General features: G+C 39.2%; 16 protein-coding genes and 7 long non-coding RNA genes across 75 annotated transcripts; 9 read left to right on the forward strand and 14 right to left on the reverse strand.

Moving 5' to 3' along the window:
• Nucleotides 1-5,560: 5,560 nt before the first annotated feature.
• On the reverse strand, nt 5,561-57,838 carry NIPAL2 (NIPA like domain containing 2). The gene is made up of 11 exons (XM_064392684.1): nt 57,471-57,838; nt 40,175-40,243; nt 35,747-35,918; nt 26,418-26,477; nt 24,336-24,457; nt 18,318-18,414; nt 13,977-14,112; nt 11,543-11,631; nt 9,682-9,745; nt 8,273-8,367; nt 5,561-7,961 (listed from the first exon to the last, which is right to left on the reverse strand). Exons 1-11 carry the CDS (start codon nt 57,582-57,584, stop codon nt 7,873-7,875), a joined length of 1,107 nt encoding a protein of 368 aa, XP_064248754.1. The 5' UTR covers nt 57,585-57,838; the 3' UTR covers nt 5,561-7,872.
• A 29,378-nt stretch (nt 57,839-87,216) lies between these two features.
• On the reverse strand, nt 87,217-113,365 carry LOC135282713 (uncharacterized). Its single transcript, XR_010348765.1, has 6 exons — nt 113,353-113,365; nt 111,738-111,816; nt 110,660-110,790; nt 107,767-107,961; nt 107,587-107,678; nt 87,217-87,682 (listed from the first exon to the last, which is right to left on the reverse strand). It is a non-coding gene; the product is annotated as an uncharacterized LOC135282713 (long non-coding RNA).
• A 233-nt stretch (nt 113,366-113,598) lies between these two features.
• LOC135308603 (collagen alpha-1(I) chain-like) lies at nt 113,599-114,800 on the forward strand. Its single transcript, XM_064434146.1, has 3 exons — nt 113,599-113,604; nt 113,658-113,957; nt 114,075-114,800. The coding sequence occupies exons 1-3, from the start codon at nt 113,599-113,601 to the stop codon at nt 114,798-114,800; spliced, it is 1,032 nt and encodes a 343-aa protein (XP_064290216.1).
• KCNS2 (potassium voltage-gated channel modifier subfamily S member 2) lies at nt 114,261-119,579 on the forward strand. 2 transcript variants are annotated; one of them, XM_064392718.1, is made up of 2 exons: nt 114,261-114,808; nt 115,308-119,579. In XM_064392718.1, exon 2 carries the CDS (start codon nt 115,345-115,347, stop codon nt 116,776-116,778), a length of 1,434 nt encoding a protein of 477 aa, XP_064248788.1. In that variant the 5' UTR covers nt 114,261-114,808; nt 115,308-115,344; the 3' UTR covers nt 116,779-119,579. The 2 variants fall into 2 exon arrangements, with proteins under 2 accessions (XP_064248788.1, XP_064248796.1); XM_064392726.1 differs by lacking the exon at nt 114,261-114,808 and adding an exon at nt 115,011-115,032.
• A 12,837-nt stretch (nt 119,580-132,416) lies between these two features.
• Nucleotides 132,417-264,305, reverse strand: STK3 (serine/threonine kinase 3). Of its 3 annotated transcripts, none has more exons than XM_064392705.1 (11): nt 264,283-264,305; nt 251,275-251,355; nt 250,708-250,836; nt 248,661-248,775; nt 231,640-231,804; nt 231,053-231,220; nt 201,172-201,309; nt 199,179-199,304; nt 188,138-188,330; nt 177,725-177,900; nt 132,417-132,934 (listed from the first exon to the last, which is right to left on the reverse strand). In XM_064392705.1, exons 1-11 carry the CDS (start codon nt 264,288-264,290, stop codon nt 132,776-132,778), a joined length of 1,458 nt encoding a protein of 485 aa, XP_064248775.1. In that variant the 5' UTR covers nt 264,291-264,305; the 3' UTR covers nt 132,417-132,775. The 3 variants fall into 3 exon arrangements, with proteins under 3 accessions (XP_064248775.1, XP_064248766.1, XP_064248756.1); XM_064392696.1 differs by lacking the exon at nt 264,283-264,305 and adding an exon at nt 258,099-258,283; XM_064392686.1 differs by lacking the exon at nt 264,283-264,305 and adding an exon at nt 253,834-253,889.
• On the forward strand, nt 262,494-274,833 carry LOC135282718 (uncharacterized). Of its 2 annotated transcripts, XR_010348767.1 has the most exons (4): nt 262,494-263,488; nt 263,683-263,811; nt 266,920-267,056; nt 274,592-274,833. It is a non-coding gene; the product is annotated as an uncharacterized LOC135282718 (long non-coding RNA). The 2 variants fall into 2 exon arrangements; XR_010348766.1 differs by having other exon boundaries at nt 262,494-263,811.
• A 302-nt stretch (nt 274,834-275,135) lies between these two features.
• Nucleotides 275,136-276,428, reverse strand: LOC135309057 (basic proline-rich protein-like). Its single transcript, XM_064435275.1, has 2 exons — nt 276,130-276,428; nt 275,136-275,661 (listed from the first exon to the last, which is right to left on the reverse strand). Exons 1-2 carry the CDS (start codon nt 276,426-276,428, stop codon nt 275,136-275,138), a joined length of 825 nt encoding a protein of 274 aa, XP_064291345.1.
• A 2,847-nt stretch (nt 276,429-279,275) lies between these two features.
• On the forward strand, nt 279,276-285,118 carry OSR2 (odd-skipped related transciption factor 2). Of its 3 annotated transcripts, none has more exons than XM_064392766.1 (4): nt 279,276-279,523; nt 282,374-283,097; nt 283,748-283,847; nt 284,557-285,118. In XM_064392766.1, the coding sequence occupies exons 2-4, from the start codon at nt 282,445-282,447 to the stop codon at nt 284,737-284,739; spliced, it is 936 nt and encodes a 311-aa protein (XP_064248836.1). In that variant the 5' UTR covers nt 279,276-279,523; nt 282,374-282,444; the 3' UTR covers nt 284,740-285,118. The 3 variants fall into 3 exon arrangements, with proteins under 3 accessions (XP_064248836.1, XP_064248828.1, XP_064248842.1); XM_064392758.1 differs by having other exon boundaries at nt 279,276-279,519; XM_064392772.1 differs by having other exon boundaries at nt 279,276-279,519; nt 284,639-285,118.
• Nucleotides 285,119-290,865: 5,747 nt separating this feature from the next.
• LOC135282741 (uncharacterized) lies at nt 290,866-299,541 on the forward strand. 2 transcript variants are annotated; one of them, XR_010348792.1, is made up of 5 exons: nt 290,866-291,158; nt 295,835-296,337; nt 298,288-298,504; nt 298,931-298,995; nt 299,415-299,541. It is a non-coding gene; the product is annotated as an uncharacterized LOC135282741 (long non-coding RNA). The 2 variants fall into 2 exon arrangements; XR_010348789.1 differs by having other exon boundaries at nt 295,835-298,504.
• Nucleotides 299,542-339,484: 39,943 nt separating this feature from the next.
• LOC135282749 (uncharacterized) lies at nt 339,485-345,107 on the reverse strand. Its single transcript, XR_010348795.1, has 3 exons — nt 344,759-345,107; nt 344,086-344,181; nt 339,485-340,832 (listed from the first exon to the last, which is right to left on the reverse strand). It is a non-coding gene; the product is annotated as an uncharacterized LOC135282749 (long non-coding RNA).
• A 689-nt stretch (nt 345,108-345,796) lies between these two features.
• VPS13B (vacuolar protein sorting 13 homolog B) lies at nt 345,797-772,378 on the forward strand. Of its 7 annotated transcripts, none has more exons than XM_064392805.1 (62): nt 345,797-345,929; nt 346,709-346,886; nt 354,146-354,289; nt 388,569-388,692; nt 392,730-392,897; nt 394,031-394,212; nt 397,188-397,362; nt 402,143-402,408; nt 405,004-405,099; nt 405,444-405,566; nt 407,664-407,801; nt 409,183-409,270; nt 414,160-414,351; nt 414,921-415,090; nt 417,917-418,111; nt 419,699-419,823; nt 438,683-438,867; nt 481,137-481,271; nt 482,077-482,250; nt 537,727-537,836; nt 546,307-546,454; nt 558,363-558,490; nt 566,910-567,144; nt 575,929-576,149; nt 580,173-580,385; nt 588,106-588,277; nt 589,351-589,465; nt 592,065-592,206; nt 593,840-594,248; nt 599,682-599,793; nt 619,875-620,078; nt 628,664-628,790; nt 630,452-630,595; nt 655,540-656,236; nt 665,355-665,492; nt 677,684-678,091; nt 689,915-690,114; nt 692,636-692,843; nt 693,194-693,378; nt 709,011-709,207; nt 716,963-717,144; nt 718,916-719,265; nt 725,310-725,471; nt 735,124-735,279; nt 736,602-736,865; nt 737,017-737,100; nt 737,268-737,443; nt 737,908-738,078; nt 738,764-738,965; nt 739,942-740,130; nt 740,569-740,715; nt 741,910-742,184; nt 743,702-743,829; nt 744,420-744,619; nt 747,137-747,255; nt 748,378-749,192; nt 753,425-753,601; nt 754,580-754,750; nt 761,305-761,481; nt 763,917-764,019; nt 764,682-764,931; nt 770,377-772,378. In XM_064392805.1, exons 2-62 carry the CDS (start codon nt 346,740-346,742, stop codon nt 770,620-770,622), a joined length of 12,084 nt encoding a protein of 4,027 aa, XP_064248875.1. In that variant the 5' UTR covers nt 345,797-345,929; nt 346,709-346,739; the 3' UTR covers nt 770,623-772,378. The 7 variants fall into 7 exon arrangements, with proteins under 7 accessions (XP_064248875.1, XP_064248880.1, XP_064248864.1 ...); XM_064392810.1 differs by having other exon boundaries at nt 345,819-346,021; XM_064392794.1 differs by having other exon boundaries at nt 345,819-345,990.
• Nucleotides 725,465-731,928, reverse strand: LOC135282781 (uncharacterized). The gene is made up of 3 exons (XR_010348830.1): nt 731,867-731,928; nt 727,360-727,450; nt 725,465-725,604 (listed from the first exon to the last, which is right to left on the reverse strand). It is a non-coding gene; the product is annotated as an uncharacterized LOC135282781 (long non-coding RNA).
• Nucleotides 772,379-775,253: 2,875 nt separating the features above from the next.
• Nucleotides 775,254-780,384, reverse strand: LOC135282776 (cytochrome c oxidase subunit 6C-2). Its single transcript, XM_064392853.1, has 4 exons — nt 780,259-780,384; nt 779,512-779,639; nt 777,971-778,092; nt 775,254-775,380 (listed from the first exon to the last, which is right to left on the reverse strand). Exons 2-3 carry the CDS (start codon nt 779,623-779,625, stop codon nt 777,973-777,975), a joined length of 234 nt encoding a protein of 77 aa, XP_064248923.1. The 5' UTR covers nt 779,626-779,639; nt 780,259-780,384; the 3' UTR covers nt 775,254-775,380; nt 777,971-777,972.
• Nucleotides 780,385-793,606: 13,222 nt separating this feature from the next.
• On the reverse strand, nt 793,607-853,674 carry RGS22 (regulator of G protein signaling 22). Of its 9 annotated transcripts, none has more exons than XM_064392924.1 (27): nt 853,542-853,674; nt 852,895-852,919; nt 850,242-850,304; nt 841,411-841,632; nt 837,584-837,669; nt 835,524-835,704; nt 834,912-835,083; nt 833,601-833,864; nt 833,250-833,487; nt 832,554-832,715; nt 831,501-831,672; nt 830,003-830,073; nt 829,387-829,492; nt 827,421-827,546; nt 825,746-825,847; nt 819,890-820,084; nt 815,243-815,335; nt 814,612-814,760; nt 811,385-811,547; nt 810,626-810,784; nt 806,587-806,748; nt 803,503-803,682; nt 801,857-801,997; nt 798,213-798,446; nt 796,376-796,478; nt 795,724-795,817; nt 793,607-793,794 (listed from the first exon to the last, which is right to left on the reverse strand). In XM_064392924.1, the coding sequence occupies exons 2-26, from the start codon at nt 852,910-852,912 to the stop codon at nt 795,744-795,746; spliced, it is 3,636 nt and encodes a 1,211-aa protein (XP_064248994.1). In that variant the 5' UTR covers nt 852,913-852,919; nt 853,542-853,674; the 3' UTR covers nt 793,607-793,794; nt 795,724-795,743. The 9 variants fall into 9 exon arrangements, with proteins under 9 accessions (XP_064248994.1, XP_064248958.1, XP_064248975.1 ...); XM_064392888.1 differs by having other exon boundaries at nt 852,784-852,919; XM_064392905.1 differs by having other exon boundaries at nt 852,891-852,919; nt 853,542-853,663.
• Nucleotides 853,675-854,391: 717 nt separating this feature from the next.
• LOC135282869 (uncharacterized) lies at nt 854,392-860,802 on the forward strand. 3 transcript variants are annotated; one of them, XR_010348870.1, is made up of 3 exons: nt 854,392-857,008; nt 859,432-859,876; nt 860,464-860,802. It is a non-coding gene; the product is annotated as an uncharacterized LOC135282869 (long non-coding RNA). The 3 variants fall into 3 exon arrangements; XR_010348868.1 differs by lacking the exon at nt 860,464-860,802 and having other exon boundaries at nt 859,432-860,263; XR_010348871.1 differs by lacking the exon at nt 860,464-860,802 and having other exon boundaries at nt 859,593-860,263.
• A 6,313-nt stretch (nt 860,803-867,115) lies between these two features.
• Nucleotides 867,116-877,820, reverse strand: FBXO43 (F-box protein 43). Of its 5 annotated transcripts, none has more exons than XM_064393010.1 (7): nt 877,471-877,526; nt 876,772-876,848; nt 874,877-875,044; nt 870,270-871,801; nt 869,308-869,410; nt 868,297-868,482; nt 867,116-868,206 (listed from the first exon to the last, which is right to left on the reverse strand). In XM_064393010.1, exons 4-7 carry the CDS (start codon nt 871,751-871,753, stop codon nt 867,958-867,960), a joined length of 2,022 nt encoding a protein of 673 aa, XP_064249080.1. In that variant the 5' UTR covers nt 871,754-871,801; nt 874,877-875,044; nt 876,772-876,848; nt 877,471-877,526; the 3' UTR covers nt 867,116-867,957. The 5 variants fall into 5 exon arrangements, with proteins under 5 accessions (XP_064249080.1, XP_064249073.1, XP_064249089.1 ...); XM_064393003.1 differs by lacking the exon at nt 877,471-877,526 and adding an exon at nt 876,958-877,047; XM_064393019.1 differs by lacking the exons at nt 876,772-876,848; nt 877,471-877,526 and adding an exon at nt 877,798-877,820.
• POLR2K (RNA polymerase II, I and III subunit K) lies at nt 877,649-884,783 on the forward strand. 3 transcript variants are annotated; one of them, XM_064393047.1, is made up of 5 exons: nt 880,806-880,818; nt 880,852-880,952; nt 883,092-883,155; nt 883,870-883,962; nt 884,378-884,534. In XM_064393047.1, exons 3-5 carry the CDS (start codon nt 883,095-883,097, stop codon nt 884,398-884,400), a joined length of 177 nt encoding a protein of 58 aa, XP_064249117.1. In that variant the 5' UTR covers nt 880,806-880,818; nt 880,852-880,952; nt 883,092-883,094; the 3' UTR covers nt 884,401-884,534. The 3 variants fall into 3 exon arrangements, with proteins under 3 accessions (XP_064249124.1, XP_064249110.1, XP_064249117.1); XM_064393054.1 differs by lacking the exons at nt 880,806-880,818; nt 880,852-880,952 and adding an exon at nt 877,649-877,944 and having other exon boundaries at nt 884,378-884,783; XM_064393040.1 differs by having other exon boundaries at nt 880,770-880,952.
• Nucleotides 884,784-885,647: 864 nt separating this feature from the next.
• Nucleotides 885,648-922,782, forward strand: SPAG1 (sperm associated antigen 1). 4 transcript variants are annotated; one of them, XM_064392954.1, is made up of 20 exons: nt 886,055-886,124; nt 886,675-886,763; nt 887,074-887,215; nt 887,756-887,915; nt 888,232-888,357; nt 892,389-892,456; nt 894,359-894,477; nt 894,957-895,062; nt 897,269-897,399; nt 898,011-898,117; nt 900,587-900,749; nt 904,673-905,092; nt 905,467-905,566; nt 907,669-907,821; nt 912,018-912,190; nt 914,732-914,873; nt 915,753-915,879; nt 919,000-919,164; nt 921,063-921,440; nt 921,609-922,782. In XM_064392954.1, exons 3-20 carry the CDS (start codon nt 887,076-887,078, stop codon nt 921,738-921,740), a joined length of 2,910 nt encoding a protein of 969 aa, XP_064249024.1. In that variant the 5' UTR covers nt 886,055-886,124; nt 886,675-886,763; nt 887,074-887,075; the 3' UTR covers nt 921,741-922,782. The 4 variants fall into 4 exon arrangements, with proteins under 4 accessions (XP_064249035.1, XP_064249045.1, XP_064249051.1 ...); XM_064392965.1 differs by lacking the exons at nt 886,055-886,124; nt 886,675-886,763 and adding an exon at nt 885,648-885,774; XM_064392975.1 differs by lacking the exon at nt 886,675-886,763 and having other exon boundaries at nt 886,010-886,124.
• Nucleotides 922,783-927,142: 4,360 nt separating this feature from the next.
• Nucleotides 927,143-984,736, reverse strand: RNF19A (ring finger protein 19A, RBR E3 ubiquitin protein ligase). Of its 6 annotated transcripts, none has more exons than XM_064393084.1 (11): nt 984,508-984,736; nt 981,444-981,569; nt 948,039-948,789; nt 942,149-942,357; nt 940,100-940,244; nt 939,389-939,551; nt 934,853-934,967; nt 932,677-932,838; nt 931,815-932,028; nt 929,722-929,865; nt 927,143-929,356 (listed from the first exon to the last, which is right to left on the reverse strand). In XM_064393084.1, the coding sequence occupies exons 3-11, from the start codon at nt 948,653-948,655 to the stop codon at nt 928,672-928,674; spliced, it is 2,454 nt and encodes an 817-aa protein (XP_064249154.1). In that variant the 5' UTR covers nt 948,656-948,789; nt 981,444-981,569; nt 984,508-984,736; the 3' UTR covers nt 927,143-928,671. The 6 variants fall into 6 exon arrangements, with proteins under 6 accessions (XP_064249154.1, XP_064249147.1, XP_064249148.1 ...); XM_064393077.1 differs by having other exon boundaries at nt 981,444-981,598; XM_064393078.1 differs by lacking the exon at nt 984,508-984,736 and adding an exon at nt 983,646-983,791 and having other exon boundaries at nt 981,444-981,598.
• A 57,257-nt stretch (nt 984,737-1,041,993) lies between these two features.
• LOC135282972 (uncharacterized) lies at nt 1,041,994-1,044,589 on the reverse strand. The gene is made up of 3 exons (XR_010348943.1): nt 1,044,223-1,044,589; nt 1,043,756-1,043,846; nt 1,041,994-1,042,223 (listed from the first exon to the last, which is right to left on the reverse strand). It is a non-coding gene; the product is annotated as an uncharacterized LOC135282972 (long non-coding RNA).
• Nucleotides 1,044,590-1,050,398: 5,809 nt separating this feature from the next.
• Nucleotides 1,050,399-1,070,951, reverse strand: ANKRD46 (ankyrin repeat domain 46). Of its 5 annotated transcripts, none has more exons than XM_064393145.1 (5): nt 1,070,859-1,070,900; nt 1,069,102-1,069,169; nt 1,057,971-1,058,313; nt 1,056,511-1,056,669; nt 1,050,399-1,052,433 (listed from the first exon to the last, which is right to left on the reverse strand). In XM_064393145.1, exons 3-5 carry the CDS (start codon nt 1,058,279-1,058,281, stop codon nt 1,052,217-1,052,219), a joined length of 687 nt encoding a protein of 228 aa, XP_064249215.1. In that variant the 5' UTR covers nt 1,058,282-1,058,313; nt 1,069,102-1,069,169; nt 1,070,859-1,070,900; the 3' UTR covers nt 1,050,399-1,052,216. The 5 variants fall into 5 exon arrangements, with proteins under 5 accessions (XP_064249215.1, XP_064249205.1, XP_064249221.1 ...); XM_064393135.1 differs by lacking the exon at nt 1,070,859-1,070,900 and adding an exon at nt 1,070,597-1,070,835; XM_064393151.1 differs by lacking the exon at nt 1,070,859-1,070,900 and adding an exon at nt 1,070,420-1,070,475.
• Nucleotides 1,070,952-1,075,462: 4,511 nt separating this feature from the next.
• LOC135282937 (uncharacterized) lies at nt 1,075,463-1,101,157 on the reverse strand. Of its 12 annotated transcripts, none has more exons than XM_064393170.1 (13): nt 1,101,091-1,101,157; nt 1,100,294-1,100,394; nt 1,096,910-1,096,949; nt 1,096,471-1,096,639; nt 1,095,522-1,095,647; nt 1,095,076-1,095,196; nt 1,085,777-1,085,887; nt 1,080,240-1,080,327; nt 1,079,239-1,079,320; nt 1,078,339-1,078,484; nt 1,077,672-1,077,762; nt 1,076,838-1,077,041; nt 1,075,463-1,076,339 (listed from the first exon to the last, which is right to left on the reverse strand). In XM_064393170.1, the coding sequence occupies exons 2-8, from the start codon at nt 1,100,329-1,100,331 to the stop codon at nt 1,080,303-1,080,305; spliced, it is 630 nt and encodes a 209-aa protein (XP_064249240.1). In that variant the 5' UTR covers nt 1,100,332-1,100,394; nt 1,101,091-1,101,157; the 3' UTR covers nt 1,075,463-1,076,339; nt 1,076,838-1,077,041; nt 1,077,672-1,077,762; nt 1,078,339-1,078,484; nt 1,079,239-1,079,320; nt 1,080,240-1,080,302. The 12 variants fall into 12 exon arrangements, with proteins under 12 accessions (XP_064249240.1, XP_064249267.1, XP_064249249.1 ...); XM_064393197.1 differs by lacking the exon at nt 1,101,091-1,101,157 and adding an exon at nt 1,093,323-1,093,441 and having other exon boundaries at nt 1,100,294-1,100,559; XM_064393179.1 differs by lacking the exon at nt 1,101,091-1,101,157 and having other exon boundaries at nt 1,095,076-1,095,193; nt 1,100,294-1,100,559.
• A 5,741-nt stretch (nt 1,101,158-1,106,898) lies between these two features.
• On the reverse strand, nt 1,106,899-1,122,773 carry PABPC1 (poly(A) binding protein cytoplasmic 1). The gene is made up of 15 exons (XM_064393124.1): nt 1,122,055-1,122,773; nt 1,117,300-1,117,493; nt 1,117,092-1,117,207; nt 1,115,135-1,115,274; nt 1,113,803-1,113,897; nt 1,112,196-1,112,333; nt 1,112,003-1,112,098; nt 1,111,309-1,111,581; nt 1,111,028-1,111,121; nt 1,110,763-1,110,873; nt 1,109,663-1,109,817; nt 1,109,158-1,109,242; nt 1,108,861-1,108,991; nt 1,108,471-1,108,566; nt 1,106,899-1,107,340 (listed from the first exon to the last, which is right to left on the reverse strand). The coding sequence occupies exons 1-14, from the start codon at nt 1,122,245-1,122,247 to the stop codon at nt 1,108,474-1,108,476; spliced, it is 1,914 nt and encodes a 637-aa protein (XP_064249194.1). The 5' UTR covers nt 1,122,248-1,122,773; the 3' UTR covers nt 1,106,899-1,107,340; nt 1,108,471-1,108,473.
• Between the last annotated feature and the right edge of the window lie 30,660 nt (nt 1,122,774-1,153,433).

Below are 1,153,433 nucleotides of genomic sequence, written 5' to 3' on the forward strand. Positions count from 1 at the left end.
CACGGAGCACTTGAGTGAACAACAAATGGCACAAGAACAAATGCAGTGAAAGGGAATGCCAAGGTTGTCATCCCCCATCAGCACTTTGGATGGGTTTCCTGCTCGGAGGAGCACGGGGGAGGCTGCGGGACCTCGTGCAGGAAGCAGGTGGTTTGCTTTACCCGGAGCCATGCGTAATGGCCAGTGAGCTGCGCCGCACGCCGGCCAAGCTACAGCAGATGGGCTGCAGTTTGCTCCACTCAAGGATATTTTTCATGTTATGTGTGGAAAAGAGCAGTAACCCTTGTTTGTTATATGAGGCCTTGTAGGATTTTATTTGGAAGAAAGCCATTTTTGAGATTAAAAAAAAAAGCCATTAAAAATGTGAGTCACTGTAATCACTTTTAAAGTGCTCTGACAGGGCCTTTTACTTGCAAAGACTTCACTGTTAAAAGAAATTTTTTTTTTTAAATGAAAAACTCTGCCACAAATTATCTCAGGCTAATTGAGGTGACATTAGGATCTGTTCATTTGAAATTACAAAGAAAAACCACCTCAAATACCTCAGAGCACTGGATCCAAGCTACTCACTATGTAAAGCTGCCAGCAAAATAGCTGCATCTGTTCTGTGGCTTAACATAGCACCTTGGGCTGTAAAAGCACAATATTCCCTCCACTGCAAAGGTATTTCAAATACCAATATTCCCTGCACTGCAAAGGTATTGCAAATCCTATATCCCCAAAAGGGCTGGGGGACACTCATTCCTTGTTCAGAGAGAGGCAGGACCTGAAGAACAGGATCCACCCAGGAGCTGGACCCTGTGGGGTGCCTTGGGAATCTCAGCATGGGGAGATCCACAGCCTGAGCAAATAAATTACTCCAAAGATGCCAGGGCTGGTATGCACATCCCACTACTCTTTGGGGTTTGGATGTCCCAGCCAGCATTGCCAGATGCTTGTGTCCTCTTGGAGGGAAGATGCCCAAAGTGCTGCTTTCAGAACACAGGTTCACTGTGAGGCTCTGAGCAGTGAGGAACAGAGAGCAGAAACCTTTTTGTCATATATTATCATCTGTCAAATATCAGCATCTTTTCTCTCTGATGCACCATCCTTGAGAAGAGACCACCTGACCTGGGCAGGGTCTCCCCACACCCAGGCACTCCTCCCAGTGTGGTATTTACTTACCACAACTCAAACAGTCACTGAATTAGTCACCCTCCTCCCAAATCAGGGCTGAGCTCTCAAATCTCTCAGGTGCTGAAGAAAGGGCAGCTCTGTGATGTTGCTGGTTACCATTGCCAGGTACCACCATACCTGTGTCAGACCCTGGGCCAGAGGCTGTCACAGCCTCCTGCTGTGCTGGACTTCCTGGGGACCTCGGGGCAGGGGCACCTACTCTTTGGACCACCACCAAACTCAGCAATGAGTCAGAAATCAAATCACTGAAAGGCACTGAGGCTGCTCCATCTCTGGGAGTGCAAAACAGCCAACAATAAATTACAGTGTCAAAACAGAGCATAGACACCTCCCTGGAGAGGTGGCAGGGCTGCAGCTGTGGGAAGAGGGGAAGCCAGGCATCCAACCACGGCACGCTGGGTCTCATCCTGTTCTGTGCAACTTCTTCGGTGCGGCTACAATCTGATTTTCACTTTGTGTTTGGCTAAATGCAGACACTGGAAAAATGGAGAGCAAGAAGAAAATAACCACAGAAAACAATTTGAAGGCTGACAGAAATATCTGATGGTGAGAGACTTCGAAGGTTTGTCTCTAGCTTAGTGAAAAATCCATCATACTGTATTTTGCTAGAGGGACTTACCAAGTGCTTTAAACCACTAGCAAAAGGCAAATAGTTGCAAGCTAAACAAGTTAAAAGAGACATAAGGCAGAGTTTAAAGCAAACAATGACTCATTGCTAGTAAAAATTACTAATGGCATTGGTGATTCCTCTACTTTGACTAGTAGGAGAGGATGGGCTGTTTTCTTCTGTAGATGGGTCAAAGGGTTCACACAAGTGCTTGGAGGAGGTTGCCTGACTTGAACTGTAAAGGAGGCCAGGTCAGATGACATAAAGCTGCCTGCTTATATCAACAACCCTCATTTTTCACAGTGCTGAACCAAGTTCTGCAACGCATCCACGCATCCAGAATCCAGTCAGTATTGTTGGGACATGTTGTTATTCACTGTTAAATATTGTCAGCAAAAATAAACACATGGAGAACTGCGTTGCTTAGTCATAGTAAATTATATTCCTCAGCTCTTTTGCATTGTAAAGCACAGAGCAGCAGTTCTTCAGAAATCAGCAGAAGGTCCAGCAGTGTGTTGTTGTATTCTATTGCTGTACAATGTGTTACCAGCCACGACCTTCAGTGACAGGTAAGAGCTGCTTAATTGGCAGCCTCTGTGCCATGCAAGCATTCTCTCCTAACTCTGGGCTGAGGGTACTGGAGAGCATTAGACAGCATAAAGCTCTGCACCTGGTACACATGCAATTGAAACTCAAGAAAAACTTTAATTTTTTTTTTTTCAAATGGAGAGAAAACTCCTGATCTTGTGCTCATGTTGCTCTGGATTTATGCCCACAAGCTATCAAATGGAAGACAAATGACAGAGCTGTTATTTCAAGCAGTTTAATGATTCTGGCAAAAGACCTGGCAGCAGACACCAAATGCAATGCCTATTCCAAGAGTGGAAATCTTCAACCGGAGAGCTGGCAAGTGCATGTTTGTGCTGGAGGCTTAAATCAATCATTTCTATTTTTCCCAAAGTGATTTAGCAAAGTACAGAAATTGGCTCCTTCATCAATGGCCACTGGCCACTTTTCTTGTTTAAGGTATTAGTGCCATGGACTAGAGTGATATATTGACTTCATGTAAAGAAGTCAGTGTTAGCACCACCTGTTTAATCATTCCTTTACAGTAGCTGTAGTTTGAAAACTGTCAACAAGTGCCTTGTTGACACTGTCAAAAAGGAGCCCAGGAGACCACTGTACATTTCTGGTCCCTTGGAGTAATTTCTCTGTGTTCATGCAAAACTTTCCTGCCACCATAATACATTTCTGAGTCTGCTGCCCAACAGTGTCCCTCTCGTTGCTACCTTGAGAACTGACAGATTCCCCTGGGACTGATGCCTGAGTTCGTTAGCAAGCAAAATACTGATGGAGATTTGTACTATGAAATGCACTTTGAAAGTCTTGGACAAGCTTTAGAGGCCTAACTGCAAAACTGGGATTTAGATTAAATAAAAAACCTACTCAGCAGCCACCTAATCCTTTACGTAGGCCTGGAGATTCTTGAGATTCTGTGGATACCAAAACTGTCCATGCTTACTCTCATGGTAATAAGAAATTAACAGGAATGTAATCCAGGACTGCAGGTTTAAGGTTTACACAACTTCCTTGTTGAGCACTCTCTATAAACACTTCCCAGGTCATGGGAATATTCTGTCAGTACAGTATCTTCATATCAGAGCCATCCTGTGTTGTACAGATATCACACAGTCTAATTTCCCTAAAGGGAACACCCAACGAGAGCTCTGCATGAGAGACAGTACATGCCCAAGAGGCACTGATATGATGCTCAAGGCATCCCATTTAGCATGTCTCAAAAATATGTTTATGTGCAGCCTCAGGGGCCAGATTGGCTACATGTGCTCTGAATAGATTTAGCACATGGCAAGAGGACAAGGATCCTTCCTACATGGTCAGGAGTGGTTAATATGTAGTGATGTATTTGCCAGTGCTGCCTCCTTTTATGCTATAACTAAATGGCTACATCGGCCAGGTGCTTGGGAGGTGCCTCTACAAATTTTGAAACATCTCCCATCTGCCAAGGGAATGGTGTATTTCCTTCCTGCTTCTCTAGGCAGAGAATAGTCATCCTTCACTCCCAAACTGGTGGGAAATAAATAAAAAATCAAAACCCAAACTAAAACCATAACAAAATTAGATGAAATCACTATTTATTCACTGATGTCCCTGACTGTATCCCAGAACCCAAAAACATTGCAAACTCAGGATTTCTCAAACTCCTGAGAATGGAGACCACTAAACATTTCTCTGTATTTTGCTCCTGAAATGGCCTTGGTTTGTAAATCTTCCAGCCTGGCTCTCCAATAATAATTATGGTACTTAGCCTCTATTCTCCTTTCAGCTAGTTGCTAAAACAGTCCAGTTGATTTCTGCAGAAGGAATGAACAAACAAACTCGAACAAGAAAAATGTCAAGCCTCAGAGGACAGTAAAAAAAGGGCACACTGACAGACAGCTCAGTCTAATCATCTGCACCTCAGTGTTATAAAAGTGAGTATTTTTCTCTGCAAGCAACCATCAATCCTGCATAAAGAGGGCTGGAAAGAGATATTGCATGGGTGAGAACAGTTTGAGTGTAGAAGACTTTTCAGTCCATTCTTCTAGCACTACTTATACACCTCATTGCAAACAGTCACTGAAAATAAAAAAAATTAACCCTCAGAATCATTTATAGTCAGACGTGTCCGGGCTTTTAGCTGACCTTGGGACACTGCTGGTTGCCACAAGCTGGCTATCCTAGCCCCACCTGGGGCCATTCATCACTCTGTATACACAAGCCAGTGAGTCTGGCACTTAAAAGAGTTTCAGGAAGCCCTCAGCTGCTTTTGAGGCATGGTGATGCAAGAAGAGTGATCTTAGCAGAATGCTTGCTGTATAGAGAATCTCGGAAGGAGAGAAATAATATGACGGTTTGCCCGAAGCAAGAGAGGTCTCACTCCCTCTTCCCCTTTTCACATCTGTCCCATCACATGTTCCAGTCAGTCTGGTTGGGTCAGTTCAGAGAGCCACTCCAGCAAGGAGAAGGATGCAGATGCTTTCTACAGGGTGAGTGAGCTGAACTGGCCCCAGGAAGCCACAGGACCTCACAGCTGGGAAAAAGGGGATGAGCCTTTTGGCAGTGCTGACCCATTCAAGCAGCTTGCCAGGTGCACGAACCACAGGTTCCAAGCACAGAAACTCAAACCCTTATAAAATTCAGCCTCTTTCCTTTGGTTTTAGATGGCCAGTGCCCTTCCATGCAAAATGTGAGTCTGCCAAAAGCTGGGCTGGAGTGAGTAGCAGGCAATCAGCCTGCCAGGTGAACACCAGCTCCGTCCCAGGGGCAAACAGACTAATCCAGTCCAAACTCAGTTTATTGTTTGCCAGCTGAAACTGTTGGTAAATGAATCCTGATATTTTACAGCAAAAATTAAACAGTCTTGCTCTGCTCCAGAGCTCCCATTTCCAGGCCCCTGGCCAGTTAATACTTCATCTCTTGCTGCAGCGTGACCAGCAGTGGAACAAGCACTAAATGAGTCCTGCTGGTCCTGGTCTGTCAAAAATCCCAAGCTGGAGCCTGAGGGACCATGTGAGACACTGCCTGCCTACGACACCTTCTCCTGGTTTGATTTCTGCACATCCCATGGAGGATCTGTTCAGGAAAATTCAGTCTGCACACACAAGTTTTGCAGCTTATCTGGCCCATATTTTTGATGTCAGGAAAAGCACTGCAAGAAAATAACTCTTTATTAAGGAGAAGGGCTCCAGAGATATTTTTTTATTCCAGTGCAGAGGCTTTTCTTTTAGCAGGCGTTTGTCTGTGGTGTTTGCAACCTAAGTATGACAAGCAGAATCTGAAAATAACATTGGTTAGAAACTGATTCTTGAAACAAGTCATGTCTGTTTCTTGGCAGAGCGGTAATGAATTCTCTCAACTGAGTTTTTCCAATCCTGTAACGCATTAATTAGTTGGACTATATTAACATCTCAAAGATCATGTCAAATCACAACTTTTAATTGCACATAATTTCTACTAGTGTTTTGGTTCACAAATTTTTTTGAAATACACTAGAGATAAAATAAAACACTTTAGCCCTTATAATTTTTTAATAAAACATAGGAAGAAAAAAAATTGTTCAAGAAGAAATCCACCAATTTGAGATAAATAATTTTTGCCACAGATTTTTACATTTGATTAATTGCGTTAAAGAGAAAATCCTACACCTGGTAACCTTTATTACCTCTTGCAGTCCTCCTGAGCCATGAAAAGAGATTTCAGAAGGATGCCCAAGGCCAATCCTTTAAAAAAGCAACAATACCAAATCCTTTCACCCATTCATTTCCGAGGTCACAGAATGAAAACCTGTAGGCCTCTTATTTCCATCTTTAGCACATACTCTCACTTGAGACTTAGCAAGCAGCTTCAATTTGACTTGCAAAATAATGCAAAAGAAAGACATGCATGTTCTTACTCCCTGGAGAAAGCCTGTAAAAGTTACGTGTTTTTTTTAAAAAGATTTTTTTTAATCTTTAGAAACTTGAACTCAAGGTGCTAGGTGGGAAAGGAAAGCCAAGCCAAGAAGGTGGTACAAATAAGGTGCAGACAGAATCTTGTCCTGTGTCAGCTGGAAAAGCCCCATATATTGCAAACCAGCTTCACAAGTCCCCAAATGCCATTGTTCCTGGGACATTGCTGCACACAAAATACTGCAGCTCTATGTGTGCTTTGCAGCATTTGGGATGAAACTGTCTTATGGATCTTCAGCTGTACCTATCTAAAAAATAAATAAACTAAATTATTTGAGAAAAAAAAGTAGACCTGAAACAAAGTATGCACAGTCCCTACTCATAACTGCAGATTAATTTAATCCTAAAACAAGACATGAACATTTTTCAAGAGCACTTTCATTTGTCTGTGCAGAGGATGTGACCAGCACCCCTGTGCTGCCTGAAGTGGATCAATGGTACCATGCAGGGATGAGTGCATCCATGCTGAATGCCTAGAAGAAGCTTTTCTGATGGGACACTGGGATGGAGAGACACCAAGACATCTGAACACAAAGCCTGTACTGTCATTGTTCCCATCACTGCTGGCTCTTCAAATCAGTGTGGAGACACAACCATTAAATTAAGAGCGAACTGTACAATTACTGGGACTCTTTGTGGTCCTGTTTTTTTACAGCCTTTCCTCATGCAGAATTACCAGTAGTAACAGGAGTTGCCCTACTTTTTTAAAGGTATTTTTCCAAGACATACCAAGAGTGGGACCCTGGCTATCCCACTTCCTCTGAAGAACCGTGCATTTTCTTCACTAAAACCTTCTTTTGCTGAAAACAAAAGCTAAAATTCAGACCAGACTATGCTAACAGATCATAGAGCCCAGCCCAGTGCAGCCCAGTGCCCAGGATTCCTCTGTCAAGTACAGTACCCTAATCCTGCCTTGGCTGGGCACCTCAAATGTTGTGTGCCCATGTGCCTGTGTTTATGGCAAACACTATCTTCCCACTGCTCACACAAGTACTGATTTCCTTGAAAGATAAGATAATTAATCTGATGGTAGGAGATAATCAGAATTGCTATACCCAATACAAAATTATTTTTGTATTTTAGTAGACACAATTCTATTTGTGGCTACTTCATATATACTTACAGTTTTGACTCCTGAAGAGGAAGGAAAGGGTTTAAAAGGGATTATATATATAGCAGAATACTTTGAAATCACTTACAAAAATTAAAATTTCTCACATTTGTCTTTAAACATTTACACAGATCTGAGGTGTTCCAAAGGGGAATTTTATAATCCTGTTCTGTGCTCATTGCATTTAAAAGCAATTAAAACTCTAAAAATGTCCTCAAGAGGCATTAATACTAGGAGAATATTCCATTTCATTAATGGTTATTTGGTTTTTATTAAGGCTTCCTTTATCTTTAGGATACATTTGGTACAATCATGGGATAAATTAATTTGCATTAAATAATCCTATGACTCATCAACATACAGGAGTTCAATGTATACTTAAATATGTTCAATAAAAAGGTGCTACTGATCCTTGTTCCAGTGGTGTTCCTCCTGTTAACTGGCATGTAAAGTGCTTTCTTCTTTCAGCTTTACCTTTTCACCAAGTCATCTTCCTTGTTCAGTGTGCCATAGCATGAACAGCGAGAATCTGGTTGTACTTTGCCTGTCAGTTTTTGTCCTAAGGAAATGTGATGAGAGAGGGAAAAAACAACAACTTTGTGAAGAATTTTAATAAAACAAATTCCCCACCAATCCATCATTTAAACATTCTTTGTTCCAGTAATCTTTGTTTTCACTTGACTGGTTGTAACAATAGCTTGGAAAAACCCTGAAAAATTCTTTGAAAAATCTGTTGGGAACAGGAATAGAAATTAAGCGAACAGTATATTTATTAAATATGACTAGAGCATACTTGTGACTCAATTCTCCTAGGTCATCCCATTATCTGATATCTCATTTAAATAGAGAGAGAAAAAAAGCCCTACTTACCAGGAATATGTCCACAGTCAATAAAAGGAATTTGTAAATGCTCCTCTTTTTTATTTCTTGCAATTATAATCACACCAAGGAAAGATAGGAGACACCTGCAAAATAACAGTGGCACATTATCATTAGAAACAGTTCACTGTATCTGAGATGAGAATTTCTTTCCATGTTTCTTTTTCAAGGACTTCCAAACCCAAGTTGCTGAGTTTATAAAGAAACACTTCTTCCTGGCAGCTCTGTAATTTATTTTGGGCTTCTTTCAGTCTAGTTTTTGCCTCCTGGAGCTTTATTATCAGTTCCAAAGGCTCCACAGCCAAAATTACACTTCCAGCAATATATACCTAATCAGATGCCTGTGGGTGTGAGACCTCAGCATTTGAATCCCTGAGCAAATCTTCACAGAGCATCCAAGCTAGCATTCAAGCATGTGAAATTTCATTAACAACTCAGTCTAGCTGCGGACAATCGACATCTCTGTTGTTTTTCTCCTCTGATTGTGTGTCTCAGGGGCAGGCTGTAAGCCAGGAGCAGTGAAAAACTGCTATGGCTGGACACATCCATCCGCTGTGTCTTGGACACACAACCCCTAACTCCTAGCAGCCAAGTACATGGTTGCTCATCTCCATTTTTTGTGCCTTTTCCAGCAGTCAGACAAGAGAGTGGCTGCGTGCACCTACTCCAGCCCAGCTGCAGAAGATGAAGATGTCTGTAGCTATCAGCCCCATTTATTTGACAGCACTGTGTGCAAGACACCTCCAGCAGTTCTAGGAGATCTTTTAAACATTTTGTGCCCATTAGTATAACTGGCACCTCTCCCAAAAGTTGTTGTGGTGCTGATAGCCAGCAGAAGGTTTCTGCTCTCACAACACCTAGGTCATTCTTCAAAACGTTATTTAGCATGCTCTGAATTTTTCTGCAGGCACACTGTGTCCTTCTTGACACAGGTAGATGAGGGAAAGTTACTGCAGCACTGCCTTCTAGGCAAGCAGCTCATATAATTGCCCATGCCTAGGGGCAGAAATAAAACAGCCAGACACACCAGTGGAAGGTAATATGGGAGGAGATGTCTCACAGCTGAAAAAGCACCCCCTATAATTTGATATTTGGTGGAGAGCAGCGGCTTCTCCTTCCTGCTGTAGGAGCACATGATGCTGGTTTTTCATTCCATCATGAGATTAGTAGTTCACAAGTGTCTCACATTTTTACATATTTGGATTCAAAACCAGGCCTCCAAACTCCCAAAGCACAGACATCAATCTTTCCTTTAATGTTTTTTTTATCCTACTATAATGGCTATTCCATAATACTTTAATAACAAGGCTGGTTTCTTCTTACTGAGAAAAGAAGAGATTCCACAAGGCAATGCTGTTTCAGTACAAACCTTAGTGCAGATTTTAGGCTGATACACTTACCCGAACAGAAACATGAACACGCTCAGTAAAGCTGCACTTTGGAATTCCTGATAAAATATGACCCCTGGAATGTGACAGAAACAAGAATTGCAGATCTTGACTGGCTTCCAAGTGATATGAATTACAGCTGGGAGGGTCAGGAGAAGTGTCATGCTTAAACAGAGCAAAAAAATCCCAAATAAGGTATTAATAGACATTGTGATGTGTTCACTTTATGTCCTATATCCCATAATCTAGGCTTTCTCAAGACGCTGCATAGGACTGGAGAAGATTTAGTCAATCAGGCTGGAACACGTGCTGGGTTAGTAATTGCACAGATGCACGTATCTTTTGCGTTGTCAGCAACAATTTCTGTGCAGGTCAAACTCGAGGTCTTGCTCACGAGCAGCGACATACCAATACAGCTAAGAGGTTCTTCATGGACTTCGTTAAGCTACTCCAGCAGACCATGTGGACATTTTAACTCCAATTGGGAACAGATTTTCAATAACTAACTGTGTCCCTGATGTTTACACCAAGTGCAGGGCTCCAGCAGCCAAGTTTGCCAAATCTTTCTGGCTGAAGGAATCACTAGCTCTTTCTGGTCGCCCCTCTTCCAGGAATTAGCACCTCTGTAGTGGAGGTGACAGAACCAGATGTGTATCTGGATCTCAGCTGCCCCTATTAACAGCCAAGTATATTAGCTTTAAACCACTGATGAGCACAGCTCTGCTTAGAAATGCCAGTGGGACCCAGTGCAGCTGAAGTGTGAGAGTGTCTTCAAAGGCTGTAACTAGGGATGGGGGAATCGTGACACCAGGTACCTTCTACGAGCATCCCAGCAAGATTCAGCAGAGGTTGCTTTTCAAAGCCCTACACTGGTTTAACTAACCTGGTGCAAATGCATGTGTATCCACTCTCAAAGCTATTAAGCCATTCCTGAATAGGTACTTGATCTTATAAGGAGGCACCAGGCCAAATTCCCCATATGGTCACAGGAACACAACCCCCTTTTGGCACAAGTTTCTTCTCGGTCACAAAGTGTAGGTCTCTTCTAACACAGGTGTTGAGGCAATCTGTGAGTGAAGCTAACTCCCCTTCTCATTAATGGCAGCTCTGCATGAGAAACTCCTGCACAGCAATGACAGGAAAGCCCCCAGCGTGTGTTAAAATGAGTCATAAATGTTCTAACAACATGATCATTTTGGCTCATTGCTGATACAGCATCTTAGTTGTCCTCCCAGCTCATGTTCTTACACTGCACACCATTTCCAAGATTTGCAGTCCCTCTTTAACAATGCTGAGTTCAAAGTTCTCACCCAGAATAAAATGTTAAACGCTTAAAAAGTTTTTGTAGTCATTTTATTTCCTTCACTTAACCCAGAATTCCACCTTCTGAAATGGAATATACGCTAACTACTATGAAGCACAGCTGGTTGTCATTTGAGTAGTTTGCCAGGCTGTTAAAATTATTCTACCAGTTCATACAGGGAGGGACTGGTGTGCACATGGTAAATGCATTTACTGGATGTCAGTAGGAGGCTAGGATAAATGCAGGTACTTCTAGTAAGCCAGCAAGGTACAGTGAATCATGCATCATCTATTTTGGAAAGGTTAGAATTTGATTATTTTTATAGAATTATAGAATGATTTGGGTTGGGATGAACCTTAAAGATGATCCAGCTCTAGCACCCTACCATTTATTTTTTTCAGAAGTTGTGAATTTACTTATTTTTTAGAATTTAAACACCTATTACTTAGGAAAAAAATATTTCTGTGAGGACAAATGTGACTGGCTTGGGTTTCTATTCACAGAGTTCCTGTTCTTAAAAACCTGATGTTTAAAAAATCTTTCTGTAGAGGAAGAAGGTGAGAAACAAACCTGAAATGATGGCACTGGTGGTGAAGAACACAAAATTAATGGGGACAACTGCTGTTGCTTCATACAGATGCATTGCTTGATTCAAGAACCTGAAAGATAAACATTTTTGTATCTCATTCCCACAGGACGTTCCTTGCACTTTAAGTCAGGTTAGGCCACTTCTTGTCAGTTTAACAATAAGTGTGACCATTTCTTACCACAAGAGCAAGTAGCCCTGGACAGCATACACATACTGAATTTCTGGTTTTGACTCTGCAGAGTACAAATGAATAGGTGAAAGCAAGAAGGTTGGCATGGATTCTTCTGGCCATAGGCTTTCAATGGACATATTTTTGAAGCATTGCTGGAAAAATTTTGTCTGCGACAGATAAGGGAGGAATGCTAGGGTATTATTGCTTATGATCTGCATTGGTTGTTGGAAGCAGGGCTGCCTGCAAGCAGCCAGGGACAAGTTGCTCTAATTCAAACAGGTTGTGTAAGGGTACATTGGCATCATGGACATGAACATGTGAGTTCTTGTAGGAACTGTTTCACTTTGCTGAAGTCCACATTGCTGCTACTGTTCAATCCAGCTTGGCTGAAACACCTATTTGTATGTTTATGCAATCACACCCAGAAACACTCTGTCCTGCAGGGAAAGTCCAGCAAGGTGGCTTCAAGCTCCTTGGGTTGGAAACTCTGCCCTGCTCTTCAGAAAGGCAACGTGACCTCTCACCAGAACCATGAGCAAGAGGGTGCAGGACCACAGGAGCATGCACTGCACACAGACCTGCAGGACTGAGACACTGGCCATGGAACATGGAGCAGCTTGCACAATCTGCAAAAAGGCAGAGCAATTACCCCACTTGTACAGAGACCACAGCTATCACCAGTCACCCATAGAGTGATGAATCATGAGCTGATTTTGTGGATGCACCTGCAGATATTCTGTTATGTGAATGGTCATTTCAGAGAGAAAAATCAGGAGTCTGCAGACTATATTCAAGCCTGTAAAAAGAACCACACTTGAGCATTTCACTGGTGCAATCTATGTGCACAGTAAAAATCCAAGCTTGGATCTGTTTTAGCCATTAAAATAATTGCGTGGTTATTTTAGCAACTGTTGAACAGTCTCCATGGTGCTTTAAAAATAAAGAAATCCTACATATCCACAGGATAGTCAGGATTTTGAAGTCATTGAAAACACCTCATTATTTTCTCCCATTTGCAACAAACTTGGTCACAGGGACTAAAACAATGATAGCAAAGCTTGGTGTTGGATCCAGGCAATTGTTGCAGCACAGGCTGTTCTCGGCTAATGAATGACAGTCGTATAAAATAAGAGAGAAAACAAATAAAATGAAAAATTTAGTCTGACAGCACTGTCCCTGTTAGTAAATGCATCCAAGAGAGTAGAGAGAAAGGGACACAGCCCAGGGAATTAAATGGGTACATTTCACTTCTGCTTTAATTTTGGCCAGCAAAAGAAAGAAAGAAAAAAATGACAAGATGGAGAGGTTAATTCAGCAGCTTCTTATTTACCAAGCTCTGATTTCCTATTTTAAATGCCCGGAGCTGTTCTCCCAGCGAAGACAAGCTGGATGTAAATCACTTTATAATCTGTTACAGGGGAGTTCCTGAGTCAGCCATGGAGAGTCAGTGCATAATAATGCATGGACTTTCTGATTCCACATGGGAATGGTATGTTCTGCCATGAAAAAGCTGGGTTGGCTTTTCCACCGGAAAATAATCATGTGAGTAACTACTCAGGCTCACACTGGAGCAGTCTAGATGAGATTACTGAAGGCTGCTATCAGCACCAGCAGCAGAGGGACAGGCAGAAAGGGAACAGCCTCTGTTCAGCTGCAAGACATATTTTACCGTGCTGCCACCCCCAGCAATCTGCAAAGGCAGCATGAACCAATAACTCCACAGACCAGAGGCCTGCAGGGGAAACTTGAAAGGTACAGTCATGCAGGACAGCAAAGTGCAACAAGCAGATTTAACAGCGGCAGGGAGAAAGTTGGGGTAAACTCCCTTCTCCTGCCTGACTAGGGCCATAGAGCTGGGGAACAGACATGAAAAATGAGGATAATCATAGTAATTTGATTATTCAGCAATAAAGATTTCTAAAAGTAACCCCCAAATGACTACATAAGCATAAATTTCACTTAGTGTGTTAAGACCTGTGCCAAAACTAGACAAGTAAATTTGGGCAGACCTTGTTGAAGGTGATAATGAGAAGAGGTGGTGTCCATAACAATCAATTATAAACTAAGAAATAAAGTTTAAACAAACAATACAACCAGCTGGAGGCAATTTATGCATCTGTCAAGGCTCTGCCAGAATTTGTTGCCTTAATTTGCAACTTGTATCTGGAATCATTATCAGTACCAAATAAAACTGTCAGATAAAACATGTATGAAGGTTAGTAGGTAAGTAGAATCTCACTTACTTGATTTGGAAAGCACAAGAAGTTGCCATTAAAACACTCATGATATAGAAAACGGAGTAAGTGAGCTGCATTTTCCCCTTCACAGAAAGTGCTATCATGCTGGACACAGCCTTTACAGCAATGACAGTCAGTGATGCTGAAAGGGAAGGGAAGAGATTAGCAGGGCAGGACTCAGATCAGCAGGGAATTCAGTGCATCAGTGAGGGAGGACAAGGATCCAGGTCAGAGCCACAGGACTGATCACTTAAAATAAGATTGAGGAAGGACTTGGGCACCTAAACCATGTGTATGATTTGATAAATGCTTGCTGAGCTACTGTGTAAGCTCAGTGGCCTTAGGTACAAGTACGCTTTGTGTTTGGCCTTTAAGTCTTTTTAGCACACTGGACTCCAAGTTGAAGGTGGTAAAACAGCCTCCACATCTTCCACACATACTTTATTTAGATCCACATACTTTATTTAGCAAATTTGGAGCCATGTTACAGTATTCAGGAGACATGTGAGAGGTCTGGCTATCTGCTCAAAGCAGTTAGGATGCCTCTTTATAGCAGCCTGCAGTGTCACTGGCAGCCTCAAATAACTCATCATCTTCAGGATTTCTCTTGTGAAACAGGAGCTGGACAAAGCTGACTTCTGGGACCACATCCCAAAGCACCTAACTCTCCCCAGGCATTATATATATGAAAAGCAGACAAACAACACAGGGGTCTGCAGTTCATTTCAAGAGCCGGGCTCTTGAGACCATTTACTGGATTTATCCCACAGAAAAAGTATTTCAGTAGTGTATTGTCAATCCATACAATCACTATCCTTGTATCACCACAAATTTCAGACATCAGGCAATGGTTTTTATACATGTCACCAGTTTAGAGAGGTTTTGCAAGAGAATTCTTTCAGAAAAGAGAGGGGCAGAGAGTTTAGCTAAGAGTTACTTTTGATTTCCTTTTGGAGCTCTTGGTTTGTGGAAGCTAACCCAAGAAGTTTGTGATTACTGCAAATGAAATGTAACAAATTCAAAAAACTCTAAAAAATTCAAGAGTCAGGCTGCAGAGATGACCTTTGAAGAAAGGTAATTAACTGTCAGGAGCGCCATCCCCCAGCTGAGATCCAGTTCCACCCTCGTGCGGAGCTGAGGAGTGTTGGATTTCAGTGGTCTGATTCATCCTCCTGTAACATTCAGATTGGCAAGGAGACCTGTGCTGTGCAGAAGGTTCAGGCCAAAGGTTGGGAGAAAAGGAGGGGGAAGAAGAATGAATGCAGGTTTGTAGGTTTGATTGCAAGCATTTTTCTTATAGAAAGTCCAAAAGTTCAGGGGGAGTTTAAGAGTTGCATACATCCTGTGATGATCCTGTTCATCACCACAAAATTCACTGTTTTCATGACAACCTTTCCCCCCAGCACTTCACTTCTTTCTCTGAAATGGAAACAGGTGAAGTGCTTTAACAAACACAGCTGTAAAACTGAGCAGAGGTCAAACACTGGCCTGCAGTGGTGCAAATGCTATGATAGAAAGTCAAAAATACACTCAAGCCCCAACAAGACATCAACATAAAACTGAGATTTGCACTCTAACGCAGGGAAGTTATTATTTTAAAAAAACACTTGCAGGTAAAAATTAGTATTTTGAATTGTCTTGCTAAGGGTAAGGATTTTTTTTGGGGGTGGTTTTTTTTGTGTTTGTTTGTTTGTTTCTGATGAAAGGGCAGTTTCCAGGCCTTAAAATTTTAACAAGACAGAAATGAAAGCACCAGGGTGTTTGGTTGGTTTGTTGGTTTATATTCTTTGAGAAGTGAAATTACCTTTTCATTAAAGTAACTCCAAAACAAGTTTCAAACCCAGGAGTTGTTTTCTCTGTCAGAATGACCTCCCATCAAAGTAGTGTGACAAATTATGTCACGTTCCAGCTGTCAGGACAGAAACCTCTGAAATCCCACTATAATCTGAAATGTTTCCTCCAAACTTATGGTAACTGAGTATATACATGAGGTAAGATAATTCTCACCAAATGAATCTGCAAAGTTGTACTAAGCAAAACTTCATCAGATTTTGTGATCACCTCTGTATTTTCTTGATGGTGAAAGTAGCTTGCATATGCAGTGAAACACAAGGCAGCCCTCTCTGAAAAGAAACCTTTCCACCTTTAATTTACATCTGTATGAACACTCCACCAGGACTCTACCACCTTCCATGAGCACTCTTCTGTGAGCACCCTTCAGCAGGCAGGGCCTTGCAAGGGCAGTGCCTGTGTCACACAGCTGGGAGCAAAGTCACGGACAATTTTTCAGCCTCTCCATCACTTCACTCAGCAGAAAGGTCAGAGACCAACCAGAGTGCTCCACGTGTGGATTTGTGGGGACTGCCAGGCTCCAGGACAGCTGCAGGAACCAGAGTCAGATGCAGTTCTGAGTTTCATGCTCTAGGGAAGTGTCAGTATTTCAGAAGGTCCCGTGAACCAGGATTTGCTTTTTTGTGTCTTTTCTAACAGAGCAGAAACAATGACACATTTTTCCTCAGGTTGCATAAGCTCACACCAACCTCAGCAGCCCCCAGCTGAAGATGTATTTTTGGCTGATTGCAGCCAGAGCAGCAGACTGCAGTCACTGCCTGCCCCGCTGCAGGTTTGCAGCGCCGCTGCCGTCCCGCACTCCATGGGTCCCTGTGCCACCAGGGCTGGCAGGACACGGGGCAGAGGCAGCTGGGCCAGCCACACCACCTGCCCAGCATCCCAGGGCTGCCCACACCACCTGCCCAGCACCCCAGAGCTGGTCACACCACCTGCCCAGCCATCCCAGGGCTGCCCATACCACCTTCCCAGCACCCCAGAGCTGGTCACACCACCTGCCCAGCCATCCCAGGGCTGCCCATACCACCTTCCCAGCACCCCAGAGCTGGTCACACCACCTGCCCAGCCATCCCAGGGCTCCCTCGGGGCAGTGTCACGGTGGGCCTGCCCACAACTGCAGCAGTGATGTGGAGGAACACATCTGGAAATCTTCAGACTTCCAGTTATGCAGGAGGAGGACCTGGACCCGGTCCAGGACTGGCTGGACCTTCACTCAGGAGTGCACAGCGCTCCACACTTCTCATGGCTGTGCTGGAAGCTGCAGAGCAGCTCAGGAGAGCTTTGCCAAAGCTCCAAGGCTCTGTGCTAGGAGCTGGGGGATAGCCACACTCACAATTCCCTCCTCCAAACCAAGAGCAGTTAGACCTAAAGCTCTGGGGGCTCTTCCATCTCTGCCTCATGCAGGGAGCATGGAAATCCTGCAATGCTTCTGCAGAGCTACAGATCCTAATACTCCTAGGGCTGGGAAACCTACATAGGAAGACTGTCCCCAAAAAGTTGCTCTGTTTCCCAGCTGAATAATAAACCACTCAGGATTTTTACCCTGAAGGAAGGGGGTTAATAAAAATCTGTGAGGGTATTTACATTCAGTTAAATCCAATTTCGTACCTGGCAAACTTTAGTAAAATTCTATTTTATCAAAAACCCTCATGGTCATCTCCATTAGAAATGTAGACTGATACATGCAGCCACTGAAACTGCAGAAAAAAAAAAAACCTTTGACTTCAATGGCACCTTTCACTTCAACCAGAGACTTGTGTCCCATGAGGGTTTCAGAGAGAAATGACAAGACAAGGACAGGAGAATTTGTCACATGGGGTGTGAAAATTCTTGATATAACCCTACAAGAATAGGAGCTTTAGAGATGAACTCCTGACATTTCTCAAAATCGATTCAAGTTTAACTTTATTGAAAGATGCTGATAAAATTATCTCCCCTACTTTCCCTGGTTATTGATTGTGGTGACAATGACAGCAAACAAACTGCAGTGGCCCACTGAGTTCTTGTTCTTCTTCAGGAAAGGTGGTAAAATATGAAATGTTGCATATGCAAATAGTCATAGATAATTTAAAGTTGTTGTACAGTCTCAGCACATCACTGCATTTGTTTAGAGTTATTGCAAGGTCTTCAGCTTCTCTGTTTTAGAGAACAGATTTTCACAGCCTGCTCTCCAAAACAAAGTTTTGAATAGTCCACTTTCCCAGGATCAAAACCTAAAGTGTTATTTAAACAAGTTTCAGAATACCATTGCACATAGCATATTAATTTGAGGGTATCTGTAAAAAGAAATGGTCACAACAATAAGCATAGAAACTATGTTTAATAATCAGCTTTACTTTTCAAAAAGAGACCCCAGTAAAAATCATGTGAAATGTTTCAATGATTCTTCTGTAGCACACTGCTTTGAAATGTCTCTAATCTAAACTGTCTGGAGAGATGGAGTGACAAGGAATTATCAAGTAACAGACAGGAACATTAAAGTGAATAATGTGTTCTTACCCAGTAGAGCTACCATCATTAACAAAACCATGATGTGTTTCACAGCCTTTCTTTTGTAAAAATAGAGGAGAATGCAGAATATTAGAATTTCTAAAATCTGAAAATAAAAGAAAAGAAAGTTAGAGCTGTGAAACTATGTAATAAATGCTTCATGCAAAGTCTCACATTCATTTTTGCTGCTCTATATGTTCAAAGCAAAGAATTGCTTTATAAAATGGCTTCTGCTAAAAAATAACCATTGACAGTTGACTGAGCTATCAAACAACTGTTGTAATTTATCTTTCCTGTTATAGTAAAAGTTAACTTTGAGTATTTTTTATATCTTCAGTTTTTGTTTTTTACTTCTATCTATATTTTGTCACTTTGACAAAATACTGTAATATTGAGAATACTTTTTTTTAATGTGAGAGCAAAGTTACCAATATTTATCAGTAAATAATAATATTTACAGAAACTCTGTCTATAATTCCTATGGAGTAAAGTACTTAGCTAAAGAAATAGCAATCTCTCCTTCTAGCTATAGTATTCCACTCACTCTTTGTGATGTGCAAGCTTATTTTTGTTACCCTCTTTGGCTTTCTTACTAAAAACTCCCCTCAAGATTTTGTCGAAATTTTCTGCCATACATCATAAGGAGGAAAGCATTTATTTCATGTGGTAGTTCCCAAATCACAGGTACCTGCCAGGACTTTTCCTTGAAAAGTTGAATGACGCACTAGCAGATCACTCTATTGGACATGTTGGGATGCTGAAGCAGCTCCACCTACACCATGCATGGTCCAGTTTTGCTCCTTCAGTAACATGTGACAGCTAAATGACAGTTCAATTTGCTGACTTCCTGTTCTTATGGCTCTGCAGATTCCCTCAGTGCCTCCTGCATGGGTAGCATGGGTATTTTGCCACCAACACAAAGGGGTTGCCCAAATATCCCTCTGTGCCTAGAGAGAAAAGCCAGTGCAAGGGCCATGAAGCTTCTGTGAAGCCCAGAAGACTTATGAGAGCAGGAGAGATGCACCTCTGCACTAAGGGTAGCCTTAGAGACAGCATGAAGGTGGACAAGTTCATTTGTGCATGTCAGAAAGTAATCAAATGGGGGAAATAAGACAGAAAATTAGATTGTCATCACTACTGAATCTCATTATTGTTATTTTTTGCCAACAAAGCAAATCATAGAAACACTTGTTAATCTCCTTGATTTTGTCACCAGCATACTATTTTATGTTCTATAATGCCACTTCACTCTTAAACCAACAGCCAGCATAAGGCAGCAGTAGACTCAAAAGTACCTGGGTGTTGTGCTGCTGAAATTTCCAAAGAGGCAAGTGAATAGTTACCAGTGATGGTTATATAACGTGAGTAGCCCATTTCTCATTTTGGAGTGTGATTGCAGCAGGAAAGCTGTCAGCTCTGCCCAGTTACTAAAATTCCCTTCCACACTTATACTCTCCCCAATTCAGCACTGTTTAAAAATATTAACAGAGGATGATTATACTTTAATTCAATTTTTAGTTATTTTCATGTGGATCCCTTGCTCTCAAAGACATCCAAGAGACATTTGCATTTCAAAACATGAAGAACACAAATCTGGATTTTATATCACCTTTCTTTAAAAAATGTCAAATATTTATCACAAGATTAGAAATATCAAAACAACAAAGTTGAGGGGGAGAGGGTGTTTGCTTGGTGTTTGTTTGTTTGTTTTTCAAATGTGTTGAATAGAATAAAGCATTTGGCTGTGACTTAATTAAAAACAAAACCAAAACCAAAAACCATTCCTGGATTACCAGGCTAATCCTAATTGAATAATCTTTGCAATCTCTTGTGAAGTGCTGGTCTCATCTTCCTCCAGATTGATGTCCCTCCCCACCAGGCTTGCATCCAGAGATGAAAACTTGGCGACCAGCTGGAAGAAAAGAGGCTTTTGCCTCAGTCTCACAGTAAGTAACTTGGCCAGTCTCTCCAGCTTTATTCAACTGTGCAACACTGGGTAAGTCTAAATCAGGAACCAAGGCACAAGAAATGTCAAGATCTGCAGACAGGTGAGTTCATCTTGGCCTCCCTGTTGAAAACTATGACAGGATTTTGAAGGGACTTGAGAAGAGAAATAAAGGTGGCAGCTTTGCTTTTTGTGCTGCTGCCAAACACGTCTTAGGGCCAGAGGGGAATATCACATTATCAGGCTGCAGCTACAACAGCCACCAGGCTGTTCTGACAGGGAACAATTGGTAACAGAACAGAAGAAACCTGTGCTAAGTAAATATTCCTCACTCAGAAAGGTACCCATGTTAAAAAAGGAGTGCCAGAGATGTCCTAGGTATCCTCTTCCATGACACAACAGTCCATGGGATGGTGTGACTGGGACTGGGCCATGGCACGAGGTAACAGCACTGTGACCTCTGCTTCCCTCACCAGTGCCAACCTGAGCACCAGCCACTCTTCCAGGCCTTTGGTGTGGTTACCAGAGGTTATAGAGAAACCCATGAGACAGCCCTACTGCAGGCAGCTACACCTACACTGATTCATTTTATATCCTCCAGGCAATCACAGCAGGGGAAGCACCATCACCTGCCTGTCACTGAGATTTCAAACTATGCAATAACAATCACGCAAAAACAAGTCAAAGGACAGTCATTGGCTCAGGCTGTTCTATCACAGCAGCTCTGTCATTCCACTCCCTCTTCTACCTCAGTCCAACCTGAGTGGCAGGTAGTGCCAAGCAGCACCAGCTTTGACTGAACCAGGTCATCACAGCTGGCTCTGTCCATCAGCCTTCTGTTGGTCCTCATCATTTCATCATCTCTTCTCTTGCTGAAACTACAGTAAAGCTCCACTGTTATCTCCCCCTGCTTAAAAGCACACCAACCCACCAAGAAGACACATATGAAAGGAAACAGCCAAGCAAAATGATAGAAAGGACACTGGAGATCCTGATGGCAGCTCTGGAAGGGGTGCACAGGTCTGTGTGTGTCACCACCCCACCTCCTGGGGAAACCCCAGAGCAGCCATGGTGCAGGACCAGAGATGGCAGTCCTGTGGCCAAACCTAGGGAGATAAATGATGTTTGCTTTCCAGGGCTGCTGTTAAAGTTTACTCAGCTCTGTCAAGTCTCACATACTAAGATGGAAATCCAAACAATTGGTTCTCAGTGCTGCCCAGCAGCCCGTGGTTCTCTGCTCCCTGGTGACCCACCTACAGGTCATGTCTAATCAGAGGACAAGGGACAGTCTGTGACAATTAAGTGACACTGCAAGCAGAGTCCATGGCTCCTAACAGGGCCTCACACAGCTGGGGTGCCCCAGCTGCTGCCTAAAATTGTCTTCTAAGAACTACCCAGAACAGTCCTTGGTCTTAGTCATCACTGATAGCTGTGGTAGTGTTAAACATGAAGTCCAGGAATGGGAAGGGCATAGATTATATCAGCTTCACATACTCTGTTTAGAGGAAATGAAGGAACTTTACCTGCTTACAACCATCTTTGCTATTACAACAAATCTCTGCTGAGGTCTCCTCAAGCCCACATATCATCAACATTTTTTAATAATCATATTTTCCATGTTTCTAAGCTCTACCAGAAGGCACCAAAACAAAATACCACATTTGCTGCCTCAAATGCTTTTCTGGCATATACAGGATGGTCTTCTAGACACTTCAAAAGAAAAGCAGAAGTGTTTTGAACCTGATTTTGCAGAGATTAAATATTAACAACCCAATTCTTACTATGCTTCTGTTTAGGGAAACCTAAGAGCTTCATCTATGATTTATGTCTTCTGTAGAGATTCCAAGTGCACATAAGGAAAAGAGAAAAAAACAAGCTAGGGTAGTCATTCTTGCTCAGACATAATTCTGCTACTGCAGAGTCTCAGAAGGTGACTCAAAGTTGTCTTGTGGGAATTAGAGGCTCCTTCTCCCGAATATACCAGTGGAGTGCCACATGGGGATGGTTTACCACCCGCAGAGAACATTTTGTACCAATGGAGCTTTGTATTTCTCAGCAGACCACACTTTGGGCTACTTTTAGAAAGATCATTGGACTGTGTTATACTTCTGTACTATCTCCTCATTGTATATTTATTCTGGAAATTCTGCAGCTTCTGCTGTGCTTTTTTATATCTCAACAGCCAACCTGTGCTAGGCATTTTATAACCAATTTTGAAGAGCTTGTTGCCTGCCCAAAGAGAATGTTTACAGCAGGGTTTGTTTGGTCTTCCAGGAGCATACCAGGGTAATCTGGCTGATATCTCAGTCTCTTGTGGAGCCTTTCTCTCGTCCCCTATCTTTGGTCAGAGGAAGCTCAACACAGATGAGCCCACGGAACAGGAGTAACACATAAAGTTTGATATATTTTTGAGTCAAGATTTGCTGTGTATTTGCTCCATCCTTCCCTACCTATGCTATACATGCAGAATGAGATGCTGGCTGAGATAGGGAAAAGAAATAGGAGAAACAAAGTTCAGAGGTTACCTTCTACCTCCTCACAATGACTCCTAAGAAGAATACAGCACACTCTTCCTACACATTCAATTGTATTCTTGAAAACTTTTTCTGAAATTAAGTCAAAAAAGTCCTCAGGTGGAGAAAAGCCTTTTTCCAGGAACCTGTGTTTTCAAGAAAATGTGAATGGTATATCACACAGAAATTTCTCGTGTCACTGAGTGCAGATAGGAAGTTTTCTCTCTCCACCATTTCTACAGAAATGGGTGAATCAACAATTTAAAATCAGTGTCTAAAATGTCAGGCTACTTTATCATCTGTAAGTGGAACTGCATGGTAGAGGGTGATATTCAGTAGAAAAGAAAGAGCATTGATATCCCTATTTTGAACTCCCTCCTCTTACTCTGCTGATTGCATGGACTTCTTGAAGCTCTTGTAGATGCTGAAGCTATCCTTACTGGGTACCCCAAAACTCTTGGGTATTGCCTTCAAAAGCCTCTCTACTGCCTAATTAAAAGTACATGTTGTTGAGTTATACAGCAAATACAATTTTTTCCCCTGAGCTGAATCAGCATATTTCAGGATCTTTTAAGGGGCACAAAAAATTGAAAGAGAGTTTCAAATGCACAGCAAATTGAAAGAGAGGATCACCATTTTTTATGGTAGTATGTAAGTTGTGTTTAATCAGGAGTTAGTGGATAGTTAGATGCATGTAAAATCTGGAAGTTGGCTAAAAGATTAAGGTCCTTAAACTGCCTACTCAGTGGCTTTCTAACTGAGATTCCTACTAAGAAAAGCTTGGGCACTAAGAATCTAACTTGAGGGAGTCCCTATTTTGGGAAATAGTAACTGCTTCTGAAGCTCCTATATTGCATCTTTTACATTCAGTTGGAAGAAAAAATTTTCAGCTTTCTAGAGGAAAAGAGGGACAGAAAATCATCCTACTCACTCTGGTCTTGTTCCTGGTGTTAATTAAATACATTAAAGAAGATGTATGGTGTTTGAAGTTTGTATAAAGATACTTTAATCAAAATGGTATTTTTGTATTTGAATTCTATCTCAGGTTCAGATTAATCTAAGTGGCAGTGAAGTAGGCCACCCCTTCCCATCTCAGCTCCATACAAAGCTCCTTTCAGCCAGGCTTAACAATATGGGAATAAAACAGAGTGATATGAAAGACAAAAAGCACTAGGAACATAGCCTGATTTTTAAAAGCACAATTCCATCACATTCCAGAAAAGCCCTGAAATTTTGATGTACAGGCAGACAAAGTGGCATGAACACAAATATAGGAACTTTAAACAGTACCAATATTTAAGTTTTCCCTCAAGTTCCCCAAATACCAAAATCTTTCCACTCTTAATCTTGCACAATTATGACTTTCCCCCGACATGTAGTTAAAAATAATCTTTTGTTGCCTCATATTTTCAGTTTGGATTCAGTAGGATGATGAGGGACTTTCTCTCCTTTGAAAACCACACAATTTATCTTCAGGAGCAATTTTTCTACCACTAATTCATAATGCTATAAAAAGCCCAGTAAGCCCAGTTTTTCTGATTAAGGGAATAGTATTAACCAGATACTCACTGAATATACCAAAAAAGGCCAGCTCACTAAGTAATTCTGCACCTGTCTTGCTGTGAGTTCTTGAGGTACATTTGGAGTGAATGTAACCAACAAGGATATTCCTGTTATTGTCAGTGCTCCTCCTTTAAAGAAAAGGACAGGTTACTTTGGCAATTCAGTATTTGGTAATCATGGTTATACTTGACTTCCATCTATTTCTAGAAGAAAATTTAAGTCCATTTAAACAGATCTATACTTAGGCAATTGGATTGTCTTGCATTTGTGGTCTTATCTAGTCTGATTTTTATTAAAGACTCAAAGAATTTTGGAAATGTGAAAAAAAGTTGTCAGTAAAGCCACGTGAATTAGGGTTCCAGCTCAACAATGCATTTTCAAATACTGTCAACTCTAAACCCAAGTGTATGACAAAGGAGGATTAATCCTTTGTATTTCTCCCAGGCACAAAGATCATCACACAAACTTAGCCTAAACTGAAAGGACAAGTTTCCTACTAGTGCAGTCAGTTAGATCATTAACCAGTGCAAATAAACATGACTGTCCCAAAGGCAGTGTGGCCACAGAGATCTGCCCCAGCCATCAGCCTGCCCTGGAAGCATCAGATGCAGCACACATGTGCCAGTCAGTGCTCAAGTGAAGCTGTCATAGGGCCAACATTCTGGCTGCTCCCTGTTGTATTTGCAGATCTATGAACTGTTTCATAAAAGGATGATTTGCAATAGACTGTTCAGCCACTAGGCTGCCAGGGCCCCTTTTCAGGTTGAACTTGCATTATTATGCTTTTAATAAAAATCTGCAAGTTCTGCATTGTGGACATCTGCCTGTGACAAACACAGATGTTCATTGAAGTATCAAGATAGAAGTGAGATGATCCTAAGATCATAAACTGTATTGGATTAAGGAAGATATTAGCTAACCAATTTTTCTTCAAGTAATCTTTAAAATTCTTGGTAAACCTATAAATCGGTGTGGAATGCAAGGCTCAGGAATACAAAACAAAGCACATCCGGAGGGCTTTGTTGGCACTGCTATCTCAAACAGCTCCCTTGGAAAAGCAGAACTGTGTTATATTTATGTTCTTGCAAAACCATCACCATATTTCCCATCATACAGCTCATTCTTATGGAATGTAGCAACATTGTTAAATCCATCTTGCAAAGTCAAACTCACAGAAATAAAATAAATCAGCTGAAGGCTAGTTAAAGCAACACACAGTGTTTAAGGCCATAAGGGAAACATGATCAGTGAAGGGAGGGGGGGTTTTGAATTTAGCAGCTGAGCTGGCAAACTTGGATTCCAAACCTAAATAAATCGTATATAGTATTCCTGGAACGATACTGAACAGATCTCTCCAACACATTCATGAGAACAGCTGTCCTCACTACAGTTTGGACAATCAAGCCTAGATGTTAGGAGCCCACAGAAATATCAGGTGCCCTGCATCAGGTGCACTGTCCCAGTTGAGATAGCTTGGTGTAAAGCCCAAACCCTGAAATCTGCTTTTCTCTATTACTGTGCTCAAGGTGGGCAGTTTTGATATGCAAAAAAATCTTGGACACAGATAAAAAGTTGACAGGCTTTTACAGTGAAGACCACATTTCCCAACTGAACACTTGACAATATGATTATTTGTTTTTTGAAGTGATAAAACTACAACCAAAGGGAAGTTATCACTTTAAATTGAGCTTGACTTTTTGTGCAGTAGCTATGCAGTAAGAAAAAAAATCCTTATATCCGTATAAGTAACTCAGTAACTTCCCTGATTTTATTAATTCTGTGTTGTACTCATAAAGATAATACTAAAGACAACCTCAGAGGCAAAAATAGAAAATGAAAATAAATATGAGCAATAAGGGCACATAAGGAATGAGTTATGGTGTAAGACCAGAGGATTTGGGAATACAGTCTTTTCCTCATGCATTGAAGATTTTGTCTCTTTTTATCACTTTTTCCCAATTTTGAAAGTATCTGCCTTGAAACACTTGCTTGGGAAAGTGGGAGTGTGAAGGTGGAGGGCTGCGTGAGAGTTACAGCTTGCTAAGCATATGGCAGCACACATGTCTAAATTAGCAAATGCTTACTTACCCAATATATCAGCAGTCCTCATGGTCTTCTTTAGGAAAAAGACAGAAATAAATGCACTACCTAGAATAGATATATAAAGACCTTTATATATACACATATATTTGTTAGAATATCAAGTGCTACAGCAAAAACGTGCCCTGGGACAAGTTTAAATATACCTTATGGGTGGTGTTGTTGCACCATACCAAAGATATAAACAGCCAGCAGTCCATTTGTGCAAGCCACCAAAACTCAGTTTCTGTAAGATTTCAGATGTATCCAGCAGTGATACGTGGTTGAAAAGATGCAATGCCCCTCTTCTCTCCCATGCAGGGACACTGCTTAAACTGCTCTGATTCAGTCATGTGTGAAAATGTCAGGAAAACTGGGCACTGGTCAACCTTGCTGTTTCACTGCCCATTTGGCTACCAAGTCACTGTATGGACTTGCCCAAGGCAAATTACATCATAGAACAATAAAGTTCTGCTTCTTTAGTCTTCAATTTATTAGAGGCTTATAAGCAAAGTAAAAGCAGTACAGCTGAGAAGAAAAAAGTCACTGCAAGAACATAGTATTTAGTATGATCTAAGTGGTCATGAAGTCTGCAGAAAAATAGGAAGAAAACCCACACATGTACGGGAGCACTGTCTGTGGTCTTTCATAGTGACTTACTCTGAGGGAGGAGAAAGCTGGAAGTGAGTCCTAGAAATGATTTCCTGTTTTCTGGGAAGCACTTTTCTCTTGTTCAGCTCTTGCATCTGACCTGTGCCAGCTCCTAGCCCTGCCTCCTCAGGATGGGCAGCAGTGGGGAGATGAGCAGCAGCAGTGGTTAGGGCAGGTTTTGTGGTTAGCAGCTCAGTGTGGACATGTGCTAGAGAGGAAAGAGAGCTTTGAACCTAGGATGGATGAGACTGGGAGACATGGCTCTATTCCAGCACACAACATCTACCTCTAAAAAGAAGAAAAAGAGGCTGGATAAAAGAGGTGAGTAAAGTCCTCTGTGAGAGGAGCATCAGCAATGTTAGATTCATTCAGAAACCTCAAAGAAAGACTGCTCAGGTGGAGCAGTGAAGGAACACATAGAAGTAGTCATGGGATGCCGCTACCAAGAGCTCTCTACTTCTTTACAACATGGTTTATTCTTGAAATAATGTTTCAACATTTTTACAACTATCTTTGCCTCTTTATCTCTATTGTTCTCATGGAAAACTTAATTCTTGGTTAGCTTGTAGTGTACTCTAGAAAAATCTAGAGAAGTTCATACCAAGAGGTAAACAGAGAACTGGAATTCAGCATCTGGCCTCTGCTTTCCAGGCAGTAGAAAATCAGATTGAGCAGAAGTCATAAAATTAAACTGTAGCAAGAGTGATGGGGATCTGTGCAAACATGTAAGCGCAATAAAATGATCTTCAACTGAAAATGCCACATTGAAATTAGGTTGCCTGATTTGGTTTTCTTTATTCGATTTTTCAGTGATGGCATTGCTGGAGTGAAGACACTGATGGTATCCAGGCAACACTGGTAATAGCAGAGCTATGTAGGTTTAGAAAAAAAGGGACAAAAACCGGCAAAGAAGCAGCAGCATCCAAGATAGTGCAGGAATTAATTACTGCTTTGTCTCCCTGCTCTCACAGCTTTTACAAATCCCACCTCAAACCACTCACCTAGATAGTCTCTGTCACAGCAAAGAGCTGCTGCTTAAAGGACTGATACCGCAGTGATTTTTTTTGCTTTTCTTTTTGCTTGTTTGTTTGTTTCTTTGTTTGTTTGTTTTGAGTACTCCATGTCTGGAATCTCTGCCTTCAGCAGAGGTCTAGTAAATGCAGTTCCACTGTTGGCATCCAATTTCGGGTAAGATGAGTTATGCCCAAATGTCAGCTTAGGGGGATCACAACCTCTGAGGCTGGCAGTGGGCACAAGGAGGTGCTGGAATGCAGCCAGACAATGAGACTTGTCCCTCTGCTTTAATAATGCATTCAAATGCAGCAAGCCCTGTCTCCAGAGATAGCTGCTATTGCACCAGAGATCATGAGCTTAACAGAATCTATGTATAATTAATACTCTATGATGTAGAGAATATGTAGAGGAATCTAAAAATAGGAGAGATTTTAAGAACACATATTAGACCATCTGGGAGTAGAGAAAAAGCTGCAGTAGGAAGGGAGGTACAACACCAAGATGAATGAGACTCAGGAGATACCCTGAACACAAAACACAACTGTCTCTGGGGTAAGCTGCCAGTGCTGCAGTTCCATTCAAGTGAAGAAGAAAAGGAAATGGGGTAAATAAAAGAGAATAAGCACAGAACAGTTGCACAGACCTGATGAGATGCTAGAAGACATACATGACTGATCAGAAGCCTCGCAAACTCTGGCTGTTACCTCCAGAATTAAACTTTAAGCAAGTTTTGGTAGCATGGCCAAGAGAACATGATATTTTAATTTTACTTTTGTTAGTTTTCTGCGGTCTAAGCTCCCAGGTTTGACCTTGAGGTAGTCTTCCATATTCTTCAATTTTCAAGGTGGCTTGAATCAGATTAAAGCAAAGAATCCAAGAGCTTATTGCCTTGTTGCAGATGAGTCAGGGAGGAGGAGTATGAAGGGAGCCCTGGGAATGCAGGGAATGCAGGAGCCCTGGGAATGCAGGAGTCCTGGGAGTGGTGTTTGCCAGTTTTGCCTTCTGCTGGCTCTGCAGCCTTTTCTGGCCGGTGAGACAAATGTCAGATATCAAAGTGTCCCCCAGGAGCCCAGTGAGACATCCACAGCACTCCCAGCGCTCTGCTCCTCCTCCTTAGCTCCTGTGTGCTCCCACTTACACCCCTGGGTGCCCTCAGTGGCTCAGGACATGAACTCCTCCCCAAGAGGCAGTTTAAGGCACTTTGCCAAAGGGCCAGCACGCGCTCTCTGCTCTCCCCTCTGCTGGGTGACCTCCAGGCTGATGCTGCTTTGAGCAGGAGGTTGGGTTAGGCACCTCCTGAGGTTCCTTCTAACCTGAGCTCTCCTAGGACTCGTGGACTCTTTGCAGGAGAGTGAGTGGGCATCCAGAGGATGATAACTAGGCCCACCAGATATATGAATATAAACACTTAGTGTATCCCAAATTCAGTTCTTAAATGCAGACCTGCTGAAACTCCCCAGACTCTCCTCTACTTTCCTACCCTCCCTCTGATCACAGGTGAGGTGTCTTGCATCTTCCCACCTCTCCTCCTCTCTACCAGTGATGTTATACCCCCATACTTTCCTCCTAGCCCACTTCCCCTTGATTTCACCCCATCACCACAGTGTAAATTTAATTCCCTACCACTCAGCCCAAATTTTTCATTTCCCATGCCAGAGTTCTTTGCTCTTCCTCCACAGAAAGTGTGCTTCCTCCTCCTCCACCATTATACTGATGTGAGAAGTAAACTATTGAACATTCTGTGAGTGAATAGACTGCGGAACTTGGGTAATTGCTGTGCTAAATAGTATGAATACATCTTTGCAATGTTTTTTTTGTTTGTTTTCTTTTTTTAAAAAGACAGTTATAAAGATTGAGATCTGTGTCAAGATGAGGAATAGTTTTCTTCTTGTTGGTTTGGGGTTTTGGTGGGTTTTTTTGTTTTGTTTTGGGGTTTTGGGTTTTTTTGGGGTTTTTTGGGGGGGTTTTTTGGGTTTTTTGTGGTTTTTTTTGTTTTTGTTTTTGTTTGGTTTTGTTTTGTTTTTTTCTTTTGATTTTGATTGGCTAGCAATAGAATAAAACAATACAGAAACACAGACAAAAAATCATGTCAAAGCTGGCAGTAGCTCAGGAGCAAAACAAGCAATTTATCATTGTTCTGAAGCCTTGCTGGTTTTGAACCACTGTCTCTGGGAATGCAACACATGGACAACACTAGGCCTGGATTATCAGCCTTCAAGTCATCAAGGCAAAGCCTGGTCATCTGAGAAGACTTGTGTACTTTTTGGGTGAATCAGAATAATTTTTTAGCTTTTTCACTAATTATTAAGGTAAAACTTCCAAAAGTAGGCAGAGATGTCACTTCCATTCCCAGTGACAATGGTAGACTGCTAGATGAAGAGAAGGGCTGAAAATCTGTGAGATGATCTGTTAAGCATTGAACATCACAGAACCAGCACATCCTAGGGTAATTCTTGGGTTTGTTTCATGCCTTGATTGCATGCTTATATTAATACCCATAGTTTGAGAAATAAATAGGTACTGTAAAATATTTGTATCTATACTACAGAGCCTTTGTTAATGCTCCTGAAACTAAAATCGAAAATATGATTTGACACTACATCAAAATCATGATAAATAAAAACTGTTGGGTGGAAAAAGGGAAAAAGGGTTTGTTCAGGAGCAGATAATTGTTATCTAAGAATCTTCATCTTTTCATACATCAGAATAAACCAGGCTGGTTTACATTCATTATTGAATGAATATATTAATTATATATTGAATGAATGTATATTCATTGCAGCATGTGAACTTCAATGTAAATTGAAAAAAATGACAAAAAAACTTGAGGTTTTTTTGTGGTATGCAATTAAGCGACTTGAGGAAGGGCTGTAATGGTGCTACACATAGCTCAGGCAGCTGCTCGTTCTCTTAGGAGAGTGATCATTTACAATTATCTCCATATGTAGGCTTTCTCCAGCACAAATAGAAATAAAGAGTTGTGTGATGTGTGGGTTCTGCCACTAGCAGACAATGAATTGTGAGAATCCAGCTCACAAAATAACTCCTCTGCTTCCTAGACATGAAAGCTGCAGTTAGGATAGGGTTTTGTTTGTTTCTTTAAGAAAGGGATAATACACAACAGGAGGAAAAGATAGAAAATACATACTGATTCATTGCTTGTGTTCTGTGTATTTTGTCCAATCCAGCTATAAAAAACTCAAGTGAGTGTGCATGATTTATTTTTCCTGTCCAAAACTATTTCACTACAATTCACTATTAAGTTGTTTTCCTAATACTCAAGTAATTTATGAATATGATCTTTTTACTTCTTGTTTTTACCGTATAATCTTACACTAAATAGTTTTTATAACAACTGCTCATAACTTCAAATATTATTATATTATTTCTTTTCCTCTTTTCAATTTCTGGATGAGCTTTATGCACTATTTAAATTATTAGTTCTCTCCTTATAAATGCCAAGACTGCTTGCATTACTATCTTCTCCAACAGTTTAAAAAAAATCCACAAAATTTCATATTTGCTTGAAATGTTAATTCTCTTAAGCTTAACAGATTCAGTCAGGTAAAGGCAATTAAACTCACCCATGCAGAAGAACACTTCACCAGAGGTCTGGATGAAATACCAAGGGAAGAGAACTAGGTATGATTCAAAGACTATTGCACCTCCGCAGTTTGTGCAACAATATTTCACTGTGAGACCAGGAACTTACTCCGTTTTATACAACTTAAGGCTGTGCTTCCATCTAATCAAGCAGATGAAGTTCACCCAGCTGATTTTGCCCTACATCAGTTGAGCAGCGCTCATGTTATGAGGATGCAGTTGGTGGCAGTCACATTCCAAGATGTGGCCTCAGAGTATGCTTTGTATGAACAGCCCCTCAGCCCATCTTCCAAGCTGAAGTGATTCAGGACCCTCCCAGTACTGAAAACGCGAAGATGCTTCAATCCACCCCCAAACACAAGCTATTGTAATCTGCCACAGAGTCAGGAAAGTCTGGAGAGATGATGAGTTACACAGTGCATTTAATTGCTGCAGCTCAAATGACACCTGGGAACAAATTCATTACATCTAATTGACTTCTAAAACCTATTCTTGGTTTATATGATGGAGATTAATGTTCCACTGAATACAAAGAAAGACATTATAGATACCTCTTGACAGCTGTCTTGCACACTGAACCTGTAATATTTCTAACATGATCAAAGATTAGTACTGGAAAAGTGGTGAACAAAACATGAAATATTTTCCCCATCTGAGAAACTGCTCAAAGGAGAGATCATTAAGGTGAGCTTAATTCTGGAACGTGGATTATAGGACATACGCACTGCAGACAGAAGGAAAAACCCTGAATATCCTTTTTTTACTTTTCCTAGACAAGTACAAATCAAGTATTTTAAAAAATAGTTTAGTGAATGTTTCTTAGATATCATTAGTAACAGAGTCCTCAGAATTCCAAGTTCTTGGGCCACAAAGATGTTACATTACAGTGAGTGGGAGAAATCCATTTCTACAAGAGTATCTGAGAATCTTCCTAAAGTACCTCAGGAAAATAACTTTCCTAAGACTGAAGCCCCCACTGCTGCTTACAAGGAGCATATAAAAATGCAAAGGGATCTTAACAATGTCAGGCTAGGTGAGGCAAGTGTAAAACAATTCCCCATAGAATGATGAACACTGCAGAAGAAATGGTCTCCAATGCCACTGACCTTTCCTCACCTTTTCCATCCCCAAGTCATTCCTGCAGGCAAAAGCAAGATGATGAGCTAAAAACCACTGCAACCTAAAATGACCCAAAACATGAGTTTTACTTTTTAAGTATAGAAAGTTTCTTAATGATCACATCAAACATGTATCACTCCTCCACTTTTAAATTAAAAATTTACTAATTTCTCCTCTTGAAGAAAAAAACTGTTGTCTTCTCAAACTATTTAAAACTCTGAACAGATGTGGAGCTTGCATCATTGCAAACACACACAGAAATACTTCCACTGTATAAGAAGAAAAATATATTGTTTTTCTAGCTTAATTCTAAAAAAAAATTTAAAAAAAAAATCTCTTGGTGCCATGCCAATTTATGATCTTTGGTGCTATATTCTTTTTAAAACAAGACACTGGAACAATCCAGCTCAATAGAAAGAGGCACAAAGTTTTCACTATTTAATTGATACCGGGTTAAGTGCAAAATCCAGTTGGATGTAGTTAGATGTGGTAGCAGAGATAATAGATGCTGGCTCCATCTATTTTAAGAAGCTTCCTGTCTCAGAAGTCTGGAGATATATGATGGGTACAGCCCAACTCCATTCTGGGCAGAGACTCCAGTCTGGCTTATCCTCCTCCAAACCCTGGTTTCCAAGCAAAGGAAACTCTTCTTGTAAACTCAGAGTCATGGAGACCTGCAGAGACTCCCCCTGATGCCTGGGCACAGTGCAGAGCACATTTCTCCTCAGCACACCACATGTACTTCATTTCCAATGTCAGAGAGAGTCAGCCCCTGCCATATGGGACATGGTGACACGGAATTTGGGAACAAAGTGCTTCTCAGAGGTTGGACTTAGGGTTCAGGTATGCATTTGGAGTTTGTTATCAAGTACTTAATTTGTTCATTAAAAAGAATTTATGAAAGACATTCAACAATACCTCAAAAAACCCTGTAAGCTATACTCTGCAAAGGCCACCCTCCACCACTCTAAAAGTGGTCACCACTTAATGAGAAAACTGTTTCTTGATCTTTTATATTGGAAAACCTGCTGCCTAAACTACCTTTGGTGCAGCTGTTAGCAGATGATGCACACGTGACTTGGGCAGTTTGTCATTGCCCTAAATGATGAACTCTTTTGAAATTGAAAGGATGCTCTCTCTCTGGCTTTAATTTCAGAAGACATGAAAGTATCTTGTAATAGGAAGTGTTACTGGGAAGTTATTGCTGTAATTGGCTGTCTGCACAATTTTTACTTGCTCTTCCTTAAGGGAATGTTTGCTAGACTAAATAAAATTTCAGATATTTCTATTGTTTGGGCTATGAAATGGATACTGTCAGCTGATTTATGGGAATGGAATATAAGATATTAAAGTGCTTTCTGGGATGTTCCAGAATAAGCATTCTGGGACAGTTTAAAAAAAAGTGGATGAGAATTTTGGTAAGACATAACAGTTAGAAAAATGGTTTCTTGGCATTTGTTGTAAGTAAGGGAAGTGGAGAATGAAGGAATCACCAGATGCAACATTTTTTCACATTTTGCAAAAACAAAGAAGGAATCTGATTGGAAAAAAATCAACCTTAAATGTGTTCTCATATTTTTCAGTTTAATAAATATTGGGATTTTTCTTCCTACTCACTGCTTTTTGCTTTTTATTTCTAATTTTCTATATTTGCATTGTATTCAGTTAGGACAACAAATTATATTAGCCAATGTTCTTGGATGTTCAGCGATGTCTGACAATGCCTGCAATTGGTACAGATACTGCCACCAAAATCATACTGGGATATGTCATATTAATTTACATTTTCATCTCAGGAAATATGTCATTCATTTCTTTGAGAACTCTTTCCTACTATGATGAACTAACATGGCTTTAAATCTGAAATTCTGCAATAGTTTAAAGGTTACAGTAAATTGTCTGCAGTTTCCTTCTCCCTCTCCCTCTCCTAAATTGCACCTATATATTGTTAGCTGCTTCCTTCCACTACAGCTAGGCAATGCACTGGGAAAGTATTTCATCTTTTCTACCTTCCCATGGAGAATCACTCACTGCAATGTCACTTCCAAGCATGCAAGTGGTAGCTGGAGACAATGAAATGTTACCCCTTGCCAATAGCAAGTAAATGAGGCCCAGAATATTGAGAACTGCTGGGATCTCTCAGTCCTGGATGTTTCAGCTGTGGATGTGAAGTAACCAGGTTAAGGGATGTAGCTGCACCCTCTGTTCCTGTTTTTACAGCTTCTGTGCAATATTGCCCTGTCTACCCTGCTTTACATAGCACAACATAAAGACATACTTTCAAATGTGTGTTGCTTTGTAAAAAAAACCAGACATCTCATACCTGAGCACCTTAATAACAAAAACCCCCACATGAAGTAAAGAGTAAAATCATGTCACTTAAGCTAAAGTCCAATTACTCTGAACATAAAGGAACAAATGAACATGTTTAATAATGCCCATAAATATACTAAACATTTTGGAAATTTCTAGGCCCTTTTTGTCACACACTACGGGGTGTCAAGCAAGTTTGCCCACATCAACATGAATCATGGTGATGGGAAGGGAACAGGCAGAAGAAACCACTTGGCATGATGGTAACACAGAAAATATGTTGTAGGTACTTGGGACCAGAGCACAACTCTTGCATTCAGCAGGATGCCAGTCCCCCTCTTTAGGGGCTTGCAGAGTTGGCAACACTTACAGCATTGAGCAGGAGCTAGCAGAGCACAGAGTAACACAAAAGACAAAATCAAGGAAAAAGAAATATATTAGAAGAGTCTTTGATTTAAGTAGACAGTTTTTGTCAAACTGTCAGCTCATGTAATTATATGAATAATTTCTTTTCAAACCACGACATTAACATTTTCCTCTTGTGTTCCTGCTGCAGTTTCTGTGGTATTATTCCTCTAGCCAGAAGCAAGCATCTGATTAAAGCACATACCTGAGCAAGAAATGGCAAATTGTCTCACCTATAACAGAAACACATCCCAGTGGAGCGACCAGAGCAATGGGGGCGAGTCCATAGGCTGTGAAGTTGCCCAGCTCTGCAAGGCCCAGCAGGGCAATCCCACTCCACCACAGCTTGCTCCTGTAGCAGGGCTTCGGCTCTGCTTGGCAAACCCGTCGCAGATGAGCGCATTTCTAGAAAATTAATTATTAGGAACAGGCATGAATAGAAAGACTTCCATTGTGTTATGTCTGACAAAAGTGGCATAATTACGGGGGCTGTCAACTTCAAATTCCAGGTGTATTGAGGTTTTCTTTTTAAGCATGACTTTGAGCTTGTTGTTGCAGAGCTTTGTGTTAACTCGGTGCTGCTTCAGATGTGCTTTCTTAGCTGTGGTGGAAAGGGCTGAAAAATGAGGCCTCTGAATAAAGCTGAAAAATGCTAAGTGAACACTAGCTAGTGCTTCCCAGCTATCACTGCACACAGCTGCTCCTGTCTCAAAGCAAAGCTCAGCAGTTGTGCTCTGAATCTGGAAACACTCAAAGGCAGGAGACGGGGCAGAATCAGAACTGTGGCAACAAACTGGGACAGAGGGAACAGACAACAGGGTGTTCCTGTCTGTGAAACCTATCCTCACCACAAATATACCTTCAAAATGAAAAAGACAGCACTTACTCACATCTTCTGTAGGGAGGACTCTAAATTATTAAATAAAATTTATGATTTGGCTACAGTCTCCTGTTTGACCTCAGAAGGAGATCATAAGTAAAGCATTGTTTTCTAAAGAAATAACAGTTGGCACAGGTGTCATATACACTCAAGTAATACTTCATCAACACTTCCTGTTGCATGAAGAAGGTATCATTGGCACAAGTTGTAATTGTTTTTTCTCTGGCTGTACAGCAAGAACATGTATGTAGCAAGACAATGTCTTTGATCACACTGATCTTCTGAAACAGAGTCCATACAGCCTCCATCAAGAAAGGGTCATAACTGGGAATGATGCAATGTTTACCAAATTAATTCTGCAGATTATATTTTCCTTTCTCAAATAACTCTCCAGCCTCTCTGCACATGGGTCAAAAAAGGTGGAACTCAAATGATACAGTTATTACAGTATAAATGGTAGTAAAAGAAATCTTTTTCTCCATCACTTGATATTTGATTTTAGAAGTCTCCCTGCAGAGCCTGGGGAGGTTGTAAAGGATTTTCCTCATTCTCCCCTCCCTCTCTGTAGGCTACTTCACAGAACATGGGACAAACAGCATATGCCTGTAACAGCCCATAATCTTAGTCAATGCTCTTGTTGAGAAGATGTAGCACATTATTGCAGCTTCGTGCTGTGGAACATGTTCAGGAGGATGAAAGTCTAGGAGGAAGTTTAGCCCTCCAAGAAGAAAAAAGAGTAAAAGAAAATCAAACTTGAGCCACCCATCCAAAATGGATTTTCCATTTTTATAAACAAAGAAACAAAAAAAAAAGGCCCAATGAAGATACAAATTAAATTAATAGTAAATAATATTCAAATTATTATTCAAGAATCCAAGTTTCTCCCAAAAATTAAATAGGACAAATTTTTAACTGAATCCTGAGATGTATTTTCACCCCAGATTCTTGTAGGATTAACTTTTGAAGGCACAGTGAGTTTGAAAAGATGTGCAGCAAACACAGGAAGGTGAGCTCAGCAACTCCCCTACAGCCTTCTTTCTCCAGATGTCTGTCTTCTTTGCACAGTGATGTGTGCAAATGGTATTTAGGTGGAGGTTGTTTATAACTCAGCTGAAATACATTGCAAATGATAAGCTGTTCTTTAGTAGACAACCTGCTAGAGGGAAGAGAAGCAGGATAATGGACCACATGGTCAGAAGGGGACAGAACAAAGAAAAATTTTGGCCTGTCCAGTTAATAGGATGTGAAAATAAATGTTGAGATCTAGGGAAAGTCATTATTCATATTTAGAAGATATTGTTACTAAATGGAGAAAGACCTAATTTAAAGGATAAAAAAATCAGTTTAAATTTTCTCTCAAATGGCAGTGAGAGCCATTGGGTTTCCCTAATCAGCATTTAAAAAGCTGATAGTCCAAATCCAGCTATGGTTACAAGTCAATGGAAGTCTGCTTGTATGCCTTGGTACATCCCCTTGCAAAGTATCTACTTTGGCACCCAGTACCCTCAGCAGACAAAGATATGAAATCTGAACAATCTCATTATTACGGCCAGACTGAAATTTCCACTTCACCTCTTCTTCACTTCATCTTTACCTCTCTATTTCAACTTCAGAGGTTTTCCCAGAGCCTGTCCTAGCACTGTCACCACCCATTGGAACTCATGTTGGAAAGGCAGCAGTCATCTCAACTTGGCTACCTCCTCTGGCTAAATAGGTTTCTCTCTATGGGATTCTCCAGCTAATGATGTTTAAATAGAAGGGAATCACTGAAGAAACTTCTAACTTTAATAAATTGGGTTGCTATGAACAGAAACTTTCATATTCCACGACTTTCTATTTCATCCTTTACAGAAAAAGCAGGAAGTAGCTTTATATGTGACCTGTACAACTTCTAAAATACTAGCTAGCAAAAATACTTCTTCTGGACAATTTACACAACAATGTCTTCTGTGCTTTAAAAACTTTTGTTAGAAGACCTCAAAATACAATGAAGCCTACAAGATACAGATTATAATGAAAACATTAACTTTCTACTATGTATTCTAATTACTAAAATGGAAAGGATTTTATAATTGACATCCTACAATGCTTTACCACAGTTCTGAGGACAACACCTTCCTTTATTTTTATTATTTAAATAGTGTTTACTCAGGTTATTTTATCTTAATTGCAGAAGAAGAACTAAATTGGCCAAAGTTGATTTGAGGTCCAATATTGTAAAAACCTTTATGTCTGTATGCATTTGTGGAGCAGGTCCTCAGGGAGCTGACTCAGAAAGACGTCCTCCTTGATCTGCTGCTTGTCAGCTCTCGTGAGTGACGCGGTGACTGGCGCCGTCTTGGCCACAGAGACCACAAAATGCTCAAGCTTAAAATCTTTGTTGACAGGAGGAAAAGTGCAGCAAAACCTCAACTCTGGACATGAGGAGAGTAGACTTCAGGCTGCTCAGGGACCTATTTAGAAAAGTCCTCTGGGAAATGTTTCAGTAGTACTGGGGTCTGTCAGTGCTGGTCACTTTTTAAACATCACCTCCTAAGGGCACAGGAGCAGCAATTCAGAAGCCAAGCAGAAGGCTGGCTTGGTGAACAGGGATCTTCTTTTGGGTCTAAGGCAAAAAAGGAAGGTGTGTGCCCAGTGGAAGCAAGGTCAAGTGACCTGGAAGAATACAGAGATGCAGCTTGCCACTACAGGGAGAAAATTCATGTGGCCAAAGCTCAACTTGAAGAGTGACACAAATGTGGAGGACAATAAAAATATACCTTTCAGATATATAATATCAAAAGGCAGCATAGAGATAACATCAGGCTGTTACAGGATGAGGATGGGCACCTCACAAACAGGGACATGGACAAGGCAGGGGTGTTTAATGCATTCTTTGCCTCTGTCTTCAACACAGATGATGGACCAAGGGGGGCTCAGTGCTCGGAGCTGGAGGACCACAGCTGTGAGAATGATCAAATCCCAGCTGACCCTGAACTTGTGCAGGATCTACTCCTCCAGCTGGATCCCTACAAATCCATAGGGCGTGATGGGATTCATCCAAGAATCCTCAAAGAACTAGATGATGTCATCGCAAAACCTCTCTTGATGATTTTTGAACTGGGAATCTAGAGAGGTCTCAGCTGACTGGAAGCTGGTGAACATTGGCCCAACTTACAAGAAGGGCAAGCAGGAGAACCCTGAAAAATTCCTGTCAGTCAGACAAGAATCAGAATTAAGACCTGTCAGTCTCAATCCAGTGCCAGGACAATCATGGAAAAGATTCTGGGAGGTATTGAAAAATACCTCGACGTCAACGCAGTCATTGGTCACAGCCAGCACAGCTTCATCAGGAGAAAGTTCTGCTTATCAAACCTGGTTTCCTTCTGTAACAGGGTAACCCACATAGCTGATCTAGGAAAGCCAGTTAATGTAATCTTTTTAGACTTCAGCAAAGCTTTTGACACTGTCTCTTCTAGTGTCCTCCCTTACTCCCAGGTTCAGTGGGACCATGAGTGACTCATAGCTGGTATTTCTTTCTGGCAGATTAAAAGGAGTAGGAGGAGTTATGAATATTTCTTCTATTTCTGTATGACAATCACAGCACAGAACAGGCTGAGAGCTCCCAACAACTCCCAAATCCCAGCAACTATACCAAGGCACTGCTAGATTACAGTTAATGAAAGAGTGAAGGTTTATTAAATGCAACAAAAGTTGCATTTTGAACTTCATCAGAACCAAACAGCAATGTAAGTACTTGCTCAATATAAACAACACTGAATAAAGAGAAACAATATCATACCTGTATATTCAAAGAGATACTGATGAGAAAATTTGAAGCAGCAGCAAGTAAAACTCCATACAGCTGAGTCTGCAAATCACAAAGCAAAGAAATACAAAAATACTTATTAGTTTAAGAAGAGCAACATAATGCTGGTTTTCTGATAGCATGTTATGACTCAATCGAAACCAAATTATTGTACTTCTCAGGCACTGATTTCATGCTGCAGTGAGTAAAGTGATAAGAAATACTTCTGCATAGTTGACTAGGGCTTAAGTAATAAACAAGTGGGAATGGAAAGGCATGATAGTTTTGCTGTCCTTCAGTAGAACACCTTAAATCTCATGAAAGACAAAACCAGGCAGTTGAAAACCAAAGACAGGGGGTTCCCCCCCCACCGAAGAGGACCTAGTTTTACATTATCCAGAAGGAAAACCATCAGCAATCAACCATTCCTATTGGAACACAATTATCTTATGTGTTAACATATCCACTATTTGACAGGGCAGCCGGGAACATAGGTCTCCTGAAAGTTTCTATAATGTATTGTGTTATTTCATTAAATAACTTTCTAATCAGACTGTCTAAATTTCAGTAAGATTTGCAAGCTTTCTATGAAGCCAAGAAATTAAAAACACTCAAGCAGGATTCATTATTTTGGAAAGAAATCATTTAAAGATGCCATTTCAGCGAGGTCAAACAACATGTACTTGATAGAGCTCCCTGTCCACTGTCAAAATGTTCTAACACATTGCAAGCCATCCTAAGTGTATTAAAAACCCATTCAAGGTCACTTCTGTAGTGCTGTGAGGAGCCCCATTAGCTTGTAGAGAAGACAAACATACCATCAGTTTTTATAAACAAGGTCATGGTAATATAACCCAGCATAACAACTCTTTCCAGGCTGTAAAGCAGCATCCAACTCTATGCTTACAGCCTCATGTTTCATCATACTTACCCAAGAAGGTCCCTGGGCAGCTCTGAACAGGCAGTGCCTACCAGCCACAGAGACTGCTACCCCTCAACATTTATAAAGAGCAACATGTTGTCTCAAAAGCACTTGGAGGGAGGATTGATGTTGTGGCTAGATAGTTCCCAGACTAAGCAAAGGCATCCCCAAAAGTGTGAAGAAACAACAGCCTTATTACAAACCAAATGTAATATTTAAGCCAAGAAGCAGAATCCAACTGTTTCCAGCCCCTCTGTTTCTGTAGCGGCAGGAGAAGCAGACAACAGAACTGCTGTGAGAGAAATGCTTGGCTGCCTGCCAGGTGTCACCAAGACATGACTGATGGGCCCAAAGGGATTCAGAGACAAGAGAGCAGGAAGTGAGAGGGCTCCCTCTGCTAACTATTGCAGCATCAGTGCCACAGCTTGTGTAAGAGAAGCTTCCAGTGAGAAGCATTACTCAAGGTTTTAGCCCATAGCCTCTGGTGCTTGGCCACTGGAGGTCCTTCCTCTCTTGCATCCTCTCCCTGGGATCCTGCAGTGGGATCCAGCAGCATGTTCTGGGCTCTCACACACACACACACAGTGTTTTGCATGCTCTGGGAGCACACCCCACTGGAGCCAGTGCGTGATGTGACACCCCAGCACAGACGTTCCTGCAGAGATCAGCACTCACTGTTACAGGGACACAGCAGCCTCCTCCCACTCTGGGGAAGTGCTGTCACAGGGACACCACCCAGGCCTTGCAGAAGCAGAGGGAATGTGTTTTCTTTCCTTATGCCTTGATGCTGTAGCATCAAATCCTGAGCACTGATCTTGCCCAGAGTTTGACCACTTCATCCTGCCCACACAGCAGCTTCAAAAAACACCAACTAAATCAAAACTGTTTTCTTGCTTCTGAAGACTTGTACTTCTGAAATGACAACATGCTCCCTTGTGAGGAGGTGGAGAAGTGGCCTTGTCAGCCTTGTCGTGAAGTGTTTAAGAAAAAGGAGACAGAAGGGAATAGAAAACAGAAACTGCCCCCTCATTTACCCCATCATTTTATTGCACTTACATTAGTAATTGTAACAAATCCCCACCACTCCCAGCAGAGAACTCAGTTTCTCTGTGGCTCTTGTTGTTCCAGAGGCTGATCCTGTCATTATGGTTGCATCTCTGGATGCAATTCCTTGCAGGTCCTTCCTCACAGTTTTCAGCTGGGGATCACAAACCTTGCACAGGACTCAGTAGGCAACCAGCACACCAGGGAGGAAACACCACTGATCTTAAGCCAGACCACAGGAGGGTCTCCATCCAGCTCTTGAATTCAGCTGGTGAGCAGAGGATGAGGTCATGTGTTCCACTGGTCATCTAAAATAATGTGCTAAATCAGATCCATGTGTGGGTACTGCTGATGACCTGAGTGTGTGCCTCAGAGGCTGTGAATCAAATCTCCAGCAGTGGGTTTTCCAGTGCCCTGCATCATGGGTGTCCTCCCCAGAACAGCAACTGCTTTTGCACCACAGTGGTTGCTTCTCCAGGTACCTGTGAGCTTGGCTCAGATATCACTGTGGGACACATAAGATTTCTATCACAAGGACCAGCCTGAGTCTGAACAGAAACAATCTTACAAAGGTCAATTCTCTTCTTGGAGAAGCACAGAATGGTTTGGGTTGGAAGGGAGCTTAAATTCCAACCTCTCTGCCATGGGCAAGGACACCTTGTACCATGCTGGTCAAAGCCCCATCCAACCTTGAACATTTCCAGGAATGGGGCATCCACAATTTCTCTTTGCAAACTGTTCCAGTGCCTCACCATCCTCATCGTGAAAAGCTTCTTCCTCATATCTAGTCTAAATCTACCATCTTTCAGCTTAAAATCCTCATGCTGTGACACCCTTCTGTGCCTAACTTAAGCAGCCTCCTGGTCTGCACCCAAGAAAAAGTAGTGCATGTGTGTGATCAAGGCAGAAGCTGGGCTCAAGCCTCACGCTCACGGCTCAGCTCACCTTATGGATATGGCCACGTTTCACCTGAGTGCTGCTGTTGGCACATATACTGCACTGCCTGCTCCAGGCTGACAGCTTTAATGAGCCTGCTTGGCATGGAGACAGCAGCATCCAGGCCTGGACAGACCCCTTAAGACTGAGAGCAGAGAATGATGCCCTCCATTAAGGAGGTCAAATATCACATGGATCCATTCAGGGAGATGAGATGAAAGTACAGCAACACCATGCAGCTACAGCACGGCAAAACTGTCTCATGTGGGTTCATACACACACATGCTTATATTAAATTAAAAAATGGGGGGAAATGCAGTAAAGAGGAAAACTACATTGCAAACGTCTCAAATCAGAGTGAATCAAATCAGCAGGCAATTTCTAACGAACCAGGGTTACCACATACAGCAGCGCTCAGAAGAGAAAAAGAATATCTCAGGCTAGAAAAACCATTCATGAAAGACAACCTGCAACTGAAGACAGATTACAAAATTGCTGTACTGCCCTGAAAGCCACCAGAGCCCTTCTGTTCCCATCTTATCATGTGAAAGGTTTCATTATTTGTGCAGTGTTTGCCATTTAATATCCTTCAGAGGCTAAAGGACTGATGGAACAGCCAGTTTAATAAGTAACAAACATGATATTCTCTGAGTTTCCAGTTGTGATATCCAGTTGTGATATCATCCACAGCACTGCAGAGCTTCCCACACATAAGTCTCAAGACAAACCTCAGTTGGGGAATTCAGTTGCAGACACAACTTCAGAGCCATGGTACTACTTCAGTCAACTAAGGACTTCTACAGGAAAGAGCTTTAAATATTCAAAACTGCTGGCATAAAATGCAAGTTTCTTCATCACCGAAACATCTGTCTGAGCATACAGGCCACTTTGTCAGACCCCAGATTTCAAACTGTTGACACATTCTTCCAGTGCTTCCAAATGCATGAGGCTTGTCACAGAAACATCTTGCCCTTAAGTTTTTCAGAAAAAAAATACAGAAATTTAATTTACTTCACTTTAATGTGTTTTGGAACAAGCCATGAAAGTCACCTACCCACTTTGAAGTCCTTCCTAGATAACCCCTGAGCACACAGACCATGGACTGAGATTGTGGATCTGCCAGCATTTCACTTGGTTGCAAAACAGGCTTGAGGATTGCTTTCCTCTGGCCTGCTGCTCCCTCACTGCCTCACTTAATTGCCTGAAATAATCCATCCAAAACATACCCCATTACCATTATGCTCTTTATCAGCCACCTGCCAGTGTTTAACACTAAAGAAGGGTCAAATTCACAATTCACAGCAAGGGATTTAAACTGGTGACCCTGTGCAGTTTGTCAGGGGTGACACTGACCTGTACAGGGTGTGCTGGGGTAAACGAGCTCAAGAAATGGCAAATTTGCCTCAAGCAAGGCACTCTCAGCACTTGCCTGGTATCCCCATCCCAGCCACATGAGGGTCCTGCACAAGCTGAGGCGTGGGGGAGGGAGGTTTGAATCATCTGTCAGAGAAATCCATTTGTCACTGGAGTGGCAGCACTTGCTGTTCAAAATAAGTGAGCAGCAGTGTGGCCTTGGTGGGTATGGTCCTGTTCCCAGCACTCAGGCAGGACCTGATGATTGTGTACCAGAGAACATTTTCACATCATTTTGTCAGTATTTTTAAATGACATTTTACATGCAAAGTCTCTATTTATTGTCAAAGTAAAATAAGGGTTTTATGGCAAATGAAAGCCAGGCTGAAATCTGTATCTTTGGCAATAATTCCACTAAGTTTATCACTTGCAGACTAAAATCTGCATTGGAGACTCAGTTATATGGTGAAATGCAATTTATCCATATTACATGTGTGTTTTCCTAAAGCACATTAAACTGCAGTTGCCAGGTCTGTGAAATGAAAACTTAGAAAAAGGAACATATTTTGCATTGACTAAAAGGTATACACCATTATTTATGGAAACTTGCTATGCATATAAATTGAACTGATGAGCAGAAAAAAACCCAAACACTTTAAATATCTGTTGTCAGCTCACTCATCAAAGCTAGTTAAACTGTTGCTCCTATTTTTTCTTGATTTCTCTATGTATTTGTGATCTAAAGGTGTTCCCAACAGATTTAATGGCGTGTACTGTTTCAAAAGCTGTGCACCATTTTCAATAACTGGGATTTTGTCAGACCTCAATGAATCTTATTAAAAAAAAGAGAGAAAGGGGTGGAACATGTTCTAAACTTCCAATTATGAGTTAACTCTGAAGCAAGAATTCAGAGTCCTTAACAAAAACCATATTTTTCAAAGAGCTACCATGTGGAATTGGGAGAGGCTTATCATTTAGCTATTATTATTCACAGAGCTCTGGCTGTACTCAGTACTTCACAGATGTATAAATAAAATAAAGTCCTTGTTCCAATGGTTTTCATAGTGCAATTAATATACTCAGATATCAATTAAGGTCCATATGAAGTACTGAAGCACAGCTGAAATAAGAGTAAAAGGGCAATTACCAGTGTGGGAACATAAAATGAAAATACATTTGATTTTTTCATTGTGACATAAAAGAAAAGAGGCATTGTTCAATATATGAGAAGGAGAGAGTTAAAACATTTGGCATCATCATTGTTAGGAATAGAGAGAGGAGACTTGGTAACTACATTACCTCACAAATTTAAAATTTATTTTTTTCAGAAAAGTAACAAATTGCAAAGGCTAGAATGAGAGTCTGGTAAGTTATGAAAAGGGGGAACTTCAGAGGATACAGCAACTGCAGAAATAGGACTCTTTTATTTATCTCTGTGTTTTAATCACCTTCCTGAGATCCTAATGATACTAATCACTCTGATTATTTTAATTCATATACATAGCAAGTAACAAACCAAGCTGGAGAATATGAATTATGAAATAAAGCAACCAAAGCAAGTTTTTATGTGCTTACTAAGGTTATATACAAACATATCCACCCACTGTATTGTTAACAAGCCTAGAATCATAGAGTTATTTAAGTTGAAAAAGACCTGTAAGATAATTCAGTCCAACCATTAACCCAGTACTGCCAAGTCCACCACTTCAACCCCAAGCACCACATCTACATCAGGAATGGTGACTCAACCTCCTTCCTGGGCAGACTGTTCCAAGGCTTGAGAACCTTTCTTGGGAAGAAATTTTTCCTACTGTACTATTCAAACCTTCCCTGACACAGCCTGAGGCCATTTCTTCTGGTTCTGTCACTTGTTACTAGGGAGACAAGAATCACCCATCTCACTACAACCTAGTAGCATTTTTTTTCCTTTTTGAAGAGTTAAAGCCAGAACTTCCAACTTCTAAATTTCAATTTCTTATTCTCAGGAATGAAGTCTTAAAACTAGAAATAAATGGGAGAATGGAGAAGGGGCAGAATAGATTTTTACACTGTTTCCATGAGCAGCCTGTGATACTTTGAAGCATTTTAGTTCCTAGGATATTTTGCTGCACAATCAAAGACCATTTCATATTTTTAATAATGTCTGCTAGATTGCAAATAAAAACCTCTCCCATGACTGTATAAAAACATCAATCATAGCTGAAAACATCTTAATAAAAGATTTTCTCAAGTACCATCACATACCATCTCCATGGCAACTACAGAAATTAAATAGCAGGAAAAGCAAGAACAGGATTATAAACTTTTGCCAGTTTCCAGGCTCCGCAAGAGAAACAGGGAGGCAAGCTAGCACTGCCTGACCAGCTTCTCCCCCAAAATGGCCAGTTGGCTTGGGGAAATGCCTCTATTGCTGCCCAGGAGCAGACTGTCTGGATATTCCTGTCTGACCCAGGCTAATTCCTGGTGTACAAGGTAAGGTCCAAGCCACACCACTCCAAGCCTAGGAATATTAATCCCCAGAAGCTACAGTCTGGCTCACATGGAGGGGCTGTGCTGTTCCTATCACAGGCTTAATGTGGCTCCCTGGACCCTTAAACTGAGAGCCAAGGAGGTGACACAAGGCTTATGGCAAGCTGGAGGCAAGCTCAAAAGGGAGCTATGTGAACAACTGGGTAAACAGAGCTGTTCAGGGTCACAACAGGCAGGGCAAGGCACAGGGAGTACTCTCAGAGAGATGTCTCACTCTGCATGCACACACAGCCTCTGCATGGACACACAAATGGGCCTCCAAGCCAAGCACAGAGCTCGTTCCCTCTTGCTGTTGTAGTACAACTCTTGCTAAAGTACAAATGAGCTATTTCTGACTCCACCTCAATCAGAAACTGAAAACCCTGAGAGAAATGTAACCAGCTTAATACATTATTTAGCAAATCCTCAAAAGAATTTTTATGTAAGAATCTCCCTTCACCAGTTGAGAGGAATGGCATGCCTCTTCCAGCATGCACCTCTCCAGCATCACTCTCATACAAAGGCAGACTTGTCTCCCATCCTAACTCAAATAATCTTCTGTTGGCTGCAACTAACCCTTCCTTTGATCTTCACAGAAAATGCTTCTCCATGTCACAACTGAGTGAACATGCTCAGCTGTTGAAACACAAAGTCACCCATGTCAGACAGGGGTAAACACAGGCAGGAAATCACAATGCTTCCAGGCCAGTGGCACTTCAGAAATATTCTAACAGGAGTAAAAACAATGCAGGGAAAAAAGGAAAGACCTGACTGCAATTAGAATGAAGTTGGATCCATCTGTTAAAATAATTACTTGATTTCATGTCAGGGGAAGGAGCTGCCCAAAGGCCCTTCCAGTCTGCTGTTCCTGCAGAGGAGGGGTGCTCTGCAACAGTTCTCTTGATTTCCTCCCTGCACCTCTCGCACTTGGCTCTCCTAGTTTGATTTCCAGAGTGTTAATCATTTACAGATAGTTCCTAATGCAAAAAAAAAGAGTGGACTCCAGAAGGCAGAACCTTCTGCTTAGCAGCATTATTCATTTAAATATAAACAACTGCTAGATTATCAGTGTTGACCTAAAACAAGAGGTTCTGCACTCCCTGAAATATTCACACGAATGTAGATGAGTGCATACACATAAACACACAGCTGGATGCTTTTAATTTGCAGATACTTGTGTTAAAAACTGTAAGATGCAAATCTTGGAATAAAAAAAAAAAAGAGTTCTAAAGAAATGGCCTCACATTCAAATTTCTTGCAAGAGCCTGAGATATAGGTGGGCTCATGTTTGCTCCACTGTCTCCCTGTGACACATTGTAGTTATACATTTTGACATTTTACTACAAACTCTAGTTTACTGGTTTAAAATATAAAAAGTATTATTAGCATTTTGGAATTCATGGTGAATACTGACATAAAGAGTAGGTGTGTAGTTTACAAAAATCCAAAGCATCTACATCATAGTTGCCTTCTGCAAGAGAAAACTAAGATCAGTGTAGCTGAATGATCCCTTCTATGTACCTTTAACACCTTTGTATATGCTCTGTTGTACTTACAGAGATAACAAGGTGGTGATACTTTTTCCCCTAGTTTTGAGTTTTTTTGGTCTTATGTGGATTCTCCAATATAGAACTTGCTGCCTCTTTTTTCTGCTATTTTAGCATTAGTATAAGATATAATGGTTATAAAGCTTCTTCTTGACAGGGATTACTATGGAAATGGGGTGAGGAAGATAAATTTCTTTTCAGGAATTGAAGAGATGAAGGAGAACGGAGTATTGTTTTCATGAGCCAGATGCTATTATCTCTCACATGCATGCTTTTAAACCATGCACTGCTTTTCAGTTTGTCCTGGCAGCCTCTGATGTGTGGTTATCACACAGCCAGCAGCTCAGCCTCACGCAGCTGGAGCCGCTCTTCCAGCAAGATGGGGGAGAAAATTGGAAGGGTAAAAGTGCAAAAACTTGTGGGTTGAGATAGAGACAGTTTAATAGATAAAGCAAATGCTGCATGAGAAGCAAAGCAATATCAGGAATTCATTCACTGCTTCCCATCAGTGTATAAGTGTTCAGCCATTTCTACAAAAGCAGGGTTCCATCATGGGTAATGGTGACCTAGGAGGACCAATGCCAAATGTCCCCCTTTTCTCTTCTTCCCTCTGCTTTATATGCTGAGCACAACCCATATGGTATGGAATAATCCTTTGGTCTGCTTGGGTCAGCTGTCCTGGCTGTGTCCCCTTCCTGCTTCTTGTGCATCCTCAGCCCACACACTGATGGGGCAGTATGAGAAACAAAGCACACCTCAGTGCAGTGCAAGCACTGCTCAGCAGTAACTAAACATCCTGATTGCTAGCAATACTTTTTAATCATAAATCCAAAACATAAACCACACAAATTACTATGAAGAATATTAACTCTGGTGAAAAAAAGTACAGTAGTCAAGAGATGGAGCTAGAGACTTGATCAGGTGAAAGCTGCTATTATTTGTTTGACAGAAGCTTCTGCAGACATGACAAGCTTTGCTCTTGGTCATCTTGACATGATGACTGAGTCATTGCTGCACGATAACACAGACTGAATGAAAATGTTCATGCTGCTTTAGTTACTGCTGAGAGCAAAAGACTGTTACTGAAAGAGAGAGAAACAAAGGAAAGAAAACAATATGATAAGAAGTCAATAAATAAAAGAACCTTGTGACAATTACAAAGCAGAAAAAAAATCCCCAAATCCACAACAATACCCCCAATAAAAATGGAAAAGAAACATTAAGAAATAGTAGGTTAAAGTCATAAAGCAAAGTAAATGGAGTCACTATTATTTATTCCCAAGCTGGATCCCAAAAAATTAAACTAGGTTTTAATTGAGACTTAACTGTGTGGGTACAAGTCTGTTATGCACACAAACATAATATTTTGGTTGTTTTTCACAGGAACATATTTACAGTGGAGATATCCTTGGCTGTTGAAGAAAAGGGCTTCAAGTACAATCCGTATCAGCTGGCAAAATTAATTTGTTTCCATCAGGATGACAACCAAGTGATCGAACATGTTAGCTGGGACTCTGGTGGAGATCTCAGCTCCCATGAGGCTGATTTGGTTCTAGGGAACTAAATGTCAGCAAGAGGTAGACTTGCCCACAAAGGGATGTGCATTTCTATGTTACTACCTCACCTCACCACCATGAAGTCCTGCCCAAGAGCCAATATTTGCTTTGCTCTGAGTCATTGTTTTCATGCGTGGAGGGACTTCCTCCAAACCTTGCACTTCACCATAGAGCTCTACATTACAGGGTTGTTTCTGCAAACCACAGCAGGATACAAAGGGAAATATAGCCAGAGAGTGGCTGTGTGTCTCATCCAAGAGTTTAACAATTCTGTGACTTCTTGCTATCATAGTTCCATAACCTCTCTTAATTTCCCCGTTGTGGGCAAAACAGTTCATATCACCAAACGAGGCCAAAGCTTCTAGGCTAGATGATGTAAATCAGCCATGAACATCATTGAGGCGGGTGGAGTTACACCAGTACAACCTCAGTCTAAGCAGCCCAGAACAGAAACATCTGTTCAGTTTGATGCTGACTATTTACTTTTGAGCACACTGCAAATATCCCTTCCTCAAGAGCTCTGCTCCAGGGCTGGTGTTGATTCACACACCAAGTGGCTGTTCTTTGAAGCTGCTGGCTGCGTGTTTCAAAGGTCATATTAGTCAAAGCATGGAAAGCATATCTCCCCACTGCTCACATTAGTGAATGCCATTCTTCTGGGACAATCCATGGTGACATTATAAACATGAACATAACAGTTTATACATGTCACCAAAACTCCAAATGAAGTAATCACAATCTTCAGTTACCAGGTTAGTCAAAGGTCCCCACCTCCCTTATGACTGAAGTGCACAGTCTGTTGTTTGTTTGTCTTTTTAAAGCTTTTTTTTTTTTAAGTGTGGTCAGATTCCTTCTTGAATAATTTGGGGTTTTGTGGTTCCTTCAAAGAGGACTTAATCAGATATGGCAGACTATTGGAGACAAGCAAGGATAAGATTCAGATACACCTTTATCAATGCCCAAAGCAGACTTCAAGACCATAGTAAAAGAAGGATTTTACTTAAGCTCTGAAGAGCAATGCAGTCTTTGGATCACAAAATCTTAAAGTATTACAGCTGAGATTTTACATGAAAGTCAACTTTTATTTTAAGAATTACATCAATGAGTATTTTCCTGTCAATTTACCCAGACAAATTGCTTCATCAAGGAGTCAAATGAGTGCTAGGGCAAATGAAGCAGCAGAAGCAGAGATTCAAGGTGGGAGCAGCACTACTCCTTTGTGAGACAGCAATGTCCTAGATCCAAACAGCAACCTCATGAAATCTCAGGAACAGACAGGTGTTGTATGAGCAGCCAGACTCTCACCCTCCATCACTTTGCAACTCACAGACATGCTGTGAGACTCAAAAATCAACACAGTGGCCACAGCCAGCTTAATTTAAAGGCATTACTTATAGACTAGTCTGGAAGCTGGGACAGGAAGGGCAAAGCACTACACTGGGCCAGGCACGTCCATCCAAAGCAGTGCAGGGATTCAGATTCATGCCATGCCTGGTCTTTCCCACTCAATGCTGCCTAAGGGAAGAGGAGGACTTGCCCTGCTCTGCTGGCTTCATTGTTTTAAGCCCTCTAGTCAGTGGCTAAGCTGGATAGCAGACACAGCCTGCACTATGCACCCCATTTTTCTTCAACATACCATTTTGAAGCAGTCTGAAGCAAAATTAAATTCTGTTCTAGGTAGGATATGTGTAATTAGTGACTCAAGTTTCTTTGCATCTGTCTTCTGCACCCCACTTCCTGACAAATGACAAGTATTGTAATGTTCCTTACTGCCTAGAAATTTCCTAATTAACATTATCACGCCTCTTAAAACAGATTAGTATAATTACAAAGCTCCTGTTTAACTTGCAGTCACCTCAATCATCAGTAAAAAAAAGAAAAAAACTAATGCAAATGTCCTTTGATGTCCTCAGAAAAAAATTAAAACTCATTTTACCATAACATCTGCTGGGAAGGGAAGCATGGAAAACAGTCTGAGATTTGTGATCAATAGCCCAGTGAGAAGCAGGCAACAGACACTTGGACAAGCTATAGCTGGTTCTTAACACGGCCCCAGCTCTGCAAGAGCATTCATTTTCAATGTCCTGCATGTGGTGTCCAGGAAGAGCTACCAAGACTTTTTCAAAATGAATTGTGAGCTATCATCCTAAATAAAAGGGTTTTTCTGACCAGCTTCTGTTGTCGCTCAGACAAGAAAACACTCCTGCAAGAAGCTCTGCCAGCAATGCTGAAGAGAAGAAAATGCCCAGGATAGATGGACTGTGAGCTCTCCCATCATCAGCATTTGCTTGGAGCCTGTGTGCCCCAAGCTCAGGATGTGGAGCTGGGCTGGTTTGCTGTTCTCTGCTGCCAGCACCACACTGGGCTTAGCAGGAAACTGCCACGGGCACATGGCTCCTTCCAGGCTGTGTAGGGGGAACCCAAGCAGGATAATAGAGCCTGCCAATAACACACACTAGGAAATTCTGCTTTGGGACCCCAAAAAGTGCCTGGTGGAAACCAGATAAGCAGGTCACTCCTCAAGCAGGCCCATAAAACTGTATTCTGTCTCCAGTCTTTGGGTAGCATTGTTCCAGACCTGCTGCCCCATGTCCAGCCTCCTCTGTGTTCATAGGTATGAACAGCTTCGTGGTTTGCTCCCACTCTGCTTGCAGTGGTTGATGGAAAAAATCCCTATATTTCCCTATGGAATTTGAGAGCTGGGATGATACAGATATGCTTACAGTATTGTGCAAAAGGACAGGCAAGAGGTAATGCTTTCCTGTACTTATTTCCCTTACCTTTGAGTCATGAGTAAGTTCCCAAGCAGCAGCTGATCTCTCTTTAAGCTGGAGGCTGCAGTCTATAAGCTGTGTGCTCATTTCACATCAGAGATGTGATCTTTACATCTGCAGGGACAGTTGATGTTCAGCACAGCAGAACGGATGTGTGAGGTTAAAAAAAAGATATGGGCAATATTGTCTAAGCAGTGTTCAATTTTGTCTTCTTGTGTCAGCTTTTCGGTCACACTAAAGCTAATCTGAACAAACCCTGAAGAAATCAGACCTACAGCTCTGGCAGAGCCTGAGAGCTTGTCTGCAAGCTAGCCCAGTTGAGAGTCCTGCATTTATGAGCCAAAGCCACAAATTGTTTTCTAGCAGAAAATAGTTAAATGGGCACTAAACCATGGAAAGTCGCTGGATTCTTGACAGCAGAACAACACTGGAAAATCCTGCAATCCTTCTTGCTTCTAGCTGAAGTGGGCAGAAACTGAAATATAGGAGATTTCTTCTGAACATAGGAAGAACTGTTTTACTGTGAGGCTGACAGAGCACTGAAACAGGCTGCCCAGAGAGGCTGTAGAGTCTCCTCCTTTGGAATGATTCAAAAATCTTTTGGACACAATTCTGAGTGATGTGCTCTAGGGGGCCCTGCTTGAGCAGGGAGGTTGAAATAGATGATCTCCAACCTTACCTGTGATTCCTTCCAACCTTACCCCTTCTGTGATCATGTGCTTCATTATAATATTTAAGTTTTGAATTCCCCTATAAGAGATTCAAAAAGGTTGTGTTTGAAAGTCTGAACAAAGGCTTCTTCCTAAGTTTTGATTTATTAGGGCTGAAAATCATACACATTTCCTTAATACCTAAGAAATGGTATTAATTTTCTCCCAAACATATTTCCCAATAAGATAAAGGAAATTGAACTCTGAAATCTGACAGGTAAGGGACAACAGGATAAAAGAGAGTCAGTGTTTTGATACCCTTGTTTGTTTTCAGTGAAGAGTTTTTGAATAAAGAGCTGAAGAGATGGTGTTGAACAGGAAAAACTTCACTGCAGCCTTCACAGATGAGTACACTAGCAAAAATCTGGATGAGGACATTTGTCTCTACTTTCCCCATGCTCAGGGACTGGTTTACTGAAAAAGCCAATATCTGCAGTGCATCAGGGAGCAGACTGGTGACTGAGATATCCTACAGAGACAGAAAATAACATTAAAAACCCCAGGAGAGTTTGCCCTCAACAGCCTTTCTCTTCCTTCCTGCAGAGCAAAGATGTCCTGATTGAAACCCACCTGTGCTGTGGCCATGCTGTCCTGTGACTCCACCACACTTCCACTGGACACCTTGACTTGCTCTAGAGCTTTTCCTAATTGAAAGTCATGGTTGGAAATGCCATTGCTTAAGTGTTTAAAATGTCCTGGTGAATGTTTGTAGGGATGAGCCATGACAACATTTTTCTCGGGTAATGGTGCCAGCTGAAGGAACCCTCACAGTTTCTGGGGTGCTTCCTCAGCCAAGGCAAATGGAGAGAAAATCTTTCTCTCCATGGAGACAGCTCCCTGCCTTTCTGCCTTGGGTCCCTCACAGCACAGGTGAAGCAGCCCTCATGGCATCAGAAGTACCAGCAGGCACTGGAAAAAATGGGACCAAATGATGCTCCCATCTTGCTGAGGCTCGGTGGCACTAGACATCAAGCCCCAAGTAAAGAGAGGAGAGCTGAAGCACTGAAGATGCTTCTCTTGAACTGGATGAGCTAGAAACCTCAATTGTGGCATTCCACACAAAATCTAGATTTCATAGAAGGCAGGGTAGAAAAACTTCTACAAGAATCTGCTTAATCTGTGGGATTTCTCATCACACGTGGTGGCAGCCAGCACTGCTCGCTGATGAGACCCCTCGAGGCATCAGGCACACACTCACCAGCTGACAGGCTCTGATACACTGTGAGGGGACAAGAGGCCACGGAGCCATCTGAAGGAACAGTCAGCATTGTCAACCCCTAAATACACAGCAGAAATTATTTATTCTTGCAACCCACAATATAAGACAATCTTTCAAGGTGTCTGTCTGGGCAGCCAGTAATAACTGAGAGTCTGTAAAGTGACAGGCAAAGAGGGAAAAAGAAGCAGAAGTGAAATAAAGTTCTTTCTCTGGCTCAGCTTCTACGCTTGTATAACTACACACTGTGTCTGCACACCACAGACATGTGAAATGCTGAGTTACAGAAGAGTTGTTATGGGGCTCTGAGTAACATGGTCTACTGGAAGCTGCTCCTGCCCATGGCAGGGGGTTGGAACCAGCCAGCCTGTAAGGTTCCTTCTGACCCAAACTATTCTATGATTCTATTACATCTGAGCTCTCAGTGACTGTTCTCATCCAGATGTTTTCTCCTACTCTGATAATACAAAGTCAAACCAAGATCAGTACTGTAGATAATAATCTCAACTAATCTTGCAAATTGTTTTTGTCCATAAACAACAATATTGTAAATAAGTAGAAAACCTACGAGAAGTCTTGAGGGAAATAAAAATTTATTACACTGAGGCAATTACATACACTTTCTATTAAGCAGACAAAGCCCACATGTTGTGGCTTCCTACACTCATTACTCCAGCAGCCACAAAAATATTACAATATTAGTTTGCAGGAAATACTTCAGGTATTTCTAAGTACATATTTCATCAGATTTTACTGCACCATTAAACACATGTCCCATAACACACCTTGCCTATACAGGGAGGGCTGAGGGAGCACGGCCTGGGTGTTGCAGCTCCTCAGGCAGTATCAACCAAGCTACATCAGCTGTGATGGTGCCAAGGAGAAATCCTACCTCCACTGTTCTTCCCCATGGCCATGTGTGCCCCCTCCCACCCTTATGCCAACAGCTAGCATACAATCAGCCTGATCAGGAACCTCTCAGGAGAATAATCCCAATTAAATCAAAACACAAAGAAATGTATTCCAACAGAAAGAAGCATTATACTACACAGCCACATGGACAAAGCCACTTTAAGTTTTTCCAGGGAGCTGAGTGTTTGCAGACATCACTGAAGGCCTAGTCCAGTGCCATGGATTTCCCTAAAAAATGTATCAGATCTGCTGCTCCTGGGTGGATGTGTCTGATGCCCATGTGGCACTAGGCAACTGCAACTGGCAGCTGTGCCAAGCCCCTCATGTCCAGGAGCTCTTGAAAGGGGATCTCACTCTTTCACCTCCTCATGGGGTTGAAGGGGTTGAAAAATACTCCCCAAAAGTAATTCACCTCAGCTGTCTTGGGTTGCTCCCAGGCAGCTCAGAGCCAGTGCAGTTATGGTCCCTTGTAGAGGGAGAAAACAAGACCTCCTTTTCAAACAAGAGGAGGAAATTACCTCAAGAAAAGGGGAAGGGAAAGAGCCCCTGTGTGAAGATCTGAAAATGGGATGATCCATTGAATCATAACCAGGATAGCCATGAATGGGAGGAGGGAATTGTTTCTGAGGCTTCCAAAAATGTAAAATGTGAAAAAGGGGGTGGACAGAAGAATTTAACTGTTGGAAAAATTAAAGTTGGCATCAACACATAACCTATAGTTACCCATTACATCTCCAAAGCTGCAACTAAAGTAAATAAAAGAACAGAATTTCAGTCTCATCCACAGACACCCAAGCAACTCTAAAATATTATTGAGGTCTACCCAGAAAACTACCACATTTAAAAAACAGCAATACACATGCAACAACCCCAAGGAGTACAGGAGCAGGACTGGGAGGTTTTCCAAGCAAACAAAAATCCCCCACTTTGACATGAAGGTGGGTATCCCCATGCCAAGGGAATTCCCTGTTGCTGCCATCTTCTTGGCAGCTGAGCAAGCCTTGGGACCCCAGTTCACAAACCCACAGTATTCTTATCTCCCAGTAAGAGACCCCAGCTCTGGTCCTAGGAAGCACTGCCATCAGCCAGGAGTCCTGCTGCTCCTGCCCATGGGACAGGGCACAGGAATTCTCAGTTTTCCTTTGCTCTGAGAACACGGGGCTGAAAAATGCACTCTGCCAAATGGATATCCACCCAGCAGCAAATGCAGAATCCCAAGGGGAAAGTTTTTGGGACCTTCTTCAGGCTATCACCTGCTACTGGGCTGCTCCTAGAAAAGGAGAGCAGGTAGTTGCAAGCCATTTTATGCGCAATTTATATCAATACTTTACATCATGACAAAGTGGTTTGCCTCTTATGCAGAGAAAAATCAAGAATGTTGGGTATCCTTCCATGCCTGCTAGCTTGGGGAAAAAATAGCAGAGAAAAGGTAAAGGGTTTAATCAACCTCCAATTAATTTTTATTGTTAGCAGATGCTTCAAATTGCTAGCTCTTAGGGGCTGCTTCATTCTTTCTTTTGCAGTTGCCTAAATCCATTGTCAACACTGACAGTGACAGAAACACAGATGACAAAAACCAGTGCTGCTCTAGCACAGAACAGAAGAGCTCTGCCCAGTTCCTGCACAGAAAGGACTGCTCGGAGAGGGAGCCAGGGCGGTGCAGGCTGAGCAAGGGGGTGAAGAGGGAGCAGAGCCAGCAGCAAACAGGTGCTGGAATGGGGGGGGCTCTTCAGAGGACACAGGGCAGAGGCTGAATTCAGCCCCCCTCTCCCCAAGCCCTCTCGTCGCTGGTGCTGCACGCTGGGCACTTACCTTGTGTGCGCTGTACCAGGGGCCAGACAGGGGCTCACTCCCAGCTCCTGGTCCCCCAAAGGATGCATTCCATGATGTCCATGTCCCTGCCCTCAGGTCCCCGCCACTGGCCATGCCATGCAATGTCACACCAGTGTGGAGGGGTGGCTGTGAGGAGAGGACGTGGCACTCTCTCCTGATGTGAGGAAGGCTCTTCTCATGGGTCACCCTGCATGCAGGTGTGTGCAGCCAGGGCTGCAGCTGCTGGTGTGCACCAGGACACCCTTAGCTGGAGAGTAGTTGGAGCATAGGAGAGGAAGGGGAGCTTGCCAGAAGGTTTTGCTGCTCCTTCCCAGGCCATTCAGGTGCCTTTTTTTCAGTCTCTGACTTCCCCAGTGCCCCACCCTGCTCTGAAGAGGCAGCCTGGGAATTTAACTCCTTCAAATCACTGCCTAAACCTAATGGTTAAGTATTAATTCCTCATTGCTAGATTGCAAAACTTAGAAGTTGTTGTTCCCAAAGGCAGATAGTCACTTACATAAATGCTTACTTATGTCCTGTATTTTTCTCTTCTAACTATTTCCTGAATAGTTTATTTGCAGAGACTTCAGGCAACGTGTTCATTCCCAGGCTGTGGCATTATTCATTCATTGTTTTAGTTGTGATTTGATCATTTGTTTCTTCTGGGGAAAACAATAACTAAACAAACTCATTAAAGGGAGTGTAAAGCTAACAAGGTAGGAGCTTGGCAGAATTACATAGGAATCAGAAGTAGGCCTCTCCAGAGAAGCATAGAAAGAAATATCAACACACCACATCTTCAGGATGTTGACAATAAATACAACTGTGTGCAATCCAGAGAGCTCATACTGTACCTTGGAGGAACCAACATTTGTTAGCTCATTCCTTTGCTTAGCTGGGTTTGAAAGCACCCAGAGTCCTGACAATTATTACAGCAGACAAGGGTCAGTGGGCAGGCATTCTGCTCCCTGCTACAATGGCTTTCTCCTACTCTAAAGAAGAACTGGCATTGATTGCTTACTCCCAGTAGGGCCTGTGGTCCTACCATCAGCAAGATGCATTGAGAGAGAATAAGTCAGCATGCAGGAGAGCAGGCTGGGGACCGAGCTTTCAGCAGGCAAGGAGATATGATCCCTAATAGAAATGAGCAGCAGCAAAGCTGACTGCCAGTATGAATAATTTGGTCAAAAATAGAAGAAACACACAATTACAGGAAAGAAACTGTAGCTAAATTAATGCTTTCCTACTTGAATGCATAATGTCTTAGCCACAAGGATGTTATTTGAACCCAGACAGGTGATCTAGAAAAGCCAGAAGTGGCAAGGTAATGCTTCAGTTAGATGATGGTATAACACCCTAAAATACAAAATCTTGTCTTATAACAATAAATGTTTTGTTCATGTGTGTGGCCTAACTTGAAATACCAGTTTCTGTGATCACAGCTCCAGTGAGTCCTTTGTAAATATTGGAATTAGCTGCAGCCATGTATATATAGGTATGCTGGAAAAAAAACAGCTCCAGTATTTCACGGCTGTGTAAATTGCTGCAGATTATTTTTACAGTGTTGTGTAATTATTCTCTGCAGTCTAAGCTTACATTATAGAAAAAAATTCTAGGCAATCTTGGTTATGGTTGCAAAATAACCAATGAAACTGGAGTGTAAACTGCTGCAATGATATTTGCCCTGTCTAGAGAGAGTTGAAACAATAGCCCAGAGGGAAGTGTGAAAGGACCCATTCTTCTAACTGGAGCGCTAAACTAGAGGTCTGCTGACAATTTAAGTGTCAACATCAGCTACTTCAAGGCGGATCATTTGAGCAGAAACACCAGGCTAATGCTCTTATTTGTCATTCTCAATTTGCACTTGTTGTATAGCAGATCCTGGGATGAAGAGGAAAAGCAGCAATGATTGTCAAAGGTTGCTGAGCTGAGGAAAGTTCTCCCATTCCTCACCCTTCTTCACACAGTCACCTCTGCCCCAGCTCAAAATAGGGAGCAAAGAAGTTGATGATCCCTCAGGCTGGAGAAATTGTCTTTGGTAGCCGAAAGCCACAGTGGTCCCTATCAGCCTGCCAATGACTTTTTCAGTATGGTTCTCTGCTGCCAAAAATGCCCAGATTGGTAGGAGATTGAAAAGGAGTGTAAGGGGAGTGGGAGGAGAGGAGCAGCCCAAAATATCTCTTGGGGACATTTGCTGTTGTTTTGCTTCATTCTTGTTGGTTCACTGCCTAAAATACAAATATTACTGTGGTTTTCTCTTGCATAAGAAAGCTATTGGAACAGGTTTTCTGTAATGCTGTCTGCATGGAGCCCTTGTTGAATTGCTTTTGAAGTTGATCTAACACTGACAGATCGTTGTTCCACAGTTGGGTCCAGACATACCAGCTCAGTCTAAACATGCCAGGGGCTCTTATGGCATCCTTTATTTATTAAAGATCTCTGATTGTCTTGCATATAAAACTGTTATTCAGTTATTCAGATTAATTTTACTTTCTTTACATTGTAAGCCATCCCTATTAGAAAATTAAAGTATGTGTTATATACTATTTCTGCTCAGTTACTACCCTCCATAAGGAAAAACAACTATATACCAAAGTCCCTACACTTGTGCATTTCTATATTCAGGCTAAAAGTGATGCTGAGGTGTTTGGCATCAAGGTATTAAGTCTTTAGGACTGGATCCTGAAATATCCTGAGGAAACGTCCTGTGAATGGTCAGCGGTGTCTTCAGATCAGGGGTGTCTTCTGCCAGCTGGGCCAGCAGGATAGACTACAGCCACTTCAAAAACATGGAAATATAAGGCATTTTCAGTGGCTACTACAACACATTAGCAAGGTCACTTCACTGGGGATATGTGCAGAATGCACCATGTACAAATCTCTATGTATTTTGGTTGCTGAATTTGTTGTGCTGTGGGAAAACTGGGGTAGCTCAAAAAATACCTCAAGAAAAGTATCTTCAGAAAGGTGACCTGACTTGCTGTTGCTGGATCTGTCTGTTTTTATACATGGGCAAAGGCAGCAGATGTGCAGATTTGTGTCTCTGTGGTGGCTGACCATGTCAGTGACAGGACTCTTTCTCCCTGTGAGTACTCCCTGGAGTAGCACACAGCACAAGGCAGCACCTGTGAAGATGGAGTAGACACTGCTTGAGTTGGTTTGCTGAGAAATCTCAAGACTGGTTAAAGAGAGTAAGCTGCAGGTGTCAGTGACTCTCATTCTATTGCCTGCTATTTTTAGGTAGAAGAGAAGGGACTTCACAGCCTGGGAGATTGCATCTCATCCATTTTTTAACATCTTGGGATATTTCTGAGCAATGGAGATGCAAAAGACTGTTTTGGGTGTTAATTGCATGGATTGCCTCACTTGGATGCTGCATTTCTATCTGTTATTCTTGGGCCAAACATCAGCCCTCTGTTCCTCTTTTGGTCACAAGGATTTGGAGACTGCAATGGATGCTTTGTCAGCTTCAGGTTCAGAGGATGTGGGACAGTGCCTGATCTGTGTGTCACCCTGAACCCTGGCTTGTATGACATTGGGACCTCATAAAGCAACAGAGTAGGCAGTTTCCCAGCCCTGGTTGCTTTAACCTCTGGAAGTCATCCATGAAGAGCTTGACCTGGCACGCTCACATTTGGGATACTCAATGCACTTGGGTATCTTAAGAGGAAAGAAGAGGTCTTTTCATGTTTGCTTGCCCATGCCCCATGACTTCTCTGAGCTTATACTTTGCTATTGCACATGAGTCACACTCTCAGCTGAGAAGAGTCCCCATCCTTGATTACTCGGCTCTGGTCACAGTTACTGAGACTTCCCAGGACAGAAAATTAAAGAGTCAATAGTTTCTGTCTCTGCCAAATGGTTTCCTTCTCTACCAGAAGTACCCTTTGTCCAGGGCACTTAGGTGTTCCACTGTGAGGATTGAGCCCAGATGATGGGAAGTTCAGTGTTGGGACAGTGGTACAGGTGAGAGTTGAAGACCTTGCTTTTACCCAGCTGCTAGTGCCAGATGAGTGCCAAAAGTGCTGAGCTTGAGCAGGATGATCAGACGTTTTTCTGAGTTAAATGTCTACAAGCAGAGTTTTGCTGATCCCTCACTATGGGTAAGGCTGTACCTGTGGGCTGGGGATCTGCCTGGAGTGGGCTGCAGGCAGGGAATACTCTGTATTGGATAGTGCAGGGCAATTTGTGAAAGATGTGTACCAAGAATCAGTTGATTTTTATAAGTAGCTTTCATCTCCCTTGCCCCAGCAACTTGCAAGTGTGTACTACTTCATATGCTAGAAACTACAGTCCTTTGGAAAGTTGCTTTCCATCTTAAAGTCTACAAATGTACAAAAAATAGAAGTTCTGGAATCAAGATGTACGTTACAGACCTTGGAGAAGGTTTTCGTCCTTCCTTTCTGCATGGTGGATCAGTGAGAGATTTGTAGACTTTGGACATTTTCATTTTTGCCTTTTAGACCCTACCAATTTAGGCTTAATCCTGATCCTTTTAAAATCAATGTCAAAGTTCCCACTGACTTCAAAAGACACAGCCTCAGCTTTCAAATACTTTAAAGAATAACTTTAAGCAAACAAACCCAAAATGAATAAGAACTGCATTTTCTCTCTCTATTAGGCATGCAACTTATTTTCTCCAAATGTAAATGTTACCTGGAGAACTAAGCAGTGATGTGGTTTTTATTATTTCTTTAGGAGGCTACAGTACCCAAAGTATATTCCATACATACTTCTTCATTTAGGAGCCAAACACAGCTATGTAAAGTGAGTGGCTTGTTTACAGTAGGCCCTTATGTCTTGCTATCAAATTAGTGGCAAATCAGGACTGTAGTAAACAGAGGTCAAAGATCAAACACACAATTTCACATAAAATTCCAGACCATGTACACAAAATTTAAAATGCAAAATCTTCAAATCATAAGACCATCAACTGCTCTTAAAACTAATCAAAAGCAGGATAAGGACTGAAGGAAATGAAATTTAAACATGATTTTAATCCAACTTTTAATGGAACAGCTACATCATGGGTATCTTTTAGCTATGACAGCTGATTCCATGCTACTTATTAGATACCATGAAACAAGGTTTTGGTACATCTCTCTGGCTATTCATGCATGCTGTTTTGTTTCTTTTTCTCCAATTTGAAATAAAGATAAAATACATTTCAGAAATGTTACCACCTAAGATTTTACAGTGGTTCTGTTCCTGCTAAAACCCATGGTAGTTTTGCATCACTTTTTTTTTAGTGCATTGTTTCTCTGTGCTCAGAAGAGGGAATGACAAGATGCCGTGTGCTCCATTTTGTGACTGAGTTTGAACACAGTCAGATGCCTTGGCTGATGGTCCCTTCCTTATCTGGAGGTCAGTGCTCACATACACGTCCCACAAGAGTTCCAGGACATGCCAGTCCCATACTAATGTTACAGTAAACCCCAGTTTGGTCTGACGGGAATTCTTTTCTGCACCCAGCTAAGGGAAAGTAAGGATGCTGACTCCTTAAAACTGAAACATATTTGTTTAATGAAGATTTTGTTGCTGAATGCCACCAGATGTCAGCATACACTATATGATTAAAAGCAAGTGTCTAAGACCTCTGAGAAGTGAGCAGCTACAAAAATGCCTTTTGCCTCATGGAAATGATGAACCAGATCAGCTTTGCTGGGGGAAGAATTATGGCAGGGATTATCTGGAAGAAATTGCTTGTGAGGTTTTGCTCAAATATCTGCTTACTTCTTCCGTCCTTGGAACGTGCCCATCTGCTCTGCCTTCAATCCTTCTCCCCATCCAGAGGTCTGTGAGAGGCCTGGTTTGGCCCTGTTCTCAACCTATGGCTCCATGGGGTTTCTTAGCATGGACCCAAAGACCTGCATCTTCCTCAAATCCAGGACAAGAGAGGAGAGGGGAACTTGCTGAGGATCCAGAGCCCTGCTTTTCATATTTGTAGTTAGGGAAGGTTACACCTCTACTTCAAACACTGCAGCAGTATCTGCTCTGGCTATGAATGAACATGAGAAGTCACCAAGGCGGTGGGCCCAGAGAGTGTTTTTTGATGACTTAGGGAAAAATATGAACAGCGGGAAAATTGTGATGCAATTTTTTTATTCTCTGACATACTCCTTCCCACTGTGGAAAATGCCAGAAGGCCAAAGCCATTCTTTGGATGACCCAGTTTAATATCTGCTCAAATTACATTTTCTACTTTAATATAGGTATATGAGGATTGCATTTACTCCTACTGAAATCAATGACACAGCTTTTCAGAGTGAGGTAACCTGCTGCAAGGCTCTTTCCTGCTTCCTATTACCTGTCCTAAGGCAGGACTTGTACTATAACCAAACATGCCAAATCCACACCCTGATGGCTTGATGATTTAAGTTCTGTACATGCATACACACACTCTTGTGTATATGTTTTCCTCTTCCTCCAGCCATATGGACTATTGCAAACAGCTAAAGCAACAAGGCCCCTTCAAAACTGCTTTCCCTAAAGAAGATATACAGATCTGAAACCATTATTCTGTAAGTTCTGACCTAGGTCTGCCATTGTCCACATGCCAAGAAGTCAGCAAACACTGATCTATCAGAAAGCCCAAATAAGAAAGTCAGAACCCAAGGGACAACTGAGCAAAGTGACATTCCTTTGGGGCTGTGAGTCAAAAAGCCATACATCTGAGTTTCCCAAAACATGTCCTCCTTTTCTGTCTTGGAGCTTCACTTTAGTTTTGAGGATTTTGCTATGTTTGGCTGACTTTCTGGGTGTGCAGCAGCTTCAGCTGAAGGTCCAGAACAACAGCTCCAAGTGCACTGGCACCCCTCCAGATTTCACAGCCGTGACTACTGTGCTGCAGCAGATAAATCGTGCTGGAGGCACGTGCTGTTGTCACCACACACCAACACAGCAGATCTGATGCTTTGAGGCAACTTCAGAGGTTGCACATTCATAGAGAAGACACAAAAAGCACAGTGCTTCTGGACACTATCAACACCATTGCCTGCTTGCTATTCAGCTGCTTTGCTCCAGCCTAGCAAGTCTGGTGTTCCCCAGAAGCACCAGATGTCCACACCAGAGGCACGTGGATGCAGATGGTCTGTGCAGCAAGCTCACTGCACGTGTGTACGCAGCAACACCACTGAAACTCATGCAATCCAAAGGCAAAAATCCATCAGTTCTTTCAGTTTCACCCATGGCATGAGCTGGAGCAATCTGAGGATGGTCCTGCTTGAACAAATTGAGTCTCAAAAGAAGGGCATGTGCTGCCTATGTCTTATGTAAGTGGCCTGGCAGTAAGGGTAGGGGACAAGTAGTTGAGAGACTGCCTGGGGAGGGCCTGAGTGCCTGTTTAACCTGGCTCTATCTATGGTTTAGGAAATCCCCCCTCTTTGGAGGGAATAAGGCAGGCACCTTGTTTCAAATCACTGGAATATCCTTAAACAGGATTTGGGTGCCTATGTGCCTTTGAAGAGCTGACCTGTGCCTCAGAAACCTTATTCCACTGAATAGCCCAGTGACTTCAGAGGAAGGAAACTGCATATTATAAAATCTGTATTCCAAAACCACACTGAAACCAGCCCTGGAGCCAGATACTTTATGGATTACAGCCTTGACAACACTTACATATGGTGGCAGTGAACTGAAACAGAGTATGATAAGGGCTGATCTGGATTGAATCTGTTTTAAAAAAATAGTGATTTAAAAATAAAAATTATGGTATTTTGGTAAATCCATAAAATCCCTGCAATATTAAACATAAAAAGTAAAATAACCTGAGGCAACCTCTGGGATAACTGGACTGAGAACACACTGGTTTCTTCCCTCCAAGAAATAAATTGTTAACATGAATATCACATGTGTCTGTGAGTGTGCTGGGAGCAGGGGAAGAGCTGAACTATGTTTAATAATCAGTCAATTGATATCACAAACCTTGTATATACACAATATTCCTTGTTAAAATATTTGAAGAATTGGAAACAAGCTTTCTTCACATTACGAAGGACAAAACGCTTTTATGCCTTTGCATTTTAAATTAAGATCCAATAGGTTTATTTCCATAAAATTCTGTTTTCATAAATGAACTATTTTGTGTTCTAAGAACTCATAGGATATCCTGATTATAAACTAGCTTTTATAAATACCAAAGATCAAAGTCCCCCTTTTTTTTTTTTTTTTTTTTTTTTTTTTTTTTTTTGTGCTGTAACTACAGCAATACTCACTGTAGTGTTTTGGAAATGCTGCTTTCCTCCTTGTAAAACCATTCAAGCAAGCACAGAACATACAGATCTTCAGAGATGGAGATAAAATGTGGAATTATTTGGAGAGAACAACAGTAAATAATAATAAATCAAGAACATGGTGATAGACTTCTTTTGCAGGGAACATCTTCAATGAGGTATATTGACACAGATGTTTCCTGAAAGAGCAAGTAGAGATCCCTGAAGCATTTGCTGCAGAAGTGCAGATGTTTGCTTTGGTGAGGAATATTATCGCCATGAAAGTAAACAGGATTTTGCAAGGGTATGTCCTGGGGGTGTATTACATTTACTTCAGGCAAATGATGGATTTTAAGTGCCTCATTGAAGAGAAACCTTACTTTGTTAGTGGAGAAAAATATTTTTCACTGTGATGTGGGTTATTTTTTAGACACAGACCATTTTGTTAGAATATGTATTCAAAAAATATAATAGAAATTATATATATATATATATATATATATGCATAAAATACCTCCATGGATGTTTCATGAGTTTTAACTTTCTTTGGAGTATTAATTTTCTTGCCAGAAATTTTGTTCCTTGTTTAGAGTCTGCAGAACATTCCTTTCTGTATTTATTATATTTTTAGCATATTAAAATAATTTTAATATTAATAGATTTTTTTAACCTCTGACTGAATGATACTGTCCCTTTTTCAACTTAGACATGAGGAACTGATCTATTGTTTGAAAATACCTTTTTATCATTAGAAAGCCATTTGTGATGCAGAGTTTACAGACTGTTTATGATAGTTTTGAACATGATGGAAAGGAAAAAAAGAGCAGTTGAAACTGAAATCAAGCTATACCAGACAAGGAAATATATTATATAAGGAAAAGATTTATAGAATTTCAATCAAGAGGGGCTTATGTGTGTAGCACATGGACAGGTTTTGGTGCTGCAGATCCTCCAATTCCTCATCCAGTCTTTGCACATGTGGAATAAATGGATTCCCCCAAATCTTGAGCCTGCAGGGTTTTCCTTTGCCCTGTAATATAATCTGCTAAGCAGAATAGGTTCTGTGAGTTTCTCTCAAAGGTTGGTGATCAAATCCCAGATGAATGTGTGGGTGGGGAGAGACCATTTTCAGTCCATAGTAGAACAGGCTTTTTCAACTATCAGTAGAGTTTCATGCAGAAAGCTACTCATCTCTTTATAAATCAAATGCAGCAATTCCTGTTGTTTTCATAAGCACAACATGGGGTGTGCACAGATATCTTCACTTATTGCCATGGTTGTACAGATCAGGTTTGTATCCTCTGCTTTGCTAGCTCAGGACATGCAGAACAGCAATGCATGACAGAAACCGTGGAGATTGCCTTCATAAATAGCTCAAATCCACACAGAAACTGTGAGCCAGGGGGAGTTCGTGTCTTTGACATTTTGAGGAGGTTTTATTTTTTCCTTTTTTCCTAGAGGGTGATTTTAATTCTCTGAGAAATAGTATTTTGGAGTTTGCAGTGTATAACAGGTTTTCCATAACTTTTTACATTGGATGCAAGCTGTGTTTGTCATTTCTGTAAAGTCTTGTCTCAGCCCCTTGTCTTTTCTATTTTTATGCTATGTCAGGATGAATATTTTGTATGTATACATCCTCCTTTTCCCCTCTGTCCTGGGATATGGGAATGGCAAAGCAGAGATTATGCCCTTAAGCCTGAACATGGCTTCTGAGCCATCCTTTTTGTATTACAGCATTACATGTAATGCCATCCTTCTGGGATAGCATATTTTTAGCCTATATAACTCTTGAGGCTGCTAATTTTGAAACTCCAAGTGTAGACAGAGACTACTGAAGAGAAGAAGAAAAAAACAATTTTAATTGCTAGTGAAAAGTATTGCGTGGTTAGACAAGAAAACCCAGTGGCCAGGCAGGCACCAAGTCAGTGTCATGTCATATTTTCCTAGTCAAAATATGGATGTACATCCCTGGTGGCAAGAGGGAAGGGGATTTGGGACACAGTGTCTTTCAGCTGGCATTGCTGCATGGCAGGTTCTGCTGCAGCCTGCTGGGGAAGCTGCCTGTGTGCTGCAGAGCTGCAGGGTGCAAGGATGGGGGTCAGGGCACAGCCTGCTGCCTGGGATCTGATCAGGTTTGTAGCACTGCACAAACCTTCGGGTCGGCGTGGTCTAAAATAACCTTGAGCTATTTTTGTCTTGCATGTCCCCAGATGTGGATTTCCTACCATTAGCACTCATAGCAGTGGTAAAGCTGCTTGTAAAATGGATTTTTTTTTTCAATCACGCTTTTTTGTTTGTTTTTAAAATTAAACCTAATAAAAAGCAGAACTCAGTCTCAGGTTTCCAAATGAGCATTTAAAAACTGGCCAGGAAAGCACATCTTCCCACAAAAATGAGAAAGAATAATGAAGAAAAGTAAATATCTGATTTGAAAAATGCCAAAGGAAAATATCTTTGCCAGGCATTTTAGCTTTTGTTGGTCACCCATCAGCCTCAGGTATGGGTTACAAGTGTTCCCTGTGTCAGAAGTTTTAAACAGCATGTTGCAAGTATTAATCTTTTGCAATAATTAGTTCAATGCCAGTTGATCAATTATATGTTGTCTGAAGTTGTAATCCCCATATTTTCAAGAAAGAAAGGGGCACTTGCTGTTTGTTATTGTTAAAAATTTGCAATCTGACAACACTGATTAAGACTTCACTGTACAAACATGGTAAATGATAATTATTTTCTCTAATAATGATTTTCACATGAAGCCCAAGAGCAACTTCTCTTTGCTCTGAGCAGTTTAATTCAGTGCTCCAAGGCATTGAAAGCAGCTACTTCAGAATCATGTGAGCGCTCTGTGTGCAGTCTCGTTATCAGCAGTTTTTTGTTTAGGATTCCCCATGTGTAGCACACTGTCTTGTGATGCATGCTTCTTTTCCAGGACATGCTGATGCTGCTGAACTGTCAGAGAGAAATTCCTTCTTTTGTAAATGTAGTGTTGCCTTTGAAGTGGTTCAGTCTGAGCTGCTTCTCAGTAAAATTGTGTGTGATAATCACAAAATAATTGAAAGGGAGGTGTTTTAAAACTAAGTGGAGAAAGCTCCCAAAGGATGGTTCAGGTATTGTAGCCCTACAAGACCTAAACTCTTACTCACAGTTTATGCTTCCTCTTTATTTAGTGGAAGATAATCATAGACAAAAACTTTGAATTTAATAGAGGTTTCATAGGTAAAGTTTTTAGAATAGGGGTGATTTTGCTTGTTTTGAGACTGTTAAAAAAGAAAGCATGATCTACTTCTTTATAGGCTGTTAAAATCGAAAGCAAAACCACCAACCAAACAAAAAGCTTGTTGGCACTTAGAGGCAGCAAGCAGAGCATGCCTGCACCGTGTCATTGGAATGATGCTGAGGCTGGGGCTCAGCCCTGTCCTGGCTGCAGCTCAGTCACCCTCTGCCCAAGGAGCTGCCAACAAGAGCAAGATCAGCCCAGCCCCAGGACGTTTGGCCTCCCCACAGCTGTCTCCCAGGCCTTGTTTATGGCAGGAAGCTGCACTGTGGTAGCAGTCACCAGGAATCTCCAGCAACATGTTCTAACATGATGTAATTTCCCAGTGAAAACTATCCCACTAATGTCTCTTTCCAGTTTCAAGACCAACAAACAACACTCATGTTGGGCTCAGTTCTAAGAACTGCAAGAGTGTCCAAAGATGCCAGTGCAAGGAAGGTGCAAGCTCTTTTCTCATGTGCTTCAAATTCTATTTAATGCAACCATAAAACACCAGGTGAGACTTCACATCTGTTCTGCATCTGCATTAATTATGGCAACTTTAAATGGATTCCATTAAGCCAGTGCCCTTGTCAGATTCAAGGGTGCAGCCTGCCTTTCTGGGGGCAGCTGTGGTTGCTGTCCTCCCCTCTGTAAGCACCCAAGGGGACATAAGCATCCCTGTCCTTCCAAGCAGGCAAGCCCAAATCCCACTGTATGACTTAAGACAGTTAAAATTGCTGGCCTGAGCCAATCCCCAGGTTGGGCTCCAAAGCACATTCACCTGCATCCCCAGGAGCAAGGCACAGGGATGGAGGACATGAGCAGGTGCTGCTTCTTTTCCATCAACACAGCTGATCCTAAACAGGATGTCTGTCCCTGCAGAGGATGGGAAACTCACACTAAATACCTTCAAGGGTGAGCAAAGCAAGGGGATTAGGGATCTCAGCAACCTTCACCTAAGTAGTGTAGGCACGTACGCAGTCTTGCAGCTCTGAGTTACTTTATGATTTATGATGTGTACACCAACAAATACTGACATTCCCCCACCTCTTTAGCTGACCAGTGTGCTTAATCATTTCCCACAGGCAAAAGCAGATACGTCAAAATCACAAGATCTCAGCTTTGTAAAAAATTGAACATTTACATGTGACAAAGAATCATCTAAGGAGAGTGTGGTGAGGGACAGAGAAGACAAAGCAGGGGAGTATGGAAGGAACATTGAAAATCATCTAGATGCACTCAGCATCTTGCCATGTGGGTGCATTCTGCAGGACAAAAAGATATTATGGCAACAACAATAATAATACTTTGCAACCAGTATGGTGCAAAGTAAAAGCAAGATCTGACCTCACCCTGTCCACAGGGAGACTAAGAGATTATCTGATCTGCTTGGTTTCATTTGTGATTTTTTTTTCCCTTACATAAAATTTAATTGACTACAACTGATTTAGACCTGAACAAATAAAAGCTGATGTTGTTGAAATTACTTACTCCTCAAAAGAAAAACAAGAATTTAGAGTTAAGATCCTGATTTAGGATTTTTTTCTCTCTCCTAGGTAATTGATAGGAAGCCCACATTTTGTGTGAGAACAATAGCACAGTAATATAGCAATAAATATTTGTAGAACTGAGCCTTTTCATAAACCCCTTCCAAGCTAGGTGGCTCGCTGAACACATTCTTAGCACATAAGAGATTAATTTATCCTTCCTTTTTCTTTTAGAGTTGGCAAGCAAAGGCACCACAGCCTGAAGTCCATACCTCTAGAGACAGCATGGTCTTGGAACACAACCATGATTTTAGCTGAAGAATTTAGGAAACATAAATTCCATAGCATTTGATACCACAACTCCTACATTTGGACTTCTTACATTTTGCAGCTAGGAGGGGCAATATATTTGTGTTTGTGGAAACACAGAAAACCTGGACCTAGAAAGGGGTGCTGTAAGAAAGGCTGGTGGTTGTATTTCAGTGCTGTCCTACCCACAACTGCAAGTGAAATGTATTCCCTTTATACCTTACATGAATTTTGTGTCTCTTTGCCAGGCTGCAAGCATTGCTGCAGCCTTGTGGGCCTTGCTTGGTGCCCTGAGCTGGCTCCCTGCCCTGCTCACTGGCACAGAGGAAAGCCCAGGTGTCCCCATCGCCTGCCAGGCTGCTCTGCAGGGCTGTGGGCTCAGCCCCAGGTGATGTTTCCCCCTCCAATCCACTTTGGTATTTCAGAGCTGACAGCAATGACTCTCTTCAGCTGGTTTCAGCAGGAGAGAAGGTAAACACACACAGAGTGGAAATCACCTGTCTGCAAAATCTTAAGTGCTCGAATTAGATTTAAACACCTCTGCACAGGAAAGAGTTTCCTCTGCAAATAGTGTCTCTCTTCAGGCAGCAAATACTGGTTTGACACCATCACATCTGACCACACCGCCCCAGCTCACTTATATCAGCCAGTCATACTGTCATGAACCTTGCTCTCTCTAGGGGCAGTTGACAGTCTTTATGGGACTAATAATGTAATCAAACCCAGAGAAATTAATAGAAGGTAAAATATTGTCTCTATTTTGTCATTTAAGCATAATGACAAGGAGAAAATGTGCCACTGCTTGCAATATAGTTGGATTTAATACTGAAATTCTTTTGGGGCTTGATGGAAGCTTTTATTTTAATCAAGTGGCATCCTTGGAAAAGTGGGTGTTATTTGCTAAGTGGCTCTAAGTGGAATATTGACATTGAGATCTTTGGCTTGTTTTCAGAATTGCCACCAGTTTCTTATGGGTTGCAAAGGAGACAGTAGCAACCCATGTGTCCCACTGATCTTCACAAAATTCCTCTGTGTGCCTGTGGAGACATCATTAAAATGCATGGTGCTGGAGGCTGCAGTGCTCAGGAAGAAGCATGCACACCAAAGCCAGCAAAAGCTGCCTCTGAGTTAAACCAGAGAATTTGCATTTATTTTCTTTCATTGCTTACTCATTTAGTAAGAGAGAGAACATTTGTCACTTGCTCAGTTTTTCCAGCGCTGCTCCGTCTCTCCCTTTCTCTCTGCCGCTCTGTGTAGGACATACACGCTATCTCCTACACCCACTTAACTCCCAAGGTCTCTGAAATGCCTACGCCCTGCATATCCACGAGAATGTTTTGGGGTTTATTTTAAACCATAGCAGATGCAGAGCCCCACCACACAAAGTGGGGGAGGCAGAGGACACCCAGTCCCCGGGGAGCGGAGGAAGCTGTAGGCAGTGCATCCTGCTCTGCAGAGAAAGCCTCCCGTGTCTCCCTCCTGCTGCTCTAAAAGCTGACTTTGCCTTGATCTCTGTAAGGATATTTAAAATGCTGACACTATAAACAAGTCTGAGAGAGTCAAGATCAATAACACCACTAAAAGGAAGTTTCATTTCTTCATTCTTGCAGAGCAGCAAAGGTGAGAGCAGCAGCTCCTTCCTCCTCGGGCACAGGCAGAGGACAGGTGCCTGTCCCCTCCCTGGGGATGGCCTGTGCTGCAGCAGCTCCTTCCAGGTCCCCAAATTTCCTTCCACACCAGGGTAACCCTGGCCTGCTGCTCTCCTTTGATCTTATGTTGGGATGAATGCAAAGCTGGCATTCAACAAAGATTTCTTGTGGTGGCCATCGTGCCTCCCCACAGGACAAAAAATCTATGTTCAGTGACAAACCCTGTGCACACTCAGAGCCATGGACAGGGCTGGGTCTCATGGATCAGTTCCCATTGCTTTCTCAGCGAGTCTCGGTGTTCTCCACGATGGGACCTCATATATTTGTACGTACTTGTGGCCCTACATTGTTTCATTTCCTGCTAGCTTCTCACTAACAGCCTGCTTTGATTTAACTCCATGCAGGCAGGATATTATCAGCCAGGAAAACAGAGAGGATCATGACACTGAGATACTGATGTTTATGAAGCAAACAAAAGGCATATATTTTTCCTCATTCTTTCCTCCTAGGTTTTCCAAATGCACCTTAACTTACAGCAGCAGTGCAGTAAGGAAGAGTCTCAAGATCAGGGAAGAACAAAGCCAGCCTACTGCCTCTTTCCAGTCTTCTAGGAAATGGCAATGTGAGAACTTCTGTGATCTTTCCTGGGGGTGAAAAATTAAGGCTTAAGTCTTATAGAAGTGCCCATTTATTACCTGATACTCTCAATGCCCACAGGATTCACAAAAATTGGACTGTAATTTTGATTCCTTTCTGCTTCAAAAATTGCCTCATTTTTGGAAAGAAACATTCCTGCATTTATTTTGTCTCTATATGATAGATTTTTCCCATCCTGCGTCTAGGACTTTGTGCTTGTCCTTATTGAATTTCACCTAATTGCTTTCAGACCACTTCTTAAATTTATCAAGTTCATTTTAAATTCCTCTCCTGCCCCACCCTCCATCCCCAAAAACCAGCCAATGTGGTGGTCATGTGTGAATTTCACAAGTGTGTTTGGTCTTCCATCATTCAAGTCATTATGAAAATGCAGGATGGTATCAAGCTTAGGACAGATTTCTATGAAACCTTATGTATACAACTATTCCTGTTTGTCAGGAAATTATTAAGAACTAATTTCTGAGTACTTTTAAATTACATTTTCCAAGTATTTGTGTACCCTTCCCACAGTAGTTTCAGCTAGGCCAGACTGCTAAGTTTCTGCATGAGAACATCAGAAAAATCTAAAAAATATTACTAAAGTTGAGACACATCACATATACCTCCCCTTTTCCATGATGTAGATTTCTTTTCAAAGAGGAAAAGTACATTACTTTAACAAGATCTGTTCTTGACAATTTCATGCCCCTGTTTCTTATAATATTTTTTTCTCTAGGTGCTCCTAAATATGTGCATTTATTTGAATAACTTTAAATCATTGCAAAGCTCTCCAAGTTGTAAATTTCCAGACCCTCTCTCTACCTCTCACCCTTTTTAAGAGCAGGTATTTTTATCTCTCTTAGCTCTGTCATATTGTCACAATTTGGAGTAAATTGCTTCTGGTTATCATTTGCTTTTGATAATTATTTTTGTCTTCCAAGTTTTATTAAACTGTCCTGCATGACATATCTAACTTATCACAACAAACCTCATATACATCCCCCCTGCTTTTCTAACACACTGTCCCCTTGTTCCTATTAAAGCACTGTGCATCCTTTTAAAATTTTACATTTTCCAGTCTTTTTGATAGTATTTCTTCACCTTCTCCATCAGCTTCATTCACTGAAACCTTTTTGGTTTGGTTGGATATTTTTGCAACACTTGCTGTTGGCAACAGCTTTGGACCCTTCAGGTTTTTTCATAGTTACCTTATTCTTATGGGTGCAGTTTCTACTCAGCTTAATAACATGTTCTTGTTTCTCCTTTTGTGATTTCCAGATGAAGAAGAGTCTTAACACTCCTCCTGAGGGTGAGGTACAGTAACCTCAACAAAAAAATTCAGCTGAATGGGGGGAGGATGCTGCTCTGAAGAATGATCTGACACTACCCAGGAGTGAATCTATATTTGTTTGAACAGGGATGACAAAGGGGTTGGGACTAAACCAGTTTGTGGGCCCATTAATGTGTTTTAAAAGTAAAGTGGCATTTCAGGGTTCCTCCAGTGACCAGCAGATGTGCAAGATGCTCCACAGCAATTTCTTTCTCATTGCCCTCATCAGGACAATGTAATGCTTTGGCTGCATCAGGGAACTGATCCAGTAGGATACAAAAACATGTTTTAGCAGAGGCTTTTCTTTGTATTTCTTGCTGATCTGGTCCAGAAGAAAACAACACAAAACACAGAGTCAGTGTCACAGAGGCAGTGGCAGCGTAGCTGGAGGCAGAGAACAGCAGGAACCTCTTAAATCCCCTGCCTGGTGGGGCAGGCACTCCCCAGGCTGGCTCTCAAGGGGAGAACAACTTGCAGATCTGGAGTAAGCACCAGTGAAATGCCATGCAGAGCACAACTGGTCAGGAATTTTTACTTATTTTCCCCCACAAAAAAATTTACATTGCAAACTTTTGGTCAGAAACTTTCTTTTTTTAAATGTTTTGTAACTAATTGAAATAGGATCGTTCAAGGGGTTTTGGTTCAAAGCCACCTTTCTTCAATTGTAAGTTAATTTATAAATTTAAAAATATGATAGCAACATCAGAGCTATTTCTAGATTATTATCCTGGCTGTGTAGATTAACAGGACTCTGTGGATTAATGGCTGCACCCTGAAAAATTGAAGTGTGGTGCCTTTAAGATGGAATTTCTGTCTTCTTCCTTTCTCAAACACTAAATATTTATGCTTTTTTGAGGAGGAAATGTAGGATAGGCAGGAGTTGATTGCTGTGAGCCACAAAATATGCCAGGGTAAGCTGGATCAGAATTCAGGAGCTAAACTTGACTTTTCTGGGCAGCGCCCCGATGAAATGGAAAACCTTCTGCTCTTCAGTGACTTTAAGATGAGCAGTAATAAAAGCTTCAGCTTCAGGCAAAGCTGCCTAAACTTGCCACAGCAAAGAGGGGGACACAAACAGAACTGATTAGCTGAGGGGAGTGCAAAAAGAGGAATATAGACACACAAGGTAACTATTCTGCTGAGCAGCATGCTAGCTAGAGATAGGGAAGTTTTTCATGTGTCCTCAGTAGCATCCGATGGCTCAGTTAACTCCTGAGATATGTGACAGAGAAGTAATGGCAGGCTTTGGCCCTGCTGGAATGGGATGGCTTTTAAGAAATATAAAAGTCAAACAAGTTGCTGGTAGTTAAGATATACTCCCAGAATGTAATCATGGAAAATTCCTTTCAAGAGCTGGTGTTTAGGCCTCAGAAAATGCACAGCAAATTGCATTGTGATTTATTTGTCGGTGTCTTTATAGGTTGGGCGTTACTTTACCCCACAGCTGGAGTCAATTTTTAATATTTAAAAGTGGAAAGAAAGCAAAACCTAAACACATACAGATCTGTCTGTTTTAGATTGTGCTTTTCCCAAACATTACTGTTTAGAATTGAACCCTGAATAGATTTCTGCAGAGGCCAGCTGGCAACAGAGAATTAAAATAACTGGGACTGGGTAGACCATATAGAAAGACCTCCTAAACTGCAGTTAGCTGATCTGGTATTCATAGTCACAGCAGAAATAAACCTAATCTTTCCCTTTTCCTGATAAAGACATAAGGTTCTATTTTTCTTTACCTTTATCTCTTTCTCACTCTTTTTGTCTTTCTCTTTTCCTGTCTCTTTCTGTCCCTCTTTCTTTCACTATTCCATTGCAAAGTGCTGTACCGAGTAGGTGTGGTACAGTGCATTCTTTAAATACAGTAGTTGTTGGTTACCATGAGAGCCTGTTGAAGAAACAGATAAATAGACTGAGAGAGATGATGATTTACATCACTCTTGAACCACACACATACAAAGGAATTAATGGAGAAATAGATGACAAGACATTTTCTGGTGCCCATCAGCTTTTACTCAGCCTGGAAAGGCTAATGAAGAAACAGCTGGAGTCAGAAACAGATCCTATTTCAAAGCCCATACTGTACCTACACTAGAAAATTCACTCTCCTGTGGCTCATGCTCAAGCTTTGTTAGAAAGTTGTACCTGGCTTGCTGCAGCATTAAATGAACTGACAGGCCAGAGCTTAAAACACAGCTCCAAGGACCAGGATTTGGGAATTTTATTGCATGGTCTGCCAGCAAAGTGCCAGGTGATTTCAAAGCTCAGCACAAAAGTGAGTTACCATCATATGCAGAAAATCATGGAATGACTAAGCCCCAGTAATTGCCTGTACATGTGTTTGTAACCTCAAAGTCTGCCACCAGGCAACAACTCTACTGGGTCCATAGAGAAAGAGAGTTAAGCTGGATCTGCCATGGACTGAGAGCAGAAGCACAGACACAGCCCAGGCGATGCACAGTGAGTTATCATCTCCTGTACCTAAGTGCTGGGAAAAATCACTTTGCTTCTTCCTTTGTCAACTACAAACTGCAATGGCATTGCCTGACTCACAAATGTACTGCTGCCACAGGCCTGGGTAAGGGCAGAGGCATTTGGAAATTTTTTTAGTTGCTGTATTATTACTGTGGATCTACTATACAAAAACCCAAAAATCACTAAGGCTATTCCCAACCTCCCTCATTTCTCTTAGGGAGAGTTACCTGTGGAAGAGGCCACAGCTTCCAGATTCTCAGAGCCTCTCTGTGCTCTAGCAGAGTACACATGGAAACAAGACCATCTCTGCATGGCATATCAGACGTCATGCACAATTTCAGTCTCCAACTTGCTGGTGAGTGGCCCTGGCACCCCTGCAGAGAGCCATGGATATGTTTACCAACAAAAGGGCTCTGTAATATGCAACATATGGAGATAGAAAAAACAACTCTAATTGGGAAAGGCACAATCTCATTTGGTAACATTGTTGTACCTCTTAATAGGATTTTATTTATTCTCTCTTCCCTACTGAGTCATGGTGGATGCCAAAAGCCAGGACCACCAAGCAAATCTGGCTCCTTCCCCAAAATATGCCTTGCCTGAGCAGATTCACTCTGTGAAGGATTGCAGGGAGATGTTCTCCTTCAAAGATTTTTATATGATTGGAAGGGATGTTGTGAGATAGGCAAAGAATGCTTCCAGCTGAGAAAGGTTTTAGTTTCCTGCCTGTCTAGTCCAGAGCAAGAAACTTTTTGGCTGTCTTTGTGAAGTTGATGTCTGCAGACCACAAGGCATTTAGTTCAAACCTCAGCTGTGAAAATGTGCACAAAAGGAGTGTTTTATTCAGCAGATGGTGGACATTGCTGTTTGAGGAAGGCAGCTAATTCAGGGTCTGGCCAGCAGCTGGCAGTCCTGGCAAATGATATATTTTTTAAAATATCAACTCTTGTGACTTGACATCCCCATCATGAATTTTCACATCCCTTCTTTGAAGATTAGCACAATTATGAATGGTTTGCATTACAAACCTTTGAGGGTCAGAAAGAATCCTCAGACCAACTTAGGGGCATCTGCTCTGGACTGGTCAGGCTCCACCATGATGGGATTAGTTTATCTCTCAAAAATCTGTGGGAGGTGAGAAAAGTAGTACAGATTGCTGTAGTGACTATTAGGAAACACCAGTGAGGAGGGCTCATTCCTCCATATCCTGGATTCTATGTGCATTCTTTGACAAAAAACACCTTTCTCACTGTAGAGGCTATCCTAGTCATAGAAAATATGGCAAGGAGTATTCCTGACAGAACTATACTTCATGGGAAAATCTTTCGTTTCTACTCCTGCAAAGTTTCTGTTTGAAAAGTCTCTTATTCATTCAAGCTTTCACCAAATTAAACAAGCAAACCCCTGCCTGGATTCTGGGCAGTCTACACAAAAGCAGGGCCCCTCTCTCTAGGTCTGTGGTGCTGGGCCAGCCCAGACAGCTGGGTCTGCCACAGGCTCTTGGCAGCTGGGAATTCTGCTTGGAGGCAGGTCCAGCTGGGAATTCTGCTTGGAGACAGGTCCAGCTGGGAATTCTGCTTGGAGGCAGGTCCAGCTGGGAATTCTGCTTGGGGGCAGGTCCATCTGGGACTTCAGCTTGGCGGCAGGGTCGCTGTGCAGAGAGCAGCACTGGCAGCCAGCCCCAGCCTGCAGGACAGAGAGGGGGGTGCCGGGCAGCACACCCTGAGCCTGGACACCCAGGGACTCCAAAAAGTGAGGAGCAAGTTCTGGCTCAGAGAGGCTCTTGGCTTCCTGTGTCCAGTCAAGGATGCTGACATCCCACAGAGCCTCAGGTGGAGCTGCCCAATTCCCAGCTGCTCAGCTAAGATCTGGGAGGACTGAGACAAGCCCCAGTGATTCTGTCTGCACAGGAAGACAGGAAGGTGGGACTATTGCAGCTCCTGAACATAAGTAGGAAAGGCAGGAAAAAAGTTTTCGGGCCAATTTGTTCCAAGACAGTATTTTACAATTTTTTCCCTCAGGTCAGATTTTCTTGGTTTGGATCACGTCTAGTGACACAACAAAACTCACATGTTAAAATGACTCGCAGTACTAAAATGAGGATTCTATTCCAAACTAAAGAGGCCACCTAAGAGAGACCATCCCCTTCCCTGGCATACATACAGACTTCTTATGAACTGCATCTGAGTATTATTCACATGAATTACGTGCTTGACTACAGAAATGCAAATTAATAGACTTGGGCTGGAGCTACCTTTTTTTGTGAGAATGACACAAATACTGCCAAATTATTCCAAAATTTTCATGTCCATGCAATAGTTCTCAAAATTGAAGAAGTGAAAGAAAAACAGTTTGTGGTGAGCAATGAGAGAACAGGAGATGGAAAAGTATATAACAAACAAGGAAAAATATATTAAAAATAATTCAGACATAAATATAAAGTATTCTGTCTCTCTCAGGCCCCAACCCATTTGATTCACAGTGTGTGTGCCAACTATTTTCTGTGCAACCCTTATTTTCTCTCTGGGGCAAGGGTGACACAGATGTAGAGCCTAAGAATAGAAGGATACTTTTAAACCATACAGCTGGATCTTGTGTGACACACAAAATCTCAGGAGCTGATCTCTGCATCATGTCTCAAACTTTTTGTTGAACATGTGCCTATAGAGACTTGAACAACATAAACACCTCCCTAAATAAATTGCTCCAAAGTTAAATGCTCCTCAGAATCACAAATGTGTCTGCATGTGTTTTCTTGTTAGATCTGTTTTTAAAATGGTGTGCCAAAGGAAAATATTTAAGGTAAGATATCAAGTTTTGCTCAAGACTCAGATATAGCAATGTTCTCACTTCTCTGATGTCTGAGAAGCTTTGACTTGAAAATATCAGAAAAATAAATATGGAACGGTTTTGTGCTCTTGATTAAGAGCACAAGCAAAGGTTCTAGAAATGGATTTTGTAAGAACCTAAGTGGAGTCTCAGGGTCACTTTCCCCTCAGCTGTAAAAAGTTGTCATGTGGTATAGGTGAGCCTTCCCAAAAAGCAAAAGACACCACTATACAGGAGGCAGGGTCCCTGAAAATATGTCCTCATCAACAGAATGATTCAACAATGTGCAGGGACAGGCCACTGCCAACAGCAGCAAAGAAATCAGCCTTCCCATTCCTGGCAAAATGGGACTGAAGTACTTGATGGAGCAACTCCTGCAAGCAGCTTGGTGCTATTGCTGAGTATGAAGCAAAGAGTGTGACCCTTTAGAAACATCCTTTTGCTTTTCTGTGTCTGGTTTTATGGCACAAGTAAGATGCCTAAAGGGTCTTATCAACACCTTTATGTTCCCTTTCAACAGTTTATTTTTAAATATGGCCAAACAAGTGGTTGTCCATGTTTCATTTATCAGGAATGGAAGCTATAAAGCACTGCAGCACTTAAATTCCTGGATGAAATCTTGGCTGCACTTATTCATTGAGGCTTTTTCTATTTACTTCAGCAGGGTGAGAACTGCACAGCTCTTACTTGCCTGAAACCACAGAGAGAGACTATCTGCACAGTTGGCTGCAGGAGGCTTTCACTGAGCTATTTCATGGGATTTGGGGATTGCTGCCTCATGAAAGGGATTCTTCATGGTTTCTCACTTGGTAGATCTGTGCTGTGTTTAAATTCCGCCATCAGATATGTAGGAATAAACTCCAAAGGGTGAGGTGTGAACATCTACCTCAGATTAAAAAAAATCCATGTGTTGTGTGGGAACCCCTGGACTTGTTGGACACCCCCAAGCTGTGTCCTTCTGTATCTGGGCAAAGAGCTGCCTACAGATGATTACTGCACCCTCCCCAGCAATACATCCACAAAGGAGGTGTAGGCAGAACCCACCGTGTCCAGGTATCTGGTGTGAATAATCAGGGGCTGTTTCTGAGTCACATCACACAGCCTGGCCACTACTGCCTGCAGAGATGACTAGTGCTGCTCCACTGCAGGGCTTTATGTTGTTCTTTATTTAATGCTAACACAATCTATGGGACACATATATTCTAGGGACACTGCCTGTGAATGCAAGTGGGATCTGCAAAGCCTTCCAAAGTGAAAGCTCCACTTTTATGCATAGTGCTATGTTTTTAAAATTTATTGCTGAATTACCAATCATTGATGGTGATTAAAAGCACCCAACTTATATATCAGATACTCCAGCAATATATCTCAAAATATTTCACAAAGCAACATGAATCTCTTTTATTTCTATAGCCCCTGGACTTTCCACATTTCTAATTCAGCTCACTGCTTTATATGATCCGATACAATTCAGGAGGAAAAGACAAAGAGAGGTCTTTGCCTGCTGCTGTAATTGAACAGGACATCTGTGCCATAACACACAGATGGAGAACCTGCAAGGAAGAGTGTGAGCAGCCAGGTCAGTGAAGAGAGAGCCAGCAGCTGTGTGGGCCCAGCCCCACACTCATGCACAGCTGCACTGAAACCGGCCTTGTCTTTGAGTAGGTGTAGAAAAAACTAAATTTCACCTACCTCCTTATGGCGGTGGGGGAGCCACAGAGGGTGATTCATAGGACCTAAATAAGGCAGTAAGCAGGCAGCTGCCTGGAGCTAGTCAATAGGAACATCAAGCACAGAAACACAAATGGAATTTAGCCCCAGTTGTCTAATATAAAAGATCTGCCAGGGACCAACTCACTGCTTGGGTGGTTCTTCTGATGGTAGTTTGTGGTTTCAGTTATTACTTTCAACAAAGGAATGAGGATAATAAAGATTTCTGAGTCTAATTTAATCTTGAGAGGCTTGTAAAAGTTATATTCTGTACCAGCTTTGTGTTAGGCACAATCCAGTGGCTTTTATTTGCCTTTATAGTCTTGACTTCTGAAATATGCACAGTACGTAGAGATAGCAGATTCTACAAAAAACACAAGGATGAAATTCACATTTATTCTGTGCTAAAACATGATATCAAAGGCCTGTCAGGAGAAAGTTTCTTAAAAACAAATCACCTCAGAGCAGGATCAAAATTTTACTTTGCATTTAGAGTCAGACACTGAATTTTAAAAAAAAGGAAGAAAAAAAAAATCTGTACTCACATGACTAGCAAATAGGCCAGAACATTTTTTAGATAAATTATGCTCTTCTGTCAGCTATTGTGAAACTATGAAAACCTACGCATGCTTGTAAATAGATCACACTTAGATGGAAGGAGATCTCTAAATGCACTGTGACTCATACAGCATGAAGATGCAAGGATGGATTGTACACTGCACAGGGCTGGAGTTTCTTTCAGCATTAGCTATTCACAGACATGTAGTTACACAGCAGTACAGGAGAGCAATGATAAGAGCCCTGAGGAAGGACACTGGCTGTTTACTTAGTGGATTTTGAGGAACAGAGACCCAATCATCATTTTACTTTCCTTCTCAGTAACTACTAATCAATCTAATAATTATTAACATAATATTTTTAAAGCTCTGGATGGTCTAAATTTACAAAATAAGGAAGGAATATATATGGCCATCCTCAGAGTACCATACTGCATATTAATCTTCACCAACATAATATAGGACAGCTTTTCTTCTTTTGATTCCTTATAGTTATGAATGCTCAAAAATGTATTGCTTACAGGCTTAAGTGCATGCTAAGTGCTTTGCCCAGCTGCTGCTTTTCTTAAGTGCTTTGCTCCATCCTCAGTAGACTTTGGGCTCAATTACTCATCTGTCTTCCCCATGATTTTGGCATTTAGTCTCACAGTCAGTGTCTCCATGGCTCTGAAGGGTGATGGACTCAGCAGCCCTGGCATTCTGGGTCACCTGGGTCATTCTGGTCACTACAGTGACCACTGGCCAGTCACTTCTGCTGGCTGGTGACCGTGTGGCCTTGTTTGGACTTGTATTCCAACATCTCCCAGAGCATTTGTGTGGGTTGTACCTCTGATCATGTCAAAAAGAGTAGGAGTAAAGGTGGCTGGCACAGCCCTTCTGGATGGGAGTCCTGATACTGCTGTTACAAGACAGTGGAAACGTAGTCCAAGACACACAGATCTTTGTTTGAAGCTAGTTTGAGCTGGGAGACAGGAATTATTCATGACCTTCTGAGCATTTAGAGTATCAAATGAGTTCCACTTGTCAAAAATAAATATAGCACTGATATGTTTTATACATTTTTTTACATTATTCCACAGTAATGAGGACTATAAACATGCTTTTTTAAGAACTGAAATATGAGATTTTTGGAACGTGAATTTCTGGCAAATTTGGTAAGGAAATTGCCTGGAGCACTGAATTTGGCCAGTGAGTATATTTGCAGGCTTTTGAACCATAATGGGACAGCATCAGAAAATGCTACAGGGAAAAACAAAGAACTTTGCACACTTCCATCCTGGGAATCTGCTTTCAGCCCCATCCATTGATCAGCTCATGCTTGAATGCTTCCTGTAGCTGGGCTCCAAAGCAACACAAACCGTTCTCTCCAAGGGAGGAAAGAAACTCCTGAGACCTCTGCAGCCTGAATTTTGAGCATCAAATGCTAACACCATTAATTGCTTCCAACCAAGTTAGCAAAGCCAGAGCCGTGCAAACCTTTGTGCATGAGCAGCTCACATTGAACTCATTTCAGAATGCTGGGGCAAGTCTACTTGGAAGGCCAGTAGTACTCACTAGGCAAGTCAGTCACTGCCAATTATTCCCCATGCTGTGAATCAGAACACAGTCCTTATGTTACAGATTTCATGATCACAGCCCATGCTTGAAAAGGCTCAGAAATGCAAGGCACTGCTTACAGGCTCTGGCTCTGTGCAGGGTTTCAGTATGTGAAGGACACCTATTTTCATTGGAAGAGACTTGCCAGCAGCAACTGACAAATATTGGCCCCATTAATTTTGTTTGTGTAAAGAAAATTGTAAATCTATTCTTTGACTTAGAAAATAACTGAGCATGAGTTTTTAATTCATCTTGCCCTTCAAGGAGAAAAATTAACCCTGGCAATACATTAGTCCAATTGCCTCTTTTCTCTTATTGAAAAAAAAAGAAAATACATAGAAAGAGGTTAAAAAATGTTGTCTGCCCATTCAGCTGGTGCTTGCATTTTTTGAATTACGAGGTGCATACATTGTGAGCCTGGAGGGATGCAGAATTTTGAGTGCATTTCAGTGCCTTCCACTCACTTTGCCATTGAGATATTTGCTGACAACCTAGAAGGGTGGAGGCACCTCTGCAGTTCTCTCTGGGAGCTTTTATGGTTTATTTTGTGTTTGTGTTGTATTCCAGGCTCACAGCTGTAATTTTTCTACTGTTCTTTTGATATTATTACTGGCAGTGAGTTCATTTCCTTACCCAAACTGGTTGTGGCCTGTTTTTAGCCATCCCCTATGCTTACCGCATTTCAATGCCTGAAGAGGCATCCCACAGTCTGTGTCTCTGTGCCTCCTGAGTGGAAAAGGAGGAACACTCACCCAGCAGCCCTACTTGCCCCTGTCACAGGCAAGTGTTCTCTCTGGCCCCTGCAGGACTGTGCAGCCCAGGGACCATAGAGGTGTGCAGCAGAGATCCCACCATGTCCCTGCAGGGCGGGCAGGACCACCACCAGCTGCCACAGGGAGATCTGGCACAGCCACAAGCTGGGGACAAGTGACTTGTTTGTGTTTCCCCCAGGCCAGACACAGCACTCATAGCCCACTGCTGGTGGAAAGGGCTGCTGCCCTCTGCCCAAGCCCATCCAGCAGGAGCAGCTCAGAGTCAGGGAAGCTGGCAGGGAGTCTTTGCCCTTTTACACACAAGGCCATGTCCCCCAGCCTGTGTTCTCAGACCTTTTCTGCTGTTTTCCAGCCCCGAGGTCTGCGCGAGCGCCCCGCACATCCCTGGCGCATGGGGCCAGCTCCAGGAGGAGCCAGGTTTGGCAGGGTTTGCCTCCAGCCAGGGCCACAGCTAAGCAGCCCCAGCCTGGCCTGCAGCCAGCTGGCATGGAGCTGCTCCCCCAGTGTCCACAAGCACAGGTGTGGCTGACAGCAGCATGCAGACACAGCCAGCCTGCTCCCTCACCTGCGCTGCTAGGAATGCCCGCGACAAGGTAGCTCACTAACCCTGGTGCTTGCTTTTGGATTCTTGCCCCAGCATTCGAATCACCCAAAGCTGTCAAACACTCAGGAGATATACTGGAAAAATAGATATAATTAAATTAGTTTAAGTAGGAGATTTTAAACAGATCAATCAAGGCCTTCATTGTTGCTTTATTTCTCTGTTTTCTGAGGCATTGGGATGTGTGGGCTTCATATTCTGAGTCCTTTCTCTACTGTCCTTCCTTTTAAATAAAGCCTAAGATTCTCATTCTCATACTTTCTTCTGCGGCTTTTAAAAAACCCCAAATCTGTAAACAAATTTAATGAGATTTGTGTTAAAATCAGTGTTGGCAGCACTGTCTCATTTGTTGAATTTTTCCATGACATGGAGTCACTTTGCTAACCCAAAATATGGAGAAAGATGTAGCTTATTCACAGAATCACAGCCTGGTCACCAACTACCCTTTATTCCAGGCTTTTATTATATTGTTAGATAAATTTCCTTGGCTGTCATATGGATGAGAAGAATGAACCTTTGCTTCAGGGGTGCATAACTTTTTTGAGCAGGTTAGCCACTACGACCCATTGACATCATCCTGTCATGACCCCTCAAAACCCCTCCCACAGCCCTCACATCACATTATAGTTGAGGAAAAGCTCTCAGAACCAAAGTTCCTCTGCACAAAGCTGAGCTCTCAGAAGAGGTACCACACTGATATATATATATATATATATATATATATATATATATATATATCCTGTATTTTCAACACGAGGGTATCACATCCTAGAGAAGACAGCATTCAATGCTGAATATTCAGTCAGCAGCAGTGCTTTTAAACTTTCTGTGAGGGGGAAATTTTTTTTAATTCCTCAGACTTTTCCTAGAGAAAGATAAATGAACTTGGTGTAAAATTTCCATGTTTTAATAGCATCCATTTTATGTTCAGGCTCTTAGGACTTAGAATAATCAAGTTCGTTTCATTTTTGTTTATTGCTCATTTCTGCTCCATTTCCTCTCACTGCCTTTCCCACAGTAACCTAGCATGGCAGGGCTCACTCTGGCTGCAGATTCTACAGGAAAATGGTTAAATTGAGTTAAAATTTGTTTCACTAAAAATACACTCACAGTTCATACAAACATATTTATTGATCCTCTTTTCAAAAAACTTTACCTGTGACCTAACTGAACTAGACTACAACCCTGTAAGCTTTAGATGATTTAGATTTTCCCAGATATTGCTTACTGTCTGTTTCTAATTCATATGTGTGTTTCTGATCTATGACAACTGGCTGTTTTATTTTTAATATCATGGCTGCACATGAGCAATAAAGGGTGGCACTTTTTCAGAAACCCACAAACTAGCAATGAACTTCTTCAGTTACAAAAGAAAAGAGCCTACCAGCAAGGAGAAATCATCAAATCTGGGGGACAAAATTCAAAGTGAAGAACAGAGTCTTCACATGGTTTGCAACCCATATGCAAATTTTTTTGGCCACTCAAAAGTGTTTTGCACTTAGCAGCCAAGTGCTACACAGCAAATTCCAGTTCCAGTGGTGCTAACAGAACAAGTCCAGCACTCCAAAGGATAACCTAAAGCTGGCTTATGTAGCTGATTGCCTTCTGTGGTGGCATGACTGGCTGGGCAGATGAGGGGAGAGCAGTGGGTGTTGTCTTCCTCACCTTCATCAGGGCCTTTGGCAGCGCCTGCCACAGCATCCTCCTGGGCAAGCTCAGGGAGCGTGAGCTGGGTGAGCAGAGAGGGAGGTGCTGGCCCTGCCTGGAGAGCAGAGCTCCCAGGGCTGTGCTCACACAGGGCCTGGCTGGGCTGCAGCTCAGGGTGTTCCTGGGGTCAGTGCTGGGCCCAGCCTCTTCACCTCATTCACCGTGACCTGGGCAGAGCACAGAGTGTCCCCTCAGCGAGTTTGCTGGTGGTTCCATGGTGGGAGGAGTGGCTGACATCCCAGAGCCTTGTGCTGCTGTTCATGGCACCCGGACAGGCTGGAGAGAAGGTCAGGAAAGGCCAGTGCAGAGTCCTGCACCTGGGCAGGGATGAACAGGAAGGAATAACTCCATGCACCAGCACAGACTGGGGCTGAGCTGCTGCAAACAGCTCTGGGGAGAAGGACCAGAGGCTCCTGGTGGACAAGGAAGTGTCCATGAGCCAGAAGTGTGTGTGCCTTGTGGCCACCCTGGGGTGGCAGGAGGAGTGTGGCCAGCAGGTCAAGGGAGGTGATCCTGCCCCTCTACTGCCCCTGGTGAGGCCCCATCTGGAGTGCTGGGTCCAGTTCTGAGCTCTCCAGTTCAAGAAATACAAGGAGCTACTGGCCCATGCCCAGTGGAGGGCTGTGAAGATGATAAAAGAGCTCTCTTATGAGGAAAGGCTGAGGGAGCTGGGCCTCTTCAGCCTGGAGAAGAGATGGCTGGGAGGGGATCTTACCATTGCGTCCAGGTATCTTAAGGGAAGGTATTAAGAGGATGGGGACAGACTCTTTTCAGTGGTGCCCAGTGACAGAACAAGGCACAGGCAACAGACACAATACGAAATGCCAGTTGTTCCATCTAAATATGAGGCAAAATATCATTACTGTGATAATACACTGTTCTGTGAAGGGAGACAGAGAACACAGAGAACAGGCTGCCCAGAGAGGTTGTGGAGTCACCTTCTCTGGAGATATTCAAAACTTACCTGAAGTCAATCCAGTGCAGCCTGCTTTGGATAAACATGTTTTAGAAGGGAGGTTGGACTAGATGATCTCCAGAGATCATTCCAACAGCAGCCACAGGTTCCTTCAACCCAAACCATTCTGTGATTCTGTGATTGTAGAGGAACAGAGAAGGTCACAAGGGGAGCTACCACAATCTGCCTAGGTCTTTCTGGCTCTTAGGGAAGTAGGAGGGAATTTCATAGGGGAGACTTTCACAAAAGGCAACCACAGATGAGAAGGTATCGTCCTGGGGCTAAACAGGCACCCAGAGAACAACACAAGACTGAAGAGAGTAAAAGGGTCCTGCACAGTGGCACCGTGTCTGCCAAAGTGGAGCGAGACAAGCAGCTGGAGCACGACGGTGGCTGTGGTGTGTTGGGCTGGGCTGAGGAGGGAGAAGCTGAGCCTCAGCAGGTTCTGGGAGCTGCTGGTGGCCATAAGCTCATGGCTAGGACCCCACCACCAAGACACACACTGAGCAGTTATTCTCTCTACAGAATGAGAGGACATTGCATTTTAAATTTCTAGATCTGATCAAGGTTTATTTAGCAAGTTCACAACTATATGAGAGTAAAGAGCAGTTCTTTTCCAACAATCCCACTTTATTTTTCATCACATCTTGTCTGTAAAGGCAATCGTTATAAATAATGCACTTCAACTTTGGCAAGTTATTAGATCTAGTGTTACACAATGCTCTGATGGTAGTGTTTGAAAATATCAATAAAGTGAATACGAAGCTGCTGAGCAACCAACATATCATAGTGACATTGATTATCAAATCAGGCTGGCTTTATTAAGGCTCTGTCAGGCCAAGTGCTGAGTCTGGCACTGTTTGATATCTCCACTGGTGATCTGGAAGCATAAAATCATTGCTAATAAGATATTTGGTAACAGAAAAGTAAATAATTGTGTGGGATGAAAGTTATGCAAGACTGAGACTGTGCTCATTCTGTCTAAACACCCTTTAATACATTGTACACTGCTAAACAAGGAATGGAGACCAAATCTTTGCAGAGAGGAGGTATCCTAGTCTGGGGTGGGTGACTCAGAATTGGTCCCAGTAAGGAAATACCTTACCAGAAATTCCCTGTGCAATATTGAAGAGGAATTGATGGTGAGCAAAACTGACTGAAGCCTGACACAGAGTGTGGGCACCAAAACCACAATACTGTGTATCATCAACATTCTTTTTCTCAAGTTTTTTTTTTGAAGACTTCAGGAAAACTGAAGAGGATGCAAAGCAACATGAAAATATTGAAGGGCCAGGAAAAATGCCTAAAGTTGGGAGACTTAAAGAGATCAGCCTAATTAAAAAAAAAAAGAAAGAAAGAACTAATTTACAGGCATGTTAATGAAAGAAAATACACAGTGTTAAGGGACACTTCTCATAGAAAAAAGCATAACAAGAACCATGAAAGGGAGATGAAGCCAAATGAATTCACACTGGAAATAAAGCACAGAGTCTTAGCAGTGAGAACAATTAACCAGTGGAAGTAAAAAAAAAAATGGAAAGGAAGGATTTTCCATAATTTCCTCCTAATGTCCCCTGTTCAAGTCTGAATTTGCTTTTCTGCATGCTAAATTTTAGTTTATTAAAAAAAAGCAGTTGGACTCCAACTCAGTGGGAAGTAATTGAAAATCTGGAGACAGACAAGAGGTCAGGCTCAACTGGCAGCCCCTTCCAGGCTTAGAAAACCCCTGCATCTATGAACTGAGCTGCTAAAAACTTTGTCTCAGCTCCTAACAAGTGTAATAAGCAGAGAAGTGCTCTTGGAATGGATAACTTTAAGGGTTTTTTGTTATCAGTGATACATATCACTTAATGAAATCTAAAATGAGGTGACAGATACCAACAAAAACATCACTCATTGAAATTGTTCAGATGTTTATTATGAGCCTCTGCTGTTATATTTCTTTGTTTGTACATTTGCCAAAGGATTTCTTGGCATGCAAGAAGAGATTTTGTGCCTTTTTGTAAGAATGGGAAGAAAGCAGTGTTTTTATGTAGATGATGCAGACCATATTGATTGCAGTAGTCAATTTACTAGAGCAGCAAGTCCAAAATGCATGCCATGTAGTTGCTTAGGGATTATAGTCAGTTGTAATTTTTCTGCTAATTAAAGTTACTGTAGAAATAACAATATTTCCATGCTGATTTTATTTCAAGACCAATAAGATTGCATGTCTAGTGCACAGCTTTATTTGACAGAGAAGCTTGCATCTGTATTATATCACTGACAGCTAGAGCATTTGCATGCAGAATACTAGGGAAAGGTCATGATTACCAAGAGAAACATAAATGTGTGTGCACTTACTGGCTTATTTGACTTGGAAACTTATGCCTAGATATGGATGAGGAGTGTGTTGCTATAGGTAGGATTTTTTCTCAGAGAGGAGTGTAATCAATTTGTAATTTTTAAAGAAAAGTATGAATGTATAGGCAATCTACAGTTCTTGCCTTCAACTGACTTGCTGGTCTGTGCTGCATTATTTTAAGCAGCAGCTGCCTGTGAAGGTGCTGCTGATTCTGAAAGAGCAGGTTTCATGTCAACAGATTGAATAATAATACTGTGTTCAAGACTCTGCTTCCCACTCTGATCAGTCTGAATTCTTCAGGAGAAGAACATGTTTTTGTGTCTAGGTATCATCTGTGTGTCTCTTCCTTCAGTGGGTAATACAAAACATTTTCCCAAAGCTGGCTTCATCAGAAAATATAGCAGCAATTGCACAGAAAGTCTCAAGCTCCAGAGAGGGGAAAAGTTCACCTCCCCTGGTAAAGCTCAGCACGCCTCTGAAATCATCCAGGCTCTCAGCTCTAACTGCCTTTCTCTCCCCCACATCACAAAAATAGCCTTCGAGTTCAAAATGATCACATACTCATCTTACATAAAATGCACAGGTTCCCAGAGAAGCTTGTGTCCTATTTGCTAAGGCATGTACAGAATTATTTCAATGCCTGCACATGATGGAAAAAATTCAGCACTTGTGTTAGAACTAATGCAGAGGCTCATAATGATGAGAAACACAATGCTAGAAACAATGATGGGAATTGCACTTTTACTGATGGACCATTGAAAACACAACTGAGCAAATGAAACCTGGTTGCAAAAGGAAGCTGGAATTCCAGGTATTATGTCTATTAATTAATTATTAATTCTGCCTATATTGCCTAGCAAGCCTGGACTTTCTTTGCTAGCCTGCCTGAGTTTCTGGTGTTGGAAGTCCTGCAGGTCCACCTGCTCCCACTTTGCCTTCTGGAGTTAACCGAGTAGTTGTGCATTACCAACATCAAGGTGCAACTGCTCAGCTGGGGAAGTGGCCACATGAGCACAGGATTTGTCACTGAATTAGCCTTCCAGCCCAGTGCCTTGCTTTAGGCATGACGGGTTTTTTCTGGCAAAAATGTTCCTGGAGAGGACTCATGCCTGTGGCACTGCTGATCATTAGGCTGGGGAAGGGTGCAGGAATCCCTTCACTGGAGCAGTTTTCTTCTCTGCCTGGTTTGGGTGGACTGCCAGGCTTAACTCTCAGGAAGATGCTCTGAAGAACCTTCAGAGCCTTCTTTCAGACCTTGTTTTTATTCACACATATCCATTTAAAACCAACTCTAAATCAGAAGCCATGGCAGCTTTCTGTCTCAAAAGACCTGGGATGTCCTAGGAGGTGACAGTGGTAGTGCACTCACTGCACAGCAGGCATCCCAGTGAGAGCCAGGCTGCTTGGGAATCACATTTTGTCCTCTGACACAGCCAGGACCTGTGTACTCAAGTCTTTTAGGAAGCCCAGCTCCAGAATGAAGTCTCCTTGTTGGCTTTTCTGGAGACCAGGTGATTTTCCAGCTTCAATCCAAACCCAATACCTTTAAGAGGCAGTTGTTTAGTCACAGAGAGGGAATAAACACAGCTCTAATATGTTGAAAAATCATCTTTTCCTGTGTATTTCCAAAAGAAAGAGGTTCCCAAGAAGCTAATAGGAAATGTGATTTGCATTAAATGCAACCTATTAGTCCCCTTTAATTTAACTAGGAAAGACAGTATCCTGCTTTCAATGTTTTACTGTGGTTCAGATATTTATCCCAGTAAATCATAGCAGGGGGTTATTTAATCAGCAGAAACCAAGCTCAGAGTTTGCAAACAGACCTTAAAATAAAAAACATAGAAGTGGGTTAGAACTGAGCAAGCAGCTAGGCAGCTTGGCATTCCTTAACACAGAGGCAATTTGTTTTCATAACTTCTGTAGCTACAGCCTCTCACCCCTCAGCAAATAAGCACCAATCAACCTGCAGGGAATCATTAGCTTAAAGCAATTGCCAGCAGATTTCTTTCAGGTCTCGGGAGTGCTGAGGATTGCAAGCTTATCATTTGGCATCCACTGCATCTTTAACCTTTCCAAAGGCATCAGAAAGCAATAGAGAGCCTTTCAAAAATCTTTTAATAGCTGCTTCCTCTGTATGTGTTTATAGTGACCATAGCTGTTGCAAAAAGCGTTCTAAAGTACTCCAGCCCTCCCTGGAGCAAAGGCTGGCTGGTGCTGGGCATTGTAATAGCAGCACGTTGTTTCACAGGTGCAAAGTCACTCTAAAACCTTTCCTTTTCCTCTCTCTGGAGATCAGAGCTGGCTATAACTCTCCACATCTAGCAGTCCAAGTCTGGTGTCATTCCTGCAGGTGTGGTTTCAGCACAGTGCAGGGGGATGGGAATGTGAGGCTGGGAATTGCACTGGCAGCTTACTAATGCTGTGTCTCTGCACTGGGGACTCTCATTAGAATCACCATGTTGGCTGAAGAGTAGCATTTTAATGACATTTGCAGATGTCACTCAAACCATGGGTGGCTTTACTTATTTAAACAGGGCATTTTGGCTACATGGCTTAGTGCACTTGATGCTCTGTGCCTTCCAAAGTGTGGTCCCTGAGAACATTTTTCGCTGGTGAACAGAAAAGTCCAGATCCTCTCTAGCAGCTGAGACTACTTAGTAAGACTGAGGAGTAGGGACAGCAGGGACTAGTTAGTGGATTCTAATCTTCTGCTGTACTCTGGCTTCAAACTGAGTTGGAGAAGCTTAATATCATTTAATGCTTTAACTCCTAAAGAATTTACTAGGAGACAGAGCCCTCCACCCACCCCCTTACCTTAATATGCTTATTCATATCATGTGCTTATGTAGAGAATAAAGCTGAAAATCTGCTGCCTAAAAGTAATGGAAATGTGATTTTTACGCACTGTTATTCCCATGTAATTCAAGAACCAGGATCTCTGTGCAACATTTATGCTACCTGTGCCAAAGAGCATAAGTTCCTGATCTCATAATTCCTCAGCTGATGGATCTGCAGACACAGATTTTTGGCACATGCTTTTTTTACACAGTTCTGACAAAATCACCAGTAACCTTCATTCACAAAAGCAGTATCTTCAGACTGTAGCCCTCATAATTTGAAGCATCCTTACAGAAAGCCTGTAGTTCTACAACAAGACTTCTGTTAAGGCCAAGAGATCCAGTTCTCATTTGTGATAATCAGTACCTCCACCATTGCAGCTGATGCCTTGAGAAGCCACCTAGAACAGAGGCTAGACAGTGTTAAAGGAATAAAGTAGGTATTTATTAAAAGGCCTTCAAAGGATAAACCTTGGACAGTACAAGAGCCTGGCCTAGGCTACACCAAAATGGACACTGGGTCATGAATTTTCACACTTTTATAAGTTTTGGTCCATTTACGTGTTGGGGTTAGTTGTCCAATTACAGCTTCAGGTTATGAAGACCTACCCTCCCAGTTTGCTCTCCTCAATTTGCTGTTGTTTATACTTTTTGGGCCTGAAGCTGCAATGGTGTCCTTGGTTCTCAGGGTGAAAAAGGATTGTTTTGTCTAACTAAACTGTGAGGAGAACTTGCTAACACTTTATGTGAAGTTCAGAGTTACATGCTAATGCAGCACAGAATCTGGAAAATATGAAAGCTGAAACTTAAGGCATCACAGTGACACCTGTGAAAAAGCAACAGGAGGTTTGTGATCTCTCTGCTCCACAACTCAGACAACAGAAAACAACCCATCCATGCAATGCAAGGTATGAAAATGCTCTTTTCCTTCATTTCCATGCATGTGCATCCCAGCAGCTTCCTTGCCCAACATTCCCAAACAGTGTTTCACAAGGTGACCAGTCCACTGCCTGTCCTCATGCAGTTGCAGGGAAAGAGACCCAGAGCCTGATACACTAGACCTGTCCACTGCTAACCTGACTTCCAAGCCATAGAGCAGTGGCAGAGGGTGAAAGGGTTAAAGTCTGCTTCTGTCTGAGCAACTGCTAAAATTATATCCTGGTCCCAACCATCCAGACATAAGGAAACTGTACAGTTGTTTGTGGGTTAAGTGGAACACATTGTGCTGGAATTTAGACAGACCCTTCTAGTTTCAGTCAGAAGCACCCAGAGAGTTGCTGGCTTTGTGAAAATACTGCAGAGCTGACTTCTACATCCCAGCCTGCTCTGTTGACATGACTAGTGGACATCAAGTTTTTGGGGAGAGCCCAAGAGACCACCCTTCTGTCTTGGTCAGTATAGATCAATAAGTAACCAGATTTTGGCTTTTTTTTGTAAGTTTTTCATCCATACACTCCTTCACATTTTCCTGCTATTTTTTTTTATTTTATTTCTGAAATATTACCTTACTGTGGAATTCTGCTTTAGGTTTTTGTTAAGGTTTCTTTACAGAGAAACAGAACCCCTAACCCAAATCTTCTGGGGAGCTGTCACTAGGGCACAAGTAGCATCCCAGGAAGGTCAGAGAATCATCCAGCTGAAGCTGGGACTTATTATGGGGTGATTAGAAGGACCACAGGTGGGAAAAAGGATGGACCATGGTTGTTTTGGAGAAATAAGCATGACTACAGAAAGGGATAAGGAAATAAAAGGAGCTGGTTGCATGCAAACCTGTGGCTGGTCAGCATATCATTGGGTTATGCCCTGCACCTGAGCAGCACAGTCTTTCTTGTCTTCCTATTAACCTCCATCTCTGTTTACCTGAGAGGCAGGGACTCTTCCCTGCATACATGAGTCTGCATTGACATCTAAGTGCAGTTACAAAGACCCCTGTGCCTGGGGTGCCAACAACCCCAGCAAGTGAGGGTCCATACAACAATGTGTCATTCTAGCTCTGGTCAAGCTGGACAAGCCAGCAGAAGGAAGTGGTCTGGGAGCCAAGTACCAAAGTGGCCATAAGCCTGGGCTGGATACATGCATATCAGTGTGAGCTGGAGGAACTGGCTACTGGAGACACCAGGAGATCCAGGTCAACTCTTGAAGAGACTGTGGGCTCTCAGAGTCATGTGTGTGCGAGTACACGTGTGTGTGTGCATGTACACCTGTGTGTGTGTGCAAGTACACATGTGTGTGCGAGTACACGTGTGTGTGCAAGTCCCTGGGCATAGGCAGCTGGAGACAAGAGGGTGCGAGGGTGCAAGGTTGAGTTGCTGGCAGGCTTGGTGTCTGACCTTGCTGGGGATCCATGATACCATGCACAGGGGACTGGGGGGGACATGCGTGTCTGTGAGGGATGGGCATGCTCCTGGCCATGGCCTAGGCTCTGTCTGCATATAAAGCATCACCTGAGTAAGTAAATTGAGAAGCACCAGAGGCTGTTCCTGGGAACTGAACTCAATCACAGTAACTGTAATGTAAGAACAACCCTCGTTGTGCCCTGAGTCTGTGCCAACAAACTCTCCTAAACAGTTTGAAGGCATGCTTTGGGATGTAGCTCAAGTTTAAGTTTGCGTGCAGTCATCCTTTTTTGGAAGATAAGCAAACCTAAGGCCCCTCCTCTGCCAGCTAATTTCAATAGCCTGCACACATTTAATTTAATGACAGAGCTGTAGCACAGAACCACTGAGCACGGTGCCCCTGCACCAAATACTTCTGGGTATCATCCTGCCTGAACTGTGATCACTGGCCTTTCTCCCTACCCAGCTCAATGAAGGATCAAACATTTGGTTACACACCCCACTCCAAATAGGCATTGGCTCACACTTCTGCTCCCACTGAATCCCTCCATTCATTCCCCTGGTCTGGAAGGCTACACTTTTTCTTATATTACCTATCAGTTTTTCTTACTCTAGATCCATAAACATCCATGTACCCTGCTCACCTTGGATTTCTTCTCTGCAAATCCTGTATTTTCAAGTCATCTACCCAGCAAACACTTGCAGCAAGTAGCCCAGTAATGGGCTGAGCTAACACTGATCAGGTGACCATTACTGCTTTATTATTTCTTGGAGCTGAAAGGCTTGAACTCTGCACCAAGATAAGGAGCAAGAAGAGACTAGCAGGAGAGTAAGTTGTATTTCTTGTGGAAAGACAAGATATTTTTAACTTGCTTTTTCTCAGGTCTGATGTACTACAGAAAAATGAACAGAAATGCCAACTGGTGGAGTGGAAACGCTACACAGTGTTTCTCTTCATAATGCCACACCAGGCTTCAGTGATGCTCAGCCCCATCGTGTGCCTGTTTCTCCTGAAAGATCTCAGTGATTCCCCTCAGTGTCTTCTCTGCACCAACGTGTACTGCTGAGCCACAGCTGTGGGGTGCCAACCATAAGTGGTGGGGTGCCAACCATAAGTGATGGGGTGCAAGTGCTCCTCTTGTCCAATCCTGCCTTCAGAGAACAGGTTGCTGCAGCCACACTACAGGTCCTGCTGGAGGCTCTGTTGGAGAAGACATCTTCACCACGTGAATCTCCCTCCTGCCTCCACCCTTCCAGATCTGTCACAATTCATTTCTCAGAACTTTTCAATGGCAGTCTCTTTACTCCTGCTATAAATTTGAGATGTTCCCAAGCAGATGGATTAAGTTTTTGCTAGTAGGAGGTAGCTAAGAGTCAGCATTAAACAATGACCAGCTGGCCATCATGACCCATATTTTACATTGTTAAGGGACTGGAGTAATAAAAACAACAGGATTAATAAAATCAGCAAGTAAAGAGCACAGGGAAATTTCACTGCTTGTGCAAAAGGGAGCATGTCTCCCATCCCAAGTGATTGTGCTTTTTCTTAGGACTAGTATGAAAGTCATCCCAGAGAGTCAGCAAAGGCCAAATCTTGCCAAACAAACATGGTCACTCCTCTTTTACTGATTTACAAAACCAGCTGATAAAGAGAATGAAGAAGCAGCCTACAGCCAGTCCAGAGAAAGCCTCAGTTACAAAATTACTTGAAAAATGAATGTAAGTTGGCTGGGAAATGAGCAGTGTCACAGAGATTGAACACAGGCTGTAAGTCCATAAACAAAGAGGAACAAAAGATAAACATGAACATAAAGAGCTGATGGGAGAATATCTGGGGCATGGATTAGGGGTGGGGAGGGGAGGAAAGGAGGACTAGAAATCTGCCCTAAGTCTGTTTTTATTTAATGTCTATTATGATCTGGAAGGAAGCAATAAACACCACATTCATTCAATTTATATTTGATGTAACAACTCCTATGAGTTAGAGAGGTGTTGTGTAAACTAATGGGGACAGACACAAAACATAAAGAAAGTAAGACAGGCTGGAAATAACAAAACAACAGCCAAGTGGATGGGCACAAAGCAGTAGTCTGGAGGAGGAGGGTCAACCTCAAATGCAGACATGAACTAGAGAAATGTGCTTAAAGAAGGGAGGCAGAAGGTCCTAATAACAGCAGAGACCAACAAACTGTGATCTCGTGGAGCAGACTCATCCCAAAGGAAGCAACGGGGTAAGTATCTGGACCTATTGATTTATGAGGAATTAAGTCAATGAGACGAGTTTGGCTGTACACAGCTGAGCACAGAGAGCAGAGTGTGCTCAGGCGCTCATGTTGAGACAATCTGCTGGAGGTGAGGAAATACCCTGGGGATGTCTATATATTTTGACAGTGTAAACATCACAAAGGAGGAGAAGGACTGATTTATGGACTGAGGAGGAACAAGGGTCAAAAACAAGCTAAAAGAAATACAGGCTGACTCACTGACAGGGTGAGCCGTACTGCCCTGTGAAACAGCTACCTGAGGAGCGGTCTGACATTTCTTTCTCTGAATCCCTTAAAAGTAGATTGCACACAAACATTTGAGAAAATAGTTTCTAGGAAATGGGGTTTTGTCTTTGAGAGGAGAGACTGAATGGATGTAGAGGGCAATGGCAGCCTGGGTTTGTCTGCTAATGGGTCTTGTCTGTTGTGAAATCCTTGTGAGCGCCTCTCTCTCTCCTAAACTGCCCTCACAGTACAGCTGCCTGTGAAGAAAAAAACCAAAACCAAACATAAATCCAGAGGATAGCTGAAGCAAAAACAAGAGAAGAGAGAGGCCAGAGAACTAAAGTGAATGACCTGTCAGCAGGGAAAAAGTCAGATTCAGATCAGGGACTTGAATACTTCCTATCTTAGTGGCTGGATTATTCCACAGGTAAAAGAGAAACCTGAGCTCTCTGCTCCTTTCATCAGATGGAGTTGAGCCCACACCTTCCAGGTGCCCAAAGACTGCCCTAACCACACAGCCTGGGAGAGCCTACTGACGTTACCAATCCTCCCATCCCAGTCTCTTCCCCAGGAGAAGGGAGGATGCTCAGGGAATCAAAAAAAACATTTAGCAGAAGAAAAGGGCAGGGTGGCAGTGTGGACTGTGAACTTTAAAGCTCACTGCTCAGCACAATATGGATTTGGATGGCCCTGGAGGCAGGGCTAGAAGCTGATGATTAAGAGGAACTTGGCTGGTAGACATGCAGATGGCTCAGGAATTCAGGTAATATGAGGCTGAAGAGGAAAGAGCAAGGAATTTTGAGGTGTAGTATTGGTTCCAGTGTAAGTTAATCTAGCATTAATTTCTTACAAGTTCATTGTTTTAAGATGTTAAGCCTCTCTCCTGTGCCAGATGAATGTCCAGAATATACTGGAAAATCAACCTTAATTTAGATAATTCTGTTCCCCAGAGAAGTAGCTATAATGCATTATCAAATGATATCTCATGCTTTGGGCTGAAGGGGAGGAGAAAAGAAATCTATTGAAAAACATGTTTTCAAGCATTAGACACCAGGAATTGGCTTCCCAGCTGTCTGAAGAAGATAAGGACAAAAGTGAAAGTGAGGAGCATTTTAATAAATCATTGGTGAGGGAAACATTAGGCTTGTCAGTAAGCTGTATTTCTTTACCTAGGTATTAGTCAATGTTTTTGAAAAATCTCAAAAGGGAATAAGTATTTTTTAAACAAACAAACAAAACCAATTACTCCTTACTATAGAAAGCTGTGAAGACACGCAAACTTCAGATCCTTCTAAGAAGGGAGAACTCTCAGAGTCATAAAAGGTATTCAAATATGGAATTTCCATGAGGTATTTCCACTTTTATTCCAAGAGATATTTCCAGTTTCATCCACCTTATTATACAGGCAGTCCATGAGTGAAACAGCCATTTCCAATTTTAATGCACAGAATGGTTGGACTATTGTCCAGTGGTTGGTCTATTGTCTTCAGTAGGCAGGAGGTGTCAGGGTCATGCTTTCTATGGGTGACTCCTGGAGGCATCAAATCACACAATAGCTGAGGCTGACAAGCACCCCTGGAGATCATCTAGTCAGCCCCCTGCCCAAATCAGGGTCATGTGGTGATGTTCCTCTAGCAGAGACTGAGCCTTCCCAACCTCTCTGGGCAGCTTGTAAAGGAAAGTCCAGCCCCATCTTCCTTACACCCCCTCCATGAGTATATAAAATACCTGAGTATAAATACCCCAGGTATTTATACTCATGGATAAGGCTCCAACTCCAGGCTGAGCCACAGCTCTCACAGCCTGGTCTCGTGTGTCACTGCTCCAGTCCCTTAGACATCTGAATGGCCTTCACTGGACCAGCTCCATAATGACCAAATCTCTCCTGTACTGGGGACCCAGCAGCTCACACAAGTCTCACCAGTGTTTAGCAGAAGGGAAGGATCACCTTCCACATCCTCAGCCTGCTGGCCTCTGCTGCAAGGGCACAGCTGGCCCACAGCAGCCCCAGCACAGTGACTGCCCTGCCAGCTGCTCTCCAGGCAGCCAGCCCCCAGCCCAGCAGGCTGGCACCATGTTTTAATCTCTTTGGGAACAAAGGGATCATCTCAGTTCTGCACCCTTTACATGTGCACTATGAGACAGTCCCACAGATGAACATTTCTCTCTCTGAGGCCCTGAGGACTGGGCAAGCAAAGAGGAGATTTCAGCTAGCTACTGGGAAAGACTTTTTAATGGTAAGGAAAGTGATGGAAAATCATGCAATCATGAGAACTCTGTCACTGGAGCTTAGACAAGTATCTAACAGGAAAATATTAGGCCTAGTTGATCCTGCTTTCAGGCAGAGGAGTGGATTTAATGAACTGCCAAGGCCTTTGCCATGGTTTTCTGCTGAATCACTGCACAAAAATAATGGCATCGATATTTGAAAAATCTTACCCTGTTATTCTAGGAATGGCACCTATCATCTCACACACTGTGAAACACAGATACTTATTCCAAAAAAGGCATTTTATGATTTTCTGATCTGCAAGATCCTGGTGCTCTACAAACACTGACAAATTATCTTCCCAGTACTCCTGAAGTTGAGAAGAAAGTATTCTTCTATGTTTACTCATGGTCATTGAGTCAAAATTCCCAAAAGAAACCACAGACTTTGGCTTCTCATTTGAGATGCTCAAGAACAGATTTTTTTCAGCATCTTAAGCATATCTTCAAATCAAATTTCCCATAATCGTGAGTTTTCTGCATATCCCATATCAGATTCCAGTTGTCAGGGTTTCCAGAAAATCAGTTACCATCTGTGAAAAGTTGTGAGTGACTAGCCCAGCATTACGTTTGGAATGAGGTGAAGTAGAATAACAACAAAATCCATAATAGCAACAAAATCCAATACCAAGACAGCACTCAGTTTCCCAAACCACAGTACAATCCTTTCCTATTTTGAAGTCCTCGGCCATCACCCTCCAAATTCCACAGCTTCTGCAATAAGGTAACCATGATTCATCCCACAGCAGGTCCATCCTCTGCAGTGAGAGGAAAAAAAAAGGCCAAGAAAGCACTAGTTTGTGGTCATGAGATTAGAAATTGGAAGATAATGTACACAATGGACCTGAATTATTGCAGTTTTAGTTCTGGCATTCCTTGCCTTCCTTGGCAATTATTACGGTCTTTTCTGGGTTGGCTTTTTTTTTTTTTTTTTTTTTTTTTTACCATTTCAAGTAGTTTCTTAAGCTTTTACAAAAGCAAACTGGAAAGACAAATTTTTCACATGGAATCAGCTGCTCCACAGCTGGGTAAACAGCAGAGCTGGAACTTTTGTATCCTCATCACAGTTCAGCGGGTGAGAGGAGAGACAGGGGCAGAGCTGCTAATACTGATACTCTGTTATCCTCAGATGGCATTAGCAGTTGCATATCTTCCAACATGACTCGTGCATTCCACAGGAAAAACGTGGCACCTCTTTTCTTGAGAAAGGTAGTCTGCAGACAAATATCCTGCTCTTGTTCCAGCTTTCATCCCTCAGGTTTGGTTCATTTTACAGGTAAACCAACATATTGGCTATCCTCCAGATATTAAAAAAAAAAAGTCATATTTTTAGAAGAGAGTTCATTGGCTACAGTCATCTCCATAGATGTTAGGACCAAATGACCCATGGTGGATTTGTAACTGGATAGGAAAGCTAAGTACCTTCTTCCTGAAACTGTGTATAGTCCCTGTGCTGCTCATCTGAATCTAAAATAAGACTGAAAGCATAGATCTCCATTCTGACCTTCTACAGGTTTTATATGCTTCTAATTACCCTAAAGAGTTAATTTTGAATAAGTAACAGCACTGTTATACAATTTTTTAAATTTAAAAATGGCTGTTTTCCCATGTTAAAAATTCACAAATGTTGTAATACACGTCTGTACATAAAGGCCAAATTGATTTCTTCTTTTTGGCAGTATAAATCTCTTACCACAATCAAAGTCAACACAGAAGTACCAATAAAGCAATTAGAGCTGAAGTACCCCTGGTTGTTTAATAACTTTAGGCCTGTACATTAATGGGTCTCAGTCTTCTGGCTCTAAATATGTAGAATAACTGAAGTCTTATGCATTTCCCTGCAGAAGAAAAGAAGTTAAGATTGGAAGTATTGCATTTGGGATGTAGAAGCAAGAATCACAGGCTCAATCATGCAAAATAAATTATATTATTATTAGCATCATATAGAAGCTGTGTGAAAGATGACAAGCTGAAAGGATGTGTTTAAACATGCCAAACATGTTTGAGATATCTCAGAAGGATTTCGTCATCCTCACATACAAACTGATTGGCTTTGTTATTTAGGGCTAGCTGGCCTACAAAACAATTCAGTACACTCTAAGGCCATAAGAAAGTATCAGATGAAAAAAAAAACAAAGAAGTTTTTTTCTATTGCTACTTTCAGCTGACGTGTCATAAATCCATGCAACATCAGATTTTGACAATTTCTTTGTTTCTAGTGAGGCTTCATTACAATGGTCTTATCCCTAAGTGAGACTATTCTAAGGAAGGCTTTCAGCAAAGAGCAGGGCTGATGTAGCCCATGAAGCAGCAACAACAAGAAAATGGATCAAAATCTAATGCCACTGACCCAGTTTAGTGCTATGGCAGAAACACCAGCCCTTGAATGGGAGCTAATGAAGCACATCTAATTGGTATTTGAATCACATCTCTACCTCCTTTTACACCCTCAGCTGAGAAACTGAAATGCTCTGCCTGCCACTATAAATTCTCAGGAAAATCTGCAATAATACTTAGGATTTTTAAATTTTATCTGATGAATGGCTGGGGCTGGCAGGTACCTCTGGGGAGCCTCCAGTCAATCCCCTGCCCAAACCAGGGTCATGTTGCCTGTGATTGTGTTCAATCAGGTTTTGAATATCTCCACAACCTCTCTAGACAGCCTGTGGCAACACTTGTATTGAATATTTTCTTTTCTTATGTTTTAGTAACTTTCCTGTGTTTCAGTTTGTTCCTACTTTCTCTAGTCCTGTCACTGAGCAGCACTGGGAAGAGTCTGGCTCCATCTTTTATTCATCTCTTTACCCAGTCAGCTTTTTTATGGACAGTACTGAGATCCCCTGGAGCCTTCTCTTTTTCAGGCTGAGCAGCCCAAGTTCTCACAACTTCTAATATGCCAGATGCTGCAGTCCCCATAACATCTCAATGGCCCTTCACTGGGCTTGCCTGAGGTACATCCATATCTCTTGCACTGGCAAGCTCAGACCTAGCAGACTGCATTTCTTTGCAAGTTAGAGGATTCTTATTCTGCATCTGTATGTACAAAAAATCAGAACTTTCCACTCTGGGAAATTATTTGCCACTTCCACGTGCTTATTCTTTAACTCTTTCACAGGTAAAGAGTTGGAAATTTTTCCAAAAAACACCTGCTGAGATATGTTCCCTTGGAAAGAAGAAGGCCAAAGCCACATAGCTGCCAGCTGCTCATAGCTATTCTGAAGTTAGCTTTAGCAAGCAGCCACAGCAGTGTGGTCATAGTGGCACATGGCTCAGTAGAGAACATCAATTCAAGCCCAGTTTTGGGAATGTCCATACGTTGCCAACTTACAATGAAGTCCAGCCTGGCCTGTCTCATGCTGTAATTATCCATGAGAATCAGGGAACAGCGAGTGTGAGTCTGCCTCTCTGCACAGTACTTGCATGTTAATTGGGCTATGTGAGCAACTCCCCTATATCTTCTTTCTCCTTGGGATGACCTATGTTCTTAGGCCAGCCTCACAGAGAAACCTCACCACTGTCATCCCTCCATCTTTGCCAGGTTGTGTGTCTGATACAAATCCATCCACCTTAACAAATTATTTATTTAGTGGTATTGGATGTGTAGAAAAGAGTTTTCCTGGCTTAGTTGTTTGCCTAGTATTGCAACAAGACAACCTACCTAGAGAGTGTTTCTGTTACTAAAGGCATCACTGAGGAATGTTTAATTCTTAGCAGAACTCCAGTTCTTGTTCTACACAATCCAGATGATATAAATAAATAAACCATGAAGCATTCAGGGAAAGCAAATCACCAGTCCATCAAAATACCTGATAAATTAGTTCAACAGACTGGACTACAGACATGTTCAGTGATTCATCATCACCAAGAGTAAATAAATTCCGATTAAGCAAAACTTGATTGAATCATGCTGAAGTTTGGCACTTAACAAAATAGATCAGTCTGAAGTCTTACTTTAGGAACACATAATCTCTTAAGATTTATGAGTGTTATTGCTGACCACATATGTTTCTATGTTCCTGTTTGCTATGTTGAGAAATGGATACTCTGAGTGTACAAAGGTTTGCCTGCTATTACACATTTTAATCTCCAAGAAACTCTTCTCCTTATTCCCCTTTTTAGGGTACAGAACAAACTTTTGCAATAGTAAACTTCCTGATTTCCTCTTCTGCCACAGTAAAATTTCCAATTTCTTCCAGGTTGTTTTCCGTTCCATCTGACCATTCAATTCGTTTTGCTAAAACAAATGTTGTGATAGAGCCAAAATGCAAAAGCTGAACTAGGGCACTTAGTGTCACTGCATTAAAAGAGCTGAGAATTCATTCCAATAGCTGAAACAGTTTTCACACACTGATCCTTGTATTAATCTGTTGGTAGCTGTAGATTAGGAACAACAAATGCCTATGGATATCTTTTCAGCAACAAACTTACAGAAGAAATAACCTACTCAATTTTTAGCAATAATTATGTTTGTCTAATGTTTATAGTATGGCAATATCCAGAGGTCAGTGTCAGGGTGGAGATCCAGATGTGCTGACTGCTGTGAGAATGGGAAGGTAAAAAGTCCTTTACAAAGCAAATGGAAAAATTATAACCACTTGAATGTCTGATGTCAAGTTCTCCTCTGGTGTAATATTAAAGCCCTCAAATATCTCTCCATTTGAGAATTTCTTTGTGCTATAAATACTGGCTAGGGATAGAGTTTTTATTATTAACCTTATTATACTAAGAGGTATAACACGCAGAGCAAGTTCCAGACCAACAGTGGTGAGTACTCTGTGTTTGGCCTTGGATAGCAATCATACTTTCCAGAATACTTAAAACAACAAATGGTGATTTTCCAGCCAACATCATAGATTGTGGGTCAACACTGTCAAAAGTTGATATTTATAATCTGATTGTTATCACACAAGCAACAGTCTCATGTCCTTATCCAAGCAACTGTGTGTATTTTCATCTGGAAATACTGATCTTCATCCATGCCCTCCATCCAGGTTTTACTAAAGGAAGCAACACTGTGTTTGGAGGGCCCAAACATCAACATCCAAGATGTCACACTTAGAACTAGAATATGACTGAATTTTAAGTATGTTCAGTGCAAGTCAAAGTATGCTCTACATAAATAGCCTCTATTGCTATAGGAAAAATAAAAAAAAAACCAAAAGCCGCCTCCCCCCCAAAAACAAACCACAAAAAAAAACCCAAAACCACAAAAACAAACAAACTAACAAACCACAGGAAGATTCATTTTGTATAAAAGTCTTGTCCTAAATTCTAAGTATTAGTGGTTATCATGTAAGCAGTGCTTACACACATACATGTGAATGCCAAGACACAAATATTATTTTTCCTCTTATGACTGCACCCTGAAACAAGCCTGTTTATTGTTTCTTGTGAATTAAAAAAGTAATGTTCACTGAAGCAAACCTGTCCTTGGTGATGCCTATGCTCCAGCCCATCAGAGAGGAATGCTTCACAAGACAGCTTCACAAGACAGCTTCTCCTGTCTGCTGGGGCTTGCTCAGACAGATGTTCTCTGACTACTGGTGTGGTCTCTGTGGTGCTAAGTTTAAATTCTAAACCCATTTAAATCAACCCTAATAACACTGCAAAGGGAGAACCCAGTTGCATTTCCCCCACTACACCTGGGAAAAGACTGGCTGAAGTACATTTTATCATTGTTTTGTCTTAGGAACTGCAGAAAAACAATCTGCAGAGCACGCATCCATGTCAAGCACTCTCCAGAAAATATTTGCTCAAGATGACTTACAAAAGCAGTGTCACTTGACAGGGGTACCAGGAAATAAGAATGGGACAGCAAGGGACAGTGAAGCAGACCAGCAGGAAAGAAAAATCTGTGTGCCAGTGGCAAAGGCACTGCTGTCTCTCAAGCAGCTCTTATACCCAGGCACAGCAGCAATACATCTGCTCTACTTGTGGCAGATTGTGTGAGTCACAAATAGGATTTCACAGCCAGCAGCAAACTTGTGAGCCATAAAACCCACTCCCTTCAATTACAGTGATCACCTCCCAGGGATATTGTAAGACTTGATCAACTGATATTTACAGAGTGCTTTGAGATCCTGAGATAAAAGTCACTATAAAAGGCTACAGATTTTTCATAACGTTCATAGACCACCTGCTCAGACCAGAAGCATTCACTTTTAACATTGCTTGAGCCAGCTACCAATCTGATATCTCCACAGGAATTTCCTAAAACAGATGTGGCTGTCACATTTAATCTCTCTTTTACTAGGAACTCTAAAAAAAGAAACTCCTGGAAAAGGAAATAAAACAAACTGCATTAAAACTGATGGTGAGAAGAAGGCCCATAATTCTGTTCCCACAGCTCATGGATTCTCCATCTGTACCTTTCAGAAAGCTGCCATAGTGACTAACTCTGTGAGCTTCACAAATTAGACCTGACCTAGATTCAGTGAAGTCTTTGATCTGCAGCTGGTTAGTGTAATATTCTGACTGCAGTGAATTTCAGAATTGTTCCACAAAGCAGCAGCTTCAAAAGAAAAACAAATAAAACAAAATTCAGGTTTTCCTCACAACATGCTGGCCCTCACTTGACTGTATACCAAATGAATCAGTCAGCAAACCAAATGGTGAAGTTTAAACTACTGCTGTTTTCTCATAATTCTATAGTATATGCTCTTGAAAAAAAATTACTTCATTATTTCCTCTCACTCTTTATTATAGGAATAACAAACTCCAGGAGACTGAAGAAAAGCATGAGTCTGAGAACCAGAGGGGGTTATAATTAAGCATATTGTTAAGTGCTTTCTTGAATAGAGGTTAAAAATTTGAAGTTTAAAATTGTGTTAGCTAAGGATAAAACAGTTCAGAGGCTTTTTTTATAAACTGATCTGAACCATATGAAACTCTTCAGAGCATGGATCTGGACTGGCATCCCTTCAGAATAAGGTTTCCCATGATGTTTTGGACTTTCTGCATTGTGTATAGAAACTGAGCACAGATGTCCCAACATGTTTCAGAAATTTTAAAACCTTTTGTTCCACGATAGCAATGGGAACAGTGGGAAACATTAATTACAGTCTTATTTAGTGAACCTTTTTTTTTTAATTGGCTTGTTCTTGCTTTAAATATGATCCAAAAATATCATAGTGAATCAAATCCAAAGGAAATAGTTTCTTTATCCTCCATCCAATAGTGAGAGGCCTCTTTATAACCAGAATCTTTTTGGAAGCATATAAGAATGTACACAGTCTCAATCAGATACTTAGGTAGGCAAGTCTGACCTTTAGGATAAATTACAGACCAAACTGCTTTTGAGATACATTTCAAGCAAGGTGCTGCCATGGCAAAGTTACAATGAATGACTCAGAGATAGACTGTTACTGCAAAAAATTTGTTAGTATTTCTAAAGGGATGGAGGGCGTCCATTATAAAAAAAAGATGGACAGAAGCATTATGCAGATTATGAAAAATTTTTAAAATTCCTTTTGCTGTGTATGCAGTTATTAAAGAATATATGGTTAAGGCTGATTGTTTTTCACTAAACATAATTTTAAAAGCCCAAACCACTATCTCAATCCCAGTAAGGCTTGGTGCAGCACAAATCCTTCTCTTTGAGCTGTTACAAAAAAAAAAAAAAAAAAAAAGGGTGGGGTGGTGGGAAGAAAAAAAAAAAGCTGCTGGAGGCAATAATAGTACAGAAATATATTTTGTTGGCAGCATGTGATGGCCATATATCTTCCAGATAGTGCACTACAAACATCTCAAGGAGAGATTGATTTACCTTTATTTCAGCTGGCAAACTCTGCACATGGTGGTTTATGAGGCAGTGGCAAATGGTTCACACAAACTGAGAGAAATTATTCACAGTACCTGCTTTGGGAAGATTCAGGAAGCCAGTTAAGTGTGACGTGCTTTCACTTGCTCCTTTTTGGTGATGCTAGGCTGCATTTGAAGGATATACCTGTACTGCTACTTTGGGACCACTCCTCTGCAGACCCATGCTGCTATTTCTTCAGGCACCCAGGGTCCTTAAGTTTCTTTGCACTCAGGCTGACTTCAGAGGCAAACTTTGATCTTCTCTTGATGAGGCAACCAGCGTGAATAAAGTGGATACTGAAGAACTGTGAACACCAGAGCCCTCAGGGCAAACTAAATCCTTTACAAGTAACACAAAGATAAAACAAAGGATCTGATGTTGGGTGGCTTCATAAAAACAGACAATGTTAATATTTCATATTTGAGAAGCTGAGACCTTTTTTTAGGAGCCAGGAAACAGCAGCTTCTGAATCTGTGCTCAGCTGCAGAAATATTGGATGCAGGAGGCTGGAGCCCCTGATGGTCCTCTGTGGTCAGAACTGGGTCTTAATTATTAAAGTCAGCTCTCCAAAATCTTTCCAGTTAAATCTCTATGGCCTTATCTAAGATCGAGCAAATCTTTCTCTCAAGCTAGAATATGGCAAGAGAGCCCAGATTTTGTATCACCAAGCTATTGTGTCATTGTTTGGGCAGTCAGGGAGGCATGGCAGTGGCATGGCAGTGGCATAGCAGTGGCAACTCACACATGGAAAGTGAAAAGCACATTTTCTGCCCTCTCCCTGTAGAAACAACCTTTGTGAGGTGCAGGGAATGCTGTCTTCCATTTCCTTTTCTCTATCTCACTCATTGATCTAGCTGGGCATTAAGGTTTCCAGTTGCAAAATAAATACATTTGGACAGATGAAGAGTAAGATTCCCTTATGCTCCTCTAATTTGTTTTAAGGTTAGTAAAGGTGCTTATGATTCCAAGCTCTACCTGGCCCCCTTCAGACTGGCCTCACACTCTGGACTGATCATTTTGTGGCCACCACATCCACATCCTTGCCAGTATCCCTAGTGATGAGGCTGAGCAACAAAAGATGAGGGCAGTGAGCCTGGTGTCATGCCTGGGTGTATGCTGTATGGGGTGAATATATGGATGAGAAGATTTGGACACCCAGCAGAAACTCATCCAAGGAGTCAGGACAGAGAGTCAATGGATTAAGAATTTGTATTTAGCAGCAGATGCAGTCTCTTCTGGCTGTTACCAACACAATTTCAATGTTGTTCTAGTTATTTGAAAAACATGGGATTAGCTAAGGATCTCCTAGCACCAAACTCCCCCAAAAATGTCAGGAGGAAGAAAAGAGATAATACTGATCCACATGTAAGGCAATGGTAACAACATTGGAGCTGGCCCAGCATCACAAGGCTGAAGAACCTGGCCTGGAGGTTACTGACCTGTGTAAAGTGTGGCACGGCCTTTTGCTGCTCAGTGCTGACAGTCAGAGCAGTCTGTGAGGCTGGGTCACCCAGCTCAAGAGGCTACTCCTGCTCTTCTGCATGCTGTTTCATAATCAATATCAGTTTTCCTCCCACACTGAAATAGCTGTAAGCTAGGAGGGGCTTTCTCATATTCATGCTTTCTTTGAATACTGTTTCCAAGTAGGAACTTGGACAAGTTCCAAATAAGTTCAAAATGCAAGCAAAGTAACCTTCCAATGCTCCATGTCAGCTGACTGACATAACAGAATTAGCCTTTTTAATCACATTTTAGAACTAATAGCCATAACCTGCGTCCAAGCAAGGTCATCTTTCTCCCCACCTCCATTCAAATATCAAAGAGACCATGCCCATTGCTGTCTGCAACATGTGCCACTGTGAAAGTGACCATTGCATTTGGTAACCTTTACATCCAAAAATGCAGCTCTAAAACCCCTTCTTTCCCACTGCTCATTGTTACTGGCAACGCTTGCTGCTGCAGCTCAGCTGGAGTCTAGGGGCCTGTAGGTATGGCTCATTTCACCCGTCTCAGACATCAGTTTCCAGTAGGGAACAGAAGGTTTTGAAATTCCACAATCTATCTAAAAGAAAGTCACAATTATCTAATAATCCTTTTTTTTAAACCTTGTGTTCCATGATTCTGGGATGTAGTGATTTAATTGAGGAAGGCAATGCTCCCCACTGGGCTTCCCAAAGCAAATATTGCCACATGTCCCTCAGAGTAAAGAATCAGGTGGAGCAAGAACAGCAGTGACTAAGGAGATCAACTCACTACAAAAGGCAGAATACCACAGTCATCACAGTAAAACTCCAATGCTCATGCAATCACTGCAGCGCAAAAGATCAGTATTTGCCACTCTGTTGAGGTGCTGTCAGACAAAAAGAAATGTTCCATTCATGTTCACTACATGGTTCAGTTTCTTCAGCTGCCAGATGATCTCTCTGTGGTCCACTGAGTTCCACTGTGTCACAGTGGAGGTCTGCTTTCAGACATGGCTATCACTGCCTTGTAAACTTAGAGTTTAGGAAAGTGACTCTCCTCCCCCCCCCGTTTTATACTGCAAATGCCACAGAGCTTGTGCAAAGCCTTTGCCTCCTAGGAAAAGCAGGCATGGCAGTCAGGGCACTTACAGGGCAAGCAGAAAAACAAATGGCACTTCTTTTCTGCCTCTTGTTATGGGGGTTTGAGAACAATGAAAAAAGCAGGACAATCTCAGCTTTTGTTAGATTTCCAGTTAGAAAAGGCTGGCCACAGACTAACAGGAACCAAGCATCATGAAATGGCTACCTTGCTGACATGGGGGAGGTAAGAACAAAATGTGTTTAGAAGGATGCCTCTTCTGTAATGTTCTTTCTCAAATTTCTGTGAAATTGAGGCTGTAGTCAGATTATTTGGATAAATATCCAGAAATGGATGTAGTCTTTATGAATTTGTTTATATACATTTTCAACTTCATTCTTACAAACTTGGCCATGTTCTGCAACAGTCCTTTTCTAGTATTTAAGTGAGCATGATGTGCAAAGGTATTTTACTTCTTTTAAACATATTTACTCACTGGCCACAGTTAACAGTTGTGACAGTAGAAATGCCAACACAGAAAGGTCTCGGCCACCTTTGGAAAGAAAAATAGGTCTTACCTATTGATCTTAAAGTAACACATTGAGACTCCAGGATTTTCCCACCTGTCTGGAACAAAAGGAAATAGTCAACAAGAATGTACATTTGAATCTGGCCCTAGGGACAGAGGGAAGCCTTTCAGTAAATATGAAATGCAGACTAAATTCCACCTTCAGTGTAATAGATGGTTGTGTCCTCAAGTTCAAAGTGAATCCACCATATCCACCATGCCAATAAAACCACTGACTTTGATCCCATAACTTCCTTTAGACCCTATTCAGTATTTCATTAACACTTGTAGATTTAGTAGTTTTGGAGAAGTTCCATTTCTTCCAAAGGTGACAATGCATCTCAGATGCAGTGTTGTGCCTGCAGGACAGAGTGCCACATGCTCCCAGCAGTGTTAGCTCACTGCAGTGGTGGTGGGGCAGCCAACAGGGACTGGGCAGGGGATGTTGTCTGAGGACATGGCTTCTCAGGCAGCAGCTTCCTACACTGGCTCAGTCAGCAGGATGGCAATAATTTCCACATTCCCTCACAGTTCAGGTCACCACAAACCCCAAGCAGGGTGTATTGGCAAACACTGCAGTTGCTATGTCTCCCCAGCCCTGAAGGGCACCTGTACCCATGCTGTGTTTTTACACAGCACTGGCACCTTCTCATGTTCCTTAAATAACATGGTACCATGTGTGCCAATAAAACAAGTCCTGTCTCTCACACAGTCTCAGTCAGAAACTATAACTACCAAACCCAAAGTTAGTTTAGCTTTTGTAATATTGCCCTAGGGTAATATGAATCACTCATTCATCTCCCCACTCCAACAGGCAATTCTTCCTTATGCTCCCAGCCCAGCCCCACCTCAGCACTGATCTTGCATTCTCTACAGTCCAAGAAATGTCCACAAAGCAGTGTAAACAGTGTTGTTTCGTATTTAGCTGGTGCATCCCAAAATATGCATCCCGAAATGTGCTCTTATCTGACACATCACAAGCTCATTTTGTGCAAAAACCACATACCTGATTTCTTTTGACAAATCTTTTGCCTCAGATTACACCAGTGATAGTTTGTTCACAGCAATTTTTTCTGCATTTACTGCTGGGAAAGGCAAAAATATTAGGTCAGTAATACTAACTCTTATATGTCCATGGAGCAGAGTGTGCCCCTTGCAAAACAAAATCAGATGGATTTTGGATTACTAATTTGGGTGCTGGAATCATTTTAGCCTTATTAGCAAAATGCTTGGGCTGAGTCTATTAGCCCTAATACAGGAAGAGTTATATGAGACCAGTGAGAGCTGTATCCTTATGTGTTTTTTAATGAGAAAATGCAACTTGGAAAAGTGACCAGCAATTTTTCCAAGGTACAGATAAGATCAGAGATTGATAAATGAGTAATGAGACTGCCTATAACCCTTCTTTGTTAGCCAAGTGACTTAGAAGGTGAGAACAATCTATAAAATCTTGGAAATCCTCCAAATATATCTCCACTTAGTTTGTTCTAAAGCAGCAATAGGGAAAAATATTTAATTTAAGAACAAGAAACAAAAGTAATTTATATTTTTTAAAATTTACTGAAGTTGTTTCAATATGTTTAAAGCCTCCTCTAGCCACCCAGGATAGAGCAGAGCTGGGGGAAAAACACAGACATTACTTGAATGCACTTCCAGCTGCAGAAGCTCACTATTCCTTGTAATTCTACTGAGGAATGAGTTATTTTTGTTTTCCTAAGAGTGAGTGGGAAATTACAATAGAGAAGTTTCGTGATTTATCCAAGCCCTGGGGAAAGTGGTGGGGCATCCAACACAAAAATTTTAACTTGGTGGTTTCCCAGTCCTGTGTCCTGCTACCCCTTGCCCCAGGCATTAAAAGCCAGTATAATTAGAGCTCCCCAGTGAGTGGCTCACCAGCAGAGCCCTGAGAGGAGGCGGCTCTCAGGAACTAACACAACAGCCACAGTGCCACTGGGAAGCAGGAGAGCTGCCTCTCTGGACATGAAACACAGTACAGGGACACGGGCGGGTCGCCACTACATTTGCAAAGCCTCCTCCCTGCTGTGTGCAGTCTCTGCCTCCTCCGTGCCACTTCCCAGCTGGAGGGACCGGGCTGAGAGGAGCAGCACTTTCCCTGACCAGGAGAGCAGCCTGGTGTCCGTAATTCCATGTGGATTCAGCGTCCCCTGGGATGTCACCGGACACGCAGTGACGCATGCTGCCACACAGAGCCCTGACCCAGGGCATCTGTAGGAAAGGGAGGCAGGAGCCTCTCACCAGCTGCAGAGCAAAGCAAGAGCACACAGCACCCAAGAAAGGCGAGCAGGGGGACCATCTGTAGCATCACTGCAGCACGGATCGTCGGAAGCATCTCCGGGGGGCTGGGGGTGCTGTGGGTCCCCCACAGCGCTGGGGGAGCGTCCCCAGAGGTGTGGAGTCTTTGGCCACACAATGCAGCAGCCTTGGTGGGATATGGTGGGGTGCTCACGACACCCCAGGCAGGAAAGATGAGCAGGCTCTTGGAAACCTGGCCAGTGGCATACACCAGGATTTATTTACCCCACTTCATGTCTGCACTCAGTTTCCTGGGCTCTTAAAGGGCTGAGCTTTAATACTGGGGGTTCCTTGTAAGTGAGGGTCACCTGTGGTTGGACTTGGGAGTTATAACCTCTCTTCCTCACCAAGGCTTTGAGCAATAGGCAGAAGGTGATGCAGAGGGCTGGATTGCTCAAGCTCTGACAGGGCTGGGGGGAAGCAAAAGAGGAGTCTTCAACCCCCTGCACACCCTAACCCTACAAAGCACTGACAGCAGTGCATCTCCAGGAGCCGGACTTCACGTGCGTGGGACCACGAGTGAGAGGCGGTCAGGAGGCAGCTGGCAGGAGGCGATGTGGGTTATCCCGGCATAAAGCACCTGTCTCGGAGCATCCATCTGCGCTCTGCACAGCCGGCCGGGCTCCGGGCGGGGCCAGGTGCGCAGGGATTGCCTCGGTCACTCTTCCCCCGGAGAAACCCGGCCTCACCCCGGGCTCAGCGACAGAGGGGAGACCGCTTCCCAGTGGCCTGCAGCGTGGGCAGGGACACTGCCATCGCTGACCATAGCTGGACACTGTTCCGTGCGCTAGCACGAAAAGTGTACCCGCCAAGAGCAGCAGCGCAAGGGGGTCAGCCCTCGCACCCGCCCTGCTCGAGCTCCGCCGCTCACGATTTCCCCCGAAATGGCTGGCACGGAGGGCTGTGTGCGGAGGTCGGGGGTTCCCAGCCGGCGACTGAGGGGGCGGCCAGCAGCTTCCACACGCGGCTCCGCTCCCCTCGCACCAAATTGCTCTGACAAGTGTCCCCGTCTTTCCTACTGTCTCCGCAGGGACGGTGCCCAGGCGCCACAGCGAGGACCCGCCGGTGCCGTGGGCGGGCGGGGCAGCGGCACCGGCACCCCCGGTCCCTTCCCGGCAGCGTGAGGGGAGAGGGGCGGGGGGCGGGCGACGCCCCTCGGCAGAAGGTCCGCGGGTGCTCGGAGCCACTGCGGCCGTGGGTGGGCGTCCCCCGTCCCCCCTCGGGAGGTTGTGCCGCTCGGAGCCGGCGTGAAGCAGGATCGCGGTGGGGAGGAAACCCGAGTTTGCGGCGCCGCTGCCGCCGGTGCGCGGGGGCAAGAGCGAGAGCGAGCGAGCGGAGGCACCTCCGGCACACCGGCTCCGCCGGGCCGCCCCTCCGCAGCCCTGGTGCCCACCCACCCGGCCCGATCGCTGCCGGCGGGGTCGGGCCGGGCGAGGTGGGAGCGGCGGGGGCGGGCGGCAGCCGCGGGGGTCGTCGCCATGACGAGCGGGCGTGCCGCCGCCTCCCGCCGCTGAGCGGGGCGGCCGCTGTCCCTTCAGCACCGCGCGGCCGGCGGGGCCGCCCTGCCCTGCCCTGCCCTGCCCTGCCCTGCCCTGCCCTGCCCGGCACCGGCACCGGCACCCCTCCGGCACGGGCACCCTCCGGCACGGGCACCCTCCGGGCAGCGAGGCGAGCCCGGCGGCCCCCGCGGGCGGCGGCGATGGCGGGCGGGGGCCGGGGGCAGCGGGGCGCGCCGGCGGGGGGCCGCGGCCGCTGAGGCAGCAGGTAGGGCGGGCGCGGGGAGCCGCGGAGCCGGGCGGGGCGGGAGCCGCGGGGCCAGCGGGGCTCCGGGCCCTGAGGCGGGCGTGGGACGGGACCCCGGGCGGCGGCCGGGGCTCCCGGTGTGGCGGGGCCGGGAGCGGCGGGAGGGAGTGAAAGGTCCGCGCCGCCCCGGTGGCACAAAGGCCGTGAGCAGCGGGGGCTCGGTGGGAGCGACAGCCGCAGCCCAGGTGAAGGGCGAGGGGAGGGACAGGAGCCTGCCGCGGGAACAAAGGAGCCTCCCTCAAGGTCTTCAGTGGGAGGTGGGAGAAAAGAAAAGAGGGAAAAGGGGAGAAACGGGGGCAGAGGGAGAAAAAGGGAGGGAAAGTGAGTGAACGGGGAAAAGAGAGAAAAGGGGGGAGAGGGAAAGGAGAGAAAGAGAGAGAAAGAAAGCAAGCAAATATCAATAGGTGAACATGCTGTAGATTTGTTCGTTTTGCCAACTTTCTGTGTAATTGTATCCTAGGTTTTCATTCCCTACCCACCTTTGGAAGGAGCTCACTATGACAGGGCAGAGTCTGAGCGCTTTATCTGAAGCGAATTTTGAAGACAATGAGATCAGCATCAACGTTGGAGGCTTTAAGAAAAAGATGAGATCCAACACATTATTAAGGTTCCCCGAGACCAGGCTGGGCAAATTGCTGAGCTGCCACTCAAAGGAGTCGATACTGGAGCTTTGTGATGACTATGATGACACCAAGAATGAATTTTATTTTGACAGGAACCCCGAGCTCTTTCCTTACGTGCTACATTTTTATAACACTGGCAAGCTCCATGTGATGGGTGAACTCTGTGTCTTCTCTTTCAGCCAGGAGATTGAATACTGGGGAATCAATGAATTCTTTATAGACTCCTGCTGCAGTTATAGCTACCATGGGAGGAAAATGGAGCCAGACCAAGAGAAATGGGAGGAACAAAGTGACCAGGAAAGTACGACATCTTCTTTTGACGAGATTTTGGCATTCTACAATGATGCCTCTAAATTTGACAAACAGCCCTTTGGAAACATCAGGAGGCAGCTGTGGCTTGCTTTGGATAATCCTGGGTACTCGGTTTTAAGCCGCATCTTCAGTGTCCTTTCAATAGTGGTGGTGTTGGGCTCCATTGTGACCATGTGCCTGAACAGCCTCCCAGACTTCCAGATTGTTGACAGCAACGGGAACACCGAGGAAGACCCTCGCTTTGAAATCGTGGAACATTTTGGTATTGCATGGTTCACTTTTGAACTGGTGGCAAGATTTGCAGTAGCTCCTGACTTTTTAAAATTTTTCAAGCATGCCCTGAATTTGATTGACCTAATGTCCATCCTTCCATTTTATATTACATTAATTGTCAACTTGGTGGTGGAAAGTAGTCCGACTCTAGCAAATTTAGGCAGAGTTGCACAGGTCCTGAGACTCATGAGGATTTTCCGCATATTAAAGCTTGCCAGACACTCCACAGGGCTCAGGTCTCTTGGAGCCACTCTGAAGTACAGCTACAGAGAGGTGGGGCTTCTTTTGCTCTACCTCTCTGTGGGCATCTCCATTTTCTCAGTAGTGGCTTACACCATTGAGAAGGAAGACAATGAGGGGTTAGCCACCATCCCTGCTTGTTGGTGGTGGGCTACTGTTAGCATGACCACCGTTGGCTACGGGGATGTGGTGCCAGGGAGCACTGCCGGCAAGCTGACGGCATCTGCATGCATCCTAGCTGGTATCCTAGTGGTAGTGCTTCCCATTACACTGATCTTTAATAAATTCTCCCACTTCTATAGGCGTCAGAAGCAGTTAGAGAGTGCCATGAGAAGCTGTGATTTCGGTGATGGCATGAAAGAAGTTCCATCTGTCAACTTAAGGGACTACTATGCTTATAAAGTTAAATCCCTTATGGCCAGTCTGACCAATATGAGCAGGAGCACCCCCAGTGAGTTGAGCCTGAATGATTCACTGCATTAGTGTACAAGTCTGACAGCAGTTTGCATGAGAGCTACCAAGAGCTATGTTTATAAATGTTTTCCTATTTGTCTTTTTTTTTTTTTCTAGAAGATAGTGTTGCTGACACTGCACTTTGCACTTGAGAAACTAAAGACATTTCTATTACAAGTTAACAGTTTGCACATTTTCATCCTGTTGCATAAGGGTACTAAGTGCTGACTTTTCCATGCAAATGTTACCACTTCCATGCCATTAATGCTAGTGGTATAGTGATGATCTGTTACTTTGTGATTTTCTCATATGAGCAGAGAAATGAATGTACCCAAGTGGAATAAAAATTCTCAGCTGTGACATGAGTAATGAAAAAAATCACCTATCACCTATACTGGTGTCTGTACTGGTATAACACTTCCCTTACAACGGTTTGAAACAGCCACCTGTGAGTCACTGATACAGGAACATTTCTACCTATATTGCTGACCAGTAATTCTGATCATCACTTGCCCGAAAACACCTCTGACTTTGCTTATTCTTGAGTATGTGTGTTAAAATCTGGGTGTTCTTGTTCTGAAATGTTATGTATAATGATATTTTTCAGAATCTTCTGGGCATAAACCTTCCTCTGTTTCCAAGATTAGGTCAATACTGAGCCCTCTAGAGAAGGCCAGCCCTCATTTTCAGGTAGCTACATATTCAAAGACTACATTCCCACAAGTGACTCTAGGTATGGAGGCCCATCTAGAGCTCCCAGGATCCCATTTCCAGAAGGGATCTGCTCACAGCTTGGTCCCCATGCAGCTGTAAATGTGCTGTATCTGTCCATCAAAAAGGTTTTGAGATTAGACATATGAAGATGTGGGCTTTAAACAATTAGAAACACCAATGAAAAACTTGGATTTGATTAATGAAGTGAAATATTCCCACATGAACAGTACAGGCAGCATTTTAGGAATTGACATTCATATACTGCAAAAAGACTAATTATAAAGATGCCATATGTGATGCTGAGATATAAAATCTAATTTTATCAGTAAAGCTTGAAAGCAGGTGTTGATGACAGACAATTCCATTAAAATTTCTGCCAAGGAATCTCTAAGCAAAAAACCATTTTCACTCAGAAAGAAACTCAATTTACAGCTAAGGGAGAGTATAAGGGCCTAAGAAGGGAACAGATAAAGAGCTCAATACTGCACTATCTGTGGGTAGATCCTCCTACCTACTTCTGTGATGTAGACAATTTTAATCCTTTCAAGGGCTGGCATGTACTTGTTTAAAAAAAACAAAAACCAACATGAGAGAACAGATCATATGCGATTTCAAGAGTAATAATGAATCTGCATAGAGTTGTTTTTTGAGTGCTCAGTCTCCTCCCTTACACAACTGTACAGAGATCAAACACTTGTAGTCAAGGGGCAGAAGCCACTGCTTCCCCCTTTCTACATCTGTGCTAGAAAACAGACTACTGGCACTAGGTGGGCAGAACAGTATTTCTCTTCAGATCCTACTGCTTTTCCATCCCATTCATTACATATAATGTTCCAATTAATTTTTTTGTTCGTTTTACTTGGGAAGACTAGAGAGGTGCAGAAATTAAATTCAAGCTAGTTAGAAGAGAAATTAGGTGCAATTAGAAGGTGAAATTGTCTTATTTTGAAGACTGTGTTTTTAAACCATGACAAAGGGTGGCTCAACCAACAAAATAAAGCAAATATGGTATGAATAGGTAATTGCCTCATTTAGGCTATTAGAGGTTGCAGCTTGGTCTGGATCTTTTGGCGCTGTATCAGCTCCACCTAAAAAACCAGAAAGCTGAGCACCCGGGATCAGATTTCTGTTTGCCAGTGATCTATGACAGAATACACAGTGTGAAATAACTTACTCCCCACCCCCACCATTTCTGTTGAACACCCTCCCCTCACATCAGTAGCTGATTTAGGCCATGAAGCATGAGGGGAAAAGGTTGTTTCCAACCTTAGCAATTTTCAACACAGCCTGCACAAGTTATAAGTCAATTGGCAAACCATTGCTTGCTGTCCCGGAAATTGAAAGTGCCAAAGGTCCTGAAGATAGACCTAGATAAACTGAGTTTGGTGTCCCAACTTGAAACATTTTGCTAAGGTTTACACTTCTAGATAGGGCCACTTCAATTCAATTTATGCTGATTCCCAGGCACGAATTCAGTCCTCCTATCCTGATTCATAGTGCACGAGTGTCAGCTATGACACACCCACAAACAGCCACCTAACACAGGGAGCTGAATGAAACACCAGGGCAGAAACAAGGGCAGGAAGAGGTGGCATGGGCAGCACACCCCCCAGTCAGGTGACATGCTGCAAGGGTGGCACATTCTCTCACTGATGCAAAGGACACTCCAAAGTCTGTCTGTTGCTTGGGGCTTTTGGAGAACTCGGCTCCAAGCAGTGGTTTTATCTCAGTTTCATAAACAGTAGATTTACAGAGCTGAAAACCAGAGACTTTCAGAGCAGTTATTTGGTGAGACCTGTAGACTTGCCAAAGAGCCACAAATTCCCTCAGCTGTTCCTAGTTTAACACTGCAAAGGTTGGATTTAACTTTGCAACACATCATTTCAATAACCTATAGCTTATCTTATATTCTAGATTTATTATTATTTGTAGGGCTGATGTTCTGTCATTTCTGCAAATATTGACTGGAATGTGTCCAAATTGCATTTTACTAAAGAAAATGAAATACCCAAGGAATTCCAACTTTATTGTACTGGTTGAAAGGAATTTTCATTATTGCATTTTTATCTAAGTGCTTTTGATCAAAGACACTAAATAAATAAAGTACTGAAATTTAAGATGTTCTTATTATCATGACAATTACTTTATACAGTGCACAGGAATTCCTTTCATAAACTTAACTAACTCCATGTTAAAAGTAGTCACATTTTTGCTCCCCCCTCCTCCTGAAGACCATTCCAGAGCTGTGCTGCTCTCCAAGGCTTGCACAACTTTTAGCACAATTTTATTAATGGCCGCTTTATACCAGAATTATTTTTACTTTTGCCAACACTGTTCTTTAGCTTAAACATTTCATTTTCCTCTTAGTGTATTTATAGACAGCAACCATATGGCCTTACATACTTATTTTCACAGGTTTATACCTCTCAAGCTTCCTTTTCATTTTCTTTTTGCAAGTCCTGTTCTCCTGGCCACGCTAGGGCATGTAGCTCTTTTTTTGCATTACTTCTGCTTAGATGTATTACGTTTGAGCATTGGACAGTATTGTACAGCAGTTTTAATATTTGCTTATGACTAACAGAATTTTTCACTGAGCAGAATAACAATTTAATGATTTAAGAAATGTTGCTGTCTTAGCTGCCCCAATACCTAGGTAAGGAAGAACAGGGCACATCTTTTCCACCATTTTATGAAGTAATGGCTATTCCAGGGCTCAGTACAGTAAATGCTGAAAAAACTTATCTCTCATTAAATAAAAACTACAGGAAAATGTTTACATTACCCTTTGAAGAAAAAATGCAATCTCTCCAAAGCCTCACAGGGAGAAGAGGTGGGGCATTTTTTGCACAGTCAGTACTTTTGCCAGACTTCCTCACTCACTGCTGTGTGAGAGCAGGGCATCTGCACCTCCACACACCACTGGGTCAGCACTGAAGGGTGAGAGGACTAACTGGTCATTTTCTCCGAGCTGGAAAATTTCCCTGGTCAGGAATCTGCTCAGTATGGATGTGCAGTTTACTGAAGAACATTGCAATGGCCTGTGCTCCTCCTGCCTGTGACAGTCACCTTCGTGGCATCAGTGAAAATGCTGTGCCTACTCCCTTTCATCTGAGAGCTTTGTACGGTTTAAATGAAAATTGTGGTAATATTTCAAATGCTTTATTGCAAGGAATAAACTGATAGAGAATCTGGATTTCTAGTACAAATCTAGGGTATTATGAGAGTCAGAGATGCCCTTGAGAAGCAATATGTTACATTATGTTCCTGAGATGTAAAATCTATATATAGATTGTGATTAAGCTTTTTATGTATGTTCAGATTTTGTATTATTGCCCGGTTTATTACTCATTTACTTTCATCAGTTGCTAATTTTCTCTTTCCCTGCAGACTTTCCATTTTGAAAACAGACTGTTTTTTCCTCCCATGTTATATAGAGCACAGACTACTTCACATTGCAAACTTAAAACCAAAAAACTTTGCATTTAGTTTTCCAAATTTAATACCTCCAGTATTTGTACCTTTTTGTATAGAACTTTACAGGACTGCAGGGAACTTACTGTATCTGGTGCTCTTTGTACTGTGTGTCTTGTCCCAGTAGTGTGCAATGCACTAAAGAACTCAGTTTTGTGCCACAAAATGGAAATTAAATGCATTAAAAGTTATCTTTCACCAGGAATCTAGAATTTATTTAAGTTTCAGGACATTATGAGTATATATTACAATCAGAGTTGCCTCAGCCTCATTGTGAAGATAAGTTTTTTTAAACGTGTACATCAAGCTAATTTCTATTCTTAGAAATGCTCTTAATTGGTGATTGTGGTGGGGAACCCACATTTTTCAGTTGAACAAACAATACAAGCTTCCTGTTCTCTACCTGACAGATTAGGGACTAAACAACATACCACCAGCATTTGTAGGCACTAAATCAACTTGACACGACCTTTCATCTCTTCCAAAATAACCCCCATCCCTAGAGGCCCCAGCTGTGCACATATAAGCAGCAGAAAGCCCCTGGAGTAACTGCTCCTGCTCTGCTGGTTATCCATTTCCTCCCACAACACTCCTGACTTTAATCTACCTTTGATGGTGCTTTCAAACAACATTCAACCCAAGGCACCACTCATATCCCTTGGTGAGGTGTTGTGCCAGAACTATTCTTTTCTCATTATGTTATTCTTATTTTCTTTTCCAATTTATGCACCTGGCTTCCTATTAACTTACACCAGAAATTAATTTGATCTCCTGTAACTAACTTTCAAGTTGCACACTATTCAGACAGGATAAAAGAATGTTCCCATCTGATTTCTGAAGCATTTTTTACTGATTTTGCCTTTTTCCTTAAAAAAAAAAAAAAGGATTATGCTTCTCATCTGAGAATAATTTATGGGGTTAAAAATAGAGCAATGGGTAATACATTATTCAAAGCAACAGTTCTACAGAGCAATCATTGAAGCTGCTAAGAAACATAACTCCCAATAAAGATTGTGGATCTCTTCACCCCTCCGATATAAAATTATGGGTTGTCAAGCGGAGGAAGCAACCTCCAAACAGTCTAGAAAGTGTCTCCCGAGATCACACGACACTGCTGGCAAAGGCCTGGCTCTGGAATTTATCTGCCCTGCTAGAAATGAGGATGGAGAATCATCTCGCAGGTGCTGGGACTCACACTGACCTCCCACTGCAGAAATTTGTTTGCCTGACATCGCCTCACCCTTTACACACAACCCTAAATCATCTAAGCCCTCACTTGGATAAACACATGAATTTGCCATAAGAGGCAGTGGCACAAATCCAGCATTTCAGCTTCACAGAAGTGCAAAGAAACATCAGCACCTCCCACTCTTGCTTTTTTTCTTTAAGGGTACTAATGGGCTCTGGCTTCTCACAAATCCCTGATCAGATATAAACAGGGCTAAGATTTTCAGGAATTGGACAAAGACTGCTATAAATCTGACAATTCCTTCTATAGATCTAAAACAGCCTAAGAGCTGCCCACTTTCAGATGCACGGTCCAACATCTGCTTGTTGTCACCCAATGTGCAGGTGTGGTGCAAAAGTCTGTGTAGCTTTGAGCAGACAGTTCCACTGATGACGCTGCTGGCTTTCAAAGAAAACTCTTAATCTTACTTGGAAGATGAGTGGTACTCACACAGCAGCTCAGTTTGCTTGCCAGCAGCTGCTGTGTTGCCTGTCCCAAGTCCTGTACCTCCTGAAAGTGGCTGTTCCTGCAGCCTCCATGACATGAGGAGAAGTGATGTGGCGGGGTTGTAACACAGCAAAATGGGGGTTTGGAGCTCCTGACTTAGGAACATCAATTCCACCAACCCCCAGTGGAAATTATCCTTTCAAACTACTATGCTGTTTCTGATATTCATGTTCCGTCCTGTTCTAGGAATTGTTCTGAATACTGACACCCTACCACAGACCCCTTAAGGAACATCCATTTGGCTACTATTAGGTAAATTCTAATTTATTTCTATGGTATCAGTGCCTAGGCACGTCAGACCATGGGCTAGCACCTCCCTGTGTTATGTTTTCCAAGTATGGCAGAAGATAACATGTCAAAATTGTGCTTTACTTTTGGGAAAAAATCTACTCTCTATGTTGTTTCTTTCTCCTTTCCATACCAAGGCACACCTTCCTACTGACACAGTTAGCATGATCATTTTTTAACATTTTGATCCCTTCCTATTGAAGGAAGAAGCCCTGGATGTATTTTGATTTGGTGAGCTGCCTCTCAGCATTCCCTGTGGCAGCATGCTCTGAAGAAGACAGGTGAGACCAGGGAAGAGGCTGATGCCACTTGCAAGCACCTTCCAGAAGAGTGGCTTATCCCCATGCTACTCCCCTTCTGTGACTCCCCCTCTCCTGCAGGGTCAGCAGAGAGGCAAGGCAGGCCCCACAACAGGGACATCTCAATCAGCCAAAGTCAGGATGCAGCTCCTTCTCCAATCCTTCCTTACTCAACCTGGCAAGTGAACTACATCAGGTCTGGCAGTTGATTTTTGCAAGGGACATCTCAGCTGCAGTACTGGAAATGCTTTATAAATATAGGGAAATTTTGCTTATGCTTTTGATGGCAAAAATGCTTGGGCCTTATGGAAGGTTGGTGAGGGCAGCCCCACTCCTGGCTCTCACATTCCCCAAACTGGAACTGTACTGGTGCTCTGCCCAGTGCTACCAGTGCACTGCTGGAGAGCACAAAGGACTCTGCCTCACATGAGTAATAACACAGCATTGGCCCATCCACCAGCACACAAAAATACAAATGTGCTTCCTCACACTCAGCAGGAGCCCCAGAGCACCAAAACAATTGAACATGCTGGGAAAGGAGCAGAGGTGGCAGGTGTTTCTAGGTGCATTTGATTTCTTTAGGAATCCCTTTAGATTCAGAGAAAGGTCAGTCTAGGCATACCAAGAATACAGAAGAAAAAGGCTTTGCTAGACAGTTAATGATACCTGAAACAAGACACCTGACAATTTTCCATCCTGAGAAAGCAGTATTATAAAAGCAAAGTGCATCTTTTCATCTTGCCAGAGAAGATGAGAAGAAAGCCGTGGGGAATGAAAAGCTGGTCTGTTTCAGTTCTGGGCTTTTAAAATAAAGCATTGATACAATGCAGCCCAGAAAAGAACAATAAACCTGAACGGAAAACAAAGCTGCAACTGAACAGTGTTTCAATTCTTTCCTTGCAAAGTGCACAGGACAGTCATGTCTTGCATGGTCTCATTTAGAGATCTGGACCAAAAATCAGAGACCACCTTCCAAAAGTTTCAATTTCAAATTTCTAAGCACAGCCAGGGGTGTTGGACATGTCCTCCCCTCACAGCAGCCTAGCGGTCCAAACATGAGGTTGGCAACCTCACAATATTTTGGGGAGGTAAGGCCATGCAGGTTGTGTCACTTGCTGTGATGAGGGAACATTGGCTCTGCAGCACAGCACCCATTGAGCCCCGAGCAGCCCCGATCCACCGATCAGGACAGAAGCTGGAAGACAGCCCAGAAATGAGCACTAGCTCTTCTAAAAAAGCCTGAATGGCTGCTCCTTGTTCCAGAGCAAAGAGCTGAACTGAACAGTTCACATTAGTCAAACACTATGCAAATAAGACTTTCTCCTACTCTAGCTGAAAGATAGGACCAAACTGTTGAGCTTTTTGTGGAGACAGTAACTGGAGACAAGTGCTATGAGATGTATAAACTTATGTCGGTTGATGGACTGAATAAATCAACACTAACTACACTTAAAAGGCTTCAAAATTATACTTACTCTTGGAATAAATTTGCATTGATTTTTGGGATGCAGGACTACTGTACTGCTGGTCCTATAATCCTAGAGATCCTCAATTCCTTACTTATTCTAATTATTACATATTTGGGGGCTGTTTAAACATCTGCTTGGTAACAAAATTTGTAATGACACTAATTAGGAGAAATAGGCTTCTTGGGTTTGTTGAATCTAATACAACACTATTGCTATTGATTTTACCCACATTACATTGTGGAATGTAAACAGCCTCAAAAACGAATCTATTTTTATAAAAGCTGAGCAATCAGTGGTGGATGTGTTTCCTTAGCAGGAGAGATACCCACATACCTATAGTGGGTTACCAAATTGCTTTTGGTTTTTTTAGAGTTTCTAATGGAATGAGAGACTCTTGGAATGAGTCAGAGCAATATTTCAGCTGTATTTAATGAAATACTGAACCAGTACCCATCATATCAGAGAATCCTGTTCACTTTCTAAGGTAAATCAGATCTGGACTAAGCAATTGTATGTGTATATAAATTGGTGCAGCACTGAACATGAATACAGTCACCCCATTATTTTCTGAACAGTCTCAAGGCCATTTTCTGTAAAGATCAACTAATAGGAAAAGCAACCCAAAATTGCTTCTGGATTTCAGGAAAAGTTATTTTATTAATTGTACTTATAAGTGAAGCATTTGATTTGGTTCTGCATTTTTAATACAAAACACTTTGAAAAATTCTAGTCTTCTTTCAGCAGGAAAAATTGGTATATGACAAATAAATACGACTTATCTAAACTGAAATAACAGCTGCACTTTTAAAAGAATCTCATGCTTCTGGATATGGTTGCTATGAAAAATGGTACTACTACTTAATCCTTCCTCAAATAATCTCTGACCTCCATAATCTCTGGACTATGACACCTGTTTTCATGTGCGATGAGAGATCAAAAGGACACCTCTTGCTGTTAAGCCTATATACCTCATTGTACTGCAATAAAAATGAAATATCAATTGATGCATCACACAAAAGGCTTAGTGTCATATAAATCAACTCAAAAGCTTTTGGTATCCCTCTTTGATGTATTTGCTGTGAGGCTTTTTTTAACAGCAACCATGCAGGCCTTGGGAGCCCAGGAGGAGTGCAAAGCAGCAGAAAGGTCTGAACAGGGAAAAAGAGCAGTGTTAGAAACATCTGAGGGCCACAGCCATCCTCTCATGCATCAATCCTTCCAGTGACACCGAGGGAATGAAAGGAGGAATGCGGGGGTAGGGTGCTTGCTTCTGGGCACACCTGTGTGCAGCAAAGGAACAGCTGGAAGAATTATACTGGGCAGCTCCAAATACTGCCCAGAGGAGGGAAACAGGACTAGGAGGGCTGAGCTTTTCTCTGGGAGAAGCTAGGGAGAGATACTGCAATATCTGTCCTCAGAAGAAATATCCACAAGGACAGGAAACCAGTTTTTAGTAAGCAATATATGGCTTAATTAATTTGAGAGAGGAAAATATATGCAGGTACATTAGCATGTGGCCATGTATATTTATAGGTTTAATTTCTGAAGCTGTGATACATAATGAAAAAAAAAAATAAGGTTGCTGGGGTTTGCAGTGCCATGGTAAATGGTGAATACCATTAATGTTTTCCCCCATTGTGACAGACAGAAAACCTGTATTTGAGCCCAGAATCAGATGACAGTTTAATTCCTTCCAGTGTCTTCTTGCCACCTGGGTCTGGGCAGCTCCCTGCTTAGTGCCCAGTTTATCCCCTCTGAATTTTCTGTGGCCTTTAAAAAGGCCTGTTTGCACAGAGCAAGTACCAGCACCAGGCAAGAACTGTGGCTGCTTGCCTACAGCACATGAAAAATTCCTGCTCCCACCATCACTTCTGGCAAAGCTAAGCCAGCACCCACAGCAGGAACTTGGGAGCCTGAGGAAGAGTGCTAATGTGCCAAGAAAGGTCCTGGCACAGGGCATGGAGAGGTTGTTAGCTGATGCCACTGCACAAACTCTTCCACTGCACTGAGATAATTTCCAAAATATTTTTTGTACATCAATAAAAACATAAACACAAGGAACTTCATCTTTCCCAAGGGTCATGGGCCATGCTGCAGACCAGCCAACCAAGTAAAGTGGCATCAAAAGCTGTTTGCCACCACAGCATGGCTTTGTCCCTGAGGCAACAGCTGGCTCCTGCAAGGCTTCCCAGACCACAGGCATTGACTTGAGCTCAGTGCTGCCCTGCTGGGGACCAACAGCTTCCAGAGTGACACTGACTGAGCAAAGCAGGGCTCCCTGCTGTGTGGTGTTCCCTGTGCTCTGCAGCAGCCCCAGCGCCTGCGCCAGGGCTGGCAGGGAGAGGAGCAGGAGGACAGCAGTGGCTTCCAGCAGGGCACAACACTTACAGGACACCCTGAGCTCATCCAGCCCTCTCAATAAAACCACCTCCATCCATGTCTGCCCAGAGCTGGAGCATGCAAAGTCTCTCCATGCACAGACAAACGTTTGCCATCAGAAGCTTCTGTAGCCCCAAAGAAAGGAGAAAACACTCCCACCTTGGTGACTTTGATTAGGTTCTTTTTCCATTTTTATTTACTTGGCACTGTTATGGTATGTTTCCATTTATATAAAACTTAAAAAATTAAAACTTCTATCTTTAAAGTAGAAACAGGATACATGAACATTGAAGACAATAAACATTAATGGAAGAAAATCAGAGGTGAAACATCAACACAGAGCAGTAAGTTGTACAGATGACTACCTGATTTGCTTTTTTCAGGCAACACGTTTTTTCCACAGTCCACAGTTAGCCTCATAAGTCGCCTGGCCAGGTGCAGATGCCATATTCTTTTTCTTTTCTCCCCAAAGAAGACTTTTAAAAATTGTTTCTTTCTTCCTGTTTCTGTGACAAATACTACTCCTCTCCAACCCAGATGACTCTCTGAAGGCCTAGTGAAATGAAGTGTGAATCTGTCCTGAGGACTGTGTAGCAAATAATGGAAAAAAGCATAAAGCATCTGTTGGTCTGGGACTAACAATTATTCTGAAAGATTTGCTTAGAATCTGAACATCCCCTCATTTCAAAGGAAGGGAAAACAGGACAGCTCAGACTTCAGTGATCTCTGAATAGAAAAGAATAAAAGCTGTTGCTGACATTTGCATGTATCCACAATGTCCAAAGGACACTTGGCTCAGGGGTTGCTCTTAAAAATAATGACCACATTCATTTACCTGACCAGGAGGAAGAGATGGAGGAAAATACGGGGAATTTTCACACATGCTTTAAAAATGCTAACACATTAAACCAAACCAAAATGGATGAGAGCATACCATGTAAAAGATAGGCCCTTTCCAAAATGAATGCACTGAACAAAGAGGAGAAACACATTTTGTGAAAAAGTATTTCACAAATGCAACTTAATAACTTCACACTAAGCCATCAACGTAATTTGTCTTTCTCCAAAAAGCTTAAGCTATTACTCCATTTGGCAAAACACAATCATGAGAAACAACATGGGCTATGCAGGATGTGCCTTCTCCAAGGCTTTCACTGCAAACAGTGGGCATAACACTGCTGCATCACAGCCTGGCACAGAAATATCCCACAGCAAATTTCCCAGCCAGCTGCATGACACAGCCTCAAGCTGCACCAGGGCAGGTTTTAATTTGGTATTGGGAAAAAATTCTTCACTGAAAAGATTGTCAAGCACTGGAACAGGCTGCCCAGGGAAGTGGTGGTGTCACTATCCCTGGAGGTACTGAAGACACATGTGGATGTGGCACTTAGGTTCAGTGTGGAGTTTGCTGTGCTAGGTTAACACTGGACTCAATTATCTTAGATCTATTTCAAGCTAAACTATTTAACATCCATCACTGCCTTTGGAAAGACAGAAAGAAATGTCACTGTAAGCTAGAGTCCTATTTAAGAATTTTCACATATTTAAGAATGTGAAGAAATAAAGACTTTCTTACTTCATGAGGTCTTTCTGATTAGCTTTATAACCAGGTATACACTTAAGAAAAAGTAACCCTCATCACACCACTCTGACAGAGCCACATGCACACCAAGTGCTTCACAGAAGTTGCACAGTACACATTCTGCTTGGAAGCACCAGTGCCTTTCCATGGTGACTCAGGCTATCCCATGTGTTGGGCAGAGATTCACTCACCATGAGCCATATTTATACCTGAAAGTTGAACACACTGAATGGAGAAGCAGCCCAAAGCATGCTCATCAGAATACACTGTGCAATGCAGACAAGCTATTATTTGCTGTAAATAACTAGTAAATAATTACAATATCCAATAAATGTCAGATTAATTAAGATAGCAACAAACTTTTGTGACTTCAAATGCACCATGGTTCACTAAGGAGCATTGGTTATGAGTTCCTTTTACTAAAACATATTTGTGGGCAAGTTATTAAGAAAATAATTTTAAAAAATCAGAAAAGAAACAGGCAATGAAATTATATTCGAGACATTAAATGCAGCCACTTTTCTATTTAAGTCTATCCATTGCCTACTGTTTTTTTAGTGTCATGAGAACAACAAAGGAACAACTCACACCCCTTATGTCCACTAGCACCTCCAAGTTTAAGAAGACAGCCAAGATACTTTGGTGATGCTCAGCTGTCTCAGGATTAGGCTTTCAGCAACATCACATTGCAGAGAGAAGGACTTCCACAGAGTGCTGAGGACTTCTGGCCTGATCCATTTTCATGGGATCCTCAGACTTCTAGTTCTTGCAGCACTGTTGTGATCTGGAAAAATCCTTTCCAGAGCTGGCTTTGAGAGACATGGGCTTCTGTGCTCACAGTGTTACAGAAAGGAAACAAAACATGAGGAATGACTACGGAAATGAACATTAATGGTTACTATGAAGATAATTTTGCTTCAGTTAGAATGAACAAGTCAACAATTATACAGGAAAAATTAGCTTTTATTAAAAATGTTTAGTAATAAGCAATGATTTTCCAAAATTGTTTTAACTTACTAAATCTAAACATACAAAGTCAGAAGCAAATAAGAAATTGCTTGGTTAAAATCTTACTGAAGGTTAACTTGTCAGTAGTTCTACTAGATTTCCTGCAAGGCTTGCTTTTAAAATATCCTTTTATTGTTCTATTGGCTTTCCTTTACAGAGATGCTCATCCTCCAGTAGAGATGTGTAGTCAACAACATGGATGATTTGATTCATTTATATAAACAGAGGAAAGAAAACATAAGTTGCATCCATCTCTGAGTCCAATGTTAAGGCTTGCAGAGGATTCAGAGGTCCATATGCTGGCTGCAAAAGCCCAAGGCAGCTTTTATACTGACTGCAGCTTGCACCATACCAGAATGGCAACACACTAATTTCATATTAACTTATGAAAGTACTCTTTGGTCACAAACATCCTGTAACAGTGCATCAGACGCTACCTTTCAGCCTTTTAAGTAGCTTTGTTTTATTCATGACATTCAGATTTTCTTCATGCATGTATATTCCATTTCTGTGTGCGTGCATGTGCACGAAGTCTGAGTTGTTTCTATGCAGACACATCAGGACAGAAAAAAGGATGTCATTTACCTTCTGATAGCTTTCAAATGTCAGACTGCAAAGGCTCTAGTCTAAAATAGCCTTTTATTGGAGTTCCTCAGGATATACAGTTCATCTTTAAGGTACCACATTACTGAAGTTTTTAGAATACACAAAATAAGAAATTTGTGATCCTTTTATATTATTGTCTATTACACTGTGAAGCCACATTACTCAAACTCAAAGTCTTATTTTTGGTGTGAAAAGTTTAACATTGAGTAAGGGAAAATCTAGCTGCTGAGGATGCAGGTACAAGTGTCTAGACAATGACACTTTGCTTAAAAGGCACACCAAGAAAAGGCAAGCTAGGTTCCTCTCCTGATGGTTTAAATCTGTTCTATATTTTCTCTTTTATATATATAGATATGAATATATATGTGTGTATATCTACACAAACCAATTATGCACACACACCTTTGAGCTTGTGAGAACAGAAAGTTCAAGAAGTAGAAATTACTTTAAATAAATAAGAACCATAGTAATAGGGGGAAGTTGGTGCTGTTATTTTTTTTCCCGCATTATGATTATAATCTAATGACACAGTGATATGTTTATACCATTTTTTACTTTACATCATTTAGTTCTATAAATGTGAGGCATAGGACTACCAGGTGCATTTTATCTTGCCTAAAGTAATTTTTATGGATCTTCTGTGCTCTTGCATTTTCACTAGGAATGGTCACTGCTCTAAGAAGTATTAAGAGAGTTGAGGATAAGGACATTCTAATAATCACAATTAAGATTTATTTGCCACTAGGGTTTACATGTCAGAGCGTGGTGTGCATGCAAACACACAGAGAATGACAAGGACAGCGATGGCTGTATACAGCTCAAACCCAAACACTGACACCAGCATGGCTGTAGAATGCTGATCCTGTAAGAACTTTTTGTTTCCATTGGCAGAAGCTTTGTGACATAATGCATCATTTCCAAAATCAGCACTATTCCATCTAAGTGGTCCACATATGTTGACAATTATTGTTAAGAGGTATGAGATGATTACTAACTTCCAGAAAACGTTTAAGAGAAGATGCCCAAACAGTAGTCACCATTAAAAGTTTAACAGCTGAAGGCTGAATGTAAAGATCTTTTCAGCTGTATTGTTTAAAGCATGACTATCACAGTGAAGTTATTTACATACAAGGCAACGATAGTAAAGATTTCAATAGAGAACACAGTAGATTGTTCAGAGAGTGGATCACATTTTCTGCGAAGTCCCAAATATTCTTTACAACATTGTAAATTCTACCAATAGATATTCCACAACATAAACCAGACAAGAACTTATAAAAAGCTATTAAGAGCCTGGTCCTGCATTTCTGAGTCCCCAAAATCTACCAACAGAAGACTATAGGAATTTTGAATGTTTAGCAATTGCAGGACAAACCCCCCAGAACACTATTAAATGTTGCTTCTTTTCTATACTTATTAAATATAAGTATTCAATTTATTTTCTTTGGTTTTTAAATTACTATCCCATTGTAACTACAACATGAAAACAAACCCCAAAGCACTAATAATTCCCCTCTCCCCTCAAAACAGTGATTAAAAAAACCCCAAATGAAACAAAAAACATATCCAGAAAGTGTAGCTGTTACTTCATTATAAAACTACGGTGCAAAATAGAGGTTTATACTGGTCAGAATTGCAATAGCAATTGGAAGTTTACACTTAAGGAGTGACTGTAAGTATTGCTTCTCCTGAATAACAAAAACTAAAACTGATTAGGCACTTGTTTTCTTCTTTAATGAAGCTGACTCAGTGTGCGTACAAATGACAGAACTCCTCTCTCAAAGAATGCTCTGTAGTGTGACAACTGGACTGTACAACCATTCCTGATTCAGGAGAGCAGAAAAACATGCGCCTATACTTACTTTATTCCTAAATTTTACTGCTATGAATGGGCTGGATACATGTTCAAGTGCTGTCCTGAATCAGGATACGTGTTGAATTTGGAGTTTTAAAAGATAATACAGTGATGAGCAGCTTTCATTATACTATAATAGTAAGTTTATCTAATTTGACTCTGCTCTCCACAATATTATCCTAATACTTCCCAACAGAAAACAGGCATAAAATAAATAGGATAACCAAAGATTACACAATAAATATGCTACTATGTAGGAGAAAAATATTGTAATATAAGGCTCGGTAGTGTTGCACGATCAAAAAAACATTCCAGGTGCTCCAAAACACAATTCCCAATGTACAACACCAAGTTACCACTACACACCTGAAAAAGACTGGGAAGTAACAGATTAAACTTCTATTACATTAAACATCTGAAAATGCAAACAAGTGGTAAAGTGTTTTGCTGCCTTTGCAGAACACCATATGGATATTCTTGACTGCTGCAATTGTCACTGCTTGTGAAAGAAAATTTAACAGATTGGATTTTTGAAAACTCTCATAATCTAATTCCTTCTGACTTACAAAGTTATCAGTGTCCACACTGACTCCTGGTATTATGTTTGAAAGGAAAACAAACTCAGAAGTTTTGCTGCCTCCGTTTCTTTGCATCCATTGCATCTAGGATGGGTTGCCTCTTTGCAGTGTACCTCTGACGAAGCTCCTCAATTTCTCGTTCCATCATGGGGTCCAAAGCCTTTAATCTCATCTGTAATTCTTCTAAACTCAGATTTTTTAACTGCAAAACAACCAAACAAAAAACAATTCCACAAAAAATATTAGAAACTGTTTTCAACAAAAAAGAAAATCATTGCCTTTCATAAGCCTTTAATTTATAGCTGCAGGGTTTTTACACACTTAGAGTGTATGTATACACATAATATATATGTATGTAACTGATGATAAAGCCAAAAGCCTTAGTGTGCTCCACAGTAAATAACAGCCTAGGAAAGCAAACACACATAGCACATTTAATTGAAAAAAAAAACAAAAAAAACAAAAAAAACAACCTTTGCAAACCTTGCAAATAAATCACAAATAAATCCAGGACTGGAGTTTAACTCATTAAGCTGAAAATAGCATGCCACAGAATACAAACATATATATATATATATATATATATATATATATATATACACACACACACACATTAATGTATACAACTTACATTGCATAATCAAATACTTCTTATTGAACTTCATATAGAAGACTGAGAAATACACAGCTTCTGTAAGTAATACTCTTGAGAGATATTTAGGGGTACTTTTTGATAAGAAGGTCAAGGCACCTTCCTCAACAGACTGCTGTCAGAACTCAAAAAAATTGCTAACAGTGTTTTAAGTAATACATTAAATAATTTCCTGAATTCTTGGGGGGTTATCTTTGACCAAGTTCTTTTCTCTCAAAAAATATTTTCTCAGAATGTTTAACAGTTCATTACTGTTCTTTCACTCATTACAAGTGAGTGATCATACAACATGTAAGTGACTTCGCTGCCTTGCCAGCTGCTGCCAACAAAGGTTGAGTGTTGTCAGATACTGGGGCATGTTGGGCTCTACTGCCCCTCCTGCTATTGCAGGGAATGATCTGCATTTGAAATATGTTCTTTGTCTGGCCCGTGTGTTTCTTTCCTGATGTAATTTAGTGCCATTCTGCATTTCTTTTTGGTTAAAATTGCCCATGTGCCATTCAGTCACATTATTCACCAGTGTGAAAAACAGTCAGCAAATTTCAAATAGCACATATAATTTCCTCATATGAAAGGGATCATCTTTATTTTGTTTGCAAATAGTCTGACATTGCAAACAAGCACACTACCTAACTCATGGGTAAAAAACCTCAACTTTTCTGAATCAACTACCAATGAGTCAATACTTCATTCATGAAACTAGAGCAGGCTTCTATCAACACAATCTGATCTGTTTTCCCTGAGGAATTAAGTGCTACTTTGGATCTTTATTTTTATCAGCAATTGAGACATATAAATTAGCAACACATACTGCTACATACAGTCCAAACCCCAGCGTTATGACTTCTACTAACAGACCACACTGCACATAGTAAACAAATAATTTAAAGTCATGATAAAGAGAGTGGGCATATCAGAAATGCATAACAGAGCATATGAAAAATATGCACATTTTCGTGCAACATCATTTTAACCATAAAAGGTTAGGTTCCTAATGAAGAAGAGAATAAAGCCCCACATGTCAAAATATCTTCGAGGATCAAAGATCCCAAGATCTGTATAAGACTTCAGATGTGCTCAGCAAATGTTGGTCTTACAGAATGACAGAATATGCCAGGTTGGAAGGGACCCACAAGGATCACCAATATCCAACTCCAGGCCCTGCACAGTATACAGCCCCAAGAGTCACATCAGGGGCCTGGGAACACTATGGTCCTTTAACTCTTTCAGGGTTGGTGTTGTGATCACTTCCCTGGGAAGCTGTTCCAGTGCCCAGCCACCATTTTGAAATGTCCAACCTAAACCTCTCCTGACACAACTTCAGGCCATTCCCTCGTGTCCTGTCACTGGTCACCACAAAGAAGAGATCAGTGCCTGTTCCTTCTCCTTCCCTCAGGAGGAAGTTGTAGATGGCAATGAGATCTCCTCTCAGTGTCCTCCAGGCTGAACAGACCAAGTGACTTCAGATGTTCTTCATACAGTTTCCCCTCCAGACCCTTCACCACCATCTTTGTTGCCCTCCTTGTGACTCTTTGTTTGCCCTCCCTTGCTTTCTCCCAAAGACTCTTCTTCTCCTTATGAAGGAAACAGTTGCCTTCCAAGGCATCAAACATCATCCTTTTTACTGCACTCCTCCCATTTAACATATAGAAAAAAGATGGGGAAAAGGAATTCCTTAGTCACCAAGACTTTTGCAGAAAAAGACCTTTTCATTTTCAGAGGAACAAAATATTAAAAGTCTGTACTATTCTATTTATTTTTTAGCCCACTGATACATGTAACTCTCATATGATGCACTTTTCCATTAAGATACTCTTTTAAAGGAGTTGAATGTGAGAGATTTTAAGTATAATGGGAAGAGATATCAGTGCCAACTCCACTGCTTAACTGATCCCAACACAGCACAGATGAGAGGAGCAATAAACCCACGTGTGACAAGAATAATGTATTTAGCACGTGTGACAGGAATAATGCATTTGGGGCTCCACAGCCCAGCAAATGCCTAAGGCAGACACTGAATAATCTCGTGCACGTGCTTTGTGAGAACTGCCAGTGATGAGGTCCCTAGCCACTCTTGGCCAGTCTGGACAGCCACTTACTCTCTCTCAGACACCACTGCAGACATCAGGCGTAAACAGCACAGAATAGGCTCCAACTGATGTAATTACATAATTATTCTGCTCTGAAAAAACATTTTTTCATGAATTAGCAGCGAAGAATGTGGTGGGTGAGTTTTTATTTAAATTTCAATCAAGAAACTGAGCCAGCAAACAGAATTAACTACTCTTTAAAGATCACAGACATCTGGGATGAATATTAAAATATTTTTTACAAAAATTTTTTAAGCTAGAGACCAAGAATCTTTCAGAATTATCTCAGACAGGTCTCCCAGGAGATCCAGATAGCCACAGTACTAATCTATATGAACAGCTGATACTCAGGACATTTAAAGGAAGGAAGTGGCAGAAAACAGAAGTTAGGAAGGTCTCATCTATCTGACATCAGGTGAGAAAACCACCAGCCACAGCTGAATCTGGGAAATTATTTGTGTGTGTCTGTGCAAATGTAAAAATATATTTCTTTGACTTCTGTCTGTGCTATGTAGGTATTACCTCACAAACCCTAAAAGCCTGCAATAATCCAAACACTGAATGCAACAGCAAATATATCAAATAAGATGTGTAGAAATATCTCAAACAAGATATTTCATTACTCCTATGTAATTTATTGCCCTGCATAAATAAATATTTTGGTTCAAATTCTTAAAGCAATAGAGCTCAGCATTCATTTACTTCCACTTGTAAACCGTTTGCAATTTAAACTGCCATAAATAATTCACCAAGTAGCTTGTAGCAGTAACTACTGGGGCTACTGGCATTAATGGGAAGGAAGAGGGAAGCATTCAGTTGTACAAGCTACAGGAATTTAGAAAGGCTTTAAATTTTATTTCAGTAGCTTCTAAAAAGCTGTTAACTGTAACAAATTGTTCCAATTACAATTGTAATCAGGATAGCATTTGTGTCACAGTAATAGATCATTCCATTTCTGCCACTCCACATAATGGACCAAACTATGTCCTTTCAGAGATCAAACACCCACAACCACACAAGAGACAGTAATTAGTGTCAGGATGGGCCACTTCCAAGAGAGAGATCTTAATGGAATTTCTGGTAGCAGCGTTTGCCTTCACTGGGACCCTTTATTTCACCAGGTAATCACATGGATTTGAGAAAGCAATAGTCCAAACTCCAATTTACAATGCCACACACAGACACAGCCTTTTAGAGTGAGTACACTTACCCAGTTTTCCAGAAGAAAGATTAGGTGTACAACGATAAAACTTTTCTCCTTAAAAATGTATTTGTTAACCTAATCATTAAACAGAGCTACAATGCATAAGGGAAGCAAATTAAACAAGGAGGTCAAACCACTGCCAGAGCCAGATGACATCAAATAATTTCTCCTCAAAGCTAATGTATTCTCAAGATATAGTCACATGCAAAGAAGCCTCACTGAAATGCTGTGCTTTGCTAGAGCAAGGGAAATCAACTTTGCCTAGAAGAGACCAGACAACAGTCATCCTAGTGGGACAAAAGCAACCAGTGCTGCAAGCTGAGTGCCAGCAGCTCCTGCCTCCACCTTCTCCTCTCCCTGATCCAGGGGGAAATCCTGCCAGAAGGCAACCTTTCAGAAAGGAGATCCATTGACCCAAGTTCCCAAGTGGATCAAGTATCTTTCAGCAGCACCAACCTAAGATGGGACAAATAGAATAAAAGCATAACTAAGCTTCTAACTGAACTAAAATTTTCAGTTATAATATTTGGAGAAGGCAACTCAGCCACACACTTGGGAGACCAGTAAGTCTGGAAACGTAGTGCACTTTATCTCAAACTTCCAGCAAATGGGACACCAATATAACTCCTCCTTGCTCATTTTTCAACTTATTTGTAATAGCTTGGAGGCTTTTCCAGGAAGGGCCACATGTAGATGTTAAAAAGGAGCACAACAGATAAGGAATCATTAGCAAGCTTTTTTTAATGTGAGTGTCCTCATTACGCTGGATACAGTAAAACTCTGAAAGCTGAGGCAGCTCCAGGCATGAAGTGTTCCAGTTGCCATCAGGGCACAGGTCAGAGCTACAAGGGCTCCACTGAAAGGAGCACTGCCCTTGTGTGAAGGTGGTAGGAGCCACTGCTGATCACTCCAGGGGCTTAAAATAATCCAGCATGATCATGCCAGGTTTGTTGAATACAGTGCAAATTAGCAAGCCATCAGAAGAACACTTCCTATTGTAGTGGGCTGACCCTGTCTGGGTGCCAGGCACCCACCAAAGCTGCTCTGTCTGTCCCACAACTGGACAGGAGAGAGAAAATGTAACAAAGATTCACAAGCTGAGATAAGGTCTGGGAGAGACCACTCACCAAATTCTATCATGGGCCAAACACAACTGAATCAGGGATATTAATTAAATTTACTTATAACAAAATCAGAGCAGGATAACAAGAAGTCAATTGGACTTCTGTTAAAACACCTTCCCTCAGTTAATCAGACTGTTAAAAACACCTTCCCTCCACCCCTCCCTCCTTCCCAGCTATACCTCCTTGCCCCACCAGTGGAGGGAGACAGGGAATGGAGGTTTTGATCAGTTTATCACGTTGTTTCTGCTGCTGCTCAGGCAGAGTTGTCCTTCGCTGCTCCAGTGTGGGGTCCCTCCCATGGCAGACAGTCCTTCTTAAACTTCCCCCATGTGAGTCCATCCCATGAGGAATAGTCTGCAAACTGCTGCATCAGTCTGCACGCTTCCACGAGATGTAGGCCTTGGAGGACAGGCTTCTCCACCATGGGTCACACACAGGTCCTAGCAGGAAACCTACTCCAGCATGGTCTCCTCTCCACAGATCTGGAGACCCCTACCAGGAGCCAGCTCCAGCACAGGCCTCCCAAAGATACACAGATCTCTTTCCAACATCCACGTGCTCTCCACACGCTGCAGGTGGATCTCCGCATCACCATCTACCACCGAGAACTGTAGGGGCACAGTCACCTCACCAGAGGCTGCAGGGGAACCTCAGCTCCAGTGCCTGGAGCTGGAATCTCCTCCCTCACATCTTCTCCCCTGACTTTGGTGTCTGCAGAGTTGTTGCTCCCACATAGTCTCACTCTGCTTTTCTCTGGCCACAATTACCACAGGCAATACCTTTTTTTTCCTTCTTAAATATGTTATCGCAGAGGCATTACCACCATTCCTGACTGGCTCAGCCTTGGCCAGCAGCAGTTCCAAAGCTGGCTGGCACTGGCTCTGCTGGACATGGGGGAAGCTTCTGGCAGCTTCTGACAGAAGCCACCCAGCTACCAAAACCTGGCCACACAAGCCCAATACATCTATGCTAAAAACTTTCTTACTCTGGTCATTACTGGTTTCAGGTGATTGATTTTTTTACATGTCCTCAGTGACACACAAGGAACTTTCCCCTCACATACTGATGCACTCACCTCCCAGAACCAAACTTCTGCAAGGGAAGTGCAACAAGTTTTACTTTTTTTGTCTTTTGGTCTAACTTCCTTCATCCCATATGGACCAGGTTCATTTGGATCACTATTTTCAGCTAACCAAATCAATCAATACTACTGCCTGCAGGAGGACCCACACTGTCTCTAACATATTTTGTTTACAATCCTCGTCAAAAGGGGCACTTGGAAAATAGGTGTGCATTCCTGTCTACAGACCTGAGTTCTGAGCAATAAGCTCGGAAGGAAGGAGATAAAGTACAATCAAAAATGGACTCTCAGAAGTTGTGAAGTCAAGGAGTACTATGTAAAACCTGGATTCCCCATGTGTCCAGCACAGGAGCCAGAAGGATGGACCAGGTATCTGAGATACCTGGTGGTGCTTGCAGTCCATGGATTTAGGTGAGGAGGTCTGGAACTCAACAGCCACACTTGGCCAGCTCATATCTGTAGCCATCCAAACTTTTCAGGGGGCGGAAGCCAAAGTTGTGGTGGATGTAGAACACTATGATCTTAATCCATTCTGGACAGCAAGAGAGGTAAATACAACCTCTATGCCAATCATGTTTTCAATATGATAAAAGTAGATTTAATTATTAATTCCATAATGCGTGAGTTACCATTGCAAACCTCCAGTCTATCAAAGTAAATTATGAAATACTGCTATTAAGCTGGCGAAACAAAAACAAACAAATTCATTTTCAGGGTTTAAATTGTTAAGAAAACAGATATTCAATCAAAAAGTAATCTCTATCAAGTTTGTTGTGTTTACTTGAAAAAACAAATTCTTCCTAGCAACTGCTTAAATGAATCTTACATGCAACTTGCCTATTAGGGGCCTTTGATTAAAAAAATATGGATTGTTAATACTATATCCTGAGTCATCTATTTTCCAATCTGCTAGCAATTCCTACAGTATGAATTATCAATAGAATGGCTAACTACAATTACTGCCTCAATGGCAATTCCAAAAGGGGGTTGCCCATAGCACCTTCTAACCAGTGCATATCTTGGATTGTCTTGTGTGTTAGTGGATAAAGGTAACAGAGACTTTTCTGTCCAGCTGTTCACCTTCCTCTGTTGAGTAGTTTTCTCTAGTGGAATGAGCTCCACTTCAGACTCCTTTTTTTAAGGGTATAAAAAGTTAAACTTGAGTCAGAATCCAAAAGGTGCAAGGTGAGCCTTTCTGCCCAGTTTATCTCTACTATGAGTTCACATTCAAAATCTGTGAATCTTGCTAGTGAAAATATTGTCACACACTTGTGTGCAAGGCAATACTCCCCAGCTACTGCTGTCTGCTCAGCTGCTTCCATGCAGCAACTGCTTTAAGTCTGCTTACACAGCAAATCCTGCTGACCCTGCCTAAGCAGTGTCAGGTGAGATCAAGCTGTCTCGGGCACCCCTGGCCACACAGCAGAGCTGTGACTTGCTGCCATCCTCACCCCTGCTGTCACTGCAGTGAGCAAATCAGTCACAAGAAGAACTGGGATGGGGAATGGAATGAGAGCATTTACTTCAGAGTGTCTGAAGGGCAAGAATGCTTGTTGCAATGCACAGTTATACCAACATAAAAAGGACCTGCAACAATTTATAGGAGAGAAGGACTGACAACTGTTGAAAGCCAAAGTTCATTCTACAGGACTGCGGTTACCTTAAAGCATCTTGGGGGGTAAAACAAGCATATAAGAGAAAATTAAAGATGGACAAGTTCATGGATTTTTAAAATGTTTTTTAGGGATACCATTATTAATTGCTATTTTCACAAGTAGAATTCTCTCTGCTCTAACATTAAAGCTGTGCATAATTTTAGCAACAAAAAGCTAAATCTTAGTCAGTACCATGAATATTTTTCAGCTCTAGGAGACTTATCAGCTTCATACAAAGTGACATTACAATAGAAATCACCACTAGGAACAAAATAAACTTTTCTGCAGCATTAGTTCATACTATCATTTGAATGCTTTTTTGAATAGTGCCCAGGGCTCTCCTTTGAGCACATTAAATACTGTCAGTACTAAAATTCAAAAATCATGAGCCAACTAATTTACTTTCATTAAACTATCCTTAAAATTAGATTTCTAAAATAATATTTTTTTAAGAGACGGGAAGTTTCTTTTTATTTCCCCTGTCATTTCTAAGTCATCAGGATGCAGATAAAAATCTAAATATTTCTGCAATTAAAAAGGCTAAAAAGCTCAGCAGGAAAAAAAATCTAGTAGTCAAAAACTTCAATGAACAATCATGATTATTAGAACTGAAATCTAAAGAAAAGCACAGCTTATAATGAACAGCAGTGTAAAATCAGCAATAACGTCTGTTGAAATATTACCTCATTCCTGACAAAACAGTAAGGCAGAAATAAGTAAGGCAGTGTGCACTGATGCTTTATCACATCCTAAGCATTAAAAATATAGTTTACATCAGTTTTACCTGCTATAGCATGTGGATCTTAGAGCTATTAGGCATATCGTTTTCACTAAAACAAAGCACCATGAAAGAGTCTAAACATGGGGAAAAAAACTGAAGCAATGTATCTCAAAAACTCTGTAGCCAGTGAACTTCCATTGTAAGTACCTCTGAGATCAAATCCTTAGTATCTCATAGAAAATGTGAAAAATAAATGTAAGTGTACAGAAGGAAAAAAATCCTGCCAATCTCTCTTTCCCATGTCATTTGCACAGAGTGTATTTTTACACTACACACTAGGGTCTACTGAAGCATGACACTTTAATTTGCTATCACCTTCTCTTTAGAATTTCATGATCCATCACAGACATTTTAGAAATTGTTTTTAGAGTATCACAGGCAAAAATTCACAGTTTGGAATCCCTTAGAGAAAATCTTAGTGGCTTTTTATATCCTGTGATTTTCTATACCAGGAATCTCAAGCTTAATTGTACAGTTTGTCCTGAAGAATACTACAAATGTTTACGGAAGCTCCCAACAGAGTAAATAAGCTAAAGATGAGGAAAAACACTCCATCTGGATACTCACCATGCTGTTTAAACTTCATTGCAAATATATCCACACAGTGCTGATGGCAAAGTAGCTACTACACCTGATCTAAAAATATGCAGAATTTCCCCCAGCCCCTTCTGCTTTTGGAGAAAAAAAAAAAAAAGCAAGGGAAGAAAAAAACCCCAAAATAACACCCAAAATATCCTTTCAAATATTACCAAGCAAAGATATAAAGGTTTAAAAGGAAAAGAGACTCTTTACTTAAAGTTCTCAGCATAGCAAGTAAGCAGCATCAAAAAGTCAGCATTTGATCTTTATTAATCTATAGCTCTCCAGAGCAAGTGCTTCTAAATAATGCTTCATCCTGAGCTCAGCTATCAGCAGGTATCTTACAGTGTCCTTGAATTCACCATTCACATCTCAGCTACTGCAGCTGTCATTCAGCTTCATAAACCCAAATGTTGCCCTCACATGCAAAAGTTTTTGCGAGTTAAGCCACTGCCTTCCTGATTCTGATTCCTCCATGAAAAGAACATTTAAAAAATATTTAAATAACAGAAAATAACAGTATTTTATTTTTTTAAAATTCTACTCATCTACACATAAATGTACGCTGTATTAAGAACAAAGATACAAGCTATTAGGGATGAGAAACATTTTAAAAACCTTCTTTGTGTAAGACATCAAAACAGTGTAAAGATAAATTAAAAAATGAAAGATGCTCCTAGTTTTGTTAAAGTATTTTGTAAATACAAAAACATAGTGAAAACGAAAGACATAAGTAACTTGAAGTAGAAGCCCCGAGGTTAAAAAAAAGCGGTATTAAAAATCTAAAAATTCATTGAATGCATAATGATACATTTTAAAGCTATTTTTCCTCAACAGTCCATTTAAGATTATTTTTTAAATAGAAAGAAAAATGAAAACTCATTTAATAGTGAGTTTTGACATACAGTGCATGCACAGCAATAACCCTCAGACTGAGAAAAGCATTTAACCTGAAGAGCAATGCAAGAGGCTAAAAGAATTTTAAACATCAAACCTTAGTGTCCTACTGAGGGATAATACAAGTGAATCTCAATCTTCTGAGAAGTATAAAAGGTTGATACTCAAAACTAAGCCAGCAAAACTATATCTTCCTAACAGGAAAAGTCTGTTGGAAGGTTGGAAGAGACACTCAACCACCAAACCCAAAATGCACATGCAAATTGGTATCTTATTTGCCGGGAAACCTTGACTTAGCTATACCCTTTATGAGAAAGAAAATTCAGTTTAGTTTAGCACAGCTAATTCAGAAAGGACCTTGGAATAACAAATTATCTTTAATAAATGTAAAAATTACAGACATACTGTTTGCTGGGGTTTACTTCATGCAGAAAGCTTTCTGGAAGTCATCCTATAGTCCAAAAACTCAGGGCAATTTATGAGCAAGAAATGCCAGGTTTATTAATCACTGGAAGAAGGAAGAAAATATAGCAAAGGCAGCAAAAAACTCCCAAGAAAACTGAGATATCAGTTGAAAGTGGCCTGCAAAACCTCAGAAACTGTGGAATCTGAACTTGCAGCAACTCTACTTATAAAGACTGGGCTAAGCAGAAAGATTTAAGTGAGCTGTTAATTGTAGCAGAGAGCAGAACACTGCCTCAGGAAGGCCTGCAGGTTACACCTTGGGAGAGGGACTGGAGGAGGATGACAGCCAAGCACACCAACACACAGCCCATGGACAGGGACTGACTGCAGTGAACTGCAAGGGTAGAATCAATCCCCCAGGCTGTAGCATCTTTGCCAGAAAGCACCAAACTTTCTTTTCTGTACAACTTAAAAGATCAAAGAGAAGCACTGCTGGCTTTTAAAGAATGTGTCTCAGTCCACAGTTCCTCAAAAATTCCTTATTCCTTCCTCAAACGTTTTCTGGAAATCCTTTTTTGCCCACCAGAACTACTTGACTACTATTCAGTTTGATGAGGTTCACAGTATTTAGCCTGATGTGGTTCACAGTCTTCCTAAAAGACTTGGATGCCCAACAGCAGCATCCTGGCCCATGGATATCCAAAGGGGAACGGTACTGTTCCACTCCTGCATGGCATTCAGCAGCTATCTGAATCACAGGGGATGGAGATCTCATTTGCTGATGGACATTTTGGTGTTATGAAAATTGATTTAAACTGTTCAGGCTTTAGAACTGAGAAGATTTAAAAATATCTCTGTACACCAAAACAACAGTTTATTAACTGTTCCCAATGCTGCCTTCCACTGAAGTCCTATCTACAAATCACATCAATCAGGCACTACAGAGTTTCAGCTGGTTCATTAAAGGTGGATTTGGTTTTTCTTTTGTCAAAATGCACCAGCCCCGTACTTGGAAAACACATAATAAATAAACACTATTAATGAACCTGATGAAATCCACTGTATGATGGGCTAAATCTAGCAGACATCCCCTGGTTTGCTTTTAATCCAGACTAAATTAAATCTAAAATAAGTGAACAAATACAGAAATGGATAATCTATGAATAACACCACTTAGGTAGCAGGTTTTAAATAATATACAGTATCTCTTATTTTACAAACACATAGACCATTCTATTGCAAATAATATACTAAAAAAATCCTGAAAATACAGAATAAGATAATCACTGATAATCTGTCATGTCAACACACATTAATCAAGAGTTCCATGTACCGACATACAACTAAAAGCAACACTAAATTAAAAAGAACAGACCACTCATCTTAATGAACAAGAAATCCAGGGAACCTAGACACTGAACAGTACACTTAACCATAATCTAAATCTAGTCTCTAAAACACAATCCACCTTTGTGACAAGTGTGATGCTCACTCTCTATGAATTTAGAAACTACAGTTATTCATTAAGATTCAACGATTCAGTGGCATATTCACTTACCGAGTCCAGAACTGCCAAAATCATGTGCCAAAGAAATATTTTATTATCAAACATTTTGTCTGTGACTCAAACATAAGAGTGATCAAGCCAACAATTAGCACAGCTCTTTATTACCTTCACAGAACTCTCTCCTAGGAAGGTCTACAGAGCATTTATCTATTTGCCTTCTCACAGACAACAGAGCAACATTAGTTTAATTAGGTTTTTCAGCTTATAATCTGCAGATATAGTTTTGATTCACTACTCAAGGCTAACAGGTACTGTACAAGCTTTAGTGCCAGCGCTGTTCATGAATCCCCATTCAAATTTGGAGTGCTCACTACTCCCCTTCTGCACCTCTGGAGTGAATGATGACGATGACATAACCCAAATTCAGGAATGGTAGGAGCTCTGCAAACCCTCATCATGTGAAACACATCTCAGTAGAATCTTTCTGGCCTCTCTGCTGGTATTCCAATCCATCTCTGGAATGATTATCTAGGATTCAATTAAGGGCTCCATTTTCTAGACTTAAAAATCCATAAAGAAAAAAATAATAAAATCTTATCCATTGTATAGTATATCAACAGTGAAAACACTGGTAATATTCAAGTGCACAACATTGGTAAACTTCTCGTGTCTGTAGCTTCTAGTCTAGATCCCTCTCAAGAAAACCTGTTGGGAATTCAATCCAGGTTTTAGCACTGATTTTGTGTTTACAACACGGAAACTGAAGAAGAACCAAAGGCATCACCTACATTATTTCCAAACTTAACTATCAGGGCAGGAAATAATGTGAACTCCCACACAGCATATTCCTAGACCACATAAAAAGCATAAGAAAAATGTGAGCTAGACAAATGGATTTCTCCAATGCAAGGTGTCAGTACTCAAACAAAATCCATGCTCAATGCAGGCAGCCGCTATACAGTTCACAGGCTCAGCTTTAAATAAAATTATGATTAAAAGCCAAAAAAATGTATTTCCAATAAGCCAAAAAAATGTATTTCCAATTGCAGTTCCTTGTAAAAGCAGTTAAGTAGCTTTGACCATCTTCAGATTCCAAAATAAAGATGAAAATACAAACTTTGAGGTTATTAAATACCCTCACAATTTATTTAGAGTACATCACTGGGGTTTCTGCTTACAGAACATCTATTCCTCAGTTTGAATGGTACCCTGCATTCAAAGACAACACTGAAGATAGACAAAGAACAAATTTATAGGACTGGTCATGAATTAAGTGACATTGTTCAGACTGTAAGAATAAAAAGAGGGTGAGTAACTGACAGATCTGATGGATATGCATAAGCTTAAACAGATGCAGGAAATGTAAGTTTTGTGTCAAAAGACTGCCTATCTGTCCTGGACTTTAAATATTAATTTTACAATGTACATGGGTTATTTTTTGGTCCAGTTATTGCACGTCTGGACATGAACACTAGGATTTACTGTCAAAAAAACCTTACTCTCGGAAAGATGTAAATATACAGCATACATTATGGAATTGATACAAAAGAAATTCATCTTATGTGGCAGTGAGATGCAGGAATGGGAAAGGGAGGAATCATGAGTATCTTTATAATTTCTACATCCCATCACAAACAGAAAACAACAGTACCTCAGGTATTTTAAAACCTGGCATTAACATATAGCAGCAAATGCTAAGAATCTCAAAAAAACTTAAAGAATCCCCAGTACTAGTATTATCTCCCCTTGTCGCCCAAAAAGAGAGATGTGCTTTCATTTGAAACTCAAATGATTTTGCTGGGTATGTTCTATCAGTGACACAGAAGTTGCTTTTGGCATTAAGCCACCATCTTCTGAAAAGCTGCCACAGTTCTGAATACAAATTGCCTTGTTGAACTACACCACATACTGAGTAGTGGACCCACTAACCAATTATTTTTGCCTTGAAGAAACAAAATTCCAGCTCAGCTCTGATGGAGGAAAAACTATACTTTTTCTGCTTAATGTCTAAAAGACTTGCATTCTTACAGTCTGAAATCAGAGTGCAATCCAAGCCTGGATGTCCCAACATGCTATCACCACAGAAATTACGTTAGCAATTTAAGAATGCTATAGACATGAAGAAAGCAATGTCTTGTTGGGTTTTTTGACATCACTGAAAAGGTAAGGTTTTCATTATAATACTCCTAACTTCATCTCACACACACACACCTATGTGCACGAAGTTGAAAGTACAAATACTGTATAAACTATGGGAATTCACAATGCTGTAAAATCAAATACATTAAAGAAAATTTTTAAAAATTATTTTGTTGCAATGAATGTCAAATTCACCAAAGGCTCCATTAAAAGACACAAAAGGAAAATAATGACTTCACAATATTTTAAAATCCAAGACATAGGAAGAGGTATTTTAAAATAGCAACATTGTCAAGTTACATAAAAAAAATTGTGGAACTGATCCATCAGTTAATTTTGTAAAAGAAGTAACTGTGCTTCCATTTTCATAACTGATTCTGACTTTATACTCCACTTGCAGAAGTTTTAGATTCTTGCCCATTTCATTCTCAAACCATATTCCTCTTTCCTCCATCAGTATCTCTAATTGATTTAAATACAGTCTAAGAGAAATATCTTATTCTGTTGATTTTTAACATTAATACCTCCAAATATCTTCCATTCTGGGAGTGTATTTATGTCATTTGATGGTCTGTATTGCAGAAGGAATCCTAATAATTATGAACTAAATGCCTACTAATCTGGTTGGTGATGATGTTGTTAGAATGCCAGTCACGATCACCAGATCCTGGTCATTAGAATAATAATAGTAAAGGAGTATTTTCAGCAATTTAACAGTTTCTCCTACTTCAACAAATGTATTCTATTTATACTTCCCTAAGTAGAATCACAGTGCATAATAAGTTGCCTAGAAGCAGCCACATTGCAGAACTACAAGGTAAATTAATTAATCACATTAATTTGCTTTATTATGCTGAAAATATTTCACCTTTTTCTCACCAATATATCATACATTTTGAAAGCAATATAATTTGAAAATTAACAGATTTGTTATTTAATGTTGCCATAACAACCATAGAAATTTGTGTAAGAAACTACCAAGCACTAAAGGATGAAATGCCATAGAAACAGATAAGAATAGAACAAGTTGTGTCAGTTCTAGCCTTAAGGAAAATTTTAGGCACAGAAAAGCTCATGGACAGAATTATGAAAAGGTGGAGAAACAGAAAAGGGCAGTTAATGTTGGAAAATGAAAAAAAGTAGTTGTATGGCATAGTGCCAGTGTTCTCCAATACAGATTACATGCAGATTAATTGAAACCTCTAAGAAAACTAAAGCACATTAGATAGAAATTCAGCACAGATTATGACAGAAACTTGCTTTACCTTTTGGGGCTTTTTTAATCTTCTGCTTGTAACAATACTGCTGCAGTGTTGCACAATATAAATAGCCAAAAGCCCTCAAAACCTGAATACAGTAATAGCTAAATTGCTGCCAGTTTTACATGGTTTTCTAAAATTCCCTCCAGCAGAAAGAACTAACAATTGACTTAGGAAGTAATGAAGGAATTCAAATGTAGGACCTATTTTCCTGTAGGTCAACCCACTACTGCACTGCATAATGAATGTAAACATGAGATGATATCATTTCATCTCTGCTCCTCACCTTTCCAACGACCTTTCAGAGAAAATATCCTGGAGCCTAAATTTTGTTTAACATGGAAGTCATATAGGCTGGATAATATGACGTTCCTACCTATGAGCAAAACATCTTTAACACATTTATTTCTCCTAAAATAAAAATGTTATACAGATATCTCTGTATCACAGCTAAAGTCAACACACAGAGCAGTTAAATGCAAAGTTTTGTGTACAGTTAAAGAAATAATGTATTTACAGCTCTTGGAATTAACAAAGCCAAAATCAAACCTCTCTCTCTAGTGAAACTCCATTCTGGATGTTATCCACTGCCTTGTACTGCGAACATAATCAAGGAAAACCACTTTCTTATTACATCTCTCTTGTTTCAAAGAAGGACAAAAAAGCAGATGGCATCAAAATGAAGCCCAAAGATGGTATATTTAAATTTGATACTGCAAACATATGGAAACCATTATATAAGGAAGGGAATTGTTGCATAAAATGTTCAGGTGAGATGCAACTTAATGAAAGACAAGAATCTTGGGAGCAGCATAAAAAAGGATAGAAACTAAAGAAGAAGCTTCATTCTACACAAAATCTGATCTAATCACAGGAGGTAGCCAAAGGGCCAGTCCTGCTGTGTGAAACCCTCAGGCTACCTTACATGACAATCTACCAATTCTGCATCTGTAGGGTGAGCTGGCAGAGGGAGGAGGACAAGGGGATTATTGGACATTTTTTGAGCATGACAAATTGACTCAGCTTGACTGATACATGGAAATAACAGAAATGAGCCTTTCTGTCTTTTCCTAGCTCCCATCTCCTGGGTATGCCACCCATCTGTCCCTGGCTCCAAGTTACTGAGGCCATGATCAACCTTTCAGCATGGCAAAGACAACAGCTGACTGTGGGCTTCAGGCTAAATCCATCCTCCAGCACAGGTACTGATCTGGATCCCTCTTCTCAACAGGCAAATTAGTCGTAGCAGTATTGAAACTTGGAGCAAATAAACTTCCTTTGAAACCTCCACTTTTGGTGGAGGTCAAATTTGGTCAATATGAATCAAAAGTAATCAGGATAAACAGCACAATAATATAAGTCTAATCTCCTCAAGAAACGGCTGAAAAATATACAGCTAGATAGTACAAAAATAATCTTTGTACAGGGTGATTAAAAATTTGAAACAACAGTATGGATTAAATGTTAGCAGAAAGCACATAGTAAGACTAAGTTTCCCATTTTGCATAAGTATAGGCTGGGGGAAGGATCACAAAAATCTATGGAAGATGACTATGCTTTTATGACAAAGTGAATAAAATTGATTTTATACAGTACAACTTCTAAATAATAAAAAGTATTTTCCCTAAAGCTCTGGAACAGGATTAGTAGTTTTCTCTAATTCAGTCTGTGTGCAAAACTGTAAACAAGTAATTTAAATGCAAGAGTGGGGGATTCTGCAGGGCTGGGGTCAACCAACCCAGCAGCTTTTCTCTTTCTGGTATTCATAGCACCTTAGAAGAAACACAGAGATGGTGTATCCTCAGCACATTTTAGGATTCACAGTATATCTGACAGCAAAACAACAATACCAATACCTACACCAAAAAATGGCACCACACTTGAAAATCCAACAAGTGAAAGTGCAGTACCAGCAAGCAAAGCTTTTGTACCAATTATTTCTTGTAGACTCAGCAAATGAAATTGTAAACTTTTTTCTTACTTCACAATATTCTAAATGCCAAATGCCTACAGTAAATGCCAAATGCCTACAATCATCAGTCATTATCAGCAGACTACACAATAAATGCTTTTGAAAACCTTTTTATAATGTCATCTTGCAGTGTAATCTATTGCAATAGTTTCTTGTGTTCTTATATTTCTTCCCCGTTCCAACAGAACAAGAGCTGAGCATCATATTCATTTATTCTCTATATAAATTTGATCTTCTCACATTTATAAGAAGAATATGAACCACGCCAAATTGTGGTGACCTACTCAAGTGCTGAAGTTATACAAGAATGAATTTTAAAGCACAATCTAACTTATCAATTGTATTTCTAAAAAGCTCTCACACCCTTGGAGAGAAAGAAATAGCATCTTTGAAAAAAAGGTTTCAGGTGTCACCTATTTGAATCCTCATGCTGCTTCAGTGTTACTACTGAAGTTCTGACTTGTTCAACTAACTGCTCAGTCTGCCCTGGCTTAATTTGGAAGCATTCAAAATCTTCTCTCTCAGAAAAGCCTCCAGCAACTTGGCATCACATCTTCTCACCACTGTGCAAAAGCATTGCTTTATCAAAACCACAATAAATTTAAAAGCTGTATACAAATAGCAGAGTCCACAACTGTTGCGATAGTGCTGATGAAAATGTGACAACCCTAATGCTTCAAAAATGTTTTAATTAAAATGTTTCAGTGAAGCAATTGCTATTTTTACTTTTTACAATAAATTTTGATTATCATTAAAAACAATACAACAAATTAAAATAAAAGGTTAAGCAACATTCACAGTTCTATGAGGAGATATTTCACCACAAAGTGAATGCTTATTAGTAAATTTTCTGTCCAGTGAACTGAAAGGCATCTGTGGACCTATGGAATACCAAAAACATGGGAAAAGAAATCTGCAGGTATTGCAAAGTAATTTACCACACAGCCTACTAGAACTCCCCAAATACAGAGATTCTGCAGCACCACAAGGAAAACCTACCTTACCCCTGAAGTAATTGACACTTTTGAGTGATGAGGACTACACCATTTTACTTCATGTTATCCAACATGCAACACTGAGCTCAAAAGGTGTTACTAAAACAACTGGCTACAATTGATTATTCCCAAACTGAACTGGAAACCAAAGGCAGTGGGGAAAGGGAGGCTCTCACCCACTGGCACCCAGCACAGTACATGGCCCAGGACCACATAATGAATTATAAAGTGCTTATCCTGTAAGGCAGATGGCTTTTCCAAAAGCAAAGTTTGAAATGCAGCCCAATTGTATTCAGATTCCTTCTATCACATCCTCATGACATTTGTGCTAATTTAAAGGATTCAATTAATTTCAAGTGGCTGCTTTGAAAATTTAGAAATTAGAACAAGTCTCACATGGCTACTGTTAGTGACAAAGCTCTGACTAAACATGGCTCAGTTTAACCTTTAAATATGTATACTCTAAAAGTAAGATCTCACTTAACATAAGCCTCCCACAGACTAAAAGTAGAAGCCCTCCTATACTTTAATGTGAAGTTGCCTGGTATAACTACTCTAGAAGGAAGAAATAGAAAGGAAATTTTGGTACAGAACAGTCAGGAAATACTCCATTAATGATTCCTGTAAATAAAAACTTGTAAAGCACCAGTGTCAGCATGAGCCTAACATTTACCAAAACCATTCTTAAGACATTTAACAAACCCTTGGCATGTCTCCTGTAGATTTCCCTAAACTGATACAAAGTTTTGCTGTCTTTACAGCAAAATTCTATCTCTTGCCTGCTTTACAGGTAGATATGTTTGCTATTAAGAAAGGTAGTAAAAATAATAATTTTTAGTCTGTACTTTTGGCCTCAAAAATCAACATATGCTTTTTTTATGTACAAATGTAGCAAACCACCACAGCAAGGAGAAAAACTCAAAGAATACATCAAGCATACAAGACATTACTCAAACATAAAAAAAGATATTCCATGTTAATGAATTCATCAAACATGACAATTATACTTAAATTTCCCAAAAGGTTAGCTGTGATCATGGACCTGGCAACAGGTACCATGTGCTTAGGTGAGTATAAGGCAAAACAAAGCACAGTTTGATGGCATAATCAGAAAACAAAATATAACTACTCCTAAAAAAACCCATATGGACAAGACAAGCAGCTTTCACTTAAATATCTGACACCTACTCAATTGTCAACCACCTGCATACAAAGTTCTTGGAAGCTTTAAAATACCTTTTTACTTTCTTTCCTTTTTTTCTTATTAATAAAATACTCTTAAAGCTATTTCCCGTTGTATCAAGCACAAACATGTTTTCACTTAACTTCAAAAATGGAATGTGTCTTATTTTAATCTTTCACCTTTGCTCATTTGAAGAAACTTGTACTGTTGATAATAGGAGACAAACCAGATCTTACTTAAATTATGATTTATGCTATATGTTTGTATCTTCTCAGGAACGCTACATTCCAGATTGATAGCTACTTGGGGTTTTCTTGGGGGTGGTGGTGTTTTATTTTTTTGTTGTTGTTGTTGTTGATTTGCTGGCTTTGGGGTGTATTTTAATGTTTTCAAAGCAGTCAATCCTGCATAAGCAGTTGGCAGGATCACCAGACTCCTGACGCAGAGTAGGTTTATTCATCAGGAACTCATTTTGATTTTTAGCTGAAAAACTCCAGTCTTCATTCCACAAATCATGGTTTGGGAATAGAGGATTCCCACGGCTCTGACACCAACAGCCACATTTCCAAAAGGGACTGCATATTCCCAGTTCCAGACTGGGCGCCAGCACAGCAGTGTCTGCAGGGGATGGACACGTGCAGGGTGGCTGTGAGTGTCACCTCCCCTTGCTCGGGCTGCAGGAGCCTGGGCAGCAGCTGCAGGCACCACCCACCACAGCAGCACCCCCCGTGCTACGGGTCACACCCGAGCCCACAGCATTCCCCCACCTTTGTTTGCTTTTTGGGAGAGACTTCACCATTTACAGCTTAGATCACTTGCTTTATTTTCCGAATTAACAGAAGGATTATCATGTAATAAAAACACAGCGCAATTGCTTGGCAGCAGGTTCCAAGAAATGAATACTTTTGTGGATCCAAGGTTGTCAGGACAAACTGCAAAAATAATGAACTCAATTACAGAAGAAAATGAGATTAAGGAAAAAAACACAGACAATAGGAATCACGACTGATTGTGTAGCTGCAAGCATGGATAATGCAAATCCATGAAAAGAAATAAAGGTATCTTTAGAAAAATAAGCAGCCATCTGACATGAAAGTAATGCCAAACATTATCACATTCCCATAGCTACAACTAAACCAGCCCAGCAACACCGTGGTACTCCTTCTTCAGCTGAGAATTTAACAAGCCTAAGTTCTAGAAGAGATAATGGAATATAAAGAGAAGATTAAGAATTATCTCCTCATGCTAAGTCATTTGTCGCAGTTTCCAGGCTTGCTGAAATTCTGGTCCTACCTCGAAAGAAAAAGAAATGGCAAAAGGAATTGTCCAGCTATTCTGTGTAAGCATTTTGAATCTCCTCCCTCAGGAAACAAGGCAAAAGCATGAAGCTCAGCAACTTGCTTCTGGTGAGCGCTTCTTGCATTTATACACGGCTGGCTTCTCTAAGACACTTCTCTTCAGTTCCTAGACACTTTTAAACACAGTGAAGATGCTGATACTCCCACTGAAAAGCATTTTCAGTGCTTTTCTGAAGCATTTTCAGTGTCTTTTCCTCAGACACTGTAGTCTGAAGAAAACATGGAACAAACAATGTAGTTATTTAAACTGCATAGTAATATTCTAAATAGCAAAGTACAGATATTCCCTGTTTCACCTGAATTCAGTGAAGTAAATTTACAATATTCCAAATTATGGTATTTATATCGTAAGTATAATTTTCTTTTTTAAAAAAGAACCACCAAAACAAAACACAACCAAACAACAACAGGGAAAAAAACAACCCACTCCCCAAATAACTAAACCAAAACAACAACAACAACAAAACAATCCCCAAAAGGAAACAAATGAAAAAACTGAACTCCCCATAAACACCCACAAAATCCCCAAGAGCCAGACACCTATCACTTCTGTAAGAACTAGCCTAAATAGCTTTGGACTATTTTAATTTTTGTGTGACAAATCTAAGGGATTTAATTTGCATACAGGAAACTGAAGCAACACATTTTATTTCTTTTCAACTCTTCCCAAAAAATATACATGGTACGGAAAAAAAAAAGAAAGAACTTTAACCTTGGGAGATGGAAGACCACAGAAGTCTCCCTGGTTAAAGCAAATTCCAGGGCCTCTGCCCTGGACTGCTCAGACCATAGTCAAATCCACTCCAGCCCCATCCTGGGGAGCCCCCATACAGGGTCCTTGAGGAGGTCAGAGGTCCAGAAGCAATGAATATCATCATGAACTTTGCTTCCATTTACTGTGTACAGTGGAGAAAATTTGCCACTGTTGCACTACACTAAGTATTTACAGAAGAAATTCTACTCACTAATACAAAAGTAGTCATCCCCTTTCAGATATTATTTGTGCTGCTTTGAACAAGCTGCTCAGTACCGTGCCTGTCAGTGGAAGTTCACCCTAATAACAGACTGCCTCATAAGCTCTCCTACTATCCCTTTTTTCTTTTTTAAATCTATGCCATAAAAATTATACATCATATATATTTTATTTCCATTCAAATTCAACACTAGGCATGGGAATACATTTCTATGCTACAGGTACTTTAGTAAAAATCTGTGAGCAGTTTAATTTAAAAGCCATGGACAGCAACCTAAAGGAATTTTTGACCATGCAAAATGTTTTCTAAACAGTTCCATGTGCACTGTTCTTCTGGAGTCTCACTAGAGACGAATAATGACCTTGTATTTTGTTCTCATTTACTCTGAATTAGCCAAACCTTCTGGTTTTAATTACATACTTAATACACCTGGCATGGTCTAATTACAGAAAACAAAACATCATTTAAACAAAGGGTGACCTTGAACTTAGTCTATCAAAATAATGGTTAACTTTTAAGTTTTCAGTTTTTAACGAACTGCCAAGACATGCAATAGTGATTTTCCAAATGTGATCATATACCTTTAGAGCAACAGACTTATTGCATTAGGAAACATCTCTACACACCCTTTATGGCTTTCCTCATTATTAATGCAAATCCCTCTTAGATTTCAACAGTGCTGTAAACAGTTCTATAGGTAAACACCAAGTCTGCACTACTGATATGTTTAATGTGTTAGACTACACCAGATCTAGATTTCTCAAGGAGCATCTTGTTGAAGCTGAAGCTGAACTATTTTTAGTGGTTTTGCATCTGTATTGCAACTCTGAACAAAGAGATTTTGACAATGCGATAGCCATGACAACATGCTGCAAATGAGGCAACAAAGGGCTCTAATACCAGAAACTTGGTTAAATACATTGGGGATTCTACTGCTGCAATGTGGTTACTAATCTGCCTGAAACTGAATATTTACTTTAATTCCCTTTTCACTTGCGTTGAAGAGTTTCAGTGACAGACTGGTTTTAGAATGTTTCAATATAATAATGAATTCACGTATCTGATAATGTTATTTAATCCTACTTGTGGTCAAGTAATGCTAAGAAGCATATTTATTAAAGCATCTGGGATTTAAAGTCAACAGAATGTAATGCCTACTCAAAATTCAGTAAAGCCTAAAATTTCTGCAATACAACCACATTATGTATCATTTTATATTGATTATTGTTACAGCTCTAGAGCTTCCCACCTAAGCACGTCACAACAGCAAATGTGAAGTGCATTTGAGGTAAATTATGTGAATAACAATATTAAGGAAGGACAGGAATTAGAATTTGAGCATGCTCACTGAAGATCTCCCAAAATATTGGCTATTTCACAAAGAGCTGGCATTCAAACATGTACTCACAGAACATTGGTCTATGTTCTACAGTGCTGACCACAGCACACTTCCAAAACAGAATACTCCAGCACATAAAGGCAAAGATGCTGGTTATTAGAGATTTTGGCAATGTTTCAGCATGGGAACAGATTACTGTCACTGCTGACACTGCCAATGTTTTGAACATAAATGACAAAGTTAGTGTTTTGTATGTATGTTAGGTCTGAATAGGTAATTTTTTTTTAAAACAATAATTCTTCACCAATTAATAGTTTCAACTAATTCATATAAAAGCACCCAATATAGATAAGCAAATATATTCAGGGTTGCAATGAATGTTGACAAAGATCCATCACTTAATTTACTTGGCTGGCAAACTAGTAATAACAATGATTGTCTAAAGGAGAAAAGAATCCTAAAGTTTTCATACCTCACTGACAGAATTCAATAAATATATCAAGATAAATGAAATAGTAAGAAAATATTTTACAACATAAACCATATATGTAATAGACTGTGATTAAATAACTATATATATCACTAATTATTTAACTGAACTGCAATAGCATCCAAACCAAGACTCTACTGCCTGACACAGACACATTGCAAACTGCCCAGGAGGGGATATGATATAAATGAGATATGTCACAAAGTAATACATCTTAGAAAATGAAGACAAGATACGTGGAAGTGAGCAGAATTTATATTTCACATGAGACCTGATGGCAGGACTCCTGTGTCTTATTCCAGCTCTGCTATGAACTCATTGTGAAATCACTCACTTTCTGTTTCTCTGTCATCATTCTCCTGACAACAGCACTTATTTTTTTTCCATTACTAGACTATAATTAAGGAAGTCCTTGAATAAATACTCAGATCTGAATCCTTCTCACTGTGTTCTCTCAACCAAAAGGTCTCTGTCAGTGCAATTATGTTGTTTTAGCTCTACCAGAAAATCCTGTTTTCACAACACAGGCTATATGCCAAACACACAAACATGGCACCCACTAACATACTACAAAAATAACGTGTCATAAATTCAAACAGTATTTCATTCTCTTCAGATCTAGCATGGCTATGCTACTTTGAAATGGAAATAATCCTGTCCATCAAACAATGTTAGTGACATAAACAACCTGGAGCAAACAGGCATATTACATTAGCACAGAGGAATAAAATCAACACCAGCAGTTAAAAAGGCAATCTGGAAAAAAGCCTTGAGACTGTGCAGGGCAAAATGCTCTCACAAACGCTGAAATTTATGGTCACAAATAGTTAAAATACAGTTTAACTACAAACTGAAAGTCATGACATTTTCTCCTGAAGGTTATTTCCCTAAATAGCAAAATAAATATAAAAATCACCATTTCACAACCGTAATATGAGTAAATTAAAATAATCTTTTTGTTCAATTACATCTGATCCAAAAACCTGAAATTAATTAGTCTCTGAATTGTTCAAAGTAGATAGTTAATTATATTATAGTTCAAATGACAGCACAGTATAATTGTCAAAAATATTGCAAGAAAGGCAAACCTATAGTGAGAATAAGAACACAATCCTAAAAATGAGTGTAAATTCATCCCTATTACCTTTTCTTCCTTTGTACTATTCAAGAGATGAACTTAAAAGTTTCAAACTCTGTTTCCTTAATTTGGCATTCATACTTATAGTAGTGAATTTCATTAACCCATCTCAAGATATGTATAGTAGTAGATACGCTCTTCTCTAAAGACCTTAATAACAGGAATAGTATCTCACAATATAGTCCAAGGCAAAAAAATCACCCACTATAAAAAAATCATTCCTATAAACCACCAAATTACATGAATGACACACAGAGACTGAAGATAATAGGTCCATCTCTGCTTTCTAGAATACATAAGTATTTTAATAATCCTGGCAGTATCCCTGAGGATAAATTCCTTGCTGTCTGCCAGTGGCTAACCTCTTCCTTCTGTGAGACCAATAATTTATTTACATGGTATCTAAGAACAGCTTACACATGAAACAACAGAGGGCTTTCGTTTGGTTGGTTTTCCATTTGGCAGTATTTTGTCTTTGTGTCCAAAAAAAAAGACTCCGCTCCAAAACCTTTTTTCTGAGTCTGTCTAGAGTCCGTTCAACTGCAGGGAGAAAAACTAGCTCCTTCAAGAAGATGACACACAGCCCAGCTAATCTGCCTGCTGTCAAGGCATTTATAAGGGTTTTTACAAGGTTTTTACAAGGGTTTCCTGTGCTATGGTTCCAGAGTCAGGGATGACTTGTCACAGTTTAAAATTAGAGTTCTGCTGAGAGATGTCCTGTTCGCAGGGAACCAGCTATTCCCACCTGAGAATGCTCCCGATGCACAGGGGAACCAATCATACTCTTTACTGCTACTGATCACTTGGTTGTGTTTCAGGAATCTTCAAAGTAGACATGAATGTCAAATCTTTTTAATAATTCCTGGGGTGGGTATTTAAGCACTCATATATATATTGTTGTAGTTGTGCACTGTTCTCCCTAAGGCAGACATGTAAGGGAAGATTGAGTAACCTATATAACTTGAGTAACTTATTCCTCCTTGGAGGAGTAGGAATTGTTGAAGATTGTTCAAGGAGCTTTAACTATGCATAAGATCATACAATTTTAAATTCAAGATAAAAAACATATTGTTTAGCTGTCAGATCTATAAAACTGTGACACAGCCCCCCTCAAGGAAAGTAATGGAAGTACCTTCAATTCAGACATGTTAAGCTAAGTACTTGGTAGCACATCTACTTTAGTAGGGATGCAGAAAAGATCATTTAGTAAGGAATTTAATCTCTCATTTTTCAGATTAATAATAGTTTGGACAAAAACTATCATACTAAATAAAAATAACAGAGTAAAATGTAAGAAAAGAAACTACTGGAATAAATATTTAGTTGCTAATTTACTTTAGGACAACCTCCCACATGTATTCAAATTCAAATTACCCTGTGAACACATCCCAAGTACAAGGAGCTCAAAAACTGAAAGAATAAAGCAATTTTCTCATTTTGGATATTGTTTGGTTTTGTGCTTAATGTTTTCTTTATGTTATGTCTTATTTAAACATAAAGGTAAAGTGAAACTCAAGTTAATCTGAAATAAAAATTTTGAAAGACCACAAAAAATTATGGTAGTCTACATAGGTCACCTTTTATATCCTTTGCAAGAAAATTGTCTAATTATGATATTTTTGGATCTTTCTGCTTTTAATCTGAAGGAGGAAAATAACATGGTCAATTCTTCCCCAACAACCTAAAGAGTCGACTTTTCTAGATTATTCTGGAAAACTCCAAAGAGATAAGGTCAGAAATCAATGATTCTCAAGCAGTAGCATGTTCAGATCCATGTCCTTGGAAAGACTTTGCCTGCCCACAAATTAGCACCGGAAGCAAATTTTCCTCAAATGCAAGGTGTTTTTCCAGTAACCCTGTCTACTCACAGTTTCGTGGCAGGTGCAAACTACTCTCAAGACTCTGCAGATTTTTCCACATAACTGAAGATAGACTCTTGACTAAAGTGTTATTATAGACATAATTTGTACATTACAACATAACTAACATAGGCAAGCCAACTTAATGCTTTGCTGAATTAGAGGTAGAAACCTGGTACTCACAAAGAAAGGGATGAGAGAGTCAAGGAGTGTCATGAGGTATTCTTAGAGATGCAAAGCCAGAGATAAACCTTACAGATATAAGAAAACTTAAATAGTTGATAGGTACGAATTATTGGCTAGAAAATCTTCAGAGTCCATACTGAAAAACATGATAAATCACAGCAGACAGGGATTCATTTCATACAAATTATCTGATCTAACCATTCGTTCATTAACTGGTACCACAGAGTGGTGTGCTTACCATTTCTAGCAAATGAAAAGGTGGAATGAAGAGACAAAGTGAATCTGTTTGTAGACCAGCAAGAGGAAACAAAAGGCAAGAAAAAACATTTAAAACAAGGGTTGCAAATGCTCTCATTAGTCTTACACAGGAAAGTGCAGAACAGGTATTAACTCTGTATTTTATTTACAGAGTTATCAGGTGACTGGGATTTGACATCAGTTCCAACAGAAACAAAGCCACCTCTCAAAAAAAACTCCAACCACCTTCTACTCAATTTCAAGAGCCATCTTCTTTCTAGTCTTTCTTTTTTTCCATACAGCACGGCAATCCAAAGAATTTTAGTTTTAACAAAAATACCAATAGCTGCTGAAATAAGAGAACATAAATGTCTTCTATAGTCATATTAACACGTAAATGTATAACTCAATATATTACACCAACTATTTACCTCCACAACTTTGCTTCTCTAATATGGTTACAATTAGTTTGTATTGCCATGGAGAATAACTGCAGTCCGAGCTTTCCTCTAATTTTGATTGCTGCTGAAGTTTCTCCTTTCATCTTTGTCCCAGAATGCCTTACTACTGAACAGAAATCCTAGTTCTTCTAAACGCCCAAACAGAAAATCAAAACCATAAACCTGGCAGTAAGAGAACAAGCATTACAGTTTCCAATGTTACTAGAAGACTTGCAGCCTCATGGTGGTTTTGTTATTTTCATTTTCTTGCAATAGTGTGTGAAATTAACAACCCCAAAACTTAACTGAGTGGTTGTTATGCAAAGAACCACACATTTAGATGTAGGATTCCTCAAATGGAAGTTTCTTCTGAATTTACATTTTCTTCTCCCTTAATTCCTCTTATTTCATTCCACTAGTGGATGAATGCAAAAGTATCCTTCCTGTTTAATTCCCAAAGGGCCTTTATTCTTTTTTATAAATAATAATATAGAGCACCACCTAAAATAAGCTACTGGGCAATAACCGGAATGTCCAGAAATGTGACACTCTATGCACAACCCTCAAAAGACTGGGGTTTTTTAGTCTTTGAAATACTCACAGGCACACTGTCATGCTGTGGAGGTTGCATATGTGAGGTACCAACTGGTAAATGTGCGTCCTTGGTTCCTCGCATCTAGAAACCCTGGTAACTTTTAATGAGACCTCATGTGGAGTTAGGAACACACATATGAATGCAATTTCTTGAGAAGTTCCATTCCAATCCAAACTGAACCCACTGGTTTTGACTGATGAGGATATGTAAAACCTTAAGGAAAGCAGTACTTAAGAACCACTTGAGCTGCATTATGCATGGAAGCCCTCAGTGATGGTACCATGCTTACAAAAAAGCCAAAGCACATATGGAATTTATAGGAACAAATCTGCAAGTGTCAGGGACAGACATATTTCTCATCTCAAAGCACGCTTGTGCTCATGTAGATACACACGCCTTTGGCTCTCTTGCAGTAGATCCTGACCCAGCACCCTACCACACTATCTCCCTGCAGAGAAATCACCACGCACACAGGCATTTTTGCCACCTCTTTGAAAAGCTGAACAATCTTTCTAAACTTTCTTGTCCACATTAAAAAAAACAACAACTGGTATCTCAGACGTGTGTGACTCTAGTAAGAACACAGGCAGGGTGATTTCCTGGCTTCAGTCACACATTGCAGGAATCACATAAAATTCAAACTTACACAGTTTTTTCCAACGTAAAGAAAGCCAGCATGACTCAAGATATATTTTCCTAAATATGTGGTAATCACTAGAAAATGTTATTTGAATTCAAAGAATTAAAAAATTGCAGGAGTGATCACACAGCCAGGAGCTTAGAGGGATGATCCATAAGGGGATGTAAAGGTAACATTAAAGTCTCAATAAAATGCTGGTTCATTAGATCAGCCAGAAAACTCTTATTATAAATTTTCCTATTGGGAAATTTTGCTGAAGAATACAATGAACTCATTCCAGAAACAAGGTGTACTTCTAAAGAGTGCCCAAAGAAAAACTGCTTTTTTTTTTTTGTTTTCAAAAGATTATTCTGACCAAGAGCAAGGAGACCTCCGCCTCAAAACATAGAGGATGAGTACAAAGCTGGCCACCACCCACAGAAACTGGTTCACTTGGCTGTGGGTGTACATATAGTGAACTTCTGAGCACTTTTTGATATGGCTGTTCTCAGAGGATGAGTGTAGGATCAGGAGACTTCCCACAATCTGGAGTAACACTTAAGGCATCAAGCAATGCAAGTCCCATGATAGTAAGCCTGAAAACCCAAAACTAGCTGTTATCATGGAGAAGAGATTATAGAATAAAAACTGCCTTCACGAAGCTTGGGATAAGTTGGGTCTTTTGAATATTGCAGCTTTCTAAGGATCACCAATAATCAACCCCAAAATCAGCTCAGTTGGTTAGAGCATGGTGCTAATAATGCCAAGGTTTCCAGTTTGATCCCCATATTCACTTAAGAGTTGGACTCGATGATCCTTATGGGTTCTTTCCAACTTGGAATATTTTGTAAATCTGTAAATAAAGTTGCAGGAAAGAGATAAGTAAAATGTGACTAGCAGACTGAAAAGGTATCCAAATAGGACCCTGAGGATAAACCAGACCACGATGAAAAATATTTATTCACCTAATAAAAAATATTTCCTCTTCATTATCAGGGAAAGAATGGGCCCATTCAAGCATCTCAAGTCCCACAAAATGGCTTGGGTATCTTTCTGAAGCCTGTTGACTCAAAATTCTCCAGTTCCCACTACCCAATATTATGAGGGTTAGTCAATACGAGTCTTATACAGATATATCAATTCCACATACAGTCACCTTTTCTGCAGAGCATAAAGCTCTCATGCCTCCTTTTTTGTTCACAGAAATTATTGCCCTGGTATGTTCTTGGCACTCTTGACATACAGAGGTTTAGACTCTTCCTAAGACTCAATTAGCACATTGGAGAACATGGTGAGATGGACCAGGTGGCACCAATTGCTTCAACCACAACTGCCCTTTGGGTACATCTGAACAAAGCATGCGCCTGCCTCATGAACATCACCAGCTCTAAGACTGACACATTCATGAGAGTACCTACCTGCCAAGCATCAAGCTGTTGCAAAATACCAAGAAGACTCCAAGCCAGCTCTGACAGTCACAATTCTGAGGACTGTAAGTCACTCCAATGAACAGCCAAGAAACGCATTCAGGCCACCCTGTAGCCCTTGTACTGCATACAAGGCCTTCTTCTAAGAAGTTCCAGAAAAAGCTGACAACTTTAATGAGTAGGAATTTGGAAGAAGTACTTCTGCACATGTGTCATGGGGCAATTTGAGGACAGTTCCAAAAAAAGAAATAAAAAAGCAGCTAGACTGATTCTCTGTATCTGGCATGTGTGAGCAGTTATGTAGAAACTCACTGAAGTGATCTTAACTGTAGGACAGATGGTATTTGTGCTTTAGATCACTGAGAGGGAACCAGACCTGGCACTCTTTCCAATAAAGCAAGCATCTGCAATGACACTTAGTTACTGAGCTGTGACTGCACAACAGAAGTGCTGTATCAGGAAAAGAGAGAGAAGACCTGATAAAGATCATGAAAACTTATTCTTATATCAGAGAAGTTCTAGCTACATAAGATTGCTCTAATGAGTCTTAGCTGGTGAGGTGGGATAAGTTGCTAACAGCCAAATGCCCACCCAACTGCTCGCTCATCCCTTTTCTTATGAGGCATGGGGGAGAAAATAGGATGAGAAAGCTCGTGTCTCAAGACAAAGACAGGGAGATTGTTTACCATTTATCATCACAGGCAAAACATACTTGACATGGGGCAAATTTAATTTATTGCCAATATAAATAGATTTGTGTAGCGAGAACCAACCAACAACAGAAAACCTGGTCTCTTTCTCTTCCCAGGCTTGACTTCACTCCTTCATTACAGACTGCTACTCACAGCCACTACTCCCCCAATAACACAAAGGGATAGAGGGTGAGCAGTTATGGTCAGTCAATAACAATTCCTTATTGCCACTCCTTCCCTCCTCATAGTTCTCACAGAATCACGGAATGATTTGTGTTAGAAGAGACCTTTAAAGACCATCTGTAATACAACCCTCTTGCCATAGGAAAGGGCATCTTCCACTAGATCAGGCTGCTCAAAGTCCCATCCAATATTTGAACACTTCCATGGATGGAGCATCCACAAATTCTCTGTGCAATCTGTTCCAGTATCTCAGCAACCACAGAAAAAAATCTTTCCATTCAAAAATGCACTTACAGCTCACTGAACCAGTTTAAAGTCATTGCACCCTGTCTTCTACTACAGGCCCTGGCAAAAAGTCTCTCTCCATCTTTTTTTAGAACTCCACCATAGATATTGAAAGGCCACAGTATGGACTCCTCATAGCTTTCTCTTCTCCAGATTGAACAACCCCAACTCCTTCAGCTTTTCCTCCTTCTGATCATTTTTGCGTCCATCCTCTGGACCCAGTCCAGCAAATCCACATCTTTCTTGCACTGAGGATTCCAAGGCTAGAGGCAGCACTTCAGGTGAGCACTCATGAGAGCTGAGTAGAGGGGAAGAATCACCTCCTGGACCTGCTGCCTGTGCTTTTTTACGCAGCTGCAAACGGCTCTCTGAGCCGCAAATGCATATTCATAGAACCATTCAATGGTTTGGGTTCAAAGGGACATTTAAAGACCACATAGCCCAGCTCCCTTTTAAAAAAGCACTTTAAGGCTACTTACACTTTCATGGAAGCAGAAATAATTGATACATCATTTCTAACATCTTACCTTATCAGTCCCTAGTCTCATCTCAGTATGCATTATAACACATCTACTGGGCAACTCCGTCACACGTGCGCTATTACACCAAGGCCTGGACTGACTCTGTGCCACTACGACTGGCAGTCAAAGCCATTTGTGTCCTGTCCAGAGTAAAGCATCTGCTCATATTAATCTTACCTCACGACCACCAGAAAGACTAAGGTGATCTTCCTTGTTTTGATGTATTCCCTGTTCCCTCCATCCAGGCTCCCAGTAGTCTATTCCTCCTTTTGATTTCCTCTCTCTGCCGGTCAGCAGAGGTGATCTGGGCATCAGCAGTTAACAATTCAGTGCCTAGACACTGATGTTGTGTAATGAAAGGCTTTTGTGTGTGCATGGAATAAGCACTGCTTTTCTCCCTCCTTTTCCTTTATAAATTGGTATGAAATCACATTCTGTGATTCTATATATAAAATTGTGAAAGAACGTTAAGTCAAATACTTGAAAGACATTAGGGAATCTTATGATTCCTTAGGCAACCTTAATTTTGCTTTTTTTCCTAATTATAGCACTGTAACACATTCTTTAATTACATGACTGTGGATTAAAACGCAGTCACATAATGGGCCCATAAGGGGTCAAGTGATCATAAACGCATCACTCCGTAACTTTTGACCATTTGATTTCAGCATCTGAACACAGTTTTTAAACTCATTTTTGCATTTAATGAGATTAGTTGAGAACCCTTTACAAATACTACTTTTTCCCACATAACCAATAAACTAAAGATCACAGATGAACATTCTCCTTCATATTTGGTCTTATAATCTGCTGTTAGAGGTGAAGGAAGACTTTCAATCCATGGCTCAACAAGTCCAAAACAATGCCAACAGATTTGGGGAATTAAAAAAAAGCAGCTAGATTATTCTATTCTGTCACAGCTCCCACTCAGTAAAGCAAAGGCTCTGGTGTTACTCTTAACTAAGGTGCTTTGCTAGGGTCCCAACTACTCCTGTGAATTTGAGGACAGTAAAAACAAGGTCTTCCTCTTAAAATTTGTGTATGGCAAGAACATACTTTTTTTTTAGACATGGGTCACATTACAACCACTTTTCTAACTTCTTAACATAAAAAATTCCCTAAATTGAAAAATATATTACACCTCTACTAACCAAACCTTTCTGTTTTAATATTATATTGCTGTCCATCTTGTAAATGACAGTTCTCACAAGCAGCACAGTACACCCTGGATGCCAAGCAAAGTTCACTGCACTAATTTTCAATTCAAAACTGTAAAATAGTGTCTTGAACTGGCCACGTGCAAAATCCTCTCACCACCACATATTATAACAGCAACAGCCAGCAGTAGAGGAATTTCAGATAGCAATTCACTGATGAGAACTGTCAGGTAATTTTTCAATTAATGTGTCTCAGCTCTGGAATTTATTTCTCTTTAACCTATGGTCTAACAGCATATGTTTGCTGACTTCCATAACATGGGATATGGAGCTGCAGAAGAAAATTACCATTGTATTTGATGACAGGACAGTATGAGGACCACAGGGTACTACTGCTCTTTGGAAGTGTTCTATATTGGGAAGCAGCAATGAGATGAGATGTACAAAGGAAGAAATTAATTGAAATCAAGCTAAATTAATAAACTGCTCAGCAGGGTTTGGCAAATATGTTTTCTAACGAATCTGTGCTAATTCTAGGGTAGCACAGGAATCTGTAAAAAAGGTGGGTGCAGGGAGCACACTTTGATGCTGGAAGCAATCCAGCTGCTCCACGCACACACGACTGCCGAACCTCTGAAACTTCACAGCGCTCATCCTCGGTGAGCCGCTGTTCCCATAGCAACAGCTCTTTAAAACATGGAAAACAGGTCAGGTAGTTTCAAACTAACCACTCTTTCCAATGTCACTATTTTCCCCTGTAGTTTTGAACTAGCCCACCTCTGAGATAATCACTGGGCTGTTGCTATAGAGTCATCAGCCCACAGAGAGAAGAAAACAAGGCTCTTGAGTTTCACAGGGATGCATAAGTAACATGGAGTTTGGCCTCCCTCCACCTACTGCTCTCCCTAAATCCCTCAGAAATCCCCTTCAGAGGTATCAGCTCTTTTCCATCTCTTTTCTCTGCAAATATTCTTTACTCTGAAAACTGTTTGGGACTCAAGATTTTTAGTTTTCTTTTTTAAATAAAAATGCACTGCAAAATTTTACATTTAAATCCTGTTAACCACTGAGAGTAAGCAAAAGGTGCATTATTTGGTCATAACATCATTCCTTCCAAAGGACCATTTATGTAAGGAAGAACAATCATTGCAAACTAGGCCTTTAAATCCTATGACAAGGAAGTTAACAGATCAAGAGACAAGAAATGAAACAGTTGAGCATGCACACACCACACTGCAGTACAACCAGCACACTCCTGCCAATTCATTCTCTGTTTTCCTAAAGTAGCACTGAAGGTGGACTGCACACAGTTGGTCATATCTTGCCAAATTTTAAGCCACAGAAAAAATATTAAAGGACAAGCCTTAGTTCCATTTTTTAATTTAATGTCTTAGCTAGGTGAACCTGCCTGAATGTAGGTGTACTTACACAGGTCTCTTCATCTTGCCTCATAGTCGTGTTCTAACAGTTAATGGAAACTCTTTAGACAAAAATAGTGATGAAATGTACATCTTTGCAAAAGCAAAACAAAAAGTCCATTTCATTCTACACACACATATCACAAGCACCATGGAAATACCATACTTCTATGTCTATGAACATTATCTGCATAACAGTTTGCATCTTTAAGTGGTTCACCATCTCTGTAGAATACACATTCCTGTTGTGTGTGGCATTTAGAACATGGGACTATAATTAATGGCAATCTTAAAGTAATCCAGATGTTTGCACTTTAGAAAGCAAGCCTCCACTTCCATTCACACTTCAAGTAATTCCCCATGCCAAAAAGCACAATCTCCAAAGAGGACGCAACAAAATAAAAGAAGCTGTCATTTCATGACAAGTAATTTTTACTAACAGAATTTCTGCACCTAGATAAATTTTTAGGGTAATTTGAAAGTTTGGTCTGTGTCTTTGAAGAACACTTTTTCCTCCATTCTTACTTAGAAGTATAATATTGAAATATAAAAACCAACCATGTATACTGGACTGTACTGACACTACAAGGGAAGAAAAAATTCAAAGATGTTTTTAGAAGGTTCCACCTAATTCACATCTACAAGCACTACAGCATGGTCATACAGCATCATGTGGTCAAGGCTGCACAGGTTACAAAGCTCCTGCTTCTCAGCTGCAGACCTGACTTTGCCCATCACCCCAGTCTGCCGCAATGCAAAGTTAAATTTTTCAAAATGGTTTAAGGTAGCTTGTTTTAGCTCTCTCTATGGCACACTAAAAACTGTCATTGAAATGAAGTCAAAGTGCCCAGCAGAGCATCAAGCAGCTTCTTGAAATAGCTGTAACCATGCTACTGTACCTTTAGGGCTGTCCTACTGAACAATTTTGTCCTGGAACATTTACATCAACAAACTAGATTATCTGATTACTATTCTTATATCTGTACAACTCCTAATGTCAAACACAAATGTAAGTAATACCATGATCATTAAACAGATGCCAGAAAAGTGTTAATTCTTCAAGTGTTTCTTTCTTAGGAACGAGGTGAACTCGCCCAAAACTAAGGAATGCTGAGAGAAACAGTCTACGTTGTGAAATTTCTAACCCAAAATCTAACTGCAGTTTCACATTTAGGCACACAACTGAAAGCAGCTTCTTTAACAGTCTGAGCAGTGAAACTTAAGATTGACATCAGTAGGAGTTTTGCCACTGACTTCAGCAAGTATGAGATTAAGTCTTTATGAAGAGTTTGCCAATAACCACAGCTTTGTATACTAGGCTTGCATAGCTTTATTTTTAAATTTTTACTCATATAAAAATGATAAAGTCAGTAAAAAAGCTTGTCAAATTAATTATTTTGCTTTGTTGGATTTGTCGTGTGTGTGGGTGTACCCCTCCACACACCAGAGGATATCACACAGGGGTTTTTTTACCTTTTTAAGTACTGTCATGTACTTTTAGGTGCTGTCCATGTCAAGCACTTTTACGTGCTGCCCATTAGGCACATGTCTGCCCAGGCACAAATAACAACATCAGTGAATGAAAAAAAGGTTAAGTCTCCAAACAGTTTCATTACAAATTTACAATGCACACATCTTACCTTTATCACGAAAAATAAAATTACTAGTTCACAGCAGTGCTACAATTCCCAGTAAACAAAAGTAAATGTGGATTATAATGCATATTTAGTCACAGATCTAATGTAAAAGAATGACATCTGAGTAATTTTAAGACATACTTTTCAGACATTAAAAAATACAAGTAAATGAGAATAATAAGTTATTCAGAAACTATAGAAATACAAATTTTTCTCCCAAGTTTCACAGAAGTTCCCTTTTATTTCTGAGTTGTGCAAGTTATAAGAAAAGAAACAAAATTTACACGTAAGGCAAAGTATTTTGGACAATCCCTGGACTTGATATACATGCACTAAGTCAAATCTAGTAATATATTTGAACATGTTAATTCAAAATAACAAATAACTCCAAGTATTTAAGCCCACTGCTTCAAGTCAGTGTGTTGGTGTAGAAGTGTCTTTCTTCACATTCTACAAGATATTTGCAAACTAAAACCACACAGATTTTTTTCTGTTCCTCATAAAACACAATAGTATTAAATGTCAACCATTTAATTTCCAGCATTTTGTTTACGAAATATTGTTAACATCTATGCTTAATATAGAGTCTACACATGGTACTTATTGGCTGCTGATCAAAACACGAGGCACAGAAATCTAATACAAGTGTTGTGATTATTCAGAGTCAGCCACACAGTCACTAAGCTCATCCAATTTTTTTTTTCTGTTAAATTGCTAGAATCTTATCTGACAAGATCCCATTTGAGTCTAAAAAAAGGGAAGGGGGGCCAGAGCAAAAAACCCTAAACTGATAAAAACATCCCATTCTTTACCAAACCTCACAATAAGGAAATCCTCCTTGAAACTAAGAAGCTATAAAAAAATTAACTTAAAACAATCTTCCAGTCACCCACTCTCCCGAGGCAGGTTTTATTTTTAGTCCTTTTCATTAGCATTAATTATCATAGCAAAGAGCAGAAGAGCAGATTTTGTTTCCTGGTGGTAAATTTGCATGATACTGACACAGAGATGATTTCAAAGAATTCTGCAGAAACCCTGAGCTGGAACAAGCACTCCTTGGTGTGAACATTCGGTGTGGAGATCAGACATTACACACAAAGGTGTGGCACACTCTCTTGACACTAACACTGATTCATGGAACATGCAAAACCCCTTGGATTAAATACCCTCCCTGTTTGTTTGGGGTTTTTTAGCTGTAAGGGAAAACAGAATAGAGACCTGAATTTGAATTGGTTTGATGGACAAAAAAGGAACATTTAAAATTTGTCCAGCCACCACTGCCTTTTTACAAGTTTTGAGGAATTCCTTCTCAACTATGCACATTACTGAGCTATGACACAATGATCCTAAAGAGGTATATTAGTACAGACAACTGGTTACTAAGGTAACAAGATGTTACTTTAAAGCAGCAGCACTGTCCCAGCTCGTCAGCTTCACTCATATCTTTCCTTTGTTCTTTTTAAACTATGCACAAATTAGAGACATGCTGTATAACCAAATGTACATACTAGAGCTGTGCTTCAGTTTCTCAACTCGTTTTCCTCATTCAAGCTAATGAGGTAAAAAAGAAGGCATTAAGATGATGGAAGCATTTGAACTCTTTGGTGTGTAGTAGATTCATTCTTTACTCAATACGAAGAATTTGAAAGATGGCTGAAAAGTAAGTTTTGAAATGTTTTCTCACTAGATACTATTTTGTAAGTAAAAACCAACTGCACATTGAAATTTTTTGATGTGATAAAATAAGATGGCAGGGATCCCATAAAGTTTTGGGAGGGAAAACTGGTTAAATCTTACTGACTGAATCTTTGCTGAAATCTTCTAGAGGAAGACTCATGTTTGGAAATAACACTTGACTGCTAATGGCAAAATAGATTAAGATTACTCAGGCTTTAGCTCCTCCAGAACACTGATGCTCCTAACAAACAAATTAAGTATGTCACTATTGTTGAGAGCTCAAGCTTGTAAAATGTAAGTGTTCTCAACATCTTTTATGATTACAAACATCAGGCATTAGCAGTAGTTTAAAAAGCCAGAGGAAATAAGGCCATCGGAAACATTTACAGGAGCAGGTCACCTATAACAATCCTCTGCTCCAAGTGGGATTAATTCCACCAAAACAGTTCCTGATGTGTTTATATAACCAGATCTTCAACACTTACAACAATGGCAACTTCTGCAACCCTCCCATGCAATCTGCTGTTGTATGTAGTTATCCATTCTTCCTTCTATCTAACTTCAAATCAATTACTGCAATTCAAGCCTGACCTCTTGCCTTTTCTTCAGACTGTGTGTCAATGATAAAGGAAAGCCTTTTGTTCTGTTTAACATGTAAGAATGCAAAAAGCTTTTTGTTCTAGAATGAATCCTCTGCTCTTTTAAGTTACAAAAATTTATATAATCTTTGTCAGACAGCACGATTCACTTTCCAAAGCTGCCGAAGCATAGCACTGTCACTTTGTTACACTTGACTCAGTAGTCAGAGTAACAGCCTTATAATAGTCCTACAATTTAAGAGAAAGTATTGATCCTATTTACAGCCTAAAAAATTATTGGATTGATTTTCAATTATTTACTTACATACTAATAGAAGAAGGGACATTCAAAGAGAAAGGATGCTGTATTCAATACCAGTTAGAGAAACACTCTGCTCAGGCATTATATTTCCACCTCTCCGCATGAAAAATAATTCTCCTTCCATGATAAGAATATACAAACAGAATTAAGTTAAATCAGTAAGTATTTGACTTAGAGAGGTTTTTTTTTGGAAGTGTAATAAGTTGTTCTGTTATCTTTGCCTATAAAATCACAGCAACCAGTACTATATTTCTGGTTTACATGCCAGGCTGGCAAAAACTCCTCTCCTAAACAGCTGCATGATAAACCTAACAAACCACGACGTGCAAACCATCCTCTGTGAATTCCTAATACAAATACCTCTCCCATTGACTTCCCCACACACATACCTCTCATTTTTTGTAAATAATCACCCAAGACACAAGAAGTTTCTCTAACATCCACCTACTTTAAAAGGTACAGATAATCTCCACTGCTGAGGTTCACACTGTCCTCATAAAACAACCTAGAAAAAGTGTGTCATTTTCATTAAACTAATTTCTCTCCCCTTTTAGCCATGCCTGAACTGAGCGGAATGAAATTCTGTGTGAAAACTATCAGCACCAATAATACTTTTACCTCATGGGTTTATGGCCCATGCAAACACAGAAACCTAAGTTTCATACTTGCTTAGTTCAGAAACATCCTTCCTGTCAGCATCTGGAAATGCTTCATGATATTCAACAACTAATTAAAAACAAAGCAAAAAGAATCTACATTAATACTTCACTTAAAATTTTCAGATCTTTGAAGAGAGAATCAGAAATGACTGAAAATAGATTAAATATGTTAATTCCCATTAATTAGAAAGAGAACTGTTCCAAATAAACTCATCCACTGCTTAAATAAAGTCAGCATAAACCCAGCCGAGATTTTGGACAAAGCCATTATTTCCAATGAAGTTATCTCAGCTTAGCTTTATTAGTGAAGTTTTAATGTAATTCTAGATAGTCTTCAGTCATTTTATGATATTTAAATTTTTACAGAATCAATTGCTACATTATACATTTGTAAATGTTAACTGAAGTTTCAGTATCTGCAGTACTACTATTCCAAAATTATTATATTCTAACGTATTTATTCGTTTTGAAACCCAGGGAAATATTCTGCCTACAGTAACAGATGGCTTTTTATTTTTTTGTTGCTATTCCAGAATCTTTAAGTCACCCAAAATGCATCTACTTAAACATGATACTGCAGTTATTATGCAAAGCATGATCTACATGTTCACTGTTTAATATTTAACAATCTGGATACCATTCGTGTTTGGAAATAATTCTACTAGAGACAGAAATCATTACCCTAGCATTGCTATAATAAACAGATTTGCCTTTTTATATTTTATTGTCTCATAACAAAAAGTAAATTACTAATTTAAAATGAAATAACATATTCGATTTGTGCAAATGAAGTTTAGCAACTCATTCTGACTAATGTAAATTCAGAGGTTATCATCAATTAGGTTCATGTAAATCCTTTGTTAATATCATGTCCCACTCTAACACCCATTACTAAGGGGGAGAAGGATTTACAAGGTAATTTTACATCTTAATGAAACCTAAAATGTCATGATACGGTAAAAATGTAAGCAGCAGGTTATTTCACAACATGTACACACTGTACATCAATCTCACAAGGTAAGATTTATCTGGGTATCCCCACATAACAAAAATGTTGACCTCTTCTTGCTCAGAATTAAAAGTTCACCTTTTCTTGGTGAAAACTAATTTCTATTATAAATTTTACACAACATAAAATCTTCAACTGTGAAGGATAATAAAAAAATTTAAGCAAACTGCTTTAACAACACGCTGCAGTTATACTACTCATTTAATACATAGCTCTCTCTAGCAAGTACCTATTTCATGGGAATTTTCCATTCCCCACGGAAAGAACAAAGCTATCATAACAGCAACATGGTCATAGGAATACAAAATATCTACAAAAAAACCCTGTTCTTAAAAGGACTGGCCCGTCAGATGGGTGAAACAAACACATCATTTGCTCTCATTCCGATCCTAACTGCTGACTTCTGAGCTAGAACTAAAAGTCAACACTTAAGCCTCCTTATGGAAAAGCTGCTTACACTGTGCACCATTAATATGCCTAGGAATCTCACACACCCATACATTACAGAGCTTTACTGCATTTTTACTTATTCATTGTGCCACTATTCCTGATAATGAGTACGATCTTGTTGATTACCGGCATCAACGTTTGCCGTGCATAAAGCATCACTTAACCCCAAGAAAAACTGACAGAATTAAGATTAAAAGTACTGCTTTAATTATGCCATCTCCCACAGGCCTCTTAAAAAGAATTAAAATTTGTAAGAGAATTGCCTATAGACTGTAGAATTCATTGAAAGCAAAATTCCACAATGATCCCTGAGTGTGAGATACACATTAACAATTTAATAAAAAAGCTGAAGTTCGAATAAACATTAGTTTGAGTTTTTTTAAAGAGCTGTATGTCAAATCAGAGCTTCGACAGCTCCACTTCAAAGGCTAAAGTGGAAAAAGCAAAACAAAACATTACAAGTGCTTCCCCAGAAATACATTTCCCTAATATTCATTGATATCAAAGGCCCACTTTTAGGTTTGAGAATTTATCATGAAACATCAAAACCAGACAGCAGAGTAACGGAAAACAAAGATTAAAACCAGCAACTCCATACAAATTCCTACTCACAGAACAGAAAATATTCAGAAGTGTTTGAGTTTGAATGTTTTTGTTAGGTCATTGTTTCTTTTTAAAAAGCAAGAAGAAACGTAGTACAAAAATCCAAACAGCCTTTTTGCACGAAAAACAGCACTTTAAACCCAGAAGCAAGTATAACAGTCTAAATCTGCAATAATGTAACATTCAAGGTGAGTATACAGTAACAGAATCCAGTTTAGTTAAAGTTATTTGCAATATACCTGATTCAATGCCATGCAAAACTTGAAGGTCTTCAGTGACAAGTTTTTCTTATAAATTTCTGGAACAGGACATCAATAACCAGCACAGACAGATCACAGAAATGAAAGCCCGCAGGATTAAAAGTCAGAGATAGACCTTAAATTTCCACATGGCATCAGTGAAAAAGAATTAAGATGAGCTTTTAAATTTCAAAACAGATGTACTTCAGCAGAGAAAAAAACCAAACCATAAATATATACTTACAGAACAAATAATGCTGCTAACATTTACTTCTTTTAAATCTCAGATTGATTACCAAAGCATGTTATTTTCTTGGAAAAGTCTTCTAGTTATATTTGTGTTGGCAAGTAGTTTTTAAAACATTTACATCAGGGCAGAAAACTATGCTCACACCAAGACTTTCAAACCAGCCCTAACACCATGTTCATTTGCCTTATTTTATCTATTTGTTTATCCACATTATGAGAACAGTTTCCTCTATCATTATTTACATTATCTAAAAACATCAGCAAGTATGTAGACTAACTGCTCTATGCACATTACATGTATTTGTACATTTCAACAAATAAAATAACTATGTTTTATCAGACAGTATGGTAGACTAAGAATAGGATTAAATATCACTGTGACCTAAAGCAAATATACTATTTGGCCACAGGAATTAGTTCCCAGTTCTGCATGTTTCACCTTAAAATATACAGAGATAAGCAAACTTATTAGTTGCAGGGATTTGTCAAGTTTGTTTTCACTTTCTTTTTCCTTCTCTTTCCCATCTCAATGGCATTTCTTTTTCCTATTTCATGTTTTAACAGACATATACATTAATAAATTTGTAGTGTTTTCCATCCAATACATTTAAGCATTTCTTCTTAGCATGACCCTGTCATTCACCCTGGCTCCCAAGTGAAGTGCTCACTGGCTGCCACAACTGCCATGGTGTGTTTGGCTTGTAAGGGTAAGAAATAATGTTATCACTCAGCAAATGAGTTTGGTGACTTCTGGCTTACAGAGCATCTTTCCTCTTCTACACAGGAAGCTGGAGTACTATCAGAAAATACTAGTATTAAGTTGTATTTTGATCATTTATATTTCAGTTCTAGTGTAGCGATCCCTACTTTAAACAAAATTATGATTGTCAGAATTTACAATTTGGATACCTTTTTAGTTCCCATTAAGGCTAATTCCAAACAAAACAGCATGAAATTATTTAGTTAAAAAAATTTCCATCATTTATCCCTTTCATGAATCATTTAAAGACTTCATGTCAGCAACTGCAAACATTCATGTTGATCTCACAAAGAACAGACAATATATTATGCATGCTGCCCACTGATTTATCCTTTGAGAAAGTCTCTTGCAGGCCACTTGCCAATACTGCCACTCACTGTCTAAAACATAAATAGAAGTGCTTCTAGAATATATAAGTAAATAATAATTGCCAGTGGTTCAAATCAGCAGGCAGTTAAAACCTGTTAAAATCAGTTAAGCTGGTATCAGATGCTTCAGAGAAATGCATTTTTGAGTGGACTACTCTGAAGCAGTATATCCACTATTGAAGCATCTTCTTAAAATTTTTCTTGGGATGGTTTATCTCTTCTTCATGTTTAAAACAAAATACCATCACACACACAGAGTTCATACAAATAGTTAGTCACTTTTGAAAAAATCTTATTTGGTTTTCAATCAGAATAATTTTGTAGCGACGAGCCTCAAAACACTGCCTTTTCAGGAGGCCAAGGACAAACTGCACATCACATAAATTCCAACAGACTCAGCAACAAATTGCCCAGGCAAGTTGTGGATGCTGCGTTATTGGAAGTTTTCAAGGTTACAGCTTTAAATAGCTAGTGAAAGATGACTGTGTCCACAGCAGGAAAGCTGGACTGCATGACCTCTAAAGGTCCCTTCCTTTAGAGGGAACCATTCTAGGATTCTGAAGTCTGCACTTGCCAGTCTAACACCACTTGGAAGGTATGCGTAGAAAACTGAGCAGTTCAGTTTCTGAAGATCAGAACTGCTTGGGTTTTGTTCTAGGACAAATTCCTATTACAAGAAGGCAACTTCATTGTACAAGCAATGTCAACAAATTCCAAATGATTATCCACGTGTGAATTATTAATGAGGAAGTACTTACAGATTTATCATCTTAGTATTTACAAAAAGAACAATTTCTGCCTGCATTTCTTCACAAGTAATGGAAAAGATGTTCTAAAGGCAGTTTTATTGCCACTATAATAACCCCACTGAAACAATGGCCAGTTATCTTCCAATGAATAGTGCAACTATTTTGTTAGTCAATAATCAGGATGATGATAGCTGTATTTGATAGGAAAAAAAAAAAAACAAACCTAAAAAAACTCCATTCAAACCAAAATCCAACTAAATCAAAACTCTCCAGGAGCAACAGCTTGTACTATGCTATTTAACTGGCTTTACCTCAGTAGTTTAAATTTAAGAGTCAGCTTTAAGTAGAAATGCAGTAAGTGAAAACTGGAAAGAAAATTCCCCACCTACAGCTGTTACCTAAAATTAAACACAACATTTCTCTTGAAATCTCAAGTGTGCTTCATAAAGGCACCATATGATCATATTTAGTTACTGCACTGTAGTTATGAACATTTCATCCACAACAGATAAACAAAGACTACATTGAAACATGTTAAAAAATAAGCCAAGGTGAAAACCAGGTATAATTACTTACAAGTCTCTAATCACTAACTACATATTTCATTTTAAGTGCAACCTATAACTTAGGAACATTTTCTTTTTGATCCTGTTATAATTTGCAACATAGGCAAAATGAAATAAACTACAAATATTTTGGAGGGTAAAAACTCCAACCTAAAATAGATGAACTTGTGTTAGGTAGAATAATTCTATGTAAAGAGATGTGTGCTAGTGGAATGGTACCAAGAAGATGACTTGTGTAGAACAGTAGGTGGTCTTAAACATCTCCAAGGGGATTGATTAAATGGCTCCAATCCACTTTAAAATGTTTATCATTTTACTGAGATAGCCAGAAAACATGACAACAATATTCCATGTCTATAGCAATTCTATTTTTTCTTAACAGTATTGGGTCAAATTTTAAAGTTGTTATAACACATGAATTTTAAGGAACGAAAAACAATTTTTAAAAAAGTAATTACAAGGTAGTATAATGCCACAGACACCTCCTCATTAAAAAAGGCCTGTGTTAATCAGGTGTACTTACTTCAACAAGCAGGATGAGGCACAAAAATTAGATATCTGGACAGTATTCTTGAAAGTTTACTTATTTTATTTGCATTAATATAGTTATAGAAAGAGAGTAACTATTTTTGGCACATATAAAATAAACTGCATGCAAGAGATTAAACAATAAAGAAGTACTTACGAAATCAAAGTCTCCATCTTGAGGGACTTTCCAGTTATCAGGGAAAACATTTTTGGATATGTGGTAAGGTTCATGCATGTTCTGATTACAGTTTTCAGGGCTTTTATTCTTGGAATCTTGTTTATCAAAATAGTCCATGAAAGAAGGTCTTTGAACTTGTGGTGAAGTAGCATTTCCTGAGTTGAAAGAAAACAGACAAAAAAGGTAAAAAACTCTTCAAAGATTAAAGAATTAATGCACTATAAACTAAACTTCACTAATTAATTTTCCTGGGGTTTGCAGAAACTAATACAGTCATCTGTATGTGATGCAAGCCTCTGTTTGTCCCCTGAGGATCTCTGGCATAAAAGCTCATAGTCAAAGTATGATATTTTTCTAGCAAGATACAGTGTGGAGAAATGTTCAAGACATTTCAATGTTGCACACACAAATAATATGAGAAGTTACTTCATGCAGTATTCATCTGTTGTTATAGAGACTGAATAACATGAGGTGCTAGGCATCCCTTTGGGTGCTGAATACCCCTAACTTCAAGGCCTGGTCCACAAGCACTTGTAGGAAAGGAAGAGAATTTCAGCAAAGGTGGGATTTAATAATTATGAAAAAAAAAAAAACTTGCAAAATACAGCTACACAAATTGTGTCTAGATGCTGCTTAATTTTAATCATTACAAATTTATATGCCCAGAAAATTACAGGATCACCCTCTACAGATGGTTGCAAAGCACCCTGTCTCCATATCCTGGGGGATTTTTTGTCAAAAGAGCTGCAAAAGCTTTATGAAGCAGACAGGGATCAGCATGAACTCCTGCTCTTTTACCCTTTTTGCAAAACTAAAGGTAAAAAAATAAAATTTTCAGTCCTAAATGATTGAAATTTGTTTTCATTTGTGGGATTTCAAAGCAAATTCATTACTAAATTGCATAATAAATAAACATGACTGTCACTTCAGATACCATACTCTGCATAGCACTGACAATGAAATGTCACTTCCTGGAAGTGTAGCATATTTGACATGATATATAAAATATATTTCCACAAATAAAATATGAGAGATAAATAACTAAGATGGGGGGGGGGGGAATCGTAACACCAAAAATCAGACAAAACTATATACTTAAATTACAAGCATAACAAAGTAATAGGAATTTTTATTTGATATATTTGTTTAAACAAGTGAAAAGGTAAACTGAAAATAGATTTTGAGCTTTTGTTTCACATGATCACTGAGGCTTGCTAATCTCTTTATCTGGCTTTACACTTGTTTTTATTCATTCACTAAGTGGGTTTTTCCCCACTCTTCCACTTCTTATTTCATCATCTCTTTCCATCTTCTTTGTCTTAAGATTTTCTAATTCATTCTAATTTTGCTGCATGGCTAATAGCAGCCTGTTTTTTCCTTAATGTTTATTTTTGTACTGCCATCTTTTCACAGAATCATCAAGGCCAGAAGAGACATTCAAGATCATCTAGTCCAACCACTGACCTAGAAACACCATAATCACCACAACCACATCCCAAGTGCCACATCCAGACACTTCCTGACACTTCCTAACATTCCAGAGATGTTGCCCCCACCACCTCCCTGGGCAGGACTTTTCAATGCTTACTCGCTTTTTCCGTGAAAAAAATTTCAAATATCTAATCTGAATCTCCCCTAGCAAAACCTAAGGGCATTTTCTCTCATCCTTTCACTTGAGACATGGCACAAGAGACCAACTCCCAGCTGGCTACAACCTCCTTTCAGGTCGTTGTGGAGAGCAGTAAGGTCACCCCTGAGCCTCCTTTTCTCCAGGCTAAACACCCCCAGCTCCTCACAGGACTTGTGCTCCAGACCCTTCAGCAGCTCCATTGCCCTTCTCTGGACAGACTCCAGCCCCACAAAGTCCTTCTTCAAATGAGAGGCACAAAACTGACCACAGGATTCAAGGTGTGGCCTCCCCCAGGCTCAGTAGATGGGGACAATCCCTGCCCTGGACCTGCTGGCCACACTATTCTTGATAGAAGCAAAGACTGCATGTTGATTTATTGTTCCTTTTCTTTCTGCTGTTCCTAAATTCTTCTGTTCCAGTAAGATTTCTTCTGGCATTTTTAAGGTGTGTTTCTACTGTCGTGCTCTAAGCTTTAGTGAATTTGACTTCAGCTGCTTTCCTTCAACTCCACAATGATTCCTTCAATCAATCTGTTATTTCCATACACACCTTCTTTTCCTCATATTTTTTAGCTGATTTTTCTCTCAGTTTTTGCCACATTTTTTCACTTTTTTTTTCATCTCAGATCTCTACTCACCTTATTTTAATTAGTAGCAACTAACAACACAGTGAACTAAATTCCAAGTTAAATTTAACTGACCAGACAGCAGACAAGTGTTCTCCAGAATCTCCCAAGTTTGCCCCCACTAAACACAAGATCACCTGAAGGACGTTTCTTGATCTCTTGAATCTGGGACTGAGGAAGGGATGAGAAGTAAACAGCAGGGATGCCAAATAACTACAGGAAAGAGCAGTAAAGAGCAAAAACCACAGTCATAGAATGGGTTGAGTTGGAAAGGACCTTTAAAAACCATCTAATTCCAACTCCCTTTCCAGGGGCAGGGATGCCTTCCACTACATCAAGGTTCTCAAAGTCCCATCCAACCCAGCCTTGAACACTTCCAGGGATGGGGCAACTTGTTCCAATATTTTAACACCCTGATAGTAGATAATTTCTTCCCAATACCTACTCCAAACCTGCCCTCTTACAGTTTAAAGCCCTTATGCCTTGTCCTATCACTACAGGCCATTGTCAGAAGTCCCCCTCCAGTTCTCCTGTAGGCTCCCTGTTAAGTACTGCAAGGTCCTACAAAGTCTCCCCAGGGACTTATGTAGAGAATGAGTCTTCTCTTCTCCAGGCTGAACAACCCCAACTGTCTCAGTCAGTTTTCATATCAGAGGTGCTCCAACCCTTTAATCATTTTCATGGTCCTCCCCTGGATTTACCCCAATAGCTCCATGTCCTTCTTGTTTTGGGGGTGCTAGGGCTGAATACAGTATTACAGGTGGAGTCTCATGAGAGCTGAGCAGAGCAGAAGAAAAATGGAAGCATCTACATTTTTAAAAAACACATATTTAGAAAACAGATCTAAGAGAAGATAGTAGTATGAAGGAGGTAGAATTAAGAACAGAAATACAATACACATTTCTTAGTACAAACTGTTCATTACTTGGTGATCACTGCCCAAAACCCCTGAAACTGTTTGTACCAAAAAGATAGGACACCACATTGCTGGCCTTTCACAACCAATTTTTTCTTCTGTTGAGATGGCTGTACTTAAGTTTCATCCCTGAGACATAGTTATAAACAAAAAGATTGCCAGTGTCTCTGTGCAAAACTCCAAGTACCAAAATGTTGGCCCATTACAGGTAAGGAAGTCTCCATTATGTCACATATAAGGCAATACTAAAGATTTTCCAAGCACTGCTGGTAATTTTAAAAGCTATTTATAAGTATCTTCCTTATACATGCAATAGAAGACTATCTACACACAAAAAACAAACCAACCCCTCTGAATTCCTTGCTACCAAATGCATACTATGGAAATTGGGTCAACAGGACTGAAATTACTCCAAGGTAAGCAAAGAACATTTATTTTTTTACTTTGCGAATGGCTTTTATTTGTTTTGCTAAGTAAGAATTCAGAACTCACTTCTGATTTTAACTGAGCATACAGTCAGTTAGCCCAATTAAAACAGCAAGAGCTGCTTACCTTCACTGCAAATACAAAAACTCACACACAAAACCAGAAACATGACTGCAAAATGATGGGACCAGAGGTATTTCAACTTTTTTTTTTTTGTTTATTCCTCCAATGTAAAAAATCCCAAATAATTTATTTACAAATTTATTTTTAAGGTTTTATTTTTATAAATAAATAAATGAAAAAATATACACTATTTCAATCTCTAGCTAACCTAACAGGTTCAGTTAGTGTTTCATAGGAATGCATTGACATCTACAAATTTAAAGGCCATGTGAAAGCTGCTATCTCTTTTGTATTTACTTTAGAAAACACTCAGGATCTTTATACCAGAGCAAAGCAATAAAGGCTGCATACCCCCCCCCCCCCCGCCCAAGTAAGACCAGTTTGGTCTAAAAGTACTTTTCTTAACTTTCATGAACAACAGAGTGATGCTATCTTCTCAACCATCTTTCAAGAACCAAGAAAATTGGAAGTATAATACATAGAGATTCCCTTAAGGACAATTAATTCCCTGATCTCTTCAGTAAGTTAGATTTGCCACAAAAAAATCTACAGCACAGTATCACCCCAAACTTGCACTGAAAGCCTATTGTGCAATAGCCTGTTCCATTCTAGAAGGAACGGGATTTTTCAGTTCTTCTAATTATTTGCTTTTCAATAAGCAGTGATCACATTTAAAAATGTTTTCCACAGATTCAATATTTAAGAATATTCATCTTCTATTATCCCTACAACTTGCCTACTGCATAGACAGCTTGGGGAAAAAGGCCATAACAAGTCAGAAATTGTTGGCAAGCCATAAAACACAGAGAGCACCACTGATGCTGATAACAGACTCTACCTCAGCTATAGCATAGTCCTGATAGGAACACAGCCAGGAGGGATGTCCCCAAATTGTTATGTAAGCAAGTTTCTTCCAAAAAGTATCCTGAATAAAACGAATGAGGCAACAACATAACACCAACTCTAGGACACTGTTTCAAAAACATATCACAAATAAAAATAAATAATTCTCAACACACATTTCAAAATAAAGAGGAATGCACACTCCATTCTAATACATGTTTTGGTAAAATTCCATCGATGTGTCATCTACCATGAAAAATTATTTTGCAGTGAAGCGTTTCCAACAGAAAAGTACTGCATTAATATGAAATTGATTTTAAACCAGTTTAAAAGTTCTGCTGTTAGTTAACAAGTAAGGTCAGCAGATGAGGGTGACCATCTCCTACGGAAGGGAGACTCCCACTACAATTTCCTGGGAGGGCATGGGTGCTGGCATTTTGTTTGTTTGGCATTTTGAAGTGGAGGGTTTGCAATGTCCAATGTAAAGTCCTTACGTTTTCCTCTCACTCTGTGACTACCAGGACACTGGACCTCTTCTGCAGCTGCACATCTGTGGAGGAAAGCTTTCTTCCTTTTGCCAAAAGCCACGAGCTTGCACAGCCTTCCACATTCTGTGGATCTCCATCCACCTCACAACTGAGGAACATTTTCCGCTGCTTGGTGAAGTGAGGGATCTGGCTCTCCTGTCTGAAGTGCTTCTCTGAACATCCTGTCAGAATCTTTTTATTCCCTCAGAATACACTGCTTTGTCACTATTAAGAATCAGAAGCTGTAAAGCAATCAGCTTTCAGCCTTCTTTACACCTGTATCTACCTATGTGCTCTCACCCCTGCTGCAAAGGATACTAGAGCTCATACAAAATCATACCCTACTTAAGTTTTGTATTCCACACATTCCTACCACTACTCTCTCCCCTCACAAGGTGCCCTACAACACAGTGGCAGTAATTCTGGGAAATGGGAGGCAGAAGCCTAGAATGTCAATTTGACCTCAGTCTCCAGGTAAATGCATCTAACAGTGAACTACCACGTAAAAAGCTGCCACAGCCACCTCCTTCAGCCATATTTTAAGCAGGAATTGTGACTGTATTTTATGAGTGGGAAAGTTCTGCTGCTAGCACACACCTATTCTCCACCCCAGAGAATTAGAGGTCAGGCTACTGGGAACCACAAGGAAGCAGCAGCAGAATCTGTATCAGTTACTTAGGCCACAGCACCTGGGATTCTACCATAGGACAGATCTAAGAAATATTTGACTACTGAGAGCTGTGTAGCAAAGGGGTTACTGAGTTCACACATTTTGTATGACAGTGACTTATATACTCAAGCCTTCATTCAGCATCAAGCCTCATTCAGTCTTCTGTTTGTTGTATGACACACCTATTTACCAGAAATAATTGCAACTGGCATCTAAATGGAAAATCCACATAATTTTCAACTTGAAAGTTGAAGATGTCAGAGACTTTTTGAAAGACTATGAACCCAAGTTACAATTTTTAATGAGGAAAGTTTCTAGCACAAAACATTCCTTTGTTTCTTGAGAATAAGACTTGTAAAACTGGTTCAATAATTTTGGGGGTTTTTTTCCCCCACTCCCTGAAAAAAAGAAAAAAATGTTCAATGATACTACTATTATAATTGTGGAATATTCTGAGCTGGACAGGATTCATCAGCATCATCAAGTACAACTTCTGGCCCTGTAAAAGACACCCCAAGAATCCCACCATGTGCCTGAGGGCATTGTTCAAACACTTCCCACTAGTCCATTCCAGCAGAATTACACTTTATTTCTGTCTTTAGCAAAACAAGGAAAATCCACATTAAACTAGCATTCTGCAACAGCTCTCAAAAGTAGAATTGAAACATTATTTAAAAAGAAAAATCCCCATTTTTAAAACATACTACTGTTAGTGACATAAATGAGCAACTTTATTACCAGTCACAGAAAATGGCTTGAGAACCAATACAGACCTGTAAACATCTATCACCTCTATACATATACACCTATATATGGCACCAAGCAAACCATCTTACTGGGGACACAGTAAACATGCCTGAATGAAAATACATCCATGAAGTGCAAATATCTAGGCTACTGAAACCAGACCACAACTGAGTTTCCTTACAAAACTCCTACCAAAATTAGGACATAAGTTGTTATCAAACATGTTTCACCAGCTTTTGTTTGTCGGCTGAAACACCAGCTGAAGGATTTAGGCCTCTTTAAGAGTTTTGAAGCACCACTGCAGAGCTATCCAAGCATACACCTCGTATCACAGAGGAGACTGACTTACACTATCAAACAATCCCTTACCCTGGATGCTGAAATCACTGAAAAAAAATGAGCAAACCAACTCATGAGTTCTTCTATCAACATGTAGGTTCTACAGCATGGTGCATGTCCCGCTGTAATAAAAAATACAATTTTGTATAATAAGACAGGAAAGTAAGTGCTGGAACCAAACCTGTTGCCTGACAGCTGAATGATTAAACCATCACTTGCCTCAGGCTATCTCCAGTTTGCCAACTTTGCTGGAGTTATGCTATTCAAAACAGTCATCTGTTGGGGGAGAGAAGGGGGAAAACAGGGAAGGAAACCTGCTGTCCCAAAGTTATATTCTTATATTCTTATGTTTGATTAGAAGGATAAATGTGTTTAAGAATAATACTGACTAAACCTAAAATGTTCATGTCTTACAGGGCAAAATAAAACAAAACCTGATTACTTTTCTAGGTTCTAGCTGTCAAATGCTACCTCATGACTTCTTTGTCCTTGTCTTTTAATACATCCATTACCAACCACAAACTATCTAGAAGCTTTCCCAAAGACTGAAGCAGCAGTCAGAAATCCAGAATAAACCCAAACTGCACTAAAGACAACTTCTTTTCCAGCCCAATGCAGATAGCCAATATGAATTCAACAGGGCAAGAAGGAGAAGCAGGGAGCATGTTAGTGAAAAGGAGAAAAGAGAATGACCACGAGTACTGCTGGTGCACTGGAAAGCCCCCACACTAAGCCGTGCTGAAAAACCACAAGGGGAATGTGAGGAAGCTGAACACTAGTCTCTCCACTGACATATGAAAAGGCTTCTACACAAAAATAAGTAAAACCCAGACAACCAAACAAAAGAAGTAATATTTCTATCATTCTCACTCTCTCCTCTACTCCACATTAAACCTCCTAAAGTTAAGTTCCTCCCAACTCTCCTATGTTCTTCATTTTCTTTCCTCCTTCCAGGTACATACCACAGAGTCTCTGTTCAGAGCATGCACAGACATACCAAGCAAGACAGGATAAATGTTGTTTATTACCAGACTGTATAATGTATGTTGGGGCAGGAGGACTGGCCTCTTTTTGTTCCAAATCCCAATTTTATCTGGGCACAATTCCCTATTTGTGAAAAAAATATGGTTTTAGTTATTTTCTGTCATGGCTCCCAGAGGCCTCTAAGCATGGGTACTTATAAATAAAAACATATTATTGTTTCTTATTTTGTCCTTGAGCAGGGAAACAAAAGGCAGAAGGAAACAAAACATGAAACTAAACACAACAGCAATTAAATAAGAAGTTTGTCATAAATATTTTGTGTCTCTAGGAAGGAAATGAAATCTCTCTTCCCTAGTTTACGAAATTTATTTCTCCAACCTTCTTGCTTGCAATGTTCTGTTATTCAGCAGCATTAGTGAAAGAGCATTTTTAAGATACTAATTTTGATTTATTATAACCAAATCACACAAACATCGAGAAAGTGCCTACTTTGCCTCTAAAGGTATACTGGAAAAGGCAACCAATCTCCAAAATCTCACGTCCTTGTCTAGCACAAAGAAGCACAAAATCTGTGGCTGCCTTTCAGAGACAAGGATTTTTATGTCCCTTCCTGGTGACATTTATTTAGGAAATTTGCTATTGCTCCTATTTCAGCCAATAGCACAACAATTACAGAAACAGAGGACCAGTTACAGTGGTCATGATTTATATTCATTTTTAGCTGAGAGATGCAGAGGTCCCATTCTTGAATGATTTCTAGTTTTTAATGTAAAAAATACAAATAATGGGTGCCTAATGCTAAATACAAGGAATTTTAGCAAGTAAGTGCTGAAACCAAACCTGTGGCATGACAACTGAATGATTAAACAATCACTTGTCATGAGGCAAACTACCTCCAGTTTGCTGGCTTTGCTTTGCTGCAGTTACAGGGCTCAAGAGTCATCCATGGGATAGGAGGGAGGGGAAGGGGAATAATCCCAAGATTATTCTTGCTTGAGAAGAAAGAAGAATGGGATTAAGACATATACTGACCAAATGTGAAAGATGTAGAAAGGCAACTCCCTAACTACAGATTGTTACTGGAATCAATTAAAAATTGAAAATAACAGTACATTTTAAAAGCAGTGTCCCCAGCAGATGAATAATACACAGATTAAGAGATTGCAATGCAAACCCAATGCCACTCTTCTGATCTGTTTGCCCTAGCAACAGGCACTTCCTCTCAGCACATATAAAAACTGTATGGATAGTGTGGTGCAATTTGGTAAACTACTTACACAGAACTTACTTATGAAGACTGATTTGTCAAGCTGCATAGAAACTGCACTAAAATCTAATTCATAATACTTCCACCCTAAAAATTAATTCCAAATTTTTTCATGCTATCTTTCCCACCCTTTTTTTTTAATCACACAGCTGAAAACTCTAAAGGAAAAACAAAATAAAACTCAAAATAAACCACAAAAAAGCCAAACAAGCAACATCTACAAAACCACTTTTTCCTTCCAACTTCCTGTACACACACAAAAAGTTTCTGCTTTGCACTTCCAAATCATCTTAAGCAAATTACATCAGGTATCTACATGCAAAAAGAAATGCAGCTTTGTATTTGCTATGAAAGACTACAAAGTTATTTCTTTGGCACTGAATTCCACTCTTGAGATATTAACTCTCTATATTACACACACACACAACTCCCCACAGCCCCCTCTCCCTGCAACTGCCTGGAGTTAAACATTACATGAAATCACGCAGCTACAGCCTGAGTTAGAGTCATTTATTGATGCTGCCTAATCATGCAAATAATTCTATTAAAATTCATGGACCTCAATCTGCAGTAGTCTTCAGTCAAACAATGAGCATATCAGCTAGTAAGTATGTAAATGAACTATTTTTAAAATGTGTATTTATTGATATTTCAGTATAACTTATATTTTTATACATAAAAACATTCACAATTCTTTTTTACTCCTTGTTACGTACTCCTTCACGTGCTGCCAAAATCAATTAGGACTTTATAGTCAGGTTTCAACAATCTTTTGATCATTGCCTTAAATCAACCATTGTTGAATTACATTCCAAAAAATATCCAAATAATTATTTGCTTGAAGAAATACAGATCTGCTAAGTGATCTTGAGTTACAAAACAATTTTACAGCAAAATATATTACTGATTGCTGACCCTAAAGAGATTCATGATACATTCCCAGGACCACTGACATTGAAACAGCAGCCTCTCACATAATCACACCAGTGTAGCTCCAAGAAACTGGTCCAAGTGTATGTGGGACAGCAGGGAAAGAGACAAGCAGTACAATTCACAGAAGGACAATTTGAGGGTCCTCTAGAGAAACTCAGCAAAGCACCAAAACCAGGCTTCTGCTCTGAATCTCCCACTATAGTCAACTCTTTCTCTGCAAGTAATAGAGTGCTTAGAGACACAGAAACTTCTCTCTCCCTGTTTAAATCACAGAACTTGACACTTAAAAGCCTTTCATGATAAAATACTGTCATGCAGCATGAGAAAACACACTATTAGAAGAAAGCAAATCAACAACATACGTTTCATGGTCCCGTCTTCCTCTTCATCATCATCACTGTTGATTACCATGGTCCCCAAGTCTGATTCTAACATGGTGCTGTTGTGCTCAATCATTGTCTGAGCGCCTTCACTCATCGTGCTGGTGGCTCTCATGGTTCCGGCGCTCTCTGAGTTGGTCTTCACCATGGTGTGAGAGTCCAACTCATCTTCATCCTGTGGGGAAACATTTGCCAGAACACAGCAGATCATTAAAACAAAACAAAGGTAAGATGCAATCACTTATTGATTCTTATTTTATCTTTATGTGACCTAGCTGTACTGCTGGACTCCCAGGTTTAAAACTTTAAAAGAAATCACGAAATAAAAGATCTTCCATATAAAGACAAACAAAAACTCTTCTCTCTCTCACAGATGCATAGCAGGGTAAGTATAACATGGCCCACACACTCACTTTGCATTAGCATTCAGGTCTGAGTTATCTTTGTGGTTTTCATGACCCACTTTATCTCTCTGGGTTCCAAAAATCACTTAACACAATTTACAGAAAGAGATTCTGCTGTTTTGCAAGGGACTGTCACACAGGGTGCTGACCACCCTTAACTTAGGATCGTGCCCACTATCTGACCTTACATACAGGACCCAGATGATAGGTTCATGTTCAATTTAGCTATTGAACAATCTCCAAGAGAATTGTTGAAGTCCCCCTCAGAAACAAAAATCAATTTGACTTACTTCAAGTGTTTACTTCCATTTTAAAACCTTTGTTAAAATTTGAGTAAATAACATGCTAATACTACACATAAAAATAGCCCTTGAGTACATACTTACTCACTAAGTGTGGGGGAGATAGTATCAAGGAGATAGCCAGTAACATTTTGAATTGGTAACAGTAATGGGCCAGGAATTTGAAGCAGAGCACCAATGGCAATCCAGTTAATGAAACACAAAATTCTTATCAAATATCAATATTTGAAAACACTAATGGGAAATCCCACTGGTTTCCAAAACCTGATTTAGATTATACACACAACAGCACAGTGTTTCAGGAGTAACATGATGGACTGTGACTGCACATATTTTCTATTTTAATAAAATCTATTAATCAAGGTAAAAAAAAATTATTCTCATTTGTTGATTAAATCTAAGCAATAATAGCCATCACTGTGAAGGTACTCTATGTCAGATTGTTGTATTTTAAATACAAATGCTACTTTCACAAGTTTTATAACCATATATGCATACATTTCCTCTATTGTTTCAAAATTTCATTAGAATTCCTTGATAAATGAATTTTATCCCTGACTAGCAAAATATTTTAGCTCCATAGTTTGGAAGACTATCACATAACCCGTAGTTTTTTTTTATTTACCCCTACAAATAACACGTTGTCACAACAGAGAATCACAGAATTCTTTACTTTGGAAAAGACCCCTAAAATCATCAATCTGTTAATCTGGCACTGCCAATTCCACCACTAAATCATGCCCCTAAATGCCACGTCTACAAGACTTTTAAATACATTCAGGGTAATATGTCACATTAAAACAAATCTTCCCCCACTAACAAATTTCTCCTTTTTCCAAAATCTTTGCATAGCTTTATAGATTTGAAATGTTAAACTACAAAACAACTTGTAAGTGCAGGGGCTGGGGAGAACAGAGGCAGAATGCCAGAAAAAGCAAAGCCCAGACTCAAAGCCCTGCAAGGTCTGGCACTTTGTGTTTCCCACTGAACTCGTTCCCTGGCATGGCAGACAATTTGCCTCTTGCACAGACACACGTGCACGAGCTGCATGGCCTGAGTGCCTGTTTCACTAAGGGCTGGTCTAGGTAGATACAGAAAATTGAGTGCAGTAATACCAGTTCCTGAAAATTATTCTATTGCATCTAACTAAGAGATACAAAACCAGATTTAATTTTGATAGTCTGGCTAACAGCATACCATAATGAAGCCAGGATACAGACCTAAACAGATTTAAATTAAAATTCCAAATGTTAAAAGAAAAATTATTTTCCAGATTATAATTTGCAAAAATACTTGAGTCCTTCATTTGCATTCTTTCAGGGTTGTTTTGGTTTTTTTTAGTTTCATTCTATTTAGTACCTTACCCTTAAAAGAATTGTGATATTCCCAAAGACACAGACAGCTTACAGCTACAGCACTAGGCAACCGTGACAGTGAAAAAATGAGAATATTTTGGTACTGCTCCTCCTGGTGGCAACTTCAATTTTCTTTACTTTCTACCACCCAATGTTACTGTTAACCCCAGTATTTCCTATGAATTGCATTCTTCTTCCCTTTCTAAATAGGGTACTCAGAAAAAAAAGTAGTTTTGCATCGTATTTTAAAAGTGCCAGAACAGTTAACCTACATGTCCTTCTTTCCATACTGCAATACAACATAAAACTGACTCACAACATGCTGGTGTTTCACTTATTAATCACTACAAATATGGCATCTCTAACATACAAGCAGGCAAATCTCTGAGTTTAAGGCACAGTTACATTTGATTTACAGACTAGGCTGACTAATATTAATATCCATATTAATATGCACTTCCAGTGCATATGGCCCAAAACTTACCTAAACTGAAACAAGAAATTAAACAAACACTTTCCTGGAGCTCTAAACTTTTATTGTAGAATTCATGGAAAAAACTGATGGCTAAAAATATGAAAGCATGAAATGGAGCCCTAAATTACCATTTTCATAACTTCTGCTTAATTGAAAAAATATCTTTTATTTGTTCAGTCAAATCAACTACCTGGACTTGGCCCAAAGAATAGCATTTCATTTTCCAGTCTAAGAGTGCCAAAAGCCTTTGTCTTAGAATGTTTCTCAGCAAAGAGAACAGTTATCTTTTAGCCCCTAGGAGACTAAGGATCACAAAAGCCCACCTTAGTACTAGAAGAACAGTTGTTGCAAAAAGGGAAGTGCACAACAATTTTGACGAATGGTATTTTCCTTATATCAGGAATGATGCACTGAGACAGAACAATATCAAACTTCTCATGGCCTGTACATGCCCCAGAATATTTAATTTTGGAGCTAACACAGATTGCTTCCAGAACTGTCATTCCAGTATTGCTCACAAATATGAGATTTAGCTAATGTGGCAGTAAACCACTGGTTCTGAAAAGGTAACTTAATAAAAATATGTAGTGGATCCAAGTTATGGACATGCACATTTACTTGAAAGATGAAAGTGATTCCTTCATACAAATTCTGATTCATGCTTTACAGTACATAAATATTGGTGTAGAACTTGTGATCTGTTGTTAAAAAAGGTAAACACACTGATTAAATAAAAACAAACACAATCTCAATTTTAACCAGGAAAAAAAAAGGAAGTATTAAAGCTGAAGTGTCATGTTCTCATACTGTTTATGAAAACAGATACAAGAATGAAACAATAAAAAACAACTAACTCTGGAGTTCAACTGTCTGCTGCTCTCCTGGGTACAAGTATAAAGCGACCAAACGTATATTGGGAAGGGGTTTCAGTTACACCACTGCACAGCAACAGAAGGTGAGGCACAACTGAGAACTCTAAAATCTCTTGAAATGCTACAGAAATAACAACAGACTACAGAAACAATGAATAACATCATAATGTAAAGTACAAGTGAAGTACCAGCAATAACCTGCAATCCTATAAGACTAACTATCTGGATCTCCTTATTTACCAAAATAATGTTATTAACAAAATCAACCCTTAGAGCATAAACATGCAATCATAGAGGTTTGGTTATCAGGATAAAAAATTCAAAAAGACTTAAGTAGAAACCACACACAAGGCTTCATGATATACCTGTAAAATAAAAGATCTCATCACACAAGGAGTTTATTCAGAGTAGTCGGCCATGCAGATCATACCTGAGTCTACAACAGTACAGAAGTGAATGAGCCGAGGTGATAAAGATTAAAGGATTTTTCTGTTGCCTTTTAAACATCAGTAGGGATGAAGACTGATAAAAAACTAAACGAGAGAAACAAATAAGGCAGCAGCTACCTTTAAAATCTCCCTGCCTGTGGTTTGGCATGGTAAAAGAACACTAGAGGGCAGCAAAGACAGCCAACTCGGCTCTAAGGTATTAAAGGAAGATTTATTTACATGCTGGCAAAATTTAGTATCCTATAAAATAATTTCATCTACTATTAACACCTCATCATCACCTTTGAAAAATGTAGCTGTAGTCACAGCTATCTTTTTTAAAGCATTGCAGTAGCTACATAAACACACAATATAGCTTGGTCAAGCACAAGGAGTTTTAAAAAGCTCCTAACATACAAAGCCAAACTTCAACCTGAGTATATGATTAATACTGAGCACACAAAGCTTAGACCCATCAGTAGAACAGGTAAAAACTTAACTTTCAGCACACAATCAAATCCCATCACACTGAACAGGCATCAGTCACAAAACAGCACTTAAGCCTGTTTTCTACCTCCAGGTATTGACGCCTCGCTGCGTGCTCGTACCTCCCCATGTCTATTCTTCCCATAACCAGTTTCTGGCTCCACACTGCTGTGGGTTTTAACAATAGGCTATATTTCTAACTTCAGGACACTTAAAGGACTGCAGTCGAATTTAATTAACACATATGTCAAATGTTCTTTGGCATGAAGAAAAAATGGCAGGGAAAGAGAAAGTTTTAACACTTTCATGCAAAATTACATGTATATATATAAACAGATATAGCTACAACATATACATGCAAACACGTGAAAGAAGCATGAAAGCAAATACAAAAACCTTCAGAAAAGTACAGCACAGTGTATCAGATTTAAAATACAGAATAACTTGTCTGATTCACTAGTTCTTTTACAACAACACTATAAATATTGTAAAAATACAAAGGAATAATTACAGCAATTATTTCTTAGACGCTCAAAATACAAATGTTAATTTTTCATAATTAATACAGGATTAACCAAATAACCTTCTGAATGAATTAATAAATAATCCTACATATAGGAACAACTGATTATCGACACTTGGCTTTGGTGCTGATAGTTGTCAACCATCAAGTGCCCAAGAATAAAAAAAAAGGAACACTGAAATAGTAATTCCTTGATTTAATACTTGAAAAGACTTCAACATTTCTCACATGATAGTGACATTAAAATGTAAAATAAAACCTACAGAGAGCTGCTTGTTAGCTCACTCCTTTAAAGGTCCACAGAAACAAATATTTAGACATGTTTTCTGTAAGCTGCCAGGCAACGAGTTACTTTACATTCCCATAATATAGCTGCCCAGCCTCAGCATCCACTTCACATCACACTTCCAAAATGCACGAGAAGAGATTGGTCGTGTCTCATAACGCCTAAACTAACATTTAAACTTTGATATTGGGATTAACCTTCTGTAGAACACAACACTTGCGATTCTTGCTTAATTAAAAAAAGCTGTACAACTACCTCAGCACCTATCAAAACATGTCAGTTTATCACAAGGCATTCTCATCACATGAGCAGCTCTCATAACAGGCATAAAATCAATTCTGAGCACATTATTTATAATGATATATCTCTCAGGAAGGATACAGATATGAAGACTGTATTCAACCTGGACATTCATTTACAGGTCTATAATACTTTTTGAACAGTAAAAAATATTTACATTACAATTTACAAATTCTCATGCTATAAAATGTTCACAGACAGTGGTGAAAAAGAAAAACATAAATCAACTTTAAGGGGGATGTGACTCTTCCTCACTTAAAGGACAACTACTTGAATTGACCCTGAAAATTAAGTACATAAAGGTGAAAAGTTTGCATATGGTTATTTCTCTAAATCCACACAATCCATTCTACTTCCAGTTATGTAAGCCACTTTTAACTTACTATTACTACACAATAAGTGACTTTAAGAAGGTATTAAAGCACAAAAACTTATTCAAATGTAACTGTTAGGATTAAACAGGTTTCCTAACATAAGAAACTTCACAGTTAGAACACTTTACACCTTCCTTCTTGATGGGTCTCAAATCATGTACTAGTGAGTAACGAGCAGAACTCCTCAAAATGTACATAGGAAATTCTTGGGGGGTTAGATCAATAAATCCAAGCCCCTGACAGGTTAACTGAAACCATTCTTTTTTAATAGTATATGGACTCAATTCACTACCCATGAGAGAACTTTAACCTCAATAGACTCTACTTAACACTAACACCAATATTTGCTTTTGCTTTTAGATGCTGTTAAATATACATTTCTCAAAGTTCGAGTCTGTTTATGCATTTCTACAGCAAGGCCTTTACAGCAGTATGATTGGGAAAAAAATCCATTTTTAATGTGTTCTTTTTCAAAATTGAAGGGCTATTACTTTGCAACTGAACAGTGACTCCAATTCTAGACACAATCTACAACCATTTATACAGATTAAAATATGAAGAAATACATGCATTACTTACTATCACTACCACAACACAGGGACTGTCGTTAGCTCTTTCTAGGACTGTTGCCATCACTGAAAACTTATCAAGACCTGTATTATCATTTGAACAACAGGTCCATGTAGTCATATAAGCTACATACAAGCAGCCCTGTATTTCTTATGGGGTTCTGTGAAACTGATATATAAGGAAGAGGAATGTGCAAGGGTTATTTATGTTTATCCCTGAATGCTGGACTGCTGACTTCATCCACTACCAAGCTGTATACCAATTATACCAAACTGGCACTTCTATTATCTGCTTTCCCTTTCCAAAAGGAAAATAATAAACACTCAGAAGTGCAGAAAGAATTGGTTTACTCTTCTTCTGGCAGTTCCACAAACAATTTTCAAATTAAATGAAGGACACATTATTGTCAAATTATTATTCACCTCAAATTATTTTGAAGTGAAGTGTGGGGTTGGGGGATTGATTGCTTCTTTTTCTAAAATGACAAACACAAATACTGTAGTGCTTTCATTTTTTTCTGCCAGATTTTTATCCTGGTTTCCTTTAATAACTTGTGGGTCCATTGATTAACCTCTACCTAGTATGCTTACAAAACTAAAAGCAGAATACCACTTAGTGCAGGCTTCACACTTATCATGTTGTTCAGGAGTTTTCCACTATGCAGTACATGAGCAACATGCATTCAAGAAACACCTCACAGATAATGAAATTAACTGAAAAGAAAATGGTAATAGTGTCAAAGAACCACAGAATGTTTTGGATTGGAAGGGACATTAAAGACCATCTGGTACCAAATCCCCTACCACAGGCAGGGACATCTTCATCTAGATCAGATGCTTTAAGTCCCATCCAACCTGACCTACAACACTTGAGGAATAGGGCATCCACAGCTTCTGTGAACAACCTGTTCTAGTGTTACACACCCTCTCCACAAAGAATTCCTCCTAATATCTAATCTCAATCTACCTTCCTTCAGATAAAAGCCATCACCCCTATAGTACATGCCATTGGAAAAAGTCCTCCAGCTTTCTTGTAGCCCCCCTAGGCACTGGTACAAGTTCACGCTGCTGTTTCCTAGTTTGGATGAGTTTGCACTTCTGGCTCATCACAACCTTTGGTGACAGCAACTGGACAAGATTCTGGTGTTATCTCTCAAATGAATCTGGAATTTCTTACAATGATGTACTGCACTGAAACTGCTGCAAGATACAGAAAGTCTGTATTATAACTAAACAATTATTAAAACCAGCCCAGAACAAAATTTATTCTGAATTGTGACACACAAAAGATATTCATAGATCACTCCAAAAACTTTTTGTCAACAAGGAAATTCCTCCTCACCTCACCATCAATACCCTTCATTTCAAACACTTGTACCCTTGCTTTTTCTATTAAAGCTAAGTACTTCAAAACTTTTTTCACTCAAGGCTTACCAAGCAACACAAAATTATTGGACATATATTTACTGATAGCAGAAGTCACACTTACTACCAAATACCACCAGATTTAATAACTGTTAAATATTTCACCCTAACTACAAATCTTATCACAGATTATTTTCTTGAACCATAAAACTGTGTGAAAACTTAGGGAACTAAAAAAAAATCTCAACAGCATAAAATATACACAAAATTATTTTTTATAGGAGGTACAAAAATCTTCTTTTTTGGATCTTTTTATAATGAGAAGCTTTTGAAAATGTTTAATTCTTCAATATAAACTTTACAGCAAAAACACCTGGACATCCTCTTGTCCATTACAAGATATTCTTGCATGCTTCTTAACAGGCCTTGTAAAAATCATTTGGTGCTAATTATTAATATTAGTTAAACAATTACAGCCTGGAAATCAGCATCCGCAGTGAAAAATAAAAAAGGGTACACAACATCATATAACAAAAGATGACAAAAGCATTCTGAAAGAAGATATTGCGAAAGTTTTTACCCAGACTTGGTCATCTTAAAGTCTCACCCAGTGATCCTTCCACTGAAGGGAATACTACAAAGCTTCAATTTCCAATTTCTCCCTGTCTTTCACTGTGCTGAAGTCATGCTCTTCTTTCTATTTTACTACTGCCTTTCTTTTCTGAACTAACTAGTCTCATTCACAAGCCCACATTTTCAGGGCTTTCTCCAATTCTGTCACCATTTAGTACTGAGAAGTCAGCTCTGCCTCAAATTTGCCTCTTCCCTTACTCACCTGTGAAGTTTTCAAACCTTTACTCTTTTCTCACATCCTGTGCAACTACAGGCAGGGCTGCCTTTAGCCCTCTGCAAGGCTGGCCTTTAGAACTCCACTACATCATGATCACAGAAAAAAATTGAGCAAGGTATGCAAATGCTGAGCTGCCAACTGCTCTAACCTTCTGCCTTATATTGAAGGAGCAATTTCTTCAAGCAGAGGTTGACTGACTTCTGGTTCTGGGTTTGCTGCTGCTCATGCACTGATATGTGATTTATAGCCCCTAAAATTCCACTAGTATAAGTAAAAAAATTACAGATTAGCATTTCCATATACTACCGAGTATATGAGCACTCATTTTTAAGAGCAAACCAAGCTTTTAACAAAAGTGGCTAATTAGACAAATTGGGCACTGCATAAGACAAAGTTGCCAGGAGGTGCAAGGTGGCGAGCGATCCGTTCCCTCTGCTCCACACTGCTGGCACCAAACCTGGAGTGCTGGATCCACTTCTGGGCTCCTCAGTTTCAGAGACATGGACACACCACAGAGAGTTAACAAAGGGCCACAAAGATGATCAAGGGACTGGAACATCTCTCCCAGGAGGAAAGGCTGAGAGCTGGACCTGCTCAACCTCGAGTCTAGGGGACCTCATCAGTATGTGTTAATATCTGAAGGGAAGGTGCAAAGAGGATGAAGTCAGGCTCTTTTCAGTGGTGCCCAGTGACTGGAGCAGAGGCAATGGGCATATAATGAAGGGAAGGTTTCCTGTGAATATCAGGAAACATTTTTTGTACCATGAGAATGATGGAGCATTGGCACAAGCTATAGAGGGAGGTTGTGGAGTTTCCTTCCTTGCAGATATTCAAAAGCTGTCTGGACATGGTCCCGGGCAGCCAAACCTCAGTGGCCCTGCTTAAGTAGGGGGATTGGACAAGATGACCTCTTCAGGTATCAGCCAATCTCAACCACTCTGTGATTCTGTTTTCTCAACCCTGTTAACCAAAGATACTCTTGCTACTTTCAGATTTGAGGCACTTATCTTCTGTACTTAGTGACAAGCAGACTCTTGCTGTCTTTTTTACTCATAAGTTGCTCCCTCCATCAGGAGTTGCTAAATGCTGCCTCAGTTGAGGTGAACCAAACTTGTGTTACACCCTTCCACGCAGTAGTGGGAGAGGGAGGTGTACACCACATCCTTAGCTGGCATAGACTGTGCCTGGCACTGTGACCTGAACCTCAGACTAAAAAATCAGATGTCATGCCTAATTTTGGGTTAATGCAAAAGACATCAACATTGCCCAAGCATTTAACATGTCCAGTTCAGAAGGCAATAGTACAGATGAAAGCAAGCTAGTAAAGATATCAGATTTTTGTCAGTAATAAATCAGTATCTTCAAAAATCAACTATTCAATAAGTCAAGTCACACACATCAACTCTGCATGTCAAGTCACACAGAGGAAAATTTCCTAACGCTAAAAAAAATAATCTCAGTCTTCCCTGCCTGTTTATTACTGAGTGAGCAAATGCAATTCAGAGTAAACCACCTTTATAAAAAAAAGCTATCAATATTCTTAGAACAGAAAAAAATGCAGCCATCCACACTGATGGTTTGAGATACAAAAGACTGCACAGAATCTGCTTGAAAAGTATTCCTATATACAGATCATCACATAGCACTCTGTAACAAGGATTCTACAATTTGCTATAGGACAAACTGCATTTACTGCACTGCTCTTTTCTGTTTGCTCAAAGCTGTAACATTCCAGTCTCCATCTTCTCTTTGTGCTCTTTCTGAATGACCACACATTGTATGTATGACAAGACACTTCTCTGAAGCACATTCTGCTGCACTGCACAAGACTAACCTGAAATAATTTATGTAGGGAAGAGTAAAAATGCCAGGAACACAGACTTATTCTTAACACTGCCAAACAATTCTAATTGCAACCTACTTATCACACAGCCTGCTTCTGTCCTCAAACATAAGCTGACAATGTCATCTGAAGAATGAAGTGCCACCACCATTTACATGTTACTTGTTTAAACCACACTGCGGTCACCGCTTACTGAGTGCCATCATTTACTATTCTGTGTATTAAACTTAAACAAAAAACCCAAACACCAAGCAAAGTGCCCTGAACTAAAAACTAAACCACTTGGCTAGAAGTCCACCTGTGAAATTAGAATCTTAAACAATTTTGGGGGTTTTAATGTTAGTCTGAATAGCTGAAGTTGACATGGTTTCTCTTCCTAGAAAAGCTTTTTACTAAGACGTTTCATGGAATAGTACTGAAAACTGGCTTATACAGCATTACCCATAATTAGAGTGGAATACTCAAAATTCATAGGCTTAAAACAACAAAGAAAACTGGTAAAAAAAGCATTTAACACAACCACAGGAAGTAGGGGAAAACCAGCAACTTATCCATAAAGTATAGGTGGTTATAGGAAAAATGGGTACCCACCGAATTTTCTTCCTCCTCTTCTAGTTCTCTCTGCTGTTCCTCATGTCGCTTTGCCTTTATCTCCATTGCTTCAGTGATCAGGTCCCTTAAAATTGAAACTGGCTTAGCATTCTTAATAAATGTATGCTAGGGGAAAAGAAATCATTAAAATTTGTAATATCATTAAAGCAGTTGTGCTTCAGACTTAATTACAAGTCCTATTGAACATCACAGATTTCAGTGATAAACAGTATAGTGCATTACACAACAACCAAAATCTACACCAACATAACATACAGTATCTTTCAGTTACTTCTAAACTAACTAAAATTTTACTTTAACTATTTTTAATAACTGCAAGCCTTGGAAAATGTCGTCACTTAATAACTGTTTCATGATTGAGGATACAATTTTCCAAAGAAATAGTGCAGAAAGTGAAATAGAGTGGTGATGATCTGACATAGAAAACCAAACTTTTTCAGATATTCAGTTTCATAATTTAATTAATCTTAACAAATTGAGAGCATAAATTAATGGCTCTAACCAGAGTATCTGTGGCTGCTTACTTCAACAAACCTATACTTGAAATGTCATAAAGTATTTCTTGATCTATGATGCTGAAAAGTAGAACCAGTAAAAAAAAACTCACTTTTAGCAGGAAGTTTAATTTTTAATTCAATGTCAATTAAAACATTACTTCTTCATTTAACACAATGCACATTATACCATTTGCACATTTTACTGCCTAATAAACATCTGCTGTTAGAAAAAAATCTGATTTTTTGCATAATTACATGCAAGTACAATTTAGGCAAAACATAACTAAGCATCTCAGAAAAATATTAAATATTTAAAAACTGTTCCATGAAGAACATAACTAATGAAACCTATGCACTACATTATCTATCTCCTCACATTATATATTAATTCAATTACTCTCTTTCATTCCATAACCTCTCTTCACAAGCAGTACTTTCATTTCTATTCAAACATTTTGACAGCACCTCAAGCTCTATCACATATGCTTCAAACTCCAGCTGGGGAAAAAGACAACACAGACTCCTGATGAAAAAACATAGTATCTGATTTTCTGGTCAGTAAGCACGGGAAAGAAACTTTAGATTTTTTTCTTGTTGGTTTCTCTTTACTCGTCCACATCTGTATTCAGCTAACCATAGAAACTTCAAATCCTGGAGGTCTCAACTACTGGCTCACATATCACACAGACACTTATAACTTTCAATTTTTACTTACCTTGTGGTCTACATTTTCATATTTTGCAACATATAAAATGAAATATTCATATCAAGATGTACCAAATTGACATATTTATTACCAAAAACTACTTTGCAAAATTTTTGTTCTCTTTAGAGTGGAGTTCACTGGAGCTTAAAATTTAACAGCTGCTATTGCTAGCTCAACACAGAATAAATCTGCAGGAGAGTAATACAGGAAGCAAGAGCCTGGCATACCCTGCCCTGCTCCAAAGGTCTACACTGCCAACCGTGGCTCACAGGGGAAGGTGCCCACTTGGATGAACTTAGCCCAGGAACAAACTCATGGTACTGCCCATCTGCACCAGACCTTCCCAGGACACAGAGCCACCTGCCTGCTCAACCTGACACGACCAGAAGGAAAGACTGAATATGCCCCATGCATGGTCCCCAAAGGGGTAACATGGGCTCAGTTCTGTTACTACAGTTGTCTAAATCCTGAGATCTACTGAGGGCCTCTCATCACAAAGCAAGGATCCAATATTAATAGCAAGAACCAGCCCTAAACTGTTTTGGTTTTTTTTTCATCAGCAACGAATTTTTAGAAGCAGCAAGAAGAGAAATAAAATGGGGGTAGAGATACAGAAGCTGACAGAGAAAAGACTACAAAACAAAAAAAGAAATAAGGCATAATAACAGTTAAAATAAGATTTTTACAAATTTTCACAACATTTTGGTTTGAGGGGGGAAAAAAACCCCAAACATAAAATGTGTTTTTCCTCAGTAACTTAAATACTGACCTGTAGCAGCTGGGTTGCTGTAGCTCTTTGTTCAGGATTTTTCACTAAGCATTTCTTCACAAAATCTGTGAATTCATCAGACCAGAGCTCTGGCTTCCGGAAGGTTGGAGGGGGATTTGTAGGAATCATAAAAATAGCCTAGATAAAAATCAAACAATAGCAAGTCTAAACAAAACACATCACCACAGCAGCTGAAGCCAAGTTAAAAAAAAGAAATTGCTTTATCCACCTTTCTTATCAGGCTAAGAATCTGGAAGACAAATTTTAAGTATGCAAGGATTTCTACTCAGATCAAGATTCAGAAAGTAAATCCATCTGCTACTAATATAACTACTTCCCATCAGATTTTCTCTATTTAAACTGTATCCCATTGAGCACAAGATTCCTTATTTAATCTACTGCTGTTCATCAATATGAAGAGATGATTATATTATTCCAGAAATTCTTAGCAGAAATGACAGCACTGCTTGTTTAAACACACATATAAAGTTGCTGTGAACAGTCAAGCTCACTTTCTCCTCTCCTAAGTGAACTTAGTTTTAGTTGAGAATTGCTAAGGAAATTTGGGAGGATTGCTATTTCCTTTTGCACTCATCATTCATCAGATAGAGCTTCAAAACTTGCTTGGCCAAGTAAGACTTAGATACACATGCTAAAAGACTTAAGGTAACACTAAAAGATGACAAATAAAATAATCAAGTAACAAGTCTTACAGTACTGAAAATTTACATGAAACTGAAAATGCACCATTTTATCCATATAAAAAAAATTTCTTCTGTTGAGAACCATATGCAACAGATTTTTCAACTGGGAAAAATATTCATCCTATACAAAAAAAAAGTTTGTATATATTGTGGCATTTTTATATGATTATTTCCAGGTTTTCCTCTAACTAAACATACACACTTGTAGCAGGGGGAAAAACAGCCATACAACTCTGACAGACTACTGCAAAATAATGAAAATTTTTGAACTTCTGTATGTAATAAATGCATCCAATATCATCACTTCAGACTTACACATGGTAGAAACACACTATTCAGAACTCGGTCCATTGACAAGAACAACAAGAACAGGAACTATTATTGTCTTCTAAACCCAGGTTCAATTCAACCACATTTTCCAAACTCACAGGGAGTAAAAGTTCTTCATTTGTTTTTCTATGAGCATAGGCAGAAATACAAACCCAGAAAAGGGGAAAAAACTGATTCTGCACACTTTTAACACACTGGAAGCACTAGAAGCTTCAGCCTGTGTCTGAAACATAGACAAAAGGCAGAGAGAACTTAATGAGATTTTATCCATAGCTTCTGAAGAACTCTAACTGGCCTTGAAAGTTGCTTGAACTCATTCAAACCCTCACTAGAAAATTCTTCTCATATTCTGAAAATGCAAAATTATGTAAAAACTGTTTACTAACATTTTAATGAAAAATTAATTCAGTACTGAATAGTTGCTAAAAGTTTACAAAACTTGCCATTTTGTTTAATAAAATTGCATGCTACAACAGCAGATTTATATTTTCAGTGGGCAGCCATGCCAAATAAGTATATACTGAGATAGGAAACGTGGCACCCAGTAACTGGCCTTATCTAATTCACTTGTGATGAAAGATTAATTGTCAGTACAAGTGAAATGCTTCTGGCAAAAAGCAGTGGCTAACAAATTCAGCTGCTTCTGTCCTTGAAATTGATGATCTCTTCTGAACTTTGAACTGATGACTTTTGATCTTATCTTCAGCTACTCTTAACAGCCAACTCTGCAGTAGCTATTGAAAGCACACAGCTATTACAGAAGACTACCAACTCCTGTTTATGTGGTGTCAAAATGGGTACCTCCTCTTTGATCATAAACATTGACCTCTCTCCCCACAGGTAAGCAAAGATAAGTTACAGACTCCTACTCAGCTCCACAGTTCTAGGAAAAAATGTTTCCCTTGGCCAATTATTTTCATCAAATACACAGCAGTTAAGAACCACAGCAAAGACCTGACTTGTCATTCACAAAGGACAATGAGAAGAAAGAGGAAATTAGTGAATCATTTTTTTATGCCAGGCAACAAAAGCCACAAAAGGAGATATTCAAGTCTAAATCCACACTTATGCTTTGTACACTCATTGAAAACACCTACTTCAGAAATATGTATATCTATGCAATGACTTAACTGTAGGCTTTCTTAAATCCTACTATGTCACATGAGCTGTATTAGCTGAAGAGAAACATTAAGACACATTTTTGTAATACAAGAAAACATACAGAAACTACTTATTGTTTAGTCCAGCTTGGTAATTATGTCATGCACTTGCTAGCATGTACCTCTCCCTCCAGCTCTCATCACTCCATTCTATTAACCAACCTAAAATTCTGGGTTTCAATTCCATCTTCCCTCTCTACTACCTAATTTTGGCTTGCATATCTCTTAGCAGAAAAGTTAAGCTCCTTTCCTCTTTCAAAACAGTCTATGATTTAGCTTTCAGCTACCTTGTTTCCTTTCAAGAGGCTTGCAAAGCAATTACTGGAGCATTACAAACCTAGTCCCAAATCTCCAGGAATAAAAGCAAAACACTTATCTGACAGGAACTTATTCCTCATTTTTGCTTCCACTTCTTGTCCAAAAGGTAATTTCTATCCTAAAATAACCATATATTATTTTAAAACAAAACTAAGCTATTTCCATCACTCTGTGTGCCAATGGAAGCAGGAAATACTTGGGTTTTTTTTCATGTTTCTTTCATCTTACCTTAGATTTCTCCAGTCCCTGTGTTTTCCCAGACTATTACTTGTAGTATTTTTTTTTACTCCACTCCACTTGTAATGTTCTCAGAAGTTTCCCACAGCTATTCATTTTAGTGTAGCTCTCACAGTGAGGCTGAGGACAGTACTCATACTTGTTAGGCAAATGTTGCTAAAAAGAAACATCAAATCTAAGCTACTATCCAGCCAGCTACATGGGCTGAGATGGCAGTTCCAACTGCAGGAAATGTTAGGAGGAAATTGTTCAACAGATGGGCCAGGTTCTGACATACTTGTGAAAGAGCTGGGGCTGATTCTTTTCCCTCTCCCACCCTCACCATCACCTTCCATATTGCCTTACATTTCTGAGACGGAAGGACAAATCTTACACACGGCAAATATACAACCAAAGAACTAGATTGTATGACTCAGTCTTCAGTCTTAACCATACAATCATCTTTTAAAAGAGAGAGAAATCTCTAAAGATGCAAGAAAGATAGGCTTAATCTGTGTTTGTCTTGACCTGCCTATAATATAGTTCATTTCTTACTTGGTCTGAACTGGTCCTTCCCTCTCTGAACCTTGAGCCCAATTCTACTTTGAACCATCTTTCACACATCGGTCAGAGGCAAATCCTTCCCCTTGCAGTGAAACCAGAATTCAAGGCAGATTATAATATATGCATGACAAAAGATGGGGGGAAGATAAAATCATTCAGGGCAGCCTTTGGGGCCACTTCTGAATTGGGCACCAGACAATCCAACACAGTTTCTACCATACCTGTTCCCGGGTAGCACTTCTGTGCTCAATCACCAGCAGTTACAAGTAAGCTGAATACCAGACTGAGAACCAGGTCTTAAATGAGAGCAGAAATGCACAAGTCAGCCCAGGATGTTCTTTTTATTATTCTTAAAGGGCCTAGTATTTTAAATTAAGTCCAGGCTGAAAACAGGGGATTTTTTAGAATGAAGGTTCTTTTACGGACAATTTTATTGGCGTGAAAATGTAATTATGGTGATGATGATGAATTAGGAAACGCCAAAAGAAAAATGAGATGCTCATACACCACACATGGAAATTCCTAATCAGAAAATCCTTGCAGCTCATTCTTCCAGTCAGTCAGGGTAATATATCTGTATTTCACAGAGCCCACAAACACATTAAGTGATCAACAGCAATTTCATAGAGGTACCATGTCTTCTGGCCTTTAGTTCCTTGAATAACTTATCTCTATTACGTAGCTGAAATAATTTACTTGTAATAAAAAGCAGAAAACCTACCCCGACTCATAAATGCTACTGAAGAGGACAACAAAGACTTCTATATTGTGGTGATTTTATAATTTTCATGCTGTGAAGCTTCATTGCTAGAGTCTACAGAGAAAAACTTGTTTATAAACAGGGTAAGGATACATGACATCAGTTTGTGACTTCACAGTTTTTGGAATCACAATTATACTACTTAGTTCAGCAATCTACTGTAGGAAACAAACACCAAAACACATTTAAACTCAGTAACACATTTCAGAGTACAAAAAGCTATTTAAGTCTGGCAGAGTTAAATACTGATTACTGCAAAATTTTAGTAACTTTGGAAACAAAGAATCACCTGAAAGACACATTTTTCTCTTCTTTGTGATACACATCATAGAACCTCCCTCCTTTGCTGAAGCTTTTTGAGCTTCCAAAAAGACTACTAAAACACCATTGACTGAGTTACACAACTCATCAGCTGTCTAAGAATGAAACATCAGCATGGAGAAGGGTAAAATACTAGCATATTCTACAGTAGATTTTCTTTGCTAAACATGTTTTCTTGGTGAGGCTTTTTGAGTTTTTGTTTGTTTTTGTTTGTTTTTTGATTTTTTTTTGTTTTGTTTTTATTAATTCAGAACTACAATAGAACTACTACACAGTGAAAAATAAAGTTACTGAACAACATTTCACGTGTTTAAAGTCAAGAAAGTCAATTCATAATCTGCTTCATAGCAGATAACAGTTTTATTTGTTAGAAGCATCCTAAAAATCACAGCTTCCTCCTCCCACCTGCAAACACAGATCTTGATGAAGATCACCTAGTGTTTGCACACCTTTTGTGGAGAACTACAAACCAGTCTGGTTCCATCAGACATCTATCACATACCTGATCCAAGTTGATTCTTACGAGAATTATCAATACAGGATTAAATGCAGAAAGGAATAAGTGAAGCTTTAGTTTAGGGAAATTTGGACAAACAATAAATGACCAAATTTTTCATCCTAATGAGGGGAAATGTGTGTGACATTTACCATGCAATCTACTGTGTTTACTTTTATAGTTTGTAGTAATGGCCACTGATTAAACCATGTACACAATGAGACATAAGTTAAAATTACATTTATTTTATTATAAAATTACATATATTAACACTAGGAGCACTTGAAAAATAAAATAAAACACCACAGGGAAAAAAACCCAAACTGAATAAAACAAACCACAACTCTCACTGGTGGCTTAACAGCCATTCATTGTCATAAGCTTCCCTCTGGAATAATGACCTTTGATGATCAAATCAAAGTATGATTCACATAAGACGTAAAGTAATAAAGTAATAAACACAGAGAAAAGATACATAATGGGAAGACTATTCTCATGATTAACACCAAAGATGGGTTACTGAAAGATAAGCTATTTATATTGACCTGCATATTTATTATTGCTAGTAAGCTCATAACATACTGACAGCATTACAACAGGTCAAGAATGTAAAGATACCAATCTCAAACGTTTTGCAATAGTAAGTGCAACTGCAAATCTATTGAAAATAATCAACCCTTGCCTTGTTAGCACCGTCACGCAACAGAACGGTGCCTTCAGATTCACCTCTGATTTACTCTTCCTACTGAGGTGGGAATTGGACTAATGAACCCTATGGTTCCCTTCCAAATTGACATAATCTTTCATGCTAAAAAACTGCTTTCAATTTCAAAAGAATATTACAGATCATTTGTTACATGACAACAGCTTGAACAAGTTAGCATTCTAAGGCCACAAGTTCAGTCAGTTTGGAGTCTTTCATAACTGGTTTTAAACATGCTTATTTAGAACACTGATTTTTAAGTCCCATCACATTTCCTAACTTCTATCATATCCTCCACTAGTGTATTTAAAGGACAGAATTTATTGTACTGGCTGCTATGCAATTATCAAGACAAAGAGTAAGTTCTCCCTGCTAACTCAGCTAAAAGGATCATGGTATCTGCACATATGCCTGTTCGTTATCAAACTGTTTTATCAGATGAGTAACAAAAATATTTATTACCACCAATCTGCTCCCAGAACTATCACCTCAGCATGCTGACTTAGTGCCAGTTGATTAATTTACGAGTTTATCAATTTCTTTTTTTCCATTTTTCAAAGCTTCTTGAACTCTTACAACCCATCACTTGTGTTATCCAAAGATACCTGAAAGCTACTCAACAAATTACTTCATGGAATTGTCTGCAAAGACAGAACTTTGCTGATCTGCACTGACTTCCTTATGTTTGCTTCTTCTTTCTCCCTCTCCCTTCAAGCCCAGCAGACCTATCAATATTTCTCCAGACCTTATTCTAACATATTTAAATAATATTTGGGGAACTCTCCATTACTTTTGCCTGTAGTTTTTTACTATTATCTTGTCCCAACTTTCCATTTTCTATTTTGAAATTGAACTGTTTCAGTTTCTCTGTCCAATTCAGTAGTGTAATTTTGATTTCCTGCACTCAGCTCTTCAACACAAAATGTTCCTGAATTCTGCCATTCAACTGAACAATGTCCTTTTAGTTTAGGGGTGGAACCTTCAAGTTCCCACTTCATCTGCAAGGTGCAAGTCATTGATGTCAGTGATATTTCAACAGAAAGAAGACAGTCAGTAACCTGCTCCTCAAAATTCTTCCCTCCTTCAACTTAGATCCTTGAAAGCAGGGCAACAAATGCCTTTTCAAAGTCTGTAGAAATAAAAAACAAAGCATGGAAACCTTGTGAAGGTTTTTGAACCCTTCTTTGGCTTCACTGTTTGTTTTTTCCTTTGGGCTTTTTTGGAGTGAGGGGGGCAAGTGTTTTAGATAAGCGAAATTTTTTGAGTAAAAACAAAAATAATTTCAGGGTACTTGAGATTTTGAGTTTAAACTACACAGTCAGCTATCAGTTTTGAATTTTAATTGACATTTACAGGAATTTTCAGAGGAAAGTGACTAACTGCAAATATTCCCTTATAGGTACTAAAAAGTGTAAGTATTAAACATTTTATTGAAAGATTATACTGAAAGTTCACATCCACAATAATTACAAGCCTACACAATTAAAAAAAACTTAAAACACATAAAAATTGACATAAAAAATTTTAAACCCTGATGACTTTAAAAAGTCCAAGCACTAGTGGAAAACAAGACAGTGAAAGTCAGCAAGTCTTACAAAAAAACAGAAGTTTCAAACAGTTGAAAGGAACTACAGCATTCAGACACCATCTAGGACAGTATTTCTAATAATTTCATTTACCAAAAGGAAAACCTAAATGAGCTGAAATTTATTTCATTATTCTTATTCTGAAAAGTAACTTCAATTTCAGTACCAGATGATCGAGATTCATTTTATCAGAGAGAGAAAGAAGGGTGCACTGCATGTATGTATCTGTGGCATTTTTAAGGTTTTATTTGAGGGGAGGAAGTGTTTGTAACTAAGGGGGTTGAGACAGGAAAAAAAAAGATATTAAACTACCTTTAGTTTAGAAATAAGTATCTGTTGTAGTGGTTTAAACTCCTAAGTGATTTTTTACTTAACACAGAGTTGGGAAAACAAGTATTTTTAAACACTGTTGTAGAGGAGAAAATTTCCTTTTGATAGTGATGAGCAACACCTGCTCTTTGTGAGGAAATCACAATCACCGTAACAGAGAGATGGGGCCACTTCAGGCCAGGGCCCAATTCAATTCAATTCAAACCCTCAAAATTCAACACTTAAAGAGTCTCTCAGACTAAATTATACATTATGACAGATCCTTGCTCAAGAGCTAGGCAACTCACTGCCTAAAGGATATCTCCCAGCCACACAGGCGGCCAGGAATCAAAAGAGAATATGCCTTTGGGAATGTCAGCACCTCTCAGCCAGAAGCATCCTGCAATCACATCATCACTGCTATCACTCCCATCACAGGATACATGAGATCAAGAACATGAGCTTGAAGCTCAACAACTTTTTCTTTTGTCAGCACTGAACTACTTTCTTATCAGTTACAGAACAAGGAAATGGTTCAGAAAGTGCACGCAGTATGACAGAATCCAGGGAATACTCTTGTGATTAATTTAGGCTTCTTTCACCATAGTTTGTTTTACTCTTGATTCAGTACTATCTTGAAAATTCACATGCATTAATGCCTAGAAGGTTCCAAGTTTTTACCAGAATATGAAATTTACTTTCCCTCCAAGAAGACTCCAACAATAGAGCTTACCGTAATTAAAAAATATTTTCTCTTCTTCCCACAGTATTTTCTGCAGTTTCTGAGAAAACCAGGCAATGATTACATCCAGAGACATACTAACATTTAATGAGACAGGAAGTGGAAAAACTGCATTTGCAATTATATTTACCAGTAGAAGAATCAAGGAGTGAGTAACTTATATTTGTGAGAAAAAGCTGCAGTAAACTCACTGGACTTTAAATGTGAAATCTCTGACATAACCACAGACAGTAGTAATGAAAGAAGGCATTCAAGAAAATATGTGGCAGTTCTCCTTTATTTGGGGTATGTTAGACCTCCAGCAGCAGTTTTGTGCTCAGTTTCAGGCATGGTACTTTCAGAGACGTGAACTGACCTAAGATGGTTTGAAACAGAATAACTACAATGCTTAGATATTTAAAAACATACTCTGCAAGAAAAGATTGAATGAGTTAGGATTGCTCAGTCTAAAGAGGAGGATACAGTGAGAGATATGGTAACAATCCCCAACATGTTAAATGCCACTTCAAAAAGGGACAAAGTCTATAAAGAACTGAAGAGGAGCTAATGAGTTTAAATTTTAACAAGGAATATTCAGGTTGCATGGTAGGAAAATTGCCAATAAACTACCCAAGAAGTTCCAGAACTTGTTGTTTTATTCCACCAAAAAAAAAATAAAAAAAAAATAAAAAAAAAAAAAAAATATATATATATATATATATAAACAAACACAGTTTCAGAACTTCATTATCAAAATCTGGGCATGTGTTTTGAAGATATTTTCCAGCACCACCGCCTTCCCACTTGACCTGTGATCATGTAAAATTAAGTTTAAAAACAAAGTATAAAAAAAAAGGGGGGGGGTTTGTCATGTTTGGTCAGCCTAGGTACAAAAACAGAATAACCACGTTTCACAAAAGAAAGATGAAACAAAAAGGAACAATGCCTTTCAACAGTGTTTGCTGCTTCCTACTTCACCTTTTACAATAACAGATGAACAGGTGACAGCAAAAGCTGACCACCAGCACAAAGCAAAACAATTCATTCACCTGCAGTGTGCAAACTAAGAACTACAATTAAACTGACAGATTACAAAATTCCAGAGGTTAAATGCCAACACCCTACTGACACAATGAAAACAACTAATTAATTACAGATTTTGTAGTCTGTGAAAGAGTAATTGAGTTCTTACATCTTACAGTCTACTTTCATGAGAAGAATGAAAACCTCTCCTGTTTCTGCTACACTGAGAGAATACAAGACTCAATGGAGTTTCTTTCCCAGCTACCAGCTACATGCAAAAAACAGTGCTACTGTCCTTGCATGGCTAGTGCTTCCAATATTCTCCCTAGTAGTTTCAAATAAATGTCAGTCATATTGTAGAACCTTAAAGTCCAATGCTAGATTAGTGCAATAGCCACATTTTTTCCTGTAAGGAAATGTAGTTGTTACAGTAAAACTATTTTTCTAGTCCATAGGCCATGATGCATTGTGGGAGGTATTACAAAGTAAAATCTGACATGTGAATGTCCAAATAAAAAGAGAAGTACAACCAAGGCACAGTATTACTTTCATAATTACACTAATATTACATTCTAAAAAACTAACACTCCTTTTAAACCAAACTGAATAGTACAAGGTCATAGTCAGAGTTAAAATTCAAATATACTGCCAGAGCTGATACTTCAGTTCTTCAAGGCACTGCATTAGCTTGGTATATGTAAGCACTACTCTCTGGAACAGGGTGTGGAAAATTATAAATTACATCACGGAATTCAAAAGCCATGGAATTCCTACCAAATGACAGAGATAAAGCAATATACTAAATTCTGTACATGCTATGTTAATCAATTTTTTAAAAAATCTCTGAAATGGCATTGTGTCTGAGGAGACCTGAATTGGTAACAATTGCTCATGATTTAGTAAGTGATATGACATACATCCTCAGGAAGATTCCTCCAAAACCAGAAAATGTTCTAAAGAGAAATTGTACACACAAGAGTCAGACGCCATATATTTTTTTAAGAGACAGTAAAAAGTAAAATGAACTGTGAGCCAAAGTTAACTCTGTATCTTCAGTTTTATTTATCAAACTAAAAAATCTCTCCAACTTTCTCTTTTCCTGTATGAGACCAAAACTATGAGATGTTCTGTTTGTATTACAATTACACTAATTCAATGCAGGTCACTTGCATTTTACTGAATCCAGATGACATTTAGTAAGCTAAACACGGGCCAATTGGCTTTTTTTTTTTTCTAAAGGCGGGGGCTGATTGCCGCTGGGTAGGTCATACAGTGGCTACAGAACACAATTGCTTGAATTACATTTTGACTTACATCAAACACAAAACTGAAGCTAAAAACTAACTTTTTTTTTCTGCCTGCCTTCTAGATTTCCCATATTGAAATGTACTAATTTAAAAGTCACCTCTTTCCACCCTGAGGTGATAGATACAAACAGATTCAAAGTTTTTGTTGTTTCTGTTTCTCTACTTAGTTTAAAAATATACATTTTTAATAGTCTAAGTAGTACAAACAATTTAGTTTCCACTTTAATTTTAATATCCCCAGTGGCTAACTAACCTTTTCAAGCCTGCTCATTTGAACATACCACAGTAAAAAAGAAAAACATAGCACCTTAGATTTGCTGAGTACTAAAAATAAGCCTCTTCTATTCCTGCAACATCTGTATTCTCGAATCAACCTGCACTGCCATGTAATTAGCCATACAATAACCTTTACTGATAATGAAGAGAAACCAGTTCCAGAGGAGTAGGAAAACCCTCAAGCTTATCTCCAAGAAAGAAATAAACAGTATGTCTTTCTTAATGTCTTAGTCATGATCAAGGGCTGATTCTCTTTTGACAAAAACATGAGCTATAAAACAGTAGTTATGATCTATGCTATTAAAAAAAACCACAACAGTTTAGACTTAGTGCACCTGACTGCAAATCAGTCAGTGATATTCTTTCTAATCATGTCTGCCTGACCTTGGCATCTTTTTTCCCCAGAAGTCATCTACCTCCCAAGCCCTATTATCAATTGCTAAAATAAAATGTAATACATATTATAAAGTAGTAGCCTCATTATTTGTTTATTCTGTAACACCCTGAATTATACAAGTTAGTAATCATTTGTATCATCTCAAGGTTTTGTATCCACCTCTTATTCCTACCAATATGATCTGCTACACTTTTAACAAATTTCACCCAACAGAGGAAACAAAGCACAACACAACAGATTCATTAAAATGCATTACGCAAATGGCATCCAATGTTAATTAGATGTCCACTAGATTTGGTCATCTCCAAAACACTGCACATCCGACAGGAATTGCACACCCTGCAGGGAGTCATGCAGATAAACTGCTTAGTTGTATTTACATGGTATCACTCTACAGGATATCAAGGACATAGAAGAGAAAAATTCCTCATAATTAAGAAAAAAAATTCATAGCAAAAGATATTTTTGAGGCCAGAAAGATATACAGACACTGAGAGAAAAGATCTTCAACAATGTGAACTGGCCTTGCATCTATTTTCCTTTGCTTAAACCAAATTATAAACAAACCTGAAATTAAAAAAAAAAAATAGCAAGCATCTAGAGTCAAGACACCCACATTATTTAGTCTGGAATATTTTTTAAAAATTCCTAAGTGTTGGGGTTGGGTCTGTGGTCTGTGTTTTACTGCCCTGTCCAAACACTTACTGGACATATTTTTTACATTTTTGTTAGGGTCTGGTTTAACCTACTGCACTTCGTTCCATTTGAAGGCATGTATCACAGCTTTTCTACAATGACTGACACTGCAGAGAAAAAAAAACAAGTGAAAGGAAAGCCCTATTATTACAGGTACACACAGAAATAACATTCCTTCACAAACTGTTTAGGAACAAAAATCTATAATCTATACAGCTGAAAAAATTATAGCTTTTTTTGCCACAGCAATGTGGCTGTTGCAATCACTCAAGTATGCAAACAATATAGCAATAGTTGAAGCATTGACCAGAAACGCCAATATTGTATAAATGGGCCATATCATACCCTTAATTCCTAGCAGCTTGTCCCCAGTTTATACAAAATACCTCAGGGCAGACAGGGGAAAGGATTTCTGAATGCAAAGGTTCTTCAAGACACGGCAGCCATATACAGTTACATGTAAATGGCCTTTCCTCTCTCCTCAAATGATATGCTAGCAATCATACTTCTGGCTCCACCAGCAATATGATAACTATCCACTGAGTAAACTGCATAGTTCACATGAAGCATCCCAAAAAGCATCTTCAAGACTCATCTTGCTTGAACAACCTTTGAATAGCAGGATACTTTACAACATATATATGTAACTACCAAGTGAAGGCTTTGCAGACCTAAGAAAGGTACACTCTGAAAATAGTGAAGAACTTGCATCTCTCTTGCTCTAATTGTATGTACACATTCCACTCAAGCAGCTTCACAGAAATTCCTCTATCCAGCCTAAGAGTAATTAGAAAGCTCCCTTAGAGCAGAGACAATAGAAGAAAGAAATATTCCTAAGCAAGTAGAAAACTAAAGCATGAATGACATCTATGTCACCTGAGGGACACATGCAATTTGAAAAGAGTATCAGCTGGTAGATTCCCAGCATAAGAAAATAATAATCTAATCCCTATGAAAGTCACAAAGTTAATCAAACTCCTCCATTCCTCCTCAGATGCAAGGTCAACAATAAGGAAGACTCTATTAAAAGGTGCAGGTTGAAGGGAATTACTACAGATACAAGAACTTCTGAGGGACACCACAGTCACAGAATGGTTGATACTGGAGGGGACCTCTGGAGGTCATCTTGTTCAATCCTCCCAACCAAGCAGGACCACCCAGAGGCTGATGCCAAGGACTGTGTCCAGATGGCTTTGGAATACCACAAGTATGCTCCAGAACACTTCCTAGCTGAACAGGGTTCGTAGCACTCAAATAGAGTGGGGCTGAGTTAGAACTTCCTCTTGGAAGATAAAACATGGAGAAGTAACACAAGTGATGAAAATCCCAAAGAAAAAGCTTGACATGAAACAGGAAGAATCATTATTTCCTGTGGATTTCCAAGGCAAAAAGACCTCCTTTGGAAGTTCCCTATCTCAAAGGGTAAGTTTTGAAGCACTGTTCCACTCATGTTTTCCTGAAAAGTGTCAGAAACTATTCCTGACAAGTATTACACTATTGAGCTTAAGGAACAAAGACCTTCAAGGGACTTGAACACAGCAACACAGTCACAGGGACTTGAACTTCACTTGACTACTTTCTTTCTCAGGAGACTGATCCTCATCTGGGAAACAGCAATCCCTCTCATAATATCACTCCTCTTGGTCATCTGTACATACAGTGTCCTCGGGCCACAGAGGAGCTCCTACATCTCAAGTTTCTGATGTGGATGGATGATGAGAGGTAGATGTCCTCACTGTTAGAAAAGACAAAGGCTGAAGTTGTACCACGCAACTGGAGTCTCAGACAGATTCTCAAAGTCACCTATAAACTAGCACAGCATGAATGTGAATTCCAGACATACATCCCACTCATCCAGGCCAAAGCAATATGCTAATATAAAACAGGGCCATGATACAACTTTGCATTAAGAGTGCCATGTATTTCAGGAACACTCTTTCCTCTGTCATTGTATTTAGAGCTTATGTCTCGTCTCTGTAGCCCTACACATTTAGCTGAACACCAGACCACACTGTGCACCCAAACCTATTTCAAATCAGAAACAAGAGCCACTGATCTGGAGGACAGCAAGAGGTGGAAAGCTGCTGAAGAGCATTGGTTCAAACTTCAGGTAGAGAAAGACTGGGCACACTGCTTAAAGACACAGCACTCAACCTGAAAGCACAGAATGCAAGTCATAAAGCAAAGGTTTCCCCAGAACAGACAGCAACACCAGAAAGCACAGAGGTATCCTAATCATTCCTCCTGCAGTTTCTCCTGGCCACTTACATGGAATTATGTGGGATGATGGACTGAAACAATGACTTGAAAGCAGCACAGCACGCTCCAGTCTGTGGCACTCCTGTGGCAGAGTCCCAGGCACTTCATAACCAAGACCACCACCAAGTCCCATGTCTAGCGAATTATCATCTTTGTCCATAAATGTTTGGGCAAAATATTTGTGAAGGAAACATATTTCTTCCCACTGAAGACAAAAATTTGCCTTCAAAAATTAAAGAGAACTTAAAAACATAACTAGGAATGGCATAAAGATGATTAAACAAGCTACCCAACCAGGATAAAAGAACACTAACTTTGTAGAAATTATTCACTTACTTCAAACAAGCCTTTATTTAAAGCAGTAGCAAACTCCACATTCAAGCCAATGTCAACTGACATACAAAAGGAAAGGGAGATGTGAGATTTTTCCACCTTTTCTTTACACAGAAAAATAAAGAGAGGGACTATGAACATACCTGATACAGACTGCTGGGCTATGTAATCTCTGTTACACTCACACAGGTAATGATTTAGAAGTCAACAATATAAAGTCAATTGCTTGAGCTGAAATTCAAACGCACATTAAACTAAGAAGCTGATCTTTAAAACAGCAGCAAAAGTTTTAGGCAGGATAAATCCAGGATAAATTCCTTCAGAGATTCAATATCTATAATTACATCTTTCATTAAAAAAAAGAGCCAGACTGAAAGTCTTCATGTGAATCTGTCCAGCAGTACAGATAGACACAGGATGATTTACCAGGTTCTCTGCCTAATTCCATTCCAAATGACCTCTCTGATGTCCAATTGACCCAGAAAATCCATAAGAAGACTCATTTTCTACACAGTAGTTAAGCATTACTTGGGCACCCATTCTTGGCAGTAAAACTGAGTGTCTTGGTTTAGCATCAGATACAGCTTTAAGTCCACTGGAGCTCTTAGGTATAAACATTTTGTGAAGGACTAAATAAAAATCAACAGTTTGCACTCATATGATCACCAAGAAGACATCCAAGCTGCTGAACAAACAATGCCTTCCAAGTGTTATTAAACAAGGACACTAAAAAATAATTAAACAAATACTCATTTTCTGCATGACTGAAAAGAGCCACTTTTAACAGGGCATTATTTGCAAATAAATAGAATGAAAGAACTCCTCTGTGTCTGTGTGCCTGTGTAACTATACAGAGTTCTTTGAGGGATAAATCAATATGTAAATATATATTCCTGTAAATATATATAACTAAGCTCTTTATAGATATTGAGATATGTTTATGGATTTCATATATACACAAATATTCCTCTCAAAGAACTAACTCTATAGATATAGATATTTTAAAAAACCCAATAGCAAAAAAAATTTGTTGTTTTCTTCATCTTCATTCAATGGAAGCAGGTTTCCACATGTCTGGAAATAGCCTGCAATCACGGAAAAAATACCAAGAATACAATGCTCATTTTTGTCTGAAAATACTAAGATTCCTTATCATCTTCTAGATGCAAGTTTTTAAAACCTACTGCTCTGCCTCTGAACAAGATTTGCCTATATTTCCCTAGCAAGGCTGTTTGCACTGGAGATGAAGCATAACTCTACATTACATGAGCACAAGGTGCAGCAGTTAAGGAATGCTGAATTCTCAAAACATACCAGTCACACCCATTAGCTACTCACATGCACACCCTGAACATACTGGTTGTTCTCTTTAAGAAGCTGGTGCACAGAGATAACAAAATACAAAGTGAAACTACTACTACTGAAAAATCTGAAAGCAGAAGCTCATCCAGTGAAGGGATTGCCATGGCTGGGTTCTGATCTTCTCTGTGAAACAGAACTCCAACCTCTCAAGGAGGCTTTGCCAAGCTTCACTCCTGTGACTTGACTCACCTTTTCTCTGCTTGCATGCAGGAGAGCTCCCCTTTGCCTGGCCAAAGCACCAGGGACACAAAAGGAGGTGGAAGAGATGAAAATCCATGTGGAAATTGGGAAAGGAAAGACAACATTCCTGAGCACATCTTGCTGACCTAAACAACTCAGACTAAGTTTCAAAATTTGGCTTTAACATATGGTAGAGAACCAGCCAACCATTACTCTGGCTCTAAACAGGGCCATTTAAAACCAACAGTTTCTAGAACAGATCCCTATACCTGCCAAATGACGCAAATTTTTTTTGAGAACCACTGTTTATACATTAAAAACATGGATTAAAAATAAAAACTCCAACCACACGTATTTAAACTGTCTGCAACAAGAAGTCAACTTCATTTTTTTAGTGAATACTCAATCAATTTCTGTAGTTAAATTATAAATACACTTAATGATAAATTTAAAAAGAGAAAACACATAACTTAACTCCTAAATTTGCCAGAGGTTCTGTAAAGAACAGCATCCAAAACCAACACACTTACCTTTGCATATCACCCCACCAGCATTAGTTTTCTCTGCCATTTGGACTTAACACTCCATATATTCAAATGACTCCCTCAGTGAAAGAAAAGCCATCTTTGGTTGACCATCATTGGAATGGTTATTTGAAACTAGTAATCACACAATTCTTTCAATTCTTATCATATTACCAGTATTTTATAGGAAACAGATGTTAGCAGCACAACTTAGTAAGAATTATTGAACAACTTTTCTTCCAATTTCATAACAAATTAGGCAATGCTTAGTTGATGCATCTGAAAAAAGTTACAGAATTGCAAGCCCTAAGGCACAGGGCTGGTGTCATAATTTAAACCATCACCATCTGAAATGCAAAGGCATTAGAAACATAATGTTTTACTCTGTTAAACAAATTTCCCTTACAGATGAATTTGTTAATAAATTCTGAAGCCTCAATAGCAACCAAAAGCTCCCATTTTGACGTCAAAAGTCTAGTAGAATTCTTACAAACATAATACTAAAATTCCCCAGATGTTTATAAATAAGTAGTGAAATACAAATAAATAATTAAATAATTTTTTAAACTAAAGCCCATCTTGGCCATAGCAATCATGAAATTATGATAGAGTTTTTGACTCTTATCATGAAAGTAAAACAAAGCTAGAGAAGGGAATAATGCAGAAGTCGAATCACCCTGTGTGCACACTACAGTAGCAGAGCCTGGGTAACAATTCTCAAATTTAAACAGAAAGCAAGATATTTTTCAGTGCCTGGTTTTAGCTCCAGATTTGATGTCTTGGCCGCTAGTAATCCAGCTTGCTGTCTTTAAAGTCACTCTGAGAGGCTATTTTTAAAAATATAACTGTCAAAGGAAACCAATAAAGGTAGAGACTTTTGTCAATTGCTGAAATTCTGGAGTGCAAAAATTATTTATTTTAGCAACATGCATCCAGAGCATCTTTTGATCAAAGTTGTGTTACAAAAAGAAAAAAAAAAAAACTTCCTGTGTCATTACCAGGTTTGGCAGTCTCCTTCTACTCACTATGTGTCTTCTCATAACTATCATTAATTAAATGTGTAACAAATGTAATTATGATGTTCAGGATACACCTTCTTCTTCTGTTAACATTAAAGGTTAATTTTACAGGAAAAAAGTTCCCTTCAGACATGAGAGAAAGCTGAGCCAACAATGTTTTTATTTTCTGAATACAGGTAAAGAATCAAGGTAACATCCTAACTAGACTGTTAAAAAGCAGTAGGAAAAGAACATGCTCAGTGTATGAAACAATACCTGGAAGACATATATGACTTAATGGCTTAAGAAAATGAACATTATACCCATTGACTTCATCTGTAAGTACTAAGGGGTCAAAAACAAACTCTTATATTATGGGCATATTAGTCTAGTTGATTTTTATCAAAGTTCTTTCCAGACAACACTAAAGCAGCTTCAGGAATCATAATGTTAGATCAGAAACACCACAGAAGAATACACTATAGTCCTGCAGTAAGTCACTTAAAAAAAAATTAATAGGTTAAATTTTGCATCAGCTAACTTAATGCTGAACTGAATCTTAATCTAACCAGAACATGCACAAAGTCAACAAGCCAGCAGCAGAAATCCTGTAGCACATGCTTTAGCTGCCTGGTGAAATGCACTTCTGTGTCCACACTCAGTCCAGGCACCGTTAATGAACTCTGTACTAAAGGTTATGAATTACAGCCTGAAACAGAAGGTGTCTTCCACATGGAGAGAGGTAAACATGGAAACAAGCTCAGAGGCCAGGTTCATTATTTTGGGTATGTCAGGGCAGTGCACTGCTCCTGAGCTGGAGCCACATCACGCCCTGCCCTCAGCCAGCACGGCTGTCGGAGGGAGCACCCCCCAACTTTTTAACACCCATCCAGCCAGACACATCCTCTGCCTTTTAGCCTGTCCTACTTTCACTCAGGCCTGCAGCAGTAGGACTTTCTCAAGCACCATCAGCTTACCATAATATTTCCAGTCTAAAAAGAACCTTCCAGCTACTGCACTCTCCACATATTTTCACACCAAGCAAGTGGCAATGCAACTGGTTGCTCCACAGTCACAATTTATACATGATGATTCACGCGACTGCTAGAAGGATCAAGTTCTAAGAAACTTTGTGCCAATTTCCCTAAATAATTTAATTACTCTGACTGTTTAACAACAGCATGTTTTACAAATTAGGAACTTGCATATGCTCATTTTCACCACCAAGAATCAAATGCTAGCTACTTCTAAATATGAAAAAACACAGCTTGCACAAATTAGCCATATTATTCAGAGAAACAAACAAAAAGCAAGACATTTACAGCATGCACACAGTTGCTCCAGAGACACTCCTGGAGCAAACTGAAAGGGGGACAGTACAGGCAAAGTTCACTTGTGTCTGGGTGTACCTGCCCAGTGTAGACGTGCCCTCTGCCCCAGGTTAGAGTTCATGATTGTTACATTTCTTAAGGAACATCCCACTTGAAACACAACTGTTTAAACACATGCATGTCAATTTGCCAACAAATCTTGTGTTGATGATGCTACCTGTTTTACGTTTTCATAGCATGAGAAAAGGAGCAGCAGCAGAGAAAATACTGGGCTGCCAGCACCAGGACACTGGGAAGTACTGCACCACAGGTACCCATGAACTCCATCAGAGGTACTCTTTTTTTTCTGGGAACAGATTACTTCATTATCTTCCAAAATTATTCTAAGTTTCTGGAGGAGAATGGAAAATGGAAGACACCTTAAACTTCTCAGACTGTCCAGTGTTCCTGTAACTATTACTAAAAGTCTGAATTGCTCCATCAAAACACCATTTTCTGTATTTAATCATCAACAATATAGCATGGAGCTCAGAGGAGGAGCTCCTCACAGCAGATGAGGCTTCTGTCAGTAGAGTTTTTCAGGCAAGTAGGTAATGATAAGCCGTGTTTGGAAGAGTTATGTCCATGCTTGTGTTTCTGAAACACAAACTGACAATGTACTAAGATTTGTGGCATTTGGAACACCATATATGTGACTTCCACAAGCTGAATTCTCAGACACAGTAAAGAAGCACAGACAAAAGCAGAATCTGGAGGTAACACTCATGTTGCTTTTGTTTCCCGTGAGAATGCAAATAATGACAACTTACATCTGGAAGAAAGACTTGGATCCATACAGCTTTAAAAGCAGACAGATTGTGTTATCTAAAAACTATGAATTTTTTCTCTACTTTTCTGCAGGTAGTAATTACAGCTTTTTACACACTTTTTGAGACAGTGTATCAAAAATACTTCCTGTATCTCAATGCACTTTAAAAACAGCAGAACAATAAAAACTGGCATTAGTACAGAAAATTCTAATTTTAAAAAAATCACAAATTATATACCCAAATCATTTGAGTTTGTAAAGTACTGACTGTGTATTAAGGCTGAGTCTAAGTATTCAGTCAGTAAAATCAAAGGCTGAACCAGGCTGATTTCCTTCTTCTCTAAAACCAGGGTGGTCTACAGGCAATTTTTGATACCACTGGTGTTGCCAGGGAAACAAAATGAAAACAGGTGCCATCAAACACAAATTAAAGATTTACTTCTATTTTAAACCACCTTAAAACAAAGTTTCCATAAACTTAACTGATACTACTACAAATTTGACAATACTTTATAACAAGAAAAGGATTATAAGTTGTCTTTAGACCATCAAGTTTTAACTGAAGCAAATTTAGACTGATTGGCAACCCTTCTTTTTAAATAAATAAATTTCTTCATTAAATATGCATCATCCTCTTTAAAAATTACCTAGTGTACATTTTAAGGCAATATAATACCATGACAGAAACAGGGTACATGCAGTCTTAATAAGCTTTCTTCATTCCAAATTTCATCCACCTCCCAATCTAAGCAATTTTTTAGATTCTTTATGAAGTAAACAACCAGTATAGGCTCAAAGAATATAAAAATCTTCTGGTAAGTAGCAACAGAAGCTTAATATTTTCCTCCTAATTTGATTGCGGTTTTCTCCCACATGTTAAAAAAAAAAAATCAAATATCACTTTAACTAAAATCCAAGTAAATACTCTTCTACTTTTAAAGCTTGTAACAATGTGTTAAGAATTTGACAATACAGCAGTCAAATCTCTAAAGCACTTCTTCCAGGTCAACTAGCTATACTGACAGAAAACATACTTAAGAAAAAGTGAACATACAATTCAATTCACTTCAATAAATAAACATTAATTCGAGTTTCCAAGAATGTCTTAAAATTGCTTACCGAGTTCTTTTTTGGCTTAAAGACGTTAGTTGTATTAAAAAATTCAAACAGACATTTCAATTAAAAGCAATATAAGATTCCCTCCTCTTTAATGAAGCTAAGTGCCAGACTGAATTAAAATTAACCTTGTATATTTAGTGCTAACTCTAGAACTTGAAAGATAATAGTATAAATGTAAGTATATTTGTAGCTAATATCTATAGCTCTTGACTTAAAAGTGGTATATTTGACAATATCCTGGAAGATATTACAGAATTGTTAATAAAATTAATTCTCCTAAATCTGTGCATAAACATCTTGCTGAATTATTTTCCACATCCATAGTGCAGGTTAAACAGAAACTGAATAAATTCAGCATACAATGACATGTACAAATGATGGAAAGTTGCTTTTTTAAAATAACAGTAGCTGTGAAGCTCATTAGTAAAAAAGTCTTGTCATGTTAAAATTGTCATTTTAGATTTAATGAATCATAATGATTTACTACAGATTGCCTACTTCAAATAAAATTTTCTTGAGATCTTCAAGTTGCAAAATAATTTTGCTTTGCACTCTGCTCTATGTTTACAGTATTTCTAACATCACAAATGAGCAAACCTATAGCAATTTAAAAACTTCTGAATAAGCTTTTTGGTAGAAGGTCGTTTGCTTGCTTGCTTTTAACATTTGCCCAGAAGAAAGCAGCCAGCTCAGCCAGAGTGGATACTGTTATCCTGTGCCATGCTGCATCTGCTGAACACATTCCAGGCTTTACCCTCATTAACAGTTCTTTCAAATAATCTTTAACAATGTTTACAGCCATAGGGCTTGAGCCAGTGCTCACTCAAGTCATCAAGCATATTTTCATTAATTTCATGGCTTCATTCAACTTTTGTTTTCTGTTCCAACACCTTAGAAAAATAATTTTTCCAGGTCCAATATTTACCACTGAAGCACCTTGTAAACAAATAGGCAGCATCATGGTACGGGTCCTCTTTTCAGATTAGCACTGCTAAGAATCTGAATCACACAGAGAAAATGCACAGCATTACATGAAACTAACCAAGATCAAATTCCCTTTACAGTTATTTTAGTTAAAAGTTTCAAGTTAACTCACTTGTGTGTAATTATGAAATTACTATACTGATCCTCCACTTACTTTGAAAGTGATTAATCAAAGTCAGAGAAAACCAACCATCAACTGAAGCATGTCTCAAATTTCCTATTCAGGGGTAAGTCTAAAAAGATGCACTAATTTAATTTTAATTAAATCCTCATTTAGAAGCATGCAATAAATGTTTTCCATTTAATTCAAGTTAAACTCCAGTTCCAGTACAAATTTCAAATATTCTCCGCTTCTGCTACTTTATTACACATGACAGATCAACATTTCTTTTTTGCACATATGCACCAGCAAACCCGACATAATTTAAAAATGGAAGGAATTTATACTTCTAACAGTAATAAACATTTATTCTATTTCCAAAACTTTTAATCACAGAAAGAAAATTCAGGTGATGTGAAGGAGTGACAACACATTCTCTCAGCCACAGTCAAACATGTATGCTAGATTCTGCAGCTACTCTTTAATTGCACTTCATTTATATTGCAACAGTTATGTTACATGAACTTTCAAGCCATCTCCTTACTGAAAAGAAAAGAAAGAGATACAAGAAAAAAGGAGGGTAAATAAAAAAGCAGGAAGACAACAATTACATACATCAGACTGTAGACTTTTTCAAAAGCTTTAATGTGAACAGGAATTAGGATGCTATCATCCTCCAATTTAATCACTGAGCACACCTCAAGTAATCTAGTGTTTTCACAGCAAATCAATGTTAATAGCATATCACTAAATAGTTCAATAAACCAGAGAGATCAGTCAATCCTTTGTTTGGGAAGCCATGTGGCAGAATCTCTTTGAAAAGTTCCTTGGGCTATTAGGGAGAAAATTTTTATTATCTTTGAAGTTTTGCCAGAGAACAAATGGTATTTTGTCCTATCTTGCTTATCAGTGGTATTAGGAATCCCTCTTTCACATAAAATGGGCTGATGTTATCCCTCTGCATAACAAGCAGTCTTGGAAACTGGATGCTGCCATGCTGGCACATCATTCCCTAGGAGGCTCAATACACACCATGAGTCTGGTAAAGTCAAGCAATGAACTGTTGATTGCAATTTAAGCAAATAAATAAAATATCACATGCAATATTTCATATGTTTTGCAACCAAATAGCTCTTGTCTTCAGTGTCTGAGGAGAAATCACACATCATTTCTTTTTAGTCCATTTATATATTTTGACAAAGCCATGCCATAGGAATTTTCATTAAAATGCTATGCTAGCCACACTGAAAAACTGAAAGAAATTGTATTTCTGTACCACAAGAACCTAGACTATACCCCTAGAGTACTTCCCTGGGTTGACTTCCTCACTCATGAGGATTCTTCCCCTTCACCTCTACAGCAAGTCCATAGGAGGGCTGATCACAAACAAATAACCAAATTAAATCCTTGTGAAATTCACTGCCTGCATTAATCCTGCAGGCACCACATATTAAAAAAGAAGTTATGTTCAAAGGGTACTATGCCTGTATCTATGACTGGCATTTCCATGAAAAATAAGAGCTTAAGGAAGAAAGCACTTGAAATTACCTTACATATATAAGGTAATACACCAAATATATTTTAACTAAAATCATAAATTGTAGCTTTGAGTTTAGAGACCCATACACACTTAGAAAGGAAAAATAATTTTAAAAATCTACACAGCAGGATCTCTGCACCTCAATGATCAGATTGTCCAAGAGCCACAAGTGAAACTCTGACAGAAAATGATTTTTCTGTGGGACCACAATTTGCCCTTTATTTAGTTTTTAATTCACTACTAAAAATAACTCAACCACAATAAAAAGTAATGTCAAGCTGACATTACCTAAAAACTCTTCTTTCTACCTAGTAAAAATGCCATTACTGGAATAGTTAACTGTTAATAGTTAACAGTTACAATTGCCTTAATTGCATTCCAGAAAATTTGGAAATGTATCTCCTCACATTAAGATACATACAGCAACTCATCAAAAACACGCTTTCATACACCCAATTAAAGAATAATAGCGTATGAAATAAGCTATCAAGTCCAGTTGTTGTTACAATTACAGCAATTCTCCTGGTGATGAGTAGATCTATTATCTAGATATTAAGATTCTAGTAAACTCTATGCAAATATTTCATCTAGGTAGGACCCCAGGTATTTGCTCACAAAAAATTGCACAGATATGCAAGTCAAATGTACACACTCATTTTAATTTGCCCAACATTTATCATCATATTCTAGGAGCTATGTTGAAAGGGGTCAAAACATGAACTGGGTATTAGGACCTGGTCTGCACCTCAGCAATTACTTATCACACCATCAGCAGTTCAGGCAAAGAGGTCTCTTCACACACTATAAAAATTGACCATTCATTTAAAATAAATAAGTAAATACATTTCTTTTGACAAGTAAAATAAGTGAATACACTTATGAAGTTCTGCTGTATCACAGCAATAGCATTTCAAGATGGAAGAACAGAATGAGGTGGAGAAGGAGGAAGGCTTTGTGGGAGAACACTCAGCCATGAAAGGTCTAGAATCTTGTCTAATTTTATCAATATGCCCAACCAGAAAAAGCTTCAATTAGGACATCAGAATAGCTACAAAAATGCCAGTTTGTCCCTTAGGACAAGTATTTTTAAGGGTCAACTTCGGAAAAGCTCTGCAGTTTCCTTTAATAATTATTAAGTTTTAATCATAATAAATTTACAGATGGCCAGCTGAGACTCTGGTTTTGCAACTACCTAAATCAAGTTGGTTGATGCCCAAAAACAGATGAGCTATTCCTTCTGCCAGTCCCACCCACACATTTTTGTCCCCAGCTAGCTGGAGCACCCTGTTAACAATATCATTGAAAGCTACCTCTCATTACTTGGTTAGTTTTCTGATCCAGCTTATCATGTGGCCACCTAAATGCTCATTCCAGCAGAAACAGATGTTGAAAATGCATGGAAACAGGCAGGAATACCACACCTCTGCACCTACTGCCTGCATCTAGGTCTGTATAAAGCAAATACAAAAATTCCATTTAAAGCCTAGAGAGGGCCAAAGGTCTTACAACAGCTCTTTGAAAACCCTGCAACAGAACACGTGCTGCTCCTCCAATTCCTCTGCTGTCACAGCCATATCACATCAGTGCCTTAGGGTCCCCACAGCAAACACATGTTACTTGCACCTTAAAACATCACAGCTCACTGTCACTCTTCCACAAGTCTGTGAAGAGTAGTAAAATAATGAACAGTAATGTACAATCAAATATCCATATTTTAAACTCTTTAAATATTAGCTCACTCTATCTTGACAGAGCAGGCAAGAAGACATGAAGTTACAAATTAACAGTACCTCATAGAAAGTTCTTAAAGGTAAAGGACTTTTACAAGTTAATTCAAAGTCTTTTGCAAAGATAAGCAAAAGCACTAAAAAAAGAAAACCATATAGTTTTACAAACCTAGTCTAATTTAAAAGCAGTAATGCTGAGATAAGATAGGTGAACTCTTGAAGAAAATAACAGAAACCAATGAGATAACACCATCTGTTGGAGAGAAGAAATGCAAGAGTGACTATACAGCAAGACAGAAGTGTTTTTTCTTCTTTCCTCTCCCCAATTTCTGGCACAAAAGGCGTATAGAAAAGTGTCTTCTTAATGGCTGAAAAACTGGTCCCAATCTGACTGCCATGCTCCACATGACACCTCTTTTGCCTCAGAGCCCTACAGAGCAATAATTCTCACTTCAATCTCCAGTTTTAATGCAATATGTCGAGAATAAAAAACCGGGAAATTGTAGATTGTTATAAGATACATCAGGAATAAAAGGTTATTACAAACAGATTAGTCCAGGGTGGAAATGACACAGGCTAAGCAGGAGGCATGGATAATCTGGGTAAGTGCCATGGAAAAATAAATATCATGATTGAACTTAAGGCAAATGGAAGCAGTTCAAATTGGCTTCCTCCAATTCACTGCAGAACATGTGATGCCCACATGTCCATTTCCAACAAACTTCACCATAAAGAAACAAAGACCAATACTGTGAAGTGTTGAAAAACACATTTAGCCATCTAGCACCAGCTTCTTCCAAGCCATAACAATGTGAATTACTGCAGCTGCCTGATAAGCATGAAAGAAAAGCATTTGGGCTTTTTTAGTCTTTTTATTTCCTTGTCTTCTGTAAGAGAGCTACCAGCATTTATTTGAAGCACACCAACCTGTCAGTAATTGCTCATCTTGCAAAGAAGAGGAATTTTTACAAAACACACATTGCCAGTTGGTGTAAAAGGCTCAAAAGCAGTAACTCCCCTCAGTCCATTTCTTCTGTCCACTACATGCTCCTTCAACTTCTCTGGCCCAGAACATCAGCTGCTTTATCCAACTCCATATGAGGCTACAAAAATGTTAGTGTTTGCTTAACAGAAAGGTCAGGAACTCCTGGCTACGGACAGGATGTCTCTAACAGCAGCAGCCCACATTTAAATTGATCATAAAAATCTCAGCCTTTCAGGAATAACTAATCACATCATTGCATGAACGTGAGGAAAAATTTTAGTAAGGGTGAATTTAGTAAGGGCGGCCTAGGAAGGATCTCAAAAAGAGCCATGCTTAAGTTTAAAAACTAGCTTTATGGCAAAGTGTTATTAATCTACTTGTTATTAAAGCCAAATATCAGCAGCAGAAGGATCATATGAAAACTATGCAGCTTAAAGCATGTTCCACCAAAAACAATTCTTACATGACAACTGGAGATCATGGTTTGATTAGCAAAGACAGAGGATATTTCACAAGCATGTTACCAGTTTTTAGAAAAAGAGCAAAATCCCAACTGTTACAGTAAAACAGTCCATTCTCTGTGCTCTTGTCACCAATTAAAAATAGCGAATTTAGAAATACTAAGGATAGATATCACATGCAGAGGAGTGACTGAACAAAACAGTTAATGGTTTGAATGGTTTTGTCTGGGGTAAGACACAAATGTTTTATCACTACAGGACAGCATACATGCTGCAGTCAATGGGGACATGGTGTTAAAACATCACTGCAGCTTCAGAGGAAGAGAATCAGTCTTGACCTAGAACCACAATGAAGTCCCCTTTAATTAGCTCCACCATAAATTGCTAACTGCTCATCACAGCAGAGCAATCAAAGGCAGATGCAGACACTGTTAGCCACATTAACCCTGGGTGCTGCAATCAACATGCTTTTAGCCCTGCTAGAGGGGTTAAATTATTTAGGTTTGAATTATTTTTTAATCAGCAAAATCCTTGCTATTTCTAGTGGCTGTATCACTATGTTTTAGGGCAACCTTGAGGACATCTCTATTTCTCCCTCCTTTACAACTACCTGAAAATACTCCTTCCTCTAAAAATACCACAGAAAATACACAGAAGTTTCACTTTTGATCATTAGCAAAAGCAGAAAAGGACTCTGACATCAAGTATGTGAGACAGTCCATAATTCTTAGGTGCATAAAGCATTAAAACTACTGAGCTGGCAACTGCTCTTGACCTTTGAGCCTCAAACCAAGTGTGACAACTACAGCTCCTGTTGAACTCAAGTTTGCAGCAGGAACAAGTGAAATAAGTCTTAAGCTGTGCCAAGGGAAATATAGGTTGGGTATTAGGAAAAAGCTTTTCACAGAAAGGGTGACAAAATACTGGAATGGTCTGCCCAGGGAGGTGGTAGAGTCACCATCCCTGGATGTGTTTAAAAAAAGACTGGATGTGGCACTCGTGCCATGGTTTAGTTGGGGTGTTTGGGCTGGATGGACTCAGTCTTGAAGGTCCCTTCCAGCCTTGTGATTCTGTGTGAAATAGCATGGATGCCACTTACAGCCAAATACACTACCTAGGAATACTTAACCAGAAAAAACCTGTTTCTTCTTCCCCCTCCCACCTGAAATTCCATTTTGCACCCCCCACTACTTCTTTCCCAGCTGAAACTAGTACAGTTCTTTGGAGTAGTCAGAGTGTGGTTAAGCAGAGGAAGCTATGCTTGTTTGCATGGAATCTGCTATTTCCTCTCTGCCAAAACACTTGTTTAAAGAAGTCATGTAATATTTCTATTAAGCTGTAAATGCAGTTGACAAGGAAATGGCCTACTGGCAGTCCATTACCTTTGTGGCAGTGCCAAGCAGCCTACAGCAAAATAGTGTGCATGGTAATTTCACTATGCATTCCCAGGCAACAAAAATGTGCCTTACATAAATACCACAGAACTCCAGCAACATCTAGGAAAAGCAATGAAAATTTGCCCAAGCTTTCATGCTTGCCTGTATCAATTCTGTGTCATAACTAAAACAAAGCATCTACATATGGCCAAAAGTCCTGTGAAGCTGTATCATATGACACCAGAAAAACTATTGCAACTTAAATCTGTGTATTTCTCGTTAACCACTGTAACAACTCACTAATAAAAATTAAGAAAAACTGGAGGTATCAAATATACAAAAGAGCACTAACTACATACAAGCCCTTAAAAACCATAACATAATTTATTAACAAGAACACATGTGGTATGTAATCCAGAATTGTGTTGGATTACATTGGCCTTTGATAGCATTCACTTGATTGCAAGAATTAAACAGATCCACAAGCATTCAAACACAATGACCTTTGATTTATAAGCAGCTATTGTCATGCACATAAAAATCCTCTCTGATAATGTAGTCCTCACCTTTCAACAGCTGGTGCAACTACATACAGTCATGTTACTCAGATGTAATTAAGGCATTTTTGTTGGAAGTGTAATCAAAAATCCCAGCATGATCAAGAGTAGCTAACTTGTCATCAATCATTCAATCATTCTTCAAAATATTTTTAGAGGTTATTTCATCTTAAATTCTCATGAAAATCCAGCTTAAGAGATACTTATTTTGTTCTCAGCTTTCACCTGAGTATTTTTAGTTTGAGCTGTAATCTTAAAACAGTTAATTACATGGAAAAAATATGGTGCAGGAAAATGATTAAACTTTGCCTCCAAAATTATGTCATGTTTCTAAATGAAAATCACTCACCAGGTTTAACAGAAATTTCAGGAAACATCCCTCGTCCAAAGAGTACACACAACCAAAAATCAAGAATCCCACAAACAAAAATAGCTTTAAATACACTTGAATTCAGATGTGCATCACTTTACAGTAATTGTATGTGAACAGTACCTTCTCTTCTATAGTGGTGGTTTCTTTATATTAAGATTCTGATGCATGAGGCACCAGCAGAAGAAAACTGAATAAAATAATTTAGTATGCATGACAATTCTGTGGCAAATTGCTAAGATTTTTCTGAAAAAAGGTATGCTTTAAGCAACATAAAGTGCCTTCTTAATTCAAAGTGGGTTTTAAACAATTTAAGAACAGAGCCTTTATTGATGCTCAGTGCAATCAGCATAGCTATTCTATAGCTCATTACAAAATAACAGCAGCATGACTAACAGCATCAAGTTATCCCTACATAAACATTGATCCCCATTAGCTTCTCCAAGTAATTCCTTTGTAACTGCTACTCCTCATAAAGTAACTAGTTCTATTTACATTTTATTTTGCAAAAAGTAAACTAATTCAGTAAGAGAACTTAAGAGTCACTAATAAATAAAAGCTGTCAAGTGTAACTAATAATAATGCTATTAGCACTGCTCCTATGGGACAGTTCTGAATTCTTCCTTAGGTCACCTTTATTTCAAAACTGCCTTTCAAAAGCAGACTGACTCTTGGTGATGCAAATCTTCAAGTGTAGTATGAAACAGATTCTATATATTACCCAAAGTAAATTAAGAGCTTCCTGCTGCAGCTCCCTCTCAAGCAGAGATACAGGTATTCTGAAACCTTACAGAAGCACGTTAAAACACAAACTGCAGTCAAGAGGAAGTAATACAAAAAGTAAAAATTGTTAGTATTAAAATCTCTATCCATAAACATACAGCTTTATGACTCCAATATTAGGGGGGTTTGAATGTTTTGTGGGTTTGAGGGTTAGTTCTTTTAATACAACAAACAAGAAATGCCACCAACACACTTACCCTCATTGGGTGAATATCAGCATATGGAGGCTTTCCTTCAGCCATTTCTATTGAAGTTATACCAAGGGACCAGATGTCTGCCACACAGTTATAGCCAATCTCTTGTATGACCTCAGGTGCCATCCAGAACGGAGTTCCTATAACAGTGTTACGTTTTGCCATTGTATCCTGGAATTATATTATTTATTAAATTAAACCAGAGATGCTTATTTTCAGATTATTTTTATATCAATTCTATATTTAAAAGTTAAATTATCCACCCAAAGGTCAAATGGTAGTGACTTCCAATTAATACCAAACAGATTCAGCCCATCAGCCTACTGAGGCCAAAGAGGTAAGAATAAACCTCATACTAAAATTTAAAGGGATCATCAGGCACTTGATACACTGGGCTATAAAAACAGACAACTAAAAACTAAATAGCCCTGCAGCACATTAAATACTCATCAGGATAAAGAATGTTAGTTCTGCCACTACTAGTGGCAGTGACACTGCTCAGACACAAAATTCAAGGCAGAAGACAAAGGTGAAAGAACAAGGTTGGGAGCATTACAGCATTTTAAAATTATCTTTCCACAGTTACTTACTGTTAACTGGCCAGCCACACCAAAATCAGCTAATTTTGCATGTCCCTCAGTGTTAAGAAGGATGTTTCCAGCTTTTATATCTCTATGTATTTTTCTCATAAAGTGCAAGTATTCAAGTCCCTTAAGAGTAGATTTCAAAATAGTTGCAATTTCATCTTCTGTTAGCTGCAAGAAAACATAAAACCATTTTCAGGTATACGCATAAGGTCCATAGATTTGACTTATTTAAACCATGATCATTTCATAGTGATTATTGTAAAGAGAACAATGCTTGACTTTTTTTTTTAGCAGACCAGAAAAACTTCTGTTTTAAAGCTTAAAAAAAAAAAAAAACAACATAAAAATAAATTATTAAATGCCAACTATAAAGAAAAAAGATGCCGTGTAGACTGGCAGGCCAAAAAGCTCTTAACTCTAATATACTGCAGAGTCACATGCCCTCACAAATGCTACAAAAAATTGCAAGTCAACTGGCAAAAAGATGACAGACATTTCATTATGAAAGAAAACAAAACAGAGCGAAAAAAACTGAGACATATTTTGTTTTATTTGCTTCATAAATAACACTAACTCTTGAGTAAGTCATCAGCTTGTAGTTGTTTATCCTCATCACTTTAAATCAACACAATAGGAACACATAAGCTCCTGAACAAGTGTTATCAGAGAAACAGCAAGAGCCTCTTTTTGAGGTACCAGATCCCCTTGACAACACTTTTCAGGTTTTCATCAACATTTGTTCTCAAATAAAAGCACAAACATACAAATATAACTCATTCCATGTGATGCAATTGCTCAAGGAAATACAAAGAAACTATCCACACAACTGTTAATTACAGTACACTAATGTTTCAATATAAGAACTAAAATTAACTTCACACATTCTCAGAAACGCAAGAAACTGGAAAAGTAAAGATGAATACTCTGATTTGGCTGCAATGCTGGGCTGCATTTTTCCCCTTTCCTCTACTTTTCCAATCCTACACAGAAAATAAATTAACCACTAACAATTCCTTCCAGCTTCAGTTCTGAAAGTGTTGGTAGGCATCCACACCTCCCTCCAAAAAGCAACCACCACCGAAAGCCCATAAGAAACAAAAAACCCACTCATGATCACTCTAAGCCAAAAGAATGAATCAATAAAAAGGAAAATAAATTATTAGTCAGCAAGATTATATGCACTTGAGCTGCTCACAACAAGCTTTAATTATTTAACAAACAGAACCACTTCCCTGTTGCAGCTTCTGTCCAGTCTCACAAAACCCAGGTGTGGAGCCCAAGGGCACAGTTACACATTTATTTAAACAGCAGTCCCAAGCCCCAGTCCCTCCTTTCCCTACAGCAGTAATTCAGTGTCTCAGCCCTTCCACTGAACCACTGTAACACACAGATCCTAGCTGAAAACAAACCTGTCTGCCAAATTATTTTTCCAACAAAACAGTTCCTGGATTCAACTCATGGCATAGTAAAGAAGGACAAAGCAAAGTAGCTGCTGCTCAAATTGGCATTGCTTTCAAAAAAGTGCATGTGTTGATATACCCCAAGAGTTCCAGAGACTTTCATAAACCTTTTCCTGTGCAAGCAGAGGATGAAATTGATGGTGGTATATTAGCTCCAAGCCAAGCAGCTACTGCCTCTGCTGTGCATTATGCATTCCCTGCCCACCATTTATCTCTGAGATCTTTCAGTGTTTCTATTCAGCAGCACACTACTCAAAGCCTTTATTTGTGCTACTTTATGCTGACTGCTATGCTGCTCCAAAGGACTGTATGCCAGAAGAACTGAAAACCCTGTTATACACAGCTCAAATAAGACAACTTTCCTGGCAATGTGCCATGAGAGTAAAACCATCTACCTGATCTGGAGTCAAGCAAGAAGGGACTTGAAATCAACTGTAATATAAACTTAAGTATGGTCAAAAATATATTTGGACAAAGAGACAATCCTCATGATGTGAGCTAAAAATTCTATGGTGAATCACTAAAACTGTGATTATCTGCAAACTCACACTTCAGGCAGTTTAAACCCTGGCTTCAAACACTGTATCTTGAATGGTTTAAGACATGCTGGGTGTAGAAAAGCTGGCAACAACACTTTCTGCCCAAGCTTTACCAAATCCACCCAATTTCAGAAACAATACAATGTCCTGAATCTCCAAAGCCTTCCATGCAGCTAATCCTGAACATGCAACAGAAAATTATCCTGAGCACTGACAAATGTGCAGCAAGATAAGCATACAACTTCCCTCCCACTTTCATCTAGAAACAAGTATTGTGAAAAATGGTGCTTAGAGGACATGGCAGAGATCACTCTTCAATATGTGCTTCTAAGGAGGTGAACAACTAGCTTTAGTTCTTGAAAAACGAACTACATGAAGATCTTTGGATCATCAGCTCTAGATGGAGAAGTGGTTTGAAGTGGTTTTGTAGCTGCATGGCAAAGTCCAGCCCCCAAAGGAGAGGCTAACAGAAGACTGGAACCAAAAGCTGGCAATAAGCTATGGAGTGAGAATCCAGCAAACCAAAAAGGAATCGGGGAGTACTGCAGCCTGATGGGGACCCTCTGCAAAGTAAAGCTCTACCATGGCTAAATATTACAGATAAAGCATTTACATATCCAAATACACAAAGTAGTCAAAACAGCCCAGTGAATATCACCTCTAAGAAGTAGGCAGAGAGCACAAGTCATGTTTATCACAAACAGCAGTAACAGGAAAGCACAGGAAAAAAGAAGAACAGATTTACGGTTCCAAGACACATCAATCCCAGCTCCAGATGTCCTAGATTTATCCACTTGTGCTCCATATAATCATCACCTATATAACATGATGCAGTCACTAAAATCACTCCTGCTTATACTGTTGCTGAACATGGCCAAGTATGTGCACAGTAATACCCAGAAAAAATGTTTGGCTTTAATACCTAATATCATTCAGAAGGATGCAATGTATTTCCAGCCTAACACAAGAAACAAAGAAAGTACACTCACCTTCCCTAGACAAAATCACCATTTCAGAAAATAATGCACTGCCATACTGAACATTGCCATGCAATCATCACAAAAAAGTATTTTTAAAAAAATCAAAATCATTAATTTCATTATTTTTTGTGCCATTTAAACCTTTTGCAGAACACATACCATCTATGCATAACAGTGAAAGGACATAAATTACAAAGTTCTCCACAAGTATACTTCTAAATCCAGAACCACTATTCAACTATGCAGTACTGCAGCTGAGCTATACTGCATAGTTAAATGCAGTACACCATTTCTTCCCTTATTGGATGCACTAAGCATTATTTTAAAAGTTTCACTTATGTTGTTCCTGTAGACCAGAACTATCTTGTGCAGATGTTTTTGCACACATTAATGGTATTTAAACATTTTGTGCACTGCCTGCCAGAAACCAAATGGTATCCTGGGCTGCCTGAGATAATGTTCCAGGAGGTGCAGGAAGGTGAGTGATCCTTCCCTTCTTCCACACACAGCTAATGCCACACCTGGAGTGCTGGGTCCACTTCTGGACTTCTCAGTACAAGAGGCACAGACACACCAGAGAGTTAACAAAGGGCCACAAAGATGATCAAGGGACTGGAACATCTCTCCCAGGAGGAGAGACTGAGAGAGCTGGGACTGTTCAGCCTGGAGAAAATAAAGCTCATAGGGAATTATTTAATGTATGCCAATAACTGAAGGGAAGGTGCAAAGAGGATGAAGTCAGGCTCTTTTCAGTGGGACCCAGTGACAGGAACAGAGGCAATGGACACACTCTGAAACACAGGAGGTTCCCTCTAAACAGCACTTAGAGGTTCACTTTAAACTGGGAGTGTTACCCAGGGAAGTTGTGAAGTCTCCCTCCTTGGAAACCATGCAGAAAAGGCCATGGGCAGCCAACTCCAGATGACCTTTCTTTAGCAGGCTGGTTGGGCCAGATGATCTCCAGAGGTCCATTCCAACATCAACCATTCAATGATTCTGTATTCATGTCATTTACAACTCCATACAACAAAATCAGGTGCATTTTACATCAATTTGAATAAAATTGGTGGTTTGTTTCAGCTGACTTGTCTATATTTAAAGTTTGAGTATCATCCCAAAATAAACTCCAAAATATATCACTACTAAGGAATAAGTAAGTTAGTTAACTGTCTGAACAAAAGGCAAGGATGTGTTGCTAAGGAGGTAAAATCACTAGCTTTAGTTCTTGAAAAATTAGTGGCTGAGGTCCCTGCTGACAGAAAGCTAGGCAGTTATTCCAGTTTACTAAAAGGGCATGAGGGAAGACCCAGGAATCTACATATCTGTTAGTCTAATCAACAAAACTGATGGAGAGCATCATACCAGGTACTACTGAAAAGACTTTGAAACAACAACGAGATCATCAGGCACTGTCAACATGGGTTCACAAAGAGAAAGTCCTGTTTAATTTTATACCTTTCTAAGACATGGTCACCCACCCGCAGTGAATGAAAAGTAAGTGGTGGATACTGGTTTTTAGTTAAGTAAGGCTTATGATACTGTTCCTCATGGCATCCTCTGCAAGATGAGCAGACACATAGAGAGCTGGAGGCTGAAGGGGCTACATCTGCCTGGTGACCTGTCACCAGTGATGTACCCTCAATTCTAGGGCTAGTTTTGTTCACTACTTTTATCAATAATCTGGATGCAGGAATTGAATGCAACATTAGGAAAGTTCACTGAGGATACCAAAGTATCCTGTTTGAACGAGAAACCTTGCAAAGGGATTTGGACAGGATGGAGCACTGGGCAAGGATGAACAGAACGAAACTGAACAAGCCCGAATGACAGATTCTACATCTGGGATGGGTAACACAGGGACATGCATAAATTGGAAGAGTACTGGCTTAAGAACAGCCCTGCAGGAAGGGATTTGTGTGTGCTGGTCAGCAGCAGGCTCAGCAGGAGCCAGCAATGCACCCTGGCAGCCCAGAGGACAAACCCCTTCCTGGGGTGCATCAAACTCAGCATCCCCAGCCGGTCACAGAGGGGACTGTCCTGCTCTACAGCCTTGGGGCAGCCTCAGCTTGAGCTCTGTGTGCTGCTCTGGGCCCACAGCTGAAGAATGTGGGTAAAGGATGAGAATGTACCCAGAGGAGAGGAAATAATGATTTTATTTTTTATTTTAACATGACAAAAAATAACATACAGTTCTTCTTTACAGCATAGAGACTAGCTGACACATGAACTAATGCAAACCTGATGGAATTTGGGGAAATAAATGGAGGACACTTTTATAGCCTACCAATTGTTGGAAGTAACAAGGGACCAAAGTACATAAAAACAGATTAAAAGCTCCTATGACTACTCGTTTATTCACAAAACCACAAATAGACTCTTAAAATTCACATCAAAATGCTTCCTAATTATGTCTCCTCCCTTCTTTACTCTAAATCAGAATCTCTTCTCATAATCATGGTTAAAAGTCATTACATAGGTAGTGTAGTATCTGTGTTCCTACAAGCAACTTTGAACATACAAATAGCACAGTACAGAACCAGAACATTACATGCTTTGTCACAGCACACAACTTGCCATCTTCCCAATACCCAGTACTCCCTAGTTCTAGAAGTAATTTGACATTGACATACACGCAATGCCATTGATCATCACCACACAGAACAATTAAAAGAAACAAAACTATTTCATATTAATATAAAATGATGTTCTAGTCAATGTTGCTATCCTGATCTAGATGTATGGTTCTTACACAATTCTATTCCTGATCAATCTAGATAGGCAGTATTTTTCCTGTAAACAAGTTGGTCTATTTTATTCTGAGATTTTCCATGCACAGTATCATTCTTCCATCAGCACAGCTTGCACCTTAGTATAATGTCACAGTCACAATCTTTCTGCTTTGTTTCTGATTTCTATTCCTATCAAGATCCTCACTTAGAACCTTGTGGAACATTTATCTGTTTGGTACCTTAGGCTAGTTCTAACCCTGTATGCTGTCCCTTTGACGGGTTGGTGCTACCTTCTAAATAAGACTCATCCATGGAGCAGCTTCTATCCCTTCACCATCAAAACAACATGCAGATTGTATATTAAAAAGAATGTGAATGATAAAGGTGAACAACTCCACAGCCTACATAAGATACATCATACATGAAGCCAATCTTAAAAACCAAAATCTGGAGCCAAGCAGCAAATTCTAGTGTTCCACATCTATTAGGAGACTATAACAGACATCTAATTCATATATTTATGTGAATTAACTGGCTATGGATGCCACACACAAGGGAGAGTGAGGGGTGTGTTTATCCAGTCCATCACACATCACCTAATCCATGCAGCTGTTGGGACAACTCATCCACAGGTTCTCTTGCACACATTCTCCTTCCCGAGGCCCTCTAAAGGGGTCTAGGGAAGCTGAATTGTTTAACTAAGTCCATTCCCAGCTGCTCTTTTTACACTAATACATGCACATCAAATCTGATGCTTCCAGGAAGTATCAGATTACTGAATCTAAACACTGGTTAGGTTGAACACATTGGGTAGGTCCACTCTCATGGCAAATAAAGGAGCCATTCTTCCACCACAAGCTATGAAGCTCAAACATTTCACACCCTATCATCATCACACACCTCTCCTATTCTTCACTTACATGAAGACAAGGCTGGACTAAGAAAACACCTGAGATGCACAAGAGATGGGCAAATAAACAGGGAAGAGGATATGACAGTTCTGACAATACCCTTCCCATTTGTAGTATTTGACATCTAACTTAGGAAGTAGGCAGAAATCTTCAGAGAGAAAAAGAGTTGTTAAAGTTACGTTTTGGCCTGAAGCTAATTTTAGATTTTAGTTCCCACTACCTGTAACAAACTACAGTGTCCTGAAATTGCTTTCCTTGAGCCTCCCTTTCAGGGCAGCTAGACTCTTGTGAGCCAATCCATATGCTATGAGTAAAGATAGTGTTCTTCAAACAAAATCACAGCCTCTGTCTTGGAGTAAAGTAGCAAATCATGGCATTACTTAGGACAACAAGGTTTGGTCTAGGTCTGCCAGATAATCTTCACTTAATCCTATATTATCTAAGGAGACACCTCAATATCACAGTAATGGACAGAGTAAGAACTCATTACCGTAAGACCCAAGCTACACATAAACTCATACAGAAAATGTGCTCCAATAAATATAACAACAAATATTCACTGTGATGATGAGTGTTAGTATTTTTTAAGATTTGCTTTTGACTATATAATCCCAGTAACATAACTTTCATAATATTTCTTGAATATAATATGCAAAATACCTCATCTTCTCTTTCCTTTAAATTAGCAATTTTGTCCTGGATTATTAAAGATAGTGCTAACACTATGTGTAGTTTGAAAATTACTACAGCCTAGCAGCAGCATAAAATTGTCTAAAACACATCTAGCAGCTCATAGGAAAAACTATTTCACGAAATCTCATGCTTAACATTAGCTAACATTAACACACAGACACAGGCAGATCAAGAACTGATCAGAATATGGAAGTCAGACTCTTTAGCCCTTCATTACCAAGTCCTAGCTTCCTATAAGATATCTATAAAGTACTGACCCGGATTTGAGCACAACCTTAGAAGTAAAGCAGAAAAGTACAGAACCTCTTTAGCACTGCACTAAGTGCAGATTTTAACTATGATTCAGCAGCACATGCTTTGGCATGTCTACACATAGCTGTGATCAGCACCAATTTAGTTAGTTTGGTTGTGCAAAGTCCTCTTCTGACAAGAGTAAGGTCAAGAACTGCTCTGGAAGCCCTTAACACAGGTCTGCTAAAACAATACAACTGTATGCCTTTCTAACAGGAAGCACCTATTTGAGTTGTCACTGTTTTAAACCAACTTTACCATTGTAGGGAACACATTTGCTAACAGATCACTTGGCTCACAAGCTACACACCTGCTCATACCATCCCCACTGGGTCTGACAGCATCACCAAGAGAGACCTTGCACAATCTTACAAGCCAACAAAGAGCTGGCTGAGCATAAAGGGCAACCTCCTACAAGTATGAAAACAGTCTTTCTTTCCTAGCTGGCAAGGTAAGTAAACAGAGCAGGAGGCCATCTTGAACAAACTAAGAACTCATAACTGAAGTGCAAAAAATAAGGTATGCAAAGGGCAGAAGCAGATTACTAAAGATAAATAAAGAAGCACTGCCTGGATAGTAAAAAGCTGAATTACAAAGGCCAAGAACAGGATGGACTTGAATCTGGACAGCAAAACAGAGGACAGCAAGAAGATTGTATTGGTCTATATGCAGAGAAGAGAGAGAGAGAGAAAGAGAGAGAGGGAGAAAGAGAGAGAGGGAGAAAGAGAGAGAGGGAGAAAGAGAGAGAGGGAGAAAGAGAGAGAGGGAGAAAGAGAGAGAGGGAGAAAGAGAGAGAGGGAGAAAGAGAGAGAGGGAGAAAGAGAGAGAGGGAGAAAGAGAGAGAGGGAGAAAGAGAGAGAGGGAGAAAGAGAGAGAGGGAGAAAGAGAGAGAGGGAGAAAGAGAGAGAGGGAGAAAGAGAGAGAGGGAGAAAGGGAGAGGGAGAGGGAGAGGGAGAGGGAGAGGGAGAGGGAGAGGGAGAGGGAGAGGGAGAGGGAGAGGGAGAGGGAGAGGGAGAGGGAGAGGGAGAGGGAGAGGGAGAGGGAGAGAGAGAGGGAGAGAGAGAGAGAGAGAGAGAAAGAGAGAGAGAAAGAGAGAGAGAAAGAGAGAGAGAAAGAGAGAGAGAAAGAGAGAGAGAAAGAGAGAGAGAAAGAGAGAGAGAAAGAGAGAGAGAAAGAGAGAGAGAAAGAGAGAGAGAAAGAGAGAGAGAAAGAGAGAGAGAAAGAGAGAGAGAAAGAGAGAGAGAAAGAGAGAGAGAAAATTAAAAATAAGCACAGAAAGATTTTGTGTTGAGTGGTCAATCTGTTGACAAGCTATGCAGAAATCTCCCAAACATGTTCCTTACATCAGTCTTTAGTAGGGTTTCTCTGACTCTCAGTTGTCTCTGCCTAGTAGCAAAATGGATGAAGTTAGGAATTACTCCAGTAAATTGGACAAATACAAGTCGATGAGAACAGATAAGATACATCTAAAGGGGTTAAGGAGCTGGCTCATGTCAATTCAAGGCTCTCTCTTATCAGATTTAAAAGGTTACAGCAATCAGGGTGTCCCTTACAATACCATCATCTTCAAAATGGGCAAGAAGTAGGACCTGAGGAACTACAGGCTGATCAGCTCATTCTCAGACCCCAGGATATGCTGGGGTGAATCCACAAAGAAGCCAATCTTAAGACACACAAACGATAAAAAGGTGACTGGAAACAGCCAACATAAGCTGACCAGAAGAAAATGATGTTAAATTAACCTGGTCACTTTCCTATGAGGATGAAGAGAAAGCTGAGGATGTCATTTTGTCTAACTTAACCAAGGTTGTTGGCCATCTCCAACATAAATTTTCAACTAAATCTGGGGAATCACGGAGAAGATGGAGAGGAACTGGCTGAACTGCCAGGCTCAGCAGTGGTTCAACATGTAACCAAGAGCCAGCTATAAGCAATGTTCTCAGAGACTGATCATAGGGTGAATACTCCCAACAACTTGATTAACAACCTGCACAATGAGCAAGGACACACCCCATCATGGTTTGTGGATGACATGAAACAGGATGGAAACAGTCAATACACTAACAGACAGGCTGGGCTGCCACGTAGAGGGATCTCAACAAGCTGGAAGAATCAGCTTGACAACAAATACAGTAGCTCAACAACAGCATAGTCCCACACCAAGAAGAACCACTTCCATGCTATGACCTGTATGAACTGAGAATCCATGTGGCAGGGAACATTCCTCCAGGAAAGGGTCTGGGTGGCTCCAGAAGACAAGCTGAACATCAGTCAGCAAGATCAGCAATGTGCCATAACCAGAGACTGGCCCTCATTAGGAAAGCAGAGTCAGGTCAAGTAAATATCCCCTTCTATTTAGCATTTGTGAACACAAATCTGCAACACAGTGCCCTGTGTCCAGGCTGATATAAAAGAAAGGCTGACAAATTGGAGAGTCCAGCTAGAACTGGACTAGAGGGGCTAGAACAAAACAAAACAATCCCCACAGAGCATACAAGAAGAAGTAAAAGTTCACAGGGCTGAAGAAAGAGACTAAGACTCCTGCTTTTCAGATTGTTAAAACTGATCTGAACAAGATCCTAAACACTTACTGGACTTCCCTCCTTGGAAAAGTAAATTCACCTAGCTGACTTCCAGAGGTCTCTTTCAAATTAAAATTATCACTTATTCCAAATCAGTGGCAAATTAAAATTATCACTTATTCCAAATCAGTGGCAAATTAAAATTATCACTTATTCCAAATCAGTGCTCACCTCCTTCCTTACCACCTCTAAAATGAACATCCAAATTCAAAACAGCAGCCTTTCTTTTACCTGCAGTTTTTCTACAATTCATCTGCTTCCTCACCAAAATAATATATAGCAATAAACCCATCTAAACTCTAAAGACTCTTTTATTGTAAAATAAAATATACATGGAAGACTGCAATGAAACTTGGCTCAACTCCTTGAATGGAGACAAATTTTATTGCCCAGATTATAACTTTATACACAGAGAGGTTGACTCAAACTGGAAATACATTAAAAATTCAGCTGAAATTTCTGTTGCTCCAAGGCAAACAATGGGGTTCTTTTGAAAGGAAAGAGTAGTGTGGGGAGGCATTAAGGTTAAACTTCCACCCCTTATTACAACAGGAATAAGATTTTGTGTGTTTTGCGATGCAAGCTATACACAGGGTACCAGTAGATGACTGATTAAACATTCATTCAAACAGCTACCTTTTGTTGCAAGATTTTATTATAAATTTCTTCATATTCTACGTTTACATGGTCATTTCATTGCTTGAGCAACTTAAACTGGCACAAACTGAAAATTATTTACAAGGGGGAAAAAAAGCTGCTGCTTGCATTGAGTAATTCTAACAACTTTTTATTTGGAAAATCATTAGCAGCTCAATTTGAAAAATGAGTAACTGACTTCAAACCACTCATGCAACTTCTGCTATTCTCCCAGAAGTTCCACAGGTTTGTTTTCTAAAACATGGGTGAGGAGGCAAAGGAGATCTGTTGACTGTGCAACTAACTAGTCTGTTCAGATCAGAAAAAAATGTGAAAAGGCCATCTCCTGCTCAACATACCATAGTCTCTCTCACCTTTTAGCAGTGACCTGACTGCAAAGAAATCAGTAGGAAATACAAACACGGTGAAATACATCTGTTGGAACTGAAGCAGTAGTTTGTAAGCTTTCTTCCAAGAAGTACACTTTTTAAACAGATAGTGAATTATATGATGCTCAGCATTTTAGTACTACATGGGTAATTTTAAGACAGCCCACAAAAATGAACTCCAACATTTTATGCACTGTAGTATTGCATTTTATTTAAATGGTATGCTCTGTCTCACCCCTCTAAAATGTATGGTATATTCTAAACCTGTGGTCCTGCCCTGAACCATCCTGTATCTGTAATCCCACTGGCCCAAGTCTGATTCCACGCTCACTTTGAATTCCCCTCTTCAGCTGTGCTAGGAAATCAGTCGCTCTCTTAGCCTTTCTCCTCCCTTAGCCCCTTTTTCTCCCCTCTTGTCCCTCCCCGAGGCTCTCCCTCCCTCCCCCTTCCCCCCTCATGCTCCCGGGGATGGGACCCCCAATAAACCCCCATTTAATTAACACCCCCAGAAGCCGTGTGGAGTCTCCTTGCCTGCCTGCTGCTGCTGCCAGCCAGATCACAGCCTAGGGGGCCCTCTGGGGACACCCGGAGTGCCCCCCCCAAAACGAACCACAACAATGCACCTGTACAAAACTATAGAAATCATCCAGGAATCACATTCTTCATAGAACTGACTTGTAGATGTGTTCATGGCACAAGCTGAAAACAGTATTTCTTTTAATGGAAAGAGGAAGGTCAGATAAAGTTTGTGGATAATTCTGTCTTCAGAGCAATTATTATAGTATTTTACAAATCAACACAGGAGTTCAGAGGATGTATAATTTAATAGCGTATTAGTCCTCACTGAGCAAGCATGATCTGCTAACACTGCAGGAAAAAGGGGAAGAGAGGACAGTTAGTGTATCCCAAAGCACATTTACCAGAGGATGCTGCATGGCCAATCTTTGTTTTGAAACTTACCCATTTCTGAGCGCTTTTGGTCAACTGTAGCTGCATGTAATATACACAAAATTATTTTGGAAATGGATGAATACCAGTGTAGCTCAAGCTTCCTTTTCTTTCATAAAAATTAGCCAACACATAACTTACATCTTTTTTTCTGGCATACAAAGATTTGTATTTGGGGGGAAAAAAAGTAATTTTCATGAGCAAATTTCCAAGCAGACAAACACAGTTTAATACAAGGTTGAAAGAAAGGTCTATCATTCCAAGGGTCAGACAGTACAATCCATTTTTTAAGGAACTTACAATGCTGCTCTACAGAACCAAGGAAAAATAATTCCCAGCATTTATGTAACAGTCAATCATTCAGAGCCACAGTAAGGATTTTATTAGACAAGCACCGAATAATCTCAGTTTTGCATTTTGCAGAGGCTAGTATAAGCTACACTGCTTTGTAAGGCTAAACACAGAATAAGGCAACCAGGACAATTGTGATCAAGTTCTTTCCTCCTTTTCCTCAACCTGGCTGCAGAGAAAAGTAATTTAAGAATGTTGGCCTAAAGATCAGTGTCTGAATAGCAACACAGCTGATTAGCCCATTGAATCAATTCACCACCTGGAAGGCCCACGGACAGAACGTGGTCACCAGCACAGCCAGGATGGACTTGTCCATGGACACCAAGACGAGATAAGCAAGTGAGCCAGTGCAGAAGGAATTTCAGTCTTGGTGTATTGCCTGTCTGGGTATTAATTAATCCACATGGGCTCAGCTGAGGAATTTACACTGCAACAGACACTACTTAAAAAATACAAGAGGTACTAAGCCCTAGGTAGCTGCTTTACAGCTAATGATCACGTGAAGCAAAGGCCTACAAATTGGAAATATTTTAACTGTGAAATTGCTGAGAAACACGACTGCTGAAAACTGCAAAACAACATCCTTACAAGCAAAATGCCTTTAGCCCAGACCACAAAAGATTTACCCTGGATCCCCGTGGTAACAGAGAAAGCAAATCCAGCAAGACATTTAAATACAACATCCAGAGATTTGGAAACACTATTCACTTGAATTAGTGGACCTTAAACACGTGGCAAAAAGTAATTAGCTAAGAAAACATGGCAGAAGCTAACCATCAAAAGTACATGAGGTATTATATATGGCATGTAAAGGAAATAATTTTAGATACAAAACACACAATCTCTGGGCCCATCTACACAGTACCTGCGCAGCTATCCATTCCTACATTTATTACTTACAATACTGATCCAAATAAGACAGGTTTGTCTGATAAATCTACAACATAGCCACCACCTGGTATGTTTCAGTCAGTTGAATTTGGTTCCCAAAGAGTCAGGACTAGAATTACTTAGTTAATCATGATCAGTGGATGAGCAAATGCATCCTCAATAACCATTAGAGAGACAAGGCTGGTTGTGTGTAAATATTCTCCCCTATGTTAAGGGCAGCCAGTGAGTGTTGCTTCACACTGTAATTATCTCATCTATTGACACTGAAAGTCAGTCTGCACATGCTCTTCCTTCCCTTTCCACACGGCTCTTTCCTTGCATCAGATCAAGCCACTGTGCTGCCACAGTGAGTCCAGAGTTAGCTCATGAGGGGGTGGGGAGAATAACATAGAGAGGAAGTTCCCCCATCCTATCATCAAGCTTATCGAAGATCACCCTGCAGCCACAGACAATCACTGCATCTGAGGCATGGAAAAGGCAGGAGGAACACATCAGGCAGGCTGGAGGACAGCAGCAGAACTGCTCTTCCTGGCAGCAACCCACAGTCTGAATGCATAAGATACACGTACCTCCCAAACCAGTCTCTGAGAAAAGCAGACAAAACCAGATCTAAGCTTTGCTGCCCAGGACCGATGAACACCACGCCCTGGATGAGCTAACAAGCACCACGGATTTGCTGAAGTGCTGCTGATCTGCCTGGCACACTAGAATACTCCAGGCAGAACTGAGGGGGTCCATTTAACTTCAAATTAATGGCTCAGGCCTATTGGACAAGAACCTGCTCTTGCTAAGCTGAAACTTCTCCATATGAATAGACTCCAAACAGTCACTAAAAAACACCCCAACTTTGGATTCTGTTTCCATTGTTCTAGTGATTTTAGTCCACTAGAACAGTGGAAAAAAGTCCAGTGTTGTTCACTTTCTAGACAAACACAATTTTTGAGTAAGTAGGGAAACCACAAAACCAGATGATGATCAATAAATTCTTAGTTTTAGAGACAAACAACAAAGGCAAATTTATATTAACATCTCCTCCTCAAACAGGAGGAGAAATCCACCTTTTCCTGTGACTTGACTTAATAATGATCCTAGAATCATTTAGGTTGGAAGAGACCTTTAAGATCAAATCCAAATGATCATCCTAATGGCCATTGCACTAAAGGGTTCTTACTTGAACTTTCTCTATTTCTTTTCCTTAAATATGAAGAAGCAGGAAATAAACTTCTCCTTGGCCCAGCCACAGTCTTCATTTGACAATTTAGGAAAGTTACAGAATACATAACTCTACGTCTCTGACTGTATTCAGTAAATATTCTGATAAAATAAGAAATAAGTCTCTCCTTATTTGCAAGTGAATATATTTATTTTCTTATGACAAAACCATTTCTTATTTCCATTTAATGAATGAATAAAGAAATAAAAAAAAATAAAATGTAAGGTCATCAACAGAATGCTCAATTACTTTAAGCAGCCTCATTCCAGTAACAGTCACAAGCTTCCCATCACACACAGTCTGAGTGATCAGGCCACTGTTCCACAAAGAGCAAGAGCATTCAAACATGTCCAAAGCCTCTGCCTAAATCTTCCAAAACTTCAGGACCGAGGCATAGCAAGGGAGAAATTGAGGAGTTTGATTTACTTATTTTTTTGTTATAGGCACTGGAACACTCCCTATTCTACACCAGGATGAAAGTTCTGTCCAGCCTGGTAGCCTGCCTGAATAAGTACATGCCAAGTAAACTGTGATAGCTGTCACCTTCCCAGAGATCTGAAGCACATGGACTTCCTGCTCCAGTCATCACCCATTTGAGTGCAGTCATTTTTCCTGGTCTTATTTAGCTGCCTTTTGAAAATCAACTCTGAGCACCTACAAGAACTTCTGCAACCATAAAGTGACCTTCATCATCATGTGCAAAGAAAAAATTTTTGCTTTGCATCTACTGTGACAAGTGATCTCTTGTTTTGTAATAAACAGTGAGATACCCATATCTTACTTTCTTGGTGCTACACATGGTTGTCAAAACCTTACACCATTTCTATCCCTCCAGGTGCCTCTTCTCATCACAGAAACATCCAAATGCATCTGGCTATCTGCTTCTAGAGAAGCAGTCTTTACTTCTCATCACCCTTATTTAATCTCCATAGTTCTGCTGTGTCCTTGGTACCACTGTAACCTCTCACAACCACTTTACTTATTCAACTATTTCTAAAAGTTAAGCCCAAGCACTCATGAACCTGAATATAAAGACTTTGCCTTCCTCACCAAGCCAACTGTATTTCTTCACATTTAATTGTGCTTATTTTCTCAATACTACAAAGCCCTTCAAGTCTTTACCAGTTTTCACCACCAGGAATACAACCTCTCTCACCAGTATTTCTACCCTCTTTCTGAAACAGGATAGCACAAACCCATGTAGTAGCCCAAAACACCCTCTTTCTTATATTTAAAAGAATTACCCACCTGTGACAGATTACATTCTGTAATTTGTAATTCCATTTACTCCAGATTACAGCTTTATTTGCTTCTGGTGTGGAAGTCTGCCCATAAACACTTCAGCACATCCAACCACATTTACACCAGCCAGCATTAATTGTGTCCTTATCAACTGCTTCCCAGAACTCTACTAGCCAGGCACTCCATGACTTGCCTTCACAAAAGCTTTATCATTGGTATCCATGCATTTACTGATTATTCTCTGTCTTCAAATAGAATTCATGCTATTTAATCATATGGAGCTTAACAAACAGCAGTTCAAGTTTGTCTGATCAGACTCCAACATCCCTTCCCCTCAAATCTTTAATTAATTTACTATGTCAATATCCTATGACAGATATAAGAAAAATTAGATAGCCTAATTTTATATAAGTACACACACATTCATACGTACACCTTTTTTAAAATAAAAATTCAAGCATTTTCTATCAATGCACAAACAAGTTTGCACCTTTTTTTCTTTTCTTAAATTCTATTTTAAATGGGTTATGGTTTGGTTTTGTTTTTTAAATTCTGGACTAGCTTGTACCATTTCTTACAGGAGCTACTGATCCTTGGATAATATACAGCAGCAAAAATTTTGATATACAAGAACTAACAATACCTGCTTCCTACAGGCTTCCTCTATATTATTGCTGTTATAAGTCCATGAAGACACTTCCATACAACCCTCATTTTGGTTCCCTCCCACATTCCTTAGTTGGCATCTCTTCCCCTTCTCCTTCCTTGAGTAATGCCAGTTACTCCTCATGCTCCCTAATTACTGAGTGAGAGCAAGACATTTTTACACCTGTTTCCAAACTATGCAGCTGCTAAGTGGCTGCTGACAAACTGCAGGGTGGAAGGGGTAGGGGAAAGAAGCCAGTTTTGCCTTCTACAAAGCAGTAATCTTCAGGAAATTCCCAAAAATTGTATTTCAAAACGCATTTGCTCCTGCTGGTGACCACTCCACGGAGGAATACACAGTGACAGTAACTGCATGAGCTTGTTTCCTGGGAACCAAGGCACAGACAGGCCCCTTGGCATCAGCCAAGACTGTGTCTTGTAACTCCAGCATTTTTTCTGGCTTCCAATCTTAATTCACAAGTTAATTTTATGAACTGCTATATATTTTTAAAAAACCAACTCACCGTTTTATTACGCAGTCTAATTATGTCTGAAACAGAGCCAGCTCCACAATATTCCATAACAATCCACAGATCTGTGTTCTTAAAGTAGCTGCCATAGTACTTGACAACATAAGGACTAAATAGAAAAAAAGATAGATAAATAGATGAATTCTTAGTAGAAGAAAAAATAAATCATCAGCACACCTGTTGTTAAAAACTGTTTGACACAGTTGAAGAATAAGTGCAACCAAACACATTTTAAATCTGTAATTAACTTAACCACTGCCTTTTTAGAGTAAATTATGATTACTTAATAAAATTATAAAGGCACTACTATGTATATAGGTTTTCCACAACCTTCAAATACAGACATAGTTTTCCCAAACATCAGTCATCTGATGAAAAGCTTTGTTTTTCCCTCCTCTAAGGCCTCTCTTGAATGCTTCTCTTCTTAGAAAGACTGCCTTGTTTTCTTCTCTCCAGAGCAAAATCACATGGAAACTCAACCATGTTTTCCCAGTTTTGCAAGAATGAATTTATTTCAAGCACAGAACTAGACTTTCTTATTAAAGAGAATCTAGTGCTGGTTTGAAGCCTGCTGAATTTGCAAATGCTTTTCATACTGAAGCATCTCATGTGAAGTGATAGTAGGTCACAAACAGTAGGTATTGCTTTGCTACTCTCATCAGTCTCACTTGACATAACACTTCCTTGGAGTCACTTGCAAAACAAAGGCAGAAACAGATGTGGTAAACATCAAAAGGATCATTCTTCATAAGTTATTAGATGGTATATTTAGGGAAATAAAAGACTGTAGGTTTGGGGTAGGGTTTTTGGCAGGAACTGAAACAAAGAAGGATACAGTTTGATTGTGATTTATCTCCCACAAAGTCAGGAAGTGAGATACTGAGATTTCAGACAGTGGTTTCCATCAGAACACCTCCATTATGGGGTAAAATCAAACACCATTTTGTTTTGGAGCAAGGAGCTGTATTTTAGGATCAGCATCTTGGCAGCAACATTCTTCATATAGACTGGTACTAGAAGAAGGGAGGACCTATGGTTGCCTCCTTCAACATGATATCTTTACAAAAAAACAGGTCAACACTATCAAAAAACTATTTCATTTAAGAGCAACTGTTAGCACTAAATGAATTTGCCTTTTCACAAGCAAAGGTGGGTCAGTCTCCTCATAACTAGTCCAAATGTCTACCATTTACAAGCATGATACATTGATCTTGCTCCTTATAAATCCATCAGGTGAGGAAGGCTGTATTACTTCTAAAGAAAAGCCACTGATTTTCATGGCCATCTCTTACCAGATTTATATTATGCCAGGAATTCCAACAATAATTGGGTATTATTATCAATCAGGACAAGATTATCTTTTCAAAACATTAAGTGCTGTGCAATCTCAAAACACTGTTCATATTTGCCTGAAGACTGACACTAATAAATTTGATTTTGAAGTTATAGCCTAAAACTCCATAGACAACAGAAACAGCAAAGTAATTTCTGCATCCTTGCATTAAGGCTTCCTCTTCTACAAGACCTGCAATCATAAGATCTGTGAACAAGTGAAAGGTAACAATCTACCAGCACTTTCACAAGACTCCTCACTTTTTAAAAGGGACATTCCCACAGGAAAAAGACAGCCAAGAAAATATTCTTCTGGACGTTAAATGCTAGCCATTCATCTTCTGCTAGAACCATCTTCATCAATCTTTTGAAACAGGTAGGTTCAGAATCTCACAAAGCCCAAGATATTTAAAGGAAACAGTAACCTTTGGCCTTAACAGTGCAGGTAAAGTGAGGCAAGCAGGGAGAATTCTAAGCAGAGGCCAGTATTTATTCTTTCAACAGTTTTTGTTATGTACACTATTTGTACTTCCTTCAATCCAAAGCAAGGAGAGGAGGAGGTCCACAACATGGTTCCTTTAATTAAAAACCCTGTGTTGGACTTTTTACCTTCCATGAAAAGGCAGCTGCTTACATTTCAGCTATTTTCACAAGTACAAATACATTTCCACACAGACTCTTAGAAAGGGAACAGAAATTTCATACCTACCTGTCACATTGTTGCATTATAGAGATTTCTTTAATTATTTCTTGAAGATCTGACTCCACAGGGACCTGTTTAATTGCTACAACTTGTCCAGATTCTTTGTGTATTGCTTTAAACACGCTACCATAAGACCTAAAAATAAGAGACAATTTTTTTAAAAAACAAGGCAAACTGCTCCTGTTTCCAATATGCACAAAAAGTCACAAAAGCCATATGTTCATGCAGAAATTTGAGCATTTTTCAGGCAACAAAAAGATCTGTTCTACCAGGACCTCAGGAAAGACAGAAAAATGCTTTGTCAAGACAGCAAAAACTTTTGTCAAGATTTAAGAATTTCTACTTCCATTACAGGTGCAAGTATATTTGCTGTGTTAACAAACAACATATATAAAAAAATGCATAAATATATAAGGGAAAGTATAGAAATCTACTCATGCATGCATTTGCTTTAGTAGTAAAACTTGTCTATAGAGGCATTTACAGTCACTCTCTCTGTAACTTAATATTCCAACATATGCTTTAGGTATTGTTTCCCTCTGATCCTATGCCCCTGTAAATAGCTGCACTTACCCTTCACCAAGCTTCTCCAGAACATCAAAGACTTCTTCAGGCTGCTTAGTTAAACTATCTTCACTTAGCTTTTTCAGTTTGCTAAAAGACAAAAGTTATTTATTTTTGGGGGGGAAGAAAGAACTCAAGCAAATTTTTATACAAGCAAGCAGACAGAATAAATTATTACAGAGAAAAATATATTCCAATAAAAATAAAATACCTAATGTGTAACAGCAACCAGATTTTAATCAACTATGATATAAGATGAATTAAGTTATGACAGTTTTTGTCATTATCACTTTCCCATTAATGTTTGCTCAATTCAAAGCAGCATGGGACCAATTCACTCTTCAAACTACTTCCTTTGTTGAAATAGAAACAGAGAAAAAATGCAGGAAAGTTTACCTTCCCTCAAAAAACTGTCAGCATGCAAACTCATGCCCCTTACTGCTAAGGAGATGCCACGCTGTCCTCTCTTTATAAACCAATCCTTCACCCACATGAAGTACTTAGTTTCTAAATTGCACCCCCATCAGCCAGTGAATGACCTCATTAGCAGCAGAATTCTGAAGTCAAGATGATTCTGGGGGCATATGGCAGCACTTCCCAGGCAGAAGCAGAAATTCCAAAAGCTGAGTACTGCAAGAGATGTTGGGGCAGCTTCTCTTGCACCTTTGTAAATGCACACAGGGACAGGATGCACTGAAATCTCTGATTACATACCACCACCATACCTGCCCTTAGTTCTCTCTCACACAGTGTCAAATCACTCAGTAACACCCTATGAATTCCTCCAGCACTTTGAACTCCCTTTTACCATTTGTTGTCCTTTACAAGCAGTCCTAGCTTTCCCCTGGTCTCCAGCATTCCCAGCCATCCAGGCCCCCAGACTCCTGGCAAATCTCAAAACACAACTGGGCTGCAAGCTCACACTGGAGCTAACACTGAACACAGCACAGGAAAATACAAGCACACACACATTGCAGCAGGGATGCAACATGTAAACCCTTCACCATAAAGTTAGAGGGAATTCTGCTGCAAGACTGAAGTAACAAGCTGACTCCACATGACAGCCAAGGGTACCAATAAAGCAGAAGATGAGCTGAAGAAAAGGTGGTGCTGTAGTGTTAAATACAGTCAATGTATTCCACATGCAGGAGGAGGAAATAAAAAAGAAAAACTTTGAAGAACAGCAGATCATTGAGAACTTATGGAAAGTAAGTTATCCCACAACACTTTCTAGAAACATCTACAAAATAGGGGAAGGAGGGCATGGACAGAAAAGATTGACAAATCTTAATAGTGGAAGAACGGTGAACTGAAAAAAAAAAACCCTTCATATTAGGAGATGCAATTCTGTGATATACAAAATCAATAAAAATAAGTGACTGACCAATGAGGGAACTCATGAGTCAAAATAGATTTGTAATTGTCAACCATCTAAGTAAAAGCAAAGAATTTAAAGTAATTGTAAAAGCACACATATGGATTGGTGTTAAACAAGGGTGCACACATTTATACATCAAAGAACAATTTCACAGATGTAGCAGTTTCATGAATACAAAAAGCAACCACAATCAGTAAGGAAAGGTGCATTCACTACAATAAAGACCATGCAGTTTGCTACAGCAAACAGTCAAAAAGCTGGAAAGTCTGTGTGTTTAGGGAAAATAAAAATCTTCACAGCAAAGGAAAGGCACAACATAGAGAAAAACAGCAAAAAAAATCAAATGAAAACAGCTAAATAATGTCTGCAAAACCGCCTACACCAACAAAACTCTGTTTTCATTTTTACTCTCTGCTGATTAGACACTAGAAAGCAGAAAGACAGAACTTATACCTTGCAGAGAAGCACATATTTCATTACTGAAAAAGCATATGTTGAGACAAATCAAAGAGGAAAAAATATTTTGCTGGTAGGTATTAAAGTAATAAATCATTCATTTTACTTCTTTGTTCCAAATTTTTTTCCTCTCTGAACAGACTATATGCAGCCTTAAAGACTGCATTCAAGAATAGCTTGCTGCCATCATCCCTTTCTTGCCACCAAAAAACCCCATGCACAATATGTTTATAATATAAGCAGAACCCTGAAAAATAAAAAGCATAACCTTTGGCTGAGTCAAAGAGCTGAGTAACAAAAGATGTACTAAACAGAAAAGCAGTGGGACTGAACTCTTTAGTAACAGCCAGAAAAGAGAAAGCATACAGTACCCCTGACTGGAGATGCCCACAAAGAGAACAATTCCACCTGCTCATTGAAAGAGTAACGCCTGCTAAAATGAAAAAGAAGAAAAAACAAAAAAATCCATACCAAAAGGATTCCAGCAGCACCATTAATGGAAAAGCATTGTAAGTGTTTGAGAAGAGTTAGTGAAACAATCATTAACAGCCACAAACTGATCAAAACCAATGCAATTGTCAAATAACAGATTATCTGCAATACTTAAGAAGTAATCAGGAGATTTTAAAAAATATGCATTCTGTAGTTTTAAAATTATTTTCATATTATCTAACTCTGAAACACATGTTTTGAGACCAAATCACACTTAACACTAAGGCAGCTTAATACAAAACCTATTTCCAGTGAGAAAGGTACGTGGCCTCAAGGATGTCATCAGGAAATACCCTGCTGAAAGCACCTCCCTCTCCTCCACAAGCACTGAACAGTACAGATGCTGGGCCCGGTGTGCAAGTGACAGCACCAACACCACGGTTCTGTGAACCATGGAAAAACCCTAACGACTCAGACATTCTAATGATTGCTGTTTCTGGATGTTTAAATAGAATATTCGGCTCTTGAACTGCAGAACACTACACGATACACCCTGCAGGGCTGCAGTGCAGACAGCATTTATGAAAACTCTATGAGAAACAAGGACTGAGGTGGTGACCGCTGTAACTGGCTGCAAAGCACCAAGCAGAATACACGAAGAGACCAGAAATATCTCAGTTAAAAGCAAGCAAAAATCTTGGGACAGAGAAACACATCTAAGACTTGAGCATCAGCAAGGTGAAGAGGGGGCAGGAGGCAAAAATGAAGAGACAAAGAGCACAAGAACAATAGGAGAGAAAGACAGAATGTGTCTCATCCCTCTCTCCCTCACTGATCCTCTACTTTCATAACACAAGCATTTAAAACAGAACAAATAAATCAGTAAATCCAGGCACTGCTTTACTCTGGCCAAAGGATGCAAGTGCCATATATATGTGTGTGTGTGTGTGTGTGTGTGTGTATATTTGAGAAGGTCCAAGGGAAATGCAGAGAAGTTCAGCAAAAAACCTGGACAGAAAGTTGTTCTGAGTTACTTTTTTTCTCTAGAATCTAAACTATTAGGTAGTGATTATGAGCTATTTTAGAGGTCTTCCAGAAGGGAAGCTGCTCCTTAAATCAGAAGGACTAACTTAAACTACACTTCTGAGAAAGACCTGTGAAAACTATTCTCTTGTTCCAAGAAGATTTGACTTTCCATATGACACTTAGTCTCTTAACAAGGAAAATACATCCTAGCAAATAATTATACTTTTATAAATCCAGTTCATACAAGAAAACAATTCCTAGTCTGACCAGAATCTGCCATTGAGTATATCAGAAAAACTCTAGTAAAGGAAAACCGAGGAGGCACTCAATTGCAGCATAAAGATCAGAAAATCCTGAACTGCAACATGAAAGAGCTAGAGATTTCCTCCCCCAAAAATGAAAGGAAAAAAAAAAGTATGACTATAGTACCTTACAGTCATTATATATAGATTTCAGAAAATAAATTGGTGATGTGCTACAGAAGTAGGGACAAAAAAAATCCCTGAAAGTTCAAAAATAAAAATAAAGCTGGAATAAAGAACAGAAAGCCATCAATTACTGTCATGAGTTACAAAAAACTGGACAGCTGCTCCAAGAAACATGAATATATGTGGTTTATTGTGCAGAAGAACTAGCACATTGAAACATTTAAAAAGAATGGCTGGGATCAATTACACTGATATATTAAAAGAGAAGGCAGTGGGAGAAATCACTGCAGCCATCAGAAGTAGAGGTGGCATGTGGAAGCCACGAGACACTTGCTCTGCTCACAGCACTGCACAGGGAGAAGCAGGATGAAGGCACCTTACACCCTGTGCTGTGTGCCTGCAATAAAGCCAAACATTTCTGTCCCATCATTTTCAGGAGGAACCTGACAACTGCCAACGTGTCCACTGACACAAACATTAAAAAACACTTTTTCCACAAACAGTTCGTATTCTAAGAAGTCTTCCCACAAAACCTGAAAAGTTGTGGTTTTCAGTGAACATTAAACTCAAGTTTAATGAAAGGACTGGAAAACCTTCATTAACACTTCCCATGCTTGTTAAGCAGCCTTTCATTTGGCAGCAGCGTGCAGGAGATGGGCTCGATTAAAAACTACCTACTTGAGAAAATTCTGTCAATAACTACTTTGTTTTTCCCTTGTATGTAACCTGTATCCTCACATGAGAGCTTGCCAAGGATACAGAAAAACAAAACAATAACAACAAAGGAAAATTGCAACACTAAGAGGCAAATTTTGTAACTATTTCAAGAGCAAATCTCCTTTCTAGTGAGAGAAAAAACTATAAAGCACATCTAAAGTACAGTTAAAGATTCAAGATGCAAGAAATCACTGTGTCAACTACTGCACAAATTGTTCAGCATAAAATCAGAAAATCTACTCTAAATTATTGCTAAAGTAAAAAGTATTCTGAAAAGGACTCTTCCTTCAAAGTATCGTGTTACTGCTGCAGTGCAGCGTTAGTCAAGGGAAAAAAACTGAATTATTTTGACAGCACCTCCATTAAAAAGTCACAATGGCCTGGAATGTCACTTGGGCATCACCACTGCTGCTTTCTGAAGGGCTGTGTTACAGATTTATGCAGCAGACAATTGCACTGTGTGCTTCTCCACAAGGAAGAAAAGAGATAAGAAAAGTGGAGATAAAAGTGCCCTATACCTGTAAGGCAACACTGGGATTCTAGGACATCCCTGCAGCTTTTCAGCATACATATGAAATTCTTGCTACCTGTGAACAGGTGCAGCACAGATCTGATGCCAAGAGATCCCTCCCAGGAACTGCTCCTGCGAACAACAGCCACCAAAGTAAAGAGTTCTGGTGTTCACATCTGCTCTGCCAAGTAAACAAGGCCCATTTCACACCACTGCGGCATCCAGGGACACCACCAAACATTCAGCCCACAAAAAATAATCTGCATTTCTTCTGGACTTGCAGAAAAAGGGGGTGGTCTAGAAGAGCTGGGAATACCAACAACTGGGAAACTGTACAAAATAACCAACAAAGGCGGTATTATGCACAGCCATGAAAAATTTGCTTCAAATCTTAAGAAATAACCTGAATTAATATCTTACAAAAAAATTAGTTCAAATTTTCCCTTCCACTAAAGAAACAAATCTGAGTTCTCATCACAAATTTCCAGAAAAAAGCTTCAAAACCCATGTGGAATATAAAAACACGCCAGAGTTTAGACATTCCCAAATCCAGTTCTTTCTGAGCTAATGCAATGATTGAAACATCTCTTAGTTTCAGTTAGGCCAGACACACAGCTCCAGCTAGGCAATAAAGTCACAGCAAACACCACATCTTCCCCAAAACACCTGGCAGGCTATGCCAACTTCACAGTTTGGTTTTCAGTCCTGTGATACCACCAGTTCCCAAGGTTTCCATTGCTGCTGGTGACATTGATTACTCTCCAGACACATCCTAAATTTTTGCTAGTGCCTGTCCTACTTCCTTCATTTGAGAGATGCAGCACTGTCAGCCTGAAAGTACAGTGTAGGGCTGTCCCTTCTTACCCACTGCCTGCTAAAACCACCCTAGACAGCAACTATAAGCCAATTCTTTCCCAAAGTTTTCCACAGTAGGTGCTGTCACTTGATGTGTTATTGGAGAAGTCATCACATGTTTAAGACTACATTCTTCTCAAGTCCTATCATCCCACAGGAAGCTGCTTTTAAAGATTTTTTTTTTCTAAATGGGGAATGTACAGGTTTTACAGAAGAATGTAAAAACTTATCTAATATCCTTTATCACAAATTTATACTGTGTAGTCCCTATTGCATAGCCCCCTATTGTGTAATTTTTCACTATCAGGAAGCAAAAGCAAAATCAGAGCTCAAAGACAGTAAATATATTTGTAAACCATGTAACTACATTCTGTACACCACACAACTGCAGCCAGTGTATTGTACAACTATATCTTGTTCCAATTGAAATACACGATTAAACTTAAATTTAACACAAAGCAAAGTTGTTTTAAGCACTAAGAAGTCAAATGATGAATTATTTTTTAAAACGTGCACAGTAATTAATATAACCTGAGAGCCCATACATTGGAGAAAATACATCTACTGTGGGAATATTCCTGGGTTTTGCCTCTTCCCACTCCCTGATTTGCAATTGCAACTATGCAACGCCCACCCCCACAAGCATCCATGGCTCCAGCAGCGGAGCACAAGGACGCTTTCCAGCGTGAAAAGAGAACTACTCATGGGTGCTCCTGCCACAGACCTGAACCATCGAGTGAGAGACCCTCAGGGCAGAGAGGGCTCTGCTCGGCCACCAAGTTTCCCTTTCTTCACGTTAAAAATGTTGTTAACTCAAGCAGCCCCCAAGGGCTCGTCTCTGCCGGGGCATTTACTGCAGGGTGCACTTCGGGGCATCCACCCTACAGAAACCCTTCCCCCCGGGACAGAGCCCTCAAGGGCTCAGCCCGTCCCTGTCCCGCCGTCCCCTCACAGACCCCGGGAGCGAGGCCTCGCCCCGGCCGTGCCACCGCTCCCGGCCGGGGAAGGGGCCGCCGGGGAGGGTCCTTACCTCTTGGGCGCTGCCTGCTCCATGCCGGCACCGCCGCGGCCCCCCAGGGCCGCTGACCGCCCCCCGGGCCCCGCCGAAGCCGCACAGCTCCCGAGGACCTCAGCGCCCGTCACCGCGGGGCCCGCGCTCCGGCACGGCCGCGCTCCGGCTGCCGCCACTACCGCTACCTCCGGCCGCGGCGGGGGCCCGCCCCCCGCGCCGCTGATTGGCTACGGCCGCGCTACAGCCGGCGCTGATAGGGTGGTGTGGACGTCGCTCAGAGCGGGGGGCTGCGAGAAAGCCCCGCCCACCGCAGACAAGCGGGCGCTGCCGCGCCGGCGGGAGGGGAAGATGATGGAGGCCGCGGTGCTGCCGAGCTCCCGGCATGCCCCGCGCGGCCGCGGCCCGCGGGGCACGCCGGGAGGTGTAGTCCGCCCGCCAAACCCTCCCCGCCCGCGGGGCGTCCCCGCAGCGCCGTCCCGCCCCCGCGGCTGTGGGCGCTGCGCCGCCGGGCAAGGGTAGCCTCGGGCAGCACCGCCGCCTCAGGGCGGCTCTTCCCCCCCGGCCACCCCCTGGCCTCGGGGCAGCGCTGCCGGGCGGCCGAGCCTTTCACCCGGCTGTGAGGGACCAGGTTGCGGCCCCAGCCCCGCCTCAGAAAGCGGCGGTGTTCGCGGGCAGCCGCTGCCGGGCAGCGCTGAGGGGAGCTCGGAGTCAGTGAGGGCAGTGACACGGGAAAGCTGCTGAGTGGAAAGTGCCAAGGCACACGAGTTACCCCGCAAAGCAGGGGAAGCTGTCGCGTAATTATTCAGACAGCAGGTTTCAGGCTCCAGATCACCGTGTGACAGCTGCAATTTCACCACCTTACAACTTCGACTTTCTGCTGTTTATGTGCTTGAATCTGATGGATCCAAGTAGATCCAGCCAAGTCAGTACAAGAAAAGCTTACATGCTCAAGTCTATTTCTATATCCTTTCCTGACAGTAGGTTTATTTGCCTAACTAATGGAAGTTCAAGGTAGTAAAACACCTAGGCAAGTCCCATAAAAACACTGAGATGCCCACGTTCCACTTCAAACTGATTTTAGATGTGCAGTTATTACACTCCCACCTGATAGAAAAATCTACACTCTGTAGGTAATTTCATCTCTTTGATGTGCACTAGCAAGGGAATTTAGAGTGACTGAAGTCCTACTGTTGTGCAAGTCCTCTACTTTGTCTGAGTCAATCCAACCCAGTTGACTCACTGCAGTCGGGCCAAATGCACAATGGCAATATTGAACGAACCCACAAAACAAATCACACACCACCATGTGACCTTTTAGGTTTCTTTGTTTTTCTGAGTCATGGAAAAACTGCAATAGAACATCTTCCTTTGCACAACAGATTAATGCAGAGCTCTTCCAAGCACCATCCCACAAGCCACAGTGGCTCACCAGCAGTACTGCCAGATGTGTCCATAGCATAAACAGCAGTTTGTAGGATATGCCAAAAACAAAACAAAGAAAAGGAGCCAGCAGATGCCTGAGATGGAGTATGGTATGAGTGCCTCAGAAAGTGGTAAGGAGGAATCCCACAAGAGGTCTCATTTTCCAGTTCAAGGACAGGTGAGGTCAGGCAGATAGCAAATGCCACGTGGCCAGTGTCCAGCTTTGTTCTACAGGGTATTTGGCTATAGCCACTGACCAATTATTATTTACAGTTCACCAGTTTCACCTAATGAAGGGAAGTCTGACATCTCTACTTGGCTTTAATACTCCTGGAATGCAGAGGTTGTATCCACATCCTTTAACACAAATATTTAAGGCAGTATTTTATCCAGGCTGTTTCAGAGGAGACAGGTTTTGCTCCCATATCTCAAGCCGAAGGTGCCACAAACAACACATTAAAGCAAGGAAAAGGATTCTTAGAAATAAAATACAGGTACTATATTATGGTTGTAGCTGCAATACAGAGCCAAGAAATGCTCCCTCTCCCCCTTCACACATATATTTCATGTTCTGGAAAAACTTAGGGTAAACAGTCTAATCTGCCACTTGTACCTCTCCCTTAAACAACAGTTGACAAGAACAAAAGAAAATTTTTCCAAGCAAAAAATAGAATGTTTAGAAAATTTTTCGTTTCATTTGAAACTATTTAATATCACAATCCCCACTTCAAAAACTACCCTGACTCCTTAGTAACTGAGGAAGATGGAGCAGGACTGTCCTCTATCTATGCCACTGAAGAAAGAAAAGGGTGTAAAAAACTCAAGACATCTGAAAGAGGAGAAGTTATGTAGCCTGGCTTTATTACATAGTGGGGCAGACAGTGCCAAAAAAAAAAGTATGGACTAATTCCATGCCTCTCTCACAGAAACTTAAGTTGTATCTTGTGCAATTGCCAGAAAGCTTTCTAAGTACATTTAAACTGAAAATAAAACATCAGTAGGATAACACATATACCATGGTATTTTTCAAGATCACTTTATTCATCTCTTATAATTTCTAGGAGTATTTTTAGTGAATGACATTGGAATAAATAACACTCTCTCACCTTTCCCCTGTGACATGAATTTGAGAACCATGCTGTGAAATATGACACTGATTTGGTATTCATTACAGTACTGTACCTAGCCACTGGCAAAGAAGGAACTTTGAAAGGGAAAACAGATTTCCTCTGTTCTCCTACCTCATTCAGAGTTCCCAGTTAAGAGAAGTCTAGATGTTCTGGAGGCATGAATATACTATGAGATTGCTGGTGTCTAGACAAGATGGAGATGAGGAAGTTGCAGACACTCTCCATGAGTATTCCCATGATTTCTCCAACAGCAGGACTAACACTAAGAAGGCAGCTGAGTAAGAAAGGGCTTAATGTAGCCCAATCCTAAAAATGTAGGAGCAAACTAACTGAATTACTCTTTTTCTTCTGAAGTATTTTATCCATTTTACAAATTTATGTGTCTGAATTAGGACTCCCTTCTCTGCAGAACTGGCATCAACATCAAATACAATTCCTTAGACCAAAGAATGGATGAAGACCATACTTAGTTTTTGAGTACTATAATTATTTTATATTATAATACAGTTTTGTAAACAGATAAAATAATATATATGATAATTACTTATACTGCAATGAAATCAGGAATCATGACAGCATGGACAACTATTAGGTGCTGTATAAACACACAAAAAGAAGTTCTCAAGCCCCTAAAAATATGAACAAAAAAGTCCTAAGATATCAGTCCAGTCTCAGTTGTATATAGTTTGTAATAAAACTAAGAGGAATAAAAATTACTTGAGAAGCTCATGTCTGCATTTCTAACAGGTATTATTAATGTTGGAATTTAAATTACAAATATATACTTCAAAGTCATTCATAAACATCATGCAAATAAATTACCTATGTTATAGCAGGGACCTTATCTCATTCCTTTGATAGCAAAAAAAACCAGCATTTCCTTCAGAAGGTATTCATTCGATCAGGCTCATTTAAACAAAGTTCATTGTAATGAATACATGATGCTACTGTAAAACAGCAGAATTAATAAATAGTGTGTGTTCTCCAAGAGATACTTGCCATGAACACTCCCCAAAGAAAACACCCCTGGTCCTTGGTGATGTCTGTGGTGCTTTTCACAAGCCAGCTCTTTTTCCCATGTGCTTTCTATCCTTTCACCATGGTAGCTCCCATTCCTTTCACACAGACAGCGTCCTCTGTGCTCTCTCCCTTGATGTGGAATTATCATCCCACAGTAGTTCCATTCACCTGCTTGGCACACCAAAACCAACAAAATCCATAAAGAGTGCCAAGCACGCTCCCAGCTCCATCCTCCTCAAAACTCTCCACGACTGGTGTCTCACCATGCCTTGGCCCACTCTGGCATTACCCACGGAGTCCCGGGGGGCTGAGTCCCCATTACACCTGCAGATTAGCTCACAGGGAAAGGTGTTTGGCTCACAGGAGCAAGCTGCAGGCCAGTCCACAGCGTGGTCCCAAACTCAGCTAAGGACAGAGTTTCCCTTTCCTTTTCCTTTGCCCCACAAGCAGGGCATTCTCTCCTCTACCCTCAAGTTTTGTAAAAATAGGAGTTTGCTATAATTACAGACCTCCAACTTTTCATGGAACATGTTTAAGACCAGTAAGGTAAGTCACAAATGATTGTGAAGGGGAGAAAGGCAGGGGATGGCAGGCAAGCACAAAGATGGAATGAATGCAGGAGCCTGCTTTCCTTGGAATCCAATTCATAAATTCAGTAGATAAATAGTCAACAACAACACGTTTGCATATCTCTCCCTGTGACTGCCTGATAGTGATCTGGTATGCTGAAAGTTAAGGAAAAGGCCTTGAATAAAATACAAGCTTGTTTATACAAAAGATAAGGAAAACTGACTTCTGTCTGTATTTTCTTCGTACCTATCACATCTAATGTGAAGTAACCTTGAAGACTTATCTAAGAATGTGTTATATACTTTCCTAACCTTGTCAGTCATAAAATACTTATACATAAAATATAAAAGAACATCATATTTTCAAGTCTGGAATAAAATTTATACTTTTCTATGTGAGTTTTTAAGTAAGTTTAGGAATAAAGAACTAGGCAGAGGGAGGGGGGTCTCCTTTCCTGAACTATTCACAGTTTAATGGTTAATTAATGTCACTAAAAAGAAAATTAATTTTTGCTGGTCCAACAAAAGAAAGAAGCAGAAAATAAAAAGTCAGGCAATATAAGTACTGCAATATACAGTCTTCTATCCATATCCAGTCTGTTAAAATCAGCATGATTCACAAAATTCCTACTTAACATTAAAAAGAGCCATAAAAAACCCATAAAATATCAGCTGCACTGCTGCAATTTTTCTTACTACCTAGTATACATTATTTTGATATCCAAAATATTATTACTGGACCTAAAGCCGTTTGTTGATTAGGATAGGCTTTTACTGTTGACTAATCATTTAGCTCACAGTCTTGGTAACAGGCTATATATAGACTTACATTTGCTATTTTTCCTATTATAGCACACTATGGTAAAAATAAACCATGGATACAGAGTTGCTATTTACAGTTGACCACAGAAGATATTCTGGTCTGTACTACAGCTGCATTGATTGTGCTCATGGGATCTACAGATTGACATTAATGTCCAAAAAAAAAATCATTTTGGATTGTGAAACAATTACTGTTGTTGTGGTAATACTGGGGGCTACTCTGGATTCTCTTCTGCACAAAAATATTCCTTCTCTTTCTGAGAGCAACCATCTGCTTTCCAGTGTGCAAAGAAGTGTGCTCATGCCCTGGAGAATAAATAAATAACGTTTAACCAGCAAGCCTTGATGCCTGCAGTTGGGGTGGAAACTAGTATCAATAACAAAAGAAAGATTGAATCATCAGTACTTGATGAAGCAAGTACTGCATGAAACCAGCTCCAGCTGGGTGAGTACACACAGCCTTATGCCCAAGGCTTCCACCACCATGGTGGCTGGATTTTCTCCTGTCTTCCTTTAGCTCCTGAGCTGAGAATTTTAATAATACATGGCAGAAATATTTAGGGAAGATAAGGATTTTTATTTTTTGTACAATTTTTAGGGATAAAGATTTCAAGAGGCTAACAAAACCCATTCTTTCAGATTCAAAGGAGGGAAGTTTCCTTGCCCTTGTGGGCATTTCACCTAAGTGCTGGAAGAGAAGTATCAATATATGTGATGCCAAATGACAGAATAAGAAAAAAGGAGAACTCAACAACCTGAAAGCACATTGTGAGTACTGAGCACTCCAAAAATAATGCCATGGAGTACATACAGTTTATTCAGTTACAGAGTTTGGGGTTTTTAGTAAAACCCTTCCTATTTATTTCTGAAGTGCATCTCTAGCTTGCTTCATAAATATTAAAAAGCAAGTGTTTTTACGAGGAAGAATCACTCATCTAAATGCTTTACAATCCAGAAACGACATTTCAGTTTCTTGCTTTTTTCCAACTTTCCCAACCAAACCATGCCAGAAGATCATAATTCAACTCCAAATAATTTACTTGTATAATGTGTACACTCACACTTTAAAAAAATCCAAAACCTAAATACAATTCCAGTCTTAAAACTTCAGCAAAAAAATGTTCAGGAACATAACAGCCATTTCATGACTGACTATGAAGTAATGTGTCTGATTACAAGATAAGGACCCATGGAAAAATCGAAAACCTAAACAAGAAAAATGTTAAGATTTGCACTTACATTTCCATTTTGCACTTAAAAGCAGTGGGAAGCCTTCCTCACAGCAGCCTCTGTGCTAAAGAAAAAGCAAAGCAGCAAATAATGAATTTTCACAGAACTGGCTTTGTATGATGCACTCCTTTGAGTCTCCTCTAAGAAGGTTGGGTTGGTTCTATAGGGGAGAGTTTTATGGCATCCTCACCACTACCCAGGATGAGTCCTTAAACTGCTGTCACTACTGAGCAGAGGAACTTTCTGCTGAAAACAAGACTTCAAAGTTACTAAATTGTACATAGGTAATGCTATAAAACCAAAATTGCAAAACATAGAGCAATTAACCTCCTTAAATTTGAGAACTAAGCTTTTTCCACTATTCCTTCCTTAAAAATAATTGTATTAGTGAGTGATTAATGGATTTCTTTAATACCACAAGACAATTTATCAACAGCCATCAAAACAGCCCATTTTTACCCAGCCCGGAGTTAGCAAAAACAAAAAAAGTTTTGGTGGCATGATTTTCTTTCAGAGCTGAGGGAAATAGAGCAATTCCATATGCTAGGAGCTTTCCTGATAGAAACAGTTAATTTACCACATAAGGAATATCACATGCATACCACTTCCACCTAACATGAATCACTCCTTCCAGTTGAGAAAACTAAAGTCTTTTATCTTCCTCAGGGTGGAGTCCATCTCCTCCCATAGATCCCTACAGAATAAAACCGCTAATGGTTTTAAGATTTAAAGGCATTTCTTCTTTTTCTTTCTTGTGTTCATATATCACGTTTCAATGTCTTCTAAACAAGAGAGAGCTTAATGTTTTTGTGTAACCTTGAACAGGCCGGTACAAAACTTTTATTGCTTCATCCTTGAGCTCTTCTGTAGCTCCATGATCTAATTTGTTATACTGGTGGTATTAAGCTGCTCTTACCAGGCTAACAATATGCAGTATAAATTCCTTAAAGCTAATTTTAAAATGTATGTGTTAATTTGAATACTAGGTTAAACAAGGAAAAGCTGAAACAGAATAAAAAAAAGCCAAACTACATGTTTGAATATATGCTGTGTCTTTCCTTCAGTAAGGTTAATAGATAGCAAATCACTGCTCTATGCAGTTCAAACTAGGCAGAATGTCTCTAGGACCTGATCTAAAATCTGTTCATATCAGCAGATTCTTTCTTTTAAATATACTACTTTGAGGATCAGTCCCTAAAGGAGGGTCCTGTCTAATGTCTCATGGGAGTCTGAATATAAAGGCAGATTTTTGTTTGACTGCTGTTTCCATGCTTGGCCCATTTAATCTCCCAGAAGGATGGAGGAAAACTCAAGATTGGAGACAGATCATATTAGACACTCCCATTTATTTGAAATAATCTCTTAATAATGTGTCATTGATTCATTAGATGAGAAATTACGCAGTCAGAGAAGATAAACAGTGTAGAAGTGGTCCACTTATTGTAGAATAGATACTAAGCATCTGAAATTTTAAACAGTGGGAAAATCTGCTGTTCCTAGTCACAGGGACACTTATGCAATGTTGTATAATATGCATTGCCTGCTAGTGCATTACAATATCTAAGTATAATTTGCATTGCAATGGTATAGCAATTTTAAGTGAGAAAATGTGTAGGAAGATTAAAACCACCTAACTGTGTTAGTATACCCACAAATATATACAGCACTAATTTTTACATAAAGTAACAGGAACAACACATTATAAACACTTGACTCAAATGTTATTGGCATTTTTCTTGACCTTTCAAAATGGTCAAAAACAAGTACATCATTTTGATGGGTGTGGGATAGTCAAAAGCTCTAAATTAAATGTCTCAAAAGCAATCTTCAAAACTGTCTTCGAAAGTATATTGCATTAGGCTACACAAGACCAGTTTTTGGCACCTGTTCTTGAAATGAAGGGGAAGAAAGCACATTGAAAGAAGATTATGCATTATTTTTCAGGAATTCAGCAATTTCTTGGAGAGATTAAATTTACTACAGCTTTAAAATAACAGAGTTAGTGCACGTTTTGAATGGTTGCAGGACTGGGTAACAGCTAGCACAGGAACCTCAGGGGATTTTATTGTAGTTAACCCATCCTGTTCTGTTCCTACTTTTACATGCAAAAGAAAAAGGTTGTACTTAATACAATATTTATAGCTATAAATTATAGTCAGTTGCTTTCTGGCTTTACTGTACCAGCATTTTTAAGAAATACACAGAACTGTATCTATATCACTGCTACTGCTTTGCAAAATGTTGTATGTATTGCAAAGCTGGCTCTCTAATAGAAGGCAGTTAAAGACCTCTGCACTGAAATCTGCCAAAGCTGATACTGCAATCACAAACATGTGTTGTTACACTTCTTGTGGCTCATCTCCACATGGTGCAGCTGTTGTGTTGGCTAAAGAAAATGCAGGCCCAAGGGAAACAAATTTAATTCAGCTGGGGTGACTTCCACTAAAAAAAGTGCTTTAAGGAGAACAGGTGTCTTACAGTAAGAGGGATTGTTTGAGAGGTTTTCCCCAAAGTTGCTTTGCTTCTAGGAAAGCCATTCTAAAGTGGTATGCCTGTGATAATAATCTTTTGCAGTCTAATTTTTAAATAATGCCCTTCAGAAATGCAATGGATTCTAGAAATTCTATTTTTGTTTGTTTGGCTCAGTCCTAGGACAGGAAAGCTACTACAGGACCTGCTCGTTAGGAGCTGGAGGAGGCCTCATTGCTGTTATTTATTTTCCTCAGCCTCAAAAAGGTTTGTTTAATCAACAAATGAATGTATCAGGCAGACCTGCAGCCCATGTAAGTCACCAGCTCAAACAGAGCTATGCCTGCTTAAACCCGTGTAGCTATTGGTTTAATTTTTTACTAAATTCACTTAAATGTAGCTCCTTCTTAAATATGTTCCCATTTAGTCCAAATAAATAAGCTAAGATACAGTATGTTCTCTAAGAAACCAGTATGAAGTATATGACTTTTTTCCTTTTCCAGAAAAAACATTTACCTTACACACTATGATACCTCCTCTAGCTCTGTCATGCACTCCCACTTCCCTGCTTTCTGTGTCCTCTGCTTTAGCAGAATGGAGCCTGTTTGACTGATGTTCAGCAGCCTCCACGCCATGGGCAGCAGCACATCCCACAGTAGTGAGGCACTGGGATCCCTGGAAGCTGGGAAAGACTTTTCCCAGCAGGCTCTCAGGATTTGTCTGTCAGTGCTGACTGAACCAGCCCTTCAGGCAGATAGTGCAGCAGACAGCAGGTCTTTCTCTTCCTCTTGTCAGCTCTCTTTCCAAAATAAGGTTACTGCAGAGGGCAGTCTCTTCTTGTGCAGATTCTCTTCTCTTCTCTTCTCTTCTCTTCTCTTCTCTTCTCTTCTCTTCTCTTCTCTTCTCTTCTCTTCTCTTCTCTTCTCTTCTCACTGCACTTTCCTCCTTTGGGCCTGTTTTTTCTATCTCCTACAAGTTCAGAATTTCTTCTCTTTGAGGCAACAGAAGTCCAAATGGGGGATAATTTTTCCACACACATCCCATCCCTAAAGTGTTGGTTCTCCTACAGGATGTATAGGAGTTGCTTTCTGCTCTTCTTTCTCATATCTTAACTAAATAAATGTTATGACAAAATTCTATCTTTATTTTTGCCAAGTTAGGCATCTTAGCTCCTTCTTCAATATTTATTGCCAGATGTTCTGTCTTCAGTGTTGTATCCAGACCTTGGGCTGTTTTTTGGACTTTTTCTCAAATTTCTGAATTGAAGACACAGTACTACTCCTTTTGAATAATATTCAGAACTCAACAAGGTCAATAGCAAAATTCATGAGAACTTTGATCTCTATGTCTGCACATAAAAACCTGCAACAAATCTTGCACTTTTGCCAACTTCCCTTTACCAAGGGAAAGAAATTTGTTCTGCCCTTGCTACTTTTCTCAACGGGACTTGTGACAAAAGTCCAAAGTCACGCTGGTGGAAGGAACTGCCATGGCCATGCCTGAACCCAAAAGCCAGGAACAGATGCACCATACCCTGCCAGTGAGAGGGAAAAAGTATTCCAGTTAACTAAATAAGGAGAAACAGCAATGTAGTGAAACCTGCATTTGCAGTGAAACCATTAGGGAGACACTCACTATTTACTGTGTATATGTACAACCAGCATCCCAAACACTGGGGAAAAAATTAATTATTATTTGTAGAGTGAGATGAATTGAACAAAGTGTCTGAGTGTCACTGAGAGAAGCTGCTTAAAGTGATATGTGAAGTTAAGATTAACCTCTTACTTTTCATGGCGTTGGACTGTGTGCTTATCAGGGAAGTTTTATGTTTGAGGTTCAGGGAGAAGGTGATGGCCATGTCCTCTGAATGCTTTCAGATGACTGATTTTCAGAATGTTGCTGGCATTCTTCCAGCTGGAGGCCTGGCCATTAGATAAGCTTAACGTTCTGGTGGCCATTTGCAAAACAGATGAGAGCAGGAACAGCAAGAGGAAATGAGAAACCCAAGAAACCTACTAAAACTCCCTGAAAATAGTCTTAGCATTGGAAGGAAAAGTCTTAGATCCTTCCACTGAAAGAAAAACTATTAAGCATAAATTTTCAGCTGGTAAAAGTATAACCACTACCCCAAGGGAGACAAAAACACTGGCTGAAGCAACACTACCACAAGTGCTGGCTTAAAGAAATCTAGGAAACGTTGCACTAGCTTCCTGTGTGAGAGTCTAGACAAAAGTTTTTAGATATTGCCAGATAGGATGCATTTATTTCTGCTTTCAGGTGGGGGGTTTTTGTTTGGTTTGGTTTTTATTTTTAATGGTGAAGCCCATAGCTCTGCTGGCTGAGAGCCCTGTTTAATAATCCCTCCTCTGCCAGTATTTAAAGTGTGTTAAATGGCATCGGAGTACTACACTAGCAGATTTGACAGATATCATTTGGCAGATCCTGTTGTGGCCATTCACATCACCCTTACAGCTGCCTCCTCCCTCTGCCAGAAATTACTGCTTCTGGAAGTGGCTTGGCAAAAGGATCATACCTGTACTTCAGCAATTCTTGTTCAGCCAGATGCTTTAATTCAAACTTGCAGGCAGAGATAGCTGGGGGCCATTCATTTTTGTTCTGCATTTAGTAGCTGAAGTCTCCTTTGCACTGGCATTTGGAAACATGGTGAGCAGTGATCCTTGGTTACCACATTTTCACTATCAGGCTTTCACATGGCAATGAACTTGATGTGGTGGAAACAGTAATGGGGCTCTCTCCACTGGTAATTTCCTGGCAGAGAGAAAATATTAAGTCATCTTTTTTTAATCAAAGAGCCTCACCTGAGTAAATATCCGAGCAATTCCAATTTTTAATTTTATTATCATAGTCTGTTGCTCAAGCTGTGTTTTCTGACTGTACAGCAATAATAGTGCTATGAGCACATGAAGAGTTTTCAAACTGGCATTGTACTCAGTTCCTCTTACATTTCCACACATAATCTGCATAACATTATTAAATCTTTCCTGTACATTATTTAGCCTCTGGGATCAAATGAAATCATACATAACTGGAACTCTTTGGACTTTGACAGATGTCCTCTGGCAGATTTTTTGCAGTGGTTTTTAAATTGTTACTGCTTTTAGCTATTTTCTTGGCCTTTTCCTGGAATTGGACGCATGTCAGCTGCTCTGGTGGAAAACACTAACCTCTTAGCTTTTAAATATGATAAAAGTGGGTTTGAGTTCTTGTACCAGACCTTGAACTGAAGCAACTTGAAGCAAAGGTATGATCCTTTGGTTCCTGCAGGAAGGGTGGTGCTCCACAGAGGGCTGTCAAAAGGGGTGGGAAGGTAATGTGGAGGACTTGCTTGCAAACTGCTGGAGGAATATTTACAGCATCTTTCCTCTGGTCCTGTTTTCATGGGAGAGCACTGGAAAGCTTGGTATTCTCCTAAAACAGCAAAGGTAATGGAAAAAAAAAAAACCAAACCAAAAAACAACTGCACTTTTGCAGCTCTGCTTTGAAATAATACAGGTTCTCCTGAAACTGCTCTGCTTTGTGGGCTATCTCCTACTGTGTGTTATGAAGTTACCCATAGTAATACTGTACCTAGACACTGCACAGCTGGTTTCCTTTCATCTCTACACCTGCACAAGGCTTTTTATGTATGGGAGAGATTTTTCTACCTTGTGTATTTTGTAAGTAACCTCTTTGATAAAGACAACCCTAGACGTATTATCTCTGCCTAGGTTGCCATACTTTCTACAGGTTTGAAGCAAATAAAAATAGTCATCCCAAATCCATAATTTGTTTTTTAAAACCTCTGTATCAACCATATAATATAGAAAAAATCCACACCATCATATTTTGATGAGTTCAGGCATTTTTGAACAACTGAGAATTTAAATCTGTGAATAAACTGAAGAATGTGTCGCTGCATTCAAGAAGCATACTTTCACTTTAAGAAACCACAGCTGCAACAATAAGGTGGAAATTTGACACATACTAGTTGGTGGTGGCAAGGATTAAAGGTATGGAATTAGAAAAGAAACCCTTATGCTGCTGAACAGAATATGGGACATAAATCAATGACTAACTTTGGCTAAGCTTTGCCTTCTGGAGGTATGCAGCATTGCAGCTTCACAGTTATCAGTATTTGTCATCTTGAGTATCAGTACACATGCCAGATGCAAAAGAGGGGCCCAGAGAGAATATGGGGGATGAGGAAAAGAAAATTAATTGTTTCAGTGACAATGTACAGTATTTTGATGTGAAACAGAACTTCTGTAATATTTCAAGGAGCTTACATACATATATATATGTATATGAATATGGACAAAAGCTGTTGGAAATAAGCCTTTGACTTCAAAATGTGCCTGATTAAAAAGAATACTGATAAAAATTGAGACGAGAACAGCTGGAACTTTGATTGCAGTTATGCTTTCTTCTGGATGTTTATTTCTAGATCACTTTTGCAGCTGCTTTTATCTACTCCTTAGAAGTTCTTTTAGATTTGAGGAACCATTAGCTGTAAAAGTAAACATCAGCTCAAGTCTGGTTTTATAGATTTTGAAACCATTGAGGGTGGGAAAGATAATGTGAGACTAGTGCTGAACTGGATCAGACTTAAGTGATCCTTTGAACAGCCTTTTAGCATCTCAGAGCCCACCTGGAATTCTAACAGAACATGTAATTCTAACAGAACATCCAGTATTTCCAATATTGTTCTTTATTAAGCAGTTAGGAATTTCCAAGCTCTAGGAATTAAAATACTCTTTTCTGGAAGGCTTAAATTCTTGTCTCACTGTCATTCAAAAGGCAGAATTCTTTTAAATATGCCTCCCCTATCTAGGTAGAGAGATGGTCCTTAAAACTTGTTCTGCTGCCTTTCAGTATCTGTCATATATAAATATTATGCTTTGGATAAAACAGATCTGCAGTTTTGACTCCACTTCACTCTGTTTTGTTATTGTAGTTGTTTAAGAGTTCTTTAATAACTGTGGGTTTTATTTGCTTAAGAGATGCCTGTTTGGAGACTGGAGAAAGGTCAGGGTTAACCCTGCTTAACCTTAGCTAATGACCTATATTGGTGGTCCCTTTTTTAGATCCCAGGAGTATCAGCAGTGATGCTGTGGCCACTGACGGACTTTCATGCCAGGTCCCACTGAAATAAACACACTATTATACTTACTTTATGCTTCTTACCAATAGAAATTTTTAACACACTATATTGGTTAAAGCCCTCTGGTAAGTCGCTCAGACTTCTCTATTTTCAGATTTAAGATTTTAAGAATTCAACCACAAGATACATTTTGTTGAAAAATCCTTTCAGATGGCTTCATGAGTCTTTTCCTTGGACCATTCCTGGATTCAGAAAATATTTTTTCAGTTTCTATATTCAGCTTTCATTCCTCTGTCCTGAGCAATTCTGCTAATGATGGAGATTTCCTCACATTTCTCTATAGGCATTCTCTGAAAGCCCCTGGTCTTGCAGATGCCATTGATCCTTGCTCCCATCACAGCCAGGAAGGCTGTGATTCCAAAGCATTCCTTGCCCTGGGGTCTCTTCTGCTCCCTTCCACACAGCCACAGCCTCCCAAAAGAGCAGGGTGCTGTACCTTCACAGGCAGGGTGCACCCAGCAGTTCACAAACACGCGGCCTCATGGCAGCAGTGAGACTCAAAAGCTCCTGGTTGCAGTGTGGCTGACAGTATCTCTTCTCCCTCTTCTGTGGAGCTGAAAATAAGAGGCCTTGAGTCAGTTCTTTTTCTGCTTCAATGTCATGTCCTTGGCTGTCAGCACTCCTCTGGTGCTAAAATGAGTTTTGGTGCAGAAATGAATGGGATTTATGCTTTTCTTGGAGACAATTCCCAAGGGGGAATTTGAAAGAATAGTATAACAACTAATAATTTTCTCCAGCCTAGCATGGGTGAGCAAGCCAAATAAATGAAAGTTAATGCAAACATAAATCCTGCAATAGTCATTGATACTGTTTATGAGACAGACCATGCCATCTACTGTAGACTAAACAGGGAAAAAGGCCATTTGCAAGCTTCATCCTACCCTTCACCATCCCATCCAAGTCCCTCAAATACTCCTGTGGGGTCTGTGAAAGGGAACTAAGGGAGCAAGCAAAATGCCAGTCCTCTGGGCAAGGACTTGTACCATCTTTGGAACAGAAAACAAAAGTCCATGAGCAAACAAGGTGGAAATCCACTGCTGGGTTTTCACTCTGGTTTGTCCAGGTTTCACATGGTTTCAGTTTGTTGCTGACTCATGATACCCAGACAGCAGAGACATTGGCTCAGCTTGACAGGAAGGGAAGGAAAAAGAGGTAGAAGAGTATTCTTTACCAGAAAATCTTCTGACTGGCCCATGCCCATTTCAGTTCTATTCTTGAATTAATCTATTCCTTTTCCCAGCTGTTGCTTTGACTCTACCCCAGAGTGATCTAGCCCTGAGCTTTCCCCACAGTGGCTATGGAGAGTTCATGGAGAAAAAGGACTCCTTTTCCCGTGCCATAAGCTAAATGCAGTGGAACTCCACTGCAAAACCTCTACGGTGTATCAATCAGCACTGCATCCACAGACTCTGTGTTGGTGCCACTGTCCTTTCACCCAACAGGATGATGCACACAGTGGTGCTATGAGGTGGCAGCAGAAGTTGAGAACACCAGCACTTAAGGCAAAAACAAGGTAGTCATACAGATATCAGTGCCAACAACTTAACTCATGGAAAAGGACATGAAAGCAGGCATGATGAAAATTCTTGCCTAGAACAGTAACTGCTCTCTTTTTTTTATAAACTTTTGTTCACTTGTTTATTTTTATGAGGCAGTCTCAAAATAATATCCCTGATTAAGTAAATATTTTAAACCAGCAGTAAACCACACGTTCAGCAGACAACTGGCAAATAAAGACATTGAAGCACCTGCTTAGATAGTGCCAAGGGTAATAATGATCTTAAGCATGCACTTAAGTACTTTTTGGATCATACTGAGTAGAGATCGAGAGTTATGTTCAGCCTTGGCAGTGTCTTTAAGGGCTTTCTAATGCCTTACCTTGGTAAGCTTTCCCTCAATTTCCTTGTATTTCAGTAATTATCAATAACTTAACCTTTAAAACCCCTGATTTTATTAAGAAGTGCAGGGTTTCATCAGTAAGGTTTGTCTGGACATTGTAGAAGTGAATCTGTCCAGGAATAACTGTTAGCTTTTTGTGATATCCATTATTGTCCTTTTCTTTGAATTAGATGCCACAAACAACTGAAAAAAACACACAGAGATTACTACAGACATTGTGCACATCTGTAAGTGATGATTTGCATATGCTTGCACCATGCTTGTAATGCTCTGAAAATATCTGAAATGCTCTGTAGTATCCTGGTTTATAACATATCCTTCACCACAGTTTACACATTGAGAATGAATGCTGAAAACAGGAAACCCGCATATGGAGGGTAGGTAAAAGAGGATTATAGTATACATGCATTCGACAGAATAGTCCCAGTTTAAGAGTATCATGAGCATCAGGCTTGCATAAACAAATCAGTGTTTAACCCACAGATGTATCTAATGACCAGATGGATTCTGCATGTTTACAACTGGAAAAAACTCTCTGAGCTTTTCTATTGTTTGTTGACTTACACCCTGTAATATTAATTTTATTTGTGAAGCCAAGTTATTCACTGGGATATTGCAAGTTCTTAAAAGGAAATGGAGTTACTTAATATATGCCACAGGAGAAGATGTATGGGTCTTTTTCTGCTGCCTTGGAGTTTTCATGTCCTAGGTGAGTTACGAGGCATGCAACCAAATGTACAACTGCATTTCTTAAACCAATTTATCGCTTTTATACAATATTTCTTTTAGATTTCCCCCCTAGCAGTTGGCTCAGAGATTGCAAACTTCATGATCCTTTCGGCCTGAGGCAGCTGCAGAACTTCATGGGAGCTGTACCCCCCCTTTAACTCAGCAGTGTAATCTGCAAGCCCACGGCCCTGCAGCAGGCAGGCAGCCCTGAAGCCCTGCCGACCTTCACCTGCAGATGTCCTTTGACACGTCTGCCAAGAGAGGTAAAATGCCACCCCCAGAGTGGAAGCAGAGCCCGTCAATCCTGGGGACCCTCTGCAGCCCCGAGCTCAGCTTGGGGGGATTGGTGGAGCGATGGGAAGGCAAAAGGGCCCGCTCGTGTGCGATGGGTGTCCGTGCCTCCACCGCACAGCCCTGCTCAGTGTTTCTGTGCTGATGGCAGGAAAGACTTGAGCCAAAATGCTTAAACCCAGCTATAGCAAGGTACGGCATGTTGTATTTCTTAATGTCTCGACATCTACTCCCTTCAGACACCACAAAAACCTCTCATTGCTGATGGCGGGGGAAGGAACATTTTCGGCTAGAGAGTCCTTTTATCGAGGGCTCAGGGCCCGCCGTCGGGGCAAGGCGGCAGCACCGCAGCTGGCGGCGTCCTCTCCTCGGTCCCGCGGTGCCTGCCGCCTCCGCGCACCCGCACCGCGCTGCACCGGGGCACTGGCTGCGGCACAGCGCGCACGTTCCGCGGGATGAGCGGCCCTCGCCGCTGCGCACACGGCAAGGACGGACTCGGCCAAAGGCGGTTTGATGCTGCTCCCGGAGCGCCCGTGAGCCCCGCGGTGCCCGACGTGGGGCCAGGAGCTCCGGGAGCCGGGGCTCGGCAGTGGCTGGAGAACAAAAGCCCCCCGGGGCTCTGTGTTCCCCAGAGAGGAGGAGGCACCCGTCGGGCTGGCTGCGGTGGGGATGCACGTCGGGGAGGCGGCGGGGTGAACTGCGGCGGTGCCGCGGAGAGGCGGCTGGGCCCGCTCCCGGCTGCTCCGGGCAGCCCCGCGGCCGGGACCGCGGGCAGGGGCCGAGGGCCAGCGGGTGGCCGGGCTTGTGCGTCCGGGGGGACGCGGGTGGGATCCAGCCCGCTGAGGTCGTTGAGTGCTTAATTACTTTGTTGTTCCGTGGACATTAATCGCGGCGATATTCTACGGGGATCTGAGTCCGAGAAGGGAAAAAGGGGACGCTGAGCGGGAGTTGCAGCGGCGGTGTCCCCCGGAGCCTGCCAAGAGCCGCGTCCCCGGCCGCCTACGCCTGTTTGTCAAATCTTGGCATTTCCTGACTAGTTCATTAAAAACAAAACAGAATATCCCACCCAATAAATCGGAGCGAGGCCGGTGATGATTTAGTCACCAAGAAACCAACGGAATCCGATGCCAGATAGACGGGCGGTCACTGTTTTCCTTAAAAAAAAAAAAAAAAAAAAAAAAAAAAAAAAAAATTAAAAATAAAGTCCTCGGTGTGTAGCCGAGTGGTCCGCCCGCACCGGCCTGTCTGTGGACCGGCGTTAGCCCAGGGCTGGGCTCGTCCGCGGTCTCCCCTCGCTGCCCAGCGACCGCTCTGCCCCGCGCGCCCGGCAGCGCTCCCTAGGCCAGAGGCCGTCGGGGGCCCTCGGGTCTCTTCCCAAGGCTGGCTGCAGCGGGGCTGCCCCGGGGACGCTGCGCTCGGCCCCTTCTCTTGGCGTAGCCCCTGTCATGAGCCGGAGCCGTCCCGAGCACCCGCTGACCCCTCTCCCCCCGGCGCCGGCTGCGGGCGCACCCCTGACCCACTCTGAAGGTTCTGCCCATTCCTTTGCGCGGGGATGAGCTCCCGGCGGCCGCGGCCCCACAGCGCCGGTAGCGCTCCGTGCCCGCATCGCGCACCGCGGCCGCGCACGGTGCCCCGCGGGAGGGCCCGACCAGCGCCGCTGCGGGGCCTCGCTGCCTTCTCCCGGGCGCATTTCTGTGCTCAGAAAGGGGCGAATGGTCAAGGTTTGCCCCAAGCTTCACGGCCGCGAAGGAACTGCTTTAATCTCTTCCTCGCAGCAAGAACAAACACTGCCTATCTCCTTGCTCCCCTGGATGGAATCCAGCGCTTTGGATGATTTTTTTTTTTTTGGGGGGGGGGGGGGCGTGGGTGGGAAGAGAGAGCGGGGGGAGTCTGAGATAACCGCGGCGATGTCTGCACCGGCGGGACGCGCGGATGGGAGAAGGAGGTGCGAGGTGAGCGCTCGGACGACCGCGGATAGCGGTGCTGCGCCCGCGCTCCTCGGGGCCCCGCGGCCGCCGTCCCTCGGGCGGTGCGGGGAGAGCCCCGCTCTGGGTCCGTGGGGACCCGATCCCGATGCGCGGGGCGGCCGGGACACGCACGGCGGGCCGGGGCCGGGGCCGGGGCCGGGCGGGCGGAGCGGCAGGGCGCCGCGCCGGCCTGCAGGCGGCGCTGCAGCACCGCGGGCACGGCGCGGCCCCGGGCGCTCCGCCCGCCGCGCCCGGCCCGGCACCGCGGGGCGGGAAAGTGCCTTGGGTGCGGAACGCGCTCGCCGCAGGTGGACGCGGAAAGGTGACATGGGACTGCTGCGCTCCCGCGGGACCCGGAGGCCCGCGCCCCGGCTAGTGTCACCGCTGCCGCTCGACGGGTGCCACTGCCGTGAAGGTGAAGCCCCCCGGCGTCCGAGCGACCCCGGGCTCCGCCCGGTGCGGAGCTGACGCGGCATTACCGTGGGCCTCGTGGCCGGCCCTTGCCGCGCACCTGCCGGCCGGGCCGGGCGGAGTCGTGCCGGGGTCAGCGGGCGCTCCCGGCCAGCGCAGACGTGCGCGGTGACCGCCGCGCTGCCGGTGGTGGGAGAGCGCGGGGTGGCCAAAAAGGTACCATGAGCGGCCGGGGAGCGAACGGCCCGGGCAGTGACGTCGCACCGCACCGTCTCCCTCCCGGGATCCCTCCGTTTTGAGGCTTTTTCGTTGCCTGGTCGTTTTGTGATTTGAGGAGGTCGTTGTTGTTTGGGGATTTTTTTTTTTTTTTTTTTTTTTTTTTAGAATCTGGTTTTGATTTTGGGCTGGTTGTTAAATAAATATAAATTTTTTTTCTTCTGCACAAGTGCGGCTTATTTCTACTTGCTGTAAAGGGCAAGAAATGATGGTTCTCCCGAAACAATTTCCCTTTGATCCTTGAGTCCGGGGGTGTTGTTCTTGCTATCCAGAAGCCAGCAGTGCGAGGAAGAAATTTTGACTCTAAAGACCCCTTTTAACTTCGTTCTTGAAGCAACCGGCCTCTTTCGAGAAAGCAAAACGAGGGGATGCGGGTCCTGCCCCCGCGTCCTGCCCGAGTCCCCCAGCCCAGCCGCGGCCGACGAGCCCTTGCCCTGTGCAGGCTCCCCGGGGCGGCCCGCACCCACCTCATACCCGCACCGAGGAAATCACTCCTTCTCCGCCAACTGTGAGCTTCCGTATCCTCACTGGCCGGGAAAATAAATGCTATTTATTTAGGCTGTCTGGGATTTAAAACAGAGCATTTTCGAAGCACGGATTTATGAAAAGAAACGAAAAATAGCCCCGGCGGCCGGCGGCAGCCGCGGGCTGCAACGTGCGCCAACCTCGGCTGCGCTGCCCTGTGAGGGGACACGGCCAAAACTTCCTCTGGCGACTCTTATTCCCCTCTTTCATTAGTTTTTTCTTACTGGACACTAAAATGAGAAAAACATCCCCGTGCAGCCGTAATTTATGCCCTCTTCCCTACCTCGGGCTTGAATTAACCGGCATAGACCTTACCTTTGAAAATGTTTCAGTTGTCCTTTAAGTGCCATTTTCCCCGACATCTTTTTGTCCTTTTCCAATTCTAGTACCAATTTCCAGTCCAGATTATACGATTAATTCCCCATACATGTGATTGAAATAACCCACTTAACAAGATAATATTACAGATAAAAATGTAACCCAAAGCCGACATATGCAACCAGCCGCATTGCAACTATCGATGAACGTGAATAGGGCTCCCTAATCGAGACATTTGAAGAGGGTTAGAGAGGCCCCATTTAGCAGTAAATTCCCCGGTAATAAATCGAAACTGCTTTCGAAACTATGTGTCTGTTCCAGGTAGGGATTGTGTGCTTAGTCACTGAGCATGGGGGGATGCCTCCGCGGAGCTTCTCTTCCCGAATCTGCCCTTAGGCGACTCAGTCGCAGTGAAAGGGCAGCGCCGAAACGCTGACGGTCCGTAGGGCGACCCGACATGACGGCCACAAACTCATTTGGGACTTGAGCACTATCTGCACCCACTCTTGGCGACATAGGCACCCACAAAACCCCATACTCTAGTTTTGGGGGTGTTATTTTATATATTTAAGCCAGTCGGGCCGCCTATGTCACTCCAGCTGGGGCAGGACGAGCAGCCGAGATGGGCGGTGAGAGGCAAGGAGCGCGCAAATTCCCGCGGCCGGCAGTGGGACGGGGGGCGTCGAGCTGTTCTCGGAGGGAAAAGTCACCTTAGGTGACGCGGGGGGAGCGGGGGGCGTCCTGCCACTTTAAAGCCCAGTTGCTACCCAAACACAAGTAAACAGTGGGGCCGGCGCGGCCGGGGGCGGTCCCGTCCCGTCCCGTCGGGGCGGAGCGGCGCGGCCCCGAGCGCGGGGCTGTGCGCGCCGCGGGGTGGGCCGGCGGCGGCGGCGGGCGGGCGGGGACAGCGCTCCACGCCAGTCACCGCTGAAATGTGATGGACCGGGCAGGGGGCGGCTCAGACTCGCGCCGAGCCTCGCCGGGGTCGAAGGCGGGAGGCTGCGGGCGGGAGGCGGCGGTCTATGCCGGGGCCCCGGGACCGCCGCGGCCAGAGCTCCCAGCCGCCGCCCAGCCCTCCGCAACATGCCGGTGGCCGCCGGGCCCCGGCCCCGCTGAGCGCCCCCGCTGTGGATCTAATGTCTCCGTGAAGGTGCCGCGGCCGCCGCCACAGCTTTGCCCCCGGAGGAGCAGCAGGCTGCGGTAGGTGAGTGGCTCCGGGGCCCGCCCTGCCCGCTGCCGTCGGCGGGAGCGGGGCGGCCGCCCCGGGAGCGCAGTGTGCGCTCAGCCGGCAGCGCAGGGCCGCCGGGTTTACTTTCAGTTCGCAGCTCCGCGGCGGCTTGGGGTGCGGGTGTCCCCCCCTCCACGCCGCGGGCGCGCTGGTGCGGGGCTAGGCGAGCGCAGCCTCCCGGGGCGCGCTCTCGATGTCCTTCACGGGAAACTCCCGGCAGGGAGCAGCCGCTCCGTGCATGCACTGCGAGCTAAGCCGCGGGTCGCGCTGGAGAAACCTCGGAGGGGAAAACACCTGGCTGCGCGGGCAGAGGCGGCCGCGGCTTCGGGGGAGGCCGCCGGGGAGCGGGGCGAGCCGGTGCCCAGCCGCTCCCTGGGTGGGAAGGCAGCGCCTTCGGGGCACGGCCCCGGCCCCGCCGCGGCTGAACGGGGAGCGCGGGCCGGAGCAGCAGGTCAGTGGCAAGCAGGTAGAGAGGGCTGTCCTGGCACGGGGCTTAATTTAATTAAGCTCTCTGAATGGAAAGGGAAAAGGAAGTGCCAAGGTTTAAGTAACATCCGTTTTTGGTTGACTTTCAACCCCTCCGCCCAAACACACGTTAATATAAATGGCCTTAAAATCGCGTTCGAAGGCTCTTTCTATTATTTTTTGATGCGTTTTACTAAAGTTTCCTCCAAATACATATAGTAGCAGATGTACCGCCATTCAGACAGAAGTGTAGTTTTAGAAGTTTCTACCTTAAAATGAGGATTTCATGTTCAGAATAGTTTTTTCAGAGTTGGTTCTTGGACACCAAAACGAGCGTGGTGCAATGACACCCCCATACACAGCCACCAAACGCGGCTGTAGCAGAGGGAGCTCTGCCCTACAGAAACATTGCTCCTACCTCGGTCATAGCTCCCAGCCGGTGGCTCCGAAACCCAGCCTCAAAGAACCGGGATGGAGGCAGGAGCCGCCGGAGGAGCCAAGGAAAAGTGATTTAATTGCTTCTGTTTCGGTTCCTCGCGGAAAGCGAATAGGAACTCACACTACGACATCTTTAAAAATAAGTCTCTATATATAACCACCCCCCAACACAATAAAACGAAAAGATCGCCATATAGAATAGTATCGATAACTGTCCCCGGTGTCGATACAATCACAAACGAGGAAAACTGGGCAGCAGCAGAGGAAGCTCCGGGAAGCCACGACTCGAGGGAAACGAAAACAGGAGTAGGCAGCACAGCACTTCACACCCGACCTCCTTGCCACATTTTTTTTTCCCAGTCGGCCAATTGTGCGGTGCCACAAATTGGTGGAGGAAAGGTATTTTAGGGAAAAAATCGAAAAGTATCTTTCCAGCCGGAGTGCTCTCGGTGCCAGCGGAACGGCAGGAGCCGGGCGGCAGCGGCCCGGGAGGCAGGGACACTGCTCATGGAGCGCGGGCTCTGCACTCGGAGAGTTTCCTTAATTTTTGCTGTTATTTGCCTCCAAAGGGGTGGGTTTAAGATTTTTGCGGGGGGAGGTTCTCTTGTTTATTTTGGAAACTGCGCGTTACCAGACCCTCCACGCAAATCCCTTGAGGTGCTGGGTCACCCTCGGCCCTACCTCTTGTTTACAGGCCCGGAGAGACCCCGGCGTTTGCTTTGGCCGCTTTCTTGGGTCGCGGCAGCCTCTTGGCTGCTGGAAGTGAACCCTCAACGAAAGCAAAAAAAAAAAAAAGGAAACGGCGGGGGCTTGCCAATGTCCCCTTGGCCCGCGGTGGGGGGAGCATCGCCCGGGTCCGCCGATGGGGACCCCCTTGCGACGGGAGCGGCGGGCCCGGCGGTTTCGGTTGAATGGGCTGAGTGAAACCCTCTGACAGTCACACAGCGCTCATTAGCCCACGGCCCCGCCGCGGCTCCGGCCGAGGGACGCGCGAGGGGGTGCGGGGCTCGGCCGCCCGGCTCCGTCCCGCCCGGGCTGCGGTCGCCCCTGTGGGCCCTGCGGCGCGGAGGGAGCCGACTGCGGGCAGCGCCGTGCCGGGCGGCCCTCGGCGGGCCGGGGAGGCCTCCGGGCCGGCCGCTCCTCTCGCCGCCGCTGGGATGGCTGCTGCGCGGGGGGCTGGGTAGGAGGTGTGCGTGCGGGGTAGGGGCTCCTTTTCTCTCCTTCGGTTATCTTGATAAATGAGTTGTTGTTGAAGGAAGAAAAATAAGCAACGGAGCTAGGACGAACGCGGGGTTTATTCCCCCCCGCTCCGCCCCCCGGGCCTGACTCGGCTCTCCGTGAACACCCTGCTCTATCCCGGGGAGGCCCCAGCCAGGAGGGGTCGGGGTCGGGGCCTCTGCGCCCGCAGGAGGCCGGGCGGAGGGTGGGAGCGACGCCGGGGGCCAGGTCGGCGCGGGGGGCAGGAGGGAGGCGGCTCCGGGGTCCCCGCGGTGGGCGCTGCGGGGGAAGGTGGCTGGGCGACGGAAAGCGGAGAGGCTTCGTCCCCGGCCGCGTCTCCGTTCCGTCTGTATTTTTACACGATTCGTTTAATTTGAATTTGCGGCGCCTTCGGTTGGGTCGGTGCTGGGTATTCTCCTTTTTTTTTTTTAATTTGGGGTGGTTGTTTTGGGAGCGCTATTTTTATTTATTTATTTCCTGCGCTTTAGTTTCTGCGGTCGAAGGAATCGCGCCGTGGGTCGGTGTCGGTCCCGGCGGAGGACGGGAGCCTGTGCTGCGGCGGGGCACTGGGGCTGCGGAAAGGCAGCGCGCCGGAGCCGTGCCTGGCCCTCCCTGGCTCCGCTGCTGCGCTCGCCTCGGCTAAGCAATACCACGCTGCTCTCAGTAAAACTCTCTCTCTCCTCCTTTCTCCCTCTTTCTTCCTAGGATTTTCTCCCGGTCTCAGAAGCCCATCAGAGGCACCAGCTGCTCCGCCGGCTCGCGCCCACCTCGGGAAGATGGGAAGCAAGGCTCTGCCAGCCCCCATCCCGCTGCACCCGTCCCTGCAACTCACTAACTACTCCTTCCTCCAGGCTGTGAACACCTTCCCTGCAGCTGTGGACCAGTTGCAAGGTCTGTACGGACTCAGCGCCGTGCAAACCATGCACATGAACCACTGGACACTGGGCTACCCCAATGTGCATGAAATCACCCGCTCTACCATCACGGAGATGGCGGCACAGGGCTTGGTGGACACCCGCTTCCCTTTCCCCGCGCTGCCCTTTGCCACGCACCTCTTCCACCCCAAGCAAGGGGCCATCGCCCACGTCCTCCCAGCATTGCACAAGGACAGGCCCCGCTTTGACTTTGCCAACCTGGCCGTTGCCGCCACGCAGGAGGACCCCCCCAAGGTGGGGGAGCTCGCCAAGCTGAGTCCCGGACTGGCCTCGCCCCTGTCGGGCATCAACAAGCTGTCCCCGGACAGGAAGCCTTCCCGCGGCCGCTTGCCCTCCAAGACGAAAAAGGAGTTCATTTGCAAGTTCTGCGGCAGGCACTTCACCAAGTCCTATAACCTCCTCATCCACGAGCGAACCCACACGGACGAGCGGCCTTACACCTGCGACATCTGCCACAAGGCTTTCCGGAGGCAGGACCACCTGCGGGACCACCGGTGAGGGACCACCACGACCGGGGTCGGGCCGTGGGCAGCCGGGGTGGGGTGAGCCGCTCGAGGGGGATGAGACTCAGCGGCTCCAGGAGCCACGGAAACAGCGCAGGAAAAGCCCCCGGCTCAGATTCGGAGGCCACGGAGGGACCAGAGCAGCCGAAACCTGCGCTTTGTGTGGGAAGGGCACCCGCCTGGGGGAGAGCTAGAGGGGTTCACAGCCGGAGATGAAGATCCCGGGGTTTTTGTGCTTCATGACCCTGGGGGTGCAGGGAAGAGGACGGGTCGCAGGTGGGCGCTTCCCTGCTGATCCCCCACCCACCTCGGCACGCTGCGGCCGGTGCTGAGAGGCGCCCGCGGCCGCAGGGCTGAGAATCCTCTCCGCCTTCGGAGAAGAGCGGGCTCGGGTCCGGCCTGCAGCGCAGATGCTGTCCCGGTCTGGCACCCGAGAGTGCAGTCACGCTTCGATACGAATTATTGCAAATGTTTTGAACCGGCCAAGAAGTTTAACCATACACAGAATAGTAATGGGGAAGGGAAGGAAGAGGAGGGTGAGGGCGTCTGGGAGAGGGGGTCGAGTTTGGAGAAGCGGGGTCTGGGGTCGCGGGGCCCACACGCCTCCGACAGCGCTGCTCACCCCCCGGGTTGCCTTCCAGGTACATCCATTCCAAAGAGAAACCCTTCAAGTGCCAGGAGTGCGGGAAGGGCTTCTGCCAGTCCAGGACCCTGGCGGTCCACAAAACCCTACACATGCAGGTGAGCCCGCCTTCCCAGGCCTCTCAACGCGTGTGCCGCCGCTTCGGCTCGGCTCGGCTCGGCTCGGCTCGGCTCGGCTCGGCCCGCCGCGGGACAGGGGCGGTGGCCACCGGGGAAACAGGGCTCTGGTGCGGAGGGGAGCGAGGGGCCCGGCACTGGACGGCCCCGGGGGTCCGGGGGGAGCAGCGGCCCGTGATTACCTCCGCGGCCGCGGGAGACCCGCGGATAAACGGCGCCCTTGGCAGACGGGCTTAAAGACAGCGGGGACGCGTTTGGCGGCGGGGAGGGAGCCCCGGGTTCGGGTTTGTCCACGCCGAGGCGTTTTTCGTTGAGGGCTGCAGCCCTGCCCTGGCGGCAGGCGCGGGGCAGGAGGCGGCCCGGCCGCGGGATGCGGAGCGGAGCGGAGCGGTGCGGAGGGAGCGCCGTGGCGGCCGGGCGGGCAGCGGGAGTCCCGGAGCGGGAGGGCGGCGCGGAGGCTGCTTTCCGTGTGTCCCAGGGGTGCGGAACATCACTACTCGAGAACTATAAAATAAGGCTTTTGGGGCAGGATAGGGAGAGGTGGGCGGCCGCCCGGCCCCACGGGGCTCCTCTCGTTCGTGTCCTCCCCCGATATCTCAAGTTGTGCGTTGCGGTGAGAAAAAGCGCAGTGATACGTTAACCAAGGTGGTTTGTGAAGGATTAATCCTTTGCTTGCTTCAAATCTGAACAGGAATCTCCACACAAATGCCCCACATGTGGAAGAACCTTTAATCAAAGAAGTAACCTGAAAACTCACCTTCTTACCCATACAGACATCAAGCCCTACAACTGTGAGCAGTGCGGCAAAGTGTTCAGGCGAAACTGTGATCTACGGCGGCACAGTCTAACTCACACCCCGCGGCAGGACTTCTAGAGCAGCCAGGGACCCGCGCCCGCTCCGGCAGCTCCAACTTGCCCACTTTACTCAAGGAGCGTTTTGTAGGAGCTCACAGACGCGCACACACACACACACGGAGACACGCACGCAGACTCGGGGCCAAGCTTTCCTACCACATGTCTGCGAAACTCGTTTAGAGAGTGCGGACTGCAGGATCGGGCCCCTCTCCAACCCACACCCAAGCGTAAAGCTCATCTTGTAGATAATCGCGGCTCATTTTAGAGCTCTGTACAGAACGTGTTTTTTTCTTTGTTTGTTTGTTTTGTATTGTGTCAAATGCACAGCGATAACAAATCATGGAGGCAAAGTATCTCTTTAAAAAGTTATTTCAAAATAAATCTTTTTTTTTTTTTTTTTTCAAATACCTCCCGCCTTCTTGTATTATTCTCTGAGCATTTCGGCTTTTTTTTTCCTGCTGTGTCAATGCAATGGCAAAGCATATTGAATAAATTTCCTAGCCGGGTAATTGTACTGTCACAACAATTTTGGTGATCGCTTTTGTTTGGTCTGTTTCACTGTCGCTGTTGTGTTATCTATTGTTAAGTAAAATGAAAGTGCCTTATTTGAGAGTTTATAGCTCTATTACTTAATAGTATGAATGTCTAAATATTAACTTCTGTACCTTTTTTTTTCTAATTTTCCCGAACGATTTTTTTTTAAAGAAGAAAAACAAAGAAATATTTGCAAATAAACAGATCTTAGGAAATAATGCATAGAGCCGTTCTTACGCCAAAGCGGCTTATTAGTAACTTATTTGCAATCAGGCCGTATATTGTAAAAGTTATCCCTCTCGCAGGGATTGCAGCAGGCAGCCCGTAGACTTTGGACAAGGGCAATTCACCCGCCTAGACAGGGACTTTATCCTGCAGAAGACGATTCTTTCCCGGCAGCTCTGGAAGCAAACAGCGAGACGCCAATTCCGCCCGCCCTCCGCCCCGGGCTCATCCGTGGGCCCTGGCAGAGCAGCGGCACTGGAGCAGGGATCCCCTCACCCCGTCCCCCTCCTCCATCTGCAAGGCCGAGCACAAGGCACGCCCGGGGGGTTGGAAGGAGAGGGATTGTTCCCCCCTCTCGGGAGAGCCTTTCCCCGCCGTGGGGGCCCGCAGGCGCTCCCCGCCGGGGTGGCTTTCGGCGGCTCAGCGTGTCCACCCACGGCCGCACGCTCAGTGCCCGCACCGGGTCTGCAGCCGGCAGGGTGGCCGCACTGCACAACGGGCTGTCCTCCCTTGCCATCCTTGCAATTGCCTCACCGGTGCCTGTGGACTCTTCTGGAAGGGTGTGGTGCCAACAGTGAGGCATTTTCCCTGATATATTGCAGGGCGACTTGGATGTGCATCCCCTCATTACCGTCCCACTGCTCTTGTCACTCCTGGCACCCTCTCCACAGCGTCTTGAGTAGTTTGGGGCCCCAAAAATTGCTCTTTCTCAGGCTGGGGGCAACCATCCTTCCCTACTCCTCTGCCAAATGAAGGATCAGGTGAGAATGGCAGGCAGAGATCTTTTCCCCAGGCCCAGGGAGCCCTGTCCAAGGAGAGGGCAATCCCCTTGCACCCAGTTCAGCAGAGAGGGCTTCACTCCTGGGCTCCATCTAGCAGGGTACCAGAACTCCAGGCTGGTCCATCGATGGGGAGGATCACAGATCCTAGCATGCCTGGCAGAGCTTGTGTGACTGCACTGTCACCACCCCTGATCCTGGCCGGTCCTTCGGCAGGGAGCACTGCCTGGACACTGTTAATGAGTAGCAAGTCAAACCCAGCAGTGCCTGGGCTGCAGTCAGACCATCGGTGCAGAAAGCTCTGCATTACTGCCAGCACTGCCTCCACAGAAGGCTACCACGGGGCAGGGACTACGAGTCAGCCCTGCTCTGCCCCAGACCAGGCAGCCAGGTGAACTTCCACTGGTACAGCAGATTTGACAGTGCCAAACTCAAAATATCTTATGTGGTCAAGGCCTATGTCTCCATCTGCTCCTGTCCAGGAAGATGGGGAAGGAAATAATGTTTCTGCAGCCAGAAGTACTGGTCTGCTGGCTGAAGAGCAGCCTCCCTAGTCAAAGTTTATGTTAGTGCCATCTGGTCTCTTCCTCTTCATCGCCTGTGAACTTGCACTCCTTCTTTGCTGGGGTGCTGCACCCCTAGAAATAGCTTTTCTCACACCCTGCCCTGCCGTGTTGGCAGCCCTTGTTGTCCCTCTTCAAAATGCTTCTCTCTCCACACTGCTCCTCTCCAAACCTCTCTTCATGGGCATCTTCTGCTCCCTCTTCATGGGCATTTTCCCAATATCTGATGTCTTCCCGTCTGACTGATTCTCCTACTCTCAGTGCATTCCTGTTCTCTCAGTAGGTTATTTCCTCTAAGTTTCTCTCTCCTTATTGTTCTCTGAGTTCCTGTCCCCAGGCCGTTTTACGTCCCCAAGTACGCACAGCAAGGCTGGGATAACTCCGTTTGAGTAAACACTCCTGTCAGGATACATATGGGCTCAGTCCGCTCCTCATAGGCCAAGTTCTGTGAGAAGTTTGTTTGGAAAGAACTTAATCAGATGAACAATATCAAAGGACAAAATTAAAGTGATTGTATATAGCTAAGGTTTTATTTAATTGTTTGAGGTTGCTTGTTTAATAATCTTCCCCCTGAGCAGACACAGACTGTAAATTTATCTTCTGAGGATTTCTAAAGTTCAGCAGGCAGAAAAAAACCCAAATTACTGAAGCAGGTCAGTGACGAGCATCTCTAACTGTTGGTCCATGAACTGTTATTTTATATTTAAAACAGTAGCTATCATCTTAAAATGTCAGAGAATGATCTAGTGTTTCTCTTTACTATCAATTCACTTGCCTATAGCACTGCCACACCCCATTCACTTTTTAAAAATTCATCCCTCCCTGGAAAATTTCAGAGGCAGCTATAAAGAACATGTTAAAATACACATATGGTTTGTTGGTTTTAGACCTGTTGGGAACAGAAACAAGCTCTGTAAAGCTACTTTTTGGGCAGGGCTAGGATTTTTATAGCCATAAAGTTCCATCCTGACTTTCACAATGCAAACACTAAATACAGCAATATCCCTGTGACTGCTGTTTGTGCCTTTGTGAAGTATCCTCCTCCCTCTGGAAGTTCTCTGCTCAGAACACAACACACAGCTCCATGCTTCTGCAGTTTCCCAGAGCTTCCCAAACCACCTGCCTCCTGCTGCTCTGTGTTACTCTTTCCCACTGCCCCTTCTTTTTTGGCACTGCTTATTTTTTGCCTGCACTGGCATGGGCTGATTCTGCATCTTTTGCTGTGTTAGAGGCAGCAGCTGCAGGGCTGTAGCAGGAAAAGGAACTAGCTGTGCTACATACCAGGGAGAAAAGAACAACAGATAATAAGAATGTCACAATAATCTACATTTTAGGGGCAAATTATAGCCCTTTAAGTTGCATCTGAAAACTGAGCTCTTTGCATATCAGTTGCTGAAACAGACACTGTCCACAGCTGATGGCAGAGCAGCTCAGCCCAGTCAATTGTGCATAAAGCTTTTCTATGTGGTAAATATTGCTTAGCAATGGCATGTCATGCTATTCCAGCCAGCACAGACTTTATCTGATGCAGTGCAAATTTGCTGGTAAAGTGCAGCTTTATACCAGTACCATCTTAGCCCAGATCTAAGTGTCAAACACCCAGCAGCAGCCCAGGAATGTGGCATGGCCATATCTGCCTGGGTCTAGGGGCTGGTGCTCAGGGTCCCTTAGAGTAAAACATGTGAAAAACCATTATTCAGATCCTTCTCTCCCTTTCCTTTTTCCTCTTCCTTCTTCCTTCTCATTGCTCTGCTTTTGGATGTTTGCTTCAGGAGCTGCTTCTCTTACTCCAGATATCACATACTACACCCTGCCTCCTGCCTAGTCTCACCTCCATCTCTTTCCCTACTTTTTCCCTCCTGTTTCTTTTTTGCTTTCCCATGTCTCATCCCACATTTCAATCTCTTTTCCAGAGCAACTTCCTACCCTGAGACTTTTTGGTTCCCTCTGTTGAACCACTCCAACTTTTACATGTTGCCTCATTCTGTCCTTCACCCACCAGCCCATGTGAGCTCCTCTCTCTTCCCTCACCCAGAGCTCATGTCCCTTTTGTGGTACTTCTCACACCCTGCTGGTCCTTCCTTGCTGATCCCATTAATTGATGCAATGTCCACACGAGCCTCAGGAGACATCAGAACAGGTGCCATAGATGTGCTTGGATCATTTTAAGCACGCTGGCTCTGACTCAAAGCCAGCAGCAGTCCCAGGAGGACCAGGGCTGGTGGCGCATGCAGCTGGTGGCTGCTCAGGGTGGAAGCACTGTTGTCAGCAGCACTGCAGCCCCCAAGCTGCATGGCCCTCATGAAGATCGAGAGGAGCCAGTGGTTTCAGGTGCAATATCCTGGCCCCAGAATGTCAGGACCGAGTTTGCAGTTAGTCAGCTAAGCTGCACTGGCAGCTCAGAACCTCTAATCACTCCATGCTCCTAATACTGTAACTGCAGATAGTCTTCTATACATAAAGTGTAGAAGAATGACTGGGTTTACCAAACTGTATTACACAAGGGTTTAGACATATGTTCCTTTATTTTAAAATTGTACTGTGTTTATAGCTTGTGTTTCTCTCCTCATGGCACATTTCTTCCTTCCTACTTATGTAAACTTGTATTAGTTATTTTTCCAACTTATAACAGTGCAGTTATGACAAAAATAGGGTAGCTACCAACCAAAACGTTATTTTTATTGAAATCATTAAAAATACTTATTTACATTCAAAAGAAAGGCATCATGTCTGTATAAAACATTGATTTTAATATCTATTTTCAAAAATCCAGGTGCAGATGTTTATGAAACTTTTTACTAGAAGCTCCTAGTTTATCAAATGAGATGCAAAATATCTACACTGAAAACAGTAAGCATCTTTCCTAGATCTGCATAATCAAGGCAATGGAAGTGTAAGTTGCCTCCCCTTCTTAGAGCCCCCCTTGCAAGGCTGAACACCCTCTCCCAGGTGCAACTTCCAAACACTACTTGGGACTTCATGATGAGTGGAGCAGGACCCAAAAGCATCAGGTGGGGCCCAAAAGCAGTGGCCTTGCACCTTCACCCCTACACAGCCAAGCTGGAGAGGTGCATGGTCACCTCTCCCTGAGAAAGCTCCTTCCTCTATGAGCACTAGGGCAGAACTTTGCAGTACAGATTGACTGAAAAAGCTTAATCTGAAGTTTACAGATGCAGAAAATACCCAGCTCCATCTGAAGTGAGGGGTGTATGCAGCAGGGCCCTTGGCCTGGCTGTATCCTAGGGGAGAGTGCACTGGCTGTGCCCCCAGCCCACAGGGCAGGCAGGGGGACAGGCAGCAGGGGACAGGCAGCAGGGGACAGGCAGGCAGGGGGACAGATAACGGGGGAAAGGCAGCAAGAGACAGGCAGGCAGGGGGACAGGCAGCAGGGGACAGCAGGCAGGGGGACATGGCTCCAGTGGAGACCCCTTATGCTGTGCTGGGAGATGTAATGGCCCCAGGGGGTGACAGATGTCTCTTCTCAGACCTGGCAATGCTGGCTGAAGGTGGCATCTCTCCTTGCTGCAGGCTACCACCAGCCCCAGCAGCCAGGCCTTGCAGCCATCACAGGGCTGGCTTGGATTTGGGGCCGTGAGGGACACTCCTACAAGCTGTCATCCATCGGGACCACAGTGAAAGGGGGTTAAAGGGAGTGCTGGGCAGTGTCTGGGACAACTGGGATCGGCCAAGTAAGTCTCCAGGCCTTCAGATTCCATTTGAAATCAGCCTCCTCTCAGCAGGAGAAGGGAAGCAGCAGGACTTCTGCTTTCCTGAAATTCTTGTAGGATCCAGAGAGTGGCTCCATCGCCTCACATGGCTGAGGGCTGCAGCTGGGAGAAGATTACAAACCCCAGGTCTTTGACTTTCCCTCTCTGCAGAAATCCCCCAGATTTCTGCCCTCAAAACAAGCTCACTTCACCTTGCCTGCAGAGCAGGGATGGGATCGGGAGGGAATCCTGCTGGCAGGGCGGTGCCGGTGGTGCCGTGCCCCGGGCAGCGCTGCGGGACTCCCGCTCCCCAGGCACTGCCTTGACCCGAGGCTCCCTCACCGTGTGCTGCGAGGGCTCTCCTACCTTCCGGGGCATTTTGGAGACCCATTTGTTCATCTGGGAAAGTGGATTGGCTGATTGCTTGCTTTTCGTTTTTCAAGTGTAAAAGGAAGCAAAACCTTTATTTCTTTTTCGCCTCAGAGATTATTTATAAGGCATTATCTCTACTACTGCCAGCTGCCATCCTTTGGCGTCACTAGCACTCAGTGCGCTGAAGATGCCTCAAGGTGTGTCAGCCTTGCCTCACGTCAATGCGCCTTGATGTATCTCTTTGGCTGGGATTGAAAGGTACAGTTTCTAAATCTCCCGGTGACCCAATTTGCATGGATCACTGGTGCGCTAGAATGTAGCTACTCCTTCCCATCGTGTTAATGCAAGTTTGCCTGCCTTCAAAGCAGCCTGGCCTCCGTGTGCCACGCTGAGCACAGGCCCAGAGCCGGCGCTTGGGTCTCTGTGTGCAGCGGGCACGGCTGCCTCAGGCTTGGTATCTTCTGCACAAGCGACATGCTTTAGGTGTTTTCATTGCTGTATCGTAGTCCCTTTATTTAAACATTGTAAATTCTTTTGCTTGATAAACACAGGCAGACAGCTGGATTATCTTAATCTTGGGGCTTGCAGTCAGCCAGCGCGGTGAATGCTCCCAGGCTGCGGAGGCACCCTGTCCTGCCGGGCCCCACGGCTCCCCCAGCGAGCTGTGTGTCACCGGGAAGAGGACACAGCGCCTGCAGGGGAGCAGCCTGACACCAGCTCTGGTCCCAGGCTGCCTGCCGGAGTGTCCCTGGAGCCAGCCCTGGGGACAGCCCTAATAAATGCTTCCAGCAGCCCTGTCTGCCGGCGCGCTGGGATGCGAGGGAGGGCGGCGGGAAGGCAAAGCCTCAGGGGCCCTGCTGGAAGGCCCCGAGGCCCAGCTGTGGCGGCAGATGGGATTCCTGGGCAGCTCCAGCCTCAGGCTGCCTGCGAGGGCAATGCAAACGCAGCGCACCTGCCCGCAGGGTGCCCTGACCTCCAGAGTCCTTTAAAGGACGCCTGGCTGGGGTACAATTTAAACCCAGCGCTGATTTAGTCCAGGAGCTGGTTCTGCTGGCATGAATCATTTAAGCACAGAAGCACCCCATGACTCTGCCTCTCATTTCCATGTTGTGGTCTTCTTTTCCCACTCCACAGAGGAAATGATGGCCCGATCTTGGGCAGGAACCACAACAGAAAAGCGCTAGGAAAACAAGGAAGCATTTGAAGGGATTTCAGTTGTACATATGACTGAACAAATCTGGGTGATTGGGTCAGATCCTCACCAACTTCTTTTGTCACACACCTATTATCCTCTAATTTTATTTAGGGAAAACTGGGTCTTGAAATGAATGCTGCATTAAGAGGTATGTGGCAGCTCACACTATCACATATAATGCTCCTGGCAAGCTACAACTGTAGCTTTGTCATGCTTCATATTTTCAAACTCCCATTAAAAATGTTAAAAACGGATTTTCAGTCATTCAGCTGTGGGCATCTCACATTTTTTTGAGTCTCATTTGCATAGTTAAAAAAACCAAACATATTCTAGACACACCAAGTTTTTAATGAAAAAGTAGTCTGCAATGTAGTTGTGTGGTCCTGTCCTTTTCTGGGGTGCACAACAGGTTCAGTTCCCTAACACCACCTGGTAAATTCAAATGAGCTAGGTTTATGACACAGGAGTGAGGGCTATAGGTGGGGACCTTGCTGCCTTTGCCTAGGTCTGTCCTTATGTAGGAAGCACTTGCTTGTTTACTTCAACAAGGTTTGCCAACTGGGAAGTGAGGATGTGGGCAAATGAAAAAGTTACTGCAGGCAAAACAGGGAATGTGGAAGTTCAGCCCTCAGCTACTGCCCAGAAACTGCTCTAAAGTATTGCTTAAGCCCTCACAAATGCAAACTCACTTTTCCTCTCCCACAGGGAATAAGATACCTGGCTTTTGCTACAAGGTACTGTATATAAGAGGGTGCAGGTGGACACTTGCCACCACAGAGCAACCGAACTGTAGGTTGGTGACACCTTGTCCTGCAGTTGGTTGTCTCTCTAACTTCTGGGGCACAAAATATTAATTTGCCTAAAAGCCCCACTGTAAAAATCCTGATTCCAGCGAGGGAATGGCATGGGAGCTTCTGTGCTCAGTTGGCCTCTGCCTCACAGCCACTTGCAGGCAGCAACCTGGTTTGACTAAAATTCTTCAGGTTTCAGCAACAGGAAATTGCAGATGAGAGAACGCTCTGTAAAGTGCATTTGCACAGTTTTAGTCTCAAGCTGTGAAAAGTAGCAGCTCCCCAAGCCCTCAGCTTTAACACTGCTATTAATATTGTTTTTTTCTAATATCACTGAGATTAATGGAGCATGAGGGTCTTGTTGTAGTAAACATCCTCCTCAAGAAACCCATGTCCTGTCTTCACACAGTTTGCTGTCTAAATGTCCCAACAAACTCCCAAGCACCTTGCAGTGTCCCAGGCAAAACACAGATGGTTAGCAAGGTGACTCTATTTTAAATCCTAGTTTTGAGGTGTTTCCTCTGCCAGACAGCAGGACAAGCACCCTGAAGTGCTCCTCGAGGCAATGAGGGTTCATGAGAGGAGAAATTAGGGTTTTGTCCAGTGCCTTATTCCTTTTCCTTGGAGAGCTCCAGGGACTATTCTCATAGAGGTACTTGGAGTGCTAGGCAGGAGAAAATCCCTGTGCCAAAATTGGATGAGCTTTGCAAGCTGCCCCTGAGGACTTAACACCACTCTGGTTTCCACACTGCTCTCACTGGTAATATAGACAGTCTGTGGTAGAATAAAAGCTGGTCAAGATGGTCAAATAAACTACCAGGACTCCCTGCAGCACTGAAACCTGAGAGTACATTCCTCCCAAAGCAGTCAGGAGGGATGGGTGGGTGGCTGACAGGAGCAAGGCTGGCTGGTGTCTGCCCCATGGCTGGGTAGAGACTCTTCCCGCTCCCTGAGGACAATAGGCCCCATCCTGGGAGTGGACTGGTTTCAATATGGGACTCTCCATCTTGATCCAGTTTGGATGGGTCAAGACATGTTGAGACATGCCCTTTCAATATGCTGCATTTTATTAAAAACAAAGTAGCTGTGGGCCAGATTGTAAAACTAGGTGGGCCTCATTTGTCTGTCCCTACTGTAAGCCAATGAAACCTTCAACATATTCAAACTCTCACCTTTTTACCCATTTGAATGAAAAAGCATCACTAATAAAAGAAAATGACTCACCTAATGCTAAACCTGAGCTCTGTAGATCAGCTTTGATCAAATTCACTGACATTTGGATAACTGCGTTATTATAACTAAAACATCTTTTAAAGTTTTTTTTTCCAGACGTTCATTCTTTAAAATTTGCTTTGATCACTGTGCATATCCTTTTCAGCAGAAATTTGTCCACAGAGGGTGAATTTTTTTCATTTGTTTTTCATATGGATTCTCTTTCCTTTGTTCATATTTTAAATCAGTGAAGCTACCCTTCAAGCTAGCCCTTACAATAAAAATGCAGCTACTGTGTGGCTTTTAACAACTCATTTAACCCATCTGTGCTTCAATAGCCTTGTTAGAAACCCAGTACAATTTATTTATGCAATGAGGCTGATCATGAGGCTTAATTAGATTTTTTTTTTAGGACAAAGTAAACATTTCAGAAGGGCAGAGCAGGGGAGTGGTGGTCACTGTTATGGTGGTCTGACAACACCAATTTGTAATATGTTACAACAGTAGTGTTACAAAATGCTGCACAGAAGGATATTTCTTTCAGAAAGTACTTTTGAATTAGTTCAAGTGCTCCAGTTTCCAAATAGGAGTCACAATCCGAGACAATTAAAATAAATGGAAGCAGGAATGTGTCAGGACAATTACAAATTATAAGATTGAAATCACTGGAGATGGAAAGGCAAAAATTTGCCTGTGTGTAAGTATGCATCTGTGTATGAAGCTCAGCTTTAGATGTTGAGAAGGATAAAGTTTGACTTTTTTTTCTATGGAAAAAAATTCACACATCAATGATGCAATAAAATTTAGTTTAGCAATACATAAGTACATTTGTAACCAATTTTCCCCTTTCAAGCAGGCAGGAAGACTGTGTAAGTTTTAATTTGCTAATTATCATTTATTGTAATTTGAGCATGCAGCTGGGGAAGGTGGTGCCGATCGTTCATCAGAAAGGGCGTCTGCCGGGCTCTAGAGTCAAGATACTCTCATTAGTGGCTTTTTTTTACAGCATGGGCAGAGTTCTTGTTAGAGCTTGTAACAGAGGTGGATTAACCACAAATAATTTTTAAAACTTTGAAGTCTAAAGCTGCAGCACATTTTGCCGTATTCTAGGAAAAAAAAGCGACCGTGTTCAGATAAGGTTGCTGGTGAGATTCTCCGCCTGGCTCGTGCCAAGGTGCAGTTTCCACCCTCCCAGGGCTGCCTGCGCGGCCATTTTGCAAACACAGATTGCTGTCGTCTGACAGAGCGAGCCCCGCGACTCCGCACGCCTTCTGCCTCCCATCAAACTCCTGATCAGCGCACACATTTCCAAAGATCCTTATTCCCTGCCATCATTAGCTCCGCGCCAAGCTTCCTAAGGATCGCTTGTTTTCCCAACATGCTTCAGGCTGAGAATTCCTATTAATATAAATCTGCTTTAAACAGGAGATAGCCATTTTTTAATGCAGACATCCTCTAATATTTTCATGATGTGGCTTATACCTTAATAGATAGCAGTTGCGGTGCAGATCTGGCCCCGCAGTTGCATAACATATTTGCGGTAATGAGAACCCTTGCCGACATGGAAAATTAATATTAAGAAAATTAATGTAAGGAAAATCTTTAATAGGTTTTTATCTGTGTCTAATGCAATTTTGCAGTTAGCAGAAGGAAGGAATTTAGTACCAGGTGAGTAGCCAGCTCTTCAGAAATCATGTTTTGTTGACCACATTTTAAGACCTGCTGTTTTGATTTAGCGCATCAGGAGCAATATCTACTTCATAAACAACAGCATGAAACACCACACTCAGGATCCCGCCCGCCATACTCAGCTGTCAGAACGTTGCCCACAAGAAAGAGTTCCTTGGTGCAAATGTTTTTCATGTTGGTGCCCGTTCTGTCTGGGGAAGTGCTTTGAAAGCTCGGAAACTTCAGCGGGGCAGGAGAGTAACTTAATGCTCAAACCCACCTAGCAGTGACTGGGTGAAAAGACATTATCTTTTCATAAGCACCAAGTCAAGTCCTTTGGCAGAACAGAAGAAGCTGATTTCCCAGTGAGAAAGGCTGCTCTTACTTGCTGCACGTGCAAGGACCGCAGTGTTACAGCAACAGGGCAGCGTGCAGGCAGCGCTCTGCACAAAAGGGGAGGAAATCCTGGATGGGAACCAACCTTCTCTGCCTCCCACCCCAGCCTCTGCCCCCTGCTCACAGCTGCCATCCCATCAGAGAACACCAATGTTGGCATCAGCTTTTGCTCAAGGTGATCTATGGTTCAGATGTTAGAATCTTTTTATCTGTTGGCTGGGTTTCTCTTGAATAAAAGGAGACTGGCATATTTTTCTCCTATTTGCTGCAAGGAAGGTAGGTACTGACCCCCTTTACTTCCTGGTGATTGTGGATATTAGAGATGATGCAAGCACAAGATATCTGGCATGGCATTACAGAACCCAAAGGGAAAAGAATTCTTGGAAGAAACCCCCTTTTTTTTTTTTTTCAATTAAGACAGCTTGAAGTTGTTTTGTTTCATTAACTCCTACCTAAATTTCTGAAAACAATACTTAGCAAGAAGGAGGGATTTCTTGGTAAACACTATGTATTGTATGCCATTTTTCAAGGAGTGGGCAGACCCTAACAGCCTTCCGAGTGCTCCCTGAGAGACACCAATTGTGAGAGAAAGGGTTATATTTGATCAATAGGAAACGTGCGTGTGTGCGCACAAATAAAAGGAGCAGCAAATGCAACGCTCTTATCTCCCTTCCTTCTTGCATGCCAGATCACCTTTAGCATCAGCTCCAGTCCTGCAGCTGCTGCTTCCAAGCAGGGCTCACCGACACCAGCCCTGGCTGCTGACCTGCTCTGGCTGCACATTCAGGCCCTGTCTTTCCTCACCCCTTCCATTCACCCTTTCATCCCCACAACGAAAGGAAGGGGAAAATGAAAGTGAAGTTTTACTGCACTTTTCAAAAATTAAACAGATATCAGAAGTTCTCTGGGAGTGAAAGATGACAATTATTTTCTAAAATACAGCCGTAACTTTTTTTTTTTTTTTTAAGAAAACCTCTGCTGCTCATTGTTTCATTACTGAGGGTGCACAGAGAACAAAGTTTGTTCTATCACAGAATGGACTGTCTTTCTGGAAACCCCAACAGACACATAAAGAAATGTTGTTAGGTTGAAGGAGCTTTCAAGATTTGGATAACTAGTTTTGCCCAGATAAGAAATAATTTATTCTTCATAACTAATTCAGAAAATCTTTAAACCAGATTGACTAGCAATGTGTTAATATTCATCATCATCTTGATACTGCCAGTGGCTTGATCACATTGTTCAGAAATAATACATGAAAAAAACATGCTTATAAAATAGAAATGTTAGTGTCCATTCTGTGCTGTGCATGCCCATCTCATTTCTTTTTATCCCCAAATATTTAATATAACCTCATTTTGCAATATGTGGACGGTTAGTTCATAGTTAGTTAATACACAAAAAGTAACAGAGTATTGAAACATTTCCCTTCCCCCACCATTCTCCCAAAGAATCCAATAATGAAATAAACTTTTTTTCAGTTTCCTATGGTATTTTTATAGAAGGTAGATAACACATATTTATATTTAGAGACACACACACACCCAAAACATATATGATGTTTTGTGGCTGAACCAGCTGCATTTGTCATCAATAACAGCAAAATATGGACCTGATCCAATTGCTTTGCAGCTTCCTGTCACATCAATGCAGTATAGAAATACAAAAATAATATATAATTGTACTCACCATATGATAGTAGAAAGTTTTCTGTCTAGATTTTGAACTCTATTCTTATCTCTACTAGAAACCACTATTTTGTCTTGCTTTACAATGTTCCTTTTGCATCAGAAAAAATGCTGCTTATATTTGCATAAGCCATTCAGCAGACCGATAAAGATAAAAATGTGCACAAAGAATAGAGGACAAAATTCATATGAAACAATAGACATCAAAGAGCAGAGACTTCACTTCCTTTCTGTTACCTCCACTGGTAGATTTTCACATTAATCAAATCAATACTACATCATTGCTAGTAGCCCCAAATGGCTTATATTAATTCACTTCTTCTCATTCAAAATGATTTTTTATTAAACATTTAACTATAATTATATCAAAATAATATGCTTATAAACATTTTAAATATTTGATAATGTAGAACATTCACCCTTTTCATTCTCTTTAGGTGGACCCCAAAACAAAAACACATCAAAAGAGAAAAGAATCTGAAATTCCAATCAATCTTAACCAAAGTTCACACAATGACAATATCGAAGAGGCTTTGTAATACCTAATATCCCCTGGCAAAATTTCAAATCCACGTGTGAATATAAAATAACTTCTCGCTTGACTTCGTTGGTCCAGAATTGTCAGTGGAATAGAAACTTCAGTAATTCCTAAAGGTATCAAAGTGTGATTTGCTCTGATTTCAGCTTAAATTATCTATTTGTCTATATCTGCATTTTGTCTCTTTCAGAAAGCAGAGGGGATTTGTTCGTTCATGGTCTTTAAAAACACTGTCTTATTTTCATTAAGCTAAGCCCACTGCTGATGTAATTCTTGCATTACAAAGGTCTTAATTTAAACCATGACATAAATGCTTTTCATCAGTTGATTTTTTTTTTGTTCTTTGTGCCAAATTTCTTGCATTTTTAAAATAAAGAATATGGTGTATAATAACTGCTGCGGGACAGGCTGCTTTATTCTCCAATATGAAAGACAAATGGGGTGTGACATGCATACGTTTCAACATGCAGCACTTACTTCTTCAGGACCTTTACTTTTTTCCACTGTTTTCTCAGTAGACTATTTCACTTCCTTTGAATCAGGCCTAACGATAACACCGGATTTGAAGCACGGTTCTCGGCGTTGAGCACACTGACGGGACCAAGAGGTGAAAAGTGCTTCTAATCTCTCTCTCCTCTCTCTCTCCCCCTCCTCTCCCTCTTCCACTCCCTGCCTTCCTCTCCTTCCTTTCCCCCTCCACTCAAGGATTTGGGGTCTGCAGATGATAATTTACAGAACGTTTTGGAAGAAGGGTGGGGATGCATTCCTAACACCCCAAGTCCTGGTTTGCATTACACATTAGGGATTTCAAAGCACACCAAGATTTAATCATAATCAGAAAGTAGAGCAATCGTTTCTACAACATTCTGCAGTACCGAGTCTTATTTTTTTCCCTTTGGTATCCCTGTAACTAATACAGAAAAATTGTATTGCCATCATGTCCTACTATTATTGCAATGATCAGTGAGCTGTGCAGATGCATCTGGGAAAACTGCATAACTTGTTTGGATATTATTTTGTGTTTAGGAGCTTGGTTAATTTTCAGATGGAGTGAAAAGACACTAGCTGTTTCTCTACATGAATGTGAAAGTATAGCAGAAATTTTTCTTGATTAGCGCTCCTGCAAACGAATCAAGATTACAATGGAAAGGACGCAAATATTTTATTAAAGTAGAATTTTCAACATGATCCATGCTAATATCAAACTGCAGTGTTAGTTCATTGATCTCCACAGGACAATATTGTCAAATACAGAACAGATTTAGAAAATCTCAACTGAATTTGTGGATGGAATAAAATCTTTAAATGATCTTTCTTCATCTATTGCATTTTAGGAGATGTTGACCTGATACTTCTACGTTCATCCTGGCTTTATACTTTGTCCTTAAAGCAATGGTCTTGAAATTACCAAAAACAGGATACAGGGACAGGTTGACCTTTAGTCTGTCAGCTTGCTTGTATTATGCAAGAAATTAAATTAAATGGAAAAGTTGCCTTTTTTACTCAGATTAAGTATTTGTAATTAATTAATTTTACATGAGGTAATAGATTAATTATATTTTTTAAATTGGGAACCTAAATAAAATTGAAGCCAGGAAAACAAATGTTTTTCCTATGAAATACTTAAGACAATAGTATGTTGAATACTTCTAAATTGCAGATTATATCCGTAAGGTTGGATATGATTTGTTATTTTATCTTTTCTCCTTTATTCACTTTATTGTTCTATTGCATGAACCTGAGCTGAAGAGAGCAGGGCTATTCTGTAAGGGTGTGTTCATCTTTACATATTTTAAACCCATTTTGATAGATTTATATCAAGGCTGAAGTAATTCACTCTGGGAAAAAACTTGGCATCAAAACTTTTAAATACAAGCAGATTTTTCTTTCAAATTTTTTAAAAGAAAATTTGAAAATAATTCGGCATGTTCTTAAAGGCAAAGGTTTAAATCCTGATTCATTTTAAGTCAATGGGAGTTTTGCCATGACTTCAGTGGAGCCAGGACTTCCTTCAAATGATGGGAAACAATTACACTTAGCATTTTCAGATGGAAGTTTTTGTGCTAGTATAAATTAGAAATTTTTTTCTTTTTTTTGAGGTGGGGGTGTGTATACATATTGTATAATCCATAGCGTGAACTCATCTCTGGATATCTTTCTGTTAAGTGACTGTCTTTTTTTCATTAAGATAAGTAACAGTTCAACATATGTGGTTACTTAAGAAATTCCTCAGGATCTTTAGTGGAGTCTTTTGGGATAAGATGTGAAATCAGCCGTTGTCATTCATGACAAAGATCCCACATAATTTTTCCAAAGAGTTCGGCATGCCAATGAGAGTGGATCAGCATAAGTGATTGTATTTTGCCCATGCATTTTCTATCTGACGTTTGGATCTGAGATGGGACTTCTGCCTTTCCTGCCCTAAGCTGCCTTCAAGGACCACTTTTCATTGAAATACCTTATGTTTTTGGCCAGGCCAGGAGAGCTGTGAACTTCATGACCTTGCCTTGCTTCACAGGAAGGCGAGGTTATTGTTGGTGAGATCCTGCCCACCTTAATCAGACAAACCCTGACCCCCAGAGAAGTAGTTCAGGACTGCTTGTGTGAGGCACCTGCAGGATGGGCCTGGCCTCTCTCTCTCAGAGAAAGCTGTTCCAAAGACATTTATCGTACCTGTCACCTCTGATTGTGTTCAAATGATATTAAAGTCATCCAAAGCAGATGATACAATTTTTGTGCAAGGGGTGAGTAGTTCAACCAGACCTATCCTGAAGTTCCTGCCTTGAACCCTCAGATCCCCAATACTTCCCTGGGCACTTAAGCCCATATGTGGGGTCTTGGAGCCAAGCCAGGCTACAGTAGACAGGACAGCCTCTTTCTTGTGCCAGCAGGGTGGGACAGTGTCCAGCTCTGTGTTTCAGGATGTTAGAAACTGGACCAGCTCCACTGTCATACTCTTAGAAGTGAGACAGCATCTAAGGCCTTTTTGGGTGTTTCCTGTGGATGTGAGATTGGTGGTAATTCTCTGCTGCAGTCCTGCTTATTTACAAAGAGTAAATAGCTTTCCAGAACCCTGTGAGTGACTAGCAGCAACATGAAACAACTTTGCCTGAAATCACTGGCCAGAACTTCCAGGGAGTTTTCTCCTGAAAGAGAGCTCTGCTTCCTGCTTTCCTCTTTGGCTCTGCCATCAACAATGGCTCAGCTGCGCCCTGGCTGTGGTTTCTCCACAAATTGTGTGGACCTTTCTCTCTGTTGCCTGTACACTTCACATTGTCTGCACCAAGGGAAGGCTGGGTGTGTGGGCTGTGCAGCCTGGGGGGATCAGAGCTTCCATGTGTCTCCTTCTTCCACAAAAATGCTGTGAACCTGAACAAACTGGGTCAGCACCACAATATGGCCATGCCCTTCCAACCCAGGCACACGTGTGACAGAGCTGGCCTCAGTGGGTGTACCCTGGCTGCCTGCCCTTCACAAACTCTGGCCAGAAAGCTGAGTGACAAGTGTCACCTAATTGTCCAAATAAATAGTTCCTTTTGAGCTCAAGGGTGTACCCTACCATGCTCGTGATGAACAGGCAGCATTGCAAAGTCTTGAAAATGCAAATGCTGACAGTAAGCACTGAGGTGAGGCTGAACAGTGAGCTGGATATGGCTAAAATCAGTGGTTGCACTGTGAGCAAACACAGAGACAAGAGAGTGAAATGCTGGGCTTTTATTCCTCCACAAATGGAGGAAGGAGTAAAAATTGAGTCCCTGGGCATCTTGGCTGTTGTCTGTATATAAATGTACTATTTAAGTGTGTAGCTGTCTCCATGCATACACTTTCATAATGACATTAATTTCATCATTCTGTGGGGAATAATTATGTTACATGTTAATACTATCAGTAATTTGCACTGTTAATATTCTATTATACTCCCATAAAATCCAATGACAATTTCATAGTTAGAATAAATAACTCTACACCCCCAATCTAAATCTATGTATGTATAACCAGTGTTTTTTGCTTTCAGGATGAAGCATTTCCTAAGATTATAGAAATTTTTTTTTCCAGTATCATGCAATCCAAAGCCCAACATTGATCCAACAGAACTTGAATGTTTCAGCTGCTGCCAGGCAGCCCTGTCACAACTGGATGTTGCCTTGTGCTGCTGTCTTTTGTGATACAGCTTTTATTTCTACAGTTATGACCAAATACACCTGGTTCTTGCATTTGCAATTTTGGTTAAACACATAAGAGGTGTAACAGTGTGATGAGAACTTATTTCAATTTGCATAGCTTTTATTATATGTAGAAATAACATGCTTCTGTGCATGTCCGATCTTTTAAGCACTGTAGCCTTTTTATTTTGTTGCTCAGAGTAAACACTGAGCTCTGTGTATCCATCCTGCTCTCCATCTGGTATTCTGAGACTGCAAGCAGTAGTAAAGGTGGGGCTACAGACTTCAAAGATACTCATACGTCTTGAAACTAAGCACTGTGCTAAACTCCCTTTAATGCCTCTGTGGGAAAGTGTCTCCATATGTCATCCCATGTATTTTCTTTGCTATTTAAAGTGTTGCTTAATAGTACACTAAGCTGGTGGAAAACTATTTGCTTTGTTGGGTTAGTTCTACTCGGGCTTAATGCAGGGCTGGGTAAGCACCAGAGAGAGGGGGACCAGGAGCAGCTGGGCTGGGAGGAAGAGGGACTGGGGCACCCAGCAGGCAGTGGGGTTTCCATTGCTGGGAGGTGGTTGTCAGTCCAGCTGAGGGGACAAATCCTTGGCTGGCTGGGAGGTGTTAAGGCAGGGGTGTAACTGGACTTGCACTTCATCAGTTGCACAAACACCCTGTGGGTAAGTGGGGTTTGTATCTCTGGAGTATTTTCAGACCTTGTAAATCCCCATCCCTATCTCCTTTGCTTAAGTCCTACTCCTTTTGGACTGTTCTTCCCAACTCCATGCTTTGTCTCATCTCAGCAATTGGAATATCTTCCTGCAATCCTGTCATCTTATTTCTTATCTTCTCTGTCTTCTGTGATTTGCTCAATTCTGTAATCACTCTTTTAACAAGTCCTCTGGAAACTCCTTCTTATGTTTCCCTACTGATTTTTGAAGGGGTCTTCCAGGCTTTGGCTTTTTTTCCTTCCCTGGTTTCTCCACACTTCATCTCTGGACAACCTCCTACCAGAAACAGATATATAGAACTCGTTGTTGTTCTAGCGAGTCATAGACCTGCCATGCATCTCCTGCCACGTCCTCCTGCTTTCACTTTAATTGTCTACCTTTTTAAAAAAGCCCATCCTTTCCCATTTCTTAAATCTGGGTCACCACACATTCAGGAATGCAGAAGTCATGAGACCACAAGGACAATCACTCCTTTTCTCTGATTGTTTATCTGGACCTTAAAGTCATTTTCCTTTAGAACCATGATTTTTTAAATTTGGAGTTGTTGTTCCCTCCTTGTTTATAGCTACAGACCAATGCCTTGTAAGAATTTGTCTTTCTTAGAGATGTTATTTCTTTTCCTCCCGAGGACATGGTGACATCTTTTGTGTCTTTCTAACTTCGGTGGTTTTGTAGAGGCAGAAACCAAGAAATTTCCCTCTGGCCATTCTTTAACACTACTTGGGCTACTGTGTGCTTTCTTGGTTGCTGCCCTGTTTCTGCAAGATATGCCAAGCAAGAAATAGGGTTTAGAGGTACGTTCCTGAAAATGAAAGTGATAAGACTGACAAGATTATCTTCCAGTTCACAGTCTAGTTATCACTAACTTAACTATTTCACCTGTGCTGGTGCAGTGGTCAGGACCCCTGCTGCTGCAGTAGGACTTCTCTTGTGCAAATGAAAGGGTTAGTGAAAGTCTTTGTGGACAATCTGTTTGATCCAGCCCCAGATATCTCCTCTATGCTCTCCCCCCTATCTTCCTGCAAGATGTGATCAGGGTGGCCAGGGCTCTTGCATGAACGCCCTTGGTACAACCCTGCCTGCTGTTACACAGTTTAACCCCTTGTACAAGTGGCTGTACTCAACCCCATTTGCAATTTTTTAATTGCAGTATCCCTGGAGGAAAAGCTTGAAGATTTTAAATGCAATGTTTTCATTGGAATAAAGGTGATTTTTCAAAGGTGACTTTTCAACAGATGGTAGAAAATGTCAAGACTTCTGCTGTAATATGGCATTGATATGGAGGATGCATTGTCAAAAACTAAACTGCAATCCTAAAGAATGTATGTGGCCAGCAGTTATTCCAAGGTCTTTTTTAAAATCATACTATTCATGAACCATGCATGACTCAAGCTTGCTATATAGGAGAACTATTTTATCTTTCCCTCCTTTAATAGTATTTATAACAAAAATAGATATCACAGTATATATTTAATATAAAGATATGTAATTGTATTTTCCAAAGACCTGCACTTACGGAAAACTACTTTTGACCATCAGAAACTGAGTGCTTACTACCTGTACCCAGAAAACTTTGTAGCATTGAAAAAGTCAGGTCTTGCACCTCCTCATGAGGCAGCCTGGTACGGTGATGTGAGAACTGCTTTTCATTTAGGAAGGCTGAAGAAGAAGGGATTTGAGCAAACTAACTCCATACATTCAGGACTAGAAAAATGCTGGTCCATAAATTAAAACTTTTCAGAGAAATCAAATTCTACTCTCTTTGTTGGAAGCACAACTCTGTTTCCAGCCAAAGGAATGAGCACGGTTGATCCCTCCACATACAGCTTTTTGAGTTTGGAAATTCAAACATGAGAGAAAGTATCTCTCTGACTCTTCTGTAGAGGAACCATTTTCCCTGCCCTGATGTGAGCTGGGCTGTACCAGCATAAGTGAGGACAACACTTGACTTGGCCTTGTGTTCATGCTTATAATATTGCCCCTATTCACAGAGTGGAAACTTGCTGGATTTTTTCCATTAGGAGGAGAAATTGATGATAGGAGTCAGGAATGTCTTTGGTTTATTTACAAAGCATGTACTCAGAATCCTGTTTCTCTGAATGCAGCAGAAACAAACAACAGGCATTTTTCTTACTCAGAGTTTCCAAGCCCAAGTCCGTAGCATGGCGTGTATTCCATTAGAGCCGTGCTGCTCCGGCCTGGCCCCTGGCAGGGCTCTGCTTCCCTGGCTGCTGCTCCTGCAGGGCACTCAGGTGACACATCCACATGCACACCCAAGCCCCCTCCTCCCCACACCCTACCAGCTGGCTTCCTAACCCCAGTGCCACGGGGGATCCTGGTCAAGCCTTCCTCTGGCTGGCTCTGTCACCATCCAGGTCGCATCCTCTGCTATCTCCAGCCTTCTACTCCTGAAGGGGCTGGAATGCTCTTTTCATTTAACTTGAGGGACAGACATGTGCTGTAGCTTTTTGGAGGCATGTGACCGTAGATTAAAAAAACTCCACTGCCATGAGAAGCCCACATAGATACAACCCACATGTGCACATGCACACACATGCACCCTCCTGCATGCACACATGCAGAACCTCCAAGCCTTTGGAGGGGCTGAGTAACATGTGGTATAAGAGAATTATAAAATTGTTTCATCATTGTCTAAATAATTTATGATTTTCAGTTCCTTTATTGTAGGCCCAGTGTTTTACAACCAAACAGCTTATCTCAGATCTGTGGCATGAATTTTGTCAAAGGGAAATAGGTAAATGACAGTGAAAAATTTTGACATTTTTTAATGCCTACAAGACAATGTTCTCACATTTCAAACAAGGGCTAATTTTTATGGCATTAAGCCAGTCACTCTTCAGCTCTGCTGATCACATTTTGATAGGAGGGTGTAATGGATAGTGGCAAAGATTTTTCATTCCATGAAAAAAATTCCCCAATAATTTCAAACTAAAAAGGTGGAGACGATGGGTGGGCAGAGTTACACTGTACTATATTTTTCAGTGTACAGTCTTAAAGCTTTTTTCCATCTTTAGTAATATTTACTTGTAGCAAAGAACATTATAATGGTTGAAGGTGCAAGTGAAGTTAAAAGCAGACTCCCACCAGAGCCCAGTGCACAGAAAGTGGAAAGCTGATAGAAGAAAATGTTCTCATGGCATGGAACTTTGTAGTATTTCTCTCCTTTCTTCTCAGGACAATCTTCTTATAACCTGGATTGCAAAAAGGTTCCCTTTTTTTCTGATCTCAACAATTCTCTGATCTCTGTAATTTGTGAATTTTCATATGTAAAATTGATCTGACTAATTCTATTTTAAGTACATGTACAATTCTAAAACAACTTAAAAACTATTGCTAGGGTGAGATAAGCATTAAATTGATCCCATTTACATCAAATAAGAGAATAGCTAGTAGTTTATGAAACAGATCCTTTGAACCTGATGTTGGACCAATGAGAAAGGGCTGTTTTCAATGATTCTTTTCATATGTTTATTGGATGCACACATTGCTTATATCTGTCAATAACACTGAGAGCTATGACTAGATAGGGCAAAATAAACATTTTTAAACATGAACAGACTGCATTGGTAGCAGTGGAATGCATCTAGTTAGCTAAAGACCTTGTCCTCAGGCGCTGAAGGGATCATAATTACAGTTGCAACTCCACCTTCTGGCTTATTTTGCTCTAAGGAGTCCAAGATTTTGGATCTTTTATTTGAATAAATGTGGATACTTCCTTCAGGGTTTGAAAAAGGGAAAAATTGACAGCTACATTCCAAAGAAAGCTTAGCTGGATGGAAAACAACTACTTGCAATACTAACGTGCTCTTTGTTTAGTGGTGCAAATCATTATCATCACTTTTAAAATGTGTAACTAGAATAAACACTGAATATGAAAGCAAAGTTGAAAGTAAAATATTCATGAGTTGAAGATTTCCATATGAAAATAAATGTGTATGTGTGACATCTTTTTTTGAGCAACCTTCAACAAGTGCATGGGAAAAATACTGAGGAAAACTCTTCTCACCAGAAGAATCTGGGCTCCTTTAAAGGAACACACAAAGGGTAAATTAATCACATGGGGATGGAGAGTGAAAAAGCAGCTACATCCTTGACTAACTTTGTTCTGGGATAGCAAAGGGTCTGAAGTTTTTCATAGTTGTGTCCACATTTGTAAAGCTAGGGTACTGTCTCAGACACTCTTCTATACCACAGAGAGTATTTTTAACATTTAGTATTCCTCTTCACCACACCTATCTGTAGCAATCAATTTTGTGATAACTCTCAATGGCTTCAGAACAACATTCAAACTCATATGTTTGGTCAGGAGGTTTTAAACATACAGCTCTCTTTCTAAAAAAAGAATTATACACAGATTTGGTTATAAACATCTTCTTTCTGCATCCTTAGAAATAAATAGAGACTCAGAGTCATACACAGGATTTAATGGAAAAAAGTTATAACCCTGTGTAAAGACAAGTACCAGCAGTGGAACAGTGATAAATGAAGCTGTTCAGGCTCCCTGGCATGTTGATTCTGTGGAGTACATTTTACTGAAACAGTTTCCATATCATGTTTGGCCTCATGAATGTTCAGTGGTAGAGGCCAAATTCTGTCTTCAATCCAATCTCTGCAATTCCCTTCAACCACGTTGCAGCTTTCATCTGTTTTCTTGCATCAGATTCTTTCACAGGAGTTCAGCCCTGCCAAGCATCTTGAAGTTGTATTACCAAGAATGTTTCAAGCACAAATCTCTTAGCCTCATCACTGAACACAAGTGCCTTTGCCCAAGTGCAGAAAAGATTCCTTTGCCTTGAATTCAAGGAAAAAAACTGGCAGTTTCTGCATCACTTTCAGTCAAGATCTTGGCCTTTAAAGCTGTGGCATAAACATAGGTGTTGAACCAAAGCAGGATTTGGACTGTGGAAGAGGAATCAGTGTCTGTAGGAATTTGTGAAATGTTTCCGTGTGAAGAGAACATTCTCCAGTATGTCCCTAGACTGGCCTGACTACAGGGCTTGGGAGAAACAGCATCTTGATTTTCTCCACTACAGCCCACATTCACAGACTGAAATTATAGCTATGCCTTGGTCTGAACACTTTTCACCCCTCCATCCCTAGGGTGTCAACCATTTCTCCCTTCTCATGAGCAGAAATTAATGGGAGAGGAGGGGAACTTTTGTTATTTTTGGCTCAGGGTTGGCTGGGGCACTAACAGGCTGACCAAAGTGTCAAGATGTCCCCAGAGGAGAAAGGACTAACCAAAACAAAAACCCCGTGATGAATAAAATCAAAACCAGGCAGGAGTGTGAGATTTGAGGGCTCACACGTAGATGAGGAAGGTATCAGGTGACCACATCGAGCAGAGGACTCCAAAAATGCTCAGTAGGCTGCACGTATGTGATGTACCACTCACTTCTTTACTCTTCCTTCACTGCTCTGCTGCACCTCGAGAAAAAGCCTTTCCTGCCATCAACCCTGCACTCCCCTACCCCATGCACCAGGCAGCAAGTGTGTGCTCGAGGGGCACGGCCCTCTGCTGCTGTCCTGCTCCCTGGCAAAGGGCTCCAGGGACAGCTGCTGTCCCCTCCTTGCCAGTACCAGAACAGCTCTGGCTAAACCTGGAAGACAAGAGAAGCCTTTTTGCAGAGCTACCATGCCACCAATCCCAGCCCAGACCAGCCAGTGCAGGAGCACTGCCCTGCTGGTTCTGGGACATTTAGCAGGTCATGGGTTGGGTTCAGGGGTGCTCAAGCACATTCCTAACTGGAGCCTCTTTTAAGAGAAGTTTCAGGCTAGGGATGGGAATAAGTGGGAGATGGAAGGAGGAAGCCAACGAGAAAAAGAAGCTGAGGAACAGCATAGGAATAAAGGAGGTATTTTGTCTTTCCCTGCTGCGAATGGGACCACTTCACTCAAAGAAGAAACATCTGAGAAATAATTTAAAAATACTGTCTCAAAACAGTTAGGACTAGTAGACATCAGTCAGGGGAAATCTGTCTTTAAGTTTGAGACTCTGGAACTGTATTTCTATTGTGTTTGAACCAGTTCAGTCAACCCCACTTAATTTCTATTGTTGAGGGAGTCTAAAATAGGCAGGAAAATAAGAAAAAAACAAAGTCTACTGGAGAGATATGCTGAGAAAGAAAAGATCATTTTGAGAAGAGGGCAAAAAAAAAAGTGGAGAACTGACAGGAAGAATATAAAATTCACCTAGTGAAGCAATTTGGGGAATTTTTTTTTTGTTTTCTGGCCTTTTTTCTTTTTTCTTTCTTTTTTCTTGTTTTCTTTTTCCTTTTTTCTGTAGAGAAGTTGTCATCAGCCTATTGTAACCATCCACCTGTACAGTAACTGTAAATACACTGGGCATAACAAGCTAATCTTCTGACTTCTCTTTGCGTCACCCTGATGGGGAAAATGCCACAAGAGAAATTTATCTGTCATGCTGTCATTTCTCTTTGAATTTTAAACCTGTCCAAAATGAAAAAGTGAAGCAGTTTGTTTGAGTTGCAGAAGGGGTTTTGGCTTACTCCCCATGAAAATATGATTATAAATTCCTCCTGCATTTACTGTTGGCGTATTATAAACAATTGAGTCCACTGATTACCGGGTTATATAAAAATTTTCATGTTATTTGAGACCTAATTCATCAGGTGCTCTGTGAAAGTGACATAGATATTTTTTATCATCCAAGATTCAAACTACAAGAAACTTTTTCTGTTCTGTGGAATTTTTATGATTGGCCTGGAGAGGAGGAAAGAAAACTGTGGAGTTCTTGCCTCATATGCCCAAGATGATTGCTTTCAGTGCAATTTTTACCCATTAGCAGCTGGCTTGTGAGTTTTCCTGCTCTGTGACAATGTTGTCCTCATCCTGATATTAAAAAATTTCAGTGTCCTTATTTAAACCTCTGGGGTTCAGTCTCTGCATTTGATTCAAGATTTTGAAAGTCTTGGCATCGATCCCAAAGCTTCTTGGTGAACTGTAGGGCGTGAAAGAAGCTGCATTTTGACCACCATATTTTATCTTAGTGTGGAATACTGAATTATCTGTCAGAGATGGGGAAACCCATGGAAATTAATGTGACCCACTTATTAGCTTATGGTCACAATGTCCTCAAGGGAGTGCTCAAAAATGAGGATGCTGAATTTGGTATTTCTATGAGTTAACAGAAAAACATAACTTTCTATGAGCTATATGCCAAGCAGTGCCTAAAGTTTTGATAAACTCATCAAAGATGCAGAGCAGTCCCATACAAAAATACAAAAATATTCCTTTAAGATGTATTATATTTTTTTCTGAGGTCTTCAAAACACAATTGTAGGAGAGATTATCTATATGAGGATGACCCAGCTGAAGAATGTAATTTCAAAAAACATTACTGCCCACACTATAGAATACATAGTTCTATGCATTCTAATGTGTTCTATGGTATTTGTCATATTCTGACATATTCTTATAAATGTTATTTTTGCCTGTTACTGCTATCCTGAGGCAAACCTGTATCTCAGCTATTTGGGTAGGTGAGAGTAAGGGTGTTATAAACTTCCTTTTTCTGCAAGTTTCTCATAGGTTTAAAGGTTTCTTTAAAGAGAAAGCAAAGCATGTGCATTTTGTAGTTACAGCAAATTGGACTCACATTGTACCTTAAGTTCGCTTCAGCTTGATTATGAAAGGAACCTTGACATTAATAAGAAAGATTCTCTGAGTGAAGTATCAGTCTTCAGTCTTTCAGTTTGCCTTGTCAGTTATGGGACCTGTTTTCTGATATAAGGACATTTTCCCAGTCAGAAGGCTGTGGAGAACATCATGTTCTTTTGCTGGAGTCATGGAACTCCCAACAGCATTTGAACCCCCTTAGATGACACTGGATTTTCAACATACAACAAGCACATACTGCAAGATATTTAGAATGGATTGTAGGTACCATTTGTAGATACCATTTGCTAAAGTGCAAGTGAGACATAATGTAAAACTTTTTAAACAGATAGTTCAGGAATTGATTACTCATTGGTAATTGATTTACTTATTGGTAAGAGGCTCATACAGTGAAGTAACAACACACTGAAGAAGAACAATATTAGATGAATTTCTACAGCAGGATTTGTAACCCACAACATTAAAAAAGCAGCAAATCCTGTGTCCCACCTTTGGTTCCATTATCAGCCATTTACTGGTGCTGTTTATAAATACAATCATTATTTGTATAACAGTGTCACTTAGAAGCTTTAAATATGAGACCACAGTTGAGTCATTTCATCTCCAGGTTCAGTTTCCCAATCTCATGGCAATATTTTAGAGCCATGTTGTTAGGAAGGCTTAGCAATGTTTGCTGAGCCCTTTGAAGAAATGAAGCAACGTATTAAGGTATAACAAGGGTTGTTATTTTAAAAAAATCGTAATTTTTTTCAAAAGCAAACAGTTTTGGCAACGTGATAAAAGGCAGGAAGAAGGAGGGAATGTAGGACTGAAGACAGTATGTTCATTTTTTTCCTCACTAAACAGTAAACTCTTTAAGGAGCACTATATACTTTTCATTCTCATTGTTCTATCACCCAGCCTCTTGCACTCAAGAGCAGTCATTTCATATCTGTATTTACACTTCTCAAGCCATAGTCTGTGCTCATGCTTTTCAGCACTTTATACATTTATTTAAGGATCAACTTGGAGCACTTATTTCTCCTATTGAGAAAACACATCACATTCCCACATCACAGCCTGCAACTGCAGAACTACTATAAATCATAAAATATCACTGACATTCCCCTTTCATCTTCTGATAGATGCTCTTTTTAGGTGTATTTCCTTTATTTGGGTTGCTTTGCTACTTCTTCCTTGGGGTTGAAATACATAATCTTTAATTTATTTTCTCAACCAATAGATTTTTTTTACTCCTGATAGTGCACAACAGTGTGATTTTAAGTTATTGGTGCATGCAAGTACACTCATGGATCTTTGGCAATCAAAAACTATACCACAAAGTCAACTCCTTTACAAAAAGGCAATTCCCATATCAAAACAATTAATCTTACATTATGTCTATCAGTAATATATTTTCTGTAAATTTTGTTTGCTTAAGTACCAGTTTGGGAATGAAAAACACGAAGGTACAACTCAGAGCATGATATTTGTGTGCTGTGAGGGAGAGGATAAAATGCTGGCTTTGCTTTCCATGGTTTTAAGATGAATTCAAGTAGTAAAAATTAAGTAAGTGTCCAAGTGAGAGGAAAAAAGTAATTCAGTCTAAACAAAAAGACATAACAAAGAAGAGACAGTATCAGAAACAGAAGGGAGATGTCTAGAAGAGAGGCCAGTGAGACATTTCACAGCCAGAGAGAAGTGGGATGAGATTTGGAATGTGGGACTGTAGAGATGCAGTCAGGACCATTAAAAATAAAAAAAAATCCAAACCCAAAGAAGATGTTATTAGTTTTGAGCTCTGCTGATAATTCTACAGCATACTTAGACTTCATCCACAAGTTGCTGCTTGTTGGCTCATTGAGTTGATTCACTTGCATTTTTAATCACCTCTGTTGCTGATGATAAGCATGTAAATATTTTGTGGCAATATTTTGTGACAACTACTTCCCATCATTGAAAATATGATCTAGCTCTGACGAAAAGGTGATTAATGAGACTCCACAGCTCTTTTGAATCTTCTTTTGTTATGACTATAAAAAATAGAAATGTAATTTAAAAAAATATGCTAATTCCTGATGAACTTTAAAAAATAAGTAACAAAGAGTCTGACTGGGACAATTTGGGTAAATTTAGCTGGTGTGAATCAGTGGCTAACATGAAACTGCTGGATTTATGGTATTCCACCAAACTTCTTTCTGTTTTCTGGTTAAAGTCACCATTAAGTCCACTGCTTGTTTTTAACTACCTAGTTTCTAAAAGCTGTACATTACTTTACATGATTTGTTCTGTGAATCTGGTCACAAGATACTGCCTGGACTGTGCATGAAAAATATGCTGGAGATAAACTGTCTGTCTTTCTGTCTAATAACAAAAGGTCCACCTCTGTAAATAAAGTTAAGAGAGTCTATCTGCAACAGGAATTTAGCTCATTTTAAAAGCTACTTTCTGAAAAGATTCATTTCCTATCCCTAAAGGTGAAATGGGCTCTTCTTGGATTAGAAATACTGTCTCCTTCAGCATTTGCAGGACTGTGTCTCCACTGTGTGAACCCAATATTCACACAGGATTGTGTAATGGTAAAAGTATTTGCCTGAAACAGCCAGCTTTATGATTGACTGATTATATCCTACTGAAGATTGAAGTGAAGATAACATTTTCAAAAGAAAAATATTGCTGGCACTTGACTACCTGTTCTGTACAGCATTTATTCGCACTTGTCAAGTAACCAAAATAAAACCTTTAATACTGCCAATTTGTGACCTTCTTTGCTGTAAAATACTCTGTTACTAAATCAGCACTTCTCTGCTGCCTGTGTTTGTCTTAAACCTTTTTGTGAAACAGTATCTAGCCCCTTAGAGCCATTTACTGCTCTTGCTGTGTACGCAATGAGAGTTCTGTGCAAAGATCAAGGGGACGTTAGGTGTAGGTACATCCAGGTGATAGTGATGCAGGGTTTACTTTAGGGTTGCTCATTTATGAGGATACATGTTGTGTGTTCTTACTGCAAGACAGCTCAGCGGTATTGGAGCCTGAACTCATTGTTCTCAACATTTAAACACTTTTTACGCTGAATAGTTGGGGAGAGCTGGGTAAATGTTTTGAGGTTTTTTAAGGTAATGAGTGAAAGACACATGAAACTAGAGCTATGTTTTACCAGCTTAATACAGCCTTAAACTGTACTGCCTGATTTATAATGAGAAGATGTTACATTTCTTATAATAATCTATGATGAATAGGAAGTATTTTTGCCTATGGCTATATTGTGCTAGGGTCTGATTATATCAGAGCTCATAAATGAAAAAGTCAGAAGGGGCCACTGTGATCATCTGGCTTGGCCTCTTTTATAATACAAGCCATGGTACTTCCCTGAATTAATTCCTGTTTGAACTGGAGCAAAAGTTTAGAGAAACAGCCAATCTCAATTAAAATATTTCCAGTGATGAAGAGCCCACAGCAACCCTTAGTGAATTGTTTCAAGGAAAAACTATCTTTGCCCTTACATTTTTGAGCCTTATTTTTATTTTGAATTTCCCTTAATTCAGCTTCCAGCAATTAAATCTTATTATGCCTTTGTCTGCTAGACTAACTCTTATTTATCAAAATCATATTCTTGCCATAGATACTTACAGTCTGTGATCATCTCAACTCTTAGCTTCTTCTTTTCTAAAACAACATATGAAACTCTTAGAGTGTGCTATATAACTTTTTCTAGTGGTTTAATCAGTCCCATGGCACTTCTTCATAGTCTGTGTAATCCCTTAGCGTCCTCTGTGGATTGAAAACATGAAGAATGGTCTGTAGCCCATCATCAGTCCTACTAATGCTAAGTGTAGCAGCAACATCCCTTCCTTGCTCTTCATGCATGCTCCTGGATCATTGCATCCCCTCTGGCTGTGGTGCTCATTGGGAGGGTATATTCAGGAGGTTACTGACCATCAACGTTTAGAGGTTAAATCAAAGTTGGAAATTTACTGAGTAACTTAGAAGTAAAAAAAGAGAAATATTTCAGAAGATATTTTAGCTTCCTTTTGTAGGATCAAATAATACCCAAGCTGAACATATCTGGACACAGGTGCAGGAAAAAATTCCACTCAATTCCTGCCTCTCTTATATGCCTATGTACGTGGCTGTGTGCAACAGCTTTAATGGTTAGAGAAGCAACAGGGCTGAGCTTCAGGTGCTCCACTCCAGAGCCCATCAGCTGGTGAAGGGAAGCCAGGAGAGAAGAAGGTGGGTGGCCCCACCCACAGCAGAACTTGTTCCCCATCTCTCCACAGTGCTGTGGAGGTGGGCCAAGGGGAGGGAGGTCCTCTGGCATTCCCTTCCTGAACATCAGCAGTCCCAGAAGATTGTAAGGAAGGAGGACATGGAGAGGCAAAGAGGTGCCTGGAGGTGGATTTCTCCAAATCTACTTGACTGTGAAAGCCTGGGTTCATTCAGTTTTTAAAGCAAGGGTGGTGAGACAGTCAAGACCATTCCATAGCCTAGCAGTATTCCTTCAGCCTTGCATGCTGTTTTCTCCAACCAGCTTCCTCAAAGTAATTTTACACTTCATCTTGGAGAATAAGTAAGCATCCTCACACCAAGTTAGTATCATCAGTAGTTTGTGTAACTTGCACAGCTACCTATGTAAAGCAGCCACTCACACCCAGGAGATTAGTGAAGATTATGCTAAATCTCCTTCCTGTGTATGGTCTCTGTTGTTACATGAAATACTTATATAAAATCTCATGTAGGTATTGTTGCTGATGCTTCCTTTGCCTTTATCGTGGCAGCATAGGTGGGCTTTCAGTTTATAAATACTGCTGATAACAGCCAACAGTACAAGGTAAAAATGGACATGTTTTATACAGTAAATAAACTTATGACAATGTCCCCATAGGAACTATACTTATACTAATGTTCCATTTACTGCATTTATTTAAGATACCAAAATTAATTGCTACTACCACAGCCAATTTATGTGCTTAGCATTCTGTTACTCACCCTTGAAGTCTGAAATTCATTAACATCATACATATTTTAACACACTCGTCTGTCTCTTTCTTTTTTCTTAACTGTGTGTAGGATCTAAGATATTTTCCTTGGGGCTTGAAGAGGTGTTGCTCCACACTGTGCTGTAGCACAGGGTCTCAGATATACCCCGTAGGAGTTTAATGAGTGTTTATCTTCTGACAGTGCCAAGAGGCTGTCTTGCAGTCAATCCTTCCGGTGGCTGCAGTTTCTCAATGCAGTGCTGATCATATCTCAGTCAAGGTGGATCTTCATAGCAATGTCAATGACCCAGTGTTGTAATAATGTCTCAGAGAAGCACATGCTTGCCCACTGCCATATTACATCAACAAGATTTTCCTTTTTCAATGCCCTGAGTTTTTTCAAGGTTACAGTTTGTTCTGGGGACATCCCCAGTTACAACAAAGTCTCCTGCTTAGAAGGCAGTCAGGGTTTTGGTTGTAGTGAATTCTCATCTTTTCACGTGCACTGTTCTTCCTTGTCCTCTCACCACCAGTGACAGTGGTGGTGGGGCTGTGAATGTAGAAATACACAGACAACAATGCGTGCAACAACAGCAGGATGTTGTTCAGGCTCTTGGTACGTGTATTTCTTTATCCAGGAAGGGCTGACTGTATTTTTAATTTGCCTTTTGCAGAGACAGGGTCTCACACTCTGTTGAGGTGATTGCAACCACCCAAGCTAACACATTCCTGGGTTAAGTTACCATCTCTCAGTTGGGAAACAGTTCAATTCACAACATGCAGCTCAAAAATAAAGTGATATGTGCTAAATTTACACTCAGCTGTGACAGTGCTTTAACTTCACCTTTAAAGGAGGTGTACAAATACTTACAATCTTCTAACTCAAAACTGTAACTTTTTGGTGCATTTCCTCAGAAGGTCCATTCCTACTGTGCTCCAAGGCCTGCTAGGGATGCTGCAGTTTTTCATAGCCTCTTTTGCTGTTTGGGCCACATTTCCCCACATGCCTCACATCTGCTTACCAGGTTCCTGGATATCCTTGATACAGTTTGGCCAGTCTATTGTGCTCTCCAGATACAGAATTCTCTTCCAAAATGGCTCTGTGTTATTCTTAAAAGTTTCTATTTTCAGTCATCCAACTGCCCCTTACATACACTATCTTCTGTGCCCAATTCATCTTGATAGCTCCAATATTTTTGAGAAGCAAGCAAAATTCTTCCCTGATGTCTGGCTACCCTATCAGAAATCTAGATGCAAGCATTGTAAATCTTTGTCTTGTGAAGTTTGTTCTCAGATATTTTCCAAATCTCTGCCTTGAAACCATCTGTATAGGAAGAAAAAAAAAAAAAAGGAAGAAAAAAACCCCCTATTCACTTAGCACATATATTGAGCAGAAGTTTTCATAAAATCCCTGGTTAAAAAAGGTATATGACTGGATTTTCTATCTGTAAGAGTACTTCTTGCCCATTTTCACTGTTTTTGTGCTGCAGGACTTCTATAGCTAAAAATTTGTCTTGTTATACAAAAGTAGAATTGCTTTGCAGAGTCAGAAGTTTTGTTAAAAGTTGTCTATCACTTTCTATGCCTACACTTACACACACAACTCTATGGCCAGACACTCTTCCAACAAAACTATGGAATATTTCTGTCTTCAGTGCAATGCTCCAATTCTGTTTCAAGTGCATCATATTATTTACTTGCCTATTGATTTTAGTTATTGCATTTAAAGGTGTGACACATATTCCCTGATAGATGTGATGGCAGCATTATGCTGAAGTTTTCTTTCTATAGGACCTTCCTTCAGTATCTGCACCAAGGGTTCCCCATGCATTCAAGATTCTTGGAATAAATATCAACAGGTATTTTTATAATCTAATAAGAGAAATTAGAGAAAATAGTAATGAAAAGCATAAACATAAGTAATTAAAATATACCTAAGTAAGATGCCAAGAATACAAAATGAGGATGTAATGGAAAAAAGGAGACAGCAGTCAGCCTTTTGCTGTCCTCTGCACGTCCTGCTCCTGGCGGCCACGGCTCCCTGGGGGTCAGATCTCGTTAGCATTGTCTCCACGCTGAGCCCAGCAGTGATCCCTGGGCTCGCAGGGAGCCACGTCAGCCTCTGGCATGGCACAGATCCCTGCCGTGCAAATGAGCTAGACAGGGGCTGGCACAGGATGGTGTAAGGCAGAACTCGTTTGATCAGGCACATTTCTACCACTTATCAGTCATGCCAGCTCAGGCACAAGTTTCTTCATCAGCGCTGGAGGCATGTCCTAGGCTCATGGACATTGTTTAATGCATGAGACTAAACAAGGATCTTGTGGGGCTTTCTGTGGGGTCAGAAGTCAGTGACACTATGCATGCCTGCTTTTTCACACATATAATAGAAGAGGAAGCCACTACTATGAAGATTTTAAACCAAAGCAGTATCAAGCCCGAAACAAAGACCACTGGACAGGAGTCTGTACTGTGGCATAATTGGCATACGGGTGAATCAGCCTGGAAACTGCTTAACATAAGAGAAATTAGGTGACTGTAAAATCAATGTGACATCATTTTATGCAAATAATAACTTGACGCTTAGAATGTGATGGTATTTCATTATGAAATGATACAAACACTTAATTGATAGTTTGCTTCTACTGCTACCAAAGACTGGCCAAAGATGGCTGGAAGACAAGCACATGCTCTCAGAGCTGCTGTCCAAGTCTATCTGACTTCTACTCCTGCTTTGTTTGTAAGACCAAAAGCACTGACTTTCCTGGGGCACAAGTAAGGTGCAGGTCTTTCACCATTGCTTGCTGATGGGCATTGAGAACTTGCCCGGCTGGCATAATGACATGGAAACACTGTGGAGATCCTGAAACGAAGAAAGTAACAGATCTGCATAGGAACCCCATATTAAATTGGGTTCTCAGTACACATGACTTTCCTCCTCAGTTCCATTGTTTCCTCCATTGTCCATTATTATGAAGAAACTCCAGCATCCTGAACAGAAGAAGGCTGCTTTGTATTTTTGATCTGAGGAATTGAAATCCCTGGGACACATCGAGCACACACACACACACACACACCAGTAAGTCTAACTGCAGTCTGAAGAGCAGAATAGTTCCTTTTTCCTTGTAAAAATTTCCCAGTGAAGCTGAGGAGTAAGACTGATTGATATTAGGTTGAGTGGGGAGCCTGAGGACAGCTTGAGGGCTGTGTAGGTTGGATCACAGGGTTTAACTGTGTGGTGAAGGCCTTGAATAGAGAGGACAACAGACAAGTCTAATAAAGAGTAGCCAAGATTCAGGTTTTAAGCACCTCAGGGATCAACAAATGGAAGTTTCATGAGAGCTGAGAGGGCCTTGGTGAGGGGAACATTGCAGAGGCCAAGAGCCACAGCTCTGAAGGACCATTGGCAAAGGGCACCTTGAAACACTTCTGCTCCATCTCCACTGGGTATCTGGGGTGTGCCTTGTGCCGGGGCTGTGGCCCACCACTCCCACAGGTACAGGGCCAGCCAGGCTGAACCGTGGCCTCTGCAAGTGCTTGCCTTCCCTCACTGCAGCTGCACACTGGGACAGCTCTGCTGACTGGCGGGCAGGCTGCAGAAAATGGCTCTGGCACAAAGGCTGGAAGTCATGTCTCATACTGTGGTTACCTGGGTGGACAAGAGCAGGGAAAATTACTTGGAGAAAAGTTAAAATAATTTTCCCTGAGTCCTGATAAAATCAGATTCTCTATGTGTGTCAGCCTTTTTGTGCCACTTACCTAGCCCTGAAGAAGGGTTGGTAGCATTGTAGTCTTTACACCTCAGTTGTAAGTCACATAAGAATCAGTAGTTAGGGTTGTTCCTTTTTGCACTGCTTTGAGGAACATCACTTCAGTCATGAAACTGCTCTTACTTTAGTTTTAAATTTCTTCTCTGACATGCCTGAAGTCAAGAAAAAAATCCCCTAAAATCAAGTGTGATAAGAGCATGCTAAGCATTGTCCTCTGAAAAGTCAAAGGAGCTTTCTCGTAAGATCAAGTAAGGATACTCTTCCAGCCCAGTTGCTCAGCAAGATGCTACCAAAACCTTACTTTTTAAAATAAATATGCTCCTTTGTTTCTTTCAGGGATAAAAAATCTAAAAACTCTCTCCTGAGAAAACCTGGAGTGTTTTTCCAAACTAGAGGAGCAAATCTGTCCCCCACAATACTCACTGAACTACTTTCAGTCCAGCTGATGGCTTATCACTCAAAATATGAGCATCTTTATTTAAAAGTCATCTGAGGATGGATTCATCATGAAAGGAGAAAATACCTGAGAAGGAGGTTCTCTGCACATGTCAAAAAATTATCTAGAAGGAAGCAGGGAAGAAAAATTAAACATATTTTAGTAGGAGGTTATATTACAATTCTCACATAAATTGGCAAGAACCTGTAAAGCAGCATTTGAGCCTACAAGACAAGCACATACAGGGAAAACCTTCATATATCCACATATTTTGTTTAGTTTTGAAGTGCTGGTGCAATGTGTGCGCATAGGAGAGAACAAGAGCACGTGCAATGAAAGCAGGAGAGAGTTTCTGTGGCTATGCCAGCAGGGCATGACTATATAATTTGTCATGTGGGAAGAAGCTAGCAGAGACGATCTTTGAGGTGTTGAAAGTATGATGAAATACCTGGGTTTAAAGATTAAAACAAAGAGACCACATGAAGAGTCAGAGTCACGAACACAGGAAGGTGAAGGATCCGCAGGAGTGGTGCAGAGAGACAGGGAGGGCTGCATATGAAAGGCAGAGGAGAAAAGCAGGGCACCAACTATTGCCCAGTGTAAAGGAAACACCTCAAAATAGAAGAAGATAGGAAACTTAAATGGGAAGAAATATGTGAAGACATTGAAGAAATACAAGGAACATAAAGCAAATAAAAAAAAACTTTGGTAAGCTGTAAGTTTTCTAGTGTGAGGATTTTGTTTGGGGGTTATTTCTCTTTTGGTATAAAATGCACTCTAAAGGCAGAAAAGAGTCTACAGTCAATACTGTCTGCTTGCTACCTCTCTTACGATTTTGGTTTGGGGTTTTTTTGGTGTGTTGTAGTTTTTTTGATTGGTTAAATGCTTGCTAGGTTGTTGTTTTGTTTTGTTTGATTTGGTTTGGGCTTTTTGGTTTGTTGGGGAGGATTTGGAGGATTTGGTTGGTTGGTTGGGTGGTTTTTTTATTTTTTATTTTTTATTATTTTTTTCATTTCCTTGACAAACTCTCACAAAAAGCAGCTCCTTCTAGCTGTATCTGTGCATCCCTGCTACTGCCTAGCATTCAAATTGTCCCATTTACTACCCAATAAAGTTTCACAGATTTTGCCACATTAAGGGAAATTCTCACTGATTCCTTGAGCAGTTAATTCTCTTCACATCATTTACAGGGAAAGATAAGAATTTGGTGTGAATATCTTCTCTCCTAGTCTTGACTGAGCTATGTCCATGAATGAAATGAAGCAAGGGCAGTCAGGAGAGTCTACGAAATGTGGAACAAATGTAAAGCAGACTCTAGAATAAAAACTTGATAGGAGAGCTAATGAAGTGACATGCAAACTGCAAATAGAGAAAAATAGAATTGAAAAGAAGAAAATTAGCAAGGAAATGAAAATGTAACAAAATTTGGGCAAGAAATCTAGAACAGTAGGAAGAAACTAAAGGAAACTCTAGGGCAAACTAGAGAAAAGTAGAAAGAAAATAGTAGAAGAAAAGCAGAAAAATAAGCCAGTGAGTAAGTTTTTGAAAGGGTAAATATTGACTGAGGGCAGCATCCTTTTATTTGTAGGTGTTGTTAGGGAAGAGATGCTCTATATATTTCTGAAACACCTGGCAGGTTGGAAACAAATGCTGGAAACAGCACTCCTGGCTGGAAGACATATTTTTGTTCTCCTTAGGCCTTTCATGACACAGCTAGATATCTGTATCTGATCAGGCTGCTGCATTGTTGATAGAGTATATTGACATTGAAAAACAGTGGAGATGAGGCACAACAGGTTCAGTGCTGTGTATATAAACATTTCTAGCTACACCCTCATGGGAAAAAGTTCCAGCTCTCTCCATGCAGAAAACAAGTCATGACCTTTGAGAAAGTAAGCAATAGAGATAGGTCTAAGCTGCCAGATTTTTATTCCTGTCCAACAGGATGGAAAGGGATGCTATGGAATTAGAAATTTGGCTTAGCTTCTAGAACTCCACTTCTTTGTGTACACACTTCTATTTATTTTACCACAATTGTTCAGGTATTTGGTCTTTTATTGGATCAATTTCTAACCAGACCCATGTCCATATGTTTTATACACCTTTCCCCCCAGTTTTGAAACATTATCTGCATTTGTACGTATAGAGCCATTGATTTTGTTCATATATATATATAGGAACCTTACCTTTGTTACTAAGCCCTTCTAAATGCTTTAATTCACAGAACAGATTGTTCTTTTAGTGTGAAACCATATTTTTTGTTGGTTAAACACCAGCAGCTGGAGGGACTTTTAATGTGTTTTAATAGCGACCATGAAACTGCCCTTTTGTTTAACACTTTCTTGTACTTATATTGTGCCCCTATTCCTTGTACTTGTATTTAATGTAGATAGTTAAAATGCTTATAAGAGAGAGGGAGGGAACAGTTTAAACTCTGACATGGGCAGCATTTTTAAATTCAACCATAAGCATTTAGTTTAGGAAAATCTGTTTTCACTTTCCTGATGAACCCTTCAAAAAAATTCTGTTTAACTACATACAGAAAAGCCATGATATCAGCCCTGCCACAAAAGGCCAAATCTGCAGATCCCTATTTGCATGAGAAGTCCTTCAAACCGGGAGTCCTTTTCAAGTGAAAGGAATACACACGTGATTTTAGGATTTGCAGAATTTGGCCTCCAGCTAATCACTTGGCAAAACTGTGCCTCCACAAAATTTGTGGTCTCAAGTAAAACTTCCTAAGTGGTTTTTGATTCCTTTGCAATAGTATTAAGCTCCTTTAGGAAAAAAGAACTGCCAGGTGATGAACTTTCCTGGGATTCAGAATGTTTGCTAAAATGACATCAAAACAATGCCCTAATAGTTGAATGGAATGAAAATATTGGAATAGTTGAATGGAATAGTTGAATGGAATTTTAAAAACCAGTTTTACAACAGTGCAACCTAGAGATTAATGAATTAATCTCATTTCCTCAATGCATTAGGATAAATGCAAAAGGCCAATTTGTCTTGGAAAAGCTGATTTCAAATTGAAGGATAATTTAGTAATATTTAATAGGCCAAATTCTGTAGCCCTACTGGAGGAAAATTCCCAATATTGTCGTTTGACATCAAAGGAGTATTACCTGACTCAGGGCTGTAGCTCTGTAAAAGATGATTTTATTAGACTGGCATTTTTATTTGCTTCCAGAAGTATTTTCAGAAGTGAAGCAAGGTTTCCCTTTCCTCTCTTGGAAGCAGAGCGGGATTCCTTTTTCCACTTTAGAAGTGCTGCACCACACCACTTTCTCTTCTTGTCTGTTAAGAGGAATGTCTCCTGCTGCTTCAGCAGATATTTGAGGGCAATCCGTGTGTCAGTCTCTCCAGGGATCCTCCTGCAGCCAGTAATGGCTCCATTGCCCTCCAAGACAACATGGTATGGAAGGGTATCCAGAATCCTACCAGAAAGGAGAAGATAAAACCCACAGAGCAGGCATTCCCCAAGGAAGGTTCACTCCAGAAAAAAGAAGTAGAGCTACTGTAGGTCAGCAGCAGAACTACAACTGTTCACAACTCCACGGCATCTCTATCCAATTATCCCAAAGGATTTGGCACATGCCCAAAAGGAATGATATGGTTGTCTACTTTTGTAGGAAGAAACAAACTGGAGAAAGTTAATTTCTTTCAATGACAGACATCTGTGATTTTTTACTGGGTTTACAAATGAAATGTGTTCCAAAAGGCTGGGGGTAGCAATAAAGTACTAAAGCCCTGTGTCTGAATGTTAAATATTATTTTATTCTGAATGTATTTTCTCTAAATCAGGCTTCTGATATTGCATGAGTTTTATTAGACATCTTAATAGAAAACTCTTTGTGGTACAAGAATCCTCTAAAATAACCTGAAAATAGCCACTCCATGTTTTATAATGACAAAATTGTGCAGACTGCTCTCCCTCTCTTTCACTGCTCCCCCCACTGAATCTATCCCAGATACAACACTAAATACCACTTTATCCAAGACCTATACTTCTTCCACCTCTGAAGAGGAAAGGAAAGCTTTATCTGGAAATATGCATTTTTGGTTGTTGGGTTCTTAATGTGTTTCAAGCTGTTTCACATTAGTCTCAGAGGCCTAGGTGGTATACAGAACAGAAAGCAGGTGAGACAGTTCATGATAAATGAAAATTATCTCATGAACATCAGCACCTCATTTGTGTACATGTGTGTTTTCCCCGTTGCTGAGTTAATTATTCTTGGTAATAATATTGAGTCAGACACATGACTATATCATTGCAGACAAACCCATGTTATTAATGCATTTTCACTAAAGTAATCCTTGCCACAGGCAAGATTTTAACCTTCTGAGGGGTTATAAGCTGCTCATGCACGTAGTTGCTCTACCGAAGGAACAGACTGTGAACAAACTTAAACTTGTAGTCCTCGTTTATGCCTTGTTCTCCCTCATCTCTGGGGAGGAATAAGAGATGGAGCCACAACCATTTTAATATCTCTGAAGATTCTTTGATACAGATGAAGTTCTATGTCAAGATCATATAAGAAAAAGATCCCGGGTGTAAGAACACTTCTTTTTTGAAGTGACTGCAATTTCTTTATTAGGTACAGGAAGAAAGAAAAACACCAGCTCTTGTTCATGAAGAAGATAATCCCAGTTATCACACAGCCGCTCAGGAGAGCTGAGTCCTGTTTGCTCCAGTGACTAATTCCAGCAGAACAGAGCACATCTTGTCTCTGCTGGCATTTCAGTTTGAAGGACCTTACCACCCAAAACCTGGTATCTCTGTTTTTTCCTTTCCCTGCCCTGGTGGCTGGTGCTGCAGCTGCTGCTGCAGCGCAGAGCACTGGCAGCTTAAAGCAGAGTGATGGGCAGCAGTGTTAAAGAACAAGCTCTTACTCAAAGGAGCAGCTCCCTGCGTAGCCTGGAATTAGAGCTGCTTACTTTTCTGACCAAAAGCCTGTTTTTTACTATTGTTAGCTCTGTAGAGCCAAGGAGCTCTGGGAGGGCGAGCTGGCTTCTATTCTGTTTTGTACATCATCAACCAAATTGTCAGCTAATTTCCTATTGTGGAAGTTTTATTACCAGCAGTGACCTATGAGGCAGAATGAATATTTTTTTACTTTCAAATCTCGTGTGGAAGCTGCAGGTTGCCAGCTGGAAAAAAAATTTCTGACCTGTAAATTTCGCAAATATGATAGGAAAGTAATTGAAAATGAAAAACAAGGATCTTCATTTTATCCCTGTTAAAGACTAACTGAATTATAAACACATTTATTAAAAGTGTCTTTTTCAGTTTTGTGTGTATGTGTGATGTTTCCTTTTTTTTCCCCTTTTGTGTCTTTTTTTTTTGTCAGATGTTCTTCTAGGCTCTGTTAAGCCCCTTGGTTTCAGATCACATTGAAGCATATAGCTTTGTTAACCCTAAAACTGGCATCCTAGGGGTGTCAAAAATGAGATTGGCTTAAAAATCTTAAATTCTAGAAAAAAATAAGATGTAATTTTTAAACTTCTAATCTTTTACCAAATTTATATTTTCAGATGTTACAAATGTGAGGGGTAGAAATGCACACAAAGAAAAAGCAGCTTAAAACGGTCATGGGTTCACTCACGTCCAAGAATGGCAGTTATAAAGGAAGAAGCAAATATTGAAACTCAAGATAAAATCTTGAGACTTTTCAAAACTGAGCACCACCATCCCCCCAGTCCAAAGCAGTTCGTGTTCTGGAATTTGGATTGTAAATCTCCGCTGAGAATGTAGAGCAAAAATACAGCACTATGGTGTCATTTCTGTAAAGAAAAATTAACTTAAAAAAACCCTGAAAGCAAAGCCACTTAAAGCTCAGCAGCTGGTATGAAAAAAACCTGAAGCACTGGAAGACTTGCAAGTGCAGATAAAGGTATACTTCTCCTAGCTAGTTTTGTCTCCATGTCTCTTTGCTCAGTGCATGTCCTTTTTGAGGTGAAGACAGTTAAATCCAACTATCTCCTTATGCTTTCTTGAGGTCAACAGTAGTTTTAAATGTGAAAGGACTGAAGCACTTAGTCCCTGCCTAGGAAGCCATTATAGCAAGACCTGTTGACCCTACAGCTCCTTACACTACACTGCTATTTTAGGAAGTCCACAGAACAGTGTAAATTATTCTGAGATTAATAAAATTGCAAAGAAGAAAAATGTGTAACTGGAAAGCATCAGTCTTATGGAAAGTGGACTAAATCAAAATTATGCAGGAAAATAATTCAACTATGCTGGGGAAAAAAAGAAATAAGGGAGACATTTGCACAGTTTGTAACATACAGAAAAAAACTCCATCTCAAGCAAGGACCCCGTGGCAGAAAATATAGAGCAAATAGAATTGGGCAGGAGGATTAAACAAGATTGAATTCAATTTGTATTAGAAAGCTCATAGTAGCTCTAATTGTACAGAAATGACAGCCACTCAATGCAGTAAACAGCCTACAGGTAGAGATCCTAGTGCAACTTCAAAAACAAGAAAAGTGGAGATCATCTGAATGACCTCTCTACCCCTGCAAAAAGAAGCACTGAAAATACATCACAGTTGTACTGAGGAGTAAGTGCTCACTCAAAGAAAGCATGAAAAGTGCATAGATCTACAGGGTATAAGGTTTTCCTAAGTAATGCTTCTCTAAGGTGTAAAATACCTTCTCAAGAACTACTTACACTGTTGTTCAAAAATTAGTTACTTTTGCTGATACAGAAGCTTATTTTATCAAAGCTTTGGCTGAAATCCAAATAAATTGTTCCCTGTGAACTTTTGTATTTTTATCAGCTTTGCAAAACTCTAAAAAGATAAAGTCAAGATAGAAGACTAATCAAACAGAGAGAGCTTTTTACCATCCCTAGATGCAGTGAACTAACACAAAGTTAGTAAAACTAACATGTGTGGAAGCAGTTTGCATGAAATTATTGTCATCAACTTTGCTCAAAACACAGAATAAAACTTTTCTGAGAGTTCAAATGCCTGTTACATTTCTGAGAATGATTTTATTCCTTTACTTTTATTTTATTCCGCTTACTTTTGGCTGGAATGTACAGAATAGCTAACTTGTGTGCTGAGTGCAATCTTAAGCCAAACCAGCAATAACCTTTTTTGACAGCTGCTCTGTTGAGCTTTCCCTCTCTGGTCTTCATACTCATACGAACCCAAGAAGTTGGAAAACTTAGTTTGCTGGGTGTTCTTTTAGGCTGAACTCCTGAAAATTATTTCAGGGAAAACAAAATTAACACACTGTGTTAATTTCATTTCAGAATATACAGCTTTTCTGAAAAAGGTGAAGAGAAAAAAAGCCGCAGAACAAGCCCATGTTTGAACATCTTTGAATCTGTGATGCCTTTATTGCACACTCTACCTTTAACTTGATGAGAAATTATCTGTTTCCTGAGATAGTGGCCATTTTGTTTGCAGTTGCTGTTAGGTGAGAAAGGTGCATTCTGTTTCCTCCAAGAACAGGCTTACTTTTAGTTTTTGGGCTTTTTCTTGAAATTAAAAGAAAAACAACTTAAAGACCAAGAGAAAAGTGGAACGATTTTATGTACATACATGGTACAAAAAACCCAAACCAAAACTAATATATATCTATAAAAATAATCTATAACCATAGATGGTGTTATAATTTGGTACTTACCTGCCTTTTCATATATATTTTGTTGGAGAGAAAGTAAAAACCTTCACTAAGAGATGTTGCAGAGCTGCAGCACAGTGTCCACAACACCCTTCTCCAGAAGCACTTGAATACACAGCAGTTCCAGGCTTGATCCTTCATTATCACATCAGGTGTTAACATTAGTTTGCACATCATCAACATACAAAATTTTACTTTTAATCAAACATCTAGCTATTGATGGTTATAAAAAAATAACTCAAATGTTGAGTAAAAAAATCCAGAATTCAACTGTCAGTGCAAACCTGTATTTTCTGTGGCAGCTGCCAATCTCCACAAGGGCAATAATAAGGAGAACTGCAAAAGGCAGTGGAAGAGCACCTTGCTCAGTATCCCCATCATGCAAACCCATTTTTGTCCTTTGGAATAATGCATTGTATGGTATTTTCTACCTTGTTTGGTATTTAGAGTTGGAATTTATTGCCAGGCTTCCTGGCAGCAAGCTGTGCAGGTTGCAGGCGGAGGCTGATGGAGGTGAGTGAATTAATGTGGTGGCTGTTTGGAATGTCGTCCAGCTGCCAGGGAGAATTATGTTTGTTTGCCTTTGGCACAAGTGTGAAAGGAACAGCCGTAGATTTCAGAAGTGTGAGTCTACATTTTTATATCTCACACTAATGAATACATTTTTTTGTATCCTATACATTTGGGGAAATAGAATTTATTTGTAGATTTTATTTACCACTTGTGTGGTAGAGAAGGAATGTTTCCTCAGAGACCAGAGACTGAATTTGTACTTTAGAAAAGAAAAAGAAAAAAAAAAAAAAAGAAAGAAAAAGAAAGAAAAGACCTGACTAAGCCAAAACAATGTCACTAAGAGTTACCCTAATTTCACTATTTTTTGCAAGTATATCTAAAGTCAGATCACAGATTTGGCAATTTCAGCAAGACTTGAAAATTTCTTCATGTAAGATTATTTTGGTGGTGGAGAAATGTCACTGGAAGATTTCACATTGTATTTGTTTTCTACTGGAAAATTATTTCTTCCAGTGAAACCTTTCCTTTACCTATAACCTGTCAGTTATCCCTACCCCAACCTCCTGTGCTATCAACAGAGGGATGATAATGCTATTTGTAATGTGCTCTGATGTGAAAAGCACTATGGAAGATTGAATTGTTGTTGCTGATAGGACCAGAAATTTCCCCAACTAGATCTGTCAATAGCTGACACTAAAACAACAAGGTACAAAGTACATTTGAAGACTGTCAGACACCATTGCCTTTTTGTTTTCTCTAGCAAACTATTCCTTAGATAACTGACTTGACCTAGCATTGCTTAAAAAGATCAAGCGCTCAAAAGATCAAGTGTCTCAGAAAGAAAGAAAAGGCTGGAAAGAATAATGTTAGTTACTCCATACTATGTGCAGCCTAATGATCTCTTGTCCCATTATAGTAAGTAAATAAAACTGCCACTTATACCCCTTCTGTTGCTCTTAATAATATAGAAAGGAAAACAGCTTTCTAGTTTTAGTACAGTAATGAACCAAAAATAATACTATGCAAAATTATCTATTTTCAATAATTTGCAAAAAGTCACACTATATGACAGATTTTAAAAAAGACAATAATGAGTGTCTATACCTAGTATCTTAGTTTCTATGTACAGCCATATAACTCACATATATGATCAGGAAAATTGTAATTTCAAATAAGCTTTGCAATTTAATTTTTAATTATTCTATTTGTTGTTAATTGATTGCTGTGAAGACTTTATTGTGCTATAACTTCAATTATTATTAAAGGAGAAGCAAATATATTTAAGAGAAAATAAATTGTTGAGTCAATATTCCTCAAATCCTTGTCTCATTCTAACCATTTAAAGAAAAATATTTGCAATCTTAATCAGAGCCCTTCAAGGAAGCAAAGATGTTTTAAGTGGCATATCCAGCAGAAGAAAGAAAAATACATGTAAGCTTGCAAACAAGACTATTTTCTGGTAGGATGAAGATGTGAGAAGTCACTTTGGAGATGTGATTACGAACAAAGAGGCAGAGACAAGAACAAGGAAGAAGGAAAAGGGGGGGGACAACAAGAATAAAAAGAACAATAGAAAATAGGGAGTGGAGGGTAAAGAATGTGACAGAGAAGACTGAAATAAGAGTCAGTGGGGACAGAGAAAGAGCTTGAGAAGCCAACGGGTGGTGGAGAGAAGGAACTACAAAAAAATGAGCGTAGGGTGAAAAATCTGTAAAGGGAGGAAAAGAATCTCACATGAGTGCTAAACTTAAGGAAGAATGGCACGTCCCTCTTGGATGAATCAGTGCTTCCCAGCTACCCCATGCAACCCCTCTGAGTCACCCCATGTTCGTGGCTGCGCAGCCTTGATGCCAAGACAACTATTTAGAGTTGTGGTCCAGTGTCAGAGGCAGAGGAAAAGATGGCAGTGAAAGTCCTGTGGCAGGGAAGCCTTGCTGCTCCCCACGCCCAGCGCTCCTGCCAGCAGAGCCTGCTGCAGCTGGCTGCGGCTGGAGCCGCTCGGGGCTTGCTCTGCATGCAGGGTGAGCGACCCCAGAGCCGCGGGGGTGCCTCCACAGCTTCCCCTCCGCTTTGCCTAGGGAGCTGAGGGAGAACCGTACCTGAAGGACAGCAGCGGGAGAAAGAGGGAAAAGGAAAACCAAAGGAGGGCAAAAAGAGGAAGAGAGTCAAAGAGGAAAGCAATTAGTGGTCATGGCCTCTTTGCAGCAAGAAATGACTCGTACTGCATATACTACACACAGAAGTGATCTCGATGTGAACTGTGAGTGGGAGAGGCACAGCAAGGAGCCTGCTGTTGATCTCATGAGCTGACTATGAAAGCTCAAGAGTGACACATTTCTGTCTCAAATCCAGCCACTCTTACATGTGGAAATACTTCTGCTAGGGCAGTTGAATGGCATATATACATATCAGTTCCTTTCTGATCAGCTTTGACCTTTTCCTGAAGGCAAGCCCGGATATATATTTTTTATTTATTTTGCCAACATGGCTGTATTTGTGAGCACAGTAATTAGTTGAGCCGGTAGAGCTCTGGGGATAGACTTCCAGCTGACATGTGCTCCCTCTTCTGGTTGGCATTTGCCTCTACACACTGAGGTCAAAGCGAACACAAGTTTGGGTTTTCTAGCTTCTTAAAAAGGAAGAGCCTTAAAACATTCTGTTTACTCTATTTTGATACTCCTGTGAGATCTCTGCTGCTCACTGTCCTGTTGCACCAAAAGGACATGAACATTGATGCACTTGTGCCTTTCAGACAAATGACTTTACCATCCATGAAGTCCATTCATCGATTTGTTTGTTAAAATAGTATTTCTATTATATCAGTATATAATAACAGTATTTCTACAGCTTCACTGATATAAGCATGCATTAGTGCCTCTGTTTTCTTCCCTGCAATGACAGGTCACTCATACTTCCTCACACAGCCATTCCCAGCTGAGCTCTTGAACACAAGGCAACCAAAGTTTCATTTGGGGTGATCTGATGCATGATTAGAGGGGCACTATTGCAGGAAGTCTTGCTGGTCCATTTCATTTGGAATACACAGACAGTGGGAAAACACAATGCTAAAATTCATCTGTGAGAATTTCTGTGAAAAGCATTGTCTCCTTACTTTGCCCGTGGCCTGTTGTGGCATAACCATGTGGCAAGGACCTGCAGCTGTAATGGAGGGGCTCAGCTCAGAGGGCCAAAACCTGCTGCCTGCAGCAAGGGGCTCTCAGGGCTGCCTCAGCACTGGTTATTGAGCTGAACTCCACAGCAATCAACTCTGGAATTCTAATCTTGTCTCTAACACTGACTCCTGGTCAAAATCAGTTATGATCTTTCTGATTTGCTTCCACATCTACAGAGAGGGAATAATCCATGCTTATAATATTTGCCAGGCACACTGAAGCAGATCTTCAGCATTTACACCTCATATCATCTGTTCAGCTGCCTCTGCTTGACTGGGGACTAGGTCACGCCTCTTTGGTGCTACCACATAAATGTTAAACCTTAACCATCATCTGCTCTTCAAAAAGGGCAGCTCCAATTCCCTGCCTTTTTTTTTTTGGTGGAAAGTAACTCTTTGAAATATTGTTTTAATAAAAAAGAACAGAATAAATGTCTGCTTGGCCAGTTCTTATGTCAAGATCTAGGACAGATTGCTGGATAGTATTTAACATTCAGAGTGGAAGTATTACTTTGGCCCCTAGGCAAAATGTACCAGAAACTTGTCTAGGGTCATGCAAACAACAAATGATGAAGAAAGGAAACTTTTTAAAAATTTAAATTATAGTCTTTGAGTTTTTTTTTTTCAAATAGAGAGACTAAATATGGACAATTGTCTTGGAAATAAACTCAGAAAAAATATAGATTTTTTTTTCCTGTTCATCAATTTTCTTAATATTCAAATTTAAAATAATATGTCAGTTTCTATTTCTTCTGTTAGAATTTTTTCTTTACTGGTTTTTAACTGTTTTCTACTGTTTTCACAGTTCAGTGCTTGCAAACAGTAAAGCAAGCACTGTAAAAGCTGAACAAAATAGGCATCCACTAATACTTCCAGATCTTTTCAACCCACAGGCAAAGCTATATTCCATTTGTCCATAAGAATTTCACTCAAACTTTTGGGGATTTCTTTTGGGTTTTTATTGTATGAAATCAGTATTCAAATATATATTCTGTTAAGTTATCATCTAATGCTTGCTAAAGCTTACATCAAATCTGGATAAGTTAATTTTTATAGTATAATCCAAATAGAAATGCAATTTGTATGAGATTTGCTTTGCTATCATTGTCTATTGCAGAACAAAGCACATTACTAAGACAATATTTGTGGAACACAAAAGGCTCAAGGTACGCAAAACATTTGTTGAGTGTGTGATACAGATATATCTCAAATGCATATGCATCTCACAGTCTTTTTAGCAGCACTGTAATTTTTTAAGAAACAAATTAAAAAATGCTTAATTTCATTTCAGACCAATGAAATAGAACAGAGCTGCTGGGGTTCATACTCATTCAGCATTTCTTTTCTGACCACTGGATATTTACTCCATTGCATACCCAATTCCTTGTAAAGCCAAAGGAGAGCTGATACTTCAGAAACATACATCTTAGGCAAATATTTTATATCTATAACAAACAAACAACTCCAGTGACAGAATTCTTGTGTCACATTATAAAACCTGAGATATAAAACCACCACACTCTGCCCTTTTGCTTATGTCATTGGTCCCCAAACTCTGCATGGTGAATGCTTACTGAGTAGACTGTGGACTCTCAGGGAACAGGTCTGGAGAGCCCTGAGAGCCCCTGTCACCTTCCTTGTGACCAAACACACCTCTTGGGTCCCCGGGCATACAGCACAGCTCACAGTCAGATGATGGCTCTGCAGGTGCAACGCTTGGCCAGCAGAGCAGCCTGTCCTGCTGAGAGGGGACCAGGGCTGCCTGCCTCCACCTTAGAATGGAATTTCACTCAAAATGAGGAGGAGAGGCTTCACTTGTTTATGGAAAACAAATAACAAGGAAATTCATCCTGCCCAGGGCACATCCAAGTTTGAATCACTGCTCTTGGATTTGAAGCAGTGTCTGACATGGGGATTCACCAGGACAGGTATATACTCAGCCCCGTTACACGTCTGTCGTCCGTCTCCTTTGTAGACTCTCTTGCTTTCAAAACATGCTGAAAAGTCTTGATTTCACCCTGCATCAGAATGAAACCAAATGCCAAAACCTCAGAATCTTTCACGAAACAGAATCCTTGTTTCCTGGCCAGCCTTATTATTGAACCTTAATATGATACAACATGTGTCCATATTTGCACACATGGTCCACAGCCCTTACACATGTGTAAATCCTACTGAAGTCATGTATAAAGGATCAGGCTCTAGGGCTGTTATAGAAAAAGTTCATGTTTCACTGACTTTTTGGTATTCTTTGAAGATATTACATTTAGAGTAAATATAGAGAAGTACATGTTATATGCAAGATTTTCGGAGAACATTTAACTTCCACACCAGAAGGTCACATCTAAGGCAATATGGTCTTGGAACAAGTTCAAAGTTGTCACACTTGATAAAAATAGCTTAAAGGGCACATAACTGTGCTGGAATATGGGAAAACAGTGGAACATGAGAGGGGGAATGATTGAAGGCCCCATTACTAATTATGTACATACTTTGTTGCTATTGAAAGCTAGGTTTCCAAGCATGTATATGGTAGTTAAGTTAAATAAAAGTGCAAGCAATTAAAAAAATATAAATGCTTTTGCATTGCTAAATCTAAGGAACGAACCTTTTACAACTATAATTTTATAGAATAAAGGAAAATCTTTAAAAAATAAATGAACATAAGATAAATGTGTCTAGTTTTTTTCTGTTTGTTCTTAGTTTCAAAATTATGTTTATATACTTACATTTTTCTATCACTTATTAGTATTTTTGTAATACTTCACTGAAAATCAAAACATATATTAATTTTTTTAATAAAAGAAGCTACATTCACTTTTTTAATATTTCACTTCAAACAGCGGCAATTTTGTTAGCTTCTTCTAACCTCCTGAAAGAGGGACAAATGTACACAACAAACTGAATCTCAGGAAAAGTTGAATAATACTGGAAGATGGGCTGTTATGGCAGATTAGAAATCAAAGTTTACATTAAACTGCCTCGTGAGAGACACATTGTATTGGCAATAATTAGCCCTTAGGACTGTGCTCCATGTATTGGATCCCTGTTAAACCAGAGTGAAATCTCCTGCTGATGTTTAAGCCATACATTTAAGTGAGCCTAAAATAAGGTCCTACAGCCCTTCTGCAAACTGATTCACTTGCTCCAAAGTCACACTAAATGGGCAATTTTCCATGACTGGGACACTCAGTAAGTCATGGGTCGTATGTGTCCTACACAGAAAACCAAACCATAAATCTTCCAGTTGAATGTTTTGATTTATTGTGCTATCATGTTAATTTTGCCCTTGTAAAAAACATGTCATGCAAAGGAATCTTTAACTTTGCTTTTAACTGAGAAATTAGCTATATTTTGCACATACTTTTTAATGATTGATGACATGGTGCAATCTTTGTGCCAAAACATGAAAAAAGCTAATGTTTAATGATTTTGTAATGCAAGACTCTTGACTTGGTTCTGCCCAGAATTACTACATGCAGGGCTCAGTCACGTCCTAATCCTATTTATCTCAGTGAGGCTCTTGATGGTGAGAAAATGAAATTGCTACCTTCCATGCTTGGAAGCAAATTTTTCATTCATCTGTACTCTTCCCTGTGGAGAAACGCAGATGCAGGAATTTTTTGACCAGGTTTGGTCTCATAGGAGACTTGTGTACATTAGCATGGAAGGTAATATATTTTATGGCAACGTCTGCAAAAGGTATGTTCTGTGACAGCAACACTTTTTTTTTTCCTGTAGTAATTAAGTGCTTAAGAATTGAAGATATCCCTTCAACCAGAGAAGGACACCTGAAAGCAAGGGTGTCCCATGCCTCCCATGATATAAACAGCTAACAGGAGGATTTTATATCTTCGAGGATTAGGAAGTAAATGATCAGAAAAGAGCCTGAAAGCTGAACTCCAGGAGGTGCACTGGATACAGAGAACTTTCTATACCTTCCTTTTAAAATGTATAACCATGGGGAAAGGTTATATTATATGGCAGCAGAGAAGCAACAATGTAATTTATGCTGCTCAGTTTAAAAGCATCACATTTTTATACAATAACAAAAAAGTACAGAGTCTGAGTCATTAGAAAAATACTTGCACAGCTGGTAAATTGTATTTTTTATGGACCTTATACATGTGATTGTAAGCACTAAGTATACACATTATTAGGGTCAATTTAAATCCAGGCTGATGAAAAATCCAAAGTGTTGGAGGATTTAGAATCTTCCTGTGGATTTAGTTGTAGCCTCCACATCTATGCTTTCATTAAAATAATATCTGTTTCAACTTCCCAAGTTTTAAAAGGAGCATTTACAACGTTAACCAGTGTACTGTCTCAGAGACTGTACAGATTGAAACAATACTACCAGGATATGTGGAATAACAACAATATTTATTCTGTGTTTTTGTCTTCCTGGAATGGATTGACCACTGATTCAGAAGCAAACTACTGTGATATGGCTCTAGCTTCTCACTCCATTGGAGATGGCAATGTTTTAGTGGATTTAGTGCTAACCATCTATGAAAGAGCACAAGAGGTGGCAGGCCCCTGGAGAGCGAGAAGATGAGGGTCTGTGTGGCTGCTACAATCCTGCTAAGAGGATCATACTGCTCTGTTCTTTCATCTATGTAATGTGAGAGTGAAACAGTCCATCACAAAGCTGGGGAAAAAAATGACTCATCTGCTGTCCATTTTTGTTTTGTCTCAGTGTCTGGAAAGAAGTGCTTCATTTCTTACTGCATCTGGACAAAGACAGACCTCCTGGAGGTGCTCCCAGCTCCCTGAAAATACTAGGACTTTTGGGTTAAACTCATGCTCTATTCAGGCTTGGGTTCACCTACTTTCCCAGTCATATTTACCCACCACATTTCTTTTGGCTGTATTTCTCTATGGTCACTAAATCTCTCTCTTCATGCAGTGTACAATTCTGAGAACTGCAGTGAACAGGAAGGTTTGTAGTCATCCTGCCAGTTCACATTATTTGCTGCTGGAAAGCCTTTGAGCTGATAAAGATTGGAAGGCATGCAATTCTCCATAAGCTAATGCTCACTGCTTTTATCTCAAATGGTTTTAATGGCCATCCAAGTAAAGCAAACTGGATTTACATTACTCCAGTCCAATGAATTGGATCTCATTGAAAAGATTTTGCTACCAACATTTCTTGCAGTGCAGCAAAACTAAAAGCTGCAGTCAGGAATCGAAGTAATGCTTAACAAGACGCTATACAAACCCAGAACAGAGAGAAGATCCTTGCCTGAAAAATATATAACATAAAGGTGTCACTTGGCTTTATGCTTTCCCCAGATGTTGCAGTTGGCATGTGTTTGTACATCAGCTTTGTTACATGAAAAATGGTTGCACCTAATTACATCCTAAGGTAACAGCACCGACATACGAGTGATGGATGGGGAGCCCAAGGACATAATCGTATGACAGTGATCCATCCGACAGGGAGGGGAGCAGTTCCCTTGCTCCCAGCTGTTGTCATGCTGACAGACGTCCTGGTGACAGTGAATTTTATAGAAAGGAGATGACAAAATACAGTGAGGGTTTTCAGAGGTGTTTAAAACATGTTGTCTCCATGTATGAATGACTGCTTAGGTGATAACATGCACTGGGTAAAAAATTTGGAGTTGGGATGGTTATTTGCATCTCTGCCAGCACAGAAGGGCCTAAGCATCTCCAGGAGCAAAGGAGGGAGAGGAAGGGTAATGTGCTTGAAAGAAGTGCAGAGCATTGAAAATTAAATCCTTCATCTCTATTGTGATAAACTCAAACAGCTTAATGGAGGGATGCAAAGAGGAGGTTGGTACTTTGTAGAGAAATGGTATGGATTTGCATTTGTCAAGTGTTTTAGAAAAGATGCTGTTGTACCTCAAGACATGAGCTAATGAGAACAAGAACTTTGAATTGCTAATTAATAGCAGCTGTCCCACTTTCAGAAGTTTGCCATTTAGGAAAGTTTGGGTTGCCTTGTCAAAATTTTCCAGCTCCCCTAAAAGAAGTATTCATTTCTCAGTATCAAATTTGTGTGTCTGAAAGAAGCAAATACCCTCTCCTATGAAACACCACTATTTCTCCTTTTTCACAAAGATTTGTTTCTCGCTGAAGAAGAAACTGTGTGAAACATGAGAGAAAGCAGAGGTATGAAGAGAAAATAGCCTAATATGACTCAGTTTTTCCATGTAATTTGTGATCAGAATTAAAATCAGCAGCTGTGCTCTGTTGCTAAGAGAATATCTTAGAACACTAAATTGTTAGACCTAATTTGCATTTCTAGAAATGTCACGTGTTTGTTTGAAAACTCAATAAAGGTTACGACAAAACACCTGGATGATATAACAAGACCCATTTTTGCAAAGCAGGTGATTCATGTAGTGTTAGCTTTCCAATTAAAATCTAAAAACTAATTTTGGGAAGTTCTTTCCATCTTTTAGACTTGTTGATATTTGTTCTTAGGCATGAGATATCTATGGAAATCTTGAATAAACTATCAGAAACACAGTGTCCAGATGTAAGCAAGCTTTATTTTTGCAGCCCGTGTAACAAATGTAAACTACTGATAGACTGTGCTTGTTGTATTTACTTTGTTTCTCACATACACCTTAAAAATTTCCAGTATAAAGCAAGATTCAGAAAAGAGTGAGGGCCATCACTAATAAAAATTTTTGCATTATCTTATAAAATATTGCAATCATCTCTTATTGAAATCATGCTATAAACCTTTGCAAACTTTATAAAACAGTCTTTCAAAATTTGGCTACTGTTAATAACCTGTGGTAATCAACATTCATCCCATACTTCCAGGTTTTAGATTATATGGAGAAAATAATAGATGTATATCATGTAACTGAAATGGCATCGAGACCACCACATCCATCACTGCTGGACAAATGAATTATATTAATCTGAAAAGAACTGTTCTGTGCATTATGACTGGATGATAAAAAATGCAAACCAAGAAGTAGAGCATGACGTTTTTTGCATCACCTCAATGCATGTGGGACACAGCACACCAGAAATCAATACTAATTGATCATGTGTTTCAGAAAAAATAGACTGGCAAGAAAAAAAAAGCATGTCCTTGGAATGAAATGCAAGATATGCAATCCCTACTCAGTGAATTTAAGATTGAAGAGAGACTTTCTGCAATTGACAATTCATACTTAAGTTACTGTTTTTAGCAACACTGAATCTAAAATGTGGGCAGGAAATACATGAATGAAAAGAAAAAAGATGGTGAACAAGCAATTGATAATGGCTGCTGAAACAGCAAGGAGCACTCAAAAAGCAAAATTAAATCCAGAGTGCCTCAAAATTTGCAACCAAACCAAAAATGTCTCATAACTGCTGTGTGATGAATAGACTTGACACCTTGTTTTTCAGGGGCAGACGCAATTCTGAGCAGTCATTCTATCACAAGTGGGATCCTCACAGAGCTTTTATAGCTACTCATTTTTGGAGACGTGTGAAACAGCTACCGAATTTCCTGACAAAATACATCAGAAAATCAGAAAATTGAATGCTAACATCTATAAGTTCTCAGGTGGAAAAAAATTAGCCTATCTAAAGCCTGCAAGTTATATGCTAGGACAAAGAGCTAAGAAATTACTAAAAATTCTGGAAGTGATAAAAAGCTTCCCCCTTATAAAAGATCCATGTATCTCAATTATCTGCTTTCCATATTTTCTCTTTAGTTCCTTTTTATCTTTCACAGACTGATTTAAATTTATACAGATTGATTTCAATATTAAGACCCATGTCTACTTATCTATAAAGTCCAAGAAACTCAGGTGATCAGTCCTGAAATATTAAAGATGTTATTCACATGGAGCTGTGTCTGCCATTCAGGTTCCAAGGGTGACTTTGCAGGGCTGACACATTTTCTTGGCTTTGCAGCTCTTGCTGCTGTCCAACATGCCTGATATCCATTAATATCAGTTCTACAACATGTAAATCAAATTTAAGATCATTTTTGTTCACATGATGAAGAAATTTTAGAACAGACTTCAACTTCTGCAGGAATGTTCCTGGTACAGCTGCAGGACAAGCCAAAGAAAGTGCATCACAAAGTGTTACAATTGCACTGAAAAATTCACTTTGCCAATAAAAGGAACTGGATTTTAGCACAGTTCCAGCAAAAAAGGTTCCTGAGCTTTGCCATTTTTATCTCCATCCCCTAAAAAACCAACAAATGACACAGAAAGAAGCTATTGGTTACTTTTAAACATTTGATAACATAAAAATTTTTTTTATTGAAGAACAATTATAATAGCAGTATATAGATGAATATTTAATTGAAATATATTGATAGCATATTTATGCATTTCATATCTACTGAAAATTATTTATAGGTACAAGTGCATATAAAATCATAGACTTGCAATTTTTTTTACATGTAAATATGTAAATACTGGAGAAAAGTGATTATTTAACTCCTGAAAAGCAGGACTATTTTATAAGACTGTATGCTAGAAGTTGTCATTGGAAATACACATTTTGCATGAACAGTATAGGAACAGTCTAGCAAAACCTGTGTGAAACTTTTAGTGCATAAATCTCTCATACCCAGAGGTGGTAATAAGTTACATGTTTCTCTACATATACAGTTTAAAATTGTCAAACATATATTTCATGTACTGGAACCAGAAATAACATCTTCTTGGCTGACTTTTTGGGATGTATTTCATAATTAGGTGTAGAAGTCAAAGATACCACTTCCTACCCAAAGGACACATAAACCCTTCAAGCATATCAGAACAGCTCAAATATCATTAAATACACTAAAATTTCACTACTGCAAGGTGGATAACTGGTTTCCTTTGTTACCAATTCAACAAAACCTTGAAAAACAGTTTCCAGTTTTAACTTTCCTGGTTAGACAGCCATGCGAGAGCTTGGCTCTCATAATGTACCTGAAAATTATACTCCTAGAAGACTAAACTATACATTTCCAACCTGTTCCATTCAGGTTTTTATCTTGTCTTTCATTCATTCTGGTGTGTGAATAAAATTCAGGACAAATCATTCTGGAAATGTAATACTGCCTCTTTATTTGAGGTTTAATAATTCCCAAAGAACCCAAATTTATGCACAAAGAATTTGTGTATGCAGGCTACATTTTAAAACACCAGTTAGTGCAGCCAAATCCTTCCATTTGAGTGCACCATCACTGTCAGGACCAAACCAAGTTGGCTGTTAGCCCATTGCTCACCCTTGAGAAGAGGAGGTTGGACAGACATCCACCCCGCTGACTCAGGGTGAACACTCACCCACAGAGGAGACACCAGGCGAGACCGGCGAAACTTGAGCTGGGTTAGCATCCGAATCTGCATAAAGGTGTCCTGCTCCCCACTGCCCGGAGCATTCTGTCCCACACTGCTGCAGGGACTGGCAGAGCTGGGGAAAGCATTTTCCTAAAAAGCCAGATGAGGCACCAATGAGCTGGGATTATGTATCAAAAGCTTCCAGAACTTCGTGACCTTTGATCACTAAATTAATACTTTTTCTGTTTTACTTAGAGTGAATGTAACTGTTTCAACAGATTCTTGCTCATAATCATAGTTATAAATAATAAATTAATTTTGATCTTCGTTGAATACTAATTTTCCTTTTTAAAGGTGCCACAATTAAATCTATTTTCCTTAATACCTGAAAAAAAAATTGCTTCAAGACTACAGCTGAGAGCTCTTTCACTATGATTTTCAGGCACAATATAGGGAATAGAAGAACAAATAACATTTATCATAGACAATTGTTTGCACCTTAAAATTTAGAATATACCAGAAATTCAGATTACAGTGAAAGCACATGTGCAATTAAAAAAAAAGGCTTTTAATGTTTCCAAATTTCAAATATATGTGCATCTTGGTGAACTTGAAAATAAAGCCATAGTAACATGGGGGCTATTATAGCAATAAAAGTGGCATGGCAATTTTTTTTTTTACCAGTTTCTCATTGCTATATATGATTTAATAATTAGGTAACATGACATCACTGATAACCATTTACTTCTAATGGTAAAATAGATTGATTTATATTGTTTGTTTTTGTTGCTGTAGTTTTTTAATGTTTGGAAAATATTAGAAGATACATTTTTTAGTCAATTTAGTTTGAACTCAGGAAATTCCCAGTAAAACAGAGAGGACAAATCTTAATATGTTTATAATACATTATTCTTATATATTACAATAGAAACAAATTTATACACATATTTTACATCTATCTATAATATACTATATCATGTACTACAGGTATCATTTGTAGTAAAAACAGAAAAAGAACCAACAAGAAATGTTACAAATCAACTAATCCATGTTTTAGCATCTAGAACATGAGGGGAGAAAGAAGGCTAAATAATTTTTATTTTCCTCACAGGTTTTTCTGAAATATCCCTATTAGTATTGATAATTTATGGTTATGAACTCCTTCACACTGTCAGCCTCATGCTGTCTGTAGGACACCTCAGTCTTTTGCCACATAAATAGACTGAAAGCTTCTGGGATCAGTTGCCCACATCCATGCTGCTGCACTTGGAGGCACTGGAGCAGAGCAGACATTGGCAGCAGATTGCTCAGGAACCTGGTTAAAGTATCCAGTGTTAGCTGAGGGACACAGTGAAGGAGGATGGAGGACTAAAAACCTTTGTCAAGGTAAAAAAGAAGATCCACACAGGTTGTCTCTCAACCCTTCTTGTCAATAACCTCATATTGTCTTATATACTGCAAACTGCCCAGGCCAAACATTTAAAAATCTATTTAGATGTCTATTTTCCTTGTTTTTCCCTTTGACTGCAGCCTCAGGTAGTTTACCCTGACTGGTGCCATGCCTGGAGTGCTGTGTTCAGTTCTGAGGTCTCCAGCTGAAGAAAGACAAGGAACTACTGGAGAGGGTCCAGTGGAGTGCTATGAATTTAATTAGGGGTCTGGAGCAACTCACTGATGAGGAAAGGCTGAGAGAGCTGGGGCTGTTTAGCCTGGGGAAGGAAAGACTGAGAAAGGATCTTATCAATGTCTATCAGTACCTGAAGGAAGCGTGTCAAGAGGATGGAGCCAGGCACTTCCCAGTGGTGCCAAGCAGTAGGATGAGGGCAACAGGCAGAAAATGATGCATGGGAAGTTCCAACAGAACATGAGGAAGAACTTCACTCTGAGGTTGACAGAGAACCCAGGGAACAGACTGCACAGGAGAGGTTGTGGAGATAGAAAATGTCTTTCTCTGGAGATACAAACTGTCTTTGAAGCAATCCTGTGCAGCCTGCTCTAGGTGAACCTGCCTTAGCAGGAGGGTTGGACTGCGTGATCTCCAGAGGTGCCTTCCAACCCCAACCATTCTGTGATCGAGTAATTCTGTAACAGCCACATACTCATCCTCTAGCTTTTCTAGATTTTGTTTATTTTTTAAATGAACTCTATTTTCCCCCTCCACTTTGTATTTCACTGATCCCACTTCTGTTGCAGAAAACAGGAAATAGCCTAAAGCAACAACAACACTGAAGCCAGAAACACATTGATAGACTCTTTTACAAAGAAAAAATGTACTTTGCAGGTAGATATGTTTCCTGAGGACCTCCTTGAAGTGCTATTTTTTTCCATGTTCGGCCAAAACTGACACTGTTTCCTGTAGACGTTTTCAATCTCCAGGTAAACTGTAGCTATTTTTGTTAGCTTTTCAGGGATTCACAATTGCTCAAGTTATATGATTGAACAAGATTCCCATGCCACTAGATTTGCAATTTTAATTATACCTATCCTGCATGTTTCACTGAAGTGTTGAAATACTGAATAAATTGGACTAGCTCAAGGAGCTGACATTTCTAGCAGACATGCCCTCATTGCTGTAGTGTGCCCGAGTTCATTACTGCACATCACCTGCAAATTCCTCACGTACTCAGCTCACGCTCTGTACATCAGGCACCTTTATAACCCTCTCCAGTTACTCTTGTTTCATGCCATCCATTTATCTCCTTTCCTTCAAAGATTTATTCCTGTGGGATCCCTTCCATTTTTTTTCCTATTTTTTTCCCTGCTGTAGGAATAAAATTATTCAGGGTGTCAGCATGCTTGAACTAGAACAGAGATGGCAGTAGTTATAATGAAATGCTAATAATTGCCAGGAAAATTACAGAGCTGTTCTCAGCTGCGAGGTCTGCCAGGCAGCTGCCAGGAGCACTATGTTTTCCCCCTAATCTTCTTCTTGTTTATTGATTTTTCACCAAAATAGGGTATCGTTCTTCAATTCTGAACTTTCAGAAAACATTCCAGCACTGATTGGATGTGTCATTCAAAAGTGATAACATAAAGGACAAAGAAACAGAAGAATGTTTTCCTGTTTAAATAAGGGCTTTTGATGCAGGCTTAGGGTGTGCTTCAACATTACACTTATCAGTTGCCACATCCCTCTGTTGGGTCAATGCAACTCTGTTGAGGGGTATGCTATAATAAATGAGATTGTTTCCATTAGCATTGATTATTTCTCTGAGCTGGCTTGCAGTGCACACTCCTGAAAAGTGTTACCAGTAAAATTCTACACTCATAGCAGAGGGACAGAAGGGGATAGCAATTCTGCAAAGGAATTCTTCAAGAATGTTGGTCCTACAGAAATTGTTTAGTCAGAAACAAAACTTTAATTAAAGACCACTGAAACTATTAAAATTTTCCTGTCCCTCACCTGCCTGCTACCACCTCTTAGCCACAGGTAACATGCCAGAGGTACTGCAGAATGGTTGAACATACACTCCAGTATGAGCTGTGGGAGTGGTGACCACTGTAAGAAGAAAATCATTCCAAGCTGCTTTGACTTTTCATGAGGTGAAATACTGTCTTACAAGCTGTGATTCATGAATGAAGATGGCACAACAAGTGAGGCAACGGTGTATGCAAAATGAGGTTTGATTCATGGTTAGCTCAGCATGTGTATACCAGAGGCAGAACAGACAGGTAATCCAGCAGGATTTGGAGCCTCCAGACCTTGATTAGCTCAGCCAAATTTCAATACATACACTGCTATAGGGGTTGGCTCCTATCTGAGCACTTGCTGCTTGAGCTTCACATGCACTCCCTCAGATGCTGTATAGTGTTGTCTTTTCAGCCATGTAACTACACCGAGATTAAATTCATGGGATTTCAAATTTCCAGGAGGAATATGTAACTCAGGAGGCATATCCCAGGCTTTCCTTCAAAACTCAAATCAGAGGCCTTTATAAAAGGTTACTCATTATCTACATCAAAGCCATGCCCACAGGCACTGCTTACTGCACTTTTCAGTGACAAAAATGAGCTCAGCTCATTTCCAAATCACTCATATGCCAACGTGTCAGCCTGCAAGGATTCTATTGACTCACCCAGCATTTTCTGGGTGCCACAAGCAACCCCAAAAGGACTTGATCCTGCTGGAGATGGCTTTTCTCTATGATCTAGAGAAGGGAGAAGCACTCGGGGCATGCAGATCATCAAGGGCATTCCTGGGTGTCAGGAAATGGTGAAATTGCGAACCTAAGCAGAATCTTGCTCTAAACCAAGCCAGAAAACGCACACCTTTATTAAGCAGAGTGTGAAAAAGTGTTTTGCACTACTAGTGTTTGCCCCACTTGGCCATTTGTCAATTATAGCAACATGAAACCGTGGAGCTGGGGCTGGTTGAGGCCGGGGCACACTCGGGGGCTCACAGAGCTCCGGACAGAGCCCGCCATGCCCGAGCTCCTCACGGCGGGGCTCACGCACCTGAGGGGCGCCGGGCCACCCCGCCCTGGGCGGAGACTGTGTGCAGTCCCGGGCCCCTCAGTTCAGGAAGGACATTGAGGCGCTGGAGAGAGTCCAGAGAAAGGGAATGGAGCTGGTGAAGGGTCTGGAAGACAAGTGAGGAGCAGCTGAGGGAGCCGGGGGTGTTTAGCATGGAGCAAAGGAGGCTCAGGGATGACCTTATCGCTATCACTGCCCGAAAGGAGCTGCAACCAGATGGGAATTGGCGCCTCCTCTCAGAAAACATGGAGAGACTATGAGGCTAGAAACTCAGGCTGTGTCAGAGGATGGTCAAGTTGAACGTTAGGAGAAATTTCTTCACGTGAAGGGTGATTAGACACTGGAATGGACTTCCCAGGGAGGTGGCGGAGCCATCGTCCCTGGGGGTGTTTAGGTAAAGCCTGCACGTAGCACTCAGTGCCACGGTGTAGTTGCCAGGGCGCTGTTCGGTCACAGGCTGGACTCGATGACCTCCGTGCCCGTCCCGGTCACTCCGCCGCGCGCCCGCCGCCTCACGGGCACGCCGGGGAAGCCCCGCCCCGCGCGGCACGTGACCCGCCCCGCCCTCAGAGCCACCGCCTGGCCCCGCCCCGCGCTCGCGCCGAACGCTTCCGGCCGAGGGCCGGCGGCGGAGCGCGCATGCGCCGCGGAACCCGGAAGCGGCGGCGCGGCGGAGCCGGGCGGGAGGCGCTGCCCGAGGCGCTGCGAGCGCGGCGCTGCCGCGGCCCGGCCGGCCCGGGGGGGCGCGGAGCCTCGGGCGCGGTGCAGGGCCAGGTAAAGGGGCCCCGAGGGGGCGTGGGCCCGCGGGAGGGACGTGCGAGGATGTGTCCCGAAGGTACGGGCGCGGCGTCCCCGGGTTTGTGAAGGTATCCGGGTGAAGCCGCGGCGGTGACGGGACCAGGAAGGGTCTCCTCAGGGCGGCGGGGTTTGGGAAAGGATGTGGGGAGGGATAGGAGTGATGGCAGACCTTAACGTAACCTCAGCTGGGCTCATGAAGGATGCTGGTTTCTTGGAGTTCGGGCTGGCACTGGACTGGCAGGGTTGCCTTGTACACGGTGCTGGGACCGGTGAGGTGCATCTGAGGTGATATTGTAGTGTGGACTCTTGTCAGTCAGGAGTTACCCTTTTTGATGTTATCCAAATCTGTCCTTTAGATGACTCCAAAAAGGAGTTTTGTGTCACTTAAATGCTGTGTGAAAGCATGGTGCACTGCTCGATCACCTTTTCTGTGTCTTCGTTTGCTTGGTTGGCTTCTCTTTTGACCAAACCAGTTACTAGTTCTTATATATATTGATGTGTAGATATATATATACACACACACAGATATGTGTGTATATATACATATGTATTACATGTAACCTGAGACTTCATAAATTTAAATAGCTATGCTTGTGTCTTTCTATAAATTTGATCTAAATATGTAACTGTATGAACTCTGACTATAAATGATGTTTAGAATTATTTTCATACATTCAAACAATGGGAGTGTTGCATTATTGAAAATTAGACTGGAGCTATATAACTGATACCTCAATTTCTTGTCCTTTTCCTAGTGCTTGACGTGTAATACAGAGATCTTCCAGAATGCTGGAGTCCTATGTAACCCCTATTTTGATGAGTTATGTGAATCGCTACATAAAGAACTTGAAGCCTTCAGATCTGCAGTTGTCACTCTGGGGAGGAGACGTTGTGCTCAGTAAACTTGAATTGAAGTTGGATGTGCTTGAACAGGTATGTTTATAGCAGTTACAGTCCGTGTCTTGGATTTAAAAGAAGTTCTCTGAGTTAAGATTGGTCTGCACAGCTAAGTAGTAACTTAGTGCTTGCTGGTTTTCTTCTTATGCAAGTATTTCCCCCCCCTTGCACTTAGTTATTCTTGCTTTAATTTCATGCCATTTGTTTAGCAGGGAATGGTAATTCTTTACACATTCTGTAAGTTATGGAGTGTGAAGAGAGGCTTTTTCGTGGACATGTTTCTTCTTTCAGTAACTATTGTTTTATGGTAGGAGCATCAATTGAATTGCTTTCCCAGTCACATTTACAAATTACATATAGTAACTAAGTTGAAAGGTCACCAAATAAAGTGGGATCTCTTTTTAATTATGCATACTAAACCCATTTGTGCTTTGTATTATTTTACAACTGCAGATTTCATTGTTCCAGTTCTATATAAACTTGAGTAATTGAGGAATAGATTTGATCATCTTGTTTCTGTGGATTAAATCAAAGACACTGTAAAAATTAGCCTTAAAACAACAAGCTTGAGCAAGTAAAACACTAGATACAGAATTTGGAGCCTGCTGTCAATATGCAGTGATAAAGCCTTAGCACAGGAATGGTTTCCTTTCATGCTTATCTGAGTTGACAACTTGAATGTGTGAGGCTGATAAAGCTGCTTTCTGTTGTGCATGGAGTAGCAGGGCTTAGCTGGAGTTCTGTGGCCAGATGTAGTCCAGCCAAGTGAAGGAGCTGAGAGAAATGCAGCAAAGAATGGGAAATTTAGTAAATACATCCCTTGAAAGAAGAATGCAGTATACAGGGAATGTGTTTTTATTGTTGACTAAAATAAGGTGAGACAAGATGGGGCAAGAATTATATGGATCTGACCAGAAGCAACTGAATAAATTGCAAGTTGGGAGACTTAGGTTTGACATAAAGGGAAATCTCATTTATGTGGCATTGGAATAGGCTGGGGCGACTGCGTGTCTGTTGGGAGCACCTTTTAAAATGTGAAAAATTAATACATATGGTTAAATTAAGAGTCTCTGATCCTGTTCTGGAAGAAGAGACAATCTTACAAAAGATCTTGTTTAGCTTTTTGTGCTTTTTAAAGAACCTTATTTGTCTTCCTTCAAGTGTTTTGTAGCCTCTGTATTTTCTCTCAAGTCTATTACGGGTACATACAAGTACAATACAAGTCTATTACTTGTCCATGCAGATGATTTTCTCTAGGATGTGTTTCCCTGTGAGCTTTTTTAAATGCATATGTACAAAGAAGGGTTGATCAGAAAGGAGTTCTGGAGGTCATCTAGTCCAGCCTCCTGTTTTGATCAGGGCTGTTGGCAGCATTATGTCAGACATGATGTGTTTTTCTTCACCTGGGTCTCAAACTCTGTCTTGTGAGAAGCTCCTCTCTGGATAAGGTGTTTCAGTGCTCTGCTGTGCAGAGAGAAAGTTTGTCTTAATAACAAATGATGACCTGGGATGGATATATCAAACATGCTGTATTACCTGTCACTATAAGAATTTTGCTGCTGCCATTGATGGTGTTCCCTTTCCAGTAGTTGCAGTTTGCTGGTAGGTGATGCCTTGCTTCATCTTTGTCTGCCTATGAACTGGGTTCCTAAATATCCAGCTCAGCCTGATAATGTTATGGCACTTGTGCCAAATACTGCCATGTGTACCCATGGTCATTTGAACGAGAATGTGGATATGTGATGGATACAAAATTTAGCTCAGACCCATTGTTTTTACATTATTTGTCTTGGTGCTTGTAAGATGTAGTTACCTTCATTTGGCTCTTAATTATTCTTTGGAACTTGTTTGGACCCACAGACAAGAGTGGGTCCAGTGGGTGTGTAGAGTGTCTTCCTCTTTTTTTTTTTTTTTTTTTTTGTGGAGAGGATGCTGTTTATTATGCTGTTTATTTCTGCTCAGCAAAACTCTTTGAGTAAGCACTGTGTGGTAATGCAAAGTATCCAACCCTTGCAGCTGTCAGGAGCTCCCTTGAAAAGCTGGTTTCTGAAAATTGTATCATTTTAGTCTAAAAATATTTTATATCTAAAAATTGTGTATATCATTTTAATTGGGGTCTCTCCCTGGGTGGATTCATTGTACCCAAAGTTAGTTCCCTTAACTGCTGTGCTCTTGTAACTCTGTTCTGTCCTGGGTTGTGATCCCCAGCCTGGTTCCCTGCTTTTTATCTGACATGAATACAGCTTTAAGTTAATGCTTCAGGTTCTTGGATACAAATCCACCTATCCTGGATGATATTTGTCTAGAGCCTTAAACATTTTCAGAGAATGCTGTCTCCTGTGGAGTTATACATGGTTTTTGGGAGTGTTAGCATAGGTGAAAAACTACCTGGACGAAGCACTTTGTAACAGTTTTGGGAACAAGTGTGTGCTTCCTGCTCCATGCACTTTAGGTGATGGTAGTGTTCCCATGTCATGTTGTGCTGTTCTGAGCCACCCAACAGAATTCCAAAGGACAGATAAGAACAAAGCATGAACTGCTGTTTGTCTTATAGAAGATTTTATTTTATTTTTTTAACCAAATTGGAGCCAATACCTCTTGAGATCAGATGAAATACAGTTCTTGACAGAAAATTTACCAAATGTGAAGAGAATGTTCTAGTATCTGAAAATACTTTGCATGTTTTTTACATATATTTTTCTAGGTTTTATGCTTTCATTAAACTAAGCTGAACATCACTGTAATAACTCTTAGGGTCTGTCCTTCTCCCTGTCCCCCTTTTTTTTTATACAAACCACTTCTGTCGTGGAAGTCAAGTACTAGTTTGTACTTTGCTTGAATCTTCTAGGTACAGTGTAGCTTTTGTATATAATTATGTCACTCTCTGAATAACCAGTTGATTTTATTATAATTATCTTCAGTTCAAGATTAAATCTAATAAAATTTAGATTTTTTTTCCTATCCTGAATGATTCAATTACTAGAAGACTGAACATACAAAACATTTTGGAAATGTACATCTGTACATAATATGCACATTGTACAAAACTACTTCAAGAAAGTAATTTGTAATAAAATTTTGAAACTAATACTTCAAATATTGTTTTTTGGAAAAGCATTTTAAGCAGTTTTGTCAAGTCCCCAGAGTACCAGAGGTAACAGAACTACCTCTGAACTTGTTGACTGGCTTGTGTGTAGTATATCTGTTGATTTATAATACAAATGATGCCAAAAAGATGACATACTTCGTGATTCTTCTTGCTGCCTATGTATATTCCCATAATTATTTTTTAGCTGTTTTGCAAATGCAGAAGGGAAAGATTAAGTAGTCTTTTGAAGACAAAGGACACCTTGATCTAAAAAGAATTTGTATAGAAAGAAACGTGAAAAATTCTAATGTACTTAAAATACATGGGAACATTGAAATATCCATTTTAAGTCTCTTTCATATGCCACTGGTTACTTGTGAAATACAGCCTTGACTGAAGAAAAGGTATTTGAGTTAGCACTGATGTGGAGAACAAGTACTCACCCCAACTTTTAGAATAGTCTTGTGTTTTTAGAGTGAGAGGAGATTTTGGGCAAAGGGGAATTATGATCATCTAGTCTGCAGCCTTATGTGTTAGTTATTCATGGGTCAAGCCCAGAAGTTTGATTTTAGTCATATGTATTTTTGTGAAGGATTTATATGATTAAATGGAAAATCTAAAATGCGAAGTTTAATCAGTCATGAGTATAGAAGAAATATCAAGAATTTCAAACAATACTTAATGAAAGGTGAAAGATTGCATGGAAACAGGGAGGAATAAAAGTATTCTTCGTTATGTTGTGTTATGAGCAAGTTACTTAATTTGGCACACATTTGTGTTTTCTACTGAATAGTACAATAAAGAGTTCTCGACACTGCTTTATTCTAATTGCCCTGGCTGTAACCAGGACAATGGGTTTCCTTACTGACAGATAACATTTGTATCTAAATTTCTTTGGAAAAAGAACTACCTTCTAAATATGTTGTGCATTTGCTTTTATCACCTTTATTTTGAAGCAATTCCTACTTCTGTTTCTTTCAATATCTTACAGTTAACTAGACAAAAGTGAGAATGTGTTAAATCCATCCAGCAAATAGTGGAAAACCAGCTGTTCTAGAATGCCTTTTGAAGTAAAGACAAGCCAGGATCTCAATAGATGTTGTGGTATTGATGAGTGACAAAAACTTACACATCTACAAGTTCAGAATGGGAGTTTATTTCTGTTATTGTTAACAGTGGTAGTTTGTTGCCTTGATCTCTGAAAGCATTGTCTCTTATGCTATAATGTATTTTTAGATTTCATATTTTTTATAATTTATTTCTGTGCCACACTTCATGTGTGTCCCAAATTTAGCCCCCCCCCCACCCCAAAAAGAAAAGCTCTGGGACAAAAGACACTGCTTAAGTTATTGTATAATTAATCATATAGCAAGATCTGTAGCAAAACAGCCCAATATTTGCTTTTCTAAAAAAGTGTCTTAAATAAACCTGTCTGGATGAAAATTTTATTTGTGTTGCTTGTGAGCCTAGGGCTGAATTTTTAGGAGAGACTTTGGGCTAAAATCCTGAAGTGTAGTAGTGAACGGGATGAAGAAAAAACACTTTGTAAAAACAAATCAAGAATTTTCTTTGAACTTTTAATGAGGAAGTCTGAAACTGTCATCTCTTAGAATGGGGACTTGAAATTAGTTGTGACTTTGTGTAAACATGGCTGAAGAAGGAGTTGAGTTTTTGTTGTATGAGATGGGTGTGGTTTTTTTATACTTCATTAATCAGTACTCACTAAGGCCCAAAAACTAATTTACAAACTGAAAGCTGTACTTGGCAAAAAAATAGAGCTATAATTTTGTGTAGTTTCCTCCTCTGAAGATTTTGTCAGCAGTGAATATACAGTACTCTTAGCTCCTGAATACAGGATAAACTTCTTCATAGTACCAGTAGAAAGGTTTAGGAGGTATCAGCTGCAGAATGGGGGAAAGTGTTTCCTAAAATTGCTTCTCTGTTGTTCCTGTGATGGTGTGGGTATGGGTAAGAATAGTAGACTTGCTTTTAGTCATCCTGAGGACTTTTAAGATGCAAACCTGTCACAGGTGTAATAGGTGATTATTTCAACTCTGAACCTAGGAGATGATAACTACTTAAGAAAATAAAATTTTTTAGGGGGCTTTTAAAACATACCACTAAGATTTGATTATATATAAATTATTCATTAATTTATCACTGATAAATGTATTTATTTCAATATATTTAGGCAAAAAATTACATTAGCTATATTCACAGAGATATTGTATAGACATACTTTAAGACTTTATAGTACATATCAAATAGTAAATGCAAAATGCCCTTGTCCCCAAATTTTATTCATATAGAAGTTCTGTACAGCAGGGATAGGTTGTGTTCCTGAGTTTACTAAAATACAGTTAAGAACCTGTGTGTGCTGGTCAGCAGCAGGCTCAGCAGGAGCCAGCAATGCACCCTGGCAGCCCAGAGGACAAACCCCTTCCTGGGTGCATCAAACTCAGCATCCCCAGCCGGTCACAGAGGGGACTGTCCTGCTCTACAGCCTTGGGGCAGCCTCAGCTTGAGCTCTGTGTGCTGCTCTGGGCCCACAGCTGAAGAATGTGGGCAAAGGATGAGAAGGGGTCCAGAGGAGGGCAACAAAGGTGGTGAAAGGGATGGAGGCAATGCCCTGTTTGAAGGGACTGAGGACTTTGGGCTTGTTTCATTTGGAGAAAAGGAGGCTGAGTGGTGATCTCACAGCTCTCTACAGCTTCCTGAGGAGGGGACATGGAGAGGGAGATGCTGAGCTCTTCCCCCTGGTATTTGGGGATAGGACATGTGGGAAAGGTTCAGAGCTGTAGCAGGGGAGGCTTGGACTGGACATCAGGATGCATTTCCTTACTGAGAGACTGGTCAAACACTGGAACAGGCTTCCTGCAGGAGGTTGATGCCCCAAGCCTGTCAGTGTGTAAGAGGCATTTGGAGAATGCCTTTAATAACATATTTTGACTAGTCAGCCGTGAGTTGGTCAGGCAGTTGGGCTACATGGTCATTGTCGGTTGGCCAAAACTGCTTCCCTGTGTCTGGGGTACTTAGATTCACTTATTTCTCAACCTGAGAATATACTGCACTTGTAGTTCCCAGCATCTAAGATGATGATGAAAATACCAGGCTATAAGCAATTTGAAGGGAAGATGCATTGTTTTTTCTCCATTAATCTCCATCTCCAAAAAATATCAGAACACGAGATTTTAGAAAAGTGAAAAGATGAAGAATCTCTGAAACCTGAGCATTGGAATACTTAGTATCGAGAATGCTGACTTAAAATTCTAATGTATAGAATATTGCTTCTTTATTTTACAGTAAACAATTGTTTTCCTTATCCCAGATCTTGATTGCTAGTCCTGGGAGCACTCTCTAGCCTGACCTGAGAGCTCTCTAGCTCTCTTCTGTTGGTTGTGTTGAACTAATTTTTTGCAGAACACCTGAAGCTACTGGGAAATTGCAACTCTTTGTACACTTTATATTGTCTCTACACCAGTTTGCTTAGTTGAGTACTTCAAATATAAACTTTGGCACCTTATTTCCTGCTGAATTTGCTGCAAGCAGCAGCTGGTTCCCTGAGGCTGTCTAGCAGAGTTGTGATCTGTGCCTGGGCATTTGTTAGAAGATCTGACTGACTTGCACAAGTTTTTACACCAGTGAGACATGTACATTAGACCTTGCTGTATAGGAGTCTGGTTTTGCTAATGAAAAATTTAATAACTTTGCATTTACTAAGCAGTTTGATGCAAAAGGGGCAACAATGGGCCAGTCTTACGAGAACTGAGCTCTTAAAATGCTTAAGCACTAAATTATTTCAAAGGAAATTGCCTTACTGTGGCATTGTCAATATTTAATTCCAATTTTGTACTCTTCACAGTAATACTGATTGCATATCTGTTTAAGTATTTACCTTCACTCTGTTTGTTTCTACTTGTACCTTGAATAGCAAAACACCTTGCAGTAGCTTCATGCAAGGGAGAGGTGGCTTTAAGCTATCTTTTATTATCAAGGACATGGTAACCCAAATGTCTCCTTTGAACAAATTGTGACATAATGGTGCGAGTCATTATAAAGGCAAATGCCAAGTCTTGTGGCACACTGCTGATTAGGGGAGGGAAAATAACTTTTGACTTGTGATAGAGCATAACTATTTTGAGTTACAAATGTGTCTGGAATTTTGATATGTTTCAGTAGTTAATTCTGCATTCTTTGTTGTTGTTAGGAGCTGAAACTGCCGTTTACTTTTTTAAGTGGGCATATTCATGAGCTTCGGATTCATGTGCCATGGACGAAACTGGGATCAGAACCAGTTGTCATCACTATCAATACAATGGAATGCATCTTGAAGTTGAAGGATGGGGCTCAGGTAAGAAATGTCATGAATGCTTTTCCAACATTGTGAGGTTCATGAGAATAAGAGCTTCTGTAGGCCACTTTCTTGAGTCTTCTGAAGGATTTGGCATGTGAAGTTGTGATCCCTTTCATTTTCTGAGAGGCTCATGTTTTTCTTCTTGTCACAGCTAATATCTTCCTTTATGCTTACTTTTAAACTCGTTATTAGCTGTAGCTGTGTTCTTGCAGATATGAAAGCAAGTTAATAGTGCTCTGTCAGATTTTTCCTATGATAGAGAAGAAATGGATTTCAAGAGCAATGCTGTGTGCTTCCAGCTTCTGTCTTCCAAGCAGCAGTGCTGGTTGTTTGAGTCAGCTGGATGTGGCACAGATCAGCACTGGACATTTTTCAAAAGTGGTGCTGCTGTTATTGAAGGAATGCTTTGAAGATCCTGGAGTCTAAGTAATTTTTGCCTTTAGTAATTATATTGCTTGCTTGAGTGTCCTTGGAAGACTTCTTGTATGTCAGGCTCTTCAGGGATTTTTTTTTCTTTTGGTTGCTCAGAATAAATTGTGCATTAGGCTGTTTTCACAGGCCCAGGTAAGGATTCCTTTTGACATAATGAAGCTAAAATATGCAGTGCCTCAATTTTTGTCATATGTCTAACTTGGTTAACTAAAAAGTACCTGGTTATGTTGAACTTGTGGGGTTTTTTTAATCAGCATGATGCTTTAATTAAATTTAATTTAAGAGGCTTACAAGTTTGTTTTGCTTGTTGGTTTTTTAAAAGCCTTGTTCACATTTTTTGTTTCAACAGAGCTTCATTTATATTAAGGATCATGCAAACAAAAATTCCTGTTTGTGAAAAACTTAAGTGTTTGGTGGGGTGCTTAACATTTAACATCAATAACTAGATACAAGGCAGCAAGAACACTGGAAAACACTTTCCTGTTTGATATTTCTTGATATATCCTTTTACAGTTACAGAACTAAGAGGTTTTTTTTTTTTCTGGAGTAGAAAGCTCTAGTCCTAGCCACCCACAGAGGACATGTTTGCATTCTGTAGTTACACTTAATCTGTGTGCATGTGCATATATACACACCACCAGCCAAATATTAAGTACTTTTCCAATGTTAGTAAGGTAAGCTTTTGAGACCAGATGTTCCATGAGATGTGTGTTTTTGGGAGCAGCAAATTGCAACTAATTATGAGTTGCAGAAAAAGATTTGTAGCCCATGACTTTGTGCAACCCAGAACTAATATTTGATATTGGACCTTGCAGATGGCTACTGCTGAAATGATCAGATTTCCTGCTTGCATGGTATTTGAAACTTAAATTTTGTGGTGCATACATCAAAAGGTCAAGTGTCATGAATGTAAAACACTCTCAAAACAAGTATTTGTTACAGATGTTTAAGATTCAGAGGCAAGAAAAGAGTTTTGAAAATTACAACTGACATTTGAACAAATTATTCATTGGTATGTATGCTCAGGAGAGTAAAATTTGAGTCTGTGCCATAGAAGGATTATCTTTGATGAACAAGAATGTAGATGAAAACACTTCTATGCTATTTTCTTAGGATATAGTTTAAAAAGTTGACAGGTTGAATTTCATTTTTTGAATTACTATTTGAAAGTGTTCAAAGTATGGCAGCGTACTCGGCTAAAACCAATTGTCATAAAAAATTTTGTAATCAGTGAATAAAAAATATGAATGAAATATTTCTATGGAAAATGGTAGTGAAATGAACTTTCAGCGAGTTTAGCTCCAGTTGGAACTGTTCTGCCAGGAACTTCATGTCAGTGAAGAGCACAATTAGCAAGAAAGCTTAGTTTAGTTCTCAAATTGATTGGCTTGACCCTGTATTTCCTTCCTCAGGTGAGACCTCTAATGAGCACAGGGATAATTTCACCTGAGTAAAAAATAAAGTTCTTGACCTCAACTTAGTGAGATGTGTTTTCTTTGGAAAGGTACTATTTCACAGAAATGTGAAAAACAATGTTTCTCTTGAAGATATATGAAGGTTAAAATACATGGCATTGTTTGAAGCTATTATCCAGTGGACCCTACAGATTTTGTAAAAAGGAAGAGAGGGTTTTGCTCACATCTTTGAAGAGTATCAGTTCCCTGGGGTGCTTTTGTGATATGTTTTACTGTGATGCTGTGTCATTGTTCGTTCAGCTTCAGTATTAGTTTAATTAGGTTTTTTGTTGTTCATGCTTATTGCAGCATCTCCTCAGCTACGTTTGAATTAGACAGTAATGGCTCACATTGTAGTTGTATGCAAAAAATCTTTTTCTAAGCAGAACTGTGGTATAAGTGGTAAGGTCACTTAATGATGTACAAAATCCAGAATTCTGTAGAATTAGTGGCATTTACATTTTGAAGGTCTTCACTTTTCCCCCTTTTCTTTTGTGCTTTGTTTCCTTTTTCTCCTTTTCTACATCTGGCACTACTACTTCTAAAACCCAGGTGTTTATCTACAGTATCCACTGTGGATACTTTACAAGAAAATGAAACTGAAGTGCATCAACTTTGCAGTGAGTAAAGGGCTGTTCTATTGGACATGCTTTGTTTGTGCACTTTTGGTTATAACTTTGGTTAGTGTCAGTACTTGAAATAGAATTTGGCTGTGAGGTGTTTCACATTGCTTTTTGATGTCTGTCAGCCTAATGCAACTGTGCCTCGCTTTTTTTTTTTTTCTTTTCTCTCTTGATCTAATCTTCTGCACCACTGAGTTTTAAGTATGAGCATTTATAATGTTCTCAAATATGTTGGTATGATGTTAAAATCTGTTCTTAAACACTTCAATGGGATTCTGAAGTTTCCTTGACTTGTATTTCAGTTGTAGTAATTGACTTTCCCGACTCTGTTCTCCATGAGTGTTATATTTTGTTTTAGAAAGTGGTTGAAGTTCCAGTATTTTATGTTCTTCTCACTACCTATCTCTGTATATTAAATCTCTGGACTTCATATAGAATTGAAACCACTTTTGAAAATCTGTATTGGTTGCTGCTTTTTCTATGAGAGGTTTTCTCCCTTTGTCCTGTTGGATTGTTCTTTCTCTTAACCTCTCTAACTCTTTCTCTTCTACACTTTTTTTTTCAATATATTTGAAATTGTTTGCTACTTTTTCTTTCCCTCTCAGTGCTAAGATATCTCCATGCTCAAACCAGAGGCTTTGAAATTCAGGTAGTGCAAATTGGGAAGGACAAGCCTGTAAACCTGTGTCTATTTTCTTCACCTTCCTCCCTTTATAACTAACCACAAGATTATTCATCATGTTCCACCTTGAATGCTATGGTTTTTTGTCTTGGAACTGATGTAAATGAGGAGATCTAGGGGAAATGTGTTACTTGTATTACTGCTTCACATTTGAGCCCTTGCCTTAAGAATACAATGCGCCAGAAATATGGTCATGTGTATGAAGGCTCCCTGTACTCCAAGGATAATTAATTATGGAAGTGGGGAAGTCTGTTAGGTTGAAGCACTTAGAGGCACACAGGGAGACCAAGCAGTTTGGGTCAGCATGCAGACAACTGAGCACTGCTCCTTTCATGAGGCATTACCAAGAAAGTTGTGAAGGAGCAGGATAACTTTGTGGAGGCAGTGGAGAACAGCCCACAAGCATGACTGTCAGAATACCAGACACATTCTTACCTGACTGCTGCTAGAGACTGCCACCAAAGAATGCTGGAAGCAGAAATTGGTCTTGACCAGGAAATGACTGAGATGGGAGATAAGGCGCGTTGACAGATTATGAAGGACTTTGAAGGGGAAGACAGAAGGCTTGTGTTTGGTGAGGGTATAGTTATATGAAGTCTTTGCTTAGGTGGTAGAGCTAGTTCCAGATCTGAAGCAGTGCTCTTTTTTTCCATCACCTGGGTTGTAGTAGTTCTGTTGAATGTGGCTGTATGGACAAGCAGTGCTGTTTTTTTCCATTTGAGTCTACCAGTCTGGTGTTGTGTGACAGCAGAAATGCGGTAAGACTTGAAGTCAGAAGACTTAATGAACAGTTTTTAGTGGCTCACCTTTATGCTTTTTATTTGATCATGGGGAAGCTCAAGGTCTTTATTTTTTAAATAAATTTAATTTAGTACTAAATTTCATAGTAGTATATTTAGTCCAGTAAATCTGATACTGAACTTTAGCAAAATTTAAGGCAAAGATTATATAGAGAATTGCTCTATAGGAAGCAAACTATGTTATCAGCTAGTTTTGAATCATATCAAGTTAAGGATGAATATGAAATTCTAATTAAGCAGCCAGTTCAGGATGCTCTTATTTTAATAGAGTAATATCAGAAAAAGGAGGATTTTGTTTCTATGTGCATGCATACAAATTAGTGTATATATATGAGTAGAAAGAAAAATTTTCCATAATATTTTGAATTAAAACAAATCGCTTTGTGCAAATCAGACTGTAATTTAGTGTTTTCCAAAGGTTCAGGAAGGTTTGGCAGAGTCTTTCCTTGGGTTTTGTGCATTTTCTGTCAAGGGCTCTTGTCTGAAGGCTTTTTTTTTTTCACATAGAGCAATTTATAGAAAACGTGTTTTAGGTAGGAGGTTCTCTTTCAAAGATATTATCCTTTTAAGGGATAAATGTCACAAATGTCTTGGAAAAACAATAAACTTACTCTTTCAATAGAGGAAGTAGTAAAGGGAGGCTAAAAAATGCTTTGCAGCATTTGGTTCAGAGACTTTATCTTTCTCCAGTGATTTCAGATGAGAGGCTGAGAAGGAGATGAGCAGCTTTGCTTAAAGCTGGGTAAATAGTCACACTCTTGCATGCTGGGCATGCAAGAGTGACCATGTAATTTACCTATTTTTGTTCCTGCTAACCGCTTTAATAGACTTTGAAAGCAAAGCATCTGATGCTTGCGATTGCAATAATTATGCTTACGTAAGAAAAAATTGCCTTTGTGAATTTGTTCAAACACTCCTGCAGGCGTATTTCTTAATACTCTACCTATAGGAGTCTTGCCACTGCCCTTGTGTTGCCTCAGTCTGAATACCTGTCTTGTTTACCTGAATGCCTATTAATATCTTCCTAATTTTGGACAGTTTTCATGGGGATTTGCCAGCGTATTTCTGTTTGAGTCCTTTTCAGGGCTAAGTAATGGTGGTTTCACGTGTCTGAAACTGATCACTGTGAAGGGTATGAGAGATCCTGCTTGATTCCTTCTGTGCTTCTTCCTGGCTCCTAGGACATCTTTCAGGGTTCATGTGCTGCCTACAGGCGAAGACAGTGTGGCACCTCTGACCTAATCCTACTGCTTAATCTGGGGCAATGAACCTTGCTTTTAGGTGTTAGCCTTACTTTTAGATGTTTCTGGTAAAGAACAAGACTTGTAAGCACTTCTGCTTTCTGGCTTGTGCAACCCTGGATGACATCTTCAACAGCTGTGCTGTACCTAACTCCTGAGAACCCACAGGGATGAGGCATAGTAAGCTGTCCCAGTATCTTGAGAACACATGTGACTTGATGTGAGAAGGAACTGACTGGGAAGATGCTTTTCTGAGCAGCCAAACAGTGGGTGACCAAGCAAGAGAGGGGATGTAAGAGTGCCCAGTGTCAGGCATATTTACTGTGATAGCAGATTCAAGGACAGAAAGAGCAGTCCTAAATATAGTTGGGACTGTATTCTTGCAAAGAGCTCCCATTTTGAATGCAGTTCTTGTCAAGAAAATCTTTTGATGTTGTCAAAACAGTTAACAGTCTTGATCTTAAAGACCCTTTCCAACCTCAATGATTCTATGATTCTAAAATTGGGTTGGTCAGTAGGTATTAAGACTGTATAACATCAGTGTTTTTCAATGGCATTCAGATGAATGCACTTTGCATGTTGTGAAGAGACAGCCGGGTGAGGATATAGCCCTGTGTTGGTATAGGTGTTGCAACTTAAGGAAGCTGCCAGGAGCTGTTTGTAGTTATGGTTTTCCCTTCAGTTCTGTAGCAGCAGTTTTACCAATCATATCAGGATAAGATAATGACAAGTAAACTCAAATCTTAAAAATACCTTGCCCCACCACTCCCATCTGTCCTGGATTTACTCTATTCCTGATCCTCTTCCTCCTCTTGCCAGTGGCACACAGGGCAGTGAATGGGGCTGTGGTTAGTTTATCACATTGCTGCCACTTGGTCCTTAGTGGAAGGACTTCTCCCCGTCCCCAGAGAGGGGTCCCTCCCACAAGGGACAGTCCTGCACAAACCTCTCCAATGTGAGTCCTCCCCATGGGCTGCAGTTCTTCATGAACTTGCCTGAACTATCTCTTTCTACACTGATGATTTTCTTTGATTTGCAAAAAATGATAAAGACAGCCCTCATGATAAATAAAGCTGCAGGTTTCCTAGCTGCCTTGTCATAATTCATAGTACTTCAGTTGTTTTGTATACTCATACAGTTGGTTTGTCTTAGGCATATGGACTAGGCATCTTGTTATCTATCCCAAGTTCACGTCTTGCTTTTCTAAAATTTAGGTATTTAGAATTAAGAATTGTTTGGGGTTTTTTATTATTATTTGGGTATATTGGCTTAGACTGGCTCTTTGCCTTTTTTAAAATGTCAGTTGTGTGTAAGGAAACATGCCCTTGCCAAAAAGGAAATAACACTTTTTAAGTTTTAAACAACTTACTGCCCTCCAAAAAGCCAGTTTAATTGTCCTTTAAATTCAAGAAGGACAAAAATATATTTACTTATGTGTAAATGTGGATTATATACATTAATGTCTCAATACTTTATACACAGTGTATATGAATTTTCTTGTAACTGCCAAATCAATGCCCTGGGTTAGGGGTCTGATGTCTTTTTTAAATGCTTGTGTGGTACTGGTGCTGTACCTCAATTTATGACCTTTCTATAAGCTTCAGAGACTGAAGCTTCAATTTTCTTCCTTCAGCTGGTAAAGTTTGAGGCAACCAGATCAAAATGTGCATATCCTGTAATTCTGGAGTCCACTCTGACTTGCTGTAGTGTCCCAAGGTTATTTACAAAAGTAGGCACTAAATAACCTGTATCAGATTTATGGTGTTGTTAGCTTTGTACACGACACTTGTTTGGAGCATGACTTTTGAAGTTTGTTGGTCTTGTTTGGAACATCAGTTGGAATTCTGTCTTTCTCAAGTAGCAAGAGGAAAGGATAATGGGTGTAGTATGTGAAGGAATGCTGAGGCTCCTAAATGGATGAATGGGTTAGGTGAGAAGAGATTAAAGAAATTTGATGGATGTGAAGTCACCCCAAGACAGGAAGGTAGTGCTGGTGATGCTTTAAGCTTCCATATATTCACAGGTAATTCTAAACAGATTGTTTAATCAGGTGAGGGTGGCACACTTACATGAAGAAATCTACTTGTTTGCCTTGGAACACCTGACTAGCTGAGAAATGTCTCACTTATTTTGGTGGAACCTTTTTAGGATGCCATATTTTGGAAAAAAGTAATCCTAATTTTAGATGTGTTGGAGTAGTTTTCCATGTATGTGTTTTTTTTTGGGAATCCTGCATAGGGCTGAATTTATTGAATGGTCATAATATTTCAGACCTAGTAGTTTAATACACTATTATTTTCTCCTATGCTTTGACGAAAATAGTTTCAGAGCAGATTGCTACAACAGAATTAATGCATGGGTTTGTTCTAAAATAGGTATGGATATGGGGCTTGCTGTTTTCTGGATCAAGTTGTATTTCAACAGAAATCAGTGCTTTATGTGACATGTTTTGGATTTGTACTTTTAAAAAGTCTTGTTCTTTTGGGCAGACACTCTTAAATTAATCTGTGGTTCTCACTACTTTATTTTTTATAATTCCCCCCTTTTTTTTCTTATCCTGTTCTGTTTGTCTTTGTCTCCCTTCCCCCACCTTTATTTTTGCTTCCGTAGCATTCTATAACTCTAATTCTGGAATTTGACTGTAACTTGCCAGTGGTAAGTTCGTATTCCATTAAAAAAAGAAAAGAAAAATTGGAGATCAAATTATGCAAGCCAAGTGTTTGACCCCCAGATATGCACACTTCTCATTATCCATGCACATGAAAACTAATAAACCTCTGCCAAATGCCTGTGTTAAAAAAATAAGTATGATTTGTTTTAACCTAAAGCAGGTACATCTCTTCTCAGCATGAGGCATCTTGTTTCTGTGCTCATCCCTGTATGACTTGTAGCCTGCAATACAGTTTCACTCCAGTGAGCTGCCTCTTACACCTTTTGACACTTAAAATCTGTACAATTCCCACTTTGCTTGTGAGGTAGTTCAAATGTTGACAATTTCAGTAGTGTTGCCCATGTGGAGGAGAAGAGTGTCTCAGAGGAAGCCCATGTTCTTCCTTTTACTTGTTTAAAACTGTAGTTCCTTATTTTCTACTTAGTAGTTCTAGATTCCTTTGCTTGGGGGATTGTGATGTTACTTAACATGTGAGGAAGCAGCAGCCCCACTTACCTGTTGTACTGCACTGCTATAGGAGCTCCTTCTGGGGCACACATTTGTGTGGGTGTATATATATATATATATATATGTGCATTTGTAGTTATGCCTATTAAAGATGACTTACCTCCTGACTTTATTTCATTATTGCTTGATGGTAAGAAGGAACAGGACAGAAGACATGGATTGCACTCAGTACATAGGTAAACAGTTGTTTTGCATTGTTTATAATTTCATGTTAATCCAGTTATAGGGCAGTGAGAGCAGGCAAGAGCCATTTTCTGATTGCTTTATGGGCAGGCACTGTCACATACCCAGCTGAATGGTAGTCAGTGTGTATTTAACTTGCTTCCCTCAAACAAAACCTTTATTTTTTTTTCTGGAGTTCTTTAATAGACTATTGTCACATGGTCTGTGGTCACTAGAAAGCTGCAGACCCCAGACTATTTTATTTACATAGTACAGCTATATTCTGGAAAGTTGAAGAGTGTGAATGTTACATTTGTTTATAAAGCAAAACACCTGAATAAGCTGCGTGGAGAGAGGAGATGATACATAAGAGCTTTCTAGACTGCACAGTGAACTTGGAAGCTGAATGTCAGGTTAAACTCCTGGCAAAGCACCAGTTAGAAAGTGCATTGTTGAAATGTAAATTATGGTTTTGTTCTGTACCAGCTATGATAGTATCCAGTAATTTTTTGGTGGAGTGGCTGTGCTGCTAGGGAGTTGAAAGAATTATATACAACAAAGCAACATTATAGCAGGGAAATGGATGGCATAATGTAGATAATAGAGTTAATGCAGCATTGACCAATTTAACTTATTTTAGAGCTGTGGAGTATATTGTGGGTCTCAAAGTTGTGGATTTGAATGCGAATGCAATAGAATTGCTTTTAGTGTGGCTTAATATGCTATATTTCTGGAAAAAATCCCAAATAGTCAACAGGTTAGTGGGTTAAAAACCCTACTAATATCACTAACTAATGTAACTAATGCTAGTGATTTGCATATGCTTATATATTTCAGATGAGTTTACCTGTGTTAAAGTAATTATTGTCTCTGGGATATGAGTATAAAGAGGGTTTATGTGTCTATGTACAGGAATTTTCTAAAATCTACTTAGAGTGCTCAAGAAGACTTTGTCAAACGTCACCTTTTGGTACCTCCAAAAGGTGACAGGGCTGTTGGCCGTTCAGGTCTTCTGGATATTCATTCCTGACACAGTTTCCCTTGAAGATAATTCTTCAGCTTTGCATGTCATGCTTTTATTGTCACATCAAAATTAGCAGGGAAAATAGCACATCGTCTTGCCAGACACTTCTGTGTTAATACATAATGATTTTTGAAATATGTGAGTACACTAAATTCCAACACTTAGAATTTTCAGGATAATTACAAGTGTTCGATTTGTAAGAGTATGTGTTGGGAGACTATCCATGGAGACAGAGAGGAGGGTGATACAAGAGTTCATCTATTTGAGAAACTGTACTGTAGGATAGTCCTGGACAGAAAATGAACTGAATGGGTCTGTGCTAGCCAGCCAGCAGATCTATTCCTCCCTGCCACAGTTCCTTCACTTCCCTCTGGTGTGTACCAAGCATTTGGAGAGCAGAAGCTGGGATATCACTGATGAGTCTGAATTTGCATTTGCTGTTAGGCAGTTCAGGGTTTAAACCTACACCAGCTGCTTTGAGAACAAGGTTGCCACAGGGTGTCTTCACTGTTCATGGTGGTGCACCAGGTAGAAAGGGTTATTTGGTTTCTTCTGTGCTGTGGTTAATTCAGTAAATTAGTGTTTGGGAGTGATCTCATGGTATGTACTCCTGAATTTTGGAAAGGAACCCATTTGCAAAGGATCATAGACTCACAGTGATTTCTACAGTGTAAGAGCTGGAGCTCAGATACCACAGCATTTCTGATGTTTGTTCCAGAAAACAGGTTTACTAAGACAAATAAAAGTAGTAACATGTGAATGGTGTATTTGTCTTTTTGAAGTATAGAGGACCTGTTCTGATGTGTAGATGCAGTTGTATAAAGTAGAAAGATTAAGCGTAATCCCTGCCCATTTACTGATCTTTACTCAATTTTTTCTTTGACCTACTTACAGCAAGGAAATGTAATGCCAATAGTCAGTGTCTTTGTTCCCAGGTACAGGGAAAAAGGGTTTATATATCATCTTTGGCATAATTCCTAGAAGTTTAGGATCATATTCTGATTCCGCTTTCCCGGTATAGGTCTGGATTACTTCAGTTGATTTACTTTGGAGTAATTCCAGATTTATCCCAATCCAGCTGACATCAAATCAGGACCCTACAATCCAGCTTTGTTTCATGTAGTTGGGTGAAGAGTTTGGATTTGTGTGATTTAATGGGGAATGAAGTGAGGTAATGCATTAAAAAAAATATTTCCTTGGAGAGGAAGTAGTTTTTCCTCATTTGTTGATAGATTAAAGCATAGATAAATTTGTTGGAATGTGTTTTAGCTCCTCATTACAGCAGAACCTACTAGTTGAGAATGGGCATGATTACAGATTTTGTAGTGGAAAAATCCTGCAATTTATTCACCTTTGGTAAAAGATCTTAGAATTCCAAAAGACAAAATACTTTTAATTCTTTCAGCACAAAGCATGCTCTGGAATTATAGCTTATTCTTTTTGGAAGGAGTAGTATTTTCTCTAAAAGCTTATAATGAATTATAAATTCTTAGATACAGCTTAAGCTATATCTAATTCTAAAGAATTCCCTTTACTCACCTATTGCTTGTGACTTAGTTTGAGATAGCTGCACTTGAAGAGTGATTCCTGCTAAATAATTTTGATGTGCAACTGATGTAGATTGTGTTTTATTTTGAACACTTATGGCTAAAAATAAATTCAGTCCCAGTGAACTTCATGTCTTCCAAAAGAATGGGTAAATGTTCAGGTTTAAATGTGTGCTTTCTGTTCTAAGGAAAAATCATTGTCATTGCCTCTTTACAGGCCATAGAACCTGAGGGAAATTGTGCTGTGTTACAGGCAATATGCTGGATCATCCAACTGTTATAAAAGCCTGAACTTCAAATGTAAATATTTATTTCTGTGCCTCTGGAGAAGACTGAACAAACTTGATTCCTCTATTGAGAAATATGATTGTTTTTTTCTTCCCTCTCCTCTGGCGTGTTTTAGTGGTTCTGCCACTGACTTGGCTAAGAAAGCATGTTCTGAGGCCCTCACCTTGGCTTCAAGAGATCCACTTGGCTTCCTTTACACGTGCAAAGGTCCACAGAGCTCAGAATGCTATGAGGTTATCCTTAATTTTCAGTTAAAGTCCTTATGTTTTGCACCCAATTGGAGAATGGACAATGCAAAACTGCTTTTCCTTTTTTATTTTATATGTGTGAATCATTCTTCTGAAAGATTTTTTCACATAAAGGATGTGAGTTCCATTCAATTTGCAAGTATTTTCAGTTAAAGCTGAAAATCTCTCTTAGTTTCATTAGCTATCAAAGCCTGTTAGGCCTGTTAACCTCTCAGCATTATTCAATATTTCAAATTAGTTTAGGGTTTCCAGAAATTAATTAGCAGCAGCAGTAATAGGTGATTACTTAGAATTCAACTCAAAAATCATTGGTTCCTGGTATTCTAGAAGTGTGCTGGTAATGTGGGACTGCTTTTCAAAGAACCCCAGTGGTTTTCCACGCAGTTCTAGGAGGTGAGAGGCCTCCTGATCAATGCAGTCAGTGCTGCTTTTCTGTCAGCTATGGGAGCACAGCAGTGTTTCAGTCCTTGGGTGGGTGGGCTGCTCTCAGGTTTGTTTTTTATTGCTAGTGGTAGGAGAGTGTCATATTTCACAGCTTCTGGAACACTTTCTGTAGGTGAGTATCATCTGGATTGTGTTCTGTAGTTCTGCCTTCTGGAAGTCTCTGCCTTCCTGTATCTCTACTGGATTCCAGGTGTTTAAGCTTTCTACCCTGCAGTTTTTACCCAGCAGGGCCTGAGAAGACCTGAGAAAGAGGGCAGACAGGAGTGTGCTGCTGACTACATACTGCTACAGACTCATTCAGCCTGTTCTTGATGGTCTGCCCATATGTTCCTCAGATGTGGACAGTGATGATGTTGTGGGATAAATGCATTGTTCTGGCAGTGGGAAGTGGACATCTTTCTTGGAAGTTCTTCAACCCTTTTCCCAGCATGCATTTAAAGATGGGCTTATTATATGATGGGGGAGAGGCTGCAAGCCCCCTAGATAAAATGGTTGTGGGGAGCAGAGTGCCTGCTTCACTGCAGTCATCTGGTGTGCAGCTGAGGTTCTCAGGAGAGCGGCCAAAGGGAACAAGCTAGATGAATTGTCCTGCCATACCGCATATGGCCTGTGGGTTATAAGTTGTTCATCGTTGATACTTGCTTATGATCCTTAAGAACATTAGGATTTTGCAGTAAAACTTTAGAAAAATACTTAACAGCATGAAAAAAATCTGCTTAAGCCACAATGAACTCTCTAGTTCTTTTTACCAGCCTTTCACAAAGAGAGAGCATCTGGTGGACAGAATAGATCAGAGTCCTGAGTGCATATGCTAGTGGTTTCATTGTCATCAACAGGCATTACATTTTTGTTGATTTATTTTGTGCAGTGACTAAAACTTCATTTCCTGCTCTGTTCAGGATGTTCTACTTTGCTTGACTTGTACTAAAATGAAGTATGGTTGTTTTATCCATATAAAAGTTGAAAGCAGTTGTGTGGCATGGAGTTAATGGTGGACATATCTTTTATTTACTTATGTGTATGCACAGGTCCTTTTTATCTGAAATCCTCTAGATGCTGATGATGCTAAATCTTCTGCAGTTAACTTTCCCTTCTAAAGGTCAAGATACTGTAACCTATTCTTCATTTATTGCATATCAAAGAGTATTCCTCTCATAAATGTGGCTTATAAAAATGTAGTTTATTACCCGTATACCAATTGTTTAAGCACTTCTGTTTTCAGTCAAGTAAAACCAAGTGCATCTAGTTGTAGGAAAGTCAGAGATTCGCTTCTGTTAATGTCTGTATAATCCATCAACTTGAAAAAAGAATATGTTATAGCTGCTCAGTCATTTTACTTCTGGAATTTTTGATGCAACCATAATTTCTCCAAAATGGTGTTTTAGCACCTCTTTTGTCTTGGGGGAAAAAACCCAAACAAGATACTAAATTTGGAACAGCACAGGGCATTTTTCTGCTTGTCAAAGCAGGGCCCTCACATTTTTGGTCTTATTCAGTATTGAGCTGTATCTAATTGAACTGCTCCTGTGTCATGTGCAAAATGTAGCTTGGATGCCTGGTTCTCTGCTCTGGGCTGTGTTCCTGGATGTGTTTCCTCAGCAGCATTGCTGTCATCTCTGAAGTTCCTAATAAGGTACATGAATCCTGTGGTCAGAGGGCACCAGCACGAGATGTTCTTTTGGGGGAGAGACCTGGCTACACTCAGAGCTTGGGTGTCATGTGGCCACTTTTTTTTTTTCAGGTGGATGCTTTCTTGTGTGTGAAACAGCGGAGTACTTTCACCAGATAAATAGTTATGCTGCTTTCAGTAATGTTGGAAAACTTTATTTGGAACAGAAGTAATAATATTTTTTTTCAGAAATCTGACAGCGAACTTGATGTTTCCAATGAAATTCTTTTTCCATCACTTTTTATCTTGATCTTGTACTAAAAGAGCAAGCATCAAGGTTATGAGATCTCTAGAGCGTGACTCAGTGAATTGGTCTGTATGTTAGGATCTAGTGAGGGATCTTGCCTCAGAATTGCCAGCTCATGGGCACTCATCTTCCCTCTGGCTGTGCTGGATGTGGCTGGAGGTTGATGATTTTGGCTCACAGATTCTTAGCTTAGGATGCAGTTATAAGATTCTGACTCTGTTTAAAGGTAAACTGTAGCTAATTTAAAAGTAACACTCAATGTCTCTACACATTGTTAAACCAACCTGATGGTAATACAAATGCCAAGATCCTGTCCTGTCCTTGGTACCAGTGGGACTGGTATGAGTTCTCCGGGTGTTGCTTGTTAATAGAAGATGGATCCTGGCTCTTGAAGTATTTTTTATGATCTGCTGACACTGGTATTTAATTTTTTCAGATTTAATAGGCTTCTGAGTTCTCCTCAGCAGAGAGCAATCTAAAGTGCTCCTTTCTCATCTGTGGGGAAACAACTGGTAGGCAGTTTGCTGGTTCCAATATAAATGATGGCCAGTGCTGCAAGGAGACAGAAAGCTGAGAGAATTGCAGCTAGCAGTTATGAAGAGATCCCTTGCTTGTGACATTCCACACTGACAGAAGCATTAAGGAGGCATGGGTGCTGGGATTGAGCTTTTCAAGTGGTGGTGTCCTTTTTTCAAATTTTTCCTGTCCTGCTTTGCTTCTAAACAGCAGCACACGCATACCTGTTCCATTCTTGCTGCTTCCTTTTGTCTCATCTTAAAATGATCTTAATGGTTAAGTTTCCTTTTTTTCTGTCCTAGTGTTTTTGATGCCTGGCCTGTGAGCTTTGCCCATCTGAAAAGTCTGGTGTATGACATTTTACATTTTATGACTGTAATATTCTTGGATATCTTTACCCAAATAAAACTCCTGACAGTAATACTTTTGTCTTTTAACATGTCACATCCTATTATTTTACAGTTTTGTTTTTTCATTAAAAAAAAAATCTCTTGGATTTGTGAAGAAGGCTTGTGTGTAACAATTTTATATAGGCAGAAAGCAAGGACATACTTAACTGATTGTTCTGCTCTTTTTAGTTTTCATTCCTATTTCAAAGGAGACATGTAGTACTTTAAGTGATTTATAAAGTAGTCTTGTAAACACATGCAGGTCATAATAGTGTTAAAGCTTCCTTTGTACATGATTTTTTTCATCATTGAACACTCTTGTAATGAATTCAAGTGTAGTATGATCCTGTCATTTGTGCTGACTTGATGTAACTTCTTGCACTAATCACATCTTGATATTTATTTCTTGAATATAAATTCATGTCAGTTTTACTGCCGTTACTGAGTAAGAAATGGTTTTATTCATGCAAGGTTATCCTCTTTTTTCTTGCAATTTAAGAAACACAGGTATATTCCCAAACACATAATTTCCTTTGCTCTGGTTTTAGTTCACTGCAATGTGTTTCAAAAGAACAGGGACTTCATCTGTTCTGATGCTGAAAGGCATCCTGTATGTAAAAGCAAATACTGAAGTGTGGTGCTGCATGGTTTTGATTATACACTGATTAATCAGTAAAGATTCCAGATGAGCAACACATCAGTCTTGCATAGTGTGGAGATTTTTTTTTTAAATTTGTCCTTGCACTACTGTTTCAGATCTTGTTTTAGCAGTGGTAGGAGAGCAGGCGGGAAGATGTGGAACGGAGGAGAAAAGGAATGCTTATTGACAGGCAGGTCACCTCACATATTGACATAAGAGTTTGGTAGGCTACAACATTATCAAAATTATTCTCAGGAGATCTCTCAGGCAGTTAAACCTATTTTCAGTTTTCTCTTCACCATGTACTTCACATCACCACTTGCTGCTTTGTAAGGTGCTGTTCTGCTGCCTGAGCTTATTCTTTACCTTTCTAAACTCCCCTTGCCTGCTTCAGCCACCTCTTTCGTTTAACAAACCCACAGTGCTTCAATTTCTGCTTCATTTTGAACGTTAATATAGATTTATCAGAGTTATTGCATCATTGATTTTGTTTTAATTAAAGGAGGGTGAGACACAAGTAGTATAAGCACGCTGCCCATCAGCCAGCTAGCCAGCCCTTAGAAACTTCTGCAGTCCTGAACCAGTTTCTATAAATATTTGCTCTATTCAGAATTCTTATGTAAACTAGGCTGAAAATTAGCATAGCAACTGATTAGAAGACCAAGGTAATTTTTCCCAATTCTTGTAGTAGTGGAAGTGTTTATTTCTTCAAGATTAATGAGTTACAAGGATTGAGAACTATTTATCTGAAAAAATAAGTTATATAGTACTGTCTTATTGAGTTTAATTTTATGTAATAAAAATTGAAATTTGGATTCTATTTGGATGAATCTCATACTTTAAAAAAAATTGAACACTTGCATAATTTCTTGTGGGAGTTTCAAAGTACTTTGGTTTGGTATTAGTGTGCATGGAGATTTTCATGTTAATATTTTTTTCATGCAGTAAAAATGCAAATAATAGTAATCTTTATCATAGTTCTGGTTATAAATGAAGTTGTTTATAAACTCACTTGAAAAAGTTTTTAATGAATACCGGTTTATTTTAGGAAGAATTGCCTCTCCTTTACCCTCTCAGGAATGCTATTTTTGTCATATTTTTCTATTTATTCCTTTGGGAGATTTAATTTCTAAAAGTTTTTTCATGTACTGTTTAAATACTTGATGTTTTATGCAAAGCTTCTCATATATATCTATAAAACCACTTTATATTCTCACTAGAATGTTAAATATTTAAGGCTGAGGTCAATACATCAGTGGAATATCATACCATTTATGATCCATTTTATTAAGCCATTGCTTTCCTAGTTTCTTAATTAAAATCACCCCTTCCATGAGAACAAAGCTATGTACTCCATTTAACATAGAGAATGGTAATTTATAATATGAATGCAAATAAAAAATTAAATGACAATAGCTATGTAAGACACAAACATTTTTCTCCACCTTTTTTTTTTTGCTATAGTCTAAGACTTGGAGAAAAAATTATTTGCAGAAATATACCTTGGAATTCTGTTGAAGAGTGTGTTCACAGTGTGGTTTTTGGGTAGTTTGTTTATTTAATTATTGTGTGTGTGAGGCTGCAGATAAAATTTCCCCACACATTGAGTTACGTTATCAGTAAATCAGTTCTTTTACTCCTGTGTAGCAGCAGCTGAGACAATTTCTGGCTTCATCTAAGTTGCTGGAAAAAGTCCCTGATGAAACTGATGAGCTTACCAAGTTTTGAAACTAGTCTCTAGTGCATGTAGAAATTCAGAGACCATGTTCTACTGAAACTGGCTTCCTCTTGGTGTCTGCTGTGTGGACACCTGATTTTCATTCTTGCTGGGGCCAGGCACTGCCTTTTGTAGGGCATACAGAAGGCTGCTTGTCACTGTAGGAGAGCAGCAGGGGACAGCAGGGTTGCTGCCTCACTGCCCTTGCTGCAGCTGCTGAGAATTCTGCCATGTCCTTGTTTCCCAAGGCTGGCCATCCCACCCCTGCTGTCCGTGGCTCTTCCCTCGCCTTGTCTGTGGCCCAGCAGCTGCTCCAGTTGTCAGAACCTGTGTAGTTCAGTAGCTTTACCCAGTGTTTTGTTGCTGTATATGTCTTGCTCTTAATGAAATTCTGAAACCAATAGTTTGCTTGGCCAAAGATTAATTTGAAAGTAGTTAACCATTTTAATTCTGTACTTAGTGGCATTTACACAGAATGCCATGTGGGTAGCAGGTACTTTCATGGTTCTCTGGGGAGCATGGATTCCTGTAGCTGGTTTTGTTGTACTCTTATTCAATAAAATGTTTTATTGAATATCTCATAACAAGCTGCTGTTATACACTCATGGTGGTATTTTGTAATATTGCTACAATAATCCACCTATATGGATTTCAGCAAAATGATTATTGAATTTAGTTTCCCCCCACTGCTGACCTGCCACCCCAAGTTGGAGAATGTCCCAAACTCTGCTTGAAAGGTAACACTGGGGCAGAGCAACTCAGAAACTCGGGCTCCTTTTGCCTGAGAAACAAAGCTCCTTCCTCCAGAAATAAAGGCAGGAGGAAGAAAAGGAAAACCCAAACCTTGCTCTGTTTGTAGAGGTAACAAAGATACCTTTCATTGCTTATGTGAAATGCTCTAACACAGCTTCTTCATTCTGCTTAAATTGTCATGTGGTTCTGTTGGATCCAATTGTTCCTGATGTATCTGAGGTGCACACAGGCACCTGGTTTCTGAACACTGTACTGTGGGATATAAAGATGGTTTAAAAGGTAGTCATCTAAATTACTGTACATTAGTGTGGGGAAAAATCTGTTTCCAATAACTTTTATGGGTCTTGCAGTATTTAATACATATCTAGTAATAGCTGTATATGTAATTGTCTTTATATGATCAAAATATATTATTGGACATACTTTTACATTCAGATGCCAAATTAAAATTTACTGTCAAATGTGGGTGAGGTTTCTTTTTCCATTTAATAATGCTGGAACTAAGATCTACCACTGTGTACAGTTCCACTTGGTATTTTGTAGTTGATTGAAGTATTGCTGCAAGATGTTAATGGGAATTTTCTCATGCTCCTTGGTTTGGCTGCTGTTCAGAGACAGTTTTCATAACTTCTTCCAAACTATTTCAGTAAACTTACATATCATATGTATCATAAGCCACTTGATAAATTCTGATCCCTTTAAAACCTTATAGAGAGACAGCCACACATTTGAGTTTTACGTTGCAAAAGAGATATATCAGAGAACATGGGCAATGTCTACTGTTTTTTTTCTTTCTTAGATTAAGCCAAGGAATTGGCCATGCTATGGCTTGCACTTTTTGAAGGCTGTATTTTTTTTATTTTTTTTTGCATTAAAGATGCTGTTTTTAAAAAGTACTTTGCTTTTTTTTTCCTACCATTTTGCTTTCATTTTCCTTTGTATTTTTTCATCCTTGTGGTAGCTCACTTCTGTTTCTGATCATCTGCTAGTTTTTGGCTATTTTTAAGGCACTATTCAGTAGCCAGTATTGCAATAAATAATTATGGAAAAAGCTTCCTACCATCCTGGATGAGTAGGGTTTCAGCACCAGCAGGAGCTTTTTCATCATCTCATCTGATTTTCTTACAAGAAGTTGTCTGTAAATTGAACTAATTTTCCCTGATCTTAAGGGTTACCTAAGTGACATTTCTTCTGTGGGCTAAAATATGGCAACCAAAAAATTACTCTGGTGCCTAAAAGAATTTCTTGGGTAGACCTATGAATCATTTTTTTAAAAATTTGTTCAGGATGTTTGTAGGCTAAGCAGCCCTAGGAAATGGAACATCTTGCATATTTGGAAGTGTAAGAGAAAACTTCCTTATGTTGATTTTATGATTCTCTTTGATGTATATGATGCCACAGGGCTGGTGCTCTGGGCAGCAGGGGAACAACATGAAACTATAGTGTGGAAGGCAAAACTAGTGTACTTCCCACTTTTCCCTCCTGGCATTAGGAAAGGGAGGGAGATTTTGTGTTCTGAACTTAGCCCGGAGGCTGGAACAATTAATTTGACAATGTTAACTGTAGTAAAGCTAGGGAAGGACTCAGCTGGACTAGTGGTCTGTGGCTGGTGTATACTTTGATATATTATTTAAATGAGTTCTGTATCTTTTGGTTGTATAAATAAGGGTGGCTGGGTGCACTCAGTATAACAGAGTGTATTTAAACCAAGTGTAGGATTTGCATAGGAGCAGTGAGGGACAGAATAAAAGGAGTGGAGACCAGAAAAGACCTGCTACTGCTCAGGTCCTCTGGGATGTGATGTGCACCATCTATTTCTGCATATTTGTTTCCTCAGACCTGTGTTGAACATGCTTTTAGACTCAAAAAGCAGCTCTTGGATTTTTTTTTTTTAAATTCAACTGAAAACCCCCACTACTTTTCAGTGCTTTATCTTTCTTTCCTGCACTTTGTCTTCCATGCTGCTGATGCAGCAGTCAGCAAAAAATCCTTTTGGAGGCCCTCAATTTTTTGGGGATTTTTGAAGTTGAATTTAGAGGTGGTTAATATATTTTTGTGAGGATTTATTCTTGTTCAAAAAACTTACAATGTGCAGGTGTTCTGTGTAAGAGAAATGTTCCCTTCATATTCGGTCATTTTCCCTCTGAGGGAGGACCCCAAGCTACTGCCAGGATTTACTCTCTGTGGTTGCTTTCTGCAGCTGTAAATCAGAATTGATAAGTAAAGAGTGATAAGGTGCAGTACCTTGAAACTTGGTGATTCCCAACCTTTACTATGTATCTGCTTTAGCTTGCAAGATCTTTTCTGATTCTAGGAATATGTAAATAATGAAAATGGTTGCTGTCTTTAAATGTCTTGATATGACCCTTGAAAATGAGTGCTGTGCACCTTACTTCAACATGCCAATCAGAGGTAACTAATGTGATGTTAGCAGTGATTTACAATGATCAAAACTTTCAACAAATGAAAAGCTGCTGTGTTCATCTTTAGCACCTAATTGCAGTGCAAAGCTTTTATTCTAGAAAAAAACCCCAACATTTGGCCTTATCATGGAGAAACTAAGAAATGTGTTGTGTTCCACTATGTCACATCATGCCTGTTGGTTTGGAGGGATTTTGTGCTTGGAGCATAAGAAGTCTTCAGTCTGATACAAGAAGAATGTATTATTGAAAATCTGAATACGTTTTGGTTCTGATTGACCTAAAATCATGTAGTGATGAAGATGGCTTGCATTTTAAGGAAAAATCTAATCTCTGCTTAGTCTTCTAAATCAAGCAATTCTTACTTAATAAATATGCTTTTTATTATATGTTTTTAGCACTCGTTTACTAGACCAAAAAACCTGAAATATCTATATAGTTTAAAAACCTGATCAGGAAAATAGCAGGAAAATGTTTTATGTTGAAGTGTGAGTTTGAATGAGGGGGAAAAACAACCCAGGTAAAGTTTGTTAATTATGTAAAGCTGTGGATGTTGGTTGCAGTTGTAACAGACAAAATTTTTCTCCCTGACCTAAAACATATAACATGCAAAGTTTTTGATTAAATACAAAGTTTTTTCTCTAGCTAAGTTGAACACTATAAATAACATGGGCAAATGTCACTTATTTAACATTTCTCACCAAAAACATTCGTACAGTATTTTGCAAAGTTGATTACAGGCACACAGATTACTTGTGAAAAGTGCTGTATCTGGCATCTCTGTGTTTCTTCTCTTAAATTTATTTTGCATACTGGATCTAGGGGAAAAACTGTAGTATGAATTTTGTTAATGGAGATAGTTATGGGACATTTTGTTCATGGAAGAAGTTCTAAAACAATGTCTTAATAGATAATGATACTAGATATCTGACACTTTAAGCAAAAGTTTATAAATATGTAAATATACATGCAGAAAATCATATGTAACTGTATGTTGGTTTAGCTATAAGCATAGCTACATAATCTACATATACTGTGTGAATATTAATATCTTATTTATATACTGCACTGATGAGCATTGCCAAAATACCTTAATGAAATAATCTTCTTTGAAAGTAATTAAGGACTGTAATATAGTGCATTTTCAAATAGGAGCAGAGGGTTTATGATAGGCAAGTGTGCACATAATGTGATTATAATTCAACCATCAGAGAAAAGTGGAAGTATCCTTGGGTTATATGTTAACATACTAAGTTTCAGTTGCAAAAGACACTTTGGTAAGCCTGCATCTGTATATCTGTATGAAGTACTCATAATTTTGTAGATAAGTTTGGCTTTGACATTTATGTCATAAAGATTTATAAGGAGTTAATTGATGGTACTGTGACTAGGTTTTTTATTTTTGTCATCTAGAGTTTTTATGAAAATTGTAAAATTATACATACAGTTGATAACTTTAAAATACCCTTTATCATGATTTGGCATGAACCTTTGGCTTCATAATATAATTACTCTTTTTTCTTAATCGATGTTGTTACCAACTTACTTTTCAAAGACCTACTGGACTGCACAGGTTGTCTATCTCCAGTATTGCATGTTATTTTTTTTAGCCACCACATTGAAATTGCAACATTTAAATTTTATTTTAAATTAATATTTATGTATATTTTTTTCTACTTAAACTGTATTGTTTCATTATAATGATTGTTGGAGCATGGGATAACTTAAAAAAAGAATACCTGTGGATAAAAAACTGCTTTTCATCATTTGTTACAAGTATTTACCCACATACAAGTATGCCTGTGTGCTTCCACAGAGGAAGCAGGATTAGGATGACATTCCAGCTGCCACATGGTTTTTCCATAAACACAGAAGGTCACAATGTAGGGAGTACAGTCAGTATATTTAAAAACATGGATATTTAGATATCCTTGTGTGACTGTGTTAAGACATATCAGTAAGATGCACTGCCACAAATATGTCCTGTGGTAACTTCCTTTATATGCAGTATATTGTTTCTTTTATTACTGCTTGCAGTCTGGTTTTGTGACTCACACACACAAAAAGGACTATTTAGGCACTCAATGCTTCAGTATTTGTTCAGTGTGAAGTGGAGGTTTGTGGTTCTTTGCATCTGCGTTCTTTGCCAGGAAATTTGGAAATAAAAATGTTCAGGCCTGTTAGCTATATGAAAGCTAGATGCATTTTTTTTCTTATAAAGTACAAAACAAATACTTAATCTCTTTGTTCAACTAATCATGAATTTGGGTTCCTCCCACAACACTGAGTCTTGAGAACGGATTCTGCTTATATGGCAAGATTTCAGAATAAAGCATGACTCAGTGATGTGTTTCAGAGCCTTATGTTTCCAGAAGACTTTAGAAATCTGTGTGTGTCAATACTTTTTGTTGAACAAACATAGTTTTTGGAACACCATTTGGATATTTATTTTTGTGGTATGTTCACCTTCAGAAGTGATAGTTACAGTTTCCAACTTTGTTCAGTTTATTCAGTGGTAAATATTTGATCTGCAGGCTGTTTGAGGGAGAAGGAGAAAGGAGAGAATAGTGAGGAGACCTGCCTGGATAGAATAAATGAAAGGTGTCTGTGTGAGGTGGATTCAGGAGGGAAAGGACCATGGTCTGTGCCACAGGAGGGTGCTAAAGCATGAACGTGATCCCTGGGAGATGGCCATGGGTGAACAGTCCTCAATTGTCCTTGTCCTTAAATTACTAGTATTGTCTTAAAGTTTACAGAAAGACTTACGTATGAAGTGAGGGATTTGCCTTCTGACTAATGAAATGATCTGTTGTCTTCAGGGCTGCAGATAAAAAGCATCAGTCAAGAAGAGCTCTCTTAGTTTGACGTGAGTGCAATTGCACTTACATGAACTCATGGTATTTTGAATAGTACACCTTAGGTTAGCTTTTGAAGATGCTACAACTGTCCACCACTGTAACCAGTATATACCATGTAAAATAAGTGTTAGTGAAACCTGGAAGAGTTGATGACTTAATGGTATGTTACTTGAAATTTTGTCAAATTTATGAAACAGATCTCACAATGTAAACTAATAGATAAAAATAATGAAGAATTAATGATCTAAGATAATATTTCTGTGAGTTTAATTTCTTTTTAACTTTTTATTTCTTGCCTGATGTTATTCAGTAGTTTTGTTACACATATTATTCCATGTTTTGATTTGAAACAAGATACAGTATTTTTGTCTTAAATGTTCCTTCAGCTTTCCTTCTTGGCATTATGTGAGATTAGAGGATATTTCCAAGGTTGTTTTTACTTTCCCACATACATATTTTTTTCCCCAAGTTGTTTTCAATCTTAGTTCTCCATCCTGTTGTCCAGTTTTTAATTTCTTCCTGTTGCACGTGGCTGGAGTTGCAGTTGAGCACAAACAGTAACAGTCTTGTCTCTGTAGCTCCTTTCAGAATGTTTGTAATTTGTTCCCTTGGGCACTCAACTTCATTTCTTTCTGACACTCACTTTCCTACCTTATTTTAAACCTGTCCTTATTGCAGCTTTGACCAAGGATAAAAAATATTTTCCATTCAAAATGATCGGCACAGATTTGGAAGGAGGTATTTTGTTTTTATTCGATGTCTAAAGTCATCCCTTTAGTTAGTATTAAGAAACACATATTTGAATTCTGAATGTTCAAATTTCTGTAAGGAAGTGACATGAGCATGGTATTCAGTGGAAAGAATAACAAATGTTGAATTCTGGTATAGAGTCCATGCTGCCTGACAGGAGGCACACTGTATGTTGAATTAACCAATGTGATAAAAAAAAATTAAATGTTATAATGTAGACATCTTTTGTAAAACTTTGCAACATTTACAGTGTAGTGCTGACAGCTGCACTTGACTTAATATATAGCATTTTGGTGGTTTGGTGTGATAGACTGCTGGCTGTTTTAGAAGATAAATTACTGTTTATTTAGGTTTAGGTTAATGCTTCAAAAGCTTTCTTACTTAAAAAGCAGAGCATTATAAATAGCAGTAAGTTCTCTGAAATGCTCTACACATTACAGACTGACAATTGCAAAAGAAAAGACAGATTATAAATAGAAAACCTGTAACTATGTGTTTTGAGTAAGTTGCTCTTGTGTGTACTCTTTAACATTGATTAACTAGAATGTTTTTGCAGCCATTCAGCCAGCTTTGTAGTTTAGTCCAATAGTTTTAAATAATGTTATTTAAATGAGATGTAATTGATAAATTACATTAGGTGAAAAATCTGTTCTTCTCCATCATGGTGTCTGAAGCTTAGCTTAAAAGGAAAGAATAAAAATCAAGTACAATTTGCAAGTGAGTTGTTAGAAGTACAGCAGAGCTATTAATGTGTACTTGAAAGTCTACAGACAAGCATTTTGGGAAATTATATGGAAGTTTTGCTTGAGACAACTAAATAATTAAGCTCTCAACCAGGCTTCTGTGTTTAGAATTTGATCAGCTGGCAAGTAAGAAAACTATGTAAGTTAAGAGAAATTATGTTTCAGACATGAATGGAAGTATCTGAAATTTGATGTACAGTTATACTCAGTAGATTTTAATTTCTTAAAGCTGTTTGAATATTCATACATAGAACTAATACAATTACATAGTGTTACATGTATGTTCATAGAATGCATGAAAAGCACAAATTTGGCTTGACTTCTCTTGGACAGTAACTGAGGGGAAAGAACTGCTAGGCTAAAATCTCTGACCCAAATGCTTTTCAGTTGCATTGGGTTTTAAGATTGAAATTGTAAGGAAACCAGACCTGCATGGCTTTGTCATTTAGTCTTCTCTGCTCCTTCTTTTGCACTGCCCCATGACATTTTGAACCTACTTGCCAGTTTCAAACAATTTTGATGGAGAATTAGTCACTGGAAGTATAACCCAAACACTTGTGAAAATCAATAGCAGCTGGAGGGACCCTAGTGGGTATACTCTTCCTTCTGACATTGGCATTTATAATTCATTGCCATTTCATTACCTCTTTGCTCTCTTTCCATCCCCAGCACCCACCAAACCCAAGCACTAGCCAAATGATGCTCAGCACTGAAAAGAGCTTGCTTGGATAGCAAGTTCTCCAGGCAAAGCTTTGTGCCTCAGGCCTTTCGCTGTTATATATCAGAGGTTTATTGTGATGATGGAAATTTGAGAGCTGGGGATTACTCAATTTGCTGGGAGCCTGCTGTAGGTCTGCTGTTCGGTAGTGTTTGGGATTAGGAGAAAATTTGGTCTGGACAGTATTCTACCTTTCTCTAGAGGAAGTGGGTGGCAAGGTTATGTTGTAATAAAAATTATTACTACATCCTTGGCAGGTGCTTGGTGGAGAGAATTCTTGCACATGAGGTCTGGCTTTCTAATAAAATCCAGTAGGAAATGTGTTAGGGGAAAATACCCTCTAAAGAAAGTGTGAAGCAGAGCTAAACTACAACCCACCAGAACTGTGCAGGGAAACAAATACCATCAATCATCTAACACCACAAAGCAAAGTGATGTCTTGGTGAAGTCTGGGGCCACTTGAAATAGTGCTGGAGACCAGTGCCAGCCCTCTGGCAGGTTGAAGAGAGTATGAGAGAGTGACCTGAACGGATCAGACTTCTGCTAATGGTTCCCAGGTGCTGTTTAATGAATCAGTGATGTGACTGAGCCATGCTTACAATGGTGTTTTGATGTCGTGGTGAATGCTGCAGGAACAGACTTGATAAATGCTGGAGAAGTGCTTCTCAGCCATTCCAAGTATTTCAAGGTGCCTGCAACAAGGATGAGAGTATGTCCAGTCTTTGGTACAGTGTCTTACAAAATAACACATGAAAATGTAAGCAGGTGGTGTACGAAAAATGTGTTTGTTGTAGGTCAGTAGCTGGACATGGAAGAGGGTGAGATGATCCTCTAAAGGCCCCAAATTGTGTGTTAGGCTGGATGACAGTGCAACAGTCAGACTGGTCTGGAGTTTTTGTGTATGGAGATAAATTATTTAAACTTGAAATATATATCCTATTTTGTTCTGATTTAATTTTCAACAGATTTTAGAAATAGGTATCTGTTCTTTTATCACTCTTAATTTTATTATATTTGCTTGTTTCTGAACACAAGGTGGAAAAGAGAACAGAAATTCTGGCCGCTTCTCTTAGGTTTCAGTCTGTTCTCCTGAGTGTTTCTGTCACTTTTCTCCCAGTTCTTCAGGATTAAACTGTTTCAGTCACTCTTCTTTCTCATTTTCAGTCACGGAGAATATATGGGCCGGAATGACCCATTTCATATTACCACTTCATATTACCAGTTTTGCTGAAGAAGCTCACGTTTCTGTTATGTCTTTCCTCTTGACTTCTCCTTTCAGTCAATCTGGTGTGAGAGTTACTGAGTTAGAGTTCTATGCACTGTGACTTTTGTGGAACCGATATTTCAGAATTGACTTTTTTTATCCCTTCCATCTTTTGCTTGTACAGTTCGAGTACAATTTGGCATTTGTACTCGAAATGCCAAATTTTGAGTATAGCTGCCAGTTGCTGCTGTAGGGTTTTTTTTTTTTCTTTTTTTTTTTTTCCTTTTTTTTTTTTGTAGATTTGAGAGCTCTAGTCATGGGTCAGACTTTACTTTGTTTGATATTAAATGCAGAATAATGTTACAGAATTAGCACCACCGCACCCATATCCCCCAAGCAAAGCACTGCACAAACTTCCTGTAACACGAGAGAATGAGATCTTGAAAAAGCTTATCCTAGGAGAAATTGCAGAAAAGTAAGTTTGAGATGTTTATTTCTATTAAAAAGCACTTACATCATGGTAGGTGGCCTCATAATTTTTTAAAACTACAGTAAATGTATCAGAAACTTTACTAGATGATCAGTTAACAGTTTATAATACAACTTTCTTTACACAATAGAAAGGAGATATACAACTCCGCTCAAAAAGAACTTGCAAAGTCATTTTATTTGTTACTCTGTCTTGAGTGTTGAGAAATTGGGGTATATTTCTGGGAACCACTTAGTGAGAACAGCCTGTTCTATTTATCTTTGGCTGTATCACCATGGGCTTTCAGATGCTTGATAGCTCCTTTTCTTGTAAACAAAGGAATATTCCTTTCAAATAGCCTGGTTAATTGGCTCATCAATATGGTAGCAACATCAGAAGGAGATTTTGTTATCCAGAAGTCAATAAGAAGATGACACATGTTTTGTGGTATCAGCAAAGCTTCCTGGCTTACCTTTGGCAGCATTTTAGCCTGTGCACAGCATTTGTGTGGATTTTTAACTTGTACCTCTGTTTTGGAGCACATTGTGCTGTGCTAACATAAAATTAACTCAAGGCTTATGCTTAGTGTTGGGATGTAACACCCTCATCTAATGCATGTACTTTAAATGTGCCTTGTTGGTCATTGCTGCTGGTTGTTTCTGTTAATGTAGCATCAGCCAAGATCATATGCAGCAAGAGGCAAATAGAGGCTGGCACCTTGTTCAAATTGTTTCTTGATTGCTCCAGTTTGTGTGTTCTGCTTAACCAGACTTAAACCTTTTTGTTTGCACCTCTCCCTGCATCTCTGCCTCAAATTCCGTGGTATTTCTCCTTCGTAGTCTGGGACATAATATTATAAGGGTTTATTTTTAACGTGTATCTACATGAAATAGTACTGAAAAAAACTGGCAGGAAAAAAAAGGGTTTTCCAGCATGTTCTTGTCTGCCATAGAGGAAGACAGAGCTCAGTCTCTGAGTACTCACTTAGAGGTATGTGGTTTGAAAAGATTTATAATTGAGTTACAGTGGAAAAAAACCTGGGCAGTCTCAAATAGTCTTTTAAAGAAGTATATAGAACCTATAATTTCTATATGGAATATGGAATTTCTTAACTATTTTGCGAAATTGAAACACAGGCTGATTTGGCTAAATTGTCTTAAATATTTTACACAGTCATAGTTTTGAAATATACTTATATTTACATAATTTTAAAGTAAATATGCATTAGACTATTAAATCACATCTTGCAAAAGATACACAGATGTCATATGTGCATCACTGGATTTTCACTGGATTTAACTGTTCAGTGTTATGCTTCTAGTTTGCTTTTCATTAAAAAATAATAAAATTAATTTTCTGTACTAATTTCTAAGCAGTGCTTAACCTATGTTGGTCACAGAAGTGTTGTGTGATTAGAAGTATAATGTGAATCTATTTATGTGTAATGCATATTAACAAGTGTATAGCACTGGAAAAGAACCAGATAGCCATTTGAAAGCAAGATCTTAATGGTGCTTACCATTTTAGTGAAACTAATGTATTTTAAAGATAATATTTAAAAGAATTTGTATTACTTTTTGTTTCATATTCACATGCAGAGGAATCGTAGTGCAATGTGAAATGGTTTCTGGTGGTGATCTAGTCCAGCTTCATGCCCAAAGGAAGTCCAATTAGAATGGGTTGCTGCAGGGCTTGGCCAGCAAAGTGCAGAATAACTCCAAGGACTGAGACTCTACCACCTCTCAGGGCAGCCGGTTCAATACTTGATCACCCTCCAAATGATGAGAAACACCTTGCCCTGCTTGGAATTGAATGATTCAGATTTGTACCATGAAAAGATGAGTGGCAACAGTCACAGTCTGGCTCCCACTTCTCTCAGAATGGTCCCTCCCAGTATGTAGCTGCAGGCAGCACTAGGATCATCCTTCTGCAGGCTGGACAACCCTCATTTATCTCCATCTCCCTCGAGAATGAGCACAGGAGGTTGCTTCTATGCCCTAACCACCATGGTGGTTCTCCATAGATCTGCTTCTGGAGTGTCTTGGACAGCCCTTGGCTGGGTGCAGTATTCCATACAGTGTCTCACAGGGAGCTAACGGAGGAGAATAATTCTGCTCCTGGGTCCACCCTTGCTAATACAGCCCAGCCCACAGCTGGCCTTTGCAGCAAGGACAAGCTGCTGGCTCATGGGCAGCTTGCTGCTCCCTGAGACCCTTGGACTGGTTTTTGAAAAGCTGCTCTTGAGCAGTTTGGCTTTTAGTCTGCAGTTCCAGAGCATCTTCATCCTGGGTACTCCAGCACTCAGCGTTTACATCTGGATTTCACTGAGTTCCTGACAGCCCCTTTCTGCACCCCTATCACTACCAGCCCTGCCCACCAGCGCATGGGTTCCTCTCCCTGGGTTGGTACTATCCACAGTTTCTATCCCATCTTCGGGTCTTCAGTATTCATGTTAAAACACCACAGACTCGGTGCTGATCCCTGAAGGATGTCACAAGTAATCAGCTGGATTTTGCACCTTGATCACAGCCCTTTGAGCTCAGTGGTCCAGCCACTTTGTCACTGAACTCCCTCTGTCCGGTTGATATCTCACCAGTCTGTGCCTGAGGAGGCTGCCCACGTGAGGAGACTGTGTCACAGGCCTTGCTAAAATGGACACATCCTCATTGTTGCTTCTGGTCTTGCCACAGGCAGCCAACTGCTCGGCCATATGAACTCTGCCCACTAGTGGGAAATAAGTTCCACCCCCCCAGTTCTTGCGTCTTGCAATTTGAAATGCATTTTACAGAAATATCAATAGATATCTTTTAATGACTTGTAAAGGATAATAAGCTTATGGTTTTAGAAATGATAAAGGGTGAGAAAAAGCAAATATAAAGCAAAAGGAAAAAATGGGGATGGAGAGCTCTTTGCAAGTTTGTTTAGTAGGTAATTTGGATCAGTTTGGGTGTTAACATTTTCATTCATAATATTCATAGGTTTTAAACAGTTTCTTGATTTGTTTTTTGTTTCTATAGAACCTAATTTTCTTTGTCTAACTTGGTTTTATGAAAGCACAGGGACAGTATTTGTATAAATAGCCAAGTGGTCTCCAAAAGAACATTATTTTCCCATAAAGTGTGCTTATGAGGCATTTTGGAGATCTTGCACGTTGAATAGGATTTGTGTGTTTTAAAAAGAGTGTGTATTTTTAAGGAGAAAACTATTTTGAATTTGGAAAGCATAATGAACAAAGGAAAGAATAATGAGCAAAGATTACAAACTCTACTTATTAGGAAAGATGAAAATAAACCTCATCTGTTATGTGTTCAGGTATTGTCAGTTGTAATTTGGTCTACACCTTGCAGTAACAGTTTTAAATTGCATTAGAAAATTAACTGAGGAACTTCAATATAACTTTACTAGCCTAGGTGTCTTTAGCATGTTACTTAGGACTTGCATAGTTCTAGAACTAACCGTAGTGTTTCACAAAAGCATTTCAGCTGGATCTGCCTACTGGATCTGACACGTCTGTCAAAAGTGAAAAAAGATCTTTGTTGTGCAAAATTGTATTTGTTGTAGTTGCAGAACAGCACCCCAAAAGAGGACCTCTTGTTCAAATTTAAGTTTTCTGGGCTTTACTTCTGATACAAGCTAGTGGAAAAGATACTTTTGTAAATGACTTGTCTTACTTAAAAGTCATCTCTCTAGATATATCATGAGTATTTTTAGTTTTCCACTGCTGTGGCTATTATTTGGAATCACTCTCATTAATGATAAAATGAATGAATGTTTATCAAATCTCATTCCATAACTATAGTTATTAGCACTTTTAGTATGTAACTCCCTTTCCACCACCATTATGATTTTGACTTCAGCTTTTAAATGTTTGTCATCTGGTGTGAGGTGGATTTATGGGAGTGCAGTAACTTTAGTGCTTTTTGGCTGGGTGTTTCTGATGACATCACTGTGATCTAGACACAGTGTGTGACTCTAGTTGGTTCCAGTTTTAAATACTTTCATAATTATGCTAGTTTTGGCAGTTTCCTTGGAACTTTCTCCATCTCTTTAATGAACATGTTTTACTTCTGGGCTTATGAGACAACCACATGTTTGAGAAATTAATAGTGTGCTCTTAAAGTTAACATTGAGCAGAAGTGTGCAGATACAGAAACCTTCTGGATATATGTGTACTTAGGAGTGTAGTTTTTTTAAGTTCATGGCCACTCTTATTATCTTCGAGTAATTGAAGAATACATTTGGCTTATAAAATATCAGCAACTGTAGTGAAAAATATTGTGTATGTTTATGCTCAAAAAACTCAAAATCAACCCTTGAAGCGCCCAAAAATATTTTTGATAATTGTGTATTGTAATGAAATGAATGAATGTTATCCCAGATTAAAAAAAATCCGCACCCTTTTTTCAAATGTCAATCAGGTTGAATTCTTCTTAAGTGTAGGTGTACTCTGTTACTTCATATGGATTAAGTCTCTCAGGTATATTTCTGAGATAAATCTGTTTTGTGTTTTGGCACCATTTTCTAAGGTACATTTTTGCTTGTATTTAGGTTGAGCTTGCTGTAAATGATTTATAGCTGTTATTCCATTACAAAAGACTTGTAGCTGGGGGAAATATGAAAAGCTTATTGCTTTGTAATGTGTTTATTGTTGAGATTTGAGACTTTGTTTCAAAATTAAGGATTCTCTCTCCTCCCCTTTTCTTTAAAAAACCAATCTCCCCTCAAAATCCAAAGTGCTGCTGTTTATTCCTAGCTGTCTCAAAGTGGTAAAAACTTAAATCACTCTTACTTAATCTTTGCTTATAATACTCAAAAATATTGCATAGATTTTGTGAAGTTTTGAGAACATGTATTGAACATAATTATAGCAGTGTGTAGATAGAAAAGTTAGACTTGAATGTAATCAGGCTTGATAGAGTTAACACTTCAGAAAAAGAACTTCCCCGTTCCCTTCTCCCCCCTTCTCTTTATTTTGTAGCTGACATAAATATTAAAAGTCAAGTGTAATGTGATCCTATCAGACCAAGTCATTAAAAAGTTGCAGCACAGCATTCTGTGCAATCCCTGAGTGAGCTTGGGTAAGAAGGAAATGTGGTTATTGAGCTTGGGCTTTTCTTCAAGTCCAAAACATAAATAGTTGTGTAGTGGCTTACCTGAAAAAGTATTTCTGTGCTACATGTGAACTGGTTTCCCAGAAAAAATATATCTAAAAGTTATTTCAAAAGTTTTAGAGTAAGTGTGTGATCTTAGTTTTTTCAGTAAACTGGAGAGGAAGGAGAGTTGGGCTCTGCTGAATAGAAAATATATGCTGATGAAGAGGCTTCCATCATGCTGGGCTTAATGAAAGCTTGAAGCTCTCATAAAGCAAACATGAAGAGAAAGGTGGTTTGCTACTGAAATTGCTCCACAGTTCTAAGTTCAGGGAGAGCCTTCAGGACACTTGCATTCCTTGATGAAAAGTATCAGAAGTTTGTCAGAGATTAGAAAACAAACAAATGGCCTCTAAACAGAGCTGATTTTCAATACCTGTTATGGGGTTTTTATGCACTGGAATGAGACTTTCCTGTATGACTAAAATTGCCAAATAACCATAAAACAAAAAGCATCCAACCACTTGCTTTTCAGTCCTATATTAGTAACTGGAAAATCTCAAATCCTTTATGGTAACTCATCCTTCTTTCTGAAGCTATCATCTGGTCTTCTACTGTATGAATTTCTCCATCTTAGGCAATTACCCCAAATGAGTTAAAGCTTCTAACCTTATTTTTCCCCCAACTAAGATGCTAATGCTCTTCTTTTTTTTTTTTTTTTTTCTTTTTTTCTTAGTGAAATGGTCTTTTCATTTTATCAGAGAATTTCCATGTTTTGTTGTTCTAAGTACAGAGTGGAAGGAAAAAAATTCTTCAGTTACTTTTGAAGTTGTAGACTTGCATTTGAAGTGTATCATTGCATGTATTAATTTTTTTAAATGGAAATAAAAATCCACATCAAAAAGCGAGTAATGTGAAGATTCCCTTTTGTAATTTCTCTGAGATTATTAGGAATGCCAGGCAGCATGTGGAGAAACACATGATCTGTCCTGTATAAAAATCCGGTACAGTTTAAGCTGCTTGCTTTTCATGTGTAGAGGACTTAAGAATATTATAAATCATACTGTGTTACTTGACATTTGTTCCCCAAAGCTTCTTTTTATGAACAAATTGTGTGATATGATCAGTGGCATGACCCAGAAAGCATTTTTCACTTTTTGTGCAAGAGACTATGTCTATCAAAGTAATTTGGTTTAGGTAAAAAGGTGTGTTTGCATCCTCTTTAACTTGTTCTTTTCATACATTTACAAGAATATTTGCATTACTTCTCTTGGCTTTCTTACACTTGAGCCTTGTAGTTAAGCTGTCATTTTGGAATGTAATGGGAATACTACTGGTGTATTTAAAATCCTAGATTCAGCTAATTAAGGTTTTCATGCGTCTGCAAATCTCATCTTGAAAGGCTTATATCACATTCTGGAATTATGAGCTATGTTTCTGCTTCTGAATTCCTTATGTTGAATGAACTATGTAGAAGCTCAAGAGGAGCAGGTGCCCTCAGTTCATTTATCTTTTCTGGGGTCATGTTTTACTGTTATAGAAGTCTGCAAAAATATTTAGCTTTATGAATCAGTTTCAATTAGTGGTATTAGGAAGGATGTGAGTCTGACATCTTGGAACCATCTGAGGTGGTTTCATGAGTAGGCATATAAGCTCATACAATTAAGTAGTTTCTCATACTTGTTTTGGTAATTTGCAGGGCTCTGTCTCTGAAGGAATGTTTCAGCAGAAATGGAGCTAGAAGAAATATGTTCAGTTGAAATAAATATTTAAAGGACAGGTTTCTTTTTTAAACCAAAGTTAGTGGAAGTATTCATTTAATGTTGTCCAGCTTGTTTTGTGTCAACTTCTGTAGTACAGGATTTAATCAATGGAAAAACAGTAACAGAAATTACAGAACCTTTTACCAAGTTCTCCCCACATTTATTTTCTTTCTGTTTGGTTGACTTCATTGCTTTCTTTTCCTCTAGCAGGAAGACCACGAAAGTTGTGGTTCCAGTTCCACAAACCGCAGTACCACAGAAAGCTTGAAATCAGCAGTAAAATCACGACGAGTTCAGCAGTCTGCTTCTCCTGACCCTGATTTACCTCCAGGTAACCCATAATTTCAGAAACTGGTTAGATATTTTTCTCTAACTCAAATACAGAAGTTTATTCAGAGGACCACAGTGTTTAAGTTAGATTATTATGTTTTTGTCTACCTACAAATCACAAAGGTTAGTGAAATACTTGTATGTTAGAACCAAATAATAAAAAGAGTAGTTTAATGCTGATAACCTTTCTTTCCATTTAATCAAAATCTTAAATTCACATAACTCATTTATAGTTCAAGGTAGCATCATAGAATCATAGAATGACTTGGATTGGAAGGGACTTCACAAATCATCTAGTTCTAACCCCAGCTATGGGAAGGGATGCCTTTCACCTAACCAGGTTGCTCAAAGCCCCATCCAGTCTGGCCTTGAACAAAACTTCTCTGGGCAACCTGTTCCACTACCTCAAAATAAAGAATTTCTTTCCATTATTTAATCTAAACCTTCCCTCTTTCAGTTTAAAACAATTATCCCTTGTCCTATCTGTATATACCCTTGTGAAAAGTCCCTCTCCAGCTTTCTTGTAGACTCCCTTTAGGTAATGGAAGGCTGCTATAAAGTTTGTCTGGAGACTTTTCTTTCTCAGGCTGAAAACCCCAAACTCTCTCATGTTTTATTAATGACTTTTATTGAGCACTGTATCTACTAGTGGAGATTTTCATCAGTATTTTTTCCTGGATATGGAATTTCAGTGTGAACATGGAATTTGGATGCTGAACTTGGAGAAATTTTATGATGTAAAAATGCCTAAGGATCTATGTATCTGATTACTATTGCCTCTGAGTTTGGATATGAGATGTTTCATGCAGAAGAGCAAAATTGGAGAGTACTGGAATGAATTGCAGTTTGCTGTCTTGGGTCATGTAATTTTTAGATAGGTTAAAAATACAGTTTTGTGTGAGGCTTTCTTGATGTCTTTTGTTAACAGAAACTTTATGCTTGACTTGAATCAAAAGACAACATTGACTGTTAGTGTGTGTAATACCATGTGCTACGTGGTATCATCTTGCTTTGAAATCAGTACTTGAGGAGCCAGGGCTGGAGAGTCTCCTAGAGCTTAGTGATCCAATAAACTCCAGTAAACTTGGAATTGGGGGAAACAATTTCCTACCATGGACAGCGCTTCAGCTGTGGCAGCTCTGTGGAATCGGTTCTTTGGGTCGCATCTGCAAACAACAAAAGTCAAAAGCTACCCAAAAATTGTGTGAATATATTCCTTTAGTGACATTTACAGGATTTCTGTAAGTTACCCCGTTGTGGCGAAATTGTACCAATACAGTTGTATTAATAGTTATAAATAATGAAATTGTAAATACAGGTGGCTTTGGTTTGGGTTTTGAGGGGAGAAATAGCACTGTTTAGTATAGATTTACCTATGTGGTAAAATGTCCTAAGATTTAATTTGTACATCCTGAATTTTGGTAAGATGTGGAATCCTATGCTTAGTGTTTTGTTTGGGTTTTTTTTTTTTACATTCTTGGAGGATGTGTGTGTCATATTAGTGCTGTATTTTAAAAAACATTTATTTGTCTTTTTGGTTTAGTGTCCTTGGAGATTAATCTCCAGAGGCAAAGTTTAGCCAAAAATGTAGCCTTGGCAACAACAGACTCCTGCTAAACTTAAATTGTTTAGATGTGTCCACTCTGATGGTATTGATTGTATGACTACAGAGATACAAAATTTTTGGAGTGTTGGATTTTAAATTGCATTTGTAGCACTTAATGCTCAGTGCAGCCTTCTGGGTTCTGGACAATTTGAAAAAAAACACACTTGTGGACTTTGTGTTTCACCTCAGGAAACAATTTAGCCCTACAGATTTTCTGGTAGTTTTATTCATGTACCATAGAACACCTATATTTCAGTGGCAAAGATGCCCACAGTGTTATTCTTAGAAATCACAGGAGTGTAAGTAACCTTTACCTGCTTTTTCCCACGTCTATTTAAAACAAAACCCTTTTGAAAAAACCGAACCCCAAACATGAAAAAACAACAAACCCTTTATTATACATGAACTTGCTGATGTTTTTATTACTTGATTTTGAATTGTAGGAATTACAATTTCTTGTAAGACTGTTTCTCACATGTGAAAATCTGCTTCAAGTGTACTTGAAGCTAAACTTAATCAGGAAGCTGTTTTTTTTTGTATGATACTTCCAACAATATGCTGTACCACTAGCTTGGAAATATCTTCATAGGTAGTTTTTAGCACATCCGTGACCTCTGTTTTTTTTGGAAGATAGGGCTGTGCTTCCTCTATTAATGCATTCAGCCAAAAAGACATACAGATGAAAATGGTGTTGCTCTTTTCCTGAAAGACTCTTGACAGCAAAATACTGGAGAAATTTTGGAGCTGTGGAGAGACAGCTTCATTTTTTTCAATGAAATTAGTAGCTTGCTTTAAAATCATAGTCAAATAACTGGTTATAATTTTATAGTTGCTAGTTAAATAGTCTGCAAAAATATTTCTAGGCTGAAATTAGGAAAAGGAGCTAAATGCCCTGTGCTGCTTTCTATTTATCTACATGCTGGTTTACATCACCCTAGTGATGAATATGGGTCTCTTATGCCCCTTAATTACTGAAATAATAAATCTGGTTTTCTGAGTTCATATAAACTAAAAATGTTATCGTTTGAAGGAGTCAGTGAGAAAATCCTTAAAAACAGGTTATTCCACATATTTTCCACTAGTTTTAGATTGATATGCAGAAAAAAACAATTCAGATTATGTTAGAAATCTGACAGTACTAAGCTCTGAAAACATTGAATTTGACTGTATTTTTGGATTTCCTCTTTCTGGTCATTGAGGATTTTGAATCCTGAAAAAACAAAAAATTCCTATGTCAGCTGTTGTGGAACTCAAGAAAATCACTTATGTAATGGTAAAACTTTCCACATACCCTAAAGTGAATATATGAGTGTGAAAAAGATGAGTACCTAGAACAAGCAGAGTAGAATGGAAGTAGCAACTTAAGTATTTTCCTAGTTACCTGACAATGTTTTGATGTTCATTTTAATTTTTAATTTGAATTAAAATTGTTGACATTAAAATTGACAGTTTTATTTAATGCAAGTTTCAGAAAACTGCTCTTGAAGCCTCTGGGTTTAGGCCTCTATCATTAGCTAGCTTTTTACAGCACAGTCACCAAACTAGAACTTGATAGTGTCTACTAAATGTATTTTTAAATGTGTGTAATGTGATAAATTTGAAAACAGAGACATTTTAAGGCTTGCTTTTTTCTAGCACAAGTGAGTTGGGTGCACAGTTAGGTTCAGTATGCATGAAATACACGAATATGGGTAGTATTTCGTCTTTACGATATTGTTAAAAACATGAATGTTTGCCACATACTGTGAATTCCCAGGTGAGATGATTTTTCCAATAACATTACATCTAAAAACCATGTAAATGGTAAAAACATGTAAATGCATTTGTTCCCAACAGGCTTCAGTGCAGGTGCTTACTATTTGGGTTGTTGACAGAAATTGGTTTTGATATACCTCAGAGGGGTCTTACTGAACAAGATGTGGATATATGAGGTTTTAGAATTAGAAATACCAGGTGTGTTAATGCTTAGGTAACTTGTAAAAAAAATGAGGGAGCACCTAGGCATAATATATGCACACTTGAAAAGTAACCTAGCAGCTGGCGTTCACTTTTCCAAACCTATTTCTAAATATCTCTCCAGTAAAAAAGTAATTGTTAAAATTCTTTGTCTACAGCAATCCGTAGTGTTCTGTTTTCTTAATTAGTTGTAAAGTGAATTAGTTTATGCTCTATTGTATTCATAGTTTTAAAATTTTTTAATGATATCTTGCATTTCTAGGATGCTGACTGACTTAACAACTACACAGAATATTAAAGACTTTTAAGTTATGTTAATTGGGTAAAAATGATACATAGTTTGTTTAAATTTTGATTTTTTTTAAAAGAGTGCAAGTTGAGAATAATAAGTATATTGAAATAATGAATTTTTTTACTAAATAAATGAGTTTATCATGTCTTCCTTATCATTGCCAAGAATTTGTTTTAATTTATAGGTTATGTTCAGAGTTTGATTAGGCGTGTTGTAAATAATGTCAACATTGTGATCAACAATCTCATATTGAAGTATGTGGAGGATGATATTGTTCTCTCAGTCAATATCACTTCTGCAGAATGCTATACAGTGGATGAGTTTTGGGATCGAGCATTTATGGACATCTCTGGTGAGTAAATATTTTTTGGTTTTATGTATCACTGTGGAGGCACTCAAATTCATACAGAAATTATTAAGTCCCATAAAAATGGCTCTTTTTTATCAGAAGTAGGACAATTTATGTCTGCTTTGATTTCCAATCAGTTTTTTCTCTTGTCTTTACCCTAATTCTGGTGAGCCAACTGTATTCATAGACTGATTCATACTACATCCTTGTCTGATCACAGATAGTCACACAAGATGCGTTGTACTCTGCTCACACTTGCCATCCTGTGATGGTATTTGAATTAGTGCTTGCTCCTGGTAGTGAGTGCTTAAGCAAGTTTTGTGAGTGAGCAGTAGCACATTAAGACGTTCCATTGCACTTGTTTGTGATGATCTTATAACCCTGAACAGGCTGGCAAGAGAGGCAGTAAAATCTGCTCACAGTAGTGAGCACAGCATACCAGTTGCAAGACATGATTCATTTCACTTCACGTTTTCAGGGGAAGAAAGCCCCCAACTTGTGACTCTTTATCTTGGTCTTCAGTGTTTGAAAGTTTCAGTCCTTAAATTGCCAGCACCTAAGTCTAGGTGCTCGTACTGACATTGGCTAGAGGTGGAACTGGGGCACAGTAACTGTGCTAAGATCACACACAAGAGTTCAGGTAGAGTGCAGAATTCAATTCATGTTTTCCTGAACCTGTTTTTTTGTTCTGGCTAAAATAATTCCAAACTAATATGACAGAATCACAAAATATATTTCATGTTAAGATCACTATAAAAGCTCTTGTTTCTTTTGGAAGGTTCAAAAGAAAACTTTGGGGGATAATATGCAGAACTATTTCTGTGAGAATAATGAGAATGATAGTAATTGTGTGCTTCCACCTGAAACAGTACTCTTCTTTTATAAAAAGAGCTAAGTTACAGCAGACAGGGTGAAAATTTTTATTAAGTGTAACTAATTTGTCCTCACTTTCTATGCATTCAGCATAAAAAGCCTGACACAGGAAATTATCCTCTTTAGACACATAAGCAAGTACTTTGATTTAAATAATGACTTAAAAACTGTCTTGTATTGCTTTCTTCTAGTTAAGAACCTGTATGCACAACTTATTTCTCATATGCAATGTATTTTTTTAACCTATACACTTTTTTTAAAAGCCACTGATCTGGTACTGAGGAAGATGATCAACTTTTCTGACTGCACAGTATGTCTTGATAAGAGAAATGCTAGTGGTAAAATTGAATTTTACCAGGAACCTCTGCTGTACAAGTGTTCCTTCAGGACTCGTCTGCATTTCACTTATGATAACCTCAACTCCAAAATGCCATCAATTATTAAAGTAGGTATCCAAAATAATTATTTTTGCTACTCACTTGTGAAGTTTTGAGGCTTTTCAAAATAGCCATTAAAATTAAGTAAAATGAAAAGCTAATACTGTTGTGTCTTGCTAAATGAATTTTTAAATTGTTTTGTTCATGTGGTGCAGTTAGTTTATGTACAGAAACAGCACCTAGGCAAGGAAGTTATGCTCTCTAATATTTTCATATTTTTCCTGGAGTTAAAAAAATCCCCCATAATTGTAAGGGAGGAAAGAAATTCTGCAGATATTCTGTTAAAAAAAACCCCTAATGGTATACTTTAGGGTGTCTGCAATAAGATGGAAAGGATTTTTTTGCCTTAAGTTATAGTTTCAAATGTAGCTCCAACTCTTATGAATAACAGGAAACATCAGTAGATTGACACTCTGCAGTGAACCACGTGAGATGGATTAGCAAGCCAAACTCAGCTCCTAGGGAGCAGGGGCACATCGTTGTTGTTGTTGTTGTTGTTGTTATTATTATTATTATTATTATTATTATTATTATTACCCTTAATATTAATATTATCATTCTTTGTGGGTCATCAGATGCAGTTTTTTAGTGACTGCCTAAAATATTTATGGAATGATTGGAAAATATTTATTCCAATGATTGGAAATAGATGTATTTTATAAAACATATAAATAAATATGGAAAAAATGTATTCCAATGATTGGAAATAGCTGGTTTTTTTCATAGGGCTGAAGCAAAAAAACCTGTTATTACTTTTTAGTAAATATAGCAACTTCATTAATGGAATTAAATTTAATTTGAGGATGCTACAAGCTTTTTAAAAGCCTCTGCTGCAAATGATATTAGTTTAGCTTCAGCACCCTGAAGGGTTGGTAACTGAAGGACAGTGGTTTTCCAGCTCAAGACAAAAGCCAGCAGTGCTTCATCTTTCTCTCCAAAGCTGTGAGGTTCTTGCTGGTGTGAACTTTAATAGTATGTGTTATTAAGTTACTAAAGCATGTCTGGTTTTAAGTCTTGATAGGAGGTTTCCAGGACATATGCCCTTTTGGTTTCTTTGTAAGGGCTAGAACACTACTAATCAAAATCTTCATAATTTTGATTACTATGTCTGTTGCTAAGTTTTGGCTAAACTAATCTTAGGGAGTTTTAATAGAGTTAAAACTTCTCAAAGGAGGACCATTCTTAAGTGCCTGGATATGTTTTTCCATGCTTTTGAATTTGGCACACTCAGCTCCTACTTTTAGTTTTAGAATGAAAATAATGTACATGGGGGGAGGTGGCAAAACACACATAAAATTATTAGAGTTGTAAGCTTTGTAAAATTCATCATGGAATGAGGCAACCATGATGCAGATGAGCTGATATGGACTGGGGATGTGAGTCCTGCCTCCACCTCTTTGTAGCAGCACTGACATTTCTCTGACCTTTCAATAATCTAAATCCACTCACTGTGTTGACACTTTATTGGAAGTTAACTCGACACAAAGGTTAGAGTTTTCCTCCAGTTTTAGGGAGATGAGTTAATCTTCTGAGGGACAGCTGAATTCCACTCACAGAGGAATGATATTCATTGCCTACAATGCTGCTTAGTGTTCCTGTCCTCCACTAGGACATGTGCTCTTTGTGTGCCTTTAAAGAGGCTTCTGGCAAAACAATCCTTTATTTTTTTTTTTTGCCCCTTCCACATCTTAAGAAATTGTTTACTACTTATCCATCCTGTTGTTCTTCTGCACAGAAAAGGTTTGCTATTAACAGCTTTAAATCATCTGGCCTTGGAAAATTGGTGTGGAGGGATTAATTTTTAATTTCCAAAATGTATCTTAGGAGTTTACATGCTTTTTTCTTTCAAAGAATTAAAAAAAATAGCATAACTCTGACATCTGACATATTTAATCGTGTCTGTGTAAACAGATAAAAGCTAATATGATGTTCTTACACATTCTCTGTGACTTGGGCTAAGACTTAATTAATTTGCACATTTGAAAGAGTTAGCTTGTATTTATACAAATACTGATTTTACCACTATAATATTAATTTACCCATGGATGTGCTATACTGTTTACAGAGTAATTTTTCATAGCTTTTGAATTGGTTTGGATTAAGGCCAACACTGATATGTAATTACTTTTAATTTCCATTATTTTCACCTGCAACATTTAGAAACTGGACCTGGAATTGAAAATACGTCTAATGTTAGACAGTGGTTTTGGCACAATAATTTTATTTTATGCAGCTCTTACTTAATGAAAGGTGCCTTTCTTATCTTGTTTGACTTTGACATTGTAGAATGATCACATACTCAAAATATTTTGAAGTATGCAGCTGTTTTACAGCTAAATTTTTTTTAAAAAAAGGATAAGTTTTCATGCCAACAATTTTAGTCTTGTAAAGCTTTCTTTCATTTAGTGAAAGGTGCCTTAACTGCACGTTTGAAACAGAGTATTCAGAGGAACCAGTTTTCTGCACTGCAGTTAGAATTAATTCTTCCCCCCATTACTTGGCCACTTGGAACAATGTTTGGAGTGGGAAAGAATCAAAATGAAAGCCCTTGTATTTTAAAACCAGTATATCTAGATTTTATCTAGATATCTAGGTTAGTTAGAGCATGCAGAGATTTTAAAGAAACTCTGTAATGAAAATAAAATTAGTATGTTGTAAGAGCATTTATTAAATGCTCTTAACATCACTTAGATTTGAGAAAGTTCTTCAGCAATAACTTTAAAACACAAATACATAAATGTTTCTGTGTGTGTAAAACATGTTACACTTAATTTTTCAGCTGAAGATCTCTTGTGTGACAACCCAAGTGAATGTTTTTGGTAGACTTTCTTTTCAGCCCTTTGCCTTCTGTTGTATTGCAAATCTAATTTTTGGAGATAAAAAGCCCATACCAAATGAATACAGAGTTGTATGGTTTAAAACTGGGCTTTACTCATGACAGAGCTTTGTTATTCTTTGTTTTTGTTCTCTTTTCATGTTACAGATTCACACATTAGTTGAAAGTTTGAAACTTTCAATCTCTGATCAGCAGCTTCCTATGTTTATACGGATAATGCAGCTTGGGATTGCTCTGTATTATGGAGAAATAGGCAACTTCAAAGATGGGGAAAGTGAAGATTTGATTTGCCACTCTAAAGATATGTTGGGAAACATCACAGGTAAGTACAGCTTTTAACGTGTAAGAAGAAATGCTAAAAACATTAATTTCTTTGGTATTACATTTTTGCAAATGCAAATATCCCAGTCTAGTTCTTGCCAAGTATCTTGTCAGTCTGCAGTTTGCTAGAGGCAGTTCATTGTGCTGGGTAAGGATATAGTGCTTTAACATGTTTCATGTTATGTTCTTTAAGGAATTCTGATGGTCTTAATTAAACTGAGGTTTAATATGATGTAAAAAGATCATTTTGGGAGTTGTGACACTGTAGGGTACTTTGGATTTATCTGTCAATATATCATGAATCAAGGTACCTTTCCATAAACAAGTTTGAAACTGGTAGCAGCCACATTTGAGCTGAATAAGAGAAAAGCCAAAGTGTGCTTCTGAATTTCTTTGAAAATGGTCATTGAGAATAGATATATCAGAACTTGTTCTAAGCAAGGAAATATTACTTTGCACTGTTTCCCACAGTTCTCTCCTTTTACCTTGTCTCGTCTCAACTGCTTTTTATTTTCATAAAACATGTATTCCTTCTTCTATGTGATGTTTTGTGGTAGCTTAGTGCAACAGGATCTTTTCAGGAGCATTGCACTGATGAGGGGTGAATTGTCTTTTTCTTTGTGTGATTGCTTCCCATCATTGCTTCTCAAGCACATGGGGTGACTCTTGGGGTGGTTCTGTGCAGGGCCTGGAGTTGGGCTCAATGATCCTTGTGGGTCCCTTCCAACTCAGCATACTCTGAAATACTGTGAATTTATTTAGAGATTTGTATTTTAATTTTAATCTCTTCAAGACAGAAATTTTTGTTATCTTTCCAAGGTTGTATTTGAACCTTGTATTTGTACTTGAACCTGGGGGAACAGGAAGATAAATTTACCTCACCTAAAAAATTCTTCACATTTCATTTGAAGGTGACATAGCTCTCTTAAGCTCGGCTTAAATTTATAATATTACAGCAGTTTAAAGCTATGTATAAACTATTAAATAATTTTTTTTTCTGTTAAAGAAATATACCATTTTAATTTGCATTAGGAGACTTAATTTTTTTTAATTCTGTGTTGCTGTCTTTGTCTTCTCTGGTTTCAGAGAAATAGATACATGATTGGTAAATGACAGCAGTGAAAATTTTTTTTCCAAATACGGCCCTCACTGTTGTTTGGCACAGATGATTGTTCCACTGTTATTTCAGATGTAGAATCCTCTGTCATGTTACTGCTGTGTGGAACTGAGAAAACAAATAAGATATCTGTAAATAGTTCTCTCATTTTCTCTAAAGATGGGTTTTCTGCACTAGAAACTCTGCATTGCACGCATGAGTTCATTACACAAGACATATGATTAGAAGTAATTAATATTGTGCAAATATTGGCTTAATATTCTGCTGAGACTTTAAAAGCATACAAGTTTTAGAAAAATCGTCCGTGTGTATTTTAATAACTTTCTGTATCTAACCAATGATTTGTACTATTTACAGGAGAACGTGTCAAGAAGTTTTCTCTGAAGCACCACATTGCCCTTGCTTTCAGACAGAGGGTTGTCTCTGTATCATGAATATCTTTCTTTTGTTAGTATGAAGTTTCCCCCAGATTTGGCTAACTGTTTATTCCATAGAGAATGACAATGTATTTAGAGTTGCTTGAATTTTGTGGCTGCATTCCTGGAGGCAGTAAGGCAACCAGGGCCATTTGAATACAGGAAAGACAGAGAAAGAATAAAGAAATCATATGACTCAATATAAAAACAGCTGGGATGGGTAAGAAATGACTTTAAGATGAAAAAATAAAAGGATTTGAGACAGAGTAACTGGGTATGAGAAAACTGCAAGGAAGCTTTAACTGTGGAAGAGGACAGAAGTCAGCAGAGCTATGCGGGTTTTATTCGGCTTCTTTTGGTTAAGGTGTGAAAATGTGGTGATACAAATATGGTTTAAGCAAAGATTAATGTTAAAAGGCATCTGCCTACAATACTCAGGCTCTTTTGCATCTAGAATTAAATTTGAGATTCTTACATCCAAATATATGTAAAATCTTTGGCAGTCCATCTTGTCATCCCTATTTTAATGTATGCCTTCAGGAAGGTTGAATTGCAATTGCTGCTGGTCAGTCCCATTTGCATTCTTTTGAACAACTGTCAGTATGACTTCCTAGCTTTTCATAAGACAGCCATCTAACAAAGAAATAATATAATGTAAATCCACACTGTTATACACAAGATTTTTCAGAAGGGTCAGTGATAAGACTAAGATTGCAAAAGAAATCTGTAATTTCCTACACAGATTTTGTTCAACTATGCTGTGCTCTAACATTATCATTGTATTTGACAGAACTATCTCCTTCAGAGCACAAGACAGATGGCAATTGTTGGATGGCCAAGGCACAGATGTAGAGGCAGTTTTAGAAGCCCATTTATATCTTTACTGCACAATATTTTGCCACACACAGGCTCAAATGGTCATGCCATTTATGCTTTTTTCCAGTGTCTTAGTTGTACCTTCTTTGGTTTATAGCAGACAAATTGTGAATAAGAAAATGAATTTTCATGTATACATTATTTAGTGACAAAAGAATGAACATCTCTGTCCTTGAAGCATGTACATAAGTTTCACTCATACAGTTTCATGGCTGATTCAATGAGATGAAAATTCATGCTGTTGCCAGCAGGGATGCATTCCTTCCTTCTTCCTCTAGTGCCAGCACTTGTATTCATTAGCCAGAGGCTAGGATGGATCACCCATACCTGGCTGAAAACATGTACAGATAGGGAAATAAATAAATAAATACCAAGAGAGTAATTTTCTATTGGGTTAATTCCAGATTCATGTTGAGAAATACCAGTTTCCAGACTCCTATTACAGATAAATATCTCAAACCCTTTAAAAGAAAGTAAATTTCTGAAGGTCAAACTTGATTTGCAAGCAGTGAGATGCAGTCACGCTGTCATTTTGTAATATGTATAAAAAATGTATTTCTTAACTGGAATCATTGCCCTGCATTATGGAGGAAGATTTCCAGTGTGAACTCACTAGGAATGGCTAGGCAAAATGTCTTTAGAAACCTGATGCAGGGTGACATTTTGTCCTTTGAGAGACTCATATAAGTAAACCTAGGGGTTTTTGTCACTATGTTTTGCTATCCGATATGTTTACAGGCGATTAAGTGGTTAGTGTAGTTAGTTCAAAGCCAAGAGACTTTGAGACTTTCATATATTCCTTGTTATAAATGAATTTACATTGTATTTTGTTTGTAGTGTTTAGAGGATGTTGTGTGTTGTTTATCAGGCTTGCGTGCATGATTTTCTTAAGTTTGGTGACTGTATAGTGGCTGTAGTAGTTTTAATTTAGTGATAGAAAACAGCTATATCTTCCTCTTTCAATTTTCTGTCTCACGGTATATAGATAGAGGAGCTAGGGTAAAATGGTGCTAATTTTAAAGTTTTCCAAAATGTTAAAAACTATGATAATCCAGATTATTAGTTGGCATACTTTTCTGTTATCTCTGTGTACTTCAAAAAAGGGTATACTAAATGATGGCTGAAATTTATGGCCAGGCAGACCAAATGTTATGCATGACCCAGGTTCTACAGCTCCACCTTTTTTTCAGTTTTTGCCAGGCCTTCCACTTCTTTTGTGCTTGCCACCAGCAGTCTATAAGACTAAACTACTTGAGTCATGATCAGTATCACTTTTTTTGCTTCTACAGCTGACAGTTCTTCCTCTTGGCTGTTTCCAAGATTTTATGTGCACCTCTTCTGTATTTGATGTCTTTCAAGATTTGCTTCTGGATTTAAATCTGCTCCTTGAGGCTTGGGTGAAGAAAGGGCACTTGCACTGCCTTTGTGGGAGGAGGTGCCCTTGCCTCTTAAGCATTGGCAGAGAATTCTCAGGAGTGTTTTTTATTCCTCTTTCTTCACTTATGAGTAAATAGAGTAAAAGGCTAAAGACTAATTAGACTAAACAGTAAAAGGTCTGAAACTTGTAAAAATGGGATCTCTGAGCTTCAAAATATGCGAATAGAATTGGAATATGCCTATTTCTGTTCTCAGTTAAATGAGTCATTGAACATAACGTTCACCTTCAGTAGCAGTGCTGCATCCTGTACTACCTATAGTAATTCTGAAGTATTTAATAGCCCTCATGAGTTCCGTAAGAGTGGTGATGAAACCAGATAAAAGCTATTTGTGCTCTTTGTACATGCATTACCTTACCTACCTGTTTGGATCACGAGTCTTAGACATGAATCTTTGGGGAAATTCTTGCTTTACTCTGCATGCTATCTCTACTGATTTTCACAGATGACCAACATTTTGACTTTTGACTCACAGATGGATACCAGCTTTTTTGAGAATAGATTGACTTGTAGTTGGTTATGCAGTAGCACAGATTAACTTGAAGTACTTTTGAATTTAATTTTAAAATTGGAAACTACAATATCATTATATGACTATTTAGTGAGATTTAATTTTACAGCTTTAGAAGGTCTTTAATGGAAGGAGTCTTGAAAACTTGTGGTATAGATGACAAATTCTGGTCTCACTCTCTAAAACTATGTCAAAGGCCCTTAATATTTTTTGGAGGAAAATGTTAATGAATCAAAGAAATGCTTGGAAACTCATATTCAGTAATTTAAAATTTCCACTGACTTCCTATGATTATAAGCCAAGTATTAGTGAATGCTGTGTGGAATACTGTCCAAGATAAATTTCACATACCATAAATTTGAGTTTAATAAATAAATTTTTAAGTATGGTTTATCTGAAATTTAGTTTGGTCTTTGTTTTAAAAGGCACAGAAGATGAAGCAAGCTCAGTAATGCAATATCCTACACAGTACATTAGTCAAGATCCTTATTTCCATCAAGATGATGACCAGCAACAAGGATGGGTTTCTTGGGCTTGGTCTTTTGTTCCTGCTATTGTGAGTTATGATGATGAAGAGAATGATTCTGGTGGAACTGGTGATGGAACAGCAGAACAGCAGAAGTCTCAATCCCTCAAGGATCCTATTATTTCAGTTGGGTTTTACTGTACAAAGGCAACAGTGACTTTTAAGGTAAATATTTCTCTGTGTCATATAAAGGATTCATTTGACTTATTGAGGAAGTGCATAAAGATTTTCTGAGCATTTAAATACTGTTTGATTCAAGACAAATATTGTTGGTGTTATGAGGGGAGTATTAAGTTAATGAATAACAAGAAATGTGAATGCTGAAATTCCTCTTCCATCATACTGGACTAATAATGGCAACATGAATAGTTTTTATTATTTGAGCTAGAACTTTATAATGTTCAAAGTAAACCACTTAATTTACTTAGATTAATATTTTTTTGATGGGAAAAAAGCCTGAAAGCTTTCTGTGAACGTTCACTGCAGTATTCTATTTGTCTAATGTTTATACAAATACATATTTCTTTATACAAGCCCCTCTAATTTAGAGCTAGGATTGGAGGAATTTTTAGAGACTACTCTTTTTTTGGACTGTTGTATGTAAAAATACCAATTTAACTTGATAATGTTGAACTAATTTTCCATGGTTGAATTTTTATTGAAGGAAAAAAAGATAAGGAGTACATATAGGCTGAGCTATAAATAGTGTACATAGAGAAAGATTTAATATTGGCTCTAAACAAAGCTGAAAATTATTGCTGGCCTTCTCTCTAATATTTTGCAAGCTTGCAGAAGAGAACATGGAGAGTCTGACTAAGCTATTGAGATGTACTGACAGAAATTAGAAATTAAGGTATTGAATTAGCAGAATACTTGTAAGGTGTTAAACTATTTGCAAGCAGTTCTATGTGCATAGCTACACCGGGTGGCTCTTGGCTTTACAATTAAGCATGTGTAAAATCAAGGTCAGAACTTTGCTACAGAGTAATTTACGGTGATTTTTATGATTTAGAACCTTTCAGATTAACTGCAAGACTTTTGTAACTCTCATACAGAAATTATGTGCCTGATTATACTGAGTACCATCAGGAGCTCCCTATTCCTTTTTTGTCTGTTTGGCTTGACTGTGCACGAGAATGTTGTATGGGCTTTATGCCTCATTTAGCTATTTTTGTTTTGTAGTGCAGAAGAGCATTTAGCTGCTCAGCAACTGCCAGAAAGGGTGAGACAAGTGACTTTGGAAGCTGTAGATATTCTGTGGGGATGTTGATGTTTTAAGCCTTCAGCCTCCTGAAAAATTTGGTTGAAAAATTTGAAGATATCAACAGCATTCAAGTGTTCAGTTGTGTTCTTTTGTGTTGATCTGCTTCAGCTCTCATTAAAAGGCTAAAAATAAATAATATAATTTTTTCCCTCCATTAATCATGTTCCTGGGGCACCACTTGAAACATGAACAAGCCACTAAAGTTCAAGTTTTTAATTTATCATAGCTCAGTGTCTTCTTTTACACTATGTCATACAGTAGTAGTTTTGTGCTCTTGTTCCTCATGCAAGAAAACTCATTAAAAATAATATGAACTTATTTTTTGAGCATGTGTTTTGCTAGAGAGGGTTTTCCTAATGCTTCATTTGCAAATTCACGCATTTTATATTAGGAAGTGATTAAAAACTATTCGGAATGTAACATTTTGCATTCTAGAAATTTTAAATGTGATGTATGATGCTAATATGGTGACAGGAGGAAAACAGAATTCATTGTTCTGCTTGCATGCAAAGAGTGTATGGAATTAATTTGTGGTTCGTATTTTGGTTAAAAAATAAGGTCAAGTTTCTGCATTAACATTTTGAATAGTTGATATCATTCCAGCTAAAAATCATGCCAAATTAAATGTACCATTTTCTAATAATGGTGAAAACTATTCTTGTAATTTCTGAGTTCTTTTAATCAATTAATTGCTTTTCCTCTGCAATAATTGCACACAGGTGAAGGGTGATCAGTGACTTTTTTCATCCAGTTTTCTTGGACATTCGGATTACAAAATTTTAAACTGAAACAGCATCATCCATGTGTATCCAGTCTTGAAAAACAAAGAGAGTGTGCAGATATTTTTATAAAAATTAGAATTTGGAGTATTTAAGCAGTTCACCCTAAACTAACTTGAGTTTTTTTATGCCAAATGTAATATATCCAATATAGAATGCCTCTTTTTACTTGTTTTTCTTAGCTGTAGGTTATGTGCTTTTTTACCTGTACATGTTTTCCCATTTTGAATTTTTATATCAAAATCATGCAAGAAATATAAATGTGTGTTGCTCTTGATTGCCATGACATGAAACAAAAACATGTATGGTTATAATCAAAATGTGTCTGCAATATTATAATGATGTTTAATTATTTTCTGGGAAGAATAAATAAAGTATTAATGGATTTTTACAGCAGTTTATAAACTTATTTGATACTTATAGTGCAGCTGTGTATCTGTTTAATCTTTTCATAGAGTTTCTCTTTAGATAAGCAAACTGAAAATACTGTAGTGGATTTTAAACATTCTGTTGTAGCATATTTCAAACAGAAGTTGAACATGAGACATTCTGATATGGATAATGTGCTACAGCTGTTTAATTGCACCTGTTTCCTGACAGTTAATGTATTTTTGCCCATAGTTTACTTTGTCTTTATCAGTTCTGTGTATTAATGACCATAATGTTGTTGAATACTACTATTGACTTTTACAAGGTGTTTATCCTGTTGTTCTGTAGCTCACTGAAATGCAAGCTGAAAGTAGTTATTACAGCCCTCAGAAGGTAAAATCCAAAGAAGTTATATGCTGGGAACAAGAAGGAACAACAGTTGAGGTAATTTTACATTGACATGGCTTTTTTTGATACATTTTAAGCAATATACCAAATAGTTTCCAGTAAAATATTTTAAAATTATTTAATTGCTGATGTTTCATATTCTGTCATATTGGATGTGTTTGTTGTAATAATCAAGTAGACATTAACTCTTTTAAACTTCTGTGCTGTAGTGGTTGAACGCTATAGTAATCCTGTCCTTTCAAGTGCCCTGTATGATTGCTATTTATTAAAACTCTAAATATATAAACTGAGCATATTTTGCTTCATTTTTGTCCATCTTCTCTATTTCTTGTGCAGTACAAGGCTTAAAAATTTATCACTTTTTTCTTTCTCCTCACTAGGTCCTTATGAAAGGTGAACTTTTTTTTGATTGCCAAATAGGTTTTGTTGGTTGCCAAGCTATGTGCCTTAAAGGAATTATGGGAATTAAAGATTTTGAAGAGAATATGAATAGGAGTGATGAAGTGAGTATGTTGAAATATCAGTTGATTTGCTCAGTAAGCAATTTTGTTATCCTTTATTGAAATATCTGCTTGCAAAAATTGAAAAGACTGCTGTTACCAGCTGTGATTTTTGGATATTACTGTGATACAGAACTGTGTCCCTTTTTTAGAGTTGAAAAGATTAATATCTCAGATTGAGAAGAGGCAGAACATGAGATTTATTTTTAATCTTCTTGCACAGTAACCCATTGTTGCCTTTGTGATTTTGTATAACAAGTTAAAATATATTTGAAAATCTTTGAAAGTACTTAAATCAACCAAAGATTGGAAGGGAAACAATGGGAACACTGTATGGTGAAGATAATTGAAATGTGGCACAGATAGTGAATGAATGTCCTACCTCACTTTTCAGTAAGATTGAGAGTAGTATAAAGGAAGGAGCTAGAGTTAGGAGTATGAAATAAAGGAGTTAGCAGTATTAATTTTCATATTTTAAATAGATGTAAATCTTCAGTTGTTTAAGAAAAAATCAAATGTCATTATGAACTACTTTAAAATTATTTAATGAAGGGTTGCATGAAAATCTGAATTCAATCATGATGATTTTTAGTTGATGTGTAGATAGGGTAAAGCCCTAAAGTATTGGAGAACTATTATTTATGTTTAAATAAAAACAAATAATACAGCTAAGAAGAGACGTGTTGTTGTTAGCGCTCTGTGAAGTCTTATATTCTAAAAAGGAAAATAATGAGTATGGAAGAAAATAACAAGTGCCTGTATTTATGCCAAGTATCTCCTAATCTGGGAAATTGTATGCTGTGTTATGATAGATGAGGGGGCAGCTTCTTACCTTTCTCCTGTGGGAGCACCATGGCTTGGCACCCATCTCTGGTGTTTGTGTGCAGAGCGGAAAACAAGAAATGTCATGACATGACTGCTGAGTATGACATTGTTGGGATTTTGGGGATGCAGTGGGACACACTGCATGACTGCTGTGCTGTTATGGATACACAAAAGGTTTTGCAGAAGGAGAGGCTGGGGAGGCAAGGATGAGCCAACTGTAAAAATCCTGTGCTGGCCTTGTTAAGGACAAGGGAGATGTGGTTGGGGATGTGAGGGTGGATAGCCACCTTGTCTGTGGCAACTGAGATTGTCGGGTATAAAATCTTGAGAGAATTGATTTTTTAGAGTGAGGTGGGTGGGCAATTGAATTTCACAGAATCATAAAATAGTCTCTGTTGGAATGTACCCAGAAAAAACATCAAGTCAAACTCTTAAGTGATATATACAGGGATTGAACCCACAACTGTGGCATTATTACCCTCATGCTCTGGCCAATGGAGATAATTTCCTTTAAGTTAGTTAATAAGGGACATTTGAGGGTTTTGTTCTTACTCATTTTTCTGCCATTCTCTAGTCCAGGAATTTAGGAATATCTGCTTTATGACAGTGGTGATGACACTACTTGCCTGTTGACTGTGTACTGCTGTGGTTGTGGGATTGGTCCTTTTATAAAGGTTCTGGCTCTGCCTGTGATTGCGAATAGATAGTTGAAAAAATAAATCTCCTAAATAACTTTTTTGGATTAATAACTCTTGTTAGGAAAGTTGTATTGATTTCAGAAGGGTAGAAGTCTGGGAGGAGGCATGTTAAAATCTAGATTACTAAAGAATGATAATGTAGCAATGAGGTCATACATGGAAATAACTGATTGCCTTGAAGATGATGAATACAGCATCTGAAAGGATTGGGCAGCCAGAAATGGAGTGTGCAGTGACAAGTTTGTATACAGAAGAGGACTGGGGCAAGATTTGGAGTGATGATGATCTGAGATTATTTGCTGTTAAAATGCAGTTAATGTGTTCTGTATCATGAGTTGTAAAATATTCAGTGATTCAGGCAATTTTTATTGATTTGAAAATGGGGAAAGAGTGGACAGAAACTTGTGTTATACAAATGAAATTCATTTCATTGTTTCATTTTCATTCATAATGAAATATGCTCTTGAGGGTTACTACTCTGTGTGTGTCATATTTGTGTTATGACAGAATTGAAACTGCTCTGTTAACTTGACTCTGTTTTTTTTCTTCCCTTGCCACTTTCTACTGCCCAATGAAGGAGGCATGCTTCTTTAGTTGTGGAGAAAATTTGAGCGTGAAAGGAATGACATACCTTACCAATTCGCTATTTGATTACAGAAGTCCAGAAAATAACAGCATTCGTGCAGAATTTATATTGGATGCAGCTCATCATAAGGTCAGAGAATTACATTTGTCTTATAAAAAATTTCCAGTGCTCTCTAATGGATTTCTTATAATTATTTAGATCTGTGTACTATCAGAAGACTGAATTCTCCTTGCTTTTACACATTTAACTGAGTCTTACTTTGCAGCTGGCCAAAAAAAAAAAAAAAAGTAAATCTGTTTGTGTTAAAAAAAGACACCCACAAAAACCAAGCCAAAAAAAGAGCCAAACTGAAAAAACATGTCCAAAAGAAACCTCAAACTCCTCTCTTGCCCCAAAAACTGAATTAATGTCATAGTTTCCAAAAGCAGTAACCACAGAATATTTTAAGAGGAAAAGAGACATATAAAAGAATACTAGCAAAAGTCAAACTTTACCAGCATGTATTTTAAACCCAAACAGTAAAGAGTCTATGGTCTTCAAACTAAGAAGTGCTGTCAGATTTGGACAGTATTAATTTTATTGTTTGCATTCTGAATTGGTCTGCTTAGAGAAAATTTTGCCAATTCTGCCTTTTGTGGAGACAAATTTTGAGTCACTTCTAGTCTCCGTTGAAATTGTGCAGTGAGACTTTATTCCCTGGTTGTCTGCCATTATTAAAGATCGGTTGCAATGACCAAAGTGGTCCTTTCCAGGTGTGTTCATGGGTGGAGGTCTGTGCTGTTTATTGCACAGGTAAGCCAATTACAATTTTGGAATGCATCTAATTTCCTTTTAATTTAAATTTAACTTTTTTCACCTTTTCAGTATTACTGATGAAGTGTAGCCCTGAAGAATCATGTGAAAAAATGAGTTTAGTAAAATCACAAGTACTTATGTTCGAACTGTTCCCATAGTGTGTTTTAAGCTTTACTCTATCCTTGGTCTGTCTTTGATGCTTTCACTATTTGCCCATTTTTTTGGCAAGGGAGGAAGCAAATTTGCTGTGTGATGTATTATACTATGTATGAATCCCAATGTTGGCATAAAGTCTTGATAAGTTTCCTACCGTTGAAAGATAAAACCACAATATTCCTTGAATAGCAAAGCCAAATTGAGCAAGCTGAAGTTTTCAGTGTATGTAATTAGGTTGATGTGTTGCATGCAAGAGGTCAAATGAAGAACGTTTACTTCATTAAAGGTACTAATTGACTAGATGTTATTGATGAATTGGTCAGCATGTCCACAGGAATTATGAATGTGCATTTGTGTGGCCTCAAATGGAAGTTACATTACCTATCAGAAAGGTGAATTCTTTGTGATAACCTCTGTCCTTTGCTTTGATAAGCCTTTCCCTGTGTTGATGCACAAATCCAAACATGAATATATCTCTCTAATACCAGTCTATCAGTTGGTAATCTCAAGATTCTCTCCTTATACAACATTTTCTTTGTTTGCTTTGCTTTGTTGGTAGGAGACATACACAGAGATAGCTGGAATGCAAAGGTTTGGGGCTTTCTACATGGATTACCTGTATACAATGGAAAGCACCAGTGGCAAAGGTACCTTTTTTCCCTTTGTTTACCCTGATAAATAATAGAAACAAAGACTTTGTGCCCAGATGGTGCTTGACCAGCTGTCCTCTAACTTACCTTAGATTTACCATCAGGGTTGTCACTAAAATGCTTTCATCTTCATTGATGTTTTTCAGAGGTTACTTGTTTTGGTTAGCTGTTGGTTGTTGCTATTCTTTTTTTATTTTTCTTTTCCTGCGTAAGTAATCATAATGATATTTCTATAGCCAGTTGCTGAACTGAAAGAAATTATCTTGCAGCAGTGGTGTAGTTCATAAAGTATGCAGTCTTTTTTTTTTTTTTAAGCTGTTATTGTTACTTTGCATATTAAAAATATCTTGAGAAATCCTGGTTGAAGAATGAGATTCATCGTATACTTGGTATAGAAGATAAAAAGTACTATTGTTTTTCTTCTATGAAAAAAAATGCAAGGATGCAAGAAAGTGTGAAGAATTATCTTGAAATATATGTATCTAAACAATTTGATGAGCAAATATTAGCCTAAGCATGTGCACATAGATATTGGTTAATTCAAAATAGTTTTTGTGATTCCTAGAAATTATTTTCTAAGTCTGAGAAGTGAATTTAATGAAGTAAGTATATGTACTTTTGTGAGTGTCACAAAAGCTGGGACAAAGGAGTTAATCTATCAGCAAGTAATATGTTTATATTTTTCACAGATATTTTAATCACTGATTGTGATATAATTTCCCCCTCACTCCTCAGAGCACTGTCATTTACAGCTGCTGTTCTGCAGTTTTACTGTCAAATTAATATTACTTTCTTCCCCATCTGTGTATTTATTATTGTGAATACTATTTCTCTGGATATCTCTTGGGAACTTCTTGCTCTTTTATGACTGAACCTCATTATCTGTCCTTGCTACATAGTCCAACTCACCTGGGGGTTTTTTTGTGTAAGAGAAATCACAACTCTTAATGTTTGTCTTTGTTTCCTGGATGTGGTGGACATTAAGTCTAAAAGGAGTAGGAAAGAAACTTCCAGTTTCCTTAGAGAGGGATCATGAAACATTTACAAAAATAAGTAAATGATGGTATTGCCCTCAGCAGTAGAGGTATACACCAGGAAATTTATCAGTTCTTTCCTGACTCTGAGGCTTTCATCTGTACCATGAGAGTGGTGTGAAGCTCTGAAAATTTGCAATTAAGTCAAACATATACTTCAGACTTCTTCTGGTTTTAATAACAATACAAGTGTTTAATTGCACATTGAACTCCTAAGTAGAGAAGTTGAAAACCTCAGGTAAGCCTTATCTCTTTTTGAATCTTAGTGTAGAAATTTAAATATGCACAGACTATGTGCATTATGAAGAAAAATTGATTTTGTGGAGTATTTTTTCTTGTTTCTCTGAATGCATTAGGAATGTTATGGTCATATCTCTTCCTGACTTGTAATTAATGCTTTTCAGAAATTTCTGAACTCAGAAACATTTTTTTATTTTCCTCAGTGTCAGACTATTGTATTTTCTGACTACATTTTTCCCTCCTTAGCTTCTCTTTTTTTTTTTCCTACCAGGATGATTTCTCGTAGCCTTGGCTTCTATTTTCATAATCAGTCACTAGGAAAACACCCCACAAAATGTAGCTTGGCTTTCTATCAAGTCTTACTGTGTGCTTTGATTTCAGTATTGTTCCTTTAATTTCAGGAACCTGGATATGTAAAATAATTGAATAATTAATTTTAAAATTATTTAAATGGTTTTTGTTTCTCTAGAGTCAAGAACTTAAAATCTTAAATTTTCAAATGGTTTTATTCCTCAGAAAAGCAAATGTGATGCTTTCTGCTCGTTATTTTCCACCTAATTTTTTCCATGTTGTGGGTTAAATGCAGAGTTGTTAAATAGAATGTAAACAAATAGGTGCAAAATATTTGTTTAAGATGAAGGTATAAGATTTTGAAAACAATCTAAATCTGCTGCATTTTTAATATGTTGTTTATCTGAAAGTTTGCATTTTACTATTTCTTATTTTGGTATAACAGTTTTTAGTTACCATTACTGCACCCCACATACCAAAAAAAACCCAAAAAACAGCAAACCAAACTTAAGCTATAGGAGGCAGTTACTGTGATTGTAAGATTTTTATCTGTCAAGGCAATTTTGGTTTGACACATTCTTTGCACCTTTAACCTTTCCTGAAGCATAGGATTACTGATTAAACCACAAGTGCCTCCTGGATAACGTTAACCCTCAGGAGTTTCATCTGTCATTTACAGAAGTGCATTAATCAATTTCAGCATTTTGAATGAAAGCAAGATAGTCATGCACAGTAGTCGTATTTAGACATTTTGTCTGTCTTCCCCTTCCTTTATTTTTCTGTTTTTTTGCTTAGTATTTCAGTGCAGAAGAATTTCTCTGAAACATTATGTAGCCTGTCAGATCCCTGATCACTGATTTGCATGACCTACAGACCTAGCAGGGTGTGCTGTTAAAGTCACCTTTTGTTTGTAATGTGTAGCTCTCTACTGTGCTGGCAACTTTATTATGCAGCACTCATTTTGATATTTTTGGTTAATTAGAATTAGATATAAGATTTACAGAGAGCTTGAAAACTTGGTGGTTGAAAATTGGTTTTCTGTATGCATCCATGAAATTCCAAGTCACCAGTGCTCACCTACTTCTGCAGAACCAGTAGGTTTTCTACATTGTCTATTTGCATTTAGGTGGAATTAACTGGAACTGTGCCAAAAATTGATTTGTATGAATTCTGTCATTTAGATATATTATTCATATACATACTATATATACAAGCAAGTCTGATTTTTCCTCTTTGAAAAGGCAGGTTGTTATTACTTCTGGCCTTATTATTTTTGGCCTTATTATTTTTTATGTGATGGTATGGTTTTTACACTCTTTGGTAGTGTTCATCTGAACTGAATACCGTCTAGAATTGGAAGGATAAAAGTATGTATGTTAACTGCCTATAAAATAAATGCAGAAGTCAGTATGCTGAGTTTTAAAAAAATCTCTTTCAGGATTCATTCAAAAGATTGTAATTCAGTTCCAGCTGAAGATTTGAGTAGGTTTTATAAGGAAGTATTCTTCTGTCCTTTTATCTTTCTTTTATTGTTCTCTTCTCAGAAAAACAACAAACCAAGGGAAGCAGACGCTATAAATGCTCTCACCGTCAACTTCTGTTAGGCTTTTAAGGATAAAGTTAATTCTTCTGCTGAGTGTATAAGCCTGTAAAGGCCTGCAGAGCATTATGCCAGCTGTGCGTCAAATTCAGCATAGTCTCAGTTTATTTGAGGACCTTTTTCCTCACCAGTTCTTAGAAGCAACAGTGTTTTATGGAGAATGGTTTAAACATAAAGGAACAAACCCCCTATGCTTGCTTCCTTTTCCACCAAGCTCAACTTCTCTCAATGTAAAGACTGTTTTGAATGAGTGCAGTTAAAAGAGTGCAGTAAAGGAGTGACACAAAAGGGTGAATGACTGGGTTCCTCTTGGGCAACCAGAAATGATAGAATTGCTAAGGTTGGAAAAGAAGTCTTTAAGTCATTGAGTCCAACTGTTAACGCAGTACAGCCATATTCACCAAACTCTATCCCCAAGTGCCATATTAATACATTTTTTGATCACTTCCAGGGATTGTGGTTGCAATGCTTACCTTGACAGGTTGTGCCAGTGCCTATAGCCAGTTTCAGTGGTATTTCTCCCAGTATCCAATCTAAACCTTCCCTGGTACAATTTGAGGCCTCTCATCCTATAGCTTCTTACTTGGGAGAAGAGACTGACCTCTTGCCCTTGCTGCACCCTCCATCCAGGTAGATCTAGTGAGCAATAAGGTCTTCCCTCAGCTCTTTTCTCCAGGCTAAACAACCCCAGCGCCTTCAGTTCCTCAGAATTATTGTGCTCCAGTCCTGCCACCAGCTCCACTGTCCTTCTGTGGTCTCAGAACCATTTAGTCTCGATGGTTATTTTGTCTGACTGTTCAGTTATGTTATGGTGAGCAAGATATTTAATGTTTGGTGCTTCTGTCAAAGCAATGAAGACACTGTCAAAGTGATGATCTTAGTAAAAAAATCAGTGAAGTTCTGCAAGCTAAAAATGTTAGAGGGGTAGGGCTATATTTTTACAAGTCATATGTGACAGGAAAACTTGAGCTTCTGAAATCTGCATGATTTAACTGAAGAATTTCCATGAAGGGTGTTTAGAGGAATAGTCATGTTTTTGGTATGACTAGATGAGTAGCATGTACTCATTGGTAGCTGATGAGTAGCCTGTATACACTGAATGTGTGATTTTGGTCTATCTTATTACTCTGCTTTACTAAACTGTTCTGTTATTTCTGTTTGCTCTTAATAAAACCAGTCTGAGACATAATGATTAAAGATATTTTCTTTCTTGTTGCCCATATGTCAGTGAATGGTGGTAAATGTGAATAGAAGGAAGGGTTTATCTTCATTTTTAGTCTGCTTCTTCCAGTCTTTTCATGGCAGCTGACCTTTCAAGGGCCCAGATCTGTCATGTCTCTGCAGCACATCTTTTCCTTGATTATTGGGATAACAATCTTTATGACAAGCTGTAGAAAGTTTTGAGCACTGTGGCTATCATTGACATGTGGTTTTAAGCTGTCACAGAAGTTTAGACACCTCCAAAGAGTCCCAAATTTGAGAAATACGAAGTTCATGGAAGAGTTCCTGAGTTGTACTGTGCTTGGAGGCAATTTGTCCTGTTTGCTCTGCATTTACCTGAAATAATTTTGTTAAAACCTGTTAAACCAGTCATTGTATATTTGTGTGTTATAGTTGCATATTTGTATTTTTCTGTATATTTATTGAGCCTTTGAAACAGAAGCAGCTGATAAAATGTTATTATGTCCAATTGTTTTGTGTAACTTTCATAAAACTTGTAGTTTCTGGGAATCAGCAAGACCTTTCTTCAGTAAAGAGTGAAGATTTTGGAAATGTTCAGGAGATGTCTACAAAAAGCCTCATTGTGGGTCCACTCAATCTTCGACTGGATAGCAGCGCAGTGCACCGGATCATGAAAATGATAGTTTGTGCTCTGGAACATGAGTATGAACCATACTGCAAAACTAAGCCAGGTTTGCTCCTATTGCATAGACACAAATATACAGAATTATACCAGACTACATTTAGTGCTTTTAAAGGTGCAGCTTTCAAATAGTTTTTTGAGTGCAAAGAGGAAAATGTAAAATAAAAGTAAATTAATCACAATATCCCTATCAGTGTTGGATGTACTTCTGAGATAATTTCAGACACTTTGAAAGCCTGTTTTAATCATAAGCCTCATGTTGAGTAAGAATAGCTTACTTAATTTTCTACTCTAGCTTAATTTTGGAGTCTTAGAGAAGAAGGTATTCCTACTGGTATTTATTAGTTCAAAATAATAATTATATAGGATGAAAATGCATGGAAATAAGTAGACTGTTAAGATGAGTTTCTCAGAGCAAGACAGATATCAAGTAAGGAAAATCCAGTTAGTATTGCATTTAGCCTTAGGTAGAAACAGTATGGAATAACTTCATTAACTATGTAGGGGCAGGGGATAAGCTTTGCATTTTTTGCTAGTCCTTAGGCATTTCTGAAACATCAGCTGTAGGGCACATGTTATATATTTCAGTGAAACATATGTAATCTTCATTTATTGTAGATATTATGGATGGAAGTAGAGCTATGCCAAGCTCAGAAGAAGTAGCATCACTGGAGGAATACATTCCCACTAGACTTACAACGTTCACTATTCTTAAGTGTACAATTATAATCCCCGTGGCAGAATTCAATTTACTAGACCACTTGCTGCCCATAATCATGGGTGAGAAGGTATGTATGAACAGATAATGATTCAGTTCTTTATGTCACCATGTGCTATTTGATATAAATTTTCTTACTGACCTGTTATTCCATGTGCTGGTTGTATCACCGAGTTCTGGATTAGTTTGGTGCCTGTAAGCCTTAACTTCAGTTACTTAAAATGGGCATCTGACTAGTTAGACTTGGAAACTGAAGGTGTTATGTATGTATAGAAAAAATACTTTTGAATAAAAGAGACTTGAAATCATCAAGCAACTGAAAAAGCAGTAGCTCTGATCTTTTGATCAGAGGAGTACCTGTTCTGCAGGTCTTCATAAGCTTGGTAAAGTATGAAATCTTTTAATACACAGGCTTAGTAGAGATGACATAGATTTTAGTAGCCAGCTCTGTGTGCCAGTTCCAGACAGGATGTCAGCAGGACTTGGGCATTTAACTGCTGAATGACTAGCTCAGAGAGACAGAAATGTCTTAATAGCCTTCATTTGTTTTATCTTTTGGAGATGTATAGTGTAATGCCAGCTGAAGAATCCTATACTGGTTTTATCCTTATAGGTCTCCTCTGTCAATGTGCAAAGTTGGAGTGCTCAGAGGGTAAATCTGTGGCTTGTACTGAAGACTTGCAGTAGGTTTATCTCTTGTGCTAGAGGCTGGAAGGTGTTTTATGGGTAGGGGAGGGAGTGGGAAGAACAGCAAACCTCATCAATTTGAGTTAAATTTCTAGGAGTTTTTGTCCAATATTTCATCTTATAGGCTGAGAGTGTTGTGGTAGCTCATCCTGAAGAAGAAAATACTTTGAGGAGACATCATTGTAGCCTTTCAGTACCTGAAAGGGGCTTTTGAAAATGAGGGAGAGGGTTTTGTACAGGTAGATAATGACAGGGCAAGGGACAATGGCTTTAAACTAAAAGAGATCAGATTTAGTTTAAATGTTAAGAAGAAATTCTTTATTCAGAGGGTGGTGAAGCGCTGGAACAGGCTGCTCAGAGAGGTTTTTTCCCTCTTTAGCACTTCATAATACATTGCACTGAGTAGTGCTGGGGGTTGTGGAGCTTTTCATCTTATGGACATGGACAAATGCTATTTTCATAATGGGAGAACAGTCCCGTGTTTGTTGTAGGTTTGAGGTAAAAAACTTCAATTCCAGTGAAATTCTGGTTGATGTAGTTATTACTTGGAGTCTCAATTTATATTGCTGGAATGAAGCCAAACGCATTTAAAATAATGATTTTGAATTTCAGATTGAAAATCATATGTACATCAACTTACTGTTCTATTTTGATGCATATATAATAAAATTTTTAGATTTGTAGTGTGACTTGGATTGGAAGAGATGTTTGGAGGTGTTCTCCAGGAGTTCAACATCCTGGTCAAGGCAAGAGCAGGTCTTCTCTGTACCCTCCCAGTAGCTGCAGCAGACAGCAGTAGGATTGTTCTCTGGCCTTCTCCAGACTGAAAGACTTCAGTTGTCTTGGTTTCTCCTAAAACAGGGCTCATGTGCTCCAACCCCATAGCCACTTTGTTTTCAGGAAACTTATTCTGGTATGCCCATGTCCAACGTGTGCTGGGTGCAGTACTCCATTTTAATGGATACTGTGAAAAGTAGGCTTGGATGCATAAAATTGTGGTATTTATTTTTTTATGGAATGGCATCTTCTTTTGCTGAGATACCTGGCATGACTGAATACATAAAAGATGACAGTGTAAAGGCTAGATCAGCATGAGATAAGTATTATGGTGATAGTGATTTGGAGTAATATAAAGGTAAACAAAGATTTTTATAGGACAAAATATTTTGACTTTGCATATTCTTGTACTGGGTTGACCTCAGCCAGCTGCCAGATGCTTACCCAGCTGTTCTCACTCCCCCTCCTCAACAGAGCAGTGGGGGAGAGAATGGGATAGGTCAAGGTAGAGGGGGAGATCAATTACCAATTACCAGTATGAGCAAAACAAACGTGACTTGAGGCAATTAATTATTGCACTTATTGCTAAGAATCCAAACAACATATATCCTTTATGCCCTTTTTCCCCTCTGACTCAATTTCACTCCTTCATTCCCTGACTCTTCCACCTCCCTCCCCTTAACAGAGGGGGATGGACAATGGAAGATGGGGGTCAGTCTGCAACAACTGAGCTCTGCCACTCCCTCATTCTCATGCTGTTCTGCCTCAGTGCATGTCCTTCTGGCAGGTTGCACTCCCTGAAGGAATCTGCTCCAGCACGGGCTCTCCTCAAAGCTGCAGTGCCCTTTGGGTCATATCCACCTCCTCCAGCATGGGGACCTCCATGGGCTGCAGTGTGGATGTCTGCTTTTGTGTTGTCTCTTTCATGGGCTGCAAGAGAAGCTCTGCTCTGGTGCCTGGAGCACCACTGCCTCCCCATCCTTCTCTGACCTTGCTTTTCATGTTGCTGTTTCTCACTTATTCTCAGAGTCTTTGCAGCCTGTGTGGTGTTTTTGCCCATTGTTAAATCTGTGTGCACAGAGGTGCCCCAGCTTGGCTGAGGAGCTCAGCTGAGCCTTGTGGTGGGGCTGTTGCAGCACTGGCTGGAGCGGGCAGAACCTGCCTGAGGACAGCCCCTGGTGTCCCCTCACAGAAGCTGCCTCTGCACTGCCAGCACCTGGACACCTGCACCTAAGACAATTCCAGATAAAAGGTTGATTATTTTAAACATAAAAGAAAAAATTTTGGAAAGGTTTGAGGCTTTGTAGTATAATGCCATGGTATCTATAAATAATTTATTTCATGGAGATTTCCTTGTGTGTTTAGGTAAGAACATACAACTACAATAAAAACATTTAAATTATTACATAATTTTTTTTCCTCTGTGCCCTAGAACTTGAGTGGACTGTTAAATGCTGCAAGTTTCCAGCCCCTGCGGCCTTTACCTTCCATCCGAATTTTGGTGGATAAGGTTAACCTGGAGCACTCGGTGCCCATGTACGCGGAGCAGCTGGTGCATGTGGTCAGCAGCCTGGGCCAGCCATCTGACAACCTGTTGCATTACTGCTACTCACACTGCTACCTGAAGGTCAGTGAGGGCTGGAGATGTGTGCTGAGAAGATCATGTATGTTTAGTTAATCTGAAGTGTTAGCAGGTTTCCTGTAAGGATGTTTTCAGCTAATCTGGAAGGCCATAGAGTAAATGCATTTCACAGAATGTTGTTTGGGATTGCTGCTTCTGACTTGAGCCATGTGTTTTATAATAAGCACTGTACACTTCATATGAGGAGACTGCAAACTGAAGCCCCAAGATTCTTGTGACAAGATTGAATTAAAATTACTCAGAAAGAAACCTTTTTCCTCATCTGAGATAATGCTCCTATGCTGCGTAGATTGCTGCAAAATTACCAGCTTACAAACTTGATGGAAGTTAAGAGGAAAAACCATCATTGCTAGTAGTATTGATAGAGCAAACCCATTACAGTGAAATCAAAAACTGTTAAACAATTTAATTGTTTTGCATTATAAGAGGACAGATCTGTGAATGTTCTAATTAGAGATGCATTATGTGAATGGAGCTCTTATTGTGAGGCTGGGGGAGGTTTAAGATATGGAAAACTGTTTTGAGATGGTTCAGTTGCCATCTGCTCTGCAGAGGAGTTTTAAAGCAGGCCTTCCCAGCCTTTTAGGATGTGCTTAGGAACTTTGAAACGTTTTGGGTGCTACTAAAATATAAATGTCTAATACTATTACTGTTCATTTTAGTCAATTTCTCAGTTATCTATTCACTTCCATGCTGATATTTTACAATAATTACAATAATTAAATTATTTACAATAATTAAATTGTATTGTATTATTTACAATAATTAAATTATTTAAGTCTTTATTATCTGCATACAAGAAACTGTGTTTCAGAATTGCATGGCAAGCTTTCAGTTTTCTGGATGACATGTTACATTTAAAGTGATTGGAATTGCAGTACTGCAAGTCCTCTTTTTTTTTCAGTTTGAGAAGATTTTTTTTCTCTTCAGAAAACATTTTAGTAGCAAAATTTGGACATCAGCTTTGGGTTTTAAAGGGTTTATTTGCTAGCTTTTGTAGTGGCTGAATTGTTCTGTTCTTGTGAATAGGATAACATGTATAGCATGTTAAAAGACAACTTTTAACAAAGACAAACAGTTTGTTTGCCATATTGAATGGGGATAAATCATAAAGAATTCCTGTGATGATTCTTTCTGTAGCCAGGCTCTTACAAAGAAAAAAAGCTTTGAAGGGAAGCTTCTAATTTCCTTAAATATCACTCTTTGCTAACAACCAGTATTGTTATAATTACTGAAAGCGATTTTACTTTGTATGAAAGGCCATATGTAATCTGCAAGTTTAAAGGATATAGACTAAAGTATTTGAGTTGAAAAATTGTAATTCAGAATTATTTTAAATTCAGCAGACCGTAGTTAACACTTTTTGAATGAAGAAAATATTTTTACATGTATTTTAGGGCATTATTTGAAGCATATTTTTGTAGCTATATTTATGCTTGGGGAAAAGGGATTATCTAAAAATAATACACAATTTATAAAATATTTATCAATACATATGTTATAAAATATCTTGAAAATAAAGTAATCTAATCACATGATAATATAGCATTTGACCAACTGAATTTGTTCCAGATATTTGGTTTTCAAGCAGCACTGACTTCCTTGGACAGTAAAGGATTATACTGCATCCCTGTTCCAGTTATCCCCTCATTCAGTACTGCTGTTTATGGCAAGCTGATCAAGTTCCCCAAATATTGGTGAGTATTAAGCCTGGTCGGTGTGTCTGAGTCATGTGCACAATTACTTTTGCATTTTTAATGAGGGATTTAAAAATGCCAAGCTTTGCATATATCCCTAAACTTCTCTGTCTCCTCTTATATTCTATTGCATCTGTTATAGTTCATAGGTTTCTTTGTGAGGATAGCTGTCAATAAACACTTTAGAACTTGGTTTGGCTGAGAGACCTGGAGCTAATGCCACCGAGGTCATGGGTACAATCCCAGTATGGGCCAGTCACTTCAGGTCCTTGTGGGTCCCTTCCAGCTCTGTGTGTTCTGTGATACAGAAGCCCTGTGGTAAATGGCTTTCTTCTAGACCTTGTAGGTTTCTGGAACCAGTTGCCATTCTTTCTTGAGCTGGTAGAAAAGTTAAATAGTGATGGATGGCAAGCTTGATGTTTTAACTGAATAGGTCAGCTTTTTCTTTTTTAAATTCAGCCAAATAAAAAGCAACAAACTGGGGGGTAAAACCACCAAGCGTCCCAAATCCACTATGTTTCTGCTACACTTTTATTTGTTTCTCATTACAGTTGGAAGTGTAAACTATTTGTAGTAGTTCAGATGTTAAATACAAATATTTTTCTTCTGAAAACAGTTCTGCACTTTATTATAAAATGTGCTATATAATTTTTTTTAGCCTTTAACGAAGTGGAAATCCAGTATTTAAATTTATCTTTACTGATCAAATTTTGTGGTCATAAATGTCAGTATGTAATATTGATAGGTTGCATTTATAAAAAATATTTTCAGGAAAATCCATTTTGACAATATTTTCGACAAGGTATTAGTTTTCTTTATCCCTCATTTTGAGTAGTACTTGTCTATAATACTGCTTTATGACTAAATCCGTGCAAAAAAATTTTACGTAAAGTGACAAGACAATAAAAAAACATGTTAATGTTAAATATTTTGGCTTCAAACATTTTTTTGAATAGCTAATTTGTAAGATAAATTTGTTTGTGAAACCTTAATGGATTATACAAAAAAAGTCTACTTCTATAATTGTTCTTAGGGTCATGTAAAGAATGTACTAATTTTTCTTTCACAGGCTGTGATACCATATTAAGTGTAAATGGGTTTTAGCATTATCAGCACACCACCAGGTGGTAGCAGCCTAACTGACTTTGTCATAATTTCTATCAATAGTTTACAAAAGTATTAATGACTTTGAATTACTTGCTGTTGTGTTATACCATTTTCTAAAAATAAAAGGTTTCTGGGATACCATATAATCAGCACTAATCAGAGTGGTTCAGAACTTTATAACTGACAGCCTGTCCTTACGTTATCTGACATTTAACACTAAGCTCTGGTTAGTTATCCTGGTTAGCAAACTGCATGAATAAATCAGTGTTGAATGGCAAACTTAAATTTCTTTAATATATTGTAAATCCCGTGTTTAGTTGTGCAAAATAATAAAAAAAAAAATTAGTGATGAATTTTTAAATAAATCTTTAAATAAATCTGTCATCTGGTATTGAAGTGCTGCTGCTTTCTCATGAGTGTGCTTGTCTCTTCTGCATGTGCTTGTGTTTGCTGTGTTCCATCTCTTGCTCGCTCATGCTTGGTTTCTTGTGCTTTTCCTTGTGCAAAGTTTCACACTTGCCCTCACTCTGTCTCATGTTCCTGGTCTTGCCCTTACATTCTCTCTCTCGTGCATTCTTGGATTGTCTTGTGAAATCTGCCTCTCTCACATTCTTTGTTTCTCTCTTTTAAGAATGCATTGTATTGTCATGCATGCCCAGCTGGAAAGAGCTGTAGTTTTGGGGAGTGAAGGCAGGGGAATGGGCCTGCCTACTGGCTTTTAGTAAAGATATTATTAGACCAGCACTTACTGTGGTACTATGGTCTATTGTGTTTTGATGGTTTTCTCACTTTTTTCCTGTGATCTGATCTCTTTCTATGGCTTATTTATTCTTAATGAAATAAAAAAACCTTTATAAAATGAACTCAGTCCAGTCATTTATCTAAACTAAGCAACACCAATTTGTGAGTAATAAAGTAGAAAAACAAATGAGTACAACAGCAGCCTGGTTAAATGAAGTGTAGTTTGAAGTGAGTAAAACTCCAGATGAAACGCATCAAATAGCACTTCAGCTAAATCGAAATCAGCATGAGGACTGAGAGCTTCATTGAAGTCATGCAGTGAGTGAGAATTAGTCTGGTAGGATAACCTGGTAATGTCATTAAACTTAAATTCAGTCCTCCCTCCCAAATTATACCACCTGCTTTATTTGGATTTGTGGATTTCACATTCCAGAGTTTCTTAAAGTGCACACATCTGATGCTACATGTGTTCTTCTATTTCTTCGTAGAAAATACATACCACAGACCATACCTTTTAAAAACAAAGACATTTTATGAACTGTTATGGAATCCCTTAGGTAGTATGTTTTGAGTTAGCAGTGAAAATCTCAACTTTATTTCTGACATAAATCAGTAGAATAGGTTTCTTTTCTAGTTTCAGTACAATAATCTAAAAGTTATATACAGTGTATAAAATACTGTAGTAATATTAATTTTTTAAATTTTAAACCTAGTTGATAAATATTGGAAGGATGTTTTAACGGATAAAATTTCAGTGATGTCAGTCCAGTAAATTCCAGTAAATGACTATAAACAGTCATAAAGTGCTGTTTACCTATTAGATTGATATCTCTTTTAATTTCAGTTAGTACACTTTCTTTGTATAAAAGAAATGTGCTCAAACTCACTAGTTAACTGAGTCTTGGACATCTTTTAAATTGCATAGCTAATCTGTTTTTATTGGAAAGTACAAACCATCTGGTCTTTTGTTTTTGTCAAGTGTAACAAGATGCAAAATACAATGTTAATGTCAATATTTTACAACTGCTTTATGTAGTGTTGCATGCCAGATTGTAAAGCAGCTTTCAGAGCTTTCAGGAGGATGTCTAAAACCAACTGAGAATTAGCAGAATATGGTTAAAAGCCTAGAGTGAATGACAAGAATGTTTATTGCCAAACAGAAATCGTGAGAGGAATTAGATGATTTTCTTTTATTCTTTTGGCTTCAGTGTCTTTGGTAACAGATGAGGTAATCTGGTGTGAGACACTTCAGTGTTACAACCTTCTATCACTTCTAAGATACCACTTCATTGTACTTCTGAGGAATGCTAAATTAACAGTACAGAATATGGATTTGTAATAGCCTTCCTTTTATTTTTCTGGTGTCTGATTGACAGTGAAGTGTCCTCTCTGTATTTTGAGCTAGATATCAGTCTAGTTATGTGTGTTATTTTATTGCTTTTCTTAACCTGTCTTCTCTAAACAAGTGCTCCAGACTCATGTATTTGTTTTTCTTTATCAGGTCTGTAGGAAGTTTTTCACTTACTGTCACTACCTGTGACAGATTTTCAGACTCTTGAGCTCTGGTAGAATGAAGTTATAAATGAGGGTTGCATCATTAACCGTGATTCCTTTCTGTTCAGCTTGGTCCTGTAGTCTGCTTTCAAGAGATCTATTTTCTTGATAGTGAGTCCCCTCTTTATTATTTGGGTGCCGGAGCAAAAGCTGCTACTTGTTGCTTTCAAGGAAGCACCAGTACAGAGTTGACTTATAGCTAGTCTTGTTAAGTTTGACTGTTTGAATTAACCTTTTATAAAGAGGTTGAGGACCTGCTGGGTAAATTATTATCTAGGACTTCATGGTCTGCATTTGAATTATTAGAGAGTACAGAGCATTTAATTGGTTGTCCTTGGGTTTTTACTCTGTCAGAATAAAAATCTTGAATAGAAACTTGCAACTAGATCTCAACAATTATTAGTTAACAAAGAACAGTCCTTGAGATGCTTTCCAGTTTCTGCAAAGATTCTTTCTTTTGAGCTGTTCTCTGCAGACTGTCTTAAGAAATATATTTCAGCTTAAATACATGCAGTGTGCTAATCTCCATCAGGGTTCATCTTTCCGATGAAGAAGGATTTTTGGTAACAGGAGATTTGATTTGTGTTGGCGCTGTAGTTTCATTTCTTCAGTGTTTTTATTGAAGTGCTAATTGTTATTGACAAAAGCTGACAAAAGTTAAAAGTTTGCTGTGCTGTTAAAGGCAGTCACATGTATCATATGCTGGGCACCTCAGCTGTCCAGAGATCTGTCACTTGTTTCACTTGTGAAAGCTGTGAATTACAGACCTGACATAGTTATTTTATTAATATGTGCACTTATGGCTCTGAAAGATCACTTAGGAAATTTAGATGCAGTGCTCTTCATATGAAATGAACATGTGTATTTTCTGTAGGCTCTTTTTATGAACTCTCAAGAACATTTATATAGTATAGCTGCACTTAATATTTCAACACGGATTTAACTGTAAAGGTAAATATTTACTGTGTCCTTAAAATCTGCTACATTTAGAGTAGATCAGGCTATAACTGCCTTTTTGCTATTATGCAAAGATTTTGAGAAATGTTCTTTGCCACCAACCTGAACATCAGCATTTTGTTTTTTTACATGACTTCCTTGCTTTTATTTTGATTTTTTTCACGGTGTAATTGTTGCTTCGTACACACAATTTAGTTTCTCTTTTATTTTCTAGCTTTAATATTAACATTACCAAACCCAAGGACTCTAACTCCCTCATTACTACTGCAAAGGTTTTTGCTCAGACTTTTGTTATTGTAAAAGGGTTTGTATTTTTTTATAGCTTTACTTCCATTTTTTTCCATCACATGTCCATTACAAGGCAAACATCTGTCTCTTAATCAAAGCTATGTGCCTAGTATGCCATACAGTTGTATTCTTTTTATAGGATAATTTTTGAGACTCATTATGCAATTGAGTAAGGTCATTATATTTTCTAGCCAGGATAAGCACCTGCTTGTGCCTGCTTCAGGGGTCATCTTGTAAATACTGTGTGCATTTAACAAGATGCCCATGAATTGACAAGGGTGAGAGCAATTCATGTTAATCTGCAAGCAGAGTGGTAGCTGAAGATCTGGCTTCTTACACAGTAAGAAGCAAGGAAGTTAGGTTCTGCTGACATGGCCTTGACCAACAATGTACCACTGTCATGACAGTAGGAGATTAGGTTTTACTGCTCAGCAAAGAGAGGATTAAAAATGTATAATGGAGGATGCGCTTAACTCTCTGTTTTTGCAACTTTTTTGACTAAAACATCTTTGCAGGGCAAGTCCATTGAGTAATATACTTAGGACTAGAAATCATAGTAGATTTCTGAGCTTGAGAGTCACAAGATTTAGTTGTCATGACATTCAGGGCAGTGGTGCTGGTAAGAGTCAAGCAGATCCTACTGGCAGGTAACACAGAGCCAACTATCCACAAACTGTGAGCATTAGGTCATAAATCTAGGAAGTTTTCCCATAAATTGACACTTAGGTCTTGATTTTGGCAGCCTGTTTTATTGGCTAGTCACAGTAGATCAAGAGCAATGTCAATTTAGATTGGGTGTGGATTGCATTTCACATGGGCTGTTGAGGGGCATGCTCATTTCTTGGGTCAGAAGCAGAAACAGGTTGAAAACACATGAAACTCATTTTGTAGCATTCAGTTGTGGCTATTAGTTATGTCAGTAATTGAATTTAACTGCCAGATAAAAATTTGGGGTATTCTTCCAAACAGAAAAGATCTGGGGTTGAATGCCTGAACAGATGCATTCAGTGTATGGGGCAGGGGAGTTTCAGCCACCTCAGCATTGTTGCAGTTAGATCTGGCACATGTTAGAACCTGTTTGAACTATTGAGATATGCCAGTGATTGGGGCTGTACAAAAGCAGAACACAACAGTCATCCCCTTGGGTTCTTCAGGGGTGGTTGTCCAGTAGTGCCTCACATGTGAACAGTCAGAACAGCGCAGTAAGGAATGTGCTGGATTGCTTCAGCATTGTCCACTTCTCTGTTATTGCCTAGAAAATGCATCAAAAACATAGTACTAAATCACATTAAAAAATATATTGATAGCTGGTTTTGGTAGGACATTAGGTGAGCAGTGACTGACACTTCCAGAAGTTTGATTTACTGTGCATCCTAGTGTTTGAGGAGTAACTATGCCAGTGTAGTATCGCATATTGTAAACACTAATGTAGGGTGATATTACATCTTTAACAGAGGTACTTCTCGTTGATTTAACATATCTTGCTTTATAAAAGTTCAAGGGGGACATGCTTATGTATATGGATGAAGATGCTTAAAGAGCTTGTGTGGAACATTTCTAATCTGTAGTGATATGAACATTTTAAGTTTCAACAAGAACATTTTGGGGCACTTTCTAACTGCACTGTTCTGGAAGGAGCTGTTGTTCGTTACCAAGAAAAGCACTTGGAACAGGAGGGGTTTTGTATTCTGAGTACATGACTTGCAGCTTGATTAGTGTAACAACAAATTAACTTCAATTGCAAACCTCAAGTTTAATTTTTTTAAAAAATCAAGTCCAGATCAAATGTTACTGTTTTGCAGCAGATGTGGCAGGCAGCATTCAGCAAATCTGTTGTAAGTGCACTTATAATCAATGTAAATTGGAAGCAGTTGTATTGTTCAACATTGTCCATGAGGAGAAAATTCAGCAGAGTTGACACTAAAGGGTAGTTACCGGGAGTGTTTCCAGTGTTGTTATTTAGACAAATTAATTATCAGATCTCTTCAGTAAAAGTAAATTCAGTTTGTTAACTAATATCTGTCCAGGGAAAGTGATTGCACATGGTGAATAGTTAATCCTGGTTTTTGCTAGTGTTGCCAGGATTTGCTGGCATTTGTACTAGAAACAAGCAAATGCTATTTTAAAATGTGAAGGATTCTTAGGGTTGAAGCTGCATTTTGATTAGAAACTGGTGAAAGGTATTAAAACCCCAGTCTTAAAGCTGAAATTCTAAGGAAAAACTGAATCCCTGATATATATTTCCTTTGCACTGGATGTATTTAGAAATTCTGGTTCTCTTAGTGGTAACACTATCTGTATAAAAGGATGTGTTAGGATTTTCAGTGACATTCTCTGCTAAGAGGCTTTACCCATGTATAATCTGGCTAGAAAGATGCACTGGTGGCAGTTCTTCACACAAAGTTTGTCCTTTGCTTCTCCAGAGTTTTATTTGCAGTTTGGTGCCTTTTTTTTCTGCCTGTGAGTGAATCTGTGACTTCTGAAGAGAAACAGTCTCTGCACTGGCATCTCTGCTGCTAAGTAACTAGAAACCCATCTGTGGCCCTGTGGCTTGGTGTTTTCTTGTGTCTCATTTCATATATACATGTCTACCTGTAGCTTTCATTTCCACTCCCAAAAGGGAGGGAAAAAAATAAAATTAGATCTAAGAAGGACATATATTGAGGCTTCAGACTGAGGACAGCTTCTGACATGCTTGTTCGAGAAAGTGCCAGCCTGAGGCCCTGGCCTGAGGCTGGTCAGAGCAAGTGAGCAGGTCAGCAGTACACACAGCAAGGACCATTACTGGAGCCAGCACTCAGCCTCCATAGCTGGCAAACAGGCAAGCTTGGAACTTGCACCCTGAAACTGATTGTGGTGTCATTCTGCCAGCCAGCCCCAATCAAATGTTGGTTATTACACAGAATTCTGAAGAAATTATTTAGTGTTGCAGTTCTCTCTTACCTTTATCACCTTTTCTTTGCATCTTCTTTTTAAGGTAATGCCATGGGAATTGATAGGATTCAAAGCATTGTTTTAAGAGTTTGTAGTCATTAAATACAGTAACTTAAAAAAAGGCCTTTCATGCATTAGGACTTAGAATAATTCTGTAGGGAACTATATTGGATTATTCACCTTGAGTACCAAATAATTCACCTTCACCAAAGCTGTGTGTTTACTTCTTGAATAACCTATATGCCTATCAGTTAATCTATATAGAATTGCTGATTTTGTTTCTTTTTATGTTTACCATCATTATGCTCATGGAAGATAGTCATGTTGCTGGCCAAGCTGCAACACACCTCTTTTTGACTCTACAGATCTTCACTCTTGAGTGGTGGACATCACTTCCACCTGAAGTGAAGTACCAGAAACCAGAGTTAAATTATGCACCTGCTCTTACAAGCACATTAATGTGACTCTCAGTTGAAGCTGATACCTGTGATAAATGGTGACTGCACACATTTTATTAAAAAACAAACTGTATTTATCTTGACTCAAATAACCCAAATATAAAGGCTCAGGTGGATTTTCAGCTGTCCATGATACATTAACATCTTTACTGCATCTGTGCTTGTCTCTAGGTGGAAGAAACATACTGTCCTGTGTCCAGTATCATTTGTTTGTTGTATTCTCCTCATGCTTGCTCCCTCTGTGACCCAGAGGTACTTTTTCTTTTTCATAGGAATACTCCTTTTCATAGATCAGGATCTCTTTAGTTATGAGTGTTTGTTTCCTTACACACAAACAATAGGCATTCTCAGCATTTTTCCTCAATCCTAGTTGTTTATAGGTTTGTATTTTTATTACTGTTTATTTAGCAATGCCTTTTAAAGGAAGTTAAAGTAACCTGACAGGTGTACCTTCTGAGGGACAGCATTGAATGAGTATTGAGGTATGGTGTTGAATTCATGTAAACATTTGGATCTCCACTTGGGCCTGTATGATTGGTAAAAATTGTCTGGTTTTTATTATATTTTAATCTTCTAAAGGACACCAGCTCCTAATTATGAACTAGATTTTTTTAACATGGTGTGTTTGGATGGGAATTTAGAGGACCATTTGAACAAACAAAGACAACAGTAAAGGCAGGCTCAAGTGGAATATGAAGCTCGTAAATAGAAAAATACGAGAATAAAACCTGTTTATCGGATTTGGAAATCATTATACCTGTTGTAGTTACTTCTGACATCAATGTAAGAAATGGGAAGGTGTCAATCCAGACACCAGTACAAAAATTGTGGATTCATTTTTCAATGGATCAGATTTTTTTTCTCATTATAATGTGTGTGGAGTTTTTTGCTGATGTTGAACTAGTTTTTTCTTTGAGTTTAGTGGCTGATTCCAAAATGAGCAATTGAATAGAAGGAAATATTTGATAAACACAATTGGAATATTTATTTGGTAATATAGAAATACCCAGGGAGAATGACAGAATTAAGAACCTGACTTTCATATTTTAAATGAGCAAGTGGAAATGGGACTTTTATAATGTCACTGACATAGTGTGCTGCTCTTGTTACTTGTGTATCTTTGATTTTGCATACATGTTGGATTTGGCTGTGCATATATATATAATACAAGAAAACACTTTTTTATGTGTTTTACTGACAATATCCTAGTTATGTGTGTATGTGATAATTTTGATGGTCTTGAAGACTCACTAGGGCTTGTGGAGTTTTTAATTAATTAAATAGATGTTATGAGACACAGTGAATAGATCAAAACTGAACACAGGAAAACTATATTCACAGAATCAGCTTCAAAGCTTGTATTATTTTTGAGGAATGAATGGTGTAAAGTAATGCCAGAGTCAATGCTTCAAGATGGTAAATTTAGATTTAACAATAATTGTAGTCTTTGAAGTATAAACTGTTATGGATTTACTGAGATTTAATGTTTTGCTTTAAATAGCTTTTGATAGCCTTTAGAATTCTTTTGAGGTTGATACTTAATGAGGCCACAAAATAATAATTTTCAAGTCTTTGTACTCTTTCTGCAGTTATGCAGTGTGTACATGTGAGCCATTACCACACCTTGTCCGTTCATGTCCTTGCTATGTTGAAGACATCCTTGATCCATCCTTTCCTATATTAAAGGCTTTTCTGGTAATCAGAAAAACAAAATGTGCTTCCTTGTTTCCAGAAAATTCTTTTTAATACTGGAACTTCTCTCTTAAAGGATAGTGGAATTGGCTTTTGAGGTGCTGTAAGGGACAGAGTAAAGTCCTTTTATTTAGCAGTGAGGTTGGATTTAAAGGATCGCTCTTCCAACCACAACCATTGTGATTTACCTTTCTGGATTTGACAGAATTCAGATACAGAAGTACAGCTTCTTTTTTTCTTTAGTTTTGTATTTTGTTTGTGACATCTCCATTTAGGGCAATGATTTTTTTCAAATACTAGTTTTGTTTTGCTAATGCAGACATGCAGCTTCCTACTGCTCTGACTAGCTATTAAAAAATGGCCAGAATTTCAAGTAACCTTTTTTGTCTCAGTGCAAATGTGTCCTTTTTTCCCCACCAAAATATTTTACCTATTTATGAAAGAAAATAAACAGCATGTGAAAGTTTTTAGTAGAAGAAATTCACAGAAGCCCCCAAATCATAACCCACTTACCTTTTTGGACAATTTTTTTTTTACTGGGATCAGTTGTTACTGTTTACTTGAAGTTGGGGTTGTGTTCAGCTCTTAAATCTTTAGCAAGGAATTTGAAACTGTGTTAGTTCCCAAAAAGACCTTTGAACTGGGTTTGTCAGTGCAGTTTTCTTCACTGAGCACCAGCATGTTTGAGCCCTTCTGGCTCCCTGTTTTACCTGCTAATGGCAACCAAATGGTTCTGTGTGGCAGATTTAGAGGATTGATTTAATGGCTGTTGCTGCTGCTTCTGGGATTGTGTGAAGGGGGAAAGAGGAGAGGGAAGGGGAGAGGATGGGGTTACTTCCCAAGACAGCAAAGCAGGCTGCTCTGTGGGAAGCCAGTTCCCCAAACCCTGAACCACCCCCGGTGGCTCCTGAGATTGGATACACTGTAGTATCCAAAGCAATGGTACTGGATTTATAAAAGCTATAAAAGGAGTAATGCTTGCTTTATTTTAGTAAACACAGATCTTTGTGGTTTGGAGGTTTATGGCCACTGGCAACTTTTACCTGATCACTTCTGGTGGTTTTGGTCATCTGCAGCTTGTTTAGTTAGAGTATCAGCAAGTTTCAGCTGATTTCTTTTGTCCCCCACCCACAACTAACATTTACCTCCAAGATAAATAATAGTGATGGCTGGCATTTAGTTTGGCATTGCTGCTTTTTCTCGTAGCATCTCTTTCTCAGGAAAAGATACAAGACACAAGTAAAATGTAGATGTAAAAGTTCTCTGCTTTTTATATGATTGATTCCCTTTGCACTACCTTCATTAAGCTAGTGCTTCCCTATTGAATGTCTCTGCTTCTTTCCAGACTTGCTTCTGGCTTTTTTTTTTTGTTTGTTTGTAATACATTTTGATTTTTGGCTGCTCTTGTGAATACTGATTTTTCTCATGGTCTTTATATTTGGATCTTGTGGAACATAATGCAGCTGTCATATCCCTCCCCTTGTTCTCACTAACACCCACCAGTAACAACATGAGGATTCTTAGATCCAATTAAAAAAGTTAGACCTTCTTGTAGAAGTAAAGAAAGACTGGATGTTTAAGGTGTAAGTACCCAAAAAGAAGTCCTGAATTCACATTGAGGGCATTCCATGATGAAAGGTTTTTTTCTCCCCTTTTTTTCCAGGTGTCCACCACGCAACTTGTGGAGTTCTAAGGATGCAATTCTTTAAAGATGTAACTTTATGCTTAGTATGTATGGTTTACACACAGCAAAACCTTAAATACATAAAGAAGACTGAGGGCTGCTTGTTATCTCCTCAGAGCAGGGAACTTGTAATTTTATTCTTTTATGTATTAAAATATATATATCATATCACTTTGATTATTTCTGGAGACAGTTACTAACTAGAGCTAGAAAGAGTTTTTTTGCAGAGAAAGAAATAGTAATTAGTGGCTGATGTCCACTTGCAGTTTGATGGCAGTTCAAAACCCTAGCATCTGTCCCACTGGTGAGTCAGTAAGCTGAATTTGATCTGAACATCCTAAGTATGTTTCTCTAATGCAGCTACAGGTTTAAGATATTCCTGCATTACAATTTCAACAGCCACCTTAGTTTATCTTGTGCCCAAAAATAAGACTGAAAACCCCCAATCCCTTGTTGGTATCAGCAAATTTTTAGTTCAGATCTGTTGCATTTTGAGGCACATAGGCAATGACCAAGCTAGAAGTGATCATAGACTGCTTTCTTGCCTGCTTTCTGAAACATTCAATCCAGATAAAAAGACTCATCAGATACTTTGTAAGGCTCAAATAATGTTGGGGGAAATTAGAACTTTCCTACCTTCACATTCCAGGAGTTTCTTTTTTCTTGCATACTTTCTTCTTATGCTATCCCATAGCACAGGTCACTGTTTCTCACTTCTTGCTGCATCACAAACCAGTATTATTATTTGCATGTAGCAATCATAATTTTTAATCTGATGGTCATAACTTTAATGACCAGATGGTACAAAATGGATAAAATTATTTTTAAAACAACCCAAGTTTACAGCATCTAACATGTCCAGAGTTGTGCATTCTCTGCTTAAAAGGGATTTTTTTTCAAGATTTTTTCCTTTTAGATATTTATTTCATTAATTTTGTTCTTGTAATATGCATTCATTTTTGCTGTGCTGTATAAAGCTGAATTTTACTGTTCCATTAAAACACACACTGTATTTAGAATTGAGAATGGATAGCCTCTGTTCATTTCCTAAGCCATATTCAAGTTGGTACTCTGCCTATATTGTTTTGTTTTCACGATTGTTTAAAGGAAATCTGTGCAGATTTTTTTTTAAAGTTCGCACATGACTGAACACTTTGGAAAATGTTTTCATCACTGACAACTTATATTTCAGAATTGATGCTAAAACATCTATACAGAAGTCCGTTTTAAAATGATGCCATTTTTCTCTTCTAATCCCATATCTAAAATTTTCAGAAACACCAAGGTGATGTTTTGATTTACTGAAAAAAGGAAAAATTGGTGAACGTTGGAGTTCATTGTTCTCTCCCTTGTAATAAATTGTGTGATTAACAGTCTTTCCTGCAAATAAGAGGCCAAGGCAGCTGCAGCTCCTGAAAATTCCCCTATGTCAGAGATGATGAGAGATACCAGGCAGCCTTTAGTGAAGTCTGTAGAAGGGCAGAAGTTGAAGACATCAGTATTGGAGGTGTTTTTGGAATGAAGTGTTGTAAAGCAAGTTTAGTTGTTTGGGTTTTTTTGATAGTATCTAACTTGGTCCTCTAGCATGAATAATTATATGTTGCTCTCTGAGGACTGAAAATTGTGTTAGTGTATGTAGACATGGGATATGTTTGGGGTTTTTTTGTGAACAGCAATGACTTTATTTTGGCATTTCAACCAGTAATACTTCCATTTCCCTTCCTACATGTTTCCTTTAGAGGTTTGGTATTTGTCATTAAAGAGCTAGACATTGTTTCTTTAATAATAATAATAATAATAATAGTTACTTAAATGTTAAGAAAAAGGATCAAAACATTTTTCATTTTTTAAAATTAGATATCAAACATCAGAATAAGTAGAAATACAGATTTGTTGTAGGTATGTGAATGAAGCCTTTGCTCATGTCCTATAAAACCACTGTGTACTTTCTGGTTGCCTAAGAGGAAAGGTGTGCAAATGCTGAGTGAAATTATTAGGGCATTTAAATTACATTCAGGTTCTTCTAAGGCACAATTGCTAGGTTCTAGTAGCAGGTTACTGGTTTTGTTATTTTGGAAAAAATGAACTAATCGTGTTTTACTGTACAGGATATGAGTAATAACAAAAATCAAATTTTTTCAAACATTTTGCAGGTTTTGGCTTTGCAGTTGGGGACTCTGTATAAACCTCTGGACCCAGCTGTTCACCACTATATTCTTTCAATCACTCTGAGGTGTTGATTTTACAAGAAGGAGTTGCTGTTCCTAAAGTCTACAAACTGAAAATATTTCATAACAGGCCTGTGAACTTACATGGATTGGTTATATTCATGCCTATGCATGCTGTATAATAAGGACCAATTCATGTTTTTGTTCAAAAACAGCAAAGAAAACTACTTCCTTTAATGGTACGCCAGATTTATTAAAATATTTCAGCAAGTCTGTATTACAGTTTGTCAGCAAACTGGCTACAACCAAAGAGTATTTAAAAATCATTTAATTAGGACAGATTCATTTTCACTCCATGCCACTACACAGCAAGACTTGCTTGTTCATATTTCTTTAAATTTATTCTGGAACTTGTCCAAGTTCAGCTTTAATGAGTAGCCTATCCTGCTAGTTAGGATTTATTTTCCCCTAGAGAAGAGTGTTTGAATTGGTAGTTTTTTAACCTGTTCAGTTAAATGAACATATGTTCAGAACTGTGTCTTAACTCTTGAGTGTAAAGACTTGAGAAATAATTATTCCTCTTGTTGTTGCAGTTCCAAAATGCAGTTTAAGTAGTGTTTTTGGACCCAAACTATGTGCCATAACTTTTTTAATAAGATGAAGAGTTTTGATATGAAGTTGCTTAATGCAAATTTATTGATACAGTATAGAACCACAGATCTGATTTGGTTTACTGAAAAAAATGATTTGTACTTGTATTTTCACTTGTTACTTGAATATATCTCTTGGGTCATAAAGCTTGGTTAAATATAGCTCAATACCTTATTAATGATGTATTTTCCATATTAACAGGTGCAGGTTGGTGGCAAACTTACATTTTAAGATCTTTTAAATGCATTATTTGTGTTTCAAAACTATTATAATAAATCCTGAATTATAATTGTACTTTCATCACTAGCCGGGTCTAGTTAAAATTTCCTTTAAGGAACATTTGCTGCACACATGGTACAATACTTCCCCTGCCTTGATTTTTTTTTTTTCTATAAAAAAGGATTTATTTTCAACTTCCCATTCCTCCAAATGTGTCTGAAAAGGACCAGAAGACTTTATTCCTGTGGGATTGTTAAAGTACAGTAAGTGTAGAATTTGCATATTGTTTAAAAAAGAATTCATATGCTGTTACTACTCCTAAGGGACAATTTTATGTGCAACTTTTAAGTTTTGAATGTAGCATAGGTCAGTACAGTAGCTGTAATATGTATTAATTGAATAGTCAGACTTTTAAAGCAAAATCTTTTGCACTGCTGTATTGTATGCTGTGATTGTCATAGCTCTTTAGATTCCCTCTGAAATACATTAATTTGTTAATAAAAATGTGTTTAGATGGACTTGTTGTCGAGTCATGTTCATTCTGAAGTTTGCTGAAAAAATGTTCTACCTTACTGGTTCCTTCCCAATTTTACATTAGGAAACCCATCTTTTGAAGTATTTAAACACTTTGTTCTGAAATACTTAGTTTTAATTCTGCAAAACAATATTTAGAAATAAGGGGGGAAAATAGAGAAAACATTGTGTAAAAGGATAACAAAAGGAAAAAATACCAGAAAGGAAAAATGTAACAGTGCACTTACATACTGAGATAAATAATAAAGGATTACAGTATGTGACTTAAAAATAATAAAAAAAAAAAGGAATAGCAGGAAACAAGCTTGGATTTGAACTCTAGGAAATTTAGGAAAACAAATTCAAATTCTAACTTGTGGTGAACATCAGAAAAGGTTTCAGAATTGTAGTCTTCACCTGTGCTTTTCATGGTACCCTGAACTTTTCTTTGGGTGGCTACAGGCATATGTGTGTAATTTGCACAGAGCATTTTTTGTGTAGCTGAGGAGCTGGAATGGGACACATGTTTTATGTAATTGTATCCACAAGACAGTGATCATGTGTCCTCTTGTGCATTTGTGTGGTAGTAATGATCAGAATATGTTCCAGGCTCTTTATTCCTTTTGGGTGTCTGAGTAAAGTGTTTTTTTTTCCACTGGTGTTTTTTTTAAACTAGTTTTGTTTTTTTAAACCAGGCAGCATCTCTGTCTATTTGCCTGACCTAATACTGGTATTATTGTTAGTTTTTGTTTCATGTCTCCTTAAAGTAGTTCTGATTTTCAGACTAGGTAATTTTCTGATGTTTAGAAAAATGCTTTTTTTAAAATGAATTTTTTACACCAGCTAAATTCAAATGTGTTTGGATACATTCTTTCCTATAACTTGTACTTTCTGTGAGAAGGGCATTTTCAGGCAAGTTTTGCAGTGTGTTTACACTTCAAACTGAAACAGGAAGAGCTTCAGGAGTTTTTTAAGATATTTCTTACCCTTTTGGTGACCTACTGTGCTGCAGTTGATAGAAGTGAGCCTGGAATGGGGTCTGGTCATGTACTTCAGAAAAATGTGTACTTGGCTGTCAGCAGATGAGGCAGGTGGGAGATGCAAAGTTCCCCCAAACAGGTCATACGTAGCTTCTTTGTTCTAGCTCACTGTTTGGTGTTTGTGACTCCTATTAAAACAAACAAAATTAAAAACAAAACAAAACAACCAAAAAAGGCTTAATCTGTTCTTCAAAGGCCTCTAATGAGTTTTGATTTTTCTAGCAACAAAGGCTGTACCTATAGGTAGATTCAGACTTCAAAGATGGATGGATTTATTCAAACAGGAGACCGCTGTTTTTGCAGGGGTGTTGTGGAGCATGGTGTGTGTTCATATGAAAGAAATTTCTACTACCAAACACAAGGCTGAGTTCTTCCATATAAACATGAAATGTTTTTCCTTCATCTGTGTTTTTTTTCTGCAAATGGCATTTGGAGCTGGGAGCATAATTGTGTCATTAGCTTCAAATGAGATGCAAATCAGAGACAGTTTTGTTTTTGGTTTCCTCCCCCTTCTCAGCATTTTTGAGACAGGTAATCCTGATTCCAAGCTTTATGAGGTTCGAAAACCTCATTCTCAAGAATACTGATTACTATTACTGAAGGTTACAACATCTGTTTTTGTTTGTCCTTTGTCCCTCATCTGTATTTGCATCCATTTCTGAAAATCTTTAATGAGTATCTTGTTTCATAAGACTCAGTTTTTCTTTTTATTTTCATATTAAAATAGTGAGGAGCAGTGGCTATTGTGGATGGGCTTTATGTGACACTTGGATCTGTCATGTAGACATCCACAGCTGAGAAGTATTGTAATGTCCCTTTATAAGCAGTGGGCAGAAACAGTGACCTGCAGAGACATTAAATTTGTAATCCTCAGATCTTGAATGAATGGATATCTGCTGTGTCTACAAGTGCTGTTGTCTTTCGATTTACCTGAAAAGGTTCTAGACCACTGTGTTAGGTGTGGATAATTGCTTTTACTGTAGGTATCTAACACTGAGCTTGATTCCTCTTGGTCCAGAGAAGATGTTTTTCGCTTACCAGCTGTTTGCTTGTATAGACAAGGAATTAAAGGAAGGAGCTCTGTTTAGGACTTGAGGTGAATTCTTGTATGGCCAAGTCTAAATTCAAATTGATGACATTATGTTTAGCTGTACCATTGTGTAAACACAGTGGTTGAGAGATGTCTTCAGATGTTCAGAATGCTTATTTCCAAACCATGCTTCATAAGTCACATCTGCAGCTTATGGGCCAGAAGAGTTAGCAGGAGAATATTTTATTACTGTGCTGCTTCATCTTGAGCATAGTGATCCTGGTCTGAGAGTGATGTAGTATTTTTTTCTTCACAGTTGTCTTGGTGAAGGCCCACTCTCACAATCAGATGCAGAATATTCAAGAAGTCTGCTCCTTATTACCAGAATTTGGTGTCATTTTATGCTGCTGAAGATTTTAGAATTTGAGCATCGTAAATGGCCTGATTCTTAATTCATGGAGCCTCCTGCAGAGTCTCTACTGCCAGTACTATCTCACATGTTAGGTCATACAGCTGCAGCATTTTCTTTTGGGCCGAGATAGGAGATGTGGTGTATTATGGCTGCTTCTGAGAGTTCCTTGGAAGGTTTTGATTTTGCTGATCTGAAGAATCATTGAATGTCTGCATGTCTTTACATTTTCAGTCCCTAAGCATTTTGGTAAAGCAATCTTTTCTTCAGGGCCAATGGATTTTGTGTGCAGTTTCAGCAGCTTTGCCTCATTTGAGGCTCTGATTCCCAGTGGAACATTTACCTACTATTTATTTTTAAGGGGTTTAAACATGTCTCTAAAATTTTTTTTCTAACGGAGGAGATGCTCCAGAATGAGAGAGAGCTAATACATGGATCAGTATTTATTTTTCATGGAATTGTAGAATGGTTAAGATTTGGTGCAACCTTAAAGATCATCCAGTTCCAACCTTCCTGCCACGTAGGACATTAGAGAAAATATTGCTAAATAGCAGAAAAAGTACATTTCATTGGTGGAGTGGGAGCTGATTAGGGCAAAAATCATAATGTTAAAAACATGATACAGGAAAAGGCTCCAAACTGGGAGGGCTAAAGAACCTTTATAGTTTTTGTTGAGTGTAGTAAATCAGTCTGTTGCTTGATTTCAGGTAATAGTGTGTAAATTAGGAAGAAAAAGTAAATTATCAACTTTGCTATAGATTTTGTAAAGCATTCTTGTTGATGGAGTATTATATTGTTGCAGAGGAATTCATTTCCCAAAAAAATGTCTTTTACTTTGCCCTGTCGAATGTCTGTCTCCTCCTGTTGCTCCTCCCCAGTTAAAAGATGAGGCATTGAAAAAATCGTAGAATCACTTAATGAGCTCTGTTAGCAAAATACAGAATGTGGGCTTATTTATATTTTGATGTATGAATATTGTCTATATGTTTTCTGGGTCACTAGTCATATGTCATTTAGTGATGCACTGTAAGCTTCGTAAATAAAAAAATCTGGAACATTCAATTTTTGAATAGGTGTTTTTAGTATCTGCATACCTTTGAGTAGCTCTTATTTTGATGGGAGCACATGGAATTGCTTTTATTTAATATTTTCAAATCAAGGGATAATTAGATAAAAAGATATGTTTTTTTTCTGTCACATTCTGCAGGGAGATCTAAAGTTAAATGATGTAACGATTAATCTTTAGGTTTCATTTCAGAGTAAGTAGAATCAGCTCTAATCTAAGAAATCTAATAAGCACACAGTTCAACCCTTACAAACTAACTGCTTGTACTCTAATATTCTGTGACTAAGTTTTAAATTTTTTTTAATGTGACAAAGTAATGATTTTCCATCTTTATTTTATTTTAAACAGGTCCAAACGAGCTCATGTCCCGCTAACAGAATGCATTTTTGAGCTCCCTAATTTGACAGTTCAAGCAACTAGAGCTCAAACCCTTCTGCTTCAAACTATTTATCAGAGCTGGTGTCATCCTGTTGGAAATGTCAGTTCAGTGGTGGTAAATGAAGCTTTGCTGAATGAGGTTTTCCAAACTTCAGGTAAATATGTGGTGCTTTTGGTTATTTATTGTGGTACAGAGCACTGCTAGTGAGTGTTCATACAGCTATATCCTTTAAATTCAGCTTTTTACTTATATTAGCTAGCAGACAGAATGGTTTTGTGTGTGCATATGGGTATTTATAGCTTATATTTAAAATCCAGGATGTAAGCTAAGCCACCCAGCTTCACTCCTTGGCACCAATTTCTGGATGCATTTAATTTTCCCATACAGGATAATTTTTCCATGCTTCCCTCATCTGAAACATCCACTTTTGCTACCTTATATGGTACAGTGTTTTTTCTTCAGGATCATTGAGGGGTGAAACTGGATTATTAAGGGCTTTATTAATCAATGGCATATATTGAATTCTTTAGAAGGGCTGCAGATGTTTCTCATTATTTCATAAATAATGTTACTTAACTGTTGTGAAATTGCTGAAGATATGCAAGTGTTGGTGACGATTACATAAATAATTAAAGTTGTTATCTGTCATCTTTTTGTAAAACATCCATAGATTTTGGGAATAAATTAAGGATTTTGACCAGTTTGCAGAGGAAACCAGAGTTTTCAAGTAATCCAGAAAATATATATATTTCTATTCAGGCTAGAATAATTTAGAGCTGTTACTGTTTATTTGTTGTAAATAAACCCATTACAAGAATAACAGATATTTTGGAATATTCAGCATTGCCAGTCTTGGAGAATGTGTTAATAGAATGATTTAGGTGCAGAAAATCATTATTTGAAGCAGAGTGGTGGATTAGACCACTGGAAGTCTTTCAGCTCTGCATTTTTTCATCCTTTCCATTCTTCTTTTTCACTCCTCCTGTTTATTGAAGTTAAATATATGTTGATCTAATGTTGCACAAGAACTGTTGTGCTTTTGTGCAACCCTTGGAAAAAGTGTTTAAAGTGATTAAGTTTTCTTTTTTTCGTGAAAGTCACTTTTGTCTTTATTCCTTCAATCTGCATGGGTCACCTAAGAATGGGATTGTGACATTTTATTTTCAAGTCCTGGTACTTGTAAAGATAGCACGTTTACCATCCACACCATGGAGAAATCGGAAAATACAGTTGTTGGATTGCTTCAGATGCTCTTAGGGTTTGCACAGTTTCAAACTAACCTGTTCTATTATTTTACATGTTTCAGTCCATCAATGCAATGAACTGTGAAACAACTCTGCTAACAGTATCTGTGCAGAATAGAAATCTGGAGCACACATTTTAAGTACTTCAAATAAAGTAAATGAACAATATAATGCAGTTATTTTGATCTTCTCTTGTTAATGGCTTTATGCCTCACCTGGTAAATTTTACACTTCTGTAGTGGTGCTTGGCATTAACTAGACTGAAGGCAGCTTTGTGTTCAAGGCTATGAAATGATTGCTGTCAATCCTTTTGTCTGAATTTTTGGCTTCATTGATTCTCTAAGCCTCCTACCGTTAATTTGAATACTGTTGTGTAAAATTTAATATCATGCCTTGTTGAAAGCCATCCTTCCACGTACTTCAACAGTAACAGGTATGTGTCTAAGCCTCTAAAATATATTTGACTGTATTTGCACAGGGAAGTTGAAATTTCAACTTTTCTTTTGTCATTTTTCTTTTTTCTTTTTTTTTTTAAATGAAGTAACTATGAGGGTAATACAGTCAGTAAGGAACTTGTCAGTAAACAAGGTACATCTGTTAAACACTTTTACTTACATTCAACTTAGTTTCTCCAACATAAAACAAAAGCAGCTGAATGTTTTACTTGTGAGTCCTTGTTTTGAGCTCCTACCTGCCACTGCATGCCCCAGTGCTCCTTTAGGCTGGTACAGAGTGGCCTCACAGGGCTCATGTGTTGGGCCTGGCAGTAGCCTGGCAAGGTATTTGGGCTGCCCCTCCTGCCACTGTGTCTCTGAGTGGGTGAACAGATGAGCTTTTCTTGTGTAACCTAAATTCTCAAGGAAAAGATTTCCTTTTTTCCCATGGTATTGTGTTTTCCATCTGAGCACAACTTGTTTTTGGCTATGCACAGAAGTACTACTTGAAAGAAAATAGGTTTCCATCTCCATGGTGTTGTGGATTAATATTTTTTTAATTAATTTGCTACAAGTAATGAAAGTGTAAACACTTGTTTTTAAATTATTTTTTACTGTCCTTCCTTTTCTTTTTCTGATTACATTAAATTGTACTGTTCTTGCAGGAAAAAGCAAGAATATACTCAAAGATTTCCTTTCCTTCACTTTATTCTATTTTTTAGGGAATCCTGAAATTAATTGCTTACTTCTGCTGTTTCAAAGAATTGTGAACTATGTGTTTTATGAACACAGCGGCCCAAATTTTCTTCTATGTTTACATTTTCAAACTTCCAAAAGCCATCTTTATAAGTAATTAGAAATATAGCAGGACAAACAGCTATGTCTTTATCCAGATTTTTGCCCCTGTTAAAAGTAAATTAAAAAAACCTCCCTATATATGACATTATTCTGAAAAGAAAGAAAGGGCATATGTATTTTGTCTTCTATTTGTAATGGTCTGCTGTTATCCTGAGGTTTCTGCTATAGGCAGATCGCAGGATTTTATACATTCTTGATACTCACTGTAACATCATGCTTGTTTTGTAATTTGTGAATGAAATATATCCTCCTATATAAATGGTCTAGTTATTAGCTACCTGTACACGTCTGTTCTAGCAATCTGTTTCACTGATATTCTGTGACTCAAAGTTTTCTTCTCTATGTAGCTCCTCATACGTAGCTAGTCTCAAATGTGTTTGCCATTTGTTTACATAGCCTACAACTTTCTCAACTGCTCATGTCTGTATTGCTACTTTTTGTGTGTGATTGAGGCATATTCTTGGGCTGAAACAGTTGTTGCTGAGCTCTTTATGTCCTTGTTAGGGCTTTGTGCCAGATGCTGTTGAAAGTGTTGGACTTCCTTAACACATCAATTCAGTATTACTCGAACTAAAAAGTGATACCACAACCCTTTGTAACCTCTCAGCCAAGATCTTTTTCAGCAGCCATTGTGCTATGGCTTTTTCCAACACACTGTCTCTTCTATTGAATCAAAGTGACCTCCATGGCAGGGAGAAATTATGAGGAGAACTCCATCTTATCAGAAGGCTAATTAATTATGTTATTATACTATATTATTCTATATTATACTACACTATATTACATTACATCTAAACTGAATCTGCCAAGCACTCAACCCTGCTCACCTGCACTCATCTTGTGACTCTCTGGTGTCTGTCAGCCGACAGTCCCAACACACACACACTTTTGGTTCTGATAAGCCAAGAAAACAAAACATCATCACTTTGGATAAACAGTCTTCATATTTTATTCTGCTTTTGCACAAACACAGGCACAGCAAATGAGATAAGCATTGCTTTTCCTTTCTCTGAGGTTCAGAGAATGTGTATCTCAGAAATCCTTGGGAAGAATTGTGCCTTGCTTTTCTCTGTGAAGAGAAATGCAGCTACATTCTTCCAGTTTTAGAACTTTATCACTGAAACTTATAATATGGGAATACAATATAGGCTAAGATATTCTGTAGGAAAGGAACAGATAATATAGGGGAAAATAGAAATAAAAAATGGTAAGGAAGAAAAATAGGAGAAACAGGATCACCTAATGAAAAGGGAAGAGAGTGGCAGAGGAATATACAACAAGAAGCAGGGAGAAAGAGTTAAGGTAGAAAAGCAGTAGAAGTTAAAACCAAAAATTAATAGGAAGACAAGTACAGATGCATGAGTTGCAGGAGGGGGGAGATCCTTTGGGAGGAACACACGACTATTGTCCCTTTCACCTGCTGTGGAGAGGCTCACAAGGTACAAAGGCCCCTTTGGGAGCCGGTTTGCTAGATAATGGCTGAAATAGATCTAGTTTAAAAAGGAAGCGCTGCACTGTGTGTTTCCACAAACATATGAACAGAGTTTATTGCTAGTATCTGGGGTTCTGTCCTAAATTTTCACCTGGAGCAGAAATTTTATCCTGCTCCAGAACTTGTTTCAAAGATTATTGATGTTGAAGTTAGTCTGGGGATCCAAAACAACCTCTCTGAGCTCTATGCTCTACATATTCTTTTCTGTAATAGATTAATGGAATGCCAGAAAGGGAAGATTGCTTGAAGATTAACACTCTTTTGTCCCTCATCTACTTTTCTCCCCTTGTTCTTCAGAAACCTTTTTCTATTAGGAGAAAGTCACTTTACTCAAATATTCCCTAGTTTGTTATTAAATTGTTGTCTTCATTAGATCATCTGAGAGTTTATTTTCAAATTAAGTTGCCCAAAGGCAAGCTGTCTGAAAAAAAAATCCGAAGTCTCAAAAGCAAGTTGTGTGTGTTTGGTATCTGATAGAATTTAAAAATGAAGTGCCTGTACTACTTGAAGTTTGTATTTGTCATACATATTAGTAAAGTCTCTTATCTTAAAACTTTCAGTAAAAGATGCATACAATACTGTGATTGACTAAGCATAGAACTTGTGGAGGACAGATAAAATGAGTATGTCAGGAAATAGGTATGTTTTTACTCTAGAAATTTTTTATAATCATGTTTAAATATTATGTCTGTCTCAGCTTGAGATTATTTAATTCTGCTGAAGACAGGTTTCTAATTATAAATTATATGGAATTTAATGCAACTTCTAAAAGCATTCAATTCCCTTCATTGCATTTACACTTTTTGTATTCCATAGATTTAAATGTCTAGTTGGGAAAAGTTCTTTTTAGGGTTCTTAGAAGTCAAGACAGGTTAAAAAAGAGAGATAATATAAGCAGATAAAGGTACTACTTGAATGAGTAGGCATTATCATTTAAGTACAAGATTAATGCATACTGCCTGAAACAGTTATACAAGAACAAAAACTATAGAAAACTTAAAATAGATGGGAATACTGGTGACAAAATGCAGCATAACAAACAGAAAGTAAAACAGCTGCAGACAGCTTTTTGCTCTTTTTCATGGGTCAAGAAAAAGCATTACTGACTTTTTAATGCGTTACATCTAAAATAAAAAAAGCACAAAAGCAGTCTTCAATCCACATGAAACTCTTTGGAAATTTATGTTTTGGTTTAATTTTATAATCCTTTTGGTATACAATCTCAACAGCATGTTACTTGTCAGCTAAATAATGTGAGTTCTTATGCTTGTGAAACATCCCAATTCTACATTTCAGTTACTATTAATGTGGAAACAAATGTGAATTTGAAATGCATAATGTTTTCTACCTTATTGCATGTATAGATCTTAATATTATTGCAACTATTAATGTACAATTTAAAAGATAAAAGTAAGTGTCCAAAATACCAAAATATTAGGAAAGCAGCATTAGTTAAGATCTTTCAAAGGTTGAACATGATTAATCCTATAGAGTAATTGTAGTCTGTATTTTTTCCATTATTTGTTAGTAAGTACCTGAAGTACTCTGTTTCTAACCATTTCAGCTTGCCAAGAAAATACATACACAGTCACACATGGCTTTAGTTTACTCTGGAAAACTGGAACTTGCTACCACTTTTTCCTTGTCCTGTTCAGGTAGTTCATTATTTTGTTGACAGTTCGGTTCCATTAATCTGGTATTTTTGGGAAAATTGCTTGCAGACCTTACATTTCTCTACTGAAGGTGATCAAATAGGCATTGAATCCCTCATGTAAATGATGTCTTAAAGTTAAAATAAAATCTATTTTCCAGAAAGTAACTGTAAAACTATTTTATGCAAGATTTCATGTGGGATACCTTAATGGTTGAATAATAAATTTTACCTCATAAAAATGAAATTCAATAATACAGTAGCTTTCTCAGCGCAGTAGCATCTGGTTGAATCTCATGAGAGCCAATATTTTCCAACTCATTAGGATCATGTCGTTCTGTATGTCGTCAACATTGACTTAGCCAAGCTACCTTTACTTACATAACCGCCAAACTATTAAATAGGTCTCTTGTGGAGTGAAGTCAAATATTCCTCTTATTTTGCTTTTGCCTTGGAAGAAGAAAAGAAAATGTACATGCTGTAACATTTAAACATCTGGTCTAAACCACATCAGGGTAACAGTGAGGAAAGTAACAGGATTCAGTATTCTTCCCAGGTGTACATATAAAAAAGGGTTGTGGAGCTGCTGCATAGTTCTTTTAACCACTTAGGAAAAAGACTAAAATAAGTGACTTGCCTTTCTAATACCCCTGTTTCTAAAACGACTTTTTTCCTCTTGCCTGCTCCCTTGCCACTGAACTCCAAAACACAAAAGCAAGCCCAAGACCAACATTTCAAAGTTTAAAGGTAATACAGGTTGTTCAGCTCTAACTTCCTTGCAACATACTGGCATTTAATCTCTGTACCATATAACATGGACAATTTTGCATTCATTTGGAGGGGTATGAATTGAAATTTCTGTCTAAAATAGAAGTGTAAGAGTGTATTCTCCTAATTGCTTGGGAGTGGCAGGACACAGCTATATGAAACTTGCACAGTTTCAAACAATAAATGGTTTATTGTCTTGTGTGGGTGATTACCCTCATGTGTCCTCATCCTTCACTTAGGCCCAGAATTCAGAGTGTAAATAGTATTATTTTTATATGTTGTGCATTTCTGTGGAACTCTGGTAGATTACCAACTCTAATTTGAGATGGAAAACCAACATGGATAAGCAGCCTAAGAACCTAAGATTTCTTATTTAGCTTAATTTTTTTTAAGCTTAGTATAGTTGTGTATAAGATGTTATTTCCTCTTGTAGTAAACACTTTCAGTGATATTCCTAAGTCATGAACTGACTTGCACTGAAAGGAGATAGGTGGGACATTTTATTATTTCAGTATGTAATCAGTGATATTTATCTTGCCGAGTATCTGAATAAATCCTCTGCCAGAAGCAATGGCTCTGTTGTGGCCTGAAATGAGGAACTGTCTTGGAAAGTATGCATTGAAACCAATAATTATGATTGCTTTTTCATTTTTTTTCTGGTCTAATTAATATATACTAATAAGCTTTGAAATTGAAACATACAGTATTCTGATGAAAAAATAGTGGTAGGCATACTTAAGGCTTTCATGTGAGCTTAACTTTGATATGTAATGTTGTGCTAAGGAATCTAATGTCCTTCACAATCCACGTGAGACTTCTTAAATGTCTTTTGTGTTGAAAGTGAATGTACACATACTGTCAACAGAACAGTGAAGGAGAAAAAAGATAAATAAATCAGTGGGTTGTGAAAGGAATACATGCATGCATGAAATCCATAGCTGTGCATAAATGTATACAGATTTCTTGTTTCAGAATTGCAGGAGAGCTCAGTTCAGTGTCTATGTTGAAATGAACAGCAAACTCTTGAGTATGTTGGTGTGCTACCAAAAAACCAAGACACCTAAGCTTAGAGCTATAAATAGTGCCCTCACTCCAGAGTCAGTAGTTTATTTGCACAAATAGCAATGTGACTGAGAGCACCTGTTTTGTTTGTTCAGCTGCTAGTTTGGTGTTATTGCTTGTTCTTGTGCTTGGATAGCAGAGAGGTGGGCTGCCTTTTTGCCTTGTTCTAGCTGCCAGGTACTGCATCAGGTGGAAAACTCTACATTGAGATTGAGATGTTGGCTTCTAAGAACAACAGAGCATCTTGAGCCTAAATTACTGAAATTCAGAGTTACAGCAAGAAGACTAGGAAGAACATAAGTCTTGAATCTGCTGAATAATAGCAATTGGGAATTTTCTGAAAAGCATTCAGAGCACACACAAAAGAAAACTTCAGAGATAACAGAAGGAGAGGTTATTTTTTCTGTGTGTGTGCGAAGGCCCAGAGAACCTGTCAAATTTAGAGTGAACCTGGAAACCATCAGTGGTTGCTGATATAAAAATAAACCATGAATGAGGCGGCCATAGTGCTTTCTTGACATCTGTGTTTTTTAAGAAAAAGGTTCATGCAGAGGTGTTGCAGTAGAAGTATTGATGCCAGTCACTGCCATTTCCTGAACACTGTTTTTCAGAAGAGCAGAAGAAAGCTATTTCTTTGTAGCTGGCAAAAAATAATAGGGTTGTCAGAAAATTCAAGTTGGAAGGTCTACAGGAAGTTTCTGCTGCTCAATCTTCTGTAAAAATCAGAGTCAATAATGGGATCAGACCAAGTTCTTTAGGGCTATACCCAGTAAGACCTTAAAAATCTCCAGGGGTAAGAATACCCTACCTTTCTGTGCAGCCTCTGCCACTGCTACACTGTTCTCATGGTGAGAAAGCTTTTCTACCATTCCAGGCAGAACCTTTCATATTTCAGTATATGACAATTGTCTTTCATCTTACTACTGTGCACCTCAATGCAGCTCTCTCATACATACAGGAAGGCTGCTAATATGTCAAGTGTGTTCCTGCTGGTTTGACCCTATTAAACATTAAAACAAAACTAAAACTTAGAAAGCTTGACTACTCTTAACACTCTCTGATGGTGACTCTGAAGTCTTTTTCCTGTTCTAATTCTCATGCCAACTGGATTTAACCTGAGTGTTGATGCATCAGTATATACAAAATAAATCAAGCTGTTTTCTGATTAGTAAATGTACTGATGTATGACATTAATTAATTCCAGCTTAGAATATCACTCTCTGCTGGTTTGACATTTGTGGAAATTACCAAAGTCAGTATCTCTCCTTTTGGCCTTCTGATGAAAGAGTCCTATTTTGTGGCATACTAGTCTGTGTTGTGAGATATTCTGAGGGGAAATGAAAATGCATACAGGTGCTACAGCACAAAGAAATTATTGTAGTTTATGGTCATTATGGTGTAATGTTTTCTGTTTGTGGTGTTATTGGACATTCTTTATTATGTTTACTTATATTTATTTATTGAAACAACTTGAATCACTTTAAAAGAATTTGGAATACCTTATAGTGCATATCTTCCCCCTTTTTATTCAGAATGAGACATTTCCATTTGGAAAACAACAGACTAATTAGAGGTTTTGATCTTGAGGAGGCAAGAAATATCAAGACATGTTTTAATGGAGTAGATTATTAAGGAATGTCAATGAAATGAGAAAATAGTAAAGATAAAATTGAAATATTCCTGTGAGGAACTTATTGTAGGAAAAATGTGTTTATTTGTAGTAGTAGTTTTTATGGAAAAAAACCCCAAGGCATAATCAAAATTAGATAGGTTTAAGAATAAATAACAAACATGGTAGAAGCATGTTTTCTGTTTGAAAATATGTTATATTGACTGCTGACTTGGGTAGTAAGTTTTTGTAATATATATATTCTTGATCAAATAAAAGTTGTACTGAATTTAAGTCATAGGGCAGATCCCAAATATTCGACTGCTGCTTAAAACTTATTAGTGTCTACAGTACTAAGAGTTAAAAATTACTAGTATTCTTTAAAGTTGCTTTTATGGAATAAACTCTAGTGAATGGTATGGAAAACAACTTTCCACTTGTGAGAGTATTTAGGTTCTTGTGACAAGGTAAGTTGATAAATACCAATGATATTCTTGCCATAGAGATACCTGATTATTATGTACTGCAATAGCAATTTTTAGTCTGATGCCTCATGTGATTTCATATTATATTAAATCAGACTTTTAAAAAAGATACATGCCTTGTAATTATTTTAAACCTAGTGATTATAGATCCTAATCCCATTTTTAATTGCATGGATATTAAAAAAAATACTTTCTTCTCTAGGAACATATCATGTGGGAGAGTTGTTAAGCTGTTAACAATGCAGACTGTATGAGGAGCAATTATTGTATTTCTTGCAGTCAAGAATAATGTTTTTCCTACGTGTCTAGTCTGCCTTATAGTCATAGAATATAATGAGTGCAAGTTATATGTAACATGGTAATGGTAAGGACAAAAAGTGTATTTTTATTGGAAAATACTGAGCTTCAATTATAGGAGCTCTTTTTCCCATTAATTTTTCACTTACTGTTAGGTCTCTAAATGCAGGCCCTTCTTTTGGAGGAATATTCTACTAAAAGCAGAAAAGCACAGTAACATAAAAAGGTAGTAATGATAAGGGAGACAAAGGCCGTGAAACATTAGGTTCTCAGGAAGCTATAGTAAGCAAGAAAACTCTTAAATTAACATTTTACAGTTTTGATTTTGCTATTGGAAGGTAATTATTAAGGAGCTAATATAGAAAAGGATGTGTTCCATTGCAGTGTTATTTAATGGTATCCTGTGAATGTCCCTTCTGTTTGTGTGAAGCATAATACAAAAATTAAAAATGAGCATGATGTAGCTGCTTTGATATTGCTTTGAAGTGTTGTAGTGCTGTAGGCAAGTGTTCCTTATGTGTAGTATTCTAAAGGTATGTGTCACACTATGTGAAACACTAATCAAAATCTTGGATTTTAAGGAGACGGCAGAGGTCTCTGTATAACCACAGCTCCTGGATTCTGGAATCTTTGTCTTATGTGAAATAAGAACTCTTATACCTGCTTAACATTCTCTAAAACACACTTTGTAACAGGGCAGCTGGCTATTCAAGGAAAGTAATCAGAAATATTTCCAGAAACAACTTTGTTTTATTCGAGATCATCTAAATAAGCGAAGTCCCTAGTCTGAGCTTAGTTTCTTTCTTTTATGACTCCATCAAGTTCAAACCAAATGTTTTATGCCTGATTTTTTTTTGGCTTTGTTTTGAGTGTAGCGTGCTGAATAAATCCAGATATTACACTGTCTTATGCTGATTTCTCCCAGTTTGTTGCTGTGACTTTGTTGCTGCAACTTTGTCGCTGCATCTTGCTCATGCTCTTTTTCTACTTTTACTGTATTTTTGTCAAATTCTGTGGTAGTCAACCCTTTATTGAACTTCTTGGTTCCAGTCTTTATGCATTCTCCTGATTTGCTTCTTTTTTCTTCTTTAATACACAACAGGGGACCTGAATAGTTAGGTATGGTTGGTAGAATTGTCTCTTGTATGGTAGTTTCAAAGGTTTTTCTCATTAAAGATGCTTTCTCTGAACTGTGATTTATGGTAAGCATTTTCTCCTCCCCCCATCAGTTACTGCAGGGCAGGAGAGTAACTAGAAGATACAGCAATTAAGAAGAAATTCAAGTCTTGAGTAATGTTGTATGTTTTACATCTTGACTTCTGGAAAGGGTGTTCCTATTACTATTCTAGTCATTATTCAGATTTTCCATTTTGAAGACATGGATTCTTTTTTTCTCAACCTGCTGTTGGAAGAAGAAAACCTTAATTGCTCTAAGGGGTGTAATCTTGTTGAGAAGTTACATTTACTTCTTCAAATGAATTGTCCCAATAGTGGAATTATATTGTAGACTGTTTCTGTTTCTTGAGCTAAGTGAATACTGGATGATTTAGAGCAAAATGCAAGAATTCCAACATTATAGAAGCCAGTCATCTTTGCAACTCTGATGAGCCTTGGAGTTCGCTTGTGTTTTACCTGGCTTGTGTGACATACCACAGCTGGATATAGCACTTCTGTTATGTCAGCTGCTTTATTCTTGCATTAGTTAACACTTTTCCTTCTCCTCGATGTACACTCAGGTTTGCGATATAGCCAAATACCAGGTATTTTAGTATTTGGAATTACTGGAGAAAGTTTTAAAAATAATAATGATTAAAAATGCTAAGAAATTAATCACTTGCTTTACTACAAGCCAAGAAAACCAAAAAGAGTTTTCAAAGTGGCTGATAGCTTTCCTAACTATTTTAGAACGTCAAGGAGTCCATAAGATTTCAATTTTCATCCATCTCCCAGAATATTTTCTTTACCTTTTTGCTGTCTTTTCGGAGAAAAACTTCTAGGAAAAGTCCATTTTATGCTGTCTCAGTATCAGCCAATTTAGTGAACTCAGTGGCTTGTGCTTGGAAGTTGTCTGGTGTGTTTTGGTTTCAGTTCAGATAGCAAAAAATACATTTTCCGGATGTGGTTGTGCCTATTGTTTGATAGATGGCTCCATTCAGCTTTCTTATTTTGTGTTTTCTGATATTTTGGCTTTTGACGGACTATACTAAATTCTGTTCCTTTCCTTGAATGATTATGTCATCTCAGAAACTCAGACCTCAATTAAATTTTGAGATTCTGAATTACTCTTTTCAATACCTTCAAATTTGTGGGGAATAAATTAGTCATCCATCTACAGTGAGTTCAGCAAAATAAGTGAAATGAGAACTTGGTTTAACTGTTTGCTTGATTTTAAGCTTCTGCACTTCCAAAGGATGACTAGAGTTCGAGAATGACATAGGGGTTTTGTCAGAGGGACTTTGGATATCACAAGGGTCTGTTGTGATTTGTGATCAGATGCGAGTCCATTTTTACCCTGTAGGATGGAGAGGAGTGCAGCCTTGCCTTGCAGAAGGGTACTTCCCTTGCATGCAAAATGTACAAAAGGCAAGCAGGTTCTTCAGTACAGTCTGTTACAAGCAAAGGAAATGGGAAAATGGAGGATGATTTATTTTATTGATGTATTTACATTCTAAACTAGTCATACTGTTGCTCATGCTTCCCAGGATTTAAATGCAGTTTTTTATGAGTGCTTGACAATGAGTATTGCTGTTGTAAGTAGTTATGACTGTGCTTGCTAATGCTCTGTCAGTAAACGTCTGACTAGCAGGTTTAGAATTGTAGTGTATGCAGTGTAAAACACCTGTTAGATATCTGTTAATACTTAATCTTTTTGCAGATTCTTTTGGAGTCACTCTTGGCTTTTAAAGAATGTAGTTTCTATGTGTATTCCAGAGCTTTTCAAATGCTGTGGAATTGTGTTACTAAGATAACATACAGTTCAGAGGGGTGAACTGCACTATTCTGGGCACAGTCTTACGAAATTGTATCTAAAAATAAACTGTTTGTGCCAACAAACCAGATCACTTCAGAGACATTAGGAATCCATAGATATTTATGTCTACTCATTTTAGACTGAGCATAAGCTTTAAAGCAAAGCTTTGAGGCACTGACGTAACAGCATTTGCAGTTCTGTTGAAAGCTCATGTGATTGTGTCTTGGTATAGCTCTCATAGCTCCTGGTTTCATCAGTTAACTCTGTATTCCGTTCACTGGGCTTAGATGAGGTGGTTGTGATCACCAAAGTGCTAAGCACTTGATCTTCTGTCTTTCAAGAAAGCTTTTTATAAAACTTGCTTTGATGTGTACTTCGTGTCCAGGCTACTTTCCCAGTGGGATTGCTTTTATGCTGCTGTCTATTCATATGTTGCAGTATCCCATATGTTATCAATGAAACACAGCTTGCCAGCAGATTTTGAGCTTATCACCAAGATAGTACCTCTACCATATTCAGCAATAAGATCAACTACTTCTCTAATTCATAAAATTTGCTTTCTGTAAATTTGCACAAAGTCTTGAAAAATTCTCTTCACAGGTACAGAATATTTCCTAAATGCAAGGAAAAAACTATCTGAAAAAGGGAATAGTGCTGGACAAGTAGATTGTCATGACCTCAGTCTTCGCATCTCATGCCCTCCCACTTCCTTTGCTGCCTTCATTTGAATGATTTGCTGAGTTTGAATGCAAACCTTTAGGCAAGTTTCTTTCTTAACAATGTCAGTAGAAAGCTGTTCTAACTTAAAAACTGAATGGGAAAATGACCAACAGAAAAGAGCTGGTGATTTTTACAGCATTGCAATAAGCACCAAAAAGTCCACACGCATGGTTATGAGATGAAATAAAGAAATATGGCAGAGAGCATTCACTGAAAACACATTTTTTCAGTATTTGTCTATTAAGCATTCAGTCTGTCAGGCATTCTGTCAGATACTGCATTTGCTATGGTAGCACTTGATGAGAAAACTGAGCTGCAGCAAAAGAAGCAGCAGACTTTTTAATAGAATACCTTGAAGCAGGTGTGCAAATAAAATGGATGATTTTCTGGGGAACTGAATTTGTGCATTTCACTCCATTTTACATTCTGGAGCTGGTCTGAGTTAAGAATGTTGTCATTTGGGTTTTTCTAATACTGCCCAATCTTTTCTGGAACCCATTGAATTGTACACATTCTTCCAGGGTGAACATGACACTGCTTTATTGTACCAGGTGGCTTTGTTCTTAGGCTTTCAAAATGCCGTGAGTATCTGCAGGTTAATTAGATGAGTATTGTTAGATTTTCTTCAATGCTTCCTTTGAAATTCTTGTTTGCTGTAATGCAATAAGATTTATCTGTAGAATAAAAACATCTCTGTGTGTGTGTCACATTCCTTAATCCCTTTTGCAGTTTGGAAAACTACTTTTACTCTGCTGTTTGGATATAATTGTACATATTGAATGTATTTGAACATATTCTGATAATGTTTATTTCCTATGCATTTATAGTACTTTAAAAGTTTCTATTGCAAAGAATGGAGAAACTTGAAGCTTTATTGTGCCAGTCTATGTTCAAATGGCTGTGAACCACAGTGTAAATTTTGAAACCAGCTCTGGCTTTGTTTTGCTGTTGTTTTGAAACTGTTTTCATTAATAGTAAATTGTAGTCAGGTAAATCTTCTCATAATGTAAAGGGAAAAGATGCGCCCTTCATTTCTGTAAAATCCACTTTAGTTTTCTTCTATACCTAATAGTCATGCTCTGTTTCATTGAGGTAGTACAGAGCTTTCTAGTTTTAGCAATTAGAAAGGTACTTAGTGCAGTTGCACTTGAAATCACAGTTCAGAGCTGAAGGACTGCTACGGGTGCTTCCCTTTGGATACTGCTTATCAGGTGGAGCTCAGGAACCTGCTGGCCTTAGTGTCAGGATGCCTTCTTCTTTTTGTAAGCCATAATATCTGCCACTCACTTTTTCTTTCACCTATGTTAAATGAAAATATAAACTCTCAGACAAGTCTTTATATTCAAATGTTGAATGTATTTTGTTTGTTGCCATTTTTTCTTATCTTTCCCCACTTTTAAGCATATAAACAAAAAGAGCATCAAGGTGAGAAGATACTCCATGGTGGTTCTACTTCAGATGAACGTTGTATGCTGTCTTGTCCTCCCAGACGTCTCAAAGATAAACTTGACTTCCAAATGCTGCTCAAGTCATTCTTTTGAAAGGTCACTGATCATCTTAAGGCTTCTTTGGAGTGGGAGATGACTCATAACAGAAATTGCATGCAAACATCAAAAGATTTCTTTGTAAGAGGCAAATCTACTCATATTTCAGTCAACTGTATTATCTATTCAAAATGTAACTTTTCAAAAAGTTCCATTATCCAAAACAAATTCCAGTTAAAAAAGATGCTTTTTATGTTGACAATAGTTCATGACTGTAACAACTTTGTGAGACTGCAGGGGCTTTTTTGATAGATTCATGCTGGTGTAAGTATAGGAGGAAAATCCTGCGGCCTGTATTCTAAAAGCATCAAGGCTGGATGATCACAAGGCTTCCTTCTTTTCCTATTAATTTTGTGTTACTTGATGGTTCACAAATTTTCTGTTTGAAATGTTGGTTCCCTCAGTTTTCTAATTGAGGCCAGCTGCTTTCTGAACTATCCTCTTGTTCAGGCTGTGTCTCTTTAGTGCAGTTGGCCCTTTCTAGGTGCTAGCTGAAGTATATTTTGCTGTTGCTTTTTATTTTTTTTCTTTCCCTTTGCTAGCTCTTTTAATTGCAAGATATTAGATATTGGTAGTCTAAACACTAGGAAACTGATTTGAAGTTAAAGAAGAATAATGCAATTTTCTGATGGTTGTCATGGCATTCATCAGTGTAATCTTTAAAACAAAAAAAACCCCAAAAAACAAAAACAAAACATCAAACATTTTTATTATAGTGACTCACCTCTTTCATGTGCTAGTGGAAACATAACCTTCTCAGGAACTTACCAAGCAGCAGCTATTGAATAATCATTGTTATATATATTGCCAGTAGTTCAGAGATATGTTGTGATTTTAGACATTGCCAAGAACAAGCCTCTCTTGTTGTTTTAAGTGCTTTTCATTGTCAGGCATTTATACTTAGCTAACTACCTCAGATATTTTTTGTTTTTCACAAATTCTCTCTGGTAAGGAAATCTTCCTTATAAAAGGGGAAAACCCCCTAAATGCAGAAATGCTTCAGCAGCACTCTGCTTAGTCAAGGTGTTCTGTGGAGGAGATGGCTTGGAGTTTGTGTGGTTTCATTATTTCTAACATAGCTGTTCATACTGTTTCCTTGCTACAAAAGTTGATGGTTTATGGCCTGCCGTGTAAAGTGGATAGAAGCCTCTTGACTGTTCAGCTATCCTTGCTGCTGGATTTGAAATGTGATTTTCTGGCACTGCAACCTTTGATGTCAGGAAGGTTAGATGACTTCTTTGCTTTCTGTCCTTGATGTGGACCATCAGCCTTGGAATCTGTGTCAGATGAATTCCTTAAGCCTACTGTGAGTTCTGCATGCTTTTCCCAGTACCACATAATGTTGTGCAGTGCTTCTCTTCTTAAGTTTTTAGTTCCACACCTGTTTCTTTGTTGAAAAAAAAAGGCTTCTAGAATATATAGGTACAATAGAACTCTCTTTTATATCATTCTCATCTGTGTTAAGAACTTTTTGATATTTCAGTTGTAGGACTCTGTTTCCCAACAAAAGTCATGTGACATCAGCAGTGAGGTGCAATAAGAGCTCTCTTAGGATTACTTAAAATAGAATGGAAGACTTTGAGTATATAAGGTTGTGTGGCCTTGAATGTGATTTTTATTTGATATATGAGCTGTGACATAGCTATTGCATGACTGAGATGTGCCTGTAAGCGATGCAGTGTACAGATGGGGTTTCTCTGAAACAAAGCCAGCGACTAAATCTGAATGTGCTCATTTAAAGGGTAAAGAATACTTCATGAAACATATGGAAACATTTCTATGTTTTTTCATTAAGAAGGCTTCTTACTCCTTACGCATTTTTTATGATTGTTCATGCTAATGTGTTATTTACCTGAATCAAGACTGCCTATGCATCAGTTCAGTTTTAGTGACATTTGTATAGTGGTATGAATGAATATTTTATTGAAAAACCCACTAAATACACTTTTCTATTATTCTAGAGATTTTCATCATTTCAAAGGTGAAATAATCCTTTTCTCAGAAGTGTTGGAAAAAACCTCACCATTATGTATTGCAAAACACTTTATGTAGGAATTATATAAAACAATAGTAATAGGCCTGTTGCACAGTAGGATTTGAATTAAATTGTTTTGGGATCCACTGGTATAAAATAGAGAATTATTTAAATTTGAACAAGAAATTTATAAAAGAGGATCTTACTACTCAAAGTATGGATGCTGAAAATGTGCAGGAACCATAGCAGCCCACAGCTTAGCAAAGGTTTTCTGTGTCATTCTATGTCAATAGGAGGATTGAGCACCCAAAGCACCTGAGTTTCTGTGGTCTGTAATTACTTACCAGAACCCTATGGAAGAAATATATGTTATTGGTTTTTCTCATTCTATGGGGAAAAAAATTAAATTACTAAACACTAACTGGTAAATTTTTCTACTCTATTTATTTGAAGGGATGTGAGGTGGAAATTGCAAATCCTAAGTTTTTCAGTTCTGCCCACATATGTACCATCTGACTTTCCTGATTAGTCTGTGCTTTAAATTTGAAACATCCTTTAGCAATATCTGTGGCATCTAATATATTATGAAATTATTTTTTTCCTCCTATGATGTCAAATCCATAGTGGGTTTTAACACTAAAATGTATTAAATTAATCTAGTGGTGGCATTCATGGCTGCTCTTCAACATTACTAATTTAGCAGAACATGGCCCTCATGCTTGAGGTTCCTAGGGAGTAGGTCAAAACAGATAATATTTCCCTTAGAAAAGAGGGATATTAAGTACATTACAAAGCAATGGTGTGTGTTTTCTTTGCAATTATAGATGTCTCATTATAATGGATCAGGACTTTTGCTTTGTCCCCGCTCAGACCCATGATTACAGTAATTCTGAGCCAGAATTTTTCTTAAACTATTTTTTAGTCTGACTGTACCCCTAATAGAAGGTATTAGGGTTCAAGAAACAAACATGTAACACTTGGATCTAGGTCTTACAAAGTCATAGATGGTTTTTCAGAAACTTCTGGCACCTTCTATTCTTGTACACTCTCTTGAAGTGTTTCGGTGCCAGATTTTGATTTGTAGCCATCTTTATAAGGTTAGGAGGTTTTAAAAACTCATCTGTCCTGTCTTATAAAGGATGTGATTTATTTTTATTTTTAGGAAGTAGGACCATACTACTGTGTATAGGGGCATTGTACACTGCACTCCTGACAGCAGCTTTCCCACATGTATAGGCAAACAGATATGTGAGCAGTTCGTTCAGCTTGTAGGTCCAGCTGGAAGTTGTTCCTTCTGAGGGTTATTTTTCAGTCATTTTAGCTGCTTTTCTGGCTTATAATGTGCCCACATGAGCATGAGAGGCAACTGAAGGCAGAGGGGATGATTGCATTGCCCAGTGGAAAATGCCTCAAAGGTGAATGAATTTATAAGCTGGTCTTGGTATCACTCTCTGCAGAAGTCTCAAACTCATCTTTTAGTGCATCAGGTCCTTTTACTTTCTGAAAGGTGTACAGTCTTTCAGGTAAAGATAATTTATATTCTTTATGTGTTTAATATAATTATTAATACTAGTTTCTTAGGTAAATGGCACAGGATTATTTGTATTTCATCTATTAATGCTGAAATATTGAAATGTATTGAAATATAATATTGTCTCAATGAAAAGGATGTCAAGGTTGATGAAATTTTACATTCTGCTGTGCTGTAATGTAGCATTGTGCCAAAAATGCTTTGTGTGTTACTCTGAGAGGTACAACAGCTGAACTTTTACTTATTAACACCCCTGAATTGAAAATTCACAAAGCAGAGATCTGCAGTCAGCATGCAGGTGGCATTTAGTGTCTCAGTTTTGAAAGAGGAACTTTTCATAGTGCAGTTTTCTATACTGCTACTATTTGGTAGTGATTTCAGAAGATGTCACTACTTATTCACTCTTGTATGGTGAAATTTCTGCACATATACTGCTGTAAAAATTTCATCTCTTTTTTTTTTTTTTTCTTTTTTTACCTTAAAGAGAGGGAAGTATCAAGACTGAATGGTTGTCATCTACTTTGGAGATGTAAGAGGAGAAATTGGAATGGGAGTGGAGAAAAAAAATTTTGAATTGTAGGAAGGTACATGTGGAGATGATGTTTGCAAAGGGATCCTGCAGTTGTGAGGAGTTGTGAAGCAAGCCTCTGTACAGCTGCCAGGAGTATGCAATGCAAAGAAAACTGCTATTCATATCCAAAACTTTTCTAGGCATTAATATTATCCCCAGTATAAAACCAGTTTAAATATTGTTAGTAATAAATACTGCCATGCCTGGCAATTCGGTTAACAAGATGAATTTTGGTTAACAAGAACAATCTTTCTTCTGTGGTATTACTGGAACAAATATGACTTTATAGTATTTACTTTTTGGGGGATGATGGGGTTACTTTGGTTTCTTCTATATTTCTGCAAATAGACAAGATGTATCTCCTTCAAGTCTCTCAGACATTTATATCCTTCTAATTAATTTATTTCCTTGTACAAAAATCCTCTGTACATCAGTCTGTATGGCTGTATTTTGTACAGTTTCTTACTAAAATAAGTAAATACATTACCTCATCTCTTAATTGCCCAGCTATGCCACTGATGACCCAATCCTTGCAGTGTAAAGCTGCTGCTGCTGAAGCTCAGCCAAACTCCAGGGACCTCTCTGTACTATGCTGCTGCAGGCATTTCGTAGTGTGTAGAGCCAAACACCTCTTCCCCTTGGTTTCATTCCCACTTTCATTTGTTCTGGCATTTTTATTCCCTAAGAAAGATTGACATTTCAGTTGCTTGAATATGTAAATGATCTATGTGTTTTGTCATCGCTGGGTACAATTAAAATATCTTTGTTTTTCTCTTTGTTTCTTTCTATTTCTCTTGGATATGTAATATATTTGTGAGCAAGGTAACTGATCAGCAATGCTGCTTGTTCTAAGATCCTTATCATTACTTTTTATTTGCTTTCTCAGTTCTCAGTTTATGCATCGCAGCAGAAATGTTGTAGACTTCTGCAATCTTTAGGAATTGTAAACAGAAATGTTACCTTATGTGCAGCTGGAAAACAGCTTAATGACTTGTAAAACTGTGGTGTCTATCTAAAAAATCCCAAAGGAAACCGAAATCATTATCTGTACAAAAGTTGGAGTAATTCTAAATTAGTAGGTTTCTAAAATTGCTAGCAGCCTCCATTTATAACATTAACAACTGTCTTCTGGAGAAACAAAATTTGATCATCAGCAAGATGATTCATAATTTTTCTTTGGCCTTACCCTACATTGATGATGTGCTTAACAGATGAAGTAATTTTTTTGTATAAGGAATTTATTTTTTTTAAATCTATGTCTTGTCTTTTTTATGCATTGTGTTTTTGTGTGTGCATATCAGTATGGACATATTAAGATTCAAATACCTTTAAAGAAGTGTTGGGGTAGTGTGTGTACTCTTAGGGAAGCTTTACTTTGTTAGGAATATTTAAATTTCTTTTTATTTGAATCACTGTCTGGGGTAAATTGTCTTTCCCAAAGCACGTTAACTTCTCTTTCCTTGATGTCCTTTATGTATTTTCTCCTGTTGATATGCATTATTTTGCACTGGCAAAATTTTCCAAATCTTTCCAACTATGAATGTAATGGCAGATGTGTAGTTTCCTGTGACAGAATGAAGCCTACTGAAAGTTAGTGTTCAACATCAGTTGCCATTTCATCTAGCTGATCTACACATTGCTTCTGTGTACTCTGTGAGAAGTTTATTAGTTACTATTTCCTCTAGGAATTAATTGGAACCATATGTCTGATTATTAATTATCCATTCTGGTTGGTGTGTTGAAAAAATGTATTTCCTGTATTTATTGACATTGTCTGAAGTCCTGGGATCTGCACTGTAAAGTATTCACTGTTATGTATTCACTCCAGGTGGTAGCTGATGCAATGAGATATAAATGGAGAAGCTACACATAAGAAATTTTTATTTATTCTATGATATAATTGAACATAAGGAGGGTTTTCCCCTTGCTCCCTTGCTGTATGCTTGTCATTTGATGTTTCATTACTATGGTTCATTATTCATCTGCCAAGTAGGGGCTTCTTAGCACTGCAAAGGTAATTCCCATTCTTGTGTGCTGTAGTAGCATAATGAAAAGTCCTGAAATAAGATGTAAGTTAAAGTTTAATTTAATGTGACTTGATTGTTGGGTGGAATGTCAATTTGCTAGACTTATCTTTAATTCTTTGGTGGCTTCTCATAAGGAATCCTGTTAACCCAGAAGAAATAATTAAGTTCTTTACAATGAAGGGTTTATTAGTTGAGCTCAATTTGCCACCCTGAGAAGAACCACAGGCTTGTCTCTGGAAGTAATAATTACAAATGAGCAAGAATACCACTGTTACAGATGCAGTAATTTTAGTTTTGTTCCATGAGGATCATCCTCAGAGCAGAATTAGCTTGAACATGGGTAAGCCAGATGCAGACTAAGGAAGGATTTTATCCTCTCCAAAAGTCAGTACTCAAGCATGGACCCCATAGCTCTAACCTCTGTAATGCTAGTGTATATGATTGAAGATATGAATAAGTAGGCTTATGTTCTTGTTTGTTTGGAAGAATCTCATAAGGGGAAATAGGTGGTGTGTGCTTCTTTCTGGGAAGTGACTGGAGAGTATTGAGCAGGAATAGTTACTGTGGGCTCTGTGAAAATGCTTGGTGAAGAAGGTTCCATGTTAGAATACAGTGTTCTAGACATGAATGTAATCTTTCCACAGTTGTAGGTATGCTTGTGTCCATAGGACGAAATCAAATCAAGTGAAATAGCAAACATCCTTGTAGTATTTATTATGTTCCAGTTTTTCTGCATTGTAAAAAGAGGAAATATTTTCTGTCTGTGATGTGCTAAATACTGAATTAATTTCCAAAGGAATGTCTGCTTTTCATTTTTTAACATGGTATTGTATTTAGTGCATTCTAGGCACATGAAAATGATTATGGAAATCAGGGCGTGTGATCTGAACTTGACTGCCATTTGGGTGTGCAGTGTGACTTGTGTTAAAGGCCAGTGTTATTCAGTGCTTCTGCTAATAAGGGCAATTCTTTGTTAAGCACAATAATCCCATTTGATTTGTCTTTAGGATACTTCTTTTTTAACAGATGAAGAAATTATATTCTCAGGATTGGAAGTTGAATTGAGTTGACTTTTTAATGGTTTTGTGTGGGAAAAGTGATTTGTCTGAAAAAAAGTTCCACTAGTGGAAGACCCCTTATATTTATTTCCTCATACCACCACCCCATCTCCCAGTATCAGAGTTCAAATTTTTATAGTAGCTTTTCTCCAAATATGTAATAAAGTGTCTCTGAGTAGCAAACAGAAGAGAGTAGCTCTGATTTGGACTAATAGAAGGGCTGTTGCCATTTGTCTTTTCTCTTACAGATTGATTTTGATGCTATTTCATTACTAATTTCTCACATGTAGATCTTTTCACTCTGCCCATGACTATAACTAGCAAAATTATGGCATGATAGTCCCACTGGAAGAATAGTAGTGGCTCCTTATGGTGGGGCAATGTAAAAATGACCTGGACTATTGAGCATTCCTCAGTTTACTCTTAACTAATTATGCTCAATTGGAAAAGTTTATTAGTTAACATTGCTCAGTCATTAATTAACTTGCTAAAATACAGTGTGTGAAGAGCTGCATTTAGACAGTTTGAAGGCCTTAGGAGAATTGAGTTCTTAGCTTAAGACAACAGCTGGTTGGACTGCTAGAAAGAAATTAATTTTCTCCTGTGAGCTCTCTGTCTAAAAGTCCAAGGGAAAAATACTAGTTTTCATAGTTTTATTGATGCTAATAAGAGAATATGCAATGTGTTGCTATAGAATGAAGAAATGTAGTTGTCTTTAAGGATTTAATTTAGCTGGGCTTTAACCATAGATTTATAGTTAATATGTAAATAGCAGTGCTAGAGAAGTAAATGGGTTTTTAAGATTAATTATCTGGTTCTTCGAGACTTCAGGTTAATAGAGGACAAACAGTGTTTTATTTTGGTAAATAAACCTCTTTATTTGTTTGTTGAAAAAATTCTACTTGATTGGACTTACAGCTTTAGAAATGTATTTCACCAAAATATTTGCCAGGAGAATTTTTTTTCCCCTCTCAAGCATTAAATGCAGTCCACATTTTAGGTAAGGGCATGTTATGAAAGGAAATTATTTATCAATGCACATCTGAAACAAGTAGGTGGTATGCAAATACTTTATCCTCTTTTCCTCACAGAAATCTTTTCCCTGGATTTTTGTGTAAGGAACATGAAGTTAGAACTTCATTTTAATGTGTGAAAAAAAAGAAGAGAATATGTAGTTTATTTATCAAGTTATTGTGCCTTAAATAGTATTATAAAATACAAAACAGTGGTTGTTGCTTACTGATTCAATTAACAGTAGATGTAAGAGATACAATTTACTACCAAAAAAAGAGTAAAATCTCAAAGATAAAGCAGTTGTGTAGTTTCCAAGTAAGTAATACAGGACACATTTTAAAAACATAAGAACTGGTTTAATTTCATTAACTGTGGTCTAATATGTTGTGCATCCCACTCTTGGTAAACCACAGCGGCATTTACTGGCTATTGCTTCAAAGCACTACTGGTTTTCATCCCTTTCATTGGCCAAATGTGTCAGAAGAGCATTAACTGAAGTCTGGAAAACAGTTCTCATGGATTTTGCTTTAATGATAAATCTAGCATATAGTACACTTGCTGATACAATCAAGTGAATGGAATTTCCAAAATCTTGACTTAATGTCTTTTAAGTATGAAGCAATAATGTTTTTATGAAGTAGCTTTTAAATGGCATTTGTTGAAGTGGAGAGCAGCTGGATTAGAAGGGTCTGTTTCTAACTGCAATCAGCAATGATCATAGTATCATATTACAGTCACCCTATAAAATAGCTTGTATTTTAAGAAAAATGGGGGGAAAAAAGAAGGTAGGAATGGAGAGAAAAGCAAGCGTGGTCTGTGTGATGCCCAGAGGGGTCTGGAATTGGTTACAGTTGGGTAATGTTGCTTCAGCTGTTTGGGCAACAGTAGTATAGGTCTCAATATAGGAAGTTCTGTATCAGTTATAAGGTTTATAAAATATTTTGGAGATACAGTCAATATACTTTTCTCGAGCATTTTAATATAGGGTGGCTTTTCAATTCTAATGTTTGCCAGGATAAAATTTAACTAAAATAACGACCATAATTGTAGAAACTTTTGCACCTCTTTCCTGTTTCTTTGTAATACAAAGTATTTTTTTACCACTTTTGCATTTGTATCTATTTGTGTAAATGGAATGTATCCCTGCACAGTCCATCTTTTTCAGTTGGTAGACTTTGCAAATAGGGAAAATACTTTCTGTTATCTCTTAAGAACACTAAATTTGTTAGTGATGATGTGTTCTAAAATTTGTCACTACTGAGTCTCAAACTTTAATTTAGGAAACGACTGTATCCTTCCAGTAATTGTTTATGATTCTCTTCTTTAATGTATAACATCAATGAATTAACTGCAAGAATCTTCTGTTGTTGCTCTTTCAGTAATAGCTTGTCATTTTCCTGCAGTAGGCAAGGAATTATCAAGGTCTGCTGGCTTAACATTGCACAGGAATGTCTTGCAAAATAAATGCATAAAAATTTTTTGAGACATGAAATGCTCTTACTAGGTAGTGCTGTTGATCAATATTCTTGAATACTTCCCAACTGATGCTTTTCTATACTTTAATTTTTATTCTTTTTTTTTAAATGGCATGCTATCTGCAGCAAAAAATGAATTTCAAAAATTACTTATTTCCTTAGATTTTTGGGTTTTTGTTTGTTTCTAAAGGGTTTGATACAGTCTTAGGCATGATCTGATTAAGCTGTGTATAATACAACTGTACCTAAAATGCCAGCCAGCTAAGGCAGACAAATTTTTGAATATGAGTTTTAAATTAAAAGAAAATAAAAGTATCGATATGACTTGATTGTAAAAAAGTAAAAGTATATGACTTGATTGTGAAGAAGGTCTAAATATGATTTGGCTTGTGCAAGCAAAAACAATATTGTCATCCCTGCCATGTAGCTGTATAGACACATTCTTCATCACAAGGACTGTTTTGCTATCCATTAGTTCAAATAATTTCATTTTTCGTCCTGGAAAAGAGCTCTTGTTGAAAGTGCTTCACTTACCTGAGGTCTCTAGACAAAGACGAGGGTCTGTGGCTTGATTTAATTCTCCACCTGCATTGGAATGCTGTTCTTTGGGAACAGTGTAAGGGAAGGTTGCCTCATGATGTCCTTAGATCTTTAAGTTTCATTTTTTTAATTGGAATGGGTTATCTTGGAGGGTTCAGACCATGTTCAAATCCATCCATACAACAAGGATAAGCCAAGTTCCACATTTAGTCTGCTCAGGGAGGTAGGTCCTGGTGTTGTGCTGGCTTTTATGGACTTCCTCTTTTGCAGAGCCCTACTATTATGAGAGTAGTAGCAGACTACTATGAGAGTTCAGGGTTCTCCTTCCTTGTCTTCTGTATCTTACTAGGACATTCCAGCCCTCACCAATCCTCTTGTCCTTCTTCTTGCTCTCTTTCCCTCTTAAATTATTATTCTTATAATTCACTGCATAATATTATTTTACTTAAAGTTGTTAATCCCTCTTTTAAATTTTTTTTGTAGCATTCGCAAAAAACACTTAAAGATGTCCCATGAAGTCACATTTCTGGAAAGGCAGTTTTGCTTTATGGGCATAATAGTATTTTGCTCTATAATATTGTGGTCATCTTTAGCTGTATTTCAAGAAACATACTTTAAGTTTTTATCTGAAGTAGGGCTAATTGATTTCTTGTAAACACTTACTAAGGTTATAGGTAATTTTAATAAAGCAAGTATTGTTCTATTGAATGTAGTTTTTTCATCAGTGGTGTAGTATGCCATTAAATCTATAAAACTTTGCCTTCAAACTGTCAGTCAGTTTCTGCCATATTCCATTTGTTATTATTATCTTTGATATGGACTCTGCCTTCAATTTACCAGGTGAGTCGTTCCATTGTTAAAGCTTTGTTTGTTGTACTGTGTAGGCTGTTGATCCAAGGTGGGTGCAAATTATATATCTCTGAAGTTACAAATTTTCTGCTTTGATTTGGAAAGATGGTTGTGTCAATGAAAAGGAATAATTAACTTTGCCTTTTACATTTACCCTGTGTTGGAAGAAAAGGGTTAAGAGTGGAAGAATGGTGAGGAGGATAGCAAATTTGCTCAAGTGACCTTTCTGCTGGAAATGCTAAGCATACCAGGGTGGGAAAACTCCATTTCTTATGCCCGGTGCTGTTCATCCTCTGCCTGGTTTGAGAAGTAGGATTCTTGTGTAGAAATAACACTCTAACAGACCTGCCTGAGCCTCCTGCTGGGACAGAGTGCGAGAACAAAAGCTCAGAGATAATAAAAGCTCAGCCTTGTGATAAACTACACATGTATGAAGCCCTTCGGTGTAATGGGACAGGAAGTGGCCTCTCCTGCTGTCTGCTGGGATGAGCTGAGCCTAAAAGAGCCTGTGTCCCTGTGTGTCTCTGCCACCCGGCATTTTTAGTGAGGAAATGAAATAAATCTACTCTTTGCATTTCAGCTGTGTTTGGTGGTCACCCTGGTTACCTGTATGCGTTGATTTATACTGCCAGTATTCTAAATGACAATTTTTTGAAGTGTTTCTTTTTTGATTTTGTTATGACATGTTTTAGTGGCTTTTTATAGTGAATATGGCTTAGTACTGAGTTCATCTGAGTCTGGTCGTTCTTAGTACTGTTCATCTGAGTCCGGTGCCTTTTCAGCATTTACGACGACATTTGGCTTAAACAAACAGCTACCTTTACACACATGAGGAAATGACTATGTTGTTATTAGTTACGTATCAGTAATTATAATGATTAGATCTTATGTTACCATAACATTAACATAACCTTCATGTACATTTCTAAGCCCCCAGTAGTGATATTCCGGGTGGATGACACATACATGGTCTTGAGATGTCATTAGGTCATGTTTAGGAAAGTGACCTTTAGGAAGCCCCTTCTCTTCTTTCTTGAAATGATGCAATTAACTTAATGAAGCAGGGGCAGTTGGGAATGGATTCCTGCTCATAGTGTTCCCAGGTGCTGCCGAAGTCCTGGTCTGTGGAAAAATGTGGTTGTGTTCTCAGTGCCAGTCAGTGTCTGCTGTACCAAGGGGTCGAATTGACGTCTTGCCCTCAGCACATGAAATTTGAAAGAGCTGTTATGAGTGTGTAAACATGTCACCATCATGAGAGAGCAATACGAAAAGTCTGGTAAATTTTTGTGTTTGCAGACAAACACCCAAAGAGCAGCAAGCACAGGTGCCTGCATATTCAAACTCAAAGTTTAATGGATGAAATTAATCTAGGATTAGTCCTGATAGCCTTCATAGTTTCTCATCTTTTCTGAGGCAATTTTTAAATGCTGAAATACATACCATACAGTGACTGTTCTGAATAAATAGGTGGCAAATGGTTTAATTTTTTTTTCGTTTTCTTACTGATTCTTTTTATTCTTGATTTTGACATATGAAGTTTCTTAAAGGAAACTTGCATAAAATTAAGTTTACTGCTTTTTCTGGTTGATTAAAATATTTTTAACATCTGTATGACCACCATGAAATTCTCTGGATGCTGATGTCTTCTAAACAGTACTGAGAGAAAGTAGTTCTAGTTGAGTTTTATTATTTGTTAAAATCAGTTTAAATAAGCAGGTTAATCACAGTAGTGTTCATTCTGCACTTCTCTTTATCGAGTGTTTTTAGGAATTCACCTGTGATCTAAGCAAAAAGGGAATAGAAAAATCCTATGTGGCTATAGTAAATGTGACAAAGCATAATATATAACTAGTAAGAAACTTTGATATACTAACTATAATTGATTCCAGCGATTTGTCTGTTAAAGCCAATGCAAATAATTGTAACATCTGTCAAAAACCAACCACTAGCATGAAAACCTTTTAACATTTTTGCACTCAATAAACTATTTTATACATAAACTACCTTATTGTTTATATTAAAAACTAAAAAATATTCGGTCTGTTCCAGCCATTCTAACAAAAACTTTAATAAGTAGACATTGCATAAAAATGACACAATCCAGCAGTTATTTGGTAAGGCCAGCATAATCATAAATTTACCATCCATGCTTTTCCAAAAATACTAACCCATATTGTTCTCTCTGGACCTGTTGCAGGGATGACTAATCCAGCTGCTGAGGTCTCCCTTTATGTGTTTGATGGAACACTTGGCTTGCTAGACTACAGCTGTGTGTTTATGTGCAGTGCACACCTGCAGGGGCCTGACAAATAGCTGTAGTATGCAGAGTATACAAAATTACCCTGGCAGTGCTGCAAATAAGGAAGTTTCTGTTTTGAAGTCCATATGTGTGTGAGCTTGAGATGCCAGCTGGGGTATTTATGTTGCATTGCACAGATGTAAAACTGCCAACTGATTTTATACCAAATAAAGGCTAATCTTTTTATACATACTTGGTGTCAGAGTTATGAAGTGGTACATAAGAATGTTCTCACGACTTAGCTCTTTTAAAATAAAAGCTGACATTAAAAATGCTCAAACGCACAATATGCATAGATGCTAAAGATAAAAACATGCTGTATTTACTTAGATATCTGCTGTAGCATGCCATTCTAAAGGTTTTATTGTTGCTGATGTATAGTTTTTAGCTGCACATAATCAGGACTTGATTTATTGTATGCATATACACTATGCTATATATTCTTTTTTCCAGGAAGTCACTTCAGCTCTGTGGTGAATCCAGTTTATGGGTTCTGAAATGTGAAAGCCCAATTTATATAGCTACTTTAACTTGCAGGTTTTGCTTTCCTATTTTCAAATGTCCTTGAGCACAGTGATAATTTTTCATCAAATGTAATATGTATTTTGAAAATTGTTATAGTTGTTAGTAAACCTTGTTTGTGAAGAAAATTTAAAGGTAACACTTGCTTCCAAATACTAAAGAAATGAAAATGGATTTCATTTGCAAAAGCTAACAAGTAGCACAGACACGAGTTCTGATAGTTGGATGATTTTAGTCAGTAGCTTGGCTTTTGGTATGAAGTGGTTGTAAAGACAACAAGATGAAATTAATAGTTTGTTTTGGGTACTTAAGTACTGCATGCTTAATCCTTTTTAAATGCCTAAAATGCAGGCTTAGGGGGAGAGAGAGGGTTAATGTGCAGATGTGGAAGTGGACAACTTTTGTGCTTTTGACTACTCACTAGAAGTTCTCTAAGCACTTAGCTACTTTTTTAGGCTTAACACACTTTTCCTTCAATTAATCTTTCTCACATTACTGTGTGAAGCAATTTTAGTAATGTCTTTAATTTATTGTTTATTCTGGGCTACTAAAACATTTGCTGATGTGCAGAATTCTGCTTTGGCTTACTCTGTCACAGTGTAGACTTGAAACTCATTTATGCTACGTATGTAGGAACAAAGGAAATGGGAGCATCATTGAATTGTATCACTATAGAATGTGTCCCAAAGGACTTAGGAATGTATTTTGCTAAATGTAATGCACAGCTTAGAACTGGCTAGCCATCACACACAGCTCACCAGGCTGGTGGAGTGTTTTTTTAAAGCAAAAGAATTTTGTACGTATACACATATGCATGCATATGTTCACCCTGAGAGTGCTGTCTTGGACTTCTTGTGCTTAAAATGAACATCTGCAAGTATCCCTCAGAAGCTCAAACATTATCCAGGTTCACATGGTTTAGAAATAGAGTTTTTTGATGACTGAATTTTAGAGCAGAAACCTCAGGTATTACTATTAGCTCAAGAGTTGAGCTGTACCCCCATAATACTGCCTAGGCATGTCCTCCTGGCTGACATAATAATGGTTCCTGTGAGATGCTCAAACCAGCATTAACTGCTGAGGACGAGTCTGTGAGCAGAGAGAGCTGGGAAACACCACAGAATGCCAGATCTCAGTGAAAAATGGAAACACTTCAAAAGATGTTACTTCTGCTAGATGAGTATAGGAAGTCTTAATTGTTGTTATATCCTCTATTTAGGAGGTGTATTCAAGACCAAAAGAGCAGAATTCTGTTGCTGGGTGAAGAAATATGTTGCAAAGATGGTTAAGTTATTTTGTGGCAGGAGCAGCTCTGTTGTAGAAGAATATCACTTCAAACAGATTGCCGCCGCTGCAGGTTGCAAACACACAACTGAAGGCTTCTAGTTCTCAGCTCATGCACAGATGTCTTTCAATAAGTTCAGCCAGTAATTTCTTCAAATTGCTCAGTTTATCAGCAGCACATGTCATCAATCCTGGAGTGGTTGCTCAAGTCAAACTACAGAATCCTTAGCTTACAGACACAGCTGCAAACAGGTGAACAGGCAGAAAGTAATTTGTGCAGCTTGGTGGCTGTCAGACAAAAGACAGACAATCTGTGTTTAAAACAGATTGCAGGCCTTGCATGAGCCAGACAAAAGGGATTTCTACAACTGCAAATAATTCCAAGGTTAACATATTTTCCTTTCTGCCATTAGGTGATTTGTTAAAATTGGAAACAATGAGCATTATAAATCTACACAGAAACTAGAGATAAGATGAAAGAGAAAAACAGATCGCTAAATAAGTTTACATCCTTCTGTTGAAAAGCATGCAACTGGTATTCATATAGCACTCCTTTTTATAAACTAAGCTGAGTTATAATACCTATAAGGACATTTAATACAGATTTTTAGTTATGCTGAGGAAGTCTAATTGGGAAAAGAAACAGCACTGTAAAAACAGTAAGTTTGTAGTATTTTTCCTGTCTTAAAAATTTGACTTTTTTCCTCTTTTCAAAATCTCCTTTGGTTATCATTCAAAGATAATGTGAAGATTTAGCAGGATTTAATTTGAACTTTGAAGCCGTCTCTTTTTCAGATATTTTGATATTGGGTAGATTTACGAAGATTTACCGTACTGAGTATATCAGTGTAAAAAATTTGTAGCAAACAAGTGTACTGTAGTGCTAACCTAATTACAATGAATTAGAAAATATGCAATTGCCCAATCACAGATATTACCTCAGATGTATGACTACAGAATATCTATTCCTTCCACTTCTCATGGGCTCAGTAAACTTGCCTTGACCTCAAAACTTCTGCAGCCTTCCATGAGGTACTAATCAAGCTAATGTAATATAGCCCTTCTTCCTGTTTAGTTCAGGGAGTAAGTACTTATGTGCAATAATATTGATGGGTAATTCTATGCCTAGTTTAAATTCTGGCAAATTTATTTTCCACGTTACTTAAAACTTACCAGCAGAGAGATTGTGGGTGGAGGAAGATGCAGAAAGTAACTGTCTACTGTAAAGTAGCATCTGCTTTTGTGATGATATGATTCTCTGCATAGGGGATAAATATTCTGCTTTGAAATACATGGAAATCAATGTACTTGGGTGTAATATGTATTACAATGAATTCATGATACAGTGGATAATCATGCAAAAGTGTTTACAAAACTGTTGTTTTCTTAATAAAAAAATAAAATATGTTCATTTTGTTACAAACATGCCTATACTACCTACTTAAATCCAGCATAAGTATTGTCGTAATTGAAGACTACTGTTGTACAGCTATTTCAAGTTCATAGTATTATTGAAATTGAGCACTAAATTCTGCAGGGAAACCTGATGCTAAGGCTGAATTAAAAAATTCTTTAAATTTCTCAACTATGAAGATATCACAAGCATGTGCTTCAATAAGCTATAGCATGGCTTATTGAAACTCTTTTTCATGTTTTCTGACAAAATGCAAATTCCAAGATAAAATTGTGTTTTTAACATGTGCTCTCTTATAAGACTCCTCCTTGCATTTTGATTTTTCTTCTATTTTTTGTATCTTAACAGACAGTAAGGTTTTGACATTTCAAAAATAAATCACACTAATGGAGATTTTCTATTCTTTGGCCAGGAAAGATTATATACTAGGTTCTTTCTTTGTAATGTTGACAGCACATGTATAGCTTGTTGATTGTGCAGGGTGTTTGCTGTAGATTGCACCCTGACATTACTGTGGTGTTCCGTGCATGGGCTTAATGTATTCACTGTAAAGGTGAGATCATCATCTTTAAAGGATGGTTTTAATTTGTGTTGGTGAATCAAGTGGATACTGTATTTAAGGAAGGGGAAAAAAGTGTATTCATGCAGGTTGCTGTCTGCAGTCCAAATTGCTGATCAGAGGGTCTTTATACACATCGGTAATGTGCTGTGCAATATAAGCTGAAATATATTCCACAAGGGAGGAAAACGGAATAGGTTACATACGCTGTTCCTAAGTGCAATGAATATAAAACTCCATTACTCACTTTAAGCAGGTGCTTTTTATATGAGGCTTTAAAGAAATATAAAACTGCTGGTGAAATGATTGGTTTGTACAGACACGACTTAACTTCCAGTACTTTGACCAGATAAAGAGGCTAAAAATATTTTACAAACATTTCTTTAATGATTTCAAGGATTAAAGGTTAATATCCTCCTAGTGTAAGAAACTGCCATTCCAGACACTAAATGTATTGTTTTCTTTAAGTCCTCAGGAGCTGCATAGGCCATTTAAAAGAAAATACAAACATGTTTGTTAAAATTAGAACATTGTGTTTTTAAGTTGATATCCTAAACAGTCTGTATTAGGTTGTTGGTAGGAGTACAGTGATGTACAGAAAAAAAGTGTGATATTGAAATCACTCTTATTCACAGAAATTGTGAAGAAGAATGATACTTTAGTTAGAAAAAAATCCTCATCTTTAATGAAAGTGAAATTTTGTCATCTGTGTGCATGGAAAACGACATGTAAAGGGGTAAACTCAGACCTTTTATTTAAAGCAGCATATACTGTCTGAGAAAGAGAATCATGGGAAGATTCTTCATGATAATACTGATCTACTGTATTTTAATCTTTCAGTTTAATTTCTATCATGTTTTATTTATCCACTCTGTCTAAATGATTATTTTCCTGTAATTTCCTACTCCTTTACAGTAAGTGATTGTAGCAGCAATCTCTGTAGTCCATCTTTTAATCATGTGGCTCTGAGCTTTCTTCACTTCTCAGCTGAGGGATGTTAACATTCTCTTTTGCTTCTCCCCCATGCTTAGCAACTCAGGAAATTAACTGTTAATGATTACACTTTAGATGTTCCTTATTTTTGATGATACTGTTACTGAACACATCTGACCTTCTTTTGAATCTTTATGAACCTTTCCAATTTCTTTACTGCTTAAAGGATTGCTATGTCCATCCTCTAGAATCCTCCTCTTGTTTTCCTTTTTACTGGTCCATAACTGTGCTGTCCTATATTCAATAAGCTCTAACTGAGCTGTGAGAGATTTCAGCCACTGGATATCGTGTTTGACAGCAAACAGGTGACCAGGTGTCATGTGTGCTACAGGGAAGCTCACAATCCTGTGTAGGTCCAGCTGATACCTGGCACTTCTTGTCTTTAGCTTAGTAGGCATGTTACATAGCACTCTAAGGTTTGAGTCTCTTCTGGTGAAGGACGCTTTTTAAAGGCAGTGCAGACTCATAGGAAATGTTTATTAGTTTTATAGTTGCCAAATAGTTTATTTGAGTAGATGTGCCTTAGAGAAAGGAGCTCCACAGGTGCAACAGAAGGTGATAAGTTCTGAGATGAGTTCTGATTTGTCTGAGAATTTTTTCTTTCCTCCTACAATTTACTGTCCTAGAAAGTTTCTTTTTAGTTGCTGCCCAGCTTTTCACTAAAAGAAGAGTTGTAAAATGCAGAGTTTAATCCAGAGTCTAAGATAAATTGCACTTTTTGCCTAACGTGTTTGAAGATAAGCCCTTTGAGCTAGTACTGGATTGAATTTGAGTTAGACTAGATAGAAAATGCATTTCAGATTTTTGAGATCCTGTTAGCATTTACTAATGAGTGAAAGTGTTTTTATATATTTTATATGTTGACATTTGGCATGAGCTATTATTAGCCTTAGATACTGTGTTTGAAATGGATAGAAACTGAGATGGAAGCAACCAATTGCAAGTGCATGGCTTCCAACCAAAGGGTGTCTTACTGAGTATGGGAATTGTGAGCTCTTTCCTCTATCTATCTATCTGTCTGTCTGTCTGTCTTCATCTTTTTCAGAATCTTGCTTCAAATACTTTACTGTGCAGGTTTCTCAAGTCCTTTTTTATCTGTATCCTGGAAGCATTTGTACTCATGTCACTTTTAACATTTGTCGACTGACAACACATAGGTAGAGGATTGATAGGACATAATTTTCTAGACTTACAGTCTGGATTTTGATAGGTTTGTTTCGCATTTTCTTGTAAGACATAATTTTATTTTAATTTTAATTAATTTAATTTTTTTTTAATTTATCAACTTTGGTTTCTATCAGCTGTCTCAAATGATATAGAATATCTGAAATGCAGCTGTTGAATTGGGCAGAAAGGAAAATCAGTCCTTTTCTTTTTTAAGTTAAGTTTACAACAGCAGGAAGCGGAGCACTAAAGCTACTTTAATCCTGTGTCCTGACCAGTGTCATATTGCCAAATCCAAAATAATGACTTCAATTAGGTCTGCTTATAATTGGTGATGCCTAAATAGCTGGAATGTTAGCAACAACGAGGTTAATAATAATAAATTGCCCAAAACTGCACTTTTCACAGCAATGTTTTAGAGTTTAGAGGATTTACAATCCTCTCTATGTTTAAAGATGGAAAATGGTGTTCCTTTTCTAAGTGTTGGCTATTTAGATCAAAAAGATCTGCAGTCCAGCAGGAAGCAGGAGAAGCCTGGTGGTGTGGGATGCGGTCAACGTTGCTCATGGCAGAGGGGTTTGTGATTGTCCACGTTGGCCAGGCCTGGCCTCCTCTGACATGTGGCATGCCAGGGGACAGCTGCTTGCCATGCCATAGCCCCACCTTGGCTTGCAGGTCTACAGCCCATTTTCAGAGCTGCCCTGGTTTTTCCCTTCAGCTGCTGAGCTGCTCCCAACTCGTTCCCCTGCCCTCACAGCACTCAGGCCCAGCTTTGTGCCTCTGCCAGCTCCAGGACAGTTTTCGTGGCAGATTTCTCTCACAGAGTGATTGCTTCTAGTGAGATTCACATCTTCCCCCCATGTTTTCTATCCTGAGAAAATTTAGCATATACTGCATAGTAGTAGTAGTTTAAATAAATATTGCTAATCACACGTGAAGCTTAGCAGTCAGTGTGCAACACTTGCAGATTGTTGTCCAGCTGTGTTCCAGTGTTAGGTACCATCACAGGTGGAAACACCACACTGGGAATTATGGTAGGTCCACAAGTGAATGCTTCTATTACTAGAAGGGAGGCATAGTTGAAATTTTCACCCTTATCTTCACTAACATCACCTCCAGCTGCACTGTAAAAAGCACCTGGAGGAGGGTGTTTGGTCATCCGATTACTTCTTCTGGTGAACTTGGCAGTGTTAAGTTTACAGTTGGACTTGATGATGTTAAAGGTCTTTTCCAGTGTAAATGATTGAGAGATTCTGTGCATTTCAGTGGTAGTTGTTTAGTTCTCATACGAGCCTTCCAAATTAAAACCACATTTTACCTTACTGGATAATCACTTAAAATAGATCATCAATAAGGAATATTTAAAGCTTCTTCTTACCTAGAATGCCTTAAGCATATTTTTCCAAATGTTCTACGTTTTCTTTAGTATTGGTTTTCAGTTTTTGTGCCACAGTTTTCTTATTTACCTCTTCATTTGAAGAAGGATATTAGAAAAATCAAGAGGCTTTTGGGTTAGGGCATATGGGGACCTGTATGAAGGCTATAGTGTGGGGAATCTTGAAACAGGGATGTAGCAACAGGATTTTGTCTTTTCAAAACGATTCTCCCTGTAGGTGAAATGCTGCTATTCTTTAGCAATCTGGGAAATATTTTGCAATATATAAATCTCTGTTTATAATGATGATCCTATATCTTGTTTAGTATTTAGGCAATGGAGAAATCTTAGTTAGTTCACAGGCAGTTTAAGGATTTAAGTGATTTGTTAGAGAGATTTTAACATGTGCTTTTTGCAGCTTATGTTCTGATGAAGAGAATGATACGTACTTATATTGATAAATATTTTATCATTGTTGCCCAATAACAAAGCAGCTTGACCTTCTTTAGGGAGTATTTCAGTCTGTCACTTAATTTCACCCTTCCATGCATTTAATTTTTCTTTTAGTACCATGGTTGAAGAGAAAATAAAATTAGAGCTATTTTTTAGGACAGAATTTTTTTATGTGTGGAGCTCTGGCACAGAAGCTCAAGTCAGTAGAAAATCTGTCCAGTTCACGATATGTTAAATGCAAGACAAGTCTACCATAATCCTGATGTTGGTGCCCTGTTAAGTCTTGGGAGCGGGTGTGGATGAAACAATAATTTCTTGGAATAGTGATATGTAGACTAAAAATTGACACAGTTATACTAAAATAAATAACTATCTTAATCAAAATAGAAACTGTGCTATTAAATCAAGTTGAGTTAAAAAAAAATCAAAATAATTTTACCTTGACAGTTCCTTAAAATAAGCTGCCTGAATGACTGTTTTGAAGAAAAAATAAAATAGTAGCCTGTGAGTATATGCATTAGGGTTGCAAAATATGATCTGTAGATTCTGTTGATAGATTGAAAACATGCAATTGTGAGCACAGTGAAGATGCTTGAGATACTGTTTTGCAAAGATTCAAATTTACTATGGAAAAACTGCAGAAAATATTTACACCCCACCTTCTACATTTTAGGAAAACCTCTCTTTTTCTCTGTTTTTCCAGTTAAAAAAAGGAAGCGGGAGAGTGTGGGGGGGGGGTGGAGGAGGAAACCTCAAACACAAAACCCCAGTGATTTCAGGTGGTGTGTGTGAGGAAGCAGAATGATTGAAAGAGATGTTGAAGATCCTATGTTGCCGCTGTTTTATTACAAATAAGAATGCTCTCCCAATGCTTTGAACATGAGAAATAGGATTGGTGCCAGTTAGAGCTGGTCTCTGTGGCTTCTATTATGTTCTTTCTGAAAGGAGGAAGGAATTAAGTTTGGTTTTAGCTTGGAGTTCCTCAGAAGCGTCATCTCTCTAACCAAGCCCAGTACAGACTCCAGAAGTTCTCACTGAGTGCTGCCTAAGCAGGGACTGAACAGAGATGAGTATCTCTTAGGAAAAAAAATTAGGTTTCTCTTATGCTTCAATTTGTTTACTAGGTTTTTTGTGTTAGTAATGTAAAACCTAAATATATGTTTCTGTGAAAATAATTTCACATTTTTTGTCATGATTCCAGTAAGACTTATGCTTCAATGTTATTTAATTTAGTTAATAGCTCCTTACTTTTATTCATGGATTGATCTTTTTACTGTTTGAAATTATTTTGACAAGTATGTGACAGTCTTTTACTATATCATGTTGCCAAACCATAGTTTATTGGTACTTAATGCTTTAAATATTGAGATTTTTCCTTCTGAAGCCACAGACTAAATGTGGGGACAATTCATGTGGAGTTGCTTCTAGAAGTTTGTCATGCCTTACTCATTTCCTATTTCATATTTTGCAGTTCTTTTATGAGCTTTCTAAAGAATTATTGTATTATTTGGCGGCACACAGTTCTGTCTTTTGTCCTCAGAATCAGTAACATTCCTCTTTTCTGGTTTTCTGTGGTTATTGATCAGTTTAGATTTTGTTTCTTGGTTTGCCAGTAATCATTGCAAATTCACCTTATAACAAATGGATTGGTAAAAGATGTTCATTGATAAAATCGCTAATTAGGTGGTGTTTTTAAACAGGCCTTAGATTAAATGAGCGTTTAGAGCTGATCTATAAAAACATAGTTGTGATCTGCCTTCAGCTATTTGTTTCCCCCCTGCTTGCACATGGAATGGCACTGAATGCAGGAGCTTGGGGCAAGCGGTGTGGTTGGGTTTGGAGCAGACCAAAGCTATATCTGGAAAGTTGGAGGGAGGATGTGAATACCTGTTTCAAAGTGTGGGAAAACCTTTCTTGAGAGCACAATATTTCTGCATGTGTACCTGGATCACATGGCTCTTTGGGCTTGGAGTTACAATTAAAGTGAGTTAGTGTGTGCAAGGTGTAAATTGGCAAGGTGTAGTAGATTTTGAGTTAGACAACCTTTCTGCCTATTTTTGGGTTCTACCATATAGGGAGAAGAGATTTTAAGTCTTTGGGGGATGTGAGGTATTCTATGTGTGTCTGAATCAAGTGAAACAGGCTATACTTGATCACCGAGTGTACACACAGCTAGGCACTGGAAGGAAACACTGGATTTTTACAGCAAATCATTCTACAATGGGCAACATGTTTGCAGGGAAAAAAAAAAACCCTCAAACATCTAGAAAATTTTTCTGGAAGGAAGTATAAGTTACATTTGATGGTCATTGGCATATGTATCTCTTTCTACATAAAGTCTTTGATTCCCCTGTTCCTGGTGAAAATAATAAATTAACTGAAGAAAAAGTGATTTGTACTATGAAAAAATATGTTGCCCTAATTTGACTCCACTGGGCAACAATGTCAAGTGAATCCGAGTGGTGCCTTTGCAAGCAAGATTCCAGAAGAATGAGTGCAGCACAAGTTCTACTCTCCTGTCTAGCACCTTGGAAATAAGCCTTTCTCATGCTTCAGTTGCAGGATATTGAATTTGCGTAATGTTTGCTGTTGGTGATGAAAGATTTGGTTTTCCTAGTGTCTGTTCAAATTCATGCTCAATGTCTTAATTAACATGTTGTGGTTTGTCTCCATACAAAATTTCAGTTAGTACGTGGAGGCATGGAGCATTTCTAATCTAGGAGTTTGAATATCTTCATACTCAGTCAATCCCTTAAAACACTACTTTAAGAAACATTCATAAACGTTTTGGGGAGGGAAGGAAGCTCTAGTCTTTGCTTGCTTAAACATTTGTTTGCTGGAATAGGCATTTAAGGAATATTTTAGTTATGTGAACAACTGTTGAGACTTTGATTTTATAATGATACCACAATGAAAGAAATAACGGAGACTATTTGGGAGGAACTAAAGTTACAGGGATGCAAACTACAGATAGAGGCATATGAGGAAACAAGATTTCTTTCTTCTCTGTAGAGCAGCTGCCAGTTTGACAAGTTTATGAGAGATGGTTCATAATTTCAAAAAAATTTCAGAGACTGAAGAAAATGGCCTCCTATTTTAAACCAATTTATTAGAAATGCTTCACTAAAAGTCTCTAAACTTTCTGAGCCTTGAAAAAGATATCTAACTTGGCAAGGGCAATCACCTTAAGGTTAGGTTATTTTTGTCTTTATGATGAAAGTCTACTTAGACATTCTAAGTTTCTTATTGTGTTCTCTGTATAGGATTTCAGTAATTAATAAATAGGTTTTTTGAGTATCCATCAGTCCAGAGCTGTGCAACCTGAGTGGAATTTTTTTCTGGCAACTTCTCCTTGGTTGCTGTGGTGTGCTGTAGTTGTCAAGTGTTGAAGCTGAAAGCAGCTTGGCATTTGACATCAAAGCAACAAAGAAAAGGAAGGCATGAGTATGCTGTGTTTTCCCAATACTTCCCTATTTTCTGTCAAATAAAATAAAATGGACAAAGTGTTTACCCTAACCCTGTAACAGAAAAAAAAATCTTATTACTGCTACCAGTTACTTCTTCATATGCATTAAAATATTATGATTAATTCTCTATGACCATGTATTAAGGGTTTGTGTGTTTCTTTAAGGCCAAACCATGAAGCTTTCCTGGCTTCCCATCATGGTCCTCAACTGCTGGCTGGGTGAAAAGCAGTTCATTGGCTCATTTGAGCAATGCTTTTCTGACTGTCATCGATTTGATGATTGGTCAGTTGAAGAGGGCAAATAGACTCGTATTTTCATAAAGGTTGTAGAAAATAAATGTCTTGGATGATGCTGTTATCTCTTGCTGAAATCCAGTACATCCATAAGTTACTTGGTGGGGAACTAGGAGTAAACAGAAACAGTGAGCATGATCACACTAAACTTGGTTCCTTTTTTTTAAATAGGATGCTAAACTAAAATTTAAGTTATGCGTGTAAGTAACGTGGACGGTTTTAGTATCAATGCAAAGAAGTTGTGCAGGATAATGCATCTAAAAGTGAATTCCATTATGGAAATTATTTAGTTTTAAAACGACTTATTCTTCTTCAGTAGTGAAGTGAGAGAAATGTATTGGACATCACACCTTTAATTTTTATTTTTAAAGGAATTGCTGAAAAATAAAAACATCAAGAAGCTACCAGTTTTAAGAGGGCTTAAAAGACAGGGATCAAATTGTGACCTCAGTTTGATTTGCTTTAACTGTAATATTGGCTGCTACTAACAGTTTAATAATCTTTCTTTTGGAATTGGCAAAAGATGGAGAAAACTGTTTTCCCTCTTCTTTTTTTAAATTTTTTTAAAATTTGAATGCAATGGCCTGTATTTTGCACAAAGTTATAGAAACTATGAGGAGGCAGAAATGCCTACAGATATCCTAGTTTCTTTTGACAAATTCATGTATTGTGTCAGATACCATGCCTTAGATCAAGGGGGATTTTCAGCTTTAAAAGAGGCTTACCCTGGGCAAAAGTGGGAATGAGGGTCTGTTCACAAGACAAACTGGTAGTTGGGCTTTCAGACTGAGAAGTGATGGGGTGTTGTGTGGAAGGCACACAAATTACTTTCAGGGAGTATTCTTTGAGCCTGAAGCCTTCTTGAGTCACAAATTAGGAAAAGTCTGGATATACCTCAAAGACAGAAGACAGTTTAAATTTTGATAAGAAATAATACCTTGAGTGTGGAAGCGACTTTCAGATGGCAGTCTGTTTTACCATGTGATGTGTGTCCCTTCATGTGTTTCTTCTTTCTTTCTATCTTTGAAAGTACTTTTTATTCAAAAGTTATTTTAGTGTCTTACCAGAAAAAAAACTTGAATATATGTCAAGAAGACTGCTTGCTAAATGATTTTGTATGCACCACGAAATACTCTTCAATCTTTAGGAACTGGAATAGGCACCGTGAACTAAGCATAATTACCAAGTTTAATATGAAATCTTCTGTTTCCTATATTTTTTTTAGGATTTTTTCCCTTACTAGTTAATATATATTAGAGGTTGTTCTTTGGGTTAAATCTTGGAGAGATTTTGCAGAAAACCTATTTAATTCTGTAGATAATTACATTTCTTTAATGTGTTTAATAATCTTGAAATATGTATAAAAATGCTTTTTTACCTGATGTTCCACAATTCTTTCCTTGCATAATTATGGATTTTGGAACAAAGTCTATGTTACGTACAGGAGGAAATGGTTCCATAATTATACTAATGTTTGCATAATTAACAAGCTGCTTGCCAATTTTAACTGACAAATTCCAAGTTGCTTCTGCATGAAGGGAAAAAAAAAACATAAAAAAGGCAACTCCTGTTAGTTTTTCCTTTCATACTTCTTACAGGTGTTGAAACTATTTATTTCTAATTTGCAAGTGAATTTATGTGTTTTTATTCTGATAGGCAGTGCTGTACAGATTTGGAGGGCTGGCTTCCTCCACCTATGCTCTGGGGCTGTTTTGGGGGGCTGCCCTCAAGCTCTGCCAACAAATCTCATTCCTGGCTCGTACAATCCCCTGCTGCTTCTGCCGCAGTTCTGGGCAGCCCTTCAGAAGTGACTGCCAATAGCACTGACTTCTTCCAAGTGGTGCAGTAGTTTTCTGGTGCTCACAAATGGGGGCTGAGGAAAGACCACCAAAACTTATTTCCACTTGTGACCCAAGGCAAGGTTTGAACTCCAGTTTCCGCTGAAAAATGGCAAGTGTGCCTTTGGCCTTCTGTACTGCTCAGCTGCATGGATCTAATGCTTTACATAGCTACTGAATACAATGTTGATGTCTAAATAAAAGCTAAAAACACTTAGTCATTTTAAGATCCTGAAATTAAATGGTTGTAATAAAAACATGAAGGAGACTAGTTGACGTGGCACTTATAAAGTGAAAATGAAAGTGTATCTGTGTGTATACATGCATATTTGTTATTTCAATTTCTAAGTGGTCTTGTGTGTTTTCCTCACAGTATCTATATATGTTTCATGCATAACTGTTTGTATTAAAAAACCCATATGCAGCATTGTTTCACTTTCATTTAAAATCTGTGAATCACAACAAAAATGCTGTAAGAACATCTAAGGTAGATAATTAAAATATAATTAAGTTTAAATGCCTTGGTGAAGGAATATAAAAATATTTAAATTCAACAGGCTAGTACATTTGCAGTTTTCTTTTATTAGGTGTGAAATCTAAGAATCCCCTGCCAACTCTTGAGGGCTCAATCCAGAATGTTGAATTGAAGTACTGCGGCACATCATTGGTCAAATGTGCCTCTGGGACCGTGGGATCAATAAAAATTTGTGCCAAAGCCCCAGGTATGTGCAGCTGGACCATGTAAAACTTTATTGCCTGTATAGGAGAATTGGCCTTGCTTTTTACAAGGGAGTTACTGAAACAAGAATTTACTCATTGTTCCTATGAATCAGAGAGGGGTTTTTGTATTCTGTTTTGAGGGTTTTTTGTTATTATTAAGTATGTCATGATGATCCAGTCTTGTCTCAGTATAGTCAAATTTTACACTGAATAAAAAAAAATAGATTTTTTTTTCTCCTGTGACAAATACTAATCAGGAAGCATTCAAGAAGTAAGAAAAATACAGAATACATTAACCTAGTTTATCCTTAGCATAATTTTGGTGTATTTTCTTGATTGTTTAATGCCTCATTTTCCATTAGTGCTACAGTTACGTATTTTGCTTGTCAGATTTTTGAGGACCCTGTGATTTTTTTTTTACTTTTTTAATACAGTTTTTTCTGAGGAGCATGTGAGAACTTACCAATGTCTATGATGTCTTTATGGATAAAAAGCAGCTAAGGTCAAGAACATTAAAAATGGGGTGTCTTTAAATGGAGTTCATGGTGATGTTTAAGTAGATTATTTTATAAAATTGGGAAGAATATTACTGTTTTAAAGATAATAAATTACTTTATTTGAAATCCTCCTGGAAGTCAAGGCTTTTACAGGATAAACATTAAGTATCTTACTGCTCTTTCTATTTACTCTTATAATTCTGTATTCACAACGTAAATTAATAGATGTTCTCTTTGGACTAGTGAATGTTTGTCTTGAAAATTTATCTCGTTACTCTGAAAGCAGTAAGGAATCTACTTTTTATCTTAGGTGATGGTGGAAAAGAGAAGCTGATTCCTTTAATTCAAGGCCCTTCTGACACCAGAGACTTACACAGCAGTAAATGGCTCAATGAGAGTAGAAAGCCAGAATCTCTCTTAGCTCCAGATTTGGTAGCCTTTACAATCCAAATTCCACAGTGTATGGACTACTGCCATAATTCTGGTAAGTACAAAACTCTTGTTAAGCTGGTGTCACATTACATTTTTCCTATCCAATGTGATTTTCAAAAGAGGTGCTTGATATAAAATGTGCCAAATGTCAAAGTATCTTCTACACACACTGCACACATTATAACTTCAGCTCACTGTGAGACAAAAGAACTGAAAGCTGCATTTTGATTTATGTCTTCTTTAATAAGGAGTGCTTCATTAACTTTGGTTGCCTTTTAAGATAATGATACGAAACTTTGGTAAACTTCAGGCAGGGGAGGGAGGAGAGGAAGGGTTCATGTTGAAAATATTAGTTCCAATCTTTCTTCCTGGTACTGAGTTGGCCTTCTTATACAGAAATTGACATACTGGATTCTAAATGGTTCATATAAATTTGCAGCATAATTTATTATTAGTAAGTTGTTTATAATAAAATTTGCTAACAATAAAAAATAATTTAAAAAATACTGCAGGGCACACATCTAACCTCATCAAATTAGGTGTTGTGGTGGTCTTAAATGAGATGTTAATAATTTGTGAGAGTTGTTTGGCTAAATTTAAGGGTGTTGTTGACTTTGTGGGCATAAATACTTTTACCTGAAATTCTTATGGTTTCTGTGGTCTTTAAACAAAACATTGGTCTGTTTAAAGCAACACTGACAATTTTGAAATATGTCTAGTTTAAAATAACTCACGTAGTTCGTGAAATACACATGGAACTGGGTTTTGCTCTCAGTATGATGCTTCTTAAAAACCATGCTTTCAAGTTTTTTAAAGCTTATTCTATGGCCATGCTAGACTTGGAATGAAAAGTGGGGAAAATACAATCCAAAAAAGTATCTAGGTTAAGGAAAGTAAAAGAAATACCTGACCCCAATATTATGAAACACAGAAGTAACTTGAACATTTTGTGTGCTTTTTTTCCTGTATTCTTTTCCTGTGTAATGATTCTTGAATGTCATTTGTCTGAAAAGTAACAGTGAATTTATTACTGTGCATATGTAAGAAACACTTGCAATTTTTATGTGCATATGTAAGAAACACTTGATTCTTTCACAGAGTAAATATTTGTAAGCACTGTGCACTCCAACAGTTGTTAGGTTATTTTTTCAATGATTATACTTATGTGTTTTTTGGAGAGCATCATGTTGAAAATGTTTACAGCAGTGTTATTATAACAATTATCTTCAGGTCCTGCTCCTAAAACATTGCCAAAAAGCAGTTCATGATTCAATCATATCTGAATTAGTCAGATGAAGCTAAAATTTGTTGCACCTGTTGATTCACTTAAATACCTTTTAAATGTTCGTAACAACAATATTTATGACTATGACTAATTTTCACATTTCTTGCCTTTTTTGAGAATTTTTTGGTTTAATTTTCTGATCTTTGTCTCAGTCTGTGAATTATAATTTAAAGGCTGTGTGGATATCTATACTATACACTTAATGCTTTTGTTACAGGTCATAAGAATCACATACATTTTGTTCATCATTATAGATGCTCCAGTTAAATGGTTGGGAGTCTTTGTTGGGCTGTGACAGGAGGTGCTTAATGAGAATTAAGGCATTGACAAATGAAGTGCTGGCCAGGCTCACATTCAGGGATTTTGAGATACAAACCTTTTTTTTCGTAATAGACAATTGTGGCACCTGTTTTGTAGATAAATGGATATACATTAAAAATGTGAAGGTTTTAGAGTTGAAAGTGTTCTGAACACTTCACCTGCCCCCACAGTGTCTCAGTGAAGTTGTAATGATTCCGTGTACACAATGGCAGTCACTAACCTGCATGTTCAGGCTCTAGCTCTGCTCCTCTAGATCTGTCAGGTGAGGAGTGACAAATGAGAGGAAAAATCTGTCTGATTTGCTATAGCTTTGGTCTCATTCAACAGGAAGAATGGTATACTGCAAATTATTTACATTTTTTTACATAAATTAAACCAGGAGTGATTAATGTTTCATTTGTCTCAAGTTCTATACAAAGGATCAGCAAAGCAAAAGCCTTTGCTTTCAAATACTTGCTGAAGAAGCTGGGGTAATTTTAATGCAGGAGATATGGCTATCATTTTCATTAGTACTGTGAAAATTACATATAGGAAAAACATGGAGTGCTTTGAGAGCATAAAAATGCATTTGCTGTCAGTTGCATTCACTTCTGGGAGTTTAAAAAGCTATACTGGATAATTTCACAGAAGAAACTGATCCCTTGGGAGTAAAAGGTTTTTTAAAGTTGTACTACTGGAGGTGATTGTGCAGTACTGAAGTTGTGCTGTTTGTGAAATTTTTCCTAATAGTGTTGCAGATAGCGTTCTGTAGTAGGAATTTGGACTAATTAATTAATTTAATTGAATGGAAAACAACTTGATCAAAAATTAAAGCGGCTGTTTGGATATAAAATGCTAAGGAGGAGGTTGTGCAAATGGCATGGGATATTGAATAAATCAGGGCATATTCACCAAGAGAACAGGGAGGGGACTGTTCTGCCTCCTCTCCTTGGTGCATCAGCACCTGTCTACAGTCTTGTATCACTTGAGCCATATGATCCAGGGTGATCAGGATGGTTGTGCAACTTCCTTTTACTGCTTGTTTGTATGTGGCCCTGCAAAGTTACAGGATGTATTTACAGTCTGAGGATAGAGCATTTGACACAATCTCTTCCTTTTTGCTATTTCACTTGTGCTGTTGAGAGGAAGAGGAAAAAGAATATGGTTCTAGCAGTACCATACTGTATTGAGTACAACCATCAAAGGAAAAAGCTCTAAACTGTACTTTCAAAAAGGGCAGCATTTAGAGCATGTGATGTGTAACATTTACAGTGTATAACAAGTATAAAACAAGTGCATACACTTATGGTTACTGGTCTTATTGTTTGATGCATCAAGTGTCATTATCACATGGAAAACTGATCACCTATGGCAAAGGAAGTATTTAGGGACAAAGAATATAAACATTATTTATTTTTTTTTAGTCCTTATGCTGTAATTTTAATTTTGGATACTTTGATTGTATGAAAAACTGCCCCAGGTATCTCTGTGCATAGTTGTAAAAATCAGTGGATATGCTCCTCAGTCTTTAAACTGCAGCATATAAAATAAGTACAAGAGAGGAGATTATTCCATTACCCCAGGGCTTGGGAAGGTCTTCTTACTCTTTCTCTGAAATAACCCTGGCTTTATTAACCCTGGGAGCAAGCTGCAGACCTTGTTTGTTTCACCTGGCCTTTGAGAGAAAAGGGAGATTTCAAAATGAATGCTGGTGTTAGTGGCTAATTATGAGCAGCTGCTGAATAGATGAGGTGAGCTGATTAAGCTCTATTTGGTTTGCCATACTGAATAATTGAGAGTGCGTGCACAGCCAGTGTATGGACAGCTTTATTACAAATAAATCAAGAGGAACAAAAATAAAAAGTACAATTAATAAAGTTTTCTTTGAGATCAGCTTAAATACTTAATAATGCAGCAGTGAAAGAAAGGAGTAAACAAAAGTACTTGTGCTAGTATCATGCTCATATGTGTCAAATTTATACACACAGTGGAGCAAAGCAAGAGTGGGAAGGCTTCTCTAAGTTGTCCAAGCTGCATAAAGGCTGAAGAGCAAACATTCAACCTTATAAAAGTTGGTATTTCTTGTTTAAGTGATACATTTCTCAAACTTTCAAAACCTTTAGATTTTTTTTCTTCTATCAGTGTTTTGATTTAGATAAGATCACTTATTCCATTCAACCCCTTCCCACGCCAAAAGGAAAAAATAACTGAAGAAATGATATCTTCAAGTATGAAAAAATTGCCATAGGAGTTGTACCAGCAGGAACATCAAATTTTTTATTAGTGTAAAGAATCTGATTTTTATCTGTTAGAACTTAATAAAAAGGAGGTGAGAGATAAGAGATAAGTTTGGTTTTATGCATATACACCTACATAGGCCCCCCAATTTCTCCTTTCTTGCAGTTAAAAAAGCATGTTACTGACATTTTAAAATTTAATTTTGACTGCTTGCACTAGGGATATTAGTTTGAATTTTGAAGCTGAAACAATTATATTTTTAAGTTCTCATCTAATTTAACTGCGTTCTTGTGGTAGTAAGTAAATAAGTAAAAAATCCTAGTAAAAGAGAATTCATAGTCTAATTTGAAGTATTTTGGAAAGATTTAACACAGTGAATGAATAAAAATGGTTAGTATATTGGAATAATTAAAGACAATTCGCATTTGTGGTTTGGACATAAATGTGTAAAAATTATACCCATCTATCTTATTACATTTCCTTTTCTCTCCCTGAGGATTTCACTATGTACTTTATCTGTAATTGTTGCCAGTTTTCTATCAAGTTCCCACTGGGCTTCTGGTGCAAAAAATCTTATCCTCTCGATGACAGAGCTTGCCTGAATGATTTCATGCTCTTAGCATTTTTGTTCACGGGAATTAGGGGGAGAATGTAACTGCAGCTGAACATAGCATCTATTTTTGTAATTTTGAAGTTTAGGCTCTGTTATTGGAACTAAATGAAGAGATGCAGGTGTTCTCCAGTTCAAGTCCTTTGGGATTTTTTGATGGTAGATGCTTGAAAAGAAAATGCATGTGTTTCCAGAGTCAAACAGCAGCTGTGGACAAGGATTTATGTTTTTCTCAGAACTTTGGGATTTCAAAATGTTACATTTAATCACATGCACAGAAAGGAGAGCAAATGTTAAAGATGTTACATATAAAACTAGGAGACTGATCTTTTTACCATACCAACTAGTTGTGGGAATAGAGGAACAAAGTGATCTTTAATCTTAATATGCACAATTTCAAAAGGATTATGATAGTTGCCAGAACTCTGGTCTTATGAGAACTGTGCTCAGGCAGTGCACAGCATTTATATCTTCTTAATTGCTTTTAAAATCTGGTTTATTCTTATATTTTGCCTTGGAAAAATACGAATGTTAATAGTATGAGTTACTGAAAACACAGTATTCATGTAGGCTGACTTTGGAGGGTGGATTTAAATTCAGTAAGTATACATTTTTACAAGAAATTTTCTGGCAACATCGTGTAGTTTTCAAAATTTGATTTAAAATAGCCTGAACTGCAAGGCTATATTTGGAAGTTTTCTTTCTAACAGAATTTGTGGGCAGAAGTATTTTGTGGTAATGCAGTTTCTCTCTAGTGATTTTGCAATTTGTTGATTGTAGCAAACAAAATGTCTGACATCTTAAGTTTAGCTGAAATTGAGGCAAGGGCAGCAGATGGTGGTCCTGCTGAGCAATTCAGGAAGGGAGAATGGTGTGGCAGGAGCAGGTTGGTAACAGTGGTAAATGTCAAGTTAATTAATACCAAGGAACAGAAAGTAAAGCCTCTTTTAACATTCACCAGTTTGTGTGTGCTCCATCCTCTGCCATTACCCTCACAACCTCAGTATGTTGTGCACTACAACAATGTTAAATATCAAATATTTTTCTAGGCTTGGATCACCACTGCATCTGCTGTCTTACAAAGATCCAGCACTTAGTACTTTCTCTAATAGAGAAGGCAGCTTGTCCTCTAGTGCAGTCTGTTCCTCTGCTGGCTGCAGTTGGAGATTTCATGTCCGTGGGAGCAGCAGCAGGGAGGGATGTACTATACTATGCTAACTAGATTGACTACTTCCAATGAGTTGCATAAATCTGGCAACTGCCAGTAAGTTCTGGTTACAGAAAGGTAATTGCACAATGCAGGAATAAGACAGCTTGTTCAACTTTCCCTCAAGTAATTCTGCAAATCCTCTTGGGGAGGAGGTGTTTTCATCTCTTTGCTTATGTTGCGGTCAGTTTCTCTCAATGTGCCATAAATCCTTCAGCAATACATGTGTTCTAAAATTCTGAGATTGTGGCTAAATAGGATTCTGAGGTTTGTAAAATCTTACTTTAAAAATTGATTTTTTTTTTGAAAAAGGGAAAATGGGAAAAAACTGACACTGTCATGTAAGTTGTTAGGAAGTTAGCCTCTGTAGTTGAATTCCCTGAACTCTTTCAATCCTGCCTGACTTTGAGATGTACTGTTCAGCTGCACTGTGGAATTTGGGCAATATCTTTAGTCAAAAAAGCACTTCTGCCTTTTTTTATTTTTTTTTCCTTCATAGAATTACTTAAGATTAAGAGTTTGGGCAAAACAAGAACAAAGCACTGTGAAGATGGGGACTCAGCTGTAAATTGCAGGAGCCTTAGATGTTGCACTGGGAAATACATGACTGGGGGAGCTGGAAAGCCTGCATCTCATCTGGATTTATAACTGTTTTGTAAAAAATTACTGTCTGACTCTTTCTTTTCTTCTATCTCAGGATAACAGTGTAGATAATGTAGTTGGTCTTGTAGTTCTTGGGATAGGACTTTGAGCTTCAGTATTGGCAATTAAAGAGTTGAGCACTTCAATGGTGGGGGTAGAAAGAGGTATGAAGGCTTTAAAATACATAAAAGAAACCTCTCCACCTTCTCTTTAAACAGCTCATAACCTGGAAAATTCTGTAAAAGTAATTAAAAAGAAGTTATTGAAAAACCTTTTCTTTTTTAAACTTTAAACTAATTAAATGTGTAGAAGTTAGGGAATGGCAGATATGAGATTTTTTTTTTCTGCTACCTTTATTTTGTGTGTGTGCATGTGTGTTCCATTGGATTTCTGTTCATTTTAAAATCTGGCAGTATCAAAGTGTTCCATATGGCCACCAAAGTAATATGTAACACTTCTGTTATTGAAAAAAAATCTACATGTGAGTTCAAATGATAATTTCCATTTTCATAATGGTAGAGGCTGATATATCTGTGCTTCCTTTATTTATGAAAATGCATTTACCTTTCCCCCTTACGGCATCTGGAAAAGCATTATTCAGCAAGGTGACTAGATACTTATTGTTGGTTTCAAGTGTTTTGAAAATATGACAGGTATAGTCTCAGCAATTGCTGACACATAGCTTTGGACATTGAAATCTGTTTTTAATTGAGAAAATATATGTTGGCCAGCATATTGGGATAGTTCCCTCCCATTCTGAAAAAATGCCATGGGATCTTTAACTTCCATTTGGACACTTCCCAGACATGGTCATAAGGGACTGTAGCTGTTTATTTTCAAATAGTGTTTAAACTATTTCCAGGTTTTATAATTGAATTGTATTGCTCTCACTGCCTCTTTAGTGATGTAAATGATTAGTATAAGATGGCTACTTTTTTGTAATGAAATGCTAAATAGATATGGCTGAAATCAGTAGAATCTTGGTGGTAGTAAATGCATTTTGACTGGGTCAACTTCAGTTTTTTAAAAATTTTAGTAACAAGTAATTCAGTAACATCATAGCACATTTGATAAAAACAGCACTAAATGAAACATTTTTAATGCAGAAATTATTATATATAGAAATATATTTGTCCCTAATCTGATTTTTTTTCAGTAATTTTCATTGTTCAGCTATGTAGCAGTTTTAAAAAAAAGCTACAGGTCACTCCCAAGATTCCAATGTTCTGGTTATAATACAAATATACTAATAATCTCATTTTTCTGATTCAGGATGCAGTCAGAGTGAATATTCAACACATTGTCCCTTTCTACCCAAACATTTCTGTTCAGAAGCTCCCACAGAAATTCCTTCCTATGATGTTATGAATAGCCAGTTGTGGTCAGCAGTTGATGTTGGGCCATTACCAAGTGACTGAAGAGCTGGTTTTATGTAGAAAGCAACAGTTCACAGTCAGGATTAGGCAAAGCAGGTTAGAATTTTAGTGGTATTTTATTTTTTAAATTCAACTAGATAACCTCTGTGATGATTGCCAGTCTAGTACAGACTCCTATAGCTGGCCAAACTCAAGTAATTTTGAACAGACAGATGATCTTTAAGGTGTAAAACTTTGGAAACATTTCAAGTAGTTCTGATTTTTTCATGTGCTCTGAAGCTGGTTGAAGGCAGACTCTATTGTTACCAGAAATCTGCAGACTGTATAAAAATTAGTACTGCAGGAACTGTTATTCACTTGCAACCTTTAGACCATTTAATCACTCCTGTGCTGTATGGGCTGACTTCAGTTCGCCTGTGCATTCAAATAGAACTAATATGTTCAAAATTCATAATATGTACTTGTGCAAAGTGGCAGAATAACTTAAAATTGATATCAGCAAAACAGTGCACTGTGTAACTTTTCAGTTCTAGCTAACAGCTAAAATTAGCCGACCTATAACAGGTGAGCCATTAATGTTGAGTATCTCTATATAACAGGCTTTAAGTACAGCAAATTCAAACTCAAATGTGGTATATTTGAGGTTATCCTGACATTCTCAGTATCCCATGGAATGCTAAATCTATTTGAGAAATGCAGTGATAGGATTAGTGTGGATATATAGTTTAATTAAATAGCTAAATATTTTTAATTCTTAATCTGATTTACACTCTTCAGTAGAGGACAAGGCATTTTGAAAAGGAAAAAAACCCAAACCATTTGTTTTCTAGTCATGTCTGAAAGAGGAGATTCTAGGTGTTGCCCTGGTCTTGCAGCCAGTTCAGTTAAGACAAACATATGACAGAGCAAAGTAATTTGCTGACCTGACTTCTGAGTTTCCATCCAAACTCATTTGTGCTGCAAATTGTTGACACCACCTTCAGCACAGCATATTAGTGTATGCTCTGGCTTTCCTAAGTGTTTTCCTGGTTCCTGATGGATTTTCAAGGTGAAGTAGACAGGTCTGGAAAAAAAATGTGATTTTTTTTCCCCAGGAGATTTAGAAAAATGTGTATTTGCAGCATAACAAATAATTTTGGGGTTCTACTTTCTGAACCTGTGAGAACATTTCATGGTTATGCAATGAATGAGTACTCTGACAATGAATGGAAGGGATGTGGAGTTCTAAACATTTCAGCTCTTACAGTGAGAGTTTGCCTGCATCTACCAACTCTTAGACATTTAGCCTGGGTTCCCCATCTGTCACTGTAGAGCTTCTGGGGCTGCTTGTCTGGCGTTTGTGCCAAGCTGAAGAAATATCTTTGGCTGTGCCGCCTCATACCCAAGAATCTTGGAAAAATAGACCACTGCATTTGGGAAGGTTGACATGAAAGGAGTCAGACTGACCAGAGTTTGAGCCATACATTTTTGAATTTCAGTGTTTATAACTGTCATACCAGTGGAAAAAAGACCATATTCTAATAATATAATGCAAAAAATAAATGAAAATAAAGTTTATTCAGCTGTATAATAAATAATAAATCTTCAAATTAATAATCTGAATAAGCAAACAAGTGGCTGACTGTCTCTTCTTATCTCCTGCTGTCCTCAAAAGTACCTAAGCTTGTTTTACTTTTGGAATAAAAATAATTAAACCCTAAACAAATATTGTGTAAATACAATATAAAGTATAATATTAGAACTTCGCTGTTCAAGTGGGGGAAACAGTGGGAATTTTGTAAATCGAAACAATACTTTGAAAATTAAGATAAAATATTATTGAATATAAGAATTATTAAATACAAGAATTATTAAATACAGTATCTGGTTCAACATTAGTGAGCAGGGTTGTGGAGCACATATGGTGATGGATCATCACTTTTAGGTAGTATTCTCTTCTTGTCATTATGTCCATAGATGTAATCAGTCAGATATCCAGTTTATGTAAAAGTTGATAAAACACATCTTTTATGCTTTGCACTTTGCATGAATTATATGTACAGCATATTTCTTATTTTTAGTGTAACTATGTTCATGTTTGATCATGTATTCAACAGAAATAAATTAATGAAATGAGAATATGAATTCTCTTCTCTTTTGAGAAGAATTCTACTTTTGAGATCTCTTATGTCCCTCCTGTCATAAGGGAAAAGGAATTCAGTATTGAGTAAATCTTTCAGGTTGTTATGTGAAGATTTGTACAAGAAAATGAAATGTGTTCAAACTCTATTTATATAGTATTTGAAAGATGTATTAGCCCAAGTCCTGGATTAATATTTTTCAGATAGTAAAATTATTGTGAAGCACTACTTTCATACATATTTCATAATGCATTTATTATTCAATGATAAGTTTAACATTAACCTTTTATGTTAAAAGTGTGTTTTTAAACTAACTTTTAGAAAATCTTACAGATAGAATGTAATTTTCTGAAACCAGATGTGTAATTTCAAGGGCACATATCAGTTTTTTAAGTTGTATGTCTAAACAAGTAAAATGAAACTTTAATGCAAATTGCAGTCAGTTGATTAAATTATTTTTAATTACAAAATGAAATATTTAAGGCATATTTATATTTTCCAAAGCAGGAGTAATAAAATATAATAATCATAATACTAATTATGTTTAGAATAAATACTTTTATAATAATTTGAAGCCAAATAATACTTGGCTTTTTTGTTCACTGGTAATATAAGCAAAGTATAAGCCTGTGAAAAGGATGACTTAACACAACTGTTGATGCACTTCAACTGAAACATCTTTATCAAGTTAATACAAGAAGCAGTCATGCCCTACTTGAATTACTCATTTATAATGGCTGAGCAGCAGCCTGGATGTGGACTTTGAAATCCTGGGAAAATAAGACACATGCATGCATCCAAATGTCTAGAGTCTTTAAAGCAGCTGTAAAATGTTGAAGTGAGATGTCAGCTACTAGCTGTTGTCTACAGTTTTAGTCTGAAGGGAGATGTGATCATTTAATTGCTAACCAAATTTAATATTATTATAGTCATTATATCCTCAGTTCAAAACTTTTTATTTTCTAGAGTTATTTGAACTGAAAAATCAGAATGTTTGTCTGCTTTTTTTCACACTTTTATTGCGCAGATTATTCCAACCTTTTCTGAAGATCCTACTTGCTTTGTTAAAATACATACATTTTTCACTAACTTTTATTGTCCTTGTAATGAGGAAATAATAATCCCAAAGATGCATAAAATACCAAAATAAAGCATATGTGTGGGTAGCAATTCCAAAAATGCTACCTTTGTGCTCAGTAAGGACATAAGAGTATAATAGCTGGTAAAAGCCATGTATTAAAAGGGTTTCTGTCTCTTTGCACTGGTGGGATGTTTTCACAGCCTTTGCACTTGATGGCATTGCCAGGTTCTTTGTCTTCACAGCTTGATTGCATGTTTTCTTTGAAAAGACAGACATATAGGAAATTAACTGTTCAACTTTAATTTTTTCTTCAAATTCTTGCACAATTCCAAAAGTGTGCATCCCATTATACTTGAAAGAGAGATTTTTCATTAGAAATGCCAGATGTTCCTCTAGTATCCTCACATTTCCCAAGTCACCAGTATAGAAGTAAACACTCTTCTTTTAACTGCAGGAATTGTACAAGTTCCTATGACACTCAGTGAGAGCATGAGCATCCAGTTTTGCATGTTGGAACATATGTAAGGCAGTGTGAACTTCATGTTGCACTTTGGAGACAGACAATAAAGTCCATGTTGTATCTATCCTGGGATATTCATAATCATCTCACAGCAGCTGGTGAGACTGCAAGGGTGCTTAATTAAGGATCATTCAGGAGTTGGTCAAGGAGTTTTTTCCTTTCTGTTACAAGTAGAACTGAGATGACTTGTACATTGTCTGTTTCCTGGAAAAATCACTGTCTCAAAATCCACATGGAAGGAGAACTGTTTTCTGCACAATGGCAGGAAATTAGGTTCCCAGCTCAGAGATCATGCATCATGCCTTCTTTCCTGATACTGAGAAAATGTAGGGCTGAGAATAATCCACCTTAAAGACAGAAATAGGATGGGTAAAAGTCTTCATTCATAGTTTTTTCCAAGTCAGTGCTAGTAGAGTTATTCGGTATAGCTCTTATGAAAGAGCTTTAAACTAGATTTGAAGGAGGAAAGTAAATAAACCCAGGCTTACTACAGATAATCCTGGGGGCAGTATGCCACTGTCTGAGGCATGCTGTGGTAGCAAGGTCCTTTGGTCTGCCTCCTCAGTGGAGGTTGGGGATGGAAATCCATGTGGCAGTAAAGACACAAGGGTTATTGAATGTTTAGAAACCAAGGAAGCACCTGAGAGTGGTTACAAAGGAATTAGGGCTTGTCTTCCCCAAAAAGCAGTAATGAATATTCCAACTGAAGTTCATTTGCACCAATGCATTCAGCATGGGCATCAAGCAGGAGCTGGAAGCCTTTGTGCAGCAGGAAAATGATGACATTCTTGCCGTCATGGAAATGTGGTGGAATGACTTGCACAGCTGGGGTACTGCAATGGATTGCCATAAACCCTTCACAAGGGACAGTCAAGGAAGGAAAAATGTTGGAGTAGCTCTGGATGTTGGGGAGCTTAATGATGGTGTCAGTAGGGTGTTTATTTTAGAGTCAGAGAGAAGGACAAGGCTTTGGTGGGAGTTTGCTAAACACCTACCAAGCAGAATAAAGAGGCAGATGAAATATTCTGTTAGTGGCTGGGGGAAATCTCACAATTGTTGGTCCTTTTTCTCATGGGGGACTTCAACTTATTGGATGTTTTCTGGAAATGCAATACATTGGAAAGGAAACAGCCTAGGAGGTTCCTGGACTGTGGAAGATAACTTCTTGAAACAGCTGGTGAGCAAGCAGACTGTGAAAGGCACAGGCTGGACCTTTTGTTTGTGAGCAGGGATGGGCTGGTGGGTGATGTGGTGGTTGAAGGCCTCTTGGGCCCATTAATCATGAAATGACAGAATTTTTGGTTCTTGAAGAACTAAGGAGGGTGGGGGAGCAGCAAATCTGGTACATTGGACTTCCAAGAGCATGCTTAGGAGACTGATTGGAAGAGTTCCTTGGGAGGCAATCCTGAGGCACAAAGTAATTCAGGAAGTCTGAGCATAATTTAAAAAGGAAATCTTAAAGGTATAGCAGGCTGTACCCATGAGCTGAGAAAGATGAGCTGACAGAGAAGTATCTGACATGTCTGAACAGAAAGCTTTGGTGGAAGTCAGGAAAAAAGAGGAGCTCGTGACCTTTGAAAGAAGGGTTGGAAAACTCACAAGCACTACAAGGATGTTGTAAGGTAATGAAGGGAGAAAATTAGAAGGGCCAAAGCTCAATTAGAACTTACTCTGGCTACTGCTGTAAAAGGTAATGAAAAATGTTTCTGTAAATACATAAGATCAGTTGTTGGATGTAGGGGCAAACATGATAGCAAAAGATGAGGAAAAAACTGGGATACTTAATGCCTTAATGCCTCAGTCTTTAATGACAAGACCAGTTATTCTTTGGGTACCTAGCCCCCTGACCTGGAAGACAGGATTGGGAGCAGAATGAAGGCCCCATAATCTAAGGCGGAAGTGATCAATAACCTCCCATACAATTTAGGCATACACAAGTCTGTGGGGCTAGATGGGGTCCATTCAAAGGTGCTGAGGGAGATGGCAGAAGAGCTCACTGAGGCATCTTCAATTATTTACCAGTGGTCCTGGCTAACTGGGGAGGTCCCAGGGACTGGGAATTGGCAGTAGTGACCCCCATCTATAAGAAGGGCCAGAAGGAAGATTTGGGGAACTGCAGGCCTGTCAGCCTGACTTTGATGCTGGGCAATGTTACGCAGCAGATCATCTTGATTATCATCATATGGCCCATGCAGGACAACCAGAGGGATCGGGTCCAGCCAGTGTGAGATCAGGAGAGGCAGGTCCTGCTTGTCCAGTCTGGTCTCCTTAAATGACAGGGTGATTTGCCTAATGGGTAAGAGAAAGGCTGTGAATGTTGTCTACCTGTGCATTAGTAAAGCAAATTTTTCTTAGCACACTTTTGGAGAAACTGGTTTTTCATTATGTGAATGGGTGTATTCTTCACTAGGTAGGAAACTGGCTGGTTGCCCAGGCCCTGAGAGTGGTGGTGAATAAAACTAAATGCATTTGGCAACCAGTCACTAATGGGGTTCCCCAGGGCTTAGTGCTGGGGCATGTCCTGCTTCATGTCTTTCTCAATGTGGACAAGGGGATTGAGTGCACCTGCAGTCAGTTTGCAGAGGACATCAAGTTAGGTGGAAGTGTTGATCTGCTGCCCTTGTGTCATGACACCACTGTGCAGTGCTACAGACTTGAGCAGAGTGGCTGAAGGCAGCACTGTGGAAAAGGACCTGGGTGTGCTGGTCAGCAGTGGCTGAAGGTCAGCCAGTGTGTGCCCGGGTTGTCAGGAGGGAAAGTGGCATCCTGACCTTTGTTAGGAGTAGTGTGGCCAGCAGGACCAGGGTGGTGGTTGTCCCCCCTTAGTGGGCATTGGTGAGGCCACATCTCAAGTGCTGTGTCCAGTTCTGGGCCCCTTAATTCAGGAAGGACACTGAGGTGCTGGAGCAAGTCCAGAAAAAGGCAATGGGGCTGGTGAAGGGTCTAGAGGGTAAGTCATAGTAGGAGCAGGTGAAGCAGCAGGGATTGTTAGGCCTGGAGAAGAGGAAGCTCAGGAGACATCTTAATTTTCTCGATGACTGCCTGAAAGGAATTTGTAGCTGGGTGGGGGCTGATCTCTTCTCACAAGTGACAAGCAGTAGGACAAGAGGAAATGCTTCATGTTGTGCTAGAGGACATTTCAGTTGGTTATTAGGAAAAATACCTTCACTGGAAAGGGGTCAGGCATTAGATTAGGCTGCCTAGGGAAGTGGTTGTGTCACTGTCCCTGACAGCATTAAAAAGACATCTAGATGTGATATTTAGGGACATGGTTTAGTGGTGGACATGGCAGTGCCAGGCTAATGGTTGAACTCGGACCTTTGCAGCTGTTTCCAACCTAAACAACTCTATGATTCTATATAACCAGAGCAATATTTTATCTTAAACACTTGTGTAAAGTGGAGCATTTTGGATGGGTCTGTACTGCTGTTTTTCACTGAGCTTCTCTATTGGGCTGCTGCAGGAGTATGATGGAGGGATGTTTGCAGTCAGAACGCACCAACCTTTGTAGCCTTTACTGTGGCTTGGCTCTGTTTGCATTTAGCTACCACAGTTTTTCACCCCTTCTCAAATGGGAGCTGCTCAGCTTAGCTGCTGTGAAAGGTTTCTCTATTTTGAGATGTGAAGTAAGTTACTCCAGAACACTTGTTCATAAGAGCAAAGAAATTGGTAATCAAGAAGCATAGTTGTACAAAAATAGCATGAGGTAATGCTAAGGGAACAAGATGTTTTTCATTCATTTTCTGTGAGGTCCCCCCACAGTGAAACACTTGCAAATGAATACTGCTGTATTGGAAGCCAGTAGAACTCAGACTCAGCATTTTGGACCTGGCTTTGAGGAAATAAAGCAACATTTGAGTTCCTGCCTTGCTTACTTCTTCCACTTCTGCGTAGTAGAGGTACCTCTGCATGTTTCTTTTTCTTAATTCTCTGCTAAGGGTGGTTGTTGACTCACACATAGCAGCCAGCATGGAGGACTGCTGTTTGTATGTTCCAGAAGTCTCTGTTTGTGTGTGACCCAGGCTCTGTGGATGGTTGGTTTGGCTTCACACCACACAGGGCTCTGAGTCTCACCAGCATTGGAACATTAGAAGCCTTTCTAGGATTGCTGCTTCAGAGAAATAGAAACAGTGTAGTTAATAATAATAATGATAATAATAATAATAATAATAACACAAAAAAACAACTAGTAAAAATGTGAAACTAACCCAGCTTGCAGTCCTGCTTATTTCCATTTTTTCCAGAAAATTTTATTTGCTTTTTTAAGAGACAAAGCCCTCTTCTTATCCTTTGTTTCCTAAACTAGAATTCCACAATAAGAATTTGGAAGGGCTGGGGTCAGTTTCTTAATTAGGGTTGGAAAAAGTGGGAATATATACTTACCAGACAGCTGGTATAATTTTCCTAAGCATTTTCATGTTTAGCTATACATGTATATAAGTATAAGGAGAGAGCAAAGTGTTTATTCTCATTGTATCTGTGAATATGATAATCTGAGTATTGTTGAGATTTGGGAGGAAAGCTGGTGTAGTCCATGGTGCATTATGTGCCCTATAAATATCTTGTAGAGCTGCAACTTAAGAGAAAATAGAAATCTTTTTAGCTCTAGATGTTCTTGCTTCCCAGAGGATTACTACTGGAACAGAAGGACAGTTTCTTTAATTCCTTTATCCATAAGTCAGTCCCTTTGGAAAATCTCCAGTTGGTTCTTCATACCCAGGAAGAATGCTAGCCAAACACTTGTTGTTTTTTGACAAATTCTACCTATTTGCTGTCAGTACCAGGACAACATGATAATTTCCCTATTTTTTAAGGAAATGCAGACGAACTCTCCTTAATATATTTGGGATAGAAAATATAGTGTGTGTGTGTATATGTGTATGTATATAAATATCTATATATATCTATGTGTGTATATGTAGATATGTATTTTAGTATAAATGTGTAGTGAATTTTTCCTGTTACTTTCCAGTAATTTTCCTGCCTAAGATAGGATAATAATAAAATATCTTACAATCTCATAGCTTTATCTTACTTCTTTTAGGAACTCCACCTGGCCTTGTCCTGTCGTGACTATTTGACATGTGAAGCACTTCTAAATGAACTTTTCCTTCCAAATTATCTTTTACATAACTGATCTTTTAGTTGATATTAACCACTATCAATGCTATCAACACAATTTTAAAGAAAATCAGTAATTTTAGCATTATATGTCTTCTTTACTAAATTCTTCCTGTGCTTTTATAAATTTAATTATCTTCTAAACAAATAGGCTACAGACTAATAAAGTGCATGTTATCCCACTAGAAATTCTAAACAAAAGCTATTGTATGGCAACTTGAAATATGTCCAAGGCAGCTAGCATTGCTGCTTTTAGTTGTTTCAAAATAACGTTACACCTACTTAGAGCAGCAGAATGTGTCTTGCATGTCAGTGTGCCAATGCAAATAATATTCAGACTTTCTACTATGTTTCTTCTGTGAAGTGCAGTTTAATATTTAGTTGCTGATAGTGTCCATTATTATTGTTATGCTTTGGATCAAGGAAAAGATAAAATAGTCTGAATTACAAAGCATCCAATGCCTTGAATTTTCTGCCCAAGGAATAACAAAAGGTAGCAGACTGAAGTTCAAATTTATATGGTGAATAAGTTTGAGTAGTTTTCTGTGCCATTAGTGGAACAAATTAAACTTTTGCTGCTTGAGTGCATATACCTAAACAGTGTAGTGTGGGAGGATTATCAGCCAGTAAGTCTTATTGGTTTATTGGCAGTAGAGCAGATTTAAGCGAAATTTTCCCATGGCAGAGGTACTGTATCAGCGATCCCAGAAGTTTTCCTAAGAAATTTATGAAGTGGTATGAAAGTAAATTACTGAAGAGCCATCAAAGCAAGTATGTTATTAATTGACAATTTATTGACTTCATCCTTACTGCTAGTAAAAAGAAAAAAAAAGGATTAGGATTCCCAGTACACTTTGAAAGCTGCGTGAGGTCTTTTGTACAACGTTTCAGTTAACCTGTAATTAATTAACTTAATTAAACAAATATTAGTAAAAGAGTAAAAGCACACTTATTCTGATGGATCTATAAAAATAGTCATAAGATCAATGTAAATAAGTAATGGAAAGTGTGAACCTGGGTCTGGTTAGGGCTGAATGTAACACCGATTATCTTTGATCTTTTGAGAAACTTAGTCCTTGCTCAAGGAAATCTCTCATAAACAACACTGACTAATTGCTAAAGTACTGTTGGGTCTTTACCCTTCAGCTTATGGTCAAAAATACAGCATTTACCATTTTTCTGTGCCTAGGTTCAATATGCTTAATTCAAACAGATTGCAACTTGATTTTGTTGTTTATTATTTTACTTATATTAAACAAGTAGGACAGTGATTACAATAGAAAGAAGTGATCTTCTGTTTATTCCAATTTCTTATATTAACTTGCTGCTTCTGTCTAATTATTTAACTTATCTTTGTATAATTTCTTCTGCAAAAATATATGTTACCATTCATGTGAAATGCTATGGGAAATGCTGTAAGAATATTTTCAGACTTTTAGTTGGAAGGTATTACATTAAGACTGGAATTTTGTACTGATAGTAGTTATGTATTAGTGAGCGTGCTCTAGGTCTTGTAAACATCTAATATTTGAAATAGAAATTTAAGTCCTACTAATATGTGTAAGTGGAGGTCTCCTTAAACTTAAAATAAAAATCTAAAGCTGTTATTTAGAGATCATTCATGCACTTTTAAAATTAATAACTTTTTTTAATGTCACTCTGAAGACATAGAGATTTAATGACAGGAATATTTTTCCTGTTACTAATAATTCATAAAGTCTACTGCAGATAAAATAGCTGAATTCTCTCCTTTTCTGTCTCTTTCTGATATCTGTGAACTTCTTCTGTTGAATTCAATGGCTGATAAATTGTTTGCCAGGTAGGAGGGAGAATGCTTGACTTTGACTCTCAGTTTAATTTCTTGAGAAAATCCCATTCTGTGCAGTGTGTCCACAATAGAAGCTATTACAGAATATTTTTCTTTACTGTCAGGTTTTTGGCCAATTTACCCATGCAAGCAGTCTCCTGGAAATCTGCTTAATCAGTAATACTGTTTTGAAAACAAACATTTTGTAAAGATCTGTCTTTTTTCATTAACAGCTGCAAACTTTATAAATAAATCTAAGTATTTTCATTTTTTTTCACTCACACATGATATGCTTCCCTTCTTTGATATTGTCAGTTTTACCTACTTTGTTCATGGTACTTCAACTTTGATCTGGGCTAATTGCCATTAAATTCACACCGCTCACTGACTTGGCAAGCCAGAGCAAGTTAATGCTATTCATCATCAGGAGAGCAGTTACTTTCTTCTGTCCCCTCTAGGCATGTGCTTGTTTGTTTAACTGCAGAATGATTTGAGCAGTTTTACATATGCTGCTCATACATTTTCCATATGAAAGTCAATAGCACAGCAGAATTCTACAACTGAAGGTTTTAAAATATGTTTATTCCTTAAGACATAAGTATATTTGAAGTTTTTTGGCTTTTTTTCCTTGCTGCTTTAGATGCTGTTTCTGTCCCGCAGTGAGATTTCACAGGAGGTATTTGGAGCTTGTCCTTGCGTCAAGGAAGGATTTTTGTCTGTTTGGTGCTTCTTTGCTTTTCAGAATACAGATTGCTTTTGCCTGCTGAAACTATTTAAATACATTTAAATTAGACAAATACAGGCTTTTTTTTCTAAGGTGTTTTCCCCCTCTTCAGATGTCACAGGCTGTGTGATCTTGGGAGAGGAAAAGACAGAATCTCCCAAGTCAATGTCTGTCTTGGACTTGCTCATTGTCTTTGCTGGGCTGATGTGGTAACTTCTGGGTACTGCATAATTTACCAGTGTTAATGCTGATAGGAAGGAATTAGTTTATTAAATAAACATATCTATTAAATAAGCATTTAATAAGTTTATTAAATAATCATATTCATTTTCAGCATTTAAAATATTAAAATTAAATATTAAATAGCTCTGATTAAGCAAGTACACTGTATAAATTTCTAACCTGTGAACTTGGATTTTTTTCTCCAAAAAGTGGAGAATTGCATTCAGTAGAAAATTGGACAGTGGTTATTTTTAAACCTGTAGTCCAATACTACCCTCAAGAATCATATATTGACCAATAATAGTTCCTCTTCCCAGAGAGTGTAATGAATTGAGACAAGATGTAACATCTAGCACATTAATAATAAGAATAAATAAAAAGCATGAAGTAAGCTTTTATAATATGAGGTGTTAAAGGGACTCAATTTGAAACTGATGAAAAACTTGTTCAGCAGCATAATTGCTAAATCCTCCTGAAGGCAGCTGGGTAGATAATAATAGTAGTTCAAGCCTTTGATGGTGTGTTTCTTGAATCTTTCATAACTTTTTGACCTTCATTAATAATAAGTTTTCTGCACTGTGTAAATAATCCCTTTGATATAATCACCTCTGTGTAAAAAAAAAAAAAAGAGGGGGAAGTACATTTGAAAATTCAGAACATATTTTTGGTTGTAGAAAAAAGATGTAGCAATGTTGCTTACTGCTCCCCTCCCATTCAAATTGAAATTTCTGATTTGATCAAAATTATTTCAGATTTCAGATTTTTTTTAATGAGCATCTGTTCTTTTATTTTCATTTTGTTTTGATTACTTATTGTTCATTATTTTTAGTTACTGGATTTCTTGTGTTTTTCAGTGTCTGCCTTAAGTTTGCAGAATTAATGTTATTCTTTCTGGAATATTCTTTGAATTTGCTTAGACTGCAATGAATGCTTACATCACTGTGTGAAACAATTGAAATGACTACTGAAAAGTTTTATGAATTTTGATAATGAAGATCATTAAATGATCTTTATTTCTTCAGGTCAAATATAAATAATGAATAAAATGGAAAGTGAAAAAATGTGACCACTCGTGTGACAGGAAAACTGAAGAATAAAACTGAATTTGCAATAGGGCCAAGCAAAAGCAATTGAGCAGCAATTCTCAGTTGGGAAGTACTGAAAAGCAACAGTGTTGTTGGGAGCTGCTTCAGGCTGCAGTGCTGTCCTTCTCTGTCTGTGGGGTAAATGTGAGGGTTTGGTACCTGGTCCACTTCTGCTTTCGGGATAGCAGCAATCTTAGGAATCATTTTTAACAGAAATGCTTCGTGGTGCCACTGTTGTTCAAACAAGTCCACACTGGAGCAGATTGCCTGTCAAGTGCAGGGTGACAATCAAAGCAGAGCTCAGCCAGGTGCCAGAAGCAATGTAGGCAACTGTGGAAGTATCAACCTCACTTGCACTGACTCGTTCTCTTCCTTCTTACATCCCACACTTACGAGAAAAAAAATGATGCTCACAACAGTTCTGTCAGGTGGATATGTTGGAAATTGTGGTGTGAGAGCATGAATAGTAGCCCTAATGTTTAAAGATTTCAAACTACTGTGCAGATGTTGTGTTCAGGATTGTTTTGAGTCCTTAGGGTCCTTCATCTCATTTTGGAAAGATGTAGTGTAAAAGCTTGTTTGTTTGGTTTGGTTTTGTGATACAGTTTTCCCATAAGACTCATATTAATGTTCAGGAAGCAAGATTTAAATAAGAGACTGTTTCTTGTTTTAGTGAAGTTTGAGTTCTTTCTCCAGAAGAATAAAATGTGATGTGAGACAGTTAAATACAATAAAAACTGAAATAAGCTGTCCAAGCTGAACTCACTGGACCACCCAGGTCTTGGACCACCCAAGGGACCAACAACAAGCCTGAAAGAGATGGCCTTTTACTGGAGGTCGAACAAGTTGTATTGCAGACCTTGGATATATTTGGTAGTGATTTCTTAATGCAGTTGGCTGCCTACTGGAGATGGTCCTTATTCTAAGTTCCCACTGTATCAGTAATGTTCCTATAAAAATGGAATTTCTTTTTTACTTCTGACCTTAGCAATTTTTTTTTTTTGTCATTTTAGGACAAAAGGAAAATTAGCAACTTAGTAATGTGTTGCTACTAAGTAGGGATTTTGAGTTACTGTAGAGTTGTGTAGTGTCACATATAAATAAGATTTTTGAATGGGGATATTTGGTGTCATTGCTAGGGTTTGCAAGGAGAATTAAATTGGAAGCACTCAGGTAAATAATTATTGCTTGAACCACGTTCACTATGCTTCTGTTAATGAGAAATGGTACAATGTGAAACCAGTTAATTCAGCATTAGAATTGCTGTGTTCCTAAGCTTAAATGGCCTTTGCAAGGTGTAGAAAATCTTAGTTGGAAGTCATTCCAAGTGGCAGGTTTTGTCCTTAAATCCACAGTAAAATGATGTATATGAGTGTAGATATTTTCTGTTAATAAAAGTAGACATTGAATTGAAATTTTCTGTGGCAGTCATAATTTCAAGATGGTTTCCCACTGTATTATTTTTAAAATTTGTTGGATAAAGAGTAGCTCAACCAGCCCAAATCAACATTTTTATGTACGTTCTCTTGCAGCAATAGTTTTATTTTAGTAATGGTAACTTAAAGATAGAAAAGATACAAGGAGGGTTTGCTAAGATGTAATTAACTGAGTTAATTGTGTATCAGTAAAATCTTATATTCCTATAATCTTGTTTTAGTAGATAGAGAAAATATTTAAAAGTAAACAGCTGTATCTTGTGCAAACCTTCCCTTAAGTATATGGCTTTATTTCTTTAGCATTCTTTTTCATTGTAAGTTTTACTTAACATATAATTTTTTGATATTTTTTTCATCCTTTCTTAAAGCCAAAATAAAGGTAGCATCTAATTTTTCACTTTTTGCAAGCGGGTAAACACTGGCTAATTAATTTAATTCCAATTAGAGGAGTGAAATTTATTTTATGGCTATAAATCCATACATTTTTGTCAAAAATTTTCCATCTAAAATGGATACAAACATTGTTATGGTCCTGTTGAAAGGCACCAAGAACTCCTGTATCTTTTCAAGATAGGAAGAAACTTTTGAATAAAGTGGACTTCAGTGAAAGCCCTGTAGGCAGGGCTAAGTGTTGTACTTGTGTGTTGTTGTGGGTGTATATATGTGTTTGCACTAATTTTAATCTGTGCATTATTAATAGTTTAATTATCAAATTAATATTATTCATAAATAAGTTTCACAACTACTACATTGTAGTTTCATAGAATGGTTTGGGTTGGAAGGGACATTGGGGATCATCAAGTTCCACCTTCCACTAAACCAGTTTGCTCGAAGCTCCATCCAGTCTGCCCCTTCATGTGTGTGGAGTATGAGAATGTGCATAGACCTGAGCCATCCACATAACGAAATGAACAGGTGCCAATGTAATAATAATTTTAAGTCAAAACAGTTGACAAAACATTAGTTCACGTGTCCTACAAGCCATAAAGCCTTTTCCTTTCCTTATAGCCAACTGAGTAAAACAAACAAGTTCTGAGATAAAATAGTATATTAATTGTTTTAGATTTCATTTAATAATCCGTATGGTGAAATAATGATAAAGAAAGTGGTCAGTATTATTTATAGATATAGAGATAAATCTTGTATTCTTATTACCAGCCTGTCTAATTTTCCTGCCATTCTCTAATGCTAATAAGTCATTGCAAATCCATGTAAGCAGAGCCGGGATGAACAGTTTTACTGAGGGGAATGTTCTCGGCAGGGCTTTGTTAACCTGATGTTCTGTGGTTTCGCCTCGTAAAACTAGCAAAGGGCTCTCTGCATGGAATGTTAATGGGGTGAGGTAATGAATGCAGGATGGGATGTAAGATTCAAACATGCATAAAGTTGGGGGTTTGGAGGAGATCCTTGCAGACAGTAGCAGAGATAAAAGCATTGGGGTTTTTTTTGTTGTTTGTTTTAAGCCAACAGTTGGATCTCTGCTGGAAATCTGGCTTTGAAGTAAGAACGTAAGAAAGGAATTAGAAGTTAAGCTACATAAATTTCTTTTAATTTGGTCTTGGTGAAAGAAACAAAGTTGAGGGTCATCCCTGTGGTTTTAATACAGTTTAAAAAATTATTCCTATTTCAAAACATTCTTATAAATTATGTACTTTCTAGTTCTGCATCAAGAAATTTTCTCTTAAAAGGAAGGTTGCTTGTGCCATACCTCTGCTTTCTTTTCAAACATATACTTTGAGAAGCATGCAACTGAACTAATTTCAGTTCCTGGAATTTGTAATCACTTTTGTGAGGAAAATGTGTTCAATACTTTGTGCTTCCTGAGGAATCAAGCAGTTGAAATTTTTATACAAGTGTAATGCTAATTAGTTACATTGTTCAGGCATCACCTGATCTTGAATTTGTTGTCCAGGGAATGGATACATCTATGGATGAGGTGTTTCTTGCTCTGTGTGAGTGATGTTTGTTGGTTGAGGGCCCAGATCAGGTCTGGCGAGGCAGGTGTATTTATTTTTGTTACAGTAAAGCCCACCTATAATTGTCAATCTGAGGATGCTGATTAGATCACCTCTTCTTAATGAGTTGGGCACTTCATCCTCGCACTGCTCAGTGCGGCATCCGCATGGCTAACCTGCAGGGTTTAACCTTTCCCTCTAAATTTATTAGAAACATAATAGCAAGAAAAGATGTGTAACTGTGATTTGAAACAGATCATCCTTTTTTTTTTTAGGGAGGGGGTGTGTACTTTTTTTTCCACAAGACAATTTTTGTATTTCTTACCTTAGTACAAACAGGCCAGTTGCATGATTTCACAATACAGAATAACAAGTAGCAGTGCTCCAGAGAATGGATGCAGGTTGTTTTGGGAACAACAACTGTTCAAGCTTGAGGGAATAGAAATGTGTGCTTAACATTGACAGCAGGGGGATATGATAAACTAAGCACTGTGAAAACTGCTTACTAGGTAATTTGAAAAGGAGATAATCTTAGCTGTTTGACAGGAGACAAGATCTGGTCAAGCTCAAATTTGTCTATTTGCTAGCATTTGTGTTCACACATTTACATCTAAGCTAAATGAGAGAATGGGAGTGGATCAAGCTGGATTTTTGCTCTCAATTTTTATGAAGAGAAAACAATTTTGTAACACTGTAAAAAATACAGGTGTTGGGTTTTTCTGGGGGTAGGCGCTAAAGGAGAAGTAGGGTTGGAAGAGAAACAGTATAGTCTTTGTAGTACTGGCATTGCTGATTGATACCAGTTATAGATAACTATGGAATATATGTCTGGAATACAGTAAAAATGGTCATGAGATAAAGTGGAATGTGAGATGCTTACCTCTATCAGTCAAATGTTGTTGGAATGAACAGTAGCACAATAAATATCATGTTGTAATGATTTTTATGGGCTTGTGTAATTTACCTGTTTTAAATAACAAAGTGTCTTAGCTTATTCTTAAAAAGGTAGTTAAGAGATATCTTGATAAAGGAACAGGCTTTTGAAGCTTTTCAGAATCAAACAAGATTGAACTGTAATTATAGAACAATTGAGACTCAAGAGATGTGTATTGTAATTGTCACAACAATTTTTGAAGGGTGATTAATGTATTCTCCAATACTGGTAATGATAAAACCAAATGGGACTTTTTCAGAAGTTATGTTCAAGTACAGCCGTGTTTGCAGTCTAATTCAGGGAAGTTCTGTCAGCTGCTTTTCAGTACAATTAATTAATTAAGTGGATGGATCTTGACTCATTGCTGTCTCTCACTTAGTACATGGTACTAAAAGATTTCTGTGGTAAAAATCCTATCTGGTAAGCAAATATTGAGCCATTACTCCTGTCCCTCAGTGTTTTTTGCTAACTTCTTGATCTATGGAATTCTGTAGCACTTGCTATGAAGAAAAAACTTTAAAAGGCTAATATGCAACTTAATGTTGACATATTAAATAGAAGAAGATATGTAGTGAGGACTGAAACTGCGACTGGCCCTGCTCTTGTAGGCATTCGGTTGTGCTTTCAGTAGGATGCACGATGCTTTGCTCTGGTCATTCGAGTTACTTCAGAAGGATGGGGCTGTCTTCTCCTGTTTGATAGCAAAAGTTAGAAGAGGTTTTTTAAATGGATGCTTGAAATATTTAAATTTTAACCATCTGTTGAATATGTTGTATATTGGTTCATGGAATGGTGATTGCATTGCAGTGATGGCATCCAGCTACATGTGTCTCTTTTGAGAAGTATCTTTGTCAGTGCCTAATGGAAATACAGAATTTCGATAAGAAGTTGGCTTTCAGCCAACCAAGATGAGTTGGTGGCATTGGTTTGGAAAAAACAGCCTGGAGGAACCCTCTGAAACTGTGTTATTCTTTGATGGAATGCAACCAATATTGCTTCTTGGAGCACAGAAAGTTTATTGATTGGGTGCTCATTAGGCCAAAGTAGTTTAGTTTTTGTTATTTCCTCCACCAAAAAAAAGGAAAGCCAGTTTAATGGGACAACTTTCACTGACAATTATGTAAGAGCATTATAGTTTTGGAAATTAAGAGTGTGTAGTGGCAACTCCAAGTATTGTACAGCCAGGTCTTAAAATCACAAGCTAAAAGTCAGAGTATTCTTATGATTATTCAGTTTTTCTTTAGTTAATTTTTTTTACATACTTGTGTATTTTAAATATAAATGAATTCTCAGTCACTGAAATGTGGAATGAGTCTTTAATTGAGTACACTTTTACTTTGTGATTATAAAATGCAGGACACTGAACCTCATTTTCACTTCCAACATAGGGGTGCATCAAGAGTCTGTTGACTTGCTTACTTAATTAGAATATTTATATTACTAATGCTAATTTATCTGTATAATTGTCTTTTAAGGTAATTTTGAAGTAAAACTTTAGTTACTCTTAAATGACAATTAAGAATGGAATAAGCAGGTATGGATAGCAGATATGGATCATGCATTTTGTCATCACTTTTGAAGAATTATTCCATGTGCTGCTTGAAGAGAAGCAAAGAATAATGATTACAGGTGAAACTTCTCAGAGGTTGTGCTTCACATTTTTTAGAAGGGTTTATTTATTGTTTGAATTATGCCAAAACATAAGAAAAATATAAATTGCATAGCATGAATCTTGTATGAGAGGGTCAATGATATTTCAGTTTTTCAAAACAGAATCATAGAATGTAAGTTGCTGCATGAATAAGACATAAGCAGACAATGTTTATCTTATATATTTCCTTCTACCTCCCTGGAATGAAAAAAGTTGCTTTTGACTGATAAAATATATAAACCTTCAGTTAATATGACGTTTTAATATCTACCCCCCTTCAGTTAATATGAGATTTTAATGTCTGCCCAGAATTGAAAGTTGTGTAGTCTGGTTTAAAACTGCATGATAAAGCTTGTTGTGAAAATGGAAGCCTAGAAGCAGAAGTCAGCCAAAAGTTGATTTATGGCCAATAGTCTCATTTAGTTGAGTTCCAAGTGTAGTATTTACTAATGCATCCACTTTGGTAAATCTTCAGTGATCTGAGGTAAAAGTTTCACTCACGTGAAGTTTAATAGGTGACTTGCATCATTTGTGGAAAGAGCAGACTTATGAGTCTGTTCCGTTTGGAAAAAAAAATAAATATATAGCTTGATTCTTAAGCAGTGTTACAATGCCTCCACTCTGTCAAGTTTAGGGATCCTGATTGACAATCTCCATTGGCATCAGCACATGTGTTTGACCTCAACAAAGTTGTGGGAAGCATTTAGAAGTCTTAGAGCTCACACACCCTCCTGAGCACTAGGACTTGGAGAAGACCCAGAGAGCCCCTACATATTCACTCTAAGACTCAGAAATTAATTACTTTCCTAGAAACTAAACATTGGTTCTTCAGCTGTTCATACCAAGAGCTCTTCTTTAATATTTTTAAACTTTTCAACAGAGTTATTTTATGCCAATACTAGTAAAACTTATATCTGTTTGCTGAAAAGGTCATGAACCCAGTAGGATTTGGGGTTAGAACAGAGCATAGAAAGTCTATTGATAGTAGGGGTTGGATGGTTAGCCCAACTAAAGCCGGATTTTTCTGCATGTGATGCCAGAGACCTCATAAAAGGAATGTTTTCAGTATTTTATCTTTTTCTACTGTGTTGTCCCCTTCTGCTCCTTTAAGCCAAATTATCATGATATTTTTACCTGATGGGTATCACATATACCTTGTAAAAAGAAAATAAATTCATTAGAAGGCTTTAGAAAGAGTTTGGGCTAGCAAGAAACTTGCAGAAACTGTCAAATTATATTAGCTCTGAAATGTAGGAAGCAAACACTGAAAATTAATCATCTGAGTCTTCTTTATTCTAACTTGGGGAGTTAGAATATTTCATGTTGTGACTAACATTTGTAGAACTTAATATCTTTAGTTTATTTATGCAGGTCTGCTCCAATGTATTGTTTAAAAGAGCATGAATGCCTAGAAGGCATTTGTTGTTTAATCACATGAACTGACTGTGGTATATCATAGGAGCAAAATGATCATTCTTCCATAAATCTTTAATCTGAAAATGTGGATTAAAAAAATTGCTCAGCTGCTTTTCTTTATCCTTTTAGTGAAGCAGGGATTCCATTAAATGTCTTTTAAAATTTTGGGTTATTTTTGCTTGTTTTGTTTTAGGCAGCTGCAAAGGAAAAGATGCCGGAAATTAGAACTGAAGCAGTCCTTTTTTAGATTGTTGGAATTCAGGGCCTCTTCTCACACACCTTATGTTTGACAGAGAAATTAAGTTAAAGCTTAGACCTAATGCACTGATTTGTAGGTTCATTTTCCCATTTATTTATTGGAAAAATCTTAAATGTTTCCTAAGTTAGCGAGTACTTCTCTACAACAGTCCCATAATTCAGGTATTAAGTAGAAATACTTGGGTTCTGTGAAGCTGTTATCACTCTTAATACTATGTGGCTGCTGCTGAAAAGGTCAGCTAGCTGCTGGTTGGTTTGCTCTTTCTGGCTTCTTCATTTGATAACCCAAATCAGACTAATTCTCCTTCCTTAAAATGTCAAAGACTTAGATCTGTCTTCACCAGATAAAGAGCAGGCATTAGGGCTTTAGAACTGTCTCTACAGTCACATTGGGTGTGCTACTAATTTATAGATTTGTCTGTGGCACAGCTTCTTGACAGCTATGTCCTTTGTTAACACCTTTCTTATCAAACTTTGCTTTCTCTGCTCCTTATTTATTTGTTTCTTCTTCTGTGAGGTCTGGCAAAGAGGAAGTACTTGACTTTTTGTTGCAGCAATCAGTAGCTGCAGTGATAGCAATAGCAGGATTGGGGCAGTGCTTTAAATTGATGACAGGAGAGCGAGTTTTGGATAGAGTGACAAGTTTGTCACAATCCGCAAAATTAGAAAGTGATCGCATCGTCCTGAGCCCAGCATCAAACATTATTGTCTTGAGATGTCTCCTCACGAGTTGTTTAATTGGTTAATTTGAACAGTTTGTTACTTTAGGCTGCTTGTGGTCTTGCAGGACTGTGATGGAGAGAATCCTAAGTACATGGTAAAGAAGTACATGGAAAAGAGAGCAATCTAAAAATAAATGACGTTCTCTAGGAGCAGTCTCACTGTCATAAGGAGAAATGTTTTATGAATTGAATTACTCTGTTTCTGGAAAAGGGGAGAAAAAGGATGTTGTGTTTAGCTGGTTGGGACTCAATCCCTTCATCTACATCATTAGTGAAGATATTGAACAACACTGGTCCCAATGCCAGTTATCACTGATATCCACTGGGACTCAGAGCCATTGACCACCACTCTCTCGATGCAGCTGTCAATCCATGTTCTTACCCATCTAGCAGTTCACTCATCAACTCCTTCTTTGTCTAGTTTAGAGAGCAGGGTGTCAGAAGTCCAGATAAATGACACCCGTAGCCCTTCCCATGTCCATTGATGTGTTCACTCCATCACAGAGGACCCCTAAGTTGGTCAGGCAGGACTTGCCCTTGGTGCAGCCATGCTGGGTGTCCTGAATCACCTCCCTGTCCTCTGTGTGCCTTAGCACAGCTTCTAGGAGGATCTGTCCCATTATCTTCCCAGGCACAGAGGTGAGGCAGACAGGCTGGTAGTTCCCAGGGCATACTCCTTTCTACCCCTCCTAAATATGGGTACAGTATTTTCCTTTTTGTGGTCAACTGGGACTGACTGCCATGACTTGAATATCATGAGAGTGGCTTGGCATCTGCATCAGCCAATTCCCTCAAGACTCTGGGATGCATCTCCTCAGGTCCCATAGACTTATGTACGTTCAGGTTATAATTACATATATGCTTTTGTTTATTGGACTTAGTAAAATATGCAAAACCAGATCACATTAATACAGCAGGCTACTTTCCTTGACCACAGCTTTTATTGGAAAAGAATGGAGATGCTGAACATAACTTCCTGTAAAATTTTAACTTGCTGGAAGTATAGACCCTCACCCTGCTTTCTCTTTAGTAGCAGTGAAAACAGATTCTTAATTATACTAGTATTATTGGGAAGCACTGTTACTACCTGCAAAGGGATTTTAAACTTCCCGTCTATTATTTTGCAGAATTGCTGTGGAAGTTAATTCATTGTGATAATGGAAAACTCACTGTATGTGAAACTCAACTTCATGTATAAACCTATACATGTTTTTCAGTCAACAAGTATTTCACAAGATTGCAACTAGTGAATATTTTTTTGATATTAATATTATTTAAAATATGTGTTTTGGTTTATCTGCTGCCAAGATGATGTTCAAATGGCAAAAAGAGATAGTTTTCTTTGAAGTGGCAAAACCTGGCCAATCTCCTAAGTGTCTTTTGTTTTCAATCATTTCTTTATTCATCTTATATCATTACTGTGCACTGCATTTTCTCATCTCCATTGAAAATCCTCCTCAAAGACTCTTCTTTCGTGAGCCTATCAGCTATCACAGAAGCAAGAATTGGAAAAGGGTTTGTTACACCATCCAGTCAGGCTTGCTGCTAGTGTAGTGAGGAGAGCTCAGCAAACAAGGCTGGTTTCTTCTCCTCTGATATGTTTTCAGGTAACTCCTGGCACATTCAGAGTAAAACCTAGCAGTCACCTGGGTTTTCTGCTAAGGACTAATGGGCTTTGTCCATGTAACTGTGGCGTTTCAAACATCACATTGTGAAAAAGTTTTGGGTTTTGTTACTGAACTGAGATCTTGGAAAGAATTTAAATGTTGATATTAAGAAGGCTGTATCTCTGTGTGAAGATGTAGATAATGTATATGCAGTGTGTTCCTCTTGCTAAGGTAGCAAAGCCTCTTGTCCATACATGGTATTTGAAATAGGAGTAGTGTCTTACAGCTGCTTGGTATCTAAGATGATAGGTGCCCTAGCTGCAAAACAATTAAATAAGTAAAGCAATCTGGGGTGCCCAGAAAGAAAATCAAGCCCAAATAATTAAATTATATGATACATAATTATTTGACAGAATGGATTTCATCTGTCAAACTGAAGCCTGTAAAGGCTGTGCTCAACAGAGCTCTGCTGTACACACAAAAGGTAATGCAATGTGAAGTGGTAGTTTGATGCAAGTGAGATGTTTTCATGTCTTTTGGGATAGATGTAATTATTTAACAATGTAATAAAAACCAGGTAGATACTAGACAGATTTAATGGGCGAGGATGAAGAAGTAGCAGAGACAAAAAAGTTTGACCTAGTACATATATGCCCATATGTATGCATGTATAAGTATGTATAGACAGATGCTATTTTCTTTCTATCCTGAACTTTATATTGGATGTTTCATTTGAAGAGACTAGTCAGGTCAGTACCTAATACCATGGCTTTGTTGTTGGGCTTAGCTGATATAATTAGTTGTCAGTGAGGAGGTGATGCTCTCATTACTCTGAATATTATAGGTGCTGTGATTATGAGCACACAGGTTGGTTGCATCCACTGTCAATGTCAGACCAGTCTTAAACTGACTTAAATGCATATGTGACCTGATGGGATAATTAGTAAAATTAAAGATAGTTTGATCCTATCCCTTTGAGAGAGCAGAAACCTATCATGTCTTCTAAAATAAGTAGGAAAGTCTGACAAGGATCAGAGGCAAAAAAATCACACTATGTTCCACTCAGTTTAGGCTGTAAATTTTATAATAGCCTGATTTACAGCCTGTGGAGTTCAGGATTGATTTATTTCCTGCAGTGTGCTTACAATTGTTGTTAAACTCTGATTATGCTGTCATTTAGGTAACAGCAAGCTTTTCAACCCAGTAGGGAAGAATGGATAATGTGCATTAGTTTCTTGTAGTCAGGGAACTAGATTCAATGACTTTAAAAGTAAATGTGCCAAAGTATTTTATTTTTACCCTTTTTTTTTCTCAATTTTTCTTTTTTCCTTTTCTTTCTTAATCCTGGCAACAGCTTCTGACAGAAACACAAGAAGAGTACCTAGAAACTGTTTTTATGTTGCTCTGTTACTTAAGGAGAACACAATAGCTTCTTGATTTAGGTGGAGAACTTAGTGCCTCTGAGGTTTTACCACAAACCTCATATGCACACAAGGATTAATATATATTGAGATATATATTGAGATTTCTTTCTTTCAAGATGAACTTGTGCACCAGGGATGTTTCATGCTTGCTTTTCAAAACCAAAACTTTTCAGCATGTCTTTTCATAAGTAGAATTCGAATTGCTGGTCAAATCCTAAATGTTTGTCTGAGAAATCCTTATTGAACAGGACAAATACATGTCTGGGGAAAGATTTTTATCTGATACAGTAGCTCTGTAGTCTAGATCTCTGTGGGTATTCTGGTCAGAAGTGCAATTAAGACAGTTGTTAGCATTCTCTCTCTTTGTAAAGGCTCTTAGCATTAACAACCAAGATCTTTCTCAAATGGCCAGAAAAATCCATCTGCCTTAAGAGGAAACTCCCTGTTAGTTCCAAATTATGAAGAAAGCTGATATCTTTGCAGCCATAAAGTCAGCTTCACGTGTAATGCACCCCACAATTCCCCCAGCTGTCGGCTGGCATGATAGCTATCAACATAATCACTAGACATGCTCTGTGGCTCTGACCCTTTCCTGCCCTTTGTATAGGAAAGTGTCTGTTCCATGAGCTAATGATCAGACACAGATAATAAGGCTTTCCTTACCCCAGAAAACTGCTTCAAGGCCGTCATGCTCTCCTAAGTAAGGGTCTCTTTGGTTCTAATACAGCTCCTGCTTCCCTCAAAACTAACAGAGCTTTGAAGCTTCGCTGCTGCTTTAAAAACCACAAGTCGAGCTTCGTTTGACCAGTTACTCCAGAAGTGTCACCAGGCTATTGATTCTTCAAAATGACTAGCTGGCTCCAGTGTACTTACAGTAATGTTCAAAACTTTCTCTCATCCTGTTGGCCATTTCCATTCCTTCTAACTTTTTAAAGGGTTCTAACTTTTTACAGTCATTGGATAACATGGCCAGTTGTAGTTATTTCTGAAGTACAGTAAGAAACTATGTAATTTTCTGCTCATTTTCCTTTTAATTTCTTACAGAAGATCACAGACATTCTGATAGGGTCTTAAAAAAAAGCAAATATCACTATCATCACATGTGAATTCACTTTCTATGGGGATTGAATCACATCTAAGAAGTCGTGGTACTGCATGTCATTTTGCAGACCTCATTAGAGTTTTTCAAATCTGGGTTTCAAACTTTGGTTTCTGAATTCTAGAAATTCAGAAATTTCTAGAAGTAGAAATTTCTGAAGAAGGGGAGTAATGATTCTCATTTTCAAAGTTGCTGGGAGCTCAACAGACATGTCTTGTTGATACCAAAATGTTTTCTGCAGTTGCTTCAGGTTTGTATCAACTACTGTATTGCTTTGTAGAATATGTCTGCATGTTTCCCAGTGTAGTGGGACTTCAGTGGTGTTTGGGATTTTGAGTCATGGTATGAAATAAACATTTTCAAATAACTGTGATTTGCTTTCACAGAATCATCCTGTAACTCAGACTTTTATTTTTTATTTTACAGTTCAAAGTATTATTATTTTCCGTTACTTTCCTATTTTCTTATTCTCTATTAATTTTGTGAGAATCAACAGAAGTGAAATCTGTGAATGGGATGTTTATGAATAGTGGCTGCATGAGCTGCAGGAGCAGATGCAGTAAATTGTGAAGAGATGAGAAAGATGGCCTTGGGAAATTCAGTGTGAGAGAGAAATAGGTTTGCCTTCATTGAAGGGAATGGCTGTTTTCATCCTGAGATCTGTAAGCATGGCTGGAGGCAAGGAGGCTTCCAGTCAGTTTTGGAGAATTAAATGCAAATGCTGTAACATTTGCACCTCAAATGATGGTGTTTAGATATGCTGGGGTTTGTGGTAATCATATGATTCTTGTTGAATAGACTCAAAATGTTACACCACCTTGGTTGATGGCATTTTGAGCCAACTAAATATCATTGCTGTCATTTTATAGCCTGCTTATGGAATCTCCGTCTCCAAGTAGCTGTAACAGTGGGTTTGAGTTCTGTTGATATGATTAACTTAATTTCTGATTTTTTTTTCTGTTATTAAGTAGCTGTCATTGAATCTTCAACACAAAAGAAACTTTGCATTTATTTCTTTTGATTGCTCTGTGACATTACAATGCATTGAAACTTGTGTTAACTCCTGGATTTTCAAACTTGTGAGTGGTGTGAAGCCTGCTGCATTGGAGAAGGCCTGTTCTCACACCGGTGCACCCCCAACTTTTTTACCATGAAAAATTGAAAGCTGTTGTGTTGGGCAACTCAGAAGGCTCTTTGGGGGACTGTAATGAGAAGTTTTATTGAGGGGAATAGGGTGATGATCACTGTATGTTTGGCATAATTTGTGGGTTTTGATTTTTGTTGAGTGATTTTCCATGGAACATTGTAAATATCTATGCTTCCATAGCTCATTCCTGCTCCCTCTCTTCTAATAAATTATGGAGCTGTTTGTTGTGTTGCTATAGCCTTTCACCTAACACTAAATGACTTCTTCCCTGTAAATTACCAGTATATTCAGGAAGCCATTGAATAATCGGTGGTGATTTAATCTAGTTTTGTGGGAAGGTTGGGAAGGAACCGGCCTTTTTCAGAGGCACTGATGATGGTGGGTTTTTGTAGCTAGTTTAGGAAAGTCTTCCTGAGGGGTACAGAGTGAAGGTTGAAAGGACATTAATCTGTGAGTCTGACATGGCTCCTAATTCAAGCCAACGTCAATTCATGGCAGGAGCTGCTGCTCTGAATGTCCAGGCAGAGGTTATCCCAGCAAGATTCCAGCTGCTCCATGGAGGCTCCATGGAAGCTGTCCTGATAAAATAATTTACTCTGAGGCAAAAGTCTAATCTAGGAAGTGTTACTCTGGTGAGAATCCTTAATAGCATTTTGTGTAAGCATTTTGTGTCTTCAAACATCATGGACAAATGAGTTCCCATCTGCTGCTGATCTTGGGCCAGTGTGCTGTGGGTATTGCTTTGGATTGAGTGACTACAATGCAAAAATAGTAGCAGATTATTGATAATATGGGTGGTTAAAAACACGAAGTAGATTTAGGGTTTGGATGAGATTTTAGGATCGTATTGAGAACCTAATGTTTAAGGAATTGTCTGTGTACAAATTAATTAAGGTGACTGCTTTAAGGTGTTTTATTTTCTTTAACATTACTGCCCCCATATGGATATAGTCAGAACACACAGTGGAGGTAGGGAAGGCATTTTGTATGATAAAGCAGTTTTCATTTTTTTTTGGTCAAGTCTGAGCTCTAGAGTTCAACTTGCTTTTGCTTGCTTGGTACTCAAAACAATTTATGGCAAGATAGGTGCTGGTGCCCTTAAATAGACAATTTGAAAATAAATGCACTTTTAGAGTAATTAGATAACTGTGCAAATGCACCTGTAGTCAGCAGGTTTTCTGGAAATTCATCTTATTGCCAAATACAGATGCAACACTTAAACTTCATTTATAAGTGAATTCTTATGTAAGTGAGCTGCAAACTTTTAAAATCCATTTGAATATTGTAAAAATAAAGTTTGAAGTGTCACCTCCAATAAAGTCATGTAGCTGGTACATGCAAGTGAATTAAAGGTGATTTTTTTTTTAAAGCTCAGCATGGTAATCTGGAAGAAATACATGCTCTCATTTAGTTTCTGTAACTGTCATTTAAGTTAACTTTATTGCTAAAGTTCTCTAGTTTCTGTGGGCGAGCACTAAGAAAAAAAATAAAGAACTCATCCTTTTTTCCATAATTTTGTGTGGTTCACTGTAAAGTACCAAATTTTCAGTCCTGAACGGGTTAGATTGAAAGTTTATTTTTAACAAGCCCCACACAGTAAAATCCAAAAATGAGGAATTAATAAAGGTTTGCTATTGCCACCGCAGCATTTTTTTAAATGGCCATTTCCAGGCAACTAGGGGAACAGTTAAAACTTTTTTTTAATCAGCTAAAGTGTTACAGTGTTGAGTGTTCTTTATTTATTCCAAGTAGCTCATTCAGTAAATTCTTTGAATGTCCCGAAGGGCTCTGTGTGGAAAGGATGTTTACAAGTACAAAGTCAGTGTTATAGTTATACTATATGCTTGCTTAACGCCAGCTTGTTTTAAACACACTGATGCAGGTTAGCATTTGCAATATTAACTTTGTTAAGCACACTGACAACACTTTGTAATCGTCAAAATATAGCCAGTACTGGTTTGATTACTTTTGTTTTGAGGAAAAAACGTTTTCTGATTTGAGACCATTAAAATGGTACTGAATAACAATTTTTGCTGCATACAGTGTTATCTTCCCCACTTGACATCAAGAAAATCTTTCATTCTCTTCAGCTGTGTATGTGTAATCTGATAAAACTCATTTTTCAAATGAAAAAACATGATCTTGCCTCTGAAGTGTGAATTTGTTTTGGATAGTGTTTGTTCATTGTCTGTAGGAGAAGAATTGGGGAAATGTAGGCATTTACATACTTTTATATCTACAGTAGACTTTTGTAAATACTACTGAATTATCATTTCAGTAATGAAATTATAATTTCATTAATTTTTCAGATCTATCGTTAGACTGAGGCTTTCATTTGTAATATTGGAATTAAACTAACCCAAAATAACATAAAGGACCAAATGAAAAAAGGAATTGCAGACGTCCCCTTCTTGTAAGAATAGCAAGCTCTGCATGATTATCTGTTAGCAGCAGAAGTGTTTGTTCTGTTGCAATGTTTAGCAATTTGCCTTTCAAACAGGCAGGGCTGCAAAGCGGCACAAAGATCAGCAAGTCGTGTGCGACAGTGTACGCTGCTGCTCGCTCTGAGGAGCAGGAGAAAAATGGAAATGTTTTAAGCTATGGAAAATGAAACAGAAGCTCAGCAACATCTCATTCATGCCCTAATAACCTGTTGATAATTAGGATATAACATGGTTTAGCAGGAGCAATGGTATTTTAGGAAATAAATTAGGTTAAAAGAATGTTTACTTCTGACCCCACTTTGCAGCCGGATAAGAATTAAAGTCATACTCAGTAGTAATGCATCTGCTGCTCTTCTGTGCCATTTTAGGGCAGATGTAAAAGCCAGTTGCAGAGAAGATAGTAGTAAAATGACTACAGAGGAAAATTAGCTGACATAGAATGGAGTGGAAGAGCAGCTGTTGAAGTGGGGCTGAGTGACACACTCCTTGTCTTGTGCCTTATTTTCCTTAAGGGAAAAAGCAAGATCCACATGGTCTGAGTTAACTGATTGTTCTGCAGCACCGTTCCAGTGAATTTCTGAAGTGAGAATAGAAACTATGTAGAAGATTCTTTTTGTATTACATTAACATTTAGTGAAATTTTTAAAAATACCAAATAGACAACAACGAAAGAACAAACCAAACAACCCCAACAAAATACTGTCCTAAAGTTTTGTTCAATTTCTTTTTGCTGCTTCTGAATTTCTTGTAATTTATCTTTTAGTTAAATGTGTTCAACTGAAGAATGCATTTGAAAGGCTTTTTCACATCTGACTTACAGCATCAAACTGTATGCAAGACATGAAGTCTGCTTTATTGATAGTTTTTGTATAAATTTAAAATAGAAATAATGCTGACCTAGTAGAAACTTTATAGATGATGATTTGCTATATGAGACCTATATTTAATGATTGCCATAAAACATCTGTTACCAAAATTGAGCTACAAATCAGATTACTCTAAAGTATTTGTCACACTGTAAAAGTAAATGGGACCTTCAAAAAATAAATTGTATTACAGGTTCAGAAAACTCAGCATAGTCAAGAAACAAAACCAAAGGAGTAAATGTAGGACAACACATCTGTAAGAGTATGGGGGTATGTTGTTGGGTCAAAAGTGAAAATATTGTATGTTCTTGAAGGGCTAGCTACATTTGAAGAAAAAAAAGATGACAATGAGAATAAAGATATTTGGTGTATTGGGAATAATATGAGCTTGCAAAAGAACATGAGACATGGAAGGAAGCTATTGGATTACAGAATGGATGGAAGGAAGATTAAAACTATCAGTATATAAAGAACATAAATTAGTTTAGACTTAAGAACATATTTTTAAGCTTTGGTTTGGGGATTCCAACCTGTAGATGTTGCCATACAGTTAAATATTTTGGGTGGGTTTTGGATACTTAATCTCCACTATGACCAGCTGTGTTGCCAGAATTTCCCATTCTATAATTTGCCATTGATTCTCCCAGACTTACCACAGGACCAAAAGATAGTGCCAGGCCACTCCATTTAGTTCATTTCAGTCTTATTAGTCTACCACATTCTTGTGGGGAATCTCTTACAAAATTTTAAAAGAAAAAAAAAAAAAGACCCCCAAGCAAGCAAGAAAACTCATGCGTCTTCTGTTGTCTCATCCTCTAAAACTGCTGTATTTGCCACTGTCTTCTCTAGTGTCACCAAAGGACCAAAAACTTGCAACAAGACATGGTATGTATTGGTGCTTTTCCTCCCCAAATATAGGTAAAATTTTTATCCACTCCAACAAAGTAAATGTTGTAGCACAGTACAAATATATGGAGATTGAATGTGCTCTTTTGTAATTCCCCAGCAGAGGTGACAGAGTCCTCCTCCCTTATCTGGAACGTAGGTAGGGCACCATAGGGTCCATTTTTCTGCCCATGTAGCACCGCTAAATTTGACCTGAATCACCAGAGGGCACTGCTGGGTCTCTTTAGGGGCACATGGTGTCCATCTATGCCTGGGAGAGAGTTGATGGCTATAGAGGAAGCTATATTTTTTCATAGTCTATTCTCTGATGGTACTTTTTTTCCTTCTTGATACAATAAAAGATCTAGAAAGAAAATTAAGAAGAGTCATCTGCTGAGTTTAGGTGTGAGTTGGTTTCTTCCATTTTGTCATGGCAGCACGTCTCACGCATTCCTTCTTCAGGCACCTAAAGTATAATTCATGGACTGTCTCTTAGGATCCACAGTATCCACATTAATCCTACATGATTAACCAGTAATCATGGGATTCTGTGTGTCAACTCAATGCTTCCATTGGACAATATGAAGACTGTGATGCCTGTAAATATTCATTTGTAAAGGGAGACTGTTGCTTCTCTCAGTATTTAAAATCTGATTTATCAAGTTACACTATATACTTATTTTGTAATGGCAGAATAAAGAGGGTAAGGTTCTTCAAAAAACATCATGTGTTTGAGTCTTCAACTTAAAGAACATTTAAAAACATGTTGCAGTAATGGAAAATACTTTAAAGACATTAAGAGTTGTAGGCTGTTTCTGAATGTGGAAGTAGTGACAGGAAAATAAACTTTGATGTACATTACATTTGAACTTTATTATTTAACTCTGCTGCACTGAAGCTTTAGTACCATGAAGTTTCTTCCCTCAAACAGCTCTCTGGAGGTAGGGCTGATTTAGGGTAACCTGCCATAAGCACTTTGCAGGCACTGTATCCATTTTGTGTGTGTCAGCATGAGACAGCTGCTGGTGCTCAAGGGGGAAAAGATCCTGCACCATCAGCCTGTGCCAGCATTCCCTGGTGGAGCTGGGGCTCAGGAGTTGAGGGCACAGCCAGACCAGTCCAGGAGGATGGGCTGGTTCTGCTGGAAGGTGCTGGGAGCTGTGTGTCTTGGTTGTTCAGGTGACATCTTTGCTAAGGTGCTTTGCAAATCCTTTCAGAATGGAGATGTGTATATATATATATATATATATAGATATAGATATAGATATAGATATATAGATATAGATATATAGATATATATATATATATATATATATAAATTTTTGGAGGAGTGTTTTTAATAGAGTTATTCCCTCAGTTATAAAAAACAAAGAATCAAAAAGAAGTCTGTATCTCAACATTTATAGATATTACAACAATACTGGTATCTGTTACATCAAAAACCTGTCTGTAGAATATGTTAGGGGAGTTAATGCTAAGTGGTTTTGTGATACTTGGAAGAAACTATTGTTCTTCTATAGCGTAATACAAGATTGAATTAATTTGTGAATTTTTATTAGTAGATGGTTATTTATTTGTAAATAGGGTATGGATTATCCCCATAGTGTTATTATAATAATCACAATGGTTTATTGTACAAAACGTGCTGCACATGAAATACCTGTTGTTCAAAACATCAGCTTTAAAGTACTGTCTTTTTTCAGTGCCTGTAACCACTTCCCTAGCTACTACAGCTGGAGAGTGTATGAGCACAACTACAAGAAGTTAGATTAGATCCACATACGATCTATTCATCCATTTCTTTATTCTGTTTAAGTGAAAAAGTAATATCTAATAAAGAAGTGTGCAGTATATTCTTTGATGTTAAAAATGCTCATCTTTCATGTTTGAGAACCATTTTTTATCTTGATTTTTAAGCACAACTAGTATTCATTACACTGATGTCTGTCAAAAAAAGGGCATGTTTTAAACAGCTTATTTTTAAGTGGTGCATTACCATTCTACCATACTTCTGAGGCAGCAGACTTAGAACTTTATTTCACTATTTGTTTTACTTTATTGTAGCTTATGAATGTACACCTAGGACAGATACAGAAAAGTCACAGTTTAAGTGAGGTTATAACATCTTGCCATCCACATTTACTTTAAATTGTCATCTTTTGAAATTGGATAAATTTGTTTTCTCACAATTCAGTTTCATTCACATTAAATACTGCTTTTGTGGTTTTTTTCATTCTGTGCTTCTGTGATTGAATTAAAACTATTCTAGTATTTATCTTTACAGCTTTTAGAATTATTTCAGGTATGGAACATCTTTTTCTTAGTGCCTGAGAGTTTTAATTAAATTCAGGCTTAGCCTATTTTAATCATAAACATCCACTGAAATCTGTTATCCTGCTCTTCTGTAGCTGAATGCATTGACAGATGAAAAGAACTGGACTATTCAAAAATACAAATCCTTTAGACTGTTAAATAATCTTTCTTCTAAGTTTGTAAACACAGTACAAATTGTTACAATCATAATTCAGCTTTTGATAAAGATCTTTTGCTGTGCAGGAAGATGTTCTCCACTGTGAGGTTATGTGAAAAGGATTAATGTAGAGTTTGGCATAAAATCATCTGTGTTAGAATATGTGAAGGTGTTAGGAACAGGTGCTTTTAATGAAATATCTGAGGACGCTGCCGGGTCTCCTGAGGTTTGACAGATGCAGACACTAATGTAAACGTGCTCTCGTGACCACCAAGCAGCACGATAAGATGCTTGCTTACTCAGTGTACTTTGTTATTTCATGGCAAAACAGGAGCATTCCAGCTGACAGTACAAGAATTTAGAGCAAATTCTGTTAAACGATGTGCTCCCAATATGTCTGTAACTGTAGCAGACTGCTGTTGTGAGTCTCCCTAAAGGCACACTGCAAACACAACTGGACTGATATGAATAGGAGTTACTTTCCATAAACTAAGGAGGCTCTCAAGTTAGTGTGTAAAAACAACTTGGATATTCCTAGCTATCGAGGGCATGTAATTATTTTTTGACAAATTCTCTGGATCATAAGAAAAGATGGAAATTATTTTCTTTATATATATCTGTAAAATAAGAACATGAAATCAAAAACTTCCAAGGTTGTCATATTTACTATTGATCTGCTTTTCTCTTGGAGTGGAAAGAGCTAAGTAAACAGAGTTATTCTGAGCTATCTTGTCATGTTCTTCAGTCAGACACTCTTTAGCATGTAGCTTGTCATTCCGAGGATAGCTGAGCATGGACTAATATCCACTGAAAATTGGTGTGTTTTTAATAGCCTTTGGATTCGGTATAAATTTACATAACAAGAGAAAGCAGCAACGCAGCAGCAGTATCAAAGCAGATAAACTTTATTCTACATGAAATTCGTGATGTGGTAAGGAGGAAGAAACAGCTGAAACACAGCAGGTATGGTATTGCTGTTTTTGTTACCAGTGTTTATCAACTGGTGTTCTCCTAAACCCATGGCTTCATGAAGCTTTAACATTACTTAGTGCATGAACTAAGAGTTTTGTTTGAATGACAACTGCATACTTGAAATGCATATACTTCAGTCACTTTTTAAATGGCCTTTAAAGGTTCTCACAATTCTCCCCTGCTCAAAATCCCAACCCAAATGCCAAGTATCCACATAGTATCAGAAAATAGAAAGCTGTAAACAGGCACAGGACTTTATAAACATCTGTATTTTATTCCAGAATTCTGGTTTTCACATGCAGTGTTATAATCGTAATAAAGGACAATGAGGTTAATGAGCTGGGAAAGAAGCAGCTGGTCAGAATTATTTCCCTTAATAACTAGAAAAGATGAGGTAAAATCCTCTAGTTTTTTTTCTCTTCCAGGTACAGAAACACCATAGTACGGTCGCTGTTATGTTCACCTCTTGGTTTTAGAGCTGGCACCTCTCCAGCCCCAGCACAGAGATACAGCTCTGACATATCTGGATTAGCAAATGATTTGTTTAGATAGTGCTATGGTTACATGGTAGGAACCCCATAGGGCCCCAACATGTGGTGTCAGGCAGAAAATTTAAAATTGCAGGGCGTATCTAAAGCAGGGCTATAAGTAAGTGTGCCTTTTAATGTTTCATTACTTAGAACTCTCTTCACTTATTTTCTTACTGGTTTTACCTGATTGAATTTCTTTTTTATTAGGTTTACAAGTCTGACTTGTGCACTAAAAAATGCAGGAAAACTTGATCTAAATAGTTTTTACAGGTATTTTTTTTTGCTGATCTGTAAAATATGACGCAAGAGCACATACCACTCTTTTGGAGCACATCCCCAGAAGATCTGCTTAGAAAATTAGTATTCTGAAGACAACATGATATATTGTCAGCCATCTGCAGTTATATTTGCTTTGTAAATAAACTCAGTGTTCTTATAATGCCTGTGCAGATGTTTTATACAGTTTACTTAACACTTCTTTTGCTAAAAATCTTAAGTGAGGTTTGCAAAATCATAAAGCTGCAGCGTTCAGCTTACTGCCAAAATTATACGAAAGGTTACATGTTTCTGTTTATTTGTAACATCTCTTGCAGAAGACACTGTAAAAATGTGAAAGCTGGTTTCACTTAAAAATCAGTTTTTCAAGACAACATATTTAAAAACTCCCACTGTGACCTAAATGTATGACAGAAGCTTTCTACACTTCTACTAGTTAAGATATGCTGTTTTGTAATTTTCATTACCTGTGCGTTTCCAGTGCCCATATTGAAAACTTTTTAAACACAATGATAATTTTTTTAAATAGTAGTCATCTAGACAGTGTTGTTGATATTTTGAGTGAAGAGACACATTCACACAAGCCCCAAAATGAAAGTAAAATTCCTATTCTCCATCTAGTTAAGCATGGATTTAAAACACTGACTTAATTAAACAACATTTTAGATTTATTAATCAAAATGCATGTAATCAATTAAAATTTAACTTCAGGTTTTTTTAAAAAGCTTAGCAGTGGTGGAAGAGGTTAAAAAAAGATTTGAAAATAAGTGTGCTTACATAATACAGTGAATTTTATATTAAATAATATTTTTATTTAATATATATTAAATATATATTAAGCGTAGTTAATAAAATACAGTTTTTGTAGAATTCAGAAATATTAATTAGCTTCTCTTAGATCCACATGAGTGAGAAGATAACCATTTGTAAATCTCAACACCATGTAAGAATGTATATTTTAGCTTAAAGCAAAATGAGGTTATTACACTAGGTGTTTCAGTTTTTTGGGTGCATCATGTTTAGCACTTCTGAATCTTCATAAACATTTACCTTGACAGCTGACTAAAACTGTATGTTCCAAATTCACAAACATAGTGGCATTGAGAAGAATAGCTTCTGTCATCTAAATGATTAGTTTCTAAAAATAGCAAATGTTAAATAACCATCTCACTGCTGGTATCAATGAACTGCACATACTTGGCTTTGTTTGCAGTTTTGTGCATTAATTTCTGATGTGAAAAAATGAAGTTATTTTTTTCTGCTGGCTGTGTTGGAGGCCCACGGTATTCTTTAAAAATAAAAAACCCAATTTTTATAATAAACTAGTTTGATAATCTGGATATCTCTTAGGATATTCTGAACCTTGTCTTTCGTTAATTTTTTTAAAAAATGATACTTCAAGAAATTTATACTGTACTGTGCCTTGAAGATTGAAACGTCACTTTTAACTTAATTCCTTGATTATTTTTCTCTTTGTATGGACTGTAAAGACATCTTTATTATTTGTCTGTTGGTGATCATGGTGACATTCGTTATATTATTGAAAAAATTCAATAATTCAGAATTTTTATTACATTTACCTGGAAACCTTAATGAATTGAAAGATTATTTTGATTTATAAAAATACTTTAAACTACTCCAAAAAGCCCTGAGTCATAAAGGTAGGATGACCAGAAGCCTCCTGCAGTATTACTTGTGTTGGTGCTTTGTGTTGGTTCCTTGCTTTTCTGACATTTTAAACATTATTTGCTTAATCTCTGTGAAAGAGCTGTGGTGAACTTTCCTCTGCCCACGTACAATTTTTTAATCTGTATCTGCAGCATTCATAGTCACCATCACCTCTGTCTATAGTCTGAATTACTGTACATTTCTAGTAACACAAATACTAGTTTAGATAATTACTAAATAATTAGAGAATATCTGATATAAATTCTTCATTTTAGTCAGTAAATGTTACGGTATTCTAGAAGGGGATTGAAATGATACCACTAAAGGCATGATTTTGTATTTAATGCAGACATGACTGAATCTGGGATTAGTAAATAATTGTCTATTTTTAGATTTTGTATATTTACCAGAAGATTGTGCAAAGAAAAGCTATTATTCTGATGAGTTTAGAGCATCCCAGATGAATGCTAGAGAATTAACAGAAAAAACTGTGAGTGAGGAATCCAGATTGTGCTCTGTGAACTGAATTTGTTCATGGGTAAATTCAATTTACAGAATTTAGAGAATTTCACAATATACTATAACAGGCCATTTTTTTTCTTGGTATTTATGCTGTGTGAGCATTTTTCAGTTAATAATGTCCTGTATATCTTGAAAAGAACCTCCAATATGTCATGTAGTTACCTTGAAATCTTTCTGAAATCTCTTGGAACTACAACACATTCCCAAGACTTACTGAAGATGGCTCCCCTGTTGTAGGTGTGAGTAGAATTATTTACACATTTGAGATGTTATTTCTTGCCTGTTTGTGTCTTGGTACAGTCATTTCAGTGTTTGTGGAGATGCTCATCTGTCCTCTCACCTTTCTAACATATAGGTTTCATAAGCTGATTGAGGCTTTTTTGGTTTTACATGACAGGTGTAAGTCCTTCCAAGTGGCACTGTAAGTCTCAAATTATCTTTAATGGTCTTGTGGCATTTCATTCAAATTTGGAATTAAGTTAATGTGGTATTAATAACTGTACCTCTAAAATGTAAATGGCCTTATTTATGTAAACTGAGTACACATTTGATGAAATAGCTTTTTGTCTACTGTAATTCACAAATACTTCTGAAAGCATTGCCTACACAGATACTAACTGTAAAAAAGGACCAGCATTGGCTGTCCTTTAGAAAATGTGCCAATTTTATGTTCATAGTACCTTAGACTTGTATATCTTTCTCACTGAATAACCAAGCACCACAAATTTCATCTTTTTCAAGGTTATTATTTTAAAGACATTTGCTTTCAACTTGAGCTCTGTGTATGAAGTTTCTGTTGAAGTTAATGTATTAAAAAAAGAAAAGGGAAAAAAAAAAGATAATGGCTGAACCGCCTGTGTAACTTTACCTGCCTTGCAGTGTCATGACTTCAGCAGTGTAACACACAGAGGCTATTTTTACCCAGGCTCATTGTTTGGCAGTTATATGCTATTTATTTCAGTGTTGAATCACTGTTATAGAGCACGAAGTCTTAAGCAATAGAAAGGAATTAATTAGGGCTTCCTATTTAAAAGATACATATGGTTTTTTGTTCTTCCTTTACTTACATTGCTGCTACAGAAATGCATAACCTTATGTGGAATTTCTCCTGTAAATTTTGCATGCCTTTCTAAGTTACTTTCATTTTCCCCTGCTTCTCTGACTGTGGGTGCGTTGTTTTAATTGAGCACCTCAGAAATTATGTGCAATCATCTATGTGTTTTCTGTTGCCTCTGAGAAGCTGTATTGTTTAAGTAAAAATAAAGCAGAAACCACAGCTGTGTATTATTCAAATTACTTTTAAAAGGAGGTACATGAGGCATCTACTGCTGAAAAGATTTCAGCTTTATAGCTTGAGTGCAAGACCAGTGGTATCCATAGTCACAACACTACAAATGTTCAACTGCTAAAGGAGGAATGAAAATAGCTCCCTTGAGGCCCTGTTGCCATAGGGGAAGAATCCTGTTGCAATTCCCAAAAGCATACTGCAGTAAGAAATTGCAAAATATAGTTTTGGCAGATGATAGTGAGGTGTTTATAAATGCAGAAGCTGAACTGTATTAAGAAACTTCTTGGCAGTTTTCAGAGAATTTGCTAGTTTTAGTTTAAAATCCATATTTAAAAAATATATAACTGAATATTCTATTGAAAATCACTTAGAAGGAGATATCTTGAGGTATTTCTCATTTCAACTAGATCATTAGCTCCCAATCCTCTTAAAATGTTGTGTCACAGTTAAAGAAAAGGCGTGGTAGCACTCTACAAATCCAGTCATAGTGAGAGCGAGGATGCAATTCTGTTACGAGTGTGGTAGCATATGGGTGCACAGTTAACTGCCTAAAGGTCATAGAAATAATAATTTGTACATTTAGTAAGCTTTGCTCCGCTGTTTTTCATAGCAGAAAAGTTGGGAGAGGTTGTTAGGCATTCTCACAGCTTAGGTAGGAGCAATGCATTTGGATCATGACTGATACTATTCTCTGCATTAATAGAGGTGATGGTATGTGGTCCTCTCTTCCCTGCTGGCTTATGGGTGATATCAAGTATTTCAGCAAATATCTATTTCCCATGATTTCAGAGCCTTAGAGCAAACCTCAGCTATTTTCTGCCTATTATATCTTATACAGATCTATAGTCTATATATAGAATTATAGGTTTTGTATGACTAATTCTTTCAAACCCAGCCTGTTTAAGATAGCTTTGAGACTTCTTCTCTGTCAAAGTATTATTCCCCTCATGACTTGCAAAAGGTCTTTTTCCATTGACACGTGTGTTCTCAGTGGCTTGCCTGTCCATTGGCCTTTTGGCCTTCAGCCGAGGCTCTCTGTGCAGAAGCTTGTGTGGACTTTGGACGGTTTTTTAATCAACTGTTCTGCAGAATTGTTTGCGGTGATTAGAACTTGTTTGTTGCATATGTGGAGACTCTGGTATCTTCATCAGTAATGTCTGTGTAATTAGCCTGTAAAGTGCAGCTTCTGGAAAACTTACAGAATTACATTCGCACTTAGCTAGAATACTGCAGTGATAAAAGCCTACAGATAACAATGCCTTCAGAAGAGGTTCTGACATTGCAGCTTGTCTCTTCAGTTCCACATCCAGGTGGTTTGGTCCTGGAGGTTTTCAGAACCCATTTGCTTTGGAGTTGACAGTAGTAAATAGGCAATCCTTTAAAAATGATGAAAAGAAAATTGTTTAACCAGTATGTGTGTGTACTTTTTTATTTCTGTACTTTCTGCTCTGGGATTTGGAGAACGTATAATGCATTTGGCACTGAGCGTAGAGTGAATCTGGGAGGATAAATACTGAATAAATGGTATTGTGAAACAGAAGTTTTCAGGTTTGAAGGCTTAAAACTGACCCTTTTGGCTGATGGTAGCTGGATGCAGTGTTCTGAGTATCTGTGTACTACACAATGCATATAAAATGGCATAGTTGATATTTTCTGTTTTATTGCTTGTTCCTTCCTTCCTACTGAACATCGATCTAACGCTTTTCTAGAATAAACAGAAATGTTGTTTTCTTAGGCAAAGCAGTCAGCTCAGTTATCATTTACATGTGAAGTTAAAATATGAGGCACCAATAGCAGTAGGAGAAGTGTGTTTATCTGTATTGAATCAGGTGGGATATTTGGGAGCTCATGGGTCAGCAGTGTTTGTGATTACTCAGGATAACTCAGCAGAGCTGGTCACCACATTGATGTCCTGTAGTGGCTTGGGCAGCTCAGGTCCCTGCAGGGCTCTGCTTTCTTCCATAGTGAAAATTACCATGTTTGTCTATGACTGTTGCTTTTCTCCTAAATAATTTACCCTTTCTCAGACCAGTGACAGGACTTGAGGAAATGGCATGAAGCTGAGGCAGGGGAGGTTTAGGTTGGATTTCAGGAAAATGTGGCCATGGAACAGGCTCCCCAGGGAAATGGTCAGAGCACCAAGCCTGACATAGTGACACTTCGAGAAGTGACACTTCAAGAAGTGTCTGGGCAATGGTCTCACGCACACAATGTTATTCCTGGGTTATCCTGTGCCAAGTCAGAAGCTGGATTTGAGGATCCTTCCAGCTAAGCATATTCTGTGATTTATGTATTTAATTTTCTCTTATCCCTTCTAGGTAGGCTAGTTTCTTTAAAAGCCTGTGATTAAACAACTTGTGGATTTGTGTAGGGAATTCCAGTTAACTACATAACTAAATGTGCTTTGAACTTGTTGTTCTATGAGAACACCAGGTTTGAGCCATAGTATTTCTTATTTTAACACTAAATTTTCTTCCTTTGTTTCAGAATAGAATGTTATCCGAAAGTAATAATAGAGATTTAATGGAAGAAAGGATTTGTTGCCCGACTCCTCTGATTCCTAGTTTCAGTCCATTAAATAAAGGAATTAGCAAAATTTTTGATAAATAAAAAGTGAGACTAAAAATCTTTGTAACATGAAAAAATAGCCACAACAGCCTTTCCAATGGGACTGAGAAGGTCTCAGGTAGATCAAATAAAAAATTAGGAAATTGCATTATAGTTTCTTCAGTGCTCCCAACACTTGTTGCTTTAATGGAATGTAGTCTCCTCTTGAATCCATAGGAGTAACTGTAGGTGGTACTGGTTTCGTACAGAAAATGGAAAGAAACAGCCTTGACACTGTAACATGTATGTAAACTAATTTGTCAGAGAGCTCAACAAGTTAAAATTCTCAGGCCTTTGTTAGCATTTTGAAAACCTGGCCAGAAATGGTCAAGTCTAAGGACTGAGAGTCAGATTGATGATCAGATTTACAGTAGTAACTGTTAGGTAGTTTTATAGTGGGACTTCAGGAGGAAGAGACAAAGGGACCGGATTTTGGTAGAAACCTTTGTAAACTACTGGTTGTATTATTGAGTTTCTGAATTCCTGCCTTTGTTGTAGTGTGTCCACTAACAGCCTCTGCTTCCAGTCAGTTTGGGCCACCCTGCAGTGTCTGACTGGAAACACAGCACTCTGGGCAACTCAAATGCTTCATTTCCCCATATTCTTTTATGAATAAAACAAAGTGTTCTAAACACTTCATGTTTTTGAAAGCATTCCAATTTTCTTTACTTGCTGGTTTTAAAGTTTTAAAGTATGTCCTTCCTTTCTGTTTGTTTAGTCCTTTCTGTCAGTTGAATTTGGAGTTCCTCATTTTCCCTTTATTTACAGAATAGTAAGTATGATGGTTAAATATATAAACAACCTAGAAGTGAACAGGAGGAAATGATACTTGAGTGAGATATTCTTGCAGTAGAAACATAGAATTAAGGAAGAGATGCTATGCAGCTCAGCATAGGAATATTGCCATTACGTTTTCATAGGGATGATTCAATAATCATTTAAATAACGAATGATAAATTTATTTAGTAATAAATTATTAAATAAAGCTGGTATTTCTGTGTACTACAGCTGCCTACACATTTTCTTAGTTTCTTGGTCTTTACTGCCTATTAAACTGTTTCTTCAAACCCACACACCATATTCTCTAAGGGAAATTAAAGTTTTGATCAAATTACTTTGGAAAAAAAAAAGAAGCCTTTCAAGATAACTTGTCTTTGTTTCAAAAACATGCAGCACACAAATTAGACATGAATATTCTAGCATTTTTGTGAAAGCTTCCAACTCAGCATATCACAAAGTTTTTCCTCAGCAAGAAGGACAAAATGCTAAATGGACTAATTTCCATTTTTCACATCAGAGATGATGTGAAATAACTGGAGGTTGTTGTCCATACATTGATTTGATATGGCTTTCTGCAGATTGATTTGCAGAAATGTGACTTCTTGTACATGGAAAAATGATGCCTTACATACAGCACTTTGTGTTAAATAGTGTATCCAGCAGTTTTGTTTTGCCTCATTATGTTACATCTTTGAGTATACTTCTATGTTATACTTCTGTAATTCAGCATTTATGAACATTTGGATATGTATATTGATAAAGACAGGATACTTTTGTCTTTAAAAATATGACGATGGCTTATCAGAATATTCAATTAAAATTAGACCTGTCTGATTTAGTTATGATTAACACAGGACGGACTCATAAATTAAATTTTTTCTGTTAGCTACAGTAGGCTAATATATATGCCATTTAGCTGTGGCATACAACTTTAACATCTGAATTCTATCTGTGGGTCCTGCTGTGGGATTTAATAAATGCAGTTCTCTGCCTCGCTTGCTCTATTTTTTAAATAAAAATAATTATGTTGAACCCCCTTTTTAAATGTTTCTCTGCCATAAACCTCAATATGAATTAGAAGGTCATGATAGCAGTAGAATAATGTTATTAGTGAATGTTTCTGAATATCAAAAGCTTTTTCAATTAAAAAAAAGGTGTTAAAATCTTGTGGGGTATGTATTCTTGGGAAAAGAATAACTTATATGAGAGAGCTGTGTTTGATATTGCAGACCAAAGTGCCTTAGTTAATGGGAAAGTCTTAACCCACTACTTCTGTTTTAGTGAAAATTCTAATATTGGTCTAAGCTACTAAAATAATTGGTTTCAGAGTTATTTTAAGCACTTGGTAAATGTAAAACTCTGTGCAAGTACAGTAGACTTGGAGTTTTTTTCTGAGATAAAATTGGGATAACATTTGCATCTGTAGGCATTCAGGTCAACCTTGAATAGAGAGACAGGCAGACATATACTTCAGTAGTTAGCCAAAATTTATTAACTTACTGTAGTAGCTATAATGTAAAAATAATTTTTCACAGTCACATAAACTTTGATGTGGGTTGAAGTGTCTGTTTCCCTTGTGTGACTCAGCATTCAGGATGAAATGCAGGACAGTGTCTCTTAGATAAGCTGATTATTGTGCAAGACAGTCATATTGGCTTTGCCCTTGATATGCCAAAGTAGACCAAAGTTGTATGATTAATTTTATGCAGTGTAACTGCAATTTTTAACTCTTCAGCTCTCATTCTTCATTTTGGGATGTTATTGGAAATAGCTGTGGTGCCACAGGATAACAAACTGGTAAAGCCTGTTTGGAATGTGGGTAAGTGAGCCATACTGGCTGTAAGCAGAGTAGTGAAGAGGAGTGTTTTTCCCTTAGTTGACTCCTAGGCTAAAATTAAACAGACTTAGATATTTCCACAATTAGGGATTTACAATGCATCTGCTTTGAGATAGCAGAAAGAATTAGTTACTTACATACTTGTATAAAATAGAACTCTTCACTTGGGTGTAATATGCAAATCTGCATTTTTATAGTATGACACAATGAAAATGCCCTTCAAAACAGTAAGGAAAAAAAAGAGTAAAAATTATATTTCTTCTCTCAGATTTCATTTAAAATAATTAGGTACTAAATGAATGATGCTCACTCAACCTGTTAGCATCTATATATCATTCAGGTGCCCTGAGAGATCTAGGAGTCAAGAGTGCTCAATGCTAAAATAATTCATGGAGCAGTTTATATAGCAAGACGGTGTAATATTTTTTAAGTTAGTTACTAAAAATATACAAAGCTTGTCAGAACTAAGTTTTATTGTAGGTCACTCCATCTGTTCATATTTGTGATCCCTCCCTTACAGAAAATGTACATCAACTCAAACTGCAGTTTCCCATAGAGAAACCCAAGTTTATTGCAGTTTATTTTAGAGGGGAATTTCTGAAATGTGTTACTGGAGGTTTTTACTGGAAATAACATTAAGGTATGTTTTGATACTGCATACACACAGAGCAGAATTTGGAAAAACTTCTGCTAGGGTGGTGGTGATCCTTCACTGTGGCAAAAATTCATTTTCAGGTGCATAAATGGCAAGACTGTCTGCTCTTCCTAGTATTTTTTTTTTCTCTCCAGATTATTTGGAATGACTCAGTATTGCAGTTTACTCATTCACAAGATTTGTGCAGCTCCAAAAAGTGGTTTTTGCCCAGGATTGCCACCTTCCTTGTCCTCCCCAAAGTGCATTCACTTGTACATTCTTTTTTTCACTGTCCTGCTTCGTTCATTCTTTTCTTGTATCTCTTTGATGTCTGAGGCTCTTTCCTGTTCTTTTGTGATGACTGAACATTCCTCAGCTCCACAACTCTACTGCTGGACTCTGCCATATTTCACCCATCCTGCTTTTCCCTCTGGCCTCTGTTCTTTGCAGCTGTGTTCCCAGGGTGGGTGTCCTTTCCCACCTCACCAGATGTGTACCATGTCACCTGTTCTCCCCCTTTTTTCCCCCCGAGTTTCTATGGGGGAGCCCCAGGCTGGTGACCCCTCTCCTCCCCGCTCCTCCAGCAGCCTGTGCTCAGCCCTCCAAGTGGGAGGAGGTGGCAGCAGGGCCAGCCCAAGCAGGAGGCCCCAGTTGTCTTCTGCAGGCCGCCCTCCCTTGGGAAGAAGAGTGCTGTTGTTGCAGCTGTCATCATCCAAGGAGATTTTGCAGAAAGCTCATCCACAGGATGAGAGTGCCAAGCATCGCTGTGCTCTGCTGCCTTCCCTTAGTCATCCTCCTCTGCCTGCCTGCAGCCTCCCTGCCTTCCTTCAGGAGAGGGTGGGAACTTGTGAAGGAAGGAAATTATTTGCCCAAGCTGAGCCTGGCAAATGACACCATGACTCAGGAAATTCTCAAACATTAAAGATTACACGGTGTTGGGTCCAATACTTATTTTTCAAATCTGTTACTAGATAGATGTAATAGATAAGTCTGGCCAGAACTGAGATCTGGAAAGGAAACCTTAGTATGCTATGGGACTAAGGTCTGCTTTTTTTCTGAAATGTAAATTTAATTAAAAGGAAAAAAGAGGAGGGGAAGAAAAGAAAGTTCTACACAATCTTAATGAAATCCAGGGAATGCGAGCATTGCTTTTTGATAGAGACAGAATAGCAATTTTTTCATATTTTAGGCATGTGAGGAGTCTGCCACCATCTTCAAGCTTGATTCTCAAATTAGAAAGAACTGCCATAAAAACTTGGAAAGATTCTTATTTCTTGACATGAAAACAAGAGGCAAATCTGAGAAACTTTTTAAAATTGATATTGTTTTGAAGAAAGCTGTTACACAGAAAACAACTTTACATAGGTGATTAAACTGCCCTTAAATATAGTGGCTGAGTAGCAAACACAGCAGTAAATTCAGTAATTTGGTGTAACAGAAGTGGCTTAGTAGGAAGCTGAAGTTACCTGACAGTCAAACTGAAAGGCAAATAATGTAACTGCTTATCTGAGCACTTCTGCTAGGTTTTTTTGTTTGCTTGTTTTGTTTTATTTTTTTATTATCCTAGGCACGATCTATCAAAAGACAACTGGAAGAATGTTTGCTATTTGTGCTGCCTTACTGTGGAATTTTATGGGATTGTGCTAGTGTTGACTTCATTGAAGGGAAAGGAGAGTTTCAGTTCAAAGCTTGACTTACTTGTATTGAACTTCTTTGTTGTAGCTATTTTTTTCAATAATCAAGAAACTCTGTTAAGTTACTAGAATGATGTGCTGCAGTATCACTGTATTTTTCTTTCCAGGAGTCTGCTAGAAATGTGGGATTTTTTGACTTTGCCTGTAGGCTGCCTTTGTGCTGCACTCATTGGGAGGTCTGTGTCCCACTTTCTGTATCACATGTATTTTAAACCTTTCATTAAGTACTGCTGACAACAGGCGGTGTCTCTTAAAGATGCAGGAGTCTTTTACATTGGCATATAAATATCTTATAAAAGATAATGATTGTAACATATATTTTATCAATCCTCTGTTACCTTTTGCTTCCTTTTTGTAGTTTCCTCCACATCCTGCCACAAGGCATATTCACTGCTCTTACTTGCATGTTACCCATTTATACTTGACATTGGCTTTTCCTTTAACTGCAGATTTATTTCTAAGGTTTATTACTGACATTTAAAACCTTCAGCTCACATGGACTAGTCTGTGTATAGGAGTTCCTCACAGTGTGTGTTCCAACTCCGAGCCTGGGCTAGGCAGATGATTTATCTTTGTGTGTTTCCTGACTGCCATTTTCCCATTGTGCTCATCAGGCTTTGCTTGTGTCCCCCCAGGTTGGTGGGTCTTCTGCCATTTGGAATTCAGCTGGCTTTAAAATTTTGTTATATACAATAAACTCATAACTTATATTTTTTTAATTAATTTCCCATTTACAGTTTTGCTGATGTGTCTTCTGAGGCACATGTTTTTACTGTTTTTTGGAAAGTACATTGAATTGTGTGTCAAGCTTTCTGAATGTATTTGAATTTATTATTAAATTCAGATTGCTGCATAATTATGTTGTATACCACAGAGTAAATGTAGTGTATATTGCTTTAGGAACTATGATTCTTGGTATTATAGAACTACTGTAATTCTGTGGAATTTGGTGATGGGATCTTCCAGTAACCAGGATTTCTGTTTTAAATTTATTTTGTTACTTTTTTCATTATTTCATATATTAATATGTAGTAAAATTGCAAAGCTTATGTGAAAAGATAACTGCCTGCTACTAGTTGCTACCTTTGTATTCCATTAACCCATTTGCTTCTGATTTGTACAGCTCTGTAATTATGTTCTGCTGCAATAGAGACATTATCTGTACTATTAGAAAAAAAGCCTCGCCAATGTATAATCAGATTTTTAATGCAGGTTTAATGGAGATAGTACTTCATAATTAGGGTTTTAGTGTGCATGGTTTGATGTACATGATAATATTTCTGGGTACTGACGTAGTTTTTCTCCTGTTTTGAGCCTTAACATTTTCCATGTGAGGTTTTCTTCGCAAACATAAAAAACCTAAAAGTTTACTTTTAAGAAATAAAGTAGCCCCTGTCTTGTAATCCTAGGTCCTAAAAAGTGAGATTTAAAGAAAATAAGGTATATTGTAAAGCTTATAAAAATCCTAAGAGCTCACAGTATGGAGGCTGTCAGTGTTGTCAGTTAAAAAATTTGTCTTATTTTGCCTAACTCATCCTCTAAAGAATATTCATGACCATGTTTACATGAAAAATGTTTGTCCTGAGCTTTGGGCAGAGCTAGTGTAAAGTAGGCCTGTCTTTATTAAAAGAACTCAGTGTTCTAGACCATGGGGTTTTTTTAATTTAGGTTGTGGGGAGTCGTGCATTATATTCTTCCATTTCCGTCAAGGATCTTACTGACTCATTTTTTGCAGAGTGTTAATGTTGGCTGAGAATTTGAGGGATGGTGTTGTGTGTATTCAGTTGCACAAGCAATTTTGTGAAAACAAGCATTTGTCTTGACAAAAAGTGGTAGTAAGCAAATCAATATGCAAGCTGCTGCATTTTTTTATGTGTGCATATAGTGCTGGTAAGTTTCTAACTTTGAATATGTTATTGAAGTTTATTCTTTAAGTATTATTATTTATTATATATGTAGTCCAAGCCAAATAAAAGTCTGCATTAAAGATGCAAGAAAAAGCTGAATACATCCAAGGAGATTCTTGAGCAGGTAGTTAATTTTTTTTTCTTTTTTCTATGGTGTGCAGGTGCTGTTCTCTTGTCCAGTGTACAAGGATTAGCAATTAATGTTGATCCAGTCCTGTATACGTGGCTTGTCTACCAACCTCAGAAACGAGTCAGCAGACACATTCAGCAGGTATGAATTTTAGGAGGAAGAGGGATGAGGAGAGGGGAAGCTTTCACTTCTATATATGCCAAGTAGTTAATTTTTCCAAGTATTTGTAGTTTGTTTCTGCTTCCTTGTGATTTGTTGCACATACTGTTGATCTTATTTTGAATTACTTAAAATGTTAAGTTGGCATATTAAAATTTTAATTTCACAACTTTTTAATTTTTAATTAAAAGAACAAAGAAGATGTGTTTGCAATCACCTTCTAGGATTATTATTTTGCAACTATTCTTAACTACTGAGACCTCATAAGCCATGAGTCTGAATAGTACATCATATTTTAAAATTTGTGATGGTCTATCAAAGAATTACATAACTGGTTATAAAGTCAGCACTCTTAATAAACCCTATTTTAAGAGGAGATGAGCCATCCAGTTCATAACTTGACAGAAGTGAGTGCTGCAGCAGATTCTGTATATGATGTCAAAATACATATTTGCATACAATGTGCTTGAAAAAGATAGGAGCAGCTAAGGCTGGGGGTCTGCGTGTGTAGTGGTTCCCTTGACATGTTCTTAACCCTAATTTTCATGCCACATATTCCTGACCTGAAAAGAATACTGGTTTTCCCTTAAACTAAACTTATTTATGGCTGTTGTTTGGCAGAATTTCCTAGCAGTTAAATGTGCTATGGCTGCTCAGACTGGTGGTTCATGTCACCGGTGGTGTTCTGTCTCACTTATCAGCAGTAGGTTATTAAGTGAGAAATGTATAAATCTTAATATTTGTCTCATAGCTACAGAACACTGTGCACATCAGAGAAGTTTCATTCTGGGTCCCTGAAGTGGGAGGATAAACATTACTTGTAAACATTTGTTTCTCGTGTCCAGATTACCTTGTTAGGTATTAATTGTCAAACATTAATTTGAGTCCCATTAAGCTCATTCTGCACCAGCATCTGAAAAACTTCACTGTGACAGTGAAGCTTTATTATTGTTTTAATAAATTTACTCTGTTTTTAAATGTGTTGAGTTAGTCTTCATTCCTGCATCATAACTGGAGCAGCACATTTCCTGGTGTATGTCTTTTGCAAAACAAACCATTTATCTACTTTTTATTGTTACGCAGCCTTCCAAAATGTAATCAATCCTGTTTATCCTGCTTATTTTAAGTGTTTGTATTAAAGTCTGTCTCTAACATCAGTGCATTTAATCAGCTGTTATTCAGTGCTTTTTTCTCTTTTGATACTGGGTGACTAGATGGGTTAAGTGACTATAGGAGACTTGTTTGTGCCTGGTTTTGACCATCCGTGGCAAAATTTTTAGCCAAATTTTGTTTGAGTATTTATTTTGTAATTCGTGTCATTACCTCATACAGCCTTCTAAATTTTTCCATCATCCATTTCAGATTAAAATTACTCTATCACAGTCCTAATGTTATTAGCATTTAAAATGTCTTAGCAATTTGAAATTATTTAAAATATGAATTTATAAACTCAACTGTCAATGTCATAGCATTTGCATCATTAACATGACTGTGGTAATGAACTGCATGTAATAGTACAAATTAAATTGTCTGTAGCAGTCATGAAGAAACTTTATTTGAAAAGAAAACTATACCTGTAATAAATTACGCTTAACCACAGACTTTTTTCTTTATATAATGCTGTAATTATCCTAGAGTAAGAATTCTAGTCAAAGTTAGATCTTGTGACTTATTTTTGGAAAAATTCAGCTTGTTACCATAATTTAACTAGTATAACCAAACAAAAATAAAACCTCTATAAAACCTTCCTAATTTTTGAACATTTATCAGCTGTAAGATACAATGCTTTCAAGCAAGAGGTGTGGTCAAAATGTTATTGATTGGTAAAGCTCTTATCTTCCTCTGCTCTAATTGTCAGTCTTACAAAATTGCAACAGAAAAAAAGAAGAAAATACTGTCTTTAGAAGTTCTTCGTACGATTTAGAGATCCTAAATATGAAGACATTTTAAGCTATAAGACAATGCTTTTGCTCTGTCGTTTTTAGTAAGTCAAAGTTGTCAGTTCTATCTGAAAACACAGAGTTAGAAAACCTTTCAGTATGGTTGGACCTGGGTACACATTAAACTTGTAATGTTAGTTCTTGATAAAATAAGTTAAATGAAAGTATTTATTCATTTATCTCTCAGTACAACTTTTGTCATGTAAACTTCTCCTTTCATACAGGATGGGGCTGGGATTGTCTGGCTCCCCACAGGGATGGGACACCTTTACATAGAAACTTCTTAATTTTTGTTTGCCTTTTAACTGTATTTCTGGGATTTTGAGTTTAGGTTTATAGTGCCAATTTGGTAGTACACATATTTTACAATTGCTGAAGTATTCACCGTGTCTGTTGGAACTGGTTTTAACTGAAAGCATGACAAGTTAGAAATATGGCACATGATAAGCTGCATTTTTACAAAACTCCTAACATTTCAAAGTCTCTTTGGCCTCAGTGACATTTTATTCAGCTGGAACAGAACAGTGACTGACTGCCTTGCTGGGGTGTGGGGTGCATGCAGCCCAGTGAGGATCACCCTCTTCATTTATTGCTTTGGGACATTTATTACTGCTAGGCAAAGCTCTCTTTGCCCCTTGCTGCCCAGCAACTAAGAATTGTACTGCTGTGGTGATAACCAAGGCCATGATGTTGGTATTCATTTTTAGGAATGCTTTAGTCTGTATGGATTGTTTTTGTACAATGAGCTGTAAGTGCAGCGACACTCAGTGTGGGAGCAGTTTGTGCACCAATTGCTTATCTGCCTAAACCCCTTCTGTGTCTTTAGTCTGCATGCCCTGTTGAGAAGGTAAATTCTTTATAAATGCTTATGAAAGGTTAATTTGACCAGAATTTAGCAAAGATACCTCTATGGAGTGACTTCTTGTACTCATGCTGTTTATAGCTTGTTAACAATGACACCCAAATGAAAAGCAAAACAAAGCCAAGTTTAGAGGCCTTGTTTTCAGTAATTTAATATTTTATTTTGACATTTTTTGGAAGATTTTTTCTGGTGAGTCTTGTGGCACCCAGGCCTTGTTTCTAGTAATTTTCAGGTATTCTTCAATGTTTTATTATGATTATTTTTAAAGACTTTTTCAGTTGTGGCTTGTTTAATTTTTGTAAACCAATGCTGGTTTTTGTATATTTGCTCTCTTGTAAAAGCCCATACTTAGCTTTGCAAGATAAAAATTTGAGGACTTTCTTTTCCTTGATAAGAAGCCTTAGCTATACTTTGACATGGGACAGTCACTATGTGTGATACTTTTTGCAATAAATTTGTAAATCAGTGTGTGTCATTTTTCTCAAATGCACATTAATGTAAAGCCTTTGTAACTTGTCAGTACTTTTCTTTTATTATTGATTTCTGTGAGCTAAAATGAATAATTTTAGGGAAAGTCAATTATCAAAAATATGTACTCACAGATGCTTAATATAGATCTGTTTTGCTCATATTTCTGTCCATTTTTTTGGCTGCTCCATACATGTGCATGTGTTACTCCCTAATTTAAAGAGCATTTCAGTAACAGAGTAACTCTAAACCCAGGAGGTCAGGGTGAACATTCTCAGTCATATATAGAAACAAGCAAGAGAAAGACACTGCTCTTCCTCTAGATACATCATGCTTTAAAACACTGGAATGTAATTTCAGAATCCAGATTTCTCCTTCTTTTCTTGAACATCTGTTCCATGGAAGGCTGTGTATGCCAGTTCAAACCCAAGAATTTTTTCTCAGCTGTGTTAGTAGATTAAAAAATCAGTCATTAATAATTCAATTTAATCAAGTGTTTTTTTCTTCAGCTCTGTTTTTTCTCTGCTCATTTTCTCTTTACAATTATCTTAGGAATTTTACTGTGTTATGAAATCCTTTCACTGCTTTATGGAAAGTTCATCATGAACTGAGGGTAATACCAATCTTGATCTTCTACTTTGTTCAGAAGTCTGCATCAGAGATCTCCCTGGAATTTTTGGCTACGATGAAACCATGTTATCGTTATGATTGGATCATTAGGCTCTTGTAGAACATGTAGATCTTTTAAATTGTTCTTATAATGACTTTTGGAATATTGCATTTCCTTGATGCTTTAAGAGCCAAATGTGTCTGATAATGAGTGGCATTGAATAAATGACAGAATGTAAGAGGAAGTTTCAGTGCCCAAATTTAGGATTATTCCATGTTGCAGCAAAGCTGGCTCTTGAAGACAGAGCTATATTGCTTCGCTTTTCTATTTTACCTTGAAAAAATAGCTGGAAATGCTTTGATAAAGCAAGCATGTTCCTATAGTAACCATAATTATCTTCTTGATGTGTAGAGATTTCTCAAATTATAATAGATTTTGATTTCTGATATTGCTTGCAGGTCAGAAGCACTGTGTTTATCCCTATCAGGATCTGTCACCTCTTACCCCATGGGAGGCATTTAAGTTCCTGAAGGATATAGAAATTAAGTTGCTTCTTGCTTAAGAAATTAAAGCTACATGGAACTCAAACATTATATCTTCTACTTTCAGAGGCCCCTTGACACTGCTGATGGAAAGCTTTCATCAGTTGGTGAAAATGATGGGTTTCTTGGCTGACATCAGTTCATCACATAAGTTTGGAAACGTTACAGCTAATTAGCAGAATCTTTTATCTCAGCAGAACACTTTTGCAATAGCTGGAGTGCCTACCTGAAGCAGTCATAGAATTTAATATGAATTAGCAAGTCCACCTGCCAGGAAAGAAGGTGGTTTTGTGCACCCTAGGGGTGAAGCAAGTCTTTTTATTTAGCATTTAATTTTAATTAATGCATTTTTATTCATTCGTTTAATTTTAATTGGAAAGTAGGTCTAATGCCTTGCTTTATTTGAACTCTCTGAAACAATTTAGGTATACCAGTAATCTTAAAAATCAAAACAATTAAATGTAACTCAGTAGTCAAGCAGTGATTGCATTTTCATGTCATTAGAACTTGTTGCAACGTAGACAAGGTGGATCCTCTTTGCTGTCACAGCTCCTTCTGGTACAGTTTGGACAGTCTTGTAAGCATATGCCAATATTCTTCTCTGAGCTAGACAGTGATTGCATGACAGTGATCTCAGATGTTCAGCAAACACCATGTGTTGAGCAGAGCTGCCATCCATCCCCACTCCAAAGACTTGGTTGGTTTTTCTTCCTGCTGGCTGGCTGCAAGCTGCTGCAGGTGTAACCATGGTTCTGTGTGAGTGCAGCATCATCCCTGTGGGATAACTGGGTTCTGTACCATCCCAAGGACAGCCATTCATGGCTAGGCTCTAGCTTTTGAATTTGACATTTCACAAGCCAGTGATAACATTTAGGTTCCTATCTCAGAATATTCTTTTGCCTTTGGTTTGTTATCAGGGAGGTGGCTGTATAGGCATCCCTTGAAGGAAAGTTATTTGTCTGTTTAGTTGTTCCAATTTTCTCTAAAACTCATTTCTCATGCTCCCAGATCTGCCTACAGTCTCTTCAGCCTCACATTTGTAAGAAATTGTAATTCAGAAACAAAATATTTAATTACAAAAAAATCCCAAGGAAAATTAACTATTAATTCACCTAAGGCAAATTAGTCCTCTTTACAGATATTTTAGGTTCAGTTAGTTGGCATGTGTCCACACAAATCAGGAAATACTTGGCCTGTTGTATTTTTGGCAAGCTGTTTTTAGCTATTACTTCTCTGAGCCTTTCTCTGGTTTTAGATCTTTATCATTTCTAAAGTCATGTTGACCATGTAGTATGAAGAAAAAATGATTAAGAATTGGTATCTGTTGATCTATTTGCATGCTTAAATGGCATATATATATATGTGTGTGTTTTGTGTACACATACTTAACACGATATGTAATGTGTCAGATTATTTGTGCCAGTAAAGATTAAATTTAGAAAAGGATTGCTTTTCTGTAGTTTTTCAGCCACTGCTTAAAAAACCTAATTTTAATAATTACATTTGAAAAGTAGTAACCATTCTTCTTTTGAAGAACATGAATTGTTATTATTTTAGTATTCTCTATATAATTTCCAAAAAACATTATTGATAAAACTATCAGTATTCTAGAATAAAATCTGTTTTTCACTTTGTGTCAACAAAACAGTCTCTCATATAAAAGCTGCTGTAGTTCCAGAACTTTGTTACACATTCTGTATCTTCTATAACACTACCAATTAGTAACCATAAAACTTAATCCCATGTAGGTGTATTTCAGCGTAACTACATCCTACTTTATAACTGGCTTTTTGGATTCTTGTGATGAAATGCTTATGATTACATTAGCCTGCAGTGTCTCCTTTCCCATCAGATCTGCCTTCTCTTACAGCTGTGGGGCTCTTGTCATCTGCTGTTTCCCAAGCCGCAGTTTCCTCATCAGTTTGTGGCTAAACCCCAAATCTTGATGATCCTTTTCCATCTAGTTCAACGCTGATCTTTCATCTTCTGGATTCTTTTAACCAGAAATCTTGTGCCAAAAACCTGACAAGATTGTACTGGGTGTCATCAGTGCAACATCAGGCTCGATTTCAGTGAGCAAAGATAAAACAGCTGTTTCATTGTCCAGATCAGCACTCAATATTTAGTCATAATTTTTTCCAGCTTTATCTGGCTGTGATAGCCTTGATGTTTTTCACTCTTTGACTAGTAATGTAACTTATTATATTTTGCTGATCCATTTCTTCAGTGGTTCAGAAATAGATACAGCTACTTCAGGCAGTATTTCCATCCTATTGTCTTTTGTACTGTCCTGTATTGTCTGGATTCATTCTTCAGAAATTCTTGCTTCACTTTGGCCAGTCAATGTTCTTGCAGTGTTGCATCCAGAATTGCCAAATCATGGCTCATCAGTTGCTGTCATGAGAAAGCTGCAGATGGCTATGCCTTATGAGAGTTGTATCAGATAAATGGCAAGATTTTGAGAATAAGTAATGTAAAATGTCTGATGAAAGTTTACAAAACTTCAGGTCCTCTCTCTGTATGCAAGTGGGAAGTATTTCTATGGTGTAAAGGTTGTCTTTTCAAAGCTGATGGGGATTTTTGTTGTTGCAACTAGAGGGTATGCCGAGGTGGTATGGTACTGTATTCCAAGAAAAGTTTTTAGTGCTTTTGGAGACAAAGCTAGTGACTGTACATTCAGAGGGAGGAGGAGGACAGATGAGAGTTCTGTATGTCATTGAAATCAGTATTTTTCTATTAACTTTGCATACCACTGTATATATAAATGGATTGTTTTCACTGGAGTAGGATTAAATAGTTAATTGTCTTACTTTAATTTACTTTTATAGTGGAAAATAGTGAAGGCGTTTGGAAGCCATTCTCCTTCAATTAAATGATTTTTCTGTTTGTTTTGGGGTTTTGTATGTGTGCACATATTGCACGCTGCTTGATTCAGTGATCTGTTTTCTATTGGAGAAAATTTACAAGCGCATTGCCCGCCTCACACGAATTTGTTTCCCACAGAGATTCCTAATGCAATGTGTGAGGTTTCTCATTACACAGCTATATGGATTACATTTTCACTCCAATACGAACAAAATTAAATTACACAAAAATTAAGATGCGTGTAATCCTAATGTCTGATCTTTAGAAAAAAACTTTGTCATATTTAAATGATAACCGTCTGCAAAATCAGTGGTAGAAGTATTGTGCTTTTGTCAACTGGGATGCATCTGCAATTTACGTAGCAGCTGATGTTACAGCAAAATGTTAGGAACCAACTGGATAGCAACGTTGAGATGGAATTGTTTTTGATAATTTTGTCTTTTCTTGCTTGCATTAATAAAAGAGTAACAACAAAGCCATTAGACTATTCATTTGTTCCAGAATCCTTGTGGATTAATACACATCACTCTTATCTAATATTAAAATAAGGATGCAGTCCTTCAAATTTGTTTTAATGCCTACAGGGTTGTATTTTTGTATATGTCAGCAGTTTCACATTTTGAGCAGGTTCTCATTTATTGATATGCTTGAAAGTTACAACAGTTCACAATCAGCAATCACAATCAGTTAAATCCTGTATTTTAAATGTTAGGAAGAAGCACAATAATGTAGAAATATCAATACATCTTATATTTTGAAGTTTAATGAAAGTTAATAAGTGTCCTGGGTCTTCATATCTGCTAAAATTTTCTAGTTTCCATTAAACATTTAGATAATAATTTTACTTTGGTTGTCAGCCAGGTTTGCTCCTATGGTTTTTGGTTGGCTAACAGCTGTCTTACTCTAAAGTTAGTTTTATTTAACTTTTTTGTTTTCATAGAGCTTTTCCTCAGACTAACAGGATTGAAATAATTACAAGTGCAAATCTGAATGTAGCATTCCATTTAAATTTGTCTCCAAAATATTTGTGCTCTAATCAGTGTTTCAGGTTATCTTCTATACATTTCCAAATACGTAGTTTAAAACATGTTTCTCATGACAATGCCATAATTCTACATCAATGTGTTTTGAGTTTTAGTTTTTCACAAGGTATTTCTTTTTCTAGCAGTCTGTAGGAGCTGTTCCACTTGGTGTGTCAGTAACTCGAAAGAAAGAGGATGAAGCATCAGTTGGAAGTGCACCTTTGGCAAGGCAGCAGTCAAACCAAGCCTCTGAGTATGCCAGCAGTCCTGTCAAAACAAAAACAGTAACAGGTACATCATTTATTGAAACTATCCATTCTGCATTTGAAGCCTCCCTCACTAATGTGCCAACCACAGCATACCAGCATCAGCTGTGCAAGTACTATGGAACAACTTCTCAGCTTTAGAGAAATTAAAACTTTTAAAATTAAAAATAATCAAATGTATAGTTTTCAAATACACGTTTATGTTTACTCTCATTTTTGTTTAGTGCTGTCTTTGGGGCCCTGACAGTCTATTTTGTAAAATGATATAAAGGAGATGTGCTTTCAATAGAATAACTGCTATTCACCTTGATATTTAGTCCATAATTTTGTCAGACTTCACACTGTGATTAATCTCTAATTTCAGTCAGTCTGTTTACATTGCTCAAAGTCTGGCATCTGTGGAAGTCAAGATTTGTGCATAAACAGTTAAAATTTACTGTTTTCAAAATCACTCACCATAGAAAGTGCATTTTTTGGCATTTCTGCTTATGGAGTTCAAGAAATTATTTATTTTAGGAGTATTTTCTGGCCACTTAAAGAGTCTAAAGTGAAACTTCATTACCACTGATCAAGATAATATGGTTTTCTTGGAATTTGTAGTGTATTTATTCATATGGTAGTGTCTGCAAGAAGTAAAGTAGGTGATCATCCAAAAAAAATTACTATCCAGCTGAGACTTTTAGTGATCATTCTGAAATGCACTGAACAAATTCTCTTTTCCTTGCATTGGTGTTTATTTCCAGATTATCATGAAGCACTTCAAGATGTTATATGCTGAAACTAAGATTACTGTCTTGTTCATTAATAGTAGTTAAATGCTATTTTTGATTCAAAGGGGCTAACCCAGAAAATCTGTTTGCTGAATATTACTGGGTTGTCATGTTATCACTGCTAGTAAGACAGCAGATTAATTTCAAGGACTTCCATTTAATTAATAAATATTCTTAATTTTTGCCATTTGTCAATTTATTTTTACAATTCATTTATGCATTTCCTTTATTTTTGCCTGTGATGAAATGACTCTACCAAGCATTTTCTTCTTTTAACTGTATTTGTCATCTGTTCTGCTTTATCAGCATCACAAATGGTATGATTTGTTTCTTCTTGGCATTAGTTCTACCTGTGCCTGCAAAGCACAGAGGTCTGTTTCACTAGAGAAACTATCATTATTTTGAATATTTGACATTCAAATCCAGCTATTTGCATAAATAGATTCTAAATTAGTTCTTCCTAATTTATTTAACCAGTTTATAAGAAGTAGGCATGTAGTTCACAGAAATAGCTTTGTATTTTGCTTTTGAAAACTGTCTGGTACCTGCTCAGCATAGTAGCCCTTTTAGTTCTTCAGTGTTTGTTATTCTTCTCTTTGGGTATTATCTTTTCTGATCACACCAGAATATTCTACTAAATGAAAACATTATTGTTCAAAGTCTAGAAATGCCATGGATACCTGTTTTGCTTTTTGGGGGGACTTTGTGTGTGTAAGAAAGAATAAAATGAAATTATAAGGCATAAAAAATGTCATAAAAGCAAAAGAGGGGTTTCTGTGCATCTCAGTTTCTTCTTCCTTTTTAGTTTGAAGTCAATATCAAGATCTGTTTTCACTTACACATTGCTGCAAAAATGGGTAGTTAATTTGTAGATTTCATTTGTTATCTGCCACTTATTTTAGTCATTCATTTTATCCAATAAATTAAGCCTAGATGCTGAGGATTTTTTGAAATTAGATAGATATTTGACTTCTCTATAAACAGTTTTGCAGCATGGAGTTCAATACTATGAAATGAGAGGTGATGGTGCTAATTCTCTCAAGAGATAACACTGACTAAGATTTTTTTTTTTAATTAAAGGTAATCTTTTAAGGAAGAGACTATTGAATTTGGTTTCATTAGTTTTCAACTGCTAAAATTGTTAAAAAATACTACTATTTTTTTCAAGTGAAGCTACATATACATATCAGAGGGTGTACTGGGTTTATTTTTAAGAGGCAGTGTGCCTGACATTACTGGGTTGAAGGACAGCCTGTTGTCATGGTTTAGCCCCAGCCAGCAAAGCAGCCACTCACTCATTTCCCCAGTAACAGGATAGTGGAGAGGCTTGGAAGGGTAAAAGCTGGAAAACTTGTGGGTTGAGATAAAGAGAATTTAATAGGGAAACTGAAAGTCATGCAGGCAGGCAGAGCAAGGAATTAATTCAGTGTTTCCCATGGGCAGGGGGGTGTTCCGCCACCTCCAGGAGAGCAGGGCCCCATCAGGTGGAACAGTTACCTGGGAAGGTGAACTCCATCACTCCACATGTCTCCTCTTCCTGCTTCTCCCAACTTTACCTTCTGAGCATGATGCCACATGGTCTGGAATATCCCTTTGGTCAGTTTGGGTCACCTGTCCTGGCTCTGTCTCCTCCCAGCCTGCCACGCACCCCCATCTTCCTCACCAGAGTGGCAGTACAAGAAGCAGAAAGGGCCTTGGCTCTGTGTAAGCCCTGCTCAGCAATAGCAAAAACATCTCTGTATTATCAACTCTGTCTGGGTTCAGCACAAATTCAAAACACAGCCCTGTACTAGCCACTGTGAAGAAAATTAACTCTACCCCAGCCTAACCCAGCACACTTGTATTTTAAAATGTTTATGGATTTGCTATACTCTGGAGATGAAATGGTGGGTATAATATAGCTTAAATATTTGATATTTATATGTAAAAATTGTGAGTAAAAATATAAAATTAATGTCAAAGAGCAAATGCCTTGTATAGTAAGGAAATTAATTGAAGAGATGCTCTCTGCTTCAATGGACGACACAGATTTCCCTTATTTAAAAAGAGCATGTCCTCCTGCAATGCCATGCAATTTCAGTCTCCTGAAATTTCATGTGATGTTGGAATCTTTTCCTTTAGAGTGTTCTTATGCCAGGTTTGTCAAAATTTGCTTTGTAGTGGAAAATTCAGGGGGCAGTAGAAGTTAACACGTTTTGTGTCACCGAAATAAAAGGTCTCTGATTACGAAGCCACCAGTTACAGAGATTAGAAAAGGTTGGATGGATGCAAGTTTGAAAGGAGAAGTCTCATTCTCAGAGAAGTTTAGTGGATTCTTTCTTTGCAAATTTGTTTCTTTACAGCAGTATAATGTCTTGGAAGATGATGAATGAGTGACCATAGTTCATTAAACTAAAAATAGAGTGCCTGTGATTCTTCTTCTTTCTATTTTTTTTCTGGGTCCCTCGCTCCCACCATCTTTCACTTTATTTCCTCTCTTTTAATTTCACCTATTTTCAGTCTGAGCTTTCTTTCATTATTTCTGTCAACTTTTTATATCAGGAATACCACACTGATTATTGATCTAGGACATCTAATGTTACCAATTCTACAAAAACATTCTAGGAAAGGAGGCAGTGAGCCTTGTATACCTCATATTTATTAATCATCAAGACTATAGCTACACATGTTTTAAGTTGTAAGAAAAATGATACCTTATATCGATAATATGTACATGTGCACGGTCTTTACACATTGAAAGAGATTTTATCTTAAAATCATGCTGTTCAGGTGGTGATTTTGAATTAATTCTTTTCAAGTCTAGCATGATCTCAGCAGTCACTCTGTTGAGAACTGCTAGGAACCAACCCTATGTACTAAATCAATGCAGTTTGTAATCACAGCTGTAAAATTATTTCAGACATTGAGTTCAGTTTATTAGTTAATGGCTGCTGACACCTTGCCAAAAATGAAGTGTGGGAAAAAAGCAAAATACTATCTATATGATATCTGTCTCTGAAAATCCAGAGTTTCTGTTCTGCAGTCCCAAATTGTAGGTGCTTATAAATCTCCTTAATCACAGAGGCTTCACAACCAGAATAAGACAACAGAATATGTGATTTAAATCTGATATGATGTGGCTGTGAACAAGGAAGGGGATAAATACTATTGAAAAAAAAAAAAGGTTACATCTGTTTTTCTGTCCATCCACTTCTCCCATTCTCAGCAATTCAGCAGTTCCATGTTTGTTCAGTGATTCACAGACCTGTAGCAGTGCACAGAGGCAGAGCTCTCATGTCTGGATAGAGGCAAAATGATTGCTGTATTTGTGTGTAATTCTGTAATATATGTAACATACTAATGCAGGAAGATAGTATGGACTGCAGTAGATGAATAGGGCAATCTTTGAAAGCTGTCTTGGATGCACTATTGAATAATGATTTAATCCCAAATGTCTGTTTTCACATTCAAAATGTGTGCTTGTTCATTACTAAAATAATGTGTAGTTTTCTTTCATATTTATAAAATTATTATAATTATTTTCACTGTGTTTGGAAAATACAGTATTTTCCATGATCAAAGATGAAATTGGGTGTGGGTGTTTTGTGGTTTGGATTTTTTACTGCCTTCTGGTGAAGTCTTTTTTTTAGCCATGACAGTGAAATATAATTTCACTAGCATCTGCCACGATCTGACATTTATCAGTTTGGAAGTAACCCTGATATCACAGACACAAATTTAATACTGTCTTATGAGGTGTAATCCAGTGACTATGGCATCTAATTTTTCAGTTACAATGGGGAAGTAGCCTTACACATGCTCTTAGTATGGAGAAGGCCTTTGATGAAAGAAGTTACTTTAGAGAGGCTGAAAAGGTGATTAATTTTTTGTCACTCAGAATCTTGAAAGCTGTCTTTCCTTATAGTCAGAGAACAGGTAGGTAAATGAAATTTAATGTATCTTCCAAGAAGTCATGGACTTTCTGGTTAGAGTGAGCTCCATAATCTGCTACAAAAAGAGCTGAAAACTGAATGTCTTGTCCCATGACTGAACATACACTTGTAAAACAAAATTTTGCTGATCGCTGTTATGCAACAGTGAGTTGTTTGCTCATGGTGCAGGTGGTGACTGCATTTCAGCCCTGTCATGAGTGCAGATCAGGCCTGCGAAGGCAGGCAGATTTTTTCATTGCTATGTCTGTCACCTGGCTCTTCCATTTTGTTGTCTGGTGGACAGGTTGGAAGAGCATTCGCAACAAAGAATTAAATGGTGGTGGACATGGGGCAACGTTTTTCATAGACCAATCTGCACTTCACACAGCAAAGTGGTCTTTTAGTTCCACTACAAATTCAGTATCAGTTCCAAGTGCAAAGCTGGGAAGAGAATCCAGCCTTGTTTCATTCTGCAGGAAGTGTGGGTGTGTTGTGTAGGAGTATGTACATATGGAGAGAAATAAAGGACATAAGAGCGTTGCATTTTGGAAAAATCTCTTGTGTTTTGAAACACTGATACTTTGTTCTTTGGAATTGTGTTCTTAAAGAGAAATAATTAAAGAGTTTGAAAGCTTTAAAAATGCTGTTACACCTAGTTTACTGCTTGTATTTCAAGTAGATGGAGGATGGTGTTATAAATAGAAAATTGAGAACTCTTGTGTTAGATAGACTTTATGTTTTCTGTTCTATATAAATCACCTGAATTCTAATGAAGACAGAGCTCCTTTTGCTGATTTCTTGCTGGTTTACCTTTCTTACCTTTTTTCCCAGAACTTGTAGAAACATAGTATCTTTGAAATATTCACCCTTTTGAATTTGACCAGCAAATACCTAAGGAGTTGCAAGACGGGCATATGAATTGTATGCATATGCAGGGAATATAGGCTTGCATAAGCCTTCTTTCTGTAGGAAACCAGGCAAAGAAAGAGCCCCATCTTTCAGTCATTTTTTAACATTTGATAGTGTAGATACAATCAAACTTGAATTGCTTGTTAGATATTTACTACAACTGTAATTTCTAGGGGTTTATGGGAAGTGTTAGTAATTAAATTTTGAAAGTTTTACTGAAGGAATTCTTATAATTCCTTCAAAGTATACATGAGATATTTCTGAACCACTATTAAATACTTCTATATTAAACTGAAGAAAGGACAAGGCTTTAAATTTAAACATATTTTATTTGGACCAGCTGATGCCAGATAAACTGATATTTTTATTTGAAGTTTTACTTTAAGTTAATAAAGTTTCTACCGAAAAGTTCCAGTGTAGCAGAATAGGACCTGTACTTAGCAAAACTGGATGCAGTTACTGATTTTTGTTTTTCTTAAAAGTCTGACTAGAATGCATAGATAGATTCCTGCAAAAATGAGCTGTTGGAATGCAAAAACCTGGCAAATGCGAGAGAAGTCTGGCTGGTGAGAAATCAATGGATTATCTGAAGTATTTGATTTAGTAGGTCACTATTTCTGCTCAATGAACTGAATGATTATCGTTTATTCATGCCTACTATGAAATGTATGAGTGATAATTAATTTGGGAAGATGAATGAAATTAAATAGTTGTTAAATAGGTTAAAATACTTGAAGGGATAGAAAATCAGGAATTTAAATCTGATGCACATTTACCTAGGATGCCTGAAAATACTAAGATTTTTATAAAAGGGTTTTAATTCTTGGATTATGTAAAGGGAAGGTGTCCAGGCACAGGTGATTTATAGAAAGTTTGAAATCTCTGGACAGTGAAATATCTGTATAAGAATGAATTTTTCTGAGTTTTGTCAGCTAGTAAAATGTTTAACATTTTTGTTATGGTGGCATGATTTCTTCAGTTCACTGTGTGAGTATCAGAAACATTAGTAACTCAAAGCCAATGTAGTATATCAAACATTCTTTCTGTATGGAGGAATTCAGTGTTGAGAGAGAACACATTTTTTTTTTTTATTTTGAGATTATAAGACTAAGGAACTTTATGCGTATTTTTAAAAAGGCAGAGTACTAGGCAGAAATCTACATTTATCAGAACTTACTGCAGATCCAAAAGCTGAAATTCTTACTTCATTGTATAAATTGTATTTGGCATAGAAAGTGATACTAAGAGAAATTCAGGCGTGGACTTTAGATATGAACACACAAACATCACATTTTTGTAATTACTAATCTAGTAGCTCACTTTGGCCTCTGAATGGCTGGTTTTGATTTGTACAGAATTGTCAGTGGTCTTTTATTTTTGTTCCCAGAACTAAATAGGTATTTTTTGCCAGAAGTAGTGCAGCAATCATTAGGAATTTGGTGGGAGAAAATGCTGACCATAGGCATTCCCTAGCCAACATACACTTTCACACAGAAAGATCCTTTTTTGTTGCACAACATTAGTATCACATTTGTCTTTGTTTATTGATATATGTTAAAAGCCTCTGTGTTTTAACACTTACTCTGCTGATAACTCATTGTGTGAGCACACAAATTTAGTCACTCCCCCTCTCTGCTGCCATTTCCCTGCATATAAGGGACTCACTCTCATGAGTTGTCAGGGACTGTGTTGCTCAGTTATTATCTTGACAAAAGTAATGTATTATCTGCACTGTTAGTAAAGTGGAATGCAAAAATGCTCAAAGGCTAGTAAAGAAATTATTTATGCAAAGACTATTCAGTATGCTGGCAAATATATTGCATATTTTAATAAGCTTAAAAGGACTTCCTGCTGTTGTTTAAGTACTGCTTTCATTCTCAAACATTCTAATGGAGAATGTAAATTTCAAAAAGTAATTAACTAACATAGTCTGTTCTTGGAAAATGAACAATTCAAGTATCATCCAGGAATGGGTGTGGTGAATAGCTTGTCTTATGAGACCTCAAAAACAAAACATCAGTATTAGTTCTGAAGGGTACTGATGGTTCAGAAAACATTGATAAATGCAGGTTTGAGCTTCTCCGCATGGTTTTACTGAGCTGCTGCTTTGAGTAACTTTGAAATTGAATGGTGGGAAAAATGGTGCATTAAGATAGGAAGGATTTTAAAAAGTATCAGTTTCTCTGGGTCTGGATTGAAGGCACTTGAGACAGTAGTTCATGTTCAGACTCAGGTGTTTATAATTTCTTATCAGTGAAACTCACAACCATGAGTTCTGCAGCTTTTCATTAGAAGGCACAAAATGGCTAACAATCTCTTGTTACAAGGTCTTTTAAGATTAAGAAAGGACACCTAGATTATTTTCCCTTTTAACCCAATAACTGATCCCTGGAAGCCTGCAATGTGAGCTTTTCTGTCCAATTACAAAACATTGCCGAAACCCATGAAGGAGAGGGAAGAAGAAGGTGAAGAACAACCTGCCTCCACCCTAACACCTCCATCTTGCTTCATCTTTATCTCTGTATTCTAAAATCCCAAACTCTTAAGTTTTCCACCCTGTGATATTACACACTTCTAACCAACTACACACCCATAATCCCAGTGCTACCAATCAATTTTTAAAGTCTTCTCCACAGCCTAAGGTCAATTGTAGTGTTCTCTTGTGGTCTGTGCCTTTAAGCAGAGAAAGTTTAAAATTCTCAGGCTCCAGGATTCCAACAACAGAGTTGGATCCTGCTGCCTGCCTGGCTGGCTGTGGACCTGTCCTGAAGAAGGAGTGCTCTGAGCTTTTGGGCAGCAGTGAAATTGTGGATTTGCCTGCAGCAGGATGACCTTTTCCAGCCAGAAAGAAGCTGCTGTCTTCTTCATGCATGAGGGATCTGAGGCACACGGTGGGACAGGAAAAATGAGTCCATCTTGTGCCAGAGAGCTTGAGAGCTGATAGGTCTGTGCCATACAGAAATCAGGAAAAAGGTATTTCTCTTTAGTTTATTTGCTAGCTGTAAGGAGAGAGAAAAGCATGAGACCATCAGTGCCTACAGATTATCGATATTCTTCAACCCAGTAGTGGAAGTCTCTTGATGTGTGGGGTTTTTCTGCGTTGAATTATTTGAAGAAATGTCAATTTGTCCCAAACCTCAGAAGTTCTCTTTTCCCTTTTCTATTTCTTAAGTTACTGAATATTAATAGCACAGAGTAGTGTCATTTTCGCAACAGTTCTTTTTATTTTCAAAACTTATGCATTTTCTGGTTCAAAGTTCTAAAACCACTCATTCCCAGTAGGCTAAAAAACACAAAGAAGGAGACATCTATATAAAAAAGACACCTTTATCTGGAATTTATACCTATGAGTCTTGCTTGGTGGCATGTCCTACAAAGTGAGTACTTAAATTATTAATTTTGCTGAGCTGGAACTCCCTTTGTATTTTAACCAGAAATTGTTAAGTCAGTTATGAAAAATGCTCCTTCAATGAGTCCTTTTTTTTTTTTTTACAAGTCTGTTCATTACCAGTGTGTTCTGAAATTGGTAAGGGTGGCAGCTTATGTGCAATTGATGTGGTATATATGTTTGCAAAAGCATCAATTAAACAATAAGGGTCTAAAAGATAAAAATAGGAGCATTTTGCGTTCCTGTACACTGGGTTTTTTTTTTTTTAATTAAACTGGTACAACTTGAAGCAGTCCCCACTTTGTTGGGGTTTTTGTCCCCTCATCAATTTGGAAATGTTTCATACAAATAATATTTTCTATTTAGCTATTGTTGACACCTGGGTTGAGCAGAAGACTGATTACATTGTCAGGAAATGTTTCAAGGTTTTCAGTTCAGTAGTAGCTAAGTAGCATAATTTAGTAAATTACCTTCATACTGAGACAGATGAGGCTGATCCAGTCTACATGTCTAGTGTAGAAGACTGGACAAACACAGATGGAAGCCACACCTGACAGCATCTTAGCAAGTGTAATCTCCTCATCTCGTTGCCTTACAGGGAATTAAGACACTTCTTTCCCAGCATCCTTTCAGGCAAAATTCTGGGATTTACAGTATAGGGGGGAAAAAAAAGTACTGCTTTCTTCTTTTCTCTTCAGGAGTTACTTATTTGCTTGTTTCTTCTTTCTAGTCTGATACACTTTTTATTCCTTTTCTATTTTCCATGGTTTATGGTTGAATGGCTCTTTATCTGTCTGTTGGGTTTTGAGACTTTCTTTTTTTTGATCTCTTGGTTGAACTTGAGGGATTATAGCAAAGCTCAGTTTTTATTGTGGATATTCCTGGAATTTTGCAGATTTTAATTACACATAAAGTAAGAAAACCAGGAGATACTACAGTCAGCTAATCTTATTTTTAATTCACAGATTGTTGTTGCTGGCTACTCCATTAATTGAGAGAGAATTAGCACTGTTTTCCTGCAAATAAAATGTGGGCAATTGGAATGAAATCTAACTTTAAATCCCACACATGAGAGATGCACTTGTGATGTAGTGTGTTGACAGTCCCTGCTGAATGCATTGTAGAATATGTAGGTTTACATTGTATTTATCAACTCATCCTGACCTGAAGCATCCTACCTGTGAAGTTCCTGGAGTCTCATAGTGACTTTGTGTGCCGTTCTCACCCTTACCCACACTTGTGTTCCAGAGTTCTGTGCTTCAATGACTCCTGTTTTAATATTTCTTGGTACTCAAGCTCTTCTGATTCTTACTGTGTAGTGTAGGGCATGACTGCGCAGGAGATGGTGTGAATTGAGGTGGGGCAATAAGTTAAAGGAGAACAGCTCTTCCTTGACTAATCTCTTGGTTTTAACTTAATCCATTTGTAATGTGGATGGAGGCCATACTTCATGGCATGAAGCTGTCCATGTGAGATGTTATAAAACAGCTCTTGCACGCTGCTTCTCCAGATGGACAATTTACATGTTTGCCTCCCCAGAACAGCTGACAACAAACAATCCTGAAATGTCACGCTTTTTACACTCTCATGATCCGGTTTTCATTCCATATCCTTCTAACATATTCATAATTGGAGCCAGGAATCTCTGAGAGAACTAATTATCCTGCAGCCACAAAAATCCTCTTTCACTCTTTTGACCACCTCTCTTTCCAAATCTTTGGATTCTTCATCAGTTCAATGAAGTGAACATTTCTCTTTAAGATGATTAAAAATACTATTTGTTGAGGGATTTTTTTCTGATAATCTAGAGTTAGTGAACCCTAGCTTTGATGGGGAAAATGTCACAGATTAATTCATCCAGTGACATTAACATTGCATTCTCTTGGCAGAAGTTCCCCGCTTAGATGTTTCACTTTTAAATCTTCCCAGGTTTTTTTGCATTACTGAAGAACAAGTGATGCATATCAAGGACCAGGTATTTTTGCTTTCCTTAGATCAATTGATAGCAAAATTTTGTGTAAAGACTTCTTCTGTAATTTTCATGCCACAGCTTTCTCCTAGTTGTAAGATTTGTAGACATAAATTGCCACACTCTGATTTCAATTTAGTTTAAGTCTTGAAGTCTTTGTAATTTATTCCTGCAGTTTAGTCAGCTCAACAACATGTAGGCCAACACTAGAAATGTCAAATAAGCTGACAATAGTTCTATGGGTATCCCAATACACAATTAGGAGGATATACTGTAAAACATGTCAGAAGGAACTATGCACTACTCACAGTCCTGTTTTGAAGTTCTAATGTGCTTACATCTAATTTAAGGTTTCTAAAATCTTTTCAGGTTCATGTTTTTAAATAACAGTTTAAGGAAATGACTCTTTTTATTAGAAAACATTGAATTTTGCTGAAATATTTCATACTTTATTGCCTTAAAATTTGACAAAGTAAGAAAATATTTTAATTTCTATGCCTTTTTTTTGATGCATACTCATTTTTTAAGGGATTTTTTCAAAGAAAGTGAATTAAAGGCTGTTATTTAATGTGGTCTGTCATTTCATACAATTTTAGAAAGGTGATACCTTTAGATGACACCGGCAGCAATGTATGTGAAAACCTCTTGAATTTCAATTGCATCATCAAATAGGTTATCACACTTTGAAAACTGTCTTAATTTGTTTAAGTCAAACATTCTTCATAATATTTTCTTAGCAGTTCATGTTGAAGAAGTTGGAACATTTAATTCTATTGTGCTGTATTTCTCACAAGACTTGACTGGTGCAGTTGTATTGACAAGTTTAAAACTAATACAGACACATTATTATTATGTGCATAGTGAGATATATACAGTGAGAGAAAGACTTTCAGAATGTAGAGTAATCATTTTTCTTTGCTATCAGTAAGTATATTATTTACTTATATATTCTTTTTGTAACTGACTTTTTTTTTTGTTTGCATTAGAATCTCGTCCTTTGTCACTCCCTGTGAAAACTGTGCTGAACTCATCTGAAAACTGCAGAAGTCCTGAGGAAAGAATGAAAGAATTTATTGGAATAGTGTGGAATGCAGTTAAGTGCCTTACACTTCAGGTAAGATGAAAAGGAAGTGAAAAAACCTCTATGTGTTTCCAGACTTTATGATACTTTTTATGCATCCTAGTGCTTTTTATTAGAGGGGTTTTAAAGGAGCTCCCAAGTTTTATTGTCTTATTTCAGTAGTTTCAAAGTTTGAGAGAATGAAAAATAAAGTAAGATATTGGGTAAATTAAGCAAAGAATGCTTTGGTTTTAAAATATTAGGTTTTGAAATGCTGTTTTGTATTTGAAGGGAAAGATCCTTCAAAAATTATATTAATAAAAATTGCTTGTCACACCTCTCTGCATCATAAACACTGCAATTAGATTTGCAGGGTGCTTTCTTTTCTAAAACTATTTCAGGAAAGTGTGTATGATAAATATTTTCCTGAGGTGTACGATACAATTGCTGTTGTTACACAGTGAAGGCTCAGCAGGTTACTTGGCTACTTTTTCATGAAGGACAAGGAGATGGCAGCTGGGATTAAAGCATTTTGGTTTATACTGCTCTAGATTGTAGCTGCTGATCAGTAAAAGCCGAGTTTTTGTGTAGAATTATAGATGCCATATTAGGAGTCCAGTGTTAAGATTGCAGGAACAAACATTAGATGGCTTAGAAGTGCTAGAATTATGACTGTGTTGTTCCCAGTACTTATCAAGTGCTTATTGAGAAATTATTCTAATTTAGAATTATTATGACCTGTGCCCCTTGAACCATACATTCATTCTGTCAGATCAGGATTTTATGGTACATCAGGATATAGTAGTAATTTTTTTTATTAAAAAAGTCACAAAAAACTGCCAAGGAGAAGTCCTAATTACAGTTTTGGGCAAGTTTTTTTGTCATTATTACAGAAAGTAATTGTTAAATGCTTATTCCTTCCTCCTATCAAGCAATATATTTCATAATATGCAAGCTTATCCCAGAATGTGTCTGTGTCACTCTTCTTTCATGTGTCATTCCTCTTTCATGTAAAAAGTACTTAAAATTTGCAGTTTAAAAAGTTTAAAGGTTCAGGTTTTGCCTGAGCAAGAACTTGAGACATGTCACCTGTGTGCAGAACATAGTGAATTTGAGTAGATGGTTTCCATTAAATCTCTTTCATTTTCAGCCTTCTCTTTCATCATTATTTCATGAGTATTTTGCTTGTTTTCTTTTCTTTCTTAATGTTCTCACCACTGTAGATTAAAATGTCTAGATAAGAGAGAGAATTTGTAATCTATTTGAAGGAAGCAGTGTATTTTTGTTAGGTGTCTGGCTGGTACTTAGCACAGTGAAACTCTCTGTAGAAATGCAGCTTGCAGTTTGAGTCATAATAAAAGCAATAATATAACAATGCCAGCGAGGCAGAGCTGGGTCCTTCATAAAGGGGGAAGCTGAATCAGGACTGCAATACTCTGCTCCTACATTTTTCATGGTACGTGTTTTTGTGAGCAACCAGCAAATTGAATTTGTTTTGAGGAATGAGTAAAGCACCAACCATGAAGTTTGTGTGTTACTGGATGACAAAAAGAGGTAGTGTTTCCTTCTGTGGAGATGAAGACTGGTGACAGTGGTAGGCAGGGGTTGTCTCAAAGAGTAATTCCTAAATACCTTGCTGCTCTGACCTAACATACAGAATAGGGCTCATCCTGGCAGAGGATTTTTTTGTATTGGGTACTTTTGATGGTGCTTGAGGTTCTAGATTTGCTTTTTACAGGATTGGGGTTTTTTTTGGTAGAGTGCTCATGGATTCTATTTTCATCATTATGATTATGAAATTATATTTTTTGGTTTTATCTATGTTGAAATTAAACACCCCTGTGAATTCACTTTGTTTCATCCTTATGCTTTCACTGTACTTTGTAAGGTATTTGCAGTACCTTCCCAGAAGTTTATTGCATGTTATCAGAGAAACATTTCAACAGACTCCAGGGAAGCACTGCAGGAAAGTTCGAGAACGTGCTTCCACACAAATTTGCAATTGTTATTTCTTGTGAAATACGAAGGATTTATAGATAAGTTTGCTGTTCTTTTTATTACTATTAGTAGTCCCTGTGTCTAATTTATTATGGTTTTCAACACAAATGCCATATATATCGCTTGTTTCTCTCAATACATGCCCAAATGGGAAATTTGTGCAAGGCGATGTATAGAGGGTAAAAAAATGAATATCATGACTTTGTATTGCAATTCAAGTATATTATATTTATTTTATTATACATAATGTTCATTTTATTAAACATATATAACTATATTTAAATTATAAGTTTTTACAGATTTTCTGTATTATTTTTTGGCATGAATAAGGGAAATTTCCTAGAATAATTTGTCTGGTTAAATGCTGGAGCATTTAGACTCTTCTTTTTCTAAAGCTAATTTTCATGTTCCTGGATCTTTTAGTTACATGATTTTAGAACAGAAAAGTCTCCAGTTGTCGTCAGATAAAACTGAACTTCATAACTTAAAATCATCAAAGGATTATTCTTTTAGTGGAAGTTAGAGTAAGTAAATGTGTTTGGAACCAAAGTAATTGGAAAGTTTATTTTGGATCCAAAGCTGGTACTTGCTTAGCCTTAGCCCTGGCTTGCTTCTGATAGAATATTGCATGAAGGTTTTATGCATTGGAGTTGTGGTATTTAAGTGAAAAGACTTGCATATTTAATTATAAAAAGTTGGTTTATTATTTAGTTGTCGTAGGATTTTATATGCAGCCTTGAAGTCCTTTTGGCAGTTACTCTGTGTAGGAGGGTAATACTCATTTTTCACATGTTCTTCATACTAATAGTTGCTAAAATTGTGAAGCAGTATAAACACAATTATTTTTAATTGGCTGTTAATGCTGAATTCCATTGAGAACAATGAAGGATCTGTATTAAAAATAAATTAATTAGTGAGTAATGTTGCAACAAGTGCCAACTACATAAGAATGTATTTGTTACATATAAAACTTAGGTATGTCACATGCCTTTAAATATCCCTGAATTAATTTGAAAAAAACAAATCCGTTTCCTGAAACTACTGATAATTTTATTTTCTTTAATGCATATAATTTGTAAAAATTTTTGACGCGGTGAAACATTGAAAGGCAAGAAAGGGAAGGACAGATTTGATAAGAGTTCCTGTTCCTTGAACTGTGTCGTTATCCAGGGATCAGGAAGAGATTCTGTGACTTGTAATTTAGCAGTTACAGCTCTCAGCAGCTTTTTGGCAATCATGAGATAGGATTATTTCTTAAGTTGGTTACTTAACACAAACCAACAAAAATTGTATTTTCGGTAACTAAATAAACCTTTTAAAAGGTTTAAAAGCTTTCTTAGGAAAGTACAGGAATACTGTGAAGCACAATGACACTATTTTAAGTGGTCAAAGAAAATGTATCTGATCCTAATTAGGGTCATTTTTATGTATAGGTAGCCTGCTCTCTTAGTTCTTTTACTTACGTGTTCTGCTTTCCATTTATAGCATTTTCACTTTTGTCTACCTTCAAAACAAGAATTTCCGTTCTGCCTTTTGAAATTGTGACAAACACTGCATGTCTGGCTCAGGGGCAGATGGTCCAAATGGTAGAACAAATTTGGGTGTTGGAGGCTGGGCTACAGTCTTACAATACTGAGTGCACCAGAGCCCTCGCACGAGGTGTGCAAGCAGGGGTTCTTTGCAGCCTGGGGAGTCATTGCAAGGTGATATTCTGTACCCAGAAAAACATGGTACCTTGCTGCTGAGAGCAGATGAGGGTTGGTGACTAATTCAGAGCAAGGCAACTTCCCTGGAGAGTCATGCTTCTGCAAGTGTCGCCTTGTAGAAAGTCTTCAGGGCCTCTAATTGATCTATGTAGCTGTAAAATGTGGGTTATGAAAGAGAATCTTCTCATGTTATCACTATCATGAAAGGCTGTAAAGACTTGAACAACTTGTCCCTCTACATAACACTTTTGGGCAGTCACTTCTTTTGCTTTCTTCCCTCCAACCCACCCTCCTTAGTTAGGAAGACCTAATTTTTCAGCAGTATTTATTTCAGTCTTCTCTCTAGTGAACAACATTCCTCTTTATAAAATAAAATTAAAAATACTCCAGTAACTTAATACTTTCCTATTTATGCAAGAGTCATTGGACATTTTGAGACTTACATGTTTGTAAAAGTGTAGAGTGTAGAGTTATGCTTTACTTAACGTTTTAGAAGTAGAAGGGAAAATACTGCTTGCTTCATTGGTTTATCATTAGTATACATTATTTAGCATGTATAGGCCTTGACATAATAGAAATGAAAATAGGGGGTGATCCGGTTTCAAGAATGTAATAATTCGTTCTCTTTAACACATGAATGTGTTCAGTATTGGCAAACGAACATGTTGCTACCAAAACTGAAATCAGATCCTTGAAACAGAAAGGATGTTGCCATGGAAAAATGAAGTAACACTCAGTGCAGCTGCGAAGCATTAATGAATAGGATATTTTTTTAAAAGATCATTTGTGTTTGGTGTGGCTTGGAGGGTCCCAACCAGATGGTTTCCATGAACAGGATCTGACCCCCAGCTTGAGGACTTCTTACTGGCAGATTACTTCATTTTCTTTCCCTTGGATTGTCAGATCCTTACATTAATGCAAGATTTACTGCTGCAGATTTATATTCAGTTACATAAATCAGTCACATCTTACATTAAATTCACAATTTTAGGCACACAGTTTAACAGTTATTTAAAAAGTGTAAAAAGATTTATATGATAGCTTTAATATATGCTATTGATGTAGTTTAATTTTAAGAATTTGGATTACATATATTTTGAAACACTTTCTGATTGGTGAAGCAATCTGTAGCACACATTCTCACTTTTGTCCAGCATATAATTCTATCGTTTTAGGTGCACTCTTCCATTCCTTCAGTGGAACTTGTGGTAGGCAACTTTCCAGATTCTGTGAGTTAAATGTACACAAATTCCATTGAAGTTGATAGTTGTGAATCTGCCTCCAAGAAGTTCAACAGGTGCAACTCAGTTTTGCACTTATTGGGCCCTCGTTCACTCAAGCTGGTAATTTCTTGTGTGATTATAATCGTTGCACAGTTTGCTCTAAAATGTGGACTTCTGCCATACATTCATTGTGTTGGCCTTTAAAATCCTGCAGTAATGTTTTGCAAAATTTGTTAATAATATAAAACCTTAAATGAAACACAGGTAAGCCAACCATATCTGTAAGCAATTCTGTAGTATTACATGTTGTCAATTTTTAGTGAATCCAGATTTAGGATCCTGCTGACTGCACTAATTTTGTCATGAATGGGCGATTTAGAGTAACTTAAATAATCATCATCAAAGGCATTAGCAGAGATTTTAATATGAATTCATAAAGGTGTAACTCATTGAAGATCAATAGCAAGGTTCACTCTGTCATTTACTAATGATCAAAACATACAAGGGAAAATAGAATTGGAATAAATCTGGCATTATTTACATGGAGGCCAAAGATGGAAAAGGGTAAGGGAACCCAAACACTGAGTCATGAAATTCAGACCGGACCTCCTTGCTTGCCAAGTCTCTGATGTGGCTTAGGTGCAGCTGGATCTGATCTGGACAGCAATTTATATCTAAGAGAAGAAATACAAAGAGAAGGAAGTCCTTCCATTGAGTCGTCCAGTGTAGATCCCCTTGCTTTCTGAACTCCTGATGGATCTTAGGTCCGGTCTTAGTCTCAGACTTTGACAACAATCTGTCTAAAGGAATTACCTCTGTGGATTTCAGTAGTATTAATTTAATATGCTATCAGCAGCTTATCAGATCTATTGCAGTTAAGAGACCTCTCTGCCTTGGGTTACAGAAGGAACAGTCTCCGATAAGGAATCCCAAATGCTGGGAGACATCCCAGTTCAAGGGGAGAGTAACTGGTGTGCAGACCAGGGGAAGTTTGAATTGAACTCATCCAGAGATCTGTTGTTAGTAGAAAGGCCTCTCTGCCTCTCAGAACAGCCTTGAAAGGTGTCCCAGCTCAAGGGGAGGTCACTGCTGTGCAGCCATCCTGCCTGGCAGGGAGAGTCAAAGGCAGTTCACTTAGGCTGTCATTGGCTTGTAGTCAAACTGCATGCAATGGGAAGGATGTGCAAGAGACTCCTTGTACTCACAGCTTCCTTTGTTCCTTGATAACTGAGTCTTGGAAAAAACACATTCAAGTGTTATTCACATGATCAGGCATGATGCTCCTTGGGTCACTCTGCTCTTCGTGGGTTTCCTGGAGTTCTTGACCTGGTTACAGCTCAGGCCTTTACCTCATTTGGAGCTTGTACTGAGCTACTGCAGGTCTTGTTAAGGGGGCTGAGTGTATCTACCACACATATGGAGGCCTGATGATACCATTTAAAGCCCACCAAAATTCATGGTCCAGCTCCCATTCAGTTGTTTGAGATGAGTAGCAAAGAGCTGCTTGTGTAAAAAAGGAATTTCCATCAGGAATTTAAAGGGGTGAAACTCTTGTGATTCTACTTCAGTATTCTCGGGACAGCAAAGTAAAATAAACCAAATGTGATCGGAAGAACTTTTCTTCAGTACAAAGCTGTATTAAACTGTAAATGAAGTGTAAAAACTCCACTGAGTATTGAGATCTGTTCTTGAGAGTGCTTTGTAAAACATGTCCTATGGATCCTGCTGCTGGCAATGTGATGAAGTGTAGTATCTCTTCAAGTTGGTGGAATTTTTGGATTATTATTACCACATGGTTTGTATATCCAGGCAGCATTTGATGTTAATCGTCATAGATGTGTGTGTGTATATGTGTGTGTGTATGAAGAATGAGTGATTTTTTTATAAACTGTTTACTCAGCAAATGCATGGATAAAACAATAGTTATACTGATCATAAGTTCTTTTGTCATCTATTTATCATTATCCCACAGTGATTTGACCTACAACCTATTACTAATAGACCAGAAAACAATCTAATGTGTCACTGTAAAAACCTTTGCAAATTGACACAAAGACTAATTTACCATTAAAAAAAATCCAAATCTGTTACATCTGTAACAATACACCCTAGCTTTTCATTCAGTATAAATAAAGTACACTCAGCAACCTTAGATCAATAAACTACTTATCAAAGATGTAATTAGCTTCATTTTACAACTCAAACAGTTCTAAATCCAGAAACAAACACAAACTTCATGAACCAATGTATTTATTTTTGCAAAATTCTACTTATATTTTTCTGCAGTGAATTCTTGTCAGTTTGTCTAAGCAAAAGGGTACAAAAATGCTGAAATACAGATGAATATCTGTGTACTCACTAGGCTGGCAAAGTACTTATAGTGCTGTGGAATTCCAGCTCTATTACAAATCACTATTGTGGTCTTAAAGACCTAATACCCTTCAGGGAAGAGTATGAAGTATACAAATCTTGGTTTTTGCTTTTAAGCTGTGCTGTCTTTAACGATGTCAAATCGAAAGTGTTACCTAAGTTTGCAGCAAACAAATGTTTTTATCACAGCTACAAATAATATCTTGTCCAATAATTTGTATGCTAGACTTTTCCAAGCAATGCGAAGCAAGGAACTGAATCACAGTTTGTATTTGCTTAACAAAGCATTGAAGTGTACAGGCTGTTGGAGCCTTTTGATATCCAGGTGCCAGAATGGTATTTGTAAGAGCCAAGGAAGACTAACAGTCCACAGCTTACATCACCTCTGAGTTAACAACTTGTGATGAGTTGAGTCCTCACTCAGCCTCACTAGAAGCTCCTAAGGTGATGGCAAAATAGTCAGACATGTTCCAGGGCATTCAAAATAAAGAACAAAAAATGTTATTTCCTATGAAACCACATGTGCTGCTTCTGATTTGCATTGAAAAGGGGATAAAACCTATATAAACGTTATCAACTTTATTACTATCTCCTTCTCTTTGTTTAATGTATACACGTCTCAGTTTGTTTAAAAGTCAGTTTTTCTCTAAAGTTTGTGTTTTTCATAGTTTTTCTAATGATTACCTTTTTTGTACATGCTCATTACATTGCTTATTAAGCAAAGGCAGAGTTTTCCCTGAAACAGTTCTTTATAGAAAGTAACAGCATATAAAATGTTGGCTAGTTCTAGAGACTTAGCTATTGCTAACATAGCTAATGAATGGTAAAAAGTGCAGGGCTTTCTCATTCAGAACGTTCTCTGACTCAATTGCACTTGTACAGAGCTGTTGAAATGTAGATATATGTACTTTCACTTTATATGGCAACACCTTTCTGATGAATTTACACAGCAAAAATGTCCTTCTTCTTTCTCTCCTCCCATAATCAAAATTTACGAGCATATATTATTTCCCAGCATTTTGCATCATCTTTTCTCTTAATTCAATTAGAAGTTAAGACTATTTTCAGTCAATGGTGATGGATGAATAACTTCAAATTTTGTACTAATTTGAATACTCCACAGTGAGGGGGGAAATAATCTATTTCTGAGAACCTTTCTTCGCTTTGTTTTTTCAGCTTGAAGTGCAGTCTTGTTGTGTATTCCTTCCCAATGACAGCCTGCCCTCTCCAAGTACCATTGTGTCGGGTGACATTCCTGGGACTGTGCGAAACTGGTACCATGGGCAGGCCAGTATGCCTGGCACACTTGTTGTCTGCTTGCCCCAGATAAAGATTATGAGTGCTGGACACAAACACATGGAACCATTGCAAGAAATCCCATTTGTTGTGCTGAGACCCATCCTGGAAGAAGGTAACGTGATAAACTCAAAAAACCTAACTCTTTAGTTTGCATTTTTAACTGTCATGAAAATTGTCTTCATTTTATTTTGAAAACTTCCGATTTCCTACTGCTTTTTTTGCAGAATGTTGTTATATATTACTGATGTCTAGAAATACTATTACAAGGTTGACCCCATGGAAATCAACATGGGACTCGTCATCAAAGAGCTAGTACTGTGATGTTTTGTATATTTGAAATGAAAATAATTTTTTACCTTCACTGGTTTTGTTATTCAAGTTATTTTTTAGCCAATTATCATGACACAACAGGAAGTTCCGTTCTTGGAAATTACAAGACAGAATGGAGACAGGGTAGGAAAAACTTCTTTTCCTACCAAGGTCTTGGATGTAACATTCAGGCTGGACATGAGTTAAGCATTCCTCACTGAGAGGGTGGTTGGTCACTGGAACAAGCTGCACAGGAACGTGGTCATGGCACTAATCTTTCCAGAGTTCTGGATGCATCTGTGCAATGCTTTTAGTTGTATGATTTAGTCTTAGGTAGTCCTGCAAGGAGCATGGAGTTGCTCTCAGTGATCTTTATGGGTTGAGATATTCTATGATTCAATGTAAAATGAGAAGAGAAATTCATCACTATAGCACACTGTCAAAGGAAAAGAATGAGGCTTTAATGTCCATCCTGACAGGCAACAGTTCTGTGTTCTGTGTTGTGACTTAGAAATTGTAGCAAGGATTTTGTAGAAATTTGAAGAAAAAAATTGTAAAGGTTGAGGAAAACTACAGTTGTTCTTATTTTGATAGGTCTTTGAGTTTTGGACCAGTTTGAGGGAGGAATCAGCTCTTAACATTCTGCAGCTGATCAAGAAATGAAAGGAGGAGATAAGCTAAAAAGGACCTAGCAAGTGAAAACAAGTTGCTTATGTTCAATATTTTTTATTGTGTTTTGGTTATTTTTAACAGAGCCCTTAGAAATAATCAGGATAAAAATGGTAAATGGACATGTTCAGAATAAATCCTGATGTAAAAATCTTGTTCCATATGTATGTGTGTGTATATATGTGTGTGTGTATATATATATATATGAAAAATTGTATATTGGAAATAGGTGAGGCAAATATTCTGAGTTATCTTGAGCCTTGGCTTCCAGGTTTATTTTTATGACTTCTGTGAGAGCTAGGCTCACAACCAAGTTTTGGATTCCATGGAAATGCCAGTATTTGTGGTTTAAGCCCAGCCAGCAGCTCTGGCTGCACTCAGCCACTCACTCCTCCACCCTGGTGGTAAGGATCAGAAGGTCAATAGTGAGAAAGCTTAGGGGTTGAGATAAAGGCAGCTTAAAAGATAAAGTTGCAAGTGCAAGCAAAGCAAAATAACATTTATTTGCTACTTCTGTCAGTAGGCAGGTGTCCAGCCTTTCTTTTTTGTTGGTTTCTTTGGTTTTTTGGGTTCAGCTGACCAGGCTGTCTCCCTTACCAGCTCCTTGTGTCACACCAGTTTACTTGCTGGTGGAGCAGCGTGAGAAGCAGGAAACACTTCAAGCACTATTCAGCAATAACTAGAACATACCATATTATCCACAGTTTTCAGCACAAATTCAGAACAGCACCATACCAGCTACTATAAAGAAAATTAAGTCTATCCCAGACAAAACCAGCGTGTTAGTGTTCATTGTTGTATTCCCAAACTATATTATTTAGAAAGAATTCTTGCTGTTCTGTGTATTGATTGTAAGATGAAGAGAGGGAGATGCAGCAATTGTTCCATTGCTTTTGTGACAGCATTTTCTGAGAAAATTATTCTGTTTTCTCTCTTGCTGTTGAAATAGAAACAATTTAAAGGGTATGAAAAATTAAGTGAAAATCACATTCAAGAGCTAGTCCTGCTCCAGCCATCTGAAATTTGTTTGGATTTATGACATTGTGTTTCTTCTCCCTTTGATCTGTCACTTATATTGGACTCTTCTCCTTTCTGTATTTTACCTTAACTCATGGCAATGGAAATAAAATTCTAGTTTTTTAGTATTGAAAATCATATTAGAGATGCTGCAAAATGAAAAGGAAAAAAAGTTTGAAAGAAAGAGAGAAAAGTGTATGTGGTTTTCCTAGTAACTTTCAGTAGGAATGATCTTTTTTGCTAATCATAGTAGCAGATAGAAGATACATTTAATGGAAGTATTTTGTTTGTTTTAAACTGATGATGTAATTTAAACCATTTATGAAAGTAAGAAGTCATTTGAGTTTTGTCAGACCCAGATTTGAAGGAAAGAGCCTAGTGAGAGAAAAGAATCCCCCTGGTTGGGATAAAGCCTATGGTAAGGAATTTATTTGTGTGTGGCTTCCTGCTCTGGGAATAATGCCAAACAGAAGTTCTCACAATCTTGATATTTTTGATTCTCTAATGGAGCCATTGCCTTCTCCCATGCCAAGACTCCCTCTTAAAAAGATTATTTCAAAGTTTTTTCACAGCTTAAAGTCACCTATTTTGCTTCTTCCCCTGTAGGGGTAAATGATTTTTATGGACTTGCACTGTGAAAGTCTCTTAATTTGCTTCTGTCTTTGAACAAGACTTCAGGGACAGTCAGACATGTTACCATGTCTCAGAAATTACATTTAGTTAACTGTGCTTTTCCTGATAGCCATTTTTTTTGGATCATTCCTACTTTTATAAACAAGATATAACTAAAAGGCTTTTCCACAAGGAAATGTTGTCACTTTTAAGAAAGCTGTTTGCTCACTGATATATTTTTCTTATTACATGAAAGACTAAAAGAGAACAAAAAGGGAACATATTCTTACTGTCATTTGGGAATATTTCAGCTTACTAGATACTTACTGACCTCAAGATGTCAACATACTGTAAAAATAGCTTATACACTATCCCACAATCAGGTCTTTCTATGTGTTTACAGAATTTTGCTGCATCCCTAAGGTAATTTTAGTTTGTAGGAATGCTTTTACAGTACTTTTGTTCAGAAACATAGTGTAGCTCAGTCATACTTAATAACTAAGTAATCCATAAATGGATTTTTCTATGTAAAGAATGAAATATTCCTTTGAATAACACATAACAATGAAGTAAGGTGTTGAATTGCATTAAGTATTATCTAAAGAGTACAAATTAATCAGACAGAGATCTGTGAGGTAGTATTTATTGAAGATGTTAAAGTAGAATCACAGAATCATAGAGCCTGGAAGGCCAGGTTGGAAATGACCTTGAATGATCACCTGGTCCAGACTTGCATGGCAGGGGGACCCAAGATGACATTATCCAACACGTTTGTTCCTGAAAGGCTGCACATCTCTAAGGAGGCTGTTCCAGTTAATGATTATTCTTACTGTAAAAACCTCCTTGTATCAATATTAAATCTCTCCCAGTGCACCTTGTACCTGTTGCCCCTTGTCTTCTCTGTTTTGACACCTTCTGAAGAGGAGGACCTCTGTCCTATTTGTAGCTGCCCTTTATGTAAAACAGTTACTAAGAAGAAAGTAAATTGTTAGAAACTCAGTTTGGAGAAAACTGAAATGTTTAGAGAAGTTCTTAGAGGGAGTTGTGACTTTCCATGTACATCCAACTTGAAATATTTGACAATTAATCTATATAATCTTCAAGTTCCAACCTATAGTGATAGGCTAAAATGTGGCAAATATAGTTGGAGAACATATGTTTTTATGGTCAGAATTTCTGAACTGCTAAGTGGTCTTCCAAAAATCTAGGCTATTATAACAGGAAGACAAGTTGAAGACATGAAGGGAACTTTTTCATAGGTAAAGCACTGTTTTAGAGTAATAATGAAAATTTTTCGTATTGGTAAAATCCTCATGTTTTTAGACATTTACATTTTCAATTATTTTAGTTACTGATTTTTAGTAATATTAATTATGAATATAATAATGTTTCTCTTTGGGTTCATAGCAGTAAATTTTATGAATTCATATTTTTAAAAATGTTTGATTATGATGGATACAGTAAGATACAGATCTTTAGGTAAGACACAGTAAAATACTTTTAGAAAGCAGTATTCAAAATATCTTAAAATTGTTCTTGATATCGCTGCTAATCATAGTCACATTTTCAGGTGGATAGCCATATACTGACAGTCATGTGAATCACTATTCCAAATATTTAAATTTGAAAGATGGGTTTTGTTTTTGAAGTAAGACAGATTATATGTCTTCACAGAATTTTGTAACATATGTCAAAACTCAGTAATCTGTCAATAAGTGACTTGCATGGAAATAGGAGATTAGTGCTGTACAGATTTCAACCTGAAAAGAACAGTTAAATGTTTAAAGTAGAACAGCAGTATGTTGGCCTTCGTACAAGTTACCATCTTGCATTAGATTTTAAAAAATATTTACCTTTAAATTTACAGAAATAATTTTTTCTGTAATTATATTTAAGATAAATATTTGATATTAAAATAGTGTGCTCCTTCATAGAGGGGTCTGTGTGTGACCTTAAAGATCATCTATTTGCAGCCCCCCTGCCAAGGGCAGGGACACTTTTCACTAGACTGGGTTCCTCAGCCTGTTCCAGCCTGGCTGTGAGCACTTTCAGGGATGGGACATCTACAGCTTCTCTTTGCAGCCTCTTCCAGTATCTTGCTACTCTTGCAGTGAATAGTTTCTTCTTTATATCTGATCTAAATCTACCCTATTTTGGTTTATTTGAGCTTTTAGTCAATGTCACCATCTGTAATAGTAATTACTGTGTTAAATTTACCTGTTACGAGAATGACTTGTAAAATTAGTTCTCACATTGGAGAAGCTGGAGTTATGCAGACATAGAAATACTTTGCTGTTCCATGACTGGGAGGAAGTACAAGTGACCTAACTGTGGTGACTGCAGTATCTTTTTTTTTTGAACATTGCATGTCCCATGAGAATAGGGGCTTTAGAAATTCATGTAAAGATCCTGCAGTGTGGGTACAGAAAGGGAAATGAAAACACAGTAGTCAGGTTGCTTTATAAGGATTGCAAGGGATACTAATGGTAAGCCTGGGAATGGATCCCAGAGCACATGCATGATGAAGCTTTCATGATCTCTCTCCTACCATTACTGATTTTAAACAAACAAAATTTCTCTTTTGTGGAACTGTCCGCATTGTATACACAACATCGTGTACAAACACCACAATTGCAATCTGTTTTATAAAAGAAAGATAAGTACTTCATAAAAATGAGAGCAGACATAACATTTATGAGTACTTAAGTGCATTTATCAATACTGTATGTCATGCATATGAGAAGTCTTGTTATGAGCATTAGCAATTAACTCTAGCGAAGAAGTAAAGTGCATCAATAAGTACCAGAGAAAGAGCTTCCACATACCATTTTTTTATTTATACACTGGAAAATAATTCAAAAATAAGTCTTTCTAAACTATTGCAAGTAGCAGATAAACACCAGTTCTTTGAAAATTGTCTGGTGGTTGGGTCGGTCAATTGCCAAATACCTGAAAGTGGTATTTATAAATTTAAGAAGTTATCAAAGCAGTTGAAATAGTTGAATTAATAAATTTTTAAATACAAATCAGTGATGGTGCTCTACAAAATTAAAAATAAGGATTTATTATAGTAGTAGTAGTAGTAGTAGTAGTAGTAGTAGTAGTAGTAGTAGTAGATCAGGAATTAACCAGAATCTTCAACCATAGTAGGGGTCTTTCATGTGTACATTTTATAATCTTGCCATAGTAAATATTGGGTGTACTGTAGTTCCACTGAAAGCAATTTCAGTTTTCCCAGTTTACTTAAAATATTTCAGAATTTCATCAATGAGGTGACAAAATAATAGTATATGTAGATGGGGAGGTTAGATGTAGAGAAAATTCTGCTAATTGTGGCACTGAATTTTCCTTTCTACCAAGAAATCATTCTTTAAATTATAGGAAAATTCTATCAACAGTGTTGCTTTTGATATTTAGATGCTTCAAATTAATTTTAATAATTTTATTTTTAAGAAATTGCAAATTAATAAAGGTACATTAAAAAAAAAACAAAACAAATAAAATATAGGTATAACAACAGAATAAAGATTTCTCAGGTGCACAGTTCCTGTGCACAGTTCCAATACAGTGTTAGAACAGGCATACAGAGTATATGGAGCTGAAGAAGAGGTAATTGATGACATTGGGGGATTTTACAGCTGTAAATTCACTTTACTACTGTGTCTTTACTACAGTATTTTTTCAACATACTGCGGTTTCTGTAAATTGATAACATTTTGTCATTGTTTTCCTTTTAAGGTAGATATTGTGTGCAGTCTAGTAGAGCTACTAGACTCTAGAGCTGCTGATTTTTTTCCGTTGATATTCTTTCTTTCTAATTCATAAAATACAAACTATGATAATTTACTGTGGTGGTCACAGAGAAAAACAAAGTTCATATGTAATAATTAGAAACATGTCATTGGAGTTGACTTTGCATTTGAATTTTTTCCATCTATTACAATTCTTTTTTGTATTTCTTGGATGACTGAACTTGGAAAAAAGCACGAATTAATTGCTTCAAAACTTTTAATCCACAAACCTTTTGAAAATATTTTCAAGTTTCTTTGAACTGAATTCTTCAGTATGTAATAGCTTCAAAATAAACTATTGAAGTTTTCAGTTTTTTCTTAGGATGAGACACAGTTTTCTGATACATACTTTTGACCATATAAATGTATTGCTGAATGCACCGGTGGAAGAAAAAATAGAAGTCTTACTAAAATAATACGGTAAAAAGGTTGGAATGGAGCTTTCTTTTAATTTCTTTTAATTTCAAAACCCTTCCAATTTCTTTAGATGGTCACATTTAACAGTTGGTGATATTTCTTAGTGTTGTGATTTCTCAGCAGGACAGTATTGACTGTAGGTCACACCAGGCAGCAAACACACTCTTCATATATTGTTTAAAAACACTAGTTTGAATTTTTTATTGTCAGATGAGACCCCAAGGGGCCCAGCCCAGTGTACCTTTGTCTGCCATTCTCAAGACTGGATTCCATGCTTCTGGGGTATTAGATTAATTTGGACACCTTTATCCATGACTTAGGCCAATATTTTGAAAAATAAAATATCATACCAAATAACTTCGTGAATTTTCCTGTGGGAAGGAGAACTTTTCTCTTTCTCTGTTCTCCCTGCAAAGATGAAGACTGTTTCAGGCATGGCTGAGGTTTGTGGATGCTCACCAGCCTGCTCTGTCTGGATCCGGCACTTCATCCAGCTGCTTTTACATTACTTCATATTGGGACAGGCAGTTTCTTTTAGTGGATTGAAAATTCACATATTGGGCACAGCCTCTCTGTTCAAGTTGTGACAAAAAGGCCGAACTTCCTCAGTAGGAAATCTGACAAATGGGATGAAGATTTGCTTTAAAGAAAACAAAACCAAACAAAAGAAACCCCAAAGCCCCCTGAAATATTGTTATGTTCTTATACCTCTGAAGAGCAAAAACCTGTATCTGTTTCAAGTAAAATTAGACTTATCCACATTTATTTGATTGCCTTATTTTCCTCACTTCTTTTGAGCATTCTTTGAATTTTGGTTCAGCGTTTCTCCCAGAGCCTAATTTTTTCCTCTGGGACCTGGCTATCATATGTGAGATTGTGTTTGCTTTACATGGCGAGGTTTTGGTAGTGGGGAGTACTGCAAGGCTGACATCTGTGAGAGCATTCCAGAAGCTTTCCTCAGATCCAACAAAGCCAGTTCCAACTGGCTCCAAATGGACTTTCCCAAGTCGAATCTGTTCTGCCCATGAACAGTAACAGGTGAATTATTTCTGCCTGTCTTCCAGCCTTTTATTAAATTTTCTCTCCTAGTCCAGCTGAGTAAGGGGAGTGATAGCAGCTGTAGTGGGTTCCTGACACTCAGCCAGGGTCAACCCACCACAGGGATTCTGTTTCGAGTCCTGTAATCTGTGTGCTCATTCCTCTCTACTCTAGCTGGTAGAGCCGTTGAAAATTTTCCTTCACCAAAAGGAGTTCCTGTTGGTCCTTTAAAGAACTACCTGAATAGTTCTGTGATCCTGCTTTGGGAACTTTTATGTTTCATCTATTGACAAACTAAAGAAAACTGATTGTGCAGAAGCTGTAGGCATTTCATTGTTCAGCTGTGCGCTGCCAATTCCTTCAGTGATTATTCCTGATAATGGCTCCTGATAGGATGCCAGGAACTTCTCTGGGTAGACTTCCTCCTAAATATAAGAAATGAAGTGCTAAGTGTATGTCCATAATAATTTGTTTTTAGAAAATAAACCATCTAGGAAGTTTAAGTGAGGCAGTGGAAAGAGCTGTTCTGTGAGCATTGGAATAGGCATCACTCTGCAGCACCACAGTGTTGAGGTGCAACCTGTAGACTTTTAAAGGAAAGAATTCACTTTTTTAGTATTAGTATTACAACCTGTAAATAGATAGAAGTATATAATGGAAGGAGTTGCCTCTGAACTGCATCCATACATACTGAAAAAAGTGGGGAGTATTTTCTAGATATTCCTCAGTTTGAGGAAAAATACATGAAGAAGAAGGATTTCTTTAAAGACTATGCTGTACATGTTTGTTCACAGTTTGGAGTTAAAATTCCCGATGGATTTCAGTTTTTAGAAGTTGTAAAAAATTATTGCTATTTAGATTTTGAAGTGTAGCATGGAAATAATGGTTGGATTATATTTATGAGAGTTTGGGATCAGTTTAATTGTTGTGGATTGCCCTTGCTGACTTCTAAGGTGGTTTAGAATAAGGCCTTTGCTAGTTTTGTGAAATTCATACCCTACTTTGTATTATAAGTGTTTAACACTCTTCTTTTTAATCACTAGGCGATGCTTTTCCATGGACAATTAGTCTGCATCATTTCAGTGTATATACCCTCCTTGGACAACAAATGACTCTTAATTTGGTAGAACCAATGGGCTGTACTTCTACTTTAGCTGTGACTTCCCAGAAACTGCTTCCCTCGGGGCCGGAATCCAGACACTCCTTTGTCGTCTGCCTCCACGTCGACCTTGAATCCCTTGAAATAAAATGCTCCAACCCCCAGGTTGGTACATTTAATTGATTTATAAAAGGAAATTAAAAATAACTTGATTTAAGTACGATTGATCTGCATTTTCATGAAGAGGGTCTCTATCTTAATTTTTTTTTAACTGGGCCATCAAGATCAAGGTGCTTAGATTGAGATTTGCTTTGAAGCTCTCTCAACTTCTGTAATTTAAACTCTTCTCCAAATGTAATAGTTGTAGTATAAATGCATCTTTTGGATGATGGAGTGAAATGAATTGCAGATGTACCATTAAATGCTATGATACTGTTCTGCTGTCAGTGTGGATTCTTATATTGAAGTGGTTTAATGTCATTTTTTTGCTACATTTTCATGGAATTAATGTTTCTTTGAACATAAAGTGTCTTTTAGGCAAACAATGGTATCCTGCAGTAAAAGGAAGAAAAAACAGATGAATGCATGTGAACAAAAGTTACCACCTCATTTGTTTTTATTAAAAGGAAAAGGTGTTCTTAGATTTTTTTTTTCAGAAGGCACATCTTGTGTTTTAATGACTTGGACCTAGTTTGCTGTAATTTCAAATACAGTAGGTATTTAATAATATTAAAAATTGAATGGGATTGTTATAAGTGCAGGTCTTACCTAAATGTGAGTTAAGAACCAAGAAGAAAATAGAAAAATACAGTATTTTTCAAGCATTCATATTAAAGTGTAATTAAGTAATTTGTTTTGCAAACTGTAAGAAAATATTTCCACTAAAAAACTGAAACTCTAAGCTCCATATAAATCATATTATGTGCATAGTGAAATGTTAAAATGAAGTTTTTGTATGGAATATTGGATCAAAACCTGTTGTCTTCAAGGGTGTCCTTGTACACTGTGATGTTATTAATTTACTGAAGTATTCTAATGACTGAAAGGATGCAGAGAAATTATTTGAGTTTACTAAAGGTTCTTGAACTGTGTTTTCTCCTTTGCATGTGCCTTACTTGTCCTTTCTGCTTTACTTATGCAAAAGGGAATAAAAAAAGGCAATCACTCTTCTTGAACCAGATGTTGAAGGATAGAAGATGAAACATGCAGTTCCATAAACAGCATTTGATAGTCATAAATTCACAGTATGAAATTTGATTCCTTACAGTGACAGGCTGTATTTTTTCTATAGATGACAGCCTCAAACTAGGTGAAATTTGGTGAAGTTGTTAAATGGTAGCAAAGGTGAAGTATTATATTTATATGACTATTATGATTTAATACTAAACCATGTTCTGATGGTTTTAAAGTCAATAGATACTTCCAGTGTGCAAAATTGCCAGGATGTTGTCCTTGGTTGTAGTTTTCAATTTTGTAGTAATGTGTTATTTTTAAAGTATAAAATGCTGTAATATATTGAGCTTTACAGATTTTGCCAAGTAGTCAGTGGGGTGTTAGTGAGTTATGTGTGGTTTTGCTGAGGAGGGAGTGGAAGCAGTGAGAGGGGGAAGCCCTTTTTAACAAATACTGGCAGTTACCCTTTTTGTCCTACCATTTTTCTTCTCTTAAATAGTATGTTCTAAAAATAAGTATTATATATGCTCAAAAATACTTAGAAAGGAGAGAAGCCTTACACTTACACTAGCCCTTCCCATATAATCAGAAATGTATTTGTAAAATATTGAGATTATGCATTTGAAAACACACAACCAGCAAGGAATCCTTCCATTTTAGTCAGTAACAACCAGTGGAATGAAATAAAATGCATTAAAAATAACCAAAGATGTGACTTTATCTGAAGTTTTGAAATCTTATTTACATGCAGACACCTGCCATCTTTTTTGTTTTAATGAGCCTTTATTGTGAGACTTTTTGGTATTTTTATCTTTTAACATAATGTTGTGTAAATCATCTCCCTCTAACAAAAGTGTGTCTTTTTGTTTGCTGAACTTACATCACAGTTGAGATGGCCACGATACACAGAGTATCAGCTTGCAATTCCAGAAGGCTTCAGGCATCTGCACATACAGAGTAACACCACAGCACCTCAGAAGGCTGCAAGCATCCGCCCTTCTTGTTCTTTAGCCCAGCCTTTTATCCCCCTCATGTTCATGCACTGGTCCTGTGTGCCCTCTGTTCCCTTTGGTGTCGGTCAGTGCCCCTGGGCACTCCATGGCTCATTGCTGTCAGTGCTGCTCACCTGCTTTTCCCAGCTGTCCCCATTGGGGATGAGGCTGGCTGCAGCCCCACTCCCAATTACCACAAACCATGTACCTACACACTTATTTTGTCCCTAGTTTCAGAGTGGGATAGAGTATTTTCATCATACACTTGTTTGGCTGCTTGCTGTTGATGTTCAGAGACGTGGCTACTGCTGTCTGAAATAGCCACTGTTTCAGAGTGGCTGGAAAGATTCTAGCCTGAGCAATTGAAAAAAGTCTCCCTGACAAGATAAGTAATTATTAGCTGTAATGATTATGACTGCTGCAACCCCAGTATGATGTGAACCTTTCAGTGTTGCATTTACTGATGACAAACCTCTTCACCTTGTATGTGAGCATATATATAAACACAAATTCCTTCTTTTGTGTTACTTTGTGGTTTTAGGAACAATAGCATAAATAATTTTCTGAAAGCCATGCTTCATTAAAACATAAAAATGTAGCTTAAGTTGTCTTTTGGTTTCTTGGAAAAAAATTGGGACATGGGGAAATTGCAAGCATGTATGATTTGGATATCTGCCTGTATCCTATTAAATTTCTAGAGATACTTTTGCCAGCAAAGTGTCAACACCAGTTAATGTTATATTAGTCAATCAGTTGGGTGGACGTTACATTAGTTAGTTGCATTAGGACATTAGTTGAGCTTCCTGCATTACATGGAAAAGATTCAGGAAAACTTAGAATTATGAATTTGGTAATTTAAAGGTTACCAGTGCCTATCAGAGTGCTACAGACACAAAATACTTTAGAGCATAACTGAAGGAGTTCTTCACCAGAGCCAGAGTTGTTTGGCTGTAGATTACTCTGTATATGAAAGAGAAAAAAAAATGTACTGTGAAGTTTATTTCCTCTAAGGAAAATTCTGTCAAAAGATTATGTGACCTGCTCTGTGTAAACCTTGAAACTTCAAAAGAAAATCCAAGATGAATTAAGAAGGTTTTTATAAAATTCCAGCATTTCACCTCTTAAGAAAGGACTGCACCATGTATTTTGAGACTTCATCACACATTCTCACGCACAAAATCAAGTACTGTTTTCTATCAAATATAGATTGACAGCAGTGTTTTTCTGCATCTGTTCTGCCCACATAAGAAGCCAGCTTCATGGAGCAAAAGTATCCTGAGGCTTAAAGTTTTTATAAATATGAGAATTTAAATTTTTTATAATGGCAACTTGGGTATGGTATCCAGCTGTGAATCTGCTTATATATTATTTTCAGTTTTCACTGACCTTTTTTTATACAGTATATTCCAATATGTTGTCATACAAATTCCATGATTAATGCCTATTTACAAAAACTTATGTAAATATCTTAGAACTGAATCAAACAATGTGCAAGTTAAACAGTGTGTTTCTAAATACTGGAATGACACATGCCGGGAGACTGTTGAGTAGTGAATATTTGGTAGTGAATATTCTTCCAAAGCCAGATCAGTTTCACATGCTGCATGGGATCATTATTTTAATAGAATTTGAGCAATTAATTTTGCAGTGTTAATATTTTATAAAGTTTACATTTGCATTTTCCTAGAGGCAGTATCTATACGAATGAAACATATGACAAATTACCTTTGCTTGATTGTTAAAATTCGTGTTAATAAAAATGTTACAAGACCATATTATTGTTCATGTTTTTGAGCCATGTACCATATGTTTACGGGAATAACAGATTATTTTTGTCTAAGTCAATATACTGAAAATAATGTTAATTATTTTATTTGCAGTGTAGTTTCTTATCAGAACATTATAAATGGTGAGAAGTTCAGTTCTGCTATGTTCTAAGTCTCAGTGGAGGACGTGGATGATTTTTCCTTCACCTCGTTAAGAAAAGCTTCATCCTAAAGTTAAGTTTTATTTTTTCCTTTAGGTGCAGCTTCTGTATGAACTGGCTGAGATCACAAGTAAAGTTTGGAATAAAATTCAGAGGAAAGGAGTTCTATATCAGTCTGTGTCTTCTGTCTATACTGAAACCGTGACAGGACCTGTTCCTCCTAGCTCCCCAGTTAAAAGTAGCATTGGTACCATTCCACCAGATACCAGCACATACAGTCCATCTGCTGACATTGGAACCACTACAGAGGTATTTTTATGTCTTAAAAGAATGGGTTTTGTGAGTTCTGACCTACAAAATGTAGTGGTGTGCAGTCAAGGAAGAATCAGAAAAATCAGAGAAAGTAGTAGAGTCCAGGTGGTTTTCCCCAGTAAACTAATGAACAATACTTTCTTACTCATTTTACTTGGACAAAAGAGAGGAAAAAAATATTTGCTGTATTGGGCTATATTTATTTTTTGTTTATATTGTTTTCTTTGAAGTGAGTGTGTATTATCTTGTGGCAGAAAACTGTGGTTAGTGTGTTCAGGTCAGGAAGCATAAGCCATTTTTCAAGTCCAGAATTAGTGGAATAGTAAGTGTTGTTTTGAAAATCCCTGTGGTACCTGTGCTGCCTGTGAGCTGTGCCAAGTAGTCAGCCAGTCACTCTGATGCCTGGGTCAGTAGAGAGCTGCTCTGTGTAAATTGCGTTGGCAACCAGCAGAGGTACTGGGCTCACATGCTGCATGGGATCATTATTTTAACAGAATTTGAAGCTGTGAAGGCTTCCAAGGTGCTCACCCCACATCTATCCAGCCACTGTTGAACACTATGCTGTCTATGACCTACTTCTGGAGCTCAGTCCATTCCCCTGTCCCAGCTGTCCATGTCTCACACTGCTTTTGTGGCTCTGTCACATTTGGGTATTTGGGTATCTTCAGGTAGAAGATTGGGTTATAAGTCAGGTTTATGTATTTCTGCTTCCTTAGTTTTTAACACTGTAAATGCCTGGAGAGATCTGGTACCTGATCATAATGTCAGTGTTTGCCTGACTGTAAAATATTCAAGGCAGGGGGAGGAGTCCTGTGCCCCACTGAGGAAAGCAGACTAATTCTTTTATCAAGCATGAATGCCATGTTAAACTTCACCCGTGAGTACCATTAGCCAGAAGTCACCAGGTACTGGTACAGAGTAGAATGGGTGGTCACAGGAAGCTTTGCAACTGTACAGGCATAGTATTTGTGGCTTTCTTAGTGCCCCTGTCAGGTTTACAAGTTAAAATAATTACTTGACCTTGTTTGTATTCCAAGAGAGAGTCAAAAATGTGTCAGATGAATTGAAGGTATGTAAGGTATCACATGTATTCAGTGCTTTGTTTTAAACACAAATCTATTAGAATTAGGGAGACTTTTCTGAATGACTGGCTTTCAGTCTCAGGATAGCCCCATCAACTTTAGAGACACCTCATAGAACAGTTGTGAGCACAGGCAGATATACAGTAATTTGGATTCTGAGTGCAGTACATATTCAACATTTGGCCAGGGTTGGCTTAGCCCTGTGTATAGTTTATATTAATTCTCCGGTTTGGAGAAAATTAAATGATGATTGCTAGTGCCTGCTTTTATATGCATCATACACACCCTGAAGAAACAGCTGACATTAAAAGGTGTTTGGGTTAGAGTTTCAGTTCTTAAGTTGTTTCACTAAATGTTTGTAAGTTATTTGAATAGCGTTGGTTTTGGTGTATATCTACATGTGCACGGTATAAATAGTGGTTTTCCCCCTACTCACATTAAATTAATTTCTCATTACAATCAGAAACCACCAGCTTTATAAATAACAATTTGTTTTTGATCATCTATATAGACAGCAGTATTTGTTGTACATGTTGTACTTGGAGCATTAATTGAGACTATTCAGTAATGTTTTAATCCATATGTTACCAAGATTATTTTAGTAATATGGGTCCACATTCAGTGTTCATGTCCTACCCTTTTGCAAAATGTTCGTCATAATTTATTTAATTTTCCTTGTGTTCTCAACAAATGTTATATACTGGCTAGAAAATTTTTTCTCCTAAAAATTCTAAATTATCTAAATGAAATTTAGTGAATTAGTGAACAAGGGACAATATTAGAATAGATTAATTAAATAATAATATATATTTCTGTAGGTTTGACTTGGGAAAATTTTTAAGAAGTTAGTTTTTTATCGGACTCTGTATTTTCTTTATATATTTCTATAGTTTTGAGCCTTGAAATCTTGAAATGTATCAAACCAAAACAGCTTTGCTGCCATAGCAATGGAATTTTTTAAGTTTAGAGATTTTATAGTTGCTCTGTTTTGCTCTGTGGGGGAGACATTATAATTTTAAAGCTTCTTTCAGCTGCAACAGACTTGCTATAAATGAAGAAAGCAAACTTGCACAACTATTTATATCAGATAGCAAAAAAAAAAGTATAATTTGTTTATGTGGTTTGTGAATGATTTATACTTTAAGCTGTGCCTAATTCTTTTCTTGCTGACAACTTGATGTGAGCACCATGGTCTGATGTGGATAAAGCTACCTAGGCTTACTGGCTTTTAGCCTGGGTGGTGGTAGGACAGGGAAGCATGAGTGAGAGCCTTAAATACTGGAGGCTGGAAACAGTTAATCATTTTTACCATCCCTGCCTTGGAAAAGGTAAGGTAGTGCAGACTGCAACAGGCCACTTGTTACTGTTTACTTAAGTACAAACAGTGGTAGAAGTGTTTAGTCCTTGGGGAAACTCAGTGATTGAGCAAGAATGCAGAAGTTATTTTGATAAGGCATAGCATTAGTGTGGCCAAACTGTGATCATCCCTGAGCTTTAGGCAGGCCAAGGATGAAGGCCTCATATGTTTGGATCTTCCTGATGAACAAAGATAAATTCTGGTAAGAAAATAAACTCAGTATATTGGTCAATTTGCAACAATTGGTAAAAGAATTAAATTGTGTATTTTAGGACTTGGCATGAGAAGTTGTGGGAAAATAGTTCAGGGTTTCTGACTCTGGCTTGATTTTTCAGTAGATCTGGAAACAGAGCAGAAAAGTAATGCATAAACATATTTAACAATAACATGCTGGGTGCTGAAAATCCAAAATGAAAATTGAAACTCAGTGAGAAACAAGAGTCTTTCATCTCACTTCAGTTTCTTAGTTTTTTACTGCAAAAAATTTCTGTGAATTTGAGCTTGTAAAAAATAAAAAAAAGATGTCAGCTACTGCAGACCATCAGTTTTCCAGGCCTTTTGACTCTGCCTAATGGTTGTGGTTACAGTTCCATGAACAAAAGGCTAAGAAGAACTGCAGTCTCTTCCATTTGTTTGTCTCCCAAAGGACAGTCATACAACATGTTCTCTCTGTCTTCAGAGCAGCATCTGCCACTGATAAAGGGAATGGGTCAATTCAGCTGTTTACACAGGTTTTCACTGCAGAAAAAATGTGGGTAGTATGTTGAAGTTAAACTGTGGAAGGAGGCAGGGGCAGCAGCGTGTCCCTGTGCCAGGGACAGGGTGTTGAGCAGCCGGGGGTGTCCCTGGAGCAGCTCTGCAGCTGCCCTGGCTGCCAGCAGGAGATCACTGCTGGACAACCCAGATTTAGCTCCACTGACCTGCTGCCACTCCAAGGGGGAGTAAGGGCAAGTCACCTGCAATTCTGGGTGGGAATGCAGTAGCCCAAGGACAGAATTGTAGGTGAGGTGAAGCCCAAGGGACTTGAGCCCTTGTTAAGATTTTCGGGCTGTGTGGTGGAATGAATTCCAAACCCTGGCAATGGCAGGTCCAGTTTCTGATGATACATCTGAGTCAGTATCTGTAGCTCTAGAGTAAGTGCAGTTCTTCAGCAATCTCGCAAATACTCTTTTAAGTAACCTTGTGCCAAAATTACCAACTGACTGATTCTGAGATGCATTATACATAATTTAGTATCTTCAGAAAAAAAATCGGAAAGAAGTGTGGGAAAATTATAACGTGACTTTTCTTCACAGTAAAGTTATCTTTGCACTCAAACCACTAAATAAAAATAGCTCTCTGTGGAAAAAAAAAAACCTAACAAAAATGCATGAAACAGCTGAAAACATAAAATTACAGAAATAAAGGAACCCAGTTATAAAATTCAAAAATCACCATGGTGGCAATATGTATTTACTCTAAAGTGTATCCCGTTAAGTTTAATCAGCTATTGTTTACTTCTTTTTCAACTATCAGAAATGTAGAGACCTGCCAAAATTTTAGAACAAAGTTGATTTTCATTCAAAATCCATTTTGGAACATGTTCAGTGGGAGAGTGGGGGGGTGTGTGGAAGATGAGAAGAGACTGTCTCTCATTCCCACCCATTCCATCACAGTTTGTAAGTTATGGTTTGGCAAAATGAAGTGTGTTTATGGTACAAACAGAACTTGAAATACTCTTCAGAACTTGAAATATTCTTTCAGAACTTGAAATAATTTTTAGATTAAAAAAAAAAAATAAAAATAAAAGAAAAAAAGTTTTTTTATAGAATGCAAGGAATGGAGAGCCACAAATGGGTCCACAGAACTTCAGCATTGTCAAGAGCATTGGCTTGAACTGTAAATAAATATAAAAGTATTGTTTTTCCCTTTACTTACCTTAATTGGCTTTTATATCTGGATACTTTGTGAAATCCATCTGAAGGTCTCAGCACAGGGAAATTCTCTTTGGCTGGCTCCTTCCTTCAGATCTGCCCTGCTGAAGGCATCTGCCCAAAGTCCTGTTGACTCCACCATCTTTTCAGAGCATGTGGTTTTTGATGAGAAAGGTCATCTCAGACACAGTGAAATCATCATCGTTTAGGGCAGTCATTCAAAGGCAGATTACAGAGGTGTGGGAAGTTACCGAAAGGCAGAGTGTCAAAGAAGCTGTGTGGATGTTATACAAAAGAAACAGAGAGGAATTGATTGTCAGAAATTGAAATGGTCAGAACTAATGTCATTCTCATGGCATGAAATCTTAAGTCATGAGATAAGTTGAGGCTTCTCTGATGTCCTCTAAGAATGAGGACTTCACAAATAAAGACTCATTAAAGCGGGAGATAGGATTGTCAAAGAATTGTGGTTTTGGAAGAATACATTTTCACTCCTTTCATTGCTTTACAAGTGAGCAGAGTAGTTGAAGGGAGGCAGGCCAATGTTTGCAGAGGGTTGACAGGGATAGCTGAGGACAGCAAAATGGCTGGGTTATGTCACTGTCTCATTGCTGGTGCCTGCCATTTCAGGAACTAACACTGGTTAGCACTGGCCAAGTGACTGCTCTGCCTACATCCTTTCGGATGCTGGGGAGCTTGCAGGGCTGACACTCTCCAAGGCTGCTTTCCCCATACTTTTTCATTCCAAGGACAGGTGCTGCCATCCATGAAGAAAACTGAATTTTACAGTTTACAGTGTTGAAAAGATATTTACTCTCATGTCACTGCCAGTTAGGGCTGCTTTGTAGGATAATTAAGTGGCACTGGAGAGAGTAGATCACTTTGTGGACATAATAGGAAATGTCTTGCAAGGCCACCGTTACCAAATAGTATTAAGAGATGGAAATCTGGACAAAAGAGGCAGGAAGGATTTTGCTGGAGAAGGAAATAGGAAATGCAAGTCACAGCTTGTGAGAAAGAAGTTAACCTCTGTCCTGAATGTGTTATTTAGCAGGTTCTACCACACTGGGGTTTTTTTGCCTTATTTTGTTGGGTGCCATATGTTCAATGTGCCACTCCAATATTGGAGCTAGATGCATCCTAGTGAAATGAGCTATAAGAGGTTTCTCCATTGAGATGTCCTGCTGTGGCAGGATTAAATATTATTAGATACACAGCAGGAGACAGGTCCTGCTATATTTGATAATTAAATTTGCAGGCAGTGTAAGAGTAAAACACAAGAAGAAGAGCAAACAAACCCTAAAAGCAAGGGGGTGATGCTAAGTCCATGACTTGGAGAGAGATTTCAGGTGGCATTGTATAAGGAAGTTAGTTGACTTAGAAAGTGATAGAGAGCAAATGCTTTTTGGATCTCAGGAGTTTTTCAAAAGATCATCACCTATGGCTCTTCAGGTAATCTGAGAGCTGTAAGCAATAATGCCTTATCTAAGATAAACAAAAATAAATAGAAATATACTTGTTTTCTTTCATGCATTTTGATTAACACAAAGCCACTGTTGCTATAAATGAATAAAGGTGGACTGGATCTTAATTTTCATTGCATTACGTCATATTACGTCTGTTAAGCTGGTCCAGGTACTATAGTCCCATGTTTAGGTGTTATTTTCTTGAAACATACACTGGTTATTTGGACAAGTTTTCTCTTCCTCATACAAATGAAGATCTGGAATACTAATTTCTTTGGGTCAGCTGTTGACAACATGGATGGTTTCTTCCCAATTGTAGTATTACTGAGCTTTTCAAAGGTAAGGGTTACTGTATGCAGATGAAGTACCTTTGCAGTTTCTCCCTGTGTCCTCTTATAGTTTAGAAAACCTATAATTAAATTGTAGGCCTGAGTTGAATGAAAATGTGATTTGTCAACATAAATGCTTCCATATGAGCTGTGTCATTAGGTTTGGTCTAGGTCCTACCCATCCAGAAAATAGATTGCTAACAGAACTTCCATACTTGCATTTACAGCCTTGGACTGCAGAATGAGGCAAGTCAGATTTTAATTTTGCTACTGAAAGCAAGCTTTCCTGAGCATCTGAAGTTGAAAGGAGTGCATTCTGAATCTTGCCTGACAGGTTAAAATGGTTTCAGTCCAATTGTAGTGCTTACTGTGTAGATCTGCCTTCTGGGTTGTCTTCCATAGAAATAATCTTGGCTTTTAATTAGACAAATCTCAAACATGTTGTTCATCATATTTTACAATGCCTAATCCCACAAACCTTCAATGAAAGATAAGACTTTGGGTGTTTATTGGTCTGTTAATCTTGGAAACAGCTTGGTCTTAGTGGATCAAAGTTACTAAACCTTTTTCCTTCCTTTGTGCTTGAATGAAGAAAATTTACAACACATGGTGGAGTTGCAAGTGGAGATGCTCCTGGATATTCAGTAGCTTCTGGATGACATTAGTGACTTATGTGTCTCTTGCATTCAGTTTAATAGGCTGTAAACACTGAGGGCTGATGAGCAGTTATATGTTTTCCCTATCTGGAAGATCCAACAAAAGAGCAGGTCGAGGTCCTTTGGCTGGTAAATACTATCAGAACATGCCTGCATTGCTCTAATAAGCCCACATAGCAGAATTTTCAGTGTAGCTTTCAACTGTCGTTGTCTCATCCTAAAAACATTAATATTTGTGTCTTCTTTATTGATCCCTTAAAATTTTAGGGAAGGAACAGAGATAATTGATGGCACAGAAGCTTCTACAAGCTCATTTGTCAACATTTCTTACATTTAAGAATATTACAAGTGACAATAATTTTTAAACAGAAGTATTTAGAAAGTGGCAAATAAAATATTTCTAATTCTTACAGAAAGCTATTATTTTCTGAAATATTTTCCCAAGAAATTACAGGGAAGCACATACAAGGGGGAAAAAATTACTCAAATGCAGTGTATGCATAGTGTAGGTGTTATGGCCTTGCTGGGTGGCTCTTCATTTGGTACTTCCAGTGACTCTTCCTTCCTTTGCCTTTCAGATATGTGCAAGCCTCCATATCCCTTTTCCTACTGCATCTCCAAATAGTCCTATTAGCCTTTGTTTTAAGTTAATGCTAGTGTTTCCATAGTGTAGAGTTAATAAGGCAAGTGTGCTATGCCAAGGGGACGTGTTACAAAACCTTACAGTTTTACCATTCAGTCTTTGCCATAGTCTGTTATCTGTACCAAAGAAAAGAGAAAAATATTTTATCTTTTCTGGTGTTACAAATGGCTTAATTCAAATATACTATTTGGGAATCTGTATCATCCATATCAGTTGAGTTAGGAAAAAACCCCAGAAGTGGTGAAAAGCAATACTTCTTTTTGTTTTGTAGGGTGATTCTCTTCAGGGTGGTGATGATTCTCCATTCTCAGACTCCATTACACTGGAACAAACAACAAGTAATATTGGAGTTTCAAGTGGACGTGTCAGCCTATGGATGCAGTGGATGCTGCCAAAAATTACTGTAAAATTGTTTGCTCCTGATCCTAGAAATAATGGCACAGGTATTCTGCATTTTTCTGCCTAATGTACTATTTTTAATTCCATTTGGAATTCCTAATGTACTGTTTTAAATAGTGCAGCCTATTTTACAGCACACGATTATATATTCAGTGCTTGTATCAACATTACTGAACACTATAACACAGAAATAATGGGTTGGAGCTGTGTTTTAAATAACAGCAACAAAATGTCGTTGGGTTACTGCATGCAAATTAGAATTCAGTGTTGTTCTTTGACATAAACTTCCCTCCCATGTGTCAGATGATTAAGTTAAATTGGAAATAAGTTAGTTAATTTCCAAAGAGTGCTGCATTTATTTCCTTAGAACCAATCATGCTTCATTTTGATATTATTTAGTCATAGATTTTGTGTATCTCCATATATAGTCCATTCTAGTTTAATATTGGTAATTTCAAATTTCAATTTAATATAATCACCATAATATAATCATTAAAGGAAGTTTAATACAGGGTTCAGAAGAGAAGTTTCAACTTCTGTGTGGAAAAGTAAAATGTGTGTTGTGCACAGCTTATCTTTTTTTTCTCTTTGAGATATAGTTGAATTGTCATTCAACAGTAATTATTTGAAAGAAACTCCGATTCCATAAACTGCAGGACTTCAAATTTTTTTTCTAGGCAATACTGCTGATTAGCTATTACATTATTGCCCATAGAAATGTGGAAAAATAAAGTGCCTATTTTTTAAGGCTAGTTTACAAGAAATGTACTTGAACTTTGATTTTTTAAAAATAATTGCACAAAAGAAAGAAAAATCTAGAATAATTAGGGTAAATATATTGGCAAATATTTTTTTCTTTTTGCTTCCCCTAGAAATGATGCTATAAATACCTAAACTAGAAACCCCATATATATGTTTCTCAATATATTTGTATAAAAAGGTTTGGATTCTAGTGTGACACTTGAATCAAAAAGTGCTTCAATCAAAAGAGAAAACTCTGGGTAGAAATAGCAGCATCCTATTTACAAAATGTAGTGTCTCAGATATATTTCTTGTTTAAAATCCTTCCATTTTCAGATTAATAACTAATGATTTTTATTTTCTTTGACTATTGCAGAAGTCTGTATTGTCAGTGAATTAGAGGATCTCAGTGCCTCAGTGGATATGCAGGATGTCTATACCAAAATCAAATGTAAAATAGAAAGCTTCAATATTGACCATTACAGAAACAGGTAATTCCTGTGAGTTCTGATGCTTTCATTTCAGTCTGAAAGATACAGGCAGGTGGTGTTTTGGTTTTTTTTTCCTAATTTAAGGTAGATATTCAAATTCAGTTAAATTATTTTAACCTTTTAAGTAATAAAAATCACAATTGTGTTTCCTCAGAATTACATCTAATTCCAAAGAAATACATAGAAATCATTGCAAATTTAGGAGTGTTTTTTCCTCACTTGCTGCTCTCTTGATCCATTAAACAAAAATAATTAATTTTAGCTTAAGTATAGAATGGGAAATTCCTGAAATATTGGTTCATGATGTGTTAGCAAGTGCCATTATTTAATGCTTTATGCTCTGCTACTCTTGCATGCTGAAGAGAAACAACTCAGTTTTTAGAAACATCTGTTGCTGTGGCAAAGCAGCAGTTACTGTGATGAGGAGAGCTGAGCTGATGGTCTCTGCTGTGTCACATGGCACAGTGTTGTGCAGACACCTGAGTAAAACTTCAGGAATTAATCTCAAGCAGTGCATCATCAATACTGTGTGCATTCCCAGTTTGCCTTCCCACTCTGCAAGTCCTGGTGTCTGGATGATTTGCTGCACCAACGTGACTGTGTCACTTGACACCCGGACACACGGCTCTGTAGAATGGCATGTGCCATCTTCTAGTTTGTGTTGGCCATGAACACACCAGTCTTGACAGAGAGAGAGCCTGTGTAGGCTTTGATCAGCTAGGGTAGTAGTTGCCATTAGAGATCAACAAATTCCATTGGGAATTAAGAGATTAAGAGAAAATAGGATAGTTATGTTACTCTTTGAGTAGAAAAACGTAGTTAAAAGCTTCAGCACGGCTGTTGGCATTGAAAATAACTAAAATATTTAGAAGCATAAATTGTTTTGGCTTGGGAACCAATGTCTGCAAGGTCTTACTGAATGCTTATTGTTCTCTATGTACAATAGCAAGGAGATTTAGTATTAATTTAGCAACATTACCATTGTTTCTTTATGATTTTATTCCTGATAAGCTATCTTAAAAATTATTTAGATTCCCTTCTCTTTGCCTATGTTACAAATGAGTTATTGTTTGTATATAATATCATATTTGCTAATTAAATTTTGTTGGGTATTTTTTTTAAGTCTTTTAAAATCATGTCACCATGCAGGAGTGCTGAGCATGTCCTGGGGGATGTCAGGCACAGCATCACCAGCCGGGCAAGGGAGGGGATGGTCCTGCTCTGCTCTGCACTGGGGCAGCCTCACCTTGAATATTGTGGAAGTTTTGGGCACCACAATACAAGAAAGTTATTAAACTACTGGAGGGCGTCCAAAGGAGGGCAACAAAGAGGGTGAAGGGCATTGAAGGGAAGCCATGTGAGCAGCATCTGAGGTTACTTGGTCTGTTCAACCTGGACACTGAGGGGAGACCTCATTGCTGTCTACAGCTTCCTCATGAGGGAAGGAGGAGGGGCAGACTCTGATCTCTTCTTTGTGGTGACCACTGACAGGACCAGGGGGAACAAAATAAAGCTGTATCAGGGAAGGTTTAGGTTGGATATCAGAAAAAGGTTCTTCACCCAGAGGGTGGTTGGGCACTGGAACAGCTCCCCAGGGAAGTGGTCACAGCATCAGCTTGACAGAGCTCAAGAAGCATTTGGACAATGCTCTTGGGCACATGGTGTGACTCCTGGGAATGGTGCTGAGCAGGGCCTGGAGTTGGACTCAGTGATCCTTATGGGTCCTTTGCAACCCACCCATTCCAATCTTGGAATGTTCCAAGGTATTCTATGACTCTGTGAAATCCCAGTAGCCAGCACCACTTAACAAACTTTTGGGGGAAACAAACAAACAAAAAAACCTAAAAAGCCACAACAAACTCAAAACTTACTTCACTTGACAAAATTGTCACTGTTCTCATTTATATTTTCTAATCTATTTGGAGTACCTTTCCTGTGTGCAAATCCCTGTGGACTAAAAGCAAAAGCAGAGAATAGATAAGGTGAACTTTCTGTCTTCCAGGCCAGGGGGAGATTGGCAGTCAGGACATTTTGAAGCAATTTTTCTACAATGCAGAGAGAAACTCTTGGTGAGATTTCTGTAGTAAACTAAGGTGCTTACCTGAATAACTCTTCTTAAGCAAATTACTTCACTTTATTCTCCTATATGTTAAAAAGAATGGTTACAAGAACTGTACAAGGCACATTTTAACGCTTAAAAGCTAACTTTTTCTGAATAATACTGATTTTGTAACATATGAATACAGATTTGCATTCACGGTGTCTTTGTTCTTGTAATCTTTCTCCTCCTTGTTCTGTTAAAGCTGCTGAAAATCCAGGGTAAGTCTCTTTTCTACACACAAGATTTTACTATACTTTTATTCTCACATGTTTTGACCTCTTGCTTTAGGTCGTCCTTTCACATAAAATTTTACAGTTACCTTTTTTAATCTCTTTTTTTTTGTTTGACCTGATTGAATTTCAGCTTTTTAGGAAAAGATATGGCGTAGCTCATCTTGCAATTACATCGAAACACACAAGCTAAATGTAAACAATTATTTTTGCTTACAGCAACTTTTTTTTTTCTTCCTATCTTCCATGCCTCGTTCATTACCTCAAGCCTTGGGGAAGATTCTTGGTCTCTGGGGCAATATGGAGGTGTGTTCCTTTCCTGCACTGACAAGCTGAACAGACGTACCTTGTTGGTTCGACCTATCAGCAAGCAGGATCCTTTCAGTAACTTCTCTGGCTTCTTTCCTTCTGTAAGAATATTTTTAAATTTTTTGAATACAGAACTTTCACTAATAAATTCCAGAAAAAAGAGAAAACCTCTTGATTTCTTGTAATCTAACTTTTAATTTTTTTTACTGAGTGTATTTCTTGGTGATATTGATTATGTAACGTGTTATTTCCACCTCATCCTTGAGTAATAGTTGTCATTTTTTAGTAGATAAGGGAATGAGGGTTGATGGTTCACAACCTTGTACATAACAACAGACCACTGAAGTCAGTGAGATTCATTTAAATTAGAAGTGAGCACACACAGTATGTTTGAAGGCCAAATATGTAAAAGCCAGTACTAAATGCTGCATTTTTTAGTGTAATTCTGATATCTACTTAGGGATTTAAGTACTTGGTATTACTGCACTATACCTTTATGCAGCCTTATAAAATTGCCTGTCTAATTATGAGAATGCAAGAATTAAAAATTCCATATTTGAGTCTTCCTTTTAAATGCTTGGAAGATTACTAGCTGGTTCAGAATATCTCATTGTGAGATATTTAAGTAATTTTCCTCTTGCCTCTTTATCCTTGAAGAATTTCATGTGTTATGACATTGGCCTCTTTATCTGTAGGTCTATGGAATTATTTTATGTTAGTGAAAGTTCTGGATGGTCTGATTTATTTTCATCATGAAAATCGACTGGGAATCCTTTCTCTTATTCTGTTTAAATTCTTATAGTAAATAAATTTACAAGTTTGTTTTAATTAATTTACTTTTAAAAGCTTCCAGTTTTCCACCATTTAAACTATGTATCCTGTGTATTTAAGAAAGAGAAGTTGTTCTTCTGCTAACAATCTTTAAATTTTTTTAAATTGATTACTGTCAAATGTAACATGATGAAAGAAGCAGCTACTTGCAAAATATAGTTGCTTTCATTTGTGCTTACATGATCAAAGCTGATATTTAAATAATATTAAAAATTCTGTCAACATGTTTATTGCATTGTTAAAATAATGGTTTTTACATTTTTCCATTTATAACAATGACTTAAAAAACTTTCAAAGGTAATATGGAAACTTTCCTATCCATCTTGTGGGACCTAAGGATTTAATTGTCATCTTTAGCAAGACAAATCTGTCTTAAGTAAAGGAATCTATTTTTAAAGTACAATGCAATGTAGAATGAAATTATGTGGCACAGCTATTTTCATTAAATACTCTGAGGTGATGAGGCAAAACCAGTTCAGTACTTATGTAGGTGACTCTGGGTGGTTTATGCACCCATATTGAGATGGGGTGAACAATGTAAAGGGAGTGAGATCTGCAAATGTTTTAAATGAAGGAGGAATCAAAATATGTAACTGTGTTAAAAATATTAGAAAGAGTTGGTAAATTTAGGTTTTTTTAATAAATGAGATGTTTTTAGCTCGTTAGATATGAGTTTCATGAAACCTAAGTAATTAGAAAAGAACAGTATGTTCAGAAATCTGAGAGCTTGGATGACCCGATGCAGAGAAGTGTGGACAAACTGTACATTCAAAAAAATGAAGGGTGTTTTGTTGGTTTCTTTTTTTTTTTTTTAACTGTTAAATGACTGTGGAAAGCTACTAAAAAATATAGAATCCTAAATAACCAGAAATTTATTTATTTATTTATTTATCCTTGAAACAGACAACTGCAAAACTTTTAGATGGTTCACACCAGCAACATGGATTTCTTTCTCTCACTTATACCAAAGCTGTGACAAAAAATGTCCGGCACAAACTGATATCAAGAAATGAACGAAGAACATTCCATAAGGTGTCAGAAGGTCACACTGATGGTTCTCCTCATTTTCTCCATGAGATCCTTCTCTCTGCTCAGGCCTTTGATGTGGTCCTCTGTTTCCCTTTGCTAAATGCAATTGCAAGCATTTTTCAAGCCAGGTTGCCAAGGAGTCAGAAGGAGAAAAGGAAGTCACCAGGTCAGCCAATGAGGACACACGCTCTGACTTCCCGCAACCTGCCTCTGATTTACATCAACACGGGCGTGATAAGAGTCTTCTTCCCCAAAAATGAGGAAGATCATCATATTGCAGAAGGTACAGTGTTTTGTGTTAGAGATTTTTTACTGTTCAGTATTGTAGATGAATACTTGTAGTTAAATCACTGACGATTGCTTCAGTTTCCAAGGTTAGAGTTAGGAAACATCTAACATTCATGCTACTTCTCTGCACATCTGCTCAAAATTTCTTTTTAGCTATTTATTTGATCCTTACTATGGTACATATAGTTTGCTTTTAAAATGTGGTTATAAAGAATGGTCAAAAATTCTGGGAAGAGAGCTTAACCCGGTTCTGCAGTGGTGATTCTGTGTCAGCTTACATGACACTGGTATCAGTGCAGTGTTCCATAGACACCTGTCCCAGCAGGGAGCCTTAGCCCTTGTGGACATTGACACCTGGAAAACCATGTGGTAGTAAAGCAAGTAGATAGTTTAGTTTGGAAAATATTATTAAAATGTGCCTTATGGATGGTGCCCAACCGATGATGCAGTTTAGCATTTTAATTGAAGCTGTTCCAGCTCTCTTGTGCAAGAGGCTTACAGGTATTTACAGTGTTTGGGTAGTGTAAGATGTTCAGAAATAGTTATGTGATTGATGGATAATACTTATTCTGTAAGATATTGTTTTCCCTTTGTATGTAAGAATATGTTTCCATCCCTATTACAGTCTTTTTATATAAATAGAGATGCTAATGTTAAAATTAGACCATGTAATAGCTAATGGAGTACATTCACTTCTCACAGTTCTAGAGATTAAAAAAAAGGTAGTGTTTTACTAATATAATTATTTATTTACATAAGTTCAGTAGGTATGGAGCATTTTTTTACCATTATGTACAACACACAATATAATCCTAAGAGTATAATCTTTCGATTTTTCTCATAACCTAATTGCAAGAAGTGCACGCAGTAAGAATTTACATAGATCATTTTTTTGCCAGCATCCTCTACAATTTTCCAACTGGGATTGCTGAAAACACAGGAAGATAAAATTAGACTGGCTGTCTTGGCAAGAAAGAATTATGATTCTAGTTGGAAGGGAGTTCTAGGGCACGCTGTCAAGGAAATCTTTTGTAAAAGTATGTTTTTGTAGCTCTGTGACTGTATACTTCATTAAAAAGAAATTATAAAAAAAAAACTTTGTCTTTTTGCTGTTTCTTGCTTAAGAATGCCTGCAAGGAACAGAATTGCCATGGTTAAGCAGTCAATGAAGGAAGAAAAACTGTATGCTTTTAAAGCAAAATGCTAAAGATTATCCTAATTAATAAGACAGCCAGCTACACTGTTCCACTGGAAAACTCTGAAATAGCATCACTATGAAAATTGGTGCTATTCTTTCATTTCTTCTTTCACCCCAGCTTTTCCCAAGTCTCATTGGTTTGTAAACATGAAATAAATTGCTTCTCTCTTCTGCTGCTTATTGTCTTCAAGAACAATATCAATTAGAAACAATAAGGAGCAAGAGTTGAATAAGGCCCACATATCTGTTATGTCAGGTCAGAAGAGTGTTATATCTTCTGGAGATACACCTCCATAAGATCCTCATTCATCGTTTATTGACTATGAGAGATTTTCAGTCCAATAAGACTTGTGTGTTTCAATTTGTCATCACTGCTGTAAAAGCAAAAAAATTATTTCAGTTTCTCTTCTAGTCAGTTGTCTGCTGTTCATACCCTGTGCATACTGGTAGCTACAAAAACTATCCTTCTCCCAAACACCACAAGTAATTGTGGCTCTACATGTATAGTTAAAAAAAAGCAAATCTGTTGTTTACTCGTAACTTCCACAATGAACTGCGGTAGACAAACACTGAAATAATCAAAATCATGTTTCTTCTTCTGAAGAATTTGCATACATGCATGCATGACTACACCCACACAATTTTACAGTATTTTAGTTTCACGGGTTTTGCAGTAGCACCAATTAACATTGCTTTTTGTGGTAGATTTGAGGACAGTATTCTGTCCTTGGCAATAAGCAGTGCTGCTTTCTCTGAGTTTGATTTGTTATCACATCAGGTGGTGTTTCAAGCTCTGCCCAACAGCCCACACTTACTCAGCCATGAAGTAAAGGTATCTAAATATATGAAAGCAATATATAACAAGTAGGAACAAGAATTACTGCATAGCAGAAGACTAGAAGTAAAAATTGTAAATTGCAAAACACTGATAAGAAGTTTTAAAGACAGAAAAAAATCCACATCTGGCTGGTTTGAGGACAATAGCAACTCTTTCTTGTACATACTAGGAGCAGAATATCAGGAATCACTACAAAGGACATGATGAATTTGTTGATAGTGAAAAAGAAAAGGCAGCACACTGAATAAATGTATGTCCTGCATTTGTAGAAGTGATATATTCTTGTCACATGAGCATGACTCTGCTTTGAAGTCTGTCATAACATATGGTCTGTAACATCCTCCTCACTTACTATTAAAGTTTCAAATCAGTCAGGCTGAGTAAGTTGTGTTCAGGGATCTTGGTCTTCTGAGGCTAATTTTTAACACACCTTGGAAAAACAGGTTTTAGACAGCTGGAGGTTTATCTAGTAAAATGGAAAGTGTAATGTTCAAATAAAATTAAGACAGGTAATTTTATTGTTCTCTCTTGGAGAACATAAAGGAAAAATATTACATGATTCAGTTAATAAAGAATTACATATTTTTACATGATAATAAATATGGTTTTATGGGAAATTAGATGTTCAAAAAACATCTGATTTCCATTCTTCATTGTGGTTTCAATTCTTAGTTGATAAAACGTTTGCAAAGATTTGATATGCTTAGACTTTTCTAGGGAGTTTGACATTTTTTCTCATGGTATTTAATTTAAATACATCCCTATACTCTCTCTGTGGAAATGTTAAATGAATTAAAAATGGTTAACCAGGAATCAAAAAAAATAACCCACAAAAACTCATCAGTTGGGAATAATAAATGAAATTGGCGTTTAATAGTCTGAAAGTAAATATAAAACCGTTGCTGCTATCATCAGCGAATGTTGCAGAGCATTTCCTGAGGCCATGCATCTGGGTTACTGTGCTTGCATACTGCTTGTAGAAAGTACAGTAAATCTTCTAAAGCTGAAGTTGTAAATCAAGGAGGGTTTACACAGGCTGGGTCTTTAGGACTGGAGAGACTATCCTGGGAAACAGTGGCTGAAACAGCTTGTGGGTCACATTGGACTGGGGGAAAAGAAATAAGGGAGGTAGCTGTACTTCTGCACATGACAGAGGCTGGAATATCATGTCCAATTTGCTTTCTGTTGTAAAACTGGATATTGATAAAAGTAGAGAGGGTGCTGAAAAGTATCAAAAATGTTACGTGCTACACAAGGAGGCTTAAAAGGAAGGATTAAAAGAGCATAATTTATTAAGCTCCGCAAAAAAATGACTGAGATCGGTGGATAAAACCAAATGAGATTGTGAACAATATCTTGAGTCTGTAAGATTTTCCTAGATTGTACTTATATTGTAAGTATAAAGTAATGTATGTACAGTATTATATTGTAGGCATACTTAAATTGTAAGTATGTTTTTTAAATGTAGCATAGATGGTTTTCCCCTCAAATTTTTTTAGTATCTCCCATGACTGTGATTGTTTATTACATTATTCCCATATTTTGCAAAGCATGGGTTAATGAATGGAGATATGAATTCATATGACTCTTCAGAAATCAGCTGATTGTATTAATGTCTGTGATTCTTTCTGATTTTAAATTGGCTTATTTATTGAGCATGAAAGATCCATGCCCAACCTTGAAAAAAACTCTTAAAATAATCACACAGCAGAGACTGTTATGGGTAGCCCTTTGCTTATTTTGCTTTGCTAAGTGTTAGAGACAAATTAAAATTCTTAGCCTAAGATATATTTTATTAAGAATAAGGCATCTGCCACCTAATTGAGTTGCAGTTATAATCAGATGTATATTTAATGTATATTTAACCATGACTCCACTTCTTATGTGAGTATTGGAAAGCAAACACCCAACACCTAAGTGTACAGTGGCAGTATTCTAGTACTTAGTATAATGCCTTACTACTTTTTGAACATATGAATTCAAATTTAGTCAAAAAATGGAGTTTTTCATCAGCTTAACTCTTGTTTCTTATTTCTAGCAGCCAAACCATTGGTAATTAGTTTTGTTTTGCTTTGGGGGGGCTAAAGGGTTTGTCTTTACTTTGTAAGCACATGAGGTTCTTTTAAATAGATAGTTTGTGTGCTAATACACTTGTGTATCAGAACTTGTGTTCCCACTTTGCCACGTATTTACTGGGCTATTCCCTGCAGTAGTTTGAAAATATTGTATTAGAATTTCTATGATTTCTTAGATCTGTTCAGAAATATACATGTCTTTATAGGTATTTAGCTGCAAAGCATGGTGTCTTTTTCACCAAGACGTTACTGGGTCTGAAGAAACCATTTTTTTGAGCTTATACATTTTCCTGGTTCTTACCACACCAAGCATTGCACACTTCAGTAAAATATTTAAACTATCTTCTACTGCAATCTTGTTTTCAAAACTCATGTATGAGAGTCTTGCAGAACTTCCTTGGGTGTGGGAGCAGGTGTGATGTCATTCCATCCTTGCTGCATCTCACACAGGTTTTGCAGTGAATCATTTCCCTTCAGATGATGAACTCTTTGAACTTGCATCACACCTGCTCCAGAGTTTCCTAGTTAATGTGGAGTCTTCTGAGCACAGCCTTATTCAAGTGCTTTGTCTGTGCCTGCTGACAGAGTTAGCTTTCTACAAAAAATATGGTGCTATTTATTTCTGTGCAGAACTTTGGGTTTTGTCTAATATGACCACTGCTTTTAAAACTGAGAAACTTTACATGTGGCTGAAATTTGAAAATTATGGAGATAAGTGGAAAGCAGAGACTTTTTTCTTCTCAGAATAATTCTGTTATTGATGTGAAATTTACTGTCCAGTGTTACATCTTGTTCCATGTATATGTGTCAGATTTCAGATTCTCCTGTTTCAGTCCTTGTGTTTGAACTTTCCATGTGCGTTGCAGCCGATTCCAAATGCTACCACGATGGTTATACTGTGATATCCTGTAATGTTTTACATCTAAAGATATGGGCCCATAATAAAAAGGGTGCACAATTCAGAGTGGTTTACATGCTTATGTTTCAGCAAATAGTTATTGGAGAAACAAACAGATCACAAAGAATATGTCATAAAATGTCTGAAGGCATTTTGAAATACCCCCCCTAAAAGTGTCAGAGAGAATGAGAAGTCGCAGACCAGGATTCAGTGGTGTGATAAAACTCTGGGGAAATGAAATTACAATAGTTTTGTCTTTATGTATCACAGCAGGACTATTGATTTTATGTTGCTCCTGTGCAAAATTGAATCCTTAGCAGTATTCTTATGTACATTTTTAAAGAAATCATTTTTCAGTGTTCCTGCTATGTGCATTTGACTTTTAATCAAACACATATTTTCTCTTTTCCTAACTACAGCTAATCCATCAATTAAAGAAGACACTTTGGTTCTCAAGATTGGATCTGTCTCTATGGCTCCTCAGGCTGACAACCCTCTTAGTAGAGCTGTGCTCAGAAAAGACATTTATCAGTAAGTGTCAGGGGAGGGGTTTGGCTTTTCATATATGGTCTCAGAAAAATTCATTCTGGGAGAAGTTAATTGATCAATAAAACTGGTACGTGCAGCCTGTAAAAATACTTTTCACATACAATCTTTTGATATTCAAAACCAGGTTTTTCTGATTTTCTTCACTTGTGGGCTTTCAAATCCATTTAGACAAATCAAGTTCTGCTGTGAAGTGCTGATGAATAACAGAATTTAAATGTCAAATCACTGTGAAGTTTAAACTCACAGATGAGAACATTTTAAGAGGTTTTCTTTTATTCCGCTACTACTAAGTTCACCTTAGAGAAAAGGAAATTTTTTGTGACTTCCAAAGTGTTCAGTAGCCATATAGTGAGAAGGAGATAGATCTTAATAATATAAATGGTAAACATATATTCAAACTGTAGGATTCTTGATGTCATGTAGATCAAAGCTTAAAGGAATGCAAACTTCTAAGGAGCTCTTTCCCAGTAAACACATTTTCTGTGAAAATGTCATGCTCTGGATTGTGTCACTAAGTATGTGCAAACCACACTAATCATATATAGGCAGCAAAACTGGTGAACATATGTAATCAACATGATAAAAGTAATATATGATCCTTAGTAGAGTTGGCACTGTTGCCAGACATGAAAGTAGGGTTGCAAATAATACCAAGTGAGAAAAGTCACAGAAATACAGATGAACAAGTGTCTTATACTTCCCGTTGGTCTGTTTTTCAGATGTGGCAATATTTTTAACTACTTCATAGTGCTCTTCAATAGAAATTACAAACATCAAAATCTTTTCCCAGCAGTAAAACATTTACTGCCTAGAAAATGACAGCAAGTTTTACTTTTGTCAAGACTAGGATTTTTAGGAGACCATGAAATATCTCCAATTTCACTTCTGATCACTTAGAAGTTGTAAGAAAGTCTTTTTCTTCATACTTCCATGTGGAAGCATTTAAATTAATGGCTTTGCTTGTATGTTTGGTTATAGTAGTTTATCCTTTTTTTTTCCTTTTGTTTTTAAATGAGCATTTTATCTTTTGTATTATGAAGCTTTCATGGAAAAAGTCTTGGAGCCTAGCACTGGCAGTGGCTTTGGGTGCAAGACTAGCAGGGCCTGATCCAGCTCTCCAAGTGCTCATAGATGGAAGAGATCTTCCAGACATTTGTACAGGCTCTTCCTGCTCCCACCCTTTCTGTCTGAGGAGACTTTCATCTGATACCTGCTTTAAGAGTCAGAGACCCAATGTAGGTTCCACTCTCCTCACAGCAACAAAAACGTTATCAAAAAATTCCTGATCATAAAGTGGAATCTGCAATTACCAGCTTCTCTAAGGTCGTTTCAGTCACCGTGGGGTGATATTCCTGTATGCACATTACAAACCAGAGAGTAAGCAATCCTTTACATTTAAAATCAATGAAGCTATGCTAGTTAAGATTTTTGAGTCTGTCTTTGCCTATGTGGCTTTACCTGAAATGCTGACATTCAGTGCTTTTCAAAGGTTCTGATGCTAGTTTGCTTTATGGTCCTGTGGGTCTTAGATGCATAAATGTTCCAGACAAGACTTGTGCAGTGTATATTTGGTTTTCATAGTTTTAATGCAGATACAATGTGCTCCAGTTCTCCTTTAGGAATCATGACACCAAATGAGTAAGGTAGGAATAAATACTGGGCCAGAAACACCTCTCATCTGACTGCTACTGGCATTTTGTGACCAGTCTCTCAACATCATGCTTCCTATGTCTTTTTCTGCGTTTTCTGACATTTTAAGTGACTTCCTCAGCTTCAATGACCACTCCTCTAATTTCTCATCATCTGTCAAATGATTTGTTCTTCTCTTTCCTGTTTTAATCATCCACTTATGCTAGCTTTACTGTTTCTAAGACATGTCAGAGCAGAGCATCAAGTTACTTTGCAGTGTTTCACAGGATAATATTGAAGTTGATAGTGGGTGGCCTTCTGTTTTTGGGAAGAAGGTGGCTGGCTATGTTAATCTGTTTAAGGAAGTTCCAAGATTTTCAAAGAATAAAAATGAATACTTTTTAGATTTAAAATATTAAGATTCCTGTTTGGAATTGAACTAGATCCATTTTCTAATTACAAAATCTTTGATCCAGAACACTTACAGAAGTGTGGTTCAAGATATCTCTTCACTGTCTTTCATGACAGTCACTGCTGTTAGACAGCTAGAATTCTAAGTGAAGTTGATTTCACCATTTTTCAGGGTTTTATTTAAATAAAATTAGGCAAAGGGTTCTGTATTGTTGGGCAGGAGGTACAGTCTGTATACAAGAAAAAAAACTGGGATATTATTAACACATGATATTGGGTCTAAATATGAGAGTTCTTCTTGCAAAGTATTTTCCCTTTTTAATGTGCCCATGGCACATGGTACTAGATAAAAAACCTGGAGCTAATACAGAATGCTTAAAAATTGAGTAGTAAGATAAGCAAACCCACACAATGCGTAGCTCACATGCTTAGTCAAAGATTTCTTAGCAAATATTAACAGAGGTACAAGTAGTACAATATCTAGTGTAAGAGACTCTAAAAAAATAAATTACAGAAGCCTGTTGGTTGCAGAAGAATTAGCATCTACAGTATTCTAATAATGCCAACATGTTGTCTTCTGTCTTTTTCCAACCTCTCTTCTCTAATTTGGTGCTGCTGCTTTTAATAGAATAAAAGAAGATGAATTGTTGTCTGAACCACTGTCTTTACAGTGTTTCTGGAGTGGGGATACAAACTTAATTTGTGGTGTCACTTTGCTTTAAACACTCTTCTGTTTAGGCCTGAACTACAACCACATGCAATTAGTGTCACTTCTGTAGTGCTTCATGAGAAAGAAGAATTTTTGCTTCTCATTTAGAAATTGTTCTTTTAGAAAAGGCTGAGAAACATTTTCATAGCTGGAGGCTGAATAGCATTTCCAAACATCTTTTGAATTTGTCCCATAATTTTATACATGAAAAGCTGAATGTGCTCACATATCATTAGCAGACTGCCAGTGCATGAAAGGTAGGTTTGGTAGAGCTGCAGGTCATACTAAATAAACCAGACCACTTTTGGCCTGTAGGCTGAAGTGACCCCATCTGTTGTGTCTTAGGAAAAAGAGCTTACATGCTAACTTGGAGAGAGAACTAAACTGAAAAGGGAATGTTAGAAAAACAATGCACGTCAATCATTTAGGCACAAATATAGTTTCAGATGATTATTGGAAGTTGAAAAGAAATGTATTGACTTTGTAACTTCAGTTTTCCTGTACTGTATAAAAATTAGAGTATTTTCTTCAGTAGAAAATGGACTAATTCAGTTTTGATATTAATGTGTGGTAAAGAAATACACATGCACCATAACAGTAAATTAAGGGCTCCTGAAAGTAAGACACATTTCTGTCTGGAGACAGTAAAAGGCAATGTCTCTTTTTTTTTTTCCCTTCTTTCTCATACTTCTGTAGGAGTTGGTTTTAATAGCTTTTCATGATTCTGTGACTGTTTAACTTCAGTTCCAGCTGTATTTATGTTCCACAAATATTACCAGAACTATACATTGCCATCAAGAAACTGCCGGTTCTGTTGATTGGGAGATTATCAAATTATCAAAAGGCCTTGGGATGGGGTCAGGGAGCAGAATAAAGGAGGTTTTTTGGATAAGAATGCAAGTAAGGCAGTTGCCTATAATGGCTAAAGAGAGGGAATAGCAGTTAATTGAAACTGTGAAGGAGTCAGTAAGAGTAAATGACGTTTCTGCTATACAGTGAAGGACAGAACTATATTTTTGTGGGCTTTAACTCCTGATGAATTTTTAGGAAATGTGTATGTTGGGGGTATGAACAGTGAATAGCACTAGTTGTGCTAAGCTACCAGCAGAACTAGGCACTGTCATCAGGGAGATGGTTGAGAAAACTTCATCACAAGACCCAGAAATTCTGGTTCTCTGACTGAAAAAATGAGACGAGGTAGATGCGTGAATGTGCTTAAATATGAAGTTGAAATTGAGGTGATGTTTAGTTCTGCTTCTGTTTTGGGATTTGAATTCTGTTCTATTCCACCAAATACTGTGCAAATGCTCTGATGGATTGTAGGTAATTGCTGATCATCCCCAACAGGGTTGTTTTAGCAAACTGTCATGGAACAATAATTACTGGAGTTTTAGGGAGTATCCATGAACAGATAGAGTAAAATAATGTTGAGTTACAGTATTGTTAATGCAGAAATGAAATTGTTGACAAAGAGCTCAGAGAATAGAGGCTGATTGGAGGCTGTTGTGTAAATGTCTTACTTAAAAAGTCAGGAGTAATACTGCCAAACTATCAAGTTCTGGGAGTTTAGGCAAGCAGAATCCCAAGCTTTCCTCAGCTTGGCCAGTAAAGAACCTAATTGTTGTCCATGCTCTGGATTCATCATTTTTGAGATCCAAGGATTTCATTCATGTCATATATCAAAGCTTAATAGTCCAGGTCTGAGTGTTCTATGGTCATTTTCATGTGTAGATCTTTCATAGATCAAAGCATAAATCTGTCCCTAGACTGTTTCCAATTTGTGAATGGAAATGGGAATTCTTTAGGCATGCCCCTCCCCGCAAAAACAGTACATGTAAAGAGTTTACTTATGAAAAGGTAGCTGTAGATTTCATTATTTTTCATTTAAATTTTTATTAACACAAGCCTTTTCTTATTATAATTATTTTCCTTTTTGTAGTTTACTGTTTTTCACTGCTTAACTCTCAAACATTTGCAAATAGCAAAATAGCAGCAATAGCTGCTATTTATCTTTATTTCAAGGAACTCCATCTTGAACATCCTTGTAATAATCATGTCATGCCCATTATTGGTTAACAAAAATCCATCAGAAAAGGAGTAATAAACATTTTTTTTTGTCTGTACTGATAATGCTGGAGTGAAAGAAGGAAAAAAATTATTCAAGGAATTTATGAAAGAAGCACATACATAGCCAGCAGTCTGTGTGGAAATCTGTTTTTTCTTTCAAATGTGGTTTGGAAAATCAAATGCCTTTCAAAACTTTTCAACAGCACCCACATCTGTAAGCATCTTCTCTTCAGAAATATTTTGACATGTTTGTATTTGAAAAACTGTACCTTGAAATTATTGTTCAAAAAGCCTGGATTATCTATAGCTTTATTATGTGTAAAAAGATTACTTTTTGATATCTTCGTTTTCAAACCAAATAACAGTTTAAAAACTGTTGTGTTTTTGCATAGAAGTTAGCATTAAGATAGCTAGATGTTTCCCAGATTGTGGACCTAATATGCATAATTTCCTTTTAAGAGTTGATTGTTTTACAAAGGTTCTATTAAGACTTATTTTCTATTTTACCTATTTTTGTTTTCAGTACGTCATGGAGATTTATCTGCTAGGCAAACAAGGAATTATCTTGTTTCTTAGAGTTTCTTCTCTGAATGAAGGCGTTAAAGATAATCAGTGAAAAAAATTGTATGACCATAGTTTTTGAGGGAAATGTGAGCTGCTTATTAAATTGTCCATATGTACCACAGGGAATTAGGAAAAATATCAGCTTTAATATGTTGTAAAATCACTACAGCAGTTTTTCACAAATTTCAAAATTATTACAACTGCAGGGTGATGTTATATAGGAAAAAAACATTTAAGAGAAGAAATTATTAGTGTTTTTAAAAGTATGTATTTTATTCCATATAAATTGTGAAATGGAATTGTGTTAGCATCCTTTTAAGTTCTCATCTAGGTTAAGGAAAAAAAATTGTAACAGCAAAGATTTTGAAATCTCTCCCAGAATTTATTTATTAATAATTAATTTTTAGATTTTGAACGGGGATGATTTTATTTCTGAAGAATTTTTTTTTTATCAGGATTCTCTCGGCATATAATTTGAATATACAGTCTTGTTTCTTTTTGAATTTCATAATCTTTAGAATTAATAGTTGTTGAATTGGGGTGTAAATCAAAATATTCATAGTAATTGCAATTTCTGAATGTTTTTCTTTGCTATGGTACTTGATCACGTTTTTTAGCATAAAATTGTCTAATGACTTAGGAAAATCATCTTTATCCTCTGTAAGAATCCTATACTACTCTCTGGAGTAGGGCTTGGAAGTAAAGTCTTTTCCTGCTTTACATTTCTCTCTTCTTCTGTGTTTAGCAGAGAGGCACAAAAAAATCTGCTTAGACCTTTTGCCCAGCAAAATATTCATATGTATGGATAGCATTACATGCAAACACCACTCCTAATTAGCATTGGCATGTTTAAGGCTATTGCAGCAGTTATTAATTTAAAACTCTCAGTGGAAACTAATTGTAAAATAACAGCTGGAACTGCCCATTTAGTTTCAGAAATGTGGCTTGCTAATTATCTAATACCAAAAGCTATTCAAAGCTAAATTTATATTTGGAATTTGGCTTTAAAAATGTTCAGCTTTAACCTTGAAACTTGTTTTTACTTGAAATTTCCTTGTGAGTTCTACAGGAATCTTCAAAATAACTAATTTTCAAAATACATAGATTTAAAATACATTCCCTTATAATGTAAGAGTAAAAATAATTTTTACAACTTTACTTTTCTCTTTAATTGATAAGTTTAATCACTGTGTTCTCCATACTCATACCTACTTTATATTTTTTCTTTCACTTAGTAGCACAGAACTTGATTCATACAATAAGTTTTAATTTCTTCATGCAGTTCCTCAGAGCAGTGGCATTATGTCATTTAAGCATCCATTTGCTGTTAATCAGGACTGCATTTTTGGAAACCTTATTAAATATGTTAGAGGGAAAAGAAAATTAAAGAATGAATTAAAGGAATAACCAATTAATTTAAACAGATCAAAGTTGAAACACATAGAATTGATAAAGACATTTTGAAGTCTAGTAATTCTTAAACAGTGCATATATTAAAATATTTTAATAGAAAAAACAGTGACCTTCCTCAATGATTTATTGTTACTTTTAACTTTGTTTTGAGGACTTAATATACATTTTATCTGCAATGCTCTTCCTTTCTGCTTCTGGCTTGGCTGAGGTGTTTGCATAACTGGGTTCTTGTCACTAGCTGCATCCTGTGTGATTTAGAACTAAATTGGGAATGGATTTCCAGGCTCCCTTTAAACTGGATTATGTGTTCAGGAATTTCTCAGGTTGGACAGTTTAGTTGTGAACTTAAGTGCCAGGCATCAAGGATGCATCTCTTCAAAATGGAGGCTGCAACGTCTGTGTACTTTATATGATTTACTGTAGCATGTACTCCATTGCTTTCATTTATTATGATGCCATCACTAAACAGCTTAAGGTCAGAAGTAAATACCAACTTTAAAGTAAAACTTCCACAAGGGCATTGCTGTCACTGCTTTGCTCATGTGCTATACTTTGTTCTATAAAGAGATTTCTCAGCTGTGTGTGATCTTGACCACTGTATCTTCTGCAAAGCAAGGTTAAGTTCAAGAAACACAGCAGGCTGGACTCAGGTTCCTTGGTCTTCTGATACTTCTTGCTCTCTCAAATGTTTTAACACTAATGAGTATTTTCTGTTTGGTGTATGCAGAGCTTGCCATGTGAAATTCATACAACCTCAGTTTTGAAATCTGTAATATGTTTAAGGTGACTGAGTGGAGATTAGGATTTCTTTCATTTGTGTTGGTTTGAGATGCTGTTGAACATGTTTTTTCCTGTTTCCTTTTTTTCCCCAAAAAACCCTACAGTTCTGCTGTTATGAAGGCCAATCAAAATAAAATCAAACCAACTGTTTGGTTTTTTGGTTCGTTCTAATCCTTTTAAACTCTTTATTGTATTCTAGATATGCGAACGCTTCATTTCTTAACTTCTTGCCTTGATATTTCCTAGTCCTAAGATTCTAAATACTTGTTATGTGTAGGGGTGTTTTTTTTTCTTGAGACCTAAGGTTATTGCAGTTATTCTCATCTTTTCCCTAGGAAGCATAATTTCTTTTCCTTTTTTTCCCCCTCTGTGTTTGCACATTTTGACTGAACCCCTCAGAATTCTCATATCTTTTTCTCTTTAACCAGCACAGAAATCTACTTCCTTCATGGAGATCAAGTCTGTAACTGTTGTCTTCCCTTAACTATAATAATGCCCCTTTCCCCATTTGAAAATATTTTCCAAACTGTTAATTCTTCCCTAAAGCAATGCCTGTTTTACCACAGGGGAGAGAAAACATGTCAGATATTTGAAGAGTTCTTTGAGTTGAGAGGTTTCTCACCCTCCCATCCAAGCAAGCCATGCCCAGTGAAGGGACTAAAGGGGTAAAGTGTGGCCCCGGGCTTCCTTGGGGCTGCCCAGAATGGAGTGAATGCCACGTCAGTTTTTTAACATTGTTCTATCCATGGTTGTTGGGCACTGAGTTTTGTGCCCATTTAAATTGTAAATCCAAATTTGAACCCTTTTAAGATCTACTTCTTCATGGTGTTACTGTTTGTACTTGTGTATAAGGAACAGGCTGAGGGACCTGAAAGAAATAAAAAAGTCTGGGGCTATCAGGCAGTTGTTTTCAGTAAGGTTATTATCCTGAGCCTATTTATTGTGTAGGCACACAAGGATTAGCCCTGGCAAAAAGATGTCTATCACCTTGGGCTTGGATCAGCTTCATCTGCCATCATGATCTGGGCTTTTGAAACAGCACCAAATTTGACACTGTGTACCAAGAATTTTTAAATAGTTCTCAGATTCAGCACTAACATTATTAAATAGACTGTCATAGTTTAAAAAGGTAAACAAGAAAGGGCACATTAAATACAAAGAAAAAGCACATTAAATACCATTTAAAAATCCCAGAATACCTTTCACAGTTTATGTACTCAGCAACTTTAATGTAATGAAATTTTTTTCAGATAAAACTGGGAAATAAAAGGTAATCCGAAAGATGGAGTTATTTTTTTATGAGTTGTGTTTTATGGTTCATGTTTTATGTTATAAAGCAACGTTATTGAAGGTTTTACATTTCTTCATGCTACATCCCTTTAATCTTTGTTTTTCCTGAACAAGTAGCTTTATGTTGTGCCTGTTATTGTAAAATACAGGGGGGTGTGAGGGGAGGTGTTTGGGTTTCTGTTAACATGGGAGAAAATAATTAGCTGGTTCTTAGAAATTAATGCCACCTTAAGAGCTGGAGTGGTTCCTCTGTATGAATTACTGAAGTGATGTTCCTTTGCTTTATACAAACTCCTTACAGTTTCTTCCCAGAAAGTCTACGTCACTGATTCTTAAAATACAGGATCGAATTCATTTATCAAGGTTGTTTTGCTGTCTTTTCTGTCTGAAAATTAACATCTAAAGTCTTGGCTGCAGTAAATAATTTAGTCTAAAATAGCTGAGGAGAGCTTTTAAAACTTGGTATTCTGTACAGTTTTCTTCTTAACTGTTTGTGAGTAAATATAATTTCCATCAGCTCTGATTTTAACAAATGATTTTTGTTGAAAAGTATTTTCCAATAGCATATAAAGCAGATTTCTTTTCTTTGTCGCATTTTTAATTCTAGCAGGATCTCAAGGTAACTATAATGCAAGTTGTGTGCTTCTGTTACTGAGAAAAGCATATCCCGTTTGTAATGAAACATTTGTTAACTTCTGTATACAGATTGTGGTTCATTCCATAAATACTTGTGGGTTCTCTGATGTCCCTCACAGGGTTTTATCTATGACAAATTCATACCACAGTTCTTAAACTACATTTTGGATAGAAGATTTCTTTCTTTTGCAAAACTGTTTGCCAGTGTCTTTCATTTAATGCTGGTAAGCATTTCAACTTTGGTTTTCAATTATTTAACAAAAAGGATTATCAGAAATATACAGAATAGTAACATGTTATTTTAGCATATTTCTCTATGGGATACTCTTCCAAGCTCCCATGGCAAAATTAAATCCATGTTACTGTTACCCCGAGCAACTCAAATTTTACTGTTTAAGTGAGCATGGTTCCTAGCTCTTAACTGACTTTTCCAATATAGTTTCACTTAGCACAACCACCTTAAGTACGGTCAAAAGTCATGCTTAATTTTTGTTATGTTTAAGGTCTTACTGTGCTATTAAACCTTATTATGCTGCAATAAAGAAGAAAGAAAGAAGTTAAAAAGCCATGTACAGTGGGTTTGTGTGTTACTTTTTTCTTTTTTTTTTCTTTAGAAGAAAAAATTCCATCACTTCTTTTTAAGGGTGGGTTTGTAATCTTATGGGCTTTATTAGCTGTTGGACACAAAGATAAATGTACCATTCTTCAGCCTCTCAAAAGATTTTTCATGCCCACTGATATTTTTGTTGCTAGGGTTTTGGTTTTTTCTGTGAGAAGGCAATGGCCAGCACTGGTATGTTAATGGCTAACACAAGTGCACATTGAAAGTAATAAAATACAGAGATAATAGCAGGCATCTCTGTTTCAGTGTAAATGATTGGCATAAATCACAGCTACTCCAGTTTTCTGGCTTGGTATTGTGTGTTCTTGAGCACTAAAAAATAAATGGGTGTGTAGGTGGTACAAACAGAACACAGGAGTATCTACAAATTGATGTGTCCTGTACTTGCAAGATAGGAACAGAAGAGGTTTGAACTCTTTCTGATAACCAAAATTATTTAACTATTGAATAGTATTATTTAATCATTGTATGTGACAGTTTTTCAAGAAAGAGGAACAAACTTGTAGATGAGCAAATCCAGCTGCAAAACAAATTCGAAACTTTTTACGGTTGGAAGTATATAAATATGTGCATATATGTATTCAAGAAAAATACAGAGGAATGAAATTCTCTGGCGTATCTTTTTTAACCCACTGTATTCAGACAGCTTCATGCGTTGATTTTTCCATGTTTTTGGCATAGTAAAAAAAAATGCCTGATATATTATGTAACTACAAATGCTATTGAAGTTGTTTTCTAAAAATAATTTTTTAAATCTAGGTTTTGTATTTTTTGCACACTGTAGCTCATAAGAGTGTATCTAATTATATTTACTAAACTGGATTCAAACTACAGATGATAGAATTTGCTGTTTCCCACATGGGCAGTGTAGTTGTTTGTGCGTTTGTATCTGTGCAGTGTCATTTTAGTGACAATTATTTTAGCTCCAGGCAGAAAATTTATTTTAGCAATTTATTTTAGCTCCAGGCAGAAAAATAAAACTCTTAAGTTTTCTTTATAACCACCACCATTTAAATATTTGGGCTGCATCATGGAGTCACTGAACTACCTGGCACTGGAATCTGTAGTCTTCATGGTCAATATTGTGAATACACAGGGATATTTTGAGTAGATTTGCATCTTTTTTGTTTCTCTCTTTGCCCCCTTCAAATGTGTATTTAGAAATAAAACTGCCCTTCAATAAATTTTGTTAGGCATAGATTCATACTGGCTTAGGAGGAGCCAGTAGTCAATTAACAATAGTCTAACAGGGTTTTAAGGAAGAAAATATACTGGCTTTAACATGACAGGTAATATATTTCATAATTACTTTGGAGTGTGGTTTTATATCAGGAGAGTTTTCAAGGGATATTGAAATAGACAAAGTAGTGCCAGGACTTCAGGAAGAAGAATTAAAGGAAGGTTATTTTTAATACTGTGTTACTGAACATATTTTGCAGTATCATATACAATATTTCAGAAATAGTTCCAGCTTGCCATTATGAATATGATGATTCTATAAGAAGAAGAAAATACAAGTGGCTTCTTGAGAAACTAATGTAATCAGTGCCAAAGATAAATGTGAATTGACTTGGTAAGTTAAATATTCATGTTTTAGAGTAGTTCCTTGTATTGACCATGCTATAAGCATTACCAATTGCAATAGGCATGCTGAAAGTATGCATTAATACACATTGTTTAATGTAAAGGAAAAGCTGGTATTTATTTGTTTGCAATGTTCTTTTCTGCTTCAGATATAATTTGATTGGTGTCCAGGTATGATTTTGATATACTGACACAGCAGCAAAAAAGAAATCCTGTCCCATGTCAGCTTATGAAACACACTGAGGACAGTTTGCCTTCCAGCCTGTTCCCTTTACCAGGTTCTGTTGCACCATTTAGAGAAATTCCACATATCAAACATGAAGGTGTGTTCAGTGAAACTTCCCCTAGGTATTTCCAGGTGAATTTATAGAACATCTGGAAAAACTGAGATTAGCTAGATTTATCAATTAAACCAAAGTGAAATTCAGGCTGAAAACAATGGGGAAATCACAAGATTATTTATCTTAGTCATATGGTAAAGCAAGTACACACAAAAGATTTAAAAATCTGAAATGAAAGATCCTTTGACTGCCCAGGCAGCATTAAGTTTTGAGATAAAATTATTTCTACCACAAAACAAAAGCATAAAAGTCTTTGGGTTAATTGTATTTTGCCTTTTTTACTAGTCCCCTCTCCAAACTTCCACTATTTAGAGAAACTATATTCCACTTGGTTTTTTTCAAGGAACATTTGGCATCCAAAAATATCATACAGACCTTCCATTGCAATTGTGCATACTTATCATTTATACAGTCTGTCAAGTGTATATTTATACAGTGCTTCCTGAATTTGGGTGAATGTTTCAAAAGTATAAAGAGATTCCTCAAACTGTCTAAACATTAAACAGTATAAAAATGAAAAACTGACTTTTAAAAGTTCAGACTTGCTCATGCTATTATTTTTGCTGAGGAATTTAAACAATAAAATTATAGAAGTAATTAAACAGATGACATCTAAATGCACAGCTGCAATCTTCAGCTTTGTTTCATCTTACATTTTTTTTTGAGAGAGACCAAAATTACTTCATAGTTTACTAATACTGTACTTTGTGGCCATAGGGTCATTGGTACTGTGTTCCAGAGACAACTCCAGAAGACAAGTGCACTGCAGAAGTTCTTCAGCTTCTTCTCAGGCAATTACTGTACTGCAGCCCTTGTAGGAAAGGACTGCAAAGAACTACCAGACTTTATTTGTCTGGTCACCTCACAGGATATGTAGAGCATTTTCTGCCCATGGGACTAAGGAAGGAAGCAAAAGGCCAAATTTTTTGATGTGTGATCTGCTGTAATTCCTTTCATTTAGTGTTTAGTAGTTTTTATATGATCAGTGCACTGCTACCAGTCCTGACCTTGGTGTGGCCCAGTTCACTAAAATCTGGCCTTCCTAAATGGATAGCAAATGGAATTCTAGTAGCACCCACCTGGCACCTCCACTGTAACTAATGAGTGTGCAGGGGTGTTGTTTTTTTTTCTTTCTGTATAGGTACCTATTGGGTTTCAAAATAAAAATATTTAGGTAGTCACTAAATAGAATAAATACGTAGTATATAAACTTTAAAATTGCAGTCACTAATTTTTATCCATATTTTATAATGTTGTATTCTCAGAATACTCTCAAAATGTTTTCTGTGCAATTAGTTATAGTCTCAAAATCATTTTGGCTTTATGTCCACAGTATAAATTGGTAGCCTGTCAAAGAGGTTGATTTTGTCATTTAGAGATACATACTAAGCAAGTTTAGAGAGAAGAGGAATGAAGCCTGCCTCTCCTGTTTTCCTTTGGCATGTTCTAGCCTTACAAAGAGGGAAGCACATCCCAAGGCAGGCCAGCCAAAGGGTCTGCCCAGCCCCAAAGGTTCTCATGTACAGCATGTGGAGACCTGGCAGACTCTGCTCTTCTGCACATCCATGCATCCTGTTAGACTTGTCACCTCAATTCCAACCAAGACAGTGTTTCCTGCTCCTTTTGAGGGGGTGTCAGCCACACATACAAAGTAGGCACAAACCATTGACTTCCTGTCACCAGATTTCTTCTTCTGTCTTCAAAACCAAATATCTCTTCTCTTGCATTATGATAGCTCAATGTATGTCAGTGCTTTTATAAAATGGTTTGGGATTAAATAAATACCTGTATGACTCAGTAGTTGCAGTTGATGAAACTGGTGAAATAGAGGACACACAGTGGTTAGAGAAATGTGATTTTAATTTTAGTTTTTCATCTCTAAGCAATTCATTTAAGAATTAAGAGGGATTTTTCTGTGTTGTCTCTTTTTAAGAAAAAGCTACAAAGCAGTTGTGAGGGAAGACCTGTCTGCTTCAGCTTGGCAAGAAAAAGACATGCTGAAAAATATTAGTGAAAGAAAATAATATATTTGGATATTTTAGAAAAAGTTTGGTTATTACTATAATTTTTCTGTAGAAGAGTTAGTGCTGCACAACTAGAAAAGTCTAGCAGCAGAGAGGAGATAACTCTGTGTTTCTAACTATCCCATCTACATGTCTCAAAAGTGACTGTTTAATACCTAACTTGGACATATTTAAAGGAAACACTTGTGTGTAGAGTACTGTGATGGCTGTGTTGAAGATCCTGAATACTTTCTCTTAATGCCATTCTCTGTCAGGAGCCATGATTGTCATAGTAGTAGATTCTGTACTGTGCTTGAAATATCTAGAAGCTGGGAGTGAATTCAAGCAGCAGAATTCAAACACCTTTTTCATGGTTGAATTTTCTGAACGTGTATCTAACACATCCTTATTCCAGACTGTGACACAGAGGAGACTAAAAGACATGTTAACAACAATCAACTAAAATCTTTTATATGATTACCTGTTCTAAGTGATAATGAGTGTAAATGGTTTGTTCTGTACACCCAGGTGGTTTTTTTTTCACCAAGCGCTTTGGCATTCATGTATTGGATCCTGTTTTAGGGCATGTTTATCCATAATTGGTTTTTTGTTGTTGTTGTTGTTTTGTTTGTTTGTTTTGGTGTTTTGTTTGGGTTTTGTGTGTGTGTGTGTGTGTGTGATTTAAAAGTGCTGAGTTCCCACATGGAATTCATTGCATTACCTAATGATCTTTATGGCTATTTGTTGTTTTATCCTCTGCTTTAGCTTTGTTTAACACTTATACCTGTTCCTCTCTTCTCAGTGGTACTTATCTCTGTAGGTGTACAGAGATAGAAGTCAGAAATTTATCCAACATTAATTTGAGAAAGAGGACTTGTTACTTGTTGCACTTATATTTTTGCATCCCTGTAGCAATTGTTTGAAGTCAATCAGAAGAAAATTTTGCTTATGTTTCAGTTACTGGCCTTTTTTGTTTTCAGCATACTAAATGTACCTCTCAGCGGATTTATGCCTATGTACAAAAATGATAAATACTACAAATCATTATAAAGTTAGAACTTATGAGTGTTGCTGACTACAAAGCATATTCAGTTAGACTGCAATTAATGACATTCTCCTTTGCATTAGGATGTGATGTATTTGTTCTCTATTTAAATGTTCAGAAGGGGTCAGTCATCTTTATTTTGTTTACGAGCTGTCACTGATGCTTTCTTTTTACAAAAGTCCTACACATATGAAGATGAACCCAAGTACCTTAACCACCCTGCCTTATAGGACATCTGCCATCTGCTGTCTTCTGTAGATAATGTTGATGTATCTGGCTGTGCAGATCACAACACTAGGACTAATCAGACAGAATGCAGTTTTCATTGTTGAACAGATTCCTGTCATCAATAATATCACTTGCTAATCAGAAAGGCATTAAGCAAAGTAGCCTTACTGTACTCAGTTTATATTTTCATTTAATAAAACATTGCTGGTACCCAGTCCAGAGTATGCTGCCAGCAATTACAGAGATGGGACAGTAGTTGTGTTATTCTGAGGCTGAGCTGGAGAGGGGAGAAGGAGCAGCTGCCAACAAAACCAGTCATGTGTGGCATGGTTCCTGGGGAAAAGAGGCAGAAACAGTGAGAATTGGAGTTTACTGCTAATGGCATTTGAAAGCCTACTCTACTGATCCAGACTAAAATAAATTGTTTCCAACATGCTGGCTGTCATAAAACACTGTTTGTTACACCACAAGTCTCCCTATGGACAGATTGCAGGATGGGAAAGCAGAGGTGAGGTTACCCTTGTTCTGGAAGACGTGTGTCACTCAGTGGCAGAATATATACCCAGGATCATGTGAGGACCTTCTCTTCTTGCCTAAAGATGTCTCCTTCTCTCTTCTTGCAACACTAAAGCGTTCTTTTCTTTAATTTCAGCCTTAGTGTCTTGATTGTATGATTTGTCTTCTTGACAAGTGTTGTGCACTCCTTTTCTTTCTGCTTAACTTCTCGTTCTTCTTTCCATCTTCCTCACAAATAAGTGTTTTTAATAACTCCAAATTTAGGCACATGCAGGACTTCCATCATGAGAAGTCATACTATAGGATGGTTTTTTATTCTAGTACTAAGATCATGTCTCTATATTTGTGTGATGTTGGGGAAGTTCTGTCTCTCTCCAAAGGGCTCAAGTGTTAACTTTTCTGTGACAAAAAGACATCTATTATACTATTTGGTATAATTAAAAAAAAAAAAAAGTAGTTGCCTTTGTTTGAAAAGCTGATTCCTGTCTGAGGTTTTACTTATAGAAGCTTAGCATTCTCAAAGGCCAGTGTTGTTGTCATAGATTCTCTCAGTTTACCACATTTTTGTTCTGTGCTCTTCTTAACACCTATAGCATCTCATTCCACATGGAGTCCATGGTGTCCCTAAGAAACACTTGATTCAGTTTCCCTGTTTGGTACAATACAAATGGCTTTGTCAAGGAGGAAACTTTATTGAATTGGGCTGGGGAAAAGGCAGTGCAGGTGCGCTAGGTCAGTGATGAATACTGCTGTGATTTCTACAGTGGTCAGTCACATCTCATGCATGGGTGAGGGGCTTTCAGACTACATCTAGCCTGGGACTTCACAAGCTTAAGCAGAAGAGGAAGGGGTCCTTCTACATATGTGCCATAGGTTATTATGTATTTATCCAAGCTTACTTTCTGTTTTATTTTTAAATTAGGATAGGAAGGATCTTTTACCACCAGGCAAAACCTTTAACAATTGAAATTTGGGTAGATAGGTTTGTTATCTCTACATGGAAGCAGAAATCAGTGCACACAGAAATGCAGTAGGTACTAATAAAAAGTAGCTGTTCTGTGTAAAGCCTGCAAATATTTCTTAATTATTACATAATGTGTAGTCTTTAACTGCCATTTTCCTGGCTTGGTTAGCTTTTTGTAGGTCTCAGATGAGCTGCAAGTGAATAAATTTAACTTCTTTATTGTGGGTCTCAGAATTATGCTTATTCAGCAGCATGTAGTAACTGGTTCAACATGAGCTGCTTCTTAAATAAACATACAAAAAGCCTGACCCACACTAAATCAATTAAAAAAAAATAAAAACTTTAAACCTGTGTTTCCTGTTACATGCTTATGGTTGTCTTTAGTTGCTTGTGATCTTGCTGTACTGTTGACCAACTGTTGTATTGTGCACCACCTGCCCAAAGATTAGATGAGATAGTGAAGTTGTTTTCAGAAGAGGGAAGCAATTAAAATTGTAACCCCTACAGTACATTTCAGCTGATAAAACATCACTTATGCTGGAGATAGAGAAGTCATGAATTTGGCTTACTCTGTTTTCCTGTATTTATTTTCTGCAAGGATTTTAAAGGGTTCCGAGTTCATAAAAAGAATGTGTACTTAAGATTAGGCCAGGTTTTCTGCGGTTTAGCCTACCTTCATCCTTCTAGGAAGCATACAACTAATAAATTGGAGGCATACTTAGGACAATTGTTGATATGGAAAACAAAAAATGAGTGCTTATGTAAATCACTGTATGTAAAGTGTTGATATGGGAAACTAGAAATGAGGACTTATATAAATGCCTGTATATATATATATAACTTATTTGGGAAAAAGCTATATTTTGATCCTTGTATAAAATTGGCATGATGCAATTTCTGAAAGCCATAATGAGCTTCATCAAAACATCAGTTAATTACTAATCCTTGTATTTTACATGTGCGTGTAAAATATGTGTTTCTTGAAGTGGGTTATCTACAGAAACACAGTATGCTTGGATTTCAAAAGTGTATCTGAAGGATCAGAAGAAGAGTTTTGTATTGTATATAGGAGATTGTTACTAGTATGATAATGCAAATATGAACTTTTATATCAGAATGAAAATATTCAAGCTGAAAATATTAGGCTGTAGTATCCCAAAGTGCATTAAAAAAAGATGCAGCAGACAAATGTGATACCAGCAACACAATACACGAATACCTTGTCTTTAAATAATGCCCTTGTATATTTTGCTGCACCTAAAGATTTTTGCCAAAGAGTGACTTTGTTGTGGTTTATATTAAAATAAGTGAATTTGTAAGGGTAAGAAAGGCAGTCACAGTGGGGAGTTTCAGATTAGTACATACAGACATATTGTGCTCGAGGAATTTGGTTCCCAAGGTCATGGTTATGCTGAATGATTCTAAGGAATATCTAGGTCAGCCTACTGCAAGTTATCAAGCTGCTCATAAAAGAAATGAGAAATTCTCATTGTGAAGTAAAGGGGAGAACAATCCATTATGCACATAAACCATGGTATCATACTCTGTTTTATATATGCAAGCAAATTTCCCAAAATATGTAATTCAGTGCTTTAAATAATATTTCACAAAACAAATATTCCAGTATTTGCTTGTATTAGACAAAGTATGAAAATATACATTGGATCATACAACAATCTACTGTGGTGGGTTTTTAAAAAAAAAAAACTGCATCCATATTGATGAAATAATGCCTTAGAAAGAATAGTAAAAGGCACAGTGGTTGTGGTTAGGTCTCTCTGTGTGGAAAGTTGACAAACACATTCTTAAGTTTTAAGAAACCACATTTAATTTTGAAATACCACTACTGACATAACAGATTTTCAGTGCACATTTTTCTAAGCACTTAGAAAGTTATAGGGACTACTGAACAATGCCATCACACTGCCTCACCAGGAATGACTTGATCAAAATGGCTTTCCTGTCATCCACATGCCTCTGTGGGTACATATGATTAATTACTTAATTTTCTTAATTGCTAACATACTCCATTGGTGACAATGGCAGTGTATTAGCAGTTTCAACTGTTATTTGGATTTGGGCAGCACTGGGATTGCACTCTGAAACAGATTGCATACCTATAGTTTGCATACCTGTCCTCCTGAGTTTGCAGTTTGGGATGTGCTACTTTACTAGTTATTAATGTTTAGATTATTAGCATCAACTTCATAAAAAATTGCAGAACTGTTAATTTCTCTGTGAAGACAGCAGCTGTATACTAAATCATGTTGGCCCAAGACCTTGAACAGAACAGTAGATTGGATGTCACATACAACAAGGAGCTTAAGCTTCAGGGCAGATGTATGAAATCAATAAAAATAGACTACAATTTGTGATCATAGATTGAAGGAAAAAAAAAAGCTAATATCTCCTTGCTCCCTTATTTTGAAAAGCAGCAATAATATAATGGTAAATTTTTGTTTTAATATCAAATGAGCAGTGCACAGAAGTATAGAAAGGGCAAGATAATTTTTTTTAGTATTTCCCAGTGCTTATTAGCAGAAGACGAATGGCAGTAGAAGACTCCTCTGTTACTGGTCACAGGTAAAATTGAATGGTCTCATTCAATAGCTCTTGAATGTTTTGTTGAAGTTGAGTTTGACTGTTTCCAAAACTCAGCTCAAGATTGAAGTACTTTGTAAAATCTAATGTCATAGACTTTAAAGGAATCCACAAGGAATGTGGTTCACTCAAAAATGCTTTTTTCTCACTTGTTAGAAGAATTTTATTTGAAAAACACTGTGCTGAAATACAGTGGTAAAAGGATTGAATTGTTTTTCCATCATCTTGGAATGTTCTTTCTAATTTTTATTCTTTGATGAATTTGAACAGTGGGACAGTTGGTTATACTTTGTGGTTAGACTGGTGTGTAGCTGTTCTTTTTGAGGACTAGAATGTGACATCCTGTATCCATTCAGGAGACATGAATCAGTCCTGCTTCCCCACAAGGCTGCTCATACCGGTCTGTTTGGAAGAGCAATGAAGTCGATGCACTAGCACATCTGGCTAAATTTAGGAGTATGTTCATTTGCAGATCTCCCATTGAATTCCATAGGAAAGAGGCAGATGCATATTTTTGAAGATTTTAAATTAAAATAATGCTTAATGTAGACAAAAATGGTGAAATTGGTACCTTCATTTTCTTAATTTGGATGTGAAGAAATATCTGATTGGTCTGATTTTGACCTTTGGTGATTTCTTTTCCTTTCTTTGACATTACAGGAGAGCACTAAATCTAGGAATTCTTCGAGACCCTGGATCAGAGGTTGAAGACAGACAATACCAAATAGATCTTCAATCTATCAACATCGGTACTGCTTATTGGAATCAGTTGAAACCAGAGAAAGAAAATGGAAAAGGAGGGGTTTTGACAGAGACTGAGAGAAATTCTCAAAATCCAGCACTTGAATGGAACATGGCCAGTAGGTAGGGATTTTTTTAAAGACTTACTCTTTTCTGAAAATACCATAAATATTGCAGAGAGCATGCACAGTATACCTGAATTAAATAATTCAATACTGGTTTTGCTTTACATTACAAGCACATTTCCCTGGAGTTTTGGATTACACATTTGAAATGCATATTACTGTTGTTGTTACACTGTAGTTACTGTCTAGTTACTGTGTGCTTGGCTTCCATTATAAGCTCTTCTCCAAGTGACTTGCTGTCCGTCCATAAAAATAACTCCAGGGCTGAGACTTCAGCCTGTCAGTCTCTATAAGCATAGGAGCTTCTGTTTTGGGGTTTTTTTGGGTGTAGGGTGTGTTTTGGTGGTAGTGGTGGTCTATTTTTTTCTTTTTTTTTCTAAACTTCTTTTGTTTGTGTTTTTACAAAGCTTGAGTAAAACCAGCTTAGACATTTCTAAATTAGAGAGGGATAAAGTAGAACTTTTCCTATTGATTCTGAACTGGTTTTTGCACTTCTGTAACTAAAACCAGATGAATTTTGAGAATTAGATATTTCAGCTAAGTTTCCTTTATTGGGTATTGTATATGTGCACACAAAGCCCCACCCTCTGGTTAAACAGGGTTGAAAGATAAAGCATGCGTACACTTGCCTGCTATTTTAAATTTTGATGTTTTCAAACATAAAATTGGGGGGGTTAATTGGTAATTTGTGAAGATTTCAAATATTTATTTTGGTTTTAATATACTTTTTTATATTTAAAAATTCATGTAAGTATTTTAAAACTAAATTTTATAGACTGTGTAGCAGATTTCAGTTTTCAAAGTGGCAGGAATATGGTCTGATGGCCAAGAGCAAGCTTTCAAATGTAATTTTGTGGATTTAGAAGCATTTCTGTTAGTAAATGCCTCTTTGCCTCTACATTTAGCTATTTATTTTCATATAAAAGTCCTTTCTATCTAATTCATTCAGAAACAATCTGATTTTTATTAAATATGTGCATATTTTTATAGTTCCTAAAGTATAATTCCTATCTCCATTTAGGCATGAGTTCCTAAAAGTGATACAGAGAAACAGGCAGAATCATCCAGAAATAACTACTTCTGGTTTAATTTTCAGAAAAATGGGAGATTTTTCTCAGATGTTTCTGAAAGTAAGGCAAGTTGTAGCAAAGGCTGCATGAGGATGGCACACACACTGAGCTTTTTAAGTGATGTATTGATGCAAGGCCAAGAGGGCAGATAAGCTCACTCTGGAGGAGAGCATGCAGGAAAAAGATGTGGTCAATAATAAATTCCAGTTTATCATTGAAAAACAAAGGGCAGGAAAAACAGTTCTAACCAAAGAAATTATAAAATTACAAGGAGTCACAGGAGTGTAGATAAAAATTTTAACACAGAAATATATATAAGATCATGTTGTTCTTTACTGTCTTTAGCAATTTATCTTTTTAATTCATATAATTCCATAGACGTTTTTAATTTTAAATTCCTAGCCTTGAGAAATGTGTATGACTTTCTAGTTGGGCCTTTATGTTGAGCAAGTTCATTGTGAGGTTCTTTATCCCAAAATTCCACATCCACTGCAATATTTTGAAAAATAAGATTACGTTCTTTTCCAAAGGACTTGCAGCCAATTTGCAACTTAAGCTAAGATAGTAAAACCAGCCACTGAGAGGTTGGCTTTCCTTTTCCTTGCCATTGGTGACTGAAATCCCACTGCAGCACACTGTGGGTCTGAGCGTTATGGTTATAGATTCAGATGGGAAATTTGGTGGGATTCCTGTAAAGCTAATAGGACAAGGGAAGCAGCTGTTACAGACAATTGTGAGTTCTCTTTTTCATTTTTCTTCCAATTACTGTTTGGACATCCTTCCTCAGCAGACTTCCAAAATGAAGTTTTATTAGAATACAAATAAGTATGTTTGTTTTAAAATTGCTTTTGAATGAATCTTCTACTTAGGTTTTAATTTGGAACAGTTGTAATGACATGTATTAGATTTTCCTTTCTGGTGTGCAATTACAGAATTTTAATTCCAGTATGTTTTCAAGAAAAAGTATGAATGCTTTCTTATCCTTTTGGTTTTAAATTTTACATATTTACTAAAGCTTTTTCAGGATCTTTGCATTTTTGCTTTTTAGTTATCACTCAGTTTTGCTGTATCTGGGTTATTTTATGACCTGTGGAAGTGATGTGTTGAGAACTGGAAGAACCTGCACTGAGCTCTGCCATCCACAGCACTATTTCCAGCATGCACCAAGAGGGCGGCTGCTGGAAGTTTTACGTGGTGTTTACTGTTTCCAGGGTTAATTTTATCTTAATATTTACTGGAAATACCACAAAAGCTTTATGCCTTAATCTAATTTTAATACCATTTTTTAGATTTCTTTAAGTTTCTTAGATATGTTAAACCTGGAACACAATGAATTATTTTTGCTGAGTTTTTTTAGGGTTAATTTCTTGGTTTGGTTTTACTATACTTCTGTTTATTCTTATCCAGTGCTGTGGTATATTAGAATCACTGAGTTTAAAGATTCTTCTTTGGAATCTGTTTCCCTCATTTTTGTAATACTTTAATGCTATGTGAGGCAGTATAGAATCCAACCTATTCCCAGGTTTTTTGTAGTTACTTTACAGAAAACTTCAGCGTAGATACCAGCCATTCCTTTTCCATTCCCATCTTTAAAAGCATTATTGGATTATTTAAAACTAAAATTGCAGAAATTTTTAAATAAATTATGTTGTAATTTAATCTACAATTGAAATTTGGTCTCATTTTAAAAATTTGCATGAAAATCAAACCATTTTAAGTCGGAGATCTATGGATATCACACAAACAAGTATCTGAAGGCTTTTGACATAATTTATCATTTAAATGCTTTTGCAATCTTTACTCTGAAAGTAAATCCTTTGAGTTTTCACACCACTTTTTCCAGAGTTCAGTTCTTCTAGTACTTAATATGTTAAGGGGTTGATTTCCATCCCCCCCCCATCCCAACCTTTACACCACAGTTTGGAAAGCAAGCTGTCATACTCTAACTTGTTGAATACTTGCAGGTGTTTAGTGTAATATTCTTCAAGAGGGGCTACAGTGAAATGCTGCTGTGATCCCTCCTGTGTCTCTGCAGGTCATGCCAAGGAGAATGGGGGAACTGGAACTCTCTGGTAGGGTGGATGCAGTCCTGCAGAAAGCACTGTCGAGATGCTGTGCTGTACTGAGGATCAGGGATCATAACTCTTTCCATTATGAAATGTTTATACTTCACCATGGATGTTATAAAAAGCTCCCTAATGGTGTAATATATAAAAAGAATACTGGAAACAGTCAGACAGTTCTAATAAGGTTATGTACAAATGAAACCTGTCCACATTTATTCCCTTTACCAACCAGCATGTGGGGAGCTGGGAGTACTTAACTGAAAGAAGTTTTCTTGATTGAAAACTGCTTTTTCAGCTTGCAGATCTCCTCCTCCCTCTCCCTCCACTCAATGGAAAAAACAACAGCCCTGAAGGAAATAAAGAAATATATCCTCTCTTGAGGCCTCGCCCCCATCCCTGTGCAATCCTTCTACAGCTCCCAGCAGCAACTTCTGCTTCCTGCAGCCTGAATAAACTTTGTTTAAAAAAAATAATAATTGAGCTTAAACGCATTACTTCTCTGTGTGGTAATGAATTGAGTGTGGCAATATACTGCATTACAGTTTTGTCCTTGGCATACCACCATCTGGAACAGCTCTCACGGAGTACATCAGGGAGCCAATGATCTGTTGTACAAAACTGGACAAAATACCACTGCAAGGATCCTCTGAAAGGTTTCCTGCAGATTTTTCTTTGAATAGTTTTCATTTTCATGCTTTTTTGGAAAGTTCTTGGCAGCTTGCCAAGTTCTAATGAGAAAGATCAGAAAAAAATTGATCTCTAGATCTTTGTGTAAGGAAGTAGGGGCATTCCCCTTGAATCTTTTGGAATAAAATGCAATGCATTTCTTTTCAGCAATTTATTTTAATTGTTGTCTTTTGTGGTACCTTAAGTTGTGCTTGTATTTATATTGTACAAAGCCTTTCTCAATAAGCTGGGGTGTTTTATTTTTTGTATTAATCCACAGCAAAGAAATGCTGCACAGTATTCTTTATAAGATAGATGTTAGCTTTACTGAGGTCTTATAATACAAAAATAGTAATTCTTTACAGCCAGGTAGTGTATACTTGTTTATTTTCAAATTTTGGTTATTAGATGGTCCTCAAAATGTTGCTATCCTATTTTATTGCCATGTGGCATGTCTTTGCAACACCTTAGAAAGCTGAAAGGATGTGAATTAGTCATTAGTAGTTAGATATCCTAATGCCTTCCTAATACATTTGTATATCAGGGATTAGCTGATTTAAACAGCTATATGGGAAGCCTGCAAGAGAAAATTCTTTCATAAGTCTCAAGTTAACATGCTGTCTTAAATAACATCTTTTGACATTTTGCCTGCCTCAATAGTACTAGAGAACACTTTTAATATGTGGCCTATTCCATGCTAATATGTTTTTTTTCTTTTTCACATCACAAAATTCTCCATAAGGACTCATCTTTCTGTAGCTAGTAAAATTACATGGTGCAAATGTGCTTTTGATTGTTATTCACGTATTGAATGTATACAAGTTTCTCCCTGACTTAGTGAATTTTTAAGTAAATAGGGGCTCAAAGTCTAGATTCAATAAGATATTATTAAGAAAAAAATACAATTAATAATAAGGTAAACATTTCCAAATTTCACATCAAATTATGTTTAGCTGTTACTGGCCTGTTTTCTGTTTGTTTTGCTTAGTGTTTTCCACGTCAGAGTCCTAGTAGTAGGACTTAGTCCTACTTGTGCATTTTCTCAGCTTATCCAGTCTTACATCATCGCATCTCCTTAATTAGGGCAACATAATCTCTTTGGCAGTCCTTCCTCTTTGTATAAATTCAACGTGCTTCTGACTGGATATAATCAAATGCTGATGATTTGATTTGATGTAATCAAATGTTGCTCCCATTGCTAAATTCTGTTCTTCACATTTTTTTTTCTCTCTTCTTCCCACAACATTCTTTGTCATATTAATCATTAGATGTCTTTGCTTTCACAGTACTTCCAGACCCCCTGTCTATCCATTTCCCTTTTCATGTCTTCTTTCATTTGTTTTGACTCATCTACACTCCCTGCTCATCAGACCTCTTCATGTCACTTACCAAGACTGAGGCGTTCAGTGTTTCGAAGAGGCACTGCCTTGCTCAGTGCTGTGTGTTATAAAGGTGTTTGCTGTGAACATTCACACTGTTACTGCAATGCTTTATTCGAAATCCTTCCAAAAAATAATTTCTGTTATAGTATAGTATAAAAACCATAAGACAGGTTGCCACTGTATGGATGTTGTTACGTGTGCTGCTGTTAGTAGTTTACTTATAGTTCCCTGTCTGTGGGTGTGTTTTTTCTTATACTTAAATTGTAAGCTTTTGAGGACAGAGACTATTTTTGTCCTGTATTTTTGCAATGTGGATCTGTGGTCCATAACCAGGGTTTGTGTTATTGTGCAGATAAAGCCCAGATTCTGCACTAAGGCACCTCCAAACCTTATCACAGTTGCTTAACTGCCTTGTTCCTTTGCGTTAGCATATGGTCTTTCAAATGCACTTACTTTTAAGTGTAGATGATCAACTGCTTTAACATCTTTAAAATACTAGCTTTTCCTTTTTTTTCCAAGACAAATATATAACAGATGCATAAATGAACCAGGGAATGAATGTGCTGCAGACATAGAGCCATCATTACACTCTTCACAATCAAGTTTTTTCATAAGCTCATGTGGCGTACACCTGTGTTAAGTTAGCCTTGCACTTAGGTGCAGTGTGGAAGACTCAATAATTCAAAGTGGAATTTGTTTCTTTGTTCCTTTTGTACTCTTTCTCATATCCTCTCCCTTCATTATTTACTGTGCTCTGTTTGCCTTCTGTTTGTACTTACAATTATTTTCCTAATACTTGATTTGGCTGAGGTTCAAATTCACCCACAAGAAATTCAGAATGTAGTGAGTAGAGCTGGACAGCGATAGCACATAAGGATGATTTTAAAAATAAAATAAAATAAAGCAGTAATCAACATATATTGCCAAAAATGTCCTTTGAGATGCAGTGTACTGAGTATCTAGTATAAATAGTATAAAATATGAAAATTAAGATATGGGAATATGCATAAGCTGAAAAATAATTTGATCAGTGATTGAAGAGAGTGAATTGAGGGTTTGAAGTTCAACAAATAACTTGCTTTTACAGCTCTGTTGTATATATTAAAATCATACTTACTAGCATTTCAAGAAACTTCAAGTATTCTAGTATAGTTATAGCTGCAAGTTCTTTCATAGAATTGTTCTCTCATTGTCCTGAAAGAAAAAGGCATTTATTTCTCATCCATTGAGAAGGGGAAGTAGGAACTGGGTAGAAAATAATTTAGTTGGAAACTAAAATGGGGGTGGTGACAGGGAGAGAAACAATTGTTAGAACTCCAAAATCTCAGACCATTTTCTCAAGTTGAAAATGTTCACTAGCCACTAACAAGTCTGATTTCTAATTTGGGGATCTAATGAGACTAACCTTGTTCTAAAAGCCATCATTAGAGCTCAACAGAGATATAGCTGATCAAAATGTTAAAGCTTTTAAGGTAAGATGGTAGTTTTCTCCACTCACTAATTGGCTTATTCTTAAGCTGCACACTTCTTGAGGTAGTGTGCAGCCCTCTCAGCAGTGAGGGCCATTTGAGGCAAAAGTTTATTACAGCTGTGCTCTGCCAATACTATCTCTGTGGCATCTGCTCTTAACTTCTGTACACTGTTGTCCTAAATAAATTTAAAACCTTTCAGGCCTACCTCCACTGTATAATTTATATTCCCTTATAGATCGCCATCCCTTCTACATGTTTTGAGGACACTTAAAAAATTATTAGTAGAATTTAAAGCATCAAAATTGAAATAGCATAAGCACTAAAATAAATTTAGTATCTTCTGCAGTATGAATTTTGTATCTTTTGCAGTAGACTGAATTCCACCTCAGGTTATGATTTAACTCTTGGCTAACAAACCCTCAGCATTTGAGATTGTTTGCTTTTCTACAGAACCCATTGCAGAACCATTACTAGACTATGCATCACAATACCCCTTCTTAATCAAGAGATTTCAATACCTGTTCTGCATGCAGTCAAGTAATTTCTGCATAGATGAGCATATAAGCATATTGGTTAATAATATTAACATGGATAACTCTAGCTGATGGTAGGGACTAATTGTTAATTGATTGCATAGTTCATGTCTGGCTCACTTGTGTGATTTACACTGATGCCTGGACTGCCATGTCTCCATTACAGATGGCAAAATTAAAGTTAATACAGGGAAATGTAACTGACATGCTGATGAAGAGTCCTACATGGATCTATTAACTTCTTCTCTAAAGCCATGTAGTTTGTTCTTTAAACTTCCATCATTTCATAGCTGACAATTTTCTATTTTGTAAGCATAGGAAAACTTACCTTATACCCATAACTTTATGATGATGTTTAGAATTAGCCTTGGTGAAATGTGGGTATTTGATTTGCTACAAACAATAACAAGTTAGAAGAATTATCAAAAGCTGGAAGGAGTCTCCCTGGAATTTGAAGTGTATCCTCTTTTAGGGGCTGAACCACATCTTGATCTCATTACATTTTTTTCCCTCATCAGAGGCTCTCAGATGGCATTTTGTGGCAATAGTTTATTTGACCTGACCCAGAAGATTCTGGCCATTTGAAATGTGTTGTCATAAGCTATTAGTGATCCATCTATAAGAGTTGTACTTCTAGGCTGACTGTTTGGTTAAGGGTGGAGGGGGATGGGGGAGAGAAACCAACAAAAAACTCAAAACTAAACACCTGGCTCAAAAATGTTGTCAAGTTTAATGACACAAATATTCTTGGTAAGTAAATGTTGATATTTAGCTGAAAAAGCACCAAAAACAAGCAGTCACAGAAGGAGTTGAGGAAGACTGGCATCCCTGTTTTTCAAATAATTCTAAACATCTTGGACAATAGTTACTGATTTCATGTGGGAGTCCTAGTGTTGAGTGGGGTTTTAAGTTTTCATGTGTTTCATTTTTGTGTCAGTTTCATCATATTTCTTCAACAGGGACTTTTAATGCACAAATTCAAATGTTATGTAGGCTTCAAAACAGCCATTTATAAAGTGAAGGGCATCCACAAGCAAGTTTTGAAAATACTGGTAATAAAGTTTCATCTTTTGTAAAATTATTGTGTATAGTGCATTAAACAGGAGAAGAAGCAGTGTCAGGTGTCAAACTTGTCTGCCTGGAGATAGGTTGAAGAGTCAAAGACTTAGACACACTTATTCTGTGAAGTGAAGATAGAAGTCTGCCTTCAGGATTGGAATTAATATTATTAACAATAATGATATTTAAAGATTATTAAGGTAGCAATCAAATGCCAAACTAGTATTGAATAAGATTTTTACTATGTGTTGGATGTAAAGAATATGGCAAGTTTTTGCCTCTCGACAATTTATAATGTAATTTAACCTTTCCTTTTCTCTCCCTTTGTTTCCTAGCATAAGGCGGCATCAGGAAAGGAGAGCTATTTTAACTCCAATTTTAACAGATTTCACCGTTCGAATAACTGCAGCTCCTGCCATTATTTTTACAAAAATTGATACTACAGAGAATTTACACACAGAGGTTTGTACGAAGTGTCTACAGGAATAGTGTAACTTTTAATATATGTTAATATATCTTAATATATGCTTTACTATGTTTTAATATATGAATAATCTTAATCTTTTACCACCCCACCTTTTGAGGTGTTCAGGTGTATTTTCAAATTGGCAGCTGGAGAAGGGTCACAAGCTGAAATGTTCTTTCTCTGCTGGAGAAAGAATTTTTGTATAGCATTTGATACTAAAGGTAGTCCAGGCAGAGATAGATAAGCCTATTCTCACTTCCAAAAATGGGAATAATTTAATGATTTCCAGCAATATTTTTAAAAGTTTGTGATGGAAAAGTGTTGAGAAGAGTTGCAGCATAACAAAACATTGTATTCACAAGCTTCTCATAAAGAAACCTGAAAATGCTATCTGTAGAAAATGCTATCTATAGTAATAAAGTTAAGCTGAGTTCTCTTAGCCAGATTTCAAAGATCCCAAGTTGACACTAAGCATCCATTTTCCTGCCTTTGCCATGGGAACTTCCAGGCACTCAGATTTAACAGTCACTTTTGGTGGTGTGTTGTTCAGCTAGTTAAGAATAACTCTGTGAAGCAGGTTACACACAAAAGGTGTGTGGCTGACTTTCTGCCATTAGTTTGTAGCTCAAGAACATTTTATATAGGGAAGAGATCAGAAAATTTTTGTCAGCTCGTAAGGATAATTTGCCTTAAAAACTACCTCCTAAGAAGAGCAAAATTGGTACAGGAGTGTAAAGGGTACTAGAGATGTATTGCAACATACAGTGGGTGTACATTGTTGGAAAATAACAGCAAGTGGGCATAGAGAGAAGAAATCAATAGTTTCACATACTGTGTAAAGGGTCATCAGAAGGGCAAATGGAAAATTATTTAATGTAAAAAAGAAATAGAAATCCCCAGTATGGTTAGGCTGCATAGAAGTTATTCAAGTTAAAAAAAAAATCTGAGCTTTGCTAATGCTTATGTTCAGGAATTTCAGTGTTTTCTGTAGATGCATTCTTCTTGTTATCTATTCCCTGGATGACATTCCATCATGAAGGGAGAGGTCTAGTTTAGATTAAAGCTTGAGCACTGTGCAAACTTCTCATGAGACAGAGCAGTTCTTCTCCCCTTCTGTCTGTTTTTCATCTCTTTATTGCTTGCCAACAGTGGTGAAGATCTTTATTTGTTCTAGACAACACCAATAAAACAGTGCCTATTCAGCTGGTGTTGCCAAGGTATTAAGAACGGCTTACAGGCAAAGAGAAATCAATCAGATTGGCTATCAGTGAGTTTCAACACATGATTTCATTATAAATCAAGCAGAGTTTGTGTTTAAATAAAAAATAAAAAAAGAATATCTTTTTCTTGGAAGGAAAGGAGAATTGGAATCATTGCCAAGGACACTCTGACAGCCCACTGATACTAGCAAGAGATGGAAACAAGTCCTTGTGCATGAGGTGCTTTTCTTGCAAAGTTGAAGCCATGCAAGGAATAAGCCACATCCTTTAGAAGCATGACATGCCAGTTTCTCCTAAAAAGACCACATTTCTACTATATATAATGTTATATATAATGTTAAGTATTGACTACAGCAAGGAACCACAATACAGTTATATAGAAGGTGAAAATTATTTTCCCAATGGCTGTTACATAGTATTTTCCCTTAATTTCACAGGAAATTTTGGTGTGTGGTCATTCTTTGGAAGTGAATATGACAACAAATTTGGACTTCTTCCTCAGTGTGGCTCAAGTGCAACTTCTTCAGCAGCTGGTACAAGCTAATATGGTTGGACTGGAAGCTTCCAGTAGCACCACTGAGGTAGGTTTTTCCCTGCCTTGCAACTGGATGTTTTAAAAGTCCATCTGCAAAGTACTGTAGCTCTGAGCAGGTGTTTGTACCATGTAGAAAAAATTGTATAGGTAAAGGAAAGGCATGTTTTTTGTTGTTTGTATGGTCAGTTGCAAAGTGCATTCTGATCTTGATTTAAGAATAGAAAGAGTGTTAAGAGTATTATTCAGTAAATGCTGTTATTATAGTGGTTCTGCAACATCTTATGTACAAGGAGAATTATGTAAATTATCAAATTTTTGAGAAGTAGGTTTTTGAGATTATTTGCTGTTGAACTTTCAAATCATAGGTATTTTCTTGTGAGTTCACATGCTGCACTTTCCTTCACTAAAGCTAGTAAACTATAAATCTTCTCTGTGCCTAGTAACTACTGTTCACATTAATTGTCTTAGGGACTCAAGTACCTAAAATTCAATCTACCTCTGAATATTTTCATAGTTCTTTAGCAAGAGTATTGGTACATCGTGAGGATCCTGCATCTGAACAGCTGGAATATTAGTGATAAGTGATCAGCAGCTATCTCTTGAATTTTGTCATACTTTATTATTGGGACTTGATACCTCAGTTTATATTGAAAGCCAATCATTGTCACAGACTGGTAAATTTAAGTTTCACACTTTGACAGCCCACTTTTGGGCTGATACAAACAAAACAAAACAAAAAAAACAAGCAAAAAAATAGAAGACAGGGAAAACTTTTGCCCTAAGAAAAAATATCTATTTCTTATCTTCTGAACTTGGAATCTAGTCAGGCTGACAGCATCTTTAAGATAGTAGGTGTTAATGAATGACAAAGCACTAATAACACTGGAATGGCTGTTGGACCTATTGAGGTACCTTCACAAATAAGAACAAGAGTTGGGGAAAGAGTTATTGAGCAAGACCCAGTCAGCTATTCCAAGAATCTGGCTAATGGGAGACCTGGAGAAGATTTTCTCCTTCCTTTCCTGAATCTCACAGTTCCAGCATTGCACGTGAGTCTGCGTGGAAGCAAGGAATGCTCTAGAGCAGCCAAACTATTTACATTCCTTTGTCTTCACCCTGTCAAAATCCCAGAAGTTCTTTGTGCTAATCCAGGCATCACATCACCCCCCATTCCTTTATCTCTTCCCAAAGATAGAAAGAAATAAAGGGCATTGTTTCATTAACATTTGGAAACATGAAAGGTAGAAAAGAAATGCGGTGTCTTTTCCTTTTCCTTGGATATTTTACAGACACAGGGCCTCTTTTGGAGATGAATACAGTAAATTATATATAGAAATATCTTCAATCAATTATTTGGTTTCCCATTGTCAGTGGAATGGACAGAATCAGAAGATTTGAATAGATGCCAAGAATTTAAATTTTTAGTTGGCTTTGTGCACAAGTTCTGCATGACTTACTTGGACTGCAAAAATTTAAAAGGAATTTGCTACAAAATTTCAGAAAGACTTTTGTTGACTACATCCTGAGATACTTATTTGCTCTTCATCGATAACTCCCTTGCATCACTGCTGCCTTGCATCACTGAGGTCTCCTGTAATGAATAAGGGGGATATTTCTGCCTCAAGGTGTTTGCCTTGCCTTTAATAAGTCATAGAACTACATCTGCATTTACTATATTGAAAATATAAATCCATTGGTTGCTTGCTTTTTGTCCAGTTCTTCTTCAGTAGTGTGTAGCTCTGTGTGCCTAAGTGAAATACCTCACCCTGTAATACATGCACATTTTTATTATTATTATTATTATTATTATTATTATTATTATTATTTTTATTATGGTTTTTCTTTAGTCAGCAGAAAGAAACATAATACACTGATTGTATGCTGCTGTTTGCATCTTAGTGAATGGAATCAGGAGTCTGCACATAGCTTTTCATACTTTACACCTGCATATTATTTCATTGCAAGAATCAAAGCATAATTTATGTTGAAGACACTTCTGGAAAGCATTCCTTTGCTCAAAAGAAGACTAATGTCCAAGCTAGATTAGGCTTTTCAGGATGTTGTTCAGTCGAATCTTTCTTTACCTCAGAGGAATGGCCATCTGGGTAATTGTCCTGTGCTTAATTATCCTTGCTTTGGGATATTTTTGTCTTTATATCCATTCAGAATTTTGCTTGATAAAACATTCAATCGTTGCCTCTCAAAATTTCACAATACCTTTCCAAGAACGGTCTGACTTATTCTTCTTTATAGCCCTCCTTTAAGTAAATGGAAACAGTAATTAGATACCCCACCATCATCCTTATCCTTCTCTTTCTCTGAAAAATCGTAGCTCTCTCACCCTCTCCTTATAAATTCTGTGCTTTAACCTTTTAATCCTCTTGATAATCCCCTGCCCATTCAGGTTTGTCATTCTTCTGCTGTTGAGCTCAAAGCTAAAGACAGTGCTCAGGATGTTGACCTGCAGGTATCACACCATCTCACCTCTGATCCAGTGGCTGTGCTGCTGCTCGTGCGTCCCAGTTAATGCTCAGGCTCCCACACTACAGGGACAAGTGTTCAAGTGATCATGGGATCACATTCAAATAATCACATGTTCAAGTTGTTGAGGCACCAGGACTCTTGGGCTCCTTTCTGCAAAGCTATTCTGTAGCATTGGCCTCCAGCCAGTTTTTGATTTGGGATTTTACCATCTCACCATTTCACAGAATCATTGAGGATGGAGAAGACCTCTGAGATCGTCAAGTCCAAACTTTGATCATCCCCTTGTCAGGTAAACCATGGCAAACGCCATGTCCAGGTCCAGGACTCTGTATTTCCCTTTTTCCTTCATGAGGTTTCTGTTAAACTATTTCTCCATTTTGGCAATGTCCCTCTGAATGGCAGCCCCTACCTCTGTGTTTCAACAGCTCCCCCCAGTTTGGTGTCATCTGTCTTTGGATATGTTTTGTGCCCTTGCCAAGGTCTTTAATAAAGACATTAAACATGATGAAACCATGGGGAATGTCCGTCAGTAACTGGAGTTTAGCTGCACTTTGGAACATTGAACATTACTCTCTGGTTTTAGTGGCCCAGTGTGGTTTTTACCCACCTCACAGTCCATCCATTCAGTTCACACTTAAGTGTTTGAATAAAAGTCAGCTGTGGAAAACTGCCTAGCCTTGGACAACTTTGCTAATGTCAAAGCACATGTTATCTAGTGCTCTGTCCTCAGAATCAATCATCTCATCACAGGAGGCAATCAGATTGAGGTAAACATGACAGTCATCAAATAGCAACCCCTTGTTTAAACTTTAAAGGTGTGATTTCCAAATGGACTGTATTTGGTGGTTTACAGGGCAATGCTGTAAAGATTGTGTAGACAAAAAAAAAAGAAAACAAAACAAAAAATAAGTGGTGATTTTGGGTAAATCTCTTTTTTCTTCAAGTGTTTTAATAGTCTAAAAAGTTTCATGCCAGGTCTGCAGTGCTGTGTTTTTACTTATAAGACCTAGCTTTATACTGTTTTATAAATCTTTGATGTACAGTGGCCCTATTGTACTGACTTCTTCATAAGGTAAAGTCTATTATTGCAAAGAATATTGCTTTGATCTACTTGACAGCTTTAGAGTAAGGACACATATGTGGTGTTTGATAGATTACCTGAGGGGTAAAGAATGTTGCTGCCTTTTTGTAATTATTCACTTTTCCAAAATTAATATATGCCAAATTCTTAGAAGAAGAATATATAATGTCTACACGTGGAGAACAGAAACAGAAGTGCTAGGAAATTAAATACAAATATAAGAGTGAAGTGCCATTAATGTCCTGATTTAAATACAAATATAAGAGTGAAGTGCCATTAATGTCCTGATTTTGTTCAGTGGTACATCTAATATTAATAGGTGAAATATCAATAAAAGGGCCACATTTCCTCCTTCTTAGAAGAATTTTTAATATTCTGGTATTTCCAGTATAAATGATAATTAGCTTTACTGCTGATCAGTGATAAAACAGGTGAATTTTCAAGGAGTTCATTTCTTCATCTGGCAAATCTATTTCCTGGTGTCCATCACTTACCACCTGGAGATTTCTGGCAAGACTTATTTGTCATACTATCATTTAGAAGCAGAAAACACAAGAACTCCTCTTTGAAAAAGAAATTAAATTCAAACCAACACACATCTTGGTCTGCTGCTGACCATATAGGAATGCATGAGTAACATATCTAACTGCAAGTCAGTGAATGTTACACTCCTCAAGTATGGCTACTGAGGTCATTAGCAACTTTTACTTTCCAGTAAGCTTGAGATTAAAGCTAGACTTTTGGGAAAAAAATAATATGTACAAAAATTATTTCTTTAAATTTGTTCTAAAGATTGTTCCTGTCTGATAACTACACTGGAGGCATTGAATGCAAAGATAATTTACTTTGTATCTTGCTTGAAAAACTGAAAGGTACTTAGAAAAGCTTACTTTTTCTTCACAGTATCTCTGTGAGGATTATGGCTCTAGATGAAGAGGATTGCTTTTAAAATTCAAGGCAACCTGAAACATCTGAAATATTTTCCAGAGGATATCCATTGAAAACATTCACTCACTTTCTGTTCCCTATGGTATATTCTCCTTATCCCCTCCATCACAGAGTCAGTCACAGAATGGGTCAGGTTGGAAGGGGCCACAGTGGATTCTCCTGTCCAACCTCCCCGCTCAAGCAGGGTCCTCCAGAGCACGTGGCACAGCATTGTGTCCAGATGGTTCTTGAATATCTCCAGTGAGGGGGACCCCACCACCTCTCTGGGCAGCCTGTTCAAGTGCTCAGTCACCCACACAGTAAAGTTCTTCCACATGTTCAGGTGGAATTTCCTGTGCAGCTCTCTCTGCCCATTGCCTTTTGTCCTATTGCTCAGCAGCACCAGGAAGAGCCTGGCTCCATCCTCTTGACACCCTCAGTTAGTTACTGATAGACATTGATAAACTCCCGTCTCAGTCATGTCCACTAAAGTCATTCTCAAATAGCCTTTGAGAATAAAGCTCCTCAGCCTTTCCTCATAACTGAGGTCCCCCTCATCATCTTCATAGCATTCCATTGGACTCACTCCAGGAGCTCCACATCTCTCATGTACTGAGCAGCCCAGAACGGGACACAGCACTCCAAATGAGGCCTCGCCAGAGCTGAGTAGAGGGGCAGGATCACCTCCCTCAGCCTGCTGGCAGTGCTCTTTCTAGCACACCATAGGATACCTTTGGCATTTTTGGCCACAAGGGCCATTTCGTTGTCCACCAGAACCCCCAGATCCTTCTCCACAGAGCTGCTTCCCAGCAGGTCAGCCCCCAGCCTGTACTGGTGCTTGGGGTTATTCCTCCCCTGGTGCAGGACCCTGCATTCACCTCTGCTGAGTTTCAGATGGTTCTTCTCTGCCCATCTCTCCAGCCTGCCCAGGTCCTTCTGAAAGGCTGCTCAGCACTCTGGGGTATTGGCTGCTCCTCCCAGCTTTGTGCCATCAGTGAACTTGCTGAGGAGGCCTCTGCCCCTTCATGCAAGTCTGAGATGAGAAGTTGAACAAGACTGGATCCAGTACCAACCATTGGGAGACACCACTAATTAAAGGCCTCCAACTAGACCCTGTGCCACTGATCACAACCCTCTGAGACCTGCCATTCGGCCACTGCTCACTTTGCCTCATCCCTATTTCTCAGGTTATGTAGTCTTGTTTGTTTATTTTCTGCTAGCCAAAATGCATGTTTCTGTAGGCTACAAGTCGCTAGCTCCCCTATACAGTCTGAAATTCAGATAGGTAACTAATATATTAATAAAAACATCATAAGCTCTTTCTTGAAAGAATAGACAAACTTTTAATCTTTTCCTTCAGTCATTCTTATTCACAAGTTTTTTATTGTAGTGAGGAATGCAGCACTCAACAATCAGTTTTTGAAAATACGGAAATATTTTTTGACAGTTTAACTAGAAATTAAAAAGTTGTCCCTGTTTTAGATCCCTCTCAGACCTTTCTTACCCCTGGCTGGCATTCTTTTATTTTTGCCTAAGCAATGAACTAACCTTCCAAAGTTCTTCAATGTGCTTGGTATTATATTTATGTGTTTCTAGCCATTGGAATACAGTAGGTCCTGCACAAATCCAATGCTTAAGAAGTTGCTTTCCCCCACAAAATACATGAAAAAAAAATCTTGTTGAACTGCAGCAGCAACTGAGCTGATGAAGTATAGACTCAGATGTGCTGGCAGAACAGTTCCACAAAGAATGATCTGGGACTTGAAGTGTCTGACTGGAATTTTTCTTCATAGCTGATACATATGTCAAGCATAATTTGCAGTCAGAGCCAGCAGGCAATGGGCACAAGCTGTCATTCACCTGGGGGAGGTGTTGAGCCAAACAGGGGAAACCTGGTGTGGGCACATCCTTGTTTTCTTTCAGAAATTCCAGGTATGACCTGCTGGCTAATGTTTTCTGCTTTGTTAAAGCCTGGTTTTAGGCATTTGACCTTTGAGCACTCTTCCTAGGCTGCATAAGTACTAGCTGCAGCAGTGTTTGTCACCTTGGCAGATGATATTCTGCTTCTAGACCTGGCTCATGGCCAATCACTGAGTAAGCCCCACCAGCAGGTGTGTCATGTTCATAGGGCAAACCTCTGTGTTCTGACAAATTGCAGCTTCCTGAAGAAATGATATTAATACTAGGGGGGAGCAAAAGTTGTTTCAACTTTAGCATTTTGTTCTTTTACCACAAAAATTATATTTGGAGTCTAACTACTATAAATATTGGCTATTTCAAACTGAGCAGCATGTTACTTGTATTCATCCCAGTAACAGGCAAGGCTGAGGGAGGTACAGCTCCTATCTGCTCAGATAACCCAAACAAGAATAAGCAAATGCTTGAGTGAGTAATAAACAATGCACCATTAAAGTGAACTAATTAATAGCTGAGAAGCATCCAAAAGGGAGAAGGCATAGAATGCTCATCTGTGGTGGCTGATTCCTTCCTAGGAAGGAATTCCTTCCCTTCCTGGGCTAAATCTGACTGAGTACTGATTTGTTACATTAGACATACTGCAGTACTGTTTGCAGAAGGTGTAAGTCATTGTCTATTGCTGCACATGAGGCTTAAAAAAGCTTTTCTGATAAGTTTTAAAGCCCTGTAATATGTTGGCTCAGGAAGTCTGGAAGAGTATGCTGAAGAAGTATTTCTCTGTGCTTTCTTTTGTTATTGTTGGGTGGTTTTTTTCCTCAAAGCATCCAATTATATCTACTTTTTATAGAACAGGAGTCTAAAAAGATCTTTGTTCTAACTCAGTAGGATTGTTACGTTCTTTATTTCTGTTTATGGCAATCTCATCAACCTGTTGTTGCTGTAACTTCACTGTAAGATAAAGAACATGGTCAGCAGGATATATGTACAAAAGTGCTGTTATATTTGCATCACACATAAAATTTGAAGGAATGATAGCTAATAGAGTTTATAGCATATTTTCTTGCTGATGATACTTTAGCAGAGCAAACTTTTGAGTGATGAGCAATTTAATTACACTTTAGTTAAGGCTATTAATTACTTGTATGCAAAATGAAAAAAAATCTGTTGAAAACAAGCATAAATTTGTTTTCTATTTCTATTTTGCTTAGGAAAAAATAACAGTCAAAAATCCGGTAAAACAAGTTCCAGATAATACTACTTAAGAAGCCAGACAGTCAAAGTGTGAAATGGCAGATCCACATGTTGCACAGATGTTGTATTGACTGGATAGTGTTCTTATGGAAAGCTTGTGTAATTGGAAGTATTTTTAGTATGTTGAAACTTTGAGAAGTTGGCATTCCCATTTGCCAGTTTGTTTTGAAGAAGCTGTTTATCTTTTGTCTTTTAATTACTGAAATCTAAGGTAATCAGTGTTCAAGAGCCAAAACATTCTTGGTTTTTGTATTTTATACAAATCAGTTGAATTTAGGTATGTCTTGATATCCTGAAATGTGTTGGCACATTAAAAAAGCTAATGCTGTGTAAAAATAACTTCTTGAGGGTTTCAAAACTTTTTTCATTATGCCTTTGGTATTTTGTTGTAGTGAGTGAAAAGAGAGCTAACTTAGTCTATGGTATTAGTAAAGCCCCCAAAAGAGTAGGTATAGAAATATGAACCAATAAAATATTTCTCAGAGAAGTTGAGGTTTTTTTGTAGCTTGCACAATTCCTGATCAGGTCTTGTGTACCTGCTCAGTTCTGCCCATGTTTTACAGCTTTGAAATTTCATTCCAGGAAATAACAGGTCATGCAGCATGTAGTTCCATAACTTTGGTGTCCTGGGCTATGAGATGCTTTCTCGTGGATCTTCACCACTTTAATTGAAGAATCACAAATTTATTGCAACTAGAATTAATATGTTCAGTTTATTGATAAAATTGTTAGCAATAATCCCAATGACCTGGGATTTGTGGATTGCCTTTTTGCATGAATAGTTAGTAACTGTAGCTGCCTCTATTTAATGATTGTACATTTCAAAGAGTAAGCCATTATAATGCTTCTAACTAGGTTACAAAATGTAAAGTTTCAGATACCAGAAATGAAGTAACAAAGTAAAGAGAAAGTAACAAAAATACATATATTCTCAAGCAATTTGAAAGGGCTAGATTAAAATTAGGCTTGGTTATTCTCACTGTGTTGTTTTCGTGGATTTGAAAACAATGGAATATATCCAGAGACGCGTTTTCACGGTTGAGAAGAATTGCAGAAAGCTGTAGTCTCTAAGCACATACCACAACTAGATCCCCAAAGCAGCTCTAATTTGTGTCACTGGAGTTAGGAAATGTCTTTTGCTTTCATTCCTGCACAGTGAGGCCACTTCTGTGTGCTTCAAATTGGGACTGTGCCTTGTACATCCCAGAAGGATTTGTAAAGGAGAACAGCTTCCATTACCTAAAAGCTCACAAAGTTTTGATAAGGAAGAATTGCATTTCATGTCAATCTGTCTAATGTTCTTAGAATGGGAAAAGGAAAAATTAAGAAGTAGGAGACAAAGGAAAATCTGTTTTGCTGTAAAGATGTGACCTTTACTTTCTCTCCTAGAATTACAAGGGAAAAAAAGAATGTTCAAGCTGATTGTTGCAATGAAAATGGTTCTTTGAAGAGATCTTCATGCTTAGATCCTGCAAATACAGAAATAAAGGGGGAAAAAGTCTTTATAGTCTCTCTTTAACATACATAATTAGGAAAATTTTTATCTTACAATGAAGAGTCTCTTCAATAAGCATCTGGACTTCTGTAGTTGAGCAAGATCAACAAACATGTTAAATATTAAGATAGATATTAAACTGACAAGCTAAAGAATTCTTAATATAGTAAAACTAGACTTGAAATTACGGATTCAAAGCATATTTCCTTTTGCTAGGAAGAAACCAGGTATTCCTGCTGATTTTTGATGTCCACAAGCACACAGACTATATGGAGGGGAAAAAAATGGAAAGCTGTATCCAATAGCTGTTTAGGCACTTCATGATTCAAGACCAGTTTCTATGACATTTTCCTTAATGTTTGCTGTGATCATTTAAATTAAGGTGATAAGATGTTCTTGCATATCAAGATTTCACATAAAATATAAGTGGGGAGGAATTTACCCAATACAATAATCTACAAAGAAGTTAATAAATATCATTCTTCCAAGTATTCCTTGCTTCAACACAGAAGGATATTTTGTATTGTTAATAAAAGGAAAAATTCAAGTATTTCTCCAGAATACTGTGAAGCTTCATATCAATAGAGTTTAAAGACTCCCATACTGGAGTAAATCTAATGGGAAAACATCTGTAGGGGTTGTTGTTATTTTCTGGAAAAAAATAAATTATAACAGCAAAATAAAAAGTTAGAGTGAGACAGGAAAAAGGCAAACAGAAACCTTGAAGTGATGGTTTTCCTCTATGTTCCCATCAATACTAGTTAAAGACTAAGGTTTACAGATTTTTTTCTCTTCTCTTTTGCTATTTTTCCAGATGTTTTAAAATAGAGCATAATGGGATAGAATTATTTTTACATGAGTTTTAAGTGCAAGTGGGGTTCAGTCTACTTTTTTTTCTTTTTAGCCTCCAGTTCTTGATTATCTGAACCAGACCTTCATGTGTCTGCTCAATGAATTGCATTTATTCTCTCATACTACTCTTAGTAATATAGTCTAAAAGATACAAACATTCTGTCCAATCTCTGTATTCCATACCCTGCCTAGCAATACTTTGAAGTTAACTTGTGAATTATTTTTATTATCATTATCTTCAATAACATTGTGCTTTCTCATCCAAGTAAAATAATAACTGAATGGTATGTAAAGTTAATTTAAAACTTCACCATTTCTGATCATTTAATGTACTGACTAAAATAACCTGAAGTATTCATTACAGAGATAATAAAAATATTGCTATTAAAAAAGTCCAAAATTCAAACTTTTCTTTTGATTAGAACACATGCAAGAAATCATATTGGTTCATTTTGGGGGGAAAAAATGGAAGAAAAAACACATGAACTGTGTAAGAATTGCTCTAGTTTTGCCATAAATAGCAATATAGTTGGTGTTTGGCATATATGCAGGACAAAACCACTGCAGGCAGGACAGTGGCTCCAGCTGACCCTCAGGAGAAGTGTGAGAGAACACGTGCTTGGGCTTTCTCACAGTGTGACACTGGATGTGTCACAGTGATGATTTGTTGTGATCTGACGGGGAGGGGAAAGTTGCAGGGTTGGGTCACACGGTGTGAGACTGAGGGTTCTGCATTCTTTGATCTCAGCTAATCTTCTCCTTTCAGTCACCTAATGCTGCTGTACAGAAGAGTTTGGTGCTGTGGCAACATTACCTTTAGACAGCTCCAGTTATGGTTTCTTCCCTGCATGGAGCATCATCTGCTAGGTAGTGTGGAAAACTTGATCCTTGACAGGAATTATAAACATGTGGGTTCTGTAATTTCCTTCATTTTAAAGTAAAATAACAATTTTTTTCCTTAAAGAGAAAGATGAGGAATATAAAGGGAAAGGACAGAAGCCGGTAAAGAATTAACTGAAGGTATAGTCAGTGGGCAGCGAGAAATTTAGGTTTGAAGTTCCATTTTCTTTATGGGAAGAATGCTCACTTTCCTTCCCTGAAATTGTCTCACAGGAAAAAAAAAATTCATCCATTTTAACCTATTTTTAGAAGCAAATAAATCTATTATAGTCACCCTGTATGTCAGTCTTCCTCAAACAGTATGTAATATTTTGTGCTCTCAGCCAAATTACAAAGCAGAATAGAAGTCTCAATATTAATTAATTTTTTGATCTGTTTTGTAAGAAAACAGGAAAAGTATAGTGACAAAGAAAAACAGGTATTGCCATTGAGGGAAAGCCATTTTTCAGTAGTAGGCAGTATTCACAATTCAGTCACTTCTGTGGTTTGTGATGGACCAGCTGATCACCTAGGGATAAATACTCTGCTTAGTTTCATATTGATTTTCTTTAGGACAGAATTCCACTTTAGTACTATGCTGTTTATTAAGCAAGGAGGCTTAATTTTCTGAGTGTACTGCTGGTGATTATATTGGCTGCCATCCTTATTTTTCAATTTTTCCAGCATCTGGACTCTGTTTTTAGATTCAGGTAATATTGTATCATCTGAGATTGTCTAGTAGAATGATACATTCCATTATTCATGCCTGACATTTTGTCAGGAAACAAAAATGGCTATTTTTTCACAAGTTCATATGTCTGTTATGTCAGAAATTCATGAGGTCTTCATACTGTTTGAAAAGTGAAAAAAATACCTGCATGAATAAATTTTCATTTAATTAGTAGTGAGTTTATACTCACTACTAATTAAAAGAACCAATAAAAGAGCATAGCCTTTTCTGTATACAACATTTAATGGATCAAAGTTGTCCAGGGGGTTCAGGTTATGTTATTGACAGAATTAAGTGGTTCCTGTTTCCTGCAAAATTAGTTTGCATGAGTCAGAGCCAGACCTGCAACAGTATCCTTGTACCATTTACAAGCAGTTGTATGCTGAGCAGAATAAGCTATATTTTTTAGTTTAGCAATTTTATAAATTTTTGTAACTATAATTTTGAAACTAAAAGAAAAAGGAAGCCAATCTATAATCAGAAGGGTTTATTCGTTATACCTTAATGAAAGAATGGCATCTGAATCACTTTCATTTAAATCTATAAATCTATGTTCTGTAGCTGCAGCTTTGTAGGATGGTGAATGTTTAATTGTAAGGTGGCACATATTTTCTATTTCTGCAAATGTTAATAGCCTGAAACCATGACATGTCAAAGGAAGTTGTACAAATTAATTTGTGTGGTTTTTTCAAATATATAGTAACATGAAGACATGTAAAAAAAGTTAGCACATTTAAGGCATACACATGCATAGAGTTGATGGAGAAAATTTGCACCATGCATAACTTGGTTTTCTTAGTAAAGATTGTTCCACAAATTAATCCACTTAGATATTAAGTAGGCTTACTAGATTTAATTGCTTTATGGAGTGTTTAAAATTTGTAGAATGGCTAAATCTTATGAAATGTATATGACATTAAAGTCTTCTGATAATATTTATCATTGAGCTGTTCATATGTTTTAAACATAATCTTGTAGCTCAGTAGTGTCAGAGAGTGTGCCAAAAGTGTAACTTTTTGAGAATGCCAATAAAAACCTTTAGCTGGAATAGCTGAATAATACTTGCCTCATTTTCCTGGTAGCTTTACCAGTACTTGGGTTCCCACATAGCCACTTGTCAGATGTTTTCCTGAAAATAACAGATATTTTGGTTAGTTTAAGCACACTATCAAAATAAAGTCCTTGCCAGTGTCTTGAGTCATTGCCATCCCCTGTTTCCGTTCTTAGGAAGCTCTGTCTCATCATTTGATTTTGTTGCCAAAACCAAATGGGAGGTATCTTTTTGAAGGACTGTGCAGTACTTCTTGATACTTCATATGAGCAAACATTCTCATTCCAGTAGAAACCTAGATGCTGTTCTTATATTGGGAAAATTGATGTGGTTTTTCTAAGAATCTTCAGAAATCTTTTCAATTAAAAAAAAGATATTTAGGGATTAAGTAAATTCACGCTAAAGTAGGAAGCCTTATGAGGAATGGTTCATTTTGCAGACATGAAGGCAAACCATGTAAAGATTAATCAAAAGGACATAAGCATGTATGTGGATGCACACATGCACTGAGTTTTCACACAGCAAAAACCCCTCATGACAGGAGATCTGAGTTCTGTGTCAGCCTGGAATTTTTAGAAATGCACAATTTAATTTTACATTTCAAATTTAAGCAAGTGGTGTGTTTTAACATTTTGAATTGCTTTGCAGTTTCATTCATCCCCTTGCAATGCTGCACAAGTTGCATCCATAGTCATGCTATAAGAATTTTGATATACCTGAATTAAAACTAGATATTTTGAATGGAAGAGTATCATTTAAACTTGACACTTCAGTTGAGGATTCCATAGGTAGACAATAGGTTCTAAATGTTAATATCCTTCTCCTGGTCATCAGCATTAATTTCTGGAATTGTGTGGGCTTCTGCGCTTCTCTGATCCCAACAATTCAGTTTTTTCTGTGTCTTGCTTGCAGGGAAATTCACTTGTGTCGATAACAATAATAATTTTCCACTTTTCTTGAACATTTGAATATTGCACTGAATTTTGGTTGAGTGGGGCAGAGAAAGTAGTAGTGTTTCTTTGTGGACACACAGTATTCAGAGTGGAAGGATAATAAAGAGCCTAGCTCTATTTAATTTCTTTCTGATGTGTTTGATGTATTCTGCCACAAAAGCCAGTCTAGTAAAATTGCAGTGAACTAATTTTTAGTGCAATGTCATGCTTTGGTGGCAGGGCTACAAAGTACATGCATAGGGTCTGTGGCTTTGATGAGTATGACTCAATCTGGCACTTTTGGTATTCCCATTTAGATAAAGGAGGTCCTTGTCACACTGGCTTACATTGAGGAGTGTTTCTCATGAGTGTGAAGGAGATTAAAGAGCAGGACAATACTTCCATTTTTACAGCTAGCTTCCATCTGATTGAGTTACTGGTTGCTATATCAAATGGTGAAATCATAGATTATGATTGTGATTAAGGATTTGTATGAGTCATGCATATGATGCTAATAACATGTACTGAATCAAATTCAGATTTGCAGCTATTTCTAATTTCTCTGAACTTACCTCTGCAGCTAATTGGCTGCCAGTACCTTTTCAGAGAGAAGACATTTTAAAGTTCTCAGTTGTTTACACACAGTATGCAGCTTTGGTGGTTTTGCTGTGCTTGATGGGTTTGCTTCATGATCTTGCATATTAGCACTTTTTTCCCTGAGTACGTGCTCCTAGGCAATATTTCCAGCTCTTCATTTCACTGAGACTGTACCTTCCCCCCAGATTACCTGTGACTCATTGTATGAATCAAGACTGGAAGCTTCATTCTTGACTCATCCTAAGTAACGGTTTCCATTAATTTTAACTTTCTCCATCAAAACAGTGGAGGAATAATGACTTAGTAAAGTAAAGTATCTTCAGAAATTAGCAGTGACAATTATTTCAGACTGTTGGAGAGCTGTTTGAATTAGAGAATCCCTAAAACTGAAAATATGTTAAGCTTTACTGAGTAGGGGTCCTGTCTACAAGTTTCATAAAGCTGAATTTGTCTGAAGACCAGCAATTTAAGACGTTCTTTTAGAAAGTTGGGCATTTTTTTCTTCACAGAACTACAGGGATAATTAGGTTTGAGTGTTTTCATTAGTTCACCTGTTTTCTTGCAGTAGTTTGTATGTCTTTTTTTGATTTTCTGATAGGATAGGCTATCTGGTTTCTACAGATCATCCTTTTTGGCTGATTCTTTGCCTTCCAAAACAGGAATGGAGGAGGAGAGATTCAGAATCACAAATAAATCATCTGCCAAATTATTATTTTTTCAGTGGGAGATTGGCACATAACTGTTCTACATTCTCTTGATAAAGTTCATTATAAAGGCAGTAGTGCCTTCTCCACACAAGATAAGTGTTCATTACACACTGAACACCTGGAAGTTTTACCGATTGTCATTCTTGTACGATGTAATTTCTGAGTGGGCTGGTCTTGGTTGAGTGGTTCATTTCCCAGATATATCTGTGAGCAAGTGGTAATTTCCCAGGTATGTCTGTGAACAAGCCCAGCAAATTAATTTATGGCCAGTTAAATAATTATACTTAGAATAATGCTTAGGAAAGTATTTTAATAACACTCAACAACAAAGAAAAAAAAAAAGAAAGGAAAAGAAAAAAAAAAGAAAAAAAATAAAAGCAAAACCAAAAAAGCAGCAGATGTTAGTGAACCAAAAGGAACTTCATGGACTAAAATTGGAAGAACATTTTTATGGAAAAACAATATATGTAAACAATATTCAGTAATATGTGCATCTTTATTTAATATATCATAGTAATGCTATATAGAAGCATGTAAAGGTCAGAAGTATTTTTCTTTAAGTACTAAACTTAGTAAACCATTTGTATCTGGGCCTGCCAATGGAATTCAATGTTGTTACTGTGTTTGAATGGCTCCGATGCCATATAGGACTGCAGATAAAAGCTTTGACAATAGTAGACTGCTGCAGGATGTGTTTCACAGTAGTTCTCCCCTGATTTTGCAGTGAGGTCTAAAGTCCCCTGTCAGCATGACTGGAGCCCTGGGTGCTGTGGAGCAGCCTCTCAGCAGCGAGCCTGATGGGGCTGGAGAGCTGCCACGCCTGAGCAGTCGGAGAAGGTTGGAGATGCAGCTCCGTGTGTCACCCACCCTGAAGGCAGCTTGCAGAGGTCCTCTTTTGGACCCTTCATTGGTGCTCCAATGCCATCTTTTCTTTTATTTAATTGTTTTAAACAAATTCAGTGGGCACGATTTAGGATGCAATTTTAAGGCTTAAGTTAATCCAAGATGAGCTGCCATGGTCTGTCCTTTTCCTTCACTGTACAATGGACCCATGAAGGAAACAGAACAGGCCAAAAAAACATACTTTTTTTCTCAGGTTTTTTGGTTGGTTTGTTGTTTTTTCTTCCTGGGATTATTTTTTTTGGGTGCTTCAAGACCCTGAACTGGCTGTTTTACTGTCCTGTAAGGCACAAATGAGGAGACACAAATTCAGTTTGGCATGGAATTGCACACCAAGACTGAGACAAACAACTTGCTAAAAATGGGGATATTTTGTCATGGCCTTGTTGCCACAAAAACATATTCTGGAATTACTGATTTTGTAAGTTTTAGTTCATATGCCATTTCATGTGCTTTACTTCCTCATGTAGTCTTTAAAAGATTCTCAACAAATTGAAACATGGTTCAGTCAATGATCAGTTTAGATACAAGTTGATATAGGTGAAATGTAGTAACTTAGAGAAAAAAAAAGGCAGTAAGGTACCGATAGATAATTTTCCAGACATCTAGCAGCTTTAAAACCTGAGGCACTCAAGATCCCAGCACATGTTTCAGTGAGCAGTAGTGTGCCAGCAGTTTAATATTTCTCACTGGAGACTCCTGCACTATGGATTTTTCTGTTTGTAGCATGTAGTCTGACTCAGTCCCACTTATATTACTGGAAATAATGTAGAATGAAGTTTGTTTAGTTAGGCAGCATCTGTACATGAAATCTTTTAATCTGCTGTGGATTTAGTTATTTTAATTGCCTTTAAAATGCTCAAAATGGATAAAGTATCTAATATATAGTAAGAAAAAGATTGTACCATTTGATTCTGGGAGTAGTTCATTTCAATGTACAGTTACTCATTTAAGAGACTGAAGATAGAGTCTGTATTATGAAAGTCAAGTACCAAATTACTTTACCACATTACAATAATGACTTTTTATTGTTCATACATTCCTTCATCCTCTCTTAGAAAAATATGCCTAAATTTTTCTTTTGAGGCTTTGTTGAATTCCAGTTTGAATTATTGCCAGATAATAGGAATTTTCCTTCTGCATCTTTTGATTTATTTTACAGAATGTTAAATATTAGTCAATGGGAGAATGTTTAAGTTGACTCCAATAGGAGTAAATAACTTTGTTAAATTTCCCATGTTCGGAAGTCATGACAGTGAATTATATTTCTAATATTTCTGTATTTAATATAATTAAATTATTTAAACTGCATGGAAATGTTACCAAAAACTGAGACTGGTAAAATTAGTCTGACACCAAAATCTTAATACTGAAATGTTAGAGAATGTCATAGAATTGTAGAATCATTAAGGTAGGAGAAAACCTCCAAGATCAAGGTCATTGAGTCCAACCTTTGACCAAGCACCACCATGGCAACTAAACCATAGTGCTGAGTGCCACATCCCGTTGTTTCTTGAACACCTTGAGGGATGGTGACTCCACCAATTCCCTCGGCAGCCCATTCCATTGCTTAAGCACAGTTTCAGTGAAGAAATTCTTCCTGATGTCTGAACCTCCTCTGGCACAGCTTGAGACTGTTTTCTTCCACTTTCAGTATTATCTTGGGAGAAGAGGCCAACCCTGACCTTGGTGCAGTCCATTTAGGCATTTGTAGAGAGAGATAAGGTGTCCCTGAGCCCTCCCTTCCCCAGACTAAACAAACCCACCTCCTTCAGTCACTCCCTGTAGGACTTCCTCTCTAGAGCCTTCACCAGCTCAGTGGCCCTTCTCTGGACACGCTCCAGCACGTCAGTGCCTTCTTGCACAGTCCAGTTAGACATCAGCAGTCATCTCTAGGCAGGTCCCCTGCTCATAAAAGGAGATCAGCTTGGTCAGGCAGGATCTGCCTGTCCTAAACCTCTGCTTGGCTGGGCCTGACCCCGTGGTTGTCCTGTACGTGTGCAGAATCCGGGTGAAGATTCAACTATTGCTTTTGAAAATATCCAAATGAAACATGCAAGAACTGTCATGAAAAAATGCTGTTTTTTGGCTTTCAACAGAGAAAAAAACCCAAAACAGTGTCCCCCGCCAACCAAAAAACTTCACAAAACAAAAACAAAAGAAAAAAAACCCCAAAACTATTAAAAAATCAGAAAAAAGTGTGCAAAATTGAGCAAACCCTCACCATGTCTAAAATAAATGTGTGTTTTACACCACTATTTTTTTGTATAAAAGCAAAGATATTAACTTAAATTTTGAATTTAAATTTGAAAAATAATACCAAAAAGCTAATGCTTTTAGTAAAAATATTAATGAAGAAAGGCTGTGGGGGAAAAAAAATCTGCCAAATTTCAGCCTGGACTTTTTAAATTGAAAGCCTTTATTTGGAAATTTAAAAAAAAAATTGAACACAAGTTTCTTACTGGCCTTCATAGGGTAGCAAAATAAACATATTGTTTGTATTAAGTTGAAAAAAATAATTTTGTTGGCATTAGAAAGGATTTAGCACTTGGATATCCCTGTTACAATTGGAACATTTAACACAGCTTTGATTTATGAATATTTGCATCAGTGTTTAACAGAATACAGCCTCTTATTTTACTTTTGATGAGCTGGGAAAACATTGCACAAAGAAGCCTAGTTTGTGTTGCTCCTTGCCATCACAACTTGCATGTAATTCCTGCAGTATTGTGAAAACTGCAGCTCCCATCTGAAGTAATTCTGTAGGTCCAGAAGCTCATATACACAATTTCAGTTCAAATTGGCATCATTTGTTTTGCAACAGATTCTGTTTGAAAAGAAAACTCCTTGGAGGAAAAAAACCCATTTGACTTTTATGAAATAAACTACTTCAGGCCTCTCTGCTATTTCTGTTGCCTCATTTTGGCTTGATTTAATAGTTCCCTTTTGCAGGACAGCTTCAGATTCATGTTATAAAGGCCTCTTTCTGCAGTTGGATTGATACAAGTAGAAGCAATCTGTCTAGATTTAGTAAGAGGACTGAAGTTTTATTTTGGAACTTTATTAGACTGGAGGAAAAAAAATAATAGTCAAAGGTGTTTGTATTTCATTATATTTCCGTGTGAAATTAATATGTCAATTTGCAAAATAATTTTGATGATGGTCAGAATTAAATTCAGTGGTATAACTCATACGCAAAACATAATAAAATTGTTTTAATTAGAGTGTTCAGTAGAACAATGTGGCAAACAAAGGTCTATTAGATAACGAACAATCTGGCAAACAAAGGTCTATTAGATAACAATGATACATTAACGAAATTTCTAAACTGTTGGAAACTTCTCAATGTAGTAGATGAAGTACTTAGTACCAAGGAAGAAATTATCCAGTGTTACCTTTGTAATTCCAGTTTAAGCACAATGGAAAACAAAGATGGAGCATATTCCTTTTCTGTAACTTACTTTGTCCACTAGGCAAGTCTTTTATTTCCATGTAAATATTAATACTTTTTTAGAAAAAGGAATAAAACTAGGTCACATACAACAGTGATGGAGCAGATGTGATTGGCACTTTGATTTTGTGGTTTCACACTTGTGAGTCTTTCCATAACTTATGTAATGTGAAGCATGAGCTCATGATTGGCTGAAGGGTTTTGATCAGAGTTAAGAAATGACTGGAAATTTTATTTCAATAGTGTCATTATATGACCATAATTAATATGAGAAGCTGGAAAAAATATGCAGATGTAGATGCTTTTCCTCTAGAGTGGCTGCACTTCCAAAGATTATATTGCTTACAGTTATTCTATTAATTAAAAATTATTCTGTGAAGTACCAGAAAAAGAACATTAAAATGTTTACAGTGAAATTTGCACATGCTTACATTGTTATTGTTGAAAATTCTTGAGAGATTAAGAAATATAATGTGGCAATTCTGCCAGTTGTTGTAAAACGCTTCTCTTTGATTTGGTAAATGTGTTGGTTATTGGTCTAAAATATTAGATTTTGTGTTTACCTTGATGATTTTATTCCTGCTCTTTACAGAGTAAAAACGTTGAAGACATCACTACCATCTAAGTATTGTGATTAGAAATGGAAAATAAAGACTTACCTGGTTAAAATTGCAGTGACCTTAGGTGGGACTACTTGCCAATATTGAAAGCAAATCTGTTTATTGATCCTTGATTTTGTGATGCACTTATCTGTGTGTGTTCTACAGGACATGCCATTTCCATGCCCTTTCTCCTGATAGATATATGTGCCATATGCCCTAGTGAACTCAAGAGGTTAAACTAGTCAAGTTACCTATCTCAGCGCATGAAAAGGAAGAATTAACCACAGTTCCCCAGCTACCAGTGTAGCTTTCAACACCTTTTCTGTGGTGTGTAGTATTGATAGGATATATAACTGTGAAAGGACAAGAAAATGCATTGAAATGATCTAAGAAGTAAACTATCATCTTGATGTGTTTTTTCTAGTTATTGAAAACCTTTCCATATTGCAACTTATTCTGACAGTGAAATTGTAGAATACCTCTGATTGAAGTACCATCTGGTTATGCTCAAGGCTTTAAAGCTATTATCTCAGCTTAAAATTTCAGCGTCCTATACTTTTTTCTTCACCAAACTATCCATTTTTAAACCACAAATATTTTTCCAGTCCTTTCAGATTTTATCTAAAAGTATATTTTAACAGTATTTAAATAGTTCTTAAACAATAACAATTTATCTTGATAGATGACATGCTGTGTTTTTTCATTTTATTTTAATTAGCTATTGTGGAACCAAATTCCCTTTTGTTTTATTCCTTTGAATACTGTTTAATTATAGTTATCATGCCAAATATCTTAAAGGTTATTTTACCAATACAGTTTCATTTAACATAAGCCATGTGGAATCAATAGTGCTGTTTCCTAAAGTGAATGCTTGGAAAATCTTACATTCATATGTTAAGAGTACACATCCTTTCCTCATTAGCTGGAAAGTACAGGGATTTTGGCACAGGTTCTGTGTGGAAGCATTGTGCAGCTTTTATATGGATTTTGTTTTTAGCCTTTGATGACACTGTTTAGAATAGGAAGTATCTAATAAGTAAAGCATTTTGTCTAATGTGCTGCCAGTGTGTTTAATATATGCCTGGAGGTCTGAAACATTATCTTCTCCACTATAGTAATATGCATTTAATTCTCTGAAAGCAGAAGGTCGAACTTTTAAAAGGGACTCAAAGTACATTTTCAACTAAAATAATTTAAAACACATGGGATAGGGGACCAGAGTAATGTACGGTTGGTTTTTATGGTTTAATCATGATCATGTTAATGCACACCAGTAGCTAATTAAAGAAAACTTTTATTGTTCATTTTAAATGGGTTATGTAAAGAGTAAGAGAATTGATATTATACAGCCCAATGATAAATGTTACCATTACATTTGCTAACAGCAAGATGATATTGCTGTTCTTGACATCTTTAAAGTATTGGCCCATTTATTCCATAACAGAGCAAAGAATCTTTTCAGAGTTGTTATACTGAGACTTGTTCCCTCTCATCTTCTTATCCCATTAGAGGAATACCTAAATGCTTCTCAAGTTTATTACTAGGCATATCTTCAGGTTAACTTTGAAGCATTGTTGGAAGGCTTGATGCTCTACTGAGCTGAAATTGATGCAAGAAGTTCCAGTGGTACTTCTGCACTTTTATTTTGTACCCAGTTGTGTTATGTACAGCTGTCTTGCAAATCATTATTCATGTGTTTCAGCCTTTATAATATATGTGGTAAGACCATACATAAGTCAAAGTTTCATTGTGAAAGCGGGTGGCACGGAAAACCGTAATAGGATATGGTGTCTTTCACCTTTTGGGCACTGGTTCATATTCCATACTGCTTAATACTGAGCAGAAATTACCTTCTGAGTGCTGTTCAGTGACCTGCATGAATTGATTTGGGGTCTCAGTAAAGTTTCTGTAGTTGAATGTCCGCACAACAGGAAACTCAGCAGTTGGGACCAATTAGCACCCTTACAGCAGTCTGCACAGAGAACCTATAGTCTGACTGGGGATGGAGGCACAGCTACTTTCTTACCTTCCTAAAGGTGCTTTGCATGGACCAGAACATTTAATAAACACTTAACGATAAAAGATGCAAAGAACGAGGCTTCAACTCAAATTTGTTTAGATGTGAGAAGAGAGGATCCACTCAGAAACCAGAAGTACCGTGATTTCTTCCTCCTCTTTGTCATATACATGTGATGGTTTTCTCCCTGGAAGGTTGTCACTTAGTGGATGATGCTGTATTTTCATTTCCTCTGGCCAAGTCATGAATAACCTAAATGTCAGGTAGCTGCAAAAATTTCTGCTGCATAGAGGAGAACAAGAGAATATTGTGTAGTGACCATAAGAGTGTCATTCACCACTGAATCATACTTTCTGAAAACATTTTTCATCAGACTTAACTGATGTCTATGTAGCAATTAAAAATTTCTGGGTTTAGCAGCATGTGCCCTCAACTTAATTACAGGCAGCATTTCCATGAAATGATATGGCAAGATTTTTTTCACAGCTCCATCCTTTATTTCTGCTTGCCCTTAATACATGAGCAATGAAACCATCTGTACCAATTTTGAAAGTGCTATCAGTGCAGGATATGGGTGAAGCACTTTATAGTTTACCAGGCACAGAGGCTGAGGTGTAAATAGCCTAACTTTGCTAGGATATCAGGAGGAATGAGGATTTCTTGGCTCACGATGTAGTGATTCATTAAAATGGTCTCCAGTTATTTTTACAGAGGCAGCATTAAAAGTGGTATCACATTTACAAGTCAGTGATATGAGTCTGCCATAGAAAACAGCCGCAAAGAATTTTATTGGTTATTTGAAAAATATGTACATGAGTGAATCTGAAAAGATTGTAACCAGAGCTGGCAAAAACCTTTTCAAAGAAAATCTCAGCTAGTTAATGGTTCTGTTTTAGGATTTCCTCTGTAATACTTTTTCTAGTATGTTCATTCCTTTAAAGAAAAGGAGAGGGGATTGCTCCCTTTGTTCCATAAAGCACAATATAAAGGAAGGTTTAAAAAGCCTGCTTTTCTTTACCTCCCTCATAACCCAGTTTCTGCAGTACATGCAGAAGCTAATACATTACTGCATAAAGACCACAGAAATTTGAAGAAATTGAGAAATTCACTGCCCTTCATTCCTATAGTTAAGTTGCTGATAAATTATTTTTAATTCATTATTTTATTTTGAAGAGGAAGTTAAGGTACTGTTTTCCCTAGTTCATATTTCACTTTTTGAAGATTCATTTGGGTGAACAAGATAAGAAGAAATTATTTAAATAGGTCCTGCAATGAAGAAATTAAAACATTGAGTCAATGTGCAACGTCAGCCAAAAAAACCTAACAAAATACTGGACATCTGGATGAAGATGGAGAATATGACAGAAGAAGCATTTCACTTTTGTAGAGAACTGTAGTAGTTCCACTTCTTGGGTGCTTCATCGAGTACTCAAGAAGGCCATAGTGAAGTTATAGAAGTAGAGACGGGAGACTAAAAAGATTGAAGATGCTGGAGCACCTTTGTGAGAAGAGACTGAAAAGGCTGGGATTTCCGTGTCTTAAGAGGAGAAGGCTGTGATCATAGTTTGCAGTTATAGCAACACTAATAAAACTGAATATGGGCCTGAACAATTAATATGCTACAAGAGATTGGGGGAAAGCAATGTTACTCGGAGAAGATGGTTTAAAACATTTTTTTTTAAATATTTTTTTTTTAAAAATTGCCCCTGAAGGTTGTGGAGAACAGACACTGTCAGTGTGTTCAGAAAGGAAGTGGATGAATTCATGGACAAGAAGCCCAGAAATGGTTGCTAAAATAACCACACAAACATGTACCCCCTGGCATCCTACATGGAGCAGCTGTAGATGCCTGGGGAGGAGGAGAGGAGCAGATTGCAGGAAGTGGACAGAGTTCCTGGTATTTCTTAGCAGGGTTTCCTCCTGGTGCTATTGAGAACAGTGTACTGGGCTGGGTGGGTTAGGAATCCAAGCGAGTTGGACATTTCTTATGTTAGCTCTTGTATGGAGGAGAGCAGAAACTCTTCTGCAGCAGCACAGATGGAAGTGTTAGTTATGCTGTGGAAGCTATGCAGGGTGAATTAATAACTCTAACCTTCATATGAATCTGCGTAATTAGTTGTATATCTATTATTATTGAATTTTTTCAGGTTGGTTTTTTTGCCACATGTTTTAGTATATGCTCCCCACCTCCTCAAGCTTTTGATAGGATTTCTACTTGCTTCATGAGCAATATTGAAAGTGGTTTTTACTGAAGTACTTCTTTGTCTTGGGATATCTCTGTCTCTTGAGCTGGGACAATAAGGTCTCTGGACACAGCCTTGCAACTTTTTATTTCAGTCTTGCACTATTTTTATTTGTCAGTGGTGTATGTTTTCTTTTTGAAATATTTCTTTCTACATGCAATGATTTCTTATGTGAAACTGTATGAATGTCACAGCCAATACCCTATGTAGCCTTGGTAAGCTAAGAAAGCATACCCCTCACTGAGATAGTCTTTAGATAGTTTTGATATTTCTATTAACTTTGGTGTTTTATATTAGGCAGCTGACTTCCATGACTCTTAAGAAAAAAATTTTTCTGCAATATATTTTTCAATACATTTCAGATTATAATTTCCATTTAGTCTTTTTATGATTGTGTAGTGGATTATTATTATGTTCTATTTCATCTAATTACAGTACAAAGTTTTAGTGACAAAGGTGACTTTTTGAGCGTCAGTGCTCAAAACTGGAAAACTATTATAACTAGGCTTTTATTTACAATACATTATTTCATAGGTATATGGGTTTATATTAATCTATAAATTTCTTATAAATTCTTTAAAGATTTTTAAATGAAGAGTTTAATTTTTTAAAATGTTTTCTAAGCCTAGAAATCCTTACTGATTTTTTTTTTTTCTCTTTTACTTTTTTTGGCTCTTCAGCTATTGTGAGTCATCATTTCACTGGAACAGACACCTGCTGTGTTTTCATGAGTGATTACTGTGTTAACTTGGCAGATTTTTTTTTATAATTCTCTCTTTTGACATCATGTTTATGTAGAGATTTTTTGCTGTGACTGAAGTGGAAATAGCTGGAATATGGATATCAGAAGTTAATATAACATTTTCCTTTGCAGGTTTCCAAGCAAGAGCAGAAGAAGATGGATGTGGCTGATGGAGGAACAGTTGAGACTTCTTCCCGTTACAGCGGGGCACAGGACAGTGGGATTGGCAGTGACAGTGTTAAGATCAGGATCATTCAGATCGAGCAGCACAGTGGCACCAGCCAGCACCGCATTGCCCGTCCTTCCCGCCAGTCTTCCATCGTGAAGAATCTCAACTTCATTCCCTTTGACATTTTTGTTACAGCAAGTCGAATCTCATTGATGACGTACTCATGCACTGCCTCACCTAAATCAAAATCAGTGCAAGATCAGAAAGATGGTGAGAAGATAAGTAAAAGCTCCTTGAACCTTCCAGAAACAGGCAGCAGCCATGATACCAAGAAGCCCAGTCAGCCATGCATCTCTTCTGTCACAGCAGATGATCTTTTGAACAGTAACCCTCCCCTGTCTGCTGGCAGAAAACCTGGTCTTCTGTCCCTGGAAAGCCTGCACGCTTCCACAAGGTCCTCTGCCCGACAAGCCCTGGGCATAACTATTGTACGGCAGCCTGGGCGCCGGGGAGCGGGGGACATAGAGCTCCAGCCATTTCTCTACCTGGTTCTGTCACAGCCCTCCGTGCTCCTCAGCTGCCACCACAGAAAGCAAAAAGTGGAAATATCAGTGTTCGACGCTGGCCTCAAAGGAGTGGCCTCAGACTACAAGTGTACAGGTAAGAGCATTTAGTATCCAGTCCTGGTTATAACCATGAAAATGATTGCACGTCTCAAAAGTTACAGAGGGTGGTGGAAAACAGCTGAGAGAACTTCAGGACATCTTTAAATATCAGTCGCTAAATATACATATTTTTAGGATTGTACCTCACAGCTGAATCAAGTTGAGTGTGTAAAATGTTTGAAGTTAATTAAGATCTAACCTTTTAGCAACCAGCTCATCCTGTTTCTTAGTATTGCTTTCTCATTACCAGGTTGTGGCAGGGATTGTTGCATTGCTGTAACTTATGAAAGTTTTCTAAGGAAGTAAAGGTTGTAGGCCAAGGTAATTTCATAAAGAGCATTTTTTATGACTGAATGTCATAATATTTTCCTATACCAACCTACCAATAAAATGTAAAGATAAACACCTGGTGTTTTGGACATAAGCTGTAAAAAAAATTAAGTGATCTTTCAAACAGCATCAAGTGATGTCATGTATTTTAAGTTTTCATTCAGTTGAGCAATAGGGTTTTGCAGCAAATTATATCTCTTAAAAATGCCTTTTTTTTTTTAAATTCCATATGCAGAGTTCATAAGGAGAGATGTCAAAGTAGCTCTTCAGTAGAAAATATTCTGAAATATTCTCTTTCTGCCTATCTGTACTGCTGAAGAGAGAAATCAAATGATTGCAATTCATTTGTCTAGCAGTCAGTACAGGATATACTGATTTTATGAGATATATCATTATGGAGTGTTATCCCAAAAAATGTAAATGAGTATGCAGAGTTCCAGGTGAACATACAGCCAGAGTGATATGGGGTTTCAGTTTGTTTTCTGAATGAGAGCTGTAGGTATTGCTAGTTTTTCCTTTATGGTGTTCCTAGCACAGCAGTTGTGAAAAGTTGTATACTTTTCTGTGCAGCTTTAGCAAATCTTTGCTGAATAAGGTTGTATGTTTTGAAAATTAGCATTAACATAATGTGCTTATGCAAAAGACTAAAAATGCAATAATAACTGTTCTCAGAAATCTGAATTGTAGTGGAACTTTTGAGAGGAATTTACAGTGAGAAAGATCAGGCAGTGGAAAAAAAGATACTTAAAACAGGGAGATTTGTTCTCTGCTACGTTTTATTAATCCTTCTGGTTTTGTTTTTCTCTGCTGTTCCTGTTCTGTCCTGCCTTGAACAAAACACATTTGTGTCATGAATTTGATTTACTACAGATTCTCATGTGTATTTCTTACGTACTGCATAAAATGTCATTGCAGCAATTAATGTGAAGCAAATTCACAAAGCAAAGCTTCAAGGAAGCTTGGAGTAGGTCTAAGATCCCATCTTCATGAAGTTAGTGCTTTGGAAAGATGCAATAGGACTTTTTCATTTCTCATGTCTGAGTCATTCAAGCGTGTCCTTGGTACAAGCTGCCACCACCAATGAACTGGGCAAGGTTCTGTCCATTCTGCTTGTACAATTAACTCCTGAAGTCTTTCACCATCTTCATGTCTATGGCAGCAATTTTACAAAACACAAGCTGTAATAAAATCTTCTTATAAATTGAAAGTGCATCAGAGGGCACAGAAGCATAGCAAGAAGTCTAAATTATAAAGATAGTAGGAACATACAGCCTGAGAGCTCCTCAGTCACCATGGGTCGCTCACTGGGAGACAAAAGATTAGCCATACACGGGTCTTACCCTTTTCTTTGGCTTTATGTTTCCATATCAGGCAAATATAAAGTGTGAAAGTAGGACTCGGGCATTATGTGAAGGCAGCAGTCCTGGTCTCATGCTGCTGCCTTTGCGGGAAATCAATAAGTACCTTCCTTGTGTATCACACAGAATCCTGTGCTTGCTGCCAAAGCAGTAGTGCTCTACTTAAAAGAGTTTGAGAGGTGGATGCCAAAGTGCTAGTACCTAAAAATACCATCCTAAATGTATTAATAAGTTAATAAAATTAAGGCATGCTTCCAGTTACACACTAATTCACCCAGCAAAGGAGGTAGTATAAAGTTTTTATTGCCTCTTCTTTAGGAAGACCTGCTGTGCTGGTAATCACATCATTTAGGATTAAAGTTGTCATACCACTATAGGAACATGTTAGTTTTGGAAATTTCTATTTTTCATTTCTAACATGTCTTAAAGGGAAAATAGCCATGAACTGTATCTGTTATATCTGTCTATGTGTGTATATATTACACACACTCTATATATTGCATATCATATAACACAGAATAAGGAGCTCTTTGTGGCATTTTTTGTGCTGCTGTGGTTGATTTCATTGATCACACCAGCTTTTCTTGACATTGTGACTATTTGCTGACATTTATTGTCCATATGAAGAACAATATAAAGTTTATTTGAAAGAACCAAGTTAGTTTCTCTCCTTCTGTACAATACACATGGACTGTATTCCTATATTTCTCTGTGTATCAAGGACTGGAGAGTGAGAAAAAGGCATAAATTATGTTTAAATTGCAGTGAATGTTGCTAAACCGTATTTCCTCTAGAGAGTTAGCCTCTCTAGAAAACTGCTCTTGTGTGTATACGTATGCACGCAACTAACTCTATTATCTAGCATAGAATGGTGAAGCTAAATTTAAAAAATATATTTTAACTGATTCTAAGAACTGAGGGAGCATATTCCCCCTTGAAAACAAAGCAAAAAAACAACCTACGAAATCATAGACCTAGTGAAAATATTGTGTGCTTCCCATCCTGTGATGGAGATAGGCAACAGCGTAGCAGCAGCTCAAAACTTTGGGCCTATAACATTGCAAATTTTGATCACAGCCTAAAATTGAGACTTGTCTGAGCAAAAGTAAAATTACATTGTTATAAAGTTTTTTGGTAAGCCTATGGGGATGTTTTCTCATTACTTAAACTAATATGGTTAAACTTACCTAGTTAAGCTATATATTAAATATTTACATTGCATTCAAAACAAGCAAATAAAATCTCCACCATTTCAAGTCATTCTATGTATTCTATGCATTCTACAGCATATACACTGTATAAGAGTATTTTTGGAATATTTTAAAAGTAGTTTCTATCAATTTTGGTGTGAAATTCTGAAGACTTGAATGCTATTCATTCAACAGCCATAGATTTAGGTCTTGTGAAATGTTGTGCCATTTCTTACAGCTTTTATAAAAGAAAAAAGTTTACAGTTCTGAAACAAGCCTCAAATTTTTGCAAAGCAGAAGCAAATGCAGAATTCTGTTGAGAAATTAGCAAGGTCTTATTTTTTGGTTGACATAAGTTCCACAAAAAAACTTTACCCTAAAGAAAACCTGGTAATAGTCTGGATCTTGTGCTTTTCATCCCTCACCTCCCAGTGGTGTACTTCTATGAAATGTGTTGTTTAGCTGTAAGTCAACAAAGATTTTCTAGACTTTAGAAATGCTTCTAATAGGTAATTTGATGACAGTCTATTTTATGAACCTTTGTATAAAAGGGAATAATAGTTAGTCCTGGTTTGATGACAGAATTAAGGGTTACTGCTTCATGATGGTTTACTGCTTTGAACATTATGTAGAAATGAAGATTTTATACTGCTATGAAGCCATATGTATTTTATTTGGGACAAGGGTTTTGTTATTAGTTTTGAATAGAGCATAAAATTCACAATCTTGCACATTAAACTATCACTCCCTTTGTGAGACAGAGCATTGTACAGTGGCTGAAACACCAAATTTCATCCAAAGAACTTGGCTCCTCCGACACTGTGTTCTTTATTTCTAGCTTAATTCCTGAAGCATGAAAGAAATAAGAACTTAAGAATTAAATAGGAGGAAATAGGCTATTTAAAATTTCAGTATTCTTAGTTTATTAATTATCAGTCAGTAGCAGCACATTTGCATCAGCCCAGTCTCTGTATGTGGGATCATTTGCCTGTGTGGGAGCTGAAGACCCAGTGGTTGTGCTTCCTCAGTCTTCTCTACAACCACTTCCACTGGAAAGTCAATTTGTAGAAGGAGGAGACTTAGTAGGTTGAAATGTTAACTCACTTGTATTAAGGTTGTGCTAAACTGCTTCATTTGTGTTTTGTAATTGCACAGCTTGATTGCAGTTATGTTACTGCAAGGTACAGAAATGTAAAATCAAAGTAAATAAATTAATGGAATAAATTTTAACTCCTTAATAAGTAGCACTAAAAAGGCTAGTTGCTCCTTGAGTTTCCTTGTGAGATTCTGTAAAAATAGACTAAAAGATACTGTAAAATTACTCTTTTTTATTAAATGCTCATCCCATATTTAACAAAAAGGCATCTGCTAACTGTTAGTTTTTTGCCAACAGAGTTTTGGCCATTTTTGCTTAAATAAAAGTGGGTGCAATTGTTTTTAATGTAATCTCATAAACTGCTTTTATAAATATTTTTTTTAAATCTTTATTTGCTTTGTTTCAGGTAATGTAATCCAGATACAAAATTGCCTCATTTCCTGACCACTGTGCTCTTGGCATTCTTGAAAAATCTTTTTTCTATTTGTTTGTTTGTTTACTTTCAAAGAGGAGGTTGTGGCGCTCGGTTGTTTCAAGGGAGAGAAATTTCTCAGTAAATATCTGTTATCCATGGAATTTCTTCAACTTCCGCCAACCACTCATTTGCAAGAAACAGTCATTGTGAGGCCATCCAGAATTATTCTTGGTTTTTATTTTATTTTATTTTATTTGACACCCACGCCTTTGATGGCAGGGGGTCCATGAAGAGCAGATGCAGTAGCTAAGACCACATGTAACCTCTGATCTAATGGAAAGCCTTTTCCAGGCTTTTGCGTGAAAAGCGGCGCAGGCTGGCTCTGGCACACAGCCTGATTCACTGCCTCTCCGGCAGCCTGTGCTTCCTACATGGCACAGGGAGGATTTAAGGCTGTTTCCTAGCATGGCACTGAGGGAGTTCTGCTGGAGTGTTCCCCTCTGGGTATATTTATTGTCCAGTGCATCTGCAGCCGTGGATGAGGGGGGAGCAGTGCACCCCCACCCACGAAGCCAGGCTGGCCGGGGAGCGCGCATTCCTCAGCTTACGGCGAGTGCTCCTCTCTGAGCTTCCTGACACAGCACTCGCGAGTACGCTCGCAGAAATGTTTTTCCACTTGTGTTCTTTAAATTCCAGTGGAAACCGTTTTGAAAACAAGACCAAACGTTCCACTTCAGAGTTTCAAATGCAGAGATGATTGCAGCATCATACTGGCTTTGAAAATTGACTGCAGACCAAAATCTGATTCATGCATTGAGAGGAGAGCACACTGCGGTGCTCGCTGGGGCTGGTGGCGTTCCCGCCGCGCCGCCGTCCCTCACACGCGCTCGGTGGCCCGGTCCCCTGCCCGGGGCTCTGGTCCCTGAGCTCGCCCCATTAAAGCCTCCCAGATGGCCCCTGTGCTCCCTTAGCTGGCCTGGCCGTCAGCTACGAAGAGGAACAAAGACACATTTTGGAGAATGAAAATCTTCAAGATGCAAAATTTCTCCTGCCTTCCTGGTTTCCTTTCCCCTGACTCCCTGTTCTCTTCAGAAGTCTGGGGTTTGCTGTCTGCTGTTCGCAGAGGACCAAGGGGATAGCAGTGAAATCAAAAGCTTGCAAATTGAAATCAAGTTTAGGAAGATATTGCATAAACTGAATTTTGGAGCTGAGGTCTGGCTCTCAGCAGGGCTAAAAGTGCCTTTGAAAGTTTGGTTAAATTAAAAAATATAGATTTTTTTTTTTAAATTTTATTCTAGAGAGGAGGAAGAAGGTAAATGTGGATCTGTTGAAGGTTTCACCTTCTCGGTCTTACAGATTTTAAATTACAGCCTTGTAATTTAAAGTTTTGTTGATCTGTGATAGTTGTCTCACCATTTTCCTCTTGCTGCCACAGACAAATTTTTCACATGGTGTAGAGGATAACATTTCTGGCCATGTTCACTGTTCCTCGCTTCTCAGTCCTTTATTTTCTCTATCTTGGCTTGCTGTGGAGTAATTCTAGCCTCTCCTTTTACTTATATATGCATCCCCTGGGTTTTCTCCAGCATTTTCTTTATACAAATAACTGCAACTTTAAGTGTTGATTTTTGGGAGAATCATAGAAAATGGAAATGGAAATGACCTATTATAATACATTATTCAGAACCAGTTCCCTGCTGATGCATAATTGTTCCCAATTGTATATTTTATAGTGTTCTGTCAAGTGTATTTTTAAACATTCTGAATGCCTCCATCATTTCCTTGAGAGACAAGAGTCCTTTTTCTAATAGCTCTTCTCATCATGAATTCCTCACTTTTCATTCTAAAATTCCTTTTTTCATGCAGTTTCTTCTCTGTTTCCTGTGATTTTGCCATAGGGATTGATTGACTGGTGCTGCTTTATTCCTTTCCCGATTTTTGATCCTATGAAAATGCATGTGCTGTTTTCTACCTTAGAAGATATTTTAATAGGGATACACATCTTTTAGTTGTTTGGCCCTTGAGATATATATTTTTCTTACCCTCATACGTTTTATTTGGAACTCCCCTCAAGTTTTTGATATACACAAGCATAGTCAATTTTTAAACCTCTGGATTTCAGCTTTCTTATCATTACATAAAAGCTGAAAACTGGCATATTTGGCTGGACAGCCAAGTCTGTTACCCAAGTTCCAAATTAACTCTATGCCATGGGCTTGGAAGCACTCAAACTGGCTCTTTGCATGGCCTTTTGATATTATTACCTCTGATGTAAAATTGCCAGTGCAGTACTCCTGCTTCCAAAATTAGCTCAGTTTCACTTGAACTTAAAAAATGCTTGAACTCAGTAAGACCAGTGCTGGGTTAAAAGTAACAAATTTTGTTGGACTTGTACATTGAGGTTTATTCATGTTGTGTTCCTAATATGTAAATTTTGAAGTACTTATTATTATGTAAATTTTGAAGTACTTATTATTCACATATCCCATATTCACATATCCCTGGGATATGTGTAGTGCCCCAGGTGATGACAGTGCTGCACTCCTTATAGGCATGACAGAGCAAAAAAATCTCCTCAGAGTCCTGTGGTTGCTTTATTTTTTGGTTCTGTGCTTAAGTGCTGCAGGTCCCAGTAGCCTGAGGGCAGTTTGTGTAGTTAATGAAATATGTCACACAGGGATTTTCTGCTGTGTAAGTTCTTTTCATCAGAGATGTTTTCTGCTTGAAAGAGCAGAAACTTCGAAATAATTATTAGGTGTTTAAGAACGTAAGCACGTCTTAGGATAATAAGACTACCTGTAAATATTTTCTACAAAAAAAGTGTTCAGCTAAGTGTAGTGTTTTTTCTGAAAAGCTGGTAGAAGATATAGGTTGCTATATAGAGGATGTGATGATATCTTCCAGAAATGAGACAAAATAATGGCATGGTGCAGTGTTTTGTACCATATTGGTACACCTAAATGTTCACATTAATGTTTAGAGAGGAACAGTAATTTTGAGATGAATTTAATCAATTCAGTGATGTTCAATGAGCAATATTCAGTCATTTTTACAAAGCTTTACACTATATATTCTGCAAAACCTTAAAATGTTAGCTGTTTATGATGTCTACCAGCACAAAATAAGATATAATTTTATAGATCCACCTCAGAGATCCTTATTCAGAACAGCTACAAATCTGTGTTTTGGAAAAAATGTGTTCCTTGGTTGTAAAGAGGATGATGATGATGATGAGTAACAGTAGTAGAAGTAGTAGTAGTAGTAGTATTTTCAGTATACTAGAAAAATGCCAGACACAACAAGATATTCCTTAAAACAGTTACTATAGAAGAGGGAGCATGCCACACCACTCTCATTATTGTAATTAAAACAAAAGGGTTAAGAAACATAAAAATGTGGAAATTCTCATGGAGAATATACAAATCTGTTGTATGCAGTGACAGCTCTTAAAAACTGCTGAGAGCTGACTTCATAAATGTGTAGCAGGAATAGAAGGAAGAAAAGGCTGTAATGTATATGCCATACAGTACAAATACTGCTGTAAAGTCATTGCCTGAAAATTGATCAAATAAAAACAAAAGAATGTGCTAACTTTTGATCTTTTCCATATAGATCTAAAGTCATGATCAATTGGTTTCAGTAGGTTCTTTGAAATCACATAAGGGTTCATATGTGCCAAGTTTTATATGAATCACATGATAAGGTCAAGAAACACAAATTCCAAAGCTGGCTTTATATACCCAGTCCACATATGACTGTGATACCACAATACCATATGTTGACTATAACAGTGAGTATGTAAATCCTGTTCCTGAAAGGAATTAATTCAGTAAAACTCAAAGCAATTATAGCAGTTTTTAATTGACTGAAAAGGGGAGAATAGCTTCAAGAAAATCTCCTTAAGTTGAGGATGAGACAGACATTCAGTGATTAACATAGCAGACTTGATAATAAACAATGACTGATTATTTATAATTTAAGACTATAATGCCAGAATTGAGAATGCTCATAATGAAGGTCATGAGTCCCTAAAGATTAAAAAGCCTTTTTACCCACAGTTTTTGCTATGTGTGATATGTTGAAAATTAAGACCAGAATAGCCTTGGATGGATTTAATTTTAATGTACTTCTGTAGTATTACAGACTGATCAAAGGAACACCATTCAAGGTGGCACCCAGGAATAGCTACTGATTAGTTCTTGAGTGAAGCTGCAAAGGGAATGGTACAACTGCAATGCTGTCATGCTCTGTTCCTGAGCTCTCGTAGCATTCTGGTTTTTTTGCCTTTATAATTTACCTTTCCATTATTATTTTCTCTCCTGAGCAATAGCAATACAATCTAGTAGCAGGTTTTGAGCACAGATTCTCTTGTAAGGAGTCCTTAAGTGTCATTATTTAATCATTAATTAAAGCTGAAATTGTGTGCTATTTACAGTCGTCTTGTTTTTTGGTGTATTTTACTCATATTTTACTTGATATTTTTGCATGTTTTCTAAATTTTTTGTAATTCAGGCTTTGTCCCCTTGCCCAAGGGTGCATGCATTATTCCACACATGCATCTGTCTGTAAGTGCAAATGCTATGTAAACCAGTTATATTAGGTATAATATTTACCATATAACATTTAAAATTCTTTAATTTTGTCTAGTCAATTTTGTATGGAGCATTCTGTAATATAGCATATTCCTGGAATATAGTTAATGACTTGATGATTATCATCTGTAGATCCTGGGAAGACTCTACCAGAAGCTTTGGATTATTGCAAGATTTGGTTGCATACAGTAGCAGGAGAGGTAGATGCTAAAAGTGGTATTCCACCTCCTCTTATCACTGTGCAAATTAAAGACTTCCTTAATGGACCAGGTAAGTGCTGCACTTTAATCTTTCTTTGCTAATGTAATCTGTTTTTAGATATGCACACATGGACACAGGATGGGGCCCTGATCAACCTGATCTAGTGGAAGGTGCCCTTCCCATGGCAGGGGAGTTTGAAAATGTTCAGCATTGAGGTCCCTTTCAACCCTAATTATTCTATGACTCAGTGATATCAGATAATCAGAAATGTATTGTATTCCTTGCTCACTAATATGAAATTTTCCTCTGGCAATTACCCTGAATGAAAATGAAAACTGAGGAATGGACAGTCCTGGACCATTCATTAGTTTAGGGTCTAATTATTAATTTTCTTCCCACAGTAAGTTTAGAAAAGCTGAATTTGTCAAATTTCCAGCAGAATGAAGCCTGCCTGCCTCTAGTCCTAGGAAACTGAAATGTTATTGCAGTTGTGTTTAGAAAAGATTACTTTTATAATGTTTCTGAAGATTTTTCTAAGCCATCTTCTCTTGGATTCTTTGAAATCTGGATACCTGGCTCTGGAAATTCCAATCACCCTAAGTACCGATATTGTAAAATCTAAAAATTAGTGATATTGTGTTTCTTTAATTAATGTAAGTGATGTAGTGTAGAGGTTTGTCAGCCTTTGCATAACATAATGTGACTTGAAATCCCACTCCTACAGCATCAGAAATTGTTGCAAATTGCATTCTCTATTTTGTGAAATATGTATTTATACATTACAATGAAGAATAATTGAGGTTATAGTGAAAGTTAGAAAATACATTGTAACTATTTTCTCAAAAGTATATTTGTTATAGTTTGTTGAATTATTTAACCTAATTTTTTATCCTAAATATCCTTACTTCACACAGCCCAGCTGTTATCAGCCATTTAGTGAGGAGCTCTTGAGTACAGGATTTTCCTGTCCATTCAGTTACCTGTTCCTACAGTCTTACAGCACTCTATCTAATCCTGGATCTGCAGCAGAATTTCCTTTGCATGCCTTACAGCTGTAGCATCTGAGCACTACAGAAATACTAATTTACTGCACAACCCTCACATAGATGGTGGAATACTATGCCCTTGCCATTTCACAGAAGTCAATTGAGGCACAGGGGCATTAAATATTTTCTCATTTTATTAAAGTTATCAATTTAAAACACACAGTTTAGTTTTCCAAAGTACTTGAAGATATAGAATTTGATGTTGGAAACACAACTCGTATTGTCTTGAGGTGAAGCAGGAATCACTTCTGAATATCAAAGCCCAAGCCATCAGACTGAGTAACCAGTGAATGAAACACACATATTTGACCCTGAATATAAATATTGTGGTCAAGTATCTTGAAAATGTTTTTTGCACACGCAGAGGTTTCAAGGAAACAATAAAGTATGTGAACAACCTCATCATTGCCCTTTTTTTTTTGTTTTTCAGCTATCTAAAGACATAATTTTAGGGAAGACTTTTATTATATTGATCCATATTTGGGTACCTTGATAGCCTTTGAATCTTCAGGCCTACTACATGTTCTGCTATCATTTGAGAAAAAAAATGGTTAATTGATAGTGATGATGGCTTTTCATCCTAATCAGCAACAGCACAAGAGGGGTTAAGATATTTACTGTCAGAGACTTTTTGATCACTGCTGCCAGAATGGTTTTCTTTCATCCTTCTGCTACCAGTTCTTGTATGTCCTCTGTCCCCATATTTGTCAGATTTCCATATTCCCAGATCCTTCATTTGTGCATTCCACTTCTCTCAAGGTTCTCATTGTAGTTTCCTGGCATGGCCTTTATATTTAATTTATTACACACCTGAGGTTGTTTCCCTGATGCTGTCCTGTCAGTAGGACAGATTCCTAGCAAAAGTAGCAAACATAGAAATTGGCACAAGCTTGCAAAGTATATATTCACAAATAATGTAAGTGTTCACCCCAGTCTCAGCAGTTCAGTTGTATCTTGCATTAGTGTTAAATCTCTCCCCTCTATAGTGTTTTGCTGAATTGGAAAACCATAAATTAATGCATCATAATCTTCAGTCTATTTACTCTTGCAAAGCATTTAAAACTTCAAAGATTTCTTCCAGGATCTATTCTTAGCCAAAAGGCTTTTTTTCATCATCTTTTTGCTGCTAATTGGAACTATCATTACATATGACTCAACGGTAATTTCTCTGAATTTTAATGAAGTGTTTTCCAGTGTAGTATAACAAAACAGCTCCACTATCCTTTGCAGATTTTTCTAACCTCAGCTGTTACCACTATGAGATCCTCTTCAAATAAACTAACCTTTACCAAGAAGCCTTCCTTGGGGGATGGAAGTTTCATTGGATGAGTAATGGAAGGCTCATTCTGCATGTGATTGCGTCAGAACAGCACATGCAGAGAGTTACAAGAGCCTGACAGCTCCTCAGCAGGCTACTGGAAAATGAGTTACTAACTGCCCTGTGGGACAAGAAGTCCCCTAACCACAGCTTCTTCCAGGGTGAGGTAGCTTGGCCGTCAGCAGGCCTGGAGAAAGTGTTACACCACCAGATCCTAGCTCAGCTGGCAGTTGTTCTTTGAGGACAAGAACCTCAGCAAAACTCCCAAGAGCTCTTGCAAGATCAACAAACAGTATGTGTGATGGGAGACAGCTTAGCTAATCATTTGAATAAATAAAGGCACCGATGGAAGACAGCTTAGCTAATAAATTAAATAAATAAAGGCACCAATGGGAGACAGCTTAGCTAATAAATAGAATAAATAAAGGCACCGCTGTAGTGGAGTTGTGTTGCAGGCCTTGAAGACTGTTCTTTTTTGGTGAATATCTGGCAGAGAATGCTGCTACTAAGTGACTTGTCTTCTAATGACATAGCGTGTGTTTCCTGGTGATTTATGTATATGTGGTTTATAACTGTAGTAAGTGAATCACTGAAATGTATTGAATATACTGGTAGGTGCTGCCTGTTTGTTACAGATGATCAACTGTTCTGGAAAGTCAGCACATTTTTGAAAGCTGTGCCTATGCAGACAAAAATATGTAGCAGTTGGGATAACTATACAGTTTTCTGTGTCGATTTCAAGAGTTCAGAGTTCATTGGTTTAACTGAAGTGCCATTTTTCTTTCAAAATACATTGTTGGTGTGCTGAGGTTAAATTTCAAATATAAGAACCAAACATGCCTGTATTTTATAATGCAAAATACTATCGAACAGTTAGAAAAAAATCTGCAAGTGGTTCCCAGTGTTTTCTGTGTTAGATAAAACCAGCACTCCTTGCAAATAGTTTGTCAGCTGAAGTAGATAAGTAGATGGTGTTCCACAGAAAAGTCGTATGGTTTCACCACACAGGAAACCAGGTTGTCAGTCTATATTAGCTCAGAGATCAAAAAACTACAGCAAGTAGCTAAACTTGGAAACCACTAATTAAATGAGAATAACAGGATACATTAATGCACTTCTTGCCACATGAGTTGATTATTTTGTACATTTTTGGCAAGTAAAGAAAAACTATATTTCTTCCAGATTTAAGGTAATAGGATCCTAGGAGAAATAAGCATTCATCATCAGGCCTGTGGGAACAGACCTCAACTTTAACCCCACAACGTATTAAAAGACTATTCGTTCTCTTTCTACAGAAACTAATTATGTAAAATTTTTAAAATTCCATTTACATCACTTTACATGATCCTCTATATTTTATATTCAGTCTGTTACTGGATTGTACATCCAATTTTTGTCTAATACATTCAAGTGAACTGTTTATTGCTTCAGCGTTAGATACAATTCATTATGTGAGGAACAAATATGACCATCTTGTTTTAATAGGTTTTGAAAAATTATTGTCTTTACCTTTTAGTCCTCCTGGATTTTTTTTAAGCACTTTCTTACCTATAAAAGCTGTCTTTGATGTAGTCTGTCTGGATGCAAATGATGCAAGAACATGTTTATGAAGTACAGCTTCATTAAAATTACCTTTAAATACTTATACACTCAAATTATGGATACTTTATAGTGAAGTCCTCTATCTGCAGTAGTTTCTTGGGAAGGCATTGGGTTAGACGTGAAGTAGTGGAGGTCCTTGATAATTCAGCTTTATAAATAATTTATGCAGAACACAATATCCAAATAAACTAAGAAATGTTGTGTCCCACTGAAAGATAAAGTGAGAACTGGGGAGCTGGTGGTTTTCTCCTTCATGCCAGTCCCTCCACACATGATCTGGGGACCACGAGGGGCACAGCAGGGGATCTTGGCTTAGGTATAAAAAACAATAATCAGAACTGCACCATGGCACTCCCTCCAGCCTTTTTTCCTTTTCACTGTTTGCAGAGGCAACAATTGTATCCATTACCAAGGTCAGTGGTTTGGAGAAACCTGGAAAATAGCAGCTACCAGAAACCCTCTAGAATAATATCTCCAGCAGGTGATAGATTAGTTGGAACAAATTGGAACCATTGCACTTCAGCAATCCTGGTTTCTTTCAAGCTGTTTTAAAAATGTCGTCATTTTAATACACAATATCAGCCCTGCGGAACAGTCCACAGCAGGTTAATTTGAATCATATGATGTATCACTGCCCTCAGCTGACATGAGCTCCGTTCCATGTGTGAAGCCATAATAAATCCATTCCCAACCGAGGCAAATTCCCTGTGAGAAGGTGAACTAATCCAGGCCTCACACTGGCATGTTAGCCCTCCGTAATTGAAAGCAGGGCCACCTGTTCCCAGCACAGTTAGCCTATAGAGAGAAAATTAGCATTAGATCAGATACTTAATATATTGAAAAATCATTCATACTACTTGCAAGTTCAGCTGTGGGCTGCTTAGCATGACATCATATATAAACCTAGGAATGTGCCCACTTGATCCCAGTTTAACAGTTTTGTTAACCATGGTGTTTGTTAACTTTGAAAGGAGAATTTTTTGATTTAATGAGAGCTGACACGTGAGAAGGGGAACTAGCCAGGGTGCAGACTTTTCTAATTAACTCTGGGTCATTTGCAAAACTTTTGAGCTTTCTAGTAGGGCTTTTTTTTCCCTTTGCTCTTTTACAAACAAGTTTTTAAAGCACTGACACTGTAGCCATGAAATTATATCTATTTGATTAAGAGGGCAAAGAGAAATATTCCAAACAGGTGTACCAGCCTGTAGGTATTGCTTTGGACTTGACACATCTCTTGTCTGTAATATCAGTGTAATAATGAATAAAATCATCAAAGTACCTTTCTAAAAACAGTGTCTGCAACACTTATTTTAAATTTAGTTTTGTATATGCCTAAGTACAGAAAATGAAAACTGTGCACTGGAGCCACATGGATGAGTTGACAATTATTTTCTTATAATATTTTTCAGTGTATTGGCGTTCTTTTTAACACTTATTTCAAACATTTGCTCCATTTTCTGAAACCTTCGTTGTTTTGGTTTTGTTTTTTTTCATCCCATGTGTGTCTTAATATAGATGTATTATTCAGCAGCTAAGCAGAAAATAGAGAGTATTTATGGGTTCTTTTCTTTTCCACAAACGTGCTCCATGACCTGGAACAATTTATTTCGTCTCACTGTATTGTGCTTCATCTTCCCTGACTCTCTGTTGAGAGAGTTAATGTTTCCTTAGCCTGGGTTTTCCTTTCATGATAGTGCCTTCCGATGCCCCCATTATAATTTTTGGCCTCACCACCCAGCCCTTGGCACACTTCTGTATTGCACTGAGCTGTATTTGGTAGCTGCACAGTTGCTTAATTTCAGTCATCATCTACTGAATAGCAGTATCCCTCCATTGTTTATTAATGGCATCTTTGGGCTTCTTGACCTGCAACAGTTTATCTTAATTTACTTGTGACAGTTTTAAAAAATTAAGAGAATTGCATCACTCTGAGCCTTGTCTGAGATCCCAGAGCTGGAGCTGTTAATGTCTAAGTGTCACCATCACATCATGTCAGTGACACACCAGGTCATGGAAGAAGTGGTTGTTCCTGCTGGGAGCACCCAGCACGGCTCAGGGTGATTGAGCTCCCTGAAGGCTCCAGTTTCCCATATTGGCCTTGGAGAGCAGTTTCTGTGGGGCTGCAGCACACAGACAGCAGTGGGTAGGAATACTGAGCAGTGACTACCAGTCTCTTCTAGACTAACTGGCATCTGTCTCACAGAAGCAGAATGCAAGATGGACTGCAGATGGCCTCTGAAGCCTTGTCTCAAGTTTCTTCCTCATTTTCCCTTGATCCAAATTGGGAATGATGAATTAGAGGATAAAAACAATTAGTTGGGATTCTTCTTGCTTTTCAATTTCTCTTAATTTGTGTCTCTTTTGATGCTTGAGCAGACAATTGAGAACAGTACAACTGGTCTTTTCTTTACGTCTCTTTCCTATTTTTATAAATTTAATTTTTGCAATTCAGCCATTACCCATTTGCTGAAGGGCCACCCTGACTCCAAATCAGAATCAGGGCTCAAGATTACCTTTACCTTCCTCATATTTCCTGTTTAAAGTCCCTACATCAGGATGGGTGGCTAAGGGAGAAAGAATATCACTGCTGGTAAAATGTTACATGCCATCATCTGCTCCTCTCCTGTTTAGGACTAGGAAATTAAATCATGTTAAGAGTTTAGGATAAATAGTAGGTTTTCTTTCTATAGAAGTACTGTATATTAAGAAGTTTAATATTTCACAGCCGTCTTGGGGAAGGGGAGAATATAACCTCAAGGAGAAAGACCTGGACTTTTCTGTTTTAGCTGTGAGAAGTAAAAGATCCACTGCTGAATAAGTGTTATGGAAATCAATTCTGAGAAAACAGCTTATTTTTCTCTCTCACATTTCAGCATTTCTTGATCTTTGAAGAGATCCCAGTCTTATAAGTTATGGAATCATTAAGGTTGGCAAAGACCTCCAAGACCATCAAGTCCAACCTTTGACCTAGCACTGCCATGGCAACTAAATCATAGCACTAAGTGCCATGTCCAGTCATTTCTTGAATACTTCAAGGGATGGTGACTCTATCACCTCTCTGGGCAACCCATTTTGATGCCTGATCACCCTTTCAGTGAAAAAATTCTTCCTGAACTGGACTTCCACTGGCACAGTTTCATGCCATTTCCTCTTGTCCTGTCACTGGTTGCCTGGTAGAAGAGGCCACTCCCCATCTGGCTCCAGTCTCCTTTCAGGAATTTGTAGAGACCAGTAAGGTCCCCCTTGAGCCTCCTTTTCTCCAGGTTAAACAACTCCAGCTCCCTCAGCTGCTGTTCAGATTATTTACTCTCCAGACCTTTATTGCCCTTCTCTGGAGACTCTCCAGACCCTCAATGTCCTTTGTCTAGTGAGGGGCCCAGAACTGGACACAGCACTTGAGATGTGGCCTCACCAGTGCCCAGTACTGGGGCAGTTTCTGCTCTGGTCCTGCTGTCCCTATGTTGGTGATACATGCCAGGATGTCATTGGCCTTCTTGGCCACCTGGCACACTGGCTCATGTTCAGCTCCTGTCAGCCAGCACCCACAGGTCTTTTTCCAAGAAGCAGCTTTCCAGACACCTTTCCCCCAGCCTGTCAGGCTGTATGGGATTGTTGTGACACAAGTGCAGGACTCACATTTCACCTTATTGAACCTCATAGACTTGGCCCATGGATCCAGCCTGTCCATATTCAGCTTTGACTAATTGTCATGGCGTTTACTTTCTGGTATCTAAGATTAAGAAAATACTATGGTAGTTTTTAAGTCATAGAAGTAGTAACATTTTGTACATTAACTTATGGCATATATAAGTCCAGCTTCCAGCTCCAGTAAGCTGTAATTTACCTGGAGCAACTGTGCTAGGAGCCTTTGTTATTTTTGTGTTGCTTATTCATCCTTAGCCCTCCAAAGAAAAAGTCCTTTTGAGTAATATCACTATTCACAGATGAAAATTATATCTTCCCAATACAAATTTGAATGTTATGGAGAACAAGAATAAAATACTTATAACCCTGCATTTTTTTAACTGAAGCTCTAAGTAATAAAATGACAAAGAAAGAAATTGCTTCAGACAGAAATTTCAGAATGCTGCTCATAGGTTTCCTTTTATAGTTGTTATGATTTAGTTCAAACAGGCCATATTGAATCCATTGGGTTTTTTGTAATAGATTTCAAAATACATAATAAATGTAAGTAATATGATGACTAATGGGTCAAGTGAAGTTGGAACTTTTAAAATGAGAAAATAGCTGGAAACGGTTTTCAGGAAACTATTCCAGTTGATTTTTGGTCCCCCACAAGGTGTACATTAACATAAAACTCCGTAGAATCGCCTCTGGGACCTGAATTCCCTCTCTGATTTCATTATTCCAAAGTGTTTCTTTTTCCTCCACTGTTAAGTCATCTCCTGGTGTGGTGGGAGCATATAATAAGTGTAATTTATTTATATTTATCTAATCTCCTTTTAACTCACCAGTTATTTCATCATTCTGTTTCCTAGCTGCTGTTCAGAAAGTTGTGAAGGCTAATTAGAAACTAATAATTGAAATACATGGATTTACTGGGTAATCTAAAGAGAAGTAGTGAAGAAATTGTGGAAGAGAAAGAACAATTCAAATTCTAACTCAAATGCTATACTGTAATCAAAAATTGCTTTGATACCAAGTAGTTCCATTTGCTTTAAGAATAACAGAAGTACCTCTCTTGAATGCACTTGATTTGCAAGCACAGTAAATTTTTTCACTTTGTTTTGCTGGAAATAAATAACACCTGGCAAAATAAGTTATTGCTAATACACCTTAAATCTAAAGAATGCATTGGGTTATAATTTTGGTAGCCAGTCACTAATAGGCAAAGGAGAAGCTGATGTAATGGAGGCGTTAAAGATGACTTTGAACTACCTTTTGGTCTCTGTTGATCCTGATGTAATTCTGGGGAATTCAAAGAGTCAGTGGAGTTACAGGAAGCTTGTGTTTTCCTATGGGTATAGAATCTGCATAGTATTATGTGCTGTTCTTCCCAAGGTGTTTAAAATAATCTAAAAAACTGTTACACTTGGATTTTGCACCCCAAAAATTTTATTCCAGTTGAATCTGTATGACCCATAGATTTTAAAGCTCTTTTGAGTACATTTTGACTGTCTGGTGAGGCGGCTGAATATCTATCTTAATCAACTCCTATAAATAGCTCTTCATGTTTCATCAGTTTTCATTGTTCTGTCCATCACTTAAATATATTTTCCTTAGGAGGAATGTTAAAGTTTCTTTTACATTGCTAAGGATAATGTATAAAAGAGGTCAAAGACTAAAGATTGCTCAATTGTGTTTTTTCTTTTCTTTTTGAATGTTTTACTTAAAATACCAAAGAATCTCTTTACATAATCTTTAACCAGTTGTAAAAATAACCTATATCATTATGAGATAGTTAAAATATTTCCAATGAACGTTCCAAAGTCACATTTTCTGCAATTATACTTCTGGCTGCCACCACATTCTGTCAGGGCTGATTTACTGGTTAATAATAATTTCATACAAAACTTTGTCAAGTTACCAGTCATGACAGCATTTTTCTGTGTGACATGCACAGTTTCCAAACAGAAAAGAGGGAAGTCATTTGCATTTCTCTGGTGTCCTGGTGGCCATTTTTTTATTGCCTTCTTGGACGAGTGGCCAAGAGCAGTGATAAAAGCACCGGCCCAAGTGTCAAGTATGTTCCACCACTGAGCTGCACCAGCGCCCTGTGTCTTCTCTGCCCTGGCCAAAGGAAGCCCCAAAAGCAGCTTCTCCCTTTGTGTTCATCTCCTTTTCCATCCTTCACACTCAGTTTTTGCATGTGTTAAGCTTTGGGTTAAGCCCTTGACATCTGTTGAGTCAACTTAGCTCTAAGAAGTTTTTGGGTGTCAGGGAGGTTTCTTGGGTCTTTTCCCCCTTCTGGGCTGTATTACTTTAGGAAAGTGCTGGCAATCAGATGTGTATAAGATAAAGCAATTAGATTTAAAAGTTGCCATACCAAGGAACAAGGGTCCTCCTTTACTACCTTAGAAACTTAATGTATTTAGCAAAAGCAATACGTAACATGTGTTTATTTTACTCCTTTATTAAATACAGTACTAAGGGAAAAATTTAAATTTATAAGGCAGTTGTTTGGTTGGGTTTTTTAACATTTTATTTTAAAAACTCTCCATTTGACTATTGTAAATAAATGAATGTCATAATGTCATATGGGTCTCTACTTTATTCCTAACTCCTTTCTCAAAGGAAGGAGAGGTCCGTTATGTCTGCATAGAAGGCAGACAAATCTTGGGATATTCCAAGTGCCAAGAGGGTAGGGAGTTTATCCAAAGTATTATGACATTTTTCTTCCCATGATTTCAATTAAAATGTCAATACATAAGGATTTTGGAAATTCTTCCAAGTTGATCTTGTGTGGTTTTGAATGCATGAAAATCCTCACAGAATCGCTGAGGTTGAAATAAGACCTCTGAGATCATTGAGTCCCACCTTTGATCAACCGTGTCAACCAGATCCTGACTGAGTGCCATGTCCAGTTGCTTCTTGAACACTTCCAGGGATCCTGACTCAATCACCTTCCTGGGCAGTCAATTCCAGTGTTTACAACCCTCTCCAATCCTGTTTTCTTCTAATGCCCAACTTTCTAGCTTTGGTACTTGCCTTCCTGCTAGACCCACATATTACCTAGTGTTTTGCCAGTTCCTAGTTTCAGTGCAAGAGAAAGCATTTTTAGAAAATCAGTAATTAAAGTTCTAAGTTAAAAATAACTTCTCAGTCTTAAATTTCAGTTATCTGTAGCTTGTGGAGTAGTGCAGACATTTTTCTAAGATTGTTTTGGTTTTTTTAAGTTCAGCTATGACAGATCTTACGCAGCCATTAATAAATTTATCTTATCTTTGTAGAAAATGTGCCAGATATTTTGGGGGGAGGGGATCAGAAAAGTACTTTGCTGCATGCCTGTGAGTCTCCGAAGTCAATATAAGACTGTTCTTAAAAGACGCTCTGAAACTCTGTCCCTACAGCTCTTTACTGTTGGTGTAAAAATTTATCTAAAGAATGGAAGAATCAAGCTCATTAGTTTGCATCAATGTTAAGAGTAAGATGTGATCCTGGACAACTTGAAACTGGTTTCTATGAAATATTCATTAATCTATGTAAAACCTTCAACAGACAGTGTTTCCTGTATATATTTATAATGAAACTCGAAACTAAGTAGTGCTGTTTGAACATTTCATCTATTTTAGATATATGCACAGAATTTTAATCACTTTTGGTTCATGGGGTTGGGGCAGTGGCAATCAAACAGCAAAGGGAAAAGTCCTTTTCCCCATAACCAGAATAGCTGTCTCATTGCTGGTCAAAAACTGAATTTGAAATTAAAAATGTTAAAAACTAAGTTAAAAGCTAGATTCTGTAAGGAATTGTTACATACTGATGCTGCAGCACAGAAATAAGTTTCAGCCTTCATAAAATCCTGCTTCCTATCTGTGAAATAATTTTGGCAATTCGTGCATCTCAGCTATCAGGCTATCACTATTAATAATGTTGTTCATATTAATTGTGGTTCCTAAAAATTCTGTGAGTCTTTTAGTAGTCTGAGAAACACCAAAATCCTTTTTGGTGAGGAGATGAAAAACATTTCAAGAATAAAAATGGCTTTTTAAAAATTTTTAAAGCAATACATTATTCCAATCTCCCTGGAAAATGAAGAAATCTAAACATAGCTCAGTTTTTGTATTTGTTTTTTATTTCACATTTCATCTTGAAAACGCATTGAAGACTGCTGCATATGAACTGTGTAGGAAACAACACAATACACATGTTATTCACTCATTTAAATGTGTTGAAAATGTTCGCTGTTGGCTTTGGAGTTTAGTCAAATAGTTCTTCTGGATATAAAACTCAAGAGAATGTGAAGTATATTTTTATTCTGACACAAAAGAACTAATGTATCTCCCCTCCTACGCACTCAAATAAAGAGTGTGTCTTTCAGATAGCTGTGGTGATCCCAGGGAAGAGATGAGATAAAATCCATTTTGTGCCATGTTTCTTCCTTTAAAATTGTACATAGTGATGGTTGCTTTTAGTATTTTTGATTATATTTTAATTCAGATTTATTGCTAAAAATACTGTTTTGTTATGTTTTAACATTGATTCAGTCCTTGTAATGAAATATGGTTCAAATACGGTAGAAAAGCTATTTCTACTCAATGCTTATATTTGCACACAGCTTGAATAATTGCACTATAGCTTGTCACATTTCTTTCTCCAATTCTCCCCTACAGCTGACATAAATGTGGACATATCAAAACCTTTGAAAGCAAATCTCAGTTTTGCCAGACTTGACCAAATAAACCAGTTCTTGAAGAAAATCATAACCACAAATGAAGATGTGCCCAGGAAGGAGGCTGCTTCATCAGCTGGCATTATTCCAGATGAGGACATCACTTTGATATCCAGACACCCCAGTACAAAGGACTTTCTACCTGCAGCCCACACCAGCACTGTGCAAAAGGCTTCAATGCAGGAAAACTTGTGGCAAGCCCTTTCCTGCTTCCAGAAAATTTCCATTCACACTGTTCAAATGGTTGTTTTGATGGAAACCATCCCACACCCCAGTAAACCTTGTTTGTTAGTCTCTTTCTCAAACCTCAGTGGAAGCCTGAATATTAAAAGTGGACATAAAACTGCAGGTAAGACTTTTTTTTTAAAGCTGGAAGAGCTACTGGTTTGTGTGAGTGGTGGTCTAGTGACCATTTCAAAGTGTGGGGCATTGCAGGGAACTGCTCCAGCCAACATCATAAAACCACAACAGAAAACAGCAAATCCCTGATAGACTCTATTACCCAAGTTTTCCTTTCTGTGAGGGAGCACCCAAGAATGATTAATTCTGTAGTTAATATCCCCTAGGTTGTAATTACTAATTTATTGATGGAATTCTGGCTCAAATAGTGGTTATGAGAATCACTCCTCTGGTATTCCAATAATTTAGCACATAATTCAAAGGGCAAAATTTTGACAGTTTTCACTCCGTAACTAGATTTTCTTGTTAGGACTTTTGTTTTTGTCTTTAAAATATGTAAAAATAATTGTTCAGAGCCCTGACAGGTGCTACTATATAAATATTGGGTCATGCTGTTACTCTGCTCCAGATTTATGAAGTTTTCAATTTTTACATGTTTCCTCTGCACACCTGAGAGTCACACAGGGAAAACAGGCACTCTGGCCTCATTACTGAAGCACTGCAAGGAAACTTAAAGCCTCGGGTACAATTAACCAGATACCAGAGACTCATTTAAAATGGAGATATTTTGAGTGTCATTGTAAATTGTTTTATTAGTATTTCAGTAAAATTAATAAGATGGTGTATTTCCATGGTGTGGAGATGAGCCAGATGTAGGTAGTTGGAAGAGTAGCTTGAGAGGTAGAACGGTCTCTAGCTGAGAAGAACAAGTTGTTGGCCAGCTGAGGTGGTGATTTATTTCTTTTTCATCAGAAATATTTCTCCTCAGGCCAGCAAGTTCCAGTTCTTCTTTATTGTTTTAAAAATGAAAAGTTTAAGGTTCATAGGACATGAAAACCCGTGAAAGTGCTGGGGCCAGAAACTTTTGATTTATCGATTAATAAACAGCAGTGCAGGCAGGAGCAGTGCCTGTGTTCCCACGCTTTTCCACTCGGATCACAACTCTAGCATAGAAGGCACTGCAGCTGAGTAAAAGCCTTTATAATGTGCTTTAAATAGTTTTAGTTTTGTTTCTGTGTCATAATCCTCTTCCCTTCCTTGGGCTCCCCTCTATCATTTGTGCGTTATCTGTCCCACGGTACATTATGGTGTCCACATCATGCTTCGATACATCAAAGCCGGGCTGCTCCCTCACTGTTCTCTAAAGCAATTTGGCAAACTCACACTGTATTTCACTTACCCTGGAGGTTTTCATCCTCCCAGAAGGAGGACGTACCTTGCCTTGCATGTTAAGCTTCAGAAACATTTTCAGCTATGAAGTTCTGTTTCTTAATTCTTCTGGCAGTCTGAGAAAATCAATCTTTATTTTACGCGTTATAAGCCATACATGAATCTTCAGTACGGTCATAGTCTGGCAGGCATTGTGAAGTGGAGCAATACTGATGTCAAATCTAATGAAAATGGACATTAGTTACTCTATATAAAGAACTTCCATAACCAGAAAATTAGTAGACATCAACAGATACTTTTCACTTTTTTTTTCCAGTTAAAAATGCTTTATCTCTACTTTATAAAAAGAAAAGTACATGTGCATGAGGTTTTACATACTGTTATGGTGTAATAAATTAAGTTCTAATTAGAGCAAAAGACACACTTCCGCAAACTGATTGAAATTGTCAAAAAATCTTTTAAGAAATTACTTGGATTTTTTTTTTTACAGTTGTTGATCTGAATTTAAAGTGCTGATAGAAACCAAGGTGGAAATTACAATTTCAGGAGAGAAGATAGAATTCTCAGTGTGGGGAAATGATATTATAATCTTATGTTAAAAATCTTTTAGAAGGATACCACAGTTGCTAACTAGATTTGTTTTATTATTGCAAAGAAATTATGCAAGCTAACCCAATTTTTAAAATATTTTACCTGTGTCTTGAGAGGAAGGAGCATTTAAATAACTCAGTTCTTCACTACTGTTCTTTTTATAAAAGGTTTTATAGATACACCTTCTAAGCTGAACAGGGTTAATGTCAGGTTTTTTTAATAGAATGAAACTAATACGTGAATACTTCCCTGTGTCTTTGATTTTACAGTTGAATAACTATTGTGACCATCTGCAGCAGCTGCATTTTACGAATTATTTGCTGAACCAAGCTAAGCGCAATGACAAAAGTAGTCATCTCAGATGTACTGTTAAAACAGAGGAGGAAAAAGGAGCATTGCTTGCCTTTTGTACAGTATGGCCATCTGCTGTACAGATGTTATTATATAGAATGACTTCAGATACAATAATTGTAGAAAATTTTCATTAAAACCTCAACAATTTGCACTTGTTTACTTGAATCTGCATAACTCCCCAGTGAGACAACACAATACGCTTGGGGTTTCTTTGGTTCTCACTAGCTTACTCTTTGATCCTTTTTGATGTGCTGACTTTAATAAACATAGTTAAAAACACTATTCAAAAACATCATGGAAAAAACTACAAAGGAACAATTATAGCAGTAGAAACTACTCTAATCCCTTACTTACGCAAGCTATTTTTAGTGAAATATGGTTTTTTACACGTTTTATGTGGCAGTGTTTTATAAACAGTGTAAACGACCCCTTTTCCAGATGAGTTTTAATGCAGGAGATGAAGTTGTTTTGTAAGGAATCCTATTTGCTGGGAATTACTGAGCAAAGAAAGCCTCACAAGAATATATATTGTCGTCATTTTCCCTCCCTTATGGGGGGGAAATAAAAGTGCATGACCTTGTGTATTGCTTTCATTTCTTTTCAGCTGAAATTAAGAAGAAAGCTTGCTATCCAACTTTTTTTTTTTTAATTATCAATTTTCCCTCTAGACTTTACTGGTTTAATCATGAAAACTAAAGGCATTCTAGTTTCATTTTTCTTCTTAAATTCTTACGAAACTAAAAATGTTTAGCTTCTGAAAAACAGCGGGGCTAATTAGTTGAATGATTTCACTTCTAACAAAGTTAATTATAAGTGTTGAACAGTCACATTGCAATTGGATCAAACTAAAACACTTCTATTTCTGTATATACTGCTGTGCTGTTGTAGAACCCCAAACTTTTAGTGTGTCAAGGGACTTAATCTTTTGGACATTTTTCAGGTTTTAGTACAACAGTTACTTATAACAACATGGTTACTATTTCTGTTAGAATACTTATGTTCCCCTCTGTACTCATGTTTAAATACTCACTATTTTGGTTTTAGTAAAATAATACTGTTGTAGACTGTATTGCAGTGTACTGGCACAAAAAGAAAAAATAATAAAACAAAACAAAGTCTCTTTTAAAAAAAATGACTTTAAAAGAGGCTACCATTATAATTTTCCTGATGCCCTTAAGGGTAGGAATTCATCGTACTGATATTCAATAAAACAATTATCTCTAGTAATTTTATATTTTGAGGCTTGGAGTTACAAGTTAAAACTTGTACCCATTTTTTTGAAAATCAAACACTTAGCTTGTTTGTGCTGTTGATGAAAACCCCAACTCCAAGAACTGCTGTTAGACCTGGTTCAGTGATTTTTGTCCTCTGATGTACGTGACATCTTCCATAAATGCTAAGAGCTCAAGTCCCATGTACCCAGTCAGATCTGAGATGGCTTGGTATCGTGTTTGAGGTGTGTGACTCACTGCTTAACTGTCACAGGGCATTAGAACTGAAGTAAGTTTTAGCAAGAAATACTAGAAAATAGAATGGAATTCTAAACATATGGCTTTCAGTTAGTTTAGGTTTGTAGTTGAAATTAGCACTACCTACCTGCCAAAAGAGCAGATAAGAGAAGTTGAGGACCATTCTTTCCCCAAAGTGAAAGACAGCAAGAAGCCTGTAGCCTCTCAGTGGAGCCTTATTTTACTCTGGCTGGACACGGGAGGGAAGTCGTGCTGTTCAGTGTCTGAACTGAGAGAGTTACAGACATAAAATATTCCAAAGATCATACACAGAATTCCCCAGCCCTTTGTCCCATATGTAGAGATGATTACTTTAGCATATAAATAAGGGGGAAAAAATAAACACTGGTTGAGCCTATGATAATTGCGAGTATTTTTACTAAACCTGAAAATAATTACATACTTGAGATACTTTACAGAACTTTTAGAAATTAAATGCAGATATGAATTGGTATAGCACAAAGACCAAACTTCAATTTGGAGTTAACTCACTCCCTCGAGAAAACTCTGCTAAGGCGTTGTCATAGCCTTTGGATGCTGCAGATATGCAAGTTAGCCCATGGGGAAATAAAACTTTAAATTAGATATGACTACCTAAAATAATATGCAGCAGTAACAAGCCATTTACAGCACCCAGAAGGCGTTTGTTACTTTTAGAAAGAAATATAAACTCTTTCCAACACTTGAACAATAGGAAATTAATTCTCTGTCAGTAAAAGCCAGAGGACAAACTAAATATTTAAATGGCCACTGAGGACTGAGGTGGAAGTGCAGCTTGTAGACAGCTATACAAATCACTAACAAATCTTAATGAATATTGGGTGTGGGCATCAGGGTCCTGTCAGATTTGACACCGTGTCCCAAGTAGCTTAAACCCAACACTCAAGGAAAGGTGGAGACCTCATCAGGTCTCTAACATCTGGGATTTTATTTGTCATTTTGGCATATCCTGCAAGCGCAAAAGAAAGAGTAAAAGGGGATTATCCTGACAATGAAATGAGTTACTGAATCTTGTGATAATGAAAAGCAGAAGAATTCTAATTCCTTTCTATAGTCCCTGAGGTGGAGGTGCGTTTATAGTTCTGCAGGAGTATAATGTAGGAGGGAAGAACAGATGGCCTAAAATCCATGAAACAAGACACCATCTAATCCCAGGACTGAGTACCACTATTAATCCTGGTCAGATTCCCTACTGATACTTTGTAATAGGGTTCAGAATTGCTACTGATGAACTAGCACGTTAACTTCAGAGAGTAAAAAAAAGAATTAAAAGTTCCTTGAAGGTTGTTTGTTCAAGACGGTGTGCACTAATTTTGTAGACCTGCATTTGCTCTCTGAGTAACTCAGCTTTAAAAATATTTCAGATTAAATTTAATTCCAAGCAAATATGGTTGGATTTTTAATCTCTTCATCTTTTATTGTGAAATTAATTACATATTTTTTGCAACTGGAATTTCTTTTGATAGTGGAATCCCAGTGTGTATATGGTAGTAGTAGGTGATACAGTATTTACATGGAAGTCAATTTAAGAGACTGTTTAAATTCATGAGAGTATAGATACAACAGTGAAAGTTTTCTTTATATGTTTTATGCTTTCTGTGATGTTTTTCTGGTTCAGTCTTCATTTGTTAGTGTGAGGTGGAGGACACAGAGGTTAGACATTATTTCCAATTGTAGGGAGCAATTACTTAAGCTGTTTAAATTGTTGATATACTGACGTGTTTCTTCTTTTTCCATGTCAAGAATATTTTTATGGGATGGAATCACTACCTTGCTGCCCAGACTAAAGGTGCAATTTCATAGGAAATTCAGGTTATTGTAGCCACACTTTTCCACATGCTGCCTTATGCTAACTCAGTTACTTAGGTAGCAGATCAGTGGGTTGAGTCAGGGCACTCATTTCTCTGAAAACTAACCCAATACTAAAGAAGTTTGCAACAAGATTAACTCCTTCATCTGGCTCACTGGACACAGGTACACTTTAACAACCATGCTGGCACAAATGAGAATACAGAGAAGTATACAGATGAGGAAGGATTTAAGGAGAAGACTGGAATACTCCTGGACCTGGACTGTCCTTGATCCTCAGGAGCCACATTCCAAGAGTGCAGGGAAACCTGTTTGGTTCATTGGCCTGGGTGTATCTGTCAAGGCTTGAGCTTCCACAAGCATAATTGACTGGGTTAGAGAGGCCCAAATAGAACTCAGCTGCTGCCAGACACTACCTTCAGGATGGTTTATTTATAAAGAAAAGTTACCCTCTATTTCATGGATGATTTAGTTTACTAAAGTAGTTAAAATTCACTGAATCCAGTGTAGAGCCAGAGGAGCAAGACATCAAAGCTGCGACTCTAAATCAACTTTGTGGTGATTATATTGGATACATTTTGAGTGGCGTCCACTGTTTTGTAATGCTTCATTTGCTGGGCCACCATTCAGTGTCTGATTTTTCAGTTGTGCTAAGTATCTACAACTTCAAAGATCAGTGACAGTTTTAGGTACCAGCTATCTCCTGATAATAAGCCAAAGTTTTCAGCCAGCCACCTAAAATTAAAATGTGAAAATGCATAGATATTTTTCTTAATTGAAGAACATCCCCATGTCCATCTGTAGAGCTGGAGTAAGAATGTTTAGCTGCTTTTCTGAAACCTGGTGGTATCTAAAAATGTTTATGATAAAAGAACCAAGTACTACTCATATCAATATGGCACTCACTTTTAAAAGCTGGACTCACACATGCAATATGAGCACTATTTTGGTGATTTATATTATGCATTGTTCTCCACCTAATTGGAATAACATAAGGCAATATGGAGCTTTACAAATATATTCTAAATTATCGTACTCCCAAGACAGCCTTGACCAATAATTAAAATCCCTTTGGATCTATACTTTAATATGCCCTCTGTGATCAGGCATTACAAAATCCAAAATAACCAAATCACCAAGTGCATTGAGATTTTCCAGTTATTTAGTATGCAGTAGTGTAATGAACATGATGTACCTGCCCAGTTATTCTTTAAGGGAGATGAGCTCATTTCAAATAGATAACCATCTTTGACTTCTCTTCTGATTCATCACTGACCTGAACTCCATTTGAACCTTGTTAGACACAAAACAAGCAGGATTCCTGGCCTGAGCTATAAAATATAATTAAGCCCTTTTGAAATGATGTGTAAAAGAACATAGCTTTACCCCTACTATAACTACTACCACCACCACAACCAATAAAGTTAAATCAACCACTGCCTGTAATGGATTAAAATAATAAATGTTCCTGGATTTTAGTGTTTGAAGTATTTGAAGAAAACAGGCTCCCAGCAGCCAGTACTGCTGAATGCATGGGGACATTTATTAGTGATGAATTCAAGGGTTTGGCCTGTTTAAGATCATTACTTTCTGTTTACCGTGTGCTACACATCTCATGTTTTTACAGAGCCCATATGTGTCCCAATGTAATGCTGAAAAACTCTCTTTCACTAAAGAATAGCTAATTGGTACCATGTAAGTATTGTTCTCTTGGGGAGAATGAACCATCATAAGATTCAGCTCGATACTAATGAGAAATCCAGTGCGGTCAGTGGATTGTTAACTAAATCTCTCCTGGAAAATTGTTCTTTAAATTGTTCTTTACTACGTTTTGCCATTTGTTTGCTACCGCTGTTTCCAGACTTGAGTAAATTGGCTGACTCTTTAATTAACTGCAGTATTTCCCGTGTAATTATTTTCACAGCTTTGTTACCCTTTCTTCTCAGAAGATGGTTTGTCAAGGATACTTGTCAACAGAGTGTTGTAACTATAGTATAACTACCCTGCATGTGATGTATCTACAGTTTTCCTGAGAGGGAAGAATTGTGTAGATAGTTGCACCAATATATTAGATATAATGGCATATTTATATTTTAATAGCTGTCTTAATGTCAATGACAATCTGAAAGTAGCTACTGAAGTTACAGATGTGAAGAGTGAATGTTCAGAACCAAATATCATAGACTATCACTTTAGTAGAAGGTAGTAAGGAAACCCACTTGCTAATTGATCTTCAGCAGCAAGATTGTATCCCTGCCCCCCAGGCATGGAGGACCCATGGGGGAGCCTGGAGTTGTTCCTTCAGAGGGCACCAGGATCCCTTGGGTGGGAATACATCAACAGGCTGCTGCTGGCAGTGAGACCACATCGCTCACATGCCTCTGAACCAGCACGGCTGCATCTGTGCTCTGGGACACGCTCTGGCTTCTGAGCTGCCCCAAACTCAGAAAAGCAATTTTCTTCATACTGCTGTTGTTTGTAGCAAAGCTACTGGCTTTTCAAAAGAGAGCTAAGTGCCAGTTCAGTGCCGTTTGCTACCTTTGTTAAAATACATGTGTTTTCATTTTCTTAATTCTCTTGTCCCCTATTGAAGTTTGCCAATTAAAAGCATGCTCTGTGTTGCATTAGGTGACAGTGCAATGAACCAAACAGCATTTGCAGCTAAGGAAGAGCAAATGCACAGGGAATAATAGAAGGAAAAAAGCTCCTTCTATATTTCTACTCATTTCATTTGGAGTTGATTCAAATGTCAACACTGAAATGTTTTTGAAAACAGAAAGTCCATGGTTTATGTCAAAACATTGTCTTTCCCTTTGTTAACCAGGAAGAACAAACAGAGCTCTTTTTTAATACCTGTATTGCTTAAACTCTAAGTGATTGTTACTGTAAGGCAGGGATTGTTTTTATATATTTGCTGCATCTATTAAAATGTACCAGCTCTTTCTTTTTCTATTCACACAAAAGGATTTATGGATACACAGCATTTTAACAAGGATGAAGACTCCTATTATTGACAAATGCTAATGCAACTCTACTATAATTATATATAAACCCTAATCTAACTATGTGTAAAATTGTATTAGGGTACTCAGATTCTGTGAGATGTCTTTCTAAATCTTAGCATAAATCAAGTATATGTACTGACTAAAAAAGATGCTAGAATATCAAAATAAATATCTTTAGGTAAATTTTTTTCACTGTTCTGTTGTAATGACCTCCACCTTTAATTTTGGAGCAAGGTAATTTTTTAAGAATGTGACAAGCTAGCGATTTTTAAATCCTCCTATGTTGTTTCCAACCATATAAAATACCTGGCTATTCCTTTTGAGCATATGTCATCATAAAGGTAATTCTTGCAATAGCACACAGAAGCTTGGTCTAAGTTCTCTTTTGCTCCATTAGTGTAGATGTGTTTTGTGGTGCTATTGTGTTTCTGGCTGGAATCTGACAGGGGAGGGCTGGCAGCATTTTTTAAATGCTGTCCAAAGCAAGTGCTTCATATTTATTAGTCTCTTGGAGGAGTATTTTAAAAGTCATGAAACTGTTTGTTCCTAAAAGTAAATTATTGCACGTACTGAAAAGTGCAGTGGTGTTCATGAGCCATAATCCAAACAGCACAAGTTAACTTCTACATGTCACAGCAATTATTTATGAAGATATATTGCTTCTTTGTGCTGCCATCTCAAGTTCACTTCAAATGGAGACTTTGATTTAATCTATTGAAACTGAAGGCAGACTTCCACAATAGAGGTTTGTGAGAGATGCATTGAAGGACTGGCTGAAAATAGTGTGTGGGATGGCAAAAACAAGGGAAAATTATTTTGCATCTTTGCTTTTCTGAGGTGATTGCATTAGTCATGGGAAAGCACTTCATGGACTGAACATATACTTTTAGGATTTCCATGGAAATAGTACCCTACTGGAACTTCTCTCAGACTTACTACTGCTTTTTAAGGTTTCTGCATGCTTGTTCTTCATTTGTTTTCTTTAAGCTTCTTCAAAACATCACTTCATGCAAGTTCGTGTAAATGCTCTCAGCATTGCAGTTTTTCTAACAGTGAACAGTGGTTTTTAATACTGAATCACTTCATCCTTGAAAGGACATGTAGGTACAACTGCTAGAAGGGACAAGGGTGTGAGTCTTGTCTACACAAGAGCACTCTGGGTCACAGAAAGCAAAATAAAATTCTCTTACTGAGTTCCTGAGCTTTTCCTGGTATTTGTAGGACACAGTCCATGGATGTGTCTTGTAATATTTCATGTATTGAAAACTAACCAACACTTCCTTATTCTTAATTGTTTCTTCATTTCTCATTGTTTGCTTAGCATTTGAGAAAGGCACTGGTGATTTTGAACCAGCAGTATTATGTGCTGAATGCTCAGTTCTACTTCTAAGCTGTTGGATGTTATGTTTTCGTTGTACTTTGTGGAGCTGAGATGACAACACAAAGAGACTGGAAAGCATAATCCTTCCAAGTGTAATCCCAGTGAAAGAAAACATAAATAAAACCACTTGTATTCTGACATTCCTTTTCCCCTTCTGTTATTTCTGCAGCTTGGCATATATTCCAGTAAAACTATAGGAAGAAATTTCTCTATATTGAAGAATTGTGCAATAGTTAAAGAGAATTTCTTTCCTTTAAAATCAAAATTCCATATAGAATGTGGGAAAAAAAAAAGTATTTCCAAGTATTCTTAAAATAACTAACCATAGAAGGGTGTCAGTGTGTGTTGATGTTCATTTTCTTGATTATCACTGGAATTCAGTGTCAAAAACGACCTTGAATGGATGTGTCCCATAAGCCTGTTACCCAGGAGAGCAGAAGCCAGCCTAAATAAAAAAACCCAAAGCTGGAATTCCTTTTTCAGTCAGTGACAACAGTCCTGTTGACTGGCATGGGACAATGATTTGAGTCCTTGATCATTCTTACTAAACTCCAGCTGCTCAAGGGAGAGGTGGTTTAAGTTTGTGGTTCCTACTCAGGTTGGACACAATTCAATGCCATTATTGCTGTGGGCATTGTTGAACCGCCTTCCTAGTGTTTGCTGGTTAAAAAAAAAATGCAATGTATCTCCTTCCATTACAAAAAATAGTGCTTAGTGCTATGAAACTGTAAGCCCCAGGATACAGGCTTCTTCCTTGGATACTAGGAGAGATTCATGGGTGAAGTTTTAATGCATGGATTCAAAACAGTGAGTTGTGTTTTGGGGGGATTTTTCTACCAGCAAAGTTATAAAAATATAAAATGAAACCGTACCTTGAAACACCTGTGTATAAGCCTTAGGTGGTTTTTTTTTAATCTTTTGCCTTTTGTAAATTTCTAGTTTCATTAGAAAAATAAGCTGTGTGCATTATAAAGTAGGGTGACATCCAACATTCAGGGTGTTGAGTCCAAGTATTAGCACCAAAGGAGATAAAAGTTAAGCCAACCTCAGATGTACTACTTTCCATGTAAATATACAAAAGAAATAGCGATATTAGGCATGGTTTATTTTATTAAACAGTGATTTGCAGTAAGTTAAATTCACAAGAGCTGGGATATTTCTAGATGATGTCTCTATCCTCAAAATGTTTGTCTTTAATGAGAGTATGTAAGTTCTGTCATAAATGTAATCTGCCATTATAATTTTTTTTTGTTTTATGAAGCTATATAAAGTTCAAAAGGTTATGATATGAAAACTTTAAATTCTTTTCTCAGGAAATGTGCATTATGTACTTTGAGATAAGCATTTGTTTTGAATTATTTGAATTCAAACAGCACCCTTCTTCTCCTGCTAAGTACTCCTAAGTCTAGCAAGGTGCCATGTTTTAGTAATTAACCTGACAAAAGCAGAGAGAACTGTTCAAAATCTCTATTCCTATCAGTTTGAAATATAATCAAGTGAAGCAGTTGTTCTTGTTCTTAATAGACTTTTTTTTAAAAAAATTCATAGTTTAATGAAAAATGTCTCTTCTTATAAACCTTAAAGTACTCAGAACACAAAAAGTATGTTTTGGCAAATGGCTCTTGGTAAGGAATGTGGATGAGACATACCTGCTGTGTTACAGCAGCATGGTATAAAGCCTGGTTGATAGTGTGGTAAGGGAAAGCTAAATTAAAAAAAACAGGAAATTAAAAAAAAATTACAGATCTCATTGCCCAGCTGTGATGTCCTTCCTTGGACTTGAGAGTGATTGTCCATACACGTATTTCCATGAAAGTCAGTGGGACTACTTGTGTGAGTAATGGCTTGTGGGCAGAGATCCCCAGGCTCATGGTAAAGTGAATTCAGGAAATAAGCACAAAAATGTTGGGAGAATAACTGCCAATGGAATTAAATTTTTCTCTCTCTCCTTTTAGGAATCCATGGATCATCTTTAGTCCTTGACATAAAAGATTTCTTACTTAAAACAAGTCTCAAAGAAAGAGCAAAATCTCTGATTGGCCCTTTTTGCTGCTCTGTTAACGTGGAAGCCAAGTGGTGCAAGCACAGTGGTGATCCTGGCCCAGAGCAATCTGTTCCAAAAATCTACATTGATTTGAGAGGAGGACTGCTGCAGGTCTGTATAAGATGCTTATGGTTGTGCTGTTGAGCTGGACTGGCTTTGGATGATTGAGTTTTCAAAAATAAATTTCATTAAAGCCTTCGCATCCTACAACCGGTCGCTAGAGTGGGGATTTTTTGCATGTTTTATTTGGGTGGTTTTTATTTTACCTTACAAAATAAGTATCTACTCTTTCATGTAAACTGTTGATTAAAAAATTGTGTACTGTGTTTTGGGGTTGATTTATTTTTTTAAAAAATACTGCTTAAACCCTGTATTTTAGCTGTGTGTGTGTGTTCCTTAAAACTACTGGATCAAATTACTAACACTTAATATCTAGGGTCCTGTTCTGATGGGTGTGTGTCTGTCTGTCCATGATCTACGTGTCTCTAATGCCTAGGGGTAGCCCTAAGAAGTACATATCCTTTCTTTTTAAAATTACACAAATTTCTCAGGGGAGTAATTGCAAACTGTTTTTTGTAACAATTAATACTCAGTTTTCCGTGCTATCCTCTCCTTTTTGGAAGTGCCCACAACTTGAAATCAGTCCAGGAAGCTTGGGAGCTCTTGAAATGAAAAATAGATTCTGTGGGGCTTAAACAAGTAGGCTTTAAGATATGTCTTGTTTTGATTCTTTTTATTATAGTATCTATACATACCAAATGTTTTTAAATAAATGCATAAATCAATTATATAAAACGCGAAAAGGAAATTTTGACATTTGATTGTGTCAGTAAGTTTTTTCCCAGAATTGGAATTAGAAGGTCTTAGGAGCGCAGCACTGGAAATAGGGTTAATCAGATAATACAAATTTATAAAACAGTTTATCTTAATGAATAAAGTCAGTTTTTTTCTTTGCTTCTTTTTTTATTTGTTTTTCACAGGTACTTGGTACAGGTGCTTTTTATTTGTTTTTCACAGGTACTAGTACACAGGTACTACCTAAATGTGTTGGTAATAAAATGCTGGGGATTTTTTTTCCAAAATTTTGGAGTTTGAGAAGTACCAAAAAAAAATCTATAATTCTCAGAAAGCCATTTATTATTAGAGTATAATTAGGGACAATTAGCTTTTGCAGAAGATAATTAAGTGTTTGGTCTGGCAGAATAGATTAGAGAATGCTGACAAAATCATTAGCAGTTCTGTTTGAAATTAATTTATTTATGGCTAATGATTTTACCAGCTCTAAACATGACCTCACCTATCACTGTTAATTTGGATTGCATCAGAACCTTGAGAGCTTATGTAAAATCAGTTCCTCATCTCTGAATATTGTAGTAGGAGTTCCATGTCCTGGAGTTCCCAGCTGCCTACAGATGAAATGATTATAAGTGTGAGATGGATAAAAACATTCACCCCTCCTCTGTCAATGGGGAACTGGGGCCTCTGGGGTTGGCTTAAGGGACAGAGAGCTCCTTTGAGGTGGTGCTAGAATAGGTGTGAGACCCCCAGACCAGAGGTACTCCAGAAACCACAGTGGAGATGCACAAAATTCCAGGGATACCTGCCTAGCCTGGGAATGTTTGGCTCAGGACTGGCTGTGGCTGTGTTTCAAGAGGGTCTTGGTGTATTCTGTGGGCTTGCTTGTAGATGCAGGGCAAGAAAAAACCTACCTTCTTAGCAACTACACTCTCTTTAGGCATCTTTTGATTTTTTTCACATTTGAAATTTGGTATTCCCCCATTGAAAAGTTTGTACTACTCTTTAAGTTCATACGTGACTTGTTTACTTTACTCACAACCTTATCATGACTTTTAAGTTACAGTCTGGGCATTTTGATTTCAGTCCACACTGGTTCCTCGTCTAATTTCTGTGTTGCTAATTGCTTCTTTGTCTTCCATGTTGCTTCAAGGCCTGCTTCTGCACATGAAGTCTGAAATACTTGTTCCAATTCATGTAATTCTCTCAAACAGAAGCTTGATTTGAAAAAAGCAGCAATGCCTGTCCAAGATGGGAGAAGGGAATGCCTTCTTGCCTTTTATTTTGCTGCAAAGTGTGCAAATCTTCTGGACTTTACATTTTGTACCTAAGATGATCTTTCATATATCTTTTGCATCACATTCTTTGCTGTGTCACTTAATTTTAAATGTATTCCAGAGTTCCAGTTTTGGAGCAACAAGCTCTTTGAAGAGTTTAAACCTTGCATCTTTAAGGGATTTTTGTCATGTCTTAAACTGAGAAACCTGTGACCAGTCCTAGCATTATGTACAGTTATTGAATATAACATTCCAGGTCTGTGGTCTTCCAGGCAGCATCACTATTAATTATGAAATTATAGGAATTGATGTTTTCCTTCAGATAATGAAAAGAACACATTTGACAAATGGCTTTGTAAGGATATTTTGTTGCTTCTGTCCTTTATTTTAAAGTTAAGAATGCTTGCAAGCAATTAAAATGTAAGTAGAGCAGACTCAAAGCCATATAAAGTTCCTGTTGTTTTAGGGAGGTGTTTTTCCCTTCAAAAATGGCTGAATATTTTTATGTAATTTCTTCATCTTTTTTTTCTCTCTCTCTCTCTCTTTTTTTCATTTTAAAGGTTTTCTGGGGTCAAGAGCATTTGAACTGTTTAGTTCTTCTCCAGGAACTTCTGTGGCAGTACCTGAGTAAAAAGGGCAGTGTAGAGACGGTGATAGCTGAACGTACACACCCAACGTGTTTCTCTGCAGAAAGGAATCCAGCCTCAAAACCTGAGCATACCTCAGATGATCTGAGAACAGGCCTCTTCCAGTATATACAAGATGCAGGTAAGAAGGATATAATTTTGGCTCTCTTTTTTTCTTCCTTTTTTTCCTAGGTTATAGAGTAAAAATAGTAGTAACCTATTAGACATTACTTGCCTCTTACAATGAATAACTTTATATCTTTTGGAAAAGCAGTTGAAAAGACATCTGCTAGAATTAAAAAAAAATACTTTAAAAGACTTTTTTGATTTCTTTCCATTAAGCTGTAATGTTTTAAAAGTCAGGGAAATTGCTTTTTTATTTTCTCTCCTTTTGATCCCAAGGGATTTCTTTTTAATCACTTTGGTTTCATAAACCAGCATGTTTCTTTCTAGAAATTGCATAACGGATTATAACTTTCTTTCATTTGACAGAAGCACAAAAGCTGCCCAATGCCTATGAAGTTGTGTTTTACAATGAAACTGAGGATAGTCCAGGAATGATGCTGTGGAGATATCCAGAACCTCGAGTGCTCACTCTTGTAAAAATTAACCCTGTTCCTTTTAATACCACTGAAGACCCAGATATTAGCACTGCTGACCTTGGAGATGTTCTTCAGGTGGGTAATGAGTTTTCTACTTTCAGTAACAAATGGAAATGTTACTGCTGTAAAGTAAAAGTTTTCAAACTCCGATTTATTAAAAACGAGCAAAAAACAAATGTCAGGAGCTCTATAAAACCAATATGAGGTACATTGCACAGCTTGAGCATATCTTTAGTTTCAAAACTACTTGTATAAACCTTTTACCCTCTTACCTCTGCAGTTTTTATGTTGCATAATAAGCTATAGCCAAGTTTAGCAGGTTTAGTTTGTGAGCATACAATTTTTATTCTTTCTTTTTATGGTTTCATCCATCAGTCTTTGCATAAAGGCTTCATTTGGTTTAAAACTGAAACACGTGAGGAAAGACCTGGTCTGAAATTTCCAAGATCTAGTGGAATCATTGAAGTAAAAGCTCCAATCTGGTTGTTCTCTCCTGTTTCTGTGGTGGCAGATGGCTGCATTGGTCCTAGTAAGATCCATAGGGTAGGGGGAAATGGTCTGTTTTCTCTCATTTTTCCTTGAGAGGGTTGAAGTGGACGGTGCAGTTTGACTGTGGGATATCATGGAACTTCTCTTTGAAGGAGGCTGAGTGCTGCAGTCTCCATGCCCCAAAAGTAGACCATACCTCAAAATTACACTGATCCTTAATGTGCTGGAATTTTTGCTTTCTAATGTATGCAATTGGGTCATTACATTTTCTCCTGTCTAGTGTAATTTTCTTTAAATTCACTTATTCCTTGCATACATATTTTGATTTTAACTCAATTTTAATTCTGGTAATCTCTGTTTCCCTTTTATATTACAAATTGGACCTGTCATTTTTTTTTAATTTTAGTCTGTTTGTTAATCAGAATAGTGTTGAGAGTCAAGGGAAATAAATATTTCCCAGTTCTTCCTATTTGTTCAAAACTGTTGAATTATATTTCATTATTGCTGTGATGTTAAAAATTGCTTTTAAAATTGAATTATTCACCAATATGCTTTGAGTTATGAATAAGTAGGATAATCTTCCTCAGATAAATGATTTAATGTTATTACCGTGCACATACTGTTGGTGAGATCATGTAAGTGTCCTGCCAATTTCTTTGCCCTCTAGACAGCCAAATGTCAGCTCCTTTCAGTTACATGAAAATTAAAATTAAATGGAAAAAAATCAGCTCCACTTGGCATGAGGTTTGAATAAAAGATCAAAATTGTGTTATTGTAGGCTGTCTTGATGACCTATTAGGTTGCTATGAAAGCCACCATTTTGCCTCCTTTCAGGCTGGTATTTTTGGAGCACGGCACACCAAGGTTTTGGTTTCATTACATTACATTCCCATTACAGATAACAGACATCTTGAACCATTATGTATGTGCTTGTGGAACAATATGACCCTGTCCAAGGGGAATATCAGCCCTTCTTCAAGGGGCATACACATCTGGGCTTTTAGTAGCACACAGCTTCTGCTTTGTGCTTCCGCACGACGGTCTAGAGAAGAGAAGATCCAACCCACTTTGGTTGCCTCAGAGAGTGAGAAGCACCCAGCTACCAGGGGTCAGCCTCTGCTGGTGTTCATGTCATTCTTCAGATTTCTACCACCAGAGAAAATATAAAGACACCAGCAAGTTAGAGGACATCTAGTCAAAAATACTGCCTTGAGCACATGATGTGCAGAAATGCTTTGGTTGTAGGCCATTAATTATGGGAGTAATTGTTGCCTGGCTCAAGGTAGTGATTTATCACATTTTCCAGAAATGGCCATAAACCTGATGAACCATTTTAAACAGTCATTTTAAACATGGGCAGTGTGCTTTTTTTAATTAATCTAACAGACGTATGTGGGTAGAATAAGTAATACAGAGAAAATTTTTGATTTCTTTAGGTAAAGTGCATTTACAAAATACTCATATCAAACTGCAGATTCTAATTTAAGTTAATCATGAGGCCTTTCATCAGCTCCACTTTTTCCCTGTGAGGATACATGTTAATTAATATACTGGGATTTAGTGCATACAGAAAATTCATTAAATACAAAGAGAAAAAAGATAAAACAGTATTTATTTTATTCCATTCTTGAAATGAAACATTAGGGAACATCTGCAATTCAAAGACTTCAGCTTTTTTGAAAACAAAAAAAAATCTAAATTTAAACACAATAATGATACTAAGCTATATTAAAATATACTTTAAAAACTTTCCCAGGATTGTGGATGTGTTCAAATGCAAGGAGGATCCATAATGTCCCCAGCTGTGTTACCAGTCTCCCTTAATCCTCTGCTTCACAAAGATACAGTCAAAGGTGCCCTTCTGCAGTTTGTCTTGAATTTTTGAGGTTTTTTTCTTGAAGTTTTCCAGTTGCATGTTCTTTCTTTCTGAGTAAGTTGCTATCACATTTCATCTAGTTTTCTGTCTTTGTTAAACTTCTAGCATAACGTTTTAATCATGGGTAGGTTTTAGAACTCTCTGTTTTTATAGCTATTATTCAAATTCCTGGAACTTGCAAAAGCTTCACCATAAAGAGAATTTTTCTAAATATTGAAGGTGCGTGTTATCTGGTGCAGCCAAAGGATAGAGAACAGCTTCAGATTATGAGTTGATATGAGCTGTATTGTTTCTGTTGAACCCTGCCTTGCTGCTATTTCTAAATTGCCCCAAAGAGCTGTTTTCTTGTGCTTTACCTTGTGTTGTTGCAAAGGGAAGCAGTTTCACAGGTCAAGTTTGTAATACTTTGTTTTTACAGTCCAAACTTGTTGCTTTTATTTGTGGGGGAACAGGAAGAACTGATGTCTCTGCCGTGGTATACCACCTGTCATTTCTTTAGAAGGTTGAAATAGAGCTTGGATCTAATAGTTTGAAGGAAGTGAGAATCCTCAATCCGATTGCAAGAAATTGCAGCAGGATTATATTTCTTTGAGCAGGTGGAAAGTATATTAATTTGTTGTTTTCCCTGTTTAACAGACGTGGCAAACTCTATATCATCTTTAAGCCCTTACTGTCCCATTTCCCATGTTGTAAATGTCCTTTGGCTCTGTGTGATTTACCATTCTTTCAGATAACTAGTATTTGAGGAAACGCCTTTCAAAGGTAAAGAATGGTATTGACATGAGAATCATATGCCCACCTCAGGACTAGAGGGAAGTTCAAACTTGGAAAATTTTCACAAAAATTTTTCAAAAGGTAAAAAGCAAGATGAAGTAGCAATTCCATTATTTTTAAAATATTGGAGATTGATATATTGATAAGTCAAAAAAAGGGATGCTTTCTGAGACTTTTTCCATTATAATAGGTAAAACAAATAATTCAAGTAGACTACTGGTAAGAGGAAGTCTTGTGGTTAAAGATGAGCAACTTCAAAAGCCTATTTTATTCTGTGCTTAAAGAAATACATGTATGTCTTTTGTTTATGTACACAAAACCAGAGAGAAAAAAAACCTACTAATCTTGCTCCAAAAATTTAGTTACTGCTACATTCGGGTCACTCTCATGTGCAGATAATTTCTGTAACAAAAACTGTGCAGGTGTTTATAAATTTGTCTCAGTGAGTAATCACATGTGAAGACTTAAGGCCTGCCACAGTTTCCCAGTTTAACATTGAACTATATTCTATAAGGCAACCAGCTCATCATTATGGGGAAAAGGTCTTCTAATTGCTCTGTGATGGTCTTGTGGTGTGGCAGTTAGGTTGGAATCTGTGGGCTGTGATGATTCTCATTCCTATGAAATCTGACCATGAAATGTCTTTCACCCAGAACTTTGAAGCCTGGTAATAGCCTTCAAGCAGATTTTGGTTTAGAATGTATGTTGAAATGTCTCCTGCAGAGATACCAGAATTATAGAAGATACATGAGCATCTTTAGGATCATCTTTTAGGAACAAGAATGGGCTGGGCAGTCTCAATTTCAGAGTAAGGGCTTCATAGTGTCTCTCTTCATCTCCTAAATAATGAGGGCATTGGCTTGATATGGCTACTAGGCCAGTTGAAAGAGAATTTGTGGCAATTTCCTCCATTCTGATTGTTCTGGTTGCCTTGAAAGTATGCCATTGGAATGACAGGAGTAAGAGTAATTTCTGGTTTCAGACAATAGTTTATTACTATGCAGATAATTCCACTGTCCCAGAACATAAAGAATAATTGAATATATTCTACATCATAACAAAAACCTGTATTTCAGAGCTGTTGTGTGATGCTAAATTTAACTGTGCTTGTACAGTTACTTGGATCTGTGAGGTCCATATCTGAGAAAGGACAAGTCATCTTCGTTTCTGTGATATTTTTAAAATTCAAAAGAGGGAAAGCAGAAAAAAAAAGTAGAGAAAAATCTGTTACTGATTCAGTAGTGACTTTCACATTGTGCAGATACAATATGAAGCTAGCTACATGTAGATATTTAACCTCAAAGAAATTTCTGTTGAATATTTGTGCTCTGGGGCTTAGAACTGTAATTGCACTGTGTGTCTAGTTTCCCCAAAGTCTTCCTGTGTCTTCCTGCAGTCTGAAGAATCTCAGATTTATGTTTATCTTTGCCTGTGATGTTGTTATACTTTTCTGATGTAATCTGGCTTATGTTTTTATATCATTTATCTTTACCAAGAGCAAGGTTGACAGGTTTAGGTTGGCAGAGGAGAGAGTAAAAATTGGGTGGGGCTCACCAAGGTAGGAAACAGTTCATATGCCATCAGGGAAATACTCTGCTTTTCTGTACAGACAGGTGAACAGGACACACAAATTATCTCCTGTACAGCTGGAGGCTTGTTTTTATCTAGTGAACCTTTTACAGAAATTCTCATTTATTGTCATTCCATTGTAGAGTTACCTTTCCAATGAGGGATGTTGCTGGCACTGCCCCATATCTCAAACAAAAGCTATGTCTTGTCACAAGAGCATTTACCCGAGTGGCATGGATTTAAAAGCAGGAGAAAACCAGATTTATCTAATCAAAGTAATCGTACAATGTGTAGTGTTCCAAATTCTGAGTTATCTGATTTAGTTAAGATGCATCACTAACACAGACTTAAAATTCTTTCTCCTGGATTGTCATCCAGTGGGAGATATAAGCTGTTAAACAAAAGAAAGATAAACTACAGCATTTGCTCATTTCTCCATATGAAGTTAAAATAAAATATCTGCTGAACTACAACCCTGACAGGTTTTTGTATTTGAGGATGTTTCCCTTGTGTACCTGCCAGGATTCCTATTGCACGCACGTGTAGTCAGCATTATAACAGCTGATGAAACAATGAATGCGTGCTGAGGTCTCCTTTTTTGGCCTTTCTTCTTTATACAGTGTCCTAAGAAACAGAGCACAGGTTAGAAAAGTGGTGATTAAATTAACCAAATCTCAAGGTCTACTGAAGAATATTTTAGTGCTGTGAATATAGTTCTGAGGTTGCAAGGGCTTAACTGAGATTTAATAATGAAAGACTATGTAAATAAAACCACCGTGGTAAAATTCACACAGAGCATTTCCAAAGGTGGTGAAATCTTTTTTAGGAGAACATAAAATATCTCCAGCTTCAAAGGGCAGGGATTCAAAAATTTGTCTGTTACGTTGCCTTACATGCATGTGCTATTTAAATAAAGCATTTGCAAACTTGCTAGTCTGGAATTTGATTTTTTCAACACTGTCATCCAATAAATAGTCATATTCTAACACCTTGTGGCTGTTTAAACAGTGGCTTAAGGAAGCATGAGCTTAAGAATGACTGACATTAGACCTACTGTAAGTCATTATTCCAGGAAGGATTTGACATGACAGTCAACAGGAAAAGAATTATGATCAATGTCAAAGACATTCATTTTTCCTTTTAACAGGGAATACCTCATTTTTGGCTGACTCTGCTTCCCTTTTACTTTTCATTCCCTGTTGGGGCTAAAATATTCAGCTGGGCATTTGAGAGTCTGGGAAAAGTGCTTTCTGGGAAACCACAAAATTTTGATTTATTTCTTATATTCCCTAAGCAACAACTATTTTGGAAATCCAGATGATTTGTGCGTGACAGGTTAGTGATTTAAGTTCACGGTGTTACAACATAATAAGCTGTAAAGTTCAGCTATGCTTCTTGATAAACCTGTTGCTTTGCAAGTTATTGAATCTACTGCCACACAGTTCAGTACTGCCTTCAAATAATGGGACTTTTTAGATGGATGAAGAAATAATATGTCTGTCTGTTGTGAATTGCTCAGAAGGCAAACTTGGTGTTTTGTCTGCTTTTTAAAGCTTACATTTCTTGTTAATTCTATCTTTGGATGTTATTCAAAATTACTGTATTAGTCATACCACTATTATATAAAGATTCTATACAGTGTTTTTATTATTTCTCTACTTGGTGAAGAGTTACAAGAAACTTGAAAAGAAGCAGTTATTATTGAACATACTTGATCATAAACTAGAAATTTTAAAAATGCCATTTATTCTGATGTAGGGTACCTCTTTCTCAGCAGTAGATGCAGTGTTTCTGTTTGTGGATGAGTACAAAAATGGGTGCAGGTCATCACATAAACAGCTGCTCTGTATAAGAGGCCTGTAGGTTTTCTTGTAGCTTGAGCCACACTTCAGATGATCTGCAGGCAAGCAAATTTTCTGATCTGAGTTTTGCACATTATCCAAAGTCAAGACTCTGGCTATTAACTATAAGTATTGTCTTCATTTTCTTGCAAGGAAGGAAGTAGGGACTAAAGAAGTTGGAGTCTTAAGCAGATGTTGAAACAGAGACTGTTCTCTTAGGGAATTCCAGCTTTAAATATTATTTGTGAACTTCCTTGCCTGAGAGTAGGATTATCTCAGACTTTACTATTTTGTTACTGGTTTGTGTGTGTATAATCTTAATTATTTTGCTGTGTGATCTTAGTGTTCCCTTCATCAAGATGAGACTGTATCGTTTGTCCTAGAGTTTCCCTGTGCAGTCTGCAGGGAGTTAAGCGTAACTTGTTGGGAATGTTAATGGAAGTTGTGCATAATTTGCCCGTGCATCACAGTGAAATTTACCCTTAGGGGTTACTGAGCCAGTGAAAACTCTACCGGGTGCCAGAGGACTGACGAAACCATCAGATTATCTTAATGACAGATTTACACTCTCCCTGTGTTCTGTACTCTTCCGAGTTTGTGACTCTGATTTATGAAACTTTGCAAACCCAAGTCCTTCCGGCTGTACAGTGACTTTGTGGTGCTTCTCATAGGGGTCAGGCTTTACTGTGGTGAGAATGTGTGGTCAAAATAGCTCATACACTGAAAATTATAAGGTGCATTTTGTGTTAATAGACTGCTAACCTCAATGGTCACAGGTAACTACATTTCAACGACATAATGCTTGTATTATTAATAAATACTGAAGCCTAGGAAATTAAAAACCTTCAATGAAATGTGGAAGATAGTTCCTGTATCAGAAAGAGACAATAAAGGGTGTTGAAAGAAGGAGGTGAGTCCCTGACATAAGGTCTCCAATCTGTATACTTTTGTTTCTCAATGCCTGAAACAATACATTAGGAGCTAATAAATTAAAGAAATATTGTTACTTTTGCTGTTCAAAAGGCAAGTGATCATTCACATAAACTCAGTCACAAGGTAAATGACAATTAGTAGAAAAGTTTGACACTTAGCAGTACATGATTTTCCTGCTTATAGTTCTGCAGAAATCTCAGTTATAGCCCAGTGCTATTCTGTGCTTTTTTGAAAAAAAAAGCTATTAGTGTGTTTAGAGTAACTTTTCCATAATGAAAAAGCCGGTATCTGTGACAGATTACATTACTCCACACACCTGCATTTGCTCTGAACCTGCTAGCCTGATAAATTGATAAGTTGGTCATATGTTGTTTTAAAAAGGCAAAGAACGTAGTTCCTAATAAAAGAATGCTACATATTTCTTCTAAAAGGTTAAAAAGTATTTCTCAGGGCTCTTAAATTACCATATTCTGATACCAGGGGAAAATAAAACCTGGGCTTAGAGTCGTGTTTGTACTTAGAGGGCTTTCCGGACAGGAAGGCAATCTTGATGCAATTCAGTAAGCCACAATACCAGTGGGGCATCACAGGTGAAAAAATTGCAGCTGTACCCCTCACCACAATGTATTACAACTGTACAGTGGAATATTTCCTGTACAGAAATAGGGCTTGGTTAACTTTGTTTCCCAAGAGTAGATCACATTAAAATGTTATAAAATCATGATTTCCTGCATTTGAATACTTGTGGTTTCTCAACTGGTTCCAATATTACAAAAGGTTTTTTTTATAGCTTCTATTAGTTGAAGATGTATAGAAGCTTTTTTTCCAAAGTCAGCTAAAAGGAAGTTATGTATTTTTAAAGAACAACTTTTCTCAGAAGACAAGAGTTTTCTTTCACATCTTTTCATTACAACTCTATTTGATATTTATTTAATAAACTGCAGGACAGATGTAAATTTAAATAAAATGAAATAAATATACTAATAGGACTATTAGTATATATGTTTAATGGAGTTGAAAGAGCCATAGTATATGTTATTACTCAGATAGCCTAATAGTAGTTCTTTTCATTAGTCAGCCAAGACCTCACTACAGATAAAGGAAAAATTAAATTAAGCAGATATTGCATATTAAATTTTAGGGTAAGTATTTGTGATTTAAATGTCCTAGCTTTAGTACCAAATTTATTTTTTAAAAAATTCAAAAAGAAGCAAAACAATTATGTGAAGAAATAATATGACATAATTTTGAAAAACATCTCCAGTGGGTGTCTGATTATTCCAGAGTGTTGAAAATTGAATGTACCATAGTGGAATATATTTTACTGCCTGAAATATATAGGTATGTAACACTTCAAACTACTGTCAAAAAGTACAGAAAACTGTAATGAAAATACAAAGGAGGCTGAGGTGGTTGGGGCAGCAAATACTTTGTACAACTAAATAATTTTAATCCTAGTATTACTGCTAATCCTGAAACTACTTATAGGAGGCTATATTTTTATCTCACTGTAAACCATCTCTCTTTTTTTGGTGGTTTGGTTGTTTGGTTTTTTCCTTCATGAAATGGGGATATAGGTGGTCTGTAGCTGTGCCAGGAAAGTCTGTTTTCTACACAGATACGATACAATCTTAGCTCTGAGGAGGGTTAAAAAATATTATCTAACAGGCAAGTGGTTTGTAGCATGATTTCACACTGTCAATCACACAAAATACACAGGAATGTGGATGTTGAAGTATCCTACATTTGCCCAAAGTGTAGGTGTTCCATTGGACAGATTGAATTGTGTATGTTTTGCAAACCAGGCATATTACAAAGTTCTATTCTACTTAATACTATTTTTCTTTTGAGCATATTTTCTACATGTTATATTATTTTTCTGCAGAGTTCTTTTGCTAGTTTTATATAAATAATACTTCAAAATCAAATTTAAAAGTAATGTTCCTAGTAGTTATTGCCAAGACTTTTTTCCTTATAAAAATCTGTGTAAAACTTTTTATTTCCTGCTACTGCAACTTCTGTTCACCTAATGAGAGAATTATATTTTTAAGACAGTTGGCCCTAAACCAGCAAAATATCTTAATAAAAGAATAGCTTTATTGCAGAGCAATCAGTTTATTCATGCTCAGGAAGCTGGAGTCAAAGGCGCAGTCTGGGTTGGTGTCTGACTCAGAGTTCTAGTTTGTGTTGTGTTCTGCCTCATTCACTGAGGTGGCCCTGCTTGGAGAAGATAAAACACACACACACTTCCTGTCTTCTGTGTGCATGTTTTCTGCAGTAGTTGTTTCTGGACCAAGAAAAGCTTAATTTCCAAGAGGAAGCGCCCACGATCTGAGGGACTGAGATTCAAGAAATGAATATATCTTCTGTAAAAGCTTCTTTTCTAGCAAATACATCAATCAAAAGGAAGCATCACTGAAAGAAACATTAGGCACCCAGCTGTTAATATCTATCTTTCTTTCTCAACTGGACAAGATGTATTTTCCAGCCTAAGATATTTAGCATGTATTTGAAGTTCACTTTTTTATACCGAGTTTTAAAATCATATGTTTCAGTAGTTAATACTGAAGGCATAATACTTTTATACATCCTTCATTCAACAACCTGGCTGATGGCTATAGCTTATTCCTACAGACAAAAAGATGTTTATGAAAAAGATGGGATTAGTTAAGAAATGGAGATATTTTAATTATTTCTCTCCTAGCTGGAAATTATGTTCATGTCTGAGACCTGTCTGAGTTTGTTAGCCTTGTGACAGAATGTGTATTGAATAACAGCTATGATCATTTATGGTAACATGGCAGGTTGTGGAAGTCCACTGATGTTGGCTCTCTGCTCAGCTGTAGAAATGTACCTGTACAAAGATAAGTGGTGTGCACCCAGCACTTTTCAAGTCCAAATTAGCTATGAGCCCTAAAGCTGGGAGGATAACATCAGCTCACAGGAAGACATAGAAGCATGTTGTCATCTTGAAATTCTTTAAAAAGCACTTAGGGGTCAACACTCATCTTTCTATCAAGTCTTAATATTACACATAACCACTAGTGGGAAAAAGGAGTATCTGTGAAACACAAGGATAAAATTAACAACACATCATTAACAGACTGTGTAGCATTTATTGGCCCACTAGTTTCCAAGTAGTAATTAAATTATTCTGGTACTGATAATGTGTGACACAATATATGATGAATAAGAAAAAACACAATCACATTGTTTTGCTTTAGTGGTACTACTTCATGTAGGTTACTAACATTATACTGTCTTGCTGATAGGTTAACAAGTATGAAGGAAATTACTTGAAATATGCAGGGTTTTAAGAGGATTTTCAGGTTTCACATTGTTTGGCCTTTTTTTTGGGAGTGATGTGTAGGTTGGAGGTTTTAGCTCTGCTCAAATCAGAGATGTTTTTCATAAATGTGTTAGTGTAATATACATGAAAATTTTTGTCTTAAAATAGAGTGAAACAGGATTCAGAGAAAACAGGAATCTTCTCTCTTCTAACTAAAAAGATTCTTGCTCCAAGGCAACTGTTTCTGAAAGTTATTGGTTTGTGTCATGTACTTTGCCAATACCCCATTTTCCTTCTTCTTCCAACCACTGCCATGCCATTTTCAGATCTCCAGTGTCTACAGTTCACAGCAGGAAAGAGAAAAAGGAGCAGCCTTAAATTTCTCTGCTTAGAGTTTGGGCTGTTTCATACAGCTTTTCATTTCTGCTTCTAACCTCTGTTGTTAAACAGAGGCGCTGCTGAAAAATAAACTATTTGACTGTGGTTTTGTTCCCTATTGCCATTATCATCCTTCTAAATAAGTGTTTTTGCCACAGTGTGTGGTTTTCTAGCAACACAGAGCTTGGAGATGCTTGGTTAAAGCTGAGCTCATGGTTAAATAATACAGGTGAATATAATCACTGCAATTAAAACTGTCCTTGAGCGCTATGGAAGAAGACAAAAAGCTGCAGGGAAGTGTCTGCTGGAGAACCAAGCTTGTTGTTTAGCAAAAAAATTAAATTTGCTTTGTTTGTGTTTGCTTTTATAGAGGCAGCCCTAGTGGTTACATTTTCTAAGAGGTAACAATTATATGAATTATAGCTTAGGTTTTGTTCAAATATTTTGAGGTAAAACCATACTTAATTCGACATGTGGGGAATTTTTTTTGTTGCAGCTAGTTCACTTATTCCCACTGTTAATGATTCAGTTCTGGCATTATAACCCCTTTCCAGGCTTTCACAACTATTATTTTTGGCAGCTGATATTGCCCAGAGCTACCATCTTTCCTTAAACTTATCCAGATCAGGCATTAGTAATAAAGCCCCTAGAAAAAATAAAGCTAGATATGTAGAAATCAAAGATTCTAAGTCAACTAAGTCTTTTGCAAGCTTCAAACTAGAAAGCTTACAGTTAGTGTAGTTCCAAAGCATGAGCTGTATTTTATGAAGGAAATCACATAATGTGTGTCCTTGATTTCTTATCTCAAATGTGCAGATGACACTTTGAAACATAGTGTCTCTTGCTCTGGTAGATTTCTTGACATATTACGACATAGTTAGAAAAAATTGTAAACAAAATAATGAGGAATAATCTTCTACTTGCTGACCAGTCTGCATTAACTGTTCCATGATGTTTTTTCTGGCTACTCACACTGCTGAGTTCAGCAATCATTCCTGTGCCTTTCCAAATTTCTTATAATTTATTTTAGAAGTTGTCCTGCACTACAGAATCACAGGATGGGTATGGCTGCAAGGGTCTGCAGTGGATCCTCTGGTCAGACTTCCCTATGGAAGAAGGGTCATCCCAGAGCACATGGCACAGCATTGCTTCCAGGTGGTTCTTGAATATCTCCAGGGGGACTCTGCAATCTCTCTGAGTCACCCACACAATAAAGTTCTTCCTCATACTCAGATGAAACTTCCACTGTGTTAGTTCATACCACAGACCACAGCCTGAAGATGAGTTACCAAGTTATTACTTCTTTGTGGCATAATTGTTTTCATCATTTTGCTTTGCCATCTTTTCCTCAAGAGGAGTTTCAATACATCTACAGCCTAATCAGTGGGTGGAAATACTGAAGGCCTTTTTTTTTATATAGATAGGATGTGTGAAATCCAGTTTAGGTTTTTTCAAGTTTTGCTCTGCCTTTATTTTGAATCTTTATTTTTAATGTCTCTATATTATTTTCATCTATCCTCACTGATAGTTTTATGGTTTTTGTAGTGTAGTGCCGCTTTAAAAATTGCCTTACAGTGCTCTTGAACTTGTTCTTCCAGCTCATTAATCTAGTGGTAATAGAATTCATCATCTTACTTAGCCTCCTTTAAAATCCCTGTTACTTTCTATTCTAATGCAATTTTGTGAGCTTCTGCTTAAGGAAGGTGTTTTGTTTTGAGATGTAATCAAAGAGAAATAAATATCCTACCTATAATAGCTTTGTGAGACTTTCATTGCTCATGTATTACTCAATAACATTGATAAGAAAAGGTAATTCAGATTTTGACAGACATTAGGAAGCACAAGACCAAACTAAGTATTCAAATATATTTAATCAGGTTCCTAAAATAATGCCAAGGTATTTTAAGGATTGAGATTTAAAAGTATGAAGAAATGAATATGGCTGTATGTAAAGTATCTATGCAACCATGAAAGGCTGCAGCCATTTGTCAGAAATGAAACATATCCTTTTATAATTATGTAATTCCAAGACTTCATGCTAAAGGAAATATGCCAAGTATTACAATATTTAACTAAACTCAAATGTTTTATCACCAGTGGAGTTTGTGAAGGTTTAAAAAAGGAAGTATGTGAGTGTGAATGGCTCCACAATGTAGTATTAAAGACAGCAGATGATGGAGGAGGCTCTTTATGTGTTCCTAGTTAACATAGGGGAGTTCTTTGGATGTATCCAAAGTATCCATAATTGGAGGGTAGGAACATTGCTATGGTAGTGTAGCAGCCTTGAGTGTTTGACCACAGGCATTAAACACTCAAATAACTTAACACTGAGAAATTCTGAAAAAAATCTAAAAGTCTAGTGGCACTGAGAACACAAAGAATTGCTTTAGAGTGACTTTGAAATATGGCCACAAACTAATGTGGTATTTCTTATTGCACTATTTACAGTTAGCAGCAGAGAACCGAGAAAGATATTTTCTGGCTCATCAAGCCCAGCCTTCTCCCATTGGGACAATGCTTATTATTTTCTCCATCTAATTAACAAATCGAGCTTTTAGAAGTAGCTCTCATGAGCACCAAGGCTGTCCTTGCATGTCACTATCTTTTTTCTGTACATTTTCTAGCCTTACACTTTATTCATAGGGCAACTCAATTTTGACACAACATTTCTATAAAGCTTTCTTCTATTAAATATTTCTCTTCTGAGGTGTCTGGATGGAACAATTATGTTCCTGTTGTGTTCCTGTTGTTTCATTTCATTTAGTCTTCAACTCTCCCCAGCAAGAGTTAATACAGTTTTAAGATGAAGAATTGGAAACATGACATACTTCAGATGAGTCCCCACTGATGTCTTATGCAAGTCAATTAATATTTGCCCCTCACTTTTGGAAATATGTCACCTGACGTCTCTCAAGATGGTATTTGCTTTTTCCAGGCTTCATCATACTGCCTCACACTCTTCCAGCTGACATTTACAGATCTTCACCCTTTCCAATTGAACATGCAGCTTATAAACAAATGTATTATCTTTACATGTGTGACATGTGGGTTTTGATGTTAAAATAATCCCTTTTTCTCACACACTAGTCTTCAAAATTAAAGCAGCTCTCCTGATTGATACTGCAGTGGTACTCTGTGTTACATACATTACTGGCATCAGAGGTTTACTGACAGTTATCAGATAATTTCTTTTTGTCCTACATCTTGAATTAAAAAAAATTTAGAGACTGTGGTTGCTTTTTTCAGTTTTCACATATCATAGTGGCTTGACAAATGTAGTTAAAATCCACCTTTCAGGCTCTGTGGTTCCACATGTTAATTCCTCCAGAATTCTTTGGTGATTATTTATGTTCCTTTGCCCTCCCCAGCTTGAACCATTGAGCTCCCTGAATTTTCCTTCTTAACCTTCATTCCTGTTAATTAATCAGCTTACTGTCATCTCCATCTGCATTATAATCTTTACTGAATAACATGGAAGAATGCTTACAAAACTTTTTCTAAATTTATTTGCATCTCTGCCACATTCTTACTTTTTTCCCAGTTATTTATGTATGTATGTCTATACACAGGGATAAAACAGGTAATAACACATACATATGCAATTTTTTCTTACTATTTGCTTTATGTCAGCTTGACTTTTAGTAATCTTGAGTATGTACAGCTGCCATACCTGTGGATTTCTGCATCTTAATTCTAAAAACTTCATAGCTGACTGAATTTACATTTGTTTTAAATTCATATTCTCATTCACTTTCTTGCTATTACCAAAAAAAAAAAATAAGGAAAAAAGACACCTAGAGTACAACCCTTTAGGATCTGTACTTTTATTAAAATTGATTTTCTATTGCCTATAGAAATGTCTGTAATAACTTTCTCTCCAATTCAGTGATACATCCATACAAGTGGATTATTTACAGATTTAAATTTAGGGCTGTAATTAAACAGAAGCCATTATGTATTTATTTGGTTTGATTTGCCTTTACTTGTCTAAATAGTCCTTGAAAGAAAAGATCAAGTGCTTACAAGTTCTTCATTATTTCACCCAGGGTTTTTAGCAATGTGTTGGCCCACCACAAAGTGTTGTGTTGTCCATTATAATTTTTTCTCTGCATCACTGATTATTTTAATAAACTTATATTTTTGTTATGTAATAAAACAAAAACAATGAGTTTTAAAAAAATTAATGGTGACTAGAACATCTTTGATACCATGATGTGTAGACATCTGATGGGTTTTTTGGCTTCATAATACAAATAATGTTCAGGTTAATTATCTTTGTTATTCATGGTTTCCTGTGCAACAAGCACCTATTTCTGTGGTACAGAGGAAAAGAAAGTTGGAAGTGTAAGTCTGCAATGATGTTCTAAAAGCATTTTAATTTAAGTCAAGGCAGCGCAAGATCTGAGTAATGGTTACAGTCAAGACTTTCTATATGACCATTTACTTTTATTTAGTTTAATTAGTTTTACACTTTTAACATGTGGATTAAACTGCATTATATTTGCAATCAAGCACAAACTGATTATGCCTTATCACATTATTATACCTTTTATCACAGGTTCCTTGCAGCTTGGAGTACTGGGATGAGCTTCAGAAATCATTTGTTGCATTCCGGGAATTCAGTCTGTCAGAAAGCAAAGTCTGCGAGCTGCAGCTGCCCAGTGTCAGCCTTGTGAACGATCAGAAGGAGCTCATAGCCTCTGACCTGTGGAGGATTGTCCTCAACAGCAGCCAGAACGTGGCTGATGACCAAAGGTAATTTTAAAGGAGGAGGGATAAAGACATCCAATGCCACACTCCTGAGAAATCTGTTTCAAGAAACTTAGAGAAGTTAAGATACTTTTTTTATATGTGATAAGAGCAGTTAGTCCTGTACGAGCTTCAGACTGTACCTCATCTTCACAGAACAGCATGGACTGTGCACTAAAAGAGCTTTCCTTTAGGTTCATAGGCATCATAACCATCCCGTTTTTTAATACAAGGCTTACTGAAAAGTGCAAACACCTGAGGTCCTGAGACCTCTTAGCTGCGCCAGGCAGTAAAATCAGCTAATTAACAAAAGAAGGCTTAAATGCAATCTGTCCTATAAAGTAGTAGTAAACATTCTTCTTTCATGAAATACTTTCACATCACCTTGATTCTCTCCTCAGTTCAAGTCAACAACTATTTTAAAGATACTGAACAAAATGTTATTATTTCAATAGTATTGCATTATTATTCACACAGATTGCTTACTATGCTAAAAGGAAAAAAAACATAATCAGTGCTTTTTAAACACTGGGGATCCATTTTTCATTATATTTACAGTTAGAAACACTATGTAATGACAGATATTCACTGTGTTTGCATTCATTCCATTTTGGTTAGTATGTAGAGTAAAAAAAATAAGTACAAGTTCTGTCTAGAAACAGCAATGGAATTGCTTTCAAAGACCTGCTTAACATTTTATATTTAGAGCAGAAAACCCAAAATTACTCTTTTGGACCATTGGTATTTGCTGATTCTTACTGCTTGTTTATGAACCCAAGCTTCAATGAGTATGTAGCATCCATGTATGTGTTGAATGAAGCTACAGAATTCAAAGAAATCAGGGAATATAAGCATGGCTAACAAAATCAATGAAGAAAATTAAACATCTGGTTTCCATTAATAGTATCAGGTTGGAAATGATTTCTTGATGTTAATTGTGAAAGAATGCATTTTCATCATTGAGAAGTTAAGTGTTTTAGACAAGGTTAATTCCTCTGAATGTGGGACCCTGGCAGAATTGCCTTCCTGGTCAGCTTAACACCACAGAAATGTGAACTCGGTGGGAACTGGAAATGATGTAGTGAAATTTAGTAGATTTTTTTTTTTCATCAAGGCATTTAGCACTGTAGTCATGTTGTTTTCTGCTGGAATAGGATTTATCACTAGATGCAGTGTTTCATTCAGGGAGCTCTGATAAGCTAATGAGCTGTAATTGTTCAGAAACAACAGGAATTAAACTGAAGCATTTGCAGTTCACTGCGCAAGGACTGCCAGAGATGAATGAAGGCAGCAAAAAATATTTACCTCACTGCTGAAGCATTTGAAGGTAAATAAACAGAAGAGAAAGAGGGAAGTCAAAGGAAAATTCCTTGAACTGACACCTACCTGTCCAGAGGCTGCAGTCACTAGTCCTGATACTTTTGTTAGCCTGGGGAATTCATAATAGCTTTAAGAAGTGTAGCTTATACCTACATGAACTAACAGTAGATTGGAAATTTAAAGATTTGTATAGGTCAGGGTGAGCTCCAGAAGCCAGAAACCTGTGGGATATACAAGGAAACCCTCTGATTTGAATCAGGGGAGAGAAAAAGTTATATTCCCTGCCTCAGCAGTGTTTTTAATTTGGAGGCATGGGTATGTTCTCATGAGACCATACCTGGAGTACTGTATCCAGTTTTTGGAGCCTAAAATTAAGAAGGATCTGGACCTGCTGGAGTGATCCTGGAGAAGAGCCACAAAGATGATCAGAGGGCTGGAGCATCTCTCCTGTGAAGACAGACTGAGAGACTTGGAATTTTTCAGTCTGAGGAAAAGGCAGTTCTGAGGAGACCTTAGAATTTCAGAACCTAAGGAAAGATGGAGACTCTTTTCAAGGACATGTAGTGATAAGGGGGGATGGATTTAAGTTGAGAGAGGGCAGGTTTAGATTATATATTAGGAGCAAATTCTTCACTGTGAGGGTGGTGAGGCACTGGAATAGGTTCTCCAGAGAAGCTGTGGGTGCCTCATCCTTGGAAGTGTTCAAGGCCTGCCTGGGTGGGACTTTGACCATCCTGGTCTAGCGTAAGTTGTCACTGCCCTTGGCAGGGATATTGGAACTATGGTCTTTATGGTTCCTTCCAACCCAACCCTGTCTGTGGTTCTATGATACAAATTCAAACTGATCTCTAATTTCACACAAAGCTGCACTGCAAGTTTTCTTAAGGATGGCTGCAGGAAGGACTGGTGTGGAAGAAGTAGTCCTGACCAGTCAGGAGTGATCCTTCTCAGGAAACCTTCATAGGTCAAACCAAGAGCAGCTGTTCCTCAGATAGGCTTTGAGGCTTTGACCTACAGTGTTTGAGGCACAGTGGCTTTTTCTCAGAAACACAGAAACATCATGCCATGATACATCACTGACCTGGAGGTTTTGAGACAGAGCCCAAGGACTGAATGTGTATGGTTACAGCTACAGAACAAATTGAAGGTAATAGTTAAACCCTGAGGGGTCGTGTTATGTTAAAGGGAAGCCTTGTGTAGGAGATGGTGACAGAAACTGTGGACCTGCAGAGAACACAAACCTTTCTAGACGTCTAGTTGCTCATAGGAAGTCCATGTTGGAAGTAACTTTGCTGAAAATGCGGCTTCATCAAACATACTGCTGCTGGGATGGGTAATTTCTTCTCACCAAGCACTCTGAAATATGTTCTAGATTCGACTAAACCAAAAAATGCCTGACTTGGTTTTGAGAGAGACAGTGCCCAAAGTCTTGTTCCTAAAGCCAGCATTTAACATAGGATTTTGCAGACTTGTGGGAAGAGCCTCAAGGCTTAATGCCAGTGCTGAGGTAAACTAGGGAATTCTAATGCTGAAGGACCTTAGAGAGTAAGAAACAAAGGCTGTATAAAAGTTGAACCTCAGTTTTCCATTACACTTACAATGATTTGACATCAGTTACATGCTGCAACTGTATGATTGGTTAGCAATTGTAATGCACTATTAATTGCAAAGTATAAAAATGCTTAGTCTTGTTCAAGTTTATCTTCTTGGTCTGATGTTGCATTTTGGGTCAGACTCTAACCACTGCCATATGCATGCAGCTGCTGCTTGATGGTATTTTTTCCTTAAAATTCTGCAGGTTTTGTTGGGTTTTTCTTTTTGTGGTAACTCTGTGATATGCTAATTATTATTAGCAGAGAGCTGACCCATTGTGGTTTAGTGCTTTATTACTGATTCCTAACATTAGTTATAAAGTATGAAATTTAGGTGTCTCATGTGACAGGAAAACAAGGTTTGTGAGAAGATGTAGATTCAGCTGATACGATGAGCAGTAGCTGGCAGGGTGAAATAGAGCAGCCAGTAATGAATATGGGAATATGCAAAGATGTCATGACTCAAATCCCGTGGTATGCAAGCTCTTCTGAGATTGATCAGGAGCTAACTGGAAGTACAGAAATCAAGGAGCTGTCTGATGAAGGGCATAATATATACATGTAGGTTGGTTTTTTTTGAGAAATTTGCATCCTATTAATTATTTCTATGTATGTATATGGTTTGCACGAACATTTATGGAAGTTTATTCAATGAATGAGCAAATTTGAAGTACTAAGTGAAATAATTTAGCATCTCTTTGGGGATGTAGTATTTATGAAAGAAATCATATATGGCATAAATGACTGTTTATGGAAGACCTTAAAACAGGGGATTACAAAGAAATTATCACAGAATAAATTATTTTTATGAGTTGCATTTGGCTGTTGCAGGACTAACAAATCATAATTGAAATTACTTTTTAAGCTCTCTTTGGTTGGTGAGACACTAAAGCCCCTTCCTGGTTTGGTTGGGAATGATTTATACTTTTTTTTTTTTTTGTTTAAGGGGGTTGCATTACAAGATGCTTTGTATATTTGTGCATCTTCTGTGTAATTTAAACAGTATTTTTATCATTACTGACATATTAATATAAAATAGTAATTGAAAGTGCCTTAAGATACAAACCATGAAACAAGTACAAAAACTTTTAAATAAGCCTTAAATTGCTACTTTTTAGAAATTCAAGTGAGGAATCGTGATCATGTTTCTTGCTAATTGTTTCAGTTTTTATTCAAAGTAAATGATGTACTGGATTTTGACCTCTAACAATTTGGGTTCAGACCAGTATTTGAGTCATAAATTAAATGAGTTAAGTGGTCTCTTTCTTCTTCCCAGTGGATATTTTCCCATGTTGTAGTTTCATCACAAATGGCAGTTTTGGTTTAAATATTTCTCTCTTAAAATAACAAGAATAATGAAGGTCACTGCTAAGTCATTGTTCTCAGCTGCCATATGTTTAACTTGAGCTGCTTTGCAAGATGTGAAATATCATAATTTATATTACTTCAAATGTAGATATTTTCCATTTTAAATATTCTGATATTTCCCAGCACTTAATAAAGAAAAAAGAAAAAGAAAAAAAAATCTGGTAATAAAGTCAGGTCAGTTTTATTTTTAATTTCCTCTGCTTTTGTCACATTCCTGCTTTAGTATGATGTGCCAAACACAAAGCAGTAGAATCTGGTTCTTCCTCTTCTTTCGCAGCTGAAAAATTGTGGACAGTCCACACTTCACTTTGTAGGTCCAAGGAAGCCAAGAATTGTGGGGGTGTTTTTGTATTGTATTCACTTGATGAACAAATTTGTGTTTCACAATTGCATCTTCTTCTGATATTAATGTTCCTACTCTTGTTCATCAAGACTTAATAGACATTTTCCTGTATTTTCATTTAACACTGCTTTATTGCTGTTTGTGCAAAACATGTGATAAAGGGCTGCATTTTTTTTTCTTTTCATGCTCTCTGCAAAGTTAAAGGAGAAAGTGGCAGTGCTGCAGGTCTGATGGAAGCCTACCTAGGCAAAAATTTTAAATGGGATTCAATTTCAAATCAGGGTCATGATAGTTACTACAGTTCGTCTTTAAAAACTGTTTATTTATATTATGACTTTTTATTATAGTAGGGTTTTTTTAAAGAAAATACTATAATAACTTGATTGCTGCTTTTAGCTTATTTTGTGCTGTAGCTGACTTATACTGTTACTGTACTCTTATTTTCATAATGACATGGTGGCTAAAATTCAGAATATTGTTTCTGGTTGAGTAAAAATCAAATGGACCCACTCACAGATAAAACAATTACACTTCAGAAAAAGTCTTGGCAGATAGGAAAGCAGTGGTGAAAGATCCTTGTTGCAGTTCTTTTCAGATGGTTCCTAGAAGGCTATTTTCTCACTGTAGAGATGGTGGTTTAGGATGCTCTGTCCTGCTCCTCTCAGTCCCCCACTGCCAGTGCTTGTCCCTTCCTGGCAGGGGAGAGGATGCAAGGCCAGTTCTGTCCCATGGGGCAACTTTGTCCAACCCTCATTTGCTATTTCTCTCTTGTTAAGTTTTTAAGCTGGTTGGACTCTTGAATTTTGCAAGGTTTCCGTGTTGGGCCTTTTTGGTTTCTAAGGTGGCTCCATCAGGAAACAAAAAGCAGCTTTGAATCCTTTTGTTCCCAGCATTTTAAGTTATTGAGTATTACCTCTCTGTGGTCTGTTGCTTGTGGGGCAGAAAAAATGGAGAAAAAAATTGGCTAAATGCGTTACAATATTTCCCTGGTGTGAAGCTCCTGCCACATTTCCTTCTGCATCAGGCATGTTCTGTTGCTCTGTCATCATGGTGTTTATGAGTGAGAAATTACAAAAGTTCCACCACACTAAAATGCTCAATAAATAAAAAGCAGATATATAAATTTTACTAAATAATAAATTGGAAGGTTTTGTTTGGTTTTTATGCTATGAAAATAGGCATCTCCAAAATACATCAAAAGAAATAAAAATGCATAGTCACTGATAGATGAGTCAAGAAATAGGTTTCTGAGGACAATAAATATATATTGTCAGAATAAACCTCAAATATCAGAAATAGATTTCCTTCCTCTTTACTGCAATCAGTGTTACAGCTGTTCATGAAATCAAGTCTTAATTCAGAATATCAAGGTGCAATTAGTTTTTTTTAAAGTTCTTCATAGTTTGGTTAACATTTGTTTGCTCTCATCTACCCCAACATAAAACTGTTTTCATTTCATATGTTCCTGAATTTCTGTTTCTAATCAAAACGCAACAAGCAAAACATCTTAAAATATTAATAGTTATTTTGAAAGAACTAACCAGTTTTTCAGATTCAAAAGCACTTAGTTGTCTAAATCAGCATATGAATTTTTGTCCTTTTGGATTTGGTTCCTTCCTTTGTTCCAGCAATCTAAGAAATATCCATGGCAGACAGAGCAAAGTAAAGCATCCTATTTCTCTGTTATCCAGTCCCACAGAGATTTTATCATGTGAACACAAAGAATAATTTTATTTCCAAAGGTGCCAGTTCTCAAAAGGCGTACAACACTGGTTTTGGAATGTAAACAAGCAATTTAAACAGGTAAAGAAGCACAGGAAAGCAGCTAAAATTCTGATTAAGTAATTTATCTTTCATATTTTCCTGGCCTAATCTATTCTTAGTATCTTGGCATGATTCTTTGATAATTAGCTAATCTTAGTTGGTTTTACTGCTGCGTAAGTATTTTATGTCCGCAGGCCTTAAGCTGGATTTAAGCTCTGTAAATAAATACTCTACTAGATAGTTACTGCAACACTAAATAATACTGATCCATTTACCTATCCATGGAATTCCATGCATTTGCAGCTGAATATTTTGAGTACCTACTATATTTGTGCATAATTTTGAAGTAAAACACATTGCATGATGAAAAACCCGGTCCTAAAAGCTTAAGGTATGTTGCTTGGAAAGCCATTGTTCACATCTAAACTTATGTTTGAATTTAAATTATTTTTTAAAATGTTAATGGAATTGGATTTATAGTGCTTTATAAAATCTAATGACTTTCTGACAAAAATATTAAGTTGACCTTAGTCCATCTTTCATTAAATTTTATTTTAAAAATAAAGATATTATTTGACTGAGGATGTGGTTCTAATTCTCTTGAATCAAATCTAAACTTTTAAACTAAAACTTTTGAGAGTCAAACTTCAAATGGAATGAGAGTAAGTTTTTGCTAAATTAGAAAGTTTATTTATACTTCTGTGGTGTCTTAGCAGGTTATAGAATTATGATGTAGTGTTAGTTCCTCTCAAGAGACTGAAAGATAATGCTTGGAAATTCATGGTGTTAGGAGCACAGCTATGAAAAAAAATCTGGAGGGTGGCACGTGAAATGTATAGTTAATATGTTAGTAAAGGGCTCCAGACTGAGCTTATAGTACTTGGATATAATTTTTGAATCATGATTTTAGAGTGAGAAGGGCAAAGGAAATAAAGCTTACAAAGACATGGGGTTCATACATAGAAGTAGTTTGGTGGTTGAAGTTGGTTTCCTTAAAATCAAGTGGAAAAAACCAAATTCTCTTGACCTTTCACCTCATTCTTATAGCTTTAATAACAATAATTACTCTGTTTAACCATTTCAACAATTAAAGATACCTGGCATATTTTGGTTTTATTTTCTGCAAATAGGCTTTGGGTTTGTGGTTCAAATATTTGTAAATTGAAAGCGTAGCTTGATAAAAGCATGGATGGATTGCAGTCTTGTCTGTTACGGTCTGCTTTGGAAAAAGTACAGACACTGGCATGAGCAGTTAAAATAAAACCATGATGTTGTCTGTGTCAGAGAATGAGTGTGGAACATCCTCAATTCCTGCTGTAAAGCTGCAAAATCCTGGAAGTGCTGAAGTACTACTTTGTTACCTTCCTTCTGCAGCTCAGAGAGTGAATCTGGCTCCCAAAGCGTGTGCGATCAGCTCGTGACCCCCACGGCATTAGCGGCCTGCACCAGGGTTGACTCCTGTTTTACTCCTTGGTTTGTGCCATCACTGAGTGTGCTGATCCAATTTACCTGTTTGGAAGTCCATCTATGCCATCATCTTGATCAACTTGGCACAGGTAGGTACTGCTTTATGGACAATAATAAAATCATAGTTCACGGATGCTGCTTAAGCACTCCTGCTCCGTGTAGTCCCCATTTCCTCATTCAAACAGGCATTCCTGCAACAAGCCATCACAAACAGCCACCAGTGGCTCAGGCTTCAGGGTGAAACCGATGACTTGTGTGCTCTGAGCCTGTGCACAGGGCTGGCAGTGAGGCTGGAGGAGCAGCCCCTTCCTGCCCCTGCAGTGGGTAACTGTAGAAGCCGTCTGTTTCCATAGTCTGATTAGGGACAGCAGGTGCCACTTCACTTTTGAGCCGTCTTAGTGAATGAATTTGATCTTTTACATTTTCCAGTGTATTAACAGTACTGTTAAAATACTTGAAGATTTTGCAACCCGCTTAGTAAAAATTCCTTGGAAGAGCTCTGAGAACTGCAGATTTAAGTTATTTCAGTTATGATCACTTTTGGAGCTACATCTGGTTTTGTTCAGTGCTCTGTCATTGCATTAATGGCAAATACATTCCAAGAGATCTTTAGATTATTGTCTGATTTTCAAATGCCAGGAATGCTTTCTATGGAAGATGGGCAAACTTCTGGGATAATTTTGACAAGGACAGCTTTCTTTGTGTGTAGTTTTTGTGTTTCTGCAAGTATTATAATATATTCATTATCAAATCATACCAATACTGACATTCAGTGACTAGCAAATAATTTCTTCTCTGTCAGCTACCTCTATCAGTACGTAATCTTCCTCACTATTACAGTCCAATTTCAGATGCTCAGTCTTTAAAATTACATATACTGGAAAAGGCAAAAATCTGATTGAAATCAAACGCAGCTGTTTTATTTCTCAACAGTGACTGAGCATATGCTGCTGTTACTGTTGTTACAGCATCTAAAGGCTTTACGTTTTGGGGCTCCTTTTGTGCTATGCTATACACAAAGGGAGCACAAAAGTTGTTGTAACCATTACAGTTTGTAGAATAACAGGGCTTGATCCTGGATAGGGATGAGTGTTTTGGTTCCAAATCTGCAGAGCACTAGAGCATATGCTAATTTTAAGCATGTGAATAGTTCCAGCAACATAAATAATAGCATCAATGGAAATATTCACATGCTTAATGTTACACAAGGGCTGTACGTGCCTTGCAGTGTCTGCTGCCTCAGTGCTCAGCACTTTGCACCACTGAGACTTCAACGAATCTGATAAGATCTTTTTTGTGATACATTTCTCATGCTTTAGTCTCAGGATACTGTTTTGTTTCATTTCTAGTATTATGGGGTAGTATGTCGCATTTCAGTGGGTTTGTGGTCTTGAACTGTCCATAATTGCAGAAAAGACAGCTTCCAGTGTGGAGCCTTTTAGCCTGCAGAGTCACATGTCAGCAAATACTGTATTGCCAATTTTTATTGTGTTTGTAATGTGCTATGAGTGCAATATCATATACACCTACTGTAGCAAAAATTCCCCCAGAAATATGGTTCCTGTTCCAAATAGGTGCCAATCTGAAGCATTGAGCAGTGTGCAGATAAAGCAGTTTCACTGGCTGGTTTATTTACCATGAAAAGATTTTGTTCTGCAGATACTTTCATTTGCAGCTGCTATTAATTATGACACTGTTTTACATCTAACAAACAGTGTGAACAGGATTCATTTCAGAAATGTCAACTCTTTGATGGATTTACTTGTTTTCATCTTTACGTACAAGCAGTAAAAACACAATTCACAAAAATATAAAGAGTGCAGCAATGGTTCTAGTCTTGTTTGTTCTTTTGCTTTTCAGCACCACCAAAGTTTCTTCAGCCATTTTTATCTGATAAGAACATGCCATCTGAACTAGAATACATGATAGTTTCCTTTGATGAGCCTCACGTGTATCTTCGTCAGTGGAACGATGAGTCAGTGTTCCAGGAGATGCAGTTTTCGACTCAAGCCGACTGTAAACTTCTGGAATGTCGAAATGTGACCATGCAAAGTGTTGTGAAACCTTTCAAAATCTGGGGGCAGATTGCTGTTTCCAGCGGCACAGCAGGAAGGCTGTTCGACTGCACGATGATGGTTGACCCTATTTCCATCAGCTTTGGCCAATATGCACTTCATTCTCTAAATACAGCAATTCAAGCTTGGCAACAGGTATGCAAAACACAATAATGAGAAAAAATATAGCTACTGTGATTAATTCAATAGCAAATTAGAATATCAGCTGCTTTCATTAAAATATTTCAAGATGTAAATTCCTAACGTATACTGAATTTTTTTTTTCCTAATTAGCATTAATTCTGTGATAGCAATGAAAATTAGGAAAAAAGTATGTAAGGGTGAATGTAGCCAGAATGGCCTGAATTTCACTGAAACTACATGGAATCATATCAGAATAATCAAAACTCTGGTCTTGAAATGCAAAATAATCTATTAATTCATTAAAAGGTAAGTGTCTTTTCATGATACGTCAGCTCAGCTCAGTCTGAGCAACAGCACTTATTGTTTCCAGCTACTACTTCCATCCTTATTGAAGTTCAACACTAGTTTCACGTTACATTCTGTGGAAGCAGCATTAATGGCTGAAGCCAGTCCCAGTATAAGAAACTTGCTTCTGCAATGACCCCTCAAAGGCCTGTAATTCCCTGACTTCACTATAGCCTTGAAATCAAATCATTCTCTTCATCTGCCTGAAGACCTATGTGGAGCCTGGGAATTAATTACCTATCATGGCACTACAATAACAAAGCCCCCAAAAAAGGATAAAACATCTGTTTTATATCAAAAAATTCTTTTTTAAGGGCATTCCATGGTTTTCTTGTTGCAAAAGGACATTCATAAAACAAGATCTAGTGTGATTTAAATCTTCACAGCTGGCTCAAATATCAATGTGAACAAAAATCTTTGTAGCTCCAATTTCTGTTTTTTGTCATATTTTGAACAATGCTTTTAATAAAAAACAAACATAGAAAGTATAAGAGAGTCCTTGTAGGCTGTTTAAACCCAAAATATTTCTGACTTAGTACTAGTCCCTCATCTAAGACATGTGTGGCAACTACTGCAAAATGGCCTTCAGAAAGGTCAGTTTCCTCTTAGGATGGGGGAAAAAAAGATCTCTCAGACATAGCTATACATATAAATAAAATATGGTGCATAAATATTTAAATGTTTTAAACCACATCACAGTGTGAATGACTGACTGACTCCTCTGTGCCTTCAAGGAATATTTTGAGTTGAAAAAAATGGAATTGTATATTTGATTAAGTAGAGCCATATGTCGCATGGTATATTGCTGACAGGTACATTCTATGAATAGTTGGTACTGATTTATACATGGATTTGGCAATGTTAACATGAGCCACAGGAGGATATAATTCTGTAATTGTTGCTGTAATTTTCTCGTTTCCTCTCATGTCAGGGGTACTTGCCACCATGTTCTGATGTGGTGGGTATCTAGCCCAGAGTATTTGAGATTAAAAACTTGCATCGCTTTGAAATTAGGGAACAGTTAACACACAAGTGGGTTCAAAATAGCTTATTAAATTAATTGTTGCCAAGATGTTTTTTATGTGACTTTACCTCAGTTTGAGGGGGTTGGCATGCCCTGAACAGGGAGGGAATACGTTTCCCAATAATAAGCATTGTTTGATGTCTGCTGTTCACACAAAATGCAGTATAAAAGCTACAACTAGAAGCATGAATTTAATAACCAGGAAGGGTTATTTGAATTCTCCACATAGTTTTTACTGGATTAAAATCTGCAACAAGTGATGTTGGAGTCAGTAGACAGACAGATGAAGCATGAAACAATTTGGCCATGCACCTTTAGGTCAGGAGTCCAGAATTAACAGAAGCCTCTGTCAGTGTCTTTGTTTCCTAGATATGGACTGATTTTTGTTGTTGTTGTTATTTTTTGTGGGGTTTTTTTTTGTTGGTGGGGTTTTTTTTAAATTAAGTAATGGTGAGCATTTTGAAAGTACATTAAGCCTAAAAAATACCAGGCTTTATACTTCTAAGTCACATGCTGAAAATCTGAGAGGATTAGCACTTTTTAAAAACAGTTTCCCCTTTTGACATATTTCACTGTCTAATCTGAAATCCCTGTTTAAGTACAAGCAGTAACTGACTAATGCACATCTAAATACAAAGCTAGAGTAATGGGTTTAATAATTAAAGACCTGGGCAAGGAACTTCAATATTGTTATTAATTTAGTTTTATAATTTAATAATAATACAGAAACTATCAAGTGAGATAGAAAATGCATGTTTCCTGTGAACATACATTGGTGGAGCGTGTGGTATTTTTTTCCCTTTATTTGGGCATTTAAGCCTTCATGAATTGTTTTACAGCCTTATTGTTTTGAGATATCTAGAGACAGAGGTCAGCTGAGACAAGAGCTCCCCAGGTGTGGTACAAAGTGTTATTTCTGGGAAAAAGCTTTTTCTTTGTGGTCTCACATAAACCAGGCATTGCAACTCTTTTCCCAAACTCCTCAGAAATTAGAAAATCTCCTGTTTTAAACCTGTTTTACACCACTAGAACTTCTTTTCCTCAAGGTTTGCTGGGTGCTTAACCTTTCTGTTGGCAGTTGCATAAGTTTTTTTAATGAGCTGAGTCAGTCCAAATGCCATCTGTGATCGCAGTGGTTTCCCCATCTTTCTACAATAAGCACGAAGAACAAAGGGAAAAGGATACTGAAGGTTTCTACCTGATAATGCCAGGATATTGCTATGAGTGAAGTTTAAAGAACCCTAAGGAAAATGTTATTTTCTCTTAGAGAGCCTGCAAGGGAGACAAATTGCAAAGGACTTTCTTTGAAAAAAAAAACCATTACTAGGTGATATTGTGTGTCTGTGTGGACATGAGAGGTGGAGAAAAAGCTTGCACAAGTCTTTGTTAGCTTGCGAAGCACAAAGAAAAAAAACTTTGTGCATATGAAGAGGCCTAGTCTTTTACGGTGTGGGTTTGAAATAGCTGTGAGATAAGACACAAGCAGAAAGTCCTGAGACTGAAAAGCCCTGGTGACTAGTATTATGTGGGATGTTTTCCCCCCTCTCTGAACAGAATTCACAAAATATTTGAAAGACCAATAAATGAGAGACACTTTCCAGGCCTCTCTGAGAGAAAATAACAGCTGAAAAATGATCTAAAGAGAGGCAGGAAATTGTCCCTCAGGAACTGACCCTAATCTGTATCTGATTCAAGCTGTTAATCTTTTGCTGATACTTTTGATTTGCTGTTTTAATTCAGAGAGGGTTTTGTTTTTTTTTTCCCTAATCCACACTTAGGTGTTTTCAGCTCCTGGAATCATCATTCAGCCCTTCAGCATCACTGCCACACAAATGGCCTGGTTCTATTTGCCTGGTTTCTCTAGACATTCTTTTATCAATCAAGATGTCTTCACTCCATCCTTTTCATGTGTGTCCAGTGGATAGTTGCCACACTGAGCTAAAGCATCCTCAAGCTTCCTTGATGTTCCTTTAGTCATCTGTTGTTATTAAGACTCGAGGCATCAGTAGCTTTCTCTCAAGCCTGGCAGTACAGACCAATGCCCTGTCGTGCAAATCTTGGTGTTTCCTTGGTTAAAATTTTGGAACTATTATAAAGTGGAACCTAAAATACCTCTTTCACTTAACTTTGAGAACCGTTGTTGTTAAAAGAATTGAATCTAGTAGCAAATCTAGCTTTCAAGACTAATGATTAATGGCAGTCATTCATCAGCACTAAAATGTGTGCAAGTGTCTTAATAATTCCTGATAGGATAACATTCCCCAAGCAGAAGTTAGAAGTTCTATGCATGCCAAAAACTCGCTGGATTCTCTTTTCCCTCTGGGAAATGCAAAAACCTACAGTTTGTATGTGCTTACTTGAAACTAAGTTAGCTACTAAGGTAAAAAGAAGGAAGTTCATCATCTTATGACATTATTCTTTCAATCTCTGTGTATCAAGAACATGTATTGGAGTGAAAAGAAAAGGCTTTTCTTAAATTCCCCTGGGGTTGTGTATAGGTTTGACTCTAACAACATGCTGAGCTCTATGAATAGTAAATCCTCCCATTTAAAAAGAACATTTTGCAAAGCTGTAACAGGAAAATACATATACTTGCGGTATACTTAAGGGTATGTGGGTATGGCAACTTGACAGTAAAAAGTCATAGATCCTCCACTGGAAAATGCCAAAATAAACTCTGCACTCACTGTAAATGTCAGCCTTTAGCACACTCAGATCTGCTACTGAATGTGATACAGACATACTGCTCTGTAAATCTTTTACTGCTTGGAAGAGGTGCAGTTTTGGTTATGCTCACCTGGCTGCTGTTTCACAAAAGATACCTGATCTTATGCAGAAGTAAGAGATTTGGGAATAAGTTTTAATCTGAATATTCTCATGCTGAAATATTCCTAGGGTGTATGGTATTTGCACAAACACACCCAGGCAATCATTCTGACATTCAGTTACAAAAGGAATTACAACCTGCCTTGATTAAGGATAAAGAGGCAACAGACACAAACTGAAACACAGGAAGTTCCATCTGAGCATCATGAAAAACATCTGAACTGTGAGGGTGACCAGTCACTGGAACAGATTGCCCAGGGAGGTTGTGAAGTCTCCTTCTTTGGAGATATTTAACAGCTGCCTGTGTGGGATCCTGGGCAGCTTGCTCAGGTGAACCTGCTTTAACAGGGGCATTGGACTTGGTGGCCTCCAGAGATCCCTTCTAGCCCCAAACATCCTGTAGATTCACCTTAGGTTCTTCTGGAGACACCAGTAGTGAACATGCATTTAAGAATGCTAAACTGGGCATACCTTGCACACTTCACTTCTCAGAGAAACTTGCATGTGCATGACTCAGTAATGTGCTACAAGCAATGCACCAGACTGGTTTTCAAGGATAACTAAGGCTGCATAGGGATCTATGAGGAAATATTTCTCTCCCTCTTGTTTGAGCTCTGAATTTCTGCAGGCTTCCAGGCACATTGTTATCAAAAAGCTAAAGGATCCATATGATTAGAGGCAGGGAAGGTGCTAGCTTTGTAATGTCCATATAAAAGGTCCACTGAGAGAGCAAGGAGGGGAAGCAGAATCAGCTCTGGTTCCATAAGTTAGAGAAAACATCATGGGAAGAAAGGATGAGAAACGAGCTGCTTAGCTGTGTTGTGAAGAGGGAAACCAACCAACAGAAAACTATTGTCATAACAGTGTACTAAGAAAGATGGGTCAGTAAGAGGTAACAAAAACCACAAGAAGGTGAATATTTTGGGTTAGAACAGTTAAATTGCATAAAGACTATCCAAATGTTTGTTTCTTTGAATAATCGTTGCAGTTGCTAGATAGTTGCTTGTAAGTGGAATGTGCCAGCCCACACATGACTAGGGCAGAAATATATGAGATGGTCTCCAAATCAAATTGTTAGTCACAATTTGACCTCTCCCGTATAGGGGATTATAGCTCGTGCCTTCAGAGGTAGAAGACCTGTAGCTGTGGCAATTTTTATGATTGTCATATAGTTTCATTGTGCCAACAGAGTGCCAAGCAGCCAGACGAAAAGCAGCAAGAGAGGGATGGAAAGATGCTGGGAAAAATATATTGTAAAATCTAAAATACTTTTTTTTTCCTATTAAATGGCATGATACATGTTCAAACCAGCCTCATGGAGCTGTGAAAATACTCTACTCAATACTCTACTCTCCTTTTTTTCCTTTAGTTGTCTTTTCAAGTGATGTGGTATCAGGAAAGAGGGAATCTTCTGCTGATCCACAGCAATATTTCAAAGTAGAAGCAGAGGTTGGGGAAGAGGAACTGTAAAACTGTTGGCCTGAGAGCTCAGTTGTCAAGCACTGAAAAACCTCTTCATGCCTCTCTGCTCAGCCTCTTGTACCCTGTCTGCCCTATGTAACATCATTTCCCACTGAATTTAATGTGGTTGAAGGTTTTTGCCCAAATTAGAAAACTTAGTTTTATTGCAGTTTTAAATCTTTGAGGTTTGCATTACAGAAACATAAAGTAAAATATTTTAAGTCTTAGGATATATTTTATCAACCCAGAAACTATATTCTGCAGAGATTACTATGAGGCCAAAGCTAAGGAAAGAGATCTTGCATTTCTGTGTTGTAGCAGTCGCCACTGGGCAGGCAGCTGCCAAATGTCCTGCAACTGACATTGATTCTTCCTGGCTCTCATATCCCTTTCCTTTCAGAACCGATGCCCTGAGGCAGAGGAGTTTGTCTTCAGCCATTTCGTGATCTGCAATGACACCCAGGAGACGCTGAGGTTTGGCCAGGTGGATACTGATGAGAATATTTTGCTGGCTACTCTCCACAGTCACCAGTACAGCTGGCGCTCGCACAAGTCCCCCCAGGTATGGCAGAAACAGCCCTTCCAGGGCAGCCTTTGCTAAAGATGGTGGTGCCTTCATGCACTGATTCTTTGGTTTTCTCTGTGGTCTCAACCATCTCTAAAGCTCCAGTTCCTTCAGGAGTCACACACTTGCGCTGCAACACAGAGAAAAGGTAAACAAAGTATGAGGAAAGCCAGAAGTCTTTAAAAGTTGCTCAAGGGTAGAACTGGATGTGCACTTTTGTAAAACAAAGCAGTTGTGTGAAGCTTCTGAAAAAAGGAAAGACAACTTGCCAGGTTTCTATAACTAAGCGATCCATGTTTCCTGAGATGTACATTAGAGATTTGGGGAATTTTTTTAACCAATTGTTTTTACCAGAAGCATCTGTTCACTGAAATTGTTTGCAGAACAGGGTCAAACTGGACAAAGCTCTCAACTTAGTGCTTCCCTTAGAAAAGATTTGAAATTGTCAGAAACACCCCACTTATATAGTTTAAATAATACAGTTTCTGGGTTTTTGGATTTTTTGTTTTAAGGATAAACACTGAAACTGAAATAAAATATTTTTAACTATCAACAGGAAGTACTTCAATGAAACTATAGAATCATTTAAGTTGGAAAGACCTTTAAAATCACTGAGTCCAACCCAATACTGCCAAGTCTACCAGTAAACATTGTCCCTAAGTGCCACATCTTTTAAAGACTTTCAGGGATGGTGACTCAGCCATTCCCTGGGCAGCCTGTTCCAATGCTTGACAACCCTCACCATGAAGCAACTTTTCCTAATATCCAATCTAAACCTTCCTGGCATAACTTGAGGCCCATTTCTTTTTGTCCTGTTACTTGGGAGAGGAGACCAACACTTGGGAGGTAGTAAAAAATAGACTTCTTGTCTTTATTCAAGACAGGACAAGAACTTAAATCTAATTTTAAAAGTGTTTGTGAAACAGCAAACCTGTTTCTTCTCTTTTCTTAGTATATACCCAGCTCCTGCTGAGTATGAAACTACAGAGCTGTGCCACCCCATTTGCTGAGCAGTAGTCCTGCCCTGAAAAATCACTAAAATTTTAACAGATCCTAGGAGGAATGTAGTGAATGGGAGCTCCTAACTCCTCTAGAGCTCTCGGAAATACTAGTCTTAGCATGTGAGAAAAAAGGCAATTTTTGAATTGTAATTCTAAACACGAGTTGTGCCCACTTTCACTGCTGACAAGTTTCAAGTTACACTGGGAGGCAGAGATGGCAAATTTACTGTGGTTTTCATTCACATGTCAGCTGATGGATATGCAAAACTACTGAATTTTACATGAATGTGGTAATCTGTGCAGAGCAAAATCTGCCAGAATAAACAATTGCAGTTGACACTGAAGTCAGGGCATAAGTTAAGAGGAAGCCAAGCTCATAAAGGACCATCTTAGCCCAGCAACAGAGGAACTGTTATAAAAAGTGTGTGCTGGTGTAATAGTAACAGAGGTCTTTGGGGACTTCGAGACTCTGGAGTAGTGCATGTCCCTTTCCATGTTTTAAAAGAAGACATATTTTCTCATACACACACAACACCTGTGACACCCCATCCTACAGGTGACCAAACCAAGTGGTGACTGTGCTCTTTGCAGCTGGGCACATGTCAGAGTCTGGGACAACATCCCCACTCATCAGGTGACATAGGATTACAGTTGTTGTAATTCCCCTTGGTTGTGTGAGGGAGAAAGAAAGTTAACTAAGTGTAACCTATAACTCATAACCAATTATCACTGGCATTGGTAGCAACCACCCAAAATTAGATTTAAACCTTTTCATAAATATGTGGAAGAAGAAGAAGGAAATATTTAAAGTAATGTAAATAAACCCAGAACTAAGTAAGGATTTCCTCTTAAAAAGTTCTTGCATTCATTTTCTGGTAACTTACCTAAAATGACTCGGTTGTGAGAATCCTCATTTTAGATAGATCTGCTAAAGGTGTAGTTCTGAGTATGGTGTGTATTCATTAATGGTTCAAACTGGAAGGAGTTTTAAAAATAAAGATTATCTCAAGCAAGTGAAAAGTTGAAGAACTAAAATAACAGGTCATTACTGATACTTTCTCTTAGTTGCAACTGAACTGCTAAAAACCACCATCAGAATAAATGGCATTAGACATCTAACACCTGGAAAACTTAAACTGTGCTTTCAGTCACACACTTGAGCAGTGCAAAATATTCCATTTTCATGGCTGCTATGTAAGTTTCTTATTAAATTAAAAACAAAAGTGCAGGATGAAAGGTGGAAAAGTCCATCAGAAGCCCAAATCACTCATAAGGGAGTGAGGTGACAGTAGGAGCTTCAGATTCATTTTTCAGATATTCATTCTTCAGCTAACAGTTGGTGATGTCAAAGGGTTTCCCCATTCTGTTTTGCTCTGATCAAACTTAGATTCACTGAAGAACTGGGCTGATAAAAAGTCAGGAGTGTCATGATGGATTCCCATGTCCCAGGAGATGGCAAAGCTAACAGCTGACTCCTGACTCAGCCACACTGCTGGCCAGCAGGCTCTTCTAGCAGGGTGGTTCAACTTCCCTTGTCCCAACCTTTGGAATAATTTCAACATGATTTCTGCTCTCTTAACATTTTTAAACAGCCATGTCTTGCTGGGAAATACAGAGATTAAAAAAACAGCACTGAGGTAATTTCACTGAAACTATGTGGGAGCACAGGCTTTCTACACACAGCTGAGAAAGAAACAAATTTTCTTTACAAAAGTCTTGTAAAGAGAGAACCTTGGCATTCTCCTATAAGCCTATTCATTTGCCAATATGAGTCCACTGTAAATGCAGCGTTCAGAATGGCAGTTCATCTAACCAGTACAATCCCTTGTCATTTGAAATAATAGGAAAAAAGTTTGTTTAAATGTTATTACAAATGTTGTCATGTACATTTTTTTAATGATTAATACAAATCCTTGAAATTAAAACAACAACTCAATCAAGACATCAGGTTGTCCCTTTTATACTGTGGCACTTTTCTAATTGTTTCCATGCAAAACTATCTAGCAGCTTGTTATCCAAAGGTCAGAAAAATGCCCAAGCAAGGACAAACCCTCTGAGTGTCATATTCATGGAATGCTAGATGACTTCATAGTTATGAAATTATTTCATTTCTCATGATAATTCCTGACTTGCCAAGTTAGTGAATTTTAAGAACTCTGAGAGCAGATTGTAAGATAAATGTGAAATAATCCATACTTCTGGAGTCAGGGACTTCCCTCCAGGCATTAGTTCATACTTGACTTACTTGACTTACTCTTGGGGATAAAATGAGTTAGGACAAGGTCTTAGATACCACATTCTCTTACTGGGAAAGAAAACCAACTTGCACAACTTTGGCTGGCTCATGTTTCTTGTTACACAGGCACTAAGAAGCAGCGGTTGCCATGAAATACTTTATTTAACCTCTGCAAAATGTTTTTTTAGTATGGCAAGGCAGTTCAGTTAAATGAAAATAAATAGTTTTAAAAGGATTGTATTTCTTCTACATTCACATCAATAAAATTCTCCATTTTTCTTTTGCTAATTAAGAATAGAGATGCGGTAATTGACCATGTAAATTATTTAACACAATTAAATATATATACACCTAAATTACATATTTTAATAATGCTTTATTTACATTTAGAATTAATTTATTATTAATGAAACTATGGGCTAAGATTTTTTTAATTTCAACTTTTTTATGTTACAAAGACAGCTACAGCACACCAAGGACTTGGATTTATCAGCTCTCAATGGTGTCCCTCCAACTGTTTGGCTTAACTTAAAGCTCCTTGCTTCCTTCATTTTTTCCTTGCCTGGATCCTTTACATTTCAGGGAACCTAACCTTTCCCTTTTAACTTTCACTCTGATTCCTGCAAGTCTCGCTACTTTGGCTAAGATTTCAGTCATAAGTCCGAGGTCTGATGCTCACTCTTTTACACCACTCCATCCCCCCACATTTTCCTCAGATTTCACGAGGTTTTGGCCCCCCTTAGGGATAAGACACCCCCAACTCTGTAGTCCCTTTCAGAGTTGGGGTAGGTCCAAAACTGATGGTATTTGAGGCTTTAAGCAGCTCTAACTAAAGCTGCCAGATTTTGTGAGTTCCTTCTGCAGATTTTAATGAAAGTTGGAGGTCTGTTAGACATCATTAAAAGGGAAGAGAAGATACATCATTCCTGTGCTCTACAGACAGCACTGGCCCCTGCATTATTATTGGATCAAGTCTGCACTCCTTATCTTGATCTTCACATTGTTTTGTGGGATGGGCCCCAGTTACATCAAAAGTCATGTTTGTCTCCAAGACAGCTGTGTTTTTTAGATGAACTGGAGCATATGATACATAGGGTGAAACTCTGAAGTTAGAAGAGATGTGATCTTCCTAGTAATTTACTCAGAGTTAAGGAATTCTGCCTTGCAAGACAGTAGGCAATTGGAGGGTCCCACTAGGGATCACAGCAAATGTAAAAACCAGATATCCATGAGAGTCCCCTGAATGTATTCTGCAGAGATTGTTTGCTTATGGACAGACAGCAGAATTTGTCTGTAATGTGCTCGTTATTACTTGTTGTTTTCCCCACACTCAACCTTCAGCAGAGTCCTCTGAGGAAGTGCAGAATGATGGAATTAAGTTCATTTGTGTGTTTTCTATGCAAAACATAATGTTACATAGTAGAAATTTTTAGAAAGTAGCAGTTCTCAAACCTTTCTGTAGTCTCCTTCCAGGGTTACAGTAACAGTTACACATTATCACTTTTCATCATCTTTAACTTGAAGCAGCAGATATCATGGATAAAAAATCAGTTGCTGTGTTGAATTGGGCAGTGACTTCAACGAGAATGTGGAGATTAATAAAATATATTTATTTCTTATCAAAGTAAGTAAATATGCCTGAAACTGTGTCATTTTAGTGCTACTTGGAAAATATATCTATCATTTTTCTGATCATACACTTTCAAAGCCTTGAGCAGATATTAGTTCTGGTTAGTACATTATTAGTACCTTCACTGGAACACATTTATAATTTTTCTTATTTTAAATAGTGTGTCTGTGAACACAAATTCTAAATTTTATAAACATATTTTTTAAAGGCTACTGTAGTTTTACAAATAGCAAATTTGCTATATAAGAACTTCTTCCTTGTTCTACCCAAAAAAAGACTAGATCCACATTTTGGTTCATGTCACAGCAGGATCACAATTCATTGTTATTTACTCCCAAGTTGCTGTTCTTTCAGATATTCAGTTATATCATGAAAAATTACATGAACTACTCTAGGTTCAAACTTAGAAACTGTAACAGCTATATCAGTTGTTATTGGGATATTTTCCCATTTTGCTGTTTAGTAGTGCTGCAAGTTCTCTGAACAATCTCTTGTACTTTACATAATCCTGCCCAGGTCATTAGAGAACAACATCAGGCAAAAAAAGCTGTATGTTATTTTATACTGGTCACACAGTGAGAAGAGTACTGTTGTTTTTTCTGGGGGTCCTGCATTCTAAAGCAATGCTTATACTTTATTACATGTAATTGAATTTCTAGATAATATCTGGAGCAGGTAAGGATTAATATTATCCATGAACATTTATAATTTGGTTACTGTTCCTTAGCTAAAAGACTTTTTGGCAGTGTGTAGGGTGAGTTTGTACCTGTGAGGTTCAGGTCTGCTTTGCAGGTAATGTTGAGGTTCACAACATCTCCAGGAGCCCCCAGGGTCAGAGTTTATCTGCCAAGTGTGACCTTTTTTCTACTAGCCAGCATGGGGGTGATGGAAATTGCCTTTTCCATGGTCTGTACTGGCTTTGAGTCCTACAAGGGCCAATGGCATAGAACTGGCCAGATCTCCCAGGTCACTTGAGAAAATGAAGCCAAAGTGAAGTTCAAGCTATTTTGGTGGCCACTGTGGCTGAGGGTATGCAGAATAAATATTTCATTCACTGTTTTTCCAAATACTAGTTGGTTTTATTGTTGTGAATCCTAATCCTAGTCAAGAGCCTCTTTGTATTGTGAAAACACAGTAAAAAAAAAAAAAATCAAACTTCCCCATTTAATTTTTCTGTTAGAAATTTCTTTAGTTTTGAGTCTTAGAATTCAGCTCCCATCTCCAGAGCTACATTTCCCCTGTGCTGCTGCATTATCACAGCTTTTATTTTACTATCCTCAATCTTTTAAAATTACAACTGCTCCCCTACCATTTACCAGGTCCTCACCTGATTCTTCCCAAACTCTCAGAGTTCATAGCAGTTACCCTTGTTCCCCTCAAAAAAACTTTTTCTAGTTTCACTTAGAAGACAAATACAATCTAAAGAACCTTGGTGAAACCAGTTAAATCTGATGAATCTACAAGTAAATAGAAATCAAATTCACATCACTAAACATTTTGAGGGCTCAAGCTTTAAATTACTTACACAGCTGGAAGTTGATGCCTTTTCTGGACAGGCTAAATTCTTAGTCTCACTTTTAATTCCCCATTTTAGTCCTCATGCTTTGTCATATGACACACAGCTTTATTTACTCAGATCATGTCCTTCACTCACACATCTAGCTGAAAACCTAAGTAAATTTTGAGGAGCACATAGAAACATTCTGTGAAGAGGCATGATAAAGACATTATTTTAAAGATAAAGTTTTCTAGCCATTTGCTCCAGTAAGAGCAGTTTTTCATCTTAATCTGCCTTCCTTCAATTAATTCCTATTTCTCTCAAAGCAGAAATCCATAATGGCTAAGAATCACAAATCCAAACCCCAGCCAAGTCTAGTCAAAACAAAACTCTCTGGGTTATCTGCTGGTATATTTCCCCAACAGAAAATGCAGAAATCAAATATTTACAGGAATGAGTGCCTACCTTCACGTATACAATAGATAGTCTGTTTAAATTCTCTCTATGCTACAAATTTTCATTTATCAGTGGGTTGTATTTCTTAGAATGCTTTGAAGTCGCTTTTCTTGTATCTTAATGCAATGAATTCTCTTTTCTCCTAATACATGTTCCATACCTAGCTATATTCACTGAACTTTTTTGAACAGAGTGTCTAATAAATTCTGAGAATTAGCATAAAGCTTGATCAGTGAAAGAGTTAATGACAATTATTGCAAATCTTTAGTATCAGGTCACTTTGATACCTGTTTGGTCACAGTGAGATGCAAATAAAACCAAGGTTCTGGCTTCAGTCCCTGTATGGGCCATTCACTTAAGAGCTGGACTTGATGATCCTTGTGAGTCCTTTCCAATTTAGAAAATTCTGTGAATCTGTAAATCTGTTTTCTGCTAAAATTATGCTAATGTCTGATAACTTAGTTCTCTAAAAGCAGTGCCATTTTTTTATTTCCTGCCATATGTTTCTGCATCATTTAGTGTCATTTGCTGATTATTTCTAGCCACCTTCTCCAGAAATCTCACACTTAAATAATCATTCAGAGATCCTTTTTTTTTGTTTTGTTTTCATGCAGTTTCTTGGCTCAAAAGCAAACTTACACAGCACCCAATTCTTATACTGTTAGGTCATTAATACAAATATATTAGAGATCTTTAAAGTCAATTATGAAGGCCGTATCCTTTGTGTTTACCAGTATGCAAATTGTATGTTTGTAAAATAAGAAAATGCCAATAGATTCTAATAGCTCTTCTTTATTTTTCTTTCTGATCTTGAAGTTAAATGCAGACTAATCACTACACAGAAAATTTGTAAGGCAGTGTTTGGGAGCTAATGACTGCTCAGGGAAAGCTGACAGCATGTTCCTTGGGAACATTCAACTCGTGAGCAAAGCTGTTTGTACAGGGTGGGAGACATCCTAGTGTTGTAGCTACATGTAATTACTAATTGTCAATTAGGGCATTTACATGACGTCTATCTTTGGAGCGCACAGTATTTTGTGGGCCTACTAGCTGAGACTGACCACTTAAGTACCTTTTCTCATTATTTGGCTGTCATTTCCAGCTACCATTCTCTCCAAAGTAAACAGTTTTCGTGTTTCTCCTAATTTTCATATGTGATGAGATTTATTCCCAGCTGCCTCTGTGAGAAACTGAACAGATTCCAGCCACTGCAATTGGATTTTTTTTGTTGTTTTCTTTTTCCTTTTCTTTAACTAATGCTTCAGAATTGAAGTGACATGTTTGTTTATGAGTTTGGCTATCCTATTGTACAGCCTCCCTCAACATAACCTTGAATACAAAGCTGTGCCCACACGTGTGCACATCCAGATGCCTTCCTTGCACACACGGGCACGTATCAGCCTTTGTGCTTCCAGCATGAAACTCATTTCAGTCTGAATGCAGCAGTCATCACTCTTGCAAATTCAAAAGCCACCCACTGAATGGATGTTATTGTTCTGTGTGTAACTTGTGCTGAGGATACCACAAATTGCAAACAGGCTACTGAGTTGTAATATCTTTGAAAGTTATTGCTGTGGTTGTTTCTTAAAACAATGTAGGAAACCCCAACATCCAGCCCTTCACTAAGTCAAACTGACCAGACTCATGGTGAGTGCTATCTCTTTCTGGAACCAAATCATGGAAGAACACAGTATTTACAAGTTTCAGTTTTTGCTAGTGTAAATAATCGATCTTTGGGCCTGATCCTGTTCTCAATTACTTAAATTAATTAATGACAGATGTCCAAAATCAGAGTGAAATTCAACCCTCAAGAGAGAACTCCCACAAGGCCTTCATATGACTGTTTTAAAGAACTTAAGTGATGCTTAGGCTCTGTGCTGGCCCTCTGCAAAGAATAAATTTTACCCAGAATGCTTATTGCTTTGATCCCTTATATATAACTCACATCCTTAAGTTTGCACAGCCACAAAAGATCTATACAGAGCTAAATAGCCAGATCTTCAGCTGGTGTAAATTTATGTAACTTCATTGACCTACATGGAACAGTACCAATTTTCACTACTCTGGCTTAAAGAATCTCCATGGGACAGAGGTAAGTGCGTATGGTGGGTAAATGGATGAAAGGCTCTTCAAATGATGAAAGACTATATTGCTCTGGAAGTGATTTAAGTTAAACTGGAAAAAAGCCACTCCTTTTCCGGAATAAATCACATAGGGAGTATAATTACGCAGTTAAATTTCTTCTCATGCAGTCAAGCTTGAACTTACCACCACATTTGTGTAAGAAATGAAATGTTTCCCATCTCTCAGCAATATACCACATTCTACATTTAACAGATACATATATGCAAGCTATACAAGTCCTTCTTTATTTTTGAAGGGAAGGGTATTTGTAATTTTCTGTCTTATTCTGAAGGCAAAAAATCTGGCATGGACCTGTGTTCCGTATCACCTTGCTGGTAATAGAATGGGCTTCTAGAACAATTTCAAAGGCATTGAAGAAAATCTCTTATTTCCTGTTTTATACTCTCTAGTCTACTTCCCCTTTTTTTTTTTTGTGAACAGTTGTGTGCCTGGATGTTAAACATTCTGTTAAAGCAGGTAATTTATAGAAATGCATGATTCAGAGCCATTTCATGGTATTGTTACTTCTTCTGATTGTGTCTGAAATCACAGAATTACAGACTGAATGGATCATTCAGACAACTGGTGTGCTTAGCATTGCTGAGATTTCAAACCAAGAATCTCTGTCATGGGAATTTATATCCTACTGCAAGGCACTTTTTTTTCCTGGTTATGTATTGAAGTAGTAACTTCTTTCTTTCCAGCTGTTACACATCTGTATTGAAGGCTGGGGAAACTGGCGGTGGTCTGAGCCATTCAGTGTGGACAATACAGGGACCTTCATTCGCACCATTCAGTACAAGGGCCGGACAGCATCACTTATTATCAAGGTTCAGCAGCTCAGTGGAGTGCAGAAGCAAGTAAGGATTTGATCCAGTTAGGAAAAAATAACATGAGTAATTTAAACTGTTGCCTGTTCATGAATTAGTCACTTTGTTATTTATTCTCTCCTACTGGGATCTGCAAAAAACAAGTATAGCAGTCTTTTGGGGCTATTTTGGGGAATTTTTACAACATTTTTCTTCACTTTGGTGTCAATCTTAGCATTTAAAAGCTCAGTTACCAACATGTATTTTATATGCTCCAGTAAACATCTCTTTGCATGGTTCATAAGTTCTGACAGTGCTAAGTTACATAATCTTTTACATGTTTTAAGCTCTTGAGAAACAGATTTTTCTCCTAATTTTTTTTAAGAAACTCTTCATAATGTATTCTGGGTAGTAGTTCAGGCCTACATATTTTTTAAGTGAAAGAATTACCAAATTAACATTTGTAAATCAGCTGCTGTGCAGTAACTTTCCCTTCACTGTCTTTGTAAAGTGACGTGCAATAACACTGCAGCCATTCTGCCTGCATTGGCAGAAGCCAGAGCATGAGGTGGACAGGACATGCTCAGCTCATGGATGTGGCAGAGCTGTACTGCACAGCAACAGCACAGCTGGCCAGACAGGAGCAGTGCCTGGGGTCACTGAAAGCCCTGCTGAGATTTCACGTGGTGGGCTGTAGCTGTGCTGTGTGCCCCCATTCATGAAAAAAGAAATTATGATGGTTGTAAAGCAGGGATACACGTGGAATGGTGTTCCCTGGTTTAGATTGGAAAAATTCAGATACATCTCTACAGTAAACAATTCATGCATGATGGACAGCAACAACGCCAAGTCTAATCTGGTCATTTTCTAGGTGTGTGCACTTAAATACAGAAACACGTTACAGTAATTTAATAAAATTATAAGCTTTAAAATGGCAGACATACTGTGAAAGCTCTGGATCATTGGCTTGGGATGGGAATGTGAGGTATCCATAGAAACCTGTCTGAAGTGCATCCCTGTGACTGCTCAGAAATGTCTCAATATGGAGGCCATCACAGAACTCTCAAAATCCAAACCAGAACTGTCAGCCATGGGCAGTACTGTCGAGTTCAGTGGGAAGGAAAGTGGATACATGTTTCTTTCAAGCATGGATACTGCCTTTGCAATATTTCAAGCATTTTAATGCCTAGATTTCTATGAAATTGGACATACATTTGGCCAATAAAAATAATGTTTTACCAGTCACTGCCTTCAGCAGTGCTTGGGGAAACTTAAAGCACGGAGATTCTTCTACAGGTTTTCACTCTCTAATTCAATTTTGACTTTTTTTTCCCAATTGTTTACATAAGAGCTGTATTTCTTGTGTGTTTTAGATCCTAATCTGTGGAAGACAGACAGTCTGTAGTTACCTTTCTGAAAGTATTGAACTGAAAGTGGTTCAGCATTACATTAGTCAAGATGGACAGGCTGTTGTTAAAGAACACATCAACTGCCTTGCAGCCAAGCAGAAATTGCCTTCATATATCCTAGAAAACAATGAGCTCACTGAGCTGAGCGTGAAATCTACAGGAGATGAAGACTGGTCCCAAGATGTATGTCTAAGTTCTAAACAGACAGAACACAGCACTGTCATTCAGGTATGATGAGAAATGGGTATGTGGAACAGAGCATTAAAAATGTCTGAGAGAACTGAGCACTTCACATTTAGACTTCTGTTTGATATAATGAAATAGTGAATGTTGTCATCCTGACATAATGTTAGTGTAATGTTGATCTTTCTGCAAACAGGTACCATCTTCAAAGAGTTCAATTACATATGTGTGGTGCACAGTTTTGACTTTAGAGCCCAATTCACATGTGCAACAGCGATTAGTAAGTACATTTAATGTTTCTGAAATCTAAATGTTCATGCCTTATGTCTCATATAATAAATTAAGGTCAGAATGACCCACTGTAAAGATTTATCAATAGTTTTTTCAACTGTTGTAATACTGAAATAAAATTTGCTTTAAATTGCTGTATTTTTTTCTGTTTTGTAGATTGTTTTCAGCCCTCTTTTCATTGTAAGGAGCCATCTTCCAGACCCTATTATCTTACATATAGAGAAAAGAAGCCTGGGATTGAATGAAACACAAGTGATTCCAGGGAAAGGACAGGAGAAAGCACTGCAAAATATAGAACCTGATCTTACACACCACCTGACTTTTCAAGCCCGGTAAAATACTTATTTTCCTTGAAAATTGTTCATTTGTATGGAAAAGAAAGAATAATTTACACTTGAACTTCTGCATTTTTTTCCAAAAGTGTGCCATGCCCAGAGGGGATATGACTGAACAAGCATATGTAGCTGAAATTATATTGGAGGAAATATTAAATTTGGTGTAACTATCCTAAGCACACTGACATTTGTTTAATTAAGCAGTCCATATTCTTGTTCCTGAATTATCTTGAAATGTTTTTTTGAGAATACTGAAGAGTTTTTAGGGTCATTACAGGGTCATAACAAATCCATACATGTCAGTAAATTCTCAGGAACTTGTTGGACATCATAGCTTGATTCATTCACAATTACCATGAGAGTGTTCTTGCTGCAGAGTCCACTTGGGAAGCCTCATTAGAGAAAATGTTAATGCTAATGCTTGATCTTGTATAAGTGACTGAGTCTGTTTTCAATGACAGGGAAGAAGATGATCCATCTGAGTGTGCAGTCCCTATCTCAACCACTCTGATTAAACAGATAGCCACTAAATCCAACCCGTGCGGCAGCGTCAGCCAAGTGCTCTCCGAGTTCTATGGCATTGCCAGTCCTCCCCAGCCTGCATGGCCTTACAATAGGAAGGATTCAGACAGGTAATTCCTTGCTAAACCTTCTTCATGACTTCATGACATGCAATTTGCATTGCCTTTCCAAATAAACTGAAACCACATTCTGGAAGACTATATGTGATGAACATTGAATATATTTTCAGCAGTTATATAATTCCTGCATGTAAACTGCAGAATCTGTGGCAAGTGGGGAAAAAAATTAGGTCAGCCTCAGGGCTGCCCTTGTTTATACTGAGAAGATTGCATCAATATGGATTTTTTAAAAATGGAACCATTTTTTGTGAACGCACTTTCTTTACTGCAGCTCTAGAGGCTGTTGTTTATTCAGCTGCTGTTTGTTTCAATAGAAAAACAGGGAGTTGCTGTAGAAGTAGTTGTGGGGGAAACAAAAAGGAAATGTGATTTGATGACTATAAAAGTCACAGGTTTAGCTCTGAAGGACAGTGGTAACTTTGTTAAGGCATTTATTAATTGACTAAATTCAGGAAGAACTTGTGGAGTTAAAACTACACCTTTATAGCCTACACCTATCTAGATCTTTCTGACAGCACCTCAGTGTGTTCCAGAATGATAAGGTAAGAAGAGAAGTTTTTCTATCTCACAACCAGAAAAGCCTTGCAAATTTCTGAAAAAGACACCTTAGCATTTGTAATCTTGAATTCATTATTTATCCTTTGACTTTAAGTTTTGGCTTATTTGTTTTTGACAGCAATGAACAGCTCTCCCAATGGGATAGTCCAATGCGGGTAAAGCTGTCAGTGTGGAAACCCTATGTTAGAACTCTGCTGATTGAACTCCTGCCCTGGGCTTTGCTCATCAATCAGTCCAAGTGGGACCTCTGGCTGTTTGAAGGAGAGAAGATTCTTCTTCAAGTACCTAGTGGGAAAGTAATTATACCTCCCAACTTCGAGGTAACTATGCCATTCACATTAGCAGGCACAGGTCTGCTAAACACACTGGTTCTCAAGAATTGTTATTACTCCAGATGATTCCCACTTTCCAATTACTGTGTCTGTTTGTCTGCTAGTCATGATGAAGAGTAGCAATAACAATAGGAATTCACCACACTGATTGAGTCACCTAGTGGGTAGCACAACATACTTGATAGCAGTGTTAGAAAAACAACATCCTAAAAATGCATAGTTAAAAATTTTCCATAACACCCTGTAGGAAGAAGGCCATCATTCCATCAACAGCCTTTTCCCCTTCCTCTCAGTTCAGCCAAAAAATCTGCAACATGGGTATAAGGTAGCAGTCCACAAAAATTGCTATAAAGGCCAAGTAAAGACTTTGTGTAAATGTGTCACTTGAAAAATTGTTGACCACAGTAGCAAAATTGACAGCCTGAAAGGAACATTTGGTTTGAGAGCGTTTTATATTATTTCAGAGTTTTTAATGTTACCAAGAAAAGTTGATAATCACACAGAATGAATTACAATAGAGGAAGATTTTATTTAGAATGCCTGCCTTCCTTAATTCAGTGTAACAGGTCTTCCCACATATCTTGGCCATGCACATTATTTTTTATTATGATATTCTTTCATTTCTAAATAATTAAGGTGATTTGACACAGCAGCTTGTTAATTCCAGTTGAGCAATCTGATAGTTCCTGTTTATTCTGTCATCTTTTACCCCCCATATATGTCTGTTAATAAACAAAAGGTCTGCCTAGTAACACACCTCAGTGCAGACTACAGCTTTGATCCCCTGTGAGGATCAGTTCCTTATCCACCTTGTGGTTTCATCTATTCTTGTCCCACATAGAAAGAATCAGAGAGAGAAAGGCAGGAAATTGTATTCACTGCCTACTGGAAACTGCATTTAGATCTGCAGTAGAAATGTATCAAATTGTGAACAACTGACAATCCATCATTTTTTCACTTGCAGGAAGCTTTTCAGGTTGGAATATACTGGGCAAACACTAATACTGTGCACAAATCAGTGGCAATTAAACTGGTTCATAATGTGACCTCCCCAAAATGGAAGGATGCCGATAATGGGGAAGTAGTAACATTGGATGAAGAAGGTTTTGTTGAAGCTGAAATTAAACTTGGTGCTTTTCCAGGTCATCAAAAGGTTAGAAGAAAATTATAATGATCTGTAACTTTATCATGTAAAAACAAAGTCATATAGCAGATAAAACAATCAAATGTATGTAGTGTGAAAGCTTCTCCCTAATTATGTTAATATATGTCCAACATAAAGAGAGTATAAACAATGTATGAAATATAATTTGAAGAATTAGATTGCCAAAAACATACTGTGCAACCCATAAAGATAATACAATATCTCCTGGAAAAAGAATTAATGAATTTTCAATCTTGTTTGGATAACATTGACAGATGCAACTTCAAAAGTACATGATGTGGCTCCAGTTACGAAGTGCATGAATATAGAGAGGATTTCTTTGATTAGAAGGAGAGCAGCACTTCTATTGCTACATTTCACTACCTTTTGTGGTTTTGTGTGACTACATCATAATTTTCATTTCATCACAATTTCATTTTCTTACAGTTGTGTGAATTCTGTATTTCTTCCATGGTTCGACAAGGTATACAAATTCTACAGATAGAAGATAAGACAACAATAATCAATGACACATCATATCAAATCTATTATAGGCCACAGCTTGTTATTTCCAAATCCCACTCAGGAGAAGAGGTAAAGCACTGTAGATACTGTTTTTGTTTGTCATCTGTGGAAAATAGTTGTTTATATCTGTAGCTGTATTTAGATGAGCTGCATATAGCAGGGCTCGGAACCGCAATCTTTAGACATAATAATCATAAAGTAATTTATATCATTTAGAATACTGAATCCTGGGTAAATTCAACTCCAGTAATTAACTGTGCTCAGAAATCTGTACAAGCAGCAAATTCTTGCACATTGCAGAATTAGTTCTGCCTGTTCTCCATCTGTTCAGGCACTAATGGCCATTTCAGTAAAATAGGCAGCGTAATCCGTAGTAGCTGTTGAAAATGTTCTCAGAATTTTTACTGGGTTTGTGTGTAATAGAGGTATATTGGCCTGGCAGGCTGAAAACTTTTTGTTATCCTTTTGGGAAGATTCCAGTTATCTGAGTAAAGCTGCAGAACTAGAGATGTGCCCAAAGTTTATGTATTTCATAGACTGCATCAAATTGTGAATATCAGTTTTCTAATAATCTCGCAGAATATTTAAGGACTAGCTTGCAGGAACTAAAATGTATGCATGGTCAATATATTTTAATCAACCATTTATACATATTTATTGAGGATTACATTTATAGTAAAATATGTGGAAAGAATTCTTAGGGTCCAACTTAATAGAAGAGCTGGCAGATGAACAAATTTTTAAAGTTCCTGTTTCTGTATTGTTTTCCTTCTGCTTTAGTTTTCTTCACATCAGTATCTACAATTGTGCATCACACATTTTGTGGCAATCTAAATATAGGGAATTGGGAGAATGCTGATGTTAGAATCCATTCTTATTTTTGTAACCCTAAATGGATTTTGTTCACACATTTGTGTTACAGGAATGCAACTTGATTTTAGAGCTATGTTGTGCTACTGAGAGCACAGAACTATAGAATCACAGAAAGGCTTGGGTTAAAAGAGACCTTAAAGATCATCCAGTTCCAAACCCCTCAGCATGGGCAGAGATAGACATGTTCCGCTAGAGCCGGCTGCACAGATAGCTGTGCTACAAACCTATGCCCCAAGGCAGATTTGGCCAAGTGGCCTTTAATGCAGCGCACTTAGTGCAACCTTTAGTCAGTCGTGGTCATCGGCTACTTGAGAGTGTGCAAAATCAACGTGAATAAACCTCCTTTTAAGAGCCAGCATGCCGCGCTACCACCCCCTTTTTCGTTTCCAGGACTTCCAGTGCCCCGAGAGCGCGGTGTTCAGCCTGGGCCCGGCCGGGGCGGGCTGCGGCGAGGCGCTGGGCGCCGTGCCCTGCTGGGACCTGCTGTGGGAGCCGGGGGCCTCGGCGGCGGGGCCGTGCCTGGGGCAGCGGCGGCTGCTGCTGGCCCTGGGCAGCGCCGGGGCCCGGCCGCTGTGGAGCCTGCCGGCCGCCGTCAGCGCCGAGCTGGCCCGGCAGAGCGTGGCCGTGCCCGCGGCAGCGCCGGCCCGGAGCGGATTCTGCACCAGGTACTGCGCGCTCTGCAGCGCGGAGCTGCTGGGCTTGCTGCTGCCGGGCCTCAGCTGGTCAGAAACAGTAAGAGAGTAATGCAAAATCAATGTAACACATGCCCCCCATACGTAAAGGCAAGTCGTACTTTAATTTAAAAATCTCCTGATGGTTTTGATGCCTTTATTGTAAAGGGTTTCGTGATATGACTGTGTACCTGCTATTTTTTTCTGTGCATGCAAAGAAGAGCATGAAAAGCTTATATTGGGGAATTAAGGTTTTGGGTTTTTTTTTTTTTATTTTGTGAACAACAATTTAAGAGTTCAAGGACAGTGTGTAATAATACAATACAAAAATTTAGGTTTTATTTATAAAAGGTAGACATGTACTTTTGTAAACATAATAAGAGGATAAAGAAGAAAAGACAAATGGGATGAAACTATTTTGAGATGAGGAAAAATTTCAAATTTTAAAGCTTGAACTGTGCAGTTGTACATTCTATTTACAAATTTATGGAACCAGCTAGTTAAAAATAGCAGTCCAGTGACTTGTCAGATGAGCAGCTTCGTTTCTTGAACCTGATATCTGAATCTATTCATGCTTATGCTGGTATGAACAAGAAACAATCTGCTGAAATTAGAGAAGCTACATCAGTATATATCACCAGAGATGTGATCTTTCTCTTCGCTGAAGTACTTGATATTATTCAAACCCTCACACAGTTCCTCTGCAGAGTCCAAGAGGTGTCATTTTGGATACTAAAGATTCTCACACAGACTTCAGATTTTTTAAAAAAATTGATGGAAACAATAAAGGAAGGATTCCTTATCATTCTGACACAGGCATAGAGAATCCCATGTTCCTTATCAGATTTTTCAGACTTTGGATTTTTTAAAATCACCATGAGGTATGGGGGTTTAACAATAGTCAATTAATTTGCTCAGGAGAAAAAAAAAAAAAAAGAATGTATGTTTATGCATGAAGATATTTTACATAGCTAATAAGTAGAACTAAATTCATTTAATCTCATTTTGGAAATCAATGTAGTGATGATCCATAACATTAACATTTAAAAGAGCAATAGCGTTGTGGATCATTCCAGGGGAGCAGTCAGTTAGATTTACATATTTGTTCAAATACCTTTCATGTGTACCAGAGAAGTATCCATGCAAATTCTTCTGGAAAATTTTAAAGATTTATGTTGGAAATTTGGGCCTACAATCTCATGTTTTTAATTTAATATAAATCTATGCTGGCTAGGACTCTCATCTTGTAGACACACATGTTCAGTTTAACTCATGAGTACTCTCCATGAAGCAATTTCTTCTCACATGTTTTTTAGGCTACTTCCATGTGTTCTTATGTTGAAGTGGAGATGTGTACTTGCCTAAATGTAGATAAATATCTATGGACCTGGAACTTGATAATAAATAATTTTACAGATGCTAGTCTTGAATGTTTTTAATTGTTCAGGCTAATAATATGTAAAGATTTCATCCAAAACAGGCATAATCCAATATATCTGCTTCTGTTTTAGAGCTATAGCTCTGACTTATCAAGAGCACCTTGGCGTGACGTACCTAACACTTACAGAAGATCCTAGTCCTCGTATAATTATCCACAACAGGTGCTCCATTCCATTGCTTGTAAAAGAGAATTTCAAAGGTAGGTACTATGCAATAATTAGAAACAGTGTACTGCTGTAGTATAACTTATTTTACTGACTCTCCAGTCCAAAATTGAGTTCAGTGGGTGTTTTGGTTATAGCAAGAATTTGATGCCCTCATGAAGGTCTGTCTCAAAGTGAGAGGCTCTGGAAGCTGTTGGAGCTAATTGTGAGGTCAGGAGTATGAACTTAAATATTTGTCTCTGGGCCTTTGGGGTCTCCCTGGTTCCAGCTGTCAAGGTGACCCAGCTGTAGGAAATCCAGAGGCAGTGGAGTTTTGCTGACATCAGTTCAATCCCATGGAACACTTCTATTTCCTCAGATTTGCAAATGTAGCAAAACATATTGGCAAAATTCTGGTCACAGTAAATTAATGTAATGATCATCAGAATATTATATCTGTAAAACTTTATGAAATAAAAAATGGGAAAAACCCAAACATATAATATTCTAAGTAATAGAAAAGCAATGTTTTTATTTATTAGGTATATTTCAGACAGAAACTTTCTAATTTGAGCAAGCATAGATGAGTTTTGATTTCATACAGGTTTTAGAAGGCTCTGATCTTGTATATTTTATAACATTTCAGAAACACCCAAGTTTGAAGTTTACTGTAGAAAGATTCCAGCTGAATCTTCGGTTCATCATGAACTTTACCATCAAATCTCCAGCTATCCAGACTGCAAAACAAGAGATTTACTGCCCAGTATTCTCCTGAAAGTGGTGTCATCTGATGAATTAGTAAACGAATGGAGTGATGTTGTGGACATCAACAACCAAGGAACACAAGTAAATAATTTCAAATTACTTCCTAATTCTCACCATAAATGGTTGTCTTTCTGACCTGTACAGTGCATTGTTCCTCTGCAATAAGTGTATCCTTTCTGTTGGTATTTAACTCCTGGGAACTCTCCTGCCTAACTAAGCCCCTTCCTGTGGAAGTTTTAGAACACAAACCATCTTCTTTACTGTCTCTTTTTGAAGATAGCTAAATTGAACGTAGAGGCTTTATAACACTGATTTATTTCACTTTTTAATTAGCCTGGTATTGCCTGGAAAAATCAGTCTTGAAAATTTCTGGGCTCTGTAAGCCAAGAATGCCACAGGATCCAGAAAAATTTGGTGACTTAATTATCACGGGACAATTATAATAATATATTGTAGGAATCATCACAGTCATTTTCCCTCTGTGTCTTCACAGAAGCTACTCATGTCTTTCTAAAACAAAACAACCCCTCCCTTTTCTTTCCTTCTGTTATTTTTCTCTGGATCTTGAGGTAAATGAAAGCTTCCTTGACTGGAGTAATTCTTTTTGATGGGAATTTTTTCCATCTTTGAAGTCATTAGTTTACATGGAATCAACATAAACTGCTTGGCTCTTTGAAAGAAATACTAGTTTCAGATGTTTTCCCTGGGCACAAATCACAAAATGCTCTTGATTATTGAGTGTTATGTTATATAGCAAGTAGTTCAGTTCCATTCAGCAAGCCAGTCAAGCAATGCAGGGTTTCAAATTTCAGTCATTAATGTTATGCCAGACCAGGGTTCTTTATAAGTATCTGGCTCCTAGAAGGAATTAGATGCTAAGACAACATTTGGGGATCATTGTCTACTTGAACAGCTCTCCAAAAAAGTATAGCCTTCTGTTATTGAAGCTTTAGGATGTACATGTTGAAAATTTTCCCAGGATTTCTAAGTCTGTCTTTCTCTTTGAAAACTATGAATATAAGTGAATAAGGAATATAGTAATAGTGTCACATACAATTCAGTTCAGGTTGTGAAATAAATGGGATTTAGAGGATCTTAGGTAATTTGTATTTCTTCTATGTGGTCACAGATAGGTACTTCTTTTTCTATTAGAAAGTAAATTTAAAATTATTTAAAACTAATAACTTAATAAATAATGAAGTATTTATCATCAGAATAATCTAAAATTGGAATTTAAAATTACCAATTTTCAAGATCAGTGGAGGTTTATTTAGAATAATTAGAGTTTTGAAAATTCTGTACATGTCCTTTTTTCTCCAATTCCATGTAGGATTGTGAATCTCTTCCAGACAAGCAAAGGATTAAAACTGACATATCAAAATTGGAAATTCTCTTATATGTAATTGTCAGAAGAATAAGAAATTTGATTAATGAAACTTAATTATCTGTACAAGGTTATTATTAATAGCCTAACAATCAGTTTAAGTGCTGATCCTACTAAACATCTAATTGTTTTTGCTTCTGGTGACTTAACAGCAGTAAAGACTCTTCAAGACAAATAGCTGTTTATTTTACCTGTGCCAACCCTATATCTTTGTGTTATTTCTCAAGTTTGCATTCCATTATATTATAGCTTCTGTCATTGCAATCTAGTAAACAATTGTGTTGATAGTAACCTTTCAAGAAAAGAGAAGCCAACTTGCTCTAACAAGGACTGCTGTGAATTTTCCAAACCTTTAAAAGATCTTAATCTTTTATATTCTGGAGAAACCCTAAACTTGCATGAAAATATTGCAGAATTAAGCTCCAAAGGCAGTACATCACTTCGCTTAAGTAGGATATTCCTAAAGACAACTTGTCCAGAATGAAAGTTTGTTCACCTGTAAGCAAGACATAAACCTGTTATCAAATTCCATTTTTCCTGCCTTTTCAGTTGCTTTTTGCTTTCCAATAGATTTTTTTGCCATTTTCTTGTGCTGGCACCTTGCCTGTGTAGGTGTTCTCACAAACCAGTTTAAATGACTTAATAATGGCTTCAGTCTTGAGTTGTTAATGCAAGTTTTCATGGATCCAAAATGTTAATTACTTTTCAGTCTTCTTGTGTTTTACATGATGCTATCAGCCATTCATCCACCCAGCTCTGAGCTAGGGCATAGCAACATAATGTTAGTTTAGGGTTTGTTTTCTAGAGAAAGTGGGATTTTTTAGAGCTCCAGGAAAATGCCTTTCTGCTAAATACAAAATTAAAAAATTTTTTTAAAAATTTAAAATTTAAAATTTCCTCTTTATTCTTGTCATATAAACTCTACCTTCCCCAGCACATCTTGCTTTTTTTTTTCTGGAGAAGTGTCCTATTAAAATGTATTAAGTTATGCAGTTGAATGATGAGATGCAAATTTCATCTCCCTGAATAAGTGAAATACTTAAAGTATCAGAGCAGTTATTTTCTGAATCACTGAAATCTGACTTTTTTCCTGAATAGTATCCTGATTTGAGTACAAGATCTCAACCAGAAGGCATTAATAACATCAATTTAATTTGTGACATTAAAAACAGTGATTTTGGTTACATTCCATTGTTTTTAACCCTCTCCTTTAGATTGTGTTCTTAACTGGCTTTGGCTGTGTTTATGTGGACATCACCCATCACTGTGGAACAATAGTCATAACCTTGGCCCCAGAAGGAAGAGCAGGACCTGCTGGTATCAACCTCAACAGGTACATAAAGCACATAAAAGATGATTAAAAGCATTGCTGGGAGCTCAGTCAGCTTTCTAAGTGTTAACTGACTTAGAAACTTTAACTTAACTGTTTGTTTTGTTTAATACTGCTGCCTGCTCTGTAGCATATGTTTAGACCATATGGCTTTGTATATCAGAGTAAAAAAGGACAATCTAACATCAAATGTCATGTCACTTTAAGGTAAACACTAGATGACTGGTACAAAAAGAGGATCTCAGTTGTTCATTTAAAGAAAAAAAAGACATTTTTCATCATAATTAATTTTGAGTGTGTTCATCAGTTTAAAATGTATTTAGCCAGGTCCTGCCATCTGTAATCTTACAAGCTCCCAAAGATTTAATATGCAAGAGCTGTAGAAATAACCTTACAGTTAGTAATTAATCATGCTTGATTATAACACCCTTCTTTAGAAGATTTCCCCACTTCCATAATACACCACAATCTGGTCCTCAGCTTCATTCAAGTGCAATTATAATACTACTTATTTTTAAGCTCCAGATTGCTCAGCAATCCTGTTACAATTTGAGTGGAATTTGTTGTGCTGTTTTTATTTGCAGCGTAATTAGGTATTAATCCCCAAGCCACTGGTCATCAGCAGTACCTGGCAGTCCATTTGCTAGTGAAACTTTGCAGTGGGCAGTTCACATTGCAGGGGGAGGCCCTCAATGCCATCAGTAATGCCTTCACTGGAGGGCACTCGCTGTGTGTGATGTGAAATTATTATCTCCAATAGTAACCTTCAGTGAAACATCTGAGCTGTACATGAAGCATCAGAAAATTGTATTTGTGGTGTTTTTTAATATCTGTCTCTGTAAAGTGTAATAGGGGAATTACTGTCTAGATATGCTCCTGTCCAAACTATCCTGTTGCATGATAAAAAAAACAACCCTGATGTAGATATATACTGTCCTGTTTCTTAGAAGACCTCCTGGGTGCTACTCACCAGTAGTGATTAAGGTTGCCAAATCCCAGTAATGTTAGCAGGACTTGCACAATGAGTTTCCCACATATTGTAGAGAATGTCTCTCTTTGAGCAAGCAAGATGCCAGGTGAGCTCAAAGGCAGGAAGTAATAAAACTTGTTTTCCCTCCTGTCTAGAAGTCAAGAGCAGACCCTGTCACTGAAAATGTTCATCAGTCAGCTGAGTCTTGCTGCGTTTGATGATATTACAAACCACAAAGTGTCGTCTGAACTCCTGCGTCTCACAGCAGACAATGTTTTCCTCCACATGGCCCCAGCCACCAGCTCCCTGTTACAGGAGTTCCAGCAGGACTCTGTGGAAGGCCTCCCACAGTTTCATACTCTCCAAGTGTATTGTGAAGACTTGCAACTGGACAATCAGTTGTACAGCAAATCCAATTTCCATTTTGCAGTCCTGCTGTGCCAAGAAGAGAAAACTGAAACCGCGCAGTGGTCAAGAATGAACAATCTCATTGTTTGTAACAAAGATTTGGAAAGCTATAAAGAAAACTGCTTTATTAAACTCTGTATTGCTTTTTCTGAGGAAGAGAATTTCATGTTTCACGTGAATGACCTCAGCTTTGAGCTCAAACCAGCTAGGCTCTATGTGGAAGACACCTTTGTTTACTACATTAAGACTCTGTTTGATACATATCTTCCAGAAAACAAAACTGCTTATAAATCCATGAATGCTTCAGATACCACCCTGATAGTGCCTGAACAAGTGAGAGAGCATGCAAGAGCTTTAGTCAAGCCAGTGAAGCTCAGAAGATTAAAAATACAACCTGTTAATCTCCTTGTCAGTATTCATGCTTCATTGAAACTGTATATAGCCTCAGACCACACCCCTCTCTCCTTCTCTGAGTTTGAGCGAGGACCCGTGTTCACCACGGCCAGGCAGCTCGTGCACGCCCTGGCCATGCATTACGCTGCTGGAGCACTTTTCAGAGCAGGTCAGTACTTGTCCTTAACGAGCAACATTCTCCTTGGGTACCAGGGTTCTGTGACTGTCACTCAAGAGGAGTACCCTGGATGTTAGCAGTACAAGTTTTGTTCTCCTTAGACACTGTTTGGTAACGATACTTTTGGACACCATTCAGGTCCTGTCGTGCAACAGAAGGGGGATAAAAGAGCTGAGCAGACACCTGTGAAGGTTTGTAACATTGTGCTAAATATTAGCCAGCCACCTGAAGGTTTTAGCCACCTGAAACCCTGAATACACCATAAAAATGTGTTCTGGCTGTCTTAGGTTTTGTCATTTTATATTATAGCACTAGTCAGAATCAACCCACATTCCTTACATAAACTCCCTAAAACAGTGTTTAATCAAATTATTCAGCATGTTGCTCTGCGCTCAGAAGTAAATTATAGGCCTGAATGTTGTTTTGTTGTTAAAACTCCTTTTGGCTGCAGTTTATGATTAGGAATCTGTCTTTCTTCATACAGCCTTCAATCTAAACTGGCACACAGATGTTTGTTGTTCTTTGATCCAAGAACTATGAAGTTTGCTGTTAGTAACTTAGTCCTATATAGGATCAATAGCAAGCAATTAGTCTTTTTTAAGTTATCAGGTACATTTTGTTTTCCATAAATACTAATGTAATGAAATCTGGTCTCTGATGTGTCTTGGTGCAGGACAAAATTTGTGCCTGAGACAGAAGGAAGCTCCTCCACGATCACACACAAGTAACATCTTTCACACTGAAACAAGGGATTTATTTTCCTGCAGTGCTAATAGTCAGATTTGCTGAGATCCTAATGCTTCCATTTGGACTATAAGCATACTGCAGCCTGACTTCTGTGCACGCTTTCCAAAGCTGTACACGTGTATTTCATCTATTTATAGATGCTGACATTGTGTTTCACTGTGTGCATACCTGACTTGCACTGCTGGTTGTGACAATAGTGTGCACAGTTTTGCAGCATAACAGTGTACCAGTTCATTATTTTCTTACAATATTATGCCTGCAAAATGTGCAGGTTTTTCTTTTTGCTACTTCTTTGGATTTGTTCTGTAGTTAAATCTCATAGTACAGAAGGGCAGATCTAGTTGCTTGGTAATTAAGAGTGAAACTGTAGCCAGATATTGTCCACAGTGTAAATGCTTCTCCCCCATCACTTGCTTGGGGACCAGCGGTGTATCTGAAATCAAGCAGATTTAAGTATTAAGAACTGAGGTTTGCTTTGGTGGAACTTCCCTTCAAGAAAATACATATGCATATATACTTAACTCCCACTGAAAGTACTAAAACTAAAATGTATTGTTTGAAATGTGTCACCATGATTAAAATGGTGAATTGTACTGATTAATGTTTAATTTAGCAATGAAAATGGTTTATGTTCAAGACTTTGTGACTCTTGTCAAAAAGCTGTGTCAACACAGTAAAAAAAGGAAGGGAAAAATCAAGCAAAAAGCTTCATATGATCTGCAAACCCTGAGTTTTTTTCTCACTATTAGCACAGTTGGTCTCTTATGGAAAAGAACCTCGTGCTCCTGCATTTTAACTACATTAATCTGGAATATGGGTTGTTTGACCCTCTTCTGCTCACCACTGTCCCATGCATAAATCATTGGTACCATCTGCACAGACAGCCTGTCCATACAGCCATACCTTATACTCAGGGATATGCACTCTTTTAGTTAGCTGTGTGCAGGACCACTGCTGAGCTGTGGGAGGGGGCAGGATTTGCCCCAAAGCTTGCTGAAGGGGGTGCATCAGGTTGCCCTGTGTGCTGCAAAGGAGTGGTCAGAATCCATTAAAGCCATGGATGGGGCTGGAGAGCTCTGTTCAAATATGCTGATTAGCATTGCTTATCTCAAATCAGCCAAACCTGCAATGGAAATCTCCTATTCTTTTCTAATTAAGTTGTCCCCTATATAAAAGTGCATTAAATTCTACTCAAAAATATCACTGGTACCACATCTGGCCCTATAGTTGCCTATAAAGAAAATTCAGTGTCTCTCTGCTAATACAGTCATATTAATTTCATGTCAGTGGATATAATTACTATACATAAGTAGGAAATGATGACCTGACAATGATAGTGCATTCTGCAAAGTAAAATGCCACACAGAGCTTGTGAATTGAGGGGTTGTTCCCAATTCCTCATTCTCTTACTCCTGACCTCCCAGACCTTCTTCCCTGGGCTGGGAGGTCCAAGCTGGCAGTGAGGAGCCACTGGGTTTGCTCTGAGCATTGGCCAAGGAGGTTCACCCATGCTGCAGGTTGTACATTATTCCCATATGCTCTCCAAGGGTGAGCATGATCCATCCAGAGCTTCCCAAACCTGACAGGCAGGGACAGATTACAACAAACCATCCCTGGCATACCAGGCAAGCCCTCAGTTTTGTGTTTAACTATTTTCATTCATTTTTTTCTGTTTTACATTCCTGAAATGCTGGCTGGCCCGGCAGGTGAGTGGAGGTGGAGTCCCCCATGTCCCAGGCTGGTGGTGCCTGCTGAGGATGCTGCAGGGCACCAAGGCACTAACCTGCAGTGCCCTATAGCCACTTGCCCTCACACCACCACGTAGGACAAGAAATATCAAGAATATTTAGGGGGTAAAAAGGGCTCTAAGGAATTATTGCAATAATATTGATCAGAAAAAGCAGAAAGAACATCTCTCCTGTCTGTACACACCTCCCCCACCCCTCCAGCTTTTCAGCACTTCACACGGTGGCAAAGATAATTTATTAAAAATCCTACAGCAAGGGAATTGCAGGCCCAACCTGGAGTTCTGGCTTCCCCTGGTCCTGGCAGGAAAGGACTGCCAGGGGATGCTCCTTTCCAGGACAGTGGGCCACAATGTGTGTTGCTGCTCTGCTCATTGCATTGCCAGTAGCACTGGAGTTTTGTTTTTGTAGTCCATTCCACCCTCTCTCTTATGTCCACTCTGGTTCCTGCTTTTCATATTACAAGTACTGGAGTTCTCAACCTGCCAGAACTGAAATGTGGGACAGATTCAACAGGAATAATAGATTTTCCGGGAGCTTAGAATGATAGTGTGAGATTAATTCATTTCATATGAGTAACATTTTCTCTTCTGTTCGGTTTCATGATTCAGCCTTCCACAGGAATGGCTGGGAGGGGTTAAAAGAAAACAAGAAAAGCATCTGGAGAGCAGGAGTTTTCACTGATGAGATGGGAATGAGGAGGGCAGAGCACAGATCAAGGGCCCTTATGGGAGAGCAGGAGGCCAGCCTGTCCATCCTTCAGTCTCCTGGTCCTGTCACACCTTGTGCGCTCTGACAGTGCCAGCTGAAATTCGTGGTACCAGGGCTCAAAGACCAAACAGTTCCTGTTTCACATTTATTGCCATTTCTGAATTGCTCTCTCTGGGCTGCCAAAAAAAGAGTTATGCAGCACTGTTTCCCTAATAAATCTGCTGCCTACCAGCCTGAGAAAGACAAGACCTGCAAATAGCTTTCCAGCAACAGATTGCTGCGTGCTCAGCCATCCAGCAAGCTGCTGGCAACCCTGCGTTTATATAGGAAACCAGATCTGCAGATACTTCTCCTGGGATATGCATAAGGAATACTCCCCTATGAGTAACCTAATCAGCATGTAGATGTCATTGCTGTTTACACAACTGTACTGAGCAGAAGACATTTGTCTGGCTTTCACTGCACTCTGAAAGAAAATGATCAGCTTAGAAGGGTTGGGGTGGATTTAAAATAACTTCTTAAGCACTTGTCAAAAATCTGCATCCCTTTTCCTAACACTCCATCAAGCAATTGACCTGCACACTCCCGTAAAGCAGTACATTGTATCAGTGTAAACTCCCTGTCACAATTCTATCACATAAGGATGTGAAATCACAACGCTGCCTTATAGTGTCTAAAACCAAGCCGACCATCTGAGCTTGCAGTCCCATTCCTCTGTAGCTGCACGGCTCTCGCATCCGCCTCCCTCACACACTTTTAGCAGAAATACGGGAAGCTCCTGGAAGGAAGTAATTCTAAAGCTATTTGTGAGTTTGCCAAAAGGATTTCTTTGATTTACGAAGTATGAAAGATTGCCATTTCTGAATTCATAGTGGATGAGTTATTTCCTGTGTTTTGCTCAAAGGAAGTTCATAATGCAATGAATTCTAGTGTGAAAAAGATAATTAAGGAATAACCTTTTCACAACTGCTGCTTCTGCAGTTTTTGCAGCTGTAACATGTGTCTTGTTTCTCCACACAGGCTGGGTTGTTGGATCATTGGAAATTCTTGGAAGCCCAGCTAGTCTGGTGAGAAGCATAGGGAATGGCATAGCTGATTTCTTTAGGCTCCCCTATGAAGGGCTGACCAGAGGCCCAGGAGCATTTGTCAGTGGAGTTTCCAGAGGAACAACGTCATTTGTAAAACACATTTCCAAAGGTAGAGCTTTCATTTTATTACTCCAACTACTGTTTTGTTGTCATGCATTGTTAAAGTTTTAAGCAATAAAATCTGTCCATCCTTCAGTCTCCTGGCCCTGCCTTGTCTTGTGCTGCTCTGACAGTGCCAGTTGAAATTCCTGGTACCAGGGCTCAAAAACCAAACAGTTCCTGTTTAGCTAAGCTAAGAGTGTATGTAACAAGCTCACAAGCAATGTCTCATGTATTAAACAGATCACCACTTTACCACAGTGCATGAGAATGTTTCAGAAACTTCAGAATTTTAAACCTCCCAGTGGGAAATAGATATTCACTCAGCAAGTATTTCATGTGATAACTGCAGAAGTATTAAAGGTGTTCTGCACTTCTGCTAGCAATCAGAAATTCTACACTCGGTCGCCTCATCATATTTATTATTAAAAAAAAAAAAAAAACAAAGTAGATACAGTTGTCATAACTGTGTGAGTACGTGGATGGGATCTGACAGTGGCTGGCCTGCCATGGGACCAGGAGGAGCTTTTCCCCTGCAAAGCTGTACAAACAGTGCCATCGCGTGGCTCCAGCCGCCGCAGACACAGCGCCTGCCCCGGCTGGCTGCTGCGCCGAGCCCCCGCTCCTGCCTCCCGCAGGACGCGGCCTCACGGCTCCTTCTGTAAATATTTGTTTACCTTTCCATCACCCCCCTCTCCATTTAGATTAGCCTTACACAAGTCAGGGAACTGGAGAAGGATGTTCAGATGAGTTTCTGTTCCCACCGAGCAGGCAAACCTGGAGCAGGCTAATGTAAAAGGCGTGACGCGGGCCATAGCAGCAGCGTGGTGATGCCTGACAAACAGTAAAGCATGTTACACATGGCTGACTGTTCACTTGACTTGCTGCTCTGCTGTAAGCTCAGCATTGCAGGGAGGCATACAACGTCTCCGTGGTTTAAATTAAAGCATTTTGATCCAGACTCAAATGTGTATCTCCATGCATTTAGGTACACTGACGTCAATTACCAATCTGGCAACAAGTCTTGCTCGGAATATGGATAGGCTGTCACTGGATGAGGAGCATTACAACAGACAAGAAGAATGGAGAAGGCAGCTTCCAGAGAGCCTGGGAGAAGGACTGAGACAGGGGCTCTCTCGTTTAGGCATTAGCCTTCTAGGTAATGTACTATTAAAGTGATAATATTGTTTTCTAATCTGCTCACTAGCCTTTTCTAACTGTGAGTTATAATTTCAAATTCGGGGGGGGTTGGTGTCTTCTTGTGAAAAAGCCTCACAGTATGTATATTGGATACTGTTTATCAAGATTTACCGACTTTTGTGTGTGATTTTTGCTGATAAAATAATTGCAGATATAGAATGGGTTTGCACTTTCTTGGTGAAATAAGATTTTCATTTGTACATGATGTAGATCTAAATGGGGAAAAAAGAATAATTCTGCATCGGGCAGCGTGACTTGTAACTAATTCAACACGAAGACGTCATCATACTGATGTTTACTTTCCGATGAATTATAGGAATGCCTTCTGAACCTGCTTGTTTTTGCAGCACTGTAGATATCAGAGATTCTTGGGTTTGTTTGAAAACCACTTCAACTTAGTGCAGATGTTAAGTAAGCTTTGATGAGGAATTCTGCTTTTACAAAGAGACCCAGATTGTCCTGATTCAGTGTAATTTTATTCATCAAGCAGCCGAGTGGTTTGGTTGGAAGTGAAGATTACTCTATCCATTTCAAAATAGCACCTACAATTTTGAAAACTAACCCGCAGTGGAAAAATTCTCTGCGAGAAGTTTTGCAGTAAGGGGCTGGATTTTCTAGGTTACTTCGACTTGTCACACTGCAAAGGAATGCAGAACTGTATTGTTTGGCAGAGTTCCTCAGTATGTATTAAACAGTATGAATCTCTTAGAGATCAAAGTGACCAAAAGCAGCCCAGTGCAAAAGGTTAGAAGAGCTGAAGCTTGAAAGGATTTGTCCTGTTTCCTAATCTTCACTAGTGTACACAACTCCTAAATTTGCAACCGCAACCCTGAAAGCCCCAAAGAGGAAGTGGTAAAAATGTTACAAGTTTGGGTTAAGTTGCTGGGAATTATTTTAAGCAATAACATTAGATTATGTGAAGCACTGTCATTTGATAATGCCTGTAAACCGGCAAGCAAGTGTCCTGGGAGAAATGTGCATAAAGGAGAAATTCCATATATTAGTAGCCACTGTCCCAATAGTAAGCTGTTACTGGTGTTGCAAATCAAAGGCAGTTTGGAGGAGGTTTTATTTTTCCCTCTTGTTTTATTGGGCTAAGGGCAGTCAGAATCAAGTTGAGTTGCTGGATGAAAGATTATCCTTTTAGAAGCACTGTGTCAGCCTGGTGTGTATGTGCTCTTGAAATGGTTTGGTGATCTTGGCTCAGTTATTAATTAAACATCAAGGTAACATGGTGTCTATATCCCCTTACTGACACACCCTTAGCCCTTCAGAGCTAAAAACATCAGCTGTACAGCCTGAAGTAAAGAGCAAAACTTTGTAGCTTTGGCTGTATCAAGGCAAAGTTTCTGCTGTTCAGGAAAGCTGGGACCTCCTCACATACATGCACAAATACGCCGTTCCTGCACCTCCCCGTGCACAAGGATTCTGTGTTCACAGCACTACACCCGAGTTAAAAGCAAAACAAAAAAAAATAGAACTAGAACTTCAGTGTCCCTGATTTCCTAAGAAATCAGACTCTGATTTAGAAATTTAGAGCTTCATATTAGCATTTAAACAGTGCTCCTCCACAAGCTAGGGTCCTGTTTTTATTCCTGAGGTTATTGTTTAGCGACTGCTCCCTGCTAACTACCTTTTTTCTTAGCAGTTGTGTCAGTGAAGCACCCAGATAAATAGTTACTGTATAGCTGGATGTGACAAGTATGGAACTCTCACTAAGGGAGAAATCAGAAATATTCCACTTACTCTGTATCAGTTTTTTAATTAAAAATTATTTTTTAAAAGCATGTTTCTTCTGTATAGGCAGCAGCATTCATATAAATTGTATCAAGACCTAAATTTTTATTAAACCGATGTTTAAATTTCTACAAACACGTCAGAAAACTGCTGCTGTCCTGACAATTTAGTGTAAAGAATATTGTGGCTTCCCAAAAAAAAAAAAACAAAAACAAACAGCCATAGTTGAAGGGATGGTATCACTGTGCTGCTTTTTTCCCCTAGCGCGTTCAGAATAAACATGAACATGCTTACTCTAAAAACTCTTAAGGTTATTCGTACGTAACAAAGTGAAGCTGCAGTTATTTTCCTTGAGGAGGAAAGGTTTGATGAGCACAGAAATGCAGAGAGCACGACTGTTTGAAGCCATAATTTCTATGACTTTCTAATTGTAAAATTGAAGGTGATTTCTACGATGGTCACGGCACTCTCATGTTCGTAAAAGCCATCTGACCCATGCAGGCAGCTAAAACAATGGCAAATGTAGATTTTGTGTCTATGTGAACTCACATAAGAGTCCTCAGTTCACCAGTATGTTGTGGTACCTACCCAGAAAGTAGAGTTGCCTTTCTGATTTTTCTGAAAATCTGGCTCACGGTGGCCCTGATTCAGCAGAGCACTTAAGCATGTGCTTAAGAGCTTTGCTGAATCGGGGCCAAAATCATGTACTCTCGTCTCCTCCTCAGTGCAAGTTGTTCCCTGTGGTACATTCTTAAGTGCTTTGTCCTGTCTCATTTTAAATGACTCAAGCACTGTCAGGGTGTTGTTTGATTTGATTGTTATCTTTGGCCAGCTGTTGTCTTCTTTTCTAATTTGGGGGAGATTTCTGGGTCATTTTAGTAACACTTGTGCGTGAAAAGAAGCAACAGCTTATGATAGGTGTGTTTTTTCTTTTATATGTTTAGGCAAAAATGCAGTGAAATTTTTGGTAAAATATTTAGGTTATTGACTCCCAGCCAAGGAACTATCTTTTGCATTTTGTGTGACAGGGTCAAACTTAAAATATTAACTTTTAAGCATGTAAAAGAAACTATTGAAACTATCTGCTGTATTTTCAACTGCCGGTCCTAGTGAAAAATATTATATTGAAGTGGCTGCCTTTAGGAATTTGAGCATATCATAACTAAAAGATGACAACTATTCAAAAAGCTATTTTTTACAGTGACAGAAGTGCTCAACATTTCAGTTACTCCTTCCTGCTTTTGGGGAAGTGAATTGATCCATATTGCCTGACAGTGTAAGTGTCCTGATAGAGCAGACAAAGCCAGGGTTTCAGAAGCTTAGATTTTTGTTATTACAGGTGGTGGTGGCTGTTCTTGCTGTACACTATCACTGAGTCAGGGCCACTCTATGTTTGCCTCTCTACAACACAAGATAGCACAAGTCACTGCTAATCCTGAAATTGTGTGCTATTCCACACTAATTGTACAACATTAATGCATGGCAACGGGTGCTTTTTTTCCTTTGAGCTGTATTTTTGTGAGATGTTTGCTGTGATGAGATTATGCTTCAGCCCTGGTTTTGGTGTGAAACACTTGCAGCAGCCCTGGAAGACAACAGAGAAAAGGAAGCAAAATGGCTTCAGCTTGGGCAGCTTCCAGCCTCATGGCAAAGCATGGCCAGTTTCTCTTAGTGGGGGATTTTTTCCAATTATGTCTTGCTCTGAAAAAGTTTGTCACAAGCCATCCGAGTTTTGCCAAGGTCTGTAAGCTGTGCTACGTTCACCAAACTTTGTCAGTCTGCATGAACCAGTTGCTGCCCGTAATCAAATTCTTCTTGAAGTAATCCAGTGATATACTCTGAACTATCTGAATTTTGTAGCTATCAAAGTAGCTTTTTTATTGTTACTGAGCAACATGTATTAACCAGAGTGCACCCCATCTGATGTTTAGCAGATGTTATGTTGTTGCTGGAACCTCTTTGGTCCAGTAATGGAAGAATATGTTTTTGTTTTGTTGCTTTGGTGTTTAATTTTATTGAGGTTTTCTTTATACATGCATAATCTGTGTGTACATATGTGGACATGCATATAAAATCAAATGCTTGGGGCAAGAAAAAAAAAAGAAAAATGGAGAATGGTTTCATTTAATTTAAAAAATACTGGTTGAGGGACATTACAGAGAAAGGACAGGGACAGCAGTAGGACACCATGTGAGAGAGAACGAGAGTGGGAAGGGAGGAACCACTACGTGTGGTCCCATGCTCTGCTTTCCTGATACCCTACTGAAATCTGTCAGGAGAGACTTTCTTGGTAAGCCCATCCCTCATGGTGCTGCTGCCAAGAGCTCTGTTAGAACGCAAGGAGCCACAGGGGCACTGAAGTTGTGCTTGGCACATTTTTTGGTGTGAGGAGTGCCCTGAACCTCACGTGTGTGCCACCACTCTCTTGCTGTTGCTGGGTTTGAGGTTGCTCAGGCTTTGGTCTATGTCTTTTTCCTTTGCTCACACATGCTGCTCACAGGAAAGGAGCTGCACAACTGGATCCCCACGCAAGGGCGGTAGAACCAGCCACTCCTCAGTAAAAGGAGTAAGGTTATAGTTTATTTTGTGATCTGTGGGCATGGCCACTGCACATAAATGAGTTTTGGCAGTGAGTTGCAATTCAAGATAAGGAATTACAGAGGAAGAGATCATTTGATATATTTTTTGCAGGAAAACCAAAAGACTTGCAAAAGGATTTGAGATGCAAAAGGGCAATGTCTTCACAGACAAGTTCAGAACATGCATAAAATGCCAGAGTAACAGAAAGTGTGGAATTACTAAAAACTGGCTAATTAAGCTATAGATTATTTGGGGTATTACATAAATATTCTTCTATAACACAGTCACAGCAGTTTCCATTCTGTTTCCTTGTCCTTGGAGCCTAATTCTGGCTGAGCAGTGCCTGGAGCATACCACAGGTCCTTTGGAGTAGGCTCTTATTATTACCTTATAACTTTGCTCAAGTATATTGTAGTAAATAATTTACTAGTGCTAGGACTTAGGTGGATTACATTTTATAAGGCAATAACTTCTGTTCTGAAAGTGCAATTGTTGTGGATGACCTCAACAGATAGGGTGAAGGAGGTCACAGGATAGTATAATATTGTAATTTAGCAGAACACCAAGTATTGTTTTATGCCTTCAAATGCATCCCAATTGCACAAAAGACTGGACAAACAATCCCAATTGTGTAATGTGGTGTTGAGATATTATTTTAGTCAAGCAGCAGGAGCAGCTGGTAAGTACTAATGAATTGAAAATTGTATCATTTCAATGGCATGGCATTAAGGAAAAAGCTTTGTGGCCTTTATGGTACAAAAGGTGAATGTTCAGCTGCACACTCAGCTTCAGTGAGTGACCTCAATTACAACCAGGCATCACTTCACAGATAGACCAGCATTTTCTGTGCAAATTTGTCAAAAGGCTAGTGCTACAGAATTAGGGAGAATTCTCTCTAAGAGGAGAGGAAGGCATTTATGGGGGATGCAAGTTTCTTGAATTCCTGATCGATAGTATCCCAGGGACAAGGATCTGGGGAAATGTGTGCTGCTTCTCATCCTTGTCTTTTCTTTGGACAGTGACTGTGCACAAATACCATATTAGTTCTTGTTGTTCAAAGTCAGCAATTTCTTTATTTATCCAGTGACTGTAACTAAAACCATCTGAAAACCAGTTAGCAGCTCACTGCCTGGTGCACGTCACGCTGGTAAACACATGGAGCCAAATACCTCGGTTGCGATTGTCTGAATCTGTGGAATTATGCCTGGATTTCCTTCCACTTACAAAGCAGAACTTTCAAAGATGAGGTGAAAATGCCTAGTAACCAGGGTGACACTCAATCCTACTCCTGAAATAATTGTTTTATCTTGATATTTGCAGCTGCAGGTGCAAACTGAGACCTGACCAAAAAGCCTGCAGACTTGCTTTTCACTGAGCAAAGCACCTCGGGTCGGGCAGACTGGTGTGGCTTTGTCCAGTCCTTGTACCCATAGTGATCTCCAAATAGCTTATCTATCAAAATTACAACAACTAGAGACATGTCTGTGGTTAAGTGGCTAGCATAAACTCAAGATCAAAGAAATATACCACCTCACGTACCTGTTTACATTAGGAAGATTTAAGTTGAAGTTCTCTGTTGATACTAAAAGCTGGGAAGGTCACTATGTCACTCGTAAAAGTTTGACCCATGCGCATTAAAGTAAAATATGATGGTTTTCACAAAAAAGTAACAAAAAGGCTCAAAGTCTAATTCTGCTAATCTTAGTCATATATCAAAAGTTGCATTAGCTTATGAACACTTCTGGCAGTGGAAGAGGATATAAAAATGATCTATTGAATACAAGCAGTTTTTATTCTCATGAAGTCAATCTCGCACTTACGTGAAAATCTCATTTCCATAGCAGCTTAAGTCATCTGAAACTGGAGGATTTTATTCCTAGCCCAACATTTTCAGAATTATTATCAAATTTAATTTACTCAGCAGAAGCATTTAGCATACGTAGTCTAAAGAGGAAAACACAGTGTTAGGTTAGGTGATCTAAATGTTTAAAAAAAAAGGTTCGATCTTAACTGAAGCTAAGATAGTGTTTAGCTAATTGGTTACATACTAAATGGCTGTAGAAGAATGGGGTGCAGTCTCTAATCCAAACAATATTCAGGTCTGTAGTAATATTTCCTCTTATTATGGAATATTTATCTATATATTCACTATATATTTATATATTCATTACTTACTGGAGCCTCTTGTTTTTTCAGGTGCAATTGCTGGGATTGTGGATCAGCCGATGCGGAATTTTCAGCGAGTGTCTGAGGCCCAAGCTTCTGCTGGGCATAAAGCCAGAGGGGTCATCTCGGGTGTGGGGAAGGGAATCATGGGCGTCTTCACGAAGCCCATTGGAGGGGCAGCTGAGCTCGTCTCCCAGACAGGTTACGGTGAGTTTCATATTTCCAACACCTCCATTCAAATTTTAAAATGCTGTTCAGATACAACCTACTATGTCTTACTTATCCAGCTCAGTATTGTGTGACTTAGAGAAAGGTTTAGAAATGCCACCGCTAAATACTTACAAATGCTCTGCTGGCTTTCTGAAACACCATCGTGTTGTGCTTCTCTCTTGTGTTACTGATCAGCGATGCGCAGCCACAGAAACAGAGAATGCAGAAAGCATGAAGTAATTCTTGGAATACAGTAGAATTAGTTACAGAAACATATGTGCTTGAAAAATAGTTTTTGACATAAAAGGATTAGAGCAACACTATGTCCAATTAGAGTGTTATTTTGAGATTGCTTTGTTATGGCAGGGAAAGAGTTGGGCTATCTCTACACAAAGAGTGAGTTACATTCTTGGGAGAAAGAAGTGAGTCATGTAGTAGGAGCATCCCCTTTAAACTGGAGCTTCATGAGAAGACAGTCCTGTTTTCAGATACATGGGTAACCTTAGAGCAACCAGAGGTGGGGTTTCCAGCTAGACTGAGCACTTAATGGCACTGGTGCTAAATTCTTTCAAATTGATGGGAACAATTCTGGACAAGCAGAAAGTGTAAAAGATAAAAATAAAATATCAAAATACACTAATTTATTTGTCTTCAGTATCAGTAAATCACTTTCATCTTGAATATTTAAGAAGAAATGGTGGTTGGAGGCAGTCAGGGAAGAGAAGCAGGATATTGATAGAAGGACAGTGTGTCAATAATTCCACCTCACTAATTATACCAGACAAACCTTGAATATTTAAGCCTTTAATCACTAGCAATATTTATGCTTGTTGTGTTGACTAAAATATGAGTAGTTCCCGTAGAGCTTAAGGTTAGAATGCTTCCTACAACATCCACAGCTCATTCCATCTAGTAAAAGAAATTATGAAACAATTATTAGAATTCTTTCAAATCAACTTTATCTTGTTTGTATGATCATAAATAATAACTATTCTCCTGAATTGCACACCCCATAGGTGTAAAACCTGTATCAGCAAAATCAGAAGGTTTTTTCTGTTGTTGGCTGTCTCTGTGTTGGCTTTGCAGCCCAGGACATTTTAATTCTAGATTTAATTCTGCTGCTGTCTTTATCAAGAAACTCATAGTAGTAGAGGGATACTTTTCATTGCAGATATGGTATATAAGACATCATGTTTTCCATGACCATGTGACAAAAGGAGTTAGCCAGGAAAAAACATAAAACTATATCAATAATAGTTGACAGTGCGTGAGAGGAAAATACACAAGAGTTCAAGTAACTCTTACCCACAACTGGATTGGAAGTGGGACAGTGCCTCTTGGGGGGGACCAAGGGGTGGAGGACCACACAGAAATAAACACATGTTCTCTCTGTCTCCATCTGTAAATAACATTTTCACTCACATAATGCTGAGAACCTCGGTAAGCCAACTGTTACAATTGGGATGCTGCTTTTAAGTATTACCATCAACATGTGTGCTAAAAATTAAAGGGTTTTTTTTCATTGCTGATGTTTTGTTTAAATTATTATCCATTGTGTAAGAGGGAATCTAAGTTATTGACACCCTTATGCCTTTGGAATGCTTAGACAAAAGAAAATCTCTTAATTTATTTGTAAAGAAGTACATTTGTAAAAGAGTAACTTTGCACCAAACCATGTAACACTAGTGCTTGCTGCATAACCTACTCCATGTCTGTCATGTAAAAATTTTTAAAACTACTCCATTTGTGAATTTTTTTGTATCCCACACATTCTTTCTGGTGACCATACCTCATCATTGAATGTTTATAGGCCATCTGAATCATACATACTGTATCATCTTCAGCTCTGGAGAGTCTCTTTAGAAACCTGCTTAACTGCTGCTTGTAGTCTCCATTCTGTGCTGGCACTAAGAAGAATTCACAATAAACCAGATGCCCCAGGAGATCTCATAAATGTACACGGATCTGTGTTTAACAGCTGGATTAAGTAACTGAACATTTAAATGCAGGCAAACTTGCCTTCTAATTTGTACCAATTGTGACACGTATATGAAAGTATTTTAATATTAAGCAAGAAAGTTAACAATGGTCTTGATTTTTTCTACATAAATCCTAAGTGATGTGTCTGATCCTGCTCTGAAGTGATGGCTCTCAGGAGTGTTATGTTTCTCCTGATTGCAAGTGTAGAGCTGATTCATGGAACACACAGTGGGGGTTTTTTTGTTTCTTGCTAAAGCGAGATCATGGGGGTTAAGTGCACAACTTTTGCATTGTAATATTTAATGAATTATCTTGACTACAGCTTCCAGAGGTGTGACATCATTTTGGATCTGCACTGTTTTATGAACTGCTTTAAACAGATGACATCACTGCAACACGTAACCGCGTTGTAGAAAACAACCACTAAAAAACCTGAATTCTCTTGCCCACAGGTATTTTGCATGGAGCTGGACTTTCTCAGCTTCCCAAGCAGCGCTCTCATCCAAATGACCAACATGTTGAGCAGGCTCCAAACAGCCACGTCAAATACGTCTGGTAACATTATTTAGACAATTGCTCATTTTTACATCCATTGTTTATTAATAGGTTCTGGCCTCTGGTCAAATTAACAGGAAAGGCTTCCCTTGGAAAGGCTGAGTTATGGCAGTTTGTTTAGGAACATTAAACACAAAGGTAGTGCATAGAAACCCAATCTGCAAATGATGGGCTGCTGATCTGCATCCAGCTTTGAAACTACAGAGCTGATCTTTATTTAATGGTATTCAGTGAGTTCTTACTTATTTTATCATTGCACTGAGCCCAAGAAAAATACTGCACATCTCCAGAAACAGCTGTTAGTGAAGATAGCTTTATTTTCTGCACTGAATTTCTAAGCCACTGCTTAGGGTAATTTTTCTATTATCAAGGAAATAGGATGGGAAATAGGCTAACCTAGCACAGATATTAGGCCAATTCTGCGGTGAGTGATTGAGGGGTTTTGATAAGTAACAATTTCACATTCATTCTTTAAATCTGAAGTCTTACATCTTTCAGTAATGGAGTTTTGGAGACGCTCCCTGGCTTATTTTACATCCATAGGTGATAGCTACAGGCTTAAGTAAAAACAGTGATCAAAATAAGCCCTGGAGGATCCAGTGCACTACACTAACTAATTCTTTTTTTAATCTTCTTTTTCTTTTTTTAACCTGATAATTCAGGAAAATGCTGCAATCTCTGGGAAGGCCAGAGGTTCATATGGCCTTAGATGTCATGATTGTGAGTGGATCAGGCCAGCAGCATGAAGGCTGCTTGCTGCTCACCTCAGAGGTGCTCTTTGTCGTGAGCATCAGTGAAGACACACAGCAGCAGGCCTTCCCCGTGACTGAAATCGATTGTCTGGAAGATGATCAGCAAAAAGATCTGCTGAAGGTGCAGCTAAAACAACAGAGAGTGCCTTCTGACTTGGAGGTAAAGACTTGAGTACCTTTTCCCTTCAAAGATGAAGTTACACTGATGCTGGTGCTTTTGGCAGTGGGAATACTCACCTTTGGGCTGGGAGGCCAGAGGCTGAAGTGCCAAACCAGGAGATCTGCCCCTCATAGTTAGCTGTGTTTCCCTTTGGATGAAAGAAATGTGTCTGCTCCCTTCTATCCTCTTATTGATTGTGATATACGTTATCTATGACAGAAATTTTCTGAGGGGAAAGGTAGAGGAAGTTTGAGTTCTTGGTAAGCACCACCTCTTTTCTGAAAAGGTTCTCATGGCTACATATGCACGAGGTGTTCATTGTTTGGCAAGTCAGCATTGCACCCTGTGCCTACCAGCTCCCAGCAGAAGCAGTTCCTTTTATTCTTCTGGAAATTCTGGTAACAGTTCAGTGGTACTGGTGTTCCTTTCAGTGTGCTTTTATTTTGTCTCTTCTAGCACAGTGGTCTTGTTTGGCTGTATATACTTCTTAGATCTTCCTTCTGCAAATGCTAGCTTTAAAATGGATTAGTCCCTCTCTGAGATTGGATGCACCAAGTGTTTTCCAGTAAGAGCATAAACACTTCATGTTAAAAGATGTCTAAGCCATTTGAATACTGGGGTTTTTTGGATTAATTATCTTCTTTTAATGGCAGAAGAATGTTATATTTTTACACTTTTGGGAAACAATGTTTATTGTATTAAATTCTCAAGTAGAATCATATGAGAGAGCATTTCAAAAACGAACATGCATGTCCCAGTTTTTATAAAAGTGTGCCAGGTAGTTTATAGACTGCTATAACAGTAATTTCTGTTTCAAATATAAAAAACCCCTGAAATATGAGGTGTGACAAAAAGTAGGAGCACCTTCAGTCAAATCCTAACTTTGCTGAAGTCACTGAAGAGTTTTGCTGTCGATTTCAGCAAGGACTTCATCTGTGTCGTGACAGCACTTGAGTATTTTTGTGAAAGCTTTCTTTAGTGCTGAATTCTCTATTTATATTTATTGTCTTTCCACTAACCTCAGTCTCACAGAGAACTGTTGACTGAAGTTGCCTTCTCTCACCACAAAGCTACATGAGGGATTACTTAAATTGTGAAGCAAATGGGCAAAGCTCAGCCTTTTTGTCCCTGAGTGCTGAGTGGTTGGTGGAGGCACACATCAGACTGTCAGAGTCCAGCCTGTCCTGCTCAGTCCAGAGCCAGTCCTGAAGGGAAGAAGAAGAAAAGTTGTTTTCACTAAGGCACTGGATGCACACAACCTATCCTAACCCTAACTTTAGCACCAGCCCAGATCTTTTTTTTATTGTCCTGGAGTGTTGTCTGGCATCTGGTTTTCCGAGGGGTGAGGAGAAGGCTGGTGCTGTGGGGGAAGGGCAGCTTGCTGCAAGTGGGTGATGAAGGGTGCAGAGGGTCTGCACCCTTGTGTAGGATTTATGGGCAAGTGGGGCCCCTGAATGCACAGAGCAACCCTGCATGGCACATGCAGGGTCCAACGTTCCCACACTCGTAGCATCCTCCTTTGGAGGTACTGGACCAAACACATCATTGTTTTCTGAAGTTCTGGATGGAAATATGGGAGTCCTACTCAAGTGGTGCAGCAATGCAGCTCTAGGAGCTGTAAGCCTTGAGCCCAGCATCTCTTTTGCTGATACAGCCTCTTGAGAACGCAGTGAAAATGTATGGCATGGGAAAAGCTGGGAAAAGTGCCTGTGTCCCAGGTGGAGCCAAGTCAGGGATGGCAAGACAGCAAAAGCTGAGTGATGCTGTACAAAACAGACGTGGCAAAACATTCCTTCGAAATGCAGATACTGACACTGAAATTCTTGTAAAAATTTAAAGAAATGTGCTGTGAAGAAGAGCAGTTGAAAGAAACAGAGAATAAAAAAATTTGAATTTTTTTATGTTAAGGCAGCTAAGGCAGCTACACAATAAAAGATTCCAAAAAATACAGTTTTAGTAATTACGTGGAGTGTTTTGTAATGAATATTTGCTGTGTTTTTTTAGTGGATTGGGACATGTCATACTTGGTGATTTCCTTTCTGCAGCTGAATCTGTTGTCTGGGTGTCATGTGCAGCACTGGTGCTGATGGGAGCCAGAGCTTCCCTTCAGCTTCCTGACAAGAGCTGCTGCAAAGTCTTCAGGTGGGATTAGGAAAAGGAACCTTAGGAGGAACAAGTTGTGACTTGCAGATGAGCAGCCTCTAAGCTGCAGAGTGATGCCTAAACAGGCACAACTCCTCAGTATTAATAGTAGGCCATTGTGTGGCACTGAATGTGTCCTCAGCTGAAGTGCAGACATGTCTGTGCACGGTGGCATTTGCAAAGATGGCCTCAATTTTTAGCTGGAAAATGCCCAATCAGGTCAACCAAAATGTTATTTTGAGTTTAGCAAAACAGAGCTAATGTTACCAGTATAAGTTATGTCTATTTTTCTGATTAGTTTAGTCAAAGATGCTAGAAATAATACAATGAATTGAAACATTTAATTTCAAGGCTATAAAAATCCACTTTTTTGCATTACTGCTCACAAAAACAATTGCCAAAAGTTTTGTTTCAGCTCTGCCCAAAACAGTTTCTCTCATTCCCTCTCCTCAACTTCTTGGAACAGTTAAGAAACAAAACATGAGTTATTCTACAGCTGTAATCACCAGAGATGTTATGGAGCATATTTTGAGTCCTTCAGCAATAGGTTTGCCTGAATCCTTCTTCGCCTCCACAATATATAACTTAATCCATCTGGATAGGAATAGCCTGGATGGATTCTTAAAAACTCTGGCACTGACAAGTTTGTTATTGAAAGGGAAGTATTAATTGTATTTGGATTATCTTCCAAAGTAATTGAGACACTGCTTGTTTCCAGACAGATGTCAAACTCAGAAGTCCTGCTCTTCCAGCTGTTCTTGGTATAGCTCATAACATCAAGAAGACAACAAAAAATTGAAAGGCCCTGGAATTTCAGATATTCCAGATTTTTTTTAATAGTCCTACGTGTTACCATCTTTCAAGCTCAAAACCAATCTTTGGATTTCTTAAAACAACAGAAAAAAACAATCCTAAAGAGCTGGATCTCCTTAGTTAGTGTGCACAGAGAAGTAGATCAGTGCTACACACCCATCTGGACTGCACAGCACAGGTGTTGTAGCTGCTGTGGAGTTAGAATTGCTGAAGGCTTATTCATTATAAACCATAATGGGAGGAATTTGAGAAAAATACTGGAGGTTTAACCCAAAAATATAACTTTGTAGTATGAAGGGACATGATAGCTGCAATATTTCTCTACGAGGTGCATTAAGCAAGCCTTGATCAAGTTTTGAATCCTTGAGTGATCTGGATATTAACATTGTAAATGTTCAAAGAAGCAAGTGAGGGCACTTAGTGACAATCTTAGGTCCCATTTAGGAAATAAATGTAGAATAACATCAATTCCAAATTTTTCTTGTCTTGAAGATATAAGCCAAACTGAAGCTGGCTACAGAAGCAGACACTTAGTTACAGATGAAGTCATCTAAAAGCAAGCAGGGTCCCAGTTACTTTGGAAGACCATCCAACCATAGTTAATATTTCCTCCTGAACAATTTTGCTGTATCTGTGGAAAATGGCCTGGGGCTTAATGAAGAATGGGTTCACAAAAGTCAATGAGTTGGGATACCAGCACCATTTCTGTCTCCTTTGGTAAGCAGGATCTTCTGGTCAATGTGGAGGCAGAACCCAGCTGTCCCTGGGCTTACCTCCCTAGGAGAAATCAGGAAAAAGCGTGAAGCCACCTACATGCAAAATTTACCCTGTAACTTAAAATCCAGTTTACATAGGTGGCACTCCAGCATATTTCTCTGCTTTCAACTGCTGAAACAGACTGAGTGCTGAGGTACTTTCACCAAAGTCGTGGCTCAGACACCGTTCCCCACCGTGAGCTGGGAGTCTGCTGCAGCACTCTGCCTTCTGATTTTCCCTGCCTTAAGGTCGTTTATGGAAACAACCCTTTCCTCTGCCCATTTCATCATTTCTGCTGTTTCTAGGCACAGGTTTCAACCTTAAACTTCTGAGCTTGTTCATGAGCCTGCTTCCTTTAGCAATTTTGTGATGATGATTGAAAACAGGAGTGTTTCTACTCGCTGAGCAGCAAATCCATCTCCAAAGGCATAGTAAAAAATCCAAAGGGGACTTTTTTCATGTGAATGTGACACCTGTCACTATCTATCAATCATATTAATTCTTTCTTCAAATAAGCAGCAGAGTATTTAAATGAGTCTTGCAGTCCAGAGACATGACAAGAGATGATTGTGGATGTTAAATTGAATCTAATGGCACTGTTTGAAAATATCATTCTATCTAGCAAGACCTGTAAAACTCCCTGAAAGACAGGCAGAAGATAGCAGTCTTTAAATCTTTAGCATGGTGTCCAGCAAGAAAATTTAAATCCTACAAAAATCAAACTGGTCAGCAATTCTCCAAGCGTAAAATAAGGAAGCATCAAACCCTAGCCCTATTATAGCTGCTGCCTTTTCTCTTCATCGTAATATTTTGGAACTAACTTCTATTCTGAATGACTTAGCTTATCATACTACTGTATTATCCATGGTGGGATTTCTGAAATATTTTTTTGAGACCATGCAACCAGCTTGGTGCCTGCTTGTTTGCCTTCCCTTCTCAAGCTAGTCGTAGCCATCCTCAGCTTCTTCAAAAATAAGGGCACAGCAGATTGATCTTCCAAAGCCACGTCTGCCCACAGCTTTTCTGGATAACAGTTTATCTGGTTGCAACCATATGATTGATTACAGTATTTGATTTACTGTATTTTTTCTCACTAGGGTAAGTCATTGCATTCCTCTTGCTAGGATCTTAAACAACCTATACCTATTTCAGCCTGCAAAACACAGATCCCTTAATGTCTTCTCCAGAAACAAAATGCCCAAATCATCTTTAGTAAAACCCTTTTGTTTAGAAAAATGTCCTTGTGTGAATGGGTTTTGTTGCCAGAAGCAGATGGATATATCCTGCCATAGAACATTCATCTGGAAAGTAGCTTCTAGTCTTCATTTTAAATGAAGTAAGTTGAAGACTAAAATATTTTGGCTAAATAGAATTTCTGTATGATAAGCCTTGCCAAGAGCTACTGACATTTTTCTAAAAGGGGTTTCAATGCCTTTGCTGTATACAAGGAGCTGATCTGTTGTAAAGTTCTACTTTTAACCAATTCTCAAAAGATACTGCTTAAATTTTCTGTGGCAAGTTAGTGCTTCTCAGAAGTCCAAACAGCAGAGGAGAGGACTAATTCACCAAGGACTCAACTATGGGAGAACATTCATGATTTAAAAAATCCTTTAAACTATTTTAAGATTTCAGGCAGGCAGATTTTATTCAGAGAAATGTGGAAGTCATTGTCCTTGCTGCTCAGCTCAGTTACCATCAAGCACTCAGTAACTATTGTATCTTCTGTGATTCCAGGCCGAGGGCGCCAGGGAGAGACTGTCGGAGCAGCAGTACAACCGCCTGGTGGAGTACATCACAAAGACCTCCTGCCACCTCGCCCCCGGCCCCGCCGCAGCGCCAGCCCCCCAGACCCTGGCTGCTGAACAGCCCCTGGCTATTACAAAAACCTATCAGTATGTAGTTGATCCAAATTTCGCCCAGGTATTCATTAGCAAATTCACCATGGTGAAAAATAAAGCCTTGAGGAAAGGATTTAATTAAGTTATTTCTGGTGTGTGTAGTAATGCCGTACCAGTTTGAAAGCAGTGCTTTCTCTGCAGTAACCTACATCAAGTAGAGATGCATGCAATTTTTGAGGAGGTAGAAATTGATAACAAAGCCCAATAGCTTTTCTAATCTTGACAACATTCCTGCTTCCTAGCCAAAATACTAGTGCTGGAAGGAAAGTGTTCTGGCAAAGGAATAAAGTGAGAAGGAACAGCCTTGGACTACAGCTTAATCAAAATCCTTTTTCTTTTCAATAACCAAAAATTAGAGAATGGGGGAAAATTACATGCATACGGACGTTTTTACCACACACAGAAATGTGTATCAATACCTCTATATCTTATTTTAGGGTCTGCCAGTTTCTGTTATAAACCAGGTTTATAACTCAGCTGTAAAAACTTGCTCAAGGTTGGGCCTTTCCCCCCACACCCACACTCCCCCAACATGTGCGTCCTGAGGCAAAACATTTTCCCCCACTAAATCTGAAAAACCCAGTGTGGCTGTTTTAAGTTACTAGTGACAGCTGGGTTTTAGCACCACTTTAACCTTAAAATAGCTTCCTTTATTTGAGTGAAGTTCTGCAGGACATTAGTCCATAATGTAAACTAGTGCCTTTGTGTGGTTTGGAGAACAAAACATGAACTACAACATGACTTTATTTTTAAAACTGTCTGTATACAGAAACTTTATTTTATCCACCATCAAATTTTCAAAAGTACTTTCAATGTGTGTATGACTGTGCATTGTCTGCTCATTAACTGGAAGCCAGTAACATGCAGTTCAAAAATGTAAGAAACAGAGCTGTCTCCTTAAAATCTCCAAGCTCAATGTAACCCAGATGTGCAGGTGCTAAGTACACCTTGTGGGGTCTTGCTTATTTCTGATCTGCCACCACTACATTGTATGTACTCCCTCCCGTCCCAATTCATTTTATGCTTATCATCTTCAAACTGATAAAAACAGGAATATTTAGAAACGTGACCTTTCAAATATGTACTAAGCAAAGTGAGATTTTTCTAAAGTTGATTGGAAACTATGGACCCACAGGCACCAATTGCATTAATAGTTAATGATGCCATCACAATACATTTACAAATATATGTTAAACACCTGCATTTCTTGTAGTAGACAAGAAATCAATCTCTGGGCACAGTTAGATGACTTTATAAACCAAATTTGGCTATGGCAGTTTCATTTCAAAATCAAAAGCTTACTTGGTTTCCAACTATGCGTGTTAACTTTTCTCTCCTTTTCTATATGCTTACCAAAATGAATTATGTCTGGAGATTCCTGAACATGGCTGGAATTGGAGTCAAAAACTGGAATAAAATGTGATCACCATTTGGAGCATATGCTTTATAGTTAATAACTTCTATGCATACTTGATATGACCAAATGCACAGGAAATAAGAATGTAGTAACTGCGATATTTTTCTCTTGAGTTCTGTTTTGTTAAAAGGTATTTCTAAAAGCTGTGTCTCTCATCTACTGAGAGTAAAGGAGGCTGGGGTCTGCATTGTCCTTTTCTGACTGTGAAACTAGCCCATCCATTATCAACATTTCATACAATGATTTAATAACTTAGTCATTGTTTAAATAACACTGTTTAAAAATGTATATGTATATACACACATGCGCTTCATTCCTGAGTATTTTATGGAAGTTGTTTAATACTTCTAATTTTGCATATTGATGGATAAATTGTAATATAATTAAATTGTTTAAAGATAATAAAGCTATTCCTGTAATACTTGTTCTTGTGAGCTGTTTATTCATTTGGTTAGAAGGTGTAGGACAATGACAAGACTGATGTAGGCAAGCTTCATGCGGGCCCCATTAGATCCCAGTTGGTCACTGGACTTTGTAGTGTACCAGAAAATGCAATAGATCATGACAATACTTTGGAAGTAAAAACTGGTGACTAGCTTGCCAAAAATGTGTGCTGAAAAGTTTTATGCTTTTGTGACTAACTGAATCAAAACAGCACTGTACTCACCATTTCAATTAGACTAATCTGTTCCTTATTTATGGAGTACACAGACAAGCCAAGGGGATGCAAACACACCTGTATGAAATGAGGAACAGCAGTTTCATTTCTAAACGTTTGTAGATTTCAGCCGTTTAAGATTCATTTGTGTTTTTCCTGAATTACATTCTCCTGGAATAAACACTTGCTTAAATTACACTTTTCTTCAGTGAATAGAGCTGCATCTTTACTGCATTAGGCAGGTTCTTTCTCCCCCTTCTGACCACATGTATGGAAACGAGTGGGGACAGCACATAAATCAACCTCTCCTACATATGAGCTGTGTGAACTATGAAAACAAAGTTGTCCAAAGAGCAGCTGCCTGTACTTAGCTGCTAAAGCAGTGCAATGTGTACTCTTAAAACATGCCTACTCTCATAACGCTCTTTAGACCTGGAGAGCTCACAACTTCAAATCTATCTTTTTAGTTTGCTTCCAGAACAATCAATCACTCCTCAAACACTCCAGAATAAAGTAAGCTAGCCAAAAAATTTGAAGCCATAGTCAGGCAAGACCTTTCCCAAAGCAGTTCAGGTCAAATAATTCCTTTTTATATATCATTTCATACATAAATATAGCAAAAACCTTCAGACATTTGGGATAATCTCCAAGAGCAGCCAAGCATGTTTTTCAGCTCTGCATCTCCTAGAAACAGAATGCCCTGTAACAAGCAACTGATTAGGGCTGAACTCACAGGTCTTGTACTATTATACCCACTCCAATTCTTTGTATGATAGAATTAGGTGAAGTCTTGCTGGCAAAGGAAAAAAAATGTAAAAAGGAAGAAAAAAAGAAAACTGGTGGGTTGGAGCTGATTTCAGAAAAGCAGGTTAGGTGTCCAGCTTTGCACTCCCTTCCTACTCCAGAGGAAAGCAAGCTGTGGGTTGGTTGGCATTGCCTGCTTAAGGGAAGTACTTGCCTTGCATCCAGTGTGAAACCAGGCTGCATCCAGAAAGCAACCATTGCAGCCTGCAGACTCCCAAAGCACAGCCACAGAAGTTAGAACTCAGCTTCCTTTGTTAAATACATTTAGCCAGAGACATCCCTGAGCTCGCTGTATCTGTCAGAAATTGCCTTCAGTCACAAAACTCTCATTTCTTTAAATCACATGAGCTGGTAGCTGAAGGAACACAGACTGCAATAACTGCTGCTGGCTACAAGAGTTTAAAAGAAACTTAAGAATTTAACAGTGAATTAATTCAGAGCAACTGTGAAGAATACAGGGCCTAGACTGACAAGGGAAGTCATGTCTATTAACCTGCACACCTGGCAGTAGCAGATTTCTTTGCCTCTGAAGCTGTCAGTAAGACTGAAGACCCCTGGCTATTTAAACCTGCAGACAGGCCTGAGAAAATGTTAGTCAGTACTTAATGGCATACACTGTTTATACTATACATTGGGAAGATAAATGGAGATCATTTGCTATTGTTAAGCTCTGGTTTACATTTATAGGAGCTGGGGTATTTTGATTACTAGATGGTTTCCCCAGCATCACTAATGTCAAATTGTTTCTTTGCTTAAAGGAAGCACTGTCTGCATGGGAAGTTTAAAGAAAATCCCACGTTGCTCTATAAAATGTTCTGGATCACATACATTACTTGTGTGCTTTCATTAGTCCAAATGTTGTTCAAGGATACCTATTAAGTGTTAAGTAGTTAATGATCCATGTAAAATAATAAGAGTTACTCCAAACAGGATTTGAACCGAAGACCTTCAAATACAACACAGATGGCCTAATTTGTCATGCTGCTTCATACAAAGACTTCCTTCCTTTCCTGCAGTCAGCTTTTGCCTGCTCTCCTCAGTGTCATCATTCAGCAGACGAGAGCTGCAGCCCCAGGACCTTCTTCATCCTGAGCAGCAGGCAATGACAAAGCCTGTTCTCACTGACAGCTTACCAGGGCCCAAGGCACAGCATCGTGGTGCCTCAGACTGCTCAGTGTAGCAGGGATCCAAACCATGCTTAGCTGACTACTTCCAGATATTAAAAAGATGATACATGTCTAAAAGCAGCGTGCCAAGATTTTTATTACCATAATACAATATTTACTTTGTCTGCCTGTACCCCCTTCCCTCTTGTACATCAATTAGATGGGAACATGCCTGCAGTTTGGAGTCATTTTCCAATTAGAGTAACTAATACACCATGTGTAGGAACGGGCATTTGCAGAGTCTGTAAGTCTTGCTGTAACAGTTTGCTGATGTGAGAAGACAATACAGTGATGACAGCAGACAAAAAGACAAAAAGGTTGGCTGGTGTATTTCCAGAATTTCTAGCCAAATTCTTTTGTATCAAGGTCAGCTCACCTTGTGAAGCCAGAGGTAACACAGACCCCTCCACAAATCCATCCTCTCCCTTCCTGCAACATCTGTCCTCTTGCACGTTCCCATAAGCAGCTGGGACAAACTAGCTGTCACTGCTTAGGGATATACTGTGCTATCAAACGTGGAATTCGGCCAAAAGAGAGATGCAAATAATTCCTGGAGGAAAGATGGACTTAGTCATCTTGAGAAAGTTCTGAAGACTTTCCACCCCTCTTTCCACCCCCCCAGTACCTGAGCCTTTAAGTATTTCTACATTAATGAAGAGAACCAAATGTCACTGACATAAGTTATTTTATTTATTGAGTTGCATTAGAGCGTGCCATGCACTGTGGTGCATTGCACTTTACACTTCAGTGAACAAATAAGGTTCAGTCATCAAGTCTTCTTGAAATGAAGGGAATCTGCAAGACAAAAAAAAGCCCATTAAGTTATGATGGACAAACTTCATGCTCCAAGTAAAAGTATTAGAATGTACGAATGCAGAGCAGCAGAGAGAAAAGTTTATGTGGTAGTTTAGTCTAGAGGAATTCCCCGTTATTTCCTGAGCCTGAAGTTTCACACACCCTTCATGTGGCAAACAGAAGTGAAACATGGAACAAATCAAGAGCTGGAACAACACTGCACAGCACATCAGATCCACTATACATGCTGCACTGGTAACTGAATCAGCCTTGCTAAGGCTGCAGGAGAAAGGAATGCAGCTTTCAGAGAGGAGCCAGAGAGGAAACAAGTGGTGCAGGCAGCCTACCAAGGAAGGAAGAAAACCAAATTCAAATTGCTTCTCCCCATTATACTGAACACAATCCAAGACCAGCTGTGCTCCATGACAAGAGTCTTGAAAGTGGTTAGCACCAAACTCTGAGCTTCCCCCTTTATTCCATGGCTGAGCACACAGCAGATGCCAGATACTCCTCACATCCATCCCTCCTCCTGCCCACCCGACCCCTGTCTCAGTTCTGGGCTCAGTTCTGGCTTCACAGAGAGCATCCAGTGAGGTTCAGCCACTGCCACATACAGCACACACTGCAGGAAACTGGGAGATGTGGAGTGTGCATGGTCCCTGTAACCTTTAGGTAACTACACCAACTAAAGGCTGAAAATTCAAAATAGCTAAGATTTAAACTTCTGAGGCAAACGAAAATGTCTTCCATCTGTTCTGGGTACTTGTCCTTCTTCTACAGCCTTTACAGAACATTTGAAACACTGGCATTGTTTTCCCCTTCCTCTACTTTTGTATTCAAGTGCAGGCACAAAAAAACCCAACCTCTTTCTACTATGAAAGAGTGAAAAAATGTCTGTTCTTACATAAACAGGCTAAGGAATAAGAAGCATCAGTAATTCAAACAAAATCACAAAAGAGGATTTCTTTCCCTTTTTTTTTTTTTTGAGCCAGTACAATTAAGAAATGGAAAAATTGTTTAGGAAACATTTAACTTTAACAGGTGCACACAATGTGCAATTCTTTTTAAGCTGCCAATGGGAACACAGGCTGAGAGTGAAGCTCTATTTGTAGAGAAATAAATCCTACTCATGATTTGAATTAAATATTCAACATGCATCCTTGCTGATAGTGTTTGTTTCAAATGATTTTACCACCAGATGGCCCTTCAGAATACAGTGATGAAGGCCACCTGACTAAAGGATGTAATTCCAGTATCTAAAGAAGTTTAAAAGTGACTATAAAATAGCCAAAGGACTGAATCAGAGGCAGAATTACCAATATTTAAACCAGGTAAATTTATAATTTCATTATTTATGTTTGTTGCAGTCCTAGCTAAAGAACACTCACGAAAAAAAAAAAAACCCCAAAACACTACCAAAAGCTGGGACTGATACAAGGACTTTTAACCTTTTTTCTAATTTTTTAGAAGAGATGGAGCTCTGAGCTTTTTTATGAAATTGTGCTAAGCAGGAACCAGATAGCTGCAGATTGTCACAGAACAGAATTCAGTATTCATAGTGTTAAGTACAAATCTTTTGTTCAATCTTGCCTGTTCATGCAAACAAGCTGAGAAAATCCAGCTGGCCAGGATAATTAAAGCCACAGATTATCACGTAATGATCACAATATGAAAACATTCCAAAAGAATGAAAAACTATCATTCTAGATTAGTCTGAAGTCATTTTAGGAGAAGCAGAGAACTCAATGTAAAAAATTTGCAACCAAGAAAGGGGGAGGAACTCTATTGAGTTGTCACATCAGCTTGTGCAGCTTAGTGAGTGCAGTTATTAATAACTACAACACAGCTGAAATCAAGACTTTTTTCCTGGGGTTACTAGCAAGGGAGAACAAAGCTGGGTAGTCTTCCTAGAAAAGGCAGTGTCAAGTGCTTAAAAAAGAGTATTGTGAACAAAGTTCTATTCAAGCTTCATAAAATATGGCAAAAATGTGATTATCAGAACACAGAGCTGTATGCCACTGTGATTTTTATACATATATATATAGATGTATATAGATATATTTCCCCCCCTCACCAAGTTCAAAATAGCAAATGATATGCAGAAGCTGTCTCTGTTTCTTACATTAAGATGTATGCTATGAGAGAGAATCAGCCTCTCCATTTTCTCACTCACTGTACCACCACAAGTATGTAAGCAGAGGATACAGACAGCCCCAAGTTAAGCAGTTCAAGATGTGACAGCATGAACGTAACTGTGGAATCAAGTCTTGGAGTCCAGCATTAGAGCTTTGTCTCCTCTCCTGGTTATGTGAGGAGGGCAAAGGCCTGGCATCATCACTCTGTCTCCTGTACCCACAAGTTAAACAAATTACACAAAAGGTATTCAGGAGCTTCCATCCTGCCTTTATTCCCCAGACCCCAGTTCTCCTGTTTCTTCCATTTTTATTACCCAGGTCTCTTGAGTGCAATTTGTACCCCGTTTCTTTGCAAAACCCTTTCAAAAAAAAAAAAAGGAAGCACAACATCTCCCTGAAATGATCTCACTCCTGTTGCAAGGCAGTGCAGCTCAGCAGCTGCAGGTGCAGCTCACCATCACTTGGCTGGAGCACTCTCAAGCACACCAGCTGCTTTCATGGCCTCAAAGTCCTTCATGGGATCATAGTTTCTGTAGAAGTCAGCATAAGCTCGTTTCCTGGGTTCAGCAACTCCAAACTGGAAAGTAACACACAGAAAATTAAGGTTTGCAAAGCTTTATGAACAAATCTTTCTTCTGTTAGTTCCATAATGTCCATCAGTGGATATTCATCTAAAAGCCTTTAGCTCCAATTATTAAACATTCCTTTGTTCCTGTTAAAACCCAGTCAGGCTGCCTGATCACTGGGCAGGAGAACAAACGTCTGCAGTAAAACCTCACAAGGTCACACATCCCACTGCCAAGATCCAAAGCCACTCCATCTGTGGGGATACCAGTGTCCAACGCCCTCCCTGCTAGTGGGTTTACACATAAAACATGTCACCATGGCAAGCTCTGTGCCTGTGGGCAGCTGCAGAACTCCAAATGAAATAAAATGGCATCCTACCCTGAAGGCCACGTGTGAGCTGCCCTGCAGCTCAGCTGCATCTGGTACAAGACTGCCACGCCACTCTTACCAAGTCACCAACACAAAAAGACACAATTCCCATTTCTGGGACACCCAGTCACCTGAGGCACAGGGATGTACTCAAAAAGCTCCCAAATACTTGAAAAAAATTCCAAGGTGGGTTTGTAGAAGAGCACCTGACATGGAGCAAAGTAAAAGGCTGCTGAGATCCCACACTGCCTGCTCTGACCTGGCCTGGCACCTGGCACAGACTGCTAAAAATTACAGTCCAAGTCTGAGCACAAACAAGCTTGTCTACCTCCCAACAGATGTGCTAAGTACCTCTGTGAGCTTGTTGTTCCTGACAGGCATTTGTGGCTCTGAGAAGTGGTGAGAAACCTGAAATTAACTTCATTTCTTGTCACTTTTGTCAACAACTTCCTGAGCACTACACATGCACGAGTTGAAGGGGAAAACCAGGATCCAGCTCTTCCACAACAATTCACCCAGTGTTGTTTGCATGTTCATGTATGAGATCCAAGAATTATTTCATAAGAGCACTCAAGAACAAGCTCTTATCTTCATCAGAAATCAAACCTGTCAGGGTGTTTCTGCAGAAACATCATGCTCCATTTCCACACAACACCTCAGGAGTGAAAACAGAAAGACCACACTGGCTCTTCCCACACTGATATCTTCAGTGTGAAGGATGAGTTTTCCAAATTGCTCTAGAGCAAGTTTCCTGAACAGACCAAGGCACAAACTACCTGCAGTTCATGTGCATCAGCTGTGAATGGTCAGGAGCATTTTGGGACAAGGAGACTCAAGGTGGAGTTGTCAGGAATTGCCTGACCCCGAGCACACAGCATGAATCAGATTATTCACATCACTTCTTCAAGTGCAGATTAGGAAGATTTATTTGTGCTTTGGAAAGATGCTTACAAAAATACATTACTAAACCTTTCTGATGAACAGCTCAGCCCAATCTCAACAGAAAAATATTATTAATTCTTTAAATATTTCAATATAACCGAGTGACTAGAGAGCCCACCTTGTACAAAGTTGCACATCCCATGGACACCAGAAATGCCCCCAGGAGGTGGAACTTCATCCTCCTGGCCAGCAGGCCCCTCATCTGGGGCTTGGGCAACAGTGCAGCCGACATGCTGACTGGATTTCCTGAAAGAAAAAACAAACAGGAGAATTGTGCGACAAGCTCTACTTAAAACAGTTTTCGGTACCACAGAAAGGTCATTCTTTTTGTATTGTGCAAAAATTGTCCTCACGGTACAAGCAACAACGGTCCTGCGTGCTTGACCTTCCAATGAGAATATTTAAGGGACAAAAGTCAAGGACAACCTATTTATGACAGGATTCTGGTTTACGTTCCTACACTCCTCACCCCCATATCTGGGGAATCCAGGCTGGCCTTCCCTGTTCTCACTAATCCCAGGGTCTCCCCGCAGGGTCTCCCCTCCCAGCCCTGCTGTCCTGCTGGTTATGTCAGAAGACACTCCGAGCAGCCCCGGGACGGGCCGGGACCGGCCCCGCAGCGCTGCCCGCCCCAGGGCGCCCCAGCCCCGCTGCAGCCGCCGCCGGGCCCGGCCCCGCCGCCCTCAGGGACGCGCAGAGGTCACGGCGCTGCCGCAGGGCCCCGGGCGAGCGGGGAGCGGCCCCGGGGACGGGGTTGATGAGGGAAGCGGGAGGGAAGGCGGGGAGCCCGGAGGAGCCCGGAGGAGCCCGGGGAGCGGCGGGAGCCGGAGGAGCCGAGCGGGAGCGGGAGCGGGAGCGGCCTCACCTCAGAGCCCGCCAAGGTCCGCCCGCGCCGCCGCCGCGCTCCGCTGCGCCACCCTACCGCGCATGCGCGGGGCAGCGCCTACGGCGGGCGGCGCGGGTCAAACCGCGTGTGGGAGCAAAGCGCGGGATCGGTGGTGTCGGGAAGGGGCTCTGGGAACACCGAGTGCAGCGGGGAGCGAACAGCTCCGAGCCACACACACCCCGGCACTGCGTGCCAAGGGCAGGCTTGCCTGAAACACACCCAGGGGCGACGACACCGCCACCTGCCTAGGCAGCACATTGCAATGTCTGTTCAATCATGTTTGCTGTGAAGAAATTCCTCCTGATGTCCAAGCCCAGCCACCCCTGGCACAGCCTGGGGCGATGTCGCTTTGTGCTGTCCCTTGTACCCTGGGAGAAGAGCCCGGCCCCGCCTGGCCTCAGCCTCCTTAGCTCCGGGCTGAACAGCCCCAGCCCCAGCAGGACTTGTGCTCCAGGCCCTTCCCAGCTCCGCCGGCCTTCGCTGGGCCCGCTCCAGCTCCTGAACGTCCTTCCTGAGCTGAGGGGCCCGGAGCTGTTCACGGGTTCACTCCAGTGCAGAGACAGCCCTGCCCTGCTCCTGCTGGCCGCACCATTCCTGGTGCAGCCCGGGATGCCACCTGGCTTCTTGGCCAGCGGGCACACGCTGGCTCATGTCCTGGTTCCTTCTTCTGTCTGAGGTTCCTTCCCACCAAACCATTTTGTGATTCTGTTGAGAGCCATGGGAGAAAACCGAGTCACGCACTTGAAGGGTGGCATTGCTGGGCCGAGGCACTCAGGCCTTTATACAGAGAGTTTGCCAGGAATTATTGGCCAAGCCTAGAAAGAAATGAAGCCATTTGTAATCCTTTCTAGATGTCCCTCAGACAGCTTTTGTACCTTTCTTGGAAATGAGGAACATGTGCTTTGCCCATGATTTCCACTTAATCACCACCTGCACATGGAATTGTCATTTGTGTTCCTGGGGAGTCTCTGTGGGATTTACACCAAATGCTATAAATTCTTGCCTTGAAAAAACAAGTCCCTCCTGTGCAGTGAGGCATTCATTCATGTCTTTTTCTCCCTTGCCAAAGCCAGTAGATCCTGACATCAAATGAGAGAGATGGACCCTTAAAACTGAAGAGGAGTTGCTTTTTCTACGATGGGATTAAGAAGAAATAAGTGTCAGTAGAAAATTTCAGAGGGAAATCATACAGCTGTGGCTACAAGCTGGAAGAATGTTCTTTGCAATAGCAGTTTGAATAGATGCAATTTGGACAACATTTTCTCAAACTGAAGAAAAGTTTGTTACAATAGTTGAGACCAAAATGAAGAATGTCTGTCTAAGAGTTTTTCCCATGTGGATTAACACAAAAACCCCAAATGTTAATGATGTCATGCAGAAAGAATGGCAAGATGTATCACCAAGGGCAAATCGTGCAGATTTGGTGGCCTCCATAACAGGGTCACAGCATTGGTGGGTGAGGGACGAGCGACTGACGTTATCTGCTTGGTCTTGTGCAAAGCATTTGACACAGTCCTGCATGACATCCATGTCTCTGAACTAGAGAGGTGTGGATTGGGTGGATGAACCACCTGGTGAATGAGGAACAAAGGAACTGGCTGGATGATTGCACTCAGAGCTGTGGTCAGGAGCTCAACGTTCCAGTGCAGACCAGTGACAAGTGCTGCTCCTCGGGGGCCAGTCTTGGGACCAGCACTGCTTAATGTCTTTGTTGGTGGCATGGACAGTGGGATCAAGTGCACCCTCAGCACTGTCCTCTCCAAGCTGTGTGGTGTGGTCAGCACACTGGAGGGAAGGGTTGCCATCCAGAGGGATCTGGACAGGCTTGAGAGGTGAGGCTGTGCAAACCTCATGAAGCTCAGCAAGGCCAAGTGCCAGATCCTGCACCTGAGCTGGGGCAATCCCAAACATGAATACAGGCTGGGCAGGAAATAAGAAGGGACACTTGCAGATGTTGATGGATAAGAAGCTCCCCATGAAGCAGCAATGTGTGCTCACAGCCTGAAAACCAACCACATCCTGGGCTGCATCAAAAGCAGAATGGCCAGCAGGTTGAGGGAGATGATTTTGCCCTCCTACTCTGCTCTGGTGAGATCCCACCTGGAGTGCTGTGTCCAGCTCTGGAGCCCCAGCACAAGAAAGACATGGACCTGCTGGAGTGAGCCCAGAGGAGGCCCACAAAGATGGTTAGAGGGCTGGAACACCTTCTTGTCTCCTTTGGAGAGAAGAATTTGAGATCTTAGAGCAACCTTACAGTGCCTAAAAGGAGCTTACAAGAAATCTGGAGAGAGACTTTTTACATTTGACATATGGTGACAGGATGGGGTAATAGCTTTAAACTGAAAGATGGCAGGTTTACATTAGTTATAAGAAAGTAATTCCTTACTGAACTTGCCCTCATGAAAAAGACAATGCAAAAGTAGTTGGAATAAAGGCATGGCAGGTTTCAGGGCTACTGTCATCACAGATAAGATATGAGTAATTTTCCTGTAAACATCAGTCTTGTGGAGACAGATTATTTTGGTGGATGGAACTAGGTCTGTAAATAAAAAAATCTTGATTGCTGTTTTCAATAGCTTCCTCCATGGCTGGCCAGGTCATTAAATTCTTTTCTGTGTGGCCAGTTTCTCCATGTGCCTGAGATACTGCTGGCTAGGCATCTTTGTGTTATAGTCGAGATGCTAAATGAAGTGCTAATTGTTATCATCCTTTGATGTCATTACTGTGGAATATACAGCCAACTCCTTATTGTTCTGTGTAAAGGGCAGTTCAGGACTGTGCAAATAAGAGATAAAAAAAGGATGGAGAATACATTAGAGCAAGAGCTGTGGAAGGAGAGCAGAGACAAACAGCTCCGTTAGGTCAATGCACAGAGTGGCTTCCTGTCACACTGGTTTCTGAATGCATTACAGAGCTAAGTGTGGTTTGGACCTGAGTGGAACCTGTGCACCCAAATGCAGGAAAGTAAATAAACCTGAAAACAGAAGGCATATACAGAGACACAGAGACCAGTCCACCCCCTCCCCGGGCATCCTGACACCTACTCCAGTTGTCTTTGGGACACAAATATTAGGATTGTTCACTCAAAAGGTGTCACAGCTATAAAGTAGAATCTCCAGTCCTTTTTTTTTTTGTCCTTTCCAAAATATTGTAGAGCCAGCAGCAGTTTACTCTTCTCCATTGTGCCCTTGAAAGGGATCATCTTTTGAAGAGTAAAGGAAGGCATTAATGCTAAATAATTTCTTGCTTGTGCTGCACCAGAATTGAAAGTAAAATTTACTTCTGACTTCAGTGAGAGAAAATTTAGTCAGTGAATCCTTGTCTTTTCCACAAAGAGTACCAGCTGTGATAGTCAGGACTGTGCTTTCTGTGGTGTGGACAGATGCCAGCTAGGAACAGGACTGTGACAATCAAGTGATTTTGCATATGCCACGAAAAGTCTTTAGATAATCATAATTTGGATCAAATTAAAACCAAGAATCTACTGGAAAAAGATCACATGGGACATCAGCAATCCCCTGAGCCAGATGCAGTCCCAAATAGTTTAATGAAAAATCTACCTATCACAAAAGAAACAGAAGGTAAACAATGCTATGTGCCACATATGAAAATGCATATATTTGGGCTCATCTGTATCTGTGCCAGAAATTAACTGATCAAATACTCTCTTACCACAGCTGTGTCTACATCAACCAGTGGTGCTGTGGAACAAAGATATGGTGTCACAACAAGTTTTTTAAACAGAATTGGAAGGGCAGCTGTACGAAAAAATGAGGGTGAATCAATAATTCCTAAATGGAAAAGGTCAAAATTAGTAGGGGGAAGAAAAATATCTTTGTACTTCCAAAAGAGCAGTATAAACAAAGCAGAAAATTTCAAATCACAATAAATGGAGCAGACAGGGATTTCACAAGCCTTTGTTGATTTTATGCAAGTTTCTGAAATAGAAGAATCTCAAAAAAAGTGATTTCTTAAGTTTTATTCCACTTGTAAAGAGACTGATTTTGGTATATTGAATACACATGAAATAGTGAAAGAATTATGCAAATGATCTTGTGTTTGGTACCATTTTGAGGTATCCTCTTAAAAAAAGAGCTATTTCCCAAGTTCCCAGCTTGCAGTCAAGACTTGGCTAACGTGTGTATTCAGACCCAGAAGCAGAAAACACACCAGGTTTCAGAGCTGTGACATTAACATTCATGTGACACTTTGTTTTCTGGATTTTGGGTCTGCATTAATTGTTCCCCCTCTGAAATCCTCCAGGTTTGGGGGGTCTACCTGAAACAAATATACTGTTTCAGCAACAGGAGACCCTTGGTTAGATAAATTGGGCTTTTAAACAAATACAGTTTTGTATGTGTCATTCTTACCTAGAAGTTTAATTTAGGCAAGTGTAACTTCGTTATTCATTGCCATTATGTTCTACATTATCTTCTGATTTCTTAGGAAAAAACAAAACCACACCCACAAGAAACACCTCCTTCCAGTCCCTGTTCCTTGCTCAAAGCCCTTTAAACGATGCCAAGATTCTTCTCTCTTTTGTGGTTTTAAATGTTATGTAGCTTGTCTGCAATGGAAATAAAGTCATCAAAGAAACATTTTTATACTGTTCCTTAACTCCTCTGTATTGGAGCAGAGGTGCCTTACTCTGAGAAAGTTTTCTCATTCCTCATCCTTGTTTTTCCAGGAATACATTGAACCATCTTTACCGACAAGTACTCCAATCTAAAATTTAACCACCCAACACACAAAATCATTACATGTAATTCAGTCTCTACAGGCCCACCTCAGTGACAGCCCACCCAACGTGGGCCACAAGCATTCCTAGTCTGCATCCAGCTCCAGAAAGTGTCCACAGTAAGAACAGCACAGGAGCAGAGTTACTCCCTTGAAAAATGAAAGCAGGGACCACGACATGAGGACAAAAGGCCAAGTTTTCACACTCCTGTTCAAAGCACACTTTGGTTCATGTGGTGTGACATGGTTTAATTTCACACAAGGCAAAATTCTCTAGCTGCAAACATCATCTACCATACAGGAACTATGACATGGCAGACAACGCTTGCACGACGTGCCCAGCAGTCCTGGTGAGTCCCTGCATGCACCTGGTACATTTGCCAGTGTTTCCCCCCTTGATTATGGATGTGTTGCTCTAAATCTGAGCAGAAGATTCACATGGGTACCTTCAGTAATCCAAAGCCATTGAAACAAGGAGTGTTCTTCATACATTAACAGACTTTAGGCCAGAGCTTTTGCTAGCTTCTGTTTTCCCCAGATGTGACCAGTGAACATCAGACCTCCAGGAGAGCAGGAGGTGGCCAACTGCTGCTGTTGACCCAGCTATAATTTTGCTCAAGGAACTAATTCTCACAGAAAAAGACAGACCAACTTCCCTGTGGGTGTAAAACAGGGGCTGTGAAGTGGGAAAGCTTCAAATAGAAGTCAGACTCACTCTCCACAAGGCATTACATTTGCACCTTCCTTGGTTAGGGTCAAGGTACCTGCTTGGGCAGCTCTCTGCTCCTCTTGGAGGGGTGAGCTGCACAGAGAGGAGAAGGGGCCTTGCTCAGGTAGGTCCAGCACCCTGCAAGGGTGATGTCTAAAAATTTGCAACAGTAGGATTTAACCCAGGGATATCTTTGCTGTTTATTCAATTTGCCTAGTACAATACAGAGCTCATTCTGACAGAAAAAAGATTGGCCCAGGTTATATATAAAGATCGCTTTGCAATTGGTTCCTGTGGCAATTTTTAGACTTTTTACTCATAGATTTCTGAACATCTCATTTTAGTCTGTTTTAATTCACACTGAGGTGATGACATGGTAAGTGTTACGAGATGTTGGCAACTTTTCATTTCTGTGCCTGAAATTAAGAGTCTAGAAGGAGTGAAGGGTGTCTCAGATTTGTTGTGACTTGTATCATCATAGTGCAGTCACATCAATCAAATCATGTCCATTTATGAAAAGAGAGTTCATGAACACAATTAAAAACCAAAAGTAAAATAAAAAGAGAATACATCACCCCAGAGATGATGTATTTCTTGATCTTTTTATGATCTGATGAATTAATTGTGAGCCTGAAAACTTATTCATTGTTTCCAATTACATTACCTGGTCTAGTAAATATTCTTCCTAAAGAAATGCCATTGCTTCCATTTATTTTGCTATTGGAAGAATCTACCAATTTAGGATTGCTATGTTTTGCAAAGGCTTCATAATTTCTACTTGATAGTATTGCAAATGTAATAGATTTTCTTTACAATTAAAACCTTGGGAACATTTTAAGTCCCTGGAGTCAGGGAGTTTCTGACTACAAAACCCACAGACAAGCAAAAATCCATGTCAGATTATGGTCCCAGGTTTGAAAGGTGAGGCACAGTCAGACATGTGAGACTTCTAGAAAGTAGTCAAATCATCTGTTCATGTTTTTTAACTTGTTATTGGCATAAACTTTTAAAAATATCCATACTTAAACCAGCCTGTTTTAACTTTACTGTTTTGTTTGAAATAATCTAATTAGGAAATTATGGGTCTCAGTTTTCTACTGCATTGAAACTTTTGAGATTCATGATTAACAAAACTGGCAATAGATAACAGTATAAGCAACCTTAAATATATTTTGGTTAAATGAGTTCAGGATACATTTTCCTGAAACAAATTTGGCCATGTTCAATACAGCATTACATGTAAACGTCTGGAAAAATCGCTGTGTTTTTCCAAGCAGGAGGCATGAGATTTCTATAATCCATAGCCCCCACCACAGTATTAATTAGCATGGCTCACTAACCAGGGACATAATATTTGTAAATGAAACTCTAGAAGGGCATCAGTAAGGAACAGGATGTTGAAGCCAAATGGAAAACATGAACCAATAAAAAGGCTGAACTAGCTAGAAGTGCAAGCTCAGCCTTTGAAGTTAGTTCAAGTACTGCATGCTTTAATTTTGGTGTAATCTTATGATGGAGGTACAAACAAGAACTCAGAAACAGATTTTGTAACATTTGGCCCAATTGTAGATGAATCAGTTTGTTGATGGTTACCAACAATTGCACGGCCAGAGAAGCTGTGGTCTTTGTTAAACTAGATTGAATAATTGGCTTCAGTGGGAGTTTCGGGTGCAGAGCAAATGAAGTGTCACGGCCCTTGACTCTCGTAAGATTCCTTAGCAGAGGCTCAGCTCTTGCCGTCAGAACAACCTGAATATGGATTCAGAGAACATGAGTCCCTCAAGGGTTCATCTACTCACTCCCCTGCCCCAGTATGGCTCTGAACATATTTAGTCATTCCTGGCAGATGTGCATACCTTATCTGTTTTTAGAGCCCCTCTGATGACAATAAGGATACCAAAAGCTCTCTGGGCAGTTTGTTTCCAATGCTTAACTGTTGTCTCAGAACACAATCTTTGATTAGTACTACATTACCCTGGCAAGCCCAACTAAACCTATGTATTTCTTTGTTTTGGTTTGTTATTTTTTAATATACTTTCATGTGGAACTCCAGTGACAAAGCTGTGCTTTTCTGGTGTTTCACTCAAAAAAAAAATTCACTGGTTTTGTCCTTTGGACAGCTTTCTGAAGGCCTGCTATTGCCAGGTGCAGAGCATCTCTGGAGACATGAATTAAGAGAACGAGTTTCAATACATTCAGCAAATTACAGGATCAGGCAGCCAGGAGTTAAGATGATCTTTGAACTCAAAAGTCATAATTGGAAAATGAACATAATCATACACACTCTCCTTTTTTAGATCAAGTACTCACTTCATTAGCTTGAAAATAGTAAATAATTTATTGTAGTCTTTAGTGAATAGCCCAACACATGCTGTTAATTACTTTCTCATTTGGGAGAAGAAACACAGCAAAAGTTAATTTTTTCCTGCATATGCTTTCTAGAAGAAAAAGAACTCCCCAAAAATGCATTTATTTCTCTTTTCAGCAGCCATGCAGACCTCTGGAAGGAGCCATATTCCTCAACAAAGCAAGTGTAATGGCTCTGTTTCTCAAATGCAAGTGACTACAGACACAAACATTGTAATGCAACAAAGACTTTAATTTCAAAAACATAATCCAGAGGAAAATGGTTGAAATATTGTATTAGGAAAAAAAATATATATACACCAAACTTAAGCCCTATGCAATTATGATGGTAAAAGAGTTTACCAAAGAAGGCAATTTTATGCATTTGTTGGACTCTGTGTCTGTGTGTGTGTGTATATATATATATGCACATACACATGCATGTGCACATACAAAACTGTAAGGGTGTAAATTATTCTAGGGATGTGATAGATTCAATTCCCAAAGTACCATTTTCAGGAATGAGTGCTACCCAAGCCAATCAGAGTCTCGGGTTTACAAACCCAGTGCTGGGTTGGGTCTTGCAGCTGGGATGAAATCCATTGAGTTGTCTATGGATGAAAACTGCTAAGAATGCTATAAGCTTGGTGGTTGCATTTACTGAGCTATAGTCACCATGGCCTATTGTAGTGAGTAATTCCAGGGAAATCTCTGTATTTACTCACTTAGTCAGATGGGGAATATTGCATAAGCTATTGTGTGCCTGTGCATTCCTTGAGTGTGATGCTGTGGTCTTTTTCTTGCTTGCCGTGTCATTTGTTTCATTTAACTGTCTCATTAATGGTAAAATTGCTTTGCTTTGTTCAGAAATCCTATTCTGAGAAGCAAGTATTACTTTCTTCTTTAACTTCTTGCCAACAAAATATTTTCAAATCCATGTGGTACAGAGGAATTGTACAAGATAGTTTGAGAGCAAAAAGAAATATCTAAAATTAAAAGCACAAATCCACTTACTACATTCCCATTTGTCCTTTGACATGAAATGAAATCTTAACGTGAGAAATGCACACAGTTCATCAGCAAACTCTGAGCAAATACATAATTAACATGTGGAATAAGCAGAGCTGTTGTCAACACTTTCACATATGTTACCACGAAACTAAAATATTTTAATTAGCAGAGAAATAGAGGAAAATCCAAGTAAATACAGCCTGTGCTTGACATAAAAATTAGCTTGACTCTATGAGTATTAAAAATAAGAGAATCTCATCTCTACTTTAAGTACCCTTACCATACTAGGACTCCTTAGTGAGTCCTTCATAATTCAAATCTGCTCCAGTGCTCTGATAAATAATTACTTGACAGAGGAGTGTCCACTGTGGTCATTGTGCAAATGCTTTACTAAATCATTGGTAGAAATAAAAATGTGTGAGTTCTATGGCAGGTAGGTAGAAAGTGTAGTCTTTGGTGTTTGGTAATAATCCCATTTGCTGGACTGACAGAACCTTTTTTGAAGGCTAGATTATAAGAGGAGAAAATAAAAGAAAACTATGTAGCAGTACCATGTGGCTTCTGATTTGGGAACTACAATTTAGCCTATTAGACATGGACCTGTTCCAAAAGTGCACATTCAGACAATCATGCATGAAGGAGTTAGAAACACAGATGTGAATTATAACTCCCTGAAATCCTGGGAGTGCTCAAAATTAGGTGGTTTTGAACTGTAAGTACAGATCCAGATCTAAATTTTTTGTTCAGACCTATCTTTCCCTAACATTTTTACAGCAATTACTGAATGTATTAAAACCAACAATATTCCACAAGCTTAAAAAAATACCAGTTAACCCCATTTCAGCTGTATTCAGACATGATTCACAATGGCTGGCTAAAAATATTTCTATAAAAAGGTAGTAACAAAAATCACCAGTTGAATGTAATGGGACAGTTTAAATAGGTCAAATTTAAGCCAGATTACTGCAGCTCAACTGGCCACATACAGCTTCACAGTGAATAGTTTGACCCAGCATTTAACATCAGAAACATAAATAATTTAAGGGTTTTCTTTTCCAAGTTTGGGACAGAACTTTGAAACATCTGTTCTCTCTTCAGTCCTTTTTACACACACATGCTAAAGTCAACATTTTTGACTAGAGCAATGGTGTTGGTTGGGACTGGGGCTGGCCATTTCACAAGCATACAAGAGGTAGAGGATGGAAAATGTACCTGTAACAACGAACTGGGCTAAAGGCACAGAAGGAGCAATGAAGGAGCACCTGCCATTTTCCAAGGCTCTCAACAGCAGGAAAGTGAGGGGCCCAAATCGATGCAAATATCCAGTTCATTGATGCTTTTATCTGTAGATTTCATTACTGCAGGTTTCTCTTTTTTTTTTTTTTTTAAGCCAAACATGTTTGCAAAGTGAATCACAATGATTTTTCTCATGTAAATGATGTAGAAGGTGTGGCAAAAATCAGTCTGGCCTTGGCCACCCCATACTGTATAGTAAGAGAAACTGGGTCTGCTCCACCACTACTGTATCTGCAAAACACCTCTCCCCATTGCTGATCTCACTATCTGATGACTAAAAACCAGATTTTCACACCTTGAAGGAGTGAAATGAACCCACAGTTTGTGGTCTAAGACAGTTCCCCATTAACAGGACTTTAGAAATAGCCATTAAAAAGGGATCATGAGGAGTACAGAGGCAATGGCAGAGCAGCATTGCACAGACTCACAGGAAAAAGCATTTTGTCCCTTTTAAATGGCCAGGTCATGGCTACTACTGCTCTTGTAAACTGACAGAAGTGTGCACCTTAGAAACATAATGCAGCACTATGTAGTTTCAGGAATTCATCTCATGGTCTGATATTTTGTGTAATGCAGCAGCAGAAATGAAGTCAAAGCAAAATATATAAAACCCTTTCTTGTGGTGCTAGCAAAAGTATTTGAGTGAGCAATTTCGGGACTGCGCTCTCAAAAATTACAAATTGCTTTAATAAACGTGTCAGGTCTGATGAGAAAATAGTGAAATACACAGTAATAGCATCTTAATGTAAATATTTATGAATTTAAATTACATCTTTTAAAAGTCCAAATTAATTGCTCTACTATTATAGTCCATTAATTGTGAGTAAACTTCAAAAGTAAGCCTGAATTAGTCTGATTGCATTGTGTATTTTAACACCACTAGAGCATACATCTATCCAGAAGTTTTCTAGGTTTGCAAGTTTCTGGAAAGGAGAATTGGTTTTATTGTCTGTAACAGCAAACTTCCCAGAGATTTTAGTTCTACTGTAAAGACTTCTGACTGTCACAAAGTATAAGTACTTAAAATAAAAAAGGAATAAAATTTAATTGTCTGAAGGGAGAGGTGCTAGGGTTGTTGAGAAAAACTTTTCTAGCTCTTTAAAACTACTGAGCTCACGTAGGTGGTAAATCAGCAACCTAAGAGACAAAAGATCTCAAGAGCAAGACAAAAAGACAACAGCAGTACAAGTGTTCTGAAGTTATATAGAATCACCATTCAGAGTAACAATACTTAGTCAGTTCTCAGATTCCCTGATGGAACTGGTTCCTTGGGATGAGACTTAAACCACTATTCCATTTCTGGTGTATCATCAAATAGCAGTTCTAGGGCATCTGCCATTGCAATAGATTAGATCCAGTAACCCGGAAATTTAAGGGTTCCTGTCTCTTAATGTATTCTTTGTTCAATTGCCCAGTATTTCTTTAAAATTGACGCATAAAATGAAAATAATGATATGCCATGTAGTTCTAGCATTACTGATACATGTGATCCTCCTCAGCTGCATACTGAAGACATGGCCTTGGCACTAAAACAGTGCCTGTCTGTCTACATACACCCAAATGTTTCAGCTACCACGGAGGCAGAAGAGCAAACTAGATTGAGAGTAAATTTCAGTTTGCAGCACTTGGAGTGAATAGGGCCAGTTTGAAAAATTCCGTTCACTAATTAAGTACTTCTTTTTAAGTTTCATTAATATGTATGGTATTAATGATCACAACTGTCTGGGACAGTAGTTTTTTGCATGACGTAATTTTTTTGTTAACTGTTTGGCAAGGCTGGAACATTCACAAGGAGTTTTTATCATTTGTAACAAATATCTGGATAATATCTTTAATTTTTTAAGTAATCCAAGTCTTAATCCTGTCAGAACTACTAGCATAAGATAAGCAATGTCTACACATTACTTAGCTGTCTCAAAATTCCATGAAGGCAAGAATACAGCAACGCAAGCAGCCTGCCATGCTCCAGCATTTGGTTGCGTGCACTGTACTGACCACAGCAGTAGAAGGTGGCCTTCCATGTGCTTTTTAGGGTGACATACATCACTGCATTTATGGCACTTCATGATTCTTCTCTGCCTTTCACATTAATGAGCGGTAGGCCACACAGTACCACATGTGCTTTGCTCACTACAAGATGCTGCATTCCAATCTCCTCAGATGGATTGAACATTAAAGTTTACTGCATTTGTGAAATTTAGGAAGACATGAAAACCAGGGAAAGAATTCTGTGTTTTACTCCCTTGTAGCTTCCACCAAAAACATATTTTTCAGGTAACTCTAACACAGAACAAGTGCAGACAAGCATGAAGCAAACTCTGAACCATGGGCAAAGCAGGAACTGAACCAATGATCTCCCTTGCTCCTTCTGTAAGAATACATGATCAGGGCAACTACATCCATAAAAGAAAGTGTATTTCTTCTTTGCCAGCCTGTCTCCAGCAGGAGACAGTCCCATCCCTAACTTGGGGCTAATCCTCAGGATCAGCTCACTAGAGCTTGCTGATCAGCCTGTCTTTTACATGCGTTACGCACATGTGGGGAAGAATGGAGCCAAGAGCTTTGTGGCTGGGGACTGGTTTTTAAAGAGGTCTGGAGAATGTGGAGAGGTCTAGTATCATCCTGTCTCTTGCCTAGTAGTTAATTCTTCCCCTGCCCCCTCCTAATTTCTCAATTAATCCTTGGTCCTTAGTCCCCACATCAACTGTGCCCCAAGGCTTTTTAAAACTTCTTAGAAGTAGGGAGAGCTACCCAAGAGCAACCCTCTGTTGAGCAATGCCTTGGGACTAATGATATTGTATAAAAGGTCCCAATCCCATCTGTGTCCTGGATAGATTTTAAGCCTTTCTTGTGGATCAAAACTCAGAAATGAGACAGAAGGTGAACTTTGGAACAGGAATCACACTGAACTGGGAGGAAACAACAAGAGCACTTGGCTTTATAACAACTCAGAGACCTCATGAGTTATCCTTGATGAACAGAAGTTGTGTGAATTGCATAGTGAGAGCACAGTGTGCCAAAACAACCTGCTTCAGGGCTGTCAGTTCAAGGCAGTGTTTTACTTATTCATTAGATCAGGCACTGAAGAACTGGGTTTGATTGTAAGATGTTTAAGATGGAGACTACCTTGTAGTTTGCACCATGCATACTTCAGTGGAATCCTACTGCAATTTGAGCCTCAAGGTTTATTATTAAATTATTAACAGAAGAGCCAGTGTCACAATCAGGTTGAAATTAAACACATTGGAAGATGTTTATTTTCTACCCTTGATCCCATGGTTCTTAATAATATTCCAAGTCATTATCTTTGCTCTAGAAATGTAAGAACAAACCTTGCATGCACATTACATTTGTGTCTCCTGGCCACCTCCATTGAATGTCTCTGCATTCCCTTCTTCAGAGAGATTTTAATGTGCCTGAAAAGGTAACAAAATGTCATTGCTGTGATCAGCCAGTTGGAATAATCAGAGTAGTTCTTCAAAAAATGCATCAACTCAAATGGGGAAATCAATTTATTGCAAATGAGAATAAATCATTACTGATTTAGGTAGTGGGGGAGAGAGGGAATGAAAAAAAGAATATTTACACACTTAGAGAAAACACTTTTCCTCCATGTTTCCCTGGTTCAAGTTCACTCCAAGCATCTCTCCTCCTCTCCTTGTTACCACCACTGGTTGCACTCTGTCTCTTTGGTGAGCCACTGGGAAGCCCCTTCTTTCTCCTCACTATTTTCCTCTGCTCCAGCATCAATCCTCCACAACCTGCATGGAATATCTGCTCCACCATGGAGCACCTCCTCCTCCTCCTCAACTTTCTCCTTAACCTCTTCCTCTTACACCTTCTCTGCCCTTGGTGTTCCCTCTGTTGTTTATCACTCCTTTTATTTCTTCCTCCACTCTCTGGCTTTCTTTGCTCTTTCTGAAATGTGTTTCCCCAAGGTGCCACCATCTTGGCTGAGGGATCAGCCATGTCCTGTGATGGGTCCATTGGAGGCAACTGGGACTGGCTGTGCCCAGCACATGGCAGCCTGGCCTTTCTCACAGGCCTCCTCCACCAGCCTTCCCATTTACCCCCAAGAGACCAGGTGTGACCTGCTCTGTCACAAGTGGAGGGAAGATGCCCCATCGAGAGCATTCATGCTCTTGTGTAGCTGTCTCACCCTACCAGCAGAGTGTCACTACAGGACAGCTGGCAGGCAAATGTCCAGTGGCATTAGAGAGTGGGCTGCAATTGAACCTGTTGGGAGACACCTCTCAAATCACACAGGACCTCAACTTTCTCACTGTGTTAGTCTGTACCACAGCCTGGTTCCTGGCAGGAATGCAGTTCTCCGGTCTGGAATAGCCAGGGTGGGCCAGAGGTGGCTGGGCTGGGCTGGGCTGGGCTGGGCTGGAGCAAGGGGTGCAGGTGCCTTGGGGGCACTGTGGTCACTGGGCCCAGCTGGAGGTTTCTCAGCCACAGAGCAGGAGCAGAGGCCCTTCTGCACCAGGACTCCACGGGGAGCAGAGGTGTGTGGAATACAGTCACACCTGCGAGGCACAGGAGGCCCCCGGGCTGGATTACTTTAACTGCAACTGCAGAACATGGTAAGAGGGCAGAAAGAGAATGGGAGGGAAGACCAAGGAATGCTGCAGTTTTCTCTGAAGTCATTTTCAGAAAATGCTGCCACAGGAAGATTATGTTCAGACACTTGAAACTTTAGGAGGACTAGTAAGGGCAGGACACCAAGTTGCCTAAAATAGCAGCGCTAAGTACAGAATTAGAAGGGGAAGGAGGAGCAGAGAAGGAAAGCAGCAATATTCCAAGTCCTATTAATTTTTTTAAGTCCACCTAATTTCAACATAGGCTTAAAATATCAAAAAAACCCAAACCTCTAAAAGATTCTTCCTTCTAGGAATTTAAGCTTTGAAGCAAATCTGTTTTTCTGTCTTTATCAGGTTTTTTTTGCTGTCCCACTTCTTTCTCTCAGTCTAATATTTAATTGGCTTTGGCAGAGGTGATCTATTGCCAGTTCTGTGTCAGGTTCTTGACAATAACTTCATAGAGTCTGAGATTTCTCCAGTCATCTCATGTTCCTATTTAAAATATCTTAACTGGAAAGCTTAGATAACCTAATTTCAGAGACTGCCATTTTGCAACAAAATTCCATCTGGTCAACATTAGATCCGCTAACCATGGCTGACGTGAAAAATAAGCTTGTTTTCATATGGAGGCTGTACAGCTTCAGTTAAACATGATTTGGAGCAGAATAACTTGCTACTAATGAGCATCAGCACTGGCAGCAGGAAAACTAGCTTTTAAGAATTCACATTTCAAAGCGCACTTGTTGTCAGTCTGGTACTCACTTCCTGCTTCTTGGGAAGATTCAGAGTTTATGCTTTGCAGGAAGGGTGGCTTTTACAAAACTTTCAGGCTTCAGGGAGGACATAGACAAGGAACCTGCATATGGAAAAAAAATTATGTGAAACTGAAGGAACTGAATATTACATAGTGCTATTGTCAGCCCTACTACTAAATGGATATTTTTAATAAATAAACAAACAGGTCATAATATCCTTGGCAAAGACCTACAAGGATATTCACAGCTGAAACAAGGATGAAGCAATGCCTCCCACATCCTCCCAAAACATACTGACAGACTGTGACAAAGAGGTTTCAGTATCTGATTGAATGTAAGCTGATGAAGCACGAGAAGCCAGGGAAGTGAAATGTGTATGTGATTGCCATGCCACTACAGAATGAAGAAATGGCTTTATTCCTCTCTGTAGCAGGACCTGTGCTGTAAAGGCAATGCAAAGATACCCTGCAACTTTTTCTTTCTTAGAAAATATACCACTCATGAGTACAGCCCAGGGAGCAGCTCCCCTACTGACAGCAAAAGAGAAGCAGAGGTTTCTGTGCACAACTCAGAAGAAGAGCAAGCAAAATCCTTGTACTGCAAGAATTTCACCTAAACTCTAAGCTTGTCCTGCTAAACTACAGAGCTTGGTTAATAACCTGCAGGGAGTGATGATGAGGATTTCTTCATATCTTCTTGCCTTTTGATGAGTATTCTTTCATGCTCCAAGGCTTCTATGTACTTGGAATAGGTCCAGGAAGCCTGCAAGAACCACCAAAAACCATCAGCCTTCAGGTGACATCACTGTAGTTTCTGATCCATTTCAACAGTAAGATAAAAAACTTGTTTATGTTATATTCCTATTACTGGATAATTATAAATATTAAGAAGATTTTTCTTCATTACAATATTGGAATAATGGGAGAAAGAGTATTGCTATAAATAAGTAAATCTCAAAACACCATGATTTAAGCACGTTTGACAGATACAATGTTTATATTTATTTTCCATCCCTCATCTGAGTGCTATTCTCTCTCCTTTCTTCTTCAAAAACAAAGCAACAAATCTTTACCCTCCCAAAATATCATTTGTGCTATCAAGGACTTCATTTTATCTCTGTGCCACACCCTTAGTTCTCCCCTTGGACTATGATTGCTCTGTTTGACATAAACCAAAACCAGCAACTGATTTGTGGGGTGGAGAGGAAATACATGTAAGAAAAGCTGTTTCTAGCTTATGTCTTTTCAATGAATATCTCATTAGCCTCACAGCTCCTTCTGCCTGCCCTCTCCAGCAGAATGCTACTACCACTAGAGCAGATCAACTGGAGACGTCATCCTTTCCTTTTCTAAGGATAAAATACTGCTTTTAAAGAAAAAAAGTTCAGATTGCATGTAAATAATAGGTTGCTCTTCCAAAACAGGTTGAGAACTGCACTTTTATTTGGTCTGCTTTTTATCTTATGGCATGAGAAGTTTGGAGCAAATTTGTCATATCATGATTCAGTAAGAACTTCTATCACCTTCCTATTGTAGGAAGGAGCTTGCAGAAGGAAGGAGAAACTGCCCTTTAAAATATTATTGTTTATTCCACCTCTTCTTGAGGACTTAAATGTGTGCCAGGGATGTACTGGCTCATTCAACTCACTTTTTTTTTAAATAGGTAGGACAAAAGTAAAATGGTCTACTGAAGGCTAAGAGTGTAAGCTTATCTATGCAACTCATGCTGTGATTTCAGATTTGGGGGTATTTCACAGTACCTTTTTCTATATTCTGCTCTTCACTACCATAACGCCATGGGAAGAGCTCTATGGAATACAAGCAGTGGCCAAAGTGGGATTTACTCCTGATTCACACGACACATCTGTGCTTATGTGGTTGCACAGGTTCCCTGTTATGTTCTGGCAATGCCAGCTCAGCCATCAATGATCCCTTGATATGCCCAATGTAGCATGTCTGTTTTCCCCATTTCCCAGTAATATAACTGTTACCTTTTCACTACTGATTTGCATCAGCTGGAGTTGTTATGGAAGAAGTCTTGAAGTGGTATGTGCTGTCAGATTTTCAAATACCTAGATTTTCTAAAGGAGTTCAGCTTCAGTTTTTGACATATGATCAGAACAGGACTCTAGCCTAAACCAAATTCTTTCAGGATATGAATTTCACAAATAATTAAAAGCTTCTTATTCCAGAACTGAACTACCTTTTATTCAATTGATCTTTAAATATAGATGATTTTTTTAATCCATACACCCTAAGACCTTAACATTCTGTTAGCTGTTAATACTACTCAGAACCTACATCTTTAAAAAAATTAATAAAGAACAAAGAACAATCACCTGTAAGACAGGTAAACTTAGAACAGCAAAGCTAATTGTAAATGAATGAACAGTTATTGAGGAACCATCTGACAGCAGTATTCATAACCAAACTCCCCCATTTCCCAAGATCATTTTATCTCTCTTGAATGACATCTGTAAAAACATGTATTATTTACCTTCCTCCCCTGTCCTTCTGTAGGTGCTAAGGGTGTTGATGGTCTTCTCTTCACATCAAGCTCATCTAGCAAAACAGTCTTTGGCAGTTGAGTCAAGGGCTTAAGCTGAGTCAAGGGCTCAGGCTGAGTCAAGGACTTGCGTTGAGTCAAGGACTTGGGTTGAGTCAAGGGCTTGAGTTGAGTCAAGGACTTGAGTTGAGCCAAATTAATGAGTTTTTTCTCCGCTTCTTTACCCTGCAAAAAACCTCATAATTAGATGTGAACAATAGTTACAGAGCTAAAGTAAAGAGCAAAGTCTGAGGAACCAAAAATTGTCATTGGAAATGAGATAGTGTGATTTGCAGTAATGTTTTGTAATGCTTAGTTTCATAATTCATCATGCTGAGCATATTTTGAATTAGCAGCTGCTTTTTTAAAGCATTTTTTTGTTCTAGTTCGTATTTCCTGTCCTCTATACTCCTGCACACCATCTTTCTTTCAGATTCAATATCTGCTGCAAAATATATCTGGGCAGATCTGCAACAGAACACATTTTAAGGACAGAGAGGACATTGCAAGCCTCTAATTTGGCCTCAGGTATAAATGTAGAATGGAGGATTTGTCGTGATTAATTCCAGCTTGGTCCAGTAGCTGTGTATGAACTACAGTATACAAGTTAGGAAAACAGGCAATGTACAATCTACAGTGAAGAACAAGGCATTGTACCCTTGGCAAACCGCTCTGGTGATTAACTGTTTGTCATTCTCATGTTGGTTTGTTTCACCTTTGCACATTCTGTCTGATGATCCCAAAATTCTTCATAAACATCAATCGATGTTCATATTAGACATCACAAAGAGCTCTCTCCAAGAGCTGAGTAATATAAGCCTCCTATGTTCCAAGTGAGAAAGAAAGGGAAAAAAAGGGGATCAAATTCACTTAGTAAGTCCCTGAAAGATCTGGAAAAGGATCACTCTGGCTCGTTTCCTTGCTCCCAAAGTGCCTTTTCCTTCCTCATAATTCCCACTGTCTTATGAACCCATCAAGTGTAAGAGTGACTTTTGGGTACAGAACTGCCCAGCCAGTTTGAGGCTGATCTTCTCTGCAGAAACAGGCTCAGTAACTTCTGTGACACACACAGCTGGTGGAATGGGGATGCCAATGCAAACAGAGGCATTGTGAATACTACTGCACTGCAGTTTATGTTTGCTGGCTCTCTCCATGAGAATGGTGAATAAAGCAAGGTCTTTAAAAATGACTTCTCATAATATATTAAGCAATGTTATAGTGTATTTAGATCCCATGCCATTACACCACTTACTAACAACTAAGCTTATTGCTAAGAGACATAGCAGAAACACAGAAAAGGAAAAGAATGTTGATGGCTTTCTTTGCTAAGGACATAGAAAGAGTATGTGCAAATCTACAATGTAAGTTAAAGCTAAAACTTTAAAGCTATTTTGTTCACTTGAAAGCAAAAAAAATCCAAAATTTATTTTGGAGATAAAATACAATCATATATACAACAAAATATTAGTACTGGCACCAAGGCAGTCTGAAAAAAGAGACTTATATATTTGAAGATATGTGGCATGTGCATCTAGCAGCTAACAAAGGAAAAAAGTCCATTGCCAGGATGCCTTTGGTAGAATTTGCCCCTTAAATAACAAATAGGCACACAAAAACATACTGAGATAGTCAAGCAATACCAAGTTTACAAATACATCATTGCTCGTGAAAAGCTCCTTGTCTGCCCATTTTTTCCACTATACTACATTAAAATCAAACTCTTATCTGTTCAGTTCTAAAACTGAGATGAGCACAGGTAGATTCAGTGCCCTGGGGACATGTGCGAAGGAAGAAAGCAAATTCCTCCCCTAGGACTATGATTGCTCTGACGTAAACCCAAAATAGGAACTGATTTGTGGGGCGGAAAGGAGATATATATATAAAAAGCTGTTTCTAAGCCTTGCCAGAGCTTTGCTCTTGTTCAATGAGCCTGGTGGGGCAGAAGAACATAGTCCTTATTTTCATTGCCAAGAAATCATCACCTTCCACAAGCCAACAAGTGAACCTGCTATTGCTCAAGTTAGATGAAACTTATCAGTATCCTTCAGGGATACTGCATCATTTATGTTGTCAACGAGAGGACAGAAATCTCAGGCAAGAGAACAGGAAATGGCAATCTTTAAACAATAACAGAAAGGGAAAAGGATTTTTAAAATATTGGGAAAAATTATGTGTTGCACTCATTCTTTTAAGAGATTTTAAAAGGTAACTGGTTTACTGATCCTTTTTTTTGTTTTGTGAGGAGAAGAATAGTCTACAAGCTGTTTACTAAGCTGCATTCTCTGCCTGTCACTTTCTAAAATTTCTTACTCTATTTCCCTCCTTAGAAGCATAATTCACCATTCCCATTTGTTCTCCATAAAAGCTAGGCTTTTGCCCTCCTGCCTAAGTTTTGCCCTTTCCTTGCTCTTGATCGGAAATCTCATAGACAGGCAACAAACAGATGGAAAATAAGTCTGTGAAAACACAGAAATGTATTACTTTGAAATATTGCACTATAAGTATTGCCAATGGCCTTGGCAGATGTATGTATATGGGGACATAGTGCTTTGGAGAAAGCAAGATGAGTTCTTGGATTTTAGACTTCCTTGACATTGCTGTGTGGCCTTGAGTGATGCTTCACTGGTTCTCAGCTTTCATGTGCATAAAGAAGAATAACAATGTATATATGTTCTTATGGGCCTATGTGTCCAGATACCTGTGTGGTTCACATCATGTGGAACATCTCCACACATCTACATGGTATTTAGAACACGTCAAGGTCTCTGTAATGCTACTTATTATAGTTTGCAAGTCCAGTAATTTCTCTGCCCTTAAAAGAATGTTCTCTCCTCAGAGCTTGCCAAACAATTGTATTTAATAAAAAATAAACTTTTTCAAAGCCTATAATCAATAGAAAAAGAAGTCCATTATATTTTAATTTTAAAAATCCAAGAAAAACAATTTTACAAACAAGCATTCCATTGTAGAGGTCACAGTTTTGTTAATGCGCTGGAACTGTCTGGATACTTGCTGTGAACAGTCTAACAATTTCACTTTCAAAGCTGAGAAATATTCAAGAAAGGGCAAAGATTATACAAATTAATTACCACATAAATATTTTTTTAAACAATGTGCAAGATTTTCAAATGGTCCTTCTGGAAAATAGATATGAAATCAATTTTGGTTTGGGTTTGGGTTTGGTTTGATTTCAGTTGTGGTCCAGAACGTAAATTCTAATATAAGACAATACATAATGAAAGTGCAAACAGGTCTGCAGTAGCCCACAGTACACATGGGCTGTAGACAGATTCATTGTTCTTAATTCAGCCTTTTTTTTTGCTCTTCTTTTGGCACAAAGGGTGACTAAAATACATTTTTTTCCTCTGGTTAATAAAAGGAATATTCCATTGATTCACCTGCTTCCAGTCAAACATATATATATGTATTGGCTGAACTGGGAAGTAATCACCTTAGGACTGGGTTGAATGTAAAGTTTGAAATCTAACAAGAATAGGTAGCTTTGGATCAGGCTGGGAAAGGGATGTTTTATTTGATGTATCTTTGCTCATGTTATTCAGTTCATCAGCAGTCACCTGAAACTTCACAAGCCTTACCTTTGCTGTTATCCCTTCCATCTTTTGCATCTCTTTTTCCTTTTTTTTCTCCAAGGAAACTAGAATTTTGTCACTCTCCGGATTGCTTTGGAACTTACAAAATTCTGGCCAAAATTTAAACAGAAGAGCAAAAATACTCATCTGCGCAGAAAGAAAATAAAGTCAATCTTGATCATATTAAGGAAACAGTTGACTGTAAAATAAAATGCAGAATGAGATAACTATTTTTTTTGAACACACAGCCTTGTTCCTCCCACGTACTCTGTCCTGACATTTCAGCCCAGCTTTGCTCGGCACATGCTTTTCATCAGTGTGTTTATTACTGGTGAGAAATCTTCCTAAAACACAGTTAAAAGGCACTTTCTTTTTTTATATTTCCCTAAACAATTGTTTGCATTAATGAAAACATCCATCACTTCTTACAAGTATTCTTGATAAAATATACACCAGTAGAATTGCTTTTGCACCACTGTTCTGCTCAAGTATTTCAAATATTCAGTTCATTAGGGAGAGGGCTTTTTTCCCCTCCTTAAGAGAAAGGAAATACTTTTTTGCCTCTGGAAAGGCTCTTAAACCACATTACAGATCTATGAGCAAATCTTGGATAATTTTTAAATGATATAATCTCTCACAGGGTCGTTTTTGAACCAGAATAAGAAAAACAATTTTAGAAAAGCAAACAGAGGGGCTCAGTGAATTCTGTTGCTGCACGTACTAAGGCTCACATTTTTCAATTTATTTAGATGTTTAATTTGCATTGAGAAACTTGGCTTCAAAGGAGCCAAGCATGCTCACTGCTTCTGGCTCAAGAGGCTTGAAAGTGACATGTGAGCCACTGTCGGGTTCCAGTCACAGCTTTTTGGCCTAGTTCTTCCTTTGGTTTTGTGCCACATTTCTGGAGTTCACTGGGTTTTACACAGGATGAAACGAGACTTCTCTTTCTCTTAGGACATATATGAACCCTCTTCTCTGACAAATCATTCATCTCTTGTTGTCCAAACACTTTATGGACTCACAGTTGATGTCTAAAGGTGTCAGTGGCAATTTAATAGGAAAAGAAGAGCAACTACTTTTCTTGGACTTAGAAGATAAGACAAAGCAGTATCAAGGAATAAGAAAATAGTAAGTCTGTAGTAAAGGTTCCAAAATTGCTATTCAGCCTGATTAATAGAAAGATCAGAGAGAAAATTTTCTACAGCCATTTAACACACACTTTCTGTAATAAAGGAAGGAAAGATATTCAGCAAATTAAGCTGTCTTTGTGCTTGACTCACATCTGCATTTTTCATAAAAGTTGAAAACCACAGAACTTTCTAACTACAAATTACTTCTGTGACATTAACCAAGTGGTAAAGAACAAGCAATTAAGAACATAGACAGAATTCATTTCTCCTGCCAGAATTCGTAACACAGACCTGGATAACACCTTTCCAGGATCAGCTAGCTGTCAGAGATTTTCTTTATTGAGTAGTATAAATCTGAAAACTCTCTTCCATCTCCACCTTACAGTCCTTGAAATATACGACTACAGCTTTCTCCTTCAAGCCCAGGTTGTGTGTGGAGTCCTAACTGTCACATAAGCAATGAAGACTGCTCTTAAAATCAGGCACTCAGTCTCTAGCCAGACCTATCACTTGGCTTCTTACCTGTGCCTCTCTAAAAATGTAAGGTCCTAGTTCTTTCCTGTGCTCCACAATCTTCTTTGCTTGTTCAGGCGGGATGTCAATCTGCAAAGCTGGGGGTATGGCAGAATTAATAAAGCAGTCAATAATAGCTGTGATCTTTTTCTGAACTATGGAATCAGCACAATGAGAATGGCACAAGTCCTGAAAGATAAAAAAATACCATTTTCAGTCAATGGAGAGATACACAGGCAAGAACTTTTACAGGGCACCAATCATCAAAGATAAATAGTCAAACAAAAATAATTATACAATAAATTCCTTCAGTATCCTGGGCAAAATTCTTTTGGTAAATGTGCATGGTGAAAACCATACTTCAGACATGCATGAGGCTTCTGGTTTGCAAATGCAGATACACAGCAGTCACTGGTTTTAAGTGATAATCTCTGCCTGCATGTTTGGATGGAACAGCATAGATTTTAAATGCATTATTGGCAAAGAGGAGACATTTCTGAAAAGAGAAACACATCTACAAGTGTGAAATGCACTGATTTTCACAATGAACCTGCTATGACTTGCATGGACGTGGTAACTAAAAGATAAAGAAATGCTTTAAGTGCTCCAACAAAAGAGGGGAAATATTTAGAGGGTATAAGATATTCTAACTAGGAGTGTTGTGACAAGAGGGGACAATGTCAGCTACCAGTACAATTTTCCATTTATTGAGATCTTCTCATTCCATTACGATTTTCTTGTTTCCCAAAACCTCAGGGTTTGAAATAACTCTGTACACTACAGAATACAAAACAAACCTGAACTTACACGAGTGAGATGTCAGAGGAATACTGGGGTTTTCTACTTTTTTATGTGGTCTTATTGTTCTTGTGAAACCTGTTATTACTGTGTTTTGACACCCTGACGATGCCACCATTGGACTTTGACATAAAGGAAAAATAATTCAAAGAGTGTCCTTCCAACACTTTCAAAAATGAACTTTCCCTTTATCCATATATTTCAATAAATTTATATGACATTAGAAGACTATTACATATATCTTAGAGACACAATGAGCACTCAAGAGTTTTCAGGAAGAGAGGTCTTTAAATGAAGACTCTGAATTTAGTTTTGGTATAGAAGGCTACATATTTACTTTGCAAAGAAATTAAAACCATGACTTTTACCCAGAAATGTGGTATGTGAAAGAGTTGGCTTGCTTTGTTATGAATATTTTTAGTTTTGGGAAGGAAAAAAAAAAAGAATGATAACAACTATAATAAAGAAAGTAAGGCAATGCAAAAACATATTCAATATATCCTTAGAATATCTATTATGGCTTTCTTTACTCATCTAGCACAGAAGGCAGAGAGCTGTAGTAAGAGGGAAGACAAACAAGCCATATGATATGAAGAGAGATGAGACCGAGCATAGATAACCAGATGGAAATGATCCACAGAGTTATGTTTCTTCATATTTGTTTTTAAAAAAATCTTGGGTTTGGATTGTCCCAAGATGTGCCTCCAGCCTGATGGGTTATGGGAGCACTGCAGTCATTGACAGCTGAAGGGAGTTCTGTCTAAACTGATGGCATGATAGGGCTCAGACAATACAAGTATGCACTGTGCAAAGTGCTGCCCACGCCTTTGGCAATATTCCTGCAGTTCAGCCTGACCCACAACACTCCTACTAGTCCAGCCCTTTGCTTCTACAAAGAGCATCAACTGCCAACCATGAGATTGCATGCACGGAGAAATATGGTCAGGTTCTACTTTTTCCGGATAACAAGACAAATAAAATTAACATAAGGCAGGAAAGGGGGTGGAACAAAAAACAATGAAGGCTTTCTTCAGAGAGCAGTTCTACAAAGAAAAGAATCAAGACCACGCTCCACATTAATTTGCACAAAGTTTCCACGTCCTCCATAATTGAGCAATGAAGAGTCACAAGAATCAACACAACTTGAAATATCTAGAAAAGGATTTGTGTCATGGAACACCAGGTGCCTTCATACCAGAGTTTTAATCTAAGGTAGTCACTGTAACCATGAGAGAGACAGCATCACCCCCAGAGAGCACTTCAGCCAGTGATCTCTTGCCTGGGGATCAGAACATTTGTGGGGAAGAGAGATTGTACCCTGGAAACAGGAGCTTCACCTTCTAAAGCAGACACCAAATTCAAATTCATAAAATTAAACAGTGAAAGTACACCCTCATGCCTGCAGCACATCTCCAAGTGCTACTGCAACAGCAACTGTGTTTACAGCCCAATTTCTGAGCACATCAGCATCTCATGCTCCCTGCCTGCCATGTGCACACAGGCTATGTTCAGGAGCCCAGGAGAGGTTCTGCACTCTAGTAGCACTTTTGCCTCAGGAATATCCCAGAGGCAAAAGGAATGAAGAATATATTAAAGATCTGTGGTGACCCTGCATTCAGTCCAGGATATTCCTAGGAGGCTGCAGTGTGATTTAAAGTTTCACTCCAGAGGCTTTCTGTTGCGTTTCAACCCACACAAACAATTTCACAAAACTACATATATTTGGGAGAGATGTAATCCCTGCTGACCTTTCCCATCACATTTCACTTTGGTCCCAAGCTCAGCTCAAGTAAAATTTGATTCTACAAAGTGCAAGGAAGCTGCAGTCTGCGTTGTACATATCGGTTTTTTTGGTAGATACCATCTTTATATCTGTAGATTTGATTGAATTTTAAAGTTATCTCTCATTTTTGAGAAATTACCAAATTCAGATAGTAGCTATAAGAACAGAATTAATATTTTAATGCTTGCATATTTCTACTGCTCAACAGATGTATACCAAACTCTGGGCATTAGCAAGACAGCAGTGTTCCTTCAGAGACTACTGTCTCTGAATGCTACGGTTTGAAGAAGCACAAAGAAATACAGGTATAATGCATTTGAGTCACAAATAGCTACCCTTAAGAAGTGAGGATTTTCACTGATTAAAATAACAATTTAAATAATGAAAGAAGCTTTACTGTGAACAACTGAATGCCTATAGATATTTTTGTTAAAATTCTCCTAATATGCAAGAATGGATGCATTTGCTTACAAACTGAATGCTATTCCCTTTGCTCTGTTTTGCCACCATACCTTATACTTTTGCACCTCTTGCCAAAAGAGCACTCCATTCCCCAGGAGGTCTCCCTTCAGTGCCACAAAGCGTTGAAACAGATTTGCTGTCACTGGATCCAACAGCGCCTTGCGGAAAGCAATAATTTCACTAGATGAAGAAACACTCTCATTGTCCACATGCTGTCAAAAGAAGAAATAGATGCACCAAATAAACTTTGTTTCAAAAAGCAATAACAAAGGCATTAGTTAGTGTAAACTGTCTGATTCTTATCTTTGCACTGACCCTAACTTTCAGTAGTTTATGAGTTTATGACATGGATACAATAAAATGTGGCAAGGTTTCATTTCTTCCTCTCCTTTTTTTTTTCTTTCTTTTTTTCCAGTTTGGTTTGGGGAACATTTTTTGGAAGATGTGATGGAGAGGAAATGACTGACAATGATTTAGACCATATGACTGCAACACTACAAAGTATAGAAACAGCTCTTGTTATTGATTATGGTAATGGGCTACTTTTCTAGAGAACAGTTTGAGTCTTATGCAAACAAACAACAAAGGAAAAGGAACACACAAACCACATAGCTTAAAGCTGTAAAATGCTTCTGACAGGGATCTCACCAACAAAATAACTTTTGAAATGTGTTGCTATGATCACCCACAGAAGCCAGAGAATTTGCTCTCCATGAAATAAAGCTACCAATAGTAAAATAGAATTTAAAGTCATTGAGACATTTTGGAAATCCTCATGCTGCCAAGCACAGAACAGTAGGCAGCCAGGAAAGGGTGGGGAAAGAAAGATGGCTTATGCAGGGACAGTTTGTTTGAACTGAAGTTCATGCTGGCCTGCCTTCCTGAACAAACAGTTCTCGTGCTGTTGCTGAACAGCAAGCCAAACAACCCCCTTTTGTTATCAGATGGATGAATGAAAACCATCTTCTAAAAGTGGTTTAAAACTCTTGAAGTCCTGGAGGGGTGGAGTGCTGTTCAATGGTGAGCATCGGTCACAAACATTTTTAATTGTTGCCAACAGTCCTGGAAATCTAACCTGATCCTAAGCTGAAAGGGTTTCTGCAATTTATCTTAAAAACAGGGGTTATGCAGTGTCCTGTCACAGAGCGTGCCAGGGGCCCACCCTGGCAAGGAGGGTGGTGGCTGTCCAGAGGGTCCTTTGGTGAAAATAAAGTCAGCTCAATTTAGGCAGTAGGGTTGGATCTTCTCAGCCCTTCTCCAATTCTCCAAACATGTTCTATTCCCTGTGACCAGAATTTAGGGAACTTTTGAGAAAAATTATTTCTAGGGCATATTCATGAAGGGAAGAACAAAATGTTGCTTCCATTCCTATACCAGTATATACACTCTGCTTATTTTATGGGTCAACAACCTTGAAGCAGAACATGGAGAATAACCATCTTCCTGACGAACAGACAAAGGGAAAACTCAGTTAACAGAACCCACATGTACTTTGGATCCCTTTTGTGCTGATGGTTTGCATGGATAATTGGTGACCGGGTCTCTAGTTTGATTTCAACAGACAATAAAAGTTCAACTGAACAAATGTACACAACTTGTATGCTGGCAATCACAAAAAGTTCACTGCTCTTCAAGAGGAAAAAAAACTGGCAAACATCTGATGAAATCTATTATTACAAAGGTTTAAAAAGTTTAAATTTGATATTATCTCAGTGCTGTGAGATTAAAATACAATTCTAAATGAAACAGATACTGTGAGATATGATTAAACCTGCCCACTATGCTGCATACTTCACATTCCCTTTTGTGTCTGCACGTAATCCACTTGCAATAATAAATAAACTACCAGATGCTGGAATGAACAGCTTGTCCAAATAAGTCCACTGCATGCAAAATACAGATAAATGTGAATTAAATGTACAATATTAGTTTAAGGAGTGTTAATAGTGCTCCAAAGCCCAGGACAAGAGACCTTTCTTTTCAAGTATGACCTCTCCAGACAGAAAGAGAGAGAAATTTACCATGAACATCCAGCAGGCAACTAAATTCAGGAGTAATGTGAGTAATCAGTCCACTGTAACCAGGGCAGTCACGATTGTTTTTTAGAGCATTACATTTGTGCCTCACGCTGTCAACAGGGAAATTGTAAAGAATGTGCAAGGTCCAAATGAAAAAGACTGTGAAAATACAGACACAAGAGACATAGCAAATTTCACTCGCCTTCCACATCCTGGTTGTCTTTTACTGGTCTTTGTGTGAAGAATCTTCAGTTATGTCCCTTATCTATAGCTGAACAAAAGATTTCTGTTCTATTTTTTAATTTTTTTTTTTTGTTTAGCCTTTTAATGACCCCAGTGGTAGAATAGTTTATACGTCTTCTTATGGATTTTATGTCTGAAACTTGTTGTGGACAGAAAGCCGTCCCTTCTTCAACTACAAATGAGCACCTGCTCATTAAGACTGGAGAATTAGAGAAGACAAGAGAAAATAACAGTCAAGCTGTGCACTCCACTGGTGGTGGAGTTTACTTCACCCATAATGTTCTAAGGGACCACTTATGTGAGGAATAAATTTTGGGTTTGATTTTTTTTAGTATGAAATGTTTTTAGTTCCTTTGTACAGCTGTACCATAACTACAGACTTGATCCTGCAATTTCTTTGTAGCTGAATTACACCTCAAACAAAGGGCAGGTTTCCTGCATGAGGACTACATAGCATGCCCACACTGTTTTGTCACTGTGAAATATGAAGCCAGTAGAGAATGTCATCTGGTTTCACTTCTAAAATACTTTCTTCAAAGAATCTTTTCATCCTCTGAATTTTCAATAAGAAAGAGAGAAAAAAAGCAATTGGACATAAATGGAGTTAGGAAAAGACTAAAAGCTCATTAGAACTATGTATTTCCTGTAAACTGTTTATTTGAGTTGAATACAGCATTTTCTAAACTACTTGGGCTAATCTCCCTGCCAACACAGTGCAGCAGGTGCAAAAAGAGGCATGAATTAGCTTCCAGACCTGGAAGCAGCTTAGCCTTATTGGTATTCTGCCAGGGCTTGTAAAGGAGGCAGAGTTCAGCTAAAAAAAGGCAGAGGGTTAGGGGTTTTTAAAATTTAATTCACATAATCATGGTTAAAATTATAGTTTCTCTTATTAACACCTATGCTTTTCAGATTGCTTAGTGCTCTGAATCAATGGAAAATATTCCATTTATGTGCACTTCTGACAACCCTTCTGACTACCTTCATGATGTTATAAAGATGATAGAAAACAAGTTTTATGAATGAATGCAGTTGCATATGTGTCTGCTTGTTGAGCTTTGAAGTTTCCTTCTGCTATGGCATTCACATGTCAGAGCTGTTGTGGAAGTGCAAAACACCAAGTCTTTGCCTCTGCCATCAGCAGGATGATCCCCTTACATGGATCACAGCCACAGAGGCACTCATAAAAGGCAGATGTTAGCTCTGCCCATTCCTCAGTCCTTCTAATGAACCAGCAGGAGTGAAAGGCACCTCACTCCCAGCTTTTTGGCAACTTTCTGAAGTAACCAATTGGAGCAAGGCTCATAGCAGTTAACCTCCCCCCTCAGAAGAATTCACAAGTCCTGAAGTCAATTCTACAGGCACTACAGCTCCAGATGGGAGAATGTGGACATCATAAGAGAAAGAATTACAGCATGAGAAGCTCACTCATTTGCTTGTGCTCTGGTCCCCTTGAGAAAATCCTTTACACAAAGCAGTATTTCTTCAGTGTGCAACTGTATGGCTGAGGCAAAATGGCATAGAGAGAGTGTAGCAGTGCAGCAAAAATTAGGTCACTCTCCTGGGAGGCTGGATGGCAGCAGAGCTAACACCAGCTCCTTCAGATTTGGGATCTAACAATAAAACTGTCAGCTAAACTAAGCCTTCAGATTAACTGCCTTCACACTTACCAAAATAAATGTTTCAACCTGTACATGCTACAGCATCTCTTTCAGTGTAAACTGAAAGTAAATTGTGGGCTGCTTTTCCTCTGAACCCTTCTATCCCAATGGTAAATTATGAGCCAAACAAAAAACAATGCCTGTATGTGTTGCTGTTGTTAAAAAATTACCTTTGCTTCTTCCTCTGCCCCATGGTGTTCATCTGCCAGGAACAATGGCAGCCATTGTTTTTCTAATCTCTTCTGGACACATTGCTGAACTTCTAGCAGAACCGCTGCCGAAAGCTGATCATGAAGGCTTTGTCTCCTTCCTCCACCTGAATGCATTAGCTAAGCAATCCAAATACAATAACACATGACATAAACGTTTGTGTATACCAAAAGTCCTTTATCTCTCTACATCCTTGATTTAGCAAAGCATGAGCTTAACTGTAAGCAAAGCACTTAATGCATGCTTACCCAAGGCTCAGATGTACTTTTCATAAAAGGGAACAGATTACATTTGTCCCTACCTATAATAGGATACAGACTCTGGTGAATAATACTCCAGCTTGACCAAGTAAATTGCCAAAGTATCAAGATATATCAGAACACCACAGCTCAGACTTGCTGTCTGTGGCTTTACTGACATACTAAAATAGAAAGCTGGAACAAGTCACTGTGCCTGAAAGTCATTTTTACACTTTTTCTGAGCTGTCTTGTGCATGCCGTGGCTGTGGACTCAGATCACAGTTCAAGAGAGATGTTCTGTAAGAGGTAGGGAGGAACAGCCTGAACAGGAAGGAAGGGGCCTATACAACCATAATAGAACCATATTTCTGGCCAAAAATCTAGGTAAAATTTGAAAAGCTGGAGCAGACCCATTTGTGGATTTTTATCTCAGTCACAGTGACAGTGATTGTTCTGTATGAATGGCTCTGTAACTGCTACCTCTTCTTGTTGTTCTCTGGTAGCTGGGCTGTTGGGTCCAAAGAAGTACTCGTTGTTTAAGTACTTGGTTTTAATATCTTTAGATTTTTCATCACTTTTTTCTTTATCCTTGTGGAACGTCTTTCTGAACTCTTCAATATCTAGCCAGCACATGAGATCCATGCTACAAATTTAAACAGAATGTTATTTCAATACTGATTTAATTTCATCAACATTCTAGGGAGTTATTAGTTTAACCACAACCATACCATACCAAAATATTCAAGACCTAAATACCAGGTCAGATTGGACTGAAATTTTATGTAATTTTTGCTCTGCTAGTACCATCTGCTAAGACCATGGCACTTGCTGAACAGGCAGAGCAAACTTACATCTTAGAGATGTCAGGGTACCCTGAAAGGAGTAACTCTTCAATCTGCCACTGCTAAATCCAGCAGGGAGTGTGGAGCAGAACCATAGTGTGGAGCTCACAGAGAGAATGAAGAGTGAAACAGATGAGAATTTGAATCAGTACTGAGGCTGCGAGCCCCTAAGAGATGAGTTGACACCTCCTGCTCTGCCTCCTTGTTATATTGCCTGAGAAAGGAGCAGGGATGACAGCTGGGAACATCCACCCAAGAAATCAACCCCTTCCTGCCCTGTGTGAAGTGCTAGGGTTTTAGGTTTTGGGGTTTTTTGGGTTTTTTTTAGGGTTTTTTTCAGTCTGCAGCTGAGCAGATAAAAACAATTAATGTCAAAATTTGTTTCTAGGGCTTTCTGTGGGCTGCTTTATCATAAATTACAATTCTACTACTTATTTCATTAGTCATAGTCAGCGACAAATCATTTAAATGATGCAATTCTCAATCTATATATTACTCATAATATTTGAGTGTACAATACAAATTAAAGTTTGTTTTCATAGAATCATAGAATGGTTTTGTTCTCTAAACCAGACAACAGAATAAATGACATACCTACAATTTCAGTTTAATTTATTTGACTGTATTCTGACAATATCTTATTAGCTGAAGTTATATGAACATTTTACTGAGTACATTCACTGCATCTGCAGCAGGAAATATGAAACATTGAATTCAGACAAATCTGTTTCAGTTTTCCATTTGGTTAACAACTGGCTTTTTAAAAACATTAATCTATGAGTAAAACGTTCAAAAGCATCTGACTGATTTAAGAACAGATGTTCTCCTTTCAAAAGTCTTTTGAGACCCTTACAGAACCCTAATTTCTATTAAGACTGAAATTCTTTCATTTGCTAGTTCATCACAACATGACTAAGTTCACCCAAATGCAAGTGATCCAAATTACTGTGGTTTATGGTGTAACTCCTTGGCATCTACCTATGACAACTGACCAAATGTGTGCATCTTTTTTAAAAGTAAAATATGTAATCTTCAAGCGTGTTAGATAAAGTGTTTAGTGGTGGCTTATCCTGGCATACTGGATCAGGAGCACATCCATAGTCAATTAGCCTGGCGAGACTAACAAGTGGTAATTCACTAATGCAAAGTAACATAAATTGTCCTGCAATTGTGCGAATATATGCTATATATTTAACAAAGTATTAATTCATGGAGCTTTGCTTAGTTTCTTACCAGAATTTGTGCAGAGGGACTCAGCAGCCTGTGCTTCCTGAAACTTGGATCACTTACATTTGGACATTATCAGAACCATAAGTTTTGGTGAAAAGGCAAATGACGTGTTCGTTGGTTTTTTTTCTGGAATTTTTCAGACTGCATTAGTTCTAGGATCCCTTCAGCTTATAGTAACATTAAGCACCTTTATTGTAGTGTGCCAGCTGGATTCCAGAGTAACTAGTCTGGACCCAGACCTAAAACACTTTTGTGAGACTTTTTCAAATGTTTTTCTTCATTGTGAAGGTTTATTTAAAAAAAAAAAAAGCTCCATAAATTAAACATTTCTCTTCCTGGCTCTTCCACTTAAGATGGGACCTGTCTGTGATTAACAAAGCAGGAAATACCAGACACAATTCAGCATACCTGTCCATGACCTGTTATCTGCTGATTCCTACCATTTCCCCAGTAAGAGAGGAATTCAGGACTAGTGGTCTCTGAACTGCAATGTGTGAAGAGGGTGTGCAAGACCGTTTGTTGAGGGGCAGCAAGAAAATATTAAAACTTTAGTAGCACATGTATATAATGTATAAAAAATTATTCATATGTGTATATATATATATGTATATATATTTATATATATATACACACACAGTAGGGTTCCATGCTCAAAAAGTTTTTACGGATGAGATGCATGAGCAAGAAGTTTGGAGACCACTGCTCTAGACAACTAACTCAGAAGTCACCTGACTATAGGCAGCTAGACCATAAGAATTTCCATCTGAACTCATTATCTGCAGTCCTTTTGTAGTCAGTAATCTTAGGAATGATCCATCCAAATTAATTTTAGATTTTACCTTCAGAATTAGGAATATTGTGTCCAGAAGTGTATATCTTTCTCTCTCTGACTACAAAGAGAACCTATGTGGTAATAAGCAGTAGTGATGACATTGAGTCTTGGCCAGATGAGTTTTGTGCCAGATGCCCCTTTCTGGACAGTTTTGAAAAAGCTGACCAATATCCAATGTAAAGCTATAGCAGTGCTTGACTAGAAGCAATAGCCAATATGCAAAGCATCAACTCATGGCAAGCCTGATTAAAGGAAGGAAGTGACAATTTAAAGACAAAAGAAAAAGTGTCAGCTTCTGTTCAGATCTTACTTTTAAGGCAAACAGGCTCACTTTTTCAAAGACCCTGCCTAAGATTGTATCTGCTACAAGCTAATACTTAAATCTGTTCAGCAGACACAAAACTGTGGTTGTTGTCACACTGTGACAATCACATGCCTGTTTTCTATTTGTTCATTTTTAAAATAACCAGCTTTAATTTTTCAAATGTACTAAATTTAATCTGTACTAAAAAAGAGAAAATTTTACTCATTATAGGCTAATTGTTCTTCTCAGGGGTTTGCCACTAATCAAAGCAGAAACTGAAAGCAGAACTGTAATACAAATATGTTTTGACAGGAGAATTTTTACCGCAAACATGTTAAGACAATTCAGTTGTCTGAACAATGTGTCTGTGTGTTTCATAAATATGCAAAAACATTTTTTAAAATAATAAAATCCATCAACATTTAGATAGCCAAGATCATTAGCAAATATTTCGTCTGAATTTAGAAATCAGTAAAATAATAATACTGAAGAAACATACCTAGCAGAATGCTTATTAAGAAAAGCCTGGAACTGTTCTAACTTCTCTTTGTCATGGATCAGGTCAGACAGATTAGGACCTGTCAATTCTTTGGGAGCTTGATGCAAGTGCTGATCTTCTTTGAGAGGCCCCGTGTCAGCAACAGTGCTCTGAGGGGAGAAATTATTTTGCTTGCATAACTGCTTTTTTCACCTCTGCATTTTGCTCAGTCTAATAATCCTTGTATTAGATAACCTCTCTATGTAAAATAGCCTTCTAATCACTAAGAAAATAAATTGAGTTAAGGCTCCTGCTCCTAGTAAGCTTTACTTTTATGTTTGCTTTAAAAATATCAGTGTCTGCAGGTTCCATAATAAAATAATCCAATATATACCTGTAATTCACTTGAAATGGAGGCATTTACTCTAAACACATTCCACAGACTTTAGGTCTGATGTTGATGGAACTGACCGAAGACCTGTGTATCTAATTAACACAACGGCTGTCAATCAGTCCCCAAAATGAATGGTAGAAATCAGACTATTTGCTTCTCCAAACTAGCATCTGGTCAGCTTTTCTTTGCTGATCCTCAAAGTGTGAACCCTCTCTGACAGAGAAAGGGTTTGTTTTTGTTAGTAGGTACTTGTCTTACCTCATCCTTCTTGGAACTACTCACTTGATGCAAAGCCTGGAGCTCTCTAAAGTACATGGAGTCCAGCTGTTGAGTTTCTTCCACCAACTCCACCTAATAAAAATAATATCTTGTATCACCCCTACAGTACACATTATAGAAAGATGGAGAACTACATGGGCACTTTGCCAGTGACAGTGGAAATAAAAGAGTACATTTGTCAGCAATGTGACTGATGCTTAGAAGAGACAAGAAGTCACATTCTTGTGACAAACAATTCTATCAATAGCTCTGGTAGAGCACACTTTTCCCATCTGCGTAGGATCAGATGCAGATTTCTACAGAATACTACTAAATAACCTAACTATAACTTTAAGCAAATTGATTCAAAAAATTCTAACGTGTACATAATATATCATGTATGTTGTGCATATATTATATTGTGCATATTGGTGAGACACACCTGATTGCCTATACCAGCAAACTGTATGTCAAACTGCCACGGAGAAGCAGAAAAACAGTTCTTAAAACTAGGACTCGCAACGGGAAATGTCAAGAAGACAGAGTGCCGTAGATTCGGAGAAACAGAAATTTAAGATGAGAAAGATGTTAAAATATCTAAACAATAAAGATGAAAGCATTCTGACTTTCAGTCTTGTCCTCTTTCTTAAATTATTAACTGTGTGTGATTTGAATTAATGAAGTTGACATTTTTACTTAATTAGAATCTGTATGTAACTAGAACAGTTCTTAATGTTACGTACAAACAATCAGTAACTGTGAAAGAGATATTTGGTGACCCTCCTGGCTGACTAAACCATTTTAATGCAGATTTTAGGATATTTAGCAAAATCGAGCCAATGCCTTACACTGATCTGCATGCCCATTACAAAGATTAGAGAGATGTGATTGTCTTATACAAGTGTTTATGTGCCAGAGAGAGATGAGACTGTTTAGAATAATATTCATGATACTTTCATCTAAATGTGAATACCACACTAATCACTGTGTTATCTGAATGTATTCAGGCTCAATGTAACTTTATTCCATTGCTATAAAGTGCTTTGAGCTATTCTTTCCCTTAAAAGAATATGCAGTTTAAAATTAAATAGTAAAACAATTCAGAACATATTTTATAAAGTTTTAAGAGAAAGCAGATAGAGGCAGAATGAGAGTCAACAGTAAAATGAAACTCTCCTGATTTCATGTTTAATTTAAAGAAAAAAAACGTAGATACATATATTGAATATGTCCCAAATGAACAATTTTGGACTCACCTAATTCTTGATAAAATATCTTGTTTCATTATGGGCCAAATATGTCCTGATATACAGTAGAACAAAGGGGAAGAGTCGAGCCAGGGACTGAACAAAATACAAAGCAGACGTTGTCTTTGTGCTTGGGAAGGAGTGTGCCTAACTATCAGCCTGCACCTAGTACAGAGAGACTCTAGTGCCTCCTAGAACAGGCCATTTAATGTCTGTGTATTATAACTCTTCACAAACACTTGTATTGTGCAGTCAAAAGGATTTCATTGTTTTTTCACGCTCAGATTAAGATCTTTGTGTTATTAGAGCACTGAGAAGTCTGCACGTAACCTCACTTGCAAAGTAACACATCCTCCTAACGGAAAGGGCAATAGATTGTCCTGTGGTTAACTCAAGGAGATATAAACTGACACACATATTAATGGAAAGGAAAAGTGTATCTCTTCAAGTCTTACTTTTCACTAGAAGCAGTGAAAACAGAGAGCTCTAAAGCAGACTCCTTTTTATGCAAAAACGATGTATGAGAACCCTCGGCTGCGCTGATGGTTTGACTCAGTGAGGACCAGCAATAGACTCTAGACAACCCTTACAGATAGTACACACAGAAAATACCCAACTACAAAAGGCTAAAACTAGTCTGATAGAAATTACATAAAATTTCACATTCATGAAAAGTATCAGTCAATTCCAAGGTGCACTGCAGGTCATAAAGAATTATAGCTGAAATAGTTCAGAAAAAATAATTTATCCGAAAGGTTAGAAAAGACGTTGAAAAGCAAAGAAAATATTTTACAGATGTGTTTGGATTACTATATTTCATTTCACTAAGTTTCTCGAAGTTTCAAATCTTCTAAAGGATATTATGTTATCACAGGATGAGAGGGAAAGTCCCCTTGTGAATTAAGTAGAAGGTAGAAAATCAAAACCAAAGAAATAAATAACTTTCATTATGGGGTGGGGTTCCTATTGGAGTCTCACAGGGACCTGCACTGAGGTTGTTTTTTAAACATTCAGAAACTATCTGGAAAAGGAGGTGAGTGAGGAGACAACAAAGTTTGCAAAATGATTCCACGGAGCAAAAAATTAAATTGACTGTGAAAAACTGCAGAATAGCAGGACACTTTAGCATCTGCGTGATAAAAGGCCAGCTGAATTGAATGATAATAAACATTAAGTCATTCCAGTGAGCTCCAAATTAGGGCTTTCCATTAGTAGTTATTACTTGGGAAGGAAATCTTGGAATCATTGCAGATGGCTATTAGCTTACATTTTGCACATCCACTCAAAGTTCACCAGGAGTCAAAAAGCAATTAGAATGATAGGGACAATTAGGAATAGACAAAGAGCACAACAGAAAACATGGTTCTGCCACTGGATAATCCTTAGTGCATCCAGACTTTGAGTACTGCTTGCATCTCATCAAAAGAATATAAAATAACACATACAGATGGGGCAATAAGTGCAACAAAGGTATGAAACACCTTTTGTAGGAGGAGAGGTCAAAGTGTCTAGGATTCTTGAGTTTCAAGGAGATCTAATTGAACTGGGATATAACAGAAACTTGTAAAAGCATAACAACATTGAGAATAGGACAAGATAATGATTGTTCACTTGCTCCTTCTGATATACAAAACTAGGGCACCAGGTGAAATTATCAGAGAGGCGTTTGCAAACAAATCAAGAAACGCATTTTCTTCTAGTATTGCATGACTAAACCATGAAACTCACTTCTGCAGTGAGACTGAAGATACATCACTCAAGACACATTTTACAGAAACCCATGGAGGAAAAAAATCTCTTCAATGACTATTAAAATCAAGAATATGGATAAGACCTCTGTTCCATGAACTTTCTTGGTTGCAAAGTGCTGAAGATGGCTGTATGTCTCTTTTCTGTTCTTATACTCTGTTCTTAAATGTTTAATACTGGCTAGAAGATCATTCTCAACTTTGATTTTAGGTATCAATTCATCTAGTTGTTCTTACATGCATGCATGATATAGAACTAAAAATAGACTGTACTACAAAACTTCTGAAAAAGGAGACTTCAAAATATTTTGCAGGGGGCAATGTGGGAATGTTATTACAAGCTGACACACGTATCATCAATAAGTGATGATATTTTCTATAAATTGGAGATGCTTCATCTAACCTCATAGTGAAGAAAAACAGCAGGAACCAACTTCCTGCCCTCTCTCTCCTGATTTTCCACTGTGAGTTTCTCCTTCTATATCCAAGAGAGAGATGCTAAAGAATGGAAAGTAGAATCATAGAGCATCCTGAGTTAGAAGGGCCCTACAAGAATCATTGAGTCAACTCCTGATCCTGCACAGCACCATCCCCAAGAGTCACACCATATGCCCGAGAGCATTGCCCAACCACTTCTTGAATTTTGTCAGGCTTGGTGCTTGGCCTGGGGAGCCTGGTCCAGTGCCCAACCATCCTCTGGGTGAAGGAACTTTTCCTAATATTCAACATAAACCTCCCCTGACACAACTTTGGGCCATTCCCTTGGGTCCTGTCACTGGGCACCAGAGAGAAGAGACTGGTGCCTGTAGACCACCTCACTCTCTTCCTCTCCAGGCCAAACAAGTGACCTGAGGCTTTGTAGGCTTCCTCCCAAGGCCCTTCACCACCTTCACAGCCCTCCTCTGAACACTTTCTAATAGCTTTGTATCTTTCTCGTATTGTGGCACCCAGAAGGAGTTTGATCTACAGCAAGCAACTTGCAGGTAAGTTTACAAAGAGCAGAGAGCCACAGCACCCACCACTGTCATCACCATTTCTTGTTATTTGTCAGAGGCACAGTCAGGATTGCAGCCATCTCCTCTGACCTCCATGAGCATGCTCAATTCAAGCTTTCAGAACATTTTGGGATTAGAACTGAGTACTCCTCTGAGCCACTTTTTCAGAGCAACAATCTAAAAAGTGTTTGGGGCAAATACAGCTGAATCACCATGTCACATTTCCTCTATGCTAAGCAGTAGCTGCACTTAAATTCTAATCACAGAAATACCTACTGTCACTGCACTGACACTCTAAAAAAACACCTTACTATGTGCTTATCATTAAAAAAAAGAGTGTTTGTGGGCAATCCATAATAAAAAATTACTTCAATGGTACAATTGCAGAGTGCAAAGATAAATTTTACCATAGCAAGATGTGTTTCTCCCCAATTCATAGGCCAAGGAGTCTATGAAGCCCACACTTTCTTTTCTGATGAGAAGTCTGCTCTCCACAAGAAGCTCAGCATATTTCCACATATCAGGATAGAAAGGAGTAAGTAAAACAGCTTGTAATACTTCTCCCTTCTGGAGTATAAATACAACAGTGTTATATGAATGATCTTGTGATTTTTTTCCCTGAAGTAAGAATTTTTCATGGTGTCATCCAGATATTACCTTTCTATAAGTGTATTTGTCTTCTTCCACCATCTTCATCCATGGTTCCAGCAAAACAGTGAGGATATGTTCTTCTGCAAGATCAAAAAGGTCCTCAAAAGCTGGGTCAATTTTGTGATAAATCATATTTTTCTTATTCTGATGAAGTCCAGTGTCCATACTAGCAGATGGAGCAATGTAAGTTGCATAAAGGAACTACAATAAAACAGAAGAAAACTGTATCTTAGCCATCATACATTCCAATGGTCACAGATCCCTGAAGGAGAGAATTAATGCATATTTGTCCCCCACTGCTCTGCTGTATGTTTGGAACTAGTATTAGTTCAAAATTCAGTTATTGACACAATGGATCCCCCTGCCATTTTTACTCTTACTCATTAAAACGGTTAATGCAATTTTCACTTGGATATATTTGGCCAATACTTAGATTCACATAACCAATTATTACAGCTACTGCGCTCCCCATGAAGTCACAGTGTTGTTTTGCAGAATATGTGCTGGGCCAATTAGTGAAGACATCTCACTTCTTCTAAGAGATGTAATTTGTAAAACTGAGGTTCAAATTAATGAAAAAATGATACAACTTCCTTCTGTGTGGAGGTTCTCTTTGATAGTTTTTTGACAATGGTGAGACTCTTATTACCATACAGGATCTGTGCAGGAGATACCACTGCACAGCTAAGGTCTAAGCCCTTACCAAAACAAGAATCACAACATGCCTCTTATCTGAGGCACATAGTTTGCCATTCAACATCTACAAGGAGCAGAAAACTGAACCTGGAGGGTATTTCCTTCTCCCTAATAGCTCATCCTTGAAGCACAGAATAATTTTTAGGTTTTTTTATACAGTCCCCTATGTAAAACTCTTGTTTTCTAAATGTTTTGTTACAGATGCTATGAAAATGAACATGGAAAACTCAGAGTAAAACACTTTTTCCCCAGGAATATCTTGGAAAAACATATTCCATAATAGCTTTCCAAAACTTCATGATTCTGACTTCAGCTAGGAACTCAAGTAAAAAAAGATACTGCCAAAATATATTTCATATCTTCATAAATATTTTCTTTTCTTCATATTGTGAAAGTCTAACTATATTTCAAACATATAGTCAGGGATCAGATTAGCAGCTCAAATCAAAATGTTTCTCTAGGATAACATTGACAAGTCCATTTTCACTATTTATTATCACACAGGTTTGACAATGAAGAATTCAGGATTCTCATAATTCTCATTTTCCTTATGTTGCTAAAATCCAGCTGTAACTAGCAGACGTACAAAGCAATAGAATAGAAGAAAACAGTATGTTTACTCTGTGTTCAAGCAGTAATAAAACACTGGTATGCTTAGATTTCAAGCACAAGGGGAGAATGTTTGAGTACATTAAATAACTATGTTTCTGTTTGTTTTAAATTAAATGTTGATTTATTAGACTCTCTCTTTCAAACAGCAACAGTAATAGAATATATCCCCATTATTTTGGACCTTTACAATTTGAAACAAACCCTTTAGATTCTCCTGGTGTTAGGTCATCTGAGGAATACAGGGCTATGATGGCTGACATCCATCCCCCAATTAGAATCCTGCATACACAATAAATACAGATTACTGTATTTATTGCGTATGCAGGATTCTACACTCTTTCCACATTTCTACATTTTCAATGCAAACAAAAATGGGTAGTGCCTACAGTGCCTATTGTTATCTGTGTAATAATGATAGGCAGGTGTAAGAGGAAGGTGTAGGAGAAATAGAAAATCCATAGGAAGAGTCTTACCTGAAAGCTAGACCACATTTATCCTAAATTAAACCCTTCTCAGTAAATCCCTAAGTATATATAAATTTAACAGCTTTAATTAGATTTACAGTGATTTCAAAGGTTGAAAGTTACTTTGAAGAGCCCTAACACTAGGAAAGTTTCAGTTAAATCATGTTAAGTCTGATCCAAAACATTTAATGTATAAAATTAGCCAAATTAGAAGGGCCAAGTGCAATGATATCAAGATGTGGTATCTTTAAAAATAGTGTTTTTAAAAAGGGGTTAACCATTAGGACTACATTGCTCCACCTGTTACAATTTACCACACAAGGGATCTGTAAATTAGTAAAAAGCTTCAAAAAGATGTCCTCAACATTTTAGCACAAATTAACCTGGTTCCTTAAGTGAGTGATCATTTAAGCATAGTTTTAAGACTAAAATAAAAACAAATACACCACTAGTTTCTTGGCTGGAATTCCCTTCCCCCATGATTTTGTTAACTCGAGTATATTTGCTACTCTTCTTTAGAGATGGCAAAAAATATCAGCCTACCAAGCCAGAAATTGTCCAGCCTAAGAAGTGTTGACCAAAAGCTATTGACAATCTGCTCACACCAGCACTGTTGTGGTATATTGCCACATTAGGGACTGTCTTTGTAGGCTGCTGTGCCTGCAGAGCTGCCCCAAGTTCTTTATAATTTCACATGTAAAACCAGAACATAGTAAGGACAGATATTTCTCTCCAGAACCAATAGTTAGGGCTGGCAATACACATGAAGCAAAAATTTAGAGGTGGTTAAGCTAGCTAGAGGAATGCACTTTTCCAAACTCAACCAGATTCTCAGTGGTGTAATCACCATGGCCTCTTCCTTTGAAGGATGCACGTTTACAGTGTCAGAGGGTTTGGCATCTTTTTACCTAAATTCTCATAAGAATCCACTGCAATGGTATTTCACTGAGTAAGTGAATACATGCACTTGCAGATAGGAGAGAAATGAGTAGTAGCTTTCATCCCTGTGTCCCTTGCATCAGAGTTGAGGTGCATCTGTAGATCTGCACAGATCTGGTTGCAAGGACTGCAGGAAAAACAACTAAGAGTTCTAGACACGTTAAAAAAGAGGAAAAGTGTCTGTTCACAGCCTTCAACACTGGGCAATGCAGTTTGAAAGACACATTTTATAAAAAGTAATAATCATAGCCTCTTTTTATTCCTGTGTCATGGAATTCCTGAGGTTTTCTAATTCTCAGTGGAATATTGAAACTGTTATATTGGTCAATCTCCTAAGGGATGAACAGGAAAAATTACATTAAATGAACTTAGAGGTTAACAAATTCATACAAAAAATCTGAAGCATAGGACATAAGCGCATATCAAACTTTGTTGATTCACTGCTTTGTTCCTATTGAAAAACACAAGATTTTTTTCTACTGGCCAGCTATAAATTCTCCTATAAATGTAAATATGTGATGGATTGAACCCAAAACCTTATCTGGAAATTTGGTCAGTTTGCATATTGGAATTACTTACAATTGCACAAACCTGATTATACAAAATGCTTAGAAAATTCAGATTAAGACTTTGGCCCCATTTTATGACTTTCCAAATCAGGGATTGTACAGGCCTTGGGTCTGGTGTGAATTCATGCCCAGATGAGAAGGCTTTGATAAGCAATTTCAGAATGATTGGAGAGAAGCAAGAAATGTGAGAAAGATTTAAGTCCAAGTGCTTTGTACTGCTGCCCAAAGGAATGGATATTGCTCTGATCTAAACGAGTGCCTCGTGCAGCTGCCTGGCAGAGTGATATAATGGAAGCATGCAATGCACTGGCTGGTGATAAACAGAGAGGCTAAACTGCCTTAACCTCCATCATCACTTCCCACTAACATAAATACTGTATCTGACCCCAAAAGTCCACAGTAATGAAGACTCCCTTTATCTAAATTGATTCTAGCATTAAAATATTGTATTTCCCAAAACTGTATTACATTTTCTAATTCTAAATAACTTTTTAAGAAATTAAACCCCAACATTTTATGTTTCTTTATTGGTTTTATTTTCAAATTTTTTTACACTCCTGTGCATATGTTTACAGTGAATAACCATGTATGTTCCTGGATGATTACCAGTTTCAATCTCACTGTAGTTTCTTTCCCCGGGTGAATGCATATATACCTTGGAAAGCATTTTATTACTCTATCATAAAGCTGAGATAGCAATGCCTAACAAATGAAACAATGAGTAGCAGATACACAGCAATCAAGGTTTGTTCTTGTTTCTAACAGGAAGCAGGCAGCACACATATGGAACACTCTGTCTCTACATGTCTCTTTCTGTAATAAATAGTAAAATATATATGACAATGTGTCATGTGAATCTGATTCACATTCTCTTAGGAGCATTTGGAGTGACTGTCTTCTTGTGCCAAAGGTGAGTGCAGAATTTGGGAAGGCATCCCTTCCGTAAGCAGACTCTGTAGATTGGTTGCAGCTTGACTCTTTACGGTGTTCCAATGAAAACAAGTATAATTTTTCTGCAGCCTTAAAAGGCAAGCTTGAGAATGATACCAAATGTTGCAGCACATGTGTTGATTTGTTATGTTACATTTCAGCTGTTAGTTATGCTAATGGAACAGTTTCACATATTTAGTTTTGATGTATTTACTTTCATGGCTATGTGTATGTACTGTCTGCAATTGCCTGGTAACACTGATTGTACGATGTTCTGCTGTCACCACCAGGCCAGCACTGGAAATAAGATTAGTAAAAAAGACCTGGGCCTTAAATTTTCAGCCATGCAACCACTACAAAAAGAATGCAAACTGGTGTGAAATGAAACCAAAATGAAAACCATCAGAGACTATAAGGTAAGCTTTGGCCTGCAATAAAACACATAGGAAAATGGTGATACAGAATAGATATGGTCAGCATATCTGCTGTGAGGAGGTCCCCAGCCACACACAGGCATGGACAGATGCAGGAGACAGTCAGACTTAAGGGGACCTTCAGTTGCCCACAGCCTCAGGCCATAAAAAGAGCTGGAGGGGAAACCAACTAAATAGGGTAACAGTTCAGTTTACCCAGCACAAGACAGGAGAGGGAGGAACCCATGCCTTGGCCACTGCTTGGAGTTTCTGTACAAATAACACTGATTTAGATGAGAATTCTGGACAAATATGCAAACTTCTGTTATTTTCCCAGTAAAACATCCAAGAAGGAAAAGAAGACAAATTCAAGAATGTCCAGATGCTCAGGAACATGTCACATAAAGAGATTTCTCTCACTTGCCCTCTATTTGTTCCAATGATATGTGAAATAGTTTTGCTCTATTACAGTACATATTGAAATATGTGGATAGGATATACTCCTACACAAGGTTTAGAAAGGAAAATCAGACCAAAGTTTCACATGTGATTTTAAAAGTTCCCCATAGCTCTTCTAATGATACCACACTGTTGCAGTTTCTTTCCCTGATGGAAGCAATCTACTCTGCCTTCAGCACCACTGTGGGCTAAGTGCATGCTTAATTAAAATATCTTTTATAGGAAATATCAGTTCCACTTAACTTTAATGAGGGTCTGAAGATCTATTTAGGGGGATGACAACCATGGTAAATATAATAATGATACCCTGACAATCATAAAAATTGAACAGGGCTAACAAAGATAATTTTTCATTATTGAGGTCATTACCTGAGGTCTGTACTATGAGATCTGCAATTCTAACCCACACAGGAGATGGAAGGAAAGGTACAGCAGAATAAAGAAAAAATACTATCTCTGATGTTAACACTAAGCAGACAGTTTCCAAATATGACTCAGTGGAGCAAAGGGGAGTTTAGGTAAACTGAGTATAATAGATAAAACTGGGAACAGGCTGCAGAGCCTGGAAATCAAACTATGCACGTTTAACGTTTAAGAAATTCCATGGAAACAATCCAAAGAGCTTCTTTTATTGCCCACAACACAGATTTGCTTTGGTGTGGGTTGTCAAGTTTTGGAAGCTTTTCTATCTTTTTTTCATTCTTTACACTGAACAAATGCATTTGTGAAGGGACCTAATAAATGTATTTTTGAAAGAAAAACACATTATTTACAACTTACTTGAGCCTGCTGGCATATTTGAAAAGGTTGAAGAGTTTCTTGGTAAAAAAGCTGATGATAAGCCTGTAGGTCGAACCAAAAGTACACGCAGTTCTTCCACAACTAGAGATGAAAAATATTGTAGGTTATTGCTACCCAAATATCACAATTTTATAAAAAAATGACTTTCCAATGCAAGTAATTATTTAGCTCCTTGGGGTCATCATAAATCAAGCTCAATTTAAAATGGATTTAATCTTCTGTTGCATGCTGGCAGAAGAACAACATATTTCATAGCATTGTCACAGTGATACTCTATCTTTTATTGTATCCTTTATGCATAATTGGCCATTAAAATCATTAACATTGTAGTTAACATTTGAAGAGTAACCATATTTCAGTGGCATAAAGCCAGTGCTAAAGAAGAGATGCTGATAATGGACATGCAGAGTTTGTGCCATGGCAAAATAGCATTTTGCAGCAAAAACCAAAATAATTAAATACAGTGTACTTGACATATTGTAATGGGATTATCACTACATTTTTATTACATGCATTTCTGAGACCCAGAATCTTTGCCTCATTTCATAAATTCAAACCAACAACAAAAGATCTTTCAGAAGAAGTCTAGATCTTTCCCCATGTCCTCTGCTTTAATCATGTGTATATGGGGTTTAGACCTTAAAAATACCCTGAAACCCCCATCGCTGACCAATAAATAAAGCATTCCAAAAAGGTAGGGGTAGGGAACTTTGTTCCACAAACTGCAGCCTTCCAGACCTGGAACATGAGTAAAATAGGCTTCACAGCTGAAGAGAAAACTTTAAGCAAATAATTTTGAAAGGAGCCTGGCACCTGGAAAGGATAGAGACACTTGGGTGGTTGCCTATCTCCAATAGAAAAATAAGTTTCTTTCATTTCTATTTCTTTCTATACACATTTAATAGTTTTAGCTAAAGGTATTTAGCTTTGGAAACATTAGATCTTGCCTTCTAGAAGCCAGAGGCATTTCTAGCTACTGCTGCTGGATTCTGGGTTGTGCTAGTGGTGAAACAGATGTCCATCTTGATTGCATTCAAACCTCCCCTAAAGACTCAATTTTTCTGCAAAGCCACTAAACACTAACTCAATAGTCATAAAGTGCTCCAATTCAATCCTCAATTTACACCAAGCAATGAATGATACATCTGCTGACTACATAGAAGAAATAGCGTTGTGTGTCTCAGAAATACAAGCAGATTCATAGAAGCATAAGAAAATTTTAAAAATATTGAAGATTTTGGACATCACTAAGCCAAAAAGTAAGAAGAAATCAGATTATTGTTAGCAATAGCACAGCAGATTTCCCATCTTTTTAAAAAATGGTTTTTGTGGGTTAAGACCTCTTTTTTTTTCTGCCAAGTTAAAGGTTAACTTTTAAAAATTAGTAGCCTTTTTTTATCCCTGATGGTACAATAAGAATTCCAATGGGTTTGAGACTGTAAGAATCTGACAGCTTGGTTAAGACCTGTCATTAGTTTGCATATATACATGAACAGTTTATTGTTGTTGAGGGATTGAAGTCTCACAAGTAATAATTCATCCAGTCATCAATCTTTCTTTCTCCATTTCTTTTATTTTCAGTCTGGCTGCCCTCTATAACTTGGCATTCAATCAACTGTGGACTAAATTATCAAGAGTAGGAAAATACTCATACCTTATTCCCTGACTTCTCACAGAATTGTGTGAAGTAGTAGCCTGCTCTGTTCTCCAAATAAAGAGACTGCAGCATGCTTTCAATTCTTGATCCCCTGAAGACAACACTGCTAGCAGCACTCTTCCCCTGGACAAATAAAACATAGTTATACAGCAAGGAATAACAGGCTTTCATTATTTTCAAATGTCACTACATTGCAAAGGAGGGCCATGAAGTGTGTTCAATTAGTATCTTCATCCCAAGGAAGTAGACTCCATTTTCTACTACATATGCAATTGATCATGGCCCTCCACACCATTTTCCCACGAAATATTCACATGCAATGGAATAAATCTGATGACTGAAGACATGCAGAGAAGCTAAGTGACCACAGCATCCCTGAGATGGCTCCTCAATACTTAAAACAGAAAAACAAACCTGGCCTTAATTCTGTCATTAAGTCTTTATCTCTGGGGAATTCCAGTGATACTCAACGACATCAGTTAGCTGCCAAGGGTTGTCTCAGCTCAGGCTACCGTGTTTTGAAATAAGAGAAGTTAAGAAGTTAAGAGGTGGTTATTTGGTCACGATTCAAAACATTTAACTATTATGGAACAAAAGATACATCTTCTGGGGTTACACCACTGACATGAGCAAAAAATCATGAGCAATTTATCGAGCCAGAAATCCATGCTCATTACCACGGCTAGCTCCTAGAGCATTTGAGGAAGAATACATCCATTTTGTCAATGCTCACAGAGAAGCCAGAAGAGGCTTCTGTAAGTAAATTAGTTTCTGACGATCACAAGAGAGAAATTATGGCTGATTTGCTGTCTCTGATAGGAGAAGTGGAAGCAGATGAGTGTGGTGGCTGACAATCAGCTTCTCTCCAAATTGTAACAAGGATGGAGGCAATCAGACTTTTGAAGCAGAATAGGAAAATCTCCCTCCCCAGTATGAAGTTAAACTATGAATCCCTGCATTCCCCTTTGCATCATATTTGTGATGGCAAATTGTAGGTCTTCACTGTAGGTTCCAGTCTAACCAGTGTAAATGTATGATATTTTCTTCTGTTGGTAAGAGGGAAAATGCATATGATGTATAAAAACTAATAGTTCATGGTGTGAACTTCTGCTGAATATACACTCCTAACGTCTCCTAACTGCAAAGACTAACCTTTTTTTTCCTGTCAAAAACAACAAAGTAAAATGATTGTAGTGAAGTAATAAAGTGTGATTTTGAAGTGCAAAACAAACAAGCATGTACTCAAGTGCTCAACAAACTCCATGCACATATGGCTGGGCCCAGATTTCTTAATGTATTTTTTCTTTTAGTTGTAAGGCTGTGGGTATCAATACCTCCATGAAAGAGCTGTTTTGAGACCACTCCACAAACAAGAAAGGTTCTGGATATATTTTAGATTGCCAGATGTTAACATCTCATATGTTTGATTTGTCAGCATTTTAACAGTTATTGAGAAATGCTCATCTGTGCAGCCTGTCTCTCCTGAGGTTTGTTTGACTTAAGACCTGCTTAGCAGGCAATAATTCAACAAAGAAAAGAATGAAGTACACAAGAAATAAAGAGGGATTGTACAGATGAACCATCTTCCTCTATTAATGTTCTAATTTTAATGACTTTCTAAGGCAGATTCCATTTTCACTGTAAGTCTGATATACTTTCCTAGGCAGTGATTCCACTGAAGCATTTATCCAGAGAGTTTTCCATCACAGCCTACTGAACACATAGTCACTATGGAGAAGATAAACAATTTCTAGTGAAAATAAACCTCTGTGTGTGCCATGATTTCCTATCCAATAGGTGACAGATACAACAGAGGAAATGCTGACATTTGAATACCTCTGCATAAAGCATTGACACTCATAAAATTAAACCAAGTTCTCCCCATTTTTGACTACTTCATACTGCAAAATAAAGAGTTTTAACTCATGATTCAAGACAAGTAATCTTTTCAAGCCATACTTACATGGAGAAGCTCAGCATAGGTGTACTTTCTATGACCCTGGTATTCTGAGTCTTTGGTCCCAACCAGAGCTAAGCTGTGAATCATGTCTGTGCTCACTGACATTGGCCTGGATCACAAACAAAAAAATTTTCAATACATATTTCAGAAAAATTTAGGGCAGCTTACAGAATAAATAAATAAGAAAAGGCAGAAAACTGGTGTAATGATAAAGTGAATAGTAGACGAAAAAGTGCATGGAGTTTAAATTTGCAATGAAAAAAAACTGCAGAAGAATATCTTTTTCATATTGTCCTGTGGAAATCATTGGCATAGCATGACTCTGAGGGTTAGCATTTGAGACAGGTTAGAAGAATATGAATGTATAGAATATTGACTATTATATAAGAGAAAACACTTGTATTTGGGGAAATAAACTATTGTGTTGTGGCAGAAACAAGCAAGAAACTAATCAGCCAGGAAGGAATTCTCCATGCAAACAATCTGTACCATAACTGTGCTTCACTAAGCAGATAATTGTATTAAAGTATTAATGAAAACAGTAGAATGTAAAATACTTTCATAAATATTTGAGGTATATTGCTGTGCAGAAAGATACACAAGGGACTGTCGTACTTACCGCATTCTACTGCTAGAAAGATCATCCCTTTGGAGAATCTGACTTCCTGTAGGTAGTAATCCTGATGATCTCTTCAAAGAGAAATTTGGTTTAGGTAGTTTTAATAAAGTTGTTGGTGAGTTTGTTCTACTTTTATAAAAGACATTATAGAAAAATAAGGAAATTCTGATTATTTTTCCAGCTTTATGTTTTCTTAACGTGTTCTCATTGGTCAAAAACAATAAAGGATTTTCAGGAATATTCTTCCTTGTCAATCACAATATGTAAAATGGCACGTAGCAAAAATTTCTGAATATTTTTAAATATTTTTCAGCATACCTTAATAACCACTACAGCTTAGAAAATGCATTTTTAACAGGAGGAAATATGCTACAAGCACACTGCACAGAACTACAGAGAATGTCAGCTGAAGAGCATGTGAAGATGTTTTGTGAAACTTTAGGAAGATTATCATAAGTCAGCTCACTGTAAGAGAGGTACAATCACTCAAGCAAGAAATGGGCCATTTGGTGACTCTGTGATGTTCATGGTACAGGGTCCTAATTTGGGTCAAATTCAACAGGGACTGGAAAACTTGCAGGTTCCTGTCTGCCTGACCTACAGCTAGTCCTGGCTCATCAGCACACCTTGTGAACTGGTCACTAAGACACAGGTGCTTCTTGCTCCCATTTCTGCCATGATCAACAGGAACATGGCTTCTGAATCTAGTTTCTTCTAAACAGGAAATCTGTCCCACTGTTTTCCTCCATTATCTCCACTAATCAGATTTCAAAGGAAGTACTTGTAGCCCCAAACTATCCAACCTAAAGCAACAGAGGTATGTGCTGACAAATCGGTGGCATAGCCTATACAGTTCTTGATACTGGAAGCACAGTTTCAATCCATATTCTCCAAGTACCACATAACCAGGGGCTTAACACTGTATTGCTGAAAATCTATAGTTTTTGTTGCAGTTACCTCTCACACTCAGGCTTTCAAGGAAGAAAAGTGACAAAACTGAACTGGCCACCTGAAAGCTACAAATTGTGGAAAGGTCTGTTGAATGGCTCATGGGCCTCTGGAGAAATCAAAAAAATGTGTAGCTGATTGAAGGGCTGTAGTGATAGAAAATGAGCAGAATTCTGCCTTTTTTATAGACATGAGGAATAGATCCAGGTTAACTGCAGTGAAGTTGTAAGAATTAAGCATTAAGACAAGGATGAGTGGTGAAGCTGCATTGCTAGAGACTTAATTTTGCAGTTCTGAGAACTTCCAGCTAAAATATCTATCCAAAGGACTTAGGAAATAGTCAGGGTGTAACTGAGAAGATATTCTGACTCCATTTATAGCAACTTTTTGCATGAAATATAATGAAATATTACTGCACTTTTATATGTAACCATCTTCATACCAGCTTGCTAAATGTTTCCTAAAAACCTTGTTCCATTGAATTCAAGGAGTTTTGTCATTATTTTTGACAGGAAAAAGCTTTGTTTTCCAATGTTGTGATCCTACTTACCTGAAGAAAGGAAGGTGAGATGTCAGACTTTTGGGTCAATGGCAACAATGATACTATTTGTGGGAAAGGATCAATGTCCACTCTTGGTCTCTCTTGACATGTGTGCCAGAACTTCAGTTTTGCACTGGCAGCATCTATTGCTGTTGAATGAGTGACACAAAATCTGGGACCCCTAGGGAGAAAAAAGCCAATAAGTAGAACTTTCCAAAGTAATAAAACACTGGGCTATTTGGCTTTTTTTTTCCCACTGATGTTATTTACTGTACCAAGATATGGTGCTATATGCACCTAGGATTAAAAATCAGTTAGTGTCAAAGGTATGATTAAATATTGCATGCTTCCAAATCTAAAACCAAACTACACATAAGTAAACTTAGGTTGCAAATTCTGCAGCATTACAAACAATTGCCTTTCTATCAGTCTGCAGGAAGGTATGCCCCATCCATCCTATAGCAAATCACAGGAAAGTATTGTAGGCCAGGACAGAGACAACAAGTCATGTGAGGATCCACAATTCCAGGTTTATGCCTGGAATTTGTTGAACCCCCTTGGGGAGGAGAGAACACCTTCAAAAATTTAGCCCATATTTTGGAAATAGGTTAGATTTTATATTCTTACTTAAGCTGTTAATATGTAAAAAGCATTTTATATGACAGGCATTGAACAGTAAAGTCTGAGGCTTAAATCCCATGAAGGCATATACACAAAGCATCCTCAGGACTTGGGAAGGGTAGTATGTGGAACAGGTTAGGATAGAATTAACCTCCTGTGTCTAGAGGGGTTTCCCTATCCTGCAGACTAAACTTTAATTGAACATTACCCAAGGCAGAGATCCACAAAGCAGCTCAGATTCTCGGGTAGAAAAATGAGAAGGGCTTATTAAAGCAGATCTACCAGGCTTCTCAGCAGATTGCAATGTACTTTAGGCTCAGCCAAAATTTCATGTGCTTCTAATAATTGCAGTGGGATAAGTGACATTAAATAATAGGCTTATCAAAGAAAATGGATGTTTATTAAACAATAGAATTTTATTTCAAGACCATTTTTTCATACCAGTAAAGAAGTAGTGGTTTCACTACTTCAGGCTGAATCTGTCTTAAATGCATTATATTCCACTGATCTCCATGCAGTAGCTCAAGTCTGAGCAACACTTCTGAACTGAGGAAATAGTCTCCACTACTCAGCAGGTACAGTTTTTTCATCTTACTGAGTTGCCTGCAGTCAACAAAAATAGTCACATAAGCATGTATCAAATGCTGTACAGAATCAACTACAATTTATCCTACTGCTTAAACTGCTGCCATGCAACATGTTTTTAATTGCAAGTGGCAGAAGCCAAAATATTTTTTCCACAAATTAGAGACAGGTTATGTGTAAGACAAAATGTATAATGCTGTAGAATAGACTATCTGAATCCAACAGGATCTTTCATTAAATGAGCTGTCATACTGATGTCCTACTTGTGAATTTATTTTTAGTTTTTTTCTGTTGCCATCTGGAATCCAAATCTCTTTCTAACACAGCCTTAATAACATGATTCTGACTTCATGTAAGCCTTGCAAACATGACTCTGCAAAAAGAGTTTTATCAGCTCCAGCAGCATCATTCCAAATCTTATCAGGACACACATTTAATTGTGTCTGTTTACTCAGACATTACAATTTACTCTGAAATCTCAAAACCTGCATTGATCTATCCAAGTGACAAGTATTAAAGCAATGGGAGCAACTGTTAAATAATGGGAAGTACCTTTGTTGCCTTGTAGTGTTCTTAAGAGCCTTTAGTCTTTCAATATCCATCCAGAGCCACCAGTACCTCTCCCCAAGTGTTCCTTTAATGAACTTCTTGAATCTTTCAAACTCATGTCTGTTGCCAGTGTCGTACGTCCCGTGACTAATACACCAGGCAGCCCTGCTGTCTGGCCCAACACTTTCAGAACCTGGACTTAAGCTTCCTTGTTTTCTTACATCTTCCTTGGAGTCCAAGGCTGCAAGTGGAGAAGAACTTTGGTTAAAGAGTGACTGCAGTACCATGAGCAACTTCATTATACGTTAGCTTGTGTGTAAACACTTTAGGCTGTTTTGTGGAACTTCACGTTACTTTCAATGTCAGCGGTTGACTGGAGGGTCAGCTCTGAAATGGGTTCCTTCATTGCAATTTGAGAGGATGTTTGTGTGAATTCATCCTCTGTCTGAAAAGCTGTGCTTCCTCGTTCATCTTCCTCTTCTGCTGCACTGTGCCATTTTGGGTCTAGATAAACTCTTGACCGCGTGTGGGAAGGAGCTTCGGCAATGGCCACGGAGCAGCCCTCCTCAGCCTCCCTGTACCTCTCACTGGTAACATCAGCTTTCACAGACGCTGTCCCTGAAGGGGAAAGGAAACTCTGTTTGTGGCATTCCTTAGACAGGTAACCTGCTTCTTTGTCTAATTAGTCCTTTCAACTTCCTCTGAAAATAAACCACATCTAACCAGTGCTGGCCACTGTCACAGACAGACACTTGGATTAGGAACATGGCAGAGAGATTCCCTGCTCTTCAATTACATGATTTCCTAACTATACATGGCAAAATGTGCTAACATTAACATAAAAATCAGTGTCATTTAAAATATATTTCCTTAATTCTAAACTATTTCACTTGTTTTCACTTGACAAAGAAAAATCACAGCCTCTTGACACAGGTCTGTGAAATGAAACATGGAGAATCATTTCTCAGGACCTAAGGCAATTATGGAGAGAGACACATCTTTGAGAATGGAAAGAGAGCAAGCTCCTAACATATGAGCTGAGGCTTCTCTTCCTCTTGCTACTGTGTAAAAAGCAGAAGCAAGGCTGTGCAATGAGATATATATATATGTCCGTCTGTATTTTCACTCCCAGAACCTCTGGAACTTGCTGAACGATTTCAAATAAATTTGAAGATAGACAGGATTCCAAATGATTACATCTTACAAGATGCATAAAAATTGGCAGCCAAAAGACCTTTAAGTGCCCAACATAAATACTCTAAGAAGATGGCTGAAACACATAATAAGCTATCAAATACCCAAAGAATCCAGACAAGAAAGTCTTTCAAAACATATTAATGCATGTCCCCCAAAAAAGCCCAGAACAACTCAACTGAAACTTACAGATTTCTATGAGACAGAAATTTGTAAGAAAAGAAACTACTACTAATACAAAATTACTTGGCTACTAGCTCAAACTTACACTTAATGTTGCAGCTATGGAAAGAAACAAATGCCTGTCTGAAGCCTCAGGTACCATGTGATACTCAGAAGGTAACAAGTGGAGTTAGCAACAATTCCTTAGAAGGCCTTTTCTTTCCAGCTAGTCTGAGCTGTGTTAAGGGTTATGTAATTCTTGTTAGCCTTGTCACTTAACCACAGGATTAAGTAACCCTTGTTACTTACCCAGAAGGGGACCTTTTCCAGGTAATGATTCATCTTTTTTATGCTGCCCAGGCAAATGCTGAGTATCTTGAATTTTACTAGAAGCTACAGGACGCGTATATGAATCTGTAGTTTTCACAGAATCACCTTGTTTTGCCAAGGTAAACCAATCCTTTACCTGAGAAACTGTAGCCTAGGAAAATAAGTTTCATAGAACAATTAAATTTTTTCTGTTATTGCAGTATTTCTGAGAGCTACAGCTTGCTGTCCATAGGAATTCTGTGCAGTCTGTGTATCCTTTCTGTAAGGATAGTTCCCAATGCAGAGAGCTGTGTGACAGTAGCTGAGCATACTTGTATGAGCTGAGCTTCTGTTTAAGTTGTATCACAACTCATTGACCTTCCATAGTACAAAAAACTTTGAATATAAAAGCTATTTAGAGAATCAGAGAATCAGAAAATGGTTTAGGTTGAAAGGAATCTTGAAGATCATCTATTTCCAACCCCCTGGCACTAGACTGTGTTGTTCAAGAGTCAGTTGTCCCATTAGGTTGTGACCTCAGTTACAATAATTCTACCCAATTAATTCAATCTATATTGAATTAATATGTTTAACTAAATATGTTTCTTTTACCTCTCCAAGTGATACATAGAACTTCTCCATAGTCAATGAAGTCAATGAAGAGTCATCCTCCTCAGGACGGGCAGAACGTGGGCTTTGCTTCCTTATCCTTATCCAGGGAGAGTAGTCATTATCTATAATGAAATTAATGCCAGTCTTGCTCCATTCTACCTGTGATATCAATTTAGCTAGTCTGAAATTAAATGTTGGGACAAGAAAATAATTAATTTTAGCTTTTAATCAAAGAAACAGTTGATTTCCCCACAGAAGTGGCAATTTTTAAAAAAAGTCTATCTAAAAAACATGGCTACAGAGAACTTCATGATCTGCTTTTTTCATAGAATCATGGAATTATATAATATCCTGATTTGGAAAGGACCCACAAGGATCACTGAGTCCAGCTAGGTATTATTTCAGCCTTCAAATGCTGTCACATCTGTAAATGCCACTACTGCCACTGCACAGCTCACCTGCACATAGATAGTGCCCTGCTTGCATTACCAAGCTTTACCAGTATACTTCTTTCAGGATTTTGCATGTATCTCTGCAGTTTCAAGCCCTGCCAAGATTCCTTTGAACATTTTGTTCACTAAAATTGAACTATTCTCCCAGATTGCAGAAGCCCTGTATCACTACCAAAGACTACACCTCTGGTTCCTGGCAGAAGCAGTCTTTCAGCAGGAATGCCACAGCACTGATCACACTGATGGAACTTGCAGCTGATAACAAGACAGCTGGCACTAGTGTTCAGCTGGCTGCCCTGTGGGAATTCCATAGTACTGAACAGTTCTCCAGTGCTACTTTGTGTTAGTGTGAACACATTGCAGTGTTCAGGAAAGGCAATCTTAGAACCACATGGCAATAGTGAGGATGCTCTGGCCCCAAGAACTGGGCAGAACTTGGTTAAGTTAGAAAGAAGGACAAAGTCAACCAAGTCACATGTGAAGGGAAGATGAAGCCTACACTTCAGCCTGCAATCAAGTAAATGCTCAATTTTATTTGTGCCCACTACTAGAGATCAATTAGGATTTAATTTTAGGGTTAGGGTATCTTCATCTTTAAACACAAGTTTCCCTTTTAGCATCTGAACTTATCTTGATTCTGATTCAGGAAAGCAGCTTGAGCTGCTGATGTCAGTTGAAATTAGGTACATGCTTAAAGATGGTTTTATGCAATTCTCTTGGTAACTCTGCTTGACCAGTTTGCTACAGCAGAAGATCAAAATTATTGTTTCATGTGACCCAGATATTGGTAAAGCAGGCTGTTAACAAAGGTATAATTCAGCACTCTCACAGTTTGCTTGTTCTTTGCACACTTTTCCCTCTTGAACTTAAGTGCAGTTTCCAGGTTATCAAAAATAAAAACATTTTACATTTTTTAACTGTAAAAGTCTATACCTCAGTAACCACTCTGCCATTACAATCAACAAATACAAGTTTTGTGAACCATGTTTCCAGGCTGCCTCTCCTTTTGGACCCCTAAAACATGCTACAATCATCTGCATCTAGACACAGCCTTAAGGGATATAGAGGTAGGTCCTCCCACAAATGCACACTAGATCTCCTGAACATCTGCTGAATGGACATCTGGAAAAACACTGCAAGTTTGTAATAAATCATCCAGCTATGCCATGTCATCCCACAGAGAACTTTGATAAACTCTGACAGAGGCCCCAAAGACACTAAACTAATAATTGAAATTAAAACAACTTCCTGGTTTTTTCCAAATTATTTTCATAGACTTGTAACTTCTGCTTATATGGCTTACATATTGATTAGCAAAAGATGCATTGCTACCATGACCTCTCTGAGGAAGAGATTTGGAAATCAGTAAATCCCATTCTTACTCTCTTTGTAATGGTGTAGTATAGAATGCAATTCATGGTCAAGGAAAATTACAGCATGATGAGTGAAAAAAGTCACTAACTTTATCCAGGTCACTAAAATATTACAATAAAGAAAACCAGACAAGAGGAGGGCAAAACCACTTTAGAAATACCACCAAGATGAATTAAACAAAAGATGAAAACATACAGATTTATAACTGAAAGACAGCATAAAATATTGCAATACCTGTATTCAAAGTAACAGTCACTTTCTAGAAATGCTGGAAGCCTTTCCTTCTTAATCCACTCAATTGCTTGTTCTTGATCGAGTTGCTGTTAAAAAAGAAATGACAAGTTTTTGCAGTGTTCTTGACTTTCTTGACTTATTCTCTACATCCCACTTCTACAGAAGCATTTTCTCAGGAAAATAAATACAAAGTAAACATAATCTTTATGCTGGAACAATTACTTTCCTATTAAAAGCTAAAAAGATCTAAACTTGATTTCACCTATTAAGAATTCAACTTTTGTAACAAATAATGAGTGTTCTTTCTTAAGAAATAATGCACGTATGAATCATTCTTTTACTGTACAATTTCAAATGCAAATTAGATGCACAAAAATTCTCTGCAATAGGAAACTGCTGCTTTCTGATTTTAACACATTTTATAAATAATAGCTATTATTTTTCCTCAAGAATTTGAAGAATAAGGAACCATAAATTAATTTATATTTTCAGAATGAGAAAATTCTGGATATTAAAACCAAAATCAAACAAATAGAAATCCAGTTAGTTCTCACCTCTCATGCTTTTATGTTGGATCACTGCATAACTGCATTGTACACAGTAATTTTCACAGTATGGTATGTAATTCTCAGGCATGGTATGACCTGGGGCCACAAGAAATTTCTGCTCAGGCAGTCTAAGCCTCAGTGCCTCATTGAAGCAGAAAGAGAAGGGCCCCCAAGGAGTAGTTTAGGGGATGAAAGGGAAATGTTGAGCAGCAAGTTACACAGAGACAGCCAGCTCCAGTGAAGTAAGAGTAACATCTCTGACTATGGCCATAATGATCCATAGCTGCTTCCCTTAGAAATTACATACAGCCTTTCCTAGTATTTTTTTTAATAGTGTACTTTTTCCACTCTTAGGGGATGATCTATTTTATTCATCTGAGGTGCATTCTTCCTTTTACTGAAGGTGAGACTAATTATTTTGAAGAATGCAGGAACTACTCTTGTCCATAAAAACAGGTGAAGTTTGGGCAAGGATGGGTACTACTTGTTATATCAGGTAACCAGTTTATGTAGATCACAGTTTGAATTTTCTTTCCATGAGCTAATATTCCATTCAGGGCAAGGGTTATTTCTGCCTCATGCGTATCTGCAGGGGATTAAAAAAATCTGAATTACTCAGAAAGTGGGTGGTTTCATTTAGGGAGAAGAAAATATTTCAAAATATGGAAAGCTTATGTTGGCAGTGGCTCATACAATGTAATTTGTGGAGATGGAGACTAATTACTCCCAACCACACAGTGTATGCTTCTTCTTGGCAATTGACAAGTTTTTTTGAAATACAGAAGATAGTTTCTTTATTTTGGCATTTAATATTTATGCATTTACTGACTTACAGCCCAGTTTTTTATCTGAATGATTCATAACATGCTCATGTCTGTACATGGCTGGTACACAAAATTAGATGTCATATCAGAAGGAAAAATTTCTATTCTTTCCCCATCCCAAGAGAAAGATGCTGCATTTAATCTGATGGAGTTTGTTACCTTGGTTAGTTTCCTTACCCAATCAGCCTTAGACCTTGCTAGGACCCAATCCAGCAAAGCTTTTAGCACATGTTTAAGTTTAAGCATGTGTTTAACTTCCCTTGATTAAAGTTAAAAACATACTTAAGTGCTTTGCTGAACTGGGGTTTCTCTGAAGTAAGCCATGTGGGATGCCAGCCAGTTTCTTTCCATAGTTGTGATGGATTCTACACAAGTCCACAGATTTTTTTCTCAATGTATTTCACACCATTGATATTTACCATGGATGAGAGGATACTTACGTCCATATCCACAATTTGCAAACATGCAAACACACATGAAGAAAACTTTTGCTTATCTGTAAATCTGTAACAATCTGAGAGGGAAGTAAAATATGGAGAAAAATACCACTGTGTGTGTTTCTTAGTCAAGATGTGTTTAAATTCAGGCCACAGCCTGAAAGGCCTGCTAGGATTTTCCAGTCATAACTCCTTTTCATAAGTAACCTGACAGTGATGACCACTCAAGGTGACTTTTTGTAATCAGTGTAACATTCAAAACAACTGCCAATCTCTTTAGTTCGTGTGAAGGCAGCCAAAGCAAAGCAGACAGCATCACCTGACAACTGAAAGATCAAATCCTACTTGATTTGAACAGAACTGCTTGATAGAGTTGATCTGGGGTGGCTTCTCCTGGTGCAGTCACTGTAGTGCAATGAATGGAGCTGACTTCTTTCACCCTGTGTAGTTGCAGTAACTACAATTTGGAGCAAGCTGTTCCACAGGCCATTTTGTCCAGCTCAGACTTGAGATGCCAAGCTGAACTGGATGAGGCATCTATGTTACCCATCAAGAAAAGGAGGAATCAAAAATAAGAAGAAATATCACCTTTTCACCCCAAAAGGAGAAGAAAGGGTGCTGAGGCATACTATTCCTCAAAAGGCTATAATGCTTCCCTTCTATGGAAAATATCCCAGGGAAAGAAATGGAATCTTAAGGAATACTGAAACTCTGTTTCTCCAAACCACATAAAAGAAGAAAGTAATAGTGAAGTGGCTTTAAATTGCTCAAGAAAGGCCATCCACAGTGGTGGGAGGTTAGCCCAGAGAGCAATGTAAGCCACACTTGCACAAACACACAGCATTTCCTCAGTTTAATACTGAGAGCAAATAAGAAATCAAGAACAGGTCTTCTGCTTTTGTGCTCTCAAGCAAAGTATTTGTGAAAAATATTATTTAAAATGGTAGGGATGTCTGTGAGCCTTGTCCTTTTGTATAATTTGTCCAGTTTAAATGCAGATAATTGCAGTATCACATTAGTATCATTTTGTTAAACATCATTGCTTTTTGACCTCTTCCAACACTGTTTTCTTTTCTGAAAATCATTAATCTTATACTGGGAGAAGCAGTGGTCTGTTACAACTCCCGGCTTTGCTCTCAGCTTTCCAGCTATGACATAATTTTGAGCAGGCACTGAAAAAAATGGAGCAAGACCTTATACTGGCCTTGAATAAAAGGAAATGAAGACATGTCATTTACATCCATGCAAAATAAGAAAGAAGGGAATAAACCAAGCATCCCAATGAAATACTTTTTTTGTCCTTGAAACCTGTTGTTTAAAGGCAAAATCCCACATCCAATTACACTGACTTGTAGTCTCCCAGATGTGTAAAATGCTTCAACTGCTGATTTTAACCTGCCTAATTTGGTGCTGAAGATGGCCCTTGAGGTAGGCAGGTGAGAATACCAAAACTGATACTATCTAAGCAAGCCTGAAATCATATTTTTTTTCCTAAATTCCAACCCATCTTTCCATTAATTTAGCTCTCTTCTTGCCAAAGATTATTTTTTCTGGCCATTTCAATTGATGCTAACCATGTAAATCCTTTAGGAATTAATGGAAGAGAGACTTATGTGTTGCCAGACCACAGATGAGCTCATAGCCACACAAGGAAATTAATTAATAAGGAAAGACTGAGCTGCATTAGTTTCAGTCAATTTGCACATTCCAGGGATCACTAGTAAAGTAACTGTTGTCATAATATTTTTTCTTTTAATATTAAAAAGTATTCAGACCACACAGCTGAACCCTGCCCTACAGAATCTTCAAAATTCTGTGCTACAGGATGTGCATCTGTAATTCCATTCACTTGTCTGCTAGACACATGTGCATTACAGGGCATAATTTGGCCCATCATTATGTTTTCCTAACATAAATTCACATTTTTCCCAAGCTACCAAGCCAAACACAACAATAACCATTGCCAGTATCTCTACAGTAAGATCTAAATATAAACTCAGGGTCTATAAGATGCTTACCATAGTGTTGTAATTTGGATCAATACTGAAGGGTGAAGAAGCACTGTGCATTTTGGAGAGCTGCCCATCATTCTTTTCCTTTCTTAGAACATCATAAATGGAGCTTGGAGGTTTTTGATCATGTAGAATTTTTTTCGGCTGGCTTTCCAGGCATTGTGGGGCATCATTAACTACTTCAAAAGCCCCAACATCAGAGTTAAACTTCACTGTCTGGGCAAAAGTCTACAAAAGAAGTTAGGAAAGTTTATGGTACTGTAATAAGGCAACTGTCATTTAACAAATTACTTTTTATCATATAGAGGCATCCTACAGGAATAGAAAATTGCATTATGAGGCTTCTTTCTCTTGGGGCATGAAACAGTAATTTTTCTGCTTTTTTTTTTTTAAGCTGTATAGCTTTCCAAAGCATTCCTACTTTTTTATCAGCAATGCTTAATTGTCAAGAATTTAATTCATTCTAGATCACAGACCATTCTTTTTCACATTTAAATAATTGATTCAGTACATTGAAGTCTAGAATATATAATTGTGACTTTAGTAACTGCCCTACAGAGAAGTACTGACCTACAGGATCAGATCTACAGTTATTATTCTCCCTTTTGTTATGATCAACAATCAAGGCATGAAAATATTAGCAATGAAACTCACCTTTTAAATGTGAGATGCATTTGAGGAGGATGAATCTGAAGATTTTCATATGTAGGAAAGTTTTGTCACCATACTGGTACTTGTAGGTCAAACAACTACCAAAACCCATGTCCTGTAGCAAATTTTATTATACAGCACTTGTTCAGTCAAATACTGTATAATAGATGAGATGGACCAAACTCCAATTTTGGCCATGCAAATGTGACTTTTGTCAACTCACAAAACCCCACTGCACATGTACACAATAAAACAGAACCATCTTTCATCTTTTAAGCTCTGGTATCAGGTATTTCCCTAAAAGACTATCTTTCAAATTCTCTTACTTGAAATTAATAGGAAAAATATGGATGGATTTTACAGGAGTCATAGAGGATACCCATGACAGTTATGAATAGGAGATTATATAGAACTTATGTACATTATATACTCTATACTATATAGAGTATATAAGCATCTCTGCACTCAGCTGGACAACAAGGCATGCTGTATTTTGGTACTCAGGAAACTATAGTCACACCTGAAATCAGTGCCAAAACTTATTTTGGCTTTGTTCCAGACAGGATCCCACCTGGTGTTTGCACAGTTGTCATTCTCCTGCATTTAATAAGACTATTTATTTGTTCAAGTACTGTATTTTTAATTTCCTTGAACTTTTTCATATATCACATATATGCACACAGACATAACTCATATACATTCTAGATATGTTAAATACATGCTACATATAACATAGAAATATACTACAGAACAATCTGTTTCTACTTCACACCTGTATAAGCCCGAAGTAATGATGTTAGTGTCATCTATTTTGTTGCTTCTGTTTGAAGCCCCCTTGTTGATCAGTGTCTGTAGACCACTGTCCAGAATTGAACCATGTGGCTGCAATATGTTTTTTCAGCATTCCCTACCTATCCCATAATGTCTCACTGTGGAGGCCCAGCCTGGCAAAGCACACAGCATGTGAGAGCTTTAAGTGTACGATTAGTGCCTATGACATCAGACCGTCACTGCTCAGGGCCATGCAGTGAACTGCATGAGTCTGTTCAGTTACCTAACTTCAGCTGAAATCATGGATTGGTTTTTTTCTCTGACACCTTCTGCCTCTTTTGGCATTAATTTTCTCCAGGCACTCAGCAGGTTTTAGTGCTTCTTTTCCCAGATGTACAGAACAGCATCTAACAAACCTTTCATGTGTAGTAGATTTCCCTACATGCAGACCTCCTTCCAGTTTGCCATGTGCACACTTCATTTACTTTCAAACCTAGACTGTGCTGCTACCAGCTTTTAAGTGACTAACTGTGCAAACTTAATAGCCTTTAAATGTTATCTTCCTTATATATTCCTTCATGTTTCAAATAAAGAAACAGAAGAAAGCACACTAAGAAACAAAATATTTTAGTCTCTTAGAATTTGAAATGCTCTCACTTGTGGAAAAAAAGCAAACAAAATGCAAATTTCATAATAAAGGGCTTTGTGACTAGACATGATGAGATTGCTTTAGTTTCATATTTTTCAAATTGAAAACTAAGCAAATACAGTATTAGTTTAGCACACATATCTACTTTTGTTTAATTTGTAAATTACTCTAGATCTAGGGTTTTTCGATACATATTCTATTTAGCTGAACAGAAAACCATGGCAATTTTAATGTAGTTAATGGATGTAGTTTTAATGTAGAAATGGATGCTAGTGACAATGTTTAAAATGTAAAGTGTTTTGGAGTCTGACTATTAATCATTTATAAGACAAATATACTAATGGAACAAAAAGAACATGCGCTGATGGGATAGGAAGATTTAGACTCCATACACTAAATACTTGACTGAAAAAGGAGGTTCTAGACCAGACTTTTGGGGTTTGGATGTAGTTACATATACCCAGGTCATCAAAAGGCATCCATTCTTCTATCAGTCAGAGAGTAGTCAGTAGACTTTACACTAGTAAGGATGCATCTGGAATACTGCTCCAGTTTTGGGTCCCATGTACAAGAAGGATATTCACATATTTGATCAAGTCCATCAGAAGACCATGAGACAGTCAGAGGCTGGAGCATTCACCCCTGAGGGAAAAGCTCTAGGAGGACTAGCAGCAGCTTTAGTGTATTTACAAGGAGAATGCTGAACAGATAAAGCCAGGCTTTTTATGGAGGTGTGTGGTGGGAGGACAACAGACCACTTGTCATACACTGAAACAACAGAGGTCTCAACTGGATTATACGAAAATAGGTGATTTTGGGATTATTAGCACTGGAATAAGTGTCCAGAGTGGAATCAGCTGTTGGATTTCAAGACCAACTGCAGAAAGTGCCAAGCAACCTGGAGTCAGTACTAAAACACTGACCTTGCTCTGAGAAGGAAGCCATACTACAGACTTCCTCAAAGTCTCCTCCAGACAGTAATCTGTGATTCTGTACAAATCCCAAATTCCCAAAAGAGCATCTCTCTATCTCTCAAACTATCACACAAAAGCATTTTAGAATAATTTAAACCTTTCTGGAGAAGTTGTTTACTCAAAAAATCTAGAATGATAAATCAGAATGTTTTCATAAGCATAATAAAAGAAGAGATAATTCCTAATCTTCTTACCCTATCACCACCACAAAAATAAAAGTGACAATGTTATAAGAAAAATAAAATGGGAACACACAAAAAACCTCCCCCAGAACCTGATTTCTTGTAGGAAACATTTTCCCAATTACCACAAAGGAGAGTGGATCAGTTAATCCATTTTCCTTTCAGTATCTGAAGAAATTTGGGGCAAAACACTCAATCTAACCACTCTCACACATTACAAACCACAAAAAAATGCACCAAGAAACTGTTTGGTACCCTCTAGCAAACTTAAAACCTTTCCAGTGGAAGTACTGTAAAATCCTGTAACACTTCTCAGAACAATGAGAGAGATTTATGGCACCACCAATATTCCATCACTGCAGTAATGAGGGATGTCTTTCAGTGAAGACACCTATGCTAAGGAGTGGATGATAGTGTACACTAAAGGAAAGGGGGAAAATTATCCATGCCAATCTAATATACTAAGAAATATCTTTCTTACCCCACACTTGGTGTGTGCTTTTGGCTTTTTACAGACAAACCAAAGACTAACTGTACCATTCTCTTTAGTTTGAGCCATTTTTGATGCTTTGGAGATAGAAAGGGAAATCTCCAGAGAAACTATACCTCAAGGTGTTAAGAAAAAATAAATCAGGTTTGGCAGGAGCCTTGAAGCTTGGGGTTCATACATTGTCAATGTAGCACAATAAATAACATCAAGGACTTGAGAATACCAACAAATAAGAAGTCTACAGATTTTGCAAACTGTTTCACTCGCAGGAAATTCTCCTCCCAAAGCCAGTATGATCAATGTAACTCAGTGCAGTAATCTCAGCTTCAGAAAAAAAATCTCTGAGCAAATAACAAAAAAGCTGTTTTCAGACTGCGGTAGCAATACTATTAAATAAATAAACAATTGCATGTACTTTTTTGACAGCAAAGAAATTTCTTAGCTGTCAAATGCACATTGAATATGGTTTTCAGCTGAAAAATAAACAGAATACATAATTCTGAAACCTGAAGTTATACACTTAACTGAAGGGAAGACAAATTTCTCTCAGTCCTCCCATAACAGAAACCAAAACAGCATCCATCACCATGTTGCCAGGATATCAGACATATAAATCTCACTGTTCTCTGCCTTAACAGTTTTCAGATACACTCAACTTCAGATACAATTAGCAAATGTGTAAATATGCTCACATCCCAGACCCAAATAATGTAGCTTGATCCCAAGAGAAACAGAATGACCACAGCTTGGCTGCTTCTTAGGTTAAGGGTGGGAGTGAATAGAGATCTCATCCAGGAGCATTGCCAAAACTTCCTTAAGAAGGATATATGTATATATCATAAATAATTATCAGTGAGAGTCCACACCAGAAAAGAATTTGAGCAGCTCTATGAAGTATCTGGAAAAATTCACACTACACATGGTCAATGAAAAATCTCCCACTGACTTTAACGAGTCCAGGATTTCCCTTCTGTTGATGAGTAAGAAAAAAGCCATAATCACATATCACTATCTAATTAAGAGAGAAGAACATTCAGAGTAAATGAACTTTTAACATGGAATGTAGTCAGGAATGCTTTGTTTGCTTCCTTCAATGTCAAAGACCTGATGCAAGTTTTAGTGGTGTGAAAGTCTCAACGTAACATACAAGTAGGGCCTTATTTCTGTCAAAGCTTTTTAAGGGAGGTTATATTGGCAACTGCAGCCTCCCTCCTCACACCTGGAAAAGACAAGAGGAAACTAATGAGCATGCACTGATGCCTTGAATCAATGGTTTGTTGCATGGAATTATTCAAAGTTATCTCCAAAGCAGTGAAGGGCCTGCAGAACGCAGCAGAGTGGATTGTTTTTTTTGCTTTCTGCCCTTTCTGCAATCTGTGACTCAGATCATGCATGATTTTATTTGTGACAGCACTAGGTTCTCAGCACCATTTGGTCTTCAGAAACGCTGACTGGCCTAAGCTTTGTTACTTCGGCTTTAATTGTTTTCAGAATCATCACCTGCATCAAATGCTGGACCCCAGACTAAATGGAGGAGAGCTTTTACAGTGAGAACAATGCTCAAAAGAAATATTCTTCAAATCTAAAGTTGATAAAATTATGGTCACTTAGAAGATTTCTGCTGCAAGGGAAACCAACAACCAGGGACTCGCCACCAAATTGTCATCTCCTGGATGTGTATCGATTGAGCACAAGGTAGCACTTTTGTCTCCTCCAACTCCTTGAGGTTGCAAAGAGGAGGAGTGTGCCTTCCTCAGGATCACTGGTGACTAGAAAATGACAGGTAAGACCCAGCACAAACTTGGGATGGAATGAGTAGCAAGCAGCTTGTAGAGTGCAGGAGAAACAAGTTGACATTACTGCCTTCAACACTGAGCTGGATGGCAATTTCTGACTCTTGAATTTTCATGCCTGACTAAACATATCCTTGGATGTTTTTAGTACATGAATCACAGATTCAAATTCTAGCCTGAACTCCTAGAAATGGAAATGTGTCCTGGCCAATGTTTCTCCTAAATCTTTCATTTTACATTAGTTACTAAGGAAGGTGTAACTCGTTTGTGTGTCATGTAATTGGTTTCTGCTACTGTGAAATCACCATACTACTGGCAACAAGTGCCCTCCTGAGGTTTTTTGTGTTATGTATTTCAGAAATACTTTCTGTAAATGACACTTTATTACAGTATATAGCTCTTTGGAGTACCTAGATTTATGTCAGATTACACTGAATGTCATTATAACAAGAGAATCACTTAAGGGATACACTGTAAATCAAAGGAAAAAGAAAAGCAAACCAACCACAGGAAAACCTGCTGCTGTTATATCAAGTCCCCAGTGATACAATTTTCCATATGCTAATGGTGCATTATAAATCAATGCAGAAGCAGTGCCTTAAAATGAGCATATACTCCCCCTCATTTCTTGTATCAAGTCTCACAATATTTTCAGTTTAACTTGTTGCCTAACTACTAGCACACCTGGGTAATGCTGTTCCCAGGCAACAGTGTATAAGCACAACAAGAATAAAGCAATGGAAATTTCAATGCACTGTTTCAGTAGAAGCCTTCTGAGAAGGAGAGGGTAATTGGGAATGTAAGGTATTCAAACCACAGAACTCAAGGCATTAATAGAACTTAATCCTGAAGAGGATAAATCCTTAGGAAAAGATCAAAGAGAAAATAAAACCAATTATGAGAACATTACAGTTAAGAACAGCTAATAGAGCATCTGTTTGCATGAAGATATGTAAATATGTGGAAGAGAGACCATGTGTCATCTTAGAAACCCAAGCATAAAAGAGTGTTTACTCAGGAGCCACTGTGAACTCTTTTCTGTGGGCTTCCAGAGCTGTCAGGAGTGCCTGGACAATTGCTGCAGTCCAGAGCTGCTGAGCTGCGCCAGGACTGTGGGCTGAGGAGCCCTCTGAGGCCAAGGAGAATTCTGGCCTCTAACAGATGTCCTGAAATTTGTGTATGTCCAAGGAGATCAAGAGACTAAAAAGGCTGAACTTCTTACCCACTCCATCCTCTGCAATTTGGGGAAAACTTGAAGCACTGTTTCCAAATAAGCAGCAAAGGCATGGAGAATGGTATTCCTGTGCTAAGAACAATCTGGCACATGGAAGAAGGCCTGGGTTTAAAACCTAAATACTTAGCCTTGGATTTAGGCAGATATCCTAAGGCAGCTGTGAGGCAGGAGTTGGGGGAGTTGAGGTGTTGGGGAAAGAAAAAAACCCCAGCCATTTACCACACAATTTGTTCCATCTGTGTCTCTCTAGCTTTGTATACTCTTTGGAATTTTGCAGTGTGGTGAAAGCATGTAAAGACTGAGCCCCTGAAAGAAGTCAGTATCAATGCTGTGCACAAAACTCACACTCTGATGTAGAGTTTACACCTCCAGATTCTATTTTAGGATTAAAAATTCGAATGAGGAGCCCATTCTACCATCCTTAGTAGTACAATTTCCATGCTGTGTACATTTACACAAATCTATGATGTGGCTTAGAGAGACAGCTGTCTGGTTCAATTAAGTAAGCCAAATCATTCAGTTATGAATCACAACTGAACTTATTTCATTAGTGACCTCACCAAGCTACTTTGTAGCTCCTTTGAGGTCCAAGGAGCATCAAGAAATATTCTGCTCCCTCCTAATGCTGGCAGTGGTTCCTACCAAGCAAGCTGTGGAATGGATATATGTTCTTGTAGTGTTGGACTGCAGTGCCTTAGGAAGGGAATAGGCTGTGGGACAACTCTGTGCCACATCAGGTGGGAGCCACAAGCGACCCTGTGGAAAGGCCTGTGCCATCTGGCAAGGGATTTGAGTGTAAGGTGTCAGGGCCAAGACTACTAAGAAGTAGTTGGATGAGGTTGCCACATTGAGGGAGCAGGACTGTACATGTGACTCTCAATAGAGTGGGGAGCCAGACTAGTTGATAGGGAAAAGGAGCAAAATACAGAAGAACTGGTTAAATACAAGGTAGTGGGTATGATGGTCTCACTGTAACAGGACCAGCACAGAATACAGTGTAAGGCTGTGCTGCAGATGGGAGAGGAAGAGGAGGGAAGTGCCAACTTTGAAACCTTCCAAGCCATAAAGAGAAAGAGTTGTTTCTTGAGCTAAAATGTTAATTAATCACTGAGTACATTGCCAGAAAACTGTAAAAGGACAAACATTTGTTATGTCATCATGCTGTAACACTATAATAGAAGTGGACACCTTTTAAAAAAGTATTTATGTGCCTTTTTCATCTCCTATTCATATTATTTTAGTGCATTGTGATTTAAATACATAAATTATTAATTATGTACGTTTAAATACATAAATAACCTAGGGATCTTTGTGGACAACAAGCTGTCCATGAGCCAGCAATGTGTCCCTGTGGCCAAGAAGGCCTGGTGTACGTTAGGAAGAGGACTGCCAGCAGGTCAAGGGCTCTCCAGTACATGGGAGACATGGAGCTCCTTGAGCAGTCCAGTGGAGGGCTACGAAAGTGATTAAGGGACTGGAGCAACTCTCTTATGAGGAAAGGCTGAGGGAGCCAGGCATGTTCAGCCTCAAGAAGAGACAAATAACAGGGGCACTTATCAATATCTATCAGTATCTGAAGGGAGGATGATGAAGGGAGGATGATGCCAGGCTCTGCTCAGTGGTGCCAAGCAATAGGACAAGAGGCAACAAGCAGAAACTGATGCAGAGGAAATTCCACCAGAACACAAAGAAGAACTTCTTTACTGAGTGGGTGACTGACCACTGGAACAGGCTGCCCAGAGAGGTGGTGGGGCCCCCTCACTGGAGATATTCAAGAACCATCTGGACACAATGCTGTGCCATGTGCTCTAGGAGGACCCTGCTTGACCAGGGAGGTTGGACCAGGTGATCCACTGTGCCCCCTTCCAACATGACCCATTCTGTGATTCTGTAAATTAGCAAAACAACATCTGACCCCAGAAGTCCAGATAACTGGGCTATTCTTACTGATAATAACACTGAGCACTAAGAGTTGCTACCATTAAAATACAGATATATGGCAAAACATAAAACTTTCCAAGACGGATTAAGTTACTCTTAATCTTAGTAAGGCTTTTTCTGTATTTTGCAAGGGATTTCTGTAAGGTACTTACCGGAAGACTCAAAAATTCATTAAAGAAATCCACAAGCATATCATCTGAGGCTAAGCATTCTTCCTATAGAGAGATAAAACCACAAAGCACAGCTTGTAATAGTCTGCAGTAATATTTAAATGTTGCCTCAAACAATATTTTTTCCATGAGATATGACATGGAAGATTTTGTAAAACATTATTTCCCATTTTTGAGAATACAGTAATTGCATCACTGTTATATTCTAGCCATTGCACACTGCCAAGGTCCTTAGCAATTTAAAATGCACACATGAAGGTAAATCCTTTACCAAGGAATTTACAGATAAAGCCTTCATAAACCAAACAGCTTCTAGATGCTGAAACTTTTGAAAAAATGTGCATAAGCTAACAGTCTAGAAATTCCCGACATTGTACCTTTCTCTCTTGCACTTGGGAAGAAGGAGAGTGTAATATTTCACCAGAGCCACCTTCTGTTCTCACACTGCTGCTTGAGGATATTTGGGGACTACAAGGGAGTACACTAACCTATAATTTGGCTCAGCAAGCAAGCAGTGTATGCCATACTTTGAATCTGACAGAACTAGGAGGCTTCCTGCTGTCCTCATCAGAAGTGAAGACTGCATCTGCAGGTGTTTTTGTATCCTTTCTGATGCCTGCATTTTGAGTCCTGCTAACATGACACAAAAACTGTAGACTAGAAGTTGAATATTTTTGCTGTTGACAAATCCAAAAGCATGGCTCCAAGTCTTACTTTTACTGCCTCAGTATCTCCACCATCCCCATTTCAATTCAACAGAGGGTAAAACTGGAACATTATTCCACTGGTCTTCAGATATGTGTCTTCAGTATAATGAAGACACCTAAATAATTTTTAGTAGTTTAATTTTCATGAATATTCTATAATTCCAGCCTTGCAAGGCAAAGAGAATGAACTTAAATTTAATGTATTTGCCAATAGTGGCAAAGGTGTTGCAACGCAAATCCTTTTTCTCTTTCTGAAGTTGATAGCATTGAACTGTGCTAGTGAGGAATAGCATTAAAGAGAGATTATGCACAGTGTACAGGCAGGCAGTATCTTGATCCAAACCCCAGTGGCCTAACCTAAATGCAGATAGCTTGTGCTCAGATAAGGAAGAAATCTGAGATAACATGCATGACAAGTCAGGACTAGACCTGATGGTGTTTGTCTGGCCCTTGTCTGCCAGCATTTATTCCTTAGCACTTGTGGTTGCTGTGGTGACTAATACAGCACAGGCAAGGAAGCCCAAGCTCATTCCTAGAAAATGCTGCCAGTGCTGAAAGCAAGGCTTTCATGCCTTATTCACATCCCAGGCCTGTGGCAAATGCAACTGCAGTGCCATGGACCCAGGGACGTTTGGGCACTGCTTAAATAGAAATTTACCAAAGTGTCTAACCCATTTTGAAATCAACAGAGAATCCTTTCACTAATGTCAACAGGCAACCAATTCCAGAAATATCAATTCTGCAAGTGTTAAACACAATTAGGAAGGGAAATTACTTAGAAACAAGCTATAGTCAGCCTCATGTTTGATTTGACACTGACAAGGATGAATCTCAAGATAGGACTAGATATGATAATACATGATGAAAATATTTTATTGTTTCAAATGACATATTTAAAACAATTAATTTAGTGGTGAAAGTAAAAGCTCTTTAGGAATATGCAGGTAACATGCTTTTAATTTCCCAAGGATATAATTCTTTGTAGTCCTATTAAACAGCAAAAAAAATGTAAACATAGTAGTTGATTAATAGATAAAATGCTTATGATCTTATTAATATGTGCTTTATTACTTACTGCATATTATATACTTTCCTCTATTTTTTGGAGAGTTTTTTTGTAGACAGCCTTATTTTCATTTGAATTCAGTTGCACTTTCTTATATGCACATTATAGGTTAGGGAGTTGCATGTATATTATTGTAGCTTAGATTTTTGTGCCAGAAGGCATTTGGTTTTATTTCTTTCCATGCCATATCTCCTGAAGTACAGTCTAAATCATGACTAGAAAATCTACCTTAGAATTGCAGCTGGAGGTTAAGGTGTGCTAAAAATTGGTCCAAAACTAATGCTTTTGTTGGTTCTGTTTATGGTAATAAATACCATAAATAAAGCAGTATCTAGAGATTCCTAAAAGCAATATCAACACATTTATACTTTAAAATGCATGAGAAGTGCCCAAAAGGCACTAAGTTACAAAGGCATCCAAAACAGGGAATAGGCAAACATCACCTGAGCTGTAATAGTAAACATGTCATTTCTTGTGAGGTAACAAACATATATACCTTTTAAACAAGAAGAAAAACATCAGGGAAAACCTACAATGAGCTATGAGCAAAGGGCAAAAAAGGCAAAGTAAGGAGATTGTTAAACCTGTCATGTTGAATCTTTCAGTTGTTTGTTTCCTTCATTCATCCTAATTCACTTTCATTTCCATCTTTATTCTCCATAGCCTCCTGTTACTTTTTTTTCTAATTATTTTCAAACTAAGTATTTTGTCTGACAAAATTTTAAGAAATTGCTCAGTAATCTATACTTACAAAAAAAGAAATGAGAAAACAGACAATGGTTTCCAAAATGTTTTTTTGCTTTTTTGCTCCATAGCTGCACAACAAAAATAATGACCAAGCCTCATAAGCATACTTACTAACATTTCTTCTGTTATACATGGAGGTTCTGAAAAGAAGATATTAAATATCATATGTTATCCAAGCAGTACAGTTAATCTGGTTCAACTACAATGCAACAAAAAGTAGTGAGGCATGACAACCCTCCTGGGTATTTTGAAATAAAATAACTTGATCTGAAGAAATAAAATAAACTAAGAATATGTTGTAATGTTGACTCGTGCATGAAAAGATTAACTATCACAAGAGTTATTTAAATACAAATCAAGTATTATTTAAATATATTATTTCTTATACATATCAGTTAACTTCATGTCAGCTTTCCTCTGCAAAATTGATAACTAGAAGCTTGGTGGTTTAATGAAAATACAGATTTGTATGACAAAGCTTTGAACAGCAAATATTACAAATCATGTGATAAAATTAAAAAGATACGATTGTGTTCCCGAATAATCAACTCTCATCCATTCTAGGAGAATATCCTATGACGCCAGTGATATTCAGTGATGCCATTTGAGGGGAGTAAAGCTCTCTCTTGGGAGTGATGAGCTCTGCCGGGCAAGTTTACACCCGTCAGTTCAAAATGCCCCTCTTTTGTATCACCTCCTCTGTACCTAAGGCCACCACCGTGGGGCCCGAGCCCCGTGCGACACGGGGACAGCGCGACGTACCGGTGGTGAGCCTCTTGGAGAGCATCCTGCCTCCGGCCCCCGCCGCCGGCCGGTTCTGCCCAGGTGAGGTCCCGGGGAGCGGCTCCTGCCCCGGTGAGGCCCCGGAGAGCGGCTCCTGCCCAGGTGAGGCCCCGGAGAGCGGCTCCTGCCCAGGTGAGGCCCCGGAGAGCGGCTCCTGCCCAGGTGAGGCCCCGGAGAGGGGCTCCTGCCCAGGTGAGGTCCCGGAGAGCGGCTCCTGCCCAGGTGAGGCCCCGGAGAGCGGCTCCTGCCCAGGTGAGGCCCCGGGGAGCGGCTCCTTCCCAGGTGAGGCCCCGGGGATCGGCTCCTGCCCAGGTGAGGCCCCGGAGAGCGGCTCCTGCCCCGGTGAGGCCCCGGGGAGCGGCTCCTGCCCAGGTGAGGCCCCGGGGAGCGGCTCCTTCCCAGGTGAGGCCCCGGGGAGCGGCTCCTGCCCAGGTGAGGCCCCGGAAAGCGGCTCCTGCCCAGGTGAGGTCCCGGGGATCGGCTCCTGCCCAGGTGAGGCCCCGGAGAGCGGCTCCTGCCCAGGTGAGGTCCCGGGGAGCGGCTCCTGCCCAGGTGAGGCCCCGGCGATCGGCTCCTGCCCAGGTGAGGTCCCGGGGAGCGGCTCCTGCCCAGGTGAGGCCCCGGCGATCGGCTCCTGCCCAGGTGAGGCCCTGGAGAGCGGCTCCTGCCCCGGTGAGGTCTCGGGGAGCGGCTCCTGCCCAGGTGAGGCCCCGGCGATCGGCTCCTGCCCAGGTGAGGCCCTGGAGAGCGGCTCCTGCCCAGGTGAGCTCTCGGGGATCGGCTCCTGCCCAGGTGAGGTCCCGGAGAGCGGCTCCTGCCCAGGTGAGGTCCCGCGGAGCAGCGCCGGGGCCGCCGGGCCCGGCCGGGGCCTGTGGCCGCCGCGCCGTTGCCATGGCGCTGCAAACACGGCCCGGGCAGCCCGGCCTGGCACCGCGCTCCCTCAGGGAGGACAGTCCCGAAGGAGAGGCATGAGAAGCAGAAATCTGAGGATGCTTGTAGCCAGAAATGAAACTAAACACTCCCAGAATGTTAGTTGCTGCCTTGGCTCCAGCATGGAAGAAAAAGTCACGTTTCTGGTGGGGTCAGCAAAACCTATGTGCAAAGAAGGAATTCAGGGTCCTATATGAGGATTTCAGAGGGATTTAGGTGTTTCACCACTGGGAACTGAAAACCATCCTACCTAGCAAGTACCTTATCCTAGAACTGCATAAATCCTTCAGGGTTTTTTGGCATAAAAGTTCACTCAAAGGTTCTCTGTTTGTTTTCAGACCAGCACTGCTTTTAGCAGCTTGGCAAAAATCCCACTGGGATCAGTTGTACAAGATGTCATGGATGCAAGGTACATGAAGGGCTCCTTTGAGAAGCCTAATCCATCAGCCAGGCTCGGGAAGTGCCCAAAAGGCACTAAAACCTTGCCATTCCCAGAAAACTACCATTTGTGCCCCCTTTCACAGAGCAGAGTAGTAAATCCAGTTGTAACGCTCAACTGTGAAAAAATGTTTTATTTTAACTCATACATGACTTTGGTGGAATCCATGGTAAGTTAAAACAGAACAAATGCACGTGCCCAGGGACTGCAGCTTAAAGTCCAGAAGCTGATGAATGTCAATAATAAACAAGCAGCAAATCTGTTATCATAGAGGCAGGGAAAATGGCTTCATCTCCTAGAAACACAGGATATTTTGCACCCTCTACTCCAGATGTGCATTTCCACTTTGGGGGGATGCCTGCCCAAACACAATCACTGGTCTAGTAGCTAAATGCCAGAATAATACTTCTTCTAATTGTCTTAATGGAATATTGTTAGCTGTGTGATTAGCTTTTAAGGGTGGTTTAGGTCAGGGGGAGTCTCCCTTAAGGGGACAATAGTATTTCCAAAAGCCTAAAAGATAAGCTGAATAATGTGTTCTTCAAGATATGCATTTCAGGCAAATGTTTCATATATATCTGAAGAGCATAGTCAACAGAAATAAAGAATAAAATATGAAGATTTAGACAAGTTACCTATGGACAATTAAAATATCAGTATTCTGATGAAGTATTAACTGTTACATTCTCTGTATGCAGACTCTTTCATCAAGATATGACAAATATTAAGTTAACATTGAATTTCCTAGTGCTGTGTATCAGGACATATTCTACTGTCACTATGATATTTAAAATAGGTATACTAAATGTATATGTAAGAGAAATATGCATAACAGCCCATAAAATGCAAAGTTAAACCTTTCCAAGAGGTAGAAGAATTGCACTCCATTGTATTATGGGCTTGGATTGTCTCATAAGCAAACTACTTAATATGATTAAATGTTTAAGCTAATATTCATTCCACTAATTTTCTCCCTGCCCCTCTTTCTGATGGAGGTATAAATATAGTCTGCAGTGTAGAACTTTCTCCTAAACTTCCCTGATTGCTTGCAATTTTTTAAGAAAAAACAACAGAAATGAGATTAATGAGCCTTCCTTTTTTTAAAATTAGAAGTGGAAGCTATGAGGCAGGTCAGAAACAGCTGAAATCTGGAAATGAGTCAATTAAGAAAAATAAAATTTAAAAAGATCCCTTTCCTATCCTTCTGCCATCAGGTATATTTTGACATAAAACTCTTAGGTCTTTGTTCTGTTTCAACATGCTTCAAAGATTACATTTAGGATTAAGCTTATCAGAAAAATATACATTGTATTCTCTCATAGAGAATCTATTAGCAGTCATCATCACTTTTTCATTATCTTACAACAGCACACATTTAGGTCAAATATCTTATGTGTGTGCATTTCAGTCCTGATTTTACATTGCCAGTTAAAAGTTCACCAGCTAGTAAAGCTGAGATATAAAGATCAAGCTCATTTTCCTTTTTCACATTTTTCTTTCCATGCTCTTATTTTATTTTAATTTTTATTATTATTTAACTTAGCAGACCTGCAGGCCTACAGGATGTTTCATAAATAAGTCAAAGCTGTGACCTATCCCAAAAAGCATCTTACCCTATAGTAAAGATGAATGCTAGACAGGATGGGGAATAAGTTCCAAAAAAGGAGATACCCATAAAATATTAGACAAAAGAAAGAAAAAACACTAAAAGTAGGCTTGAAATTGTTAGAAAATTTAGAAAATGGTAATCTATCAGAAGGCCATCACCAGAAGAGGCTGCAATGGAAGACAAATGGAAGGAAAACATCGATTGGTCCACCTCATACCTGCTGGCATTTCCCTCCTCTGCTTAATTTATGAAGAACCATTTGGAGAGCTGAACTTTCAGTCAAGACTTTAATCTGTCCTCCACACATCTGTGGAATTTATGCTTCCAACCATTTGTCTGTCAGGGCAAGGATTTCAAAGTATTATCCAGGCAAAGCAGATCAAAACTTCTGAGACAACTTTGTCCACAAGGAACCACACATGTAAACTATGCCAGCGTGCTGGATGAACCAGCTTCCTTGGGACTCAGGTACAAACAAAACATAAATTAGATTACTTTACTGAATCCAAATGCACTCTTGTGTTTGTAGGTGCTAACTTGTGCTTGATTCCTGGCAGTGGTCATAGTGAAGTCATGAATTTTCACATAATTAATTATGCATTCAAAAGGTAACAAATACTTATAACAAAAATGCAGACACAGGTCTAGAGAGAAACTGAGGGACAGCTATTGATTCTCCATAGAAACACCCCATCTCAGATATAAGTGGGCATTTCTTGCTATGATACCTTTAATATTCAAATGTTTTTGCAGAAATCTGACTTCAATTGAATATAACTACAATTTCTTTTTCAGATGATTACCACAAAGATTTTAGTATTGCATCTGGTAGCTGCAATCACATACACTGAAAACAGGTGCTAGGAAACCTATTTAAATATTGACTGCAGAAGTGCCAAAGTGAGAGTCAGATCACAAGAGAGAAGCACAAGTCCAGTGTCAGATAGCTGGTCCTTAAATGCCTTAAATTATTCTGTTGGCAAAAACACAGAGGATGCCTGTGGTGATGGTGCAGCCTCTGTGTTGAATCTGATAGTCCCAGTTTACAGGCACAGCTTAAGGCAATTGTGTAGCTGTCAGGAAAAATTAGTGCAAACACCTGAGGAAACTGTTATTGGAAATATGAGCAGTCAAAAGAATTTGAAAAGGAAAGAAATAATATTCCTGAAGATAGTCTAGGCTAAAGCAAAAAAGCAAGTGTTTAAAATTAAAATAGGAGAGATCAATAGCATGCTGGCCTATATCAGCAATAGTGTGGCCAGCAGCACCAGGGCAGTGATTGTTCCCTGTACTGGGCACTGGTGAGACCTCAGGTGCTGTGTCCAGTTCTGAGCCCATCACTGCAAGGACACTGAAGTGCTGGAGCATGTCCAGAGCAGGGCAGTGGAGCTGGGGAATGGTTTAGAGTACAAGTCCTGTGAGGAGCAGCTGATGGTGCTAGAGTTGTTTAGCCTGGAGCAAAGGAAGCGCAGGGGAAATTTTAACACACTCTAAAACTACCTGAAAGGAGGCTGTATGTAGTGAGTTGGGGGTCGATCTCTTCTCTCAGGTATCAGGCAATAGGACAAGAGGAAATGGCCTTAAGTTGTGCCAGAGGAGTTTTAGATTGGCTATTAGGAAAAAAATTGGATTGTCAAGCACTGGAACAGGCTACACAGAGAAGTAGTTGAGTCACTGTCCCTGAAGGTCTTTAAGGGACTTCTGGATGTGGCACTTAGGGACATGGTTTAGTGGTGGACTTTGCAGTACCAGGTTAATGGCTGGACTCAATGATCTTGTGGGCTTTTTCAACCTAAACAATTCTATTATTCCAGAAACAGTAAAGGAAGAAACGGGACTTAGCATGGGGCTGTCAACATTAGAAACCTTTAACTGGAGGAGACTTTCAGAGGAAAGTCCAAAGAGCTTTGCCTCTACAGAAGTCTTTCTTTGGATAGTCACTGGAGAATACTTCTTGACTTGTCCATGTCGCCAACAGTCCTATAACAATCCTATTCTATCAGGACAATGTAGAGGTGTCTTATCAAATTTAAAGGCTTTACGTAAGGTTTGATTTCCATTTGCTTAATATGGGTCTTGAAAAACATTAGGGGGATACAGAGACATGCCTGGAAGATGAACCAGGATTTGGAAGGCGCACTTAGCAATTTGTGATACACATTTGTACTCTTACTACCTCCTACATGCTAAGTAATATGTATGCCTCCTGCATACACACCTGCAGTCATCTGAGTTCTTCATAAATTTCTATTAGTGTCTTAAGGTGTAACTCCTAGAGCTTTAGGAGAAATTCACACAACTTTTCCTAATTTTGGAAAGGAGTATTAACACTTAATTGAAAAAGCTATTTAGAAAGATTATGAAATAAAATTATTAGAAATAGACATAGAGAAATTATTTAGATATTATTTTTAGAAATAAAGTAATTCTGCAAAGACAATGAAAATCAGGAAATAATTACTAGAGCCACAGCTATCAAACCATGTACAAGATAGAAACATTGACATGGTGCATAAGTCTACAGCAAGGCAGAGAGAATTTTTTGCTAGCAGCCCTATTACAGTTAATGTAGCATATCTTTGAGCTGAAACATAATACAGATCAGAAGAAACTGTGACAGTTATTTCTCACAGAGATTTCACTGTCACAGAATGTATCCAAAGTTTTGGCACTGTGTACAAAAGATTGCATTGTTATTGTCTATTATCTGTTTTCCATGTAGATAAACTGGAGTCATGGTTTGTAATACATTTTGGCTGTGCTAACTTAAGCTTTTCAAATGTACAACCACTTCCTATTTCTAGTTGCGCAAGTAGATTTCATGACTTTTTTTCTGGGGTTACTCACAGCTTGGTTTATGACAGATCAGTTTCTTGATCCTGGCTTAACAGGTGTTCCAGTCCACCAAAGGTCCAGTCAAGAGGCATAATGAAGAAGCTCCAGCAGAGACAATAGCATATGCCAATAATGTCAAATGTCCTGGTGGTAGATGTCAAATACCAGCAAGAAACACTAAACACATGCATGTCTACCCTTTCTTGCTATCAAGCAGGTGTGAACAGTAGTCCCCAAACCAGGATTCCCCAGCTGAGTTAACCAAGTGAAATATTACTGATGCATCAAATCTGGATAGCAGCAGTGCTGTTTGAGACAAAACATCTCACTGACCACCAGTGAGACGGTGTTAGATTTTTGTTACATTGCTGTGGCTGCTGTAGAGATCTAGAATGAAACAGACTGGGAGACTCATCAAGCAGAAAAGAAGAATCAGGAGGAAAAAAAGAAAAATATTTCATGTTCCTCCACTTCAAGAACACAGCAGTGTCTACTCAACAGGTGCTGAGAATTGTATGAGAATCCATAAGTAGAAGTGCTCCTTAAGATTTCAATAATGCTTCAGAAAATCATCCAAAAATTACAGCCATCTTTTTTTTTTTTTTGTAGTTTTTTTTACTTTCCTAACTACCTATTGCTCTCCTAGACTCCAGGAGTACCTAGCTGAAAAATAAAGAATGCTTTAAGTTACCAAATCCTCATCCAGTCTTCATTAAACAGACTGAAAATAAAATTAAATTCAAATGCTGTCATTCTGACATTGTTTCAAATATGTTACATGGGAATACTTAGACTTTTCCAATTTGAGTTTAAAAAAGTTGATGTTTTCCCTTTCTTGTTTACTAATGTCTTAAGAACATCAAGTATGAATAAAATGCATACAATGTTTTTGCTGTGGTCATTTAAAAATCATGATGGAGGAGGCACTTGTACAGTAGTCATACTTCATAGAACCATATTGAGTTTTATTATCAAATATATTTTTTGTACTTGGGGAATAAAGTCCAGAGCTTGCACCTCCTGAAACTATGAATTCTAAATGGTTCAACTGCAACACTTGTGTGAAAGAGTTATGTTTTGTACTGCAGACTGGCATGGAGACTGCTGGATAATCCAAGTTCGTGGCTGCGAGGGGAACTGGGCCAGGAAGCACTGTTCAGGCCAGTCTGTAATTCCACCATCTTCCTTGGTTGCTGTAGTACCTGGCTGTGGGCCCAGCACAGCTTCACCTTGTAAAGGAGGCCCTGGAGAAGTAATACCATTGGAATTGCTTCCCAGGATGCTCACTCCTCTTGTAGATTTTGGTACGCAGCTCTGGGGGGCAGGAATTATGGCCACCACTGCTTTAAGCCATTCAAAATATTTTGCATTTGTAACGTTGAGTTAATGTGTATGGGTTAAAGAGGGAAGGAAAATCAGAGTTCTGTTCTGTAAGAAAAACCTTTGGTGCCCCCTAGTGATATTTTATTATCAGCATTTGAAATTAAGGGCTGTTTTCAGGGAGGAAAGCAGTTCAACATTAGGATAGTTTCACATTTAAGTAAATTAATTGAGCAAAGCATTTAAAGAATGTTTGTTTTATTGGTATCCATTCTGTGTTGTATGACATTCTCCCTGGATCACTTTATGAAAATTATTTAAACCAAGGAAAAAGCCCAGAACAGGAACTTAAGCAGTGTCTCAGTAAGCATTTCTGTTTGGAGCAGAAAATGGGACTCATTGTACTTTCTCACATTATGCCTATTTGGGATACAGAGTCTTGAATATTTTCTTAACAGAAACACTACCAACAGAAATGCTGAAAGGTAACCACATCCCAGTAATAAGTTTTTTACATCACAGAGTACACAAGAGCAAAAGGACAAAGGAAAATGAAGACTGAAATTGCAACATTCATGAGAGTGCTGCTTTTGTACAAATCGTTTCAAAAGAGGAGAGAATGTTTGCAATACAAGCAGAACTCATTTTTAAAAGCCAAAAATATTGCTCTGGCCACCATCTCCAGAGCATCTAATCTACCAAAATGTGTACCAGGAAAATGTGATGTATTCAAAAATTTCATTTTTGAATGAAAGAGGAAAATTTCATTTTGTAGCCCAGTGGTCTAAATATAGGCTGGATATTGTGGTACTGAGTCCTGGCAGAACAAAGCACGTGTAGGAGATGTGTTCTTCAGGCCCCTAATACTATATTACACCCAGTTCAGGACTGCAGGAACTTTAGTGTCTGCTCAGTGAACACGAGAGAAGAGTCCTCCATTTAGGCACCAGCAGCACTTTAGGATGATAATTAACATTTTTGCTGAAGTGGGAGACTGCTGCACAACTGCTGAGTATCTCAGCAATAATCTTGCAGCTCCAACAACTTTTACCAAGCATTACTATATTTATCTAGGGTACTACTGCTTCCCAACTAGCTATCCCTCTTTTCCCAGTTACTATCCTTCTACCACTTCAGCTGGTTCTAGTCATGACAGAGTATGTAAGTTTAAGTGTTTATGGAAATAGGTTTTTCACTATGAGTCCAGAGTGAAAAGCAGCAGCTGAAATACAGGCATGGTTTCCACATCCCATTTGGCTACAGAGAAATTAAATAGACCTACAGAATTAAGATACAAGCACTGTTGCAGAATTACTTTCAGAACAAGTGTTAAAGCACAGAGTGGGAAAATTAGAGTGGCTTTTAACACTTGAACTCCAGTCTTCAAGTCAGAAGTCTACTTTTACATGAAACTTTGAGTGCTTGACACTCATGACACATGAAACTTTTTGACACATGAAACTTTGAGTGGTTGTAAATTCATTAGAGTTGTCATGCCATCAATATTTTCAGCTGAAGAGCTGGTTTCATTACTACTCATCCATTAGCACCCAGCTCAATAAGGCCTTACTAGCATTTAGCCTTCCGACAAGTTTGGGTAAATTCTAACACTCCCCAGAAGCTTGTCAAAGAGAAAAAATATGTTAAGTCTTTTTTAAATGGGTATTTCAACTAATCAGAGCTCAGAAAGTAAGAAAGTAAAAACAAGCTTTGTTTTTGTTTAACTAAAAATAAACACATCGTTCCCAAAAAGCAGTCAGGGACTGCTGTGGCATCTGACAAGTGGTAACAGAACCTGCTAGATATTTTGCACCAAAAAATCCCATAAGATTCAGTACAGACAAAAAAATTGCACCTGTAAAAATATAATCATATCAAATACTAAATCATCACAAGACTCAAGCAGAGAAAGAAAAAAGCCTGAAATTTAGAAGAACAAAGTATGAGATGACACACTTAAGGTTCAGTAGAAATTAATGGAAAAAATTTTGGATCTTTTCAAAATTTGTGAGGAGAATATGGGAACACTACACCAAGTGACTGAACTGTGACTGTGCAGAAGACCTTTACAAGAAATGCTTATCTTGGTATGTGTTGGTCAAAGTATTTCTTGTAGAGAAAAGAAAGCCATAATATTATTCTAGTTCTTGAGGAGGTTGCACTTGGAATACTGTTTGAATTGAATCAAAGAATCTATTCCAGTGGACACAGAGAGTTGTTAGACACAACATCTCTCGTGTCTTAAGAGATGAGACCAAATTCTGAGGATTTTTGTCAGTGAAAGAACAATCATAATATTGGGGAAGAAAAGTCTAAGGGAAGGATCAGATACACAGAATAGCTATTTTAATGCAGTGCTAAAAAAAAGGCAACAGGTTAAGTGACTAGTAGAGCAATCTGGAGTAGGTCACCAACATGGTAATAGGACAGTATTCTAAGCAGTTTTAAGACAGAACTTGAGGAGTTTACATAAGAGCTTGGCACTAGATTCCAGGAGTCCCTTTCTAATCTGACACTGCTGTATTTCTTCATGTGCCTATGAAAACAGAAATAAAATAAATTACTTCTTGTATTAAAATTAATCAGCATGGCCTCAATTGCCTAAGGTGCTTCAAAGAGTAACCAATACATGGAATAGGAAAATGATCTGCCATATGGTGCTGAGCTACTTAATTTAATGACCAGGTTTTTTTTATCATTTTTGGCTAGTTAGTGATAAAACATACTAACATTCCCTAGCCTATAAACAATTCCAAAGATTTATAACCATTTTTTGCCTAAGCTCTTCCATACTTGTCACCAAGGAAAGAATGATCAGAGACTTAAGTAATTTCAATTTCCTTCTCACAAACCACTTGAGGTTTATGGCTGCTGCTCCAAAAAAAAAAAAGATTTATGAAGTAAAATTCTTGCAGCAACATCTGTCAGCAGCAAAAGGTTACTTCCAATAATTCTATTTTGGAATTTAAACCCACAGCTCTGGCTCAAACCATCATGGTCAGAAAACTAAATTAATTCCCTAGGCATTTGTAGGCAATGCCACTCCTCCCACTATATAGGTCATGTCTGTCTGAAGGGAAATGAGGATTGCAAAAATAAAATTTACAGCAGCCCAATACTAACCCAAATATTATCTTGAACATTATCCCCATGTTCCAGAGGGAAAGACAATTCATTCCTCCTTTTCCAAAAATCTGTTGTCAGTTATGAGAAGAAGTCTTGAGCTGGAGAATAACCATGGGCAGGATATTTTAGAATGATACCTCAGATTTTAGCTTTTATATTTTTCAGATTCTCTGCTGCTTTAGTGTGTGGGTCTGGACTTCATATCAGGGGATAGAAGGTCTCTTCACAGGGTAGGGAGACAACACAATTCCTTCTCTAGCTGGGAACCCAAGAACAACCAATCCAGGTCTCAGGCCCAAGAGCATAAACAACAGCAGACCGAAGAAAGAAAAACAAGAAGGAGGGGACTTCATGGGCTAAAGTCATAATTGAACAATTAACTCCAATATGTAAATAGACCAGTCGTGACTGGTCATCCATTTTGTGACCATTTTGGGTTTTTCTTGAGCGTAGCCCTGGCTGGGCTCTTGTGCTGCCCAAGGTGTATCTGTTGAGGCCTCCTAATAAATATCTACTTTATTCTTTAGCTCTGTCTAGTCTTATGAAGGTCAGCCTTCATAAGGCATCAATACTCTTGGTCATTGTCATTTCTACTCCAGGAGTACTTTAGCATCCTTCTTGTCTGTGCTAGCACTCAGGTCACCAAGAACTAATTCAGCCAGTAGAGAAAGAAACACAAATCCCTAGATTCTCTGATACTTGTAACCTGTTTTCTGTTTGAGTTTTTTTGTTTTGTTGGAAGAGAGGTGGGGTGGGAGGTAATTTTGGGGGTTTAGGCATGGTGTTTGTGTGCTGGGGTGGGTTGTTTGGTTTTGTGTTGGACATTTGTTTTTTTTTAATGGAGAACTTAGGTTCTCCTTTGCTGTTCATCAAAATCCAGACTCATACAGCTTTGTGATATATGATGGAGACTAATTGAGAGATACAGTATAGAGGAAAAAAACCATACTAACTGTGACTTTTTACTGCCATTCTCCTGCCCCCAATACTTAATTTGTGTCAATAAAGCAATCCTATAATTAAAGTGCTTTGATTCCTTTCACCCAAATTATTAGAGACTATTATATAGCTATCATATTACCTTGTGTTCTATTAACATGTAGGTAAAGAATAACATATCACGACTTCATTTCTCCTTTGTGTCAATGAATAAAGCTAATTTTATTGCAAAAGAAAGTTTAAAAAATCATCACTGTCATAGAGAATACATTTATCCAGAGATGAAAAGCCTGCCTTCTCACTTCCCCACCTCTGATGTAGCAGTGACAACCACAGAGAACACATTTCACTCAGACAACAAAGCATAGATTACTTTTGTAGTCACCAGAGTACATTTGTGATAGACCCAGCTGAGCAAGATATGTGATTCAAAAAGACATTATGTGAGACAGATTTAGAAGGGAAAAGACCCAGAAACTTCTAAATATGCCAAAAGGAGAGAAAAATGTTTAAAATTGTGAAATAGGACTTAAGGTGTTTTTTTTTTTTATTTCAAGCTTCTCCTTGAAGTTGAATGGCTACTGTAGACATCAAAATATCACCTTTAAAAACAAACAATGCCTATACCAGAACCAATTTACTCTATCCTCTTTGGAACAGCTCACTCAACTCTTTATCAAATTTTCTCAAATGGAAAAGATACTTAATAACTTATTCTTAGACTGAGAACTGAGTTTCTGTATGGTTTTCCACTCAAAGGTACTTATTTCAGTAATACTTTCTGAACTATTGAACCCCATGCATTTCTGGATTGTGCTGCAACACTCCATAGCAGAAGGTGAGCTAGATACTCTCACTGCCTATCATAACTTTCCCATAACTTTCAAGAAATAATTTAAAGCTTTTTTTTTTTAAATTGAGACATTTTAGAGATACTGGTATTTAGCAAAGGTAACATGCAGTGATGACAATAGCAGTCTGAAGTGTTATGACATGCAGTACTTATTCTGCATTGTATTTACTACCATCCCCTACTTTATTTGCTAATTCAACAGCAAGAAACAAAACTAATCCAAATTTTTATAAAGATAAATGATATATATTCAGATTCTTGTGTAATATAACTTCCCGTCTAGAAAGCTGTCCAGTTTAACTTTTAATAGAAAGTATTAAGCATTTCTAAAAAAAGTATAGTTACTTACTATATGCCTAAGAATAAATCCAACGGTTCTTCAAACTGAATTAACTTTTAAGCAGACCTTGAACACCTAAAGCTCTAAACAATTAGAGAAATACAAGGAATATTAAATAAGTAATTTAACTGTTGTCCCACTTGCAGTCTCCTCCCCTGTAATGAATGCCCTTTTTCCTAAACCAAAGCTATGTGCACATACCTCTGTATTCCCTACCTTGCCCCCAAATCCTTTACCTCAATTGTTCCCTTAGAACAGACTGAGCAGTCTTCAAGTTGCTACCAGTCTAACACTTGAACAAGGCAAAGGCTCAGCAAACACAAATATAAGTATGGAATTAAAATGTTGGTACTTTTATAATGAAATAAACATGATCTTCTGGCAGATACATTGGGTTGACTTTTTGTTTAATGATAACATTTGGTTAATAGAGTTAGTGTTAAAATTTCCTTACCATTTTAATTTTTATTCCTTACCATGTTGTCTCTCCTCCTTCCAAATGCAATGTGAAACTAGTATGCCAAAAAACAAGAATGGTAAAAGTACTAACCAAATTAGAGACCACAACTGTTACAGGTGAGAAAGAAGAGGAGATGTTTCTAGAACATCCTGACGTTGTTATCCTGGTCCATTTGGCTTAAACATCCACAGACCGTGTAAAAATAAAGAAAATAAAAATAAGAAAAACATTTTAGAGGTTTGTCATTTTAGACACTAAAAATAAAGAGATGTGTGAATAAATATTAAAAGTGGCAAATATGAAGCTTATGGTTTACTTCCAAATTCTTCTTTTGGTTTGTTTTTACTCTGACTTTTTAAAATAAATCACTGTTAAAGCTTACTTACAAATACACATAGTCTTCAAAAATATAACACAAAAGACAACATCAGAGCGAGAGTGAGGAATAAACACCAGCTGACAAGAGTTCTGCAACATGCTTGTGACCATCTTTTTGAAAGGCCAAGTGGAACAATATTATTGTAGAAATTAATTGATATTATATCTTCATAGAAGTACTGTGTCCATTTCTGTCACCTGTATTTCAAGCTGTTTGTAATTGCTAGAATACAAAGCAAAACCACACAAAAATTGTTGGAGGTCCAAGAGACAGATTGAGTTAGTTTTCTAGAAGGGACCAGCATATTTAGTTCAAGAGCAAGATACCTCAATTTCCTTTATTAGGAAATAAATAAATATATAGAGATAAGAGTGATTTTCTGCTGTAGATGATCCTTTTGCTCAAGTAGAAGTGTGAAGGTGACCTAGTATCTGGAAGCTGAAGTCAAGTCAGATTAAGCATTAAGGTAAGTTCACAACAGCAAAGGTGATGCCACAGCATTTTCAGATATGTAAATATAAACAGTATCACCTAAAGTCTTCAAGACAAAAAACTGTGTAAAATTCAGTACAAGAGAATATCCATACAACATCAGTTTAGTTTATAAATTACTGTTCTACTGAATTCCCTTACAGAGGCTAGGAGAACAGATTAATTATTGCAATAAAGAATTCAGATAACTAATATGTAAGTTTTGACATTTTACCATCCGTATTAATAGAAGCATTTTTACAAATGTACATAGTGTCCCACTTTGAGACATAAATATTTACTATAATTTAAAATGAATAAATCTGAGTTCAAAGACTTTTTTAGAAATCATTTTAATTTGTCTTTAAGACAAGAATAACATTTTTAAACATCAATAAGGTCATGTAAGCTAAATATTAAAGACTACATTTAAGACACTTTATTTAAAAATTAAGATGTTAGTTTCTACTTGCTACACAACAGGTAAAACAAAGCAAAATATTTTTAAATGTTCATTTTTTAAAAAACAAAATTATATTAAGATATATACATGAGAGGTTACCTTGGTAAGTCAACAAGAACAAATGGGATGATACTTTCAAAATGCATACCTTTAGGAAGAATAGGAACAAGATTAGGAATTTAGGGGAAGGGGAAAAACAATTAAATGTAAGGAGTTACATGCTTTACAAATTTAGAGCCTTTTTAAATTTCTTTTGCTTTGGGCACTTCCTGGTGGAGCATCTTTTTTATTCTTCCGTTTTGCAGATAAACTATTACATTCTTTTGACCCATGGAATGCGTGCAGACACAAGATACAGAACTCAAATGCACATGCTTCTCTGCTACATAGTCCCCGTTTCTTTACCAACTGATATTTAGCAGGATATTGACATCTTGGACAGGGTTTTAGAGCTTCATCAGTGAACAGAGTTTTAGCAACCTGTAGCAAAAGGAGAGAGAAAAGAGCTATTTATTCTTGTAAATGAAAACACTCTAAAAACTGAAAATTAAACATTTCTTAGATACCTACTTTTATGTATTCTTCCTGTCTACTAGCTGAGTGGGGAACAGAACTGCATCTCCTAGGTGTGAGTTCAGTGTGTGAAGGTGGTGTCTGGAAAACAGGAGTTCTGGCTTGAGCTTGAACAGGCCTCAGAGCAGATCTATTGAGAATATTAAGTCTTGTAGCAGCATCTTCAGCCTTCAATAAATATTCCTGTTGGTTTATAATTATTTAACAAAAAAAAAAGGGGGGGGGAGAAAATTAGGATTTTATTTCATTTATGATTTGCAGCTAGATTTTACTTGTTTGAGCTTTTTCCCTCTGCAACAACACATAAGAAAATAAAATTATTTATATATATCACAATTATTTACCATTAATTGTTTATACTTAGCAAGGGATCAAGAGATCAACAAAAACTAAGTCATATGAGCAGGGTAAAAAGCCAACTGTCTTGTAGTGCACTCTATTGGTGCTCATGTTTGTGAATTAGGACATCTCAAAAGCAAGTGTGCATGTATCATGTGGAAGATCTGAAAAAAATATACTGCTGTTAATATGCTTATTTCTCTAAATGCCCCTTAAAAAGCCTTCTACATATCCTTCTGATGTTCACAAATACACCATGACACTGCGACACAAGGAGTCCTGAAAATAATCAGGAAGTAGTGTAGAGCAGGTCCTACAGCAGGCTAGAGTGAAATGGACAGTGAGGAACAGCATGGCACAATGGTATGAGCTTAAAATGAGAACAGTGGTAAAGTTTAAAATCTAAAGCTAGAATTAGTCAAGGAAGAGATCCTACAGGATTCTCATGAAAGGGCAGGAGGGGTAAATAGGAGTCTTACATGGTTGAAAGACCAGTACTCAAACTGCAGACAGCTGAAAAGCAGTAAGAGCCATTACATTCTCCTGTTAGAATCCATCACCTGCTCATTTTGGAACTGTCTCTGTCAGTTACTTTTCTTTAACTTTACAAGATGTTTCGTCTTTCCTTCTTTCGCACTTTTAAAAAAACACTTTTGAGAACTATCTTACCCGAGCTGCTTCTTTCAGCTGTTTTGTGTACAACTTTCTCCTCTTATCTGCACTTCTGTCTTGTACAATGATTTCACGCCAGCTTTTGCTTACTTTCCAAATGCTGGAACAAATAAAAAATATATCCACTTTCAATTTTTTTCAAGTAGTGCAAAAGTCATGATAGCAAGACTACCTGGTAAAGATTTTTGCATGATTTCATAAACTCGTGGTCATTTTACAGACTGCTGCTATAGACTAGTTCTTTATTTTGTTATGAAACACAGGTATCATATTTTACATATCACTGTATAACAGAAGAGTCTAAAAACAACAGCAGCATTAATAGCACAGCATATCTTTGACTTGGAAAATAAATTAATTTCTTCCTCCATATAAGCCACTTACCAAGATTGTTTCTAGTCACATTTGTGTTGAGAGTTCTGAAAACATCTGTGCCCTTAGACTTTCATCTATTCACCTATTCCCTTTGTTACAACAAAGAAATCAAGAGCATTTATGTGAAATGTAACAGTTCCTATTGGTTAGAAATTCAACTATAAGATTACTCATGAATCAAAATTCTTTGAGCATTTTTGTGCTTAGAAATAACTGAGGAAATAAAATACATAATAAAAATTCTATAAAATGTGTTTTGAGTGCTCTGCACTATTGGAAACTTGTAATGAGGATAAATTACTCTCTAGGCTTAAAGTAACTTCTGATATATTTTAAAATTTACAAGTATTATTATTTAGTTTTGAGTTTATTCATTTTCCATGGGTTTTTACCTTTTTAATGCCCCTATTTCTTTTTAGAGCTACACTGAAAGACCTACTTAGTTAATGGTGAGAAAACTTCTCATTTTTTCAGAAACAAACAAATTTTGTTGACAACACCCAGTATTCCAGAAGTTATTCTAATTCATTTGCAGAAGCACATCTTTTTCCCTTTTTTTGTGTGCGTGAAGCAATAGTACTTACCTGCATAAACTTTCTACTGTCAAAGCATCTAAAACTATAGCAAGAACATGTTTTAAATTTCTATCTTTCAATTCTGTTAAAATGTCTAATTTTTCAAGGCCCATTTTCTTGCCAATAAGTCCAGGAAGAACATGATCTAATGCAAATATTTCTGTTCCATCAATGTTCTCTGAGATTTGCTTTTCGTGCAATCTTTGTCTTTGCAAGCAAATTTCATGAACTATTTTCAGAGCTGGAGTTCTTGAGAGATCTCCATGACTTACAACCAGGTTTCCACTAGGCTGTTCTTTTAGAACTAACTCATGATCTTCGCTGATAAAGTCTTTTTCTTTTGTTAATACATGCACTGAAGTAGGACTGCCATGATTATCTTCTGTCTCTGACTGGGAGCCTAGTTCCCGAAGAGTGGATAACCTTCTGACTCGCTCAAGTTTTCTTGTCTTTCTTTTACTGTCTAAAGTTCTGGAATCTTCTTTGTGCTTGTGGAAGAGCTCTTGGAAAGATCCCTCATAATCAGACAATGAGTCTCCTGATTTGTCCAAAGGAAGTGAATTATATCCACTATCTTCAGGCGTTGAAATATCTGGGTAATTTGCTACCTTAACAGGGGGAGAGTTTATATCACATAGTCCAAAGTTCAAGTTCTCCACAGGACTGGTGATAGAAGTCAGGTATTTGCTCTCACTGGCCTCAGGTAGGCTACTCCTACTGTAGGAAGGAGTCCTAAGCACCCCATCTCTAACACTCATAAGAACATTTTCATTAAATTCATTAGTGTTACTAGCAGGGACATCCTTCCACTGAATTGGAGATAAACCTTCTGATTCTAACAATAAGGGGTCCTTACACTGGGACTCCTCTAGTGTAGAAGTCCTTTGTTGTGAAAAGGAAAGCCTCCTTTTTGGAGAATCAGGATTAGAATTCTCGGGTTCTGAAGTGCTAGTTGTCAGAGGTTTGTAACCTTTATCTTTTGGAGAACATACAGCAGTTTGTGGAAACTTTTCTTCAGAACTCAAAACCCGAGAGAATATTTTTTTCCTGATGCTTCCTAAAGAACTAAGTTGTCTCTCACAGCATCCTACAGTTGTGCCAGCTTCAACAGTATTGGGTAAAAGCAGCCTCCTGCGTAGTGAGGAGCCTTTTCTGCCCGATTTAGGAGTTTCAAAAAAATCTGCACTTCTATTTGTTTCTCCTTCATCTGATAAGGAGATAGAATTGAATTCTTTTTCAATCGATGGTGACCTGGGAAAGAAGGCACTTGGATGGACATGCTCAGAATGCTCCTGTAGCAATGACACACTTGTTATGCTCAGTGCTTCTTCATGTTCTGCATCAGGATCTTTTACTGACTCTTTGCATCTGCTGTCCAGAAATGCTGAAGTGCAACATGTGTCTTTAAAATTTGAGTACTTAAAGCTGCTCCTGGGAGGTGTTAATCTGTTTCTTTTAAGAATATTGAACCTCACTAGATGACTGTCTGACATCTTCTGCTTGACACTTTGACTTTGTAAATAAAGATACCACCGTTGTTTCTGAAACAAACAATAAAAGCAGTCACCAAAACCCCCTTAGATTAGAGAGAAAGCCTTGTGCAAGTCTATCAAGACAACAGTCATAACAAAAGTGTTGTCATTAGTCTCAGTAGAAACAGTGCTTATGCATAAACACAAAAATAGATGGTTAGAATGAGTGATTAAAGTGCATACAGTACTGTGAGGCAAATCAAACATATATCCAGTCAGCTAATTGACCTCGCAGTCCTTGTCTGTGGAAAAGCACTTCAAATAAGCTACACAGCGATTAGAGGCTCATTGGTGCTGAAATTGGCAACAAAACTCCCCAGCGTTCCAGTACAGCCAAGATTTTTATTAGCACTGTTACTGGTTCATCCAGCAACTAATAGTTCACTACTCAAGAATGAGCAGAAGCTCTGGTGAGTTTAGACAAAAGTAATTTTCTCCTTAAGTTAAATAAGAGGATTAATCATGAAGTTACAAGTCTGAAGTTTCCATATTATTTAGAACCCTAGAGTCCCCAGAGGGAATGAATTTGACCTCTAGTTACAAAGTGAAGTGCTTTTTTTATCTGCCTTAACATTTAAGTGTTATTTTGTAAAGAAGTTCTCTGCTTTTGGTCATCTCTGTGTTCAACTGAGTGTTCTGAAGGCTTACATTTTAAAGAAAATGACTGACTACACACACACTCACCAGGTACATAGAATTTAAGAGCTACTATATATTTTCCTAGAAAGGTTAGAAGTGGCTAATGCACACACTTAAATAAAAGATGTGTGGAGACAGGCTTCCTTTTGCCACTCATACACTGCAGAGTTTCTCCACTCTAACCCTAGAGGCATTAGGTCACTGCTTTCTACGCACAGTAACTGTACAGAAGATGTCATGACAAATGCAGAGAGAGGGCTCTGTTCTCACAGACACCAAAGTACCTCACATCGGTGTTGCAAGACTCAGGAGTTTGAATCAGCACCTTTTACTGTAGTGTGTTACCTCTAGAACTGATGTACTGGAACATAAAGCCTAGAATTAGCAACTGAACTTTCAAAACAGAAGTAGGAATCTTTAAAGGGGGCTTCAACATCAAATACTAAACCATTGCTAATATCCCAACAATTCTTTCTTAGTCTAGCCCTAAGCCACAAAATACAAGCAGTGGGAGCCCAAACTGCTTGAGAGAGGGGAGGCAGAATGATTCTTTGATGATCTTGGGTCATTAATTAGTATTTTTTGACCTATATGGAAAGCACTTTTTAAGATGATTACAATTTTTTTTTTAAATGCTTTGTTTTCTACTGTAAGAAGACAGCAATAAGAGAAGTTCAAAAGGAAAAGGATGTTTAACAGCAGAATGACACCTTGTGGTTAAGACATACACAATCTTGCTAATATCAATATGAAATCAAACAGACAAACAAAAAATCCACATACATAACTGAGAAAAACTATCAAAGACAGGTATGTGAAAATAATTCCAAGACAACAGCAAACTGAAATCTGATGTGCTTTGTTCCCTTTTCTCATTCACCTCTGCAAGTACCTTTCTTTCCTGTTTGCTTTCTGTCTCCACTTTTACCTTGTTTCCTGTTTTACACAATGAAACAAGTGACAGCACAAACAGGAAACACAAGGGCATAGCTTTAAGCCAGTGTTTACTGAATTAGAGATTACTTCTTTACTGCTGCAGGACCAACTCCAAATAGCTTTTAATATTTCACCTGCAAGACTTTTCCATGTTTTAGTAGATCTGTAAGTACTGGTGTCCCCTAAGGGTTGATCCTGGGCCCACTATAGCTCAACTTCTCATCTGTGACTTGGATGAAGGGGCAGACACCTCCCTCAGCAAGTTCACTGATGGCACAAAGCTGGGAGGAGCAGCCAATACCCCAGAGAGCTGTGCAGCCCTTCTGAAGGGCCTGGGCAGGCTGAAGAGATGGGCAGAGAACCATCTGAAACTCAAAGGCAAAAGCAGCTCCTGCACCTGCTGAGGAACCCCAGGGACCAGCAGTACAGGATGGGGGCTGCCCTGCTGGGAAGCAGCTCTGCAGGGAAGGTCCTGGTGGACAGCAAAATGTCCATGAGCCAGCAGGGTGCCCAAGAAGGCCAAGGGTACCTGTGGTGCACTAGGAAAAGCATGGCCAGCTGGTTAAGGGAGGTGATCCTGACCATCTGCTCAGCCCTGCTGAGGCCTCACCTGGAGTGCTGCGTCCAGTTCAGAGCTTTCCAGTTCAAGAGAGACAAAGAAATACTGGAGAGAGTCCAGCAGAACTATGGAGATGATTAGGGGACTGGAACACCTGAGTTATGAGGAAAGGCTGTACAGCCTTTCCTGGGCCTGGAGAGCCTGGAGAAGGGACCTTATTGCTGTCTGTCAGTGTCTGAAGGGAGGTACCAAAAGGGCAGCCAGGCTCTACCCCATGGTGCCAGGTGACAGGGCAAGAGGCAATGGCAGAAAGTGGTGCATAGAAAGTTCCACCTGAACATGAGAAAAAATTACTGTGAGGATGACAAAACACTGGAAGAGCCCACCCAGAGAGTTCTTGGGGTCTCCTCTGGAGATACTCAAAAGCCATTTGGACACAATCCTGAGTAATGTGCTCTGAGGACCCAGCTCAAGCAGGAAAGTTGGGCTAGATGATCTCCAGCAGTCCCTGCCAATCTTACACATTGTGATTCCATGTTTTTAGAAATAGGCTGAAAAGGCTTTGTCGTGGACCAGAAAATAACTTTTTCCTATATTTTCAAAGGTATGAAATCTCTGTGAAGTACACTGCTGTACTTCAGTCAATTATTCATGCTGCGACCAAAGGATCACATAAGCATAGCTCTTCTTTTCATAAGAAGACAAAGACCTTTAAAAAATCTGATATAACAAAAGGGCATTATCTTCATTAGTCTATAAGAAGAATAGAGGCTTCATTTTTATGCTGCATTTTGGAAAACTGTAGTTAGTTAGAAAATATTGCCAGTAGATATTATTGTCAAAAATGTTGATAGAAATTTAAACTGAATGGTAGGGACAGCTGTTCAAAATCTCAATCCCACCAAAAAAAAACCCCAAAAAAACCCCAAAAATCACATATCCACACTTACCTTTTGAAATATTTGTATTTCCCTTAAATACAGTCAAACTGACCACACACTCAACAAAAGCCCAAAGGCTTCCAGGCTTAGAAAATTAATTTTTAGGCAGTTTGCTGAAGAAACAACAACAGGAAAACCTCATGCTTGCAGTTTCATTTCAGGCATTCTATGGGAGAACTGAGAATAGAAAAAATATTAAAACATTACAATATAAAATAAGGAATCTTATGTTTCAAATAACATAAAAATCACAGCAAAACAAGATTTTGCAGCTATAAGGGAGGTCAGAATAGCAGAGTTAAAGAAATTTGGTAATTCAAGTAAAAGCGGAATGCTGTAGATGCCAGCGTCCGGCAGAGGGAGCTTGTGAGGGCACGACATTGATCCGGATCTGTTAGGAAATATTGCAGGAGAACATAAATAAATTTGCCTTCAGCCCTGAGGCCCCCAAAAATAAGAAGGACATGGACATGTTGGAGCGAGTCCAGAAGTGGAGCATGAAAATAATCAGAGGGCTGGAGCATCTCTGCTCTGAAGACAGTCTGAGCCAGTGAGGGCTGCTCAGCCTGGAGAAGAAAAGCCTTCAAGGAAAAATAATTATAGCCTTTCAGTACCTCATGGGTACCCACCAAGAAAGCCAGAGAGGGAGTTTTTTACAAGCACATTTGGTGATAAAACAAGGCCGTAAGGACTTTAAAGTGAAAGAAGGAAAGTTAGGTTAGATGTTAGGAAGAAATTCTTCACTATGAGGCAATGAGACAATGGAGCAGGTTGCCCAGAGAAGTCACTCCATTACTAGCAGTGTTTAAGGTCACATTGGATGTGGCTCAGAACAACCTGATCCAGGAGAAGATGGCCCTGCCCATGGAAGGGGCTCACAACTGAAAGATCACTAACATCCCTTACAACCTGCACCATTCAGGAATTTACACAAACCCCAGCATACACCTCAAGCTTGTATACAACTTTTTTTCCAAAATGTAGTACCAGTACAAATTGAGCTTTACCTTAACAAAAGGTCTCATTTTACAAATACAAAAGGAAAAGCCTTTCAGAGGTGCTGAACATTTCTCATAGTAGAACAAGATTCTATTTCTGTTCATAAGAGATACCTAACAAAACCTCTTATAACACTACCTTTTATAAGCACTTTTCTATTATGAGAATTTCATCTACTAAATTTGAGCCATAACACCACACATTTTTCATTTGGGGATCTTTAACTACTTCCTGAAAGTTTTCTTAGCCTTGTGTTAGATGTCATCAAACAGATGTGCAGGGAAGAAAAGGCTGGTCACACCACTAGTCAGTTACAGAGGAAGTAACAAAATCCATGTGAGAGATTTATGTGCTCTGCTGTATATTTCTCATATCTATTATTATTTTGCAGTTCTCAAATCAATTTACAAAGCAACTGTAAATTTTCTGGGAGTTTACTGGACAAAATAATTCCCATTCAGAGACCCAAACTAAATTTAGGGCTGGATTCACAGATTTAGATAAGGAACAATTCCTGACAAGTTTAGTCTTACCAAGCACCCTGAAGAGGGAAGAATGTTGGTTACTAGAAGGCAATGTAAATGGTACCTCCATCTTAGACATAAATTCTAGGATGAAGCCACACCTGTTCCTAGCAATTTATATTCCTCAGTAACATACATAGAACACTTATGCATTGAACAAGACATTTTCTGCCTTTTAAAAAAAATCACTGTTCACCACTGCTAACAAAACAGATACAGACAAAGTCTTGGTGATACAGAAGTATTTTCTCTGTTATTTAAACAGATATGGTATCTGCAGTAAAACAGACTGCTCTTCGACCCCAAAGTCACTGATACCTTCCAGGTAATAATACTGAAGATGACATAGCCAAGTCCTATCTGCATGATGGGGTCGCTTACCCTAATTTGTGAAGCAAATCAAGATCTTCCAATGCAAAGGCGATGTATTCAAAGTATTGCTTACCCCTAGTGATAACCTGAAGTGAGAAAGGATGTAGAGAGAAAAGACAGAGGTGCAAGAGAAACATTACCCAGCTGAGACAGTTTTCACTCCACAAATATGTGTTAACTGCAATGCCTAATTACCCAGAGATGGCGAAAATTGAGACGTAGCTGAGGACCAGCACCCGAGGGTCTCTCAGTCACCTGCGATGCCGGACACGAGCAAAGCAACCGCTTCGCCTCTCGTCTGGCAAACGGGGGCACAGCAGCAGAGCCCGGAGGCCGCCCTGCCACCGGCTGCAGCTGAGGCGGCGGCGGGGCACCCTGAGCGGGGCTGAAAGCGAGGAGCAGGAGTGACGGCGGGCTGGAGGAACTTGAGCGGCTCTCGCCGCCCGGCCCGGGCCCGTTGCCCTTGGCGAGGAGCCGCTTCGCTCTCCCCACCCACACCGGCCCCTCGCGTGCGGCCGCCGCTTTCCCTCGCTCGGCTTTGAACTACCCGCCCTCACCAACCGCTGCCTCCCCGCCCCCTCCGCGATCCTGAGGAGAGCGGGAGCGCCCGGCCCGGCCCAGCCCGCCCCTCGGGGACGTGAGGGAGCACCGGCGAGGCTTGCCGCGCTCCTCACGCTTTATGCTCCAGCCCCGCGGCCCCCGCCGCACCCAGCCCACTGTGAAAGCGCCCCTGAATCGTTCCTGTCCCTGCTCTGCTTCTCCAGAGGTGCCCAGTGAGGGCGAGGTTTTCCCGCCTCTGCCAGAGCCCAGTCCGCTCCCTACGGTGGAGGGGAATGGGGGGGCGGGGGCGCCGGCGCTGAGGGGCGGCTGAGGGGAGCCTCGGGTGTGCCTGAGGCATTCACAGCTAGTAATCCTTATCTGCACCACAGCCTTTAAGCTTGCGTTATAAGGGTGCTGTTAATTTGAGTTAATTAGCACCTTTTTGCCTGACAGCCCAGGACTAAGCAGTAACAGAGCGTTTGTCAAGTACATCACCTTCAAAGCAGTCGGGAGGAGGATCCCCGACTCCAGTACCGCCTACACTGTCCTCTAATCTCCCCGTGTACTTTTTGCCAGAGATTCCAGGAAGGACCATTCTCCCTGGCTACAGTGTAGAGCACATTTTCCGCACCTTGCCCTGAGGTGAATGGCCTTGTCCTGTTTAATTTGTTAAAAAGCTTATAGTAATTCAGAAACTGGCGTCTGGGTTTTGACGTGGCTTTGGGGGTGGGGTTTTTTGGTGTGTGTTTTTTTTTTTTTTTTTTTTTTTATTTTTTTTTTTTTTTGTATACTAAAATAAACCCAAGCAAAAACCCGACCCAAACACAAACCCGCCAAAACTATCACTACAGGGATGGCTGGTTTTCCTGGGCTCGGTAAGGATAACGTGAGGCTTCTCACCGGCGGGATGGGGAATGTCAGACCTGAACGAGAGTCCTAAAACCGGCTCTAAAAGCAGCACCTACATTTTAAAATGCAAACTCCCTTAAGGCTTAAGTAACGTGACCCCTGCTCGTGGGGTCTGGCAATTTCTCAGCATTCCCCTTTGGTAATTCCGCTCCTCCTGGTGTGAGGCAGCCTGAGAAGGGCTCGAGCAAGCAAGGGATTAAAAGTTCCCTACCCAGAGCAGGCGGAAAACTGACTTTTTAGGGAAAGAATATCGGTTTATTTGACTACAAGGTAACAGTTATGGCTAAAAAGGAAAAGGCTCTTGGAGTATCTTCCCCCTTCCTTTTTAAAAGGAGAAAACATTAAAAACTTTCTTTAAGGTAGTAGAACTTTTCTGAAAGTGCTTTCTGTAGTGCCGTCTGTTTCTCAGAAACTGAATAAAATTGTTTTTCAAATATTTGTATTTATTTATAAAATGCCTTCTCAGTAAAATTGGAAGCTTACTAGTGGGACACAGCCACTGCAAGCTCTGTCTCCGTCACTCAAACCTGGATAGATTTATGCGAGCTGGATCAAAAATATCCAATAAATTTAACAAGTCGTAATCGCGACATTTTATGGAATACACAGAAGTGTCACACTACAAAGTGTGTTTCAACAAAAAAAAAAGTCTCCCTCCCAAAAACCCTCCCCAACAAAACCACCACGCAAACAAACAAAACAAAACAAAAAAAAAACCCAAACAAACAAAAACAAAACCTGAGAACGCTACTTCGAGCAAGTGAAACGAGGTGGGACATTCTGCAACACTCGCCCTGCGCTCGGTTACGGCTGCATTTCCTTCCCCCGTCTGAAGTACCTGTACCCCTGTGCCTACCCCGTCTCGACACGCAAGCTTTTCCTCTCATTTCCCTGCCAATTCCCCAAAACTATTTCACTTTACAGTACAGTGGGAGTCTCTCACGCACTCTCAACACTACTCTAAATCCGAAGGAGCATCTTTAGAGCTAGAATTTACCAGCACATGGGAATGGGGTTTACCAAAGCGCTCCTCTCGTAAGGGGCGGATTTTATCGGAAACGGCTGAAGTAACCGAAGCTTTAAGATCTGGCAAAGCATTCTATTTTTTCAAGAGAATGTTTAAAGGATGCCAATAATCAAACGATTACATTATTTCTTTATTAACAATGGAAACATTATTTTCACAGGATTAACTGAATTCTTCATGGAGATATTTTTAAGTCCTTTTAAATTTGTCGGTTGACAAACGCGTTTTTAAAATACTAACGAGCCTAGAGAAATAATACCAGGGTGGGGGGTTATTATTTGCTTTTTAGGACTGGGTAATTTCTTACCATGCGTTTACCAAGAAAGATAGAGCTCGGGCTGTTTTCCTCCTCTCTTTAAACCCCTTGGTACCCACCCATACCCGCGGCTCTGTAGCAGAGGAGCGGATGCAAGTAGCAATACCTCTGCCATTTACAAACCATTTTTCTTGCCCGTGCTTTATTCTGGCACCCCAAAAGTTATGTTTAGCTTTATTCATAAAGAGCAGTGTGAAGAAGCAAGTCTAAAGCCATTACTGTGATTTCATTTCGCTTAATTGAAACACAAAATTAGGAAAACTACAACTATTTATTATTACCCGAGTTCATTTTAAGTAAGATACAAGTCCTATATGAAGGTGATTTGCTGGTAGGAGAACATCAATGAATTACAACTGATAAAACCTCATCCGTACTAATTTGGATGCTTAAGAAACAATTTTTATTCAGCATTCAGAAACAGAAAGAGATCTTTCCTTAAACTAGGGAACCTTAGAATGATCTAGTAGTTTAAATTGGCATATTCACAAAACATAGTATTCGTTAAACATGGGGGTGTGGGGGGGAAATACAGCAAAGACATCTAATTCTGCAGTCGAAGATTCAAAATTCCTACCGCAAGGGAGGTGGAGCCAGTGACAAAGAGCAAGCGGCGCCGTTTCAAATCTTGCCTGCACTACTTTATTTCAGCACATCGGGAAATACCGACATATGAACTTCTTTCGTAACAGAACCTTACACTTAAAATGTGCAATATATATGTTTGTGGTATGTAAGTTTGGCTTCATGTGGGTACGTATGATGCCGACCACGGCATCAAAATATCAAGATGCCGGGTTTATCCACGAAATTTTAGGTAAAATGCTTCTGAAAACAGAACCTTGAGGTAGAACACCTCGGTGATTTAAAACTCCGCAGCCGTATGACCAGACCTGGCGCGGGGCATTCTCTATCCCGAATATGTTTGGTACAGCTAAATAAAAGAATAAAAGCACCGGGTACCTTTGGGCTCATTTTACCTAGCCATGCAGCTGCCTACTCTCTTCACTGGCAACTGACGCTGCTGTAATGGAAGCCTGTGTCTTAAAATAATCTGTGTGCCTTTCTTTTTCTTTTATTTTCTTTTTTTCCCAGGTGGTTAGCGCACAGAACGCAATACTCATTGCTTTCCCAGCCCCATTACTATTCACGCGCGGAGGCCGGAGCTGGCGGCGGGGCCGAGCAGGGCCCGCCCCGCGGGCGCCGCGCGCTCGTCATCGGCGTGCGCCGGGCAGGCGGCGGGCGGCTGCGGCGGCGGGCCTTCGGGTGTTCCCTTCGCTGCTGCGGCGGGCCTTCGGGTGTTCCCTTCGCTGCGGCGGCTGTGGTGGGCAGGGAAAGGCCGGGACCAGCCTCGTGGGCTTCGCTTCTGCGTGCCAGACCCGCGGGACGGCGGGGGAGGTCGGAATTGGGGCGGGATGGGCAGCGTGGGGCCCGTGGCTGTGAGAAGGGCTGCCTGCCCTTCTTCGTGAGCTCTGCGGGACGTGAGCGGGTCGGCCTCCTTTACGGGTGCATGAAAGATGCTCGGAGAGGGGGTCTCATTAATATGCAAAAATATCTGAAGCGAGGGGTGCCAAGAAGATGAAGCCAGGCTTCTCTTGGTGGTGCCAAGCACTAGGACGATAGCCAGCAGGCAGAAACTGAGGCACAGGAAGTCCACCTGAATAGGAGGAGGAACTTCTTTACTCTATACTTTACTGTGCAGGTGACCGCACACTGGAACAGATTGTTTGGAGAGGTTGCAGAGTCCCCCTCACTGGAGACACTCAGGAACCATCTGGGTGCACTCGTGTGCCATGTGCTCTAGAGTGATCCTGCTTAGGCAGGGAGGTTGGACAGATGACCCACTGTGGTCCCTTCCATCCTTTCCCATTCTGTGATCTGGTGCGGTGACTTGCACATGGTATCCCCATGTCTCTGCAATGGATTCTGGCTGCACCCCAGCACGTGTTCATGCATGAATTGGCCTCTTGGCTCTGTCAGCTTGGTGGCACTTAGGGCTGCAGGGTGTGTGAAGGCCAGCTGAGCTATGGTACCACCCTGCAAAACACAGAACTGTAGTTCACTGCTGCCCTGAGCAGCAGTATAATTTTGCTGCACAAGCAGCACTAACCCAAGTTATTTAGCTACAACTGTCATCCACTTTAGTTTAGCTCTGTGTTTTAGAAGAGTCTGCTGTTTTCCAGTGGTAATGGGTGACTACTCATATCTTACTGCAATGTGCTAACACAAAAAAACTGCAGCATGTGAGTTAAGATGCCACTATGATTGTGGTGTAGCATATTTGAAAGCTGTAGAGTTTAATGGATTCTTTCCAGTTCTCCTAAATGGAGTGACATAGTGGGAGTTTTAAAAAGATGGTTTATTAAGTGTTGATCAGGCTCCTAAAGTATGAAATGGCCCTGTCCTGTTTTCAGTATCATAGTTTTCCCAGCTGTATTTATGCTGAAACAAACTCTAAAGATGAGAGAAATAATATTTGCTGTAATATTAAGCAAAAGCATCTGAGAGCCATTCTAAGGAAGCATCAAGAAGGCTATTCACTGGCATAAGGGTTAGGAATTCTTGTCTTCTGTGTCAGATGGAAGAGCAATACAGAAAACAGCAGCCTCAAAAAACTTAATAGGAAATGTTCTTGTCTAGACTTAAATTTGGTGGGGGAAAAAAGTGTTTATCTATGTACAGTAACCACCTTAGAATTCATCGTTGCAAGTACATTTACGTGTTAGAATAGGATTACTTAAAGATTTGTAGAGTGTGGAGAATATGTAACTATTTAGTCTGATGTCATGAAGAAATACTTGTCTTCAAATAAGTCTGAACAATCAGAACCATTGCAGGACATTGAGAGGTGTTTGGAGAATAGAGTTATTACTCTTGATTTGGTAGGATTTGAAGGGTCGAATTTCATCTCTATGGCCCCTTCTTGTTTGGGGATTTATTGGTTTTGCTTTTTAATTTCTGCTACTCTTCTGTTCCCAGTTCAGTCTGTTCCCAGTATTTCTAATACCTTAGAACAATAAATAGTGTATCAGGTTAGGTAGTGTGTCAGAAGGGGATGAAAGATGACAAGGCTTACCTTCTTTGTTTGCACCATTGTTACATGAGTTGCGTATAAGAAATTATTGAACTTTATATTTCCAGGAAGAAAATTCTTAACATTGGCAGGAAGGAGAAAAAAAAATATTACTCATTGGTCATTAATGTTTAAAATACTGTTTAATATAAAATATCATGCTGTCCTCATTGTTAGAGGTTTTCTATACCAGAGTGGTAAAGCTCTGTAGAACCTGGTGTTACTTTGCTTATACGAAGTTGAACTAAATGGCTTTCTGAAGTCTCTTTCAACCTGAATTAACCCATGTCCTGTGCATCAAATATAAATGGAATTTGTTTGTCTTTACTTTTAAGGAAGTGATTTCATGTTCTCTTACCTTTAGCTTGAGATATTAAAGTGTCTGTGTATGCCTTGGAAACAAAAAAACAAACCAAAAATCCCAAACCCAAGCTAATGTGCATGCTGTGTATTTTTTGTTTTAGAACATGGATTCACAGAAGGACGTTCAGCCCCCAAAGCAGCAGCCAATGATTTACATTTGTGGAGGTGAAGAAAAAGACATTAGTGATTTTTTTATTACTTGTTACTGGACATTTGGTATTTTAATAATGAGTAGTGCTTTGTCATTATACTGAAGGGTACATAGATACAAATAGTTGCGGTGTATATCCTGATGATGTTTAAAGGTTTATGCAGTGATGGTGACACAGGTATGGGGTACATACACAGTGTTGTGGAGGTAATTCCCTAGAGCTTGTGTTGCTGTGTGGAGCTCCTCAATCCCTGTGTGTTTTATTGACAGTGCTGCAAGGGCACTCAGCTTTCCCTGAAGTACAGTAGTCAAATTCCATCTTACCTATAGATAAATCAACAACTTAAAAATTGGTGATTTTCAGGAATTCCTGGAATATTTTGTCTTTTAAGACAATAGACTTCGGGCTTTGGAGGGATGAACTGAAATTTTCATTAGTAGATGATCTAGTATCAAGTGTGGAATGTGTTCTGTGCAGTAATACTTGAGTGATTTTTAGCAAGATTCTCTTTTATCTTAATGTAAGTGAAGCTTGCTTTTTGTTTTCTCTTTTTCTTTATTTCATGGTATCTTGTTACCATTGATCTCTTGGTACAGATTCATTACACTTGCTGTGTTTGTTTTCCACAAATAGGAATTTGTCTATCACAACTTTTCAAAGTTATCTGTGCATTAACAGTGCTGTTCTTCTTTGCCCCCACTTCCTTTTTCTTCCTCCATAACATCAGAGTGTCATACAGAAAATGAAATAAAGGCAAGAGATCCTATCAGGTGCAGAGAATGTGGCTACAGAATAATGTACAAGAAAAGGACAAAAAGATGTATCCTTTTACAAGTGCACTTGAATGCCTTTGGAAAGCTGTGGATGGAGACAAGGGGAAACAGAACAGAAGATTCAAAAAAGTCACATAGAAATTCTTCAGGGTCAAAAATCAATACAGTAGAGCAAACTACTATAGCACAATCTCTGTCTGCAGTGTTATTTGGCACCTGTTTGTTTTTTTTTTCTGGCACTTTTTTTTTTTTTTCTATTTTAGATGCATGATACGTTAAGTTACTGTAGTCTGCTGGGTACTGGGTAACCTACTGTGAATTGTTGATACTATTCAGGGGCTTATTAAAGATCACTTTTGAAATAATTTATGTAGAAAGTTGTGATTAGACTTAGTCTCTTTTCCTCTCCCCCATCTTTTTTTCAAACACAACATATTTTTTTCTTTAACTGCAGTATTCCAGTGGTAGTTTTTGATGCTCGATGATGTCTGCTGAAGATAGTGACTTCTTGATACAATCTTTTCTGATAATTTTGTTCTGTAAAACTCTTTGTGTATAAATGCACACTTTTATTTGTGTTTTAAGAGATTGAAATATTAAAGCTTACTGTAATACTAAATTTTGTCTATATTGTCTTCCATCAATAGATTTCTAAAGCTGTTGTTTAAATTGTAGTCAAAGTATGCAGTATTTTTTAAGTTCAGTGATAATTGTATTTTTTTTGAGTTATCTTTGTTTTCATTACTCGCATCTAAACTTTATTTGCATTTTAACTTTGCTAAATGTTCTTTGGACTCCTGTGAACTGCATAAAATAACAGTGGTTTGAATAAATTCTACTGAAAATAAATAGAAGGCTAGAATTGAAACAGGTCTGGATTTCCAAAAAAGAGAAGGATGTCAGATCACCCAATTCTGGCACCCAGTTGTGGACTTGTCAAAAGTATTGATGCCTGAAAGTGTGAAAAAATCATTTCTCCTGAAAGAAGAGGGGGAGAGGGAGGCCAGTTTAACATTAAGAAGCAGTGTGGAAACAGAAATTTCTTAAGTGCTGTTGGACTTGTTTGTATTCAATAAAATAATTCGTCCTGTGTTACAAAGATTATTTGGGTAGCACCCCCAAGAAGTGGGATCTTGTTTTGCTTTTCAGATGACTTTTCAGGGGTCTGTAATAAGTGGTGGTTTGTGATGATGAGCCAAAACTTTTTGCATCTGGCTGTTTGTAATGTGTGTTACATAATACCACTGAAGGCTACTACAGCATACCGCTGGTTTGTGTGTGCCTGATGGTGCTAACAGTGCTGAGATAACTTGCTTAACTCATCACTGTAATATCTTTTTTAAGGTCTGCATGACTGTGCTGGCTTGTAAATGAAATGCAGTGATTTGTTATAGGGGATAAAAAGAGCATTCTGAGATGCTGTTTTGGAGCTGTTAAGATTTTCTTATGTACCTGATCTATGTTATAAAGACTAGATTTTTTTTTCCTCGGCCCCTCTGGCTGCGGGACAAAGGCGGCGAAGAGCCCCCGGCGCCCTCGGGAAGGAGCACGGGCCTGCTTTGGAGAGCAGCGCCGGGGCCGTGCAGAGCTGACGGGCAACACTGCTGCGGGCGCCTGGGGACACCAGCGTCGGGAGAGGGAGCGCTTGCTCCCGCTGAGCGAAACACTACGCTGAAACCCAAGGGTGATGCTCGCCAGGGCTCTGTACCTCTGCCCGCCCTCGGCCCGCGCTCCCCTCAGCGCCGCTCCCCGCCCTGAGCCCCGCCGCGCCTGCGCCGCCTGAGCGGGGACCGGCGGCCCCCGGCTGCGGGGCGGGCAGGGCCGCGACCGTGTCCCGGCGACAGCGCGGCACCGGGCAGGTGGGTGCCGAAGAACGACAGGCGACGGCAGTGTCGCCGCCGGAGCCCGGCGGGGCTCTGCGGGAGCCTCGGCAGGGCATGCCTGGGGCGGCGGGGCGCGTCCCGGCGCCATGCTGTACATAGCAACAGTTGCCGGGCACGGGCGGCCCCGCGGCCGCGGAGCGTGAGGGGAGCCCGGGGCCGGGCCGGAGCTGCAGCCCTGGTCCGGGCCGGGCATGGCTGGGGAAGCTGCGCTGGAGCCGGGCCGTGCCGCAGCTGTGCCGCCAGCAGTCCTGCTCACCGCGGTGCCCGAGAGCTACGCTGGGCAGCTCCCTCCCGGCCTCGGGAATAAACGGGAAAAACCGCCGGTGGTGATGAGCTTTTAATGCTTCTGTTCTTCTTTAATTATTTCCTGCATTTATCCCTCTTTCCATGCCTCTTCTTCCTTTTCCAGTACTGAAACCGTAAAGTCTTTGGGCAGAATCTCTATGCAACACCTAATTATGACCACTTATTATTTAAGTGATACTTAAATTGTATTGTAAACATTTTTGTGTAACTACAAATTAATGTGTGTAATTATGCAAGACATTAGAACACAATTATTTTAATTTGGTTTATAACTACACATGGTTATTTTCGCATACTAGCTAGTTGCCCTTATTGTATTTCATAAAAATTAACTGATTGCTTTGTGCAGTATATAAAAGGGGGGGGGAAGAATTTCATCTCTGTAGAGCTTGTGGGCAACACAGAAGAAGATGCAGATGAACAGATCAAAGGTACAGGGAGACAGAAATGCCTGGAAAAGATTCAGATTAATCCTGTAATATAATTGGAGACCCAAAAAATGCAGTTAGTGAGGAAAGAAAATTGAATTTATTTTGTCTACAGAGAAGACAAAGATTTTCGTTCCTTTAGATATGCTACATTGGTTAATGTCTTCCCTCTGAAAAAGGAGTGTCCTTCACAATCTTCTCCTTTGTGATTACCCCACTTGGTTAAAACAGGTATGTGTTAAATAAAACAGAGAATGTGCTAGGCAAAAATTGGTAATTTTTCTTTAAGAGGTCTTTCTGAATTGTTCTGACTTGCAGTAGAGTTGCATACTCTTACAAAGCATTTCTCACACTTCTGTCAGTAAGCCTCTTGTCAGGGACAGTTCATGTGATCAGGCCTTCAAATCTGGTATTTTTGCTTTTATAGGTCTGCTTGCATGAGAGAGTGGAGTGTGAGCAATTTTATTCCTTAAATTTGCATTACTTCAAAATGTAACTAGAAGCTTACAGAATCACTTTTTTTTTTTCTTTTAATATTTAGTTATGGGTGATGAGTCAGTACCATATTTCCTGGGTGAAGGAACCACTAAAACATATCAAATACCTATTAGTCATCTGGACTACAAATTTATTGAAAAATGCACAGATGTTAAGCACCTGGAAAAGATTCTCAGAGTATTAAGGTAAATTTATTTTTTTGCCTTCATTAATAATTATATTCCTGTTCTGTAAAATTTGAGGGAACCCTTTTCTATTTGTCTGAACCTGCCTGTGACTTTCTAATTTAAAATTAAAGTACAAAGTTAAAGTAGTCCTGCTAAAAGTATCCCAATGATAACACTAGAAATCCAAGTCCTTTTTTAACCACCCAAAAGTTCGAGTAGCTCAATGCTAGTTTTTTTTTTAAATGCTGCCACTCTATTTTAGTTCTTTCATGATCCATGTTGCGTGACTTGCAATTTCAGGTGCCACACCTGCTTAACTTTTACTTTAAATGACACAAGTTTCTTTTTTATGAGCACTGTGGTGATATTTTGAACTGTGTATGTGGGCATTGGGAAATGGTTGAAGGTTAACTGGAATTTTCTACTAAAAATGTTATTAGGTGTTTGTAAAATTGGGTTGTAACAGGAAAATAGTCCTCTGCAGTCACTGTATGGACTACACATGGAGGATGTGGTGCAGTTGTTTTTTGTTAACATTCCTGTCTTTGCATTTTAAAGGTCTGGTGAGGAGGGGTGTTACCCTGAGCTTACGTTGGCTTGTGAGAAACGAATTGAGCATTTGGATCCAAGGAGCAGAGCTCTGAGAAAAGACAAGCCTGCAGCCACAGCTTCTGATTTCACAGCTGAAGAATGGCAAGCAATTAATAGTGAACTGATGGTACAGGATCTAATTTATAGTGGTCCATAACACAATCACTGTGATCTATCAATCTTCTTCTTGTGCCTAAGTAGAATGTAATTATTTGATTAAAAGAGGAAATGATCAAAGGATTATGTTTTAAAATTTATTTTCTTGCTTAATGTCACTGAACATTAACTGCCCATTTTAACTCTACAGATTTTTTTTGAGATCACTTTTTATTCAAAAAACCACTATTGCTCTTTGTCTTAATTGCTTTTCCCCATTAAGAGCAGTGCTTTTTAAGGATAATTGCTCTAGTGCCTTAAGGTAAAAATATATTATTTATTTTCAGAGCTGGCTGACAGAAATGAATGAAGATGATAAGAAATCACAGCTCCTGAGAACAGACACACCAAATGAAAGACAAGATAACTTGCCTCCCATTCGTTGCTCCAGCAGCTGCCTTCCCACTAATCAGGTATCTCCAGTTTTTTGTGTTAATGATACGTTTTTCTAAAACTGGGAGATTTTATATGTATGAACTTTTAATCATTGTGCTTTCTTACTAGATTTATTTTGTTAACCAGAAAATAGAAACCTTTAAGCTCCCTTGCAAGAGACCAATGCTAAAACAAAAATGCTTTTATAGCATTAGCATGTGTATTGCAATAATATTTTAATTCTGATCAAGAATTCACTGCCAAAGCAGATCTCCTTAAACAGCCTTTTATGTTCTTTGATTTGTATTTCCAAGTACTGCTTAAGCATGTGAACTAGGCTTCTTCTGGATGAAATTATGCCAGGAGATTTTCTCCAGCTGCCAGCAGGCTTTTGTTCCATGGGGCCAGTCAGAAGCCAGTCCAAAACAAACACCCTGGAACTCAGGGTGGCTGTTAGAGCCTCTGTTACTCTATAGCCACTCCTGTACTGGGCAGTGCTGGTGTATATGTAGCCTTTGATTGTGTTGGTATTCCCACAGCAGTTGTACAGCATACTTCCTAATTTAGCCCTTAAGCAGACTTAAATCTTCATGACTACAGAAAAAATTAATATATTCTTTCCCCAGGTATTAATTTCCTTACATTTTGGTGTTTTTTTCTTTTTTCATTTATTTATCCGCCTGATATCAGTTTTTCTTTCTGGCCAGCTTTTCTTGCTAATACTAAATACAGTGCTACTGAAGGGATTGGCAGACAAGTAGGTATGGATGGGATTTTTCTGAATTGTCAGGTATTGTCACAAGTCAGTTCAGTTTGATTCTCAAAATTTTCTTTGAAATTCTGGGACACTGCAATAGGAAATTCATTAAGCATTGTTCTTTTTGGAGATTTGTGAGTCAGAAACATTATGAAGAGATCCTTACAGGTTGTGTGATCTTTCTTACTAATTCCTATTTTTCTTGAATAATTATGTGTTAGTAAATGCCTGATTTGTGTTCTTATGTTGTCAGAAACTACTTCTTATTGTCAGCTGGTACATAGATGTTGGACCAAGACATTTGGGATAGCTAGGCAGTCTCTGTTATGTGGTATACAAAAGGCTGGGGATTCCAGTGAATGTTTTGTAAGTGGTTGGTGTTGAAACTGAGGTGTGCTTATGTTTGGTTTTTTTGTGGGTTTTTTTTTTCTTTTTTTTTTTTGTTTTGTTTTTTTTTTTTTAATTAATGTGTGCTCTTTCATATTTTGCAATGTATGTTCCTCTTGACTGTCCTGTTTTGCTGAGATGGATTGTGCCACTATAGCTTTATGCTTGATTCATATCCTGTATAAAGGCTAGAACAGAAAATGGTTTAATACCATGTGAACTCAGTAAATCCAGTTTAGAATGCCAGCATAAAATGATGGAAACTGTCTTGAAATCTAGGATACACCATGTTACTAAAGAGGATGTGTTCTCCATTCAAAGACAAAATATTCACCCTTTTTTTCCCCCTCTTCCTTTAAACCATACAGCAGTCTTCAGATCAAATTCTTTTCTTTTGTTCTTCAGCTTTTGTTCTCCCTACTAGGTTTTGGTGTTAGCATTATCACCCAGGAAACCTAGATATACCTTTATGCTTTATGTGTGGTATGTGATTTCTATTCCTTTTGTCTAAGCAGGCTGCCTCTGAAGGAATTGTAACCTGTCCTGGAAGAGAGAAGGAAAGCCTGAAACATTTTATGCAGCAGTACAGTTATATCACTACTAGATCCCTACTGAATAAAAAGAAGCTGTTTGTATAGCATACACTAAATTTATACCTGCAACATGAAATCTCAAAAAAAATTGAATAATGTACATAATCAGCTTTTCTTTTTTTTTCTTTATTTTTTGTTTTCCTATCATGCTGCCCAGAACTGTCTTAACTGTCCACACTGCATAATTATTATTTTTGCTGCCTCATTTTATCCAGGAGAGAAGTAAAGCATATGTTTAAAGATATTAATATTCAAAAGACTGTATTGATGGGATTTCAGCTTAGACTTCTTTGCCAAACACGGCTTTCTAACACTCTTCCAGAAAGATTTGTATCCTAATATACCTCCTCATGCCACAGCCCAGGGCATCCAAATGCATACAAGTTTTATGTTATAAAAATCCACCATGGTAGGATCTAATAGCCTTTGTGTTGTTTTGGATATTCTGAGTTAAAAACTAACACTGGTTAGCTACCACAGAATAGTAATGTTTTAGGACAGCACACAGGGCCCACAGGCCCAAGTTGTGTCACCTGTACTAAAGCCAATTTGTGTGTTCATCTTTGGTCCAGAAAATGTTCAGTGAGCTTCAGACCCAGTGGGATTCATGCATTATGAATTATGGCAGAAAACATGACAAGCACAGAGATTTCTTTTTTTGAGTTCCATGGCATGCAAGTGTACATTTTTTATCAAAGCCTCTTGGAATGAGATCCTCTGAAATATTACTGATTGGGAAATTCCTGATTCTGTTGGAACCACAACTTGATTACAATTATTTCAAAGATAGAATTTTTTTAATTGTGGTTTTTTGAGTCAATGTTTCTTCCTCATTCCTTAAATGTACATGTTGTAGTTCTCTCTCTAAGCTGGAGTTGCATTAGTGTAAGTACATTATGAGAGTCTCTTCTGAGAGCTGCAGTATTTTTTCTCATTTAAATTAAGGACTTTGGTTGAAAAAAAATGCTTGATATTCATTAAATTACTAGTATGCACCAGGATGGATATATAAGGATAACTCATGTTTCAGGAAGGCATATTTAAGAGTTCCCTCCTCTAAACATGTGTTGATTACTGAACATATTTGTCATTTTATCTTGCTTCCTGAGAGACATAACATTAAGAGTAATTCTGGAGTTATATACTACAAAAGTTTGTGTAACCTAACATTATAGATAGTCAGAAGTGTTTACAGGAAGGGTCACATTTGCATTATGTAAATTGAGGTGTTTACATCCAGCTGCAGAAGCATGTCCTCGTTACAGTGTCACCACTGGTAAAGTGAGCTTAGGAAGCTTCTGGTCATTTCTTTGGTCTAGTTTATCATGCTGAATTGGACTGGTACAGATATTTGGAGATTATACTGTGATCTCTATCAGATTGTTTGTTTAAACAGAAAATTGTAAATACGCAATTCTACAAAGAATTACACTGGCCTAACTGAGTGAATGCTGGATTGCAAGGTAAGAGGAGGACTGAATGGCCAGGATAGGGTAGATTGGAATTTTTGAACTGGCTGTTCCACTGTGAAATACCTGTTTGGAACCACACCTTGCTATTAAGTATTTTGAAGTCAGCAATCAGGGAGGGGCATAGAAGAAGTATAGTCTTATGACAGAGGTAGAAGAGATGCCAAAGGTGACAGCTAGAGAAAAAGAGTCCATTAGTGTAGGAGATGGGCTGAGATACAAGGCAGTCAAATCTGATTGTCAGAACTGATTGCTGCAGGTAGGTCCTCAAGATAAATTTAAGGTAAGGCAAGCTTCAATGATGGAGCTTGTCTAAAATCTAAAATGAATGTAAATAATCTTGGAATTGGCTTTAGTGAATTGATAAATGGTGAAAAAAAGTCCAGACACTACTTTGAAGTCATTTATTTGCAAATTTGTTGTGAGTGTTCCAGGGACTACCAAAATCTGTGCCTTGAATTCTCTTGGGAAAGGGAAGCCTAAAACCAGGTTACTGATTCACTCTGAGTGTCAAACACCTCATCACAAGGCTGGGTCTTCCAAAGACCGAGTTCTCCCTTGCTGTGTTGAAAGGATGGTTGGGGAGATGGCATCACAAGATACTAATTAGAAAGTTTCACTCAGTGCCTCACTGATGTGACAGGACAGTGGCAAAAAAGTGTGGAACTCAGGAGCCCCTCAGATTGCAATGATATGTGAAATGCGTCAAGATTTTCTTTACACCACATTTTCAAGACTGAACTTAGTCATGAGTAGTGTTGGTTACTAGGAAAATAGGTACTGCAGAAACAAAACCAAAAAAACCACTGTGAATTGCACTGCAATAAATTGTCTTACAAGATGGCTGTTTGTTTCTCTTTTAGAACAAAAAATTGCAAAACAAACCAAGAAGCAAGAAAAACATACCACGGGATTACAGTGAATGGGACAAGTATGTTTAATCCCTTATATTTCAGTTTTTAATAAATCGTAACTTATTTGTTTAACTAGGGAACACAGTGTATTTTGCAGAAACATAGTATCAAGGTCAGCATTTTAGGGAACTGTAACACTGATGAAACTTTGGCTTTTCTTAATAAATGTTCTGTTAAAAGGCAAATGACACATTGTGTTGCTAACAGCTGAGAACAAGTTAGTCTACACTTTTGTACAAGCTGTGTGAAATACAGTAAACCAGCAGAAAAATAAATAAAAATTGATTACTTAATTTATGAGATTTTTGAAAACAGTTCTAGGGTTAGTTAACGTGGACTTAGAAACAGGGACTTTTCTGTATCTAAAGCCATAGTTCTACACTGAAAACAACACTGATGAATACTTACTCCTACACTGAACCTCACTAACCTCAAAGAATGAGCTTCAGGCAGGTGCATCAGTTTACTCAGATGCAATTACACGTAATAGAGGTTTAGACAGTAACTATTTTAGAATGGATGGAGCTCTGATGCAAAGACATTCTGCATCAGGTAATGGTGGCACATCAGCCTCCCAAGTTATGTGACAGGTTCATGCCCAAATTGTTGAACATGGAAAGCAAAAAGCACATTCTTGTGTTGTATGTAGTAGAAGCTTTTTTGCAGTTCCTGAAATCTGGAATATAATGCTCTAGAATCAGAGTGAGGAGACACAAATTTCCAGTGCACTAGATTGGGATATTGTGGGGTTTGGGTAATGAAACTACCCCAAAGGCCTTACAAAAACCCTGTTCTGCATAAGTTTCACATATCAGTTATTTTTATGCACGTATCTTTCAGAAATTGGTGTCTTTCTGCTCAAATGGGGACAAAGAAATTAGGATATAAAAACAATTTCTGCAACAATTAATAAATTGTTCATTTATTAGTTGTTGCAGAATTTTTCTTTTATTCATTTATTCTTTACTCTTGGTACTGTATCTTTCCAAAGTAATTGTACAGATTTTGTTTACATATTTATGTACACAATCTGTAAGTGATTTAGCATGCTGATAATAGTACAGATTGTGAATTTTCCCATAGAGTATATTTATTTTGGATTATGGGTACACTGAAACAGAGCTGTCTGAAAGATGTTTTCCAATTTAAAGCATGTCATGGTTTTAAAATGCTTTGAGGAAAATTTCAAAGCTTTCAAATAATTGTTTAGGCAATTTCTAAACAAAGTGTTCTGCTTCTTATTTTAAAAACATTTATTTGAAATGTGGTTAATTTATAATAAATAGGTAAAAGTAAGTTATCAAAAGATCAGATTCAAAATATAGAACAATTAGTGTTACATGAAAAGGTTTTGAGTTGGAGAAATTTTCAAAATAGTATCTTGATTTCAGAAAGAAACATTCATATTGTCCAGATTATTGTGAAAAGGCTATTTGCCATTACACCCTACACAGAAAAGCAGTAAGAACAATGTTTCTGTACAGTTACTATATTTTACTATATTTAGTAAAATTTTAGATTATTACTATATTTATTTACAGTATTACAGCAGCAGTATTTCTTTGATATATGTTCCTAAACACTGTTTTCAAAAGCTGCTTTAGAGCTGCTTTGAAATCTCATGTCTCAAGTTTACAATATAAATTGCTTTGAAGTGGTTTCTTAGTTATTTTGGCAAAGGTTAATGGGGATGTTTGATAGGGCTGGTGGAGCCTGATGATACTGTTTCTTAAATTTTACCTGTCTTTTTTGGGGAATATGGTGAGGAGGTGAGGCAATGATTTTTCTTGGTCACCAATAACTGAACACAGCCTGTATCTCTTTTCCTTTGGTCTATAATGAAAATACAATATGCCTTTCTGTCAGCTGAGGAGTCTTACTATGCAGCATTATTGAATTGGTCATTTTATTAATTAAAGGTTTGATGTGGAAAAGGAATGTTCTAAAATTGATGAAGACTGTGAAGAAAGTAACTCAAAAGCAAGATTCTTCAGTAAGCCAAGTCTTCCCATAATTGAAAAGAAAATTGACACAACTGGTAATGTCTTAGAAACATAATTTTTCTTTAGTTGTAATACTGTATTGTAGAGTATGAATACTAACTAAAGAAGTATATCATAGAGTTAGAGTGCCTTTAGTTTTCAGCACCTAGAGATGCTAAAAGTTGTTAGATCATCAAGTGAGCTTGAAGCCATGTTTGAAAAAAATTTAGTCTTGCTTAATAAACAGTAAGAATGTTTATGTTTAGTTGGGAGCACAAGGTAAAGAAGTAGAGCATACAGCTGGTATTATAAATGAATGGTAGAGGTTAGACAACTTTTTTTCTGCATGCTGAATTGTATGCCTATCAGAAGAATTTAGTGTTTTATTACAGAAAATAAAATACAAATTTGTTTTTTAGCAAGCCCTGTACTTATAAAAAATGCAGACTATGAGATTCAGAGTCTTTTATCTCACTGTTTTGGTTACATCTGTGCAAGTTGCTAGTTGTTGTTATGTAGAAATATTTTTTGCTAGGAATGACAAAGAGAGAGAAAATTTTTATTGCTACTCGAGAAAAAGAAAAGGGCAATGAAGCCTTTGCCACTGGCGATTATGTGGAAGCAGTGACATACTACACTCGGTGAGTAAATACGATTGTGTTCTTTTATTTTAACAACTCCTACTTGGGAATGTTGGTTTTAGACCAATGTAATTGAAGCAACTTCTTATTGAAGCAATTAGTGCTTCTAATTGTCTTAGTGACAGTTAGACTATTTTCAAAAAGGCAGAAAGATTTGATAGAAGAATATTTAAAGCACTGGTCCATCCTCATATTAATTTTGATTTATCAAAAGAGAAGGGGCTAGAAAGTGATGGAATGCAATCTGCAGGTGTCACAAACTTCCTCAGTTTTTTTTTAAACCATTGAGATTCAAGGGCATGTTTACAAAAATAAAAGGATAATCAGAGTGCTGAGAAAATAAATAATTACAAGTGTAATTTAACTCTTTGCTTTGAAATGATAAGGACTTTAAAAAAACCCAGAAATCAGAAGTGTCTAAGTTGTTTAGAAATTTAGAGTACATGGGAATCTTGGGGTATTAATTACCAGTAATGATATGACACTACTGTGAGATGAAACGTGAAGATAATTAATGAGCTATGATATTATAGTGGGATAACCTTAAAAAAATAGGAGAATGTTAATACATTTGTGGTCAGTGCAGAAAAGTATGGAGAAAATAATGAATAGAAATAGTGTGGAACAGCAATAAAATAAATAATTAACAGATTTATGTTTAGGAAGTATCATTCATACTGAAGGAGGCAGGGTTTTGTAGAAAAGCTTATGAAAATTTATCAGGAGATTGCTGATCTAGATAGATATGTGTATATGTGTGTGTGTGTGTGTGCACACTTGTAATGATATTCATAGAGCACAAGCTGCTTAACTGAGGCATTTGATGTCTGATGGGTTTGGGTTTTTTTGTTGTTCTTTAATTGCAGCCTAAAGGTCTTTCCTGTTTTGTTTGGGTTTTTTACACCAACATAAAAAAGTCTATAGCTGTATTTCATATACAATAAATAAAATACAAATACAGAATATAAAAATAAGTAAAACTGTCTCTTTTGGTACATAAATAAGGTACTAATAACTAAGGATAGGCACAATCCCTTCTAATGGAGAGTTTTTCCATTTTTGACCCCCATGGGCATTTTATGCCTTCTGAAATGTATGATAGTGACACCATGCTGTTCCAGCTGGTCACTTTTCTAATCCTATGTGGAATCTATTTTCTTCGAGTTATAACTATTTAAGTAAAATGTTTTGGAGTGAATTGGAAATAACCTGAAGGGGTCATCTGTGGTGAGAATGGAAATGTAGATTCTGACCTCTTCTTCTTACCCATTGGCTTTCTTGACTGGCTTGTCAGTCTCTTGCCTGTTCCTCTTGTATGAAGACAAACCTTTGCACATTGACTCACTGCTTAGACTAGAATGCATCTCCTCTTCTTCCTCACCCTGCTACCCTTTCTAAAGAGCATGCACAGATTATCCCACTGAGATCATAGCTGCATACAGCTTTTATTCCTTTTTTTGTTTTCCACCTGTTGTACATTTGTGGACAAGGATTTGAGATTGTTCTTCAACCATGGGTTTTTTTTACAAGGAAATTGTGCCTATTGCAGTGTGCTGTCCCCCTGGGGCTTCAATTGCTATTCTTTCCAGTGAGCACAGTTTAGCATCTTCCTTGCAACATTAACAAGGTTGTTGGCAAAATTCCCTTACACCATTTTGTTATGTGGATCCTAACTGTCCTTGTTCCTCAGAGATGATCCTGTTGTTACAGAAACTAAAACCCTACCTACAATACCAGCCCTGCAGCCAGACGTGGACCTGGCAATTCATCCACTGCTACCTGAGTCTTTCCATCTTACAAGCAAGACCAAGGAGAATCCCATGTGTTCTCCCCCACCACCATGCTTTTCATCATAATCCCCAGAGCTGTGTAGTTACTCTTCATCTCTCAAAGGTTCCATCTGGCAGGTTTTTTGGAGTCTACATGGATGGCAGGAGGAGGTAGTAATCTAAGTGAGAGACAAGCCACAGCATCTCCTCTGCAACATCTCAGGTCTAAGTCCTGGCAAGCAAGAAGCCTCTTAAAAAATCTAGTTGGTGGATGATTGCCTGTGGTCTCACAGGAGGGAGTCTCTAACCACTACTGTGGCTAGAATAGCAGTATTAATATTGCCATAATACTGTTTTCAGCTTTCAGTAGTGAAGTGTTTCTAGATTCAGGTTTTCTAACTCTGACTCTAACATGATCAATATTCCCTTTCTTTTAGGAGTTTATCAGTAATACCGACTGCAGCTGTATATAATAACAAAGCTCAAGCAGAAATCAAACTTCAGGACTGGGACAATGCTTTGCAGGATTGTGAGAAGGTACTAGATATGGAACCTGGCAACATAAAAGGTAAAGTAGAAAATAAGATTTCAATCTTTTATTTTACCTCTAGCAAATAAAATGGTACATTTGTTAGTTGACTTAACTGAGCTTTAGGTCAGGTCTAAATACAAATAAGGGAACAGCATAACTCCCCAAAGCTGTTTTAATGGTTCTTTGGGGATTAGTGAAGTTTTATGCAGTTCATCCTATTGATGGGTAAAGGGAATTCTTATATGGCAGCATGTTTTCCATATGATAACTATAAGCCCACTTGTATTCATGCAGTTTCCATAATACCCACATTGAATTATAAATTAATTTAAAAGTGACATGAAAACTATCAAAGTTGTTGGTTTATTCCTTTCTGAAGTCAAGGACTTGAATGTAGCTAACTGTATTTGCATGGGTGGAGGTGGAAAGTTTGAAATTTATGAAAAGGTGCTTCACAATTCATGACTGCTCTTCAAAAGACCTCATGTGAAATTGCATCATTAATAATCATCAAGAAAACAGTTGTTACTAATATAGAATTAATTACAGAATTTTAAAAACTGCATAACCGCACTTAGCATGTCTAGAAAAAATAGTGTATTTTATTCACTTTAAATACATAAATAATACACTTTGTTCTTTTGTAGCTTTGATGCGTCGTGCCACTGTGCACAATCATCTGCAGAATTATCAGTCAGCTATAGAGGATCTGAATGAAGTGTTGTCTGTTGAACCAGAAAACTCTAGGGCTAAGGTAAAGATCAGTGAGTTGAATATGGCTAGAAAGAGGTTGTACACAGCTGTAGCATAAAATGAGTACAGTTCATGTTGTTTGATGTAACTATGAGTTTTGAGGACACACTCAATCTGCTGTGCCATTGATCAGCTTCCCGAGACCACGTGGTGTAAATTAGATACTTGAATGTGGCCAGATCTGTTTATGACTTGATTGTGAGGAAAAGCCTTCTCTATTAGTGTAATTTAGGTGCCCAAAACATTTTCTGCTGAACATGCTTGCAGTATTAGTGTCTTGCTGATCAAAGCTATTTGGAAATTTCTCTTAAAATGATCCATTGAGATAGGTGCATTGAAGTTTGAATACATAATGAGAAGAAAAATTTAATAGAGATGCCAAGCTTTTGTTGTTATAGCAGTAAAGTTAACCCAAAAGGAGAATAGCTGGATTCTGTGCTTGCTTCAGTGTGGTGTTATAAATCCTCATTTCTCATCTCCAGGGTAGAATGAAAAACCTTTCATACCTTCTGATAAATCTGGACCCTTCATAACCAATTTTGGATCAAAGAAAGCCAGATTCTTTCTTTGAAAATCAAAGTCAGGATGTGGTCCTTGATCTACTATTACTTTGGCTGTTTAGGAGAGGATTGGTTTGTGTCCTTTCATTGGTATCTTAGGGATGTTTTGCAGGTCAGAACAGTCCTTGCATTTGGATTGTATGTGTCCTGAGAATTTTCAGTACTGGGCAGTTTTGATAGTAAACTGTTTGTTGTATGTTAATTATGAGTCCATCATACTACTATCCTCCCAATGTTTTTGGGACTCCTATATGACTTCTGGATGCTGTGCAATTGTCCCAACTTCTGACTTCTGTCCAGGTCTGGTTGGTGGCATATCATAAGCTGCTAGGAGCTTGTTCATTGCTGCTTCTTTCCATGGAGTTATTTATTACTATTGCTTGAACCAGAGAAAGTGGTACAAGCCTCTTATGTCAAATTCACCACATACAGCATTTATCCTTTTTAGGGTTCTCCTGAAGCTAAGTTCCTGTCCAGAATAGTTCCTGAGTTTCACATCAGTTAAAGAATTACATGTCTCTAGATCTGAGTTCTGAAAGAGATTTTGGTATTTTTCTTTTCTGTTTACAAGACTGCATATCTAAATAGCTTGTGAGTCTGTGATGACAAATTGTACAACACTCTATGTGAGTCTGTGATGACAAATTGTACAACAGTCTATGTGAAGATGTATCAAATAGGCTGTGCTGAGACTTCTTATAATACCAGACAGAGATAGTCACTCATATTGATTACACTCTTCCATTACTTGGTTTGCTGAGCAATGCTTTTGTAGCTGAAAGCAGATATCTGTACTTTGTCCTTATTCATGCCAGCTATTATGGCTTGGCTGGCACATCTAGAAATGACAAGTGCTTGGCAGGGCATTTTTTCAAGTTTCTCACTGCTTGGAGAATCCTCAAAACTCTCTTGAGCTAAATATGAATGTATGGAACTTATGCAGAATGCATGTTTATATCCAGAATCACTAATACAAAAATGAATTGATTGTCAGTAACTGGAATTCTTCAAGGTAGTTTGTCCATGTGAATCTTGGCTTGATCCTGTTCTTATCTTTTTCTTGAGACAGGAAGTACTGAGATGGCACTTTTCTTGCACAGCACTGAATTACATTCAGAACACCACATAATGCTGGGTGTGTCTTACTCTGCTCTGACACTGTAAAGTGATTTAATGTTTTATGGGTTGCAGTGATAGTGCTGGGTTAACAGTTGGCCTTGATCTTAAAGGTCTCTTCCAACCTTGATGATTCCAAGTGCAGTTAAAGGGTATTTTTTGAGTAATGGAAAAATATTATGGAATGAGAAGCTGTTTGATCATCTAATTGCAGTTCTTAGAAGGGGAGCAAACCTTATTATTGTTCAGCAGTGTCCTTCTGCTACACTGTTAAGAGATTGTTGTCTCTTGGTTCTTGTTTTCTCAGTTGTATTTCTCCATCAGTTGTCCATCTGACATCAAATTCTCTGTAGCATATTTTTTGATTCTGATTATAGGCTTTTTTTGAGCTTCTCTAGAGAACCTCTTTTCCACATCTCTTCTTAGTAGACCATGCCAGATCTCACAATCATAAATCTACTTTTTTTCCTTTGAATTTAGTTTTTTCTTTTTGATAAGCAGTGCATTCAATAAAAGTATTTATTTATTTATGTGATATCTTCACATAAAAATGTGCAGATATCTTGTGTCTGTTTCTTGTGAGAGAGACAGAAATTGACTATTAATTTTGGTTTGATGCAGACTCTTGGAAAATTCACATTTATTTACAATGTTTTTACATTGCCAACATTTATCTTGATAATTCTTCAGGATTTCACATGGATTATTTAACAGAATGTACTTGCTGTATGTAAACTCTAATTTATATACATACTAAAAAACTTCTGCTATTGCTGATTTTTTCTCTATTTTAGAAAAATCTGCTAGAGATTGAAGAGAAACTGAAAGGTTTAAAGCCTGTGTCTGAGCCACAAAGCAAAGGAAGAAAAATACTTATTCAAGAGATAGAGGATTCAGAAATTGGTGAAGGAAGAGGGGAAAATACAGAAGAACATGAAAGACGTGGTGGAGATAAAAGTAATGTCTCATCATTTCCTATTTTATTTCAACCTAAGGAAAAAATAGTTGTCTTTGAGTTAGTGATGTTTATTCACACAATTCATCTATATATTCTTGCAAAGAATTTTGCCTGTTCTAAGACTAAACGTACATTGACTACTTAAAATAGATCTAAGAGTGAAATCTAGAACCCAGTTTTATTACACATCTTTGAAATTCTTTCTAGAATGGGCATAACAGAGACAAATGGAAAGTGTTGCTACAAATCACCTGCTTCCCTGTGCCCTGTGAAATTTTACACCAGTCCTTTGATGTGGACCCTGTTAAAAATTTCTTCTGGTGAGAGAACTTTTTGTGTTCCTGAGATCTTTCTCTCACACAGCTTTCCCAGCAGCACATTTTTCTTCTGCATTTTTCTTCCCGTGCTTGTTGCATCAAAGGGTGTAAAAATGATCAAGTATAATTTGTTAACATCTATAATTTTTGTTGTTGTTTGTTTGGAAACTATAATTCTTTTTTTGTTTGTTTGGTGGTTTTTTTGTTTGTTTTTTTTTTTTTTAATTATAAGAGCTCATCTCTGTGCTCTAGAAGTTTGTATTAGAGGTAAACAACATGTAATTCTTCTGCTGGATGTAGTTTACAAGCAGTTAAAGTGTATCTCCCATTCCTGGATTAGTGTGTGGTTAGCTGCCAGGCTCCTGGGATGAAGCCACTGGCATAATCAGAATCCATGGCTTGCAGGAGGAGGTGAGGCAGCAGGGGCTAGGAAGGTTGCATTGGCAGCTTCCTTTTAGATTCAGCTGCATGGCTGGCCTCTGGCCTGCAACAGAACAAAATGCCTAGGCTGATTTCACCCTTCTCCTTTCTTTTAGTTATGTTGGCTCTCTAAGGTATTGTGGCATGACAGCTGAGACTTTTATGTTTTCTGTGTTTTGTCTTGAAACTAAATCAGTCTGTGGGTTTTTCAGCTTAATTGTGAATGTTGGGCTGTAAATGTGTGATATAATAATGTATTATTGGCGCACAAGATTAGAGAAAATACATTTTCCCACATCAGTTGGTATCTACCAAATCTCCTGAGCTAAAACCTTGGAAGAAAGGGGTGCATTATGTCCCTAGCCTTAAATGTCTGTTCATTTGGGGGTGTTTCTATTGTCAGCATTCAGATGACTGTGTGCCTTCTAGCTCCATAGGAAGACTTCCATTCTGTTGATGAAGGGTTAGGCCTTTAAACATAGGGAAGATTGCAAACTGACACCAATGGTATATGTGTTCCTGTGATACACATAAGTATTTCTGAGATTTAAGTGGAAAGCATTTTCATAGAATAGGCTGTATTTTCTTGTTCAGCTGGAAACAAATATGAATTCAGTTCAGTTAATCAATAAAAAAATATTCTGTGAACCTAACAGCAATGAGTAGAGTAAACATCTAGTCCTGTAATCACAGGCAGTCCAGTCATGGAGTCACATTTATTTCACATTCCAATTGGCAACCCTAATGCATTCCTTCTGAACTTACAATTTAGAGATTGGAAAAAAATACTTTTTGTTTTCTTTAGGGCTGAAGAGTTGATTTCTGAACTTTGAAAAAAACATTCTAAACAGAGTATAGTCTCTCTTTATCTTCTGTTTAACTGACAGCAAAAGTAAATAGAGCCCTTTCTGTACAATAGAAATGGAATATTGCTTGCATCCTAGAGACCATAAAAACTAGTATTTAGGCACTCCAAAACCTAAAAATCATGTATGTGCTTGACCAAGCACCTGGTATTTTGACATGTTTCTGGAAGTTATAACCTCAAGTGATAAATACAGTTTAAAGATAAATTGATACATTTTAAATAGCCCCTTTAAATTAAGACAAATTTGTTGAGCTTTGTGGTATATACTTGATATATTACAATATCAAAGAATATGAAAAATATTATATTATTATATATTATATAATATTAGACATTCACCAAACTTCAAATGTTCCTGTTAGAGTATTCAGTGGTTTGGGTTTTTTTTTAGTTTTATGATGGTCCTTCCATTTTAAGTCTGTTATTTTAGTAATAACATAAATGAAAATTCTTTCTCCTGTGTATTTGTTGTTAGTCTGGTCAAAATTCTTTCCAGACTTTTCAGTACCTTTCTTCAAATTCTCCTTGGAATTCATAATGTCTCTTGATTTTATTTTTTTTTTTAAACTTAAGAAAAGTTCAGAAATATTGGTATTTTTTTAGCTCAGAATACTGCATTCATGAATACATTTCTCTGTAGAGACCAGTACAGGAACATTGTTTTTAAAGACTGAAACGAAAAAGTAATGAGAATTATATTTGAGAAGTACAGCTGTACATTTTTTTGCATGCTGTTTACTCAGACCTGAAATATTACCCAGCAGCTAAGCAGGGTAACTATCAGCATTCCTGTTGCCAGGGGGACTCCAGACTCCAAATGTTCTAACTGCTTCCTGTTTAATCCAGGACTGGTTCTGTGCACTTAATATTTAGGAAGTTTCCTCCTGTATTCAGGAATTACACATTATTCACGTTTACAACAATCACATATTATGTGCTTGCCTTGCTTTTTCTTTGTCTCTAGGAGCTGGGATGCTGTTTGACAGTGTTTCACTATGTTTTGTAAAAGCTTGTCCTATCACCTGTTAGTCTGTGACATTTAATTTTTTTTCTGTTTTGGTGTATGTAAAATGAAAATATTTTAGCATGTATGTTAAGGAAGTTTTTTATATACTGGTGTCTTCATTCATCTGCCTAGCAAGCCTTTTACCACCATTCTCCCTAGCAAATAGACTTTAAACCTTTTTGGTGTATTTGGTACCACCAATTGGATGAGTGGGTGGATGGATTTTGGGTGATGTCTCAAACAGAAATAATTTCAGTTTTACAGAAGTGTCTGTGTGGGTAGATTTAGCCTATCATTGTTCCCACTGTGGAGTATGAACTTATTATTAAGCATGGTATTTCAAAACAGGCATCTCAGCTAGGTAGGAGGCACTAGAGAATCTGTTGTTTCTACAAATCTTTTGCTTTCCCATCTTGTTCAGTTTTGATTTCAGTAACATACTGTGTGTTTAAAAGAAATTATTTCTTTCATTTTGGACCATCTGGAGTTCATCCCTATTGAGTCAGTGTCAGATGTTTTGTTAAAGTCAACTGAAACGTATCATTCCAATATGTGAAAAAATTCTGTTGGACAGATAAGAGCATCAGGTTAAGGGAAGGAGAAGGCATCATCTTAAATAGTACCAAAGGCAGAGTTGTTGTGTGCTCAGTAGTACTGAGAGTCAGGCTCTGCAGAAATCTGTCTTTGAATGCTGCGGAGGTAATCTGGTAGGAATTCAGATCAACATGGGAGATAGAGATTTTATTATCTAACACCCTCATTCTATGATTTTTTCCTAAGTAAATTTGTAATAAATAACAGTGAAAGTTGAATGATCACAAGTATGCATAAAAGGGTTTTTGAAATGTTTAAATGAAATATTCTTGAGGAGGATTTATAAGCTTTTATCCTGCCTATTCTGTGTTATATTTGAGGAGAATTTTGTATAACGTTACTGGTTTGATAGCTTGTGATCTTTAAGAGATTTAACACGCAGGTGGTCACGGAAGCTCAGAGTCCGTGTGGTAATAGGCGGTATTTAAAGAGTTAATGTCAAGGTGAGCCCTGTACCATTCTGACACCTCAGGACAGGGGTTCCCCCGTGCCCAGCAAGGGGCAATGAGGCTTCGTAGTAATCCCTTGTCAATAACAACTGCAGGTTACTTGTAGGAAGGAATTTTCCCGTGTCCTTAGCGGCGTTTTCCGCGGCAGAGAAGCCCCCGTGGCGCTGGGGTGCCGCGGTTTGCTCGGTGTCCCTCGCCGCCCCCCCCGCGGCAGGCGGTGGTTGGCGCCGGTGGCGCGGCCTAACGCGGCTCTTTAACGCCCTCGCAGGCGGCGGCGCGGCGGCGGCGGCGCGGGCGGCGGCCGGGGAGCCCGCCATGGGCAACGCGCACAGAAAGTCCCGCGGCAGGGGCAAGGCGCAGGACAGGGACCCGCACAAGCACAAGGACTCCGCCGAGAGCGGCGTGAGGAAAGGCGCGTCGGAGAAGAAGGCAGAAAAGCATTTGTCAGAGCATGAAGGCGAAGTCAATGGCTATTTGCGCAGTGATGAGAAGAGTGAAAGCGCCGAAGCTGAAGAGATCTCCAGCCCGCATGGAGAAGGGTCTCAGTCCGCTGGTGGTGGCAGCTCCACTTCACTTCCTCCGACTGCAGCAAAACTAAAAAGTGAAGGAAACGAGTTATTTAAGAGTGGACAGTTCGGAGCGGCTGTGCTCAAATACTCGGAAGCAATTGAATATGTCGCTGGTCTTGGTGAGTGTAATGCCTTATACTTTAAATCTGGAACTGTTTAGGTGATTTGAAGGAACTACAAGTGAACGAATTTAGTCTGCTCCTGGATTTTTGACAGGAGTTACCATGCAGTAAATCTTGCAACATTTCAGTAGAGAGCATTTCACGTGACAGAAAATATAGGACAATGAGTGAAATAATGTTTTAATTTTGTAGGGGCAGAGCTGTTGACATTTATGTTTGAATAGTTACATATTCTAGGCAGCATGATAAAAGAAAGCTCTCTGCAGTGTCAGCAAACTGCATCACTGCAGTGCAGCTTGGAGGATGCAAATTTTTAATTCTTAAGTGTAATTTCAGTACTACTATTTGATTTTAATTGTAACTTCTTTTAGGAGAACAAAGTCCAGACGATTTAAGTATCTTGTACTCAAACAGAGCAGCATGTTACCTCAAAGAAGGGAACTGCAGTGACTGCATTCAGGATTGTAACAGGTAAATTGAAACCTCCCATGTAGAGCAACAGCATTCCTGGTGATGATTAAACATCTTAACTGATATATTGCTAGTGCTGTTTGACTCAGAACAGTACCAATAGTCTGATTCCTGTCTAAATGACAGATACCTTTGTTACATAAACAATCACATGAAAACTAGGAAAGAAATAACTTTTATCTTACTGTTTTACTGTGTAAGGGCAGTTTTTAAGCTTAATATGTTCACAGAAATGCATAGTGGAATTTAAGTTTTTAAACAAAAGCAGGTTTACAGTGGAATTTTATAGTGACAAATATGTAAAAGCTTTGTTAAGCCAGATACTTGTCACGGTATTGGAAATTGCTTTAAACACGTGTGTGTATGTATGTGTGTATAGTCTCTGTTAGTTTGTTGTTTTGGTTTGGGGGTTTTTAATATATACTTGACATAGTTATAAACAGTAATTACAGCTGTTCAGGAATTGAGCTAAAGTCGTGTCTGCTTATTGTGGTTTTTAAGGATACAGGAGTTAGAGAAAATCAGACACCTTCAGTAACTTCCAGTCACTGTGTCCCACTAAATTAATACTGTATTTTTGATGTTTTGGGCTTTTTTAAATATTTCCACAGATTGAGTTTATAATGCTGAGGCTTAAGGTGCAAAAAAGTATCTTAAAAGAATTAGAAATAATTTTAATTAATCAGTGGGGTTTTTTGTACAGCACAACTCTACTGTTAAAAAAAGCTTTCCAAAACTAAAAATAAAATATGCATGTGCCTTTGTAATGCAAAGGTACAAAACATTTAACTTGCTGTATATATTCTAGCTGACAGAATAAGTGCTCTGAAAAAGGTGACTCATTAGCAGTATTTTGTTAAAATAGATGCAGGATCACAGGCAGCTGGCCAAGATGGTGCATTTAAGACCCATCACATTTTTCTGTTCAGGAAGTTTGAAGTATGTAAGACTTTAGCTGGAATCAGTAATACAGAGGTTTTAGGTTTTGTATTTGTATTCTTACCAATTAGAAGCTTTTTTTTCTTACTATCTAATGATAGTGTCCTTAATGTCATGCATATTTCCTGGATGCACAAGGACTCATAGTGCTTAGTGGTAGGAATAATACAGAGGTAGAAATAATTTAAAGACTGGGAAGCAGAGCTGCAAACCTGCAAACATATGTAAATTAGGCAATGTCAGATCTTCAGTAGGCAACACAATCTAATGGATGATCTACAAATAGGTTATTTGATTTCAAAGTAAAAAATTAAGTAGGGTTGTATTATGAGAAACCTTCTCCCCATGAACACTGCTTGGCATTGCAGCAGGTTGCCCAGAGATGCTGGGCACAGATTCCTGTGGAGGCTTTTCAGGCCCAGCTATACCAAGCCCTGAGCAGCTGGGATATCTCAGTCTGGGTGGCTTTATGACTTCATGAAATCAAATTGTCTAGACTCATATTAATATCACTATTTCAAAAGTTTATCTCTCTTTAGCAAGAATCATTGAAAAGAAGGTAGTTGTTGAGAAATAAAGCCTTTGACTGCTTCATACTGCTGGAAGAATGCATGGTGTTGGGAAGGTGTTGTAATTGCACAATGATGAGCTTGGTGTTGACCAGACAGACAATCAAAAATATAAACAGACAAAAGGCAGGCAAAAACATAAAGTCCAAAGAAAGGTGTGTGTTCTAGTACTACTGTCCTAGTCAGTGTGTTTTTTTAAGTGCATACTTTCATTTAAGGAAGAAGAACTGAAAGTCATGTAAGCAAAAGCACCATGTACTTGAAATCCGTGTAGATCTGGGCATGACTTAGGAAAAATAGCTTTTGCTCATAAGCAGGTGCCATTCCGTAAATCATATCATGGTGATGAGAGCAGTTTTCCAGGTGGGAGACAGAGCTTTGAGTAGAGGAAGCTGTAGTAAAGGCACTAACAATTTCAAAACTGGGTGTAATTTAGGGTGTTGATATGAACCACTCAGACCCATTTTCCTTAATAATTTTACTGTAAGTTCCATCTGAAATCACAGAGTTGCATATAGTTGTGTATATCATAAAATAGTTCTGTTAATTCAGTTACTCCTTTCCTATCCTGCATTTTTCTTTTTGTTTTCCCAGGGCTCTGGAGCTTCAGCCATTTTCCCTTAAGCCCCTTCTGCGGCGAGCAATGGCAAACGAGTCAATGGAGCGCTATCGACAGGCCTACATCGATTACAAAACAGTCCTGCAGATAGACAGCAGCATCCAAGCAGCACATGATAGTGCCAACAGGTAACTGCACACAGAAGTTCTCTGATAACAGTCAGAATAGAATAGAATTCAAGTTTGTTTGTTGTACATGCTCCCTCTGTTCTGTACCCTTGGAGTTGTTGCACAACTAGTTCATTATAGGTAGAGGATTGGCTCTTCTTTTAGTTGTTTTCCCATAATTTCAGTTTTCTTTTCCTAGCAGTGTGTCCCTTTCCCATTTTTCAAAAGTGTAATATTTTAAATATTTTAAGGTTGTTTTTTTTTTAATAGTGCTTCTGCTTGTTCTCTTTCCTAACTTCTATTTTGTACTATAAAAAGTAATACTTAAGGTCCATGCCATTTCTCTGACATCCTGTTTCCTTTACATATTAACAGTCTTTCTGTGGCACTTGGAGATTTATGTTAAGTGTGACTCCTTCTGTATGCTGCAGTTGTGGAAATACTGAAGTAGCTTGAGACAGTGGTTGGTTACAAAGCTTAGAGGTGTAAAAAATACAATTGAATATTATTCTCAAGTATTAATACTTTCAACATTAATTCTTTCTGCTAAGAGGGACTTCTGAATTTCTCTAATTGTACTTTAATACTATAAAGTTGAAAACAGAACAGCCATTAATCACTGAGCAGAAACCCACATGCATGTGACTTTTACAGTGGAATCTAGTATGGTTTTTTCCTTCCTAAGGCAGGACCTAGAGCACTTGCACTATTCATTAAAAAGTCCATGATATCTTTCTTTAAATTCTGTTTATTTGACCAGAGGAAATTGTGGCACTTTATAATCTCTTAGAAGTCCTATTTTTTTGATATCACAAAAATTGTTAGTGATCTTCTGTATCCATAGTGATAATAAAGCACTTGGATTGGTGGAATAGTTGCTTATCCTGGTACCTATGTGATTATTACACTTTTTTAAAAAATCTTGTTGGCTTATTTTATCTGCAGATACTCTTTTCATATTTCTTCTTGACTTGGAACTTGCTTAGTAATAACCTTATTTCCCTTTTCTTCATAACACTCTTCCTTTTCTCCTCCCTAGGCCTTCCTTATGTTTTTAGCTTCACTGCTCATTACTCTTTTCCTCCCTGGCAACCCATCACCTTATTTCAGCTGCTTCTTCCTTCTTCTCTTCTGCTGGTAATTCATTTTTGCTTGCGAATTACTATTTTCTAAACCATAGACCTCCTGCATAATTGAACTTCCACTGTATTTTTTAAAAAATATTTTATCATTTGAAGCTTCAACTGAAACTCTACTAAAACTTTTATTTTCATTTCCAAAGAGACCTTTCTAAAAACAAATTTAAAAAACTATTACTGTCTTTTAAGTTAAAGAGACTACACCAAATGTAATAATTTTTTGGGGTTTTTTTTTATATTAGGAAGACCAGATCTTAACAACCTTATTTTATTGGAGGAGTTCTTGGTTTTTAATTTTCTGTGGGAAATTGCGTAGTGATGCTTTAGGATGCTGACAGGAAAAATTCATCATCCTACTTGTGTCTGAGGGTGGGTTTGGTAAACCACATTGAAGCTTGTCTCTCTGTGCTTACATAGCTAAGCAGACGTCTCAAAAACCTTAGAATCAATTGTATATTTTTAATACTCACATAAAAGACAAGGATTTTTAATATCAAACCTTTGTCTGATAATTTTGCAATCAAAAGGAAATAATTAAGAGTTTGGCTACATAATGGAAATAAGTATAAACAGTTATTTGACTGTTTGTTATGTTGGCTGGATTATGTTAAATTGTGTCTTTTACTGGTTCCTGAGGTGATTTTTTAGATAAACTGGAAGGACTGCCTCTTTTAATGGTGTGTGCCAAATAACTGGAAATTGCATTTTAAGCATGCTTTTAATTAGTGGCATTTTCCTGCTTTGTGAACATTCAGTGGATTTCTTACTTTGTGTATTTTCATTTCCTCTTGAGTGTTTCATTATTTACTTTTCTCTGTTAGAAACACAGAAGCTCTAATGTGTGGGAATATGTTTATGCATTTCCTCCTACTTAACTGAAGTTTCATTCCTGTTGTTCCAATTCCTTTAGTATCAGTGAGCAAATTGCCTGAAATAGCTTGGAAGCTGTTTTTACAAAGTCCCATATGAGTACTGTGGTGCAGAAAGAAATCTGTGATCAGCTCCAGAACTGCAGGGTTTTTGGGTCAAGTTGGGGTGTTTTTGGTGGGAAATGAGTGTGCCTGTCCCAGCTTTTTCATGAGATACCTGTGTTTTTTAACCTCATCATGGCACACAACTATGCATTTTTGCAAAAGACTCTGCTTACATTATGGTATTACAAGAAGTCAGTTGATCATCAGATACTGCAAGATTCTTTCTGTGGATTTTGAAGAATTAGAGGTTTTTTTTCTGCAACTTTTTAAGCCCATTATGATTAATGAAAAAACAAATAGGAATTCAATATGACTCTGGTTTTGTGTGGAATTACTCCATTACTTTCTATGGGAAATATCTGAAGTTAATTAATTGACATGTTAATATGACATGTACTATTTTGTTGCCTAAAAAAACAACCTGAGTAAATCTTTGGGTTGCTCATTTTGTGATGGTGTTCCATGTTTTTTCTTAGCAGTTGAGTTCAGGCTATCATTAAAAATCCTGAAGTTTTAGTAAAATTAGAGCAAAGCAGTACTTGGACAAGCCACATTGTTGGTATGTCCTCTAAGATACTTAGGAGTGGTACAGGCAGAGCAGAGCTCCTGCAAGGGCTTGTGCAGTTAACACGCATTAAAATAGTGGTTTTGATCACTTAGAAAACAAAGAAATTAAATTATACTATGGAATGTGATATTCTGTGAATGAAGAAATTTACTTTCAAGTCAAAACCACGTGGTTTTTATGCAGCATGGTGTAAGACATAAACTCACTCATTATATAGCTCTACAAACAGACTTTTTAATCTCTATAATTCTTTAAAATATTTTGGCAATTTCTGTTCTACATAAAGGAGATTAGAACTGGGGCTGCTTCTTGTGTTAGTTTTTTGATCAGACCACAAATGGGAAAACAATATGGTCTTGAGTGCTCTGATTCTACTGCCAAAGTATTACACTGGCTTTTTTTTTTTAATAGCTGTTATTCAAATGCTTTAAAAAAACAAAACTAAATAAGAAAACTCCATTGGGTAATTTATGTTCATTCTGTGTTGTTCTTCATGTCACTTTCAAGGTTCTTAATTTTTTTTGGATGTGCGTTCATCTAGTATGTTTTTCACACTATGTTAGATGGAAGTGCACCTAATTAAAACAATTTAGTTTTATTTCCTGTAGTATCCATGTGACTTGCTTTGCTACTCAATTCAGAATTTTCCTTTCTTAAATTATGAATTAGACTTTTTAGCAGGTGAACTTGATTCTTAAACCCATTTTGAGATTAGGAGATGTTTATCACACTGTTATTCTCATAATTGATTTTTTTTTTAAATACTACAAAATTTCTAATGGAACCATGAAATCTTAAATGGTTTCACTTACTCTGTCAACTTATGTCTGTGTCCAAAAGAGAAAAAGGCAATAGGAAACTCCTACTTAAATAGTTTTAGATTGAACCACCACATATGTGGAAATAGTTGAGATAAATATATGTGTTGGTTTAGGAAAGACTAGACGGTGTTTATATGTAATTAAAATATTTTTAAATGGGGATTGATCAATAAATTTCTGACAATATAACTATAAAATGCAACTTAATGCAGACTACTTTGTGACCTGCATTCCTTTCTTTAGACAGTTGTTGTGGAAGAGGTTTCATTTGGCATTTGCAAATTTAACTATCAAATTTTGCCTGCAAATATTGTAATCTCACTTACTACAAGTAACATCTATGAGCAGCTGAGAAGAGTAAACAAAATAAATACATTGTTTTTTTTTTTTGGTATTTCTTTACTTGATGTGGTAGGCAGCATTTAGAGTTTAGTTGCAGAATCAGTCATTAGGTTAAATATTTACAGATCATGCTGAAGTCAGTATGACTTTGTATTCTAAATGCCTCCATAATACCCTAAAGTAGAAAAAGTCTAAATCTGAAATGAATGTGATACTGTTGACTGCTGTGATAATATTTTATTACCCTTAAGGATAATTGTCCAGGTTGTTTTGTTTTTTAAAATTGGAACATTGCAGTATTGAATTGGTTGTAAGTTATTAAAGCACAAGTTAAATATATGAAAAGTCATGTTGGTGGGGTCTTCTTTTTCAGAATAACGAAGACTTTAATAGATCAGGATGGTCCCCTTTGGAGGGAGAAGCTGCCACCAATTCCAGTTGTTCCAGTTGCTGCTCAGCTACACAGGTGGGATGGAGGAAGCCTCACCTCAGAGAATAAACCAAGTACTATAGACATCAACAGAGAAGAAGAATTGCAGATGAATTGTACGTATAGCTAATGCAAATACACATTCAGAAAATAAACCTAATTAGAAAATGGAATGCATGTTAACAATGTCAAAGAAACTGCTTTAGGAAACACTCATTAAGAGACCTTTGTGAAAACCCAAAGTAAATTACTGTCATTTATGTGATGGAGTTTAATGTACTTTGTGGAGCAGTTATGATAATTTTTTTAAACCAAGTGATGTCGTTTGCAGAATGTAATTTAGTTATATAAAGTTATATAAAATCTTCAGTGATACTCGTCTGCAAAATATCAGGATCACCAAAGCCCAACTGCTGGCCCTGCCCAGGACACCCCAAGAGTCACACCATGAGCCTGAGAGCATTGTCCAAACTCGTCTTGAACTCTGTCAGCCTTGGCGCTGTGACCACTTCCCTGGGGAGACTGTCCCAGTGCCCAACCAGCCTCTGGGTGAAGAGCCTTTTTGGGATATCCATCCCAAACCTCCCCTAGCTCTGCTTCCCTGAGTCCTGTCACTGGTCATGAGAGTGAAGAGATCAGTGCCTGCCCCTCTGCTTCCCCTTCTGGGGGTGTTGAAGACCTCAGTGAGGTTTCCTCTCATTTTCCTCCAGGCTGAACAGACCAAGTGACCTCAGCCTCTCCTCATACAGCTTCCCCTCTGACCTTCACCACACTCGTGGCCCTCCTTTGGATGCTCTCTAATGTATCTTTCTTACCTCGTGCTGCCCAAAACTGCCCCCAGCACTGGAGGTGAGGCTACCCCAGTGCAGAGCAGAGCAGGACAATCCCCTCCCATGCCCTGCTGTGCCTGATGCCCCCCAGGACATGAGCATCAGTGGTTTCCTTGACATCATAACACAGTTAAAAAACAGTTTTCCCCCAGAGAAAACACCACCCAAACAAACACCCAACTTTGGCAGGAGATTAGGAGACACCTTTCAAAGGTGTTCTGGACTTGTCCATACATAATCACTGAGTGCTGAACTCTGGGAAACTTAACTTCCTTCCTGACTTTTTTTTCCCTTCATTGTAGTTTCCATTTTTCTCCTTCAGTAAATAAGGTGAAGGAAGCTCTCTGATTCAATTGTTACTGACATTAAACACTCCCTTTGCAAAGGCTTTAACCCTGTGATTCCTTATTCAAGTATTAATGGGTTTCTCTTTGAGTTTATTTCAATGTAAAGTAGTATTGAAAATAATCTCCCCTCGATTAACAATAGAGGGACTGCAGTTTGTACCTGGGTTGTTGGCCAAATACATACTGGTGATGGGGTTATGTGTCTGTAATGCATTACTGCAATACTGAGTGTCCTCCAAGTGCTTGGCAGCATTTTAATGCAAAACATGTCTATTTCCAATAAAGCAGGCTTTGGTTGGGCTTTGTTTTTAGAAATAGTAAACAATGATTGCGTAACTGTTTTTTTCACTGAAGGCTGACTCTTAAGGTTCTGGTTGCCTTCTCAGGCCTCTGCTGCATCAGTGAGACCTGGCAGTGATAGCTGGTACTGAAAGGCTACCAACAATCATGTTCACTCAGTAGTTAATCCTTACCATTGGCTGACAGTTTTTTGCAACAATAGTATGTTTTTCCTTGTGTTTTACAACTTAGGTTATAATTTAGTTGGGTGTTTCATGTAGTTTATTTTTGCCCTACTCCACGTGTAGTTTTCTGGTATAGGAGACTGTCATGTTTTTATAAAAGAACTCAATGAGTTCAGTTATAGGTTTAAATTGTTGATTATATACAGTGTTGAAAACCTGAAGCTTGGCAGGAGGGTCATATTCTTTAGCACGGTGCAAAAAGTAGATTATTTCATTATGATTTACTTAGAACTATGTTGATAATTACTGTTTGCTTGCAACAGAGTCATGAGGCTGCAGTTGGGATCAGTTTTTCACTGCAAACACAGCTAAAAACTGTAGCCTAACCCAAAAGCATCTGCAGCAAATGATGTGGACTTAAGAAGGAAAGGCAATTATGGAATAACACAGTTACTACACTAAAAAGTCTGGTTAGGTGTTTCAAGGTTCCTCACTGCATCTTTTAGAAATAGTTCTTAACAGAATATTACTGATGTATCCCTAACTCCAGCTGATGTGATGATTTGATTGTCACTGTCAGTTTAGCATAGTAACTGTGGTATGATTGCAAAGAGAATATTAGATCAAATTATAGCCACCTTGGTGTGGTGGTGGTGATCTGGAAGTCCTTTAATCCTGTTGATAAGTCTGCACCATTGTAAGTAAAAGCAGGGTCTCAGTGGACATACGTGGGCTCCCTCTACTACACAAAATCTGGGAAAGCTTAGAGCTGTCTTTGCATTCCCATCATTTTCAGCAGAGAAGTAATGCTGCTGGATGGGAATGTGTTTGTTGAGCCAGATGTAGCTCTGGCTGTGCCTTGGCTGGAGCAGCAGGGGAGGCTGGGGACAGGAATGGCCGAGTGCAGGGTGACAGAGGGACTCCACTGCCAGGCATTAATCCTTAGACTGCACAGATGATTCAGGCACCCTTCATGAACTGACCTCATGTGACACTGTGATCTTTCCTTGCTGTAGGTGAGGAAGCTACCGAGAAGTTCAAGAGGTTGAAAAATGAAGGGAATGATTTTGTAAAAATGGGGGAATATGAAGAAGCTGCAAATAAATACAGTGAGTGCATGAAGTTAAATACTGAGGAATGTACTGTCTACACTAACAGGTAAAGATCCAAAAGCTAATGCTGCTTTGTGGGATAACAGTAGTTACATTTTCTCATTTCAAATAGAGATTTTGCATCCATTCAGTCATTGTTGAGACAAAGGGATTTTGTTTTCCTACTTGGTAAGTGTTTATAATAACAGAATGGATTTCTTGTAAAATCATTTTTCAAGGGGAGCAAGTATTAATGTCCCTGATAAATATCTTAAAATCTGATATATAAATAGAATAAGCAGTAGTAGAAGTTATAATAAGCTTAGCATTTTTGAGATTTTTTTAAGAAGACTGGTATGATTTGAATTGAAAACAACATGCAATAGCAATATCTCAGATATGAAGAGTAATAATTTAGAGAAAATATACATGCTGAGGAAATAAAAGTAAGCGCACAGTCATGCATCAGCATCATTTTAAAGGCTGACCTAATTCAGCAGTATAATTCTTTATGCTGTAATCTTATCAGCTCCTACAAACTAAGAAGGATTTGATTAGACCAGCACTTGAATAGGAGAGTTGCAAGTAATAATTAGGTACAGAGAGCAGTGTTGTTTATTTAATCCAGAGCACTTTTTTACCCAGAATGGCTGTATCAAATCTGTATTACATTAACCACTATGCTCTCATATTGTACTAATGTAGGCTCTGCTTTTAAAATATTTGCATAGCTGCTTAACTTCAAGCATTAGCCATACTTGCATTCTGACTTTTTTTTCAGGAATTAGCCTTCTCTAAATCCATCCAGTGATGTTCTTGGTAGTTAATGTTACTTTAAAAAAATCACATTGAGGCTGAATTGTTTGAAGTACTTTAATTGAAGATGTTGGCACTACAGCACTGTAGAATTACTTATATTGCAGTATATTCTGTTTTTCTGTGTTAGAGCTCTCTGTTACTTGAAACTGTATAAATATGAAGAGGCTAAGCGGGACTGTGATCACGTTCTTCAGATAGAAGATTCTAATATTAAAGCTTTTTATAGAAGAGCCCTAGCACACAAAGGATTACAGGTGAGGAAAAAGAACCTGCCAGGTATTCTTAAGTACTTCTAAACTTGCTTATCCCCTTCAAAGGCAATGAGGTAGTTGCTGTCAATGGGTGACTACAAACAAAGTACTCAGTGTGATGATGTATTACTTTGTAGAGCATTAGGCATACATAAAACATTATATAAATATTTTTGCTACATCAAAACCTGCATGTTGATGTAATAATTTGAGTAAATACAAGAATATTGCCATAAATAAGGTTTGACTGGAGATTGGTTAAGCAAGTTTCAAATCTGTTCTAATGTTCTAGTATTCTCTTTCTGGGTATCCCAATCTCTTTGATCTGTCAAGGAGTTTACTATAACTTTGTTGATGACAAATGAATTCTCTCCAAATTTGTCTTCATCTGTCCAAACCAAAATCTCAAGCTGTCTTGGCATCTGCTCATATTTAAGTGTCATGTTAAACCAGGGTTTTAATTATCATCATTTTCTCTTTCTTCCCCCAATGCATTACAAGCCTTTGTCAGTGCTGTACTTTGTCACTCGGTGGCAGTGGCAGTGCTCAGCCTTTTCCTTTCCATCTGCACGGTGGTGGTGTCCCCACAGTGCTCATCTTACATACAGTGTTTAGAGTATCCTTTTACCTGATCATCATAAATGGAGACACGTTGATCATTTCCATCCCAAATGTAACTTCAAATCTCATGTTCCATCACTTGAACCATGCCATTCTGTTTGTCCCTCCCTCTGGTGGTTCCCCATCTTCAGTGACTTTAATTTAGCCTTTACACTCCACAATTCTCCCACAGCAATCCTTGCTCTACCCATCAGCTCTTACTTGGTATTGAATTACCAGCTTCTTGATTTTGTAGGCTTATGATGGCAGCTCTCCTCACCTGCTTTGTATTAAATTTACAAGTGTCTTTAAGCATCTGAAGTGCTGTCTTCAGTGTTGCAGAAGTGGACTGGAGGTCCACCAAGTTTCATCATTATCCTTCAAATGAAGATGCTTACTCAGACCTCCATTATGTTTGATGCCTTACAAAAAATTACTGAATAGTGTTTCAGCTTAAAAATCACCTGAGAACCTGTTTGTGCTTAGCAGCATACCAGTCTATTCTCATCCCATGTTATAATTCCAAATGCAGGTCCTAGGAATGTGATACATTTGTTCCTGTGTTGCCATACCTATAAAATTTTTTAAGTGTGCTAAGTCCCAGTTTGTAATGTTTTTTCTGTGACCGTGCTAATCTACTTGGTATTAATCATCTCTAACCTTATATTGTTAAACTTGGTAAAATATCAGTATAAATGTGAGTCTACCAGATAGTAAAAAAGGGTATTACACACCCGTGAAGAAGGCATATCCTAGGAAGAAAGTACTGCTTTTGTATTCTTGAAGACAACCTGAAACATAGTGTTGATGAAGTTCTTCAGAACAGCCTGAGCTGGGGACTCCCAAAATGTTTTGTTGTGGCCAGATTTAATCCCTTCATTATTGCTAATTTCAGTGATGAAAGTGATAGGTTAAATCAGATAAAATGACAAAAATTATCTGAAGTTGACAAATTACTCTGTAATGAAGAATTGGATGAGCTAAAAGCATATAGTTTGGTAAAGACCTAACTAAGGTGGGAAGTGTTATTTGTATGTAATTAGACAGACATTTAACTAAAAAAGCTGCAGTGGAATTTAATGTAGTAAATGAGGGGTTTTTTACAGATTTACCAGGATGTAGTTAAGGGAAGATCAGGAGAAAACGTTAGTGAGATGTGTTAGGCCTGTGACACAGGACCCCAAATGGCATCTCCTGCAGCTGGTAGTCCACCCTCTTGCTTTGGGTGCAGTCATCTTGTATGATTTTTGTTGGGCAGTCAGGCAGGCTGCAGTTTTAAATTCAGTGGAGTTGGTTGCTGACCATTGTTACTGTTTCCAGAAGTCTGTTCCAGAATCTCTTTTCTCTGTAGTTGTGAATCCTCACATCCGTAGTTCAAATGATTTAGTTTAATTAGTAGTGGATTTCTCATGGAAGCAACCTGGCCTCTCTGTGCATTCCTTTGTTAGGGGTACATAATTCTCATTCTCTGTTCTTTCATGACCTAGCAGGCTTCAGTTCACTGCTGATGTCCTGCAGACTCTGCACCTTGAATACTGGCCACCAGTTTGGAGCAGAATGTGGGAAAGAGTGTGAGTGACTTGGACACTGGCTCCTCTGTTACAGTTGAGGTGCTAAGGAAGTACCTCAGGTGGTACATGAGGATTTTTTTTTCCATGATAATACAAATGATTTAATAGTAATCTGATGATGCTGCTTGGGAACAGAAGAAATACTAGACCACTCACACAAGAAATTATGTTGGTCTTTTACTGTCTGCATGGTCTTTTACTGTTTACTGCTGCATTTCATCTTTATTTTTGATACTCCAGCCCTTGAGATGTCTGGATTTTCGTATGTGATAATTCCAGTCTTCCTCAATTGATGCTATTTACTTTGTGACTTCAGAAAATCTAGTTTAAAATAGTAATGATATATTAAAAAAATGGGAAAGAAAAGCATTAAACAAATTACAAGGCTGATTATTGAGGAACTGTGTCCTAATGCCACTCTGTCACTGTGTTTGTCCTAATCTTGTTTAGCCCAGAGGTCATAACAAAATCCCAGTCTTCTCAAGTACTAGCAAAATTTCACTGTAAGAGATGGTCTGTTGGATTGAAGCCCAGGAAGATTAGATATATCTTTAATCAATGCTCAGTTTAACTCTCTTATTGGCAAAGTAAGTATGCAAACTTGCTGGACTCACATTATATTAATTGTGAAGCAGTGGTACACTGTAAGCAATTGTGCTTAAAAGCAGCAAACTTCAGTAATTTGCTCTCTGACACAGGGACTAGGTTTCTGAGAATAAATTATTTCATATTACATATTTAATGGGAAATATTTAGTCACAGAGTATTAACTTGTTCTTTTTTCTTTTTCCCCTCTAAAGAAATCACACTATCAGTATTTAGATTATTTTTGTCTACTTAGTGTCCAGATGCCAGTATTTTTACCTTTCTTGCTTGTAAAGGACAGTATGGTACTTCAGATTTATTTTTCTAGTGATGTGCTTATGAGAAAAATATTTTCTTCTGCTTACAGAATTATCAAGCCAGTGCTGATGATTTCAACAAGGTGCTTGTAATAGATCCAAATGTTGTTGAAGCACAAAAGGAATTGGAGGAGGTAACCCAACTGCTTCTCCTTGACAGCAGTGCTGGAGCTGGCAGTCAACAGACTCATGGGAAGAAAATAACCATCCAAGAGGTGCTGTACCTGTTCATTTCTTAAAAGCAAACACAACAGAAGCTGCACATTTGAAGATATAATACTAAAGCTTTTGTTTGCCCATCTTGAATCTATATCTTTGCAGGGATGGTATTGTGTTTTTCACATCATTTTGAGGGCATATTGGAGGATTTTTACATATGATAAAGCTTGGACTGCTCACAAGTGTATTCAGAATTACAGCAGGAAGGAAAATAGTCCATTTAGATGGCACTAAACTCGAGGATATGCTCCTTGCTTAAGGACAAAAGCTGCTTAAGCTTTCAAATACGTTTTACATGGTGCAGCTGCGAAATAGCAGTTCCATTTTTGAAGTCTGTGCTCCTTGGGCAGCCTCTGGGGCTGTGCTGGCAGAGGTCTGTGGTCAGCAGATGTGCTGGCTGCTCCTGTGCTGGTCCTAAAGTTACGGGTCTGAAAAATGAAATCCTACCCTAAAGAGCAAGAGTAAAACATCTGTAGGATCTTACAAAAGAAACACAGGATGTAATGTTATGTACAGGATCAAAATGTTAGCTTTGCACAGTTCTGGGTAAAATTAGGTGATGAAAGGATTTTCTCAGTCATCTGATATTTTTGGATTGTAGCTTTGCTGTTTATTAAAGAATTCCTTTCCCCCTTTTCATTTAAAAATGTATAGTTAAAATACATAGTTACCAGTCTGTACAGTGATACTGTAATTTGATAATGTAATTTCAGAATGTGGTATAATGGAAACTGCAGTTATTAATATAGGGGGGAAAAATGTCCTTGAAGTACTTCAGGTTGTCACGAGCTCATGGGATTTTATGTAACAGGCATAAGCTGGTATAGTGTTAGTTAAGCTCTGAGTTGTGACAAGCAACAGGACCTGGAGAGTGTTTAGAGGCAGTTTGGGAAGTGCCCACATAATTCAGAGAGCAGCTAACATTGCTGGCACTGCTAATTTTTCTAGGCTCATGCAAGAAGCATTTATGTTTGCTGTCATCATTACAACTGCCCCTGTGGAGAGGCTCCCCTCTTTCACTTGCTGTAGTACAAGGTACTCTTTTTCCACGAAGACAGACTGCAAAGAAAAACACAATTGGAAAAGCAATTTATCATCATTATTCTTTGCTAATCAAGCTATAATTATATAAAAGACAGTCAAGATTTCTCCCTCAATTCTAAGGACTGTTGAAATATAGAGCAAAATGTCTATAAGCCAAATGCAGTATGTTCCAAAAATTACTAATCCCCTGCTCTATGCAATACAGTATCTTCAAACTTTTCAAAATACATGGCATTGAGAGGCCCTGCCCTGTTCAGTAAGTTTTAGTCAGGTTATAATAATTTCACAACTCTTGATGGTTGAAATAGATTTTAGCAAATTTAGTTGGCCCCATGGTTAATTTTTAGTTACTGATTCATGAAACTTGATGGAGGCTGCAATCTCAGGAGAAGTTCAGTGGATAATGAGGCAGTTTATCCATGCTGAGCTCTCTCTTTCCAAAGCAAGACTCCAAACAGCAACCTGATCCAGCTGCCCTGTGCCTGTACTGCCCTGGAGGCACAGCAGAGAAATGAAACATGGGTGTCTGCTGCCTTGACTCCAGTTGTCCCTGTCTTCTGCAACTTCACATTTAATACATGTGTAGAGTCCTCCTTTCTCCCAGGGGTCTCCACAGTGCAGTGCCAAGCAGTGAAAAGGAGGTGTCAAAAATACACTTTCGATTGTGAGCCTGTAAAGGTGAATTGGAGAGCTCCTGTTCTGGGGGCAGTAGGACATGGAAGAACATGGGTGCCTTTCTTTGATGAAGAGCAGCTTTAGTCCAGTGTTGTGATGGATAAATGCAGCTGATGAAGCTTCAGGTTATCTCTGTGTCCACATTGAGTGATCTGTTGCCACTTTGCTTGTGAAGGTGACTGACCCTGATGAGCAGGAAGAGAGGCAGTTTGCTCCATCAGAAGATGCTGGGGCTCACCGTGCTGCTGCTGAGGAGGCTGTTCCACAGCCAGGGCCAAGGAGGTCCTCCAGGAAGCTCCGTGTTTCGGAGCCCCCCAACGCCTACGACTTCGGGCAGATCGTCAATGCACTGAATGCCAGTAAGGATAAAGCTGCTTGTGCAGATCTTCTAACAACTACTGATCCAAAAACAATGCCAGTGCTGCTAAGTAACAAACTTGAAGGAGAAATCCTTCTGATTTTTATCCAGTCGTTGGAACGTTACATAGCTGGAAAAGATCCTGGCCTTGCATATCAGCACCTGTTCTACTTGAGCAAAGCAGAAAGATTTAAGGTAAGAACCAAAACTGATTGAATGTGTACCTAAATTGCCCAGAAATCTAAAGCAAATTTTCATATCTTAAAAGGAAAAAACACACTGACTTTTGTACCTCTGTCAGATACTATGATTTTCAGTCAACCTGTGCTGATTATAAAGTAATTTGTTGCGGATTTTTTTCAGGTGGTGCTGGCCCTTCTCAGCAAAAATGAAAAAGAAGAGGTACAGCATCTGTTTGACTTACTTACAGAAAGCCAGAGTGATCAGTACTCACTGGAAGATCTTGAGAGCCTTCAAAAGGTTTATGAACTTTAACAAATTAAAGTTTATTGGCTGCATGCATATAGTTCATGTTAGAAGATGAATGAATGAACTCTGCAGACTTGCCTGGGTTCAAGTGGGTCTTTACCTGGACTGCTGGAATTCTATTTTGTTTTGACAGCATATGCACATTTAAAACTTGCTGCTCTTTTCTTCTTGTAGTTGTATACATCTCTAGAATTTAATGCCCATCTGTGTTAGTAACAGAGTTCATTTCATTTGGCATACTGATTTTATTTAGACTCAGAAAAATACATTTTACATTATATATGCAATGTGAAATACCTTGATGGTAAAATAGGTAAATACACATTTAGTCATCACTTGTTACATCATTTTGTGAGTTCTGTGTTCTTGTGATAAAGAAGTGTCTTCAAGATAAATGGGTCAGTTAGCACTAACTTTGCTAAAATGAGTTTACAAGAAGTATTAACATTTTTTCAGAAAACTCTGGTGGGCCATCTGTTTGTTCACTATTCCTGGTCTGTACAGAACAGATTTAAATATTTTGGCTCAATACGTCTTAAAAAAGGTGAAAGAATTATTGACTAGCTTGTCATGGAAATAATTATTAAATGGATGGGTATGTTTTTAACAAGTGAGTAATTTTTAGTGCAGAGAACTTTTTTCCTGTGTGTGCAGGAGGATGGCTGGTTTTCTGACTTCTTTTGGGCAGTGACAGATGCACAAGTGGCTGCACTGCACAACAGAAATACTTAACTGAGTTTTATATTCAGGTTATTTAAAATACCAGCTATTTCTGTTTACAGATATATTTATAAAACTATTTTTGGACCAGTATGATTTTTTTTTTAATTTCAGGCATTACTTACGTTTTATATTCGATTCTGATAAAGTTTCTTCAAAGGTGAAGCTTTTAAATTTTTCAGATACCCTGATGCCTTCTTTGCACAGATGATATAAATGTATATCAAACTCACTTAGCACTGCAGAAATATCATTAAGAATGTTGTTCTAATGAAAATTTTTCTCAGGTGTATATTAATTAATAAAGTTTTTTTCTTGAGAAGTACAATTATGGCTGCTTTTCTGGTTTAGTGCACTTTAGTCTCATAATTCTGACATGTGGATTTTGAGTTTTAGCTTGGAGTGCCAAGAATGAGGCTTTTAATTCCTAAAGCATCATCAGTACAACTGATACTTAGCAATTAATGGGTTTTCCCTTTGTGTGTGTGTGATCTCCTCAGATTAAGGCAACTTTGGCTGTTGAGGATGTCAAACAGCAGCAGTGCCTGCAGTCATTGTGGTGATGGTCCTGCCTCCTTCAGGTGTCACTGAGATTGGCTACTTCTTTAGACAGCATTTGGGAGGGCCTGGTGGACAGGCAGAACAATTTCTAAAGACACAGAACTTAGACAAAAATTGAATCAAACACATGTAAGGGACTGGACTGCTGATTGGGCCTGAACAGCTCCAGCCAATGGCACCAGTCTTCAAAACTGAAGGGGCAGCATTAGAGCACTGGAAGGCATTTTGGGGGCAGGGGCTGCAGAATGGAATATCTTTGGGTGTGGATTTCACCATTTGTTTGACAGGTAAGGGCTGCCAAGTCTGTTCCTCTTGCCTCAGTCTGGGAAACTGCAGGAGAAATCTCTGCAGCCCCCAGCAGCTGCAGCTGAGGAACAAACGTGGGGTCACCTGCCAGAGGCAGTGTCCCTGGCCCGGTGAGTGCCCTCTGCACAGGGGCAGCCACAGTGTCCCAGCTCTGGCACTGGAGCAGCTGCAGACCAAAAGCAGCTCCTTGCTCACCATGGACCTGCTGCAAAGTGTGTTTTGTGTCCCATCTGTGTAATGGTCAGCAGGAGAAGCCACTGAGCTGAATTACTGCTTTCCTCATGCTGGGCTGGGAGCTCATCTCTTCCTGGTCTAATTTTCCCCTCCTATTTTTGAACACTCTCATATTTTAAATACTGTGCTTGGCCTTTATTTATGCTGGTTTTTTGTTTCCCTTTGCCCTCCATAATCTCTTCTGCAGCTTTGGCTGCTCTGCCAGGCAAAGGTGGGACTGTAGCTGCCACCTCAGCACTGCAGGGCATGGCCTCAGTGTGGACACAGCACCTGGAAACAACTCGGTGGGCAAAAGGGGGGAGCAAGAGCACCCCAAATGTCTTACCTGGCTTTGTGGCAGGGAGACCCCAATCCCAGCATGGTGTTATGCTCTTGGCTTGTCACTCACCCCCTCAGTGTCACCATCCACCTCTGTAAAAACAACCAAACCCAACAGCAGGACAACAGCAGGAGAGCACTGCTTCTGCAGGCGATGGGAGCAGGGGAGTGAGTGTGACCCTGCCGTGGCAGTAATGCAGCCAGTCACAAGCACAGAGGACGTGTCCTGTACAGCCGAGCTGGCCAGGCCTACACACACCCAGCTGCTCCTGGACACGGATCCCTGGTTTTCACACAAGCGATGATAGCAAAATTCCTTCTGTAGCTGCTAAAATTGCAGTCAGTGGCCAGGGAATAGCATGGGAACAGGGGGGGTCACACTTACTTTGGTCCTTTTGAAGTATTTTTGATGTTTTTCAAGAAGCCAGCTCCAGGCTGCCAGGTGCCACCAGGGCTGAGTGTCAGCATGGCAGGGTTGCTTCCCTGGCTAAAAAAATCAATGGACCACAGGGCCACCACCCTTCCCACTCCCCCTGCCCTGTGGTGCAGGCAGTGGTGAGAGCTCAGCTACTGACAAAGCACACTCCTTGCCCTTATGTGGGATGTATTTCCACTCATCAGAACCTGCTTTGCTTTACATAATCCAGTTGCACAAATAAAGGGCTACTCCTGTGGCTGCCAGGCCTTTCAGAAGACTTAGACTTGTTCATTACAATAATCAAAATAACATAGCTTTGAAGAGCAGGGAACAAAGTTTCTTCCTTGCTGTAATCAAGATTTATGACCCAAGTCAGAGTAACTCTGCTCAGTGCCCGTGAGGGACAAAGGGCCGGCAGCGGGGGCAGGGGCTCAGCCCGGCTGGCTGAGGAGGATGAATTAGCAACAACCCGAGTCCCTGTCCTCCCCTGGGCCCTGCCCGAGGGGATGTAACACACTGCAGTGCAGACCAAGCCTCCAGAATGCCCTGCTCAGAAATGTCTGAGAATGCAGCCTGTGAGTAAAGGGAAGCTCCAGCCCACACAACCTCAGCAGCCCAGCGCTGGTGCCTAAACACAACCACTCCAGCTGAGGCTGTTGGGAATTTTAATGTCTTTTTGTTGAGATGGAATCAACAATACAGCCAGCCTTCGTAAAGCCAGCTCACCAGGACCTGGTGCAAGGAGAGCTGTACCTGGCAGCTTGCTGGGTTTGCCCCCAAATGCTTCCTGCTGGTCCCTGTGTGCAGGCAGGTGCTGAGACAGTCACACCCCAAAGATACTCATTTACCTGGCCTGGCACACGAGCCAGCGAGGTGCCACAGCAGATTCATCCCCAGAGCCATCTGCCAAGACTTGGGCTTGTGTTCAGCACAGAAGCTCAGTGTCATCCCTCAGGCTGTGGATCCAACTCCTCCTGTTCCTCCAGAGCAGCTTCGATTACCAAATACCTCACAGCCACTCTCCTCTGTTTCTCCAACCCTTTGAGACCGAAGGCAACAAAGACATTGTCACCAGTCTGGGTTTGTGCTGCTCACCATGGCTGCACCTGGGGGTTCTTCAGTCCTCACGGGGAAACCACTTCACTCCCACAGCAACACCACATGATTCCACCTGGGAAGCCCCATGGGTCACCTTTGGGACTAGCAGGAGCAGCCAAAGTGGTAACTGTGCTCTTCAGATCTTAGTCATTTCAGAAAGTGATTCTAAATAAATCTCAAGATCATTCCAAAGTTTCTGCTCAAGGCTGCCACAGTTTCACCTGAGTTAGAATATTAATAGGTTTTAAGTTCATTAATTCTAGTATTTTTCAACCTTCTGCTTGATTATCCATAAAATGCATTATTATCCATCAGAGTGGTGGTGTTACTAAGTAGGCAGCTTTTTAAAAATCAATCTGAATGACTGGAAGAGATGTCAGTCAGTCAAAAATCCTTATGCAACAGTAAAAAGTAATTAGCTCATACATGCAAAACTTTGTGACACTGATTGAATGAGAGGATGGATGTACAACCCTGTAGTGAAGCCTGGATGTTTCACTACAACAAAGACATGCAAACACCAAGAGGAAAGCTTTTATGATGGCTTTTATCTGATGTTGTAACTATCTCAAATAGTCTCACATACAGCAGGTATTAAAATAAATTTCCTCAAGATCCACAACCTGACATGAATTAGTCAAATTGGCCAGGAATCATGAAAAAAAATCTGAAAAAACCCCACCATGTTGGGACATCAGATGTAATATTGATCTTTCCTGTAATTTATTTCAGTGCAAAAAAAATTATTGAATTCTTACAGTAGATCTGTAAGTAAGAGAAGCATCTTCTACATTAATGTATTAATAGAAGTGTATATTTTACTTTTTTATAGACTCAAAATTCACTACTGCATTAAATTTACTGGTGCTGTTAAGACTGCTTCACATATGAAATGTGACCTCTGAATTAAAAAATACTACAAAATTAATCAGCAAAATTATTTTCTGCTAAAAACTTACCTCCAGAATAAACTTACCTGCATTTTAACATTACCTCTTCAAGTGATGAATAAATTTATCAGATGATTTTGGAGTGACTGAAAATAATGGCATTATTTTATAAAATTTATTTACAAGAGTAAACTGTATTTTCAATTACCTGCACAGCAAAATTGAGGTCCTGACAAATTAAGAGGTAGGTTTAAACTTGCTGAAATAGCTTTTCCATCTGGCAGAAGTAGAACTTGCATATGGGTTTGGGGTGAGGCAGTGCATCCCCATCGGTTTTAGTTCCTCACTTCCCTGGCCTCTCGTGATGCAGGTGAGAAAATGAGCCTAAGGAACAGACAGCTCAGCTCAGCAAAAACCACCAGGTGTTACCCAGAAACCCTGACCAATCTGTGGTGTTTCAGAAAGAACTCTGTGCAGGCCATGTGAACTGAGAAGAGTGTCACTTTAGATGGAGAAAACAGTTTGAGTTTAGGAGCCACCTGACTTGTGCCATGATACTGCATTTTGTTTAAAGAGCCCCTGCCAGAACTGCATCCCTCTCCCAAAACCACTTACTGTTCTGCCTGCCAGAGGCAGATCAGATTTCTTTTCATCTCGAAGAAGGCTGAGATCTTGTACAAAACGCAACTGACTTTAGATCTTACATTTCCAAGAATCAGAACATTCAACTTCCAAAGCACACCTAATCAAATAAAAATATTTAAAGGCAGCAAGAGATAAGAGCAGTCAGGAAAAAAGGCTCCCTGGGAACATACACATTTCCATAAGGCTGATGAGCACATTAAACAACAGACCACTAGAAGTCAGTATTTAGACATTTATTTCAGATATGCAGTTTACACGCATATTATTGAGCAAAACCGAATTGCAAATATACAAATACTGTAACAAGCATTACCAAATAACGTAACTGGCACTAGTGTTATAAGCTATTACTGAAACTGGTGAGGATAAGTCATGGAAGAGGACTGTAGCTCATGGCATTCTTTTCATCCAATCAAACCTCCAGTAGCACCATAATGGCAATACATGAAACACAAGACAGAACATTGTTAACTGTTATTCTGAGATTCACAACTTTTTTCATTTTAGTGAATTACTTTAGCAAAAAATGTTAACAGTGCAGGCGCTTTGGCCAACTTCAGCTTGTGTTCAGCTGTACATCTTCCATATGCAAAAAGAAAAAGAAAAAAGCCAGCATATTTGGAACCCATCTTTGCATTTGGGCAGTCATTGCACTGCACTTAAGATTCTGGGACTGAAGACAGGCATGTCTTGCAAAGAGATGTCAAGTCCACTAAAGCCTGAGTGAGTCTTTGGTAGGCCAATACTTCATTATTATATCTATGACAGTCATTTTATTCACTAGGATTTTCTTTTGTGATCCAAGGTGGCCAAAGAGGACATTCTGGAAAACATTACAGTAAAATCCTCAGACGACCAGGCACTTCAAACCCAGTCTTTTCCAAAGGCACCAAGAATGGACGGGGCACCGATTTTCCCCCTAATGAAAGGTGACTGCATCTGCTTTTCTACAATGCTTAGAAATCACTGGATTGTTATTTTACAGTTTTTATACACTATATAGTAGCCTAACCTGCTGCATGATTGGTTGCATGAATAAATAGGTAACCCCACTGTTCTACACAGGTGATGTCTCCATTCCACCATATATTAAGTACCAATTTCTTATGTTTTGAAATTATGTAAAAGCCATAACCCTGCTCAAAGTGTACACACATACAAACACTTCTGACACAGGCTACATCCATCTGAAGATATGCAGTTCATTCTACATGCATTCTAAATACAGTGTGTCCAGTTATGAAACAAAATTGTCATTCTGAATATTCACTGTTGAAGTATGTTTGTATAGGTCTCTGCAGGTCTTTGCTTCCCTTAAATTTAAGAGTTCACACAAGAATGGTTTTAAGTCACTAATGCTCAGCTAACACCCTTTATCCCAAACCCCAGATTTTCCAAGTGAACAGTGCAGGACATATTATTCATTTCAGCATTTAACATATTAAGAATTTACCAATTTTTATCTAAATACACCAAGTATACGCTTTCAAGCAAAGTTGTGGCAAAAATACAAAACATGGACATATTTGTACTGCTGTAATGCACTTGGTTAAAGCCTTCATGTCTCTTCATACAGGTCGAAGATCCATAGGAAGTATTTTGCCTTATCAGACAAGTATATAGAAAATGCAGTTGTATCAAAACCTTGCTTCTGCTGGTCACCTGAAACTTACGGAAGTCGCATGTGATTCAACCAGCTCTGACAGGGTTCTTTAGTGGCAAATGTATTTTTGCAGCACTTACAGATTTACATTTCAGTCTGAATAGCAGTGCTTAATTCCACAGCCTGTTGTGAATGGTTGTTGTTAGTTTCTTTCGGTGTTTCACCAACACCTAAATCTGCATCTGTCGAAGATCCATTATTAATGCTTTCCTCAGCAATGTAACTCAGCTGTGGAACATCAGTGCTTGGGGCTGTTGGAACAGGCACAGGGATTCCACTCGGCTGTGGAGAGTTTTCCAAGCGATCGTTTTCCACCTCTGGGAGAACACTGACTGTGGTAAAGCGAGTGTGATAGTCGCTGGAGCCATGGCTACAGGAAGTTTTCATACTTTCCATATCCGAGCAACTGAACTCAGAGAAATGGCTGGAGTGCGAATCTGCTACCGATGGAATACTATCACTCAGAGAGGGAGAGTCAAATTCACTGGAGTTTGTGCTTTGCTGCTCCAACAGCTGAGCATCCATGTCCTCTCTCGTCTCATTAATCTTCATGCTGCTCTTCTTCCTCAGCTTACCTTTGCACTTCTTCCCCGCCGTGCTGTCCTTGGCCCACTTGGCGGCGGCGGCCTTGCCCTCGGGCGCGCCGGAGCCGCCGGCGGGGCCGCGCCCGGCAGCGCCGCCCTCCTCCACGCTGCTGCTGCCGCTGTGGTGCCGGAACTTGGCTGGCTTGGACTCGATGTCCACCTGCACCTCCAGGCTGTTCCCTTCCCTAGAACAGGGGAGAATCCGTCAGTGTCAGAGGTCGTCGGAGGGTGGAGCAAACTCTTGCTGCTTTCCTACGTACATCCCTCTCACTTTCACTGTGTATCTTGTAAGGGAAATGTTTAACCAAATGAACAGCCCAAAGGAAAACTCAAAGTCTGAAACACCAAATGTTTTACTGAGCTACAGCAATGGCGTTCCTCTTTGGAAATAAGCCCGGCAAAATGCACAAAGCAGTCACACGTAATTCCATTTGTACAAAATCTACAGTTTCAAAGTGTAATCTTGAATGCAGAACAGCTGAGGCATGCTTAAAATACCCTTTAATAAGCAAGGCTTATAAATATTCTACTTTCATCACATTTCCCTTACCTGTCCAAAGGGATGTAGGAGTTCAGAATGGATCCTGCCATTGCTTTGGTACTGGCATTGTCACTAACTGTTCCCAAGCTAACTGTGCCAGATTCTCCACTCAGACTGTATCGTTCTTTCTGCACGTCTGCTTGGACTTCCAGTCTTTGAAAGAGAAAGAGAAAGTTACATACACTACCACAACAGTTAAAGCACACTGTCTGAAAATTAGGGTCACATTGTATGTGGCAGTAAGTCAGTAATTATTAAATAGAGTTCTTGAGTCAGTCCAGTATAGTTGGGCTTATTCACCCTACTGACACATGTTCTCCGTTCCCAATGTCAAAATTACTATTGATGAAAACCAAGCAAACAAAAACACCTCAAAGCAAAACCAGAGTAATTCCCTAAAGGTGTTAAGCGAAAGTTCTGGATTCTTTCCCTCCTGAGATTTACAAGGACAGCTTCCAGGTTCAGCTACAGTTCTTCTGCAGATAGTACACTATACTCTAAAAATGGTAAAAACAATCAGAAGGGTACATAAATTCAAGACATGATAGTACCCATGTATCCCCTGCTGCAAATTACTACTAATCAAATAAGAGGCAGAGAACTGTGTTCTGTACTCTGCTTTACATTGTATTGCTATCAACTGCAACAGGAATAACAGAAACCTGAGCAATGTTAAGCTGGGCTCAGCATATGCCAGAAGCCAAATTACAAGCTTTTTTCCAAATGTTTTGTTTATCTGTGTATGGACATTGAAACTGGGGTGGTTTTTGGTTTGGTTTTTTTAAAATTTTTTTTTGTTTGGTTGGTTTTTTTTTGTTTGGTTTTCGTGTTGTTGTGGTTTTTTTGGTTTTGTTTTTTTTTGTTTGTTTGTTTGGGGTTTTTTTGCTTGTTTTAACTCTCAGCTCTTTGAAAAGACAGTATGTATATATCACTCAGCAGTCACAGCCTGGTACACCTGTCCCAGCAGAGGGGAATTCTTTATACTATCCCACTCTCTTTATTCTATATAGCCTGGAATGCCAAATTACTCAAAATTAGCAGTGTTGGCAGCTGATTTAAGGAGCAAATTCCATTCTGAACCACACATGTTAACAATCCTTTCTACACACTCCCATTCTCTCCAGGGTGCAGGAGAGCCAACTATCAGAAAGGTCCAAATTCACAGAAGGCATTGAGCATGTGACAAGAAGCTGCCACCTTGGCAAGGCCAGCTGCTCATCTGCCTCCCCTCCTGCCTGAAGTCCCTCTGGGGTCCACACTCCACCCAGGTGTTCTGAAGGCACAGCCTGGTGCCTGCAGACCAAACGAGCCAGCAGCTCTGACTTCTGGGTGAGGTGCCCCAGAGAACACAACTGCGTTAGAGATGAGCTGCCTCCCCCTGACTCCTGCCTACAGGCAGCTCTCCTGGGGAAGGAGAAGAACAAGATCTCAGGCCCCACTCAGCCTAAAAAAAAAGCAAAGTCTTGAGGACTGTGGTCAGGCAGGATCTCTTGAAAATCAGTAAGTTAGTCAGGGATGAATTGTTTATGTCCAAGAGATACTTCCTTTTAATAGGAAGCGATATTGGAAAGCAGAGCCTGGGGAGGCGAGGCAGTGCCCTTGCTGTGCAGGGCAGGGCTGGGCTGGGCAGGGCAGGGCTGGGCTGGGCAGGGCAGGGCAGGGCTGGGCTGGGCTGGGCTGGGCTGGGCAGGACAGGGCTGGGCAGGACAGGGCTGGGCAGGACAGGGCTGGGCAGGACAGGGCTGGGCAGGACAGGGCTGGGCAGGACAGGGCTGGGCAGGGCTGGGCTGGCAGGGCAGGGCAGGGCTGGCAGGGCAGGGCAGGGCTGGGCGGGCAGGGCTGGGCAGGCAGGGCAGGGCTGGGCAGGGCAGGGCTGGGCAGGGCTGGGCAGGCAGGGCTGGGCAGGGCTGGGCAGGCAGGGCTGGGCAGGGCTGGGCTGGGCTGGGCTGGGCTGGGCAGGGCTGGGCAGGCAGGGCTGGCAGGGCTGGCAGGGCTGGCAGGGCGGGGCAGGGCAGGGCTGGGCAGGGCTGGGCAGGCAGGGCTGGCAAGGCTGGGCAGGGCAGGGCTGGCAGGGCTGGGCAGGGCTGGCAGCAGCCTCTCACCTGTTGAAGCAGCTGACCATGGCGCTCCCCGAGAGGCTGCCCGTGATGCTGGCCCCAGCCAGGGCCATGGTGCTGGCCGTCTCGCTCAGGTTGTCGCGGATGGCGCCGATCCTGTCCATGTGGCTGCCGCTGGCGCTCAGGCTGCCCGTCAGGCCCCCCACGCTGCCCTCCCCGATGCTGGGGTTGTGCCGCGCCTCCGCCACCGACGTGCTATCTACAGAAACAGAGAAGGCTCCTCAGCTATGCAAGCAGCACTTAGGTGTTTCTGGAATGTGACCATGAAAGCTGTTTCGGAAATTATGCTGAGAAGAAGGATTTATAAAACACGTGGTCACAAAAAGAGAACTTGGCAAAAAAAAAATCCCAAAAAACCAGAAATAATGTTAAAAGACACCTTTCTTGGTGCTGCTATAATGACTATGCCTGACATCCTATACTCAAGGCAGCAAAAAATTAACCACGGAGAGGACATGGGTAAAAGGAATGCAGAGAGACCCCATCACACAGGATAGTGCCATGTAATCAAAAAACTGAAGCATCAGACCAGTCTTTAGTTGGCCCTATCAAAAATAAAAAATCTAAGCAGCTTCCACAAACCAGGATTCTGAAAGAGCAACATTAATGCTATGCTAAAACTTCTACCTATGGAGAAGATTTGAGTTTGGCTTTGCTTAAAATGGGCAATAACTTTGTAATACAGCCCAGCACAAAATGACACAGAGAAGCAATTATCATCTGAGAGGTGCAATTCCAGCAATGAGCAGCGGCAGCTCCAAATGCAAGTAACTACTCTAGTATCTAAGATAGAAAATACAAGTCACAAAGCCCATATTTACAGAAACACAACAGTGAATTTTCTTACCTACAGCTGCATTTGTTCCACCAACATTTATATCGTTTTCATCATCAAATTCTATCCTGACACCTTTTCCATTGCCAGCTGACACACCACAGCCTCCACTTCGGCAGAGGGAAATTGGAACAACTCCATACACATAAGCCAGCATAATAGGAACACCAATACCTGCAGAGGGAAGTAGAGTCTTTCATTAAATTGACTTTTATTTTAGAGCCTTTCATAAAGGCAATTTCATTTTCCACAATTACTTAACATTTGATTAATATTACACTTGAAAGAGATCAAGAGGGAGAAAAATTAAGAAATATTGGTAAATCAAAGGTGAAATGACAGGAAAGTACTTTCAGCAGGCAGCATGTCCTCTGTCAGCATTGGTAGGAAGAGAAACGTAATGATTGATAAATTAATACTTTCCATATGTCCATAACATAATTTACAAACAAAATTAAAGTCCTTTAAAGATTTACAAAAGCTCCACCGGGGACTCCACTGTTCCACCTGAGAGGCAGAAATAGCAGACATCCATTTAAATTGTTACTCAACTGAAAATATTAGTACCTCTACTACTTTAATAAGGGGCTTCAATTTACATCCACTTAAGGGAGACATGGCTTTGCTATCAATTTAATAGACTTAACATTACTGTTACTCTGGGGTTTTTCAATATAAGTTTTCCTTTAAAAGTAAACAATTCAGTGGAGTACAGTGTCAGGAATTAAGGGAAACCAGCTAAAGGAGCTGTAGACTAAAGCACACACAGATACACACACATCCATCCCACCACTTTGAGTGGACCCTGGAAGTTGGTCCTTTGGCATATGAATTAAATCATCCTATGGCTTTGCTGATGGAAGGATACAGAAGGTACAAGAACCAGCAGATTGAAAAATGTCAAGTTGGCACATTCTGAAAATGTCAGGAGAGAAGCAGACCTAACAGAAAGGCTACTCAGTCTAATCTAAATTAAGGGTTCTAAAGTCTTCTTCAATAGAAATTGTTCACACTCAAGGAGGAACTCCATACTCTTATGGTCATTATTTTGGAAACCACACAATGCCCTAAGACTGGAGGCCATTTGTTAATGGCAATGGGGCAAGAGCAAAACTCCACAAAATAAGACCCAACTGCTTTCCCTGAAAAGCCACATTTCATCTCTGTTCAGGAATGAGAAACAGCTTGAGAGAAATGAAGTAAGGCAGACCTATAAATACAGCTATGAGACTCTGTGTCCCACCACCTGTTTAGCAGGGATCTGACACCACAGCCACATGAGAACAATGCAATGCAGACTGACACCACTTTCATGGCTGGCATGTCCTCATTTGCACAGTGGTCCCCCATTGATAACAAGCAGTTTAAAGCCACAGCTTCGTGGCCAAATTGAATTATCACTGGCTAAAAGTGGCCTCATCTTCTGCACATTACTCATTACTCTCTGAGCATTGCTTCTGGCACAAGGGGGAACACTGCAGACAATACTGTGTGCACAGGGGGCTGATCCAGCTTAAAACTAAATGGTGTGAGTTAGCTATCCACAGCAGCTTACTGTGCAGCTGTGGAGGTGCCTGTGCCACAACAAAGAAGCAAGGCAGTGCCAAGCAAGTCCCCTCCTTTCAAAAACAATCTGGGCTTACAGTGATCTTGAAATTACCTGGGAAGATGAGACAACTATTTTGCAAGGAACAGCAAGATTCTCCTTAAATGTTATACTCAACAATCACCATGATAAAAAGTGTGATGTAATTTGAACTGACTCCCAGAGCAAAACAAGTGGTTTGTCAACTACTGCAATGTAAAGTGTAAGAGACTATTTTTGTTCTGCATGGAGAAAATTTTGAAATGAAGTTATTAAAATATGAATAAACTCTGTGGCAACAGTTTTTTTCTTGGTCATTTAAAAAACCTTTAAATATTTCAATCTTGAAAGCCAGAAGCGACAATGTGGAAACTTCGATTTTCAAGATAAAAATTAGTTTTAATTCTTCAGGAAATGCTACATTAAAATCAAGTACTGTATTCTTGACTCTGCCCCAAAAAATGTATAACCTCAGACTCCTCCTTCTCTTGGTTCCTTCACCTACAAAAGGAAACCACAGCACTTGGTTGTGTTACTCATGAGTGTTTACAGAGTTCTGGTTGCAAGGTGCTACCAAGACACAAAACAGTAGTATTTGCTTACCTACAGTTACTGCAGCTACAACTGGAGAAACAATTACAGATAAGGTTACACCACCTGCTATAGCCAAGTTTCGCTTGTGCTTTGAAATGTCTTTGCCTTCGTATCGATTGTGAATCTTGAAAGAAGAAAAGAAAGGGGGTTTAGAGTATTATCAACACCAATAATACATTGCTGCAAGGATGGAAGAAGTGCAATCATCACTTCTATGCAATGATTTATTTCTTATATTAAAGAAAATAAAATTTACACATATCCTAATTTTAGGCAATCTCTAACAAGTAAGAAATCCTCCCACCCAGCAATTAAGCATTTATTCTCAGCCCCAAGTTTGAAGAGCTAAGTAATTGAAGAGTTTGTTTAATCATTACTCCAGCTTACATGGCTGGGAAAAGTAGACAAACTTTCAGGATAAAGGAATTGCCACATATGATCAAATTGACACATCTTATTCCCAGCTGTCTTTTCCATGAACATTATGGAGTTCAAACTTTCACAGATTACTAGAACTGGCTGACATAAGAGCCACAAGAAAGCCTTCACCAAACATAGCAGGGAGGGAGGGGAAAGCAGGAACTCCATTGCTCCAGCACCCCCTCATGACAAGCTGTTGAGACAAGAAATATTTCTGCAAATCTGAGTCTTAGCTGTGCTTCTGTTTAGTGAGGAACTTGCTGCCCAAACCTCTTACTGATTGAGTCTGCAGTAACTCTGAAATGTGACTGCCTTAAACTCACATGCCACAAACCCCACAAGAACCTGAAAGGCCTTTAAAAATCCCTGTTCTACAGAGACTTCCACATTTGTGTGCTTCATTTACTCCCCCTAGGAACATGGTTTCTCAGAGGTATGCACTACATCTGTCATCATGCTTGGCTAAGATACAATTACAAAGGAACAACAGGTATCTTGATGGCTGTCACAAAGCCAAGTTAATCCTCACTCATCTAAGGAAGAACACAAAAGATAAGTGCACAAGAAGACAATGACCAAAAATGAGTTGCATGTCATGCTTTCTAAATAGCATGTTGTTGGATGCTGTGCTTTCTAAAATATAATTTCAGTTAGAGATTTGGTAGGGCTGTTCTCATTTTGGAATAAACAAAGTCTTTGTTCAGGCAAGGCAGGCAAGGAAAGGGCAGAGAAGGCACTGTGCTTTGTGCAAGGAGAATGCATTTACTTGCTCTGAGGTACATTGTACAGAGAGCAGTACAGAGTGAGGGAGCACTTGAATATTGAACATGCCTATGGATAAAAAAGGAAAAACTGAACACGAACACTCTCACAGTGTGAGTGTGTAAGAATTATAAACCCAGAAAGATTAGGTTTCATGGGGCTCTGAGCAATTAGCAGGATTGCCTAAGGCACTGAATTTTACTGTTATGGACAATTTTAACTCCCGAAACAAAAGGCATAATACAACAAACAGACATCCATAAAGGTTACTGGATTCCTTAAACACAAAGAAAAAAAAAGAAATAAAAAAGGAATGGAAGGCAGAGGTTACAGAGTAGAAATTGATTTAAAAGATCAAGATAGAAGATCACACTGGTAGAAAGTATTATGAAATAAGAAATTTCTGGATATTGACTAAATAATAACCAAACAAAAATACTAAGCCAGAAGAGAGATTTCAATAAACACAAACCTATCAGGTTACAAGACTTATATCTATAAAACCAGAACACTAGCACTTCCTCAAGGAAACTCTATCAAAGCACAAGCACAAACTCTTCCAATGCAAAGGACAGACAGAATGTTGAAAAAGAACAATGAAACTTCCTTTACCAAAGTAGCAGCAGCAGCATTAAGAAAATAAAAAGTAGGTCACATTATTATGAATGGGTATAGAAGAAGAGCATGAGGGTGTTAGGCCAAAATCAGAAAGGTTAAACTAGAGGAGACAAAAAGCAAGGGATATCAAAGTCAAGAAGAAATTATTCTATGAGTACAGTGCTAGTAAGAGGAAGACCAAATTGGATCAATTTGCTGTTTAACAAAAATGAAAGACAGCCAGCAGACGAAACTGGAGACCTGTTCCTATTTTCTTTTCCCTTCAGTTGTCATTGAAGTTCAACTGTGAGCCAGACAACTGGTGACAAAGAAGTAAGATCTGTACAAATACAGCAGATTGGAGTGTACTTACATGAGCAGATCTGAGAAATATCTCAGCAGGCCAAATTTCAGAGTCATTAATAGTAATTTTTGAAAATTATTATTAGTAGATGTCTGAAAAAAAAATCCAGGAAAACTGGAAATGGTTAAATGGCAATGATAATCTCACAAAGGGTACAAACCAAGAAGGTGATGAAGTAAAAGACCACTGAATGAACTTTCATTTCCTGAAATTTGGGACCTTGTAAACATCAAAGCAAAGGTAGGAAACAAAAAGGTCACACTGATTTTTTTTTTTCCAAGCAGAAATCATGCCAATTTAATTTTCTCCTGTAACAAGATAAGTCAGCCTTGAGGATGGGGAGAAACAGATGTCACACACTGACTAATTAAATTCTTATATTCCTGTATGACACTCAAGCAGTTTTAATAGTCCAGACTGAAAAAAAAAAGGATGAGAGAAATCTACTAAGCTTCATGTGAAACTACAGAAAACATGTGAATAGTAATTTTTTGTAACTACCCAAATTGAGATTTTTCACTCCATACTTCTGAGAGATGTGCCTTGGATCCAAGAGTACTGAACATTTTCATTAATGTGGAAGATGGAAGGAGAAGAACGTGCGTGTTGAAATTCAGGCCAGTACAATTTGGCACGGTTGCAAGAATGCCAGAATTCACTCCAGTTGTGAGAAGCTGAAAAAATGGCCTGAAATGACCAGATGCAGCTGAATAGCAATGAGTTCAAGACTACCTGTAGGAAGAAGCCAACTGCCTGAATTACCAGTACGTGGAAAAGGGTTTGTGGTTTAGAGCACACAAAATGAAGATAGCACGTTGCTGAAGAAGAGGTAACTGGTAGTTACTGGCACAGAATCACCCTTTAATTTAACTCAGCAGTAGTGATGCTGCAGCTTCACTGCTGTATTCAAATTGGACAAAAAGGCAGCATGAACAATTACAAGGAAACCCAGAAGAGGAGAATCAGAAACCTAAACCAGTGTTTTCTTTACAGTTCGCCAAGAAAAGCTGGAAGTGCTAGGTTTGTTAAGAATGGACCTGAAGTATCATTAAATATGTTACAGCATATTGCAAAACAAAAGGATTCTCCACATCAGCAGAAGAACAGAGCAGTAGGAATCCAATGTAAATTCTCTTCCTATACCTGTGTTAAAAACACAAACATTTTCTAAGAAAATCAAGCTTGAAGGGCCTGTGGGATCCCTATTATCAGATGTTTCGAAGTGCAAATATTTGACAGTGGTCACAGAGAAATGACCACTAAGCACTGGGGTACCACAGAAATTCTCATGAGGCTGCCCTCACAGACTAATGCTCTGAGACTTTAGTACATGAAAGGTGCTCTGTGATGGGGTCCTATTCCAAAATATAATGAGAAAAGCTAATCATGCAAATGCAATTTGAAACAGGTAATGCTGTCTTCTTCCTCTCCTCACTTAGAAGGTTCCAGTGACTGTGTGGGACTAAGCCATAACAGAATAAAAAGGTCAAAATCCAACTGTAGCAGAAAATAGGGTACTTGCTAGAAAGAAAAAAGATTAAAAAAATACAGTGGAAAAGCTGCACCCCTGAACATTTTGTCTAGCAGACACACTCCCCGTTCCCTCCCCAACAAATACAGAATTATGAGTCTGTGCCAGTCACTGCGAGAATCCACGCTGGTAAAAGCAGAAAAACAGATCTTCTAAGCCATCACTTCAAAAAGCCTATTTCCAAAAGATCTAGGTAACTCCTAAATTACATATAAGAATTGTTAATTACTTTATAGTAAAAGGTATTATATTTTTTAAGAGGAAATATATCAACTGCCTTCTGATTAACACGATTGTTTTTAGCTCCTTCCCAGAAGAAGTGAAATGAAGGCAGGCTAGCTAGCACCAAAGACTGTTCTACATTGGTGGACTGGCCCAAGGCAATTAACAAGCTGCTGAGTCTAAATGCTTAAATATGTGTATACAGAAACCTGAACTAGCTTAATTTTATACTAAAATTCTGGTAACTAGTTGCTTTAAAAAAAAATTCCTTTTTTGTCTTCCTTGTGCTCTAAAAATTGTTTAATTGTAAGGGATAGAAGGGGAACCAGAGATTAAAACCAGAGCAATTCTGAACAAGCATGCAGGAACTTTCATGGCAGGATGTAGAAATTGGAAATTGTTCAGTGTTTTGCTCTGCATGTTTTAAGAGAACCTAGATTCTTAAAAACACTGCTTTTTGTTCCTCTACAACTGACACAAATATCCTTAAACAAAACAGGGGTTGGTTGCTTTGGTATTTTGGAGATTGTTTGGGTTTTTTCTTTTTCTTTTAGGGGCCAGATAAGATACCCAACTGAACATAGTATCACCCAAGCCATACAACAGAAGGTAAAACCTGAAGCATGTTGGGAGTTGAAGCACTTTTTACCTTACGTCCCACATACACAGGAATTCCAATTATCATAGCAGGAATAGCAATGCCAGCTATTAGGGCAATTCCTACAGGAGCTCCAACAAGTGTCCCCAGTTGCCACAGGATTTTCTTCTTACGGCTCCATGGTTTCTTTCCCCAAAATGTGCAACCTGATGGGCTAATAGAGAGAAATAAGAATGCTGTAAAGAAACAGTAAGTAAATCAAGATACCTATTCACTACTGAACATTTCTCTAGTTACTAAATTATTGTCCCTAGGTTCAAGTTACAGATGTAACACATCATCAGTTATTTAGTCAGATTTTTTTTTGCCTTGAGAGCCTATTTTGCAATGTAACAAGAAGCATATTGCACATTGCTAAACGCCAATCTATGGTTCACAGTAACCTGTATAATCAGAACTTCTGTATTGCCTAATACAAGGACAATACAGATGTATTAAGACATCAGTTAATCCAAAATACTTGATTTGTACTAAGAACATGTTGCATGCATAAAATTTACTAAATAATTTGAAATAAAAATACTAAAGCACTAATTTAAATACATGTATTGAAAACTGGTTTAATTCTCTAATATAAATACTTCAACTGTGATTCTCTATTCCAAGAAGAAGAAAGCCAGACTTAGAGCACTTGGGAATCTCCTTCTAAATACTTTAGAAAACAAATCACCAACCACAGATAATTGTTTTTCTTAATTGTACCTTAAATAATGTAAATCTGAGATCTCTTTCATACACAGCCAACAGAATTCACAGCCGCAGACAGCACAAGTCATATGATTGCAGCTTCCATCATTCATTTTTATTATATAAGCAGCACAGCGTGGGCATGGCTTTATGTCATCAGCTGTTTAAAAATGAACATTAGAATCATTAGAATCAGTTCCTTAGACAATCAAATATAATCACAATACAGACATACATTTGGGAAAACTGACTGAATCATTATCTGAAAAACTGAAGAAGTTTTTTATAAGGTTGCAAATCTTCATTTGGCCATGACTTGGTACCAAATCTGTTTTTACAAACCTTGGAGCGAGCAAAACTAATGAAAACAAGGTGTAGTAGACCACATTCAAGTAATTGAATAGTTAATGCATGCTCTCTGTTCAAGGATTTTCTAAGCTTAATGAAATATATATTAGAATCTGACATTAAATATGTATGCTAACACAGGACTGATAATAAGGTCTCTTTAAATATAATCCTCTTTTACGTTTCATGGTGTTATGAATCCCATACTTTAATATTCTGTCTCCACTCTGTTAACGTATCTTAAACCCATCTCCCCATTCACATTCATGTACTTCTTTGGTACTGCTAACCTCCTCTTGAGTCCTTTTCACAGCCCTACTTATACCTACTAACTCCCCAAAAAATATAGTGTAGCAGAAGAAACCTCTGGAGAATCTCCATGTTCCCAAGTCAAATGTGGAAAAATGAGGTAAAGTGACCAGCTCTGTCAAACAAAGGGTCATTGAGCAATAGTGAAATACACACACACACACCCCCCACAGTTGTGATCTTCACTCCTGTTTAGCACCTGCACTTTAGGACAAGCTGTTTATACACAGCAGCAGAAATACCTTGCAGCTCCTAGCACAGAATTCCAAGTTTACTGCCTTGATGCTACTAGGTAAGACAAAGGGAAAGGAGAGCTCATACTTAATAGAAAGAATACCTAAAGAGGTGCAGAACCAGCAGAAAAAAGTACCTCTACCAAGCCCAGTGCACAAGGAGTAAGCAGCTGAAAGGATTCATTAGCTACTCCCACATGGGAGCACATGCACAGCCTACAGGGCAGAAAGTAAACAGAGCAAGTTCTTCAGCACAGGAAAGGCAGAGCTACTGCACTACAGGCTGAGAGGAACTGGAAGGGTAAGGAAAGGAGCTGGTGTGCTAATTCATTTAGCTTACTTTCAATTTATTTGAAAGCTAGAGCAAGATGCTAATTTTTAGGGCAAGATGGGATGCACTGTTAAAATAAGCCAGTGCAAACTACTAATCAGAAACTCTCGAGTCTGGGCTCAGCAGGAGAAAAACAGCTCTGACTACAAGCTGCAAGTGAGACTCTTTACTCCAAATATCTACCTTGCTTGCTCAGCCAGAGACAAAAGCTGCCAAATAAATCAGAGCTTGGTGTAATTCAGAGCCAATTCCTATCAACAGCAAACTGCAATTTTGATGTGCTAAACACTACTCTGAATAGTTTATCTGCTTTTTTTTGGGAGTTACAAACAAGCTCAGCTTTAAGAGATGGAATTGTTTGCCTTCTGGTAGACAAGACAGATTACCATTCCCTAGAAAACCCAAAATTAGTACTAACAAAGATATCAAACATCAGAGCTGGCATCAGAGTAATAGTCTTTTTGAAAACAGAAAATCAGTGGTTGTGAGGATGAATTCTAACAGCTGGGGAACTTCACCTACAGTGAGGAAAACAAGTGTACTAAGTGATGCAACTAAAAAAGTCAACATGCTAATGTTGACATGGGACGCCTTTCAGCGAGCTCATTTGATTTCCCATTTTTCAACGACAATTAAAATGGTGACAAGCTTTTAAAACTTAAGTCAGATGTTCTGGTCACGGAGTACTTCAAAGCATAACATTAAACATTTTAATTCAAATTTAGAATTGTTATTTTATGTTTCTGAAAGACAAAGCACCTAGTATCTACCTACCATGTCACTATTCCATTCTTTCCTTATCTAGGGTCTGTTGTACAGACACAGCACCCCGACCACAAATACCTGCTGCTCCAGACTCCTGGCTGTAGCTGATGGATGAAGAGCGGATGGTTCTCAGGCGCAGGCTCTGGGCTCTCTCCTGGCGAGCGGCATCGCAGGTCTGGTTGGGATGCCAGATTTGCTTGCAGTGGTAGCAGAACTCGGTGCCGCAGCCCTCCCGCCCACACGTCAGTTTGGGGCAGCTGGCACATCCAAACGCGATCACGGCGTATCTGTACCAGCAAGGGGGGCAAGAGAGAGTCTTGTTAGTAAAACCAGGTCTAAGTGTAGAACACAGCTGACTAGAAAGCTGTCAGGGCAGCTGAAGCAGGTACAGAGGCAGTGGACATCAGAAGCTGGCTACTTCCTTCAGGAGGTGGCCAGCACCAGTTCCTAAACTCCTCTTTCCACAACTCTGTTGCCACTGCATTGGATTAAGATTGCACAGAAATACGATAATCACTGCAACACTCACTCACCTTTACTCCCTGCAGTACTCAAATACACTGTATTTAAAGCTGAATGCAATACTGTAATGTTTACAATCACCAAGAAACCACAGTTTAGAAGAGTGGAACAATAAACCCAAAAAAGGTGTTTAAGCAATTAGGAAGTTATAGTTTCAGAAGTGTCCCAGTCACTGTGGTCATGTCTTAGATTGACCCTGTCCACGAGGAAGGATCCCTGCTAAGTGACCTGCAGTGTAACCCACAGCTGCAATGACATGTGGTTTGGCACTGCAAAACGTTTTAGGGTTTACTAGTTGCCTTTTATCATGAACACCACTACGTACTTTAAATAGATGCTTGTTAACTCTTTGTATTTTAAAATGGCAAAACAACAAACCAAGTATTTTATAAATAGGATTTCAGTTTCTCAATAATTAAGGCATTTTAAAAAGTACATTTCAAATGCAAATGCAAAAAACTGATAATAGTTTGGGTCTCAATGCCACCTTTACTCTGACAATACTAGAGAGCAAAAAACCTCCAAGAATGTTGAGACTTACAAAACTGTGTTACACTATTTTATAATCAGACACTACAGAACAGTTCTATAAAATGAGAGCTGAAGTGACAAAACTGTTCCTTCATTAGACCTGCATTTCAAAGTTCATATGATAAAAACACAGTGTGTTCACATTAACAGTAAATACAAACATATGTATATATGTTTATTAATTCATACCCATTGTAGCTTTTTTCCAATGATTTTATGTAATAGCTGTCTTTTAAATATATAATACTAATCCACTGGTATGAACATTTAAAACAGATGTATGCTTTTATTCACATGACCAGGGTCCCTGAGTAGACTTCAACAGATTTATAAATGCAATAAAACTTAAGTTTCTGTCTGTTCAAATCAAGGTAATTTTATTTAAAAAGACTGTTTATTTTTACCCCCGTCTATTTTATAGCAGTCGCATAAGTTAACTCAAAATATTCTTTATTAGTAATAACACTTTAAAAATATTCCTACTTACAAGCCTATCTTAAAATTTAGCTATTTTTAAGTAGCTAGATCTGAAACTCTGCAAAGTTAATGTAAATCCTGTCCCTTCCATTATTGTTTTAAAACAGCATATTTGATGTTCCTCCCTAGGAAATCTTGCAAACAAATAGGACTTTCAACATTTAACTTACAGATTATGCAGTAACAAATGAGATACATGCCTGTGTGTTTACAAATATTTCTTGCTTTCCAAGTAGAGATTTATTTCAATAATTGCTACTCTTCTATATCGCTGCCAAGTTAATCAGCTTCATTTTCCCCACTTTCTGCAAACTGAAGAGATAATTGCTTTGCATGTACACAAAGAGACTCTGATCCAAACACTTCAACATACATGGATACATTCAAGGCTTGCTAATGTTAGACCAAAAAAATCTCAAGTCTAAGACACAGAATAAAGTATCAATTTATATCCTGCAACCTTTCTATCACTAATAAAGCATGGGCACATCCCTGAAAGCACTCCCTAACTGGGACTGATGTATTTGGCACACCTTTAGAAAGTAACTTTTTAGACCAGAGAAAATCTCAGTTCAAACTGGATTACAGGTTTAATTTTAACATTTGTATCCTTTCTAAAGCAGATGTGAAGGCCTACAGTCCTTGTTTAGGGTGAGAGAAGGGACAACCAACCAAACTCAAAGTAATACCCAGTAAAACAAAAACCAGAGGCAGTGAGCCATTAATTGAAGGCTGCACAGTGAAAAGATGGTTGAAGATTTTGTACTCTTTTGCATGATCTGCTTTTTGCCTGATAAAGGTATGAAAATTTAGGAATTGCTGCTCTCTTCTAATGATATCAGCAATACAATCTCAGAGCAAAACTATTAAATAATTCAAATAGAAGAAAAGACAGCACTCATTTGGAATACTGATTCAGGGATGCTTGTTAAAATTACACTGGAGAACTGGTATGAAAAACAGAATATAAAGATATTGGTCTAGGAGAAGGCTCGTGAGATTTTGTACCAGTGCTCCTTCCCCAGGGAAAGATCACCTGTGTGACAGTGTCTCCTATCAAGCCACTGCTGGTAGGTTACAGACTTTCACAGTGCTTCCTCCAGGTAACAACCATGGTCAGGATGCATTTGAGCTTGCAACAGAAGCTGTGGATGAGGCAGCCCAAGGCAGAGCTGCTGCAGCAGAGCTTCTCCTCCAAAGTGATCTGCAGTTCTCCTGTGCAGAGGACAAGGAAGTTCTCCACTGGGACAGAAATAAGAGCAGTACATTTGGTACTGTAGATAACTGTTTCAAGATCTGTTTGGTTCATGTTTTGCTGACCCTAGGACTTGTTTTTACCCAAATAGAGTTGAAACAGAGAGGAAAAATAATTACATAGTTCTTAACCATTAATTGTTGTCTCCTTAGAACCCAGGAGATCAATGATGCAAAAAATCCCCTATGTTTTAACAGACTGATCCAGTTTCCCTCAATTTTTTCATTTCAGGGATCAAACTTTTTATAATTATTTGCTCTTTATCTGGTCCACATTTTTGACTTAATGTGATGCCCAAACCCTGAAATAATATTACATGGGATGTTTCATCAATGCTGAGAAGAGCTGAAGCACTGTTGTGCACCATCCTTTTTTTACATACTTGTGCAGTAACTTTTTCCTACAAAAATGCTCAATTTCACACCAATTTCCTGTTTATTACAGTACTTGTTTCTGATCTTAAAGTAAACTTCAGGAAATTATGCTACCCTCTGAAGTTATTGCACCTCTCCTACTTTGGGATAAATTGCAAATTTAGCAAATGCATTCCATCCAGTTCTTTCATGAAATAAAAGGTCATAAACCTAATGCGTTCCACCAGTACTACAATTCAAAAACTGTTCAGAAAAAGAAATAAACCCCGGCTTTAAATGCATATTGTACAATTGGATTAGCTGCCAAAGCAATTAGAAACTGTGACTACTGTTGCACCACATAATTATTAAAGCAAACGTCTGCTGATCTGCAGTTTGTGTGCACTGAATGTCACGCATCATCCCTGAGCAGTGTTTGTTAGCAAAGGCTCTTCTGTGGAAGTCTGAGTAGTGTTTGCTTCCCTAAACCTTACACCTGTACAGTTCCTTCCTTCATCTTCCTGCTAAGCTCCACCACAACATCAAATCCCCATTATCACTTTCCACACCACTCCCACTTCTCCTTCCTACCTCCCTGTATGTGCCTTCCCTCAGCTGGGCACATACAGACTTGTCAGACAGCGCTGTGGTGGCTGCCTGAAAGCCAAATTTCATTTTTTAACTGGAGCATTCATACACTCCTGCTGGAGGCACTACTGATGGTCTTTCTGTTGTTCAAGTAATATGTATGCCCTTTCCCCTAAACTACTTAGATTAACTTTTGCTGAATTCTCAGTCCCTGCTGCCCAACAGATCTAAGGGTTCTGAAGGTTTCAAAACAATCAGGAGAAGGATGGGGAAAAGACAAAACATGATTGCAGGAGCCCTTGTTTGTTTAGGATGATAACCAGAAACAGTGATCCTCCTGAGAAGTACCCAAGCAGCCAACTTTATTCCACTTTAAACCAGTAATGAGAATTCAGTGAGGAAGCATTATCTGTGCATTAAAAGCAGAATTCATCTATCATCGTGAAGCACTTCCCTGCCACTTCAAGTATAAGGAAAAATCATGGTATCAAAAGTACAACATAAAGTTGCCCATGCAGTACCAGTTTGTTCCCTTCACACAGACACTGGCAGTGTTTATCTGCCTGGTAATTTACTGTATTTTTCACAGGACTCCCCTCCAGAGTATGGAGCATGCAACAAGCAGCTCTGGAGCAATGATTTAAATACCTGCACGCTAATGCATGGCTGTGGTCCCACATGACTGCATGGAACCTAAACTTTGCTCTGAACACCCACTTTTTATTTTTATGATGGTGTTATCCACAGCAATTGTCATTACAGTTTCTAACCACTGAAGATACTTAGGAGATAGTTTTTTAGTACTTAATTAAGTAGACTAAGGCAGGTTTGTTTAACCTGTTTTGGTTTTTATGCATCAATTTTCTTATCTGTTTAAAAAAACAAAGCAATCTGAACCACTGAAACATGGTACAATAGAAAACATTTTAACACATCTTAAATGCTTCTTGCATTGAATAATAACTGTTTGTAACCCAAAAACTCAAGGCAAAGCATGCTTCTGTCTACCAAATAATACCTTCTGGTGGTTGTTTTATTTTGCAGTATCAAAATATTAAGAGTAAACTGTACTGGCTTTGTCCATATGACTTTGTAACAAACTCATGCAACCAAAACATCCCTCAAATTATTTTTCCTTCTGTCCTAAAACTATGCCACAGCAATGCCATCCACTTTGGACCAGATATGAAACTATTACCTTTCCAGTCCCTGCTTTTGACTTGTGTTAGCAAATTCTGTTTCTTTCAAAGTATGAAAGCAAAATTGTATTTTAAATAAGTCCTAAACATTAAGCACTTGGTTGTTAATACTGGAGTATTTAATCTACCTAACAGTCAATCCTATCTTGCTTGGTCTCCTGCAACATTCTTCCTCTTCTTCATTCTTCTTATTGCTCATCTGTGAGGCTTTGAAACAGAGCTGTCAGCCTCTGAGTTTTTAGTGTGCACTGCACATCTGGATTGCAGTCATGCCTATAATCTTTAGAGCAGTATGATAACACAAACAATCTCGAAAAAAGCAGCTTGCTGAAGAATGGCATTATGAGACACCAGCAGCACAAAAGCATGATGAGCTGCTGCTCAGTAGTATTCAGCCTACTTAGAATTCAGCATGGTTTCAGAACTGTTTAAAGTATTAAAGCAAAGTTAAAACATTACGTTCCCCAGATAATAAGCAGGAACAAGCTGATTATCTTACATCAGAATCCTGCTGACAGGCAACAAGCGCTGTCTCAATCAGCCACAAGATGGAAGATAGCTGAAGCAGGAGAGACCTTTTAATTCAAAGAAAAGCTTAAATCATTTTCCACAGTTAAAAGCCAAATTACCCACTGTGCTTTAACAAATTAAGTTAAATGACAGTCATCAATTCTTCAATTCTCTTCAGTTTGAGCTTTGTACCATTACCTTGGCAGTGCAACATCTAAATTTCTTTTGCTTGCTGTAAATAAATGGCTTCTACCAATAAGAGTTTCGTGACATTGCTGGAATTCCCTCTGTGCAGAAAAAAAAGAAAAACCTACGCGAGAAAACATTTTATTTGGGAAGGTGGTTGTGGCTTGCAGTGGTTATTGTTTTCACTTTAATTTGTTTTGATTTCTTTTTGATGTCTTTTCTTATTAAAGAGAATTCTACCTGCTACATACTTGTAATATCACCTTAAGTAAAGCAAGTGACTTTTCAAAAATCATAATGCTATGAAAATGATGTATTTACACCGTGACTATAGGAAACATACATACCCACAATCTGGAGCTGGGCACCACCTACAGTCAGGATCCGCAACCAGCCACCGCCTAAGCATGAACTCTTCATACTTTTCCATCAAGATGTCATCATTTAATATCAAACGAATATCATGAGGATTAAAGCGTTCTGAGCATTCTGGGCAGCTAATATTAACTCTGCTCTCAGAGATCTCTATCCGCAGATACTGACGCAAGCAATCCACACAAGATCTGTGGTGACAAGTCATTATCTCCGGGAACCTGTCCTTGGAGTGCCGCAGAAGGCACAAGGGGCACTCCATGAAGTCTCCACTTGGTTTGCTGCTAGAGGTTGTTCCGTTATCAGAAGAGGTACACGTGGAGAAAATAGAGTTCTTGTCTGTACACATTTCTGAATGAATACTTTCAATACTTGCAATTCCATCAACACCTCCATTTAGATCCCTAGACTTGCGTTTCGTGTCCTTTTTTCTCCGAAAAAGTGAGCCCAACGAAATTCTTCTTTTCTTTGGTGCCTTTTTAACTGATGGCAAGCTCACAGAGGAAGCAGAAGACTGGAGGTCCCGATCAGAGCCCATTTGCCGATGTAAACTCATGTCTAGGTCACTCATCAGAAAGGGGTTAAATTTCATATACTATCCTAATCATTTTTAAGGATCAAACAGAGGCAGAGGATACAGGCATATTATTATGTAATCCAGTTGGAGAGTCTTCATGCAGAAAATTCACATGTATCTGCTTCCAGCAAATTCTTCAGAAGAATTCCCTGAATTAGGAGAGATTAAATAAAAGCAGGATTAGAATCACAACTATCACTATTGGTTCTGGAAGGTCACAGCACTCTAGTGACCTGCTATTCCTATTACTACCACCTTTTCCTCACCATCTGACCCAATACCTCTTCCTGTCAGCTTTTTCTAGCCTTTACATCCTTCTTATCTTAACAAGACTGAAATTTCCTTCTGGTCAAGGACTATCTTTGTTACACTTAATCAGTGCAGAGAAAGGCATCTGCACTCCCCTGCTCCCCCAAGGGAAGTAGGGTGTGTGCACGGGTCTATACATGTGTAGAAATTACCAAAACCCAAGGTGACAATTAAGTAAACAAGCAAGCTCTTCTATAAAGCTTAGCAACAGGCTTACAGCATTGGAAACTTTTCTGTTTTCTCTACCTTACATTTTCTGCACATGTGATAAGGTCAAGTACAAATCTGATACAGTTAATTAAAAGGAAGATTTCTCAGTGTTTTTTGAACCATTCAGACTGACAGCAGAAATTAAATCACTGTGGCTAAACAACTCAAGATATTCTCAAAATCTGAGGGTTCTCAGAGAAGTATGCATATTTATAGCATAAGGTATCTGAATATTTCAGGGAGCAGAGCTGCAGAGTGACAGCCAACACTGCTTGATTATATAGAAGCTGAAGGGCACGGCAAAGACTACAGTTAAGGTGACAACATTTGAATTTTTTATCAGATATATTTCTGTAAGGGAAAAAAAAAAAGCCCCCAAACCAGATTCTCTTGACATACCAAGCTTCAGTTATTACCTATGTATAAGGTGACACCAAGGATTTCCTTCTGTTTTCTGCTGCTTAAATGACTGCACAGTGAGAAAAGAGACAAAGAAGGAACTCTTCCTATTTTCCTCTGACAGAGGAAAAAGCAGCAGATCATCTCCAACCAAAACCACTAAGTTCTCCCCAAACATGCAACTATTCCTACTTCTTGGAAGCTTGGTTGTACAAGAGAAATTTTTTTAACTTTTGGAGAACTGCATCTGTAACAGCAAAATGAGAAGGCAATGTTGCAAATCTACATGCAAAGCTAATGCCATGCTTTCTTTTCTCAGTGTTTCCCAACTGACCCCCCAGAAAGGTGTAAATGGGTTTCTATGACCTTACCAAAAGATAAAATCTGAAACTGGATGCTAAAACCAAGTCCAAAGGTAGGAACAAAGGAATGCAGAGATTAATGCCTCTGTTTACAAGAGCTAAGCAGCGCGCAGAGCCCTCAGAGCCCGGCACAGATCCAAACACGTGCTGAGCCTCCGGAAGGGATCGCTGAGCTGCGCGGGTCAAGACGGGCAAGTTTCAGGGGACGGCTCAGCAGCAGCGGAAACAGGAATCCCTCTCCAAAGAGGAAACACAGAAATAGCCCACAGGCTCTGCAGAGCCACTGCAGGCCCTCTGCACACCACCACGGCCTGTGGATTATATATATATATATATAATGTAGTGTACACTAAGTGTGTACCAGCAGGCAGCCAAGACAACCCCACGCAGTCTCACCACCACCCGGTACGGCAGGGCTGCACATCAACACTACACTGCCTTCCTCAAGTGTGACAATTAAAGACAAGAGAAAAAAAGGAAAAAAAAAACCCAACCCCACACAAAAACCCCTACTAAAAAACATGTACATCTCCTGGTTTTGATAAAAATATGTCTTATATTCTAAGCCCCTAGAGTTTTTATAGAATTAAAAAGCCACTGTATTCTATTTTTCAAATGCCGAATTATTACTGCTTTCTTCTTTTTTTTTTCTAATAAAGGAAAATCTTACCACTGTGAACATATTAAAAAAAATAAGCTTACTCTCAGAGTCCAAAATAAAGAGTATAAATACTTCAAGAACATAACATACTCTTCCTTCCCTCCTAAGGGAACATTTTTAGTCAAAAAAACCTATCTTGGATGCTTTACCTGCTCCAGTTCCCAAAACAAATGTAGTAATTTTGCAGCCGCTGTTTCTCATTAAATGAACTAAAACATTCCCTGATATTAAAAAAAAAAAAAAAAAAAAGAAACTGAAAAAAGCTTTCACAGAAGATGTTCTTCTCTCCAGTATCTTGGTATTATGTTTATCATAGACAGCTGGTAGACCATGTCTGAAATATAGTACAGATGCAGTCCATTGCTGACAAGTAAATTTGTGTGTTCAGAAGTGCAAGAATAACCTTAAAAGCATTTTTATAACTGGATAATTACTAACATTGGTATGTTCACACAGATACCACAGGGGCAGTGGAAAGTGCCAACCTCCTAAATCAGGAGAGTTCATGAACAAAATGAACAGCAAGCAAAGCATTCATTTCAGGCAAAAAGTCTGCTGCTGTTTGTTTTGGGGGAGGGGATTGTGGTTTTGTTTGTTTTTAAAAATAAAACAGAAAAAGGTAGGAAGTAAACACAGTAACACAGCCAAGTGTATGACTACAAGCCTGCCCCTCCTCCCTTTCTCTGGAGAGGAAAGAATGTGTTATTACAGCATTTCTGCCAGTTCCAACAGATGTACAAAATCAAGAAATAGCAGTTCTGGTGATGAACCAGTTGTACTTTTTTTCTTTTTAAATAAACAAAGATTCTCCCATGATGTAAAAAAAGAGACCAGTATATCCCATAGTTCTCTCTGCATAATGGGATAAGCAGTCTCTCTAAAAGAGCAAATTGCTCTTCTAAGGAAAACAGTTAAACTTTGACAGGGTTTTGAAAAGAAAAGTTGCCAGTTATTTCAGACAATCATCGATTATGCTCTTTAGATTTAAATGCATAGAACTAGTTTCAAAAGCCAGTCTCTTCCTTATATAGTAATTTTGGGCTGACATGCTAGTGACGTTCAAAGATGACTTTGCTGAAGTGAAAAGATTCAGCAGATGATTTATTAGAGGAAAAAATGAAGACAAATGTTACAATGCTAATAATGATCAGAGCTGCACAAAATCATAAAAGCTTTACTAGCACAATCTGGAGCACTGGCCAGTTCTCATGTTGCCCAACCCAACACAGCATCTGCATGTTTCTGCTGACAAAATAAGTAAAAAATACTTGATTTTGTACAGCCGGAGAACAAAATGCCCACATTATTCCAGTAACAACAAGACCACATGAAGGGGATATGCTGTGTGCAAACTGAAGCTCTGAAATCCAACTACTTGAAATGAGCTGCGACACACAAACTATGGTAGTAATAAACAATCTGATTTTGAGGCAACATACATTACAAGTTTTGCATTACTCTCACTGACCAGTATGAACTCTGTCAACACACAAAAGAAACTAACACGGGCAACAGCAAACAGACAGAAAAAAACAGAGAGTGCAAATCCTAAAACTTTTAAGTTCACCACTGTTTTCAACATTTCCTCAAAAGCACTTACCAACTACAGAAAAACCCTATTTCTGGCTCCCTGCCATGCCCAAAGCCCTGCCACAAATCCAAATTCCAGCCGTGCTTTGCATTCTGCTCGTGCCACAGACTTACCACAAAACACCAGTTGCCACAGCACAAACACACCTTGTCATCTGAACATGCATAAAGGACATTTAGAGTTGCACCTACCTGAAGCTCAGTACTAAGCTGGTATCTGCTCCTTCTGCAACCCTGCCTGAACTATTTGCTAGGGAAACCTAATAAGCATCCAGCTAAATGCCTTCAATAGTTCTTTTTGACCATGCTCCTTTAAGTAAATGCTATTGGTGACCATATAATGGAGGGGGAGGGAAAGGAATTGGGAATAATCTTGCCAAGGGAGAAGATTTCAGCTAAAGAAATGACTGGGATGATGAGTATCTTCTAATATGGCTCTCCATGGCACAATCTTTGCTTTTCTCATCAATTTCAAAACGCTTCGGAAATGCCCTAAGTGCAGCTGAGAATAACTCTGCTGATTTTGCAAGAAAAGAGTGACAAATGCCTACCTCCATAAACCCAGCTGCTGGGGGAGATTACTCCCTCCTGCTCCTGCTGTCCTCCAAACACACCAGAGGCACAAGCTCAGCATGCTGCCTACTCTTCCATTACATGCCCAATCTGGGGCAAAAAGTCTGCTATCAGGACAGCTTCACACTTTGTTTGCAAAACAAAGGCAAGCTTAAACATCAGTGCAGGAAAGGAGAGAACCCACCATAAACATAGATGTAACTACATCCTCACTAAAACACCTTAAATAATCCCTCATGTAATTGGTACTTAAATAGCAAATCTAGACTTCTGTTCCAAACAAACTCTCTTTGTCTTAGGCATTTGCTCCTCCAACGATTTAACCATGCGCCAGCTCTGTTAGCATACTTCTTGATTAAAACTGACTCTTAATAGCTTCCTTTCTGACATCTGCAATTCCCAACATCTGTACTCTCTAGCTGCTTTCTGGAATGCACGGATCCAGCTTAAAGAGAGCTGTAAAAAGGTGAAAAACCCAAACCTTCAGAGCTTGAATTTCAACCACCATTACAGATAATTTCTGCTTCCCTCTTCCAGTAAGCATCTCCTACCAATCACACAGAATTCTAAAATTTCTAAGCTGTGATGTTCTTAACATAGAGGTATCACTAATCATCTAAAACAGGCATCAAAACCAAATTTTCCTTTTAATTTAATCCATAATCTAAGAACTACAAACATAGTGGAATAAAATGTAAAATAAAAATATTGAAGAGCTGAAGTTACTCAATACCAACACACAGGATTTTGAAATCAGGCAAACAAGTACCTGATTTCAATGGCTGTTCTTTAAATGTCAGCTCATTCCACAGCAGTGTTTAAAACTGGGGGAAAAATACAAACAGTTTTGCCTGAAAATTTCTAAAAGAGCACATCCCTACTCGCTTTACAGATGCCTCAGGTTCAAGTATACATCTGGCATTGCTGAGTTAAAAGAGTGATGAACAGCCTGGAAAAGTTTAACATCTTAGACAAGGCTAAATTTCAACATCCATGTGCTTCTGCAACACTCTGTCCCATTAAAAACATCTCACCATAGTCATGTCAATGCACATGGTGTCAGGGCATGTTAGGACTGTTACTTGGTTTTATTACAGATTATTTAGTACATGCAGAACCAACACTTTGCAACTTGGAAGAATACAGATGGAAATGATGTTGAAACAACAAAGTGCATATAAAGGTTCTGCCAGAACCTAAGATGAAAAATAAAATCCTTTAATGGTAACATAATGCAGCATATTGTGTTAGGCAAATGCATATTGTGCAGGTGACATGCTTCACTGCAACAATTAGCAGACTATCTTTATGACTCCTTCAGTATATTTCCCTTCATATTCTAAGATCAAGAATAGCAACATTTTCCATTTGGCTTTTCAAAGACTGTAAAGACACTTCGACTTAATTTGTGCGGCATTTTTTATTGTCTTCTAACGTTGATTTCTAATAAAAGGTGAAACAAAAGGTTGATAGTATTTAGCCTAAATTGAACAGTTAATTCTTCAAAAGAAAGTTAAATTTGTATCAGAACATTTCTCAAGCTTTTGACACAAACTCAGACATACAGATACTTATTAAACATTTACAGTGATTTGCTGCAGCATGACATACAGAATGCAAAAAAAGTCATCAAAACCTCTTAAATAATTCATTTAAATCAAACCAAACTGTGTAAAACTACTTTAAATATATGCTCATGTAAATTTAACTTCATTATAACTTTTCTCCTTCAAAAAAGAGCACCAATATGGTAACTGACATGCTATGGAAGTTTTACCTTTCAGACACTTTCACAGGAAGGTATCTTTTACTTTCTATTCTGCTTTGTTCTGAGCTGTGTATGTGAATGCATTTCTTATAGCATGAAGAACATTTATTACAAAAGTTACTGGAGTTGCTCCTACTAGTAGTAAATCCTTTCCAAACTGAGAATCACTTGATCATTTAGTTAATTACATCTCGTTTCTTTATGCTTACAATGGACTGTTGATAGCTGCAGAGGCCATTGTTCCAAAAACAGAACACCCAAATCCCCAACTAACTCAAGTTTTTCAAAACCTTTAGAAATCTGCCATGTCAAGACTTAAACTTCACATATCATCTTTAAATGTCAGAAAAACACCTGCAGTGACATAATATCACTTCTTTAATTTATGTAAATCCAAAAGGCTGGGAGCAGAGTTCCTAGCAAGTACCATACCAAGCACTTGCTCACTCATTTGGAGCTCACAGTGGGCTCAGTGAAGATGCTGACAAGATCTGGGACATGCCCATATCAGCACAGTAAGCAGAACAGGGCAGGGCCCTTTCCCCTAATTTGAGAGGAAGTCAAACCCTTTGGAATAAGCCAGCTTGGTACATGTAGACCATTAGACAAGTGCCAAGTGAGGAACAAGGGGTCTTCCAGAGGCAACAGGAATTGCTGTAACAAACAGAAGTTTCGACAATGCAGACAGTTTACTTTAGAGAAAGTCTTCTAGTAATTATTCTTTCCTGACTCCTTATGGGGAGACTTAGGTTAGATGTTAGGAAGAAATTCTTTGCTCAGAGCATAGTGAGGCACTGGCACAGGTTGCCCAGAGCAGCTATGGATGCCCCACTCCTGGAAGTGTTCTAGGCCAGGCTGGACAGAACCTTGATCAGCCTCATCTAGTGGGTGGTATCCCTGCCCATGCAGGGCAAGGGGGTTGGAACAAGAAAACCCCTGATATTCATGGATACTATTACACAAAATTAAGAGAAAAGCATTTGCGAGGCAGAGATTAAATTATCTCTACTGCGCTATTACCATGTCTCAGTTTGTTCTGACTGTGCTTTATTTTTCCTTATGGTCCTGTGTCAATTATCTGGAAATTCTATTTTCACTTAGAGAACAAAGCAATATTGTTTGTAAAACAGTGACACAAACAGACTGACTATGAACCCACTTCGGCTCAAGGACTGAGAGTCAGACTGACTGGGCATGAAAATCAAAAGATTGACAGTACTTAAAACACAGAGAAGCCTACAGAACTGTCAAAAGTGAACTGATATACAATGTTCTGTTTTAAAATTCACAATGGTATGTAGCACATGACAAACTAACCCTGACAGCTAGAAAAATCTTCAACAGCTTATTTAAAAAAAAAAAAAAAAGTTATGCTTCTTCCTTAGAAATTTATGAGCAATACATCCTGTATCATGTGTCCATGACAGCTGCTATTAGGAAAGGAAGTCTCGCAAGCTGCTCAACTCATTCTGAAAGTCTCTGAACAAATGACTGATAAAACTGTTCCTCTTGGAGATAATGCTTGTAAAGAAGACAGTGCACCCAAAGTTCCTCCCTCAGTCTGATGGCAAAATGGAAAGAATTCCTTAAACTCTAAAAACATTAATTTTCCAAGCCAGCAGCATTAAATCTGGGTATATTGTGTGCAGTGGTCAACCAAAGCTAAGAACTCAGTGGAGAGATGCTTTCTATTTGTGCATCTGCAGGTCTGTGTCTGTTGCAAATAAGACTATTTGCAATTTTCCCTTATCTAACCCAGCAGAGCGATCTTAGTTCAACCATGCATTTGCTTGCGTGTCAAAAGCTTCTCCTGTGCACTGTGGTGCCTTCTGTGAACAAATGTACACCAAACCCTGCCAAGAGGAAACCAAAGTCTTGGAAACACTGCAGGGAAAAAGCCACAACAAAACCAAGAAGGAAGCAAAACAAAAATCACCAAAATGTTTAACTATTTTAATCCTTTAATCATTAAAATCCTCACACTATGCTCTTCTTGCAAAAGTAACTGGAATGTGTTCTCTTAGTGCAATGATGGGCATGTATGTTCACTCCTGAATATTGTGGAGAGATAAATTTTTATGTGTCTGTATCTATGTATAGATATATAAGTATTATTCTAAAATATTTTACTAGCTAGTGGTCTGAAAAGTGGAAGCAACACTAAGGGATTTAAAAACTGCACAAGCTGCGTCTGCTATGTACCAAAAAAGGAGATTTAATCTAACTGTATTAATACTTTCATTTCTGCAGTTGCTTTTTATTCTACACTATACATTGCAAAATTATCAGAGTAAAGACATACACCAGTGAAATAACAAAAGACAGTTTTTGTTTCCTGCAGTGTCACCATCCCTGCAAGTGGAAAACATTGCAACACTCCTAAATGCTGAGATCATTCCTACAGAAAACTGTTCCAAAATGAAAATAACCAATAGCAACAAAAGTCCAGAATAAGCAGATTTAATCTCAGGTCTATAATTTTGCCTGGTCAAACAGTAATGGCTACATACTGAAGTCTGACAAGCTTTTGTTTTTCAAGCAGGCTTACAAGTTTGCCCCACTACAAAAGCAAACCAAATAAAGCATACCAAGAAATGAGATGGGACAAATATTGTAGTAGAGGGATCTGGAACCATGAACAGGAGCTCCAGAGAGAGCACACAGACAGAATTTGACCAGCATACCAGAGACAGCAGCTTGAAGGGATATATAAGAGGTTACAGATTGCAGTTCCTGGCTCCTAATGATTTTTAAATTCAGCAAGAGCCAGAGTTTCTGTCTTGTGCTGAGGGAAGATATTATTGACTGTCTGACTGGCAGAATCTTCCAGCTCTGTTTTATCTCTGGCATAATCAACCTCTATTTTGGAGGCAAGGAAGACAAAGAAAAAATATAGAAAAATAATTCACAAACACCAATATCCCTCTTCCCCCCAATCTTGAAATAGCTTTGCCTCCAACTAAGAAATCTTGGAAGCTATCAATGATTACATTATTAAACATTTGATGCTATAAAGTAAACAAATTAAAAGGGATTTAGAATTGCTAAAAAGTTAGTAAGAGTTTTGAATTCTTCCAGGTTAGGCTGACCAGGTAAGACATCAGGTTAGGCTGACTAACAAGACCTTGCCATGGGGATAAGAACTTGGGTCAGTTTCTGAAAATCACTGTGACAACTCACAGTAACTTACTTTGCCAGTATCTCAGCACTTGAGAACTGAACAACTGTCCTGCATTGGTCTTCTCTGATATCTCATTACAGGGAATGAATAACTTTGGTAAATATAATTCAATATAAAACTTTCAGAAAAGCTTGGATGACTGAGTGAATAATCTATGCCTGTCTATTCTAGCAGCAGCAAGTCAGGGATACAGACAGAAACTCTGAGAGAGTTTTCTGAACTCTGTTTTGGCTAATGCCACAACTTCCTAAACTGCCCTCAGGTCAGGTACAAAGTTGCACCAGCCTAACCAACAGCTCCTGTTCACTCAAGAGGTGATATTAGGTCAAAATCTAGCAAAACACATTCAATTCTCCTGCAGCCTGCACTATTAACTGAAAATCCTACATGAATAGATTTCAAATCACCAAGTCAGTTTTTTGCAATAATAGTTATAAATTAACTGCTGCAATATCAAATACAGCCAAAGATTAAACAAACTAACAAAAAAAAAAGGGGGAAAGAAAGAACAACTGAGAGAAAAAGAGACAAAAACAAAGACAGGGAAAGGTCTAGCCAGGGAAACAAAAATACTCCATCCTGCCAGAAACACTGCCTGTAGCTTCCAGACAGGAAACTCACTGCCTCCAGAAAAACCATTGGCGTCAGGAAATGGCAGAAGTACCATGAAACTTATCTCACAGCTGAACTTAATGTAAAATGAAGGGACAACATTAGAAAAGGAAGGCAAAGACAAAGGACTAGCCACAGATCTTTGCTTATGAATATACTAGGTGAAAATTTAAATCTTACTGATGTGTCTTTGGAAGAAAGAATTAATGGAAAAGATTATTCTAGCCCTGCTGAAGATAAATAAATAAAAAACACCAGGTTGAAAAGATAGAGTCCATTCAGCACAAGAGAAGGGGAATGATCTGGCAGCATTTACAGGCAGATTCCACTAGCACTGTAAATAGTGTAAACACTACTTTGAAAGCACAAAGCAAGAAAAAGCTGAATGCCAGTCATTTAAAGTACATCTGATGCTGTACTTATGCTGGAAATACAATACATGCCAACAGGAGGAGTTATTCTGCCAGCACAATTATCCCACCTACAACAATATCATACTATGCCAGAAGATTGCTCTGTCAGCACACACAGGATTTAGGCAGGTTGATGAGTTTTTCCAAACATTTTTCACTGACACAGACAGAGGAGTAAGCAGAGTTTCTCTATGCAAAACAACTGCTGCATAAAATGGGTAGAAAAGTCATCACAAACACACCCACTCATGGCTTTAAAGACCGAATCTTGTGAAACTTTCTTAGGCTTTATTGCCTTAATGGTGTCCAAGCATGAATCAACACAGGGGCGTTTGTGAATCCCCTGCACGCCACTGCATCAGCCATCAGGTGACACACTGGGTCACAAAGTGCTGACCAGACCCTGACAGTGCTGCCACATTCAGGATGGTCAGAAAGTATCGCAGCAAATTTTAAAAAGTAAATACTCTGAGTTTTCCTGCTATGTTTCACACATTTGCCAACAGAATACAAAGTCATAAAAGACCTGCAGAAGACCTACAGTGATGCTCCTCTGCCAGCTGAGGATTACAGCAGTTCTTAGTGCTTAGTGACACAAATGAGCATGTGTCAAGATGTAGCTGCATTATTCCACCTACTCTGTTACTTTTTAATTAGAATTACACCTCCATTGCCAGGACTCACAACACAGTAAGTATTTCTGAAATACAACTCCCTTGCCCTCATGCTTTTGAGGGATTGCAAAGCCTTTTCCTTTCCACTCACCCCCTCACATTCAAACTCACCTTTTCTGTGTTGAATGTTACTTTTTTCCTTCAAAAGCATCATCTTAAACAGCTCGTTCTACATAATTATAGAAACATCATTAGTTGGGCCCCTTCATGCAACAGACTGTGACACATTATCTATTTCCAACAATTACAGGCAGAAAATACAAAGCAAGCATAATGCAATTCGTAGAAAAGCTACTGTGCTTATTTCCTCCATTATTTAGAACAGCTAAACGCTTCCTAATTATAGTCTTCAAACAAACCTGTTTTATTTCAGGTTCTGAGGTAAAACCATGCTTTGTGGTTTTTAAATAGTAACACTGGTAATATGCCTTCAACTGCACCCTTTTTAGTAGATCTCTAAAAAAACCCAACACCTTAAGTCAGATTTAAAAAGCTTCCTAGACCACAGAAATAGCAGATTTGGTAAACTGAATTAGTGCAGAAGATGCTGCCTCTAACCATGAGTACCTGTTAGCCTGCACCTGAGATCCAGCCCTCAAATGTTGAGATTTCTTCCTTTAAAAAGCAGCGCAAACAATTTGCAAACACAAAAGCTTCTTGTTTATTTTTAACCTCAGCTGCAACCCTACAGCTTGACTCTGAATCCTGTCACAGTGGCATCCACTGCTCCATTCTACTCTGATGGTCTTAAATATAGCTTTCCTGAGCTGTCTGCAGCCAGATAAATTTTAGATGAAACAAGTACCTTAAACGGAATAACACACAGTCTTTCATATTTATTTTCAGGTCATACATATTTATTTCATCAACAATAAAAAAAGTCAAATCTCTGCTCATCTTAAATCTAAAATACCAGTTTCTCTAGTGGCATAAACTCACAGTGTCTTTGAGTCCTTGTTTTCTTTCTACTTGCAAGTTAACCATTAAGAATTTCAAATTGTAGTAGGTGATTACTGATTTATTTTCTTTTTGCTTATCTAAACCTAGTGTTAACGGGGGGAGGGGGTGTGGGGGAAGGGAAATCCTTGAGCAATATATTTAGTTTCCCTCTAAAGAATATCTTCACTTGAAACACCAGCAAAGAACTGTTACTGTAATTGCAGTTCAAAGAGCTAAAAGCGATATCCTGCCAGCCAATAGTGTCAGGCACAAATATTTACAGAATATTCTGAAATGCCTGTAATAAACAAATGGGACAAAACATAGTTTATCAAGTACATTTTCTACCCAGAAAGGACACAGAGCGAGTAGCAGGCCCCAAGGACGACTCCCAGTGCCACCCCAACCACTGTTTCCATTCCAGCGTGCCACGATCCCAGAGCAGAGCGACTGAAAGTGCGCACAGCAAAGCCTCACCCTGACTTTGCTGCCGTCAGAGCTTTCTTGCCAGCAGACACTGTAGAAATAGTTACATTAATTCTCCATTGTGCTGCGTAACTCAGAGCTTGCATTCCTGAATCGGAACACGAATGCAAAAGTGCAGGAAGAGGGGGAGGGCAAATTCAATTTTTCAGCCCGAGACTACAGCTGTATCTGGCACAGTCTGTCCATGTGACTGGCTCGCTTTGCAGGCTTCAGGTAAATTCTCTCTGCCGAGCAGAGCCAGGAGGGGAACAAAGCAGGGGCAGAAGAGCCGAAGGACACGGCAGCCCCCATCCATCCCCGGGTGGCAGAAGGGAACACCAGCCCCACCTGGCACACCTGGTCCCTTCGGCCACCCTGCCTGACCCAGGCACAACGAGGGCAGACGGCAGCGCATCTGCCTTCTTCTCCACCTTCCAACACCAAACCAGATGCCTCAAGTAAGGAACATTTGAATTATTCTAGAAGCAGAAACCAGAGCCAAAGCTAACAGTTTGTACACTCTGCGGACTGCTGAAACTGCCTGCAGAAACTGGTCCATGGTGGTGGCAGAATACCTCACACTGGCTGCCTGGGGAATGAACAATAATACTAAAAAGATATCTAAAAATAACTCAGAAGTCTCCCCTATTGTTTTGGTTTGTTTTTTTTTACAGTGACCAGGGCTCACCTTTGCACCAATCCAACACCAGTAACATTCTGATTCTTCACTTAGAAATGTAACATTCACTCTCAGCAAGCTACACAAAAAAACTAAGGCAGACTCACAAGTGTGATGGTTCACGTCACAGATCCTCACACTCGAGTCTGTAAGCAAAATGACCTTGCAACCATCTTCATGCCTTACTCTCAGCTACCCCATGTATTTATAATAAAAGGCTCCTCACTTCAGTCAGAGCTTCTACCTGATATCCAGCAAGTGCCAGGTGAAACAGAAGAACCTTCACTGAGGACAGCATTCTGCAATAGATTCATAACATGGATTTTAACCTACATTGAACACTCAAAGATAATGACACTTAGCTTCTACGGTTCCTGACATGAGTCTGTTAATGAAAATCATCTTGGGGAGAAAACTGAACGTCTGACAGAGACACCAGACAAACCAGAGAAGATGTTGACATTTAAACAAAAAGCAAACACAAAGAGCTTCGAGTTTCATATTCACGAAGGGCCACATCTGTCTCTAGATAACTTGGTGACACTACCAAACATTACTGAGTTAACTGTAGCTTACTATCTTGTTCCAACCCAGTGCACTGTGATCTGGACAAACCTGTATTTGTATTTGCTATCTTACAGCAAGACCAGATCAGTACAAAATACCTGGACATGATGCCAGCTGCTCTTTAGAAAATCTGGATATCAAATCTGGATATCACAGCTTTCTTACGCTCATCTGTAAGGACTGCTCCGCAGGTGTAACTCCTGAGCTCTAGTCTGAGCCTAGATCTTTCTTTTGGCCATTGAAACAAATTTTTAAAATGTGGTATGTTTTCTCAGGGTGGGCGGGGAGGAAGAAACAGCGGGAATAAACAAACTCTGAAAGTATTTAGGATTTCAGAATAGAGTGTTACCACCAGCTCCATTCTTCAGGCAGCACAGAAGTGCCCACAGTAAATGTGAAACGCATCTGTGAAAGAGTTTGGTTTTTTTTTCCTGCAAGTCTGCTTTAAAATGCAGGGTGAAACTTCAACAGAACGAATAAATATTCTTGATGATTGTTCCATATTCAGTTGGAAATGTACTTCTCTAGCCTTGTTATATTGCAGTGTGTGTGTGGTTTCCTTGCTAAAGCTAGCATGAGACAAAAATGAATCATACACTGTACCAGCGCCAGAACAGAGAATAAAACAAGTGCAATCACTGTTACTGAGGAATGAAAGTCCCCTACAAAAATGTTGGCTGCACATCTGTTTCCATTGTAGGAATAACTTTTTCAGTGTCTTTACCTGAGAAATAAGGCACATAAAATGTCAGAAGAATTCCAGTGGTCTACAAGTGAGACATTTAAATCAGATAATTTTAACTTAAGAAAGTTAATAAAACAGGAGCTTTAATGATTTAATAGTTATTTAGAAGCTTCAAGTCTATGAGTGAAGACAGTAGATAAATTCTATTCTGAAAAAAATGCAGTTTCTTTAACATTTCTGGTATACTGTCTGTTTTCAGTGAGGCGAGCTTATTCTTTTCTAAACAATTACTCAACATTGCACTAAAAAAAACTGTAACAGAAAAGTTATTCAGAAATTAATTCTGAAGTCCTTTTAGCTGTTCCATCATTCACTTCTTTCATGCTCAGATCTTTTATGATTATGAACAAAAGTATTTGTAACAATTCACTTTCTGTCCTTATTTCTGACCTTTCTGATTTGCAATCCCACTGTTCACCACTAACCCTCAAATAATTCCAGAGACAGAAAACTATCAAATACTGTATGAAAGAACATAAATGATTCCTCACTCTCTTCAAGTTGTGTGCAAGTACAGAACCACTCTGCTGCAGTTTTAGCCAGTATTATTAAAGAGCCCTCCTCTGAAGAGCAAATCTGTTGTCACCTTGCAGTTACCACAGTGGTACAACTGTGGGAGTCGTGTGATGGAACAAAAGGAAGCTGAAAGGCCAAGGTACATTTAAAAGGATTCAAACATCAGCACAGGTAGAGGTTATGAAAGATAAATGCAAATAAATTAGAAGAACAATCTGGCAGGTCAACTCACATGGCAGAACACTGTCTGAAAAGGGATTGTTATAGTTCACAAGACTTATGTTATTTACTTATACTAGCAAGCCTTAACCTAAAATGAAATGCGTGCTGAGGGCAGCCTTTTTAAATACCTGCTGGTCAGGCTGACTGTTCCTTTCCGGGAAGATAACAGCTACAGTAAAACACACCATTTTGTTTAAATTTCAGTTTTGATATAACTGAGGTAGTTTGTATCTGCCCACACTTCCCCATTAGAGAAGTTACAGCACCTTCAGCTGCATTTGCGGCTTTTCAATGGAAGAGCAAAGCACTAGTACAACTTCACAGGTTTCCCTGTCTTGGTCCCTCTTTTCTCTCCACATGTCAGCAACATAGTAGTCTCTGAAGCCACAATCCTAGAAGACTGTTCTGCTGAGATGGAAGAGAAGAAAAATGAGAAAGAGAAAAGAAGTATGAAATGTGTGGAGTGAAAGTCAACCTACCATAGAAAGCAGAATTCCATACAATTGACATGTAGATGCAGTATTTCTTCGCTAATCTGACCTCACCTCAAATTACTGAGAGAAGGGAAAGATGGGGAGGATGTGACACAAATTGTTCTCAGGACAGTAAGAGAAAACCCACAAGTATCTAGAAATTGCCTTATCAGATACTTACTGGTGTAGAGTAATTGTGTAAGTGACATCTACTCCTTCCTTAAGTTTGGCCTGATAACAAAGAACGAAATTATTATAGAAGTTTGGATCATGTCCATGTTTCAGTATTTCTGACAACTCAGTATTTCTACGTTACTGAAAACACTTTTTCTAATCCTTTCATGTTTGTCTACAGTATCAAGATCCACAAAAAAAAACCTGAGCTAGGAAGTCTTTTTCTAGCAACAAGGACAACAAAACCTTTGCGCTAAACAACTTTTCCGTATAGAACTGCTTCCTACAGTGTACTTAATTCTAGTACATAAAAATTCTACACAGCCATGCCATACCTGGCAAAAACAAGTGAAAGCAATTGTCATCACACCATTGCTAGTGTGTGATTATAGAAGACAAAATCTTACCCTCCTGCCCCCCAAGAAGTCCTTTCCCCAATAAATAAATTATCTGCTTGCGACATACAATATTATCAAATACTTTTCAGGTAACAGAGGCACAGAAAGCTATACCAAAAACTATGAGGACATTTAATATTGCACACTTGAGTGCTCAAAAATTAAGGATTCCAGAAAGCAAGGTGTCAACAAAAACTAAATTCAGCATCCCCGCAAACAGCCAATTGACAGTGTAGCTGGTGCACTGGAAGCAATGCAAATTTTGGTCCAGTTTCAGCACCTGTGATGGCTGGCTGTGATATCTGATCCTTGTCACTGTTTCCAGGGACATCAGGACATCTCTTTCCCTGTCCACAACAAAGATCCAACTACCAGGACGGGCAGACACAAATTAAGTGGGGCCAGTTGCTTCCCACCCAAGTGAGAAATACAGCAGCAGGTAGGTGAGCTGCAGTAGTAAGAGAAGCTGGAAGACCTCTGCTGGATGCCACTTAGTGCTCTAGCAGTCATTTCCAGGCCTTGGGGAGATCCTAAAAGCTGCGTCCAGCTTCTGAACTTCCTGTAGAATCACACATACATACTGATTTTTCTGGAGTGGCCTCATTCCAGCAACAGCTTTTTCTCATTTCCATACTAAATGAGGCTCCATATCTACATGTTGTATATTTTTTGCTTTACAACAACATTATACAACACCGAATTCACAAATACCACACAAATCCTTAAGATATTTTTACCAGACTAAAGGCTTCAAAATCATTAGCAAATCAATCCTCAAAGCAGTCCTGTGAAACCTTTACAGAAATTCTGCAATGGAAGATTATTTTCCAGATTTGCAAATTGGGAAACAAACACCAAAGCTAATGCTGTCACCTGAAATAAGATTATGATATTGTGGGCTGCCAAAGTTCTAAGGCTGTTTTGCACCAATATAGGACTGTATATGTCCAAAACTTAGACTGAACACTGACCTGATCAACACCTGAAAGTCTGAAGATGGGCATACAGGAAAACACCTAACTATTCTATAAGGGCTTTGCCCAACTCTACAAATACTCTACAAGTGAGGTGCCACAGACTCCTTGTTCTAGCATTCCCAATCTTAAGTTTATATCCCAGCACACTCCAAATAATGTGGCTGTTGTCTAATGATTTAAATGCCAGTAGTATTTTTTCTGTTGCCAGGGCATGAGAATGTTCTCTTACACAAATTTTCTTCAATTTAAGAATTTGCAGACACCAAGTGACAAGACTTAGCTATCATTAACTAGAATTAGTTTCTCTTTGAAACTTCTATCCCCGTGACAGATTTGATTAACACTGGCCAATGGGTTTCTAAAGAGCACAACAAACCTGGAAGAATGCCTTCTCTCAAGGACACCACAGTCTGCTACAGCATGTTTTGAACTCATCTCAAAGGAAGAACCCTGTGTAATAAACCCATGCTCCTGCAACACCAGACTCAGGTGGTGGCCTAGAGGGCTGTGCATGGCAAAACTTCATTTAAACATTCCATCCCTCCTCCCCAGATGTTGGTCAATAATTAGCAGGGGTTAAGGACCTGTAAACAGCCTCTTCTTTCCTTTTATAATTTTCTTTGGCAGGTGCTCTAGTTTGAGAGCAAAAATGTGAAATAGGGACAGCTGTCATAAAAAGGGAGATTTGGTTTAAAACCAGCTGTTTCAGTCTACATCACCCTCAGTTCCTTCATGCAACCTTTTCTTCCTACTCTTCCTCACTTATCTTTTTTCCTTCTACCTCTTCTGTTGCCTCTACCCATCACATTTTCCTATACATCCTTTGAACTGAAGGTAGACAGCTCACACTTTGTCTCAAGCCTCTCATCCTGACAGAATCAAGAGCAGAAGGAAGCATTCCCCCTTCTCACTTGGGTCTCTCATCATTGACTCGATGTCCACCAGCTGTGATACGAAATTTAAGTACCTCACCACTTGCTACAACGGTTGAAAAAGTGTGGCTCTATGTGAAATGTTCAGAATTTTGGTGCCACAACAATCAGTCTTTCAAGAAAATGCTCAGAACCACTTTCTAAAAATTTGCTATTCCTTTGCAAGGAATTCTAAAAATTCTAAATTCTAAAAATTTGCTATTCCTAAAACTTTGCAAGTTTTTACAGAGATAAAATAAAGATGGAGCAAGGCTTCTCTAAGAAAATAAAAGCAAAAAGAAAAGAAAACACTCCAACCTCTGATCCAAAATACAGACATTATACAGTCTCAGAGCACTTGCACTACATTTTTAAACATTAAGAAACCTTTCCTCTGGATTCTCAGAAACAAGCTTTTTTTTTGCTTTAGACCAACTACATTTTGAATTAAATAAAACCAACAACCTGAATGCCTGGTTTCATAATGTGAAGTATTAATCTTACTTTATAAGATACTGTTGGTTCTAAGTATTATATACACAGTTGTATACATAATACTTGGAGCTTCTAACAAACTCCTAAAAAGAGGAATTCTTTGATGTTTACTTGATGTAGCAGCCCCAGTCCAAATGAATACCTACCAAGAATATTTCCCTTCTATCATACACTTATCACATGTGTAAATGCATTTTTTTCGTATCTAGTATAAATTCTAAAAACGAAGCATGAAAAGAAAGGAGACATCACTCATTTTACAGACAGATGTTTGAAGCAGCCAGATAATGTGACTTGCCAAACTCTCAGAGAGACAATGCACAGAAAAGCTGACAATGGGCAGAGGAGAACATGTCTCGCCTCACAGCCGGACTGGGATGGCAGCAATGATCAGCCTCCTCTGTCTGAGCTGCTAAGCATTAAGCCACAGGAACTCCACAACTTGTTCTCATTTGGTTGTACTCTAATATATGTAGCACACCAGTCCACTCATCATCATGGGCTGTCCTCAAAAACATTTCAAAATCCCACCACCATTTGGAACAGAAACAAAGCATGTTTTTTGCTCCTTCATATGTAACTCCATCATCTGTCTCAAACATCCACAGACTGTGTCAGTACAAAAAACTGTTTCTCCCTTTTATCCTCTGCTCATTTTACAACATCCTCCACAGGAATGACCTCACTGGAGAAAGACCCTTTACATTTTCCTTTGCTTGGCAAAATGCATGGTCTGTAATGGAGGTATTTAATGCCACTCAATGGTACACCTTTCTCACCCTTGAAGGAAAGACATATGTATCTAGATGGCAAGACAAACACTTGATAAAAAATAGACAAAAACAATTTCAAAGAACTTAATGCACTGACTCTGTAAATTGTAACAGAGAAGTGTTGATACCTTTAGAAGGAAAGGTTATGACAAAATTATTTTAAAAGCTTGAAGGCCTTGGTTTGTTTCTCCAAAGCGAAGCAATCTTCCCTAACCAAGAAATAAATATGTAAAAGGCCAAGCCAGCTATATTACCGTTCAAACTAATTCAGAAATGTAAGTTCTAAAAGGATTTCAATAATATAGTACTGTAATTCTCAATTTTATTTTTAAAAAGCTATTTAAGCAATTACTTAATTTGATTATCTTTTGTAAAAGAATCTGCAAACTTCCAACTGTCTACTAATTCATAAATTTGCAAATTACAGAATGAACTACATCATGCTAAAAAAAAAAACTGTTGGAAGTACTCAGGCACTTGATTGAAAGTGAGCGGATGTAGCTTTTGTCTAAGACATTCCTTCAATAGGAAGAGGCCAATCTATATTTTACTCAAATATAAATCATACAGGAATGCATTAAAATGTTACAATTTTAATACATTTCAAGATATCAGTAGCCATGCGAAAACACATGCTGTTATTTAAATAAATCAACATTCCCGGAGACCCTCCAAGTTCACCAAAATATAACAAGTTGCTCCCAATTTTATGAGTTCAGGATCTTGTCTGCAGCCTATGTAAGACTCTATTGTGCAAATGACAGGTGCAACAAATTTTCTATTGGTCCCAGGCCCTAAACACAACCTTTTAACTTGTCAGAGTGGTTTCAGATTCAAAAATATATTTATCTCCCAGCCAGTATGTTCTAGTACCTTCCATACAGCCATCCTTATAAATACCAAATCTCTCTCAGCACTGTGAATACCCAAATCTATGGCAATGAGCCTAACAGCCCAATGAAACACAGCTCAAAAAACTGCTCCTTCAAAAAATCAGTATTTAATTAGCTGCTAATCCAACTGAACATATTCTTGTTCTCACACTATAATATGAGGACAGAAGTTCTAACTCATCCTCATCTTTCTCACATCAGAACTGAATTTCCACCTAGAAAGATGTGAGGCCTTGGAACAGCAGTGTTAGCCAGGGAAGCAAGAGCATGACCAGAGGCTGACAGAGGGAAGTACTGCATAAATCTCTGCATCATTTACAGCCACACGCAGCCACCTGTAATACAGTGAATTACGTATTTTCTAGATTTACAAACAAACAGTTGGAGAATATTTGTTTTTCCTTTTGTCAGTGGTTAGCAGAAAAAGAGGAAATTAATCAGGTTGAAATAATAAATCTTGAGAAGAAACACCATTAAATTTTTTGATCTTACATAAAATTAATTATTTTTTAAAGTGACAGGAACTTTGATCTAAAAATCATAGTTTTAAAACACAGTAGAGCAACTATGGATTGTTCAGAAAACAAAAACAGTTTTGGGTCTTCTTTTTCTTTATATTATGTCATATCACAGGTGTCTTTCTGATGAATCATGATCCATATCCAAGTTCACTGACTTATGGAACACCAGCCAAGATAAGAAAGTTGGGAGGGCTGCCAAACAAGCATCAGTGCCAAATTTCAGTGAACCCTTCATTTTCTTTCCAGCTTTGCCACACAGGAGGCTTTATTTCCAACAACTCTGGGCCTCCATTTTACAGATACCGTGTTGATAATGCATTTACATTCCACTAGGACTTCCTTCAATGAACTGTGAGAAGCAACATACAATGACACCAACAAGCTCTGAAATCACTTTCCCATGCAAATGCAAAATCCTGTCATCTTTGAACACCATTTCTTCTGGTCTATCCCATCTGTTATTTAAGAGGAGTGATAAATAACATGTTAAAAAAAATAGAGATGCTAGCTATTCAAGAGAAACACTTTCTACAAAAAATTTAAATGGCAGTCAATAGGCAGATTATTTTGATTCAGGATGCCACATGACATTTTAAGACAGCTGTCTAATTGCACATACGAAAGAACAACAGAACCAGGTTATAACCCCAACTAGAGACCACAATAACCACTTGAATTTCAACTTTGCAATCAAAATATTCTCCCTGCCCCCCAGTCCCCCAATCAAAACTAATCTAGAGAGGAAGGAAATTAACAAAATTGAATCTTGAGCAGGCACAGGTTTTGTCTTAATAATAAATTTTATGGCAGATTGCCAGCACATTTTTTTCTCGTTTGTGAAGCATTATTAAAGGTGGGACAGAATCCCCTGGAGCACGCGGGATGTCTTTCAGCTGACACTGATTTAATCCCAGGCTGCCAAGGTTTCACCACCACCCAGAGGGGTCAGAAACGAACTTGTCTCTCCAAGCCAACATATGATTTATGTCCTTAGCCATTCTGGGCTGAGGAAGCAACTTGGATTCAGACTGGTTTCATTTTAAAAGCGGAGGGGAAATTTGAACTTCTGTCAATCACTGTATCAGCTACCAAAAAAACCCAAAAATATAGCAGGAGCACTCTGATCCAGCATATCACTAAACATTCTTTGTTTTTCCTCTACAGAACAGGGTGAAATAATTCCCTCTTATTTCCATATTTCCTTCTCATTATGTATAACATCTGTAATATTCCACACATTTTATCAAATTAATTAAATTTTTAAGAAATCTAATATTGTAACACCAATCCAGTTATTCAAAATAATTACTTTTATTGCAAATCTTATTCTTCCTCATTATTTTAAATGCCTCAGAAATATAATAACTAACTACAGAATAATCTGCAATCACAATTGGCAAGAAGGAGAATTTTTAACCTGATGCCTTGGATTTCAGATGTTCTAATAACTCAAAGTGTGCCTTTTAAAAAAGAGTGTTAGCCTACAATTTTTGCTGAGGAACAAGCTAGTTAGAAGTGTTAAACCACACAGATAACATTGAAGTTAAAATGTTATGGCCATATAAATACGCATTAGTATCTTAGTTTTCCAACAAATGTGTTGGATTTTATTTTTAGTCTTTCCCAAAATACCAAATATATGATGGAAAGCAATATAGTATATTACAATGTAACTGATTCTAACTTATAAATAAGCTTGTGAAGAAAAGCTTCTCTAAAAAAGAATTAAAGTAGCTTTATTCTAATGAATCAAAGTACAATCTCATCTAGCTGTGACAGAGATTTCTTGTGCCACATAATTTCACAATTTTGATACAAATATTTCATATTATGTCCTGAATAAAGGTAAGAAGAAGTCATTACTGAGCCAGGGAGAACATAAAGTTTATAAAACATTGTCCTTGTATTTGTATGTAGTTCACACCTGCTCTGGCTTGTCAACAAGAATAATATTTCAGTGATCATGGAAATATTGATAAATATTTCTCCAAAGCTACCAAAAAGCTGCCGTGAAATAGAGCTGAACTAGTAAAAATCTTGGAAATTACATTATTTCCAAGAGATTGCTGAAAGCACTTCACTACAGAGCGCAATATAAAAGGAGAAAATTTTAATAGGAAGTTTTGGTAACAGACCAAAACAAACAAAAAACATCACATCTTTTAAAATGCTAACCACACACTTATACAGACACAGCAAGAATATTAAACACACGGCATGCCAGGAGAACGTGGGGAAGCAGTCCTCACAGGTCAGATCTGCAGAAGAAAAGAACTGGCAGTGAAACCTCAACACAACAATTTCAGGAGCATTCAATACTGTAGCTGTAGTAAGAAAAATGAAAACAAAAGGGCGTCTAACAATTTTGCATATTTGTATGCATTTGAAGTATCTGCAGACATCCTAATTAAGCAACCTTTGCCAGGAAAAACTATTCCATTTTAATTATATTCCTTAAGTAATGTCCTGGTTAAGCAAAGCATGAGATAGATGCTATCTAGTCTGTTTTTGGGATACTCTATGTAGGGAGTCACTGAAGAAGTAAAGACACTGCCCTGCAGTACCACTAAAAAAAAAAAAAAAAAATTATCTGTATTGCCTCTTTCAACCAGGGAGCTCATCTCCATGGAAAACTTTTCTTTTTACACCACTGCAATAAAGATATGAAAAATTAAAATAAGTCCAGTAAACCTTTTCCAACACAAATTCACAGAGTAAGTAATGTTGGAAAAAACACCCAAAACCATTGAGTCCTAGTGTTAACCTAACACTACTAAGTCCACCACTAAACCATGTCCCTAATTTAATCTAATTTGAGGTGTCAGACAGTAACAGTTCTTTTGATATGAAAGACTCAAGATGAAAATCCCTTCAAAATAAAAGATATTAAATGCGAAGGTATGTTTGGTTTTTATTTATTAACAAAGGAAAGTTGTTTCATTTTTGAAAGAAGTACTTTGAAGTCAGGAGCTTCACTGTTTACTTGAAACCATTTATTTCCTCCTGCAGTTCCAAAGAAAAATGTTACACAAATACATTAGAGGAAGCAGGTGTATAATTTCATTGAAAACCTATTTAAACTTCTGAAAAACAAACTTTGTCAGCCGAGGAGATCTTTCAAGCATTTCCTTATGTTACCTGCTAGAACATAGAATTTAATATTTATCTTGCTACTTTATTAAAAGAATGCAACCACAGGGTATTATTTCACAGTACTAGCAAGCCATGCATGCTCTGTGGCCCTAAGCATAAAATAAAATGATCACAGTGACAAGAAAACACTAATGTCACTTCAAGCTGTAAATATACGAAGAAAATCCTCAGCATCATCAAAATAATGTAGTAAAATACCTAGGGACATGATAGTTCAAACAAACTAACAACACAAAATCCCCCTTTAAGCTAGGTTGCATAATTCCATGATACTACATCACTTGTTTTCAATGTGCCCTCAGTTTCAGTTCAAACATACTTCTTGTTTTATAAATCCGTTATCACTGAAGTTACAGTAACATCTGGACTTGTTTAAGACTAATTAAGCTAAATATAGCTTTAAGAAATGTATTTCAGAAGGAAAAAATACATTTACAAAATTCTATTAGTGTGCAATTAGGCAGCTTGCAGGTTTTTTGTATTTTAACATAATTTCTTCCACAATGCACAAAGCAACTCAGTGTGGACAGAGACACAGCAGATGGACATGAATGTAGACAGATAGATAGGTAGATATAGATGCATTTAAAAAGATTAAAATACAAAAGAGAATACAACTTTCCAATGTACAGAGCAAGAGGCTCTGGTACAGAGGAACTTTATGCTCAGTAAGCTTCACTACACATTTTCAGATGCTACAGAAGCAGTCCCCACTGAATCAGCTTCAGAGGGTTAAATTAGTACAAGCAGTGGCCCATGCTATCTCTTGTTGCAGGTTAACCCACCCTGAAGCACAAATTCAGAACAGGACCACCCTTCACTCTTCAGAGCAAGGTCAGGCACTTGGTTTAAACTGTTGCCTGTAACAGGTTTAAGCTAAATCTTTGGATCTGAATAGGAGCAGGGACACTCACTGCATTATATTAATGGCTGTAGGTTAGGAAATTCCAAGAGAAAGTCATTAATAAATAGAAGGTGGTAACAAATATTAACATATTAAATCACTGTGGCTATTTGCTAAATTAAAAATGTCCTTCTGCTAGCAGCCAAGTTTCCAAACTAGCTTATACACCAACTCCCAGAAGGCAATCATTTACCAGAACTCATTCCAGAGGTGCAGCAGCACACAAAGCAGTACAGCAGTCCTACAAAAAGCAGCAACAGCCTTGTAAAGCAAGGATGGATACAGCACCCCATGGTTAAACAGCAGATGTTATGGGGGAGGAGAATGCAAGCACACAGTCAGATTAAGTCCAATTGGAAAAATATAACCATGCTATTGAAAACAGAAAATAAAGTAGTAAGTTAAACGCACTGTGACTCACTTCATTTTTAGAGTTTAGCAAGTAATTTACTTCAAAAGACAGTATTTTCTTGTTAAAGAAAGGCTAGTTATTATTATGACTGCCTGACACCTCCCACTCTAACATCCTATTTTCCAACCTGCTTAGAATGTTCTCAAGCAAACTGGGCTGAAAGTTATACACTAGAATATCTTCTTTAGAACTCTTATTTCAACCAAAGTACTTAAGATAATAACAATAAAAAACACCACAGCTCAAAAAACCACAACAAACTAATGGAGAAAATTATTCTAGAAGAGAAAATAAATCAAAAACTTGCAGTTTTCTCTGGAAATGTTCAACACTAGCACACATTGAAGCTGGAATTTGAATTCCGGCCCGTATAACTTGGATGCACATTTTATCACCCTTCCAGCAATGTGAATATATCCATGCTTGCAAGTTTTTGGGAATATGAGAAAAAGATACCCAGTCTTCAGCAAAGAGCATGTATTTTAACTGCTAATATCTCTACTAAACTTGATCCAGCCTGGAACTGAATAGAATCTTCCTTTCACTTCCAGGTGAACAATATGCCTTGATCAAAGTACCAGAAAATAAAGGTAGGAAGCTGAGTTATCCTTTCCAACATCCAATTAGTAAGTGGCAATGTAGAAGAAACTTCAACCAAACGTGGAGTGTGGGAAAGCAGCCTAAACCATGTTGCAATTTTAACAATAGTCAAAGTGGTGGCTGCCAGAAAGGCAGAAACCTGCACTGAAACTGGATGGTTGAACAGCAACTCCATCAGAGCATGCTAAAGATAAAAATGTAGGAAAAGAAAGGGGACTGCAGAGTGAGGAAACCAACAGTAGATGTTTGGGGAAGTAATCTGTGAACTTTAGCACAAGTAAAAAGAGATTATATATGCGAGACAGAATGGACTGGCTGATCACAAACACTAGAGGAAAACAAGCTAACAAAGGCAAGAAAGATTCTACAGAGTAGTTGAACAAGAAACAGAGAGGGAAAGCATCTCCAAATCACAGGAGAAAAAAAGTAAAGACATCAGATCAGGTATTGAAAAGGACATGATTTTAGATCAGCTAAGGTATCAGCCTAACAAAAATCTTAACTGGCTAAATATGAACAGGATTTGCATAAGTCACCGTTAATGATGCAGAAAGTAAAAGTTACATTGCAGGTGACAAAAAGAAAGCAGCAAAAGCAGCTTCTACTTTCAAAGCAAGCCTTCCTCTACTGCCCATCCTCTACTGTCCAAAGACAGCCATAAAACACTCTACACAAGCACATGGATCATACTGTGCTTGTGTTGAGTGTTTTATCCCTATAAAGCATGACACAGTATTATTAAATACTACTAGCTCAAACAGCAGCAGTCTGCCTCGTGAGTAGCTTCCAAACCTCCTGATATGACTTCAATTATTATTTTTAATGGATAGAAAACAACACACAAACTACATGAGAAATAATTCTCTTTACTTGATGAAGTTGCATTTGGAAATGATTGCTGAAATACCTTATGACAGTTTAACTGCATGGCTTTTATCCCTTCCCCCCAGTAATATCTTTCCCTGGTACAGGCTTATCAGGTCACTGGTCAGGATTTTGTTTATTCTCACTCATTGTGCCCCCCATAAAAATAAACAAATAAATAAATAAACAAATAAATAACTACTGCATAATGCTACATTGAAAGCAGAAATTGATTCCCCCTAAGTCATTGCAGAGCACCAATATGTTACATTCATATTGCTGAAATAGTCAAAACCATACTCATTCCACTGAAGTAGCATGGTTATTATCCCTGTTAACAGATACAATATTAGAACGTGATTAAGAATTAATTTATTTACCACCTCAGATGCCTGACCTCAGATAGCCTAAATGAAACTAAGTTCTTGGGCATGTTACACAGTAAATATGTTCAAAGACACCTGCAGTATCAATAGTGTACATACATCCCTACCCCCACCAAATACCACCAAGATTCGGATGTCTATTACAGACAAGATAAAAATCTTTTTTTGCTCTATTTGCATTATATCTCTTATTCAATGGAAATAACTGGCCTAGAGACTAGGTTTATTTCTGCCCAAAGTAGATGGATGCCCCAGTAGAGACTGCAACTGTATTCTGAATAATGCTTCTGCAGGGGGAAAAAAAAAAACAAAAAACCACAACTGTATAATGAAGAACAGTAATTTAATAAAGGTAGGCACAAATGACAATCCAGCTATGGTTGCTTCTTCAACTTCAATTCTGGCCTTTCTTAACATTTGAGACTTTTACCTGAAACCTTAAAATTACAATTAATTGCATACAGTGGCAGGATCTGTTTCACTTTTCGTTTACATCTGCAATCCTTCACATTTCAAAGCCTGGCCAAACCAGTCATGTAATTGCTGCAGAAGGCATACCTTGCCCTTTCTAGTATTTCTAGTACACTCATGGTTTCTGAGAAACAATTAAACAACCAGCATCCTAAAGCTATTTTCCCTGTCTCTACAAGAGACAGAATTCTTGCATTCTATACATAATGAAAACCTGAGCCATTCTTCACCTACCAAAATTCTTCACCGTTCTGCAGAATTAGGTAAGTTAAAGTTACTCCAAGTAGGTACTGACTTCAACAACACAAACTCAAAGCCATACTCCAGTCAACTGTTTTTATGACCTGACACTTGTGATAATGAAGTTAAATTTAATAAACCTCATTTTTTTAAAGGAAAACCAGATCACCAAAACAAAACTTCATCACCTAATTCTCCAAAATCACCCATATCCAGGTACTAATCTACAGTAACACTGTACAAAGCATCCTGTTTCAGGGATGAACTTTGAAGGTGAATAGTGAATAATTCTAACTTCAAAAGGACTGTATTTTACAGAGAGTTTCACTATCCACACTGCGTTTTTACAGATAAAAGCATCAAGCTACCCAAGGCTTCCCCTGAAGTGTTGAATTTCTGTTCACTGCACTGCCAATTGGAAGCTCCTTCCTTTTGGGATTCTAATTTATTCTCTCACTGAATGATTTTTAGTACAATAAAACTATTTGTCTGCCTATTTAGAGGTGCATTTTCACCATTTCATAAGAAATACCAACCATATCAAATATACTTTATTGCCAATATTTTTTTATTATTTTTACTCACCAGAGAGAAACAAAAGCAAACTTACAGGTAGTTTAAGAGAATCTATCCCACAAATGCAGCATATTGTGGCTTTTACATTAATTGTGCATATGTAATTTTCCATAAAGTGGCTTTAAAAAGCATACAGTGCAAAGATCCCCACAGCTTGTGAAACAATTTAGATTGCAACTGCTACTTCCAAATTATTTGTAACTCTTGAAACAGAAAGGTAATATTGTATGACATTTGAGATAAGAAAAAGGATATGACTGTAGAGCCCTAAAAAACCCCCAGCAATATTTCACACCTCAGAAACAAAACAGAAAAAAGGAACAATGAAAACAAAACCATGTCACTGGCTTTGTGTTTTACTCAATCAACAGCTCTTGGTCTAGATCCAGCCAAGATATTATGCTGATTGGGACAGGGTGTAGGAGGTAGAAGAAACCGTTTTCACTGCTTACTGTTTTAAAGAAAAAGCTGTAGCATTGCTGGGCAGGACTAAACAGGATGCTTCTATTTCTTAACCCATTCCCTAGTAAAAACACCTCCTGCAAAGCTTAAACTTATCTTCTGCTGTTGAATTAATCTGGCACATCATATACCTTATCTACTAACTAAATTAAACACTGAAAACAGGGAAGTTTGTTCTTCCTTTCCCAGACAGGCAGGCAGCATGTAATCCTAATAATCTAAATTCTTGCAAAGCAGGATATTTCTCTTTGTTTATCCTTGTTCTCTTTTCATGAGTTAGTTAATCCATTACCTAATTTATCTTGGAATCATCTTTAATTGTTAATAATGGAAAGACTCAGGACTCCTGTGCTGAGTTTACAAGCTCTCTTCTATTCTTGCCCTGGCTGAATTTCTGCCTGGTGTCAGGTCACAGAAGGCGAAGTCTACTTTTCTTCAGCTATGCACAACCACCACAAAGTCCAAACAAAGCATACTGGCACAGAAAGGGAAGAAAGTGCAATAGTAAATAGGAACAGGAAGGTGAAGAAAGAGAGGAGATTAAAAAAAAAACCCAAACTAGTCACATAGGAACTTTAGGAGGAAAATACTTTTGGTCATTGGGTACTAAAACCTCTCAATCAAAAAGCAAATGGCTTAAAGCCATGGTGGTGTGAAATGAAGAGCAGCATGCACAACAGCTTTTTAGGTTTCCCCTCTATGCTGTCCCACAGATAAAATTTACACTGACTGTAAAATCTTACACTTCAGTAAAGCAACAGCCTGGCTTCACAGACTATAAGCACTATCATTCCCTTCACTTAAAAAGGAGATAGAAGTTTGATACCTCTATCTCTGACCCTGAGTAAAAGGGCTCCTGGTCTCCCAAGATGTTTTTAGCAGTATCATATAAGGGAAAGCTTAACTTCTTTTGAAAAAAGCAAAGTCAAACAAAAAGTAAGTATCAGATACAGCTTCAGAGGTAAAATGAAAGTGGAAAAAGTAGGTGCTTGTCTCAGTAAATTGAAGCAAGGTCTTCAATTCAGGAAAAGAAAAGGAATTTAAAACGCTTTATTCTGTTTATATTTGACATAATAGTATAGTAGAACACAAAATCAGAGCACCTTCATTAGGACACACAGTGGAGAACACTTTGATTAAGGTTAGTTTTCCAGTACACAATCTAAAAATAAAGTAACCTTGAACACACTCTACCTTCCAGACACATTTCTTTGCATTGATCAATGTATTAGATTGCTTATCATGGAAACATGAAAGGCACACTCAGAGTAAGATAGATCCCTATGGCCGACCGGAAGAAAATGTTTGTTATCAGGCTTCATCTTTGCCAGTAGAATGATGTCACCACAATCACTATTTATTCCCATCCAAATGTTCTTCCACTATCAGAAGTCTGAGGGACACCTGGAAGTTCCCTACTTAATGCACTTTGATGTGAAGGAGGAAAGCCAAACAGTATGTTGCAACAACTACTCTCTGTCAGCATTGTCACTTACTATACACAGTTCCTGTACAGATGTTAATTAATACTCAATAAAACATTTACTGGGAAAGTCCTATTAGATCTTGATACAAGGAAGAGCTGCAACACAGGACTTGGCATATGGCCCAAATTTGCAGGTCATAAAAACCCTAAAGCACTCCTCAACTATCTAATTTACACAAAATAAAAGCCTTCTATTTCCTAAAAAAAAGGATAAATGTTTCTTCTTGAGATTGAGTTCTGAATGGCAGTACTGCAGCATATCTGCCAAAACATCCCTCCCTTGTCCAGTTTCACAGAAGTATACAGTAAATTCTGAGCACCATGTACTTTTAGCAAAGGAAACAGATGAATGACGCATTTAGGCACGGCAACACCAATACTCTTTTCCTCTGGAATGCAACTGTTATGGTGCTATGAAAGACTCTTATTTGTCTAAGAGCAGTTAACAAGGTTATTTTGTATAAATACTTAAAAATAAAAACAAGGCACAGCAGCACTAGTGCCGTGGTGCCATCATATCCAAAACACTAGCAAGCAGCCCCATGCCTCAACTAAAACCCTCGGTCCCACCTGAAACTCCACTGTTCAGAAGATCCCCAAGATGCAAGACCACTTTGCACTCCCTAAAACACATTTCTTGAAAATATGTGCAAGGTAAATTTGTCTCACCAAAAGTCATACACAATGCACTAAACACTACAGCTGGAACAGTCTGACATATTAAGCATTTTAGGATAAAACTTGATTACTAGATGTGGCTCACAGAGTTTGTTTTTATGTGAAAAATCCGATCACCAAGAAACTTAAAAGTGGTAATTTTATTTATTAAGGATATGCAGCATCAGTGAAACACAATGAGAACAAAACAACATTATTCTTACTGTATACAATTTCCCCAGAGTTAGTCCTTTTGCTGAAGCAGTTCTTCATCCACTAAATGGAACAACAGAAGGGGACAGCTAGGCGCTCCAATTTAGAGTAAGCTCTAATCTGCCTTATGGGAGCAACTAAAGGACCTATGGAAAAATGTTTGTTTAACAGTAATTTGTCTCAACTATAAATGGAAGCAGAACAGAACTGACATAGTCCCACAATGACAGTTTGTGCTGAACAATAACAGGATACTTGCATTAACAAAGTTGTGCTCTATTTAGGAAGCAAAAACAAGTGACTATACCAAACTCAATTGGTACAAACATTTATTTCTGCAAGGTGCCCTTTAAATGTCTTGCTGAAGACATCATTAGGGGATATGCTGGCCTCTAAAGAGAGGAAGTTTTAATGCCTGAGGAAACACCTGTATATATGAAACTTTAAGCTCATTTCACTAGGTCATTTTGTTAAGTTGCTTTAAGTTAAAGTAACTCTTATATCAGCTTTCCAGACTGGTGCAGTATGTCTAGATGCAAAGTGAATCTTTGGAAACTCGCCCTTCAAAAAAACCCAAAAAAAACCCCCAACAACTATTCTCATTTTGTGTTTGGCTACACGTCCAACAGGAGGCTACCAATTGCCCAGCAGGTGACTGACTTCAATCCACAGTTTAAAAGTGGAAAAGTCTACAGTAATCTTTCCATTACAAAAAAGTAACCTAAAATGAAAGTACTCCTACTTTTTCTTGTTCCATGAATAAGCCCCAAGGTATGGTTAATTCTTCCAGGAAGTATGCTACAACATCAATGAAGGTAAAGCAAAACAGACACACAAACTCCTTCTCATTTGCCATAATGATGGAAGACCTAAGGATCATGTCACAAATGACATCTCACAGCTCACCTGTGGGGCTTTCCTTCCTTCTACAAATTCTACTTTGAAGAACTCAAAGACCATTCTAAAGCTGGCATAAGACATGCTCAAAACAGGTAGAAAACTTCTTGTAGAGCCCTGTAATATTCTAGTCCCACACAACATTTACAGCTCTTTCTTAGATACCCATTGCTTTGGTTTGGATCCTTGAGTCAGTACTTGCATTAACAGGAAAAAAAAAAAAAAAACAGAAAAAACAAGCAACCTGGGCCAGAGAAGGACCAGAAATCAAAACCAAGGTAAAACACAGTTATGAAGTGCTTGAGAACCACCAGAAATACACATGAAACAATCAAGATCACTGAAGAAAAGACTAAGGCACCTTATGACTCAGATGAGTGAAACCTCTTCCACAAAGTCTCTTTCCATCAACTAAAAAATAAACTTACAAAAAGATCTGCAATAATGAGGTGAACATTAGTTTATACAAGTTTGGAAGAAATCTGTCAATCCATAAATATCAGCCACAGACTAAACACCTATTAATTATTACAATGCACCAAGAAATAAATTTTTTTAAGTGCCTGAAGAAATCTGCTGAAGTAATCCCTCAAGTGAATACTTAAGGGGCAAGAGTGCAATTCTACTTGAAAGTTTCTTTTTGGGTTAAAGTGGAGCACAACAATATCTCAAGTGTAATCTATATATAACACACAAAGGTATATGTATTTGCTTAAAGATTATTTCATTGATGACTTAAAATACAAACTACTTGAAATTAACTAAAATTAGAATAAAACAAGAATAAAACTTACACTTCAGAGACTCAGAAATAAAAGGAAGTCTCTTCTTGTGAAAAATAGGAGCATTTAAAAAAACCCAAACAACTGTTTTGAGAGGTATTGATACAGCCTCTTCCATATTCTTCCTACTGGGGAAAAAATGGTACATTGCAACACTAATAAAAACAATCAGTTCTGTAAGATTGAATGCAACTTTTTACCTTCTTGGTAGAAGTCTACCTCCAGGTGCAATTCACATGCTTTTAGCAGTAAGATCCCACAGCAGTCCCAGTGTCTTGAAGCTGTACGAGGTACACCAATTCATTCAGCTACACATCTTCCATCAGCTAACACAGAAGGCACAATGGAAACAAAGCTAAGACAAACACAAGACAAAAATTTGAAATCAACTTCTTTATGGATAAGCCAGTGTTAAAATTAATACTTTTATTAATCATTCAAAGAGCTTTCACTGACCCTCAGAAAAAACTGGACTGACTCGTATCTCAGCTACAAACCAGAAATCACACTAGGAGTAGAACCCAAAACATGTACCCATCAGTTCATTTAATTCAGGTATTAAAATTTATTCTGCTGGGCCAGTACATGATGTTTAGGTACAATTCAGAAAACAAATCACAAAGCCAATATGGATGTCTGACCATGGGCCAGAGTAAACTGACCCCACAATGGAGAGCAGCAGCTTGGCTAAAGGCCATCAGAGGACACCAGTCCAGAGCACTACAGCTGTACTTCAGAGCTCAAAGATCTTTCTTAGTGCTTCCAAACCAGGATTCAGAAGTCCTGTGAAAAGACTCAGGCATCCTACACTGTCATCCTGGAAGGAGGGGAGGTGGTGTTTGTGTTGGATCTTTGTAAGGAATACTTTAATAAACCTGAGCATGGATCAAACAGGCCCAGGAAACAGGGGAGAAAACCCTACCTACATACTAGCCAGCAAGAATCTCCTACTACCAAACAAATTCAGTCTGAAGTTTTTCTCATACTACCTCCCTATTTCTCACAGGGGAATAGTAGCTAAATGCTATTAATTAACATGGGGGGAAAAAAACATGTAACATCTATTTCCCACCACAAAAGACTCTACCTAACGGCGAAAAGAATTCAAGGCTTGTGTTCTTTCACAGGTTGATAATATTTACATAAAACAAGTTTTCCTAACGCATTTATTAATGTTAACTGGGAATCTCGTAGCTAAGGGAGTTTTAATGATTCATTTACTAATGGAGAGATCAGAATTTGTACACAGTATGAAGGTAAACAAATACATCTGTCAAGCATCTTCTTTCCTCCCAAGTCTCAGCTAGTACAATTAATCAAAATCTGATGATTGCTCTGCATAAGGAATGTGTCATTTGTCTGACAGATTTAAGCTGAAGGGGAGAGAAGAAAAACACACTTAAACATTTCAACTCCTTCTTTTAGAAATTATGATCTTATGTCCACAAAATCAAAAATAGCTGACAATATAAACATAACAACTTGAATTCAGCATTTTATAAATGCTGAATTGTATAAAATGCACTTGAAACTGGCATACTTCAAGAAATATGCACACAAAAGAGTTATATATATGTAAAACTTTTACTGAACTTGTTTTTTAAAATGAGCATTATTATCATTGTACAAAAGCGAAACTTTTATTTTCTGGACAAACAGGCTGAGTTCACATGCAATTAAAAATAAAAAACTGCTTTCTCAGCTTTCTGAAAGCTTGAAGTGCAAGCATTTAAATGTTTACAGTTAAATAAGTACCAGATTTTGTAAACTGTTAAGTAATGTTACACAGCCATCATTTCTAAGTATTAAGTGAATTCTGTTAGCTAGGCAATTCAGAATTTTACTTCAGTCTGACCTGGATATTAAAACAGAAACTTTCTTTTCCAACGAATTTAATAAGAAACATTTAATCAGACAGTGAAATATGGTTCTCTGACTAACAAAAAGATTAGTCAGTAAAAAAACACTGAGGGGAAAAATTAATTTTCAAAATGAATTTATGTTTAGTTTTGTCTCCAGAATTAAACCCTGCAAGATGTGTTTCCCCACACTGTGCTTAATAAAATAATGCTATCCTTGATGACAGTTGAGATAAAGCTCTAATCAGTACCAATGCCAACTACAGTATTTTAAGAGAAACACGATTTGTTGTGCTCCTCATAGAAAAACACAGACATATATCAAATAAACAACCACAAGGGCATCAAGGCTTCAAATTTTCGTTTCTCTGCTCAGCACTAACAGCTACTCCTGTCCCTCTGGTATATCCCCATAACTCCATTCCACTACTACCCCTCTGGCAAAGCCCCATTTTTTCCTGTCAAGGGGCAGTACTGGAGCAGAACGAGAGAGGCAGAAGGACGCCTTCCCTTGGCCAGCCATCACCTCTTCAGCTCACTTACATGCACGCTGGCTTTCACACAGTTTGTTACCAATTCCTCCCTGTCTTTCGAACGTGCGCCTGCAGTAGCTGCCGTGTGTGTCTAGCAAACTGCTAGGTGGAAAACTCCCAGCCCTGCAGAAGGACCTGTGCAAGGAAAACCTCGGCAGGACGCGGGCTATTCCCACTGCTTGTCCCCCACCGCCTTCACAGCCGAGATGCACTATCCCTGCAAACTCCTCCGACCACCGGAGCCGGGGTGGGCAACAGACACAGAGAGGTCAACTAGCAGCTCTCCGGGGGGAGGTGCGGACGCTGCCCCCGGGGTGCTGGAGGCCCGGGAGCTGCCCGCGTTCCCCTCCCCGTGCCAGGTCTCCCGGTGCCCGCAAGTTCGAGTGCCGAGTTCCCAGCCCCCGGGCCGCTGCCGCTGCCGGGCGGCGGGAGCGCGGCGCCGGCCGAGGGGCCCCGCGGCCCACCCAGGCAGGCGGCGGGCGGCAGCTCCTCCCCGCACACCGCGCCGGGGCCGAGCGGACCCACCCGGGGCTCCCCGAGCCGCGGGGGCCGGCCGTGCCCCCCTGCTCCGCCACGGGCCGCTCGCTCCGCCCGGGGGGAGACAATGGCCACGATGACTTCACCCTCCAGCAATGTGAGCAGCGGCGGGGGACGCCGCCGACTTCCCCCCGGCCGCCAGGACGCTCTCGGGCCCTCTCCCCCCCGGGCTCGGGCTCCCGCCCAGAGGCGGCTCCGGCTCGGAGGTTCCGCTCCACCCCTCACCCGCCGCCACGCTCAGGGCGGCGGCCGCCGGCGGAGGCCCGAGCCGGGGCACGCCGCCACCGCCGGGCCCCTCGGCGCCCCCCGCCCCGCCGCGGAGCCACCCCCGGTACCTGAGAGCCGGCGGGAAAAAGCGGCGCTGCTCCGCCCGCCCGAGCCCGGCGCCGCGCAGGAAGCGCCTCCGTGCGTGTGTCTATGTGTGTGTCTATGTGTGTGTGTGAGTGAGTGCGAGTCAGGAACGGAGGGGGCGGCACCGCCCGGCCGGGGCGGGGCGGGGCGACGCGGGGCCGGGGCCGGGGCCGGGGCCGGGGCTGCCCGGGAGGGAGGCGGCGCCCGGGCCGTCGGTTTCCGCGACGCGCTGAGCTCAACGCGCACGGCGGTGCCGCCCCTCGCCCGCCCCCGGCGGGGCGGCCCCGGCGGCGGGAGCGCTGCGGACCCCGCGGTGGGGCCGGGCGCCTCCCGCCGTGCCCGCTCGCTGCCGGCCCCGCGCCCTGCGGGCGATGCTCGGAGCCCGCGGGGTGGGCGCGGCGTCTCTGCCCCCGCGGCGGGGGACGCCGCAGCGCTGCCAGCTGCAGCACAAGGTACAGCGTTATATGCATGTGGGCTTCCGTGGGCTTCACACCCATGGAAATGCAGAAGTGCGAGGCGAAGAATGAATTATTGGGGCGTTTCAATACATCGTGCTGCTGAGCGCTGATTCACTGGCCAAAATGACAAAACCCGGTTTCCGTGCTGCAGCATAACAGATTTACCTTGTTTTGGCCCCCCTTTGCCATCTGAAACAGAAGCCGCCCCAGAATTTGCCCCCAGGCGCCCATCCCTTCCTGGCGGCATGGCCCCGTTGTGCATTTCGCTGCGGCCAGCCTCCGGCCCGCCTGCATCGCTCACCGGCCCTGAGCTCGGCTCCTCCGTCTCCTTTTGCCACCGACCTTCACGCGGTCTTCCGCGGGATTCCCTCCCTCTGCAGCCCTGTCGTAGCTACCGCCCTCTCCCCCAGCCGGCTCGCTGCTCCTGACCTCCACTCCTGGCCACAATCTCCTCTGGCACGTTCAGAATCCTCTGCCTACATTATTATTACATTGGATTTCAATAGTGTGCTTTTTTAACCCCTAGTTAATCATTCACGCTATCGTCTCAGAATTCTGTGGAACTGGAGCTGATCCTGTGCTTATGACTAGTGGTTCTTCCATTAAGCTGGTATGAAACCTGAAAACTTACTCTGGAAGAAGTTATTAATCACCCAGCCTGCATTTAACATGCGCAAAGATAGGAAAATGAATAAAATGTACCATGTTTTTCCTGTGGGATTTGCAATGTACCATCAGTGAAAGGCTTGCACGTATACTTACCTTTATTTATGTGCATAGTTCCGTTTAAGTCAATAGCACTACTTCCAGTACATCAAATTAAAAGTAAATACAAGTGGCTCCGTGATGAGATACTTAATCTGAAATGACAGAATAGGCAGTTACAACAAACAGGGAGGGGAAGTGGAAAATAAGGGTAACACCAACGAGATTATACTGGAATTTTGGCATGTTGTGTGCAAACCACGGTAGTTCCCTCTCGGCTTGTAAAGCCAGTGGCTAGGTGAGTTGCTCAGGCTCCAGTACTGCAAACATGTACGTGTCACTTAGGGCGTGTGAGTGGTGCCATTGTGTTCAGCTGGATAAGATACACTGAAGTTTATTATATACAACAACTTGCAGAGTAAAATCTTGGATGCTTTGTTATGTATGGGATGTGATACAGGAAAAGGAAATTAGACAAAGGGAATTAGCTCATAAAATGAGAAAAATACAAGAATGGAGGTGCGTGAGGGGTAGAAAATGAAGACAGAAAAAAAATTATTAACAGATAGAATAGCATGGTAGGTTAGTGAACAAATTTTGCAACAGCAAACCCTTTTACCAGCTCAAATGTGCAGCTACCAATAAAACAAAAACCAGCCAGCAAAGCAGTTCAGTAATATATTACTTTCTAAATGTCCAGAGGGATTCAGCAAATCAGTACAAATGTTCTGAAATATCTTGGCTAATGCTGGAGAATAGGAGGGGAACAGAACCCTGGTGTTTTAAAATTCTGCACTGGGACATTGAGCAGTCACTGTGGTGGTGAGATGGTTTGTTTCTCCTTGAAGCTGATGAGGGACAAAGCAAACCTCCAGCCAGCCGCCCTGCTGAGAGCTTGGTGGTAGAGAGCCTGCTGCCAAGTAGGTGCTTTTTATCAGAAGTATTCAAAATAGTCAATTAACAAAACACACTAAGCATTGGGAAGAAAGAAACTCTTTTCTGCACAAGCTGTACACCAAAACTGGCAGTTGTTTATTTTGGTATGTGAGGAAGATACATTTGTTTGCTTGTTTGCTAGCTTATTATTATAGAACAGGATGGCAAAGAGGTATTAAGGAAAAGTAGGGGCTGCTCAGACTCTTGAGCAGAGAGGAAACACCTTATGCACTCTGCATTTGGTGAGGCATACAAGGTTTAAGAATGCTAACTAGCCTGTCTTTCCAAAACACTTTCTGAAGAACATCTAGGATTTAACCTTTGTAAATATTTAATTCAGTTGCTGGCAGAAAAGTACAAAGTATTATATCACAATACAAAAATACTGCCCTCCCAGCAAAGCATCTGGTGTGTTCTAAGGAGCCATAAGCACACACAACATGCTGCCAAACATGGAAGGGTAAAAATAATATCAACATGAAGACAGGTGAGCACAGAGGGCTGAGGAAGGAAAGTGCTTTTCTTCTTGGTGGTAAGGAATGGAGAAAAGCGTATGAGATAGACAACTACATCTCAATTTTGTGTATCCTTCCCATCATCTCTGGACTGCTGGCCTCAGTGTAATTTCAATATTTACATATGAAACACTGTTGTCTCATATGGTAGTGTAGAATCAGCACCTCAGGCCAGCATTTCATGTGTTGGTCTTTTCTTTCAAGTCATATTGGAAGAGTATCAAATATGATGGGTAAATGTTTTCATGTCTCTGATCCCACAACTGAGTCTCCCTTTGAAATCTTTTATCTGAATATTCAACCATCATCTTCAATATGAAATTGGCAAAGTCAAACTCTATTTTTTTGTTAGGTAATTTCATGTTTCCTGCAGGCTCTGTCATCATCTGGTCTCCAGCCCATCATTTTAGGGAAAAACCTGTCCTCAACCCTTCCCCTTTTGACACGCACATTTGTGTCCTTGATCTTGCTTTCATCTTGTTCTGAAGAACACCCGTTGTTGGAAGATTCACCACTCTCCTATGTTTTCCAGCTCAGCTGTCTTGCCTATTTATTTTTTTCCTGGAGACTTTATTTTTAGCATCCCTGATTTTACTGATCTGTCCTACAGTATTGCCCCACAGATGGCTGCATTTGCACAAAAAGCATTGCAGAAGATTGATGTGGCAGCAGGAACAAGTGGCATAGGGAAGGAAGAGAACTGTCCAGATCAATTTTGCCTCTGGAAAAAATGTAGTATGGAAATGCATTCTGACTTGCAACCAGAGGAGAGAGGATAAAAGCCTTTGATGAATTAAAATATCTGCAATACACATGGATAGCAAAATGGAAATCAGACATGTAAAAATAGAAAATATTTATAAATACCACTGTATAACTGATAAATATTATATACAAATACAGCTAAGAGACAAAATGCACCGAACAGGAATAAGTGTTGAATACCATCAGGTTTCTCTTTGCTCAATGTGAAAGATTATTTGCCATGCACTGATTGTCACAAATTGTACTGAGTGCAGTAGATTAAAAAAAAAAATAATAATACCTGTGTACCATGATGGCAAGGCTAGGATAATGGATTAGTGACAAATAGAGCTATCTAATATAGATGCAATCTCACTGATACAAGTTACAAAGTGGAAAGATACCAGTAAATAATGTGCAAGCTGAGAACTTTCCAAATTTTTTGGCATGTCATAAAACATTAAAGATAAAGGCTTCCATAGCCATTTCAAACATCTCAGATGTCTTAGAATTACATCATCTGATCTAATCAGTTTCTGTAGTAGTCAATAAAGAAAAAGTATAAGTAGAAAACTGATAATATATAGAACTGCAGTTCCTAGAACATGCCTATTGCAAGAAAGAAAATCTGTTTAATTAAATAAAGTTTATTTAGGTTTATTTCCAGCCACTATGGCAGTGAATAAAAATAAAAATCTGAGTGCCTGAACCCAGAAAGTGTTCCTAAACACATATAAGATGTCACTCAACTTACAAGACTCCAGAAGTCTGCAAAAGACTACTATATGACCTTAAAATTTCTCAAATGCCTAAAACTCTATTCCTAGATGTAGTATTTAAGCTCTGCAGGTAAGGAGTTGCAGGCTGCAAAAGTGATACCTGTGTATTTTCTTGGAGTTAGCCATTTTTAAAGGCCAGTTGTCTATTACTGTCAGTATCCTCAAGGAACTTCAATTTGTTTGAAAACTAAATGAAAGTCAAGTAAGAGTTATACTGCAAGAAGCAGCAGACTGTAATTTCTGTTGCACAACACTGTTTCCATTCTAGTCTCCTGAGCTTTCCTCCTCTTTTAGTCAGAACAGCCTGAAATTTCTGTTTTTCTGGGTTCAGAATTTATGTGCTTATTCTCTGCCCAAAGGTGAAATTGTTTCTGGAAAGCTTGAGCAAGAATGTTTTTGCTGGTTTAAGTGTGAGAACAGTGGGATGGGGGGGAAATGTTGCATAAAGGTAAAAATGCTTTAGGGTTTTTTAAATAACTTTTTCATCATGATGAAGAGATGTGAAGAGATGAAAGTCGTGGTGGAAATAACCCTGCTCAGGGAAGACATACTTTTTATAAAATTGGTCTCAAATGGGTCCTTCAAGCAGCATATACATCTTTGTCAGAGCCAGGGAGCATTTACACTTGACCTTCCCTGAGAAGAAGGGCAAGTACCTGCTCAGATTTAGCTGTCCTTTGAGTCACAAACAGCTCCTCCATATTTTCATGGTGACACACTGACCATACCCCAAAGTCCCATCCCATTACTGCCTAATTATTATTCATGGTGTGGCTCATCTGCAGTGTATCTACAGGTTCTCTCACAAATAAACTGGGACTGGGGAGGCTGGTGAGGGAGAAGCTCAATGCCCACAGGGGCTCTACTTGAGTGCACACTGGCCATGCTCTGCTGTTGGGATCTCCAAATGTGTCACAGCAGGCTTTTGTGGCCTTCTCTCTCTCTGCCTGTCCCCATGTCACAGTTAAGTACCACAGGCATTTAAAAATACAAACCATCTATGTGACAATGGGGGGCCTCAGTCAACTGCCTGTGGGATGTGCAGAAGCAGAGTGTTTCTCCTCAAGAGCACCTTCCAGTGTCTGCTGACCTGCCTCAAGTCCATGGCCAGGAGGCCAGTGGACCTGAAGACAGCATGTGTTTGCAGCCAGGGTGCCAGCTGCTAGGCTGGACAGCAGAAGGAGGGGATTCTGGGCAGGCATGCAAAGACACAACCCACAGTCACATGCTGTCACATGTGGTCATGCCAGATGTTACATGGCCAGCATGAGCACGCGTTGGACAAAGACAGTGAGCAAGGTGTCCTTCTCAGCTGGACAGGGAGTGCTCACACAAGCAGAGCTCTGTCCAGGAGCACTGATGTGTGCAGTTGGATTGGTGGATGAAAAGGACAGGGGTGGTGAGGAGTGGTTGCCTTAGTGGTTCCTGCTTAGGGAACACATTTTCTCATACAATAGCTGTGAGAGCTAACAGTGAGCAGCAGTAGGACACAGGACCTCTGTGCAGAGAGCTTTTCAGAAGTCTGTCATCCCTGCTGGCCTCACCAGGCAGGTGAGCCATAGGAGAGAGTTGCTTGCTGTGTGTGGGGAGCTGCAAATACAGCTCTGCCAGATTGTCTGGCAGTTCCCACATTTAGTAACACATTCTGCAGCCCCAGCCACTGCCAAGGGCAGAGGACACGAGCAGAGCACTCTGATGCAGCCTGGTTCTCCTCAGCATTGGCAGGTGAATCCTACAACTACAACAAGTACAACTGTGCTGCTCTCCTCTATGCACTGGGGTGGCTGTTTTGCCATGAGCATCGTCACCATGTCTTCCTCTCTGCCAACATCACTGGCAAGTTTACTGCCAGTATGTATTTATGATGTGGCTGCTCTCAGCATGACCCTCATAAAGCAGCAATTCTGGCCTTTACCTCTTGCCCAGAAGTCTCCTCTGTTGTCTCTGTTTCCTCAGGCTAGCCAGAACCAGGCCTTCCAGAAGTGTGAAACTCTTGCTTCCTTGCATGAAGCTGACTCCAGACACAAGTTAATAACAACAATTTCCTGTGGTCAGGAGCATCCAGTTCCAATGCTCTCTCTAACAGTTTCCAAGACTTCAAGCCTCTTTTGCATCACACAGAGAGGACAGTGACTGCAGTGCTGTGAGTTTAGCCAGGGATGGTACATAACTAAATCTTTGACAGAGAGATCTGGTTTTGGTTTATGGGGCAGCATACAGGACATGCCTAGGTTGACCATGATGCAATGTGACCAAAAGAGAACTGCAGGTCTCAAATGTCCTTTCCTCATGCAAGAGAAGTACCTGAAGCATCCAAAGAAGAGTCACACCATGTGCCCAAGAGCATTGTCCAAACACTTCTTGAACGTGTCAGGCTGATGCTGTGACCACTGCCCTGGGGAGCCTGCTCCAGTGCCCAACCACCCTCTGGGTGAAGAGCCTTTTTATAATATCCAACCTAAACCTCCCCTGACACAGTTTCAGGCCATTCTGTTGAGTCTTGTCACTGGGACCACACAGACGAGATCAGTGTCTGCCCCTCACAAGGAAGTTGAATCTGCAGTGAGGTCTCCCCTCAGTGTCCTCTTCTCCAGCCTGAGCAGAACAAGTGACCTCAGCTGCTCCTTATATGGTTTCCCCTCAAGGTCTTACATGGAGGTCTCTATGTGCATTTGCATTGATGTTGAAGTGATGAAAATGCTGTGATGTGTTTTCTTCTCCCTGCTGCCCAACAAGGTCCCCAGGAGCTGGTGCTCCATCTGGCTTCACCTCTGCCGTGCTACAAGAGGAGTGCTACAGCTTTTGGATGGTGTGCCAGCTGTGCCTCTCCTCAAAGAAAACAAAATTTATTTAAAATATATCTAACATATGTTTGAGGCCATACTTGTTAATTCCTGGAACCAGAACAAGCCTTTTTATTTTAATTCTAGAGTTTGCTTACTGTCCCAAAGTAATCAAGTCAGGAATCAGAGGATTTGGCTCCTCTGAGGACTGCGTCTGCCTCAAGTTCTACAGAAGGTGCTTGTGTGTTGGTGTTGCTTCCTTTTTTTCCTTTTTCCCCCCTTGGCTTGTCTTCACAGGGTTTTTTCCCTTGATTCCTTTCTATTTTTGCATTAGATCAACTAAACACATGACACCTTATACTACACTCTCTGTGCCCCTGCTCTCAATTCTGGCCAAGATATACGGACAGAGATTTCCTCTCACCCAAGGGTAATGAGTCACAAAGTCTGGATGATTAGAAGGAAGGGTTAGGGTTTCACCTGCCTTTTGGGAGATCATTTTCTGCTTCAGATACCATTCCTAATCCTACACATACTGCAGATGCACTCTACTACAAAACCTGCAGAAGTGAGTCCTCCCTGGAGACTGCAGTGCTATTCATCACTTTATGGAAGGTGTTTCTGCCCCACATTTATCCCTAAAGGGTTACAATTGACATTTGGCATGGAAACTTGTTTAATTTGTTGTTGTTGTTTTTGGGGGGATTTTTGTTGGGTTTTTTTGTTTGTTTGGTTGGTTGGTTTGTTTCTTTGGTTTTTGGTGGGTTTTTTTTTGGTTAGTGTTTTGTTGGGTTTTTTTGTTTGTTTGTTTGTTTCAAGTTTTGATGAAGTTTAACCACTGAGCTAGTCCAGGTGTCTGCTTGAAGCAACAAAAGGACATCCATAATGCTCAGTGGGCAGTCTCTCTGATGTTGCTGGGGGTTTTATCTGTAATGCAGGGGGTGTTGATCCATTTGAGCCAGTTCTGCTTGGGTCCAGCTGGCTGTGCAAGCATGGAGCTTGGTGAAGAACAACAGCTCACCAGCCTCCCAGGCTGTGAAGTGCTCTGTGTTGTTGCAGCATTAGTGCTGACCCTGAGCTGGTCAAGGTCTTGTGATCCTCGTCTTTCCACTGCTGCGTGATGTTTTTTCCCCCCTTCACTTCCCTAGAGAATACTGAGGTTATGAGATTTTGTACTAAATTATTCCCTGCAACAGTAACAGGCAACAGAGATCTCTGTTTATGTGGAAGTCTCTCTGCCATGCCCAGGGTGTATGTTTTAGGCTTTAGGTCATCCCATTTCACCACTTACTTATCTGTCAGGTCTGGGCCATGAAATATAGAGTCCGGAGTTATTGCTGACTGGAATTCATTATTACACCCAGGTACTTAGCTGACATATCCAAAAGGTTGGATAAGTTTATGATCAATGAGAAATCCATGCAAGTACAGAGCTGAGGAAGGCAACAGGCAAATGATGCACTCTACTGACCACTGGCCAGGGAAGACGATGCACCTCCACACAAGTATTCAGTCTTCACAGGAGAGTGCTTCCTCTGAAGCCTCTGGTATTGCCTGCTCCTGGAGACAGCGCTCAGTGGGGTGGTTACTTCAGTCATGAGGACAGATACTGCAGTGACATCAGTGGAAATCCTTTTCATGGTGCTGAATTACAGCTTGACAGCAGCAATCTCATGACACACTCCTTCTGATTCCACACCTGCGTCGTGACAACTGTATTGCTTGGTTACATGGAAACATTATCACTGCTTAAGGGGAAGACAAAATGACAACAAATTTATTTTTATGAGATCTTTGGATTCTTTGCCTTCTCCTGTTTGCTTTCTGTATTTTTTTTTCTTTTTTCAGGATTCGACATTTATTGGGACAATCTTTTCACTGCTTGCAATTTTCCAATTGCTGTGATTTGATTGCTTTCCCATTTGCAATTTCTTTCTGTGTGCTGCTAGAATTTAGAAACTAGTGTCACCATTCAGATTTTTCTAGCTTGCAATTGACAGGAGTGAAACACCTCCCCATCCCAAAAGTGAGTTTCATATAGTTATCAAATGTTTGGAGGGATGCTGCTTATTTAAGTTTTCCTGACAAGAAAGGAAAAACAAATCTCACAAACTGAATTAATATAATCTGTTACATGTGAAGACTATTTTTAAAAATTTTTTTCCTTACCATGGTACAACAAAACTTGGAGCCTGACCACCTGCAATTAGGACATGAAGGATGTACCATAGTGTTTTGGAGACTGGAGATCCTTAAACAGTTTATATTGTGATACTGAAGACATAGGTTAGTGTAAACATTTTAGGCAGGTCATTTTTGTGTGACATACTGTAGCCTCATGTGAGCTAGTCTCTGAAGAAGCTGTATGAATCATATTCTGGCTTCATCTACCTTTCTTCTTTCAGTGTAGAGAAAGCACAGATTATGATCTTAGGTTCAGCCTTACCATTGAATAGTTAAGGTTAGGTAAGATGAATTCTGTCCTCAAAGTAGCCAAAGATCAGAAAAGATATCAAATGTTATTTTTTTCCTTCCTCCATAGCATTACTGAAAATCTAGGTGATGATTCTTACTGAATTATTTGATATAATAAATGCTCATACTTAAAAGCAAAGTGCTATGATTAATCAGTGATGATAGTTTACATAGTTTAATTTGCAAATAGACTCTTACCCCATTTCTCAGACCCTTAAACCAGTTTTTCCACAGCTGGAGGAGTCCATCAGCCAAATCACAACAGGCAACTGGAGGGAAGCAGTGAGGGAACCTCTTGGCAAGGAATTTTTTTTTTTTTTTGTGCAGAGATGTTGGCTAGCTGGTTGGTAGTTTTTATTCCTCTTTATTCCATAGGAAACCTTGATTTAGTGCTTCAGCAGTACCAGAGATGTGTAAGGGTCAAGCCACAGGACTTGTACAGCCATTGAGAGGGCCCCATGTGGGCTTAAAGTATGTCAGGACTAAGGGAGGGTTAGAATAAGTAGAATGAGAAAGTACAAGATCATAGGTTTTTGCACCATACTGAGCTGTCATTTTCATGTTTTCATAGAATCACCCCCAATACTTATAAATTAAGAAAAGTCCAGAGAGGAGAGAGTTAACACCCTCTCAACGCTGTGCCCATGATGGCCTGCTTTCTTTTTGTCTAACTGCTAAGCAAAATACAAGTTTCATAAATAGAAACACTGAATATAGACTGCAGGAGATTGTTTTAGCACTGTATGAAGACATGATGCCAGTGAATCTGTAATTTGAATATATATTTTTGTTGCAAAATCTAGTGTTCTGTTTTACACACGGACACATAAGAGCAATGAGGCTGTCAGTTCTGGCCATCTTAACAGTGTTGCAGAATTCTGAGGAAGATGGCAAAACACTGCATTCAGTTGAGAAATCAATTTAAGCAGAACGCTCAGAGAAAATAGACTGTTATCTATAGAAAAGGGAAGTTAAGGGCAAGTGGAACTTCACTGAAGTATGTTCTATGTTGGAGAAAATAGAGAAGTTCTATGCCACAAATAGAGTTGAGCTTAATCAAGTTGAGCAATTAAGCCTGTTGAGTTAGTTTAATTGCAAGAAAAATAATCAAATATATCTAAATATTAAGTTTCCTGAAACTGAAATGGATACTGGCAGAATGTAAGGTATTTATATACCAATGTCACAGAAATAGTCACAATAGTTTGCATATAGAATTAAGCAGCAGGGCAACAAGAAAACCATGTGTAATGTTTTAACAGGAATTAGGCAAATCTTTGGGTGTCCAAACTGACTGGTGCTCATATTGCTACAGAGAAGCACCTAGGTATATCTTCTGGGCATTTTCCTTTTCAAAGTTTCTTTATCCCTACTGCCTATCAATGTCTTCACATTATAATGTTTCAATAGGTAAAGTTTTTTACCAATAAATAAAACTGATCATTGGCATTTATCTAATCCTAGTGTCATTCTCTATAGCCAGGTAAATGAAAGGCAGTTTAAAAATAGTTACATGGAAGAAAACTCTTTCTTCCCTTCTTTCATATGCACAGATAGGCTTGTTGGAGAGTGTTGATGACCTTTACTTTCCTTTGGGAAATATGGTGAGCTTTTCCAACTGGCTTGGCCAGAGCTTGCTGGAGCACAGCCCTGCCATGCACTCCTAGTTCTCTGCAGCTTTCTCACTTTCCCAACTCTTATGTACCTTCCAATTTAATGAGATTATTTTCTCTTGGTGTTTTGCAGGTTTTTCCTGTCCCTTCTTGTTTTTCAGTGGAGTAATCATGCTTACTAATATCTTATCCAAAAGGCCAAGACTTCAGTACAGCTGAAACACTACATGCTGTGAACTTTCTTTTGCCTCTTGTTTGTACCTGCCTTTAAACTATTAATAGGAAAAATTCAGAAAAAAACCCACCATAACTTAGCACATATAATACTTACTAAATATTTTTCCTGCCAAAACTAAAGATGATGTCTTGGTGTCAGTGCAGAACAATAGTGAAACCAATTCTTTTCAATCTGCCTAGAAATTTCCTACTGTGACCTATGGAGAGCTGCCTGGTGGTCCCCACAGACTTGTGTTGCTGGCTCCTCATCTTTTCCAGCTGCTAGCTTCTAGTAAAAGCAGGGGGGAAATGGTATTCCACAGAAGTAATGCTGCCCCAGGGACATTATGTGAATGTATACCAGAGAAAATATGATTTCCACAATTCTGGAAGCAGGGGAGGCAGAATTTTTCATCTTCCTCCCTACAGTTACAATTCACTATTCTAAAGTACCTGTCCTCCAAATCTAGATCCCTGGAATGTACATGTAGGATAAGAACCTTAGCTTCTGAGGCTAAGGATCTTATCCCATTGCTCTGCCAATGCAGGCTTTTTAAATAGTCCTACTCTCAATCTAATTACTTCTCCAGTCCAGCTTGAAATTTTCTCAGTCAATGTAGAATTCAAACAGAACTGTAGGCTGTATGAATAAGCCTAGCCAAATGGGAATTTGTTCTGACTAAAGGTCAGGTTTGGCCTCTGAAGAACTGTGTAGTAATGAGTGTTTGGTTCCCTTGAAAATTGCAATTGTATGTAAATGTCACAAGAATACATGTATCTTTATTTAAAGAACTGGGGTTTTGGGGTTTTTTCCCCTCTGGGTTGTTTAAAGCCACGTGACTGAGGTATTTCACAGTGCAGCTGTTACAGATGACTCTGACATAATCTCCTCTACAATGAAAGAGAGGCATGGAAAATAAGAGATCTTCAGGTAAGAGAAAAATGTATTGAACCTGTGCTTAGGGCTTGTAATTTACTTTTTCCAGAAGAAGACTTTGGTCAATCCTGCCTTAGCACCCAAGTGACTGCTGCAGGCTGGAGTGCTGAGGTTCAGCCTGCCTCCACACACAGGCTTCTGAGGGCCTGCCTGGGCTCTGCCTCCTCATAGTCCCCTCACCTCTGAGCACTGAAGCTCAGAGGAAGAAGGGAGAAGCCCCTTTCATACTACAGCCTCTTTCCTGCTGCCCAGTTGCTGTTCCATACCAAATTCAAGGTCCTATATAATGAAATTCTCTCCATATCTGTCTTCACAAATAGTGACCCCGGTATGTCCCTAGGGTTACAATAAATTTATTTTAGCTAAAATAAAAGAGAAGAGAGACTCATGTAACTACTACTGATGAGCAAATAGCTTTTATTCCAAAAGAAAGCATGGTGTGACTAAGTATGCTCCAGACAGAGGATTGCAGAGGAGTACCAGTGGATGTTCACACTCAGCATGGCATTTACTGTACCCTTCTGACAATTACCACCTCTGGTGTAACCCAGGGCTGCTAAGCTGACACAGAGCTGGCTTTCCCACCACTGAGGATGCCACTGAGGTTAAAAGTACCTCTGAAGGGGCAACGTCCTCCTGATGCATCACTGGAGCTGTGCTGGGGCAGCCTCAGCCTCCTCTCAGCGCCGCTCTTCCCTCTCACCCCAGCACCGTTCTCTCTCCAAAGCACAAGCCCAACTTCTCACAGTTCCTGAGCAGCAGATGCTCATGATGCCAGTCCAAATGCTCGCTAACAGGAGGAGCAGATCCTATGAAACAGTCCTAGCTGCAGTGAAGGACATAGAGGGCACCTTACTGCAGTTCCAGCCTCCCCTTGTAAATGGCTGAGTAAAGGGGAACCATTTGGAAAGGAAATGAAAGCAGCAGGAGGCTTGCCAGGGAGAGATGTGGGGTCAGAGAGGGAGAGGTGGTGGTGTATTACATCCTAGACAGAATGCAATTGAAACTGCTGGGAGGGAGCATGCTCCTGGCACATTGCTCTCTTCCTCCAAAGTGTGGGTGTGTGGGTGCAGCAGGAGTCAGTGAACAGCTCTGCTTATTGTGTGACTGTTTGTTATTTCAGCCCACCACAGACCCGGGGTAGAATTACCTAAACACTCAATATCCACATTTTGAAATATTCTTTTAATTCCAGAACCATAAAGACTAGAGATCTTAGGGTTTTGAAAATGAAAGAGAACCATACAATAACTTGCAGACACACTTAATAGTTTTTTTACAAGAGGTTATAGTAAATTTCCTGACTATGGTTATTCTATAATGAATGTAAAAAATCTCACACCAACATGCAAGAAAGGGAGAAGGAAGACAAAATAAAGCCTATTTGCTTTTGAAGGCCTGTTGACATCTAATACAAGATCAAAATTTAGGTTTTGAAAAACTGTACATTTTACCAGACAAAAATCTAATGAAGCTGATTTTTAAACAACTTAGCACAATTACATTGATTGCAAGAGCAATTTGGGTAATTACTTGTGGAAATGACCATAATTAGCCAGAAATGAGCAAGAACGTTGCAAATGTTCCCATATACAAGATTTTCATCTCTTCATGAGATGTTCAGTGCTTAGTATAATCTCCTTTCTTTAAGCAAGTTAAAAGATGTGGTGCTGTATAGTTATAAATGATGTGTCATAATGTGGATATCCAAACTCCCCAAACTTTGGGACAGTTCTGGATTGTTACATGTGAGGGTTGGGATTTTTTTGGAAAGACAGGTGTCTGTTCTTACAGTAGCACTGCCCAGTTACACATGCAAGTGCATTTTATTATGCAAATGTGGAGGGGAAGGAATTGTGCCTTTTCCATAGAAGTTCTGCCAGGCATCGTGTCAAAAAGTTAATTTCAGTATGGTAAGAAGAACAAAGAACAATTTTAAGAAGAGTTTGATGTTTTATTCATATTTAGATTAGGTCCAGAGAGATGATGAGAATGTTAATTGGTCTCCTTGAAGACACAGACGTTCCCACCAAGCAGAAAAATCATCTCAAGCAATTGGGTCTTTTTTCTTCATTATTCTTTTTTTGCCTTTTAATCTCCACTGTGCAAAACTAAAGGGCAGTTGAAGAAAGCCAGGACAAGTGGCAAGAAAATGAGCACATGAACTGAAGAGACTTCAATTGATGAAGGGATTTGTGAACAGAAGGGACAATAGTCAAAGTAGGTCCCATCCTTCTGAATAGAAATGAGTTTGCTAGGACCTTTCATAATTGTTTATGACCTATTATTGTTGTTATCATCATAGATCTCTAGTGAAAGAGGAAAGTAGCTGGTGGAAATTTATGGCAACTTGAGAGATAAAATGGTGACTCTGTAGAAACTTTTACTGTTAAAAAGCAACACTGAGTAGTTGTAATAATCTTCTCTGTTTAACCAAATGGTCCTGGAGATTAAGTGTTCCCAGAAGAATGCTCAAAATAACACTCTGAAGTGACTAGCACCATAAAACTCAACATACTGCCAGAAGAGTTGTGTTTTCGACAAAACTCACCTTATTGTTCATCAACACAGTGAACTTCCTCTGTAAAACTCCATCCAGCTGGACAAGGTACATAAAACTGGTAAAATGAAACAGATTAGCTGTAAAGCTCAAATCAAGAGGTGGCAAACCCTGTGCCAAAGCCCTGTTTTTCAGCTCTGACAGGCTATCTCCTAGATTGATAGCAGTTTTCCAACATTCAGTGTTATTTCAGTTGGCTACATTGCTCTTGTTTCCTCATGTTGTTCCATGTCTGTTAATGTTTATATCTGTCTTTGGATGTTTTTTTCCACTGAGCTCTCCTGCTTCATTAGCACTGCTGCTGAACATGACGCAGGAACCTGAGCTTTTGGGGACTGCTGGCTTTGCTAGGACCTGATGCCCAGCTCTGTCCCACCACATCTGACTTGTCCTAGTCCTGGTAGTGTGAGGAAGAAGAGTAGCCATGTCATAACCTGATGTGAAATACACCCATTTGTTATGAAACTGTGGGCAAACCAACCCCACATGGGTAGGGTGAGTAACAACACTACCTGCTTTTTTCATCTTGAGGTGAAGAAATCATGGACAAGGGAAGGGACCAGGAAGGGGGAATTGCTGCCATCCCTGCTCACTGCTGAGTTGGTGCAGAAAGGCACCAGTGGAAGCAGAGCAGTTTGCAGGGGCTAAGGAGGAGGGCATCCCTGGTTAGCTCACCCTGAGCAGGGGGGACAGTGGCTATCTGGCCAAACAAACCTCCACCAAGAGACAAGCTCTTCATCTGGGGCTCTGGAATGACTGCTTGTCTTTGGGGAGCTTTTTCTGCTCTTCAGCTCTCCTGCCCAATAAATTCCTGTTTGGTCAACACCATCTGTTTGATTTTCCTTTGAAGATAGGGCATGCTGGGCATTTGGGCAGGAAGAGGATGGTTTCCCTCAGAGGGTGGCTGGAGGCTTGAGCTGATGTTTCCTTGATCAGTCCAGAGAGTGAGCCTGGCAGATGGATAGCATGATGGTAGTCTCTGAGATGGAAACATTTCCAGAAGAATTACATGTGGCAGAAGACTGAGTCTGTTGGCATTACAAGCTCAGGCCAGGAATGTGTCCTTGTCCTGTCCTCTCCTCTCTTTTCCTATTCCACCCTGCTTCTTATGATGTTGCTAACAATACAGTTTCTGAAGAAGCAGAAAATGCAGCATTGTTGCTGGTTAGGAAGCAGTAAATTCCCTTGTGAATGTCTTGGCCTGTGATGATCCACAGACCAGCATAAATTTGGGTTTAATTTGGTTCTGGCTTTTGCTGCCAGAGGAGTGAGTTCAACTAAATTTTTCCACCTCAGCAGGATATGATACCAGGTGAGAATTTTCTGATTATGGATACTACTTAAATGTATAGTAAGCTGGAATATAATACTCTGCTCTAAGTTGTTGTTTTTTTAATGCTAATTTAAAAGATAATGCTTAGTTTGTAATTTCAGGGAGTGGATCAGAGCTTCACCTGGCCCATGACTGCATGACTCCCATCAAGGAGCTATTATGGTACATACTAACAAAGGGGCTGGCTTCAGGGCTATGATTACTTTGGGCCCATATGATCTATTCTTACTTTGCAAATGAAATGAATGTTCTTGTAAAGTAAACATCCATCATGCTCCAGGAAAGGCTTGGGAAGCAATGATTCCCACCTGAAGTGAGCTCCCATGTAGCTCAGTTTCAAAAGTAGCTGTCAATAGCTTTTTTATGGGCTGCTTGGGATACAGCAGATGTATATGAGATACAATTACCCTCTTTTGTTTGTGCCATTGAATCTGGCTCTGCTTTTAAATACTCAACCTCTGCTCAGTCTACAGTGATCATTTTCATCACTTGCTTTAGCAAACTTTTATGACCTGGAGAGGTTCAATTGCAGTTAGCAGCAGTAGTGTAAAATTAATTACTTTTGTATATTCCTGTGCTGCAAGCACTGGGTGCAGCTACTGTGCTGTAATATTAGATTAAACTGAGTACATTATTAGCTTTATCAATGATTCATTACAATCTTAATGCCAACTAAAAGGACACAGAGTACCCGTTTACCACTGTGCCTCTAGCAAACACAGCAACACATACAGGCACTTTTTTTGGAAGAGCCTTTATCAAGGAATATAAAGTAATAGAAATTTCCTGAGTTCAGTGCATGTGTTTCAAGTATATTCTATCAGAAATAGGAAAAAAAACCACCCCTGCTTTTAAGTTTAGACTTAAGGCAAGGTGCTCAAGAAGAGACTCTGAGCTCTGTGTTCCAGGCAGCCAGGGTTAACACAAATCTGTGTCACAGCAGACAGCCACAGGGTAAGAGCTGGGCCATTTGTAACACTGATGGACAATTTTGCTCGTGTCAGTCTGTGTGAAGGCTGGAGCAACTGAATACAACTGTGAAATGAGCTTGAATGAAAAACAGAGACTCACAAAGACTCTCAGAGACATGAGGAATGTGAGTGATTGCCTCCTCTCAGCCGTCCCTTCTTGTCTTTCCCCATGTTTTGGAAGGTGTTGTCTCCTTAACTCATTGGTCCACTCATTTCCTCCGCTGAAAAATCATTCCTCTTTCACTCTTCCCTTCACAGCAGGCCTGGAGGAAGGATGGGCATTTGGAGTGCTATTAATATGTAGAAAAAGAATGCTAACTAATAACAGAATAAGGGACTTTTTCTTTTTCTCTTCCTTTACCTTTTGGGCCAGGATGAGGAGGGTCATTCCACAGAACAGACTTCAGCTGGTACAGATGTAATACACCATGTCAAGGCTTCCCAGTATTTTTGAAAGCTGAGTGGTTGGCCTGTGATATGCACACTTGTCAACAACTGTAAATGCAGCACCATGGGCCTGAACCCAATCCTACTGTACCCCAGTTTGCCACTGCTATAACCACTGATTTCAGTTAAATGAGTCTTTATTTACACTGGTGAGAATGAAGAAAGGCAGGTTTGCTAAGTGCAGCAGATCACAGAAACCAGTCTTTTTCTTCAAGGGAGACATTAGTCACCACTGCAGGCACTTTGATTTGTTAGTCTGCAACAGCACAAGCAGGCTTTCAAGAAGGCAAAAGAGTATTTGCATGGATTTCCTGAGATGTTTGGCACTCTTGTAAGAGTTGTGTTCATTTTGGTAAGGTTAGTTAAAATAGGTAATTGCCTCCTTCAAAAATGATTTAGTGGAACTCCAGAAACAGACACTACCAGGGGTTAGAAGCCAGGGTTGCTGTGGGTGAGACTGACAGGCATTTCCTTCAGGTTTCCTTGGTTTCCTTCCAAGAACAGCCCACAGATATTTACAGGGCATCTCTATTAGTACCTGAAGGATGGAAGCAGTGCATGTGTCTCAATACTCAGGTATGATTACTATTACTCACTAGGTAGGTATTTGAACGTGCCTTATAGAGCTCAAAGTCCTTCCAAGAAAATAATAGTTAATAAAGATAACAATTAGATTATTGCAGCCTTTGGAGCCCTGCTGGGATTCACTGACCCAGGGCCAGGAGACTCAGTAAACCATGAGTAAGAAAATTAAACTCCCAGTGATTAGGTTTCATTTTACTGGAGATAAAGCTGTATTTCTACTGGAAAACATTTAGGGTTTAATGACTGAAAAATAACTGAAAACTACTGAGTACCACTTTTGCCATTTGCAGATAGAGGACAGTAAATAACGTTATATAAATGAAAAAATCTAAATAATCAGATTCACATATTTAGCTCAAATGAACAGAATCACAGAGGGTGAGGCTGGCAGGGACATCTGGAGGCTGCCTAGTCCAAACCCTTGCTCAGGCTCACTTTGAGATGATTGTCCAGGACTGTGTCCAGATGGCTTTTGAATATCTGCAAGGATGGGCACTCTACAACCTCCCTGCACCAATGCTCAATCACCCTCACAGTGAAAAAGGGTTTTCTTATGTTAAAACTCATATATTAAATCCCAATTTTCATGTGATGCACACACAAATAATTTTGGAAAGTAAAAATATCAGGTTTTGCTTTCTCTTCTTCAAACTGAGTAAACAAAATGAGCAATGTCTACAAAAGACAAGTAAATATAAGAAATTAAAAAATAATTTCCCATTTAAATGCTTCTTCTTTCAGCCAAATCTAATTAGAAAGGTAATTTCCTAGAAGCTTTCAAATTTTTTCCCATTCTTTTCACAAACATTTTTGCAGTATCACTGCACGCTATGCATGGAGCACATCCCTGAAGAAACCTTGTTGTTGGTATGCCTCTCACAGCTTGCTGATGCCATGACAGCAGCAGGAAAACCAGCCACTGTATGTGATCCAGGCTGCAAGGCAGCTGGAAAGGCAGTGCTCCCTTCCATATGCAAGACATATATAAATATATATATATATATATAATATATATATGCACAGATGTGCACATACACTTATATAGTTCTGCAAATACTCTATGGATATACATACATTAAAAATGCTGAGCATTTCAATCAGTACAGATGTAACATAAATACAGAGATGCACTCTTGTGTGTATGTGTGTGTGCATGTATACACACACAACCATACGTGTTTAAGCTTTATTTCTCCTTTATTCCCCCTTTATTCCCTTCCTCCTGTACTGGTCTCCTTAGACTGTAAGCTTTGTGGGTCAGATGCTATGCCTGTACTGGTGCATCTTGTCTTGAGGGGGAAATGAGGGTAAGCATGTAATATAAATCACAGAATCACACACAGATATTAATCTATAACTCAAAATCTGTGTTCAAAGAACATTAAGGCTGCAAGCTCAAGCAGACAGAGATTGGAAAGACCAGGACCAGAGAGTCCTTTGCCACTTTAATTAAATCCCTAAATGCCCCTTTACATACTGCTAATTACCTGATCATATATTCTGGTTTTAGCTTTTTATCACCTCAGTCAGTGCTGGAAATGTGTGGCTCTGACTTACTGAGCAGTGATGCAAAATTGGTTTTCCCCTGACTGTTCCATGGGTGAATTTACATCCTAGTTGCTGCATGCTGTTCAAACACTGCTACTGGAAAGAAATGGTTGTTTCCACTCTTCTGTGGGTGTGATAACCATAGCTAATGCCAAACTGAGCTAGACCAAGGCAGTGTAGTTTTGATTTGGCACAACTGAGATAGAGTAAAGGAAAAAAAAACTTGGGGGACACAATTTGAGATATACTTATTTTTTCACAATATCCATCACCAAATAGTAGTTATAATTTCAAAGCTTAGCTTCTGAAGCTGTTTGATGCTCAGAAGTTCTGAAAAATGAGCCCAGAGAGCAGGAAGCCACCTTTAACTGCAGATCACAGCCCAAGTCACTGAGCCATCTGAATCCACATATCAGCTTCTGTAGTTATGCTCAACACAACCAAGCAGAAGAAAGCTCTCCATGATGTGGTGTGGGTCCCCATACATTTCTGTGGTGAGAAACACTGATTCTGTGCTGCTTCAGGCCAGCACACATCAACAGGCCCCACAAATGGAGTTTTGGAATGAATTAAATATGAAAATGAATAATGCACCTTGTGCACCACTCACGAGAAGACCTAGTTTGAGACCACATTTAATTTCATATGCCTCTTAAATATTACATTGTCATTGCACTACAGAATGATAAAACAAAAATCCCAGGCTGTATCCTGAGACAAGCAGTGCAGGTTTTGGTAGCCAGGCAGGGAGGATCAGGAGCACTGGCCCTTCTGAAGGTAGCAGGAGCACTGAGAGCTGCAGAACAGGTGAGCTGGCTGGATATTTCATTAAAGTCATCCCCCTTGACACTATTCCTCACCATAACTAAGTTTCCAAGGTCTGTCTGGGGTGTATTTCTTTGGGGCTGCCATTTCCCATAAAGATTTTCCAGTTTTTCACAGCCTCTGACATCCTCACATCTGTTTGCATTCACTTTGGGCTCGGAAACATTGCTCAAGAGAAGGAGCAAGTCTGGTGAATTTTTCTAAAAAAAGAGGTACATTTCTTGAGCACAGTTTGTTGGTACTGCAGGAAAAGTATGGTTTGTAAGAAATTTGTCCCCTTTAAAGCCTTTGGGCTGTTTTCTTTTCCATGGGCTGTGTGGCTCTGGTGTCTGCTCTCTGCAAGGTGTTCCCAGCCTTGAAGGACTACCTGTGGTGCAGTGCCAGCTGAAGAAAAACACCAAGGCTGTTTCTGGGAGCTGCCCATAACCACCCCATAAGTTTTCCTGCTTGTAGTTCACAGAAGAGATGTGAGCTGTATGTGGGTGATATCTCATGCCTGCACCTTTGAGTCCCATTTGACAGTAAAAGCAAAGAGAGGGAGGTGTAGGTATCAGTGTCACAGGGTTTGCCCTCTTCTTGCCTTTTTTGGGTCACCTGTGGGCTATGGAGCTGGTGCTGCAGCCAAATGCTCCCCAGGGATGGGGAAGGCAGATGTCTGGAAGTGCAGCAGATGTCTGGGGAGGGAGTGTGCAGGTGCCCATGTGAGCAACCAGGGATGAGAAGGAGCGAGAGGCTCGGGTGTGGCACACAGGAGAGGAGGGAGGACAGAGCCCTTGGCATGGGGCAGGCTGTCAGGGGTGGGAAGTGGGGGGTCTGCTCTAGGAAACTGTCAACTGAGGGGTTTTGGAAGGGGTCAGGGGGCAGATCAAGACCAACAGATGTAGGTCTAAGGTGTATGGCCTTCTTCCCCTGCACAGCTCAGTGCTCAAGGCTGGGGAACAAGACTGCCAGGCCATCCAAAGGCTTTTCAGGGACACATGATGACCTCAGGGGCTCTGACAAGCAGATGCACAGTGAGAAAGCAGCTCACACACACAGGCAGGGGGGCTGAACAGCTTGGCCACCATGTGGCATGCAGTGTCATGGGGCTGGGGTGCGAGGGGAAGGTGAGAATATCTCCTCTTGTCCTGTCTGAAAATTCACACTGGGAATTAAAATGAAGTGTTTGTGGCAGTCACGAGCTCAGTCTGATGCTCCCAGGAGCCCCTTCTAGCCCTTTTTCTCTACCCTGGGCAGATATATTGCTGTACAACACATCATCTGCGGGCATTTGGTTCATACCAAAGAAGCAAGCCCAGCATCCCTGGCAAACCCAGACACGGGACTGCCCTCTAAATGTGCCCCTTTCTGTGCCTTCTGCTAGAGCACATGTGTGAGGGAGGTACAAGGCTTTCCCATGTACATGCCTTCACCCTTCTGATGTCTGTACACAGGTTCTCATGACCAGGGTCTGCACTGGAGCTAGTTCTCCTGACCATCAACAAAACTCCTGTTGGCTTTAAGGAGAGCAGGAGTGGATGGAAGAACCTGTAGAAATCTGATTTCAGGTAAGAGGGATTTATATAACATACCACCAATTAGAAATAATTCAGCTAAATGTGTAAATTAACAATAGCAGGGAAGCAACTGATTTGAAACTGGGCTTTTCTTCTATACTTTTAATTTGTCTGTGGTTTAGAGAAAACAGACCCTCTTATTGGAGTTATCTGACTCCACAGCCACTGCAGTATATCACTGCATGTTTTTTCTGCCACATCTGGCAAGGAACTAGAAATCTGTTACCTGGGTTTCAGGTACAAGCCATAAGCATGACATTTAGTCACCTGCTCCTCCTGTTTGTGTGTGCTAGATCAATGGTATGGACCACTGTGAACTAATTGCTATTCCCTTTTATGTACTCTAGCTGGCTACAGCTGCTCGAGACACTTTTAAATATCCCAACAACTCCTGTATTGTTTGCTGACACTTTCTAAATTCTCTGCTTGGCATCTGGCTGTCGTGATATCATCAAATGCCTTGTTTCCCTTGGAGGCAGCCAGAGGCTTTGCTTAAGGGCCCGTGCAGGTGTTGCGGAAACAATCCAGGGCAATTTGAGTAGCATCTAAAAGCCATACTGTTTATTTTTCTGTTCACATGGGCTGCTTATCACAGCCACCTGGGAAATCTCACACATGCAGTGACCCCAAAATGGGGCTTTGTGACAGTGAAAGAAAAATGGTTATTTCATCTGATTCGCTAGCAGTACATCACCATGTACTGCTAAAGCATGCTTGGTGTAGAGTAGGAAGGCAGAAAGATGAGAGGGGGTTTTAAATTTAAAGGGAAGAGGTATTGATATGAAAGATTAACCCAAATTTCTGCTGTTGGTGGCCAGAAACCTGTTCCCTTGCCATGGCCTCAGCTCCCACCATCAGCTTGTGCTTGTCTGGAGTTTTGTTGTGTGAAGGTGACAGCCGGGTGCATTTGTGCCAGGGCTGTGTGTCAGTACAGGCTGGTACACTCAGTTCACACAGAAACACCTTCTCACGGGTGCAGAGCATTTGCTTTCTCTGCTGCATTCCTTCAGCTTGGCCAAGGTGGGAGCTCTGGCTCGCTGGAGATCCATGGCTGTGCTGGGACAAGGAGGGTGCCTGCATGGCTGGAAGGGAAAGGCAGAGCACACCAAGAGAGTGCCAGGGGCACAGTGTACCTGTGGATGCCCACACTATCCAAGGGGCCCAAGGGTGCACCAGGCTGAGCTGCCAGGGTCTGCCTGCTCCAACTTTTCCCTAATAACAAGCTGGAACACAAGGAAATTAATGAGGCTAGACTAGGGTGAAGTGGCCTGTTGTGTGCCTGAAGCTTCCTGTGGGGTCACTGTCTCAGAAACAAAAGCAAGAAACCATGAGCCAGGAAAGTAGGAGCTCTTCCCTGTGCCTTGCTTTCTTCTGAGGTACAGGCAAGGTTCTCTTCACCTGTACCACATCACCTCTTGGTTCTGCTGAGGTGCTTTGGGGTGGCTTAAAGGGCACTATGACACCTGTCCTGCCCTTCACCATCTCTCTACCCAGCTTTTTCCTTCCTGCTCCACCTCAGCCTCCAGCCTTTTCTTGTGCAAATATGTGAGTGGCAGGATTTGTATGGCCATTCCTGGCTGACCTGGAGCATGCTGCCACAGCAGCTGATGTAATAAGGAATAGGGAAGCTGTCCTTGTGATCCTGCTAATGGGGTGTGCGTGGGGAGTTCCTGTCCTTGCTGTATCCTTGGGGCTGCACAGGCACTGTTAAAGAGCTAATTTCTTTAGGGACACCCACCACCACCACCATCCAGAGACAGTTCAGCTAGATAGAAGTCCAGGCTGAAAATCAGTGTACCAGGGAATCTAACGCAACATATTAATGTAGTGAAATCACAGGTATCTCTGGAAGTTATCCCAAAACCATTTGGATGGTGATTTCCCAAGAAGATATTCCAAATGTCCCATAGTGACTGGTGTGATCATAGTAAAGCTTCCTGCACTAGCACCCAGATTTCCTTTTGCTGTGCAGTGTAAACCTTTTCACTCTGCTTGGGCTCTACTGCTTCCTTTAATATATTGTCCATTTTTACAACTGATTCAGCAGGCTCCTCCCCATGAGCTATCACATCACTATTATCTCCCTTTTTAATCATATCTGACATTCTGTTGGCATATTTTACAACCTTATCATTGAGATTTGTGTTCTCATTTGAGCTCAGTCTGTCAGAGATTGGAGGGCAGGGAATCCTTGAAAGAGCCTCAGCCCTAATGATAAATACTGAAGAGGAGAGGCATCCTTCTTTGTGACCTCTTGCTGTGCTCTGTAAGAAACAATGGCCCCAGCCTGCCACAGGCTGAGTGTCTGTACCAATGCCACAGAGCCCCTTGCCTTCACTGGGTTCAGAACACACAGAACATACACAGAGCTACAGTGTGTAGTACTTAATCACCTGTTTCAATGCAAGGACTCAGATACCTGCTCTTTCCCAGCTCTCTCTCCATTTTCCTGGTAGGGCTGAGAAATGTACCCCTGGTCAGCACCTGTCATAATGGTAAAAAGCAAAAACCCCTCTGAAAAAGAAAAAAAAACAACTCCCAGCCACTGCTCTTGTTGAGTCTCACTGGAAAACATGCAAGAGTGGACTGCTGCCTTAGGTTTTTAGAGGGATTCACAACAACATTGGAATTGTTTGTTTGTTTCAAATATAGCAAAAATCAGAAAGACTTAAAGGTTAATGGAGACTAATCCACTACAAGACTGAGAGACTGCCCATCCTCATATTTACATCTCCTGTACTGTGGCTTCCTCAGGGCAGAGAATCCCTTTTCTGTGCTTTGTAAGGCAAAGCAGGTTTTTATGTTGCTAGATACCTGTTGAGGGAAAGCAGAGCTCCTGGTCTCAAAGCATTTAGCCAGGTAAGGCTTCTGCACAGCCTCCACAAATGCTTTTTAATTCCAGAAAAATTCTGAGCAAGGCCTTCAGGACTTAGCCCATGAATTGTGATTCTCACAGCACACAGGGTTCCTGAGATGATCTGGACTAAAACTGTGTCACGGAGGTCTCTCCTCCTGCTGACGTTCCTGGTGGGGCAATATCTTCATGTCTGCAGCTCTCATATGATTGCACCTTGTTGCACAAGAAGCAATTACAGATGAAGTCTGAGCTGCCTGGCCTGTGGCTGCTTTGCTGGGTCTCTGTGGATAACTGGATGGATGGAATGTGCCAACAAACATTCCCCCACACCAGGCTGTCCTACTGCTCGCTTACATCAGTCACATGGAGTGATCTGCCCTTACTCTGGGTAAGGGCAAATCAGGTGACTCAGATAAAGGTCTCAGGTGTGGGATTGTCTCAAACAGCAAATGCTGAGGTGCATCTGTACCTCACCCCTGCACAGAAGAACTTGGGAAGGGAGGGAGGGCTGGAATATATGGAGTTTTTCTATAGCTCTCCTGTGCAAGGAAGGCTTCTGGAAAGCTGAAGCTATGTGTCCTTACATTTTCCCAAATCACCAGTTAACACTAGAGAAGGTGCAAACTAGTCAAAGTTGCCCAGGAGCCCTGGAAGGGGAAAGCAGGCTGAGCTGGCTGCATTGTGGTGTAGCCCACAAACCTAGCCCATGCACATGAGCTTGTCCTTGGTCTGGGGCTGCTGTGGCTGCTGTTCCCTCTTTTCTCAAGCCCACTCGCAGCTTTCCAGGATGTCTGTGAGGGTTATACAAATCTCGCACAAGGTGTTTGTACCAAGTAGGCACCACTAGGCTGTCCTGGAAGATGGTGCCATTAATTTTTTTTCCTTCCCTCTGATGACACATTTTCTAAACCACAAAGCTGCTTTGATCTGGACAACATTAGGAGTCCTGCTGTGCTGTGGGTTTTCCCTTTAAACCTCTTGGCAATTATGCACACTGGCAGCTATGCCTCCCCTGGGGGCCACTGCTCAGAGGTCCTCCAAATGGGCCCTTTCTACAGCTCTGGACATTTTTTCTTCCTGTGACCTTCATACAGAGAGGTTTTGCTTGTTGTTGAGCCTTGGCTGCCTTGGGTGGCTGCAGCTGGTAACATGCTTGAGTTGAAACCCTCCATGATACAGGAACCTGACCTGGCTGAGCCTTGTGCTGCTGACTTCTTCCTCACGCTCCTCCTCGGCAGCCAGGCCAGCACGCAGAGGTTTTGCAATCTTGTGCTACTGGTTTATGACCCAGTTGTGAAGAATTGGCTCTGGCTTGGAGTTCAGGGCAGGAAAAAGGCTAATTTCATCTAATGTGTGATGATCCAGCATGGTGCTACTGTGTGCATCAGAGAAGTTGTACTTGGAGGTCTGCTTACTCAAATGGAGCAATTGGTTTCGGCTGACCTGGGTATAGTCATGTCACTGCCTGAAGGACTGGATTGGGGTTGGATTCCAGCTTTTAGAGAAGATGGTTGTGTGCTAGCTTCCTGCCTGCTTCTGCCTGCAGCTGGATGTAGTCCTGGAATATACTTCTGTTAATAACTACGAGACAGCAGCAGAGCCAAACCATCCTGCCTGGCAGCCTGTCTGGAAGTTTGTCCCTCCTGTCCAGCAAGGAATTTTGAGCATTTACTTAAAGACAGCAGAAGCAGTCTGTTCCAGGGTGCCTATGGGACAGCATGAAGAAGCCAAACTCATTTTCAGATATAGAAAACACACCTTTTCATGGTTTTGTTCCAGAACTCACTGGAAAGGAGGCAAAGTTTTCAGCTGCCACCAGCTGTCAAGTGCTCTGCAGAAGTGCAATTGGTGGTGTCCATCCCTTTCCCCATGGGCAGTCATCCCTACAAAAGCTGTCACCAATCACCTCCACAACCATGCTACGTGACAGCAGTCCTGATGGCAGGAGGCTGCCTGGTCACCACAGGGAGTGGTGTGCCTCACCACCTCTTTTAGGGGAGTGCCAAAGCTCTTTGTGTGTTACTAGACATCTCCAAGCCAGGAAGCAGCTCTCTGCCTGGGTTAGTGCCAAGAAACCTGCCTGACCCCTTACCTTTGGCACAAGTGTCAGTCAAAGGACACCACTAACACGGGCTGCAGCTGTCTCTGACATGCTGGTGCTCCATGCATGGCTCATTCTCTCCACTCATGCCTCTCCTCACTTCAGCTGCTCTTTGCTGCAGCTCTGGATGGAGGCAAAGTGAGCAAGTTTTCTTTCTTTTTCCCATCCACTGAATGTCTGCTTATGCTCCACAACATGCTTCCTCTTCCCTTTTATCTGATTTCTAAGGAGTTCCAGTTTCTCACAGCTCAGTTGCTTTTCTGCCTTCTCTGGCCCTGCCTTTCTGGGCCATGCTCAGCCACAAGTGTGAGCTATGCAAAATGCTTGTCTCCCATCAGGTGTAACAGATATTCTGTTAGAACTGATTCCTGTTCAACTGCCAGTAATAAGGATGTAAATAATGCATGAACTGATGCTAGATGTGGCTCAAAAATGCACAGCTGTGAGTTATTATGTGGTACCCTGCTTTAAGGTTGGTGAAAAGAACCACTTTCCAGCTACTTACAATTTTTGTATTCTCTTCCCAGGAACTTTCATCTGAATGTGCTCACAAGATAATATCTTAATTAGTCACAGTCTTTGTTTCAGTTTCAGCTTTGCTTGACTTCCTTAGTTAAACACCTGAGCTTCCCAGGCCAGGGTCATAGGAAAGCCCACGGGAAGTGGAGATTTTTCACTGTAGGAGGGCAAGCAGTAAAAAGGGAGGATTGTTTTCATATCCTTGTCTCTCCCCTCACTTAGAATAGCTCTAAATAATACAGCGTAAATCATCCCCTCTGGAGGCCTGTGGACACCTCCCACCTTTGACTGTGGAATGGAGAAAGTTCACCTGAGGCAGGATGTTAGCCTAGGAAATAAACAGCCATTACCTCTCCAGAGCATTTTGACTGTGTCTTATTTTCAAGTTTTTGTGTTATGTGAAATGACAGCAAATCAGGCACAACACAAGGCAAATTGTCTCTGAAGCTATCAAAATTGTTACTTTTGGACAGTTTTGTGTTCAGCTATTACAAGTATGCTTTTCTAAATCTTTCCCTGTCTTTGTCAGTGCTGCTGCTTGCTCACTGAGACACATCAAAAGACTTGCCAAGTGCCTTTTTTCTCCTGCTCAAAAGGCACCTGTGCCTCTCGCTGCCTCACGCTGATCCATTTCTGGCACACTTGACACACGAAGGTCAAACACTTTTTCTGATGCTTCTGAGCTTGTGCACTGTGAGCCAGCTGACGCCTGTGAGTGCTCCTTTCACAGCCCTGGGCAGACAGGCAGTTTGGCAAGGCAGCACCCCGAGCTCAGGGAGCTCAGGTTGGGAAAGCTTTGTTTTGCAAATCATCTCACCAGGGATGACTCAACCCCAAGGCAGGCACGTGCTTAAATGAAGGGGGACTGTCATGAAATTTCCATCCTTCCCAGGCTGGAAACTGCAGGCAGCCAGAGTAGATGTCAGAGGATCAAAGACAGTGGGGATGCCAAGTCTCCAGGCTGTTTAAGGTTATAAATAAGGTATTTTAGGAACAGAGGAGGGTGAAAGGCCCATCCTTCTGGTCCTCATTCTCCCCAGAACTGGGATGCCATAAGGGGGACAAAGCAGGGGGTTTTGCCTCAGTGCCCTGCTTCTCCTGTGGGAGCAGATGGCAAGGCTGGGGCTGCCCTTTGGGCAGGAACCCGGGCCTTGAACAATGGGGTAAAGCTTGGGCACGGCCCCTGTGTCATGCACGGCCCATCACAGCGACCTGGGGGAGGCATCATGTGCAATCATGTGGGGAGAGACTATCGCAGCACACAGAATTAAGCTGGGGCTGTTCAGCACTTTAACTTTTTAGGTTATGTCACTTTGCAGTTTCTAACAAGCTTCATCTCATCTTCTTGTACGTGGAACTTCTGTCCACCCCTAAGTCATTGCTTTGTTCCTAGTGGTAGCTGTGGGGTGTTGTCTCTCAAGAACTGTAAACACAGTGTCTCCCTTTAAGTTACCATTCCTTTTTGGTGAGCAGGTGAATGGTTTGCACCCCCCTTGTGCTGCTCTCCCTGGAGTACTGAGGGCAGGCATCACTCAGGCCCAGGAAAGACAGGCTCCTCCTGGAGGGCAGAGGGACAGCCCAGCCCTGCTGCCCTCCATGGGCACCACTGCTTCCAGCGAGGGCAGGGCTGTGCAGAGCAGAGCTGTGGCTCTCTTGTGATGGGCCTCCAAAGGAATCTACATTTGCTGTGGCTTTGCAAGGGGGAGAGGCTTCTGGCCTGAACATCTGCATCCAGGCTGCCTCTCAACATTTGGAGGGCACTGTCTGGGGAAAAAAATAAATCAAAATTGAGACCAGTAAAAGAAAAACAGTTGGCTTTGTCAGTGTCCAAAGCCCAGGCAGGAGCAGAGCATACCAACAAGCAGAACTCTGATAGTCACTCAAGGAGGCAAAATCCCTCAAGGAGGTACCCCTGAGGCTCAGAGCTGGGCATATGAAAGCAAGAGAGAGATTTCGGAAAGAAATACATAAGAACTACAGATGTGCTGCTGGCCATTTTTTTTTTTTGTCTGGTTTTCCTCTGTGTCCCTTAGGGATTACCTTGTTATGACATCTCAGCAGCAAGAGGCATTACCTGGATGCTATTTATCTGTGGTCATTAAAAATCCTTTTTTAACTTTGTTGAAAAACCAATGGTCCATTCCTGCAGTTGTGCTTCATTTAGTGGCATGCTGCTTTCGGCTGAAGGATTTTCAGAAGCGTTCAAAACTGTTGTACACCCAGTACTCCCACAGATTTCCTGGATGATGTGATCCAGAATATTACAATGGGAATAGCTGGAAATCCTGGCCAGGATCCTTTCTAGTTTCCTCTGCTCTGCAGTGCTGCAGTAAACGTTCCCAGCTGCACCCCTGGATGTGGTCAGACACATCCCTCTCCTGTGTGCTGACATATGGAATGGATATGGATAACAGGTTTATTGACATTTCTGCACAGGGTGCAACTGTCATAGCTAAAAGATACCCAGGCATCCAATTTAGCTACAAATTTACCTCTGTCATACCAACCCCAGAGCTGCAATTCTGAAATGTACTGCCATAATCAATACCAGATTTTTCCAGTATGGATATTAACAACTTCACATATTCCCACACACTTTGTCATCCTTTTTGGATCTTCCTTTCTGGTATAGCACATTTTGACTATGAAGTGATACAGCCAATCAGTAATAAACCACTTGGATGGCTTCTCTATCAGTGATCAAGAAAACAGTGTCAGAATTGGGGAAAAATGGGGGGAGCTGAAAGGGAGGAGGCTTTAAATTTCATTTAATGATGTCTACTAAATACATTGTCAGAAAATGAAGCAACATCATCTACATCTGGATGAGAAAAGGAAATAGTCATTCCATTTTCACATCCAAAAGCTTATGAAGTGACAAATGGTGTTTATCCTGTCTGGAAAAAATGTTATTCTTAATTGTAATACTGTCACTGCTGCCAGCTCTCACAGATTCAGTGTGTGGCTCATGACAAATGCTGTGTTTTCAAGCCCTGGTTTGATTATCTAGGAATCTCAACAATGCTTTTCTTTTAGGCTTGAAAGTATCTCCTAGAGCAGAACCTGAAGACTGAAAGGCACAGAATTCACAATATATTGATGTTTTAAAATCTTATAATTTTTAAGGAAGTGTGATAATTTCTTCTTATTTTTCAGTTTTCCAAGTTAGTAATACCAGACTCTGTAAAAGGAAATCATGATATACACAGGTAGACATACACATATTTATTGCCACAGTGTCTCCCTGCAGAGAATCAGATTTATCAATGCAAGCCTTGTATTTTTATACACATATCAAATGCTTACATATATAGAAGGTGCAGGAATATGTAATTATACTTCTGTTTGTTCACAGGATTACATTTCCTAGACTCATCTAGGGATAGTACACTTTCCTAGACTCATCTGGGAAGATACATGCCATAATACCCTGAAGATTATCCATACCATAAGACCACAAGGAGAAACCTTCTGGGAGAAATCTAATAATGTGGTTGAAAAAAACAAAAACAAAAACAAAAAAACAACAACAAACCAAAACTGAAAACACCCAGCTCATATGTCATTAAACACTAGATTTTTCCCATTAAGAAACAGCGAAACTAGAAATGAAGTAAACTTTCATGAGATAATTTTCTGCAGTTGAAGATTGGTGAGAATATGCAGGTAAATCCAATGCTTAGCTGATGGCAGGTGGTGTCCATATTTTGGCAAATATGTATTTTATTGGACATCAAAGAGCCTTAAAAAGGGGAACTGGAAATCACATTTTCCTGAAAGTGCTGGGCACTCATTCACACGCAGAGCAGCTTCTTATCTAGTGAGCCATCACTTACTGTGACTGTGCAGCACTTTTCAGAAACAAAGGGACAATGCACGAGCAGCAGAGAATCCTTCTGTCCCCCAGACAACAACAGCTTTGCCCTGTCACAGTCAGCTTGAGAGAATGCTGTTGTAGAATGCAGGAATGTCTGACTACGGGGTTTTGACTTGAAATAGATCTTGGTCCAGTCTGAATAAACATTTTAATACTTAACCACAGAAAGATGTTGTCAAGAGGATGGTTTCACACAATGGAATTGGAATTTTTCTTGTAAACATTAGCACAGCTTAGTTCCTTTGAAGGTGGAGGTGCCTGGCCACAGGGAACAGAGTTTATGGTCAAGCTGGCACTCTTCCTCTGGCAAACAGAACACCAAAAGGAATAAACATGGGAAGATGAAGCAAGAGGAGGGGAGGTGAGCTCTGGGAGTACTGTGGCTTCCAGGCTGGGGCTGGGAATGTCACTGTTGAGGTGGCACAAATTTCCATCTATACAGAGCTTTGAGATCCCTGCTTGGACCATGCTGTGGAAGCATGACACCTTGTAGGTACCAGTGCCCTGAGTGGAAAATTCAGCAGGAGCCTGGTCAGGGGAAGCCTTTGGAGTCACTGAAGGAGTCCCTCAAACACACTGCCAGTGCTCAGCAGCAGGAGGGTGTGAGTGAGCACTCAGGGGCTCAGTCCCTGTGTGCTGCCAGGCTGCCAGGGCAGGTGTTCATCTGGGCCATCCCAAATCTTCTGGGGTTAAAAAGACCCAAATTATCAAAATGACAGATTATTTAAAGTGAGTCATTTCACCCAGCTGATTCCAACAGAAGGACATTTGGGAGCAGTGTCACCAGCATGCTGTCCACAGCAGAGATGAGCAGCAGGAGCTATTATTTGATTTGAGAATAGCAGGGTACCACACACACAGCCTTCTAGGAACAACCAAGGGATATGCAGAGGGCAGGACAACTAATTTCCTTCAAGGATTTCAAGCAAAGGCTTGGTGGTGGCTGTACTTAGCAAGCAGATATTTACTGTGAAGTAGACAACACAGTTTTACAAGGGCTGTGGGGCTATTGTCAAAATGTGAAGGTGCTGAGACACTGCTGTGTGGGATTCAGACCAACACCCTTTGTGGCACTGCCAATCCCCCAATCCACACAAAGTAAAAGTAGAAAAAAATCCATGCATCCACCTATCAAGTCAACTAGCTCTTGCTAGTCCCCTTTCCTGCCAGCTCGGGCAGCAGCTGTGGGAGGTGTGGCAGGGGGAATGCCACAAGTGGCCACACAGGGTGTGGAAGGAAGGCTGTGCATGGTGCCACCGTGAGGGCAAGGGATGGCCCTGTTGTGGGAGGCACTGTGCTCCCAGCCTCTGCCCAAAAGGAGTGAATTCTTTTCTTTACACTTCTGGCAAATCACAGTGGAAGAAGCTGAGGTAATGGTCCTGTAATGTCTCTGGGTACATTTTTGTCCCTGCTCAGCCCTGGGCCTTTGTTCTGGAGTGATGCCTTTCCACTTACACAGATCTGCAGCAGGTGAAAAACAGCTGAATTGAAGGACAGAATGGGTGTAAGAACTTGGGCTGTTCCTCTTGTTTCCAGCAGAACCCATCTTTAGCTGGAGTAATTAATAGAAAATAGTAGATTCCCTTTGGATATCTACCAGAATAGAAAAGTAGAAGCTCCTGAGAAGTTCATGTTCCCAGAAGAGCTATGTACTTTAGTACAAAGCACACCCACCCTTTTCTCTGGCCTCTGCTTTGGGATGACTCATGCAGATTTCTGCTTGCTGTTGCCTTCCACCACTCCAGTGAGTCTGCTGTGATTCAGCTGTTCTCATTTTGAACTCCCTCAGAGCATTCAGTCAACCCCAGCTTACCAGGATCGGAACCTAATGAAAACAACATGATACAATTTCCAGAGACGCCTGGTATGCCTGATGCTCAGCCACCTTTCTCTGCTGAATTGTCACACAGCTTCTCTGCAGGGACACCATCAGCTTTAGTGCTGGTTGGGACAGCAGGCATGGGGATGTTTGCCACCACCTCCATTGAATAGTTCACATTCCAACCAAGGATTTTTTATCACATGTTATGAAGAAAATATGATGTTACACACACTAGAAATAGCTGGGAATAATATTTTATAGGGTCAGATGGTATAGGGCTGCCACTGTGGGCCTCCAGAGTCATACCTTTCCTCTAAGAAGAGCATGTCCTGTCTGAAAGAGAAAGGTGCAAAATTAGGAAGGGTCCATCTCCAAACATGTTCAGCATGTGGAGCAGATGAGTTGGAAACTTCTCTGTTTGGACCTGGAAGGTTGAGAGGGGGTCACATCTATGAGCTCAAGTACATGTTTGAGAAGGAAAATAGATATAAAGGGGGTCTTGAAATAAACAGCTGATAGGAAGAACCAGAGAAATGCATCCACAGATCAGCCTGGCTTTTTGCAGTAAATAATATAAATAGATACTTGAACAGGACTACAAGCAGCTTTAAATGGGAAGATATGAAGGAAAAGAAAAAACACAGCCTTGTTGATTAGAAAGTTCCATTACATTTAGCAAAGGCCTGAAGGAACCATGGGATGAGGAAAGACTTGTTTTGGGGAAGGTTGCCAGCTGAGCTGTGATGTTATTGTAAAAAAACCTATTTTGGTTCTTGCGCAAGTCTTGGGAGGCAGTTTTTTAAAATTCCAGGGAAAAGAGAAACCAAAGCAGCCAGATCAAGTGGAATATCTTTTCTGTCTTCTTTTGTGAGCAATAACAGCTCAAATAAAGATTATTTGTTCAGGATTCAGCATGCTACCTTTTAATTTCCAGTGCACATCTGTGAACCATCTAAGAAGTTCCATGGCAAAAACAGGAAAGATGAATGATGACATTACCCAGTGAAACAAATTAAGGCCAAAAAAACAAAATCCTAAGACAACCAAAAAATCCTGTTTGGAAGGAAACTCAGAACAAAGAGTTTTCCCCCCTTTTTTAATATACTATAAAGGGCACACATATAATTTCTTTCCCTTTGGGACACAACTTCAAACCACATAATGGAAAAAGACACTCAAAACAAGTTGGCCAGAAGAATGGAGCAAATGTGTGGCTCATGTGGAAATACCTCAGCCCTGTTGCTGATCTCAGGACCTCTGCTTCTTCTCAAGTAAAAGCTCCAGCAGCATTGCACACCCACAGATTGGATCAGCCATTGGCTCAGGAGTGACAGAGCAAAAATTTGATTTCCTGTAGAACAAAGGACATTGCCCAGCCATCTGCAGAGCCTCCTGGGCACAGGGTGTTGAGGAGATCAGAGGAACAGTCCTGTTGCTTTGGGGTACTACCAACACCATCCACAAGGCCTTGGTTTTCTGGAAACAAATTATTTCTTTCAAGCAAGTTACTCCCTCACTTCCAGGTGACCAGATTTCACACCCACCTCTGTTCTTTGAAAGATAAATTAATTAAAAAGTCGTGATCACACCACACCCATCTCCTCTCTAATGTAAGAAATCCTGGCTTTGCAGGCTTCCCTCCTGAGGAAGCTGAACCCTTTGTCCTTTTTGGTTGCCTTTCTCCAACCCGCTCTGTTCTGGTGCTGCAGGGACCAGAACCACACACGCTGCCCCACACGTGGGTGCACTAAGCTGGAAGAGCCTCCCTGAGGGTGCTCACCATTTTCCTGCCTTTCTGGCTGCCATGGCACACTGAGCTGAGGTTTTAAGAGAATAGTCCATGGTGACTCCAGCAGCATTTCCTTCAGTGGTGGCTGCCAGCTGTGAGCTCAGAACCATGTAAACGTGATTCAGATTATTCTACAGATTATTTTAGCCAAGACATCACCTTGGTGAACACTGAAGCTCATGTGTCACCCTTCTGTCCCCTCCCTTGGCTTTGTTAAGTGCTTCTGGAGTTCTTCACCTACAGCTCATCACCTCACCAGACAAACGAGCTTGCCATTAGCTGCAAACCTGGGCATGCCAGACACGCACTGCTACTCCAGGCTGCTGGTGAGGATGTTAACAAACACCAGAGTGACTTCTAGTCTTTCCATCCTAAAAAAGTCATAGTTAAGGCCTCAACTTTCCACTTTCAAATCACAAAAAGATTTTTCATTCAGTTAATGATGTCTTACTATCTTCATAGCCTTTGCTGAGAAATTGTCAAGAGCTACCAGAAAATCTAAACACAGTATGTCCAGTATCTCTCCATGCTTGTTAGCACTCCTGTGGACTTCCAGCAGACTGGTTGCAAGGCTGTCCCTTACAGAAATCATATGGACTGCTTCCCTTGACATCACACTTCCCTGTGTGTACCTTTTTTTTCGGCTTTGCTGTTGTAGGAGGGATGGAAGTCAAACTCTCCGGCCTGTGGTTTCCCAAGACCCCTCTAGCTGAGGGGCTACAGTGGCAATTCTGTCCTCCTCCTTCTCCAGCACAGAGGCCACTTGGAATGGCAGCTTACACACCTTGGGCCACCAGTTCTGCAGCTTCATATGTGAAATATTTTGTAAGTGGTGCCTGGTCCTACTGGTTTACTGACCTCCAGCTTATCTGTTTGGTCTATTACCTCCTGTGAGTTCAATTCAGGTTGCACTAACTCCTCTGAAGGACTGCTATCAAGAATATTCTGGATTTGGGCCTCTCTCTCATGTCTTCAGCAGGAAAGATTGGAACATTAAACCCAGTGAGCATTTCTGCTGTTTTCTTGTCTTCCCCAAGTGCCCTTTTACATATTTGTCCTCAAACTAGTTGGCTTCCTGCCTTTGCTACATAAAGAACTATTTGCTATCAGTCTCTGCAAGGCTCAACTCACATAATTTTTTAGCCCTTTTAATTTCTAGTATATGGATGACCTGCCCTTACTTTATGGGCTTTCCTGTTTGCCTAATTTGGGTAAGCTTCCCATTTTTTAAACATTAACTTATTGCTTGTGATAGCATCCTTAATGTGCCTATTGAGCTGTGAAATGGCCTTTTTTGGATCACATTGCTTCCTTTTCAAATTATATAAAAACTTTTACCTCAGATTTTAATATAGTATTTTTTTAACAGCATCCAGGCTGCCTGTTCTCTTCTGGCTTGTAGACTGCTCTGTTTAAGACTTCTTTTCTTTTCTCTTTTCTTTTCTTTTCTTTTCTTTTCTTTTCTTTTCTTTTCTTTTCTTTTCTTTTCTTTTCTTTTCTTTTCTTTTCTTTTCTTTTCTTTTCTTTTCTTTTCTTTTCTTTTCTTTTCTTTTCTTTTCTTTTCTTTTCTTTTCTTTTCTTTTCTTTTCTTTTTTCTTTTCTTCTTCTCTCATTTTGAGAAACCTCTCTTGAAAATGAATATCCATATGCTGAATCTGCTTGGGTTGCTCTATCCTGCAACACTGCCCTAAGTGTACTGTAATTACTGACACAGAATTGCTCTCCCAGTAACATCTGAAGCAGGTTCTGTGTGCCACCAGAATAACATCTTTTTGTGGGTTCTATGGCTGGGTTTGGTTTGTTTTCTTTTTCAAACAATCTTCTGTTTGTGCCTCTGCATCTCACATTGATAAAGATTCACATGTGGATCATCCTAGAACCTGCCTTAAATATGTAGCTTTAATCTCACTTAACAGTTCACAGAATCAGAGAATAGTTGAGGATGGAAGATACCTCATCAACCCACCCCTGCTCAAAGGAAAATCAGGCACAGCAGGTTGCTCAGGGCTGTGTTGGGTTGTGTTTTGGGTACCTCCAAGGATGGAAGCTTAACAACCTCTCCAGCAAACTGTTCCAGTGTTAGACCACATTCACAGTGAGAGATTTTTTCCTTACATTTAAATGCAATTTCCTGTATTTCAGTTTCTGCCCATTGTCTCTTGTTCTTTCTTTAAATGTCTTTGAGAAACTCCCTTTAAGTAATTGCAGTGAGAGAGTTCTGAGAGATCTCAGCACAGCCTGGCCAGGTTTTTAGTTCATGCGAGTATTTTTCCTTGTTAGGATCCATGTAAAGATCCCTGCTGTTTAGTACTCATGCATTTGGACTACTGTGTACAGTCTGGGGCTCCTAGAAGAGCATTGACAAACTGGAGAGAGTCCAGCAGAGGGTCACCAAGGTGGTCGTGGTGATGCAGCACTCACTGTGGGAGCAGGGACTGAGAAAACTGGATTTGCTTAACCTGGAGAAGGTTGAGGGAAGGTCTTTATGGTGCATACATCTTCATTTTGGGGAGCTACAGGAAAGACTGAGTTATGTGTTTATTAGATGTGCATAGCAAAAAGAGAGAAATGAAATTCCAGCTGGACACATGGAAAAAAAATTCACGGGAGTATTTAGCCAGGGGAACAGGTTGCTCAGGTAGTGGGATCTCATACTTAGAGACACTCAACAGCTGGGCTGAGCTAGGCCCTGAGAAACATGAAGTAACTTAGAAATTAGTTATGCTTTGAGCAATAATTCTTCCTCCACCCTTGCTTTTGGCATGCCTTTTCCTTGCAGCTCACCTATAACTTATGGCAAGATAATTGCCTTCTCTGGGCATTTGTGAATGCCAGGCTCCATTCCCAGTCAGAGCAGAGCACACTTAATGACGCAGCTCTCTGCTCACAGAACACGTTTGGCATCTCCCACTGCCTCACAGTGCCTGGAAGCACACAGCTGAGTGCCCTCCAGGGCAGTGAGAGCAAGTCCAAGATGAATAACTCTTCCACTCCAAGGCAAGATGGAAAAGACTCAGAACAGTCATGAAAACACTGCTCCTTTGCAGGCAAACTTATCCCTGCTTTCCCATCCTTTCATGTACCCACCACACAAAGTTGCTAACTAGGACTTGGAAAGTAAAAAGTGCATTAAATGAATGGGTTTGGCAAAGAGAACATCTGTTTATGAGTAACTTCTTGTTCTCTACATATGATAATGGTTATGGATTAGTGTGCACAATACTGAACTTGTTTACAGCTCCTAGGAACAGTATGTTTTGAATCATTAATAAGGAGCATTTTCAAATGCAGAATTTCTCATCAACACAAGCATTGCTGCTTTTCCCCTCCCTCAATAAGTGCAATTCAATTTGCAAATTAAATATCAGTGAGAGTCACTTAATGTCACTCTTTCAGCAGCCACAGAGATCAACATTTTTATTGTCACTGTCTGTTCTATTTAGTATATTGATATTCATGACACTTATCCAGCAAAAATAGAATCATTTTCACATGATCTATGAAAGATATTCCAGTTTTAATCTGTCAGGACACCAAAAAAAGTAGGAAATATTTACTAGGGGGAAGGGGGCAGGAGGGAGGCGGGGGGTGTCTGCTTGTTTAAAATAAATCTGGGAAACAGAGAATCTAAAATGAAATTATCTCTAGCTCAGAATAAATACATTTACACTTCTCTCTCCTTACAGAAGGGTAGTCCCTTCTAGGGGAGATGGGCTAACCACAAAATTCCTGAGAACTCTGCATCTAGTGCTTGTCTTTACAGAGTTTTCCATTATTGACTCTCACCTTTTTTAGCTCAGATGTTCCTTTTCCTCTTGCTTTTCACTCTACTCTTTAGGCAGCTCGTTCTCTTGTGGAGATGCTGCCTTTAAAAGCAATGAAATAACTTTTCAGTAGAAGTACCTGTGTGTAAATCCCAGCTGATATGCTGACTTAAACTCTGGCCAGCGTTAACCGCAGGTTTGGAGGGCTGCGGGTTTGCTGAGCTCCCTACAGGCAGCACATGTCTTTTGCTTGGTCCTCCCTGTCATTTTCATGTGGTCTTGCCTCTTGCCTGATGCTTATTTTCTCTAGGTTGCAACGTGAGCCTCCGGAATGCCCCCGCTAGTGTGTGCCTGGGAGGTCTGCGTTCCAGTCCCATCCCAGCCCGCAGCAGAGAATAGCCCATGACATATTGCGGCAGGAATGCCTTTTTTAAAAAGCTGTTTGGCAGCTCTCCAAACACAGCAAGTGCGGGACGGGGATCTGATTTCACTTCTAATGCAGGAAATATTCATGTGAAAACTTTTCTTCCACAGAAAACATTGCAACAACAGTTAAAAGTCGCAATTAGTGTCCGTGCGTTGCGTGATTTCGATGGGCGAGCACCACACCCTCCACAGCCGCGCTCACGCCTTCTCACAGCCAGACTAATCTGGAGGAGTTGGTGGTTTGTTTCTTCCTACACCCAGAGAGAATCTCAAAATTACTGGGGGATGGCTGGACAAGTTTATCAGACAACACAACAAGAAAAAAAAGGTATTAAATAATAAGAAAATTCACATGACTCAATTTTGGACTTCCTGTGACTACTTTGCCCAGTGCACAACCTGAGGGAGGAAGAGTCTAGGATGTGCAGTGGTGTCTAAGCAAGCAAGCCCACAATCAGTGCCCAGACAACCTTTAAAACAGCTATCCATGAGACAGCATTTTTCATAAAACAACTAACCTGTTCTCCACTCAGCAGTTTTCAAGAGGGACCTACCAAAAATAAGCCTAGGAAATAGTATTCACCTCTACTAGCTACTAAAAATCAGCAGAGATGTTTGCTTCATGTCATCTTGCAACATTTCACACATCCTTCATCTGCTAATCCCTTACAGTCTCAGTACTTCCTATCTCTCTGTATACCACCTCTCCCCTTACCAGATCCTCTGTAGTCCATGGTTGTCTTACCTTAGGCTATTAAAATTATTGCATGAAAAATAAACTGATTTCATAGGAATTGTTCCTAACCAGTACCATGAAAATTGCAGCTTGTCTCAGACCTATAATACAAGCTCAGATTCCCAAAGATTTATGTATAGTTTTTGAGTGCAGAGATAGGCTGGCCTCGTGTAAAATTCACCTGCAGTCCTGTCCACGTTTGTGTCCTTGGACTTTCAGAGCTGTTATGATGATATGTGTTGTCAGGGGCCAGACACAGACACTTCCCATTATTACAGGAAGGCTTAGGGTCCCTTCTGGAACCTAATCACTCAAAGGTTTTGACTCACAAGGCAGAGTGGCTCCTTTGCTATCTCTGATGTTTTCTGTGAATTTTAAAGACATGCAGACACAGAAGAGAAAAAAAAATGTTACCAACTATATGCAGACATAGAAGTCTTCATAGCAGGAAAAATCCCCCACCCTTGCAGATGCTTTTGGCTGAAAGATAATGTCTTTGTTCCCAGCTCCAAGATGCTGTCAGTCCTATTTGATTTCTTCTGCTCTAAAAGAAACAGACTTCTCCACATTCTTTGTAAATTAAAGGGATCACACTGAAAAAATGTTTACTGTTATCTTTTTCTTCTTAACAGAAAGTGCCTGTGGGGTCCCTCCTTTCAATCAAGGGCTTGTCAGAAAGCATCAACAGTACCACTGAAGGAGTTTGATGTGTTGCTTTCATCTCTATTAGCTATTATTGATCCCGAGGAAGGAGAAGCAAGTTGCATTGGATGGATGCTGGAGTCCCTGAGCACAGACTGTCTATACTGGGACTGATCAGAAATCTGAGCTTTTCTAACTTTGTGCATAAATGCTCCAACACACTGTTAAAGAGAGGATACAGCCTGTGGCTGAGAGTTCCTCTTGAAAAGATTAAATCTACATCCCTTCTAGGAAGATTTGCACAGCAAGGAAAATTACTTAAAAAAACTTTAAAACATTCCAACTCATTTTCTGAAAGCAAGACCACATATCAAAATGTTATAAGCGACTCATTTTTATATTTAAAAGTGCAAGTATTTTTAAAAGTTCAAGATTATTTCCATCCAAAAGCTTGAGAAGAATAAATCATCCATCTGTGTCCTGAATTGTTATATATATATATCTGCTTACAGGTACAAAATTTATAAGAATATAATAGGGTGTTTTGCAAGTGTGAAACTTCCAAAGTTAAACACCTTTAATAAACCATCTTCTCCAGTGCTGAACACTGAATAATCTAAAAATACAGTTAAGAAACACAAATATCTTGAACTGTGCCTTACTCCTCACTGTATCACATTGATTTTTTTCCTCCTGTGAAGTCCCCAGGAAAACAGAGATGTGAAAAGAGACCACAGGGACAACTGTATGGGACATTAGGTCCTGATGGCAATTACCACAGTGGCAGAGCTGACTGTGGAAATGTAAGGTGCCATGGCAGCTGGGTGCCTGACCCTTTCCCTTGTCTCTGAGCTGTAAAAAATCCCTTTACTTAATTCTGGGGATCAGACTTCTTAGGTCTGTTGTCACAAGCTATCAGAAATACTGCTCTTATTACCATGACATAAAACTCTTTATTAAGGCTAATAGTCTAACAACACCCCCTGCCAAATTGTGCATAACCTCTCACACAATGTCCTTCTAAACCTGAAGATTTATTAACAGAAAAAGTGAAAATATCAGAGTGATGGAAAAAAACTGCAACCCCTTTGACTCAGTCACCGCTCTGAACGTGTCAGGCAGTGCATTTTCTGTGAGCAGCCATAGCAGGCAGATCTGGGCAGGCTTCTTTTGTGACCCTGAACTGTACTCTCAGAGTATAAACAAGACAAGAACCTCTCCAAACCTGAAGGGCCTCAGCACTGCCTGCTCCAGCATCTTTCATTTCCAGCAAGCAGTGGAGAGCAGAGGGGTAAAGGATGGGAGCCCTTCCCGCTGGGAAGTGGGACTGTGTGGCTGGGACAGGGGCCTGTGTTGAACTCCTGAAGACAAAAGGCTTTCCTGTACATGAAGAGCATTTTTAAAACTTCCTCTCATGGCCTGAGAGTCCACAGACAGACTCTACTAAAGCTATTGAAAAACTTTTCTTGCCTGACTTGAGCACAGTGGCTCTGTTGAGGAAAGTGACATTTTTCTCTGGAGATACATGCTGGCTAGGATGTGGTAAAGCACTTTTTGAGAAAAACTTTACAGCCAGGAAGGGGAGTGGGATACAGGGATCAAAGCAAGGATCCAGGATCAATATTTGAGCAGAACCAGAATCAAGCCAGCAAATATGTTCTAACAAAAGGCTCCCTGGGATTCCCAGGGTGTCTGTGGTAAGCCGAGTTCTCTTAGGTTCCTTGGGAACTCCCAAATGTGCTTGTGGTGTCCAAAGGCAGCTTTAAGCATCCTCGGGCCTCACCCAAGGACAAGTCAGGATGGTCAATTTTTGACCATCAAATCCATCAAGCAGAATCTACCCTGTATTCACCAACCAATTTGGGGAACTGGGTAAAGAGTCTGTAACATTCAAGACGATGTAGTTTAACACTGATAAACACACAGATGGCAGCATGGCTTTTGCTGCTCCACATGCTCTCCCCAAGTGCCCTGCAGCTACCAAGAGCAAAAAAATAAATTCCTCCTGCTTCTCATTTTGCTCCCACCATTATCACAGTAAGAGTGTGCCTACATCTGGATGGCTGGGGATAAGTATTACTCTATTAATATAAGTATTACTCTGCCCTGCAGTAGTGAGCAGGGGCAGGAACTTGCTGTGGTAGGCACTGGTTACCCAGGCAGAGGCAATAGCCACTTGGAAGAGCTCAAGACTGCAGTGGAAGATGAAAACATTGGATGTTCATCTGAATGCAGTCTGGATTCAGCTGAAGGAGAATGATCAGGGCCTGTTTGTCCCTAATTCACCTCTTCAGACTTGGCTGACAGGGTGGTGTCTAGGACACTGTCAGGCAGAGGAGAGCATTTTCCATCCATAATTAAACATATCTGGCAAAAGAGGTGATGAAGAAGCAGGCAACAAAGATCTTATATGATACTTAGTAGAGATTTACATCTCTTTGTACTGTCTGGTGCAAGGAAGATAAAGGCCACTATCACTGAAAGCATTTCAATCTTGTAGTTGATCATGAAGTCTGTTCCACAACGGGTTACCACCACTCCTCTTGCCACACACAAAAGCATCACAGTCACAAGTCAGTGACAACCACATGAGCTCAAAGTCTGGAGTCTCATTCTTGCATTTTTTTTTCCTGTGGGAAGTTCCTGTTTAGATCAAATACATCATTACTCTGGGAGATGCAAAAGCAGAGCTCTATCATTTATGATTTTAATCTATTTTGGGACATACTTTGCATTTCAGAGGTGTTAATCTCAAATACTGCCCAACTTCTTTGTCTTCACAATGACCTTCTATTTCAGAAATTACAGTGGTTGCAGTGTGAGGAAGCTCTTTCTTTACAGTTTGTTTTAAAGTTGCTGGATGGTCTTGCACTGTGGAGGCTGTGTAGACCTGGTTAAAAATTTCTAACTCAATTATTTTCCCTGTAAAAATGCCTCGCTTACTCTTCCCAGAGTTAGTTTTCCAGATAGAGTATATGCTGTGCCAGAGAAAGAGGAAGGAGGCTAACACTGAAGGTCAGGGCACCCTTTCTTGATGCAAGAGCTTGAGGGTTAGTTACTATTTGATTACCAGACAAACATCTGACCTTTTCTCATGTCCTTCTAGAGAAACAAAAAAAACAAAACAAAACTTAAAGAAGACCTTGGTGTTGGCCTACTAAAATAATTTGAAAATTCTAAAACCTAAACTGTTCTTGTGGGATGGCATGAGCTTTTCATTTCACATCCCCCTCAGACAGTAAGTCTCATAATGAAAGCAATATATTTTAGTGAGACTGGACTTCCCCTCAGCAGCTCTTCCCTTTTAGGATTGGGGTCATTTAGATTGGAAGTGACCTTAGAAGTCATCTTGTCCCTCCTCCCATTAAACATTAGTCCAACAAGATCAGATGGCCCAATACCATGAAAGACAAGTTTTGAAGGTCTGGAAATGACACAGATTCTCTGGGCAGCCTATTCTGGAACAAAATCCCTTCATGGTGAAAATGATCTTCCTAACATCTGAATGAATTTCCTGTGCTGCAGCTGGTGCCCATTGCCTTCTGTCCTATCAGTGTGCACCACACAGAAGAGTCTGACTCACATTATTGAACTGGGGAGAGCAAAACCATCTCCCTTGGACTTCTCTTCTGGGACTGGACAAAACCAGCTCTGACTGCTTCTCCTCAAACACCAAATGCTCCTGCCCCCTCACTGTCCTCTCTGCTGGTCTTGCTCCAATTTGTCATTGAACTTCTTGGGCTGGGGAGCTCCAGAGCAGACACAGTACCCCAGCTGTGGAATTCACAAGTGTGGAATACCAGAGAGGCACAACTACTCTTGACCTGCTGGCTATACTCCTGCTAACAGGCCAACATATGGCTGGTCTTTGCCAGCACATTACAGATCACAGAATATTCTGAGCTGGAAGAGACCCAGCAGGATCACCAAGTCGAGCTCTTAATGAATGGCCCATTCAGGGATTGAGCCCACAGGGACTGAACCACAGCCTTGGTGGTATTAGCACCATGCTCTGACCAGCCGAGCTTGCTCCAGCTTGAGGCACACAGGGACACCCAGACCCCTTTCTATAAAGCTGCTTCCTAGACAATTGGCCAGACTGAGATGTTGCACAAACTTATTCCATCCCATGATCAGGACTCTGCATTTGCCTTTGCTGATAGCCATGAGGCTCCTGCCAGTCCTTTCCTCCCCTGCCAGGGTCCCTGTAAAGAGTAGCCTTGCCCTCCAGAATGTGATCCACATCCCTGCAATTTGGTATTACCCACAGGTTCCAGTTGTTAATACACACATTAAAAAATGTTGGCCCCAGTACCAGTCCAGGGGAACACCAGTTGTGACCTGCCACCAAATGGATTTTTTACTGCTGATCCCAACCTTTTGAGTCAGGCACTCCAGTCAATTTTCTATCCACCTAATTGTAACTTATACACTCCATATCTGACCTTAGAGAGACACAGTGAAGATTTTTGGGTGTCTGTAGACTGAGAGCTACAGCCTCTGTGTGAAAAGAAAACCACAACAAATTTTGACTCAAATGTTTTTGTTACATTTTTGAGTGCTTGACTTTGCAAATTAACTGAGTTTTTTTCTATACAATTTTATTTATATTTATACCAAGTGGGAACTGTTAATATGGGGCTCAAACCCTTTTAAATGTGCATGTGGATATGCTGGTATGTTGCTTTTTGGTTTGGTTTTTGTTTTTTTTCTGGTAGATGCTTTGAAATCCTGTGGGTGAAAGATGCAGTAGGAACAACTGAGTGATGTTTCATGATGAATCTCACTCACTGCAACTGCAGTGACCAATACTATTAATGTTCTACTTTTCCACAAATCTTCTGCCTACAGTACTGGATTATGTGGTTATTCAAATTTGTCTCCATTTGCCTGTTGTTCCTTTCTGTGCTCCCTGTGATTCATGAAGACAGCTCTCCCAGCTGCAGCAGTCACTGCCTTCCCATGGCACTGGCAATGGCAGAAATAGTTCTGACTTCAGGACCACCCCAATCTTTCCCTCTGCCCCTTCCCTTCTCATGTTAGACTAGGCCATCCTTGCAACAGCAAAAAATCAGTTTCACTTACAGCACTGAGAACCTTGGAACTCCATTTGAACAGATGCTGGATTTACTTCACAACCAACACTAAATAGGACACCAGGGCTGGGGGGTGGGGATGGAAAGATTGCATTTGAGAAGGGAAGGTTTTTCTGCAAAGAAACTAAAGAAAACTTATTTTAAAAGCTCAGGACTCTTTACTGTACCAAAAGGCAGACATGGCTTTTGGTGACAATGTTAGTTGTCTTCCACAAATAAAACACCCACTTCTGAAGACGAGGTTTGTGTGCTGGTGGATGAGCTGCAGGCACTTTGGATGGTGGACAGCCCTGCATGTCACAACAGACAATGTGAAAAGTTCCCTTGCTGAATGGGTCCCACAGAGGATTGGTGCAGCCTGAGCACTGTCACTGCCTGCCAGGACTGAGTCTCGTTTCAGAGGACCCATCCCAAAATCCTGTGCTTATGGCAGGCACTGGCTGGGAGATGGTCATGCATTCTGAAATTTGTGGCTTACTTCTGCTTAGACAATGAGAAGAGCTTAGTGACAGCTTTCCAACAACCAAAATTAAGGAAGTGTTCAAGGTTTTAGAAAGAGGGAAAAGGAAATAATACACAAGTTCATAGAAAAGCTATTTTGAGAAAAAAGGTCTCTGTCTTCCCACAGGAACTGAAGCTATTCATTAGCCTGCTAAGTTGCTTTGGATATCTGGATGAAGATGGGTCTTATCTGAGGAAGGGAAGCTTGACCAAAAATAGCAGGAAGCAGAGCCTAGAGAGACTGATGCTTTCTTGTTGAAAAGTTCAATTGGAAAGCACAAACACAAGGCAACAGTGAGAGAACAAACCCCACTGGACACATGCTGGGCACAGTGCTTAAGGCACTGCTGGAAAGCACTCAGAGATGATGGGGATGTGGCTAGTCATAAGAGCTGATGTAGAATGAAAGCTTTGTAAAATTTGGCATTGCTGTAAGTTCAGATGGTTGCATCTCAGGGTGGAAAATTGTTTCTTGCTTTTGTCATTGAGTTTGCAGCATACATTGGGACACAGAGACTCAGAAGAGCAATGGTTACCATGCTCTTACTCTGTGAGGACTGTCCTCACAGCAAGCCATGTACCTGATGGCTGGACAGAATGAACGATGGGTATTATTTAATGCTAATGCAAATATTTTGGTGATATTTTAAAAATAGAAATTAAAAAGGAATGGTATGCTTTAGAAGAAATCCCAAAGCTGGTTACAAATTAATGCCATAGATACAAAACAGAATGAAGTAGCTTTTAGGGAGGAAAATGACAATTTTCCTCCATGTAGCATAATGATGTATGCTCAAGCTTGTCAAAGAATGAGGAATACTAAGGTCAGCTCAAATGGTCTGTGTTTTTCATTCTGTTTAGCATGAAAAGTGACAATTCTGCTCGGGAACACTGCTGTCTACAGAAAATGTTTTGCTGACTTCTGCAGACTATGGCTCAAACTCTTGTAATGTTAGTTGGTATCTCCCCAGAAGTAATTTATTTCTTGAAGTAGCCTTGAAGATATAAAAACTCCATTATTATTACCAAGCTTTGCCATTAGCAGTCTCAGCTTAAGGGTACTGTGGTGATTACTACTTGGGGAATGTCTGAACAGGGTTTGAACACTGTGGAGGAATAGGATGCTTGTTCCATGCCCAACACAAACTGCTCTGGCTCTGAGTTGTGGAACACAAGGTTAGACATGATAAAGAACACAGGCACTCTTGGCACAATGGTGAATCCTGTTATACTGACAGAAAGGGATCACTTCAGGGCAAGAACTAGAAGACTGTGGAGAGGCACAAAGTCAGTGCTTAAGGCCAGATACAGCTTTCAGGTAAACAGGAATTTACCTGAGTAACTCCATCACGACAGAATCTACTTACTTCATATTTGCCTGATTAGTTTGGTAGAATCAGTCCCTGATTTTCCATGCTGTACTTTTTCTTTTTTTCACTGCTTTCTTTTTTGCATCCTTTCCCAGCACCAGCTACCAGACTCCCACGGGTTTAGTCCATTCCATTCACACCCATGTTTACACTCTTGCTCTACTTGCCCTGTTTTACTTGAACATCACACAGTTATGAGAATACAAAGCCATGCCCCACCTGCAACATCTTTGTTCCCAAAGTAACTGTGATGGTCCCCAAAACAAAAAAAAAGGCATGTGATTTCAAACAAATGACACAAAGAGTTGGGGTGCCTTGGTGTGGTTTCTGACACCACTCACAGCCTGTGGGCTGACTCTATTGCCCTTCAAGTCATCAACAGACTTTCTGATAATTGCCAGTTCTCAAGGATCCAGTACTTGCAAGGACTCTGGAAATCTGTCATGATGGCAGTATCATACACATCAGCCTTTTTAGAGCTACACTGCCTATGTCTTACAGAGGCTGGGCTGTGCTGGACCCCGTCCTTCATTGTTAGCACAGGGAGAAAAGATACCAGGTACATAAATTAAAATAAAATTAAAATAGAATTTATTATTTCCATTTTTAATACCCATTAAGCAATCATGGCAAGATAATATTGCTTTCTCACAAAAAAGCCTTCAGTGTAATATAAATGATGAATAAACATGGAAAGCAAAGACAAAGCCACTGAAAACTCATGAGGCAGGGTGCCATTTCAATGCAGTGACTGAACTACAGAACTGAACACTAATTTTATTTTTTTTAAATGACACCTCATTATTTCCAGTGAGAAAGAACTTTTCCTTCCTGAATCACACAGCCTTTTATTTGGTGTAAGTCCCTCTCCACATAGAAAGACAATTCTATTCTCATTCATTTAGTCTTTCTGTTTTCTACTTGGCTGAGATGTCTAAGCAACTCTCCCCTCTCCCTTCCCTATGGAGAACTGGCTTTATCTTCATTTGCTTTCCAATATTCTATTCAGAATAATTTTCCTGCTTTCAGGATTTGGTCTTCAAATACCTCATTATTAAAACTCCAAGTTATCTATTTTTTTCCTAATAAAAAGAAGATGTATTCAGAGTTTAAAGTTAAAGATGGTGCAAGCAGAGTCTAAGCATCTTAATCAATATTTAATTTAGCTAGATTTGCTACTTAATTCTGAGTAGCCAATTCCATGCATTAATAATTGCACCTCTTGGTTTTACAAGCAATACAAGCACTTTACCAATACAAGCATTGCTGCATCTGCAAGGACTGAGAGAACAAGCTAGAGGCTCACACTTTGCACTTATTATAGCTATTTATCTTAATATTCCTTAGGAAATTATTGAGATCACTTGGCTGTAAAATTACCTTGTCCATGCTTTAAGATTATTTTGCTGTCACAGGAAGCTGGATGGACCTAAACTGAGAGAGCTTTCAGAAAGCCTCAGGTATCTGCACAGGGCCACCAAAGGATTGACTCTGTCATCTACACTCACAAAAGCAGGCAAGCATCTCACCTGAGAGCTGGTTCATTAAAAGAACCCAAGGAAACAATAACTCAGCTCTGACAGAATAAAAGTAATGTGTCTTCACCTGGAGAGTGCAGCAGGGTGACCTGGGGACACAGAGACTAGAATCTGCCCAGCCTGGTGGTTTGCAGTAGCTAAGATATTTGTTTACAAATTGTAACAACTCCTTGAAGAGTATTTGGCAATATAAAACAGTTTATCTTGTCTTTAGAAGTTAATATTTTCGTTAGGAGAGGAATCTACGCTTTGCACAGGGTTTAAATGATGCTTAGAGTCTGTCAGTTGCAGCATTCAAGCAATGTCACTCGCCTTACCCATCTCTTCCCCCATTCCCAGAGCAACTGTCAATCAATATTCCCAGCCTTTTGTGAAGCTATAATCAGACATTTACATACCACTGAACTGCTAAGACAAAGTCCACTGCATAGCTACTGTCCTAAGTTAGCTGCCCTGCTGAGGCACACCAGTGTCTCTTGTGAATGGATGAGCTGTTCATACAAAAAAAAAAGAAAAAAAAAATCTGGGCTTTGAATGGTTGGAAATTTGCCTGCAATTCACACAGCTGGAAAGGGACATTATTGTTTTTTAGACATCTTTGTCAATCTCTACTTGATATCTCTATGCACAATGAACTTCAAGACAATAAGACAGGCAATTCCACAGTGGAAAGCTGGAGCAATACCATTGCTTCAGTGGAGTTACTCTGGATTTACAATGTGGAAAGTCAGATTGGAATCTGGACAACTAATAATGGGTCAGTAAATCCTCTTCTCACCTTTTTTCTTCTCCCCAAGAAAGACAGTGAAGCTAACAAAAATGAAACTAGACCAAAAATAAAGTGAAGTGGCTGTTGCACACAGTTAATGCTGCACCCAGTGTTCTCATAAAGAACAGGGAGTTTCCACATGGGAAATTCCCTTAAACTCTGTGTTTATCCTCATGGGAGATGAGCAAGCAGCCAAGTAAGAGAATGCAAAGGATTCAGCTGCTCCAAAGGAAGATTGGCGTTAGATTGCAGAGGGAGAATCAGAATTGCTGTTATTTTTAAATGTAACCATCAGTGTAAGCAACAGATCTCTTAGCGGTCACTGAGGCCAGCACAGGCTTCAACATGAACATCTAATGAGAGAGGTTCACACTTGATCTTGCCTCAGCCTAGTGCAGTAAAATATGTGCTAAAGGACATTTTCTCAAGTACAACACAACAGAAAATAGAAACAACACCGATTACACAGGAGGCCTAAGACTGCTTAACTCATACATCTTGCAGCACTAAGAATATTTTTTAGTCTGGCTGTTTCTATACCAGAAAAGTGTCTCTGATGTTAGCTATGCTGCACCAAGAGCCTCACCAAAGTCTGGGTGACACTTCAAGGCAGCTTTTTCACCCTGAACACTGGTGTTTTGTTCCCACAGCCCAACTGTCCACAGGGGTGGTGAAAGCAATGAGTTTCACAGTCACAATAAAGCCTCACAAGCCTGCTATCAGTACCTTGAGCTCCCTTTACTCTTCCTCCCTCCTGTCTCTCAGTGGATTGTTCATTGCATTTACTTTTCTGTTTCCCTAGAAATTTCCCAAACTTCTTCCTTCTGGATACCAGAAGGCGAGGTGGGCTCCAGCTCTGAGAACAGACTGCTCATTTCCTCTAATTCTCTGAGGAGTTTTGGTCCTGACCTCTATTGCACAGGACCAGGTGCTGCCAAGGGCTGTATGAGAACAGAGTGAGAGCTTTAAGAACGATCCTGTGTGACTTCCTGGACTGGAAACCCAGGGAGCAGAATGGAGGAGACTTGGAAATGCTACAGGAAATAAAGCAGCTCCTTTTTACAAACTCATCTTCGCTCTGTGGGACTGGAGCAGTCTGAGCAAAGTAGCTCCACAGCTAGTCCAAGACACGGCTGGAGAGCACTCCCAGGCTTCTTGCATTCAAACAGGCAGGGTCTGGCCTGACTTCTGAGCCTGGATGCTAGATTTAGGACCTGGCCATCAAGTGCTGTCATTAAATGATGTGCTAAGTGAAATAAATGGGCAGGAGATCTTTCTCCTTTTTAATGCCTTTATTAAGAAGAATCAGCTCAGGTGGGAAGAAATCGACGGGTTGCGCCCTCGCCGCCGCTGCTCCCAGGCGTGGCACGAAGGAGGAGGACGATGCAGTTTTGTCCGCTGGTCTGCAGACAGAACTGGGGACTCTGTCCTCACGGGAGAGTCGTTGAGTCCTTAGTTTGTTGGTTTAGAAACCCGGGGGGTCTCTTTAATCAGTTTCTTTTCAAGTTAGAGTGAGAAATAAAAAGGTTTAAGCAGGTACGGGACAATGCTCCCATCCTTAGACGTCACTTTAAGTCACTTATGGCTCGTGATTTTAGGGGTTTTTCTTATAAAAACTGTAAAACTGTAACAATCCAGGGTGCACTGCGTTTCTCATTTGCATGTTGTCTCTGGTGTCACTGGAGGGTTGTCTCTTTACCCTGGAGGGTTTCTCTTGGTATCTTCTTGGTATGCAGCCAGCATCAGGGAAACAATCGGTTAATCACCCACCATCAACGAGTGATTAAGGGCTTTTCTTCGCAGGGAACCTAAAGAAGTCTGACTCGGTCTGGCTTGGTTTTTTTAACTCTGAAACTTAAAAAAAATACAACTTTCTATTCATAACAGTTCCCCCCTATTTTTCTTTGATCAAGCTTAAGCTTGCATCAACTTATAATTTTTGGCTCATTAACATAGAATTTCCTATATTTTTTGTATTGATCATACATTTCCTCAGCACTTGGGTGATCATATCTACTAAGCTTCATTACCTTTTTTGGTTTTTTTCAGGTTAATTCCTTTAGAGATCCTTAGGTTATTCTGTACAGCAGATGTCACTATTTTTGTTAAACATGGAAATAAGAACAGACTAACAAGTGTACCCACAGTGAAGGTTATAGTTTTCCAACTTTTTTTGAAAATCCATAGATTATCCCACCAACTGGAATCAAGTGTAGGAGTCTTTTGATTTTGTAAATATGCTAGTTCTTTTATTTCGTTTAAAGTATTTCTAATGACTGCCACAATTAATTTGATTTGATAAACTACTGTTTTGGTTTGGTTGAGTTGGTCATTAATATGATTAAGAGCCAATGCGGTCTGATTAGATATTACTTCTAATTCTGATTGTAGTTTCAAAATTTTGTTTAACATATATTGTTCCTTCAGTTTTGTTTTTCTCAAATCCTCATATATAGGAACTCTTAAACTTGATCCAGATTCTTTGTGTATTATAAAGACAGTTTGTTTTATAATTCTAATGATGCCACCACTAGACCAGTCTCTTGGCAATTCAGTGGATGTTGTGGTACCATTGACCCAAAACAGGTGTTTAGGGGTTTCTTGAAAGAGATTAATTTTTGTTGTGCCCTCCCAATATTTAGAAATACTTTTTCCTTTGACCAGATTTACCAGGTTTGCTTCAGTAGCATCACGTTCAAAGCACCACCAGGTTTCTCCTACAGGGTGCTCTCCCAGGAGTGGCTGCCTAAAGGTGGCAGTGTTCCGGGTCATCTAATATATTTTCTTATTCTCTTGATAAAAGATCAATTGGGAGAGGTTAACACAATTGTTGTGGACTCTCAGCAAGGAGCTTACTTCTTTCTCATAGAAAGATTGGTAGTACTCATTGCACAGCTCTCCTGGGCTCTCCAGAGCACCACCAGCAATCAGAGCCAGCACTACTACCCTTCCCAAGAGTCCGGTATGGGTCATCCTGCACAGCCTGCCCACCCGGCCTTGCCTCTTGAGGATTTTACTGAGAAGAAGTCTCCAAGTTCTTTAGAGTTTCTTGCTCCTCTGGTTAAACCTCTCTTGATCTGTCCCTGCTAATTTGGTCCCTCCTAGGGGAGCACTCTGGAGAAGATTAACCTGGGGTCTTTGGTACCAAGTTGGGCCGACTTAACCAGAATTACTTATTAACAATTTTTAACTTTTACAAATTTCTTAAAACACTTCAAGACATGTTATGATTTTAAACTTTTTTCTTATGCAGTTCATCAGTCTTTTTGAATGTCAATTTTAAGTCATTTGGTCCTTTTATAATAGTATACTCAGCTGAATTAACTCCTGATGCAGTTGAATCTTGTCCTGAGTTAGAGTGTGAGGGTGGTGTAGAATCTGGTCCAATACCAGAAGGAGACACTGAAGAATCTTGTCCAATGCTCGGGGGTGGGACTGGTCCTTTAATTCTCGTAATGTGAGTCCAACCTTTTTCTCTGGTTCGCACGGCCGAATTAGCGATGAGGAGCACCTGAAAGGGGCCTTCAAATTTCTCCTTCCAGGTAGTCTCCTGTGCTATAGAATTATATAGAATGACAGTCCAAAAATCATTTTATAAGGTGAAATCCTTATATCAGACCGGGGTCTTGTTTTGATGCGCAAGAGCGCTAGGGGTAAACACTTTAGCCAATTCATTTTTGAGAAATTTGTTCATTTGTTCCACCTTCTCAGAACTCTGGGGGTGCCACAGAGTATGCAATCTCCACTTTATTCTTGAAGCTTCAATTATAATTTGCAATGTTTGGGCCACAAATTTGGACCTCAGTCTGAGTCTAAGGTATTCACTATTTCATTCTGGTTCACTTTTTGGCAAGTTAAACACTTTTTTATAATTGTTTTTGCTAGACCATATACATTATGCACAGGTTATTTCTTAGGAAATAATCACATAGTCCTTGGACTCCCCAGTGGGTTAGTTTCTGTAGCTCTGTTAGCACTATTCCAGCAAGTGCTTTGTTTAGCAACACCCGTCCGTCAGATATTAACCACTCCCCCATATCCCTTGATGTAACTTTAAATTTCACAAAATATGAGTTCTTTTTTTCTTTTTCTCTACTCGGGTGTGGTTTCTGCTTAAAAAAACCTTTTACCAGATCCTCTGGTCTTAAAGTTGCTTCCTTTGCTATCTTGATCAGCTAGCAAAGGTTTCACAACTTTAGGCTAAACAGTCTTGGGGGGGTCCAGTTGCTCCACAGTAATAGCAGCAGCTTTCACTCAAAGGGACTCGAGGCCTCTCCATTCCTCCTGTCCCTGACAGTACTGCCGTATCCTTGCCTGCTGCTGGTGGTGGCCCCCCCCACTCTTTTGTGGCCTCGTACTGTAGGAAAGAGTTGTTTGCTCCCACACTTTCTCTGGCTATAGCAAGCATGATCTTGGCTTTGGCTATTGCTTTTTCTTCCTCTCTCCTTAAATACACTTTCAATGCTTCCTTCAATAATTCATTAATATCTTTTCCTTGCCAATCCTCAATCTTTTCCAATTTTCTTCGTATATCAGGCCAAGATTTAGTAACAAAATGGACTTTTAGTAGCATTTCACCTTCGCTAGTGTCCAGGTCTGTTCTAGAATACAATTGAAAGTTCCGCCTCAGGCGATTAAGCCAAGCGGTAGGAGTTTCATCTTTCTCCTGTATACCCTCAAATGCCAGTTTTGTATTAGTTCCTTTGGGAATTGATTCTCTGATTCCCCGAATTATCAAAGACCTGTACTCCATCATGGCCTTCCTCCCTTCCTCCTGGTTAGGATTCCAATTGGGATCCACTAGTGGCAATTTTTCTTCTCCTGATGGCACTTGGGGCCCTGGACGGTTATCTTTTTCCCAAACTCTTATGCTTGCCGCCCTAATCATTCGGGACTCTTCTGGGGAAAATAATATATTTAGAATGGAATTCATCTCCCCCCAAGTGTAGAAATTTGAACCTAAAAACTGATCCACTTGGTTAGCAATGCCCACAGGGTCTTCAACTAAATTCCCTAACTCCTTCTTGAATCCTCTCACCTCAGAAGCAGTTAGAGGAGCATTTACAAAACCAACACCTCCTGCTACTCCTCCCATAGGAACTTCTCTAAGGGGAAAAAGTTTCTCTGCTTTGGAGGTCTTGGATCGGGTACTACAGTATGGCCCATCTTCAGACACAAGATTGTTCACTTGAGGGGTAATAGCATTAACTTGGACCTGCTGTAAGTCAACGGCTATACCTGGTGATAAGGGGTTATTAGATAAGGAGGTATTTATGTCACAGTTAGGAGGAGGTGGAGGGACTGCCGTAGGAGGGGGAGAAGAGCTTGGGTGCAGGTTAGGTGGAGCTGGAGAAGGGGTGGAGCATGCAGCAGGTGTAGTAGGTATTAGTGGTGGTGCAGAAGCAGCTGAAGGAGTCGAAGGGGGGGGTGAGGGAATGGCCCCCATGGCAGCCGGGAGAAGAACTGGATCTGCTATTTGAGGTGCTCGAAGGAGAGGGTTATAAGGTGGAGGGGCATCAGGAGGCAAGTAGTCTAGAGGGTCCCACCTTTTACCAATTTCCTTAATTCTAGCATCTCCTCTTTCATTCCCTTCTTTCTTGCTCTGCACTTTACAAATTTGCACTCCTTCTTTCTGTATAGCATTTAACCAACAAGCTATATACAATAGTTCCTCAGCATCAGTATTTTCTCTAGCTGTCAGATAATTACTCAGCTGTTGACACATCCACTTGTCTTTCGTCCCACACCATGGCCATCCTCCTTGCACTTCTAATTCTGGCCACACTTCTGAACAGTAATGAATCATCTTAACTTTATCTAATCCTTCTGTGCCTTCTATAAAGTCCCATTTCTCTAATAGTTCACCTAGGGGACTGTGGGGAGGTATATTCTTTAATCTTTGGCCACTCTTCTTACTACCGCACCCTCCCATATTCTTCTGCTTCTAAACAAATCACAAAGATGTCTTTTTTCTCTAAAGGAAATATATCTTATTTAAGAAGTCTCGGCCTCCTGCCAAAACTCCAATTTCACTGACCTTTTTCGTCAGGACTTTGTTAAGACCTTGGCTTTCTTGCCAAGACTCAACAAACAACCAAAATACAAAAAAACATCCTCGAGGTCTTGACCTCTGAGGTTCGCCTGACCTCCTTCGTCAGGACTTAGAGAGACCTTGGCCTTCCCTTGCCAAGGCTCAAACAGTCAAACCTCGAAACCCTGGCTTCTGAGGCGCCCTTTGTCTGGGCAAAACTGCCTGATACCCTAACTTCTTTCGTTAGGACCTGTATCAGGGCCTTTGGGGTGCGTGCCACTCACACAGCTATTTCCTCCGCACGCCCGGAGGGGTGCATGCCACTCACACAGCTATTTCCTCCGCACGCCCGGAGGGGGGGTCCTGTGGGGTGCGTGCCACTCACACAGCTATTTCCTCCGCACGCCCGGAGGGGGGTCCTCTTTACCCCTTTGGAGGCGCCTCAATCACCAGTTCCACTCGCTTCCCCCTGTTCCCGGCCGGCCCCCTCGCGGGGGTGCGGAACCGCGGTACTGAGGGGTCCTCACTCGCTTCGAGGGGCCGAGCTGCCGGCCCTCGTCTCACGCACACACACTCGCTCGCCTCCCTCTCCCGCCGCCGGATATTCTCACCTATCCGACGCTGCTCCGTGTCACTGTCCCAAGCCGATCTTCTCTGGTCCTGATAGCCAGCTGTCCTGCAGGTCCAGGGTGGGCGGCCGTCCCAGTCCTGGTGTCCTCTTCAGGCGTGGCTATCCCGGACGAGCCCCCAAGCTGAAATAAATGGGCAGGAGATCTTTCTCCTTTTTAATGCCTTTATTAAGAAGAATCAGCTCAGGTGGGAAGAAATCGACGGGTTGCGCCCTCGCCGCCGCTGCTCCCAGGCGTGGCACGAAGGAGGAGGACGATGCAGTTTTGTCCGCTGGTCTGCAGACAGAACTGGGGACTCTGTCCTCACGGGAGAGTCGTTGAGTCCTTAGTTTGTTGGTTTAGAAACCCGGGGGGTCTCTTTAATCAGTTTCTTTTCAAGTTAGAGTGAGAAATAAAAAGGTTTAAGCAGGTACGGGACAATGCTCCCATCCTTAGACGTCACTTTAAGTCACTTATGGCTCGTGATTTTAGGGGTTTTTCTTATAAAAACTGTAAAACTGTAACAATCCAGGGTGCACTGCGTTTCTCATTTGCATGTTGTCTCTGGTGTCACTGGAGGGTTGTCTCTTTACCCTGGAGGGTTTCTCTTGGTATCTTCTTGGTATGCAGCCAGCATCAGGGAAACAATCGGTTAATCACCCACCATCAACGAGTGATTAAGGGCTTTTCTTCGCAGGGAACCTAAAGAAGTCTGACTCGGTCTGGCTTGGTTTTTTTAACTCTGAAACTTAAAAAAAATACAACTTTCTATTCATAACACTAAGAATGGAGAAATGTCACTGAAGACCTTCCAAAGCTCTGATTCCATAGCTCATACATCCTCTTGCTGCCAAACTTGTTTCCAGAATGAAAACTGATCCCCTGCTCAACAGGGAAATGTGAGACCCCCTACATCCACCAGAAAGAAGAAAGGGAAGTGTCTTGTTCACAATCCTTCCTTCTCTGCTTACACTGAACCTCAGCCAGTGACACAGGGATGAATTTCTTAGAAACTGTAGGAAATGGCAAACACCTGGCTCAGCTTCCCTGTTTTAATCTTCTTTCATTTCCATTATGCCTAGCTGAAAACAGGCAGATCTTCCATCCTTGGTCATGACTCTGGATCTAAATCTCCTCTGGACACCAATTACTTTTGCCCACAGCCACTGAAATCAATGGGACTTCACACACTGGTGCAGAAATGTCAGCTGGAGAGTGATGATGTGATATCAGAGCTTTTGTCTGCAATCCATGCATGCCTAAGAGTGCTAAAGAAATAATAGTTAACAATGAGATTATTAATTGACATATCAAGGAATTTGTATTACTTTGTCATGAATATACTGGGTAAAGTGAATATATATACTTTGAGTAAAAAACCCTACAGGCTATCAGCAGTAGTTAATTTTAAAGACTTTTAATGCACATTAATGACAACATTGCTCTAAGATTAAGGTACTCTGGTTTTACTGGCAGGGAAGCAGAGGTTAAGCAAGTTTTTTAAGGCCACACAGCAAGTCCTTGGATTTATAACTCCCAAATTTGCCTTCTGCTCAGTCCAGCAGGTCATGCTGACTAACTGTGGAATGCATATTTCCAAAGAACTCTTAAGGGACAAGAGGAATCAGAAGGAACAAAAGGTACAGATAAAGTAAGCATTAATTCTAAAAAAAAAATAAAATAATTTTTCCATCCAAAAAACACAAGTCAACTTCTGTTTAAGTTGTCATACCTCACCAGTGCCTTAGCCAGGAACAGGAGCACTAGAAGAACATGAGGGAAATTGTCCTGACAGCATTTTCAACAAAACTGAATAGACACAACAGCTTTATGTAATGAGATTTCCAATACAAACAAAATCTCATACGTGTCTAAGATTTCAAATAAAGTTTATGGAGGTTTATCCCAATGTAGATAAAAAATTTAAGAGAAGCCAGAACTGTTCCCTTCCATGCAGATCTTGGCAGCCACGAGACTATAGGAAACAAGCAGTGATACTGTTATTTCAGCTTCTTGAAGACTATTTCTATGCTACTGCTCTATATTATATAAGTCTGCTCCTCAGAGTTGGACCAATCCATATGTACTGGAATGCATATAAAAACAAAACCTCTTTTAAACAAATTAAGAATTTAAACACTAATTTACTCATCTTAAAGATGAAACATTTTCAGAACACTACGACAATTAAATGGAACTGATCCTGCAATTTCAAAGACCTTTTGTCAGACATTAACCAAGACAAGTGTGAAAGGAAGTGCTGATTACGTGACAGTACTATAACCAGACCATCTGGAATCTGACTCTGGAGCAGGAATAAAGAATTCATTTCCATTCCATCAAGAGTCTCCATCCATAAAAAGTTAATTTCATTTTATAAGTAAACAAAAGGGAGTTGCTCAACCTGACACAGCTCCCTGAATAATCAGACAGGACTTAGAGGGGCCTTAATGCACAGAGTGGTTCAGGCTGCAAACTGCCTTCTCCCTGCACCATTTTCTGAGGGCACCTCATTTATGCTGACATGGGACAGATCCCAACCTGTTGCTAGCAGATTAAAATTAAGTACCTGCAACAATCTTTCTCATGAATTGAAAGAGAGGTAGGTACTGAGAGTCAAGTGACAAAGTATCAACAAAAAACCCTCAGAGATTAAAGAACTGAATGGCCCTGTTTGAACTTGGCTTTGGTTAAAGTCAAGCAGCTGGAAAAGCTCCTGATCCCATACTCACATGTAAAAAATAGATGGAGAAATCACATATTCTGATACTTAATTTAGAACCTGACATTCTAAACTTACTCTGTGGGTAGTTAAGTCAGAACCAGACACTACTCCTCCTATGCATTACCGTTTCAGAAACAGACTTCTGAGACCTTGTATACAGAAACATCTGGAATAAAATTACAAATAAAATTCACATTAAGAATCTTATTAGTTTTAGCCAAGAGGAAAAACTCCAATTCTGCTAATATTTCTTGTTACAAAACTAGGAATATTTTGCTCACGTTGAGAAATCTGGTAAAATTACACGTAGGTATCTGTAAGTGGAAGAATGAAAAGATTTCCCTCAAACTCTTCTTTTTGCCAGGAGCATGGGAGCATGTCTGTGTCTGCCCAGTTTTCCTCAGAAACATCTGCAGTTTCTAAGGAAGTTGCTAATCTCTCCCTGAATCTTTCTCCTTACTCTTTTTGATCCATTACTTTCAGCATTCTTCCTTCATGCACCAAAAAGTCACACTGAAACTCAGATTCTAATACTTACATACCTAAACCAGGGGAAGCTACTGAAATGAAATATTTTTATGAAAAAAATAAGATCTGTGCTGTGCACCAGTGGCTCTCACACATGGATTGTGGCCTCCAAGCTGGCCATGCAGAGAGGGCAGACTACACAGCACTGACTCCACTTCCTCTTCTCCCCACCCTGGCACATCCTTGTCTCATCTGTGAGGTGACAGGGCACAGCCAACAATGCCACGGTGTGCTCACAAAGCAGGGTGGATGTGCAGCTGGTTCTGCCAGCTCACTGGGGGGTGACTGGGAACCACAGTGGTCTCAGCTTTAACCCCTGCTTTGGCCTCTGCAGGCTGTGTCCCAGCCCACTTGCAGCAGAAGGGGAGCACCTGCAGTGCTCTGTGTCCACTCCAGAGGCTACTGCAGCATCCTCCATTTGTCTATCACAAAGCATAGCCAAAGCATTGGTGGTAAACCTGGGCCACCCCTGTATTTGTGCTGCTGCTGCACTCTGCAAATGTCCAGAGCCTACCACACCCTGAGCAGAGCAGTCTCCATCCAGTCCCACTGTCCCATCTCACAAGCAGTGCAAAGACTCCTGACACCCACTCTGACCTAAACCAAGTTCAGCTTGTTCATAGGTCACATTTTGGATGTTTTCTGTTGACAGCTGAAGTAATCCACACACTCAGTTTGATGTAATAAAAGTAACAAAAGAATTAACTACAGCATGGAAGAAGGGAAGTAAAACTGAAAACAAGGCTCACACAACAAGGTTAGCTTCTTGTATCTTTATTACAGGAAAGTCTAAATTAAAAAGATTATTACTACTGACAGCAGTGAACAAGTGAACTGGAGCCAACTGATAACCCTCTCTTCATATATAGTCTCTTCCATCCCATAAAGGGCTTTCACTCTAGACAAAGCTGGGCAAATAAAGATACCTTGGAAATGACAGTGGCTCAAGCAAGATAGGGGATAGTGTGCTGTAAGCAATAAAAATGAAAAATTGAGAGAATTTGAAGGGAAGAAGTGTTTTTTATGAGCAGAATCCTCAGTGTGTATGAAATGAAGTAAATCTCAAGCCTAGGTGAAGTGTAACAGAGGCATGGAGTGGAGGGCAGAAGATGAAATGACAAGGAGGGGCAGAGTTAGGAAGAATGCAGTGGGAGTGAGAGCAAATTTCTGTTCAGGCTGCCTGACACAGCTTCCCAGTTCAGGCCCTTGGGGTCAGATGCAAGCACTAGTGCCAGGGCAGGGCAAGGAAGCACATCAGGAATAAAGAAACAAGTGCCTGGCTGCTGGCAGGAGGTGAGGTCTGTGGCCTCGTATCCTTATGTTAGTTAAGATTTAAAAACTGACTTGCAGTTAAGATTACTTTCTTGGCTTAAAAATACATAAAGTATTCCTAATTGCTCTGCTGGAGAATAGCTTCCTTCTTGATGGAGACACGTGTTTTCAAAATATACCTTTGTATTTCAGAACATACATAATAGCCTAAAGATTCTGCAAACCTACTGTCCTTTGGATAGAATGGCTCAGAATGGACAATTTGAAATCCCCAGGCTCCTGGAAAGCCTGAAAATGCCACAAATAGACACCTTTCCAGCTTTATTGCCAAACCATCTTTTAATTCTCCCAAGCATTTCTTCCATTTCCAGAAGCCTTATGGAGGACCAAGTTAAGCCAAGGCCAATGGTTCCTCTAATTAGTGTTAAATTTCACTTGATAAATTGGACAAAATGACCAAGTTTTTAACTCAACAAACTGTACTACACTAGAAAATTAGTTTCTCACTTTGCAAAACAGAGAGCATGACTCTAAAAACCAAAGAGAATTGACATTTTTAAACTGACTTAAAATTCACTTACTATCAAAACAATGGGGGCTCAGTGGGGGAAGCACACCTCTGAGCAGTAGGTAATGTGATCTACCCTTCTACCACCAGGACCAAGAAAATATGCCACTAAGTTAGTGCAACAAATAAAAACAGAACTGATGGTGTATGAAATACCAATCTGATGACAAATGACAAACACCAGAATTCCTAAAATCAGACTTATTTCAAACTGATATCACTGGGGGCCTTGTTTGCTATCCCTAAATATCCTTTTGGCATAGGAGTGCACAGGGTAAGGACACCCACATGCTCATTATCTGTGCACATTTGCAGGCTGCAGTTCTAGTAAACTAAAAAAACCCAAAAAGTTCCTTGAACTTTGAAATAAAGAATAAAGCTTTGACTTCTATTATAATTAAAAACTTTGAGAATGGCCTTCAGTTCAAGTCTTGTGTTCACCACTGGTGTTCACTGACACAAGGGTTCAAACCAGTACCATAAATGGGAAAACCACCAGTTCTGTAAGGAACACAGCTGGCAGGATTGTGCAGTCCACATACAAGCTGTCATGACCTTCAGTAGGATACTTCATTATTCTTCATGTCATCTACAGAAACTGGTCTTGCCAGCTGAAACCTATTGATATCTACACACTTCATTTTTGTCTGAAAATATCTGTAGCCAAACAAACCATGCCAGATGTTCAGCTTGCAGTTAGACAACAATATGAGGATGAACATATGGCATTTCAATCTTACATCCTAGCAAAAATCCACTCTATTACCTAGTTTGCAGTATGCACACTTCATTAAGCCAGACAGCCTTTAAACATTACTAACTTCACACCCCTGCAAGGCTATGTCAGCTTTTCTTTTAGAAAAATTACCTGCAAGAGTATTTCTTTGAAAAACCCCTCATACTAAGGAATTTGGCTCATTAAGGAATTCATATTCTACAGATCAAAACAAATTTACTGTGATCTTCTTGCTTCGCGTTAAGAGAATGTTATCTGTTCTTTTTTATTTGGCAAAGGAAAATGAGATGTTATTGCACATACTTGATCCTTCATCTGGATTCCTGCCTTCTGATATTTAGATAAACATAACTTAATACACCAGAAATATTTAATGTTTTACAAAGAGCTTCTGTTCACATTTGGTAAAACTTCTTTTGCTAACCTATGTGCAGAGGGATCCTTGTGTAAGAGGAACAGTTCAGCTTCCACACGAGCAGCTGTTAATGTAGGCACACATTCAAACACGCAGTTGTCTGAAATAGCAGCGCTGCAGACGTTGAAAGTCAAGAAGGGGCAGCTCAGGTTGCAGGGCGGCATGGCCACCCCTGTGGGATGGTGTAATCACAAGCCAGTGAAATCCTTCTCCTGCTAGGAAGCTATTACTGGTCACTCCTCACACTGCTTACAAGGGTTGGGATTGGCCTTTAAGCAGTGATTCATGAAGGTATCACACTGCTCTGCCTGCCGTGCTGCTCTTGGCTCACTGCAGTCACTTCCCTCCTAGTTTCTGCAAGCCACACATTGCACACAACTAATTCTGTTCCAAAGGTCTCTCTCCCCATTTTTTTCCTTATCCAGAAGGTAGTTTAAAATCACAAATGGAAAGAAGGTATCACTTTAAGCCATGGTTATGACTTGTTCACACTTTGACTTCATAAGATATTCTAATTTGTTGCTTTTTAGTTATGGCAATTTCCAGTAGATTCCCCGTTCCCTCGGCATTTATGAAGAACAACAGTTTTGTCTCATCCCAGCCATTAGGAAATACTAGTTGCTCAATGCTTAGTTACAAGAATGAGTTACAAACTACAAATGCCTACAGCAGAGACACATTTTTCAGGGTTCTGCACACACAGCCTGCTCAGCTGCAGCACCAGAGCACTCATCCTGCTTTGCGTAAGAGCACAGACACACCGGATCACTGTCAGTCAGGGACTTCATCTCAGATTTCTCTGGCAGCATGACCCTGGGAACACTTCACTTCCCAGCAATAAATAGCAAAGAACTACCAATTAGTTGCATTTGTTCCCTAATACTGTACATTTTAAAAGCATTCTCTCCTCGAAGCATTTGTTAAGAGCAGTACAAAAATGCCAGGCAACACAAAATTCAGCTGAAGTACTTAATATTATTAAGATAACGGGCACATCATAATACTCTGCAAGTGCATGTCCAGAATTATCTCTGTTGTCACCAGAAATTAATTTAATAATATGAATACAGATTCAGGATTCATGTTCAACAGTATTTCACCACTTAGAGTTCACAGAGAACTGCAGGTTATGAAACTGTACAATGACGTTTGACTTCTTCTAGAAAGCTGCAACACCACAGATGAAAAGTGCAGGAACAACTGGCAACATTTTTTGTAACACTTTGGATCACTGAGGAAATTTTACAAAGTGCATGGCAAGTAACAAATCTACAACGATTAATGCTGAAATGTAAAAAAAGAACAATGAATGAAGGAAAAGCATTCTGACCTAATTCTCACATCATTGAAGACTTATTTTAACCACAAATTCCAATATGAATTTAATAAAGACCTGACTTCAGAAACAGGAACAACTCCAGAAACCAGTTACTTTGTGGGTCAGCTGAGGAAGTTATCAGTTCTGTTGAACGTCAGCTTGGGGTAACATTTAAATATATGCTAGACTTTTGAAAATCCTGAATATGACATCAGTCAATATTACCCTTTTTTGTGTTTTCAGGGAAGTCATCACTTGCAATTTGTACTTCTGAATAAATTACTTAATTTGCATTTCTTTACGTAATTATGACCAAATATATTTTGACTAGAAAAATAACTACCTAGCTAACTAGCCAGAGCTGATGATTTTTACTTATTTAATAAAAACAGCCTTAGATATTCAATGACTCACCATAAAATCAAACTCCCAATCAGCTGCAGACCCAGAAACTACTGAGATCTTATATTTCAATATTTCAAAGTGAAACCATGGTCTTTTTCCCCTGGATGTTTTAATGAAGAAAAGCCCCACAGTGCTAGATCACATCCAGCAATTTACTATCTGTTGTACTGTGGCAGCCAGAAACAGTATCTACTCGTGACAGCCAACAGAACATCCCCTTCTACAAAGCAAATTACCAATATGAGTGAAAACAGAGCCCTTGAAGACAAAGAGATCTGGTAGGTGAAGGAGTTACTGTGAGGTAAGATAGGTGTGACCTTGCCGTGGGATAAATGTGAGCACCAGGACAGCCCAGTGCACAGGAGCCAGTGTCTATCCTTTTTACACTCCAGTTTACCTTGCACTACCTCGTCCACCAAGTTGTTTCCTGTCACTGGAAAAAGAAATCTCTTCATAGCTGTTTGTTTTCCCTCTCAATTCCTTATTCCATTTGAGCTCATTAGTCTAACAACAGCTTGAGACAACAATCTGTTTTGGATTTGAAGAGTGACTAATCTTGAATTGTATTAACATCATTAAATTAATTTCTGGTGACAGCAGGGATAATTCTGTACCTGCACTTGCAGGATAGAATGATGTACCTGTTATCTTAATAATGTTTAAGCACTTCAGCTGAATTTTGTGTTGCCTGGCACAAAAGTGAGTATCTGAATCAAGGTACTGAGACACCACTGCAATAATAAATAAAAGAAATCTTATTTACCTACAGACAATCCAAGTCTTTATACTGAAATAGCAGAATCCTCCATGACAAGTAAGTTAAAGTTACAGAGGTAAATTCATTCTTTAGAAGCAGCCTTTGAAAAGGAAGACATTAGTGTTTGCAGATATATTGAAAGACACAGCAGACCTTTTACAGTAACAGAGGTATATACAGAACAAACTCTACTTCTATCAGACATTTATCATGTCCTTATTTAAAGGAGCAGCACTCATTACACAGTGAAGGTCAAACAGTACTTTGGATTTCCTTCTGGTTTAAAACATGAAATATCTTAATTTCAAACACATTTTTTCATACCTTTTCAATGTGTAGTTCCTGCATGTCTGCTAATGCTCGCAGTGAAATAGGAAAGGCTCCTTAAGGCTCAAGCTTTGTTTTCTTGGTTATGTTTTGTTCCTCCTCATAGGTAATCTTAAATTCTGAGAGGCCTCCAGACCACATGGTCAATACTTGAAATCTCAGGGAAGAGAGACAGCCAGACAGCATTTTAAATTCAGCAACAACACTGAAAACAAAAGAGGCAAAGCTAAAGAACCTGTGCTCTAAAATCTCATTTATAGCAGCTGCATGGTTGCCATTTCTTGTGTAGGGAAGTTCCCCACTTCTGAAATACTCATTCTCAATGCACAACAAACTTAGCAAAATGGGGTAGCATCATTACTGCTGCACTAATGTAATAATAAACCAAAACATATTTACTACATGTATTTATTTGTGGCATTCATCCATACTGAGAATACAATTACAAATTATGCAGATAATACATAATGAAAGACAATGCCATTAATCAAGATGCATGGTATTATTAACAGAAATGTACTTATTTAGACAAGTAAATGTAATTTAGGTATATGATGAGTTTATATTTATCTTCATGAACAATGGCACCATAAGTGAAATACTCAGAAGAAGAATATGTTCTCATTTTTTGGTTTTTTTAAGATGTTTTCTTTTCTGCAGCATTGTGCTGTTAAAAAAGCATTGTGTCATTAAAGTCTAACTTAAGAATTGAGATCAAGATTTATTCATATTCAATTTAGAATGGGGCCCAGCTCCAGCGAAACCCAGATCACACATCAAAACAAAGACAACAACCCCCTCCATTCAAACCAATAAACCAGAAAGAAAAATATACATGGTACCAGAACAGAACCACATAGGTTACATTTAAATGTACAATAAATGTTTTATTTAGTAACAAATGAGGAGGGGCTAATTAAAAAAAATAAAAATGGATTCCTTCGGCTCACAGAATTCATTTTGTTTGGGATTTGCAAGGCAAGGGCAAAGGAGAATTAGATGTCTAATCAGCATGGGAAGAGAGAATCCACTTTCTTTGAAAATCTCCCTCTTATTATGCAATACCTTTCCAGCCTTCATAAAGGAATATCTAATGGATTCATATCCCTAAGTCATTCACAACAAAGGGTTTCACAGCAAAGTACACAATGGATCAAGATTTCATTTCATACAATGTTCCTAAATATTAGTATTTTAAACACCTTTATTCTGCATACTCAGAAAATAATTCATAAGCCTGTAGGTTCTGTCTGAAAACAAGTGAAATGGAAAACAGTTCTAGAAAGGAATACTATTCCATCAAGTTGTCTCCACAAACATGAAAACACAATTACATGGTTCAGTCTGACCCTTACGGGAGGACGAAAAGGTTATCCTTCATGATATATTTCACAATGACCTTACAGAATTATTATATACATGGCAGACACCTAAATCACTTTTTAATTACCCTTACAAAGAAAGTTTGCTTAGCAACATTTCAACAAAAATGCAAAATTTTCAGCCCAAGTCTTCTTCCTAAGCACAACAAACAGTTTTATTCTACAAATTTTACTTCAGGCAGGTATTAACAATATTAAATTCATCTGGGGAAGACACATTACATTAACCTAATAAATAAAGGAGTGATCTATACAACAAAGACATAGTAAAACTCAAACTATTTCTCATTCTTTTTGTAAAGTAGCAGATAAGAAACTATGGAGAGACATTAAAATAACTATGGAGTTGCAGCTTATCACCATCTATATATCAGAAAGTGTTATTACATTATTGAGACTTCTTGAGGGGGACTTCTAAGAGTATTTTTCCTTCAACTGAAGCACTTACAAAAAATCCAACAATAGATTTACCTCTCTTCATAGCAAAAATAAACCAAATGTGGTTCTGTACTTGGACATATTTTTCATATGCAGGAATTTAATATTCATAATGAAAAGCCTTTTCTAATCACAATGTTTTATCAGAGAGGACTATCTTCACATCTTGCTTGCAAGTCAAGGTAAGTCAGAGGATCTTAGGAATGCTTTAGAAATCAGTGTTTTACTTGAAATTAATTAATTAATCCCTCTTTCAAAGGGGTTAATAGTAAGTACTAAAGGCAAACAGTATATACAGCTGCCACTGTCTGCACCAAGCCAATAATTCCAAGCTCAAAACAAGATTAGATTAGAAGAGGAAAAAGGACACTGTACTTCTTTGCATTTGCTTCAGTGCACCAGTTCAGGCTGGTTTTCTACAAAAGGAAGCACCCCACTAACATAATAAGCTATTCCAAGGGACAGGAGAGCGATGACAATGATGAGGAGCAGCACCCTCCAGAAGCCCAGGTCTTCCACAAACTCCTGCCATGTTGTGCGGAAACTGGAAAGAACTCCTTCACCTTGCTGGAGGTTTGGATTAAGAAGGGAATGGCTTTCCATTGCACTACAAAGGATTAAAGTTAAAAATACATCAGAGTAAAAGAATGCAGCTGTAAGGATGACACTAATCCCACTAAGGGCATCTGAAACATTCGAGATGAAAAATTAAACCCCCACTACTGATTTATAGCATTGCTTCTGCTAAATCAAGACAAATCACATCAGAAAAACACTTTTAATTCTAAACTTATTTTAGCTGAAAGGACATTTTATTAACCTGTGCAAAGAGAATATTTGTGTATGTATAACTGCACTGAATTTTCAGGCCTGCTACCCAGAGGCCTTCAAAGGTCAGTCCCCACAATTCCTACTAAATATGGCTTAGTAAAATACAATCAGGCATAAGTTAAGACCTCAAGGGGCACACATTATTTGTTAATAAAACAAATAAGGACTAAAAATAAACTCTGATTAAAATAATGGAAGCTTTAATGAATATTAATTGAGATGCTGGGTTCTGCAGTGACCTTTCTACTCTCCTGGATATCTTTGTTACATGCCTCTTGTAAAAAAGCATTAAAAATCACAGAAAACAATAACTTTGGATAACAAGAAATTCAGAAACTTTCTGAGCAAATTAGCATTGCTGTTTTCTGCCATATGGTGTTCAGTGACTGCTTTGATGTTTTAGCATTCCACTACCAATCTATCAGGCCCCCCTTAAATTGTCAGACAATAAATTAGGGAGTGGAATTCTCACTTTTAATGAAAAACAAATATAAAATCTGAGAGAGGCAGTCTTCTTGACAATTGATCACCATTAGAAAAGATCTAAGTTATCTCAAAATCCTGCACTTCTCATGTAATTCTCCCAATTTTGCTGGTTTCACAATTGCAACAGGAAACTATCTGTTGCTTATGAAGAATCTCATGAAGAATAGGAAAGCTTTTGCATAGCCTGACTTCACTTAAAATTTTGGCAATCTGCACAGTCTTACTACTTATTACTTGAGTGAAATTACATACGTGGGTGTTTACAGGATCAGGCCCTGACAGCCACAGAAAGGAAATGGTAGAATCAATCACATATTCAATGATGTCTATAGCAGAATGTAAGCAAAAAAAAAAAGCTTTTCCTCCCTTATAACTGCTTTCCATTACCATATTCCTAGATATTTCTTACAAGACTAATAATAAAAAGTTTAAAAAATAAAGGAAAAGTAATTTCCAAGTCAAAACTAATTGTAGGAAAGCTGCTGTTCTTCATGACAGAAATAAATTGAAAAATGATGGTTATCAGAAAAGTCTCATTCACAAAGCTCTCTTCTAAGATTACACCATGGGAAAACTTCACACTATTCATATGGTATTTTTTCTCAGGAAGTATAACCACTGAAGAACAATTAGCCTGAACTCCCACAGCTTGCTCAAGTATTGCAGCATCATGTGCTTAAGATTTCAGGAACGGCCTATTAAACAGCCTGTATTTTGGGGGTTTTTTTTAAATATTTACCATGCTGTAAAGCTATTTTAGCTTACCCATAGGTGCAGGATTTAGTAATCTTACTTGCTTATTATGATTTCCCAAGCAAAACAAAGGGTTTAGTAAAAGACAGCCCTTTGTGCAGAATTTCTTACTCAGTAAGTACTAACTAGTTAATGCATAACCACAGAGAGGTTAAATAAAGGTGCAATGCAATTTAAGTGGAAAGGTCACATGCCTGCTCATTAAAAAGGGTACAGAGAGAACATTTTTACTATTTTATATTACGACCCAGTTAAAACCAATGTTATTCAATATATTTTTTTCTTAAATTAGAGCTGCATAAAAACTGGTAATGCAGCAACATGTCAAACAAGAGAGGAGTTTGTGCCACACAGCTCAGACAGATGTTCTGTGTCCAGCAGCAGGTGGGAGTTCACATTTAGACACGCTTGTGGCACAGCCACGGGTCCTGCTGGGCTGTGCAGAAGGACAGATGTCTGTGTGAGAGAGGGACAGAGGGAGCTCTGCCTCCTGCCAGCAGGGCCACCCCTCACCCACAGGAGGGCAAAGCAAGCAAAACCAAATTTGACTTGGGAACAGAGCTCTGGCCTCTGCTGCCCGAGCAGCAGCAACTGCCTGTAACAAGGAGCAGAAAAGTGAAGTCAGAGGCTGTTTTTAGAAAGAGTATTATTTCTCCATAGGCTCATTCATAATGTAAGAGTTCAGAGGGCAGAGGACAGAAGACATTAAGTGTCCCTAAAATGTGAAAATAGTACAAAGAGGGATAAGTGAAACTGGAGGTCTGAAAAGCCAACTGGTAAAACGACATTATTTATTTACAAAGCAAACAGCACACAAGCTCATTTGCTTTGGCTCCTGTAGGCATCTGCTATTTGTTACTTTAAAAATAATGTATTTCAGACATTTTAAACATGCTCCCAAACAAGCTGGGTAGTGCACTGTTTATGTCTCTGTGCCTGTCCCCAAGGAGAGCTGCTGACTTCCTGGCCAAAGCAAACAATATAACATTTATGAAGGTCAAATAACAGAAAGGAAGTTATGTTTGTTAAAGGGACACCATCAAATCAAAACCCAAAATTTAAATAGGCCTGAGCTGTTTGTCTGTATGTTTAAACAAAATCAGCCTAATTGCATTTCTGTGTGTCAAGAAACTTTCAGTAAAAGTTAGTGAAGTCTGAAAGGTAATATGCACTAATTCTTACAATGTACAACCACGTAAATTTGAAAATAAAATTAATTTTCTGTTTCAGGGCTTAGAACAGTCTCTCTGACAGGTAAGGTCACCTGATGTACAAGAAAGAACTTCATGGGAGTATTGGGTATTATTTCTGCAGCTTTGTTGGTTTCACCTTTTCTCAGCTTAGATCTCACTCCATCTATACAGCTTCTTTTCTGTTCACAGTTCAGCCTGTCTACATTTTCACATAAACCAAGCAACAGTTATATGACAAAACTCCCTGTCTTTTGTGATATAATGGTCCAGTAGTCAAAGTTCATGGTCATCATTAGACAATATCAAAAAAAACCACAGTTTTTTTGAAGGGGGTAAACAGCATAATAAGACATACTAGAGAGCAGAAGTCACCATTGCTTTATACAACAGGACTGACAGCTTTCTTTATGTAGTGAAAATGTCTTGTTTCATGGTTTGTAGGACTTCACTGCATTTTTCAGGATAGCACAAACAACTCCTGGAACTGACTAATGCATCAAGCCTGTTCTCCTTATGTATTTGTTTTCCACTGAGAAACTTTTATGTTATGGCATATAGTTTTCAGTAATTACAGTTGCATTTTGTGCTACAGAATCACAATTTATTACTATTGATTTCCTCTCTCTTGTAACCCCAGGTTTTTCTCTTTGCCACCCCAATTTTCCTCAAGGTTGCCTGTATCTCACTTCTTGGTATCACTAACATGCCTCTACTTCTCATGCTTTTGCTTTTTTATTTAAGAAAATTCTAAGTAAGCACAGTCCCAGAAGCATACTTTTAGGAATTCATTACTAACTTCCATCCCAGAACCAGACTTTTAGGAATTCATTACTAACTTCCCTCTAACCCAACAATTTCCCTGAACTGGTCAGCAATTTTGTTGAAATCCTCATTCTGCATTAACTATCTCTTTAGTCACCAAAAAATTCTTATTTTCCATCTCTTCCAGGACTGCTAACAATAGAAATTTTAGATACTACACCATATAAAATTCTTTATTCAAGTTAAGATGGATGAAAAGTCTCCCACCCCTTTTTTTTTTTTTTTTTTTTCACAGAAAATCATCAAAAGGGTGTTAGGTTAGCCTGTGATACTGCCATTTTGCATTTCACACTATTTCCCACTTGGCTTTGTGGTAGATGGTAGAATATTTGTGTTTGGCACTCCAAATGGAGAATTTGTAATTATTTTTTTAAAATTTTACCATAAAATTAAAATCTCAATAGAAGTTTTTTTTTTTTTACAGTGGATCTGTTTAAAGAGATTTTTCCAAAATTTAACACTCAATTTTGATTTTCTTTGACAATGTCAGGTCAAATTTGATATTATCTGTTTTGAAGAATAAACAATCAAGTCAATCCCAAAAATTTAAAAGCCATAAACATTATTTCTCCTGGTAATGGTTTTTGTTTGGTAAATACCTTTCGCTTTCAGCTGTCTGCATTGTCTCCAGCTTTGAGTGAGCTCCTCTGTTAAATCCTTTCACCTCCTGCTCCTCTAAAGATTCCAGCAGTCTAATCACATCTTTATTCACACCCCTTCGTTTGGCAAGAACAAGTGGTGTTGCACCTTGGTGGTTGCTAAAACAAGCCCATAAAAAGACATAAGAAAATTTTAACATAGAAATTTTGTAACAAGTCAACTCACCATAACATATTACAATTTAGTAAGTCCTCAGAACTATTTTCTGTTTTATCAGACAGTAATAAATTCCAATCTATCCAAGTTACAGCACAATTGGCTATAGAAGAAAATCAGTGTATTTAGGTTTGAAATTGCACAACTCTTTTCCCCCTCCAATACAATCAAATTCTTAGGATTAATCTAATTGGAATCTCTGGGTGTTACAGCAAAAGAAAAAAAAAAAAACCCAACAACAGTAGATTTATGACAATGTTCAAGTTTAAGCTTAATTTCAAGAAAGAATTGTGCAATCTGGCTCCTAATAGCTCCCTTTCCATGAGGGTATTAGGACATGAGGCAAAAATGAAATAAAATACAGATGGTCCCTCTGCTGCTATTAAAATAATACTGAATAGGTCCAGAGCTGCCTTTAGACCAGGAATTTCCACCAGAGCTGTTTGAAATGAGGGGAAAAAAATCCCAACCCACAACCCATAAATAATCTGGGCTTAATAATAATAACTAGTTTTGCTGAGTTGAAAACACTAATGAGGGACAGGTGAAAAAGGGACAGATTTAAAAACTCAAAGATTTTGACATTACTCCTGGCTTTTGCACACGTTGTGAATATGCAGAAAGTTCCACAAACAAAGTAATTCAGCACAGGAATGAAACAGCTAGTTATTTTGCAGCTTGAGAGCTTCCATCTGAGCACTGGCATCTGACAGCTGCTGGAAGCCAGAAGGAAAGAATATACAATATTCTGAGTCACAGACTTTGAGGGAGGGCAAAAACACTGAAAGGAAGCATTGTTACCAGAAGAGTATGGGAATGAACTGACACACACATATACTGTATTTTCTTTGTCTTTATAGTACCACAATAGAAAATGGGGTGGAGAAATTCTTTTAAAGTAGTCAATGTGATTTTTTCTTTGGTGCCAACCACCCACACCTGGTTGTCTGGCCAAACCAGGGCAGCAATGTCATCATTGAGGCACAATTAGATACAGCAGCTCACACCAGCAGCAGCTATTTACATTTTCTTTGCTTGTTGCACAGACTAGCAGAAGTGCCCTCTTACTGTTTTGCTGCCTTTTTTTTTTGGTTTTTTTTTGTTTTTTTTTTTAATTAAGTGGTATCTTTGTAAAGTAGAATTACACCAAATACAGCATTTCAGCAACAGCAGATTCATATGCAAGGCTCTGGTGACAGAAGACTAATGTATTATAAAATATGCACTGTAAAAAGTGACTTACCAGATATCAATTTTAAGTCCATTAGAAACCAGGAACTGGATGGTATCGACATGCCCACACAGGTGCAGGGCTGTGTTACCCTGGTAATCAGTGGCCAGCAGGTCAGCACCAAATTTATGCAAGAGCTGACAGATGTCTACATTTCCTCTGGCTGCAGCCAGGTGGAGGCCAGTTCGGCCTCGGCTGTCACGAATGTTTGGGTCAAAGCCACTCTCCAGGAGTCGTTTGGAATAGTTGAAATCTCCATCAATACAAGCCTGCAGCAGTGGCACGTTTGTCTGGGAGGAGTCGTTCACAAAAACGTAGGACATTGCTCTGACTCTCTCAGTAGGAGGTGACCAACCTGCAAGTAAAAGGGTGAAGACATGATGGTGAAACCAGGCAAATAAACACTATGCTAGTGTTCACTAGACTGCTCAGGTTCCAAACAAGAATGCAAACTAGCTTAGAGGTCAGCTCTGAAATCTTCCTGTCACACACATTGTGTGCTGCATTCCCTTCTGGTGAAAAGGAAAGAGCTCACACCTCTGGGAAGAGCAGCAAAGCTTTGTTAGGAGAGAAAACACAGATCTCTGCCACAGATGCCAGACAGGTGATTAGTTTTCAACCTAGTAAGGAATCACATGTAGGAGTATTGATATAAAAGGGCAAAACACAACAGACTGGGACAGAAAGGAAGAACCTTTCATAAATGGGGAAACTCTAAACAATTCAGTCCACTGGTACAGTCACACTAACTGCAACTTTTACCAGCTAGAAGCAAAGCTGCTCCAATGGATTTTCACCCTCTGATTTTGAACTTCAATGCACAAACTACAGTACAACTAAAAATGCTTAGTAAAAATACTAATTTCTTCATTCTGCAATAGTCTTTGAAAACATTATTTTTACAGTGTCAGAGATACACAAACTATAAAATAAACAAGAACAGCAATACAGAACACAGAAAACTGAATGTATTAGGTGAAGTTGCCCACTGAAAACTGGAAGTGGGTGCAAGGAAGACAATGGTAAAATCAGGCACAGAGTACTGTGAGTTTGAGTAGAACCTCAACATGGAGAAATACAAATGCAGTTTCTCTGGCTTAATACTAAATAAAGGATTAAGCCCTTTTCTGTATCAGGACATAAAAGAGGAAGATAAATGTTTCACCATGGATTACTTGGTATAGAATATTTGATGAACTAGGATTTCAGTTTTGCAGAAGAATATTTTAAGGGTAAGTCAAATCATGATGACACTGTGTGCTTACAGGACACAGAAAAGATTATTTAAAAACAATAAGGAAAAAGAGAATGATTTAGCAAGAGAATAGTAGAATGTTCATGAGGTAATTTTAAGAAGCAATGAAAATGTCTAGAAGACTGGACAACAGTCCTCTTTTTGTACTGCTTCAGAGAGGTGGCAAAAAAGAAAAAAAATAATATAAATCAGTAAAATTCCTCTGGAAGAAATCTCACTAGATACATGACAAAGTTAAAGTGATAGGAGGGAAATGTGATTTTACTAGATAAGCTTGGAATAGAAAGTGAACTGAAACGTCACTTGAAACAGTATTTTTCACTTGCCCAGGGGTTCTGTTCTGGGCTCAAGGTGTAGCAGTGTTCTGATTAAATATCTGAATCTCTTATTAAAACTGCTATACACAAATTTAAATTTTCTCATCTATATAAGGTATCCTTCCACACCAGTGCCCTCATTCAGCCAGGAGAATGGAAACATGGCCAGTAGCCAAAGAATTCAATTTAAAACCTCTCCTTTTATGAGAGTTCATAATGTCCATATTTTATAGCTCTTCCCGCATGTTTTAGATCAAATTCAAGACCAAAGTACCTACAGAAGTAATTTCAGAATGTTTACACACTGGTCTGAATAACAGCTCTAGCATTGGGGGCTGTTGAGTTTAATAAATCATATTTAAACTTCACTAGGCTGTGTTTCCTATCTGGACAAATTCTGCTATGTGTATCAACACTTGTCTAGTTTTCCAGTGCAGGAATGCACAGCATTTTTTTCTTTATTGGATGCTGAAGAGAAAGAGATAGAAATAAATTCTATGTCTTGGTATCTGTATAAGGAATGATTCTAAGCAGAGTACATTCCTCTAGGCTGCAAGTATGTTTTTAAGCACGTGACAGTACATCACTGGCTCAAGACCTCTTTTCCACAACCATCTCCAATAGCAAGTGGCCGGTTCACTGATATACCATAAAACTTAGTGCAAGACTGGAGTCATGCAGGGCACTGACAGCCTCCTTATAACCCTATACAAAAAGAAAGGAACATGTAGTTGCTTGAATTTTCAGTGAATATGTTACAATCCCCTGGATGCTACAAAGCTATGATTCCCAGCTGACAGCAATTTCAATTTTCTTGCCCATTTTCCACCCAAATCATGAACGATATCAGAATTTTTCTTCCACTCTGCTCGTCCAGTCTTCACTGAGAAAAATAATGGGCCCAGTTTCTCTGCAATGCAATTGTGACCTTTATATTCTGCACTAAATCTTCCCTAAAGCAAGATCATAAATCATTTTAAAACCTCCAATTATCAGCCATAGTAACAGCACATCAATACCAAAACCCCTACTCGCACTTGACAAAAAGTGGTTTGCTTGTAAAGTAATGCTTCAGTGTTTAAACCTGCTTAATAAAACAAGGCCTAATATAAATCAACAAGAGAATATTACACTGGAAGAATCGTAGGGTATTTGAGAAACAGCATGGCATGCTCTGTTAAATATAAGCTAAAGTCTGTATTTTCATACCAGACGTGTATGTCTGGTAAAGCCTTACAGAATTCCCCAACTGTGATGAAACATTAGCTAATAATACCTAGGAAAAAGTCACCTCCTTATCTTCTCAGAAAAGGAAGCACAAATACTAGCAGTTAACCGAAAGTGTAACTGGAAGTCATTCTGATTCAGAATTAATTATCACTAAAATCTTCTAGAACTGATCACTCGTGTAGAAGACTAAAGTAAAACCTAAGAATTTCACAGTAAGAAAAAGATGAGGCAAATCCTTCTTCCCAATACTTGAAGATTGTGGACTAAGCAAATGCATTCACAAGGAAAAAAAAATCTGGACCATCTGGTTTGATTTATCTTTGGGATTAAAAAGATTTTTTCTACTAACACAATTCTATTTCACATATGGCTAGCTAACCTATGCCAAATACAAGCTGCACACAAAGCTGAACTATGCACCATCTTTAAAATGTCAGTCCCCAAACAGCATGTTCTTTCCTCAAAATTAACCCAACCTAGCAAAATATCCTGTGCAAGAAAACTCATGAAAAATCACAAATAAAATTAATTAGGTATTTTTCATTAAACAAAAGGTGGTTACATTTCTGCCCACAGTACCAAAAAGCTTATTATTGCAATGACTATCTAATACTTATCTAACAGACTTAGGCGCAAAATTTAGAAACAAAACAGCATTAGCCATTCAATTTAAATTGCTTCTGAAAGGTGAATCAGGTAACGACTCTGACCCTGCCCATAAGCTGGTATCCTACCAGTAAGGACTGATTTCATAAGCACCAATTAGAACAAATGGACTTGCAATAGTAACAAGACACAAAATACTGCAAAATGGCCATCCTTAACATCCTAAAAATTTACTACTACTACTACTTAAATAAATCTAATTTTTAAAAACAGAAGTAAATGACTGCTTGTAAAAATGCATCACTATCTACTGAAAATGTATCTATTAAATAATATTTTTGTTTAACAAAAAGAGTTGTTTTTAATAATTTGGTACTTTGACAGAAAATTTGTTTTGTGAAAAAAGGTAAATTCAAAGACATCCTCCCAAGCTAGAAAGATTCCCATTAGAAAGGCATAATATAAGAATACATTTTCTCCAGATTTATGCATTTATTTAGCCTCAACACTATGTACTTCTTAATTAATAACTTTAGAAATTATGCTGTAAGCCTCTTCCATGACACATGTAGTACAGGATAAGAAAATTTAACCAAGCTGTTTTGTTTTCAAAAGGAATCACTTATATTAAGTAATTCTGTAAAAAATTATTTATTTACTAGGAGTCAGTTGTCTCTCACTATGAGTACAATGGTAACTCATTGTCACACACTGATCTGTTGCAGGACACATTCTCATCTACAGAAGCCAGGAGTGATCTTGAAAAATTCAAACCACAGAGCTAAATGCAAGTTCTGTCACTTCTTAAACTAGTCCTAAAATTTCTGTTAACTGTGCACAGTTTTATTTTCCAGTAAATATATGCTGTGGTCTCTGCTTTCTCCTTAAGTTCAACAGCTACCAAATAGCCCCAGGAACAGGAGAGAACAGCTCCACATGAGAAACCCCATCACTCATGGGACCCACGCCTCCACTACAAAAATATTAATGAACCTGCCAAATTGGGACTAATCACCAGTCACTGCTCCATAGGACATACCAGTTCTGCAAAACTACAGTTTTCCCCACTACATCCAGGAAAACTGAACTGCCCCCATTTTAAAACAACACATCAGTACCACAGAACAATATCAGATCACTCCATCCTCGAGACTTCTCAGTATTAATAAAACTCTGACATCTAGGACCTAGGCATCAGTAAGATTACCACCAGGGAAACTGCCACCACCAAAAATGGAAACTAAAACAAATCCAGGAAATAGTAACCGCCTATGCCAGCAAACATACGATACGCATTCCTCAGAAAATTTGCATTTGTCAACTCCCTTGTGGTAAGCAGCAACCTCTTTCTGTAATGCACTTTGAGAGCACTTCAGTGGCAGTGGCTTGCAGAGCTCTTCCTCTTCATTATTTAAGTGAATGAAAAACATTCCAGTACTTTGCTTAAAATGCTGAGGAAGAAATTCCTTGCTAAGTTTTCATACACACATGTATTTATGTGTAAATTACTGAGAAGTCATTTAACTGAATATTATATTTACTAAAAATTATGTGATCAACTCATTTTCATTTAGGAAAAAAACCCAGTATGTTCATCAAAATCCACTTATTTTCTATTAGGAATCTTTACCTTTTCAGTACAACTGGAACAGTTTTATGGCTCCACCAATATGGAACTGCTGCTAAAAGCAGCACCTCAGATTAAGCACAGCATGATGCCTATTTTACACATGGCTATATTTTGCAGATTTTCCTTTTCTAACTTCAGCTATTTTTTCAGCAATTCCTGGATCTGAGGTATCACAGCAGGTTTATAACACCTACATGCCCTCTCATGTCCCTAGTCAGCCACATGGGTAGGTGCCAACAGAATAACATTATTTATGCCATTTGTTTCCAATCACTCCCATTCCCTTATGCAGACATGAGACTTCCAGGTAATGATCTCTTGATGTCAGGACCATCCTGTAAGCAGAAACTCTGGGGCACTGCAAATACAAAGGGCTTTACAAGTACAGGCTACAAAGTGCTGCATGAAAAAGCTTTAACAACTATTGCTGCTCTTATGGATCAGCAGATGACAGCATTGGGAAACATGGAGCTTTGCTCATTATTGCCCAGTATTGTCAACACTGCAAGATAAAAAATATACAAGGCCTCAAATGCCAATCAAGGGTTGCAGGATGCTTCCCCAGACAAAACAGTAAAAGCTTTGTGTACTTAGGTACACAAAAAAAGGGAAAAATAAGAAAGAGATCATTCCTTTAATAAAATGCCTGTTAAAGAGATAATTCCTGTTAATAAAATGCCTTTATTAACAAGCAGATTCACAAACATTTTATCCTTGCTAAACTTACTGGTAATTCAGTTGCATTACATGTTTGAACACATTTAGCTACTATCAAATATACAGCTATTTTTGAACGTTGCTTTCATCTTCTGTACAAGAACTATTTAGGAAAAAAGGCAATTTACAGATTTATTTTAAAATAATGTGTAACTTTAATTCCCCACAATTGGCTCAATTAAACCAGTATATAGCTGCAGTACTTCTCTGATCATTGTGGCTAACAGAGTAGCGAGAATTTGTCCCACTCCTAATTAGTGTTTGTGTTTCAATTTGCTGCAGGCTCGGAGCAGTCTTCTGGAAAAGCCACTGGCGAGGGATGCGTCCGGCTGGCCGCAGGCTGCCGAGGCAGGAGCAGCGCTGCAGCCTGGATGGACACTGCCACCGCGTGGACTGCTCAATTCCGTCCGACCGAGGGACAAACAATCACAGAATGCTTCGAGGGGGGAGGGACATTAACAGGTCATCTGGTCCGACCCCTTGCCATGGACAGGGACACCTCAGACACCACTAGACCGGGCTGCTCAAAGCCCCATCCAGCTTGGCTTTGAACACTTCCAGGGATGGGGCATCCATGGCTTCTCTAGGCAACTTGTTCCAGTTCTTCTTCACCCTCACAGGAAAGAATTTCATCCTTATATCCAATCTAAACCTTCCCTCTGTCAGTTTAAAGCCATTCCCAGTTGTCTATCATTTCATGTCCTTGTAAAAAGCCCCTCTCCACCTTTCTTGTAGGTCCCCTTTAGGTACTGGTGTGGTGTGTAAGCCTTGACTCATACAGACCACTTTTTCTACATTTGAGGGGTTTTCTATTTTCCTGGGAAAGAAATTATAAAAGGCCTGAAAATAAGATTTTATAAAACTTTATTAAAAGGATTCTGAAATCCAACCTGATACTTCTTTGCAGTATAAACAGCATTCTCATTTTATCTTTGATCCTCTGTTAGTGAAATGAGGACTTAGGGATGTTGCTTCAGTTCTGAAACCAAAGGTATCTAATTTTAAAAAGTATGTATTTATTTATGCCTGTTTCTTAACAAAACTAAATCCAAAACACCCCCACACCCTCACAGAAAAAGCCCAGTCCTTACCCAGACAAACAGTAAGTCAGAGATGACATATTTACTAAAATGGGGAAAAACTTTCTGTGTCCAGGAGGAATCATCAGAAATCAGAACTTAATAAAAGCAATAAAGCAAACTAAGAACCTGTCACCAAATTACTTGTTATACAGTTCATACTTTCTTACTTTTTCCCTTAAAATGGATATAATAGCTTACATGTCCTTAGTCATGCATAACCTTGATGACATGGCCCTAGTGTGCAACATCAAATCTGGCTTAGTGGCTAGTGAACAGAACCAAGTCACTTTTAAAAGCAGATGTCTCCTAAATTTGTGAGTCATTTATATATAACTGTATGCTTGACTTAAAAAACATCTTGCTCTACTTGTTCATTGAAGTTCCTTATTTTATACCAACAATGTATTTATATCAATGTACCAATGATAAGACAACTATGACTGTCAAACACCCAACTCTTACTACAAGTGCTGGATACCCATATTTCTGTTCAGAATTTTCATGTTCACACAGTAAATCACTAAACCAGTTTATCAAAATCAAAGACAAATAGTAAACTGATAAATTTACTCTTTCAAATATTTTAAATATCTACCAACACAGCATGAGTTAAAAAACTTAACTGTGTCACAGTGGATCACATTATGTGACAAGATAAAATGGTAACACTATTAAGGTTGTATGTCTAACTAGTATACACATAGTGACACTACTTTTGCATAAATAGTTGCTTCACCATGCTTAGACTCAAAAAATTTCTCCATGTAGGCAAACATGTAGTAGTACTAGTGCCTGCCCAACTTCAGTCTAAAGGGACTGAAGGGAGTAAACCAGCAGCCTCAGCATTCCCAGGACAACAGGCAAGGCTGAGGAGAATCAGAGAGGTCAGCCTCAAGCTCCTGATCTGCACAGGGGCTGGAATCGACCAAAAATCCAATGAAAGATGATTGAAAAGAACCTGAGAGTGAGATAGCTCAATTGATGTTTACCAATTGCATCAATTTATCCTGCTGAGCCTGAAAACAAGACACCACATATTGAGGGGGAACTTCTACCTTTAGTATAAATATCTTCTACCAATATCTCATCTGTAAAAGACTCAATCAATACTCAGCATGAAACCCCATATCTAGTCAGCAACACCATGAACAGCAATACCATGTTTCTTTAAAGAGGTTTGACAAGCTCCATTTGAGGAAGGATGAAGAGAAACTTCAAAAGTCCACGTCAATTATTATTTTTGTGACTAAAGAGCCAACATAAAAGTAGCCACAGCAGATCACAACAAAGGTCCTTTTAGGCCTAGTATAATTTTTGAAATGGTGGCAAAAAGCAGAGGCCAGAAAGAACACAGAATAGGACAAGCATATATAATACTGCTTTTTCTATTCAAAATGGATGGGGTTTTTACACATTTGGCTCCACCTCCACCTCTGAATCTGCTCTTTCTCCTCTTCAACACAAATACTTCTAATATCCACCAACATACTCTGGTAAGCTCTCCAACTCAGTTCTTACAAAGAACAACATCTTTTGGTCTTGCTGAATCAGGGTCTTGGTAGCTTCCCTAGACCCCCAGCTCTCCTGTGGGAAGAACAGACTGTGCACCTCTGCCTGTTCTTTTCCTGCCACTCATGATCCTACAGGCCTTCATCACAGCCTCCTCAGACATCCCTTTCCAGGGTGAATTTTGAAGTCCAGCTTTCTTGATCATTCTTCATTTGGAAGGGGGCCTGTGTCTGTGACCATTCTTGTTTTGCTTCTCTGAACCTCACTCACTTTTACTCTGTTTTGTGAGCAGACAGACAGAGCAGGGGTTACCCAATCAAGATGTCTGGGGTGAACCATGGATTAACAAGTGTCATGACAAAATCCTTTGCTTTGTTCTTTACTTGTTTCTCAGTAATATTCACTGGTTTTTCTACCTTTCTTACTGCTGCTTAACACTGTTGTTATGTTTTCATGGAATCATTCATAAAAACTACGAGATACTGCTCATTACTGATAAGTAATGGGAAGTCAGGATTCTCTTTATGCTATCTGAATCCCTCTACTTAGACTGAACTCATGTGCCACTATGTTGCACTATCCAGTTACTCAGTTTTATAGGGCTCTTCTGCAGCTTTTCATAGCTGACCCTATCTTTACAACCCATATCCTGGCAAACACTATCACCTTGTTGCTCACTGCCTTTTCTAGGCTGTATGTGCAAATTCAGAAGAACTAAAATGATTCCAGTCTTACTGATCACAAGCTGACTAAAACTGGTGTCCTGGATCAGGCTGATCTGGCTCCCCAGTGCTCTGCTGTCAAGAGCAGCCATCAGAGATCCTCCACTGGGAGAGCACATGAGCCTGGCTGCTTCCTGCAGTCTGTTCTCCACACACACCCAGCAGCCACCACAGTACATTGTGGACCTCCCTGAGCAGCTCTTTTAGCAGCCCTTCAACAGACCTCTTGTCCATTTTCTGACTCATTCCTGAATCTGCTCACGCTGCCACCACAGTGCCCCTGTCATCCTTCCCTGTGTCCACCTGAAACTACCTCCCAACAGCCCCAGCATGCAATTCCCATTCCAGTGCCTCAACACTGGATGAATAACTCTCACTTAACTCACTGCCTTCATTGCATAACCCTGGTCATGCCCGAGCTTTCCTCTTAAGGAAGCTGATCCCCTGGTTCCTTTCAGTTGCCCTCCCCTATCCCACTGTGTCCTTCCAATGCAGAGACTGGAACCACACAAACTACCCCAGATGTGGGTGCACCAGCTGCAGCAGCAAAATGGTGCCCTCTGTCTTCTTCTCACTATCTCTCTCAGGACAGTCACCATTTTCCTGGCTCCCTGGCTGCCACAACACACTGAGCTTAGGTTTCCAGGGAACATTCAGTGGTAACTCCAAGCACTTTCTCTTGATTGGTGGCTGCCAGTCTTGAGTTCACCACCATGTGAGCATAGTTTAAATTATTTTACCCAAGACATCATCTTACTTTATGTACACTGAAGCTCCTGTGCCACCTTTCTGCCTCCTTCCTTTTTTGGCAATTTCTTTTTGCCTTCTTTATAATTTTTCAACCCAACCACTTCTGCATGTAAGAAATGTCTTTGATGCTACACACATCCACTCTCCTCAAAAGCCTCTAGTATGGTACTTTGTTTTAATGCTTCCTGAAGATACACATCACTTGTGTCTACAACCCTACTCTAACCCTGAGTAAAAGCTGATGAGTCTTGGAGGTAGCAAAACTCTGAAGATGTACCCATTCTCAGAGAGAACCAGCCCCTAAGGTACTAACCCGTAACACAGACAGGCATTCTCTTCTGTGGATAAAAAACTCCGAGCTGAAGGAGACACACAAGCATTTTACACCATCCATGGGAAGCCCATACTCCCCAAGCCATTCCTGAAATGTCCTGTTGCCCTTTTCCTGTCATGGTCCACTACTGCTGGTCACTCAGCAGACACTCTAGCACACCCTAAGAGGCCTTGAGCATGCTGAAGAATATCATAATGAGCATTACAGGATTTATGCCTTTGAGTTTATATTATAAAATTCAGCTGATGTCAGAAATTTGCTGACTGACAAAACTGGTCTTTAAGCAGCTCTGTTCCACTCAGCCAATTGAAATTTTATTGAAAAAGTAAAAGAAAAAATGCCACTTGGAAAAGTGGTGCTGATACATGAATGAAAGCCAGAATCTAAGTCCTGTAAGTACAGACAATGCTGCAGTGGGGGACTCTCTACAAATCCATTTCCCACAGGACTACAAAAGATAATACCTTTTTTTCCACATGTTTAGTAAGTATCATCTTTAAACAGCACAGCAAACCACAATAAAACTGTGCTCTTGACTTACAAACACAATAAAAACTCACATTGGGAATTTGGTGGGACAAGCCCATGCATTCAAGTCAGGCCTGTTTCCTACTCTAACAGCATTCTGTGGATGGTCTCTCCAGAAAGCTCAATGCTACAGGGATCATGGGTTTCACATAACATGTATAAACCAATGCCTTCTAAAATATCTTGTGTGCTTATTAACTGATCTATCTGGAAGTGCAATATCCACAACTTGAGATCACGTGGGGAGATATTAACTGACAGACTGACCAAAAGAAAAGAGTGGCAGCCCTCAAAATTCCAGCATACCCAAATCCCTAGAAGAGCCTCTAGTAGTGGTTCACTCCTTGGACAACCTAATACCACAGGTCCTGAGCTGCAGATGGCTCAGGGCCATGAAGGCTTCAAGGCCACATGTGCTCAAACATTAAGTTCAAAAGAATGTGAGGTGAGATAACACAATTACCTTAAAGCACTGCTTCAAATCCCTCGCTCTTGCTGATTAAGACAACTTTAACTAAAGGAAACCAAAACCTGCAGAGAGGAAATGAGTCAGTGATTACAGATCAAAACTGAATTTTAGAGTCCCCTCTTGCAGAGGCAAACTCACACTGCTCTGGTAAGAAGACAGCAGATGCACATACTACACTTCAACCTTTAACTCAGCTTACTCATCACATCACACCTTTTCTTTGACACAAAAAAGCCTGCAATTAGCCATTGTCATTTCCTGATGGTCATCAACTCTACTATTCAGATAGCAAACATTACTATAAATATTTTTCTTCTAAAAAACAATTTAACAAGTTTTTGCTAATAACCTATTTCAAAAACAAGCAAAAAAGAAAAACTGATCTATAGTCTACAGGTAACACCAAGCTTAGGCTTCTGCTGCAGCAAACGAAAATATTATTTTTGCAAACCAGTCACCTTCCACCTAGTAAGTATTCAGTTTCTGCTCTTCCTTGATCTTTTTGAAGGCTGGTCCTGAATATCAGTGCTCTCTGATGGTTAGAAATTTTCATGCATTATTAATCTTAAAACCTACGTTACATTATTCATGTATTAACATGATCCTTTAGCTCAATTTATTTCCCCCATGGTGTTTACCTTCATGATTAAACAGAAAGCAAAATTACAATTATTCTGCAAAATTAAAAAAAGCCAAATGCCCTTCCAATAGACTTTCAATTTCCCTACTTGACCTCGACAGAGCTTCCTGTTTCTGTTCCAGTTTTTTTGCTGAGAATGATTACCATTATACAAAGAATTCTAGAGTTCTGCTCATGGATAACAGTAACTCATGTAACTGGAACACTGTAGTAAGCATTTACTTTTTCTGCAATTCAGTATCTTGTAACTACCTAACAAACTACCTAACATTCTTTGGTTTTGTGTTGCTTTCAACTGGCAAGAATTTCTTCTACAAATCTTTTGCTTGCAAGGTTACAACTCTAAACCCTCATTCTTTAAATTATTTAACTTATTTCATACCCTAGTTCTCAGGATCACCCAATTCTTTCTGTGTAGTACTATAACCCTCTTCCATACTGTCAGTGCCTCCCAACTCCCCATTGCTATCAAATTAAGACAGTAAAGTTTTAATTGCTACATCAAGACCTCTATTAACTATTTAGTAATATTGGTCTTAAGACTGATCTTCAAATAACTAATTTTATACCCTCTGATACTCAGATTTGATGGATTTTCCATTCAGTATTACTCGCCATAGTTTGTTTCTAGTTACCTCCCTATCCTGTCTACAATTCAGGTATTATCCCTACCTTTTCACCACAATAAACACAAGCAGCAGCTTTAGTGTGGTCTAAAAAATTAAAAAGGGAACTATTCAATTTCCAATAAAAACAGTAATTACTTCATCAAAGACAGGTTAAAAGATGTACTTCAGTTCCACTCATCTTGTTTACCCCTAGAAAGCACGTTCCGAGCCGCTCACTTACCAAGGCCCTGTCAGCAGTGGCCGCGCCCCGTCCCCCTCCCCTCCCCTGAGGGCTGGCACTGCTCCCGCTCTTCTCCCACCATCGGCATCACGGCGCTCCAGCTCTCCGGCTGCCGGGCCGGGCGCTCCCAGGGCCCGTCCCCGGGTCCCTCCCCAGGCCCGGCACAGGCCTGTCGGGGTGACAGCGCCGTGCCCTGCACCGTGCCCTGCCCGGCCTCCCGCGCCGCCCCGGCCCCGCGGTCCCGGCCCCGCTCCCGCCGTACCTGCGCGGGGCTCTCGGGGCGCGCGGCGCCGGGCGGAGCGAGCGGCCGAGCGGGCGCGCGCGCCCCCTGCTGGGCGGAGGCCGCGGGCGCTCCGTGACCGTCCGGCCCCTCACGGCGGCCTTGGCCGGGCACGGGCACGGGGCAGGGCCGCGGGGAGAGCCAGCAGGACCGGGGCAGTGATCGTCCCCCCGTACTCCGCTCCGGTGGTGCCACCCCTCCTGTACTGCGCTCAGCTCCGGGCCCCTCAGCTCAGGAAGGACGTTCAGGAGCTGGAGCGGGCCCAGCGAAGGCCGGCGGAGCTGGGAAGGGCCTGGAGCACAAGTCCTGCTGGGGCTGGGGCTGTTCAGCCCGGAGCTAAGGAGGCTGAGGCCAGGCGGGGCCGGGCTCTTCTCCCAGGGTACAAGGGACAGCACAAAGCGACATCGCCCCAGGCTGTGCCAGGGGTGGTTGGCGTTGGACATTAGGAGGAACTTCTTCACAGAAGGGGCCAGGGAGGTGGGAGAGGCTCCAGCCCTGGAGGTGTTTAAATGCTTCAAGACCTTACCATGGGGTAGTTGATGGGGAGGTGTTCCGGCAAAGGTTGGACTCGATCTCAGAGGTCTTTTCCAGCCTTTGGTCTTTTCCAAACCTGATTCTGTGATTCTGCGATTTTGGCGCTGCTGTGTGTGCTATGCCTATAACACCACAAAAATCAGCAAGCTAAAATTTAAGGGAAAAGTACAGTGCTACAATGCCTCGGTCCCTGCCTCATCTCAGCCCAAGGTTCTCTGAGAATATGTGAATGGGAGCGGGGGTGAGAGGGGAGAAAGGGTGGGGACTGAAGTTATTTGACTTTACCCAAAATATTAGTGTAGCTTTTTTTTTTGGATGGATGGTACCTCAGCAGGTCAGTAAGCAAACCACAACAGTCTGCTTGGAAGGGTCAGAGGAAATGCATGCCTTTCCCAGACAATGCCTAGGTGGCAAAAGCCTGTTCAACCATCACAATAATTCCAGACACTCACAGAAACATTACAAGCTAATATGTAAGTACTTTTTCTTGCTAACATAGTAGCACCTTTTCCTGCCAACCCTCCACTTTCTGCTCGAACAGTGTCTGGGGAAACGGAAAACAAAACAAAAAAGCATAGTCTCAGCACCCATTCTCACTAGTAACTAGATTTGTAAAAATTCTAAAGAACAGTGCACAAGGAAGGAATGACAGTGAAGGTTTTTGGCTGGTTTGTGGTTTGGGGTTTTTTTTGTTTGTTTGTTTGTTTTGGTTTGGGTTTTTGTTGTTTGTTTGGTTTTTGGTTTTGGGGTTTTTGTTTGTTTAGTTTCTTTATAATTCAAGACTTCAACTATGGGTTTATTATTTTCAGACAATTCATTTTGAAAGACACTATCTAAAATAAATTATTAAGGTCCTCTTCTCTTATTTTCTCAAATGCACAGTCATCTTCATTTGGCCTAACTAAAAATCTTTTCCTTGAGATACAAGGAAAAATTTGAGATGCAAATTAACTACATGCAGTGGAACAAATAAACAGTTAGAGGAGCATATGCATTTCAGTAATTATAGGTAGATACAAACAAGCTAGAAAATCTCACAGAATACAGTTCAGGCTGATCTCTTTGGGATATTTCAGAGAGAACAGAATTATTTTTTTCCTGCTGGAATAGGACACAAGAACAGTTGCTTCTGCTCTAAGGCTTATTACAATGTACTGTGTGTGTGGATTGAACAGCAGTCCCAGATGTGCCAACATCGATGTTGTTTGGCATTATAGTGACCACAAGGACATATGTGCAGGTACTTTAACTGCTGAATAAGCCTGAATTAGATTGACTGCTGTTAATCACACATTCTTTAACCATAACAACTGCATAAATGCTACCTTTCAACTCTACTTTTCCTAAAGAGTACCCAGTACTGTCTGAAGTTTATGAATACCATATCATCTGGCAGGTATAAGCAGGCAAATTATACTATTCTATTGCCTGTACCTGCAGTTTTCTGTTGTATTAGCAAAAATTATAGCACTGATTTATCTTGATATTTGTTTGTAAAGTAAATGTCCTGAAAATCTAATAAAAGTGTCCATCATGAAGCTATGGTAACCATGCTGCAGTAACTAGCATCAAGGCATTAGGAAGCTGGAACCAGGTTTTGCATACATTATCTCTGCAGAAGTTATTTCATGCCTGTTGCAAGATTTCTAAAATAACACATAACAGCAGAATTGCCTAGGTGCAGGCACTTCTACAACACAGCCTCACTATCTGCAAAGGCCAGCTATGCTTCTTCATTTTCCTACTAAATCTTACTGCTGCACTAGATTGTGTAATCAGACAAGAACTTTCAGGCTGTTAAGCTAAGCTAGTAGTGTCATGTACTCCTACAGGATCAGAAACAAAATAAAAGTTATGTTTTTCTTCTCATGAGCCAGCAGTAAATTTTCAGTGTCTTTCAACAGCATCAGTTAAACTTTTCTCCAACTCAGAGCAAAGATTTATAACACTCTTGAGGATGCTAATGCCAAAATTATAAAGACCCAACTCAATGCTTTTTCAAATAAGAATGTACGAAAGATAAACTTTTACTACATTTTTCAAGCATCTCAAAAAAAAAGTAGAGAAATAGCAGAGGAAATCCTTAAGAACATTGTGATCACAGCATTTAGAAGCTAGTTAAGTATGGTTTAAGATTTGATATTGATTCTCTAAAAACACAGCTTGGTGTATGAAGACATAAACCACTTCAAATCTGCTGTATAAATGACATATACCATTCCATGCTATCACTGTTAAACACAGGAGCATACTGGGACTTGCTTTAACAGCTCTAGTCTAATTACCAGCTTTAAGTTTTTCAGCTCACTGAGTTTTGTATCAGCAACCAGGCACAGCTGATATGCTCAGTGACTTTCTGTTGCCCTGTCCAAGGCTGTTCTTCTCACAAAAAAATATTTTATATATGTTCAGGTCAGACCAATGGCCTCAAGCCCCGAGTCCATGGAACTTAGTCCTTGCTAAAGCTTCGCCACAGCAAAGCCACTAAACCACATCCTTCAGTCTCCAGTGTAGGTGCAATTCTAGTCACAAGATGTTGTCTCTCTTAATATCATTTGCAAATTATTTGTGAATACTGAAGGCCACACCTAACCTAGAATCTCATCTCCAGCAGTAACAAGTACAGAGCATTTTGAAGAAAGGGGCAAGAGACCCCACCACACAGTTTAATCGATTTGCTAATTGAAGAGCAGTTAGTGATTGGTTTTATGGTTTCTGAAGGTACTGCAGCATCATATTTTTTCTGAATTCAGATTGAGTTTTTAGAAATGTTTTTCTTTTAGAAACATTTTTCTTCAGCCAATCAAATGCTGTAGGTAGAGGTATTTTTTTAAATTCACTTTATGTTATTTCCTTTCATTCAACAAATTACTTGAAAGAGCAACATCTTTTAGTTATTTAGCTGTTCAGGAACTATCAGCAATGGATATTAATTTCTGCAAATGAACTTGGAGCGGCATCTTCTGTGTGTGATGGGAATGTCTGTGTATGAAAACATGCATGTCACATTTTCCAAATGGGTATGATTCCCAACCAGAGGGAAAAAACAAATGCACAAACAATCCTAATGTGGAATCTAAGTGCAAGTCTCTAAAATATATCAGCAGGTGCATGCAGGTATGTATAACTCCTGTATGCACATTGCAATGTATGCACATTCTGTCTTTCTGTAAATTTCAAAATGTGTTATTCAGAAACATTAGCCATAAGCAAATAAAATCAAGTAAGTTGTTGAACCATCAAGCTAAAATAATTTATTTTTATTCAGACATATTTTTTATTCTCCCAAAAACTTAAGTTTTCCTTCTTTTCCTACCTGAAGAAGTTCTTACTAAATTTTTTAGTTACCTAACCAGAAAAACAGTGGTTGGGCTAAACACATGCAAGAACACACTGTATTTACATTTTGGACTCAGTTTCTCAGTCACTAACCTCTTTTTGTTGGATCCTGTATTTCTTACTATTTGTTGTCTATTCAGGCATCTTGATCTTCAGAACAGATTGACAAATGTAAATTGAGAATAAGCTGAAATGCTCTTCTAAGTACTGTAACAAAATATGCTGAGCAAATCAGTATTGGGTTACACCAGCAGCAGCAGTATAAGAAATGAACTGGCAGAGTGGCCCTTCTCTCATAATTCTCTGTTTTAGTACAAGCTACTATGACAGCTGATGAGTTACATAGTGAATGCTAGTCTTCATAATTAAAAGTTTGCTTCCATTACAAATAAATTTAGAAATAAAGAAGATCCAGTCTTTCCCAAGGTTAAAATTGGTGTTTTCTTCACATCAGTTACAGTTTAAAGCTATGAAATAACATGCTGTTCCTTGCCTTACTGCTCACTCTAATCAGCATGAGCCTAGAAGATTACACATGGTCCTTTCTTTTTTCCTCTTCAGACATTTTCAGTTGGCAGACAAAGTCTTTAGATATCACAAGGTTAAATAAAGACATTACTAATGCTGGAAATTATTTTTAAAAATATCAAGTATCTAAACATTCTTCCATCCTGAAAGGCCCATATAAAAGATACAAGTATTTTAGCTGCAAATCAGACTTTTAGTTTATTAACACTTCTATTTAAAATAAAAAAAAAACTTCTCTGTGTGAATGTCACAGGTCTCATTTGGTCTAACATTGCAGCAGATGGAGCAAGCAAGTGAAGCAGGGAAAAATTGAAAGGCAGAAATGGATACAACAGGGTAGCACAGAACATACAAAAAATGATACCATCTATATCCTCTATCATACTCAGAAAAAGTCTAAGTCAAGGCGAGAGAATGTAAAACATATTACTAAAGCTGTGATAATAAACCTTCTAACATATTTCAGTAAAACTGAGCAAAGATGTGCTTTTTAGTCGATTCATTCTGGACTGAAATTTTGGAATGTGCAAGATACTTTTCCTCAATGGTTCTTCTCTCAGCACAGCTGTAAGAGTGATGGAGTAGCAGCTTTATCTCATACTAAATACAAATTCCTGTACCAACACACCTGCTCGCCATTTCTTGGCCTTTGGCTGCCTTCACCATCTCTTCTGGTACTATTTTCTTTAGCAGCTACTGAACACAAAGGTTTAAAGAGGACAAACCAGAGAACTTTCTGCTTTTTTTCAAAATTGCATACTTGATTCTTCCATTCCTTCTCCAGGAGAAAATTACAATCCCTAACTACTGAACCATCATTTTCCTGACTCAGTTAATTTTACCCTGTTCTTAACATCTTTATAGTGCAACAAACCAGCTACAGTTCCTTATGGCCCAGCCTCAGCATGACTAACCCTGTAAGATTATATTTTACTCTGACCCTTTCCTGAAAGGATTGAGAAAAAAACCTGTTTTGTGTACAAAATGATCTCGTTTCATGTGCCTGAGTCATTGTACTCAAATGGAGCTCCAGTGTGTCTTCTTTGGCATCCTTTGTATACCCTGGAAAAACAAACAAACAGAAAAACTAAACAAACACCCTCCAGACGATGAACAGAGGGAGCAGCCTCAAATCAGAATCAATTAGGTTCATTTTATACAGTATACAAATAAAACAGCTGAAGTCTTTACTAGAACACTTTCTCTGTGGGAGGGAGCAAGTGGGAGGTAGGAAGGGGGAGTCTTTGCAAGCATAACACTGGCTAAAGCAGTTGTTTTGCTCCCACACAAAACTCTGACAACTCTGCCTCCAAAAGGAAAGGAGAAGAGTAAGTAAAGCATGACATGGAATGCCAGGAAAGGGAGAAAACAGCAGAGTAAAGGGAGATGTTTCCCTGCTGTAAAGGCTGCCAAGGGAATATGTTTCAGAACAGGTTTGAAGGAGAATATGGGCAAGTGGAAGAGATTTAAAACACACCACCCCCTTTCTTCCCAGACTTTCCAACCTTATTTTTCATGAAGAGGAAGTGAATGTAGACATAAAGTCAGTGAAGTACTTACAAGAAAAGTAGCCTGCCAAATTCTTCACCTGTTGATTTTAAAGCTGACCTCCAATGTGGTTAGCAGGCAATGTCATGCAGTAGCTAATCTCATCATTGGCAACATGGGTGTCAGCTGGGCAGCTTTCTTCTGGATAGTCACAAAATGATCAAACAAGAAGCTGTATGTACCACAGAACTGCATTTCTCAAATCTCCATTGGGAACTGCACCAAAAGGACAGAACTAATGCAACTTGCTGTAAAGGCAAGTAGGTCTAGTGATTTGGAGAGGGAAAAAAAGGGGTATAAGGCAAATGTTTAAACTCTTTCTTCGGGAAGGACACAGATTTATGCAATAGGTCAATGCTTGATTCAGAGAATAGTGCTTATAGTTCAGAGTAAGAGATTTGATTTTTAATTTTTTTAACAGGATATGATGAGATGGGTCTTTTGGATGATTAGGAGATATGATAATAGTGAGATTAAACTAACAAGTAAGAAATACTGTGAACAACAGACCCAGCAGTCTGAATTTTTATCTGGTTGCCTAAACTGAATGACAAATTTTGCACCTGAGTTTTGCAGAGAAGAATAGCATTCAAATTAATACTTCCTGCCATCCCTTGAGATACAGCTCATTCTGCTGGGATTTAAAAAAAAAATAATTAACAGAGATAGGAATCTCCTTTTCTATTTGGTGGTTCAGTATCTGACCAGGAGATGGGAGACCTGGCTCTCCAGTTCAAATGACTCCACAAAACCACGCTCTGTTTTTGAAGTCACAGTCCCTAGTTTCTTTTCTTTAAAAACCTTCTTTGATCTCTTTTGATTGTTTTTTTTTAAATACTGTTTTACCTTTGCTTTGTTTACATTTTTGTAGAAATTGAAGTTCCTGCATCTGCTCATCTGTTGCTTTAACCCAATTCCTCTTAACTTCCTGGACTGCCTTAAAAGAATTTTTAAAAATAGCAGAAAAGTCAGCAAAAATGTATTTCCTTTTACATAAACATTCAGAAACACATAGAAATAGAAAGTTTGTGTTTATTTTGGTTTTTAAACAAAACCTTTGATTTTAGGACAAGTTCACTCTACACTGCTCTTTCCTCATGAGTTAATAGTTTCCAAAGCTGTGTGTAGGTGTACAACTCAACAAACCTACAGATCACCTACATGCTCTTATATGATGACAGGTGATATACGTATCCTAGGAACATTAGGATACGTATATCACCTTGAAAATACAGTGGATAGATAGGTAAATGTATCCTTTTTTAGGTGAAACATTTTTCCCATGCATAAGCCATAGATGAGTTAAAATCTCTAATACAAGGGTTTGAAGGAGAAAAAACCCCAAAACACCAACATGCCCCCTATCAACAACAGCTATATCCAGCACTTAGAAAAGTGGCATAAATCATTGTCACCAAGAATCATTTATAAATATGTCAGGAATTTGTATGAAAGATTAAATTAATGTGGGAAAGGTAATTTTTAAGATTACAAAAAGTCCTTTCAGTTTTACCTGTGTGTGTAGCAAGTTCAGTGAAATTCTACAATCCATCAGCCGTGTATTGAGAGAAGGATCCATACAACTTTTCCAAGCCAAGGGAAAAAAAGTAATAAAACATGAAGACATTCTTCTGTTGAATGGTTGTTTGAATTTTTCAGCTGAATAAAATGGAAGAGCAATCCAGAAAGATTTCATTATTTACCAGATTAAAAAACCAAACCAAACAACAGATGCGAAGTGTGTCCTGTACTCATTCTTTACACATTGTAGCAAAATGGAAACAAACTGGGGTCAGGTTATCCAATCTCTCCACTGATTTTGGTGGTACTAAACATGTAAGTCACAATATAGAAGTGACACTTTTTCCTGCTTTTCTCAAACACCTCTAGGTTTCTCTGCACAGTAGCTGGTCAGGCTCCTAGAGCAGCCAGTGCCATGCTGCAGTGCTGGCATCCAAGACCCAGCCTGAAGCCAGCTAGCTGCAGCACCAACCACTGTGGAGCTGCAGCAGGCTGAGCTCAGTGCAGGAGCAAAGCAAATTGAACACTCAGTTATCCAGGGGCCAGGGGCACAGCTGGCCTGAACCTTTGACTTTTCCCTGGGTAAATCTCCACAACCCCAGGACGGGAGCAGCGCAGGCTCCACGGCCAGTATCACTCGCACTGCGCTGGGTCTTGCAGCCCAGACAGCCCCATTTCCTATCCCGGGCTTGGAGCAGGGCTGGGTGGAGAATTAGCTCCTCACACAGTTTGCCATAGCTGAGAACCATGCAGTTCTTTCACTGCACAGCTACTACTGCAGTTTGTAAAGGCACACTGAGGGAAACAGAGAAAGATTTGTAGAGGCCAATCTCTAATGCAGTAGATTTAAACCAGACAAGTTACCAGCATCAAAAAACAGATTTCTGTGTACCTTTCCTTACTGCCACCAAAAGACACGGTCTGTTCTTCCTCTTCCACTCCATTCATTCATCTGCTGCAATCAATACAACTCACTAAACAAGAAAAAATAGATTTCTTTTTTTTCTTTTCTTTGTAGGGAGTAGACCTGAGCACAACTGCAGCAGGGAGCCATTAGACCGGCCCTGCTCTACTGCCTAACTGCCCCCTCGGGGCACTCTGACAAATGGGACCTTGGGACCAGCCTCCCCATCCCCAGGGTTTATCCTCATCCACAAGTTAGCATTACCATGTGCTGCACAGCAAACAGAACCAGGGGACTGACTCAGGCCAAAAAACAGGCCATCAAAACCAAATCAAAAATAAAGAACCAGTATTTTTAGACAAGGTTAGCTCAGCAGTCCAGTTCACCACTGTTTGCCCACACAATCCCACCAGCATAATGGAGGAGTAGCCCAAGGAACAAGCAAATCAAAGGGGAAGAGTGCTCTGCTGTTTAAACCAGGCCACTTACTAAAAGAAGTGCTCAAGCTATGGCCTCAGGTATTATGTATGTTAGTGTATGAGCACTTCAGATAAAAAGCAATCCACCTCTGCCCAGAGGGGCAGCTTGCAACTCAGAACTCAAAGTTCTCTTCTATATTGTTTGTGGGTATGTTTTTATTTGTGATCACTGCATTGTGCAAGTATAAATATTAGGAGGCAAGGAGCCACAAAACACCTCTCTATAGAGTCTGAAAGAAAGAGGGCATAAAGCTGGCTACAATAAAGGACTCTTCAGGAATACTACAGTGCTGAAATTTAAAACATGCAATACCACAGAAACCAGCAAATTCCAATTAAAAACTGGTCTCAGGAAAAAAAAACCAGTCAAGCTGCTGAAGCTTGAAGGCTTTGTAACTAATTCATAACTTATTCTAAGTTACTAATTCGTAACTTATCCAAGGGACTCCTTTCTCTGCTTATAGTAGTTGTCATGCATCTTAGATAGTTTCACTTAAGCTTCTTGCTCACCACTTTCTGATCCCAAGCTTACAGTGCAAATCCTTCATGCTCTGAAGTCTCACATAAGGAAGTTCAAGTTCTGACACTTTTTTCACCACTGGGAAAAGAAAAAAAAAACCACAGAGACATTTGGTGAAATCTAGGGAAATAGCTCAACTACTTTCCTGTATCATTTTTTGCTGGCTAGCAATGTGCTTTTAGAGAAGAAAAACCATACAGATTCTGGAGTAAAGAAAGGTGACAAGCTAGTTATCTTCCTCACTTCTCTGAGTCTAAGCTTACAGAACAGTCTAAGCTCTACTATTTACAGAACATCTCTACTCCCTGACACTATGGTCTTGTAGGATAACCTTCACTCAAAACACAGCTAAGCATGATAGATGTTATGGGACATATGGATGGAAACTTCCAGGACTGCTGCGTTTCTGCAACAGATCACCAGACAAAGTGTATAAAATGTCAATGTACAGCAAGAAAAGCATGTCACTCTTCAGAGATCACTAATTTTCTGCTTATGTTAAAAAAAAAAGTGAGTCTAAAGGCCCAAATATGTAATAATTTAATTCTAAGCCAATAGCATGATTCAGCAGAAAACTTTAACATACCTTTTTAAGCCTGTGAGCATCTAAACATTTTTTGGCAATGGAATGTGGGTTACCTTTGGACTTGATGTATTTGTGGGGATTATCAAAGTTGCATAGAAATGTAATCAACTGAAAAACTTCTCTATTCTCCTGTGTATCTGATCATATCACAATACAAGGCAAAAATAATTCCATCTGGAACTGCACTGCAAGATACATTTGAGATGTAGTAACTGCCAACTGTGTACTCAGAGGTATCTTTCACAGCAGAATGAAGAGGGCAATGGAATAATAAATAAAATAGACACAGACTGTAAAGTTCCTACCTCACTAAGTAAGCCTAAGTTCCTTAGTAAGTGTAGTAGTAACAGGACCTTCATTTTAAAACATTCAGAAGAGCACTAACATCTCTATACTGATGAAAAGACAGAAAAAAGCTAAATAACTGCAATGCCTAACTTAACTCCAGTCAACAGCAAAGACTGTTCACTGCCCTGATGTGGCTTGAGCCTATCTCAGTCACAGGCCTGGATCCTGCCTCACCCACATACCCACCCACATGGGAAACAGGGCATCAGCAGACCAAAGAGGATCCAAAAGCCTCTTCACATTTTATGATCATAAAGACACTCACAACCCTGATTTACAGCTTGCTTAATAACACTGTGGTCAAACGTCAGTTACTGGGTGTTTAGAAAAGAAACACATAGTGATATAAAGGAAAGTAAGCTAGAGACATTGTTTATAAGTATAACAAGAGAGCTTCCTGTCCTATTGTTAGACTCAGCATGTGACCTGTAAATAAGAACTGTTTCATGTAGGTATGGCCATGTGATTAAATGCCTGCCTAGAATACACACCCAATAGCTCCCATGTGGTAAATTTGCTATGTGACTTGTAAACTCAGAGGAATACTCTTATGTGAAAGTCTTACCCCTACACCACCCTCTCTCTTGCCAGACTTTGTTCCCCACTACTAGACTTTCCAAGATGTAGGGGGAGAGAGCTTGAGGGAATTTATCAGGCCAGATGTGTCTTTTAACCTTAGCAGGATCAGGCAAGCCTTGTTCAGATTTCAGATTCAGTCACTGCAGCCAACAACAACAAAAATCCAAGGGAGGGCTAAGTTAAACACCATGTAAAACTTACCAGAGAGAGCTTCATCATCACAATTGTGAAAGAAAAATAGGCTAAAATATTTTATAAATTCTCTCAACAGACCCACCTCACAATGTAACCTTCAAAAACAAGATCAGAAGCTTCACTATACATTAGCATGAATAAGGAAGAAGTGTTCAATACCTATTAATGTAACTTAACTGTTTTAAAATTTTCCCATGTCCCATTTAACTGCTCATTTAAAAGTAAATATACCCACTCCATATCCCAGCATGTGAATTTGTGATGAGTCTCATAAGATTCAAGGCAATGTAAAAATGTAATAAAATAGACTGTGTTTACTACTGTCATTTATTTATTCTCTAATGCAAGGCATCTGCCATGTTATTCCAGATCTTTACTGCTAAATCCTAAAATCCTATTGTACTGTGAGCACTGTGTGCTCTGAGCTAACATTACTCATGAGCATCACAAATATATATTTTTACAGGATTTGTGCATTTTCCAGGCTGATAGAGTTCTCTTGTTTTTCTAGGAAATATCTACACATCCTGCCCTTTAGTGAAAACACCAGTCTTGTAGGGTTCTTCTGATGAGAGCAGACTTGAGCTCTGTTGGACTTTCATTATCAATAATGCATAAGGAGGAAAAACCCTCTCTGGCTTGACATTTGGGTTGCTTTTAGTTTGCTGTGGCCTCTGTACATCTTCTTTGAAAGAGGGCAGAAGTAGCACCAATAAAAAATGCAGACAATATTTGCAGGACTAGCTGCACAATGGGATAGTGAAGACAGAAAAATCAGCCCACTAAGCGTGAGAAATGGATTTGTAAGGAATTTTTAAAACCTGACATAAAGCTCACGCAGTCTTGTCCATCTGTATGCAAACACTGAGATAAAGTGTGCTGACTTAGGAAGGCCATGGAATAGAGATGACGTAGAGAGAGGCTGAACTAGAAACAAGTTTCAACAAGTTTCAAACCATGGCCTTGTAAAAAGATCAGCTATTTTAGAAAATTAGAATGGTGAAAGATGCATTGCAGCAGGACCATGTGGGGTAAAAATATAGGTGATTTGTGTTAGAAGTGTTAGCAGCATTGTGTGGCAAAAGTGAATAGGCTGAAAAACATTTATAAGATATTGTAACCAGGAAATAGGTTGGCTTCTGACAGAATGGCATTGAGTTTTAGATGTCTTATGTCTCACCCTTCATCGAGACTGATAATGGAATAAAATTTTTTAAAATGCCTCTCAATTGCTCTGTCCCTGAAAAGCTGGGAATAATCCAACAACTAACCACTGAATCTGATTGGGAGAGTTGTCTTATTCTGGTTTAGGTTCTGGAAAATCACAGCATAAGTTTAAACAGCCTTAACCTAAAATAATGCAGTACCATTGAAGCATTCCTAAATTCTACAGTGACCATAATCTCCTGAGTTTGCTCAGGAAAGTGGTGTGGCTATGATAAGAAATGTCTTCAGTCCTGAGAATACTACTGTCATAGCTACTCTGGCAGATTGTGCAAGCTCATGCTTTGGTCAGAGAGGATGGACTTTGTCTGAGCATAAGGTGCAAGTGTCAGGTTTCTCATCTTCCAAAGCCTGAGGATCCCAAAACACTTCAAACTCTGTGTCACAGTGACAGCATTGTAAATTCATTGTAAATTCAGTTCAGAAGGGTTTTCTCCAGCTGCATCAGTGGGTTCAAAGAGCAGACATGTTTTTGTGTATGGAAAAAAGTAGACATCAGGCTAAATATAGATTGGAAAAAATTGTTTTGAGTTAAAATTAAAAAGCACACTAGCAAGGTTTTCCTTATCCCTGTTCATATCAGGACTGTTACTAGAGATGGCAGCAGACCATCAAAATCACTTGTCTCACAGTCAATTCAGACACCAGATATGATGGGAAGAAAGTTTCATAGTCCAAACACAAAAGATAAAAAAGTGACTATCACCTTTTATTCTGTCTGCCACTGTTGTCCTCACAAATTATTTCAAGAAACTAGCCACAGACTAATGTGTTATCCCTTGGTAGTGCAATACTAAGCATACCAGATGGCATTTCCAAGGAATGGCAAGGAATGGTAAATGCAGATCTCAGACTTAGGAGGATTTTGACTGGTTTTATTTCTTGGATCGAAGCACAAACTGGTATATGCTGCCTGAACACCAGAATACTAGGAAGTGAGAGTTGTAAAATCTACCTCCCTCACAAAATAACAGTGAATGTAGTAGCAATTTACAGTGACAACAGTTAAATAATTCCCAAAAGTCCTATTTCATCTTTAAGACTACAAAAGAAGAAATTATGTCTGCAGCATTCGAAGTGTCATTGCTTCTTTACAGTGTCACATAAACGTTAAACATACATAAAAGTAACATACAAAGCAAAATACAACACCACTGCCTGTCTTGGAAATTACCTTGACACACTGCAAACTGACAAGTTTATCAATGACAAGTGATTAATGGTTTTTAAAGTATATTAGAAAATGCTTTCCTTACTCAAGGCCGCTATACAAGTTTCTTGTCCAAACATGTCTCCTTCTTTCTTCCACCCTATTAGCACCTGCTTCTCTCTCCCCAAACCAGAATTCCTATCTCCCTGCCACCCCCAAGGCTTTTGCCTTCGGCATCTCCAGCCTCACAAGTCTCCTGTTGCAGGGTCTAAGGCTAACTCTGACACCTTCCCCTGGAAGAACCTGTCCCAGCATTGCCTCAGGTGGTGTAAATGCCATGGCAGAACAAAGCCAGCAAGGGATCACCTTGTGTTATCCAGTTTATGGTTCCTATGCACAGACAGTGTCAGTTTTGAGGCTGGACTAACACACATCAGCTCAACAGAGCACAGCAAACACGTGCTCAGCGCCTTATACCTACAGCCAGTTGAGAACCACCTTTATAAACTCAGATTGCAAAGGCACAGCAGAAACACAGTGCACAGTTTTCTGTATGGTGAGAGGAAATTTTAGAATCCCATGACAAAGAGCAGCACCCATTGGACAGATGCATGCTTTGTTCATGCTGTTAGGATTAGGAAATGAGGGCAGCCAAAGAAGCCTTGCTTGTGCACACATAAATGTGCAAATACACAAAATAAGCAGAGTCCTTGCTGCTCCTCCTCCCCTGGCATAAGAAGGGAACTCCAGCTGGAAGTTTCAAACACAAATCAGCCAGTTGTGTAAACAATATTTGGTTGCTACTGGTTTCAAATTGTAACTGGCAATTGTTTACTGTGTGTATTGCAACAGCTGTTACAGACATTCCAGAGCCAGCACTAGAGCTGCACCAACACTGCAGACACACAGTTCCACAGAAAGCACCAAGGGACACAAAACAAGTAAGAGAAGCATGCAAAAAACAAACAAACAAAAAAAAAAAAAAAAAGAAAAGGAAAAGATGCGTCAGTAGCGTCAGTAGTGCAGTTTTAACAACAGAAGTCAGCCAAGACATAAATGAAGACTAGATCATTTCTGACTTAAGTGTTCAAGAACTTTCACCCACACTATGCCAAACCAAAGGCAGCCTAATTATGAATGTGTCTCTATGTATTTTCTAATTCTGTCATACGTGAAGGAAACCTGAACTTGACAGCTAAATGCCGTAGAAGCAGAAGTTATGTAACATTAAGAAGTTAATTGTGGACAATTCTAAAGACCCAAAATATCATCTGCAAAACCAGCAATGCCCCCCAGCCCTCTAGTACAAACTCCTCAAAGCCCACAGAAAATACTCTTGTGTGTCTTCCTATCAAGAGGTTTATGCTTTCGTAATTGAAATTATATTAATTTTTGTTCACTCCTCACAAATAGAAACTTTCCACACAATTCTAGAAAACCATTACCTGTAATATTCTTTCTGCTGTGTCTGATGTCTGGATGTAAAGTCTAATATTGCTGCCATCAGCAAGGTAAACGTCCAAAAATGCTCTCTGCATTTGGATCTTAAATGTATCCTGTCAGGTAGAAATGCAACACTGTTTTACTGCTTTCCATATTGCTGAAATCCTTCTGAAGATGCTGATGCTCCATTCCCTTTTTATTCAGGTAAAATAAAAAAAATTGAGATTATACAGTTTATACACATAAAGTTACTAAAACTACTATTTAGGCTTGCAGATGACAAAAAAATATGCAGAACAACAAATAGGAAAACACTGAAGAATAAGAGGAGAGTCTTTTTGGTGTTGAGTGCCACAGGCTGCCTGGTGTGTCAGTGTTTGTAGGCATGACACAGTTGTTTCCTAGGAAGTAGAGACTCCAAAAGAGGAAGTGGATACACAGCTGCAGGTGAATTTTCAAAGCCACAATCTTGGCAAAAGGAAAAAGTGAATCCCTGTGCCTACACCTGGAAAATATCTGGTAAGAATAATGAGGCTGCAGTATCTGAATAGACCAGAGCCACTGCTACAGGAGTACTTTGCAGTGCCCAAAGGTCCAAACTGCTGCACAGTGAGAGGGGGTGTAAAAAAGAAACCTGAAAGCATTTAGGTCATGAGAAAACAGGTCTCAAATAAATGACCTCAGAGAACTGTCTTATGTGTAGACACAATAAAGGAGTGATTTGCAATCTGGAAAACTAAAGCACAGAATTCAGATGCATTGGCTGTCAGCTGATGATACACAGAGTCAGACTAGAGGCAAAGCTCACATTTCTAACTGTGAGGGTGCACAGGAATGGGATATTCTCCACAGGTTTTATATTAAGACTGTATATGTCCCTAAAAGACTTTTCTGAGCTCATATTTAGAAAGTGCCATGCATGAGTGCTCTGCATGAGAAGTCAGGAAGATGGGAACTAGTTTGAGTACACCCTTGGGATTCCCTCTGGATTAGGTGGCACAACTTCATCACTGCAGCTCCTCCTCCTGTTGACTGCCCTGTATCAGAAGACAGCAGTGGTTCTTCTGGCATTGGTATTAATTGAGAAGAGGTATTTCCCTTCACAATCACAGCAGAGGAAAATGCTGGAATTGTACATAACTGCATGCAACATTAAATTTTAGTTTCTTATATCCACCTTTGCTAGCCTGGCAGAAAATATGGGAGGGTTTCTGGGAACCCTTAGCTTTCAAGTTTTCTTGGCATCTTTCTGCAGAGTCTTCATGGTGTCTGTATATTGGACCATATCCCAGCTCCTGCAAGGTCAGCAAGAGCAGAGTGGCAGAGCTGACATTTATGTGTGTGCTCTATCACTCCTCTTTGGGTACCCTAGAGAACATGCAGGATGCATGACTCCAATTAACTGACTCAATTCAGATTGGTAACTTATTTTTTTCAGTCAGAACGACTATACAAGTACAAACAACAAGTGTTGGTTTGGGGTTTTTCCCCAAAAAGAACTGAAAGTTAAGAATGTGTTATAAAAGTTTGTAGAATGACATGTGGGGAAAAAGTTGAGGAAAGCCAAACTAAAACAATTTTTCTTATTTGAACAGACTTCTCAAAGACACCCCATATTTCACCTATCTGCATACCCACACACCTGTTTGTATTAGGGAATAAAAGAACCACTTCTCAAGGCATTGAGTCGTTCTAGAGGTTTAATTTTTATTCTCAAATCTATTTATTTCTTATCCAGGAGACAGGTCCATTTGTTCCTTTTAATTAAAATAAACACTGCTTCTGTGAAGATACAAAAGCCCCTCTGTCTCTTACACAGAGGATCATCTGCTGTACTTTCTTCACTACCTTTACAATTTTCCTCACATGGGAAGGAGCAGACACCTCCTCACAAACATCTATGGTGTACATATTTTGGTATGAAACACTTCACATGTGATAAAAATATATGTGAAGTGTGGAACAAACATGGGATGCAAAGATCAGAATTAGATAAAGGCCCACCCTCATTATTGACTCTCAACGAGGAACAAGCAGGTCACTACAGAGCCAGTTGAGTACCTGGGGCTCAGCAGTGCTGGGGTTTAAAAAGGCTCAAGCACCAAAGTTCTTCTGGGTGTGTGGCTGTTCATGCTGAAACCTCCACAAGCAAAGTGCACGGAGGACTTTATGCATCTGCTCTTCCCAGATCCTCACTGCCACCCCTGCAGCTTTTACAACCTGGCTACAGGGCACCTCATCCACTGTGGCAGCCCAGGGCTGGGAGCACAGAGGTCACAGCACCATTCTGCCACTCCAAGGGAGTCCCATCGGGCAACACACTGCTCTCATTGCCACCTGTCTACTCAGCAATCATGAGGGAAAAAAGACAAGCATGATTCAAGGTTTCAAGCTACTTCCAAGCAGTTTGAGTTCTCCAAGAACACTGTGCAGCATATTAGTAGGCAGATTAATTTGAGGATCTTCAAGAAAGGATGTTAGAGGAAATAAAATCTCCATCTAGAATAGTCACATTAAGTATGACTGTTTAACACTTAAACCAGCAGTTTCTGCAGCTGTCTTTTTTTAAATGGCTTTATTTTATCTTATTTGATTCTACTGAACTACAAGCACAGCTTCACATCATGGCACTGGGGACAAAGTCACTATTTATCTCCAACTTTTGATTACTGTTATTTTCAAAAGGGCATGTGTTAATAGAACAAGAGAGAATGGATTTAAACTGAGGGTGGGTTTAGATTAGATATTAGGCAAAAATTTTTACTGTGAGGGTGTGAGACACTGGAACAGCTTGCCCAGAGAAGCTGTGGATGCCCCATTCCTGGAAGTCTTTAAGAACAGGGTGGGCATGGCTCTCAGCAATCTGGTCTAGCAGAAGGTGTCCCCACTCACTGCAGGGGAATTGGAACTACATGATCTTTAAGGTCCTTTTAAGGTCCCTCCCAATAGAAACCATTCTTTAATTCTGTGATTCACTTAGTAAGGTTATGACACAGCAAATCAAAAATAATAATCTTCTTAAGCTGTTGTGTTTGGGGATTCCCCTCCCCACCTTCATTTTATCACCTGCTCTTAACCCAGAAGGCAGAACTGTCCATGCCAGAAACTCCCCACATTGTTTAGTGCTACAAATATTTGTGTTTAGCCTCTTATCAGTGAAGTATTGTTGAGACCAAAGAAAATTACTTACATAAAACAAAAGGAGGAAACAGTGCAGTCTGTAAGGCAGGAGAAGACAGTGTTAAGAGAAGAAATACAAATACAGACGTCCCTAAAATAACACAATAGAATCCAGCATAGGTTTAATACAAATACAACAGAAATAGTATTTACCAGTGTCAGCAATGATCCATTTTGTAGGTGCACATGGCAATTCTAACAACTTCCAAAATGGATGGAAATTTATTTTTAAATAAATTTGCAGCAAAAGCTCAGATTTTGTCCCACGCAACTATTTTAGTTTTGGAAAGAACACTAAAGTCTTTTCTACTCAAAACAGACACCAACATAAAGAAACCTTTGTTTTGGCAACAGTACATGTTCAGTAGAACTACTCATGTTTCTTATACTTTTTCTCCTGACATTCAGGAAACATACCATGTAACTTGAATTGGACACTTTCTTGTATTCCTTCATATTGTTTGAATATCCCCTTAACAGTGTTAGTAAAATCTGTAGAAACATCTAGAACTGCTGTCTACTACCTACTAGTTTGTCCCAGTAGCTTCAGGCGCAGCTCAATTGTTAACATAGGAATACAGAATAACACAGATTTGGTAAGGTATTTTCTTTGAGTTTCAGTATTGATGAAAAAAAGAAAAGTTTCCATAAAGAAAGAAAAACAGAAACAAACAATAAAACAAAATGGAAACAAATAGAAAGACCTCATATATATATATGTTATATATCAAGAAAGGTATCTAGATATCTTTTTATTCAGGCCTTTCTATGCCAGAAACCTTCCCCCCTGGCCAGCACACAGTACAAATCTGAAAGTAAAGGAACTTCCCATATGAAATTCAGTTCTGTGTCCAGCTGCACTTTTGAAATAGCAATTAAATAAATAAGAAACACAACCTAGTTTGATATGAACAAATAACATTTTTAGAGCAGTGCTAAAATCTTAGCTACTCAGTCTTCTGTTTGTGTACATACACATCCAAACACATTTGTGAGCTACTGAGTGAGGAGAGAGGAATGTTCCAAATGTGCATTCCTCCACTGCTTGCAGAAATGGTGTGTTGCAAGGTCAGGGGAGCAGAGATCGTGTGGTCAGAGACATGGGCTCTAGTGAAGGAAATGCAGCCTCTGATCAGAACAGCTTTGATTCTGGTTACACCTGCAGATTTCTGGGTCACATGTTGCTTACATTTCCAATACCATACAGACCACAACTCTCTTAAGGTATTCAATCCTTGTCCTCATTCTTGATTTTCAGAAAGAAAACCACCTTATATCAGAGTCCTTTGGTAAAGAACCACATAAGAATGCTACTTTTTGCCTGTTATCAGGCTCTGCTCTGTTGTATTTCCTCAAGTACTCAACTTTTCATCTATCCTTTCATCAACACCTGAATCCTTTTCCTCATGTTAGAGGCTGCTGTTCAACACAGACTGGAAAAGGTCAGTGGCCTAGATTCCCAACTCCAAACCTCTGCTGCTTCAAGGAAATGTGTCTCAATTCTATTCATAAGTGCCTAATGACTGGCTGTCCTCACAGCTGCATCCTGAATACTCCACATGGATGCCCAACACAGGCAGACCATAATCTCAGGTTGCATTCAAGGATATTGATATGTTGAAAATGAGACTGATGTGTACCTGCTCACACTGTCTTTCTCCTGATGAAAAAGGAGAACACACAACACAGTCACAAGGTCTGCTCTTGGTAGTGGCTTCTTGTAAGAACCACAGCATTTGTCTTTAGGAGCTGGAGGTAGTAAGGGGTATACTGAATCAGCCTCTCCAGCTTGGTCATTGTTCAAGTTTGTACAGTCTGAAAGAGTGGAAGGGCAGGGGTGTTAGGGGTTAAATCATTCAACCCTGTGTTCAACTCTACTACAGGATAGTGTTGGTAAATACTTTAGCAATGTTTATTTTGAGCAAAACATCCATTCTGTCAAGCTGTCTCCCCTTGTGTTGGGTGTCCTGCTGTCCCCTGACAACTCCTCCTGTGAGATAAGTTACTGGGGCAACAGCCAGAGTATGACTGCTGTAACCTCTGCAGCAGGAAAAGGTGGTGCCAGTCAAAAATAGGCACCTGGAAAGCCGGGTTAGCCTGCATGGGCTTGTTCCAAACTTGGAAAGTTGGCCCTGCTAGATGTGTTTGGGGGATGCAGCTGGTTGGTGTGATGCTGAGTGCAGACACACTAATCATATTCCATACTGTAAAGCAGCTGCAGTAAAGCCATGGTCCTTGCACAGCACTCCCACTGCAGCACACATTTCACAACCCCATTCCAAAGTAACACAGGACAAGGACCAAAAAACTCTTAAACTGAATTTGCTTTTTCCCTTTGCATATTGTATTTTAGTCAGTAACACATACAAATCCCTTCACATAGAAGATTAAATACTGCTGTTTAAGGCAAACCAAGAAAATTAAGTAAGTACTAACTTACTCTCTCTTGGGTATTAACTTCTCTCTCATAATGAAAGATAGAGATGAAGGTGAAAAAAAGTCAGCAATAGAATTTTTAGGAAAAAGTATTCCAACCCTAGCAAGTTCATTCACCTCTAGTTTCCCATGTTTTCATTCTATTAAAAATGAAGGTTTCTATTATAAAAGCTGCACTGGTTTGACCTGCAGACATATCTGTGCTGCATAAAGTGCAGAAAAGTGACTGCTTCCCGTTCATCAGCACCTGCAGTGCAGTCCCTCTGCCTCTTCTCCCACACCAGCTGCCAGGTTGCTTGCACAGGTGTGTGCTAACTTGTTTCAGATTGCCAAGATTGACTACTCAAGGCCAGTCCATGCCATTGCCAGAAAAGGAACAATTTTTTTCATATTTTTAATGATTTTTTATTCACTAGTCATCCCTCTTGCAATATGAGATGAGCAAGTTCGGGGTAATGCTTGGTTTTGACACTAATTATCAGTAACACAGAAGCATTCACTATGTTTTCCCTCTGAGAAACATGTAGGACACTAAGTGCTGCCTACACATCTTCAACAAGGGGGAAGGAAAGAACACCACAGAGGTACAAGTTCATTAAAGAATGAACTTTACTCTGTCTTCCAATACTGTTGGAGGAATTTTGTTACTCTGCCATAAAACATCTCTCAAGTAACAGTATGCTAATAAATACTAGAACATGTACAACAAGGACAGTTTGCTGGGTGAGATTCTTTAATAGCCAAAATGAATATTTATTCAACTGTCAGTTGCACCAATAAAAGGCACTGTGCACAGGTAATGGCAATTAATACACTCTTGTCTTTCACAGAGTTATTTGATCTCTACTTGGAGATTGATTTTACCTTCATGGAAGGACTCACAAAGCACTACTGCCATTTGTATTATGAAGAAGCATTTATGTAAGCACAACCATTTTAAGTTTTAATTGTAAGCAAATAAAGCTGCAGAACTACTGTCTTTGCCAACCAGGAAGCCTAAACATAGCTTATTAAAATCTATTGTATTGTAGAACAGAAATTTGGGTTCATTTTTTTTTTGTCTTGAGAATGTGCTGATCTTGCACCAATATTTAAGGAATAATTCCATGCCTATCTTGACCTCTACAAAATAAATGACTGCTTTTGTTAGCACAGTCATCACATGCCTTTATAAGCATACACAGGTGTAATAACCTGTAAAATTAGCACTGCACATGTTCTTATCAAGTCACCCCTCCTCACCAAAAGGGCCTGGTGTAGAGAAAAAAAACCCTAATATATGTTATTTCTGCTGGTGCATTAAGAGAAATCCACAATGTTGGCATGTCAAAAGACATCTCTAAACCCTGGAAACTGATATTTTGAAGAATTATTTCCTGCCATAACTTTGTAGAAGAAATGTCAGTTGGCAGTGCCTGACAGCATAGTGCAGGCATTCCTAATTCCAGGATTTAACTTTCTTTAGCAGCCCTGTTACTAGTCTCATCAAGACTAATTAAGACTCAACAGTAATTACTGGGAGTCATCTGTAGGGCTATAGCAGGCATTGGATCAGAACTAAAAAGGCTGTTCCTTACAACAGAAGTCATTCACTGTCTTTAGCACTCCAGTCGGTCTGAATTTAAGAGACTGTAAATAAACAGCATCTTTTTATTTACAAACTATGCAGGAAAAACCTTCTAGAATTTGTTAGGAATACGTATTCATACCATTTTCTATAGCCCTCCTGAACTCCCCTTACATACCTTAGTCACACATAGCATGTGAAGAGCTCTTGAGACACAAACCTCTTATTTGGTCCTTCAAAGAGCACCCACTTCCCAGAACAGTTCACTTCAAGCAAAGTTACCACAGCACACCAAGCTCTTCCCAGAAAACCAAAACAGCATCCCCTCCCTAAAATTGCTGTGGAGTTGGTCATACTGCACCCACCTGCTCCAAAGCACCACTATTCTCATTAGAGCCACGGCAACGTGAAAGGAGGAATGGAAAAGGGATGTAAGGCAACTTGCAATAGTCAGCTACATGCACAAGTTATCAAGGCTCCAAGCCTGCCAAAGAAAAATCACACATGCCATGGACCACATTTAAATGCATTTGAAAAGTCATCTAGGCTACAACAACCCAAATATATGCCAGGTTCTGCCCATCACTACAACTGCAAGATAAGAGAACATGACATTTTCCCAGCAGTCATCAATACACTCATCAGTGCAAACCACTGACACTACCAAAAAGCATTTACAATTGCAAAATCCAAGAATGTATGTAATCCCTCTATTGAGCTCTCACAAAGACTTTCCTGTGAACTGTTTAGAGGCAAAAGATTCATCAGATATGCCACAGAATATAAAAACAAAGCATGCAGTTCTTTCCATGTGAGAAACAAGTTTGTACATGGAGAAAAAAACAATAGCAATATTATTATTATTGCCACCCAGGCTTCACAAGAGAGCACCCTGTCATTGTAACTCACTGCTTTACTAGGCAGACTGACACTCTAAGAACATAGGGAATGGAAGACAGCAAAAGAAGTCTTGAACCTGGGAGGTAGGATAATATTTCAATATTTCAAGCTTTCATATAACAAACTATTTGGCTGAAAAATTCAAACTTACCTGCTGTAGCTTTCAAAAAAATTATGAAGGCATCACTATTTGTAATATTTGAATCCAAAGTAACTGAAAAATGGGGAGGGAGGAAACTAAATGTATCCAAGAGATGAAAAACACAGCCAGTGTCTCAAAATATGACTTTTGACTAAATAGTCAGTGTCACTTTTACTCATCCTTTGGTTTCTGCCCAGCTGCCTTTATCAATCTGTTAAATTACTGAAACTATGAGCAGGGCAAAATACATGGGATGCTGCTTTTCTCCCAAAGCAATACCTCAGTAAGGTTCTTGGCCATGTAACTCTGTGGTCACTCAAGCCTGGTAACTTGAAAAGAAATGAATAATCAAGTGAAAAAAGACAGAATAACCACTAAGTACAACTTTAAAGACTAACCCTGAGTTTCTGTTTTGTAAGACTTGGAACAAAATATCTGAGGCCATAGGCTACAAAACCTTTTTAAGCTCATCTCCCTGCACACCCACCCTTTCAGGTGGTTGAAATGGATTTTTCTTTTTTCTTGGCTTATACAAAACTCACAAGACCCATTCTAGGAATCCTGCAGACCTGTCCTAAACACAGCACACCGAGATGTAATTTTTCTACAAACTCTTCCTATAATTCTCACAAGTTTTCTTGGAAACTCCTGAAGGGAGGAGGTCCATGTTACTCTTCTACCTGCCCAAGTGCCTGTTATTTTTGCCTCTATGTTCTACCCACTGGGTGCCGTGTCAGCTCTGGCAGTTGTGGAGCAGTGGGGGTGGCTCCACTCATTGATCCAGAGGGGATGGAGAATGGACAGACTGCAGGCTGTTCAGAGTGAAACTGCATTCTTACCTTTGGGAAACCTGCAGAAAGGCAGCTGCTTCAGAAATTAGAGAAATACGATACCCTGATGTTCTGAACCTGGTGAACCAACAGCCAGGACAGGGCTGCAGAGTTTAGCATTTTAGATACACCCTAACTCATCTCAGTAAGGAAGGCAGAGCACCCTGCAGTCAATACTGTAGATAAATCCTTGAAGGTTTAAGCCCTACATGTGGAAGTTGATCAGGTTGTTGTAGCCAGGCTTACCATTCTGAAGATACTGCTCCAGCTGCGACGGCCTCTCTCTCATCTGCCATTGGTTTGGTCATTGTCAGATAAAACTTTGGATGGAAAGCTGGCACAGCACTCCCAAAATGCTCCTCAGCTGCTAAACAGACAAAGGAAAACTAAACAAAAATGAGAAAGTATTCATAGTTTCCAAGGAGTTTTCAGTGCTTTCTTATTTTGACAGCAAGACATGATGTCCTGCAAAAGCCACAGGGCACTACCCAGATGGACCTTGGGGCCCACAGAAAAGGCAGAGCCATTTTCAGGGCAGCCACCAGAAGACAGTCCAAGTGAGCAGCCTCTTTTGATGTGGGGTCCCCATTTTTTACAATCTTACCACTTCTGACCTCCTGCTCCAAGCCACAAAACCGAATATTACATTAACCTTATCAGCTAGGTCTTATACACAAACAAATTCTGATTACAGATGTCTTCTCTTTCCAGTATGTCCATACAGGATTTCTTTGTTCTGTACCCACAGAACTGGTTTTTTATGAGCTGGTAACTTCTGTCCTTGACTTGTGCTACTTCAGAGGCTTTTGCTCTTTTGTCTGTGAGGGGCAATAAAAGTTATTGGATCATCTGATACTGAAAAGGGAAAAAAAGACACAAAGCCCAACCAAACCAAACAAACAACAAAACACCAAAAACAAAACAAAACAAAAAAAACTCACCAAAATCCAAAAATCTTTAATGCACACAAATTATCTGAAAGCTTGATTGTTCCTCCAGCTATTGCAGTTGGCTAATATGGGCATAATGCCTCTGTACAAACCCTACACCATCCATAAACGGACCTGGAAGTCCTAGAAAACCACAATTACACTATTTTACAATTGACATAAAATGGCTCCAATAGGTTTGGACAATATTTGATGACTTGAAAATATAAACATTCTCTACTATAGGCAAACACTCTCAATAGAAGGATAAAGCTATGTTTACTTTCTCAAAATGCACATTACTAAACACTACAAAATACAACAAGTCTGTCTGGAAACATTTTTTAACCTAAATCAAAACAATGTGTCATGTGTTCAATAAAATGAGACTCCCTACAGAATGCTGAGACATTACTACTAATTAAATTTGTGCACCAGTATTCAACTCAGCAATTAGTGTCATTAAATCATGGAAAAGATGACATTTTCCCCTCTGGCCCTTGCTTCCTAAGTCTTTCACATGACTGCAGCAACTGAAGTATGAAGGAAAAAATTTATTACTGCAAGAATTAGCAATACCTTTCCTTTTTGTTAGCTATACATATGATGTGTGAAGTGCTCAAAGACACACAGCATAAAAGGGTTAGGTAACACCACATGCTTTGGTTTAATGTAAAGCTAACTGCAATAGTGAGTGTAGAGTGGTTTTTACCTTCAAAGCCCTTCACATACATGATTTTCCTCCAGGGAAAACTTATCTCTGCTCTACAGGCAGGCAAACTGAGGAGACAGAGCAAAAAAATGTGCCAGGAGTCTGACAAGCAGGTGGTCCTCTCTCTTCCCTCTGCGCTCAGGCCATGCCTAAGAAAGTGGTGCTGCACCTACAGAAAGTGATGCTGTCTGTTATCATCACTTCACACAAACTGAGACTCTGGCTTACTTTAAAAAATAATTAATTCATCTCAGTGCCAGCTGCTGGGTAAGTTTCTTGAAATGCAATCATGTGACCTCAGGATCTTGGCTACAGAGAAGAGAAAGTTCTTGCAACCAATTATATTTTTTTCACATCCCAAAGGATTAAAGGAAAATGCCCATAAACTTTAAGTGTGTATTTGTGTATGGTGCTGAAAACCCAGATAAGGTGTTCTAACCTGGTGGAAGAGGTACTTAGTCTTCATCCAAGATTTCCACCTAAAATAGATAGAGTAGCTTCCCTAAATATGACAATTTTAAGCTCTAAAACCTATTATCTTCAAAAAGAGGAGTAAAGATACAGGCCATAGTTGGTGCTGTTTCTTTTTCATCTTTCTGCATCTTTCCCCTCCTAAGCAGGGATGTCATCAGTTTCAAAGTGTACTTGACCAAGTCTGACACTTAGTCTAGTCCCACAGGTTTGCCTTTTGGTGTTAGTCCTGCCTATGCCATCTAGATCACCTGTTTCACCCAGGGCCATGCTGGTGATGTGCAGAGCTCAAAGTCAGGCCAAATAACAGAAACAAAAGTGTTAAATTATAAGAAGGTGCAAAACTGAAAAGCCAAATGCAAACTCACAATATCACAAAGGCAGAAGTCAGGGAGGGACTGGAAATCCAGTGACATTTTTAAAGCACAAACATTGTCCAGACAATCAGGATCCCACTGTGGAAGATTCTGTAACCTAGTCTTGCAAGAGAGCCTTACCTCTCCATAATCAGAATAAATCCTCAGAGCTCTGTTAGGGGTGCTCTGGTCAGTGTGAAATCCCCAGAGAACTCAGGACAGAGCACGACTACAGCACAGAGCAGTGCCTGGCTGTCCTTGGGTAAATCCAGGGCCAAAGCTTCAAATGCACGTCCATCTGGCTTGGACACTCCAGCTGAAGGTGTTCACAGCCATTTGCAGAGAATGGCTGCACAAACCTCAGTTCAGCAAGTGCAAACAGCTCAACATGAGTTGGATTCATGCCAAGGAAAGGGAGACTGGTTCTTCAGGTCTCCTCCCCATTGCTAATATTTAATAAAATATCAGCACAGAAGAGGAAAAGAAAATTGGATTGCTAGAGGAATCAAATGCACTAGCTCTTAAAGGAAGAGGCAAAGGGGAGAACACAGACCCACCTCTGGACTCTCTTAGAGTCCATACAAATCCCCTTCTCCCAGAGGAAGGTGAAGGCTGTAAATCCTCATACCAAGACAGGCACCTTCTGTTAATCCTCAGCCAAGTGCCTGAGGAAGAGCAGAAGGACTAAAGTTGCACCACTCTCCTCAGCATTTCTGCCAGCCCTACCTAAGCAACTCACTTTAAGCAAGATCTCTTTTAATGTATCATTATTGATTGATCACACTTCCCTCTATATGATTTTCCTTGGGTTCTCACCTTAAAGCTGAGAAATCCCTTAGGAGATGAGGCACCAAGGAGTAAGTTGCTCACAGTCAGTATATCTGCACCTCCCCATTCCACAGTGTGTCCAAACCATCACCACGCAGTGCCTCTGAACAGCTGCTGCCTTCAGACTGCCCTTTCCAAGAGAACAACTGCTCTGGGAGACAGCAAGGAAGCAGAGACTGGGAGTGTCAAACAACAGAAGCACTCTCAGACTGAAAAGTGATGGGAAGCAGGAAAAGGCACTGCAAAAGAAAAGGAGCAGGTAAGGCACAACCACAAACAAGAATTATGTGTCCTTTGCGTCACAAGTCAGGAAAGGAACTTGCAGAGGTGGAACAGGAGAGCTTTGAAGATTGCTACCCTGAAAGGAGCACAATCAGTTCAGCAGCTTGTTCAGGACACAGAAAGGCAGGGAGGACTGAAGAGGTGTTTAAAAGATAGTTTATTGTGAAAGTTGGTCTCATGGAAGGGTGTGACTGTAAGGTTGTTACATTCAAAGCCATCACATTAGAAGCTGTTCTGATTCCAGTTCCAATGTCTTTTATAAATTTCTTACCCAATCAGCTACTTCCACAAAGCTCGCTAGCATCTTCATAACCTTGATAATTGCTAATTGCTAATTGCTGTTTTACACATTTGCTGCAATGAGTCTTCTTCTATCCAATCATAACTCTACAGAAACTTTGTGCTGTATCTTCTACTTTTTACCAACTCTACAAGTTCTATTGTTAAACTTGAAAGTCTTCTACTATCTTAACATATTTATTTGCTTACATGAGGCATATTTCTACTTGCTTAAAACATAGTTCTGCTTAAACTGCAAATCTTTATTCTTATTTTGTGTCTGTTTCACTACTCTATGATAAAGCTTCAAGCCTTCTCCAAGGTCTTAGGTCAAACACTGTATCCATCTCTATCTCTGAGCTTGTTTGTTTGAGACCTCGGGAGCTCTCTATGCTCGCAGTTCCCACATCAGCTCATCCAACAATGCCAGAGACAGACCCTCCAGAGCAGAATTCAAGAAACACCCTCAAGTATAGCACTGCAGAAATCTGTCCATGAGGAACGTTTATTTCTAATTTACATTCTTTTCATCACAGAATTGTTGCATCTGTGGGACATTGTGGTCACGATATGTGATCTGGTCACGTGTGGTGAAAATTACTTTATCCTGGAGTAAGGCTTCTCATACATGTGCATTTTTCTACATTAACAGAGTATTTCAAGCAAAATAAGCAGAACGGGATATAATAATTATGGACAAGAAACCTCACAGAAGAATAGGAAGGCAATTAAGAGATAGCAGCATAGCTGTAAACTTCAAGACCAAGTGCGGGAGCTACCAACAGCAGGAATGAAGGAATTGAAAACAAAAATCAACTAACAAGTTCTAAAGACCAGCAGGAGGCAAACTCTCAGTTACCAGGGATGCAGAGAAGGGAGCAATTTGGCTGAGAGCACTAATGATGTTAAAACCTGTTGAGCAAGAAACAGTAGGCCTTTTAAAAATGGAAGAAAATGCATAAGATGATTTATTAGTTCAGATAGGTTATCCAGAATGCTCCATTAACCAAAGCAAAATACTTCTGTGAGAGGTCCCACAGGGAACAGAAATTGCAGAGCTGCAACTCCAAGGGCACACCTCAGCAAACACTGCTTCTCATGGCAGCCCTGCTGTGACTCATCTACCTTTTAACTGCGCTTCTCCAACTGTTTGTGCAGTCACACAGAGTTGGGAGAGATGGACTGATACCCATCCAGGTTTACTGGCTGAAAAACTGCTTCAGAGTGGTCCTGTCACAGCAACCGAGAGCACAGCAAGGAAATTGCCAAGAGAAGCACCTACCTAAGCCACCAGCAAAAGTGTTCACCAGAAAGGGCCCTAAAATAGGGCTGGCGAGGTAAAATTATGCTGCTCAGAAAGGATAATAGTGTGCACCCAGACTTACAGAAAAGCCAGAAGCGATTTTGCATAGAGCCAAGGACTGGCAAAGGCCAGCCAGAGAGCAAAGGGAAGGAAGGCTGACAGACACTCTGCTTTCACAGAAAAGCTCAGCATCACATGCTCCCCTTCACTTTTCTAAGAAATCCAGAGGAAGGATAGGGGGCAAAAGGACAGAGACAACTCAACAAGGAACAAAGCAAAAGTAGAGATAAACAGGAAGATTCACTCTGAAATCATCCACTTCTGTTGTCTGGGGCAGTACATTATTCTCTGAGGCTCACTGTTCCTTGGAATACTTCAAGCCTGTGCTCCAGCTGTTTTGTAACTCTGTGTGGAAAGGGTCACTCCTGAGGTATCAACTTAGGCAATTCAAGATCCAGCACTTGGTTAACCCCCAGCTTGTCCAAAAAAATCCTGCAATCAACTCTGCAATTTGCCTGAACTGACCTCTATAAACTTTCCAGAGTTGTTCATGGGATTAATGACCAAAATTGAGCAGCTGCACCTCTCTCCCACAGGCCAAGGAAAAGAGGCACTTGGAGCCAGCAGCTGCTGCTGCTTGGCCAGTGTTTCCCATTTAGCCGGCTTACCATACCCTTCTGTCACAAGCCTTGGCTTTTTTTCCCCATTTTGCCTCTAAGTCGCTGCTGGATTTCACCTTGCAAACGTGTGCTCCACAAGCAGCACAGCCCCTCGACAGGACAGCATCAGGAGAACCAGGCGGGTGTGAGGGCCAGGTGGGGCGGCAGGGCTGGGGCGGCACCAGGCGCACCCTCCCCTGCTCGGAGCTGCGGCCGGGCCCTCAGACTGCGCCTGGCCTTTAGACCGATCCCTCAGACCGCACCTGGCCCCACCGCTCCCTCAGACCGGGCCCTCAAACCTCTCCCTCAGACCTCTCCTTCAAACCTCTCCCCCAAACCTCTCCCTCAAACCTCTCCTTCAGACCTCTCCCTCAAACCTCTCCCCCAAACCTCTCCCTCAAACCTCTCCCTGAGACTGCTCCCTCAGACCTCTCCCTCAAACCTCTCTCTGAGGCCGTGCCCTCAGACCTCTCCCTCAGACCTCTCCCTCAAACCTCTCCCTCAGACCGCACCCTCAGACCCATCCCTCAAACCTCGCCCTCAAACCTCTCCCTCAGACCCCTCTGGCAAACCTCGCCCTCAAACCTCTCCCTCAGACCTCACCCTCAGACGCATCCCTCAAACCTCGCCCTCAAATCTCTCCCTCAGACCGCTCCCTCAAACCTCTCCCTCAAACCTCTCCCCCAAACCTCTCCCTCAGACTTCACCCTCAGACGCATCCCTCAAACCTCACCCTCAAATCTCTCCCTCAAACCTCTCCCTCAAACCTCTCCCCCAAACCTCTCCCTCAGACCATGCCCGTGGGGTGACATGGACACTGAAGCGCCAGGGCCGGGCAGGGAGGCAGTTCAGAACAGCTCGAGGAAAGACCCTACAAAGCAGTAATTCATTATGAAGTGATTGTAATTCACTATTTCCCAAGGAACATGAACTAGCCACCATCTGGAGAAAGGGGTACACAGCAGATTTGTAAGAAAATGAAATCCTTTTTTCACGAAGTACCTCACTGGAGGTCAAGTGTAGTTAAGATGGTACATCCATCTCTGGCCTGGGACTTTCGTTTAAGGCTAATTCCCAGACAATAAGGGTAATTTATTTTTGCTGTTTTTCACAGCTTCCTTTCGCGTGTTTCTGGTACCCTTGAGGGAAAGGCAGTGCAGGGCTGGGTCTTCTCCTGTGAAAGTCGTGTAGGCTTAGACAAGCAGCACTGCTGGAGATGTGGAATGAGCTCATTAACAGTGAAATTATTCCACTGCAATGCCTGCCCTGCAACCGAGGGCCTGATGTGAGCATGTTATGCTGGCCCCACCTAAAGGGCCTTTTTCAGAGGAAGAAAATTGCTTTGCGAAGGCTTTGATTGACTGGATGACCTGGGGAAAACCCCTTTCCAGTAAAATAAGACATACATATTTTTCAAGAAACAGGATTAACTGTGGGCATTGTGAATGAAGTGGAAAAGAGTAAGTACAATAAAATTGTGTAATGTGTTTGATAACTTCATTTGTTTTTATTTTTCATCCATGCAGCCAAAGGTAACCAATCCAGTGACCTCAGGAGCTCCCCACAACAATCCTCTTACAAAGCCAACTTTGTAGCCTTGGTGTGTCACAGTTGCTCTGGTGTACCAGGGAGATGAGGCTCCACACACCCTGAGGAGCTCTGGAAGAGCTTTTTTCCCACTCCAGAGCAAGGCTGCTGGGTGTATCCTTGTTTGTATCCCAAAACATTTTGCCAATCCATATCTCCACTTTTGTAACCTGGGAGGTTAAGCACCTGCAGAATGAGTTTAATGGAAAAATGTGAGGTATAGGAAGACAGAGGAAAGATCCATGCTCCAGGTCACATTAATTTTCTAATTTTTTCATTCTAGGTTGCTGGTCTCTTCTCATCTGCCTAAATCCAACTCCTGAAAACTATAAGAGGGGAAACTGAGCTAATTTTGGTGGGGTCCTGGTTGCGGGATAGGGACATGTTGTGGCTCTGTTGCTGTTCTATACTACCCACAAGTCACTGCTGGGAACATGGTTTTGGGGGGAAGCAAAGGTGAGGTGTCACAGAAACTGCAGGAAAAACAGAAACTCTCCTACAACAGATTTTCAGTGTTAGAGAATTAGCATTACATTATTCTAGCCAGGACATGCAATAGAAATAATTTTATCCACACATGCCTGGATTCTGCACTGAAAATCACTCCATCACACACAGTTCTTTACCAGACTTTTCACATATTTATACACAAAAACCCAAAGAAATTCTCATTCATTGGTTCTAAGTTACACAATTCTTAGCATTCAGTCTCCTGCTGGTTATTGATCCCTTTGCCTTTGATGTTAATGGAATGATGGTCCTCATTCTGTGCCTCTCTTATCAATCTTTTCCCAGACCAGGTGTCTCTGAACACATCACAGGGTGATGTTTGGTAATATTTATCTCCTGTGTATCTTGTGGCTACTCCCAAACTGTAGATGTTAAGCTCATGAGGCCTCACCTCACCCAGCATTGGCGAACAGAGTCGTTTGAAGAGAAACTTCAATTCTCCTTTTCCTGGGGCAAAGGTGAACAATCCCCTGACTAAAGTTACATAAAAAATTTTAGAAGTTAGATAATTTCCAACAAGTGCACCAGTTCTACCTGTTGGCATCAGCCCTGAGGACCCCATATTCTGCCATTGCTGTCCATCTCCTTTTTTCTCCAAGATTACAGGGGGCAAATCTCTAGGAGTGGTAAGAGACAGGATTAAGTAAGCTTCCATTCACAGACATGCCAACATAATATGCTTGGGGGCCCACCTTTTGAAGTGTAATTCTGTTTGATGTCATCTGGTGGCTTCAGGTTTAACCTAGAACACATGTAACCAAGGTCCCAGTTACTGAAATGTGACACAGCCATTCAGCCTCCCCAGAGCATCAGTTTTGGTTTTTGAATGCTCAGCTATCAGGTGGTATATTTCAAAACATGCTCAGAGTTATAAGAAAGTACAGATGTCTGGCCAGCTATAGCCAGTAGAACACGACAGGATTAGGGATGTTTCCTTAGCAGGTGACATGGGAAATAGGAGACTATTTGGCAGGTGTACTGCTCTTAGTACTTAATGGACAAAAGAGCCATTATGGTGGCCTAGCTTGTCAATTCTTTTTTTTCCTTAATGGTTACTTTCAATCCCAATGCAAGTGAGAAATCCAAATTTCAAATTACTTTTTGGAAAATATTCTTCCTGTGCTCTTGTTGCTCAAGTTGTAACTGCATGCACACCTTGTGTTCTTAGTGCAGCTGGAAACATTTGTTTTACATTTGAATTCACTTCAAATGCAATATCCTAAGGATTTGTAGCTCCCCCAGCTGCATTTTCATTTCCATACAGCTACTCTTTCTCATTGACCATGTCCTGTAGAAGAAAAGTGAGACTGAAAGCTTTCTTTCAGTGAGGTACCACTTGTACTCACATAGAACTACGAAAGTCTAGGGAGAATTGTGGTCCCAAGGACTGCAGCTCTCTCTAGCATATTACTTTGGACCACAACTCCTAAATCTATTGAAAAAAAATACAAATTGCACTGTAAAAAAATACAAATTTTAAGTTGTTTTGGATTTTTTTCAGTTATCCCAAGCATGAATATGTCTACTAGATGTAGATTTCAGGAAATCTTTTTTCCAAGACTCCTAACTCAAAATGTTGAGTGGCTACCTTTGAACATCCAGTTGTCCATCATTAAGAATGTTACCAAGAAGGATGCTCAAGGTGTAAGGACTGAAGGCACCATTTATCCAAGGGTAGACAATTAGCACAAAGTGGCAACAAGACATTGCCAGACTTTAGAACATCTTGATTTCCAGCACCTTGCCCCCTCCTCCCCTGGACCCCGTGAACTCTGAATTCCAGAGACTTCAGCAGAACAACAAAGAGATGTGTGCAATCCAGATTACCTCTGCACCAAACCTTTGATTTAGCTGCTCATAGAGCCATGTCCTGCTTGGATGGCAAATATAATACCATTCATTCATTCATCCATTCAAATCACACCCATTTCACGAGCAGGCTTTTGGCTGCTGCTAAACTCTGAAGTGTTTGCTGTGGTCAGAACCAAAGACCCACAAGGACTTAAGGAATGAAATGCCAGAGGATTCAGCAAAATCAGCTTAGCACCGGCTGGCTCCAGGGTGCGGAGGATCAGTGTAAGCCTCTGACACATACTAGAGGGAACGTGTGGCAGCAGGAAATGCCTGCCAGTCAGGCTGCCTATTAACTCAAAGGAACACTTCTCTACTACTGAAAAAGTTGATTTTTCTGCATGCTGCATTGTTTTACAGTAGTACTCCAAAGATGCATTGGTAGAGGCACTAACAAATGCCTTGTTTGCCATCTTTAAGATTTAGGAATTAATTAGAAGACAGTTATTGAATACACATGTGTAATATACAGCAGGGAATTACCAAGTAAGCAAGATTGAAGAAATAAACCAAATAAACCCATGGCTTTGTTTCCTTAGCCTGTCATAATCACCACAGCAGAATTGACTTGCTGTTTCCTTCCATCACAGAAGTTACCCAGTATTTCCTGCTGGTGCAGATGCTAGTGCATGACACACCTACAGAAGTCTTGCACAAACTCCAAGACTTCCTGTTCTCCTCCTTTTTCAGTTAGCCCATCAGCAAGATATTAAATAACTTGCTCATTCTTACAAAACAAAAATTAGTTTGGCTAACTCCAGCACACTCAGAGCACACAACTTATCTAGGAACACAAGAAGTGAGGTGGCTTCTTATTTTCTTGCTAGTGCCCCAAGAATTCTGAAAATAGATTTTTGCAATATTCTTTAGATCTTCCATTAAACCTTTAATATCATCAGATTCTCCAGCATTCCCATTATGGCACTTAAGTATTTTTAGGTCATTAAAACTGTCTCCAAAGTTTAAATGTTTTTATAGTTGACATTACATAAAATCAAGATTATACATTCAGCCTCTTAACATGTACATATCTTGCTTGAACTGCCTCTTTTGTAGGATTTACCATCCAATTAAAAAAATTCTTAATTCTAGTCACATACCTCAGCAAGACTGCAAATTAAAGACTATCCCAGTCTGCCGCCATCAGGACAGGACTGAGTGTAAGAATTATGTAAGTTTAACCTAATGCTTTTTACAGCAAAGGATTATATTCCATTTACACCAGACCGATTTCACCTCATTATGCTAGGCTTATTTCTCAAATTCTGTAACAGAAAATCTGAAATTTTGCCCTTTGCAAGGGGGGAAAAATAAGGGGGCTCCTGAACTGTCTTTTGGGGGACTTCAGAAAGTGTACTAAAGGGCTGTGACTGCAACAACAGATCAGAGAACACTGGCATTCCCACCACACAACACAGATTTCAGAGACTTCCAGAACAAACTAATCCCTTCTTGTGAATTCCATAGAATCTGTATTCTTTAGATATACTAACTGAAACCCAGCAGATTACAGTGGCTACTGGTCATGCCTTCCTGGATGCCTAACAGATCTTTGTGCCTCTTCCCCACCCCAGCCTGCCAAGCTTTACCCTGTTTATAAAAGCAGGACATGCCACTTTCACTGTTTCATTTCTTCTTTTGCATTATCAATTTTGAAAGAGCAACTTATAGAGCCAATTATGGGCTAAACTGGGTAGAAAATACCCTTTTTTATCCACAGGTCTGCAGAAAGGGGAAAACAAAAAAGTAAGGCAGCAACTGTAGGATAATCCATCTGTGGATGGACAAGCTTCAGTGTATTTGCTAATTCACACAGTGAAAGTTTGTTTTACAACAAAAGCAATTTTACTGTCTCTCTTGTTTATGCATTTAACATTTAGCTTGATAAAGCATTTAAGTATTAATCCTGCAAAACTCCCAACCTCAGTAAGGCTCTGTAGCAAATAAAACAGCTCATGTGTTAGTGCTGCCCCTTCCCACTTTAGTGCCATTGGCCATTTCACTGCAAACCCCCTTCAGGGACACAAACTGACTTGAAGACCCCATCAGCCCTGAGTGAAGACAGAATTATTTCTGTGCTGTTGTACACTAGACCAAATTCAGATCAAGCAGCAATTTATTAAAAAACCCCAAACAATTTCCCCCTCCCTTTACTTCTATTATTTAGAAGACAGTCTATAAGGTATAGTCTTATCTTCTCTACAATCCACTAAAACATACTATAGAGTGGGATTCTAACTTGGCACTCTGGATGACAAACTTATGAAAAACACACTGTACAAAAGAAACCATCAGAAGTAAGTCAGTGTTTAAGGAATTTTTATTAAACCAAGAATTTTATAATCCAAATTATGTTTCTTTGCTCAGCTATCAATTCTCACTGTCAACTAAAACAGTGGTGATAATCTGAGCTTTTCCACAGTAAAGAATTACAAAATTAAAGAAAGGAATGCTTTAAATTTTTGTACTGTGCTGAAAATTCATTTCCCCTGGGTTTATAAAACATTAATTTGTATTTTTTATTTTACTATTTTTTTTTAAATTTTAAATCAATAAGTAATCTAGGACTAGCACCTGTTTTGCTAGCCCCGGCATTGCTCTGTACGTAAGCTTCAAAGTTTCCTTTCCTTTTTTTATTTATTTTATATTTTGCAATGTTTTTCTCAATATTTAATAGTTTTTCCATGTTTAGATTTTTTTTTTCTTCGGTGAAGCGAAGTTCTAGATTGTAGTCCCGGATAGCTCTGCAAAGAAAAACAACATTGTTATGTTTTAAAACAGAAGCAGCACTTTGTATGTTTTCTGCTACTGTACACCACGCAGCACTCTGGGCTTTCATTGTTTCAATGATACCCAAGTTCTTTAGAAACAGAATATCAGAGGTCCTCCCACTTTTTAGGGGACACAAAAAGTATTCAAAAGTCTGATCCTTGGCAAGACAACACTGACTCTAGAACTGGACAGTCCCTCAGCACTGCTTTAAGCACAATGTTACTGTGATTGACTGTGGGGCACCTCTACACTTGAGGCTCTTCAAATAACTACCCTAGCAGTATTTTCAATTTCTAATTACTAAAACATCATGGAGCAGACAGAGTAATGGTCTCAAAATAAGGGCATCTTAGTTTAGAAGAGACAATCCATTCAGCACTTATCTCCAGAAACAGAAATGTGTAAAAATCACGTCTCAAATTCTTCCTCCAAAAGGAAAAATGTTATGCAATCAAATATTAAATCAGGCACCTTCAAATGATAGCTACAAATGTGGAAAGCAAGTTTACAGGCAAAACCTAACTAGACAGAAGAGATAACAGATTCCTTCCTATCCTCAACTTCACATTTTTTCCCTGTCAAAATTGTTAAGGTACCACCCTTTGCCTCTGTTATGCATAGTTAAGATACCAACCCCACACAGAGCAATGAAGAAAAATCACTATTTTAACTGACATTAGATTCATCCAAATGTGAAATCAAGACAATATACAGTTTAGTTTTCACTTACTAGACAATTTTAGAATTTGGTAAGTATATACAAACTACAGCATAAACAAGCTCCCTAAGAAAAAAGTGGGTTGGAGTACCATTTTAAGCTTATTTCAATTCCACAAGTTGTTCTCAATAGCATGAATAGCAGCATTTGACATTCCTGCCCGTTTTTGCACACATGCCTAGAGCTAACTCCAGCTAAATGTGTTGCTAGAAACAATGACACGTCAGTAGCTTTTGCTAACCAAGTGAGCACAGAGCTTGTTTACCAGAGCTGCTACTTCCTCTGGCTGCACATGACACAGAGCCTGGACACATGCTGCTCTGCAAGGCCATGGACCAAACACTTGCCTTAGTCAACCTATGCAACTACAGTGGCCAAACTTACTTATTAAACACTTGGAACCCCAGTGGGATTATTAACTGCCTTTTGAGCAGCCTCTTTAGCTTGGTGGGCTTGTAGTACGGCTACAGCTTCATCAACCTGTTAAGTACAAATGAAAAATTAATTAAGGGATGCTCAGCAATTTTTGTATATTTAAGTTAATAATACAGTGGAAATGATGCATATAAACAATGCCTAATGTCATCGAAAAGAAAAATGGGAATGTTACAATTCCACTTCATGCAATGTAAGTCACTGTCACCCTCTGAAAGAGGATACTCTTGCCCTGAGCCACCCTGCACTGCTGTTACTCCACTGTGCCAGCATGAACAACTGTTAGATCAGTGTAGACTCAACCAGCTACAGAACCAGCACAAGGCAAAGTCCACCTACCTTCGAACGAAGAGACTCAGGAGACTCGAGCATGTGGAGCAGTTCAGAATTGTCAATCTCCAACAGCATACCAGTGATCTTACCCGCCAGAGTAGGGTGCATGCTTTGAATAAGGGGGAATAGACGTTCACCTAGAAAGAAGGAAGTAGTCAGGGACAAATCCAGCCTAAATTTAAGGGATAAGGGAAACAAACTTGTTCTATTGCTAAAGCCATTTACTCTGCATTTAAAGATTGAAAAAGTGTACTTTAACTGTCCTTCTGCTACAGTGCATAGAGAAAGGTATCACGCACGTACCTAACATCTGCTTTTGTTCTTGTGGAGGGGCAGAAGCCAACATGGAAGCAGTCAAGGGTTCCTGACCTTGCACATGGACAGCAGGCTGCAAATTAATTTAACATTTGAAAGTTAAACCCTGGCTCATAATTAGGTGCAGCTTCAAACAGCCAGTATTTCACAACTCGGCATACACAATGCCTACAGTGTCAGAAACATCAAAGAAATTAACAACTATGCCTATTTAATCAAATATTACTGGTTAGAGCTGAGTGATGATGCTGAAGATTATTAGAACTGCTCCACTGAGGAGCAAACACAAGAATTTAGGCTAAGGTATGAGGGAACTAAACAGAAAAAGCAACATGGCATCACATTCTCTCCCAGGTCAGCTTCAAATATCCTTAACTCCCTCATGTTTTACACTACTGCCATGATGCAGAGCCTGAAGTGCCCTCCCATCACCCTCACCACCTTCCTCTGCAAAGAGCATCAGCAGAAGCACAGAGCAGCTCCCAGAGCATACCTGCTGCATAGCAACCTGCGGCTGCGTGTTGAGGTGCTGCTGGGGATTGCGAACGCCCGCAGCGTATTTGTACTGGGGTACCGTGCGCACGGCAGGAGTGGCTGCAGTAGCTGCTGCTGCAGGACGTGGACCCATCGTTTGTGTTGATGTATTAGCTGAAAAAATAGTGGCAGAATTCCATATGTGAATATTATTATTGTAATTATTTTGCCCAACAAACCAACTTTAATCAAATACCTAATTTAGGTATTGTGTTATAGATTAATCTTAATAGTATTGTCAACTGTCACATACAAAGGTTCAAACCTTGAAATTTACTGGATGCTCATTTCCAGTCACTTCATTAATGAACAGCCCTTTTTACATGCTACTGGAAAAAGATTCAGCATAAAAAATCCACTTTGTTTTGAGTATTAATGTAATTTCATTATAAGCTAAAGGACATTTGATTTCCTGAGCACATGATGTCAGTCATTCTAAAAAAGATACTTTTAGGAAGTAAATGGCTGTCGGATACATTCTGGGAGAATTACGCCTTCAGAGAGGTTGTGGACTACCCATCCCTGGAGACGTGCAAGACCAGCCTGGATGGGGCTCTAAGTACCCTGGTCTAGTGGAGCGTTCCCTGCCTCTGGCATAGGGACTGAAATACATGAGCTTTTTCAATCATTCAATGATTACAGTCAATTCTGGTTCATTCAGTGATGTGCTAATTTCGCATTCATGATACTGGCTCACAATAATAAAATATGTATATGTAAAACATAAAAAAATTAGTAAGAGCTAAAACTGTATCATCTCAATATTTCTATATGCAACCTATTGTTACAATTGCCACAACAATGTTTAGAAATGACAGAAGCCATCTTACAGTATTACTGAAGCACACACAAGAGTAAGTGCTTCATCCTGAAGAGATGGGATCACAGCCCGAGTCTTTGCTGGGACAGTATTTAAAGCAATTACTAGAAGGTGACATTAGCTTATTCATTAGGAATATCACATCATTAAACTTAAAAATGTTTATTTTGCAAGATCACGCTGACCAGCAAATTGGACCAGAAGTCTAATACTTAAAAGTTTGCACAAATCGAACTCACCAACACGCTGCGTTGACATGACTCGCGGAACCTGGGACGAAGCTGGCCTCATGGTACTGAACGGTGGTCTGGGTGCTGCCGGGCGGATCGCACCAGGCATGTTTTGGAATGCTGTGGTTTAGAAAAAATATACTGTTACATGCTGAAACACCGAGTGATGACAACATGACAAACAGAGGACTAATACAGCAATGCCATGAAAATCTGTCTCAAAGTGCTACAGAGTTTACAGTAATCACTGTAAAGAGGTAAAGAAGTGACTTACGATGAGGTCTGGCACCCTGAGCAGTCCAGCGAGGACTAGGTCGAGCAAGTTGAGCGAGCTGATTAGTAGGATAGTACGCAGCACGGTTCTGAGTCTGCCAAACACAACAACATCACTTAACTTTGTTGTCTGTGAAGGGCATGCCCAACAGCCCAGCACCCTCCCACTAAGAGATTAAAATGCTGAAATCACAGACACATACTAAAAGTTCTATTTGCTGTTGTATCTAAGCAGATTTTCTATGCAGTACAAAATATTCAGTTACTCATCTCTACACGTACCTGAGGAATAGCTGCCATGAAGTATCCTGAAGGAGGTGCTGGCTGGTAGGGGTTGATTACAGGATTAGGTACTGCTCTTACACTTGCCATCCTCTGCATGTACTGGTTAGTGAGATGAGCTTGGCGCTCCTCTTTACGCTGGGCTAGAGCTACATATAATGGTTTAGTAGCCACAATTCTGCCATTCATTTCTGTGACTGCTTTGGTGGCTTCTTCTGGGGACGAAAAGCATACAAATCCAAATCCTTTGCTGCGGCCACCTTCCATCATCACCTGTCAGCACAAAATTCAGGTTTCAAACTAAGTCTTCTGTGTCACACCCATTCAACTTGCATGAGTTTCTTGTTTCAGCTTATTAGAAGTGAGACCACAGGTTTAACTGAGTATTTCATAAAAATTAGTATTGTTGTGTAATAAATAGCTGTTACCCAAATACAGATGAAAATCTCATTCAAATTATAATGAGCACAATATTGCACTGAAAGATGTAATTTTTCTCACACTAGTCTCACTACTTACTTTATTTCAATAAAGGATGATCACACGGTGTTTAACCTGACATATACAATAATCAAAAAGCTGATGCCCGCATTTACAGTGGGTCACATCTGTTACTGAATGAAATTAACTTTTCTTTGGTGACAGATCACTGCCCATTTCCAGAGAACAGATGAGCACAATCTATGAACTTTACCTTTGCACTAGTGATTGTACCAAATGGAGAGAACTCTTTTCGGAGACGCTCATCATCGATCCCATCATCAAGATTTTTCACATAAAGGTTTACACCCTAAGAAAACAGACAAGTTATTTTTAAAAGCAATTGCTCTGTGTAAATCTCAGAACATCATGTAACAGAGTTAGCCCTCTTGATTTAAAAACTGAACCTGGTATCTGGTGATCCTGTCCTGCTTCATTTGTTCAAACTTGCGCTTCAGCTCCGTCTGTCTTTCCACCTTTTTCTGAGCCCGGCCAACATAGATTTGTTTTCCATTGAGCTCTTTCCCATTCATTTCATCTACAGCCTTCAATGACAAACAACAAGTTAGCAGTGCTTGGTACTCCAGTATTTTTCAGACACACAAAAAATGCAATTCAAATTAAAAACCTACATAAGGATACTAGAAAAAGAGCTAAGCCATCTTAAAACACCACTAATTGAAACAAAATCCCCACTTATGATAACATGAAAACTGCTTTCCAAGAATGCTTCTGTCTTGTTGAAGACAAGTCACAAGGGATGCAAACCACTTTCATATGAAGCTGGAGGAAAAAACCCAAGTTGCAAGAACTACTTCTCCAGCCTTATCTTGCTAATGGCAGAGAAAAGCAAAGAGCAAGCAAATAAAGTTGAAAATCTTTAATTCACCTAGTTCTGTCTTTAAAAGTAACACCTGAAACTGTAACATCTACCAGATCTTTCTATACTAAATGTTAAGCTACAGAGGATATGTACAGCTTTTTTTTTCCCCACTTTTAGTCTTTCATTAAGGATATAATTAGAAATATGAAAATGTGAACTTCTTCCCTTCATACTGTTTTGAATTACAATTCTTCAGATGTAAAAACTCTGGCATGTATTTACTCAATTAATTTAAAACCAGAAGTCACCAGTTTATTGTATATGTTTATGATCAAAGCCATTAGACATTTTTACAGAGATACTGGAATTTTATGTTATTTAAAACACCCAATGTGATTCTGACTACAGTAAGAAAAACTGACATGTTCTGAAGACAGATAGGATTTGTTCTAATCTCTTGCTTGTACACTTCAGTACTGACAAATCACCAAAATGCCTTTTGAAAGGCAAACTTCGTTTTTTCTGTACTGCATTTTTTCCCTGATGCTATGTCCCTACTGTCACAGTAAACTGACATATCAAAGCAACCAGTTGACAAAAAATTGAGTTACACAGCACACTGGCATGATATACAGACATACACAAACAAGAAGGACCCTCTTTTCAAAGTTACCCCTTGGAGTAAAAGCAACACTACAGGGCTCTATGACTATTTTCTCACAGTTATGCCAAACATGCTTTATAAAACTAATAGCTTTCCTGCTGACTTTGCAGAAAACACAATTCTTTCTGCCCTCTGTGCAAAAGGCAGAAAGGCACAAACATTCTGTGCAACCAAACTGGATCTGATGATTCAGAAATTAGTAATTTACTATGCTGTATATTGCTCAGCATGTGAGAATCCAAGTATCATTGAGATCTTTAAGCCCAACTACAGCAGGTTTTAAAATTATTCAAGACTCTCCATTTCTACACTAGTTCCAGCTGTATCAGAGTATCCTGACTTAGCAGGCTTCTCAGACCAACTGACACTTGCTCATAGGAAAGCATTCTCAATCACACAAATTCTGCTAAGTAATTTATGCAGTGAGCACCTCTTTTTGCAATGTCCTTGACCAACTTAATCACTCACTAAAGCATATTATTTGGGTGTCAGTTACAGGATTCCTAAAATTAAGTCCAAAATCTTACTTTTTGGGCATCTTCATGTCTTTCAAAACTAACGAAGCCAAAGCCTTTGGATTTTCCACTCTCATCAGTCATAACTTTCACACTTAGAGCAGGACCTAAAAAGAGAATTAAATACTTAAGCTTCATAGACAGCATATTCTTCTCACCTTTTGAACATTCTCTTTAGAAGATAATATTCTGTTTGTTTCACTTGTATTACAAAGTACTCCTGTACTAATAACAGTATCAAGTAAATGTCATCCATTACTATGAAATTACTAATTTGCCCCGATGAACTTCAGCCATTATAGTTGAAGTCCACTATGCTGAATTTCTTTTCTAATGTATTTTTAACCACAAAGTGAATGAGATTTGTTTCATCATTAAAAATTCTGACACTTGAAAAGTATTCGTGCTTCCATGTTTGAAGCAGGTACTGAAAAAGCTAGAGGAAGGCCCTGCAATTAGGTATACATTTCACTATTTACCCTGGTGAAAGGCCATCCTAGCTCAGCATTTCATAACCTCTGAAAAACTGCAGCCCACAGACTCAATTGGAAGTAGCCAATTTAGCTGTAGCAGTTAAATTTGCTACTGTTTCAACCACAGATACTTGAAGAGTAGAAAGGAATTTCCTGTTCGTGCTGTTTAAGGCTGCTACAGGGTATCTCTTGTACAAGGCTTTCCCTTGCTTTACACAATATCCACAGGAGAACAGCAAAAGCATACAAGAAAGAAAATAAATTAGAAGAGGTGAGATTGAAAGTAAAACGTGAAGAACCTCTAATGGCATTAAGGGATGTGCCATTTCCTATTTTGATGGTAACACATCATATTCAACATTACTACATCATGGTCATATGTCCACCATAATTTTGCCCTGTGTGTAACTGAGGATCAAGGCAGAATCTCATAGCTTGGTGCTGGAATAGTTCCTTATAATTTTCTATTAGGTCAACCACCACAATGCAACTGAGTAACAGAGGTAAGTTTGTAGGTCAATGAAAGCAGTAGTAAATTCCTTAGTCACACATCCTGTAGGTGCATTTATAAAATCAATCTGTACTAAGCCAGAGAACACTGCAGGACCCATAAACACATTACTTCCAGATTTCTGAAAACAGTTCTCATGGCAGATTAAATATGATATTCTGCCTATTTAAAATTTGGGTATTACTTACTGCACTTTTGAATCTAAAACTGGAATTAAGTACCAACTTTTCAGTAACCTTTATTACATTTCTACATCAACATCAGACAGCCCTGATTTCTTGTATTTCAAGGCACTGTACAGATAAGATATATATATTAAATTGAAGTTCACTTGTGTTTATATAAATATTGGGACATTACCAAACTTGCCAAAGAGTTCCTTAAGTCTCTCATCATCCATGTCTTCTCCAAAATTTTTGATGTAAACATTGGTGAATTCTTTTGCTCTGGCTCCAAGCTCTGCCTCACGTTCCTTGCGGGATTTAAACCTTCCAACAAATCTGGTTGCAGGAAGAACAGAGTAATACAGATTAAAGCAAGTGTCTCAAGGTTTAAAAATTTACTTGAATCCTCTGGCTTTGTATTTTATTCCTAATTGGTCTCGTTCACTATAGGTATGAAATTCTTAAGATAAAATATTTATCATAAAACTCTTGTCAGAAAAACAACTCCACTGTCCTTTGCTACACCAGCATGTTACAAGGCATGAAAATGCTTTCAAGCCATTGGTGAGATTGTTCACTCTTACAAAACAGCCTTTAACAACAGGAGCTCGACAATGGAAAGAGTACTAAGAGGCTGCACAGGAATTCTAGATAACAGCATAATCCCTCTAAAAGCAGCCTAAGAGCAGTTACTGCTCTCTGCTTCACTTTTTCAGCAAGAGATATTTACCTAACTGCCCCCCCTCCCTAATACACCTCCCTAGCCTGTATCAAAGACTTTGTTTTTAGGCATAGTGAAATAAATACTTCAACTTGCTCCTGAGTCAAATACTGTTGCAAATTGGCTGGGAACAGCAGTAGGAAGGAAATGAGTAGAACCTGAACATAACATTCTGCAGCCCAAGGACATGCCCTAGCACAGACTGTACACGGCTGACACTTATTTCTGAATGTAGCAAACTCCTACTTTCAAATTTTATTGTAGGCTCTAACTTCATAGTCACAAATTTGGCAAATGTGATACAGCAGCATACAGTACCTCAGTAATTTAAACTTTGACAATTCCACCTAATTTATAGCAATCAAGTATAGTAAGAATGAAAGTGCAATGTGTTCAGCAGATTCTGATAGTGAGTGAAGTGTTTTAATTGATTTCTAAAAGACTAGTTTGAACAGAAATTCAAAGCAAAATTAACTCTCATGATCTATTTTACTCCTGTGCTCTTATGACTGCATGTTGACTATTTTTACTAATTTAAAATTTTATAACAATGGACGCTGAATAAAACCATCCACAGTATGCCAGTCAAGAACAGAAAAAGCAGGAAAATCAAAGATTGAAAATTAAAGATTTGAAATGTATGATTTCCCTGTATGTGTCTTGATCTATCCATCGCTACATATAAAAATAATGGCAAACTGATGCTGGTTTCTGTTATCCTTTTTCCAAACCCTCCTGCGTATTTAGAAAGTCGTTCTTTTGCAATTATATCAAACACCAATTATACCAACACTAATGATCCCTTAGGCATAGCTGTGAGGCACACTCACTCCCCCAGCCTAAATATTATTAAAGAATTCGCCAAATAACATTTTTTCCTACAATGTAGAATACTGATAACGTTTAAAACATTACACTTCTGTTAGTTTTATTTTCTACTCCCTAAATATGCCTATTAACACAAATTCATACAAAAGTATGAGTCTAATCTGACCAGTCTTTAGTGCCAAGTAAGCACACTTTAGTGCTAAGTATCAGCTGGCTCCAAAATATGGATAATACACTTATCTCACAACTCTTAGAAAGGATGTATTTTTCAGAATACTCAAAGGACTGTATTTTATCTCAGACCAGTGAGATCAGAAAACCAGGGAAGATCCCAAATCCTCATTGCAGTATTGGCTTTTAAGACAATTAATACAGTGATTTTTTTTTTCCCTCTGGAGTCCATTGTTTGTCTTTTTGAACTTACAATGACTCCAGAACAAGCAGGTGATACAATTCTTAAAATCCCTAGCACTAAAACTCTACATCTTCTTAAAATTAGAAATTTTCAGAACAACCTTCTTTTCCTAGGTAAGCTTTTAAATCTTTGTCTGCCCTAAAATGAATTTCAGTTTGCTGATCCCCAAATGCTTATTTATGTACTTACACTTTGCGGTCATTAAGCAGCATACCATTCATTTTTTCAATAGCTCTTTCTGCAGCTTCCTGTGTCTCAAAATGCACAAATCCATAACCCTTGGATCCATTTTCATCACACACCACCTATTAATGAGAAACCTTGTTGTAATACCCGTGGAATGTTTCCGGCATAAACTGAGGAGTTTGTGTGTCAATACATTTTATTTTCCACTAACCTTACAAGACAGGATGTTCCCAAAAGCAGAAAATGTGTCATACAAAGCTTTGTTATCAATGGATTTGTCCAAGTTTTTGATGAAGATGTTTCCTACACCGCTTTTGCGCAGAGATGGATCGCGCTGAGACCACATGATGCGAACTGGTTTGCCTTTAATGACATCAAAGTTCATGGTGTCCAAAGCTCGTTCAGCTGTAAAAACATCATGGAATTAGTAGGAAATGCTAGATATCTTAATAAGCACACAAATACCAGCTGAAGTACAGTTCTTAGTAATATTTTTATTATTTCAAGTCCAGCACCATCACCAAGCTGCAAACCCAAGCCTCCAGTGTACTCTGCTGTACGCAAGGAAGAACTGGCAAAAACTCATCAGCAAAGGCTGCACTTTGGAAGGAGCACAAGTCAGCTGAGGAAACTGCAGAAATCTCATTAGCCCACAAGACTAGATCTGTGAAAAGATGCTACGGTGACAGGAGAAAAAGCAGCAAGTGGCAGCTGTTATGAAGTTTAAACATTTGTGAAAATCAGTGGCTTCTCCCATACCACACAGATGTATATTGTCACTGAAAATGCTTTTAGGGGTACTGCTTGTGCCTTTTGCAAATATTAACATAAGAACACCTACAACACCAATACCCCTAAACTGACAAAATTTCTTTGCTAAACTGACAAAATTCCTTCATTCAAACCTTATTCAGGCAGCTAGTCCACACAACTTCCTCAGTGACCAAAAAGATCTGTAAGGAAATACTGAGCAAGAGACAGTTCAAAGAGATTCAAAAGTGGCACTTACTTAGTTTAGAAAATCTGAAATAATACATATATTTTAAAAGCTCACAATTAAATACATATGAGCTCAATGAAGGAGCAAGCATTAAAGCAGCAAACCAGGGTAATATAAACCAGGTTTTGTTACTCCAATGGAGTAGTTTTTCCTGTAGAACTCCATAACTAACTTTACAAATTCTGCATGTAAAATTTCTTGTGTATTTAGATGGGGAAGTATCAAGACTTGCTCATTTTTCACATGTCTCTTCAAAGCCACAAGACATGTCTGTGACGTTATAACTCATCTTGTGTATTTAAGCACAAAAGAGCAACAGTTCTCAAGGACAGCAGTTCCTTTTCATCCCTGTTCCTGTAAGTCTGGAAGAACACTGAAAAAAGTCCCAATAAATACCTGAAGTCACACCCATGGGTACTAACTCACTTCACTGTAATTTGCAAATATCAAAACAATAGGATGCTAACAAGACTGAAATCAGCTCAGTGATAGTTTAAATACAGCAACCGTGTCAGTTAAATTTTTCTTTGGGAGGACAAAGGGCCAATCACATTGTGAAAACCCTCATTTAATGTTTTTGTTCTTTAAGTGCTGCTTTTGTCTTGAGCTATATTGTTGCATGCCATGGCCAAAGACAATTTGCAGTGAGCCTGGGATTCAGCTGATATAACATGTTTTATATCCTTTCTTGTGACATTTTCAGATTAGAAATAAATTTAAAGATTATATTCTCTGAATGACATATAAAGAGATGGACATCTAACATTTTAATGGGGGAAAAGATTATTGATACTATTACCATATTCACATGACACTAGCAACTCAGCAACTTTAAACTGGAGCCACAAAAATTAGATGTCAGTCTTCTAAATAAGTTAATAAAGCTTTCAAAAACTTTAATATAAATTAAGCAGGAGAGAGGAAGGCAATCTAGATAGTGTTAAGGAGAAACAAAAATCATTGGAAGGTTCTATACTACAAAAGGGGGTGGGGGGGATGAGATTAAAAAAAAAAAAAAAAAAAAAAGGAAAAAAGAAAAAAACCCTGTGGATATCAGACTGGCCACAGTAGAAACTTGTAAGACTTCACTACTGCTCTGGAAGTCATTGGAATTATTACTGCCAGCACCAATAGATGTGCCAGCAACAAACAGTTCATTATTTCCAGAAGTAGTAACATGGCTTCCTTTACTTAAAAAGAGGCTTTTCTAATTCATGCTAATTGCTTCTAGAATAATCCTGACACTCTTAAAAAAAAATGTGTGTTCTAGACACGTTTTCCAGCTATCTGACTGAAAGTGGGTCCATGGCTCCTTTGCAAACATTACCACTCTTAACAGTGAGCCTGTGTCTTAGACCTCCACGAGGTCAGCATGGAAACTTCAACAGCTCTCCTCATCTTTTCTTTGGAGCAGAAATACAAGAAATTTTAAGTTTTTCTGCCGAATCAACACCACATTTCATGGTAGATTTTTAAAACATTACTAGACTCCCATCTACAAGCAGGTAGAAGCTCCTCTCATTAAAATTCCCAACGAGTGCAACTGGCTCACTTTCATTGCATTTCAGTCATAAAAGGCTGTGCCAGTCGCAGGAGGCAGCTCCACTGAGCAGCGAACTTGTTACCAGCGGACACACCTACCGGGCTGTACTTGTGCTGATCCTGCTGGAGCTCTCAGTGAATGACTCACCAGCTCCCATTTTAGTCCTGAGCAACTGGACAGTCCACTTCAACAATTTCAAAATCACTCAGAATATACACTTAATGCCAACCTGTGCTAAAGGTAAAGAGCAGTAGCTATGAAAAAAAAAAACAAAAAAACAACCCAAACTCCGGAAGCATAACCATTCTAAAATCCAAAGGATTCTGATGGAGTTTCAGATTACTCAAGAATGTTTCCAGTTTAGTGATTAAACAAGATTGCCTGAGTTTTAGTCCAGACTATGACTCAAATTCAGAAAAGTCACAACTCTGACCTGCGTGCATACCTCACACATGTGTCATCAGGCCTAAATGGTTTTTAGAAGCGTTTTGAGATGCCTCGTTTACAGACAGCTGATGATGTCAAGCACACCTTCAAAGCTATTTTTCAAAACCCAAGGTAGTTGTTACTAGTTGTTTAATAGGCATAGACTGAGATGTAGCTAAAAATTTGGCCAAACCAATAAAAGGTACCTTTGGAATCAAATAAAACCAGGATGATTATAAGCAAAACCATTCATACTCAAAACTCCTATTTCAAGGTTTCTGCAAATGGACATTAAAAAAGCCCCCAGACTACAAAAAGTCTACACAAAGTTCAAGCAAATGCTTTCCAGGTATTTGCCAAGAATATAAAATTCTGAAAATCTTGAATAAACATAATCTCGCAATACTACTGAAGTGTATTTTAAATAACTGCTTCCAGATATGTACCAGATACAAGTTTCATAAAGATGAGAAATAATTTTAGCTGAACTGGACGAGTTATAAATTAAAATATATGTGTCTCCCAAAGCCTGAAAAACAACAGCCACAACATTCGGAGTAACATATGACTTCTAAGAGGCATATTCAAAATCTGAATTAAGCACTGCCCAGGTAAAAAGCTCTGTTTGTTCCCACATTTGACAAATTACAAACCAAGTCACAAAATGCACTGGTTGCACAACTAATGACAATGATAAAGTCAGCCCCTATGGAACTCTGTCAATACTACGGAGAAGCAGCATTTAAATCACCTTCACCTTTTACCCTGACATTATTATATCACAGTAATGACCTGTGCTAACCCCTTATTTTTCTGAAATTGTACCAGACATTTTTATTTAATGAAAGCGTTCCAATCGTCTCATCCTCAAGCATGGCTGAATAAATCAAAAGCTCCCTGAACGGAGAGAGCTGATAACAGGTGGAGTATCTGCCTATTAAGAAGATGAGGCAGTAACTTTTACTACGTACATACAGATACCATCGGTACACCAAAGTCTGATCTGATAATGGCTGTATGCTAAAGCTGACTATGAAAGCCAGTTAAATCTAATTGCTTGAAATGTTTGTAGTTTAAGTATCTCACTTTCATATGCTTGAAAATAAAACCATTATAATGGAAAACTGTTTACTTAACTGTATTTGAACTCACCTATCTTCTAGTTGGCCAATTACTTTTTTTTTAAATTGGACTCCACAAGACCTAGAATCAGGTTCTTTTAGTGAAAACACCCTCCAAATGGATCACACTGTGTTTCCCAACATGACCAGAACTGCAGAGAAAGTTTCTTTACCGATATAACTTTGGAGAAGCAGCGTGAAAACGCTTCATGAAAAAAACAAGTTTCATAAAAACGCGGCTCGGGAGAAACAACGTCAGATAATTTACTGCGAGGAGCCACGAACGAGAGCAGAGCTCGGGCTCCAGCCACGCGAGGAGGAGGCACACGGAGGCCCGAGCACTTTCATGTCCTCCCCGCACGTGACAGACCTGCCATGGTGTTTTAACCAACGCTTCGGCCTGGACGCCCGTGGAACTACCCAGCCACGCCGGAGCGCCCTACTTCCTCCTGCCGGCCTCCACAGCACGCACTCACACACGCCCAGCTCCTGCGCGGTTATTAAAAGGTGCTAATCACTGCGATGTTTTCCTCAAGCTACCCTTCAGCTGGGCCGGACGCGAAGAGCCGCCCGCACACTCATCCACAACCCCCTCCCGGCAGCGGGGGCAGCCCCGCCGGGCCACCGGGGCTCCCCCGCCCATCGCCGGGGCCCCGCGGCCGCTCTCGATCCGCGGAAGCGCCTCCCCCCCGCTTCTCCGGCCGCCACGAGGCGCGGGCGGCCCGGGCCGCGTGTGAGCGGCGGCCGCAGCGCCAACTTCCCCCGCGCCCCGCCGGGTCCGCCCCGTCCCGGGCGGCAAAATGGATGCGGGGCGGCGGCCGGGGAGGGGGCAGGGGACAAACATGGCTCCGCCGGCGCCCGCGGCCCGGCACTCACCGTCGGCGGGCTGCTGGAAGTTGACATAGGCGTATCCGAGCGAGCGGCGGGTGATCATGTCCCTGCAGACGCGGATGGAGAGGATGGGCCCGGCCGGGCTGAACTTCTCGTAGAGCATGGCCTCGGTCACGTCGGGGTGCAGGTCCCCCACGTAGAGCGAGGCCATGGGGTAGCTGGGGGCGCTGGGGTTCATCCTGCCGCCGTCTCCCGGCGCGGGGGGGGCGCTGACGAGGCGGAGGCCGCGGCGGTCGGTGCGAGCGGGGCCGGCGAAGGCGGCGCGGGGCCGCTCGGACTCAACGGCTGCGGCGGGTGCGGCGGATGGGCGGGCGGGGGTCGGGTCGCGCCGTGCGGGCCGGGTGGAGCTGGCGGCGGCGGGTGCTGCGTTCGGCGGGGTCGGGCTCGCTGTGTGTCTCCTCTCGGCTGCGCCGGGTCCGGGGACTTCGCTTCACCGGGTTATTTTATATCAAACCGGCCGTTTGCAGAAAGGTTGTCGGGAAGGTTGGATGAGGAAAGAGGATTATTTTTTTAAAAGGTTTTTTAAGATTTTTGGATTTTTTTTGGCTTTTTTAAATATTTTTTTAGTAATAAATGGTGCTGCGGGGCCGGGCCGGCGTGTCCGGGTGGTCCGGAGCACACGCACTGCGCACACAGCTCCGACGGCGGCCGGGGGACAAGGGGGCGGCCGCCGCCCCGGCCGCGCTCTATATATACCCGCCCCGCCCCCCCGCCCCCGCCGCGCGGCGCGCCACGCACCGCGCCGCGCGCACCGCGCACGCGCACCTGCGAGCGGGGGTGGGGACACGCGCGGCAGCCGGCGCGGAGGGGCGGCTCGGGCGCATGCGCGAGGGCGGGGCGGGCCGGGGGGTTGGCCGCCCTCGCAGCGCGCCTGCGCCCGCCCGGCGTCACGCGGGGCGGTGCGAGTGCGGGGGCCGCTCGGCGGCAGGGCGCACGCGCGGGAGGGAGCGCACATGTGCGCGGTTGGGGGAGGGCGGGTGGGCGGCAGGGCGCGTGCGCGCCGAGCGGACCAACGGGCGGCGCGGGGCGGGGCGTTACCGGCTGGCTCGCGAGCTGCGCGCGCCCCGCCCGCCGCTGGCCGGGGGAGCGCGCGCGCGCGGGGCCGGAAGGGGGCGGGGCTGGCGCCGCCGCCCTGCGCGTGCGCAGTGACGGATTGGAGTGGGGGGGAAGTTGGGCGGTGGTGCGGGTCCCGGAGGAATGTTGTCACCGGGGAATAAAGCGGCGTTAGCGTTTAAGCTGTGCTGTGGTCGTTCCTTAAATTAGGCGGGTTTTATGGCTGGGCTTGTGCCAGAGAAGTTGGGCTGAAGGGCCCCGGGAGCTGGCTGGCAGCTGCGCTGTGGGTGCGTGAGGGGACGCCGTGATCCCGGGGAGCTGGTGCCAGCCCGCATTCCAGACGGGCCTTTGGAAACTTCCCAGCTCAGCGTCCTGGCTTGTGCCATGCACAGGATCTCTCAGGGAGAATCAGGCACAGGATCACAGGAGTAGTGAGGTTGGAAAAGGCCTGTGGGATCGTCGAGCCCGACCTTTGAGTGAACATCCCCATGTCTCTTACACCGAGGCACAAAGTGCTGCCTCTAGTCCTTCCTTAAACACCAAAGCAGTCCTGTGGGCTTTGGAAAACCTTGCTTTATTTTTAGCTGGCCTCTCTGGTCTGAAAAAAAACCACAATCCTTTTGTGAGAAAGGAAAATATTTTCCTATCAGTTAGAATTCTAGGGGGCTTTTTAATTAATTGTGTTTCAGATTGAATCAAATAAAATGTGCTTCATTCCTGCTAAACAAACTAAAAGTACTTGCACAAAACACTAAACATTAATGCACGTGTAAGGCAGGACGCCAGATCATGAATTTGCAGAACTCTTGGAGGTAACTACTCTTTTATATTTAATGTAGTTTTTCTTAGTGTTTTCTTAATGTTCTTTACACAGTTTCAACATAAAAAGACTGGTCTGCAGCTTTGCGTGTCGTTTTGTTTTGTTTCATGTTCTGTGTGATGATTCGTTTTTCCTTGACCAGCATTTGCCATCGTGGGTTTGAGCAGAGCCGTAGGGGGAGTACTGTGGAATTGTGCTGTCAGGTGTGAGGATTGCACTGGCACTCAGCAGCTGCCGCAGTTTCGGTGCCTCTCGCTGGAGGTGACCAAGCCCAGGCAGAGCTGGCATCCCCCGTGTGTTCCGTGGCACAGTGTGACATCTCGTCCAGCCCCCACCCCGCCCTGGCCTTAAACTGAGGAACCCTCTGGAATCTGAAGCAGCTGATGAATGAACACATCCCGAGGTGGCAGTGGTGGCTTCTGTCAGCTGAGTGCAGCAGATGGCCTGCACCAGCACTGGCTTATAGTGAGGGTTGATGTGTTTGTTAAAGTTTAGATGGTGGTTTTTAGAGAAAAATAAAAATTCTCTCGTTTAAACACTGGTTTATAACGCCCTCCCTAGGATGTACTATGTACTGTTGTGGTCTCTCCTTTCCTTACATGGTCCTGTTCTTCCCCATGTCTCCTTTCCCCAAAGTGTCCTCTTTCATACTTGCTTCTTGTTTCACACTTTCCTGTCACTGGCACTTGGTCATATTATTACATGTTTTTTCTTCCCTTGGCATGTTCCTACTCCTTCTTGTGAGTTGAGTTGCTCTGTTTCTACCCTTGGCACTCTGGGACAATGTCAAGATAGAGCCCAGAGCATGGTAAGGCATTTCTCTTTTACCAAATTTAGGGAATAAAATTTGCAAGTTTTGTTCAGCACAGAGAGGGACCTTTTGGAGATCTTGTCTCTTAACATGGTATGATTTCAGAGTTTTCTAACAATAAATGCAATTAAGGCAGTAAAAATGCATTCTCAGCCTTATATGGATATCCACAAGAGTTCAAATTATTGTTTAAAAGCACTGTGGCTTTCTAAGTAAACTTGTCTAGTGTTTGTTTTCAGCAAAATAATATATTATTGGGTCTTGTCCTCATAGATGGCACTCCTTTGGCTTTGACCTGAAGCAGGGATCTAAAATTAGTTAATTAGTTAGAAGTTTTACTGTCTATTCCCTCCCCACCGTCCTCCCCAAAGCAGCAAATGGAACTTTAGATAAAAGCCTGGTCACAGTAGGAGGTAGGTCTAGCCCCTCTGATAGTGCCCAAAACAAGTGTCTTGTCCTCCTGTAACAAACTGACTTTTCAAGATGTGGCCTAAGTGTTTTAAGGCAGCAGGAAAAAATGCTTTCATGCTTGAGGCACAGAATTTGCATTAAACTTTAGATTCTGGTGCTGCAAAACACTCCTAGTGATTTAGGATTGAACCTTGCAAAGGACCTGGACATTTGTGTGCTTGCTTCTGCTGATTGCCCAGCAGAACTGCAGAGCCCCGAGTGAGATCTGGGGTCTGGGAGGGCTCTGGCAGGAGAGCCCTTGTTGGCTATGAGCTGATGCTCTCATCTGGGTCTCTCAGGACCCATTTTAGCTCTCGAGCTCTCCATGGTGTGGATACAAGCTGCTGCAGGGAGCCTGTGCTCTCAGCTGGGCTTACTGCCCAGGCCTGGTGTGTGTGCTGTCCTTGCAGGTGTCACGTGTGGGTGCCTGGAACTTGGTTCTTAGCAGCCACCACTTCCTTGAAACCCCAGGTTTGAGATTTAACTAGAATGTATAACTCAGTGTTTCCTTGTCAGCTTCAGGGAATTGCAGTCAAACAGGAATTTAATGAGGAGCAATAATTATTTAATTATAAATGTTTTAAGTATTTTTGCAATCCAGATAAGTTACCTGGACATGTTGCCTCATTTCAGCTCAATGTTCATAGAACTAACAAATAGGAAAAAAAGTAAAGTGTACACAATGTTTTTCACTGACAGCAACTGAGAAATATTTCAGAGTTCCCAGATACATTATTTCTAAGCATAAGCTCTACCAAAGTTAAATAAAGATCCTTTGTAACTTAAAGCTCTAAGCAGATACAAGATTTTTCTTTTGTTCCAGCGGTATTATGATTTGTGAATGCAATTGGTTTTTATTTGAGGCTATCATGGAAATAGGGAAGTTATTGAATTTCATTCAGACTTCAATAAATTTCCTCTCTTGCCTAGGAATTATGACTTTTTGATATATGATGGATTGCACAAAACTATTGGACATTATGCAAACCCAGCTTTATAGTTAGCCAGAGGAAGCATTTTTAAATAGTATCTGTAAAGTGCCAGTATTGAAGATTTTCTTTTAATTAACACAGCCTGAATATAAAAAAGGTTTTATTGTTTACCCAGCTTTATAGTTATCCACAGGAAGCATTTTTAAATAGTATCTGTAAAGTGCTAATATTGAAGATTTTTTTTTTAATTAACACAGCTGATAGTTAAGGTCTTATTGTTTAGAATACACACACTGTTTCTGAGTTCAGGAACTGCTTGATCATTTTCACATCTCAGCATTTTCCTTTTCTGTTCAGCTACAGGGCACTGCCATGTGCTAAAATGGCACTGTGAAAGCTAAAACCTTGATGGTCTGTGTTAAAGAGATAAGGAAGAACACGTACCTTTTGAAGGGGAGTGCCAGTTTCTTTAAACTAAGTGCCTGACTGATAACACTGTTTGCTTTTGGTAGCCTGCTTAGTCCAGATAGTCTTTTGAGCTCAGCCAAACCCAAGTTCTGAGTAATTTGTTTAATAAAGAAATGAGGGGAAAAGATATGTCAAGATCTCAGAGCTCTGTATTTTGAGTCTTCTTGAATGAGGGCAGTAGCAATTTTGCTCTCTTTTTTGGGCCTATTCATTTGTGCAAAGAACTGTATGTCTCTTTACTGAACTTGTGAAGGAGAAATAATTTTGGCAACAGAACAGGGGAAGAAGTGTCATTCTCAGGCAGCCATGACATGGGAAAGGTAACACTTAATTACTTTGTAATGTGCCTGAAGCAAACAAAGCAGCAGGTTTGTGCAGTGGGATTGTTTTCCCCAATGCCAAGTGCAGCTGAGGAAATAGGAATGTACTGAACCAAGTTTGGTCAGGAATATTGCCTCAAGTATGCTTTGTCTACCCCTCCTCACTCTACTGGTTAATTATTGAGCCTTGGGAGGTACTGTCAGCGTTGGAAAGATGGATGGGCAGAGGAAGAGAGAAGGCTGGGGCTGGGCAGGGAGCTGTTCTGGGAAGGCTCTGTCTGAGGAGCAGGGCAAGTCCATGCTCAGCTGTCACTGGCTGCACTGAGGGCAGGCTCAGCTGCTCTGAGCTCTCTCTCACCCTTCTTCCTTCCCAAGAGTGAGCTTCGTGCTGCTCCATCCCTGTCCCTAACACAGCCACCTCCTCTGCTCCATTTCACTCTGCCTGATGCAGTCCACCCCCCCATCACGAAGAAACCACCAAATCAAGGTATTGTGAAAAACACATTGGTGTTTCCCTCTGCCCTTTATTAGCTACAATCAGAGTTTGTTATCTCTGAGGCTTGCTCCCTTCAGCAGTAGCTGCAGTATTTCTTCCAGAAGAGCTAAGTACTCTAATCAAAAACATTTGAGTATCATGCTGCTGTTCCTGAGTGTTGTCAAAGTGCCACACAGTGACTGTTAAATGTTGTGTACTTGGGCAAACAAAGTCATTGCCATATTTCTAAGCAAGCACTAGATTGTAGACTGTTAAAGATGCAGAATTTTGAGTGGGGGCGGGGGAATGGTGTGGGGAAGGGATAGGAAGAAAGCATGGTAAGTATCCAACTCCATTCTCCCCCCAGGTGAGAACACCGTATCATCCCAACTGAGATTTTTCAATATTTTTTTTTAAATATAAATTCTCTGAGGGTGGCAGTTCAGTCTTCTCTAAGGCAGCCTATTTTGGGGCATTACTCTCCTTAACTCGGAAATGATTTTTCTGATGTCTGACCTGAGTTTCCATTTTTGCAATGGAAAAATGTTCCTTCTCATTCTATCCCTGGTGAAAGTGGTTGGGTTCTTTTTTTTTATTTTATTTTATTTTTAACGTACTTTTTTCTAGCAGAACCATGCTGCTCTTCCAGGGTATGCACTAGAAAGTGTTCTGGTGTGTGTGCTGGCTCAGGGAGTGGGTTAGACTGGAGTGACCTCTGGCATGAACAGATGATCTGCTTCAGATGGGCATTGCTGAATTAACATGTGCATGGGACAGTGATTCCTGTGCCAGCATGTGCCCATCTGTGATTCCCTGCTCCAAAGGAAGCTGCTATTGCTGTGCTATGTGCACACCTTGTGCATGATGAAGTGCCAGACTTTTCATGTTGTGGGGATTTTTTGTGGCTATTACCTTTACAGAATCATAAGAGTGTGTTGCTTGAGAGAAAACAGAAAACATGGACTTTCACTGGACCAGCTGCAGTCATGCAATTGCCAGGAGAACCAGAAGGACCAAATAGCAAAGGATGCTTTGGTCAGTTTCAAGAGAAAATCCTTTAGCTGTTCACTGTGACTTGAGATTACCCGTATACAGGACAAATTTCTGTGATCCATGGAATATGCTTTGCCCTGGAATTTTCTCACAGGCCTCAGTCCAGGCTCTTTGACCATTTTATTATGGTCCTGCCACCTTTGAATCAATGGCCTGTAATCTCCTAGCCCAGTGCTGCAATCCTGCTGGTCTGAGCAGGAGAGACACCAGCCTGCAGCTCCTCTAGCGCAGCCCTGCAAGCCCTGCCAGCCTGTGATTAATTATCTCAGTTCCCACAGTGAGCCAAGGAAAACTGCAGGGACCATCTGAAAACCAAGTGCAGAGAGGAACAGTCAAAATGAAACTGAAGTAGAAGGTGATCCACAGGCCTGTGTGAAACTGAGGGAGGGCAGAGGGGCAGAGTGGGTGGCAGGGCTGGGCTGTGTGTCTCCTGCAGCACTGGGCTGGGTCTGCAGGGATGCTTGCTGAGGAAGGAGGGTGCAGGGCATGGAGACAATACTTGAATGAGATTTTGTTGACTCTCTGCTGGCTTGATTGAGCTCTCACACCTCACGTTGGTCAGTATGTATCGGCTCCACAATGCTGCACCCACCCAAGGAGTTTGTGGATCTGTTTGCCAAGCTCCCTTCTCCCACTGCCAGCAGAATATCTGTGTACAGTATCTCCCATTTCCAGTGTGACTTTGCATCAGTGGCAGGAGGGTCTCGACAAGCCTATTATGGACCTGCACAGAAGACCTGAGATCTGAGGCAGGAAGAGACCTGCAGGATTGAAAGGATCTGTGATTGAGGGGATCTGGTGGCATGGAGGATAAAGGGGCAGATGGAGAACAAAACGGAACAGGCAATAAAACCTCCAAGGTCCTGTGCAGGGCCAGGGGTTGTACTCATTGATTCTTGTGGATCCCTTCCAATTCAGGATATTCTAAGATTCTGTAAAGGAAGTGCCATGAAACTCTGGCCCAGACACAGATGACAGCACCTGCATAAAGCCCCTGCTCATGTAAGTTAAACACAATTGTTTGGACAAATATGTTCCACCATGAGGAGTTTATTTCAGTAAATGCTTCTGCCTTTAACCCAATTTTAGGACATTGCAGCTCAATTTATTCTGTTGCCAAACTGTGGGCCTTGCTTGTGAATGGAGCCAGACCACTTGCCCATAGCCTGACATGGGCTTTGTGGCTAAAGCTGACCTGTTCCCCCCTCCACTTCTGACACCACAGCAAAGTTCTTCTCTCAGCTCAAAGGGATGGGACTGGCCATCAGCCACTGCCCTGCAATGCAGCTCTGACCTGTGTGAGGTGGGCAGCAGGGTGCTGCCATTGTTACAGACTGTGATGTCTGTTCTGCTGAGGTGTGTTTTGTGGTGTCTCTGGCTGCTGCAGCACTTTGGTTACAGCTGGAGCCCATTGTGGCCAAACCTGGTGTTCTCACAGAACAGGAGTGTGGCCCTGCCTGGCCATCCTTTAGAGGGCACTGACTGACTGTTCGTGGTTCCATCATCTGCTGAATGTACCCAGGGACTTGGTGCCACTGAGAGAAGGACCATTCCCCTTTCCTGCTCCTTTCTTCTGTTGTACTCAGGGCTTTCTCCCATTCTCCAGCCCATGCTGTCCTGACCACTTCCCTTTTAAGGGCTGCTTGCTTTTTAACTTTTGCACTGAGTTAATTTGAGATGTTTTAGTGATTTAGATCTGCTCCCAAAGTCAGAACTGACACAAGATAGCAGCAAGGTGTGTGGCCCAGAGACAAAGGGAAACTGTTCCAGTGCTGAAAAAAATGCTAAATGGCCTTATGGCCTCCTGTGGAATTATGTTATTTGCAGCACAGTTCTGGACAAATAATTAACACTAATTTTGCTCACCCTGTTTTGCCTAAAAAAGGGGGAGAGCAGAAGGGAAGGAAGATTTAAGGGATGAGTATTGGTGAAAGGACTGAAGAGAGAGATGATGTGTCATGAGGGTCTTCAGGTCCTGGGGCTGGGCATGGGAAGAGGATTTCAGTGACTGTCCAGAGCAAGGGGGATTTCACTAAGAACTGTAAGAGGTGCCTAGGGCAGGATTAAATGTCTAACATGTTTGGCTCGTGTCCCCTTTGTCCTCACAGAAGGTCGAGGTCCAGCTGGTGTGGAAAATAGATGATGTGTCTCTAGCTCAGCACCTGAGTCTCTCTGAAGACCTGAATTCCTCTCCCACTGCTGTCACATTATTGGTGTCAGATAAAACACACTTAGTTTTGGGGGTTTTTTTGGTCATGTAAAGTTATCAGCTGAGACTCCTAGAACTGCCTCCATCCCTCCTGCCAGGTTTGCAAATTTTCCCTTGGGCTTTATATGAGTCTGCAAAGAAAGGAAGACAGTGAGCAGATGAAGAGGAGCACTGGGCAGGAAGTGGAGCAGGAGCTCTCCTGCCAACCTGCCAACAAAGCCAAATGACCCATCTGGAGATGGTCCTTGGCCCCTCAGCAGCTGGGGCTGTTCTCCCAGCTGAGAGTGACTCTGCTTCCCCTGGTGCAAGGGAGTCAAACCTGTCCAGTTACCTGCACACCCAAGGGGCAGGCTACAAAATGCCAGGTGAAGCATAAATTAGCAAAAGTAACAATATACAAATTCCCTGCCCTTCCTAGGCAAGATGACAATTCACTGCCTTTGACTGAGGAGCTGAAGCAATTGCACTGTTATTTTGAAGAATGTGTTGAACTGGGACTGCTGGAGTCTCAGCCATCCCTGCAGAGGAGCAGAGCAAAAGCACTGGCTGCTGGAGCCTGTGGCACATGCTGCCTGCTTGTGAGAGGCATCTGAACATTTTGGTGCTTTTCTGCTTCTGGAAATGTTCAACCTGCTCTAAGCATCCATACCTCAGTGTCCATCCAGAGGTTGCATGCACCTGCCCAGCTTATGGGTGTTCTGGTGAGAAATCCCAAATCCTTAGTTGTGATGTGTGTTGCTCCCATGGAAGCTCACTGGAGAGCACCATGATGAATTCCTGGTGAGGGCTTCCTCCCCCAGGCTGGTGTGTTTGGTGGATGTAGGAAGAGAGCCAGGCAGTGGTGACTGAGCCCAGAGAAGTGAGTTACCAGTGGTTCATTGCAACATCAGCCTTGGCCAGGACTGGGTGCCAAGGGTGTTGTACAGTGCAGCACGAGCTCTGCTCCACAATGAGCTGATGGCTGGCAAGAGAAGGGGAGGGCAAGGCATGGCACCAGAGTGTGTGTAACCCATGCAAAAAGGGCTGGAAGAAAAGGAGCATGGAGGGAATTACATCTAGCCCAGCATTACAGACTTCACTCAAAACAAGAGCTTCAGAAACATCTCTGATACTCTCTTTGCTTGGCCTGCATAGTCCAGGGGGCATCCTGAGTTGTTCTGAGGCAAACCCTTCCATCTGGGCTCCTGCTACACTCAAAGGCAGCCTTCCCCCCAGATCTGCACTTGCTCTGTCCATACGAGTGACAGCACCCTCTGAATAAGCAGAGGATGTTAGCTGTCATCCATTGAGGATGTGGCAAAGGTCTGTGGACAAGCAATACTTGAAACATTGCTTAATGTTTCGTCTTAATACTGCTTAAGATGAAAGATGAACCATGAAAAGGCTGGCAATTTTTAACTACAGTAGAATGACCACAGTGATACCCAAAACAAAAGGAAAATGAAATAGAAACAGCTACTAAAAATGCCATTGCAAAAGCAATCCAAAGAACTATATAAATGTAGAAAAAAGAATGGTCTTTTCATAAACATTCTTCCCAGTGTTTCTGGGAAGAATCCACAAGCTTCCAGTTTTTGAAAGCATCACGAAACAAGCTGTTGAGCAGTGGAATGGATAAAACCAGGCTTCCAAAATGCAGCTCTGCTGAGCTGCCTGGGCCATTAAATCTCAGTGCCAGTGCTGCTGCTGCTGGGCCAGAGGCAGGCTGGGGCACGGCCACCCCAGCTGTGCCCACGTGCTGAGGGGTGGCTGGGGCATGTGCTGAGTGGCACATCCTCTGCCCCTGACCAAGCTCCTACCAGGAGAGCTCAGCCTCCCTTCCATGGGCAGGGCTGCTGCTGTCTCTTGCTGCTATCTCTTCTGTGCCCAGCTACCAATTATCAGTAAATTTATCAGAACACCTCTGTATTTGAGGCATCTTGGCCAAATTTGATCAAGGTTAGCTAGGGATACTGGGGAAGAAAACAGGTAGTCAGGCATTGGGATTATACAAGTCTCTTGCCTTTATAAAATGCAGACTGAAAATAAATCCAGAGCTCAGAAGAGCAGCAAATGCCTCTGGCTCTTACAGAGTGCCAGAGCCTGAGACGTGTGATGTGCTTTGTGCACAGAGGCACAGTGCTTTTGCCAAACTTGGCACTGAACTGTCCAGCCAGCACAGGGTGGGTATCCCAGTGCAGATGTTCTGGTGGGAATCTGCTGCTGCCCTCTTCTGCTGCTCTGAGCCTGGACTGTGCCTATTGCATGTGAGGTGTGAGGGCCTTCAACAGGTCAGATGTGCCAGTGCTGAGAGCAGGGATGTTCAGGTACTTCAGTGATCTTGAGTGTGAAAGCCTTGAGGAACGTGTACTTGGATTTGCAGAGGCAAAAATGCAAAGCCAAATAACTTTGATCATCACAAGGATCTGACTTACTCATGGATATAGACTGGTTTCTTCAGCTGGCTAGGGTGTTTTTCCAGGTGTTTTTCTCTGTAAGAACAAGTCTGTTCCATCCAGCTGCACTTTCAGCTCTGCTGCTGATGCTTTTGTGCTCTCTGCCTGTGGTACGTGCTGCATGGGCATGAATTAGCAGGTACAGCACACTGGCAGACTCTCAAGGGATCTGCAGCAAACATGAACACCGTGATCCAAAATCATCTTCCGTCTCATGCTGGCAAAGAACAAAGCCCAAGGGCACTGATGCCAGCTAGAATAGCTGGGCAGGGAGGGATGGAGAGTTCCGACTCCTCCATGTCTTTTCTGACATCACTGCCCCGTGGGGCTCGTGCTGGGTGTTGTTCAGCAGTCCCTGTGCTCCCTAGTGTTGCAGCCAGCTTCACCTGGCAGCAGCACAGCTTCCATGGAGTGAAACAACAGCCTCTGCTTCTGCAATAGTGCCACTGCAGCCAGGTTACTGGTCTTCAAAAACAAGTTGTCACTTGTTCAGCTGTTTTGCATAAAAGCAATTCCCTGTCCATCCTCGTAAGAGCTGGCTGGGCAGCCCAGACTTGACAGCTTCAATTTCTTCCCTGGGGCACAGACAAGATATTGTCAGATTATTATCCAAAAATTTCCCAAATCCAGGAGGAAGTCTTTGCACTGGGGGTCCTGGTGGACAGCAAGCTGTCCGTGAGCCAGCAGTGCCCTTGAGGCCAAGAAGAGCAAACATATCCTGGAGTCCATTAGGATAGGGTTCAAGGAAATTGAAGGAGATGATCCTGTCCCTCTGCTCAGCCCTGGTGAGGCCTCACCTGGAATGCTGTGTCCAGTTCTGAGATTTCTACTTCAAGAAAGACAAGGAAATAGTGGAGAGGGTCCAGCAGAGGGTAATGGAGGTGATTCACAGGATCACAGAGTTGGTTAGGGTTAGAAGTTGCCTCTGGAGATGATCTAGTCCAATTGATTTGGGGTTTGGAGCACCTCAGTTTTGAGGAAGGGCTGAAGGAGCTGGGCCTGTTTAGCCTGGAAAAGGAGAGGCTGAGGGGGACCTCATCAATGTCTGTAAGTATCTGAAGGGAGGGTGTCAAGAGGATGGAGCCAGGCTCTTCCTGGTGGTGCCAAGCAATAGGACAAGAGGCAGCAGGAAGAAACTGGTGCACAGCAAGCTCTGTCTGAACATGAGGAAGAATTCCTTGCTGTGAGGTTGACAAAGCACCGGAACAGGCTGCCCAGAGGGGCTGTGGAATCTCCTTCTGGAATGATTCAAAAGCTACTTCCACACAGTCCTGAGTAATGTGCTTTGGAGACCCAGCTTGTGCACAAGGTGGAACTAGATGATCTCCAGTGGTCCCTTCCAACCTTACCCATTCAGTGTTTCTGGGAAGAATCCACAACTACCCTTGGGCTACAGGAATGTGGAACAGAAAAACAGATGTGGCTTCCCATGGCTCTGCATTCTCACTTCCTGAGTAATTCTGTCATTTTGAGAGTGGAAACAATCCTGTATTCTGCTCCAGAAGGATCAACCCCAGGAAGGCATGAGTGTCCCAAAACAGACCCAACTCCCCAGGAAAATTCTGCTGCTAATTAGCTTTGGCTTTCCTGATTTTCTGTATAATTTTACGTTTGTCCCACCTTCATAGATAAAGCCTTCTGCCACTGTAGCCAAATGGTGGCTGTTTGGGACTGGAGCACCAAAATTAAAGGATCTTTTCTGCATTTTGTTCCCCTGGAAAGGAATTTGCATCCATGCTTTACCTGATGTCCAATTACTTGTACATGGTACTTATCTCCTCTCTTCAATTTTCCTGCCTATCCCCTTTCCATCTTTGTTCTTACTGCTGGGTCCACGTGAAAGCCAGTATTTTTTATAGCAGGAATGTACCAGTAATTCCCACTGCCAGGGAGCAAACAGGAGCCCTGACATGTATTGCTTGGCTTATCAGAAAGCAGGGCTGTATGGTGAGAAACTGTAGCAGCAGGAGCACACAGTCAGTTATGCAACTCCCTTCCCTGAAGGAAAGAGTTTGCTGTTACCCAAACAGAGCAAGCCCAAGCAGGCAGCACCCTGTGCTCCCTCCACCCTGCTGCTGTCCCAGCTGTGCCGTGGGGGAAGAAAACTGCGGGAAGGAGATGGCCTGGAAGTGCTGGGTCCTGGCTGAGACAACAGGCTGCCAGCACGCTGTGCAGGCAGGGCACAGATTTGGGCCATGTCCAAGCACTCCTGAGCAGCCTGCAGGAAGTACTTGGTGCCAGCTGAGGAGCCGTGGGGAGGAGTGAACCCGGCTGAACCCGGCTGAACCCAGATGCCCGTGGGTGATCCCCTCCCTGGTCTCAGTGCCAGGGCTGCTGCTGCTGCTGGAGAGGCACTCTGCAGCTCCCCTTTCCCCTGCTGCACTGCCCACACCACGTGCACCTGAAAATTGCTTCTCTTCATCCCTTTTCCCCCTTTTGCAATATGGTCAGAACAAGAGTCCCATCCAAGAGTTTTCTGTTCTCTAAGTTACTTTTTTTTTTTTTATTATTTTATTGTTTCTCGCTCAGCCTCCTGACAGATCCCCAGCTCTTTGGACCATTTGAAGCCCTTTGGTTGCTGCCCCACTCTCTGCTGGCACAGAAGTTTGTGGCCAGGTTGTGGTTGCTGAACATCAGTCACCAGCTCTCAAGAGCCTGGCACAGTTTCCCGTGTCCCAGTCCTTCTCCTGCAAGCAGCTACCATACAGGTTGTTTGAAGCCACAGCCTGGTTTTTAAACTTTCCTATTGTTATTGTGGAGATTCTGCAGGATTATTTTCTCAGCCACTGAGGAAATCAGCCTGAAACACAAACTGGGAGCAGAGGGTCCCAGCTTGGTCTTATTTGGCGCAGAATGCCCCATAGCTGATCAAGGTGCTGGAACACATGCTGCCTCCATGTGCTGCTCATGAACTAGACTGTGCTTTGAATCTCTGCCTGGGGGTGATTCCCAGACTGAAAACCAGTAGGTGTCACACCTTCCTGCTTATGACCTTCACACAGGTGGTGGAGATGAAGTTTGGTTTGGTTGTGGAGCCAGGAGTGAGTATCTTGACTCAATACAGATCTTAGGCTAGGGCCACAGGATTTGAAGCAGTCAAGTTGGCAACTTAGAATCATAGAATAGAATAATAGAATAGGTTGTGTTAGAAGGAACCTCTTATAATCATCTTGTCCAACCCTGCTGCCACAGACAGGAATATCTTCAAATATATGAGGTTTCTTAGAACTCCAAGCTGACCTTGAATCTTTACTTCTCTGCACAAGTGTTCTAGTGTTTTGCCATCCTCATCATAAAAAAAATCTTCATTATATCTTAAGTTCCATCCCATATGCTGAGCTGGGCTTGACCCTACACAAGGTAACACATTTGAGATTACCAAATCTCCCAAAGTGCTGTCCATTAGCTGAGCCATCAATTGTGACTATTGTGCTCTTCATGCTGCCAGTGAAGTGTGCTATCTGAAACCCAAAAGAAAGTGGGACTCACTCAAGAGTACTGGGCTGGGTCCAGATCTGTGTTGTCCCTTATTATGAGGGTCTTGCAATCAGGTGCTTATGTACATCCATGTCTCCCAATATCTTTGAAAAAATGTGCAAGCAATAGAATGGTGCTCAGGCTGTTTCCGTCTCTATTCTCCATCAACATAGTTGCACCATTAACAAAGCTGTCCCAAAATAAATTAATAGTTGGTACCCTCTGTTCCCAGCTTTGGTGTGAGAGCCAGCCCACAGAGGCTCTCCTGGCTCCCTTCCTACCATTCTTTAGTCCACTATCACAGCAGTGGCACAAAGGCTTTCTCCCTGCTGTGAACAGGGATGATCACCCCCAGGCTACATTTATATACCATCATCTCAAGTGTCAGGTCAACCAGTTAAAATCAGTTACCTTCTCCATCTCTTCCTCTGTGCTTTTCAGCTATTGCACAGGGAAATGGGTGTTTCTCAGGAGAGCCTTGTTCTGCACTGCTGTTTTGGCAGGAGCAGGTAGGTGTGTCCTGCCTGCTGCATCCCCATGAGCCCGGGGCCTGCCCTGCCCGAGCAGGGGGCAGGGGGCTGGCAGGGATTGTCAGGCTGTGCCCTGCCCTCCATGCCACTGTCAACCACTGGGAGCCTGAAGGAGGTGGCCAGAGGCACTGGTGCCAGGATGCAACTCCCAGGCACTACTGCTGCTGCTATTTATAATTTCCCCTGGCTGTGCCATGTGGATGAGATAATAGGATAGCTGTTCTTCTAGGCAAGCTGTATTTGTTTTTACCACTGATATATCTTGCTTTGTCATGGTTTCCTTACTTTAATAAGAAGCTATTTTTTTTAATTAAATGCCTCATGAATTTCTGTAAACAAGGAGGGTGAGGCCCATGTTGGAGAAACTTAAAATGTTTTCAGTGAAATCCAGTGTCACAGAGCAGAAGGCTGGAAACTGACCATGACTCGCCACTTCATCCCTCTGAAGAACACATCCAGAGATGCCAGTATTTGCCACTTGATGGCTCCTCCTTCGTGCACTGTTGGTGACCTGATCCAGAGGTTACTGGCTCCTTACACTGACTTCTGTGGGAATGGTTATGTGCTTTTTTGTCCCTTTGCTGGACCAAGGTTGGAGTGCTTCATGTGCTATATGGTTGACCTGTCTAGTCATTAGTTTCTCTGACAGCAACAAGGTTTGAAACATTTCTCTGAAATCCAGTAACAATCCAGAAGGGAATGAGATCTTATCTGCAAGAGCTTGCCTGGAGAGCTGAACGGAAAATTATAGCCCTATAACAACATTTACAAAAGACTGGTGCAAGACCTTTTTGGCTAATTAACACTCCCTACATTGTCTTTTGAAAAGCAGAACTATAATTTACAGGGAAGCTTGATCCGGAAGCTGGGATCTCAAAAATTGCGTATGTCTCTGTAAACATCTGATTCATGTCCAAAGTTTGCTGCTGGTTTCTGCTTCACTGTATCTCAGGACTGAATATGGGAGGATGGGCTCTGCTCCCCCTGAAGTTCAAACTCTGTGGGTCTGGACACTTCTCTTATTTCACCTGTACAACCATTACTCCAGCTTGAATCCAACCTGTGTCTATTTGACAGGCTGAATTCAAGGTGATGGTTACAAGTCTGTATCCTGAGAGGACCTTTCTCCCAGCAGTGGCAGATTTCTCCCTGCAGATCTGGGCAGCTTGTCACCCCAAAACAACATGGGGTGGAAAGCCACATTTAGGGTGTGTAACAAAAAAGGGAATTTAAGTAAGCTCTCTCTCCTAATTTGTTGCTCTGTGATGTCTTACATGCAGGTGACCATAGCAATCCAGAGAAGCTTATTTATTTTTTCAAAAAAACTGATTACTCCTTTCTTGAGCTCTCCTTCAGCCTCCACTCTTTTCAGAGCTGATTGTTACCCCCGTTCTGTCAGTAATGAATCAATGGCACACAGATCTCGCTGCCTTCACTGCTCCTCTGGCTTCCTTCCTGTTGCTTCACACCCTTTAGAGGTTTTAGAAAGAAGGTAAAAGCAGAACAGGAAAGTTGCCCTTAAATGCTGATCTCCTTTTGCTGATCTCTAAATGGCCATGTCCTGCGGCCTTCATGGAGAAAGGAAGATGACACCAGGCTTTTAAACTCACTTCATTTTCCTGGCAGCACTGCCCCTCTGCCCAGGGGAAGCTTACATCTCTTGGGTCTCCTGCCATCTCTTGGGTCTCCTGCCATCCACTTGCTTGTGGCACAGGGTGGGGGGCTGCTCTTCTTTCTGTGTTAAAATGTGCAAAATGATTGCTCTTGAGGACAGCTTCTCCTCTAAACCATGCGGTGCCCTGAAGGAATGTCCGAGATTGCTCCCAGTTGGACAGGAATAACTGAATGAAAAACCTCAGCCTGCTCCCACCAGCCCATGGTCCATCCCCTCAGACATGTCCCCCAGGCATGTCCCCAAGGCACGTCCCCAGAGCACAGCCCTGTCTCTGCAGGCTGCCAGTGCTTGCAGAGCACCCCTGGGCTGGGCTGGGCTGGGTGCAGGCGAAGGAGAGGCTGGCATTTCCCCTGCTGTGGTGAGAGAAGCTCAGCACAGGGCTCCTGGCCTGCAGCTGCCCTTCAGAGGCCACCAACTGCGTGTCCCCTGTAGCATCACACTGCTGGGGATGAGAGGGAATGAGGTGTGTGGGAGCAAAGACAGCCTGTCCTCCAGGCACTGTGCTGTGGGTGCTGGGAAATCACCGTGTTCATGCTCATAACTCCACCACCAGCTTGTGGCCACTGAATGTATAACCCCAGAGTCAATTTTTTACTATTCCAGCACATGAGCTCCTTTTTCAGCAAGACGTGGCCCCTGGGAGGCTCCAGCACTGACGAAGCAGCTGTCTTGCTGGATTTCCCCTCCTGCTGCTGATGAAAACCACTGCTTCCTTCCACAACCCCCTCCAGCCTGCCCATGCCTGCTGATCTCCCCAGTGCCACCTCCAGCCCCTGGTAGAAATACCAAGTCCCCACACCATTTTTGTGCTCCCAGTCTCTTGCATCCCCAGGTGAAGGACAGTGGAAAAAGCTGGTCCAGATGGTAAGTGCTAAATGCACTGGGAGAAGTCCTGGTGTGGCACGAGGGGAAGAGGGTTCAGGGCTCCTGACAGCACCTGGCCATCACACCTGAGCAGCACTTGGGCACCTTGCTGTTGGTCCTGCTCCAAGCAGAGGTGCTGGAGTGATGGGCAGGCACAAGGCAACTCTCCATCTCTCTTACATGATGATTTTCTTATGCTGGGTAATGTACCCGGCTGTGTTCAAAGGGATGCTGGTGGCTTTCTGAAAGCAAACACGTGTGCTCCATCAAGAGTGATGCTGCCTCTCTTCTTCCAAATGTGAGGGGAGTGAGGCCAAATCAATCAATTAGCACTGATTAACAAGGAAGAGTAACAAGGAAGGATTAACGAGGCTCAGGTAACATATCCATGCACTCTGAGTACCAGAGCACAGAGTGTGCAGGTCAGGGTGCCCCTCAGTCAGGGCCTCAGACACAGGGAGTGAGCTGTTCCTGGCTGCTCAGGAAGCACAGCAAGCACAAAATCTCCAGGGTTGGGCAGGGTTGGCCTTGGGCAGGAAGGGAGAGGGCCCAGGTGCAGGGGGCCGGGGTCAGTGAAGCACAGTCACCCCACAGGGTGCTGGCTTACAGGGCTGCCTTGGGCACGTACCTTATCTCAGTTCTCCCTGGTTCTCAGACATTTACACTTCATCACTTTGCTTCCTCTTTTTCAGCATTCCAGTGGCAAAGGCAGAGCTGCAGCAGCTTCAGGTTTGCTTGGTTGTTTTCAGTGCCCAGGGCTGCTTGTTTGCAGGCCTGCTCTAACCCCAGGGGCTCAGCCCAGCCCCCAGAAAGCAGAGTGGCCTCTGCAGGTCTGGCCCCATCTGTTGAGGTGGTGTCAGATTCACTTTGTTACAGGCCCAGGGCTGGGACACACTTCTCTTCAGCAGGGAGCTCTGGTGTGTTTGGTCCAGTTGCAATTGAAGGCATTGCTGCTGGAAGTGCTGCCTGCTTGGGTGCATGGGACCTGCATGCACACCTGAGGAGGCTCATTCAGGAATATGGGAAATCCAGTCTGCCCAGGCTGAGGGTCCTTCACGCCCCAAGCTCTGACTGCAGCAGCACTCCCTCAGCTCACAGCTTACACCTGAAGCCTTCAAGTCTTTGGCTAAAGTTGTATCTTGCAAGGGAAAGGTAAAGACAGACCTTGTGAAAGTGTCTTTGCTGCAATGGGGGCTTCTTAATGTGAGTTCAGCATTTGCTGAATGGGAATAACCTCGTGTCTCTTCCGTGCTGCCTTACAAACAGTGCTGAACTGCTAACTTTTTCATAACACAATGTTTTGTCACTTCATTATTAGTGGGAGCAAGACTTACAACTGCTAGGCTTGTAAGCCCTCCTACCTCCAGGGAAGTTGCCTGCACCTGGCACTTAGGCAGAGGCAGCCTGGGACAGCCCCACACAGCTCTTCCTTCCCCAGCACACCAGGGGTAAGGCTGCTCAGGAAAGCTGGAAAGAACAACCCAGGGGATTTGCTGCAGTGCTTTAAGCACAAAGACACACCACACTGTGATTATTTTCCATGTGGATGTGAAGACATGAAACGTGGTATAATTTATGGTTATGTTAAAACTGCAGTGCGTGAGCTGCTAAGGTGGCCAATGAGCAGGCACTGCAGTTTGAGGAATGCTCAAGGGCAGATTCCTCTTGATCCCCCAATCAATGTGGCATTTGGTGAGGTCTGCATGGAGATGCATTACTCACCCTCTGCTTTCAGTGGGAGAAATTGCTCTGGGCTTCCCCAGGAATGTCATGGGCAGGAGTGGGTGGGGACTGAGAGCAGGTCACAAGAACAGTCCTTGCAGTGCCATATATCTCTCTGTCAGCCTAATGAAAGCCTAATAATTAGGATTGCCATTCTCTTTATTTTTAATTATGAGGTAGCACTTTATTGTAGTGGGCAAAAGTAACTCTGTAATTAGCTTGTATGATTACTCAGTTATTAGCCAGTCTCTGATGCTGCAGACAGCCAGGAGAACCCTTGGCAGGCTGTCACAGGGCTGTGTGGGTTGGATGGGACCCCTGGCAAAACTTCCCCATCCTCCTACTGAGACCATGCACAAACCTGGCAGGGATGAGGACAGCACGGGGCTCCAAGCACGAGGGGATCACCTCCAGCAGTGAGGAATTGCCATCCAAAAGACTGTGGCTCAGCTTCTCTGGGCTGCTGAGCCCTCGCCATCCTGCATCCCCAGTGGGGTTATTTCACCTGCACAGGTACAGGCTGGGTCTCCCAGCACCAGGGCCCCCCTCGCTGACACCCCACGCTCCCTGGGAGCAGCTCCTGCCAGAGGCCATTGCTTAGCACTGCAGTGCACAGCAACAGCAAACTGTTGAGGGCATGGGCTGAGAAACCAATGCATTTATAAAACAAATTACTTAAGACTGAAGGAATGAAGGGGTGCAGCAGACTGCTGTGACCAGCCCTGTGCTTCTCAGCCATCTGACCCAGCTTGCGCTGGTGCCTGGGGTTGCTCCTCCCCATGTGGTGGCATCACCTCTGCCCAGGCAGGCTGCAGCCTGCTTGCCTTGCTTGGACCTGAAGGACTGAGAAGTTTATGTGGTCACTGCAGTGAGAACCAAAGAATCTTTCCTGGGCCTGGGGGAGGAGAGAGGAGCACTGGTGCAGGGATCGCTGGGCATCGCCCCGGCTGCCCGGTGCTTGCAGGCTCACAGCCGTGCTGAAAACACACTGCATGGGTTAGGTTTTCCTTCTGCTGGGCAGATGCAAACCCTGTTCTCAGCTTAGCTGCCACTGCTGCCTGCATCCCACGCTCTGCTGGGCCTGTGGGGGGTTTCTTGTCCCCTCCTCTCACCCCCGCCAGGTTTGGTTCTTTAGCTGAGCCGTTCCGGGGGCCGCCTGGTATTTCAGTCTCTGAAGAAATAAGAAACTGGTTTATGTAACATCTCGTGTGACTGACTGCAGGGTCTGCACAGAGAGACAACTGAGAACAAGTATGCTATCAGCAGAAAAAGGGGCCCAGAACACGCCCCACAGTGAGCTGAGGAGTCACCCTGCAAAGCCAGGTGCCACTCTGCTGTCGTGGCCCTGTGCCTGTGTGCCACGGCCGTGTCCTGGTTCACTGCAGCTCAGCTCTGCGGGCAAGGCCAGCAGCCACACTGCCCTGTCCTTCCCAGAGCTGACCTGGACACCCTGAAAAGGAGTTCCTGGTCTCCTCTGTTTCCCCAGATGTCAGGCCAGGCCCTGTGCCAGCAGTGCAGCACAGTGCTGTGTCTGCCAGGAGCTGCTCAGGCAGCAGCTCTCCTGCTGCCCCTGCCCAGCAGACACAGCAGCTGCGGGTCAGCAGGGGCTGGCTGCTCCAGGCTCTTGCTCCTCCTCCTGGCTCCCTGCTCAGACTTTGTTTTCTGTCTCTCACCTCTGGTCATCAATGCTGACGGTTGGGCAGGAGGGGTGGTCACCCCACACGTGCATGGGAAAACCTGGGCAGAACAATTCTGGGATATTGGAATCTGCAGCTCTTGCTGACTCTCCTGGGGCTGAGGCTTTCAGCTTGGATGCTGCAGGACTTATTCTGAGCATGCACATGTCCCTGGGCCACTGGTGGCAGACCTGACATCCCCGTGCAGGAATGGAAACCCCACTGGTTCAGCAGCGGTGGGCGGGAAGGCTGAGCAACATGCCAGCATCCCTCTCAGCAGCTGTGATCCAGTAGCAGAGGAAATAACAAAGAAATGCTTGCAAAATAATAATGCTTTTGATGTGAATAGAAATGTTTATAATAATCTGGATTTTTTTTCATGTAAATAAGGCTCAGAAAATGTGTTTTGTCAAAGTGACACACAGCGAGCTCTAGTAGGTGTACCCATCTCAGGATAAAAGGAACAGAAGCCACTCACTTGATGAACCTGAAAGCTTTCTTAGAATTACAAAAGGAATAAATGATCTTAATCATATTAACTCCTGGGTGGTCGCCGGAGTCTTTGTGAGCAGTATTCATCACATCCCAGACAGTGTAGTTTTAAACTCTCACAAAAGCTTCAGATGATCTCATGGTCTCCTTTTCAGCAGTGTAAATTATTGCTAACACCCCAAAGCCTGGGATTTAACTCCAACACGAGCGTGTCCATTTCAGCAAACCTCAGCCTGGGAAGGCAACTGCTGCTCTCCCACTCTTGGCAGCTCCAGGGCCTCTGCATCCAGCGGTGTCCCACAGGGGCTCTGGGGGCTCACAGCTGGTGAGAGGAGCTGGGACAGTCACTTCTGCCTTGCAAACAGCTGGACAGGAGAGTGGCCCCTCCTCGTGCTCCCACAGGCACCGCTCAGGACAGGGGCTCAGCACAGCCTCGGCCAAGCAGCTGCAATCCCAGCACCAGCTGCTGGAGCTGCTATGTCATCGTGTTTATAAAGCATGAAAAACAATGTCTGGATTGTACCTTTCCCTCCAGCTGTGTGTTTTCAAAGGCAGTTTCTCAGACTGTCTTGATCTCAGGTGAGAGGTGCCACTAAATTTTTGCCATGCTGACATTGATTCAGCAGCTGTTGCCAGTCTTCTTGATCGTGAAATGAAAGTTCTTCACCAAAGGACTAATTCAAATGCAAAATGAATTAGGCTTTTTTTATCTTACTGCACATGTACTTCAGGAATTTAGGAATATTAAGAACCCCTAGAGACTACCTTCTTTTCAGTTACCATGGTTCATCTCGACAAGCAGCAACCCCCTCACTTGCAGGCAATGCCAGAGTTTTGGTTTTTGATGAGGGCAGGTGGGAGCAATCCTGTGTTGTTTCTGGAAGAGGTGATGGAGTCTGGCCACCTCAGTGTGGTGGGTGAATTGTTGTAAAGGGCAATGGAAGTCAAATTAATCCCCCACTCTCCCTTTCCCATCCCCTTTCCTGCAACTGAGCTGGTAGGAGATGGCAAACACTGTAAAATTCAGTTTATTCACCCAGGATCCTGGCTATGTGTTGTGGAGACATTATCATGTGAAAATCACCAAGAATGCTGTGCTCAACATTTACTATCTAAACTTGGTCTGAATGTACCTGGATGTACAATATACAGGTTGCTTCCCTACAAACCTTCCAGGGCTTCTGTCTCCAGCTCATGCTGGTTACTGCAGCATGCCCCCAAAATCATAACCCTGCAGCAAATGTTAAGAGATCTCACCAGCATGTTGTTTTCATTAAGTAACAACACAACACGAGGATGAGATAAACTCTCTTACGGAAACCCTTCAATATGTATTGTTTATAAACAGAAAGTTCACCTTCCTCTTTCCTTTTGGGAAAAAATGATGAAGCAAAGTGCTTTTTTATTGCCTAACCTAGTTTCTTTTCAGGAATAGAAAAAAACTGTAAACATTTTTAGCCTTGATTTATATCTTACACAGAAGTGGAGTGTGTGCAGGACAGGATCCAGCAGTGAGTGACCTCTGGTTCACACAGGAGTGGCCCAGGGATGAATCAGTCTGGCTTAGGTCATAAATGCTCACACAAAATACAGCTTTGCTCCACGGGATGGAGTACTGCGTGTGGCTGATGCAAGATTGCAGGATCAGGCTCTGCATGCAGGGCTGTGATCACAAAGGGTGGTCCCTCAGTCCTGGTGCTGATGCAGGGCCTCATGCCCTCACAATCCTCACCATAGAAAATACAGCTTGGATTTCAGCTGCATCAGTTTTCTGATGGTGAAACCACACAGAGATGTGGAGGACAGCACAGTCCTCTGGGGAAAGGAACGGCAAATCTTACCCTGCAGTGTCAGCTACAACGTTTGCCATGATGCTTTTGCTCTCCATTTGCAGCACATGCTTTCTGCCTTGTTGAGCTTCCAATAGACTTTCTCTGAAGGACAACAGCAGGGCCTGTGCTGGTTTCAGGAACAGCCAGGGCTCCTTTCCTTCATTTTGCAGGGGAGAGGAGGTCAGTGCCCTGGAAGCACCACTCCATGCAGGTAGCACCCACATGCTGCAGACAGCTTTGAATTAATGAGGAAAATGTGTCCAGGCCCCATTTGCAGGTTTCTGAATGCTTTTTCTGCTTGAATACTTACTCTCAGCAGCATTTGGATCTGCACGTATGACAGGTTGAATCAAAGGTTTATTGTCTGCACAGCTCCTCTGTTTATCTAGAGATTGTGATTTTGGCAAGAAACAGCTTCTTGAGGCCCTGGGGTGTCTGCAGGCACCAACCCTGTCAAGGGGTGGCTGCCCTCCTGCTGCAGCCACATCAGCACAGAAGTGAAAGAAACCTGGAGGATTTTGCAGGAGCTGCTTTCCCACTGCTTGGGAGCGAGGGAATTTGTTGTAGAAACAACAGCGTTAAGAATCTCCCTGCTCCTGGGATTGTCGCCTCCAGCCCTGCAGAGGGTGCCCTTCAGGAGCAGCTCACACACACCAGCTCCTGAAACCCCCAGCACTGCCCAGCTGCTCCCAGCACAGGGACGGGAACCACAGCGAGCCTGGCACCGAGGGGACAAGGGCAGTGGGCAAGCTGCACACAGAACAGAGCAGGCACCAGCAACATGCACAGGGACAGCTCCTCTGACTTCAGCCATCAAAAACATGGCTTCACTTGCCATCACAGAGGGAAGGGCATCTCCAGGAGATGCCTGTGCCTGTTACACACAGCCCCATGCAGAGGGATCCATTCTTTTCTGGTGGCTTTAGAGGGGGCCACAGGGATTACCACGACCCTGCAGGTTGAAGCTTGCTCCTGGAGACAGGTGGAGGGGACACTGCTGCTCTGCCTTCTCCATCTGCAGTACCAAGCCCAAAGGTTGGATGCTTTACAGCTCAGCACCATGGCCTTTTACTGCTCAGTGCTGAGGAACACTGTCCAGGGGTCTTTGGGCTCAAAACTGCTCCGTTAGGCTGGATGTGGTGTTGAAATGTGGGGCCTGACATCTTTCTAGTCCATGACCTACCACACCAGCCACCTGCTGCCACAAGACAGACAATGATGCTGTCCTATAAGCAAGGCAAAAAGAAAGATTTTGGGTGTTCTGGACAGAAAACATGCTCTACCAGAAGAGCTAGAATTCGTTACTGAATACAGAAAATGAAATTTCAGTTTGAACTGCCAACAGTGCTCATTTACAGGCACCAGGGCTTTAGTACTTAAGTCTCTGGACATTTCTCCACTGAGGTTACACAGCAGATGGAGCTGCCAGGCAATAATGGACAGAGAAATGAACTTCAGCATCATGTTCAGCCTCTGGAGGAATTCTGCAGATGCACTGAACAGCAGCTGAGAGCACAAACCCCCAGGGCACGTGTTTGCTATGCCCTGTAGAGCCCAGCACATCATTTGCTACCATTACCAACAGCAGAAACAATTCTTGAGAGGTTTTCCTCTTCTCTCAGATAATTCTGCATCTTCTGAGAATTCTGAGAAACAACACACCCTTTTCTCAGTGCTCTCTCCTCAGCCACAGAACAGTCAGATTTCTGCACAGCATCCTCAGGCTCTCCTCAGAGAGGCAGCTGAAGGTGGGTGTCAAATACTTTCAACAGTAGCTCTTAAGTGACTACAAAAATACTTGGTTTTTCATCAACAACATAGGCAACATTTTCATTTTTTTGAAGTGTAGATTTTATTCCTTGCTGTAACACACCATAAATTGCATTAGGGAGTCTGATAACTTCTTGATTTGTTATTTTGGTGGTTTTTATGTTTTACTGTCAGATGCATATGGTCTTATAAGAGGGGGTTTCAGTCTATGACACAACTGGAAGCCTTAGCACATGCCACATGATAGAAAAAGACATAATTAAAGAGGATCTTGTCACAAAGAAAACCAGTATCAGAGTCAATTCTGCAGAACTTGCAAGTAAAATAAAAATGTATCATCAGAGTGTAACAGACATTTCTTGAATCAAGAGAAGGTCATCTGGCTCATCTTCTGGACATTTCATTTCATCATGAAGGATTCTTAATTGATTCTTTAATTTGTTCCAGGAACCTTGTTAGGGAGAATGTGATGTAGCTTTTACTCCATATGTGACACAGAGTCTGTTCCAAATTCAGCTTACACACCCTCAAAGATATCTGTGCTTTTGTAAAGATTTTAGTTACATCTCGAAGTTCCTTGTTTGAAAAATAAATGCTGTAATTGGACATTCTAATTAAAAGATCTCTTACATGAGCTTAAGTCAAACCTTGCAGCCCTGCAGACAGAATTCCATTCTTCAGCCAGGGAACAGGAGCAGGAGCAAGGCAGTCAGCCACATTGAATTTCTCTGCCAATGTCTCAGCGTGACCTTTAAGGACAACTTTTTAGGGCAGAGAAGAGTTTAGGCTTCCTCATCATGATTCCATGAAAATGTAATTTCCTATTCTCATCCCAGAAAACAGAGAGCAGCAGTGGGGCTGGGTGTGACCGCAGCACAGAGCTGGCCCCTCTCTGGCTGGTGGGTGAGCTGTGTCCCCTGCAGGAAATCCATCCAGCTCCTTGGCCTTTGTCCCTCGGTGCCTGATCCCCAGTGGAGGAGGAGCTGAGTTCCCGGGGGACCAGGCTGGAATTCTGCATCAGTGACAGTGACAGTGACAGGGATGGCCCTGCCCTTCTGCTTTCCTGACGGCTCAGGACTGGCTCTCCCCTCCCTGCCTGACTTGTCATTCCCACTGCCAGCCTGCAGGATGTTCATGTCCCAGCCATTAATGACCACAACGCACTAACTGGCTGAGCTGCACGACTGCCTCAGGCATCCACTGTGCTGCCTGCTGGAGGGAAATTAATGGTTTTGCTGGAATTTGCTCCGTGTTTCAGGGAAGTGAGGCACAGCCGGGGGTGCAGCCCTGGGGGCTCTCCTGTGCTCAGCACACACATTGCTCCAGGTGAGAAGCAGCACAGCTTCTGGAGAAGAACCAAGAGAATGAGCTCTTCAACTTCTTTGGGGAAGAAGATTCCTCATCCTTTTGCCACAAAATACCATATATACAGAATTACCAGTGAACAGGCAATTCAGTAATTTGCCACCTTGTTTCATCCATTTGATGAAAGAGAAAAAAAAAGAAAAATATTGAAATCCAGAGACAGAAAATCCAGATCTTTTTTAGTCTAAAGTTTTTACAGTAAAGTTTCTTTTTAAGTCAACTACTAGGCTAAAACCAGCCCAGCAACTTCTTTTTCTCTTCCCTTTGTTATCAATCCCAAGGTATTATAGGATAAAGAAGTGACTCGTGAATCAGTGTTGCTCTTTAGAGGCATGAGGCACAGTCTCAGAGGCTGTGAACTCATCACAGACTTCACTGGGTGATCACTGGAAGCCACCCTTCCCATACACATTTTCTGTCACCCCCAAATGGCCATCTAGATGTCAATTTTGGCTTTTCATCTGACTTCCAAGGGTTTCCCTAATTAAGTGCAGTTTGACTAGAAAGCATCCTGGATCCATCCTTTACATTTCCATGGGTTTAGAACATAAAACTTTAATAAGGGACTTTGGAGGTTTTTCCCTGCTATTATGCTTATCCCACTGTAGGAACACTGTCCACTGCACCCCAACCATCAGAACTATTTCCTTCCTCCTCTTAAAAATCCATCACTTTCTGCTTTCCTAACCCCTCACCTCCCTCCCCATCTGCTGAACAGTGCTGAGAAGCCCCAGGGCTTCCTTAGGCAGTTTGTGTGCCAGGGCAGCTGCTCCTGACAGCAGGAGCTGGGGAAGGCAGCTGGGTGGGCAGCAGGCAGGTAGCTCCACATGATGCCTGGAGATTGTCCTTGGCTTGGGCAGGCTGCAATTGGGAATGTCAAGTCCAATTTTCATTTTACTTTGCAAGCTTATTCAAAACCTTGGGCCTTGTGTATACAGCAGGTTCCAGAGCAGGGAAGAATTGTTCCTGATATGCATTGCACCACTGAAACACTCGCTGAAGCAGAGCTCCCCTAGCTGACCAACCCCCAGGATAATAATTTTGTGCTCCTGCAGTTATGGAAAAGGAGAAACTGTTGAGTCTGTGATGACATGCCCCAGCACCCACCAGGCACTGGCAGGTTTTTTAGCTAAGAAAACTCCAAATCCATTAGGCACTCCTTTAAAACTCTTATGTGTGCAGCATTTGGTATCTTCACTCCAACGATGATGTCATTTTACTGGTTCCTCTAGGACCTTAATTGTGACCTGAATTTCTACTGTGATAGCAGTACAACCAAAACCAGATTTTCATCAACATCTCATCAGTTTTGCCAGTAACTCAGGCCTGATATATGATTAACAGGTAAATTTTTAATTTAGAAAAAGGCGGGGAAAAAAGAAAAAAAGATAGAAATCTAACCATGCTTTTGAAGGTCACATTTAATCAACCTGATCCCATTTTGCTTTAAGTCCAGATCATTTTTCTAGGTTGCTTTCTGTCTAAAAATTCTCATGTGTCAAGTGCATGTGTGAGCAGCTTGTGAAGCACCTGCCAGTCCTACAAGATGAAGGTCCCACTGCATGTGCTACTCGAATGGTCCCAGCTCTGAGGGCTTGCTTGGAAGTCGGGTTGTGTAATCTCTTATGTGCTTTGAGGTTGAATTTTTGCTGCCTCACTTCCCTATCTCTCTCAGCATGTCTTCTTACTTCCTTTTGTTTTAGTCTTGCCATCAGCATTTTCTTTGCTCACCTCACCGAAGTGCTGTTTGCATTGTTTAGAAAATAACTATTTATCTTTCAGAATACTTAACACCACAGACTTACATCCCTACAACTTAGACTGTTTCTATAGCCCAGCTGTGCAACCTGCTGTTTTGCTGGGGCTATAGCACACAATGAATTTCAAGCACTACAAAAATAGACTGGGAAAAGATGGATAGTCTACAAAATTTGCTATGCAAATGTTAGACTTCTTTCATACTACTGATGGTCAGCAGGAAGTAAAACTCATCCTCTTTCCTTGGCAGGTCAAGCTATGCTGGACCTGCTTCATTTTGGAGAAGGAACTTGCTCATTGCTGATGTTTGCTGCCTCAGACCCTTCTGCACTTCTGTTTCCCTGTCACAGGGTAGGCACCTTGCTTCAGTGATTTTCTGCTCTGTGCAAGAGCCTGTCACCCCTCCGTGGTCACTGCTCCTCCACACCAGGCATGGAGGTGAAGGGTCTGGAGTCACAGTGAATGCCTGGCATCCCTTGGGTGAGAGCTCAGCTGTAAGCACTGAGGAGTTAACCTTGCTCTGTCTGGAATGGAATGTGAAGCTGCATAAAGAAAAACTGCCAGGTCTCAAACCACACCAAGATGCTGTGCTGAAGTTCAGTGTTTCCTTTACAAAGCTTACTGGAATCCCCTTTGGCCACCCCAGGAACATCCCTGGGCCAGAAAAATCTCATTCATGAAATGCCACTTGCTGGCAATCCAGAGACAACCTCACTGACCTAGAAGGGTTCTCCAGTTTGTTTGGCAGTAGGAGTGGAATTAGATGTGCTGAGGGTAAATGGCTTAGCATTAGCAGCAAAACAGCTTAAATACCCTGTCCCAGAAGGTTAAACTGCAATGAGCCTCTTAAAAACTCCCAGTGCATTGGGCAAGCACTTGGCTCTGTACCACAAGGCTGGGGATCAGTCTTCCTCTCACTTCCTTGTGTGGCTACACAGCAGAGGAAAGCATCAGAGGAAAACATTTCCAAGTGTTACTTTTGAAACATAAAGAAATAAAACTATTTGAATTCAGATGTAAAAAAAAAACCCAAAAAACCCTAATGGAATTAAATTTGACATTAATCTAAGAATAAGGATATTCTACCTTGACTTATGCAATTCTTTCCTTTTTAAGGAACCTACAAAATTCAGCAGCAGGGACTTGTCTTTGCAAATTTCCACATTGACAAGCTGATGTGTCTGTCCTACAGGTCACCTGGGGTCCACAGCAGCCTGCCTGGGATGGTGTGCTGGGATGGCAGCTCAGGTGGATGATACTCAGATTTTATGTGGTTGGCACACTCATCTACAGCTAATGGCACCACCAGTGGATGCTTCAGAACACAGATACCACTTTACTCACCAAAATATGTTGATTCCTGATGAAATGCTCCAACTTTAAAGAACTACAGTACAGTTTATACAAGGGACCAGGATTAAAAGCAAGGAGAAGAAAGACCATAAAGCAAACACACAGTAAAGGAGTAATTTCTCTCCCTCAAACTGATGTTTCCTGCCGAGCAAGAAGAAATGTCTGGTCAACAAAAATAATTTGCCAAGTTGCTTCAGGGAAGTACATCTGTAGTAAGAAAGAAACCACCATAAAACGCACTCAACCCTAAGAAAAAACAAAACAAAGAGAAGGTAGTCTATGATTGAAAATACTATTTTCCAATCCCTCACCAAGACAAGCCTCAGACATGTAATCCAAGGCACGACATATTTGAAGTTCTGTCCTTGAAACCTTTTCTTTTTACCCTCTTCCTCCCAGTCAGGAGCCACACAAAGTAATGGGTCTGCAATGAATTACAGCATTCCAGATCTGCATCAGGTAGCTGAGTTAGGGGGAACCTCTCTCAGCCTCCTTCAAGGCTACTTTCAGCCACGACAGCCTGGTAACACCTGGAGGCCTTGCCAGGAGGGCAAAACAACCATCTGAGCAGTGACCTTAAAATGTTTCTGGAACAAATTATTTTTCTCAAAAAAAAAAAAAATTCTGCAGAACAATGCTACTAAAAAGTTCTTCAAAGATAACTAAAACTGCCTTGTTTTCTACAGAAATGTGGGTTCCTGAGGCGCCAAGCAAAACTGCATGACTGGCAAAGTGAACCTCCAAAGCCCATAGGAATTCCTACTTTCAATCCATAATTGTTGCTGTATTTTGCCTGGGACCAGAATCTGAAGTTGTCATTTTCTCCCTAGTTCTAAAACAGCAATTTGGCATGTGGCATGACTGACTTGGCTCTACCCAGTATTTCACTGCTAATAACTGTTAGCCCACTGGAAAACCAGAGGTGCATCCCTCACCTGAACAGTGGAGATAAGGGATGCCCAGGTAAGGATAAGGATCACTCCAGGATCCAGGAGTCCTCCCACTCCAGCCAGTGCTGATGGGATGGCCCGTGCCCCTTGTGTCCCTGCTCATCAATATTTAATATTCTAGATTTATATGAGAATATAAATTTGTTGTTTCAAGCATACAGTTAAAGATAAAAGTGCTTTGCATCCACTGAAGCTACACCTCAGCCTCGCTGGGCAGAGGAGGTAATTTGACTCTCAGCTCCCAAAAACTGGTGATAATGTGAACTGCTGACTCCAGGAAAAGCACACCAACGCTGGGACTAAACCAGGAGAGCTGCCTCAGCTTTCCTGCTTTCAGCTGGAAACTGAATTACACAGGACAGAAAGTCTTCAGAACACCTTTTTGTCACTCATCTTTCAAAAGCAGTTTGGAGACAGCAGAGCACAATGTAAAGAACATTGAATTGAGCTTAATTATCTGTATTCATATTGAAGTTGTGTCTTATCATGAATATTTCTGTATTTTTAAAAGATTTAAGTAGTTGTTATGGCACTTTGCACTTGGTAGGTTTAAAAAAAGGTTTGCTGTTGTTGTTACTTCAAATCCAGCTACAAAAGAACAAAAAAAAAATGAAGAACAATCCTTAGGAAAATGATTTTGTTACAGAAGAATAAGCAAAAAAACAACCTTTACTGTAGAATTCATAACCCCAAGAGTTGAAAAGCATGCTTGGGTCTCACTCATCCCAGCTAGCAGCTCCCACTGCTACGTTAACAGGCAATGCCAGTTTTTCAAAAGGCTGGGTAGGCAAAACATTGTTTTCTGTGAAATCCAAGGGATTAATGCAAGGTGTCTGAATACAGCGTAAAGGTAACCATGATTGTTTAGAACAGT

This window comes from Passer domesticus, chromosome 1 (assembly GCF_036417665.1).
Source record: "Passer domesticus isolate bPasDom1 chromosome 1, bPasDom1.hap1, whole genome shotgun sequence".
Lineage (NCBI taxonomy): Eukaryota > Metazoa > Chordata > Aves > Passeriformes > Passeridae > Passer > Passer domesticus.

Coding starts and splice junctions, on each gene's coding strand:
- NIPAL2 (XM_064392684.1), bottom strand. CDS start 57,584: ATGGCCAGTGGCGGGGACCTGAGGGCAGGGACATGGACATCATGGAAT. Junction 11,632..13,976: donor TCTTGTGCTTTCCAAATCAA/GTAAGTGAGATT, acceptor TTTATCTTTCAG/GTTCTTGAATCAAGCAATGC. Junction 9,746..11,542: donor CACCAGTGCCATCATTTCAG/GTTTGTTTCTCA, acceptor GTCACATTCCAG/GGGTCATATTTTATCAGGAA.
- LOC135308603 (XM_064434146.1), top strand. Junction 113,958..114,074: donor ACGGAGGGCTGTGTGCGGAG/GTCGGGGGTTCC, acceptor CTGTCTCCGCAG/GGACGGTGCCCAGGCGCCAC.
- KCNS2 (XM_064392718.1), top strand. CDS start 115,345: ATGACAGGGCAGAGTCTGAGCGCTTTATCTGAAGCGAATTTTGAAGAC.
- STK3 (XM_064392686.1), bottom strand. CDS start 253,874: ATGACATCCTTGAGGCCACGTACCTTTCTCACTGGAAATAG. Junction 251,356..253,833: donor ACCTTTCTCACTGGAAATAG/GTTTTGTATTAA, acceptor TTTGTCTTTTAG/CAAACTGAAAAAGCTAAGTG. Junction 231,805..248,660: donor TTAGACTGCGTAATAAAACG/GTGAGTTGGTTT, acceptor GTTTTCTTGCAG/CTAACAGAAGATGAAATTGC.
- LOC135309057 (XM_064435275.1), bottom strand. CDS start 276,428: ATGCGGGCACGGAGCGCTACCGGCGCTGTGGGGCCGCGGCCGCCGGGA. Junction 275,662..276,129: donor CGGGCGCGCGGGGCAGAGCG/GTCGCTGGGCAG, acceptor CAACGACCTCAG/CGGGCTGGATCCCACCCGCG.
- OSR2 (XM_064392766.1), top strand. CDS start 282,445: ATGGGAAGCAAGGCTCTGCCAGCCCCCATCCCGCTGCACCCGTCCCTG. Junction 283,098..283,747: donor GACCACCTGCGGGACCACCG/GTGAGGGACCAC, acceptor GTTGCCTTCCAG/GTACATCCATTCCAAAGAGA. Junction 283,848..284,556: donor ACAAAACCCTACACATGCAG/GTGAGCCCGCCT, acceptor AAATCTGAACAG/GAATCTCCACACAAATGCCC.
- VPS13B (XM_064392805.1), top strand. CDS start 346,740: ATGCTGGAGTCCTATGTAACCCCTATTTTGATGAGTTATGTGAATCGC. Junction 678,092..689,914: donor AAGTGGACATAAAACTGCAG/GTAAGACTTTTT, acceptor CTCTCCTTTTAG/GAATCCATGGATCATCTTTA. Junction 725,472..735,123: donor GCTCGCACAAGTCCCCCCAG/GTATGGCAGAAA, acceptor CTTTCTTTCCAG/CTGTTACACATCTGTATTGA.
- LOC135282776 (XM_064392853.1), bottom strand. CDS start 779,625: ATGTCGGCTGCACTGTTGCCCAAGCCCCAGATGAGGGGCCTGCTGGCC. Junction 778,093..779,511: donor GATGTGCAACTTTGTACAAG/GTGGGCTCTCTA, acceptor GTTACTTTCCAG/TTTGGAGTTGCTGAACCCAG.
- RGS22 (XM_064392873.1), bottom strand. CDS start 853,334: ATGAGAGTTGATTATTCGGGAACACAATC. Junction 827,547..829,386: donor CCTATGCTGAGCTTCTCCAT/GTAAGTATGGCT, acceptor TTATTTGTCCAG/GGGAAGAGTGCTGCTAGCAG. Junction 811,548..814,611: donor CTTAATAAGCATTCTGCTAG/GTATGTTTCTTC, acceptor TTAAATTTGTAG/CATGGATCTCATGTGCTGGC.
- FBXO43 (XM_064393019.1), bottom strand. CDS start 871,753: ATGTCAGACAGTCATCTAGTGAGGTTCAATATTCTTAAAAGAAACAGA. Junction 868,483..869,307: donor AGCTGAAAGAAGCAGCTCGG/GTAAGATAGTTC, acceptor ATAAACCAACAG/GAATATTTATTGAAGGCTGA. Junction 868,207..868,296: donor GACAGGAAGAATACATAAAA/GTAGGTATCTAA, acceptor CTTTTGCTACAG/GTTGCTAAAACTCTGTTCAC.
- POLR2K (XM_064393054.1), top strand. CDS start 883,095: ATGGATTCACAGAAGGACGTTCAGCCCCCAAAGCAGCAGCCAATGATT. Junction 883,156..883,869: donor AATGATTTACATTTGTGGAG/GTGAAGAAAAAG, acceptor CCATAACATCAG/AGTGTCATACAGAAAATGAA. Junction 883,963..884,377: donor CAAGAAAAGGACAAAAAGAT/GTATCCTTTTAC, acceptor GCAGTATTCCAG/TGGTAGTTTTTGATGCTCGA.
- SPAG1 (XM_064392965.1), top strand. CDS start 887,076: ATGGGTGATGAGTCAGTACCATATTTCCTGGGTGAAGGAACCACTAAA. Junction 897,400..898,010: donor GGAACCTGGCAACATAAAAG/GTAAAGTAGAAA, acceptor GTTCTTTTGTAG/CTTTGATGCGTCGTGCCACT. Junction 914,874..915,752: donor TGTACTGTCTACACTAACAG/GTAAAGATCCAA, acceptor TTTCTGTGTTAG/AGCTCTCTGTTACTTGAAAC.
- RNF19A (XM_064393084.1), bottom strand. CDS start 948,655: ATGAAATTTAACCCCTTTCTGATGAGTGACCTAGACATGAGTTTACAT. Junction 934,968..939,388: donor CTGTGTATGTGGGACGTAAG/GTAAAAAGTGCT, acceptor TCTTCTTTCAAG/ATTCACAATCGATACGAAGG. Junction 932,029..932,676: donor TGGAACAAATGCAGCTGTAG/GTAAGAAAATTC, acceptor CTGTTTCTGTAG/ATAGCACGTCGGTGGCGGAG.
- ANKRD46 (XM_064393167.1), bottom strand. CDS start 1,058,281: ATGTCCTACGTTTTTGTGAACGACTCCTCCCAGACAAACGTGCCACTG. Junction 1,056,670..1,057,970: donor GGACTTAAAATTGATATCTG/GTAAGTCACTTT, acceptor GGCTTGTTTTAG/CAACCACCAAGGTGCAACAC. Junction 1,052,434..1,056,510: donor CAGACAGCTGAAAGCGAAAG/GTATTTACCAAA, acceptor AATCCTTTGTAG/TGCAATGGAAAGCCATTCCC.
- LOC135282937 (XM_064393170.1), bottom strand. CDS start 1,100,331: ATGTACTGCCCCAGACAACAGAAGTGGATGATTTCAGA. Junction 1,096,950..1,100,293: donor CAGAAGTGGATGATTTCAGA/GTGAATCTTCCT, acceptor TATCTATTTTAG/GTGGAAATCTTGGATGAAGA. Junction 1,095,648..1,096,470: donor GTATGTGAAGGGCTTTGAAG/GTAAAAACCACT, acceptor TGCCCCTCACAG/ACAAAAGAGCAAAAGCCTCT.
- PABPC1 (XM_064393124.1), bottom strand. CDS start 1,122,247: ATGAACCCCAGCGCCCCCAGCTACCCCATGGCCTCGCTCTACGTGGGG. Junction 1,117,208..1,117,299: donor GGAACATCCTGTCTTGTAAG/GTTAGTGGAAAA, acceptor TCTCATTAATAG/GTGGTGTGTGATGAAAATGG. Junction 1,115,275..1,117,091: donor CTGCTTAATGACCGCAAAGT/GTAAGTACATAA, acceptor TCCTGCAACCAG/ATTTGTTGGAAGGTTTAAAT.